General features: G+C 42.0%; 20 protein-coding genes and 8 long non-coding RNA genes across 108 annotated transcripts; 14 read left to right on the forward strand and 14 right to left on the reverse strand.

The window, feature by feature from the left end:
* Positions 1-244: 244 nt before the first annotated feature.
* On the forward strand, positions 245-401,194 carry PLXNA2 (plexin A2). 2 transcript variants are annotated; one of them, XM_083508745.1, is made up of 32 exons: positions 245-833; positions 44,219-45,495; positions 48,986-49,168; positions 160,548-160,682; positions 230,228-230,328; positions 240,413-240,536; positions 241,809-241,962; positions 243,635-243,731; positions 247,167-247,281; positions 266,192-266,392; positions 270,918-271,014; positions 278,965-279,164; positions 296,158-296,309; positions 303,771-303,888; positions 311,635-311,771; positions 316,783-316,950; positions 320,790-320,883; positions 330,215-330,454; positions 331,100-331,243; positions 334,021-334,255; positions 340,983-341,125; positions 343,941-344,209; positions 358,721-358,787; positions 361,115-361,261; positions 362,829-362,988; positions 363,184-363,287; positions 376,251-376,350; positions 379,550-379,761; positions 380,676-380,845; positions 388,350-388,562; positions 389,160-389,310; positions 391,752-401,194. In XM_083508745.1, exons 2-32 carry the CDS (start codon positions 44,308-44,310, stop codon positions 391,845-391,847), a joined length of 5,715 nt encoding a protein of 1,904 aa, XP_083364871.1. In that variant the 5' UTR covers positions 245-833; positions 44,219-44,307; the 3' UTR covers positions 391,848-401,194. The 2 variants fall into 2 exon arrangements, with proteins under 2 accessions (XP_083364871.1, XP_083364872.1); XM_083508746.1 differs by having other exon boundaries at positions 379,571-379,761.
* LOC310709470 lies at positions 115,460-119,420 on the reverse strand. The gene is made up of 3 exons (XR_014527545.1): positions 119,324-119,420; positions 116,982-117,066; positions 115,460-115,600 (listed from the first exon to the last, which is right to left on the reverse strand). It is a non-coding gene; the product is annotated as an uncharacterized lncRNA (long non-coding RNA).
* Positions 401,195-405,869: 4,675 nt separating the features above from the next.
* CD34 (CD34 molecule) lies at positions 405,870-530,862 on the forward strand. Of its 2 annotated transcripts, XM_083509050.1 has the most exons (9): positions 405,870-405,996; positions 413,905-414,064; positions 509,768-509,914; positions 511,145-511,389; positions 512,121-512,201; positions 522,431-522,566; positions 524,574-524,626; positions 527,791-527,955; positions 528,704-530,862. In XM_083509050.1, the coding sequence occupies exons 2-9, from the start codon at positions 414,040-414,042 to the stop codon at positions 528,893-528,895; spliced, it is 1,044 nt and encodes a 347-aa protein (XP_083365176.1). In that variant the 5' UTR covers positions 405,870-405,996; positions 413,905-414,039; the 3' UTR covers positions 528,896-530,862. The 2 variants fall into 2 exon arrangements, with proteins under 2 accessions (XP_083365176.1, XP_083365175.1); XM_083509049.1 differs by lacking the exons at positions 405,870-405,996; positions 413,905-414,064 and adding an exon at positions 492,220-492,406.
* LOC310709442 (uncharacterized protein) lies at positions 458,156-574,799 on the reverse strand (the record flags this gene model as incomplete). Of its 4 annotated transcripts, XM_083509133.1 has the most annotated exons (5): positions 458,156-460,098; positions 468,511-468,647; positions 497,269-497,335; positions 501,855-501,980; positions 574,700-574,756. In XM_083509133.1, the coding sequence occupies 4 exons, from the start codon at positions 501,916-501,918 to the stop codon at positions 460,067-460,069; spliced, it is 300 nt and encodes a 99-aa protein (XP_083365259.1). In that variant the 3' UTR covers positions 458,156-460,066. The 4 variants fall into 4 exon arrangements, 2 of the variants coding, with proteins under 2 accessions (XP_083365259.1, XP_083365258.1); XM_083509132.1 differs by lacking the exon at positions 501,855-501,980 and having other exon boundaries at positions 574,700-574,799; XR_014527507.1 differs by lacking the exons at positions 458,156-460,098; positions 468,511-468,647; positions 497,269-497,335; positions 501,855-501,980 and adding an exon at positions 567,862-572,685 and having other exon boundaries at positions 574,700-574,768.
* Positions 554,533-557,461, forward strand: LOC310709460. Its single transcript, XR_014527535.1, has 2 exons — positions 554,533-555,149; positions 556,204-557,461. It is a non-coding gene; the product is annotated as an uncharacterized lncRNA (long non-coding RNA).
* LOC310709447 lies at positions 572,698-603,600 on the forward strand. Of its 4 annotated transcripts, none has more exons than XR_014527512.1 (5): positions 572,698-574,167; positions 576,273-576,495; positions 583,044-585,239; positions 586,119-599,493; positions 600,701-603,600. It is a non-coding gene; the product is annotated as an uncharacterized lncRNA (long non-coding RNA). The 4 variants fall into 4 exon arrangements; XR_014527513.1 differs by having other exon boundaries at positions 583,044-583,183; positions 587,160-599,493; XR_014527514.1 differs by lacking the exon at positions 572,698-574,167 and adding an exon at positions 574,174-575,459 and having other exon boundaries at positions 583,044-583,183; positions 587,160-599,493.
* On the reverse strand, positions 594,019-642,590 carry LOC310709416 (zona pellucida sperm-binding protein 3 receptor-like). 5 transcript variants are annotated; one of them, XM_083509063.1, is made up of 13 exons: positions 642,479-642,590; positions 639,158-639,258; positions 634,521-634,715; positions 631,951-632,133; positions 631,367-631,558; positions 629,258-629,449; positions 622,006-622,032; positions 619,672-619,738; positions 612,536-616,248; positions 609,394-609,489; positions 603,867-604,032; positions 601,781-601,865; positions 594,019-598,120 (listed from the first exon to the last, which is right to left on the reverse strand). In XM_083509063.1, exons 2-8 carry the CDS (start codon positions 639,171-639,173, stop codon positions 619,674-619,676), a joined length of 870 nt encoding a protein of 289 aa, XP_083365189.1. In that variant the 5' UTR covers positions 639,174-639,258; positions 642,479-642,590; the 3' UTR covers positions 594,019-598,120; positions 601,781-601,865; positions 603,867-604,032; positions 609,394-609,489; positions 612,536-616,248; positions 619,672-619,673. The 5 variants fall into 5 exon arrangements, with proteins under 5 accessions (XP_083365189.1, XP_083365187.1, XP_083365190.1 ...); XM_083509061.1 differs by lacking the exons at positions 639,158-639,258; positions 642,479-642,590 and adding an exon at positions 637,484-638,715; XM_083509064.1 differs by lacking the exons at positions 639,158-639,258; positions 642,479-642,590 and adding an exon at positions 637,330-637,477.
* On the forward strand, positions 605,856-609,185 carry LOC310709446. Its single transcript, XR_014527511.1, has 2 exons — positions 605,856-608,041; positions 608,586-609,185. It is a non-coding gene; the product is annotated as an uncharacterized lncRNA (long non-coding RNA).
* Positions 639,622-681,340, reverse strand: LOC310709406 (C4b-binding protein alpha chain-like). Of its 4 annotated transcripts, none has more exons than XM_083509044.1 (8): positions 681,256-681,340; positions 652,759-652,941; positions 650,857-651,039; positions 649,293-649,484; positions 647,612-647,803; positions 645,580-645,606; positions 644,739-644,805; positions 639,622-643,925 (listed from the first exon to the last, which is right to left on the reverse strand). In XM_083509044.1, exons 2-8 carry the CDS (start codon positions 652,919-652,921, stop codon positions 643,712-643,714), a joined length of 1,038 nt encoding a protein of 345 aa, XP_083365170.1. In that variant the 5' UTR covers positions 652,922-652,941; positions 681,256-681,340; the 3' UTR covers positions 639,622-643,711. The 4 variants fall into 4 exon arrangements, with proteins under 4 accessions (XP_083365170.1, XP_083365169.1, XP_083365167.1 ...); XM_083509043.1 differs by lacking the exon at positions 681,256-681,340 and adding an exon at positions 680,810-681,038; XM_083509041.1 differs by lacking the exon at positions 681,256-681,340 and adding an exon at positions 655,407-656,003.
* LOC310709419 (zona pellucida sperm-binding protein 3 receptor-like) lies at positions 658,769-681,363 on the reverse strand. 4 transcript variants are annotated; one of them, XM_083509074.1, is made up of 8 exons: positions 681,069-681,090; positions 677,070-677,243; positions 674,372-674,551; positions 671,616-671,807; positions 669,939-670,130; positions 665,400-665,426; positions 664,411-664,480; positions 658,769-659,386 (listed from the first exon to the last, which is right to left on the reverse strand). In XM_083509074.1, exons 3-7 carry the CDS (start codon positions 674,547-674,549, stop codon positions 664,413-664,415), a joined length of 657 nt encoding a protein of 218 aa, XP_083365200.1. In that variant the 5' UTR covers positions 674,550-674,551; positions 677,070-677,243; positions 681,069-681,090; the 3' UTR covers positions 658,769-659,386; positions 664,411-664,412. The 4 variants fall into 4 exon arrangements, with proteins under 4 accessions (XP_083365200.1, XP_083365199.1, XP_083365198.1 ...); XM_083509073.1 differs by lacking the exons at positions 671,616-671,807; positions 681,069-681,090 and adding an exon at positions 681,252-681,363; XM_083509072.1 differs by lacking the exons at positions 658,769-659,386; positions 681,069-681,090 and adding an exon at positions 681,252-681,363 and having other exon boundaries at positions 664,355-664,480; positions 677,196-677,243.
* A 2,689-nt stretch (positions 681,364-684,052) lies between these two features.
* LOC310709386 (membrane cofactor protein-like) lies at positions 684,053-725,492 on the reverse strand. Of its 10 annotated transcripts, XM_083508988.1 has the most exons (13): positions 725,112-725,382; positions 719,780-719,959; positions 716,131-716,322; positions 714,599-714,701; positions 713,813-713,898; positions 710,685-710,876; positions 708,784-708,969; positions 706,264-706,455; positions 700,237-700,428; positions 698,435-698,461; positions 697,613-697,676; positions 685,403-685,921; positions 684,053-684,203 (listed from the first exon to the last, which is right to left on the reverse strand). In XM_083508988.1, exons 1-12 carry the CDS (start codon positions 725,242-725,244, stop codon positions 685,903-685,905), a joined length of 1,566 nt encoding a protein of 521 aa, XP_083365114.1. In that variant the 5' UTR covers positions 725,245-725,382; the 3' UTR covers positions 684,053-684,203; positions 685,403-685,902. The 10 variants fall into 10 exon arrangements, with proteins under 10 accessions (XP_083365114.1, XP_083365116.1, XP_083365120.1 ...); XM_083508990.1 differs by lacking the exon at positions 698,435-698,461 and having other exon boundaries at positions 725,112-725,381; XM_083508994.1 differs by lacking the exons at positions 684,053-684,203; positions 685,403-685,921; positions 725,112-725,382 and adding exons at positions 695,621-696,953; positions 724,891-725,093.
* Positions 687,379-697,683, forward strand: LOC310709449. Its single transcript, XR_014527518.1, has 2 exons — positions 687,379-687,564; positions 697,604-697,683. It is a non-coding gene; the product is annotated as an uncharacterized lncRNA (long non-coding RNA).
* A 1,902-nt stretch (positions 725,493-727,394) lies between the features above and the next one.
* LOC310709336 (complement receptor type 1-like) lies at positions 727,395-769,561 on the reverse strand. The gene is made up of 38 exons (XM_083508744.1): positions 769,489-769,561; positions 763,651-763,833; positions 763,370-763,469; positions 761,563-761,651; positions 759,363-759,554; positions 758,904-759,086; positions 757,470-757,649; positions 756,275-756,454; positions 754,788-754,982; positions 754,544-754,643; positions 753,549-753,634; positions 750,270-750,455; positions 748,331-748,513; positions 747,136-747,318; positions 745,232-745,411; positions 743,720-743,902; positions 742,705-742,884; positions 741,612-741,794; positions 741,018-741,200; positions 740,724-740,906; positions 740,366-740,551; positions 739,696-739,902; positions 739,343-739,525; positions 738,809-738,991; positions 738,528-738,710; positions 738,160-738,345; positions 737,541-737,747; positions 737,188-737,370; positions 736,654-736,836; positions 736,360-736,542; positions 736,006-736,191; positions 735,347-735,553; positions 733,424-733,606; positions 732,489-732,665; positions 731,757-731,786; positions 729,783-729,864; positions 728,847-728,941; positions 727,395-727,689 (listed from the first exon to the last, which is right to left on the reverse strand). The coding sequence occupies exons 1-37, from the start codon at positions 769,556-769,558 to the stop codon at positions 728,884-728,886; spliced, it is 6,009 nt and encodes a 2,002-aa protein (XP_083364870.1). The 5' UTR covers positions 769,559-769,561; the 3' UTR covers positions 727,395-727,689; positions 728,847-728,883.
* On the forward strand, positions 748,447-751,071 carry LOC310709467. The gene is made up of 3 exons (XR_014527542.1): positions 748,447-748,552; positions 749,973-750,043; positions 750,864-751,071. It is a non-coding gene; the product is annotated as an uncharacterized lncRNA (long non-coding RNA).
* Positions 769,562-771,463: 1,902 nt separating the features above from the next.
* On the reverse strand, positions 771,464-827,333 carry LOC310709369 (membrane cofactor protein-like). Of its 13 annotated transcripts, XM_083508907.1 has the most exons (19): positions 826,845-827,272; positions 819,122-819,310; positions 817,704-817,892; positions 816,435-816,534; positions 815,186-815,271; positions 814,725-814,766; positions 814,485-814,529; positions 796,853-797,041; positions 791,008-791,104; positions 789,216-789,301; positions 787,133-787,330; positions 783,864-784,046; positions 783,714-783,764; positions 781,141-781,206; positions 780,270-780,305; positions 779,961-780,005; positions 776,634-776,663; positions 775,438-775,513; positions 771,464-772,334 (listed from the first exon to the last, which is right to left on the reverse strand). In XM_083508907.1, the coding sequence occupies exons 1-19, from the start codon at positions 826,909-826,911 to the stop codon at positions 772,247-772,249; spliced, it is 1,863 nt and encodes a 620-aa protein (XP_083365033.1). In that variant the 5' UTR covers positions 826,912-827,272; the 3' UTR covers positions 771,464-772,246. The 13 variants fall into 13 exon arrangements, with proteins under 13 accessions (XP_083365033.1, XP_083365038.1, XP_083365040.1 ...); XM_083508912.1 differs by lacking the exon at positions 780,270-780,305 and having other exon boundaries at positions 826,845-827,333; XM_083508914.1 differs by lacking the exon at positions 775,438-775,513 and having other exon boundaries at positions 826,845-827,277.
* An 8,616-nt stretch (positions 827,334-835,949) lies between these two features.
* LOC310709414 (complement component receptor 1-like protein) lies at positions 835,950-853,061 on the reverse strand. Of its 6 annotated transcripts, none has more exons than XM_083509059.1 (12): positions 852,689-853,055; positions 851,663-851,883; positions 850,696-850,792; positions 848,947-849,032; positions 848,281-848,478; positions 846,263-846,445; positions 842,376-842,426; positions 840,160-840,198; positions 839,850-839,891; positions 839,146-839,175; positions 838,178-838,253; positions 835,950-836,932 (listed from the first exon to the last, which is right to left on the reverse strand). In XM_083509059.1, exons 3-12 carry the CDS (start codon positions 850,734-850,736, stop codon positions 836,824-836,826), a joined length of 855 nt encoding a protein of 284 aa, XP_083365185.1. In that variant the 5' UTR covers positions 850,737-850,792; positions 851,663-851,883; positions 852,689-853,055; the 3' UTR covers positions 835,950-836,823. The 6 variants fall into 6 exon arrangements, with proteins under 6 accessions (XP_083365185.1, XP_083365183.1, XP_083365184.1 ...); XM_083509057.1 differs by having other exon boundaries at positions 842,376-842,429; positions 852,689-853,051; XM_083509058.1 differs by having other exon boundaries at positions 842,376-842,429; positions 850,696-850,788; positions 851,659-851,883; positions 852,689-852,821.
* A 5,368-nt stretch (positions 853,062-858,429) lies between these two features.
* On the reverse strand, positions 858,430-872,972 carry LOC310709439 (uncharacterized protein). 2 transcript variants are annotated; one of them, XM_083509127.1, is made up of 7 exons: positions 872,534-872,968; positions 868,891-868,956; positions 867,675-867,731; positions 866,537-866,575; positions 862,018-862,044; positions 861,070-861,145; positions 858,430-859,045 (listed from the first exon to the last, which is right to left on the reverse strand). In XM_083509127.1, the coding sequence occupies exons 1-7, from the start codon at positions 872,619-872,621 to the stop codon at positions 858,970-858,972; spliced, it is 429 nt and encodes a 142-aa protein (XP_083365253.1). In that variant the 5' UTR covers positions 872,622-872,968; the 3' UTR covers positions 858,430-858,969. The 2 variants fall into 2 exon arrangements, with proteins under 2 accessions (XP_083365253.1, XP_083365254.1); XM_083509128.1 differs by lacking the exon at positions 861,070-861,145 and having other exon boundaries at positions 872,534-872,972.
* Positions 872,973-874,636: 1,664 nt separating this feature from the next.
* LOC310709399 (membrane cofactor protein-like) lies at positions 874,637-892,413 on the reverse strand. 8 transcript variants are annotated; one of them, XM_083509026.1, is made up of 12 exons: positions 891,997-892,413; positions 890,481-890,669; positions 888,650-888,746; positions 887,086-887,171; positions 885,043-885,240; positions 882,180-882,362; positions 881,384-881,449; positions 880,315-880,482; positions 879,851-879,889; positions 878,354-878,383; positions 877,114-877,189; positions 874,637-875,644 (listed from the first exon to the last, which is right to left on the reverse strand). In XM_083509026.1, the coding sequence occupies exons 1-12, from the start codon at positions 892,091-892,093 to the stop codon at positions 875,536-875,538; spliced, it is 1,338 nt and encodes a 445-aa protein (XP_083365152.1). In that variant the 5' UTR covers positions 892,094-892,413; the 3' UTR covers positions 874,637-875,535. The 8 variants fall into 8 exon arrangements, 6 of the variants coding, with proteins under 6 accessions (XP_083365152.1, XP_083365151.1, XP_083365150.1 ...); XM_083509025.1 differs by lacking the exon at positions 891,997-892,413 and adding an exon at positions 891,433-891,823 and having other exon boundaries at positions 879,851-879,883; XM_083509024.1 differs by lacking the exon at positions 891,997-892,413 and adding an exon at positions 891,433-891,823.
* LOC310709462 lies at positions 882,372-889,893 on the forward strand. Its single transcript, XR_014527537.1, has 2 exons — positions 882,372-882,608; positions 888,222-889,893. It is a non-coding gene; the product is annotated as an uncharacterized lncRNA (long non-coding RNA).
* Positions 892,414-893,715: 1,302 nt separating the features above from the next.
* On the reverse strand, positions 893,716-932,085 carry PFKFB2 (6-phosphofructo-2-kinase/fructose-2,6-biphosphatase 2). Of its 17 annotated transcripts, none has more exons than XR_014527480.1 (17): positions 931,535-932,085; positions 930,629-930,773; positions 927,126-927,251; positions 926,321-926,417; positions 925,604-925,670; positions 923,358-923,432; positions 922,560-922,616; positions 920,616-920,740; positions 919,259-919,466; positions 917,585-917,731; positions 916,994-917,098; positions 915,525-915,654; positions 914,745-914,807; positions 913,749-913,819; positions 910,093-910,284; positions 898,788-899,056; positions 893,716-898,692 (listed from the first exon to the last, which is right to left on the reverse strand). XR_014527480.1 is itself a non-coding variant. In XM_083508972.1 (17 exons), exons 2-17 carry the CDS (start codon positions 930,726-930,728, stop codon positions 899,041-899,043), a joined length of 1,602 nt encoding a protein of 533 aa, XP_083365098.1. In that variant the 5' UTR covers positions 930,729-930,773; positions 931,329-931,549; the 3' UTR covers positions 893,716-899,040. The 17 variants fall into 17 exon arrangements, 14 of the variants coding, with proteins under 14 accessions (XP_083365098.1, XP_083365102.1, XP_083365101.1 ...); XM_083508972.1 differs by adding an exon at positions 908,386-908,408 and having other exon boundaries at positions 893,716-899,056; positions 931,329-931,549; XM_083508969.1 differs by lacking the exons at positions 893,716-898,692; positions 898,788-899,056 and adding exons at positions 900,811-906,364; positions 908,386-908,408 and having other exon boundaries at positions 931,535-931,674.
* Positions 929,883-931,199, forward strand: LOC310709473. Its single transcript, XR_014527548.1, has 3 exons — positions 929,883-929,948; positions 930,395-930,431; positions 931,117-931,199. It is a non-coding gene; the product is annotated as an uncharacterized lncRNA (long non-coding RNA).
* A 259-nt stretch (positions 932,086-932,344) lies between the features above and the next one.
* YOD1 (YOD1 deubiquitinase) lies at positions 932,345-935,614 on the forward strand (the record flags this gene model as incomplete). Its single annotated transcript, XM_083509075.1, has 2 exons — positions 932,345-932,552; positions 934,520-935,614. The coding sequence occupies 2 exons, from the start codon at positions 932,345-932,347 to the stop codon at positions 935,224-935,226; spliced, it is 915 nt and encodes a 304-aa protein (XP_083365201.1). The 3' UTR covers positions 935,227-935,614.
* Positions 935,615-950,959: 15,345 nt separating this feature from the next.
* On the forward strand, positions 950,960-968,050 carry LOC310709373 (specifically androgen-regulated gene protein). Of its 4 annotated transcripts, none has more exons than XM_083508932.1 (4): positions 950,960-951,025; positions 962,563-962,719; positions 964,919-965,093; positions 965,777-968,050. In XM_083508932.1, exons 2-4 carry the CDS (start codon positions 962,606-962,608, stop codon positions 967,189-967,191), a joined length of 1,704 nt encoding a protein of 567 aa, XP_083365058.1. In that variant the 5' UTR covers positions 950,960-951,025; positions 962,563-962,605; the 3' UTR covers positions 967,192-968,050. The 4 variants fall into 4 exon arrangements, with proteins under 4 accessions (XP_083365058.1, XP_083365056.1, XP_083365057.1 ...); XM_083508930.1 differs by having other exon boundaries at positions 951,009-951,131; XM_083508931.1 differs by lacking the exon at positions 950,960-951,025 and adding an exon at positions 951,194-951,336.
* A 19,909-nt stretch (positions 968,051-987,959) lies between these two features.
* Positions 987,960-1,003,619, forward strand: LOC310709402 (polymeric immunoglobulin receptor-like). 2 transcript variants are annotated; one of them, XM_083509035.1, is made up of 9 exons: positions 987,960-988,105; positions 990,319-990,442; positions 992,829-993,170; positions 994,912-995,241; positions 997,022-997,174; positions 998,358-998,469; positions 1,000,472-1,000,590; positions 1,001,961-1,002,095; positions 1,002,920-1,003,619. In XM_083509035.1, the coding sequence occupies exons 2-9, from the start codon at positions 990,403-990,405 to the stop codon at positions 1,002,994-1,002,996; spliced, it is 1,308 nt and encodes a 435-aa protein (XP_083365161.1). In that variant the 5' UTR covers positions 987,960-988,105; positions 990,319-990,402; the 3' UTR covers positions 1,002,997-1,003,619. The 2 variants fall into 2 exon arrangements, with proteins under 2 accessions (XP_083365161.1, XP_083365162.1); XM_083509036.1 differs by lacking the exon at positions 987,960-988,105 and adding an exon at positions 988,488-988,613.
* Positions 1,003,620-1,009,654: 6,035 nt separating this feature from the next.
* On the forward strand, positions 1,009,655-1,035,977 carry PIGR (polymeric immunoglobulin receptor). Of its 2 annotated transcripts, none has more exons than XM_083508892.1 (11): positions 1,009,655-1,009,858; positions 1,025,291-1,025,394; positions 1,026,666-1,027,004; positions 1,027,455-1,027,784; positions 1,028,683-1,029,006; positions 1,030,909-1,031,223; positions 1,031,986-1,032,121; positions 1,032,746-1,032,864; positions 1,033,696-1,033,824; positions 1,033,980-1,034,035; positions 1,034,755-1,035,977. In XM_083508892.1, exons 2-11 carry the CDS (start codon positions 1,025,337-1,025,339, stop codon positions 1,034,842-1,034,844), a joined length of 1,896 nt encoding a protein of 631 aa, XP_083365018.1. In that variant the 5' UTR covers positions 1,009,655-1,009,858; positions 1,025,291-1,025,336; the 3' UTR covers positions 1,034,845-1,035,977. The 2 variants fall into 2 exon arrangements, with proteins under 2 accessions (XP_083365018.1, XP_083365019.1); XM_083508893.1 differs by lacking the exon at positions 1,009,655-1,009,858 and adding an exon at positions 1,022,274-1,022,363.
* A 16,320-nt stretch (positions 1,035,978-1,052,297) lies between these two features.
* On the reverse strand, positions 1,052,298-1,056,000 carry LOC310709799 (interleukin-20-like; the record flags this gene model as incomplete). The annotated part of the gene is made up of 5 exons (XM_083509839.1): positions 1,052,298-1,052,378; positions 1,053,427-1,053,501; positions 1,053,792-1,053,944; positions 1,054,288-1,054,350; positions 1,055,845-1,056,000. 5 exons carry the CDS (start codon positions 1,055,998-1,056,000, stop codon positions 1,052,298-1,052,300), a joined length of 528 nt encoding a protein of 175 aa, XP_083365965.1.
* Positions 1,056,001-1,102,763: 46,763 nt separating this feature from the next.
* IL20 (interleukin 20) lies at positions 1,102,764-1,111,329 on the forward strand. Of its 3 annotated transcripts, XM_083509109.1 has the most exons (6): positions 1,102,764-1,102,872; positions 1,104,172-1,104,369; positions 1,104,502-1,104,567; positions 1,105,764-1,105,916; positions 1,108,772-1,108,846; positions 1,109,989-1,111,329. In XM_083509109.1, exons 2-6 carry the CDS (start codon positions 1,104,214-1,104,216, stop codon positions 1,110,064-1,110,066), a joined length of 528 nt encoding a protein of 175 aa, XP_083365235.1. In that variant the 5' UTR covers positions 1,102,764-1,102,872; positions 1,104,172-1,104,213; the 3' UTR covers positions 1,110,067-1,111,329. The 3 variants fall into 3 exon arrangements, 2 of the variants coding, with proteins under 2 accessions (XP_083365235.1, XP_083365236.1); XR_014527504.1 differs by lacking the exon at positions 1,104,172-1,104,369; XM_083509110.1 differs by lacking the exons at positions 1,102,764-1,102,872; positions 1,108,772-1,108,846 and having other exon boundaries at positions 1,103,618-1,104,369.
* On the reverse strand, positions 1,106,448-1,123,765 carry LOC310709433 (interleukin-20-like). 6 transcript variants are annotated; one of them, XM_083509107.1, is made up of 6 exons: positions 1,123,239-1,123,765; positions 1,120,865-1,121,047; positions 1,119,002-1,119,064; positions 1,116,070-1,116,222; positions 1,114,810-1,114,884; positions 1,106,448-1,106,898 (listed from the first exon to the last, which is right to left on the reverse strand). In XM_083509107.1, the coding sequence occupies exons 2-6, from the start codon at positions 1,121,003-1,121,005 to the stop codon at positions 1,106,827-1,106,829; spliced, it is 504 nt and encodes a 167-aa protein (XP_083365233.1). In that variant the 5' UTR covers positions 1,121,006-1,121,047; positions 1,123,239-1,123,765; the 3' UTR covers positions 1,106,448-1,106,826. The 6 variants fall into 6 exon arrangements, with proteins under 6 accessions (XP_083365233.1, XP_083365231.1, XP_083365229.1 ...); XM_083509105.1 differs by lacking the exon at positions 1,106,448-1,106,898 and adding an exon at positions 1,108,840-1,109,718 and having other exon boundaries at positions 1,114,810-1,114,881; XM_083509103.1 differs by lacking the exon at positions 1,106,448-1,106,898 and adding an exon at positions 1,108,840-1,109,718.
* Between the last annotated feature and the right edge of the window lie 17,588 nt (positions 1,123,766-1,141,353).

Raw genomic sequence — 1,141,353 nt, forward strand, 5'->3', positions numbered from 1 at the left:
TTTGCTTTGCTCTGACGTTACCGAGGAGAGAGGAAGAGGGAGAGAGAAGCGGGCGTGGGGGGAGTTCCAAAGACTGCAGCAAATTGGGGCAGGCCTGGGATCTGTGGGCGCTGGCCGGGGAAGGGTTAATCCCCGGTGCCTGTATGTTAATGAGCTCCATGGTAATGCAAGGAGGCCGGCTTTCGCGGGCAGGCTGCTGGTGATGGAGAGAGGAGGGAGGGAGGGAGAAGGAGCGCCGTGCCAGTCTAGCTCCTGTGGTACTGGCAGAAAGCGAGCGAGAGCGAAGCGCGCGGAGTGAGCGAGCGTGAGGGAGAGAGAGAGAGGGTGGGCGGGAGCGAGAGGGAAACGCCGAGCCACATCCATGAAGGAAATGACAGCGTGAGGCAGGCGAGGCAGGGCAGCCCTAGCCAGCCAGCCAGCCGCCGCCAAGGGGAAGCCTGCCGGGGCTCGCCGATGCCAGCCCGGAGTCCGAACGGATCCCTGAGGTGGCCAAGCCCCGCCAGCCAGACGAGCGGGAAGCAGCCTCGGGCACCGCATCTCGGGCACAACAAGCGGGCGAGGCGCGCGCGCCGGGCTGCTGCCGCGGAATGACTGACTGACTGACTGACGCGCGGACTGAGTGCCGGAGGGGCGGCAGGCAGGCAGGCAGCGGCTCCGTCAGGCAGGAGGAGCAGCCGCCGCGCGACTTTCGGAATACAGATCCATGCCAGGCTGGCCGGGGGTTTCATGAAGCCGGGCTGTGTGTGGATTACCTCGCCGTAATTCCGAGGAGGGAGAGGGCGACGGGGAGCGCCCGGGGAGCGGCGAGGCGAAAGAGTCCTTCTGGAGCCTGGGTAAGTCCGCGAAGGCTGCCCACCGCGGAGCCCGCGCCTTGCCCGCCAGCACCTGGTTCCCGCCCCGCTCGGCTCGCTTTGGAGCGCGGCAGGGCAGTCTGCTTTCCTTATCGATTCTCGACGGGTTTATGTTAAATATGATGGTGGTGGCTCACCAGCCACTTTCCCGCCGTCGCGGCGGGGGGGGGGGGAGGTGTCGCCTCTCTTGACAGCGCGATCCCAGTCGCCGTGCCCGCTCCCCGTGGACTTCCGCGGGACTCGCTCCCAGGCTGGAAGGGGGTGTTGCTGCATGGAGAGGATTGCAAGCCGTCCAGGCGCTTCTCCCTCGGCGGGAACGGTGGCTTTCTAGCCGTGGGGACGCAAGACAGGTGCGTCTCTGGAGCCCACTCCCCTCGAGCCGTCGATGGCGGCAGGAGGTCGCTCCTCTGATCGCTAGGATCGCTGCTTCCAAACGGGCTCGATCTCTTCGGGATTGTGTTGCTCCTTCCGGAAGCCCGCTCCGCGTTTGGCGGAGGCAAGTGCGCTGGAAGAAGCAAACAGGTTCACCCTCCCGAAGAAAAGTTCCCACCGAGAGAGACTTGGAAGTGGTTTCGATTTCCCTTTGGAAACGTCTCTCTCAGTGTCCCAGCAGCTTCTGGGGGGCGGGGTATGACTTTGTATCCATGGTTCAAACCCTGCAGAGATGGTGATTCCCCCCCCAAAAAAACCCCCAAAGTTGCTTGCTTAATAGAATATCCCACCGCTGAAGCTTTTCTGTCTGTTGCACTGGTTTGCATTCCTCCTTATAATGCGGGTACCAGCCTCTCTGGGACCCTCTTTTGCAAAGTGGCTCGCTGCAAAACTTCGTGTTTCTAGAGACTGTGGGTTGTTAAGTGCTGCCACAATAACTCCCAGTTAGATGACGAAGTCCACGGAACCACACTGAACAGAGGAGGAGTTTGCATGGTAAGGAAAGAGATAGGATCTGCTTTGGTTTGGGGATTCTGCAGGTGAGGAGGGAATAATAAGGGATACATCCAATTAGTAGACCATTGAAACCAATGGACTAAAGGTATACCCAATCATTTCAACACGTCTACTCTGAGTATGGTCAGCATTGGAACTTACCCTGTGAAGGCCCCCCCCCGTTGTGTTTACAAGCATTCTCCCAGGATTTGTATAACTTGTCAGTAAAATGGGTCACTTTAGCAGCTCTGACTGATTGTGGGTTATGAGCTCTCATTGACTGGGCTGCCTCATTGATGACATCGTTCCACCAAGTTAAGTCAATGACCTACTTTTTTCTATGGTCAGGAGACTGATATAACTATTCAGCAAAGACCAAATGCCATTCAAAGCCTGCAACGTCAATACCTTCAACACTTCATTTCCTTGGTATCCCCCTTGGCCAGCTCCTCCATCCCTCCATGAACCTGCAGACTTTTTATAACACAGTGTTTTGGTATCATTCTGTTAAAACTGAATGAAAACAACCAGTGTAGACTTTGGAAGTAATATACAGTTGAAAGTTTCGTGCAGTGTGGGTCTTGAAATGGAACAAAAAGTGATTCTTTGCTCTGATGGACCCACTGCAAGAAGATGAAGGTAACCCCTATTTATTCGCCATTCCCTGAATCACTATTTTCAGTGTATTTATTTGTTGACTGACCCCATCCCAGCACAACTTAAAAGAGGTTTGTGCTGTGGAAAGAGGTAATGGATTCTGTTTCAGAATCTGAACAAATTCCAAAAATGTAATAGACACTTCCTTTCTCTCTTGACACACACACCCCTCATCCCTGATCTAACCCTGCCTGATACTTCTCTTTAACCCTGGAATCTTCTGAACTGCTCAGCTGAAGAATATGAATTTCCTAGAATACAAAATTTAAACAAAGAAACAAATCCAGCAGTTCCAATCACTCTGATGGTAGAGAATAAATGTTTCCCTGCCTTTGGCTCTCTCTGTTTGGCAAAATTACATTTAACACAGGACAAGTTGGCTTGCAGTGCAGCAAAATGGAAATGGCATTTGGAATGGGTTTTGTGGTGGAGACACAGGGACCACAGGGTTTTTCAAAGGTGTCTCCTGTAATCTGAAACCCCCTGTGCTGAAAGGAGCAATGAAGAACTTTCTGCTTGGTTGCAAGGTTTCTTGAAGGCTTCGAAAGTTTTTTTTTGCTACTTTCAGGCTATAGGCATCCCTCATGTTCCATTGCAGTGTTTTGGGACTTGCACTGAGAAAGTTGCAAACAACTCTAGGGAAGTCATTTGGATACCAACGTGCAAAACTCCAGAAAGCCATGGTGCAAGTAATTTGCATGTTTAGCCAAACTCCCTGTAGTATTCTGGTGCACCAGTATAAGTTATTCATGTGAGTGATTCCCCGCCCCCTGGCAACCCAGAACTTCATAAGTGCAGGTACACATGACTGTCTGTTTCTGCCCACTTTCACAACTGTTCCCAAAGAGAACTATCTCCTCAGCAGTGTCCAAAAGACTGTCATCCTCCACTGGCAACAATGAAGTATTACTCTGTTGTTTCCACTCACACTTTAACTCTTGCCCTGGATCAGTGTGTGCTAAAAGTTCACACCCTCTACTCTTTTTGCAAACACCATTTTAGCAGTCTACCTGGCCATCTAATTCTAAGCAACTGCACTGGTAGGGATGTGTCCTCCTGCTTTCTCTCTTCTGATATTTCCTTCAGTCCCAGGAACATTTTACTCCTTTGCCTGTCAGGCATCCATAAAAGAATAATGGTAGCAGCAGCAGCAGCAGCAGCAGCAGCAGCAGCAGCAATAATAATAATAATAATAATAATAATAATAATAATAATAATAATAGCTTCCTGCCTATCTCCCAACCTGAGCCAGTGGGTGCTCTTGAGACAGGCCCTTTCCCCCATTTCCAAACACTCTTGATTATTCAGCTAATCTTTATTTCATGGGCACGTTACAAGAAACACACAAACAGAGGGAGAGAGAGTGGAAGGCGGTGACATGTTTAAAATACACAAGAAAGGCGCTGGCAGGAATATAATCGTCCTTATTCTGCTGATATGAAATATTTATGGCTCTAAGTTGCGGCGAGGTTCTCTCCCCCTTCCCCCTTCCTCTTTGCAAACCTTTCAGCACCACCCCTCCCCTTTCTGCCTCGGTAAAAATCATATTTAAACAATTCAGCACGGGGCCCTTCATTCTTACGCTTTACCCCCTCACCCAGCTGTCTCTTCGTGTAGCTGCGCACAGCTGTCTACACGCGTAGCCGGGGGGTACAATGTACTTCTGTCCATCACTACAAATGGGAAAACCAGGAATTGCTAGCCAAGCTACTAACCAAATCATAAAGAGACCCACGCATTGTGTTACAGTCTGTTAACTAGAAATAATTCACAACCATCCATTTAGCCAGGCCTGGGAAGGAGGGGGAAGTCTACAAAAGAAGCCCCCCACACCCTCATTTCCCTCTCCTTCCTTCATCCAAGGTGCCTGTATTTGATAGCCAAAGCCTGCTTACCCCCTTGGGCATTCTGTTATTAATTCATTAGATCTGATCTTACTTTATTTTATTTTATTTTGCTCCCTCCTGGCATTCTCCCTCCCCACCCCACCCCCACCCCTTCTCACAATTCAAACAGTGGTGAATGGACAAAACTCCCTCAAGGGAAACATTTTTTCACTTAGTTACAAAGATTTCATGGCTAATTAGAGTAAATGTGGTTTTAAGAGTGTTAATCTCTTAACCAGCTTGGCTGGCAGGCCAGGGCGCTTACAAAAGGAAGAGAAGGATGAATAGAGGAAGAGGGGGCTGCTTCTCAGGGTTCTACCATTATTGATGACGGTGTCCATCCTATCCAATAAGAGCCCTGTAGATGGTCAAGTTAGGCCCACCGCTCCTCTCAGTGAGGGATCCCTTCATAGAACAGGGCTCTGTCTTGATGTGGTTTGTATTCCCAGCCCTCCCCTACATGACCCCAAATTAGTGCCTGCGAAACTTAAAGCCTCAGAGGCTGAGGCAAAGGGGGAAAAGTTCTTTGTCCTTAGAAAAGAGATTTCTGGAAAGCTTCGATGATAATAACATCAGAACAGAAAGAGGATCAAGGCAGTGTATTCTACTTGGCAGGTACAGGCTGCTGCCTAACGTGTTTTATGGGCAAGTTCATCCAATACAGCTAAAAAAATAAACTCTGTAAGATGTTTCCCCAAGCTCCACCAGCCCCATGGTTAGGGATGCTGGGAACTGGAGTCTGGCAATGTGTGGAAGGGACCACAGGTTGCACACCCCTGTGCTATATATAGCCTATGAAGTGTGATGAGAGGGGGGTGCTGACGTATGATCCAAAGACTTCTTCTCTGCCAAACATTTTGCAGGGAAGTTTTCTGAAACAGTTGAACCCTCCCCAGTCTCTTCAGTGGAGGCCCTTCACCCTCTTGTCTCCAAAATATGGATCTGAGGACACATAGACAAATAAGGAGAGTTGTTTGTGTGCAGAATCATTCTGTCTCTGCCCAGCGTATCAGTTTTGCTTCAAGGTCAAATGTATGTTAATGATGGAGAGGTGAGGCAAGTGCTTCCAATTTTTCTTCTTGTTGACATCGTTTTCAGATCCAGAAGTGTTAAGGAGGGTGGGGGGGGGGGAGGAAAGAAGGAAGAACAAGAAAAAAGAAATCTCCCTGTCAAACCACTTTGGCATGAGCAGGAGATAGTTGTGGAGTGGGATTTGTTTGTTTATTTATTTAAAATAAGGTTTCTTCTCTGAAGCAGATGGCTCCTGCCAGACCTGCAATCCATCTTCTCCTTGATACCATTTTGACATAAGACCCAACGCTGCACTAAATAAACTCCAGGGCGCTGCAAGCTGAGGACTCCTGAGCTTGGCAAAAAAAAAAAACCAGAGCCACTGATTAAGAATGCTCTGGATTTTCTGTTGAGCTTCTTGTTTATTTAAATGTGCCTGCCTTTTCCTTTTCTCTATGCTCAAGACATCCCAAAGTTTTCTCCAGTGACTTTCATCTTTTCGATTTTCACATGAATGGGTTGTGAAACCTGCAGTGCCACTTTTCCCCACTAGAGGGGGGCTCCTGCAGATAAAGGTTGATATACTGGAAAGGAGCTTTTGTGCAGAGCAGTGGGTGGGTGGTAGTGGTGCCGGGAGCGGGACACTCTGCTATGATCATGCCACTGTTCAGAATCTGCTAAAAACCACCCAGTCTTTTCCTTCTGTATATCATATGGTGAAGCAAGGCATGCCTGTGCAGTTGTGTGCTTAAAATGTGATATACATCTGGCCTGCGAAGTCCTAGCTGTGAATGGCAGTAGCAGTATGGGGGGGGGGAGGGAGCAAGAGCAGTTGAGTACTTGAAAAGCATTCCTGGTCTTGAACCAGGTTGATGTTTTCTCCCCTCATTTTATCAGGGAGAGAGACCTGCTTTCAGAATCTTCTCAGCATGGTTCCATCTTTCTATCGCCCCTGCTGTGGCTGGAATGTAGCTCTGAGAACAGCCACAGATGTTAGTAAAACAGCATTAGGAGGACTCTCAGAAATATAAAAATGCAGCAACTCAGAAAACTGATGTCAATTGTGAGGTCTCTCTCTTTCGTTCCCTTTCTCTCTCTAATCCAATATACCTTGCACCATGTCTGCTCCGCTGCTTGCTGTTTTGCCTGAATTAGGTCCCATGCTTGTGCTTCATTGGCTGGGAGAATATAGTGCGGCCTGACTCTGTTGGCAAACGGGGATACTGCTGGCATCTCTGTGGGATGGTGCATGCCAGCAGAGGGGTTCTGGGAAAGCGTTGGCCTCCCTTCCAATCTGATTGAGCCCAGCTCGTGTTTCTGAGTTTAATCTACACTTCTCTTTGGGCTGAAATTGAACTGGGGGGTGGAGGTGGCAGAAGGGGGGTGGCAGGTGGAAGCTGGAAATATGAAAAGAGAGATAAATGTATCGTGTTATGAAAGTTTAATCCTGCTTTGCTGTGGCTAAAATTACATTCAGGGCTGGAGATAAAAGGCATCGGAGTAACATTATAAAAAGGCCAGATCATCTTAAAAGGCAGAGCGATAGCGAGCCCAAGTCAGACAAGCCATCAATCCAATGCTCACACACAGAGGCAGTTCTCCAAGGGAGCGGAGAAGCAAATGAGGTGTGCTGCCGGTTCCCTCCTGCCTAATACTGCTGACTTGCTGCAGTGGGAAAAGAAAAGGCACTTGGCTCAGAACGTCCATATCTGAGAAATGGCCTGGTGTGCTGTTTGTCGGCCACTTTCTTCGTGGGCTGGAATGGGCTGGCTGGGGGAACCTTGAACAGCGGGATCTCAGGGACCCCAACAGTGCAATCTGGAGACGATTAGCCGCACTTGGAGGATCACAGAAGGTTGAGAGTTCTGTGAAGTTTTGGCATACGCACGATGCTGCTCAATAAGGCACACTGGAATGAATGTGAACTATGGTGGAAGTGAAACAGTGGAATACTGTCAGCAGCTTGTGTGTTTCAATAGATGGGTTGCACAGGGGACCTGAGTTCAAATGCTGCTCTCGTTAGATCCTGCGTATATTTCATATTATTAAATAGCAACCCCTTTGCTATTTGTTAGACATTTGGAAAAAGCAAAGGCCAAACCAGTTCTTTATCTTTCTTGAAGCACATGCATTCATCAGCCCTCTCTCCAACTGCCACCAATGATTTCATGCTGTTCGGGTGCTTCTTGTGTTCAGTACCTCTGAAGTCCTCAGTGACTCCTTTACATGTGAACTTTCAGGGTTAAGGCCAGGAAAGAAAGCCAATTCAACCCAGTATTCTTCATAATGTTGCACAAATGGTTAATGACCGATGAGAATGAGAACTCTGGGAGAAGAAGAGCCAAATGGCAGTTGGTATAGGCCTTGCTGCATTACTTCTTTTTGCGTGCAAAACAAAATGTAAAAATAAACACTTGAGATATAACGTATAACTGGTTCTCACCTCCATATTAGTTGGAGTTTCTGTTTATCGGTGGGGATGGATCAAGACTAGTCAAAACAATTTACTGCCTGAGGCAATGAAAAGACAGTGCTTCCCCTTCTCCCCAGTTCCACAAGCTGAATGAATCCCATTGGACTGGAAGTTGAAGGGACTAGAGAAGACAGAAAGAAGCTTTGGGAATTGTCACTGTCAGCATCGCCCTAGAGCCAGTGCGCCAACTGGACTCTTGTACCTCAACCCCGACTGGGCTGGGCGAGCTGGGTAGCACCGCCAGAGACCTCCTTCCCGCAGGAAACGGTCACAGTGCTGTGGACTCACAACTTGGAGCTGAGAGCACCGGATTCACTGTCTCAATACTTCAGTCGTTGCGCAGCAGAGTTTTGCAGAGTCTTGCAGAGTATAAACCACTCGGAGAGCAGCTCTGTAAAATATCTTCCTTTTATTCTATAACTGCAACTATGGTACAAAGCTATATACAGAGCTAAGTATTCTGAGCATAAAGCAATGCTATACTGAGAGTCTGCAGCTGCTCTTAGCAGCAATCTAATCTCTAGGATCTCAAACACTCTCACTCTCTCCGATATACTGACTGACTGACTCTCTCTCACACACACAGATATGTTGCTGGGCAGAATAAGTTAATAGGCAGGACACGCCTCCTCTTCTCTGTGGAGAGTCAGCAGAGATCATCAGGAGATGGTCAGGAGATTCTTGGGTATGGGAGGGGTGAAATCTCCTCAGTCACCATTCAGCTCCCATAGTGGCCTCTCCCTCCACACACCCCAACTGCCACCACAGGAGCATCTTGCCCTGAGGAGAGGGGAGAAGAAGCAGTAACAGCTTTTTCTAAACAAACAAGTTGTCTTATCCATTCTATTGTAACTTTATATATACAGTGGAACCTCGGTTTTCTAACATAATCCATTCCAGAAGTCTGTTCGACTTCCAAAATGTTTGAAAACCAGGGATCAAAGGGCTGTCAGAAAGTTCAATGGGGAAAATTGAGAAACACGCCTCGGAAGCCGTTCAACTTCCGAGGCATGTTTGAAAACGGAAGCATTCACTTCTGGGTTTTTGGCAGCCGAGATGTTTGAAAACCGAGGTTTGACTGTGTGTGTGTGTGTGTGTGTGTGTGTACTTTGCTTGTAATCATCTTACAATTGGACAGCAATTGTATGCCGCAATCCCCACCACATCCTTTGCCTGATTTTGGCCATCCATTTTTTCCTAATGGTAGCTCTGGGGTGGAAATCTGAAAAGAGGACAGATTGTGATTGTTCTGTCTGCTGATAGACTTCTTTTATTCTGACCTCACAGTGACTACCTGCCCCAAAGACTGAACTATAGGCCCTCACTCTATCACTGCGTCTAGGTATAGTTTCTCTTTCTAGTGTCTTCTGACCAGTATCTCTTAGTTCTTTCATGACACCTAACACCCTTTTTGCCCAATCCATATCACCAGTATATAGAATTATCCACCCTCCCCTTCTCTGGCAGAAAACTCCACATACATTTGTTGTGTCCAGTTTTATACTGTAGTTTTCCTCAGCCCACCCTGAGGTAGCATTTTCTGTGCATCTGCTCTTCTTGTCCTTATGCTGAGTTTCCAACAATTCATTTCTGCCAGTTTTCCTAGCATTTGCACCACTGATTTGAACCCATAGACCAGTGTTTCTCAAACTTGGGTCCCTAGCTTTTGTTGGAATACAACTCCCATCAACCCTGACAACTGATCCTACTAGCTAGGGATGATGAGAGTTGTAGTCCAACAACAGCTGGGGACCCAAATTTGAGCAACACAGCTATAGACAGAAAGTGTGAGGGAGAGCGTCATTGTAGTAACAAGTGTGGTTTTCCCCTCACAGGCAGGCAGGCAGGCCTTCTTCTCCTTTGAAGTAAACTTCAAGAAAGTGAAAGGTGACATCTGGATAAATATTACGGTGACCTCTCACCTCCCATTCCTCCTCCAGCTTCGCCTTTCTTATCACTCCCTAATGAATCCATCAACGTGGCAGCAGGAGGGAGAACAGCTCCTCCAGGCCAAAGCAAATTTTATTCCCCCAGCACCAATTTCCTCAGGGGTGGGTAAAGGGAAGAAGTGTTCCAAATTTTGAGGAATACTTCAGTTATTTTGAAGCCAACATCCAAACAGGAAAGGAAAGTCTCCTTCCTAGTTGCCTGGAGTGACCGGGAGGCTGGGCGAGTGTGAGATAAACATTTATTTTATTTTATTTTTGCAACATCAAAGCACTACTGGAGTGAGGCAGTCTGTACTCCCCAAGCTTGTTGAAGGCAGCTGAGGTCTGAGGTTATCAAATACTCAAAGTTGGCTCTTGGGAAAATGACTGTAATTTTGTGATAGTGTTGTTTTCTCACCCCGTCTCTCTGGTCTTTGCAATAAATATTTGAAAGCTAGAGTAGATGGGGCTTTTAAAATATCAGCAATGTTCACATTGGGGCGCCTTGGTCCTGAGCTTCTGGGGGATTCCTGTGTCATTCACAGGTATGCAGGAGGGCTTTGTTCTTTGCAAGTTTTGATATGAATTCACCTGATCTGCACGTCCTGGACTAATGTGCAGACTGGAATGCAATTTACCCTACAGATTTTATATTTCTCCAAATTTTGAGATGCAGCTCTTGACTTAAAAAAAAAAAACCAAACAAACTGTACATTAAAATGCATATTTTTGGGGAAATACATTTAGAAATGTGTACTTAAAGAGAAAATACATTTAGAAATGTGTATTTTGTGAGAAAATTGTTTTTGTATAGATTTAAATTGTTATTGTTATTGTTTTTGTATAGATTTAAAAAACACCTCTGATTAATGCAGAAATGGAATGAATTTATGAATGAACACATGTGAAAATGACTGTTCCAGCCACCATATTCATGGGGATTAAATTGCATCTAGTGATAGTGTAAGGCATAGTTCTTCCAACAGTGTAAGGCAATGCTCTTCAACTTTGTACCCTCTGATGTGTGGGCTAAACTGATTGGGGATGATGGGAGTTGAAGTCCAGCAACATTCGGGGACCTAAAGTTAAAGAATGATTATGTAAAGGGCTTTGTGGTATGGAATCAAGGCTGACGATAACTGGACTAAGATGAGACTATAAGAAAAAGAAACAAAAGGATTCAGGCAAGACTATTGAATGTGTTAATACCAGCAGCAAGAGTTAAAATGGTCCACTCATGAAGGGCAGCAGGTGGGTGATTGGATAGGAAAGTTAGATTAGGATGGAGGACAAGTACTATGCAGGAGCAAGGCTGAAATGTGGGAGCTGATGGTGGGTCACCAGGGATAGCAGATCAAGGAACCATCCAAAACAGAGAGAAAAACATGACAATGATAGTGGAAATATAGGGAGCTTTTGTAGCAAGATCAGGGATTCACAAGGTCCTAGCTGAGACCTCCTTTACTGCTTGCACCTGAGCTGCTTCCATGAAATATGCTTGGATCCTACACCCATGTTCTGGAACATGATACTCCACACTTACCCAGGCCCATTCCTCCTGTGATTGCAACTGTTCTATCCCTCATAAACCCTGACTTGGATATAAACAGGTTCTGTTATGATCACAGTAAACCCCTCAACAATCATGTAAAGTAGATATTATGATACCCCCTACAAATTGGTTGGTGCTGAGTCTACAAGAGTGATTGGTTTGCCTAAAACCACTGAGTACATTCATAGCTGAGATGAGAGTTAAACCAATGGCTTCCCTACTCACACGCTTAGCTGCAACATTGCACCAGTTCTTATCAGCTGCTGGGAAGCCAGTTTTTATGTTTCTCCCTTAAAGCACCAAGCAGCATAAGGCAGCCAAACTCCCACTGCTCTTTACCAGTTTTCAGGAAGCTGAGAAAAACAGGAAACTTCTAGGGAGCAGTGCTTAGTCACAAACTGTTCTACATATGGAGGCTTTCAAGGAAGCTGACCACTATTATGTACAGGCCTTAGTAAGACGCTGCTGACTCACCTTGGAAAAAATTATTCGGGTTATTTCCAGAGGTGATCTCTTTAGGAACAAATGCCTCTGGGAGAGGTTTGCATGCTTGCTTGAGACTGTATATTTCATTACTGGTCAGTTACCTTATTTGTAATCATGGAATCCTATAAAATCCAGTAGAGGTTTGCCTTGCCTCTTCAGTAAGTAACACCTGAACTGATCTTCCTCTTCTACCTTTCTCCCTAAGTCCCCTTTCCTTATCTGCCTTGTCTTTCTAAGCCTGATGGCAGCTCCCCCTCTTTTTAAATTAGCATTAGCTGCTTTGGGGGATATTGTTTGAAAAGTGAAATATAAACATTGAAAATAAACTGGAAAATGGGGGTACCTCTAAAGTTGGAAATCCTTCTTTCTCACCCAAAGTTGTTCAGTGCTATGTAAATGGATAGTCTGTGTGGCACCCGGGTGGGGGGAGGGGAAGACACATTAAGAGAGTGAAGGAAAAGATCCATACCTGTCAATTCTACCACTTTCCAAATGAACCCAGAGCTTCGCCCATGGGAAGTGGAAACACATTCAGTAGATCTCATTGATCTGATCTGTTACGGTTAGATGAACTTGACCTGAAAGTGACATCGGGTCAATGAGATTTACCAAACAAAGTCTTCTGCTTCCCATAGGTCAGCCCTGCGGTTAACCAAAAGGCAGTCAGGTTAGCACCTCAACATTTATTCCTACCACTCTACTTTGATCTTTGCCCTAAAAGTGGAAGGCTCAGAAAGACATGGTCGCACAGGGTCTAGGCATGCAGCAATAGATTTACTGTTTTGTTCCAAACCTCACCGTGCTAAGCATGGGATGTATCTACATCCAGAATAATTAGCCTCAGAAGCCCTGTGTGAGTGTCTCTGGGAATTTATGGCATCTGGTCCCCATAGCAGACTTCTTTAAAATGCTGTTGAATCCCAGAGCAGTAGCTACTATTCTCAGAGGAGAGTAAATTGAAGGGAAGTTTATTTAGCCAGCATCAGGAGCAAAAATACTGCCACCTCCATACAGTTCATGAATGGAATGGACTGTAGCAGTTTAGAGGACCTAAGATTGCTATATATGTCCTTGGGTGCTGGCCTTTTGCATGTTCCCCAAGGACAGATGTATGGAAAGAAAGTCTGTCATTCAACCTCGGGTGTGATTATCACTAAGGTTGCAATCTTATGCACACTTAACAGTGAGTAAACCTCAATAAACACAGTGAGGATGTACTTCTGAGTAAACAGCATTGAATTATGATGAACAGCTCACACTCTTCAATCCATTCCTGCTCCTGTTCAGCTGTAATGTTTTCTTTTAACAGGGTGAACATCCCCATCTTTTCTTTAATGCATTTTAGTGCTGTTCAGATAACCTACCGCACTTAGACATAGAGTGCCGGAGAAATGCAGGGCATGTTTTAATGGCTCTAGTGCAGGTGTACCAGGTTGCTAATGAGACCTTAATGTCGGTGGCATCATCATTGCCATGGAGAGGCAAGGGGACAGCAGCCAAAGCACGCTCCCTTTAACTGACATAAATGATCCATTAAATATTGCTGTGTTGTAGGCCTGCACAACTTGTGACCCACCAAGCCAAATGCCCTGTTTTTTTAAGTCTCAACTGAAAAGCAAAACCAGGAGATTTATCAAACCATAGTGGGCTGTAATGTGTAGACAGGGAGTTGAACTTGACTTAGTGCATCACACAGTGCTAATTACTGCAAAAGGGAAAATAAAATAAAATTCCTTCCAGTAGCACCTTAAAGACCAACTAAGTTAGTTCTTGGTATGAGCTTTCGTGTGCATGCACACTCATACCAAGAACTAACTTAGTTGGTCTTTAAGGTGCTACTGGAAGGAATTTTTTTATTTTGACTATGGCAGACCAACACGGCTACCTATCTGTAACTGCAAAAGGGAAGAATGCCATGTTACCCTAGGATAACCCTCTTGTTACCCTCTTGAACCTTGAGTCCCCAGGTGTTGTTTAACTACAACTCCCATAATCCCTGGCCATTAGCTAAGCTGGTTGAAGATGATAGGATTTGTAGTGCAACAACAAGTTTGTATTCCAAGGACCCAAGAACACTGCTCCAGGAAGTCAGTGCCATAATTATATTTGTTTTGAGCCTTGCCCCTGATACAGCCTGGATCATATTTATGGCCTTCGTGCAACACACAGGGTGAAGTGTCCAAATGGACAACATTGTGCTGTCCTAAACACATTCACCAGCACATTCCTCATCACACAAAAGTCCAGCTGCATCCCTGAGGATATCCTTCAAGGCAAACTTTTGGAAAGTGCTAAATGTGGTTTATGGTAATCACCACTAGAGGACTCACAATTATTCCATAAATCCCCCCACCCCAGTACTCACAACTTTCATCCTCATTACCAAATGTTTCAGTGGAAAGAGCCTGAGCTAGGGAATCCTGTACATACTTTGGCTGCACCTTTGATATCATTGCAATGGTAGACCTAATATTGCGGAAGGCCTTTTTTTCCAGCCATTACCCTCGATCTAGAATCAACCTGGGAGCCCCTGGAAACATGAAGCTTGCAAAGCTCAGTGTGCTGCTACAATCTGCCTGGGCTGATAGATGCCAAGACTGGTCCATGTCAGCTTTAAAGCTGTGTAGCAATGGCAGAGAGCCTGCGAACCCAGTTAAAGAGCAAGCCTAGGAGTTCTTATTTGCTTGGTTGCTCTCTGTGTAATAATGTTCTGATAGAAGGGATTGTGCAATGCAGCCTTTCAAAGCATAGAAATCACACGGCATGGGCAATTCTAGTGCATCAGTTCCACCAAATAAATTCTCTGACTTGGAGGTGGTCACACATTGTGGCAGCCCAGGCTGCAAAGCACCAGAACAAATTTTTGGGAAGATGCAAAGACAGCTGCTGTTTAAGGACTCCAAAGCCTGTTTCAGTATTTGTTCAAAAATGGATAAATAAGTAGAATATGCCATAGGGATAGTGGACCAGTGTGAAGCTTCTTTCTTTTCTTTTTAAGTTTAGAAACCCCGATTGATTTTTATTTTATTTTTTGGCCTAAATTTTACCACTCTTCATCTAGTTTTCAAGAGGCAATAGTTGGTAATTTTGTCTTCCCAACCCCCAGCCCACCTCTGAAGAGGAATCTAGGCTTTAGTTGGTTTTAAAAAGATTATAGTACTCTGGTTTTCAGATTTAAGGGGCCCTTATAATTTAACTCTAATTGACATTTAGTAGCCACATCTTCAAAAAGCTCTGCCAGGTACTTTGGAAATTTTGTCTCCATTAGGAAAAATTGGCCTGTGCAGCCCACAGAACCTAGAAACTACCACATCTGTGTGCAGCAGAGAATAGACATAAAGGACTCCTAGGGATTGATTTGGGGGTGTATTATGCTGCTGTGTTGTTGAAGTTTAAGCAGGTCTTTTACTGGTTCTTGCCCAGGGGTGGGAGGCTGCCTGCCTGTGTGAGCCACAACTGAGATTTCTGAAGGAAGAGCAGAATAAAAGTGCCATAAATTACAGCACCATAAGAGATGTGGACATCAGTCCTTACGCATTTGTTACACATTTTTGTTCCTTGCATTTTCTCAGCACTGAAAACATAGTATTTTGTTACTAAGGAACAACAATTCTTCTATTGCACAGAATCAGGTTGTGCAAGTGAGGTTGAGCTGGGCTGCAGAACATATATACTGTATACCGGTTAGTGCTGAAGACAGCTTCTGCATAGTGACTATGACATCAGTAGTGATAAGCAGAAAACTTTCCTCTCCCCACCAGTTTTCAGAACTTTAATTGTTCAAGTCTTCCATAGCTTTGCAGTCATCCAGCACGACCACTTTTTTTTTAGAACTTGAGCCCAAACAACAGCAGATATTTTAATTTAAGCAAGGGTTAAGGTCTTGAATTGGTTTTGAAAGCCAGGGAACATGTAAGGTCATGATTAAAAATAAACAAACAAACGTGCATCCTACTTTTAGATGGACACATCTTAGGTGGGATGTGCAATGCTTTGCTGTCAAAAACATGACCAGGCCCACACTTGTTTAGTTTCAGCAATGCTACACCATAAAGTGTTCCCAGGCTACTCATAGCTCCCACATAGCATCTAATAATAAAGGAAGTTATCTCTGGGCACATGCAGAGTGTACTTTCATCCTCATTGAGTAACCATAGCTCAGAAATTAGAGGTTTCTCAAATCAGAATGCATAGCTTCTAGGCAGGTTTTTGTGCCAGAAGTTTTCTCGGTAACAATTAACTACTGCATACTAGAATGTTTTTGCATCAGCATTAATTTAGCCAGTAAATGACTGTATGTTAGAAAACAAACATCCTCTAACACATCTGACACTAGTTCCTTCCTCTGTTTGTTTAAATTTGTTTTTAATGATGAAAAATTGAAATAAGAAAACTCACAAAATACTGACTCATAGATGCGGTCATCCCCAAACGATTCCTTCTCAGTTCTGTGATAAGCACCAACTGTAGATAACAACATGCTAAATTGTCTCATTATCAAACTACCTTTCTTCTTGTGAATCAGTTTTTCCTATCTAAACTTTATTATGATGGTTATTATTTTTGTCTGTGCAACGCTGGGGATTTTATAACTCTTCAAAATACTAAAAATACTAAACGCCTGGATAGGCTTGCATTAAAAATAGAATTCTCCAGATAAATATGCTAAACACTGACACAGGACCATCACTACTGTCGTTTGAGCTGCGGTAGTGGAGGCAGCACACACACACGCGCGCACACACACACACACACACACACACACACTTATTCTTCATGTACTGGCAAAGTTCAGCAAAATTACATAATGTGGACTGTTGGCTCTAAAAGCAAGTGAGTTTTGACTAAGCAACAGGATGGGAGAAGTGTTCTAGGCATTTTGGAATGAGGCAGGTTTTCCTGTGTCCCTGTGAAGAACAGCCCCATGAACAAATATGCAGGTTCAGAAAGATTTATCAGCATCCCAGGCTATCCTGGATTCAGTTTCTAGGGCTAGATGTAGGAAGGAAATGACTCAGTGGCTCTACAGGCCAAAGCAGCTTAGAAACTGACAAAAGACTGAAATGGAGCTAACATTCCCACACTTGCTTTCTTTGAGACAAATGTAGGAAATAGTGGTCCCACTTAGCAGATCCCAGACCATCCAATGTCAGAGTCTGAACTGTGAGACAAGAACAATGTTTTATTTTAGCCTGTAGGACTAAATGGCAGCTCTGTCGTCTTCAGGCACAGGGAATAAAGTTGTATGCCGTCCCTTTAATTACAACCCAACCTCTGGATTCTTTCCCCACTCTACCCCTATTTCCCTTTGACTAGGTAGGAGAAACCTTGTTGCAGGCCTGTATTTTGAGCCCTTTCAGAGAGCTGCTCCACCTGTGTGGAGCCTGAATTCAGTAGACATCACTCACCAGAAAACACATGTTCTCTGAGAATGTAAGGATGCACATCAAAAGGCACTGGCCTAGCTCAGATGTCATATTAAATTACAGTTTATTTAGAATGGAGCCCAAATTTAAGAAACACTGGCATAGTCCCCATCCATTTCTTGGTCACACTATAATGTGACAAAGAGATCATGAAACCAAGGAAAGGCATTCAATATTTATTATCACCCCTTTTTTTTGAGAGCCAGTGTGGTGTAGTGGTTAAGAGCGGTAGTCACGTAATCTGGGGAACCAGGTTCGCATCTCTGCTCCTCCACATGCAGCTGCTGGGTGACCTTGGGCCAGTCACACTTCTCTGAAGTCTCTCAGCCCCACTCACCTCACAGAGTGTTTGTTGTGGGGGAGGAAGGGAAAGGAGATTGTTAGCCGCTTTGAGACTCCTGAAGGGGAGTGAAAGGCGGGATATCAAATCCAAACTCTTCTTCTTCTTTTTCTTCTTCTTCTTTTTTCCATAATGGCTCTCTGGACAACTTGTGTGGGGTTGCATCCAGGCATTGCCAGATCTGGTCTTGCTTAGTTTCACAGGCTTGTTGCATCATGCACCTTTGGACCATATCCTGCTCCAGCAAAGGCCCTTACAGTGTTAACCATAAGTTAGGGCTTTCGTTTTCATTGCTTTGCATAAAATGTATTTCAAGTTATTTACTGGTATTCCACCTACAAAAATGCTGGTTGTAATTTGAAAATCAGGAAGGTTTAGTATTTAATTGAGCAAGAGTGTCAAATTTTGTCACAGTAGGTCTCCCTAAGTCCCTCATGTGTAATTGCATTTCCTTTTTCTGTACTGGAACCAGAAACAGTCTATTGCTGCCAGGTAGAAATGAAGTGCTTGGCTTGTGTCAAGGGACAAACACCAGAGAAGAAGGATTGCAAAAATAAAAGGTCACAGACCCTTGCATTACACCGAGAGGGAGGAAAAGCTGGTCCCAGATCGGTATCCTGCCATTTGAATGCTGGAACAGCACTTGTTCATTTTTGCATTGTGTGCACATTGCTGGGGATACATTTTACTTGGTTCGCCACAGTGTCAGATACCATGGGGTGTGTGTCTGTTGTTTACTCACTATTGCAATTAAAAACTTCCTTAAGATCTCATTCTATGAGCCACTGCACAGCAAAAGTGAACATACAAGGAGCTGCTGGCGTAACACCATGGGACAAGGTTTCCACATTTCAAAAAGTGAAAAATCAGTGATTTCTGCCTGGACAGCTGAATCCTGTCTATGTCCAGGAAATTCCTGACCTATGGCAACCCTACCATAGGAGGAATTCAACATCACCCTCTTCTGGTGATTCCATCAGCCTGCCAGGTGGAATGAGCACCCTCATCTCCTTTCATGTACTCTTCTGGAGGTTCTCGTGACTCTCCAGAGTGGATTTGAGGGAAGCATGGGGTTTGTGGGAGAAGAGCAGAGGAAGCCTCATTGCATTAGCAGGAGCCCATGCACTGGCTTCTGCTAGCACACCAGGTTAGTTGAACCCTGAGCCATGTCCTGTGTGCTTTGCACCAGTGTCACAAGCCAAGCCAAGTTCTTGCTGTGGCACACCAAGGGAAATAAGTGGCTGAATTTAAGTAGGAATGGTGTTCTAGGAACAGTAGCATGCTCTTTAGACCTAAAGCTGAGCCTACACTGAGCTTGAACTGAAAGCTAGGTCTACACCAGTATTTTATAGCTTAGTCTTTCTCCACTTCCTAGCTCTGCATTTTGACCTTGGTCAATATATATATATATTGAGTTTAGTCTAGGTATCTGGCTGAAGATGTAACTAGGCTTCCAACTTGGACAGCTTTAAACAGATGAGACAAATTCATGGAGGATAAAGCTATCATAGGCTACTAGTCATGATACCTGTACAATGTCAGTATGCCTCTAAATGCCAGTTGCTGGGAAAGATGTGCAAGAAAGGTTGTTGTGCTCATGTCCTGCTTGTGGGCTTCTCATAGATACCTACTTGGCCACTGTGGGAACAGACTGTTTGACAAAATGGGCTTTTGGCCTGTTCCCACAGGGTTCTCATCATCTTATGATACCCACCATCACAGCAAGTTGTATCTATACTGCTATGAGGTTAGAGAGTAAAGAATAGTGTTAGGCAAGCATGGCAATGGCCATCTTTATATAGAACCTTCTACACCAAAGTCTTGCAAGATAAGTGAGATCTGGCAAGAGGGAAGAAAATGAGACTTCATTCCAGGCTGCCAATCCTCTCAGAGCTGAATGATGCTTAAGGGCCTCATTATATCATCACACTGACTGGTCCTCCCTGTCTACATCCAGCCCATTTCTCATGGCAATCACTATTGTGTGGAACTCTCATCAGCTGCATCCTCCACCCTGTTAGCATGGCTGGGGAAGAGAAAATGGTTTTGGGTTTTTTAATGACAGGAACATCCTTAGCAAAGAAGCAAGAGTCAGTGTTAAAAATAAAAGAAAACAAGACAGCTTGTTTCATCCAAACAGAGAGGTTATTAAAGAAGCTTGAATTAATCAGTGATCTGCCACTGCTCTGAAATGGAAAAGCAGGGCTGAGAACTGAGTGGGAAGAAAGTCACTTTCCCAGGTACACATTTACATTAAATTATTATTGAAGAGGTCATACTGTGCTCTGTTGTGGATGCAGATATGCTCATCAGCCCTCTGCTTCTTGGGAAACAGATGCATAGAAAACACTTCAGTTGGGGGTGTTGCCATTACCAATGATCTGAGTACAAGACACGCATATTGCCAAGCATGGAAGCATTCCCACCTGCCTCCACTTCAGCTCCCAGTAGAATGGCTGCAGATTCAAAACTCAACGTGTTCAGAATAGCATGATTACGTCTGCCTGATGGATCATGTGACTCTACACAGTGCCTAGTAACAGATCCTTGACATTTATCCTTGATCAGAGTATCCATCCCAATGCCAGACCTCGGAAATCAGGGCAAAGGACTATGCCTCATGCAGTGTATGGGCTCTATACCAGGGATGGTGGCTCCAGAAGTTGTTGTCCCTTGCAAGGTCAGATGCTGGGGCTGCTGGGAGTCCAGCAAGATCTGGAGGTCCACATGTTCCCTTCCCTGTTGCTTAGTTACCATGTCAATTAATTATCATACCATTACTGACCAACAGGAAACTAGAATGTAATTGGGTAACTTGTTCATAGTTTACTCACAGATGAGCAGGTACAAATACTTAAAAGGTATATAGGTTTCAGTTCCTGTGCTTGCAAGCATGTTTTCCATAGTATTTATATATATAAAGTAATACAGTTTTTACAAGCTTATTTTGATGTGTGTACTGCCTGGACCAGTGTTGTCACATTTATTTCCCTTCTAAGCTAAGCTACTAATTCTTCTAATTCTTATTATTATACAGATCTATATATTCAACACTCTGAACAGTTTGTACAAATTGCCTCCTTTTAAGTGAAAGATAACCCCACCCAAAGTCTCATCATACATTTCTTTGCATGTATGTAAATCTGTATAGAACTGCCATGAATTGAGCAGTTATAAAATGCAGAAGACATCATAGCTCAGTGGCAGAGTACAAGTTTTGCATGTGGGATGCCCAGGTTCAATCCCAGCATCTCCAGCTAAAAGGCCTTAAATAGCAGAGCTGTGAGTCTCAGCCTAAGAGTAGCATTTGTTGTTGTGGTTGTTTAGTCGTGTCCGACTCTTTGTGACCCCATGGACCAGAGCACGCCAGGCACTTCTGTCTTCCACTTCCTCCCACAGTTTGGTCAAACTCATGCTGGTAGCTTCGAGAACACTGTCCACCCATCTCGTCCTCTGTCGTCCCCTTCTCCTTGTGCCCTCAATCTCTCCCAACATCAGGGTCTTTTTCAGGGAGTCTTCTCTTCTCATGAGGTGGCCAAAGTATTGGAGTCTCAGCTTCAGGATCTGTCCTTCCAGTGAGCACTCAGGGCTGATTTCCTTCAGAATAGATAGGTTTGAGTAGCGTATACTGGGCTAAATGGACAGTCAGCTTCATGGGAAATATAGGAAGTTGCCTCAAACAGTGCCATACTATTTTGTCTATCTAACCTGGTAGTTTAGTTAGTATAGTGCAGCAATTCTTTTGTGTTTCAGGCAGAGTTCTTTCTTTCCACCACGTCCTATTAAGGCATTGTCTCTTGATAGACCAAGTATCGAAACTGGGATCTTCTGTATACAAAGCATTTACTCTACATTCCCCCTCCCTATACTCAAACAGACCACAGAGAGCAGAGTGACGTGACTTAGTTTAGCCACAAAGTCAGATCATGCATGTACCCAGAAGTTTACAACGCCATATGCTAGCTTCATCTGTTTATGGGAGATGTTTCCATTTTCTGTCTCTGATCTAAGACACCAATACGAACACATGAAGATGAGATAAAACCTACATAAATGGAAATTAGCATTTCCTATTTTTAAAAAATCATGTTAGTACAAAATTACTAAATGGTTACCATTGGCCCAAATAAAACTCAGGTCTAGCCATACTAATTGGTTTCTACACTGCTGCATACAAAGCCCTTCCAAATGGTTTTCAACATTACATTTTATTCACATATCACTAGAATAAACAAGAGGTCTGTTTAGTTGCTCTAGTTCATTGTAAGCATACTTATGAGCCTCTGCTGTTTGCATGCATGTGATACTCTAGTATGGGGGAGGGTTTCTATTTTCTTCTTACCTTCCTTGTTGATATGTTGGGGTACTGTCTTTGTTTCTCTGAGAATAGTAAGAACCAGAATGTTGACAGCAAGGGTTTACATTCCTGTTGTTTTTGTTTGGCGCTTACTGCTCACAAGCTCTGAAGATAATCCCACACCTGGAATAGAATTATTTATCCAGTAACTAGAGAGAATATTTCAGGGCTTGTGTATGTGCGGGCTTTTGCTGCTGCTTGTTCCTAATAATATCAATGCCGGCAGCAGAGTGAAATCTATAGCTGCACAGTCGGGGATTCGGAATTTCAGAACCTAATTTAAACAAATATACAATTTCCGGGTTTACTTATGTAACAGCACTGTGGCTTCTGTGAAGCCACCATGGGGAGCATTGAGGATTATGAACGCCACTCTCTTTTAAAGGGCTGGCACGGCCAAGGGCTTGTGTTGTTTTAATGGGGTGCCTGGGGAGTCATTTAATTTGGTGCTGGGTGGGTTTATCTGCTGCAAGGAGTTTTTTCCAGCATACAGAGGGGGAAAAAAAAAGATCCTCTTGCACTTGCTTCTGTGCTGTGCTTTGTGGTACGCAGGCAGCTAGTGTGCTGAACTTTGACACTGAAGTCTTAAATTCAATTCATTTGAAGTCAATTTTTGATACAGAGTTTCTCCATAACCTTGGACAAGGTTATTCTACCTCATGCGCCTGTTCCTTTCCTATGCACTTTTTCTACCTACCCCATCAGATCAGCCAAAGGGCTTCATGTCTGAAGCACTGAGGGTTTTCACAAAGGTGTTGCATTCATTGTGGATGCAGTACTGTTGTCATATGGGCTCTGCAATGTCTGTTACATAGTAAGTGACATTTGGATTGTGCTACATTCAGGAACAGTATGAACTGTCCCATTAGCACAAAGCAGCAGCCCATTATCCAGATTCTACCCCTTCGTTGGCCTAGAGAAACCTTGCAACTGGTTTGTGTTTCAGCCCTATCAAGGAGTTGTATAAACCTAATGCACATGCTGTGTTACCAACACCAGTGAAGAGTCTGACATCAGTCATTCTGATCCACCAGCAAATATGACACACAACTCCAATAAGGGGTGGGGAAGAAACCCACAACCTTAACAGGATTTAAATTTCAAAAATTCAGTTTGTGGTGAAGCATGAAAATTCACTATATAAAAACTGTTTTGCCTAAGCCTATGCTTCAGTTGCAACCATTTTAACTCTCCTGCATTGCTTTGGTTTTAGTAAGGATGAGAAGTGGGGCCGAGTTACACTGAATTAGGTCAATGTTCCATCTAGCTCAGTAATGTTTATTATGACTGGCAGTGGCCCCCCATGGATAAAGCAGAGGGTTGTGTTTCTCCCAGCCCAGGTCTGTTATGCAGGATTCTGCTCTTTAAAATAAAATGGAAGTTAAACCTGAGACATTTTCTTATTTGTTTATTTAAATGTTTTCAGGCATAGCCCCCAAAGGTGGCTTACAGATAATCATAAAATATAGAATCCAACAAAATGCTATTTGACGTTAACACAAAACCCAACAGGTTTGAAAACAGGATCTTGAAATTTCAATTCATGGGCCAAAACTATCCAATACAAATTTCATACAGTTCATTCCAAAGGTGGAATGGAACACTGAAAAGATTTCAAGGTACTGTACCCTTTTAAACACAAATGTTGTTTTAATGGCCATTAGCAGGCCAGTACTGTAGGTTACAGCCATTAGATGCATTCATCTGTTACACAAGCACTGAGTACTGTTCTTCCCCAGTCTAGAGTTGGGAGTTGTCTCTAACTAATCAGAACAAGGGATTGCCATTTCACTCAGAAATAACTGTAGCAGAAACATGGGAGGTAGCATACAGGGAATAAAGGGGTGCTCCAGGGTGTTAGTTTCAGCCAGAGCTCAGATCTAGAAACCTTGGACACAGAACCACTTTTAGTATGGGTTAAATTCCTCTTCCTAACCCCATCCAGCCAATACACATATGGGAGAGACACATATAAGAGAACAAGTCTTATTTTGATTGCAGTTATCACAAATGTGTGCTTGCCAAATTCAGGATATAGGTATTTTCTTGGATTTTATAGCTTACGTGGAAGTGTAGCAAATTCACTCTTGCTCTCTCTCTCTGGGTTTGGTTCCACATGATCTTTACACATGAAGGTTGTTGGCTTAGTGTTTCTGGAAACCGATTGGCTGCCCAGCTTCACAGTATTTGCAAATAAGTGATTGAGATAAAGAGAACATACCTGATATTCCCAGCATGAATGTTCCACTCTTCGGATATTTGTCCCAGCACAAGCTTGACTCCAAAATTACGTATGTGATGCTCTTTCCAGGTGAGTCTGAATAGAGCTTATCTATTTATCCATCGAGGGCTGATAATTTTGAGATGAAAGCCATGCATGGGAATCAAGGCTGAAATTTCAGTCTGGTTTCTCAGATGAAGCTCAAAGGATCTCAACGGGCATGAAGCAGCATATATAATTACTATTGGGCTAGAGTTCATGGAGCTGGTTGTGCCTTTCTTCAAATTATTGTTTACGTAAATTCCCCACTGTGCTAAATATTGTATATATCCAGATCACTAGACTGAGATTATAACCTTAAGTCCCAAGTCACACTAATGTGTTTGGATGGGAACCTGTGGCTCAGAAAGATACAAGTAGTCATTCTGAGTCATGGCACTCTTTCCAGCGATGAGTTCTGTGATTTAATGAAATCTGTAGTAGTGAGTCCTCTCCATTATTTTCACGATAGGGCTCCTTGGTGCCAGATGGCACATCATCCCAGCCCTGGAGGAAAATAATGCCTATGTGTGTGGGTGCCTCTCTGTCCTAGACAATGCTTTTGGCAATTCCTTTTGGATAGCAGGAAGGGATGTAGCTGCAAACAGAAGATGCTCTGTAAACAGAAGGTCCCAAGTTCAATCCCCAGCATCTCCAGGCCAAGATAGGAGAAGACCCCTGACTGAAACCCTGGAAAGCTTCTGCCAATCAGTGCAGACAGTACTGGGTGAGATGAACTAATGGTTTGACTTCTACCCAGTTGGTTTTTGGTCCATCTGGCTCAATACTGGGTTTCAGGCAGATCCCACATGGGATGAGGTGGTGAAGATCTCTGGTGTAGCCCAAGGCACACATACCACTTCTTGTCTGCATCTCAAAGCATTTTCATTCTTTTCCATATCAAGGAAGCTGAATCAGAGAGAAGGGAAGTAACTCACTCACAGAGTTATTTAGTTAGTCAGTGGCAAAACTGGAGATAGATTCCACCCCCTGCCCTCCACTTTGGCTAAAAATCACTATTCTTCCAAACCACTGTCTGCAGCTAAATGCTGTCATAACTTGCAATTTGCCCACAGTTATGCTTCCTCTTTTTCCCCAGACAATCTGACGTGTGTGAGGCAGAGATATGGGGCTGCGGGTGGGGGAGGAAAGAGAGAAGGCTCATCCGGTACACTTGTTGGATAAACAATATCTGAAACTGGGACAATAAGCGAGAATTAAGTCCATAATTCATGTGATTATGTTTGTTATCAGTGAAATGCCTTTTCACAGCTGGGTTTTATTCTTTCCCTCCAGCTCTCCTCCTCTTGAACCCCCCCTCCTCCCTCCAAATTTGGCAGGAAGCAATTATCGGAATACTGTACTTGGCCCTCCTAGCTATTTCTCAGATTTGTGAATACAATATTGCAGAAATATTATCCCTGTGCGTACATAAAGGGCAGGAGGAAGATGGGTGGGCCAACAGGTCCTGGACACTGACATGTTTTAGATGTGCAACATTTCCATTCCCACTACTGGTACTGTGTATACAACATACATTTAAAACATAGCACCTGGCACCCCCAAAGAATCATGGAGACTGTAGTTAAGGGTGGTGGGAATTATAACCCTGTAGACTACAGCTCCCAGTATAGTGTGCACACAGCCACTGGATATGGTCATACCAGTAGTTTTATTGTCCACCCGCAACACAGCTAGTTCTAATCCCCTGGAACTTTGGCAAGAAGGTAGGATTGTCCATTGCTGGCTCCAAAACTTGAAGAGGAGCTTTGAACAAGATTCCCTTAGTGGGGAGGGGGTCTCAGTGACACTGTGTCCTCCTTGCCACTTTCACCACGGCCCCTTTTGCCCTCTCCTTGTGAGTCCAATCTGCAGCATTGCCCAGAAGGAGAAACCAAGACAAGTGAAGACTAACAGTCCTTCTTGCTCTTGATACTATTTGGACACTTAGAAAGGACAGTTGAGCAGGCAGCAATTTCAAGGAGGAGGAGCTGGGTAAGAGGGCACAGGGGTCAACAGTACATCCGTCCTGTCCCCCCCGTAGGATATGGACCTAAGCAGGTACCGGGTGATGACAACCGCTGGTGCCAACTGTGTATTTCCGTCACCCTTCTCTTTCCCCTATTAGTTTTACTTATATTTATTGCTCACATTCAATGCTAACTAAGGGAAAACATTTAAGCATGCATACATGTCAATGAACAGTCATATGAAAATCAGCAAAGAGGGCCCAATCCAATCTAACAGAAGCACTTTGTTATATCATTAGTTTCAATTGGAGTAATAAACAAGTCTTTGCTGAATGGTAATTGAAATCAGTGGGACCCCCTACATGGTTATGTGGGGCTGGATTATGCCCACTGTTTCTATCTCTTTGTCTGTGGCTGAAGCATTGGCACAGCCTGGATGAACTGCACGCTTTCTCTCAAGCCTTATAAAAAGAGGCAGACAAGTAACAAGCAAGGCAGTGGGTATATTTCATTTGCCTTATGGCTTGGGAAGAAAGCTCCTACCTATCTTGGCTGCTGCTGCAGCCATGCCTGGATCCTATTATCATGGCTGCCTTAACAGATGGGAGCAAATGACCATGCCATACTGTGACAGACAAGATGTATGTTCTCCTGTGTATCCTAAGCTACACCTCCCTCTCCCCACCTCAATCGACTAGCAATAGCTTTATGTGCTCATTTCTCCCTCATTCACTTGACTTACTCTGCATTTAGCTGTGTTAGGAATCACTTCTCAATTCTGTTCTGCTGGCTTTGCAGTGCAACTCACCTGGGACTAATTCATCTGCTCTGATTTCATTGGTTCTAGCCTACCAGCTGCCTTTGTAAAACCAAGTAGGGTTAAGTTGTGTGACATCCCCAAGGTCCAAAGTTTAGAGAGGTTGGGTTCAGATTGTTGTGTTTTTGTGGGTGGAATTTAATTGTATACCAGCAATTAAAGTTGATTTGGCACCTATGTGAAACAAACCAGCTTCACAATACACCCCGCCAAAAAGATGACTTTTTGAAGTAAGACGAGTAATGGGAAAATGCCCTGGAAAGTGCAGGATAACAATTGCTTGATGCAATGTTATATAACTTCCCTGCAAACAAATCAGAATGAATGCTCTATAAACAGGTTGTCTGCAAGTGACTAGAGTCTTTACTCTGCTTCCTATGCTGGCACCCCAGGGGGTTACTGGTAAAATATATTTGATGGTGATCTAGTTAATCCAGCTTTACCACTGGAACTAAATGTGCTTCATATCATAAAATAGAGATTCTGCCACCACCTATAGCAGAGATTAAAACAATTAATGTGGGGAGCAGTTACTTTGGTTTAGAGATCTAGCTAGTAACTTTTCCAGCTTTCAGCCTCTAACTGGCCAACTCTCCCAAAATGTTATCAGTGGTAGTAACTTGGTCAAAAAGACTGCAGAATTAAATGTGGGTGAGATAATAAATACCATTGGATCATAGCACACAAGTAAACCTGCCCAAGAAGTTAGGTTGATTATACAGCATAAACACAGAAATTGCAGTCAAGGAAATAAATGTATGTTTGGCAGAACAATCAAAACCCGAGCTGGGAAGCAGTGAGCCACCCAGTCTACAGGCCCCATTGCTATGCCAGCTCTCAGCTGGCAGAATAGTCTGGTGCCAGTTTTCATGTCCCCTCTGCCTTCTGCTGTGAGATTGTTATAGGTGCATTGCATATTGGAACCTGTAATTTAATACATGAAAATAATTGGGGAGGAATAGGGGGGAAAGGGTGAGGTTGGAGTTTTTCGAGCAGGGCAGAGTTTGTTTAGTTTCGTGTTTGAGTGAGTTGCTGGAACAAAGAAACTTCAAGCATTTGTCTCTGGCATTTGGATTTCTTATAATGCAGCCCTCTAGCAAAGTTGAGCCGTTCTAGAGGCAGTGTCTTGTGCCCCAATGCAGAGCACAGGTCAAGGCAAATTCACACTTGTTCTAGCAAGACAATGCACATTTTGCTAATTTGCTTGTGTCTGGAAATACCAACCAAAGGTGCTACATGGTATCTGAAATCTTTACATTGGAGGCAATCTAACCAGTGTGGGCATAGAGTTACACGCAATATTATGCACTGTATTCCTAACTTTGCATGATAGCCTGTTGGTCAACATCCAGCATCTAACGTTCCTTGGCTGTGCCTGTACCTTTAATCCCATTATGTTATTTTATTTCTTGGCCTGCATTGCCTCTTCTATTATCCCTTTCCCCTTACATGCTGTTGCCTTTGGATCTTGCCCAATCCTAAATATATGTACCTACCTTACACTGAGTCTACAAATTGATACCAGTAGCTCTCCATGGTTTCACCAGCACTTGTTGCCTGACCCTTTCACTCAGGCTGGTCCAATGTGCAGCCCAAGGGATGACTCAGTGCCTTTTGGCAACATCTGACACGCACACACACCTCACACTGCCTTCCCAAAGTCAGGTAAACAAGGCGCTGGGTTTTGGGGAGGGAGGGCTCTAGGACCCTGCCAGAGCCTTGTGCCTGCTGGCTATGGGAAAGCAGTGTGAGGGTTAGGGGGTGTCATATTTTGACCTTGCACACCACCCCCATGCAAGGCAATGTGTGGCCCACAGGTTCCATGTTCAAGTACTCTTTCAGCCCAACTGGTATGAAAAGTTGGATCGCCAGACTTTAACTGAAGATGTCAGGGATTGAACCTAGACCTGCTACATGGAAAGCATATGCTCTACCATTGAGCTATAGCCCCTTCTGCCTATCTCCCTCGCCACCCATCAGCTAAGCCCTTTCTATCCATTTGAGCCACTAACAAGCCAGAGTGCATGGGAACAGATAGTGTGGTTTGATAAATAGGGGGATGGGTTGAGGCTGGTTCAATAGGATTGCTCATAGATATATATATATTTTAGCCGAAATCATTGAAGCTTGTAAGATCTGCCCTTTTGGTGACCCTTGTTACAATATATGGAATTCTAGGGAATTTGTGACAGGCTGGTGACATATAACTGTGGTCAGTAGGGTGAAACAGTGCCTCCCCCTGTTCTTTGCAAGCCCATAATGAATCTTGCTTTGACATTGCAAAGTTGTTGAGGCAGAAGTATCATCTGCACTCAGAGAAATCAACCCCACCACCTCTACCTTGATACAGATATGTGATCTATCTATATTGAGACCCTTGATGTTGCTTCTTTTCTACCTCCTGGTGGTTTGCTTTCCTTCAGTTTACTTTTTACATTGATATTACCACATGTTTCGTTCCCTGCTGACGTTTTCCAAAATCTTGGCTTTTAACTAAGGCAAGACTGCAGGGAAAACGTAAGAGCTCTTCTATGCATTCATTAACTTAAGTAACAAAACAAAACAAAACAGCAATTCTATATACCCAGGGAGCAAGCCCCATTGGGTGGCAGTTACTTCTGGCCAGACATGGATAGGACTACACTTCCAAGTTTAGATTAGAACAAAAATGCAAGGAAACTTATTTCTTCATATATGAGAATGTAAAATAGCTTGGAGTTCTTGAGACATTTATGTCATTTTCAGGAAGCCTGAACACCAGCAATCCCTTTAGGGGCAATATTTGGCTGCAGGTCCTGTTTGTAGATTTGAGGTGCCATTATCAATTAATGCAAATATGAAAATACCCTTTTTAAAGCAGGTTTTATTTTCAACATGGATAAGATGGTGGGGACTTTGAATGTGATAGCGATTGGGGGACTTTTAGAATAAGAATGGCTACATGTAGGCTTTGGGAAATGACCCTATGTCTTAAATTCTCCTTTTGGATTTGCTTCTGAACAAACTCGCTTAGGGTTGCCCTGCACATGTGCTTTCTCTCTCTGAGGAATCCTTACACATTTGTTTTCCAAGCATAGGTGATATGTGAAGGACAATCTAAAAAGTACCCAATTATCACATATACTGGGATTAGTCTTAGAATGCCAGTTCTCAATTAGGTCATTGTCATACTGTGTCTGTGTTGATCACAGTTTATAACATGGGAGGCAAATCTGTGGCCAGCCTTCCAGATGTTTTGACTCCCAGCTGCCATCAGCCCCAGTCATCATGGCCAAGAACATCTGGAGAGCTACAGGTTCCTCCCATCTGAGTCACAACACGTTCCATACTGCTGCCTTACAAGCTTCAAATTCACCTTCATGATTCCTTAGTTTGCTGTTGTGTTTTGAAAATTTTAACTCAAAGTGAAGTGATGGCTGCTATGACAAAGTCACCATAACGTCATTATTGGGTCCCTGTGATTGATTGTTTTAATATCATGACGGGTCATGTATGTGTGATGAATGGAAAGCCCATCACTCCTAACTCAACCCAAATTCTCAAGGGTATAATGAGCTCTAACTAAAAAGGGGGGTGGGGGCAATTAAGCCTGCTTGTAAATGGTTTAGAACATGTAGAACAATTAAGTGTCATACAATCATAAGGTTTGGAAATATGCTCAAAGGTCATCTGTAGGAAAAAGGCTGCAAAGGCTTTCCTGATAGATGGCCTTACATAAAAATATTTAATGAAGGAGAGTCCACCAGCTTCCTAGCATTCTGTTCCACTGCTAAACAGTTCATACCATACCACCTGGACCTTATTTGGAGCACCAGTTTGGAGAAGGCTGCTATAAGAGGTTCAGGGGTTGGAGTCACCTATCATAAGGGGACTAGGAAGAAACCCAGCAGTAGGAGCTTCCAAAGGAATAAAAGGGATTTACCAATAAATTACACCCTGGAAAGCGAAATGTATCCTATTTTCCCAAAGAAAGCAAACTCTAGTTTAATGAAGCGTGCACAGCTAAAGCACATCTAAATGTTTCTCTTGTTCCCGTTGTTATTTTTGCAAGAGATTTTCTAATTGTCTGCATACAAGACTGATGGTAGTCCATAGCATCTGTCTACTACTAACAGCAAAAATGAGAGAAAAGACTAATCATGCCTCCTGCCATCACATGGAGATTAAATGACACTTCTATAACTCCCCCCCCCTTTCAAACACCCGCTCCCGCTTTTCCTTCAATGAGAATCACAGGCATTTGAATAATAATACTATGGTCTCCATTAAGATGACAGTGGCGAAAAAATCAGCTCAAACCCTGTGATTATGCCTTCAATCTAATAATTATTTAAATACCAGATAACGCCTTTCAGACTAATTGAGGCCTTTCAGCTGCCTGCATTCGATTGCACTGCTGCATTTACTCCCTCTCAACTTCCTTTACCAAATGGGTCCAAATTGCTTTTAAAATTGCATTTATAGGATACATAAATTACGCTGCTCTCTTCTTCCCCCATAAGCCACCCCACAGAGTGGACAGGCAGTATAAATGATTTGAGTTAACTTGCTTGTATTATCCTTGTTTACACAATAAGACAAACGGAGAGTGAGAGCATGATAGGGTGCCGTAGTGTAGGAAATTTGCAGTGGGCTAAGACATGTGGAAGCTGAATTCAAGCTTAGGAGGAAGACACAGTAACCTAATCCTGCACATGGCTGTTCAGTAGTACCTCCCATTGAGTTCAGTGGGGCTTATTTCAGGATAAGTAGGTGTAGGGGTGCAGATCAAGAGCTAAAACTCTTCTGGATCTAAAGCTTTTATGCAGCTACTGCCTTTGTACAGTATCAGAATATGGAAATAGCTATTTGCTTTTATGATGGAGTATCTATTTATTCTTTTTTGGCCACCTTGCATATTTATAGTTAAAGAAAGATGAGGTTGAATTTTGCTAATATATCAGTAAGTGAAAATTAAAGAGATTAGGTTTGTTTCCCGAAAGAAGAATTTGTGAAATCCTCTATGATCAAATGGGCACAAGATGTGGGTCATAATATTGATTTGAATCTGTGGGAACAATTGTGGAAAATAAATTTAAAATTCATTGCTGGTTTTTAAGGAGAACTCCTTAAAAATGATCCACAGGCGGTACTTGACACCAAGCAAACTAGCCAAAAAGTCTAGATCCAAAAGTGACTTATGTTGGAAGTGCAAACAAACAACCAGCACATTTTACCATTCATGGTGGTCTTGTAGAATAATAAAATAATTTTGGGAGGTGGTGTATAATGAACTTAAAACATTTAAAAGAACATTTCCCCCAAACCCAGAAGCTTTCCTTCTGGGAATAATGACAACAGAAGACTCGTTGCAGCTTTCCCTAATCTGGTTCCTCCCAGATGCTTGGACTACAAATCTCACCATTCCTGAACATTGATCAATGATAGGAGTTAAGAGTCCAACAGCATCTAGAGGGCCACAGCCTCTCTATCCCTGGTATACAGTCATATTTTTTTGCTACACCCTAGAAGAGCAGAGTAAGAGCAAATGTCCTACCATGTATTTTTCCTATAGTGTCTACGTGTCTGTCTGTCTCTCTCTCTCTCTCTCTCTCTCTCTCTCTCTCTCACACACACACACACACACACACACACACACACACTTACTCCTTGGTATCTGCTTTCATGCTGTGCTGTCATTTTGCCATTTTATCAGAGAACAAAGCTACTTAGATACTTTGGTTCTCTGTTCCAGTCAGTGGTGTTTATTACAGGTTATCATGCTCCTTTTGTACACTTGAAAAGCAGTTAGCAGCCTCAAGTGTCTTCCTTAGAGCAGGAGCACCTGAGCCACTTGATTTTGCCCTTTGGAAATGATCTTACTCCTGTAAGAAGGAGGGAGAGTTTTATTTTGTAAAACTTCACTTGGGAAATTAATGAGAGGAAATATGTGAGTGAGGTTGAGCTGAAAGGTGAGCTGGTAACCTTGCGTTCCAGTCCCATTCTGTTTCCACTCTTTAATTCATGTTCGCCTCACGGTAACTCTCCAGCTCCACTGCCGCAATCTTCCTCCTCATAATAGGAACTGTTATTTGCCTTTCATTAACACTGAGACAGATACAATGGCTGCAAATGAAAAGGCCTCCAAGAAGAGAAGGAGTCATCACTTAGCTGAACTGGCTGCCTGTTATAATTGCCCTTTCCCTCACCTCCCCCCTCCTCCATCGTGTCACTGTACCCCAGGAGAGTCTTAGTTACTTTTGAAAAACACTTGTATCTTCAGCTTCCTTGTTTGGAAGAAATGTTAGCAAACTTAAAGTGAAACTGTTCTATGGTGCTTGCCTATCCACCCTGATCAGCTCTTGATTTTGATGTGGCTTGCTTGCAGCATCTCCGCCAAGCTAAGCAGTTGGCTCCTTATCTCTCTCGCCCGGACCTAGCCACTGTGATCCACGCGACGGTCACCTCCAGCCTGGATTATTGTAACTCGCTCTACGTGGGGCTGCCCCTGAGACTGACCCAGAAACTCCAGCGGGTGCAGAATGCCGTGGCAAGACTCCTTATGGGGTCTTCGCTGTATGATCACATTCATCCAGTACTATACCAGCTGCACTGGCTCCCGGTGGAGTACAGGATCAGGTTTAAGGTGCTGGTTTTAACCTTTAAAGCCCTATACGGCCTAGGACCCTCGTACCTACGGGACCGCCTCTCCTGGTATGCCCCACAGAGGAACTTACAGTCTGCAAATAAAAACATCCTGAAGATCCCAGGCCACAGAGAGGTTAGGCTGGCCTCAACTAGAGCCAGGGCTTTCTCAGCCGCGGCTCCAATCTGGTGGAACGCTCTGTCACAAGAGACTAGGGCCCTGCGGGACCTGACATCTTTCCGCAGGGCCTGCAAGACAGAGCTGTTCCACCAGGCCTTTGGTCAGGGCGCAGCCTGACCCCCTCCTCTGGCAATCTGCACAGAATTTTGCTTAATGGTTGCCACCAATTTGATTTTAATTAACTTTTATAATGAAATGTTTTTAGAACATTGGATTATTTTGACTGTTGTTAGCCGCCCTGAGCCCAGCTTCGGCTGGGGAGGGTGGGATATAAATAAAATTTTATTATTATTATTATTATTATTATTATTATTATTATTATTATTATCTTAAATTATTTTACACTTTTTCTTTGACCCAATAGGGAACCCTTTTCTAAGATCCTAAGTGTTAGCAACTACACACGCAGACAGGCACACATACCCTTGGGTAGTTGGCTAACATTGAATTAACCCTTCAGTTGCACACTGAATGACATTTGCTGCTGCACTTCCAAGAACGTACGGGAAGCTTGCTGAATCAAACCAGTGGCCCACCTAGCCCAGCATCCTGATCTCACCATGGCCATCCAGAGCCCTATGGGAAGCCCATAAGTAGGACTTGAATACAACACCATTCTCCCCTCCTGTGATTTCCAGCAGCTGGTATTTAGAACCATGCTACCTTTGACACTGGAAGTAGGACATGGCCAGCCAGCCAGCCATACCTTACCAGCCCTATTGCAAGGATATTAACAATCCAGTAGAACTGGCTCAGCAAATTAGTACCTTAGCCAAACCACAGTGAACTACCTTCTATAATTTAGGACCTACAATCCAGATAGTGGAGCATCACCATAAGGTTTCTCAGTAGAAGAAACAGAGCCCAGACTTTCTTTTTACTAAGAAAAGTGTGTTTTGTTAGAAGAAAAGCAAAAGAAGCATCAATTTATGAGTTGGAGCAAATGGAGAAGAGGGCGGGTTGTAAAGGGGGGGAAGAAGATAAGCTGAAGTAGCAGAGAGAGAAACAGGGCTTGTTTCTTATCCTTAGTCCTCTGAGGAAAATGGAGGAAAAGGAGTTTTCAATGGTAGATTAAATTCAAAGAGTGGGAACATCAGATGTTCCCAAGCCACAGTGGGGTTTCTATTGGACAGAAGTTTGGGGTAATAGGGCACAAAGGCAGGCACCCAACTGTGAGTTTCAAGAGTCAGTGAGACAGAGTGTCTGCCAGCAAGACTGCTCTCAAAGGCACACAAAATGCAGAGGCTCAAAGGCAGTTGTACTTTAAAGAAAACAAAAGACCAGGGTGTCAACTGAAAAGGGGCCAGAGATTCCAAGACAGTGATTCCAAGACTACTTTTTCAAAAGGAGGCTGTAGATGGGTGAACTCGTACTAGGCAGAAAAATCCAGCCGTGCATGGGACTCAGTGTTGTCAGAGAGTGGCAGAGTATTTCCCTAATCCCAAGCCTGATGCTTACTGCTGATCATGCACATGCATGATTTAGTGTTATGCCTGAATATGGTGATTGTTGCTTGCCAAGGCCACTCAATGAAATCATGCTTGAGCTGAAATTAGAGCATGGGATGTCTAGTACATAACTTGTGTTCTTAACCACAGGTTGCTCCAACTGTTTGCAAATTTATTCAGCAATTCCTCTTGTGTAAAATAAAATTCTACCCTCCTACACTGTTCACTTGCATTAAGCCTCAAAGGATTTCTTTGTCTACTGGGGTCTTAGTGTCAGACGGAGGTTCAACTTAGTGGTTACAGTAAGGTTTCGGCAATGGAAGAAAATCTGTAGGCTCTTTCATTGTCAGAGATATCTATAAAGGTGTTGAATGAACCTCTGCAGATTAATCTCAACATCACTAAACATTAACTTCATGAGCCCTTTACATCTGGCATCGTTTTATGACATACAGTATTTAATAACAGAAGCAGAATTAATTCTAGTGCAGGAGAGAATCTCTTTGCTGGACTACACAGCTTATATAAGTTTGTGAAAGCTGACAAGAACATCTGCTTAAAAAAAAAACTCAACAAAATGCAAAGGAATGATAATATGTATATTATTGTGAAACCTGGAGCTCAGATGCAGGTTCCTTAAGCTAGTGTTTTCAGATAGCATACTAGAAGAATGTGATGTCTTTAGAAATTCTGCAAATTGTGGTATTTATATTTTCAGCAGCAGTTGAGTTGATCATACTCACTTGTGGATTTCAGCCTTGTAAGTTCAGAAAGTGGTATATTGATTTAAAAGTGAGTGAACTGAAAGGGAAAAGGCTTGATTAAATTACATAGCCAAGCAATCCAGAAGAAGTTTCTGAAATCTACTAAATCTCTACGGAAACAGTATATGATAATATTACTCAGCTATCCATCTAGAACTTCAAAGTATTTAAAGCATTTCAAAAGGCAATTTTAGGCACACTTACCACAAAGGTGGGTCACTTATTATTTGCATATTGCAGAAAGAAAACGAGACTGAGTGAATGGTGGTTGCCTGGTTTAATTTGTGGGTGTTTTTTTTTTGAATCAACGATTTCTTCATTCCCAGCACTACAACATTACACTAGTTCTCTACTCTTCAAGTCTTGTTAGAAAGGACAGGAGAGACCAAGTTGAACAAGTGGGGGGGGGAGTATTAATATTCCATTTCCATGCAAACATCTAACACTTTAGTACAGAGTTTGCCCGGGTCTGGTGTCAGCTGCCAAGGCCCATGATGATGTCTGCCCTAGACTTCCTGAACTGGGCAGATGGGTTTGGGAAGCCACCATTTTAAATCTTTAAGGTCTTGTTGTCAGAGTGGGCAGCCCAGTTCCTCCATAGACACTGCCCAGGCTTGCACTCCAGGGAAGTCATTTTGGTGCTGCTAACACAGCAGTTTGACTTCACCCCTGGAGGCATACTCCATTGTCTCTCAAGACAGATGGCTGCCAACAATCCCAAAGTGCATGACATAGTATCACTGCAAGGCGTTGTGGGAAATTTAAAATAGTGGCCTCCCAGCCATCTGTCACTGCCGCCAGGTAAGCCTGCAGTAGGGGTGACACAAAAGCTTTCCCAAGAACCTCCTTGTCCCTGGTTTTGCCCATGCGTCCAGAAACCCTATGGCTAGTTCTCACTGAGATGGCAAGATATTCTTGCCTAGCTTTCTTCCTGAAATGTTATTTTTGTTTGTGCTTTAAGTCATATAGGCCTACACCTACAACCTGAAATTATACAACCCAAACATAGGTTTATTTACCTCAGTGTGGACTAGGCCTCTGTGACAGCCGTTTGAAGAGTTGGACAAATCCGTGATACCATCCTTCCAACTTTATTTGTTCTCAGACTAATAGGAAACACACATCTTCACTACCAATTCCTTAAATGACCTAATTTACTCGCTGCTTCCCCAAAGTTGACTGTCTCTCCCTTACACTGCTTCTTAACCTACTTTGCATCAGAACTGCTAAGTCATGAAAATCAGGTTATTACAGAAGGCAATTTTTATCATGAAGCACTAAAACCTGTATTGTGGCTTCCTGTATTGTACCTTCAGTTCATCTCTGCTGTGTTTTTAGCCTGAGGGGCAGCTTAAAGCTACAGGTTTGAATGAGGCTTATTTGGTTCTGCAAGGAGCAATCAGATTCCGGTTGGGTTGACTCACTCCATCTTTCTAAGGAGGCTAAATAAAGTAACTAGTGCACTTCTAAAGAGGCCCATCTGTATCAGGCATTCTGTTGTGCTTAATATCTAAGCTGAAGGGTCAAAAGGCTCAAATCCCACATTATTAAAAACCATAACTTACAGCTAGAAAATATACAGTGTATTTCTTAGAAAGAAGGATAAAGCCTTTATGGCTTTTAATCTAGAAAACAAGGTAACTGAATGTAAAAGAGGGTTATCAGTGTAGAGACAATGAATATACACTCCCCCCTTCTTCTATATAACGTTAGAATTTAGGAACTCTTTGCCTGAATATGCGAGGACTTAAAACATAGGTGGGGTCTTCTCAGAGTCTTTTCACGTTTTAATGTCATATCAGTATGCCTAATTAATTTATGGGATTCACAGCTACAGTGATATGATGGTCACTAACTTAAATCCTTTTTTTGAAAAAACAAAGAAATTAGATGTCTAACTCATGGCAGATTAGCTTTCTCATAATACTAGAACCCAAGATCATTCAGGGAAGCTGATAACAAGTAATTCACACAGCACACAGATAAACTACAGCATTTGCTTCCACAAGATGTACTGGAAGTAATGAAGGGATAAGTCTATCAATAGCTATTAGTCATAATAGTTATTTTCTCCAGTATCAGAGGCTTCTTAATATCAGTTGCTCGAGACAGAGCTATTGTCCTTATGCCCTGCTTATAGGCTTCCCAGAGGCATCTGGTTGGCCGTTGTAGGAAACTGGATGCTGGGTTAGATAGGCCTTTGGCCTGATCCATCAAGGCTCATCTTATGTTCCTTTGTAAGGACTATTGAGGATGACAGCTAAATGGAACATCCATATACAGCCCCAGTATACCTCTAAGCACCAGATAATGGACACAAATGATAGGGATGGTCATTTTCATGTCTTGATTTTGTGGTTCCAAAGATATCTGCTGTCCCCTGTTGGCTATAGAAAGCTGGATGAGCAGAGCTCTCTGGTGAGATTTAACTGTGATTCCTGCATTTCAGGGGGTTAGACTAGATGACTACAGTTCTATAAGTCTATGATTCTAAGAATAATGTTTCATTTTAGTGAATAGTTAGAGATTTTCTGCAAGAGGAGAAAGGCCTGTTGTATTTTTGAATCGGCACCAACCTTCCTCTCCCTTTGTACCACCACATGTCTATTGACTGCCTCTCCCACCCTCAGAAAAGAAGAACCAGGGCTGCCTGAGTTACAGCAGCAAAAATTGTGCTCCTCCTTTGAAGTTTAAATGTTATTTTTGGCTCCTGAAACAGAAAAGCATATTTTATGGAATCCAACAGTTTGACATGCAGCAAAATATGACCGAATGGGATGCTCCTGTCCAGGGTTCCAGTCCAACCAGGCATGCCCTCTATATTCCCCCTGTCTACTGCATACCCTCCAACATTTCTCCAATGAAATTAGGGGTGTCCCATTCCAGAATGATAATTTTATTATTTATACCCCACACCTCTTACTGGGTTGTCCAAGCCACTCTGGGCAGCTTCTAACATATATGAAAACATAGTAAAACATTAAACTTTTTTAAAAAAAAAAACCCTTCCCTATACAGGGTTGCCTTCAGACAGCTTGGGGGTTGGATAACTCCATACCCTCCAACATTTCTCCAATGAAAATAGGGACATCCTAAGGAAAAGCGGGACATTCCGGGATCAAATCAGAAACTAGGATGGCTTCTCTAAATCAGGCACATCCCTGGAAAATAGGGCTACTTGGAGGGTCTGCTACTGGTTTTCAATTTCTCTAGAGCAATCAGTAAGCATGTCAGGGCCACTGAGCACACTCAGTCGTAATTAGGCTGTTCTGGAGTTATTGTACCTTAGGATTCCCCCCTCCCATTTTATGTACTTCTGCAATCCTGGAGGTACCTCCAAACATGGTGATACCTTCCTGTTGTGTGTGGATTTAGATTCAATAAAAACAGAGATATTTATATACTGTAACTGATGGCACTAAGAGAACTTTTAGTATGTATATGTATATGTATATGTATATATTCTTAGCAAGTATTTCCTCACCTGTAAAATACACTGCACATAGGATTTAGAATCTGAGGAGAGATAATTCTGGGTAATTTACTAAAAAAAGGGGGGGACAATGGGGGAGAAAAAAAGAACTGCTTTGTTTGAATGAAATATTACATGTATTGAGGACTCCTGGGTTTATGGTGGCAATAATTATAGAACAAAAGCTTCTCATTTCTTATGCTCTCTGTCCATACAATTCAGTGTAGCCAGAACTTACTTTATTCCATTAAAAAAGGAGCCCTCAAATTGTATTGAAACTGGCACTTGGATAACAAGCTTTTTGGAGCAGTTTGGTTAAAGCGTTTTCACAGGATTAAGTTAAAAGAAGTTCTGGTTCTCACTTAGCAGAAATCATCCTGTAAATAGCATTGTGTAGCTGTATTCCACAGTGTTTCAGGTAAGTAGGGAGTTCTTAGGTGAAAAGGGGATTATGAAGCATAAAGCATTTTGTCTCTCTCTTTTTTCATCCTCATGGTGTAGCTTGAGGAAGGGGGTGGTTATTTCAGAGAAGGAAAACACACAGAGACAGCTGGCTTGTAATAACTTCATATCCCGGAAGGGTGGATAAAAGGCTCTCTGATGTAAGCCTGCATCACATAACCAGTGCTTTTCTAAGGCAAGCCTCCTATTTCCTAAGGAAATCCCAACCTTATGACTCCTAATTCTACTTGACAGTTGCCAGTGTTTGAATGAAAGGGAAGGAGAGGCAGGTGGGCAGCAGAAAGGATCTCTTAAAGATCCAGCCCTTTGCCAAACAGCTTGCTTATTTCTGTCCACACAGTGTTAGTTCTATTAACTCATACAACCATCTAGGCACATCATTGCTGATTGAAAAGTGTATTACTATTACTACCATTATTATTATTTTCTTACCCACATATCACCATATGTTTCTGGGACAGGTTGCAACAATATAAAAATCTGATATTACTTATTTATTAATTAAATTTATGCCCTGCTTTTCCTCCCAAAGGATCATTTTAAAAATCAATCACAAAGGCACTCTGGTAAAGAGGCCCATCTTCAGCATATGATGAAAGCTCTACAGTGAAGGTAGCAGACATAGTGTATCTCCACCAGCAGCCTGTTTCAAACAAGCCAATGATTTGCAGCACCTGGATTTAAGCATTACTTGGCAAACACTGGCAAAAAGCTTGTTACCAGGCTGAAACCATCCTAAAACTGATTTGATGGGAGTAGATGTGTGGGCATGCAGCAGAGGCAGAAGGACTTGCAGAGGCAGCATTTTCAAAGCAAGCGCCACTAGCAGAGCTCACAAAGTGCACAAAGCATACAAGAACAATGGAATAAATTACTTCAACATCTTTTCTTCCAAAGCACTGTGATTGGGCAGCTCTGATGAAATCAGTCCCTCTGATTAGGAGCTAGACCTGTAGTCACAAAAGACCTCCTACACTCCCTATTCTGATGTTTTCTTTGTATGACAAGCTTGCAGAGAAATGCCCCCAGATTAATATGGAGCTCCTCCCTTCAGTTTGGGCATTTTGAAGAGATTGTTCTTCAGCTCAGACAAGTGCTGAATCTGTCCCCAAAAAATCCCCTGGTTTGGGCTCACCCACACTTCCATTTGCTCTGCCGCTTTCTTGCAGGAAACCCCACTCTTTACCACTGAATCGGAACAAATGATGATTGGCTTTCCATAGATTGCCATTTGTTCCAATTCATCAGTAAAGAGCATGTTTTCCAGGAAAAAGCTGCAGGGCAAATGTAAAACCATTCAGACCCATGCCTAGAAAGTGCAGGAAAGCCAGAAAACTACTCAGACCCATGCTTTCTAGGCACTGGACAAAGAGAAGTGTGGACGAACCCTATGGGGATTTGTCCAAATCCAAAACACATCCCTATTAATGTAGAATCTTGATTCAGAGCAGGAGATGGCCAAAAGAAAGAGAGAAGGGAGGGCTCACCAAACATCATCTCCAGCCCTAGGTTGAATTTCCCTGTGGATCCACAATAGAAAAAAAGGTGCCTCATCCTTGGTGTATATGCATCTTTAAATGCACGTGCTCCAAAAGTCTGATTAGCCCCCCTTTCCAATAGGCATCAATATGTGTGCTAAAAGATGAAAATATTACTTCCATCCCTCACATATCTGCTGCACAAACACTGGCATAATACTGATGCTTCCAATCACAACATATAGCATGGCTCCTCCTTTAGGTTACCTGAAATAGATGCTTTGAGCACTGTGTACACCAAAATCCAAGGGCTTCAGTGTGGTAAGTGGATGTCCAAAACTACTTGAATGAGAGCCACAGCAATTGCAGACTTTGTGTAAACAGCACTTTGCCTTGTCTGAGTCCATTGAGTGCTTTTGTTGGAAAAGAGAATTGCAGCTGCTGAACTCGACCCCCTTGCAATGAATGTTCTTTCAGACAGGTACTATGCACAGCTGATGGGCAGCGTACAGATCAAAAAAGGGACAGAAGCCGGTATTGAAAAGAGCATACAGCTGCTGCCTGCCAGAACCAATCAAAGGCTGCCCTGCTGTGATAACAAAGAGCAGGGGTTGAGCTGCTCCTAGTCAGGGTGAGTGTCAGCTAGCTGAAAAGAGAGGAGGTGGCAGAATTGGGAGATTCCACAAGGCTTCAGCGCAGTGTTCAATGCTACGGAGGTTGTCACTGACAGAAACCCTAGGATACTGTTTACAAGAGGAGCAAATAGCTTTCAAACAAAGCACTTCACTCATATCTGACTAGCGGCAGGAAAACCTTTCTTTTTACAGAGGCTCCTTCAGTATCTCTCAGAAGCTCATCCCCAACATTTGATTTAAGCTCCCTGACTTGCCTGGTTCAGTGTTATTCAGTCTTATGTTTCTGAAGCATTAAAGACAGAAAAAGCAAATAAGAACAGGGGAGTATATTAAGGAGCTTAAAACACACACACCCCAGTGGTGTCAGCTCAACTATTGGACTGGATTTGATTGATTATATTTCTATGCCGCTTTTCATTCAAATGAATCCCAAAGTGGCTTACAAACAATAAATAACAATAATGTGATAGAACATAATAGAACATCACAAATACAGCATATATCATATGGAATAATTGGATGAAGCCATGAAAGGGGTGCCCCAGTGATGCATAGTGACAAAATACTTTATGCTTGTTCTAGATGGACAATTCACCTGGCCTAGGGAGTGATGCGATGGTCAGGGAATGTCAGATAGCAACCGGACACAGTCTGCAACTACTTTCAGTTTAAGCACAGCTATTATCAAAGGTGGGGCAGTAAAGTGGGAGAGAGGCAAGAAAAGAATGAGCATGGTAAGAGGGGAAAGGCTTTGGTTTTGTTGAGAGGCAACTTCAGTGCTTCTTTCCACGTGGCCCATTTATGGGAAAGGAGCAGAATGTGAAAGGTCCCATATTCAGGTCCAAGCATCTCCAATTGAAAGAGCCCAGGCAGGATGGCAAGGAAAGATGCCCACCTGATAACCTGAAAAGCTAATCCCAGGAAGAGTAGATGGTACCAAGCTGTGTCAACCAATGCTGTGTCTTGAAAGAAGCAGCTTCATTACATAATGTCTGTATGATTGTGTCTGTGTGGGAGAAGGCCAAAGAAAATATGTAGCGGCAGCCATGGGGAGAGTAAAGGTTACATGGTTATCTTCTAGGTAACTTTACTTCAGCTGAACCTAGTATCTAAAGAAATATGGTGCTCAGATGCATGGCTTGTTCAATCCATGCTCTTACTAACTAGACATTTTCAATAGATGTGCAAACTTTGCACTTTTTCTTCTGCAGAAAATGATATGCCAAATAATAATTTTGCACCAGTCTTCTTGATCAAGACAGTTCTCTCCTCACTTCTTGCTTTGCACAATGAACAGACATGAAAATGCTCTGGTATCGCTTTCTAATAGCCCAAGGCCCTGTCTGCACTTTCCCCTGCTGCCCCTCCATGCAAGAGGAGAGACATGGCAACACATTGTACCTTACAAAGCAGATATTCCCCACGAACATCACTTTCCATCTCAAAGCAGACCCCCAGTGGTATCTATGAAGTGAACCATCAGGCATTCACTAAGGTTATAAATGAAAGCTCACACTGCAGTAAGTTGAATTCATGTCTCCTGGGACTCTTTGTCTTCAGCCAGGGGTCAAAATTCCCAGCATGGTTGCATACTGGTGAGTGGCTGAGGCCACTTGATGCAGATTATGCAAGCAGGCATGGAGCCAGCCCTCTGTGGGCTTGCCAATTACAGAAGGTGCAGACACAGCCTAAGGCACCACAATGCCTGTGCATGTGAGGAATGTAGAAACAAACAGGAGGTGCTGCAGACATGTAAGCCATCTCTTCCTGATATTTCTTTCTCTTTAATTACATTGTAACCCTCATGGATTTCACAGAGAGGAAACCCTTCTTATTCACCTGTCAATTCAACACCTTGTCATAAGCCCCCCTCCCAGCCAAGGTTCTTAGATCTGATGCCTGGGTAGGTGAACTGTCTGCAAAATACTTGTCTTTGGGCTGAGATTGATTATTCCCTCCTGCAGCTGAATGAACTCATGACTCAGAGCATATTATGAGCAGTTAAACTGCGTAACAATTAATGCACAGAGGCGGAACAGAGTGCTAAAGCCTGCAGTGTTTACCCAAATGGGAACGCTGTTCATGGGTTTAGAGATGTCCTCTTTTGATCTCAAGGAGTTTTAGTGAGTGGGTAGAGGAGTGTTTAAATTCTTTCTACATGATATTTTAGGTCTAATCTCCCCTCTTCTGTTTTTTTTCTCTTTTTTCTATAGAATCATGTGAGAAACACTGCTGTGGCAAGAGAGACACACGGGGAGTTTTGAGGTTCACACTCCCTTTCCTCCTCACTCTCCACCACAGAATGGAACAGAGAAAGATCTGGCCTCGGATATGGGACTCCGAAGACTCATCGGTGGCCTTGGTGTTTCTTTGCCTGGTTTTATTTTCATGGAACGCCACTAGCACTCCCGTCTATAATACCTTCCACTCTGAGAACCGTGATTGGACTTTCAACCATCTGACTGTCCATCAGGCCACTGGAGCAGTCTATGTGGGAGCCATCAATCGGGTTTACAAGCTGTCTGGAAACTTGACCATCTTGGTTGCTCACAAGACAGGACCAGAGGAGGACAACAAGTCCTGCTACCCACCACTCATAGTGCAGCCCTGCACTGAGATCCTAACACTGACTAACAATGTGAACAAGCTGCTGATAATTGATTACACAGAAAATAGGCTGTTGGCCTGTGGGAGCCTCTACCAAGGAGTCTGCAAGCTGCTGCGATTGGATGATCTCTTCATCCTGGTGGAACCATCGCACAAGAAGGAGCACTATCTTTCCAGTGTTAACAAAACTGGCACTATGTATGGAGTTATAGTTCGCTCTGAGGGTGAGGATGGGAAGCTTTTCATTGGTACAGCAGTAGATGGCAAGCAGGATTACTTCCCCACTCTCTCCAGCCGGAAGCTGCCACGTGACCCAGAGTCATCAGCTATGTTGGATTATGAACTTCACAGTGACTTTGTTTCATCACTCATAAAAATCCCTTCAGACACACTGGCCTTGGTTTCACACTTTGACATCTTTTATATCTATGGATTTTCCAGTGGCAACTTTGTATATTTTCTGACTGTCCAGCCAGAGACTCCTGAGGGTGTCTCCATCAACTCAGCTAGCGATCTCTTCTACACATCTCGAATTGTGCGTCTCTGCAAGGATGACCCCAAGTTCCACTCCTATGTTTCTCTGCCATTTGGTTGTGTCAAAGGTGATGTGGAATATCGCCTCCTACAGGCAGCCTACCTTTCCAAGCCCGGGGAGGTGCTGGCCAGGTCCCTCAATATCACTGCCCAGGATGATGTCCTTTTTGCCATTTTCTCCAAGGGACAAAAGCAGTATCACCAGCCCCCTGATGACTCAGCTCTTTGCATCTTTCCCATCCGTGCTATCAATGCCCAAATTAAGGAGCGCTTACAGTCTTGCTACCAAGGGGAAGGCAACCTGGAACTCAACTGGCTGCTTGGGAAAGATGTTCAGTGTACCAAGGCGGTAAGAATGTTCACAGTATTTCACCTAGATTTCCTGCAGAAGAATAGAAAATATTGTAGTGAGCAATATTGAGTAGCAACAGAAATTCTAGGGTGTAAAAACTGGTTTCTGATATCCTTCATAGGAACTTGGAGAACATCTCTTGAAGAATTGTTGCCTTCTAATTAATAATATAATGATTATTTTGGTTCAAGTAGGTTCAAATCATTGGCTTCCTCTATGACCTTGAGCAAGTTCTGTTTTCTCATACTCGTATGGAAAATAAGAACACCAATAATGATGTATCAGCCTCAGCAGGACATTGGGAGGGATAACTAGTTATGGAAAATCTTTTTAAAAAACATTTGCCATTTATCAGCATTCCTGCATAAAGCAGAGCTATAATCGAGTTATTTCTGCCATTGCTCCCCAAGTATCAAACTGAGAAATAGAATCCATTCATTAATCACAATGGAAAGGCAAATTCTTTTATGGCCAAGAGTTGTTCTTCTGTTATAGTAATGGAGGGCAAAACTAAGATGTAGCTGATTTGGTAGATTCCATTTCTTCTTGAAATCTGGTCTGAAGCCAAACCTGAAAGTGCAGCAAAGAAGCACCCTTCCTCCCTGAGCAGGAAGGTTTCATGCAAACAAGCCTGAAAGATTAATGGCCAATTTCAGTTGCACATTTTGGTCTTCTTGGATATTGATTAATGTAGCTGGCCCACTTGGATAAGTGCAGAAGATCCAAGACAGAGAAAAATCAATTTATTCTGTAGCTTATTGTGGCAAATAAAAGAAACTGGGGTGTTAAGAGACATCCCATTTAATGTGTACATTCATGCAGCTAGTTGTGCCAGGGTAATTAAAACATTGTTAAGACAAGGTTCCTTAATTTCACTGGAGCTAGATAGTCATCCTGTTTGGTCACACTCATCATAGACAGAAGATGCTATGTAGCATTCACTTGTTATTCAGGATCTTCATTTTAAAAAATGCTCAAAGTTTTTATAGAGGGGGGGGTCTCTTAACATTTATTGCAGAGGTGAGGAACCTCAAACCTGGAGGGCCAGTTGCAGCCCTCCAAGCTGCTCTGTCTGGCCCTTAGGACCCTCCCCAGGCCATTGCTCTCACCACCACTGCTTTGAACCAGCCCTTTAGCATTTTTGCCTGGCTGGAAAGTGTCCTTGAATTCTCATAATGCTTCTTGCTTGCCTGGATATGGAATAGTAAGAGGTTTGTGACACTGTGTAGATACAAGGGTACTATACAGAGGTAAGATTTACACCGGTTGTTCTATCCACATTTGCCTATTTCCTGGCATGTGCCTCCCCCAACCAAAAAAAGATTGCCCAGAAGGCAATGTGGCCCTTGGAATGGGCTATGCTCCTGATTTATATGGGGGGAGGGAAACGATAGACAAAAGTGCCAGCTTATGAGGCCGATGGGGAGGGGCGCAATGTTGCACAAGCGACATCCTGACATTGCACACGTGATGTCAGGACATTGGGAGGAGCCAGAGGAGGAGCCAGATGCAGCAGCTGCACTGTTCACTGACTGGTGGCTCCTCCTGGCACCACCACTGGTGGGAGGTTGTTTCGACCCTCCTTCCCCTCCATGGCAGGAGGAAGAGAAGGCGCTTCTGTGGTTTTTAGGCATGGGGAGCCCCGGCCCCGATCCCAAAAATGTAAGGGTTCCCAAAAGTGCTTGGCCTCCTGGAGCTGATTGCAGTTCACCGGGTGCTTTGTGGTGCTCTCTTAAAAGCAAACTGTTACGGTAATTCTTGTCATTAAAGCTGGATTGTGTGGAGATGACTGCATGAGAGAAGGAACCAAACACATAGAGAAAATCAGTTTCTTTTCTCCCTTCAGACTTTCTCTGGCTGTTTTTGATCCTATTCTACTAACAGCTGAATCTTTTTCTTTCTTTTGACAAGTGGGGAAAATGATATAGCCAATTTCAGCCATCACCCCTCTGCCATGTCATTTGCAGAGGAAGAGCAGAATGAAGAGCTCTGTGTCTGAATGAGGAAAGTCCAGTGTACTAAGGATGGTACTAAATTCAATTCAAGGCTGATAAAATGGCTTAGGAGTTAGCTCTCTGCTTGGCTGGCTTCCTGGGTCTGCTGAACTGTGGAAGCAAAAATGCTAACAGGTGATGGAATAGGGGAATAAGAGTGGGGTGCATTTCAGGAAGCAATGCATCCTAAGGACTTTGAATAGCATTTTGCTTAGGTCTATGTATACTAGCAGCTAGTGAAAAGACAACAAAGCTTTGAGGGTCAGTTTAGAGCTAGGGTGGAGAACCTGTGGGGAACTTCCAGGTATTGTTGGATTATATCTCCCATCAGCTCCTGTCAACATAGCCAATGTTCAGGGAACATGGGAGTTGTAGTCTTTCAACATCTCGAGAACCACAGGTTCTCACCCCTGTGGTTATGATGTTTCAAGGTGTGTGCAAGGCCTCCTCTTCTCAATGAAGGTAGGGAAATTATGAAACACAGAGGAATGTGAGTGATCAAACCTTTCCTTGGGGAAAAGCTATAGCTCAGAGGTAGAGCATCTGCATTGGTTTAGGGCTGGGGATATTCCCTCTATGAAATTCTGGAGAGCTATGCCAGCCACTGTAGACAATGCTGAGCTAAACAGGCCAGTGGTCTGACTCAGTATAAGGAATCTTTGTTCCTTAGGTCCAAAGTCTGCAAAATGTAATTGAGACACCAATGGAAATGATATATGCAGTTGTGTGCATATGCACATGTACACAAGTGTACTTCTGCAAAGGGTTTTGTAAAACATGTTCTGAGGATGCCACCATGAACCGAATCTTCCAGGCAAGTCTTATAAGAGATCTAAAAAGGATCTGGTCTCAGATTTTGGAATGCTGCCTTGGGCCCAGCTGAACAAAGATTTGTTATACGCTAGATGTTGTTCACAGTTCAAGAAGGACACTGACAAACTGGAACGTGTCCAGAGGAGGGCAACCAAAATGGTCAAAGGCCTGGAAACGATGCCTTATGAGGAACGGCTAAGGGAGCTGGGCATGTTTAGCCTGGAGAAGAGGAGGTTAAGGGGTGATATGATAGCCATGTTCAAATATATAAAAGGATGTCATATAGAGGAGGGAGAAAGGTTGTTTTCTGCTGCTCCAGAGAAGCGGACACGGAGCAATGGATCCAAACTACAAGAAAGAAGATTCCACCTAAACATTAGGAAGAACTTCCTGACAGTAAGAGCTGTTCGACAGTGGAATTTGCTGCCAAGGAGTGTGGTGGAGTCTCCTCCTTTGGAGGTCTTTAAGCAGAGGCTTGACAACCATATGTCAGGAGTGCTCTGATGGTGTTTCCTGCTTGGCAGGGGGTTGGACTCGATGGCCCTTGTGGTCTATTCCAACTCTATGATTCTATGATTCTTGTCAGGTGTTGCTTAGGGAGGCTTAGCCTTATGAAGGTTGCTTTGTCTCCACTTTCTTGCCTGTCATCCACACTCACCAAAATGCCTTCTCCCTTTCAGCCAGTCCCAATAGATGACAACTTCTGTGGGTTGGACATTAACCAGCCACTGGGAGGTTCCATACCAGTAGAAGGGGTGACTCTTTACACATCCAGCCGCGATCGGATGACTTCTGTCACTTCATATGTCTACAATGGCTACAGTGTGGTGTTTGTGGGCACCAAGAGCGGCAAGCTGAAGAAAGTAAGTTTGTTCTTTTGGCTCTGGGGAGCTCAGACCATGTCTCTTCTTTTCTCTGTCTTTTGCTGGAGAGTATAGCTGGCTTCCAATAGTTGTAGAGGCCAGTTTACTGATAAGTATAAATGTAATTTGAAAATAAAAAGGGTACACTTGAAACCATCAGACAGGTAAGTGTAATTTGTATTTGCTGTCAGTTATGCTCTAAAGTCAAAGCCCAACCATTAAAAGCACTACAGAGATACAAAAGCCACTAGAAATGTAAAGACTCTCACACATGCACAGATTCTTGTGGGGGTCTCATTGCTTTACAAAGGGAAAAAAAGTAGATTTTATCATTCTCCTGGGGGGGATGCAATTCAATATACCTGAGACTGCATGGTCTGCTTAATAACCACTTTCTCCCACAGTTCCATGTAGCTGTAAGAGGCACATCTGGATGTTTAGCTGTTCAGTTCATAAGGATTGCCTTAGACCAGTGTTTCCCAACCACTGTTCCGCGGCACACTAGTGTGCCGCGAGATGTTGCCTGGTGTGCCGCGGGAAAAATTAAAAAATTCGAAAGATTTTTTTTTTAAAAAGTCAAATTTTCGATTGGGGCGCCGTCACTAGATGACCCCTGGGGTTCCCTCCCTCCCTCCCGCTCTGCGCCTCCCTCCTCCTCCTCCTCCTCTGGGGAGGCCCTTCCTGGCTCTCGGCCAAGGCTTGGCGGCTGCCACTCACTCACTCGCTCGCCCACCCGTCCCTCCATCCCTGCACCCGGCCTCTCCCCCTCCGTCCCCGGCGCGGGGGCTGCCGGGATCCGTAGTCCCCTCGCCCTTGGGCTCCGCGCCCGCGCGGGGTGCGCGAACTACGTTTCCCAGCGTGGCCTGGCGGGCCGGGCGTTTTGTTTGAAGCGCTCTTCTCCCGGTCATGGAATGAGCGCAGCGGCGGCGGCCGGGCGGGCAGGGGTTCTTCCGCGCAGACCCCGCGCAGCCTGCCTGCGCCCCCGTGGAGATCGGGCGGCAGGATGGAGCCCGGGGATCCCCGCGGAGGCGGAGCGGCGGAGGCGGAGGCTGCCCCCCAGGTAGGGCTGTGTCGGGGGGGGGTTATTTTTGCAATGCTGCATCCGTGCCGGAGGGGACGCATCGGAACGCGGGGAGACCCCTTGGCGGGCGTGCAAGGCAATGCATGCGTGCAGGCGTTGCATGGAGTGCAGTGCAATGCAATGGCAACGCGGCGCCCTGCATGCATGCATGCAACTTCCACCGGCGCTCCGGACTTGGCAGGTGAGGGGGGTCCCCAGTGGGCGGCAGAGAGAGCCGGGAGGGCGAAGGGGAGCCGGGGGGAGCAGCGCTGCTCCCCGAGCCGAGCCCGGGGGGAAACTTCGGCGTCGTTGCGCCGGGTGTTGGAAGCGGAGGCTGGCGGGGGCCCCTCACCTGCAAAACATGGTCGCCTCTCATATATTTTGTGCATTGCATTCATCGCCCGCTTTCTCCTCCAAGGAGCTCCCGGGGGCGCGCGTGGTTCTCCCCGTGTTATCCTCGCAACAACAGCCCTGCGAGGTGGGTCAGGCGAGTAGCCCAAGGGAGCACCCAGGGATTGTCCTGGCCAGGTGGGGTGATTTGAACCCTGCTCTCTGCCCGGTCTTCGTCCTCATTTAGCCCCCACATGTGCATGACTGTGCATGACTGAGGTTTTCCCCCCTCGTCTTGGCTATGGTGTGAGTCTGTGCTGTTAATTAATGGGGTTCTGCCTTCGGAGAAGATGAGCCAGCCCTCAAGGAGGTGATTATGTAATCTGCTAGCAATTCATGTCCCTCCCGGCGTGACGCTGCGCGCTGACGTCACGGGGCTGTAATGGTGGTGTGCCTCGAGATTTTTTTCATGAAACAAGTGTGCCTTTGCTCAAAAAAGGTTGGGAAACACTGCCTTAGACAATACGCAAGGCATCCAAAATTGTTTGCACTTGTTTCTTGAAGAAATGTGTTCTTTCACATAGAAATGTGGTTCTTTACTGGTTGCTTAGGAAGCAAGAAACTGTCCAAAAACTGTCTTCATTTGGAGCGAGTGAAAGGGCATCCTTTCCAGAGTGTCTGTTTAGTGATGGTAGGGCAGAGCAGTGAACATGGATTTTAACAGTACTAGATGGTGCCCATCATTTACGTTCTCTTGCTGGCTTTTTCCCCCACTGTTAACGTAGACTTCTGGAATATAAATGTTCGTGGGATTGGATTCTGCTCTTCTTAAGTCACCCCGAAGGTTATTGTGATCAAAGACCTTAGTGGGACAGGATTCATGTGTCATGTTTGCTCAGTTCATTGTGGCTGTGCTTCAAGGTGGGCTGTGCAGTGTGGCTGGCTGGCTGGCTCCCTCAATGAGTGTGGTTGGATGTCCTGGAAGAAAAGGGGGATATTTGCTACAGTAGGAAGCTCCAGTAGTAAATGGAGGAGGGAAATAGTGCAAACCTGTGCATTGACATCAGTTAGCTGGCTTTTAAGTCTGAAAGAATTTGGCACAGCGTGCAAAACACCTGGTGTTTTAAGGTATTCAATATTAAAATCACACTTGGGTAGTTTAACAGTTATGCCACTACCAAGAATTAATGTGTTGCACTGTATTTGAGGCTCATCCATTTATTCATGGCCACAGATTTGCACTGAGAACTGATCTTTAATCTCTTTTGGAATACTATCTGTATGTTTACCAAAGCCTGGTGAGCAGGCACTCTTGATAGCACTCCTACTGTTTGCTAGTAAAAGTCCTGCTTGGACTGGACAATATCTCTTCTCTCTGTTGAGAAGGGAGCGGGTTAACTGGCAGTGGTAGCCTCTTGGGCAGCCCATAGCCTGAGGTAAGCTTTGCTTTTCTGAATGTAGTCTTGCCTCTCACCTTCCACCCTTCTTACTGACCTCTGTGTGATAGATTGACTTCATTAGATAACATTCCTTCCTGTTTGCATCACAGAGGAAAGGCTACTTGCCCGAGGCAAAGAAATATTCCAGATTCCTTTTGCCCTTAAAGAAAAGCCTTGTTTTGTGGAACTTAGGAGTCAGTGATTAAGTTGGACTTTCCATTCCATATATCCATGTCAAAGCTCATTGCTAAATTAGCGTCAGCAGTCTCCAAATACATTGATCCATTCCTTTCCATTGAATAATAACAAAGCTGGTGATTTTGACCTGTCCGGGGGAGGTACCAGTTTTCATTTAGAACGGACAGAAAGCAGCCTGGTACCTGTGCATAAAAATGCAATGTAGTACAATATACCAGTGGGGCAACTTTTTTATTATATTATATGAATAAAATAGCCCACCATTCTGCGGAAGAGCTCAGAGTGGCACACATGATTCTCTCCCTTCCCCATTTTATTCTCACAGCAACCAGTAGGTTAGGCTGAGGTATGGCCACTGCTTCAAGCTCACCCAGCATGGCTTTATGGCTGGGTGGGTATTTAAACTGTGGTCACCTAGGTTCTCATCCAAGGGTGGAATTTAACAAAGCATTCCAGACAAGTGGTACATGGAAGCAATCTCATACTGACAAATGATAAACTGGCCATTCAGGGCAGTGCAATCCCATGCATATTTACTCCAAACCTGGGAGGCCACTGGATAACCTTAGGCTGGTCACCATCTCTCAGCCTAACGTACTTCATAGGATTGTTTATTGAGAGGATAAAATTGGGACAGAAGAACCATTTGCACCACCTTGAGCAACTTGGAGGAAAGGCAAGATAAAACTATATTAATAAATAATAAGTTCTACCATGATCAATGGGTCTTGTTCCCATATAATTATGTATTCATGTTTACTCATAAGTAAGTGTTAATTAGGCCGCAATCCTATGCACATTTATCTGCGAATAAGCCTTGTTGAAGGTGGTAAGACACTTCTCAGTATTCATGTGTAGTACCTGGCTGCTTGAAATCCAGGGCAGGAAATGGTTTATCACTCTATAATTGCTTCCTTTGCTTCCAGTACTGCACTTAGTACAGACTCCAGTAGACTACTAGCAGCATTGTACTCTGTGAGCTATTGGCCTAACCCACTATATAAATGACCCCCCCCCCATTCATCTGTAGCTTTGAACCCCGCATTCCAGGATAACATATTGCAAAGATACCCTAGATGAGTAGACAGTGGGTGGTGAGTGCGTTGTACTGCATTAGTGGCTGGGGAAGGCCTAGCTTTAAAGGCACTTAAAGCAAGCAGCTTGTGCTTGCATGTTAGCTGTTTAATATACCAAGTAGAATTGTGTCCCATTAATTATGTAGGATTACTAAAGGAATGCTCTTTCCGGGTTGGTTTAATCCCCGATGGCATTTATGTAGTGGAGGCCTTTTAAACATCTACGATTCTGATGCAGAGTAGATCTATATATGGTGTTTGGCTTTACTGCAGTCACAGAGTAGAAAAAAGAGAGGGAATGGGTTTTTGTGTTTATGCCTCCTGTGTTCCAGAGGTCTGCAAACATTTGCTGGGAATTTAGATTAAATCTCTGGTTAATTTATCCCAAACATATACTGAAACTAATCCTTCATGGCGTTTAAAAGATGATATTATTTGTAGTGCTGTTTAATACTATTATTATGTAACAGAATTCTCCATCATGCATGCCTGATCTGAAGTTGCTTCATTTTACTATTCCACTAAAATTGCCAGCCATCCAGCAAGAGGGATTGGGTTGACAAAGAGTCATCACAGAGGATTAGTTGATGCGTCCTAGAACCTGACTATTCTTACTCCGTAATGGTTTTAGCTTTACGGGTGCATCGTGCTTTACATACCTTCCAGTTTTTGATACTGTGCAGTAGATAAGACAGCGGAACTATCAACATTCTGTAGGGTGGGAAGTGGTGCACTAAGGGCATCCTTAGTCACATTCATACATAGTGGGCAATCTATCCCAGAGTGAGAGGACTCACCTCAGAGAAGTTGGGTCAGCTGCATTGGTTCATTGCAAACTTGCCAGCCTTGCTGGTACACTTACAGATAGGCCTGCCTTACTCTTTTATCCAACCAATCCATCACATGGATTCTCCAACCAATCCATCACATGGAAGCGAATTGAACATCCGAGTGTTAAGTGGGACAACAGCAGCTCCGTTGTTGGGCTGAAAGCTCTGTGTGCTTTTAGTAATGGCAGCTGGTGAGGCAATGGTAGTAAGACAACACAGTCACTAAGTACCACCGAGGGGGAGGATTCATAGTTCAGGAGCAGAGTATGTGTTATTCTTTAAGCGATCAGGTAGACCTTTCTGCCTGAGACCTTGGAGAACTGTTGCTGGCCAGAGTGGGCAGTACTGGGCGAGCCAGACAAACACTCTGACCTTGTAAAAGACAATATTCCTCTATTCTGTGAAGTGGACCCTGGTCACCTTGGCTGCTGTTTAGTGGTGGCTAATCTCCACTCCAGAACACCAGATACAACTACCATTTAGGCCAGGGGTCAGCCAACTTTTTCAGCAGGGGGCTGGTCTACCATCCCTCAGACCTTGTGGGGGACCGGACTATATTTTGAAAAAAGAGGAAGAATGAATTCATATGCCCCACAAATAATCCAGAGATGCATTTTAAATAAAAGCACACATTCTACTCGTATAAAAACATGCTGATTCCTGGACTATCCGAGGGACAGATTGAGAAGGTGATTGGGCCAGATCCAGCCCCTGGGCCTTAGTTTGCCTACCCATGATTTAGGCATTTCCTTCCTCTCTCTTTATGCAAGGTAGAATTTCAAATTTAATATATCAGTCACCATGATAGGAGCTTGAAAAAAGGTGAATTACTAGCCTGTAGTGTTTCTACTTTGGATTATTACTTTGTTCATGGGGGGGGGGGACACCCTCTGTATATCAATCTGATTTTACAGGGCAGTTGACAATCATGTAAAAAAAGTAAATTGAAAGGGGGGGAGGCATCTCTTATCACCTTTCTAAATGAAATCACATACTCTCCCCTAGTTTGTTGCGGGTAATCAGTCTGACAACTGTGGGCAGATGGAGGTGCCCCAGGTAAGTCAGAAAACTAGATCTCAGGGCTATTGTGCTAGTTGATTTTATCTTTGTTATAGAAAAAGTGGAAAGGTTATCATCTTGGACTAGGACTAGTCAGCCAGCCTACCTTATGGGGTTGTTATGAGGGGAAGAACCATGAAGACCACCTTGAGCTCCTTGGAGGAAAGGAAGGAGATAAATGTAATTAATTAAATAATTCATCAGATGAAGAGGGAGCTAGTTGGGAAGAATTGCAAAGGGCATCCCAGAAAAATCAGACAGTGTTGGTAAAGTTTGTTTTGGCTGAGCATATCTTTTTACAACTTTGTGTTTTATTGATATTAATGACCTTCATGTGTCTCTGATCTTAGGGCTGTGACCGCTTTATTCATTGCCCTTCATAAGACATTGGTTACTCTGCAGGTGGGGGGGTGGAGTTTCCTCCAGGGTTGCTAGCAGCAATTTTGGAAAATCTAGAAGGCTTTCAAGAAATTGTGTTTACACAGGGGGGAAAAGACAGGCTGTTAACAATGGATGGGACACTAACCTGCTATTGAAAGCAATAACACTTTGCCATAGCATTCAGGGGATGGAATGCTCCCTACCTCAGTTTCCTGCTAGTAACACAATTGTCTGCCTGCCTTAAAGCATTGTGGAGGAGAAGTGCATTGTAAAATCTAAACACAATTTACAGGGTCACCACTTTGATTACCAGTCTGAGCCAATGGGGGTGAAAAGCCAGGAATCCTGATTGTATAGCAAGCCACCTCATAGCTATTACTCGAAGTCTCCAGATGAATGATTTTCCCTCCCTTTCTTTTTGCCCTGTGGGGATTTCCCTGCTAGAAAAAAGTCAGGATGCTGAATGTATCATTTTTCTAAATTTATCTGCATGTCCTCTGAGGATTCATTATTGGAAACATTACATTCCTTTGGTGGTGTGCTATTTCCTATTAGCTAATTAGCCCATTCCTGTGAAACTCTTTGGACTAGTCTGTCTCTTTTTCTCTGAGGATTTCAGTGTTGCAAGGACCCCAGTACCGCAGAAGAGCTGGAGAGATTCCTTATTTCTGGCTACATCACAAACCTGCTGGGTCTCTATATTGCTTTTGCAAATACTGAGTGAATACTCTTAACCTCAAGTACAGAATATTACAGCTTAACAGTCAGGAATATAGGATTAGACTGTTAGACCAGGAGACCAGGGTTCAAATCCTCACTCAGCCAAGAAGTTCACTGGGTAATCATGAGCCAATCACTGTCTTTCAGCCTAACCTACCTCAAAGGGTTGTTGTGAGAATAAAATAAGGAGTGGGGAGAGCCATGCATACCACCTTGAGTTCATTTAGGTAAAAGTGGGACCTAAGTGAAATTGTGTGTGTGTGTGTGTGTGTGTGTGTGTGTGTGTGTGTACACACACACACACAGAGAGAGAGAGAGAGAGAGAGAGAGAGAGAGAGACTGACAACAGCACAGGCTGTGCATATCATAACCAAATACTGTATGCATTTGAGTGTAATCCATAAACGTGCTGGTTATGGCAATCTTAAAATGTCCCACGAGCAGATAATACTGTTACATAGCCTATAATCGATATAGTCTCTAGCTCCCCAGCTATGCTTAAGGTTGGGGACTGGAGAGGAGTGCTGCATCCATGCCAGGACTCCACAAATAAATTCATTTGCTGTGATCACTATGGGGAATCCCATAACCCCCTTGCCTCAGCTCAGAGCAACTGCCCAAGGTGATCATGATACGGATGAGCCCTCATCCCCTTACACATCAGCTTGGAGTAAAGAGAAGTGCAGGGCCTTGCCCCTGCAGTCATGCTGGGCTTTCGCAGCACCTGGAGCATTTCCAAAACTCAGTGTGCCATCACAGACAGGATGCTGGCCCTTCATTCAAGAAGAAGAGGCAGGATTGATGGCAAATCACACATCTGGGCTCTGTGACAAAGCCAACCAAAATTTGTAAAGCCCTGGTGAGTGCAATGGACCACTTTTCTGGAAGGCATCCTATGGTAGCCAAAGAAAAAAGAAAAAAAAAAGGCACAGAAATTCATTTTCCCTCTGTGAATCATTCTGGGTGGTTGCAAACCTTTATTTCCAGCAGCTACTTTGCTGTGTAAAATCAAACTGAACATATTTATTAACTTCCTGGCATTGGAGCACCTCTTGCTTTTCCATAAAGCTAAGGAGAGCTCTGTTTAAGATTGAAAAGCTAGCAGTGGGTTATGGTCAACCCAGACTCCTTTTGCAAATTGAAATTCTGTCATGGTGATTCAAGCCTGACCGTTCTGGACACTTGGAAATACTTCATTTCTGCTGCAAATTGCAAAGCTCTGTACACATACACTTAGAGACCTGCCATTGGGTGCTGTCCCCTCTTTGTCTACAAAGCCCCTTCTCCCTGCCCCCCCCCATTCCCCACGCTACTTTATTCCAGCCAGTCACAGCTATAACTGACTTTTGGAAAGGAGGGGGGTTTGTCTGCTTTAAAAAGAGCGAGAGCTTAATGCTGCTTCCCCTATAATGAGATTGGCTTGCTTCCCAGACTCCTGCTAGTGAGCTTGCTGTTTGTTTTGTTGTTTTATGAGCCCCAGAGGGCCCGGCGAGCTGGGCTTTTGGAAGCTGGGCAAGGCCAGTGTCGGCAGTTTATTTACAGTTTACAACCAGCCTATGGGGGAGCTTTATTTTTGTGACAAGTCTAGAGAATGCTGGACCCTCCAGGGACCAGGCCAAATTTTATCCATGTCAAATGCCAGGAGGATATTTGGCTATCCTGAAGCAAGGAATGAGGTGGACAAAAGCTAAGTATCTGGCAAGGGGATAGAGGTTTTGTTGTGATGTTTGGAACAGGACAATATGACACTATTGGTGTATTACTTTTTCAGGATCTCTTACTATGGGCTGTAGTAGTTCTCTGGCATGTCTCCACATGCACACTTAAATAAGACAGTTTCAGCTGAATTTTACACATGGCATAAATGCAAAAGTGGCCAACTCTTAGGTTCAAAAGTGATGGGAAGCACTTATTTAAGTCCCAGGGGCTTTTTACTAAGATTTAGAACCCTTAAACCACTTATGCACTCTAGAAAATGGTACCCATGGTGAATTTAAAACAAAACAAATCCTTTGCAGCCTGATAGATTTGCATTAGTTTCTAAGCAGGTGAAACAATAATGGACTTCTGAGTAAATTCTGCCACTAGAAAACTTTGGATATTTTGGACAAGTCAAAGCAGGCTTGGAGTTTTTTGCTCAGTGATTCAAAATCTGAGATTACTCTCTAGAGGAGAGAAGAAATCATGAGAAAGTTGTTTCAGTAGATAAGGGCAAAATAAATTAGGCTCCAGCAGAAATTTTGTGATGTTGATTTAAAAGAAAGAAAGAAAGAAACACACGGGACATTTTATCTCTAAAAAAATAATAAAAAAAATCTGTTTGTGTACCAGCCAGCTTGAAGCTTTCCTCTCTTTTTACTTCTTTCAACTTTGTACTAAGCTATTCCCTCTTGGTTTCCACCCTGCAAGTCCAACATTTCTCCGATGAAAATAGGGACATCCCATTCCATAATGATAATTTTACTATTTGTACCCCACACATCTTACTGGGTTGCACCAGCTACTCTGAGCAGCTTCCAACATATATAAAAACACAATAATTGCCTTCAGACAACCTTCAGACAGCTCAGGGGTCAGATAACTTCATACCCTGCAACATTTATCCAGTGCAAATAGGGACACCTTACCATATACTCTAACATTGCTCCAAAGAAAATGGGGACATCCTAAGGAAAAGTGGGACATTCCAGGATCAAATCAGAAACATTCTATGTCCTTTTAAAGGTGTTTGTGGAAGGGGAGGTGTTATTGGTTTGGTTTGGTTTTAGTTTTTATTATGTATCTTGTCTTATCATTTTGTATTTTTATGTTGTGAGATGCCCTGTGATCTTCAGGTGAAGGGTAGTACACAAATTTAATAAATAGTAATAGTAATAGTAATAGTAATAATAATAATAATAATAATAATAATAATAATAATAATAATAATACATTGAAGGCACTTCTCATTGTAGCATAAAATAAAAGCTGTCAGTTTAACCACCGCTTTTTGCAGCTTTTGCAGGGGGTCTAGATTGATTTTCCAAGAGCAGTAGCTGGATGCACAAAGGAAGCAGAGAAGTGCGGGGAAACAGCTTGGGGGGGTAGGTGGGGGGGTTATATGCACAAATTTACAGAAGGTATTCCATGGATAACAGAGACAGCCTGCAGAGGTTTTCCATAGATATTGGATGAATCTTGGACGGAACAGTGTGTTGGGGGGGAGGAGCTTTGGGAAAATAAAGGGACAAGTTATTGTCCTGTTGTTAGACACGTAACAAGCCACTGTGGAGATCTTGCATGGTTCCTATTAATTCCATGTGAACAGTCTGTAGTGATCTTACAAACAGTCTCATAGCTGCACAGCTGCCATCTGATGAAGTTTTGTGAAGGAGAAAATATTTGATGCCAAAATCTGAATTCCAATGAGCTGGTTGCTTTAATGGCATGATGCCAAGATATATTCTTTTAAAAATAAGAAAATGTGTTGCTGCTTATGCATTTAGAGGTATAATGTCCCTCTGTCTGGAGAATAATGCTTTGCTTTACTAAAAGCACCGAATGCCTGAGTTGATTCTATCCCATCAGTAAAGGTCAGCTTTAAAAATTGCACTTTTGCTAGCATGAGTCATGGGAACAAATATTTAAGGGACTGGGCACAATCTGAGCCTAACTAATTTAATCCTGCTGTATCTGGGTTTCAAATGACATTTAGTTAGCTCTAATGCTTTCTAACCATATCCTCTTGTTTGATATATCCTTGCCTAAAGTGCAATGTGATGGCCTTCATTAGAATAAAGAATCCTATTGTTGGAGTAGTATAGCATGTAGATATTCTTCTGGGAAATGCTTTCTTCTGGCTGCAGCTGAAGGTAATGAAGGGAAACCTGTACTTAAACTGATGCGCTCCTTGGTGCTCATCTGAGACGCGCAGCAAATGCATCTGGGTTACTAGGTCTTTTCCTTCCATCCCAACCTGTTAGAAAGAATTTATTGAATGAAAAGCGTATTACTGGTTTACAGGTGGTAGGTGAACTAATGCTCGTTTCAGCTTTGCAGATTATGTTTCAGTTAACCTTCCATTAAGATGTAGTTTTTACATCCATCCCAGCCCAAACAGCCACCACACCGATCCACACATGTTTTGCATTCCTGACATTGGGGTCGTGTCCCCTGTCGTGTCACAGCAGGGCAGATGGAATGACTAGGGTAGATTGCCTGGTTCATGGGTGAAAAATCAATCTTGTCTTTCATGCCAAGAAGTGGTGTGTCATATTATAGCTAATAAATCAGTGAAGTGCCCTTCATCCAGCTTGTCAGTGGAGGACAGTGTTTGTGTGATTGAGAATAAATGAAGGCCAGAGTGCTGTCAGGCATGGAGAAGTGTGTGTATAATTTTGCCATCATGCCGTTTATACCTGCTACTATAAGAAAAACGAGTTTGCTGGGATAACTTAGAGCCACACACTGCAACAGCATGTGGTCAGGGGCCACAGAAACACCCTAGAAAAAAAACAACCCAAAGACTGTAGCTTTGCCAGTAGGTTTTTTTCCCCTTCTTGTTAGCAAAGAATTCATACCATGGCACAATTCTAGTTGTTTTTGTATCAGTAGGAATGGACAGGTATTGTGTATTAGATAAGTCTAAATGTTCTGTCAGTTATTCCATATGAACAGTCTTGTCCTCTTGATTCAAAAGGTCTTATGCTTTCAGTTTTTCAAATCCTTTGTTTAAAAAAACAACAGGTCAGAGATGAACAAATTTATTAAGATGTAAGCTTTTGTGGACTACAGTCCATCAGATGCAAATCCATGAAAGCAGTTGTCCATTTTACAGGTGGTAGGTGAACTAATGTTGTTTCAGTTACCTTGCATCTACAACACGGTAAAACTGTATTCTTTATGGGTAAGAACCAGAACTTTGCATTCTGCTCAAAGACAGACCAGATGCCACTGGAACTTTTTAAAGAACTGTGAGCTTTTATCCCAGCTGGAGTAATGAAGTTCATTGGGTGATCCTGGGTCAATCACTGCCTATCTGCCTAACCTACCTCTCAACATTGTGAAAATAAAATGTTTTGCCACCTTGAGCTTCTTGGAAGAAAGGTAGAATTAAAATGAATAATGAAACAAATAATTATGTGCATGCACACTGATGACTGTAAATATTAGTTATAGTTATAATTATACTAAGACATTAACTGTTCACAGCATTTGATGCTGATTATATCAATGATCATTTCAACAGTATATTGCCACTTTTCACAGTCCTTCAAATTGCACATAGCAAATCTTGCATGCCAACCCTAGTTCTTCCCTAGTCACAGGGAACAGACACAGACAGAACAACATAATTTTGCTATATGTTGCAAATGCTAAATCATGCAAAGCTGACTAATTTGCATGCTTCTTTTTTAAAAAACAAAACAAAAACAAAACAAATCTGGATTTATTTTCCATTCACAGTATTTAGAATACAGTGAAATCCTAGACAGCCATAGTTCACTAAAATCGATTCAGTCAGGCTCTTTTCCAGACACTAGTAAATATTTTGTTTAACTGAGAAGTTACCTCATTCTTGGACATTGTGCCATGAAATATGCATTGTGGGCAATGAAATAATCAATTATATGTTGTATGAAATATGGCCAGTTTGCCAAGAGAATTAGCAGAACTATGGTTTTTGTGTGTGTTGGTAAAATCATGCATTTCTCCTGTGACAAACTAGCAATTTGGTCAGCCACAGTATTGTTTATTTCCTATTGTAAATCTTTGTTTTCTTTCTCCTCCCCTTTTATTTTGCTTTATGTTGCATAGCTGTTGCCCTTTCACCCATTTGTGATAATAATCCTAGCAAGTCCTACACGTGATTTATTTTTTATTTCATTTTTATTTCCGTTTCTCCATGGAGTTTCCTGGCTTAGTGGCAAATTTAAATCTGTTCATACTCTGACACTCTGCTACCACTGTACCACACTAGCTCTCTCTCATATAATGGGCTAAGGATAGAGGTTTTCCCATTTCTCTGTAAATTCACGTATTATTTGGATTCTTGGAATATTTCAACCACAAGGGGCTCAAGCCAAAGACTCATGCAGCTGGGAGCCAAAGACTCATGAAACCTGGCTCAGCAGTTCTCAAACAAATATCTGGAGAGTGAGAAAGACCAAACAAGTTTAGGACCCCTCCAAATGACCTGCTTTTTGAGCATTCATCCTGATTTACTAATACAGAGTTAGAGTGTTTCCAGGCTTTACTGGGCAAGTGTTCATTCTCTTAAATAGCAGTGAGCATTCATCCTGAATTTATGCTCATTTGCTTGTTGGACACTTATACATCTTACTGGTAGTCATTCATCCATCCCACACTTCTCAATGCATTTTCCCATCATTTTCCAAACCACAGAAATTCTTCTTTTTGCAAGTGGATTTGTTGTTCTAGGAAGATTTTGCACTTTAATCTACAGTACTTTCATTGCACAAACCTTACATTCCACTATGCACTTGAATCATTCCTGCAAAATCATGACAGTTTAAGGGAGGCATCCTCAGCTGTTTCAAGTGCTACTGGTCGCTCCATTCTAGCTCCTCACCAGCATGTGTCCCAGCAGGTAGTACCTGGAACACCCTCCCTGGGGGGGAGGAAAGCAAACTTCGTTCTCCCCATGTCCCAGGTTGATTGTTTTCCTCTACTAGCCTCAGATTAGTATTGGACAGATTTGAGCAGATAGGATTGCTATGAGGAATCCATGAATGCTCTTTCTCCACATTCTTTGCAACACTAAGTGGCTGAACAAAGTTGTGCTGCAACTCCGGAAATGGAGGAAATAATACTATTTCCAGTGTGGTGTAGTGGTTAAGAGCGGTAGTCTCGTAATCTGGGAGACTAATCTGGGATTCGCGTCTCCGCGCATTCACATGCAGCTGCTTGGTGACCTTGGGCTAGTCACACTTCTCTGAAGTCTCTCAGCCCCACTCACCTCACAGAGTGTTTGTTGTGGGGGAGGAAGGGAAAGGAGAATGTTAGCCGCTTTGAGACTCCTGAAGGGGAGTGAAAGGCGGGTTTATCAAATCCAAACTCTTCTTCTTCTTCTTCTTCTTCTTCTTCTTCTTCTTCTTCTACTACTACTACTACTACTAAGAGTGCAATCCTAACCATAACTACCCAGACGTAAGTGCTATGGAATTCAATGAGGCTTAGTCCCAGGTAAGTGGTGTTAGGATTGCACGTTTAAGACAATGGGGAGTTGAACAAAAGGGATTAGGTGTGTGAGTCATTGCTAAGAAAGAGAGGCTCTGTTCCTTGCTGGATAGGAAAGCTTTTTATGCTCTTGTTTTTGATTACCTTTCCTTGTTGTTTGCTTGAGGTAATTCTTCCATACGTGCAGCCTTTAAAATGTGATTCTGTTGAGACATTTGTATTATTACAACTCCAAGACTCTGTGCAGTTAGCTTTATGTACCTATTGAATATTTCAATGCACTGTGCATAATGCTATCTATATTCATAAGCCAAGCAGGCAATGGACAATGGCTTTATACTCCACACAGTTAAATAATAGTAGTGAGGGATCACATTTGCCTGGCTCTCCTGACTGGCTAGCTTTAAATGTCATGACTTTCACTTGAATGTGTTGATTTTTTATGCAGCTTACTTGGGTGTGATTTATTCTGTTGTTGATGATTCTATTGGCCTGAGGGGAGATGAGAAAGTCTGGATGCTGGTCAGGAACCCAGGTAGCTGCTGTGGGGACCTCCAGTCCTAGAGCAGAGATGTCCAGATCAAAGGTTTCATGGCCACTGGAATATAGAAATGTGCTAGAGGGTTCTACTTCCCACAGTAATCTTCAGGTTCTGTAACTAGGCAGGGGTGAACTGTGACAGGCCTGCATCCTTGTCCCCACTGATCACATGCTCTGTCACAGACAAAATGCCCTGTGAGACATAACAGAGAGCTGACAGAGTGCTAGGCTTCAAACCGGAGGGCTTTCCCATTAGAAAGCTGCATTCCTCAATAATGTAGCAGGACCTGAGAGTAATAGGCAAGAAATACGGAGTACTCATCTTAACAAGTTGTCTGCTTCTAGGGAACTGTCCGAGGTACTGAAAGACCTCTCCCCCCCCCCCATCCTTATTTCCTGGTTCTGATTCTCAGTCTTGATGAGATACAGAGTGAATAGACGTCAAGTCCCCGTCCTTGTTATCTGTTCCAGATTGCTTTCTCCAAACATCATTTTCGGCTCACCCTCAGCAAGACTGAGCAGAATATTCCCCATAGTTGGGAATGGTTAAAGAAATTGGCCCTTTTGCTACACCAAAATATTTGTGCCCACCATCTAACACTACAGAAATACAACCTAGGCCCTATAGTCACATTGATTGCAGCAGCTGAGATTTAAGCATGTGCTTAACTCTCCTATTGAAATCAATTGGAATGGAAAGTGCTTAACTTTGGCTGACATATGCTTTAAATCATTTTAAATATAGAATTACTGTTGAGGATTGTGAACTCTCCTATGGTACGGGCAAATCCAATAGCAGTTACCATGAAAAATGTGCAATAAACTGCCACATGAATGCCAATACATTTTACAGAATTTACTTGGAAAATATACATTGCCCATGGCTTGGGCTATTCTACCTACGTTGTCTGTGCTAACTGTATTTTATACTGTTCTGTTAGTTTGGGGTGGTGGTGGTGTTGAACTAGACAATCAGAAATCACCAGCATGTGTTCCAAAATCACAAAATGGATTTAACAAGTGAACTGTGATTCTTTTTCAACTGATTTTCTGGTTTCTGGTATTCTTGAGGCTAGACACGATATAGGCCACATTTTCAAGTATTTCCTGATCATAATGTAAGCTGAAAATGAGTTTGTTTGTTTTTAACTCCTTGACTCACAAAATTATGGGCTTAATTCACATCCCATTGAATTTAATAGCAATGGTGTCATAGTTTTTAATGGAGCTTGATTGTGCCCATTAAAACTTGGAACAGAAACATTTAAAAATAGAATAAATATTACAAGACTTATTCAAAAATGTTTGAGTTGGCAAAGGAATTCAAGCATAAAGATGAATCACTGTATTTTAATTGTAACAGACAATAGTGATAACTAAAATAGAATGAGAAAGATGTGCAAAAAATGGATTAATTTAGCAAAATGTGGATAACAGAAACCTCCCAGTACTTTTAACACCTTTGCAGATAACCAAAAGCAGCACTATCCTATAACCCTAATGATAGATTTATATCCTGCACCCATATAAAATATGGCCTTGCTGCAAAAGTAGTAGCAGTGCTGCACATTTGGCATTTTTAAAAACCAATAGGATTACTGTACACTCTGCACTGGAGCACACAAGCTCAGAACCCTAGTAGGGTAATGTATGGGAAATGCATCTGGAAGACAAAATTGTATTAACACGGAGCCCTTCCTGCCTCTGTTCCTCCCCCCTCCCTCACTCTTGTTAAGTTTTCTGATAGTGTGAGAACAGTCTTTAATGCCCTGAGAATGTTGGGAGGAGGTGAAGCCCCACACACAGCTGCCTTAATCAGTTGTGGAGGATAATGCTGGGTACCTTCTTTGATGTTGGACATTGTTTTGAGAAAGTGAGGCATTGGGAGGGGTTGGCTAATGGATGATCTGCACGTAGCCAGTCTTGGAAAGCCACACAGGCTATCTATAAAATTGGACAGTTTAGGCAGAGTTTCTTTGAAGCTCGTGCATGGACTGATCGGTTGCAGGGCCGTTCAAACTGAGGCTACCTGGGGGAGTCGCTTCGCTGCTTCTTGAGGGCTTCCAAGTGGCAGATTGAAGTGCTTGCTTGGTATGTATACATTGCATGCTGTTTTAGAATAAAATCTTTAATCTTCTCACTCACTTGTGTATTTGCTTCTGAATCTCATTTTAAAAGAACCACCTTGCCTTTGGCAAGACAGGGAACCAGTAGGGAAGACTGGTTCACACAGCTTCACAGGACCGTTGCTTGGTGATATTTGCCAGGACTCTTCTTAAAGTTTCTATAGCCTATGGGCACTTTAAAAAGCAATACATTTATTGAAAATCTAGGGAAATGTTCTTGTAGATATTTCAGTAATGTGATCTTTACCTAAACTGACTCTGGAATTTCCCATGTGCAAACTAACTGAGGACCAGTAGCTGTTGGCATAGGGGTTCTGCTATGATTTTGTCAGTGGATAAGTAACCACCTTTTTACTGGTTGTGTAAGTTTTGATATCAGGGATGTTTGAATAGCATGGATTAAACTAGACAGCTTCTACTAGTTCTTCACTATTTCTGCTACTTTCTTCTTTTGCATGGTCATAACTGGACAACATAGCTATAAATTTACTTAAAAGCTCATTCTGAAGTAGAACATATTTTCTCAAGTTCCTTTTTGCTGCCCCTCTAAACTTGTGCCATGTTACACCTGTTCATGTATCCCACACAATTCTCCTGAATCAAGCACATTGTGTGATGGAACAAAGCTGGTGTTTCCACATCTTTTAGCTAGCAGCTCATTTTGCCAACGTGCAGGCATCCCATCACAATGAAAATTGATTAGCACTAATGTAATTAAAGGAATGGTTGCCAAGGTGTTCTTCATAATGTTTAAATTATCCTCCTTCCCGCCCCCCTGGTGCCTCTCCACATATTCACTCTGCTTTTGCTGAAGACAAATTTCCTTTTCTTCCATATGTTCTTATTGGAACAGAGTTTTATTTTTGCCTGTGAAAGTTCACAATACGCACCAGACAGACAGCATTTGGAGCAAAGCCTACAGAAGTGCAAAGCATGTTGAACATTTCCCTAGACCTTAGGAAATTGATTGCCAGATTGAATGAGTTCCATCGCTTCTTTTAAAAAAATTGTTACACATGCCTGCATGCAAAATGCACCTCTGATGGATGTGTTAGTGTAGAATTAGCTGTGTGTGTGTCTTTTAAAAACCTAAGAAGTGGAGACTGAGAAAGGATCAGTATGCAATTTTTTAAAAAGAGAGAGAATTTATCCTTTAGTCTAACACCATGTCTTCAATTATAGGCAATACTGAACATTTCATAGGCAAACATAAAACATTTGTTCTACAGGCACACAGGTAAATAATACTATTATCTCAAGCTCAGCTATCCTTAAAGGTTCTCATTAGAGAATGCCTATTGAATCACTCATGGGGTCTTGCTTCCTTTAAATGATATAATTGTACTAATTGGGTGGTGGGTGGCGGGTAGTAGCACAGCTACAGTATTTCTTTATTCCGAATATTATTCCTGAGGTTTAGAGGGAGGTTTGCAACATCAGCATATTGCAAATATCAACATAACATTTCTCAACATAATACAAATGTAAAACATCATTTCTCCCCCTGCCTGCTTCTCCCAAGCCACATCAGCACTGTGCTTTTGATGTGGGACAGGTGTACATTCACTAAGCATCTAGATTGCTTATGACTTTATCCCATTATGATCCACTGCCTGTCCTGGCTCATCCACAGTGCATGTGACAGCAAATGCAAGACCACCACAGACTGTGCAACCTGTGCAATACTTTGGAACTGTAGAAAAAGGTGTCTGCTGTATCAAAGTACCTGCTTCCTTCCCATATTTCCTGGTTAGTATGAAGTCAATAAGAAAGAAGGCAAACCTGTGGTCCTAAAGAAATTGTTGTGACTACAACACCCATTATTCCTCACCCAACAACCTCTGAAAGGTCTAAGGAAGCTCACTCCAATTCTGGAGGGCACGTAACAAGGCAGCATATAGTTTTACTTGCGCTTCTTGTGTGAAGTTAGGGCGTAGCTGTTATGCTGTTATACTCAAGACAGATGTACAAAGAAATCATGGAGGAACAGAGAGAGAAGAAAGCAGTCTCTTCTCTATATCAGTTTCTACTTTAATTGTTTAAGGTTTGACTGGTAAGCACGAGTTTCTGCTCTGTCTGTTTCTACCAACCAGCAAATCCATCAGGGATACAAGGATGAAAGCCTGGTGTCCAATTCAAGATCCATATTTTCTTTTTTTGTCAAGGGTAATGAAAAACTCTCAGGCAAACCATGTAAGACTGCTGAATTCCCATTGGCCCTCACCCTTTGCATCATTCTTAGTAGTAACCATGCTCACTTACATCATATTTGGAGGTGAACTGTGTGTGTCTGTGTAGGTAAACTAAAAATTGTACAAACCTGTTGTTTCAAAGTCCTTGCCCAGGGTAGCCAATGTGTGCCCTTTAGATGCTGGCCACACTCATAGGGGCTGCTAGGACTTGCATCCAATAGTACTTGGAAGATCTACCATGTTGGCTTCCTCTGACCTTATCTGTCAGTTCAGAGAGGCAGGCTTGTGCAGGTCCAAAGTGGAAGATTTGGTTTTTAAAAATTATTCTTGACCTTGCCATCCTATTCTCATTGTTGGAGGAGTGGAGCATGATGAATTTGCAAAGATCCTGATAATATGCTGCATTCCCCCCCCCAACAAACCTGATTATCAACTTAATGGTTTATGTGTGCTTTTGTGTGTGTGTGTGTGTGTGTGTGTGTGTGTGTGTACAGAGAGAGAGAGAGAGAGAGAGAGAGAGAGAGAGAGACTAAGATAGTGACAGAGGTGTAAAAGCTGAGCACATTCCCTGCAAACATAAGACAGAAGTAGCTGTGGGCAGGTCTCGGTTTCAAAGCTATTCTGGAACACAGCATGCCTCCCTAAATTGCTGTTTTGGTTGCTGATCAAGTGTGCTGTGGATTATTGTTATCGTTCCTGAATGCTGCCAGCTAGTGCTGCTCCAGCAGCATGTAGGAAAATATAAAAGGCCATAGTCAAAATTATTACATGTACTGAGCATGCAAATTCATCATATAAGCCTCTGCCGGGTATTTATGGCCATATTAAATGGGCACAAGCTGGATGCAGCCAAACTTTATTTTATGGCAAGTCTATTGCATCCCTCATGATACATAGTCCTTTCCCCCCTTTTTGATTACTGCCCTTTGCATTTCTGGAAATAGATGCCTAGAAAGGCAGATGCCATCTTTCTCAGGCCTGAGCTAGGTAATAAACCAAGAATGATAAAACATGGTTTGTGATACAAGCTATTCTAGAGGCAGGAAGGTGCAGGCATATAGACATTGTGCTATAGACATTACTGCTTCTATGTTACAGAATCAATGGAACAGCATAAATATAGGATCTGCTGTCAAAAAAAGGATGCAGGAGATCCTCATCCTGCATTAATTACTGTCTTAATCCGGTACATCCTGGCTGGCCCAAACCCTGGAATGCCTATGCTGAAGCTTTTAAAACATAGCCATTGCTCTATGATTTTAGTACCAGTAGAGCTGCCTGCCAGCCATTAGGGTTGGTCAAATGCCAGGTTGGTACTTTGGCTTTTCTGCATAGCACCTTCCAGAGTACATTGTGGCCTTCCTTGAGATTATTATGCGTTGCAATCTGCCCATAATTTTTCCTTGTTCCCACATTGGTACAGCATTTTCTCCCTTCTAAGGAAATGTTCCACACCCTTGAATTGTTAGATTGCTTCAGAATTATACTCCATAGTTCTATTATACACTAAAATTGGAAGCTCAAAAGACAGCTAGGTGGAATCTACACATATACAAAAACCGTTCTGAAAATGCTTTTTTAAAAGCGTTTTAAAAATACATTGAATTTTCCATAAGGCTCATCATCGCCATCTAGTGTCACATTATATATTGCACTTAAAACACACTTAAAACATTTTACTTACAGCTATATAGTGTGGTGTCTTCCTCCTCCTTCTTCCTCCTCTTCTTCTTAATTTCTAAGTGGTTTAAGTATTTTTAAAATTATGTGTAATTAAAATGCACAATAAAATGTATATGATCTGCTATTTTATTTTTGGAGACTAAAAATGTGTTTTGTTAATGTTGTGAATAATAAATTAATTGATGATGATGATGATGTAAACTTACTCCTTTCTGTTCCTGGGGTCCAAACTATGCATGGTTTAGACTATAAATAGGAGCCACCAGATCTGGGATGCGGTGGGGGAGCACAGGTGAAGTTTGTTTTTTTAACCCCTTGGGAACTTTTTCTTAATTGGGAGCACAGTGCTCTCTCCAGAGCTTCTATTTGTGTGGTGTGGAAAGCTATTGCCATGGCTGGCAAAATAAAGATGCTGATCATCCATTCTGCCTGCCTTTTTCCACTCTAGATAATAGCATGCTTTGTTCAGAGCCTGTCTTTAACTGTAACACCTCTCACAAATGGGGGCCTGACCCCATTTAAGGCCTCTAGATAGTGGTGTTCTATAAATAAATAATATCAGATGCAAAGCGTTCATGATAATAAATGAAAGAGGCACTTTCTTACAAAATCCAGCAGGCCTAAAGTTAGACTTAAAAGATCACTTAGCATTCAGCTGGTTAATCTTGTAGTCAATGAGCAAAGGGTGATTGAAGCCCACTAGTTTCATTCCATAAACATAGATGGTTTAAAGGGAAAAAACAGTCTGAATGAATAATTTGCTAAATGAGGAAGTAAGATTCTTCCAACATGCAGATCAGCAAACAAAATGCTGAGAAGCAGCAGCCCAGAATAACAACACGACATGACAGCAAGTTCAGAATAATTAGCGTATGAGTCAAATGTATCCTATGCAATTATCACAATGCCTACTTTTTATCCCTGTTGCCATTCTAGTTCATTATAGTTATCATTAATTTAAGAAAAGAAGAAGAAAAAAAGGTGGCATACATGGTCCTCTTTGTCCCCATTTTATCCTCACAACAACTCCATGAGGTAGGTTAGGCTGAGAGGCAGTGACTAGCCCAAGGTCATCCAGTGAGCTTTGTGGCTGATTGGGGATTTGAACCCTGGTCTGCCAGGTCTTAGTACAACACTCTAACCACTACACCACACTGGCTCAGTTATTTGTTCAGTTACGGGTGTTTGCATCAAAATGGCACATGGATGAAAGTGGCATGCATTTAAAATATATGTAGACATCCTATTGCTTGAGAGAGACGCTACATTAATTTTTGTATATTGGACTTCATTAACCTGCTGCCTACAGGCTTTAATTTATGCCACCCTCAGCATTCTATAAGGCATGTGCATGGTAACAACATAACATTTTGACTGGTTATAGTTAATAATTGTTCATCTTAGCATGGACTTGGTTCACCCAAACCTATCAGCTTATTGAAAACAGTTGTGTATGTTAACTTATGAGCTGATTTGCACCTTCGGCATCTAAGATCAACTAGTATACCAAAAATCTAAAACAAATTGTTCTTTCAAAGAATTTTCTAGTCTTCCTTCAGCTGCTTGGCAGTTGACGTGTCGTGTTTGGCAGTAAACATGTTCATTGGGAGCTCTTTTTGGTGAGGCTGATTAGGACATAACCCTTTTTTCTGTCTGCTATTTCCCTTGCTCCAAGTCTCCTTTTCACCAAAAGCTTTCCATCTGAAAATTGTGCATTTGAAAATCCTCAGGGGAAAAGCTAGGGAATGAGCAATGCGGAGCCAGGTAATGTCATGTGAGAATAGGACGGGAGTAGCCCACATGGTGCTCTTCAGATATTATTGGACTCCAGTTCCCATTAGCTCCAGCCATCAAAGCCAATAGTCAGGGATGATGGGAGCTGTAGTCCAGCACTATCTAGAAGGCTTCATGTTGGCTATACTGGGAAACAATGAAGCACATCCACCACACCCATTTCTCCACTCCAAACTGCCCATTACAAATGACTTTTTCATATTGTAAAACATCTCTTAGGTTACCAGAACACATGTTTGAGCCTCAGCCAGCAGCTTCCAGCTGCCTTACAGGATGCTTACATTGGGTCTCTATCCTGCATCCTATTTAAAAAAATAAAAAGTGCTAAATTTGCTACTTTCTGTAGAAGGAGCTAGCCTGTGTGCATAACCTGTGTACATAAATGAGTAATCTTTGGGGGGCCATTCAGGCCTTTGTTCACTGACATTTTAGTTTATTGGCACATTATGGGAGGCAAGTTTTGGTAAAGCAAATAGATTATAGAACAAATGTCACAACCTTTTCTCCAATTCAGCAAGTGAGTAACAGGCCACTTCATATGGATACTTCCCATCCTGTCAGGTTCAGGACCTGAAAGCAAAACATTACACAGCATAACCAGGATCTCAGACTGCATTCACTGCATTATCCTGTCAAGGCTGCAGAATGACACCACACCACTCCATTGCACCAGGGAATGAATTTAAGTGGGGACTGCACAAACACAAATGTGTTCTATTTGGCTCTCCCATACACACCTGTCCACAACTGAATGCATCATTTAACAGGGTAGTGAGAACTATTTCATACATAGTGCCAGCTTGTTTCTTCAACTAGTGGAGGTTCTGAACCCACAGCCTGTGTGTTAGTTGTGTGATGCTTTTACTCCAACAAGATTCTGCATGTTTTACATGCCATCACAAACTACATCAATGTGGGTCACAGTGGCATGGAAATACCAACTTAGGTTCCTTTATTTTGTGTTGCACAATGTACTCAGCACAGAAAGAGAGAACTGCCACAGGTTGAATGAAACAAGTGACCGCTGTGGATCGGTAATGTGAATTGGACCTGACTTTCAGGTTCCTGCTATCTTAACAAGTGATAGAGAAAATTAACATGTCACACATGACAAAACACCATTATAGAAGTCTGGGAACGGTCAGTCCTTCATTTTAACCAATCCATGAAATGAACAGACAAGTAAAAGTACTTTTTCATACATTGCATACTTAAAAGGAGTGGAATTCATTCCTACAAGAGGTGGTGATGGCCACCAGCTTGTATGACTTTGAAAGAGTACTAGACATTTCGTGCAGGATAAGGCTCTTAATGGCTACCAGCCACAATGGCTGTGTTCTGCCTCCAGTGCTGGAGGCATAGCTGTCAACTGTCCCTTATTTGGCGAGAAACTCCCTTATCCCAGCGCCGTTTCCCGCTGCTGTGCCAGATTGATGATGTCCCTTAATTTTCCCAGGTTTCATGCTCACCTGGCTTGGGAGGGAAGCAGTGGCTTGGGGTCCTCCGCCTCGTCTCTGTCTCTCCCTTTTCCCCCTCAGGGGCACATCGTGAGGAGACGGGTGGCGGTGGGTGGGCAGGCAGTCCCCCTCTTGTGAGACTTCCGCTGCGCTGCCAGGGGAAAGCAGAGGCAGTGGCAGCCTGAGGGAGGAGGAAGAGGAGGGGATGGGGAGGGACACAGAAGGGCAGCGCTTCAGCGGGTGCTGCAGCGCCGCAACCGCCTCATGCCAGGCTCACAGGCGGTGTGGGCGAGAGTCTCTCTCCCTCCCTCCCTCTCTCTCGGGCAGAGAAGAGCCGATGAAACTCCTCGTGCCAGGACGACAGCAGCCCCGACGTGCTGCTTAGCATACCCTCCAACCAGTGCAGCATCTTAATGTAGTGATTTCCCCCTCTGCATCCCTTTCATAACTCTAGTTTTATAAATCATTTGTCCATCCATAGTTCAAATTTTTACTATAAGTTTTCTGTCAATCCTACCAATGTATGTAACTCTTTACAATAGCTTTTCAAATAAATTATAAACTTTCCCCATTCTTTATTAAAGAGGTCCTCTTCTTGGTTTCTAATTCTGCCTGTAAGCTTTGCCATCTCGACGTCGTTCATCAGTTTTGTCTGCTACTCTTCTTTGGTGGGAGTTGTAGACCCTTAAGATCATGTAGTCCAACCCCCTGCAAAACACAGTCAGTGGCAGCCAAAGCCGCATGGCTGCATGAGTGCCGGATTTCTGTATAAGCTAAGCAAAATCCCTTATTTTGGCTGCTGATCCCTTATTTTCGAGGCTGCTGGTCCCTTATTTTCAAATCTGTAAGTTGACAGTTATGGCTGGAGGCAATATGCCTTTAAATACAATTTTCTGGGAATCACAGGTTGAGAGGGCACTGTTGTATTCAGGTTCTGCTTTCAGGCTTCCCATGGACATCTTGCTGGCCACTCTGAGAATTTGCCCTTAGAATATAAGAAGAGCCTTGATGTTTTAGGCCAATGAATTGCTTTTACTGGGAATGTGTGTGCTTTATTTAGCTGGCACAAAAATGGTTTTCTATAAGGGCAGCAGGATGCACTGGTCTGTGCGGGATTGTTGTTGTTTTTTTCTGAGAAGTGATAGTTTTGAGACCTAACTGGCTCTAAAGAAGGATGTCTATCTTGATCCACCACCCTAGTAGAGGGTCCCATTCCTTTCCAGCTTGTTGACAGCTTTGCAGCACTCACCATCATGGCTATGGGGACAGGGAAGCATTATATCAGTGCAGAGCTCCTGATCAGCAGGCGTTTCTTTTGTTTAACAGACTGCTGGCTGGAATTCAGAGCCCCTGGGGAGAGCAATTCCCCATCATTGTCAACACTACTGTCCTAATTATGCTCATAAGAAATAAAGTGAGCACAAGGAGATTTACACTCTTTAAACTCTGTTCCTGTTATGTCTGAACAGGAGGGGACAGATGGAGTCTATTTCGACATGAAAAGACCAAAAGGCAGAAGGGAGGAGGGAAAATTCCTTTCCACCCCTACAGCTGATACCAAAGTGTGTTGGGTCTGCCCAGCTCATAGAAGACGGAAGGCTTTCTGCACCTTTTTAATTCTTGGAAAGCTGACGTCCTAATCTTCCAATTGAACATCTCTGGGGAAGATCATGCCATTACCAGATGTAACTTCAGAGGAAGCAGCTGCTTGTCTATCCAAGAGAAATTTTGACATGACTTGTTCACATGTAGCATTATAGCTTGGGATATTCCTGGTGAATTTTGAATGCTCACAGAAGATGCACATAGTTACCCTGGCATTACAGACTCCTATCCTGTAATCACTTTGCCATAAACAGTTTTCTCCTCTTCTGTGACACTGTTTGACAGGTAAAGAGTGGGAAGCATCTGCAATACAATTATAAGGGGCTTGGAATCATGTATGATTTCTAAAGATGTCACATTTGCAGAAACCAGAGGGTACTACAATCTATTTGCATCCTGAAGTAGGAAAGAAAGTAATGTATAGGTTTGGAATACCTATCCTGTTCACATTGTTTTCTGGCCTTCTGACATGAATTTATCAAAATACAATCAGTCAGATAGCTAAACTGGTGCAGTTAAATAATTTAAATCAGGGCCAGCTGGGACTCACTCAAGAAATTTTTTGTCTGCATGCAGGTGCCCTTTATAGTGAACCACTTGAGACTGTAGAGCAGAGAGGAAAAGGACAGTATCATCTTCTCCAAACTCTAGAGTTGTTCCAGCCTTAAACAATCCATTGATTCTCCCTGATCTGGAATGACATATATATACTTTAAGGGCAAGCCTGGGTCTTTGCCTTGGCCAAAACAACTAGTCTTGATAGGCAATCTTCCTACCTTTGCCTTCAATCTCCCTCCTTGCCACCTTACCCCTTACCCCTTAGTTTTTTTGCCTCAGCCAGTGAATTGCTCTATTTGGGACTATTTTTGGCTTTAAATTATGTCTGGTGATCTTTGGGCTTCCTTGGCCCCTTGCTCTGCAGAATTTGCTTCGGCTGCTGTGGCATTAAGCGTATGATATGCAATTCAGATCTTCCTTCCTCCAAAAATCTATTTAAAAATCTTGGTTTTTAAATAAACTAGCCTGGCTTTTTATTTTATTTTACTTTAACAATAGTAAAGCAAAGTATGAACAAAACACAGCGGGGAATACCTCTGTTTTCATTAGAACGCAAAAAAAGGAATTCAGCAAGTGAGAAATAGTCTTCCGGATGGGTAGCTGCTTGAGTTCTCTTTTCTTTTTCAATCTCTTTATTTTAAATCATAACTGATAAAAGGCTCCCATTAATCCAAAGGGTAGGTTAAAAATAGAGAGCAGCTTTGATTTGGTCAGCTGATAAGGGCATAGAGGGGACCTGAAGGCGGGAGAGACCCGGATAAAATTGCATCTGTTAAGATCCCCGGACTGGATTAGGGCTTGCTTAGCTTTCCAAGGGGGTCCGGATTTGCAATGCGTGATGGGAATATAATTACCGTGAAAGCGGATAAAGCTTTTCTTTTACTTTTGCAAGATTTTTGTCACTGTCCCAGCAATAAAGGAATTAGCAGTTCTTTCTGCCACCAGATCTTTCTTTCATCTCTCTACTAACCCCACCTCTTCCCCCACCTTCAAATCAAGCCTGGCCATTCTTTGTAGCAAGAAGTTTAGCTCAGCTTTAAGAAGCCATTCAGAATGGAAGAATTAAGCTGATGGATGCTGCTACTTGGGAATGAAGTGTGATAATGGATCAGAAGTTCTGTTCTTATCCCCTTTCCACATCCTTGGAGCACTGGGGTTACCTTTCACATATGAGAGTTATCACAGATTTGGAGACTGCTGATACCAACAAGGATCTAAAGATCTAGCCACATTTGTTCCAAATTTCCCAAAATTCACCTAGTTGGCTAGGAGCCAATTTTCAATTTGTCAGACGTATGTCCTTAGGAACATAGCTGTGTTTTGTGTGCCCATTTTTAAATGTACACTTTAGCATGCTGTCATCTTGTGTCGACCAACAGTGAAGCTAAGATGTCTTGGCAGATGCTTCACATGAACTAGGAATATAATATAGAAAGTGCCTGGAAATTCTTTCCAACCTGTGGTTGTTTCATCCATGCCAAGCATACTGGAGTTCCCCAACAGGCAAAACAATTGGATCAGAAGCTTGAAATCTGCTTGGCTATGCTTTTCGGGTGTAGGGTTAGTTAAGAAGTGGTCTTCCTCCTAGCCTCCAGATGATTCAAGTTTTCCTTGCAGTATTAGAAATCATTGCCTCCAACAGCAGAGTGTATAAGCTTGTTATTTTTTGCAGCACTTTATCTTTCCTTGACATGCTGTTTTCTTGAACACACTCATCATCATTGTGTGGGGAAAGTAGGGGTGTGAAACAGAGGTCCATGGAACACTTTAGCAGTGATTTCTTTTATCATGGTTAGATATATTGGTGATAATATGATGGCAGAAATCAAAGTTTGTCTGTGTAGTTCGATTTCACAGTGTTATATGCAGTTGTGTATCTGTGGTAGGGGAAGCAGATTAGTGCCCCAAGAGTAAAAAGAAAAAGAAAAAAAGGAGGGGGTCATCACGGACTTCTAAGTAACCATGTTCAAGACAATAGTGCTGGCAGAGTTATAGATGAAGGATGAGCTCCAGGAGCTCCTATGGAAAGGTCAACAGCAAGCTTTAGCTAAAAGTGATGTGTTGCTTGCATCTTTCTGTGTTCCAATGTCAGGGGGGGAAAGATGATGCTTTCCATTTACTCAGCTAGGAAAAGACCTGCCAAGTTTTCTTATTAAAGAGAGAGTAAGAAACAGCAAGCAGAGTATAGCCTTCAATCACTATTTCAACTTGCAGACAGGTAGGCCGTTGACAATCTATATGCTGACCTGGCATTCTGAGCTCTCCTCCTTGGAATACCAAGAGCTCAGGAGACTTGATATGAATTTTCATCCTAGCATCAGACAGCAGCTATAGCTAAGCCTGAGGCTGGGATCCATGGCCCTTATGCTGAATATTCCACAGATCAGAAACCCGTTCACAGACCCTCCAAGTGTCCCAATTTTCCAGGGACGCCCCTAATTTAGAGATGCTGTTCCAGTTTCTGATTTGATCCCAGAATGTCCCACTTTTCTTTAGGATGTCCTCATTTTCATTGGAGAAATGTTGGAGGGTCTGGAGTTATCCAACCCCTGAGCCGTCTGAAGGCAATCCTGTATAGGGAAGTTTTTTTAAAAAAAAATGTTATATGTATATGTTTTATATGTGTTGGAAGCTGCTCAGAGTGGCTGGGGTAACGCAGTAAGGTGTGTGGGGTATAAATAGTAAGATTATCATTATGAAATGGGACATCCCTGTTTTCACTGGAGAAATGTTGGAGGGTATGTGTTCAGGCATCCTCCCTCCCTCTATTAACAATGGCATAACAAAAGAGCAAAGCCACTCTAGTTGGCTCCAACCCCACGGTTGTGTCTCCACCCTCAGTGCCCACGTTGCAGGAATGTCTGCAGTGGGGAAGCCTGCCAAATGCATATAGCTGCCTCCTATCCCATGATCTGGGCTCTGATCACACAGGAGGCAGTGTGGGCTTCTAGATCATGTGCATCCGATATCCTTCCCCATTGTAGGCATTTCCCCCTACCATATGGTTGCTAGGGGATGGGCAGAAGGGATGCAATGATCAAAACGAGGTGACATAACCGTTTTGTAGCATTCCACTTCACTGTGGAGCCACACAGCAAAGGCACAATTCATTGGATGCTTATAAATCATTTTGCCCTTAAGATGTTGTTCGCTCACTCCGAGGATGTATAGAGAAATCATGCAGGAGGTTTGTGGCAGAGAGAAAAGGGCACAGTTCCTTTAAGTCCCTGGTTGTGCATCTTCCCCTCTGGTTGAACTGCCCAGTGAGATGAGGTAGGGCATTGTATTTTTTAAACTGTGTTGCAGAAAGAGCAGGAAGAAGCTGCAACACAGCTAATAGGTTGATTTAGAGAGATGCAAGCAGTGGCTATTTATGAATCCCAGCAAGCAGGTGTAACTATAAAAACCCTTTGTCTCACATAGCAGCTGGGATCGTTAAGAAGCTGTGATCAGGGCTGCTGCAAAACAGGTTTCATGGTATCTGTGTGTTATTTCTCTAGGAACATTAAAGAGCAGCTGACACACGCTAGAAAATGTTGATAAATAGTATTCTTTTCTTAAACTTTTCTGCCTCCACAGCACAAATGCATTTTAAGTTGGTTCGCATTCCTTTCCCTATTTATCTGAGATATTTGTGTAAATGGTGTAGAGCGATGGAAGCCCCAATCACAAGTTGGCCAAATCAGGAGGAGGAGAAAGGATTACAGGGAAAGGTCTAGTTACAGGGCAAGAGACTGTGAGAAATTCCATAAGAGGGAGAGGGAGGAAGAAGAGGGTAGTGTTTCATGAAGAAGAGGCTGTAAAGCTTGCTGAAGAAAGGAGAGTGAAGCCCATACTGTTGATGCAGGGCCAAGTTGCTGGCTAATTTGGCCTTAAGGGGTTTGAATCTTCCTAGACCTTCCGATTATCCCAAGCAAATACTTTCTGGTTGCTTCTAGAGGGGTGGGAACATTTTTCAGCCCAAATTTCCTCTTGAGTAACCTTCTGGGGGCTACTTACTAGTGGTTGGTGTGTGACAAAAGTGGCTGTGACCAGACACACACCTTTCTCCATCCTGGAAAGGAACAGGCATCATTCCAACCAGGTGAAGCAGAGTCAGTAAGGCCTGTGGCCTGGTGGGTGTATGTTTATGGCCCAGGGCTAATTACAGAGGCCTGGATATTATAGCCCATTTTGCCCTCCCAGCTGGGTTCAGAGACCAGAACATCCTTGAGGCCATTTACAGGAGAGGCAAAGGAAGGGTCATCGGACCTGCAGCCAGAGGCGTAGCAAGGTCAGGTGGTACCCAGTGTGGAATTTTTTTGTCCCGTCCCCCCCGACATCAACGGTTTGGGGTAGGCTTGGGAGTCATGGGTGGGTGGCATGCCAAATGTCACCACCCTCAGCGATGACACCCGGGGTGGTCCGCACCTGCCACACACCCCTTCCTACACCTCTGCCTGCAGCTCTTGCAGCAGTTGTGTTACCTTGGCAAACAAGGACTTGTTAACAAGGTTTTGCTGAAGATGTTTTCTCCAAAGACACAGTGTCTAGGAACATTTTAGCTTGTAGGGTCACTATTGTGGATTATTAACGAAAAATAAAATGTACTGCCATTTTGGCTGCACCTGGAAAATTCACGCTACGGGGAAGATAGGAGGAGTGCATTCTCTAATACAAGGCACATTTTTATTACCATATTCATTTCTAGACACCTCAGAATCAGTGAGATGTTCCTAAGTTGGAGAGGATTCAAGCAAGCAGTAAAAATGTTGAAAGGGCTGGAATTAGCTACTGAAGATGAAATATGGCTTGCTTAGCCAAGTGATGAGTAAGCAGGACTTGACAAGCATCTGCTGTGAACGTGTTTGAAATGTGCTACATCCAGACTTTCTGAGCTCACTGCAAGAAGTGCATGGAAAAGTTTGTGTCTTGTTACTTAGTTGATCCTACTAGATGGTCATCAAGATGCTTCAGACTTTAAAATATGGAAAGGCGTTTACCAACAAGCACACACATATTCTCTGTCTGTCTGTCTGTCTCTCTCTGTCTCTGTGTCTCTCTCTCTCTCTCTCTCTCTCTCTCTCTCTCTCTCTCTCTCTGCTACTCACAGACAAGAAAGGGATAATTTAATAAGATGTGAAGAAATGTAATAAACCAAGGTGGTTACTGTTACACTGCAATCAGTGTATGGAGTAGTCCATCACAGAATAATGTAACATCATATGGGAATTTATAAGATCAAGTTTGTGCTAGTCCTATTCCTAAATGAATAGGTGCAATGAGAAGGGGATTGGTGCACAGTCTGAGCTAGGGGACCCCCTCGCCATGCAATGCAATCCATTCCTCATGGGACCTCAGAAGTAAGCCCAGTTGACTTCCATGAGATTTATTCCTAGGTAAGTGTGTAAAGGATTGCAGCCAGTTAAAATCTTTAATGTCTATGTAGCTTTCGGCAAGCCACTATTTGCTCGGCCTCAACACTCCCTGCCTCTCAATAATATTGACTTACCTTTTCAATTTGTTGTAAGGATTCCTGAGATAAATGTACACAGTGCTAACAACAAAAAAGCAATATTATTATATACTAATTTTCTGTGAAACTTGGGGCAGCTCTTTTATTGGTTTCTTGAAGCCTGAGTAGGTGTGGCACCTGAGTAGAAGTATGAAGATCACAGGTTTTTCCCTCATTGCTTGTTGTCAACCAAATGGCTACAGAAAAATCTCATTAGATGCAAAGCCTATGGAGCTGCCCCCCCCCAACCTCCACAAAATACTGCAGATTTTCTTGTGTTTATAACACCACACCACAGCAGGAGCAGTGATTTCTATAACAGGACTTCTCGGTGGTGACACCCCACTTACATTACAATTAAGATGCATCATGCACTGATATTATTTTCATTCCTCCATCTTGTGAAGATGCTCCGCTTTTTCTAGGCCGTTATAAGGCCTGGAAGGTGTGGTGTGTTGAGGCCTGGGAGTACTTCTACTTTGCTTCTGCTGTCATGTGAACAAATATGTTTAGTTCTTAAGTATTATGTTGATAATGTGTGTGTGCACCGGGGTCTGGGACCCTCAGATGAGGGGTGGATTATAAATAACTGAAATGAAGAAGTAAACAAAAGATAGCACAGACCAGGGAATCGTTTTTCAGCCCAAAGGCCGCTTTCCTTCATACAAAAACTCCAGGGGCTGCATGCCAGTGGTGGGTGGAATGAGAAGCAAAAGTGGGTGTGGAAATGGATGTGACTCTTACCTGTGTACTATAAACTGCATTCCAGCTAAAGCCAGAGATTTCTCACACCCACATCCACCTGCCATGTACCACTTCAAGGCAACCAGGGGGATTATCAGAGGTTAAGGAACATCCCAGCTAGGCAGATGCATTCAAGGAAGGTGCAAGACACAGCTAGCGAGGGGTATGGCCTGAGGAGAGGGAGTCTGGCCAGAGGAGAGTCCCAAGGAGCCTGGAGGGCCTGAGGTTCCCCACCTCTGTTATAGACACAGGCTAAGTAGAAAAGGGGACTGTTTCTTTTTAGTGAATAGAGCAATGTGTGACCAAGCAGATGCAAATTCTCATTTCTTGCTGCCCTCTGGCATATGATGCTGAGAATTTTTTTATGAGTTGGGTTAGAGAGCTACCCCAGCTGTTGCTTCTTCCTTAACTGGATTCAGTGACTGCTGACCCCCCCCCCAAAAAAAAGAAATCGCTGCTCAGATGAACTGAGCTTCGCAGGGAATTTTAGTTGGGGCCAGGCCAGCTGAGCTGTTAGTCTATTAAACAGTGATAGATAAACAGCATGCTGGGTTTCTGCTCATTCCCTTGTGCTTGGGGTCAAAGCCGACTGGGGCTTTGATGGCGCCAGACACAGAGAGAGAAGGAGGAGAGCACCCGTGTGGCCCATGCAAAGCACAGAATTCTAATGTTCACCCTGCCTGTGGAGAAACTTAATAAATCTGACAGTTGTAGCTGTCATAAACATCAGCCACAGAAGCAAGTTGTGGAAGGCAGAGGAAGATAGCTCGGCTTTCACTATGCACTAGTTGCTTTATGCCTATTTGAATGATCCTTCTGGGATGTTGATGCTACTGGGATGCTACTTAGCGGCTAGAGGGTGGGCAGTTTTAAAGCTTCCTCAATTTCACTATCTTAAGAACTAAAATAACTCTAAAATACTAAAACAATGCTTAAGTAGCAACTATTTTAGTGGGCCTATGAGTGGTCACTGTACTTACTTTGCATACATTTAACCTTTACTTGAAGTATTTACTTATTTTAACAGTACACACACAGACCTGCCAATCCTCAGTATTCTCCCACCTTAACCCCAGCTCTAGCCTGATCCTGTCCCCGCTTTAGCATTTTTAAAATATCAACTTGAAAGAACCATTGTAAAGTGTAAAGGATCTTCTGCCTGCCCACCTCAGTGTAATCCAAGCCCTGGTGGAGAGTCCTTGCATCTCTCTTGCCAGGTGGGATCTGTACTGTTCCCACAGACACTTGGAGCTGGGATTAAATTCTTCCCCTCTGACTCTACTACGTTTGTCCCAGGTGACCTCGAAATTTCAGAGATGACCTTTCCATGATAGGGGCATTGGGGTGGTGCGGGGTCAAGCTGAAGAGCTATTTGAAAACACCAGCAGTATGGAACAAAGGGCAATAATGCTGAGGGTGGGCTGAGTTTGCAAGCAAAGCTACATGCGTGCTGTGGAACCAGTGGGCAATTCTCCAGCAGACAGTGTACACAAACACACACACACGTACATTTAATGTCCTGAAATGTAAAACATACAGCTGAGTTCTTGCTTCAAATCAACACTACCCAAAGTTTCCACTTTCTTTCTACTGTGTTGTTGCTTCCATATAATTCCTAGCTTTCTTTGGCATATGCAAAGACAGAGATCTAAACCCTCAAGAAAAACACTTTTTTTTTGCAAAATAAGTTTTTTCCCCCTGTTTGCTATATTCCTGAATTTCCCCTAACAATCCACACACATACACAGTAGCAAGGTTTTATATTATCACTTATTTCAAGATAGCAACTGCATAGGCTGCACAATCAATACCTTTATCAAAGGTCAAGCAGGTTGTGGCATGAAAAAAAGAGCCCTGAAACAATCTGAATATGCACTGGACTTGTCATTTCAGAGATAGGTGACCATGTAAGTGTTAATATCATCCCAAAGCAGCAAGCAGGCAAGGAAGAGAGAATAGCATGCACTCTCTGCTGGAAGCACATTTGCAGATGTTACCATTTATAGCACAATCCTAACCATGTCTCCCCAGAAGTAAGAACTATTGAATTCAATTGAGCTCACTCCCAGGCAAGTAGGGCTAGGAGTGCAACCTTATCCAGTATGCAAGGGTCTTTTTTGCGGCATGGTGTTTGTGAGAAAGAGAAATGCATGTTGTGTACATGGGCTCCTTCACAGTTACAAGAAGCTGGCAGGAATGATTATGAAGACATAATGTGTACCTCTCTACATGGTATAGAAAAATGTGCTCTGCTGTTGCCGAATCTAACCTGAAACAGAGACTCTCACCCTGTTGACATCATCTCCCTGCCCTAGCCCTAACGAGAGAACAGTTTCACAGATGCCAGAAAGCTCATTGTTTATCTAGATATGTCACCAGAACCTCGGGTCAGAGAGGGGCCACAAATCTATCACTTTCCCTCCATGGGTCTGGATGAGTTCCTCTGCTGACAGCTCATGGGCAGAGCTATTCCCCCATCCTTCTTTCATCTCAACTCTCTCTCTACAGTCTTAATGGCTTTAACACATGGGAGAGCTACTGCTAACAATGCTACTGCCTTCCACCCTGCAGAGAGAAACACCCGTCATGTGTTCCCTGAGTGATATGAGAGCATTGCTCTTGCTTCTTGCAGTATGTTTGCAATAGCTACCGTTAAAACATTGCTGCTGTTGACCAGTAGAACTTTGAGAAATCTGCTCTTAGCTTATTAACAGAGGGCACAATTCACCCAGAGCTCTCCAGCAAAAGTCCCATTTATACAAAAGGGAGCTACTTAACAGAATCACTGATGGTCATCTAGTTCAACCCCCTGCAATGCAGGAAACTCAACTAAAGTATCCATGACAGTTGGCCGTCCAATAGTGGCAGACTTTGGGCTTTCAGATTGCTGCAACACCCCGTGCAACACCAGACTTCAGCATGCGCGCGCACACACACACGCCTCTCACCTTCCGTTCTAAGTCACTGATGTGGCCCTTCCTATGGCACCCTCTTGGCTCACCACCCAGTGTGGGCAAAACTATCACACTCTCCTAAATCCAACCTCTGCTTAAAAACCTCCAAGAAAGGAGAGTCTACCACCTGGAATAGCATTCAGTATAAGAATAGATTGCATTGCAGCAGGGAATTTCATGGTGGCAGCAGCTTCTGGAATTTGCCTCTTGTATTTATTCATACCCCAGCACACAGATGTCATGCTGCTTACATATGCTTTAAATTAATAATAATAATATGAAGGTTACCATAGTGCCTGAATATGTCACAATCTGTATTTATCCTTATAACACCCTTCTAAGGTTGGGCATATGTGTCCTTATCCATATTGGACAGATGGGGACACATTCAAAGTAATTCTTCATAGCAGGATTTATTTCAGTTAATGTCATGTAGCTGTGATTTACAGCATATTTATCTTTTTCATGTGCTCCTGATCTCATGCACATTTTCTTTTATTCTTTCTTTAGTATGTTTATATCCCACCTTTTTCCATTGTAGGGCTCAAGGTGGTGTACAAGTGGTCTCCAATCCATACACCAACCTAACACAGACCTGTTTAACTTCAGCAAGGTGACTGCATCATTTCCTCTTAGGGTCAGACCATGCCCTGATTTTGTTTTATTATCTGCACTGTTGAATAGTTCTGGAGTTAACTCAGCATCACTTGGTGTAAAGTAAGGGTGGGCAGAATGTAGATTAGACTCTACCGTTAGATAATTTTGCGTGTTGCTACACACGCAGAGAGACCTATTACTGCCTTTAGTAGTAAAAAAACAAAAACAAGAAGTCTCCACACCTGCAGGAAAAGTTTGCTCATTTTATTGCCCTTCCACCTTTGAGAATTGCATAGTTCCCTATTCCCACAGGTAGGAGTAGATGTAGGGGAGCGCAACTGGTTCAGATGCATTGCGTGCAGAGCCTCAGAGGCGCTGCTGGGATGCTGCAATTATTATTTACAGTGGAGCACGAGAGGCAGAGTGGCACTGGATTTGGGCACTGCCCTGGGCACTGCTGAAATTTGAGACCCCAAGATCTGCCACTGCCACAGGCTGATTGTGAGTATGGCATAGGAAAACTGTAAATGAGCAAGAGAATCAAAAGTCTGTGCAAATCCAGTCCAAAAGAAGCTTACCTATGTAGATTATCACCATTCGTAGTGCAGCAGACTACAAAATGCAGCAGGCTGCTATAATATCAGGGATGGGGAGTAGTGTTACAGTCCCTGGTTAATCTCTTATGCACAAAATCATGAGAAGTTATTTCTATGACCTAGATCCAAATTTGGGTCTGGACATACTTTGTAGTGCTGTAAAATGCATAGTGCAGCTTGTAATCACTCTTCACTCAATTCACTATGCTGTATTCTAGCTGCGCACAGTGCAGAAATCACAGGCATTAAATAAATATGCATAATAGGGGTAGGGTGCTAGTTTAGCTGTGCCTCTGTAGGTTACTTGAAGATGCACAATATCTGTGGGGAAAGGCATAGCTCTCCCAGTGCTGGCCATATCCTGCTTCCCAAGCTCAGTTCCTTCTTAAAAGCATGGAGATCAGATTTGATTTGAGCATTTGTTCAATGTGTTGACATACTTTGACACAGCAAGCAGTAGGCTCCTCTTTGCAAACACCCATCCCTCAGTCATCTCAGGTGCAATCAGCTCATCTCAATTCTGGGAACCTTGCCCAGGGAGAGAGCAGCAGGACCCCAAGCACTCTGGGCCTCTGCAGATTTGAGTTGGCACCAAGCTGTCTGTGTATGTCTTTAGTACTGTGAAAACAAGTGTCTCTGTGCCATCCTGCTGCCACAAGAAGGCTTCTTTCTGACAGGTGCTATCCTGATTGAGGCGATGCTCCTGGAATGCACACTGTCGTGGGGAGCATTCAATTTCCTCCCTGACAGGTAGGCTCTTCCTTTAATAGAATCTTGCAGTATTCATTATACTGGCAAAGCAGGGTTTAGTATCGCACAAAGCTTCGCCTCCCCCTCTTCACCCCATGTACACAAAAGCCCTGTGTGAATAAGAATGCAGTAAATGTCTCCCTCTCCCAGATTTATTCCTTCATTAGTAATTTAAATAAATTCCACTGTATAGGAGAGACTTCTATAAAACTGCTGCATTTTCTTTCTCCCCACAGAATAAATACTGGGGCTGCATCCCTGATAGCACACATCTCCTTGGGATTTTCTCCTGGCACAAAGTAACAAGGAGAAAAGGAGATGTGTTTTTGGAAACTAGGCAGGCTCTTCGGATTCAGTACAGAACAAGATCTGCATGTCTTCCTGGCTGCTGAAAAGGGAGAATTTTTGCACGTACACTATAGTGGTTCAGTAGTAGAAAAAGCCGCACCTGTTAAAATGCTCTCATCTATGCGTGCCTTACATAATTTGACAGTCCTGTTCTTTTGCCAGCCTATACATACTGTTTCAAAGGATGCATTTCCTTTGCTGGGCACATTGCAGTTATCCCAGAACGGGTGGCAAATGGGAGCTGATGGCTAGGAGATACTTGGGAATCTCTGAGCCTGGCAGTGACTAGCCAAGAAAGATATCTTTGAGTGACAGCTTAGGGGAAACCTCAACTCCATATACAGTTCTGGAAAAGGCAAATGTCGGAGATCATTAGGAAAGGGACTGAAGAGAAAACAGTGTCATAATGACACAACTGGAAAGCTGTGCAGAGTTTAAACATACCATGGTGCTGGAAAGCATACCAAATAGAGAAACAGAAAAGACCAAAGGAATGGAGTACATTTCATATGCAGGAAGACACTTTTTAGTTTAGAAAACATATATCTAAGGGGAGATGATAGAGGTTGCTTTTTGGGGATAAAAAGAACTGATGAGTGATGTAGAGAAAGTGGGACTTCTTCTCCCTCTCTGGGCACCTAGTGAAACTGACTCAGTAGATTCTGGACATCAAAACAAGCAGCTCTTAATGAACTGCATGATTACTAAATGATGTAGTGTGCTGATTCAGGATACAGAGATAGCCACTGAAATGCATGACTTTAAAAGGGGAGTAAACAAATTAATGAGGGATGGACCTTTCAACATGCTTTCTAGGCACAGGCTGGCATTTTAAAGCTCCGTCTCCAAGCATTTTTGGTTTTGCCCTGCCAATTTCCCCAGGAAAACCTGCTCTTTAACACTGATGGGGAACAAACAGCAATCCAGGCTTTCCACAGATTGCCATTTGCTCTGGTTCAGCAGTAAAGAGTGGGGTTTTGTGGGGAAAGCACTAGGACAAAAAGAAGAGTGCCTAGCTTTAAAAAATATACCTCTTCCTCTACCACTTCCTCTACCAGCCGGGTTGGGCAAGCTTCCAATCTCCACGGAAGCTTCTCTGCCCACCTACTTAGGGAGATCTCAACAAAAACAAGATTTTCCATCATCCATATCTTCCATCATCACAATATCATTTCTTTTATTTAAAACATTTTGGTATATTGTAGGCTTTAGGCCACCCCACATGAGCTTCTGGGTTGCAGTAAAGCCATCAGCAGCTAAAAGGCATGAGCAGTCAACGAACCAAACAGAACAGGAGTCAACAGGGAAACTAAAATTAGTCAAAGCTGCCTTAGGCACTCTCTGGCTGGGGGAATCTGCTGATTTATTTATTTATTTATTTATTTATTTATTCCAACTTGCATCATCTCTATTTATAATTTATAGGTAATTGATTCCCCCCTTCTCCTTTCTCCTTTCTCTATGTGACAATTATTATTAGCACTCAATGGAGCAGCTTGCATTGCACCCTAGGTGAAGAGATAGCAACCACCACCCAGCACCTATCCCTCAACATATGCTGCTATCTCTGTTTTCTCACTATGTGTACAAGTTACTGGTGGTGAATGGAATTTATACTTAACACCAGAGGCTAAGAGCTCTGCAGGTATACAAGAGCTTTGACTTGTTGAAAGTGATTGCAGAGCTGATATGCATGACTCGGTATGGAAAACAGATATTTATTTTCTAAATATGTATTTAGATGTGATTGTAGAGAACAAGAAAATAGTCCTTTCTGAAATTTAAGAGTGAAACTGACAATCCAGTGTAGCACACTCATGCCCCTTATTATCTACTGCTGTCCATTTGTGCTATTGCTCCTCAATCCTGCTATATTATTGCATGCCACAAACTTATTCAGTATGTCGTCTTTCTCCCAAGAAGGTCATCATGTCAAATATTGCTGCCTCTCACACTTAAAATATTACACCCCTTACGATTTTTGGTGTAAGCTCTGTTTTAGCTGAAGAACCCTTCTACTCAAAGACTTTTGTTTCCATTTAAATTACATTTCTTCTGTGTTGTAATGTGTACTTTCCAAACTGAGGTTCTGTAGTGATACTTGGACTGTCCACATGCTGCAGAGACTATGATGTGTACAAGCAGTGTATGTGAGAGAGAGCCCTGCTTTTTGCAGAACTCTTTATCATGCAAACAGAGTCTACACCAGGAATGAGTAGCTGGATCCAGCCAGTCGGCCAGATCCTTATCTCACCCACTCCCAACCTGTGAGCCAAGTTTAACAAGTGGTTGGACCACCCACATATCAGTCGCCTGATGCCACATGACCCTATTTTTTCATAGTGCACTGCACAGCCCTTTGCAAGCCCTGGTGATGAGTTGCTCATTAATGCTTGCAAAGCTCTATGCACAATCCCGTGCAAGTCCCAACAACCAGTTGATTGCTTGTTAGATCTCTGTTTCCTACTAAGCATAATGGCTAGCTTCTACCTCCACTGTTGGAGTTTGGCTTTGAATACTAGTTGCTGAGAATCTCAGGTGAGGAAACTGTTGTTGTGCTCATTTTCTGCTTGCCGGCTTTGCAGAGGCATCTGATTGGCCACTGTGAGAATGGGATGCTGGCACTTTGAGAATAGAATGCTGTACTAAATGGGTCATTGGTCTGATTCAGCAGGCTCTTATTATGTTCCTTTGTAATTTGGTGTTATCCATACAAGGGGTCCACAGCAGTAAAAAACCTCAATGGGTCCAAGCCATCCACCATTTAACATTTTATAGAATACCATGTCTTTGTCATAGTATCACTCTAGAGCTCTGGAGAACATTTTAAATGCTGGGTGGCTCCCAGCCAATTATCATGCAATGTAGAATTAAATTGTAGGAAAAAGGGGAGGGCAGGTAGGTCAAAGAAGAGCAGGCAACAACCCTTGGGCCTTGGCAGCTGTCTAAAGATACTGGGTGCTAATGCCAAGCCTGAAGAAAGCTATCATATCTCTCTTATGATTCATAAAGCTGCATTGGTCTTAGTGCCACAGATATTTTCAAGAGTCAAGTGGGGAAAGGATTATAAAATGTTCAATGAATATCAGATAAGGAGTTATGATAATCCTGCTTGATTATAAAAAAAACCCCTCTAGAAACTGGGCACAATGAGCTCCAATTAGATTCAGTGAGTTTTCAACTGAATGATTTTTTTTTCTTTTCGGCTTCATAGATCAGAGTTTTTAGTCCAGCTTGAGGGCTCTATATCCTGAAGCTTAGAACTAGAGTAAACAACTTCACAGGAGCTGGTAAGAGCCTTCTTCACAAGACCTGCCCCCTAGATCCATTGTGGAAACTTTTTCTTAGAACCACATAGGTTAAAAGTTTAAAAGCTTAAGGTTTCATTCATAATTCACGTATCAATAAGGCTTTGATTCCTCCCAGGGAAAAAGGAGCCTTTATCTGAAGTGCATGCTGATAAGGTTACTACCAAGCTGCAGTTCAGGACCTGTTTAGGGTTTCTTTGTAGGGTTGTCTTTTAAGAAGCAAAGGCAAATTGTGCGCAGCTCCTGGGGGCTGGTGAAAGGCTAGAGAAACTACTCTGTTTTGGGTCACTGGTTTGACCCCTGCCCAGGTCAGTAGTTGTCAAAAGTCATTACTGTCAGCTTGATGTTCACTGGGCTGTGAAGAATGAGCCCCTGGGTCTCAGTTGAGTCCCTAGTATGGGCAGATGTCCATGTGATGGTTTCCATTTTAGCTGACCAGGCAGCTACTCAACTGTTGCCCTCTAGAACTTCAGTCCAAGACCTGCATTCAGGGGATGGGGCCTGTAACAGATTCACATTCTCTTTTGTGATAACATTGTCGGGATGTCACAACACTGGGAAGTATTAATTAATGCTATTAGATATACTTGTGGCATCTACCTGCATGCTTACTCTTTTCTAATTACTTGTGTAGCATGATGAGGAGGCATGACTGGATAAAAGCAAAAAAGTTGGCACAAATACCATAATAACAATATGAATATGCAGTACTAGTAATAAGGACCATGGGTGAAAAGCAATCAAATTCTCCCTCTCTCCCCAGGTCAATACTATTTTATGGACTTCTACAACTCTGTTTCCTACCTAACTTATGAGCAACTGGAAATAACACAAAACAAAAACAAAAGACAGCACATACACACGTTTACCAATGGCCTGTAGGCCTCTGGATGATGGAAGGGGCTAGTGCTAGGCCAGTTGGCAGCTGGAGCAGAGTGTACTTTCTGGCAGGGAGGGGGAAAGCAAACCCCCAGGAGCTGTGCCTTCTGTGGATGACAGATGGGGCCAAGATGCTGCTCTTCTGGGAAGCAGAGGGTGAAACCTACCAGAGGTCTTTGTTCACCTGGTTGGTGGTACTGTTAACCTCTCTCTCCTCCCCCAATGCAGTTTTGGTACCCAAAAGTAATGGGAGGACTACCAGGTAGAATAACTGATAATGCCCGGAAGAGTGTCCTAGAGCTCCAGATTTGTTCAAATACAGCTGGAGTACTGCAGTAATGAAGCTGAGTTACTCATTCTGGGTGTGGAAACTTTACCCCGTGTCCTGGGATTACTTGTGCGGATCACTGTGGTAAGATTTTCATTGTCTCGCAACACCTGTAGTTGGCAAAGCAGCTAGAGTCATGCGCCCTTACTGTGGCGGCTGTTTGGGTACCCAATGATAATGATGGCTCTAGGAGCACCCTCAGACTTTGCACCCCTTGTTTCAAATGCAATGCAACCCCATTCAGAATAGGCAAGCTTCCCAATTCTTAGGTGCAATAACTGCCTACCCATAGAACTCCTGTCTTGTCAGGATTCATCTTCAACTGGTTAGTCCTCATCCAGCCGACGACTACATCCATGCATTACTTCGAGACCTGCATATGCTTCACCTGATTCAGTTGGTTCAGGGAAATAAAAATGAGCTTAACATTGTTGCCACTTGATTGGGACTAACAGGAGAGTGCATTGAAATATTTCTTTCCCCCATCTTTGAAACCTTTCGCTGTGTCTTTCTATGAAGCAAATTGTCTGCCTCTCAATTTCCCACCCACCTGGAACTGCTCCTGAGCACATGATTCCAGTGCATGGGTTGCTGTGTCTTATGAATGAATGTTTTCTGGCAGTTTCTAGTCTGTGGCCCCAGCTGGAATGGTGAAGATTACAGCTGAACTGGCTTGGACTAGCAGATGCTGCTGTTAGTTGATCCCCTTGGCTTTACTTCATGACAGTGAACCTTCATGCCCATTCCTTCCATTTTTAAAGGGTCAGGCTGATACTGAAAGGATTAATCTAATCCTCCCTTTACCCACACCTTCTCATGCAGCTGGTCCATGCTGTTCAGCTGTTAGTGTTTTTATTGGCGCGCACACACACACACACACACACACACACACACACTTTTAACCAAATGTTCTGAAGCTTGCAGTACCATGAAACCTCTCATTTGCCATAATAATTCTGTGATAATTCTTGCTAAATGTAGCCTTCAGAGAGACAGGTATAAGCATTTTCAGACACTGTGTGATAGGGATTTCTAGGGAAACCTGACTATCACTGTGTGTTTTGGAAGAACTGAACCATAAGCAGGCAATGAAAAGAACAATGAAATTTGTTGAATGACACATAAGACTAAAATCCCAACTGCTTCCCGAAGATTCCACAGCACACCTGGTAGGTTCTATTGCCATCACACTTCCCCTCCCCTCCAGATTTGTAAGCCTCATTATAGATTTCTCTGATGACTAAATGAAACATAATCCTTTTCATAGAAGTTCTGTGTTCAACACTGGCCAACAAGGACTGTCAAAACAGCCACTTGGACATGTTTTTTAAAAAAGATTTGTCATGACGTAATTTGAAAACTGTGTTGTGTGCTAAAAAAGAAAGATACTTGAAGTTCCAACATATACTTGACAGAGTAAACCTACCTGCTAAAATGTCTATTATTATTATTATCAAGTCCCTGTAAGAGATGGATCAAACTATTTCTGGACCCTTTGTGGGTCTATCCATAAGTCCGCTCCACTCATTTGCAATTAATCTACTTTTTTATTTTTATTTTAATGCAAATCTGCTTCTAAACATATTTTAAAAGCATTTTAAAATGTATCTCAAAATGTATTTTGATAGGTTATCTGAGTGGATCACTGAATCAGATAACTATGTTCTGATCTGCACATTAATTCAGGAGGTGCAGATTAGATGAGTTTATATTAAAATTCACAGAGATCAAATTCCTCAAGAATCCTCATTGCCTGCGATTTTGGAGTCTGCATATGTGTGTGTATACAGTTCTCTTTCTCAGAGAAGATCTGTGCTTTTTGAGATGTTGCTTATGAGAGATCTAATTCAACTCTGCCTTGAGGATTCTCTGACATACCGAAAGGGAAATCATGACCTTTCCCCGCCCCCTGGACTTTCCTGCACAAAGCACATAATGGGAAACATTTTGCCACCTTTTCCCAAGCCCGGTAGTTTTATTAGTAGAGCAGTTAATGCCATCCCTTCAATGAATACTTTAAACTTTGCATTGCAACAAGAATATGCTGTGTACTTAAGACTCTGTTCCAATTAATGTTGTGGATATGTCAATTATCTATTCTTGTGCAAAGAAAGAGGCCTCTGAAATTCACAAGTGATACTGGGACACTCCTTTTATGGCACCATTCGTTAGCTACAATGATGTTGTCTTTCCAACCCACTTTTCAAGGGCCTTAAGAGAAATTCTGACTTGTAGGGCATTGCATAAGTCACATTTGAGCAACTCCACATATCCCCAGCAACATACTGTGCTATCCTATGAATGTTTAATCAGAACTAAGTCTGAAGATGCTAAAAACATAGGAAGCTGCCTTCTACCAGGTCAGACTATTTGTTCATCAAACCCAATATTGTCTACTCTAACTGGCAGTGTCTCTCTAGTCTCAGGCAAAGGTCTTTCACATCACCTGCTAACAAAGTTCAAACTCTCTTTTTTTGCAAAATGGAATGTGTTTATCACAGTAGAAGCCTGTTATGTCTGTGGTAGGGCCCCTTTCCTCCCTGCAGGCATAGAAAACCACAACTTTAAGACTTTCGGACAGCAACACATTTCTAAAGTAGACATATGGTTTGTGCCACATTTCTGCAATAAAACAACATGATCAGAACACAGTAGCTGGAATTGGCAACTCCCATGCCTATAATTTAGTCTATATATGTGGGCACTGTGTTCTCCCATTTCCACTTTTCTCTGTCTCTCTGACTTGTACAAAGAGCAAAAGAGGACAGCGAGTCTTTTGAGGGGTATTTGGAAGTAAGGTCCAGATGGCAATGGGTTTAAGGTTGCTCAAGAAGCACTGATTCCATAAGAAGAACATGGACCTAGAAACAGATAAACAGCAGGTGTGCGTTTTGTAGGCTTTTGCTTCTCCAAATCTCATATTAAATGCTCTAGGCATCTCTGGAACATCACACAGCCAGAAAATTGTGCTGCTTGTTTCACTAATTCTTCTGTGGTCAGGTCTCCTAATTCTAATAATCTATACAGAACTTGGCAGGGCACAGTTTAATTTCATTTGCATGAGAAATAGCACATTGCAAAATTGGCTTCACACAAAAGGCTCATGCTGGGATTCTGATCTTTGCTATAGTTGTACCCAAGACTGCTATGCTGTCTTCTGGATGCGGATATAAAGGTTTGGGGATCCAATTTGAGGGTAGGAGGAAAAGGAATCAATAACGTTCTATTAATAGTCAGGAAACAAATACTGGCAAAGTCAAACAACCATCTTACATCAAGACCTTATCAGATGCCAGTTTTTTCTCAACCACAACAGGCACTTTCTTTGCATGAAACAAAGACTTTATTCATGAAGACTGGCGTGCTAACTCATTTTACATAATTTGTCTACTGTATTACAGTTGGAATTACTGCATGAGAAACCAGAAAATATGGTTATGTAAATTGCCTTCAGTTAAACCAAAACAAAAGTCTTGTTGATCGATGCAGTGCTAACCTCCAAGTTATACTACTTTAATACAGTCTACATAGCTCTGCCTTTGATGACTATCTGGAAACTGCAGTTAGTTCATAATGTGGTGACTGGGGCTGCAATCTTAACATCACTTACCTGGGTGTAAGCCGCATCAAATTCAATAGGACTTACTTCTGAGTGGACATGGTTAGAATTACCGTATTTTTCGCCCTATAGGATGCACTTTTCCCCCTCCGAAAATGAAGGGGAAATGTGTATGCGTCCTATGGAGCGAATGCAGGCTTTCGCTGAAGCCTGGAGAGCGAGAGGGGTCGGTGCGCACCGACCCCTCTCGCTTTTCGAGGCTTCAGGAAGCTCTCTGCAAGCCTTGGGAGCCCACGGGAGTTCCCATCGGGCTTCCTAGGCTTTCGGATAGCAGCCTGCATCTCGAAGCCATCCCGCTGTCCCCCGACCTGGTTTGGAGGCTGGCGGCGGGGAGAAGCGTGCTTCTCCCCGCCGCCAGCCCCACAAGCTCGGGGGACAGCGGGGAGGCGGAATGCCACCATTCCGCTGTCCCCCAACCTGGTTTGGGTTTCAGGCAGATATCCGCAAGGCGTGGGAGCCCGGTGGGATGTTGCGCCGGTCTCCCAAGGCTTGCGGAGAGCTGCCTGTTCTGGGGGCTGGGGTTGGGGGAAGCTCAGGCTTCCCCCGCCCCAGCCCTGCGCCTGGGGGGGAAATTTTTTTTTTCTTTATTCCGCCCCCCAAAAAAACCTAGGTGTATCCTATGTGCCGGTGCGCCCTATGAGGCGAAAAATACGGTATGTTGTAGATTACTAACTTTGACAGGACATTATGGTCATATTACACTAGTGCTATGCCAATTGCTGTCTCTCAGTCCCTTTTCAGGTCCAATTTAAAGTGACAGGGTTTTTTACCTTTTAGGCTTACAATTTAGGACTAGAATATTTGTAGGATCACCTTTCTTTGTATATGCCTGCTGTTATGTCTGAAGCAAGGGGAAAAGAGGGTCTTTTCAGTTATGGTGCCCCAATTACGGAATGCTGTCTCCAGAGGACCACCGGGCACCTACCTACCTTGCTGTCCTTTCAGCAATTAGTCTTAATTTAGTCTTAATTTTAAGCCTTCTGCCACATGTCTGGCATCTGGTCACCCTAGTGGGTGGGAATTCCCTAAATAGTATATTCCGGTAAAAACAGCTACCATAGATTTTATTGTTACCAGTGATAACCCATCCTCCCTAATCCGAGATTATTTCAAATATCAGATGGAGGCAAATTCACAGTGTGTGTTTTAGTCCCAAGCGGAGGTAGAGGAGAAATTCATTTGGCCTGCATTTTAAAGCGAACCAAACTTTAAGCAGGTGATGAGCACAAATATTTTTCCCTAGTGTGGTGTTTTGTTTTGTTCTGTTTCTTGTTTCTCTTGTTGGAAAATAGGAAGTTTCCTTATACAAAATCAGGTCATTGGTCCATCCACTTCAGTATTGTCTACCTTAAGTGGCAGAAGCTTTCCCAAGGTTCCAGTCTCTACCAGTCCTACCTGGAGATGCCATGGATTGGATGTTCTGCATGCAAAGCAGATGCTGTGCTGTTGAGTTTTAATGGTTTAGTGTTCTTATTTGTGGTATTCTTGCTTGTTGGTTTTAGAAGTTTGTAAGTCACCTTGCATTCTTTCTTTCTTTTAAATTGAAAGACGACCTACAGATGCATAATGAAATTGATTTTAGTCTTGCATTGTGTCTCCTAAGAGACTACTTCTTCAGTGAATGCTGTGTGTTGTGGGTGACGGAGGTTTTATCATCCATCTTGAACTTCTTTCAGATTAGAATAAACACTGAAACACATCAGCTGCTCTCTGCTGTTTTCGAAACTAATCTGCCCACCTCATTGCCACATCTCTCAGGATACTAATAATTGCTCCAAGACACTTCAACTTTCATTAAAGTTCCTTTCCTGAATTTGACCAAGAAGCAAGACAGAGCTATAAGTGGAATTTTGGAGGGTAGGGAGAGGGATATGGAAAATAGAATAGAGTGGGGGGGAGGGAGAGAAAGAGAGAACCTCCATGTTATTAGGAGAAGGAAAATCATTTGACAATCAGCCTCTGGCAATCTGGTGGTGCTGTCTGAGAGAACAATTTACCTGTCAGCACCCATCAGAATGGGGGAAGCTAGGAAAAGAATGGCAGCTGTATGGAAGAAGGTGGGGAGGGGAGAGGTTTGTGAGAAGGTAGAAGAGGAAAAGGTGAATCACTGATGAGTGCTGCACTGTATTCCCAAGAGGCTTTGGTATGTCTGGGAGGGGGACCTCCTGTGGGTGCTTACCAGTCTTTCCATGATTCACTAGCATTTTTCCTCTAGAGGCAGGTGATGTAAGTTTCAAATATGAAGATTCAAATTATTCTGCACAGCAGTGGGAGTTCCCATTTCCATAGTGTTTGCTGCAGCCCAGTCCCACCCCACCCCCCAAAGCTCATCTTGCATGAAGAAATAGAATATGAACCCTGTGGGGAAACTTCTGACATGCTTAGCTCAAACCTTGTTCAATATTTCCCAACCTAGTGCCCTCCAGATGTTGTGAGCTACAACTCCCACCGTCCCTGACCATTGGGTATGATAGCTGTGGCTGATGGGAGTAGTAGTACAAAACTTCTGGAAGGCACCACCAGGTTAAGAAAGGCCGGGTCGGGTCAAGGTCACACACAAAGGATCTGTGATATTACGCATGGGCTGAACCTGGGTGCTTGTGCCCAAATTACTGGACTCCGACCTCCTTCTCTGCAGACTGTTTCTTCCCAGGTCTCTTGCTTCTTTGCTTTATCAGTTTTCCCTCTTTCTCAGACTGCAATCCATCCCTATCTTCCCTTTGCAGACTGCTGACGTGTAGCAAGTCTATCTAATAATCCATCTCCATGTTCCCTCCAGCACTTATGTGACTGGCTGACTGGAAACTGCCAGCATTTGGGGGGTTAATGCACCCAAAATAGCATACTGACTCTCTTTAGGGTGGAAAATTAAAACTGCCACAAATAAAGCCAAAGAAAGAAAGAAAGAAAGAAAGAAAGAAAGAAAGAAAGAAAGAAAGAAACCTTCGTAAGTCAGTGGTGTGTCTCCTCTGAGTTATGGAGGCTTCCTCTTTTATGAAAGGCATGCCCTCCACACAGGTAAGAAATTATAGCAACCCATAGATGCCAGCATTTATTCCACTTCTTTCCCACCCACCTCTCAGTGCAGACAACAGGTGTCTTATGATAATTGATGCCAGGCTTTTTTGGCACATCTAACTAAGGAGCAGACTGTACAAGGAATGCAAGTGATGTGACTTATTACTCCTTGGGCCCCAGAGAGGAGTTCATGACTCCAACCCAATCAAATAACAAAGAAGAGAGGCAGTAAAAATCCATGAACAAGTCTAGGCTTGATTAACCACTTGGACTAAAAATATCTCAGTGCCGCCTCCCACCCAATGTTCAAAGCAGAACCAAATCCGGTGTCCCTGTAGCATTAGAAAGGGCAAGTGGTGGGTAATGTGTTAGGAGAATGACTTGCATCATTATGTTATGATTGTTCCCAAGTACGTACTTTCTTATTTTCCGTATACTCTGATATGATATATCTAACATTGGAGCTGCAATTTAAACATATGGAGCTGGCTTCCCTAAGAAATTGAACATAGGAACATACAACAAGCCTTGCTGGATCAGGCCAAAGGCCCATCTAGGGAAATCTGGAAGCAGGACATGAGCACAACAGCACTCTTGTCAACCAGCAATTCCTAGCAACTGGCATTCAGAGGCATACTACCATCAGTGGGTATAGAAAATAGCCATTATGGCTAATAGCCATTGATATCCTTACTTTCCATGAGCCCTCTTCGCCCTGGTGGTACCTTTCCTGATCTCCTGTATACATTCCAGCTGAGCTTCTAATATGGTGGGTTTAAACAACTCCCAAGCATTTATTTTATTTTTTTTCGAGAGAGAATTGACCCATCATTTTACCATTGCCCTCATTTTGGGGAAATTTGCTCTTCTGAAATCAAATGTGACTGTGTTCGATTTTCTTGACGATTGTCCATTTACATATATATAGTACTGGATAGCACCATGGTCACTGTTCCCAACCACTTTGACAATAGTTACATTTCAAACCCTGTCCTTACTAATAAACTCTATGAACTGCTATTAAACCCACAGAGAGCACAAGGTGTTTCATAACATGTATGCAGACAGGATGACAGGGTGAATAAAGGAGAGGGTTCCTGTACCTTTAATAATTGTGGAATCCAGATTCCTCATGTGCCACGTGGTTGCCACTTCAGCAGAAATGTGGCTGCATGGTAAAGTCCGACTGGGTGATTATGATTGTTGGTGCAATGCAAATAGCAGCAAATGTATCCCACTGGAATTAATTACCACCATCTAAATAAACCACTGTAAATCACACTGCTGCATTCAAGCCATTTTTGGAACCCATCCATGGATGCCTGTGAGTTAGCAGAGACCAACATTTGACAGAAATGTGACTGCATCCGAACTCTTGATATGAAATCACAGATTTGGTAACTAAGCAGCTGCCATTTCAAGAGAATGCTGAGGCTCCGTTCCATCTCAGCTGAGAGATTTGTGTCTGTTGTCACTGGAGCCTTCTTGTCTGGTGCTGCTTGTAAACTTTCCAAATGAATTACCCTGTGTAAGTCACACGCTCCTCCTCCTCTGGACAGCCTGCACTCTGATCTGTCCTTGCCCAACCTTTGGGCACTGCAGTCCTTTTTTGCTATTTCTAAGGGGCATGTGAGTTGAGGCAAGGTGATGTCTGAGTAAATTGACCTTGACAGAAATCTATAACTACTGGTGCCCCAGAGGTACAAATGTCTGAAGATGGAAACAAACCGGTTGCATTCTGGAATCTATTTCCATCCTTGCATTTGCACAGTTTTAAAAATATATTTTTTAAATGTTATCAGAATCATCTTTCTACATAATGATTCCGCTACATAGATTCAAGAGTTCTAACAATGTGTCCAGCTGTATTTACTGCTGATTTGGTTCCCTGGTTCCCATTATCAATTGTGTGGGTGGACAGGGAACACCATGAAGTGTAGTCCTTGGCATGTTGACTCTTAAGTGACTGAATGCATCTGAATGCATCCATCTTCAAGTCAGACACTACAGACTTAAATTGCCTTCATGGTTGTTTCCTCTTTCTAGAGAATCATGGGGACTGTTCTGCGGCACTCGGAAGGGGCTAGAAACTTCTTAGCACAAAATTCTCAACACCTCACCATTGGGTATTTGGGGAAAGCTATGGAAGCAGAATTGATATAAAGCCAACATACCGTAAGTTTGTAGCATAGATAGGCTTAGAGGACAATTTGTGACAGCGACAACACAATGCTTTTGAAGAAAGATATGGTATAACTTGCTCCATTCCACCTAAAATTTTGCCATATTCTCTGAACTACTAATATGTTATGACAGATAGTTCAGCATAGACCAGGAAGAATTGGGTTGAAGTTCCACCTTTCTTTAGGCAAGTTACTGCCTCTCCCCCTCAGACTAGCATTGTTAAAATGAGAATAGTAGCTGGTTGTCTGCATGAGGATCTGTTAAAGTGTGGATCACTAAGAATATTGGCCCAAGTCTTCCAGATTCCGTTTTGAACTCCTTACTCCATCTTGAAGTACCTAAGCAAGTGGCTTCTCCAATAGCTTTTCCTCACAATATTTCCCATTTCCATTTAGCTATCTTTCACAACTCCAAGTTCTCTTTCCAACAGCAGTTGTATAGCACATGTTTGATGAGATCAAACATTCAAAAGCATTTGCTTTTATGGACACAAGCCCTTTTCATCAGCTAGATGAACTGAGATTTTTTTTCCCCATCTATATAAAGGAGAAAAATGTACAGTATGGTGGGAGATTAATGGCAATGAATAAAAAAAAAAAAACAGCCAGTGATAATTACAGTAATAATTACATTTATATCCTAGTCCCACCTTTCAAAGTGAAACATATGGTTCTCCCCTCCATTTCTTCCTCACAACAACCCTGTGAGGTATGTTAGGATGAGAGACAGTGACTGGCCCAAGGTCACCCAGTGAGCATCATGGTTGAGTGGGGACTTGAACCCTGGTCTCCCAGGTCCTCGTTCAAGATAAGCACTACACTGCAGTGGCTTAATTAGAGTACAGGATGTTAAATGAGCACACCTTTAAGAATAGCAGATTGGTGTTAATTTACTTAGCACTGAGGAAATGATTGTAATAACATTTGTAAGCGGGGCAGGAACCCAATCAGAAGAAACAGCCATCAATAGTCCAAAGGTCTATGAAAGCTTGTTTCATAGTTCCTAGTCTTAAAGCTGCAATAAGACTCTTTGCTGTTTTTGCTGCAAGAGACTAACATGGTTACCCCTCTGGAAATTCATAAAGGAAAAGTAATAGTAGAAGGAATAAATATTAATTGATCTCACACATGAAGCATTTTTGTCCAAAATTTGATGGCATGGTCTATTATGGTTCAAGATAATCCTCAATCAAGTGAATAGGAACAAAAGAAGACACTTTGTAGTGAATCAGACCATTGGTCCATTTACCTCCATATTGTCTGCATTAACTGGAAGTGGTCCTCTAGTGTTTCAGTCAGGAAATGTTCCCAAACCTACCAGAAGATGCTGGAATATTCTGCATGCAAAGCAGATCCCTCCCCCAAAGTGGATCAGCAGTCCCTTGCTGAAATTTATTTGACTTGGTTGCATCTGTGGCAATAAGTTCCAGGGTTCAGTGCCCAAGTTGACAACCACAGAACTCTGCTTCATGTCTTGCCATTCTCATGTGACTGGGGGATATGTAGATGTTGTGGTTTTGCCTTCCCAGCTGTTCTCCAGCTGTGCTGCAGCCTGAGGCAGATGGATATTCAACCAGAGGGTTCTTTTTTTTCAGACAAGTTCTCTCTTTTCTTCTGGCTTTTGTTAAGGCTCAGCAGTGAGGAGAATTACAATCCACAAACATTCCATCTAATTTTAAACTGTGTAAATTATTTTTTAAAAATAAGCAATGAGTTATTTTAGGAACGGGTAGCATGTTAATTTAACCAGGATGGGTGGCTTTGCCTTCCCCGACTTAACGGCTTTTGTATTGTGCTTGATTATTTTCCTTTTAAATTGATGGTCCTACCCTGGCTGCCCCATCACCCACATCTGCACAACTATTCTTTCCTATTTTGAACACAGACATAGACTGCCAGCACAGCTGTGCTTCTGGTGACTTATTTTCTCTCTTTGTAAACAGAATCACATAACTATCTCCCTTACATGTACAATATATGTGCTGTAATTGTTGCTCCTTTTAGTTGACTAGGAAGCTGCTGCAGTTTAGCCAATGCAATAATTACTGGGGTTCTCTTATTGCTCATAATACTGAAAATTGACCATATGTGTAGTGGGAGGATGTGTCATGAAGGTGCAGCTGTAGCCCAAGGCATCCTTAACTCATCAGTCTATAAATAAACTCAGAAAGCTACAGCAGTTGCACAGAGTTTACAGATCCTTCTTCTGTTTTAGTGTATGGGTCATTGCTTATTTACATAGTACTATAGTGATCTACCCCAAATTGTACTCTTGCTGCATTTTGTGGAAAATATTCTGAATGTTGCTTGCTCTGAATTAAAAGCTAAGCAAATTTCCTCAGACAAAAATGCTGGTGAGGTCATAAATGTCTGTTTATAATTTCCCACTCTCTGTCTACATTTTGTTTTCATTCTCTTCAGTCTGTTTTATTTTTTATTTTTCCATTTGTTGAAGTGGTAAGGGGGAAGAAAGAGATGTAAAGTAGTAGGTAATCAGAGCTGCTTCAGAAGTTCCAGTTTGTTCTTCCCAAGATTGGTCCTGCAAGTAAATGATCCCTGTACAATAACTTATGTCTTATGAAGGGGTAAGACACATGTGTATATGAGGATCAGATGTAGGGCACACTGACAATTATGGAATGGCTTAGCATATCCAGGTATGGCTTGTGCATGGCTGTGGGTATAAAGCTTTGTCCCACTATTATTATCGTCACTTGCTACAGTGCTCTTGTTAGCAAGATCCTTTTAGAAAAGATCCATATAATTATGGAAAGTTTGCTGGCATGTCACATGTACCTCCCGGCTTATGTTCAATATGATGTATTCTAGGAATAATATAATAGCTCTTGGATTTTTAACTTGATTGGGTTTCAGCTGCTGCAGTGTGAATGGCCATCTTCGTGGCAGTTTCCAGCTGCTCAATCAATCCCGAGCTGTCCATCTCCTGCACCGTGGCATTATTCTATCCTTTATTATTACAGAGCAGTGGTTCAGCAATGGTTCCTGCATGTGGATGGCTAGATCGATAGATAGATAGATCTCACCCTGATATTTTATGAGAGGGTGATACAGTGGTACCTCTGGATGCGAATGCAACCTGTGTCTGCGTGTGCCGCGATTCGCCGCTTCCGCACATGCGTGTGATGTCATTTTGACCATCTACGCATGCACGAGCAGCAAAACCCGGAAGTAACACACTTCATTACTTCCAGGTCGCCACAGTGCGCAACCCAAAATTACTCATCCCGAAGCTTTGAGCTCATTGCTTGCACCTGATACTGTCACCAAAATGCTGTTGAGGTTGCTCATAGGACCGGTCCATAATCCTTAGGAGTGGGATGAGGTATTATTGAGCTGCTCTTGGCTGGAAAATGTCATTTGGGTAGTTTTGATGCCAGTTTGTGTTAAGTGACAAACATGGCCATTCAAACCCTATTCTCTATTGCTTTAATCTAGGTGGAAAAATAATTTAGTGCTTTGGAGAGCAGCAAGCCTACATTTTGATTTCTTCATTGTAATACATCTAGCCTCCAAGGATTCTGTTGAGGACTGTCCAAAATAAATAGATTAAGATGAGGAGGGTAGACAAGGGACTCCGTGCTATACAATGTAATTCAGTGCTGATTGCACTGAGCAGGAGAAGACCCTCCCTTGGTGACATGGTGCAGCTCATTCACTGATTATTCATATTCTATGTGAATTGTGCAGTTTGCATAGTGATTTATTCATTTTCTTCGAAGTATCAAAGATGGGATGCCAATTATTATTTATTTTCATTTACAATCTGCCTAAAAATATACCAATCCTAATGGGCCAATCATCTGGTCTAGTAGTGAGAAGCCAAGGTTCATGTGTGGAATTTAATTAGCTCCCAGGTGTTCAAAATGAAAAGGAATCCATACGTTTCTGGTAAGAAATGCGAACGAGAGTCCATGCTTGGCACATTATATTAAATTATATATGTGTACACTTCAGCATGGCAAAGAGAGTAAAACAGACAGTTTAACTTTTCTAAACTGGGTATCCTAAATGTTTTGGAGAAACATGAAGGGAATGCAATTTTTTAAAAAATAGGTGTTTTATGAAACTTAACAGGTAATTTATCATTTCTTTTGGGAGATGCTCAGTTCAGTGTCACAGTTATCAGGGCCTGATTGTATACAGAATTAGGTGCTGAATCAGTGGACTTACATATGCCTAATTCCACATTAGAGTGCAGAATTGCTTTATGTAATACATTATTTATGTGTGGGTGTTTGGAGTAATGACTCTGTGCGGAGACATCTAGGACTACTTCCTAATGAGGTTTGGACTGGGCAGCTGACCTACTTCCTTAGCTGGGGGATCCAGAAGATGGTGTGCTCCTGGAGGCTGGTGAAATATGACCCTCAAGACTGAACTATTTCAGTGTGCTCTATGAGTACTTCCTTTGAGGTTGTTCTGGAAGCTACAGGCAGTAGAAAATGCAGAGACAATTGGATGGTTGTATGCCTCCTTCCAGCAACTCCTGCAGCCAAGCTGATGCCATATTGCTTTCCTTTCCTTTGGACCATATCACTGAGGCCGAGTGGGGTCTTGTTCTCTGGGCAGCCCAGGACCTCCACATACACTGACTAGGCTTGCACCCTAGAGAGGTCACTTCAGTGCTGCTACTGCAGTGGTTTGACTTCACCCCCAGAGGTGCACTCAGTTGTCTCTCGAGATTGGTGGGTGCCAACAACAACAACAGCAGGCTACTAGGTACATGTTCCCCAGTTCTGAAAGTGTTTTACTGGCTATCTATATGCTAGCAGGCCAAGTTCAAGGTACTTCTGCTAACATGCCAAGCTCTATATGGCTCAGGACCTGTGTCTGATGAAACACATTCTCCTATAAGTACCTGTGCCCAGACATTTAATCTATCATTCTCTTGATGCTGCTGCATTTGCCCTGAATTCAATATGCAGCAACCCAAAACAAACCATTCTTGTTACAAGCTATGAAACTCCCTTCCCTTCCCTTCTCTTCCCTTCTCTTCCCTTCCCGATAAGACCTGTCGCAACCCCTATGACAGTGTTTCCCAACCTTTTTTGGGCAAAGGCACACTTGTTTCATGAAAAAAATCTCGAGGCACACCACCATTACAGCCCCGTGACGTCAGCGCGCAGCGTCACGCCGGGAGGGACATGAATTGCTAGCAAATTACATAATCACCTCCTTGAGGGCTGGCTCATCTTCTCCGAAGGCAGAACCCCATTAATTAACAGCACAGACTCACACCATAGCCAAGACGAGGGGGGGAAACCTCAGTCATGCACAGTCATGCACATGTGGGGGCTAAATGAGGACGAAGACCAGGCAGAGAGCAGGGTTCAAATCACCCCACCTGGCCAGGACAATCCCTGGGTGCTCCCTTGGGCCACTCGCCTGACCCACCTCGCAGGGCTGTTGTTGCGAGGATAACACGGGGAGAACCACGCGCACCCCCGGGAGCTCCTTGGAGGAGAAAGCGGGCGATGAATGCAATGCACGAAATATATGAGAGGTGACCAGGTTTTGCAGGTGAGGGGCCCCCGCCAGTCTCCGCTTCCAACACCCGGCGCAACGACGCCGAAGTTTCCCCCCGGGCTCGGCTCGGGGAGCAGCGCTGCTCCCCCCCGGCTCCCCTTCGCCCTCCCGGTTCTCTCTGCCGCCCACTGGGGACCCCCCTCACCTGCCAAGTCCAGAGCGCCGGTGGAAGTTGCATGCATGCATGCAGGGCGCCGCGTTGCCATTGCATTGCACTGCACTCCATGCAACGCCTGCACGCATGCATTGCCTTGCACGCCCGCCAAGGGGTCTCCCCGCGGTCCGATGCGTCCCCTCCGGCGCGGATGCAGCATTGCAAAAATAGAAACCCCCCGACGCAGCCCTACCTGGGGGGCAGCCTCCGCCTCCGCCGCTCCGCCTCCGCGGGGATCCCCGGGCTCCATCCTGCCGCCCAATCTCCGCGGGGGCGCAGGCAGGCTGCGTGGGGTCTGCGCGGAAGAGCCCCTGCCCGCCCGGCCGCCGCCGCTGCGCTCATTCCATGGCCAGGAGAAGAGCGCTTCAAACAAAACGCCCGGCCCGCCAGGCCACACTGGGAAACGTAGTTCGCGCACCCCGCGCGGGCGCGGAGCCCAAGGGCGAGGGGACTACGGATCCCGGCAGCCCCCGCGCCGGGGATGGAGGGGGAGAGGCCGGGTGCAGGGATGGAGGGACGGGTGGGCGAGCGAGTGAGTGAGTGGCAGCCGCCAAGCCTTGGCCGAGAGCCAGGAAGGGCCTCCCTGGAGGAGGAGGAGGGAGGCGCAGAGCGGGAGGGAGGGAGGGAATCCCAGGGGTCATCTAGTGACGGCGCCCCAATCGAAAATTTGACTTAAAAAAAAAATCTTTTGAATTTTTTAATTTTTCCCGCGGCACATCAGGCAACATCTCGCGGCACACTAGTGTGCCGCGGAACAGTGGTTGGGAAACACTGCCCTATGAGGCTTTGCCACCATTTAAAATTATATATTTTTGCTCAGGCTTTTGGTTGATTTCCCCCCCTCCTCTGCCATTTGTCTTTCATATTTTTATTTTCAGTAGGTGCGGCGGTTTCTTTGAAGTGCTGTGGATTGTTTCAGCCCTGTAGTGTGGTTTTAAGTTGTTCAGATTGGTTTTTTTTATGCATAATTTTTATTAATTTGCGTAGTACAAAATACAAAATACAGAAAAAGATTCAGTTCTCATTTTCACAGACTTTTAGTATGACTTCCTTCAACCTTTCCACAAATCATCCGTTATAATCTTTATGAAGGTTCGCATTTCCTGTTTTATATTGCCATTATTCATCACAGTTCTTCCAATTCTCTTTAGACAATAACCTTTTCTTTTTACAGAGCTCCTTTAAAGCCCACTAGTGTTATCTGTCCGTCACTTAGATTTTCCAGATATTTCGTAAAGCTTTCCCAATCCTTAATGAACCTCTAGTCTTTTGAGTATCTAATTTTCCCTGTCATCTTATCCATCTCCGCATAATCTAACAGTTTTGCTCTCCATTCCTCAATAGTCGGTAAGCCCTCTGATTTCCAGTTTTGAGCTAGTAAAACTCTTGCTGCTGTTGTTGCATACTGGAACAACTTATGATCTTTCTTCTTTATCTCCTTTCCTACCAATCCCAACAAAAAAGCCTCGGGTTTTTTAATAAAGGTATATCTTAAGATTTTCTTCATTTCATTATATACACTCTCCCAAAACCCTTTAACTTTTTGACATTCCCACCACATATGGTAGAAGGACCCCTCCCTTTCCTTGCACTTCCAGCATTTATTGCAGATTCCATACATTTTGGCCAATTTTGCAGGAGTCATATACCATCGATAGAACATTTTCATTAAGTTCTCCTTTAATGTCACACAAGCTGTAAACTTAAGATGTTTTTTCCAAAGTTTCTCCCATTCTTCGAAATATATATTGTGACCAATATCTTTAGCCCAATATATCATCACCGACTTTACTTCCTCGTCTATTAAATTCCATTCCAATAGCTGATTGTACATTTTCAATAGGATTTTATAGTTATTGTTCAGTATCTCTGTCTGGAATCTAGAATCTTTATCAGCATATCCTTTGTCTTTAATGTCTTTTCTAAACATTCCATTTATCTGGAAGTAGTGCATCCAATCATAGACTTTCTCTATGTTGTTCAGATTGTTGTTGTAAACTGCTTTGGTGGGAACATGACCTCAAAAGTAGTCTATAAACCTCATAAGCATGACTAGCTCTACCACTTGAATGCTGCCCGGGGCATGATGAAGCACTGTATGGGAACTCAGGAAGTTACATTATGCTGAGTCAGATTATCTGGCTCAGTGTTGTATACATCTGCTTTCCATATGTTTTGGACCACAGCACCCATTAGCCCCAGCCAGTCCTGATGTGAGTTGTAGTCCAACACATCTGGAGAGTACCAGGTAGGCAAAGGCTGGTATACACAGTCTAGCAACAACTCTACAGGAGTTCAGAAAGGGTTCTCCCTGTCCCCAACTTGGAGATGCCAGGGATTGAACTTGAGACTTTATGCATGCTATAGCTCTTTCCCTGAAGATTATTGGTGATAAATAGCAGTAGTAGCAGTGGTGTTTCTGTTCTCTTACAAGCAATACATTCCCAATATTTGGGGGGTGGTTTGGATGTGGATAATGGGTTTTATTTTAATTAATTGATTGATTTTTTTGTTAGCGTAATGCCATGTCAAAAATCCATCTGTGCCAGTACTTGGTCCAAAGGGTGGGATGGAGCTCTTGTGGAGTGACCAATATAGACACACATCTAAGAAACAGGGGTATGTGTGAGAAGTGTACATATTGGAGAATCTTCTTGCATATTAAAGAAGGTGGCTGCAGTAGAAGATGCTAGGGGACCTGAGATTTTGCTATCCAAACCAATGTTTAAAAAGAAGAAGCCTGGAAGCATGTTTAAAATGCTATTGGGAGATTCTTAGGTTCACATCCTAATTAACAGAAGCAAATACAGAAATGGTGCTAAGCAAAGGCTACATGTATTAGCATTTAATTATATAACAAAACCCAAGTCTATTATAGTCACTCCTGGGAACAAAGATAGCAGGCAATGTAAGGTGGACTGGAGTTACATTTTTTAAATAAAAAAATCTGTAATGAATTAATTTAAATATATACTATATTGCCTGTCTCCAATGGGGACATCTGAAACTGTAGATGGACTACAGAGCTGAGTTATGGTCAGGTTAGTTAGTTGCCTGCTCCTTCCCTGACCTCTGTTCTACACCAAATGATAAATTTGTCGCTATTTGCACATAGGGCCAGTAGCTGTGCTTCTCTAAGGATAGAATGAGTAGTTTTAAGAAACAGATTCAGTGGCACTTTTTCATCTTGTCAAGAGGAGCACATTGAGCTCTTTGGTGTGAATTGCATTCATTGTGATTAACCCTGCAGGTCCTTATGTTAACACACTGATAGTTTTCATAGGGTTTAGATGGCTAGGAAATGACCTACAAGCTACAGTCCTAAACACACTAGGAATCAAGCCCTATTGAACATAGCAAGCATGAAGAGGATTGCGCAGTTAGAGCTTGATTGATTGAGCAATCTATTTAATTAATTAATCTTCCTTATCACCTGCCCTTCACTGAATGGTCCTAGGATAGGTTACAAAAATATCATAATTAAAACAAGTAGAAATGATACTAAAATCAAAAATTGAAATCACAAACCTAACCAATGTGTCATAATGATGGCAAGAATCTCTTTCCTCCTGCCTCTTCCAGGTAGGAAGGGATTTTAAAAAAGTTGTGGATATGGTTATGTGGGTGTAACAGGAGAAACAACTATTTTTGCTTAGAATGCTGATACCTGGATATGTGACTATGTAATTCCAATGATCTGGCAGGAATGTATTTTCATGCTCCTCTGAATAGATACATTCTTTAAAATGTGCATTATCAATTACTGATTGCTTTTTTGCCTCAAGCGAAACAGCATAAAGACAATCCTTCTCAGGGCATGACCTCTTTACACTAGAGAATGATTGTGGTGGCATTTCTGAAAGTATGAAATGTTAACTTTTGAGCATTCATAAATTATGCATTCTGGTGTAAAATTACGCAAGCGTGCTTGTGTGAATAAAGGGGGACTCATAAGTGTCCCTTTGTGAAAGGAACCTTTGTTACCATAGCTTCCATTGTGAGTTGTGAGCTCTTTGAAACCAAACAAATATGGTGCTCTAAACCTGAATGGGTATAACCCAAGTCAACTTTGATCCTGAACCATTGGGGAAGCATTCATACATTGTTTCCAAAACTGTACATATCTGGTTCAGGGAGATGTGGTTATTGATCATTTCATTACATTACTGATCATATTGCATTGCACTTCTGTCCAACGAAGGTCTATATTGATCCATCAAACTGAATCGAAAAGCATATGCCCAGGAGAGCTCTGTAACATCACAGCATGGAACGTCCATACTTTTGGATCTCCTTTCCCCATCTTCTACATGTGCTACCTGTCTTGTGTGATATCTCTGCATTCTGAGACGGGTTTTGGCTCTCTTAACACAGGCAGATAGACTTATCTAGGTGAGAATGCTCTGGGGCTTTATGATGTAGGATGTAGTTAAGGACCAGTTAGGTAGTACTTTGGCTTGAGGTTGTACAGTCTGACCACTTGAAACCTTCAAGCTCCATGCAGGTCTAAATGTGGAATTATCTTTGTGTTTTATTTACCCCCCAAAATTAGTAAACATAAAAAAATAATGGATTGGGGAAGAGATCCTTATTTGAGCAGAATATTCCAAGTCTTGCTGACACATAGAGTCCATGGCATATGATTTTGCCAGCACAAGAGACTTAATATGAGGCATGATACTAAGCTAAGATGACGGAGGGTCTGATCAAGCCTTGAATCTCCTATAATGTTCCTATGTCAATAAACCCTTGCAGAAACAAATGGTGCACTGAGCTAAATGCTCTTCTTCTCTTCTCTGGGCAATCAATATCCCTGAAGAACAGAATGCAATCCCTCGCTGTTTGAGAGATAATTGAAAAAGTCCAGGAATGTAAATAATTAACACTATTTGTAGGATATGGTGAGCTCTTTCCCTAGTGCCTTGTCGGAGTAAGTTTGTACCATCTGATTGATCACAATTTTGATTGATGTCTTAGTAATTCTCAAAACCTCCCATTCAGGTGACAGTACATTGGCCATAGAGTGGTTGTCTGGACCCAACTGATGGCTTGCTTACAGAAAATCAACTCTGCTTTTGGGGCACTATATGTGTGAGGGACAGAGAGAGGGAGAAGTATTAAAATGGAAAGTGTTGTAAAGATACAGATCTTCTAAAGGATATGTTGCTGCTTTTCCTGTTTTCTTGTACGACAACACAACTGTGGTGCACAAAATCGCTGAATTATAGGACTGGAATGTCCTCAAAGTCATGCACTTGACAGAGTGAGGGGAGTTGGGGATGTATAAGCAAGGGCATACCATAGATCATTTCAACAGCATGTCAGGATACAGCCCCAGGAGTATACACAAGCCCAAGCCCCAGACTGTTTACCTGTGTAGAATCTGTGCAGCCTTCACAAACACATAAGCAGAAACATCCAGGGTGTGAAAGGTGACACAAAAATGCAAGTGGTTCTAAAACTGTGGCTCGAATGACAGGTTTGTTCTTTACAGCATTTCTCACTGAAATAACATCCTTTCCCCTTAGCACATAGTACATAGTTCTAGGGGCCAACTGACCACAGTCTTGAAGGTTATCCTCCTCTGGCATGTTGCTTTTGTGAAGAACAGGTGATCAAAAAAAGCAACCTAACATATTTACTGTGCTTAGGGGTAATTAAGTTCAATCGGACTTCAGATATTAGAGTTAAACTGTTAAAATAGACATATAATCCGTAATAGGGAAAGGCCACTGGTTTTAGGGTAGCCATGTGTCTTGCTTTACAGAGGACAGCCCTCTATTTGAAGACATCCTCTTGATATCCAGTTTAAAGATAACTACAAGAAAGGAGTGCAGACTCTTGAAGTTGACTGTCAGCAGTTAGCAACTGGACAGCAGATTGAGCAGACAATCGAGTTACTTCTAAGTGGCTACAAGCCTCTGTATACCAGTTGCTGAGAATCATATGGGGAGAGTGCTTTCTGGTTGTGAGCTTCCTATAGGTGGCTGGTTGGCCACTGTGATAACACAGGATGCTGGTCTACATGGGGCTTTCTTCTGATCCAACAGACTCTTCCTCTGTTCTTATGAAGTGTCATTCCCAGAGGCATTTAGAAGGGCAGGGGACTGATGCTCACCAGCCAGGGTGGCACTGTGGTCTAAACCACTGAGCCTCTTGGACTTGCTGTTAGGAAGGTCGGCGGTTCAAATCCCTGCGACGGGGTGAGCTCTAGTTGCTCTGCCCCAGCTTCTGCCAACCTAGCAGTTCAAAAGCACGCCAGTGCAAGTAGATAAATAGGTACTGCTGCAGCAGGAAGTTAATCGGCATTTCTGTGCACTCTGGCACTTGTCACAGTGTACCGTTGTACCAGAAGCGGTTTAGTTATGCTGGCCGGAAAGCTGTCTGTGGACAAACGCCAGCTCCCTTAGCCTGAAAAGTGAGATGAGTGCCGCACCCCATAGTCACCTTTGTTTGAACTTAACCGTCCTTTACTTACCGTCCTTTACTTACTATTAAGTGTCATTCCCAGAGGCATTTAGGAGGGTGGGGGACTGATGCTCACCAGCCAGTGGTGTCATGTGGTGTGTTGCTGCCACTGATAAGATCTGCCTGAACTCTCTCTCTCATATACACACATCACCAAAATGAATTGTAGCATTATTCCCAAGGGCATTTGGGAGAGGTGAAAGGTGGCTACTATTTCATAATTTCTGGAAGACTACCACTGTAATGGTGGTGGGGGAAAAAGAAGCTTAAGTTTTGCTTAAACCCCACCCCCACCCAACTCCATCAAAATTTAAGCAGGCTTCCAAGCTGGCTGCTGCCAAAACAAAGGCTAAATTTTGCTTTGAAATGAAGATGGGAGTTTCCAGAATTTGGGGAGCTCAGATTCTCAGAATAAACAAGTGATTAAGATAAATGCAAAAGTTGGCACTTGCACATTTCCCCTTGCCTTCTATGCTCATTGATCCTTCAGATTTGGCCCCAGTAGGGAACAGGCACCTTAACCCCTGCATCAAAAGCTTTGTCATCCTGAGAAAGAAGAAGAAGATGATGCAGCTATTGATAAAGAAAATGCCTAACCCACTGCAGTGCAATGAAAAGATTAAGTGTGGGGACTTGGCTGAGATCAATTGTAATGGCTTTGACCCTGCCATGTGTAAAGCATCTAGGGCAAATGCAGAGTGACAGGTTAGGGGTCACTGATTTGGAGCATCAAGGAATCAGAAGAGATAATAAGCAGACCCTCTCCCTTCCAGGTGAGTGCCTTGCAGGATCAGCCACAAAGCCAAATTTACCAAGGCAGAAAGACCCATGGCTGAGCTTAATGGGGCATGCCAGCTACTTGCGTCATCTGTTTTCAAATAAGGGCTCTGTGCTTCAGAATTGGGGCGGGGGGGATAGGAAGGAGATTTTTTTATTATTTAAATCACTGGAACTAGTTTATCTAGAACTTTCAGTCATTCTCAGATACAGTGATTTGGCCTTACTGGGTTGAATTCTTATATGTTAGATGGGAGATGAATGAAACTGCAATCACTATGAAGTTGCATTCCTTTGAAATGTTTCGGGGCAAAAGGACAAGGCCTTATCTGTGCTGGAATAAGTGATCACGTAGCTACACTAATGCAAACTGATGAGGTGCAGGCCAAGGGTACATAAGAACTCCATGTATGACCTCGAACATTTAGACCTATTATTCAGCATAGGATTGCCTACATGTTTTCAGAGACTTAAATTGCCTTAGCAACCATCAGAAGACTGCACAGTATTTATCTTTCCGAGAGGCAGACTGCAATCAGATCCTTAAGGAATTAGAATTACCTGTGCAAGCTCATCAGGCATTTGAGGAGGGGATAGGCTGGCAGAATTGCAACAGAGGGCAGTCCACCCCTAGTATTTTGGTGCAGGTGAATGCTTTTTAATCTATCTCTGCTTGCATGGTGGCACTTTTTTGATATTTTATGCTAACTTCCCACCCATCCCCCACCAAGGGTACATAGGGTATGTTTATGGCATCAAGTGCTTTTCCAACTCCATAGGATGACACTTTGAAGTCCCTTCCCAGCATCTGCTCTGTGCAGCTTGTTTGCTTAAACAGCTGCCACTTATTGCCCTTGGGGTAGCAGCACATTATGGGCTAACTGATTTCGGTCCTATAAAGAATAGGAAGTGCTATGTCAATATAAGTCAGTCTTGTATTATTAACAATAAACGGTGTAGTATGTACTGTGGTATATAGACTCATAAAAATAAAGTAGCTACACTCCATAAGGAAGAGGAATAACCGACTAGATATAACTATAAGGTGTCTACTTACATACTCATCTCACTAAGAAATATATTGATGGTTTTCTGCTGTCTGGTTAAAAATCATCTTCTGTGAGTAAGACTCTACTGGTGATATCATCATGTGAAAGACTCCCTGCGGGGGATATTTTGACAGAAAGTGTGATAAAGTATAATACTATGGATATCTCCCCCATTTGCTATTTATGAGGGATTCTGTTACCTAGAGGGATTAATCCTCTATCGTTTTACAGTACAATATAGATTTTCCCCACTGTTTCTCTGCATATATAATAAGCTAACATTCTTAAGCATTGCACACTATGTGACATGTTTTGTGGCAGGGGATTTTATATATATATATATATATTGCAAACTAGCAGGGTATTTCCCTTCTCTGTCCTGTCCCAAATCATCACCAACCTGGAAACACAAATTTCAGCGTTTTTAAAAAAGGAGAATTGTTTCTATGTGGGTTCTTTTGGTTTTTTAAATCAGCATGGAAGCACAACTGTCGAGATAAAGAAAATGTGCAGCGGTTCCCTTTTCCTGTGTCAGAAATATGAATCTTGTCCTTCATACACTGCTTTTTTACACTAGAGTTTCTGTCATATGTTGGGCATTTATTTGATTACCATGCTTTATTCTCTGTTGGCTGCACAATGGACCTTCCTCTCCCTGAGCACCATCTAAATCTGTTCTGGGTTTCTCCTTGCTCCAGGGTTTCCTCTGGAGCAGATCTGGGGAGGGTGCAGGTGGCTCATGGAGAGAGTAGAGGCCATAGAGGTGGGCAGTATCCAATGAAGTGCTTCCATCATTGCTATTTATGGTATTCGCATGCCACCAATTTACAAAATGTTCTCTCGGTAGTTCACCAGAGGAAGGGAAGCATGAATAAGAAAAGAAAAAGTAGCAGGATAAAAAGAACGTGTAGCAAAGGAATAACAGCAAAGTGGATACAGTGGTACCTCGGGTTACATATGCTTCAGGCTGCAGACTCCGCTAACCCAGAAATAGTACCTCGGGTTAAGAACTTTGCTTCAGGATGAGAATAGAAACCACGCAGCGGTGGCAGTGGGAAGCCCCATTAGCTAAAGTGGTACCTCAGGTTAAAAACAGTTTCAGGTTAAGAACAGACCTCCAGAACAAATTAAGTTCTTAACCCGAGGTACCACTGTACTAAAAAGCACTAAAAAGCAAGGAGGCTGAGGTAAGAAAATGGGAGACCAAAGAGAAGAAGACTGCAGTAGTCAGAGTGAGAAATCACCAGGGCATGAACCATATATTTGCAAAGAAGATAGAGAAGAAGGATTGTACTATATATTTGTACTGTTGTAAACAGAGGTGGAACATTATCTTCTTTCTTCCCAGCTCCTTTCAGATGTTTGCCTTTTAGAAGGTGGTTTTCACAAAATCTGCAAAATAGAATTGGGATATGAAATATTTGGAGTACAAAATGAGTGGCTTTCCTTTTCCCATTTTACTGTATACAAGACAGGTAGCACCTTGTCCTTGTTAACACCTTTGCTGGTCACTAATGTTCTTTTAGTATGAACTCAGAAAATATGGTTTGAATTAACACTAGTCTCTTTTTTTCAAACCTACAATGAATAAATCTGGGCAAGCTGTAGCAGTACAACAGCCTTCCTTATGAGAATGTTGGCAAATTCTATTTTCACCTGGGCCAGAAACACTCCTGAAACAGCTTTTCTTGGAGCTGCTTATGGCTTCTAACCCAACAGAGGCCAGGCCACACAGAAGGACGCTGTAACCAGTACAAGTCATATGTACAGGTGGACAATTATTTTTCCCCATTCCATTTTGTAATTCCTCCACTGGTTGGCTCTGCCCCACATTTCACTTGGCCTGTGTTTCCATTTTACATGGAAAAATCCTGTAATTTCAGAGGTGACACATACATAGCTTCCACTTGCACAGATTTCCATTTATTGTGTTTGTTTGTGAATCATGTGATTGTGTGCATTATAACACCCAGCTACATATATATATATATGATGTATATGATCATATACACAATCTCATCCTTTTCGTGCAATCTTGACTTGCTAGTGTGAATCCTAACATGAATATAGATCCCCCCACCTCATTCTCTTAAAGGCACAGAGACGGTTTGTCCAGTTTGACAGTACTGTACTGCTTCTAAGTTCTGCATCTAGAAACCTTCTCTACTAAGAGGAGAAAGAGGCACTGTCCATTTCTTTCTTTCTAACCCAGTACCATTGAGGCAGAAAGCCTACTAACAGTAGGTAAAAGCCACTATAACTGTAGCTGTGGCTTAATGGTATATAGTGATGTTTGTTTCTGAGCAAAAACTCTACACAGAGCAATCCAGAACTCTGCAGCTGTTCACTTTCCATCCTCAGATTTGTCTAAGGCTCTCCTAAGAAAGGAAGGTGCTGTGGTCAGAGATTCCATCTTTATCTCTGCTCTCAACTCTTTCAAAGTTCCCAAGGGCCACCATGCCCCCCCCCCAAGAGGCTGTTCTTACCCACCACAAGGATCACATTATACGAGGCACAGGCATTTATTTGAGCATTCCTGCTCCTGGTGCCAGGACTAGCTAAAACCAGATTGTCTAGCATCTAGTATTTTTGAGATATTTTTACACTTAAAAGGTGTGCACAGATGTCTCAGTTCCTCTATCAGAAAAAAAGATATTTTACTCAAGAAGATTTCAACTTCCAAATTAACGTAAGACCGTTATTAGATCAATCAAAATGGCACAACATAGAGTGCATGCTTTTGAGTTCTCAAGTAGATTCAATTCTCACTCACCAGGGATTCCTCTTAAGGCCTAATTCAGCCGACTATGATGGGGGTCCTCAAAGTCTACTTTCTGCAAGTTGACAGACCTGTCGCTCTAATGTGTGAAAATAATTAAGCATTAGGAAAGAAAATTCAATCACAAGGGGAGACAATTTCATTTCTAGCCTCATCTTTCTGGATTGGTTTCCTGGCGCTCTACTGGAAGCCTCAAACACATTTTCTTTATACCTTATGCCATTTATCACTTTAGATTTTCGGCAAATACCGGCAATCACAAATCAGCACATTTTTAATTTGCTGGCATGTTTCAGGCACATAAACATACTACATAATGAAGCAGCCTAGGCTAACACCTAAGATTTAACCAGGAATTCTTAAGATTCAAAGAACTAAGGACTGGGGTGTAGTTCAGTGATGGAGGACATGTATAAGGTTATCTGAAAGAATATATTCTCCTACATGTGCCTACCTGAGCCTTGATATCTCTTCCCTGCTCTGGATTCCCCTGACAAATGAAGTGAGGCTTCTTTAGTAGTGGCACTCCAGCTATGGAATCAGCTATGGAAAAGACTGTGTGGTCTTTTCAGCACTAGGTGAACACCTTTCTATTCGCCAGTAGTGGGATATGTGGGATGGAGCCAGAAAGCCACTCTCCCAACATACATATCACTGCTGCTTACCTGGACAGGACTGGGGTGGGATGATAGCAAAGTCACACCACCATACAGCTGAGCTGGCACAAGCATCTGGTTAACCACAGTGTTTTTGATGAAGGAACTACATGTCCCAGCTTCACTGCTGCCCCAACAATCCAGGTAAGCAGCAGTCACACTGGTATGACTACAATACCCACTGCAGCTATTCATGCAAGGCTTTTAAACAACAAGCTTCACATTCTGGACCTCTCAATTTTAAATTGTTATAAATTGTGCCTTAATGTTTAAGTAATTTTTAAATAGTTTTATCGGTTTATACTGTATTTTAATGTTGCATTTATTATTTATTGCTTTGTAAGCTGCCATGTGAACCTCTGTTATAGGGTGAATATATAAATGTAGATGATGAAGATAATGTCATTCCTAGTTTAAATTTGATATTGAGAGGTTCGGAGGGTGGCAACATGAGAACAGGCTTTTTCTGCAGTGGCTCCCCATCTATGGAATGCTCTCCCCAAGGTAGTTTGCCTGGCGCCTTCATTATACACCTTTAGGCACCAGGCAAACATGTTCCTTTTTAAACCAGGCCTTTGGCTGATCTTATTGACATCCAATGCCCTTTTAGAATGTGGCTCTTTTTGGGGGTTTTTATTAGGTTATTGTTTTTGTTTGATTTTATATGTTGTGGTCTTGTTTGTGAACTGCCCTGAGATCCCTGGGTATATGGCAGTGTATAAATTGAATAATAATAATAAATTACATCGAGAGCTGGAGAGTCGCAGTTAGCCAGATTTGACTCTGTTGGGCCAAGTGGGCCGAATACTCTGAGATATAAGATACAGTAACTTCCTTTACATTTCTGGAGCTGCAGTCCAGTTTTGAACTACAGCTTCCATCACCCTGATCATTGGCCATGCTGGCTGGGGCTGATGAGATTTTGGAGTTCCAAACATCTAGACTGTGTCAGGCCAGAGAAGGAGGTTCACATTGTGCCAAAGCCAGATAGCTTTGGGCATGTCATTATCTTTTCAGCCTCAGTTCCTCATCTGTAAAAATGGAACAGTGATCTATAGCAGTGATTTCACAACAAAGGGGGCTATTTTGGTTGAAAAAACTAATAAACGAGGGTCAAGTAGTGTGTGGTTCAATTCAGCATGGTTAACATAACTGCAGGTGTACCACTCCAGGTGAACTGCTGCCCATGTGGGCTAGACCAACTACATGGGTGAAGTAGATGGTTTTTAAAGAGGATCACACAAATTCATGGGGGATAAAGCTATGAATGGCTATGTTCTATTTCTACTGATGGAGGCAGTATACTTCTGTATTCCAGTTGCTGGAAACCACAAGAGAGTGCTGTTGTACTCAGGTCCTGCTTGCAGATTTCCCATGGAATCTGGCTGGCCACTGTGAGAACAGGATGCTGGACTAGACTGGCCTGATCCAGCAGCCTTCTGCTTATGTTCTTAAGTCTTTCATATTCAGCTAGGATACATGGCCTGGTTTGCCACACATAAATAGCTAATCATATGGAGAGGTAGGCCTGCAGATAGAGTCCTTGGCACCAACTATGTATCTGGGGTAATGTTTGAATTGAACCTAATCAAAATGAATGTAGAGACCCTTGTGTAGAGTGTGTCACAGCACATGTCTCCATTTGAACTACTGTAGCATGAAGCACACAAAAGCCCTCACTTGTCCCCAGTTCCTTCAGTTAGTGTCCCTTTGTTCTCTTCATACTTCCCTTGCATAGTACATTTCCAGCAGGACCACTGACATTGGGTGGACTCTGGGCTGGAAGGCTACTAGAATTAGCTTTCACATTGTGTTTGTTCTGGAAAGATAAGAGGGGAAAGAGTGAGCTGGGAGGGAGGGAGGGAGGGAGGGAGGGAGGGAGGGGAGCAGTGCGGAAGTTATGCATGAATCCATACTGTGAAATTAATACCAAGAGATATGCTCTAGGCTAGCAATATTTCTACGGGATTTATTTTGGAAATGGAATATTTTTACCTCAGGCGATAGACCTGTCTCCCTCACCCCACTGGCTTCCAATCCCGGTGCTGAGGAAGCCAATGGATACATTTTCTGTCGGCTCTGTGGAACAACTCTAGCTTGCAATGTGATACTGAGGAGGAATTTTAATTTCATGCTGTGTACGGCAGGCGCATGCACCAGTAGCAGTTGTATAATTTCAGATATGAATAGATGTACAGTATTCATAAGATGAACGAATGTGTTGCCTGCCATGCAGCTTTCATTTCTTCCGGCCTCTTTGCCATGTGCACATCACCCTTGTTGTCCACTCGTCATTGCTCTTGCTAAAATCGAAAGTATGTCTTTGCCAGATGGACACGTACAGCAGCGAGAGGAGTGTGTCTCTTGGTTACACTACGAGCAAGTTCACGGCCCTTTTGTTGCTTTAATTTCTCTGAGAAGATCCAAACATGATGCTGTTTAGCTTGGAAGGTGATATTTTTAACCTCCTGCCTCTCTTGCTTAGCTTTACAAGCTTTAAACGAGAGCAGCGGTAAGACAGCAGAACCCATTAGTGCTGCTAGGATTACAGGGAGGTTGTTAAATAATTAGCTACTTTATTTTCTTAAGTGAATCACCCACTGGTGGAAATGGTTGGGCTGATGGCCCTGGAGATGTAGGATACTTATTTCCCTGCTTGACAAATCCGATGGTAAAAGCAGTTCTGTTGGTGTTGTATAGTCTATGTGCAAAAGTTTAGGACAAGGGAGTTTCATTCTCTGCATCACTATAAAAGTGTTGCACACAAGAAGAGCCCTGGGTTGATGGCTGTTCTGGCTGAAATCTCAGCTGTAAAACAAATATGCCAAAGCCAAGAAAAGCTTTAAATGTCTTCTAACACCATCTCTGAGATGAACAACTTTGCCTGTTCTCATACTAAACTGTTTGTAAACACAGCCATGCATTTCACCATGTCCATCAAAATCAACAGACTTTGTTGCTTCACAGATGAATAAATCTTCAGCTGTATGGAAGTAGATCTTGCTAATTTGTCTATGTGGTTGGGAAAAGATGAATACCCAAAATCATATGTTGCAGTTGCCAGAGAAGTGAATACAGAGGCAGAAAGCCTAAGGTTTGAGGGATTTATCAATAGAACTAGCAGAATTGGCTGGGATAGGTGGGTTTGTAAATGAGACTAGAAGCATTTGCAACAATACAAATGATCCTTGCTCCTTTTCTCATCTTATCTACTTGACAGCCACTGGCAATGCACTAAGTTGAAACCCAGCAGTGATAGAGCTAGCTATTTGCATTTCCTGCCAACCTGCTTGAAGGATGGCGGAACCCGGCAGAGTCACCAGATGGACCTTGCTTTCTAGAAATTAACAATCCTGATGGATTTGTCAGGTCACCACATCCTCTCTTGACTCTTAATTCCCATCCTGTAATTCATTTTCAAACCACCAGGTGGAGAATGACTATTGTCATTGTCTAAAAGCACTGTTGGTCTTGGTTTGAGGGTTAAGTATCCACCCAAGAAAGAGATGCACAGCTGAAAGAGTAAGGCGGTTCATAGATAGGGTGTTCTGCAATCATCAGTTGCAGGATGTGATTGATTTATTTAGGACAAGCATCACTCATGCTTGATTTACAGTGGTGCCCCGCAAGACGAATGCCTCGCAAGATGAAAAACTCGCTAGACGAAAGGGTTTTGCGGTTTTTGAGCTGCTTCGCAAGACGAATTTCCCTATGGGCTTGCTTCACAAGACGAAAACGTCTTGCGTTTTTTGCAAGTTTGTTTCCTTTTTCTTAACACCGTTAATACAGTTGCAACTTGACTTCGAGGAGCAACTCATAGAACGCGGTGTGGTAGCCTTTTTTGAGGTTTTTGGTGATTTTTGAAGCTTTTCCAAAACTTTTCCGACACCGTGCTTCGCAAGACAAAAAATTCGCTAGACGAAAAAACTCGCGGAACGAATTAATTTCGTCTTGCGAGGCACCACTGTAGAGGCTTTCTAATCAGAAATCGGAATGTTGGAGGAATTCAAGTTCTACACATTCTTCTGCAAACTGCACCCACTAGATGAATATGTGGATCAGAACTGAGTTGTCCTTTCCATTTCTCTAAGTTTTGAGATACAGTTTGCAACTCAAGAAACATTCTGAAATGCTTTGAAATGTATATTTTAGGATGAAAATGTCAGAAATGCATACATGGGATTGAGTGGGGAAATACACATCCAAATATTAATTTAAATACAAAATTCAAAATTGCAGATAGGTGCAGAAATGGGAGGGAACAAACATATGAATGAACACATGCGAAACTGGCATGGATTGAAAATGGATGGATCCAGCCATCCCTAGTCAGAACCAAAAATGCTATTTTTAGTGTAAGAAATGCACATTTCCAAGCTAAGCATGAATTTGGCAATGCCTTATCTCCTAATGCTATGTTAATCTTTGTCTTTTCTTGAATTAGTCATCCTGCAATGTTCCGACAGGAGATACAGCAGATTAAGATGACCACTCTATCCTTTGAAGGGTCTATCAAAGGACAGCTTGTGGTAACCATGCTTTCTCCCAGTAGAAAATGGGGGATTAGCCTTGCCCCTTCACCCTTCTTACTTCTATGTCATATTCAGACCAGTTATACAACTGGCACAAAGCTGAACTCTCCCCCCACCCAGTCCTTAGAATGTGCATGCCCTTCCTCTACGCACAAGCCCCGCCTCATAATGATGCCAGTTTTTCTGCTTTTAAATAAGGCAATGTGTCTTCCTCCAACTTAGCCTGCAGCACAAGCATTGTAGTTAACATTCTCAAAGCTTTCCTTGACAACCGTGTGGGTCCTAAGCTTTCCTTATTCTACAAAAATGAAAGTTTAAATCCTCACAAATGTTATCACAAGGCAAAAATGGCTTCATGTGCAGCTGATGAGCTGTGCATTCTTGTAAACCTACATGCTTAATTTCTGGGTGATGAATGCATTTTAGCCTAACTGTTATCCGTGCACGCACACAAGCTATTTAGACTTAATGGCTATGGATTGATACAGCTGGGGAACTCATTAAAGAGTTCAGCAGCAAAGCAGACTCATAATTAATAAAATACAGACTTTCATTTGAAATCATTGCCCAGAGTAGCTTGCTAATAGCGGCAGAGCCGTCTGCTTGGTTCAGTCAAGCGCTCAGTTTGTCACCATTCCTTTGGAAACCCACACGGCCTTGAGTTGGTATTCTCCCCCTAGATGTTAATCTGAGGTGCACATCAAGTTCAACAAAATTCCCATCAGCGCCGCTTCATTGATTGAGGTGTTTTCTCTGGGGCTTTGTAGTGGTTGTGGTAATTTAAAAGAAAAGTAGCAACCCCTTGCTCCTCAGACACCTGGGATGAACTCAAAAGAACCTAAGCAGCCAGCAGTTTTGCCTTTCTGGAAGAAAAAAAGAAATTGGGCATAGACTGCAAGTTTACACTTAACCTTCTAGTTGTTCGTATTTGTGGGCCAAGAAAACCAGGTTCAACTTCCCCTCTGCCTGAAGCTTCTTCATACATTTATGATGTAGAGTTTCGTATTGTGTGGCTCTGAAATGCATGAGACCACCTGCTTCCCCACAGTGAGTGAACTCAAAAGGTTCTGGCAGGTGTACTCTCTGCCGGCACTGCTACTAATACTACAAGTAGCCATGAAAGCAGTGTCCTTGGCAATAGAGATGCCCAGTGTGATGCCCTCCAGAGGTTGCTCGGCTATAGCCCAGATCACCTCTCACCATTGGTCATGCTGGCTGGGAAGTTGTAGTCCAACAACATCTGAAAGATACTACACTGGCTACCTCTCCGTATATCAAATCTAGTGTGTCTTGCTTTAGTTTTCAGCACTAGTGCTTTATGGCAGGAGCTTCAGGTAAGCACTATTGAGTTTGAGGATTCAAATAATATACAGTAGTGCCCCGCAAGACGAATGCCTCACAAAACGGAAAACTCACTAGACGAAAGTTTTCCATTTTGGAGGTGCTTCGCAAAACAAATTTCCTATGGGCTTGCTTCGCAAGACGACAATGTCTTGCAAGTTCCTGCTGGGTTTTTTCCCTTCCCCCCCTTTTTTTCTAAGCCGCCAAGCCGCTTATCAGCTGATCCGATCAGCAGATAAGCCGCTAAAAGCCGCTAATAGCGCTAATCCTTTAATCCGTCAATGGGCTTGCTTTGCAAGACGAAAAAAACGCTAGACAAAGAGAATCACAGAACGGATTCTTTTCATCTTGCGAGGCACCACTGTATATACTGCTTTCAGACAATAGTTGGTTAAAGCAGTGCCGTTAGGTAACAGTAGACTGATTCTCTTTTAATGGTCCTGTGAATTACCTTGCTTGCTTCAAAATATCATAGCTTCATGCTTGTTCTGCTGAGTCCCTGGACTTCTTCCCCAAAGTCCTGCCCTGATGGCACTATTGGTTAGTTTCTACATTGTCATCTAAACTAAAGTACACACTGAATGAGCTAGGCTGAAAAATAAACTAAGTGCTTGATTATTCCAACTGTACCTGTTGACGATTTTGAATCTTTCAATAATTTTTGTCACAATAAGTGGTTCCTAGCAAAACACTGCAGTGGCTCATATTGTTTCTGCTGTTCCACAAACACAATAAAAATGGATTTTCTTTTCTAATTTGAAGTATAATGCACAGCTGCTTTTTAGTAGAATCAACATGATAAACACTCATAATGGCTTGTGCACACTATGGCATAGCAAAAGATTTGCTACCCCATGCTTTGTCTGCATTCAAAACCACAAGACACTGAACCCCACAATGTAATTTGTCTACAAGTCCTTTGTAGGCCTCAGTTATTCCCCTTAGAGACTTCTGCAGTACACCAGAGGAGCTGGAATCCTGCAGTTTTGCTCACCAACCGCATTCTCAGAAGCTGAATGCAAACCACAACATGCCTAATGAAATGTGACATTGCAGCAAAGCATTGTTGTTATGAATCTGTGTGGGCTTTTAAAAACAAAACATGGAGAAGCTAAAGGATGAGTCTTATGAGAAACAGCAATAACCAATCTGGATGTCCTGACAACAAGTATTAACAGGGCCTTCAAATTGGAAAAGAGGTTGTCTGGGGTGGCACAGATTCCTTCAGTTAATATTCCAGGCCAACCCTGATCAAAATTGCAAATATGCTGAAGAGGGATGGCTTATGCGATGGATTTTTATTTTTTATTTTTATAAAACTTCAGTAACTTGTATGGGGGGAATCAGATTAACATGTTGGTGGGCACCTAAACATAGTACCACTCTTACTTCCATGCATTCACCAAACACACGGATGTCTAATGTTGTGTATAACCATTGACCATGCTGGATGGGGTCAACAGGAGTGGGGAGTCCAAATCTGGATCATCACATGTTCCCCACCACTGATTTAGAGGTTGGGGAAGGCATTGGTGAGTGATGAATTAGTGGGGACAAAGTATTACTGGAAGTGCTAGTCAAGTGAGGTTAGGGTAGTGTGGGAATTTGCTAATTGCAAAGGTCTATGTCAGGGTGATCCAACATGCAGCCCAAGGGCCAATGCCTTTTTTGGCAGCCCTCAGCAACATTTGACACACACACACCCCAGCTCTCACACTGCCTTCCCAAAGCTTGAGGGCTCTGACAGGGTACTAGAGACCTCCTGCCTCCTTCCCAAAGCTTAATTAGCACTTTCCTGGCTTTGGGGAGGCGGTGGGAGGGCTCTTGGACTCTGCCAGAGTCTTGTACCTCCTTTCCAAAGCCCAGCCTTGCTCCCCCCCCCCATCCCCATACAACAATTTTTGGCCTTGCTTCCCACATCCACGCATGACAAGTCAGTCTAGACAAAGGCACTTAAAGATTGAAGGAGATGCACATTGCAGAGTAGTTTAAGGGAGTGCTATTCCATGTATAAAGAAGCAACATGGCAGGAAATACAGAGATATAAGTGGGAAAAGAAAGCAATGGATTCAGTAGCAAATGAGCTTGTGTGCAGTGCAGAGTAAAAGAAGGGAGCATAATATAGGGCTAAAATTAATTTCCTAGTATCCAGCCACAGTCCTAGTGTGGGCAACAATTATGTTCTGCTTTCTTCAACATCTCTCCCCTTTGGGAAGTTTCTATAAATGCATGTCATTTGTGAATAAAACATCTCCCATCTATTTTAGCTTCTGAGCTCCTTATGGATGGCAGCAAAAAACTGGAGAAGGTGCAGTTCCATGATCCTCCAGTTCAAATTTCCTTGGAGCTACCATATCTCACTATTGATCATTTTTTAAATCAATCCATATAATAGTGATTTGCTTCGTTAATTTGATTTATTGCTATTAGATAGCACACAGAGAAAAAAGGTTAATAGCTAGTTAGCAAATAACTGATAAATGGCAGTGAACAGCTATGTCTTAAAATGAGCTTGCCACACATGCACAACCCTCTTTAGGTTGTGCATATAGCAAAGCCTGGTCTCCTGCCTGCAATTCTTCTTTAGTGAAGAAGTCACACCTCTTCTCAAATCAACAGTTTACTAATAAACTCCAGCAGAGAAAGAAATCCAGTAGCCATTTTCACCAATGCTAGCAATCTTCTCCAGCTCCTCACCTGGCAAACTTTAGAGGACTTGTGATTGGCAGGAAACACCAGGCAGTCAAAACCAACATGGGTACCAAACCCTTAAAAATGGGCTGTGACCATATAGCTTTGTCCCTCACTGACCATCAGAAAACCTGCAACTGACTGTAGCTCACTGGTGGGGCATCTGCCTTGCAAGCTGAAGGTCCCAGGTTCAAGCCCTGGCAGGTTCAAGACACTGAGCTAGATGGACCGATCGTCTGACTCAGTGTAAGGCAGCTTCATATATTCCTATCTAACCTGTTTTGCTCATTAGGAGACCAGAAGCCTGTTGGCAATAGTGAATGTTAGGATAGTTAGACTTGAACTAAAAAGGTTCTTGTAATTTATTTTTTTGACACAGCGTTTTGCTTTGTTCCAGTTGTCCTCTTCTTCCTTTATTATTATTAATAAAAATAAACTTCACATAATTTGGCTGTTGGAGTCTTGGGTGTGTTATTGTAATCTCCCATGTGCCAAGTTGCCGGGCACATACTACTTGAGTTGAGGCTGAGCAGGCTGCAGGTGGGATAGGCAGCTGGATGCCAGTTCCGCGTTCCTGTTAAGTGCAGTGATGCATTTATGGGAGGGGAAAAGGGAGACAATTCTCCAAGGTGGTAAATTTGAGGAGAGGCAGCATTTGCCACACCAGCAGAGGGCCTGGACTCTTAATTTTTTTAAAAAAGTTCGCATATGCTCTAGGAGAAATGCCATAAGCCTATATGTGAGCCCCTCTCCCTCACAATTTCTGTGAAATGTGCTAATGTAGCTTGGCTGCTCTAAATCACCCTAATGAATGAAGTCAGAGCTGTTGGCTAAGGGTGCAGGAGCCCTTTCTAGGGACCCCACACGTGTCTCCACTAGACAAAGCCAGCAGCGGAGGTGGCAAAAGTTCCTTCCTTGGGGGCCCCAGGACTTATTTCTCCCCACTACTCCCTGGCAAGTCAGACAGGATCTTTTCCTCTTCCCCTTTCTGGCAACAGGGGTGATGGTAGAAGAAGCAGGTAAAAATGGAGCAGGATGGGATGGACTGTCTTGACTTGAGCAACATTGGGCAACAACAGGTTCTGTTGTTTATGGGGCAATTCTCTTCTTCCTCCTCCCTGCCTCTACCCACTGAAAGGGGATTCTGGTTTATGATTCAGAATCTGTAGGACTCCGTGTCCCACTTATACTCCTGCCCCACTGCTCCTGAAACTTCCCTATCACTTACTGCCCAATCCTATGCAAGTTTACTCAGCAGTAAGTCCCACTGTATCCAATTAGATATATTCTCAGGTAATGCGTACAGGATTGCAGTCTCAATGTTTGGGAGAGGAGGGGAGCTTCACCAGTTAAGTTTCAGTAACCCTAACACACCTTGCTTCCTTGGGTAAGGGAGGGCAAAGTGGTGTCCCAAAGAGCGCTGGGGTGGTGCTGGAGGTGCCTTTCTAGGAATGTGTGCCCCTGAGCTGCAGTAGCACTGTCTTCCTCATGTCTGAATGTGAGTTAATAGTGTTAAATAGTTTCTCCTTGGAGCAAGTGGGTGGGGGTACAGGCACTATAAATACATCTCTGGATAAGTGCAAGAAGTGTAGGGTCTGCTGGTTCCCTGGAAGTGACTCTCTCCTATAGTGGGAGGTTGCTCAGGGAGGGGCATGTGGTGGCAACTTAAGAGATCACTTTGAGAGACCTTGACTGGCTGTTGTGAACAGAAGGGAGGCAGAGAGTAAAACCAGGATCTTTGCCACCACCCTTTCCCTTCTGTTACACTGCATAATATATAATTTAAGCAAGTCTAGTTGTGTTGCATATAGCATTTCTATGATACAAATGTTTCTGGCTTAAACTGACTTGTCTCCCAAATGTGGCTGATATGGTTCCTCACTCACATTCTAGAGATAATTAGTTCAATAAAAATCATAGCCTTATCTATTCTCCTCACATGGTATCAACCCTATGAAAAAAAAATGTAATTGACAGCTTTAAGTTAATGTAAATTAACTTAACGTAAATTAATGTAAATTAATGCATTAACTTAATGTAAATTGAGTTATTAGTATAAATCAGTTTCAAAGAGGCTTGTGGGTGTATTTTGCCATTTAAGAGGAATCATAGCTGGGGACAAGGCATAACTCGCTCAGTTGTAAAGCACGTTCTTTGCTTTCAGAATGCCCCAGGTTATATCTTTGGCATTTAAACTCAAAAGGCAGTGCTGGAGTTTTGTAAAAGTTTGCAAAGGATAGTCGGGTGTTTCTATTTTCTTCTTTTAATTGAAAAGGGAAAATTACAAACTAAACACCCCTCCTCCTTCTTCTCCCCCTTTTCCCCTACCTAAAAGGATAGCTCACATCTAAATAATAATAGTAAAATGCCCATAAGCACTGTGGAAAGAGGTCAAAAGTTGCTGAGGTCAATACAAAGGAAGATATTAACACAACCATATATTACGCAATGTGGCAAGTACAATTCATCTTGCAGGGTTTTTGTTCATGTGCTGGATAGAGAGGCATTTCTAATGCAAATACAAGAACTTGTGCTCCTTTCCCACTCCCCTCTTTTAAAATGCTTCCTTCAGATCCTAGCACAGAACTTCACTTGCTTCCCGATACAATGTCTATAATTAAGGGGGCTTATTGCCCTTGCTAACCTTTTAAAGAGAGAGAAACCCAGTAGACTCATCACCTTCCACCGCCGGGTATATCTCAACAGATCAAGTGAATGCTTGTCCCTGGAATCCAGAGACAGTTCTCAGCAACTGCTAGCTATTTAATGTTTAAATAGTCGCATGTCAAGATAGTTGTGTGGCAGCCGCTAACCTTATGGCTTTTGAAGTGTGATTTGAAAAGCAGCCACAATCTGTTGTTTTGTCGTCCCCAGGACTTGACTTTAGATACAGCTCCACTTGGCTCATAAATCAAGCACAAGTCAACTCCCGGTTGTGCGTTTGAGACATCTCCACCATCCTCTAGATGTTGTAAAAAAGGCTGTTGAAAAATTATTGAACTGATTTGATTGTGCTTGCTGCTTTATCACCTGCCAAGTGGCAGCACAATACGCGGGAGAGAGAGAGGTCATAGCCAGTTACCCAAGCTTTATCCACTCTACCTCAGCCTCCAGCCATCTGGCTAGTGGTCTGGCTTTCTCTGACTAATCTGCAGCCCCAGACCTTTATGATTCAGAGGCAACAAAGGGAATCTCCCACAACCGACGACTACCACCACCACCCCCGGCAAACTAGTAGAAAAGTTGTGGTCGTGGATGGAAGCTGCCTTCTACAAGCTTTACAACTGTGTGTCATTTTCTGCCAGACATGTGAGATAAGGAGTGGGGAGGCAACTTTGCAAGGATGGCTCTGAGGCTGAGAGACCACAAACCAGCCGAGGGGCAGACTCATGTTACATTGGCATTCCATGGTGGTTTTGGGGGGCAGGAATGATTTCCCAGCAGCTGAATAAAAGGTGGAATAATGGCAAAGGAACAAAAAAACAACAACCCTCAAAAACCTCACCCTTCTGAAACAACCCACCCTTGCAGCAACCACAGTGTGTAAACTTGATATCCCAGCTGGAGTTCATTAGCAATTCAATTCCTCCATAGTGTGTTTAGCTTAGCATGGCACTTGTGGCTAGAGAAGAAAGAGGTGAAATTTATCAAGTTTTCGTTTGGGCTGTGGAGAGAATGACTCGCTTGTAAGCTTCCTCTACTGTCTGCTCCTGAAATACCCCAGTCTGCTGGGAAGCAGCTTGCTCTGGACCATTTTGCATTTGTTCTCCCCTTGCATTTTCCCTTTTTCCTTTGGCAAGTGCAGGCAAAGGCAAAGTCTGTCCTCTGTACATTCGTCAAATTACACTAAACTACGAAGGTTTACAATTCCAAGGAAATGTAAATGGTTGTGCATCAAAGGTGTCATGTATCCTCAAACAGAGGGGGATCTCTTGGTGGCTACCTATACAGTTACAAAATCCCACTACTTGGAAACACTTTCTTTGACTGAGTATCTTTCAGAAGTTATTTAAGAACCAGCTGCTTGGTCTGGTTTTTAGAAATTAGGAATAAGCCACTTTGGGGGATTAATGTATTTAAACCCTGTTTTATTGTATATTTAGGAGAGTTTATATGTGTTTTTTTGTTCTAGGGATAGGATCCTATCTTGTCATGTCATAAATTTCACTGAATACATTTCCAGCCTGACAAAATCTGCAGTGATATTTAATGAAAATCATGCAATTTGTTTGGATAGAGCTTTTAATGCCTTCTGTCGCTGTTTGGTATGAACCCAGCTGATTGAGGGCTCATCCACATTTCCACTTGTCCCATGCCTAAAATGCACAGGTCCAAGCAGTTTTCCACTTGCCCCTCTCCTTTCCCAGGGAAAACCTACTCTTTAGCTCTAAATCATAGCAAACATCAATCCATAGAAAACCCAAATTGCTGTTTGCTTCAATTGAGCAATAAAGAGCAGTTTTCTGGGTTGGAAAGCAGTGGGACATGAGGAAGCATGGATAAGCCCACACTTCCACATGTCCTATGCCTAGAAAGCATGGGTTTTCCACTTGTCCTGAGCTTTCTATGTGAATGTGCAATAAAGGCAGGGCTTTTTTTCAGCCAGAACTCAGTTCCGGCACCTCTTAGGTGGGCGCCATTGCCATTCTAAGTGAATGAGGGAGGTGTTCCATGGTGAGTTCTAGCACCTCTTTTTCTAGAAAAAGGTTTAGTGTGTGCACAACCCATGTTAGCATTGTTCATGTTTCAGGGAGCCTCCAGACTGGCAAACGGATCATTCAGCTAGCTAGTTTGCAACAGTATTCTTCTTCTTAGTTTGTAATTCCAGATTAAAATGGGGGAAGAACATGGGCTGGCATTTTGATGCTGCTAACATGTAGATGCTGTGAAATACTTGCATGCATGAGGAGCCCTGATCTCACCATTTATACGCATCTGGCAACATTTACAGAAAAAAGCTACGCCCCGCCCTTCCCTCCTGCCTCCATGGCTCTTTCTGCTCTCCCATCTAGGAACATAAGCAGATGGGGCTTGGATATATTGTGTCACTCATGAAACGTTCAGACTGCTCTGGCATTATAGACCAGGGGAGTTATGTACTTAGGACTGGTTGCCCTTAACCAGCCATGTTTTCAGATATATGACAGTTTATACCTTCATTCCGCCCCCTGCCCCACCATCATTCTAGCATATATGATGAGCCGTTTTTTAATGAGGTTTGATCCACTCTGTTGTATTTTTATACTGAGTTTTGATATGCTGCTTTTTTGTTTCATGAGTTTTATATTGACTTTTGATTCTGTATGCTGTCCTTGCAGAGGGTTTTGTGTATCTTCCCCCTTCTCTTTGTTGTCTTCTCCACTGTCTGTTTTCAATTGCAGACTCCTCTCTAAAGCATAATGTACACTGATAGAATATTAGTAATGGTAAACATTAGCCAGTTGCATTAAATATGGACCTTGCTCTGACACTATCAGCTGATGCTGACAACAGCAGGTAGGATAAACTAAACAGATGAACCCAGGCTCAGGCTACCCTTTTGTGTCCTGCAGGCATGCACAGTTTAGTTTTTGCCTGAAGACTGCAGATCAGGGAAACTGACACACTCCAATGTTATCCAAGCTTCAACATCTTACACCTGGGACAGCTTGCCTTACAAGCTGATCTGTCCAAACTCCTCTGGGACGGCATGTTTGAGTTTATTTCTGATGCATTGATGGCATGGGAGGAGTTGTTACATATTTGTTGTTGCAGGCTAATGCCCTATTATTGAAGTTCTGTCATCAAGCCAGAAAGCTCCAGTTGCAATCAATGCCTTGTTCCTGATGCCTCCCTTGTGTGGGAAAACTGAACTTTGAGGCAGGGGATTGGTTTACCTTGTTCAGTGCAATGATGGGTGTCAGCTGGTACATCACATAGGACTTCACTGTAAGAGGAACTTTTGTGTAAAAAAAAGGAGTGCATTCTTTTCCTATAACAGATTGTTACAGGGTTTAGTACAATGAATGTTTCTGGCTGCAGTTTCTGCAGACTTCAATATGGTGAGGAGGAAGAAAATGTTTGTCAATGAGAATTTTAGGCCCATAAGCTCACACATGTACCTATCAAAGCAAGAAGATTTATTTTCCTCTACTTGTATGATTAACCTAACAGCCTGCTTTTCAGAAGGGGTCATCCATCAGAATTAAGAGACAGTACTTTGAAAATGAATCTGGTTAGGGTCTTTTGTATTTGAAAGAATACACCACTGGGGTTAACTTGCACAAACTTAGAGCGACACAATTTGGCTGTTAATGAAAGGGATGGGGTTCCTACATCAGAAGAACCTTTATCTTTTGTAGGAAATCCAATATAGCCATGACTTGAAGATGGCCTACTGCACTATGGGGAATTGTGCTAAAGAGCTATGAAAAGTTTGTCTTGTGGGAAGACTTGGGAGCTAATTGAATGCCATAGGGTTAAGAAAATGCATTTTCCCCCAGGCACCCAAGGGATGAGCCATGAGGAGAGAACATTTATTTCCATGTGCATTTTGCATGACTCACTTATTAACACCTTCTTTGTGTTCATGTAATATTCCTTCTGGAAGATGGATACTCCAGTCCAAGAAACTCCAGTCCATTTTCTCCCAGGCTCATTTCAAATCTTCAGTTTCAGACATCTGAAATGGGTCTCAAAAGAATAAAAATTGGTTGATCTTTTCCAGGATCTGAGCCCTTTGACAAGCCTGATGATTGCATCATTGGACACACAAAGGCACCCAGTGGCCACCTCATCTACTACACCCCTTCCAACCTGCATATTAGGTTCAATGCCCTTCTACTGCCCTCACCAGTTTAATTGGTAGAGATGGTGGCCCACAGGAAGGTGCCTTCAGTCTTTTGGGTTATTATCTACATTGACAGATGGTGGCTTTCCAGGGTTTCAGGCAGGAGTTTCTCCCAGTCACACTTGGAGATGCTGATGATTGAACCTCAGACCTTTTTCCATGCAAAACAGATGCTCTGTCACTAAGCTATGGCCCTTTCCTGAACCAAGATCATGAAGCCTTGGATCAGGCTGTGAGCACAATTCTCTAGCTCCCATCCCATGTTCAACAAATAGTCACAAATAGTGTGAAATAGAAGAGGTAGAAGGGAAAGCCTGATCTACAGGGCCGAGGGGCCAGGGGGTCTACACTTGGACTGTTCAAAAAGCCTTATCCTTAGACTTTTTTTAAAAAAATGATTGTTTGGACATTCAGCAGATGTCCTCTTCATTATAATATAGCTAAGGATCATATTTGTCTTTCTTTCTTTCTTTCTTTCTTTCTTTCTTTCTTTCTTTCTTCACTAAGGACCCATCTATCAAGGAGATCCTCAAACTTTTATTTGTGGCATCTTCTAATCTACACAATGCAAAAAGAGTTGCTTAAGAATGTTGTGAATGGATGACCCTGCTCAGAACAGGGTTTGGCAAAATGACATAAAGTCCATTCCAGTTCAATAATTCTATGATTGTGTGAATTATGGGTTCCCAAGAATCAATTATGGCAGATGGAGCTGATTATAGTATTTTGTTTTCTTCTGTCCCTGCAGAAGTTTGAATTAATGCATGTTTAAATAGAGTGCTCCCAGATGCAATTTTTCTCTACCAATTCCCCAAGTATATTGAGTGTTAAGCTGATGAAACAAATGGTTAGAAGCAGGGCCAGCTCTACCATTAGCTGGAGTGAGACGACTGCCTTAGGCAATAGATGCTGGGGTGAGGGTAATAGTGGCAATTCATCTTCATCCCCCCCCCCAGCCATTCCCCTTTGTTGGTGTGGCAGAACTGTGCCACATGACTGGCCATGTCCCCATAACTAGTTTGTGGCCTTTTGCATGTTAAGAGGTTACAATCCCATTGCCAGTGTTAAAATAAGATACAACTGCCAGTTGAAAGGGCTTTTATACATGAAATAGGGAAGGAGTGTCTCCCTGCCCTTAGGTATTCAAGAATTGTATCCAATTCAAGTCCTACTCAGAATAAACTCACTGAAATTAATGAACATAACTAACATCAAATCTTAAAAGGTAAAGGTCCCCTGCCCATCAAATCTTAAAAGGTAAAGGACCCCTGACCATTAGGTCCAGTCGTGGCCGACTCTGGGGTTGCGGCGCTCATCTCGCTTTATTGGCCGAGGGAGCCAGCGTATAGCTTCTGGGTCATGTGGCTAGCATGACTAGGCTGCTTCTGGCTAACCAGAGCAGCACACGGAAATGCCATTTACCTTCTCGCCATAGCGGTACCTATTTATCTACTTGCACTTTGTGCTTTCGAACTGCTAGGTTGGCAGGAGCAGGGACTGAGCAACGGGAGCTCACCCTGTCGCGGGGATTCAAACCGCTGACCTTCTGATCGGCAAGTCCTAGGCTCTGTGGTTTAACCCACAGCGCTATCCGTGTCCCTTACATCAAATCTTAGCTGGATACAATTCCAAATGTTCTGGGTCTGGCCCTCTTTAGAAGACTCATAATTTTTTTCTGAAGTAGCCAATGTGTATGTGATTTTGACCTTTAAAATGTGTCCCATCTACATCTTCATTTGCACCCTTTTCAACTTGGAAGAACACACGAGAATTTTTGAATGCCAGTATGATGTTGTGATTGCATTTTCTCTTTTCTCAGCTGACACTCCCCCCGCCCCAACCAAGCCTGCCTGTTTTAAAAACCAGGGTTCCAAAATTCACAGCTGGGCTTCCAATTAAAGTGGCTAAATTCTCCAAAGTGTGGAGCATCTGTCACTCTTACCATCTGAAATCAGTCAGAGCTGCCTCAGCTTTGAAGCTCTGGGAAGCCAGCCACTTTTATTCACAGGCCTAAATGTAGATTCTGGAGCCCAGCTTTAGGCAGACATGTTTGCAGGGTGGGGAGGGAATTGGCCTGAGAAAACTGATGTTGTTCTCTCCTGATGTGTGTGTGTGTGTGTTGGTTTGCAAAGTTAGAAGTGCAGATGGGGGGAAAGTTGCCCAAACTGGCAACTGCTACTACCGGTACTTGGTCTGCCAGTTTTCTTGCTACCCCAACAGGGATGCGGTAGCAGCCTTTTTGTCTGGATGAGACGAGCCATGCAGTATTTTGAGAGATGTCAGGCCTATTACACTCAGGAAATCATTTGGTGTTGTCTAGGAAAACAAATCTACAAGGATAGTAGGGAGGGGAGGGGAAGAGAATTGGTGGTGGGCTGTTTCTTTGTGAAAACCACTGAACCACACACTTGTATTTTCCTAGCCAAATAGACCTGAAAGACTATTAAAACAGTGTTTTTCTGCCTGACGTTGGCAATGAGGGAGCTAATTATGCTGGATTAGAGTTTTCTGTTTAATTACATGAAAAATGTAGTGCAGTTAATAGTCTAGAGGCTGTAAGGAGGCTAAAGGAACATCCTTGTGTTTATCCACTGGTGGGTCAGGTAAGATTATGAAATGTGAAGAATAGAACTTTTGCCTGTTTAAGAGTCATGTAAAGGAGAGGGGGGTTTTATAGCCCTCTTCTGAAGGCACATGAGGCTGGCAGCTTGCTGAAGCTAAGCAGGTCTGGGTCTGGTCAGTGCCTGGATGAGGGGCCACCCTGAGAAACAAGCATACACCATCTTGAGTTCCATGGTGGAAGAAACGCAGGGTATAAATGTAAGAAAGCAAATAAACAAACCTGATACTTATTTAAGGGTGAGGGAAACTGCACCCTCAGCCATTGCTCTTAAAAGTACAGGAGCATTGCCTTCCTTTGCATCTGGTCATTTCAAAAAGATGCGAGGGGGAAGCTTTCTGCAGGATCAGAACCACAACTACTAAGGACAGGCAAAAAGAATGAAGGACACGTCTGGCTTGATATATGCTATTATTATTATCATTTCATTATTATTTATTAAATTTCCATACCACCCTTCATCCAAAGATCACAGGGTGGTTCGCAAAATATGCTTAGGGAAGTTCAAGAGAGAGAGGAAAAAGTTAGAAGAAACAACAGCTGAAGAGAGGGGTTCAGAGATGCCAGGTACAATGAATTTGATTTCTGGGCCAGGTGATTTTTCAGTTGAGTCTTCGGCAATCTTTCCCAACCAGGTGCCCTCTAAATGTTTTGGACTACATCCCACATCATCCCCAGGCAGTACAGCCAGAGTAGGTTTGTCTATGGCATATTTTAATATCCATACAATTTGAGATGGTCAGAATGGCATCTACCAAAGCAGGGACCTGCCTCCGTTTTCTCACAGAGAAGATTCTGATGAGTTTTTACTGTTTCCTGCATGGAACTGTGAGGTACTCCCAAAAGCTTGCTGTAATTCCTAGTGCTGATGACTGCACCATCTAAAGCTTGGCACTCCGGGTCACTGCCCTGGAGGTCATGAGCAGAAAAGCCATCAGGTTTAATCATATTATCCTGCCTGAGCAGGCTTTGAACCTGACCTCCTGACACTGGACATGTGAAACCTGGACCACAGGAGCCCAACCTAATTGCTTTTCTCCTTCTAGCCTCCTGTGTTAGTACTGCTTGCCTATTGTTATCCTGACCCAGTTCTGTCCTTTGGCTGCATTACTTACACTGGCTTCCTTCAAGGAAGAATATAAGGGATGCAAGCTGTATAAGCTCAGCCCAGCAGCTCACTGCATATTCAGAAAATCCTGCGCAGGATTCTCACTAGCACTGTACTGCATCATTAGAACCAACTGCTCATTTTGTTTTCATGGATGAGAGAAGACTTGGCCCTGTTTCCACTTAAGGACAGTCTCAGTGTGATGGTGAAGACAAGTAGAAGATGAGAGCTGTCCAGCCTCGCCCCCAAGTGTGTTGTGCTCTTCTCTGCACAGAACTCTGTGCCCAGTTTCTTGTTAATTTGCTACAGTCGCATGATTCTCAACAAGGGAGACAGATTACCTTAAGAGGCACAAACAATTGTTTGGGAATTCAAAGATTCTAGCAGTTCTTACGTTTGCTTCAGGATTCTAAGTGTTGAATCAGCACCTCATCTCCTTCCTAACAATACACATGAAGCATCTGTGCTCTAAACAACTAAGCCTCTTGGGCTTGCCAATCAGAAGGTCCACAGTTCGAATCTACATGACAGTGGTGAGCTTCAATTGCTCTGTCCCAGCTTCCTGGCTTTCTGTTCTTTTCCACTGAACTGCTTTATGTCATTCTCCAGGAGCAGGCATCTACTAGGCTAAAAATCCAGCCCAGCTGTTTATTGCCATTTTGCATTTTGGAACTTAATCTGGAACCCATAAGGCTTCCATCTGGGAATACAAATCTCCTCTCCCTATGATCTAGGAATCTAGGACTCCATCCAGAGATGGGAGCGGTGGGCAGAGACGGCAGGCAGCTGGATTAGTTTCCTTAATTCACATATGTTGCCAAATCCTCTGCAGTGCTGAATTGCAACACTTATGGGAATCTGTTTCTGCTTCCTTGGGGTCCCAGATCCTTCTGGAGGAACAAATTTTCTGATAAGTTCTACCCTTCAAGGAATATGCTTGAGAGATATATACTTGTGTGACAGAAAGATGAAAGTGTCTGTACTTCTACAGTGGTACCTCGGGTTAAGAACTTAATTTATTCTGGAGGTCCATTCTTAACCTGAAACTGTTCTTAACCTGAGGTACCACTTTAGCTAATGGGGCCTCCTGCTGCCGCTGCGCCGCCGCCGCACAATTTCTGTTCTCAACCTGAAGCAAAGTTCTTAAACCAAGGTACTATTTCTGGGTTAGTGGAGTATGTAACCTGAAGCATCCGTAACCTGAAGCGTCTGTAACCCGAGGTACCACTGTATATTAATATTGTGAACCAGAATGGATGCAATACAGTTGAGCTTTCCAGACCCTCCTGTACTTTGTTCCTGAATATGTGTAGGAGCAACTCTCACTTGTTCTCTTCCTTCCTTTTGCATCAAATCTAAGCTTTCCTGTTGCCAATTCTGAATCAATATCTCAATGGCTGCACTGCCTAAGTATACTAGTGGGACTTGTAACATGCAACCTTCTTTCCCTGTGTAAGTTTTCTACTAATTGCCAATTGTTATATGCAAACTTCAAAAGATAGTTCCTTACCCACATGGGTTTGCAACATCATCTACTTCAAAGAGTTCATTTCTTTGATAAGGGAGGAATTTTCTGTGACTTGGGTTTCAGCTCCTAGCCTGACTGACCAATTTCCAAAGAGGCATACTGCTGACAGCCTCCACCCAGCTGAGACACAGGCAGAAAACATTATTGGTTGGAAGAATGATCTAAATAAATAATTATGTTTGGCTTTTTACACATAAGCTATATGTATGCAATTAACAAAATGCTATTTTATGTGATTATAAACCAAAAAATGGCCAAATGTCTGAATTTGTTCTTTTTTTCAAGGCTCTTGCCAGCTACAACATCTCAGTCACAGCACGTTTGAATCCCTTTATGTGTTGCTATAAAATATAGGGTAGGGGAGACACATGATCTTCCAGAAAACCATGTGCATGAAGACAGAAACCTGTGTATGGTCTTAGGCAAGGCAAACCTCTCCCTGTGGATCCCACAGGGTACAAAGTAACTGGAAGTTTCCAGAGTTAGGCTTCAGTGTGAAAGCTGCTTGGCATAATATCATTTGCAAGATGATGGCATACATTCCAACTGGTACCTGTCCCAATAAATCACTCTCCCTGTTTGGCCCCTACTTTGCTTTGGGGAGATGCCTAATTAAAATGTTCTTTACGTTTCTAACTGCCTGTCCAGAGGATACATGTTGCAGCTTGTTTATAACAAGATTAAACATTCCAGAAAATGTTCTTAAGTGCTTAAGGAAAGCAATGAGCATTTTACCAACACAAAATCAGGTTCAGTTTGCCAAAGCATCCTGAGCTAACAAACAGATATCAAACAGGCAAGGCTTGGAGAGACCTTTGCCTTCACCTCCAGAGAGCCATTGTCCATTCAAGCAGACTTCAACTAATAGCTGGCTCCTGTATAAGCCAGCTTCATATGTGAATGTTAAAAGTCACCCTGGCATGAAGCAACAAGCATATGGGACTGCCTAGAGCAGTGTTGAGACCTGTGGCAGATTTCATTATTTATCCAAAATGACTGCAGGTTCAAACAATTGAGTCCCACCAGCTCCTCTTGCCAGCCTCTGGGGCACAAATGCTTTCATCCATTGAACCTGTTATAAAGATTGGTCCCCAGCTACTACTTATACATCCCAGGTTTGTTCATGATGCTCAGTTTCACAGCACATCACTAATCCATGCAGTTACAAACTTGCTGGATTGTTATCTCTTTGCTCCTCTTCCAGTTCTGCTGCTGTGAATTATGGCATGGCTTGGCTTAGTGTGTCATCTGAACCTGAGCTTGTGGTAAACCAAGAAGATACTCTTTTTTACACATCATAGGTTGTCTGAAATGAGACAAACCACAAACCACAAGCCCAGGTACAGCGTACATAGCTCACAGCAATGAAGCAGCAGTAGGACCAGAGAAGGAGCAAAACAGCCATGATCTCCTTGCTGCCAACCTGCATGTTCATGTGTTTTTTCTAAGCCATGGTTTGGCTTAGTGTTAGAAGTGAATAAAGTCACTGACTCACAGTTCTGCTGCTACGACCTATCCCCAGTTGAGACCTGAGGTATGCCATGACACCTAAGCCAATGTATTTACAGGCCATAAAAAAAATATTGGTATCCAGAATGGCGTTTCTGAGCATTTACAATATGTTACAATATGATAAATAACAAAGAGTGTTGAGGTACCTTAAAGACTAACATGTTTATGATAGCATAAGCTTTTGTGGACTGGAGATTTCTTCAGCAGTTGCATCTCAGGATGAAAGCTTTCGCTATAATACATTTATCAATGATTAAGATGCTAGAAGACTCTGTTGGGTTTGTTGCAGCAGACCAGCATGGCTACCACCCTGGAAATTGAAAGGGGCAGGTCCAGTCTTTGCAATTTGTAGGCAAAACGCGCACACACACACACGCGCGCGCACACACACACTTATTTTAAAAGATAGAACATATTCCTAACATGGAACAGCCAGTATTCTTCTGCACTGTAAATGGCAGCTTTCCATCAACAGCCAGTGTATTATTATTAGATTATTTTTATTAATACCCTGTCCATCTGGCTGGGTTTCCCCAGCCACTCTGAGCAACTTAGAGCATATCTAAAAACAAAATAGAAACATCAAGCATTAAAAACCTCCCAATACAGTCCCTTAGGGCTGCCTTCAGATGTCTTCTAAAAGTTGTGTAATTCTTTATCTCCTTGACATCCACAGGGAGGGCACCACTACTGGAGGGGAAAGAGTAGGTGTGAAAACTTCTGTCCTGCTACCACACCAAGAGATTTCCCAGGAAGTTATGGGTATTCAAGATTAGATAATTATCAATTAGGAAAAACTTCTGAGCAACTATTAATTATAATAATATTAGTAAGATTTCCAGCTATTACGTTTAATTTAGATCCTTAACCACAAGGAGTCTGGCTGCATCAGCAGTTTCCACTTGGATGCCTCTGCAACACTTTTACAAAAAAAACCCTCCAAACAAACAAGAAAACAAATTTAGCATTTCAAAGGAACTGTATAATGGCTTGCAGTCCAGCCAGAACCATTTAAAAATGCATTGTGTTCATAGGTTCACAGCAAATCATTCAATGGTATTTCATAGATCTCTGACGATATTATGGAATGTATTCATTCCAATGCTGTGCTAAGAACAGAAAGAGAAATCTTTATCCCATGAAAGTCAACAGTAAAGATACTATTGAGATCAGCCATTGTGCATGCTTGTGCATGTTAGTCTTGTATGCGTGTGCATCAAGATTATCTTGCTGCAATTTACCAGTTATGATACAGGGGAAAACACAGCTCTCCAGAGCAATCTCTGAAATTCTGAGCTAGCTTCATCTGGCTTGGAAGGATCCCCCAATTTGCGTTTTTATCCTTGATGATAACTTGTCTTACAATTTCCTATGGAGATGAATTGCCCCGAGCAAATGATTCACACTTGAGCTATTGTCAAACAGTGCTGTGAACGGCTATTTATTCCATGTTTCCTGGTCATTCAACCAAACTCAGCTAGTTTAGGCTGTGTGCTGTCCTGTCAGCTGTGAAACCTGTTACTGTGAAACAGTTATCTTCTGGGAGAAAAATCGGCACTGAAGGTCAAGGGATTAGTCATGTCGATGGGCATGGAGAGGCATGAATGGACAATACTAACAGGGCTTTCTGTAGAACTTCCTAGCAAAAAAAGGGAAAGTCAAACACCAATCTAGATGTGATAAAAGAGCTTTCTTGTGGTTCTGCTGTTATCAATAACAATACATTTCACCGAATCACTCCCATGCTTCTTTATAAAGCATGCCTGAAGCAAAAGACAGGTGGTGTCGCCCATCCTTTATATAGGACTTGTTCAAATTGGCAATCTTATTTCAACATTAGTGATAGGACAGTGTCCTCCCCATAGCAGAAGTCTAGCTTAAGGGGTCATGTGGCCCACACAGCTCTATCCTCCAACACATTTCTGCTGTTACACACTCCCCTCTCCCTCAGCATTTGCTGTCTGAGGCAGCTGCCTCCCTCTATGCATTGCTAATGGTACTGGCAACATAAGGATTGGTGTCACAGGTTCTAAAAGTTCCTGCTTTAAAGGTAAAAATTTCCCTGCCATTGGTCCTTCCACAGAAGCTAACATCAGTTGTAGAGAGTTATGCAGAACTGCAAGCAATGTTCTATTACATTTTGGGTTTTTGCACAGCACTACTCAGAATTTGTCATCGGATATGTTATTCTGTGCATGCACTATGAGCCTTGAATGTCTGGGCTGCTTTTAGTTGTTACTGTACAATGAAAGGAAGAAGAGTGTTGCGCTTGCTATTGTGCAAGGCAGCATAAGGCTGCAATCCTGTACACACTTACGTTCAAAATAATTGGCCCGCAGTTAAGGTAAAGGGACTGAATTATGAGTTTGGCTCCACCTACTGTACTTTGTCTTAAAAGAAGGGAGGTCATGCCATTTCGATCAGTTGAATCTCTAGTGTCCAGATTCATGGGGAAAATAAAATACCAGATCATGATAAAAGTAAAACCAACCTTGTCTGCCCAGCTCCCCAAATTTGATTCTAATGAGGCTATCCCCAGAAGAATAGTACTTAATTAATTAGTAGCTCATTTGCATGGAGGTGGCACATTATTAAAGTTCCTCTCCTGTGAGCAGGGATATGACATGGTGCAGGATGACAGCTTTTCAAATAAAAAATCTTTCAAACGAAATGATCTTCCTGAACTGCTGGTTTTGTTCTCAACAAGTATTCTCAGGCAGAAATAAATTAAAGATGCTATGGCAGCTGATTACTCTTGGTGCAGAGCACGTCCTTACCTTTCCCGTGTGTGTGTGTGTGTGTGTGTGTGTGTGTGTGTGTGTGTGACTCCTGCTGCAAGTTGTATATGGAGGCACCTTTTTTAGGACTAGCTAGTCGAGCCCACCCAAATTGGTGGCCAGGAATACTACTCTCTGCTTACTCCTAACACCTTTTGAACATTTCATGGGCTCCAAAAATGGCAGGTAACCCTCCCAGTGGCTCTTGTCCCCCAAACCCATGGGACCTTAGGTGGCCCTGGCTGCTGGAGCCTGCTTAAGGGCTACACCTAATATAGGGAAGGGTCCTCACCCCACAAGACCATATTGGGGCACTCAATGAACAAAATCATTGGAGGGTTTTTATCTCACCCAATTCAGCTCTGGGAGAAGGGGTGTGATTCCACAGCTGGAGTAGGCTTGGAGCAGGTGAGGCTCACATGCCTCATCAAGCCCAGATGCTGCAATCAGCATGCAAAGTACACACAGGAAGCAGAGCTGAAGTTCTGGGTCTGCTCAACTGCCCTTGTTGATGCACCTTAGCTTAGATTCTCCTGGACCTCCATGGGACTGTATTCTGACTGCTGGACTTCAGACTTGGGTTACTTGAATTGACCCTAGACTCATTTCCTTTGGATTTTGGACTTTGTTTGTGTGGATTGACCCCTGGACTTTAAACTTTGGACTTGGCATACTGCCTTGCTGCCAGGTAGGCCAGAGCTTCAGAACAGTGATGTTTCCCGCCCCCCTCCATTTTGACTCAGGCACACCTCACTCACAGGCCCTCCTTCTGGAAACACAGATCCAACTTACGACCCCAGTGTCACCCCAATCTCCAGGTCAGTGTAAGATCCCAGGGTTTCCTGGTGCTTACCCAGGGGCTGTGTTTCCTTTTGGAAATGAGTCACAGCAGAAACTGTGGTGTCTTTATGATATATGGTTTATTTACACATATATACAACCTCAATCTACTACGAAGTGATTCCCAACATCGGGACCCAAAGAAGGTATTGTTTCTCCCATAGCTATGGATTCAAACAGAAACCAGCTGTGACTGCCTTTCCCATCTGCAGCTTTTCTTCAGCTTCTGGCTAGCATTGCATTCTTCCCCCTACTTCTCTAACCCTTGGCTTTATCTGTAGAGTGAAAGGGAACCCACTTCTTTGCCATCTCACATAGTTCCTTTGATCTTCTGTTGCTCTTGATGGTGCATTCCCCTGGCTATCACCTCACACAGGAGGCTAGTCTGGTTTAATTAGCTTTTAACAGATGCTGATTCCAGAGGATTTACAAGTGTCTAGTACACAGCCTAATACACAGGGTCTAGCTGTCACCGCACACAGGAGACTAACCTAACTTGGTTAGCATTTGACACTCAACACCTTAATTAAATTCTAGCACCTACTGGACCCAGGGCTTTAAGGTTTCTAGCACCCACAAACTCATAAAATAATAATAATTACAGCATACATAAAAACGCAGTATATATAAAAGCAGTTCATTTAAGTTAACAATAAAAGTATCATGAATTGAGGGTGAGGGTGAGCCCTTGCAGGGATAACACAAGGCAAATATAAGATCCAGAGGGTGGGCCAGCATGTCAGATCTAAGCCTTGTTTGCCTGGATGGAGGAAAGGGAGGGGTGTCTGAATGTGTGTAGAAACAAGTGTACTGTACGAAAGGTAGGCTTGTTCCATTTGTGCCTCTGGCTTCACCCACCACTGGCACGCGACCCTGGAAAGCTGCCTAGAGGAAAATGCAGCGCTCAGGCTGAAAACGGTTCCTTACCCCCTTTCTTATGGATTGCATTGGGCTAGACGTTTACTGGTGGCGAGGAATCCTCTTTGTTTCTGAAGTTCTTATTTCTGCCACAAGGCAGAAACCATGGGAATGGCACCAGTCAGTAAAGCATTCGTAAAATATTTAACGAGACAAATTCTTCCCTTTTTCGTTGCTTCAATTATGTAGAGCTTGAAGCGAATAGCTTGAATATTACATTTTGCTCTAGAAATATTGACTGAAAGGCAAAGTTAGTTCCACAGCTGGTTGTATATTTGCAGCTGTGAGAGGATACATTCATTGCTTCCTTTTGTGTTCAAAATCTCTCTGATGTGGACTTTACCTCTAACTTCCTTACTGAGTCTGCACTGCTCTTGCAGCCATGCACAGCAGCCTAATGACCTCCCATGCATAAATTTTCCATTTCCACTACAGTGCATGAGACAGATCTAGATTAATTTCTTGCTCTAGGATCAACTGTTTTGCATTGATATATTTATTTATTACAGTTGTGCTCTCTCCTCCACAGAGCTCAGAGTGGTATAAGTTATCCTATTTTATCCCTGTAATGATAGCATGATGCAGGTTAGGCAGAGGCACTAAGCTTCATGGCAGAGTTGAAATTTAGCACTTTAATCACTGTGCCATATTATTACTATTATAATACTGACAGTGATAATAATTTATATGCCACTTAATTGCCAAGATGGTGCCTAAGCAGTTTACAAGTGTAAAGACAATGACATAAAACACCTGTAATTAAAATACACAGAAAAACAATCTCATCAAACCATTCAACATCTACAATTAGAATGTACAATGCCACAATCCCATTAAAACAGCACAGCAGTTAAAACAGCAATGGAAACAGGAAGTTTAAGTTGAGATCAGGAGAAGGGTTGGGCTCATCCACACCTCCACTTATCCCAGGGGTTGTCAACCTGGTCCCTACCGCCCACTAGTGGGCATTTCAGGATTCTAGGTGGGCGGTAGGGGGTTCTATGGCACAAGCTGAATCCTCCTTCCATCGAGCAATGGTGGGCGGTAAGGAAATTTTACCATCAAGGAAGATGCATTAGTGGGTGGTAGGTATAAAAAGGTTGACTACCCGTGACTTATCCCATGCTATCTAGGCATGGGTCTGAATGGTTTTTTGTTTACCCCACCAACAATCAGAACAAATTTCAATCCACAGAAAACCCAATTGACATTTGTTCTGATTGAGAAGCAAACAGTGAGTTTCCCCAGAAGAAAGCAGCGGGACAAGAAGATGTTTAGGCAAGCCCTTGGCCACACAGGTGTGTCTTCAAGCACCAGTGGAACGCCAGTAACAATGGGGCCTCACCTGTTTCAGCAGGGAGAGCATTCCACAACACTGCTGCCACCAGTGAAAAACCCAGCACTGTGGTACCACAAGCTGGTAATCATTAGGCACATTAGTCTTTTTCTTTTTCTTTTTTTAAAAAGAGAGCCTTTTTCATTATGAAAGGACACTATCTGGGATGCAGAGGTTGGTAGGAATTCTGTTTTGCTTGCCTCTTTGAGTCCCTTTAGACAGCACTTTTGTAGGGACACTGATGTGCATCATATGCACATCTGATCCCTCACACAGCTGTGACTACATTCCATACTGGGGCCCTGTGTACTGCAATCACAGGGCAGTTAACAATATAAAAACAGAAAAATACATCTCATAGTAACAAACAAAAACAAAAAAAAATAGTTTCAAAGGCCATAGATTGTTTAATCCACCGCTTTTCAGCTAGGATACTTTCAAAGGGATTCACAATTTAAAAAAGTCTATGTAACACATACACAAGAGACCATAAAAGACTATTTTAAAAGTGCCAACTTTGTTTTGTTCCTATACTTGTGGGTTATTTCATTGACATGCCAAATTAAGAATATTGGAAGCTGTCCCACTGTGTTGGATATGTATTCATCTAATTTTGTAACTAGATTATTAACTCTGAAAAACTGCCAGCAATCTCAGCATCTTTACAGTAAGGAGAGAGAGAGAAAGGGAAAAACTAATCTAAAACCTCCTTACTCAGTGAGGAGTCTAGAGCTGGTGATCAGAAGACCCTATGGTAATCCACTTGCATATGCAGTTCTGTTGATTTTGCAGCAGTCCTGGATTAAGAAATCTGCCCACTGAGCTTCAGCAATTCATAAGCAGCTCCACCACAGCAAACATGCAAACCCCATCCCTTTGGGGCAGCAAACTGTTTGTTATGCAAAGTATTGTGTGCCCTGACAATTTCCTGTAACAAACGGTACATAATAATTTTCTCTAATGAACCGCAGAGTAACAGCCTAGCAGCATATGAAGCAAAATATACACTTGTGTGTACAGGCACTTGCATGCATGTGTTTGTTGGGTGGAATGAAAAGACATTTTTTGGACTGACTCAGTTTCAGTTTCCAGCTTCTGTTTAATGAAAATGTTTTCATACCCAAAGTAAGGAGCACTGCATATGCTGGATCCGTCTCCAAGTTTTAGTCCCTTCCCAGAGCTGCAACTGTTCAGGCTCTCTGGTGCCAAAAGGGAACCATGGGCTCTTGCTAGAATAAAAGCTGTATGTGGCATCTGCCTGTCTGTGTGCCCATGTCTGGACTCAGGAGGGGTCACTTTGTCTCAATCTTTGCCCACACCAAAGTGCCCTTGAAGGGATTTGGCCAGAGCAATGGGAAGAGGCTTAAAGCAATCCATGCCCTTTCAGTTTGTATGGAACACGGTGCGCTGATCTATTTTCCTAAGACAGAACAAAAGGAATGTTGTGTCCCGGTTTTACAAAAGGAGAGAAATGAGAGAATTATTGGACTGCCACATGTACCGTTTGTGTGCCACAAATTCTCAGCACACAAAGATTGGGATACTTAGAATTTCAAGTATTCAGTCATGGTGTTTCTTACACACACACACACACACACACACACATGTTCTATGCCAGCAGGCTTCTTGTGTCTGAAAATGCACACATGTAATAATGGTTCTGCCAGTAACATACAAGTTTCCACAACCTGGTTCCCTCCAGATGTTTGAACTACAATTTTGATTGGCCCCAGTGAAAATGGCCAATAGTCAAGGATGGTGGGATTTATAGTCCCAAATACCCAAAATACTTTTTTTAAGAACAGCCCCAAATCACAAAAGTGTTATTAGGAAGACTCCGAAAGGTATAGTTTTACCAGCCCTATTTAGAATTTTTCTAACAGTCCAACATCTCTGCCAGTGCTTTTTATCTAGTTAGAAGCAAATTGGTTATATCGGATTTTGTATACCATGCCGATACTCTGAACTCTCAAGGAGACTGACCTGCAATACAGGCGACAGTGAAATCCGGATTATCACTTTAATTTGTAATTTGCCAAACAAAACTCACACTAATTTCACCGGCATTTATATGGGAAGTAAGAACATAACGCAGTAAATTGAACCTCAGAGCCAATTTAAATTTCACACATTCACAGCCTCTGTGAAGAGACTGTTCTACACCCCAGTATAAATATTATTATTTATACAGGTTTCTGTCCTAAGGAACTTGCAGTCTAAAATCCGATACAGGGCCTCAGCACATGGGTTTGCAGCCATTGTACCAAGAACGTCTGCAGTGCCTCTGAATGTTTTTTTCAGGACAAGATAGCAAATGATCGTCATAATACTTTATTTAAAACTGTGTGTTTGTGTGTGCACTGATTTTTTTCTGGCAGAACACTCCAGAATAGGGTACTGGCATCTTTGTTCAGGATGCCACTGCTGCCTGCTAGCCAGAGGTGGGTACCTATTTTGCCCAATGCTAGGGCACACACACACACACACACAGTCTGTGTATCTTGGAGATGGAAGGCAGGAGTGGCAGGGTTATCCCTGCACACTCAGGCCGTCAGTGGTGGGCGACTTCTTCATCTCATGCTGGGTCTAGATGGAGGGTGGGGACAGTGGGCGGGAGAGATGGCAGGGTTATCCCCACATGCTTAGGCCTGGTGGGTGCCTCCTTTGCCCTATGATTGGGCTTCTCTCTGTGTGTGATTGAGAGAGTTGTGCTTTGTGTGAGAGCAGAAGAGATATATTTGTGGTGTGTAGAATCATAGAATCATAGAGTTGGAAGAGACCACAAGGGCCATCGAGTCCAACCCCCTGCCAAGCAGGAAACACCATCAGAGCACTCCTGACATATGATTGTCAAGCCTCTGCTTAAAGACCTCCAAAGGAGGAGACTCCACCACACTCCTTGGCAGCAAATTCCACTGTCGAACAGCTCTTACTGTCAGGAAGTTCTTCCTAATGTTTAGGTGGAATCTTCTTTCTTGTAGTTTGGATCCATTGCTCCGTGTCCGCTTCTCTGGAGCAGCAGAAAACAACCTTTCTCCCTCCTCTATGTGACATCCTTTTATATATTTGAACATGGCTATCATATCACCCCTTAACCTCCTCTTCTTCAGGCTAAACATGCCCAGCTCCCTTAGCCGTTCCTCATAAGGCATCGTTTCCAGGCCTTTGACCATTTTGGTTGCCCTCCTCTGGACACGTTCCAGTTTGTCAGTGTCCTTCTTGAATTGTGGTGCCCAGAACTGGACACAGTACTCCAGGTGAGGTCTGACCAGAGCAGAATACAGTGGCACTATTACTTCCCTTGATCTAGATGCTATACTCCTATTGATGCAGCCCAGAATTGCATTGGCCGCGTCACACTGTTGGCTCATGTCAAGTTTGTGGTCAACCAAGACTCCTAGATCCTTTTCACATGTACTGCTCTCAAGCCAGGTGTCACCCATCTTGTATTTGTGCCTCTCATTTTTTTTTGCCCAAGTGCAATACTTTACATTTCTCCCTGCTAAAATTCATCTTGTTTGTTTTGGCCCAGTTCTCTAATCTGTCAAGGTCATTTTGAAGTGTGATCCTGTCCTCTGGGGTGTTAGCCACCCCTCCCAGTTTGGTGTCATCTGCAAATTTGATCAGGATGCCCCTGAGTCCATCATCCAAGTCGTTGAGAAAGATGTTGAATAAGACAGAACCCTGTGTGTGATGGAAGTGGGGAGAGAGCTCTAGATATTGTCTATGTGCATGTAAGAGAACAAGAGGCATGTATGTGAGGTCTGTGGTGGGGAGGTGAAGTTGGACAAAGGAGATATCTGTGTGCGATGGGGGGGGGGGGGGAGTTGCATGTGCATCTGTAGTCTATGAGTACATGTATGCACTGAGTTTGTGTGTGTGCAAGTGAGAGTGTGGCTAGCCAACTTGTGTATTTACCCTGGCACCAGGGTATGCTCCCTTTTATTAGGCAGCAACAGCATCATTGTACATGCAGAACAAATCAATACTGTGTGATTGCCACAACCAGGACCAGCAGGATACAGCAGTGACTTCCTATGGTACACATGGGAGATGAGGCAGGGGCAAACATCAATGACTCTCCTCTTTCTAATTTTGTGCAATGCCACACATCCTATAGTAGCCATTTCGTAACTGGTTCTTGATAAATCAAACTAGTAAAATCTATTAAAAATAAAACATTTGGCTTAGTGCATGTTTTATTTTTATTATCAACTCTTAAAAGCTCACCACAAGTTCAATAGAAAAGTGGGGAGGGACACGGGAGGAAGGGAGAGGTGGGAGAGGCATTTTACAATTTATCAAGACAAAAATACTAGCACCTTGTTTATTTATTTTTAACAATAACAACAAGCACTGTACATACAGCATAAGAAACCTGTCCCCAACCATTTCCAGTACAGTATAGCATTAGCAGGCAAGGCAGCTGCATGGAGAGATAGTTTAAAGTTTTCTGCCCTCCCTTACAATTATCTTGGCATTTAGGGTCAGACTATGAGCCTTCCTCTAGGGAGCTTCAGGCTGCTGAGTCGAGACTTTGAACATTTAGTTAACATTTCCATCAATAGGGCTTGGGAAGCCTGGGTGTGAGTGCGTGTGTGCCAGAGAGAGAAAAAGAAATACACAGCCAAACATTTTGACACGAGTGTTGAACTTACAAAAGACTTGAATCTATAAATAATTTGGGTCATAAAGCCTTATGAAAATAAACCCTGTGGCTCTTTTTCTTTTTCTTCTCAGCACTGAATGTGGTGCTGCACTCCCAATTCTGCCTCATTAGTTCACTCTCCAGCTTCTCAGATCTAAGTCCCAGCTCTCCTCCTTTCACATTCTCTATGGCTTGAAGCTCCTCTAGTGATTCACAGAACATGCATGTGTTTTTTTCACACAGACATGAACACAGGAGCCACCTCTTCGCCCCTCCAGTAAAATATTTGAGGGGGACAGGCCCACCAAATTTGATGGGCATGGCTATTCAAATGGTGTGCATGAACCATGTCATGTGATCAGTAATGCAGGGTGGGGCTTACATGCCCTCCCCCACGGGAAGGGTGGTCAGATGATGAAGCTAAAGCAGTGGCATCAGTGTGAGATGGGCAGCAGAAGCAGCTGGGGGCCTGCCTCGGCCTGTCCCGGCTGTTCCTCTGCAACTTGCCTGGTGCCACCACACTGCTTCGCCATTCACTTCCCTTCCTGCTGGGACACCTATGTGCTGCTCTGTTGTCGTATTGCAGGAGGCATGGCTGCCAATTGGCAGCCGTGCAAACTGCAGTTTGATGATCATTATAGACTATATACTACACTAAAGAGTTAAGGCAAGCTTCCTCACTATGTAGGCCAGAGCCTGCCAAGACATTTTGGCACCTGACATGAACCACAGCATGGTGGCAGTGTCCCCCTGCCCCTGCCAAGGAGGAAGGGTGAGTGAAGATCTACATCTGGAACAAGGAGGGGAGGAGACCAGGAACACCTTCTATTCACCAAAAGGTTGCTGTAGAGGAGGCAGAGGGAGGACTTGCTAATCCAACCTCCAAGGAGTGTGCCGCAGCTGTTACTGCCACCATGGCCACTGCCATAGCAATGGGGGATGCATTTCTTGGAGGCTGGATCTGCTGTCCCTGTGCATCCTGCCACCTGAGGCAGTTGCTTCACCTTGCCTCATGGGTAGGCCAGCCTTGTTGTAGACCCAGGACAAGAGGCTGTTTATTGATGAACAGAGTAACACAGACAACTACATAGGAAAATGAAAAGTAAATGAAAGTGACCACAAGAATAAGTTAGAGGGGTGGGGTCTTAGCCCCAACCCATAATAACAGAGGCAATATTTAACTCTATAATTACCACTTACTACAGCTGGGAAGGGGGGTGGGAAGTGGTGGAATCATTGGATATGTATATTTGCAAAGAGCATGTGCCTTAAACAATAAACAGGAAAAAATGGGAGTAAGAAGGAAGGCATATGTCAAAGAGTGGTTAGGCCTGAAAATCAAAGCAGACAGGCTTGCCTGGCCTCATGCTGTGTTGCTGCTTTGTTTATCTTATGCCCAGGAGTGTGAGAAAAAGCCTGGGATGTCAAGCTGGATTTGCAGTCCCAGCTCAATTGTCTGTCCTTAGTTGCAGCCCCAAAACACATGTTAATGTTCCTGATTGTTGTGGCTTCAAAAAGTTATTTCAGTGCTAGGGTCACCACACCAGTGCCTTATATATTATACATGGAGGTCTGTCAGGTTTCATACATCTGTTTGTTTCTTGTCTTCTGCTAATATTACAACCATATCTGCTTGTGTTTTAATAAAACAGAGCTTTTGCTGCTCAAAACATTTTATTTCCCACCAGTTAGGTGAAGCTTAATTCTAAAACAGGAAGGAGAAGCAAGACAACTACACGCCCTGACTTGGAAACAATTTCCCAAGGCTAGATTTGTGGTGCAGTTACTTGGTAGTCAATGGAAGGCACTCTGAGTATGAATAGGGGCTTGCTTTTTCACAGCTCCTAGATGAGAGGGAGCTGGAACTGGAAACTGGGTCTGGTGAAGTGTGTCAAAGTTTCTCCTCAATTGTGTTCTTATGGAAGACAGTAGGTAGGAGGGAAAGGGTGAGAGGGTGATGTAAGCGTGGCAGTTGCATTTCCTTTGGAACCCGAGACCCTCCAAATATTGTTTGACTTCAACTCACATCAGCCTCTGCTAGGGTGCCCAGTGCTCAGGGATGATAGAAGCTGTTAGTCCAGCAACATTTTAAGGCTTACAGGCTAGTCATTGTGATGCCTTTTATTGTACCAATGAGTACAGCTGCCAGTATGTCTCTCTCTCTACACCCCACCCCCCAGCAGGCCTCTTGTACCTGTAATACATGTGTCGCAGAAATCCAGCAAGTAAAGCTTTGTTTCATCCACATGGTAGGAAATGTTTTGCCATCAACTAAGCTTCTTAGATTTCACTGCCCATTTGCAGCCTAAAATGGATGGTGGTGTTTATTACTACCATGTCTACGTAGCAGCCCATCACAATTTAGTCGATACAAGCCTTTATTATGAGGCTGGTTTATTTTCTATCCCATTTGGAACACTGGGAAATAGGTAACCTGACTAGTGTGTTTAATTTCTAATGAGGTGAAATGGCTTCTTGGCTTTGTGTTTATGGCTTTCCTTTTGCTTTGGAAGGAGCTGTGCCTCGTGTCATACTCTCTCACGTACAGCAGATTCTCACAGAGCCTTTAGGAAATGGACCCATTTACTGATGCCCTCACAACAACAAATGGAGATGATGTCCACTGCGAATTACTCTATTCCACAATAATTTAGGGCTAAATAGAGGAAGTGTGACAGAGATGCTGAGATGAGGGGGCCTGCAGGTAACACGGTTAATTGGATACGCTGATTTGAATTGAATATGCGTGTAAAGAGTCATCATTAATTTCCTCATGGACATATCTATGATTTAAGGGGAAGATTTTTAATAGGATTAGTATTTCACTTTAATTTCAAAGGGGAAGCTTCCCACCCAGAAGACAGGGCACTAAATCACACCAGTATTGCTCCTTAATGTATCAGAACACAGGATGAGGTGTGGAAGCTGAACAGCAGCCTTTTGAGAGGCTGGGTGTTTCTGCTGTATTTTGTGATAGTGAAGCTATTTATATAGAAGCCTTAGCAGATGCCAAAGTTAGCAGCAAAGAGAAATGTTAAATTAAGTGACTGCCACCACGTAGATGCCAAAGAGCCCAGGATCCAGCGATCCTTGCAGCTTCACAATAGTGGAGTAAATTTATGAAATATGCCTTTTGACTCTCTTTTCTCATTTTGTTATGGCATTCTGTATTCATAAGATTTCCCTCTCCCCCCCCCCCCCGCCCCAGTTATGGGATCTAGGGATCCCTTCACTTTCTTCAGCTATATCAGAAATCATTACAGCTAAAAACATGCAGATGTTTCAGCACCATAACATTTCTGGAGGCACGTACCCAAAGGATCTGGCTAATGAGGTTGAGGATTTTATTGTATATCGTACTGGACTGCAACTTCTGGAAGAGGGTGTGTTTATAGCTTGGCTCATTTGTTTGCACCATCTACACACTGATGCCTGAATTGTGTAGCCTGCAAAGAACTCTGGTGGGTGGGTGAGGCAGGAGATGAGATAACACCCTCGAAAAAGTCTGAATTAAGTAGGGGTGTCACCTGCCCAGATAAACAGCAGCTTGACAGAAGCAGCTTCCCAGGTGGGACAGAGCTGCTAAGCTAGCTTCACAGAAGCTGCATTACCCTTCCTTCTTGGAAGGAAGAGGTGGCTTAAGAATCCTGGTATATTAGGGAGCAACAAGCCATGACCCCAGGTTCACATTTCATGAAAAGCCAAACTGAGCTGCAAATTCCTGCTTGGTTTCTCCTGCTTACATCAAATGAGCAGCAAAGTTAGAGCAATGGGGTCATGTCCACGAGCATGTTGCTGGTGCACAATAAACCATGATAAGCCAGCAGCATAGGCCAGGGTGGAACCAATGTTGCTGGCCTTTCAGCCCTTGCTCATTTTGAAATATAGTCCCCATTTTTCATGATCAGTTTTCAGGCCTACCCTTCTGGTTGGGCTAAGACAGTTAGTGGGGCAGGGGTCTCCTGGAGGGAGGGGCACAGAAGGTACTGGATGCAGTTCTTCAAAATGCCAGATTGGATATACTCTTTCTGTATGTCTGAAGATATGGGAAATGTAGCCAAGGGTTCTCTGGGAATTCAGAGGAATAAACCTTGCTGCCTTCATGATATGAAGCTCAGTGTGCAGGCACTTATACAGCTATTTTTCCGGCACCTAACAGTTTGTCATGAAATTCTGTCTCTCCGAAGAATTCATAATGAAAAAAGACAGGTAATTTAATCATGGAAAGTTCCCACAAAGAGTTTTTAACGCCCTTTAATGAGAGCCTGCGGAGAGGAACTGGAAGGAGATGCCGACCCATCATAGCTTAGTTACAATGACAGTTGTGATGGTGAGTAAAATACAGAGAAGAATCAGTACAATAGGCGAGTGGGGGCCTCTGTGTTGTGTCAGAGACTTGAATGGATCAGACACTATCACCAGGGGTGCTATGCTGCAACATATACATGGCACAATATGGTATTTTACTAATCTCTTAAGATAATTCAGAGCTTATGTCTGCAGTCTACATTGTAGGAGCATTAGCGAGACAAATCTCCACCTTGCCTTTAAAGAACTGAAATTTCCAAATTGGAATGCATTCTGCTCGGTCACATGCAAATGTTTTGCTGGCCTTGAATGCTCTGAGCTGGTGCTAATATTTGGATTTGCAGATTATGCTGTTAGGCTCCTTTCAACCAGTATTTGCAAACACACATCAGCATTGATTGAGAAAACAAGCTTCTTCCATCCCAGGAGACTCCTCAGCATCACAGCTGAGTCCTAGTGTAGGCTTCTTCTCCATCCTCTGTTTCATGAACTGTTCTGTGAGTTTCTACCTGCAGATATGCCTTTTTCCATGGAATTTCTGAGATTCAACTGGTCACTTATTAATTAGCTCTAGTTCTTTCAGAATCTGCATGGCCCCAATAAATGATTAATGGAGACCTTTGGGGGAAAGGTTTTAAAACTATTGCTATGAAAGTGAATTATTGTAGACAAAAAGAGAAGGTACCTGTCTCAAGATGCCACTGTGCAACAGTTGTCCATCTGAAGCTGAAGTGGTCATGCTGTGGCCCTCCAGATGTTTTTGGACTCCATCAGCCCCTGAATGTCTAGTGGGCATCAGCCCCTGAATGTCTAGTGGGCAGGGATGATTGGAGTTGGAGTCCAGCAACATCTAACACATCTAAGGCCTCCTTCAAAATGTAAGAATGGCTTATGGCTCTAGAATCCCTAAATAATGCATAGCTTCCACACTGGCATTTTAAAAACTGCACATTCTAGTTTGGATCAATGGAAACCATGCAAATGCTTGCAATTGCTTTAGGAAGCATGCTTTGTTAACAAACATGTGAGGGGGACAGCAGGAATGAGCATGCTGGTTCTGCCACCTCTATTGCTGTTACAAGGTGTCACTCTAAAGCCATGGATGTACCAGCTACATTTGAGAACCTTAATAATGCAGGGTTCTAAAATGCACAGGGAGCCTTCAAAGCTCTCTTCAGATTGTCACCTTCTGTGAGTTAGATGGTGACCAATACAATGACAAAGGAGGGTCTCTTCCTCATGTGTAACAGCTAAGTTTTTTTTTCTCTGATAGTCATAAGAAAATGCACAGGTGCTTATTTTTCCCTCTACCATTTATTATGTACCTAGCATTAAAGACGAGTGCCTGAATCCAACAGCAAGACTAGCTGACACAGCCAGAATCATACAGATAATTTGTGGCTTAGGAGGGCATTGAACTGCCTCCCTAGCACCATAGTCCACTCAGGGCATTTCTTCTGACCTGAATGAGATGAGGATATCCTGTTTTATGAAGGATTTGCTGATTATCTGCTCATGGAAAGAAAAGGCAATGCGTCCTTGCCAGAAACTCCAACTCAGTCATGTCTCAGTGATCAAGAAATGCCACCACGCCAGGCCTAGAAACACATTGCCTACTGGCCTGCGAGGATTAATTAAATTACAATCAGACATTTTAATGGAAGGACTTTGGAGGCTGTTGTCTTGGCAACTGTTTTAAACAGCTGGTTTAATGATGGGTGGAGAAGGAGGTTGCTGGGAGAGCTGGGCTCGGGGACAGAGCAGCAATCTGCTTTCTTAAAAGTGGCAGAGATGTTGAGCGGAGATGGGGCTTTTGGAATTAGTTTTGTCTTGTCTTACCCATCATGCAACACGGCACACTTATTTTCCTTTTGGAACTAAACCAACATTATAAATTATTATGATTGTCATTTTGGGGGGAAAGGAAAGTGTTCTGTAAATGTTCTGATTCTCTCCTCGGCCCTTCTCGACTTCTCTCCTACCTTTCCCAGAAGCTCAGCCATCGCTAACATTTTCTTTTCATCCTTCAGCCATAGCTTGACAATTAGAAATTGAGTCACTGAACAGCAAGATGGGACAATGAGCGACAGCCAGGCAGGAGGCTGCAGCAGATGGCTCCTTTGTGACAAGCTCTTCCCCCTCGCAACAGCTCAGTCTCTGTCCCCATCCTCCTAGCATGGAATCTCATGCAAGTGCTTTGAAGCGCCCCTTCCCACACAGCGGTTTTCTGGCCAGCAAGTAACAGAATCTCTGTCAGTGAGTGCCACTGGCCCATCAGGCAGCTTCATGGAGCCCTTGGTTCACATGGCTGGTCTAATCTCCCAGCCTGATGGTTGCCAATGTTTGCAGCTTGGTGTTATGTAGACACCATGTTGTAATCAAATGGCTACTCAAATATGCAAATCCTGGTAGGGAAAAGACAATGTAATTTGTTTGTTTATCCCTCCCCCCTCACTCCCCAAAGGCCATAAATGATTAACATTGGAAAAGAGACCCGGGTGTACTCAAAACAGTTCTGTTCCTGCTGTGTGCATAGGGGTCTGTTATAATCCAAGCAGAGTTTTCTTGCAGCAGGAGGGATTTGTATAATGAAGCCTAAAATATCACCCACACCAACAGGCCAGGAGGCCTTCGTACAGAACAAGCCAAATACCCTTCTGCTTGATTTGTTTATCAGCCAAGGACTATATTTTCATTTATTGGAGTCGGCAGACTTCAGGAGGTGACCTGTACTGGATAAAAATTTCAAACTTGTTTTTAGGTATTTCATTCTAGTGCCCAAAGTAGACAAATCCAAATGGCACTCTCACAATAGTTTTAAAAAAGACATAATAAATGAAATAGCTCACAATTTGCTGCTTGTAACAACACCTCAAAATCTTCTGCACAAGCTGGGCAGCCTCACAGGGCTGATCTAAATCACATTTTCATTACTGATTTTAGGCAAATGCCTAGGTGTTGATGGTTGATAAACCCATGTCAGGGTTGTACTGTTTCATGCAGTGGTGCCCCGCAAGACGAATGCCTCGCAAGACAAAAAACTCGCTAGACGAAAGGTTTTTTCATTCGCGATTTGCCTCGCAAGACGAATTCCCCTATGGGCTTGCTTCGCAAGACGAAAACGTCTTGCGACTTTGTTAAACCGTTTAAACCGTGCTTCGCAAGAAGAAAAATTCGCTAGACAGCAAAAATTGCGGAACGAATTAATTTCGTCTTGCGGGGCACCACTGTACTTTATGTGGGACTCACATGCTTGAATACTCCTTCATTTAACAACAACCCCCCCAAAAAAAACCCCTTTAAGTGTTAGAGGGGAGACCTATGCTAGAATATTTCTCCCTGATGTTCTATTTTTGTGTGGATGAACATTCAATAATGTGATTCTGCTTAGTCCTACCTACTGGATAGCTCAGTTAGTTAGAGCATAGCGCTGATCCCGCCACGGTTGCAGGTTTGATCCCTGTAAGGGACAGCTGCATATTCCTGCATTGCAAGGGGGCTGGATTAGATGATCTTCAACTTCCTTTCCAACTCTATTATTCTATGTCTGCCAACTAAAATAAAATATTGGGGGTGAGGGTGGCTTGTAAGCCCTGGCCCAAATAATTGCTCACGAGACACAGTGCACACACATGCCCATCAACTTGGGGAGGGGGGGGGCAAAGGAACTTAGGCCCCTAGGAGTTGGCTGCTATGCTGCCGATCCCTATAGCCCAAGGTGGTGATAGCCCAGAGAATCATTAAAACAATGGGGTGTAGGCTTCCGCTAACTGAATTTGAAAAGTCATTGTTCAAGTTTCTAACTATTACCAGCCTAAGCTGCAGTTATATATGTAATTTGCTAACTCAGACTGTGGGCTGCTATGCCACTCAGTGTATGCCATGTATAACTGATGGAAGGCTTTTGCTCTTATGTAATAAAAATATTTTTTTATTTACTTTTATGTTTTGATACTAGAATTTGGGGCTTTGGGGACACTTTATTGCTTTGGAAGATGTTGCCTGTCACCTTGGAAGGCGATAGGCACAGGCATGCATGGGGGGCAGTTAGGGTCCAATTTCCAATGCTTATAAGTGAGAAATTAATAGTTGGGGTTTTTCAAAAAAGGGGGGGGGGATAGGTAAAGGTGCAGTAAAGTGTTGTTTTCAAATCTGGAGCCAATGTACAAAGGAATAATGAAAAATGACCTGGGAATTGGTGTTTAGAGCCCCTACCTACATTGTCTACGTTTCCATCCTCTCACGGTGAAGGTACATTAAGGGTAGAGAGCCCTAGGCCTGGGCTCCAAACGCGGCCCTCCAGGCCCCTCTATCCTCACTGACAGCTATAGCTTCCAATTCATGCCAGAATCTTGCCCAACACAATCCAATAATGGTAACTGAAAAAAGCAATACTTTAACTGTGGCTGACAAAGAGTTATTCCCCTCATAAGTGACTACCGTGACTTCAAATTGCATTCACTTATGTGGGGGGAAATGCAAGAAGGTTGTGGCTGTTTTGGTTTCCCAGTGCAAGTGAATGGGAGAAACACAATTTGAATTCAGGTCTGAATCGATCTGGATCAAATTGGTGTCCATTCTGAACTACTGAATCAGGTCCTGCATCAGATGAGAGGCGGTATTTGCAGAGGGAATAAAATACAAATAAAGTACTGATGGTAACAGTTGCCATTCTCTCTCGCACAAAGTTGTATAAATAATACAAACATTCTGGCATTGTTAAGCCAATTAACACACATAGTGTGATAAAATTAAATTTTGCTGATTCAGTCCGCAAGTGAGAACCTCTTGATGAATTGTAATTCAGCAGTTTCACATTGTAGTTTTGCTTTGAAATTCCTTTGTTCCAGTGTGGAACTATTTGTTCCAGAGCGTTCTGAAAGGTTGAAATGTTCTCCCACTGTTTTTATTAATATTGCTTTTCCTGATATTAGATTTGTTTCTGTTTGTTATTTAGTGTAGCAACTGGTCTATTTCTCCTATGTTGAACACAGGAGGGCATTGTTGACAGGTATATAGAGTTATATGGAGATATAGATATACATATTTCACATTGGAAGATGAGCTGATGTTGTGTATGACATTATTCAGACCTGTAATAGTGTTGTCAGTGTAGACAAAGGGACAGAGTTGGCATCTGGGTATGCTGCAGGGTCTGGTTCCTGTATTCGTACCTCTGTTATGTGGCCTGTTGCTCACAAATTAAATGAAGAACTGTGTTTGAATGTCTATATTCTGTTTCAAAGGAATGCATGATCAAACAATGCATTCAGGTCAAGCCTGTGTTCTGTTGACATTTAGAAGTGACACACTTGCTTTTTCACTTGGTGAAATTGTATGAAGAATCAAGACATAGTGGGGTGGGAATGAGCAAAATCATTCAGCTTCCATATATTCATTTATTATGTACACATAAAGCTGGGACGGGAAATCTGTGGCCCTCCAGATGCTCCTAAACTACAGCTCCCATCATCCCTGACCATTGGCCATGCTGGCTGGGACTAGCTGAATTCCAATACCTGCAGAGTCAAAGGTTTCCCATCCCTGACAAAGGGCTTGCATGCATTCAAGTTGTATCTGCATAGACACAACTGGAACCTGAATAGTGGGGGGCCCAGTCATGAAGAAAGCCTATAAGCATCCAAGTATTCATTTAAGGTCAATGGAGCAGGGACTCTCCTCTGTTTTCCTTTCCATTCTCTGTGCAATTTAACCATTGAATACCTAAAATGCATTCCAAATGTTGTTTGCGAATTCTTCACAGCACTCTTATAATATGATTCCATTTGGATGTGCTGGGTATCAGACCAGCCACGTATTTACTTCCCATCGTATAGCCACTTGGTTAGGATCTGCCTGTATTTCTCCCTCACATTTAATGACAGTGATTTAACCTGCAGTATGTCTTTATTCCAGATCCGAGCAGATGGGCCTCCTCATGGTGGCATTCAGTATGAAATGGTGCCAGTTTTCAAGGACGGGAGTCATATCCTTCGTGACATGGCCTTCTCCACAGATCATAATTACCTCTATGTCATGTCAGAAAGACAGGTAAGCCTTGCTCTTTAAAACCACAGTAGGCTTTAAGCTTAGCTCCTCTGCAATGGGAAAGCCTTGCATATTCCAAAGGACTCTTAACATTTGCTTCAGGTATGGATAGTGCCAAAGGTAGCTTTATTTTTATCTGAGTCTGGCCAGAGACAACTGTCAGTGCACCAGGGGAGGAGGAGTTTTCCTTCTCATCAGCACACTATTGTCTCTAAGAAATGGAAATTGGACAGTGCCACTATGAATGAAATATGGTTCGGGGATTTGGACTTCATTCTGCTATCAAATCCCATCCCTAGCAGAAGCCACTTCCATTCATTCCTCTCCTTGTGTTTGGCAGTAGGCTACTTTTACATAGAATTGCCCTTTGTTGTTTTAGTCTTCTAGATTTCAAGGTTGTGTTTGTGTGTGCAAGAGGCTATGAAATCACAATATTGTGATTGGAGATAAAATGTGCGGCAGGTGGATAGTGTTCAAGTATGTGCAGGATGCAGTTTTGTTACATGTGTCTTCTGTCCAGCCATATCCTGACCTTCCCCTCTTTAGTGTTAGAAAATATAGCAGTGGCAAGGATTCTGGATGGCACTTCTGAATGTTGTTAGTGTAACATACAAACCATGTTTAGATTGAAAGTGTTTTGAGACTTTGGTACTTTTATTTAGAAATGTAGGAATTCAAATACCGTCCCATGAACAACTGATCAGCTTTACAATAAGTTTGAATGATTCTGTGATCCACAGAACTCATTGGCCTTGTCCTTTAAAATGTCTAGATATAACCAATAAATTCAATCTTTTGCTTTAAATTTCACCCACACAATGCAGTTATACACCTGGTTTTAAAGGGACACGGGTGGCACTGTGGTCTAACCCACTGAGCCTCTTGGGCTTGCCGATCGTAAGGTCAGCTGTTCAAAACCGAACGACAGTGTGAGCTCCCGTTGTTTTGTCCCAGCTCCTGCCAACCTAGCAGCTTGAAAGCATACCTGCATGAGTAGATAAATAGGTACTGCTATAGGGGAAAGGTAAACAATGTTTCTGTGCGCTTTGGCATATGTCAAGGTGTTCTGTGCACCATTTATTCATGCTGGCCACATGACCCGGAAAAAGCTGTCTGCAGACAAATACCGGCTCCCTTGGCCTGAAAGCGGAGATAAGCACTGCGCCCCATAGTTGAATTTGACTGGACTTAACCATCCAGGGGTCCTTTACCTTTAACTTACCTATATCTGGTATTAGAGCAATCCATACCCCAATTCCCCACTGATATGGCTTTGTGGGGCAGTGCGGCCACCACTGCATCCACAGCCCTGATGTTCATCATGGCTGCATCCAACAGCGATCCAGCCAATGTGCCTGCCACCCAGCAGCATGGTAGGCAAGTAGATGGAGGAGGTTGGCACAAGGAGAGCTGGGTTGAAGGACACCTCTGCTCCTTCCAAACCCACCTTCAGCCCAATGTAAGGAGGGTTTGGATTGCTCATTTAGTGCTACATCTGTGCTATCTTGGGATGGGCTGATGGGGGAAAGAAATTGTCTCTGAGTAGTTGCAAACAGATTCTGTGATGGAGCTCAGATCTTATCCAGTCACTACTCACTAGGTTGTTCTTTAATTTTTCAATTCAGTCTGATAGGTTCAGTCTAAGACTTTACCCAAACTGGAAATAGTCACCATTTGATTGAAGACCGTGGCAACATGTGCATGAATTCTACTGGAACTAGACTGTATCAATAGATGCAATCTAGATAGAAGGTTTCTTCTTAGTTTGATACCACTGTTGTCTTCACGGGTTTTCTCTTTCTTATGATTAGGCACAATTTATCTGTGTTGTCCTCCATGAAGTGTCGCTTATAATTTTCTCTACTTCATGGTGATCCCTCTGCAGTGAATTCACAATGTACATATCTCAGTTGCCCCAGGCTGTTTTGTCAGTAGCTCTCATTTATCACATTTACCCTACAGCCATTGGGAATAGATGTGGGTGGTGATCCACACAACACTTCAGCTGGTGAGCATACACTTAAAACAGCACAATTCCACTTGGATGGTATTTAATGTGAGCATGCAATTGTAGGAAATTGATGGTTTGCTCCGAACTTTCTTGATGTTCAAAACTCATTTCACTTGAGAGAAAAGAGGAGAGTGACAAACTCCCTCCCTCTAAACCAAATTTTAAACAGTGAGCTGGTAGCTGAGTCACTGCTTCCCAGGTTGTGTCAGCTGTTCGATTCCCTGATATTTACTGTCTTCATGGTCCTTGCTCTGAACCTGTTTATGAGTGTGATAAACTGTGCTTCTGAAAAAAGGAACCAGATTGTACCCAGCAACACCAAAATGATTATGATGGAAATTTATTGCCTTTGCAGTCCACTAGAGTCTGTTGCTTAAGGGAGCCAACACCATGTAAATAATCCAGAACCTCGACTGTAACAGATCAACTGCATTCCACTCCTGTCGGGGATGAGAAAATGCAAGAGGTCCCAGCCATGAAGCCCTGCTCTTGGGTTCACTGATTCAGTTAAGCATTTTAGTGGCTATCATTCATGGCTCTGTAATGGTGAATAATTTGTCTAGTGCTGTGTGTATGGCAGTAGATGAGGGTATCATCTCAAGGAGTCTGGTTTGTGCTACATTTTTATTTGTAGAATTTAATTCTTTGGAAATGGATTTTCAGAAGGCAGTACAAGGGACTTGATTTTCCAGTTTTTTGATTTTCTATATTAGCTCATATTGAACAAAAAAAGACTCATAGGGTTGTATTCAATGTAGTTCTACTCAAAGTAGACCTCTTGGGCCATATTCAAGTAACCAATAGTCCATAGCTAGCAGTAGGTTGGCATTTATGCATCATAAAAAGGCAGAGAAGAACAGGCATGGACTGGCAGGGCTCCAAAAAGTGTGGGGTGGAGGCAGGGGGCCAGGAGTGTAACCCAGGAGTGTGAGCTAATGATTAATGGGACTCAGTGCTGCCTGCATGGCAGGAGCCAAGTCAGGGAGAGGAGGAAGAGTCAGGGCAGTTTGAGATGGAAGAAGGTGTGCAGGATGTCACAGAGGAAGAAGAAACTATTCAGACAAGGGAAAGGCCAGTCAACTCTTTACTTTCTCCCACCCCACTGTCTCCTAGGACCAGGAGGGGCTTGAAAAGGGAAGAGCAGCAACAACTTCCATGCAGGCAAAGTCTCAGGTTGCAGTCATGCAACCCCTCAGAAGAGGGTATATAAGCTGGAGGAGGGGAGGGGGCCCACTGTTGCTGCAACCTGTGGACAGCTGCCTAGAGGTTAGAAAATGTCTGTGTGTATATATATATTCGGAGCACCTGTGGGAGCTGCTTCTCTTGTCATTAAAGAGTTAACTATCAACTTCTTTAGCAGGGGCAGCAGTCTGTGACAGGAACACAGAACTGCATTAGATTTGCATGGGTTAATGTGTACAGATGTAAATTTGGAAATTATTATTATAATTTAAATAGAAACACGTTGCATCTCTGCATTGTGGGGAAGACTGTGGCCAGGTGATCTGCACTGCCCAGGTGCTGACTCTTGATGTGCAACATGCCCTCTCACCTTATGGTTCTTCATCTATAAACAAGACATGGACTGAACAACCCTTCAAATGAGACGACTGTCCTCTGACAGGCCTGCAAACAGAAGACTGTCCTCTGAAAAGTCGGACACATGGCCATCAGAGATGATAATCCTGCTGTGTGATTATTAAGTGAAAAGAGTTAGCCACCCCTGCCTTGGAGCTATAAACACAGAGTACAGTGTACCCCAGACAGCTTCGTGAATCATCATCTTCTTAGAACCCGTATTACAGATGGTTGTGCTCTAAGCCGTTTACCAACATCTTTCTTGCTTCTCCCCCCTTCTTGTTTGTTTAACATCCAGCTGTAGGAAGAGTTCAATGAATCACAAAAGCTAGCTCAGCACTTCATGACCTTTAGTTGCTCCTAATAAATGTATTATGATACTGCATCTTAGATTTTTTCCCCTCCTTTTTCTAATGGATCAACATGACTTCTTCTATTCTATTTTTTGTCAAAGCAGCAAATGGAGGTGGGCCCAGCTGTGAGGTGCAAGAGTTGTGCTTCCTCAACTATAATGTCCCATTGTAAATTTAAATTGGCTGATCATTTTTGCAAGGATGCCTTATCTCTAGCTTGGCAGGAAGAATTCAAAGAAACTGAACCACACACGAAGTTTCCCAATAGAGATGGAGCAGGGATGTCTTCAACTCATCTGTTATGGGGTGAGAGGGCCTAAATATTCATCAGAGCTGCTAATTCTCTTAATTGTGAATTGGGGAGAGTTACTAAATAATGAAAAATACCTAAAGTGCAATTCCATTAAGAACTGTGTTTTACTCAATGGTGAAGTGTTTTACATGTCTCCTTTGTTGTTAACCTGTTCGTGATTGTTTCTGTACCACTGTTCCCAGTTAAGAGAAGAGACTCTTCTCACAGAGATCTTAAGGAAGTGAAACATTTTTTGTGCAGAGTGCTTTTTAATGACTAGCAGGAAACAAACATAGGTTATTTCATTGGGGACAAAAATAGAGGAAAGTTTTTAAAAAAAGACCACCAAATTCAATCTGCAAAAGCAGCTGGAATCAAATATGAAATTTTGAAGAGACTTTGAAACTTCACTTGAGTCTGCAAAAAGAGAAGCAATGAAAGCTGAATAAAGTTCTTCTGCCTTCACAAGTTTTATCAGAGAGATATCCTGGTACTTCACTGGCTTTGAAGTTCTGTTGATGCAGTGATGTATGGGAGAAAAGTGTGGTCCATGTCTTTTTTTCCTATGATTTCTATTCTGCCATTTGCAATCAAAGACCCTCCTTCTGTTTTTGGCCTATTCGCCATATTAAGTTATTTATTAGCAGATTACATCCCTTGACTTTCTTTGGTGGTATGCATGTGTGTATCCACTAAACTAGTAGAGCAGACTAGGAATCAGTTATTTTCTTAGGAGTAACTTTTCCTAAGAAACAAGAAGCTTTTCTCTTAGGTATTAAAGGTCCAGAGATCCTGAAGGACCAGGTTAAACTATTTATGTATGCGACCACGGCTGCACAGATTCTGTTAGCCCAGAAATGGAAAGATGCTACAACTCTGACCAAGGAAGAGTGGCAGATAAAATTGATGAACTATGCTGAGATTGCAAAACTTACAGGAAGAGTTAGAAACCAGGAAGAGGTGGACTTTAATAACGAATGGGGAAAGTTTACAATCTGTTTGAAAAACTATTGTAAACAATTACATATATTGGTAGGATTGACAGAAAACTTGTAGCAAAAATTTGAACTATGGAATGATAAAGGATTTATGAGAATAAAGTTATGAAAGAGATGCAGAGGGGAAAATAATTATATTAAGATCCACAATGGGGGGGGGGGAGTGAAGTCAAAGGGGATTTATCTTTATGTTTTCATTTCGCTTGTATATGTAAAATAGAAAATTCAAAAAAAGGAATCAGCTGGTGAAATTGATGGTTTGACCTTTATTCTCTGGGAAACTGCTCTTAAGCAGTTATCATAGGTTGCTGATGTCACCATATATCTTTTTATCTCTATTATTCTCCTTTTGTACAGCATTTGGAACTGAATCTGTAATGTTTTCAGCTTTGGTCTATTGAACGTAATATCTGTCTGTCAATAATTTGTCACATCTGTTTGACAGATATCCTATTTCTAGGCTAATTGTCCTGAATAAGAGAAATTGCTCTTGTTGCTTTTAACTCTCAAGCTTAACACAACTGCTCTGTACTCTTGTGATCTGATCTTATGCAGTGGCGTAGCGTGGGGGGTGCCAGGGGGGCCGGCCGCACCGGGCGCAACATGGGCGGGGGGCGCGCTCGCACTAGCAGCTCTCTGCCCCTACTAAAATCCACGAGTTAGGGAACCCGCGCTCGCTCGGCTTGGCGAGGAGGTCGCGGAAGGGGGAGAGCGAAGCCTTCTGCCGCGGGCAAAAAAAGGAGAGGAAGCTGGGCGGGCGGGCTGGCTGGCTGGCGGGGGTCTGGCTGCGCCTGCTGCTGCCGGGCTTTGACAGCTTGGCGAAGCGGAGGGAGAGGAGCTTTATGGTAATTGCGGCTCTCTCTCCACTGGCCGCCTGGGTAGTGAGCCGAGCCGAGCAGGGAGTCTGGCGAGGGGGCGGGAAGAGACTTTTCCACCTCGCCTGGTCAAAAAGGAGAGCGGAGTCTCCTCAGGGCGCTCTCAGGCAGGGCAGGGCAAGGCAAGCAGAGAGAGGAGGAGAGAGAGGGGAAGGGGGGGGAAGCAGCCAGGAAACGCTGCGGTGTGGAAGAGGAAGGAGAGAAAGCGAAAAGCCTTGGAGAAAGGGAAAAAAGGAAAGAAAAGAGGCAGCTCCAGGAGAGCGCGGGGGAAAGAGAAGCCTCGCTGCTGCTGCTTGGGAGAGTAAATTACTGTACTTGCCTTGCCCCGGGTTAGGGGGCGCAAATTAATTGCCTTGCCCCGGGTTAGGGGGCGCAAATTACTTGCCTTGCCCCGGGTGCTGATAACCCACGCTACACCGCTGATCTTATGGGCCACTTTGCATGCTATGAGACAGAAATGCTCTTTTCCTCATTGAGCATTGCAATATGTGGAGGAGAGAGGAGTGTCTGAAAATACCTGGGAGATTCAGTTGGCCCAAGTTCCTGAGCTCTCAGTGTATTTTCAAACAAATGCATCTTTCCTTGCAGAGCTTTCTCACTTGGTGCCATTGTCTTTGCTTGACGTGAGCAGTGAGCAAACCTCTCCAACTGTTAAGAGATAATACTAAATCAATCATATGAAGAGAAACAATTTTAGCTTGAAATGTGTCAGGATAAGCCATGTGCTCTATCTGTCAACCAAGCACAGTTCCCAAAATTTTGTCAAGTGCTGGAATTACAATGATTGGCGCCTAGGATAAGACAATGTAGTTGCAGCAAGGTGCAGCGAGGCAAATAGGACAGGGTTGATTCCAGAGGCTGGGGTCACAGGCTAAACTTCCACTGAACCCTTTTATTTTCTCCCACATGAGTGCATCTCATTGCATTCTACAGGGACAAGGAGTACAGCATGACTCTCATCACATTATGGTAATTGTGTGAGGGGCAACGCCTGAAGAGTGCTATGGAACAGTATTTTCTGCACATGTGGTCACTATACATATCCCTAGGAATCCTGCACAGGTTTGGAGGGCTACATGAAAAAAATGGAGTCCCATTTTATATCTGTGCTATTTTGAAAGTTGTTTCACAGCATCCATACTTAAAATAATGCGCTATAAATTGTCTCTGACAGAGAAGCAAAGCTGTTTGTGCTTCTGCATATGTGGAATAGCAGCAGGTGATTCTGCAACTCAGGATGAAGATTGCTGACACAGGGTGATATGCTGTGTCAGTGAAGCTAGAAATTGCAGCGACTGTTGCAGGCAAAACTGAGGCCCACTGGCACATCTGCACTGAGAGAATTTGTGAGGAGCCATTTTTAGCTTGCTTCCCAGCATGAGCTGCCTTGCGTTTCTCAAAAACATCCAAATTCAATTAGCATGTTTTTATGTGTGTGCTTTCTAAAGAAAATACAGCGCTGAATCCTGGGTCCTTGCTGCTATTTCTGCTAGTGATTTATTTTTATTTTTATTTTTTGCTTGCTTCTGCAGAAATTAATGAACCCTGAGGATACACAATCGGGCGTGTTGCACCTGGAGTTGCGCTCAGTGATTACACAACAGTTTGAGGGGTTAAAGAGAAAACAACAGCAGAACACTTGTAAATGTCCAGGGATTGCCACCAGCCCACATAGTGGAGGCAGATTGATCCTGCTGGGGTCCCCAACCTCCATACTGGGAAGCAAATCCCACTGATATTAAGTGGACTTCTTTCTGAGTATACTAGTGCTGTACCCAAATCTGCCTCTGGTTTTTTGGAGGTTTTTGTCCACTGTGAAAGAGGCTTAAACTTTTCTGCCTCATTCTTAGGACTCTTGAGGATTTCTCTGACGACTGTGGGAAACCATGTATTAATACTAGTTCTGCTGTGGTTTAATGCCTCACCACCACCACCACCACCTTTAGAGTTTTTGTGATGGATCACTGATCTGTCATTTGAACAACTACTTTCTATGCACACAGTTCCTCTTCTGTATACCTTACCCTTAACCCTTCTTTCCACATAAAGCCTCTTAGCATCACTTCTTCCTTTGAGCATGGCTTGTTCGCACTGCACAATAGCTCTTTTCCATTGCTTGAGTAGCTCAAAGAGGCTGTGCTGTAAACTTGGGACCTTGCTGTTCCCAAATCCTGCCTAATGCTTTATTTAGGAAACATAGGTTGTTCTCATTCCTTGGCTTCACCTGTGGAAATAATTCTTGAAAGAGAGAGAGAGAGAATAAGTGAACAATAGAGCACCTGAAATGATTTCTCATGGCTTATGTGACATTTTTACACTGGCTTGATGTAGTTCAGAGACCCTTATGCAGAATATTATGAACAGAGCTGCACTCACGCCTGTCACTCGGCGGGAGGTGGGAGAAGATTAATGCCATGCCCTAAAGATTCTCCTCACGTTGCAGGGAGAAGGGCAAGACAGTCAAAGCAGAGGGAAGGCTGGGCCCCTGCCTGTATAAATGATAGGCCTTCTTACACCAAGCCTAGGGGAGGCAGGTGAACTCTGTATGGAAGAGGTGGGAACATTGACTCTTGAAGGTTATTTGAATTAAAAGGGTGGAGGGGTGTTCTTCTTTTAACTGCAGCCAGAGAAGAGCCACAGAAAGGTTACATACATAGTTCAGTTCAAGGAAACCTTATTGCCATGAAAAAACTTTACATAAATTGCCAAGGTTTGTGAAAGCGATAGACCCCCTCAGGCCAATCCCAGGAAGTTTTCATTGGACCAGGTAATTAGCATTTGCTATGGGGGAGTCATTCCAAGAAGTTGTGAAAGGGAAGACATGAGGGAATAGATGGGTTTTCTGCTCATTACCCAATACCAAAGTTTGGTGTGCAATTTATTCCAGTACAGCTGGAGGGTGTCTCTTTACCCTCCTGAGTGAAGCTAGGCATGCTAATCAACATCTACATAGGATTGCCACTTCGTCCACGGGGGGAGCTGCCTCCTCACCAAGCCTGCTGTTGTGTCTGTATTTGCACATGTGAATTCATTTAAATTTAGGCAAATTTAAAATCGGCAATTGCCGAACACCACTGCTCAACTAAGATCACCCAAACACTGCAAGATGACAGAGCCAAAACAATGAGGCTATTTTAAGGTTGACCTGATCAGAGTTAAGAAAATGGGTTGGGGGGTTACTCAAGCTAGCATGGAGAAAATATATTGCCCTTGCAATGCATAATAGTACTAAGGAGAATTGTAAGCATTGTATCCGTTTCTATCCGTTTAAAGTTTCATAATTGCAGGCAATTATGAGATGTGTCATTAATTGTTTTAATTGCTATAAGGGCTGAAGATTAAGAGTGCAAGGTGATATTTCCCACTATCAACAGAGCAGTGCTTTTTCAGAAAATTCCATTAATTTCAGTTAGAGATATAAATTTCTGGAAATTTTGAAGCCATTGTGAATTCCCCAGACACCCTTTTCTTAAAGGACATTTTGAGAAAATTTTAATATATGCAGTACATTATTTCTTATTAAACCTGAACTTATTTCACTCCATTTACAACATAAAGGGGACTCATTTGCAACTTAATAAGAATACAAAATTTTGCTATATGGTTGGAACAGGGAACAGGATCTGGCTGTGGACAATTAGAGAAATTATCTGGAAGTTTGCTTAGAAATAATACCCTCTTCGTATAGTGGCTCTTACTTCCCAACAAACACAAATACGATGGCAGCCTTGAAAGTATAAATGGCTGCAGTCCTAGGGGCCTTTTTCAGCCTGAGGACCAGAACTTCTTATGAGCTACACACTGGTGGCAAAAAGTGGGTGAAGTAGTGGATGCAATTCATACCTATGTATAGTGGGCTACATTCCAGTAGTTACATGCACCAGAGGTTTCTACATGCCTACAACCATCTCTCCAGGCAAGCAAGATGCATTATCACAGTGCAAGGAGACATTCCAGCTGGTTGAGGAGGACATGGAACAGGACCAAGAAGAGATTTGGGCTGGGGGAAGACAGAAGAGGCTTAGAGGGCTACATGTGGACCCTAGCCTGAGGTTCCCCACTCCTCTTATGTGCACTTACCTGGGGGTCCCATTGAACCCAAAGCAGACATGCATTGGATTGTACCTTTGTACCAAGATGCCTGTGTCATAGCCACTGGAAGTGAGAGGTGTGAAGATTAACCCCAAGGGAGTGGCCAGGTCAATAAGACATCAGATTCAGGATACTTGCTTCTAGAATCTCCAAAATCACCGGAAGAGGGCAAGCAGCAATTTACAAAAAATGAAGGCCCTGTATGCTCACCTCATGAAGATGGTAGCCTATTGAATCTTGATTTGAGTGTGGCATAAATCTACAGTATAGATAGGAGCTATAATTTTCTGTAGCTTCTTCATTTTGTTTTGGGGCAGAACAAACCTCAGTGGGGCTGAGGGGTTGCAGACCCACTGCTGCATCTCAAGCCTGGCTGGCTTACGCCAGGCAGAGTGGAAGACAGGGAGGTGGTAGTTTTGTATTCAATTTAGATTGGAGGGGTGTGTGGAGGATCAGGGTCCTTGGAGGATTTCTGAGGATTTGGATCTTGTGGATCCAAAACTACTGGCATATTGCCCTGCATCAGACCTTTCAGAGCTTTCTGCCCACCTGGGCATAGACCATGGCATAGCAGATCACCATCACAAACTCCTCTCTGCAGAGGCTAATGGAGACATACCTACAGACCATGTATAACTAAATATATTGCTGGCCCAGTTAGCTTTTAGTGCTGGGATACTTGTAGAAATAAATTTGTATTTTTATTTTGTATTACTGTTGTACAGTGGATGTTTTTCATCATTAAAGCTGTGTTGTACGTACTTTGCTCAGGAAGTCAGCCAATAAATATTTTGAATAATAAAAGCATGTGACGTACGACTGTATTATAAAACCCTGTATTAAAACAGATTCCAGTGAGTCCTCCCACCATGTCCCCCCCCATTCCAATATTTTTCATCAGAAAAGATGGAATCAAGACACACTTGTGTGTGTAGTAAAGACGGTAAATGGGTTTTAAAAGCAATCCAAATCCCCAGAAATCCTCCAAAAACAATCTAAACTTTTCTTGCTAGTTTTTCTATTTTGGGAACGCTTGCGAATATGTTTGTGTAGCATTCATCATTTTGTCTATCAGTAAATTTCAATTGTTATCAAGGGATCTGTTTCAGTGATGTGTGCAGGAATGTGGGAATTGACATTTACTAATAAAAATAAAATCCTGCCAACTCTATACAGAAAAGCTCCATAGGAATGCGAGTTCCAAGAGCCTGTAATTAGAACTTGCACCTGGTGCCCTGTCACAAAGTCTCACAGCAACTTACATTGATGTTGGCTTCATAGTCTTGTTGCTGTTTTGAAAAGTAAGAAAGAAAAGTTCTGGGAAAGACAAAGGAGTTTTTGGACTCTGTTACATTAATGCTGGGAGGGTTGGTTTCTTCTTGAATGATGTGAACACCTACAATTCTGGCTATGTTTGTCAGCAAGACCATTCCAATAATTGGCAGGGCTGCAAAGAGATTAAAAGTGTGTTCCCAAAATTTGGAAATATTTAAAGATACAGGGAAAACACTATACATTTGCATAGGAGTGCTTCAGTCTCAATCTGAAAATATAGCAAAGAAATGTTTTTTTCTTTACTAGGACTGTCACTCCAATAATAAATCTTGGTTCATTTCAAATGAGTTTTAGTCAATTAACTGGTGGATTATCTGATTGAATATGTTTATGAATAAAAAGAATTCTAAAGATAAAAGTGTGATAAAATAACCTTTCCAGCTCACTATATCATCTGCAGAGTCCAAAATATTATTTTACCCTTACATTGTTTGCAGTCTTGCTGCTAGTATTCAGAGATTCACTCCTTCTGCTTATGGAAGTTCCATTTAGCTGTTGTTACTAATAGTCATATACTTCCTCCGGTTTAATCCAGCAGATCCAAGTAGGCTGAACTAATGTCAAGTGGGTGGCTTGGTGGCTCTGTCCCATCAGACCTGCCACTACTGTAAATGTTGGTTGATTATTGTATCTTATTTACTGCATGATCCAAAAGCATCCTGATACTAAACTGCAAACCAACAACTGAATTTCAGTGCCTCTCTGGGCCCAGATTTTCTCCCACAACACACACACAATCCTTTTTCTTTCCCTTCAAGGCAAATAATGCTGTTCCTTGGAGCTTATTTCTTGCAACACTTTTATTAAACACAACACAAAATGCTTAATCAATTAATCGGTTCAGTTAATTGACTAATGTTGCTGCTCCACTCTTCAGGGATTTCTGAAAATACAGTATGTGTTGTGCATTTTCAAGATTTAGTGCTAGTCTGAGGATGAATGTACAGTACTCAGGGCAAGTTGTCGTCAGTATCTCCCAGAACACTAGTTGTTAAATTTTATTTTCTTGAGCACTACTGCTCCAGTTTGCTTATTCTTGGCAGACCACATTTCTTCCTTTATGGCCTCCATGTGAGAAGCCACTTGAAAACCTGAATTAAAATCCAACTTCCCCTGCCCTCCAGTGGAAGTCTGCCGGACACCTGGGCTAAAGGGAGAGGAGAATCATTGCTATCTTGCTAGTGGATGCTATTAGATTTGTGCAAGATCCATTGAGCTACAATTGCCTTGTGTGCGCATCTTGTAGATGTGCCCATGAGTGCTCACATGACCAGAAGTGGAGCCTATTGCTTTCTGCTGTCTGTGTGGAGTTAGAGCCCTACTGTGTGACTTGGCCTTGACTCTGTATGATGTACCATACCACCTACCTCCAATTTCTAAACTGCTCTAACTCATCTTTTTCTGAAATTTGGACAGTTTGTACCTCTTACCCAAGGAAATGCTCCAGACCATATTTCCTAGGACAAATGTTCTTAATTTTATTATTGGCCCACTGCTACACTACTGTTCTACACCACACTATCAGAATTTCTTGTAAAGAAAGCTGTTGTCATATGTGTATCTATTTTTTGTCACCTCTCAAAGCACCCTTTGCTGGTTGTGAAGTAATTGCCTAGCAAATGTTTTAGTGTCGGGAGCCACAGAGGCACAGGAGCCTCTGGAAGTAAATTGTAATGAAACTCTGTGCCCTATAACCCTAAAATGTGTAAGTCCCATGAAAACAGCTTTGTGTTTGAGCTGGATTTTCTGACTGGTGAGTCCGCCATGGGGGTGGGGTGGGGGGTTGGACAAGGAGTAAATGCTAGATGCCCAGATGATTTACAAGCATTTAGGATTGGGTTGAGGGCTAAGAAAGGTAAAGAAGGGCCATCAATTGATCAGGAAGGCCATAAAGGTTCCTAGCGTCCTGAAAAGAAGTGAGATGAACTGGCAGAAATGCATAAGGATGGAAAGAGCTGGGAAATAAAACGAGGAGGGTAAAACGCAAACCATTTTAAATTTGAAGTTAAACTGCTTTTCTAGATGGTTTTCTGTACATGATCCTGAATATAGCTGCTGCACTGAAACCGGGGAGCTCTGTTGTTGTTAAGTTAATCAAATATATTTTGCTCAATGTTTACACCCATTCCGGTGAGATATCTCTTCTGATAATGATTATGCTGGATGGGTGGAATACATAAGGTTGAGATTGATTGCAGTTGGAACAGGCTTTAAAAAAAGTAACGGTTTGGCTTATGTATTGAGAGCTGAAGCTATAGGCTCTCTCATCTTAATGGAATTCAAGGCATACTTTAAAAAAATGAAATACCTATATATACCTTTTCCAATCTTGCCAAGTTCTGTGTTAAGGCAAGGTGTTAAGGCACTTACTGGTCATGTACACACAGTTCAGAATTTAAATAAATCTGCACTTTGTGTAGACGTGCAAAAGAAAAAAAAAAGAATTGTAATTGGGTCAGAAACCTGCATTTACAAATGTTTCCCCTTGAGTGGAAATTAAAATGAACATTTTCAGATTCTGAGCATACCCGCCTGGAGCATTTAAATAGAGTTTTGAATAGAATTAATGGATCCCTTAAAAGTAGCAGTCCATCTCACCCCTGCCTAACCCTGCCCATCCACCGCCACCCCAGTAAGCAGCAGCAGCACCAGTGTTGGGAGGCTAGTGCCATGGCACCACTCCACTCTGCTACTGTTCACACAAATGTAGAAGAGGCCAAAGCAGATATCCAGGAAGATATCACAAAGTCTTCTGACTTATACCAGCTGGACTATAACTCCCATAATTCCTGGCCACTGGCTATTCTGGCTGCAGTTGATGAGAGCTGGTGTTCAGCAACATCTGGAGGGTCACAGATTCCCCATAACACTAGTTTATAAGAAATTAAACTACAGGAAATTAAGCTTAAGGAAAGTCTATGATAGGAGTGGCTTGAGAACTGCATTAGCCCGATAAAAAGCTTTGGGGCAGTAGTGGACCTGGTTTCCTAGTGTGATGAGGATGCCATGCAGTCACTCCTGCTCTTTAGAAGGGACCCAGTCCTCTAAGAAGGTCTTTCCAGCTTCATGGAAGACACTGGGTTCATTTAAAAAAGAAAAAAAGCTGTACCCAGTGTGCATAGTAGGCCCAAGTGCGAACAAGATGGATCCCCCTAGGAAGCACAGAGGACAGATCTTACTGTGTGAGCGGATCCACTCAAGAGCAGTCCTAACTCCTGTCAAGTCCTACTTTCATGTCACCTCATGATCAAGTGTATCGAAGAGGACTAAAAAAATCGAATAGGCTTAGCAAGATATAATTTCCGCTGTCACTTTCAAGATACAGATCAGTGACTACAAGGATGCTGCTGCTGCCTTATAGGGATGAAAACTGGGCTGGTATGGCTTCTTGTTGAGGAAGTCCTTGGTTAGAGAGGGATTGGCAAAGAAGGATGCTCCTGTTGGCTCATTACTGCCCTTTCCCCTCTCATTATGGCATTCGACTTTTAGATTAAACTTCCAGGTTCTCTTTTTCCTGTAATCACTCAGACGTAATAGAGAAATCTGGCTAAAATTAGTCTGAGCTCATTTAAGAGAAGCTACCTGACAAGCAAGACGTTTTAATTACTTTTAATTGATCTAAAAAAAGAGCATAAGCAGGTGGGATAACATACTGCTTCATTTTTCTCTGCTAGCAGATAATTTGTCCGATTTTAAGAGCGCTAGCACTTGTCCTTGCCTATGTCAATCTTAGGACATTTCTGAATTGTCACTCAATTTGCACACGCGTGCACACAATCACAATATCCCATGGACATTATTGTCTATTCAACAGGGGCCATTCAGCAAAGTATTACTGTAAGCTCTGTGTCTGTCTTTCAAACCACATGGCTATGTGTTTGTCTGTGTTTAATATTATCACATAATTTGCAAACTACACGTGATTGAGGGGATGAGAGGTTAAAGCTGGTTTTCTCCTTTTGAATGAGGAAAATCCAACATGAATTTATTCTAGCAGAAATTACTGTTAATGTCTTTGCTCTGAGTGCACTGGCTTTTCAGAAAGTGCAATTCTTTATGCAGCATTTCAGTCTCTCTTTTTAATGTTGTTTAGAATTACTCACTTTTAATTCCCTGCTTAATCCTTTCCCACCTGCCTATCTGAGCCTTGAGGTTCCCAGCATGAACTTGCCTTGATGTTCATTTCCTTTCCCATTTTTATCACATTCCTGTTGTTTAATTGTCCGATCAGCAGTCACCATGCTGAAATGTTTCTAGCTTTCTCATAAGGGAAGCATAGTTTCTACCAATGCCAATGCAGAAGTAATGGCAAAATGGCTTTGGCTTTTCTCAATGGAGAATACTTAAAATCCACGTTTTTTCCCTACAACCACCTGAGTCACATCCACACCATACATTTAAAGCACATAGCTTTCCCCAAAGAATCATGGGAGCAGTAGTTTGATATGAGTGCTGGGAATTGTAGCTCTCTGGTGGGTAAACTGCAGTTCCCTTGATTCTTTGGCAAAAACCATGTGCTTTAAATGTGCTTTAAATCTATAGTATGGATGCATGTCTGGGATTTGGTATACTGTGACTGCTTTGATTTACTTAATTCTCCCCTTTTCTCTGGCAAAATGAGAACAAGGCACTTTAATGCAACCTCATACATTTAACTTACAGCTGCTGCTGCTGTTGTCATTCTTCTAAGAACCAAGTCAAACCCTAACAGCAGCAGTTCCACATGTTTAAACACAAAACTACTCTGAAAAGACAGTTGGGTGCCCACTTTTATTTGTTTATAATTTGAAGTATTTTTACCCTGCTGCTTGGCTGCAAAGGGCTCTCAGAGCAGCTTACAAGATAAATAAGAAGACAGTTTCATGCCCTCAGGTAGACAAAATACACAAAACAAAAGGAAAAGCCATTTGAAAGGGAGGTGCAAACTCAGGACCACAGATCCCCTTACAAAGTTTACTTAACAACTAGCTGGAAAGGAAATGTTCAAGGAGAGGAGCTAAAGATGTCTGGTCTCTCAGCAGATCCAATGGAGAAGCGCTGCTTCCCCTCTTCCCCTCTGCTATAGGCTGGTGAAATGGCGAAAGTCAGGTGACAGTTGTTGTGGGAAGCAGATGGTGCTGACCAGCAACTGAGAAGATGGCAACACTGCTTCCCTTCCCTCCCTGTGCTGTAACCTGACAGAACTGGCTGCTGCCTGGTAACAGCTGATGGAGGAAAAAGCTTGATGGATCTGGCAAAGTGGGTGGGTGAATAATTTGTAACTCTTTACACTTCTGTGGCTTACATCCCCTCTCCCTAGATGCATTTCTTCCAGCCAGGACCATGTCTATTGTCTGTTCTGGTTCAGGGAAAACAAAATTAGGATGAGAGGTTGTGGAGTGCTAATAGCAGCAAGTAGGATGAGGGTTCTATATTAGCATACAGGACTTACATTTTTAAAGAAGGGTCTTTTTTTCCTTAACAGCTTTCTTCTTCTATTTGAATTTAATTTATTTACCTATTTAATGTGTTTATAGGGACGCGGGTGGCGCTGTGGGTAAAACCTCAGTGCCTAGGACTTGCCGATCGTATGGTCGGTGGTTCGAATCCCCGCGGCGGGGTGAGCTCCCGTCATTCGGTCCCAGCTCCTGCCCACCTAGCAGTTCGAAAGCACCCTTAAGTGCAAGTAGATAAATAGGTGCCGCTTTATAGTGGGAAGGTAAACGCCGTTTCCGTGTTCTGCGCTGGTGCAGGCTCGCCAGAGCAGCTTTGTCACGCTGGCCACGTGACCCGGAAGTGTCTCTGGACAGCGCTGGCCCCCGGCCTCTTAAGCGAGATGGGCGCGCAACCCCAGAGTCGGACACGACTGGCCCGTACGGGCAGGGGTACCTTTACCTTTTACCTAATGTGTTTATATTCCATCTTTCCTGCAAGAGAAGTGTAGGGCTCAACTCCTTTTCCTGTGATCCTCACAACAATTCTGTGAGGTAGGTTAGGCTGAGAGCCGGTGACAAGTTCAAAGTCACCCAGTAAGCTTCATGGCTGAGTGGTGATGTGAACCCTAATCTCCCAGGCCCTAGTCCAACGCTCGGACCATGACACCACTTAAATGGTGCTGTGCTTGTGATGTATGGGAGGGGGGCAGGAAACAACAGTAGTATTGCTCTGTTTATTCTTATTTTTGAAATTGAACATTTTAAAACTTTAGTTACACATTCCATGGTAACCTGAATAAATAGCAGCCTTGTTAAGTTTAAGGGTGTGGCTTGACCAAAATGACCTGGTGGGCTAAATGTGGAGGCCTAGAGGACATAGTTCCCCACTGGGATATATGAAAACACACAGTGACTAGCAGCTGCTAGTTTAGAAAGTGATAAACAGAGCCATTTTTACTGTCACTCTCCCTCCCTTTTCATAAGAATAAGAATAACAAGGTAGGAAACTATATTCTCAAGTCAGGTAATTACTTAAAGGACAAAGCTGAAATGTCCCATTGCCCAATTCAAAAAGTGCTCAACTATGAAATTTAAAAGCAAACCTCAGACTCCTTGTTCTCTCTATCAGGACTTCCTTTCCTATTCCTTTTCAGTACTGTACTGTTAGAGGCTTTTCAGTAAATGAGTTTGGCGGCTAGTCAGCCGGTGAGGAAGGGGAATTGTTCACGCTGGGCGCTAACAGAAAAGAAACATAACTCACAATATGGAGAAGGGAGCTTTGAAATTGCACAAATTATTCCATTTTATATTTTAATTAGTTTGAATTAGCAATGGGAATAGATGCATAAAATGATCCAGTGAAGGGTGAAATGGGAAAAGGGATACGGTATAGTGTATCACTTTATTATTATGAAGTTTGCAGGGAGTGAATGTAAGAGGTACACAGACCCTCTCCTGGTTGCTGAGACTCATTAAGCTGATCCATAAAGACTCAGCAGGGGTGCATGGAAAGTTGTCATATGCAGAACCACCTGCACGTTGATGGAAACCAAAGGATCACCTCTGGCCTGGACGTTCTTTCCTTCACTACTGAGAGGAGGGCATTTCCTTTACATAATGCTAATACATGTTGCTATTACTGGCTTTCCCCCAAAATGCCATTCTAGATGCTGTGAAAGTCCCAAATGCCATGTAAAACACTAGCATTCGGTGTAGAAATAGTGAGATGAGATCAAGCAGATGGAGAAAAAAACATTTATTTTTTTTAAAGCAGTCACTTTGCTCTCTGTATATCTGTTAATGATTTCAATTCCAAAGGACAAAGGACATGTAAAGATTTAGTGGCTACTAGAAAAGACACTTCAAATTGCATCCTTGAGAAGATTTTGAAATACTTTCAGATTCCATGTTTTAGGTAAAAACGTCTTCTTGAAGTAGATTGAGGTCGGTCATCACATCTTATCTGAGATTAATTTTACATCATTACTGTAATTGTCATATGTATGCATATATTTTTGAAAGACAGTGTGGTCTTACTATCTCTATCTTTCAAAGGGAGAGAAGAGTACGGTAGTACCTTGGGTTACAGACTCTTCAGGTTACATACGCTTCAAGTTACAGACTCTGCTAACCTTGAAGTAGTACCTCGGGTTAAGAACTTTACTTCAGGATGAGAACAGAAATCGTGCGGCGGTGGCACGGCGGCAGCGAGAGGCCCCCTTAGCTAAAGTGGTACCTCAGGATAAGAACAGTTTCAGGTGAAGAACGGACCTCCGGAACGAATTAAGTTCTTAACCCAAGGTACCACTGTAAATGACTGTTTGTGCATAATGATGAGCCAGACTTTTTGGTTTATTGTAACTGATGCATGCTGGCTGATCACTCTCACTTTGCTCCTCATATGGCTCAAGCATAATAAACAAACCAGGAAACCTTGGCTTCCCATTACAACCAAACCAGGGATCATGGTTTGATGATGCCTAAAAATCTTCAAATGCAACCATCAAATGCAATCTAACCCCCTGGACAATCACAATCGGGCTTAATAGAGCGGTGTATCCACTGACACATTCACAGCCCCACTGCTGCCAGGCCAGTATGGCAATGAGTCCTAGATTGAATCCTGTGCCACCATGTGATGGCAACAAGGTTGGCTCAGCATCCCACTCTGCCCCTTACCCACCCCAGCCTGTTTCAGTAGTTTCTTTTGACTCCTTTCATCAGGGATACTGCTGACAATTGCACTCACCGCTTGGGCAAATGCATTGGGGGCACTGCTTGCCAGTGGAGCTTTGCTGCTGGTGGAGGCCAGGGGGTTGGATTGCTCTGCCTGCTGTAGTCTATTTTTTGGAAGCCACAAACCACAATCCCTGTTCATAACAGAAAGTCAAGTTGTTTATCCCACAGAAGAGCAAACTGGGACCTACAGTGTATTGGGCAGCATGCAGCAGCACTCTTCTCATCCCTAAACCACAATCAGTCAAAACCTTTGGCTTATCGTTACATTTGAATGCAGCTACTGAGTGACTTGACCAAAACTATTTGGGGAGTTGGTGGCAGAGAAAAGATTTATGCCTGCAGCTCAGTCTTATTTCTTTTACACCAAGCCAGCTATTGTTTTGGGAAGTCTTCTGAATTGAGGCTACAAAACTTCTGCAGCTAAAACCTGGGTTAGCAGTCAAGATCTATGTTCCCTCCAAAGCGGGGGGGGGGGGAGAGAGAGAGAGAGAGCTTGCTTATATAAAGAGTCACTCTGGACCGTACCCCACAGAGCTCCCGACATTCTTCAGGAGGCACTTGATAACTTTGGCATCTCCTGGCGACGTTGCTGAGGAAAAGCAGCTCCATTAATAATCTTCTATTTATTTTAGCAATCCAGGAATGTGCCAGACAGACTAAACATTCTGGCTTCCCCTCTACCTCAAAGCTCATAGGAGTAAGGAAGTGAGGAGGGCAGGATGCCAGCATCAACAGTGCCCACTGCTAAGCCTGCAACTTTAAATCTGCCAAGTTGCTAGTGTCCCTGCTGAGAGTGGAATGTAGTGTTCATCAGAAGGTGTCTGATAGGACAAGAATAGTAGCACCGTGAGAATTTTGCCAGGCCTTAGGCACACAATTTTAGATTTCAGATTCAGTTGGGAAGGGAGGAAGGAGGGAGAGAGGATGAAGTAGTAGTACACAATTTCCCACTAATAGGCTTTGAAAGTCATTTTCTCCTTTTATAGTAAGAATAGCAGCCAACTATTTCACAAATATATAATGATACCATCAGCCATCACCAGTCTGGTGCCCTGCATATGTTGTTGGACTACAACTCCCATCAGTCCCAGCCAGCACTCCATTCTGGGTAGGGCTGGTGGGAGTTGTAGTCCAACAACATTTAGAGGCCCCCACGTTGACAAAGTGAAGTGATACCTCTCTGTGAACACATAACTAATCTACGGCGTGCTTTAGAATTTTGACCTATAAGTTATGTGTTGGGAGGACTGTCAGAGGATGTGCCCAGATGTTGAGAGAGTAGTAGTCATTGTCTAAAACAAACAATGTCATTCTAGCATACTGCATTTTCTACAGACAACAGGAGCTCTGCTCAGAGAGTTGGGCATAATGTTTCTGTGTTTAGCATGACAAATGATGGATTATGATACCTTTGCAGCATGCTACGATTGCTTTCTGATTGGAACCATGGCTGGCTGTTGTTGTTTTTAAATGCATGCACAATTGTATATATGAAGAAGTCCAACACAGAAGTAATTTTGAGAACCATTTGCTGTCATTGTGTAAATCCCAGACTGAATGTTGTAGATGGAAAGGGTTTCTGGAAATCCTCTTTCAGTCCCCAGGGGCAAACCTCTGAGAAAATTCTCACTGAGCAGATGATTTAAGCCTTTTTGGATAAAATTCAAATTCCTAATCTTCCTTCTCCCAATTTAAGAGATTTATTAGCTCAGACAAACACAGCATCAGTTGGAGTGTTCTATGCTAATACTGTTGCTTTGAAAGGAAAATGCTCTTCTGGTGGTGAGTGAGGCAGTAGTGAATATGTAATCATTGCAAGACAGTTTAGAAATTGTATAAATTCCCTCTATCTGTGATACATTTAGGATTAGCAACCTGTCTATGGATATCTGTAGCATTGCCTGGAGATTTCAATGACAATTTAATACATTTAATAATAATGCAATCCCATACATGTCTACTCAGTAAGTCTCATTGAGTTCCATAGGGCTTTACCAACAGGTAATACACGGTAATTTCTTTCAAAACCATTGCCTTTGTCCACATTGCAGTAAACTAAGCCAAGTATTTATTTTATTTCTATAATTTATATACTGCTTAATTACAATTGTCTCTAAGCTGTGTACATAAAGCTCAACAAATAAAGATAAAATTAGCTAAAAACTAACTATAAAATCTGATCACAGCTGGGCGTTCTATGAAATTGGGCCCACAATACTGAATGCAAGACTCCTAGTGGATACAAGCCAGCATTTTGCACCAGCTGAAGCCTCCAGATGAGGACTCAGAGAAGCCACACATAGAGTACATTGGAAGAATGTTGGGATGTAGGCTGATGGAACATAGTTGTTAATGTCTAAGAGTACAGTCCTATCTACTGAAAAGTAAGTTCTGTTGAGTTCAGTGGAGTTTACTTCCAGGAAAATGGGGTTTGCATGCAGCCGGAGTCCCTTTTTATGAGCTATATACCTGTGTTGGCCTGGTAGGACATGGGAGAGTGTGAATAAAGTAGGGAATAGTAAGAAACTGAGGTTAAATTATTAAGCAGAATTCCTAACAAGAGGATTGGAAATGGTTTTTTTTAATCCCATTTTTTCAGGTATAATGCGGTTAGACTTTCAAATGAAATATTGTCTGGTGAAACCTTCATTGCTCTCTTCTTCCACCCATCCCTCTCCCTACCTCAACCTTCTGCTGCGCTGTCTGAATTGCTCAGAAAGCACTACCTCTCTACATCACTTCAATGTCATGTCTTTATCAAAGCTCCTCCTCAAGATATAGAGATAGTCTTGCACAGCTCATGTTTTGCAAAGATGTATGCAATGATCTATATTCTTGGCAACACATTCATTCTCAGGATAAATCTGGCAGTGCTGTCCTCACTTAGCAGTAACCCCCACACAGCATGAACCATTTCGTACCAGCAAATTTGATTCTGCTGTGCTCATGAAAGGTTATGCAATTGGGCAAGGCTACCATCTAAAATCCAATCTTCCTGCCGTGATTGCTCGTCTCTCCTTGTTGGACAAAATTGGGCTATTTTTGTACATCCAGAAGACAGCAGGAAAGAGATTATGCATCAGATTATGGTTATCTTCCAACTCTGAGGATTGCCAGCCCAAAAGGGAATTTGTCAGGGCACTCAACTGCGGAGGAGTCACTACCAGCATTTCAGAGTAAGCTGGGAGCTGGAGCATAAAGGCTGCTTTACATGGTCTTCAGCAGAAAGAAAATATTATTTCTTATGTATGTTACTGACACCAAGGCAGTGGTGTGTGTCACAAAAGAGGGGATGGAAGATTGGCAGGCATAAGAGGAAGTCAAAATACATTATTTCATGTTAAGTCACACAGACTTTGAAATTGGGCTGGTTTATGTACATTCTGTGAGGTGATAATAAGGCCCTACTGATAATGTCTGCCATCAAAGGTATGGGTGAATATATTTTGGACAGAGTTTGCCAATCCAATCTTTTTAGCTGTTTATATTTTTCTTGCTCTGTGGTCTTCTGTTTCTTTATTCAGTATAAATGTTTCCTTTTAATGAAAATCAAGCCAAGTACAAGCGTGTGGTTTCTCAGCTCTTTCAGTATAAATACATATGATCTGATACAGTTCTGGAAACTATGCTGATGCTATAATTTAAAAGGAATAAAGGGGATTATTTTTAGGATTTGGAAAAGGTCGGGCTGTAATTTCAGAACCTACCGAAATACAAAGCGATGAATGAAAAATGTGTGATGATGATAGTGCTGATAACACTATCATTGATACACTATTGAGAGGACACTTTTCTCATACTGGATAAACTTACTTGGACAGGCTGGGCACTTCTCAAAATGCCTTCATTATTGGAATGGGATTGGTGTTCATTACGTGGGGGAGTTGGGTGGGAAGGACTTTTGTATTAAACTCTTGAAAGCCACTGCCAGTCAGTGCAAGCAGTACTGAGGTAGATGGACCAGAGGCCTAACTCAGTGTAAGGCAGTTTCTTACATTCCTAGGTGTGGGACTTTTTTGGAAACCTGCCCTATGAGATATTCTCATCCCTGAAGTCTGCAAGGCAAGCTGAAACAGGTTTGTTCATTCTGGCATTTGCAGGAGGTTAATGTTTAGACCGGGCATCAAAATGTAGTTGTCTTGTTTTATAGGCACTTATTTTATTGATTGGTTTTATCTGTTCTAACTATTCATGCTATTGATAATGTATTTAAATTGTTCCTTGTACCCTTCCCTGAGATCACTTGCAGTGAATGGTGGCTTAGAGCTATTTTAAATAAATAAATTTACTGTGGTTGTTTTAGGAAGCAACCACAGAATCACTGTTGCTGCCTTTGGATTATACTAGCATTTAGTCATGGGGCAGAGTTGAAGTTGGGAGTGGGTGAGTTTCAAATGGATTTCTGTGGTCCATTCCTAGGTCTATTTCAGATAGGATACACAAAACTAGGCACATACTACATGCATGCCCACTTGGAAATAAAGGAGTCCAAGTTCCCTTCAAAATGCTTTGTTTTGCCCTGCTAGCCCCTAGAGGTTTGTGGAGGGAGGCAAGGAAGGCTCTTGGCAGCTGTATGACAGGGGAGGGTGCCAGGAGTAGGTCAGCAATAACTCACATGGTTTCAGTGAAGTTAACTCTTTATTCAAAGAAACAATGCAGTCCAGAACCAGGCCTAGTCAGCACAGTAACGCTTCCCAGTAGAACATGCCCCTATGAGGCAGTTGTGATGACTGAAGCTGTCTTCCTACAGCTCCCTAAGGATTCTCCTCCCCCAGTTCTTTCGCAAGCACTCTGAGGCTCTGTTGTCTTGCCTGTCTTTGCTTCTCCCTCTTCATACCTTTTTGGGTTCTGGGAGACCAGCAGGGAGTGGAGCTGGTCACAACAGGAGCAGGAGACAGCTTGGCTTCCTTACCAGCCTAACTCATCTCTGCCTCTTGGCCCCCAGCTTCCCTAACCTCCTCTTCTGCCTCTGGTTCTGAACTGCTCTCTGCCACAGCCTTTTTTTTGCTCACATAATCCCATTGCTTTTTCAGCTTCCAACACCTCCTCCTCCCACTCTGCTCCCTGTTCTCCCTCTGATCACTAATTGTCCCACCTCCAATCCCCTGACTCGGAGCCTTCTTTCCTTGGGGGTTGCCTTGAGGGTTCCCCAACAGGTACCTCCCACTGCTCCTTTGTATCCGGCCAGTTCATGACACTCTAGGTCTCAGGTTTGAAGCTACAAGCATCCAGATATGCTTGGAACTATGGGAAATATATTCTATTGGACAGCTGTCCTTATGCACAATGAATATTAGAAAATGTGCCGACTCCTTATATGCCTTTAATCCTGTATGTATCAGATCAATTAACTTCCACCTAATCCCATTCTCTTTTCAGTCTTGTGTGTACTGTCCTATTAACAGTGACTAGAATAATTAGTACCCTTTTCCTGGTGTGGGGGTCTGGAGTTATGGGCTACGGAGTAGGTTGGCTGTTGCCATTGAATCAGTATACTATTACGCCCATACTTGGCCTTGACTTTGGTCCTGTCCAAAGGGTTGTTTGCAGGCTGCTGTTTTCTATGTTTGGGGTGTAAGCAGAATTGAATACCTTTCCTAGGGGAGTCCTGAAGCTGTTGCCCACTGGCATCAATTGCTGTCTCCCCCAGTCTCCCCATGCACTGCAGTCTCAATAAGTATGAGAAGTCCCACACCTAGGAAGGATTATTTTAAAAAATAAACACAGTCATGGTTGCTAACCACGCAATAAAAGTAGTCTCTAGGTTGGGCCTGAGATGCTTTTCATGCGTGAGTCATGCAATTCCTTACATGGAACTGACTTCCAAGTGGGGAATTGATCTTGTGTGAAATGACTATTAAGCGCAGGCTGCGTGTACGAACAATACATCTCAACTATGCTCAGACTGTGTATAACACAAGGAGAATGGCAAATGTCATTTAGCCTCCCCAAAGTTGATTTGTGATTTTACACTCTTCTGTAATGGCCTGGCTTTGAGATGGAGTGGCTTCCTGTAACTCTGAGGGTCAGCTGAAATCAAGCTGTAATTCTATAGAAGGCCGGGCTTTATTTCATTGTGCAGTCTGTGTGTAATCACATTGATGGCAGTGGCATAATGCGTTTGAATTATTGGTGTCTCCAGAAAAAAAAGGCAGCATCTCCTTTTGCTCTCTATTGTTACTGTCTCAGGATATAAGGAGTGAGAACTGTAGGCTCCAGGCAAGAATGTATAAATCTAGATAGAAAACCATTCCTGGATAATGAAACCCTGGGAGAGAGGGATTCAGCTTCCCACCCTTAAGTCTTATATAACAGAGGTTGAGGTGAATCCATCGCAGTTACTTGCAGTCTGTTCTCACTTTTCTCATGGTTTTGCCTCTACACATGATTGTATTAGCTGGAGTAGATGAGATGGTGCCATTGTTCTTGAATATAAGCCTCAGGACAGTAATTTTTTCATGTATGCTTCTGTGAAAATTACAGTTTGTTTGTCTGCAAAAAAAATAAAAAAATAAATCCACAACATACCAAGCAGGATGCGAAAATGGCTAACAAAATAAGTCAATTAAGCTCTGCAGTGCTTGCCTTTTTTTGTTGGTCAGCTTTTTTCAGTGTATAAATTGAAGGAATGGGCCCCTAAAGCAAATCATCGAAGCACCGTCTCCCAGATCTATGTGTTTAATTTTACATTTTCTCTGTTGGCTGGGACTGTCCATGGAGTGGAATTGGCTCCCGTCCAGAGTTGTGTTTGCTTAGACCCTCACTTTGCTGCTAAGTACTGACGTGGCAGCTCCTATTGTGTGAAACAGGATTATCTTGATTCTTTCTTGTTCAGAGTCCATTATGTGTGCTGAAGTTTATGTGTGCATCTGTTGCATTGTTTGACTTATTAGAATAAATCCCAATAAACAGTTGTGAGCACAAAGGCTCATTTTCAGATCCAGACCACACACAGGCACCAGTGCCTTTCTCTGGAGATTTCAGCTTTGATAGAGTTGGGAAACCCCAGGCCATTATTTCTAGCCACTATTTGGAGTGGCTTTGGAGTTCCTGTGATTGTGAGTTGTATCCTTACTTACTGATGCAACACCAGGCTCTAAATGATGGTCATCATATCATCCTGTCTGATTGCTGTGAAAAGAGGCAATAAGAGGCAATAAATAACCTTACTACATTCTGAGTATATGGAGTTACTCTGTGTCTTTAGTTGTTTCGTTAGTTCTAAGGACTGCAATACAAGAGTTAAAACTAGTACTAGAGGCTTAAATAATAATAAAAAACAGGTATCTGTAATCCTAGAAGGAAATCTGTCAAAAATCAGACAGGCAGGGGGACTTGAATAATGATTGCTGTGTTTTCTGCTTATGCCAGTGAAGTACCCCCAGTGGCTGAAGGAGCTGTGGTGTCTGATAAGCCAAATCAGCTTTTCCTCCTTCAACTACCAGCTGAGGAGGTGTAGGAATCTGACAGCTCTAGCCCATGCTAAGCAATCAAAGAACAATTTCTCACTGGTGCACACATCATGTTCCTGTTTTGTGAACTAGCTCCCCACATTCTGCCATGCTTTGTCTTATCCACTGGCTATTTAAACTTGACCTTTGTCTGACTATGAATATTGATCTCTAGATCAGGCACACTTTCAGAATGACATCCTGCCCAGTTCATTCAGCACCCACCATGATTGCATTCTCTGCCATTTCAAAATAGATTTAGACAGTTGATTTAGACAACCAACTTAATAACCTGTTCTCGTTATTATTACCTTGTCACATATCATGGATACCATTTTTAGAATGCCATTTCTTTAAAAAAAACCCCACTGTGTGATGAACTGGGCTAAGTATCATATGCTAACGGCATATAACAATAGTTATTTATAAAAATATTAATATATAACCTTTAAACCCTGGTGTTTACAATCATAAACATACATTCTAATACAAGAAAAATTGAAAGCGGTAATTTTTTGAAGCACATTTGTTTGTTTGATTTCCTGCCTGTCATTCACAGTAAGGTTCCAGGGTGGCTTATAGCAGTACAATAATACAATGAAAAGCAAATAAAAAAAGTTAAACAGTATGGCTACATTTATTAAAACAAGCATTTAAGGAATAACCAGGACTTTTTCAATTCAGTATGTGGAATAGATAGGTAGATATTATGCTTCACTTGGAACAGAATAGTACCCACACGGACCAAATTCATTTGTAGGAGAGCTATTGGAGGAGCCCGTATGGAAGTGACTGAGAAATTATTCTCCATAGTAGCATCTATGTGGTGGGACATAAGGTGATGTAAGTCAGTAAGCCAATCATATAACGTTTCCACGATTGCAGCAACTGAGTCTTGCAGAAGACATGTCCACTCCATTGGCCTGGGAACCTTGGGGTTAATATCACCCCTTTACTACCATCTTGCAGAAATGGTTTTCAGCATTATCTATGTGGTTCCTTAAAATACATAGGGAGGTGGGGTTAGCAAGTAACAGAATGGTTGTCTGAATCTACCCTGGCATAAACATAATAACATGTATCATTTTAATAACAAGAATAGATCCTAGAAATCATACTCTTAATACTTTTTGCTCCTGTGCATTTCTTCCAAAACTCAGGTGCTTGCCGCTTGTGGAGAAGTGGGCAGCAGGCATCTCCAGTGAATGAAAACGCCACCCTTTCAGTCTTCCCAAATGTCCCTGGCATTGGGGAGCAATTAAAATGTTCAGTCGGTGCAGCTGGCCCGTGCACCTTTCAGTGCTGTGGAGCAAGGAGCAAAAAAATTCCCATTAGGCTTGTACTGCTGAGAGGCACACCAACCACTGCATGGACTGGTGAAAGAGTAATCTTTTTACCCACTTCCCATTGCCCTCTTGTAGGATGGCTAATCTTCTGCCACTGCTGCTCCCCACACCCCTTTGCCCAGAAAGGCAGGCAGTGCTCATACGTATATAAGGGTGGCCAATGGTACTGTGCCCTCAAACCTGGAGCCAACGCTGCTGTAAGGATATTGTGCCAGAGACCATGTACTTAAGCCAGATGGATCTTATCCAAATGGGTGTTTCCAGTTTATTAAATATTGCAGCCATTTCTAAATATATCCCCTTCACTTTTTCAGTTCAGTAAATTCTATACATTTCTAGAACACTTTTACAGTATTACTATACAAAGCTGCCATGTTTAAAAAATAAAGGTGATTGTGGCTAATTAAAAGTAAATAAAGGAGATAAAACTGATGACACCTGACTGTAATGTACGGGCAAAAGATTATGACTTATAAACTCCGTGTGTAACCAATCAAAAATGCATGTGGTGGACAAGATGCAGATGCAGTATAGAAAGAGCTTTCCATTTTGCTTATAGGATGTGGAGTTTGCATTGTTTTGCATTCTCTTCATCTCCTGCCTGGCCCAATGAGAGTTCGTTGTCCTTTGCGTATAATGAAGGCTTTGAACATTTAATACATTTTTTAAAACGCTAGCTAATCTTTCTTAATGTTCCACAGTTGCATGTTCTGTAATTGAATGTGTTTTATTTAGAAAATAACATTTAGTGCCACTTTGGATTCCAATTATTTTTCAATTGGACTTTGAGGGTCTGATTGCTTTGTCGTTTCGATATGCACAAAAGAGGGAAACATCAGAGAAGGCAAACAACAAATTATTTCCGGAGCTGATTACTGGGGGAGCTGATAAAATGGGATGACACAGAGCCAAACAGACTTCATGGGACAAACACATTGAAGCAAGTAGAATTTGAAGTCAGGTACGAGCTTTGGTTCAGCTTCCAAAAACCGTCAGGAAGAAATTGCAGCCCTGGAAGAAGAAAAGGCAAGGTTGACATAGGTGTGACCTACTGACAAAATGAAAGCTAGTTTTCCTTTCAGTGTTTTAGAATACTATTGCAGGTACCTTATGTTATACTTAGCTGGTGTAACAGAAACCTGCCATGCTGAGTCCAAGTGGACCTGAAATGTCAGACTACAGCTCAAAATTTGTGAGCTTCAAAGCAAATAATCAGGAAACAAGATGAAAGAGTTTTATAATTTCTCCAACTGATAGTTGCTTGCAGGAGTGCCTACAGGGGGAAATATTAGACTAAGAGTGATATTGGACTAATTCATTCTCTGAATAGACCCACTGAAATAGGTGGATTTATCATAGCCAATAGGTCTACTCAGAGTATCCTAGTCAGATACTAGCCTTAGAAAATAAATAAGGGATTAGTAAGGAGGGGTCAGTGTTTTATGAAATTGCTAAAGAAAGAGGGATTGAATCTGAACTGTCAGTTTTAACTTGTTTCGTGTTTATTAAAGGTGCCTGATACTTGCATCAGAGCTTCTCTTCTTTCAGCTTCTTAAAAGCGAAACTGTGTTTAACAATTAACAACAAAAAACTTTTCAAGTACCATAAATTACTGGCGGAATATGAATAGGGCTTGAGGAAAATCAGTTGCCCCTTACCCTCTTCCTGGACCTTCAGGGAATGCAGCTTAAGCCTGGGCCCTTTAGTGGACATAGCCCTTCAGAGTATGGTAATTGTTCTAGACATCAGCCAGATATTCTGAAAGGCTTCTCTCTGTCACTGTTAGATTCCTGATATAATTTCTTTTTCTTCAACTGCAATAAATCATGTAGGGAGCCTTGCTTGAAATAAAGGTCTGGCGGGAATAGAATGAGTAGTTTAATTTTATTTCATGTTGGGAAGACCTCAGGGAGCTTCTGAGTGGTTTGAAACTTTCTGCAGAAATAGGTGTAAAGTTTTTCCTTGACTTACAGTTTAGTGCATTGTGGGTAAAAGGAAGACTTCATTTCAGAGCTGTAAGGAAGTTTTTTTATATATACACAGTGGTACCTCAGTTTCAGAACAGTCCGGTTTAAGAACAATTCGGTTTACAAACTCCGCAAAACCGGAAGTAGTGTCCCGGTTTGAGAACTTTACCTCGGTCTGAGAACGGAATACGAATGGTGGAAGGGCACTGGCGGTGGGAGGCCTCATTAGGGAAAGCGTGCCTCGGTTTAAGAATGGTTTCGGTTTAAGAATGGACTTCCAGAATGGATTAAGTTCGTAAACCGAAGTACCACTGTAGAGGGGTTTTTAAAAGTAAACTTTTTGTAGAAACATACAGAAATGCAGAAACATTCAGAAATACAAACAGAAGATGAACTGCTTTTTAAAAAATAAACCACAATTAGTAGGGGGAAAATCCAGTTGTTTCAGTTCAATTTTTAGTACTGATATTTCACTATACATCTTTGGGCTAAAACAGAGCCAACCAGCTTTCCATTGTCCGCTCAGCAAAACACAAGCATGGCTTGTTCTAAAACTCAACGCTATTTGTTTCTGGCTTTAGTTTCAGTCACTTTCTAGAACGAAATCATATTAATTGTATAATGAAACTAATTAATTGTGTGTACTGCACTGCATGGGGGGTCTGCAGTGCACAGCTGGTTTCATGAAGCCTGAATAACCTTGGAGGTGCTGCAGGGGTGAAAACTGTATTGTGTGCTACCCTTTGCCAGAATAACAAACTGGCAAATCAACATTTCTATTATTAATGTGAGTATTTTCTGCCAATCTGAAAAGTTAAAAACACAATGTTTTCATGGGACAATATCGTCAAAGAAGAGCCCATACAGTTGACCAAAGTATCCCAGAGTGAGCTACCTCCTACACCTCTGTATAATCCTGCTAAGTGTTAAAGTAAATGAACCACCCCAGGTTCACCTCAAAATAATCAAACCTAGCTGTGAATGCTTATATGTTGGGCAGAGAGGAAAGGTTGTCACATGGCACTTCCAAGTCCTCTATCAGTGAGCACGTGTTGATAGGCATAAGTGCTGTGTTAATAGCTGTTGCTTCTGCCACATTCATTCCAACCATACTCAGTGAAGCTTCTTTAATTCTCTCTGGAAAGAGCAGCAAACCAAGTGATTGCTTTTGGTAAATCATTCCTGAAGGTGGTTACCAATGAATTGTTCTTAATAGGTATATTATTTGGATCCATCCATAAGGCAATTAAATCGGCACAGCTTTTTTCTTCCAGTGAAGTCACCTGTCAATCCCTGTGTCTTTTGCTCGTAGACACTGCTCAGTGTGGAGATGTCCTTAGCTATCGAGCTACAAACAAGCTAGTTCTTGGGTTCTCCAACATTTGAGAGAAACCAAGTATATAGATCTTGCAGAACCTGTGGCAATTCCCCAGTTATTTTAATTTTATTTCATTCATGGCACTAATATACCACTCTTCTTTATAATTACACAGGGAAGTACTTCTCAAAGGCCTAAATCATAGAGAGGCTGGGGATTAGATTACAAATTATTCTCAAACTGATGCAAGAAGGATAACACAATTTGCTGCCAAACCCTGATTACCAACCCTTTTAAAAGAAAGGGCCTTTGAACCACTAGGGTACTGCAGCAGCATCTAGGACAGAAAAGTAGATGCAGTCCCCCCGTGTTTGCTTCAGAAACTTGTATAGGTGTTGAAAAAGGCACCTAGGTTTGTTCACAAACACTTCTCTTTGGTGTAACACAGTCCCTGTATTTCTCAGCTGAGATTTCACTTTTTCCGAGATCTGTTTGGGGCATTTTCAGCAACATTCATCTCTCGTGGAATGTAATCAAACATCCAGCAGTCTTCCTTCCCAAGCAGCTTCTGTGCAGTAACCAGCTACTGCAATGCTACAGTTTTCTGCATGGATATCTGACAAAGGTTCATTTTTCACAATGGCGGTCAGGTTCCTAAATTGCTTTTGACAGCTAGACAAGCTGATATATAGAACTGGGCGGAACAACAGACAAAAAAAAGTGTGAGTGCTCAAACAGGAAGGGTGATAGAAGGTAGTTAGAAAATGACACCAAACAGTTCTCTACAATAGAAGTATGTCAGGGGTGCAATCAACCCAAAGGATGGATGGCCAAGTTCCAAATTCTCTAGCAGTATAAACTCATATAGCATCACCATTCAAAGTGTCACTGGGAAATGGCATGGAAATTGTATTCAGTGCTATAATTATCACGTGTATGCATGCCTTGGGCATTTCTGTAGGATACATATGTATTGGGTGGGCCGTTTTTCCATTTGAGGGCTACAGAATGCTTTTGTAGACACACACCAGTGGTAGGCAAAGCCAGAGAGCCACTAAGAGGTGAAACCAGAAACAAAAGTTTTCTGGATTAAATAATCTTGACTAAAGACCAAGGTACTGCATTTTTTACAATTACCATCAGATTAGAATTCCCAATCCTATGCAGGTCTATTCAGAAGTAAACCTCCAGGGTTTGATGCAGTTATTCCTGATAAGAGGGAGTGGGGGGCGGTGAGATTACAGCAGATACTGATTTGGAAAGCAAGTGAAAGTAATTAATTTATGATATCCATGTGCTACGGATTTTAGGGATTGCTTTCTTCCTCTCCCTATCTCCATCCTGTGCTTCTCAGTTTTGTGTGCGCATGTGTGAGACACAGACAGAGAGACCAAAGAGACCAAGCCTTCAGCCAGACTACATTTTCTTTTAGATACGGTACATTTTCTTAACTTTTCCTACTTGTACACGTTACCACCTTTTGGATTATGAAATGTAGTTTTGTGCTTTCAATGCTACATATGTCTTATGGGCCAGAAGGGATGGTAATTACCAGAAGGAGTTAATGAACACTGTGACCTTTTTTGATAGCCCAGTAAAATTTTCAGTCATATTGACCATTGGTAATGGGTAGCTTTCAGCAAAACAAAATGAGAACAAAAATCCCACACCCTAATTATGTATTTTTAAAAAGTAATATACAATTTGGGGTTATACGTTTTATACCTTTTTGCCCAAATTAGGCTCAAGTGGGCTCAAATTGATTGGAGAAAACCCATAATATAGTGAATTAATTTTTGGAAGCATCACTGAAAAGATGGTGAACCGAAGGCAAATAACGCGAAGGGGAACTTATTTTTCAGGTTTCATTTACAGGTGAAATTGTTCATAGGTATGGTCTCTGTAACAAGGCAGGTAAATAACCGACTTGATACCAATTTCTGGACATGCGAAGAGAATGTGAGAAAAGCTGCCAGGTTCCCTTAGTGCACAACAAACCCCCGCTCCCTTTTGTCTTGGATACATATGCTTCTCATTTTTCATATCCTGCTTTCCTGCTGCCTGCATTTTTCTCGTGAGAAAAGAAACAGATAAGTATGGAGGTTCATTTGCCAATTCCTGATTTACTCCATTTCTTCTTAACCATTTTTTCCTCCCCTCCCATTAGCAGTGTTATTTATTTATGCCCTGTACGAGCTACTGAGGACACTTGCTGCTTTGCTCCTACTTTCAAGTGCCAGCTTGGCCTTGATTAGTTGCCCAGTAAGAGATGAAAAGCAGGATTCGTGGTCTCCCTTTGCTGTACCTGAAGGGAAATTCCTTCCTTCAATCCAGCAGGTGGCTGCCAATCGATCAGTGAGAGAAGAGCTTGACTTGGCAGGGTGGGTCTACTCCATAGGATTTCCTTTCTTCCCTTGGCTGGTAATTAGAGGTTTCGGAGTGAGAAAGGGGAGGTCACACATGGGGCAGGCCTATTAACCTCATCCCTGGCTGATTGTCCTATGGAGAAACCTCTCTGCAGCACTGAGTTTTCATCCAGCTTTGAAGGGGAGGTTAAGGGAGGGAAGTTGGCGCTTCACTGCTTCCTGTGCCCCTGCTGTCTACAGAAGAGAAGAAAACCAGCAAAAGAGAACTGGAATGAGCTTAGGCTGGATACTGGCTGAGTTAGGCAGTTATTACAGAAGGAGTTTTTCTTTACATTTTACCTATTGCCTCTTTTCAAACTCTTGAGGCTTAGCTACATACCTGACTTATTTATAGGGCTATAGGACATTTTCTGACACTCCCAGTTTTGCTGCATCTTTTAGTGGCTATTTTTACCTTGCTAGTTTTATTTGTCATTATTTCATTTGGCAGATAATTTATCGTATTTATAAAAATGTATATAATATATAGTTATAAAAGCATCAAACAGCACTTCATGCAAGCTGGCTCTGGATCCCAGCTAGAATTTAGCTATTCATTAAAATAATATATACATTATTGTGATTAACAAAGCATAATATTTTATTTATGTGGCAAAACTTTTTGGCTTCCCCTTTCATCAGCTGCTGTGATAAAAAGGAAATTATACTGTTTCCTGCTCTGATTTCCACCATCATTTGATTTTTATCAGAGAAGCCAAAAAGGTTTTGCAACATAAATTTAAAAACCCTGTTTTTGTTAATCACGGTAACATATAATATATATAGAGAGAGAGAGAGAGAGAGAGAGATTAATACTCCAATAAAGAGCCATTAAGATTGTTTAATCAAATTCAAATAATCATAATTCATATTAGCAATGTGTATTTTGTTGCAATATCACTTGCCACAAAGCTCCAAATATCTCCCACATTTTAATGTTCTGTTGATCTTTGGTATGCCTGACCAGTGTAAACAAGCCCCATAGTGTCCTGAGAAATGCAGCTTTTTGCCTGGTATAACTCTATATTTTTATTCATTTAGAAAGATTTCTAGACAGCTTAATCTTAAAGGTCATACATGGTACACACAATAAAAATATTGGTAAAGCACAGCTAAAACCCACAAAACTTTTTTAAAAACCCAAATGTCCAAAGATAATAAAACACAAAAATAAGTCAGTAAAACTTTGAAAGCAGACGTAGATAACTAAACTGTATGTCTGGATAGGCTTTCTAAAAAGTGTTCAGGAGACAACTAAAACCATATAGTGAAGGCTCATGCCCAATGTCAACAGTTGCATACAATGTTGTGAAAGTGGAAGGGAGCTAACAAAACTGCTATTTCCTTTCCCTCCTCATTCCCTGCATTCTTCCCCAAAATCACTATCAAAAGGGTAGCAGAACTTGCTTGAACATTATGGGCTCTGCTATGAGAGGGAGAAATTGACTGGAATTGGACAGAGGAATCTTGCACTACACACACAAGATTCCCTGTTTTAGACCATTTCCTCCTTCCACTGCAACGCTAAAAGTTACAGAGTTACCATGAGATTTGGTAGGTTTCCCCTGACTCTTTGATAAAATTTCAGGAAGCTAGGGGAGATGTGAGGTGCCATCACAGAGCCATTTTAAAGTACCGGTAGTTATCTCATACATTGAACTGAAAAGAACGGTTTCTTTAAGAGTAAGGTGGGTTCATCAGGAATTTCACCGGGCAATCTTTACTCCATCTGGCACATTACGATGCTTGCTAATATTCATAAGAGTTAAGTAAGAGGCTGTATGTTTTTTATAACAGTTTTTAATAAACGCCTCATTGCATTCCCCTAAAGGACCTCCTGCCCACCTGCCTAGCAGGCAGACGGGGAAGGTTGGTGCTGAGAGAGTCAAGTTCCCATCACTCTATCAGCAGCGGGAGGCCAACAGCCAGCATTGCTGAATACAGGGCCACCCTATGTGCTCTTTTCTTCCCATGGTCAGATTTAGTAGTTTTAACTATTTTATTGAACGGTTATTAAGTAATGATGATTTTACTATTAACACATGGGATTTTTCTTATTCTTTATGAACCTATTTATTTCTGCCACTTAGAGAACATATTTTCTTCACATCAAACTAACTAGAATATTTTGAAATAAAACTGTTTGGTAATATAGTACATTCAGTTTTATAGTATTGATATTTCCTAATGGTTAAATATTAAACATGATTAGATATTGTGTAATAGTTTTTAAAACATGCAAAATTATTTCACACACACACATATAATGACTATTGCAAACAAAATTACAGAGAATGAATATATCTTTATCATACCCTGGTTTAATTTGGATTCGGAAACAGAGCTGTTTATCAAGGCTGAAGCATTAAGTAGATAATCCATTTTTGAAAGGATTCACCAAAAAATAAAAGCTCTCTAGCCTATCAAAGGCTTTTTCAGCCTCTAGAAATAAGAATGCAATTTAACTTATGCTTTTTAACATATTTCATTATGTTACATGTTTTGCAGCATTTACAATGTACTAAACATTTTGCTTGTGCATATTGCCAACAGCTAATTATTATGCTTATTCTTGGCCAGTTCTGTCCCATGGAAAAGAAATCCCTAGTTAGCAGTTATAGCATAATAATAATATTATTTTATAAAAAATAAAGTATTGTTTCTATTCATAGAGCCTATTCAATAGAGCCTTTTCAGGATCAATGTTTATTCCTGAACTTTAAACATTAATTATTTGATATCCTACATTCCTTATGGCAGAATTAGTTCATATAGTTTTCCTTGGTACACACAAAATATTGCAGTTTCTCTTGATTGGGGTTCAAGGTTGAAAGTTGAACAAGTAACACAAGACAGAGATACATGGATTTTTTTTTCTGTTTGAGAAGCTTTCAGGAATTGGATTTCTCAAAAGATTTTATAGTTTTAGTTTTTCTCTAGTTGTTTTATCAAATATAAGAGAAAGCAAAACCTATTTATCTAGAATCCTTTAAACTTGCAAAAAGTATTGTTGTATTAGTATCTCTTCTAAGTATAAAAACATTTGCTCAGAATAAAACCCTAATAAACTATTAATAAGAGAAAATAATGAGTGATCTAAACAATAACACTGTGTGCTGTGTGAGACCAATACACTAACCTTATTTGACTGGCTCACGGCTGAACTCCTTGACCAAACCTCCTGTGGCTCAGACAGCTGTTTCTATTTTTAAGTAGGCTAATGGGAGCTTCTTGTATGTTCTTTCCCCTAGTTCCCTGGGGCACTTCTAAACCACAAACACTAGTACTTGCTCTGCTGTGTGTAGCAGAATAAAGGAGAAGCCAAGAACTTAAATGTACTTGACTAGCTAGCTTGTGCGAATGAGAACTGTCTAGCCTCAAGAGGAGAATGGGATTTTTGAAGAGTCAAGTCTTGATGGGATGCTGCTAATGTCGTTGTTGCCATAACAACATGATATTTTCCCGCTCCTGGCCAAATGTCCCTCAGTTAGGTTAACAGCCTGGAATGGTGAATTGATGTCTCTTGTTGAGAGATGGTCTCCTGAAACCTTGGTGACCCTCCTTTCCCCCAAAGAAATGTGCAAATCAATTTCAAATAGATGGGGGCAAAGTGAGAACAGAGTATTGGCTGAACTGAGAAGCACCTTGGGATGCAGAATATCTCTTTCTGGATCTGTGGAGTACAGTGGTAGGTCTGCTGCCTTGTAGAAGCTGTTTGCTTCTACTTATGCTGCATTTGTAAACCAAGCAAACTCTACGAAGACAAAAATGGTTTCATCCAAAAGAAACCAAAGCTAGGTAACACTGTTGCCCCAGACACCTCTCACTGCTTGGGAATGTGGGGAACATACCATATTAAAGTGTGTTCTTACTGTTAAGGCTGAGTTAATCATGTCATAATAATGAAGGGGAGGGGAGGACAGATACAGCTTAACTTCTTTGACCCACCCACCCCCTTGATTTGGCAAACTAGTTGCTTTTTCCAGGGCTCCTGTCATTCAACCATTGGTTTAAGAGTTACTGTAGTTTTAAGAAAAAGAATGTGGAAGGTCTATTATATGATCCACCCTTCTGTCTGCATGCTCCAAGCTCTGAGCATAAATCTCTGGCGGAAAATTATTTAACCTGAGCTTACTCATTTCTTTTGTAAGAAGTTTCATTACTTAAGATTTATAAAGGTACTGAATTGGAAAGGTCATCTGTCCCCTCAGCTGCAGGAATGATAGTTCATGTGACTCTTCTGCCTTCCTGAACATTTGGCTAGAGTGGGAAAATCAGAGACAGTGGGAAGTTAATATATATTTTCCATGAACATGCATCCCACTTCCCCAGTTTGACTCATGGTGCCTCTGTTCCCTCAGTGGCATTCTATAGAGATGCCTGCTTTTGCACTTTTCTGAAGGAAGTACTGTGTCAGGAATGCTGGAGCGTGTAACTAGGAGTCTCAAAGCCTGCAGTGTGTCTCCATGCTTGCCCCTGGTTTGGTGAGCTACATAGGAGGACACTGTGTACACAAGCAGGTCTAAGAACTCTCTCTAACCATGGTAGGAAATAGAGACATGCAGCATCAGCGCCTCTGGTTGGCAGATAATATGGACTAGCCAGGTCTGATATAAATGCTAGGAGTGAGATCCAACATAGAACGAGCAGCGATCCACTCACACAACTGGACAAAACTGAAAGCAGCTGAATGGGTGGAGAAGAGAAACAAGAAGTCCCATTGAAGAATAATTTAATAATAATAATTTTATTATTAATACCCTGCACATCTGGCTGGGTTTTCCCAGCCACTCTGGGTGGCTTACAACACATCTAATAACATAATAAAAACATCAATCCTTTAAAACCTCCCTAAACAGGGCTGCCTTCGGATGTCTTGTAAAAGTCAGAGAGTTATTTATTTCCTTGACATCTGAAGGGAGGGCATTCCACAGGAAGGGTGCCACTATGGAGAACCAGGTTCTCTGCCTGGTTCCCTGTAATGTCACTTCTTGCAGTGAGGAAACTAGCAGAAGACCCTCGGAGGAGGGCCTCAGTGTCCAGGTTCAACGATGGGGGAAGAGACGCTCCTTCAGGTATACAGGGCTGGGGCTGGAAGTGAATTTCCACTGTGCAAGCAGGGATAACCAATAAAGCTAACACAATAAACTGCATATCTGAATGCAGCCTCTATCTTCAACTCTCTTAAAGAAACAAATATTGTATTTGTCCAGCCTTATAATGCTATCAGAAATAGGATAGGAGAAACCAAGCAGCTGCAAGAATATGCTCTAAAATATACACTGCTAATACATGTTTGTCATATACTGCAGCATTTCTCAACATCTCTGTGTGTTGCCTCTTTCTCACTTTTCATGAGATTAAAAAACTCCACATCTCTTTTAATGGCTCCAAACAGCAGCAGAGAAGAATTTGCTTCTACATGGAATATGGCCTTGTTATTTATCGATGAAGAGTAATTGAAATAATTTTATAGAGTCTGCTAATGCAGTATCCAGGGATCTAATCTATCTGTTGGATATTTATGGGTAATATTCCGGTGCTTCTTTCATTCATTACTGCTTTCATTAAGGCTCTAATCCCATTTAGAGGCTTGTTTGTCATTTTAAACTCCCCGGTTTAATCATGGCCTGTCCTAATCCTTTTTTAACAGCACAACTGAACTTAGGGGTTTCTGGCAGCCGCAGGCAGGGGGGAGGGATTCCCTGCTTCCTAACATATGGTACTTTAGAAACAGCGGGTCTCTTGTGAATGGATCGGCCTTTGTAATTAAAGGCAATGGGCCAGAGGAGCTCAGCTCCCTTTAACTGAGCTTCTGGAAAGTTCAGTGATATGGAACACAGTCGTGATGTTCTATCATGGTGAAAGACCGCTCAGCGTAGTCTTGTAATGGCTGCATGGTGAAGGTGGCCCTCTAAAAGCCTGTTGACAAGGTCAGACCATTTTCTGGTAAGGTCTGGAGTGATGGCAGCTTTGCCTTCCTGTAAGCGTGGAAGACACATTAAGATGGTCCATCACCAAAGAATTAAGGAAGCTGATGGTATCCTGAATGTTTTGAGGGAGTTGAGTAGAGCTGGGGATTCTTTCAAGATTCTGGTCTCACTGTGGAATGGTGGGATGAGAAGGGTCATTGATGGAATCCCTCCCAGGTGCCTTCTCTGACATTGTAGAGTACAAAATGCCCTCTGGATTTCCAGGAAGCTTTGGATGATGAAGTAAATTGGATAATGGTTGGAGAGCAAATGGCATGGAACTCACCATGAAGATGACTTAACATGGGCTAGAGCACATATTCCTGTGCCTATCGTGTGGCAGTGAAGAGGTATTATTACTTTTCCATTTTTAAATGAGGGGTGTATGTGACCACTACTCAAACACCTCCACTGGATCTGGAGGTCTGCAACAATTAATGTCCAGTTGCAAATGCCATTTCCTTAGGAAAGGAAACGTGTTTCCTCCAAGCACACTTTGAGGAAACACATTACAGTCTTGGTTCAGGCCTGATTTTGGTACAGAATCAGCCTTGGTCACCTTGATGAATGACTTTTATTGGGAAAGCCAGAAAGGAAGTGAAACTCTGTACACTAATGCGCAAAGCATGGGAAATAAACAAGATGAGCTTGAGCTCTTGGTACAGCAAACTAAATATGACATAATAGGCATCACTGAAACCTGGTGGGATAAGTCCCACGATTGGAATGTAATAATGGGGGGATACAATCTATTTCAGAGAAACAGACCAGACAAGAAAGGAGGAGGAGTGGCGTTATATGTCAGGGATGTGTATACCTGTGAAGAGATCCAAGATTTAGAACCTCAAAGCCAAAGTGAGAGCATTTGGGTCAAAATTAAGGGAGAGAAGAATAACAGAGACCTCATTGTGGGAGTTTACTATAGATCCCCAAGCCAAACGGAGGACATAGATGCTGCCTTCCTGGAACAGATGGCCAAGCATGCAAAAGGAAGGGAGATAGTAGTAATGGGGGACTTCAATTACCCGGATATTTGTTGGACGTCAAACTCAGCCAAGAGCATAAGGTCAAACAGATTCCTCACTGGCCTTGCAGACAACTTCATTGTCCAGAAAGTGGGAGAAGCAACAAGAGGAACAGCCATTTTAGATCTGGTCCTAACCAATGTTGATGACCTGGTTAGTGGGGTAGATGTGGAAGGATCATTAGGCGCGAGTGATCATGCTCTTCTGAAGTTTACTATACAGCGGAAAGTAGCAGCCAAGCATACTAGGACTCAATTTCTTGACTTTAAGAAAGCCGACTTCATAAAACTTAGGGAAGTGCTGGGTGAGATCCCATGGACAGCAATACTAAAAGGAAAGGGAGTTCATGATGGCTGGGAGTTTGTTAAGAGGGAGATAGTAAAAGCACAACGTCAGGCAATACCAATGAGACGAAAACATGGAAGGTGCCTAAAGAAACCAGGGTGGCTATCTAAAGAACTTTTAACTGAATTAAGATTAAAAAAGGATGTGTACAAAAAATGGAAAAGGGGGGAAACCACCAAAGAGGAATTCAAACAAATAGCCAGCACGTGTAGACACAAAGTCAGAAAAGCTAAAGCACAGAATGAACTCAGGCTTGCTAGAGAGGTTAAAAGCAACAAAAAAGGCTTTTATGGGTATGTTCGTAGCAAAAGGAAGAACAAAGAAACAGTGGGGTCACTCAGAGGAGAAGATGGTGAAATGCAAACAGGGGACACAGAAAGGGCTGAACTCCTCAATGCCTTCTTTGCCTCAGTCTTCTCCGATAAAGAAAACAATGCCCGACCTGAAGAATTTGGAGCAAATGATTCAGCAAAGGAAACACAGCCCAGAATAACTAAGGAGATAGTACAAGAATATTTGGCTAGATTAGATGTATTCAAGTCTCCAGGGCCAGATGAACTGCATCCAAGAGTATTAAAAGAACTGGCAGATGTGATCTCAGAACCACTGGCAGTCATCTTTGAGAATTCCTGGAGAACAGGCGAAGTCCCGGCAGACTGGAGGAGGGCAAATGTTGTCCCTATTTTCAAAAAGGGGAAAAGAGAGGACCCAAATAATTACCGCCCAGTCAGTCTGACATCAATAGCAGGGAAGATTCTGGAACAGATCATTAAGCAAACAGTCTGTGAGCACCTAGAAAGGAATGCTGTGATCACCAATAGTCAGCATGGATTTCTGAAAAATAAGTCATGTCAGACTAACCTGATCTCGTTTTTTGACAGAATTACAAGCCTGGTAGATGAAGGGAACGCAGTGGATGTAGCCTACCTTGATTTCAGCAAGGCATTTGACAAGGTGCCCCATGATATTCTTGTAAAGAAGCTGGTAAAATGCGGTCTTGACTATGCTACCACTCAGTGGATTTGTAACTGGCTGACTGACCGAACCCAAAGGGTGCTCATCAATGGTTCCTCTTCATCCTGGAGAAGAGTGACTAGTGGGGTGCCACAGGGTTCTGTCTTGGGCCCGGTCTTATTCAACATCTTTATCAACGACTTGGATGATGGACTCAACGGCATCCTGATCAAATTTGCAGATGACACCAAACTGGGAGGGGTGGCTAACACCCCAGAGGACAGGATCACACTTCAAAACGACCTTGACAGATTAGAGAACTGGGCAAAAGCAAACAAGATGAATTTTAACAGGGAGAAATGTAAAGTATTGCACTTGGGCAAAAAAAATGAGAGGCACAAATACAAGATGGGTGACACCTGGCTTGAGAGCAGTACATGTGAAAAGGATCTAGGAGTCTTGGTTGACCACAAACTTGACATGAGCCAACAGTGTGACGCGGCAGCTAAAAAAGCCAATGCAATTCTGGGCTGCATCAATAGGAGTATAGCATCTAGATCAAGGGAAGTAATAGTGCCACTGTATTCTGCTCTGGTCAGACCACACCTGGAGTACTGTGTCCAGTTCTGGGCACCACAATTCAAGAAGGACACTGACAAACTGGAACGTGTCCAGAGGAGGGCAACCAAAATGGTCAAAGGCCTGGAAACGATGCCTTATGAGGAACGGCTAAGGGAGCTGGGCATGTTTAGCCTGGAGAAGAGGAGGTTAAGGGGTGATATGATAGCCATGTTCAAATATATAAAAGGATGTCACATAGAGGAGGGAGAAAGGTTGTTTTCTGCTGCTCCAGAGAAGCGGACACGGAGCAATGGATCCAAACTACAAGAAAGAAGATTCCACCTAAACATTAGGAAGAACTTCCTGACAGTAAGAGCTGTTCGGCAGTGGAATTTGCTGCCAAGGAGTGTGGTGGAGTCTCCTACTTTGGAGGTCTTTAAGCAGAGGCTTGACAACCATATGTCAGGAGTGCTCTGATGGTGTTTCCTGCTTGGCAGGGGGTTGGACTCGATGGTCCTTGTGGTCTCTTCCAACTCTATGATTCTATGATTCTATGATTCTATGATTCTCTGTTGGTTTCCTGGATCTGTTGGCTGATTTTCATAACATTAACCATGATATCCTTCTCATGTGGCTCTCTGGGTTAGTAGCTGGGCGTTTGCTAGTTCCCCATACTCGCGTACATCCTCTGTGCAAGTGTATGCTAGAACAGTCACACTTATTTGATGACTATTAACAAGTCATTGGGGACTTCAGCTGATCTCTTGCCACAGTAATTTTGAATCTGTTTTGTCCTCTGAAACAATCCATGTGTTTTCAAGCAGAGCACTTTCTAAATCTGTTAATGTTGATGAGAAGAATTATTGTAGGTAGCTTGGGCCGTAGTGGAACTATGGTGGCCAAAAATACTCTCTCCTTCCAGCATTCTTGCTTGAGACACAAAGTACCAAACAGATTCTTCCTACACTTCTGTTGTATTTTTTGTTTCTTTTTGAACTGCAGTTAGTCTTCACTGACTTACTGCACATCTCTTTTACAAAATCACTCCCTTTATTTATTATGTGAACATAAATACATATACAATGCTAGGTACGAAGTACAAATAGTGCTTTTTAAAAAAAAATGTTTAGGGGTACTCTCATTTTGACTCAAGAAAATCACCATTTTATAGTTCAAATTGGGAAAAATAAATACAGTAAATGGACAAAAGTACAAATATTCACAAAATGTTTAGGGGTATGCGTATCCCTGCATCCCCCCCCCCCAGAAAAAAGCACTGCGAATACTGAATGATTAGATAGACTTCCTTTTATTGTTGGTGTTTCCAGAAGGTATGCTTCATAGAGAACATTAGACTTATTGAAAATGCTCCAAACCCAACCCCCCGTTTTGAATATTTTCACCCTTGTTTATAAAATGCCTAAAGATCCCTGTAGGTGGGTAGTATGCAAATGTAGAGCCTATTTGCTTGGAGATGCAGATGACCTAAAAGCAGAAGTTGTATGCAAATCTCAGAACCAGAAGACATGTGCATTATAAATGGGCAAGACAAAAGAAACTAGGCCACGATGCATAGATGTGCTATCACAATGATTTCCATGGGTTCCAAATGAAAGTAAACTGAAGCCCAATCCAAAAATATCTGGGGTGATTTTTCCATCATTAAGCTCTGAAGCCCAGATAAATTATAAATTATGAACACATTGATATTGGGTTGTGTCCAGCGCTGCCATTCTGCTCGTGCAACAGACTTCTACCCGCACAATAGAATATCGCCCTCCCCTGCAGTCCCTGTGCACCCCCAGGAGCAGATGGGAGCAGGGGCAGAATGAATAAAAGGTAGTTCCTTTGTGCAAGTGGAGCTCTGCATACACAGTGCCTCAAGGACTTCTCCTGGGCAAGGGCCATCCAACAATGCTCCTATCTTGATTGCTCCCCTACAAATATTGGGGAGTGAGACTATGCCTACTGACCTTATAGCTCAGTTGGCAGAGCATGAGGGTTGTGGGTTCGAACCACATGTTGGCCAAAAGATTCCTGCATTGCAAGGGGTTGGACTTGATGACCCTTGTGGTCTCTTCCAAAGCTACAGTTCTATTAGTCTATGACCTGGTAATTACATCTAGTGCAGCTCTCTCGCTGAATGCTCCTCTGTGGGCATTAATGCTTGAAGAAGGCTATACATCCAGTGTGGGTAGACCCAGATCATGTTGGCAGTTTCCTTCCCAGTAACCTTCATGTGGCTTCCTGTGTGCAGACATGGTGATGAAGAAGATGTTGCAAAACGTATTGAGAGCAGTTGTTACTAGACAAGTGCAATAAAACCCATGTAAAGCAGAACTGCACACAAAATTTAATTGGCATATATATTTTGGGAATACAGACGCTAACCTAACTGCTTTGCAGAGGGTGAATGTTAATGTGCTAGAATCCTCTGTGTGTGTGTTCTAAATGTGTTACTGAAAATAATATCATCCATATGAATAACTGCACAGTTTAGCATGTTAAGTGCATGTTCAAATGCGCTCTCAGCCACAGGTGTATGATCTTGGTGCCCTTCTGCTTAAAGTGAGGTGCTGAATTCTGGCTTGAAACAGCAGCTATTAGTGGCACGAGGCCAAAAATGCTAGAAGATGGAATTAAGAAAAGTACAGACTTCCCTGCCTAGAGCTATACGAAGCACAGAGGAGAAGCATTAAAGGAGTTAGTACAAAGCAGCCAGAGATTCTCCCTAGTTACATCAGGAGACAACGGCATTACAGAATCGCTTGTCTTGGGGTGACCTTTGCAGTCTGACCAAAGAAACCAATTCTTCAAACTAAAGTAAACACCTGATCTTTGATTCCTTCCCACTCCTGGAGGCAAGAGTGAGATTCTTTAATATTTCAGAACAGCCTTTCCCAACATTCCTTTTTTGTTTTTTTCAGACTCTTCTGCAGCCACCGCTCACTACCTCTAGCTGTGGTCTGCAAAGGAATGTTTGGTGAGGTCATGACAAAGCAGCATCAATCCTTTTGTCCCACAGGGATTGGTTGGGGGGGAATAATAATTCATTACCTATAGCACCAAGGCAGGATTACATTCCCCAGGTGGTGAGGAGTCTGGGCCTAATTAGAGTTCCAGGGAATCAAACCATTGTGCTGTTAAAGATTCTCTGGCAACATTCTGATTAAAACAGTAATTTTAATAAGCATAGCTTGATTGTTAAGTGCTCACTGAACACCTAATTACGTCGGTTATAACTCCAAAATTATTTAAAATCCTATTTTTGCCACTTATACCTAGAGTGGGAGGGACACCTGCCCAATAATTATTCCCCCTAATTAAGTTTCTTCTTTAAATGACTGTAAGGCATTGTTTTGCAGGTTACATGGTAGGAGGAATAACAGCCATGGGTAATGCTGTTATCCAATGTGAAATCTAATTCCAGTTGCATTGGATAGTTTTCTACCTGGGCTGAGAATTTTCTTCACACATTTACCCCTTTCCCATAATAATTATTTCCCTTTGAGGTCTGATGCATAAGATTGGCGGGTACCTGATGATATATGGATGCAGTGCATGACTCTGAATCTATTACCAGGTTTTAAGAGAACAACTTATTTGCAAAGGTTAAAGCACTGCATGCTTTGAAAAAGACAGTTCAGGTGGGACATTAGAATAGGTCAGATTGGATATTCTGCCCTCTGTCTCCCCTTTTTGTCTTTGATTGTGTTTGAAACTCAAAGCATCAATGTTTCTCCCTTCTCAACAAAATGTCAATGATACCTTAATAAGTTGAAAAAAGAAATTAAAATGAACATTTGGGTATTTCAGAACAAACTGAAATGTTTTCAACTTTTAAGAGGGGCCATTTTGTTTCAATATAAATACTTGGCATTTTCTCTTTTGGCTTTCGACCCAGAAAAGTTTAAGAAACAAACTGACATTTTACTCATAACGGAATTGTGGTTATCAGGACCTCCATCCTCATTGTCCCTCGTTCTCTCTTGCATTGAACTTCTATCTCTCTTGCCTACCTTTATTAGCCTTTTGACATCTACTATGGTTCACATTTGACTTCCAAATCAAAATCAGAAACTCACTTCAAACCTTGGTTTCTGATTCTGGCTTGAAGGGCAGATACACACCAGACCAATTCAGATGTCAAGGCAAACCATGGTTAGCAGTAACAAGCAGTGCTTTTTTAAGGGAAAAGGGTGCCAGTACTCACCATGAAGTTATTACAGTAAGTGCCACACTTTTAACATTTGAAAAAAGTTGTCAGTAAGGCATACCCTTGAGTAGCCCCAGAAAAAAGCCACACACAAGAGGAGGAAAGTGTGCAAGCCACTGACTTATTACTGCATATGATTGAGCCATGGCTTGTTTGAGCATGAGTCTTTCCTTCTTCAGCAAAGTTTCCTCTATGTTATGTTGGGCAGGTTTATAATTTTAGAGACTTGCACTTTTTTATTTTATTTTTTATTATTTGTATTCCTCTCCTGTATAACATTGCCCATTGTGATGCAAGCACTTTGCAATCTGTAATCAGCGATCTCCTTTTACTCAAATTATATATCTCCACAAGATTCTCAGAGGAGCGTGGGCTGAGTCAGACAGGGTGTTTTCCTAAACAAAGAAAGGTCACTACTATGATTTGGGGGGGTGGGATACACAGGGGGGGCATTGGAAGATGAAAATAAGCTTTGCGGTTCCTGCGGTTCCAATAGTAGGTGATTTGCAAAGAAAGGATTTATTTTGAAATAGTTTACTAAAGTCTTGCTTTAGTCTCTTGTCCCTAGCTATTACAGCCTTTTTGGAAGAGGAGGAACTCTGTCTCCCTTTTTCAGGAAAGTGAAAAGGTTTCTTACTGCATGCATAGATTTGACAGCCTAGTGTTCATGTTGAAGAGATTGTGCAGAATTGGCCACTGTGGATGATGTGCCATTACTCTGTCCTGACCCGATTCAAAATCAACAGAGGCTTTATGACCTTGAACCGCGCAGTCCTAAATCACTGCATCTGGGGCTCAAGCTCTCTCATTTCTTCACCCTAGCACAGCTGTTAGTTCTGCACTGGCTTTATCTGTGACATGTACATGCGCAGGATAGCTTAAATAGCAACGCCTGTGGCAGAGCCAGGATACTATAAAGATTTCAGCAGCTTATTCAGGTTGTCTGAGTGATGTGTCTGGAAGGAGCCATGTGTTTATATAAGGCCAGAGTTTGTTCAGTTTATGGAGCTTTTCTGAAAATGAGGCCATGGGTGGCACAATGGGAATTGCTGAGGAAATGTTGACTCTTATTTGATATTTATATGAAATTTTACCCAGCTAGAGTATATATGAGCCATGCACCAAGTTTTCAGCCAGGGTGGAAATAATAATGATAAACTGCAGCCAAATATTTGACCTGTAAGTTCCAAATGAGCGATGTGAAATTCTCCCCCTGCCTCACAGACTCCTGTCCACTTCTCCATGCCCTCATCGCTTCCCAAATTTCCTTTTTCTTTTCATTCCACTTACCATCACAGAATTATTCTGAGTGACTTTTTCTTTCCGCTTCTCTTTCCAACTGAACCATCACGCGCACATATGCGTGTGTATGTTCTTGAAGTATCATGCCTTGTTGTTAGTAAAAGACTAAGAATCCTGTATTGAGCAAGAGACTACTACTATTATTTTTTTAAGCATTCCTCTTCTACTTATAAGGCACTCCAAGCAGCATACATGTCCCTGCCCACATACAGTACATGCTTCCTGTGAGGATCCTCCATATGCTGATGCTGCTGGCCCTGCCATCTCATGTTGCCCCCGTGCCCCCACTCCATCCACCCATTGGGGGAGTCTGAAGAGCAGAGCACCCCAAGCTTCCAAACAGTCCTGCTATCTCTAACCATCCCTAGAATCCAGCACTGATTTCAGGTTTTGCAGTGCTCACTCCGGTAGTTCTAACCTACTGCAGGACCATCATTTTCCTTCCTCAGTTTAGCCCAAAGTTGTTGGTAAGGAGGGGAATAAATGCTCACTTGAAGCACAAAGTTATTTGTCAGCGATCCTCTCTGCTTCTTTTACCCTCTTTTGCAGGTTTGGCATCCTTGTCTAATATCACAAATATATTCTATGAACAATGAAGGTGGGAGGATAGTTTCTTATTTTCTGGTGGACTCTTGACATGTCTTATGCTGACCACTGCCTCCAAACTTACAGAATCTGCTCGTGTAACTTCTGTAGATGACATCTTACAGTCCACATAGATTCTGTACCTGGAGATCTGCAACATATGCAGTGTTAGCTAGTCACACCTGGAAATTTCATTAAGATGCTGGAATATTTTTTGTTTTGCTATACATTTCAGATAGACGGGAATTCATTTTTAGCAGATGCATACACGGAATTTGGTAGTTCCTACTCAATAAAGCTATGGTCACATCAGACCACCTCTTGCTCGAATACCTGGTTATGACTGTGCCGCTGGTCCATTGTCATAAAATTCTAAACTAATCATATGCAGCCTTATACACAAAAATACATATACTGTTTGCACAGTACATACAGTGGTACCTCTGGTTACGAACTTAATTTGTTCCAGAGGTCCATTTGTAACCGGAAACCGTTCTTAACTTGAGGCGTGCTTTTGCTAATGGCGCCTCCTGCTTCTCCTGCGCCGCCGGAGTGCGACTTCTGCTCGCATCCCAGGGCAAAGTTCGCAACTGAGAGCATCTACTTCCAGGTTAGCGAAGCTCATAACCCGAAGCATTCATAAGGAGGACAGTATGTAACACGAGGTTCCACTGTATAGGAAAGGCGAGCCTCATGTTGTACTTACTATATACAGTAACTGCAGCCTAATTGTTTAAGTATTAATACTAAAAAGTATTTGTATAGATTTATATGCATTGTTGTGTGTGCCAGTTTATGCACTAGTTACTTAGGAAACCTGAAGTGCATATGTGCATATAATATTATATTTATAAGAATGTGTATAATGCAGAAGCATTGTTCACATTTTTAGAGGAACTAGCAAAAAATAACCTCACTTATTAATAAAAGGAGTGAGATGGGAATTTGAAAAAAAATTATCTGTGCAGATAACCTCAACATTAAAATTTTCAGAGAATTCCACCCACTAATTCCATCCCTAAAGAGAAAATTCCATCCACTAATTCTTTCCCTAAAGCACAGGATACTTTTGGTGACATGAATAAATGAAGAGGCTCTCTCCAGTTTCCCTCAGCTCAGATTCAAATGCAGCAAAACAGAAATGAATTCAAGTGATCCTCAGGGTTCAACACTCTGCCTTGTCAAACACATGCTGGATAATGAAACAGACTTTTGCAGTATCCTCTGAAAGCTTCATTGTAATTGTAAATTATGGACAGAAGTGATTGGGAAAAGGTGGGGACAATCATCTGGGAGCTGCATTGGTAAAAGTGTTGTGGATAAAGCCAATCTCCATACATGAAAAAGGCAGGTATCAGACTGGACCTAGGCCTGTTGGGAAAGAGAAATGGATAATGGCTGATTCCACACCTCTGAAAATACAAAAAGAAAAGCTGTTACCCAGATGTGTTTCCACAAACACAGATGTGAACTCAAACAGGCTCCTTTGTAGGGGAAAACCAGAATACTTGGTAGGGGGGAAAGTAGGTAATCTATACATTATTAACAAAGTGCAGATTAATTACAGGTGGTGTGCTATATATATAAAAAAAAGGAATAGAAATAGAAATATTGGAGGATGCAAAAGTCCCATACTATTTTGTGACATTTTGGTTGGCCTAATAAAGCCATTTCCCTAATATGGATTTGAATGGTTCTTGTTTGCATAGAAAACTCACATTTTCCCCTCATTTCATCTGAGAAAAGAAAAGATAGCCTTCCCCAAGTTCACTGTTATTTCAGCATGTTTCACTGGAGCTCCTCAAGGAACTTGATGATTCACGGGAGTTGTGGCAAGCCACAGGCAGTCTTTGGTTTCCCCTCAGCATTCATTTGCTCCAACCAGAATGCTTACTTGGTGTTCTGAATCTTTCCTTAAGCATTCTGTTCTGTTTCATATTTTCCCTTCGGGGAACAGCCTGGGCAGAGTTGCCCTAAGATGAAAGAACTAAGATACGGGAGTTGAATTAATTTATGGCATTCACTGCCACAAGATGTGATGATGGCCACAAGTTTTAAATCCTATTTATTAAAATGGGATCAGACAAATTTATGAACGGTAAGTCTTTTATTAGCTGTGATAGCTAGATGAGACGCACATATTTATAGGCAATATTTCTCTGAATACTGAATGCTGTAGGGTGAGAACAGTTAGGGCCTTGCCCTCATTTGGTTTTTCCAGAAACATGCTGTCCACTCTTGGAAAAAAAGATGCTGGACTTGGATGCATCCTTGGTCTAATCCAGCAGATCTCTTTTCATGTTCTTAAGGTGCTCTTTGAACAAAGTAGAACTAGTTTTATCAGAGAAATTGAATGCGTGTGCTAAGGAGGCAATTTCCCCCTGAATTTGGTTTTAGTAATCCATTTTTAGTTATGTCTGAAGGAGTACCTCCCTTCACACTGACCTGCCTGGGTGTTTAGATCAGCAGGAAAGGCCCTGTTGGCAGTGTTGCCAATCTCTGTGGTTCAAGTTGTGGCAAAGTGTGAGAGGGATTTATCTGTGGTGGTTCCAAGGCTAGGGAATGCCCTCCCCTCTGAGGTGTATCCTGTGACATCATTGCATGCTTTTTGACAATTGGTCATCAAGATGTACCTCTTTAGACCTGGGTATTTAGCCGAGTGGATGTGTTCCTTGCTTCTGCATTGCTGTTCTTTGCTTTTGCTTTGTAGTCTTATGTTATGGTTTTAATGTAAGTTGTGCCTTTTTTTAATTGTGGTAACTTTGTTTCCCTCCCTGAGACCACTAGGTAAAGAGCTGCTGTAGGTACAAATAATAAACTAATGTAGGAATTTTTTTGCTTCAGATTTAGTATTTACCCTTTGATGACGCTGCAGCTTATAAGGGTCATCTGTGGATTTGATTTTAGAAAATTGCCCAGGCCACTGGGACCAGTTGACTTAAAATATGAGATCCAGTTTTGACTCAGCCTCTTGTCCTGCTGTGTAACCTTAGGTCATTTTTTTCATGCTTGGGGATAGTGTTTTGATCTCCAGTTGTAAAGATTAAAAACAATACATTGAATTATTTTCAGATTATGTTTGTGTTGTCCTAAAGCCAAATGCTCTTCTTTTTGTTGCACCATCAAACTTCACACTATCTATCCACATGCAAATTTTGAAATGAGTCAATATAGCAATGAACCAGCTAGATATAAAGAAAGTCAACAGATGCTCTGAAATGTACCTGCAGGTGTTAGTACATGGTGGGGAATCTATTTGAAAGGCAGATTGTGTTTGAGGCCATAAAACGTCATACTTTGTGAAAGAATGGGTCCAGATGCCTTTGATTCTTTGACCCAGTGGAGTTAGCTATGCATCTGCCTCTTTGCCTTCTGGAAACTCAAATCAACATCCTTCATGATGTGGAATGCTTTAAAAGTTTGTGTATTATTTTCCAGGGGTGATCAGAGATGTGGTTTGATGTTTCACATAGTTTCATAGGACCACTACCATCTGCACTCTATCCCCAATATACAGACACTTTAAGCCACACAACTGGTTTCATGTTGCAACATAGTCAGATACTGTGTATTGCATAAAAATTACAGCACAGTATATAATTCCAAATAGTCTATATACCAATTTATTTATTTTGCAAATATAGTAAACCTTCGCCAAAGGTGAGGTTAATGAACCTATGTACAATAAGATAAAATTAGGTGAAATACAAAAGTTACAAACTCTACAAACAAATAAAACCACTGCTCTAATTATACAATTATCATTCCATAAAAAGACAGGGTCACGCTTCAGGGAAAGCCTTCTTAAACAAAAATGCCCAGTAGCCACCTAAATATCAGGATTCTAGGCAGCTGTCTAATTTCAGCTGGCAGATGATTGCAGAAGACTGGAGCTAAAACACTAAAAGCCCTGTTTCTAGTACAAACTAGAAACACCGTCTGGTATTATGTTTACTGTGCAGCTTTCGTGATCCATATATTGGGAAGGAATCAGAAATACTCCAACAATTTTATCAGGGAGCTGAAGTTTGTTCGCTTTCCGCAAACCTCTCCTAACAACCCCATTCATGGATTTCAGCTATGGTAATTAGATATGGTCTAAAAATGAAGATAACTCATTCCCAAGGAAATCTGGAAGGTATAACACCACACCACGAATATCCTGTTTCTATTGCACTCCTTGATGGCCCAGGGGAAAAAATGGAATACCTTTTTAATTCTAATGAGCCACAGTGGAATTGTCAAAACAAGAATCATGTGTTATATTTTAAAATTAATCCACCTTTGGTTTGAACCAAGTGAGGTTAGCATAAATATGCATATCTAGCAACTGCCATAATGTCAATGTAGGCAATCATACAATTACTGTCAGCTATGTGGAAACGTTGACCTTTAAGGACCAGTCAAAAGAGTGTTGGATGCAAAACTAAAATAACTGCCATTTGGGGCCCAGCAGCCTTAATTCCATGAAGACCCATCAAAGCAAGACAGATGAACCCCTGTAGCTTGATGCCATCTTTTTTGTGGGTCAAATACTGATCCAGAAACACACACACAACATAGCCTACGTTGCATACGTTCTTCTCTTACAATGGCCTACGTAAATGAACAGATTTTTTTTCCAAAGTGAGAGTGTTATCCAGAGGCACCTAATATGTTTCAGCCAGAAATATAAAATGGTGGCCCAAACCAATGATCCAGCATTAAGTTATCTGCACTCTAAATTACAGCAGTAGTCACTTGCAATTTGACAGTCATCACTGCTAGTCTAGATGGACGGCAGGATCAGTAAAGTGGGATCAAACATTTTGTTGTTCAGCTCAGCACTGACAAAGACATATTCAAATCTGTTGAGACCCCTAGTGAGTTTGATACCCATCAGGCTACAGACAGAGGCTCACCCTGGCATAGCACTGGACCTAGTACAAATGGACCAGCCTCTCTTCTTCAGCTATTTCTCGGATTAGAGTTGAGGAGCAGCGGAGTGACTCGCACCCACTCCCTCTGGAAGGAATGCAGAACTTGTCCTCCGCAGGTCTTGAGGGTGGTTTGGGCACTTCCAAACTCAGGGGATGAGTCTCCTTCCCTCCTTTCCAGCTGGAAATTGGAAGTGGAGGAGTAAGGCTATGTTCCTGCAGTTGTACTAAGCCTCAAAGGGCAAGTTCCCTGAGGATACCAAGGCCACTCTAAATGTGTAGACCCCTGGCTATAAAAATCTACAAAACTCTTGTTTGAGATGCTTCCTTTTGCAATTCTTGGTTGATGATACTGTCATTGCAGGGAACAACTTTCTAAAAGTGTTCCTAGAAATGAGGAACTAAAGTTGAGTGAGGGATAATGGCTTGAAGTCAGGCCTCCCAGTTTCTTTCTATTGAACCACACTACCTCCTATATTTAATTATAGGTATAAATCTGAAATGTCGTGAAATGTCTTTTTAGCTCAATGCTTAGAAACAGGCTGCACTCTCTTTGTCTGGTTTAGCTGAACTTTTATAAGGCTGAAAAGGAGACATGGTGCTCTTACGTTTATTTTCTCTAAGCTCATGCTTTATAACTGCTACAAACTGATAAGTTGTATATACAGATACAGATATATCCCAATTTTATGACTCCTAACAGAGCACATAGTTGTGTGTGTGTGTTTAATGAATGAAAGAAAATATCACTGAAAAGTTCATCAACTTTCAGCTCCTGCTCACTGAGTGATAGATAGCTTTAATTACATTGAATTACTCAGCATCTCCCCAGAACTCCCCAAAGTCATTAAAAATAGATTTTCTGTTTGAACTCCTCTCACCACGACGGGTCTCCAAGGCAGTGTGCCGCTGACGGGATGCCCCTTGGGTTGGCTCCTAGTCAGAGAGGTCAGCAGCTTGTTTTGGTAGCAATCACAAAGGCGGGAATGGAGGCATAAGGAGGGGAGGAAGGTATTCAGGATTGCACCAATCATCCCTGCTCACCCAAGGAGCAATTTTTTTATTATTTAATTAATTATTTCTGCGACCATATTGCTTGGCGTATTTGTTTTATGGCTCTGATGGCTAGTCAAGGAAAGAAGTAGATCTAAACATAAGGGGTTGTGGAATGTCCCCATAGGTTTTGTAAAACAGAGCCAATCAGGCAATCAAGGAAAACAGTAATGAGTCTTTATCATTTAATTACTGGGTAGGAAGTTCTGTAATTAGGGAAGTGAAAAGTGAGCCCCAGAGCAGCTATGTCAAACAAACAAACAAAAAGGTTGGTGTGCCTTGAGGTTTCTGTAAAAAAAAGTGGAAGTAGTACCAGGTAAATGCTGGTATCCTGGTACTTGTGAGAAATAATATTAAGAATTGATTTTGAAATGACTTAAAATGAAAACGGTGTAAATTATTATACTGGTATACATTATTTGACCATCATTCCTTTCATATATACTTATTCATCAGCTTTAAAAAAGAATTATGAAATACAGTATGTAGAATATATTATACTAATAATTTAATTTGTAGTCATGCTGAGATGACATGTTTCATTGAGGTTGTTGCAAATACAAGTTAGTGTTCACCCAGCTGACTTCTAGCTATTCTGTCATTGGTTCAGACCATGGCTGGGCTGCCATGAGCTCAGCACAGCAAGTCATATTACTGCTGACCCTGTGTGCTGAAATTGGCATGGATTGGCTTTTTAGCAGTTGATCATAACCTCTCAGAAGCTGCAGATGAGGACCAAAAGCTAAGCCATGCTCGAGTTACATGACACTGTTAGCCCACAAGAGACAGTATGGTGGATTGTGTCTCACATATGACCTGGGAAAACAAGAATTCTCCTTTTATCCATAAAGCTCACCAGTTGACACTAGCTCAGAAAATACCACACAGCCTACTGCAGGGCTGCCCTGATTCCCCAAGTCTGGAGGAGTTGTGAGGCTGACTCCTGTGTACATTGTGTTCGAAGCAGTCTGGGGCATAGGGACAGATCCTACTATGTTTGTGTGATGCATGTGATTTTATGTAATTAAAAAGGATACCAGAAGGGCAGGGGGATATGGAATGGGAAGGTGGAAGTGCAGCTGGTGTAGCAATTTAGAACATTTCAAACTGTACACAGATGGGAATGCTGGGTCTTTCCTCATCCTCTCGTCTTTCTTTCTCTGGGACCCACTGTAGACAGCTGCAAGTCAATCCGCTTCCCTGCTACTTTGCAAAGACAGCTCTGCACATATATCCCATTACAGGTAAAGGGACCTGCTTTTCCCCTTGAATTTACCACTCGTGGTATAAATGTGGAGGTGGGTGGAGGAGATATGTGGAAATATTCTCACTCCTCGCCACACACACACTCATGATTCTGTCCTCTCTGCCCCAGGTTTTTGCTGTATGATCTTCACCCCGCAAATCCTGTCAATCTGTTGTCCATTTCTGTTAGAGAGCTTTGGAACCTTAGGCAGGAGCTGGTAGATATGGGCACACTAATGAGAGGAGTCCATCAAAGCATAGCAGAGAGATCTTGAGACTTCTTGCTCTACTTGTCAGGAACCTTTCCCTGTGCCAAAAGTATTTCTGATTGCCAGGGCCTCAGACAGTTAAGTACTAGGAAAATATGTTGTTAATGGGGGTAACACTAGATAGGGTTGTTGGAGGGTTTTCTTTATGAGCTCAAGGCTAACTTACTATTAACATTTCTCATCTAAGCTAGTTTATATATTTGTATTGTGTTTTATTAATAGCTTTAATGTTTGATGTGATACTTCTCCCCGTTTCCTTCTCTTCTGTTGCTTTGCGGCATTCTTTATCTCTTACCTTTTTTTCCTCTTGGAAAAGTTGTGCAGGGTTCGTAGGAGAGAACGGGGATAAGAAGGGGTGGGATGTCAGGTTGTTCGTGAATGTTCAGTTGATCATAAGAATCAGTCTGTGCACATTCACAACTTTCACACCTTGTTTGTACACATGTACTGGAAACCTACTTAATCCAAGAAAGGTGTGGGTATGGCAGGCCCCTCTGCATCTGCAACACATTACTACCATATTGTAGTAATACTTTTTGAAAAGAAGATTGATCTAGTACTAAGTGCTGATTCTCACATGTGTGTACTGGTCGCATTTATTCTTGCAGACTTCTTTCAGTGAGGTCAAAGTGGCATTTTAGCCTCACGAAAGCTATTCAAGATAAGCTAGGCTGAGAGAGAATGAGCTTCACATATGAGAGAGGCTTTCTCACATCTCCAGTCCAACAGTCAAACCACTAGATTTGATACCTTGCAGCTGAATGTGTGAACTGCCATTATGTAAAAAATATTGACAGTAAAGTGGATTCTGCAGTAGGATCCTTGTGAAGTGTTGCTATATAGGCAGAGCCTGCTCTTAAAAGTGTAAATACTTGTAATGTGTTACCTCTTGTACATATTATATAAAATACTTGTAATTTCATTCGAACGCAAGTCAAAAAGTGCAAGTAGATAAATAGGTACCTTTCCTGCGGGAAGGTAAACAGCATTTCCGTGTTTCTCTGGTTTCGCCAGAAGCAGTTTAGTCTTGCTGGCCAGATGACCTGGAAAAACTGTCTGCAGAGAAACATTGGCTCCCTTGGCCTGTAAAGTGAGATGAGCTCCGCAACCCCCACTTAACTGTCAGGGGCCCTTTACCTTTACCTTTTTTAAATATATTCATTAAAACTCACGAACAAAACTTCTACGATTATAAGTATTTCTTTTTTCAAAAAAGTTTATTTTGATGTTGCTCGCTCCCAGATGACCTGCTTACTGGTCATTCATGTTGATTTCTTTGCATATTTTTTGGGGGGGATGTTAGACGCCACTGGCTATTTATTGAGCATTCATTCTGATATGTTTGTTTGTTTGTTGCGTCAAGTAATTTTAAGCCCACACTTTCCAGTTCATTTTCCCTTCCTTTTCCTTACTACAAAATAATTTAATTTGGGGAAGAAGTGGGCTTTTTGCAGAAGAGCACCTAATTAATTTTAAATGGTGCAATCTGAATTTACTGGTATTTAATTGAATCCTAACCAAAGAGAGCAGTGCCTTGGAAGCACCTCTTGTAGCAATGAATTAAATTCAAGATGTTTATTTGAGATTTTAAAAAAGGTTGCAACACTGCCCAACCCCTAGTACTTGCATCTCCTGTTGCAGGTGGAAGGATGTTGCAGATAATTTTCATGGTGGCTCTTTCAAGTTACTTTGGGTTTCTGCTATTAACCTGTTTTCCACATTTTCCATTTTGCACTGGTTTGAGATTCTTCTTAGACTTCCTGATTTCATTGCCTTAAGTCAACAATGATACATATCATTCAGCCTACAGTCTTATATTTCAGTCACACTTTTCTTTTTTGTTTGTTTCTGCCTCATGTGGCATCCCACATGCAAAAGCACTTTGATCTCAGAACGATAATTACAAATACAGCAAACAGTATAAAAAACAATTAAGACACAAACAAGTGTGCTTTCATTTTCTGCCTTTGTAAAGAGCAAGAACACACACTCTTTTTCTGCCTTTAGTGCTGTTAAAAGTTTCAGAGCCCAGAGTGGTGAGATAGAACTACATGATAATATGCAAATTCAGTGGCAGTTCTGTCCTCAATCAACTAAATTGTGTGTAAGAGGCAGAATGGAAATAGGAGGACATATTTAAATTGTGGATTACAAGAGCAAACACAGACAAACAAAATCAAGAATGGAACATTTCTTGGTTGTTAAAATGAATCCACTTCAGCTATTCTTTGATGGAGATCTTCAACAGTAACTTACCTTCTCCCTGACAAAGATGTGGCTATCAGGAAATGGCGGAGCTAAACATATGTCTGGCAGAAAACAAAAGAGAAGCACCTGCCATGCTTGTTTGTGGCATAGGTGTGGAGTCTAAAAGAACCATATTTCTTAATATCACAGAGTGTTCAGGAGGCAGAATGTGTACATACTGAGAACAGTACCACATTAGGTTTTAATCTAGATTTTTTTTCTTACTCTCAATCTATTCAAAACACTTTAGTTATAACATAAAGAGACATGTGCTTGCACTGTATGCACCACTAGGGCTGCCATGTGGGTGGCACTGTGGTCTAAACAACTGAGCCTTTTGGGCTTGCCGATTGGAAGGTTGACGGTTCGAATCTGTGCAACGGGGTGAGTTCCCATTGCTCTGTCCCAGCTTTTGTCAACCTAGCAGTTTGAATGCATAACAGTGCAAGTAGATAAATAAGTACCGCTGTGGCGGGAGGGTAAACAGCATTTACATGCGCTCTGGCTCTCATCATGGTGTTCCGTGCACCAGAAGCGGTTTAGTTATGCTGACCACATGACCCAGAAAGCTGCAGACAAACGCTGACTCCCTCGGCCTGAAAGCGAGATGAGCGCTGCATCCCATAGTTGCCTTTGACTGGACTCAACTGTCCAGTGGTCCTGTACCTTTCTACCTTTTTTAAAAAAAAACACAAAAAGCCGAAAGTTGCTGAGCTATTTTTAGACAAACCCTTTTGGAAATTCCGCCTTTGAAATCCCAGTAATGTCTGGAAAACTCCAGACATATGGCAGCCTTATACACCACCATTAACCTTTGGTGGTCTTTCTTAAAAGGCAGGACAGGCAACCTTTCTCAGGCTACACATTCAAAAGTATCACACTTGCACACAGCTGGATTCAGCATAGCTCTGTTAATGTGCACAGGACATGGCACTGAGTGGGTGACATGTCCTATAAAGGCAAAGGAATCAATATGGATTGCTGAGAGTATTATCATTATCATCATCAGTGCTTTTTTTAAGATGCTGGTACTTACCTTGAAGTTGTTACAGTAAGTGCCACACTTAACATTTTGGAGCCAGGGGAGGGGGATTGCTGGTACTATGTACCTCTGAGTGCCCCCAGAAAACACTGGTTGTTGTTGTTGTTGTTGTTTCTATACCACTCTTCATCCAAGGACCACAGGGCTGTTTACAATATAAAAACATGAAAATACATACCATTCTAACAAACAAAATCAATACCGCACCCCCCAGTTTAAAAGGCCATAGATTGTTTCATTAACCAAGGGCCTGAGAGAACAGCAATGTTTTTGTCTGGTGCCTAAAGCTATGTAACGAGGGGACCAGGTGAACCTTCCTAGAGAGAGCTTTCCACAGGTGGAGAACCACTGCAGAAAAGGCCCGTTCTCATGTTGCTACCCTCCAGAGCTATCTTAGAGGGGGCACACAAAGAAGAGCCTCAGATAATGGTTGCAGCCACTTATGCATGTATGCCTTGGGGCACATTAAAGGTTCTGTGGAGTGTGTGTGTGTGTGTGTGTGTGTGTGTGTGCACATTAACAAGGCACATAGTCACTACATGTGCATTCTACTTGCTGAAGCCATGTATGAACCATCCTGAGGAGCTATACTCAGGTAATATGAAGCCTAACATCTTGGAGTGGAAATGCATATAGTACAAAATTCTAGAAACAGATCTGGACACAGGAAATGACGTACATATTAATTCCACTGTTAAGATCTTTAGCTCTAATGTGTGACACTAATGACATGCCTGTCTTTTAAACACAATGTGTGAGAGGATCCTCAAATTCTACATCATTGAACAAACACATATGTCCATGAGGCCTGTGAACCACAAAGACACTGCAAGAAGGGAACTGGGCAGTGCTTTGTTAGCTGATTAATTCAGTTCCAGTGCTATGCTCCTTCCCAGGATAGCTTGTCCAACCCCATCCTAGTTATAACCTCTCTGTCAACTGGCTTTGTCCACAAACACTGCATGCCTAACATTCTCCCAGCAAGGTTTGCAAGATCTAATTTATTGTGCTTTGAGATCCTTGATGAAAGGCGTGACAGGACTGCAAAGTGTTCCGTCATGTCAAAAAGCCTGGGTTATAAAGCCCCCAGTGGCCTTTGGCAGGCGTTTCATGTGACGGGCTCAGAGACTTGCTTTCCTGCTCTCTGAAGAAAGAAAAACCCACCTCTTGCATAGTGTCCCATGACAATCGCCTTAATTAAAACACTGTAGGATGTCGGTGAGCATGATGTTGCCGAGTGAGAAGAATTCCGACGCTGAGATTCAGCAGCCGTCGGGGTGACAACTTCAGAGAGAAGGGAGGGTGATTTGAATCATGGAGCTGCTCTTCTTTCTGCTTTCAGAACAATTTCTGAGAATGGGGGCTGCAGATTTTTTGTAAGGCTCACTCTGTGTTCCACAAACAGTCCTCTTGTGTGTCCAGTTTCTGTTTTCTTTGCAGCCTGTCTGCTCATTTTCAGAGATGATGTTTGCAAAAACAGGTGTCCAATCCGAGTGTTCTTGCTGAGGAGGCACAGGGAGGGAGGCAGATTCCAGATTGGAGATGGGATTAAGTTCTTTATTTCTGGTTGTTTTTCATTCCTTTGGAAACCTCAGAGAACTTAATCCCACCTCTTTCACCACCCCACCTGATTTCGTAAGTCCTTGTGCCAATGCAACATTCCTTTCAAGCATGACAATCAAATTTCCCAAAGAAAAGGAGCTGGGAAGAGAGAAATTCTAAGAAATTGTAAAGTAGGTAATAAACACATTCAGGAGTGGAAATGAAGCACACCACATAGAACAGCATAGTTTAAATGGGATTGGAAATGTACACAAACATCTGTGTGAGTGTGTTTGGGCAAAATGTGCAAGTTAATAATGATAGCAGTCACATCAGTTTTTGGTGTGTGTACCTGGTTAGAAGGGCTGTCCATTGCATGAATACAAATGTTATATGAACACACCATTTGAGAGTGGGACCTTTTACTACCTGTAAGAAAGACTTCACTGCAGGTTCACAAATAATTTCCCAAGAGTCCAGCTTCTGTAGTGATTCATTGCCTGAATTGTATTTAATGTGTGGGTTTAGATGGAAACCCACTGGTACCCTGAATTCTTTAGTTCTGCAAAATCAGTGGTTTCATTCAGTTCTTCCAATAAATTATAACAGAGCAGTGCATTTTAAAACTGACACAGAGGCAGAAACTAGTGCAATGGGTGGTAGCTGAGTATGTCATACTCAGAGGGGATCCATGGAAATAAATGGTATTTAGTTAATTATGACTAACTTCACTGGTTTTAATGGATGTACTCCAAGCATGATGTAGCTGCGATTCTAACTCTACTTACCTGGGTGTAAGCCTCATTGGAATTCAATGGGGCTTACATCTGAGTAGGCATGGTTAGGATTGCTGCTTTAGTTGGATACTATCCAATGTCTTAGAAAAAAATAAGAAGCATACAAGCTCAGCCACTTAAACATTCAAATATCAGTTTAGATATTTGATATCTGCAAGCGTTTGGTGCAGCCCTATAACAAGAGTGGGGAAAATAGGAGCACAGTAAAAAATCAATTCATAGGTAGCACTTGTCATTCGAGCACCTCAGAAGATTCCAATCATACGAAGACATAAAATTCAAAATAAAAGTAATTATATGGGAAAACTAAGGTAGAAGATCCTACAAAGTGGGTCATTCCAACAGTGATCTGTGGGCAAGTCTGGCAAAAAAAGATAAGAATATATATGGGCTTGAGATAAGAGCAAAGCTATTCTAAAAGAAACCGTTCTGTTGCCTACTGTACAAGAAATCACCAGTCAGTTAGCAGAACTATTTATAGTCTTTGATGCCAGTAGTGGATATTGGCAAATTCAGCTGGATGACACAAAAGTTCCAGATTATACATTCAATTTATTTTTTGGCAGTTACAGGTTTTTTGGAGGGGGGATGGGGCAGGGTTGTACTTCTGTGAATCTTTGAGTTACACACACACAAACACACACACACTGTTTCCCTTTCCTCTTGTATGTGGGTGATGGTATTTTTAGTGCCATGTGGGAATTTGCCCTCCAATTTCTAGAAAGTTTTATTCCCCTGTGAAAGAGGCATGCATTTTTTATGCTTCATTCTCAAGGCACTTTGCAATTTCTTTAGGATTTCTGCAATTGTGTGGTTTTAAGCCTACCTTAATATTGCAAAGTGGTCAAGGACAGTGTGTGTGTTTTATTCCAGTAAATGTTTTTACTCTGCAACCTCTCCAGCAACCCACACTTCCTTATGTGGGAAGAGCTACTCAATTATGTCTGCCTCTGAGCATTAACAGAAACATAGGCACTAGGGAAGGCTGCAGAGTATAGACCAGGGGTCAGCAACCTTTTCCAGCCATGGGTTGGTCCACCGTCCCTCAGACCATGTGGTGGGCCAGACTATATTTGGGGGGGGGGGCGGAAATGAACGAATTCTTATGCCCCACAAATAACCCAGAGATGCATTTTAAATAAAAGGATACATTCTACTCATGTAAAAACATGTTGATTCCCAGACCGTCTGTGGGCTAGATTTAGAAGGTGATTGGGTCGCATCCGACCCCTGGGCCTCATGTTGCCTACCCCTGGTACAGACTATTGACAGGATGTTTTGTTGAATGAAGGGACACTCATAAACATGCATCCGTCACCTCATAATTAAGGTAAGCACTACAGAAACCCTACGTCCCACTCATGAGAATTTCACCAAATTTGATAATTTTTTAATGTGATTTCTGTTCTTACCGAGAAATTTTCAGCACAGGGCCGGCTGTTTCTGCTACATAAGGATTGACACACAGATAATGAGTTTGCTATTAGTAGCTGATGGTGCTATTTTTAGAGATTGGGTATGGTAGCCATCTCATGTAATACTGTATCTGCTTTGTAAAAAGATGCCACAGGAGACTGAGGTGTGAAACAAATAAACTCTACTTAACACTTCTGCATTTCTTATGTAAGAAAAGCTCTGCTGGATCAACTCAAAGGCCCATCTAGGCCAAGATTCTGTTTTCAGAAGATACCCTTGCTTATTGAAATGTATTTTGAGTAATTGTATACATGATGGAACCACTTTTTTAGAATAAGAGAATGGCCCCAAGACTTAATATAATGAATACTGAATATCATGCATAACAACCATCAGCAAACTGGGGTACATAAAAGAAGGACACATATAGCTGTTGATTAGTCAGACATAGGTTCTCATATAGGAGAACTGGAACAGACAGGTATCAGATGTCAAACCTGCAAGAAAAACCAGAAACTACTTTGCCTCCAAAAATTCCAAAAGGACCCAGTTACCATCTGTCAGAATGGTGTGTAGAAACCTGCAAAAGTGACTGAGCAACATATGACCCCAAGATAATATTTGGTTCAGACTGATGGTTCAGCTGTCTACAAGAGCAACAGAAGAGATCTGCAGAGCATTACAAGTCTTGAGCCGGTGATGGATGAAACAACTGAGAATGCAGGCATACGTATATCAAATATAGACAAGCGAGAGTCTCAAGACAGAACAAATGGAATTCTTGTAACTGAAAAGTGCCAGAGAGACTTCAGAGAAACTTTTTGACAGTGAGATGCCTGTGAGTACACAAAGTGGCAGAAAGATAAGAAAAAATTACAGATCATAACTACTTCCTTTAAAACGAGGAGGGGAGTTACTCTGTTACTCTATGTTACTCTATATTACTATGGTATGTATTATTGTGTTTGTCCGTATTTTTCGCACCATAGGGCGCACCGGACCATAGGGCGCACCCAGTTTTTAGGGGGGGAAATCAAGGAAAAAAATATTTGTCCCCCCCAGCCCCAAAGAGCAGCGTACAGGCTGCACACAACCTCTCCCTGCCAGAGGGGTTGTGCGCAGCTATGGAAGAAGGCAAGGCAGCGAGCGGGATCTATCCTGCTCGCTGTTTTGGCTTCCCCTTTAGCCCCGTGCTGCCTCTCCTTGCCGGAGGGGTTGCGCGCGGCTATGGCACAAGCCTGCATTCACTCTATAGGACGCACACACATTTCCCCTCAATTTTTGGAGAGGAAAAACTGCGTCCAATAGAGCGAAAAATGCGGTATATTGTAAACTGCCCTGTGATCCTCTTCCCATGTGCTGCATGTTTAGATACTTAAAACAAAGACAAATAATTACATTTTCATTAAAATTAAGTGTAAAGCTTACAGAATTAGTAAATTACTTTCACAATATGCAGATTAGGCTTTCCAAATATGGAGAACTTTAATGCGGCAATCCTACCATGGTAAACTTCTTTTCCTTGCCTCCTGCAAGATACTGCCTACGTATCTGCACTACTCAGCTCTACCTACTTTATCAGTGCATATATTTTTGCCCGACTGCCAAATATCGAACAAGAGCATTGTTTCACCTAGCAAGTGACTTAATGTCACCTTTCATTTAACTTGAGAATAGGGTCAGACTATGGAATAAGTTCCAAGAAGCTTATGATAGCTACACCTGCTTGCTTGTTCCAAGGGGACTTGAGCTGCATCTGACTTCATACCCTTTTCGTTTTACTCACTTACACACATCCATTTTTTTCCTCTGGAGAAATCTGTTAAGTAGGGCCCAGGAAACAAGAAAAATAGGGGCCTTATTGATTTCAAATGTAGAGAGGAACTGAGTTCCCACTGTATCAACAGTATTTGGCGTGAAAGTGGCCTTTGTTCCAAGGCACACTGATTCCTTTCAGCTTCTGACTCTCCAGCTGCTGGGAGCTGGGCAGTGTTTTGACGAACGGAGCAAATGCAACGCAGACAGTTGTTTTAATTCTTAGCCAGTTGCCGACATCACTCACAAGGGCCAGAAAAATTAAGAGAGGGAAAAGAGTCTGGATTCTTTCCTTTAGTTAACTCGGCACAAGAACTATATTTGGATAGCAAGGCAGAATGAGAGCCCATTGGTGAGTGTAACAGATACAGCAGGCTTTGCTTATGCATGGAAGAGGAGAACTGGAGCAGGAATTTTTTTAAAAAAAATACTGGAGCACAAAGCTTTTTGAGAGTGGGAGGGGCATAAAAGTTTAATTTTCTCTTCACTTCGAATCAAAACCCCAGAAGCTCATTTTCTTTTACATTCTTCCTAGCTCCTTGCCTGTTTCTTTCTCTTTATTATTAGCATTGTGTATATGGTGCCAGAAATACACAAAAAGTACCTGTAACTTACTCATCTTCCTTTGCAGAACATCATTTTCCCTATATCAAGTTCAAGTAGTTCAACAAACATACCATTCAAGGAGAAACGTGTCTTCCACATATATACATAATATACATAATATATATAATATTTGAGCCCTCAGTCGAATTAACTAGCCTATGAACTGCAAATCAGTTGATAGATGAACAGAAAAAGATCCGGTTAAGTCAGGACATGAAGGAAAAAGGCATTTTGATCTTTGGTTAAAGGGTGGTATATAAATTCAAATCATCATCATCTTCTATGTGCTTCCCCAGTAATAAGTCCAGAAGCATGTTGCTGGATGTAGGATATATGTATGATGACTAGTAGCCATTGATAACTTATCTTCCATGAGTTTGTTCATGTTTTAAAACCATCCAGGTTGGCAGCCATTGCCATATACTGGGCAAGCAAATTCTATAGTTTTAACTATGTGAAGAGGTATCTACTTCTGTCTGTCTTGACTCTTCCACCATTCAGCATCATTGGATGGCCAGGGTTCCAGTATTATGAGAGAGGAAGAGAACGTTTAAAGATCCCTTTAACTTCTATCATGCCACTCTCCCCCCCCCCCCCCCAATTCACCTACAGACATTGCAATCTTCCCTTGTAAGGGAGTTGCTGAATCCCTTGATCCTTTAATCTTCCTCTTCCAGCATCTTTCCCAACACTACATTATCAATGAGTACATGGCTTTTTTAATCCACATCTTGCTATGACCCTTCCCTGGAGGAGGACTTGCCTGAAAACAAGGCAACGCAGAGTGCATTTTCTCAGAACCATGTGGAATACACAGCCATCTCCTGGTCACACCCACGTCTGCTGTAATTCATGTGGTTCGACATTTGTGGGAACAGCTTTTTGATCCGGAGCTGTGCCAGGAGAAGTGTTGCTTGAGGCATTAGCAGACAGGTTTCCCTTGCTCAAGCCAGGAATCGATCCTTGATGTGTTCAGCTTGGACTGCTGGGCCATCTGTCAGCACAGGCTGTACCCTGCTCTCTGGCCCTGCTAGGCTTCTCCGCAGTTACACAAAGTACCAGCAGGCAGCGAGGAGGTTGTTGGTTGATGTACAGCTATCCATGTGCCGATGCAGTTGAAAGGAGTAATCATGATGATTGTTATTTTGTTCAGAGAAATGTTTACAGGCCCCATAAAGACACAAATGCAGCAGCCCTCATCTATAAAATGGGTATTTGATTTATTCCAGCTTGTGGCACTGACTGGCCAGACTTGGTTGCCAGCTTTCCATCCTGTCCTGCCACCTCTTCCTTTGTTACACTTCTTCCATGGGAATGGCTGTATAGGAACAGAGACAGATTTAAGGGGGTGCAATGAGTTTGGTTGCACTGGGCACAGAGCCTCAGGGGTGCTGCAGGGAACACCACAACTATTATTCGGAATTGTGCTTGAGAGGCGGAGGGGCACCAAATTTTGGTGTCACACAGGGCGCCACTGAAATTTGAGACCCCACAGTCTGCCACGGATATGAATGTCTAGGAGTTAATGAGATCCTTTGAGGGGAAAATCTGATGTGGGCTAAGGAAACCAGGAATTCTCCTTAGACACGAATTCGTTACTTGGTCTTTGGCAAATCACTTTGTACATTGTACATGGAAAAGATATTGAATAAATTGATACACTATTAATAATCAATATTTTGAATCCTATTGCTTTCCTCTGCTTGTCAAGATTGAGTGTTTCCATTTTATTCTTTTTTTTTATAAAATTTTTATTGGTTTTACAAAATTTTTAAAACAAGCAAACACATAAAAAGACATACAAACACGTATAATTTCATAACATTTTTTCATAAACCTCTTTCCCGGGACTCCCCCATACCCCCCTTTCTGCATCCCAATGTCCATAATTTTTTAGCAACTTCTAAATATTTTTTCCAACCTCTTTCATCTTAATCTTTCCTTTAGTCTAATCTTATATCGCTGTAACCCTTTCTTTCTGAAAACCTCGACATTCTAACATTCATCAAGTTTATAGTAGTCCTTAAGGTAGATTTTAAATTTCTTCCATTCTTCTTCCGCCGTCTCTTTTCCCTGATCACGGATTCTGCCAGTCATCTCAGCCAATGTCATATAGTCCATCACTTTCATCTGCCATTCTTCCAGAGTGGGTAGATCTTGTGTCTTCCAATACTTTGCGATAAGTATCCTTGCTGCTGTTGTAGCGTACATAAAGAAAGTTCTGTCCTTCTTTGGCACCAATTGGCCGACAATGCCCAAGAGAAAGGCCTCTGGTTTTTTAAGAAACGTACATTTAAGTACCTTTTTCATTTCATTGTATATCATTTCCCAGAAAGCCTTGATCTTCGGGCACGTCCACCAAAGGTGATAAAAAGTACCTTCAGCTTCTTTACATTTCCAACACTTATTATCAGGCAAATGGTAGATTTTTGCTAGCTTGACTGGGGTCATGTACCACCTGTAAATCATTTTCATAATGTTTTCCTTTAAGGCATTACATGCCGTGAATTTAATACTGGTGTTCCACAACCACTCCCAGTCAACAAACATAATGTTATGACCAATGTCCTGTGCCCACTTAATCAGTTTCCATTTTATTCTTTTGACTTTTCCCTGCCTTGCTTCAGTCAGATAAATTGTTCAGATAGAAAGCTCTGCTTAAGGACTCTGAGGAAACTCTAAGCCCCTATTGAATGACATCAGTGGGTAAAATAAGCTTGGAAATGGTGAAACAGAGGTGGCCTTGCCATTTGGCAGACTGAAGTGGCTGCCTCAAGCAACTGATTTTGGGTGTCATGAAAGGGTAGCAAATTGTTAGTTATTTAACTTATTATTGTTGTATTTTTACTATCTCCTGTGAAAAAAATAATAATAATAATTTGGCCAGTCTTGGATACTATGCATTTTGACTTTTAAGGGATGGCATTTACTGTTCCATCTCATGCAGAAAAATGTTGTGAGCCAGCTCTGAAGTGTCTATTCTAAACTGTTGCAATCTGCAATATTTTGAGAAGAAATCAAAATCAGTTGACTAGCGGTGCTCTGAGGACTTCATTCAGCCAGGGCCTGTGTATCAGTTCAGAAGTCCTTTGCTATCAGTAGCCATATTGGCCCAAGGATACTAGTATCTTAAACAGAGGTGTAGCTAAGGGTCCCTTGCACCCTTGGCTCAGGGTGCCACTCCCCCCTTCCCCCCCCCCAGGAGCAGACACACTTGCTTTCTTAAGGGCTACAGCTAATCATCACCCACAGAGATGCATCCATCACATATTGGGCCCACATTAGAATGAAAGCAGTGGTGGGAAGCGGCAATCTATTTAGTTACATTTGTAAGAACGTTACGTGTTTTAATTTTAAAATTTATGTGCTCACTCACTGCAGAAAGTTCAGCAGTGCATAGCTTGTTTTCTTGATTTATTGTGCAAACAAGACGAGTGAATGTTTGCTTTATTCCCTTTCTTTCTAGGTGTCTCAGGTTCCCGTTGAATCATGTGAACAGTACACAACCTGTGGAGAATGTCTGAGTTCAGGAGACCCTCACTGTGGTTGGTGTGCTCTGCACCATACGTAAGTTCAGCATTAACTGGTGATTATTATCTTAAGATCAACTCAAATACCTCTTAATTCCTTCCATATGTGATGCCATTATTACTTAATTAATGCAGTTCTAAAAGCCACCAGTCACTATACCAGTTAGGGGTTGTTGTTTTCTTTCTTTCTTAATTCATATGATAAAAATCTTTCAGCTTTTAGAGAATACTGCATTTTGTAAGAGAGAAATTAATGCAAAAGAGTAAGGCAACATGGAATGTTCCTTCAGGACACTAAATCTTGTATACACACATATTTTAGGCATCTGAGTGATCCCTAAATCTTGCACTGTTTTCAGAAACACTATGAGCAGAATCATTTGCATTTTCACAGGCAGTCACATCAGCACAATAATCCCATTTTCATTTACATCGGTATTGTGATGTGTCTGTAAAATCTGGCCAAATAAATGAGATAGAAAATAAATGATATGAAACTTATGATGCTTTCAAATAATAATAGTAATCATTTTCAGCTTCCAAGTTACATAGACATGTGTTTTTTACCATTAATGTGATGCATTCATTAGACATTTTCTTATATCAAACTCCAGAAACAGCCACAATATCCTCTAAAACCTGCTTATTTTAGCCCAAGATTGTCAGTTCAATCTTATTGCAATGTCTCTCCTGTACTTTGTTTTCTCCTTGCTTCTATTTCTTTTCTACAAAACAAGCTACTGCACACCTGCCAACAGCCTTTCCTGGCATCAATCACTTCCCTTACATTGTAACCTAACAGAATCACTGTTTAAATACCACTTAGAAATTTCAGAAAGGCTGTACACTTCAGTCTCTGGCTTAAACCCTGCAAAGTAATGAAATTGTCCAGGCTTCCTAGCCTAGCTATTCTCCACTGAGCTTGTCGGTGTCTGCTGGGACAAAGGATAAAGGTTTTCTAGGCAACATCCTGGGGAAAGCTTAGGAAGCTGTGCCTCTGAATTATTGAGGTGTTTGGCATCTTTCTCTCTCCCACAATGGCAATGCTGCCTCAAGCGGAAGGGGTGCCCAAAGTCTGAAGGAGGGAGAGGCCTGGAGTTCACTTACAGAAAGGAGTCCAAAAAACCCCTTGGGCCTGTTGCCAGCACTCCCATTAAATGTTTAGCAGTTGGGGTGGAGGCAAAGGGTACCCACACAATAGCAGCTGGCAAAATGCCCATGCAGCAGGTGTTGAGAGAGTGACAGGGAGAGAGCAGAGGAAGGCTCTGATGAAATATCCTGATTGGATCAGAGACCTGCATATAGCAGGCTAATTTCTATGCCACTTTGTCAGAAGGCATTTAACTTCCAAGGCTCGTTGCAACATTAAAAAACGACAACAAACAGTTTTGTCTTTAACCTGCTCCTCATGCCATTTTGAAGTCAAAGTAAAGCAAATGCAGATGGGTTTTCCATAAAGTGCAGGTTCTGTTTGGGCATAAAAATAAGCACTGGGTTTTCCAAAATACTAAGCATCCAGTTTCATGCAGCATCACAGTTCTACCGGAACTGGGGAAGCTGTGGACAGAAAGGGTGGTTCTCCCTCCCTCCCTCTCTCCCTCCCTCTCTACAACTTTTAAAGGTGTAAAAGTTGATTAAGAGCCTAGATTTGGCAAGTGAAAGCACTATATATAAGTACATAGGTGCTCAGAAGGCTTTCTGAAGGAAGAAACCTACATTGTTTTAAACTGAAGCATCTTGGGATCACATTCTGCTACATTCCTTTCCCCCTCCCATTAATATTTTTTTAATTATTTTCAATTAATTCACATTACATGTTAATTGCCATACACCTTCAACGTTGTACATAACATGAATATATTATTTCTGCAAATTCCCCACATCTAACCCTGCAACATTCCTAATGGACTGATTCTCAAGTTTGAGGCTAAACTCACTAGGGTTGTTGTTAGGGCAGTGGCAGGGGCTGCTGTTAGGGCTTAAGCCATTTTAGAGCAATGTTTTGTGCATTCTGATCAGCTCTGGGTGCATATTGATTGAGAGCCAGTGTGGTGTAGTGGTTAAGAGCGGTAGTCTCGTAATCTGGGGAACCGGGTTCGCGTCTCCGCTCCTCCACATGCAGCTGCTGGGTGACCTTGGGCTAGTCACACTTCTCTGAAGTCTCTCAGCTCCACTCACCACACAGAGTGTTTGCTGTGGGGGAGGAAGGGAAAGGAGAATGTTAGCCGCTTTGAGACTCCTTCGGGTAGTGATAAAGCGGGATATCAAATCCAAACTCTCTTATTTTCTGTCCTCCCTCCTTTCTTCTCTACTGGTGCAATCTACTGGGAACTACCTCTTTGTGTAAGCCCTTTCTTCTCCAGAGTTTTGTGTAGTGGGTGGGTACCTTAAAACAATGTTAGCCAGGGTGGTGACTTCCATATGTTGTTGGACTGCAATTCCCATTATCCCTTACCATTGACCATTCTGGCTTGGGCTAGTGAGAAGCTGAAGTCCAACAGTATCTGAAAGGCACCATGTTGGCTACCTCTCTTAAAACATGTCATAGGTCCATCCTACCACTACATAGGCCAGGGTAAGCTTAGTGACTAGCTTTGCTACATTTGCAGAGGTTCAGCCTATAATCCTAAACACATTTGCCAGGAAGTAAACTTTATGAAGGCAGCGAGACTTACTTCTGAGTAGGCATGCATAGGATTGTGCTGTCAGCTGTTCTTTTTTTCTTGACCTGCAGAGGCTCAGTATGAAAAGGTTTGAGACTGTGTGGTTCAGACTCTTATGTTCCAAGACCAGGACGAAAGATTAATAGATTAGTTAGCCTGACCTCCTGCATTATACCTTGCACAGACCACAGATGTTGAACCAGTAACTCCTGCAAAATCCTTCTAATCACTGCAAAACATGTTTTGCTGGGAGTTGAACCTTAGACCCTTTGCTCCTCCAGATGGATTCTTGTTCTTTGACCAGAAAGTGTGGCAGGTTCACTGCTTTGTGTTGTTCAGACAAACAAGGAATACCTAGCTAATTGCAGTCTCTTTTGATTAAGCTGTTCAAGCCATGGCATAAGGTCTTTTCTAGCATAATATTGCCTATATTTCTTTCCCCACCCCCCAATGTGTCCACAATAGAGAGGTCAGGAGTCATTTGGGAGATGAGGGAGGCCAGCAACGGAAAATAGACCAGTGCCTGTTCTGAAAGAGATCTCAGAGAGCTGTCTGACAGTGCCTTCTTGAGGATTAATGGGCAGACAGTCAGCAATGTATGGAAAGTAGGTTCCAACATTTGGCCAAAGAAGAGAAGGGGATATGCAAGACTGATTCATACACCTATTTTTCATGCATCTGGTGTAACATTCAAAGGGAAACAAGCACACCTTCACTGCAATGCCCCTCTATCTGGAACCTGCACATTTGCCACAAGGAAATGTCCCCTGCCCCTCACTTGAAGCATGAAAAGCAAGTGTGAGAGTCAGTGGCATATCTGCTTTTCCCACTTTGGCATGACATCTGCAGCTGCTGTCAAGTTCACACCTACACAGATACAAAACCACTTGTGATTCATGAAGACAGAACAGAAACTGCAAGCAAGAATACTCATCTCCAGAGAAAGTACAGTATGGTGGTACCTCGAGTTACAAACTTAATTCATTCCAGAGGTCCATTCTTAACCCGAAACCGTTCTTAACCTGAGGCACGCTTTTGTTAATGGGGCCTCCCACTGCTGCCACACCACTGGTGTGTGATTTCCGTTCCCATCCTGGGGCAAAGTTCTTAACCTGAGGTGCTACTTCCGGGTTAGTGGAGTTTGTAACCCGAAGTGTTTGTAACCTGAAGCGTTTGTAACCCGAGGTACCACTGCACTTAATTTGAGTCAGGCAGAGCCCCACTACTGAGCAAGAAAACCTGTTTTTAAAGCTAGCATTCATCCCTAAGTTGTGTGAAGTAATCTTCTGAAAGAATCTCCCTCTGAGTAAACACAGAGTGGCCACAGCTTCTCCCATTAAAGGGCAGAGTTTTTAGACAGACTCAGGTCTTACTTGTTTTGAAAGCAACCACTGGATAACATCCTGCTTGCTCCTACTTTCTCAATAGACTTTACATCAATCAGCTTTGTCAGAGGTGATCCTTAGTTGTCACTATTGGAACAGCGTTTCTCAGCCAGCTGTGTTGTACTTGAAGCAAACAGGAGTCTCAAGGAAGGATCAGGATCCTTTAGTCACTGATACTTCTAAGGTTGCTTCCAGATGACCTGTTTATTGAGCATTCATCCTGATTTATTTGCACAAAGTTAGTCTGGAGGTTATAGAATGTTAGTTGTTTCCTGGGCATTCATTTTGATTTGGTTGCAATAAGTTTTTATGATGCAATAAGTTTTTGCAGGCATCTATCACCAGAAACAGAACACAGCTGGGACAAGAATTGATGAAGCACCATTGCAATAATTGTGATGACTTACTAACACCACAGAGCCAGTCAGCGGCAAAGGAACATTTCAGCCTCTGGGACCCTTATTCCCAGTTCTGACATGCAGCTATTCTTAATATAACCCCAAAATCCCTTCTTAGGTAACAATTGAAATGCAAGGCAAGATGTGACACTTTGTAGGTTTACAGATCAGAATAAAAATCTACTGGTCCCAAGGCAGCCAAATGCAGCATGGAGTTGCAAGTATATACAGAACATGCTACAGTGGCTCTGTTCAGTCTAATCATATTTTATCAGCCTCTCCTTAGAATTTTCCTGCCTCAAAAATGTCTTCTTTGAGCACTGATTATTTTTTAAGCCCTAGTCTGAACCTTATGAATAACTGTGTTAATCTTACTGTTCCCAGAGCTGCTCTCCTATTTACTTGGAGGCTTTTAGCACATGAGTGTTTGTATTTTAGTTGTCAGCTCTTGCTTCTAATTGTTATGTTCCCTCTGTCAGATGGGTCAGTTGCCTCAATGATCTGCACAGAAGAGGTTGGAGGTCAAGGCAGTGTTGTTCACATTGCATTTTTTAGGCAGCTAATAAAGGCAGATAAGAATATGGACATTTGGGATGGTGATATCACTTTATGGCCAACTTTTAAATGCTTGAGGCTCCTTGCCATGATCCCTTGGATGACGAAGTCAGGCAGATTTATAGGTCACTCAGTATTCCCAATCTGTGAATTACGGGCCACCTCCTCTTCAGCTGGGGCTCTCAAAGTTCACATCTGATTCAGCAGTGCATGCATGAGTGCACTTTGCTTCTTCCAAGCTTTGGACACATGCACAGTGTTCATTTCCATTTTTGTACAAATGCAAAATAGCTCATTTTTAGGATTTGGAGAAGAACTCGTTATTCCACACACTTATAGACAAGTTGGTGGTGGGTGATGATAGTAGGAAGCTGGTGAAAAGAGAGCATGTTGGAATATGGAACAACCTTCACACTGTCCCCAGGGGCCTGCTTGCTGCTGTTAGAAACGAGGGGTGCTAAAGCCAGGAAGTTGAGTGAGGAAAGGGGCCTAAAAACAGCTTAACTAAAACAAGAGGGCAGAGTATGGAGTCGGTTCTGAAGCAGGAACCAGAAGATAGTGTGGCACAGGAGTTCTGCTACAAAGAAGATGGTTCATAGAATCATAGAATTGGAAGGTCCCTTGAAGATAATCTAATGCACAGCTACTCCTACAGCATCTCTGATAAGTGACAATTCAGCTGATGAATGAGAGTCCACCTTAAAGAAGATCGGTTCCCAAATATTTTATGGAACCTGTGTGCAAATCCTATTCAAGATTGCTACTTTTCTTCCTTTTATGGACATTGCAGTGATGCTGAAAACTGCACAGCTTTTTAATGCATGAAACCTCTGTCAGGAAAACTACTTTGGGTGCTTTCAGTTAGAGATGAATGATGATCTTGATTTTATCTTCCCCTAACATTTCACCATGGCAAGATCCACCAGCATCAAATCAAGGATGAAAGCTGGTGGCAACAAAGATGTTTCGAGCCCTGTGAGAAACACTCATCTCAACCTTTCTGCCTTGGATTTTGCTTTGAGCAGTATTCAGCAGCGTCTCTTTGTGCCATACTTCAGAAAGACTTGGCTTCTCCATAAAATCTCATTTTTTAAAAAAAAAATTGATGTTAAAATGGAAGGAAAGACTGTTGTCTTGTGTGCAAAGTATCCAGCAGCTGGTGTGCCTACTAAATGACAGTGTCTCCGTGTTAAACTGAAAAGAACGGAAGATCTTATTCCTCCTCTTCCTCCTTCTTCATTAGCCACCCTGTTGTTCTGGTGGCAGGTAGAGCCCACAAGGAGACTGCTAAAGAGTCTCCTTGGTCCAGTAGGATCTATAACCTGCAGGGCTCCTCCATATGCTGCTGTTTGCTACTATGTTATTGTCTCCAGACCTATTTATCTCTGTTAGGTCTGTTGCCATAAATAGTATGATAAAAAAGAGCCATTCCAGCAAGTCAATGAGATAAAGGCTCCAGTCAAGAGCTCACTTTAGAGCAATCTTGCCGATTCACTTAAAACACAATAATTCTTTTCTTTGGCAGCATTCATATTTTGGTCCATTATATTTCAAGTAAAGGAGAAGGGTGCAGGGAGAAAATAGCGGTATCAATTGCCAGGTATCACTGTGGCTGTTTGCAAAGGGGAAATGGTTAGTACTCCCCCACCCCACTGCAGGGGGGAGGGCTATTGAGAAGTAAATGGTTTTTCAGTGAAGATTCCTGGTTTTGTGAGCTGTTCTTGTCACCTCATCTGGAGGAAGTTTGTCACAGAAAGCTTAAGACTCTTTGTTAAGCAGTCAGCATGTCTGCTTATGTAGACATTTTACGCTAGCTTGAATCCAGCCATCACAAAAGGAGAACATTGAAACTGGTTCTTTTGCAATGTGCATTGAAACTGGTTTTTTTGCTATGTGCTTGCTTTTCATTACATCTGGTCTCAATAGAAAGAGAAAAACTAAATCCTCTTGCTCTACTTACAACGATAGCCAACATGGAGGCCTCCAGGGGTTGGACTACAACTTCCATCATCCCCAGCCAGCATGACCAATAGTTATGAATGATGTGAGTGTAAGTTCAGTAACATATGGAGGGCACCACATTGGCTACTCCTGGGTTACAGTAGCAAAATGCTTCTAACAGTAGTTTGAAGAAGGAGTCTATAGAAGGGCATAAAGTTCTGGTGTGGAGTTCCAGAGTCATTCAGCATTTATTCATAATTATGCCATATGTCCAGAGTGGCTAATGATGTGCTTTCCAGATGTTTGGGACTATAGTTGCCATTGGTCACATCTGGATGGCACTATACTGGCTACCCCTGCCATACTGACTTTATACTAAAACATTGTACCTGGTGAAATTCATATGTAGTACTAGTTCCCATGTGTTTGTCTAACACACAATGCAAAATATTTAATCAAAATGGCTAGAAGATAGACACACATCTACCTTCTTAAAGAACTGTTGTATGAAAACTGTCTCCCTAGCAGAAGGGGCAAACTGGCAACTCTCAGGCAGAATGTGTGTGTATGTGTGTGTTTAAAAAAATAAATATCATATTGTTTCAAGGGGTGTGTGTCTGAAGATCATCTTGTTCGTCTTCCTTGAAAACTAGTAGCAGTGCAGTCTGTAGCTCTGAAAATGTAGAAGTGTCTTGCAACAGCTGAGAACAGGCACCATAAAGGTTCACTATGCCACATTCACCTGTGGGGATTGAAACGTACCAGATAATTCAAATAAGCCAAGCAAAAGAAAAGAAAAGTGCATGGCTACCTTACACCCCAATTTCCTAGGATAATTCTTTTTTCTTCCTCTATTCCTTCAAAAGAAACTGGGCAATGAGCATGAAAACAGACCCCATTCCCCTCCAGATAAATTTGTTTTACTTTCCTCTTCCAGACAAGGCCATGAACCATGAATGCCACCTTTTGTTCTGGGCCTCCTGCCCCATCCTCATCATGTGCCTTGTTCTTTACCCTGCTGCACTGAATAGCACGGCAGGCAGAACTACAGCATCCGTGGTGCTTCTTTAGTAGCACTCCTTCTTCTTCTCACTTTCTCAAAGCTGTTTCTTAGTGTGCTCAATGACCTCTTAGCCTCTCGTGATGAAGAAAATGGAAAGATGGAGGGACGATTAGCCTTTTCTCTCCATTTTTCTTCATTTTGATAGGAGCTCAAGAGTTTCAGCCCGCTCTGGGGGCCTTCTCAGATGAAATGGCTTTGGTGATGAGCCAGGTGTCCAACACATGCCAGCTGCAGTGCTCATAACTCAGCTTGTGACACGTAATGGCTTCTGTTCAAAGAGGAGCGTTGGGGGGAGGAGAGAGCCTGGGAGACTCAGGCATGATAACAGGCCTTAACTCTAGTGTCTCCAGTGAGAGGAAGAGGAATTCAAGCTTCAAGCCCCTTCACCTCTCTGGGAAGGAGATTAATTAGCCACAGGTTTTGTTTTTAACTAAAGCATAGGTGTCACGCTGCTCTTGCCTTCCTCTGGCATTCGGTTCTTTAAGTCTGAGTGGCTGCATTTTCTAATGTTTAGAAAAAAAGAGAAAAGGGCCACAAGCAGACACAGAGTGTTGGCTATTCACTCTCCATAACCGAGGCTCCGTTTCCAACTGCTTAGCATAGAAAATCCATATCTCCTTCAGTTTTAGACTTTAACCAAGAGAATCTTTTTGTTTGATTGGTTCTTGTTTTGTTTAAAGATTGTATCCTCAGCGGTTTCCATTGCTGGCATCCGTCTGTCTCAGGAGACAGTGGAGGAGTGCGCCTTTGGGGGTGAGGTCAAGCAGAGGACAGTTGCAGCTCTTGGTGTGGCTGTAGAAATTGATGAGAGACATGTTTTGTTGCAGCTGAGGCAGATGAAGGTGTTCAGTTGTGCTGCTGCAGATGCAACATGGTGTTTCTTCTCTGCTCCACCCAGCGGTCGTTTATCCTCCGGTCACTGCTACGGATATGTGACTGGACTATCATCTGTTAACTGACTTTTTGAAGAATTTTAAAATGGGAACTTTAAAAAAAAAATCTGCTTTCAGCTGAAGGTGCTAAGGCCTATCTGGTGCTGATGGGAGTTGTAGTTCAACAACATCTGGAGGGCACAGTGTTGGCTAGTACTGCCCTTTGCTCACCATCACCTGAGCCTCTTTCAGACATTTATCATGACATTGATATTCATGGGCAAGATAGTGTTTTTTAATTGTGTATGAAAAATTAGCAAAAAAATTAGCAAGTGTTCTTTAGCCCACTCTCAGCCCCAGGCAACAAAGCCCAAATAAATTAGAATATGGGGTTTTTCTAAAACAGGGCTGGGCAGTTTCTATATTCAGGTGGCTCTTTTTTCCATGGAATGGTCCAGCGACACACACAGGCCAGTCTACTAATGATCAGACTCTATAGTAAAATCAGCACCCTGTAACAGTAAAAAGCTTCATGATTATGAAACACAAGCATTCAGGCATGCCTAAGACATTATATATAAAAGGCAAATGCAGCTATAACACGAACTGTTGAATATCTCTTATCTCTCATTTTGAAAACAATTTTGGTTATAAGCACAAGCTTGATTAAAATCTGTTAGGGTCAATGGGAGTCAAATAAAATTGCTTTATTGACCAGATAGCCCACAAGCCCCTTTACTGGCCAATCCTGCTCTTTATTCAACAGATTATTCTGGTTTCAGCTGATTTTCACTCCCTGATATTCCAGACTTGGATTCCCCATAGCTGAGGCATCTGTGCCTTGACTGATAATGCCTTTTCTAGCTATTGGAAAGACGGACGCAGGATGCGACCGATGGGTTTAAATCACGAGTGAATTGGAGAAAGTGAACGTTACGTGGGCTTTCAGAACAGTGATGAAGTCCGTTAATTAATACGGAGGTGGTGCATTAAACTAAAAAACAAAAAACTATTTTCCTCCCACAGTAGAAAGGCATTTCAATAGGACTAGGCCTCCTACACACAGACATTCAAATTATGTAAATTTCTATCAGAAATGTAGGTGTATGGCCAGTGCATGCAAAATGTTTTTCAATATCTTATTGCTGTGTGGATGGGAATGGCTGGAACTGGCCTAATACAAGGCTATATGGCCAAATTTTGAGAATCTTGCTTATCTGCTTCCCCTGTACTTTTCATATCAGGTGTTCCCGGAGGGACAAGTGTGAGAGGGCAGATGAACCATATCGATTTGCAGCCAGCATCAAGCAATGCATGAGCATCATTGTGCAACCTAGCAGCATCCCGGTTTCTGAGCACAGCCTTCCGGTAGGTAGCCATGGTGGGTGGTTGCTTGCTTGTTTAAAGAGCATTTCCTTTGTTTATTCTCTGAAGTACTGCTAGAGTATTATTGATTAATTAACTATTAAATTTCCATACTGCTCTTCACCTGAATTTCACAGGGTGGTTTAGAATATGAAACCTCAAAAATATATACATACAACAACAACTCTCCAAATACAGTATCATTATATGCAGCATGATGTGTCATCAAAGAAAATGGCACAAGAATGATTTTGCTTAATACTTCCTACGAGAGCAGCCTTCGCCAACCTAGTCCACCCCCACAAAATGTTTTAGATTAGAACTCCCATCAACCCCAGGCCCCCACACGTTGGCAAAGGCTGCATAGTAGCCAAAAAGAAGAAGTCCTTTTGCAATCCCCACCCTCAAAGCAGTGGGGTGGGCACAGTGCAAAGCTCTAATATCTTTTCAACTTAGAATTGTGAGAAGATGGACGCTGTAAGGTTACTTACTCTGTATGGCAAAAAAGAAAAAGAAACCCTACATCAGCTATGACATTGATTTTAAAATCATGCTTAGTATTGCCAGTTACAGAGTTATAAAGGCTACTCCATAACCCTCTCAGAGGGTGGAAGCTGCAGTTCGAATCATTCTCTGTTCACGTTCAGCTGCTGGTGCTATAGCTCTGAAGCAGCCGCATGCAACTCAGTGATAATTGTCTTTTTACAGGCCACTGTGAGTTTGGCTTCTGGAGTGTTCCCACTGGTGGATAAAGAACCAATCCTTGCTGAGTTCTGTGTGTAGCATTGGCATCTGTTCTATAACCTTGCTGTGTGTCTCCAGTGGTTGGCCAACAAAAATGTGCTTGTTGTACACTGGGACCTGAGCGGTTAATGGGAATAGGCCCTAAGCAGATATAATTGGCTGATCAATCACTCATTTTGAATGGCAAATATAACCTCATTATATTTTCAAATGGCAAGTGCACAAAAGTTCCCCTGGTTGAAACCTGAGGTGCTTGCGATTTTATTAAAAGATTTGAACTGGTAGGCTGTGAGAAAATAGTCAATTCCACCTCTACCTGCTGGTATTATGATTCTTCAGGTCTGTGGAGCAACTAGATGCTAACTAGTGATTTTGGAAACAGTTGAAGAGCAGCCTGCATCTTTGCTTCTCATCTCTTTGAGAAAGAAATAGAATAAATGCCCCACTTTCCCTTTCCCTTCTCTCTTATGCAATGACAGGTGGTGATCTCTTTCCCTTTCTGCTTTTTGGTTTTGTTTTGTTTTGTTGTAGCTCAGCTTGCTGGTGAGAGACGCACCTGACCTGTCGACTGGTATCACTTGCGTATTTGGAAACCTCACTGAAGTTGAAGGCCAAGTTTTGGGCAACCAAATTGTATGCATTTCACCAGCATCAAAAGATGTTCCTGCCATACCTGTGGACCAAGGTGAGCTGGCTAATGATTTGAGGTACAATATAGGCAGGCAACCCATCGTACACACTGCAGGAATTTGTGGCACAAAAGGACAGGAGCTGGATGGCTGGCGGGCTTGACTAGATTTAGATTTAGGCCTGCACTCCTGCCTTCCCCTGCAGTGATGTGCGGATAAAGTTATTTTTCCCAAGAGCAGGCAAGAAAGGGATATCATCCACAAACCTGGCTTCCCAGTAGTGTAATTCTACCCAAATTTATGTACCACACAAATTTAAAAGTCAGTCTCCAAGCCATCTGCTTTCTGGGCTCTGCATCATTAGGGGTCTCAGTCTTTTGTAATCTGAGGCGGGCCAGAAAGGAGGTAGTGTGGGTGTTACTCACACTCTGAAGTATGACTCAGTCACCATGAGTGGGTGGAGAAGTCTTCTAATTTTTGGGCTGTTGCTTTGCTAATGCCATGGCTGTCAAACTCTCTCTGACATACACAGTTACCAAACAGCTCATTGTTTCAAACTTGTTTTCTCATTGGCTGATTTCCAAATATCCATACTTTCTTCTTATCTGTTTTATATGCAGAAAACACTTAATGAATATGCACATAAATCCAGGCAGCCCTGAAAGTTCTGAACAGGGCTCAGCACAAACTCCTGTTGCAGTTCAACTAGCATATTCATTTTTCTGATGATTTCATCTCCTCCCCCTTTAATGCTGACTTTGGAGCCATCAGAGGAATACATTTCCATAAAGTATTGGAAGCATTATGCACACCTTTGTTCATATCCTTCTACTAAGTACCTGGAACATAGGTGAAATAATCAGGAAAGCATGACCTGTCAATCTTAGGCACGGTATTTGTGTTATCCCAATGTTGTGGGAGTTTCAGCATCAATGGCACTTCTTACACCATTGGGATAACATGAGAAGCCCCTGGACCATGCAGCAGTGCAACCTGTCTTGTCAGCATTATCCTGGGGAAACTGAGTTATCATGTAGAAAAGGTGCAGCCTAGTATTCTTATGGCCCTCTGCTTGTCACATAGCCCTAGTGGATAGGAAGGCTGCCTTATACCAAGTCAGATCATTGGTCCATCTAGTTCAGTATTGTCCCCACTGACTATCGGTGGCACTCCAGGGTTTCAGACAAAAAAAAAACACATCCCCAGTCCTTTCTGGAAATGCCAGGGGTTAAACCTAGACCCACTGCATGCAACACATATGCTCTACCACTGAGCCACAGCCCTTCCCCATGTAAGTATCAGGCCTTGAGAGATGGTGACAGGACACAAGAGAAGAAGTGGTTTCTTAGGTATGCACAGTTCGGTCGTTTTAAAGTTTTATAGAAGAGTGCCATTTACCAGTATCTGGAAGGCATTAGGGATCCAGTGCTAAAGCACCAGTGGGATGTGACCCAGTATCCTTTTAGAGCAGGAGGCAGGTCACTGCACACTGTCACAGCTGAAGATAAAAGCCTTCTGTTTGGCTTTGAAGCTCTGAATTATGTTTGCCACATCCAAGTTAGAAAGAAAAAGTTGCAAGGATCTCACTGGAGTTGTGGGGAAGCAAACTTGCTTGCAACTCAAGTCCAGGAAGATGGAGGAAAGATGCCCCAAAGATACTGAATGATATATGAGGAATCTGAAATATTATATCATTATGTTTCAATTATCTACTCTTTCTTTCTCCAGATTGGTTTGGGATAGAGCTGCTTCTGAAATCGAGAGAGACAGGAAAGATGTTTGTCAGCACAGAGTTCAAGTTCTACAACTGCAGTGCCCACCAGCTGTAAGACACCCTTTCTTGTTCTTCCTTGTCTATCAGAACCTGAAGGCTTTAGCAGTAATTCTAGATCTGTACTATAAAGGTTTCTCAGCACTGGAAAAGTCTCTGTCTGTGGAGACCTATATCTGTATCTATTCAGAAACAAGCCCCATTGGGTTCTGTGGGGCTTACACCTAGGTAGGTGAGTATAAGATTGCAGCCTGTCAAACATTAGACTTGAAGACCAAGATAAGATGGATAAAGGTGCCCTGGCAACAATATCCACCACCATCTACACTAGGCAGAACAATTATTTGTCGAGTGTGTCAGGAAAACTATTTATTTATTTTTAGTTGCACCCATATATTATAAGCACAACTTGATTATCTTGTCACTAATGGAAGTATAGAAATGATTAGATACTAATGACAGGCCAATATAACATTCTCATAGCATGAAGGTGTAAATCATTATAAGCTGCCTCAAGCATTTTTGTGAGGGAGGGGGTTCTATAAACAGACAAAATAAATAAAACCAATAAATCAAATTTTGTGGTATTGTGCTTGTGCAACTATTGATATGTCTCACGTTAAGCCCTTATATACTAGCTGTTGGTTTTGAAGATCCTGAACCCAAGTCTTGCTTTCCTTAATTACTGAAACCCACAAGCTTGATGTTAATCCATCTCTCCCCAAAAGAGGTGAGCGGTTCATCAGAATGACTGCTCACCAGTGATATTCGAGCAAACTAGGCTTGTCATCCTGGCGTCCAAAGTGATTCCATAAACTTAGCATAACTAAGAGTTGAGAAAGTGGTCAAGCTGGCAGGGAAGAAGGAATTCTATGAAACAATAGCTGTCCTAAACTGGGAGAGTGGTGGGAGTCATTAGGGGGGAAATCCAAACTGAAATTCCAAACTGGTCCAGTGGAAGGCAAAGAGGCCAACAGCAGGTAGAGAAAGAGCCAATGGCAAGCAGAGTTTTGCCCCCTTCTCCTAGGGCATCACTGAGACTAAGGAAAAGGAAGCTGACAGCCAGTGGTTGTAAGTGAGAAGGCAGGCAAGTAAGGGATGGCTGACAACACACTGAGGTTAGTGAGGCAGAGCCCCATTTGCCCTAATGGAGCTGCTGGCACTGGAAACAGGCATGTTCATGTTTGACAATGGGAATAGCCAACCCTTCATCTTAGTACTGATATGCTAAGTGAAGAAAGCTGCATTTCGATCCTGGAAATGGGAGCTGAAAAGCAGGCGCCACACAGATCCCTGCCAATCTGAGAAAGGGGGAGAGAAATGGGTCAAATAAATGAGTAATTAAATATGCTCATACTGCTTAATATTCCTGCCCCACTCAGATTTGCATTTGTATGATTAGAATAAGCTTCCTTAGCTATTAAGGTCATTACAGAGGAATCAAAAGGCAATTACAATTGAGAATATAAGATGGAAGAAGATGGTTAATGTGTGTTTTAGCACAGTAAGGGGTGGGGTGGAGGGAGCTGCCCACACTCTCTAGTTTGGCATTGAAGTATCTTCTGTTTGTGAGGTGGTGAAATTTCTCATAACTCATATTAGCTTTTTAGATTAGATTAGTTTTCTCAGTGGTAACAGAGAGACTAATAGATCATGCTAACATTAAAAATATCTGCCTGTCCATACTGGCCTAAAAGAAACAACCTCTGATTGTCTGTTCCATTGTCATTGCTTGCTATGGGAAAACAGAAGCAAAGGATTAAGTGCCATGAAATGGGGAAATTAGCATGAGGAATTGAACTCTTACACCACACAGATGCTGTTGGCCTCTGAAAATATAAACTTCTCCCTTTTCTCCCACGTTGTTTATTATTAGAAATAGAAGAAATGGCTCTTCTGTGTGCTAGAAGCAGAAATGCTCATGATTCAAATGCTGTTTAGAAGTTTGTCCCTTTGGGAGCAGCTGCTCTCAAAATATCCCAAGGCAAAAATTGGATAAAAACACCATCTCAGTGACAGCCAAAGAAAAATTGCATGCATTGCAGAGGCTAACCAAAGCCCTGGGCAGATTCTGAAGCAATCATAGCTGTCTTTGCTTGAGCTCTAGCTGACCCACTAGATGGCATTAAACTATTGCTCGTACTGTCACATACCAGTTATAGACAGAAACTTTCCAGGTAAGTGGCTTGCCAGCACAATGCCCATCTGGAGCTACATGAAATCTGTAACTCTCAAGACAGAAGGCAAATTTATACCAATCTGCCACCAGCAGAGACCTGGGACAGAATTATTTTTTTCCTCTGTGTGAATACTTAATTGTATTCCAAACCATTTGGCCACATTGTAAACTTTCAGCTCTGATACTACAACCGCAGAGAAAACCCCTCAGTACACAAACAGTGAAATTGACCACTCTTAATTTTGCATTGACCAGTTGAGTTATGCAAACCTAAGCTCTTCAAAGTTAAGGGAAGGGAAGATAGTTGTCGTGGGCCAAAAATAATTTGGCTCAAATTATTTTGGCATGGTTTTTCTTTTTCTACATGCAACGGTAGCTATCACATGAAGGCTAGCCTTGAAATTGCAATTTACCATACAAAACCAGTAGTCATGGATCAGAGGTTGAACACACTAGGATGCCTTAGGCAAGTCGCTAGTCCCTCTGACTCAGTCCTGCACTGCAGTATGGAGATAATAACACTAACCTACCTTACTGGGTTGTTGTAATGTTTATTGAGATTATGTATGTGAAGCACTTAGAACACTTAGAAAGTGCAATATAAACGCTAAGAACAGTGGTTCCGTGCTTTACGAACTTAATCTGTTCCAGAAGTGCGTTGTTAAACCGAAACAGTTCTTAAACTGAGGGTCGCTTTCCCTAATGAGGCCTCCCACTGCCAGTGCCCTTCCACTGTTCATATTCCATTCTTAGACCGAGGTAAAGTTCGCAACCTGGGACACTACTTCCGGTTTTACAGAGTTCGTAAACCTAATTCTTCGTAAACAGGGCTGTTCTTAAACTGAGCTACCACTGGATTACTATTGCGTCCTATCATTGGCATAGGCCTGTCAGCATAGGCCTGCAGTGCAGAAACATTAATTTTTCTTAATTCTTAAGTTTTATTTAGATAATTTCACATTATTCTGCAATCCCACTGCCCATCTGTTGATTTTAAATTTTGACACTTGCTAGAAGCAAGGAAGAAAGACATTTGGCAGTCAAGGCTGACATTAAAAATGAAAAAGGCACAAAACTGGCAATATCATGGACACAAGAATGTAATAAATATTCACCTAGTAAATCATATTTAAGGGTTAATTATGTTAACCAAATGTGTAAATGTTTAATGAGCTTTCTATCATCCATAAATTTTGTTGATATGTCAATAGTATCATTAACTGGCTCTTCGGTAATAATTATACATTTGTCAATAATAAACACATTTGCCCAGACTGAAACCTAGAGGTCCTTTATTCCTTTCTTGGCAGGTGCCTGTCTTGTGTGAACAGTGCTTTTCGTTGCCACTGGTGTAAATATCGAAACCTCTGCACTCATGATCCCACAACGTGTTCGTTTCAAGAGGGGAGGATCAATGTCTCTGAGGTATGAATACTGGGTTTAAAGAGCAGCACCTTTGAGTGCTGTTCTTAGATGTTATCTTCATGATGGTGCCTGACTCTTTCCCCCCTCCTTCCATCCCCACCCCTGAAAAAAAGTCTCAAGATTTCCCAAGGTGAAAAGTAAAGGTGAGTAGTTTGGTTGATGAGCTCATTTCAGCACCAGGGGTAGGCGGGCTAAAAGTAAATGGAAGGTGCGGGACTACTCAGGTGCATAGCATGACTCAAGTCAAAAGATGGATGTATATTTATAAGCAGAAGGCTTGTGAAAAATTCTCTCTATTGGAAGCATGGTAAATAGCACCTATTTGATTGATGCAAAAGATAATGATCCCTATCATCTTCTATTCTAGCAAAAATTGGGTTCTGTAACTTTAGGCGGCAATGTACCATCTGCTTATTCAAGCATAAATCTCAGAGAAATAAATGGGGTTTATCCATTCATAGCTGGCAGGATTCCACCACTTTACATGAATTGTCACAACCATGCAGTGCATATATGTTTACAATGTGTACTTCTGACATGATAGCTCAGTCACAGAACTGGCAATAACAGGCTTTACATAGCAATTGGTGCAGAGTAGTTTAGAGAGAAGGTAAAACTGTTGTATGCTTCATCTTCTGTGAGCAATTGAAAGAAATTTTAGCTACATTGTTTCTTATCAATGTTTTTACTTGAATTGTGATTGATGTTAACCCAAATGTACTAACCTATCTGTAAATATAAACATACTTGTGAATACAGTCGTACCTTGGAAGTCAAACGAAATCCGTTCTGGAAGTCCGTTCGACTTCCAAAACATTCGGAAACCAAAGCGCGGCTTCTGATTTGCTTCAGAAAGCTCCTGCAGCCAATTGGAAGCCACAGAAGCCCCATCAGATGTTAGGGTTCCAAAGAACGTTCACAAACTGGAACACTCACTTCTGGGTTTGCGGCGTTCGGGAGCCAAAATGTCCGAGTACCAAGGCATTCAGGACCCATGGTACGACTGTAGTGGTGTGGATTCATGTTATGGATATTTGCTGTTTGTCTCTAGGCTGAAACATGAACACCCTGAAGCACAGGTTTGAAGGTCTGCTCCCACATTTATAGGGAAGGGCCATAGCTGAGTGGGCTTTGCATGCAGAAGGTCCCTGGTTCCATCTCTGGCATTTCCAGGTAGGACTGGGTCCTTGAAGAGCCCCTGTAGTCAATATCAATGGCCTGACCCCATATAAGGCAGCATCTTTTGCCCCTAAGAAGGGGCTGAGTAAAGGGCAAGAGAAAGAGTGCAGCCAGGTGGCTATCCTTGCTGCATGGAATAGCATACCCAGGCACACCAGCTCATCCAAGCATGTCCTCCTCTAAAAGGAAGCTCCCCTCTCATCTGTTTGCTAGCAGTATGGTGGGAACACACTCTATCTATCATTTGTCTATCTGTCCCAGCTTTTTGCCTAACAGGCTTCTGAGGCTGCTGAGAAAGAGTGAGAAAGAGTGAAAATTAAAGCATGATAAATATAAGATTCTTTTTAAAGGCAGTGATGACTTATGATTGCTAACAGTTTTAAGAGCTGCCAGGTCTGTGTGCAGCTGCCCCACGTGGCAGGCTACTGAACTTCACATTGCAGCATCTGCCTAAGGTAGTTTAGTATACTCTGCCCCAAGACTGATCCCTCCAAAGCTGAATAGTGGAACCTCCTGGACAGGAAACACCTGAGGCACCTTCTTATTCCCATTAGTTTTTCCCAAGCAACAAGATCTTCCTGAGCATTTGATTGTTCCTTTATTATTTAGTTGCTCCTTTATTATTTAGTTGCTCTTCAGTCCTTCTGGCTTACTCTTCAGTTCTACTTCCTAGTTTATCCCTTAATCCCGACATACTGAGAGGGTCTAAGCATTAGTGTTGGGTTTTGCTAGAGATCTGAGGCCCTATCAGCTGCAAAGGATGTCAGGTCCTAATGCTGGACCTGAGATTCATAGGTTGTTCTATTTATTAGGGAAAGTGTCTCATTGAGATTTGGCAGCTGCATGACCTTTTGAGTTGTTGGTCATTCTCTGGCCGAGTGAGTATTTGAGGGAGGAATGAGGGACAGGATACTATCCATGAGATCAAGGGAACACTTTCATTTTCCTTCTGACATTAAGAACATTAAGCCATCAGCATTTTTAAAACATTGGAGGTGGAGAGCATCTACATTTTGGTTGAAAACCTCACATATATTTGACATTGCAAACAGGAATAAGTGGTTGTCATTCAGCCTCATAAAGATGGCGCCTGACCAGCAAGTAAATGATATTGAAGAGGGGGGAAATGCTCAGCAATAAAAGGGACCATCAAGTTTCCTTTCTTCTTATCAAGTAATGATGCTCCATACTGCATCAACAAAAAAAGCATCAAGCTGAAACAACATGTGTGCCTTCCAGGTTAGAGAAGATGCCAGGAAATAGGTAATATAAAACTAGACATAATATATGTATATACATGAGGAGGGCTTGGCAACGGATAGGCATACATGATTGGAAGCCGCCACTGCCTCACTTCTGCCTTTAACCAAAAGTGACAGCAGGTGGCTTATACTGTTTGAACTTTTAAGTGTTTCATCAGAAGTGAGAGAAGACACTCGAGGGGTTCTCAACTCTGGAGACAAAGCAAAAGCTTTAAATAGCTTGATACAAAAGGAAGAAGCATCTTTCCAAACTGGCAAGAGGGAGCTGTTATCTTTTATTCTTCCTGTGCTCTAGTGAGGATGGATTTTCCTTCCTATCTGGTGAGGTTGCCTGCATTCCCTTTGCTCAACTTTGGAATTTGGTTTCTGCACTTTGAAGGCAGTGATGTCAAAGTTCCCCTCTTTTGTAGGTTGCTCTTACTACCCCCAGTGGGAGGGAGTGAGGGAGAGAAACAGGATTTGTCTAGACCAGGAAAAGGAAGCGAATGAGTGGCACAGCTGGAAATCCAAATCCAGAGGGAATTCTGACTCTGTGTCTTTTCTAATTGCTACTGCAAAACCTCTTCATGGTTTTGAGCAAGACATTCCAAAGGGCCATTTTCACATTGTGCTAAAGTATCCTAAAAGTCTGTCAGTGTGGAAAGTCCTGAGGGCTGCAGAAGCATGCTAATTTTTGTTACCTATTAAAAATATATTTCTAGGACCTAGTTTGGGGGAACCAAGGTGCTTGGAAATTCTGCCTGTCACTTCCTGCCTGTCCTTTATAGCTGGCAGAACTTCTGTTAAGCACTCTTTAGTTAGCTTATGTTGAGCAAACTATGCTGTTATGCTGTTCCTCGTTGCTCACCATAGCCATGTTGACACAAATGAAACATTGTTCCTCTTTGCTTATGCGCTTACAGTGACCCAACTAGCTCAGCAGTCTAATTTGCTTAGTCTCTCTGAAGAAAATAAAATGCTGTTTGTCAGAACAAAAGTGCAATCCAGTTATTCTGTTGCAAAAGCCACTTTGTAGATAGTAATATGGAGGAGGAGGAGGGGGGGTCCTCTGTAAGGTTTCTATTTTCAGCACCATCCTGTTAGCAAAGCTGTTCTTACATCTGCCTTAATATATTAGCAGAATATTCACACACAAATAGACGTTGTTAACAGAAGATGCATTGCCCTTTGGAAGCAAAGCAAAAATGATAATATTTCAATCAAACTAGTTTCTGTCAAAGAAAGAAGTATATGCACAGTCTCCCACATCCATACTTGCCAACTGCAGCTCAGTATCAGGATGTAAGTGCAGCATCCTGCTTCCACAACCATTTTAATGCATTAGTTAACACATCTGTTTTGAAAGGTTAAAATCATACCCTTTGTCAGATGTTAACCAATGGTAAGAACCATGACATGTTGATAGCAATTGCTTGTTTGTGCCAGTGTAAAGGCAACCTGAAGCCTTTAAAGTAAGGTTATACTTTGCAAAATGACTGAAAAAGTGGCACTTTCATGTTTCACCACTTTGTTCCCTGTTAATGCTCGGAGGCAGAACTATAGTTTACAATCACTCAAGTAAATTTGCACTGCTTGGCTTCTTTTACTGTTTGCACTTTGGCAGAATTAATCTTTAGCACAGTTAAACAACAGTGCACTTATGCCTGTGCAAACCAACCCGCCATGGCATCAAGGAAGCGAAATACATAATTTGTCTGAGGGATTCACTGACAACAGTATAATTCACCTTGTGTGAATCAGTTGTCACAATATTTGTTGACAGAAACATTTCTATCCTACCTTTCCATCAAGCATCCGCAAGGCAGCTTACAATATAAAGTTGAAGAATTTAAGAACAAATGGCAATATAAAATAGCCACAAGAGAAAATTTAACACCCCCTATTTTCTTCTCAGTGTTGCTGCACCCTCACTTTACTCAAATTTCTGCCATTGTTTGAAGCAGCCAGTTTTTTCCCCTTTTCAGTGTTCTTCTCTATTTGCTGTACTCAAATCTCCCTCTTCCATTCCAGCTACTTCATGTAAGAGATAAAGGATGCAGAGCCGTCAAAAATCCCATAGTATTTTACTCAAACCTCTGACTTTGTTTAAATCCACCATTTCCCTGTCAGCTCCCTCTTTTACTGACTTTTAAACTTCTGCCATTGTTTTAAACCACTTCCCTCTCTCATTGTCCATCCCTTCTTGCTCCCAAGCCATGGCCACTTCTGTTGTGCAAGCTGCCTTGTCTTTTGCCTTCTCTCCAACCCTGATTTCATGCAAATCCAGGATTGTGTTGAGGCACTCCAAAACCTCCAATGGCGGCTTGTGTAATGACATTAACATTTTTTATTATATAGAGACATTAGGAAAATATTAATGCATAATTGAACTAACTAAACAGCTCCCTACAAAAGCCTTGGTGAAAATATATATTTTAGGCAGCACCCAAAAATAAGAAATGTCAGCAGCAGCTATATCTTGGGGAAGAAATTTCCCAGCCAATGTACCACCACAGAAAAGGTTCTATCTTATGTGGTGGGACTGTAAGGTAAGGTAAAGGACCCCTGGACAGTTAAGGCCAGTCAAAGGCAACAATGGGGTGCAGTTTTCGTCTCAATTTTCAGACCGAGGGAGCTGGCATTTGTCCACAGACAGCTTTCCAAGTCATGTGGCCAGCATGACTAAACGGTTACTGGTGCATGGAGGACCGTGATGAGTGCCAGAGCACACAGAAATGTTGTTTACCTTCCCGTCGCAGTGGTACCTATTTATCTACTTGCACTGGTGTGCTTTCAAACTGCTAGGTTGGCAGAAGCTGGGACAAAGCAACAGAAGCTTACCCTGTCACATGAATTCAAACTGTGAACCTTCCGATTGACAAACCCAAGAGGCTCAGTGGTTTAGGTTACAGCGCCACCTGTGTCCCTGATGGAACTATAAGACATCAGGGTGATATAAGGAAAAGCATTCCTTCAAATAATGGATCCAAGTCTTTTATGACCCAACATAGGATAGCAATGATATCATGCATGTCTTAATGTTTCATCCAATTTCTGGGCAGCAACCCAATTATATTTTTTGCCTATGAATGTCTTCTGTTCAGGCGATTCTCCCACAGCTCAAAAGAAACACCAGAGAAATAAAAATAAAAATGTAGGGAAGGTGGACTACTGTGAATATACAAACACTGGCTTGGAAAGTGGAAATAGAAGCAGTGTATTCTCACCATGAATTCAAAGTTAACATGAAGCTCAGCAAGTGAAGACGCAGTTTGAGATTGGAGTGTGGCCTAGAGACTTGCCATCTCTGTTGATAAATTGAACAGCAGTGAACCCAGCTTGAATCTAAGATCCCCACATTGTTTTCAGTGATAGCACTTAGGGGGGGGAATCATTTTATTGTAACAGAGTCATTGGAATCAAGGAAACCCTTGATGCTAACAGATCTACATTTAAGCAGAGAGCAGACATGCCATTTAATGGAGACTGGAAGAAATGAACTTGGGCCACTGTCATAGCAATCCATAGGTGGTCAAACAAGACTTCTAGGATGTAGTTTCCATTTGCTTTTCTTCAGGGATTGAAAAAAATGCACTACAACATTAAATACTTGTATACTAGTGTAAACTAGTGTATACTTGCTCTTATTAATATTTTGAGAAATGGAGTTAACTAAGATTAAAAGAAAAGGAACATTGAACATATCTGCACCCATAAAAGCAAGGGATTTGTCTGATGAAAAGGGCTTATAAGAAAGGACCTTCACCTTGGATGTCACTTTCAAATGAGCCCTATAACATAAACAATTTATGTAAGAAAAAGAAAGTTGTCATAAAGCTGTGCTTGGGTGAGACTTATGGTAATAAAATAGTTTAAATGGGGGAAATCTTCAGATGACAGAGAATATATTTATATATTTCCCGTAGTCTCATCCCAGTGGGAAGATAGGAGAAAATAAATTCAATTGTTCTCCCAAATTTGAACATCACCATTCTGCTTTGGTGTTCAGTTTGTACAGATAATGTTGCTTCCACAGGGGTGGCACTGAATCAGGCAGGTGGAACATTCACAGGCTCTGGAAGGTTAAACTGGAGGTGTGTTCTGTTTCCTTTTAGTGGAAATGTTTAGGTAATATTATCACCTGGCTAATACCCATTACTGATCGTGTTTTCAGCCTGTTTTGAAGTTTCTTGTAATTATAGTCATTGTCAGCAGCAGCAACAAAAACTGAAGCATCTGCCTGATCTTTAAATGCCTAGATTTATTTACTAGAGGTTGGAGTCCAAAGTCTTGTAAAGAGTTAACTGACTTATTCATGAGTTTTTGCTGATAGATTTTGCATATGAACAAAACATTAACATGGGCACATGTTTATGTTAAACAACACAGAAAAACAACACAAAAATCGCAAATGCATCCACAAGGGCTTTTCATGTGCATGTTTCCCTCTATTTATTAGGCAATACATGGAACCATGTACATGAAAAGACCTGTGCATGCATTTGCGATTTTTGTGTTGTTTTTCTGTTCAGCATTCCTTTTTCCTTCCTGGGTAGAACTGAACCACCAAAACATGTTTTACATTTCTTCAAGATTGAAAAGCAGATTATAGCTCTGTGGCTGAAATGGAAAGACTTCAAAATCCACCTAGGTGCATTATGGGTTTCGATGGTTTGTAGCTTCATACTCTGCTGAAACAAGAAATCCCCTACTTCTGAACTGATGTCATGTCTAAGTTCTTTCTTGTGAATGTGGGTTCATCGCCCACCAAGTCCATGAAATCCCTTTTGCTCCCATAGAAAGGGAGCAAGTGTACACATTGTAGGGTGGGATGGCAGAGAGACAGAAGAGAGAGTTTGTTGAGGTGGCAAGGATAGAATACACTTTGTGCAGGAGGCAGAGATCCTGTCCCTACCTTGGCTGCAGAACCTTTGCAATGTGGGGCTGGGATTGAGGTTGAATTCATATCACACAGTACTGATCCTGCAAAGGAGCCCATGGGGCAAAGCAGCATGACAAGTAAGTTGTCAAAGGCAGATCTAGGGGAGCATGACCAGTTTGTTCACACTGGGCATAGAGCTTCTGGAATACCGCAGCTTGCACTGCAACTATTCTATCCGATGGAAAGTTACAGATGGGGGCACCAGATTCTGGTGTTGCACAGGGCGCCACTGCAATTTGAGATGCCAAGGGCCGCCACTGCCTGGTGCACTTGCAGCTGTTCGACTGGTAGGATCCTATAGGAGGCACTCAGTTCCCTTCCCCTAGGGGAAGGTGTCTGTGAGGGTCTTGGCTCCAGTTCTGTGTTATGACAACCCTGATGTTATGACATCTGGTTCACTAGTACCTGCCTGCCATTCCCAGGTTCAGTGCTTTCCTCATCACCAGCATTAGACTCAGAGCCATGGATCCAGTCTGGTTCCTTAGCTGGTAGAATGGCAGCCTTTCCTTAGTGTCATCTTCACTGCTAGGCTTTGAGGCCATAACTTCTCTATAACTATTGTCCAGATATTGTGAGATTTTTCTGGAGCTAATCAGACATAGTGTTAGAACAAAACATGTAATTCCAAAAAGAGTCTTCTCTAGAACAAGGGAAGTGTGTATGTACAATTAAACTAGGTAGGACTTGTAGTTTTACATCAGCCATTTTGTGGCAGTGCAAATGATACTTTCTAAAATTTCCTATTGTACTCAGAAATGCAAATAGGTTGGAGATCTAGGATGTACAGCACAAAACCTAAACGTCCTGAATATCTGTCTCATTTAACAGAGCTAATTAACATTTCACTTCACAACACATGCAATTTGTAATCTAATTCATGAATGTGCCCTTAGCATGAAATATACGGCATGTGTTGTTGAATTGCAATTCTTGAAGAGACCATATTTCTGGAAATGCAAAAATCTCTTCTTTTAACACATTTCCTATCATGTAAATTGGGTTTATACTACCTTTTTCATGTTAGGGCAAAATTAAATAATGTAATACATGAAACCAAAACATTGATTTAGTTCTCATCTGCACATCCCTCTTGGGAAATGTCTTATGTAGTTTCACACAGTGCAATTGAAGTGCAATTTTCTTTTGTGGTCTACCAAAACATTGTTTGGGTTTTGTGGCGGGGGATTCATGTCCTTGGAGAGAAAGCGACATCAATTCAGAATGCAATCCTGGAGGTATGCTGAAAACAAAATCCTTATGCTCCATGTCTGTCAGTCTTTAAGGTTCAAATGTAGCTTTAAGCGCTTATTGTTTTTCCTTGGTAGAAATGCTGACCTCGTCGTTTTTTAGGAAGCTCCATTCAAAAGACTTCAGAAATACCTAGCAGCTCAAATTTAGCAAACCACCTAATCTAGAAGGCAACGGCAGAGAAAGCCACTCGGGCCCCTGGGGGAGCATGCCCAGGGGCAGCACTAGCTGTCCATAAGGGCAGGGTGTACCACGGGGTCTCTGGAGTCTGCCTGCCTCCTCCCACTCAGCCGCCCTACAGCTGGTGGGGGGAGGCAGTAGGCAAACCATTTGGGAAGCGCAGAGCCTACACGCTGCAGGCCCTGTGGTGAGTGCCGCCCAATATTTTGTCACTCAGTGGTGACACCCAGGGCGGCCCGCACCCCCCTTCCTCCGCTCCTGCTACAAGGTCCTGCTACAAGGTTTATTTATATATCATTTCGAGCTGAGTTTGCTGATACATAGGGCAGTGTTTTTGCAACATAGCTCAGTTCCTAATTAATCATTCAAAGAAAGATTGGATGGAGACATATAAAATAAAGCAGCTTGTCAAAGAGCTAAGCTGTGGTGCCAAATGCTTTGCAATTTCAGCTATTGGACTACTTACCATAATTGCCACTAATGCCATTTAGGAAACCTCAGAGAAAAGTGTAAAACATACCAGAGCAGATTCAGAAGACTAGATATCAAGATAGGAGGGGAAGGAGATCAGACGTAAAACCAGATATCACTTGCTCAATGTGGAGTGGGAGGTCAGTGTTTATTGCCAGCTTCCTAGATCAATTGGGGGGGGGAGCTGTTCATTAAGGTCCAAGAGTAGCAAAAATACGTCAACGGTTTCTTTAAAGAAAACAGTTATTTCTGGAATATTATGTAGATGGCATCCAGAGAAGTACGGGAAAACCTGTCCATAGATCTGACGCCATGGAGATTATATGTACCATTACAAAATATGCATTCCAAATTGTAGCTTTGTAGTCTGATTGACTGCTCATCTATTTTTTTCCCTGCCAAGATCTTAGATATATTTTGTAGAAATTATTTTGCTGAACTTTTCCTCTGCGTATGAAATTTATTCATTTCCCCAGATGGAAACCTGCTTCAGGTGGGGATTAAAATAAGAACTTTGTGTTCCCTGAACTTTCATTATCTGATTTTCATTATCCTAGGCTGGCTGTTAACTTAAGCCAGTAGCAGTCAACAAATTACATTGTTAGCTATCATCAAGAGGTGACAAAAAGAATGTCATACTCTTTGTTTCCATAATGAATTTTTCCTCTCTTTTTTCCCTATAAAGAAGGATAAAGAAGCCAGTATCAACTTTTCCCAGTTCTCCTGAGCTTGTCAGGGAAATGATTTATTGTTGATTAGATTTGTGCTGCATATTGCCTAGAGTTCTGTTGTGTGTGTGGTATTTTTTATTTTTTGAGGGAGAGGGATTTCAACCTCAAGGGGGGGAAATAGATTTTAAAATTTACTGGCAGTGGAACATTCCCTCTCTCTCCTCCCCCTGCCCACCCCTTCACAACACTTCCAATCTATCCTGGAGGGCTGGGGGGAAACCCCAAGCAGATATTTCTTGCAGGAGGAGGCGGAGTACACTGGGAGCAGATTAGGAGGGAAAGTTCATTTGCTTGTGTAACAGCTTTGTTGGATATCAGCCAGAATGGCCCGGGTTTGCTTGCACTGGAAAGAAGATGCTGCTTTATACCAAGTCAGACTTGAGCCATCGAACCTACTACTATGTGTTTGACTGAGCTCCTGTGATCTCCTAAGGATCACTACAGTGGTACCTTGGTTCCCAAATGGCTTAGTTGTCAAAAAATTGACTCCTGAACGCCACAAACCCAAAAGTAAGTGTTCTGGTTTATGAACGTTTTTCAGAAGCCGAACTTCCGACACGGCTTCTGCGGCTTCTGCTTGAGTGCAGGAAGTTCCTGCAGCCATTCGGAAGTTGCACCTTGGTTTTCGAACAGTTTCAGGAGTCAAATGGACTCCTGGAATGGATTAAGTTTGAGAACCAAGGTACCACTGTATACAGTTTCACTTGTACACACATACACCTTCATTATATTGGGATCCTTCCCTTTGACAAATTGGGCTTTTCTATACACTTTCCATGATTTTGTCCTTTCTCCTGCAGCTCTGTAGTGTAACAGTTTTCATTTTGTTTTGTGTTTGTTTGTTTTTTTGTTTGTTTAAAAAACCTGCTGTGAATCTGATTGATTTTTTTAAAATGTAGGCTGTCCAGTTTCAGTAACTTGGCAATGGAGAGATTTGCAACAAGATAAGAGAAGTTACCAACACTGTGTTTGGGAAAGGAGCACAAGAGGGTGACTCACATTTTAGGGCAAAATATTGACAAGAATCAAAGGCATAAATGAGATAAAGCTGAGGTTGCAGGTGCAAAGGGACATATTTACTCAAAAGAAATTGGCTGACATGAACTGCATTTTAAATTATTTGTTATGTTTAATCATCATGGTAAAACTGAGCTTGTCTGTTTGCAAAGCAAAGGCCAGAAAACAACATGCAATAAGCAGTTGGATTTCTTAAAGGAATATGAGATTACAGCAGCTAAATTCTTTGGCTTCTATTGGGTTTTGGCTTTTTAATGCCAAGTTTCCAAAGGATCACATTATTCTTTGGATTCAACCAGTTAAATTAGCAATTATGTTAGCAAAATCAATGAAGCCATCCACAATGTACAGGGAGAGCAGAGTTTTAGATCACATGCCAATTCTGTTAGTGTTTATCAATGTGCATAATTAGCTAATGCTTCCAAAGATGCTTGAGAGAAGACAGCCTGTAAATAAGAAGCTTGTTCCTGTCCCTTGGGTTCCAAATCTTCTTTGCTTAGAAAGTCATTCTCAAACATTAGTGACTGTGATAAAATATGTTTTCAAATACCCCATGATGATCTTCTTGATACGTTCTTTAGAAAACTTGCAACATATTGGCTCAGCTGGCATGTGCTGCTAATTCAAATCATGGTTTAATGTCAATGTCCGAGGGTGTGAGATCCAGAGAGGAGATTGTGGCTGTGGAACTGCAGTGAGCTAAGCCATGGTTTGTCTTAGCATTTCATTCAAAGTCAGGCTCATGGTTTGCCGGAGTCTGGACAACATGCTAAGCCAAACTGTGTCAAAGGATTGCACCCTTCAGAACAAGGGAGTTGCAGTGGAAAGAGGGAATTGATGAAGATTGCTTCAGTCCCTCCTCCACTGGTGGTAGGCTGCTCTGAGTCAATAAGACTTTTGTCAGCAGAGGGGCACCAATTTCAAAGAATCATAGAATTGTAGAGTTCTATGTAGAGTCATCTATGTAGAGTCATTTGAATGGAGCTTGCTAAAAAAACCCTACAGTGCAGGAAGCTTTTGCCCAACATGGGGCTCAAACGCACACCCCTGAGATTAAGAGTCTGATGTTCTACCGACTGAGCTATCCCAGGACTTGATACAACTCTACTTGTTTTCTAACTGGATAATATGCTAGTATCCTTTTGGAACAGATGCCCAACTTTCATACAAAGTCCAGTGATGTATGTTATTCGTTTGCATCCCCCTTCAGACAGCACATCACATCAACTTTTAAAGTATTATTGTCTGTTGCCAATGAAAAGGATAATGATTCATGTGGCCAAGCAGTTTATTTTAACTGGAAAGTCAAAAAGGGGAATAATGCAGAAGGTCTCTCATGGCATGCAGAATTCTTTCTTTCTTTCTTTCTTTCTTTCTTTCTTTCTTACTTTCTTACTTTCTTACTTTCTTACTTTCTTACTTTCTTACTTTCTTACTTTCTTACTTTCTTACTTTCTTTTTTGTATTAACACCCTGGCACATCAGTTCTGTTTACCTAAGCCCTTGCATAACATACATGTGTGAATTCGGCAACCTTAAAACAAATCGCCATAAAGTAAAAAAAAGAAGAAGAAGAAGAAGAACCCAATATGCAGCAAGCCACCGCAGAGCACTATAGAAACACTCAACAGTGCTCTCCGTAATACACGGTATGTCTCTCCTAAGCAAACCCAGTGCTATGCACAAGCCCCTACAGGTTCTGTGACTTCATTCACTCATCTGACAAATTCAGTAAAAATGGCCAGTAGCAATGCAGTACTCACAAGTGCCCTGTGCAGTTGGTGATGTTGCATCCTGTAGCATATCCTTCCACATCTTGGATGCCTTTATTAATGCAATCACTGAAGCTGTCAAACAGGAGAAAGGTCCTACAGTTACTCTCTTCTCCCTGGAGTGGAGCATACATGCTGTCTGAATCTTTACTTTCACTACAGTTCCGATGTGACATTTTTCGCCCAATGAAACCTTTGCTACGAGAAAAACTCCATTATAGCCTCCTTGTATGTAACAATAATAGAAATCCTTTTTGCCAGCAGCATTTCTAACCCTACAGTCAACAGATTTGGTTTCAGGGTGAAAAGGAAAGGGAACTGTCACGCACTTTGCCATAGGAAAAAGCTGTTTTCCCAGCATGCTTCAGATCTATTAAAAGACTAATCCTGGAGAATAGTGGGCCATATAACAGAGTTCTTTTTCAAGACGTAAACTCTGAGGCTATACAATGAATTGCCTACAGGGTTTTTATATTACAATCGTTGTTATATTTCAACAAAACAGCAGATCATCTTAAATGTCATGTTTTGAATCTTGAAAAGATCATAATTATACACCTGTAATTTTGGTGCCTATCTCATCTCATGATGTTTTGAGGACCGCAGTCTTAAAAACAAAATGAATGAAATAAAATCAATGCTGGCAGTAGACTAGCACCACCAACAAAAGTGCATGATAGCCGATTAGTACTGAAGTCTGTTTCTATCTTTCCTTTGTCTTCATCTGCAGTCTTTCGGATAGCATTTTTTATTTTTATTTTGAAATGTGTCAATTTCAAGAATCCCTCACGGTTCCACTTTTCTGGTATATAGGTCCTGCTTTTGTAGTACAATTATAATTTGAACTCTTTTCAACAAAGCAGAAAAGACAACGGTGTCACCGGAAACTAGAGAATACAACAACATTGACAGCCACACCACCGTGTCTTTGGTCACCATGTCACAATACAACATTGTCATTGATACTTAAAATGCTTCCACTGACTACAGTGAAGACGACTGTGGAGCAGTCACCAACCAAGGGAGACAAAATTGCAATCTGGGCCCGGGAGGTGGAGAATTCGGACGTGGTCATCGTCCAGGCATGTAATACAAGGAGAGCCTGGGCCTATCTTCAAAAGTGGTGGTTGGTTATGAGGCTCATACAGACATTACCACCAAGAGTGACTCCCTCTATTGTATGTGCAGCTAGGATGGAACTTTACAGTTGACAGGATAACTGGGGAAGTAAGATTGATAGTTAGGATGTGAATTTAGTCACAAGTAATGGACAGCGGGGTCAGGTGTTGCTGCTCATCTGAACTCAAGTCAGTTAGGATAGGGTAGGATAGTCAGCATGGTGCAAATGCACCACAGGAGCTAATCTGGTGCTCCTGCTGGTGTGTTTGCACCATGACTTCATAACCCTCTCCATATGCCTCCCAGTAAACGGCAGTAACATAGCCAACCAGGGGTCAGAAGAGCAGTGCTTCCCCACCATGCCATCCACTAATGTAAGTCACATAACTTCTGTCTGCTTTCGACATTATTAAAGTGTTGCAACCAAAATAAATTTTTAAAAAGCAAATGGTTGTATATTTGTTACTGTCATCAGTATCACATGTGAGGTTTGATCACATATATTGAAAATTCCTTTGCATGTGTTCCCTACCATGGTTACTGATTTGTATAAAATGGGTACCAAGAAGCTCCATGAAACTATTTTCCTTAAGATATAAAATAAGGGCTATATTTATGGAGTGTCTCTTAGTCTACTGCATGAGTTAATGTTTACTTACTTACTAGATGCTGCTTTGGTTCTGTTCACTGTGCAAACAACATTATAGTGACACCTAGTGACAGATTAGAGGCACTGAATATTTGTGAAATGAGGAGAAAGCCTCCAAGAGAGGGTGCACCCTAACACTGATAAAAATCCACAAATAACTTGATTGTGTCAACTGATGCTTAGTTTACATATGTCTAAAATTATTTTAATCCTTTGACTTCCTTAAGAATATCTCTATTTGTAATAGTGAGCAGTGAGCATGATTTCAGCAGTACCCAAGGAAAGGTAAATGGTAGATCCAGGTCTGTTGTACTTCTCCACCTGTGTAAGATGAGCTGCTTCAGAAGCATGGCTGAGGGGACTCAGCATAGATGCTTTGAGTCATAAACATTTCCTTTCAGTTCATAAAGTCACTGCCTTGAAAGTAAGGTCATTTCCCCCCTGGCGACAACGTGGTTTCCCCCCAACTGGATTTGAAAATTATTTCTTACTACTAATCTGCCCAAAATCCCTCTTGAAAAAACAAAATAAAATATATACCAGAGGTCCAATAAAAAGTTTATGAAGCAGCAGGACAAAGCTTCTGACTTTCCCAAAGAGGAAAGCATCTGTTTCCCGTTTATCCACACCTGAGCTAGTCAAAAAGTTTGAGTCTTTAGTAAATGAGGTCACGAGAACACAGACACATGCTTTATACTGAATCAGCCACTGCTCCATATAGTTCAATATTATCTGCACTGACCTGCCCTCAGCTTTCTGGGATTTCAGACAGCAGATGTTTCCAGCCCTACCTGGAGATGCTGGGAATTGAGCCTGGGACCTTATTTATGCAAAAGATATATGAAGAAGCATCTCCACCCCCATCGTTCAGCCCGGACACTGAGGTCCAGCTCCAAGGGCCTTCTAGCGGTTCCCTCACTGTGAGAAGTGACGCTTCAGGGAACCAGGCAGAGGACCTTATCAGTGGTGGCACCCGCTCTGTGGAACGCCCTCCCATCAGATGTCAAGGCTTTTAGATGTCTGACTTTTAGAAGACATCTGAAGGCAGCCCTGTTTAGGGAAGTTTTTAATGTTTGATATTTTATCGCTTTAAAGTATGGAGCTAGTGCAGACACACAATGGCACTAGTGAAAATTCATTAGTGGAATGGCCAAAAGAGGACAGAGTCAAGGTGAGACATGGACAGCACAGGAAGAAGAAACACACTTATGCTGTTTCCAGTGTATTGTGACCCCCTTTTTTTTACAAGCCATGCAAAATGTGAGTGGAGAGATTTCTCTCCTCCGTGGTTGAGCTCAAACTCCTTAATGTTTAATTTATATATAAAAAAAACCAAGTTTCTTAATGGAAAAAGATTGTGACACCAGGAAACAGAGTATTACATAAATGGTTATGTTGGAAGCCCAAATTTTCCATTTCATAATTAGCAAATATAAGTGTTGTCATTTGCTGTTAACAAATCATGCTTCAGGGCACAGTATGTAACTGGATGAGTGATTTATTTTGAAAGTTGTGAGTGCTATGAATTATATATTTTAGCTTTCTTGTTTGTGAAGCCAGACAAATGAAACAAATTATTACAAATCAAAAAGGAAGTTCTCAAAGCAGATTAATATACTAAGCCAACATATTTGTCAAAAGTTTATATTTGTCAGTTTGAAAAGCCCTACTTGTTTAAGCCCTAAATAGAAAAAATCCTTATTTGAAAAAGACCCTTTGAAACTATTTTCCTGATTTCTTTTCAAGGGTCAGTCATTTTTAGAGCAGCTCCAATTTGGTTGTGAAAGGAAATGGGGAGTTTTGACTTGTCTGTTGCTCATAAATTTTATTCACTAAATCATCTTCCAGGAGCTGTATTCCTTCCTAGCTATCTGATTGATAAGTTGTCTGTCTAAATCAGAGATGTTTTCTGTGTTGACAGGCTGGTTTGTTTATTCCTGTGCTTAATAAGAAGTTGTTCTAGGGCATCAAGAGAGATTGCCCCAGAAGAGTTTGGGCTTAAATTCACAAGACCATTAAAAAAAGGATAGATGTGGGTGGTTGCTATAGACAAATTTGTTCTTCACAAGGAAAAAAGTGATATTTCTTTGTATGAGTTGTATGAGGGGACAGAGCTTGTTACCTTGTTATAGGTTTCTCAAAAGCATCTAGCTGACCTCTGTTTAAAACAGGGTGCTTGTCAGGGAACTGCCATCGGAGCCAAGAGTGGAGGTAAGGCTCCCCAATGATGCGGGAGAAGGGACCAGCAGAGGGAGAGAGAACACTTCCTTAGGGGAAGGAAATCAGCGTGACACCTGGGAGAAAGGGGAGCAGGGAAGGACTTCGGAGAGAGGGCTCCAGGACTCTTCCACAGAGACCAGCAGGGAGAGTCCAGGACCTCCGCTGGCCACGCCCACTCTGCGCAGGAGACTTCCGCGCAGGGAGTCCAGGCGGAGACTTGGTGTCAAGGAGTTTTTATGTTGGAGGAAGTTCAGGAAACGCCCACTGACGGATTCTGCCAGTGACTGAGACAGCCACGGAGAAAGGGCTGTCCAGCCAGGGAAAGGTTTAGCCAGGGAACGTTGCCTAGAGCAGTGTTTCCCAACCTTGGGCCTCCAGCTGTTTTTGAACTACAATTCCCATCATCCCTGACCACTGGTCTTGCTAGCTAGGGATGATGGGAGTTGTAGTCCAAAAACAGCTGGAGGCCCAAGGTTGGGAAACACTGGCCTAGAGCATCAGCTACATCTACCCACAAGCAACCCCAATTCCCTTTACAGTGCTGTACTAAATGCCCTCATGAATCTCCTAAGACCTTCACCAACCCTCATCCATGCCCTCCTCGAGTGCTCTTAACTTACCATAGTTGGAATTTGTCTTTGAACACCTCTTGCTTTTCTGGAAGAAAGATGCATACATGGTTGTCTGTTAGCGTGTATAAGCTTTGTTTTTTTCATAGCTAGACTGTGGCTGACTATACAAAGTAGGAGACACACCCATTGCTGTGTCTGCTTTTTGCCCCTGGCCTTGTCCACTACTAGGATGAGAGCGCCAGAAGGTTACCTATGAGGGATTGTGGCCTTTCGGCTGATCAAAGATTCCCTGCTGCTGTCATATAGGTAAAAATGTAAGAGCCCTTCTGGATCAGGTCAAAGATTTGTCTCAGCTAGAGGGACCCTGTTCCCAGCAAGATTTAGTTATTTCCTTTTTGTGCATTTCAAAATAAATACCCTTCATTCTAAGTACCTGAGAAACTGTGGCTATTAACTTTATTTAGATATTTTTTACCGAACAAAAGAACCCTGGGTTTCCTTTACATTTCAGTTGCTAGAAAGCAAAGGCTGGCAAAAATATTACAAAGGAAAAGTATGAAAATAATCCAAAGTTTTTAGCTGAAATGGATGTTTTCATTTTAAAAAATGCCTTCTCTCTCTCTTGGGTTTTTTGTTTTTTTAATGTAATTCTTTCACCTGCTCCAGTTACAATCACAGCTGAGCCAAAATGCCTCTCCCGGTGCCTTTGTATGCTACACTATTGGGAGCAGGATTTTGGCCATGGCCTGGCTGGGAGAGTGGCATGAAAGAGGGTGAAGTGAATTTATCACTGGCTGCAGTGGTGATACCAAGAGTCCCGATAGCTGCCATTTTACCCCTGCAGGCCCTGAAAAGACTAGATGACTAGCAAAATGACTAGATGAAGATATTTTGGGATCAGAATAAAGTCCATGCTTCTTGCTATCACTTTCTCTGTGGTCTACTGGACAGGCCTTTGCCTGTACTGTTAAGACCACAAAAGACACGGCAGTGAAATTTTTTTTTTTTGTGAACTGTCTTCCCTCCCACCACCTCCCCTCAGAATCCGTGAATTTAAAGTCAAAGTTTTAAGCTTAACCCTTGTTGCAATCATTTTTCAGCTCAAAGGCTGCATTTCTTTCTGGGAAACCTTCCAGGATTCAATGTCCAGGGTGAGTGGGGCTGGAGGTGAAAATAGGCAGAACAACAAAAGTGAATTCTACCATTGTATAGTGGGCTGGTTTCTTCAAACTCACACATCTCCCTGTATCACCCATCTAGGCCAGCAAGACATTCAAGCTATGTTCCAACCAGGCGAAAAAAGAAGGGTGTAAAGCAAGGCTGGTGAGGGGGTGGCCTAGAGAAAGCCACATTTGTCCCCCCCCCCCACCTGAGGTTCCTCATCCTTTATTTATGTTTTGTATCTACAACAGATTTCTGGGAAATAGCCGAACCATAATTGTATCTGCATTTACATTATTGATATGCAATTCCCCAGAGTCCACGTGTGTCTTCAGGAAACAACTGTATTCAGAGTACCATGTGCCTGCAGTTGCCTAATACATTGCTGTTTTCAAATATGTTTTCCAGGATTGCCCACAGCTGTTCCGTACAGAAGAGATTTTGATCCCTGTTGGTGAAGTGAAGCCCATCACCCTGAAGGCTAGAAATTTACCTCAGCCTCAGTCCGGCCAGCGTGGCTATGAGTGTGTCCTCAACATCCAAGGGGTAGTCTATCGGGTGCCTGCTCTGCGCTTCAACAGTTCAAGTGTCCAGTGCCAGAATAGTTCTGTAAGTTGATTGGGAGATGAGGAATAATAAAAAAGGAATAGCTGGAATAGAAAAGGTTGTGCATAAAAGGAGTTGGGGATTTATTTATTTGCAATATTTCTAGCCTCCCTTTCAAAAAAAAACAGTACAAAGTGGCTTTACAGAATGTTTTTTAATATGGGAAGTAGAATATAAAATCAAAAGAGTAGAAGGTAGTAGTTTAAAACAACATAAAAGCAGCAGCAAAAATGTCCAACTAATTCCCAATTGCCTGGGAGAACTAAAAAGTCTCCCTCTGCTAGGGGAGCACTGAAAACTAGGTTTCTACAGGCTTCCTACCCTAGCGTTTAGCTCCTGAGTTATATGGTATTACAGGATTTGGCTTCTAGCACACAGTGACCCTTCAGTGATCTTATTAGTCTGAGTTGCTTTAATTGAATAAATGAGTGATACTTACCATCCCATCACTTGGCTGTTTAACTCATGATCCCTGTAGCTTGCTGAGCGGCTTCCGCACACTAGGCATAGGGGCCAACTCCCTGGGGCTCTGGGTGCCCGAGCACCCACAAAATTTCCCATGAAGGGGCTGGGCACCCACAAATTTTGGTGCCAGGGACATGCACACTGCATGGCATCCATGGCCCCAGGCACTCACGGTAGTGGGGCCAAGCTGGCATTCCTGTCACCAGGTTATTCTGAATTTATATGTTGATAAATCTGACACTGATACATTGTAAAACATATATGTATATACAGAGGCTGTGTCCTCAGTTTCAACATTATTTCAACAATCAATAAACTACAGTGGTGCCTCGCAAGACGAAAATAATCCGTTACGCGATTCTCTTCGTCTAGCGGTTTTTTCGTCTTGCAAAGCAACCCTATTAGCGGATTAGCGCTATTAGCGGTTTAGCGGCTATTAAAGGCTTAGCAGATTAGTGGCTAAAAGGCTATTAGCGGCTTAGCGGCTTAGAAAAAGGGGGGGCGAAAAAAATCGCAAGACTCGCAAGACGTTTTTGTCTTGCGAAGCAAGCCCATAGGGAAATTCGTCTTGCGAAGCGCATTGAAAAACGGAAAACCCTTTCGTCTAGCGGGTTTTTCATCTTGCGAGGCATTCATCTTGCGGGGCACCACTGTATATGAAGAAACTTCATAGATTACCTCAGAATAGTGCTGTTAATGTTTAATGCATTACTGTATTTTAATATTTTGTTGGAAGCCGCCCAGAGTGACTGGGGAAGCCCAGCCAGATGGGCAGGGTATAAATAATAAATTATTATTAAATTATTATATTCATTCACTAGGGAAACTTGCCCCCAAGACTTTTGCATCCTTCCCACTGCCCTCTTGAAAGGGTCTGGGGTACAGATATAGTTCAGGTTTTGTAGCTAGGTCTGCTGTAATAGTAAAAACCTGTTATTTGGAAGGAATTTTCTTTTCTTTCTTTTTTTGCCTGACAATTAGACAAATATTTAGAAACTAAGAGATCTCCCGGGAGTGCTTATACAAAGCACCATGCATGGAGCATTTACCGCTTGCATCCATTCATCATGACTGCCCATTCCTTAATGCCACAGCAGGCTGTTACACAGCACAATGCTAGCCTTTCTGTCCAATCCCTTTGAATAGAGCACACTCGGAATCTCTTTTGGAAATGAGAAATTTCGTTTATGGTGCTTGATAACTGCAGGAATATCTTGCTCACGTATGTTTACTCATGTTCAAGGTACTGAAGAGGCTGCCACCCTAGAAGGCAAAGCTACAAATGAGGCAAAGCTACAAATGAGGAAAATGTAGATGGTAGAATAAAAGGCATTGGGAAGCATTATTCTGGGAGATGAAACAAAAGAACCAGGGGTTAAGCTAATCCTGAATTCCAGACGGGAATGTGCTACAGGCAAGTGAGGTGTTTAATTAGAATCCTGGCCCCAGAGAAGATCTTTTATCTGTCAGCTTCCCGTCTGTGACTGTGGGGGGTCAGGAAAGGGGGAGCTGGGGCGGGGATGTGACAAAGGTGTTAAGGCAAAGCTAATTCACACAGGAGAGATAAAGAGAATTGCAGGCCTCTTATCAGGGAGCTGTCAAATTCCAAGCTGCAGTAGCTTGATAGAATGTGTAATACTGGAAAGCTGCCTGTTGCTGGGAGAAGAGAAAGAAGGAACTGGGATGAGGAGAGGGAAGGAAGATAAAACAGCCTCCCTTAAATAAGCATAGTCAAGGAGGTGGCTGCAATGCTTCTTGCTGCGAAACGGGAGTTCTTTGTCCCACAGGAGTGTCCAAGCTGACAAGAATAATGTTGGAATCAATCACACCAGTCAGGGCAATTAGCCTTTATTGCATTCCCAAGCCCCGTAAAAACTGCCGTCACTGTGGCACAGAAAAACAACTTTGCAGGCTTCAAAAGCAAACAAACAGACAAACAAACGTGGGACTAATCCAGCTGGTTCCTTTATATTGTTGTAAGTGCTCAAATCCCACTCACATATACGATTTCTACAAATGCTATGTATTTCCTATACTGTATTACTTTCAGGTAAGGAAATTGAATGCTTATAGAACATTACATGGGATGAGCAGGCTCACATCTTTTTCACTGCAGCCAGTAGTTGGTACCTGTGCTGTGAAATTGTACAGAACTACTACTCCCTCAAGTTAAAAGGGAGTGGGCTTTGTGGCACCTACAGTAGCAAGCTGGATGGCTGTGTCTCACTTGCCTGCTTAGAATGCCGCTTTAATTGCAGAGGCAGTCAGATCTGTGTGCTAAGACTGGACTCTTGTAGTGCTCTCTGGGAGTCACAAAGAACAGGAGAGGGGAAGAAAAGTCTACTTACAGGCTTACTGTTCATACTTTTTGACTTCTGCCATGGATGGTACTGCTGCTTTTTCCTGGCCAGGGGCTCCTTTTCCCTGTGGCATTTTTAGCCCTAACTGTGCAGTTCAAAAGTACCGTGTCTGTAAAATCAAAGAGACACTTGCTTCATTGTGAACATATTACAAAATGCACAGCTTTTTCTAGATAATGAGCCTAACCTTCTCATTGAAAAACGTAATTTGAGGCATAGACTTTTTTTGAAAGGGGAAGGGAAGGACAGGCTAGCTGAATTATAGATTTTGTTCTTCCACACAGGCAACCTGTAGAGGCATTGGACAGCCCCGATCCTAGTCCTCTATCGGTTAGGGATGAGAATTCCAGCTCTTGAAAGCCATTACTTTTCTTGAAAAATGGGGCCCGCAACATTATAGGGTTGCCATATGTCTGGAGTTTCCCAGACATAACACAAATACTGCAGTCAAAAGCATTGTCTGGGCAGAAATTGGTGAAATGTCCGGGAAAATCTTGATGTCTGCCAACCGATGTCAGCAGTGTCATTTCCCTTTAAAAATAGCTCAAAAATTAAAAAAAATAAAGCTCAGCAACGTTTGTGTTCAGATTTTCACTTTTTGAAATACGGCAACCCTACACAACAAATTTTGCAGCATGGAATGCTCTTGGCCGGAGCTCCAGCCAGCTAGCCATCCCGTCTTTTATGATGCTCCATTGCAATCCTCCCCTCATCAGGTTTCCTTCCTACCTCCTCCAACAGGCACTCAGCATTTTATGGATTCTGAGCATGGTTGGTTTTCATTGGGTTGTTTTGTTTTGGTTTTGTGACACCTTAAGGTTTTCCCCCAAAGTTTTTCATTCTTTTCTTCTGCCAATCTCAGGATTTTCCTGAGCCTGCTGATAACCTTCCTCTACTTCATGGATAGTGTCACTTAAATACATAAGGATCAGCACTCAGAAAATGAGTTTGCTATTAGTATTGTTGTAAACTGTGGTGATGGGTTGAAATTCAGCCCAAATTTGCTTTTTGGTGCAGAAAGATGGAAAGATTGGTTTTCAGAGTTTAGAATAGAGAGTTTTTAAGGGTGAAAGCAGTGATGTTTTGAAGCAGAGCTGGTGATAAAAAGCATTTGCGTGATTATCTAACAGTATATACAGTGGTGGTAGTTGAAGAAGAGAGAAGACTGCAGTTCATATCAACCCAGCAAGCTTTGAGCCACTGACCTTTGGATAAAAACTTTTCCTAAAACTATGGTCATATGTATTTTCCTTTGTACTGCCTAAAGCATCGCTATGCCAATGCCAATTAGAATATATTTTCCAAGTATGTTCCATAAAATATTCTGGCATGTTTGCAGATAGTAGAGCCTAATGTGGCCTCGTATAGGAGTGTAGGATTCTCTTTTTTATTTCATTAATTCTTGGTGATGGGGCTTTATTGGCAAACCAAGGGCTGAGTGGTGAGAACAGTCTGCATGAATTGGATAATTAATCTATTACCTCTCTCCGGGCCCATCAGCTGATTTAATTATGCCTCTATGGCATGCAGAAGTGTCTCCCCATGCAGATAATGGAAATATATGTTGCAATTCAACTCCTGCCACCCATTCCTAAATCATGTATTGTCAAAAATCTCTAAACAATATTTGTCCATTCTAATGGCTCTTCCTTTTATTTTCACACAAAGCCTTCATATATGTATTTCATTTCTTTGTTCCTTAGTATCTCTATGATGGAATGGACATAAGTAACTTAGCAGTAGATTTTGCTGTGGTTTGGAATGGAAACTTCATTATTGACAACCCAGAGGATTTGAAAGGTAAATAATATATTCTTAGTTTATTTTGATATATTTTCATTTTCATTTTCATTAATATGTATTGTGGGAATTTTTGAAATTTTATTTTCATCCAATTCAGATCATTTGATGCTTTTAAAAAAATCCTGTTTCACTAAGAGCAATATGGTTATATTTACCATTTCTAAACCTCTGGAAGACCAGACTCTTGACAAAGGGGGTGGGTGTGCAAGATTTTTAATATATATCATAGGCGCCGACTCCATGGGGCTTGAGGGGGCCCGAGCCCCCTCAAAAATTCGTTTGGGGGGGCTCAGCCCCCCCAATAATCTCGGGCGGCGGTGGGCGCGTCCAGCTCGCGCACCAGCTCGATAACGGGCACCGGCGCGGCGGGGGGCGCCGGGCCGGGGGAGGGGGGCGGCTGGCCTGTCTCCTTGGCAACCCCATTGAGCAGCGCCGGCTCCCCCGGGAGGGCCATCCCCCCGCGCCGCCGATCGCCAACACCGCCGACGCTGTGGCTGCCCGAGCCCGAGCCTGAGCCTGAGCCCGACCCGAAGCCCGAGCCTGAGCCCGAGCCCAAGCCCGTCAGTCAGTCAGTCAGGAAGGAAGGAAGGAAGGAAGGAAGGAGAAATGGGGAGGGAGACGAGGGAGGAAAATTGCGCGCAGGGTGAAGAAAGGAGAAGGGTGAACAAGACGAGCTTCCAACCCAAAAAAGGGCTGGAAGACTGGGAGGATGAAGGATTGGGAAAGAAAGCGACGCCTTCCCCGCCCGCGATGTCACCCGCTTGTCATTGGCAGCGCAGCGGGCGCCCAGAGGGGCTGGGCACCGGCGCAGGGCCACTCCGCAGCCGCGGAGGACAGCTGTGCGGCTAGCAAGGTGCGCTGCGTAGAGCGCGGCCCTTGTGTGGCCCGGTGGCCAGGCAAGCTCGGGCGGGGACCCCCATGCGAATCTAAGACGGGAGAAGAGGGCAGAGCAAAGGGGGTCCCTTCCCCAACCTCCGACTCTGAGACTTCCCTGCGCCCCAGAAAAGCGAAAGGATTTTCTCTTTTTTTAAATAAATATTTTATTAAAAATACAAAGTTAGAAACATACACTGAAGAAAAAAGTAAAAGAACAAGAAAAAGAAAAAAAGAAAAAGAAGAAAAGAAAACCAACCATTCAACACATTTTTTATATAACTAACTGGACTTCCTCGCATCTCCCTTACCCTGCATTCTTTATAATAAAGATATCAGCAAATTATTACATTGTTTCGTACCTTATTTTGTACTTTTCAAATACTATACCTCTAAATTTAACATACTTTTCATCAGTTACTTATATCTTAAATTAAACATAGTATTACCTTAGATTTTGACCTTTTCTTACTTAAAATATAATTTCCTGTTTCCCAAATCTAATTGCTGAAGCTATAGTTTCCGAATCGTTTAAATTTTTAACATTCATACAACTTATATTGTTTTTGTAAATAGTCCTTAATTTTTTTCCAGTCCTCTTCCGTTGTTTCTTCTCCCAAATCTCGGATTCTGCCAGTCATTTCAGCCAGTTCCATGTAGTCCATCAATTGCGTCTGCCACTCTTCCAGTGTGGGCAAATCTTGTGTCTTCCAATATTTTGCGATAAGTATTCTTGCTGCTGTAGTTGCATACATAAAGGAAGTTCTATCCTTCTTTAACACTTTCTGGCCAACAATGCCCAAGAGGAAGGCCTCTGGTTTCTTGGGAAAGGTATACTTAAATACCTTTTTTAACTCATTATAGATCATTTCCCAGAAGGCCTTCACTTTTGGACAAGTCCACCAGAGGTGAAAGAATGTCCCTTCAGCCTCCTTACATTTCCAACATTTATTATCAGACAGGTGATATATTTTTGCAAGCTTGACTGGGGTCATGTACCACCTATAAATCATTTTCATAATATTTTCCTTCAAGGCATTACATGCCGTGAATTTCATTCCGGTGGTCCATAACCTTTCCCAGTCCTCAAACATGATGTTATACCCAATATCCTGAGCCCATTTTATCATGGCTGATTTGACTGTCTCATCCTGAGTGATTTTCTCTTCAACCTGCCCTCCATCCTCTTGCGGAAAACTCTTTGCCTGCCCTGCCCGTATCTCGTTTTTGCTTTTTAATTCCACACACGCACCCTTCGGACTTCGTGGCAATCGGGCGTGCGGGTGCGTTTCCTAAGAGAGTGAGGACCCCCGCCTCCTCCCCACCTGCTCCCTCGCCAGCCAGCCAGCCGCGCGCCCTAGCCAGAGACCCCCGGCCGTCCCCGTCGCGCAATCGGCTGGATCTCCCTTCAGCAGGCCGTGCTCACAACTCGGCCCAGGGACCCCCAGCAGCGGATCTCCGGCTCAGCTGAAGAATCCGGCAACAAGCCCCCTCCTCCCCAATCGCTCCGCCGAAATACGCTCCAAACCCCCCCAGATAGGCCGCCGGCCGCCAAGTCTCGTGGCGCCCTGAGCGAGGGTCTCTCCCCAACACCGCCACCTCGAACTGCGTTCTCCCGGCTACCCGAGCGAACCAGCGGCAGGACCCCGGTATGGGCCCCCCCAATATTTTTTATAAGTCGGCGCCCCTGATATATATACACACACACACACACACACACACACAGCATTATAATTCTCTTATCCTTAGACCTCTCCAAGGATGACTGTAAATTTCCTGCGGGAAATTTTTATGTCATTGCTTGAAACAATCCAAATGGGATGAGTGTGTGCCACATTTCAGTGGTGAGAGGGAAAATAGATTAAGAACTACACAGACTTTATGTAACTATATATTTCAGATAATTTATAGGAAACAGTTTTCTGCTGTTCAAATCTGTATACGATATTACATTCTAAACTACAAATATTTTTTAAAAAACCAAAAATACATAAAGCCGCCAATGCCCATACTGCAAATGTTATCCATACTGTTAGATTTCCAAAAAACAAAAAGGCTTTTGTTATTGCCCCAGTGACAATAGGCAAGTCATCCTTTGAATTCCCCATGTTCCACATGGTCGCTATTTTCAGGTGGGAGTCAATCACATACCTGCTGTTGGAGGTTGCCCAATTAAAGATGATTTGATGCTCTTGCAGAACAAATTGACCTCCCTGCACACCAGAAAAAATGGAAAGTGCACTGGAAAGTATGGAATAACCCTTACTTGTTGCAATGTCATCTAGCCTCCCTGCAAACTGTGCAAATCAGGATGAATGCTCAATAAGCAGGTTGTCTGAGAGTAACCAAGGAAAATCTATTCCATGTCCTAAGTGCAAGGCTGCTTTCAGGGAACAAGGAGGAACTTGATTATGAAGGATATCAGGATTATCATTTAAGCCCAAACTGGCATAAACATAACTGAGATGGAAACGTGCAGCTGCCTTAAGATTCCTTTTACATTATTTCTTGTTAAAGGCTTGGGGGGGCGTGAATCTGGCATTAACAGTCTGAAAAAAATGAATCTCTCAGTCTGCCATAGAACATAAGTTGAGCTCTAAGCTCAATCCTCGAGACATCTGGATGTAAGCGGGTTATAAGGCTTTACAATCAGTGTTGGAGAGGTCTGAGGGTAATAGGCTTACAAGGTTGTATGCTTGTTTTTTGCAATACCATGTTGCCATCTATTGCCCTGTATGCACGATTTATGACCTACCTGTTGGGTTAAATGAGATTTGCCAGCCTCTATGACTCACTTGAGGTGTGACATCCTTAACCTCCTATGGCTCTGATTCTAACTCTCACAGAATCCCTTCTGCTTAATGTTGACGTTATAAAGGTGTCAGGCTGGAGACAAATAGTTGCTGTTTTCTGAAGCGCTGAGGGTTGTTAGAAGAAGGTATCACTGCTCATGATGTCCATGTTTTGCAGGAATCTATTCATAGGAGATTTGGTTTATAATGCCTTCAGAATTTATCAACTGGAAGGCATTGGGAACTACAACTCCTATGTACTCTGGAGGGAAAGAGTGTCCTAGTCCAGGGTTTCCCAAACTTGGGTCTCCAGCTGTTTTTGGACTACAATTCCCATTATCCCTGACCACAAGTCCTGCTAGCTAGGGATAATGGGAGTTGTAGTCCAAAAACAGTTGGAGAACCAACTGGCAGAAAATCTATTACAAGCCAAGCCCAGACTTTGCAGATTATTTGGGCTCAGTTGATAGTCAAACCAGGTTTTCTGACATGGGGAAGTTTACTGCTTCAGTTATGAAGCCCTGGTTCAGATGGCATGCTAAATCAAACCAAACATTGCTTAGCACAGTGCAGCAGCAAAAAGATCCAGGGAAGATCAAAGGAGCAACGTGCTAACTCCAAGGTATGAATCAAACAAGTGATTCACAGCACTTTCTAGTGACAGATGAACTCACAAGAAAAGTACTCCCCCCCCTTTCTTTACATTGACATAAGTTTCTATTAGGACATGGTTTTTTGATTATGGTACAGTTGTACCTTGGTTTTCGAACAGTTTCGTTCACAAACAACTTGGAACGCAAACATCGCAAACCCGGAAATAGCAGTTCCGGTTTGTGAATTTTGCCTTGGAAGCCGAATGTCCAGTGCGACTTCCAATTGGCTGCAGGATGCTCCTGTGCCATGGTTTCTGAATGTTTCGGAAGTCGAACGAACTTCTGGAATGCATTCTGTTCAAAAACCAAGGTATCACACACACACACACACACACACACACAAAACCCCCCACAATATTTCAGGCATGAGATCCCCGTTGTGGAAAGAAGAAGACTTGATATAGTTGACCCATCACATCTTCAGATCCTGAACCAATCCATATTTGAAAGACTTTAAGACTTCTAAACATGGGTTAGCAATTGGATTGACCCATTCAGTACATAATTATATGTGACTCAAGATGATTGAAAGGAGTCAGCTAAATTGGTCTAGGATGGCAGCCTTAGTTGGTTGACTCTGCACATTAAAGAAGGAAGGATGCTTAATGGTAACTGCTGCTACAGGTGACGTGTCTAGAAAAATACACATGATGCCAGGGTCAGTTATTATATGACCCAAACAAGCCCTGTGAAAACAGCAGGCTTGGTCCATGAAATGAATACCCATTAAAGAATCTGGTTTTTACAGCAGCAAGGACATCCATTAAATGGGTTCCCATTTGTTCCCCTCTGAGCTATATTTTGCTTTCAAATGCTTTTGAAGTTTACTGTGGAACCTGATATATTGTGAGTCTTGCCAGGCTCCCTGGGAATGGAGACATTGTTTTCAATGAAGTCTTTCTTGGTTGAAATCAGTGGAGGAAACTAAACAAAGAGGTTTTGAAGGCTGTCGTCCAAATCAAGCATGGAAGAAATAGTATCTAAGAACATCTGCAGAAAGGTTCAACAGGAAGGAGAAGGGTTTATATGTCCCCATTGTCCAAACTCTTGTATGCAAGTACAAATCTTGCTTGACCTTGCCCAAAGTACTTCAGTTATGCTTTCGGTTTCATGCTGGCTAGTACTATTTACTAATATCTGGAGATATTAGTATCTGGAGCCACTAAATCAAAAAAGGAGGAGTTTACTCAGCAATCTTTTCAAAAGTGATCTTGATCCACAGTTTGTATGTCCTTAGTCTAGCAAACCTTAACAATCTGAGATATAAGATATTGCTCTGAACGTTCGGGGGAGGGGGGGCCAAATACTCTTCAGATGCGTCAGAATATTGTATATGGAGCATGGATGTCCAAATTAAAATGTTTTGTAAAAGGTTGGGAGATAGAGAGTAAAATCAGTAATATGAATGCCCATCTTTAAACAGAGGTTTAGTATCGTAACTAAAACCTACTAATCCTGAAAATCAGAGTCATGAGTAAAGTTTGACTGATCCCTCAATTCAGATTGCAAGTATCAAAGCTGCATTCATGTTAGTGGTTTGCCTCTAACTATATCTGGACACACTATCACTATTAGGTTTACACTTTACCAGTAGTTGGTTTGGTATTAAATTACTGCTTGAATATCCAAGTATCAGGGGAACCAACAGTAAAGGATCAGCGTAAACTATTCTTAAGCATAGAACAATATGCTTGTCTACCCAGGCAAAAATAGTTGCACTGGTGATCATTTTCAAAGTCAGGATGCTTCATTCTCCCTTGCTCAAACAAGAGAATATGAGGCCAAAGCAGCAAATAGAAACAACTGTGACTACACACACACACACACACACACAGAGAGAGAGAGAGAGAGAGAGAGAGAGAGAGAGAGAGAGAGAAGTTGTAGTTTGGACAGTGTGAAAGTGATTAAGATATTTGGAGAAGTAGGTGATAATGGACCTGCTCCTTGTACAAAGCAAATTTACCTAATAGCTTCAATTTTATTATCAAAACATTCTCTCATTTCTGCCATATGACTTCTGTGCTATGAATTCTTTCCTTTTAAGGATTATGTATGCAGACATTTAAAAAAATCCCAAGTATTCTGGCATATTAACTACTAATATATTCATAGTCCAAAAAAGTTTATAAATTTATGCTATAATGAATTGTTCGTCTTTAAGGTGCCATGTCTCTTAGCTGTTTTTGCTGCAACAGGCTAAAATATCTACCCCTCTGAAAATTGTTTTATGTTTAAAGTAGAGGTGGGTAGCCTGTGGCGCTGAGAAGATGGCAAGCAGAAAGAAAATGGGAGGGGGCACAAAGATAAAGCGAAGGGTATGCCCTGTCCTCTTCTGGTCTCACTTCCATCCACCACTCGTCCTGGCCCTTTCCACCACTGGCAGATACCCCCTGAAAAAATGTGGTACTTGACACACATACAAAAAGGTTCACCCCTCCTGCCCTTGTTTAAAGAGTAGGAATTGTGGTGGAGGGTTTTTTTGTTATTATGAGAACCCAGAGATATGTTGAGATATGGACAGGGACTAAAGCAGCTGGTTGTAAGCTCTTACTTTCACTTTGACCAGGGTTCAGTGCCTACCCAGCCAAATAAGCTCCTGGCAGAGATGGCTTCAGTTTCGTAGCTCGGTTGCATTTTGTCAGCCCCAAGTACTTTAGTACCCAGAAAAGACATTTACATTTTGTAGTACAGGGATGGCAAAACTCTACCAGTAAGCCTCAAAATGTTGATGAACACTCCTTACATGCAGGCTGTCCTGTTCCGAAAGTCTCCATTGGTCTGAACTACACATTCAAGCCATGCAACTCCTCTTCAGGTATTCAGTCTGCATGCATGAGAGCAAAAAGTGTGTTGAGGGCTGGGCAGCCCCACCTCAGGGTCTGAACATGATTAGAAGCCTCCTCACAACTGGGAATCCTGAAAATGTAGGTTTCCGGATCACAGAAAGGCTTCTAAGCACATTCAGCTAAACACACAAGCCCTTTTTCAATCTTTTGTCTAAAGTTAGCAGTGAAGGGGATTTGGGATGATACATAACTCTCTGCCCTCTCATGCTCAGACCAGATACCTGAAGATAGCTGAAGAATTCAATCAGGACAAGTCTTTATTCATTCATTTATTCCATCATTGGCATTCATGCTAGTTTAACAAAATCTCATAAAAACTTCCATATAATAAAAACATAAAACAGCATATAAAATCAGAGAGCATGCCATTATGCATAAATGGCAACAATAAAAGGACCAGTTTAATCATTAACAGTTGACAGAGTAACCCAACACACATCCACACAAAAAAGCAGTGTGAGTAAACAGGACAGGCTTTGCTTGATGCCTTTACGATTCCTGCAAAAGGGCCAGACAGGTTTCCTTTGGAAAGGGGTTGCAAAGTCAGGGCACAACCACAGAAAAGGCCCTGTTTTCAGTAGTCACCCATCTAGCATTGGCAGATGAGGGTATCCAGTAAAAGGCCTAAGATGGCCAATTCACCTGGTGGGCAGATTTGTATCTGGGTCAGGACAAGCATCAGTTCACACCTTCCAGCAATGTGAGCAGGTGTATCTCCTTTGATCTGTCAGGTGTGGGCTGTCTCCCACTCTCTGCTCATGCTCCCAATCTCTGTCTCCACAGTTCACCTGTACAAATGTGCAGCCCAGCGGGAAAGTTGTGGGTTGTGCCTGAAAGCAGATCAGAAATTTGAGTGTGGCTGGTGCACTGGAGAAGGGAGGTGTACTCTGCGTCAGCACTGCCCCTCTCCTATTGGTGGATGGGGAAGGTGGCTCGACTGGTCAAGCAGGAATGTCAAATGCTCCAACCCACGAATCACTGAGGTAAAGATATTTAAATCAGTTGGATTTTCTTCCTATTCCATTCACTTCTTTGCTTGTTTACTTGATTTATCTTTCTATTTTTAAGCCAACCCCCCCTTTTTTGTATATTACAACTACCTTAATATGCATGTTTCAATAATGTATAATGATCAGGAAGAGGCTTTTTCAGTGGTGACACCCTGGCTCTGAAATGCCCTTTCCAGAGACACTTACCTGATGCCTCGTTTGATATCCTTTCAGCACAGGGCAAAGACTTTTTAATTCTGTCAGGTCTTTCCATCTATTTTATTGCAGTTTAAACCTGTTTTATCTCTACCATGGAATTTTAGGCTGATGTTACATTTTCGTGGATTTTTAAAAATCCATTTCCTGTATTTGATGATTAGCCATGCGGAGATACTTTTAAAGTAAGGGAAGTAAACACCCAAAATAAGTAAATGAATAAGCTCTACAGAAAAGAGACCCATTTGTCTTCTTTTTCTCCGCCTGCCTGATCAGTGTGTCTCCTCCTCCCACTGTGGGGACTCCACAGAGGGCATATTGATCCCACCCCTCCTCCATCCCCCCCCCCAAAACTTGGCAGAACCACCACTTAATTCCACTGTTTCACTTCCATACACTTAGGAATTACCTGTTCCTGGTTCCACCTGGTTTGTCCCGATATAACATGTTCTCCTTGTTACATAAAAGTGGAAAATAAAGTGGTATGTGATTTCCTATTAAATTAATTGTGCAGCATCTGTGCTTCACGGCCAACATGCACTTTTACTGGCCTTGATCACCTACTCTCGGTTGTCAGGCTCAGACATCAGTATGAGGGTGTCCTCCCTGCCCTTTGGCAGGCACACTAATTAAAACAAGGAAGTAATTAGTCCGTAATTGATTTCTCTGGATTGCAGGCCAATGCAGGGGGCAATAGTCTTATGAAAACTTTGTTCTCTCTGATGCTGTCATTGGTAGAAACTGACAATGTTTAGCAGTAGCTTTCAGTAGTGAAACTACAGACTGAGATAATCACTGGTCCTCTGCTTGTTGATTCCAGACACTGAGCTTCGTTTATTCATTACCTTGATATTTATACCAATGCTACTTCAAAATTTCAGAATTGTGTAACTTACCAGAGAAAGCCTTAGAGCAGTGCCAGAACTTGTAGCAATAAAAGCACCACCCAGTTAAAGACCATAGTAAAAATAATAATAATAAATTAATTAAAATGCCCTGTCAAATAAGTATTCTTAATGTTCTAGTTAATTCAAATTTGGTGTATAACAGAGGCAGAACAATCTCTACTTAACTTCTGACCAGAGATTATATAGAATTAGTTCAGCCTTGTAAACAGGGCCATAAAAATTACTAGCCTGCAAACAACTTTACTAGCCTGTGGGGGGCTGATGAAGCAGGCACCGAGAGCTCTGACCCTCCTCTAGCAGATCACTGCATGTTCAGCCTCCTCTTCAAGCCTGCTCACTTGCCTGCATGGAATTACATGGGCTAGCCTGTATTCAGTACCTTGTTTGTGGTTACTAGGCAGATGCTTATGTAGAAGGCTGAGTTTGTTACAGGAAAAGATTTTGGCAGGGACTGTCTTACTGTTGATCTTTGTAAGTCACTCTGGGAGCCTTTTTAGCTAAAGAGCTCTGTAAAAATGCTATAAATAGAGAGCCAGATTCAGTATCTGCCTCATTGCAGAACTGCAGGAGTAGCAACTTGGTTCTTTAGTGTTAATGTTATAACATCCGGAAGTTTGCCATAGAGAATTTTGCCATAGAGAATTTACTTCACCAGGGATTAAGCTCGGCCAAATTTCAGGGAGAAAATATAATGAAGACTGGCTTGTTGGTGGCAGTTTTAGAATTTTGCATTGCACTCTAAGGGTGACGTTAGTCCCCCTCCCCTTTCCAAAACATGCTTTAGATTTCTCTCAGATCATAAAACATACTTGGGCAGTTTAGATTTTATTAAATATTCATGCATTTTGGAGGAGGTTTGCTTTTCATTAGTTTGGTGAAATCCATTGTGTCTTTTACAGGGTCCTCATTTTAATCAACAGGAAATTATTTAAGGGCAAGTTACGCATATTGTATAGTGCTTTATGGTGGTTCATCTTGCCACAAATGGCAAATGCATCAGGAAGGAAGTAGCTTGAAGAAGCAGAGACAGAAGGCCAAAACAGATGTGATGTGGGAAATCCTTGTTTATAAAATGCTATGTGTGTTTTAATTTATATTGATTAACTATGATTCTTACTATTAATACCATTTAAAACTTATATAGTATTAATAAAATTAAATATATTAACTGATGTGGAGTGGATCCACCATGAGGAAGGGGGTTAACTAGTAACCTCTAGGTTAGATTTACTGAAGGCAGTTCAGAAACTTCAGCTGGTTCAGCAGCCAGGTTGCTTATGGGGACAAGATGGTGAGAATATAACACCAATCCTGTCCTGACTTCGCCGGCTGCCAGTTAGTTTCCAGGCCCAATTCAGTTTGCTGGCTTTGAACTACAAAGCCTTAAATGGCTCAGGATTGCAATTCCTCAAGGATTGCCTGTCCCCATGTGAACTGACCCAGACCCTGCAATCTGAGGTCCTTCTTTGTGTGCCTCCTCCATGAGAAGTCCAGAGGGCAACACAAGAGTAGGCCTTATCTGCAGTGGCCCCATGTGGAATGTTCTCCCCAGAGAGGCATTGCCTGGGGATTACATATCTAGGCGCCAGGCAAACGTATTCCTCTTTTCCTAGGCCTTTGTCTAATTAAACAATCTATGGCCTCTTGATTGCCTGGATGGGGGATATGTGTATAAAAATCTCTGATTTAACACAACTGGGTTTAGTCTGCTGCACAAACATATGAGTCACATCCATGGCTCCACACACGTTTTGTCCTTTGCCCCATCTGCCTTGTGACCCCCCAGAGAGTTGTCCACAAGAGAAAGCCATCCTTGGGGTAAAAAGGTTCCCCATTCCTGACATAGATAATGATGTCTCCTTGTTTCAAGCATAGAATCATAGACTTGTAGAGTTGGAAGAGACCACAAGGCTCATCTAGTCCAAACCCACGACCCTGAAATTAAGAGTCTCATGCTCTACCGACTGAGCTATCCCAGCATCTGTGCACTGCTTTGTAATTATCAACATGGTTATTATGGTAGCCCTTACTTGTGGCGACACAGTGGCCGCATAGTGTGCAGGAACAGATTAGTAGGCAAGCTCTTTCGTGCCAATCTCTTAAAAGCCAATGAAGCGAAAGAGAGAGACTTCAGAGCTGAGGAACTGAGAGTTTATGCAAACCAATAAGACTAATTAAGACAGGGGCTTGCAGCACCGTTGTGTTATAAGAAAGATACTGCTCCCTTTCCCATATGGGGTATCTAAGAGCCCATATAGAGCCCTTAAGTAGGCTCTCTGTCGGTAGGAGAAAATAACGGAGGCCAACCAGAGAATACTGAGAAGCAAAGCAGCTAGTAAGCATGATCTTTATTAAACTGTTGCAACAGGGTCCCCCACTCCCCCCACGCAGGGTGGAAGGAGAGGAACCCAGAACAATGGTGTGCAAGGTCTTACATAGACTTTTTGAAATTCCCTTCCCTTTAGCTGAAGACCACCCCCCAAAACATCATACATACATGGGGGGAGGCAGTCTACAGCAGAAAACCTGTCTGTCAGGATACCTGATAATGGTCAACCATTGCTCAACCTGGGCAGTCTGGCCATTCTTTTGTGATGGTAAATACTTTAGTTCCCAAATCTCTTACATAAATTGATAGTTTGCTCAGCTTAACAGATACTTGCCAGACTGTATTTGCAAAGGGAAGTGTAATGCCCCTACAGTCCAAAGACAACTGGAAAGCTTTCCCCATTTCCTTCCTCCTTGCAGAGGAATATTTGAGGTCAGTTTGGGAGAATCAAAATGGCTTCAGGATTGCTCTCCTGTACTGTTTCAGACACTATACTTATGCACATGTGTTTGCCTTGTACATTTATGAACATTTCATATATATATATATGAAACCTTAGGATTCCTATAACAATTGCAAAGAACAATTGGCTGTGGAGTTCTCAGTAAGTACTGCAAGATGTTTCCTTTTCGCTCATTCTGAAGAGCAGTGGCTGAACAAATGGCTGGAATGGCTACTTGAACAGAATATTCTTTTCACCACTTTTTCCCACATTCCTCATTAAGCTCCCCTGAATCACTCCTCACCCTCTTTATGGGTTGTTAGTTAAAAACAACAACTCCTAGTGCTTCAGTTTATTACTTTTTGACAAGAAATGGTACCTATTTATTCTAAGTAAATGAGTCTCAATTAACTTCACTCAATCATCCCCAAATCCCGACTTGAGAGCTCTTGTGAAAGCACATACTGTTTATATGTCACACAGAGACACCAGTCAACACTCAAAAGCCCTATCAGCTCATTTGTTGAATGAGATCCTGCAACATCTGCAGCAGCCTTGTTTTGGACTACAGCTGCCATCACTCCTAGCCAACATGGCCAAGGGTCAGGGATGATGGGAGTTGTAGTCCAAAACATCTGAAGGGCCCCAGGGTAGGGAGGTTGATCTATAGTACATATTTTGCTATTGCTTGAGGTGGAGACCAAAGAGGGAATGGTTGCAAAAACTCAAATGTATACAGTGGTACCTCAGGTTAAGTATTTAATTCATTCCGGAGGTCCATTCTTAACCTGAAACTGTTCTTAACCTGAAGCACCACTTTAGCTAATGGGGCCTCCTGCTTCTGACGCGCCGCCGGAGCACGATTTCTGTTCTCAACCTGAAGCAAAGTTCTTAACCCGAGGTACAATTTCTGGGTTAGCGGAGTTTGTAACCTGAAGCGTATGTAACCCGATGTACCACTGTACATGGAACTGAGACACACATGCCAAGGATACTAAAATGGCAGGAAGAATAATCTAGGATAATTGAAATAACTGATTTTAAATGAAAATGATACTTTGTGGAGAAAATGAGTATTAGATAGACCAAAATGGGTGTTGGATATAGATCAAATGCATTTCCAGAGAAATACCACACTAAGTCCTGGTATCAATTTTGTTGCTGTTAAGCTTCCTCGAGAGCTCTAGGGGGGAGGGGAGTGACAAGTAGCAACTGATGACTTAGGACTTCCTGGCTCCTAGTGTTTACTTCAGATGTTTGTTAGTTTCATAAGCAAAGTGGTTCAGTCTTTGTTTCTCTATGTTCTTGTTTGTTTGTTTGTTTGTTTGTTTGTTTGTTTGGCAAATGTATAGCCTTTTCAACAGTTGTTCTCAAAGAAGGTTATAATTAAAGAAAAATAAAGTATCAATACAATTATAGCAATAATAAATAGAGTATTAACAGAGGCACAGAGTAGGATAGAAATGTTATATATAAATTGCAATTATGCAAAAACCCAGGCAATTATGTTAATTTACTTTTATGGCTGACTAATACAAGAAGCGTAACCAGTGGGTTTTTTAAATCCATGGCAAAACAAATGGGCAAACATTCACACCATTATGAAGCTCATTCCACTATTAAAATGAATATTGTGTTTGTAAGTGATTATTGAAAAATAGTACTGCAGATCTTCCCCTCTACATAATCAGGGACTACATAATAAAGCTCCCTGCCCCCCCCCCATTGTTGCTCTGAAAGTACAACATGCAAGCATGTGTGAAAATATATTTAGCTAACTTTGGTATTCCATATTCACTAGGTTTTTGGTGCTTTGTTAGCCACAGCCTTTCATTTTCAATAGTATTTAAGCAAAGCACAGACATTATGCTGGCTCTTTGCTCAAGACTGAACTTTTCATCTCCTTTCTACAGCCATTAGAACCAAGCAATGTTCCTCTCTTTCAGCTTGATTCTGTGTGACACTAAGACCCGCCCTTTCTGCCAACCTGATGGGCTTAGTGCATTTTATTTTCATCCCAAGGGGTTTAGTTTCCATTTTTTATTTTTAATCAAAACCTTGAGCCCTTCTATAAATAAACAAACTTGCCTTCTCAGCATTTTAAAGTTGTTCTTCTCACAAAGATCTCTGTGCTGTGTGCAAAGACCTGGGGGTTGCAAGTCACCAGGAGCAAGAAAAGGGATCTGAGAACAATTTTTCCTTCCAAATGAAACATTCAGACAGATATAACATTTTCAGAAATCAGAGATTTCACTTCACTTCCTTTCCTCAAGCGAACCAGAAGGCAAAAGCAATTCCTAGACTCAACAAAGAAACATCTCACAGCAAATGCTGGCCAAGTTGTTTCTCCAATATCATCCTTGAGTTAAATTTCAAAACCTACAATATCTTTATTGGGACTTTAATTAATTCTCTGGAATTCTTAATCAGACAGGATGTTAATCCAAACAGAGAAAGTGAGGATAGAAAAACCTGGTTTGATGTTGACTATTCTCAGTTTAGTCATGGTCATAAGACAGAATGTGCAGGCTAATAGTGCAGGCTGTGTGTGTCTACTGAGAAACATGCTCCATCAACACTTACCTGAGAGTAAGGCCCATAGGGTTGCATCCAGCAAAGCCATTCCACAAGTCAAAAACCTTCTGTACTTACACCAGAACTTCCTCTTCTTCTTCTTCTGCATATCCCTCACACCACAAACCTTCCCCGAGACCAGATCTGTTGGGTGGGTGTGCTTGTGTACATGCTTGTGGGGTTTACAATGAGTAGAGGTGGGATGCAAAGTTCTGTTGCACATGTGGAAATTGTTCAGTTCTCACAATGACTTGGTTTCAGCCTACTGATAGCAATATAACTTGCTACCAAGCAGACATGTATAGGATTGTTTTGTGAATTGTACTGGACTCTACTATGTGTTACAATGATTTCAGATTGCCTATAGGACTGTTGTGGAAGAGAAAAGCATAATGGTTTAGCCTCTGTTTGGGGGGAGCATAAGACCCCTTGTTAACAGGAATTCAAATTAGAGTTAGGGAAATCTTAGGCCACTCCTCTTCATCAACTCTCAATGTTCATGGTAGATAGTAATTTGTATCAGTGATTTCCATGAGTGAAAAACAGTGAGGCTACTTAAGTTTAATCAGCCAGTTTATGCAGTCTAACTATGTGCAGGCATAGATACTTGATGAGTTCATACCATTGAACTAAGAACATACTCCTGAGCACCAGTACGCATGTAGCATTTTGTTTCTTAACCATAGGATTGCAAAATCTCTCCCCACCCTCTGCATTCTGGAGCACTAATTTGAACTCCTAGTCTAACGTCAGTTAAGCGTTACTCCAGCAGTATCATTAGATATGGTTAGCGCTACTCAGGATTCCCATTTAACCCAGGTTCTGAAACCATGCTTTGAAAGTTTTGCCCAACCTGGGGCTTGAACCCACAACTCTGAGATGAAGAGTTCCATGCTCTACTGACTGAGCTATCCAGGAGTGCTGTACCAGCCCTCAAAAATGTATAGGACTGCAAGTGAACTTTCTGGAAAATAGAGGAAGAGGGTGAAATTGCATCAGAGGAAGATTACTATTATTTCCATGAAGTGTTTCTCAAATGTGGGTCTCCAGCGAATGTTGGACTACAACTCCCATCATCCCTGACCAGTGATGCTGCTAGCCAAGGATGATGGGAGTTTTAGTCCAACAACATACTTGGAGGTCCAAGTTTGAGAAACACTGGAAACAGATCAAGGAGATGTAAGCTTTTTAAAACAGTAATGAGCCAATGGGGAGTGGAGATTAGGGGGATCTTTACTTGTTGACATAAAAGAAAAATCAATAATAGTGTACATGTTAACATGAAATCTTTTCCATCCACACAGTGCATCGTTGGGATCTATCCCATGCCCCCCCTGACAGCATAAATCTTCCCCTGCTGCCCGCAGCATCAGTGATTAAATAAATAAAAAATCAGCTTCCTTATGAACAAGCAGTGCTCTGATCTCCTATTCATTTATTTGCAGGCCTCATTAATATAACATCACTGCAACAAACAGCTAACGGGGGTTGTGCGGGGAGGAGTGTCAGGCTGAATAATGGAGTTGCTCTGCTGAGATAACAATTAGGTTTGGAATGTACTATCAGCTAAGACAGAGACAAGGAGTGATCATGCCAGGCTGATGAACTAGCTCCGTGGATGTGCTGAGCCCCTGCTGGGCTCATCTACTGGGATGGAGCCAGCTACAAATATAACCATGGAACAAAAAGCGTATTTTATTCGTATAGCTTTGAAAGGCCACAACTTTGCAACTCTCCCCTCCCCTCTTTTGTCAGATACGGTGCTATTATGTTCAAGATGGCTTTTATTACAGGACTTGATGGGCTCATTTTTCCCCACCTGTGATTAATTGATTTTATTTATCCCCTCTTTCCTCTCTCGCGTGCTGTTCCGAGACCTTGGAATATATTATAATATGCTCAAAACAAAATTCTAAAAATATCACACACACACACACGGCACCTGTTCTCATCCTTTTGCAAAGTATGGACTTGTGAATGTCAGTGGGATGGTGTCTGTGTTAATGTGGTACATGCAACAGCACAGCAATGGCAGCTGTGTGTCAGTTATGTTTGTTTTGCTGAAGAGGTGCTGCTTGGTTTATGTTGTCCTGGTACCCACATGTTGGAATATTACCCCCTTTTGTCTTTGCAGTCTAATTGTGCTGCAGAAATTAAGTTTCTGCTTAGTTGCTGTTTCTTGTACTGTATCAGTGCAACATCATGACCTGCAAGGCTGTACTGGCCCATTTACCCAGTTCTATCCAGTTGTTTGTTTTGCACAGCAGACCACAGGATTGAGCTAAATTAATGATGATGGGAGGTAACTAAGAAGAAAAGGTAAAGGTAAAGGGACCCCTGACCATTAGGTCCAGTAGTGACCGACTCTGGGGTTGCGGTGCTCATCTCGTTTTATTGGCCGAGGGAGCCAGCGTACAGCTTCTGGGTTATGTGGCCAGCATGACTAAGCCGCTTCTGGCGAACCAGAGCAGCGCACAGAAACGCCGTTTACCTTCCCGCTGAAGCGGTACCTATTTATCTACTTGCACTTTGACGTGCTTTTGAACTGTTAGGTGGGCAGGAGCAGGGACTGAGCAACGGGAGCTCACCCCGTCGTGGGGATTCGAACCGCCGACCTTCTGATCGGCAAGTCCTAGGCTCTGTGGTTTAACCCACAGCGCCACCCACATCCCCGTGCCACCCGCGTCCCAACTAAGAGGTACAGGAGCATAACTGAGTCATGGGCAAAGGCTGCATATAGAAGGTTTCAGGTTCAATCCCTAGAATATCCAGCTAGAGCTGGGGGTGTCTCCTGTCTGAAACCCTGAAGAGCTGCTGCCCATTAGAGTGGAGAATGGTCTGACTTATAACACATGTGTGCTTATGTAGTCTTGCTTTTCAGTTCCTCTTCTGCACCTGTCCTATAGGGAAAATGTTTTTAAAATAACTCCTGTTTTAGTTTCTGGGCAGGCAAATAAGGTTTTTCCTATTATCAGCGAAGCCTTGTGATGGGTAATTAATATTTTGGAGCTTGGATGACAGGCTTTGAGGAGAACCATTGGAGGACGTTTCCTAATATATGTTCGTCCCCATAGATACTTCTCCTGACTGACACCTTCATAATGATAATATAATACTTTGCCTTGCGTGGCTTCTTTTATCCAGTGATTGTAAAGGGCTTTAAATATCAGAAGCAGCTGGAGCATTGTGACATGCTGGCAGAGTTGGGATTAGAACTCACAAGTAGCAAATTCCAGGAGTTGGAGGTTTGTCCTAGAAACACCCTCCTCCCTTTCCTCTTTGTTGCAATGATGAATGCAGTAAGGATTACTAAGCATCTTGTGTATTAACACACCAGCTAACTAGGGACTATGCATTAATAGAAAAAGGCTCTGCATATATATCCCTATCTGGATAGGGAATTGTATATGCAGCAGGGTGCTATTCATGTGATTTCCCAGCTCAATCTAGTATTCATAGCTACGGCACACAATTTTTTTTTCTTTTTCTTTTTTAAGCTAGGATCCCAGTGATCTGCTACCTGGGGACTGGATTCAATTCCGTTCTCTCCCCCTTACCCACCAATCATCAGTACAGCTGCAGCTTTTTAAAAGGGCTCTGTGTGCACATCTCTGACTGCTGTGCACATGCTTTGCTGGATCAGAGCTGAAAAGTGAAATATAGATGATAATTACAATGATCTGGCTGTAATTTGGTTGCTGATGCTAATAACACCCCTCCCCTCACCCAGAGCAAGCATTTCTATGACATATTTAATTAACATCTTCTGACACCACTGATCTTGTGCCTTTAGCAGCCTGACACACAGAATTTTAGTTTTTTCCATCATTTATCTCTGTTCTAGGAAAAGCGCCGCCCGCTAAATTTCTGTGTGATAGGCTGCTGCTGTACCAACTTCTGATGTGTGGGAAGGATTCCAGGAGCCAGAGGGAGCCAGTCAAGGCTACCTCAAAGCCAGTTCCAGCTAGACGTTCCCTTCTCCACCCTCTCAGGCCTGTCCTGTTGGAAGGATTCCAGGAGGGAGAGGGAAAGAGGCAAAGGTTGTAAAGGGAAGGCTATACACTTCCTCTTCTGTTATGACTGCCAATCTGTGTAGGCCAGCTGTGAAAGGGGGGGGCTGAGGTAGGCCTTCCACCATACTCCCCTTATGTTTGTTCTGAACCCCAAGGGAGCAAAGCAAATACTTTTGTGGGGAGGCTAAGAGAATATCCCATTGTCATGCAACTCTCACAGGAATCCAAGATAGGTTGGTTTTCTCTGTGAAATCCCACTGATGCACACATGAATCCAAATGGACTAGCCACATGAAGGGGCAGAAAGGTGCTTTAAGAAAATAAAAATGTAGCCTATGAAAGGTATGCCTACACAAATTTAGGTTTCTCCTCAAAAGCAGTGCAGCATTTTGGAGGGAAAGTGGCAAAGAAATGTTGGGAACATTTAATTCTTAAGGGCTGTTGACTCAAGTTGGGTTCTGATGGACTGGCTGGACAGAGCCACCTGTCAGATGGAAATGTGCTGTTCTCGCCTTTTAGAAGTTGGTAGGTGCAACTGTTAGGGTGTTAACTACTGCAGGAGTTGCTCAATTTCCCAGAAAACCAGCTTGTATATTGGGACTTAGAAGGAGCTACAATGGTCTTTTTGCCTCTAGGGAATGGAAGCTGAGCAAACTGTCAGTTTTTGAAGAGAGAAGCTGTGAGTAGGCCATAACCATGTCACAAAGATCACCTCAGAGCCTGCTGCTCTCCCACCCCATTTTACCAGTTGTCCTGTGGGAAGGATTTCAGAGAGAAAGAACAGGCAAAGACCACCTCAGAGCCTGGTTCAATTGGACCTTCCCCTTCCCAAACCACAGAGCCATTCTACAACCACCTGCCCCGTGAGAAGGATCCTGATGATTTTTATATGTTGATCTTACTTATTGTGGCTTTTAGAGCTGTAGTTTGGTGTTCCTTAGAAGAAATTTATTTATTTATATCATTTATTTATATTTTACCTGAAAGGTAAAATATAAATAAATGAAATTAATTAATTAATATTATAGGTAGAGGATTATAGTAAAAGGATAGCAACTGTGTGGCCGGTTTTATGTCAATATGGTAATGCCAAAAGAAACCTGAAGTTGGCCCCAACTCATATAATTTACCTTGAATCTACATACAAATAGGATCTAAAAGCTACTCTTTTTCTTTATAAAAAATGCTTCTAGTTTGGATACCAGAGACATGGCAGCTGGCTGGACTTTGGCCTGGTCTTGTTATGTCTAGAGAGGTCTATATAACTGGACCCTTTAAGTATTTGCTGCCTTCTGTGATTATTACTGAATTTCCCCAGCTGTAATTAATTGAATGCATCTGTTCTAACCCCGCGGCTGCATTGTGACACAGTTCCTTCAAAACTGTTCAATTAGCGGCCACTAAAATCTAGGTCGAATGGGAAGTCTGGTTCGGGTATTTTCCAGGTCAAAACATTTGGAAAACAGAAAAGCCACACTGCGTTGTTTGACATTGTAGTAAGGTTTTGTTGACTCAAGTCAGATAAGAAACGTTCCCAGTATCTAAATAAATAAGTAAGTGTGTGTGTGTGTGTGTGTGTGTGTGTGTGTGTGTGTAAAAGCTTTGGATTTTTATGGGAGGGGCAAAGCACCTCAGTTTGTGATGCAAATGCTGCAGCAAATGCATTTTTAAAATAACATACAGATGTAAGGGAAATAACTGTCAAGAATTGTGAACCATAGTGTACGGGTGACTTGTAAACATTAGCAGCAGCAGGCCTTCAACGGTGCTTAGTATAATATAATGCAATTTGATTTTTGTATCGTGTCCTTTGTAGACACATGATGCTTTGCAAAGGAAAATGATACAAGACACACTGCAGAGTGCTAGTTACAGAAAGCAGGAGTGTAACAGACGCTACACGGTGAAGAGATTAAAGCTTTTAGTCCCAGGGCTGAATGCAGAGGGGAGGATGGGAACTAAAGCAGAGGCAAGAGAAAGAAAGGAGTGTTTTTTAGAACACAATGCAGCCCTATACATAATGGTACCTGCACAGTCAACTATATCTTGGGATGTGTTTTGCATTAAAATAATATGATTTTAGACTTGCAGAATAAAGGAGCAGAAGTGAAGTGAGGAAAATTAAGAAACGTAAGTGAGAGTGGAAAGAATTGGATTTGGCTGTGATTTGATTGAGGGCAAGAACTGAGGAAGGCTTGCATTCAAAGAAGTCATTGGGAGTGTCTAGATCCCATCAGAACACTCAGTTACTCCCAGCACCAATCAGGTGGACAGCAAGAGGAAGAAAGCACAGGTGTGATAGGAACAGCTGATGAGTGTTGTCATAGGAGCACCACTCCACTGTTCCTAGAGCTAAGCAGTGGGAAGAGTTCCTGTATACCTCACAGAAGTTGGCCAAAGGCTGCATGTAGCCCATGGCACTCATATGTGAGCTAGAAGACCAACTTGTAGTGGGAATGGAGAGTCAGTACACAGTGGTACTCAGGTTATAATTTGAGCACAGTGCACTGAAGTTTAGGCAATGGTGTACTGGAGATGGTTGGTGGTTGTAGATCAGTGGTAGGCAGAAGGGAGATCAGGATCTACCGGTAAATCTCTGGGTGCTTTGCAGTAGATCAGGGTTCGCAATTGCTTTATCAACAGGAACAACAAATTGACTTTCCCCACCTAAATTAGGTGTCTGCAGGCATACTTTTGTGTGAAAGGCTGGGACCTCTGTTCAGTTCTTGAACTGAAAGCAATTTCTTCAGCTCAGAATGTGCTTAGAGACAACCTGATGTTTCATTCTGACTATGTATCCTTTACATCTGACTCTGCTGGGTAGATCTTACGGTCCTAGTGAATCTGACATGGCTGTGGTCCGCCCACCCCTGTTGTAGAGGGTACCTTTTCCTAGACTAGGAGCTGAAGTGCTTGTGGCAGAGGTGTACTATAAATAGACAGGTCATGAAGTAAACTCCCCCTTTTAGTATTTCCAAAAGACATTTAAGGAGGTGTGAATGCTTTGCTCCCTAATAAAATGTGGTATTTAACATTCAGTGCCTGTCCAAAGCGGAGCTTAATGAAGTTCTCCAAAGTAACTGTCAAGCCTTTTAAGGTTAGTAGCTTTTATAAAAGTCTATAAAAAGCCAGTCCTAAACCTCCCAGCAGACATTTCTGCCACTAACAACCAGCTGTAGCCTCCCACCAGCTTTCTTGTGTTCCACCATAGTAGGTACGGAGGTTGCCTCCCACGCCTGTAGGTTGTTAGGGCATGATTCAGAAGCTGAGATGTAGATGCTGGGCTAGGAGTGATTAAGGTAAACGACACAGCCTTCTTATCCGGACAGAATTAGTGGGTTTGCAGTGTTTAGAGCGCATGTGAAAATTGCAAGAGGAAATGCAACAACAAAGGCTAAAAGGAATGATTGGATTGCTAGTGACACTTTCTAAGGATATGTTGTGAATATCTCACATTGCTATGAATTTAACTTTCACATCTGGCCTCCCACAGCTGTGCAAGAAACAGGTGGCAATTGGCACAGCTGTTGAATTATTATATTTAAACATATACTGGAGTTACGGTCCATTGGTGTGGGGTCATATTATATATTACATAGCCATATAAAGTACAACAGAGTAAAATAACACCTTAATTCTTAAGTTTCTACCTTCACAGTTGCTGCATGAGATCATATGGAAAGCTCTTGCTTTCTCATTTCCTCCCATCCTTTCCCTCTCTTTGTTATCTCTCCTGCTGTTAAAATTTATTGTAACCTCCTTAGGGCAGAGATCCCACCCATTTTTATTTTTATTTTGCCTATGTTGCTCTATACAGCACCATGCAGATAGATGGCATTAGAGAGACAGAGAGAAGTAATAATCTTATATTCACTGGGTCTTCTCTTACTCATATTACATGTGTGTTTACTGCTTCTTGATTATACAGTATTGCTGCAGTGAACAAATACATGATGGTCTGGAAGGAATAAAGATTCTCTCTCACACACACTCACCCCCCCCTCCACACACACACCCCTTAACCAGACAGGAACACAAGTGCTGCAGATGTATCCTAAGATGATACCAAATACTGTGCTGGAGGGGGTTAGCTATAGTCTGTTTTATGGTCCCTTTGTAAAACAAATAAACACCACACATTCATCCCAGTGAAACACACTCAACTTTTGGGGTGATTTTTCACACCCCTTTGCAAAAGGAAGCACAACTATTTGCAGAAAGTGCCTCAAAATCTGGCCTATTCCTAGTTCATAAAATGACAGCCACAAAATTTGCCAAGCAGTAGAGGCAGTGGAAAATTATAGAAATGTCTGGGAATCTGTTCAGTTCTTCAGTTGTTGTTTTTTTTAATACTACATGCTGAAAATGTGAGAATCTCAGTTTTCCCTTCTTAATAAAATAACTTTATCACCTCTACAAATGTGGGAGAAAATTCAAATGTGGAACTATATCACAAGAGTTAGAAGCACTATACTGTAAAAACATAATATACTAGCAACTAGATGTCAATAAAGGGCTGTAAGATGTTAGTCCTTTGCTTTGTGAGTTAGCATCATATATATTTGGAGTTTGGGAATGACACCTCAATCTTTGTTAGTCTTATTATCTCTTATTAGGTGAATATGTTATTATCAGGGAATTGTAGTATAACTTGCATAGAATTTATTTTCCATTGATGAACTGACTGGAGATCCACTAACTTTTACAGAAATAAATTGGTCTAAATAATCAGTTTTAGGATCCTACTTTTGACCAATGCAATTCAGGGTTCTCCAAGATACACACAAAGTAGAGAGATTCAAACTGGTCTGTTGGCGGGAGGGGAATCAAATTCTACAATCAGGAAATACCTTTATAGGACCAACAAAAATGTCACATTAACCTTTCAGGGTTCTATGCCCCCAAACCACTAGTTAATGCCACCTAATTTGACTTTTATGGACTTTTTATCTAGTACACAAGCTAAAATTGTAAGGTGAACATTTCCCCCTTTATTTACCTTCACAAGGAATCTGTGTGTTTTGCTTAAAACTGGAGACAAATTTGGATAACTGCTAGATTTTACATTTTCAAAATGGGGAATCAACCATTATTTGCTTCTTTGACCCAACAGCCCTTAGTAATGCCTGCCTGGATCCTAGCAGCATATAATCCAATTAACAGAGCAAGCCTAGCTATAGAAAGCCAACGTTAAACTGCTAGGTCATGTGAGGAAGCTGCCAAGGGGTTTCGAAGAGGTGTAAGTCTCTCCTTGCCCTGTCCCACCCCCCACCTTTCCCCTTTTGGGGGAGCAACCCTGGCTTAGCCAACTGAACCCCTGCTGAGCTGGGATGAGGGGCTTACACTAGTTGAGACCCAGTTGGGAGAGCCCAAGATCCACCAAATCCAAACTCTCTCAATCCCAAGGTTTAGATTGTGCAGTCAGTCTGCAGCGTCCTCTTATAAGCTGCCTTAAGGCTAAATGTAGGCTAGGCTTCATGCTTCAACACCAAGCCAGCTCTCCTCCCTGTTCCCTCTATTTTGCTTAATGTTAGCCCGATGAAGAGCTCTGGAGAACTTGAGTGTTTGCTCACCATTTTGTGGCATTTACATTGGTCCTAATAAAAGTATAACTCAGCTGTGTATTTAGACTTTTCACAGTCACAGGCCATTAAGTTGTTTCTGCTACTGTAATGTTCACTGAGTATATTCAGATGGGCAGATTTCCTCATTACTCATACCTGGAAACACTGCAGATGTCTTGAACAACTTACACTTCACTGAATATTCTGTTCCAGTTAATGCTTCATTTCCAGGTATCTTTGCTTAGTAACTCATTAAATAGGCACTAATCTCCCTGCAGTGATCCTGCTTTACATTTGGACAAAAGCAGCTCTGTCCAAATCTTAAAAGGCAATTTCATGCACCTTTTTAACAGTGATTTTGCACATATCTATACCAAACAGGGGGTGCATTCTTCTGGGTGGGGGTGACAGGAGGGAGAATTGCTTTTACCTGCATAATGATACCTGGTCCATAACCTTCCCCCCCCCTAAGCTTTCTAGTATACCACACCAAAGTTATTGTGGTGGGGAGATAATTTTTGAATATTTAGCATCATTGGAAAAAAACAACAGATTTCATAATCCTAAGAAGATGGTGGTTTGTGTACCACAAACTAACAACAGTATATTGACAAGGATAATTAATGACAAATTGATTTCCCCAGCCCCTGCTCTCTGGTTTCATACATTACTTTAGCCACCTTATGCTCCTAAATTGTATGCTCATTTTCTAGATGGGTCACTGGGGTCTAGAAGTACTGTAGTGTGCTCAAAGTTGTTGAAACAGTATTCACAATAGATGGTGGGGGGTTGTTTTTGTTTTGTTTTTTAAAGCTAGGCTTTCTACACAAACACATGCAGCTCCAATCCCTTTTTGTGTGGCCATACAGCTTTTGGCTTTCTGTGAGATATACTGGTAGTTTGTTTTTATTGTTGACCCTGTGCTCTGCTTCCCTCACCAGATCCTAACAGTGTCAGGCCCACCAGAGGGAGGAACACGAGTTACAATTCGTGGTGTTAACCTTGGCCTTGATTTCTCCGAGATCGCCCACAACGTACAAGTGGCTGGTGTGGAATGTACACCATTGGAGGAGCAGTACATTATTGCCGAACAGTGAGTTGACGTGGCACCACCTGAACCTTTATGCGAGCTAAAAATCGCTTACAGCATTTAGCATAAATGCTGTTACCCCTTGCAACAAAGGGGGAAAGTACAACTGAGTATACTTATGCTAGGAGGAACAACATGGCAGGTGATTATATTTAAAAGTTGGAATCCTAATTGGTTATCTGAAGAGGATAAACCTGTACGCCTGGGTGAGGCATTAGCGGGAAAAGTGTATAAGCTGTGACATTTGCTGCTTTAGGATTGTAATAAATGTAATAGTAATGTAATGTGCAGGACCCAATGTAACCCTCTTACATGTGTGAAAAGCATTTTACTTCTCCTATATTGGGATCAAATAGACCCCGATTAAATCACAAGTTGTGGGTTGATGGGGTTTTTTAAAGATGTATTTGGCAATTACTCCAGTGTAATGTAAACTATGAAACTGTATTAAGGATTATTGTTTATAACACAGGAGAAAGTACCAACCTGCGCTCTTCATAGAAATAGTATCTGGTGTCTTTAATGACTTTGCCATTTGAATTCATATAGAGTCTAAATCACCCCAGTAGCACTTGTGTACTTTTCCCTTGTGACCATGGGGGGCCGAGGGGGTGGTGAATGTGAACATCTCATTATGTTAAGTGCATCACCAATAAGGCATGGCTATTGTGAAGTTAAGTGACAGTTTTCACCTGGTTGAAATTATTAGACTCTCTCCACCACCACCTCATTCCAAGTCCATCTTCTGTGAACAAAGGGACAAGCATGGCTTCTCCAACTATATAGGACAACAGAACTCCTATCAGGAATGTGCTTCCTTTAATAAGCTTTCATATTTTATACAAAGTCTCAGTGTGAATACCTTTCAACTAAAGATGTGCTCCAAGTATAGGTTATCTTAACAAAAGTTAACTTCTGTTTCTGCATATAAAACTCTGCATGTCAACAGCATGCAGGTGAAGGAATCATGGCTGTATTTTAATATTTGGTTGGGAGTCTAATTATGGTTAGAAAGGGGTCCTGTTTCAAAACCTTCATGCACATGCATTTTGAGGTTGTATGGTCCTACAGGCTTTTTCTCAGGGTGCAAATAGATTCCTCCTAGACAGTCTGATGCAAAACCATACTGCTTTTCTTAAGGCCAACATGACCTAAACAGCATATTGTGTGTGGCGGTGAAGAGGGCAACAACTCCAGTTAATAGTTTATGCTTAATTAACCCTGCCTCGGCGCTGAGATGATTTCTGGGGTCACCTTCCCGCATAACACCTCACACAGTTCTATATTCCTGTCATTTCCTCCTTTCGCGTTCCACAGCACTGCACAAAGGAAAGCCCCATACCTGTCAGGCCAGATTCTCGGCGAGTATAAATCAGCAGCGCTCCAAAGATCTAGGGCTGTCTTGCACCAACTAAGAACCGAGAGGCTGGAATTTCTTTCTTTCTATCTTGCGGATTAAACAACCCTTTAAAACTTTTATTAAGCATTTTGGTTCCTTCCAAGCCTGGGCTCCTGCTTTGCTAAGCAACTTTCCTGATGAGCACCTTGCCGTTTGCACTCAGCCTCCTCCCAGTTCCAATTGGAATGCGTCCTGCCGTGCTGCCGGATGCAGGCAGCCATTTGTTAAGCGTGTGAGGCAGTGACAGCAGTTTAATCCGAATAGGCCTCTGCTGGAGTCAATTCATTTATTTCACTAAGAAAAATGTCAGCTGAAAATTAGAAAATAGGCATGTAACAAAGGATGGGCAAACAACCCTTTCCCAGTGACACATGTCCTCGTGTTAGCTGCTTATTTGTTTGTTTTTGTGGAGTTTCCTATGGGGGGGGAGTCAGTATACGGAAAGGAGGAGCATGTCAGTAAGTGCTCATCCATGCAGCATAAGGTAAGAAAGAAAACATTAAGCATTGTTTTCACCCACTGACTAGAAGCTTTAAGAATATCCAGAGGGACAGTCTGTGGCAGGAAAGAACAACAAGGAAGAATACTGTGGCACCTTTTAAATGGACACATTTATTATGGCATAACCTTCATTGACACAGCCTGCTTCATCAGATATGTGACGTAATACCCTAAATTACAGAAATATGCACACATGGTTGGGCATTTGTATGTAAACACTGAGGTCAGAAGGAAACAAAATGCAGAAAAATTCAGATAATGCTAATTGTTTACAGTAGCCATTCACACAAAAACAGTTGTTGATAACAGGCATTGGCAATCCAATTGACACATGTAGTGTGATTTTAAAAACAACAGCCTACCTTTGTCCCGATTCAGTCCGCAGACGCTAGTATTGAACATCTTGATGTTTTGTAATTTGGCAGTTTCATATGACAAGTCTCCGTTTGATGTTCCATTGTTCAGGATTGTAACTTCAAGGTCAGTTACAGAAAGTCCTCTTTGTGTGAATAGCCATTGTTAATAACATAATTGTCATCATCTGTACTTTCTGCATTTAATTTCTTTCTAATCTCACGGTTTACAATCCCACTCCTGTCCCTAAACGTTTATATTTTCCTGTAACTCAGGATAACATTCCATGTCTCAAGTGGAATGTAGCCTATGAAAGTTTATTTGTTATTTGTTAGTCTTTGCCACTGGCTTTTTGTTGTTTTTTCCTGCAACAGACTAACATGGTTACCCCTATGGAAATTAATAATAGTACAGAACTACTAAGCAAGATAAAGCTCTTTCTTGGTAAAGGCATAGAGCAAAGCACAGGGTAATATTCTCAGCTTGACTTCTCCTTTGAGTAATCAAGTTCAATGAGGTTTAGGAAGATTCTTCAGACAATCTTTCTTCCTATAGATTATTGCTATCAGTGTTCATACTTTGGAATAAACTCCTGTTAAGATTTAACACCTGGCCTATATACAAAGCAGGATGAGGTAGTAGAGTAGACCACTACTTTTGACAGCAGGTAGGAGATGCCTTTTTATTGTTTCTCTGCATAAAGGTAAAGGGACCCCTGATCATTAGGTCCAGTCGTGGCCTACTCTGGGGTTGCGGCGCTCATCTTGCTTTATTGGCCGAGGGAGCCGGTGTACAGCTTCCGGGTCATGTGGCCAGCATGACTAAGCCGCTTCTGGCGAACCAGAGCAGCGCACGGAAACGCTGTTTACCTTTCCACTGGAGCGGTACCTATTTATCTACTTGCACTTTGACGTGCTTTCGAACTGCTAGGTTGGCAGGAGCAGGGACCAAGCAATGGGAGCTCACCCTGTTGCGGGGATTCGAACCACCAACCTTCTGATCAGCAAGTCCTAGGCTCTGTGGTTTAACCCACAGCACCACGCACGTCCCTTATCCTTATCCTTATTCTCCGCATATCCTGCTGCAAATAAAAAAGTAGCATTTCTGGGAGGGAAGTTTATCTCTCACTCTGCTCTGCAAGATTTCTGTTTACTGGGAGCTGCTGCCTTTTGAAAAATACATGGAAGCATTTAAATGTAATTTCCCACTGACAAAGCTGCAGCTTAAGAGAATAAACTTTATGCTGCAACAATTCTGTATTAAAGTAGATGCTAATGATTGTAGGATATATGAAGGGGGTGGGCAGAGGAGACCTTCTTAGTCTTGTTCTCTGATGGCATGCTCCCTGAAGATTAAAGTGATGTGGGTGGAAGCAATGGATTTGACAGTGCTAGCAAATGTTGTACAGTGCAGGACAAAAAAAAAAATCATTCCTGCTTTGGTGAAGGCAGTGCATTCAAATGGTTGCACCAGGAGATTCTGCTCCTAGCTCTAACTCACCTTGGGCAAATCACTAAATTACTAAGTGCCTTAGTTGCCTCCTCTCGAAAATCAGCATAGCTATATTTATCTATTGTTCTTGCCTGTGGTGGCGTGGGTGGCCTAGTGCTTGAAAAGTACCTTTAGATCCTGGGATAAAAGATTCTATAGAAGAGCAAAGTAACATTATTATTACAGTAATAGCTTGAGGCCGTGTACTAATGCCATCATAAGCTGTAGTAGGAATGGGTTTGCACAGCCATTACACGTTATAAACTGTAATATTCTGTTTTATTTTTAGGAGAAGGGATGGGGGATTATTGAAATTATCCTCTTTTGATGGTGGCATGAAACCCTGATTTTATAATCGCAATTCTAATTAGAGCTCTCAAGCTTTCAAAGATTGTTAACATCATTAAAACATTTATCCTGGGCAGATAACAGCAAGTGTTGGCTGCCTTTTCAATAGGAGTCCAGATAAAAGGGCGCTCTTAAGGGTTCTGTGGGCAGAATGAATCCTGAGACTGTAATGATTTGCCATGTTCTAGGCATGCTATCTATCAGCCGGCAATTAGGTTAATATTGGTTAAAGGGCCACTTAACCTAGTAATCGGCTCCCTTTGGCTCTTCTGAGAGCGTCAGTTTTTTTAACATGATACCTGTAGCTTTGGCCTGGATTAGGATTTTTATTTCGGATTAGGTTGACCATAGCAATTAATATCCCATCTTTAATTTCTTACTTGCCTGTGGGTGTCATAACTGTGCATTATTATTCAAAAGTATAAATTCTGCCTTTGAAATGGAAGAATGAAAAGGTAGCTTTAACTAAAGGCTGCTAAAAGGAATGGAATCTCACTCCATGGAAAACACAAGTTGTGTTTTTTCAGAGACACCAAAGGTAGCAAAATTTAGAGCAATGCTTTCTTATGTGGTTTTGAGACCAGTGGAATGTTCGAAGTACCTTTACTTCAGAGTAAATTTGGATAGGGTTTTGAAAAACTGAGAAACTACACGGTTTGTATATTTTCATCAAGAGCATTATATAATGCACTTTCCCAGAAGTACCTGTCTTGTCCATGGGTACTTAGAAATCATAGAATTGTAGAGTTGGAAGGGACCTCGAGGATCATCTAGTCCAACCCCCTGCAATGCACAAATATGCAGCTGTCCTATACGAGGATCAAACCTGCATCCTTGGATGGATGTGATGTTTGCATAGGGGTTATGTTTGAAAAATCAAACGTGTAGACCCAAACCACATGATTGTTAACCTACATTAAATACAGAAAACAACCCTGCAAAATTTGCAATCTAAATATGGGCAGCTGTAAATTTGGAGGAGGGACAGACATACCAGGGGCGGGTGCAATCCTGCTAACCCATCACAGAGTTTTTGTCAATTCATCTAAATCAGCTCAGTTACCAGATACATGCTCAACTAGATTTCAGAAGCTCTGTAGGGTGTGGCATGGTGAATTTAGGATAGGTTGCAAGGTAAGTGGAGGTTAAACAATCACAGAAGTGTCCTTAATATATCTAATTCACACAAAAATGATGCTGATAATACAGTTTTAAAACACGTCATTAATTATTGAAGTCAAATTAAATCAGCATTCAAATATACTTGAGAAGAAGGGGAATTTGTGGGAGATTCTTTACCTCCAGTAGGTTTTTATTCTGTTTATATACTGTGACCAAAATGAATCCCACTGAGTTTAGTGCGTAAGCTTGGAGAAGGAAGAAGCTCTATTTTGATCAGAGTGAAAGAGAGAGGCACGCACATAATCCATGATTAAGATAATGATAGAGAAGACCATACAAAGGATTTAGGAATACAGGACAACTGCTATGATTCTCCAAGGGCAACAACTCTTTGAGGAGCTTGTGTTGCTGTGATGTGCAGTGATAGCAGATCTCACATTTGGTAGCATTTACGTGCTTAATGTTAAGCCTCTTTTAAAGATTCTGTCTAAAGTGTTTCTTTGTGGTTTATTTAAGTTTCTTTGTGGAAGGAGATTTGACTAAGGCTGCAGAAAGTGGTAGGATGGTATAGGGTGCTGTTGTTATTCTGCTTTCACAGAATGAGCTGCCATCAGTACAGCAAGCAGGGGTGTTGCAAGAAATCAAGTGGGTCTTTCTCTCTCTCTCTCTCTCTCTCTCCCACACACACACAAACCAATATATATATATATATATATATATATATATATATATATATATATATGGCACAGTTGCACCATGAAGTACGGACAGTTTGCTAAAGAGATCTGGGCTGTATCTGGTAGTATAATCACCCCCACTTTAGCTGTAGATCCACCCACTCAGTTGTATGGCACAACATGTGATACATTCTTCACTGTGAGTTACCACCCTTTTTCATTACTTTGAATCCCAACTCACCCTCATTTCCAATACAAGCTCAGATTTTGTCAGCAGCCTTATTTTAAGGAGCGTCTCATCCTGTTTCAGCCTGATAATGGACAGCCAAAATAATGGCAATGAAAATATAAAGGAGACAGAAAAAGACGTACATGTACTTGTTGTCTGTTATGCTCCCCTTCAATCAGGGCTGGATTTAGGTTTGATGAGGCCCTAAGCCAGGCATAGGCAAACTCGGCTGTTTTGGGATTACAACTCCCATCATCCCTTACCACTGGTTCTGTTAGCTAGGGATGATGGGAGTTTTAGTCCCAAAACATCTGGAGGACCGAGTTTGCCTATGCCTGCCCTAAGCTCCTGAAGGTAATGGGGCCCTTTATATGTCCTGCTGTCCTTTGTCAACAACAAATTGTTGCTGTTTTTTGTGTTGAATATATGCTATATGGTAATTTATGGACCTAATAGGTATCTAAAGCCATTTGCACATAACAAAATATGTATTTTATCAAAGTAATTGTTGAACTGAAATACAATTAAGAAGAAATATATCAATAGTGAATTTTTTTGGGAGGGGGGAGCCGAGAGAGTGGGACCTTAAGCTATAGCTTGTTTAGCTTATACCTAAATCCGGCACTGCCTTCAATACATTCACTCCATTCAGTCAGTCATTGTGGCTGGTCCCACACCACATCCCTGCATATATTCTAGCCCCCACCCCACCCCAATCTCTGTTTTTTTAGAAGGGGGCATAAGAATGGTTCTTGATCACATGTACAGTTGTGCACAGGGTCCATTTGTGCATAATGCCTGTTGTATGAAAAGTGAGCCAGCAGTCACAATTATCTCCTTCGTGCATTGATTGAACATGTGGAGAGAGAGAGAAGAGTAGCTGTTTTATCTGTGGATATTATATCATTGTGCTGATGTTATGTTCCACTTGCCTCATGCTCTCATCACTATCTGAGCATTCTCTTGTGGTCAACTTGTAGAGTTTATCAGACTCCATTGGTGTATGTGTGCCTGTTGTTCATTAAACTGTGACCTGCAATGAGAGCCATTCCGTTAATGAACTCATCTTTTAATTCAAGGACTTCACACTTTCTCTTCTATAGGCTAATATATTTGCCATTTGTGCTTTGCTTAGCACTCAAGTTTACAGCTTGCAATAATTGTAACTAATTTTGACTTTCTCCCCTTTGAATTACTGCATGGCAAAAGGAAAAAAGAAAGACTCTATCATTAGCTCATTCAGAAGATGAGAGAATCAAGGTTGAAAATGATGGGGCTGGGAACACAGCTAGGTACAACTTCCTTTCTTTTTGTAGGACTCACTATGGATTTTACATTTTCAGAATTGTGTGTGAGATGGGACAGGCTGAGCCTGACATCAGTTCCGGCCCTGCACTTCTCTGCATCGGAGAGTGCAAGTCAGAATTTGTGGCCAAGTCTGCACAGCATTATACATTTGTGGTAAGTACCAGTGCAGTCAAATTCTTACCAAATGCAAAAAAGAGTCATTTCCACCTCTTACAAATTAATGTTTACTGGGGATACAGAATTTTTCCAAAGGTATAGAAATGGTTTATTATCCATGCTTTGATTATGATCCAGCAAATGTTTAGTTGATAAACTGTAATCATGTTTAGCATACCAGCTATCACATACCCTCCAAAATTTCTCCAATGAAAACAGGGATGTCCCATTTCATAATTATAATTTTACTATTTATAGCCCACACATTTTACTGGGTTGCCCCAGCCACTCTGGGCAGCTTCCAACATATATAAAAGCATTAAACATTTTTTTAAAACTTCCCTATACAGGATTGCCTTCAGGTGGCTCAGGGGGCAGATAACTCCATACCCTCCAACATTTTTCCAATGAAAATAGGGACGCCCTAAGGAAAAGTGGGACATTCCAGGATCAAATCAGAAACCAGGATGGCTTCTCTAAATCAGGGATGTCCCTGGAAAATAGGGACACTTGGAGGGTCTGCTATCAGGATATGATTGAACATTTGCTTTTGCATTACTGTCATCTTGGATATGTCTTACTCAGCTTCTTCTCAGCTTGGTCTCGGTTTAGTAAAGTAGTATTTGAATGCTTAAGTAAAGATAAAGGGACCCCTGACCATTAGGTCCAGTCGTGACTGACTCTGGGGTTATTGGCCGAGGGAGCCGGCGTTTGTCCACAGATAGCTTCCGGGTCATGTGGCCAGCATGACAATGCTGCTTCTGGTGAACCAGAGCAGTGCACAGAAACACCATTTACCTTCCCGCCTGAGCGGTGCCTATTTATCTACTTGCAGTTTGACATGCTTTCAAACTGCTAGGTTGGCAGGAGCAGGGACCAAGCAACGGGAGCTCATCCCGTTGTGGGGATTCGAACCGCCGACCTTCTGATCGGCAAGTCCCAAGTTTAACCCACAGCACCACCTGTGTCCCCTACATCTGAATGCTTCTGCCACAATAAATTAAATGTGGCTCCATTGCAGTGCCATTGACTGTCCCCAAATTGCAGCTTCATGTGATATCTTGATCTATGTGATAAGTTCTTAAGAAATGTAAAGTCTGTTGTGTGAGAGGGCTGTGGAGAAGTGTTTTCTAGTGACCAGCACATGGAGGGGGGGACATCATATTTGAGCTCGCCATTAAGATTTAATGTGTAACAACTCCTTTTGTATTTTGATAGAATAGTTTTATATGTTAATTTTATTGATTTTCTACTTTTTCCCCTTTATCACCCAGGCACATAATGATATCTGGGCTTTGTTTCTTTAGACAGCCGTGTACTCTCCACCTTCTTGAATGATAAAAAGAGCAGTCATGAGTTTATACATTCCTACTTACTACCTACCGAAGGCCTTCAAATTCCCTATGTATTTGTCCATTGTATTATAGGAGAAGCAATCCCCCCCCCCACTGGTCATGCAAGGCTTTGCATTTCTAGAGCAGTGTTTCACAAACTGGGGTCTCCAGCTGTTTTTGGACTACAGTTCCCATCATCCCAGACCACTGATCCTGCTCTCTAGGGATGATGGGAGTTGTAGTCCAACAATAGTTGGAAAGCCAAGTTTGGGAAACACTGTTCTAGAGGTTGTGTAACTCACCGGGAAATGAAGAAGAATTAAACGGAGACTTATGCAGGGGTGAGAGAAGCAGTGGATAAAAATAGTAGAAAGAAATATAATTTCCGGCATATAAAAAAGAATCATGGAACAACTTTCTCCCTAATGACTACACTATTCTATACAATAAAAAGACGTTAAAATTGGGATTTAGTACTTAAACATTACAGTCCACATGGTATAAAGGAAATTCGGTTCTGATCCAGACTAATAGTGTGTCCATGAAGCCCTCTGTTAAGCCTGACTTAAGCCTGCTTAAAGTTGTTTACAAATAAAAAGGAAAATTAATAATCAAACCATTAAAACACAAATTAACAAACCAAGGGTAATGTGGGGCCCTAACATCAACCAGTCTTAATAACTTTGGTTGTATCTAGTGATTAATTTGTGGGCCAAATGTTTTGTCAAACTTAAATCTCTCATTGCCCCTAGACTGCTTATTATCAGTTCATGTGTTATGCTTATATTGTTACATACATAACAGTGTGTGTATTATGCTTACACTATTGCCTTGTAAAATCATGTTATATCCTCACCCAAAAGTAAGGCTGACTCTTACCGCTTACAGGTATCTTCTGTGCCAAAGTGTGTCTTTGCAATGTGAGTTTGCAATACTTTTGATATCTCCCTCCCTCTCTGTCATCCTGCCGAAGATGCATAATTCTATCTCTCCCCACGCCCTACTTTCACAATGGAAAGAATAATGAGAGCACTTATTACTCTGGAATTTAATTAATAGAATTAATCTATGGAGTTGCCTCTTTCTATTATGTTACACATGCATTCAGAACACTATGGAATAGTTTTGTGTAGCTGCTAAAAACAAGGTTTTCTTGTACTGCTTACGCTGAAAAGTAAAGATTTCTGTCTCTTCTATCTCTCTCCTCAATCCTCCCCCACTTTCTTTTGCATCTTTGCTTGATTTACAATGGTATTTCTCCATTTAGGTAGCAAATGGATGCTAATTCAATAGAGGTTCCATTTATCTGCTTAATCCAGAGTTCCTCATTGCAGCCTTCCATTCCTGAAGCGATCATTGCACTCTTCTGTTATTTAATTATCAACCATTTTGTTCATATGATTGCAAGTCACACCTGGGGCTTTTCTGCATTCCCCCTTTTGCCTAAACAAGGCATTTTATCCAGCCTCATTGATTTTGTGTTGACTGCATGCTAGTGCTTACCAATTGTCCACAATTTGTATAGTAATTGATAGATGAGTCAGTTAGCACCTGCCTTCCCATCACTGTTATGAGCAACATACTAGAATGGAAACTTAATTTAGTGGTGGCACAATATTACTTTAATGGTGGGACATGAACAGCTTGCAGAAGACAAGGAGTCAAGAGATCAAAGTTAGCAGAAAACATTTAATTATTTTTATTTACTTATTATATTTTATTTTATTATGCCTTCTAATTTTATTACTAAAACACCAAGGCAGTGGTGGAATTGCTTTGGTGACATCTTGGTGCATTTGGTTCTGCATCAAGAAAGCTATATGTAATGTGATGGGGGAGAGCCCTTCATTGAGGAAGAACACAGTCTTCCTTAAGCCTAAAGAAATCCTGCTACAGCCTAAAGAAATATGCACCCATGGGTGCTAGAGATGAACCAAGCCATAACTTTAAAGGCTGCCTCAGATGCTCAGGGCAAAATTGTTTAAAGAGCTTAAGGCCTGCTTTTGAAGATACTTTCAGGCATATTTTTGAACTGAGAGGCCTTGCTTGTTGATAAACATAGAAGTTTTACTCAGAGTAGACCTGTTTAATGGACCTAACTTAGTAATGTAACTTAATTTTAATGGGTCTCTTCTTAGTAAGCCTTAGCTGAAAACCATCCATAGAAGGTGAGCAACCTTTTTGAGCCCTGGGCTGGTCCACTGTCTCTCAGACTATGTGGTAGGCTGGACTATATTTTTTTGGGAGGAAAGAATGAACAAATTCCGAAGCCCCACAAATAACCCAGAGATGCATTTTAAATAAAAGCACACATTCTACTCATGTAAAAACACCAGGCAGGCCCCACAAATAACCCAGAGATACATTTTAAATAAAAGGACACATTCTACTCATGAAAAAACATGCTGATTCCCGGACCGTCCGCGGGCCGGATAGAGAAGGTGATTGGGCTGCATCCAGCACCCGGGCCTCAGGTTGCCTACCACTGATCCATAGTGATAATTATTTCATTTTCTCCAGAGTAACCATATAGGGCTTGCATGAAGCTGCTTTTTTAAATATATAGAGTAAGTGCTTCCAAACATCCCAAAATGAATCCAGAGCAGTGCCCAAAATGGCTGCTGTGCTCTCACGGGAAAAAACAGGATGTCCCGGTTTTTCTAGGACAGTTGCAGGGTATAGACTAGTTAACTGATTTTTTAAGCCCATGTAACCTAGGCTACATGCACTCACACACTCCTCTGAATCCTCCAGGTAATCAAAAAGCATTATCAGAATTTGTGGACTCATCCCAGTCAAGCAAAAACACTTCAGGTGTGAAGCAGGGCCAGTGAGGAGTGTGGTCTGGGGAGAGTTCTGAGGGCCAGATAGAAAGGCCCAGAGGCCTGCCCCCCTCCCACTCTAGGAGAAGCAGGCAATATATGTGAGCAAGAGGAGTGTAGGGTGGCTGTGCTTCTTGAAAGGAATGAGAAGGAAAAAAAGGAAAGGGAAAGGATGTTGTATCATAGCAAATAGTCATAGCTGTCAACTTTTCCCTTTTCTTGCGAGGAATCCTATTCAGAATAAGGAAATTTCCCTTTAAAAAGGGGGAACTTTGACAGCTATGCAAATAGTACCTGCAGTGGAAGCAGGTTTCACCTCCATCAATTTATTAGAAAGGGAGCTGAGACCATTCACAGTTTCTTATGTAAGGTCTCTAAATAGTCTAATAGAAGTAATGATATTCTGTAACATAGTCTGCCGAGTTTGATCTGGCAAGCCGACCATAGGACTTCCTCGCCCAGCTTAGAACTGCCTTTTGTATTCAAACCCTTCAGCATCAGAAGAAGTCACGTCGCTAGTGCCAGAGGTACAGAGCATTCGTTGTATTGGTCCATGTCAAACTGCTTGTTGTTGAACAACAATTATTTTACTGTACAGAAGGCCAACAGTCTAGGGCCACGTAAAGTAATAGCCAGTGCATGAGTGAAGGAGTTGTGAAGATGAAGCTCCATGTAACACCTTACAGCAACTTGTTCAACATATGTTGTAAGTTATCATCCTTTGCATTGCAAGGCCTTTTTATGAATGGAAGAAGCCTTCTCCTGTTGCCTGGATATATTTTTTTTGCTTCTCTGTTGGCACAGGCTTCATAAAGGCAAGTCAGTGGTACTTAAATATTGTAATGAGATGGAGAGATGGCAGAAGGTGGGGCTCAGCTTCAACACTCTCTTCCTATACTTGACACTAAACAGATTTTGCTTGTATGTTTTACGGCCAAACTAGATATGATGGCAGCTGCCCCGTTTGCTTGTTCACATGTCTTTCCCATTCATGTATAAAGCAGAGAATGTCTAATTTGAATATTAAAGGCAATGTGTAGGTAAGGGGAGCAGAATTACGACCACTGTCTTCTCCTTGCCCTGCCTTGATTCCATGTAGTTAGTCCAGCATTTGTGTTCTTTTGTCTAAGTCTTCCTCTTCTCTGGTATTAAATCTGGCAGGAGAAAAGGGAGCTTGATCAAAGGGCCAGAGGAGAGAAGGTTTAGCTCTCCACACCAGTGCTCCTTTTTGATGTGACAGTTAGACACCCTTCCCACCTTACACATGTATGTGTGAGCAGGTTGGACGTGAAGTAGCAAATGTAAAATGGCCACATTTTATTTGGCCATAAGACATCAGTTGTATTGGGTTGACAGTCTTCTGAGTCTGATTCAAGAGGTGAGTAATCAACTGAAGCAAAATAGGAGTCAATCACCCCATGCAAGATAAATTCTGTCGTCCTCCCCCTTTCATCCTTGGACAAACCATTACGTAAACAGCAGCAGGGTTGTGACTCTAGGTGGGATGTTCACAATTCATAGAGGATAGCAGTTATTTAAGAGAGTCAGTAAGGGTGTCTGACTGAAACACCCTGAAATTCCTTGTTTATGTAGACAGAGCTTGTTATCCCAGCATAATAATCGGTAAGTGTATCAGAAAATACTAGGGGAATCACAGTGAAAAAGTTGGCTGCTAGCCAAAACATGGGGGATTGTTGGCCCAAGGAAAGGCGACTTTGTTTAGCACCAGGGGATACTGGGAGAGTCATAACTAATTTGAATACTTCATTATGTGGGATTAATCTAATTTGCACATTAGCTTCAAGAATGGAGAACTGCAGCATGTTAGGTCTCTTACATTTAATTTACAGTATTTATATTCTGGGGAGATACCCTCAAAAACCTTGCTCTGTCTTTGAAATCATAACAAGCGAAAATAATTTGAGCTTCTTATTACTGTTCCTCATAATTTTGAGCCTTTTCCTTATTTTGGCTTGATATATCATGAGGGCCAGAATCTTCAAAACTGAAACAAAATAGCCTAACAAACTAAGACACCTTGCAGACCATGTGAGACCTAAAGCCTGCCAGTTTCTGCAATAGCCATCCTGTCCATTGTTATCAAAAATTGCATAGAATTGTGCATTTTACATTTCTTAGGAGTTCAGGGCCGTAACCACCCTGCGTTAAGTGCTATTTAATATTAACAATGCTGTGCTTTTCATTGATAGATTTCAGAGCATTTTGCTCTAGAAGTCAGCGTCATTATCTACATTGTATAGAGGAGAGAAATCATGACACAGAAGAGCCATTCAGTAGGCTAGGCAGGAACTGGGATAAGCACTTATTTATACTGAGTTCAATCACCTACCTAGACTACAATGCTGTCATTAGAGCATCATTATGTAGCATAAAACTCAGGCCCAGATGTAAGTCTCATATCTGGATAAAACCTATCCCTCTGATTGTTCCTTATATAGCCTCTTTGAATGCCTTCCAATCCCCCAGAGCTGGGGAAAGCATATCTGAAACATTCAGTGTAGGTCACTTTTCAGAGCCAGGGCACTGGATTAGTTTGACCACTGAGTTGATTTTACATGGCAGTTTGGATGCTGCCTTCTGGGAAATACCATGATCTGAGAGTCTGTCATACTATATGTAGTATGAAGTGTGTCATATTCACTGTACTGTCTGTTATTGAACAAAGATAGTACTGTTCAGGGAATTCAGAAGGGATGTTGCCCAACAGCGGATATGAGTAATTGTGGGGAACAGACTAGCTAAACAATTTGGTTATATCCATGGACTAAAAACAAAGCTGTACCTGATTTATTCAGATTTATTTAGTAAGAATAAGCAGCAGTCACTAATTATGAACACGTTGATTGACCTTAATTCTTTTAGTTCTGCATGGGGAGAAATGCAGTCTCTAAAATAGTTTCATTTCAAATCCTAACAGTTCATAAAACTTCTATGTTTATGTATATTTTTGTGATCTGTGACATTGATGGTTTTATTTTATTGTTACTATGTCTTCCATTGCTTTTGTCCAAGGAGTCCAGAGCAGTGTTTTTTCCTCACGAAAATCCTGTGACGTGGCTAGGCTTCACAATAGTGCCTAGGCCCAAGCTAAGCAACTTTTATTGTTTTGTGATGTTTTGAGCCTCAGGGTTTATCCACACTTCCTTTTGTCCCACTGCTTTCCCCCAGGGAAAACCCTTCTTTCGCACTGTCAGAGCAAACAGCAATTTCAGTTTTCTCTGGATTGATGTTTGCTCCAATTTAGCACTAAAGAGTGGGGAAAGGATCAGAGCAAAGGGAAAACCACTCAGATCTGTGCTTTTGAGGCACAGGAAGAATGGATAGCAGTTTCCCACATCCAAGCACCAAATTGGGGGAGTTATTTACATTAAAGAAAATTGAGGGGAGGGATAGCAAGAAAGAAATACAACTGGATACACTCTTCCAGCTAGCTATATTTAGTCATGTATTTCATGTCTTCAACCAAAGGACCTACCTTCACATAGAAATGCAACTTAATGCTGTAGTCTTATATGCAACGGCATCACACCATAGCAGATTATCTTGTTCTTTTCTTTCTTTCCAAGAACCCTGCAGTGAGCACCTTGAGTCCTAGCCGTGGACCAGAGTCAGGAGGGACTATGGTGACCATCGCTGGCCATTTTCTGGGGGCTGGCAGCAGTGTATCGGTGTTGCTGGGTAACCAGACCTGCGAGTTTTATGGGTAAGGGGGCTGGCCCATGGATATCAATGTGTGTTATTGTAATTGTGCTTCCATGGGCAGCGTTTCAGCTATTCCAGCTATTATATGCCCAATATCTTCTTAATCACCTTAAGCTACCCTGTCACTGACAATAATGAGCATTGCATAGCAATGAGCCAGTTTAATGTTTATTCATTTTATCCATTGCTTTATTTTCATTTAGTAAAATCCTGTCCCTTCTGCAGATCCCAAGCATGTTCTGCTGTTGTAAAAATCTCTTTAAAGTATCTTCACACCCCTTGTCTCATGAATAAGTGCAATCCTGAAAGAACTATAGGCATCTCTTTCCACTCTGGTATCCTGATTGTAGATGTAGCAGAAGATTGGCAGTTGCCAGAATGGTGGGGAAAGTTCTAAGTGACAGAGACTAAGGATAAAGTGTTACGCTTTTCTTATTGAAACTTGAGCTGTCACCAACAAATACCTGTTTTTATTTCTGGGATGAATTCCATATTTCACCACTTTTACTCTTTTTGGGAAAATGCATACTATATTGTTTGTCATTTTAAAAATATACAGTACATTGATAGATACACCCTGATTTATGCACCATTCATATGAGCTACAGTGATCATTAATAAGCATCTGTTGACATATGCCTTTCTGCATTATAGTACTAGTGTAGCTTTTTATCAACTGTTCCAAATATTTCATAATACGAAAAACATTATTTCCAGGTTTTATGAAGAGCTATGGAATTTGAGCTAGTCACAAAGGCTCTTATACTCAGTGGCACTCCATCCCCACCTCAAATGTCCTAGTATGGGGGACATGTTCATATGTTCACAGGAAAAGTGTTATCGGGGCCTAGTCTGAAGTCATATGGTGCTGCAGCTCAGTGGAACAGCATGTGTGTGGCACACAAATGGCCCCAGATTCAATCCCTGGTATCTCCAAGCAGGGCTGGGAAAACCCTAGACAGGGACTGCCAGTCAGTACTTGTGCACAGTGCCTTGAGTTCCATGATGGAAGAAATGTAGGATATAAATGTATCTGCAGTAAAAGAGAGAAAATAGTTGCTCAGAGGAGTAGGAAATGTATGTGCATTGTTCAAGAAGGGATGTGGAAAGCCAGGTTCCACCTTTTGGTCTATTTTCCTCACTTGGATCTGTTGCTTGTTCATAGGATAGAGGGAACTTGGTGAGATGAGGAAGTACAATGTCACTTGCCTGTTCTGCTTTCTCCTTTCACCTGCTATAAAACCAGCTTTTCCCAAGCTGTGTTATGGAGGCATAATATATGGGAATTGCTGCTTTCTGCAGCCTCTGAAGAGATAAAACAGCTGAGCACCCATTTTATGCCTGGACTGGGAAGCAGTAGATTAGGGACAGCATGTTAATGAGTGAGTAGGATTCAAAGGATTTAGTATTTCCTCATCTCATTCAATAAAGGGTTCATTTATACCTTTGGAACAGATAAAAAGGAAAACAGAATATGCTTAGTTAAACTTTACCACCTATTTCATTTCATATCTGTAGATGAGATTTCTTCTTCACAGCCTTTGGTTCTCCGATGTCTTTTTAAGTCTTGACTTGTGTAGAAGCTCTCTTGGAAACTAGTGTTGGGACGTAGCCAATGCTTTTTTCCTAGAAAAATAGGTGCCAGTACTCACCATGAAGTTCTTGCAGTAAGTGCCACACTTTTTAACAACAACAAAAAGAGGTGCCGGTACCTCGTGCCCTTGAGTACCCCCTGGGGGCTCCACTTTTGTAACAAGAAGTAGAAGGGATACGTTCTTTTGATTTTCTGGCCATCCAGGGCTCTGGAATGTTGAATGTCCCATTCGAACAGCTTAAGTTTTCAAGGGCATAGCTACCAGTAAGCCTTTACAACTCTGCTACCAAGGCTAGAGGGAATAGTTTTCCTGGTAATCAAAATTATTATTTTATAATGGTCTGTAGGTAGAATTTTTGTAGAATATTTTATTTCAGTGTGCAGTTCAAGTCTGGCTTCCAAGGCCAGACTTGGTCCAGCATAATAATCCATATAAATAAATGGTTATATTTAGGCATTGCTCCTAATTCACTGATCTAATTACTCCATATAACCTGTAAACTAACACTGCTGAGAATCCAGCAGTATGCTGTTTACTCCAGCCTTTCCATACAAGGTCATAACATGGCCTGTTTCTTCCCACCCCCTTCTCTCTTTTTTATTGCACGGTTTGTAGGTGATGAACTTGGCATGTACTCATGATGTGCAGGGAGACTGATTAGATGAAGCAGTTTCTAATGAGATTCACTATAATTACAGCTTCCCTCTATTCTCCTGCCTCTGATCGGAGGAGTGGGGAGATTCACCATGACGACATGGTAATAGCGCAGAAAGCTAATTAACTGATCACAGGGAGCTTGCAGTAATTCTTTGCCAGCAGTGATGTGTCGCTTTGGATCTCACACAAGGGCTAAGCAGGCTTCTCTGAAGTCTGGTCTCTAGCATGCTAAAATGCCTGTACTCACATGAGGCCACTGGTGGCAGGGAATAGCTAGGACATGACAGAGAATAGCTAGGAATCATTCAGCTCTAAGCAGAGTTGACTTATTCTGAAGCCCAAGATAAATAATTGTAGCTGTTTCTACAACTCTACTTAGTCTTCCTTTTTTAGTTTGCATCTTCCATTCCTTCTCTCTCTTTTGTTACCCTTTCTTCCTCCTTCCTCTTCTATTGTCTTCTCTCTCTCTCTCTCTCTCTCTCTCTCTCTCACACACACACACACACACACACAGAGAGAGAGAGAATGTACTGACTTTTGCCAAAAACACATCACCAGAGGCGCTTAACTGCACATTAGAGATCTTTACTCAATAGCAGTAGGATTCAATAATTCAGGAGCCAGGCTAGAAACTTAGAACTGAGCAGAAACAACAAAGATGCCCCAACAAGTCCTCCCACCCCTCCTGTCAAGTTTTTATAGTGCAGCAAGGTTACTCATAAGACACCTTTGCCTTGCGAGAATGCGTTCTGTCTGGGCGAGTGAATCTGTTCCCATCAGCTGAAGTAGTGCACAGTGCTTGGCAAGAGGAATGCACTCATTCTTCTGACTCCTATTCAGTCCCTGCCACCTCTGGCCCAGCCATCCCTAATGGGTTGTTCCTAATGAGGCTCTACACTCAGCAGAAGAGGTGGAAATGGGAGAACCTGCATCCTCTATATCCGGTCCCCACAATTCCCCCACTTCTGTCGCCTCCTCCTCAGTCTGAGACTGCCAGGTCATGGCCTGTCCCAACAGGGATGTGGGGCTCATGATACACACATATAAATTTGAGTTGCATGATCCTTAAAACAGAATGCTTACTGGCTGTTGGAAGAGGAGGCATGAAAAATCTTTGGACATTTTTGCATTGGAAGGGAGAGTTTGGCTTACTTTACTTAAAAATGAGGTGGTAATATTTCTTCCTCTTGTTTTTTTTTAAGTCTGAAAAGTCTTACATAGCTGCTCCTGTCTCATTTCCTGGGTTGGGGCTGACCAGAATGCCCATGGCAGGATAAGGAAGTCCTGTCACAACATACACTTGCTGCTGTCACCACCTCACTTTTAAGTAAAGTAAGCCAAGCTCCACCCCTGTGAAGTATTCATGAGATTTCTCCTATCCACCCCAGTTTTTGAGGGCAGTTTCTTTTCAACCTCCCTCTTTCCAAATCCCCCCCCCCCCAAAGTTGGGCTGAAATTATTGACCCAGCTCCAACATGACCTATGTTTTTATCACTGCAGACTAACTTGAAGCTCATACCTTGTACTGAATCTTCCTGCTGCTTTTGTGTGCCAACATCACACTTGACCCAAGCAGTATTACTATTAATATATTATGGTTAATCATGTTTATTACAGCTTTTCTTAAGAAGGCCAAGAACCTTCAGAATTCTAATTGTATGATTGCACATTTACACGTCAGGATTGTATTTCTGGGGCATATACTCACTGTGGCATGCAAAACTTCTGATTTAACTATCTCTTTTCCTGACATTTGCTAGCTCAGAATCACTCCTCTCTCCTAGCTGCTTTCCCACCCTTAGGGGAAATGTACAGGTTCTCCATATCTTTTGCTGGGGTTGATTTTGAGCAAACTAACAGCAGAAAGTGGTCACTTCTAGACAACTATTTAATGAGTTTTTGCCTGATTTGTTCATGGAAAGATTAGGCAACATAGGCTATTTAATTCATCTTGATTTGTTTGCAGGCAGATTAAATGATGTGGCATCAAGCAAGTGCTATCCCACACTTGTCTGTTCATTGTCCCCATCACTTTCCTTATCATTAAAAGTTCAGTCTTTTTGAGGAAGCAGGTTTGTTTTGCAACAGCTCGAAATCAGCTTTAATTGCGCAGCCTGGAATTTGTCAGGATGTGATTGACTCCCACCTAAATATAGTGACAGTCTGGAAGCGTCCTTAATTAACCCTTCCCTGCCCATTTCTTTTCCCAAACCTATACCCATCCAAGGCTGTTTCCGTTGAGAAACAAACTGTCAGGAGTACAGAGGCATGCAAACCTTCCATCCCAGCTTCTTTCACACACATACACATTAGTCAGCCTTTTGCCTAACCTCCATGAAAAAAGGTTTTCACCCAAGGGTGTTTTTAATTCAGGAAGGACCCACATGTAACCTGATACTGAATAGATAGGACTCTACCACATGCTTGGAACACTTGAAACACCACAGCAAATTTAAAACTCTGAGCAAGTTCCAGTCTTAATATTACAATGAGTTGTGTCAGTTGAATGCAAAAAGTTGTAATGCCTTCAGTTGGTTAGGCCTTGTACTGTGGCATTATTTGTCTTGTGCCTTCAGGTAGCTACCATATCTGTTAGGTGGGCACTACATCTCTCCACAAAGGTTGTCACCCATTTGTATTTGGTAGAGTGAGCCCAATGAATTCATTTTATCTGTGGGTCATCCTGAGTGCTTGTTGTTACCTGCCCCTTGATTGCCTTCCTATTTGTTAAAGGTTCCACTTCTCTCTTCTCTTTTACAGGAGGTCCATAAATGAAATTGTGTGTGTGTCGGCACCTTCCACTCATGGCCTTGGCTCTGTCCATGTCTCAGTCAGTGTGGACCGGGCCCAGTTAGAGAGCACGTTGCAGTTTGAGTACATTGATGACCCCAGAGTTCAACGTATTGATCCTGAGTGGAGCATTGCCAGGTAACTGGACTCTTTTAACAGCAGAAGCACCAGGAGAGCAAATGGTTAGAATCAGGACATGGCTAATCCCCCAGCTTCCCAACAGTGGTGAAAGTTATCAAAGCTGTTTGTAGTTTTGGAAGGATTGCTTCAAAGCAGAGCCGCAGATCTTTGCACCACGGCACCGGATATACTTAAGACGACCCTGGTTCAAAGCCACAGTTTTTGCAAGGATTACAATGTTTTGGGAGTCATTGGGGCTTCAAGTGAGTCAAAATGTATTGAATTTTTTCCTTTTGGATCATGCTTCAGTTCTATGAGAATTCAACCATTCTGTGAGGAAGGTGCTCAGTGAGAGAGTTGTCCAACCTCATGTAGCAGTTAAAAAACAGAGATGATTGTGTGGTAAAATGAGTCAGACTATGTTTCATGTGACAATACCATTTTGATACCTTGCTTTAGGTGTGTAATTGGGACTTGAAATAGGTTGAAATTGCAGATTCACTCTGGTATCCTGGGGTATCATAGTTCAAAGTAGCATACTTGGCTACACAGCTGATAGCATGCATACTATGGGTGATGAGCAGTGATCTTCTCAGTCTTGGTGCTAGCGTTTTCATCAGATTGTGCCTCTGGCCAGGCTATTGCCTGTTCCAAGCCCAAAAAGAACAAATAAAACAAATATTAGGTGTGAAAGAGTGGGAAAGAATTGGCATTATATTGGCTTGTTCTCTAGAACAGATATAAAAGGCACACATAATACTCGTCTCCACAAATATCTTTAATAAAAGGGATAGATATTAGTAATCTTAATATTATTATTTTTTTGCAAAACCCATTAAGCATCTTTAGTATCTGCTGAAAGTGTTTCATCGTTTGAAAACAATTGAAACAGTTGCTCATAATTGCTATACTGAAATAATGATGGGGGGGTGGTTGTTTTGTTTTTAATTCATTCCAAGTTCCTCTCTAAATGCCTCTTTCTATAAACCAAGAAGGGAAAAATCTGATTGAATTAGTTTCTTGTTGAAGATACCTCTTTGCAGATGCAAATTCTATAATATATTTGATAGACATGACAATGCAAAAGTCCATTCAACTTGTGTGGTTTTTTTAAGTACAGCAAAAGTTTTAAGGAAAGCCTGAACTATGTGTCACTTTCTGCAGATTCTCCCACTTCCTATCCCTCTCAGCCCTTGGAAACTTATTGGTGATGACTCTAGAATCAACACTAACTTTAAAAACACTGATTTAAAAACACACAGAGCAAAGAAAACATGGTCTATGACTCAGTTCAGCAAAGCCAAATTCTTTATGTGAAGAAAAAGGACTATTATCTATAATTCCTTTCCATTGCTTTGCTCGCTATTGTCAACACCCAGCTTCTCAGGCTCCTTGGGGATTTATTCCACCTGTGTAAATACTGCAGATTTATGGATGAAGTCTGATCTTCCAAGAAGCTTGGGACATCCATTCTTGTGGATTTTCTGGACTCAAATGACCTGAGCATATTGATGAATTAGGCCCCTCAGAGCAGTGCACTATGATTGCTGGGCCTCTGAACAGTAGTTCTGTATAAATTAGCTTCCTATGTTCCTACGTAGTTGCAGACGCTCAGAAGTCTCTCTGGTGGGGGGTGGGGGTGGGGGATCCCACTTCATTCCTGTTCAGCATAATGCAAAAGTACAAACTATCTGGAATAGTACGTTTCCCATCCACAGACCTGCATTCATCATTGCTAGGCAGATAGAACATCCCTGTTCCCTGAGTTGGAAAATAAGAGTTATTAACTCAATTGTAATTACTGAGGCAATTACAACCATGGCAATCTGTGACAAGATTCTGGGAGAGCAAATGGAGCCCCGTGATCGCTCCCATCTGCTGGAGAAGTGCACAATTGCTCATTAAGGCCTCCTTCTTAAGAGCACCAGAGAGTTGTTTTTTTAAAAAAAAAGCTGATCAAAACATACTGGTTGCCTAAAGATGCACAGCTACACATTCCAGGAGCACACTAAAGTGCAGGAGCTGGTAGACCACTATCTAAAATGCTGGGTCAGTTTCTTCACTGCTATAACTTTTTTTAGCTTTTGTAGAGCTGCACGCAAAGGATGAAATGTTTATACATTAGTTTCACACTGAAAACAAAACTGGACGTCTGGGGAGATGGAACTGTTCCCTACATAAATGAGCAGAAGTGAAATCTTAAGAGGAGCTTCTGCCTTGACTCTAGACATCATTGGGAACATTGTGTACGTCATACTGGGGGGGGTGGAGAATCGGTATGAGAACTTTTTAAAACTTCCACTTCTAGCACCTTAGGGAAACTAGTTCTGTGCACTCAGGAACTGTGCTTGAAGATATGTGGTCTTACTTACACATATACACAGCCTGAACATCGGATGGAGGGGCTTAGAGCATTTCACCCCATAATATATTGTTTCTCTATTAGTTACAGCTTTCAATCCAGCACAGAGCAAGACATGTCTCTATCATCAGCTCTTGCGGCATCTCCCCTCCAGCTTCCAACTCACTCAACACAGCAACTTTCCAGTCCAGCCCCGTTCCCCGCCCCCCTTTTTGGTTGTTTCTCACCTCAATGCAGTTATTGCAACCCAGCTCATCGCTTTGAAAAGCTCATCAGGGCATGGTACTAAAGTGACCAGCTGGTCTTCATCTTCAAAGAAACTTGCCTGACCAGTCCCCCAACCTCCTCTAACCTTATAAAAATACTATAATGAGCCCCCCTAGGTCATGTCAAACTTTGGCTTTTTGGATGTAGGGAAGACAAAATAAAGACTTGGCTAGTAGTGGCCAACCTTCTCATCAGCCTAAGGCCAGGAAGGGAGGGAGAAGAATTTGAGTGACTGGAGCTGAGCAGATCTCTGGTATACTATAAATTCATTGCAGGAGAAACTGAAGATAACATTTATTGCACAGAAGTGATTCAGTAGTCTGCCAAGTCATAGACTCAGACTGGGCTAAGTGTGATTGGAAGGCACTCATAAGTTGCATAGGAATTTTGAGGGGCTGGTTTTCTCAAATACAGCAGGGCTGTTGTCTTTTTTCATATGTTAAGGTCACTTTCGGGTGCTTAGCCTATTCCAAAGAAGCTCTGCATAAGGTCAGTGTTTATAGCAGGCTGTATTGGCTGTGGGTCTTTTTTTAACTTATAATGTGGAACAACCATAATTCCCCACTCCTCCCTGACATCTCTGCTACTGTGGAGGTTAAAAAGAAATTTACTGGTTGATTTTCAAATGAGCTGAGCTGTGCTAAGCTGTGCTGAGTGTTTCAGCTGAGGAAATGGTCTCAAGTTCCTTGATGAGCAGCTTTGCTGTCACTTGCTTTGGCCATCATAGTCCTCTTTTCACTTATTTGACAGCCATTTCTTCCATGTAAATTCTTGCCCTGTGTGTAATAATTTTGCTGGGAATTACAGAGGAAGGAAGGCTAGCAACTTGTTCTCTGCAAGAGCTATATAATATGACACTTCTCTTTCTTTGGAGCATGCATCACTGTATAAACCATTAAGCACTCTAACAAATTCATTGTTGTTATTTATTTAATCCTGGATCTTTATATTTTTCCTCCTGCCAACCCTAAGAAATGTTACGGGGAGGTGACTGCCCACTAGGGGGACAGATGATACTAGAAAATCCAATTAACTTGCAAGACAGCTCTAGCCAGAGTCAGGGTGATGGTATATTAATCCGGTTTGTCACCTAGTTCCTGTACAGCCTGGAGAAAACATATTGCTGAGTTCAACAAGCATTTGTATTTGCCAGAAACATGGGCAATGGGCTCTGCCCCAGTCCCCCTTGCCAAACCTTATTAACCCAATGTCATCTGCTTCCCCACAGCGGCCACACACCTCTGACTGTCACAGGGTCCAACCTGGATGTCATACAAGAGCCCAGGATCCGAGTGAAGTACAATGGCAAAGAGTCTGTCAATGTAAGTAGTTGCTCTTGCCAATGGTTTCATCTTGCATGGTTCTTTGTGGACACGGCCATGTCATCATAAATTGTATTTCTACAGAGGTTTTTTTTACTAGCTTGCTTGCTTGCAAAAAGTTTCAAATTTGCACTTACAGTCCAAGACATAGACACATGAATCACAAGCGGTCATGTGCATAGAAGTCCTTTGAACAGGAAAACTAGCAAACTGATCCTGTAGAGTTCAGTGGCAATTATTCCCAAGCAACTGTGCACAGGATTTCAGCCTCAGTTATCTACATTCAATGGGAGAATTTCAAGCATATTTCACTCTTATGAACATCACTTCTCTACATGAGAAGAAAAGTATTGTGAAGTGAAATCTAGATGATGCACCATCTTAAACTCCCTTTGGAACATACCTTATTTTAATGTAAGTCATTTGACTATAAGGTAAAATGTAATATAAATACTTAGTAATAATCAGGGAAGCCATTACTAACTTGTCCATTGATTTCAGCAGGTCTGATCTGAACATGACTCGATTGGATACAACCCATAGCTTCTGCAGATCTTTTTCCAAACACACATAAGCAAATCTTTTTCAAACATACAATCAACAAAACAATCATTTCCCATGAGCTCCAAAAGTACAAGGGAAACCTTCCAATTACTGTCTCATTTTACATTTACCCTGAAACTAACACTACTTTAAATCTTTAAGGTAAAGGTAAAGGTACCCCTGCCCGTGCGGGCCAGTCTTGACAGACTCTAGGGTTGTGCGCTCATCTCACTCTAGAGGCCGGGAGCCAGCGCTGTCCGCAGACACTTCCGGGTCACGTGGCCAGTGTGACAAGCTGCATCTGGTGAGCCAGCGCAGCACACGGAATGCCGTTTACCTTCCCGCTAGTAAGCGGTCCCTATTTATCTACTTGCACCCAGGGGTGCTTTCGAACTGCTAGGTTGGCAGGCGCTGGGACTGAGCGACGGGAGCGCACCCCGCCACGGGGATTCGAACCGCCGACCTTTCAATCGGCAAGTCCTAGGCGCTGAGGCTTTTACCCACAGCACCACCCAAGCCATTTAAATAAAAGCATCTCTGTATCAAAAGGTTTCAACTGCCGTTGTTTATCATTCAGATTATTTATTTGTTAAAACTGGATTTTAAAAATAACACTTCAACACTCAGGTGCAAGTAACACTTCTCAGGTGTAAGTAACAAGATTCCAAAGAGTCCAGACAGTTGATGCATTCACACAGCTTTCTGTTGCAATAAAAGGGATCAATAGGATAGGCTATTAACTGTGATAACCTTTGACATTTTATTAGGAGATGGATAATCAAATGAAGTCTGTTTCATTTGGTGGGTTTTTTTACCCATTAGCAACTAGTACTGACTTAACTTGTCCATCGGCCCTTGCAGATTCATGCATCTAAACCCTACAAATTTACAAGTTCCATTTGTGAACAATGGTTCAGTCTCACAGCAGTCTGTCATAGTGGCTATAATGTTTGATTTCACTACGAGAGAGGGAAATTCAGACTGATACTCAGCTGTTAAATTCCCTGAATAGTTTTGAGTAAGTCACAATTGCTCAGCTTGCCCTACCTCACAGAGTAGTTGTGAGATAACTTAAGAGCTCAGTGGGATAGAAATGGAATAAAAAACAACTTTGTACAGTGGAAAGAAATACTGTAATTCACTACCATGAGATTTGTATTTGCATGTGGCTACTTTTTCACTGGGGATGCGGGTGGCGCTGTGGGTAAAACCTCAGTGCCTAGGACCTGCCGATCGTATGGTCGGCGGTTCAAATCCCCGTGGCAGGGTGAGCTCTCGTCTTTCAGTCCCAGCTCCTGCCCACCTAGCAGTTTGAAAGCACCCCTAAGTGCAAGTAGAGAAATAGGTACCGCTTTATAGCGGGAAGGTAAACGGCGTTTCCGTGTGCTGCGCTGGTGCTGGCTCGCCAGAGCAGCTTCGTCACGCTGGCCACGTGACCCGGAAGTGTCTCCGGACAGCACTGGCCCCCGGCCTCTTGAGTGAGATGGGCGCACAACCCTAGAGTCGGACACGACTGGCCCGTACGGGCAGGGGTACCTTTACCTTTACCTTACTTTTTCACTAGTTTCATAGAGGCACTAGAAATTTTGCATAGACAGCTACCTGGAAGGCACATGCCTGTGCACAGTGACTTTTTCCAGGATAAGATCCACTCACTTGGCCATGCAGTGCCTAAGCTAAATGCTGGATTCTTCTTCATCTGGAATTGTGAGGTCTGTGTGGGCAGTGCAGTGCATCCAGAAAAGAATTGTGTTTGTGCAGAATAGCTCACTCTACATAGTACCTTTTTATAATATCTGAAGAGTGTACCCTACATCACCATTGTGGAGTTAAACTGCATGAGTGGCCCCCTTGTGCAGTCACATCTTAGTGGACATCAGGTGAACCTACTTTTTTAGGGCAGGGAGTCATTATCACAGAGGGCTCATTCCTACTTTGCCCCACAAAGCCCTGTCATTTGGAGAAACTGCATTAAGCAGAGGACAATAGAGACATATGGGCTGGTGTCATTGGTGAGGCCCCACTATATATCATCCAAGACACACACAAAACCCTCAGCAGAAGGGAGAGGTGCGCTAAGTAAACATGCAGAGAGGGTTTGAAAGAGACACAATGGAAGTGGTGTCTCCGCTGAGTCCACCCCTCCTGAGCACCTGCTTTATGAAAAGAGGCTACCCTGGGGGCCATTGTGGAACTATCAGAGCCTCATAAAAACAAGAGATGAAGAGCCTTTTTAAGCACACACATTTGCCCTGCCCCAGGTCAGTGTGAAAGATAGCCCATGGGCCTTGCAAATGTAGTTCATGTTTGCATTTCCCCATAGTTTCTCCTTCCTCTTAGGATGCCCTCCGTGAGTTCTGTAACTAAGGGTCCACACCTAGAGGTCCGCTTTCAGTCATACCTATAAAATGATAATAATTGTACCACTGCAAGTTCTTGTGAGCTCCTTCCCTTTCATAGCATCCAAAGAAGTTGCCGCCCTAGCTCAGTCCCCCCCCCCTTAACAAGGTACTCTTGAGGTGCTTTTGTTCAAAGTAGGTTTAATTTTTAAACATGGTTTGTGTTGCTGTTCCATTGCCAAAAAATGTGCACCTATGAGCCAAGACAAAATACAGTAAAAGTTTCTGCAGCTGCTGGTCCAGATGTTTCTCTGCATCTTATGAGAAAATTAAGAAATTACATATGCAGCTGTGCATGGTACTTACACAACACAATTGAAGGAAGAAGACCCTCTGAGAAGGAAGGAGTGCAAGAAATTGGTTTATGCACAATGCTGCTGCGAGTGCAGCATTCCAACCCAAATGGCCTTCATGCTTCCCAGATGGTACTCTTGGTTAGTCTTCGTTGCCACATTGAGATTCTGTGCTTGTGCAGAATACCCAGATATACATGTTTGTAGTGGAGGAGAGGTGCAATTTGCCTCCTGTACCTTACTGACTATGGAACTTTAGGAACTTGAAACCTTAAGTAAATATGACATTCTTTCCTTTCCGTCTATCTCTTTTTATTAGCTCTATATGGCCTTTCAAACCATTTGTCCCTCACTTTATAAACCACCATGAATAGTTAAAGCCAATAAATAGGGTTGTAATCCATTTTATCTTTGGGTATAGAATGTAAATTGTGATCTCCCTTGACTCTGTAATTCAGATATTGCAACAGCTGCCAGGGTAATCAGAATTCACAGAAGAAAGGGGCAGAGCTCACTCAGTAGCAGACATGCTTGGCATACACACAGCTCCGTTTCAATCCCTGACATCTCCAGGAGGGGTTGGGAAAAACTCAAGCCAGAAGAGCCAATAACAGTGTGAACTTATGGTAGCCAACATGGTGCCCTTTGGATGTTGGATTACAGTGCCCACCAGCCCTGACTGTTGGCCGTTCTGGCTGGGGCTGATGGAAGTTGGAGGCCCAACAAGATCTGAAGAGCCACAGGCTACCCCCTGCCTCCCCCCACCCTGGCATAGACAATTCTGAAGCAGATGGATCAATGGCCGGACTTAATATAAGGAACGTTCCTTTGTATTTATGTTCAGGTGACATGTTTCCATATCAGGGACCTTTTAAATATATATTCTTCCTTTCCTAATGAGCTTTTCCCTGCCCTGCTTCTGTTCTGTGCCAGTGTCTATAGACCATGTCACTAATGCATTTTTGCCATATTTATTTATTTATAAAATTTGTATACCCCCCTTCATCTGAAGATCACAACATAAAAATGCAAAATGACAACAAAAGATCACAAGAGATGTGGGTCATTATGTTTTCATCTAGATTCATCTTTCTCTTTGTGTTTTTTTATTTCTCTGAGTACTAGAGTAGGACTATTAGCATTGCCTTGAGTACTGATAAACCTAAACCATTGCTCCCTGCAACCCTACCTGGACTGTGATAGTCTGGCCTCAGCCATGTTAATTATTTTTAATCTGGCTTTAAGATTTTGTTCCCTTTGAATCCTTGTGATTTATGACTGTTCAGATTTTTTATTGAGGACTGGTACAAGTTGGTGTGAAACTTGGAACAGTGAACACACTTTGGTTTAGATGCACAGCCATTCAATTTTCACAATTAAATACTTGTTTGGGTCCCTCAGATGTTCCCATCTCAGGACTAATATTTGATTCCAGTTGTAGAGTTGCAAAGACTGTGTACAACTGTTCCAGCATTGGCCAGCACCAGAAATTCATTAATGATATGTCAAATGCACACACCTTATACCTCAATGAATTGTGATGCTGCAGGATGTTTTATGTTTTTGAATATTGTTGTTTTGCAAGGAGTTTAGAACACCATAAAGAAAGCAAATTTACTGATGCCTTTAAGTGACTTTCAGGAGCTGTTCTTCAATAAAACAGCTGAATTTTACTACATGGCAACATGACTTTGTGTATGTGCATGCTACCGGCAGTACTCAGAGTTCACAGCCGATAAAAAGATCCTCATACAGGATTGGATATTGACTATTGAGGTCATGAGGAAGTCTAAGCAAGATGTCACATTGATGAAGGGCATGTAGATATGTATTGCTGGGATACTGTGCTGATGAGCTGTGTGCTTTTATGATGCCTGCCATTTTTCAGGAAGGAAAACCACATAAATCTGTGAAAATGTAGCTTTTGATTACTTACCTTTTAAAACGCACTGCTGAGGCAGTTCTCCACAAATGTCAAGACTTGAAATGGTAAAACTGATGACTGCAGTTGTGCTTACAGTTATTTGCTCTCAAATCCATTAATATAAATGAAATTTAAGTGCACTTAAGTGAGCGCAGTGTTGCTGCTGAGATTCGTACGATTCTAAATGGTAGCTATAGAGCAATACTCTGAAATGGTCTGATGTTTGCTGGCAGAGCTTTCTTCTTCCTTCTCATTTGTTCTCATTAGGGATGTTATCAAGGGTCAGAAAAAGTGCTCAGTAGGGATACTTCTGAAGCTGAACAGGAAAGTGGAATGGGCATGTTCCTTGGTCCAACTACCTTTCCTTCTCCCCCTGCCTTTCCCCATTGTTGTATAATTTCAGCAAAATGATACTGTGGTGTCTTTATGAAATATGGTTTGTTTACACACATATACAACCCAAGCCTACAATGGAGGAGCTTAAAGCACTGACACCCCAAGGGTTTTTTGTTTCACCTACGGCCACAGCCTTGGATTCCAGCAGAAATCAGACATGGTTCTGTCTCCAAACTGCCTAATCTTCAACCTTTGTGGTAGTTTCTACCACACACACACACACACACACCTTCAACTCTGGCCTTTGTCTTTCTAACTACCAGTGAGTTGAGGGAGGCCCATCCATTTTCTGTCTGGCACAGAGCCACTTCCTTTGTTACCTTAATGACCTATACCTAGAGGGCCATTACCTCACCAGGAAGCTAGCCTGGCTATTCAAGGAATTGAATCTGTTCTGGATTCAGGAATTGGAACGGGGCTCAGCCATACAACCTACCCCTGCCCTGCAACTCTTAACACTATTTTTAGATACAATTAAAGGTTCAGGTGCTAGGGGGTGACTTGGAATGCTCTTTTCAGCATTCCAGCTGCATACAATACATGCAGGTGGGTTCCAAGTATTACTGCCACATGCTTTCTCACTGCTCTGGAGCTCTTCAGGCCGATTGACATGACGGCTTCAGTGGAAGCCAGCATAGAAAAAGTTTGCATCCCAGACAAAAATGTGGCTGTTATGGATTCCTCGTGGCAAAGCTCTCATTTGTAGACCTGGCTCTGCCGTTACTATTGGATTCTCACTCGCTGGATCATCACCTTGTTGTGGTGAGTGGATTTGCACGTTCCTATGACCCTTGTGAGTGAAGCTGTCGGGAATCTCGTACTCCCAGCAGGGTCACCCAAGGTGGTAAGGTCAAAGGGAAGGAGCTAGACAGAGAATGACCCAAGAAGTCCTCAATGGCAGAACAGGAGGATGATAACAAACGGTATGTTACAACAGCTGTGAAGGTGGATGAAGGCTGCAACAGATAGGAATCTACTGGCTCGTCGTGACTACTCATGCCATCGGAACAGAGCCCTACTGCGAAGACTGTGCATTGGTCAGCATGCACTGATCTACACACATAAAGCAAATTCACACACAGGCGTCTTCCAAAAACCCATCCCAAACCCCAAAAGTCCCATGGCGATCGGCAAATGGTAACAGGGGCAGGATCGACAAATCTGGAAGCCCCTAGTCAAGAACTGGCACATGGGCTGTGGATAGATTCAGTTGTTCTGACTCAAGGAATGAGGCAGTTGAGCAGCTCGGCAGCTGTATCCATGACTGAGCAGCCCTTTTTAGGATCCACTCTGCTCACCCCAAAAAGGGGTGAGCAGTCTGCCTCCCTTTTTCCCTGTCTGGATTAAAACCATGTTTATGTAAGACAATCTTACTCGGCTACGAGTGATTAAGAGAGAGAGAGAGAGAGAGAGAGAGAGAGAGAGAGAGAAAGAAAGAAAGAAAGAAAGAAAGAAAGAAAGAAAGAAAGAAAGAAGACTACTGGATTAGATGTGTCTACAGGTCTGAGGCACGTGTGCTTTAAAGCTTGTTGTTGTTTTTTTAAAAAAGATGTAAGCCTACCTTGAATCATGCTTAGAAAGGTATAAGCACCTTTTAGTAGCTTATAGACTCCAGGAGTAGTAGCCATGCTCTGCTTCCTAATGAACTCTTCTTCCAGGGGAAGAAGGGAACTGGACTGCCAACTTTTTACCAGTGGGACATAACCTTTGTTTTACCTCAAATCCCTTGTGACCCACTGATTGTTCTTTACAGCTGGCCTGGGGAAATTGCTTAGATTTGTCACCAGAACCAGACATTAATTACAAGTTTAGCTGAAAGGCATATGTGGCAGACAATAGCACAGCATGGAAGTAGTGTGTGTATATGGAGCAGGGGGTAGAGATCTGGTTCAGAACTTACGTTCTGCTACTATTTTCAGTTTCAAATGCTGTCTGCTGGCCTAGTGATTGGCTGAGGACAAAGGGAGAATATAACATGCAGATCTGAGCTCATGATACATTTGCTGCATTCCATGTTAGAGAACCTAAGGAGAAATATCATTTGCCTTGCATCCACCAGTAGCAGGTCTTTCGGTGTTGTGGCCCCTTTAATGTGCAATTCATTACTATTGTGAAAAGGCTGCTCCAACAATTGAGGGTACAACCCAAACCTCCTTTTCACCAGGTTAGAAGGGGGTATTGGGCAAATGTGCCCATCAGTCCACCTCTGGTGGCCTCCACCCACACTCCGTTGACACAAACGTGGTCCAGCTAGCAAGATTTAGTGAAAAGACCAGAAATGAGGCAGTCAGAGGCTGGGCTGACCTGCCCCAGGGTCCACTGGATCGCAAGCTGGCCCAATAGCAGTGGGCCTGATAAGGGCTGGATTGCTGCACCAGCTTCAGGCTGCCTACCTTCCTTCTGCCCAGTTGGTACATGTGGCAGGGCTCCTGCTTTAAGAATGCCTGGCAAAAGCCAGGTTTTGGCTTCCACCTTTCCTCGTTTTGATTCTACTCTTTTCTTTTACATGCATACTCAGTACTTTTTTATTTACCCAAGACTATACTGAATGAAATTCTTAACGATTTCCCACTGCTCATCTTCTAGTGTTATTTGTTATTTAAACTCTATTACTTTTGCTGCACATTTTATACTTATCTTTAGTTTTCTATTCACCGCTATGATATTATAATGTGAGCAGGTGATGAATAAATAATATTCCAAACAGGTTTGATTCAACGACTTAAGAGTTCTTCACATTTCTTTCTGGTATTCTTCTGTAACCATCTGTTAAAATGAACCTGAACCTGAATAGATGCCCAGTTTTTGATTAACAAATTGTTAGTTTGGTGCAGCTTTTAGTGTATGTTCAGTACACTTATCAAAGTTCCTTGGTATTGCCCCAGGCTTATCTGAATTTTTCTTTATGTAAGAATTAGGGAGGGGGGCAATGAGTTTTGGAATCTGGAGTTTTCCCATAAATACCAATAATTTAAAGAATTTTGGTTTATTTTTGTTTATCTTTTATTTGTTTCTCTTTCTTGAGGATTAATCAGCATGTGAAATAGAAAAGAGTCCCACACTTTTACAAACCTTCACTGCAGTCAGTGAATTACACAAATTTTAATTTTGAAACTGTTGGGGCAGGGGTTTATAACTTTGTGCAATGAGAACTAAATTGATTTAGTGCTATATCATTAAATCTTTCTGCATAGTAAAATAGGGAAGAGAGAGATGTGAACCAGATATGTTCACATTTTCTACTCAATGCCTGTGGTTTCACATGCTTGTAAAAGTGAAATCTATAGTCAGATTAGTGTGATGTTAAAACATGGAAGAGAGCTTGTGAGCTGTTTCTTGTAGTCTGCAAATACAGTGAGAAAACATCTTCATGTGTCCCTGTATTTATTTCTGTACTTCGGTAGCATATCCCATTATTTCCAGCACACTACAGCTATGCCAAATCTCCCAGCGTTATATATCTCTATTAGTTATCTGTGACTTGCAAGGACATTTTTTTAAATCTCCTGGCAAGCAAATGCAGAAGAGAAAATGCTCCTCTTTCATGTACAGAGTCAGACACACACACCAAATTGAGTCTTGTCTGTAGACTCAAGTTGCACAAGTTGGTGCAAGTAGCACATGGATTGGAACAAGTTCTGATATTTTGTTTGTGTCCAACTCCAGTTTGTGTCCAACTCCAGTGACATCAATAGAGATACATGAAATATTTGGGCACTTCTCAAAGACAGAAAGGTTTTATTCAAAGCATAAAATCCTTGGTTATCTGCTTCCAGGTATGCAAAGTTGTGAATTCAACCACCCTAACTTGCCTGGCTCCCTCCCTCACTCTGGAGTACCGACCCGGTTTGGATGCTGTTGAGCGACCTGATGAGTTTGGATTCATCTTTAACAATGTTCAGTCCTTGCTGATTTACAATGACACCAAGTTTATCTACTACCCAAACCCTACCTTTGAACTTCTGAGTGCCACTGGGGTGCTGGATCAGAAGCCAGGCTCACCCATAATCTTGAAGGTAAGATGATGAACACAGCCCTGATAAGAGCACAAACCCAAACTCATTGGAACACCACATTTCAAATCTTGCCCCCATTTGACAAATCTCCCTATGTATTTATTGCATTAGGACCACTTAACACTTTACATTTTTAGGTGCACACATTGGATTTTTTAATTGTGCGTCTAAAATTGTAATGTCCAACAGAGGTCTCCACTAACGGAAGAGGAAAGCAGACAGTATTTGATGATTCCCCCTGCACCACCCAGCAACACTTTGATGTTGGCCTCCACTAGATCAAAGACTTCGGCAAGCAGAAGAACTATTTAGTTTGCACAAGGATGCTGTTGGATGCCACCCTGAATTTTGGGAGGTGGAGGAAGGTTCAAGCTTAAATGCAGCAGACACACACTTTCATCATGTACCTTTCCATACTAGGAGTTAGCTCTCATTAAACTGTGCAGTTGATTATCGAAACATATACCATTATCACTAATAGCTATTGGAAAATAATTATACACGGAATTTGTTACAGCATATCCTTAAAAGGACACAGCACACAGTATGTCGTAATTGTTGATTTTGTGCTGAAAAGCTGATCAAGAAGAAGCCAAGGCATTTACTAGGATCTTCATAGAACCTTCTCTCACTTATTTCCCACAGGGTAAAAATCTGTGTCCCCCTGCCACTGGTGGAGCAAAGCTGAATTACACTGTTCTGATTGGAGAGACTCCTTGTGCAGTCACCGTCTCTGAGACCCAGCTGCTGTGTGAACCACCAAATCTCACTGGGCAACACAAAGTTATGGTGAGGTCCAAGAAGAATACTTTTGTCTACCCATCTTCTGATTTTGATTTTCCCCTCTTAGTGATGATTTGGAAGTAGTATCCCTTTCTTCTTCATCTACTGTTCTGGCTTTTGACATGGAGCTGAGGTAGGGTGCAATCCTTTGATGTGAATGTCCCAGATTTTTCAGAGATACAGGAAATCCAGATGCATGTCTTTGAATACTCCTATGAATTTTATTGAAGGATGACATGGATATTTTTCTAAATAAATGAATGAATTTGATAACACACTGCAATAAAACATTTTAACTTATACATGTAAATATATAATACCTTGTAGAAGTTATTGCTGCAGGGAATAGACTGTGGAGGAAACGGATATCAATGACTATTCACCATGATGGCTGTGTTCTATTGCACTGCCGGGGACAGTGTGACTCTGCATACTGGGAATGACCAGTGGGAAGAGTACTGTTGCACTCTGGTCCTGCCATTATAGCCATCTGGTTGGCCATTGTGGGAATAGGATGCTGGATTAGATGGATCTGTTGATTGATCCAGTAGGGTTCTTCCTATGTAGACAGGAGGTTCTGTATTTGTAGAACCTTTTTTTTTTTTAGCCACACACACATTACACAAGCACACACTGGATCAGTGTGAATTTTGCATGGTAATATATAGCAGCAATGGATAAATCAGATTTAGCTCTGACCTTCTACCTGATAAGTCTGAAACCCCATAGCTGTTGAAAAATAAAAAGTGCCACCACACTTTTGAGCCTAGCTAGCTTTATTGCAGCAAGAGGTTTTGCAGACAGCAAAACATGTAAGTGGGTGTGTTGGGCTCCCAACACAGTGGGAAGCAAACCCCTCATCTCAGCTCATGCTAGCATAAGCTATAGCTGAAGACAGGATTAGCTTGTCTGTCAGGTTTATTGATGAAAACCATTTATTCAGCTTTATGCTCTAAGGGCACGACTGTGCCAGATACATCCCATAACAAATAAGGCACAATGATGGCAGACAAATAACCATTTTAAAAATGGTACAAGGACAATAGTGTGGACACAGACTGATTGTTGTTTGTAATTTTGCTCCATTCAGATGAAGAAGAGAGGCATAATTCTATGAGAATTTTTACACACTTGTTTTATAACTGATTTCTTGAAACAAGGTGATAGGATTAGAAGTAGATGTTTTTCTTCCTGCTAGTCTCAACTTTAATAGATATGGTAGCAAAGTGCTAGTGTGTTACCTCATTTTTAAGCTAATCTTTTCACCTAAAATGAATGAGCCAGGGAGCACAAGGGAAATTACAGTTGTATGATAATGCCCCATTCAAAATACTGCCACTGGTGTATAATATAATACAGTTAATGATCAAACAGGCAACCTCTGAAGAGTTTTGGCAGTGCTTGCATGATGCTTTGGTTCCAGATCATTTTCTCAGGTTTACCCACTGAAAAGGATTGAACTGAAATGCAGGGGAAAGGTGTGTTTATTGAATAAGGCAGTATCTCTTGGGACTCTTATTTATTGTATTTGGAGGACAAACCAGTGAAGCTGGTATCCTTACATTTCAATTCCCCAAAAGAAGTTGGTCCTTTAATCAAACCTGCCTAACGATCTTCCAAGTTTATTTTGCTGGGATCTAGTAAAACCTTATCTGCTTTGTGTCTTATACTCTCGGGTGCCAAGTCATAACAGCTCCCTGTTGAAATAGCACTGTAACATAGCCCTTTCCCATTAGAATCTGCACTTATCAGAGGCCATAGCATGTTCTGCAAAACTTAGTCCATCCTTAACTGTCTATCTGTTTATTTGCCGCAATCCCATGGTTTACCCCAGGCCCCCCGCCATTCCATCTCTTTTGTTTTTCCTTTCTTCTTTCCTACTTCCTCTTTAAACTTCTTGGTCAATGAAATTGTCATTCTGTCTCTAATGTCCATGGTTTACAAAAGGAAGCTGAAAGCTTGTGAAATGAAAGTCAAATGGAGCCATCAGATAATCAGAACAAAGCCCAGAGATAGTGCCGGGATGACGCATTTATCGCAACTTGAAGCCTTTTCTGTGTTTCAAGTAGGCTGTGCCCTTTCTCTCTGTAGATAGACAAGACCATGCAAGCAGTGTCTGTGATTTGGCAGACCAAACTTTAGACTGTGTGCCCTCTGAAGGCATAGTTGGCTCTTTGGGAATTATTCCCAGAGCAGGTCTGACATGGGCAGGGGACCACTGTCAGGTACTAGTCCTTGATGACACACATTTCTGAAGAAAAATCCTGCAAGGATGACTACTGGAACAAAAATAGAAGTTTCTTTCCGTAGATCAGCTCCTATGCAGATAAGCAGAGAGATACATTTAGAGCCTGTAATAGAAATTCTCAGGGTCTTTCTGGAGGTGGCCCACCCTGTTTTGATGCTCAAGGTGAAATGGGAGGTGCCGTCTTGCCACTGCTGCTGCTGCTGCCTGAACCACCAGCAGAGAAGTTGTGCTGGCATCACCACTGATTTCAAGTAAGATGTTGCATGATCCGCAAGTTCCTATGTGATTTTGGCGAGCTCTCTCCTGAAATCGGCACCAATGCAGGCACTGCTTCTCTGCCAGGAGTGGAGGTGGTGGGACAGGCAAGGTCAGCCCTGAGGTCTTCCTCAGAAGCAGGTTGTTTACGCTGTTTGATGCTTTGCACAACAGTTGGCATGATCTCCTTCCTAAGTAGGTATCTTCTCCCTAGACCACTCTACTTGAGAGCACTGCGATAAAGTTTGATGACTATGTCCAATGTCTTTTGCTTGACTAGGTGCATGTAGGTGGCATCATCTTCTCCCCTGGCTCAGTGAATGTGATCTCGGACAGCCTCCTGACCTTGCCAGCTATTGTCAGCATTGCAGCAGGAGGCAGCCTTCTTCTCATCATCGTAATTATTGTCCTCATTGCCTACAAGCGCAAATCTCGTGAAAACGACCTAACCCTCAAGAGGCTACAGATGCAGATGGACAACCTAGAGTCTCGGGTGGCCCTCGAATGCAAAGAAGGTCAGTAGTACTACCCCAGGTATTCTCCTCCACTAATCTGGTAATGTCTAATGACACATGAGAAAAGGTCTACTTAAGCAAGGGCTTGTGCATGTGTCTTTCACAAAAAGTATATTCACAGCACTGCCTAGCACAATTTGACAGAGGCATCAGAGGGATCCAGAGAAGTTCCTTATCAGTGAAAATGAGTTTCCCTTGTTGCACTGACAGTGGCATAATTTGTGAATGAAAGGAAGTGCATCATGGAGATCAGTTTCAGAAGACTGTGGGAAGCTGTATATTCTTGATCTCCAGTAGATCCCTTCTCCTCAGGTTATTGCTAATATGTGATGTCCATTAACAAATGACTAAGGCATCTGTTTCATGGTCTCAGACTGATGGTGTCAACTTGCCTGGCCAGCAGCAGCTTGAGCCTGTCTTGGCTGGACAGAAAACCAGGTAGAACATAGGAACCAAGAGCTGAGACATGTTACCGCAAGCCGATAATCACCAGCCTATGGCAAAACTACCATAACTGGGTTCGATTTGCTAATCTTAATTGTCCTTACTGAGCAATGAAGGGGAAAACAATTTCCCAGGTAACCTGGTTCAGAATGATTTCTGGCTTTGTACAGTGGTGCCCCGCAAGACGAATGCCTCGCAAGACGGAAAACTCGCTAGACGAAAGAGTTTTCTGTTTTGGAGGTGCTTCGCAAAACGAATCTCCTATGGGCTTGCTTCGCAAGACGAAAATGTCTTGCGAGTTCCTGCGGGTTTTTTTCCTCCTCCCCCCCCTTTTTCTAAGCTGATAAGCCGCTAATAGCGCTAATCCGCTAATCTGTCAATGGGCTTGCTTCGCAAGACGAAAAATCCGCTAGACGAAGAGAATCCCAGAACGGATTCTTTTCGTCTTGCGAGGCACCACTGTACAGAGTCTTAAAACTTGCTTTATTAACACATGTCATGGAGCCAAATAACTGAAATCCAAAAATGGCTCAGTTGATGCACCAGCTGTGGCTGTGGATGGGCATTCTTTGCCACAGAGGACACCTGGGAGTCCATGGACAAATATGGTTCGAAGAGAACCCCTAAACTGTGTATCTGTTCTTTCAGAGGGAGTGCAGTCCCATCTAGAACAGCCAGACTCCCCAGTCCTCAGACCTGGGAACAACTTACCCACAATGCTCCTTCTTAGCATGTTCCATCTTCAGTCTACTTTTCCTTATCCATTCCACCAGTACATCCAGGTGCTAGTTTAGCTTATGCATGGTTTCTCCTGACTCATATTTAATAGAAAAGTAGAGTTGAGTTTCTTAGTGCCCCATATATCCTCCCAATGACTTCATATAGATGTTAAATAGCATTGGGGGAAAGCAGTGCACAATATGTAGTCCATCAATGCTAGTCTCTGGTAGTGGCCATGCAGATAGGAGCAGAACCACTGTAAATGGTGCCTCTGGCTCCCTACCCCCAGAGATGGTCCATGAAGATACCATGGGTTGATGGTATCAAAAGCTACTGAGATCCAATAGTAGCAGTAGGGTTGCACTCCCCTACCTGTCCCTTGAAGCAGGTCATCTGTTACAACCACCAGGATGATTCTGTGCCAAACCCAGGCCTGAACCCAGACTAGAATGGGTCCAGATAATTTGCTTCCTCCATAAGTGCCTGCAGCTGAACTGCCAGTCAGCACCCCACAAATTTGTATGAACAAGCCAGGATGGGCAAGGGTCAAAAGGGCAAGCAGTGGGATGGACAACCAGAAGCATCTTATCCATATCCTCAGGTCTCAATCACTGGAACTGATCCCACAGAATCGGATGAAACCATGCACAGTATGGCTTACTGGACACAATATTAGCAGCTTTTTGTCAATGACATATGTAGCTGATAATGGGAAATAAGTTAAGGTCTGACACTTGCAGCAACTCTCCATTCCTACCTGTGTGTGCACGGTAGGTAGGAGTGGAGAGTCGCTGCAAGTGTCAGACCTTAACTTGTTTCCCATTATCAGCTACATATGTCATTGACAAAAAGCCATGGACATTAATTTTATTATATTAATTTTATATTATCTTTTGTCCTCTTGGTAAGAGTTATTGCCATAGCATACTTCCTGCCTTGGTGTTACTGACTCCCAAGGCTAACTTAACCTTTCTCTTGTGTAAACTGTATAAATCTTTGGGGAAAGGGTATCATTTTGCCAATACACATGACATTCAAGCTTCAATTGAAGGGACACAAATGCAGCAAAGCACCAGTGTCTGAAATGGCCAGGGCAGAGAAAAGACCTGTCCCCATAATTCCACAGTGCTAAAAATTCCACTAGCCCACAACATAACTTTGTTTAAATTGAGCTTTCCTGGAACAAGGACTGCTCAACTGATGAACACAGAAAGAGAGACAAGACCACAAGGAAACACAAAGCAATGTACTCATAATCTTATCAATCCACTATGTGCTAGGATTAGACAGAATCAGACAAAAGAATCATTAACTTTTTCCTACCCTTGCACTATATACAGACTTTACTCCAAAGTAAGTGTCTGAGGATCAGAATCATGGCTGTAACAACATTGTTATAGAAGATGATAGACTGCCATAATCACACATTAGGTCTGCATTCTCCGCACACTTAGCTTGGATCAAAGTCCACTGAACATTGTGGGGCTTATTTCCAAGAACATTCATCAGATCAGAATGGAAGAACCCTGCAGACACTAGGATGAGCCATTTCACACAAAACTTTGTCATTTTCATATATACACACATATTCCTTAGCACATCTGTTTTGCCTAACATAACTTTTCCCTGTTGACTGAATACATCTCCAGTACTGAACAGTACCAAGTCTTGTTTCCGTGGTAACTGCCTCCTGCTTACCCTGTTGCCTTTGATCTGGTGTGAATTTAACAGGGCCTAAGCTCACGTACAGCTGTCAAATAAACATTTGGTCAATCTCTCTTAAACACACCCACTCATAAAATGCCCTCTTTTGCAGACGGAGAGGCTCAGAGCTCTCCCGTGAAGTCTGTATGCGAGGGAAGACAGTAACGAGTGTATTGGATGCAGAGACATCCATTGCCTGACTAATGTGTGGAGAACAGGATTAGCCCTTGATCCTATTTAAGCAACATGTACAGAGTTTGTTGGTGCCAGGTCATTAGGCCTTGCTGTCTGCTGACCCTTTCCTGTAGGCATTTTATGTGGATGTTAGGAAAGCCAGAAACCTTGCAATGATCCAAGTGTTACATGGAGTGAGTTAGAACCAGGCAGAAAAATAATTTACAGCCCTCGGTGACTGACAGAGTTAGTGAGTGAATTCACACATTTTTACACTTCAGAACACTGAATAGGAGCACAGGCCACCCAGTGGAGGGGGAAAGGCCAAAGTCTGGAAGTAGATGTGGAGTTTCTTGCCTGTATTTTGCACAATTAAAAAAAAATATCATTTCCTATCTAGTATTCCTGCTTCACCCCAAAGCAAACATTGAAAGGGATTTTTTTAAAGAAGACGAAGAAGAAGAAGACAACTTCCTCACTCTTGACTGCTTTTTAAATACTGTTTAAATATTTTTCATTGGGAAATAGAGATGAACACATTCCATGTTGTAACGTTCTGAATGGCAAGAGAGATGGGTCCTCCTCTCAAACCAATACAGCCAGGATAGCTCAGTTAGAGTGTGGTGCTGATAACGCCAAAGTTGCAGGTTCAATCCCTGTATGGGACAGCTGCATATCCCTGCATTGCATGAGATTAGACTAGATGATCCCAGGGTCCCTTCCAACTCTAAAATTTTATGATTCTTTGATTCTATTACATCGCTTCCATAGTGGTGCCGTCTCGGGATTTGTAGTCCTTTTAAGGGACACTGAGATTACATTTGGAAAGTTGGGGAGGTTGCTTTGCGGACAGGGCAGGGGGCCTACTATGATCTGGTTATTGGTCTGAGCCAGAAAAGGATTTGAATGCATTTGGGGGTACTAAAAGCCCATTTATCCTTTGAAGTGAGCTTTTGAGAGCCCAGGAGTTCATTTCTGAGCCATGGTTGTGAACAGTTCAAAGGCAAGCTAGTGAGTGCCATCACTTCCCTGTTCTTCTGCCACCCTGTCTTGGGCAAAGCAGGTGAGACATTGGTGGAAGGTGCTTGGGGGGGGGGGAACCAAACTTTTTTCAAACATTCACTGTAGAGACTTTAAAAAAAAAGTTTGAGCCATTACAAGTGTTCATTATGACTCTTTCAGGTGAGCAGCAGATTCATGTATGCATGAAGAGACTTATTGTGGTTACTCAGCAGGGTACATATAACTCTGGGAATGTAGCACTCAGAGGTGACTGTTTGAGATGTGCAATTTGTTGGTTTGGGATGTTTTCTTTTTCAATTGAAACACATTTCAAAGCTAAAAGGACAAAGAAGCAGAACACTCTTGTTAGACTGAAGTCTAATTAAGAATCAAGACATTTATTTTCAGACAGTGCTGTTGCAGATCAAAAACTCTTCTCAGCAGTAGTCATGGGTGAGCAATAGAATGATTTTTACAGTTACCATATAAATGTCAGTCCTATAAAATGAAGCACCAGTAAATTTTCTCGGATAAGTCGATAGGGTTGAAATCCTATACCCACTTACCTGGGAATAAGTCCCATTGAACTCAATGGGGAATGCTTCTGAGGGAAATGGTTTAGGATTGCACAGGACCTAAAGGTCTTCTAAAACATTTCTGAAATCTTGAAGATTTAAAAACTTTTTATTGCAATCACCCCACATCTTCATATTTTGCCATGTCATCTAGCTTCTCATTCAGGTTTCCACAAGCAAGACAACCCCAGTGTGGTCTCCCAAGCAGGGTTATAGAAACTAATTTGAATGTAAGCTTATCTCATCAAGCAAGAGCAAGCTGTTTTGAGCCATTCTGCACTGACCAAAGTGTAGTGGAAGACAATAGCCAACTGTGGGTGGGCAAGTTCTGGGTATCTAGACCTCTTGGGGTTTTAGTTAGGTCCCATCCTGAATGTGGAACTTTTATGGGGCAGGGTGGTGGTGGTGGAGTTAGTCTTCACTTTTGGTGATATAATGAACAGAATGCAGGCAGTATTTTATCCAATTGATCACTGGGAAACAGTGTTACTCCTGCCTTCCAGTGTTGTGGCAAGTGAGCACAAACAATGACATGCATCAGGCCCTTATCTATTTTTCCCCCAAATATATTTTATTTCACTAATACTTTAATATAGCTAAAAATATTAATACGTTAGACTACCTGGCGTGGTTATTCTGCAACAATTGCTTGTTCCCTTAAACCCCCTCCTAACAAAATTCCACCTACAGGGTATAGTGTAGTGTTTTCCTATTGTATATTCTTGTCTCACTGCAAATTGGAACTGAGTGCTCAAGAAATTATTCACCAAAGGTTAATATGCAATTTTCACAAGGTAGGATTCTCTCCCCCGCCCCCAGCAAAAGAACCCTGCAGTTCTGAAAGTTATGCTATCCCTTTGTCACATGACAGGGAAACACTAGTAGGGTGATCAATTTTCCATTGCTAAAAAAAAAAAGAACAAGAGTGCTAATTTATATATTTAGATGCAGATTTAGGGGGGAAATTACTATAATTTATATAGAAATAAGATATATCTCCCCATAGTAAAAACTGTGACCCAGGGACTCCCTGGTGAGGAACTTCAAGATCCCTGCTCATTCTCCTTATATATCTTAATCTTTTACACCTTCAAATACAGAACTATCCCTTATAGAGGAGGACACATGACACCCAACGCACCAGCAAAGTTCTCATTTGTGAAGAAATGTAAATAACATTAACTTGTTCAGCAGGGAAGTCTACTGTCTTTTAACCATAGCAGATTTTAATGAGGACAAAGAAACACCCCCTAATCAGCACTGGTATTTTTTACAAATAAGTATGCAATTATGTTTGCATCTTAGGGCCAGTTTACATTCACCAGAACAAGCCTCTCCAGTGTGTGTGTGTCTTAGGAGAGCATCCGCGTTTGCACAGTGCCGCTATGCCAACACTTAATGTGTTGGAGGCATGACAGGTGATGCTGCCATATGCGCAGAATGTTTCTGCAGTCCTTCCTCCTTGAAAAGGGGAGGAAGGACTGGATATATTGTACATGCACACTGCCATGAAACATGTTGCACAGCATTTAGAGTTTCCGTGCTCTTTCCCTATGCACATCAAAAGCCCATTGCATGAAGCCTGTTGCAGTCCTTTACACCTGCAGTTCTCTACCCCCACTTGAAAGCATTGTTTTCTTCCTGGGCACTGGCTAATGCCATTTAAGCTGCAGAGCATGGGGAAGGAATCCATGTGCTAGCCACAGCAAAAAACCCAAAAAACATTTAGGCTGAGGTGTGGATAGAGTGAGTGAGTGACTGTGAAAGAGAAGCTGCACAGTACAGTGATTTAAAAATAGGATCTTTATTTTTATCTAGTGCCTTTCAAGGCATTTTCAGTGCTTACATACAAGGTGTGAACAGCATACAAATTAGCAAGTCTGTTTTGTTCTCAGCATCTGTTCTTTGCATTGTGCTTCTCTTTCTCTCTCTCATGCTGGGGAAGTGGCTCCCAGCTTGAGGGCATGTCTGAGTGACACAGAGAGGTCTAGAGTAAACGAGCTTCCCTGAGCTGGCTCATTTGCAGTCCTTGATTGCTTGTACTGCAGCCTGCATTTCCAGTGCTCACTTCTGATTGTCTTGTCTTTCTCCCTCCCTTTCTCGAATAGCTTTTGCAGAGCTGCAGACAGACATCAACGAGTTAACCAGCGACCTGGACCGCTCAGGGATCCCGTACCTTGACTATCGCACATATGCCATGCGGGTCCTCTTCCCTGGCATAGAGGACCACCCTGTCCTGCGTGAACTAGAGGTAATGAAATAGCAGCACATTCTCCCTGTCTCTCTGTTTCATCAGGTAGCAAGCGTTGTTGCTTCCCAGATCCCCACTAGGAAGCTAGATTGAAACCTACACAGCTGTGAAAGCACCTTTCTGCCTCCCACGCTGAATCTTATTAGAAGTGCTGGGCTAAGCACATTGAACACTCAAGTTCGCTGTAACAAAAGGCTTGTGTTTTGTGTAGTTTACACGCAGTTTGCTTCCTCTTGATTTCTTCTGTGTGGCTTCAGTCCTACTATTCCCCACACCCCCAGTTGCTGAAGCCCCATGACCAGCAGCTGTTTAAAGGTTTCTTAAATTCTCTGTTTATTGAAAGAAAACCAGAGAGTGGGGGTGTCCGGGGAAAATTACACTCTGCTTGTGCCCCAAGGAAAACAACTCTCCTGTTTTGCAAAGAACAAAACCCAACAACTTCTCAAATTTTCTACATCTCTTCCTCCGCTTGGCAGAGCTCTTGGACCTTGGTCACATCCCTTCGGCTTTGTCCGCTGAAAAATTGTGTTGCCAGCCATCCCAATTTTGAGTTACTTTTTATATAGATAAAGCAAGTGCAGGAGCAGATGGAACCCATTATTCAGTATGAAAATGCTGCTGCTGGCATTTGACCATGGAAAAATAAAAGAAGGAGCATTGCCATCAGTTGCATTTCTGTGCATTAGTCGCATATGCTGCCTTTGTGAGAGTAATAACATGGAAATGCCCATGCCTCAATAGTCCTGTTTGCATTTCATTTTTCCTGCTGCTGGATCCTGTACAAACATTTCTGTGTCCCCTTTGCCTTGTCAGTCAAGATTCTGCTGTAGAATGTAAGGAGCTCTGCAGCCTGCCTCTTCCTACTCCCAGTTTGCAAAAAGGTTACACATGATGGCAGAGAAAATTCATTGACTGCATATAGGGTAGATTAACAGCTTTGCTGTCCTACTATACTTCTGCAGTACCCTGCCGATAGCTGTTTAACTTATTGATCAATATACGAAGTCCTTCTCTGGGGCTCTAATTAAAACAAGCCTGGTAGCTACTGTTCGTAGCTCAAGTGGTAGTATTTTGAAGACCTGGGCTTGGAGGATCAGACCTAAGTTAAGTGAAAGAAATATACACTAGGTTTTATTTTTCAAGTGTGCTTTTACAATAAAAAGAAAATTGACCAAGCCCAATGGCAAAAATGTGCTGTAGTACAAGTCTCATGGGTCACCTGACAGGCTTGCACAACACTTATTTTACTACTAAGCCTAAACAGCTTGTATGCAAATCTCTTTGTCCCTAGTAAGAGAGCAGTTATAGACTAGTATGAAAAGGTCATGAACAAAGCTAAATTTGATTGATTGCAAATTAAGCCTAACTAAAGCTTAACCCATTCATGCACTTTTAAATTATTTATTGCTCTAAAACATTGGTCTACATATGGGAGGGTTATATGACGTGAATGGCAGGACCTCTTTCAACCTATATGATTTGATTTTTTTCAAGATGTTTAATTTATATTATAAATTGAAATAACTTGCAGTCAGATAAAGACGAGTTTTACCCCCCAACTTTCCTGTCTCAAGACTTTGGGGCAATTAGCCGAGCCACTGGTATTGCACCTGTGGAAATGGGTGTTTAAGTAATCAGTCGTGCCTTGCTTTCTCTATTTATATCACCAAATAGCAAGCAAATATTGATGCTAGCTACTTCTTTTATTTACCATTTCCCAAAAAAGCTATAGTAGTGATGAATGTGCTGCCAATTACACAGCTGCTTAGTTACATAACGTGAGCAACTTGAACACATAAGTCACTGAAAACTTTGGAGAAGAATTATGCTCAGTGCTTTATCATTTTGACTCATAATGAATTACTTACAAACAGGACTAGTGGGAAAGCCTGAATGTTTTTTGTTGTTTTACTGCCATTTCACAATAAAGCAGTTGCCTAAATTAGTAATTAATTTGCCAGTGGGAGTGTCACTTTTGTGCAACCGATGCACAATTCACGTGCCACTTAGTGGGCTTTTAACCTCAGTGCACAGACAATATAATGTACTTCTTAGCAATAAGGTCCCATACGCGGAACAACTTTGTGGTCAGCCTTAGGTGGGAGACATCACACTTTATCTGCTAGCTCACCCCATATATAGAGAGACAAGAGACCACTTTCTGAAACCTTTGCTCACACAAGCAAGCAGGTACACCCCGGCAGAAATAGTTCAGTTTCTTCTGAGTGACAATCATATATTTGTAACACAGAGAGTAGCCCTGTATGCATTGGCTACCCCCCCCCCAAAGAAAAAGCAGGAAAAAGGAGTTAGGTAAAATCAGTGTAAATTGTTGTGCTGATTCAGAAGTTTAATTTAAAATCAAGCTGGATTTGAGTTTGTTGGTGTCTCTGGTAACCTTTCATGGATGGTGGCTCATATTATTCATAATAAAAAAATTCCTTCCAGTAGCAGTTTCAGTGTATCTGAAGAAGTGTGCATGCACACGAAAGCTCATACCAAGAACTAACTTAGTTGGTCTTTAAGGTGCTACTGGAAGGAATTTTTTTATTTTGACTATGGCAGACCAACACGGCTACCTATCTGTAACTGGAACCATATTATTCATGTATGGTCTGCATTGGTACTGTTGCTGCAGGTTTGTCATGGCCTTTGGCTAAAACAATAAACTTCTATGATTGATTGATTGATTGATTGATTGATTGATGTACTTTGTAGGGCTACACTCTGAGCTTTTGGAAAGTTGAAGCCAGGCTGGAAATAGGAGGCATTGCTCTTTAAACTGATCCCTGAAGACACACTTCCCATTTTACAGGTGCAAGGGAATGGACAGCAGAATGTTGAAAAGGCCTTGAAGCTATTTGCCCACCTGATCAATAACAAGGTCTTTCTGCTGACATTTATCCGTACCCTGGAGATGCAGCGAAGTTTCTCCATGCGTGACCGTGGCAATGTGGCTTCCCTCATCATGACAGGACTTCAGGGAAAGCTAGAATATGCCACTGATGTCCTGAAGCAGTTGCTCTCTGATCTGATTGAGAAGAACCTGGAGAACAAGAATCATCCCAAGCTTCTCCTGCGCAGGTAAAAGTGAAGCGAGAAGGTGGTTTGATAGATGTTGTTACCTTTTTTGGAAAGGCTGTGGTTCAAGAATGCAATAGCCCAGGTGTGCTAATGTGAAGGGCATGGGGGCTGGAAAAGTGAATGCTCCCTAATGTTCCTGAAATCACCAAGTTCACCCACCAGATGTAACCTTTGAACAGTCTTCTTCTTTGGCGATCACTCATAGCCAAGTAAGATTTGTCTTCCATAAACACGGTTTTAACAATGAGTCTGTAAGTGACTATGGAGGCCAATTCTGGATCCACACGTCCTTCCACGGTGGGGACATTGGTTTCCAGGTGGGAGTTGATCACGGTGTGGATTTGCCAAGCGTGCCTTTCTCTTAGCACGTTTCTCCCTTGTGTCCTAAGTTCAAGTGTCTTCAAAGCCATGACACCTTTGGTAAAGGCTATTCTCCAATTGGTGCGCTTGCAGGCAAGTGTTTCCCAATTGTTGGTGTTTATACAATACCATACAGGGACGCGGGTGGTGCTGTGGGTTAAACCACAGAGCCTAGAACTTGCCGATCAGAAGGTCGGTGGTTCAAAACCCCATGACAGGGTGAGCTACCGTTGCTCAGTCCCTGCTCCTGCCAACCTAGCAGTTTGAAAGCACATCAAAGTGCAAGTAGATAAATAGGTACCGCTCCAGCGGGAAGGTAAACGGCGTTTCCGTGCGTTGCTCTGTTTCGCCAGAAGTGGCTTAGTCATGCTGGCCACATGACCCAGAAGCTGTACGCCGGCTCCCTCGGCCAATAAAGCGAGATGAGCGCCACAACCTCAGAGTCGGTCATTGTATTATACAACACCATGTGCTTAAAGACCTCTTGCAAAAACCTTTGCTGTACCATTCTGGTTTTGCCCTGGAAAATCTGGTGTCTCCATTAGAATGTTTGATATCCCAGCTTCCTGCCATTGTTCCTCTTTCCCAATGACTGCTGAGAAAACTAACATGTTATGTGGATGACTCTATTTGCTTTTGTATCACCCAAGCACAAGCAAGGAGGGCAGAACCTCTGCCATAAGTGTAAGATTTTAAAGTGGGCAAGTCTGGAGCAAAGTGGCAGTAGCTACAAGAGTAACAAAGTATAACACAACTGGCTAAGAGGAAGCCATGGAGGAGGAGCATCATTCAGTCATAGTTATGGTAGCAAAACTGAAATGTTAGCCTCCTGGCTACAGTTGATGCTATGGGCCAGTTTCCTGCTTAGGGGCACCAGGAAGGCAAGTAACAGAGGGCAAAAAACATGTCAATTGTATCTGACTATTCTATCTTCTATTAAAGTTATCTGCTGATTTATCTTCTGTAGCACCTCAGTTCCTATGTAATGGCAAGTTTAGTGATGCTGCACTAGCACAAAACTTGTGCTAGACCAGTGAGTCTTAGAAATTTGCTGTACGTTCAGAGAGACTTCTGTAAAGAGTCTTTGTTCTGAAAAATCTGAGGACAGAGTTTCAGGCAGTAAAGAGCAGGGAATTCTCATTGTAGTAAGACACACCAAGATCCATGTGACTTTCTCATTTTTTTATTAATTACTTTTTCATGTTGCCTTTAATGTCTCAGAAACTGAGCCAGGGATCCTTGCCTAAGCTTTTAACCTGACCTGCACCAGGAGTGCCTGGAGGTCTCAGTGTTGTCAAGGAGCAACTCCACATGGGGTGACCCTAGGTGACAGTAATAAGTAAGAATATGCAGCAGAGGTTTTGACAACTTGACAGTTTAAATGCATTACTCAGCTTCAGCAGCCTGACCCTGACCTACAGGGACATTAGCCATGTTACTCTACATTTTCCAGATGTCAGGTTTTTATTCCCAGGCACACCATTTTTAGCCTACCTGGTATGTTGGTAGAGATTCTCTCACCCCCTCTTCGAAGCTAGCTATTGTGAATAGACAGGAAATCAGATCCACCAATTAAGTCGTGTCCATATAGAGTAATTGCCAGGTCTGAGAGGCATCGTTTTCAATATGTCTTCAAGCCACTGGGCAACTGTTCCAAACCGTGCATATCTGTTTTAATCCAAATGACAGAAAAAGGAAATAGTAAGGTCACTGTAGGTGGAGCATAGCACACCAAATAATGTTGCACAAATTCTGCATAATTCTACCTACCTTTTGTAGCAATATCTTCTATTTTATTCCTGCATGGACACACTTTGACTGACACAGAGAGCATCAGAGCCTGGAGACCAATGCTAGCTTCTCATTTTAACATCACTCTTGGTAGTGATGGCTTTTTCTAAAGTCTGAACATTCCATTCCTCTGCTTATAACCAGTCCTATTTTACTTGCTAGGAAGGCAGTATCTTGGGTACAAACCCTACAAAGTTCATTGGATAGCTGCATACAGTTAGGCCTCATCTATGCTAATGAAAGGAAGGGAAGAAAGGTGCAGAAAGTATGTCAAAGAAAAGCACTGGAGGCAATCATTCTCTTATATCCAGCTTAAGACCTTGCGCAGCCACCCGTGAAATCATACGATAGAGTTAACCTCATGTTACTGGAGACAGGAAAGGGAAATGAATTGGCTGCTCATGGCCCCTGGTAGAGAATAGCATTTTTCTTCATGCCACCAGCCCTGTATAGCACAACTGGGACTTTGTGGTGAACTGGCTGCTGAGTCTTAAAGGGGTTCACTTTGATAGATGGATGAGGATAGAATTCCAGAGTCTACCAGATGGGATCTGTGCTTTCCAAAATTCTGACCTCTTTCCACAGAGGAGGGGTTAAAAATACCACAGAACCATCATTCTCACCACTGTCATGAGGTTACACAGGTCCTTAGGTATCAGACACACTCCCTGCCTTTCCAACCTCCACCTCAATTGCAACCTCCACCTTTCTCCAACCTATTTCATCTTCTATTTGGTCGAGCAAGAGAGTAGCTGTCAAAAGGAGGGAAACAAGATGAAGGGCAAGTATACAGGAAAACATGTTCCCTCAGGAGTTAGGTATGGACAGGAGATTAATCTGAGGGGAGATTCAGGTCAAGGATTCAATACACCTAATTTATCTGAATCTTTGAAGTGACATAGTCCTTATGACAAAGCCACTCGGTGTTATGTTTCTTTGGCCTGTTTCTCACAGAACAGTAGTACATTGGCTAATTTTCGCAGTCAGCAGTAATCTTACAGCCTTCTGTCTGAATGATATTCCACATAACAGCCCCCCAAAATAAGATTTGTTCGTGTTCAAATACATTATTAGGTACAGGTTATGCCAGGGAAAGTTAACTCATAGGTTGAAAAAGAGGAAAAGGCATTTACCAAGGCATTTCCCCATGATTTTGTGCAGATGCATGCCCATTTTCTGAATGGCAGCTATTCCACGAGGGCAAGACTTAATGAATGTCATGTTGCATTGCATTTTTACATCAGATATGTATCCTAGCCTCTTTGTGTTTATTTACTCAGTGTTATGACAGAAACAAAAAGAGCACTATGAAGAGTGAGAGCTCAGTTCCTGCCTTTTCTAAAACTTGGCACGGTTCTTTCTTTGCAGAAGGTATTTTGGACTAAAGGTTGCAGTTAAAAGTTTAACAAACTAGAGTTTGGGTAACACAAGAGAGTATTTGCAGCAGAATATATCTAATTCTCTTCTCCCATTCCTATGCAGAGTGAGAAGGCCCTGTGGTTCATATATGTTTGCATTTTAAATGCCATCCAGTGTTCAGCAAAGTGGTAGTTTTGGAACAATGCCAGGGGCAGAATTTCCTTTCTCTTGTGTCTCTGAATTGTCTAACTATATTGCATGTTACCTAACTTCTTGTTTAACTCCTTACTCTGGCCCTGCTCAGACGTTACAGAAATTGAAAAGGCATAAATAACCAGACAGACAGGGGTAATTTTAGCTCATAGACTGCAATGCTGGACTGCCTTGGTGCTTGGAATAGGTATGTTACAAAACTACTCCAACACAATCCTGTTCTTGTTCCTATCTAGGAATAAGAAAGAGGTGTGATCTTCAGAGTCATGAATAGGACTGCCAACAAAAGATATTCTAGCTTTGGTGTAGTGTAACTACTGTAGTAGTAATAGTAGTATGAATTCAGCAACCTGAGAATCTTTGCTTGCATGGAGGGAAACCCTGTTTCTGATAGTGGAGTGGAACATGGTCATAGGAGGAGTAACTCAGCTCAGAAATTGAAGTGCTCTGTCATTCCCCAGCCCCCAATAATTTTTGCAGCTGCAGAAAAGGACAGAAGACTGAATTCTTCTGGCAGAGCTGTTAGTAATGACTTTTCACTGTTCTCTAAAAATATAAGGCTGATGATCTCAGCATTTCCTTGCGTCCTGCCACCGCCACCAGCAGGTTTTCTTCGTAATCCAGTGCACCACATCAGAGCCAGCCTGGCAGCTTCATAGCTTCATTCCCAGAGAGACAGAGCACGAGGCAAGATCAACAAGCCCACAGAGGCTGTGTGTGGCAAGCTGTCCTACTGCTCTTGTCTTCTCTTGCCTGCCTAAAGTGTACATGACATGTTTTATTTGACTTTTTCCATGCCAAACCCAGAGTCTTCAGTGCATCCAGTTATGAGCTGTGAAGGCGTCTTGGAGCTGAAAAGGCAAAAGAATTAAGTCTGAAGCAGATGTTTCTCTGCCTGAAGAAGGCTTAGAAAGAAATCCCTGACAGCCTTTCTTGTGGCAGAGTCAGATGCTGGGAAAGTCAACCCTCAGATAACACTAATGCTACTCAAAGTAAAATAAGAATTACTAAACTGGGACAGAGCAGTAGTCCACAGCCCAGCACAGGATCCTGTTGAGCAGTATAGAGCTAGCACAGGAAGCTTTTTGCAGCCTGAGAGACACTTTCTTTTCTGGGCAATCTTATAGGGGCCACATGTCAGTGATGGGCAGGCCTTGAGGCAAAAGTGGGTGGAGCAATGAATGTAAATATTACTTTTGTACAGTGAACTAGTTTCTACACATACTCACACACCCCTTTCTAGCCTTCATCCATGTAAACAAGGCGTGTTCAGCCCCTTAGCCTGAGGTTTCCCATATTACTGGTCGCTCTGTGTCTTAGAGTTTGAATGGGCAGAAATCAAGTACTGTATTGCATGGCTGGTGCAGTTTTATTTTTTGAAGTTACAGAAACATGTCAGGAGTAGTTATCAGAAATCTTCATTACAGACAGCCATAATGTTCTAGGCTTACTTGATAGGTATGGCTCAATTTCTGTAAGCAGCTGGGTCCTTTTCAGGTATCCCTATGAAGTGACCCTTCAAAAGCACAGGTGGAGCTACACACTATGATGACACAAATGGTTGTTTTTACTCCCCACTTCAAATACTTTAAAGTATGACCATATTCATACCATGTATTTAAAGCACTGTGATTACACTTTAAGCGGTCATAGCTTCCCCTAAAATAATCCTAGCAACCGTAGTTTGTTAAGGGTGCTGAGAGTTGTTAAGAGACTCCTATTCCTCTCACAGAACTCTCAGTTCCCAGAGTGGTTTAATAATCAATCCCTCTTCATAGGAAACTCTGGGAATTGTAGCTCTGTGTGATGCACTTTCCCCAGCATTAATCATACAGTGTAGTTTGCCCTAGGATGCATGAGAAAGCTCCAATTCATGCAAGACATTGCCTTATGCAAATTAGGACTCTGTACAGGCTTAAACTTCTTGTGAGCTCTCATCAAAATCAGCTGCAGAATAGGTATCAATTTTGATGAAGTTAGATTGAGGAACAGGAGGTCAATCCTGCATGATTTCCAACCAACCCCTCAAGTTTCACACAGAAATTTGTGAAACCCCATTCTCTTTTTGCAATAGTGCTGTTGGTAGAGAATGAGACTCTTAACCTCATGGACTCGAGTCCCACACTGGGCAAAATATTTCTGCATTGTAGACTCCTACAAGTCTATGATTCTATGAACACAAGTTCAGATTTCTAAAATGTATCTTTAATGGAGATTTGTTACCACACCCCGGACTCTGAAACACCTGACCAGGCAGAAATCCAAATGAAAAAATAGCATTGTTTGCTAAAGGTGAAGGCTGCCATTCTAACCCCTAAAGAGAGTTAAGATTAGGAGTAGCGCTCTGCTAGCTGGCAGGTGGGGAGGTGTCTCCACTGCGAGTGTAAAGCCTGAAATGGGGCACTGCAGGGATGAAGCATGGCTAGCAATGCGTAGATCTGTTTCTTGGAGAGTAGCCTAATCAGAGCCCCTCTGCCACACTACCCTGGGCATGGCATAGCAAAAAAGGAATAAAAAAAGCCTAGCCACCTTCTGACCTGGACAGTGTGAGCAGTTAGGCTCCAGATGCAGTACACTGCTCCATTCCACTGTGTTGCTCCTGCTGGAGATTTGGTTTGCTCTGCTCATATGAAGGTTTTGTGTGTCTTGTACTAGGAATGTTCATGAGGTCCCAAGGAGAATAATTGATCTCTTTGTTGGACTTCAAGCAGATTATTTATTTATACCCTGCCCATGTAGCTGGGTTTCCCCAGCCACTCTGGGCGGCTCCCAATTGAATATTAAAAACACAATACAACATTAAACATTAAAAACTTCCCTAAACAGAGCTGCCTTCAGATGTCTTTTAAAAGTACGATAGTTGCTTATTTCCTTGACATCTGCTGGGAGGGCGTTCCACAGGGCAGGTGCCACTACCGAGAAGCCCCTTTGCCTTGTTCCCTGTAACCTCACAATGAGGGAACCGCCAGAAGGCCCTCAGCGCTGGATCTCAGTGTCCAGGCTGAATGATGGGGTGGAGATGCTCCTTCAGGTATACAGGACCGAGGCCATTTAGGGCTTTAAAGACAGCACCAACACTTTGAATTGTGCTCAGAAACGTACTGGGAGCCAATTCAGGTCTCTCAGGACTGGTGTTATATGGTCCCAGCGGCCACTCCCAGTCACCAGTCTAGCTGCCACATTCTGAATTAACTGCAGTTTCCGAGTCACCTTCAAAGGTAGCCCCACAAAGAGCGCATTGCAGTAGTCCAAGCAGGAGATAACTAGAGCATGCACCATTCTGGCGAGAGAGTCTGCGGGCAGGTAGGGTCTCAGCCTGCGTACCAGATGGAGCTGGTAGACAGCTGTCCTGGACACAGAATTGACCTGCGCCTCTATGGACAGCTGTGAGTCCAAAATGACTCCCAGGCTGCGCACCTGGTCCTTCAGGGGCACAGTTACCCCATTCAGGACCCACCTGCCCCCCAAAAACAGTACTCCTGTCTTGTCAGGATGCAACCTCAATCTGTTAGCTGCCATCCATCCTCCAACTGCCTCCAGGCACTCACACAGGACCTTCACCGCCTTCACTAGTTCTGATTTAAAAGAGAGGCAGAGCTGGGTATCATCTACATACTGATGAACACCCAGCCCAAACCCCCTGAGGATCTCTCCCAGCGGCTTCATATAGCTATTAAAAAGCATGGGGGAGAGGACAGAACCCTGAGGCAACCCACAAGTGAGAGCCCAGGGGTCTGAACACTCATCCCCCAACACCACTTTCTGGACACGGCCCGTTCAAAAGTGAACATTCCACCTTCTACTGCTTCACATGCAATCTACAGTTGCAGGCTTTCAAATTTAAGAAAACGGTGTGAATATTAGAGTTCAGGGTTAGATCTAGCATATAAAGAACCTCAGATATTCTCGTGCCACCTTTTTCGTTTGCAAAGAATTCTGGTCTTCAGTAGGGAAAAAAATCAATGGAGTGTAGTTATGAAAGTTAGAGTAGTTTTCTAAACATAAAGTCCATGCGGAGGGCAGGTGAGACCTGAAAATTGCAACCCCAAGTGATCCCCGAAGGTCTCACTATGCAGAATGCTTTCCAGCTGTGCATTTAAGACAGTCACCTTCTCCTGCACTTCAGCGCACAGTGTGTTGCATTTCACCTCTTCTGTCCCAGAAATGCAATGCCGGGAGTGCTATACCACTCTTCCCCTTGCTCCTGCTCTGTTGTTGACTTTGATAGATGACACGCTGCTGAGGTTGAGAGGAGGAACCATGAGGTCTGATGAAACCGCAGCAGCAGCTTCAGAAGGGTTAATGAGAAGTAGCAGTTATTCATAAGGCAAGGGAAAGATGCAAGGAGGGAACCAGAGGGAACAGCAAAACAACTTAAAAGCCTACTCCACTGTGTGAAGATCAAACATTTCAGACAGAAAGCTACAAATAAAGGCCTGTTCCAGCCCTGTGGATCGGCAGACTCCTTGAGTTTTATTTAGTATGCAAAATATTGTGAGATGGAACATTTTGTTCTAAGTTAATAATGAATGAGCAGCCACAAAGTGGGAGATTATTTTATTTTATTTTATTTTTGAGATCTGGGATGGAAGCACTTTCTAGCTGGCGTTTGTTTCCCCCCTTTCCCACCCCCCTTCCCCCTCTGTCTCTCATTACACTTTCCTTTTCAGGAATCTGGGGAAAGTTGATACTAAATGAAATTGCTATGCTTGTACTCAGAACAAGATTCAGACAGGCAGTTCAGAGTCCCAGACAAACCCAAGAAAAATTAATAAAATACACATTGATTTTTCAGGGAATCTCCTAAACCTCTTTGATTGGCTTAGTTTTATTCCCCTTGCCTCTAGACAGCCAAAGGGCTTTGGTTTCTGGCGTCAGGCTTCCTTCCCCCCGCCCCAACTTTTTTTTAAGCTGGCTCATCTCTGGAGTGTGATTTGCTGTCGTTATGTGGTCAATATGAAAAGGATTTTCTTTGAGTCTGGGGATGGTCCCATGCTGCTTTAATCTTTGAGAGCTTATTTAATATTTTTAGAGGCAGATCTATAGCAGTATTTTCCAAGTCTGTGGAGCAAAAAGCATACCTGCTGTGTGGGTCAATGCAGTGCTTCCAGATCAGAAGGTCCTCTTTAGCAGATGAGAGAATAGCAGAGGTCCCTCCAGAACATGGCAAGCAAGCATTAAGGGAGTGCTTGTGGGACCTCCAGCACAGACCAGATTTTAGAGATTGCTGAACACAGTAAGATGTGGGTGGCAAAATAATATGCAGAAGATTAGAAACTTACTGTGGGAGCTCAGTGTAATGGGTGAAGAATGTGTATATATATTTTGCTGGAACTCAGGAAATTAGCACAGATTTGGGTGTTCCTTTTTCAGTGATGACATTCAAAATCATTACAGTGGCAACAAAACTATAGTAATGATTTTATTTTTATTTTTTAAACAGCCAGTATCCAAAGATCCTTCTCTATCTAGCCCAGTCAAACTTATGGCCTTTCCCCCCTTTGAACAGCTGACTCGCATGCAGTTTTACAAATTGCTTTATGAGATGCCTTTCAGCTGGAAAAGCAAATTACTATGCATCATGGTCAGGGAGTGGGGCTGTGAGAAAAGCCCCCTTGGGTTCACGCAGTTAGTTTCATAGTTATTTAGATCATACCTGATATTTATTGTTTGTTATAGTGACTTTCAGTCTAAGGCTACAGTCCTCTGAACACTTACTTGTAAGCAAACCCCATTGAACACAGTGGGATTTACTTTTAGTGCTGATTCAACACATACGCAGAATCAGGCTGCACACCTGGTCCGATAAAGGTTTCTATAAAGGCGGGCTCTGGATCCAGACATTGTTATGCTTAGAGCAGACTTGTTGAAATCATCTACTGAAGTCACAATTATCTCAAGTCCGTTTGATTGCAGCGGCTCTGTTCTGAGCTAGTCTGAATTCAGTCCAAGGGTGAAACGTGGTTAAGATAAACAATAGGATGAGAAACATCATACCTAACAAGAAGGATGAAGAAAGAATATTAGGAGCAACAGCAATCATAAAGAAGTAACAGAGGAAATATGTTAAGTGCCAAAACAAGTTTAAACTGAATTCTGTACAGAAAAACAAAAACAGTGTAAAGTCACAAGATGAGATGTGGTATGATCAAATTGGAGAAAGCTTAACACCTCCCCTCCCCCTGGGCCTCTGTTCAAACTCAAAATTGTTGAATAAACAGTTGGGATAAAGATGCAGATTATTTGCTTGTTTGGGACCTAATGGTTCGAACTGTTGCGTGTCTAGTCACAGAGCCCCCATTCTGGTGTGCCCAATCAGTAAAGAGGGTTAATAAGTGGACATGACAAGTGTCTGGGATTTGAAATCTTTATTGATTTCAGATGTAGGAAGCCTTGGCATAGGCATTAAGCGTATATCCCTCTCAGCCCCACCCTGCTGGGAGGACTGAGGCATGAGGGATTCGGGGGTGGATCCATCGCAAAACACAGGTTTACGTGGATGGTTCCCAAATGCTAAGGGGAGCTCTATGGCCCGCTAGCCCACACAACTGACTTTTTGGACAGAGACTTCCCTCCAGACTCCTCTAATGGGGTACGCTGTTAGCGCCGCCGCAGGGAGAAAAAGAGAGGGATGAGTCACCACTTCACCCCCACCCACCCCCGCTTGGATGAAATACTATAGGATTCCTTCCAAGACCTAAACCTAAACTGCCAAAGTTGTGCCTAGTGCTGTGGGGAAGGCAAAACCTGCCATGCAGGGAATATTCCTCCCTGGCCCCAAATATGGCAACCGTCAACAGACCACAGCAAAGCGCATCTAGCTGAAAGGGATGAGTTAGCAGAAAGCAGCTACTAATGAAAGGAGGGGGGCAGGGTGGGTGACGCTCCTGGGCAACTGGACTGCCGTGTGCAGGGTTGGCCAGGCTAAATAGATGGCGGGTGGATCTGAGGGAAGCCTGCCTCCCTCAGGTCCGCTCACCAGGCCACATACCCTGGACACCACAGATTGCCTCATTTGACTCCAGCTTTTGGCAGGAACCTGAGAGTCTCTGTGGTGGCCAGGGAGGCTGCAAGACAAAGCGGTGCAAGGTGAGAGAACTGCACCAGGTCGCAGCTGCCACTCACCGCGGATAGGACGGTAAGCAGCCATTATCAGGATTGTTACAACTTTCTCTCTGTATGGCTTTTTAGAGCATTTGCCTAATGATCTGGATACATTTTTTTTCAATGGACTGGTATATTTGTTTACTGTTGGCTGCTTGTTTATTCAAGGTGTTTCATAGAAGTTAACTACTATTTTTCTCGTTATCAGAAGCATTTTTTTTAAAAAAAGAAGTCATTAGCAAGGTACTTTCCTCTCATCAAATAACAACTATTTGTGATGTGGAAATCTTTTGTCTTCACAGTTCCCTACACATTTTATACATGTATCTGTCTATGGAGTAAAAAACCAAACATACAAAAATAGATAGAGCTGCAAAGCTATAGTTAATATTTGTTCTGAGGGTCTGTGAATTGTTGGCAAAGAGAAACAATAACATATTCCATATCAACACTATTCCTGGAATGGGTGGAATGAGGAGCAGACAGGATACATAAAAACATATTGACCTACAATTTCATATAGTATATCACAATATGGTCTTTACATGGAATCTGACACAGAATGTGGACTCTGATTCCTGGTTATCATTTTTTTCAAAAGCATGTTTGTAATCATAATTGCTTTAGACGAATTTCTGTTCCTAGTTCTATGCTGTCTTCTGCCACTCTATCCGCAGCATACTTCCTTTCCTAAAATAGTTGGTATTCTATGAAAACCCAATTCTCTCTCTCTCTCTCTCTCTCTCTCTCTCTCTCTCTCTCTCTCTCTCTCTCTGTGTGTGTGTGTGTGTGTGTGTGTTTGGATTGAGAGACAGATAGAATTTGAGCACTGCTTATAGGAATAAGTTTCCATACCCCAGAATTTGTTGGCTTGTATAAGTACAGCAGAACCAGATATTATTTAAACTTTGATCCGTACAACATGGGAGATTCCCTAACATTAGTAAACTAGGAAGATTAACCACACCGTCAAGAAAAATATTTGAAGTGACCTTTGTCACATATTTTCCAAGCCCTCCTACCTGAAATCTTATAAACAGAGATGTCAGCAGGAATGCAGCATTCAACACTGCTCAGCAATAGCCCCTCCTTTTTCTATATAAAGAAAAAATCTTTAGAATATCACCTTCACTCATCAAGTAGCAAAGAGTCATGCCTGAAACTATTTGAAAAATGTCTGTACCAGTTGTAAGGTAGGAAAAAGTGTTTACTGGATCTCTGGTGACTAGTTACTCTGCCAAAAACGGATTCTTACTAAAGCACTGTATACTTCATTGTCATTTGAGAAAGATGCACCCTAGCATATAATTTTAGGACAACGTGCAGCTGAATGATGCATAGCAGTGCTGTTTGTTGCTGGTGGGAAAGTCAGATGGTTAAACATTGCCACTGATCAGTGTCCTATGGAAGAAAGTCTATAGATGTTCCACTTATAAAGGATATCATCCTGCCTTGGAAAAGATTCATTTGCAGCATGTTTTCGGCTGGCACAGCTGGTAATAAATTAAGTAGCTCATCTACAGCTGCTCTATGAACACCCTGGCTCAGCACGTAGTGAGAACAGGAACTCTACTCCTTTCATTGATGCATCTTTCAAAATCTTCCCCATTTCCCAGGAACAGAGGCTGTATCACTTTTAAAGAGGAATCGGCAATCCTGCCGTGCCAGCATTAAAAACTATCATTAAGAACCATTGTATTTAAATTAGAGATAATCTTGGATACAATGTGAGGAGCTAGTGCTGGGTGTGGCCCTTGAGAAAAGCTGCAATTTCCCCTGCCATTGTCACTCTGCTGTCCTTGATTGCCACCAGCCACAAATTCCAGTGATTTACTGAGCTACAGGGTATAATTTGCACCAAGTGTGAGGAGTTACAGCTCCACCAGGCATCCCCTTCAGAGGGGCTGTCGTGATGGGCTGTCAGCTGGGCTTTGTTACTTTCAGTTCATGAGCAATCTGCATTTACTTCTTGCTGAAAATGTGGGAGGGGCAGAGGAAGGGACAAAAGCTTCAGATTGACTTTCCAATTCCAATTGATCAAAAATCAAGAGTGGGACCTTCCAGCATTCATAAACGATGGCATTAAAGTCAATTTTTCTTGTTCCTTCAACCCCCCCTCCCCCACTTTCTGCTGGAATGCATTGCAATCACATTTTCAGACACCCTGAAGGCGGGAAACTGACATTTCCTAACAATTACTATTATTATAGGTATTCCATTGGCTCCCACCCTTCCACCAAGGAGCTCCCTGTGGCATTTCAGTTCAGCCTTCCCCAGCCTATTGACCACAAGATGCTTTGGGTTGTACAACAGCTGTCAGTTGTGCTGGCTTGGGCCAATAGTTGTCGTAGTGTGGAATATCTAGGACGCAACAGGTTGGGGAAGGCTGTTTTAGCCCCACAGCAAGTCTTGTCAGGTAAGCTAGGTTGGGAGAGTATGTCTTACCCAAAGGCCACCCAATGACAGAACTTTGAATTCCACAGGGATTAGGACACACATTCTCTGTATCGTGAGCCCCAAGAACATCATCTGCTGCTTGGACAAATGAATGCATACTTGCTGTTTCTAAGATTAGCCTTGAAAAATGCACCATTTCTGATGCAGTCAGGAGAGGTGTGGTGGCCTTAAAAAGCTCAGCGTACCATTTTCCTACTTCCAAACTTAAAAGGGCTATTTAACTCTTTGGGTGCTGTTGCTCACATAGCAGGTACAGTATTAGGAAAACAGAGTGTCCCTCGCCCAACAATTGTTAGTTGTGACCAAGGCAGTGGCCCTTCTCACAATAAATTGGGGTTCCAACTTGCTTTGTAGTAAGATAAGGCTGCATGTTCCACTGAAAGGAACACTGAAACATTGTAGTTCACAGCTCGGTAGATATTAGCACATAGCATATGCAGCAATGAGTATTGCAATAGATCCCTACTGTAGTTCACGTTTAGTTTTGCCCTCAGAGTACATTGTGGAGTTTATGTTTATCTTTGTTTGAACTATTTTTCTTGCAGCAGATGGCTTTCTGTTACTTAGCGTATTGTCTGCTGCTGTGCCTTTTGTCCATTATTTCATCAAAAAGCAGAAAAAATCTAAAAATAAAAAAATACAGACAGATACACAATTATATTGTGTGATGAAATGCCACATTTTTCTATTGCATTGGTGCCCTGGCACTAATCCCCTGGTTCTGCGAAGAAAAATATTGTAAAGGGAGGAGTCTTTGCAATCTTATATTTTTGATTGATTGATTGATTGATTGATTGATTGAATGAATTTATATACTTTCCTACACCCGGAGGTCTCAGGGCTGTTCACATAAAAAGCTACTGTGCTTAATTTAGGAGGGAGGGAGAAGTTAAACTAGTCCTTACTTTTGGGTTGGGGTATTGTTTAGGTGGTTTGGTTGTTGCAGCTGTTATTGATATTAATATTTTGTATCTTAATTTTTTTATCTTTGAATGATTTCTGTGGGATTTGTTGGAATTTTTCAGTTATGGTTGTGTGCTTTTTGGTGTATTTTATTTATGACTACTTTTGTTATGTTTGCAATTGTGTAAATCTTTTCATGTTTCAAGCAGCCTTCAGCATGGTTCTAGCCATCTAAAGGCAACATACAAATTAAATTATGATGATCTATTCATTTTTTTTTATTTTGATGTGGGCTTAATAAAACTCCTTCAAATCTCTTCCCAGGACTGAGTCAGTGGCTGAGAAGATGTTGACTAATTGGTTTGCTTTCCTTCTCCACAAATTCCTAAAGGTAAAGAGTCAGCTGCTTCTACCCTGGATCCATTTCCTTTGTTATGTTCTTTGCAAGTTCTTGTTTTCTGTGGTCACCTCCAGAGCATCAGTATTTTGCAGTAAGGATGCAAGCTTAAGCCAGAAATGTAGGTTTCCATAATTAAAGTGGATTAAAGTGCTTTGTAACCCTAGCACACACAAAAACCAGACTTTATGAAGTTAGGAAAGTAATGGGGAAATGCACTAGAAGTGTGGGATGGACAAATAATTAATAGGAAGGTGTAAAATCACCACATAAGCAAATCAGGATGAATTCTCATTGTTGTATCACAAATCAGGTCAAAAGCTCAATAAAGACCAGACATTGTCTAATCTGCATGTAAGCTTTGTATTAACTCTTCAAGTGGCTGGAGGAAGTTAAACCCAGAGACAGGGAGTAATAGGAGGAAAGTGTAGAGACCGCCCAGTCCTGTGTACAAATGCAGCTTTGGTTCTCTAATCTGTGAATGGGTTTTTGCCCTCACTACACTCTGCTATGCATTCTGGGAACTGTTACTTTTTGAAAAGGCCATAATTCTGCAAAATAATTCTCAGCACTTTCCCTAGACTCACATGGGGGAAGTCAGGATGATTTAGGATTGTAGTATAGGTGTGTTCTATACTGGTTCCCTTAGCACATGACTTTCTAGATTACATTACAAATCTGAAATGTCACACATGTGTACTCAGCAGAGGGAAATCAAGGCACAGATACAACAGATTAAAAGAGAAAAGAGTAGGAAACGAAATACTCTACTGGTCTCAAGCCAATGCAGTTCAGTTCCCCATTCTCCTATACTGTATCTAATGCATTATCAAGAGCTGGGTATTCATATTTTATTTTAGACATTGAATACAGTTTATGGCTACTTCAGATGGCTACAGATCTTGGCGCCTGTTTGATCTTGTGGTGTTTTATAATGCAGTCCAATAGACAGTTATTCCCCATTTTATACATTTGATTATTGTGATCAGGGCTTTTTTCCCAGCCGAAGCTCACTGGAGCTCAGTTCTGGCACCTCTCAGATGGGCGCCATTGCCATTCTAAGAGAACAAGGGAGAAGTTCTTGGTGAGCTCCAGCACCTCTTTTACTAGAAAAATAGCACTGATCGTAATTATTGTTTACACAGCACCATCTATATACTTGATGACTTCTAGAGTCCTATAGGTAAAATTAACGAGGTACCTGCTCTTCAGGAGCTTGCAATCAAAAATAAAGTGGGGTGGGGGGAGGCAATAATACAAAGGGTTGAATATGGGCAAATGCAGTTGCACATCTAGTGGATGGATTTGAAGAGTGGTGTCATGGAATTGTAGAATTATAGAGTTGGAAGGGACCAGGAGGGTCATCTAGTCCAACCCCCTGTGATGCAGGAATATTTTGCCCAACGTGGGGCTTGAACCAACGACCTTGAGGTTAAGAGTCTCATGCTTTACTGACTGAGCTTTCCTGAGCTTCTGCATCATGTGGGTTGAGACAGAATAATAATTTTGGTAGCAGAGTTTTGGAGCAATGTGAGAAAACTTAGATATAAAAGGAGGAAGCCAAAGATGAGAATGTTGCAGTAGTCAAGGCTGGAGTTTACCACAGAATGAATCAGAGTTTTAGCCAAGGGATCAGAGAGGAGTGGGTGAATTTTTGTAATAACATAAAAAGAAAAGTGTCTTTGTAGTTGATCGAATGTAACAAGGGAGATATTATGTGACTTCTTTTACTTGAATTTCTGGTTTATTTAGATACTTTAGTTGTGAATGTTTCATATTTAATGCTTTATTTTATTGCTTTACTATTAATGCTGACCAAATTGAAAGCACACATGTTTTGAACACTATTTAGTGAGGTACATCCCCAGTAAATTGAGCAGTATTATGAACTTACCTCTAGGGCAGGGAATTGGATCTAGCCGGAGTCTTGGCTGCAAATGCGGCCAACCCTCCATGGGTCATTTTGGCAGGTGGGCAGGATCACCCCATTGTCAGTCACTTGACATCATATAACACCTATAATGAAACTGACCAGTATACATGTTAGGTGTAAAAGCCAATGTTTGTGTTACTAAATGGTGCATAAAACAAGGACACATCCTTTCTGGTTACATATTTTTGCAACGCATCCTGTAATCTTTAGAAACCAAAACCATGCAAACTCAAATCAGCCAACATTGCTTGTGAAGCTCAATGAATTTAAAAAATCAGGAGGGTTGTGTAGCTGCTTTTAAATTATACTTGTTTGCCATGGTTTCTCTGCCTTTGACAAGTTCTATCTTTATCAGTGTGCAAGTTCTCTTGTGTTCTGTATCAAACAGGAATGTGCTGGAGAGCCACTCTTCATGTTGTACTGTGCCATCAAGCAACAGATGGAGAAAGGCCCAATTGATGCCATTACGGGGGAGGCACGTTATTCCCTGAGTGAGGACAAGCTGATCCGGCAGCAGATTGAGTACAAAACTCTAGTAAGTGGGTGCCTTCTCTGAACAATTTTTGGTTGCACCAGACATCAGCCATTATGGGGAACATAATCCCCAGGGCTGGACATAGATTGAATGGGGAAGTTAGGTGGCAATTTTTTCCTGTCCCAGATGCTTTATATAATAGTAGAATGTTTTCATGGTGATTCTTATTGTGGAAACTCTGGGTCCATATCCAAGCAGAGAAGCTTCCTGAGAAAAGATGTGAAGCCCAGGCACCTTAGTGAATAGTAATACAAACCTAATACTTTTACTTTTAAGCCAGCCCATTGTTTTTAATGGTAGGGAAAATGCTTAAAGATTCCACATAGGGTGGAAATAGGCAGTTAGCCATCTCAGCTAGTTCCAACCCTCATTTTCAGAATTGTGGCTGATGTTCCATGATACAGGTGAGTTTTTTAAAAGAGGCCTCGTGGAATATGTGTACTCTGTATCCACGGGGCCTCTTTTAAAGGACTCATCCTGTAGTATAGTATAGTATAATATAGTATAGTATATGTACAGTTGAATTACAAATGGGGAAGGAATATTGGAGGGGGGAATCACATCCCAGTGTGGACTCACCTGTACAAAACTCTTGGACCAATGTATACATTGTCCCTGGGAAGGACATTGGACAAATGTATGGGGGGGGGAACATAGTGAATACCATGGGTTCAAAGTGACAATCACATTTTTCCTCAGACAATATCCCTAGGCAGGGCATCATATCCCAACACCAATATTGCCAGGAGGCATTTGCCACCTTGTTTGCTGCCTGTGTGGAGCCAGTCACACTTCCTAGCAGTTCCAGTTGGCTAGGTCCTGTTGGAGAAAAGAGGGAAAAGGTTGTAAAGCCCCTAGACCAGGCATGTTCAAAGTCCGTTTCGGGGGCCTAATATGGCCCACCAGTCGATTTAATCCGGGCCCCATGTCCTGGGGTAAAATCCTTTAAAAAGCTCAGCAACTTCAGTCGGCCTTCATGCATATTCACTTCATCAAAACTGGCCCTCTTTGAAAAACGTTTGGGCACCCCTGCTCTAGACCACCTCATTAGTTCCTGTTTTTAACTACATTGGTGTAGATTTGTGTTAAAAAAAAAACCCCAAAAACCTGCACATTAAACTGCAAAAACAGGACAGAGTTAATCTGTTAGTGTCTAAAAATAAAATACGCTTAAACCGGACAAAGAGCAAGCCATCCATCCATAATCTGAAGGGATGAACCAGGCTTTCCAAAGCATTATGTACATCACCCGTGGGCATCATCCATGCACAAATTTTATCCACCTTCCCAAGGGACAGAGAGAGCTACAGTAATTGTATGTACGCAATTGTCTAATTATGTAGACTACGTCTCTGCATACTTACAGATCTGGGTCTCCACATGCTTTCTATGAAATGGAAAATCATTGGGTTTTTTTTATCAGTTTAGCTTCCCTGTCTAAATAGGACTTAATTGTGAACAGGCATTTTTATACCTCCAACTTAGGTTGAGAATTCCTGTAATATGCAGATTTCTTCTTAGCTTTTCTGAGTTCATCTTAATATTCCCATTCTTTTCTCTTCTCTAGATCTTGAACTGTGTGAATCCAGACAATGAGAACAGTCCTGAGATTCCTGTGAAAGTGTTGAACTGTGACACCATCACTCAGGTCAAAGAGAAGATTCTGGATGCAGTGTATAAAAATGTCCCATACTCACAAAGGCCACGAGCTGTTGACATGGACTTGGGTAGGAACATACTTGGTTTGGGAAAGAGCTACTTATGGAAATGGGGTGGGAAGAGCAGTTACACGGGAATCAATAGAAGAATAATTTAACCATTCTTCCTTTCTTGGAGGTTCAGCATTTCAGAGAACCATCCTACCAATGAGATGACTGTGCCTCTGTCCTTGATTGTCTAACTTTGTCTTCCTTCTTCTGCAGAGTGGCGGCAAGGCCGAATAGCACGTGTGGTCCTTCAGGATGAAGATATCACCACCAAGATTGAGGGTGACTGGAAGCGGCTAAACACCTTGATTCATTATCAGGTAAGCAAGTAAAGCCTAGAATTCAGCCCACAGAAATCAGCTGAGCGGAAGACAAAGCAAAAAAAAAAAAAAAACTACCACAGAAATTTAATTCCTCTGTATCTCCTCTAACAAGACAGGCAGAGAGAGTCACATTCTTATGATAAATCAGAACGGCTCAATGTGTTCACGTATTAAAAGGGAAAACAGCCCTGACACACATCTCACAGGAACAAGCAGAGCTGAAAATTGACTAAATTAAAAATGCCAGCCGTGTTCACAAGACAGACAGCATATGCAGAGGAGCTGAGCTCCCAGCACTAAGGATACCGAGGCCAGTGTAGTAGCTGCCCTGTCAGAAGCGGAGGGCTGGAATGTGACAGAGGAGTGTGGGGGTGAAATCTGCCACGGGCTGCAGATCATGCAGCTGGGTAGAGCGATAGTCAGAACAAATGTCCTGAGATATCAGGCTGCATGGGCAATTGGTTTTCCACCAATTCACACATACAAAGCTCTGCTACAGCTCAATTTAGGGAGACTGGCCCATTTCATATGTCACTGTCTCCATACTGTGACGATCTGGGCTCAGTTCCCTGCTCTGCCACAGAGCCAATCTGTGACTTTTGAGGAAATAATTGAGGAAATAATTTGTCATGCCATGCAAATTCAGTGTTGATGAAACTTGCAAAGGCTGCATAAGCCAGAAACTGGTTAATTATGTTGCATTGCAGATCACCAAGTATGAATACTCAACCAAGCCCATCCGCTTATCTGAGTCTGGAGTGATACACAAGAAATGTGTGTATTGGAATGGAACTGTATTAGCCCTAGGTGGTGGAACAGCATTCCCAAGGGCAGATGTGCTGTCCTAGTAATCCTATCTGCTTTGTCATTTGTTTCAATTGACACTTCCATTCCTTTACAATGAAACCTCCTACTTAGTAACTTTTCTAATTATTCATCAAAAAGGGTGGGAGATTGACTCTTGCTCAGACAGATGCTTGGCATTTAAAGTAAGAAGGTCATGTGATTTTTATCAGGTCTACAATTTTCAGATCATTTCAAAGGATATTGTTAATCCCTCGTGGCCATGAATTCTATGAATTGTTTGATTTTTCTGTGTGCAGTACAGTCGTACCGTGTTTTGCGGCCGGGATCTGTTCTGGAGCCCCAGCCACTAGCCAAAAAGGACGCAGGGCAAAGCGCCATGTCTGCATGCACGTGCGGAGCGGTTTGCGCTTCTGCACATGCGCAATTTAATGCTTCTGCGCATGTGCGAGCTGCAAACCCAGAAGTAACCCATTCCGGTACTTCCGGGTTTGCCATGGATGTTCACCGGAATGGACGCTAGACTAGGCGGATGTTCACGGAGGTATTACTGCATATCCTAAAACAGAACAGATTTCCTCAGCAGTTGCTCCTTCAGAAGTCCTTTTCAGTTTGTCTTAAATTTAGTCCATTACACAGCCATGTAGTGGCTTTCCTTTGCAGTAAGACTGGTGGTGGGTACAGTAATCTGCTCCTGTCCATGTCACAAATGCCATCATCTCCATTGGCTTCTCAGGAGGGAGGGGTACTCAGGACAATTCAGCTCTTATCCTGTGGTTATGTCCACATGCCCATAAGCATAGAAATATAAGAGAGAAAAAGTAAAACTGTGTTGTTCTTCCCAATGAAAACATAATACTTCTTGAAACTGAATATCAGAAATGCTGTTTGACTGCATGTATATCCTCAACATAAAGCCCCTCCACATGTTAGATGTATGAAGGGTCTCCTGTAATTACCAGGGAGTGAAGCTGTATCACTTGCTTGTTCTGCCTAGCTCCACCCATCCATCCATGATTTCATAGATTCATAGAATTGTACAGTTGGAAGGGACCACAAGGGAATCCTTTTGCCCAGTGTGGGGCTTAAGCCCATGACCTTGAGATTAAGAGTATCGTACTCTACCGACTGAGCTGTTGTCTACACTGATTTGACTGGGCATCTGCAGGAGGAAAACCTATACATGCAGACCTCCTTTCGTATAGATTTCCTCAGAAGTAGAGCCCTAACCGCACAAGGTTCACATTGAAGCCTATGCACACTGTTGTCTATGCACATAAACATTCCCTGTTGCAGATGTCCATGCTCAGTACGTTGACTTTGGAGACAGAGAGAGAAAGCTATGTGATTTGGGGGGTAGGGTCAGCTCCATAATAATCACACAAACACCCCTTAAATTGCAAAACATTTCCATTTTAGTCACAAAGGTACACCCCTGAACTGCCACGTTGCTTTTCCTTTTACTAGTTCTCAATATTATTAGATTGTATCCCTCATAATGCTCTGTACTGCACTAGCCTCTTAGAAACAAGACAAGTGGACACACAGCAGGCACGTGGATTTTTTTCCAGAAATTAGGTTCCCAACACCCTTCTTTTACTGTAAATATTATCATTCATTTGTGTATATCAGTTAAGTTATGTGCTTGCAAATGCTACACTAGTTAATTGAAAAGGCATGACAAGTGTACAGTGGTACCTCGGGTTACATACACTTCAGGTTACATACGCTTCAGGTTACAGACTCTGCTAACCCAGAAATATTACCTCGGGTTAAGAACTTTGCTTTAGGATGAGAACAGAAATCGTGCTCCGGCAGCGCAGCAGCAGCAGGAGGCCCTGCTAAAGTGGTGCTTCAGGTTAAGAACAGTTTCAGGTTAAGAACAGACCTCCGGAACGAATTAAGTACTTAAACCGAGGTACCACTGTATACCACTTTACTATATTTAGCAAACTTAAAAAATAGTTTTTCTAAATCTGTATGTCCAGGAAGCTAAATGCATGTTGAATCCTTTGCATGATATGGGTCTGCGTGGATTTCAATATGAGCCAAGTGAATAAATTACTGTCTCTTTGTGATGGTCAAAAAGCACCCAGGTGAATCCTGTGCAATCTTAAGCATGTTTATTCAGAGGTAACCCCAACTTTGTTAAATTAAACATTCCTTTGTAAGTGTAGTTTGCATTGCAACCTAAGTTGCCTATTTTAGGAATGGTAACATATTCTTGCCTGCTGTTTGAGCAGGAGTGTTTGTGTCTACTACAGGGATTTTGGGGACCACATATACTGTTGGTGTCACATGCATAAACCATTTATTTATCTTCAGTCAGCAAATAAACGAGCCAGTCTCCTAGATGCAGCTTCTGGCAACCTCTGCAACCCTTGCAATTCACTGCTTGATAACCCCATTTCCCCAAAGGATTCAGCCTTGTAATGTGTGCAAATGACATTGTCCAGACAAGGATTGCATGGCAGAGGAATTCAATGAATTTTCAATTGCAGGTGCTGATTAGGGTGAAATAGAGAGTGCACTAGACTGAGAGCAGATTTAACCCTTGCTGAGATAGGGTTACCTCACCACCAGTGAGCCAGTGGTTAGGAATATTTGACAGGTGAGGGAAGGATTGGAAGAAGGGGCTGACTGATCATGTTGCAGCTGCTTTACATTTTCCTGTGGGAAAGGAAAGGAGCTTGCTAACAGGTGGCTGTCCTCTGGCTTTATGCAGTTTCCGATTAGGTTTTTTTAAAAATATCCAGATGTTTATGGAGTGAAAATTCTCTGAAGGGTCCTGATAAAGTTCTGCTTCTGAGGCCAAACCAATATCTGGATAAAAGATATACAACCCCATGTACTGTCCTTATTAGTTACTGTATTTTTATAGACCACCAATGGCATAAGTTCTTGGGCAGCTTATAAGAAATTAAGAGTCACACTGATTAATAAAAATGAAAGAGCAAAACAAATAAATAGCATCATAAAAACTTTAACCCACAGAGAAAGAAATAAGACCAATTATATATCAGTCTCTGAGCCCAAATTTTAAAATCACGAATTATTTTAAAGACTTGGGCAATTAAAGAAATTACATCTGTTGCTAAAAAGACCATAAAGAAATTGTCAAGCAAGCCACTCTAAGGAGGCTATTCTACAGTCAGGTTGCCACCACCAAGAATGTCCTGTCCATAGTAGCCGCTCATCTTGCATCATTTGAGCAGGACCTTTGAAGAGGATCTTAAATTCTCAGTAGATATACACAGATGGAAAAGCTAATCTTTTAAGTGACTTGGCCCCGATCTTTTTAGATATAAAGGACAACACTCTGAACTGGTCCAGAAACAAACCAAGAGTCACTACACCTGATAAGGCACTGACATAATATGATAAAAGATATCTTGTGACCATATTATACATATTGTGGCTCTGTTTTAAACTGAACACACACATCTGTGCACACAGTTCCCCCTACTGTGCTAATTATTAGCTCCTCCAGACTTCCAAGAGGAAAAATGGACTTAAAATGAAAAACCTGCTTCCCTCCCTGCCCCCAACTGAGATTCAAGAGTAGTAGAGAGTTGGAGCAGCTGTACTATCAGTGGTCTATCATAGAGATTCATACCATATATGTAAATCGGAAGATCTCAGGATTCCAGAATGGAAAAGCAACTAAAGAAGAGAGGTTGCTCCATAGAAGGAGAAAGCACTAGGTGAAAGGGGGGAGGATGCAGAGTTGGGAAGGATGGAGGGGGAAGTAGTAAGGAATTCTGGACAACGATGAAAAGTGAAGCTTCAGTAGTTAGACAAACCAGAGTTTTGCTTGGGAAGAAAATATTATCTGATTGAGGGGAATGCAGTAGGCCTATGCACCCATTACAATCCTTCTGTTTCCCTCCAACCCTACAGTACTTGGATGTAAGATTGCTGATTAACCTATTTCAGCCTGTCTGTTTCTCTTGAACTTTCAGCTCAGAATAAATATTGCTTCTTGAAGCCTTTCAAAGGATTCCCCTTGCGCACTGTAACCCCTTCTCTATATGCTGTACAAAGAAGAAAACACTTTTAAAACATTTCACTTTAGAAATCTAGCCTCCTTCAATTGCTTTCATTGTTATTGTTATAGGCTTGAAGGAGGCCCTCTTGACAACCTATCTGCTCACAAAACCAAGCTTTAAAGCCAGCAGCACTTAACTGGCCCAGGACTGCCACGGTTCTCAGTAAAATAAAGAGCAGATGGGGGGGGGACTCTCTCTGTAGATCTTGAGAAGTGGGCAGGTCCATATGACATAGCATCAGTCATACTATGTCCAGTCCTCATAAAGTAGCTGTCATAAAAACTTTCCAGTTGGTGCCCATATAGCAATCACAGAGCTACAGTCATGTATCACTCACCATAGAGGTGCTTGCAGGGGGACAACCACAGGGATAAAACAATGGCAATTATTGTCACAAAAATGTTATTTCCTTGCAAAAACATGTAGGGAGGCTGGCAAGAGAGAAGACGTTTGGATCCCCTAAAACAATTGCAGAGTGCATGTTTTTCTGCAACAAACTAGTAACTTAGAAAGGCCTTTAAACAGGGTGGTGCCCCTTGTTCCAGTTATAATACAGATTGTTAACCCAGGCCAGTATCCTTGACTGCAGTGCAGTATGTGAGGAATTAATATACCTCATAGGCTACTGTGGGATTGCCAAGAAAGTCACCCTGGACAGTAATGCATGTGTAATGCCCTGTGCTTCTGTTTTGTCACGTTCCATTTTGGCTGGAGAAGGAAGAATCCATTGTAAATTTTGGCTGGAGCAGAAGGGCACGGCAACTCCTGTGACAGTGCAGGTGCATCATCATGAGCCAACAGCATGATGGCAATTGTGGCAAATTGCACAGAAAATCCTCTTGCCTTTTTGTGTTACTGTGGAAGTGTGGTCAAAGAGTTCTTGCCAATGGTACAGGGTCTCTATACACACACACACACACACACACACACACACACACACACACACAGGGGTGTATTCCCACATGTAATTTGTGAAAATAAAAACATGAGAAGCAATTGTATCCATGACATTATGTAAGTCAGATGTAGGTGTGCTGGGCTACTTCCAGGATTCTTCATACAGACAAACCCTTCCTTGTTTGAAGCTTTTTCATGAATTAAGTTCATACTGTTGGAAGGAGTTATGTCAGCAGCATTTTTCAAGGTGCAGCGTGCTTTACAGCTCTTTCCTGTTTTATCCTCATGGCTGCTCTGCAGAGCAGGTAAAGCTGAGAGATCATGACTTGCCCACAGCCACCCATGGAGCTTCATAGCTAAGCAGGGCTTGAGCTGCTTTCTGCCCTGTCTAAACCAACATTTTGCCTACAGATCAAAATGCAGTCTTCTGGTCGTAGGTTTGCAGACTGGTATAATATAGTACAAATGCAGGCTAAGATTTCTGCAAAGCCACCTCAGCTGTTATTAAAGGGAATGGAGAAGTGGGGATTTTCACAAGCAGCTAAATAAGTAAAAAGCACAAATTCCCTTCACTTTGAAAATCCCGGCCCAGCCTCCATTTAAAATGATTGGGAATCAACTAGTAGCCAAATCCCTTTGGTAATGTGGAAAGTCTCAGCATTAATAAATAGCTGGGGCTATCACCCGCTCTGCCAGGATCATGTAAGGGTTTAAATGCCCTGTTCTTTTGTTCTTTTGCTGTGCTAAATCAACCTCTGTTGTGGGGGCATGTGTGCTGTCGTATGCATGTATTCAGTAGCAGTTGCCTAAGGCATGCATTTCAGGGATGCTAGCATTTTGCTGTGCTCCTGGTTTGTCCTTTACATTAATCAGCCCATTGCCCCAACTGACAGTAATAGCTGTTTCTATTTCATGAGTATGAAAAAGCAATAATTTGCTGCCAAATGTGCACAATCCTTTTTTAGCGTATACCAGATCATTTAGCAACCCAACTAGAGATTGCTTAAGCCGCATAGAGCAGCTGGCCTTTCTGCGACAGAAGTCTTATCAAAGTGACACTTTACAAATGCTAGTCACAATTCTGAGTTCATTCCTAACAAATTTTCTTTTCACTTTCAGTAATAATGTTCCTTTTAGTTATCAAAATTACAGAAGCTTCAGGACCGGACAATGCAATGAATGCAGGTGTGTTCTAAACAGGGCAGTCATCAGGTGTCCACAGTTTATTATTCAGTCCTGAACTGAGGACAATTCATTTTCCTGCAATAACTGAGTGCCCAATACCATTTAAAAGTGACACACATTTGTAGCAAATTGATGCTATTCTTTTGAAGGACCAGGTGCACAGTCTGAGGGTGCTGCCGGACCAAGTATTGCTTCTGGAATCTCAGGTGACAGCTGTGACCAGAAGTGCCTTTTATCATTTTAAGTTGATTTGCCAGCTGTGGCCACTAGGAAAAGATCGCCATGATGCATAGCTTGGTAACCTCCACATTAGAGTGCAGTAGCACACTCTATGTGGGTCAGCCTTTGAAAACTATTCAGAAACTTCAGCCTACCTTGCTGGTGACTGGGAGACAGTGAAAGCACATGACATGTCTACTGGAAGTCTGTGGTGGCTCCCAATCAGAATACAATTAGAATAGTTACTTTTAACCTTAAAAGCCCACAACCTTGATAACACACGTGAACATAAGAGCAACTTTGCTGGATCAGGCATCCAAAAATATACAACATTAAGGTCTTAAGATGAGGGTTTTGCTCTGAGCTCTTTCCTTATCAGAAGAGACATAGAGCGGACCCTTCTCAGTTGTAGCACCTGTATTATAGAATTTCCTCCCCAGGGGAACTTGGACACTCTAGATCTGTTCTTACCTTCAGGCACCTGGCCAAAACTTCTTTTCAGCATGCATTTTGGAGGTGCTTTTAAAAGCCTGATTTACCTTGTTGTTTTATGGGGGGGGAGGTTACATGCATTGATTTTAATAGTTAAATTGGTATTTCCTTCTGTTAGGTGAAATGAGCATAGGTGAAATGACAATATAGAGCTGTAAAGTTGGAAGGGACCGCATGGGTCATCTAGTCCAACCCCCTGCAATGCAGGAATCTTTTGTCCAATGTGGGGCTTGAACCCACAACCTTAAGATTAAGAGTCTTGTGCTCTACCAAATGAGCTATATATAATCTGAAAACAAGAATTCATACATATATTTTGTAGTCTTCCCTTTTCTTCCTGCTATAGCAATATATTAGGTTACTGTGAGGCTTGGGGTCACCACCCAGCATCTCTGAGCCTAACCTTGAAAAACGTAACGGTGGATTTACAGTAAACCCTGTGGCCTCAAATATGAGAGCGAGAGTTTAAAATCTTGTCCATAACCTCCTGTTTGCAGACACTTAAGATGAATGTCTGTCCTAGTTGCTCCCTGTTCCTCTTGGAAGTAGGCATGGCTACCCTGCTTAATACTGTGCTCCCTAGATATGGTCTGCCTCATACAGAACAAGCCCAGGAAGAATGGCTGCAGCATCCGCATTAACAGGACAATCAGGCTGTCTAAGCTCTTCATATGGCCTAGGCTGGTTCCCACAGTAGGTGATAAGCCAGGCTCCTAGCTACAGTCCTTCTGTAGAAGCAAAGTTCAGCTCACAGATCATTCCTTTCACATATGCAAATGCTAGGTGCAGGTCATGATAGTGATGCTGAAATACAATATCAGATTGAATTTTGAGAGCTCTAATTTAAGGAGTTACTTCAAAGCTGCCCTATCCAATTTTCCAATTTGAATTATATTGTCAAATGTGTCTGGGTCTTCCTAAAAAAAACAAAACGCTTAACAACTTTTTTATGGGCGGATGGGAGTTTAACCAGAGGGCAACATAGGTTATCTTTGCTTTTGTGGATTTTTAATGCAGCCACAGAACCTCCAAAGGTGTTGAAGAAGATAACTGTCCACACAATTGCACCCCTAGATATTTGCATGTGTTGTATAAGTGACTCACACAGCTATACGGGACTCCTCTAGTGCATCAGCTCTCCAAATAGAGATGCAGCCAAAACACAAATCAAATACAGTCCAGGCACTGTAGAACTGTACAGTTCAGGTCAGTGGAAAGCTACAAAATCTCCATTTACTGTTTCTAAGGGCCAGCATATTGCAGCATGTCGTTAACTTCAGATTAGCAGTCCCTTGAAATGTACACCATTTATTACCAATTGCAATAAATAAAACTGAAAATGTAAGTGCTCTGAAAACAGATTGAAAGATTCAAGAAGATTGAAAGGGGGAAATATAGCTTTCACAAATGCGTCCTATTACAAGAAAAATGGCTTGCCCTCAATTTAACATTGAACAATGTATAATTGCATATGTAAGGTTAATTCCAAGGCGGCAAACCAAGTCAATGGAAAGCTGAAAGCACTAAGGAAAGAGAGATTAGAGACTATTTCCAATTAAATATTAAGGATAGGGAAGAATAAGCAAAACAGAAAACAAAACCCAGTTGCCTTATCCAGTAGCTCACTCTCATAATTTCATGCACGTGAATGGAAAATGTATTCCCCAGTTGTTTTTATTGTTTCTTAACCTAGTAGGTTTTTTAAAAGGACTAGGAAAAAACTTCTCCACTGAATAACTAGTGCCTTTTGCATGCATTGTTTGGACAGTTCTGAAACTAAATGAGCTAATGAGCTTGGAAGAATCATAGAATTGTAGAGTTGGAGGGGGCTACAAAGATAATCTAGTCCAACCCCCTACAGTGCAGAAATCTTTCACCCAACATGGGTCTCAAACCCACATTCCTGAGATTAAGAGTCACGCTCTACCAACCAAGTTGTCCTAGAGCCTTCGCTACATAAGGTATATGTATAGAACTGGCAGGTAGGGCCCATGCATGAGTCAATTCACATGGCAATATGAATCAGATATCATCTGTTAAAGAGGTACTATTAGGAATGGTTTGGGATACATCGTTTTACCCATTCCTGTCATAGCATTCTGATGCCATGGCTCAGGTGGAAAGTGCAACACTCTGTTGTAAAATATGTACACCAGCTGCCACTGAAGTCATCGCACTGAATTAAGTATACAGGTTCTACAAAGATACGGATGAAAACTGAAAGACATCCATCAGTTTCTCCTTCTTCACCAGATTTTATGTTTGGATGGATATGTGTGAAGTGGGCTGGAGCATGTGCATCAGATATTACTTTAGCTGACAAGAACAAGCATTCCACCGAAGCCTTGGATGGACTCAGAGCTGCAAAACAATTAGGTGTTTGGTTACCCAGGAATTTAGTACTTTGACACTGGTGGCTAAGAATTTGAAGTATTTGTCAAACCCTGTTTGAAGTGAGAGTACGTGTGCGCATGTGTGTTGTATCTGGATTTTTTCTTTTTCTTTTGGTTAACTACAGCTCTGAAGAAACTCTGCAAACTCAGAAGCCTGGGAGTGATTTCTTTTGTGTGTGAACTGCCTTTTGTATTTCAGCTGCTGGAATTAAACCGAAGTGGCAGCTAATAACATCATAAGAAAATAATATGATTGTTGATTGTTCCTTCTAGAGACTTATAAATTGGGTGAAAGGATGTGGAGGAGGAGAAATAACAGAGGCACAAAGTGTTGTGCTTGCCAAATATAAATACATTCTTGCTGCATATCATGCTAGGCCCTATTATTAATAGAAGGAAAAAATAACATTTATAATAACTTCTGTAATGAAGGGCTTCATGGGCCTCCATACATTAGTAATCGTTTGCCTTTTGCTGGGAACTCTAATGCTTATCACTGATGTAGCGCTTTGACTACACAATCCTATGTGTGTCTGCTCAAAAGTAAGCCCTGTTGAGTTCAGTGGAGCTTTCTCTCAGGTAGTATGTATAGGATTACTCACAATCTTATGAATTCTCACAACATCCCTGTGAATGAAGCAAGGTGTTGGGTTTAGACCGAAGGTTGTTAAATTCAGATCAAAATATTTAGTTGTTGTTGAGACACATAAGCTAAAATAATGTAAGGCACCCTTACATGCTGTATTCTAGATACAGAAATAATAATTAAAAGAGGGCTGTGACATCCTTGAGTCTGCTTTATTTCTTTATTATAAGTATTTTTCTACCACCTCAGGGCCGTTTACAAAGGAATAATGCAATAAAAATGTAAATAGATTTTAAAAAAACCATGCACAAAATTATAAAAGATTCATAAAACAGAATGATTATAATTGCATCTAAAAATAAATATAATAGGACTGAGACTCTTGTAGGTAAGAGCAAGGCTGGTGTCAAGACCAATATGCAGCATTTCAAAATGTGAGTCTGCCTAGTCTTACTGTTTAAACAAAGATATATCATTGACATCATGTCTGCACTTCAGCACTCTATTGGCTGAATTGTAGAGTTGGAAGGGAACCCAAGGGTCATCTAGTTTGACCTCCAACAATTCAGGAATCTCAACTAAAGCATCCATGACAGATGGCCATCCAACCTCTGCTTTAAAACTTCCAATGAAGGAGAGTCCACCACCTCCCGAGGAAGTCGGTTCACTGTCAAACAGCTCTCATTGTCAGAAAGTTCTTTCTGATGTTTAGTCAGAATCACTTTCTTGTAAGTTTAAGCTATTGGTTCAGGTCCTGAGGAGGAGAAAACAAGGTTGCTCCATCTTCCATTTGATAGCCCTTTAGATATTTGAAGATGACTATCATAGCTCCACTCAGTTTCCTCTTTACCAGGCTACACATGCCCAACTCCCTCAGCTGTTCCTCATAAGCATGGGTAAGCAAACTAAGGCCCAATCACCTTCTAAATCCAGCCCGCGGACGGTCCGGGAATCGGCATGCTTTTACATTAGAATGTGTCCTTTTATTTAAAATGCATCTCTGGGTTATTTGTGGGGCCTGCCTGGTGTTTTTACATGAGTAGAACGTGTCCTTTTATTTAAAATGCATCTCTGGGTTATTTGTGGGGCATAGGAATTCGTTCATTCTTTTTTTTCAAAATATAGTTCAGCCCCCTACAATGTCTGAGGGACAGTGGACCAGCACCCTGCTGATAAAGTTTGCTGACCGCTGATAAGCCTTGGTTTCCAAAGCATCTTGGTTGCCATCCCCTACACACATTCCAGCTTGTCAATATCCATCTTAAATTGTGGTGCCCCAAACTGGACACACCACTCCAGGTGGGGTCTGACCAAGGCAGGATAGAGTGGTACTATTACTTCCTTTGATCTGCAGACCATACTTCTATTGATGCAACCTAGAATAGCATTAGCTTTTTTTGCTGCTTGATCACACTGTTGACTCATATTAAGCTTGTGGTCTACTAAGACCCCCTAGATCCTTTTCACATGTGCTGGCAAGCCCGGTTGAGCACCTTCAAAATGAACAGCTTTTTAATGATTTAACACCAGCAGTGGGATGATTTGAAAGGGTATAGGCCTATCCAAACTCATATAAGACAGGCACAAGTCAAGAGAGCATTCCCAGTTTGAATAGCTTACCATTTAAATTCCCACAACTGTTCCACACTAGGAGGCTGTTAATACAAATCTCAGAGATGTTAAGGTCTGTTAATGAAGATAAGTTAAAAACTGTATGACTCTCAGATTTATAGGGAGGGTAAAATTAAATGCTACCACTAAAACCTGCTATAACAAAATCTCGTTAGTGTTAATGTTCATTTATGGTTTGACTTCCCCAAATTTAATTCACCCCTCCTTTTTGGTGCATTTGTGGGACTGACAATTTAAAATCTTGAAAGATGGTTTTATGACTTGTTCTGCTGTAAATCAAACTTTTAAAGTTCATAAAAATGGTTAAAATAAAAAATGGTTTAATATGAATGTTTTATGGTCCATAACATTATTATAGCTGTTTTATTCCCAGTGCGTTATTGCTTTAATTGGGTTGCTACAATTCTTGGGAATCTCAATTTTTATTGGAGTAAATGTAATCCTAAATCAAATGACCAAGAATGCCCTCAATATGTTTCCCCAGCTCCATTCTCAGTCATTTTCTTCAGGGATAGAACAAACCAACAAGGGAAATAGATCCTTTGTTTTCTCATTGGTCCTCTGGCACCATGTGCCGTTCCATATGTTTCTGCCAAACTTTCACTGTTCTTAGCTAGCTGGACTCTGTGAACATCTTTTAGGGCAGAATTTCTTTACAATATTCCATTGCTTGCTTATCTTTTGTGCTCCTTTCTCCCAACAGGTGTCTGATCGCTCTGTAGTGGCCCTCGTTCCCAAGCAGACCTCATCCTACAATATTCCCGCCTCTGCCAGCATATCACGGACCTCAATTAGCAGATATGGTAAGAAGCAAAGTGATGTGATGTAAACTTTCCTTGAATTTCCAGATTAGTGGTCTAATCAGCTAATTGTGCCAGCAAGCTTATTAGAGTTCTTACCTCTGGCTCTGAGGCATGGAACATGCTATCTTTTTATTTTTTGTATACAAAAAATCACTGGGTGCAGTCCAAAGCTGTACAGTAACTTTGATGCACACACAGATCACATCACATACCAGGACTGCCCCTTTCTGTCTTTGAGGGCTTGTCCACACCCCTGTTTGCCTTGCCACTGTCTCCCAGGAAAACCAGAGTTTACTGCTGAATCAGACCAAATGTCAATCAGATTTTCTATGGATTGCTGTTTGTTCTGATTCAGTTGTAAATAGCGTGTTTTGCAGGGGAAAGCTGCAGGGCAAATGCAAAACTGCTGGGACCTGTGCTTTCTAGGCACGGGACAAAGGAAGTGTGGGAGAGCCCTGAGTTATGAGTTGCTGTTCCTATGAAATGGGACTATCTGTGTGTATACCAGAACTAGAAGCATTCTCTTAAAGCAGTTACTCCTACAGAGCTGCTGTTTCTTCAATGCTCTATTTGAAAATTGTTGCAATGGGTGCTAATTTCAAATATCCAGGGTTCTCAGATGTCCCCACTGAAATTATCACAAAATTAACCAATTTGGTAAGAAATTAGGCCGGCCGGCAAAGGACCTATTCAGATGTTATCCTCTTGATGTGTGCATCAAAACTTGTGCAATTCAGCATTCCCGACCCTGCTGTCCTCTGGATATTCTGAGCATCAACCCTGGCCATTTGCCATGGCCATGGGTTGGGCTGCTGGGAGATGTGGTCAAAAACATCTAGAGGGCACCAGGGTGGTACTGTACACCTAAAATGTAATTTGTGGCTAGACCGTGGCTGTTTGGGAAATGGCTGTGTCTATTATTCTCACGTTTTGGTTTGGGGAAGAAATCAGTGGGTAATTTTGACTCAGCCCTAAAGTGGAAACTTGTGTATCCTCAAAGAGCCGTATTGATTATAGTTTGCTCTCAAGTGTGCACTCAGTCATTAACCCAGATATGCTGCTGTTTTGTTTGCAAGATACCAAAGAACTACATATTGCAGTAAAATGAGCTGCATGCCTATCCATTTTTAGAAAAGTTGAATAAATCATAATTGGTTATTGGTTATCTTTTTCTTGCGAGATAATTAATTATAATTTGGGCTTTATTATATTGCTTTGTTATTTGCTATCATTTATTCTCCTAATTTCCTTATGGCAATTATAAAAGGAATGTTGGGAGGTGATCAAGTCCTGATTGTGGAGGGCACAACTGTTTTATCAAAGAATGAAACTGGGATTGAAATTAAATAACAAATTTGAGAATTTGGACATATTTATTTTTGCCATCTGTTTCTGGCAAAAGTTTGTGTTGAATGAAATAATTGCTGTACGTTTTTCTGTAACAAAAATGCTGAGATGTTTTGCTGAAGTTACAAGTGAAATGGATTTTCAGCTCTTTCATTCTGCTGGCTAGTTTGTGAGGAAAAGGTCTAAGTACCACCGACCTCTTTTCATAAAAATTTCAAAATATTTATTTCAAAACACCAAATGAAAACTATGAAGGGAATACTTTGTAGAGACAGCACCATTACAACTATCTGCAACAACTTATCTCTGCTTGCAATTAACTGGGTTTGCATCCACACTATACCTGTAAGGCACATTCTATCCCTCAAAGAATTCTGGGCCCAGTAGTTTACCCTCCACAGAGTTACAATTCCCAGCAACCCTTAATAGTGCCCAGAGTTCTTTGAGGGGGGAATGCTTTGAATATGCTTTAAAGTTATGGTGTGTAAAGGTAAAAGGTAGGTAAAGGACCCCTGGATGGTTAAGTCCAGTCAAAGGCAACTATGGGGTTGCAGCGCTCATCTCGCTTTCAGGCCGAGGGAGCTGGCATTTGTCCACAGACAGCTTTCCGGGTCATGTGGCCAGCATGACTAAATTGCTTCTGGCGCAACGGAACACTGTGACGGAAACCAGAGCACACGGAAATGCCGTTTACCTTCCTGCCACAGCGGTACCTATTTATCTACTTGCACTGTTGTGCTTTCGAACTGCTAGGTTGGCAGGAGCTGGGACAGATCAACAGGAAGATCAACAGGAGCTCACTCTGTTGTGGAGATTCGAACTGCCGACCTTCCAATCGGCAATCCCAAGAGGCTCAGTGGTTTAGACCACAGTATAAAGCCCTTTTGAGAGTTCTTCTGGGCAAGGACCCCTGATTTGGAGGATAGAACTCAAGCTGTATTCAAGCAATATCAATATTGAACTATTCAGAGTCAGAAGTTGCCATTAGAGCATTTGCACACTAAGTCTCCACAGTTGTTGCTAATATTGATATTGATATCTCTGATTGCGCAGATGGCATGCAAATGAAGCCCTATTTACTCTCTCTGCATTTGCATTATGTATTGGTGCAAAGCTAGATCTAAAAATAGAATGATTCAGTGCTCTCACCCCTTAATTACATCCACAGGAATATTCATATTTATCTGAGCATTAATCAAGAGTGAAGCTTCAGAAAATTTTGTAATGATTCACTTACTCGCCTCCTAATTTATGGGGATCCCTTTAATCCTGCTGTCACCCAGAAGGGAAGAACAGCAAATTAAGAAACTAGCCTGAGCTGGTCATAGCAAAACAAGGATTTGCTTAAAAACAAGGCATAAGAAATATCAAACAGACAGACAGTGGCTAGTCTAGCTTTCATCTACTGCCAAAACAAAACAAAACCCTGTTCCAATCCCCTGGTGAATAATAGTAGACTCCTCACATGGCATGGGCAGATACTGCACAATTTGTCATCTTACATTAAGCTGCTACTGTGTGTAGTAGCTATAGTAGCCAAGATTACTTAGGTTTAGAAGGTTTTGTTTTCAATTCTAACTGGATGGCGACTGTGTTTCACCTAATCAGTTCTTTTATCCAAGGTCGTGTGGTTGCACATAATGGTGCCCATATCCATCATAAAGTACAAAAAATATCTGGCGTATTTTGCAATAGAATGGCAGACTGTTTGTGAAAGACTGTGGCTTGATAGTGTGTTCACATTTTCACTGCTTTTTAAATAAGCCACTAAATTTGCCTTCACTGTTAGAAAATTGTGGACGAAGTAAGACAGAGATATAACCAAGCCTGTTTTCCTTTTGTGCATCACCAGCTTCTTTTTCCTCCTGCCCAGATTCCACATTTCGGTACACAGGCAGCCCAGACAGTCTCCGTTCCAGGGCTCCCATGATTACCCCAGACCTAGAGAGTGGAGTGAAAGTCTGGCACTTAGTCAAGAACCATGACCACGGTGACCAGAAGGAAGGTGATCGGGGCAGTAAGATGGTGTCAGAGATCTACCTGACAAGGCTGCTTGCTACAAAGGTAATATCAATATCTGTTGCAAAGCTCCCAAAGCACCGTCCATGCAAAACTGTGGTATATTAACCAGTAATGTTAACAAAGAAACATCAAAATCTGTTTGGGAAGCAGCATATTAGCTGGCCACCTGTAGAGCTTTGTGAAAATGAGACCATTGTTCTCATTATGCTTTTGGGTTGCTGATGAACAGGTGAAAAAGCAACCCTCTTGCACCTTAAAGCTTCTTGCACCTTAAATGTCACCCCAGGGTCCCATATTTTATTAATACTTGACTGGCTGGTCCAGCACCAGAGTTTTGATCCTGTATCTCTTTTTCATCAGTGCATGAAGCAATGGTAAGACACAAGTGAGTTAATATTATTATTCTTCCGGGGCAGTCGCACGTGATCTCACTTCCAATACTTTTTGCAAAAGTTTTGGAATGATCACACTGCTTCATTTCCAATCAGTGTCTATCCTGTAACTTCATGCTGAAAACCTGTAACTTTTTATATTGCATATATTCTGGTTTGCTTTTATCCTGCTTTTGTTGCAGACAGCAATGGGGAAGCACCTAAAATGCCAAACCACATATATTGGACTATTATTGTATCACTAACATGCTGTAGAATACACCTGCAATTAAACACCAGTTTGGATAATATATATAAATTTTTGTGCTTTCTTTTAACATTTTTATTTGCCGCATTCTGGGATTGTTTGTAACAATGAAGACTGAGTGGCACATGAGTGGCACATATATTTAAAATAACTATCAGTTAATAATAACAGGGGCAGCTTTACAGTCTGTAAATGAGTCTGTGAAGTTACTGAGGCTGGTTCAGCTCAGCCCTGCCTATCCTAATACTGTCCTGCAACTGCCTCTGCTGATGATTTGTGGCCAAATACCCTCACACTCTCGTCTCTGCTCCCATCAGGGTACGCTGCAAAAGTTTGTGGATGACTTGTTCGAGACCTTGTTCAGCACTGTGCACCGAGGCAGCGCTCTCCCGCTGGCCATCAAATATATGTTTGATTTCTTGGATGAGCAAGCGGATAAGCATGGCATCCACGACACTGACGTGAGGCACACATGGAAGAGCAACTGGTGAGAGGGGTCAAAGTTTATGAGTGTGCACAAAAATTGCTGAGATACGGGAATGTGTAAGTCCTTGTGGTCAGAGCAGGGTTTGTCTCATTCAGTTGGAGGCCTCCTGAGCCTATCACAGAACTGTCTAGATCATGTCCAGCTTGCTTTCTGAAGGCAAACACAGTTTTGGATTCTCCATATTGCTCTAAAAGTAGAAGGAGCCATTTTTTTACTTGTGAACTAGCATGTTCTGTTGCATTTCGTGGGGCCTTAGGCATACATTTTTCACAAGGAGAAATCCTTCTTCCAGCAGATCTATTTAGTTGGATACCGACCATTGATATAGCAGAGTCTTCCACAAAGCAGTCCCCTTCCTCCTTAATTTAAAATCATAATCTCTTACTTTTTAAAATGGGAAACATCAGTAGGGCTGCCATACGTCTGGGTTTTCCTGGACACGTCCAGGAATTCAGCTGGAAAATGGCGTCCAGGCAGATTTTCAGCAAATCAGAAAAATGTCTGGGAAACCCCAGATATATGGCAATATGGGTTAATTTTTTTTTTTAATCCTTTAAAAATTCAGGTGTGAAGCAGGGCCAGTGAGGGGTGTGGTCTGGGGACAGTTCTGAGGCCCAGAGGCCCCAGGCCTGAGGTCTGCCCCCTCCCCCACTCTAGGAGAAGCAGGTAATATATGTGAGCAAGAGGAGTGTAGCTGTGCTTCTTGAAAGGAATGAGAAGGGAAAAAAGAAAAGGGAAAGGACTTTGTATCACAGGAAATAGCCACCAGGGAAGCTGCAAACCACCTCTGGTATGAGTTGGAGATAATAAAAAGAAAAAACCAAGGCAGAATATGCTCTCCTTGATATAGCTGGGCATTTCTGGGCAAACCTGATCTGTATTGAATTGCCTTGTTCAAATTCATAGTGCAGTGGATCAGGGGCAGCCAAGGGAAGGCAAATTCAGAGACTCAGATTAAAGTCTGTTCATTGTCTAAAAGCCTTTCAAGCTTGAAACAAACAAAAGAAATAGTTCTCCTGAAAATTCTTATTTGGTTACTCCTGAAAAAGAAAGTGGATTTCATTGTGCTCAGATCCATTTCTAACTAAGTACTTATTCTTACTGGAAGTATTTAAGTAGAGTTGCTGATTCTTTTCCTGTTCAGCTCTTTTTTTCTAATATTTTATTCAGCTTTATAGTTGTAGCACCATCTGCTTCCCTCAGACAACAATACAAATTACGTCCTTGGTGTCTTGTGCAGAATTTACTGTGTTTGAAACTATTTCTCTAGCACAGAATGATCAGATTTGCTTAAAGAGCAGTCACATAAAAACCTGCCATCCTCCCTATCAGATCAGCACCAAAGCTACCAAAAAGAAATACAATTTCAATTTGTGGTCTGCTGGCCTGTCAATACTCGCATAGCCACAACCCATATTCTGGTTGATGGCCACACTGGCAGAAACCTAAGCTGATAGTAGCCTAGTTCATCTGAAGCTGTAGTGACCATTTGCTCAACAACCAATATGGAGAAGTAGCTGAATCAGGAATGATTTTCAGTGTTTGAAGTAATGAAAATAGACTTCTGAGGCTTTCAGGACTAAAGGTACAATAAAGGACACACTTATTTCTACTCCATCCAGCAGAGGGCCCTGCTTCACCAGATTCACTATTTTGTTCTTGACAATGATAAAACCCTAACACTTCAAAGAAAGCACAAGATTTGTATTAGGAAAGTGTGGAATAATTTGACCTCAACGTCGCTCAGTATATAGCCATTTATTTTCAGGACAGAGGCTTGGGATTGATTCCTACCTGTCTCTCTTTAATTATTCCAGCCTTATTAATTATTCCATTACTTGATAGTGTTATCACATCTAGAGCTGATTGAGTGATGCTCTCTCAGTCAGCAGAGCCAGAAACACAATCCATGTTTGCTGAATTTGCAGAGAGGCGCCTAAAGGGCAAAGGCAGCATTCTCCACTTTATCACTGAGAAGAGGTGACAGGTTTTGGAAAAGGCTGGACAGGAGCTGAGGAGGGGAAGCCGACATGAAGTCACCCTAAAAGTGCAGTTGTAGCGAAGACCAGGGAAGGACCGGAGCTCAGTGGAAGAGCATCTGCTTTGCATGCAGGAGGTCTCAGGTTCAAACTCCAGGTAGGGTTAGGGGAGATCTGTATCTGAGATCGCAGAGAGCCACTGCCAGTCAGTGTAGAGTAGACTATAGACAGAACTCAACTATATGGACCAAGGGTCTGAATCCATATAAGGCAGCTTCTTAGGTTCCTAAGACTCTGCCAAATGTTCATGAATTTCATAAGTCTCATTTTAAACCCTTATCACACCCCTGTACTTGTGGTAGGGTGGGGCAGGCTGTAACTATTTTGTAAATAAATTTTTATTGGTTTCCATAGATGCATTGCAAGATCTAAGCAGACAAACTAAACATTAGCATAACAATTACCTGGTTGCTGGTGAGATCCCAAGGGGGAAGCCTGTTATTATTAACATGCATGTTTGAGAGCTTCCCCACTCTGCAGTTTGTCTGTCCAAACCCCCAAAACCTTAAAAATGAACTTTTAGGAGATGAAAGAAAAGTCTCAAAGGGGCTATTGGAAGTAGAACAAAAACAACCTGAAAGGATAGTTGTTACTTACCTTAGTTGTAACAACTACTTAATTCAGTGGTTTCCAAACCCTTTTATTGCACACGAACCACTTGAAAATTGCTGAGGGTCTTGGAGGGTCACTTAATAATTTTTTTCTGCCTTTTGTAGCAATTGTAATGTGCAATCATATTTTTACAGACACACTACAGATCACCTGAATGTGGTCCATGGACCAGTTAGGGAACTCCCGACTTAGTTTGAGCATCTAACAGATGTGACTGGTCAAGTACCCACTTCCCAAGTGTGTTTGATGAGTTTCACCCAAAATCTTGCTTACGAGATAGGGTGTCTGAGAGGAGGTCATGCTTCAATCAAGTACAACTGATTCAAGCAGCAGTTTATTCCACACTTTCAGAACAATTGCTGCTTTTACATCTTTCTCTTGGCTTTTATTTTAGGATTAAGAATTCCCTGTGTTAGAAATTTACCATTGGAAGGAGAATAAAAGCTCATACATATACCAAGCATGAACCCCCAGACAATGTGTGTGTTGTGTGTGTGTTCTTCAATCCCTTGTGGTTTGAAAAGCCTCTAATCATCCTGTCTGCCAAAGCCAGATTCCCTGCTAAGGCAGTAGGGAGCTAAAAACAATTTAACAGAAGCTTTAGAGGAATGAGTTATTAGGATAAAATGTTGGAATCTGGAATAAAATGACACATCTTAATGCTACCAAGTGGCGCTGATGAGTAGAGATTTCCACCCCCTGTGGCTGCCAGACCCCATGAGCCTTTAGTACAGAGAGATCCTCAACCGTAGCTGATCTCTGCATACAGCAGCTGGGGGAGTGGAATCTTGAAAGGAGAGACAGACACTCCTGTGTCCAAATTCCAACCGGCATCCAAATCTTCCTCTTTCAACTGTGATCATGCAAACACAAAAAGCTGCCTTACACTAAGTCAGATCATTGGTCCATTTAGCTCAGCAAAAGTGTCCACGCCCTTCCTGCCATCTGAGATATTTTAACTGGAAATACCAAGGATCGAACCTAGGGATAGATTAATCTCTTTCCAGCTCATGTCATTTTTGCATCTTTTTTAACCATACAGTAGTCCCATTCCATCTCTGCATTAATCTGTGAATACATGTCTTAATTGTGTCAAAATGCATCTTGAAATACATATTTCAATATCTATTTAATTGTGCAATTTCTCTCAAAACACATTGTTTTGATTTATCTCAAAATTTTTTTTTGATTTAAAAAAAACCCTATTTTGGTACGCTCAAACTGCTAAGAACTGTAGCACAACATTTGGAGAAGTGCACAGTGTATTGCATAGCTAGGTTCCAATCCACACATTAGTCCAAGAGGTCATTTGGTCAGGGCAATTCGGTACAGCAATTTGTGAAGACGGAATTCTTCAAATCATCTTAGTTGGGCCTTGGATTTTCTACATGCAAAGTTCGTATCCTGCGATTGACCTGTTGCCCTTTCCCGAGCACTCAGATCCTTCCACAGCTGGACTCAGGAAAAGGAAAGCAAGAACTTAATATTTATTTCATGGTTTTAATTTGTATGCCTGCATACAAATTGCATATAAGATTGCATATACTTGCAGGAAGCATTTCTGGAGTGGGCAAGTTCCCCTTTTTGACCTGCTTTTTGGCAGCTGCTGAATGATAAATTGAGGGTTTCTTTCCAATCCTCGCTGCCACCACACTGCCAGCAGCAACTTGCTTATGTGAGACAGAACTTGCCTCTTTCCAAATCTATCTAGTCCTTCTTAGTATCACCCGCCCCCCCAGTACATCTGCTACATTTGGAGCTGGCTAGTAATTACTGAAATCAAATAAATGTGCAGATTGAATTTAATGCAGAGGGTATCATAAGCGATCTAGAAAGAAAAGCATGTTGTCCCAGGCCTTCCAAGAAAAAAAACTTAAGATGCCTTGCACCTTTTCTATGGGATTCTCTTATGCCTCTTTTGGATTCGTTCATTCCCACAGCACATATACAGCCTGGCAAATAGTGCTATCAGCCAGGGGGAAGCAGTGCTGTTTTTACAAATGGGGAATCAAACTCACTGAGATTTAGGACAATGCCCGGCATTAGCAGCAGATTTTGGCAGTTGACCCAAGCTGCCCAGACTATTTAGTGCTAGAGCACCATCTTTTTTCTTTCCTGGGTGTTGTCGCTCCACTGAAGGAGGGGTTACTCTTATCCCCTGATTGTCCCGAAGAAAGAAAGATTTAAGCATTATAGTGTTTTGAAGATTGAGGTGTTTTACTGGTGCTGTGAAGGTCAGTCAGGAGAAGTGTTGAGTGAAGTAACTGAAAGTTACTGAAAGAACAAGGTTGGCAATTTGTGGGAATTACACTCTTTTGCAGACTGGGAAATGCTTATTGGACAGAATCCAAGTTGGAACAGCAGAGAAACAATCTAGCTTAGCATTGGGTGCACACAGTAGTTCATCTTTATTAAAGCAGGATTCCCTGTCACACACTCAAAAGCTAGCAGGAAGTGGCAGCTTTGTTTTGATCCTGCCACAGAGGAAAGTGAATCATATATTGCAGATGCCTAGGATTTAGAAGGAAAGCCTCTAACTCGCCGTCCAAGAGGACAGGGCAACAGGCAGTCATCCTCTGCTTTTTTGTTGCAAGCATCTGGCAAAGCAGTAAGAAAATGGCTAAAAGTGCCTATGACTTTGTAGTGTGAAACTGACGCTGCAAGTCTTGAGCTGCATGAACAATTGGGAGAAGGGGTTCTAGAGATTTGTCAGAAACATGTCTCAGTGTTGCACCTCATCATGAACACAGTCAAAAGAAACCTGCCTGTTGTCATGTTCCACTGCTGACAGTTTAAGGAAAGATGTAAGGAATTAGCCCCTGTGTATTAGTAAAATGCAGTGTGCAGGAGTTTAGCAGCCAGTCAAGTTTCCTCAAGAACTGCAGTGCTCTTTGTGACTTATTCCTGGTTCAGCTCATGTATTTATTTCTTATGTCTTTAACACAACTGATCTATTCACTATAGAACAGAAGCCCAGAGGCGAAATCTCCCTGGACAGGTATTCAGGAGGGAATCAAGCCCACAGTGGGCAGTAATTTCCCCTGGAGATTCATGATCCCTCTAGTACATTTTATGATTGTGTTTGTCAAGCTGAACTGTTTTTTAAAAACTGGAAAACAACACATTTTCAAGCCCAACTATGACCCAAAATTGGGCATATGCTCTTAAGTCTGCATTGATATTATCAGAAGCATTGCAGAATCTAGCCTGTCCCTAAATCTCTCATAGATACTCAGGATCACTACACTTCCCCCCCCCAACCTTACCTTACCTGCTGACAGGTTTAGACTTATTCAATTTATACTTCATTTCCCACTTTAAAAAATCTTGAAGTGATTTACAACCCAAGTAAAAAAATAAAAAAATTAAAATTGCATAAACATTATTAAAAACAGATTTCACAGCACAATAGCATATAATTGCAGCCTAAATCTCCAGGAAAACATAAGCATCTCTGCCTGACATCTGAAATGATTACAAGTTTGGCACCAGGGGAATTCCCTGGGGAAAGCATTTCTTCTGGTCTGCCAGAGGGAAGGAAGCAACTCAGTTTTCCCTCTTGGCATAGAAACATAGGAAATAGCCCAATCTATTCTGACTTGAAGTGGCTCTCCAAGATCTGAGGCCATCCCTTGCTTAAGATTGAATCTGAGAGACTGAATACTGAGCTAAATTAAAAACCCATTCCCTAGAAATACTCAGTGGTTAAGCAGTAGTGGGCAGCATGGTGAAACGAAGATGCTTACCTGACCTCTCAGCAGGTGAGTCACTGCTGCTTACCAAGAGGGGCAAGGCTGCGGAGAGGGTAGCATAGTGCAAACACACTGGCAGGAGCACAGGGTTGGCTCAGCCAGTCATTTGCACTTCACCACCACCTCACCTCTCCTGGTAAGCAGCAGCGACTCATCTGCCAAGAGATTGGGTGAGCACCTCTGCCCTACCACACCACCTGCAGCTGTATTCAAGGCAAGAATTATAAGTCACCAAGTTTACTTTCTAAACCAAGGAATTATCAAGTATGGCAATATCACTAATTTTCTCCAGCAGTGGATGAAAATAGCTGTTGACATGCCTAGGACCAGCCATTATTCACAAACTTCTGTAAAGAACATTTATGCAATCAAAATGTATAATTCTCTTTCTGAGGATGGTTACCTGGAGTTTGAAACAGATACTCATTTTTTTTTTTAAATAGGAACACAGAGTTTTTGTTTTTTCTCAGAGGATAATGTTGGCCTTTATGAGCAAAAGAGACAAGCAAGTAAATGAACACAACACCGGCTCTCTTCAGATTAATTAAAAATTAAAGAGAAGGGCTGACACTCTCTAAAAAAAACTTATTGTGAGTTGGCTCTGGGTACACAGGACGAGCCTATTGGCACAATATATGCAACAGGAACCTATTAACATATTAAATGCAAACACATACCCATTTGGAGAGTAGCCATAGAACAGGATTTGCACAGAACTGGCTAGAAGACATAATCACTCTAGTGAGTGTTCAGCACAAAAACAACAACAAAAACAGTGCAACAAGAAAATCGCTCAAATTTGATTTTGTGTACTTTTCCTAACATCTTACAGGAAAATGATTTTGAATTTGGCTGCAGTTTAGTTCCCATTGTAATCTGGTTCTGATTCTTTTTATGTACTGCTTGGAGCCTTTCTTACTAAACATATACTCTTAATTTTATGTGGGCATTGCATGCTATTTTGTGAGGGAGAAAGAAAAGAAAGAAAGAAAGAAAGAAAGAAAGAAAGAAAGAAAGAAAGAAAGAAAGAAAGAAAGATTGGTGAGAGAAGATATGTTATTCTCTTCCTTGAACTTGTAATGTGTGCTTATGTTTCTACAGCCTTCCCCTCCGTTTCTGGGTGAATGTAATTAAAAATCCACAGTTCGTCTTCGACATCCATAAGGGAAGTATCACAGATGCCTGCCTCTCAGTCGTGGCTCAGACCTTTATGGATTCTTGTTCCACCTCAGAGCACCGTCTGGGCAAGGACTCCCCCTCCAACAAGCTGCTCTATGCTAAGGACATACCCAGCTATAAAAGCTGGGTAGAGAGGTAAGTGGGGATCAATGAATGCCTACTATGTTGTGAGCTGCTTCCTCCAAATTTCTCCCAAGTATGCAGTTACTGTGGTACTTTCACTGAGAACTGCTGCATTGGGTTAGCACAGACAGAAAAGTGTTGTCTTCTTGTGTCATCAAATATCTATTTGCACATACTGGAAGTGTTGTAGTATTAACCACAGTGTCCTCTCCCGTTCACATTCTTGTTTTGCTTCCTAATGTACTTTCCTCTTTTTCTTTCAATTCATTCTAGTGCTGTTTTAGTTTTTGATTGAGCTTTCACTCTTTGATCATCAGTTGCTCTTCTCTCTTCTCAAGCTCCAAAAGTATTTCTACAAGTGGAGTTGCTTGTTTCGTTTTCCATTACTAAGTAATACAGGGTTGCTGTTTTTTCAGAAATAAGCAGTTGCTAGTTTTTATGTAATGCTGTTAACATGGCATGTGGCAACTTATCCATTATTTGAAAAAATGCAACTTACTTTAAGCTTCTTTATAAACCCTACAAGACCTATCTGTCTAGCAATATACACATTCCTTTCTGTTTCCAAAGTACACCATTCTCATGTATTCCTTTCCATTTCTTTTGCAGGTATTATGCAGACATTGCAAAACTCCCAGCCATCAGTGACCAAGATATGAATGCCTACCTCGCAGAACAGTCACGCCTGCACTCTATTGATTTCAACATGCTGAGTGCACTCAATGAAATCTATTCCTATGTCAGCAAATACAGTGAGGAGGTGAGGAAACATTTCTTCCTTGGAGGGCCCCAAGGAACTATTTGTCTCTTGAGGCACCTGAGTGTTGTTGCCATAACTTGATGGATAAGACACACAAGGCCTATTCAGTTACTATTCAGTGGGGGGGCATAGTGGAATCATGTAGGGGGCACAAAGACATAAATGCTGTCCCTTCAACACCCCCACTACAACCCCACCAGCATCATTCCTGGTCTTTCCATGCTGAGCAGAAAGGCTTGAGGAAGGATATAAATACATTTGACTAAAGCTCTAAGGAGCCTGCTCACACTTCTATCCTGCAGCACATAGGACTAAGCAGTTGAACCACCTTTGGATTTCACACACACACCAACGCCGAAAAGAAAATATTTTGGATTGCAGCCCTAACAAATTACAATATTAAATATTTCATAAACAGGGCACCACAGCTAAGAAGGCCCTCTCCCTAGTTGCTTTCAACTCAGCTGGTGAAGTCTATGTGCACAGTCAGGCTTGTACCTTGTCCCAAGCCATGAAGGGTTTAAAGGTTAGCACAAGCATATTGAATGATGCTCAGAAATAAGTCAGTGATCAGGAAGATAGGGTTGCGCTACGTCCTGAATTTCCCGGACATACTTGGAATACTGCAGTTGGAAGCAGTGTTCAGGCGGAAATCGTAAAATGTCCAGGAAAATCTGGCAATCTATGTCGGCAGTGTCGTTTTTGCCGACTTTCCTTAACAGTAGCTCCAAAATTACTTTTTGAAATATGGGAACTCTAGTGAAGATACTTAAGAAAAGAAATTGGTCCCAGTCAAAAGCCCTTCAGCTGTATTTGAACAGCAGACACACACACCCCGTTATCCCATATCAAAAGATGTGTTTGAAACACCCGAGTTTTAAAAACAGCTTGCCATTGTGGCATTTTGTCTGTGAAAGGTACATGTCCAGTTCTTGAGATTCTGGTCCCATATATCATAAACATATTCTTAGTGTAACTTGGAACCAAAAGAACCCAAACCATGCATGCGCCTAGTTTTTATGTATCGCATCCTAATGGTTTAAAAACTAAACCGTTAAAAGCCTGGGGAAATAAAATGAATGGTGTCAAAAAGAGAGAAAGGTAAAGGACTCTTCCTGAATTCCATAAGCAGGATGCCACAACCAAGAAGTCCCTAATCACAGGCACCAATATAACATGGGCTAGTTTTTAATCTTGAAATCTAAAAGCAGTCATCTCTAAATTTCTATAAATGAGCTTGTAAATCCCTGTAGTATTGTAGATTTAAAACATGTGTTATAAAATAGCTTTATTGTGAAATGTGATGTAAAAACCCCCAAAACACCCTCTGAAGTGTTATTTGAGACCTGTGATAATTTCTAGTTATCTTTGTCAGGTTGCCTCATTTGTGATTCTATCCACTATCTACCATTATCGAAATTTATTTCAAAAAGAATTGAATTAGTGACTACTCTTCATCATTATGTAATTACATCACAGTCGTCAGAGAAAGCAGAGTTGTGGTTTAAATGTTTATTTTAAAAAAGCTGCTTGAAAAGCCGAACTGCTCTCCAAATGCTTTCAAAAAAGCATTCTGACCTACGGTGCTGTCCCACCATCCCTTTCCCCCCAGAAATGAATAGTATGGCACAACTCAAACACAATCTATTTTGCAAAGTGTTGCTGGCAGCATGGGCTCTTCTGATGGATGCATCACTTGAAACCAAGTTCCCACCATCTGTTCAACCCTTTAATTTGCAGTGCAAGAAAAGCCTATTTTGCAATTACAACCATTAAAAGCAAGGCTTTTGTCATTTAATTGCATGTATAAGCGCGTGGTACTGTGCAGCAGCCATTTGCCGATTAGGGATGAGAACCTCATTACTTTCTTGTTAAATGATACAGGAAATGTAGCATCCAGAATATGATTGTGTTTTTTGCTGGTAATGTGCACCACTGTGATAACACAAAAATGCGTATGGGCTGGTGAAGGCAGTGGCACTCTGCTTTGCAGTCATTTTACCCTTAACCTTTTTCTTGGGCGGAAATACAGCTAAAGGCTAGGATTAGGTTGGTCATCTACCCTCATGCATCTTCCAAGCTCTCTAAAAAAAGTAACAGGTGTATATATATCGTAACTACTAACAAAGCTAGACTGAAATGTCAGAACATCACTCCTGTGTATGTATCTGGTTGGCCACTGTGAAATCAAGGTGCTGGACTTCTGGTCCAGCAGAACTCCACTTTTGGTTTTATGTGTAATCCACAGAATAGAATCAGCGCAGTTTTCTTAGCAGAATATATATAGATACCAAAATCACCTAGATTTTCTAAAACCATTTCTTTGTTTCTATCTTTCCTTTTTTCCATCCCTCTCTCCATTTAATCTGACTCACTATTTTGGCTGTTTTTTATTATTAGTTCTGCTCTTTCTAACGTGTTGGCATTTATCTTGGTTCTAGATCATCGGGGCTCTGGAGCAGGATGAGCAGGCGCGCCGGCAGCGCTTGGCATACAAAGTAGAACAGCTTATTGGTGCCATGTCTATGGAGAGCTGAAGAAAGGAGCTGGAACTCCTGGAACAAAGAGATGGAAGTAGTTGCCTCAAAAACTTCTGGGAACTGAGTAAAACCAGCAAGGAGGCTGCTGGGAACACACCTAAAGTACTGTGACAACCTCCACCGAGGAAGAGATGTTAGCCCAGATACGTAGCTCACAATTCGATCATCAGATTTCAGCCAAAAGGACAGGAGAAAACCAGTAACAATGGCGCATCTAAAAAAGAAACCAGTTGGCTTTGCCAAGAAGTTGAGTTCCTCAAGTTGTACACCTAGAAAGGTTCTGGGAAGCCTAGATTCCTCCATGACTGCTGCTTTGCATGAAAGTTGTTTGATGTATATTAGGAGATAACAAAAATGCTATTTAAAGTTTTGTTTTGTTTTTTAAAGAAAAAGGAAAGAGAGAAGAAAAAAAATGAAATGTAACAAAAACCACAGTGGCCACATCAAATATCCCATTGAAAAAATTCCGCTGCATACACTGCCCCTCCCATCTCATGAGATCCCCGTTGTCTGTGGCTCAGATGGATGGTTCGCAAGTGGATTTTCACGCCTTTGGGAATGTTTGAAAAACTCCATTTATGCCTCTGCCTGGGAACTTACAGAAAGCCCCGCAAGCACAAATTTGCACCAAACCTTTCAAATAGTGCAGCTGGGGAAAGAAAGTCCAGCAGTCTGTATCTGCAAGAGGCACTTAGCAGAAATGTACCTGAGTGGAAAAGCCATCCAGTCCTTCAGCCCATCTGTCTTGAAATTCATCTTCAGCTGTGCATTTATAGAGTACAGATATTTTTTTAATACTCCTTATTTACCGTTGGAGGGGCATATGATTTTATGAAAGTCCTTCATTCCTCTTCTGCGTTGATACAAACCTTCTCCCTGTTGAAGAGATTCCTCCCTGTCTCTGTGTATTTGACAACTGTGTTCCTAAGGAATGTCCTGTCCGTTTTGAAGCTAAGGAAATTGTGAGTGGTTTAAACTGAAACTGGTGCATTGTGGGCTTCTGCAGGTGCAATTTGTGTAAAAACTAATTGGCTTTCTTAGTTGCTTGGGGTGTGGGTTGGTTAGCTTTTGGGTCGTTGTTTTCCTAGTCACTATGTGATTTCTTGCAGTAAAGGAAAGAATGTTTACAGCAAGTAATACTTGAACAACGTAGACCTAGTGAGGCAACATATTTATTGCTTTCCCACATTGGATTCGCTGGTGCTTATGCAATCAGGACAAATGGCATTTGCATTTTTTTTCCTCACACCATATGCAAGGTCATGCAAAGGTCGAGCATAAGACTTCTATATCTAGTGGGAAGGGAGACAAAAGGAAATGGCACACTCTACATGCCTGTTAATGGCTGTTGTCTTTGTCTTTGTCCATGTGTCCTGTCTTGGGTTAGGTTTCTTAGCTGACCCTAACAGCCCATTTCTTAGTGATCAGTTGAAGGCTGGTGTCTGTGAGTTGTTGTTGTTGTTCCTTTTTTAAAAAAGAAAAAGACCAAAGCTTTCTTGTCCCTTTCGAGAGTGCCAAGTAGCAGGTGGGATGCTGTAAATATTTCTCTCTGTAATAAATATTGATATTTGTGCAGGCTGCAGCTAAGAAGGGTGACTGGGGCAAGACAATTAGGCCTAATGGAAGGCAAGATTATCGACCACACAGTTTCAGATCCCGTGACTGGAATCTGAGTCGGATTTGAGGGAAGTAGAATGGTTCCCTCAAGCGAGGTCTAGGAAGAAGCTGGTTGTGACACCAGCATGTATGACCATTCTGACTGTGCCACCACCTCCCAAACTGTATAGCATTTTCAGCATAAGACAATTAAATGTCTAGGGTTTAAAACAGCTGCTCTTGATGGATTCAGTGGATACTATCGCCTGCTCGTTATAGGTTGCCAGAGCACCAGTACTGTACTGGAAAACCTAAAGGTGTCTGGGGAGGAGTTGTCATGAAGTAACCATTTAGTAACTTTGTATAGCTGTTTGATGAAGGGAATTCTCAGAATCAGGAAAAACAAGGGAGGAATTCAACATTGTGCTAAGCTGAAAATTTGCTCTCTTCCCCCTGCACACTGTTCTGGGACACACACACACACACACACACACACACACACACACACTGAATCAGTTTTGGGGAGGACAGTGGCAAGCATGGGGAGGAGAGGGTTAAAGCCATGTTGCACAAGTGGAAGTCATTGTGCAGTGCTTCCACTGACAGGAGGAGTCATTAGGTGAATCCCCACCCCCACCCCAAAGGCTTTTACTCCTAACTCACTTTTATAGCACCTATATTTCTCAGCTATCTCCTGGGCCTATCCTTGCCACATCAGTCCAAAGCAGGATTTAGACTTCAGAAGCACTGGAAGGTACTATTATATGCATGAAGTGGGCTCCATGCAATTAGGAAGTGGGGTGGTACGGGTGGCCCTACCCATGACATTGTGCACCTCCCTCCCCCCACGTTGAGCATGAACATCTGAATAGGGGGAGCCTATGTTTCTAGAGCTCTATGCACATAGGCTTCCACAAGATATGGAATTCTGCATGAATGGGTTTCCAAATTGCGTGGAAGTGCACAGGCGTAGAGCTGTCCGTTTGTAGGCTTCCTCTCTTCAGTTGTCCATACTCACTGGGTCAGGGAGGCTTGCAGTATCAGGGGAGGGACCACCTCAGCCCTCTTTCCTGTTTATTGAGTGGAGTCCTTTCATGAGTAGGCTCATACATTATTAAGATCCTGTTCAGCATATGAGGAAGGAGCATCTTCTCTGGTAGAGCAGACACTTCTTGCCACTAAATGGCTTGGGCAGCCATGCCACTACCCCTATTTCCTATAGTGAGAGATGGAGCTGCTTCCACAGAAGGCTGAGGGTGAGTGGGTTGCACGTTAAATCCCTTACTCAGTGAGAATTCCCAATTTTTACTTTCTAATCATTATCCTGAATGCTGCCAGCAAAAGGATAAAGGAAAGGAGCAACTTGCTGCTTTAATTATAATTCATTAAAAGCTGTGCCAAGCCCACTTTCCCCCTGATAATTCACTTTCATAAGTTTCCCTGGGCCCTATTAATAGCCTGAAAGAAATACTAATGACTGACCTTGTGCAATAAGCCAAAGCCTTTGACATTCACAGCAGCCAAAGCTTTGCAGCCAGAAAGCTCTGATTTACATTGACTTGGCAGGAACAGGGACCAGGAGCCAAATGAATGGAGGCATCTCAGAATAAGGGCAGCTTGGTTTCCAGAGCGTTACCTCTGTACTGTCTGGCAGTGTGAGTTTGATTGCAAGAGCAGATTTGTCTCCTCTGTTCCTGAACTTAATTGTTAATGTTTAACAGCCAATTTTTGTTAAAAGAATTTCCACTTCAACCAATTACAGGTACTTCACAATTAGATCATGTTAGGTCTCCTTCAGTGCACTTTCATTTTTATTGGTTTTCACTTTTTACAGATGTTCTGTATGGGTGTACCTTCATCTTTCCAAACTGGGGCTGCAGTTTCTTGAGTATTTAATCAAAAGTAGAGGAAGAGGTAACTCACCCAGAGGTACTATCTAGAAGGGGTGGGTAACACTAGAGTTGCTGGTTTAGGTTGTGTAGCCATCTAGTGTCAAAATGCACATCAATTGGCTTGATCCTTTTGTTGTTAGCAGGTGTCAGGCATGCTGATTCAGGCACTGTCTGCAAGTGGCCCCTAACTATAAGCATTGCTTCCTACAGTTACACTTTTCCATTGTATACTGATGACCTCCACACACAGTTTTTAAGGCTGGAAGGGATCTCCTGTGTGGTATCATTTCTTCTAGTATTTTCTGCCCTCTGGCTGGATGAAATTTATCTAAAGCTAAACTGGGAATACATGTCATTCTCAAATTTCTGCTCCACAATTAAATAAATATGGGAACCAAACGGCTACCAAACAGTCCAGTTGTGGCTGCTTCATAGCCTGATTCATGGATGGCTTTAGTATGGTGGGGTAAGATTCAAATACTGTTTTTCTTTGGACAGCAGCAGGGTTTGAGCATTTAAAAGCCGTTGCATTTGCCTTAGGTGACATTCCCTATCTGTGTCAGTGACTCCTTCCCCTGATGTTTGAGTCCCAGCCTGCTCTGTTTCAGGTGTTTTCACATCAAAGCCAGAGACGTCATTTCTGGAATTTCTGTGCCTAGCACGGCCGTTTGAATAATTCCATTTAATCTTCCATTGATGAGTGCTATCCAGAGCCATCAAAGAGCCCACTGCAAGGGGTAGTGATGTGCTAATCAAATGCTTCTTTCCTTTGAAGGCCTTCGTTTTTAAAAAATAAAATAAAATTCCATCTAGTTAGCACACTTGCCTGCCCCTGCTGTAGTGGGGGGTTTTTTTCCCTCCTCCCAGCACTAAAATTCTGCATCCGCATCACTTGCCAAAGCAATGGACCCTTCTGTCAGTAATAGGTTCCATGATCATTTAGAGTGTGGTAGAAGGGGTAAACAGCTAAAGTGCTACAGCTGTTCTGAGCAGAGCCTCTGGCTAAATTAACAATTTGTGTTGCAAAAATGTTTATAATTTAATTTATTTAAAACAGGTTTAGGTCACCTTAAAAGATAGAAACCCTCTCAAAGTGGTAAAAACAAGGTAGAATCAAATACAGTACAGTCACAGTCTGAAAATACATAATAAAGGCCAGCAGTAGTTAAAAAACAACAACAATACCCGTCTGACCCAAAATTACACATATTGAACCAGCTACTGAACCATGAAACAGCCAAAGGAAATATCTCATGTAAAAGCCAGGTCTTTAATGTGCTCCAAAAAGCCTGTAACAATTAAGTCTTCCCAGTGGCGATGTATGCCAGCAGTGCGGGGCCACTGCAGAAGATGCTCTCTCCTAAGAAGGGTGGTTGGTGATCATAACATGTAGGCAGGCTGTTATGAATGAAGGTGGTCCTTTGGTTGACTCAGCCCCAAACTTTCTTAATGCTTTAAAAATTAAAAACAGCACTTTAAATTGGGATCAGAAATGCACAGGCAGCCAGTTCAGCTGTTGCCATGTGTCACCTGAATTGACCACCTGGCTTCCACCAGAACCTGAATACCGTAGTTACATTTTGCAGTAGCTGAAGTTTCTGAACTCTCTGCAAATGCAATCCTACAAACAACACAGATGCAACTAGTACACATATCTAGATGGGCTGCTGTGCCAACAGCTACCCTAAGCTGGCAAAGAGCATACCAACCCACCTCAGCCACCTAAGCTTCCCTATTTAGTGCCTATTTAGTGTGGACTTTGCTCTTAAAAGGGAGTGCAGCCCCATCTAAGCTCCTTCCAAAATAGTCTATTTCCCTATTTGTCGTACCTCCATGTTTTCTAGACTCAGTATCATTGTCATGGGCTGACATCATAAAGTAGGACTTTTTATCAAAGTGTCCTCCCATTCCTTGCGGTTAACAATATTTTGGGTCAAAAGAATGCCTGCCAGGGCAGCTCATTTCTGCCCTCTGCCAAAGTGGTCGAAGGGCTCCCAGACCCCTTTAGCAGCAGATACTTTGCTAGAATGGTCCCACTTACTCATTTGAGTTTACTTCAGTTTAAGTGAAATCATTTGTCGTCATAGTCTAGATGAACTGCCCCAAAATTTCATCAGCCTAACAAAGGGGCCAAAGTTTTGATATATCATTTGTGCATCTCAGTGCAGTGTCTCTTCTCTTAAACTTTACCTCCCACCCAAACACAAGAGCTGCTGGTACTGTGCTTCAGTTCTTCTCCAAGTAGTCCTGTTTGTTCACCTAAGCTGCGTAGTGTGTGGATGAGTGGAACTCATCTGCAACCATTCCAGTTAGAGGTAGACAACGTCATAGGATGCCTCCAGTGTGCAAATGTTGCAATAATGGAAAGGCATAGTGGCATGTGTTTTGTTGCTCTTGCTTGCCATGCTCTACATCTGGCTGAAGGACTGAGAACATCCCCGGAAGGCTCCAGTTTGAGAGAACTCTTATTTCAACTTGCGTAAGAATGAGAGCAGCTCCCATTAGCATTGCCAGGTGCTGTGACTTCCCCTTCAGCCCTCCTTTTAGGCTCCAGTATTATCTACAGTCACCTGTCAATGGGAGTCAGTTCAACAGGCAAAATGAAACAAAAATAGCCTGACCTGATTAAGCTTTGGGGGAGGAGAGAGAGGCTGAGTGGAGACTCAACCCTGGTGAAAAAGGACACAGCAGCAGGAGCAGTTGGAGAAGAATAAATACCCAACATGAAAGAGCCATTTAAACTCCAGCCGAGCTAGAGTTTATCAGATTTCAGCATTCCATTTGTACAGTACTATAAACCACAAGCCAGTAACAATACAGAGAGATGCTAACTGTATATGTTTACTTGCTAGTGAGCAGTCTGATCTTCTAAATAATAAATGTGTTTCCAGAGATAACTTCTCTCTCTTCCCCCAGTTAGTTCTGGTTCCCATTAACTGTTACCCATCTGTCCAATATCCCATCCAGTGAGCACAGCAGTGGGAGCTAAGTGAAAAATATTCAAGAGATATGCATCGTTTTTCAAGATGCTAACTGAATTTTCCAAAACTATCAACAATAAACAGATCTCCCTCCTTTTGTATCTGTGTGTGATGACTACCAATCAACCTCATACCTTGCCAGTGTAATGCAGATAAGGCACCTTACCTTTGTAGACAGGGATATGTATCAAGGGATGGTAATTTGAGTTCAATGCATTAGCCTACTCTTCTGAAAGAAATCATAGCCCATAGACAAATGTGCTAAGGAAAGGCCACAATCTAAATGCAGGTCATTCAGTTTTAGAAGATTTTTTTTAAAAAATGTTTTAAAATTGAAACACCTTTTGAATGTATTTCCTTTTGAAAGACTTCATCGGAATTTAAAAAATGGTTCTGTGGAATTCCAGTAAAATATGTCTCTGAAGGATTTTGTAGTGTTTTGAAATATTCTTGAGATCTTCTGTGACTTTCCTCCCCCCCTTTCCAAATGTACATCTTCACTTAGTATATATAACTAGCAGTATCTCACAATACTAGGAAATGAGAAGAAGCATGAGTCAGCCGTTCTTTCTCTTTTTGGACTTCTTATGTCACTTGCAAATGGGGACCTTTTCCCTCAGTTCTCTCAGAGTGAGAAGAATGAGCTGGGAATCAGGTATCTCACCAGAAGAGATTGCAAATTTTCTCTTGATACATTACATCAGAAGTGCAAAAAAGAAAGTGCACTCATTCTTCCTCCTAAAGCATGGGTAGGCAAACTAAGGCCCAGGGGCTGGATCCGGCCCAATTGCCTTCTAAATCCGGCCCACAGATGGTCTGGGAATCAACGTGTTTTTACATGAGTAGAATGTGTGTTTTTATTTAAAATGCATCTCTGGGTTATTTATGGGGCATAGAAATACATTCATTCCCCCCCCCCACCAAAAAATATAGTCTGGCCCCCCACAAGGTCTGATGGACAGTGGACAGGCCCCCTGCTGAAAAAAGTTTTCTGACCCCTGTCCTAAAGCCATCCTGGGAACCAAAAGCAGTGTTTCCAGACAAATTGAGGATACAAATGAACTCCAGAACCCTGTGTAATCATTTATGCATCTGTAAGCCAGGGATGGTGAACAAGTCACCCACTAGCAATTGTTGAACTTCAGCCACAGCCAGCATGGCTGATGGTCAGAGATGACGGGAGAGGTAGTTCAACAACCTCTGGAGGGCCACAGCTTCCACAGCCCTGCTGTAAACAATTTTCAGATCTGGTGACCATCTTGAAGGGATTTCATAAGGAATCAATGTAGAGAGCTCCCCCCATAACATTTCAAGGCTCTGTGGTACATCTGTATCCTTACCTCAGATGCAGGCAGGGAGAGAATCTGCCTAGATGCTGTGTTCAGTATTAGCAACAAACACAGCATCAGGAAAATTTGAAGAACATAACGCAATTCATCTCATCTAGTCATTTGAGACTGCCATTGTTTTTCAACATGTGGAATCAATCAGGTTACGTAACTGAAACACAGTTTGTTTTCAATGTGGTTAATGCTTAGGTGTCTGTGTTTGTCTATTGTTTTTGACCAGAATTTCTCTTTTATGTTGTCTGTGTTTTGCCTTCTTGTCTGTGTATTTCCCCCCTTCGCAGATGAAACCTGATGAGGGTCTGAGTCTGAAAAATACATTTATACCAATAAACAAGCAGAAGTGTGGACACTTTAAACCTTCCATATCTTTTGTTTTGTCTTGTTACAAGGCATGTGGTGCTTCAGAGAAGTCAGCAAATTTTTTAAACCAACTTTTCATATGGTTGTTTTTTTTAAACCACGTTGTTGGCCAAAAATGGACGCTTTTTTAATAGGATACTACAAAATTGGGGAGAGGGAGATACCAAAATACACTTGACAACTTGTTCATAAGTAAAAAGGGAACTTTGGTACCTGTCAGTTTTAATTCTCCAAAATTTAGTACCATTTCTGAAAAGTAAAAATAGTTGGCATTTCAAAATTTGCTGTCAACATTCTGCTTAGATAATGTCCCAGTGATCTTGGAACAAGATATTGGAAGGTTTACAGGGACCGTACTTTGCACAAACAGTTTCTGAAATGGTGCTTTTGTTTTGAAATGTTCAAAACACTTTCTAGATTTATTGTGAGCATGATATAGGTCTTGTCCATAAGCTTTCATTGTGCCTGACAGCAGGATGGGGGTTATTTACAACCAAGTATGTTCAGACAGCACTGGCGGCCGAATCCACCGAGCGGCTCCTACCAAGCCTTGTTAAAATGGATGGGGGCCCTGACGATGCCATGCTCGGTGGATTCCTTTCCAGTGTTGTGCTACAAGGAATCTATATTCTCATTTGATGTTTCGTTCTGTAACTGCACTAATATCAAAAATAATAATAGAGAGGACCCAAATCTTGTGGAATTAATCTGGTGGGATTTCTAATAATGATCCAGTTGAGTACTGTAAGGAAGATTTGAGGTGGCATGAGAAAGGGCTTCTATTTAATTTGTCCCATTCCTGGAACTGAATTGCTGCAGCAGTCTGGTAAGGCTGTTGGACTGCATAGCCTACATGTACCCACTCTACACTACCCTAAACATTTTCTCATCCTTTTCCTCCTCCTTTATACTTGACACACTGGAGTTCTGTATTATATTTTTTTTTAAGATGGTTGTCTGGTTTTTGTTGTTTTTACAAGTGTTGTGGGGGGGGGGGGATGTAAGAAAGCTGAAGTATTTAAAAAAATGTTCCAAGGGGAAAAAAGGTTTTTGTTATTCTAATATATTATTGTGTACCTATTGTAAATATGAAACACTCCTATTTTGCAATCCAAGGACTCACTTTGTACTGTTGTTATATATAAATAAAGTTTACTGGATAAAAATATCTGTATCTTGTTCCTGAGCGAGCTTGGCTTGGGATAGGTAGGATTTACTACTGCTTGCACTTGCTAAACCAGTGAGGGATATTTACTTGCTGTGTTGCACCAGTAATAAATCAGTAACGGGAGATGCGAAACAAAATATTTAATCTCCAATTTATTTTTGCAACATGCCAAGCACTTAAAACTCAAGAGGCTGAAGAAGAAGAAGGTTAAACACTGCCATCTAGCTACATGTACTGATTTTTTTTCCTTAACAAAGAAACATTTTCCCCAGCAATAACTGTTTTCTAAAAAAAAAAGTCATACTATTGAGAAATACTTGTGACTGTCAAATAATTAAGAGTGAGGAAATACTTGTTTAGGTTGTGGAATGATAATGGGGGAGGTTTTGTTTTCTGTGCTGACTCTCCATTTAGCGTATGGAAATATTCATTTGTACCTGGCCTGCGGTATGATCCTGAGGACATTTCCACGATATCTCTCCTCCTATAGCCAAAGAATATGCACCTTCACATTTAGCCTTTTATAGCAAGAGACTTGTGTTTTAATTCACAGCCTGATCAGATTCCCAATTCTCTAAGGCATATATACGCATCCTTCTCTAAATGAGGAGCTGCATTCACAAATGGGTGTTGCATAGAAGGTTTATAGGCCTATGTAGGTGCAGAGCAGGTCAGAAAATCAGCAATAACCTGAACAGCTGGATAACATCACCAGTTATCTGGTGCAACATGTAAGTATCTGCAAGTGTGCTCATATGATGCTGGGTGGTGTTGCTAGTGTGTTTGGTGATTTTCTTGGAAGCTATCCCCGTCCCACTTATTGGTTCATCCAGAGAAATCTGATCCTGCATGTAACTTGACATCATTTATAATTGTCAAAGGCATAATCTTCAAGGCAAGACATTGAATGAGCTGCTTGATTAAGCTGAGTACTTAAGATCAGGTTTCCAAGAGAATTTAGTATTCATTTGACTATTTGTTGACTATTCCGTCAATCCTGTTGCTTGTTCTATACATTCTATGGGACTTCCAATTAGCATGCAAAATCATCTTCATGTTGAAACAGTGAGTGATGCCACCTCAGTAACATATCACTTCTCTCCATGTGATACCAGTGCCTCTCATGGAGAGTACCCACAACCAAGCTCTCCAAGTCTATACAATTAAGTCAGGATCATACAGAGAGTGGTGTTACATGATGCATGTTATGGAAAAGACACCAAGCAGATGCTGTTTCAAGTAACCTCTGAACAATAGTCATAACATGTACACAGATCCTTTAATTATAAATTCTGGCGTGTAAGATCGCCACCAAGACAGTTGTGAGCTGCCATTCTTCACTGAGCTGTTTCCCCCTGCTCACATTGTGTATTAGATTACATATATTTACTTTCTCTAAATTATTAAGCAGGAAGCAGTAATCAGAAGGAACTATTGATGGATTCTGGGGAGAGTTTTTTGTTTTCGTTTCTGGAAAATTGATAACATATCCATATGTCTTGCCTGTTTTCTGTTGTACTCTGCTGCAATAGCCCTTTATTTGGACACCAGAGAAATCAAGCCTGTGTCCACCAACAGCATAAAGTAATCTTAGATGAAGCTAGCAAACACAGTCAAATTACAACAAAAAGAAGAGTACAACACCCAGCAATGATGGGTCTTACCACAAAGTATGCCACAATTTTTAATGCTGTAAAAAACTTGTCACATGGATGCTTTAGTAGAAGTTGGACTACATGACCCTAGGGGTCCCTTCTAACTGTACAATTCTATAATTCTATTATTTTCCTCTCCCCACTTAACAAATACTGTGGCCCATTAGATATGCTTTCATTGTTTTATCTCAGGGTTCTAGCATAAAGGCCCACCACCATGTGGCTAATCTCAAAGTCCCTTAGGACTTTCAGAAGCACTTAGGGATAGTAAAGTGTAAAATCACACATGTATGGGCACATAAAGCTTTGTGTTGATTCACAGGAAATAACTGATTTCTCATTCATTTTGTCATTGATCTACCAAGCAAGAAATGCTGGCTACAGCCCTGCTCTTGAATCACAGAGGACCTGGTACTCACAATGACGTTGTTACTGTAAGTGTCACACTTTTTAACAACCAAAAAAAGAGGGGCTGGTACTCTGTACCCTTGAGTACCCCATGGGGAAAAAAGCTGTGTGCATGTGCGCATGTGTACACACGCACACACACACACACACACACACACACACAATTTTCTCATGAAAATTGAAAGGGTGGAGGGAGGAACTGTCAACCATAAGAGTTCAGGGGTGCCTTGAAAATAAGGTGGCCAAGTGCAAAAAAGGAGAGGGTTCCTGCACCTGTAATAGTTGTTTGGAAGAGGTAATTGCAGCAGGTGTTGCTTATTAATGATGCAAGCTACACCTGTTGAAAGTCCCTTCAACTCAGCTATTCTAGGTATAGGAGGGCCTCTCTTGTATCTGGCCACATTTTTGAAAATACAATTGGAACTGAGCTGGTGCAGCAACATTATTCTGCTCCCCTGTGAAAGAGGTGCCTGGTCCAAATCCTGTAGTGACAATTTAGTTAGATTTCCCCAGGGGGGAGTTTTATAACTTTTAAAGACAGTGAACAAATACTTAGATCAGGAAACTTCCTGTGGTTGCTGAAACCCCTTTCAAAAAAACCCGGCTTCCATATTTAACTGTACAATCTAAGGCATGCCAGTTCAGAAGAAAGTCCTACTTACTCAACGGGAATTGCTGCCAGGTGAATGTGCATGGGGTTGCAATGCCTAACCTAAAGCCTCAGATTAAAGGTGAGCAAGCATTCATCTCAGTCTAGTCCTTGTGAACTATTTTTGTGGTGGTGGTATATATTTCCATGATGTCGCAAAACAAGTTCATTCCTGAGCTGCAGGTTTCAAATCTGTGTCACTGCAAACAAGTGGAAGGGAGGGCTCAGCCCATCCATTTTCATATTATTAAATGGACAGAAGGAGCTAGGGAGTTCCGCTTCAGAAAAGCAATCTTAACCAGGAACTGAGAACCTATGCACAATGTATGGTATTCCTGTTTTCCTAAAGATCCTGGGAGGTAAGCTGTTCTCTCAGCTGCAAGGATAAAGCGTAATCTTTCAAAAATGCATTACCAACTTTGTACCATAAGAGAGAGCTCCAGGGGAATCTTTCGTTTGCTGACTAGTCTGGCTTGATTTAGCAAAGCTGCATGTGAACCTTGTTTACATATGAAGGCATGAGTTCTGAGCATGTTCTCCCCCCAGAAACTATTGTATCTTGAGGTAGAAAGAATGCACTGCCTTTCCCAGCTTGTCCTTTGAGCAGGCACTGGGAGCTGCTTCTGAGTGGCAGGAATCAATGAGCGACTTTCCCAGCAGCTGTCTGTCAACTTTAATGACCAATCTGGTTGCAATTACAGCAATGAACTTTCTCTAACAGCCCCAAATTACTCTGGGTGATGAGAAGAGACAGAGAAATGGAGACCCTTTGGGGAGGGCAGAAAGGAAATATGCTAATCCAGGACAAAGGTGGAAGGGGGGGGGGTTGTTCACTCATCTCAAAATGAAGCTCAGATTTTTTAATATGTTTTGAGAGAGACTGCCAATAAAAGCTCCTCATCAAGTTCCAGTGTGGCGAGCAGCAGAGAGTTAATGGATCAGAACATTGCTTTATTGGGGGATACTGTCCAATTTTCAGAATGTAGAAATGACTTCATTTAGAAAATAAACTTACAGCCTCACAGCAGTCCAGCATAATGATGGGTAAATTCTCCCAGACTGATTTGGATTGGAGGCAGTGATTTACAATTGAAAGTGCACCAAAAAGTTCTCTTTCTTTATTTTGCTACGATTTGTAATTGTTAAACCCTTCAACACCCACTCACCCCGGCCTACTGCAGTGGCAACTGCCCCCCTCTGCCAGTGTAACAAGGAGAAGGGCTGGTGGGTGCCCAGAACCTCCAGCATTGTTGCAATGTGCTTGGGGGGACAGTAGTGAAGTGATGAATTCTAAAGCACTCTTTAGCCACAGCCCTTTTAACACTCAACAAAAATAAATGTTTTTTTGACTAATGGATTCACCATGTCTTATAAACACCAAGCTAGCCTTTTCCTCACTCCTCTTTCTTAGCAGTCAGCCTGAAGAAGCACTCCGGTGGATTTTGGAATTTTTCAAAATGAAAATTGTAGCTTAACCCCTAGCTAAGTATGCTATGCAGTTTCCCTCTTCTGTAGCTTAGCTTATTTGGTGTGATTCTCTCTGAGAAAAGCTTGTTGATTTGACATGCAGGTGACTGGCAAATAGCACCCCGGAGATGCTATCATTGTTGCTGCTATGGAATAAGTGGCAGTGTGTTAGCCCTTGCACATCCCTGCTCCAACACCCCACCACTGGAGAATGAGAGGAGATCTACCTGCTATAACAGAAGGGTGGGAGACCTGATATTCCTTTCCTTCCATAACTGCCAGACTGGGTAGGTCAGCCTGTACCAAATTGCCACCACGCCCATTGTGCTTCCTCTAACCCTGGATGGGAGTGCTTCCCAAAGATCCGAGACAATATCCGCCCTCCCTTCCCCACAGGTGGGCGGGGTTTGCGGCACCGAGCGGGGCTCACCTGGGTGGGTGCCACCCACCTGCTTGGGCCAGCCTTTGACCCGTCCTCAGCCAGAGAGGACAATGGACGGCCAGCCGGGGGTGGGCCCAAGGCCAAAAGAAAAGAGGCTTTCTCAGTTGCCCAAGCCTCTTTTGCTGTTCTTCCTTCCAGGATCAGGATCATCAGGAGCGTGTCAAGGCAGCCGGACTGAGGTAAGTAACCAGCCTCTTCACGTTTTGCCGGGGGGGGGGGGGCTTGGCCCCTCCACCAGGCTAGGCTGCATTTTTGCGGCCTTCTTTCTTTCACTAGGCCGTAGTGGCCTTTTCAGCTTTTGCTGGCTAGGCCGCAGGAGCGGCCTGCTAGGCCCCCAGCTAGGCCGCAGGGGCGGCCTGCTTGTTTTTGCAGCCGGGGGGGCATGGCTCCCCTGTCTCTGCCAGCCGCCGGTCTGGGGCGCTGCCAGCCCGAGCGGGTGGCACAACCCCTGACTAGGCCGCAAGGGCGGCCTGCTGGGCCCCTGGCTAGGTCGCAGGGGCAGCCTGCTTGTTTTTGCAGCGGCAGATACAAGGGGAATACAAGGGGAAATACAAGGGGAATCAAGATGGCATCCAGCGTAATGTGTCCCTCCCCAGAGATCAAAGTAGCTTGCTTTTCTCTGTCAAGCGCCACTCATACATATGTACCATGAAACAATTGCCTAAGTATATGAGAGACTGGAATAAGTATATTAAGAATTTAAAAACAAAACAGGAGGACAAAGGTTAAAACAGAATGGTACATGAAAAAGAAACAATGTGTTTCATTTTAAGTTCATACTGAATATTCTGTTACAGCTTCTTACAAACAAGCTTCTGGTCTCCTTACAAGGAGCCGTGTTTAAAGTCATTTAAGGGACAAAGGACTGTATGGAAACAGTCAATTTTTAAGAGTGTGTTGACCCAGATGGATCTTGACTGACAGCTGGCATTGTCCTGCCAATCACAAGGCAGTCAGTAGCCAGGAGAATGCTCAGCGTAGAAAAGTGGCAATAGGCTGGAGATGGGCTACAAACAGAGGCAGATTTAGGGGAGCATGATTGGTTTGGTTGTACTGGGTGACAAGCCTCAGGGGTACCACAGAGAATGTCACAACTATGATTTAGAATGGAGCACAAGAAGTTGGGGAGAGGTGAATTTTGGAATCACACAAGGTGTTGCTGAAATTTGAGACCCCAAGGTCTGCCACTTCTCTGGAGGCACAAAATAGCAGGCTTTCCTGAGCACTTGGTGGTTTCTCCTCCATTGATAGAGAATTAATGACTGGGGAGACTGAGCAACCTTAAATGGGTTGGGGAGAGCAGAACTGCACCACACCTGCTAGAGTCATTGAAGCAAGCTGCACAACTGAGCAATTCATAAGGTGGAGAGGGAGGGATGGGCTTAAAATCCAAAGTGGAGAAAATTTAGGAACCACAATATTGAACACAAGCATTATTAGTCACAAAGGTTCATTCAAATGATGTGAAGAAGGAACCTAGGTGAATTACCACCTTGTACTGTATGAAGAAGGAACATGATTCACATTAAGCATGTCTGGAAGGTTTGTCAATCTCTAATTTGCAACCACACCATGTTTTCAGGAACCAGAAGCCTTTGCATTTAAACACCAGCATTTTTGGCAAGTTCTGGGTTCTGTTATTGCCAAGGGGAACAATCGTACAGAGAATGCTCATGTGATACTTAATGTATCTTTTAGTCTTCCATTCATTACTTCTGAATGTTGTTAATGGTGAACTGTGGAAAGCTGAATATATATTTTTATCAAGGTAGTCTTTTCATTCTTCTTATGAACATATACCGTTCTTAGTACCTCTTTAGTGCGGCCGTTCCAATGACATTTCAGATGCGGAACAAAAAGTCATCTGGTGATGACAAATTAATTTTCTGAGAACTTTGTCAGATTTTACATTCACACAGGATGCTTTTGGCCTGCCTCAGCAAACACCACAGCAGGTGTGTACAATATATTGTTTCACAAGGGGTATACTCTGTGCTGCTCACTGTACCGCAGCCAAAACAAATCAGGATATGAAGTGTCTTTCTCAACGAGCCAAATAAGTGATGAGAAGGGAACAGAACAGAAGCTCCTGCAATTCAGTGCTCTGGAGAAACTAAGATATGGCTGTGAGTTTCAGGGGCATCTCAGTAGTACAGGCAATCAGATACCAGAAGATGAAGAATTCCTTCTCCAAATCCTTCCTCAGGGAGGCCATTGTCTCTTTTGGCCTTGTGGGTTACAAAAGAAATTTTAATGGGAATAAGGAGGATTCCGTGGTGGCAGGGTCATTTGTATTCCATGCCACCTTGGCCGGATATAACTATACTTAATTAAAATTACATTTTGTCTAGTGTGCACTTCACAGGGCTTTATCTGCACTGACAAGGTCAAATGATGCTTAGGAAAGTTAATATAAAATGCAGATAGTGTGCTCTTCTCAAAGCCCTCACCCTATCAACCTCTCCTGTCGAACATGGCGAGCCCAGGACCTGCATCCAGAAGAGCTTCTGAAGGAACTTCAAAATGCAACCTGTGGAAACTAGCCCTTTCCTCATATTTAAGGAGCATGTTTAATCCTGCCTGAACAGGATCACGATGCTTGCTTTAATGTTGCACAGTTATCATGTAGTTATAAAGACAAGCTCACACAAGAACTCTGAGGAATCCAGCATTTAGAAAAGATGGTTTTAATTGTCAGCTTTGCTTTTCCTTTCCCATTTTCTTCCTTCACTTTCTTTCTTATGAACCACCTAGATGAAAATCTAGGTGAGGATGGCATTTCAGAATTTGATTTTGTAAACCTTTCATGAGAAACAGCCATCCAATGGACAACTCCTTTGATTGCTGCCCTAACCCCTCTGCAAGCTCCCTCATCCCCAGGGCTGTCTGTCTCCCTCCTGGATTTTGTTTAGGTAAAGAAAGCACAGACTAACTGCCACCAATTAATATGTAGCAGACCCACCACACAGTACGCCAGTTAAACAAATTTCTACAATTTACCACAGGCTATCTTGGGGGGGGGTGTTCTTGTGCAAGGGAAACTTTGATTCAGGGAGTCTCCAGCAGGAGCTGAACAAACAAGAAAAGTTTTATTTACCAAAGGGGTTCATGAAACAAAGTTGGGTCAGAAGATGCGTTTTTTCAGGTAGAACTTATTATTTTAAATATAAAGTTGTCACATGCTTAAACACAATAGTATATGCTCAGCTTTTCATAAACTTCCCTTGCTAAAAATGAGTTGTTACACTTCAATAAGATGTTCAGGTTTCTCAAATAGGTGGTAAAATGCTCAGCTCAGTTTCTGTTACTTCACTTTCATTGCTTTACTTAGTTCAACTCAAATCAGAACCAATTCTTCCTCGGACAAACCCTATCCTAATGATTATCTCCAATCTCAAATCAAGCCCTATCTCTCAAACTAAACCCTATTTCACTGCAGCTCTTTCCCTTCTCTATTCCCCTCTCCAAACTCCCTCAGAAATTGCTCGTTTTATTCTCCCTCCCAAAGTGCTGCTCCACACACACACCCTTCTAGCTAGCTGTATTGGTGGCTTATCAGAGAGAGGCTCCAGCACTCTGGTGGGATTCTGAGGGACTGCATCAACAGACTCTGGTCTGGCTCTGCTGTTCATCACAACTGGAAAATCCACAATGCTGCTATGCTTGCCACATCACACTTCCCAAAGGCCTATTCTGGCAATCAGAAACCAAAATTTCTCCCCACCTCCTCTCTTCTCCTTGCAAATCAGAAAGAGAATATGACAACTGTAATGATCTCGCAGAAGAGGGAAAGAAAGCCCATACAGGGCAAATGGCAGCATTCTCTGGAGAGGAAGGTTCTGGAAATCTTCTCCACCACTTCTCACAAGCTCTGTCAACCATTATCAATCTTAGGCTACAGTGAAAGTGGTTGTAAGGTTTGTAATCTACATCTAACTATTTTTCTCTCCTATGTCTTTGAGCTCTTTCAAAAATATAGGTTCTTGCATGCCTGGTAAAATATGAGTGTTTATAAGCATTAAAATGTCTGGCTGGCCATTTGGGTACAGTGTTGACATGACAGCTCCACTAAAAATCAATTGTTTGTTTTGGTGCAATGATCAGTGTTGTGCATGGTGAGTACTGAGACCAAGACTCAGGATATCCTGGAACTGCCATCAGAAAGCCAGGAGCAGGGATGCTCAAATTAATTATTCTCCCTTTTACTTTGTGTTATCATAGAATTGTAGGATGTAGTGAAGAAAGCTCATGCCACAAAAACATGTTCTTCTTTAAGATGACGCACAACTCTGCTGTTTTCTCTACATTCAGTTTCACATGGCTACTCTTCTGGAATTTTCCCATAGGTATCTCCATTCTTCATTGCCAGTCTCGGCTTTTGTTTAGCCTTTTCTCTGTCCTTTTAAGCTGCATCGTATCAGGAACATTTCTCAGTTTCTTCCTGCCTGCCTTTCAAGATAAGCTAATAGATGTGGCATTTTTAATCATCAAACATAATCACTACATTAATTTTGACCTGCAGTTGTTGAAATCCCAACATCTTTCCATCTCTACAACGCTTTGCTGGAGGGTGTCACGTAATTGGTTTTAATCACAGATGGTTGTTTTAAATTGACAATAATAAACCCCCAAAACCCAGTGCCTTTTATTCCAATAAGTATTCCTTTGAGTTAACATGTATAGATGGATCATTTGAAATTTAAATTTACCAGTGGCATTTCTAGTGGCAGGCAGATCAATGTAGTCCATAGTACTCTGTACCACATAGATCTTCAGAGCTTTCTTTCTTCTGCTTGGAGAAAGACTCACAAGTTGAATATTTTATTCTCCTAATAATGAGTTTAGCTTTTGGGCCAGCATATAAGCCCCTCCTGAGGCCTAATGAGTGAACTCCCCAACCCAACCCAAAATGGCTTATTTATGGAATCTGATTATTTGCATTCCCTTGTGGGAAATTCCAGACTCATTCAGCAGCTAGGATGCACCGAGGACATCATTAGCAAGAGAGTAAGGTGATGGGAATGTGCTTTTGCTTATCCCACAGTGGTTCTAAAAGGAAAAAAACCAGCTCTATTGTCTTCATCTGAGTGCAGTATTCCACTAATTATGCACATCTTGCCAGTGGTGTACTAGGACCCAATGGTGAATTTAAGTATCAAAAAGGTCAGCAAAAAATTGCTGCTCCCCATTTCCAAATTGGGCCTTTATGACTTCCCATTTCCCACTGGAGGGTGGGCCATTTGGAGCATTAAGCATTTCTGGCATGCTGACTTTCCCATGTGTTGACCTTTAATTCTGCCCTTGTAGGATGCTCCTACTGATAGAGGCTCCACTTCTCATCACCCTGATGAAATTCTAATTGCCTGTAACTAATTTAAAAGAATTTGCAGTTGTATAATCTTTAGCAATCTCTGTAATCACACACATAATTTTAGGGAAATTCAGATCACATATCTCATAGGCAGCAACTCTCATATAATGCATAGAGAAAGATGGCTTTGAATATGGGAGACTTAAATTTAAGTCAGGACCACATCTCAGAAGCAGAGCAGATACTTTGCCTGCAGAACTCCCTGGTTCAATCTCTAGTTAAGATCAGGTGGCCGAAAAGTTTTTTGCCTGAGATCTGCCTCAGTCGGAATAGACAATATTGGTCAACATGAACAAATAGTGTGACTTTGTGTGTGGCATGCTAATAAGTAAGGTGCTAATGCAAGTAAGGTGATCAGGCATTCTCTCCCTGAAAAGTCAAATCAGAGTCCAGTTACCAGCACCAACCCAGAATACTTCAGCTTATATTGGACCTACTCTTGCTAGATAAGGACTACCACAATGAATCTCACTAAATGTCCTGTTCTGGTCCCATAGAGGAGCACATGGAGAGAGGCAAGTGTTGCAGCACCAATAGAGAGCTGCTAATAATAATTTAATAATAATTTATTTGTACCCCACCCCTCTGACTGGGTTGCCCCAGCCACTCTGGGCAGCTTCCAGCATTTATAAAAACATAATAAAACATTAAACCTTAAAAAGCTTCCCTATACAGGGCTGCCTTCAAATGTTTCCTAAATGTTATATGAAGTAATAATTTATTATTTGAGCCACTTGCTCCAACAAGAGATAAAAGTGAACTGAGGCCTTTTGAGCCTCTGCCTCCAGTCAACCTCTTATGCTGCACCCTCTTTGTTGGACAGTCCTTAAAGGGTCAGCCCTCTGGCTTGAAGGTGGTGACTTTTCCCATGCTTCAGGGCCTCCCACTATGCCATTGGACTGGCATAGTAGTATGGTAGGCCAGAGTAAAGTGCCCTTGAGAGTCCCTGGTGTGGTTCTGTGGGTTGTCACATCTGATTCAGTGGGCTCCTACTAGCCAGCCTCAGGTTCAGATGACCCCTGACCACCATCTGAAGAGGCAGTGTGGCCCAGCTCATCAGATAGTGGCACTCTGATTCTGTGTCCTGATCATTGCCAAACTCCATGATCATAGCACTCATTAAACTCAGCTCCTACACTTTGAGTAGATTCTCAGTCAGGTCTATTCTTCATCAGTTTAAGGTTATGATCTTAAGTCAAATCAATTTCACTGAAATCAGCAAATAATAAATAGCAGAGGCTTGACAACCATATGTCAGGAGTGCTCTGATGGTGTTTCCTGCTTGGCAGGGGGTTGGACTCGATGGCCCTTGTGGTCTCTACCAACTCTATGATTCTATGATTCTAATATGGCTGTGGTGAAAGGGTTAAAGACTACACAATCTTCAGTACCCAGAAGCAACTCTGAGGACATGTATACCACGAGCTTCTTTGAGAATTGCACATTTGTGTGCCGCAAACTTTCAGTGGGGTATCAGAAATATGAATGATACTCATATAATTGGAACAAGAACTTTCATTCACCTCTAAAAGTTAACTCCTCTTCAGTGACCATTGATATGTATTTCAGGTGCCAAACTGAAATTTCAGCACGTTCTTCTCATTGATAAAGTTTTCATTTGGACCTCAGAAGGACCTACTATAATCTTTTTGTCTCAGGGTCCTGCTCATGTATCAGGCATGGTGTGGATGTTCCCACTTTCCTGGGCACGTCAAGGGGCCTTGCATTGACAGAACTTTAGTGGCAGAAGATTATGGTGTTTGGTTGCTTAATGTGAAATCTGTCACCCAGGAAACACTGTGCTCTAAGACAATATCAATAGAAATACTTCCCCAGAATTTGAAGGGATTATTTTGCAATAAAAGAGGAAAAGCCTACTTACTCTGCATGAATTCCCTTTCAGTCTTGCAAGTCTCTTTCCAGGAGATAGAGAAGGGGAGGTATTGTGCATATGCTGGTCTGCCTAGCAGGAAGACCAGAATGATTATTTTCTGAATAATGTGTTTGCATGGTCGGGGCTATTTTAATGGAGGAGTGTTCCTCTCCATTGCTGGGAGTAGTAAAGTTCCAGCTGTGTTCTAAGTGAAGGTTGCTTCTCTCTTTATTTTATTGGTTAGAAATATGAAGGGGGGTTATTCTTTACAGCACTCCCCTTTGTCAGTCAGGGTGATGTCCTGATGCATTAACCAGACATTGAAAACGAATGCTACAGACATGGAATTAAAATTGCAGAGGAGGTGTTACAAATTTGTAATATCTTGTGTGCAATGCATTCAGTGATCTCTGGTAACTCTGAACTGAAAATGTGTGAGTGAAAATTGGTGGCTTTGTTTGAAATGAGTGGTTAATAGAATGTTGCTTAATGTATTGCTCTTTTGTATCTGAAAAAATATTCAAATAAAATGGCTTCACCCCAAAAAATGCAGAGTTGTAACTCTGGGCAGAATTCAGTGTGGTATATTTATGTGAAACACTGTGTTTAAGAGAGCTGCCTACAAGTGGATTCACATCTCATGGTGCATGCACACATTTCTTTTGTTCCACTGTCACATCTGATCAAACAGATTGAGAATTTTTTTTGAAGCAATACAAGACCTGCCAAACTTGTTATCAGAGGCATAAGGGAGATGACTGTACTTACCACGAGCAGCAATCCCTCTTTCAAATTGCCTCCAGCTCTCTGAAAAAACCCACTATTATTTGACTTTCCTTTCAGGACTGGTTCAATACATTTTGCTGACTAAGGTTAAAGACAGGAGGGCACTTTATCCCCAACCAGACTGGCAGCTAAATCGTACTTCAACACTGATGACACTGCATTACACTGAACCTGAGCCCTTGCTGCCTCAACATGGCCTTCACCCTGCACCATTCAGGTAAGTGGCAGTGATGCTTGTGTCAGGAGGGTAACTCTGTGGCACCACCACATGCACTGATTATTTCTGCAGCAAACTTGTTTAAGTGACTCAGGTCAAGTTGAGTGGCATGCATAGCTCTGTCCTCAAATACAGAGGAATGGTTGGGGATGATCAGAAGGAACAGCCAGGGATTTGTCATCTGCTGCCTGAGGCAGCTGTCTCATTCTGATCCTGTCTCTTTGGGAACAGCAATGGAATTGCTGCCTAATATGTCCCTAGAGTTGTGAGAAGGCATTGATTTCTATTTCAACTCATGTTCAGTACATGCAGTGCTGTTTCTGTTCCACTGCAATTTGACTTCTGACAAAAATTTCATTCATCAGCTTGTGCTATGCAATCAATTACATTGTAATTATGTTATTCCACACCGTTCATTTCAGTGCAAAGGAAACACAATGCAAATGGGTGGGGTCATCAATTATGTGTCAGTTGTACGAATTGTATTCACTGGATTGATTTCCATTTCTGGCATAGGACAAATAAGCAAACTTCAGCAAATTCTGCCAGAAATCTCTGACATCCCTAAATATTATCTAACAGTTCTGTCAGTAAAATATCTTGATATGTTTATTTGTTTCTCCAAATGTGTGCCAAATCATTCAGATCTCTCTCCTTTTCCCCCTTGCGCATATTCCTGTACTTTATTCTTTACACTTACGGGTTGAAATGCACAGTTGTCAGTGGAGGGGGAGTTGCAATACCTTCTCCATAGCCATTCTCCCCGGATCCACAAACCAAAACCCCCTCACAGCTCTATTCAGCCCATGCACACTACTAAGTCCTCCATCATCACTCATACACAGGCTACAATGAGCAATTTCTTCCCTTTTCCTTTTCTTTCCATCATTCCTTCTCTTGAAATGACATTTCAGATAAGATATATGAGGTTATATTTGATCTGCAACAGACAGCATTAAGGAGAGGTTGAGCGCAACATCCTTTGTTAGCGCCTGGCTCCCTAGTCTAGTTCCTTGCTTCTGCAGCAACTCTTGCAGCCTTTTACTACTGAAGCAGCTTAACCTCTTGCCTGTTTCATCCTTAGGTCTGTCCAACCCCTGGCTGACTATATCCCTGGAACAATCCTCCTCTATCCAACAGAACCACATTTCTATAGGTCTCCCCATTTGCATTGTGGGTGCTCCTTCTGAGCTGAGCCAAGCATCATTTTTTAGTGTGGCTAGGTAGAACTGATGACAAAATGCACCACTCCACATGTGGCTCTTTCATGTACTTCTATGGATCTGGGGCTTTATTTTCTTCCGTCAACAAATGCTAGGTCAGTCTAGGGCCAGAATGCTTATTTGAAGTCATGCACCGAGCGTTTTGGAGCTGAGAATTGCACATTGGGTTCTCACTTTGGGAAGCAGAGCTGAAGGTCGTTCATTAAGTAACAAAGCTAGATCCTTAATGAATGGAAGAGTAGGATGAATAAGCCAGAGTAACTACCATGATTTGTTGTCGTTTTTGACTCCTGAACCATGAAAGGTTAGGGAGAGCCACTTTCTTCCAAACTACTCTTCTCAAGAGCACTGCAGCCTACTATAATTCAATTGTGGCAAGAGATAGCTCTCCTACAGTGAAGCAGCAAACACATACCTGGGAGTAAGTCCCATTGAAGGGAGTGGGACTTCATTCCAAGTAAATATGTAATGGGTTGCTGTAAGTGTGCCCTCTTTGTACAAGCATATATAAAAATTGGGAACATTCACAAAGGTGATGCGGTTTTTTAAAAAAATACACTGTTCCTTATCCCTTTTCATACAGTAATGAAAATTATTATTATCTAATAAAACAGAAGTCCATCAACATTTGCTGTGCCCTTATACTTATTTCCAGTGGTGGAATCTAGTCTCAGTTGTTCACCAAGTCAATTTGAAGCAAAATATCTGTAACTAAGAAAGGATGGGACACCTACCCAAGCTTAAACAATTACATTAGAATTAAATTCATGGCTCCATTTGATAATTAAAACCGACATCTCCTTTAGTTTGTCATTGTATTGATGAATTGAGCTATTGTTTTTACATTTGATTACTGAAGTTTTATGGCCACCATTTCACCCTTACTGCTCTTGAAAATTGTCTTTCCTAACTACATGGGCAAGCCCAGAGGGTTAATGTTGGGGGAGATCATAATTGTTATTTTTGTAAGCTTCTTATACAACATTTGCTATTTTGGTCAACCATATGTATTAAATGAGTCTGTTCAGAATCATGTAATTATATACACATGGTAAGCAGGGCCTTTTGTTTTGTTTGTTTTGAATTTCAGTGTTTCCTGAATTACAGCATATCATTTGTGTTTTAATGGGAATAAAGTCAAATATACGTAAGTCCCACTATCTGGATGTGAAACATGGATTTTTAAAAAATCAATGGCAGGTTTTTGTTGGTATTTTCATGGTTGCGTCAGCTGATTTTAACTCATAGATTAATTGGGTAAAGTTTTAATTGCTCTTATCTGCTCTCATTGAAGTCAATGAGGCCCATGCTTGCTTGCTTGCTTAGAGCTCTTTTATCCTCTCAGTTTGATAACATTCCTAAAGCAGCAGTATCATTCATACCATATAGAATTCATGCACAAAATAAAACAATAAATAGCAGAAGACAGCACAAGAGATATAGAGCAGCAATATAATTTAAAAGCCACCAAAAGTCACCACCCCTTTTAACTGGGCATTGAAAGATTAATAAGGCTGGCACAAGGCAAGGAGATAGGTGGCCATGACTGAGAAAGCTCCATCCATCTAGAAAATTGTTGTGGATTGTGCTCTGTACTAATCACCTTCCATAGCACAAGATCTTAATTATTCTGTTAATTATAGTAAAAATACTCTGTATTCCAGATTCTCAAGTCTATGGAGGAAAACATTGCCATGAGCTTTTCCTTTACATTTTTAAGGTATCTTACATAAGGAATGAGTCCTTCCCTTCACTATCCTCAAAAGGGTCCCTTGCAACTCTACAGTTCTATGATCAATGAACCCTGTTCTGCCATTGCAGGCAGTTGCCTCCGAATACTTGTTGCTGAGAATAAGAAGTGGGGGTGATGCTGTTTCACTCATGTCCTGCTTGTGGGCTTCCCAAGGCAGCTTGTTGGCCCCTATGAAAATAGGGTGCTGGACTAGAAGCCTTTTCAAGCTTTTTGTGAAACAAGTGTCTGACTGGGTGCTGCACCATAAAATAGGAGACTTAAAACACTTTTGAAAATACTCATTTTGGTCCAGTTTTGTAGTAGAGGGGTTACATGTAGATATGGGAACATATTTTTTTCGGAGCAGTCTGCCAGAGTGCCAGAGTAATTGACAAACTCTTCCTGCTCTGGCAAGTGAATGAGGTGATAATGAGGCTTTTATGGTTGTTTTGAATCTGTGAGCTCTGCTGCTGTGTCCCAGTTTCTGCCAATCTAGCAGTTCAAAAGCATGCCAGTGCAAGTACAGTGGTGCCCCGCAAGACGAATGCCTCGCAAAACGAAAAACTCGCTAGACGAAAGGGTTTTTCGGTTTTTGCGTTGCTTCGCTAGATGAATTTCCCTATGGGCTTGCTTCGCAAGACGAAAAAAGCGAGTTTGTTCGCTTTTTTCTTAAAGCCGCTTGAAGAGGCGCAGTTGCAACGGACCGTGCTTCGCAAGACGAAAAACATCGCAAGACGAAAAGACTCGCGGAACGAATTAATTTCGTCTTGCGAGGCACCACTGTAGATAAATAGGTACTGCTGAGGCGGGAAGGTAAACAGTGTTTCTGTGCGCTCTGGCTTCCATCACGCTGTTCTGTTGTGCCAGAAGCAGTTTAGTCATGCTGGCCACATGACCCAGAAAGCTGTCTGTGGACAAACACCGGCTCCCTCGGCCTGAAAGCGAGAGGATCGCCACACCCCATAGCATTTCAGTCATGCTGATCCTAATAAATTGAGTATTGAGCTATATACTGCTGCTCGGGGGGGGGGGTTGCACACACAGCTATCTGCATTTTTGGATTCTTCTTGGAGTATGGCTATGGACATCCCTTTAGGGGTGTGGCTGTAGGGACTATCAATATGAGCCCTTGCACTTCAAAATTTTTCAAAATTGCCCCATGTATTAGAATTACAAAGGTCTCTATTAGGCATTCACATTTTTAAAAAAATAATCCACACACCTCAAAGGCTATTTAAGCTGCCTGTGAGAAACCACCTTCCCTTTTTTTCAGGTGAGGCTGTTGCTTAATGCTCTCCAAATTGCAATTCCAGTCCAGCTCCTGGTTTCTGAAAGAAAGAGGAAAGCATTTTCTCCCTTTTTAGATCTCAATTAGATTTGGCTTTGAAGGGAACATATAAAATGCTTAGGTTCACTTTTTTCTTTTTAAAGCCATGTTCAGCTTCTCCAAAGGGATGTTTGGGGAGGGGGGCACTGAGTGGGGAGTGCTCCTGAATGAGGTTTTTAAACATCCCTTTGACAGAGTCATTTGATTTTTACAGCAAGAACCCACAGTCGGCCTGAGCTCACCACAGAGGCATTGCCTCAGGCAGTACAGGAGTTTATAGCCTAGGTCAGGGATCCCAATGCATATTTTACAAGTACTCTCAAATGGCACTTTAGCCTTTGGCAGGCAGGTGTAAGTCGGAAGAGGCTGCTGCACACAGAAGAGAAGGAGCATCATCCCTGTTATCTGCAAGGGCAAATGAGCAGCAGATAGAAACCCAGGAAGGAAATGTGAGAGGACTTTAGGCTGGGGATGTGGAAACACAGCACTCCTCAAGGCTAAAGAAAGTGCACAAAATATTGCTGTCAAAGAATTTGTTCAGCACTCTTCCCTTTCATATGAATAATCTCTTTCATATGAATATTAGCTAAAATATTGTACTACCTAAAATAGTATCGTTTGTATCCAGTTGGTGTTGATATCAGCTTTGGTTAGTTTGACTTAGTTCCCCAAATGCTTTCCTAAGGATAAGGAGCCAAAACCTGTTCCATTCCTGCTCCTTGTCTTAATACCAGCAAGGATCTTTCCACACCACACATTTTCCATAGTTGCACTATGCTCACTCAATTTTATGAGGTCTTCATGATACTGTCATCAGTGCCCTCCTGTTCTTCCATCTTTTGTCAAACCACAGAAAATCCAACTTTTTAATTAAAAGTGTAAATACCTGATGATGTACTTTTGACTTGTACAGTGATGTAAAAGGTGGATGAGCCTATCACCCGCATCCATGTTTTCATGCACATTCTGGTTACTTTGTTAGTTAAAAATACAGGTTTTTTTATTCAATCTTGTGATTTATTGGGGGGGGGCAATTTTATATTTATAAAGTATGAAAAATTATTCACAGAATAATGTAAGATGAAAATATATTGGTGCCATTTTATTCAAATTTATAACATTATTGAAGTAATCACATCAATCATGCTGTGCTTCTTAATGATTTAAAATTTTAATGGGGGGGGGGAGAAAAATTATTAAAATGGGGTGCTCGGGTAAATTCTCTTTCCCCGTCTATAGAGCCATGCCATGCCCTGTATAAGAAACACAGAAGGATGTATACCACCCAAAATGCAGTATTTTTCAATTTGTACAGCTACAATTCGGCATGTAAGTTACAGTGGGAGAGAAGGAATTGGATAGCATTAGGAGCCACCAGGATGGAAGTGCCCTATAATTCTGAAGTAGGGAAGAAGAAGAATTACTGGGCAGGGTGGTGATGGATCCCAAGTACAAACAACGCTGCGCTAGCTGCGCTAGCTGCAAGTTGCTGGATAGATCTAGGATCCAGTGGATCCTTGGCTGGCCCAGCTCTGCCCTGCCCTCATATAGGGGCCTTAGTCTTCCAGTCTGAAAACTGCTGGCAATAGTTTGGCAACAGCCCATTTTGTTGGCAGGCAATGCGAGGCATTCTGTGATAGCTGAGCCTTGCTCCTCACTAGCAGGTATGGGGAAAACGTCCAAAACACAGCAGCTCCAGCTTGGGGGTGTATGTGTCAGTATTGCTCTGCCCATCGTGGAAAGTCATACAACTTTCTGTGACTCAGTTTTCTACCTGTAAAACTGAATAACAGCATAAAGGAATGATATTACAGCAGTGAGTACATCTACTACTAGATTTATAGCTACCCATACAGAAAGCTGTACTAAAATGATTTCATGTCCTAAAGACTTATTAACCACCCACTTAATAAGTAAGGAGGAGCACCCTGATGGAACTGTCTCCATCCACTCCCTGTTGGCTATGCTACAATGTTATTCTGTTTAGAAATGGAGGAATCCAGGCAGAACCTGCCAGGTAACAGTTGAGATCTCCCCAACCTGGTGATGGTAGGTGACCATTGTTGCCCAAGACCCAGAAACCATGAAGTTATGTCAGTAAAAGCAGTTGGCATATCTTCACTCAAAGCAGAAGAAAACTCATGGCCGAACAAGGGCTGCTTCTAGGGGATAAGCCCCAGGTAAATCTTGTCCTGCTTTGGTCTGGCTCATGCCAAGAGGCTGAGAAACCAAGTTTAAATCACAGGAAATCCTCACAAAGCCGCCTTCAGTAAGCTGTGTGCGCTCCCAGAGTTTCATGTTCCGACACACCTCCTCTCCCTGTTTGTAAAACAATCTTTTTAATTTTCTGGTTGGCTTGGCAAATCACAGCTGCTCGTTCCCCAGAGCTGCCGAGTGCATTTGCTCAGGTTCCTATTTACATACAGTTGGGCTTTTAATTTCCTTCTCACCACACATTTTATAAAGAAACCTTCTGAAATGCTGCAGATGGCTGAGAGGGGGGAACCATCTACAGGTCTCAGATCTGAAAGCCCAGCGTGAAAAAGGCGAATTTCACTTAACAACAGAGCCCCTGGTTTGTTGTGGATGCCCCATGGCGAGGGTTGGCTTTCCACTCATTATTTCTTTAACTCAATAGCTTTTACAGTTACCCAGTCTGAGCCAAGGTACTTGAGTAATAATTGATACATGCCACTGAGAGAGGCTTATTAAACACTAGCTTTTGAAGGGTGAAAGTGGCTGTCCTCACAGGTGGTAACAAGCAGAGAGAAACCCGGGACTGGAGGGAAAATTAGCTCTCCTTCAGCATCTGTTATCACAATTACAATACGAAAAGGGCTGCCACAAGAAGACTCCTCCTGCAAACGCCCCCATTCTAGAAAATGATAGGGATTTTCTCAGCTTGCTGCATAATGCAGCTGAGTTAATTACTGCCATTTTGCAGAGCACTGCCCAATCCCACTACCAAACAAATCCTGAATAGAAACAGAGGGTAGCGAACAGGAATTGCTAATTCACTAGCAATGGGGTTGATTGGCAATAGGGATTCTCCTTTGCAGGTTGGAGGGGGGGAACTAATTGGCGCACTGTAGTGATTAATACACTACAATTTGTACACACGGTGATTATGGAGATAATTTATGCATTCCACCAATGATTATTTCTGCACTATTAAAATCACTAGCTCTATTAAAAGCAGCTTGAATATATATATATATATATATATATATATATATATATATATATATTGCGTTCATCTCCTTAATACGGATATTTGAATTTCACACACCACATTAGAAGTGCTGTATAGATAATCATTGCCTGAAACAGATTACACATTTTTTTTTAAAAAAGTATCTTGGCTATTCTGTTTTATGAAAGCACTCTTGAACCTTTTTAACACTGTTAATTAACAGCAATAGAGCTCAAACTCTCAAGAACTTTGAGCCCCGCTAGGCTTCAGACAAGTCAAAGAAGAGGCAAAAATCTGGTCAGCCAAGCTCTTAAAATATTCACCTGTTGCCTCTCTACTCATATACAGGCATAAAATATTTCTCAGCGTGTTTATAAGATCATTATTTGCTTTGCCTCCATGTACCCCTGCTTTATATTTAAGAGCAAAGTAGGTTAGAGATCCATAGTGGCATCTGTTTGTGTGTAATTTCATTTCGGCTTAAGAGCTTCGACAAGTCCCACTGGAAGCGGTTGGAATTTAGCACACAAGGATAAGATTGAGCTACACAAGTATGTGATCTCAAAATGTGTTTGGACAGAAGATCTGTTTTTAAAAGGATATCTTAAGAGTAGTTTACAAGGCAGAATTAGCCTATTGAAAAGATAGGGTGGATGCCTGGAAAAGCACAGGTTGCCTATCACATGCCTGATTCAGACCTGATCCACAAATACTCAGTCAGAAGTAAATTCAATTGATTTCAGTGAGATTTACTGCCAAGTAAGTGTGTGTAGGATTCAGACGTTAACAACGACAACAATAATAAATAAGTTTATTATTTATATGCTCCCCATCTAACTAGGTTGCCCCAGACACTCTGGGCGGCTTTAGAAGTGTGGTTGTTGTGCAAACTGATTCTATGTATTTTCGGTTGGAAGTAAGTCCTCCTACCTAAGTTTGAAATCCTGTGCACACTTACTTGTGATGGGAATAAGCCCTATAGACACAGTGGGGCTCACCTTTGAGTAAACATGCCGTTGACTGAGCTGTTAATAAAGGTGTGAGCCTAAGCTGTTCAATGGTATTTACTCACTGGTAAGTCATAGGTTTGGGAGAGAACTAAATAAACAGTTTGGATCTAAACTTACCTGTTTAAAAATATATTATTGACTCAGCATGCACAGTTTAGTTATACTCAGATGCACCGTATTCTTTTGTCAGTTTCCTCATTTAAACAGGACCTGCGTTAAGCGTTGTGATAATTGGTTCATTAAAAACAGACACCCATTAATGAGAAAGGGATAATAGCTTTAATGCACAGGGGAAGTGATAGTGTAAGGCACATGTCCTTATTCTGAAACCCTAACAGCTTATTCCTTTTACTAATAAGATTGGTTTATTGTGACTGCATGTTTACAAATCCCATGCATAAGTTATTGACAGGCTCTGAAATGCCGTTAGGAAGGCACACTGCTCTCGAAACATTGGAGCCTGGCCTTATATTTGCCCAGATACTCTGGGCACAACCAAATGTCATTCTGCTGTGGTATCAATATTTGAGCAGATCTGCTTGTAAATGGCCAGTTCTAGGCATAAATGTTTCACAATTGTGACAGATAAACTCAGCCCTGCACCCAGTGAAAGCTTCTCTGGATGTTAGCCATGACTTTACAAGAAGCCTCTGCTGAGACAGCAGGAGGAGGAATAAATGTTCATTTTGGCAAAGTTAACAACTACTTCTGTGGTGCTGGGGCAACCCACAAGACCTCCTCTCCCTTGGAGATTATAGCCATCCTTCCTCATACTGCAAGCTAAGCAAGCTTGATCCAAGTTCAGAATTTGGACAAAAGATTGATAACGACTCAGGTTTGTTTGTTTGTTTGAGAAAAACTGTGTGACTTGTTTTTTAACATCACCTGAGATGAATGTAGGATTGATTTAGGTAAAAAATAGAAACTGGAAAACCACACAGGTGCAGAACAAAAAATAGATGAACAAATAAGGAATGAAATGTGATAAACTTGATACGTGTTTTGAGTATCAGTCTTCATCATTCCTTATTTGTTCAGCTACTGTATTTTATGCTTGGGAACCTGAGTCAGGCCATTAGTGCATGTAGCTCAGTATTATCTACACTGGCTAGCAGCAGCTTATCAGAATTTCTGATGTCGTCTCTCCCAGCCCTACATGGAGATGCCATGTTTTTACATTTTTTGTTGCAAATGGACTTGCAATGGAAAATTTCTGTGGTGCCTCACTTCCCTTGATGTCCTAAGCACATGCTTATTTTTCTTAATCCAAGCCTGGGTAGGTACCCTAAAGGTTGATTATCTGATGTTGATCCATGGCCCTGAATTAGGGCAGGGTGGGGAACCTGTGGCCCTCCAGATCTTGTTGGACTCCAACTCTCACCAGCCACAACCAGCATGGCCAATGGTCAGAGGATGGGAGCTGTATTCCAGCAAGTGTACCAGCTCAAAGGGACTGAGCCCTTTAGGCCCTCCCTATATTTTTGGGGTTGGGGCTGCCCTCACTCCATGTTCCAGAGGTGAAGCATGGAGCCAACTGTGGTGCGGCTCCAGTCACTGGTTCCTTCTCCTCTTCCTACTATGGAGGGGAAGGAGGGTTGAAGCAGTCTCCTGCTGGAGGGGGCACCAGGAGGAAGTGAAGAAGGAGCCACCAGCCAATGAAGGCACACAGCCGCCACATTTGTCTCCACCCTGGCTACTCCCAACGTCCTGACATCACGCGTGTGACATTGGGATGTCACAACATGACGCGCATGGCATCCCCCCCGACAAATCGCCCTCATAAGCTGGCACCTCTGATCTGGAAAACCATGTTCCTCTCTCCTGGCCTAAATTGTTGTAGGGTGATACTGTTTGTTTCTGTATTTATTACATTGTGTAAGGGGCTTTGCAATTTGTTGACAGGATGAACCAAATATAAGAACCTTGCACTCATAATAGGGCAATATTGCAGCATGAAGTATGCAAGAAAGAAGGTGTATGTCTTAAGCAGAGGTAGGAAGGCAAAAAGCATTAAGGTGAAAAACATTCCAATGATGTTAGGAAGAACTTGCAAAAATATTTCACACAGAATGGGAAAGTATCTAATGGATGGATATCACTTTTAAAAGAGTGAACAATGGGAAAGGCTTACAATAATATTTCACAAATTGGAAAGAAAAGGTCTCTTAAAAGTGGTAACATTTGAGATGAGTGGCACAGTCATTTATGAAGCACTTAGAGCTTAAATTTCCCCCAGACAAAAGTTCTGTCATTCTTGCAAAGTGCCTCATGATGACATATAATGTGGGCAAAGTGGCATGCACACATACCCAAAGGAGAGCAGGAACAGCATCATAAAAAGGCTTTCTATTGACACAAGATAATAAGGGATGATAACTCTAACTCTGCTTGCAAATCTATTGTCCTCTAAGAGGCTTGCTCCTTTCCCATCATTAAAAAAGAAATCTGCAAAAAAGGTGCAACATTTGTGATTTATGCTATTATTCTGAAAGTTTGATATAATATCGTCTTAGCTAGATTAATGATATATTCCTGTGAAAAGCATAGTTAGGTTTAAGACTCTTGTTAACCTCATCTGGTGTAGTTGGATCCTGTTCACTGTAAATAAAGAAATTGCAACACTGGAGTTTACTAATGGTGTGGGTGTGTGGGTGTGGGTGTACACACACACACACACGAAATCAACCAAAGCCCTCTTGAAGTGTTCTTCATCCATGTTAAATAAATGCACAGGGAGCCCCCAAGAGCAAACATGCTAACTCCACTCCAGCACCCTGCACAAGTTGGAGGGTGGCCTTCTGAAATGGAGAGCTTCCTATAATTGTATAGACTCCCCATGCATTTTAGAACCTTGGTTTTTCCACAAGTACAGAAGGAGCCACCAGCACAAGAAGTTTGCCCTCCCATTCGTGGAGGGCAACTGGAATGGTGACAGTAAGTGGAGACACTAAACTTGTCCCCACATCCCCTCTCAGATGTTTACTTCTATCAGAAAATGAACATGTGGAAAGGGCTTGGGAACCATAGTGGATAGCACATCTGTGGCTTCTATTTATGTGTGACCTGGGAATGGTCACCAGGTCACACCTTCCCGTTTCCCATCTGTAAAATGTGAACAATATTTCATTGATCTTTATAGGCTGCTTTTCTTATATATGACCCAGTTCTCTATTCATGTTGATCACTCACTCATAAAATGAACAATCAATGCTGTATCTTCATTATGTGCTAAACAATTTTCAAGCACAGGAATATATAATATGTGTTGCAATAATTTAAGTTTGAAGGTTTAAACAGCATAGATAGATGACTTTTGGTCCCTATTAGACAAAATATTCCCCTCAAAACTATTAATTAGATTGGTCATTAGATAATCTAATTGCTAGATAATATTCCTTCTTATCAAAAGGCAAGCTATGATACACTATGCCTTATAACGACAGTGACTTTAGAATAGCTTTGTCAAGTGTGGACAAAAAGAATGCTGGTATTTGGGTGTGGTATGCGGACCAGGCCAGAGGGAGCGTAGGGTTAGAGCCAATGGCCCAGCCTGAAGCAGGTTCAGTTGCAGCTCAAATGTTTCAGGTATAAGGGAGATATGTGGAGTCAGGGGCAGAGAGCAGCAGTCAAGAGATTAGCATAAGCATTTGAGGGAAGAAACTATCTGAGTAGTAATGATTGCACAGAGTTTTTCACCTGGGAGAAATACCAGAATTAAAAGGGCATAGCCCCCACAAAAGGTTTGTGTAATATGTGCTTACAGGAAGTCCCTGGTTACCCCTGCCACCAAGCAGCACATCTGTACATGATAGAAGTCCAACACAGTTCTGCTTAACACAATCCAGATTCCAATTGTGCCATATGTACGAAGCAAATAGTTGAAAGTCTGTAACTCAGACTAGTTTATTTGGATCATTTGGCAGAAGGAGTTTTGTCTGTTGGCTGGATGTTAATTGTATGTTTTCAGTGTGTACTTCTGTGAAGACATAATCTTACTTGTAAAAAGGTAGGAGAGTGTTCAGCCAGCACAGGTTTGATGATGTTGGGGTTTGTTGCTTTTACAGAGCATTGGAAGTATTTTATTTTCTCTTTGCTGGCTTTCATATTCAACAATAGAGTCAAGTGTTTTTAATCAATATTAAAGGAAGATTTTAGCTATTCTCTCCAGAAACTATTTGGAACCAACATTAGGTAACTGTGTTGCCAGACCCAACTTCTGTTACAGCATGGAAATAGTCTCAGTTGGGGAAAGAACAAAAACAAGTCTTCATACTTGCAACAAAGATTCATTACTTTGTAATACAAAAGGGGAAGAACCATCAAAAACCTGGGTGGCTATCAAAGTGCTTAACTTTATGGTACCCGATCAAGATAAAATAATTGTTCTACCTAACACCATTACACTGACATTTTTCTACACTCATGCCACTTAATGAAAATAAAGGGTCACTTCTCCCTTTATAATGAACTACATCTTCAATATTTCAGAAAGATTTTTATGTCTCATCTCCACTACTGGGTTGTAAAATTCATGCCACTCCTCTGAGAGTCACTGGGCAATGGGCAGAAAGACAGAAATGGCAGGCAATATTTGGGCTGCAGTATGCAGTGGCGTAGCGTGGGGGGTGCAGGGGGGGCCGGCCGCACCGGGCGCAACATCTGGGGGTTAGGGTTGGGGGGCGCAAATCCACGGGTTAGGGGGCGCAAATCCACGGGTTAGGGGGCACAAATTACTTGCCTTGCCCCGGGTGCTGACAACCCACGCTACACCACTGGCAGTATGTGTTCTGTTGGGACACAGGTGGCGCTGTGGGTTAAACCACAGAGCCTAGGACTTGCCGATCAGAAGGTCAGCGGTTCGAATCCCTGCGATGGGGTGAGCTCCCGTTGCTCGGTCCCTGCTCCTGCCAACCTAGCAGTTCGAAAGCACATCAAATTGCAAGTAGATAAATAGGTACCGCTCCGGCGGGAAGGTAAACGGCGTTTCCGTCCGCTGCTCTGTACGCCGGCTCCCTCGGCCACTAAAGCAAGATGAGTGCCGCAACCCCAGAGTTGGTCGCGACTGGACCTAATGATCAGGGGTCCCTTTACCTTTACCTTTATGTGTTCTGTTGCAGATTGGCTGCTGTGATGTTGTAATTCTACTTGGGTGTTGTGCTAGTCCTGGTGTCAGCAACCTTTTTCAGACGTGGGCTGGTCCACCATCCCTCAGACCATGTGGTGGACCGGACTATATTTTTGGGGGGAAATGAACGAATTCCTATGCCCCACAAATAACCCAGAGATGCGCTTTAAATAAAAGGACACATTCTACTCATGTAAAAACACCAGGCAGGCCCAAAAATAACCCAGAGATGCATTTTAAATAAAAGGACACATTCTAATGTAAAAGCATGCTGATTCCCAGACCATCCGCAGGCTGGATTTAGAAGGTGATTGGGCCTTAGTTTGCCTACCCATGCTTATGACGAACAGCTGAGGGAGTTGGGCATGTGTAGCCTGGTAAAGAGGAAACTGAGTGGAGCTATGATAGTCATCTTCAAATATCTAAAGGGCTATCAAATGAAGGTGGAGCAACCTTGTTTTCTCCCCCTCAGGAGGGTATGACCTGAACCAATAGCTTAAAGTTACAAGAAAGTGATTCTGACTAAACATCAGAAAGAACTTTCTGACAACGAGAGCTGTTCAACAGTGAACAAACTTCCTTAGGAGGTGGTGGACTCTCCTTCATTGGAAGTTTTAAAGCAGAGGTTGGATGGCCATCTGTCATGGATGCTTTAGTTGAGATTCCTGATTGCAAGTAGATAAACAGGTACCACTCCAGCGGGAAGGTAAACGGCATTTCCGTGCGCTGCTCTGTACGCCGGCTCCCTCGGCCACTAAAGCGAGATGAGTGCCGCAACCCCAGAGTTGGTCACGACTGGACCTAATGATCAGGGGTCCCTTTACCTTTACCCACGGGCCTTAGGTTGCCTACCCCTGTGCTAGTCCATGCTTTGCAATCCTGCCTGAAACTCTGGAAAGCTCCTGCCAATCAGCGCAGATAATACTGAGCTTGACAGACCAATGATATGATTCAAGTTTCAATAACTCATTCTTGGGCAGATGCCAGGTACCTGGATCCTTCACAGAACCCACTGTTGACACCTGCCCAATGACTCCCTTTTCCAGTACTCCAGTGAGTGATGGGGTTGTTTGCAGCCACCATTTAATCTCTGTACAATGCCCCCAGAGTACCCCAAGAGTACCTCTTTGGGGCCACTGTTTAAATTTCCCAAATGTTATAGAGCTGGTTATTAAAATCTGAGCTAAAGATCGGGATATCAGCTGAAGTTGTTGTTGTTGTTTAGTCGTTTAGTCATTTAGTCGTGTCCGACTCTTCGTGACCCCATGGACCAGAGCACGCCAGGCACTCCTGTCTTCCACCGCCTCCCACAGTTTGGTCAAACTCATGTTGGTAGCTTTGAGAGCACTGTCCAACCATCTCGTCCTCTGTCGTCCCCTTCTCCTTGAGCCCTCCATCTTTCCCAACACCACGGGCCTTAAGTAAGGTACTCTGTCTCAGCCTCAGCCCCCTAGTCTGCAATATGGGGGATAATAATACTGACTTAGCTTATGTGTTTGTAGTTAAGCACATTACAGGTTTGTTGTTAAGTACAAGGTGTCCACACCTTAAAGTCAGAGGAAGCTTGACTGGTGGTCCTCATGCAGAACGAGAACTGGTGGAAGGACCTTTTTGGTGGTAACTCCACATCTGTTGAACACTCTGCCCAATGAAGTGTACCTAGCCACACCGTTGTTTTCATCTAGAAAGTAAGTAAAATGTATTGCTTCTGGTAGGGACTGTGATGGCAGGGACCGTGACTATAACAATTTATTAGTACTGGTAGTTTGATTTTGATGCTTGTATTATGAGCTGCATTGAGATAATTGTTTTTAAGTTCTTGTGTTGTAAACTGCCCCATGGCCTTTGGGTGAAGCCCAGTTCATTTCTTAGTAAATAAATTGCAACTTGATCATGTATGCAAAGCATTTTGATTGAGCATTTCAAAACAAAATGAAAGTAAGCAAACACCAAGCAGGAGGAGGAGGATGGGTGCTCTGGTACATTTGAAAGAAATGCAAATGGTAGCTTCAAATGGTCCCAACACTCCCAACATGGGAGGCATGAGCAGAAGTAGGTTCCACCAGAGGGCACAATGCCAAGCACCTCCTCAAACCTGGAGCCAGTCCTGAATATAAGGCAGCATACTATGTTCCTATGCTACATCAACTGTCAGTACCCCACTGGAAGCATTTGGTAATTGTCTAGGGCTTTTTTTCAGCTAGAACTCACCGGGATTCAGTTACGACACCTCTCAGATGGGTGCCATTACCATTCTAATGGAATGAAGGAGGTGTTCATGATGAGTTCCGAACCTCTTTTTCCACTGCTAAAAAATGTTAAGACATCAGTAGCCTGTAAATAATAATGTTTTCTCTAATAACTGTATTGATGAGTGGATGCTATTGGGACGCTCTTGTTTTTTACTGCACGGCATAGAGAACATGGGAAAGAGTGTTTTGAAACCCTGAAACTCTATATCTTCCCAGGTTGTGAACATCTGCACTAGAGTATCCTCGGGCTAAAAGTGGCATTAACATTTGTGTTTCACCCAAAGAATGGGACTATTTAAATTCATGGGTTTGGGGGGGGGGGCTGGCGGCTTGTTTTTGACTCAGACACCTCAAGCTAATACACCCAGTCTGAACTGTGAGTCTTAAACAGATGACAGAAAATGAATTATTTCTTTGGACCCTGGGGGACCGTCTGTAATAGAACAAGGTTTGCACAATTTATTCCTGGATAAAGAAATACCTCCTTTTATCTTCCTTTCTATTTTTCCGGTTCGCTGCCAAAATTGCCTCTATAATATATAATTTTTTTAATTTAAAAATTCATTTTCATTTTTCAAGACATAGGGAGCTCACCACCAGATAAGGAGCTCCATCTGTCTTGAAGAAAAAGGATACAGGATTTTTGTGTCACTAATCCGGTAACGTCTTAAATGATTGTGCCACTTAGAAATGCTTTCTTCATATTTATGAAATGATTATTTGACAGAGAGAGACATTTAATATTGTTAAAATAATTACTGTGCCAGTTTAATACATCAGTTTGAATTGTTATCAGGCAAACTATGAAATGTGGGATAATTTCATAAATAATTATAAAGCCTTTTACGAAATGGCACCTTAATGCAAAGCATTGTTGCTAATCCTTTTTTTTATTCACAAACACAGAAATAACAATTAGATTTATGAAATGAAGAAGGGCTGTATGTGGCACAAGAGAGAGTAGGCAAGAGTACAAGGCTGGAGTCCATCTTCTACTACATGTAAATCTCACCACTGGGAGAAAGGAAGCATCAGACCTTAAACTAATGTCCATCACCTTGTTTTTCAATACATAGATTTTTATATCACAGTTTGCCTGCAGCTTTACTGAGATCCAGCTGAGATTCTGTTTCTCTAGAAGTTAAAAAAAAACAAAACAAAAAGCCATTCTCAAGTTTTTTATGGATGGCTGCTCTGACTTCAACAGATATGTGACATTATCCAGTGCACTCTCATTCATAGTGACCTTTTACTAGCTATTTTTAGGGGAAACTACACAACACTTTATAGTAGCTAGAAGGGAGTGGTTAGAAGGCTGCCTTGATATGAAACCATGTACAAATATTTTATAATGAAATGTTGACCACTCAGAGTAGTTTGTCCATATATTTTCACACCATGTATTGTAAAACAATAAAACATCATATAATTGATATTAACAGACTCACAACATAACAAAATAAGTGAAGATGGCTCAGCACATGCAAATTTACTACCAATAAGAACTATCCCAAAATAAAAGGATTTTCAAAGCATGCTTTAAATGCATAGCCTGCATCCTAAGCACACTTAACTGAAGTTCAAGGAAGTAGAGTTTGCTATCCATTTCTCTACCCTATAACTATCTGCAACCTCGGGGGGGGGGGGTCAGAGGGAATGTATGGGGTGGGCTGCTGTGGGAAGGAAGGAACAAGAAACAGGAGTGCCAACTTGGCCCCACAACCATGGGTTTCCAGAATTGTGGGTGCCATTCAGCATGCATGGCCCTGGCACAAAAAATTATAGATGCCCGGACACTTCATGGGGAATTTTGTGGGTGCTTGAGCACCCAGGGCCCCAGGGAGTTGGTGCCTATGACAGGGAATATTCCTTCTGTAAATGCCCTTATCTTGGGATCCTAGACATAGAGAACAATGAAGCCTTCAGAACCAAGCAGCACCCTAACTTGAAACTGTAATCAAATTGATATTGTCTTTGGACAATGGTTCAAGCTTTCCACCCCCACCCCCACCCCCGGGATGGTATAGGAGGTGGGAGCTGAGTGATTTCAGCATACTGGGCGGCCCTTCGGACCAATGGCTTCATGTAGATTTCAAAAAGCATGGGTGACAAAATGGAACCCTGCAGTACCCCATAGGCAAAAGGTCATGGGGGCAGAGTACCATTCTCTCAGTATAAACTTCATGGGTCAATGCTTCAGGAAGTGTCAGAGCCACCAGAGCTGATTTCATTTGCTGCCCGGAAGTAAGAGCAGAGAAGCTCTCTTGACCTCCTTTCTCCATTTTTACTTTTGTTTTTCAAAAACTATTTCCCTCCCATTGGAAACATTAGGAGGGAAATGAATGGGATTTATTTATGCCACCACCTGGGATGATGTAATTTTTTTCTGGGTTTGAGGGCATGTTGGAGGACCAGGAAGGTATTAGATCCTTCATATCAAGCCTTCCTCTAGTTCTCTGCCTACATGCACCCAAACCTCCTCTGACATAGCCTGCATCCTAAGCGCACTTAACTGAAGTTCAAGGAAGTAGAACTTCCTTAACTGAAGTTGAAGGAAGCACCTTTCTGGTGCTACATCACTGCTACAGTGTCAGTAGGGCCAGGGGCATGAAAGTTTCCACAGTGGAGGAGAGGGGGAAGTTGACATTAAATCTTCCTCTCCTACATCAGATCTCTCTCTGTCTGTCTGGTCTGTCTGTCTGTCTAGCTAGCTAGCTAGCTAGCTACTTTACTAATATTTGGACATAGCCTGTGATTATTATACTTGCGTTTTGATGCCCTTATACTCAAATTAAAATAAAAATCCTTATGTGTCCCATATCCATTTTGTCTACTGCCAGAGCCTGAAACTGCTAGTAAGGTCTGATTCAGTACTTATTTGGGAGAAAATGTACCACCAAATGGTTAGATTTCTTGTCTAGTGTAAACCTCCTCGTTGATTATATACAAGCTTCTACTAGTCTGAAAATAACTCAGCAGGTTCTACTGATTTTAACTTTGAATTTGGTGTCTGTCTTCAAAATAACATTTAGTGGCTGCTTTCACAGTCAGTTCTTCTGTTCTATAAGTTTTAAAGTTGATACTTGCTTAATATGACACCAAGTAGTTAGTATAGGTGAGACAACCCTGGGAACTGGGGTGCCAACTTGAATAAAATATTGGGGGGCAGCAGGTAAGCAGCACCCTGTATAATTGATCACATGTTGTAGTGCATGCACACAATTTGAATGACAATGCCCATCAACTTTGGGGAGGCCTGGACCCCTGAAATATTTTATTGTGGGGGGCCAAAGACCCATTGACCCGTAGGAGTTGGCTTCTATGCTGGGAATATGGCTGAAGGGTTTTTTTATATAAAAAAAATCCCTCATAAATGGAAATCATTAGTGCCCCACGAACAGTCCTCACTTCAAGATTGCCTGGCACTTCCCATAAGTCTCATATCTGGCCCAGAAGTTCTAATGCTTTCTTTCTGCCAACACTACTGCTGCTGCTACTAACCACCCCACTGTGGACAAAGGCTGTGAGTGAGCAAGTAACCCTATGAATCAGCCAGGTTCCTTCCTGTCCTTGCTTTTGCGAAATGGAATCGTAGCCATAAGGTGACTAGTTTAAATTCTGTACACACTGGGAAATCAATGCAGAAGGTAATCCAATGAGCCTTTCCTTGTCTGGCAATCAACCCAGAAGTTCAAAACTGGCCAGGCCAGCCACAAACCAGTAATCCTAGTGCCTTCCAGGTGGTGTTGCCCTACTACCATCAGCCTCAGCCAGCATAGTAATCAGAAGTGTATTGCAGGGTGCTGTAGAATTTGCATTAGTAGGACTATTTTCTTTCACACTAAAAACCAAAGGAGAGAATGATGAGGGCTAGAAACATTTGGTTTTTTAAGACCGCTGAGATTCTCAGGTTGCCAAACTTCTGCAACAGACTTTATTTTCCTCCCCCAATAATGGTCACAGGTTCTCTAAATGAAACCCAGGAGGAATTGCATATTTTGAAAGAAGTTTAGATGCTGTGCTTAACATTATTCATGGGTTTTTCATGGAGGAAGCAAATGTTAATTTTTGTGTTAAAGAAATGTGTAAGGTTTTTTTTTAGTTTTATTATTTTAGTAATGGTTTTCTCCTGATTTGCAAGAGAGCATCTGGAACTGTCAGCTGAGCAGTACATCACATCTTGGTGACGCTGTCACTGAGAGACATGGTGGAACAAAAACAAAAGAGGTGACAAATTGTGCCCCCCCTTCTCATAATTAGCCAAAATATCTCAGTATGAAGCAAAGCATGGCTCTTAATTAAGAGGCAGGCGGGAAGTTATTTTTCAAAAAATTGCTGTTCTCTCCCCCAACCCTCAAATAATTATATTTGCAAGGGAGAATTATATTTCAGTTAGATGCACAGACTGAACGCCCAGTCCCCAGTGTAGCAATTAATATTTCACACCTGCTAAGCAGAGCGGTGGCAGAAGGAGAGAGGGGAATAGCATTGAAAAGGGAAGGTTGAAATGTGAGGGTCCAAGGTTTTTTAAGTGTGAAGTAGCAAAAAACTAAATGCCTTTTGTCACACAGCGAACTGTGAGGTGATACCATTGTTACTGAAGCCTGGACAGTGGGAAGAGGCTTTGTAAAAATGAATGTCTGTGAAATAACGATTTGGAAGGAAATAGCCTCTGAGCTGGAGCATCTATAAGGATCAGATGGAACATCAGCTCTGAAATGAAAGGAAAAGCTTTCTGAAGATAGGTTTTATGATCAGCAAAAAGTACTGTGTGCGGTATCCTGAAGCCCTCATAGTCACTTGCTTCATTTTACCACATTGTTTGAGTGCTTTGGGATTTAAATACCACTTTCTTCCCAGACAACCCCCTCCATGCACATGCTTCATCACCCCATGATATAGGATGTGCTGTAAGCCTCATTAAATGGCAATTTGCACAAGCAATAGGGAAGCTTGTATTCCAAGCAGAGTGATAGAGGGGGAAGGCCCCACATGGCCCATGTTAACAGTCCCACAGACAGCCGTCAAACTCAATGTCTGCACCTCAGACATGTTACCTCGCAAGTATCTTGTGTACTTCTGGTTTATGTTTCTTGTTTCTCCCATAACCGTAGCCTTGGACTCAAACAGAAACCATACATTGCTCTCAAACATTGCTCTGTCTCTGTCTGTCTGTCTGTCTGTCTGTCTGCCTCTGTCTGTCTCGTTTGCTGCTTTACCTCTAGGTCACATCACTGCCACTTTCAACTCTAAACTCAAGCTTTGTCCTAACTATCTCTGAGTTGTGGGAGGGATCTCACAATGAACCCATTTCCTTTGCTTCCCAACAGCCAGGCTATCACCTCAACAGAGGAAACTAGCCTGGCTTATCTTTTAACACTTGCTGGATCCAGGGGCTTGAAGGATCTCACCTGCAGCCTACTTCCCAACACACCACCCCAACTCATAACAATATAGACTTTTTGCAGCTTCCACTTCTAATCTGACATATGCCATTTTCTTTTGGATTCCTCTGTAGAGAAGTCTTCAAGGTTTCTCTAGACTTCGGTCCAACAAAAATGTATTGAATCTCAGTTAACAGGGGAAGAGTGAAAGCATTTATACTGTAATCTGTGTATAATCCCCAGAGCATGCAGAATCAAGATACCTAGACAAATAGATAGTGTGTGTGTATACTGTGTGTGTGTGTGTGTGTGTGTGTGTGTGTGTGTGCTCAACAGAAATATATTGTGGACATAATCTAAGGAACTTCTAAATTTCACTTTGAAATATTGTAAATAAGCTAGAGACTGCCTCTAGTTACTTACTACTGTATGTAGTGAATTTATTTTACATCGATGTCAACCCACTTTTAGCAGTAAAGTTTACATAATTAGATTGTTTCGTTTTACCTTCTGGTAGCATTTGCTAATGTGAAAATCACCAGAATTATATTTAACCACTTTCCAATATATTTCCATCTTACTGATGCAGAAACTGAATTACACCTTAGTTAATGTTTATCACTGTGCTAAGCTCAAATGCATCAGAGATGTTGCACATTTCGTGGACTGGTTAAGTCAATAAGATTAAGCTAGTTTAGACACAGAAGTGGCAATGTGTTTATTTGCTATGTTTATTTTTCTGTCAAGTGCCTACATTGCATCACTCTGAAAACTTGATGCTATCATTTTCACAGATACCACATGTCCTTAGCACTATTCAAGCATTATTGCTTCCTTGTAGAGCAAGGGTGGGAGGCAAGAGTGCCAACTTGGCCCCTTGAACATGCATGGCCTTGGCATCAAAATTTGTGGGCATTTGTGGCATCATGGGGAATTTTGTGGGTGCAGGCCCCAGGGAGTTGGCACCTATGGTGGGAAGCCTCTGATCCATGGACCACATCTGGCACAGCACAGGCCCAAATTTGGTTGGTTAGACCACTTTATTCCAACATGTATTTATTTCAACAATTTGTATTCCACTTAATCACTGTCATCTCTAAATATGTGAAGTCGGTTGTAGGACAGGGAGAGATATGGCTAGATCAGCTGTGCAACCAAGTTCCCCACGGGGACAGGATTACAAAGCCGATCCTTGCAGAAAGATTGGCCAGTTCAATACTTGGTGCTTCAATCATAGTTTTGGCAAAGCCTCTTGTGCTGTGGTTCTCAAGTGCCCAACAACCAGCTGGCTATCAGATACTTAGGAATCACTTCACAAAAGACTTTGGCAGAATCAGGAAAGCAACTAGAGAGGTAGCTGGACTGCAGAATGACAAGGGAATTGAAAATGTGCTAAATAAGGATGAGGAAATGACAGAAAAACTGAATGACTTCTTTGCACCTGCTTTCACTGTGGAAGATGTAAAACAGAAGACAGAGATACCTGTGCCTGAACAGATTTTTTTCCTCAGAAGGGAGTCTGAAGCCTCTGAAGTAATAAGACAAATAGCAGTGACGAGAGATGATTATTTAACTTTATTAACAATTTCAAAAACAACAAATCACCAGATCCAAATGGCACTGACCCAAAGTTTTTTGGGGGAGGCACAAAAGAGATCCAGGATTACAAAGTGCAAAGTCCATCACGTACACTGCCCCTTCTCCTAAAATGTGCAGCTTTAAAAAGTGGGATGGGGATGGGGAATACCCCCCCCCCAAGGAACCCTTTCTTTTCTAGCAACTGACCTAAAAGTGAATCAAAAGCAACTAAACAAACTCAATGTGCATTGTTTTTCCTGATCAGTTGGTCTCCCCAGCACAGAGGGAAAAGCCAGGATTCCTGATTGCAATAGTTCTACTGGAGAGCCAGTGTGGTGTAGTGGTTAAGAGCGGTAGTCACGTAATCTGGGAAACCGGGTTCGTGTCTCCGCTCCTCCACATGCAGCTGCTGGGTGACCTTGGGCCAGTCACACTTCTGTGAAGTCTCTCAGCCCCACTCACCTCACAGAGTGTTTGATGTGGGGGAGGAAGGGAAAGGAGAATGTTAGCCGCTTTGAGACTCCTGAAGGGGAGTGAAAGGCGGGATATCAAATCCAAACTCTTCTTCTTCTTCTTCTTCTAATAACTCATAAAGCCTCTGAGTTCAAAAAACACAGTGGGATAGATGTGTCCTGTGTGTAGCCTTATGACTTATAAAAATACAATTCCTTCACAACTCCCGTGGTTACCAAGGCAACCATTCTCTCCCCCACTCCCCAAGATAATGTTGGGATACTGAATATTTCACATCTCTAAATAATAAAAACCCTATGAGAGAGAATCTCCTCACTCTTTTCACTGGTCTCTCCAGCAACAAAGTCTGCCAGAAGGAAGGGTTACTAGTTGCCTAGCACAAGGAAATTCTCTTCCAACAAAAACATCTGGATGGCATGCATCACAAAAGAGCTAGAATGTCCATGGAGACCCATCTCATGTTGGGGAATCTCCCCATTCCTGGAGGCTCTCCACCATTTTTATTGCACTGAAATCTGCTCATTTCTTTTTCCTTGCTGAAGCTAAAAATGTTCAGAGATGTGTGTATTAAACCACCCTCAGGATATATTTTCTTCATTCATCATAGCAGCATAGAACTGTGAAAAATCTCGTTTCTTATGCATTTTTAATGTTCCCCGTTTTACAGAGTTCCATTATAGAGTTCCTACACCAAATTTCAGTCTGTCTTGTGCCACAGAGCAAGACAGGGGAGGAACAAGATATCTTACTGAATTAGTGTTTAGTTCTCTGATCATTATATCTGTAAAATGGGTTGTTAAAGTATGGGAAAGTTGGTCTCAAGCTGTGGTAGGGTGTGTGTGGAGAATAAGCAGATCCTGATTTCTATGTTTGTCTGTGTAAACATAACCTCATTCAACCTAAGATACTTCCCAAACAGCACATTTGTGGCTTCAAACATTTCTGAAGTCTTCTGATAGTCTTCTGATTAGCAGATTTTTTTTTTTTAACAGAAATGTTCAATTTCTTGGGTAAGGGTTCTTCACAGGAAGTGAGCCTTCCCTAGCTGCTAACTGGATGTGAGGTGTGTTTTTTTTCTTTATTGTTGATGATGCTAAAAAACATTTCCCCAAAAATCCAAACCTTTGCCTGGGCAATAAAAATCTGCCACAATACCTTCCAAGAGAAGGAGTAGGAATATTCAACTAACATTGCATGCTGAGCACCACTGATGCTGCTAATAGCTTGATTAGCATCCCCATAACACACTTCAGCCATCATTTTGGAATACAGCCATAGTATTTAAAGAATTATAAAATATGAAAGATAAAATGTAAAAAGTGTTTATTTTTGCTATTATTGCAGTGCATGTTTCTGGAGGACTCAGATCAGCATCAGTGGTTGTGAATGTGGAAAGTGCAGTTGGTAATTATTTTGGATGAATTAATCCAAACTTGTGGTCTAGTGCATCCCCTCTTGCATTGGGAAATGAATAGTTTCCTTATTCTCAGGCATTGCTGATCCCAGGGGCATTTCTGCATTTTTGAGACACACTTTAGGTCAGAGATGGGGAATCTGTGATGCTCCAGATGTTGCTGTGCTATGGTTCCTATCACCCTGTTTGTTAACCATTCTGCCTGGAGCTTTTGGGAGACACATGTGAGCTGGTTTTCTGTGGGTTCATCTCATAATGTTACCATAATGTTTAAAGGCCTATGCAATCAACCAAGTCATTATTGCCTGATTGTTGCCCCCATGCCACCCACAAGCTGGACAGTTATTCTGTGGGAGGAATTGGAGCAACTAGTTGCACCCTTGTGGTAGTGAGGCTTTAAAAGTTACCCAAACTATCCTTTGATTAAAAAATAATAATCAGGAAGTGGCTGGGCTCTTGACAAAGCAGGAGTCCATCATCTCTACATGTGATTATAAGGAAAGCATCATGCAAGAAAACAGTGCCTCCCTATAAAATTGTGACAAAATGAGCTTTTGTGCTGCGCTTCATGTGAGAAGGTAATACTTTTTCCTGCATGAAGATTATTTTAGTATAGGGGAAATGTCACATATGAAAAGGCTCTGAAAAACAAACAAGCTTTCTGATTGTCATCTGGTTCTAAATAAGACCTAAAAGAATCAAGCAACTCTATCAATGCAGATTTAGGTTTTAATTATCCTTGAAAGCAGGTGAGACTAAGAAGACTCATGTGGCATAAATATGCTCCAGGCTCATGATCAAATAACAGAAGGGATTATAGCAGATGCACACACTTCTGCAGAACTGCACGTTTCTAATGTTCATTACCAGTGAGGGATAAAACCCTAAAGATTTGCAACAGGAAGAGTATTTGGCTAATATCTGGGGCATTCGGCTCTCTCTAGGTATTTGTGTAGTTCTCATTGCTGCAGTGCTGCAACATCTGAACATCACATTATGCTTAACTTACTTTACTCACATAACCTCAATGTTGTGGTGGTGCCTAGTTTGCTTTTTACAAATGGAGGAAGAGGGAGAATGAGTGCAATCAAGAGAAATAGGGACTTTTGGTAAATATAATTGCTCTCACACCAAAGCATACATCGTTTCTCTCTGCTTGGGAAACTTCTTACACTATGACCAGTTCATTCAAGGCTATTATCAGTTTTGTCGTTGAGCTTCTAATGCAGGGGTGCCTAACTTGTTGCCCTCCAGATGTTGCTGGTCTACAACTTCCATTGTCCATTGACCATGTTAGCTGGGGCTGATGGAACCAACAACATCTGAATGGCCAGATGTTCTCTTCCCCTGCTCCAGAGGCTGTTGTAGTGCTCGATAGGTAGGCAAGTTCTAATTTCGCATAGTGAATTTGATAACTGAAGATGGGAAGATCTGATAACTGCTCTGGGAAGCAGAAAGAGGGAGTCATCAAACAGCAATCATCTTGTCTCTGACCTGACAGAATTATGTCAGACTTTGCAGTCAACTGATCTCCTCAGAATCCTTATCAACTGCTTCCTTATTTTCCTCTCACACACATTCAGCGTCAGAGGTTGGCATGCTGTTTACTTTCCTAAACATATATTAACCACTTTTGAGGGTCACACTATGGAACTGAACCAGGTTTTCCCAGTTCAAGCAGAGCCTAAAAAAGGAAACCCTGCCCCCAAAATTATCATAAAATTCTTTTCCAATGATTTTCACCTCACTAGATGTTGAATGAAACTTATTGTTGGTACACATTGTTGGATGAAGGAAACCATAGGCTAAGAGTTAAAGGTTGGAAGGAGTTGGGACCAAGTCCATTGCATCCTTTAAAAGTATTTTATCCTTTAAAAGTATTAAAATAATAATTCAATACAAAATTCAGAGAAGGCAAAATTGGGATTTATACAAACATACATACATACATACATACATACATACATACATACATACTGCCGTAAACCCGTAGAACTCAGGGTGGTTCACAACATAAATTTTACAATATAAAAAATACAAAATTAATAGCAAAAACAACCACCACTACCCAATTATCCCCCCATCCACAACATATTTAAAATAAGCCATTGGTGACTTGTTTTCCTTCAACTGAGCTGGAGATTCCTGCAGCCCTGCCACTTGAGGACCAGTTGTGACAACCCCCCAGCAAAGGCACACAGTTATCTTCCATTCTGCACGGTCCAATGAAGTATTCAGGGCTATTATTCCCTTACTCCATGGGAGAAAATCCTTTCCACTTGATCTCCAGAGGTATAATATTCAGCATGTCTGCAGCATTCACTTCGCCATAGTGCGGAAGACACTGGGTGGCTTGTTGGCTTGTTCAGTCTGCTGAACAGGTGTTGCTGGCTGTTGATGGACATATTCAAGGCTCCTGTTCTCCTTTATATTTAAACCAGACTTAGATTGAAGAGTCCACAAATGGAGGGCACTTTCAAACAGAGAACTGTCTTTTGACAGCCCTTCAAAATAGAGGACTGTCATCTGTAAGATAGGACAGGTGGCCACCCTAGTTCTATATCATGAAGGGTGCCTGCATGGATAGAAAATGCTCCCTGATTCAGAAGTGAACCCGCAACACAGGAGGGGCTAAGAGAAGCCACATGACCACAGAGACAGGATGAAACATGCAGCACTTCAACACCTTTGTTATCAGTTTGCCCAAGTAATGTGTGAAGAGGGTGAATATTAACAGGTTTGGGCTTAACTACATCCCACATAGGTCTGAAAGCGCAAAGGGAGAGTTGCAGTCCATAGTGGTTTCATGAGCTATGCTATTCTGCCTTGGTGCTTTCCCCAGATGACACATCTCTGACATACCAATGTCATTTGGCATCACAGCAAGGTTAGGTTGGATCAGCAAGCTGTTCCCATCACTCTTGACTTTGCCCAGAAAGATCTCATTGGCATCCCTTGTACCTGGTTCTTGACAATCTCTGTAACAGTCAGGGCTCATCAGCCGTCATTGTAATGCTAGGCTGTGCTTGCAGCAAGGTGGCTGGAGAGAGCACAACAGAATAAATAGGACCCTTTGCTCCCTGATAGGTGCCTGGAAGGCGAAGCCTTCTGGGGCTGCTTCCTACCACAGCATCGGAATTGGCACTATATAGCTTTTTGATGAGAGCCCTGATTGAATGCCCCCTCTCGTTCATATGTTTTTCCCAGATCAGGTTCAGCTGCAGAAGGACAATGAAGGGGGAATTGAAGGTTCTCTAAACAAACAAAGCCACATTTCTCCCCTGATGCAAAAGGTGATCTCAGCATTGTGTTTTGAAATGGCTTTGCTCCCAGTGAATGCCAGCTTGATGTTTTCTGACAGCTATGACAGGCCTCAAACGAGACAATTAATATTTCACAGCTGCCAGGTTTAGACGGTGACAAGAGAAAAAGGAAAGGGGGAGGGCATTGAGTAGGAGAGCTTGCTTAAAACATGCAAACAAAAACAAAGGCAAAAGTAGTGAGTACTGAACTCATAAACAGGCAACTTGATTAATTGTTTTAAATGAATTTTTGCTAACTTTAAAGGGGGGGTACATTTGTCCTCGTGTAACATGTTGCAGCTCTCACCTCTGTACTGAGAACTAGTGTGGTGAAGAGTGTGGGTAATAAATTGAAAAATGCCCAATTCCAGCATGTTGTCGTGGTTAGAGTGTTGCACTAGGACCTGGGAGGTCGAGATGCAAATCCCCACTCAGACATGAAACTCAGTGGGTGGCCTTGGGCCACTCACTGCTTTAATGATAGTCACAAAATGTCTCATGTCCAATGGACAGAACTAAAGGTGGGGATCAACATGCATACAGCTTAGTCTGAGCTCATTTAAAAAAAAGCGTGCCATCTGATAACTCGTAAATCAGAGTAAGAATTGACTGAGGTATAAAATACATATTTTGAGGTAGAGAAACTCAAGTCAACATCAGGGCCCATGACATTGAAAAGAGAAAATAATTTATGTTTGTTTACAGTAAGGAAAGACTGCAGACATGACATCATGGCACCCTCCATCAAGGATGGACAGGGATGATGAATGTCAGAAGAGACAAGAGTTTCACAAAATTGAATTGGTAGATGGAAGGGGAAAGAAGAGTGTGTGGGCTGGGGAAGTGAGGAAGGGAAGAAAAACAAGGTATAGGAGACAATCAGACAAACTCATTTTTAGTAATGCTAGTAGAATCATCAGTTTTAAAAACAAACCACATGCCATGAATTACCATTTCATCTCTGGGCTAGTTTTGTTACACATGAAAGTATAGGTTCTGGTCTTTTCATATTACAAATCTCTGATAACCGCTAAATAGGGAATCCCATCAAGATAGATTGAAGGAAATATCTCTGTTCATGCCTTGATTCTGTTCCTCACTACACTGGCATGTCCTCCCCCATCCCTACTTTTTGGTTGGGAGTGAGGAGTTAAGCCAAAGGCCTTGAGGGAAGAATAGGTTTGGGAAGGTATCATTTTTGGCTAGCTGTAATCTCTGAAGTCACCCCTAATTTCTATATTGTGGAACTCCTGCAATAATTTCCTCTCCATTCTTCTGCGCAGATTTCAATATTTTTCCTCCCATTCCCCTGTGGTATTGAAACTCTTTTCCCATGGTGTCGTTTGGCATTATTCATATTTGGAATTTTCAGGAGAATAGTGAATTCCTAAAAACCTGCTGAACAACGAAAGCTTCAGGTTCACACATTGTTCCAATAAAGCATAAGATCTTAGCAGCCTTGTAAATCTCCAGGGTTTCCATTGTATTGAAATGCCAACAGACTTTGTGGGCAGATTAATCCTGATCACAGTTAACACTGGCACATACCACTCATCTACATAACTGATCAGAGATTATTATTATTTTAAAACTAAACACTGATTGTATGAATATATATACATATATATGACAGCGGGCAGTGAATTTTTAATGCTTTAGCTCTGATTTCCTAAATGTTAACCCTGCAATTTCAGTAGGTTTCGCACCCAAGAAAAGATCTTGCTGCCTTCTGTAATTTGCAAGCAATAACCTGAAAGGGCAAAAAGGTCAGAGACAACAGATTCACAAGAAGGGCATTTTTAAAGGTCAAACAGAGTCCTTGCCTTGAACATGCCGCTCTTGAATCCCAGCAATAGCAAAGGCTCCACTTTTGCCTTTCCCAAGACTGGAGTGGAACCTCCTTCTTCAGGCAAAGGCTACCATTCCCCAATAGCAGAAATTATGGGTGCCTTGTAACCAACCGTCTTCCCCCCTTTCCAGAAACACATCCAAGTTTCTTCAGCCTTTCCTGATCTTCATAGTTTTCAAAGTAATTCAACAAGGCGCCACAAAAACATTATTTAAAAAGCCTGTTCTTTCCTAAGGAATTTAGAAGAATGTAAATAATGCTTCAGCCCCGAAATGAGGAACTGGATCCAGATGGTGCACCATCACGCGAGGGATTTAATGGGCTTCACTCCTAGGTAAATGTGCAAAAGACAGCAGACATTAATGGTAAAATTAGAGGGCCATATGACTAAGGCTGAAATCCTAATCTCATTTACCTGGGAGTAAACACCTTTGAGTTCAATAGGACTTATTCCTCAGTAGGCATGGTAAGCACTGCACTATTAGTTGAATATCAACCTTTGTTCTGTTACTTTGTTATGGCTTTTGCTTAAACAACTAAATCATTCATAGTGTGTGGCCTTACAGGGGCTGACTATGGTTGCTCAGTGGTGAGATCAGAAGATGTATTTGAGACTGTTTAGTTTAAAAGTGAACTTTATCACACTGCACAAAAATGAACTGCTGCCAGTTCTGTTTTTACCATAGAGATCCCACTGACCAAATTTTAAAAGTTAGAGCATATATATCTGCCAGTATTTGAAAATCCAAGATAATTTTTGGCTCCTGCTGAAGCTGATTTTTCCCAATCTCTGTCACGCATATCAGTCTTCTTAGCCAGAGAGAGAGAGAGAGAGAAAGGGATACGTAAGTCTCCTAATAGTGTTTTAATTTTTGAGTTGGACTAAACTGGTTTTTGGGGGTCCTCTCCAAGCTTGTGATTTTACAGCTATATGATTGCATTCTACAGAAGAATAATTCTAAGGAGGTAACGAGGTAACCTGGATGGACAGGCTTGGCCTGGTAGATACACCTGAACTGAAATAATGGACCTTTGCCTTACAGAAGGCTTGGTGAAATACAGGTGGTTAGTTGTCACAGAAACTAAAAGTTGGAAAACCTCCTGGAAGAGGACATACCTTCTAAATCTTCTGGCTGTAGGTAATGTCATCAAGGTGTGTCCATATGAAAGAGAACAATAGTTTGGTAGTCTTGGGAGTGGAGCTGGAAAGAGACAGATTTGCTTTATGTGCAAAACCGACAGCTATGGCTGTGCTATGCCCCTGTAGAAACCTAATGGAGAAGCAGGATCTGTTGGAATGTTAATGCTGTGAGCCTTCTGTCTTGATATATGTGTGCAGAAACCTTATAACACAGAAATGTCACCAAACTCTAGTGATTTCTGTTCCAAGGAAACCAAACCCCAAGGTACATGCAGGAACCTCTGAAACCCCTCATTGCTCAGAGGTCACAGGACATGTAATGATAGCCATGGTCAAATGAATTATTTTCCACCTTGAAAGGGTTGAGTCCATTGTTCTGTTTACCAGCCTTTCTTTTATTTGGCATTCTTGTTATATGATCAGCCTATTAGAAAAGGACAGAAGATAAAAGGCTGTATTCAACTAATCTTTACCCAGAATAAACCCATTGGCATCAATGGCCATTACTAACTTAGGTCCATTGGTTTTAATGGGTTTAATATGCATAAAAATTATTGAATATAACAGTGCTTTTTTCTGTCGGGAAGTAGAGGTATACATACCCCTAAACATTTTGTGAATCTAAGTTTGGCCTCATTGAGGGGCAGTATTTCAATATGAGCAGGAAAATGAGAGTACCCCTAAACATGTTTAAGGGGGGGAGCACTGAATACAACCCAGTTTTGCAGCACACCTAACTGAAAGGGCCCTTGGGAGAAGGAGCATGCAGTCAATGCACTAGGGCAGAGGTTTTCAACCTTTTTGAGTCCACGGCTCCCTTGACCAACTATGGCACCCCCATGGGACTCAGGAGCCCAGTTATGTCACCCCCTGCCTGCAGAGCCGGCAGCCTCTTACCCTTTTCGAAAACCGCCCCCTTGTGGAGTGTTCCCTCAGCTTCCTCTCCTCTCTGCTCTCCTTGGGAGTCCTCCAGGCAGCTGCTGCTGCCATCCCTGGTCTCTGAGCTGCCCTCCCCCCTGCCCCAAAGTGATGTGCCCTCCCCCCTACCCCACAGGGCCCTGGGACTTGTCTGTCCATTCCCAACAGCCAGGACTGGTGGACTAGTTGGCTTGGCTGCCTTACCCCCTTGCTTGCTTACTCTGAGGCCCCCTCAGCTCCTGGCAACCAGCACCCCCTGACCAGGGGCATCGTTCGCCTGTGGAGCTTGTAGCCAGGGCCTCTGCAACAAACAGCTGTGTGCAAGCCTTTGAGAGGCAGAGATGCAAGAGGACATCAGAGGATGGAGGGAAGGAAAGAGGGACAGAGGCCAGTGTTGCCCGCGTGACCCCTGACCATCCTTCAAGGAACCCCAGGGTGCCGTGGCACGCTGGTTGAAAACCACTGCACTAGGTAGCAAAAACTGGTCCTGCAGCCAAGGGAGATGGAGGAAGCGGCTTTGATTCATAGTGCTTTGCATTCAAACTTCTTCCTCAGGCAAGAGAGAGAAAATGCTCTATTTGAATGCCATAATCCTATGGATATTCACTTGGGAATAAAATCCATTGAAAATTGTGAACATTATTTCTGAGTAAACATGCATAGTAGGATTGCACTGTAAAAGTGATCTAGTTTTAACCATTAAATATTTTTTTTGTTTGCATCTATGCAAGAAAGAAGAGGAATATTTTGATGGGTTGGATTAATGGCTTTTAATGGACTGAGTTGAACCGGGGATTTTTTATTCTAATATGTGCTATTTGGCTGAATAACAGCAATGATAATTTTCTTTACACCTTATTCATCTATTCATTTCAAAAGCTATTGACAATGTTGTTGCAAGCTGTTCAAAATGTTTCTTGTGGCTTCCAGTTTTAAAATGAACTATTTGACAAGAGTGGAGTTGTCCAAGTTTGTATCCTAGCATGCCATGTTCAATTTAAAACAGCAAACCTATTATACCTTCTACAGTTCGGAACAGAACATTTAATTGCCCTCTTGATTTTGTTGTTATCTGATTTGGGAAGTTTGATTTTATTTCCCAAGCTTGCAAGACTGTGCAGTCTTAATTTAATCTGCTTTCACTTTTTACTAAGGAGAGAGCTCAGCATTCCCCCCTGCCCCCAGATTCAACTGCAAAGTAGTTGATCCATTGTCTGCTTCAGCCAGTGGGGAAGAGAGAAGTAAGGAGATGAATGGAAGCAGCCGGGGCAGTGTGTGCACAAGCAGCTGCTGCAGAGAGTTCTGCCACAGTCTTCTTATTCCTTGCTTGCTATTAACATTTCTTATTGAATTTACTGGAAGCCAGAATCACACACCAGATATAGGGGTGGCTTCCTTCCTTCCTTCCTTCCTTCTGTTCTTTCTTTCTCTAAATAGGGAAGCATATAACTTTAGTACCCTTTGTTTCTGCTGGTATTAAAATTTGCTTTTGAAGGTGAGAGAGCCCTTTTCTCCTTCTGCTTCCAAGAGTTTGTGATGTGCAAAACAGAAAATCCCCTGACATCTAGGACAGTCCTAGTTGTGAATATGCTGCACACCCTGCTCCATCTTAAGTTCTCATCCCCAGTAGTGATAGTACTCTGATCTTTGTGCAACACATAAACAGTCTAATAGCAGCAAAGCATATTAATCATTTTTTTCTGATTCAGTGCACGAATCATAGAGTAAGAAGGGTCCCTAAGGGTCACAGGAGCCAACCGAGGTCCCTTGGGAGCACCCAATAAAATATTTTAGGGGGCTGCCATTTGACATTTCCCCATGCGCTTTGCATTCCTTGGAGCAGGGGTGGATTAACCATTAAGCAAAACAAGCATGTGCTTAGGGCAGAGGCTTTTGACCTTTTTGAGTCCACAGCTCCCTTGACCAACTACATTCTTTCTGCAGCACCCCTGTGGGGCTCAGGGGCCCAGTTATGCCACCCCTTGCCTACAAAGCTGGCAGCCTCTCGCCCTTTTTCGAATACCCTTCCTTGTGGAGTGTTCCCTCAGCTTCCTCTCCCCTCCCCTTCCCTTGGGAATCCTCTGGGCAGCAGCCACCACCGCCCCGGCCTTTGAGCTGTGCTACCTGCCCCAAAAAGAGGTGCCTGCTCACACTGCCCCACAGGGGCCTGGGAAGACAATGCCCAAAACTATACACACAACGGAAGTTAGAGAGAAGCAAAAACTATACACACAACGGAAGTTCCCAGCAGACTGTGCTGATATGTAAACAGACATGTGACATGCAATAGTTCCATGTCTGCAACTACAGGTGGAATGGAATTTTCCAACAGTGCCTGCCTGCCTGCCTGCCTTCCTGGCCTCCCACTTGTCTGTCCATTCCCACCACCAGGGGTGTGCGGTTGGTGTGCCTGGGATTTGTGGTGCATAGTGATTGGCTGCCATTGTGGTGAGCATCACTGTGGACATGGTGGACACTTCATCTCCTGTTTGCTTCCATTCCTTTGCTGTGCCACTTCCCATGAGTTATCTATAGCCAGCCTCACAGTTTGTACACACCTGATATGGGCGCCTGCAGCCAGTTCAACTGGCATCTCCCCTTCCTGAGCCTCCTGACTGAGCTCTAGATCTGGTGTACTTTATGCTGGCTTTACTTACGCCAGCATAATTTACTCCAGCTTCCTATGCTTACGTTTGCCCTGTAAGCTTCGGTAAATTGTGCACCTATAGCCACTGTTTTCCTGCTTTGCACAGAGGCAACTGGCTTCAAAAGTATTTTAGCAGAAGTAATTTTAATTGATCAGCATGCTACCCTAACAGGGCATGTGTAGTTGTTGTTGAAGAGAAGCAATGTACCTGAAAGAAGCTGGTGGGGGGAGAGGAGGAGGAAGCCAATTCAATTGAATGGATGGTGCTTTCTATTTAGAGTGGCATCGGGGCAAGCCATCCGTAAGTCCCCTTGGAAGAATAAACATGCTTTGTGGGTTTCCCCCTCCCCATTCTCTCTGTAGCAACAGCGTGTAGCAGAGGCAAGTCTCACTGGAGGTTGATGGCTTACAACAGGTCAAGGTTAGTGGAAATGGGCTCCGGGTCTCTGTGCAGCAGAGCGTACCACATCCATGCTTGTACTCATTGTAACACCAGGTCGTACATGAAAATGAACAGGCTAATATGGTCAGGTGGGTGTTTGGGGGCAAATGGAGCAAGCAAGGGGAGAAGCTGCCAGAGTTGTCATCCGTCCCCCCCAGCTTATTTGTTTATTTTCTTATTATTTTCATCTTTTGCAGTTTCCTGGAAAATCAAAGTATTATTTTTTTTCTTGTGAACAACCAGGATGTCTTGACCTTTTCCCCTCCTTTTACAATAAAAACAGAAAGCAAGGAAGCATTTAAGCCAGTGACTTAAATAAAGCGGCACCTGATTCATAGTTGGTTTCTTTGTTTTGTTTTATGAATTGCAGCCGTCGAAGCTGCAAAGAGCAGTGGAAACCCAGCACAACCCTTTCCCTGGTGCTATTTTTCTGCTGAAATCTCCCCAGCTGCTTTTTGCTGGGGTATGTATCTACCTATAGATATCTCTACCTATGTAATGCAAAAAGCAGTTTTGATTTTGACTGGGGAAACAGCACATTTCACCCCATGCTGTTCTTCTCCTTTGGTTTCTAGAGAATAGCTGCATTTTAAAATCAAAAAGAACAAGGGGGGAAGACTTTCCCAGGGATAAGCTACATGCTACTGAGCTTGTCGTGTCATATGGCCCTCAAGGACGGAAGGGATATATGTTGCAAAGAGAAGAGTTCCTGTTTAGCCAGCATGCTGACTACTTAAAAAAAACACACTGATAATAAAGGGCACAATAAGACTGCAGTACTTTTAATTTGCAATGGGTGCTTCCACAGAGCAGTGTTTTGTGGATGTAGTGCTGCTCATGCATGGAAGTTTTCTACAGTGTCCACACAATATTGGCCTCATTGAAATGCTGTCTGATATTATTTTTCCATTTAACCCACATTTACTGTTTCTGCAAAAGAAAATTAAAAAACAACATGGAAATAGTGCATCTGCATTAAAGAGGGAGGAAAAGTGGATTGTTGTTGGGTTTTTGGTTTTTTGATTACCTGTCCTTCATCCTAATGTCCTAGGGTAGATTAAAGCATTAAAACAATATTAAAACAATATTAAAATCAATTTAAAACAATTTGCAATCATACAAATAAGGTGAATCCTAAAAACATACACCTCAGATGTCAAAAGCCAGGGTAAAGGAGTACATCTTCAGCATTCTCCTGAAGCTTTATAATGAAGGTGCCAGATGCCCCTCTGTGGGGAAGGAGTCCCACAGCTTAGGGGTCACCACAGAGAATGCCCTCTCCTGGGCTGCCATCTCTCGATCCTTTGAGAGCAGAGGAACTACCAAGATGGCCCCCTTTCAGCACTCAAGAGGGTCAGTAGGGAAGGAGTCTGTCTTGTGGGTATTTGGGGCCTGAGTGGTTATAGGTTTTAAACACTAACATTAGCACCTTGAATTGGGCCCAGAAACAATCTGGCAACCAGTGTAGCTATTTTTATTTCATTTAGAAAAGTACTTACATATCACCATTTTGCAAAGCATCAGGGTGGAGATAAATAAATGGATAAATGTGAATGGTCTCAACCAGTCTATATTGTCATATCCAGGATACTAAGATGGTGAGTACACTATTTCAAAAATAAGAGAATTTAGAAATCTTTGATGCTGACTCCACTAGAGCTGCAGTGTTCTTACAGGAAGGTCATTTGTTTAAGGAGCTGCAGGGATCTAGAATAAGGGTCAGTCCTATCAAATAAGAAGCATCTGGCTTCTCTTCTGTTGCATCATGAGAGGTGGCTTTTCCAGCAGAGTGAAAGATTCCCTGGAGTTAGATTATGTAGCAAAACAATTAACCTTTTCTCTGTTGGAAACTATTCCTTGCCGATACCTATTAATTGTCATAACCTGTACAGAAGGCAGAACAGCAATGTCAATAAAATATACCCTGTATTACTGCGAGTGTTTGGTACAAGTATGACTTTAATGTTTAGCTGCTGAAAAGATGCCAACCATGAGCAAAGAAAGGACAAACTTGTTTCACCCAGCAAGCATCCATCAGATCTGACATCCATCCTGTATCTCTAGACAAATTAGGAATCATTAATTCTTCATTATGCTGGGGAGTCTTATCCTACCTCGAGTATTCGTAATGTGTCTATTATTCTCACCCACTGCAAATACAGTTAACCTCAAGGCCATGGGACATCAAGATAGATGGCAGTCAATGAAAGGGACAAGTTAATGGTTCTTCATATGTCTCATTATAGTACACAAGCCCTGAACATTTTGTTTTATTGCAAAATTATTCCGGCATCTGTGAATTCCATATCCTGTTACAATAAAATATTTGACCTCCTGTGGTGGCCTCACTTAACCTGGAAGATAGTAGCCTGGAGACTGATTCAAAAGATTCCAAGGAAGATGATTTTATGTATAAAATGACTACGCAAATGACTATATAAGATACAGCTGACACGGTCCTTTTGCACCGGGGTTTCATGATAATTTTTACACCAAAAAATGTGAAATTCATTCCACCACTTTTCACCTTTTAACAGTTAGCTGCCATTGATTTTTGCACTTTGCTTACTGACGACAATTCAGTGTAGTCCATTTTGTCTCTAGCTAAGCAGTTTTCATTTATCCTGAGGTGTAAACAAGGGAAAGGTGTTTCGTGTATTTTGTGTATCTCATCGTGCAACCAGTTTTTTTTGTAAGTATTTACACTTGTTAGTTAGAAAAATACTTTTTCTAGTTCAGTGAAGCAAAGTGTGTGAAGTTGGAAGGCAAGCATGTTGGGAAGACTGGTGATAAAATCAGGATTGCATACCACAGAAAAAAATGGCAGAGAAAAAAATGACAAATGCTTGGTTTATGTGCTTTGAACACTGTACCAAGGCAGGGGTTGCCAATCTTTTTAGAGCAGTGGGCACATTTTGAATACTGAGAAAATGTCATTGGTACCAGTTACAAAATGGCTGCAATGGGAACATGGCATAATACAACATGGCTGGTGTGCCGACATGGCGCAACACAGAATGAAGGAGAGTATTGTCATTGCTGCTGCCGCCACCACCTAAACAACCTTGTGCTTGGGAAGCAAGGGAAGAAAAGAGAGCAGCAAATAACTGAGTACCAGTATCGATGGAACTGTCTGGAAATTTTGTCTGACTGGGCTAATAACAAAGGAAAGAAACGTTAAGAGGGACAGGTTGAAAGAGAGCATGCCTTGGTCAAAGGGAGACAGAGGAATATGAGAGAGTTCACAACCAGAATAAGGAAAAATGGAACAATAACCAACAAATTATACCCAGGGAACTATTGTTATTGGCTGGCTTATAAACTGAATTAATTAATAAATGGTGTTTTTTTTAATGCATTAAAACTTTAAAATCTTTTCTCTCTCTCTGTGAAGTTTTGTTTAAACCCTCTTGCAACACCCCCTTCCTATCTTTTGCCCTTCTAATGAGATATTTAACTACTTCGTTTATTTTTTTGTGCACTTTGATTTGTGGAGTTGCTAGGAGCGTTTTGTTCTATTATTCACCACAGGCTTCTGTGAGTATGTGTGTGCGCATACACATGCAGGCCTCCCCACACACCTGTGCTTAATATGTGTCATCAGAAGGTGCTTGGCAGTCCGCAGCCTTGCCAACTGCCACTAATATATAAACACATCAGTAAAATATATTGGGTCATCTGATGGTTTGGAAGATCTTTTATTTCTCACTTCTGTAATCGAAGTAGAAGGGACAGATTGATTTTTCCCCCCCTTCTGCTTCTAGAGAAGAAAGATAGTTCAAATGAGTTGACTGTACTTCAGGTGACAGACATTACTAGGGATAAACAACACCAGTGAGTCAAGAATGTTATAATCAATGGGTGAGCAGCTGTTATTCTGTTCAAGTGGTTTTCTTGTGTTGTCTATAGACTGCTCTCCATCCCTTGTGTTTGGAAGTCCAATTTCCTTTACGTGATACATATTCTGTGTGGATGTCTAAGTGGTAGAAGGGGGGCAGTATACAAGCTGCTAATTTGTTGGAAGAACAAATGATGTGGCGCCTATATAAGGCTTTGTGCATAGTGTATTGCACAGCTGCTGTTTGTTGTGGTATTTGGGTGCATAGCATTAACATGTAATGTGTTGCTATGGGGCTATGCATTGACTGTAAAGGGACCCCTGTCCATTAGGTCCAGTTGTGGCCGACTCTGGGGTTGCAACGCTCATCTTGCATTATTGGCCGAGGGAGCCGGCATACAGCTTCCAGGTCATGTGGCCAGCACATGGAAGAGCAGCACACGGAGACGCCGTTTACCTTCCCGCCGGAGCGGTACCTATTTATCTACTTGCACTTTGACGTGCTTTCGAACTGCTAGGTGGGCAGGAGTAGGGACCGAGCAACAGGAGCTCACCCTGCCGTGGGGATTCGAACCGCCGACCTTCTGATCGGCAAGTCCTAGGCTCTGTGGTTTAACCCACAGCGCCACCCACGTCCCAATGCATTGCATTGCATTGACTGTACTGTACTATAAATGGTATACATTTTGGGGTTTGGACTCAAGAGAGCTAGCTGTGCCAGAAGGATTTCTTAAAGCTGATTAAACCTGCTGGCCAAGTCTGGTCATACCTTCCTGAGGCTGCTGGCGTATGGCTTGAAATAGTGAGGAACAATTTGAATCTTCCTTAACTTTAAGGAAAAACAACAGACTGCAGTTGTCAAGTTTGAGCCAGAGATTGAGAAAAACCTGGAGACAGAGATTAGTTTGGTCCCTAAACTAACAGCATTTGGGCTGGCTGGGACAGTGAGTTTACTTTGGCTGTTTGTTGGAGTGCTCTAGGTTTTGCATCCACCTATGCCTAGCTGTAGATTTGTAAATAAATTCAAATATTCCAGTGACTTCCATCCAAAGGAAATTAAACCCATGTACACATTGAACCCCTGCAACTGCTCACTGCTCAGAAAAGTAAAGTAAGTGTAGCAATACTGTTTAAGGTAATATTTTGGGAATGTCATAATTTTTAGTACTTGTGTTGTGCCAAGGAGAGGTCCTGGTTCTAGTGTCCCAGAAAAGATGTCAGGTAACATTGCCAATCCTGTTCCCTACAAATGTCATGCCGTGCACCCTTTTATATACTGTGCAAAGGCTTAAACCACGCAGGTGCACCTAGGCAGCTTTGGCCCCTTGTGCAATACAAGTTGCAGCAATAGACAGCTGTAGCTGCACTCATAAATGGTGTCAACTAACAACACTTCATTTGCCCATGTCAGAGATTAGATTCAGGCTATAAAGTAGTCAGTTATGAAAGTAGTGTCATACCAAACTCTGCAAGAAATATACAAGCTTCCATGTTTCACAAATCAGGCATGATTAAAGCATTCTCCAGACTTGCTAACCCATGAGGAAAGATCATGGGGATGAATGCATCAGCGTCATGCTCCCCTCACCCTCCACAAACTTTTGAAGTGGAGACCACCTATGGTGTTTCCCGGTGTATTTTAAAACCTTCTAAAACGTGTGGGGATCCTCCATGAATATAGGGGCTCCCCACTTCAGAATTTCAGCCTTCAATTCATGTAGGCTGATGTACGGCTACAGCCAGCATGCTCATTCATTCCCACAGCCCCCATTGTGCGTTAGCACCTAATCCAAATACCTGATGAGGCCTTCTGTCTATGAGTCTACAAAAACAAACTTGTAGATGAGTTGTTATGTAGAAGCTTGATTCATCACATGTGGCCTGAATCGAGATAATGGATTTAATTGTCTTAGCAATATAGTTACAGTGGTGCCCCGCAAGACGAATGCCTCGCAAGACGAAAAACTCGCTAGACGAAAGGGTTTTGCGGTTTTTGAGCTGCTTCGCAAGACAAATTTCCCTATGGGCTTGCTTCGCAAGACGAAAACGTCTTGTAAGTTTGTTTCCTTTTTCTTAACACCGTTAATACAGTTGCGACTTGACTTCGAGGAGCAACTCATAGAACGTGGTGTGGTAGCCTTTTTTGAGGTTTTTGGTGATTTTTGAAGCTTTTCCAAAACTTTTCCGACACCGTGCTTCGCAAGACGAAAAATTCGCTAGACGAAAAAACTCACGGAACGAATTAATTCCGTCTTGCGAGGCACCACTGTATTTGTCTTATCAGTGCCAGTACCAGGAAGCTTATGTTATTATCAACACTGCTTTGTAAATCATCACTACAGTATTTATTTTCATACATTTAGCATTTTATCCCTAACTTCTGGCCCCACTATTAAAATTTTATATCTTTTACATCAATGCCCATTTATATATCTGCCAATTTGTCATAACCTTCCATGCATCCAATGAAGTGGACTCTAGTCCTTTAATGCTTATGCCATAATAAACCAATTAGTGTTTAAGATTGCATAAGAATTAAAGTGTTTTGCTTTAATTTTGCATTTGTTGCAACAAAACTATCAACAACTACCCCTCTGAAACTTGTATGTCGCTATTCCAGCTGGAATCGGTCCAGTGAAATAGATATATAATACCTTGTCATTCCTATTCTCTTGACAGCAAAAACCATGTATACTGAGAAGGATTTGCAGAATGGAAGATATTCCCGTAATTGTAATGGCTGTGTATCTTTTTACGACAGACAGTTGTTGACATGTTGGTTAGGAAGTCACAATATGTACATTTTATATGTTTTATTTGAATAATATTTGTAAGAGTTCATAGGCTTTTGACCAACATTGGCCAACAGAATCTATGCACAGAAGGAAAAGATGCCACCTATTTTGTATGCCTCTGGGCTGAGCCTGGCACTGACATGCAATACGGTGGGCCTCCTATTGAGCTGCCGGTGCCAGTAACTCTACATTTCTCTCCTTTCAAGTACTGTCAGCCTCTACTAAGTTTTGCTTGCAAGGTTCATAAAGACTGTCATTCATTGTGGTGTAGCTACATAAACACCGATTTGTTGTGCTCTAAATGTTAGTGACTTCACAGCGAAGCTGTTCTAAACAGTAAATCTCTTGTAGAAGAGCCACACTCTCTTTCCTGCTGAATGATATTGCCACTGCTTTAGACTGTGCTTACTTTAAATAAACTACAGCTGGAGGGGATCTTCCCCTTTTGAATGATGGATTCTGAGGGGTGTTTTTCTCCCCCTAATCCTAGTTAATGTTACTTTTCTGACTATGTCAGACTATCCAATTAGGCCTAACGATCAGTTACAAGCACCAGCACACTCAAGTGTTCAGTTTTTCAGCCTCTTTCTTTCTTAATGCACCCACCATATTAAATTAAACTCTCTTCCAGTCTGCAGCTTTTACAAGCTAAATGAAGAGACTGTACTCTTTCTTTGCGGCTCTTCATCAGATGCAAGAGAATCGTGTGCCCCTTGACTTTCACAAGGTTATTCAAGAGAATGTTTTTTATTCAGTGACTGGGCCTGAGAGACCTGCAAGCAAAGGACAGTGTATAGGTGAGGTATTGAGCAAGTGATATAAATTCTTAGGGGTGCTTTTGGCCCCATAATAAAATGGTGGCAAATGTAATCATGCAATATTGACATGGTTATTGCTCAGGTTGTGATTATATCACAGTTTGTATTGTGTTGCAGTTAATGTCCATGTGACCTTTTTATCAGAATTTAACAAGGGCACTCCAACATGCAAGTTTTTTGTGTTTTTTAAGAGAGCTGGGATGCAAATTTACTGCTCCTCTATTCACATTACTAGAAACGCTAGTGTTCCACTCTTCCCGACAATCCATGTTCAGGAAAGCATTCAGGAAAGTAAGAGGAAGGGAAGGACTTCACAGCTCTAGCTTTGCAAATGTGAAAGGGGAGGAAAATGAATTGTCTTTTTGGAAGAGTCCCTTTTGTGCACTTGCATCTTGATTTGGAAAGGGTGATGTGGGGGCAGCAACAGATTTCGATACAATCCTATATCCAGAATGGAATTGGAATTGGAAGGAAGCTGCTTTACAGCAATTGTCCTTTATTCTGGGGTAGGAAACCGAAAGATTTGCCTCTGAACTGTGGTCCTGCCCCACAGCTTGAGATGCCACAAGTATGATCCATAGGGTAGGCACCACATGCACATTACTACTACTACTACTACTACTACTACTACTACTACTACTACTACTCCTACTCTTATGGCTTGTACCCCATTGCCATGATATATATTTGGGAAGGGTTAGCACTCACTACTCCGGCTGAAGTATTCTGCACAAGCTGCAACCTCAGGACCAGCCAGAAGAGAAACCTCATACTGGGCACATTACAGTAGTCTATGATTACCAGCATCTGAACCTGTGAATGTATCACAGCAGGCCTGGGGTTCCAACATCCCATTCACTGACTATTTGAGGGTGCAACAGAGACAGCAATTTAGGTCTTTTTTGCTGCCTTTGTCACTATATCTTAGGCATGGTGGCATGCTTTAAACACTGTTCCATTGGTTTCACACTTGATCTTGCACCACTTCTAGTCCAGCCATCCTCCAGCCTACATCATTGTTTGTAGCTCTGAGGAAAACCAAGGAGCACAACAAGCTCCATAGTGTTGAAGTGGGCACCCCCAAGCTGAACCTCATCTCATTGCTCTACAATAAGGTAAGTGCATCAACAAGAACGACAGGAGTTTTATATCAAGACCACAACGCCCCTGGTTTGCCACCACAGTGCTAAATCAAATGTGCAGAACGCTTCTGTACAACTGAAAATGAGAATTTGCTGTCAAAAACACTTCCAGCTAGACATAAATTTTTGGATAGTGTCCCAGAATGCTCTGGGTGGTCTTTTAAGACTACAGAGCACAGACCACAGTGGGCTATACATTTTGGCAGGGCTATCAGCTTTTTTCATGTCTCCTGCCAGTGATAGGATGGAAAACATAACCAAAGATTTGTGAGACTTTTCTTGAAAACATGCCATGAAGTAAATAAAGGAGATGAAGAAGGAAACATTTTGTACTAATGCTGTACAGATGCCAATCTACTTCTTAGTGAGCACCAATACCCCAAGGTAAAATTGGATCGTAAAGCATTCCTCCCCTTGACTATGTAATCTGTGTGGAGTAACACTGTGCGTGTGTGTTTTGTTATATCATATGGAGTTATTTGGTTACATATTTATGTTGTTCTTGCTGTTAATGTAATGTAAGCTGTTTGTCCCAAACCAGCTGAAGTTAATTGACTTTAAGTTCCAATGAGGAGGAGCTCTAAGTACTTACATAACAAAGGGCCAGCTCTGGATAGCTCAGTTGATTAGAGTGTGGTGCTGGTAACACCAAGGTTGCAGGTTTGAGCCCCATATGGGATAGCTGCATATAGGGAGTTGGAATAGATGATCCTTAGGATCCTTTCTAGCGCTACAGTTCTATGATTCTATGAGACTTGTCCTGAAATATGCCATGGAGCAGCTGGAATAAACTGAACATGTTGGACAACATGATCCCCTCAGAAGAACTGTGGTTTCTGATGGGTTACCTGGGACAAAATGTGACCCATTTGGAGATCGTAGTTGGCTAAGGAAGGGCTTTCCAAAACAATTGGTTGGCATGCTAAGCAGCCAGTTCTGGGCACCACAATTTAATAAGGATATTGACAAGCTGGAGCGTGTGCAGAGGAGGGGAACCAAGATGATCAAGGGTTTGGAGACCAAGCCTTATGAGGAACTGTTAAAGGAACTAGGTATGTTTAGCCTGGAAAAACCTGGAAAAGAGGAAATACATGATAGCCACCTTCAAATATCTAAAGGGCTGTCACATGGAAGATGGAGCAAGCTTGTTTTCTCCTGCTCTGGAGTGTAGGAGCCGAACCAATGAATTCAAGTTACAAGAAAGATTCCGACTAAACATCAAGAAGAACTTTCTGACACTAAGAGCTATTCAACAGTGGAACAGACACTCTTGGGAGGTTGTGGACTTTCCTTCATTGGAGGTTTTTAAGCAGAGGTTGGATGGTCTTCTGTCTTGGATGCTTTAATTAAGATTTCCTGCATTGCAAGGGGTTGAACTAGATGGCCCTCAGGGTCCCTTACAACTCTACATTTCTATGATTCTTTGCACAGCCACCTATGGAGGAAAACAGAAGAGTCAAGGGGTTAAGAGGCATGCTCAGAGTGCAAACAAGACTGGGCACCTGGAAAACACCTTGACATCTCCTGTTAAAACAGGGATGGGGAACCTGTGGCCCTCCAGATATTGTTGGATTCTTAATGGCCAGTGGTCAGGTATGATGAAATCTGTAATTCAACAACCTCTGGAGGCCACAGATTCCCTACCCTAAGTTAGAAGGATCAAACAGCATAGGAATTGATGCGAAAAGACCTCTGCCCAAGACCTCAGAGACCTCCTGCCACCTTTCAGAGTCAACTATATAACAAAACAACAACTATATTGGGCTAGTTAGACAAACAGTCTAACCTGGTATAAGGCAACTACCTATGATCTGGGAATTCATTCTTGCCCTCCTTGTACCTGTCACACAGCAATGCCAGTCGTGGCAGACAAATTAAGAAAAGAGAGCACCATTTCACTTTCTTAGCACAGAGCAGGCTCTAAATCCTCCAGATCTCTATTACCAAGGAGATTGCTATGACTAACATATGCTTTCACAAATAGCTTTGATAATCATCACATCACTAACAATGGAATGCGCCTAGGCTATCTTAGCTGAGATTCTAGCACCCCCTACAGTTTGTCCCTTAATTAGCAGTTTATCACTTTTGTTCTCTTGTGTTATGGTAATTTTAAAATGCAATATTAAAAACAGTTTGAAGCAAATTGTTGTTTTTTAAAATGTTGCAGAGATTTTCCTTAGATACTGTACACCATGATGTGCTTCTTTGGATAGACATGGTATTTTTTCAGTTAAAGTTGTGAGGTTTTTCCATAGACATGGCTCTGAAGCCTTAATGTGCTTCGGATTTCCTTTAAGGCATTTGCCCTTTTTAACAGATCCTTGTCCCTTGTCCTTAAATCTTGACGATCTCTCTCCCCAGACAATGTATGATGCTGATGTTGTCCTCTCTTCGGTCACATGCAGGCCTGCAGCACCAATCTACACCCTGGAAAAGAGAACAAACCAGTACAGCACTATAGTAACAGAGGACTGTGAGACTTATTTCTTCTGACTTTTCTAATTCTGACTTTAGGTTTACGAGAGTTCTAACACCTCTTTAAAAGCTCTCAAGTTGGCAGTCATTGAAGGCCGCTCAGTGGTGTGGGTGGCTTTCCTACTTTTCAATGTATTAGTACTCTCTTCTTAATCACCCCTCGTTCCCCTTGTCTGCTACTGTCTGCCATACTGTTCTGTGGCTATTCTGTGGTTTAATAATAAGCTGTTCACTGATTTAACAATGCTAAGCTGTGTTCAATAGATCCTAGTTAACCCACTGATCAGTGGCCTACCCTCTGAGACAGTCAGTTGATGGATGACAAGAATTCTTCAATTAGTGTGTTCTTAATAAGCCAACTAGCCCTGCTGCAAAGGCCAATCAAGTTAGGAATTATACAAAGTAGACTTCAGGAACTGTCTTACCAGCAGCATCAGGCTAAAAAAAAGCCTGAAGCCCAATGATGAAGCACATTCTAGTGGCCATTAACATTTAAGTTACAGAATTCACTATGTTCTGCTTATTGGCTAGACTATCAGAATCTTAAATTTGCCTGCAACTGGGAAACAGGCTATTCTTCTCTAATGTTTGCTCATGTAGAAGGGCATGTAGCTGAAATTTTGTTTTCTAGTCTCTCCCTCACAAAAAAGCACCTGAAGGTAGGAAGAAAAGCTTGGGTATTTAAAGTTAATAATTAATTTCATTTGTTTAATTAAGTGAATGCATTTGTTTAAAATTAATATTTGTTTTATTATTCTGTGCATGGATACAGAACACTTGCAGGCACACCAGGGATTGGCCCATAGCATTGTATGTTTCCAACAGTGGGAGGAAAAATGCAGATTATTCCTTTGCCACTCCTGATTACTTCCCTGCCTTGGAGCTTCCCATGGGCCACATGGCAGAGTAGTGGTGGTGGTGGTGAGAGCAAAGCCTGGTGAATGCCTTAGTACTCTCTTCTTCACTGCTCATGGCAGCTGCAGTGGCACCAGCAGAATTATGACAATGATGCCACCTGCCACCATTGCAGGGTCAGATTGGACCTGGGTCAAAGATGATGGGACAAGAAGATGACATGCTGGATGGACTAGCTCTTCCTGTTTGTTGCCCCATTTTCTATTGGTCCAGATTGTCTCTGCTGCCAAAGTGCTCTCCAACCATCAGACACTGTTGGCTATTTGCAGTATGGTAGCGCTGCAGAGCTTGCTGGGGAGACCATGCATTAAAAAGGGACTCAAAAATAACTTAAACAAGGTTTTAATAAGAAAAACAAAAACTCCATTTACACTAATACATCAACAAACCAGACCCAACCACCAACCCGTCCCCCAGGGTAATGGGAGAGCTAGGTGCTGCTCCTTATATACTACACCCAATTGCTGACACAGCTTAATCAATACAACTCAGCAGCACCTGCTATGTTTCACAGCTGTAAAGCTAGGTCTCGTTATTTTGCTCTGGCCCTTGCTCTGGCCCCTTAAAGACATACACATCGAGTGGAACAATGATGAACCTTTACATTTAAAGAAACCATTCAACAGACACATGTTAGCCAGAACTAACACAGTGCAGAACTGGCGCAGCAGCCACAATTTCAGGTCCCAGGAAGAAGTCTTGTATGTGTTGAGTGTGCGCGTGCATGCGTACGTGTACATACATACATATGAACAAAAGGGTACAGTGGTACCTCTGGTTACAAACTTAATTCATTCCGGAGGTCTGTTCTTAACCCGAAACCGTTCTTAACCTGAGGCGTGCTTTCGCTAATGGGGCCTCCTGCTGCCACCACACCGCCTGCGCGCAATTTCTGTTCTCATATTGGGGCAAAGTTTTCAACCCGAGGTACTATTTCCGGGTTAGCGGAGTTTGTAACCCAAAGTGTTTGTAACTCGAAGCATTTGTAACCCGAGGTACCACTATATGCTGTTCATGCTCCCATGTCCCTGACTGTTGGTCATGCTGGCTGGACCTGATGGGAGTAGAAGACCACAACATCTGGAGGACACCAGGTTACAGATTGTTAGCCTAGTGTATTCTTCTACCTTGAGTCCCCAGATGTTGATGGTCTACCATTTCCATCATCTTTGTCCATTGGATAAACTAGGTGGGAATAATGAGAGCTGTAGACCAATAACATAAGGGGATCTAAGATTGTAGAAGCCCTGCTGTGTTTTGAGTTGTGGCCATGCTAATATTGGGCTTTCCTGTGGCATCTACAACTAACTTCCATAGGAAAGGAGCACAGACAATGGGCACTCTACTCAAGCCTTCTTGTTGTCTAATTGGCTCTGTCTGCTTACCCAAATGTCAGCTTTTGCCATGACGTCATTCATTGGCTAAAAGCAATGAAGGGCAGGAGTAGCATAACGTCCAAACTTATGGAAACTCAGAACTGTGACGCACATCTTCCATGATGCAATCCCAGGAGAATCACATGACCCACACCTTGATGTCACCATGAAAAGAAGCGTGTGTTTTTTTCAAAGTGAGAGTGCAGTGTGAGAGTGTGGCATCCAAAATGGCTGACGCAATCTCATGGGAAAAGAACAGGGCACAGGTATGGAGTAGGCTATTTTTCTTCAGAGAACAAATGAGGAGCATTGTGGCTGCACATTTTGCCTCAAATCTCTATTTCCACCTGTGTTGGAAACTTACATTGATTAAAAAGAAAGATGGGAATTTGGGGGCTTATGACTCAGCCAGGAGTAATGCACACTCACCACAGACTGAAGATCTGAAAGGGGCTGTATTGTGATCTAAATGGCTGAGTGACAATTACTTCAAAACAAACTATTTTTTGAGCCCAGGATGGAGTCAAGGAAGCTCAGCACCACCATCAAAACACAACAGTCTGAATCAATTCAAGCTTTAAAATGAGCTTATTTTCCATGGTGAATTTTTGCTCGGTTCCTCTCAGCAGTTTTCACCATTATGGCTGCAGTCCCAATGAAAGTAGTCCAGACTGCATAGTGTTGCTGTCACAGCAACTGCTCTCAAAGAGCTTTGCACAGAATTCAGCACATTGCTGCTGCTCCAAAAGACAAGTGCTAAATAACAGTAGCAACAGGCATGAGGGCACATGATGCAGCTGTCTTGCTGATGGTAAGCAGGCTTCTGCCTGGTCAGTACTTGGATGGGTAGCTATCTGGGAACCCCATGTATGCTGCCTTGACTTCCAGGATGAAAGGAAGGAAGGCAAGATATAAATCTACTAAATAAATAATAGGGGTAATATTGCCGACCAGATATACCAGGATATTGCCGACCAGATATACCAGGATAGCAGCCTGCAGCCCGAGGCCCAGGGAGCGAGGCGCTGCGCACCCCAGGGTTTGGGCAGCTATCCGCAAGCCTTCGGAGCCCGGCGGGAGTTCCCGCCGGGCTTCCAAGACTTGTGGATAGCAGGGAGCAGCCCAAATCCCGGGGAGCACAGCGTTGCACACCCCGGGTTTGGACAGCTATCCGCAACCCTTCGGAGCCCGGCAGGAGTTCCTGCCGGGTTCAGAAGGCTTGCATTTAGCAGCAAGCTCCAGGAGCGAAGGTGAGGTCAGGCGCAACCTCGCCCCCGCACCCGGACTCGTTCTGAGCTTCCCCCGCCCCAGCCCCATGGCTAAAATGGAGGCCAAGACAGTGAGCGGGATGGATCCTGCTGGCTGTCTTGGCTTCTTTGCTCTTTGGGGCTGGAGTGGAAATATTTTTTTTCTTCATTCCCCCCCCCCAAAAAAAAACTGGGTGCGCTCTATGGTCTGGTGCCCCCTATAGAGCGAAAAATACGGTAAATCAGGGAAAGGACAAAGTACCTGTTTTACTCTCAGTATAACCAGGAGCTAAATATATAATTTTCCTCTCCTCTCTTCCTCTCACTTCATTATGTAAAATAGGATTTCCCCATTATCTATTAAGGAAAGCCTATGTGATAATCTCATTAATCACAAAAGACTTCAAGGAAGGAGCATGAGACTAGATAAGACCAGCACAAAATTAACCTCATCCATGAACTGGTTGTCACTGCTGTGTTTGTGTTGTGGTGATGCCAATAGTGTGTCTTCTAGTCGCATCTATAATTTTCATAGGGAAGTAAAATTTAATAAATGATTCACTTTTATATTATTGCGAAAACTGAAGCAATAGCAACACCTACCACAAGGGGGAAACATTGTGCCATGTAATCCATATTCTAAAACTATAGATATAAATTGAGACACTTGTAGAATTATAATGCAAAGTAACTTGATTCTTGCCTCCTGCACTAATGTGTGGATCAGAACATAATTGTCCTTTGGATTTCACACTTTTCCCAGTGTTATGATATAGTTCTTGGCAAGAAACAAAACAAAAACAAAACAACACCAAAATGCATTAAAATGCATATTTTATGGTAAAATACACTTAGAAGTACATTCACTGAGATAAAGTACATATTTAAAATAATATTTGTGATAAAATGCATAATTAAATAGATGTTTAGGAATTCTCATGCCATTTTTTTTTAATCAGATACATGCAGAAATAAGACCTAAAGGGCTTTTGAAGGAATACAAGTGAAATTCACTGGAAAATATGTGGACTAGAAATATATAGATTCATCCATCCCTAAGTATCAAAGGCTGAAATAACTTGTGTTCTGAAAATGAAGCCTGGGTGAATAGTAAAATGTTCCCTTCTTCAATTTAGTGTGTTCAAGTTCACTATTCTCTTGGTAGCACTAAGAAGATCATTCTGTCTGCATAAGCATTTCTGTTTGCCCAACAAAACAAGCTACCACCTCCCCTCTCCCCACCGTATTTTCAGGGTTCAGCTGGCACTCCCAAGAGGACTTGGGAAGGGAAAGGAGAAGCCCACCACACTCGTAGGAATAATTGCACTGGCTTCTGCTAATGCAACAATTTAGCTGAATGTAGCCCATGGAAATTCATTGGTCAAAATACATTTCTATAGGCCTTTGTTTTGTTGGTATATAAATGATAGCCACCAGTTTCAGTAACGTCACACATTTATATTTATGGATACTAAGTAACAGACCTAATGTCCAATGTGATTGGTTGGAAGAAAGTAGGTAGGAGATTTTGGCACTGGGGCAGACAACCATATGTAGAGAGCTTATAAAAGGGGAAATAGGTAAGGCAGTGGGTTTGTATTTACAGCAGCACATCTTTAGGGGATATGTATTGATCCCCAGTTCCTGCGCCATTCATTAAAAAAGTCAATAGATAAAAATATATTATGGGAGGGAATAAAGCATTTCAGCAAGGAGTAAAATAATGACAAAGTGGTATGAAGAAGGGGAAAGAGAATCTAACTACCTATCAAACCACCTGGACCACTTAATGCAGTTCATTGTGACAGCTGTAACTGTGTGTTTACACAGATAGGTCTGTTCAGCCAAGGGACAAAAATGCCTGGTGGAAATAATGATCATTTATTTTTGAATGTAATGGATCCTTTTGCCTGATGGGAATTGAACAATCATGAAAATAAGGCACAAGCCATGTTGATACTGTTAACATTCACCCCTCCCAAACCATCACCCAAGGCATGTCCTAATTTATGGCCATGTTTTTACTATTTTATGGTTTTACCAAGGCTTCACATGCTCTGGTTCACTTTTTGTTATCCTAGTCCTCGACCCGTCATAGCTCCACCACACCCAAGACTGGGGCATCATTTCCTTTTATTCTAATCCAGAGCTGCCCTTCCCTGTGCTGCAGCTTGTGGCATTTAGATCTTTCTCTAATAGTTGCATATTATCAATAACATTTGCATCAAAATCTGCTGCTTGTAACTGCAAGATACTTGTCAATATGCTGCGGTTTAAATCTTGATGAACATTGCCAATTTTTAAAATAATCTTTAAAATATATGGAGTGGCAAACAAGCCATTTATTGAAAATTAAGGTTAAATTAAGCACCCAACATCTATCTCTGGTAATAACTGCCCATTTTTGCCAGTCAAACTGTTGATGGATGAAATATCGCCGTAATAAATCTAGTGCACGCCTTCATGTGACATCCATAAATGGGTGGAATAAATCGCAATCAGCAATCTGCACATCAAGTATGGAGAGGCTAAACTGTATGCTAAATTATGAAGCTTATGCTTTAATGATTTTTATTGGTGTTTTGTTGTGATGCTGTTTATTATAGTTAAGTACTTTGGACAGTGAGGCATTGGAGAGCAGTCAGTGAAACCAGCCAAGTTAATGGGACTCCCTGACACCTTCCAAATGTACTGATAAATTATTAGGGAACCTGACCAGTTAATCTCTGTCTTCCTATTTCTTGTTCTTTTTTGTCACTGTACCTTCAGAAAAAAGAGCACACCTCTTTGTTCCTTTAGCACTGACCTTTGTGGATAGACTTTGACTAAATCTGACCTCTCTGCTCTTCCTGACTTGTCCTTGTCCTTTTTTATTTGCCAGTGTCCCAGGAAGCAGTATATTTGACATATAAACAAGGGGGCTCCCCAACAAACTGTTGCATTGTATCCCTGGGTGTGAGCCTGGGGTTGGGAAAAAACAAAAATTAGCATCAAAGGCTAATCCTTGATCTAACTTGAGTCCATGTGCAAAGCTTGCTTGCTTGTTTAGAACATTTAAAAATGCAGACCAGTCACCATGCAAGTCAATGGAGCACAAGGCTTCTGCATGCAAATGAGTGCTTGATTTGCCTGGCAGGAGGCAATATTAATAGGTTGCCCTTTACTGCAGCCTGAAAGATATAGGGAACTTTTGCCTGCGAATCAGCTAGCCAGAGTTTCGCCTCTGAACTGCAATGTTAGCAATGGATTACTTGGCAGGACCTCTGTATGCTATTCTCTCTCATCACAGCTCTCCAATACTGCAACATGAGTGCAACAGTATACTGCAGCGCTGGTGGATGCAACTCTCTCAATCTATCCTGCAACGGGGGAGTTAAAAGCAACAGATAACTCTACAAGGTTGTTGTACCTTCTCAGCTTCAGCCCATGCTCCAGCCTACAACAGAAGCCTTAATACTTCTGGACAGTATTGTAGCCCGAACTGCAATATTCAGTGTGAACTACAGTGCATAGCTCCATGGGTTTGTCTTCATGCATTCCCTCCCCCACCCCCACCATCAATTTAAAAGCAAATACTGCTTCTGACTCTACTTGTTGCATGAATCAGCTGGAAGGGTGTGTGGGATGGGGTGAAGTACAAAGCAGCACAGTCAGGTGGTTTTCAACAGAGGCATCTAAAATAACTGGATGCTCTGAAGCTTTTTCTGTATCTTCTTTCCTTCCACCCACTAAAAACAGGTGGCTGGCATCCCTTACCCTGTAAATGTCAGGACTGGTTAGATGGTTTGAAATGCTCACAGGGAAGTCAAGCAATTAATTCCCCCCCTTCACACATTCTCAGGGGTCTGTCTTGTCAGACAATTCAGCTGTATCCTTAAAGAATTTCACTCCCCTTGCTGTATTTACCCCCAGGGAATAGCTAGTCTCTCAAGCGAGATTAGGATCACTGTAGGCTTCTTCCTCTTGTATAAAGCCTAAGCAAGCAGGGCTGGGGGAAGGAATCAACCTATAGATCTGAAGGCCCAGGAAGGGGACGGACAGATGGGGGAGAGTGTTTCCAGGCCTTCACATCTTTACACTGAGTTTCCTGAAATTTAGAATGTCTCTGAGGGAGACTGCAAGTACTTAAATGAACACTACCTGCTACATACCGGATGAACAAGTTTCCTAACATTTCTGGTATGGCATCTGAAGGTAACTTCACACATACACATTCATCACTGACTGAAACATCATGATGACTTGCATGTGCGAAAATGCCAAATGGCACAAATAGATCTTTCATTTTACCTGTCATGACCTCAAACAGTATTTTTCAATTGAGGTACTTCACACATTCAGCTGTCAGTCTCTGAGTGATGAGATTTGCTTCAGCAAACGTCCTATGTCAAGTGAAATAGGGTATACTTGTTTTCATACATTTGTATATCCAGGGATTTATTAAATTTTTATTTTCAGCTTTCAGTCCAGTGGAAATTAAATGTGAACGATGTAAACAGATTACAATACACGTCTTGATTTTGCTAGCAGGGAATAAATAATTGTGGAAATCTTCAAAACTTTTCATTTCCCTTACAGCAAGAAAACATATTTGTAGATTTGGTTTTTGTTTGCTTTTATTTTTTATTTTTATAAATTTTAGAATTACAAATCTTAAGGCCTAAAGCAAGAAATCCTCTGCCAGTCTGATCTATTATGACCCCCTACCCACTAAGTTATGCTGCTGAAATAAAGGAAGTGGAAAGAAGGGTTCAATCAGTAGTGGTTTGGTTTTGGTACTCAAAACAAATTCCTGGGCTCAGAATTCTTTAATTCTATGTGCATACCTTTGGCACCTGATTCTCCTTGATGGATCTTGGTGTTCTTGGTTGTTGTTGCTTTTTTTAAAAAAAGATCCTGCATGCCTGAAATCTGCTCACCCCATAACAATGATGACTTCAAAGTTGCAGCTGGGTTAGAGTTCCTGTGGAAAGAGGGGACAGCCATTGTTCCTTCAATTACAGTTTCCTACTCGTGAGACAGTCATATAATGCTTGTTTGTGGTTATGCACTAAATATCGATTCAGTGAATCAACACAGGGCAGGAATGGTGACACACAAATACAGCCTGCAATTTCCCATATTATTTAAGTAAATGCCCCTGAAATGTTTCCTTATATTTTCTCCCTTTCACAATACTGTTTTTAAAACTAAGGAGTAGCGGAGGGGTAAGACTCCAGACAATAAAATACACTCCCTTTGTACATTTGCACACAAAGGCAATTGCTTCAAGATGCCTTTATATATGGCCAAAACTGGCCTTTAGTTCTCAGAAGCAACAGGAAGTGAACCTCTGAACAATAGCTAATCACCAAAGGTTCCCTGCCTCCCAAACAGATGCTTATCTCCTTCTCCCAGGCTACCAACTGGGGCTTCCGGAGTCAGCAGAACTCTGAGACAGATTAGTTTCTTACACACACACCAGCCACATCATGTGAGAAGTGTTCAACGGGTCTATCTTTAGAACTATTTTCCTCAAAATTTTAAAATGATTTTAAAATGCAAACCTAGATACACATGCAAAGGAAAAAGTTTTGTTGATCTCAGGGGAACCTACTTCTGCGTAAACATGTTTAGAATTGTGTTGCATAGCCTTGAAGTCCATCTGATTAAATGGAACATTTAAGTTCTGGTTAAATTTAAGGTGCTTCAGATTAAGCCAATGCAGCAGCCTTCTTTCGAAACCCTTGGTAATGGGGAATATTTAGGGTTCTTCTCCCCCCCCCCCCAGTTCAGTTTTTAACATATCAACAGGAAAGTAACACTTTGCACCTTAATGGAACTGTAGCAGCTGAGGTCTTAATTTGTGAATTGTTGGGACAACAATTACCCCCATTCTGACGATGTTTCCATATCAACCTCCCTGGAGATAAGATTGTTAGCACATCTCTGATGAATGAACACAAACCATAATTCATTCAGTAGTGAGTCCTGTGCCTCCTGTAATACCTACAATTAATATTATTAATTTATTTATACAATAGCTTCCATATACACCATTTATTTGGTTTTGTTTGTTCATTTCTATACCGTAAACCTGTGTGTGGGGGGGTGTCAAGAATATCAAATAATACCAAAATAACAAGCCACAGAGAACACGACAAATACAAGGTGCTTTACAAAGAACAAGAAGCATAGTATGAAGGTAAAGGGACCCCTGACCATTAGGTCCAGTCGTGACCGATTCTGAGGTTGCGGCGCTCATCTTGCTTTAATGGCTGAGGGAGCCGGCGTACAGCTTCCGGGTCATGTGGCCAGTATGACTAAGCCGCTTCTGGCAAACCAGAGCAGCACACGGAAACGCCGTTTACCTTCCCACTGGAGCGGTTCCTATTTATCTACTTGCACTTTGACATGCTTTCAAACTGCTAGGTTGGCAGGAGCAGGGACCGAACAACGGGAGCTTACCCCGTTGCGGGGATTCGAACTGCTGACCTTCTGATTGGCAAGTCCTAGGCTCTGTGGTTTAACCCACAGCACCACCTGCATAGTATAGGAACTGCTTAACTATTTGGAAGGTGTCTACGTCTACTGTGCTAATTGAAAAGCAGACATGGTTTCTCTGACTCCTGATAATTGGGTTATCTCAGGCAAATTGAGCACAACATTCCAGTTTTCTAGCTAGTACGGGAGCTGCTTAACTGTTTGGGGGATGTCCATGTCCTCTGCTTTGGGAACCTGTTTTCAGGGCCTTCTAGTAGTCAGTTTGCCCTGAACAAGATTTCAGCTTCCTAGTGGGTGTGCAAGTACCGTAAACATTTGCAGAGCTGAGTAGAGCGCATGCTTCATGTGCAGAAGGTCCCAAGTTCAACCCCCAGCATCTCCAGGTAGGGCTGATGTAGATCCCAGCCTGGAGAGCGGCTGCCAGTCAGTGCAAAGGGATAGTGTGGGGTTGCCATTGTCCTTGGAACATTTTCTGGAGGGGGAAAACGACCAGGCACCCCCATAACAGACTCCCATCAGATCCTGGCTTTGGCATGCAAGGGAGCTGTCAAGGCAGCTTTTTCGCATCCAGCCGCAGCTCCGCTTCTGCTCGACTCTGCTTTAGCTCCACTTCTGATCCAAGGTTCAGAATGGAGAGATGGTGGCAGAGAGCTGCCGCCCTCTCCTTGGCTAGGCTGCACCGTGCGCAACTCCACAACAGTGGAGAGAGGCTGCCGACCGTGGCAGCTCCATCCCTGTGTCAAGCCTGACCTGTGTGTGGAGTGATGCTGCAGAGTGCTTCCTCGCACCCAGCCCTGTAGCCCTAGCAGAGAGAGGAGAGTGGGTGCTGCGTTTCCTTATGGTCTACCACTGAGTCAGCGTAACCAATACTGAGATAGATACACATATATCAACAGTCTGATATGTACCTATATCCCTGCCTTTGGGTATTATATATGCTGTGTTTTTATGTCTATAGCTTTTGGAGTTACATTTATACCAACTTTCTGTGTTCTAGGCAGTGTGGAAGTACTGTACTGTAACCATTTGAGAGAGGGAGTAACCTTCTTGCTCCTTAGTTCCAGGTGTCATAGCTAATAGTTATGTTTGCATGTATACATACTGAACTTTCTTATGGAGTGAATCAGAACGAAGTGTCACGTTTGTATGGTAAGCAAGGACTGCTGTTGCTGCCTAAGATTTTTATGGAGAATGTTGCAAGGGATTTAGCTTGAGTTCAGATACAGCTTCCTTTGTTCCAGCGCAAGTGGGAAGTCACCACCACCAATCCTTTCCTTCTACAACCCTTTTTCTTCCCACACTGCTGGGAGCATTTTGTGTGTTTGAAAGAACATTACTGCAAAGTTGAGCAATTCACACCTCCTTTCTCAGTTTCTTTCAGGCAGTCCTTGCTGGCTGGTCATCCCTCTCCTTCAAGTCTTGCTGTAGTCAGTTTTAGTCTTAAAACAAATCTTTAGAAAACTATATTCATTGAAATGTAAGGAGCAGTGTACCAAGCTTTTACCTACCTTCACTTATTCATTTTTGTACAATAAGCTGCTTTTACCTAATTCACATAAGAATTACATGAGAAATATTTTGAAAAATGGTCTTTCTAATCTCTTTTTCACTGTTCTTTACAATATCCATTTGAAAGCTGCTAACTCTTGAGGCCTTGGGAGTATAATAAGGAATGTCTCCAAAGAAATGACCCTTTCTTCGTGTGGGGAAAAGATTGGGCCAAAACTATTATGCACCATCTGTCTTGCAGTATTTAGCAAAGGAACTTATAGAAAACATGTTTTCTGGCAGATAAATTCCCAACCATATGTCCATTGCATCATTTAGTGTGAAACTAAATAGACTTTTAAATATTTGGACAAAATCCTAGTCTATTTGAATTAGTATTCAACACAAAAGCATGGGAAATCAGTTAAACCGCCTGCAAGCTCTTAGCACCCTATTACCTACCAACCATTGCTTAGTGTTTATAGAATCAGATTACTTTCTACAAAGATTTGAGGATCTCCAAGGCCAGATTAAGGTGAATGGGAGCCTGGTGCAGTTTCCAAAACAGGACCACCCCCCTTTCCAAAAAAGGGAACACATGAAATAAGTTACCACAATAAACGTTTTGTGGTATCTTGAAGACTAACATGTTTATAATGACATAATCTTTCATGTACTACAGAAAAGAAATGAAAAACAAGGAGCAGATTATGAAGCAAGTGGAAAATCACTATGCTGCATCTTTTTCCTTTCTCCTCTGCTTCTTGGCAAAGCAGCGAAATCTGCCTCTCAACACAACCAATACATAGGCAGGCAAGAACAAGAAAGATGGAAAGGAGCCCACCAAGTCACTTCTTCCCTCCCCCTTCCAAGGGGGCTAGGCTAGAAGTTCACTTTAAAAAGGGAAAAGAAAGCTCAGACTCTGGGCCCCCTTAGAGGTATAGGTCCGGGCAACTGTAACATGAATATTCAGCTTTGATTATTTCAGTCCATGTTTGTACTGAAAACGGCAAAATAGATTTGGCCTACACTGGAGCGTCTAACATAAAACATACTAGGTTTTTTTTATTAAAAAATTATGAGTGGTGCTGAAATTGCCTGGCAGTAGATTATGGAAAAACGGAACAAGCTGTTTTTACACAAACAAATGCACAATTAAGGATGCAATCCTATGCCCAGGGCCGTCTTAAGCATATCCAGCACCGAGGTGCAAAGCTCCCTCTGGCGCACCCCCCAACCCCCATTTCCCGGAGTTTTTTAGGGAGGACAGCACTGCCAGCGGGGCTGGAGGAGGCGGGCAGCAGCTGGAGGGCGGCTCCTCCAGTGGGAGAAGAGACGGAGGCTGGACGCGGCACCTCCCAGCTCAGCTGGCCACTTTGTGCCGTGGTGGCCACAGCAGACGGAGGCTTCGGATGCGGCGCGGCGCTTCTTCAGTGCGGCATGGCGGAGGCGGGTGAGGGCAGCAAGCTGATGCTGGGAGGCGCCACGTCCAGCCTCTGCCTCTTCCCTGGCGCCCTCCAGAACTTGGTGCCCTGGTGCCCCATGCCACTAGCCTCTATGGGTAAGACGTCCCTGCCTATGCCTGAAGCCCCAATGAATTCAGCTTATCTTCTGAGTAAACATGTATAGGATTGTACTGTAAGTTATGAGATGGTTACTTTGGAAAGTACATGGAGCTGAAGAACAAAGTTGGAATAGTGAAACAGTTTCCCACTGCCATTTTCAGCTCTATGTGCTTTTAAAGACTCCACTCAGATTCCCACATCCCTAGGAAAAGTCCAGTATGTGTCCATGTGCTTGTTCTCTTTCTGTCTTTTGAGTGCAGGCAGATCTCATAGGAGGAGGATAGAAGTGACCAGAACCGGTGGCATGCATGGCACTCACTCAAAACTGCAAATGTCATCCCTTTCATTATTGTTGTTGTTGTTGTTATTTGTCTATCTGCTGCCTCCAGTAAAACAGGTTGTTGAACCTTGCAAGAAGTATTTACCAGAGGCAAACAGGAATGAATATACCACCAAGAGGAGCAACCACTCCTTCACCAGCCTTCAGTTGTGGGTAATATCAGACCATAATAGTTAAGAATTGAATCCTCTGCTTCAGAGGGAATATCTCTGTCTGCTGGAAGCAAGAGAGCTCAGGTCACCATACTGGGAACAATGGGATCACTATACAAATACCCAATTACTTTAATGCCATTGATTTCAACAGATGCTAATTACAAAGGAAGAGCCATGTTGTGTATTGCAGTTTCTGCAATACGCAACTGCCCACTGCATGGTTGTATATCTTAATATAGCTACTGGGGGTGAGTTTGCCCCCCACTTCCAATTAGGGGTAGAATGAGCATGTGAGAAGGAAGCATGCTGTGCCCACATCCTGGATGAGACTATAGGGGTAGAGTCTTGACCTTTACAGAGCAGCCCTATGCCACCGCCCCCACTTTCAGGTACTCATCCATCCTTTGGTTGATAGTGGGGGATATGGTTGATTGCTTTTCATGGGGGCTGGATATAGAAATTCTCTTGGTGGGACCTTGTTGGGATCTCGGTGGCAATTATTAGGCAATTATTAATTTTTTGCCTACTTCTTATGCCTTTCGGGTGATGCTGTTTTGGGTCATAGGTCCCCATCCCCCCCGGTCATGTTAGGGCATTCAGTGGAGGCACCAGCTGGATGAGTGGTGAACACATTGAGGCCCCTGGAGGGTTAAACAAAACCAAGGCATCCTATCTCTTAGTAAGGGGACATACTTTGGCTAGGGTGGCTGTCTTCTTGTTGAGTGGAAGAAACTTTCACTATAGCATGTTAAGCAGATGTCTACTAATAAATAACACTTATTACTTATTAATAAGTAAATTAAAGTTATCGAGAAAGTTACATTTGAATTACAGTATCTCCACTCACACTAGTGAAGAATAAACTTCCAAGTGTCTGTATCCTAAAGGCCTATAGGTTGCTTTCTTATCCTATTTTTGGTAGAATGCACTATTTTAATACCTTTTTTAAAAAAGGAAAGGCGAGTCAAGGTCAGTAGCTATAGTCCGGATGGGCCTGCTATTTTATTCCATTCAAGCCCACACTTCAATGAAATGAGAGAGAATGCCAGGAAATTGGGCAGCATGAACAGGAGTGACTGAGAGGGGCAGCCAGGAAGAGAAAAGATGTGGGTGACGTGGTCATTATTCTCGGTGCTCCAGACAGGAACTGACATCTGGTTTGTGGAATTCACCTTTGCATTTAAATGGCTTTTGCCTTAGCTTTGATTGACGCTTCTGTTACAACTGTGCCTCACTTTCCAGGGAGTAGATGTTGCTTTAGCTGTTCGTTGCAGCACAGCGACAAAGATGACAGCAAATTAGGCTGCTTGTTGTAAATGAAACCAGTGAGAGCTGGGTGTTTGCTGGAAAAGAATGCTAGTTATATAAAAACAGGGGTGGCCAGTTTCTGAATACTCCAAAACAAGTTGGTTAGAGTGTGCTGCTGCTAATGCCAAGGTTGCAGGTTTGATCCCCGTATGGGACAGCTTTGCAGGGGGCTGGACTAGCTGATCCTCAGGGTCCCTTCCAACACTACAATTCTATGATTCTATGAATTCTTATTTGGTAATTATCCAGAGTCCAGATTACACCAATTCTTAAAGAATTACACTAGGTGATGATTTGCTTCTGGGCCCAATTCAAGGTGCTGATGCTTAACTTTCAAGTTTGTAAGCAAATTACCTAAAGAATTTGATCCTTGTACAATACAGTCTTCAACTGAGGCAAGTGCTACCATTGCTAAAGTGTCTTAAACAAGCACAAAGGAGCCTTTTCTGTGGTGGTACTGTGAGTTTGGCAGGGGCATGAGAAGGTGCCTCTCCCCACATCCCACCCAGACACTTAGATCTGTGAATTAAAGGTTTGTTGATGGCACCACATAATCCCATAGTAAAGCTTGTTGTGATTCAAGCACATGCTTTTAGCATGCATTATGAACATCTTTATTATGTTTTTATATTCATTTTCTGTACACCACTTGGCTATTCTCTGATATTCTCTGTAGAGCAGTTCATAAATTCTGAAACAGAATAAATAAGAATATATTTTTGGCAGCAGGTTAAGAGTTTCTTGTTTACCCACACATTTTAGAGTGATTACTTTTGTCTTCAGTTCGCTTTTTTGGCTTACAGCTGCTGTCTGTGAATTTTACATTGTTTTGCAGTGGTTATGTTTTCTATTTATTGTTGTTGTTTTTATTGCATACCACCCTGGAATCCCTTTGGGTAAAAAGTGGTTTAGCATGGTTTGAAAATAAAAAAATTAAGAAGAAAGAAAGAAAGAAAGAAAGAAAGAAAGAAAGAAAGAAAGAAAGAAAGAAAGAAAGATTACTGTACAAACTGGCAACCCCCTGATTGGTCTACAATAAAGTTGCCGCCATCTGGAAAGATTTCACTGCTATGGAACACATGTGCTCAGGAAACCAATACTCTCAGATATCTGGATGTAGATATATTACATAGTTGTTAGATAAAGAATCCAGAAAAGAGACATAACATTAAAGTTGTGTGGAATAGCTCCAGTCCTTACAATGTGAGTGAATCAGTGGACAAACATTTGAGAAAGACCACAAAAAAACAAAAGGCCCAGACAAAATATCTGATGATCCTACAGCAATCTCTCAAACAGGCAGTTTAGGAAAGGAAAGAGAAAGTGTATGACATGATTTGATAAGGGTTGGTTTCAAACAGGCTCAAACAACATACATCCGGTGGGCAGATTGTGGTCCTTGGGGGAATTTCAACTTTGGTCTACCATCTCTTTAAAACTGGAAGCTGCTGAGAGCACAGATGCAAATTGCATCTCTCTCTGCATCTCTCTCAGCGTTTCAGACACATATGGAAACAGGTGCAGCAGTAGAACAAACTTTTACCCTGACTGCAGCTGTGCAAAACAAACACAATTTGGTTATAGAGGGCCAATTGGTTTACTCCTGTTTTCTCTCCTTTGTGAAAGAGAGTTCCTTCTTGCTGCGGGGTGGCCTTGGGGAGTAAAGAAGGCAATAAGACTTTGGGATGAGACAGGCTTGACATTTCTTTTTCCTTTTCTTTTTCTTTTTTTAAAGGAAGATCAGTATTACTTTGATCACTGGAATGGGATGCAGGGCAAATGTTCTGGTTTTCTTTCTTTCTTTATCTTAAAGAAGGTATTTTCTGCATCTAGGGTAAAGAAGCTAAGTGAAAGTAAAATAAGGTTCTAATGCTGTTTATTTAACAAGACTGATCAAGCAGTTACCCTTTGGCTGAGATTGCTTCCACACAACTCGTTTTCTCCAGAACTGACATAATTTGTTCACTGCCAGTGCTTCCAGACAGCAATTTATTGTGGAATCAGCACATGTAAGTTTTGTTGTTGTTGTTGTTTGCAATGGCCACACATCATTGTCTTCAAAATACCAGCCTGTATTCTGTCCCCACCTGTAATCCATATTTACATAGGTGGCTACGAGCCACCTATATAGAAGCAGCCACTGACCAATATCCTCTAGGAGCTGGTAGGAAAGTTGCTAGAAAATTAGACTTCCGGGTTGGCGCCATCGCCGAATGGCGGACTCCCTCCGAGCTCCGGAGGGAGTCTGCTCGGCAGGGGCTGGGTCCTACTGCGCCGGCGACGCGGGGACCCTTAAAAACCACGGGCACGGAGCCCGTGGACATGGGTGACTCGGCTGGCACCATTAGCGCCCTCCTGACTCGTGAAGGAGCCTTTTTAAAGGCTACGGATCGGGTGCCGGGGAGTGGCGTGGTGCTGTGAGTCCTCTGCTTTCCCTGCCGAGCGAAGTTGCATGCCATTCGACGGAGAGCGCTGACTTCTTCTATTGAAAATTCGGACTTTCAACAACAACCCGTGAGTAATCTGGAAACCGGGTTTAAAAGGAGGGGGAATTTTTTTTTCGGATTTGGCACGAGCGGGGGAGATCTAAAAAAGGAAGTCAGCCCCCCCCCATTGTAAACATTCTAAAACAAGGACTGGGTAACCAAGGACGAGAGAGAATTGTATTTTGAATAAAAATTATTAATTCCACGATGAGAAATTATAAGAACTGTGCTGGAGGAGAAGAGTGGAGGGTGAGAAGGAAAACGTAAACCCCCCCCCCCTGAGAACCGGGGCGATATGTGAGAGAGCCTGGTGAAGAGAGACAGAGACTTTGACAGCTGTCAAAGTAGCTGTCAAAGCTCGGAGAATATAAAGAGGACTTCGCCATGAGGACTTTGCTGGTTAATTTTGTTACAATTTGTTACAATTTGGATATAAACTGTTGAAAATAAGGAATAACAATTTGACTTTTGGATTAGAGGAAACAAAGTTACTATAATCCCCCTAGAGGGGTTTCGGGACACTACAAGAACGGTCGTAAGTGGAAAAATACTCTTGGTATTGTACAGGACTTGTTATCTCCTGGGAAAGCTGCAAAACTGAAACAGTATTTCGTCTACAGAGGTGTTTACATTAAAGGAGACAATAGAATTTTTCTATTGAAGAAAGGAAGGGACTGGACGTAAGTTTTTGTTCCTGAACAACAATAACCTCTGTAGAGGTACCAAATTTCTGAATTAGAACGTTTTAGCAGCGGAACAGGACAAGAAACCTGAGAAAGTAAGAAAAAAAGAACAAAGGACTGATTACGACATGGAAAGAACAATGGGGAGAGCGTTAAAGACCAAGGAAATTAAAGGCCCTTTGGGGCCTCTTTTAGACTGGATGTTTGAAGTTAAATATTAGTAAAATAAATAAATTTAAAAAAAAAAAACCTGTAAGGTGGATCTGGGGAAAAATCTGGCTTGGATTTGAGATCTCCAGGCTGACAATAGATAGATTGATGGATATGGGGAATTCAAACCGGGGAAGGGGGGGGGAGACCTGGAATCCAAAGGCTGTGCAACTATCTTTTGAATCTTTTTATATCTTTTATCTTTTATATTTCTATGTAACTTCTTGTATATCATTTTATTTTGACTGGATGTGTTTATTAAAAAAGGGAATTCGTGGAAGGAAACTGGGGCGGACCTTGGGGAAAAAACATTTTTTTTCTTTCTGTTAAGGATGAGGGATGATGGAATGATTGTACAATTTAAATTGAATAATGGGTTAAACAAATTAAGTTTTAAATTGGGATTGAGAGCTTGTAGAACCAAATTAAGGAAAGGGGAGTACAATTGGGAGGGGGATGGGGGAGTCCCAGAAAGTTGGCAACGAAAGTAAGGTTTTAAGGGTATTGTATCTTTTTTTTTTCTTTTTTCTCTTTGTATTTCTATTTTTTGTGTTTTGGAAACTTTAATAAATATGATTTTTTTAAAAAAGGAAAGTTGCTAGAAAATTAGAAAGTGCACAGAGAGCTCCTTGACTGCATGTGAGTGTGATTTCTATCACCTTCAGTTTTCTCTGCTTATTGATGATGAACCCTTCCATATTCTCAACAAGCAGAGGTCTCATGTGGTGAGTGTAACATGTAGCCAGGCTCTCTAAGATGTTAACTTCTGGCCGTTCATAAGATGGTTTCCTTTCTGGGTGATCCATGTTTGTTACATGTGTACAAACTTAAACACATGGAACATGAATACTAGCTGCTGATATTCTAAGTGAATATTCAGTGCATTTAAACTAAAACGCTCAGAAGAGACATTCAGACATTATTCCCCATTGCATGGATTGCCCCAAAGACGAAGAGCTTTCTGACAGTGACTGCAGTAAGTGAATAATGTATAACAGAGGTATGTGTGGTATGAATCCCGGCTGTACAATAAGAAAATTTTCCTCAAATGTTCCTTCATAGCCTCAGAAAGGAGTGACTGAGCAACTACAAGTTTTCTAACCTTGTGAAACATGGGAAGCTCCCTTATTCTGAGTTGAGACAATTGGTCCACCTTTCTCAGTGCTGTCAACATCAGGTGGGGGGAGCCAGTGGACTTCCAGGTGTTGCTGAACTACAACTCCCATCAGCATGGGAGCATGGCCCATGGGAGTTATAATTCAAGCACATCCGGAGTTCCAAAGGTTCCCCACACCTGGTCTTCTCTGGTGAGCCCTGGCTATCCAATGTTTCAGACAGGTGTCTTTCCTAGCCCTACCTGGAGATGCCAGGATTAAACCTGGGAACTTCTGCATGCAGAGCAGATGCTCTACCACTGAATGCAGCAGGGAAGGGACCAGTCATAAATAAAGTTATCAAGAACTCTTTGTGGGGAAGATATGTGGGAACCTGAGAGGCCATCATAAGAAGCTGAGAGCTGGAAGAAATTGTGTATGAGTGTTGTGAGTGCAGGGAGCTGGCAAGTGATTTGTGGTTGAGGAGGGAAAATGTCAGAATTTGGATCCTTTCAGTTATAAAAATCTTCTGTTCCCATACAGTTCCTTTCCTCCACCCACCCCACCATACAAAGAATCTAAAGCCGATTCCAACATAATGTTTTGCTCTCACATATTTTGTTTTGAAGTGATCCCAGGAGCTCTTACACATGGAGAGTATTGCCTGGGAATTATAGCTTTCGCTTGATGTACTGTGAAAGGTTTCTTAGGCTCCTGCCCAGTGCTGTAAAAAAACAACAACCGAGAATATAAAACAGTATGTGGGAAAAGACCTCTAGCATATTTGGATGAAAACGAAAAACTTATAAAACTGTGTTGCAAAAACTTAAATTTAAAGTGTAGGTCTATAGGAATGAAAACAATAATCACCTGACAAACAATTTTCACTTAAAAGTAAGTAACTTTTCCAATGAATTATTCTATTTGACAAAGAGAGATAATCAAATCCATACGAAGGTGACATATGGATCTTTTTATCCTTTCAAGCAGAGGTAGCCAATGTGATGCTGAATTCCAACACCAGATATTGTTGAACTTTAGCTCCCATCAGCCCTAGCCATAGTAGCTGATGAGCAAGAATGATGGGAATCGTAGTCCAACAAAAATCTAGAGGGCATATTGTTCCCTATCTAAGGCAAAAAATCTAGAGGGCATATTGTTGCCTATCTAATGCAATTTTAAAGAAAACGAAACTTTAACCTTCAGGTAGGTAGCCATGTTGGTCTGACGCAGTCAAAATAAATTAATTAATTAAAAAATTGTCCAGTAGCACCTTAGAGACCAACTAAGTTTGTTATGGGTATAAGCTTTTGTGTGAATGCACACTTCAGATACCTTCAGATACCTTCTTCAGATACTTTAACCTTGTTCTCATATAATCTTTTGTTTAATGATTGGTCCATCAAAAAATGGGCAAAAACTAAAATTAAAAAAACACACACCATTGATCATTTATAGGGTAAAATTAAAACAAAATGAATGTTCTCAGATCCAGAGTTCCTAACATTTAGTGGTGCCTTTATTTAGCTGCTTTGTAGCATTACAGGAAAGAAATGCTTTTGAAATGGGGTGGAGAGAATTTGGACAGGAAGCTAGTGGGCTCCTGGTCTAGCTTTCTATCTTTCCTGCTGTCATACCCACGGGGATAATATGCTGGTGCCACTTTTCTCTGTGTGCTGCGCATATGCATGAGCAAGCAACATGGACTCACCTCAGGGCATGTGTTGCTTAGCATTATTTACTCCTGTGATGCATTGATACCATGAGAAAAATCTTCTAAACCTAAACTAGGAGACTTGTTTTTGCTGTATTATTGCAATGCTTCATTTTAATTTAAACTGCTTTTAAAGCCCAAGCTGAAAAGTGCTTAAATACAACAACTCTTAAATAAAACCTACAGAAATGCTACTGTTTTCGGTTCTACACAAAAAACCCAGTTTCCTAACTGTGAAGCACATGAATAGCTTTGAAGTTTTAGTGAATAACTGGAAAGATTCTGCTTATTTGAAATGTTTTCCTTCAGTAAAAGAACAATTTACAACCAAACTATGAAAGACAAAAATTTATCAGTTGCATGTTTGGCAACTGATAAAAGCATCACGTGCCACATTGCTCTTGTTTAATGGCTTGTACTCTGTCCTTTTGCATATACACTTTCTGTGGCCTCTTCACCTGTGTCTGGTCTGGGAAGATGCAGACACACAGCAAAAAATGCTAAAGAATTCAGTCCATATTATTATTGGCTATACACTAAAGATGTTATTTAATTCTTGAATTTGTAACATTTATGTCTGAGAAATTATTATCCTTCGGGATGGTTCCCAGTGGATTTTCTGCTCACCTCATTGACCAAGTATATGTTATATCTTTTGACAATATCAGGAGAGATGTGATTCCTCAGGTTTATGTCCTTCACCCTTCCCAGTGTAAAGAACAAGGTAGGAAATGGACTGCTTTTAACGAAAGGGCTGGTGCAATGATGTTTTTATTGTAAGCTATTTGTATGTTTTAATCATATTTTATATACATATAATTTCAATTCTATTAATGTTTAATTGGTTTTTAATTATAGTTTTTTCTATGTTTTAGCGATTCTTGTTTTTATATGTAAACTGCCTTGAGTCCCATCAGAAGAAAAGGCAGAGAATGAATGAATGCCACTAGTCAGAGCTACACCATGAGAAACAAGCCAAATGATTCCTTCGGAAAGACAACAGGAGTCCTTTTCAAGCAACTGTTAATGATAGCCTTTGTAAAGTTCTGATAACATTTATTTTATGCTGTCTCCTGTTGGTTTTATCTGTTCTATTACTACCGCATTGTGGGTGATATAATTTTGTTGATATAATTGTTTTAACTTTCATTAAACACTGCTCTGGAAACTGCCAGGTTTAAAAAGCTGCCTATAAATTGAAATAAACAAACAAAGACAATGGATGTGAGTGGGAGGCAGAGTTGTGAACAAAGTAGGCAGTTTTATTTATTTAATTTTTCACCCCATCTTTTCTACAAAGAGCTCATAAGGCATATATATATTCTTCCATTTTGTCTTCACAACCATGATGAGGTGGATTAGGCTGAGACAGTGGCTGGGTCAACATCATCCAGTAAACTTCATGGCTGAGTAAGGATTTGAACTCGGGGGGCCACCAGGTGGCGCGTTGGAAGATGGCCGACAATAACATCTCTCTGACCCACATGAGGTAATTAAGGGGCTGCTATGGGAAGTATGCAGTCTTCCTACCCCCCCCCCAGGAGGTGGGGGGCGCTGCCTTGCCAGCGGTGTTCACAATGCACCCCCTGATCCGAGAGATGGGGGTGCCGAACACTTGGCAACGAGCCCTCGGTGAAGTCAGATCTTCCTGACACCGATTCCAATTAGCGCGTGCTGGTTAGCTTCAGCTCGGAATTATAATTGGAAACATACGATTGGAACGAAGCTGAAGCACATATATCAAGTAATGTTCGAGAGATAAGACTGCTGAGTAATGGATCTCTGTGACCGGGAGTGACGGATGGATAAGTAAATCTTCTGATGAATCACCTCTAGGAGACTGTATGTTTGGAATGAAGGGGTGGGGGTGGGGGGGGACTTTTTCTCCCTCTTTGCACGATGTGATATTAATAACCCTTCACCCCAGATAGAAATGAGATCGTTGCGTTTTTATTAATCACAAGCAGAAATTCAAGAACTGTGTGGGATGGATTACAACAGGAGAGAGGATTGGTGAACGGTGAGAACAAGGAAAATTTTTATGACGCAGTTAAAAAATGGCGTCTCGCCAAGACAGGCTTGCCGGAGAAAGAAGGACAGGGGGAGGAGAATCAGGATTGTTTGAAAGAGAAGGAATGTTGGAACGCAAGTTTGTCCTAACAGAGCCTCCTGACTCATTTGATTTATTTGGCAAGCCTGAGAAAAATAAAGGACAGACCGAAGATTAATTCTTTTTATGGAAGCGTTGAACAGAGGCTGTCCCTGGGCGATATGATCTTTGAAGAGTACAAAATCCACACAAGGATGCCTGCCAATCTGCTTGTGAAAATTATCAGAGATCGCAAAGAAAGGAATATACAATAACAACAAGAAGAGAAAGAAAGTAATAAAGGACTATCTGGATTGAACTGGATAGAACTGTCTAATTAAAGCAGTAATATAAGTGATGTTTGGACTCGTTCGGAGTTTTGGACTCATGCGGCGCTTGATGTATGGGTACCCCCAACAAAATTTAAAATTTGGCTGTATAATTTGGAACTAATGTGATTTGGATAATGTGATGTGATTGGCCCGTTAATAATTTTTTTTTTTTTAAAGAGTAAGGATTTGAACTCTGCCCTAAGTCCTACTCATTGCATCATGGTAGCTCTAAATGATACCTTACAGCAGTGTTCTCTTCTGTGTTGTAATTAGCTAGTAGTGACAGCATTTTTACCTGCCACTTGAAAACATTTTTCTGTTAATATTTTCCTTAAAAAAGAGAAAGGATATATTGAGCATTCATCCTTTGCTCAATTTCATGTCTCTCTTATATATATTTTTAAAAAGACTTTCCCATTGTGGAGAGCATGTCCTCAGGCAAAGTTCACCAGTTCCTTTTCTATAATATGGGGACAGAACTGTCATAATTGGAAAAGCCCATTGAAACAGCCCAGAATTCAATGAACTGCACTCAATATGGATGAAAAACAGCTGATGTGATGGTTTGGAGAAATGCTACAAATCTGTGGAGAAACTCAGGGGAATGTTCTCAAACATTCCTGATCTTTTTTACTGGCAGATTTGGCTATTTCATCTTTATCCCATTTCAGGGCTAGACTCATTATGAACATGAAAACTTTGTGACGGCAGCAACAGCCTGGGGATCAATACCAGTGGCAGCTTATTTCTTCCAGAGACGGCCTGCATTTATGAGGAACAAACATTCCTCTCCAATCAATGAAGTCTGAAAACCTTTCTCAGTAAACAGTGGGTAGCAATTAAATGTGAAAGGTCAATTATCATCCTTCCCTAAAACTTGCCTGTGCAAACGCCTTTCCTAAAATCTGCTTGTTTTTCTGAAAACAGATTGATTTTTCCCTCAGCAAAAACATGTAATAATTTCTCAAGGAGAATTTACAATAAGCCTGAGTTGCAACTCTACAAACACGACAGCAATTACAAGATAATTCCCTGGCTTTTCCACACTACCTGTGGGTTAATAACAGCAGCCAATAACAGCTGGATCTTTTAAAATAAACTAGTATGGGTAAGAATCTTAGCAAGAGCTGAGGTTTCCAAGCAGATATAGACCTAAGATCCCATAGAAACGAAATATCTACCTGGGCCCGTTGCCTAACTGATGTGTCCATGGGAATAAATGGCCTTTCATTGAAGGGGAGAGGTAGGTAATCTAACTGATTTAAGCAGGATTAGTCAAAGTGGTGCCAACCAGCCAACATGGTGTCAGCATCAGCCAGCATTGACTAAGGGTCAGGGGTGATAGTGCCAAATGGGTGATAGGGGCCAAATGAAGCCCTTCATGCCTCTCTATCTGGCCCTTGAGACTTTCCTTAGGCTATGCTCCCTCCACAGACCACACCTCTTCCTGCTCTCTGCCCTCCTTGAATGGAATGTGTTCATGAACGGTGAGAATACCTTGTGCTTGTCTTGACAGAAGATTGCAAGAGATGTGTGTGCACTGTGTAGAAAACCAGTTCCATACACTTGCCATGCCCACTTATTGTACCTGTCCCCGTTGTTGTTTTTAACAATCTGACATTTTCCTAGGTAGTCTAGAAGCTTTCATAGTTATAAACAAACCTTATCTTTCTTATTTTGCTATGTTTCAAAACTGTATTAGACTATAATAAAATTTATGTTTGAAAATACCTAAAAACCACCAATCACAGGGTGAAGTTTTTATTGTCCTAAGCGCTCTGCAGAGCCAAACAGGAAGGGCATATGGATTAACACCAAAATGGCTTTCAGTGATTCACGGATATGGTCCTCTTGGCTGACCCCTATAACTATAGTGTTTTGCTACTAGACGATTCTTAAATTAATGGGCCATAGCTGGCTTTGTGTTTTATTTGGGAAACCTGATGTGAGTGGGTGACAATTAATTCTGTGGAGGGCAAACCTACAATTGGCATGTACCAGAGATCATTAACATGTTAGTTGTGTAAGTTAAGAGGCTGTGGGAATGAGGGATCTTATGCTCTTACTCATGCCCCGCTCCCTGCTTTTAAGTACAAAAACAGGAAGACTATTAAATTCTTAGGGCAGAAACAGTGCCTTGAATTTATGATGTGGGTGGTATATACCATGGGGTGTTTTTATAATATTAGCTATGTAATGTCAACATGTTCCATGCAAATATCAATGAATGAATATGTGGGGCAGCTCCAGGAGCAGTTTGGTGTGAGTACCAAAGCAGAGGGTGTGTTAGCTGCAGGAAACTGCACTTCACATTTACCAAATCAATGGGATTAATGATGTGGCTGTCAAGGAGATACGTTATGTGATGATGATATCATATTTTTATTTTGCTGGTATGTATGAACTTAAAAGTCAACATGACTTCATGTTTTTGCACAATCTGGGTTTTGTTTGTGTGAAAACTTCCTTGCAGAAGAACGGTGGTCCCATCTCAGACTTCTGAAGACCACCTTACGTATCATTTGTTTGAAGTGCTGAATGAAAAGTAAGATGCTAATGGGCCCCAGCCCTTCTAGTCTGAACACTCTGTTCCTTAATCCTGAATGTGTGGGGATAGACTGGTATTACTCAACAGTCAGAGAAAGGCACTCTGTGCATGCTCAGATTGTTTTTCCCCCTTTAGTATTACTTTGTGTGTTCCAGGACACAGCCCTTATACTGAAACTAAAACCTGATTCTGAACCTTTGCATTAATCAACTCTTGCTTGTATAATACACTGGGATATTTATTAAAACAGGTGGGGAGGGGGAAGTAGCATAAAAATGTCATACAGGTTCTGCTTCCTGAAGTTTACCCTGCATGACATTCCTCTCAGAAATCGACTTGCATGTTATAGAATCATAGCATTCTTACTAAGAGAAAAAAATGCGTTCTAATTGTCTCATCATATGGGCAAAAATTTGGGGGGGGGGGAGTTGCCACAATTTGTCACATGGATAATTAATGTATATTATATTCAATTATTTAAAAATGATCCATTTGCTATTATTGAAAATAAGCTAACATTGTTGAGCCATAAAGAAACCAGAAAACAAGGTTGTGAGTAAAGGCTGCTTTCCAAATATCAGCCAATGCAGGGATCTGGTTTCTTGCATTGGCAGAGATTTGGAGTAGATGACGTTTTAAGGCCCTTTCCATGATTCTAAACAAACAAGCAAAAGCGAAACTGTTAAGGTGGCTTTAAAATTGCTTAGTAAGAAATTGTCCAAAAAAATGCAAAAAAAATGGAAATATACTGCTTGCCTGCAGTATATTGAGCCATCTGGGTCAGAGACCAGGAGTGCAAATTATGTGGCAGCTGTCTAACTTTCACTGTCCCCGCAGACTAGTACCAGGACTAATGATTTTAGGAAATGCATTGAGGATGAAGGTTTAACTATCACCACAGATAGTCAGTGAATTAGTGTGGTGTTAACCTAAATGGAAGGTGTGAGTCATAGGACAAGGAGCTGATTAACATGGCTTGCATATATTTCAGTCCAGTGATTTTGTGATTGTAATCCTATGTCACCTACTTGAAAAATACATTCAATGATAATGAAAATTTAACTGGTTAGGTAAAACCCTGTTCAGTTGTTCTCCATGCATACAAAATATGGGTGAAGAAGAGAGTAATAGGACCATGGTACGGGTTCTGCCTGTGACATTATGCAAGGAACTAGTCCCAACCCCTGGACATTTGCACCCAAGTGCAGATAGTCCTATGGGATCCTTTATGCATAGCTTCTACGCAGTGCTATTTTTATCGAAAAAAAGGTGCCAGAACTCACCATGAACTGATTGTTTTCTTATAATGTGGCAACCTAAAAGCAACACGACAGGCTAATAATTTGATTACAACACTTTAAATAGCTACTAAATTGTACCTTCATTCAGAGTCAAGTGGCATACAATATATACAAGGTAACACCAACTAATGTGACTTCAGAGAATTTCCCAAAGTAGGGAATTTTTTCAATGGTGTATCAAACAGAGAATGATTCAAGCTTGAGGCAACATGCCTTCCAAAATAAGTATAAAGTCCCAACTACAGCATGGATGCGCCTGGTTATATTCACAACTTATTCATATATTTAGCAGTGAACACGCTGAAAGAAGTTGGTGCTCCACAGGTTGGGAATTTATACTTATTTTGGTGTTACCTTGTATATATTGTATGCCACTTGACTCTGAATGAAGATTCAATTTAGTAGCTATAATAAAGTGTTGCAATCAAATTATTAGCCTGTCGTGTTGCTTTTAGATTGCCAGATTTTTCTGTTTGCAACACGGGGGATCTTTGCTGTTCTCTTATAATGGCAGTGGAACCCACCTGAGAGGTGCCAGAATTGAGTTCCAGCAAGTTCCATCTGAAAAAAGCCCTGCTTCTATGCATGGAATACAACTGAACAACTTAAATATATGCTAGATCAGGGGTTGGTGATGTTTTTTGAGGCCAGGCCGATCCACTCCCCCGTAGACCTCTCGTGGGCCGGAGCATACATGCCCGTGCGCACCCGTGCATGCACACATGCTATTTCTGGCCCTCTTCCGACTCGGAAGTCAGTCCCCACAGTGAGGAAAGAAATGGCACCACGGGGGGGAGCACAAACTCCCCACACCGATCCACAGAACGGCCATGGGCCGGTTCCAGGAATCTCATGGGCCAGAACCGGCCCATGGGCCTTAGGTTGCCAACCTCTGTGCTAGAGCTCTCCCTCCTGCAACTCTTTTTTAGTGAATGACTAAAATAGGGGTAAGGAAAGTGGATGAAGTAATGCAGTGGAGTGCTTATGTTTAGGGATGAGATGGGGGCTTATTTATTTAGGCACAAGCCCCCAGTGGAAGATCAGCTCAATGTCCCAGTAATCAAACATCCTGAACATTTCAAGAATATTTTGCTTCTTATCCACATTAATTTCCTTCATTATACAGAGACCTAGAGACATCATTGTCATATCTGATGAGCTTGAGGTTTAATTGTAGCAATTTTGCCTCTTCTCTTACCTTAATAAAATAATGAAGCATGATTCTTCTTTCAAAAACTGGGATAAGACCTGGCATTTTTTAAACACACTTGACAAGGATTTGAAATGTGTGCACCTTAAACCCATCTTGAAGATACTAGCTTCACTTTTTATTTTTTAATTATCTTTCACTCTGTCCTCCTTAATTTGGGATATTTATACCTGTCACTGAGCTGTGCCAGCTAAAAGAAAAAAGGAGTATAAATCATTCTCTCTCTCTCTCTCTATATATATATATAAACTGAAACAAAATATTATAACAACAGATGTTTCCCCTGCAGTGATAGTTTCCGGTCCTAAGCTAAAAATAAAAGCTATTATGCCAGTAAATGAATATAAATTAAAAAATAATCTACTAAGGAATTTCCTTGCTTATCATGTTTCCATAAAATAAGTGAGTTTATCTTCACGGTTATAACCGTATATCCATGATAATGATGTTTTCTCAGTTGCAGGAAAGTGTATTCTAATTTTCATTAGGGAGTCTCTATGAAAATTAATTTCTAGGTTGAAAAATATAGGATGGCCTACTAAGTATGGGGAATTCTGCTCATACTTTTCAGGTTCATGTAATTATTATTACTATGGGTTTTTTTAACAGTGCCCCATGTAATTTTGAATCACACAAATTAAACTTGTGTATCCCACCTCACCCCCAAGTTCAAATATAAACTTTGGGAAGGGTATTCACATTAATCTACAGCAGTAGAAGATAGTAGATAATCACAGTAGGTACCACTGCAGTGGGGAGGTAAATAGCGTTTCCGTACACTGTGGTTTCTGTCGCGGTGTCCCGTTGCACCAGAAGTGGTTTAGTCATGTTGGCCACATGACTTGGAAAGCTATCTGTAGACAAATGCCGGCTCCCTCAGCCTGAAAGCAGAGTTGAGCGCCACACCCCATAGTTGAATTTGACTGGACTTAACCATCCAGGGGTCTTTTACCCTTAACAGCAGTAGAAAGATGGTCTTCCCAAAAAATATTTGTTTTTGCATTTGGCCAGAAATGCTAAAATCAGAATTTCTGTGAGCAGGCGTGGGCGTGGCTGGTGCACATCCCGGGGTGTGGCGCGCCACCCACGGGGGCATGGCACCCAGCGTGGTGGGGGGTGCACAGCGCATGTGCGAGGGGGCAGTCATGATGGTACCGCCCTCCTTGATGGTGCTGGGGGTGGTGCGCTCCCCACGCGTGCCCCCATTCCTCCACCAGTGGGCAGCAGTGATGTACCTTTAGCAAAGATCAGAACTACCTCATACCTGTCAACTGCCCCAGAAAAAATGGGACATGTCATTTTTTCTTCTCACAAAAGGACTGTGGTCAAAGTGGCTGCCATGATTTTGCACGATTTTGGGCTGCACTTTTTTCAGGCATGGCACCCAAAAGCACACACTTTTGGGTGTTGCCCAAGATTGCTGCCCTGAAAAAAGCCCCCTGGGGGGGCAGCGATCTTGTGCAGCACCCCAAAACACTCATTTTTGGGTGCTGTGCCAGGAAAAAATTGCTGTGATTTGTGCAGGAGGGTTGATCTGGAAGAGAGTGTCCTGGATATGGGGGTGCATTGTATTGGAAGAGCCAAACTAGAAGTTACACAGGTCAGAAACTTTGGCCTTCCAGATGTCACTGGACTGCAACTCTCATCATCTCTGATAATTGACTGTGCCAGCTGGGGCTGATGGGAATTGGGAGTCCAATAATATTAGAAGTTCCCCACCTGTCTTACACTTAACATGCGGTTGCTACCAAAAATGGCTGCCTGTCTAGATTCCCCCTCCCTTTCCCTGTCTAACAGAACTCATCTGTGCCTAGATGGTTACAATGCTGTAGTTTGCTCTGATACTGCTCTCCACCATTGACTGCTACTTATACTTATTGGGTAGGGGGAGTGCCACACTCAATGTCAATGTAATATATGAAGCCTGCTAACATAAAAGGATGGCATGGGAGAATAAAGTGTGGATCAGAAGATGGACCACAGAGGTGGGAGGAAAGACATATGCAATATAAGCTCTTCTGGTTCTACTTCTGACTTCTGTGCATTCAGCAGAACCTCTGCATAGCGCCTATGTGCACGTAAGCTTTATGCATCTAGACTCTCTGCATATTCAAGGACCCTGTTTTTTCCAGGGTTCTGGTCGTGTGTACAAGCCCATATACATGCAAGATGAATGCATGTAGTTTCACATCAGAGGTTCTGCTGCATTGATAGAGGTCAGAGCATAGGGCCGGAGCTTAGTGGTCCAGCATATACTCTAGTTACAGGTAGGTAGCCTTGTTGGTCTGCCGTAGTTGAAACAAAATAAAAAAATTCCTTCCAGTAGCACCTTAAAGGTAAAGGGACCCCTGACCATTAGGTCCAGTCGTGACTGACTCTGGGGTTGCGGCGCTCATCTCGCTTTATTGGCCAAGGGAGCCAGTGTACAGCTTCCGGGTCATGTGGCCAGCATGACTAAGCCGCTTCTGGTGAACCATAGCAGCGCACGGAAATGCCGTTTAGCTTCCCGCCAGAGCGGTAACTATTTATCTACTTGCACTTTGACGTGCTTTCGAACTGCTAGCTGATCGGCAAGCCCTAGGCTCTGTGGTTTAACCCACAGCACCACCCACGTCCCTTCCAGTAGCACCTTAGAGACCAACTAAGTTTGTTATTGGTATGAGCTTTCGTGTGCATGCACACTTCTTCAGCATATACTCTGCTTGCAGAAAGTTCCTGGTTGAACTCCTAGCATCTCAGGTGAAAACAAAGATTTAGCAGGAGAAATCAAAGACCTCTCTGTGAGGCAGACTTTGGGCAGCTAATGCTAGTTATAGGAGGCAATACTGGGCTAATTGTGCCAATGTATAAGGCAGCTTCATATGTGAATCCACTTCCTCTCTAGTTTAGGTGGAATTGTGGCTTTGTTGTGTGGAAGAATCCTATGGAAAAACGTTAACACTTGTATGTGTGAAGTAATTAAAAGAAGGGCAAGCAAAATGTTTTTAGTGTAATTTATCTCATTTAATTTAGAGAAATCCAGTGACAATGAAGCTTCTTGTTACTTGCAGTGACACCCAAATAAAATAAGGACTAATTTCATTGGTTTTTAAAATCATGCTTGCTTACGTTTCAGAATGTTTCCAGCTACAGGCAATGTCCCCTCCTGGGTTAACTTGATGCTAATTCACATTAAGTTATTCATTTTTTCCCTTCACTCTACTATTGCTTATTTTGTAGTACTAGGAGCCAGAACTGAATTCTTGTAAGGTTTTTCCCAAGTCCCCTCCAATGATTTGTGATCTGTTTGCAGTTTTTAAAATTCTGACATGCACCATGTTGCTGTTATAACACATGAAATGTGCATTTACATTCTCTACTTATGTAGTGTTCATGTTAGATTACCTTCAAAAAGCTTTCTGTGACATTTTTGCACAGTTTTAAATTCTGGGAATATCCTGTCCACAGTGATAGAAAGCAGTTTCCAGGAAAGAGTTAAACTGATGTAATATTGTAGGGCGGAAGTTTAACAAATGTGAGAACTATATAAAGCTATGAGATCAGAGGTTTGGAAACATCTTTTAGAAGGGAATCCTATCGAACTCAGTACTGACCTCACTTTTACTCATAGGCACTGCTTAACAGTTCACCGTTGGAAATAATGTTACAGTGGAGTTTTAAAGTACTGAAGGAGAGGCATTTCTTCTGGACAGTGTTCTGTGCTTTGAGCCTGCTGGGTGAGTATTTGGTATGGGGGGGGTGGACCCTTACAACTGCTGTGTTACTTGCAGACAGAAAATGAAGAATGAATCTTGTTCTGCCTGAGCCATAGTTATTGAATACTGATGGAAGTTTATCTCTTGTAATATCTGCTAGATGGCTAGATGCTAATAACATTAGAAGCAAACTGGTAAACAGAATACATAGCATGTAAAGGAATAGTGCACACAACTAAAATACTCTAATTAGTGGCATATAGAATTTTTGCAGGTTTTCTAGTTGTATAGTTGCCCATGTGCAGAAGTGGCATACAGAAGGATATAAGATGCACACATTTTATTCATGGTTTTGCAATTCTCCATACCACATATCTCCAGTGATTATTAGCAAGGCTTCAGTATCCCAGAGACTAACATACATTATTTTTATTAAACATAAAATCCTAGACTGTGTAGCTGAGAGCGTCTGTTTGTAGCCTGCTAGCCTATAGTAGTTGGCACAACTGACTCCTTTTGGTAATTACTGTTACTATTTTTGAATGCTTATGCATTTTGTTTGTACAACTTAAAAAAGTAATGATTAGGGAATGTTATGTTGCTATTTTCTAAGCTGAAGGTACTGCACAGTGTATGTATAGCACAACTGTGTATTTTGCACACTTTTGCAGCCAGACTATTTTAATTTCTCTTTATCCACTAGACCATAAGACCCTCCTTAGACAACTCACTGGGCTGTATTCCTGTCTTTTTAATGTTTATTGCACTTTTTAGTACTCCCCAAAGGATCGTGCTTATCCTGCTCTGAAGCTGGCACGGCCTGTTTATTTACTTTGCGGAGTTTTGTTTTTCCTTCTTACATCTACTGGCCAAGTCATAGTTCATATTTGCTGCCCATGTACATCAAGTGAGCAGGAGAGATGTGTGTCTGCAGCTGGTCACAGCATGTGTCAGGGACATCACTTTGGTGGCTATGCAATTAATTGCCCTCATGTTTTAAACCATTCAGGTTTAAAAATCAAAGATTTCAAAAGGAAAAAGCAAAGTACGGCCTAATTTGTGTGGCTGCAATTAACTTTGTAAACAAATAAATATAATATGGTCTGCTTTTTCAGTGTCATGTGTGAAAATTGTCTTGTGGCTGGCTTTCTAACATCCAGATAAAGGTTTTTTTTTAAAAAAATACACGTGGAATTGCTACTGCTGCAGTATCTGCAAGTTCAGTGTTGAACTTTATTAAACCCTTTTGAAATTTTATCTAATTTTATCTAGTAATTGAAAAAGCAATATGATACTCTATTCCCTTTAAAAGTAGGCTTCACTCCACACAATTACTTGATCCAGCTAGGGAGAAAATCATGTAAGCACATTTACCAATGAAGTCCAATGTTGAATAAAGATAGGAATCGGCATGCATCTGTCTATTGTGACTCTCATTCATACTACATAGGAAGATGCATTCACGATGTGAATGAGAAGATGCATCCAGGTCCATTAGTTATGTACAAGTAGAGCTGGGTTTCCATCGCAATTAGAGATGCTTTCCAACACATGAATTAGCATTTTGAAGATGCACATAGGGTTCTGTTTTTGGCTCCTGTCTACACTTGGCAAATATTTTCAAGGTAATTTTACGCCTGTGTGTCTTGGCTTCGTCTTCTGCAATAATACTTTATCTTCTTGGGCATATTGCCTAGAAATGTATGCATGAAAAGCATTATGTCATAGTTAAAGCAGTGGTGGAATGCAGGCATACGAAGCTTGCTTAGCTGCCTAGATATATCCTCATCAGTGAGCTTGCATTTTCTATTAGGGAAACATGGTTTTAGTTTTTGTTTTGGTAAGTAAAGCTAGTAGTCACCATATCTTGGGCTGTGAACGTGCTGGATTTCCCTCTCTAAAACATGAAAAACAATTGGGTTTAATTTGTGTTCTATCATGGCCATCACCTTAGAACGTACAGTACACTATTACTAACTTTCAGAAATATGCTAATCAAACTGAATATGGTTCAGAAGACTATCAGCTAAAACCATGCATTTCTCTGAAGATGTAATTGTTTTTATTTTGTATTTTTATTTTTATGTATTATGTATTTTTATGCTGTGAACCGCCCTGAGATCTTCAGACTTAGGGTGGTATACAGATTGATTGATTGATTGATTGATTGAGTGAGTGAGTGAGTGAATAAAGTTAGTTAAACACATTAAGAACAAGATTAATTTACAGATACATTCCTACGGTGACAGTATTGTGAGGTGGCACTAGGTAGTTGAGGAAATGTCCGCCGCCCCCCCCTTGGTCCACTGGCTGTGTACACAACATACATTTAAAGCACCCCACCCCCACAAGAAACCTGGTAGTTGCAGTTTGTTAAGGGTGCTGGGAATTGTAGTACTGTGGGAGGAGGTAAACAACACTTTGTTTGCATGTTGGATAGTATGTCATTTTCTTGGTACAAAGGTCAACCACTTTTATGTCTACTTCCTGTTCCTAATTTTCAGCATCAGTTGTGTTTTCCCAGGCTACCTTGAGGTATGTGTGGGTAAAAATATTAAGTGCAAAAATGAATTATACACATCCAAACGCACTGTAGACTTGAACTGGTAAACCTAAGCCAGTCACATTTTTCCAGCACATGTTCTCTGCATGCCCACAGCTCTTAGGTCATACATAACTCCCTTTCACACATTACATGTTTACCACAGCAAACAGAAATGTAACCATAGCCTACACGATTGCGAAGCAGCTTTTAGGGTTTTTGTTCTGCATAGATAGTAGTACACTTGATGACATTCAGAGGCATCAAGTGATACATTGATCTGATCCTGCAAGGTTCTGCAAGACATCTATTGTGAGATGCTAGTTTCTCAACTCCCACTGATTTATATGAAAATAAGGTCAGTTTTCCCAATTACCAAAAAGATGGCTTATGTTCTGAGAGCATCTTATTGTAACTTTATTTGTTTATTTATTTAACTTGATTTTCACTGTGATTTCATAGTTCACACACACTGTTAACAAAGTTACACTGTTTTATGTGCACATGTATGAATGCAACAAACATATTTTTATAAACGTGCCTATTATATGCTACTAGGGAGCTAGGATTACCTATAGCCCCCCTCCATGTGTGTATGCTAAGAAACAAATACCGGTATATGTTTACCACTACATAATGTCTGAAGCAAGAGAAAACTCCTACATGGAAACAACTTCAATATTGCAAAAAGCATGTAACAACAGCAACAATTTATTATTTATACCCCGCTCATCTGCCTGGGTTTTCCCAGCCACTCCGGGCGGCTTCCAACAAAATATTAAAAATACAATAAAACATCCCTAAACAGGACTGCCTTCAGATGTCTTCTAAAAGTCAGATAGTTGTTTATTTCCTTGACATCTGATCGGATGGCATTCCACAGGGCGGGCGCCACTACCCAGCAGACTACTACCATGTCATATGTGGCAATCTCAACCATGTCTAAATATGATTTGCAAGTGTGATTTTTATATACAGGAGTAGTAACACAGTGCCCTCCTTATATTATTGAACTCCAACTCCCATCGTCCCTGACTATTAGCCATCCTGCAGGGTATCTAACAACATCTGGAGGGTGCCATGTTGTCTGTCCATGCTATGTAGGAAGCTTTACCCCTTGAAGTGGATCTGACATTCCAGATTTCAGTCCTGATGACCACCATGTTTGTGGTCAATCTGTTTTAAATAAGAATGTTGCAATCACAGCTGATTGTTATGTTATTTAGAAAACTATATCAATATACAAGCCAGCTTCTGCTTTTCATGTCAAGATAATGTTTCTGATGTTGCTTTTGGCCTCATAAAAGATGCTTAAATATTAAATTAACGGTTCAAGAAAAGTTACCTTTGGCATGAGTAATGGAATATTCAAGTAGCCTGAACCTGACATTCCCTACAAATTAATAATTATACAGTTTGGATGCTAAATTTCATTTTGACATTTACAGATTAATTTTATTTGAAATGTGTACCTATGAGATGGTGTGTTCATTCAGTTAGACTTAAGTGCAGTCTAGAAGAGAAAATTCATAATGTGATTAATCATTACAGATTTAAATTCAAATAGTTAATAAACAACTAAAAGACAAATTACCTGAGCTGAAGTGAAATATTCAAGCAATTACATTCAAATTATTTCAGTCAGGCTTCAAAGTTTACAAAGATTATAGAACCCAGATATTCATATAATTAAATCCATTGTCTGAAGAATTAGCTATTGAAATAGCAGGCTAGCAGCCAAGCAAAAATCTCTTTTATCAGTTTTGTCTGAGTGTTGATTAGGTGAGCATGCTTGCAATGATGTAATGGCTTAAGCTGTCATCCTCTCTCCTTCCCACATTCTCTTCGCCCTTTTTTGGCATTGTTCGTGACTGCAAAAGCCCACACCCAAATCCTGTCTGGGCCATATGGAATAGGAAAAAGGGTTCAGGAGGGGGAAAGCGTAGAATTTTATCGGATATTTCCAGAGGGAAAGGGACTCCACCCTTTGAATTCCTGCCACATGGCAGGAGAGGAGCAAAGCTAGAGATTCATGAGTAATGTAGCTCAGAGTCCCCAAAGGTGGTGCTCATTATAACTGCTGGAAGAATAAAATATAAATACTGATGGAATTCGTAATCCTGGCCTCTCGGTTTCAGTTATTTCCCATTTCATCCAAGAAAAAAAATTCTGGATCTGAGCATTATCACTGCTAGCATGCTATGGGATCAATATGATATTCTTTTCCACTCTGAGTACTAATAAAGGTGCTTACCACTATCTCCCATTTTCATTTTTAATCTGATTCAATCTATCATTATAATATCCTGTTATAATTGGGCAATCAAACAAGTGGACATACCATTTAAGAGGGCTGCGGCTGCTTTTCATGTTGCTTTTTAAAGTTGCAAGTTCACCATCTGGAAGATCTGAGAAGACACATAAAATCATTATGTGAGACTTAACTGAGCAAAGTGTTACTGAGCGAAGACTTATGTTCGGCATGTCTCGGAAATTGATTCAAAAGTCTATGGAATCTCTCTCAGAGACATACATGTTTTTAATATTACTCATATTTCCCCATGTATCATCAGATACAAGTGTAATTCCCAAAAGTATATCCATGCACTAGAGACTGTGAGACAGTAAGCCATATTTATTCCCCCCTTTGTGCATGTATGTAATTGATTTAAAGCAGTATATCATACAGCTTCTTTGCCTATTTTTGGTGCCATTACAAAACAGTGTACATTTTGAACTTTATGGCATAAAACCCAAAAGCTCATATGAATGCCTTATATCTTCACTGTGGATTTAGCATGGCAGTATGCCTTTATTGGTGAATACATTTACACAGATCACATGCTGTTTCATGGGCTCTGGGCAGCAGGGGTGGCCCTACCATTAGCCAGAGCATGGCGGTTGCCTCGAACAGCAGATTTTGGATGTCATGAAAAGGCAGCAAGTTGTTAGTTATTTAAATTATTATTATTGTATCTTTATTACCAGGGAGGAAGAAGATGTGCTTGTGGTACTTTTTACCTCAGATGCTAAATCAACTTGAATGGCCTTGGGTACTGTGTATCTTAATTTGGTGGGAAGGGTGCCATTTATTGCTCTGCAACAGGCACCCAGTCTTGGGAGCTGGCCCTGCTGGGCAGCTTACACCAATTTCATCACCCATCTTATTTCCAACTACCCCAAAATAACTCATATTATAGATACTAGGTATGGAAGTTTTGAGCGGACCAAAGAGGTCATAATTAAACAACAACAAATAATGTCATTTCTCTCCATTAGCACTTGTCCCTCCCTTTCCCTTCAAATTCTGCTCTTTGACAAATGTATGTTATTCAAATTCTCTTAACCTTACTTAGACTCCTTCCTGCCATCTACAGCAGAAACAAAAGTCAGGTGTGAGAGAAGGCAGACAACTTTCACTGATAGAGAGAGAGAGAGAGAGAGAGAGAGAGTAGAGTGTGTGTGTTGCCTGCTGTGTGCATGAGGAACCCAGTTCCAGCTGCTGGAGCAACAGCAGGTGGAGACATCTGTGGTGATAGTTCCCCATGCTACTTCTTTTCCTCTTCTTCCTGACAGGGCAGTTTCCTAAATGGCTGCCATGTAAGGAGGGCTGTTGCCTATATATGTGCCCAAGCTATAATTTTTCTATAACCACAAACAGTGGTGATGGGAACACCTAAGATGTGGTAGCCAATTAATAAAGCAACATTTGCTTAACAATTGTTAACAGGTTTCTGTGCCTGAATCAGAATAACACATGTGGAAAGCCAACAGGGGTGGGTGGGTGGGTGGGTGTGTGATAGGGAGAGAGAGATTCAGCAACCAGCCTGTACATCTTATACTGGTGCGCTGAGTGGGGGAGCAATATCCAAAATACACTGGCCCTGTCTGAACAGTGTGGTAGCAATATGAAGAGGATGAATGACGTTATGAAAAGCTCATTAAGCAGTATTATTTCTTATTTTAAAAACCAACATTGCTAGGCAGAGTGCATAGTTTAAAGAACAGGATGGTTAACAACAGTAGTAATGAAATTTATCATTTCTATAGTGGGGTTATTTTTTTGGTGTTCAACGTTATAATTATCTCAACAATCCTAACAGCCCAGTAAGGTAGCCTTTGCCAACTTGGTGCCCTCTGGATATTTGGGGCTACAACTCCCATCATCCTCAGCCAGCATGGCCAACAGCTGATGGGAATTGTAGTCCAAAAACATCTGGAGGGCACCAGGTTTGTGAAGGCTGTTGTAATGTATATCAGTATTATTCAGAAGTCACGTGGTGTACTTGCCGTGAACATTGTGATGGAAGAGTATATTTATGGGTGCATTATAGTCTTTTGGTAAAGTTTGCTCTTTTTATTTAAATTACAACATCAATTAAAGCTGTAACCCTACACCTACTTACCTGGGAATAAGACCTGCAGCACTCAGTGGATCTTACCTCTGAGCAGGCATGTCTAGAATTACCTGTTACATTACACTCTCAGGGAGTATGAAAAATAGTGTGCTCACGATTGATTATACAGAGGAAGCTAAATATACAAACTCCCTTTGTTAGCCTCACAGCTTACACAGTTTCACCCAATAAAGGTTAAGGTCTTTCCATTTGTTTCTGTGGAGACAGATATTTGAGTAGTGTAGGTAATGATGTAGAACTTCCGTTTGACTGTGTGAGGACAAATCATTTTAAAGATGTGTTTATGTTGCTTGGGGACTATTTGATTTGATTTGGGACAAATAGTTCTCAGTTAATTGTCTTTGGAAAGCCAAAGGGGACCAATACATGGAGCAAATGATATTTTGCTAAAGTTTGCAGAATGCAAATAATATTAAACTTGGCAAAATGTCATTCCTCTCCAACAACTAGTTGATATAAACAAAGGGTTTTTTAAAAAAATGCAAACTGTAACATGTACCTGCTTCAAACACCAGTGGTTTTATGTTTATTGTGTCCACTTGGCTTCAGCAATGCAGTGCAAACTCTCGGTGCTAATAAATTCATACAGAGTTTCCAAAACTAATGAAAACAAGCTGTGCATAAAATTGTGACAATTGAGGCAAGTTCCATGCCCATTTGCGCTGTTAAGGATCCTTTGGGCTCTAACGATACAGAACAATTTGAAGTTTCTTAGTGTGAAGTATCTACATGAAGTGTAAAAGTAGGAAATTTTGGGGGTGGTTGTGGCAGAGAAGGAATAAATAAATAAGAAATAATTAGGACCTTGTTTTACAATATTTGAGGTGGAGAAAATATTTGCCAAAATGTTAAGGTGCTTTCTAAAACATCTGGAAAAATTCAGAAGTTTTTGTTTGGGTGGTTGTGGCACTTGGGGAGGCCAAGTGTTAGGAACTATGCCATTGTAATGAAGTAAGACTTTCTGCTAATGTCCATGTAAACAATGGCACACACTCATGAAGACTTATGAAAGCGCTATATGACGCTGATTACTCTATTTATCCTTTGCCACAAAAATATTGTCTCCTGTTCTTGATTTGATCTAACTTGCTCTTGGGGAAACAAAATGTAGCAACTATTTTTTTAATTTTTTTTTATTTTATTTTTTGTAATCAGGCTGCAGAATGCATTGTAAGTCCTTTTTCATGTACAAATCAGGTCTAAAGAATTATATTGGTGGAGCGATTTGGATTGCCAGCTTTGCAAGTTGATTCAAACATCCCTTTTCTACTGTCCTCAAAGTGTGGTGCATAATTAAGGAGTTACTAGTAGAATACAGAGGTTTTCAAATCTTTCCTGTGCAGCATGTTGAACGTTGTCTTGAAATCTGAATATGTACATCTAATGATAGCCAACATGTTTTGCAAATAAAGATAATCCAGTCCCTCCTTACAATGAAACATGGGTGAGAAGTGCTGCTTGGTTGGCTGTTTAGTTCACCCTATACCCTTATATTTAGATAGATCTGCCTGCTCTGTTTATAAGGAGACAAAATATTACTATTAGAGTTTATTTAAAATGCTACCAATTTAAATCTTATCTCTTTTCCTGTAATTCAATTTCCTTCCAGGCACCTTCATCTCATGGAACTAAGTAATCTTTTTTTATTCTTCATTGAGGTTTTAATGCTCATTACTAAAGGGATAGCTTTTAATGGATAAACAATTCTTTTTTTCATGAACTTGGGCAATCAGGATAAGCAACTTAAGGATTTCTAAAAGGTGGCTGCATATAGGTTTTACAAACTGTACAGATATAACTATATACCTGTAGCTAAAATTTCAGAGCTTTTAGCGGTGAATACCCCCTTCCAGGTTTTTTAAAATTTCTATTATGTTAACCAAAATAGTGGATAAGGCAAGTGCATGAAAGAGATAATGATCAGGTTGGAAAGCAGATTGTGAACCTTGAGTATTTGGATGGATTTAATTTATTTATTTATAACCTGCCTGGTGGAACAAGTATGTCTTAACTGCCCATCTAAATGAATGGAAAGAAGAAGCCTGGTGGATCTACCCAGAAAGGATGTTGCATGATAAAGATGCCACCATGTAAAAGGTCCTGTCTCTCACGCCTAACCTCGAAGCAATAGAAGAGAGAGAATGGCTTCTGATGTTGATCTCAGTTCTTGAGCAGACTGGGAACGAATGGTTTCATCTCAATGAGTTTAGCCGCATTAAGGGACATTTACTGATTTATGCTGCAACCCTGAGTCCATTTATCTGTGGGTACATCCCACTGAACTCAATGGGACACTTTTCTGAATAGACAGGTCTACGTTGAGTGCTGTCAACCCTACTATTAACTTAAAATTAGTTGGTAGAGCACTCTCAGGGTCGTGGGTTCGATTCAATTTAAATTAAATTAATTTATTCAGTTGATTCTGTGTAAATTTCCAAGTTGTTGTTGTTGTTTTTTACATCAGCTTTGGCTTCTGTTAAGTAATAAACGAGGAACTCCCTTTACTCACATGGAATTATGGCTGCTGTGTGCACAGCTGTTCCAGTATTGTTCTTAATGTTGTATGCTGTCATCCTCCTTTGGGATTCAGAGTGGAAGAAAGACTATCCTCCTTGTTTGTTGCTGTTAAAGTGTTCTACAATAGCAATGCAAAGGAAACGCCAAAACAGGGTGGTTTACTTGTGGTTTTCTGGATGGTGTTGAACTCCAAAACTTATCAGCCTCGGCTGGCATGATCAGTGGTCAGGGAGAATGGGAGTTTATCTATTTATGCCATCATTCTTATATCCTGCTCTTCCTTCCTTAGGAAACACAGGGCAAATTACAATAAAGGCAATTATGTAAATATTTTTGAAACAGTAATAAAAAAAGAAGCCTTTAACATAAAAATCAGAGAATCATTAGAAACAGCAGCAGAGTCTACAGAATTGGCATTTACATCCAAAATGCCTGGATGAAGTTTTTAAATGCACCTAAACATGTTTACTGTGCGGGTCAGCTATATCTTACAGGGGAGGAAGTTCCGTAAATGGGACAGTGCCACTGAGAGGGATCTGTCCTATGGCCCCAACCAGCAGTCAACTCCTGCTGATTATTATTATTATTATTATTATTTAGTAAATTTCTGTGATGCCCTTCATTTGAAGATCATAGAGCAGTTTACAATATAAAAACACAAAAATACATGCCATAATAACAAACATAAACATAATAACAAACACCCCACAGTTTAAAAGGACATAGATTGTTTAATTAGCCGAGGGCCTGGAAGAAGGGGAATGTTTTTGCCTGGCACCTAAAGACATGCAATGAAGGCACCAGGCAAGGCTTCCTGGGGAGAGCATTCCACAAGTGGGGAGCCAGCAAAGAAAAGTTGCATTCGCATATTGCCACCCTCCAGGGCTCTCATAGAGGAAACAACTAGCAGGGTTGATGGTATTGGAAGCACTCCTTCAAGTTCTAGGTTTCTAATTTGTTCAGAGCTTTATACACAACTACAAGGGCCTTGAATTGGACCTGGTAGTTCACTGGCAACCAGTCCAAAGTTTTAAGGATCTGTGTGATAAGAAGATCCCCCATTGCTGCCCAGTGTGACAGTGGTGTGTGGTGCTACCTGCAGTTTCTGGGGTGCCTTCAAGTGGGGGTGTCAGAAAATTCCAACAGAAACTGGTGTGTCAATTGCCATCGTTCTCTTATCTATCCCATGTATGGAAAGGAAAGCATCCCAGCTAATAAGATAAATATCCACTGTTGGTTTCAGGCCACAAATGGTACATAACACTATGTAATTGATTATCCCCCCCCACACACACATTTGTATTGTGTTTCCTTTGCATTCTTTATCTTCAATCCATGGTGAATGACAGATAGCTAATTGATCCCTACATGTTTCCACCATTTCGAGAAGGAAGCATGCAAGCATCCATAGAAGGCTCATCCTCCTCTCTTAGCAAAGTCAGGAATAGAATGCACAGATCCTTCTTTAGTCACTACATCACAGGCCTCCCTTGTGATTAAAGACCTGCTTCACACAAAATACTGTAAACTGTACTTGTGCCATTGGCAAGAGCTATTTTAAATAGTTCCTTTCCCTCAATATGCTTTTTTGTTTGAGGCTTTCTTATACTCTGTTATTTAAGACAGGATACAGTTCTCTTGCTACTATTTAAAGTGTAAAACTAAACATAGTCAGAGGTGGGTGCCAGGTCTCAGCATGGCATTAGTATAACATGCTTGGCATATTTTTCTCGTCTTGAGGACACTGCAGAACATGGCCTTCTTCTCTTCGACATCTCCTACAGAAGGCCCATTACTGCTCTCAGAGGCTGATGGACCCAATGAGTTTCCTGACGACTCTGGGGGATTTTCCATCTATGATGGGCACTCCTGTTGAAGCCCTGGCCGAATTCTAAAACATCCAAATGGTTTGGGCCATTGACACGAGTGCCCTTTTCTGCTTCCTGGAGCCCACTTGGCTCTCTGGTATATTCCAGAACTTAAAGCAAGAAAACAAGTTAAGAGGCGGTTTGAACGTGAGTGGAGGAAAACTCTGTTCGAATGCAATCAAATACTGGTGAGGGCTCATCATCGAGCCCACCTTGTGGCATACTTTGCTGCCTCCACTGCATCCTCGTTGTGCCATCTGGCAGAACTTTTTCAGGTTGTGTGGGGCCTCTTACAGTCTGACCCGAAGGAGGTGACAAAACTGATGGTAGCTTGCTGTAAGTTGTTTGCAAAGCATTTTGAGGATAAAATCGCTTGCATCCACCAGGATCTTGACTCTTACAGCAGATGAATCTGAAGGAGAGTCCAGAGCACTTTCTAGTCTTGCTGTTTCTGATGAGTTTCAGTTGGTAAGGCTTGCTTGAGGATGTGGACAAGGTGCTTCAATCAGTCAAGGTGACCACTTGCTCTGGACCCTTGCCCCTCGTGGCTGATCAAAACTAGCAGGGAGGGGACAGCTGGCTGGGCCAGGGAAGTGATCAGTGCCTCCTTCAAGAGAAGTGGTCCCTGCCTGCTTGAAGGAGGCAGCTGTCAAACCACTCCTAAGAAACCCTCCCTGGATTTGGAAAATCTAGCTAACTACTGGCCAGTTGCCAGTCTCCCCTTCTTGGACAAGATTATTGAGCGGGTGGACATGGATCAAATTCAGGTGCTCTCGGAGGAAACAGATTTTCTAGATCAATTTCAAATGTGGTGTAGGTCTAGTTTTGGTGCAGAAAATGGTCACCCTGCATGATGATCACTGTTGGGAGAGAGATGGGAAAATGTGTCCCTGTTAATGTGTGGGATGTGGGAAACTGTGTATCTGTTAATTATCCTCAGCCTCTCAGCAGCTTTCGATACCATTGACCATGGTATCCTTCTGAAGTGGCTGTCCGAATTGAGTGTGAGTGGCCCCAATCTGTGGTGAGTCTAGTCCTATTTGGATGGACGTTTCCAGACAGTGATGCTTGGGGAGTGCTCTTCAGCCCTGTGGAGCCTTCAATTTGGGGTTCCTTGGGGTTCAGTTTTATCCCCTGTGCTGTTTTACATCTACATGAAATCGTTGAGTGGGGTTATCTGAAAATTTGGAATGTTTTAGTCGGCAATATGCTGATTACACCCAGCTATATTCAGTGCTATTTTTCTAGGGAAAGAGGTGCCAGAACTTAACATGAATACTTTCCTTATTCTGTTATATGGCAATGGTGCCCACCTGAGAGGTGCTGGAACTGAATTCCATCTGAAAAAAGCCCTGGCTCTACTTTTCCTTTACATCTGCAGGTGTGGCAGTAGATGTGCTGAACTGTTGTCTTGTCTTGGTAATGGACTGGATGAGAGCCAGCAAACTGAAGCTCAATTCAGATAAGACTGAGGGACTGTCAGTGGGTGGTTCCGTAGAGCAGATGGATGGGATGTTGCCTGCTCTGGATGGGGTTACACTTGTAGTTTGGGGGTACTTCTGAATCCGTTGCTGTCACTTGAGGCTCAGGTGGCCTTGGTAGCATGGAGTGCCTTCCATCAGCTTCAGGTGGTGGCACAGCTATGCCCCCATCTGGGCTGGGAAAGCCTAACTTCTGTCATCTATGCTGTGGTAATCTCTAGATTAGATTACTGCAATGCATTATACATAGGGCTGCCTCTGAAGATGATTAGGAAATTTTAGCTGGTGCAGAATTTGACAGCTAGGTTGCTCACTGAGGTAGGATGGTTTGATTCTGACCCAACTGCACTGGTTGCCAATTAGTTTCTGGTCCCAATTCAAAGTACTGGTTTTGACCTATAACTGCTCAGGACTGCAGTACCTTAAGGACCGCATCTCCCCATCGGAACCGACCTGGACCCTATGATCATCATCTGAGGCACTTCTTCTTCCACAATAGATCTGGAGGGTGGCAACACAAGAATGGGCCTTTTCTGTAGTGGCTCCCCATGTGGAATGTTCTCTTCAGGGAGGCTCGCCTGGCACCTTCATTATATTTCTTTAAGTGTCAGTTGAAAATGTTTCTCTATAATCAGGCCTTTGGCTAATTAACACTCTATTGTCTTTTTAATGTGTTTGTGGGAGTGGGGTTATTGCCTTGTTTTTGTTTTATTTTGTATTTTGTGTTCTCATTTTGTATTTGTATGTTGTGAACTGCCCTGGAAACCTGAAAGGTAGTATACAAATTTAATAAAGAATAATAATAATTACTGCAGCTGCCACTTCTGCTACTCTCCTGGTTTGGCATCAGTTTTCATCAAAAGTAGATCATTTCCGCATCCCTCACACAATGTGTAAATAAGTCCTGATGGCAATAAAGGACACTGGCCCTGTAATTGCGCTTGCCGATGGATACTTCTGCTGATTTATGGCTATACCTATGCTAGTTTTGACCAAACTCAGGCTGAAACAAATTGCCCATTCTCAGAGTCTTATGGTCTCATGATAGACAAGTCATTGATGCCCAAAGAAAATACAGCAGCTGTCCTTGGAGAAAATCCTCCTATTAGCTACGCATATCATTTTTGCTGGAGGAAAGCCCTGAGGGAAAGGATAGCTGTTACTTTGTGCAAGTCTATTTGTCCTTGAACATGTAGCACATAATAATATTGTTTTACAGGGCGCAGTTAGATGAGATGGCAAGAGATTTGTGATTGGATCTCCCACTGTTTTTTAAAAGAAAAAATGCAACTGCAGGTGGGCCTGATTCATATTAGGAGTTACATAGCTGGGAGAAGAGACTTTAAGCCTTTCTCCTTCAGCCAAGGTGAAACATCTGGATTGGATTATTGCAATGTACTCTACATGAGACTCCATTTGAAGAGTCTTCAGAAATTGCAATTGTCCAGAATGAAGCAGCGAGAATAAAGGTGGGTGCTTGCTTATGGGAGGCCTCCAGGTGGTGCTTCCAAGCACAATCCAAAGTGTTGATGATTATCTTTAAAGCCCTAAATGGCTTAGGTTCAGGATACTTATGCAAGCACACGATTAAAGGTGGCCAACCTTTAATACAGCTGATGTAAACAAGGGCAGAGATTCTGGCAGTGCACACGCTGCTTTGGCTTTCCCTGTTGCCCTCTGATTTGCTGTCGGATTTGTTCAATCTTTACACAGTTCTGAGGTCAATGGTGACTGCCCCATGGCCCTAGCCACATCTTGGTCAATCTCTTTGGCATGCTGTTCTTCTTCCACTCGACAATTGCTCCTTTGCCCTCCTCTGCCAGGTGCTGCCACAGTTCTTTGCTTCTTGGGTGGTGGGGTTCTTATAGGGCTGTTTTTAGTCCCAAAAGCCCTGTGTGTAGTTGTCTAGCCTTGAAGACAGGTTTCAGAAGGACTGTCTGGGGTTTAACAGTCATGTTTGGTCAACTGTGTCAGTATTTGCACACATCTGCTTCCTCAGATCCCAACATCCCTTTTTGTCTTGTTTCTATTTGCCTAGCATCTCAAAGGTCACACTGAACCCCTTAGCCTTGTTTTCAGCCTCTGATAAATAACATCAAGAATACACATACATACACACATACATCCTTAACAACTGCAGAAGACGTGCTCATGGACCTTCTGCTGTCAAATCTAGTTTGGCCCAAAGAATCTACTCTGAAATGGTGTAGGATGCTCAGCAAAGGGTATCATTCCATTTGTTCAATAGCTGAAGTATGGGAGCACTAAACAGCATAGAGGTGCCAACTTTGTTCTGCTATAAATAAGTCTCAGGTAGATTATTTTTGGTGTCTCAAAAGGGCAGCAAAGCAGTAATTATTTAATTTATCATAATTGTATTTTTAGTGTCCAATGAGAGGAGCTTGTGGAATTTTCTGCCTTAGATGCCAAAATAACTTGATAGCCTTTGGGTACTATGCACCTTGATGTGAGGTGGGGGTATGTGCCCACTAAGGCACTGAGAGTTTTGGACCAACTCAGGTATGGTGAGCCTGCAACCATATGAAATACACACATCCTGGGTAGTGTTATCTAATACATCAATCATGCTGTTTCAGGCGCTTGGCTCTGAATATTTGTTCTAGATTAATTTTAAGATAATCCAGAATTCTTGGCAGAGAGAGTGTATCCTCTTGCACAACAGACTGTTCTTTTAATAAGGCTGGTGGGTATAAATAAACAACTTACTGAAACACTGGGAAATAATTGATTTATTGTTCTTGTTCTAACCTTTTGACCTGAAGAGAGAACAGGGTGGTATGGGGGGACAGAATTAAAATTTCCCTCAAAACTACTGCCCATATTCAAACTAAAATGCATTTAACTGATTTCTCTTCTCTACTGCTATATTAAATGAAATAATAAATATCCAAGGCCTTTGCTTATAGCCTTTTAAACTGTGTTTGGGTGGTGGGGTTATTCTTTTTGCTTGTTATTATGGTATGTCTTTTTATATCTTTGGATGAAGGGCAGTATAGAAATTTAATGAATAGAACAAAAATAATAATAAAATAATTACTGAGGAATTTATAAAAGCAATGTATAGTACAGGAAGTCTTGAAATATATCAGAATCACCATTCACTAGTTGGAACGTGTAATTGTCATATTTTAAAAGGAACAAAAATGCAGCTTTTGCAAAATACAAGGAGGAGAAGGAAGGAGATTTTAAACTTATTTTCTTGCTGCCTGTGTTAAAAGATCTGGGGGTCCCTGCCTCTGAGACAAACCGGTCCTCATGTTGAAAGAAAAGGTAGTTCAAAAAGGCTTACTTAAGGAAGAAAACAGCATTTGTCTCCATCAAACATGCCAAGTTTGAATGGCCTCTGCTAGTAGTGTTTGTAATTAGTTTCACTATTAATAAATTGTCTAAAAGAAAAACAAGGCAGCCCTTTTTTATCTAAGGTGTTGACAGATTATGGCAAAGTCCTGGCCTTGTCATCTCTCGCCTGCCTTGACTACTTCTTGTCTCTCATCTTCCCTTGATCCACTTGGCTGGTGGAATTATTCAGCTCTTTCATCACTTGGACAGTATGACATCGACACTTCTCCTTCCATCTCTACATTGGGTTGCTGTCTCCTTACAGATACTGCACAAGTTGCTTGTCCTTAACTTCATAACCCCCCATAGCTTTGCCTCTCTTATCTATTCAATCTTATATTCCATCACATCCCTTCCTGCAACCTTTGCCCACCCAGCTTCATCATTTTCAACTATCCAGGGTTCTCTAACACCCTGAAGTGATTATGCCCTTTCTCTCTTCCAGGTCCTTATAAAAGGAACTGCCTTCCAGAATGCCACCAAATGACTACCTGTCTATCTGCCTTCAAGCTCTACTTTTAAACCTACTTTTTACAGGGAGCCTTTGAAACAGTCAATAACCTATTGTAACTAAGCTACAGTATGAGTAATTTAAACAATAGTATGTTTTTACCTGTGCCTCCATTCTCCCCACCCCCACCCCCGTTGTTTGCCTGTGTTTATTTTAGATTGTAATTCCCTAGGGTTGGAACCTATCAATCCCGTTCTTGGTAAAGTTTGATGTGCATGGACATAAGGGTGACTCATTTTGTAGAGCACGAGATTCTTAATATCAGGGTCGTGGGTTTGTGCCCCATGTTGGGCAAAATATTGCTGCATTGCAGAGAGTTGGACTCGATGGCCCTTGTGGTCCCTTCCAACTCTACAATTCTATGATTCTATATATAAAATAAATTAGAATAACAATAGTCTGTTTCAGTTTCATGTGGTGCCAAACTATAAAAGGAGCACAGGAAACTTTGATTTTTGTTGGGGACAATGCTAATTCTCTCCATTTTGGTGACAAGAAACCTCTTTCTGTGGTGTCTGGACTGTGATGGCTCTTCCACACCTGCAGTGCATTAAATAATGAACATGCAGCTAGGAACAAGGCGGTCTTCTTTGCAGCACTTCTATTCTGAGCCCCACCAGAGACTCAATGACCTACAGTGCTGTTGAGCTATAAATCCTTTTCCTTACTTTTCCATATGATTAAGCTGCTGGTAATGAAGCCATATCAACTACTGCACCAGCTTCAGAGAGTTCTGCAGTAATACCCAGCAATACAACACAGCCATTGACAAGCAGCAACACAACAGAATTGCCATCTGGGAACTTCTCCATCTCAACTACTAAATCAACAGGTAAAAAGGCACTGGTATTGGCTTGATACTTAGGATGATTCTTTACTAGACATTTAGCATGGAATCTCCCTGCATCATTTATTCCCTTTCTAATGGGATGTCCACACAATTGCACCATCAAATTATTGTCCTCCTGTGTTTTCCCAGTACTTCTCTCATATTTTCTCAGACCAGAGAAAATCTGATGTATTGGAGGGTGGGGGTGGGACGGGACAGGACAGTAAAGTGGCCAAGTAGGGCAGCGTGGGTGGGGCTCTCTCAGTTTCCCAACACTGCAGGTCATGGCTGCTTACCAAGAAGAGGAAGGGAAAGGTGTGGTGCAGCATATGGTGGCAAGAGTATGGCTGATTCTCAGCACTGTTCTTCCATCTAAGAGGCATACTTTCCACATTTGCCTTGATGAATCAGCCACTCAGCACACTTTCAGTGCATCTTTTAGTGAGTGTTAAATTTTATGTACTTGTGTTTTTTTGTTTTTTATAAATATATTAATTAGTGCGAAAGCACTTTCCTGGCTATATATTTTTTAAAAAATAAAAAATAGTGCACTTCTGCTTAAATAAATGAGCCAACTTTATACTGTTATAATACTACTAAAAATGGCTTTTCTAGCCACCTTTATTTTGGCCAATCTGTATGTCTGATCCAGAACAAGCAGTAAACAATTTGGGCTGTGACATTTCATTGGCAGTAATTGGGCATCACTCTTGAAGTGCTTTAGCACTAATTAAGTTAACTGGGGTGTTGTTGCTTTTAAAGATGTGCCTGGGGAAACCCAGCCAGATGGGTGGGATATAAATAAAATTATTATTATTATTATTATTATTATTATTATTATTATTAATCAGCCAGGCACTTGGGTGAATTGGTCCCTCCCCACCTACTGTACCCAAGTTGACAACAGGACCAAACTAGATAAAATAAAGGGAGAGCCATGGCATTATATCCCATGTTTTGCTTTGGGGATTGTTTTTGCTTTTAGTTTCAAGCAGCAGGGTGGGGTTGGATTGGCAAAGTGCTCCCAGGGGTTAGGATGGTGAGTGTTTTGACGCTTTCCCCTTGCGCTATTTCCCATATTTATGTCATCCGGAAGTAAATCTGCTGTGCTTCTGGAGACATGACACAATCCTGATGCCATTTATCAAGACAGGTTCCAGTAAATGCAGAGACATGGTTTGGTTTTAGAACTTTTCAGGCATTCCAAGTGTGTCTGTGTGTTCTTCCTTGTAGATCAAATATTTTCAACTGAGGCAACAAATGGTACAAATGTCACCACCCCTGAAACACTCACCACAAAACCCACTTCAAATACAACAGTGCAAGCATCTACAACACAGGGCAGTTCCAGAAATGAGACAACTCAAAACACAACTTCAACACCACTTCTGACATCTACTTCTACAGAGCTGCCAAAGCATACTTTTTCAAATACCGGTACACCTACTGCAACTGAAGCTGGTGACCATAGTGCGATGGTAAGAAGTATGAAGGATTTAGATTGCTGCTTTGGGTGCAATGAAATAGTATGACAATCAGATTTCTATATTCAAAGCTAATCCCACTAACTAACCAATTCATTGTTTCAGTCCTATTGGAAAGCGTCTGCAAATTGCAACTCTATATTCTGTTTCTCTATCGACTCCAAGTAAAATCACTGGAATGGGGGTGGTTCCACTGGGATGACAGTTTTAAAAAATGGGTTGATTGGATGGTTTGTCCATCTGGAACACCTCTAGTGGAATGCAAACATTTCCTATTACTAAACCCAAGGATGGGCAGCTTCCAGCTACTTAGCTCATGTTAGCCCACCAGAAGGTACATATTTGGCCCGAAAGGCCTTTTCCCCCAAACCATTCCCACCTGCCAGTGAGTAGGGCAGCGGCATTCAATCCTGTGGGGTGCTGCTTCATCAGTGCATTTCCTGTGGGGAACACCCTGGCAAAGCAGACCCCTGGAGAGAGCAGGACTGAACTGTCCATTCATCAGCTGGTGAGCAAAGAGTCCAGTCCCACTGGGTGCTCCCACCATACTGCAGATCAACTTCTCCCACCAAGCTATCAAAGTTGCCCCACAAGATGGGGGGGGGGGAGAGAGAGAGAGAGATAAGGCTCCGGGCCAAAAAGATTCTCTACCCCTGCGCTGAGCATGATTATGTACCCACTCCTCCTGCCACAATGACAGTGCTTCTTCTGTTTCTTTTTGTCAGGTTAACATCACTTGCCTCAATATCAAGAACGTTAAGACCACTGAAGTGATATGCTTGGAAATCAATGAGGAATACTCTTGTGTAAGTAACAACCAGACCATAAAGAATTGACAGGGTGGAAAAAGGCTTTTGGGAAGAGCCTGGTGTCTGTCCCAACTTGGAAAAAGGAAAAAGTGGTGCCCATCCTCCATTGTTTTATGTTTTGAATTAATATTTGTGCAGTTTAGTTTTTCATGGGTGATCTGAGTTCCTTCTCTTACCATTACTACTACTACTACCATTCTTATTATTTGTTAGTCACTTTATGAAAAAGCAACTTAACTTTACATCTGTGACATAACAGAATACAATATAAACAACTTAACTGTGACTTAACAGGATACAATATAAACAGATAAAATCCAGTTAAAAGTTTTTTTGTGTGTGTGTGTTTTAAGACAATCCAATGTCATCTTCTTGCCTTTAATTCACCTGGCTTAATCCATCTTCTATCTCCCAGGACACTGTATTTAGCCTCTTTTTTTAAGTACTTACTTTTTATTAAATTTTACTTTATCGTTGGTGCGGCTCTTAAACATGAGGGTTTGACAGTGGGAGAAATGTGTTCCCCTGTTACTTAGCAGCAATAATAATAATAATAATAATAATAATAATAATAATAATAATACTTTTATTATTTGGACCCCACCCATCTGGCTGGTTTGCCCCAGCTACTCTGGGTGGCTTCCAACACATATAAAAATATAATTAAACTAGAAGTTGTTGCCAGTGTTTTCTTTTGGTTGGAAAGAGAATACTTTCTGCCCCCAAAAAATATCTCAGTTGGGACTGTTGTATGGTGCAAGGTGGAGGCTGGGATGTGCAGAGAAGGGGATGGTTTACAACACAATCCTATACATGTTTACTTTGAAATACGTGCCACTATGCAAAGAATGCAAAGAATTTCAGTCTTGTGAAATCCTATGCATATTTACTCAGTACTAAGTACCACCATGTTAAATGAGATGTCCTCCAACTAAGCCTGCTTAAGATGGAAGTTTCATTCACATGTCCAGAGAAGGAGAAATAAAGCAAAGAATGTTTTGGAGAAGGATTAAGGAGTGCAGAAAAGCAATTGCAGAAAAACAGACAGGTGAACATTATTCTTAATTAAAATTTATACCCCACATTCTATACTCAAGTGAGCTAACAAATAATAATTTGGGGAGGATCATTTAAATAATAATAATAATCTCAACATCTTCTTCTGAAATAAATAGCGCTACATCTAATTCTTATCCATGTGTATTCAGAACTAAATTCCACTGAGTTAAGTGGGATTTATTCCCCATTCCAAATCAGTGTGTTAGGAATGCAGCCTTAATCAAGTCTTAAAAGGAACAATTTCATTTATATTTGTTAAGGTGCTGTTGAGTCTTACTAGATAAATTCTCCCAGAGTATGGTGAACACAATAAAAAGGGGTCTGCTATATTCCCAAGCATTCTGACTCTTCAAGATTAAGGGAAATCTAAGCAAGGGCTTCCCAGCATATTTTAGTGGGCAAGGAGGCTCAGATGGCTTCTAAGATCAGGGAAGACAGAGCTAATGCAGAGGTTCCTCGGTGTCCACTTGAAGCCTGACACCACTTTCGCTCTCTGAGTGTGCTTGCAGTAATGAATGAAGAGGTGGAACAGCACCCTCCCCTTGCCTTTCAGTCCTTCTCTGCTGCTGCTGCTGCTGCTATGCAGAGTTCTTCTCTGCATAGTTATACTGAGTGGATCCAGAATAAAGGGGCAAGAAAACGAGGAGTGACTGGCTAGGACAAGGTGGGTGTCCTCAAAGAGGGTGGATCAGTGAGGGCACCTTATCCCAGGGCCCCTGGGTGTTGCAGTCAAAGTAAAATAATTGCTTTGGAGTTTAAAAACATCTGTAGGGCCACAGCTTATCCACCCTTCTTTAGAGGAAGGAGCTGCTGTGGAATAAACTCCTGCTGCTTCGTAGCAATGGAAAGTGGCATTGGGATGGGATTCTTAATCTTACTGTGTTATTGGCTTCTGTCCTGTAAAGCACAAACACACAAACTTGAATTTATGCCTGTTTACATATACTGGAAGCATATCAAGGAGAACTATGCTGAACATCTGTTGAAATAAACTCCTCAGGGACTTTACAGTTTAGTACTGGAGCCACCTAGTGGATGAAATATCAGCAGGAAAACGAATAGCATGCATATGTGTAGATGTAATACAGTACATTTTGTTTCATGATCACAAAATTCAGGCTAGCTATACCCTAATTCTATTTATCTGTTTGCTGTACTGCTTTGGTGTTCAGTGGTGTGTAAATTTTCAGGGCTGATTATCATCATGTAAAACTTTATCCTAAATATCTGTGTTACCTTTTCAGCCAGTCAGGCAGCATTGCAGCCCTGTAATACTGCCATAATTTATATATTGAAATTAATGGCACTGCCATTAGATCTGGCTGCTAAGCTTTGATTCTTTGTATTGAAGTTGCACTTTGAGTGAAGATTCCAATTCTGCCCCAAATGATTTATCTCATCTTTTTATATAGTTGTGCACATTCCCTTAGCCTTTAAATCACTAGCGATACTGATACCGGTTTTGGCTTCTAAGTGCTTTTAATAACATAATTAATAGGTCTGAATGTGCTCATGCTAATGTTTCAGAACACAGAGTTCATATAATGGTCAAATTGATGGTTAATTGATAATTAATAATGAAATACATGTCAACGAGGAGTTTTATAATTTGCACAATTAACAAGGTGAAGATGGGGATCAACAAATTATAGAATTGTAGAGTTGGAATGAATCCCAAGGGTCATCTAGTCCAACCCCCTGCAGTGCAGGAATCTAACTAGATTATACATGACAGATGGCCATAGAACCTCTGCTTAGAAACCTCCAAGGAGGGAGAATATCTCTTGTGGGAGTTTGTTCCACTGTCAAACAGCTCTTACTGTCAGAAAGTTCTTCCTGATGTTTAGTTGGAATTTCCTTTCTTGTAACTTTAACATTAACATCCACCTAAATTTATTGGATTATCCAGCTGGAAATGGAAAAGTTTAAGAGTAAACTCTGTATTCTAAAGTCAGAGATGGGCATATGAAACTATACTATTCATGCAACAACAACAATAGCTCTCTGGCCGGAGGGATGCCCTGTTAGGGGTGCTCCTAACACGTACTCAACACAGACACGAATACAAACTTCTGAAACTACTGTGAAGAGTAGAGTAGACCCTATTAACTATACTGTGGCCTGCAGATGTCCACTTCAGAGTGGTGCATAGAAGGACTCTCACTGTGGTGGCACCGGAGATTAGGCAGGCACCAACTGCTAGTTGCTTTTGTCAGCAACTGGAAACATACCTCCTCATCCCTAGGTTATCACCGATAGTCAATACAGGCTCTTGCCATCTCTGGTTATTGTGGCCTAACAATGATTTTAATCAATAACAATAAATATTATGCAGAATCAATGTCATTAGGAAAAGTTCCAGATTTAATGTATTCATAAAAATTGACATTGCCCTCAGCCATCCTTTGAAATTCACACTTTTCTGAATTTTGTAATGAAATTTTCCAACCAAGTTATGTGTGCAAAAATGCATTTACTAGGGTAAAATGCATGCATTAGTAGAAATAGCATAAGCAAATACATTATATTACGGGAAACTGTTTCACAAAACTGTGCATATTAGGCAAATCTGCATACAAAAATGTGTATGTTGGGGGGAAATAGTCCTAAAATGCTAACGGATTCATGAGGACTTCTAAAAATATTTTTCACAAAGTGATGTTGTAATGTGGAGAACTAAACTTAAGTATGGAAAAATGGGAACTCAGATAAACCAAAAGTGACAGATTTGCCCATTGCTAGTCTGAGCTGCTATTTCTGAGAAAACTGATAACTGCATCTGAGTTGTGCGTAGATAGAATAGGCTGAGGTACTCCTCTGTTTTCCTGTTGCCCTTTCCCAGTAAACTGCTTTATATCTCTGTTCTGTACAGAGGAAACTCTGACATTCTTTCAAGAGTTCTTTCCACAGCAAAGGAAAAACACTACAGAGGAGTGTTTTTCCTCAAACCTATCAAACTAATGTTTATGGGAACAGTTTGACTAGGTTTTATTTTAACTTCCATTTTCCCAGGCATAAAGTATTCTGTGACAAATAATGCCCCCCCAAAAGCCATTTGTAGTGATAGTGAAGTTTGCTGCATATATATTTTAACTGGTCTGATACTTGGGCTTGGAACCTGCCTATCTAAAAAGATCCTTTCAAGTGGGAGACAGCTGGGCTGGAGTCTTTCTTCCTGATGTGCTGGAGTGTTTGTTTAAAGAAGATGTTTGTTTGCTTGTTTGTTTGCTGTTTTGTTCCTTTGTAACATGGGGAAGCATTAAAAAATGACACACACATACACCAATCCCCTGTAACTTAAAGTAGAAAAATGCTACTCTGTCACTTAATTCAGCTGCATATAGACCAGGCTTGAACTAGTGGCCATCGCTATGCCTTGTGATATTGAGCTGCACAAGTTAATTACATAATTTGCAGTTTCACCAAAATTTAGATAGGACACAACTACATTTGTTTTCTTTAATGAAATTTGCAAATACAAAAAAACAAAACATCAAATTAAAAACGACAGTGGCAGCGATGATTCTAATAATTTGTATTTTTACTCCTCTTGCTCTTGTCACAACTACATTTTAAAGAGAAGTTGGAAAGAGAGTGTAAAGCAGAAAGCTGGAGGCATGAAGACAGATCATGGAGGTGAGGGAAGATGGAGATATGTAGTGGAGAGAGAGAGAGAGAGAGAGAGAGAGAGAGAGAGAGAGAAATGGGTCTCAAGTAGTAGTAGGTTGGGGTTAAATGTGGGTGATGACTACTAAATTATATGTTGGCTGAACCTTTTCCAGTCAGCACCATTGGGGTGACCCTGAGTTCTAGTCCTATAAACGAATATCAGCAGGAGTCTGATTCCAGAGAAAGATCAGGACCACCATGTTGTTGGAGGGGGGAGTATTTTGCTGTACTGGGCCCAAACTAGACTTTGACCTTTCAATTTTAAGCAAAGTCTATAGCAGGCATCCCCAAACTCGCCCTCCAGATGTTTTGGGACTGCAATTCCCATCATCCCTTACCACTGGTCCTGTTAGCTAGGGATGATGGGAGTTGTAGTCCCAAAACATCTGGAGGGGTGAGTTTGGGGGTGCCAAACATACCATTCTCTCCAACTGCTTTCTGAGAAACAAGCCTGCTCCCAGTTTGGAGGATTTTTTTAGCCAATGAGTTAAGCCATAGCTATGATTGATTGGCATGTGCTATAGAACAATTCAGAGCTGAGTGCCTCAGGGCAGATGGAATGAATCAGGAAACATCTTCTCCAGACAATGGAGAAGGAACTTCTTAGTTCATTTTGAAGTCATTTTGAGTTCTTCCTTGAGGTGAGTGTGTCCGTGACTCTAGTTTTTCTTGAAATGCATACAGAAGAATGGCTGCCTGGGTCATTCTGAAGGAGCTTTCTGGTTCATTTTGAAGCTGCTGTTCATATTCCCTGGTAGAGGAGTGATTGCTACCCTGAGGGGGCAGGATTCACCTAAGAAGCCCTGTCAGAGAAAGCCCCATGGAAGGACTTGCACTCAAGAAATGAAGTTCCCCCCCCTCCACCCTGTCTTCCCCCTTCTAAAGGGAAATGCAGTTGAGGGTGGGGGCTATAACAGCAACAAGTGGATTTGCAGGCAGACATTCAACAAGCTAAGCTTATATTCTAAAATGGAGATATAGTTGTGGAAATGATTTTATATGTCGATCAGATTGGATCAGTTGGTCAGATATCTTATTACTTGTATGTGGCCTCCAATTTATTTGGAAGACCTGCCACCCCCACCTGCAAAAGAGAATACAAATTTACATAAATATGCATAAGAAACAAATCATACAAAACAATGTGTGATCTCTTGTGAGATGGAAAGCCTAATCCACAGCATACCGAGCCCAGAAAATCCTGTGCACCCCTGGGGATTATGACGTCCTATAGAGGACCAGGCACTTTAAACCTTTATAGGACTGGAAAATTCAAGATCAAATTTGTAATGATCACAGCCTGATCAAGTGTGATTTATCAGGCCAGGGAGGTTGTTTATTTCAGCTGTATCATTTCTATTGTTTGAGGGAGGAATCAGTTGACTATCTGGCTGCCAGTTGGGAATGTGTCGAGGTTCTCTTGGGTAAAGTTTGTGTGATACAGATTACTCCAAGTCAGATGGTCTTGACACAAAAAAACTACATTACTTGTGCAAGCAAAGCAATATTATGCATGTGAGTGATAGTGTTTGAACCATGCATCAACAGAAAATACCACTTAGCTGCTACCAATTCTATTCAGCTCAGTGTAAACCGTTGATAGAACAGAATAAAAAGGCCAGTGGCAAGAATGTGCAAGTCGAGTTAATTTGATAGGCCAAGTTCTAATAAAAGTTTCCCATGAATCCAACCTTATCTCAAGAAAATGCTGTAATCTTTTGTTGTGGATTCCAGTTCTCTCTATAATGGGCAAATATTAACAATCTCATGTTTTGGTTGGAGATTGAAATCTGGATCTTGAACATAACCGGAAAAATGGGCAAAGAGCATTTGCCAGATGACATAATCCCTTCAAAAACAGATGTTTTCCCTGATGTACACTTGGGAGCATTAAGTTTGTTGTTCTCTTAGGAATCATTTGCCCCAAACCATGCTGTGAAGGCATGATGGGAATAAAGTTACATATATAAAAAATGACAGGAGAATAATGAAAACCACAAAGGTTATTATATCATAATGGGTAAAAGACTGAGCCAGCTGAGCCAGGAAGTCTTGAATTAAAATTTTGCCTCTATCACTAGTTCATTCAGTGGCCTCCGGCAAGCCAATCTTACTCAACTTCAGCTCCCCACCTGCAATATGGGCGTAACAACAACAACAAAGGGTTGTATCCAACCAAGTCTTACTTGGAGTAGACCTATTGAAATTAATCAACCTAAGCTAGCAATGCTCATTAAAATTGTTACAGATCTGGGGCTACAGAGTTTGAGGGTGCAAGGGCACCCATAACTGCTAGAGTTAGTGAATGTTAGAAAGTAATAAAGGAGTAGGATTTAACTGATTTTTTTGAGTACAGTCATACCCCATGTTACGGCCACTTCAGGTTACGTGTTTTCGGTTTGCGGACCGCGGGAAACCCGGAAGTACTGGAACGGGTTACTTCTGGGTTTTGCCCTTCGCACATGTGCAGAAGCGCCAGATCATGCTGGCGCCTGCGCAGACATGGTGCTTCAGGATGCGAACGCTGCGGGTTGCGGACGTCCCTTCATCACGGATTACATCCACAACCCAAGATTCCACTGTATTGAAGGGAAGATGCCAATCCATTGAAAAAATAACAGGCGAAACTCCATTTCCATGCCAAGGCATCACCTGGGATAGATGGCAAAAGATGTTGATGGCCCATTATAGAGAAATCCTTGGGTCTCTGCCAATGGAGGTTGCCAAGTTTACACTGAGCGATGACATAGGTTGCAGGAAAAGTGTGACGCTTCAAAGGCTTGGAATAGCAGAGAGAAGGGGAGGAGTTACTTGGCATGGGACCTCTGGGAAGGAGAAGCAGGAAGTGGTGAGAACTCCATGTGGGAGGCTGAGGTGTGACACTCAGAAAGCCTCTGAATGCAATGCTGAGCTCCTGTGAAAAACCAGCCACTCCTGAGATGCGAATGCTGTAAACTCTGCACTCTCTGCACAAGTTGTGATTATGTGTTAATAAACCATATTTCTTAAAGACCCAACAGTCTCATCCACATCTTAATTCCCAGTGGGAACACAACCCTGGAGTCCCTGGAATCTTTCTACAGTGGTACCTCTGGTTAATAACTTAATTTGTTCCGGAGGTCCGTTCTTAACATGAAACTGTTCTTAACCTGAGGTACCACGTTAGCTAATGGGGCCTCCCGGTACCACCGTGCCACCGCGCAATTTATGTTCTCATTCTGAAGTAAAGTTCTTAACCCGAGGTACTACTTCCAGGTTAGCAGAGTCTGTTAACCTGAAGCGTTTATAACCCTAAGCATTTGTAACCTGAGGTACCACTGTACCTCTCAAGAAAGATTGAGGGTGGCGCGTAACCTTTGTAACAATATGAGTAACTCTGCTCTGAATAGGACTACCATTTGATACAACCATAAAGATCACTTAGAAAACATACGCAAAGAATTTTCAACATTCTCTCATTATTATTACTACTGTTATTTATTAGACTTGTTAGCTGCTTGGTACCAAATGACTTGTTTTCAAGTGACTTACAGCAGTTAGAGAAACACAAACATATTACAGGCAGTGACTATTTTACGTGCATCTGATTGACAAGCAATCACGCACATGCTCGTCTCTGCCAACCCAAAGTGGCCTGAAAACAGGGCGGAACGGGGCATGCTTATGTGCACTCCGCCAATGCTCATGAGGGTCAGAAAAGGGACCCCCCCACACAGACACAAAAAATGGTTACTGCCTGTATACCATTATATATATATATATATATATATATATATATATATATATACGGGAGCCTAGAACTTGTCGATCAGAAGGTTGGTGGTTCGAATCCCCGCGACAGGCTGAGCTCTTATTGCTCGGTCCCTGCTCCTGTCAACCTAGCAGTTCGAAAGCACATCAAAGTGCAAGTAGATAGATAGGTACCGCTCCAGCGGAAAGATAAACAGCGTTTCCGTGCGCTGCTGGCCACATGACCCGGAAGCTGTATGCCAGCTCCCTCGGCCAATAAAGCAAGATGAGCTCCGCAACCCCAGAGTTGGCCACAACTGGACCTAATGGTCAGCGGTCCCTTTCCCTTTCCCTTTAATGTACTCTAGCCATATATAAATTAAATAAAAGCTTCTGGTGGAACATTTACTGACTCATTTCTAACTTTCTGCCTACACATGGAGCTATCATCTGAGAATTGCAGAGTTTCATAAATGGATCCATGGTTGGGACCCTAGATTTCTGACCACTGATAGCTTGTTGCTGCTTACCTTGGCTGAATATACATAAAACATAGAAAACATAACACTTGACTGAAATACTTAAATCTCACTCTCAGGTTTCTGATCCACCAAACCTGCCTATTCTAGAACTTCGTGTGACTTCAGAATATTTATTTTTAGCTCTATTTCACCAGAGTCTGACCCTGACCCTGACCCACAAGACATGTATTTACTGAATTCCAGAAGCTCCATCCTGTTTGACGCACAGATTGACCAAAAGGAGGGAAAAGCTGCAAGACCCTAACTTTCTCCTCAGTCTCCTCCCTCTCAAGCGCCACAATTGTTTGGAAGAGGGATCACCTTATTTCAATCTCTGTGTGGGAAGATTTTATCCATTGTGAAACCCGCAGTGAAAGAGCCATCTGAAATACGGCATTTCCAAAACAGGAAGGCCAAGTGTTTCTTTGTTATTTCCCTCTTCTCCTCCCTAGTGACAATGAAAAAGGAGGTAGCGCTTATGATTTCAAAACAATAAGAGCTGCCTTGGCTTCTTTCCCTTTAAATCCTTACAGAAAATAATCCTAAGTAGGATCCACTTGGTCACTATGTAATATTAAAATGTTTTTTATTATAATGGCATATATTGATTATAAAAGTCATCAACTTTAAAATTGCTTTTATGGAAAATTATTATTATTTATTTGCCATCAATGCGTACAGATGTGAAATTGTTGACAAACATTTTGGTTCATGTTCCCTCTTTGTGTTAGTTTATCTTTTATTGTTTAACAACTGTGCTCCTGATTCTGTTCATCCAGTGTAGCTGTCACAGGGCAAAGTACAACTTTCACTGGCACAGCTAAAGCGAAGCTTAGTCCAGAGCTTAGTTTTCCTAAGCCCTGTAGCTCTGTCCTCACTTGCCATTAATAATGTCATGATGAAACATCCACACCCCAGTACCAATGCACCATCATATAACATTCCAATGGCCACTTTGGGCAAATTATACCAATTAACTAGAAGAGGGAATCTGTATCTATGTGGATTATAGCAAGGAACTTGACCTTTGTGGGACTGGTTCACCCACCCCATGGAGTCCTTTGCTCATGAGGTCCACAAGCAACTGCCACTGACATTGTATTCTGTTTCTTTGGAAAGCTTTTGAGTTCTACAGAAGCCAGTGGCAGCCTACTTGACTAATTGATACTGGTATAGTATAAACTAATGCTGAAGAGAACATTTGTTTAACATATGTTTGTTTGACTTTTCTTTTCTGGCTTTTTGCAGCACCAGTTCAAAAAACAAAAAGGAATGGACCTAACAAATGTGGTTTGTGAAGAAAACCCATCTCAATGCGATATCAAACTGTCAGAATCAGAAGTGAAGCGCAACTGCATACTGCTGGTTGAGGCAGCAAATAAAGGTCAGTTGAGTAAATTGGTGTAAAACTTATGTATAGAGCAAGATATGGTTTTACTGAGATTGTGTATATATGTCAGGGAGTGAGCGGTTTGTTGTAGTTAGATAATTTATGTTTCAATGATCTTTTGTCTGTTTTCATTACTTCACACTTGGGAGGGTGATGGGGTATGGAAAGCAAAATTGTATCTCAGCTTTCATCAATAATCACTGTTCATTCTCAATGCATCATCTGTTCCTTAAAACGTAAGATCCTCCAAATCAAGGTACGGAATTCCACAGTCACAAGAATATCCCATCCAATTTCTCATGCTTGAAAAACATAAAACAAACACTATAGTACTAATTTACAGCTGTGTGTGATGGGCATCTGGCTGTGAATTTTATGTTGTTTCTTCCCTTCCAGTTGTTATTTATTGAAACTTTGTTATAAATTGTACCCACACCCAAAAAGATGGTGGGCATTTTTACTCCTGAGATTTAAAGCAGTTCTTGCTGCAGTTGCTATAATACAGGAATGGGGAACCTTTTTCAGCCCGAGGGCCACATTTCATCTTGGGCAACCTTGAAGGGAGCACATGACAGTGGTGGGTGAGGCCAGAACCAAAAGAGGGCAGAGGTGTAGGCTGTACTGTAGGCTACATTCTATACTGTAGGCTACATTCCACTCACAAGGTCTGGCCCAAGACATTTCCCTGTCTGAGACAAATGACAAGATGGAGGTACAAAAGCCAACCAAAGTGGCAGTTGAAATTTACTTCAAAACTGGCAACAGGATACATATCCTCCAAGTGTCCTGATTTTTCTGGGATGAGCCCAGAATTCCTAAAGCCATCACAGCTTCTGACTTAATCCTGGGGCACCCCAAGTTCCCCCAGCCACTGGACAGGGGCCACAGAAGCACCTCCTGGGGCAGCTGCTGCATTGGGAAGGAAGCATGAGGGCTCCTTCCCAAAGTCTACTTAGCACTTACTAGACTTTGGCAAGAAGGTGGGTGGACTCTTGGACCCTGGCAGAGCCCTCATGCCTTCTTCCCGAAGCCATAAAAGCCTCCCCTCTTGCTGCTTTCTTCAGGTGAAGGAGAATAGGTTTTCCCAGTCATTGCACCGCTCCCATGCCTCTGATTCCAGACTGTCCAACTATAGTAAAGTTTTCTCTGGCATGTTCAGTGTTTGTTTGCTTGTTTCTAGTTACCCCCAACTTCATTGCTAGATGATAACCAATTCATAACCTGCAAAATGTAAGCCAACTAACAACACCAAGAAGAAGAAAAACTATGTTTTCCCCTGCTTTCGTTCAGCCTTTGAATGTGACCTATCACTTTCCTGGCTGCATTTGTGGCATTGTTCTCCTTGATCCGTAACCCAGAGCTTTCCAAAGGTGCTGCTGGAAGGAATTTTAAAAAAATTCTTTATTTTGTTTCAACTACGGCAGACCAACACGGCTACCTACCTGTAACAGCTCCATACCTGTTAGTGTCTTCCACCTGAGGCGGCTGTGTCCCTCTGCCCCAAGGCAGGGCCAGTTGTACCAGCCATGCAAAAGCCAGAGGATTCTATACAAACACACCTCTCTCTCCAATCTTCACCCAGATAAACAAAAGACATTAGCACAATTCAAGGATATATTGCGGCCAGGCAAAGGCACACGTGGATAATGCAAAGCCAATGAGGGGTGTGGCCTGGGGGAAGTCCTCAGAGCCAGGCAGATAAGGCTGGAGGTTCAGCCTATGGACCAGACCCAGTTTTTATAATATATTTTATAATATCAAATATTAGTATTGCCCAGAATGCTCATCCACAATACAAACATGTTTCCTCGGCATGAGCAATCAGTTGCTCTTATAAAAAGCACAGGCGATGTTTTAGTGATATAAGCATGTGTGCGAAAATGCTTGTTGTCCTCATAGTCTCTTCCAGTTTTACAACAATGAATACCAAAGAAAGGTAACAGATGGACACAAATTTTATTGTGTGATTGATCTAACTTTTGTTTGTTTTGAAATCAACAGGTCCAAGTGCATTAGAAACGGTTCTTCACCAGAAGGCAGCATTTTTGAAACAGGTAATAAATGAGGGGTAGGTAATAAATTAAGAATGTGGGGGAGCTGAGTTAGGTACAATAAGAAACCGCAACATCTAAAATATGTTAAAATCTGGACAAAATATGTGAATGCTAGTAACTCTCTGTCGTAGAAATCATATGAATGTCCAATTGTCTCATTAAGATGTTAGGAGAGCCCCTTTCCCTCCACAGAGCTACAATTTCCAGACTTCCATGGAAAGATGGATTGACTGTTAAACCACTCTGGTAATTTGTGACTCAGTGAGGGAAATAGGGGTCTCCGAGCCACTTTCAACATGCTTAACAAACTACAGTTCCCAGGATTCTTGGAGGGAAGCAATGACTGTTTAAAGTGGTTATGATACTGCTTTAAATCCTTTTAACTTTGAACTAGGCCCATGTGGGTCACTGCTGCCACTTTTTAAGCACTGCCTCCATCAAGTCTAGCCACAGCATGTTGCCACTGGCTCAGCATTCAAAGTATCTTAACCAACATACCAACATCCATCTATCTATCCATCTCTCCAGTGCTTTTTTCGGGGGGGGGGGCGCAGGGGGCATGCATACTCCTAAACATTTTGTGAGTCTTTGTACTTTTGTCCATTTACTGTATTTACTTTTCCTGATTTGAACTATAAAAGGGTGATTTTCTTGAGTCAAAATGAGAGTACCTCTAAACATTGTTTTAGAGAAAAGCACTCTACCTATCTATCTATTTCTCACTCTTTTACACACACACACACACACACACACACACACACTATGTCTGCATATGATTTGCTTATATAAATTCTGTGGAAGGACATGTGGATCCAGAATTGGGCTCCACAGTCAGTTATGGACTCACAAACTGTGTTTATAGAAGACAATCTTACTCAGCTACGAGTAATTGCCAAAGAAGAAGAGCTACATTGTTCTGTCTAAACAGAGCATATAACAACATATTGAGAGAGATACGCCACAAGTGGTTTCTTCTTCTTTATTATTATTTATATTCAACCTTTTCCCCAAAACCAGGCCTTAAGGCAGTGCACAAAAATTAAAACAAACATGAAAAGCTAAAAGCATAAAGGATAACAGTTGAAAAGTAATTAAACTATAATAGAATTAACACGACATGAAAACAGATCTATAAAATCCAGTAAACAAAATTGTTTTCCTTAAAAACAGTCAGTTCCCAAAAGCCCACTGGAATAAAACAGTCTTCACTTTGCTGGCAGAAATATAAGAAGGAGGGAGCCTATTTAGCTTCTCTGGGAAGGGAGTTCCAAAGTTTGGGATCAGCCACTGAGAAGGCTTTATAAAGTCATCACCTTTGTGCAGTCATCACTTCTGAGCCCAGTCAAGTTTTTATGCTGCAGGGGTTTGGCCAATTATATTGCTAGACCTACAGTACTATTATAGTTTTAATAAAGGTCTCCAGTAGTAATTCATTGCACATTTTGGCACTTTACATCTTCAAAGTGTAATAATACATTAATTAATTAATCCTCACTATTCTCTAGTGAGGCAGGTCTCTGCTTGTAAAGCTGGACTCCAGGCACCTATAAAAATAGCACTGAAAAGCTAAATGTGCACATTGCTGCCACAGCTGTCATGCAGTAAATCTCAGGGAAAAACCACTAGGTGAAAAATTAATTTTGGAGATAGCTGAAAATTAGATGTGATGCAGGAAGCAGTAAAATGTGAGACATAAGGGTCTTATGCACTTCAGGGTCCCACCCAGAGTGGCTGTGGAAGCCAAGCCGGATGGGTGGGGTATAAATATTATTATTATTAATAATAATAATAATAATAACAACAACAACAACAACTTGATTGTGGGTACAATTCATAGCACTGAAAAGGGGAATTGAATCATTTCCCATATGCTAATATACAGGATGCTAAACTGAGCATCAGGGCAGTGTGATATGGGATTTCCATGCTGGTTGATAGGGGAGAAATTCTATTTGGTCTGCATTTAAAGGCAAACTTAGCCAATTTGCACTTTTCCAAAACAAAATGTGAACCAAAACACATCCATCCTTCAAAATTCACACTTCTCTGAGTTTTGCAGTGCAGTTCTTGATCACGTAATGTGCACAAAAATACACATACTAGCTGTGCTTTTCTTCTGGAGAAAAGGTGCCGGTAAATGTGTGGCACTTACTGTACGTTGTTACAGTAAGTGCCACACATTTAACCAGTGCTTTTCTTCTAAGGAAAAAAAATGTGCTGGTAATGTGTAACCTTGAGTACTCCCAGAAAAAAGCACTGCATACTAATGTAAAACATATATTAGTGAAAACAACATACAAAAATGTATAGTGTTAGGGGAAATGTAATGCAAACATCTGTATATCAGGTAAAATTGCATTAAAAATGTGTATTTTAGCAGCAATCTCCACAAGCTAGGACTTGTTTTCAAAGCTCAACTGACACTTTAAGTACTTTGAAAAATCTGTGCATGTGTATTCACAGGGCAGCCCAGGTATTAGGCAGGGTGAGGCCGCCGCCGCTGCTGCTGCTGCTGCTGCAGCAGGTGGTAGAAGCCCCTTTAAGGGCATCCCTATGAGTGCCCCACCTGCCCCACTGCCTCCACCATTGGCAGAGAAGTAGCGCTGATTTCTGGTGAGGGCTCACTGAAATAATCTCACCCAAAATTGGCACCAGTACCAGCACCACCGATGTGCTGGTGGTGGAGGCAGCAGGGTGGACAGGGCAGGGAGGCACTTCCTGTTTCTCCTCAAGTAGTGAACTGGAACCCGCCGCCCCTGTGTAGTCAGTTGAACAAATTTCCTTCAAGAAGAAAATAAACCCAAGGGTGGATAATATTATATTAAAAGTTGTAGCAATTTAAGATGCCCCATAGAACTGTTCCACTGGTTTTCACTAGGGACTGTATCAATACTTCCAATTTTTTAGGGAAGAATTTTCAAAAACGGTACCTAGGCTATGGTTTAATCTTATATGTGAAAGTAAGTTCTATTGTAAGTACCTTGCAGCGAGACTGAGATAGTAAATGTGTCTGCAAATTTTATGTTTCACCTTTCCCCTCCCAACCCTACTTGAAATTGAAAAAAAGAAACCGAACTGAGGATTTTGGGTGTAAATGGGAGAGCCTCTGAATGTAATATGCTTCCTGTTTATGTTATTTTTGGCTCTGTTCTGTATTTTTTCAGCTAGGGATAAAGCCCCACAAACAGGAGGACATTTCGAGTCACAAGGACTATTCCCGGAAGACACTTATTGCCTTGGTCACCTCTGGTTTGCTGCTGGCATTTCTGGGATTGGCTGCATACTTCCTTATGAAACGACAGAGCTGGAGCCCCATGGGAGAGAGGCTGGTTAGTGCTTATAGCTGGCAAAACAAGTAGAGAGATCTCTAAGTTCAGCAGGAGTGAGAAAGGAAGAATGTTGGAAGCTTTGTAGAGACTGCTTGCTGGCTAAGAATTTCAAATAGTTAGCTGTCTATTTCAGGAGTTTAAAGAGAGGCGAGTGATGGTGAAAAAGATCTAGTGAGCATACTTTTCTATAAGTTAGCTATTTTCTATGAATGAACACATCTTGTTAGACCGGGGGGGGGGGGAGTGTGGTTGTTCCAAAAAAGTTGTCCCCTACCATTCAACCAAAAAAGTTTAATGACAATAAAGAAATGAGAAAAAATATTGTTCTTTGATACATGGGTTGCCTTCCTGTTTATGGTTCCCTCTTTATAGCTTGCATTGTGCTGCCAATATCCAACTTCTAATCCTACCAGTTATATTCCATTGTAATTACAGCTGTGTTTACAGTTTAATATTTTGAGATGTTCATATATTGGTACACAAATTCAGCAAACCAAGAGCTGAAATTTGTATTATACTTGTTTGCATGTATAAACAAGCCTGAAGACCCCCCCCCCTTTTTTTTTAAGGCAAAGGAGCTGTAGAAGGAGGCAATGCAAGAGGGAACAATATTTTTCCCAATAGCAGAAATGCCTGAGTTAAAGATCAAATGTTTCTTTTCGGTGTGAAATCTAAACCAATTTGTTGTCCACTTGATTCAATTATCTAACTCTGCATTTTGTTATTATTTACTGCCTCCTCCTTTTAGGGTGAAGATCCATATTACACAGAAAATGGTAGCCATGGCAACACTGTGGTTTCTGTGGCCTCTCATGAACAGTCTGACCTGCAGGATAAACCAAACTTCAATGGAGGGGCTCGGGAAAATGGAACTGGTCAACCAACCTCAAAAAATGGACATTCAACCAAGCCCCATGTTGTGGCTGACACTGAACTGTGAAAAGGATATGGCCAAAAGTCTTATTAACATGGCTTGAAAGACCAGAGTGGAAATATAGAGGAGCTAGAGTGCAAGGGTGCCATAAATGGAATCATAATCCTTTTATTTTTACAAAGAATTCAAAAATCCCATTCCAAAGCATACATTTTTAATGAGCTGCCACAGGACTTAGTGGTGTGTGCAAGCTTTCGTTTGTACACACTTTCGTTTGTACAAGCTTTCATTTGTACATGAAGTTAGCAAGCTGCTTCAATGGGATTTGGCTTGTTCATAGTATCTTTTTTTGCTCTCTCTCAGACCAAAATGAGATGTGACTGTCCCTTACAACCATCTATCTAGGGAAAGGATAGGGGTGCTTCTCTAGAAATTTAGAGTAGATTTATCATTGTTAGGAATTTAATTTTCAGCTCCAGTGCTGATTAGGGGGAGGAAAGATCTCTTCACAGTGAGAATAAATAAAAATAATGAACAATAAGGCATTTAACCACCTAGGTCAACAATTCTGAGTACTGATTCACATGATGACCCTTTTCTTATGACCCTTTTCAACACAAGAGAACCGGTGAATGCTCAAACACATGGCTGTATTTTGCCTCAACCTAGCTCAACCCACGTTTAATTTTTTTCCAGATACAAAAAATTGCCATTTGGATGCATGTAAGGTGTATTTATTGGTCCAAGTCACTATACTAAATCACTGAAAAGGCAACCTGAGAGTTAAACAAATTGTGTGCATCAAACCTCAGGAAACCCACCAACATTCTTACTTCTTTGGTAGGTACCATTTGTCATTTCCACATCCAGATCCAGCTCAGACATCTCACTCCAGCCTTTCTACTATGTGATGCAACGCCCTTAACACACACTGACAGGAACTCAGCAGCCGACCCCGCAAGCCTTCTGAAGTACCATTTGGCAATCACCAAACAACATTAAACACTTTATTAGACTTGCTTTCAGCAAAAAACTAGATGGTTAAACATTCTAAAATATTGAAGGGCACTTCCATATTCAGCTAGGAACTGGCATAGGCAACTGGCCCGAAACTGCAAATGTTGCTCACGTCAGCGAAATATTTCAGCTAGGAGATTCTGTCTCCATTATTCTTAGAATAACATGTAAACAAAAGCAATGACAAAAAGCAAATGATGCTGGCTAGGAATCAGGGGTGGCTAATCAGTGTCTCCCAAGATACTGTTGGGCTCCAGCCCCCATCAGTTCCAGTCGGCATGGCTGATAGCCAGGGATAGTGGATTTTCATAGAATCATAGAATTGTAAGGGATACCAAGGATTAACCCCCTGCAATGCAGGAATCTCAACACATGGTCACCCATCTAATTTAAAACCATACAAGACCCTGCATGGCTTTGCAAATGTGTTAGCAGTTTTATTGCTGCACCATTGTAGTCCAACAACACTTGAGGGCCACAGGTTCCCCTGCTATAAAGCACAGAACAAGTCTTAAAAACATTGTCCTCAATCCTAATGAAGCTAGTCCTGTTGAAATTAATGGGACAAATCAGTTACAGCTAAATTGATTGTACTGTCAGTTCTCTTAAGCCTGCAGTTTTACGTGGAAATAAGCTGTGTTGAACTTAATGGGGCTTAATTCTAAGAAAACTTGTATATGACTTGTGTTGTAAATGAAGCAAACTGACTGTTTGGATCCTTTGAACCCTGTTTCCAAACAAACAAATGAGAATATGTTTGCAAATGTAAATCTTTGCCTTAATCACATCTGGTGTCTCTCTTTCTATATATTTGTTTTGCTCTATATATTTGCCTCTCTCCACCCAAAAAAAAAGAATACTCGGAAGCTGTTTCCTTATGTTGTGCTTTATTATTCCTATCCCCCATGTTAAATGCCATTCTGGGTTTTGTTGACTCTGTATTATTATTTTTGTATGTTGTACAATACAGTACAAAATATGAATAGGCTTTGAAATGAATTACCTTTTCTTCCCCCAACCCAGTCAGTATGATCATTATTATTTTACATTTAAACTTACAGATTATCAATAGGGATACTACAGGAAATTCTAATATGAATGATGCTTGGATCTTGGACCATATAGTTAAGGGATAATGTGTCCACCATCCAGTGACTTAGGCCCCATCTTCAGAACACATTTTAAGCAGTATTGTAGCACTTTAAACAGTCACGGCTTCCCACAAAAAATGCTAAGAACTGCAGTTTATTAAGGGCACTAACAGTTGTTAGAAGACCCCTATTCCGAACACTGAGCTACGATTCTCAGAGTGGCTTAACATCCAGTCCCTCATTCGGGAGAACACTACAGTAAGCTAAAGGAGCAACAACCAGGTAGGCTACTGCCACTGCCACCCCCCATTATCTGTCACCTGAGGTCGTTTCCTTGCTCTGCCTAATGGTAGAGCCAGCCCAGGTCATAATTATTTTACATTTATTATATTAAGGCAGGTGTACTGTAAAACAAAGAACTTTATTTAAACAAGCTTTCTTTGACTCCTAACTCTCTCTGACACACCTGCTCTCTATACCGAATCACTTCCTGGTAGCTGTTCCCTTAACCTGTGCCTTATTAAGTTTCTCCAGCTGACATCCGTCCTTAACCCTCTTACTTAGTTCCACATACATTGATTATATAGAAGGATCTGGCAACTTCTGTTTCAGTGTATCTGAAGAAGTGTGCATGCACACGAAAGCTCATACCAAGAACTAACTTAGTTGGTCTTTAAGGTGCTACTGGAAGGAATTTTTTTATTTTGACTATGGCAGACCAACACAGCTACCTATCTGTAACTGGATACATTGATACAGTGGGTGGGTGTATATTAAGACTGCCATCACCTGGGGCATGTGGATAATGACCTAATCTATGGGAGGGTTTTCAGATGTGTATCAATTAGCCACACCCACTTTTGTGGTCAGCTGGATCTATAACCAATCTGAATTGAAAGCAGCATGTTGAAGAGGAGCAGGAACAATTCCAGATTGAGAAAAGGTACATTTTTGTGTTGCATATGGGTTTATTGTGTATGTGGCCTGAGGTGGCTTTGTGACTGCAGACCAGCACACTCTCAAATCTCTCAACTGACAAAAGGATTAACAGTGATATCATTTGAAATACTTAGCATTTAGCAGCTTTGCTTATGTTTTATACTGAATCATGAGACAGAAGGTGTCAGGAGGAAATTGAATTTGTGTAATACTTTTAAGTACTCAAAACAAATGCATTGTCAGTAAAGTAGGGGTGGGGAACTTCAGGCCTGAGGCCTAACTGCAGCCTTCCAGGCCTTTCTATAGGGCCTTCAGAACTCTCCCCAGACCAGAAGAGAACACTGGCCCTTGAGCTGAAAAAGGTTTCCCCTCCTGTGCTGTAAAGGAAGGATTTTCATTCTCACTTTACAGATTAAAACAAATAAGAATGCTGAGGCCAGGCCTTCCCAATTCATAGCTCAGTCACTTATGCAGAGATTTCGCACAGATACAATGAAAGCTTTCTGTTAGTAGGGATAGATTGAGTGCCAGAGCCATATGGTAGTCACTTGATTGTAGCCTTAACTTCTGGCATTGTGAATAAAAATCAGTATAGCACTGTCTGGGCTGAGGCAATCATGGGAATGGATCCTGAGTTGTGTCAGGCTCCCTTTCTCACATTACATTAGTGGTGCAGGAGCTATTGCAGTACAGCTTCTTTCTATGGCACTCAGGTAAAATGAGACAGTCTAAGCCAAATGGAAGGTATTTTTTTGCTGCCACTCCTCCCACTATCTCTGCTAAAGCCAGGAAGCACCCAGCTTCAGCAGAGGTTCCAGGTGAAGAAGAAAGGAGGGCACCCTTCTCCCAAGTTTTCTGCACATAAACCTACACACACACACACACAAAATTCTTTAAATGCCGAGAAGCATTTCTCTAAAGAACCTTTGACCTTCCAGATGTTACTGAATTCCAATTCCCATCATCCTTGGCCATCAGCCATGCTTGCTGGGCCTTGTGAGGGTTGGAATTCAGCAACATCTGGAGCTTGGAAGGTTCCACACACTGGGTTTAAAGGATCCTGAGGAGAGCAGTGCAGTGACTGACAGGGAACTCCCAGCCCAGCCAAGAACCTGTGCCTGCCTGCTCTCAACTCATGGGGGCATCATGAGGGAAGTCCCTTCCTTTTCCCTCTGCAGTTTTAAGTGGAGGTGAGGAGATTCTTCTGCTGGTGTAGCTCCCCTCTTCCTCCACCAGTTTTCGCTGCTGGAAGCATCTGCCTGCTAGCTACCCACATTACTAATGCGAGTAGTTTTATATAAGATGATATTCTTCTTGGAGGCCTTTAGGAGTTGCAATTGAACAAACTATCACATGTCATAAATTAAGACTGCGCCTACACAGTAAGAATCAGGAAATAAATTCATTTCCTAGAACTTAATTTTGCTGTTCATTTTAGTGAACCTTTTGACATACCTATGCTCTGCCTCAGGCAAATTTCTCAGCTCAGAAAAAAATAAATATAGCCTGATCTGTGGTGACATAAGAAAACAAATGCTGTTCCCAAACAGTCTGAACCCAAAGGAAATACAGTGCATTTTTCCAGCAGAGGTGCAGAACATGAGAGAATTCCAGTCCGGAAAGGCAGTGCTCAGAGCTACAGGAAGTTTCCCCGAAGTGTGTAAACACAGTCAGGCTTGGCTTGAACAAAACTGAAGGTGCTATTACTCCTTCCTTATCAATCTACATGCATTTCTTCCTTGCAGAAATTCCTCCTTAATCTTTTGCTTTGAAAGTTCTGAAGGTGATAAGAGTTTCTCCCTCCCTAATTTCTTAGCAGTTTCTCTGCTATAAGAAAATAATGGAAGTAATCTAATACTTCATCTTATTTGGATCTATAGGTGGCTTCTTACTATTAGAAGTGCAAGAGCCTAGTACCTCATGGAAAGAATAATACACCACCTATTGCGGGGAGAATTGTTTCATTGAACTACACTATCCTGTGCTGTGCAATTATTTAAGTGGCAGAGGTCAAAAACGCAGGGTAATAGGTTCTATGATTGCCAGATGCAAAAGAGGACAGGGGATTCCTCCTCTGTGCATGTTGAAATTCCTCTTCTGTACTACTACTGGTGATGCAGAAATCCTTGTCGTCTCCGGCTACTCTGTGAGGTTCATCCCATCTCCAGTTTGAGGATTATAAGCAGTATGAGCTGGGAGAAAGATTTCTTTAGAGTCCCTGATGAGTCACTTGCCAACCACAGCTAAATAGGCTTCATAACTTACATTTTATGTCTGATGCATTGTGAGAAATGTTGCAAGGCTAATAATGGCTTTCTTGAAGGACTGTTACAACGCATAGTGAAAATGTGTGCAGTCATGTTCACTTAGGCTGATGGTTCCAAAATCAATGGGATTTTGCTCATTTTCTGGACCAGCTAGTCAGCTCCAAATTGAGTTACTATCTCCTCTGTTATCAAGTTGCTGTGAGCTACAGGTTGGTCATGAACCCACCTTGCAAAAAACGGATAAAACACCCATTATTTCAAAGATAACTTTTTCTTTAAAGAATGCCTTTATTTTTATGGGGAAATGTGATACATGGCAGTTCAGTGAGCATTTTCATTCAATTACAATTGGAATTGTCTGAAGAATTTAAGTTAGCCCATTAGATTTCTACACGAGTCAGTGAACACATTGACCTGCTCTAGAACTTCAAAGAGAAACGGGGAATGGTCAAATTCACAACTCCTCTGGACTGGGCCAAGGTTCGGAATAAATGACCAACACCTGCATAGGGCTTTAGACTTTAAACCAATTACAAGTGTCTAACTCAAATTCTACTCTTAACACCAATGGTTTTTTTTATTACTTCTTTGGAAACTCTTAATAATCCTTCCTCTTGGTGGGATTGAAGGCTATTAGGATTTTCCCAGCTGGGTGTAACTGAATAACTGTGTCTGTGAGATCTTGTTAATAACACAGTTTAAGGGACCATTTCCAGTGTAAAACATTAAGAAGCTGTGGTTTCTGGCAGGCCACAAACACTCCACCCTGCTGGTGTGAACAGACACACTGGGAGTCTTATAAGAAAGCATAAACACGTTGCTAGTGTTTCCATAAGATCAACTCATTATGCTGCAAATGTCATTCTATCTTTATCTTACTCCCCCCCCCCCAAAGCAAAAGTGCATTCCAATCCTTTTAATATTTACTCAGAAGCCACACTAGAATTCAGTGGGACTTAGCCCTAGTAAGTGTGGCTACGAATGCAGCTCAAATTCCTTAAAGGACTTTATAAATGTATGGGCTACTGATAGCAAAAAGATAAGTTTTTAATTTCATCATGTCCTTCTCTCCTACACGTACTTATTTGCTGTGAAAATTTTATTCTCTTCACTAGTATTCTGGCCGATCACAAATGCTGGTAAGTGGCAGCTTTCTGCCAAGCTGGCCTAGCGGTAGTATCCACAGAGTCAGAGCCCTCCTTGCCAAGTACAAACCCAAAGATCTCAATAGAGAGTCACCTCCACCTGATCCTACCCCCCCCCCCAGCAACATAGATCAGGGGTTAGGACTTCACTGTAAGCATGCTTAGGATTCCAGCCTTATTTTCAGTTTCCCTCAATATTAGATTTATACAGGGCTGCAAGTTCTTTTCCCCCCTTTGGTGAGGCTCCTTTGCCTTTGAATAGCTGCCTGTTTGCTAGTTTAACTGCGACTTTACTGCATATCCGGAGGTTGTGAGGACACAGCAGCCCTAAAAGTTAACAAAACATAGTCTATACTCAAGGGTCAATATTATTTGTTATTGTGTGGTGCACAATTGGCCCCGGGGGGGGGGGGGGAGGCTAATTACAATATTAGGGCCAGAAATGATGAATACCAAAGTCCTTTTCCTGCTTTACATTTAGTTTGAGGAAAAGAGGTACTAAAGCTGCAATCCTAATCCCACTAAACAATATTGAATTCAATAGGACCTCTGAGTAGACATGGTGAAGGCTGTGTGCAAACTACAGTGGTACCTCGGGTTACATACGCTTCAGGTTACAGACTCTGCTAAGCCAGAGATAGTACCTCCGGTTAAGAACTTTGCTTCAGGATGAGAACAGAAATCGCACAGTGGCAGTGCAGCGGCAGCAGCAGGAGGCCCCATTAGCTAAAGTGCTTCAGGTTAAGAACAGTTTCAGGTTAAGAACGGACCTCTGGAACGAATTAAGTACTTAACCTGAGGTACCACTGTATACTTTTAAAGTAAACCTTTGAAGCACACCCTCAAAGAATTCTGGGCACTGTAGCTTACTCCTCTCAGAGTTACAGTTCCCAGCAACACTTAACAAACTACAGTGCTCAGAATACTTTGAGGGAAAGAATGTGTTTTGAATGTTCTTTAAAGGTACGGTATAGATTGTACAGTAAGTTGCTGTCTGCCTCCCTTCATTCTTTACATATTGAAATAAAGAAAGCTAGACAGGGCGGGGGGGCTTTTTTTTAAGCATGTGTGTTTTCCTTTGCACAGCTTGGCTCTGCTATAAAGAGAGCTGTACAGTGGTGCCTCGCAAGACGAAATTAATTCGTTCCGCGAGTTTTTTCGTCTAGTGAATTTTTCATCTTGCGAAGCACGAAATCCCATAGGAATGCACTGAAATTCAATTAATGCGTTCCTATGGTCAAAAAAAGTCCAAACAAACCCAAATTTGGTACAACAAGAGTTTATTAAGTGCTCTTTAAAGTCACACATACTGTAAAGAGCATTTCAAAAATTGAAGGAACAATAAATTAAGTTTCTAAACATGACAGAAAAACATTTAAAAATCAACAAAGTGTACAGTACATTTTCTAAGACTCTGGGGGACAACTCGAACAAGGTTCCTCTTCCACTCTTTGCTTCTTGCTGAAGAACCCCCTCCTCAACTGTTCCCCCAGCCACCCACCATACAGAAATTCAAATCCAGAATTTTTTTTAAAGAACAGCAGAGTGGCCCAGTGGTCACAGAAAATCATAAAAATGCAGGAAAAAAAGCACACAAGCTTCCAGATTCTTGCAAACCCCTCCCCAACACCAAGTCCTTGAATTCCAAACACCCCAACCCAAAATCCAAAAAACCCCCAAAATAGTTTTAAAAGTTTAAAAGAAGTTTTGGAAAAGCTTCAAAAATCACCAAAGTCTTCAAAAACCTCAAAAAAGGCTACCACACCGCGTTCTATGAGTTGCTCCTCGAAGTCAAGTCGCAACTGTATTAACGGTGTTAAGAAAAAGGAAACAAACTTGCAAGATGTTTTCGTTTTTCGTCTTGCGAAGCAAGCCCATAGGGAAATTCGTCTTGCGAAGCAGCTCAAAAAACGGAAAACCCTTTTGTCCAGCGAGTTTTCCGTCTTGCGAGGCATTCGTCTTGCGGGGCACCACTGTATCTTTAGAACCACATCTGTGATATGATAAAGTGCATGGTTGAATTCAAGATGTTTCCCTGACATATACAGACAAGAAAAATTATTATTAGACTTGGATCAGTTGAACTAAAGTATTTGTGCAAGTTGCAAGTCAAGGAATCCACATATAAATGTTGGGGGGCAGATTCAACTAGAAAGCTGTGCTGGCTCCTGCTAGTACAATGGGGCCCCGCTAGCACATTGAGGTTTCCCCTCCTTCTCCCATTTGCCCTTGCCCCCCCCCATTGGCTTGGGAGTTCAGGAGAACCCCAGAAACAGCACACAGGAAGAAGAGAGGAGAGATCAATCCACCTGGCAAGCAGAAATGCTTGTGCTGATAGTATGACATTGAATTCCATCCTAAGACAATGGCAAACTCATAAACTTCATTCAGTTACTGACTGAATAATGGGGGCAGCTTCAAACTTCCACTCACCACCTTACAAATTGTAAATTTCTGTATCTGTGATGTGTTGACAACTTCATGTTAGCTTAGCAATGAGGTTTTTATTGGGGGCCAAAATTATATCAATAGCTCACTGTGATTTTTCCAGGCATAGTAGCCAACTCCTTGAGGCCAAGGTCTCTTCAACCTCCCCCCATAAATTATTTGAGGGGGTAGCCCCCCCCCAAAGTTGATAGGCATTGCCATTCAAATGGTATGTGCACGCCATGTCTTGTGATTGATTATGTGGGGTGGGGCTTACCTGCCCCCACCCCATATTTTATTCAAATGAGTACCACTTCACAAAAGCAGCCAACTGCAGAGAGAGTCACCTAGGCAGTTGGGATTCCTGGGAAAGATACGACAGAGTCCTAGGTTTTGACCTCTGGATCTGAGTTGGCGAACATGGTAGACTAGTCTTCTTACTGCTTTACATTGAACCAACAAGTTCATAAGATTGTGGTGGTCTGTTCCTTCCTTTTCTTGCTGAAGTGATGCATTGCAGCCTGAACACAGAACTTAAAGGCAGTTGCCTTGGGCCTACCCTGAACTTTCCTTTTCACCCAAGTACTTCAGAAGAACTAACTCCTACAGGGCAGTGAATTATCTAATCCTCACAGCTCACTCTGTTCACAGACCAAAGGCACTGTGTCTACCTCACAGAAGCTGTGTATATCAAAGGGTACGTTGTGCTGACAGTAATGCTGTGGGTGAATCCTGTGATCTCTCTGCAGCCATAAGGCTGTAACAGTAGAACAACAAAGAACCATCTTGGGGTGAACACTGTGGCTTTCAGTATTGGTGTCTTGCAAAATGTGTTTCTCTGTCTTGGGATTTTGAGTAGACATGTAGTTGTACTGTCAGTATTGCAGCTTTTTATTTCACAGCTGACTCATGTATTTTGCACACTTGGGGGGAAGGTTTCTTCTGTGTTTTTAACTGCAGTTTGCAGATATTATCCGGGGATAATGTGTAGTTCCAGGACTATGAAAACATCAGCTTCTGATTTCTACTGATCAGGTTGCTTTAAAAAGCACTGGAGCAGCCCAGGATATTGTTTCCTCATAATTTGGCAACCCTAATTTAGAATCTCTCTGTTTTTCTATTTTTTAAAAAAACCAAAGCAATGTTTCTGTTTCTCTTCTCTCCAATATACTTTTGTAAATCTAAGGCCCCTTAGACACCTTGTAAGAAGTATCCCATTTAATCTAGCACAGGAGTTTTAATTAAATTGCATTCCTTATTCTTCTAGCAGAAACTGCTTTGCCCATAGCCTGAAAAATTGGAAGAGCATGCTTCATTTTGATCTTGGAGTAGAAGTCAGGATCAAGAGCAGCATGTCAGGAAAATAATATTTCTTTTGCTTTAAAATTTAGGTCGTTTTTGAAAATTAAATTAAGACTAGAAAAATAAGCGAGAAAAACAGGAAGTACTGCCCTAAAGACAGAAAGCAGCTTGTTGTTAGACAGGTTTGAGAAACATTACCATAAAATGTGTTACATGCAGCATTACCAACTTCTAAACAGGCCCTTGTTGCTGTCACTTCATGAGCAATTTGATCTGCAGCCATTGACAGGTAGTGTTCATCTCTATGACATGGGATGCTTCACTTGCTTATTTCTGCAGATCAAATTACTTGCGAGAGGCACAGGAATAGGCTAAGCAGCCATTACCTTTTCTTGGCCAGTTCACAACCACCCTAGCCATCTGGAACAGTTCTTGTGATCTTATTTAGTGCTTTGACCTTACTCAGCTCATGACATCCTCTCATTCTTACACTTTCTCTGAAAATAAGCTACTATTATAATGCCATCTTCTCAGCCTTGGAAGAAACATCCACCTAGAAGAGTAATAATCTAACATAGCTTTAGTGTCCAAAATGTATCTAGAGTACCTGGTGCAAAATTTATTTTGTTATTAGATGTAGCCCATGTTTTCCCCAAGGAGCAAAAAGGTGGCATACATCATTCTTTACTCATCTTCATCTTACCCCATAACAGCCATGTGTGGTGGGTTAGACTGTGAGATGGTGACTGGACCAAAGTCACAGTGAGTTTAATGGCTGAAGGGAAATTTGAATGCAGAGTTGCAGTCTGACCACAATGCCATAGAATTGCCATATTGCTGAATAGTCATCCCAGATCTAATTTTGGAATAGTCATATTTGCTTAAAGATTAAGGTATCAATTGATCTTTATTACATTCTCTCCATGGGTTTTCTTTTCCCATACTGTACTGGCACATAAAAGCCCCCTCCTCATAATAACTTGTTCGCTGGAGACAAGGAAAATGGATATGTTTTACTAACAAATAGATATTTAATAGAATATCAGACTTAGTCACTCATAGTCAGCATCATTCTTTCTAGAGGTATGCTTGGCGGTAATTGTCTGGTAAAGGAAAACCAGTAGGATTTGAAGCTGCTATGTGGTACAATGCCGCCATCTGCTGCACACATTGATATTTAAACATTTGAAAGATGAGGGGATATGCTAAATTACTTACATGAATGTTCATTTGCTTTTATGTTAAATCAGTTTTTAAAAGAATTATGATGGAAGATACAACTGTAAAAACTAAGGATAGCAAAGGAACAGATTTTTTAAAGTGCATATCAAATTTTCAAAAACAACAAGAAAGCAAAGAACAATTGTGTGGAGCATAATATTTCATAGAATCATAGAATCATAGAGTTGGAAGAGACCACAAGGGCCATCGAGTCCAACCCCCTGCCAAGCAGGAAACACCACCAGAGCACTCCTGACATATGGTTGTCAAGCCTCTGCTTAAAGACCTCCAAAAAAGGAGACTCCACCACACTCCTTGGCAGCAAATTCCACTGTCGAACAGTGAGAATAAAATAAACAAAAGGTTAAGTAAACTTTTGCAGACATTACAATAAAACAGATTTTTCAAATGAACATTTTGTAAGAGTTACCGTACATATCAATATATGTATTGCCTTGCCACATAGAGAGATGTGTTGTTGGGGGCCTATGCAACACATCATTTTTTTACTATGAGTTATATGAACAGAGATCAAACAACATCAAAAAGGCTTGCTTCTTAACTCCTCTTAGAACCCTCCTATGGTGGGTTAAATGCTCAGACAAGGCAGTGTCCCACACCCTCTCAAATAGACCTGTTTTGCCACTTGAAGGGAAACAGAAAGTGCTGTCCTTCTGCACTGCACCACCCTTACGTAGGTTGGGCAGTGGCGGTGGCAGGTTCTGGTGAGATCTCATTGGAAATCAGTGCCAGTGCCGTTTCTCCACCAGTGGTGGAGGTGCTGTGGCAGGCAGAGTGCCTGTGGGGGCACCACCATGAGGGTTTCCATTGCCCAAGATGGCTGCTTCACCCCACCTTATGTGTGGGTCAGCCTTGTTCTCAAACTATCTGTCTCTAGAAGGACCCAGTGCAGACTTCCAGGGTTTGGCAATTTAGAGCCTGACTGCAGGCAGCAACAGAGCTAGCAGCTCCTTGGGAGCAAGAGTGGAAACAATGCATTACATAGTTTAGCCTTATAAACTATACCTTATTTTATTTTACAGATGTTATCCTCACACAAAGGAGATCCAATATTTCACTTAGACAGTGATTGACTAAGGAGTGAATAAAAAGAAATGTATCAATCTGAAATAATCTTTTAGACTGTTTCAAAGCTTTTGCCAGATCAATTTATATTGTCTTGATGTTTGTCTTCCTATATTTGGTTTATTTGTATAGGCTATGAAATCACACTAGGTAGGTTTTTTGATTTAAAAAAATCCTTTCTGGATTTACCTCTCAGTACTCTTACATAGTGAATTTTAAATCCCATAGATGCCACAAACCATAATTTTGAGCACCATTTATCCAAAGTTAAACATTTGGCGGCAGTTTTCTTTTGTTTACTCTTCACTCAGTTGTTTGGCCTCAGGAATTTCAGAAGGAGCAAAACCATAACTCAAATTCTACGCAGACTGCACTAACACGAAGAAATTTGTTGATGCATCAGCTTCCATTAGTGTACCCTCTCCAGCTGTCTCTATGATAGCTAACACATTATGCTCAGGGTGTCAAACTCTGACAGCTTGGAGGATCAGCTAAGTTACATACACATATTATATCACCAGTTTATGATATCGTAGGGCTGTTAGGATCTCATGACCATTTAGGCAGTAAGCAGGGGAGGCCCTACTCCAAGTACCCCTTCCTCCTGAAGTGAAGTAGGTTGTGACAGAGGAGCACACCCACTCTGTTATGTCCTCACCCAGGCCATGCACTCAGTGCAAAAATATTATTTTAATGTTGCATGTATTACGTGGTTGTATAGGCTCATATGCTTTAAGCACTTATTTTAGTTTTTCTCCTTTTGTTGTTGTTTTAGCCCCTCTTCCCACCCCCAAATATCATTGTGTTTTGTTTCAATTGTTTTGCACTGTTTTACATTGCAAACCTACATATGTCTATTCAGAAGTAAGCCCCACCAAGTCCTAGGTAAGTAAGTGTAGCCTTCAATTTAATTTTGTGAGCTACTAAGAAACAGGGCATAAATGTATTACATAATTAATCTAAGTAAATAACTGAGAACTCTCTTAGGCCCTAGGTCAAAATAAATCCAAACTCAACATGACTTAGATCCCAATTGAAGGTGTATACCATGACAGTATTGGTGGTGAAAAAGGTTTACTTCCCAATCAACCTTGCATCTGTTCAATGCCATTCAAATGAGCTGTTAAAAGCGTTGTATGGCCACCCAGTTGGTGAACCCATGGAACCCTCAGTTGTAGCCCATTGTGACGTGGTCAAACTTGGATGCTGAATCAGTGTCAGGAACTAAACTGAAAGTCTTCATGGGCTGTGCTAGTCGTGACTGGCTGTATAAGCTACAGTTGATTTCGCCTGACAAAGTGCTTGGAAAAATTTGCCTCATGATGTGCTTCCTCAGCCTTTTCCCTTTTTGACTGCTACTAGCATACATACAACAGGACACTGACAACCTTGTTCATCATCATCATTAATAAAATTTATATATGGTAGTGAATTGTTACTTAAATTTGTGGAATGCTCTCTCTAGGGAGGCTCTCCTGGCACTATCATTATATATCTTTAAAGGTAAAGGTAAAGGTACCCCTGCCCGAAGGCCAGTCGTGACCGACTCTGGGGTTGCGTGCTCATCTCGCTTAAGAGGCCGGGAGCCGGCGCTGTCCGAAGACACTTCCGGGTCACGTGGCCAGCATGACGAAGCAGCGTCTGGCGAGCCAGCACCAGCGCTGCACACGGAAACGCCGTTACCTTCCCGCTATAAAGCGGTCCCTATTTATATACTTGCACTTAGGGGTGCTTTCGAACTGCTAGGTTGGCAGGAGCCGGGACCGAAAGACGGGAGCTCACCCTGCCGCGAGGATTCGAACCGCCGACCTTACGATCGGCAAGTCCTAGGCACTGAGGTTTTACCCACAGCGCCACTCGCGTCCCTCTATATATCTTTAGGCACCAGGCAAAAACTTTACTCCATAGCCAGCCCAGACATTTAACTATATGTGACTTTGTAGCAGTGGGTAAGGGACATGGGTGGCGCTGTGGGTTAAACCACAGAGTCTAGGACTTGCCGATCAGAAGGTCAGCGGTTCGAATCCCCGCAACGGGGTGAGCTCCCGTTGCTCGGTCCCTGCCCCTGCCAACCTAGCATTTCGAAAGCACGTCAGGTGCAAATAGGTACCACTCTGGTGGGAAGGTAAACAGCGTTTCTGTGTGCTGCTCTGGTTTGCCAGAAGCGGTTTAGTCATGCTGGCCACATGACCCGGAAGCTGTACACCCGCTCCCTCGGCCAATAAAGTGAGATGAGTGCCGCAACCCCAGAGTCGTCAGCAACTGGACCTAATGGTCAGGGGTCCCTTTACCTTTAGCTGTGGGTAGGATGTTAGTAATGTATTTCTTTTCCCCCTTGGTTTTAATGTGTCGGAGAGTCTGGTTGGTTGGTTATAAGTTGCTTTGTGTTGCCTACCCCATTGAAGGAGTGGGTAGCAAGATTCTTAATTATGAAACCGTCTTTGAGTCCTACTGACCTTGGCAATTAGCAGTTAACTACATGGTATTAGCAGTTAACTCACCTGGAATAGTTAGAATGGAGGCTGATTCTGGGCTGCATCAATAGGAGTATAGCAATTTTGGGCTGCATCAATAGGAGTATAGCATCTAGATCAAGGGAAGTAATAGTGCCACTGTATTCTGCTTTGGTCAGACCTCACCTGGAGTACTGTGTCCAGTTCTGGACACCACAGTTCAAGAAGGACACTGACAAACTGGAACGTGTCCAGAGGAGGGCAACCAAAATGATCAAAGGCCTGGAAACGATACCTTATGAGGAACGGCTAAGGGAGCTGGGCATGTTTAGCCTGGAGAAGAGGAGGTTAAGGGGTGATATGATAGCCATGTTCAAATATATAAAAGGATGTCATATAGAGGAGGGAGAAAGGTTGTTTTCTGCTGCTCCAGAGAAGCGGACACGGAGCAATGGATCCAAACTACAAGAAAGAAGATTCCACCTAAAGATTAGGAAGAACTTCCTGACAGTAAGAGCTGTTCGACAGTGGAATTTGCTGCCAAGGAGTGTGGTGGAGTCTGCTTCTTAGGAGGTCTTTAAGCAGAGGCTTGACAACCATATGTCAGGAGTGCTCTGATGGTGTTTCCTGCTTGGCAGGGGGTTGGACTCGATGGCCCTTGTGGTCTATTCCAACTCTATGATTCTATGATCAGAACACCCATAATTCTTCTAGAAGAGGTAACCTTACTGAGTATTTATCACTGTCTGTTTGGGGTTTCACCCCATAAATATATGGGATATACTTTAGGGAAGCTTTTAATGTTTGATAGACTATTGTATTTTAATATTTTGTTGGAAGAATGGCTGGGGAAACCCAGCCAGATGGGCAGGGTATGTATAAATAAATAAATAAATAAATAAATAAATAAATAAATAAATAAATAGGGTTTGGTGAGAGCACACTAGTTTCAGAAGGCTTTTCTTAAACTCCCCCGTGTTGTGATTTATTTGTTGTATTTAACAAAAATTATATAAAGCTTAATTGTAACAAAACCTATAAGTGGTTTATAAGCAGTGATTTTGCTGCTTTGCTTCCTGACTCATTCATGGTGTTTTATTATGCTATGTACTATTGTTTTAATATACTGTTTAATATGCTGCTCTGGGAGCATACATATATTGTAGTAGTAGTAGTAGTAATAGTGCATTTTCCCTAGTATGTGCATACACATTTTCTTGCTTAGAGTCACATTCCAAGGTATTTAGAAGCCTACACAGAGTGGGAGAAAATACCCGAAACTGGGAATTTGTAGCACGCTTGCTGAAAAGTGTTATAGTCAAGCTTCACACAAAAGACATCATAAACTGTCTGGGACCAGTTTACTTGCTGGATTGCCTTATTCTTTTTTTAAAAAAATAATTTTTACTGAATTTTCAAATTATAACAACAATTTCCCCACAAATCTTAATTGAACAATTTATATATCCATATTTCTCCCCTCCCCCGGCTTTGGCTTCCCCCGTATTTCCGTATTGATTTATTAAACAAATTCTATACCCTGCTGGTTTTACCTCTTGTATAGTTGTGAAAGTTTAGTCAAAACCTGCCAATGAGTCCAAATCTTTATACTGCCTTTTTATATAGTTTATAAATGGTTCCCACTCCTTTTTGAAATCGATGTTGTCTCTCTCATGTATCCTCTCTGTCAGCTTAGCCAGTTTCACGTAGTCCATAAGCTTGGCTTGCCATTCTTCCTTTATTGGCATTTTCTCTGTTTTCCATACTTGTGCTAATAAAATTCTTGCAGCTGTTGTCTCATACATAAACAATCTCCAATTTCCCTCTCTTATATCATGATCTAAAATTCTGAGCAGGAAAGATTCTGGTTTTTTTAATAAAGGGTTTTTTTCAACATTTTTTTCAATTCATTATATATCATTTCCCAATATTCTTTAACATTCTTGCATTTCCACCATACATGAAAAAGTACCATCTTTCTCTTTGCATCTCCAACATATCTTAAGACCCTGTTTTATACATTTTTGCAATTTTTCTGGTGTGATATACCATCTATATATCATTTTCAATTAATTTTCTCTTAATAATATACAATCTGTAAACTTTAAATTTGTTTTCCATAATCTTTCCCATTCCTCCAACTGTATATTATGCCCAACATCCTGAGCCCATTTTATTTGTGCCGATTTTACCATCTCATCTAAAGTCTCTCCATATAACAAAATGTTATATGCTTTCTTCAGTAATTTGTTGTTTTCCACCACAATTTCCTTTTGGAATTTTGAGATAGTATAACTGAACCCCCTTTTGTTATCTTCTTTAAACAGCCTAAGGACTGCGTTCCTTCATAGGAGCTGCATGCCAGTGTTAAGTGGGCCAACAAATGTCCCTTTTCTATTTGTATTGTAAGCCACAGCCCAACCACGCAAATCCCAGCGGTTTTCACATGTGCATCTCTCCAGCCTGGCAAGCAAGAGGCATTGTTACAGTTCAAAGACACATTGCAACCAGGCAAAAGAACTGGAGGGCTATGTGGCGCAGGGCCAAGGAGGGGTGTTTCCTGTGGGAAGGGATGTGGCCTTGAGGGAGGGGCGTCCTGGGCTGGTCCCCATGGTTGGCTAGACCTGGAGGTCACTTTTGGCCCTCAGGCCTAAGAGATATGGAAGGGAGAAAGTTTGCGGAAAGAGAATGTCAAAGGGAAAGTATTTCCCTAGATCATAGAATGTAGAGTTGGAAAGGGACCATGAGGGTCATATAGTCCAACCCCATGAAATGCAGGATTCTTTCCCCCAACATGGTTATGATTATTAATTTCATCACAGTGTACATTTTTATTAAAGTAATAGCAAAATATTGGATAATGGAAAGTGTTCTAGCACTGTAACGATAATCTAAAAACACCACCTTTGCAAAGGTGCAAAGGTACTTGGTTTTCCCGGGTTTGGGAGGGTAGCCAAAGAGCCCTTTGAGCTTGTTCACACAGATCTGTCAGGACCCATGAGGTGTGAGAGTCTGGGTGGGGCCAGGTATGTGCTGTCGCTGACAGATGACCTCAGCCAGGTTGGCTGGTGTTTTTCTCTCAAATCACAGGGGGAGGTGGCGCAACTGATCCAGGATTGGGTTGCGGAGGTGGAACGAAGGTTCTCCACCAGGGTGCAAGGGTTCAAGAGCGACCAAGGGTCACAGTTTACTGGGTCTGCTCTGGAGGAGTTTTTCAAGGAAAAGGGAATACGTCACCAGGTGACGGGTGCAAAGTCTCCTCAAGGGGAGGAGAGGGAGGCAGAGGCTGATCCCGGTGATGGGGACCAGGTCCAGGATCAGGGTTCAGAACCCGGTGATGGGGACCAGGTCCAGGGTCAGGGGTCAGGGCAGGTTTGGGCATCTCCAAGGGTTGTGAAAGGAATGTCCAGGTGTGAGGCTTCATCTCCGGTAAGCGTAATGGAGAAAGCTCACGGACGGGTTGTCAAGTCAGAGGGGGAAAAGTCTGATGGAGAAGACACAACTGCTGGCCCAAGTGGGTCAGAGGGGTTTCAGGTCACGGGTGCGTGGGAAAGTGTCGCACAGTGTGATTCTGGGAATGTTGAAGGGGTTCAACAGGTGCCTGGGAAAGATGCCGGGAAGGGGCACAAGGCAAAGGGAAAGGTGTTGAACTCAAAAAAGGTCTTGTCAGAATGGTTCGGCAAGAGGGGGTGTTGGGTTTGGAACTTAACAGGTTAAATTGTTCCCATGATGCCTCAGCATTCTGACGTCAGCTTTCGAAGCTGGGAGGAGTTTGGGAGGAGTTAGCCAGTCCCACTCTGTGCTTTGTGGGGAAAGGATGCAGTTTTGTCATGGCTGCAAATAGTCCTGGTTTTCCTGAGAAATGTCGGAATAAACGGCTGTAAATAGACAAACCTGGACTCTCTGTGTGTTTGTCTGGAAGCCAAGCTACGTGACAGTTTTACACCGCTGTGTTATCTCTGCTACGGCGTGACTGAGAGCTCGGAGCAGAGCGTGCCGCAGGAGAAGTGTGCCGGGCAGTAAAGAGCTAATTGAGGATCGCAAATCAATTAGCGGGGGTCGCGCCAGATCAATCAAATTCACAGAAAGCAGCCTTAAATATTGAGAACTAGCATCTTATGTCTAAACAAAATTAAAAAAATCCTTCCAGTAGCACCTTAGAGACCAACTAAGTTAGTTATTGGTATGACCTTTCGTGTGCATGCACACTTCTTCAGATACCTTATTTCCAGTCTTTCAACCCTCCGTTATTGAGATGAGCAGAGAAGGTGGGAATTGGACTTGCATCAGACACATGGGTTTAGAGGAGCTTTGGAAAGCAGCAGCCACGTTGAGGAGAGACAATAGAGCACATGCTTTGCATGCAGAACGTGTCAGTTTCAGTCTCTGGCATCTCCAGTTAAAAAGGATCGGGAGTAGGTATTTGTAAAATTTCTTGCCTGGGACCCTGGAGAGAATAAGACCAGATAATGCAGGACAAATGCTCTGGCATAAGTTTCCTAGGTTCTTTAAAGGGAAAAACTATCCTTCATTTGTGGAGATCAGGCTGCTCATAAGAGAGAACTGGGAAGAAATGTAGGAGATGCTAGCTTTATTCTGACTTCCTGATCAATGCTCTCCATGCTATAGTTAGTTCTGTTTTTAAGGCAGCATATGGATAAAGTTAATAAATAAATACTTTATTTGTTTACAAGGATCATAAAATTGAGAGTATTACTTCACTTCTCCCTCTTCCCCACCCATTTCCTTTCCTTGCATTTCTCTTTTAAAATTCCAACATTTCCTTTTTCTTTGTATCTTCTTTCCTTTCCTAGTCTCTTTTTGGCCAAGAGACAGTTTTTTATTTGGCAACATGCTATCATGTGGAAGGATGATAAGGTGTCTAATTAATAGATTAATTAGTCGTACAATGTTCTTAATGGCCTATTACAGGAAATATCATTCAGACATTTTCCCCTTGTGTGATATAATTTATGGCTGGGTCATAACATGGTTTATCAGCTCTTCTGCATGCTAAAGGGATGTTGCCAATTTAGGGTGGTGGTTGTTTCTGTTAATCATATGAATAATTATTTTAGCAAGCAAATAACCTTTAGAATTTTTTTTGCAATGGTAGGAACATAGCTTGGTGTGCTGGCTGGGGCAGATGGGAGTTGTACTTTCTCATTATTGCATGAGACCAAAATGGGAGACCTATAATACAGAGGTATTTGCATGGTGGGAGATGAACCCGAGAATTTAGTGTACGTGAAGTTTTTGCAGCGGGGTGATGTTATATAGCAGGCATGTCTGACAGGTTGATCGTGGTATCAAGTTAGTGATTGCCTTAGTGTTCCTTTTGTCAAATCTCCCCTAAAAAAAAAGCTCAACAACCCCTGGCAATGACAATGGGTAGATCACAGCCAGTCTTTTTATACTGTGAGTAGATTGCAGTCTCTTGGGAGTTGGACGTGCCTGACCTACAGGGTCATGGAGAACTACTGAAGTATATGAACTACACAATAAATTGCTTAATGTTGATATAACAGTGATATTATCACTGTTGGATATTGTTAATTGCCATGTTTTATCTGCTTAGATGTACTAGTAATTGTCGAACTGCCTATATGTTATAATGTAACAATATTGTAATTGTTATGTATGGTGTCTATGGATATTGCGCTCTTATTGTATTTACAGCTGCAATCCTAAAACTTGGGGCGGGAGGGGGATACAGAGGCTATTAATTCAGCTTTTCCAATTACCTGTTGGGTGGAAATGAAGGCAGTAGAGTTCTGCAGATTTTTTTGCCTCTCTCCATCCAATTCCTTTCCATTATTCCCATTTCCTCCAACGGGAGCTAAATACTGTAAATGGCAAAAAAACCAGTGCCATCTTTTCTTTCAAAAGTTTCAAGACAGCTCACAATTGAATAATATATCAAAACATTTAAATTATTTTTTAAAATTAATGAATAAAATGAGCTACTACTGGAGAATCTTAATTATTTCAATCATGTTAATTGTATTTTTGTCAACTTTATTATGGCTAATAGTTTTCTTACTAAAACTCAAAAGTGGTATGGTGGGACTTTATATCTAGATACATAACTGATTAAAATTTATGGTTGTCTTGAATGTTAGTTCTACTCAGAGAAGACACAATAAAAGTAATTAATATGACTAAGATAGATCTTTTAATTTTAACAGGTCTACTTTGAGTAGAACCAACATTAGAGGCAACCCTTAGTAATTATTTTATTCATTGGGTTGACAACCAGATTTTAATTATTAGGTTTTGTTGTATTTCATACCACATTTATTTCTCATATCCTGTCTATCTCCCCCTCCTTCATATTGTAATGACCTATGGTTATAAGCAACACATATGAACTAAACTGAATAAAACAAAACAAAAACCTGAATAATAAAAAAACTACATACAATCAGACGTGTATAAATCATAAAAATTGAACCAGTAAAAAAGAAAAAAATCACAGATATCTTAAAAAGACCAACTCAAATAGCATTAAAAGCCGGAGAACAAAATGGATTTTGTCTGGCACCCAGATATGACATAGGTGCTAAATGCACCTGCTTTTATGGCATAAATGCCATAATTTGGGCACCATTAAAGTACCATAATCTCTGGGCAGGTTTATACATACTGTACTTAGAAAAAAACACAGAAAAAATAGAAAAAAGAAAACACAGAAAAAAACACTTGTGAAAAAAGAGGCTGGGGGGATCATTCTGCTACCTTTTGTTGTTTTTTAGTTGTGAAAGTTTATTTTATAATGAAGTTGAAAATACTAGGAACAAGGAACACCATGCAGACTACTTAAAATATCAGCAAAATGAATCCACCTGACAGCATCAGGCATACACACACACACACACACACACACACACACACACACACACACACGTGTGTGTGTGTGTGTGTGTGTGTGTGTGTGTGTGTGTGTGTATCCTGCATAATAAACATAACATGCTGATGCTTGCATTTGAGGATTTCTGCTCAAGCACAAAATGTTCCTTATGTAGAATTCTGAGAACAGCATAATATGAAGGGAGGAGCTATTCACAGGGATTGAGAAAATTATATGTATGTATGTATGTATGTATGTATGTATGTATGTATGTATTTAATAGATTTGTATGCTTACTGAGGTTGATGGGAGTTGTAGATCAGAAACATCTGGACACCCAAAGGTTCCCTACACCTGCTTTAATATGGTATCCTGTTACTAACACTCTGCTCTTATAGTTAAAGGTCCCCAACTTCAAAATGCTGAAGGTAGAGTCTACCTCGATCATCACTGCTTTTCTTTCAACTTTTTTTGTTCATTCTTCATAGAATAAATAAAACCCCTCCACAGAGGAAAGATGGAGCTCCTATTTTGAGTGTGGTTAAGCTTAAAAATGGTGGGACGCGGGTGGCACTGTGGATAAAACCTCAGCGCCTAGGACTTGCCGATCGTATGGTCGGCGGTTCGAATCCCCGCGGCGGGGTGAGCTCCCAGCTCCTGCCCACCTAGCAGTTCGAAAGCACTCTTAAGTGCAAGTAGATAAATAGGGACCGCTTTATAGCGGGAAGGTAAACGGCTTTTCCGTGTGCTGCGCTGGTGCAGGCTCGCCAGAGCAGCTTTGTCACGCTGGCCACGTGACCCGGACAGCGCTGGCCACCGGCCTCTTAAGCGAGATGGGTGCGCAACCCCAGAGTCGGACACGACTGGCCTGTACAGGCAGGGGTACCTTTACCTTTACTTAAGCTTAAAAATGAAATCCTATTCATTTTTCTGGGAGTAGGCCCCACTGAATACAAACAGATTTACTGTGAAGTAAACCTGTCTCAAGGCTGCACCAATTTGAACCACCAGGCGGGACTGAATGCTATTTCATTTAAAAAATAATAATTCCTCATAAGACACAATGCTGGAGAGAAGTTTTATCCACCTGCTCTATATCTTGCTAGTTTTCTTTCTGCAGGAATATATCTTTTTTAGTTTTATGGCTGGTGCAGAGTATCCCGTTTCCCACATTCAGTTATGACCCTCACCTTCAGTGAGAACTAGGCATTACTGTGCAGCTGCAATCCTGACCCCACTTACCTGACAGCAAGCCCCACTGAATTAAATAGGTTTACCACTGACATGGTTAGAATTGCAAAGAATTGTGCAGTGCAAAAGTTGCAGAGTCATGATTCTGAAATGCATAATCTTTGGAACTGGGTGAGGAAAATCAGCTATTTCATGGGATTATTTTTTTCCATCTGCTCTTTAAATCTTTCTAACTCCAACTGCTTTCATCTCCCCCACCCCCTTCATTTTTACCTTTCTATTGTGTATATTAAATTGTGTTCTTGTGGGCAGACTAATATTTTAATATCTGAGAAGCACTTGGAAAATTCTGCGTTGTATGTAACAATAATAATATAATGCAATGCGATTATAACTTGATACAATTCTATGATTCCTGTGCGACTATTACAATATCTGAGTTTGTATAGTTTCTAAACCCACTTAGAACTGATCGCTTTCTCCGTTCAGCCAATAAGTACCGGTATACGGAGGTGTACCGTGCTGAGCCAATAGCAGAGCTGGGTTGCTTTTGCAGCACTTTTTCATTCCTGAAACAAGCACACTCAGAATCGTGGGAGGCAGGAAGTTCTTGTGCTTAGCGGGGTCGGAGTGTACTTGCCGAAGAGCGGTACATCTTCGCCTCCACGCATGGACATGCTTAAAAAAGACAAGACAGAAATGAATACAGCAAGTAGGCGGCATAGAAAAAGGAGACCTTGATCGTCATCTGACGCAGTTTGCATTGCGGAACAGTGGAGGGAGCCAGCGAAGAAGCCAAGAGAGGCGCGTAAACAAAACATATGCCTGCGCCTCGTTTGGATGGAGTCGCCGGGTAAGGTTTGTGCAAAATCTCATTACCGGAGGCTTGCGATGAACTGACACGCAAGGAAGTAGATGTGATAATTACAAGGGGGACCTGTAACTTAAAACTGCATGTAGGCGGAGGAAAAGGAGAGGTCTACTGGAATGACGCTCCAGGAATCTGCAGTATGTTGGAAGAGGCGACGTAGTTGACCTTGCGAAATATGCCCTGAACAGTTCAAGATGAAAAACAAATGAACGCCACGCAAGGAGGTAAGGTCGTCGATCCAGTGCGTTGTTAGGAGCCTTTTAAGAACGTTTGAAGAACAGCTGCTGGTAGTTTTGACTCGCCCCGTGATGATTTTGAAGATATTCGCCTTAATTTTGCTTGCAGCCTTCCTGGTTGACGAGGAAAACCTTCCACGTGATGTGACTTGAAGGGTTTCAAGCTGCTGTTCCAGCACAAGGACATTCTGTGCGAAGGCCTTTTTATGTTTAGCCGCTTCCAGGTCTCGCTTTTGGAATATATTTGTGGCCTTTTTTGATGCGTGCAAAGTGGGGGGGCGGGGGGGTCTGTTTCGTTCTTTTGTTTTTCCGATACTAGCGTGAGCGGCAAGTGACCCACTTAAGACGGGCGGCCGCGTGGTGGAGCCGCTCTGAAAAGCAGGGAACCGCTCCTGCTGCCGTCCTGTTGCGGGAGAAAGGGAAGAGCGCTCTGCAACTCGGAGGGAAACGTTCTGTTCCGTCCGCTGCCGGCGTTGCCGAGGCAATGACGGCGCCGACGATGATGCAAATTGTGTAACCGGTTCAAGAGGCGCACAAGCGCCGCCCACCTCGCCAGGAACCTCCATGCTGGGCTCTCAGGCGCACTTTCGACGCTTGCCGAGCTGGGTTGCCGGATAAAAGTCGCGCTTCTGTATTGCTGTGGGGAGGGAGAGAAGGGCGGGCAGTCTTGCTGCGGCGGCTGCAGTTCCAAAGTTCTGTTTCTACAGCAATGGTCCCTTACCTTAATACCCCGAGTTTCTGGGAGTGCTTTAAAAAGCATTTTGACAGCCATGCAGCAGAGGCTCTTAAGTGTTGCATGGCCTGGGCATGTTTGGTAGGAGTAATAAATTCAGTGGGGCATACTCCTAAGTCAGCGTCTAGGCAAAACATTTCCTGCCCTAAAGATTTTAAGATCAAATTTCCGGGGGACTGCAAAGTGTAGACAAAGAAACCTGCAATTGTTCTGTGGTTTATCGTGTGCTTGTTGATAACATGAGGCACAAGCAAGCTTTCCAGTAAAACAGAATTCTTTGGGGGGGGGGGGTGTAAGGAGTCTGTGGTGTGTTTGTTTTTTCCATTCTTCTTACTTGTTAGAGATTTAGAGGGTGCTTTCCGTGGACATGAGCTTTTAACCAAGGCCACATTGCTTTGAGCTTTCTAGAGCTGCTTGTAGGCCAGCTGAAACTGGCATTGGCAAAAGTAAGCTGCTTTCAAAAAGTTGCTTCCCCCCCCCTCGCTACAGAAATTGTTAGTTTGAGGGAAATTATTTAAGAAGATGAAAACTTGCATTTATCTGAAGATTCACTCCTCCCCCCCCCAGCGTCAGAAGAGCTGACATGTTGGCATTACCAGGGAATAAATACTTTTATAAAGCATCTTGGCAAAGTATTAGGGGTGTTTTTTGTTCAATGCCTAGCAGACCACTCAGAATCCACCCCCAACGTGTTCTTTAACTTGCACAAGGTTAGGAAAATGCAGAGTAGCAGCATGGTATCACGTATATAGAAAATATAAATATTTGGTCCTGGTGGCTGCAGTTGATTATAGCACAGAATCTAATAAGGGAAGTTAGTTTGGTTACCGTGACTTTCAGTTTATTTTGATGACTTTAGGATGACTTTACTTATATCTCCATAAATGCTGCTGACAAGTGCCAGAGTCAGTCTTGCGGAATGGAGACAAATTCTAGAAGAAAGGTGATGTTAGTCAGCAGTATTAAGAGCAGACGACCTTTAGTGCTACTAAGGAAACCATGTTGTTGGTTGTGATATGAGCTCTAATTGTATGAAGGCTTCATTTAATGACGATTATACTTGTTGTCTATAAAAACAAGGTGCCTTAATCAACAGACTTCAGGTGCCTCTGAAAGCTTTATTTTCTTAATATTTTTTTTTTCTGTGGGGGAACTGAATAGATGGTTCCGTCACTAAGCCATATTTTGAGTTACTATTTGTATAAACAGGATCTATCTTGTATTCTAAATCTAGTTTCTGTCATTTTGACAGTGGTTTATTCCTATTTGCCGTTATGTCACATAGTTGAGCTTCCTGATTATAGGAAAGGGTACATTATATACAATTTCATTGCTATAATTTTTAGTAATTAAACCTCATCAAACTAATAAAATAGTAGAAGTCTTATAAAATATTTAATATTGCAGATATTTAGGATACAATCTACCCATATTTTATCACTGATAAAACTCACTGATTTTGGGAGAGGCAACATTAAGCCAGTTGTTGTTGTTGTTGTTGTTGTTTAGTCGTTTAGTCATGTCCGACTCTTCGTGACCCCATGGACCAGAACACGCCAGGCACTCCTGTCTTCCACTGCCTCCCGCAGCCTGGTCGGACTCATGTTTGTAGCTTTGAGAACACTGTCCAACCATCTCGTCCTCTGTCGTCCCCTTCTCCTTGTGCCCTCCATCTTTCCCAGCATCAGGGTCTTTTCCAGGGAATCTTCTCTTCTCATGAGGTGGCCAAAGTATTGGAGCCTCAGCTTCAGGATCTGTCCTTCCAATGAGCACTCAGGGCTGATTTCCTTAAGAATGGATACGTTTGATCTTCTTGCAGTCCATGGGACTCTCAAGAGTCTCCTCCAGCACCATAATTCAAAAGCATCAATTCTTCGGCGATCAGCCTTCTTGATGGTCCAGCTCTCACTTCCATACATCACTACTGGGAAAACCATGGCTTTAACTATACGGACCTTTGTTGGTAAGGTGATGTCCCTGCTTTTTAAGATGCTGTCTAGGTTTGCCATCGCCTTTCTCCCAAGGAACAGGCGTCTTTTAATTTCGTTACTGCTGTCACCATCTGCAGTGATCATGGAGCCCAAGAAAGTAAAATCTCTCACTGCCTCCATTTCTTCCCCTTCTGTTTGCCAGGAGGCGATGGGACCAGTGGCCATGATCTTCGTTTTTTTGATGTTGAGCTTCAGACCATATTTTGCGCTCTCCTCTTTCACCCTCATTAAAAGGTTCTTTAATTCCTCCTCACTTTCTGCCATCAAGGTTGTGTCATCTGCATATCTGAGGTTGTTGATATTTCTTCCAGTGATCTTAATTCCGGCTTGGGATTCATCTAGCCCAGCCTTTCGCATGATGAATTCTGCATATAAGTTAAATAAGCAGGGAGACAATATACAGCCTTGCCGTACTCCTTTCCTAATTTTGAACCAATCAGTTGTTCCATATCCAGTTCTAACTGTAGCTTCTTGTCCCCCATAGAGATTTCTCAGGAGACAGATGGGGTGATCAGGCACTCCCATTTCTTTAAGAACTTAAGCCAGTTAGCAAGTTCCAAATTAAAAAAACATTAAGCCACATAATAAGAGTATAAAACATTGCAAACAAACAAAAAAAAACCTAAAGGTAATAGTGACTTAGTTAAGGGACATGTTTTCATTCTCTGAATGTTTCTGACTTGCTATTTTTGAGAGTGATTGTTTCCTATTCACACTACTTTTAATAAGAGAGTAGGCTAGTTGTCTGCAAGGAACCCTAATTTTAAAAACAGGAGCTCTTTAATCATTTATGAAGCTAGTAAACCTCTATATATCACTGTGTGTGCTAGATTTTCAGAATGATTTCCTAACAGTACTGTTGGTAGCATTGAAGAGCTATATTTCTGAAGTACTGTAGGTGGTTCTAAAAATCCTGTCAGTATTGTGCCAATGTACAGACCGGATGCTGCTACTGTCTAATAACAACAGCGAGCATTCCTCAGGACCAGGAAAAATATACAAGGTAGCTACACCACCCTCATTTCACAGAAATTGCTTAAAAGGTACCTGCAAATTTTGCCTTGTAATTTTCTTTCTAAGAGTGCTAGAGGCGTACTTTTTTAAAATGAAAGCTCAGAGTCTGAGGCACTTTCCTAGGGCACCACTGGAAGCCCTCGTGGGCACACTGGGTTGGTGACTGCTGCCTTATAAGAACCAGAAACAAATGATAGTCAGTGCAGTTAGCGTTCACTTTTCTTTATACTGTATAGTCGTACCTTGGTTGTCAAACTTAATCCATTCCGGGAGTCCATTTGACTCCAGAAATGTTTAGAAAACCAAGGCGCAGCTTCCAATTGGCTGCAGGAACTTCCTGCACTCAAAAAGAAGCCGCGGAAGCTGTCGGACATTCGGCTTCTGTAAAACGTTGGCAAATCGGAACCTACAATTCCGGGTTTACAGTGTTCGGGAGCCAAATCGCCCCAAGTACCAAGGCATTCAAGAACCAAGGTATGACTGTACTTTATTTATGAAAGAGTTGTTTTCAGTATGGTCAGCTTTTCAGTGTTTAACGAAAGTAGAGGCTGGCAATAAGGCTGACCACGACTTTAATATTTTGGGTCCTACACCTTTAAACTGTTGCCTTGCATGGCACCTACCCAAATCTCCAACTTTGTGCACAGCGGTTCCAGAAGCCTTGATATAATTTTGCTTGGTTTTATCTAGTTTTTAGGAAATTGTATTGAATATTATTGTTGTATAGTACTGTATGTTTATTGCTTTTGTGGAAACGAGCTAGATATTTGTTATTATAAATAAATAAGATTATGTGGATAGCTTGGCTACCTCAGGTTTGGATTATTACATTTCCTCAAATCAGAAACAGTAAATTTTGCCGTAGGCCCCCATCACCATAACTTTTTGGTATAAAAATATATGCATTCAGGTTGGCAGTAGGATACACTGACATTTAATAAAGAGAGAAGTGGTCTTGCGTGAAACCAGCTGCTCAAGACAAAGCAAACACTTGCTTAGTTGATTTCTATCTCCTGTCCCACGGCTACCAGCACTTCAGCCTTGGCCGTTTTGTTCCAGGACAAATAACAAAGCCAGAGGAATCAAAAACAAATCATGTGAAAAGCACTTGGGGGGGATGTTACCATGGCAATAAGAAAGTCAAGTATTATTTTTCCCATGAGATATTGTAAGGTTGTAGTTTCAGTTCCGAAATGAGTTTCATTTCTTTCTCCCCTTGCCCAATAGTGTTTAACTGTATTATTATCATTATTTATTTTATTTACTAAATTTGTATACCACCTTTCATTCTAGGATCCAAGGGCAGTTCACAACAAAAAAATAAAAAATGAGAACACAGATTGCATAATAAAACAAAAATCAATAACCCTCCTCCCACAAACACATTTAAAATGCCATATAATATTATCCATTCAAAGGCCTGGTTAACAGAGAAATGTTTTCGCTTGATGCCTAAAGGTATGTAATGAAGGTGCCAGGTGAGCCTCCCTGGGGAGAACATTCCACAAACCACCGCAAAATGCCCATTCTTCTGTTGGTACCCTCCAGACCTCTCGTGGAGGAGGCACACGACAAAGAGCCTCAGATGATGATTGCAGGGTCTGGGTCATTTCATATGGGGAGAGGCAGTCCTTGAAGTACCGTAGATTCTGGTGTATTAGGCGACTGGGCGTATAAGACGCGCCCCCCCAATTGGCAGCTGCCAATTTGGGGAGGTCGTCTTATATGCTTCAGCAGTGGGTGGTGGGCTTCGCTCCACGCCAGGAGGAAGCCACCCAGTGAAGCCGGCTTAGCATTGCTGGGCAGCTTCGCCGGGCAGCTTCCTCCCGGCACGGAGCAGAGCCCGCCACCCATTCCAGCCATACCTGGCATATGACGACCCCCGACTTTTTAACCCCCTTTCCGGGGTTAAAAAGTCGTCTTATACGCCGGAATCTATGGTATTGTGGTCCTGAGCCATTTGAGGCTTTATAGCTCAAAACCAACAGTTTGAATTGTGCCTGAAAACTAATTGACAGTCCATGCAGTATCCCTAATCTGTCCTGATTGCCAAGTGCCAGGAACACACACTCTAGATCGCTCCCGCCTCCCAAATGGACAGAGAGCCTGGGGAGAGAGATGGAATCTTTCTAGACTACAATAATTCCCCCTTTCTGACCCTCAGGTCTGCCCTGCTGCTGCACCGAATACCCAGCCAGGTGAGCACAGTTGGGTGAGACCAACATCACCCTGTTTGCCCACCCAGATCTCTCTGATACAGACCAGATCGGCGAAGACAGTCAGATCCTGGATGAGGGAGGCCTTACTCAGAACCAACCTGGCATTCAGCAACAGCAGAGGCAGACCTGAGAGCAGGTTGATAGGACATTTGCAATTCCCCAGGTTGGAGGAAGGGCAGGTGCATGGCACGGTCACTCACTGCCTGTACCATGTGCCCTTACCTGGCCTGCCCCAACCCCATCCCTACCCGATGCTTTACCTTGCCCAGAACCACTGCAACTGGGGTGTTTAAGCCTATTAATTCTGTTGCTTCCAAAACTGAGCTCTGGGAGATATTACTTGGTCTTGATGCTCATGTCGAAGGATGTGTAGCGTGTGCACCTGCATTGCCAGTCTTTATGTGGTCAGTGGGGAGAAAGAAACATGTCATGTATCTGTAGCCTTACTATGACTTCAGCAGAACATTCCTTTTGCCTCATCACATGCAGTGCTACTCAGAAGGAAACTTAGTGCCTTGTGTCTGAAGGATTATTTATTAGGTCTCTGTGCTTGTGCTTCAGTTGAAACTGCCTGTCTTTCAGGAGTAAATTTGTAAATTCAGAGTATGCTGTAGTGCCAGGCTTATGGTAGGAAGAGTTTCCATGCTCATTAGGATACTCATTAGGCTCATTTCTTTCCAATACTTTTCACCATGTGGAGAGTTGTAAAGTCCCTGGAGAGGTTAACTGTGTGCCTTATTCTCGTGCTATACTCAAAAGGTACCACACATAAGCAGAACTATTGATAGAGCTGCTTTCTGCATGCATGATTGTGTGTGTATTACCAAAAATATGTGCAGTTAACTTTTCAAGGCATGCATCTGTTTATGTGGTGAGCAGCATCCTAGCAAAATGCACCTGCAGCCCTACAAAAAGTTGAGTGTTTATGTGTAGTACATTTATTCCCCTCCCCAAGTGCTTAATATACATCTTACATTGAAAAGGCACACCGAATCCAAACAGTGCTGATTTTCTACATCATAGAGGGGTATATCGCAGAAATGTACCATGCAGTGGCGTAGCGTGGGTTGTCAGCACCCGGGGCAAGGCAAGTAATTTGCACCCCCTAACCCCCAGATGTTGCGCCCGGTGCGGCCGGCCCCTCTGCACCCCCCACGCTACGCCACTGGTACCATGTGACATCTTAGGCTATAATCCTATGTACACATGCCTGAGAGTGATCCCTATAGAACTGGATGTAGCTTACTTTTAATATGCATGGATAGAAATGCTCTGTTAATGAGTTAAACATATTTATTTGTCCTGGCCGCAGCAATATTGTATTGATGCTGAGTTTTTGAATGAAATATACTTAGTAAGACCAAAACTAATGATAAAAAGTGAAAAGCTAATTAAAACTGACATGTCTGGCCTTGAAGGGTGTTCTATTGCTTTTGCTACCTGCGTGGTGGAAAAAGAAGCAGTTGCAGGTTATTTTTTTAACACTGATAATGCAGTCATATAACATCATTTGGAATGGCAAGCAGGCAGTCTATTATCAGTTTTTTTACTCAGCAGTATTTTTACTGCTGATAGTCACTGCTGTTCCTAGTGACTAAATCAAATACTCTTCTTAAAGCTCTACTTTCAAGCCTATTCTGTGAGCTTCCAGAACTGTTTCTTGTATAATTTTAACCAATTTTCTTGACACACCTCTTTCTGGTTGCCAAGTAACCAGTCATATTGCTAGGAATCCATATTGCTATGGTATCCTCATTTCTGTTTCTCCCCCCCCCCCCACCTCTATTTAATTTTCTGCTTTAATTAATCAATTTTATAAAGCAGAAACATCTAGGTTTGTCCTTGTGAACACAAGACACTGATATAATATATGTAAGAACGACAGCTGATGATTAAGGATATGATTTTAGGTGACGTGTGTGTTGTAATCAGCTAAACAGGCCCCTTGCTATGAGAATTCAGGTTGCTACGGTTACCTATAGAAACTAGGACTTTGGGTTAACTCAGGACATTGATGCACAAAGCTCAGTATCTCACGTCCCTCTACACCAGCACAGATAACGTGTCATTGCCTCTGTATCTGACTCCAGTACATCATTTATAGGTTAGCTTTCTGAAAATTACTATATAGAATTAATCATATAACAGTTTGCAACAGAACAGAACTGGGATCAGCTTTAAACAAAAACAAAAAGGGTCTGGACTGACCAAGTGAAGTACTTGTATTCTTAAAGCTAAGCCTCTGCTGCTTTAGTGTTCGGCTGTGTACACCTTACCATTTACTCCAGTGCAATTCCACTGCTAGTTTTTGAAGCCACATGACATTGGCCACAATCCATCTGTACGCCGTAGTTTCCTGAGAAGTAGTGCTGATTGATTATGTTTTCTCCCAAACCAGCTTCCAGCTGATTTGAAAACGTAAGCCCTAGTTAAGGTGTGTACATTTTTGTGTGCCTCCTCCACGAGAGGTCTGGAAGGTGGCAACACAAGAATGAAACTTTTCTGCAGTTGCTCCCTATTTGTGGAATGCTCTCTCCAGGCAAAACCTTTCCTCTCTAACCAAGCCTTTGGCCTTTAACTATTTGTGGCCTTTTGGAAGAGCACAGGTTACCGTGCATGTGCAAAGGGCAACTTCATTGAAAAGGGGTTCTGGGGCAGAGGGTTATAGCTGTAGGGAAACAAATCAGGTTATCAGTAATGGTGTGTACAGCAATGTAAACAGTGGGGGGAAACAACCTCACTGTGTTTTAAGCCGCTAATATGTACATGCCCTCAGACTTTGAGATCTGTATCCCAGTATAACAAGCTCTCCCTGGAGGGAGTTCAGGTATCTTATGGGTGGTCTTGATAATGTGATTCACCACAAAACAAGATCACAATAGAATTTTAAACACGTATAAATAAAAACTAATTGAGGCAGTGAGAAATCAAGCAAGGATTAGATTATTTACGTGCTACACATTTCTTAATAACTGCACATTGGATTTCAACATCTTTCCGATTAATTAGTTAATCTAAAATCAGTATGTCAAAAATGAGTTTAGCTTTGCAGTAACAAAAGTAAAATGGAACACATTTTAAAGTAACCATTAATGTAACATTAACAGTTGCATTTTTATCATTGGTTAATTATGTTTATTTGTTTCAGCCACGGGCCATAACAAAATTACAAACAAATTCAGACATAAAATCAGAGGCAGAAGTACAGCAGCAGATAATAAACCAAAAGGGGAAAAATATTAATAGCACCACAGGAATAACTTAAGGTTACCAGACGTCCCCATTTTCCGGGGACACTCCCCGGATTTACAAATCAGTCCCCATACAAAATCCATTGAAGTTGTAAAGTGTCCCCGGATTCATTGAAAAAAATCTGGTAACCTTAGAATAACTGTCCTTGGGGAAATCCAGGTTATATGAAATTACATATATGAAATTACATAATCATCTGGATCAGTGGTTGCCAACCTTTTTGAACCGGTGGACAAATTCTGAATTTTGAAAGAGTGCAGTGGGCACCAATCCCAAACTAGCTGCCATGGAGGTGTAGTACAGCGCAAAATGGCTGCTATGGGGACAAAGCATTACATATAGCATGGCTACCACCGGGGGAATGTTTGAAGAGGAAAAGGTATACTACAGGGGAAGCATAGCCTTGGAAAGAATTACCATTCCATCATAAATATCTAGTGCTGTTAACTGAGGTTTGTATAATAGAGTGTTTGTTTACAACCATTGCTCTTTTTGGAAGCTAGTCTTTATTGGCTGATGGTTGCTTGACCTATAAGGCACTGACCCAAAAGTGGGCCATGGGCTATTTTGAGGTGGGCCTCAATGCCACAGCCTGACCAGTATCTCCTTATTTGCTTGTCCCACCCTCTAACATGCCATAGCCTTTTGGCTGAACCAATGCCAGCACCAGCAACTCATTGTATGAGCAACAAAGGTGGCTAGGAGACAGAGAAATGCCGTTGGGATGAGGAAAGGAGGGTATCCCTCCTTTGAGGAGAAAATATGCTAGAGGAAGTGTTGAAGGAAACTGGTAGATGATGATGATGATGATGATTGTAATACATAAACAGGGAAAAGAGAAGGGTATAAGAGAGGAAAGTTGTTATGAGGAGAAATAAGCGAATGTCCCTCAGGGAGGAGAGATAAAGGGAGCTGGCAGTTTGGGCGGGGATGTGGTATGAGAATAAAGTATAAATTGAGTATGAAGGGGAGATGGAAGAAGAAATTAACAGAGGGAGCTAATGATTTGCAAGACATGGGGGATGGGAAGGGAAAAGTGTAAAAGAAAAGGCCTTCTCTATGTAGAGCCTCTGGATCTGCAAATTCTTCCTAAAATAGAAAGGCTGTCACAGTACCCCTACCCAGAGCTCAGTAATTTCCAACTGATCATGTCAAACTCTGCCTCAGTCTGTCATGATTTTGTGACAGGACCTGCTCCTACACCACCATTTTGTGATTGGTGGGCCTCATTAATTTCTGACTGTCTTAGTTGGGCGTTAGGGGTACAAAATTTGAGAATCCCTGTTACAAGGTTCAAAATTCAAATAACTGCCAGATGGGTGCAATCAACCACACATTTAATCAAGAACTCACACACCATGGTGTGAAATAAAACTTTTTCATAATATTTTTTTATTTATACCCTCCCATCTGACTGGGTTGCCCCAGCCACTCTGAGCAGCTAAGTTATCCTTCCCATTTAACTGTTCATAGTCTGATCCAGCATTTCTCAGCCTTGGGTCTCCAGATGTTGTTGGACTACAACTCCCATCATCCTTGACCCTGGTCCTGCTAGCTAAGGATGATGGGAATTGTAGTTCAGCAACATCTGGGGACTCAACTTCAGAAAGGCGGGTCCAATTGCTAAGTGAATCCCAACAGATTTTATTTTTCCACCCTACAAATTATTTCACCACCGGAGGGTGATAAGAGGAATAACAAATAAAGATGGGTTTGGCTCCAGGGTGCAGCAATCTCTTCTGTCTCAGGCACAGCAGCTTTATATTGGGGTATACCCTGTGAATGTGAGCTAAATCTATGATGTAAAAGATTTTCCAAGTTGTTTTTGCTGCCATGTGGATGACTTCATACAAGACTTAACAACTGTATATGTATTTGTCTTGGAAGGCAGCACTTTATGTTTGGTAATTATTTTCAAATTTTTCAATAACATTTGTAAAAACAAAATGTGGGGGAGAAAATTATACGTTGTAATCTTTTAAATCCCAGTAGAAATGCTAATTACTCCTCTGCTTTTCCAACATAAGCATTAAAGCCCCTTTCCAATAAAGTTACTGAATTTAAATAACTATTCTTCATTAGTTAAGTTGCTGAATAGTTAAGTCCTTCCAGATAACAATAACATCACTTGGGATAATATAGACGCTTAACATTATATAATTAAATTATTTCATTTAACATTTTATAATTAAATTATTTTTTGATGTGTAACTTCATGATCAGAATTTATTAACCATAATTAATTGTTCACAATCTGTTTTCAGGTCATCAATACACACACACACACGCACAATCTGGGCCCTCCATACCCACTTGCAGAAAATAATAATCCAGTGAGTTAGGATCTTATCCATTAATAATTGTATAATCTCAGTTTCCTAAAGACAAAGAGCCAAACACAGTATCATATTTCATTAATAAATAAAGACAATCAAACCCTCCCTCCCAACACATATTGTTGGTGTTCCATTTCTCCAGAACAAAAGCATAACTTTTGCTTATCCACAGAGTTTGGGGGAGTAGAGGGCCAAGTGTAATTCTGAGTTGTTTGGAAAACTATATTTATTTTCTGCTTACAAATGTTTGACTACCGAACAGAAGATCATCATCTGAGTCCTTCATTTCCTAGTATGCGGCATTTTGTGCCCTTATTGTGCTGTTTGAGAGGACTGAATTTGAAAGTTTTTCATCTGATCTGCTTAAATCCAGAATCTCATAGCCCAGAAAGGTGACTTTGGAAAGAGACAATATGTTATTCCATTGTATAGCTCTGTCAGAAACTTGTGTTCCTTCAGTTAAAATACAAAATCAAGTGAGCTCTAGGGACAAACACTTTTATCTTCCTACCCTGTCCATTCATGAGCTTTCTGTGGGCTCATGAAACAGGAAACCTTGAAAAAGTAGAAGTGTGGCTGTAATTGGGATTATTCTATTTTTAGCCCGTGAAGCAAGCTGTCTGCTGTCCTGTCCATGTCCCAGCAGAGGTGTTACATAACTCTGACTTAATTCTCTGTATCTGCTGCTACATCAACTTCCCCTTTCCTTTGAACTTTGCTTTTAAAACAAAACAAAACACCAGGCCTTTAATTCTTTAAACTCTTTACTTAACAGGGATATTAAGCAATACGTTTACAGCAGCTCCTTAAGGGCATTGGGAAGTTCTGAACAGAAATTAACCAAATGATTTAAGAAACAAAACAAAACTCACACAACCTTGATTATCTAGCAATAACTTCAAATATGTTGGACACTCTAGTACTTTCAAACTAAGAGATTTCTGTAATTTGCTAATTCTAGAGTTGTCACCTGTGTTTATTTAGGGTGAAAGCCTAATCATGATCATGATTGTTCTTTGATATTCTTTTTAAGTGTCATTGTGTTTCCTGCTTAGTTAATCTGTGAATCTGGATGCTTGTGCTCAAGTTATGGCCTTTGTAGCCTGGCAATTTTCCAGATTCCAAGAATGGATAGTGCATCTGGTTGGTGAGATAAACCCAGGATGTGCTCTTTAACCTACCTGGATTAACCAGGAGAAAGGGAAAGCAAGGTGTGTAAGGAACAGATGCTGAGCAGCATAGGAGAAATTCAGAAAAGATGTGTAGTGTCATCAGGGCATCATAATGTCTAGGTCAAGCCCGTTTTAGGCTGAGTATATACTGTATACTGTGGGGGTTGGGGGTTTGTTTGGTTTTTTTACTTAAATACATTGTGGCAGATTAGTTCATTATACTAGGCTTGTTGTATACAGTGGTGCCTTGCAAGACGAAATTAATTCGTTCCACGAATTTTTTCGTCTTTCGAAGCACGGTTTCCCATAGGAATGCATTGAAAATCAATTAATGCGTTCCTATGGTCAAAAAAAGTCCAAACAAAGCCAAATTTGGTACAACAAGAGTTTATTACGTGCTCTTTAAAGTCACACATACTGTAAAGAGCATTTCAAAATTCAAACCCAGAATTTTTTTAAAAAAAACAGCAGAGTGGCCCAATGGTCACAGAAAATCATAAAAATGCAGAAAAAACACACACAAGCTTCCAGATTCTTGCAAACCCCTTCCCAACACCAAGTCCTTGAATTCCAAACACCCCAACCCAAAATCCAAAACCCCCCCAAAAAGTTTTAAAAGCTTAACTTACCAAATGGCTGCAAAAGAAGTTTTGGAAAAGCTTCAAAAATCACCAAAGTCTTTAAAAACCTCAAAAAAGGTTACTATGTACACTGCGTGCTATGAGTTGCTCCTCGAAGTCAAGTTGCAACTGTATTAACGGTGTTAAGAAAAAGGAAACAAACTTGCAAGACGTTTTCGTCTTGCGAAGCAAGCCCATAGGGTTATTCGTCTTGCGAAGCAGCTCAAAAACGGAAAATCCTTTCGTCTAGCGAGTTTTCCGTCTTGCAAGGCATTTGTCTTGCGGGGCACCACTGTATGTACAAAGCTGATTTGAGATGAGTGGAGAGCTAAGAACATAAGATGAACCTGCTGAATCAGGCCAATGGCCCATCTGGTCCAACATCCTGTTCTCACAGTGGCCAACCAGATGCCTGTGGAAGTCTGCAAGCTGGACATGAGTGCAACAGCGCTCTGCCTGCCTGCAATTCCCAGGAACTGGTGTTTAGAGGCACAAATCCCTTTGACAGTGGAGGTAGAACATAGCCATTGTGGCTAACAGCTATTGATAGCTTTATCCTCCTCGAAAATGTCTAATCCTCTCCAAAAGCCATCCAAACTAGTGGCCATCACATTGTGGGAGAAAATTCCATAGTTTTAACTATGTGCTACATGAATAAGTACTTTCTTTTCTTCTTTCTGAATCTTCCAACAATAGGTAGTCACAGGCCCTACTTTTTGAAAGAATTGATAATCTAGAAAAAGAATCTTCCTTTTATATATGTATGGCTCCTAGGCGTCCTTGTGAAGCACGTTGCTTTACTTTTTTTCTTTTAAAAAAACAACAACCCAATTCTTGTTTTATTATAACTATATGTAACAGTGTATTCAGCATAAATATATATAGTACATGTTAAAAGAGTTCTCAATCAAGTAAATTCGATAACAAGATACTCCAGGATAATCTATATATAAATGTTAAGCATGGAAAGACATCCTGTTTTGTTTACTTATCTAAATTCTCCATGAAGTAAAGTAAAATAGCCACTAAAGTGCAAAAAAGGTAAAGAAAGAAATAAGAGGTTAAGGTCTCCCCTTGCCTTGCCCCCAGGTGCTTAGATTGCTCCTAAGACGATGTATGATTTGACCGCATCTCGTACTTCTTTAATTTACTTATTTGTTATTGAACACCAGTTATTTATGAATGAATTATATTGTTGCCTTCTTTTAATAAAGCTCTAGTTAGTTAGTTAGTTAGTTAGTTAGTTAGTATTTATTATAACGTTAGTTTGACCATGTAAGCCAAGTACCAGACTCTTAGTTAGCCAATCCCCAATAAAGGGTGGATTAATCTTATAACTGATAGTTACCAGGGTTGCTGTTGGCAAATAAGTGATCATTGATTTGCCACCAGGGGACATGGCGGCTTTTACATAACCCAAAAGCATGGTCCATAGGCAGTTCATAAACAGTCATTATTTTTAGTTTACTTACTATCTGGACCTTGATTTTAGGGCATGCCCAAAATATGAGACATATTGACAGTGCTCATGCGCATTACTCAAACAGCTATTTGTAAATATTTGGATCAATCTTTGTGATATGAGGTACCATCTAAAAATCAGCTAGTAAATTTTTTATTTAAGATCCATACAAACCATAAAGGTACTCCATTGTTTTTCATTCTAGGGCGAAAAGTGCTTAATATTCTCATTTCATCTTTGTCCTTGCAGTAGTTTAGCCCCATCTAGGGATGGGCCAATCTGTCAGTTTGGGTTTCTCTCAGTTGCTCATTGCTCCAATTTTTCTGTTCTTCACATTTCCACATTAGATTGCATTTTTTTCAATGTACAAAAAATCCTCATGAATTCATAGGCATTTTCATATTTACAATATTGGATGTAATTTTCCATAATATAAACATTTTTGCAAGGCAGTTTACCATAATATAACACATTTTGTTACATTATTTCCACTATTATTGTTATGCACATTTTGCATTATGCATTTCTGTGCACATTACTTGGTCGGAGAACTATACTACAAAATTCAGAGTAGTTGAATTTTGAAGGATGGCTAGGATCTGGTTTGCATATTCTCTTTGGAAAGTGTGGATTGGGTAATTCACCTTTAAATTGAGTCAAATTTCTCCCCTAACCCCACCATGTCAGATCACCTTGTGTTGTTAAATCCCACGGTAAGATTCACTGAACATTCATTCCCCTTTGAGGCTATATGTCTTGCCATGCAACTGCAAGGAATGCGTGCATGTTGAGAATTGGGGGGGGTTGCTTACTTGAAGCAATGGTTTTAAGAGGAAATAAACAGAATTCTAAGGTACTAGAAAATGAATTTCAAAACATAATTTATTCTGCAGGTTTCAGAAATATGGTAAAAACAATGGTAAAAACTGTACAAATAATTCGCGTCTCTCCGTCCCCCCAATTTGCATTGCTTCCCCCCACCTCTTTATGTGGACAATATAAGGAATTGCATGCTGCCTATACAAGGATTAAGTGAAGTAGGGCCAAAGAACCCTACTGCATATTGTACCTTCTTTTCTGAATTATTACTTCTTGGACATGTAGCTTATGCTAAGGCCATGATCCTGTGTGCTGTACACACTGGGACTTCTATCTGAATAAACATGAATTGGACATGAAGAGGTTATATGCATCCCTGGATTTATCACATTACTATACATAACACTATTACCCTGTGTCTCCCAAGCTTCCCTGGGAACATGCCTCATAGCATGTGCTTGTGTCTTGATCTTGTATTTTTGTTTTTCTTGTGCTTTTCTCTTGTATTTATTCCATGACTAATGAAGCACAGAATGTCAAGCGTAGAAAAAGGCTATTTATGGGCTACCAGTGCAATCCCTGCAACTTCCAGTTATGTTGTCAAGTGTACCTTCATGTTACAAGGCATCCCTGTGGTCTCTATTCTTAGCAGCTAATCATGGAAATAATTCTCTTCAGCATTACTGGCTTCTTGGCTTCAGAGGTTCGCCAGCTCTCCTGCTTACAGAGGCGATCAGCTTCCTGTCATTTGCCCCACCTGCAGAGAGTAACGGTACTAGATATCGTATCACTGCCCACCCCAGTATCTTTAAAGAGGCTCCCGTTTCTGATGCTGTCACACCCATCATACTAATATTAAAGGTGATTACAGATGGTGTATGTTTTATGGTTAAAATGAAATGTAGAGCAGTAATATCCTATGATGCCACAGAACACGATTGAAACCCTCAATTAATTCCTTGCGTGTGATTGCATAATTGTCTCTTTAAAATGGAGGCATAGGGTGCTGCATTGTCTCATCAATGCTAGGACTTTGTGTTCCCTATATTAATGCCTGCTGTTTAGTTCCACTCCTCAGTTTTATCGCTGTTTGTTCCTCTGTGTGCAGTTACTTGTACTTGCTAAAATAAGTGTGCAAGCATTTTTACAGCAATCCAATATGCATGCTTTGTAAAACTCACCGTCAACATACTGAAAATGAATTCAATACTACCAGATAACTTGAGGGAATAATAGGGAATAATTGAATAATAGGGACCAGGCCTTAGAAAAATGCTTAATGTGAAAGGTAGATCAAAGTACTTTGGAGTTTGTATCTCATTAAGTCAGCATTTGACTGACTGTTTTAAAGTGTCACTTTTAGTGGTGTGGACTGAAGACAACATTCAGTCTGAAATCCCTTTAGTGCTCTGTTTTAGAGGAGAGCGCCTCCACTTCAGCCTGAAGCAGAACCTGGTCTTGGAAGTACCAGAGCTTTGCAGCTCCCTATTTAGTATCACGAGGAAATGGCTGGTGGGTGGGAGAGATGACTCCTCACCAAGGACCTTTAGGAAAATGGGGGAGCCTTAACCCCCCGTTAGATTTATTTGAGCCTGTAGAAAGCTAGCAGGGCAGGGTCAAGTGGACCTCCCAAATTCCAAAAAAAATGTTGCTTCTGTAGAAAACGCTCTGTTCAATGTGTCTCACGTCCCAGCAGACTTGGGAATGGAATGGTGTGCAAAAGAGCCTCTGAAGATGATTTCAGTGCCAGGGTAAGCTCATACCCTGGGCCAGGTTCAAGGTGCTGTTATTCGTATGCAAAGCCCTTAATAACTTAGGACCAGTTTACCTACAAGATTGCCTGACCCCGCATGTGCCCACTTGATTGCTTCGATCAGTGGAATTGGCACTACTACAGCTGCCACATAATACCCATTCCAGCAGCTGGATCTTGGTGACATAAGTTCCTTCTTCACCTGATTTGCTGCTTGGTGAGCTAGCTGCATATGAACCAGTTCTGCTTTGTAGTCAATGAGGAAGAAGCCTGTTCCATACCTGATTTCAAAGTGGATCATGCAGCAAAGAGCATCTGTTTTAGCATGTGGTTTCCTTGTTGTGGTTTGGTCGTTCTGCTAGTAATGCTAGTTTCACTATTTGTACAGGGTCAAAACGTAATGCATTTATTCTGTCTTTCCTCATAACTAATGCTTCTTTCTATCGTGTGCCCTCTATCCCTTCCAACGCTACTAATTCTTGTGGCTGCACACAAAATAAGACTCATAATTTTAGTCCCTGTTTAGTAGTGTTGAAGATACAGTTTTTAACAATTTGAGGGATATAACTTTCGTGCTCCCCCCCCCGCCCCCAATATTCAGTAAGAGATTTTATGGCTTTAACAAGGACCTGACCAATCCCCCATTGCCATCTTGAAAGCTGGAGCTTGTTTTCCTCATTTAACTCCAGCAGTAAAGTACTTTTTAAATGCTTGCAGTATTGGCATTAGACTACTGCTGTTCCTCTTGGCTTTGCCCCCATGCTGGGAAGAAAAGTAGGCCTTTTTCTTTTAAGGGTTGTACAGAAGAGATTGCCTTTTAAAACACCACCCTACTATTTTTGCTCTGTAGAACAAAAGCAGCCATACCCCACAACTGTCTGCACTGTCTCTTTTTTGAGGCTTCTCGACGGAAACAGTGATAAACTATTTCTGGCTCTTTGAGCAGTAATTTAATACCAAACTACTGCTGGTCAAATGTGAACTTTAGTCACAGGGACACATCCAGTTGTAGGTTTAGCAGTAAACTGATGTATACTTCCAGCATGAACCTGCCCTCACTTGGATGCTCAAAATAATCTGGGTGAGTGATAGACATTGCATGTCTGCTTAAACATCTTTTTTTGTAAATATCGTTCACCAATGCTGTTGCTGGCATTCTCCCATGTTACAGCTCAAGGGAACACTGTAGTGCCTTTTACCCTGTAATTTGTACATTACAGGTTGCATTCTAGTTATAAATAAAGAAATATGTGGGCATGGTTCAATTTTGGGAACAGTTTGTACTCGTAACACATGTGAAGGCAGGCAGTCGTATTGTGAAGCATCCTCTGATGTGCTTCCTCAAATGGTGTGTCCAGGAAGTTCTTGCTGCTCCAATCCCTGTGGAAAGCTGCTAACTGTGAAATGAGCTTCAAATGGGTCCACACCAGTTTTCAGGTTACGGGATTCAAACCCTGTAGGCATCTTGTGTACAGTTCTGGCTTTTCCAAGCAAAGAAAGCTAAGCACAGTCTCTTCATAGCAGGAACAATGTTGCCTTTCAAATTCTTACTGCTGTTGTACTGTCTTAAAACGGTAAAGGACCCCTGACAGTTAAGTCAGTTGCGAACGACTCTGGGGTTGCGGCACTCATCTTGCTTTTCTGGCCGAGAGAGCTGACATTTGTCCGCGGACAGTTTTTCTGGGTCATGTGGCCAGCATGACTAAGCCGCTTCTGGCAAAACCAGAGCAGCGCACGGAAACGCCGTTTACCTTCCCACTGCAGCAGTACCTATTTATGTACTTGCACTGGTGTGCTTTCGAACTGCTAGGTTGGAAGGAGCTGGGACTGAACAACGGGAGCTCACCCAGTCGCAGGGATTCAAACTGCCGACCTTCTGATCGGCAAGCCCAAGAGGCTCAGTGGTTTAGACCACAGCGCCGCCCGCGTCCCTCTTACTGCCTTACTAGTACTTAAAAATAGTCATTTTTATTTTTATTTTGGTAACGTTTCCTAGCCAAATACCTTCCAAATACCTAAACAGAAACCCCCTCTCCCTTGCCCAAACCCATTTAGTCACCATTTAGCATCCTATTTAACTCATCTGAATATGAATCAAATAATTCTGCATATCAAAACAACAAGACAAAAGCTTCGAAGGGAAACAGTTGAAAGAAATGCTGCTGAATCAAAGACATCCAGGAAGTTCACTCAGAACTCTTGGGAGTCTTGGAAGTGCCTTGTACTTTATCGTTGTCCAGCACTACTCCTTTGCCTTGCCTCCGCATACATTTTGAGCTCTGCATCTCTGTGTGGACTGTTTTAGCATTTGGAAGTTTTGCGATTGTTCTTGCATGCATCTGTGCACAACAGATGTCACTTTCAGGCAGTGAATAACTCTAAAATAACTCTGTAAAGAAGAGGGAGGGGGAGAATCACTGGATTCTTCAGCTCTGCTAGAACATCGAAATTGTGCAGTCAGCCTTCCAGTACAAATTTAAGGCTGGCATGTTTCTGTTTTGAGGTGCTCACCAGAGCCTTTCTTTTATCTAGTCTTTCAGAATTACCCCAACAAAGCAAAATATTCCGTCTTTCATATTCTGATTTTCAAGAATCGCTCCCCAAATGGTCCTTTTGTCATGCCTTGGTGCTCCTAATGGTTTCCTCTCACAGCTGAGACAGGCCATTTGAACTCCAGTAAACTTATCTGTGGGGCCGAAAGGGTTAACACACAGCTTGCTGCCAGGGGAACACACACCCCTGGAACATTTTGGAGGGAAAACCATTTGCTCCTCTCACCATGCTGAAGTGATTAGCTGTTGTAAGAAAAACCCTCTCCTGAGGCTAACACTGCTGGTGACCTAGGCCTTCAGAGTTTCATGCATCCACAGAAACAGGTTGTTGTTTTACCCCCCCCCCCCCAAATTAACAAATTTCCAAAATGTATTTGAGTGGAGTGTGGAAGGCTTGAAGTTTTCAGACATTTGCAGAAATGAAACGGTTAAAAGCATGTGCTCGGGTGTATGCCTAAAAGCAACTGTCTTTTCCAAACTGCAGTGCCTTTGCTGCCCTTTGAGTTAAATCAAAAATTATATTGCATATGTCACTGGGATGTGCACTAGCTTTTCTCGAGGATTGAAAAACATCTGCTTTGTGTTGCTTTATAAACGGGAATGAGCTGGTGGGGGTTAATGACACGAAACTTTGCTCTGTTTTTAAGCAGTGCCTCTTCAGGAGATGCTTGCCAACCCTAAAAAGAGTTAAGCTAGCAAGTGTAACTGTGGGAGAGCCACATGAAGCTGACGATGCGAACATGAGAAAGGGGAAGCTTGGAAATGAAGCAAAGAAACCAAGATGAGGAGGGAGCGCAGAGATATGGGTGCTGAGCCTGGGAGTGACTTTCTCTTGGTTTGTCCGGCCCTGGTACTGCTGGCATCGGCTCTCTGGGGAAAGCTGCAGTTCTGCTGTTAAAACACAAGGAGCAGCCTGGAGAATTTTGAGCTGCGTCACACAGCTCAGAGGGGGAGAGAGAGAGAGAGGGAAAGCAAGCTCTGTCGATAGGTCTACTAGCAACAGCCCTGCTGCAGCAAGAGAGAGAGAGAGCTCATGAAAGAGAAGTGATAACAACATTGGGAAGCATGCTTCCTTTACCCATACAGCATATTTTTTAAAAAAAGAACCGCTATTTTGAAGCTTGTTTGGTACCAGCAGATTTTGTCCACTGATGATACTGGAAAGATGCAACGCAGTTAATCCCGCAAGGGGGGGCATACATAGGAAGGGTTAATGGGAGGAAAATTCTGGAATGTTCTATCCTGCGGCGGCGCAAACAGAGGGTTGAGGACTGCACAGGTGTAGATGAACAGAATTCGTGGTTCCTCTTTTTCCTTACGTACGTATCGGATTGGGATGTGGGGTGGGGGAGTTGAACCGACTGTCTCATTTATGTTCGTGTGTATGTGTATGTGGGTATTTGTTGGGGTTTCTTTCTGTCCCCAAACTCTCCACCCCCAGAACTCTTACACCCCATGTTATTTTTCTGTGGCTAGATACTGTTGGCTGTGTCCTGCGTCACACCAATGGAATGAAGGCACAGGTTGTAAAATGTCACTGCGTAGCTGTAATGCAGATTTGGGGAAGGAAGAGAGAACAGTAGTTTTTCAGAGGTTAACATCAAGGAGTTGGCAGAGGGGTTAAAAAGACAGTCTCTGGATTTTTAAATCTGAGGGACTGTATCTGCATAGTTCAGAAAGTGGCGAATGATGACGCAGTGATCTTTGCCTAGCATGTTACTGGGTTTAAAAAGCATCAGGGGGAACAGGTACACTGTGAATCTCCAGGCCAGCTGAAAGGGACTGAGTTAAGAAGGGAAGATAGCGTTTAGGAATTAAATGTCATCATTTTGGCGTTGGAAAGTTGTTTACCTTGCTCTCTCCCTGTCTCCATGTTGGCAGTCTTCCAGCTCACATGTGATAGTCTTCCCTGTACTGCTGCATCATTAACTGAGTGCCTGAGCCTACACATGATTGGCTGGGGAGGGCTCTTATTCTAAACACACATTTCCATTGGAGGGAGAGGCAGTGGCAGGTGAAAAGCTGCCTCAGATTGGCTGGGGCCAGGATATCAAATCTAAATGTTCCATTCCTCTTGCTTTAAAAGGGGGTCTGAACAATTTGTGACTTAAAATGTTGGCTGTTTGCTTCTCTCCACCCCTCCTTTTCCTTAAATCAGGCATTTTGGAATGTGTCTGTGTTCTCAAGGCTGGTCATTTAAAGAGAAAAGCAAAAAAGCAGGAACTTGAGTATTGTGGATTAGTTTAGTTTATTACTGGTTCAAGTGACGCAGAAGGAAAAACAAATATTCTGTGACTCGAGTTGCATCAGTAGCAGGCGTGTTTCCGGCTGCTGTGAGACAAGCCACGATGACGTGACATTATTATAGGCTTCAGAAGAGACAACAAAAAAGAGACTTTGGTGGGTGGCTATCTCTGTCTGTGAGTGGAAAAATTCTAACTAGGCAGAGCTATTTACATGTATTGTAAACTATTTGGGGCAGTGAGAGTGCCTGCCACTGGTATATATGTAAAAACCTGGACTGAACCAAAACTGAAATGTGTCCTAGGTTACGTCAGTGTAACCTCAAAGTCAGTGCTGTGATGGGATTGAATGGCGACAGAACATAGTGGTAAGAGATATGAGGCTTGCTTTCTGTCATTTTGTTTTGTTTTAAAAGGAGGGGATGGAGAGTTCTAAGATGGCTGGAGAACGATAGGTGGACGGTCAAGAAGAATAAACCACCAGATCGAACCGGGGAGCAGAGTGGGGGGGATGAGGATCTGGCATATAGGTAGACGTAGTGCTTGCTTTAACCATTTCATGAATCAGATTTTCCATTCTGGACTATCCCATAGCCAATCCCAGTCAACCATTTATTCTGTTCTGGAGGATGGGGTCTATCTTCTCTTCTCTTTGGAACCTGCCATGAAATCCAGAGTAACTAGCATTATCACATAACATGAGAGGGTGAGTTTCTTGTGGCGTTTTCTCATAAAATGCTCCAATGAATTGAAGGGTTTACGATGGTAAAAGGATTTGTGTTGGTGACTCACCGGCATAGAGAGAGTCAAGTACAGACAGTCGTTCGGCAGCAGTTTACTGGCTTTGGAACCAGATCAGATGCATTTTGATTCTCCATCTTAATTTCTTTTAAAGTACTCTGTCTTCTCAAGTGTTGTTACAAGATGTATTCTAACCAGTAGGCTTTAAAAGCCCCAAGAAAGGTGAATATGCATAGTCTTCTATTCACATTGCTAGCTCAAAGGAGCAAGAGGCGGAGGGGAAGGAGAGCCATTTCTGGAGGCAGACATGATGCCTGGAAGGAGGAAGGCAAGGAGACACAGCAAATACACCCCTCCTATATTATCCCCTCATGCACACCTTCGTTTTTCCTTTCTGATTTGCCAAGTGTTATGCCTAATTTGAAATTCTTTCATTGTAGGTGCACCACTTCTCTCTCTCTCTTTCCCTCCCCCTCGCCCCCGGTGTGAGCCCTTGCTCTGCAGAGCTGTCTCCTCCAGAGGCAGTCTTGCATCCTGCAGTGCTAGTTCCGCAGAGGAGGGCAACAGGAGGCACAACTGCGATGGCTGCTTCTGGGAAGGGACCGACTCGGTGCTGAGATCATGCTTGTTCCTGGCAGGACTTGGAGACTATAATGCAGCTGGGTAGGTTGGGAGAGTGCTGGGTTAAATTCATTTTGACCGACGCCATCTAAACAAACACCTCTTGTGTCTTCTAGACATGACCACTAGGGGTTACATATCCATAATGGCGTTCCTTAGTATTTTGGGGAGTGAACTGGATTCATAAATGAGGAATACGGATGGAACAAACTCCTCTCTTTTCTTTATTCCCTAAAACACTTTTCTGAGCATGGAGATAGATTTGCTATTTTTCTTACCACGCTCAGATATGTTGGTGTTTGTTTGTTTTTTTGTGAATCTGGATTAGGGGGCTTGTTTTTTTAAGCCACTTTCTTTGGTGATCGGTGGCTGCTCCTGCAAGGGAATCTATGGAACCTGAAAGCTACAAGGAGTGAGAGAGGCGTAATATTTCTGTAGGTTGATGAGGAAAGCACGACTGCCCATATTCATACAGGGACACTGGAGGCAGGTGAGCCTTGGCTGAAAGTAGTTTGGAAGCTTATGTGGTTTACTTCGAAGTCTGAAAATTTGCTGTTCTCGGCTGAGCTTTGTGACCTTGGGCTAATTTGTTTCTTTCTGCTTGCTTCCGTTTTCTTTTCTGCAAAGTGGGCATGGCAAGAACTGATTCTGATCAATGTTTCAAACTGTATTTCTTTAACAAGGAATACCCCCGTCTTTACCGAGACCATAATTCTCCCTCATAGGCCTGGGATTGTTCCATTGGAATAAGACTCCACAGTTTTTGTGAAGTACACTGAGACATGATAGAGCATATCAGGGCAGTGTAACAACTCCTATGCATTTTTTAATTGGTGCTATCTAAGCAAACAGCTGGACATGATTCTGAATGGTGTTATTTTTGGTAGTGGTCCATTGTGATGCATCTGTATTTTGCTGTTCTTTGAGAAGGCAGAAGATGCAAACAAAAGTGGGCGTGAGGAAGAAACACATTTTAAAACCTCTGTATTAAAACTACACGTCATTACTCAAAACTGTTTGTGGTGTCTGCATGTGTTGCTTTCACCGCAGCTAACAGCAGAAGAATATAGATGGCGGCAACTGCACTCCTGGCCATTTTGTTGCTGGCAGAGTAGATTCAGTGCTTGCAGCACTGCTGCTGTTAATTTCCACGTCATATCAAAACAGTATTGGGTTTTGTGTCGGGAGCTTTGCTGATGCTATGAGGAGAATAAAGTCTTCTTGAAAATTTCGTTTATCGCTTTTCTCTCTCTTGGTTTCTTAAGAGAGCACATAAAAAAAACCCTACCCTTCTGCTTATAGAACTTGCTTTCCCCCGACCCTTTGAGCCCCTCCCTTGCAAAAATGAAAAACAACACAGTTCCACTTTGCAATTTTTTAATCCAGCGCTTGGGAGTGTTTTGCAGTGGTTTGGGTGTGGCCTTTGTCGACTATTTCCACCTCCCTCCCCAACCTTGTCAAGGGTAAGAAAAAAAAGGTTGGGTTTCTGTTGTGGTTGTGATGATAATGGAAAAGAATGAACTTGAAACTGTTTATTAAGAGGGCCACATAAAAAGTACAAGTGTCTCTGTATTAAAGATGGCAATGGAGAATTGTGTTTCTGAATAGGTTAGGTTTGTTGCCATTTTTTTTAAAAAAAAAATAAAAGTAGCTTGATTTTTTAAAGAAATTTCTCTTAGCACGACTGCTTCCCCTCACCGAATTGTTTGCCTGAGCAGGGGCAATGCCACGCAGCTGCTTGGGTGGCCATTTTGCTGCATCACCATCTACCACTAGCGTATTCCAGATCCCCAGATTATGTTTTACTTGTGGTTCTGAGACATACGCCCAGAACCAACATCTTTATTTTGTTACCAGCCATTCCTTCTGCAACAGTCTGAACTCAAATATGAATTCAAAAGCAATGTGAAACCCTAAATTATGGTCAGAATCAGATACGTGTTTTACCCCCCAAAAAGCCTATAATTGCTTGAAACTAAGTTAATTGGGAGTATTCTAATGATTCACTCCATTGTGTTGCATAGCTGCATCCTGCAGTCTCTTGAACTTTCTTTTGCAGCATTGTATGTTTACTTGCCAGAGAGATGGGATACTAAATTTAGAAGGGGCATGAATTCCACTTCAGGTGTAATCATATGTAATGATCTGTCCCAAATTATTTACTTGAGTCACATTGGAACACCCTGCTTGGTATGACTTGTACAACAATGAAGCCCAGGTGGTGGGATGAGACCCACTAGGGGATAATGGGAACTCTCTGGGTAGTTCATTAGCCTGCTTGTAGTTTGAACTGACAATAATATAGCGCAGGGAATAGCAATAATGTAGCACACGGAATAGTAAATAAGGAAGGATTTCTGGGCTTACATTTGGATGGAAACGATCACATTAAAAAAAACCACCAAGCTAATACTTAGAAAACCATATAGAAAACATTGTTGTGGAATAAATGGATGTTTTGATGTCAGGTCCCCAAAATATTGAGCAATTACCTCCAGGTAGAAAAACTTCACTCTTTCACAAATGTATGCAGGTGTGGAAGTATTTGCATTGATACCTGTTTTCTTGTCAAGACGGCAGTGCATCTTAAGTTGTGCTTTTCTCTGTGGCTGCCATTATCATAGCATTATTGGTAGTTTCTGCCATAGTAGCAGCAGTATATATGTATACAGATAACACAGAGAGGGGGGGGGGGAGAAAATGCACTAGCCCTCACTTTTGTTTTGGTACTTTCCTTGCCCTTCCAAAGAAGCAGACAGACTCTCTGGTCTGGCAGACTTTATCTTCCCATGTACTTGCTGCTACTATTTTTCACAGTTTTTGCAAATCTAAGGACCTGATATATTGCTTCTGCTGCCTTTTTATGGCTGTTGGTGGTAAGATGTCCTCTGTAGTCTGTGGTCTGCATGTTAAAATCGGACCCTGTAGAGAACTAGCAGTTGAACATGTCTAATCTAAATGCGTCACAAAATCTCCTGAGTGTCATTGTTTTGGGGAATCTTGTCAGGCTACCCATGGCCACTTATTTGGCTCCAGATAATTTCAGATCTACTGCTAAATTGAATAGCAAGCAGGAAGTGTAAAGGTTGATTGGTGTGGCCTTTGACTAATATAACTGGAATAATATTGCATGTTCTCTTAATGCCTTCCTTGTTTGTTTAGGGAGTTAGATTAAACGCTTCTAGTATTTATTCACAAGTGGAATGAAAGTCTGTTCATGTCTCAAGAACAGGTAAAAATAATACATGTGCTTCATAGGTGGCCCTGTGATTTAGACTGTTGCCTTAACTCAGTTAGGGTGTATCCATATGTGGCTGTGGCTCTGGTCCAGACTGTAGCAGAGGATTGCGTGGTCAGGGCTTAGTTCATGAAGCCATTCATTTCTCCCTTGTGTTGAAGTGTGTTTGAACTTGGGGCAGATATGCCCTTATCCCGTCTTGCAGATGATGCATTTGACAGAGTCAGAGGCCCTGTTGGTGTTGCAGATCATGGATTGAGGCTGAAATAATTCATTGATCATGGTGTCAGTGTGAGACAAAACAACGAAGGGGATTTTTGGTGACCCAAATGTTTAGCTTTCAATTGATTAATAAGTAAATAAATCAGACTTCTTTTATAATTTTGAAAAATAAAAATAACAGCAGGGCTCCAAAGAACCAATTCTGTGTGCGTGAGAGATAACTGCAGCCTTCTGGTTCATGTAAAGAAGACCTTGTTTTCCACATGGAGGACAGTTCTTGAAACGGAGTAATGGGGTTGCTAGAAGAAGAAGAAGACCTCACAAGGCATGTCCAAGTTCTTGTGTGTACCTAAAGTAGCTCTTTAGATCCTGGTTAACCAGTTTCGACCTTTTTCTCACAGTTGGCTTCCTTCATATGTTGCATGTACATATTTTTAAACAGTGTTGTGGGTGATGTGTAAGGAAGTACATCTGTGCTACAGAGTAGAAGGGGAGTGGAAACCACATGGTATCATTGCCCTCTTTACACTGGTAATGGTATCTCCCCAAATGGACTGTACCACTCTAGGCCGTTCTACCTCCTTTTGTGCTTGTGCCCTGTGGTATGGGGTAAAGAAGAGTAACTTTCTTTAACTCCCACTGCTTTGATACAGTGAGGATTTCAGTGCGGCAGTCAGAGGCAGATCTGATTGCTGTGGCGTGTAGCGTTGGATCACCAGAGCTTCTCCCACTTCACCCTCATTCACCCTGCAGCCAAAGTTTCAAAAATGTGTTCCATGGATGTTTCAAAATCTGTGATGAATTTCTAAAAGGGATAGTTTTCTTTGCACTGGACCGGGAGGGTGGGGAGTTGCATGCTGTGTGCACCACAGGGCTAGCAAGGTCATTGGGCATCCGATGAGGGCCACATCCCAGCAAGGCCCACTGTTGGCTCACAGTGCCTCCCTATTCTTCCTCTTCCTACTTGCTGTTTCTGTGCATTTCCCAAGCATGCAAGGCCTGGTAAGAGCAAAGTGAGGAAGCAGCTGCCTCCACCCAGTGCAGATCAGGCACAGTGCCTCGCCACTGCCAAAAAATGCTGAAACCAACACTGTGCACCAGCAGTAGCCATAATTAATGCTAACCAGGGTGTTCATCTTCACCAGGATTTGAAACTAGGATTTAAAGTGGATTTGCAAGCTTTGGTTGTGAGAGAAGCTGGCTAGCATGAGGTAAAGAGCCAGCTTTGTGTTAACTTTCATAGGTGATTTAATGAGATCTTTGAAGAGGGAAACTGCATCTGTTCTAGAACATGGTTCAGTTGGAACATTGTCCTAGTCCGTGTTTTTTAAATTCCTGTTAGGGTTTTCGTCACATGCGTCACTATTTCTGTTGTGCTGCCGTTTGTCTTCTGCCAAAGACTACACTATTTGTTTTGCTGTTTGCTGTGGCGAAGTTACGTAACCTGCCTAATGTACGTAATTAACAGTGTAATCTACGTAAATCACGTCGTTACATTCTTCCATCCCATTTGTTTCAATGCAAAGGAAACGCAATACAAATGGGATTGGGGGGCGGAACATTTTGGTGGCCAGAAAGCAGCAGCAAATACTGATCTTATTTGCTGTATTGATTTCCATTCTAGACAGGATAAATAAATGGGCAATTTTTGCTACAGTCATACCTTGGGATAAATGTGATTCAACTTAAATATTTCCAGGTTGCGCTCCGCGGCGACCCGGAAGTAACGGAGCACGTTACTTCCGGGTTTTGCCACACGCACATGCACAGACAGTCAAAATGACGTCATGCGCAGAAGCGGTGAAACGTGGCAGGTGCACGTGCAGACGCAGGTTGCGTTCGCTTCAGGATGTGAACGGGGCTCCGGAACAGATCCCGTTCGCATCCTGAGGTACCACTGTATTTCCATTTTCATCAGAATTTTCCTAGCTGGTATCATAAGAAGACAAGTGGAGATCCAAATGCAAAATGTGGTGGGGCACTGGCAACACCTCGCAGTTCCTGGGGGGGCGGGAGAGTCTTGTGACATTGTTCAAAGCCCACAAAGGACAGCGAGGGAGAAAAAGGATGCCATCCTTCTTTCTCACCTTTTGAAATCTTCCCTACCTATTATTATTATTTTATTTTGCAGCATGCGTTCCTGCCACCCTAATTCTCACCTTCAGAACATTATAAGATATTAGAGCATCAAGCAGGCCAATTTCCCACCTCCCTAGTTCCTCCTCACCCACCTACTCAATATAACTAACATTTGTGATGTTCTGCAGCTGCTGGAAGCCAACTCATTATGCTCAGCCTTCTTCTGGCCTGGGGAGGGGATGTTTGTAATTTTTCAAACATTTTCAAATGCATTTCTGCACATCTGGGAAGTCCACTTTTCACCACCAAACTGAAAGACATAGCGCCATCAAGTTCAGTATTATCAGAATGAGATAAAGCATAACTTCTTTCTCCCTAAGGAATGTTTTGGTTTTTTAACATTGTCAATCATGTTGTCTGTCACCACACATTTTAATTTGGGGGGTTTAGCTTTTCCATTTTGGCTTGCTCCAATTGGCTTGTCTATTGGGGTATAAATCCCTTTGTACTGGACCTTTTCCAAATGCTACCATAGTTCATGGTGGCTTTTGCAAGGCAGGATAGGCCTTGCAAAGGACATCCTTTCTTTTGCTTCTGAAAATGAGGCACTAGGCTGCAGTAGAGCCCTTTTACCAGCACCACTCTCTGCAATGCAGCAGGTATTCATGACTGCCACCCCTATGGTCTCACTATGCAGTGGGAGTAAATAAAACACTTACGGATGTGCTACATTTTCTCCCCCCACCCCCGCCCATCATTAGAAGTAGCTGAGCAACATGGCTTAACTTTTGTAAAAAGCCCAACCCTTTCTTATCGGAAGCTGTTTGACAACATTGTTCTCATTGACTTCAGCTGACGGTAACTTCTATTGCTTCATGGAAATATGGCCCTTTGATGAGAGAGGGGGAGTTTTAAAATCACGAGTCAGACGTTCAAGAATGTGATAAACACTACAGTTTTAAATAAGGAAACATAAATGTGGGGAGTTGGTTTTTTACTTGTGTGCTGTTTCTTCTGTTGATGCCAACTTCCTTTTGCTTTATTTTCCCAGAATTCTTACCTCATGAACAATCCTATATCAGATGCGCAACAGACCACAAAGTTTGGAGAGAATGATGCCTAATAGCAGGAATTCTGTCTCGTCTGGTAGATGATGCTTGCCATTCCTTCGTCCCATCAAAACCTGATGTGGTAAGGCACAGGAGTGCACATAAGCTTCTGGTTTTCTGCTATTTTAAGATCTTGCTTTTTCAGAGTATGATGCAAATTCTTATGGACCCAAATAGAATCGTTGAAGAAAAGAATTCAACATAGAAAGTATGAACAAATGAGATGGCATTATCGGCTGTAACTCTTTTAATTTGTTTACAGTTATTAGCTCCCTTCTTTATTGATACCCATATTATTCCTTGCAACTACCATCTCTGGGCACATACTTGATAGTCATTACCCAGTGAAAACATACTTGATTTTTTCCCTTAAAAAAGTGGGGTATAATTTTTAAAATAAAAATATAAAATGGGGACATAGGACACTCTGTTATACTAAGACAGACCATTGGTCCATTTAGCTCAGTACTATCTGCACTTCCTGACTGCAGCTGTCCAGGGAGCCCACCACTGGGGTGTCGTGTGAGCAGAAGGAAAGGAATCTCAGGACCACTTCTTGGATTGAACTAGGCCACAGATAATGCGGAAAGGAAAATACTTGACTCCTGGTTGTATAGCAGGTCCCTTCGAGTTTCCTTCCTTCCCAAATTTATTATCCACTTGGAATAATTCCTATAAAAGCTCCAGTTCCCATCCAGTGGCCTTTACATAGCTGGGAACGTAACTTTTGGAACTGATGGATTCACTTCAGGTTGGAAAAGTTCAACTGCGGTAAAGGGTAAGGAGGCAGGCCTACTTTATGTCTGGGAATAGGACCAGAACCCTGCAGGAGTCTTCATCCAGCTCCACACCCCCCCCCCACTGTGCCAGCCTCCTGAGCCTGCCCGTAATTGGTCAGTTTCACAGGCAGGCTAAATTCAAATTTCTACCCCACACTCTCAGCCAGCGGGGAGAGGTCATGTCATCTCCCGCCAGCTGCTGGAAGCAGAGAAAGGAGCCTGGCGGTGGCAGCGAGCCACGCCACAGCTGCCGCCCATGATCCAGGTGAGCAGAATTTCTGGTAGGAGTCTTTCCCATCCCTATCTGGAAATGCCAATAGTTGGACCTAGGACCTTTTGAATGGAAAGCATGTGCTCTGCCACTGATCTAGGCCCTTCCCCACATAAAATTAGCTTTCCTGTGAAGTCATTCTTCATTGACCTCTCTATCTTGGTCACGTTGCCGGAGTTTCTTAGGCTCAGTATATAAATGATTAATCTTTAGATCAAATTGAACAATTATCCTTACTCTTGCAGATGAAGAAGAGCAGTTTGATTTTCAAATTGTTGTGTTGGCTAAGGCTCCAGAAAAGTAAAGAGACTGCGGAGAAAGCACGTTTTGAGTTACTTGCCTTTGGGCCAAGCGACACATTACGTGTGGTGTCCTTCAGATGATGTTGGACATCAACTCCCAACATCCCTTACCCTTGGCCATGCTGACTGGGACTCATGGGAGTTGGAATCAAGCAATAACTGCAGGGTACCATGTTGGCTTTTCCTGTGTTACATTATTCATATGGTTTGCTCTTGAGTGCAACATTTTCCTAGCACTCAAGAGCAATATCTAATGTATCCCCTGAGCTGGATCAGTACCAGGGAGGGTGTTAACCCTTTGCCCCCCCCTGCAGTCCCAATAGAAACTGGGCCTAGTATTTGCATGGGGGGAGCTCCATTCACTCCACTGGGAGCCTTTACTCCCATGTAAATAGCTACAGGGGAAGCAACATGGCTCAGAACTGTAGCAGGAGAAATAGTTAAAGCCACCTACACATTGTGATCCCAGTCAAGCTCTCTCCCCTTTCCCTAAGCACTGGCTATTTGTAAAAGACAAATTGTGAACACAAAGCTTGTTTTTTGGTCTATACCCGTAGACCTCATTTTTAACAATTTTGTAACATACACACATTTAATTAATAATAATAATAAATATTTTGGATAGTGCTGAATGCTGATGACTGAAACAACCGGCAAACAGCCAATCACTCTCTCTTACACACACTGGGGAGGCTGATAGGCTGAAACAAACCCCTTTACCTCGTTGATCATTCACATAGTTGTTTAAGGTTGTTATTACTATTCCGTTTGGGGGTTTTGTAGCCTGTGATGGTAGGTGGGAAAACGCATTCCTCGTGAATAAAGCCTCCTGAGTAAAACAAAAATCCATAGCCAAAGCACATGAAAACTAATTTCTGTCTTTCAGGAAATCCCTGGGATTTCCCCTTGCCTTGTCCACCACAGAAGTACAGCATCCCCCACCCAGGGGCGTAGGAAGTGGGGGGTTGGGGGCACCCCAGGTTCTGTCATGGGGGGGTGACAAATTATCAACAAACAATTACTGCCCTAGTAGGGCAGTTCATAAAAAACTTCTTTAAAAAATGCCTGCTCCAAAGGTCTTATCTTACTACACCAGGGATTATATAGCTGTATATGAAATGTCATGCATCGGTTAATATCTTGACCCTCCTCCACAAAAATAGCTGTTTACTTGGCCGTTTTCCTATGTCGTGAAGGCTGAAATTTCAATTCAGTGGAGCACTTACTGTTCCCAACCTTAACCCTGCGGAAAGCCCTCTAATTAGACTTCAATTTGATTTTGACATGTTTTGGGGAGGTTATTTAATTATTGTTTGATTTTTATACCAATGTTATGTATCTGACGTTAGCTACCCTGAGCCCGACTTCGGCCAGGGATGGCGGGATATAAATAAAAGTTGATTGTTGTTGTTATTATTATTATTATTCCTTTGTAAGAAAATAGGAAATAACGTAAAACCATTTTTGCAGGCAAAAAAAAAAAAATGAATGGGGGAGGGTGACAAGAAATTTTCCGCACCGGGTACCACCTGACCTTCCTACGCCTCTGCCCCCACCCCCACTGCAACAAAACTTTGCACTTTCTTTAAAGGATTTCCCCTTTAAAAATTGCACACAAATGACATTGACTCATTTATGTGTATACATGAAAACAGTACAGGACAGAAATAGGTTGACCCATGCATCCCTATGTGCAGTATACAGGATGGTGAAGACTCTGGTCCTACTTTTGTTTTGAATTGTTTGGGGATGCTAGTAGTTTAGGTTCTGTTTCTGATGGCAAAATAATCAGATAACACTTAGAACTAGCAGGAGGTAATTTTATTGGTTACCGTGGAAAGTTGGAATGTTCTTTGTTACACTGCTGCAACCTCTTTTCCTCTCCCTTTTCTCCACCTCCAGTTTAATTATGCTGTTTTTATGAATAATTCACTGGGCTTACTACCTTGTTTCTGTTTTAGAATGTTGCTGCTTCTAGCACAGAGTTGGCTTGTGTTTTAGGTAAGACTGGCTTGCGCCGTATCAGTCTGGTGGTACATGTTTTAAAAGGTTCATGGGAAATTTTTAAGAGGGGATGCCACTTAAAAAATACTAACATATGTGATAAAGCTAACTATCAGTCAGAATTGGCCCTGAAAGAAATGTGCAGCCTAGCATAGTTAACTAGTTGATGTAGAGAAAATGGTTGCTGGGTACAGTAGAACTGTATGTAGCTATGACTATAATGGTGTGCTGAGGCCTCAGAGACAGAAAAGAGAAGGGAACAGAAGCGATTGGCAAGTAGTTTGAAACCAGTGGATTGGTCAGGCTTTGGTGTGGTTGCCTGTTTGTTTGCAGTGCCTGTTGAATTTCAGGGTACATCTTCACCCCGCAGGGTCATCCTTTCTGCATTGGATCAGCAGAGTATTTACAAAAATCCCAGCTACCAAAGTGCAGTTTATGAACTTAAGCTATAGAAGCACAAGTCCCTTAATTATGGATGTCTGCAAAAATCTCTTAAAACTCCCAACTGCAGATGTCTTCAGGTTGACCTGCCGGGACAGTTCTTCCACCTTACCTACCCACCAGCAGACTGGAAGTTGCTCCCTGTCTCATTTGTTTCCTGGTTCTCTCCATTTAGAGTGATAGCCAAAAATGTGAGATTCTGTTTTTATTTTACTATTTTTTCCCCTTTGCTGTTTCTAACCATTGGCCTAACTTTTCAAGGAGGTACTGGTTGTTTCTGGAGAGCCTCTACAATTTTCAACCCTTCTCATCTTAAGAAGGTATTGAATTACAGACGGACTTGAATTACAGAGAGTGACAAGTCAGCCTCCAGGGGAGGAAACAAAAACATTGCTCCAAGGTTTGTGGAGCTGAGATACTGAAAATGGGGGCAGTGATTAATGGCTGATAATTTTAAACCAGGGTCCTTATATAACAGCTGTCAAGTTCTCAAGAACTGGGTCTTACAGACAAGTAACCTTACCTAACATATTTGCCGGTCTCCTGTGGCATATTCAACAACAGGATACAATTGAAGCATTCCTCCGTTAGGCATCGGGAAAAGAGAACATTGGCATAGATACCACTGATTTAAAGAACGGAAGTGCTTCATGGTTAAATACTTTATTAGGACATGAAACTCTGAAGTTCAGTTCCTTGCTTTGCTACAGAACCCTTTTGTAGTTCTGGAAATAGTAAGCCTCTGTAAAATTGGGATAGTAGTGCTTCTGTGCAGTATTTTATAGTAGTGACTTGTGTGAACGAAAAATGCTGGTCAAGCAGTCCTTACATTTCTACATATACTTAGGGAGTATTAAACTAATTCCAGAACTGAATGGATTTCAGATAGCTTTGTAAAACCAACTGGTGGAAAGGGAAAGTCTTATCACCTTCTGCTTTAGTTGACTTAATATTACATTTAATACCTTTTTTTCCATACCTGGAAAAGTACCACGTGCCCTGTAAAATAAATTTTAACATTTGCTATCCCTATCTTGACATAAAGCAAACTTGGGCAACTAATTTTCCACTTGGAAAGAACAAGCAATCGTTTAAGCCAAGTATAACCAAGGCATGTGGTATGAAACCTCAATTTACTTAGAACATGTATGCTTTGGATACATCACATAAGATTAATTATTTGCATAGCCTTTTTACTGCTGATTATCTGAATCTGGCCAATATATAAATATGCATTTTATGTAAGGGGGGAGGCAAGTAATACTTTATTATTTAAAAGAGTGAGATTCCTGGAACCAAGAGTTTGTGGAATAGAGCTCCTTATAGCATCAATGGCCCAACTTTAGTTTTAACTTCAGCAAAGTTTTTGTGGTAGAGTTTTATGAAGTATTTAGTTGGATAAACTTTATGTAGTGTAAGTGCGCACACATACATAAGTAGCCACTACTGGCGTATTTACCACTAGTTCTCCACGCTGTAAGGGACATTTTATCAACATTTTACAGAAGGATACGGAAGGCTCAGAGAGACAGTGCAACTTACCTCACTGTATATAGGAAATCCCTTGCATGCAGGCTAGTGCTCAGGCTACTATAGTTCACAATGGCATGAGTTTGTCAGTTGAGAATGTTTTGTTCTCAAATAGGCTTTGATTTAATTTCTCTAGCTTGCCAAGTTGTTCTAAACATCGTGGGGGTGGGGCACAGTTGAACATTTAGAATGTGCTCTTCTTTTTTAGTGTCCTGTTGTTACCACCTATCCCACCTGGTATACAAGGTCAGCTGAGTCTACGCTTAGTTCATTCTTAAACAAAATGAGTTGACTTATCTTTATGTCTTTTAGCATATTTAACTGGGAAGAAATCTTACTATATTAGGTATAGGCCTGTCTAGGATTGTGCTGCATGTAACAGTTCTTACGCTTATTTTCCTCTGATGTAAGATACATTTAATATAATTGATAGATGACTAAACCTCTTTGAAGGGTTGTGTGTGTGTTAATGCTACTATACAATGTACACTTATTTGGGATGTAATTCCCATAGAACCTAGTGAGACTTCTGCATATGATTGTGCTGCTAAAAAACATTGTTGCAGCTTAAAAAATGTCAAGCTTACATTTCAAACTAAAATGGGGGCAACGGGAAGTCTTTTATGTCTCAGTTGCTCTTTCTTTTGGCACGTTGCATCTCTTTTCAGCCTACATTTCAGCTTGGCGTTATTTAGCTTGTGCACTGAACTGATCCAGTGAACCTGGAGATCAGGAGAGGACTTGGGTCTTTGAAATTTCAGTGGCGCCTTGTGCAAGGCCAAAATTCAGTGCATGCCCCCCCCCCTCACCTCCTGTTCTGCTCAATTCACTGCATCATAGTTGTGACAACCTGCAGTGCCCCCTAGGCTCGGTGCTCAGTGCAACAGAACCAAAATCCGCCTCTGTGGAGATGTTATTGAGTCAGCCTGCTGTATTTAGTTGCAGAGATGTAATAGATAGTGGGAGTTTGTTTAGTGCAAGAAGGTTAAGCATATGAACAGAATGGGTTTCTTGGGCTTTGATTCTGAAAAGGGCTAAAACAGGCTCATCTATGAGAAGTTCAGGAGTATTTCTAATCTTACCATCTCCTAGAGTTATACCTGTCTGATATCAGACGTTATGCCTTCGATTAGAAGGTTGAAATGTAAGTGGGAAATTGTACAGTAAAAGACGGGAAAGCAGGAGAGGCGTTTCAATGCCAACTCCAACGGCAACTCTGAGGGAAAGTTTCTTTACTTTGTGAGCTTCTTTGGCAGCATTCACATAGGTATTTTTTTTCTGTTGTGTGAAAGCTCAAATATAATGTGGAAATTAACAATTACGGAAACGTCAGGAAAACAGAATAGAACTACCATGTGAATACAGCCTTTGTCTGCATCAGTAGCTGATTTGAACAATAACAGTGCAGCATTCATTCAAGCCCATAAGTGTTGCAAAAACAGAGATGTATGAAGTTTATAAAGAGCTCTCTGATTAGGAGCTGAGTATCATAAGAGACATTGATTTTGGGTAAAAATTACTTACCAGCAAACTGTTGAATAAATAGTTGTGACCTCCTTTTAAATAGTGCAAGCAGCTTGTCTCTGAGCAGAAGTGGAAGCAGACTTGTACATTGTGTTACAGGTCAAGACTTCCATTCTCATTCACTGTGAATCTCGTTCCATTGGTTCTAATTTGCTTCCATTTACTTTGAGAGCTTTATGTTCTGGATGTTGCTGTTAATTATTTTACATTGCTTCATCTTATAAAAATACACTTAAAATTAAAATAGTACCGTATTAGCCCAAATATAAGCTGCACCTTTAAAACTGGAGGAGGGAAAAGAAAAAATACCCGAATATAAGCGGCTCCCTTCCTCGCTGCTCCTGGCTGCATACTGGGGGGGGGGGCTGCGTTTCCGGCAGCCTTTCCCCTTCCTCGCTCTCTCCCTTCCTGGCCTTGGGGGAGAGGACGGGGGACTACATGTGGGGCAGGCACCGCTTTGCCACGCTCCTGTTGCTGTTTGCCCCACGTTCCTGAATGCATACTGTAAGGTCGCGAATATAAGCCGCACTTTTAACTTTTCATGGTCGGAATTTGGGGGGAAAGTGAGGCTTATATTCAGGCCAATACGGTATTTTTGGAAGACTAGCGAGAAGGCTGCAAAAATCTACTGTATGAATAAATTATACAAGTACAGTACAAATGCATCTTATGTTCAGTTCCAAGCGTTCTGTGTATACACGAAAATTGCATATACTGAAGCTCTTGGAGCCACCCCACAGCTAGTGGGTGTTTTGGAGAAAGAGAAATTCCTTCATACTCTCAGAGCCTGCACATCAAGCAGGCCTTGCCCGCTCAAGCAAGGCAGAGAGCTTAAAAGCTCTTTTCATTCCAGGTAACCATAGCAGACCTAGCACGAAAAGAGCTTTTTTAGGCTATCTGCTTTGCTTGAGGCCTGCTCAGTATGCTGGTTCTGGGATGCTCGCACGAAATTTTGCAGCAGATTGCACGGCCTTGCATGATAGATGTGTACAGACAAAAGAGGAAGAAAAACTAGAGAAACTGCTAAAAGACAGAGGGCTCTTTTAATCTTTGAAAGATGGAAGCTCTGGCCAGTTAAACTTTCCATAATAATATTTGCATTTTAAATATCTAAACAGAAAGCAAATTATCACTTAGTAGTTGGTAAGTTCAATGTGAAAATTGTATTATAATTACAGCTGCAACATTTAATTGCTTGATTAATGGGTTACTCAATTTTTAAAATTTATTATAAATGAAATGGCTAGAAATATATGGAATGTCCATATTAAAATTACTGACTTTAGATTGCTCTGTCGAATGCACTTGGTTAATTACCATATCTAAAATATATTTGTAGTCCTCATTCATATCCATAAGAATATAATCACAATCCACTCATTCACTAGCCTGTTGTTCATAACCTGTGTTCAAATCTTAGCTTTTAAAAAAATAAGTATAATTAGTATTGGGGGTGGAGAATCAGATCCCATAAACTATATTAGAAAGCCAGATCATAGTAATCTGGGTGGAAATGTTTATAGATACTGTTGTCTATATGGGGTTACAGGTCAAATCAATATGATTTCTCTGCCCAGAGTAAAATGAGAAACTGTCACCTCTTACTTTCATATCTGACTATTATAGGAATTAATGGGATGGGAACAGAGAGTAAACCCTATAGAATGTACGTTAGCCAGAATGGTTACATAGCTGGATGCATATTACCTGCCCAGCAGGCCATAGGAAGCTTCTGATGGAGCCAAGACTTGAATCAGGAGTTGCTAAATCTTGGCCTATTTATATATGGCCTGTGACATTTCCCGTAATAATCCTGGATTCTCATCATACATAGTGCAACCAAAATGCCATCTCTGCCAATTCTCTTTGAGCAATAAAGGCTGGTGGGGGAATCTGGCACTGGGCCATCATGTCCCTAAAATATATCACTGAGGTACTAAGAATGACACACACATCATCAAAAATATTATTTGTCTTGCCATTGATACTACATAGGAATAATTCAAACATCACTGTCCCATAAAGAGACTATAACTTTTTAATCAGCCCAAGTAATCTATCAAGGTGGCGAATAGGACTTACATGGATGACAATGTTTTTTGCATTTGTTCATGGCCTGTGGATCAAGGGAAGACGGGGGTGAAGCTTGTTGATACATTTATTTATTTATTTATTTATTTATTTAAATATATAGTCTGCTCACATTATAATATTATCAGATCAGTGTACGGAAAAACAGAATGTAAGGTATGCATTGAAACTAATATTTAAAATGTTCAACGCTATAGGATGTATCACTGAACAATAATTTAAAATTTCATTCTGAAAGGGAGTAGGTAAATCTAAGTGTCTTAAGGCTTGTTTCTATATGGCTGCCCCAGCAGGATTTCCACTTGCACAAAGAGACTTCTTCACTCCCACATACACTTGTGGAGCGTGCTGGGAGAGTGGGCAAGTCCTGTTGCACAAGCAGAAATGCTTGTGTTAATGGGGTGGTTACTTAGCACTACATTGGCTGCAAGCCTTAAGCATGCATCTGAAAGACTGGATTGCTGGAGCATTCCTTATCTCTTAATTGTATATATTCCACGTTAAAGGGACTACAGCACTGAAAACTGTACTGCAGGTGGACATGTTAATTGCAGGAACTCTTGGGACTACCGGGTCGTCTTTTGCAGGGAATGTTGTGGCTGGGCCGGAGCAGAAGAGAGGTGGTATTTTAAGAAGCCTGGTTCCAAGTTGTTTAGGGTTTTGTAAACGAGGAACAACACCTCGAACCCAGCCCAGTAGTATATAGGCAGCTAATGCCGTTGCTTCAACTAATCTATTGTAGAAGCTTTGAAGAAACCCAGCAGATGTTTTGCTGAGGATGTTTGGGGAATTGTTGAGTTTTCCCTTGCACTAATAGGAGCCAGTTTTCCAAAGAGTCACCACAGGGAAACAATCCTTTAGACTGCCTGGGCAGTCTAATAATGTTGTGGTAAAGTAGCCAGAATTGGCTGGTGTTTCTTGCATAGAACTAATCTGGTTTCTGAAGTTAGGCTGGCATGTGTGTTTATTAGTACATCTATTTCAAACAATATACGTAGCTGTGCCGCAGAATGGGTATCTTGAATCGTAGACAAATGGATGGATGGGTTGAATAGCAGGAGAGTATGAATGAGTGGGAGAATCCTAGAGCTTTTCAGTGAGAAATTTCAGGCATGCCTGAAAGCTAGGAGGAGGAGCTGGAAGAGCTGATACCTCAGTCCCATACTGTATTTCTATAGCACATTGTTGGAGAGACTGCTTATTTCAGCTCCTATTGTACATTCTTGCTAATGATTAGAAGACAGGGATGTAGCCTGACAGCTGTGCCACAGGAAAGATGAAAGAGCAAAGGAGAGAGTGCGGGTAGGAAGTGTGGTAGAAGTTGCGACATAAAGCTCAGGTAAACAGAGCATGGATTAGACAATGACCAGTCAGAAGAATAGAAAATTGGGCAGAGCTTAATGGAATCAGAACAGAGAATTAGGATGTGTTCACATTACTGCCTTAGAGCACAGAAGTGTTATTTTTCACTGTGTTTCACAGCTCTTCCCCCACCCCCACCCCCACCCCTGGCTCAACCGTTCATATCAGCTTAAGGGCTCACATGGTTGTGAAGCTGGTTTGAGAAACAAAGCATCAAACATTAGCATCCTACAACAAAGTATAGGATATATATGCTATGGATGATGTGGTGTGAACATGCGTTAAAAACCCAACACTAGAAATGCAGTGAGTGTTCAGTAAATGGGTGTGTGAATACAGCCTCAATTTCAAAAGATGGCAAGTGATACCAGCAAGAAAACATTGGATTGTAGCCTCACTTTCTAGTGCAGCTGCCCCTGTAAAGGGTTTCACCAACCAGCCATTCCATCTCCCAGGATTCTGTAAGCTAACGCAACTGGTGCCACACCCATTTCATACTTTCCAACTCTCACTCTACACTCCATGGCTAGTGAGCATATTCAGTCCTTATTGACGGGGGCGGTGGGAGCTTGCCCGATTACATTTTTCAACAGGGTTGGTTGGTTGGGGGGGGGGGATTCTGCAAAGCACAGGGTATTCCCAAGTATGAGAATACCTTCATCTTGTTTTTAGTGGCTATGGTCCTATCGGCATTTGCCACTTGAATTGTTAGGCAGAATGATGTCACATCCAGGAACACCCATTTCACATATTATCATGGTCTGTGTCCTTGCACTGTGTCCTTAACGCAGTGTGTACATGACTGTCTCCAACACAACTGAGATTATGGTTTTCTAGACCTCAAAATTAATACATTGCCAACATGTTACTTTGCTCAAATGGCTGCATGTGGAATAGCATCATGGAACCATTTGTTTGTTCTCACAGCACAGAGTAGAATCTTACTCTGATGCCTCATTGGCTTGTGTGGAATGATTATCTTGCCTTTCCGGCATGCTTGACTACCTCTTGTTTGATTTAGGAAGAATAGCTAGTGAAACAATAGAATATCTCTTCTCAGCACTGGCTGATCAGAATTTGGCAGGCTTTCCTGAAGGAAACAAAATGGATTCGTGTTGATTCAGGTTCCTTTCAATAATACATCTAGCAATCTGAAAATGTATAATCATCTAACTTCTTAATAGCCAATGGTTCCTTTTTGTTGGAACTGAGTGAACTTTTAAAAAGAATCTCCATATGCAGCCATATAACATTTTACTCTTTATAGAAGGGTGATCCAATGCTCTGCTGGCCTGCAAGGTGTTTTTTGGCAGCCCCTGGCAAGGCGGGGAACAGGAAGCGACTCCTGGGGCAGGAGCGGCTCTAAGAAGGAGGTATGAGGGCTCTGACAGGGTCTTTGAGTCCTTGTGTCTCCTTCCCAAAACCTAGCTGGTGCTTTCCCAGCTGTGGAAGGGAGGTGGGAGGGCTCTAAGATCCTGTCAGAGCACTCATGTCACCTCCTCAAAGCTGGGCAAGTGCTTACTGGGCTTTGAAAAGGCTGTCATTCAGCTTGGTGCCCAGTGCAAGCAAACTGGTCACACTGCCTTAAATCCAGTGCTGCCCCCGCCCCTCAGTGCCAGGAAGGAGGAAATGAAGGGCTAGGCGAGGGCTGTCCCTGAAGCGGCAGAGACCTGGAAATGGTGCTGCTGCTGGTGGTGGTGAGTTGGGGGAACTCCTCATTGTGTCTGGAGCTCATGGGTCAAGGGCCTGGCTGGGGAAGAAGGGATCAGTGGGGTGGGGAGGAGAAGTGGAAGTTTGGGGCAATCGGGGTGGGTAGATCTCAGCTGTGTGGAGTGTGAACAATGAATTGTAAGGCTTCCACAATCCTTCTATAGGTACAGTAATACCTCCACAAAGGTATTACTAGCATCCATTCTGGCAAATGTCCACAGCAAACCCAGAAGTACCAGAATGGGTTACTTCCGGGTTTGCTGCTCACACATGCGCAGAAGCGCTAAATTGCGCTATGCACAGAAGTGCAAACCACTCTGCGCTCGTACGCAGACGTGGCGCTTTGCCCTGCGTCCTTTTTGGCTAGCGGCCGGGGCTCTGGAACGGATCCCAGCCACAAAACGAGGTACGACTGTATATTTTCTTTGCCCTTTATTGTCAATTTGTGCTGCCTGCCTCTAGTTGGAATCACTGTTGGAGAGTGTAAGAGAGAAAACAGATGGGGGTAAATAATATTAGGGCAAAGAGGAAAAAATTATGCGTGCTTCTCTGTTGTTGTTTAGTTCACTGCAATGAGAGCAATAGTAGTGCAGCCTCTGCAGCAAGAAAATGATAAAAGATCACTCTTCTTCATTCATTTCTGTGCCCTTGAATAAGGTGATTTTTGTGGCTCCCCACCCCCTACCCTTTCATTTAGACTGAGATTAGGAAGACCAACTATGCATATGTCCCAGGGTATGGTCTGAAGGCACGTGAGGCCACCACTTTGCTGAAACAGAGCAGATCTGGGCACATCTGGTACCTGGATGGGAAAGCTCCTGGGAACTGTATGCGTGCCACTTTGGGATCCATGATGTAAAAACGTGGGATTTAAAATTTAAGAAAATGCAAGTGAGTGATACCTTCATTCTAGTTCTGCTAGTTTCCATTTATGTTGTATTTAAAAGATCTCTAAGGAAACAAGTTTTCCCATTGAATTCAATGGAACTGAAAACATAGATTTGGATATGTACAATAGTTTGATGGTGGTACACAAGAAGTATCTCTCTAGCAAATATCACCCATCAATAAAATCAAAAGGGTCCTACTGTGAGATTCCCGAGCTTCAGAGACACACAGTTTTGTCCTTAAGCTGCATTGCTCCCTGTTGTCATATTAGCAAATCCTCTGTAATCTGCTCCTGGACCACCATTTCAGGAATGCTAGGTTAACTCTGAAACATCTAACACATTTTAGCCAATCATTATGAAACATTTTGTTGAGAAAGAAAAAGGGTTTCAGTTTTTGAGTCACCAGTAAACTATGTACCTGTTGAGTACCTGTTGAGTATGAAATGTTATTTAGCTCTAGGCAAAGGTAAAATAGCCCAGTGCTAATTATCTTGCTGTGAACAGGAAAGAATGTGAGCTGACCTACAGGTAGAAGCCTGTGAATAACATCCTATGGCATGTTTAGTACATTATAGCTGGAAGAACAGCAGTGAAGGGGTTGAATAAGCCTATTCTCTTGGACGTAGCAAACAATAACTTCATTTATGGACAGGAGGAGACTTAAGATCCATCTTGGTCAACTGACTGATGCAATTATTAGACAAAAACTATATAGATCACTTATTGTTAGCTATTGGGTACTTCTTTTCCTCAGTGGAATGATGCCTGAGGGTAAGTTTATTTCAGTCTTGTTCTTTTTTTTAATCCTAGAATCCCTATGGTCCACCAGCACATTTTAAATCTATGATGCATCTTCAGTTGTCCTTAACAGTCAATGCCTAACTAATGTGTATTAAGAGATCTTTAATGGGCATTCTTGCTTAAGAATGTGTCCTGCTGAATCAGCTTAAGAAGCACCTGCTCCAGGAAACAGGCTGGTATCACAGCTCCCAGCAGCTGCTAAGTGATCCACTGGAGAAGAAACAGCAGTGTCTCTAGATTGTATTCATTTGTGCCTATTTCCTAGTTGGTCTACAAATATTTACATTTTGGTTACCGATTTTATATTATAAACAGTGTGTAGTTATTTTTGAACATTTTTAATATAGACAACTTGCATGAGGGTTAGGTTCCAGGGACTGTGCAAAATTGCTTATAGCCAGAACAACCCCACAACTGAACGTGTGCAACCATCAATGTTTTCCTTCTAGAAAAAAAAGATGCTAGTATGGTGGACCCTTGAGTACCCCAGAAAAAAAGCACTGGTGACCATTCCTACCTTTCCGGAGCTGGCACACTGAGCGGATCTTGCCCCCCCATGAAGGCAGAGAGCTTTTAAGCCCAGAGGCCTGGTGAGACTTTTCCAGAGCCTGGGAAGCAAGGCAGAGAGCTTAAAGTTTTCTGCAGTGGGAGCTTTCAAGCTCTCTGCCTTGCATGGGAGTGTTTTAATTTGTGCGATTTCATGCTGCCAAGCTGCCAAACATGTAAAGCTATAATTGCACAAGTTAAATGTGCGCAGGTTGCAAGTCAACTGTACTTTCTGTCAGGTGTTTGTACACAACTTAGGGTGCAATTTGTAGAAACAGAGTATAAAATTAAAAGCAAAATATCCATTTGTGGGGGAGGGACATATGGCATGCTTATCTCCCTACACTACAGCAGCCAGACTCAGGAGAGGTGAAGGGAAGAGCACAGGAAGTAACTGCATCATTCACCCCTCCCATGTGGTTTTCCTGTGACTGGTCTTCCCAGAACTGTATGGAAAGCAGCCAAAGGAAAGCTGTAACCATTCTAGATAACTTAAGAACCAACCAGCCACTTGATGGGTTTGGGTGCTCTTACCAGTACTATGTTAATTATAAACAACCTCTTCATTTATTATTCTGTGTTTTCCACACTTGCCAGAGAGTAGTTTCCTCTAGGAGTGCTGCACTGGAAGTCCTCAGGAGGAAAATGTGAATGCTTATGATAAGCTTTCGCTTCATTTCTTTTTCCAATGCCTTATTACGGCATTTCAGCCACAAGCACAAGAATAGAGCACAGAGTCCTTGTGTTTCATAATCTCTCCAGCTGGTCCTATTTCAATTAAAGAGGAAAAACGAGGTACTACATAGCTGTTACAAAACATCTTACGTGGCAGCATGATAATTTGCATATGTGGTAGGAGTCCAGGAAGGCACCATCGCCTGGTTCATGTTGACATTTTACTTGTCCTTAAAAGGACTTGGTGGAGGGCGGGGGAGAGAGTGAAAGAGCTGGCAGCTTGCTATGAGTATTAAAAAGAACGAACGAACGCTATTTGCTAATAACTGTAGTTTGCAAGGTGAAATTAAAACATTGCTTCATGGAAATTGTTTGATTGTTTGGTTCTTTAAAAATGCCATCTGTCTGAAGATTGGTGGTTTTAAATATAGCCTCCAAGCACCTTTTATACAACCTCTAGTGCTGATAAGGAGCTTGATAGAAGCTTTTATCTATGCCAAAGGGAGATGTTTCATGCTAACAAGTTTAAAGCCATGTAATCTCTACTGTCCTTAACACCCTAGTAGGAAAAGGGCACTTGTCTTGAGATTTGTATAATATCCAATAATTTGCCTTCCTCCTCCTGTTTTTACTTTGAAAACCTGCCATATAGAGTATTTCATCTTTTGTCATGCTATTAAAAGAGAAGTTGGCTCTTTTTAGTTTGTCTGAGTTTACTAATCACCAGAGCATCCAGATTATTGTTCACTAGGCTTGGCTTCTTTATATTTTAAAGTAACCCCTATACCAGGCTTCCTCAACCTCGACCCTCCAGATGTTTTTGGCCTATAACTCCCATGATCCCTGGCTAGCAGGACCAGTGGTCAGGGATGATGGGAATTGTAGTCTCAAAACAGCTGGATGGCTGAGGTTGAGGAAGCCTGCTCTATACTGTCTCTCATGAATGTTCAGTCTGAGATATCCCATATTATCTCTAGGTAGTTAAAATACTGTTTTTAAGTTCCATATATGACTGCTGCAGGAAAAAATGTTGTTGCACTAGTGTTTCCTGCAGTAGCAACAGGTAATATAGATGTCATACACTTGTGTACACACATCCTTAAATTTTCATGTACATGATCTGGGAAATCTGATAGGATAGGGTTCTCAAATGCATACATATAGCTGTTTAAAGATTTGTCTCTGTGGCAGAGAATTCTTTGTTTGGGTTATGTTGATCTGAAAAGTGCAATTTATAATTTATACTGACAGTGTTACCAAAAACTCATAATAGGCATTATTCTTCCTTACTCCATAGGTTGGCTATACCTTGCTGTTACAGCTCGAGTGGAAAGCTGTCACGTATCTTTGCTGAATAAATCTAAGGACGAGAAATGTTTCAGATTCCATTAGTTTTGCTCCTCAAGTTTCAAGTAGCTGAAATACCAATGCTTGTACTGATACAAGGATGGCTACCTTCATTGTTAGTAAGTATAAAACTGCAGATCACACACAATGCCATCCACAAACAATTGAAACAGGGTGGCTCAGCCCTACTCCTGGAATTGCCCATTTTAGGGCCATTTGCAGGACTCTACTGGCAGAGATAATGCTAATGAGCCTTCTGCTTACATGTGGCAGTGGAAGGAGGAGGGGGTCGGCAGTGGTAGAGTGACACTTGTGGCAGCTGACAGTAAGGTGGTTCAAGTGATAGAAGCAAGCGTAGAAATGCCTCTGCTCAATCCAGCCTTCCCCCCAGCGTGGAGTAAGTGAGGGTTAGACTGCAGCCTAACTTGTGGCCTCCTAATATTGCTACACTGCAACTCCCATCATCCCTAGCCTGAAAAGCCAATGGTCATGTATGATGGGAGTTGTAGTCCAACATCAGTTGGACAAATCAGTTCCCCCAATTCCAAATTAACAATAGTATGTTTGAAGCCATGCGAGGATAAGCAGCTTGTAGACTGCAGCCTAAATAAATTTAACTAAAATGACAGGGTAGATAACAGAAATAGCGTATTTTTCGCTCCATAAGACGCACCTGACCATAAGATGCACCTAGTTTTTAGAGGGGGAATGCAATAAAAAAATTATTTAAAGGGAGCGATGAGCAGAGCCTGTATGCATCCCAGACTCTGCTCAGCTCTCCCTTTCACGAGCCACGAGGAGCGTGTGTGTGGCGCTTGCAGGCTTTTCCCCAAGGAGGGAGAAGGGCAGCCTGTCACTGACAGGCTGCCTTTCTCTCTCTCCAGGGAAAAGCCCCCAAGAGCCACACACATGCTCTATGTGGCTCTTTAAAGGGGGCGCGGCTCTTGGGGGCTTTTCTGGGTGCAAAGCTCTGTCCCTTCCCCCACCTCCCACAAAAGCAGGGCACGGGGATGAAGGCTCCCCCATGCCCTGCGGAGGCTTCATGCCGCTAAGCCAGAAGCTAGAACAGCTGTGCAGCGCTCCCTCTAGCTGTTCTGGCTTTGGGATAGCTGCGCAGCCTGCCTTCGCTCCATAAGACACACACATATTTCCCCTTACTTTTTAGGAGGGAAAAAGTGCGTCTTATAGAGCAAAAAATATGGTACTCCATTAGAATGTGGAGAGTGGAAGGTGCTTCATCAGATGAAAAAGTAGGAGGAGCTGGTTACAAAACATTTAAATTCTTCACAACTTTTTAAGTTTTACTGTGTGTATTACTGTCACTAGGTGCCCTTCAAAGATTGACGTATGAGCCTGTGGTCAATTTATAAGAGACCATCAAGAAACTGATACAATCAAGAACAACAATGGGATCAACAGGAAGTTAACACTGGTAACAATGCTGAAACCTCTTTTTCAAATCGCCACATTACAGCTGGTTCAAAAGGGTCCCTTCATAATTCTGCATTGATTGAATGAAGTTAGCAACTTAAGTGATTTATCTGATACTCACCTAAAGTACTCCATGTGAATAAGCTGTAACCTGACATTCAAAGGGGAAATCTAAATATGTCTGTGTGCACAAAAGATACGGAAGAATGGCTATGCCTGACTTGTATGCAAAAAGCACAAAAGATGAGCTACATGCAGTGGCTGTGGCACCAGTCCAGGCAGCTCAGCTAGCCAAAATTTTATTGCGCCATGCCACTGCAGCTTCTAACAAGCCAGGCAGAACCACCCCTGGCTACCCCACTGAATCCTTCTCTCAGCCACAGGAAAGCATACCAAGTTGATTGCATGAGAAATAAATCACATGTCAGCTCTCCATTTGATAGTCGGCACTTTCACTTTGTTGCTGGTCCTATCTATAAGTAAAATGCATTTAGCCAAGCAAACTACTCCATGCCAAGGCTAGGTGAACTTAGACAGACTAGCAAAGGGAAGGCAATATCGCCACCATTTTCTAATGGTGTACTTTCCTGAGAAATACTGTTTGATGTGTTTACCCTCAAACCAGCTTCAGTCCAAAAGGAGAAGTCATGCCACGTTTGCTTTGTAGTTAAGGTGAGGTGTGTATATTGGAGACAACCAATGGGGCAGTTGCAGGAGTGGCAAAGCAAATAGGTAACACAACTTGAAATGCAGTGAGGAAATGACCTTGCTGTGTTTTAAGCTGCTAATGTGTAAGTAGCCCAAGTATCCTGCAGCCAAGCATAGTGAATGTTTGATGATGAAGCCTGCCTCATCTCAAATCCAGAACTAGCTACATCTAATTTTAATGCATCCATCATGGTAAAACCAGCTGTCTGTACTACAGAAGCTGGATCCAATGGGGTGATGCAGATGCTGGACAAAATAAGCCCATACCTGTAGAGTAGGAAGGTCAGGCCACTTCCCTCTGTGCTGATTGCACCTCAGCAAAAACTCCTATATAAAGCTGCTGACATGGCACCTGCAAGAAAAAAGTGTCAGTATAAAAATTAATGACTTGCTCTTTAAATGCAGATGCTTTGCAGCCCAATAAGGAAGTATTATAGTTAAGTATTGAACCGGTCTGTTTTACAAAAGAAAAGAGGTTGCTAGGGACCCACTTTGGTTTTAGATTTAAAAGGTAAAGGGACCCCTGACCATTAGGTCCAGTCGTGACCGACTCTGGGGTTGTGGCGGTCATCTTGCTTTATGGCCGAGGGAGCCGACGTTTGTCCGCAGACAGCTTCCGGGTCATGTGGCCAGCATGACTAAGCCGCTTCTGGCGAACCAGAACAGTGCACAGAAACGCCCACCTAGCAGTTCGGAAAGCACGTCAAAGTGCAAGTCGATAAATAGGTATTGCTCTGGCAGGAAGGTAAACCGTTTTAGATTTGGATTGCAGCTAAATAGCTACTCTGCCTGGGTAACAGGACTTCCACACAGGATGTCTTAGTCCCCTTATCTGGAAGAGATTTTATTGCAGCAAGACTGATTTTTGCTAGCTTTCAATCAAAACAAAATGCACAAAGGAAAAGCAACTGTAAATATAACTCTGTTATTCAATAATTATTATCATTTTTTACTAACTTCTAATGCAGGAACAGAACAAGCCAATTGTGGATGGTGAATGAACATTTCTGGCATTTGCAGCAGAGATATAAAAAGAATAAAATAAATAGTGCATGAGAAATGAAATTCAAGAAGAAAAGTAATATTTCAATAGACTGAGAAGGAATACACAGAGATGAGAGGTGTCTAAGATCATGGAGACACATAAACATAAATAAAGGAAACTTAATTTTGTAAAGAAGAGAGAGAGACTATGCAAGCAAAGGAGAAAGACGGTCCAAATGAGAGGAAAGAAGAAGTAACCTGAAGAACTCAAGATAGCCATTAATGGCTGGACCAAAGAAATTGGGAAACCAAATAAAATCCCAGTAATCATAAAAAAACTAAATACATTTTTAGGGATTCAGCATAGTTGTAAATATTGTTAAGGAAGTATTGTTTCATTTTTACTATTATTATGCAGTGCAGTCAGTATACATAGCATTTTAAAGAGTAACAACAAGAAAGGATCCTGGCTCAGGGACTTACAACGTAAAATTAAACAGTAGGAGCAACAGGAAAAATAGTGACGTCAAGAAAGAACAGAAACGATAAAAGTGAATGAGTGAAGAGATTACTAAAGCAAGGCATGACCTACACGATCAACTCCACAAGATCCAGGAATAAGAATGGGGGGGTAGTGTAAGATGCTGTGGATTTACATGCAGGGCAGTTACTGTAAAATGAGGACAGAAAGCAAACTAAAAAATGATCATAAGTTAGATTTTACATAAGAATGAACAACCTCAGGCAGCTTTGAAAGGAATTTAAGAGAAATAGAAAGATGGGATCCAAACATTATTTTTTAAAACAGAAGAAATGATAGCTGCTTAAGGACCAATCCAAAAGATTAAAACGATGGTTTAAGAGGAATAAACAGGAGGTGATATATTTATTTTATGTATTTATAGGCTGCCTTTTAGAATTGCCTCTTGAGGCATCCCAAAATGTTAAAAACAATCTATGATGTTGAAAGAAACCAAGGCAGGAGAGGGTGACGAGGATGGGTTGTGAATTCAGGAGAACTGAAAACACAAAGTAGGTTGAAAATAAGTAGAAGAAACAAAAGAAGAAATAAAGTGGTGACAAAACACAACAGTAATGAACAATGAATCCTTGAAGTTTCATCAACAAGCTATATACTAGTGTGTGGTTGGGTGCTGGTGGCTCACTCCAGGAGAGAGCAAGAGGGCCAAAGGACTGCTGCCAGACACGCTGGTGCAAAACAAAAATATTGGGGGTCCACCAACCTTTATGGCAGGTGCCAGGAAGGTTCAGGATCTAAACATCTGTATTAATTGGAGCATACAATGAAGATTACAAAAACTGCGGGAGAACAGCAGTTTAGCAAGAAATAAAGACAATGGGTGGATACCTGTTCCCTCATTGGTTTCTCTGAGTGCCCTGGTTTCTATCTGTCCTTCACAAGCTGTTCTTTCCCAGGGTCAAAGGATAAAGGGAGAGCCCCAAGGGACAGCATGTTCTCAGGCCCTCGATGCTCTCTGCAAGTCTTGTACCTGGTTCTCTCAAGTCTCCTGACCCTGTAAAATGAGAACAGAATATGATAGGGCCGTTAATGGGGGAGGAAAGCCTCAACCCTTTCTGCTTGAAGCTGCATCATTTCTTGCCTCTTGGGCTTCAGTGGCTAGCACTATGTTATAAGAGGAGGAGGCGGGCCAGTCACACCCAACAAAACTGGCTTCCTGAAGTAGCATGGCAAGGTGTAAGAATTTCCGCCCTGACCGGCAGAGTAATTTGCCACTTTTGGAGTAATTAAGAACATTTGTATCAAGAAGATACAGAGAATGGTGAAGAGAAGAATAAGCAAAATAATCAATATGAGAATTAAAAGGTCTAAGAATAAGAGAGGGGAAGGAATTAGCTATGAGCCAAAGAACAAGAGTAATGCAGAGAATAGAATATGGAAAGATATGAGTACCACAAACTTTGAAATTCATAAAGAAATGAGAAGCGGGGGGAGGGGGGAGAGAATATGAAACTGGTAAGGAAAAAAAGGAACTACAAGCACCACCATGCTCTGTAACATGAAATGAGTGGGAAAAGGGCAAGCAAATTAACTAAAGAGTGGTAGAAGTAACTAAAATGAAGAGTTACCTGTCTCAGTAAGGGCAAACAATGACAGAAACTAGGATTAAAACTGAAAAATAATTGTTTCATTTACTGCTGAACGGCAGTTAAAGCCAAAATATGCCAGCGAGTGTCATTGGACAGAAATAGTATTAGGAAACGAGACTGAGCAGGGACTAAGATTAGGTAAAATATCACCAGCAAAAAAAAGTAAGAACACCCCTCATAAAAAAACTGCAAAAAATAAGTATCAGTAGATATGACAAAGGGTATAACCAGTGAAAGGATCACAAGACATTTGGTACAGTAGGGGAAGAGGGTGGAGGAAATCAAGTGTTCCAAAAACGGGGGAATTACTTGGGACTTTCCTTGCCTCTCCTCAAAAGGGGTAGTAATGAGGACTTAATTGTGATGTAGCTTACTTGCTCCATTGACTTCAGTGGGTTGTACGTGATTAGCTAAAATGGCCAGACTGTTAAGTTAATAAGATAAGGTTTAATGCAAGTAAGAAACATAGCCATCCATTAACATTAAACTATGTAAAATAACAGATCTTCTTTGCTTACTATATAAATAAGTCAAGAAGAAAATGAAAACTTTTTCTTGCTTTCAAAAGCTAGCATATTTACCTTATAAAATATTCTGGATTCTTCAGGTTTTATGCATAATAGAATGTTGGCATACATTTATGTTCATATTTTCAGCATTTGTTTTATTACAATGAAAGTAGTGCACATGCTAAACCAAAAAATAGGCATTTCCTTCTAGGAAACTTGAAGAGCAACTTTCTTTATAGTGCTTGGATTCTGAAGATGGTACCAGCACAAGGGTGTGTCTTCCTCTGGAAGCTGGTTTCACATGGTGGCTTAGATTTTCCCATCTTTGTATCTAGCACCATTTGAAATCAGTGTTCTAGGAGCAAGAATTACAGCACTGGATCCAGAGAAGAACAGGAAACAAGAGCACAGTAGTCACCAGATTTAATTTGGTAACATTCACATGTCTTTCTCTGTGTCTCAGTAAGAGATCATGTTTAAAGATGTAGCTTACATTATGCCTAGAGTACAAGAAAATGCATTGTAGTACAGAATTGATGCCATTCTACTGCTTGCATGCAGCAGTGAAAGCTGCAAATGGAGAGCCCACGGCACTTAGTGAGACATGCAAAGAAATTGGGCTTGGGGGAAGCAGTCTATGGTGGAACTTCCTATGAAGGGGGTTGGGATCCAGAGACACCTGGTCAACCCTTTTCCACCCCATCAAAAGCAGTACTTCTGGCTAGCTGTCAGATTGCTGCATTACAGTTATACACCATACAATATGGCTAACTTTTTGCCATTTCTCTGTTGAATCTACATTGGTCCGTGCTATTCAGGACCACTGCCACTTCTCTAATCTAGAAAGGATTCTGTTAATTTACATTATTTTATTTGCATTAATTTCACCATCTTTCATTTTCCTGCCATAGTTATTTGAATTCCATCAGCTTTCACACTAAAAACACTGTTGCATGCAACTTCAATGGTTATTCCATAAAAATATAAAAGTGAGGAAATTTTGAATATAACATCCTTCTTTTTGCTTCAAATTAGTGCATGCTTAAGTACCAATAGTAATGTGGGAATTTTATATTTTACTTTTGGCTATTTGAATGTTGATGGTGATAAGTCATATAATTAGGAACAGAACATTTATTGAGCAGTAATACTATAAACATATTTTTTAGGCCAGCTTCTTCCAAACTCTTTCAAAGTAAATACCTAGTATTGCATTGACTAATACGACCATTGTTCAAAGTTTCATAGGCTATGATCTGAACAACTTGCAAGTACTCTTAACAGCCAATATGGAACTGGAAAAAACATCTCTTACACAGGCTGACCGATTTCTCTTGGTGTTCAGAGTCTTAGTTTTTGTCTAGCACCATTTGAAATCGGTTATGATGTAGGGGGAAAAGCAACTGCAATGCATATGCAGAGTGTGGTTTAAAGATGCTCTCAGCTGAAAAAGCTCTATGAAGAGATGCCTTTGAAACAATGATATGACTATTGGTTTTGTGTGTCTTGTGTGGGCAGATATTGCAGTAACTATCTGTAAGTTCCATTGCAATAGATATCTGTGAGCTTCACTGTCTAAATCCTCTAGCTGGAGTAGTTGGAGATGATAGCACTGTTATTCTGGCTGTAAACTTCAAAGTGTTCTGCTAATCCAGCCCTATTAGTAGAACTGTAAAAAATGTTAATACGCAAACATTGGGGCTAGATTATTCCTTGAGGCTTATTATTATTTCCACCTTGTTTTGACTACCTCGTTTCATGCACCCCCTCCCTTCAATATCATTTCCATTATTATATGCATAATAAATATATATTTAATGCTGGACAAGCCAGTTTCACTCACAGATTGGATAGACTTTGAAGAAAATGGCTTGAGGCAGGTAATACCATATTGGCCCGCAAATATGCCACACGCTTCCTAGCTGGTTGGCCTGACATGCTCCCCCCCCCCCAAGCAGCTGGGGAGCGTGTGCCACCAACCAACTGGGAGGTGGGCACGCCGCTCCACCCACTGCCAAACATCTAGGGAGTGTGCGCTGTCAGCTACCTGGGAGGCGGGCGAGCCACTCCCCCCACCCCTACCGCCAAGCAACTAGGCAGCGTATGGTAAAAAGTTGTGAATATAAGCCGCACTTTTAACTGCTCAGGGTCTGAAATTGGAAAAACGTGTGGCTTATATTCAGGCCAATACGGTACATGATGGTGGACTAGACATGTCACTGACCATTCTTGCAAGAGAATTAAAAAAAAAAAACCATGACAAACAAATACTTTTTTGGGGGGGGGAGACAACATGGGAATACAAAAGTTTTGAATGAATGTTGTCCAAATTCTTAGCAGTAAAAAATAGTATGGAAAGGTCCTGTGTAAAACCAAAATAGCACCAGCATTTTGAATCATGCACTACTGCTGACGGGCAGCAGACACAAAGTTAAGGCTGCTCACTCAGCCAAATCATTTTTTATATTTCATTTGGTAATATTTATAAGGAACAGAATTGAAAATAAAACAACTATAATGCCCTAAAGAGGCCTATCAAACCTCCACTTTGTGGAATGTCAGTTAACCTTTTTATTTACCCAGGCTTTTCCTGTTTAACTTTACTGCTGTATTTTTAACTCTTCTTTTTGTTACACTTTCGTTGAGTTGTTGGTTTTTACTGAAAATTGCCCTATGTTATAATAGAAAACATTTACAAACAAAGTATTTGTTTGCTTACTTTAATCTGCTGCAGACAGAGGCTTAATGTCACCTCAATGTTCCCATTGCTCAAAGTTCCCACAGCACTCCCCCACCCACCCACCCACCCAGCTACGTCATAGAAAAAAATAAGCTTGTGTTGTCCTGTCCAGAGCTGGACTTGTGGTTGGTTTGTCTCTAAACAAATCATGAGCAATAAGCTCCCGTATTTTTCGCCCTATAGGACACACTTTTCCCCCTCCAAAAATGAAGGGGAAATCTGGGTGCATCCTATGGAGCGAATGCAGGCTTTCGCTGAAGCTTGGAGAGGCTTCAGGAAGACATCCGCAGCCTAGGCAGCCCTGCGGGATCCGCAGCCCTGCGGATAGCAGCCTGCCGCCTGGCGCAAGGGGCGCCCTGAAGCAGAGTGCCCCTCATGCTGGACAGACATCCGCAGCATGGGGAGTCCTGCAGGAGTTCCCCGCAGGGCTCCCCACGCTGCGGATAGCAGCCTGCCGCCCAGCGCGCGGGGCGCCCTGAAGCAGAGCACCCCGCGCGCCGGGCAGACATCGGCCAGCCCCACAAGCTCGGGGGACAGCAGGGAGGCGCAGCACCGCCATCCCACTGTTCCTTGACCTGGTTCGGCTTCCCCGACCTGGTTTTGGGGGGGAAATAAAGGAAAAAAAATTTTCCTTTATTTCCCCCCCCCCAAAAAAAACTAGGTGCGTCCTATGGGACGGAGCATCCTATGGGACGAAAAATACGGTAAGAACAAACCCTGGTAACTGTTTAGAGCTAAACAAACGCAATGCAGACCCCGGCTCATCTGCTGTAACGACAGGAGCATGGGGACTTTTGAGTAGCATGTACCAGCACTCTACAGCTTTACATTAAACCATACTCTTTTTAACTATGGTTTAAAATGTAATGTGCAGACTGAGCCAGAGAGACCTTTGTACAAGAAAGACATTTGGTCTGATGTAATATGGTAATTTTTGAGGTGTTTTAAAATAGAAAAAAACTTAAGAGGTTTCTTCCTCTCTCTTTTCACAACAATGAAGCAGTATATACATGTTGTTAAGCAAATAAAAAAATTAATTTGTAAATTCTGCTATGTGCAGAAAATGCAAAATGAAATCAGCAGAAATGTTTAAACCTGTGATATAAACTAACACTATATGGCACTGCTGTTTTACTTTTGTAAAAATGTGTGCTTTGTATGTAGTTTACAAATCATTCAGTTTTGCAACACCATCCATTCCCCAAACTCCATTTTATTTTTCTTTGTATTTTTTTCTGGAATGTAAAATCACATTGAGAATGATGGTGCCTATTAAAGTAAATGAATTCTATTGCAAAATAATACAAAACTGAATTTGTTGTCTCATTCCAATCTGTGTGCACATTTCCAAAGTTTCTAAGGAGATGCAAACATAAATACACTTCCTTTTTTCTTTTTTGCAATAGCTGCTGGGGGGAGGGATACAATTTTAATCTGAAAAACAGATTAGTGCTATCAGAACTGAATCCAAGGCCCACTTCCCCAAAAATGCTATTTGTGTTTTCAGAAGCTTACACCTGTGGTTCTGCAGCCTTCTTTGGTATCGTCCTCAGTTCATTATTAAATAGGATGAGAAACCTGATAACAGCACCTCTCCAGTCAGAACTGTTAACCTGAAATGTAGTCTTTGGGGAAATGAATTCTAGAATTTTGTTGGAATATGCAGTATTTTCACTAAAATTTGTTTATAACTAGCCATGACAACAGGCAAACAGCTTTTTTCTAGTTATGCAGCATGATGTACTTTAAAAACTGGTTCTCAGTCTCAGCATGTATCTCTGAGTTGCAATGGCAGGTGTTCTACTCGGTGGAAATTGGGAACCAGACAAAAAAAGGGGAAGTGTTGGTCTTACCAGTAAGGAGTTCCTTTTCTACAGTGGTAAGGGTTGTCTGGATTTCTCTTCCCACTTCAGAAAACAGGACTTGCGCAAATCAGATATCTGCCATGCCCTGACTGGGAGAGAGCACCCTCCCTCAGTGCTGGGACATAGTTACGGGTCTACAGAGTATAGGTCCCTTGCTGTGTAGCTTACTTAGAAAAGTGTCCAACAGAAAAAACATGGAAAGTAGAGAACAAAATAACATCCTCCAGAACAGAAGAAATGGACAAACCTACCCAAGTCCATTTTCAATCCATTCTCACCTGGCAGGTAAGCCACCCTCCTATCACTGACTATGCCCTGTCTGGGGGGGAAAGAGCAGCATTTCCTTGACTCCTGATAGTCCAGGGTCCAAGCTGTTCTTCCTACTCTACCTAACAAAAGTCAGGCAAATTTGAAGGTGTGGTTAGTGGATTATTTCCATGATTTCAGAATAGTGTTGAACTGCTCTTGTCTATTTCTAATCTAAGATCTCAACACTCTTGGGGTGTCTAAGAAAATCTAAGAAACTCATGAACACAAGAATTTGCATTTCATAGAAGAAAAATAAGATGCTTAGAACTCCCCCCCTTTAAAAAAAAGGCTAAACACATACAGTCTTGGGGAAAAGAAAGCACCCCCTCTTTGGATTCTGTGGTTTTACATAATGGCATAATAACAATCAGCTCCTTAGCAGGTTCTTAAACTTAGGTAAATACAATCTCAGATGAACAACCTGACATATTACACCATGTCATGATTTATTTAACAGAAATAAAGCTGTTCCCATGACTGTACACTACCCTTGCAACAGAGAAAACCCCCAGTAAATTTCCCCCCTAAAAAAGGAGCTTACTCCCTTCATCTAAACAACAAAAGCATGTATATTAGTAACTTCATTTTATTTTTAAATTTAATTGGATGCTGGGGGCATGGGGAGTTGGTTTAACAGGTGTTACACTGGGATCCCAGCTATCATTTGAAGAGCAAGATGTGGTCTTGAAGCCAAATAAGATCTGAATGATGAACTGCTGTTCCTTGCTACTGAATGGCTCTTTTGGTTGCAGTTACAGATAGGTAGCCGTGTTGGTCTGCCATAGTCAAAATAAAAAAATTCCTTCCTGTAGCACCTTAAAGACCAACTAAGTTAGTTCTTGGTATAAGCTTATACCAAGAACTAACTTAGTTGGTCTTTAAGGTGCTACAGGAAGGAATTTTTTTCTTTTGGTTGGTTTCTGCATGGCTCCACCTGACTTGATTTTAGGCCTGAAATCCAAGCCCTCTTTCCCCAATTCAAGGCTGCTATTACTACTACTACCACCACCACCACCAGATGTACTACCCACCATTCATCAGAAGGTCTGAGCACAGGTTACAACAAATTAAAAACAGCTGAAACAGATTATAATCACAAGAACAGGAAGGGCCTGAAAACACACAATGTCAAAGGCCAGAAATCTAGTGAGGAAGCCAGACCCACGAGGGGTGTGGAATTCCACAACTTGGAGGCTGCCACAAAGAATGCCCTCTCCCAGGCCACCACCCCTGAACTTTTGAGAGTGATCTGTGTTCTCTCAAATCTCATATTCAAAGCACTCTGGCTAGATTTTGAGGGGCCTAGATCAGTACAGTACAGTGGTACCTTGCAAGACAAATGCCTCGCAAGATGAAAAATGCGCAAGACGAAAGAGTTTTCTGTTTTTTGAGTCGTTCCGCAAGACAAATTTCCCTATGGGCTTGCTTCGCAAGGCGAAACGTCTTGCGAGTTCTTGCGAGTTTGTTTCCTTTTTCTTAAAGCCGCTAAGCTGTTAATAGCCGCTAATAGCCGTGCTTCGCAAGACAAAAAAACCGCAAGATGAAGAGACTCGCGGAACGGATTAATTTCGTCTTGCGAGGCACCACTGTACAGCCAAGGGCTGTTGACACAATTCAACTTCACTTAAATTTGCACAGCAATTCTGCCTCACACTATTTAACGCAAAATGGTAAATGGAAGCAACAGCTGCAAGGAGGTGGGATGAAAACATACCAAAATGCATGAGATATTGCATATTACTCCACTTGGCATACTACATACTTGTGTTTACCCTGCAAACAGATGTGCAGAGGAAACTTTGGATTTTCTTCTTGCGTTTTTTGTTTTTGTTTTTTTTAGGTGTTTTAATAGAATTCTTGCTGTTAGAAGGTAAGAGTTGGAATACTGAAAGCTGCTGAAAAGCAGAAACAGAGAAACCCAGGACTATTTTCTTGCAGTGATTTAGCAGAGGCATTTTCCACCCTCTCTTCGAAACAAGCAAAGACAGTTCATACGGAAAGGTCTTAATGTGAGAAAAATCTGCAAATGCTTCCTTCAGTAGATTTTGCGGCTGAGTCTTGAGTGTGTTTCACAACAACCCTGCCATGTAGGTGGCAAGTACTGTTATTCCTAACTAGCAAAAGGGGGTCAGAGAGACCAGTTCTACTCAAAGGGAGACCCACTCAAATTAATTTAGAAGGTGACCCACAATAATCTTATTGTTTAAAATTCCTACTGCAGGAATATATGTGTTATGTACTGAGTATATTTCAATATGCTTTCAGCTGCTTCGTATTTTAGTTGAAAGGCACCTTGAGTCCCGCCAGGGAAAAAGGCGAGAAATAAATAACTAAATAAATAAATCTACTACTACTACTAACGGCAGCCATGTACTGCAATCTAGCATTATTGTCCTTACAATGTAGGGAGATCCGTGATGCAATCCAGTGTTTCACAACCAGCATGGGGCGGGGAGAGGATGACAGAAAATGGCTTGCAACAGACCTGTAACCGGCAGAATGCAGGAACCCTTCAGTCCAGCCACTCGAAGCTCTCATCCCAAGGAAAGGCGAGAAGAGAAGAACCTGACGACGCCCCACCGCTCCTCCTGGCGGCAGCTGAGGGACGCAGAGACGGGAAACGTCAGCACGTTCCGACACAGAGATAATAAAACAGAGTGGACTTCACTGCCTTGATAAGGCATTTCCGGGTTCACGCGGAGCCGTGATTTTTAAACTTCAGAATCCAAGATTCTACTGTGACAGTGGCAGGGCAATAAAATAGAGTAGACCCAACAGATGCAAGAGGAGGGGAACAGGCCAGAGATTTAATTTTCTTCCATTTGCATTGCAGATGGACTTTACTGCACTGAATAGACAAGCAATAGTGTTATTTAAAAAAATAAACAGATTTTTCACATCAGCATTGGTTTACTAATGAGCTCAGATATGAACATAAGGTAGACATCAAAATAATCACAGTTCAACTCTCCCGACCCGACCCGACCCTTCTTACTGCACCTCCACAAACAAAGCAATTTTGTGTTTTCTGCTTCTTTTACTATTGTCCTTTCCTCCAAATTTCTTCCTCCAATAACTTTTGAAAGAGGGATCAAGGCTTGGATTAGCAGAGACCCCCCCCCACCCCACCCAGAATAAAAATAATACCTAAAACCTGAAAGCGAGAAACATGCACACATAGTTTTTCCTCTGTGTTTTCAGCAATTCACCAATGGGGTAGGGGATGGAGGCCACAGTGGTTCTACTTACTAGAGTTGTCGATCTGCTAAAACCATGTTTAAAGATGCAAGATGCATTTTCATGATGAGAATCTAATACACACTGACTGGGCTTTCAAAATGCTTTTGATAAAGTTCCTTATCGAAGACGAGAGTACACCAAAAAACAGAAGTAAAATTAAAAAGGTACTCATGCATAGAGATCTGTCTGTTCACTGGAAAGGCTCCAAAGCCCAACTGGACCTACAAAGGAAGGCCACCTGTTGCCCATATCCCCCAAACATCACTGACAGATGTAAATCGTTAGAATTAGCCAACATATTCAAATTCAAATGGTAGCAATAGACCCTGCTTCACTATTATACATGCCATATGCATGTTGCTGTTTCACTTTGGAAGCCTTTTTAGCTGAAGAGTAGGTAAAAATGCTTACTACTAATACTAATAATTAAAATTTGCAGTCGAATATTGATATAGCTGGAAAGTAGAAATGGATTAAAGTGGGATAGATCAATTTGTAGAACATGAGACTCTTAATCTCAGGGTCTGGGTTTGAGCCTCACAATGGGCAAAAAGATTCCTGCATCGCAGGGGGTTGGACTAGATGACCCTCGAGGACCCAACTTTCCAATTCTAAGATTCTATGATTCAACTGAGCTTGATCTCTATGGGTTGGAGATTAAAATGATGTTTTATGGATAGTAGCTTTCACTGCATGTAGCTGACCACTAGATAGCAGCAAAGAATTATCCAGAAGCCTTTATTTTGGCATCTGGGGAGTCTTTTTGAATGCAATGTTTCTTTGGTTTATTTTTCCGACTCTACTGGATGTTCAGTAGACAGGGTTTTAATCCTTCACTGCCTTCTGATTCCAATAATTACCCTTCCTATCCTGATCAAATAATTATTCTTTCCCACATATCCACAAATTTATTTTCCTTATAGCTTCAAATCCTTGTCTACCAACATGTTTGTACATGTGCTATTACTCTCCAAAATTTAAATTGACTACACATGGTAATCTCTGGGTATAATGGGTCCCTGCCACGTGTAGGGTTATGTAAAGAAAGTTTTGATTTTAGCCTTGTGACAGTGTTTCAGTGGACAGTTTTTTATATGACTGCACCTTATAGAATCATAGAATTGTAGAATAAGTTGCAGCTTATTAGGAGGGATGGGAGTGGGCCTTTTGCTCCTCTGCAAATCAGCTATAAATTAAACGAAAAATCTAATAACTAGCAAAGACTACAGACCAAAGGACAGTACTGTAATATGAAAATGTGATTATATATATATATATAAAATTTATTAAATTTATTAGTCACTTGTCACCCAAAAGTCTCCAAGTGACTTAAAGTAAAGAGCTCAATTAGGGTGCGGTGAAAGAAAGCAAAAATGAAAACATTTAAAAGTAACAGGAGCAAATCAACATATGCCCTTGAAGTTTTTAGCAATTTATACTTTCTCAACGAGAAGCATATTATATGTCAGACAGTTATTCCTAATGGTTTAAATAACAGTATTTACGCAATAAGATTAGTTTTACAGAGTCTGCTTCTACTTAGGATTTTTAAAAATACAGGTATTCATGTTATTTAAAAACCATATGGCACAAATGTGGCATTGTTCCTTTAAGGGAGCAGGTGAAGGCTGCCCCAGTTAATATACAGATGAGATCTGGGGGGAGTGTATCATATCTTTGGGCCAGTGGGGTTATAATAGCATTCCAGACATTTTGTGTGTAAATGTTTTGAAATTTTAATGTCATATAATATGCCTCAGCATAATTCAGCAGAGAATTATGTAGTAGGGAGTAATTTCCTTTAAAGGAAAATGGGTTAAGTTGGAAGAATTAATGCAGGCAACTATCCTGGAAAGAGTAGTGCACTTTGTTCTAGGTGGAATCCGATGAAGTTTTCTTCTAAAGGAATTAGAATTAACTTTCATCTGTAGGAGATTGAAAATGACATCGTTGAAGCTGAGGATTTACTGGTGATCTGTGGTATGTATTGTTGGTTTTTTGTATATGGCTGAAAACTTACGTTAGTATATTAGGATTTCATTTGTGGTGCAGACTACTCTTGCAAGATTCTCACACAGTATCATTTTAGTCAAGGACTAGTAACTGCCTAAAAAGGTACAGGGACACACACTATCTACACACCATTTATAAATCAGAGATTTAACATATCACATTGATACATATGCATGATATTTCCTACAATCTAAAATCTTTGATTCACAAAAGTACAAAATTATCTTCAACTATTTATACAATTCAGATTTAAAGCAGTGGTCAGTATAAACCAAGTGCATCTTAAACATGAAGTCTTACCCCAGAATGGCTTTTGTGAACTTCTAAAATCCAGAGATTTTGAAAAAAGCAGCCGAGTGTTGTTCTGGAAAACCATCATGGATAGTAATGACATTCTGCTGTTTACAACAGAAGGATTACTACTGTATTTTGATATATTTGATTGTAAGAGGTTTTTAATTAATTCAAGGTAACCTTTTCATGACAACGGAGACTGACAGCGAAGAAGTCTCAAAGTGGATACAGCCCTGGTTTGGTTTCTTCTGCTCTATAGAATTTAATGGTGTGTTCAACATCTTTATGCTATACATTTCTCTAACAGCAGAAGACAGTGACAGTGCAGTTGAGCATATACATGCTGTAATGACATGATTGCATGGGGTAAGTTGCAATGACTAGACATTAAGGAGAAGAAAGAATAAAAGTCAGAACAGATGTGGCATTTTCAGAGATAACCTGGATTTCTTTTAACATTTAGTTCCATCCTTAGAGGCTGTTGGGGAATGCAGCAGTTTGTTCATATAGAATTCCACAAGGTGCTGCCACAGCAGCATTTGTCATTACACAAGTCACTTTTCCAAAGAGGTATGAAGATTCAGGAGAGCTTAAGCATCTTTGGTATTCTAGTATACTTGGTGTATCATCTTAGCAGTTGTTTTAGAATAGCTAGAGTAAATGAAAAAAGAAAATAAGATTTTAAGCTTCGTATAGCTCCTACAATTAACTGCAAGTCCTATACTTTAGCTTGAGGAAAGTAACAACAAAACAGTACACTTTTAAGGACGAGTAAAATAATTTTGCCACATTAGTACTATTTTTGTCAAAAGTTCTACTTTTGCATTTTTTCCAGAGCAACTGAGTTAGTAACTTAGAGCATGATTCAACCTACAAGCCCTGCTAGAACAAGGATAGTTCAGTTGGTTAGAGCATCGTGCTGATAACGCCATGGTTGTAGGAGCAAGGGGCTGAACTAGATTATCCTCAGGGTCCTTTACAACCCTACAGTTCTATGATAATGACACTGGGCAAGCTCCTGACTCTTAGGTATCCTATTTCTCAGGGATGTTATGTTACTGTTAATTTATATGCCGCCTTTCAGCCAAAAGACATACCCCGGGGAACTGTTGCAAGGCTAACACTCTCTCAGATTCCTGGAGTAACCTCAAAACTTCTAACTCTGAGAACTCGAGTAAAGACACAGAATACAGTTATACCTCTGTTTATGTATCCCTCCGGATACGTAAACTTCAGGTTGTGAACACGGCAAACCCGGAAGTGTATACTTCCAGGTTTCGCTGCACGAGCATGCACACAAGCACTGAATCGCGCTGCATGCATGTACAGAAGGGCACCTCTGGTTACGAACTTTTCGGGATATGGCCAGGCCTCCGGAATGGATCCTGTCTGTAACCAGAGGTATCACTGTATAACTTTGTACTGTGAAAGATTCTATAGAAACAGCAGAATAGATATTCCAGTATCTAATTGTGGGATGTAATCCATTGGTACAGTTAAGTGCAACATTCCTTATTTCCCTAGAGTAGGCACAGGCAGGGGGACATCCAGTCAGTGTAACTTCCTGTTCCACTGATCTGGAGCATCCTCCCCCTGCATGTGACCTGGACATGGCGCTGGCTGAGTCACGCAGCCATTTCCTCAGTCCTTTCTTGCTCTCTTGCTTGCTGATCTTTTGCTGCCATGCTGCTCTCCGGCAGCTATTTTGTTATCTTAATGTAATTTTGCACTTGAATTCAATCTCCATATGAGACAAACTCAGACTTTCTTGTGTGACTATTAAGTAAAGCCTGCCTTTCAGGGATCAAATCATGAACTGAAATGTGAGTAAACTTTTTGTTACTTTACTCAGAAAGACTCTTGAGTCTTTATTCTTGTAAAAGGGATTAAAGGGGACACCAGGAAATAATCTTAACTAAGGGATTCAAACAAATCTGCAAACTAGCTTCCAGCTATATTGAGGGGAAATTGCTCTGCTACATCACTCACTAGTGTGAGTGAAGAAGGATAATACTTATTCAATATATCCTTTCCTACTATCCTTAACATTCCCACACTAACTACCATATTTTTCACTCTATAAGACACACCAGACCATAAGACGCACCTAGTTTTGGGAGGAGGAAAACAAGGAAAAAATATTCTGAATCCCAGAAGCCAGAACAGCAAGAGGGATTGCTGCGCAGTGAAAGCAGCGATCCCTCTTGCTGTTCTGGCTTCTGGGATAGCTGAGCAGCCTGCATTCGCTCCATAAGACGCACACACATTTCCCCTTACTTTTTAGGAGGGAAAAAGTGAGTCTTATAGAGCAAAAAATGCGGTACCTCATAGGGCTGTTGAGGGGATAAAATGGAGAGAGGGGAAACCATGTACTGCACCATGAACTACTTGAATGAAAGGTGGAATATAAATGAAATAAATAAATGAATAAAGCTAACCAACAACATAAACTGTGATAGTTCTACCTGCAGGTGCATGTAATTAAACCATGGTTATAGTGTCCAGTTTTTAAGAAAAAAAGCTTGGGATGAAACAATTTAGAGCAGACATGGGGAGAGGTGCTTAACTCTTACCAGTTCTGCTGCTTTCCTACCTCAAATCCCTGCCTCTACCCCATAGAGAGTTCAGATTCCAGTTTTTATTTAGGGCAGAGAAGTAGTAGGAAGGGTTCAGCATCTCCTTTTTTTCTTTATATTGCCCCATTCCAAAATATTTTAAAACAGTTGTTAGATTTAATTACATGCTTCACATGCAAATGCTTAGTTCAGCCCAGAGTCTTCCATTTAAGTATTAGTATTATAGGAATTTAATTTTAAATGTATTTATTTAATTTTATTTATATATGATAATGATTTTCACATTCATAACTATACATACATTTTAAGGTCAAATAAACACTCTGAAATAGAGGCTTGCAGAACTCTCAAAATAATGCTTACTATATTATAAATGTAACCCAAATAGGTGGGCTGGAGGGAGGCTATAGGCTTGTTTGATAACATTTTTATCATGCAATTAGATCTACTGCATGTGTTTATGCTGAATAACTAGAATAAAGCCTTGTTTTAACAAACAATGGGTTAAATGTTAAAGTTTAAAAACACTTGTTTCAGCATTATATATTTTTTGTTGTTTCTTGAATCTGTAGCTTTCCCTGGCATTTAATATTGTGGGGGCTAAAATATCAAGGGCCCACAAGCTTAATACAGTGGTACCTTGGGTTACAAACACCTCGAGTTACAAACACTTCATGTTACAGATTCCACTAACCCGGAAGCAGTACCTCAGGTTAAGAACTTTGCCCCAGGATGAGAACAGAAATCATGTGCTGGCAGCGTGGCGGCAGCAGGAGGCCCCATTAGCTAAAGTAGTAATTCAGGTTAAGAATGGTTTCAGGTTAAGAACGGACCTCCGGAATGAATTAAGTTCGTAACCACTGTACAGTGGTACCTCAGATTACATATGCTTCAGGTTACATATGCTTCAGGTTACAGACTCCACTAACCCAGAAATAGTGCTTCAGGTTAAGAACTTTGCTTCAGGATAAGAACAGAAACCGTGCTCCGGCGGCGCGGCGGCAGCAGGAGGCCCCATTAGCTAAAGTGGTGCTTCAGGTTAAGAACAGTTTCAGGTTAAGAACGGACCTCCGGAACAAATTTAGTACTTAACCCGGGGTACCACTGTATAGGAAAATTAAAAAGACCCTGGGAAAGTAAGCGTGTATGCTCCTCAGATTTCATCAGTTAAATCACCTAAAGGATTATTCAGTCATCAACTAACTGAAGTGATTGAATCACCAAGCTCTTATGTGCACAGGAGTGGAGTGCCTTACTTTTTTTCATTAGCAGTGCCTTATGCTACTTTGGAGGACCTGCACCCCATTTAGGTGTGGGCTTTCTGGGAGCTATAAGGCTTTATCCCCAAAAGAAAGCGCTTAAAAGCCACTGAATGCAGACACACTTTCTCAGATAAGAGATCTGGTCCCCCAGGCCCCCTTTTCTGTCTACATAATGTATGTGGTGGTCCTTAGAGGTGCAAAGAAGAAAGGAGAGTAAGAGGTTGGTAAAGTCTTACCTTTATCCAGAACACAAGGCCGCGTAAACCGATTGGGCTGGCAGCCATAAGAAAATAAGCAAACATGCTTTAAAAAAACAAAAACAAAAAAACAGGAAAAAGTCACCTTAAGAACCCATTCACTGGTTTTCTTTGAGATAGTAAAGAACAGAATGCACATGGTGATTTCACCACATTTATTTTCAAATATGCAGAACCATTTGAAATAGCTGCTTTGCCATGATTTCCAGAGATACTACTTCATAGACAATATTGTGTGAATTCCCCATAATTTTGTAACCATATGGTAAAAACAATAAAACTTCCTTGTATCGTTTCTTCTGGGTGGAAAAAATACAGCAAAGGAATTAAAAACAAGAATGAATATTCTGTACAACAATAAAGCTCCTGAACAAACATAATATTGTAGTTTGCTTCAAGAAATGATTGGAAAACCATCCATGAGGCAATACAACTGAGACTATTATTCAAATTTTGGAAAGAGGCAATGTTGATTCTAATAATTGAATCAGGGAAACATTGCCCACACCCTGAGTTTTACAAACGAGTTCTGCTTCTTAAAGAAGAATTTATTATAATACAGTTTCATGTGTTAACTCAGATTAGGCAGAATTTATTCAAAGTAGGAAAATATCAGCCAATAGTGACATAATGTCATCAATCCAGCAAATACAATCTAGACAATAGTGTACATCTATTTCATTTTGTAGAAAAGGCAATCAACCCCAGGGTGGTCCTTAATAACAGTTTTACTAAATTTCTGTTCTGAAGGCCAGTTCAAAGGGATGCTCATGAAATATCCATCAGGCCAAGTGAGTGTTTCACATATGCCTTCCAAATTGCCTTTTCTTGTCACAGTGGATTAGAAAAGAGTCCCCTATTCATTGCCTCACTTCTATATTGGAGTCTGGAACTTGAGACCCCAGGGCCAAGCGTGACCCTTGAGGCCTTATCTGCCAGGCCACAGCCCCACATTCTAGTGCCATTGCCTGCTTGAAATGATACCTCTGTCTTTGCTGGATGGTGAGATATACTTGTAAGAAATCACTGTTTTTTTGCATGACTGGATTGTGGAACATTTGAACAGGTGTCTGAAAGCAGTTTTGGGGGGGGGAGCACAGCAGATAAACTGAAGATTAAGACAGGATTGAGATTCTGTGAGTGTCTATTGTTTTGAAAAGGGGTATTCAACTGGATCTGGAGATATTTAAACTCATTCTGAAAGTCCAAATTTGTAACTTGGGGGTCCTCCTAGACTTAGTGTTATTTATGGAAGCATAGGGAACAGAAGTGCCTAAGAGTATGTTTCATCAATTTTGACTGATGTGCCAGCAACATTTGAACCCAACCCATTGGACCTATTTGCTTCTGAGCCCAAATAAAGTGTGTGTTTTGACTTTTACAACACTAAATGTTTTGTGGTCGACTCACTTATCGGACTGCCTATGCCAGGCATGGGAAACCTCCAGCATGTGGACCAATCTTGGTCTATCAGGTCTGATTTGGTTTGTGAGGCCATTCCCCCCAAACCACACCCACTTGTTAATCAACTGTTTGTTGCAGAGGTAGGATTCAGTCCTACTGGGCACTATTTTGCAAGTCATTTCCCTGTGAGGAAAATACTAGTAATGCATACTCATCCCCTCCCCACCAGCCTGCAGGTCAACTTTGACAGGTAATTGGAAGCAGCCACCTGTCAAAGTTAGCCCACGGAGTGGGAGGAAATGAAGATCTTTCCCACTGAGCCACAAGCTTTCTCCACCTTGAACATCTATTGACAGTTACAGAAGCCCTATTTGAATGCTCACCAGCGGAGTCAGGTAGGTTGGTGGGCAGAACACAGAGAATTTATGACAGTGGGCCCAAGGATACAAAACTCTCTACCATGGGAGATGCAGGCTTTGAAAACATTTCTGATGCAGACCATTTGGTTATGATTTTATTGCGTTATTCTAATGGCCATGGTTTGGATTTTATGCTGAATTGACAGATTAAATTAAACCAGTTTTATGGCAGAACTTTACTGGAATGATGGAACCTCCATCACACCTTCACCTCAAGTTCATTTCTACTACACCCCATATTGCTGCCTTAGCAACCATTTGCTCTTTTCCTCATCAGGGAAAAAAATGCCAGTGCCTGTTTGCATTTGTTCCTCTAGACAAAGTAAACAGTAGTTGAAATGTGAAAGTTAAAAATGCTTAACATCTGTTGAATAGTGCTCAGCTTTCCTATTGTAAAAGTGTGTAGACTCTGCAAAACTCTGGTCCTTGCTTAAGAAATTTGAAAATGCATTTTCAGGTATTTCTTATTCAGTTTCAATAAATTACATACCAGCTATAAGCAGTATGAAGACAAAACCTAGAAGAGAGGGGAAATGATTCTGATAAGTGAGCTTATCACAAAACTTTAATACTAATTAAAAGAAATGCTCATTCGCACTGGCAGTCACATCAGAAATAAATTTTAGCTGAAGCACTGCCAATGACTATTAATTTCACACTACAGCTGGTGGACGTATTTCAGGGCCAGAGTAGATGTGATGCTAAATGTGTCACGTTATTGGGTATTGTTCTTAAAAAGGAGGCATGGGGGTATTTTTTTGTCCACTTGTGTGGGGTGTAACCCTTTCCCCCTCTGGTACTGTCCTGATGAAAATTACTAGCTCAGTTATTAGCCCCAAGAGGAAAGCACCAAGTGGCACCAATTACATGGTTTGAAAGGTATCTATTCCACCTTTTAAAGCATTGTAAAAATATTTCTGTAAGTCAAAACAATGTACAATCACTATAAGAACATTTCAATAGTATTAACAGCAAAGGATAAAAGCAGAACCAGGAGATTACAACTATCTTAGTTACCAGTGAAGGCCAGGAGAATTAAATGTGTTTAATTCGCACTTGAAGTCTATCAGGGATGCCACTCATATTTCAGGAGGGAATTTCAGAGATGGGGTGTTGCTACAGAGAAACTCTAAGTGGTGGGGCAAGAGGACTCCAAAGATGCAACCTATATTCAGGTTTGTATTGGAGGAGGCTGTCTTTCAGATATTTTAGTCTCAAAACACTTTAGAGCTATAAAGGTAAAACCAGCACCATAAGTTGAGTACGGAAACAAATCTGAAATCATTGCAACCGATGTAAAACCAGCATACTATGGTCTAAAACAGTGTTTCCCAACCGGTGTTCCGCGGCACACTACTGTGCCGTGAGACATTGGCTGGTGTGCCGTGGGAGGGAGGCGGGCGAGGCGGGCGGTGAGAGGCGGCGGCGGCGGGGATCCGCGTCGAGCCGGGGGCGGCTCCACGGTGGTGGTGCCGAGCGGCGGGGCAGCGCGTGCAAAAGGGAGGAGCGCGAGACAGTGGAGGAGGAGGAGGCCGGCATGTCCGGGCAGCAGCAGCAACAACAGCAGCAGCAACTCCCGGCGACGGCTCCTCAAGCCCCGCCGCCGCCCCCTCCTCCGCCCGCTATCGCCGCCACCACCACAACAGCCGCCGCCGCCTCAGTTGCCGCCGTCCCTCAGTCCCTCGCTCTGCTGCCTCCTCCCACCCCCAAAGCTTGGAGGTTCCCCGGCAAGGGGGAGGGAAAAAACTTTCACTTTCGTGCGTCCCTCCCGGCGTGACGCTGCGCGCTGACGTCACGGGGCGGGGCTTTAATGGTGGTGTGCCGCAAGATTTTTTTCAGTAAACAGGTGTGCCGTTGCCCAAAAAAGTTTGGGAAACACTGGTCTAAAAGCACATACCTGCCAACTATGTTTTGCAGCAGCTGCAGTTTCCGAAAACTTTTCAAGGGCAGCCCTACACCTGTAACTGACCATGGCCAGAGCTATCTTTTCCAGGAAGGTAAGTAACTAGTACACCAGGCAAAACTATGTCACAACCCTGGAGCTGGATTCCTTGTCTTCAGTGGATGAGGGCAAGAACTCTGAAGCAGAAGGGGAAATCCTAGAAGCACTTCCATCAGATACGTCTGTTGTGCCAGTGCCGCTCCAATTTGAGGATACAGTGTTGCCATCTTCAGACTCTAAGGACTCCATCACAGAGGCCCCAGTTGAGAGTGGTGCTTTAATTGAAAAGGCACCTTCCAGTGAGACAGGGCTAGCAATGGGGCTGCTGCTGCTGCTGCTATATATGTCTTAGTCTCTGTTTGATGGTTGCTGAAATAACACTTTCTCCTCCTTGAGCAAGGTGGGTGGTGAGATCACATCTTACTCAAGTAAAGGAACAACTGGGAACTGACTTTAAGTACCTGCCTCAAAACTGACATCACATACAATGTAAAGTGTGAGATGGGTGGACATATTTTCTTATTGCCGGGGGGGGGGGAGGGTAATGCTGCTGCAGACCAAATTTGGAACCCTGGTGGACCAAGTTTGGCCAGCAAGCTAAAGGCTCTCCACCTTGGTCCAATTCATTACTCCAAAGATCTACATGGTCACCTCAGTCCTTAATATCCAAAAAGAACCCAGGATCCAGTGAACAGGTGGTAAGTCTCAAGCCTCCAAGAAGCTTCTCTACATCTTAAGGTTGGAATACATGACTAGATATCATTTCAAATCCAGCCATCCTTCTTATCAAACTCTGACATCCAAGTAGAATCATAGAATCACAGAGTTGGAAGAGACCACAAGGACCATCAAGTCCAACCCCCTGCCAAGCAGGAAACACCATCAGAGCACTCCTGACATATGGTTGTCAAGCCTCTGCTTAAAGACCTCCAAAGGAGGAGACTCCACCACACGCCTTGGCAGCAAATTCCACTGTCGAACAGCTCTTACTGTCAGGAAGTTCTTCCTAATGTTTAGGTGGAATCTTCTTTCTTGTAGTTTGGATCCATTGCTCCGTGTCTGCTTCTCTGGAGCAGCAGAAAACAACCTTTCTCCCTCCTCTATGTGACATCCTTTTATATATTTGAACATGGCTATCATATCACCCCTTAACCTCCTCTTCTCCAGGCTAAACATGCCCAGCTCCCTTAGCCGTTCCTCATAAGGCATCGTTTCCAGGCCTTTGACCATTTTGGTTGCCCTCCTCTGGACACGTTCCAGTTTGTCAGTGTCCTTCTTGAATTGTGGTGCCCAGAACTGGACACAGTACTCCAGGTGACGTCTGACCAGAGCAGAATACAGTGGCACTATTACTTCCCTTGATCTAGATGCTATACTCCTATTGATGCAGCCCAGAATTGCATTGGCTTTTTTAGCTGCCGCGTCACACTGTTGGCTCATGTCAAGTTTGTGGTCAACCAAGACTCCTAGATCCTTTCACATGTACTGCTCTCAAGCCAGGTGTCACCCATCTTGTATTTGTGCCTCTCATTTTTTTTGCCCAAGTGCAATACTTTACATTTCTCCCTGTTAAAATTCATCTTGTTTGTTTTTGCCCAGTTCTCTAATCTGTCAAGGTCGTTTTGAAGTGTGATCCTGTCCTCTGGGGTGTTAGCCACCCCTCCCAGTTTGGTGTCATCTGCAAATTTGATCAGGATGCCCTTACGTCCATCATCCATGTCGTTGATAAAGATGTTGAATAAGACTGGGCCCAAGACAGAACCCTGTGGCACCCCACTAGTCACTCTTCTCCAGGATGAAGAGGAACCATTGATGAGCACCCTTTGGGTTCGGTCAGTCAGCCAGTTACAAATCCACTGAGTGGTAGCATAGTCAAGACCGCATTTTACCAGCTTCTTTACAAGAATATCATGGGGCACCTTGTCAAATGCCTTGCTGAAATCAAGGTAGGCTACATCCACTGCATTCCCTTCATCTACCAAGCTTGTAATTCTGTCAAAAAACGAGATCAGGTTAGTCTGACATGACTTATTTTTCAGAAATCCATGCTGACTATTGGTGATCACAGCATTCCTTTCTAAGTGCTCACAGACTGTTTGCATAATGATCTGCTCCAGAATCTTCCCTGGTATGGATGTCAGACTGACTGGGCGGTAATTATTTGGGTCCTCTCTTTTCCCCTTTTTGAAAATAGGGACAACATTTGCCCTCCTCCAGTCTGCCGGGACTTCGCCTGTTCTCCAGGAATTCTCAAAGATGACTGCCAGTGGTTCTGAGATCACATCTGCCAGTTCTTTTAATACTCTTGGATGCAGTTCATCTGGCCCTGGAGACTTGAATACATCTAAACTAGCCAAGTATTCTTGTACTATCTCCTTAGTTATTCTGGGCTGTGTTTCCTTTGCTGAATCATTTGCTCCAAATTCTTCAGGTCGGGCATTGTTTTCTTTATCGGAGAAGACTGAGGCAAAGAAGGCATTGAGGAGTTCAGCCCTTTCTGTGTCCCCTGTTTGCATTTCACCATCTTCTCCTCTGAGTGACCCCACTGTTTCTTTGTTCTTCCTTTTGCTACGAACATACCCATAAAAGCATTTTTTGTTGCTTTTACCCTCTCTAGCAAGCCTGAGTTCATTCTGTGCTTTAGCTTTTCTGACTTTGTGTCTACACGTGCTGGCTATTTGTTTGAATTCCTCTTTGGTGGTTTCCCCCCTTTTCCATTTTTTGTACACATCCTTTTTTAATCTTAACTCAGTTAAAAGTTCTTTAGATAGCCACCCTGGTTTCTTTAGGCACCTTCCATGTTTCCGTCTCATTGGTATTGCCTGACGTTGTGCTTTTATTATCTCCCTCTTAACAAACTCCCAGCCACCATGAACTCCCTTTCCTTTTAGTATTACTGTCCATGGGATCTCACCCAGCACTTCCCTAAGTTTTATGAAGTCGGCTTTCTTAAAGTCAAGAAATTGAGTCCTAGTATGCTTGGCTGCTCCTTTCCACTGTATAGTAAACTTCAGAAGAGCATGATCACTCGCGCCCAATGATCCTTCCACTTCTACCCCACTAACCAGGTCATCAACATTGGTTAGGACCAGATCTAAAATGGCTGTTCCTCTTGTTGCTTCTCCCATTTTCTGGACAATGAAGTTGTCTGCAAGGCCAGTGAGGAATCTGTTTGACCTTATGCTCTTGGCTGAGTTTGACATCCAACAAATATCCGGGTAATTGAAGTCCCCCATTACTACTATCTCCCTTCCTTTTGCATGCTTGGCTATCTGTTCCAGGAAGGCATCATCTATGTCCTCCGTTTGGCTTGGGGATCTATAAACTCCCACAATGAGGTCTCTATTATTCTTCTCTCCCTTAATTTTGACCCAAATGCTCTCACTTTGGCTTTGAGGTTCTAAATCTTGGATCTCTTCACAGGTATACACATCCCTGACATATAACGCCACTCCTCCTCCTTTCTTGTCTGGTCTGTTTCTCTGAAATAGATTGTATCCCCCCATTATTACATTCCAATCGTGGGACTTATCCCACCAGGTTTCAGTGATGCCTATTATGTCATATTTAGTTTGCTGTACCAAGAGCTCAAGCTCATCTTGTTTATTTCCCATGCTTTGCGCATTAGTGTACAGATATTGAAGTCCATTAATCATTCCCCCGTGTCTCTTATTTAAGGATTTTTTCCTCCCACCACTAGGTCTGCGTGCTGTTTGCTCCATTTGGTCTATGACATTTGGATGATCATCTTCATCAGTTGATAGACTCCTACCTTCAGGAGCACTGTCTCCCTCCCCCACATTAGTCAGTTTAAAGCCCTCCTGATGAAGTTTCTGAGATTTTTGGCAAAAACATTTCTCCCAACCGTTGTGAGGTGCAGCCCATCGCTTGCCAGAAGTCCATCTTCAAGAAACTGCAGACCGTGATCTAAGAATCCAAACCGTTCCTGTTTACACCATTTGTGAAGCCAGCTGTTCACTTCCACTATTTTTCCCTCTCTCCCTGGGCCACGTCGTTCAACTGGGAGGACAGATGAGATGACAATTTGTGCATTTAGTTGCTTCAATTTCCTGCCGAGAGCCTCGTAGTCTCTTTTGATCTTCTGGAGGCTATTGCTTGCAGTGTCATTGGTTCCCACATGAACCAAGAGGAAGGGGTATTTGTCAGTGGGTTTTATGATTCCTTGCAGTCGTTCAGTTACATCTTGGATCTTAGCCCCAGGGAGACAGCACACTTCCCGAGACATCTTGTCAGGCCCACAGATCACTGCTTCTGTTCCCCTCAGTAGGGAATCCCCTATCACCACTACACGCCTCCTCTTAGGTTTGGTCGGGGTTCTTCCATGAGCTGACCATTCCAAGGTCGCCTGCACATTCCCTGAGGACTGACTTTGCTGCACGTCTTCATATACCTGATCGACTGTAATGAGGGAGAGATCCTCAAATGGAGTCTGCTCTTCGTCTTCCATGCTAGGGGAGAGGACCTCAAAGCGATTGTGTGTTTCTAAACAATCAGAGCAAACCCTGGGCCTCCTACTTCTTTGAGTCACGTTTCTCCATATATCTGGCTCCTGTGTTGGTGAACTAGCCTCCTTCTCAGGGGAGTCCCCTGTCTCCTCCTTGGTGGAGACGGTGTGCTCTGTTGCTTCCAAGAAGAGCTCCAGCTCTCTAATTCTTTGGAGCGTAGCTACACGTTCCTCCAGTTGCTGGACTTTGTCTTTTAAGAGGGCAATCAACATGCAATTGCTGCAGGTAAAGCTGCCTGCAACCTTTGGCAAGATGGCAAACATTGCGCAGGAACCGCAGGCGACTGCAGCTGTTCCCTCCCCCTCCATCTTGAGAATGTGTCGTTGGGGGTGGCTACAGCGGTCCTCCATCATAAAAAGCGTGAAGACAGGACAAATAACTCCCCCCACAAAAAAACCCTAGGTCTCCCCCAACAAACGTTTGAGACTAGCTCCCCTAAATCTAAAAGATGGATCAAACTGTGCGCGCCGCTAGGTGCGCGCCACTGCCCTGCTAGCTCTGATAAGCTCCTCCCACAGCTAATCACCTGCCTCAGCAGAAACCCTGCCCCCTCTGACCTTTGCACAGGGAGAACAGCTAATCAGCCACAAAGAAACACACACACACACACACACACAAGAAAACCCTTTTTGCTCCTTCTTCAACTGCTGCCCTGCTAGCTCTCAAGTACAATAGCAATTTTATCCACAAAATGAAACACAAACTAGGTTTATGACAGTGTATGCTCATGAATGTAGTAGTTCCTTCCCCATCTGGCCATTCGTTTCTGTTTATAATAGTCTAGTTTCTTTTTCAATGTGGCTTATAAAATGAAAGGTAGGAGAATACTATTTGCTTCTAATTGGTTTTAAATATTACACTTCTTAAAGAGTTGGTAGAATGGAAATTTACTTTACTTCAGATAAGGAATGGGGAACCTATGGACCTTCAAAGTTTGTTAGGATTTGTTACAAGTTGTAGTAGTCCAGTAACACATGGAAGCCCTATTCCTGCTTTAGATTATCCACTGGTGTCAGGAACAGGTTCCCTAGCCACCTATCCTCTTTCCTAGCTCACTCACAGGGACTCTTAATTATTACAGAGGGTGCTCCCAGTGGGTGCCAGGTTAATTATTACAGAGGGTGCTCCTACTGCCAGGTGAACTGCCTATATGCATCAAACTCAAGCTAGTAATAGAAAGAAAATCTCCTGTATGAGGAAAAGCAAGAGTGACACCTGAAAAGTGACAGCAGTGTCAGATAAGTATTGCTATGTATCTACAACTTCATACGTACTCAGGTAACAAGATGGAAGTTTAGGTGACCATTGCTTCCCACCAATGTAGCGAATCTCAGATGGCCCTGCTAATGTATAGCCAGCAGAACATCGAATAGTAACTGTATCTCCAGGCTCATAGCTGGTTTTCTTCCCCCGGATTATTCTTGCATTACGGATAGACAGGTAATAAATGTCTGGTGAAGTTCTAACTGAAAACACAAACTATTATAAACAAAACAAAGCAACACTAAAGCACACATTATTTTCCAAATATTTCATATTTTAGCTTAACAAAGTGTTGTTGTGATTGGAAGGGCTGTAAGCTCAGTGGTAGCACACTTACTTTGTATGCAAAAGATCCCATGTTTAATCTATGCTATCTAGGGCTGGGAATGCCCCCTGCCCAAAATACTGGAGAGCTGCTGCATGTCAGTATGGGTAATACTGACTTAAATGGCCCTATAGTCTGACTTCGTAAAAAAGGCACAATTTAATTTGCAACATGAAAAGTGTTTGTCACCAAAACATTAAGAAAACATTGCAATGTACAGGTGAAACTAAAAAAATTAGAATATCATGGAAAAGTTCGTTTATTTCAGCAATTCAACTTAAAAGGTGAAACTAATATATGAGATAGACTCATGACATGCAAAGAGAGATATGCATGCTTCTACTTCTCAGTGGTCCAATATTGCTCTATTTGCAATCCTTGTTTTGCTGATTTCATTTAATATTCTAATTTTCTGAGATTGTTAATTTGGGGTTTTCATCAGCTGTACACCATAATGATCACAATCATAGCAAATAAAGGCTTTACATATTTCTCTTTGCATGTCATGAGTCTATCTCATATATTAGTTTCACCTTTTAAGCTGAATTACTGAAATAAATGAACTTTTCCATGATATTCTAATTTTTCGAGTTTCACCTGTTAAGCTGAGTTACAGATAGGTAGCCGTGTTGGTCTGCCATAGTCAAAATAAAAAAATTCCTTCCAGTAGCACTTAGTTGGTCTTTAAGGTGCTACTGGAAGGAATTTTTTTATTTTGACTGTTAAGCTGAATTACTGAAATAAATGAACTTTTCCACGATATTCTAATTTTTCGAGTTTCACCTGTATGGTGTTGTAAATTCTTAATTCTTGGTTTGTATACAAAAATCCTTAATATATATATATATATTATTTGGCACTTTCCACAATGTCTCAAAGCAGATTCAAGATTCACATTTAAAAACAAATACAGCAAGAAAATACAAAAAGCCAGATTTGATCTAAAAAGTGATAAAAAATATTGTAAAAATGATAAAACGTACTACAGCCAACTAAAAATTACAACTACAATCAGGCCAAATATGGTATTGATCCCTGCAGCATGATTCCATTTAACTAACAGCCTGGATAAACATTAGTGCCACAATTCCACAAAGGAGGAGTGACCACTTAAAATGCCCATTCTTGTGTTGCCACCTCCCACACCTCCCCCAGAGGTGGGTACACTGAGGAGGTCTCTGATTATAACTACAGAGTCCATGAAAGTTCATATGAGGTGATGAAAGCCCATAAGGTATTGAGGTTCTGAGCAATGTAATGTTTTATGGCTCAAAATTAGCCATCATCCTTCCTCTACCATCAAGTTGTCAGTAACAAAGTTCATTGAGTTCTATTTCTTTTTATATACTGATCCGATTTGATGTCTCTCCCATTCTTTCAGTTTCTGGAATTGTAGTACATACAATAATGAGCGAAATAACAATCCCAACTGACTGTTTTTGAGCAATGTTGTGCTGCGTATACTCCCAGATTAGTTTATTCAAAAGGAAAGGATGCAACTCTCTGCTTTAATCCCATGCAATACATTTCCTTGACAGTAGGCAGACACCATACCACTTTAAACAATTGTTCTGATTAGTTCTACGTTTCCCCTAGACCATCCTTTGAACGTAAGGCAAAGCAATGCCTTTTGAATCCAGCTAGCAATTACCAGTAATCAGTGTAGCTCCTCTTGCATTATATGTGAGCACAAACATAGGGAGGTATTAAAGTAGTAGCCCTATGATGAGGTATTAATTTTGTGGTAAATAAACACAGAAATCACTGAATACCCCAAAGCTATATTTATACCTACAGAAACATGCTTGCAGAGGAGGATACCAGGAATTGTAGCCTTGGCATGCTACATTCATCTCCATGGTTTCATCAGGAAAAGAATACTGCTTATTACAGGTTACAACAACACTTGTTCCAATCTTATACTGATGTTGCAATGGACGCACAGTCCCACTTGGAATTAATGGGGCACCGCATAAACCTGAATCAACTGCAACAAAAAAGTCCCCACAAAAATTGTAAAAATAAACATTGTGTTCCATGAGGGAAGATGAAATATAAATGTAAACAAACAAACTTGTTCTAGCTAATTAAAGATGAGAACTTACAAGAGGGAAACTGAAAGAAGAACTGGCCCTTTATAAACAACACACATTCCTCAAAGTGCATTCTGCCAGGATGTCAAATATTCTTTTAACCATTCAACAGTCACACATACTTTGTTAATGCTATTCAACAGGATAAAAGTAGGAGAGAATTTGGGAGATGTCCCTTCTGATGTTGAATTTATAAAGTGAAAAGCACATGTCCACATTTAGTAAACTATCTTTTATCACTGACTGAGGAAGCATAATTGCTATTTGAATGCTTTGATATTCTTACTTTCTTTACATGAAGGCAGCGCAGGATACCAGCTACTGTTCGCTCCGCATTTAATCAAATAATTTCCCATCAGAAAATATCCAGTTTTGCATTCAAATATAATAGTGTTGCCATATGTATACGAATGTCGAAATCCGCTTAATATTAATCCATGTTCAACTACTGGATCTTTACATTTCACCACTATAAGCAGACAGGAATATTAAAAAACAAAAACTAAGAAATAGAACATTGCATATAGTATATTTACATTTTCTCAAATGTCAGTATATTCTGCTGAAGCCTTATTAAAAAGTTAGTTTTCTAAAAAAAAAACAAAAACCTGATACTCACTGTCTGGCTATATGTTACTCTGTGCCCTATATCTTCTATGTCACACGTTCTCTACAAAAGCTGTTACTAACTGCCCTAGATGTTTAAAATAAATAAAACTAAAATGTGGTGTCACATGTATTAGAATTGCTGATCTGTATCTAATGTTTAAATTGGTATTCCAAACAATTACAGTACATATATATATAGGAACATGTGCACGAAAGCTTATACCCAGAACAAACTTAGTTGGTCTCTAAGGTGCTAATGGACAATTAAAAAAAAATTTTTTTTTGACTGCGTCAGAGACCAACACAGCTACCTACCTGAATATATATAGGAAATAATCCATTAAGGAGATCACAGGTGGGATCTTCTAGAAACCTCTCCAAGGTTAACAATTTATTAGCTCCAAGTGCTAATAAACATATGGTGACAGATCCAGTACAGAAATGCTAAACAGATACTATGGAAGGCCAATCCGTCCACTGACCATTAGACCACAAAGCATGATGAATGGATGAATGGATCTCTCAAATGTTTAGATTTTGCAGAGAAATGGCTTTATTCACAGCTTTAGTCATGATTTTTAGAAAATGAACTTCTCTCCCAATGCAAATAGAAGCCATATAAGGAAACAAAGCGTGAACCCCACTCCCCATGCCATGATCGTGCATCCAATCTATCTCCAGCCCCCTTTGTGTGTATAACCTGATAAGTGAGTCAGTGAAGGGTTGTGATTTGAGCAAACTCATAAATTCATTACCAATTTAGCCAAAGCTAGGAAGTAATACTGGCTAGCTTCCTCATGAGACCAGCCTGCAATGGCTTGCTGGGAGTGCATCTTGAAGAAACAAAAGGCTGATAGTGGTCTGGTTTGTGCAGCCATGCAGGCTGGCTGGACCAGGTTGTTACAGAGACACATAGGGATGGCACTGAATCCAATGCTGTGCGGCTGGGAAGGACAAGCCCCTCTTGAGATTTAAATGTTGTGAACTCTCTCTCCATCAAACCCCAGGTGGTAAATACAGTGGTGCCTCACAAGACAAAAATAATCCGTTCCGCGAGTCTCTTCGTCTAGCGGTTTTTTCGTCTTGCGAAGCAACCCTATTAGCGGCTTAGCGGATTAGTGGCTATTAAAGGCTTAGCGGCTTAGCGGTTTAGAAAAAGGGGGGAGCGGAAAAAAAACGGAACACTCGCAAGACGTTTTCGTCTTGCGAAGCAAGCCCATAGGGAAATTCGTCTTGCGAAGCAGCTCAAAAACGGAAACCCCTTTCGTCTAGCGGGTTTTCCGTCTTGCGAGGCATTCGTTTTGTGGGGCACCACTGTATGTGTAAAATAAAGTCTCTGCTGTGCCTCATTCTGAAGGAACACAAACTGTGGTCAAGTGCCCCAAACCCTAGAATCTTGCACACATTCAGCAGAGGTTAGGGTGACATGTAAAACTGTCACTGTGGGTACCCTGACTCCCCAAAGTTTCTGTGTGCCCTGACCCCTCTAGATTCCTGAGTGGTGGGGTTTAGTCAGTGTTTTGATTAACATGGTGAGCTAAGTGGCATTGGATTTAACAGTGCAAAAGGGAAGCTAAATTTATTTTCCAGTCCAGGGCATCACCTTGGTGGAGGGGGTAATGCTGGAAGTGGAAAGGGTTTGAAATTGGAACCTAGAAACAAAACCACATTCTCTCTGAAAAGTAGCAGAGAAGGAACAGCCTGTAGAGCTAATAATCTGCTAATGCACGTTAACCAAAATCAGGACCACTAAGATAGCCAGTTTATACAAAACCTAGAACTGGGGCACGGGCATGGGCATAGCAGGGGGCACAGGGGGGCAACTGCCCCCCATAATAAATAAAAATCAATGAAAATAATTAGCAAACTGATGTTCTCTCCCTCCCCCCCCCAACAAAAATCCTGGCTACATCCATGAACTGGGAGCGTGGTATATAGCCTCACTGCCTGTAAACATTGGGGCTTCCCCATTCACTTCTGTATAGCACAAAAGTGAAATGGAATGTTTACTGAGATAGAGCACAAACATAAAAGGAGAACAAAAGTACCTCTGTCAATCACTCCACACATAAAATATCATTAAACAACTTAGGGATTCTGAACATGAACAATGAAGCTTAATATCAATTCAAAGCCAAATAAAGGGAGGGACAAGAGGACAAGTATACAGCTATCTAGAATAAAGTTCCCTTTTAATATATTATGAATCATAATATATCATGAATGAAGAGTAAAAGAAAATGCAACCTTTGCACTTAGGGGGCTTTCCCTTCCACACTCCTTTAGTATCACCATCCATGCCACAGGAAATAGAGTGTGCTCCAATAAGAGAGAAATTATCACGGCAAGTGTATGTTATCACTGTTCCAAGAGCATAAAAAGGGGCTCTAGTCCCATTGTGAGATCCATTAGAAATGTTTGGAGGAGTTCTACAGAACAAACCTAGAAACATATCAGAAAAAGTTCATATTCATAATGCTATAATGGTATTATATTTTGGTTATTCAATTCTTGATACTTTAAAATATTAAAATTTATTTAAGCATATTGTTGGTTGACATCCATCTATCTTGAGAGACAATGGAGTGTGCCTCCAAGGGCAAAGTCAAACTAGTGTGTTAACAACACTGAAGTGACCTCCCCAGGGCAGTGTGTATACAGCTCCTGCGCTGCCCAGATGACAAGTAAATTTCTATTTTATTTTGTATAATGGAGGCAAAATTGTAATATTAGACCAAAATTGGGGGAAACCAATAATTATTTCTCTTTAAATAGTTATTTGCAGAGTCATACATGTGGGAATTTACCCACAGAAATAGAATCTTCTGGAAAGCTCTAAAATGATGAGAGAGGGAGCTCACTCCCTGGTTTTAGGGCTGAGCAAAACTAGTTCAGGGAACAGTAGTTCAGTCCCCAAATGGAAACAACTATCCCTGTTTCAGGGAGGAAGTTTTTACCTTTTAATGCCTTCATCCCATTTTAAAAGCACTCTTGCCTCTCTGTAAAGGCACTCTTTCTTGGAGAGGCTTTCTACTGGCCATTACAGTATTCTCCTCCAAAAAAGATGCAAGATGATGCAAGTTGTAGCACTGTATAACATTGTCACAGTGCCTTCTAGGAGGAGAATGACTGCCTGGAGGAATGCTCTCCAATTCCTGTGCAGCTACAGAGAACATTAGTTATTTCCCTTCAAAAATCTTCCCCAGCTTCAGTGCCATTTTTAAATCTCATTTTTATATAGAAAGAAATGGTGCATTGAAGCATTTGGAGGGTAGGGTAGTTGGGATACAGCAGACAGAACTCTGTTCTGGTTGCTCCCTCACAACAGGCAGCATTTTTAAATGGTTAACAAAAAGATGCTGCCACAACAGGCAACATTTCATAAGTGTTAAAGTCAAAAGGAATAAAAAGAGAAGGAAGCCTCTACTACTGCCATGGTAAGTACCTCTCATCCAAAACACTTTGTTCCCAACCCCAACCCGCCCCCCCAAACCCCCCACAAATAACTGAAATCTGGACCTGGCTACTTATGAACTGGATGGTCATTTTGTCTCAGCGCGTTACTTCCAGGTGTCGTCACTCGCGCATGCGCATGCGCAGACACTCAAAATGATGTCATGTGCATGCACGGAAGCGGCAAAACGCGGCTCGCGCACTTGCAGACGCGTCTTACGTTGAGTTCAGGATGTGAATGGGGCTCCGAAACGGATCCCATTTGCATCCCGAGGTACCACTGTACCCTGATTTTATTACCTTTGCAGTCTCCCATGTGGAGACTAGAGCTAATTCATCAGGAAGCAGGTAGAAAAGTGCGCCAGGCATACAAGCTCCTATGCCATAGGGTTGTCATACGTCTGGGAAATCCTGGACATGTTCTCTTTTGGGGGGCCAGCATGCCCATCTGAGGGGATTTTTATATTTTAAAGGAAATGTCCATTTTTGAGGGGGGGTATTTATTTATTTATTTATTTATTTGTTTGTTGTTTTGGCTCAGGCAGCTCAAGCACATTTGGCTTTGCACGCCACAGCTGCTGCAGCGTAAACTGGGGAAAGAGGCTCGCGGGTGCAGGTACTTTGCATGGTATCAGGGAAAGGGAACTGCAATCTGGAAAAGGAAACTTGAGAGGAAGGAGTAGGAAGTATTTGAGCCATAAGATCCCTGCCTTTGTAACCTATCCTAATAATATCCACAGGCATGGAAGGCAGATTGAGTATATGGATAAATAATAATAATCAGGGATCTTACTGTGAGTGTCTGCTATAAATTGCCAAGCCAGACTGAAGACTTGGAATGATGCCTTCCTAGAGCAGATTACAAAATATTCAAAAAGGAGATACACAGTAGTCATGGGAGACTTCAACTGTCTTGATATCTGTTGAAACTCAAATTCTGCCAAGAATTAAGGTTCAGCAAATTTATCAATTTCCTCACTGACAAGAGGCATGTGAATTGGGTGATTTGCCAGACATTGTCTCTGATAACTTATTGCATTCATAGTTTGTGGCAATATGCCAGTGACAAACTGGTATGAAAATATGGAATAATTGAGCATGAACACAAAATCAGCCAAGATTAAGTATCTATTTCAAAGCGCATATTCTAAGTTCTTTGGGGATTGTTGTAGTTGCTAAAACACAGAGAAACCTGTTTAAGTAAATAATATGATGAAATACCTACCCTCTAGTCCACAATACTTTATATTTCCACAACAGTCTAACTACACGTTTTGTAAATTGCACAGCTGGCAGCTATTGGTGGGTACCAAACACCGCATTAAAAAAACCACACACCACCAATGCAGTCTTTTTACATGCCAAAACACTCTCCCCGCCCCCAGGCAACCAAACTATTCCTCAATAATCTTCCCCATGCGCGCTTACTCCGGAGTAAACGCAGCTGGCTGGGCAGATTGCCAGCCTGGCAGAGCCAGTCGCCTGAGGATGTGGAGCCCAATTTGTTCTGCTTTCAGTGGAGGGGGGCGGGGCCTGGCAGCTGAGCAAGGAAGGACACCTCGGCGCCACCTGGCGGTAGGCGGGGGGAGACATCCGCGTTTACCTCAGGCGCCTGGAAAGACCCGCCCCATCGCGCGCCGCGCTTCGTGAAGCCTGTGGCAGCACGAGGGGAGACGGCGGGAAGGCGAGCGGAAGGGGCAAAGGGAGGCTCAGCGGCTCCTAGAGGCTCTGTCGTCGCCTTCCTCCCTTGTACTCACGCACGCTATCCTGAGGCAGGGACCACTGAGGGAGCAGTAGTATCGATATCCCCGTTAACCAGAGAGCCCGCAGAAGCCCCCACGACGGCCGTTGCATAGCGCTGGCCTGCGAAGCCAGCGACGAGCCAACTGCGCATGCGAGGGTTGGGGGAGAACGTTGGGAAGGAGCTGCGCGGCGGTGGCGAGGCGCGGCGCGCTCTACGTTTCTACGGGTCGCATCCACCCCGCGCGTTATCACCTGAAATAGACTAACAGGTGGCTCCCATACGACCTATTTAATAGATCCTTTGGAGCTGGCACTTCTTTGTTACGTCTCCTGCCTCTCCAGGCCCGCGACAGCTGCAGTAGCTAGTGCGGACAAAGTAGCTGATCATTCACGGTGGTTCATGTCCCTGTATAGAGGAGCACCTTCCTTGTAGAAATCTGCTACCTTGTACCTTCTAGCTGACACATTAAAACTTTAATCTATTCTAATTTTAGTTCTATCCATCCTTGAAGAGTGAAGTTTTACTGATTTTCAGTAAAACAGATTGCTTTCTAAGTATTTTTAACCAATTATTAAATGCTATGTCTATAAAGGGAAAAGCATACTAGAAATATTGTGAGAGGCTTATGAATAATTTAGAACAATCCTTCAGTGTAGCTTTATTTATTTAAAGCATTTTTATACTATTTTATTTTGTAATCCAGAGTTGTTACATATTCTAACATGAACATACTACACCACAACCATCCCTCCACAACTATTAGGATTGTCCCACCACTCCACTGCCTGTGGGCTGTTGGCCGTATGGTATTTCTAGTGTATGAATTTCTACAAGTAAATAAACACAAATTGCTTCTGTCACCTCCCCCTCTGAAGCCTTTCCTCAACTGAATGCAAACAATTACTTTTATTCATCTAACATGTAAAATGGAGGTGCCAAATAAAAGCAAAAGGCAGAGAGCATGTGCTACCAGCATATGGGATGTTTTAAGATCCCATAGGAACTGTAATGGAAGCAACATAAAAGACAATTGTATTTTTCCAGGAAGGAAGAGAAGGTAGGAGGGGATGGGTAGAGATTAATGGGCTTGACAGTGGTTTCTTTACTTCATTGCAGCTGTTCTTTAAGGAACAGCAGAAGTAACAAAAAGACATTCTGAAGGGAACATACACAGTTGTACTATTCTGCTATAAAGGAGCAAGTATCTATAGAGAGAGATGTGTGGTTCTTTACAGAATCCATGACAATATTTGATGCAATGGCCATTAATTGGTTGTAGTCTGTTGCAATCTACTTTCAATCTAGTATGCTTCTGTTTCCTAGTTTAGATGTAACAGGAAACAGGGGCTTTAACAAAACATGGTCTTAGCACACAAAAAAGCATACAGTAAAAGAAAATTGAAGTGAGTAGGGAGTATGCAAGTATAATCCTTGTTCTAAAACTGCCAAATTGTACTTTATTTAGCTGGGATAGTTACATTTAAATTTGCCCAAGCCTAAGTCAGAACTATCTTTAAAAAACTACTGTATTTAAAAAACAATAAAAACATTTTTAATTACTTTACTGTAATTTATCATGATTAAGTTAAGAGTTAAAACGTATACTGAAATACAAACTAATCATTACTCATAAACCTCACACTCATCTACTTGCCAACACACATTACTCACACTCATCCGTTTTTACCTTTTGTTGTCTTCATCAGTATCAAATTTTGCAAGTTCTCAGGGGTAGAGAACCAGCCATTTGTTGCTACTGCTGCTTATATTATTCAGGAAAGTCCACACCTGAAGCAGATTAGTCAGCTGCAGTTTCTACTGCTCAGTCGTGTGTGTCCCCCCCCCAGGTCTTGTTCTCTACCTAGCAGCTATATTACATATCCACACAGTGCAGAGTTCAACTATAAAACTCACTCCTATGAAAGCCAATGATGGCCAATGCAGCAAGGCAAATACTTTGTTCTTATGTATAAAATGGGTTGAAACTGAACACAATTTCATTTCACTATAGATTACAGTCTATCTAGTTTACTCACTATATTTTACATATTGAAGAATTCTGATAAACCTATTGATATTTGCACCCATTGAATGTAAGCAAAAAAGCCTCAAAGTGGCACAATGTCTAATAAGCATTTTAAAATGTTGAGATTTGTATTCATGTATATGCTTTATTTCTTGCAAAATAAAATATACAACACAAATTCAACCTTAAAGTATTTGATTCACATAAGTACAAAATACTCTTCAGAATTTACAGTTTATCCCTTGTAGCTTTAAGGAAGTGGTCAATGTAAGCCTAAAAAGAAAATAAACCAAAACAAAATATTATACAACAACACTGGTAAGTTTCTAAAATGAAAAGTGACTTTAAAAGAAGCAGCTGTGTGTAGCACAGCTAAATCATAATGAGCTGTGCTGATGTGCTTATGTTTACAACAGCAGAACTACTAAAATGTATGGGCATATGGGAATAAAACTCTTTGTAAAATCAGGAAATTCTTCCAAATGTTTAGTCAAAATTTCCTTGCACCTTGAACTTGTTGATAATGCATCATCTATGTAACAGGGTTTTACCATGTCACCTGTTACCATGTCTCTTCTCTAGCCTAAGCACACCCAACAGTTATTTGGGACGGACAGTTAAAGCAATGGGGTCTGAGCTCGCCAGAGGGCAAAGAGGTGAAACTAGCTATGAAACATAAGTGAGCATCTATAAACTTCAAGTGACACATTGGCATCAAGTGAAGCTCTGGCATGTGGAACTTGATTTCTGAGGACCTCACATGGGAATGCAGTATATGCTGATGGCTGGTGCTATGCTGGAAATGCTTTGTTGACCAAGATGTGCAGCAATTATTGTGTTGCATTTTGTGAAAATTGTGTGAGCTGTGTGGCTAAGAGCCAAACACCAAAACTCTCAACTGAAAGCAATGGTCTGGAAGGAAACACAAATGCTTTGGTTGAATTGAGATATGAAAGCAGACATCTTTTTGGTCTGTTGAAATAAAGCCTGACTTGATAATGAGAAATGGGAGGATGCTGGAAAAAACAGGAATCTAGAACTTTGGGGGGTTTATGAAGGAAGAGAAAACCCAAAGTGTCATGCATCTGCTAGAGGTATCTTTCTTGGCAATAGGAAAATTCTTTGAAGGGTACAAGCCTTTGTACCCTGAACTCTGTTTCTATTGCCCCATTGCAGAAGAGTTTTTAAATCCTCCTCTAAAGCCAAGTACGAAAATGGAGAATTACAGAGCCTTACATGGCTCTGGAGTCAATAGTCCATCATATGATTAAAGGTGTAGATTTCTTGCTTTGCCAGGCAATGCTGGTTGTGTGAGCCATCCCCTGTCATCTAGGAGATGCTTGAAGAAGAGAGAGGATTTCTCCCAGAGATAATGTTGATGCTGAGATACACAGGCATGCACTGCAGAGTAAGAATGTGGCATTAGGTTAAAACTTTCAAACCATTACATCCACCTTACATACCTTCTCATTTGTCTGAGCCAAAAGGGATTGTACATCAAGGGGAGCAATAGTTAAACCACATGCATGGAAACTAGCTGACAAGCTCTCTCTCATATGTTGCTCCAATGTGTAAATAGTTGCTGCAGGGACAGCCATATTGGCTGAGAGGGACAGTAGCCCAGGCAGCAGAAGAAGAATAATGAACAGAGGTTTTTATTATGTATAAATCCAGCAGAACCCAAGTCATTGGTCTGTTTCCCTGATACTTTTTTCCCTTGCTTGCATTCTGAAAATATGGCAGTCAAGTTAGTCTAAGTAGGTGCACTGCCTCACGGTCAAAGGAGCTGCCTCCCTGGCATGGTCTGGAACTGAAACTACTGTTAATATGAAAGTAGTAAGACCAGACTCAAGGGATGTAGCAGTTGTCAATGGCCTGGGTCCCAAAGTGGATAGTAAGACTCAAGGGGACTGTTACAGTGCTTGCAACTGTATTATATTGGAGAGCCCTGTGAAGGTGAACTCGATTCAACAGAAATGAAAACTGCAGAGTTTAATTGCATAGCCAGTTTTTGTGGGTGTGGGGATTGGGCGACTCCAGCAGAGTGAGTTTGCTCTTACAAAGTAAGCCAAAGGCAGTGGATGTATTTTGGTATGCTGGTCTCGTAAAATTTACACAATGGGTCAAGTGTCCAACACCTGCCCCTTTTCAAAGCAGAGAAGCAAACAATTATGACTATCTGAATGACAAAGTTTGCTGCCTTGGCTTACGTACTTTGAGAACCAGCACTGAGGTGTGCTAAGAAAGCATGGAGAGAACACTGAGTTAAAATGAAATGCAACATTTGAAAGGAAAAGAACTGCATAGAGATAAAATAAAACAGGGGAAAAAACTTTTCAAAGATGGGACCAATGCAGTGGTCAATAATGAACCAAGTAGGAAGACAGGGGTATACCACTTGAGGATATATATTAAGGGCTAGAAGCAGACCTGCCACCAAAATGTTTTAAGTGCCTTCTGCAAGAACACCCCTGCACATCAGTGTCCTCTAGATGCTTTCTACTGCAACTCACATCAGTCTAGCCGACTTGACCAATGCTCAGGGATTATGGGACTTGCTGTCCAAAGCATCTAGAGGGCACTAAGTTAGGGAAACCTGCTCTAGAAAGTTGCAGATGCTGCTCTGTGCAGGCACAGAACCCATATGAAGGACTGTACAGAGACCATAGAATAATCCTGAGTACAGATGCTGGGGACAAGCAATAGGGGAAAGCTATCATCCTTATAGTTGTCAGTTGCTCCTAGAGAAAAGGGCCAGACTTCAAGGATCTCAGTTTCACATAGGAATGCACTTCTTATGTTCTTATCTGAGACTAAACAAAGAATGCAAATTATTCAGTTTTATGAAATGTTTGTATAATTCACCAATTTAAGAAACAGATGAGTGTAATAATAATAGTAATAGTAACAGTAATAATAGTGGTTAGAGGTCTGTCAAGACTTAGTAGGTTTTCCAGTATCTAGTAATATTTTTTTGCTTACCAATGAAGATCACATGGCACCCTTGAGCAGGCACCCTACTTCACAAAATGCCTCACTGGATTCCTTGGAGCACCTTCAGAAAATTGTAGTCAAAGAACAGTCGGAGGACACTGTTTGCCATCCCAGTTTTAGATTTTCAGGTGTTGAGAAGCTTAACATAAGCTTTCATTTATTGTCTAAGCCAATACAATATAACCTTGTGAGAAAACAAAAGGGAGAGGGACGGTGTCCACATACAGCTGTGTGTCATTAAATTTCAGTGGTAATTCCAGTTTTGCAATTGTTTTTAAAGCAAAGGCAGCTTGCAGAGTGAGGGATCTAGAGCAGAGAAGAGCTTAACTCTTCCAAAGCCTGCTGCTTCTCTGCTCCATATTTCTGCTCCCATCCCACATGTGTTCAACTCTGAAGACTGATTTAGAGCAGAACAGTGGTGGGCAAAGAAACCATCTTTGTTCTAAATTTCCCCCTTCTGAGGTGGCTTTTTTCTTCCAAAAAGTAACTGTTGGGATTGCAGTATGTGCATCTGCATCTAAGTTTAAATTGGCCCACAGACCTCTACTCAAGCTGATGCCTACTCTTTAATTTATACATTACTACACTTACAGAATTTCCATATTCATTACTTAAACATTGAAAAGTGGAATCTGAAAGAGATACTTAACTGTAACTGTGTAAATTACAGGTGTAGGTTTGAGGAACATTGTAATTAGTGAATTGTCATGCTTCCATATGTGCTTATTTACTGAATGACAATAAAAAGATATAACATTAGAAAAAAATGAACAAAAAACGATTCTGGTGTTAAAGAAACCAAGTCAGACATTTCACTGATACAATTATAGTTTTATTTTTTAGAATGATTATGGCTATAGAGTCAAAATCTTGCCATTTCAAAATGGGCTACTGCATGATATGCGCCATAAAAATACACATAGTAACACTTACCTGTAGTGTCAAGGGTCTTACGCTCAGTCCACAAGAGAAAAAGGAGACTCACACAGAGGGTTCCTGTGGGATACAGCACTATGAAATTCTACTTGTACATTTGGTGCAGTGGCCTTTGCTGAGCATCTCAGCAGAGGACTGCCTCTGTCTTTTAGCATGTATAGGGGTATTCAGGGTCAAAAGAACAAGAAGAAAAAGAAAGAGAAAATAAGCAGAATCTACCCAGTTGCCTTCACTGATTGGTCCCTCCTCATGCAGAGATGATGTTGGGTTAGCTTCATCTGTTGTTTACTTGGCTGTATTAATGGGAAGCTTACTAAAACTTACTAGCTTCTCCTGCTGCCTTCCATTTTCTTTCTGGTGTTCTAGCTCAAAGTTTGCCACTGACTCTTCCAAGGTCTCGGGCAACAAAATACCTTCTTTGGTTGCTGCTCTCTCTTGCTCTCTCTTTACCATTAGGCTGCTGGGGGGTGGAGGTGTCAGGGTAAATCTGATTAAAAATCTTTGGAAAATTAAAAATAAAATAAAATCACATGGTACTGAAATTCTATCACTGCATGTGCCAGCTGAGCTGTCATTCCAGAGAAGGCTCTTTCCTCATTATGCACATTTCAGCTGATTCAGAAATGAAAAGTGCCTGTACATAATATATTAGGTATAGACAGACACATATATAGACAGGATAATCCTTCAGGTACCTTGTCCCATGAAGAACAAGCCTAGAAACAGGCTTGGAGGCACAGGCACTGCAGTTGTTGAAACACTGGTATAATACATAATCCCAGTTAGCAATCCAGCAGCCACATTTTAAATTATCTGAGGTTCTGAATTGCCACCATTTTGCATATCGGGAAGCTACTTTATACAACAGTTTCCCTAAAGGTATGCTCTCAGCAAGCTAAATATATGGTTTCACATTTGACAGTGTATGCTGATACTGTATATCAGTAAGATGCTATGTGTTATATGTGGCCCTTAAGTGTTACTATTTTAAAAAAATACATTTTCTTGATTTTCAAATATAGTGAAACAAACCATAATAGAAATAGAAATAGAAATAATAGAAATATATATATCCCCATGTACAACAAATAGTAGCATTTTACTATTTGAAGACCCATATACCCATATTTCAGATCAGCAACCCAGTCAGGTCATTCATAGGAAAAACAAAATTTGCACTGCAGTTCAGATGATACAGCATGGAGTGTTTCCTCTACATGGAGATAATTTCTGTGTAGTTAATGTATAAGGTAGACCTTAGAAATGTAAAAGAAACAGGAAAAGGGGAGTTTGATATTCAGCAAAAAATTACCTTTCTTGTGAACAACATTTCCTATGAACCATTTTACTTGCCACGAGTACTACAGGCATTATGCATGCTAAAAAAGAAAAAGAACACAAGAAAAAAAGCTCATGAAAGTCCAAGAAAACTGATGTACAATTAAAAACAGCCATTTTGAAAATTTTATCCAGTGTTACCTGAGGCATAAAGAACAGTACTTAGTTATTGAATACCGTTAACAACAATGTGACATTTGGTGATCACTAGACTATTAGTGGCAAAGATTGGTGAGAGGCAGGATTTTATGTGAATCATCCTACCAATGTTAACTCTAAGAAAAATTAATGGGTCATTAATTCATCACTTAGCAGATTTGCTTGCAGAATACTTACAAATCCAGTCTTCATTGAGCAATTGTTCTGAATTGTTTTTGGAGAAGGTGCCGGGACTGAGTTCTGGTGAGTTCTGGCTGGGAAAAAGCCCTCCACACAACTTTATTTGTTCCTGGGGTGTGTGTGTGCAAAATACTAATTTTCTCTCTAAGCAGTTTAAAACTGTAACTCAAAAAGAAACAAAACAAAACCTACAAGTTACTTGCAGGTTTGTGTTTAGATAATGATGAACAAAGATTTGAGCACTGGTGAAAAACCTCTGAAATGTGGAGGACTGTGAACACATCTGGTGATAGTTAAGCATAGGCTTATATCTCTCTTATAAAATAAACTTTAAAATGTGTATTTCTGGCTGGAGAGTGCCACACTTTCTATTTTGCTATTGTGAAAAAATCTATGAACTGGTATAAAACCTTGGCATGAAAACATTTATAATGAATCTTTTTATTTTCCCCATTCATATTCAATAAATTACATACCAGCTATAACCAATCTGAGGAAAATACCTAGAAAAGAGGAGAGGAAAGACTAATTATTGACAGGTTACTTATTTAGACTTAGCCACATCAGAAACGAATTATAAAAGGAAGTACTGGAGCTCAATATAGATCTCATATCACAAAAGGTGGATTTGAGCACAAGAGCACTCACCCCTCCTGTGGTTTCCAGCATCTGATATTCATTTTTTTAAAATAAATTTCATTAGTTTATAAAGAGAAATACAAAACCTGATCTCAAATATCTTTTTTGTCCAAAATTAAGATAAAAACATGACAAAAAAGTAAAAAGATAGAGAAATAAGAAAAAATAAATAGAAAAGAGTTTTCAATAGGAAATAGAAAAGATAAAGTTCAGAGATTAAAGAACTTCCCATTCTTCATCTGTCCGCTATATATAAACAATAATCACTTCATCTATTCCAATATAACACCAAACAAAATCGCTTTCTATCAACAAACCTTACCTTCAACCCCCCCCATCCATTATTTATTTTTATTTTTCATGCAAAAAGTCTATGAGAGCTTTCCAGTATTTAGTAAATGTCAACAATGACTTTTATCTGATTAAACATGTCAATTTTGCCATCTCAGCTGGGTCCATTAATTTAGGGTTGCCATTTTTCAGAAAGTGACCCAAAAGTTGGTTCTGACGGCCAAATCCCGGCAATCTGGGAAATTCTGGATATATGGCACCCCAGTTAAATTTTAAAAACCATTCTTCCATTGTTGATAATGATTAATCTTTCCATCTTTGTGAATATAATAGTCTCGCCACCGTAATCATATATTGAAACAAAGTTCCATAGTCCTTTTCTAATTGTGTATCCATGTCCAAGCAGGAAGAGTTTCAGCCAGCAACTGATGTTCAGAAGTATTGCTGCCGCCAACTGTCGAGGGCGGAGCATAGCCACTGTGGCAACTAGCCATCGGTAGACCTCTCCTCCATGAATTTGTCTAATCCACTTTTAAAGCTATTCAAGTTGGTGGCCATCACTGCCTAGGGGAGTGAATTTCATAGTTTAACTGAACACTGTGTAAAGAAGTATTTTCTATTATCTGTCCTGAATCCTCAAGCATTCAGCCTATGAGTTCTAGGGTTATGAGAGAAATGAGAAAAAACTTCTATCCAATTTCTCCATGTCAATTTTTATAAAATTCTACCATGTTGTCTCTTACTTGCCTTCACTCTAAATTAAAAAGTCCCAAAATGTTGCAACCTTACTTCATAAGGGAGTCGCTCCTTCCTCTTGATCATTTTGGTTGCCTTCTTCTGAACCTTTTCCAATTCTACAATATTTTTTGAAGTAAGGTGACTGGAACTGTACACAGTATGCCAAATGTGGTTGCACCAAATATTTCTATGTTGCCATTATGATCCTGGTAGTTTTATTTTCAATTCCTTTCCTAATGCTTCCTAGAATGGAATTAGCCTTTTTCATGGCTGCCACATACTGGGTCCACATCTTCACTGAGCTATCTACTATGACCCCAAGGTCTTGCTCCTAGTCTGTGACCTCCAGTCCAGACCCCATGAGCATATAGGTGAGATTTTTTTTGTCCCAGCAGGCATGACTTTATACTTGTTTACATTGAATTGCATTTGCCATTTTACCACCCAGCTCAATTTGAAGAGGTCCTGTTGAAGCTCTTCGCAATCTCTCTTTGTTTTAACAACCCTGAAAAAATTAGTATCACCAGCAAACCTGGTCACCTCACTGCTCCGTCGTAATGCTAGACCGTTTATGAAGAAGTTTAAAAGCACTGGTTCCAATACTGGTCCTTGGGAGACTCCGCGTTCTACCTCTCTCACATTATGGTTCCCTCTCTAGAAACCTAATGGATAACCAGTATTGGTTAGAGTGCTGATGTTGTGAGCCTTATTTCCTTATGCTCAGTTAGTATATATGCATAATTAAAAGTCTTCAGTGACTTTCATTCTAATGAAACCAAACCTGGCGTAAGCACTGGCACCCCCAACATCTCTTGGCATTTTCACAAATATTATACTTACTCAGTTTACAAACTGGAATATTAGGTGACCATTTACTCCCACCAATGTAAGTAATTGTAGATGGCCCGAACAAAGTATACCCAGCATTACATTGAATAGAAATTTCATCTCCAGGGGTATAGTATTGTTTCACCCCTTGGGTTATTCTTCCATTATGGATATAGAATATAGAAGTGTCTGGTGATGTTTTTGCTGAAAACACAAATAACTATTATAAATGATAAAGCAATGCTTTGTTTCTTTGTACAGTGGTACCTTGGTTCTCAAACTTAATCCATTCTGGAAGTCTGTTCCAAAACCAAAAAAAAATCATACTTGTGCAACTTGTGCAAGATGCATAATGTTCTACACCAAAAGGTTAAAAAACCCTCTCTGATGTATATAGATTTGGAATATACTAGGGGTTTAAGCATAAGAGTGTATACAAATATCTTCAAATTTAATAGGAGAGCTGACCTTAGCCTGTCTTGTTCATGACGTAAAATGATTCAAACAGGATCCACTCTAGCTGGCACCCTCCTCTACGCTCTCTCCCTTCTCACAGATGTATTCAGACTGTTTTCCCCAAATGGTAGCTTTTAGCAGGGGAAGGAAGAAGCTTAATTGTTTCCAAGATGACACCAGCCATAATGGCATGTAGGCTTTTGGAGCAGCTACTCCAGAAAACATGCTCATAATACATGGATTTTGCAGATTTTCTCACTACTGCATGAGGCAAAAGTTGCAAGGGTAGCTTTCGATGGTCCCAACATTTTCACCCCTCTAAATTAAAGGTAAAGGACCCCTGACAGTTAAGTCCAGTCATGAACGACTCTGGGGTTGCAGCGCTCATTTCGCTTTACTGGCTGAGAGAGGAGACGTTTGTCCACAGACAGTTTTTCACAATCGTGTGGCCAGCATAACTAAACCGCTTCTGGCAAAACCAGAGCAGTACACAGAAACATCATTTACCTTCCCACCAGAGTGGTACCTATTTATCTACTTGCACTTTGATGTGCTTTCGAACTGCTAGGTTGGCAGGAGCTGGGACCGAGCAACGGGAGCTCAGATTCAATCTGCCGACCTTCCGATCGGCAAGCCCTAGGCTCAGTGCATCCCAAATTTGCTGTCTGAGGCAAGGGACTGAATCTGTTTCATCATCAGAGTGGCCCTCTTGCCTCTTCCTCCTGGGAGGAAGGCCATGTTTGAAAATCTGACTGTGACGTGTCTTATTAGAAACTTGGGATAGCCAACTTTAAAGCAATATGATTGCACTTTCTCTTAACTTCACCCAAAAACCTCAACAAGGTAGTGATCTAGTAATATACACAGCACTTTGCTTTCCAACATGAGCTAAAAAGCCATTGTTCTAGTCCCATCCCAGTCCTGCATTATGAGGAATGAGAGGATTCAGAGACTATAGGTATTTGCCCCAATAGGATTATACAAGGGGAAGGGATGTAGCTCACTGCTCAAATCCCAAACAAAACGTTTACTTGATAGCAGACTAGGTACTGCATCACTTAAAATAATTATGCTCGTTTTATCTACTTTTTTTTTTTTAGAACAGCCTCACAGAGCTGTAGATGGGGGTGAAGACTGACTACCTGTGATTTACAATAATGGGCAACATCTATCTTGGGTATGGAGCAACTGAGGAAGGAACATATTTGTGTGCTTCTCAAACTGGTTCTATACATACCCAAACATAGTGGTATAAAAGGATCCCACTGATTGTAGCCTTGGCATCGCACACTCATCTTTGTGGTTTCATCAGTGAAAGAGTAGTTTTGATTGCAGTACACATCAATGACATCTCCAACATTGTATTCAGATAGCAATGGATATACATGTCCTTTGGACACTACTGGGGCACCACAAATATGTGGAGTAACTGTAACAAGAACAATAAAGCTGGAGAAGATAAAAATTATTGTCTGTATAATATTAGCCTTGCTTTTATAAGTTTGCGGTAAGAGTCAAGTTGTAATCATAATATCATGTATCTGGATTTTTGAGCGTGGTAAGAAGACAAGGCACAAAACACAGTTTACTACTGATTCTTTCATGGCCAAACCAAGTAACCTTGTTCCACAGTACACAAGAGAAAACAGATTTTATTTTTCTGAAAATTCTCTTAAGTTTTTGGAGCAGTCACACATAGAGCAGACATATAAAATAACCACTTGATCAGTTGTGGTGATGAGTAAGAAAAGCTCACAGGCAATCAGGTGAAGAAGCGTGATCTTTTCAGACACAAATGAATAACCTACATCTGTGTGACGACTGAGGCTACATATACTCTCTTTTAAGGTAGACATTTTAATAGATTCATTTGCAAGGCTGATTTCAGAATGTGCACATACTAGGCATGCACATGGGAAGGTTCCAGAACTTTGAAAGAAGGAAACATTCTCATGTCATCCTCCTTGGCTGTCTAATTCATATTGGCTGGAATTCAAACTGGTGCTAAGGAGTTTACTCTGTCAGTACATTTCTGCTTGCCTGATGAAATTTATCTCCCCTCTCCCCACCCCTGTTGCCCCCTGTCCAGGACTCCAACCACTACACACAAAGCCCCAACATTGCCCTGCTTGAACCCCGTCCAGGTAATCAGCAGTGACACCAGCATCAGGAGGACAGCTCCACTCAGTCGCATGAACTGCTACTGTCTGTAACCTCACTGACTGAACTTGCAGCTTTGTTCAGTGACCTTATCTGGAGTTCAAAGGAGATAACGTAAAAACAATGCAAATATGAAGATTAAAGGTAAATACTGGCTAACAACAGAGAAGATGTAAGGAAAATAGGTAGAAGGATAAGAGCTGCTGGCTGAAAGTAGAAGTAATGTGGGAGTGAAGATAGCTGACTGCTTCACTACAAGGCAGGAGTGAAAAACTGGTGCTAGGAGCATCCCACTTCCCTGAAACCTTTTCGCTCCTGCCTTGTCCTGGACAAGGGTTATCACCCAACCCAGTGCCTGAATGACACCAGAAATAAATGGGTTGAATAAATATTTTTGATTTTGGGCTGCCTCTCCTTCTGCATTAGTGCACCATTTTTACAATAGTGTTCTCTGAACTCGGCCAAGATCCCTACATGAGACATAATAGAGAAGAATGTCAATATATACACTTCAGCTTAAAACTCTACATGATACATTATTTACTCTTTTATAACACAGCATTTCTCCAAGTTTAAACAGCTTCTAATTGTTGAATCATAAAATATAAATGTAAATCCTGTGATTTTTTTCAAAGTCTTACTTTTTTTGCAGGATGGCACTTTAGGGACCCAAGTACCGTTCTTCTCACAGAGAATGTAATGATTTCCAATCATGAAGTATCCAGTTTTACATTCAAGTGTAACACTGTTGCCATAAGTATAGGAATCTCTTAATCCACTTAATTCTATTCCATTTTGAACTCGTGGATTTTCACATGTAATCACTGAAAGTAAGATTAAAAAGCAAAACTCCTTAAAAAAATAGAATCTGTGCATTTCTATTTCCTTAAAGATGGGTATTGTCTGATGAAGCTTATTTTTAAAAATACTCTCCTGTTTTCCTGTTTGAAGAATACTTTTGTAGTGTCTGTGCAGTGAAAATTAGTGGTTGTGAAAATTAGTCCATCTCCTGCCAGGGATCCAGATTATTTCCCCCTGTAATTAGCACTTGCACAGCTGAAAAAATACATATCCCCAGCAATCAAACAGTTATTGGGAAAACGAGAAATGTCAACTAATTCTGCTTATGTGATTGCCATTGACACCTAACTAGCTAGCATCTCTTTGAATCAGGAGTAATGAGAGAGATACATTGGTGGGCAGCAGGTGAACAGCAATTCCAATGCCCTATTAAGAATGTGCATTCTGTTTCCCTCCACCTCTGGTCTACTTGTGTATTTGACAATAAACAAATCATCAATGAAAGAAAAACTGCTATAAAAATGACCTGTGCATTTGGGGGGGTTTCCCTCTCCACAGTGCTTTACCATTATTAGCAACAATATCACAAAAAATGGAAGGTGTTTCAATAAGCAAGAAAGTATCATTGCAATGGTATTGTATCACTATCCCAGTCCTGTTGTGAGATCCACCAAGAATGTCTGGAGGGACTGCACAGGAAATTCATTTTAAAAAATGAACAAGTTAGCAAATAAGTGAAACTATTACCAGACAACATAGAAAAATCCAAAATATATCATGCAACTATTGTAGCTTTAAACACATTAACATTTCTTTTTAAACCATACAAATAATTACAATAAAAAACAACACAGCCCCAGACTTTTTATTAAAAGCAGTCAGTTCCCAAAAAGTATTCACCTGCCAAGACAACAAGGAGGAAGCCAGTCTAGTTTCCCTACAGAAGCAGTTCCGAAGCCTGGAAGCAGCCACCAAGAAGCCCCTCGCCTGCATCCCTACCAAGCATGCCTGTGAGGGTGGCAGGACTGAGAAAGGGCCTCCCCATAAAATTTCAAAACCAGGCATATTTGTATGAGGAAAGATGGTCTTTCAGATAGCTTGGACTTAAGCTGTATAGGGCTTTATATGTCATAATCAGCACTATTAATTCTTCCTGGAAACAGAGCATTAGCCATGCAGCTGTTGTGACAGGGAGTTGAATGCTCTCTATAACCAACCCTGATCAACAATCTGGCTGCAGCTCTTTGAGCCAGTTGGAAGTTTCTGAGCACTTTTCAAAGACAGCCCCACGTGGAACATGTTTTGGTAATCCAAATGGGATATAACTAAGGTATGTGTCACTGTAGACAAAACAGGCATCTCAAGGAATGGGAGCAACTTACTAGATTCCACAAATAAATTGTGGAATTTTGTGTTCCACACCAAATGGGAACAACCATAATAAAACAGACTCAAAATTGGCAGGGTTGGGTAATGACCAGAAATTGTGATTCTTTAATAGGTTACATGTGGAGTCACGGATCTGTGAATATTTGGGAACACAGACTACAGAGCTTCAAGAATGAGGCAGTAAACTTCACTCCATATTCTCATTTATTTTCCTAGAATGAATTTCCTGGTTCAGATGTTAATAGGGAACTCTGGCTTATACCAGCCAGGATTGTCACATAGAAGCCTGAAAAATTAGAGTAAGCTTTTAGAAATAACCAGTTTTTTAAAAATAATAATTAAGCAGCACATACGTTTACATGGCTCTTCCAACTCTGTCCAGGAACCATCACGACAGTAAATGACGGTGCTTTTACCAGGCAATCTTACAGCACCATCTTTGCATTGGTATATTACAGCAAAGCCAGTAAGTTCTTCATACACCTCAGAAAATGTAAACTTTGGTAAGTCAGCCATGTTGCAGGCCTCTACACACACTTTAAAAAGACAATAGTTAAAAATGTTACAGAAAATCTTGGAACTGAAAATGTTATTCACCACTTTGCTATATTTAATATTTTGTCATGTCAACCAACAGAACAAATATTGGGGGGGGGTATAACTAACAGAAATGAACATGTAACACTTCATAATACCCATATGAAAGTGTTTCAAGATGAGTGCATGAACTACTGTGTATTAGCAGACACCTTCAGTTTAAACCTCAGTCTCCTTGGACCTCCTCCTGTGTGAACTCCAGCAAAACTAGCACTGATGCTCCCTTATACAATACACATTTTCTTCATTTCAAATGAAGAGTTCCTGCTGGAATGTCCTCCAAAGGAGAAGGGCAAAGCAGTCCTAATAGCGGGGAGGAGGAGACATGTGCTGGTGCTACCAGGTATGTATATCTGCAATGTGGTAAAACAAACAGCAAAGATTTGGCCATGGACAAGTGAGGCACAGCAAACAAGAGAGAGAAAAAGAGAAGGTCAAATATTTAAAGTAAATAAATGAATAGATCATAAATGAAACCTAAAATAAAACCAAAGTCCAAACACAATAAAACTTCCACAAAGTTTTGAACCGAAATGTATCCCACCAACCTATTACAAATATAAAACATTTCTGTTTCAACCCATATATGTATGCTGGGAAGTCATGACTAATTACTATTTCCAGCCTCAGTGAAACAATGCTAAACAGATGAGCATGCACTTCTCACATATGTTGCTATACACATTTGATGTAGAAACATCACCATTTACAATGCAGGTCCAAGGCTATAATATCAAAGCAGGGTTCTGTGACCAAACAACACAATCCATGTTTACTTTAAAAATAAGCCTCACTCTGTTTCACTGAAACTTAGTCTAATGTTGCTATGCATAGAATTGTAGTCCAAGGGAATGTATGGAATTTTAGACTGAAAACTAGAAGCCAGTTACAGCTACATTACATATATCATCCAATCTGAAATTGGAATACTGGACTACTATTGCAAGTATTGGTATTGAGAGGCAATTCATATCATTTCCACAGAACTTATTTTTTGAATGCACTGATAATCAAACAGACTCCAATCAGATTTAAATAAATAATGAAGACATGGAATATTATTTAGTAATATTATTATATGTGGATTGTAGCAATGCTTCACTGACGAACTGGCATTTCAACATCAAAATAAATAAACAGGATACTGTAGCTGTGAATGGATACAAAATGAGCAAGGTTAACAAGTACCTTAACCTTAACAAGGCTAGTAATGGGTATAACACTTCCACTATCTGAAGCGTATGGCTTACAATAACACCTGCTGGATATCACCAGCAAAGAGTATTACTTCACTGTTTTTGAGCTCCCAAAGCTATTTAGATGGCCACTGAGAAACCAGAATTGGAAGGGGACTTTTTGTTGTTGTTGTTCAGATGATTTTATATACAACAATATATTTATTTTAAAAAATCAAAGTGATGTTGCTTAACTCAGCAAAGCTTTTCTTACACAAGTTTTGCAATCATGTAAAAAATGGTCAGCTCCATGTTAAAAGCTACAGGGGTGCCTTGCATATGCGTGACCATTGATGTTCATCACATTTCAACACTGCTTGAGCCTGCAAAGTTTTCAGCCAGTCATACTCTTTCTCTTCCAACCAATATGCATACCTGTAACTTCCTGCTGAAACCCCCTGCCACATAGAATCAGATTGTAGAGCTGGAAGGACCATGAGGGTCATCTAGTCCAACCCCCTGCACTGCAGGAACCCAACTAGATCATACATGGCAGACAGTTGTTCAACCTCTGCTTAAAAGCCTCCAGTGAAAGAGGGACTCCCACTGTTGAACAGAAACTTATTCCTGATGTTTAGTGGGAATCTCCTTTCTTGTAACTGGAACCCACTGGGTCGGGTTCTACCCTCTGGATTAGAAGAAAACAAGCTTCCTCCATCTTCCATGTGACAGCCCTTTAGACAGCTGGGAGATGGCCAGCAAATTGGCGCGCATCAAAAATACTTCTTCGGATTGATCTCAGACTCTCCTAATGCACTATTATTGTGTCAATCGCCCTAAAAGACCCTTCTGGGAGGCACCAAGGTCTTCCCCATGCGTGCTTCCTCGGGAGTAAGAAAGGCCGCCTGGCAGAGAAAGGCCCCTTGGGAGGATGGACGGCCCCGTTGGCCTGGGACGCGGCGGGCGGCGCGCAACCGCCTCGCGGCTGAGGAGCACGGACACCTCGACGCCACCTGGCGGGCTGCGGGGGGACATCCGCGTTTACCTCAGGCGCCTGGAAAGACCCGCCCACTCGCGCGCCGCGTTTTGCGAAGCCTCTCGAGGAGAGAGGGCAGGAAGGCGAGCGGGCGGGAGGGGAAGGGGAAGGTGGCGGGGAGAAAGGGAGGCTCAGCGGTCGCTAGAGGCCGCTAGAGGCTCCGTCGTCACTCGCCTGCCTTCCTCGTACTCACCCACCAGTCCCTGATGCAGCAGCAACAGCATCGACATCCCCAAGAGCCGGCGGGTCAGCAGAAGCCCCCAGGACGGCCGCAGCATAACGCCCAGCTGAGAAAGCGGCGGCGAAAGCCGAGTACCTCAGCTGCGCATGCGAGGTGGGGGGCGGGGAAGGACGTTGGGAGGGAGCCGCGTGGCCGTCGGAAGGCGCGCGCTGAACGCTGCTCCGCTCGTGCTACCGGCATTTCTGCTTGGCCTTAGAGAGGAAGCAGGCTTCCAATTCTTGGGTTTTGCCGTGGCTCTGGAAAAAAATAGAAGCAAAGATTCTCACATTGAAGCATCGTTGCGTGTGGGAAACGTGGTTGTCTTGGGGGTGTTTTTTTACAGAGTTTTGAAACATTTTAAATAATTCCTTACCAGTGCAAACAATGCATAATTTTATCACGCTGTTTCTGGGGCAGGAGGCAAACCTCTTTGGCTGATAGGCGGCAGGTTATGACAGGACATCCGAAGTAATCCAGGGTTGTTATTCCAATGTTGCTTCTCCCTAGTGTTGTCTTCTTATCCCGGAATAGTAAAATATATTCCTTGGTCACATTTGCCAGGCTCCATTCATTTTGTATTGAAATTCTATCTCAATTTTGAGATATAATTGAATATCTGTTTTATGAATGGCTTAGTTAGGCAGACTGACTATAACTAGAAAAGCAGGCTATACATATTGTGGGAGAGAGGCTGAGGAAGAATAACATTTCCACCCAGTGTAGGTTTATTTATTATGTATTTACTAATTTGTTTTTGCAACCATAGTCACACATGTACAACAGGGATTGTTAAAAGTGGCGCCATTTCCCATACCTATTCCGCTGTGAACTCTTGGATGTATGCTATGAAATTTATTTGGTTCATTACAGTTGTTTTCTGTGTAACAGTAGAAGCAACAAGAAATAGGAAGAACATGAAGCAGATGAATGTAGTTCAATAGATGATTCAACCATACAGGAGCAAGTTATTATAAAGATAGCTATGTGCTTCCTCACAGCATACCCCTAAATCTATTACAATCCTGTGAGCAACATTTGCATAATTATGGCTGCCTGCACACATATTTGATGCAGTTGCCGATAATTAGTTGCAGACTTCTCTGCTGAGCGCCTGAGGGCCCCAGTCCTGCCACTCACCACCTGGCCTAGGGTGGGCACTGATGGGCTCTATAAAGGACTGCTGCCGCTGCTGCTGCTGCTGGGCAGAGAGGGCTCCATTTTGTTTTGTTTAAATTGCTGTTATTTTTTACCTATGTCATTTTAAACTGTGATACTAATGCTGTATTCTTAGTTTTAGATTTTGATATATGTGGAAATTGTTTTCCATTTGGTTGTGTATTTTTTTGATGTGGTTTATTTATTGTTTATGGCTTTTGTAATTATGTAAATCTTGTCATGTTGTAAGCCGCCTTGAGCATTATTTTTAACTGTGGAAAGGAGGCATACAAATAAAAAATGATGATGATGATAATTAGTTGTAAAATACATGGCCAAGAGGGGGGTCATGTCTGGGCAGCCCTGGACCTCCATTCACATTGCCCTGGCTTGTGCCCAAAGACATTCACAGACTCTCTTGGCAAGGAATTATGTTGGTTCTCTCACCCTCGTCCCTTGCACCCTTGGCAAATAGATGATGGCTGCCCAGAGCAGCAGAGGAGTGGCCCCAGAAGTGGGTGGGTGGGGAGGCTCCTAGCCACTCCAACTCAGAATGAAGAGGCACAGTTTCTGCACTCTGCTGGGCCTGCGCCCTTCATGGGAGCCAACATAACTAACCCTTAGGTATGCCCTTGCTGGCACCCCAGAGAGGTTACTTTGGTGCTGCTAACGCAGCAAAAACAATGAGGGAGACATACAGCCACAGCAGGCATGGTAATTCCAATGGTTTGACCTCACCCCTGAAGGCACACTCTTCCATTTTGTCCCTAGACAGACAGATGCCAACCACATGGCCATATTTATCATCATACAGTTGCACCAAGGCCCAAGCCTGCAATGGGACCCAAACTCTGAGCTTTCACTTAAAAAGAATAAGTCTCTAGCCCTAACAGGAGGAAAGCTATAAGGCAAAATGTGCAGCAACCCTTCTAAGCCATTTCTTTGAGGTAAACCAGTCTGCACCTGCCTTCCTGCAATGAGTAAAATCACAATGAGTGCTAAGTCAAGTCTGAAATGTGATTGTTGAGTGAGTTATTGGACACAAGGCCGGGGTCATAACGAGCTGCTGTTTTCTCCCCTTTAGTGCTCTTTTCAGCTTCTGCCAGATTTTCTAATAATCCTTAGAATCTCCAAAATACCTATTAGATTCTCCCTTTGCCCTTCCTTTCTTCCTAACAACCAAGATGTATCTTTCCTCTTGTTTCAAATATGGGGCCACTGCAGTGGTTAAGAAGGAGCTGAGGGAAAACAGGGCATACTGCTTGATAAGGTGAGCTGAAGGGAAATCTCAACTGCAATCAGATCTAGCAAGCATGACCAATCCTCAGGGATTATGGGATTTGCAGTCCCAAAGTATTTGGGGGGCATGAAGTTAGGGAAACCTATCCTAGAAGGTTCCAAATGCTAGCCTATGCAGACACAGAACCCATATGAAGGACTGCACAGAGATCACAAAGAATTCGAGTACAGATACTGTGGACAAAAATGGGAATGGATAAGATCACCATACTATGTTTCTGAGCCAGCTGCTCCTAGAGATAAAATGCTGGACTTCAGGGATCTCAAGAATGCAGTTTTTATGTCCTTATCAGAGACTGTAAGTGAAGAATGCAAATTATTCAACTTTATGATATATTTGCATGAAGGAATTCCTAAATTTAAGAAAGAGGTGAATATAAAAAAATGTAGACAATATGTAAACCAAGGGCACTATGTCAGCAACCTCAGCTTTAGATTTTCATAAAAAAAGAGTTAAAGGGTGCTTAACTTTCCCCAAAGCCTGCTGCTTCTCAGCTTCATATCTGTTCCTATTTCACACGTGTTCACTTTTTAGGCCTGTTTTAAAGAATTAGTGCGCAAGGGAATCCACTTCTTTCCTTCCTTCTCCTAAAATACCCCTTCTGAAGTAGTCTTTTTCTTTTAAATAATGTTGGTGAGGATTTAACTATGTGCAACTGCATCTAAGTTTCCATAGAATCTGAACCAGGCACTTACCTTTACCTGAGTAAATTAGGTTTAAAAGATACTGTAATTTGTGAACTGTCATACTTCCTTGCATGTGTGTTTTTACTAAATGACAAGAATAAGGCACTATTAGCAAAAGATGAAAAAAGTAGGTTTTAAAGAAACAAAAGGTGGACACATTTTAAAGGAAGAAAAGTAGATCAAACTGAACAGTGTTTCACTGATACTGTTCTTTTATTTTTAAGGTGATTATTGTCCTAGATTCAAAATCTTGCAATTTCAGAAGGGACTATTGCATAGTATGTGCCTTTGTTGCTTTCTTCATAAAACTACATGTTGTAGCATATACCTGTCAGGAATATTATGCTCAATCAGCGGGAGAAAGGGGCAGTTCACACAAAGGTTTACTGTGGGATGCAGCACTATGAGATCCTACCTGTACAGTTGGTACAGTGGTTTTTGCTGAGTTCCTCAACAGAGTTCTGACTGTCCTGTAACATGTAAGTAAAGGGCCAAAGAAGGGGAAGGAAAGATGGGTCAAAAGAAGGAGAAGGAAAAGAAAGAGAATAATAAGATGATTCTACCCAGTTGCCTCCACTGATTGGCTCTTCATGTTGTGAAGATTATGTCAAATCTGCCTCATACACTGTCCCTTGGCTCTGTTACTGAAAACTACCCACTAGAGAAGACTGGTTTGGTTTTCCTCCAGACGTCTGCTTTCTATCTGGTATTCTTGCTCTGTTTCTGCCTCTCCTTTATTTCCTGCTACTGCCCAAGTGACAACATTAGTGACTTCTGTGACTTCATTCATAAGGAGGAGACAGGGGACTCCCCTGAGAAGGAGGATAGTTCACCAATACAGGAGCCAGATATATGGAGAAACGTGACTCAAAGAAGTAGGAGGCCCAGGGTTCACTCTGATTGTTTAGAAATACACAATCGCTTTGAGGTCCTCTCCCCTAGCATGGAGGACGAAGAGCAGACTCCATTTGAGGATCTCTCCCTCATTACAGTCGATCAGGTATATGAAGACGAGCAGCAAAGTCAGTCCTCAGGGAATGTGCAGGCGACCTTGGAACGGACAGCTCATGGAAAAACCCCGACCAAACCCAAGAGGAGGCGTGTAGTGGTGATAGGGGATTCCCTACTGAGGGGAACAGAAGCAGTGATCTGTGGGCCTGACAAGATGTCTCGGGAAGTGTGCTGTCTCCCCGGGGCTAAGATCCAAGATGTAACTGAACGACTGCAAGGAATCATAAAACCCACTGAAAAATACCCCTTCCTCTTGGTTCATGTGGGAACCAATGACACTGCAAGCAATAGCCTCCAGAAGATCAAAAGAGACTATGAGGCTCTCGGCAGGAAATTGAAGCAACTAAATGCACAAATTGTCATCTCGTCTGTCCTCCCAGTTGAACGACGTGGCCCAGGGAGAGAGGGGAAAATAGTGGAAGTGAACAGCTGGCTTCGCAAATGGTGTAAACAGGAACGGTTTGGATTCTTAGATCACGGACTGCAGTTTCTTGAAGATGGACTTCTGGCAAGTGATGGGCTGCACCTCACAATGGTTGGGAGAAATGTTTTTGCCAAAAATCTCAGAAATCTCATCAGGAGGGCTTTAAACTGACTAATGTGGGGGAGGGAGACAGTGCTCCTGAAGGTAGGAGTCTATCAATTAATGAAGATGATCATCCAAATGTCATAGACCAAATGGAGCAAGCAGCACACGGACCTAGTGGTGGGAGGAAAAAATCCTTAAATAAGAGACACGGGGGAATAATTAATGGACTTCAATGTCTGTACACTAATGCGCAAAGCATGGGAAATAAACAAGATGAGCTTGAGCTCTTGGTACAGCAAACTAAATATGACATAATAGGCATCACTGAAACCTGGTGGGATAAGTCCCACGATTGGAATGTAATAATGGGGGGATACAATCTATTTCAGAGAAACAGACCAGACAAGAAAGGAGGAGGAGTGGCGTTATATGTGTATACCTGTGAAGAGATCCAAGATTTAGAACCTCAAAGCCAAAGTGAGAGCATTTGGGTCAAAATTAAGGGAGAGAAGAATAACAGAGACCTCATTGTGGGAGTTTACTATAGATCCCCAAGCCAAACGGAGGACATAGATGATGCCTTCCTGGAACAGATGGCCAAGCATGCAAAAGGAAGGGAGATAGTAGTAATGGGGGACTTCAATTATCCGGATATTTGTTGGACGTCAAACTCAGCCAAGAGCATAAGGTCAAACAGATTCCTCACTGGCCTTGCAGACAACTTCATTGTCCAGAAAGTGGGAGAAGCAACAAGAGGAACAGCCATTTTAGATCTGGTCCTAACCAATGTTGATGACCAGGTTAGTGGGGTAGAAGTGGAAGGATCATTAGGCGCGAGTGATCATGCTCTTCTGAAGTTTACTATACAGCGGAAAGGAGCAGCCAAGCATACTAGGACTCAATTTCTTGACTTTAAGAAAGCCGACTTCATAAAACTTAGGGAAGTGCTGGGTGAGATCCCATGGACAGCAATACTAAAAGGAAAGGGAGTTCATGATGGCTGGGAGTTTGTTAAGAGGGAGATAGTAAAAGCACAACGTCAGGCAATACCAATGAGACGGAAACATGGAAGATGCCTAAAGAAGCCAGGGTGGCTATCTAAAGAACTTTTAAATGAATTAAGATTAAAAAAGGATGTGTACAAAAAATGGAAAAGGGGGGAAACCACCAAAGAGGAATTCAAACAAATAGCCAGCACGTGTAGACACAAAGTCAGAAAAGCTAAAGCACAGAATGAACTCAGGCTTGCTAGAGAGGTTACAAGGAACAAAAAAGGCTTTTATGGGTATGTTCGTAGCAAAAGGAAGAACAAAGAAACAGTGGGGTCACTCAGAGGAGAAGATGGTGAAATGCAAACAGGGGACACAGAAAGGGCTGAACTCCTCAATGCCTTCTTTGCCTCAGTCTTCTCCGATAAAGAAAACAATGCCCGACCTGAAGAATTTGGAGCAAATGATTCAGCAAAGGAAACACAGCCCAGAATAACTAAGGAGATGGTACAAGAATATTTGGCTAGTTTAGATGTATTCAAGTCTCCAGGGCCAGATGAACTGCATCCAAGAGTATTAAAAGAACTGGCAGATGTGATCTCAGAACCACTGGCAGTCATCTTTGAGAATTCCTGGAGAACAGGCGAAGTCCCGGCAGACTGGAGGAGGGCAAATGTTGTCCCTATTTTCAAAAAGGGGAAAAGAGAGGACCCAAATAATTACCGCCCAGTCAGTCTGACATCAATAGCAGGGAAGATTCTGGAACAGATCATTAAGCAAACAGTCTGTGAGCACCTAGAAAGGAATGCTGTGATCACCAATAGTCAGCATGGATTTCTGAAAAATAAGTCATGTCAGACTAACCTGATCTCGTTTTTTGACAGAATTACAAGCCTGGTAGATGAAGGGAACGCAGTGGATGTAGCCTACCTTGATTTCAGCAAGGCATTTGACAAGGTGCCCCATGATATTCTTGTAAAGAAGCTGATAAAATGTGGTCTTGACTATGCTACCACTCAGTGGATTTGTAACTGGCTGACTGACCGAACCCAAAGGGTGCTCATCAATGGTTCCTCTTCATCCTGGAGAAGAGTGACTAGTGGGGTGCCACAGGGTTCTGTCTTGGGCCCAGTCTTATTCAACATCTTTATCAACGACTTGGATGATGGACTCAAGGGCATCCTGATCAAATTTGCAGATGACACCAAACTGGGAGGGGTGGCTAACACCCCAGAGGACAGGATCACACTTCAAAACGACCTTGACAGATTAGAGAACTGGGCAAAAACAAACAAGATGAATTTTAACAGGGAGAAATGTAAAGTATTGCACTTGGGCAAAAAAAATGAGAGGCACAAATACAAGATGGGTGACACCTGGCTTGAGAGCAGTACATGTGAAAAGGATCTAGGAGTCTTGGTTGACCACAAACTTGACATGAGCCAACAGTGTGACGCGGCAGCTAAAAAAGCCAATGCAATTCTGGGCTGCATCAATAGGAGTATAGCATCTAGATCAAGGGAAGTAATCGTGCCACTGTATTCTGCTCTGGTCAGACCACACCTGGAGTACTGTGTCCAGTTCTGGGCACCACAATTCAAGAAGGACACTGACAAACTGGAACGTGTCCAGAGGAGGGCAACCAAAATGGTCAAAGGCCTGGAAACGATGCCTTATGAGGAACGGCTAAGGGAGCTGGGCATGTTTAGCCTGGAGAAGAGGAGGTTAAGGGGTGATATGATAGCCATGTTCAAATATATCAAAGGATGTCACATAGAGGAGGGAGAAAGGTTGTTTTCTGCTGCTCCAGAGAAGCGGACACGGAGCAATGGATCCAAACTACAAGAAAGAAGATTCCACCTAAACATTAGGAAGAACTTCCTGACAGTAAGAGCTGTTCGACAGTGGAATTTGCTGCCAAGGGGTGTGGTGGAGTCCCCTACTTTGGAGGTCTTTAAGCAGAGGCTTGACAACCATATGTCAGGAGTGCTCTGATGGTGTTTCCTGCTTGGCAGGGGGTTGGACTCGATGGCCCTTGTGGTCTCTTCCAACTCTATGATTCTATGATTCTATGATTCTATGATTCTATGATTCTATGCCACATTGTTCTCTTTTGGTAGCCTGTCGGAGAACAGAAGTGGCAGAATAAATTTGATTAAGTCTTGGGATTATTATTTTTTAAATCACCTGGCATCAAAATTATATCAATGAACACGTCAGCTAAGCCTTCATTCTGGAGAAAATCCTTTCTCCAGTATCCATGAGACCTCAGATAGTGATGAAACTCAGAAAAAGGCCTCCACTTCAGAAATTTGTGTATGGACAGGACCATGTACAGACAGGATCATCCTTTTGTACCTGGTCCCAAGATGTGAACAAGCTTAAAACAATTTGGAATTGTGGGTAGAAATGGGCTTGGAGGCATTGCAGTTTCTGAAGCACTGTAGGGTGAGAAACTGCTAGCTATTCTAGCTGGGCCTGATAGGACTTGAAGTCTATAAACATTTGGAGGACCAAAGTTTCCACACTCCAAAGGTGTTATGTACTGAAGTTCTCACCCTGGGCCAGCAAATAGTTATGCAAATGAAGGATCAAAAGTGACATTCAGTGATTGGATAGTTTGTATGCAAATGAAGGATCGAAAGTGACGTTCAGTGATTGGATAGTTTTAGAAAATGGCAACAGTTACATTGTTCTGGAGCTCTGTATAAGCAGGCTGACTGAGCTCCTCAGTTCAGTTCTGTTCCAGCTTACAAAAAAAGAGCTGTTTTGGAAGAATTGCTGTGTTGTTTGATATGTTTGCCCACAACTTAACAAAAGGAACAACCAGTGACAATGCTGAAACAAGGGGCAACCCCGGCCTGCAACCAGGAGCCATGTGTCCCATTTCGCCACTTGAGGTGCAATAAGAAGTGCTGCCTGACCTCCTGCCGGTGGAAAAACAGCACCAGCATTGGCACCAATTGGCTTCACCATGCCTCATGTGTGGGCTGGGCAACCCCATTCAGAACAGAGTGAACACCAATGCCTAGGTAGATGAAGCATTCAGATACTGTAACTTGACCTTGTCTGGATATTCAGCAAAAAAGGGGAAATTAATACATTTTTTGTTAACAATATTTGGTAGCTCTGGTTTAATAAAAAAAGTATATTGCATTTCCTTTAAAATTTCAAAACAGCCACCATAGCAAGGTTGTGAGTATATCAATTTATTATCTACAAGGAGAGTATATTTATTTAGATAAAATGTTGTGGACATTAGAAATGCAAAACAGAAAGGAAAATAGGAGTTTGGTGATAAGAAAACTTTTACCTTGATTGTGAACATTTCTTACAAGCCCATTTAAGTGTCAGGATCAATACAGGTAATATGCTTGCTAAAAAAGAAGAAGAAACACACACCACCATTGTAGTAAAACCCCCCACAAAAGGTCAATAAAACTGACGCATAATTAAAAACAGCATAGAAAATGCTCTGCAAATATTACTAATAAACATTTCACACTTGAATGTACTTAACAATAAAATACGTTAAACTGTCATTTGGTGGTCACAAGTCATTCTAAGACCAAACCACTTATTATTAGGGTGTAAAGACAGGTGATTTGTTGTCTTTGTTGTTTTGTTATGGGAACCTATCTGAAATAACTATGATGCCAAAATTATAAAATTAGTTTCACAGACAGGATTATTATTAAAATGATTCTACCTCTTGGAATGTTAAGGTAAAACTTGCTAGCAAATTTATTTGGATTGCTTCCATAGGGGGGAAATACGAACTGTACTTGGAAGTAAACTCCACTGAGTTTAAAGATGTATCTCAACCCACAGAGGAGATTAGACAAATGATGAGCAAAGATTTGAGCATTGATGCCAAGCTTTGGAAATATGAAAAATTGTGCACACTATTGGTGCTTTGTAAATGTTTGGAATAAAGTGTGTGTGTGTTTATATGTAAACACACACAAACAGTCCTTGAATAATCCAGAGTCAGTGCAACAAAAAGAAACTCCTATTTAGGAAAAAAAATAGGGAAAACATCTAGAATCATCAACTGACTGTAAGCACTTTTAAGGCCCAATTTCTTAAATCTCTACAATGAAACTTCAAAATACTTATCTCTGGCTGCATAGTGCCCAGCTTTCTATGACCCCATAATATTATTGCCATTTTTCACATAGCAATGTTTTATACCATTTCATATTTTTTGCATATTAAATTGTATAAAATATCGGTATGTAAAAAACTATAATGCATCGCCATGTTTCCCCCATTCATTTTCAAGAAATTACATACCAGCTATAAGTAGTCTCAGGAAAACACCTAGAAAAGAGGGGGAAATGTTTCTAATAAGCAAACGTCTCAAAATAAAACCTTGTAAGACTAATTATAGAAAGGCTACTCATTCGGACTGGCAACCACATCTGAAATGGCGTATAAACTGAAGTACTGCAGCTCAAGGTGGATTTTGTATCAGAGCCTGGTGGATATGTTTACTTATATCATTTTCACACACACACCATATACCGTATTTTTCGCCCTATAGGACGCAATTTCCCCCCTCCAAAAATGAAGGGGAAATGTGTGTGCGTCCTATGGGGCGAATGCAGGCTTTCGCTGAAGCCTGGAGAGTGAGAGGGGTTGGTGTGCACCGACCCCTCTCGCTCTCCAGGCTTCAGGAAGCTATCTGCAAGCCTGGGGAGCCCAGCGGGAGTTCCCGCGGGCTCCCTAGGCTTGCGGATAGCAGCGCGCCCCGGGCTTCGGGCAGATATCCGCAAGCCTGGGGAGCCTGGCGGGAACTCCCGGGGTGTGCTCCGTCTCAGGATAGCAGCCTGTTCTGAGGGCTGGGGTCGGGGGAAGCTCGGGGGGGAATATTTTTTTCTCTTTATTCCCCCCCCCCAAAAAAAAAACTAGGTGCGCCCTATGGGCCGGTGCACCATATAGGGCAAAAAATGTGGTATACTCGATGGGCACTTCAAAAATTAATACTATATTAAGAAACCATACGGGTTTAAAAGAATAGATGTTGACTTTACATGACTCAATCTCAAATCATAATTGTTTTTTGCTGTGGTAAGAACTTCCTTTTAAAATACTAAAGTTGCAAATATCATTTTAAAATGAAATACCGTATTTTTCGCTCTATAACACGCACCTGACCATAACACGCACATCGTTTTTAGAGGAGGAAAAAACATTCTGAATGAAACAGTGGATGTATCATTTTTGTGCTTCATGCTGTGGCCACAGACATGTGATCTGATGGTGAATTTGGGGTGACCCAATGCAAAAATCCTGAGAATTCCTGTGGATCCATGATTTGTAACCACGTTTTTGCACCATTGCAGCCCAAGGCAACAGTGGGTGCGTGATTTTTCTGGTGCAGGCTGTAGCCATGAACATGCTATGTGATCTGATGGTGAATTTGGGGTGACCCAATGCAAAGATCCTGAGAATCCCTGTGGATCCATGCTTTGTAACCACATTTTTGCACCATTGCAGCCCCAGGCAACAGTGGGTGCGTGATTTTTTTGGTGCAGGCTGTAGCCATGGACATGCTATGTGATCTGATGGTGAATTTGGGGTGACCCAATGCAAAGATCCTGAGAATCCCTGTGGATCCATGCTTTGTAACCACATTTTTGCACCATTGCAGCCCCAGGCAACAGTGGGTGCATGATTTTTTTGGTGCAGGCTGTAGCCATGGACATGCTATGTGATCTGATGGTGAATTTTGGGTGACCCAATGCAAAGATCCTGAGGATCCATATGGATCTATGCTTTGTAACCACATTTTAAGTGGGGAGCGAAGGAAAAACAAAGAAGGGACATGAGAGGGGTGTGCAGAGAAGCAGCTGGCTAAGAATGCAGGAGAGGGATTTAACGGGAGGGAGGAAAGAAAGGCAAAAATTTCTCCCCGCCCAAGCCAGCCATCTCTCTCTCTCTCTCCCCCCTCCCCCTCTCTCTCCCTCCCGCCCCCCTCTCCCTCTCCCCCAGCAGCACCGGAGCACAGAGAGGAACTCTGCTTTCCCCTCTGATTGCCTGGAGGGGAGGGGCTTTCCCTGCTCTTTGTTCCGTTCCAGCAAACACAGCAACGAAACAGAGGAGGGTGGGCAGTAAGACCCTGAGGCAGAATGCAGGAAAGCAGCCACTTCCTCTTTTCAGGTTTCCCTTCTCCGTGAAGCGCGATTTGATTTTTGCCTGATTTTTTGGCTCCAGGGACCGCACATTCACTCAATAACACGCACAGACATTTCCCCTTCCTTTTTAGGAGAAAAAAATCTGTGTGTTATAGAGGGGAAAATACGGTACTTGAGGATTATGCAAACCATTTAGATTCTCATAAACCGGAAACTTAATTTGATTTGTTGCCTGTCAGCTATATCAGACAACTACTTCAGAAGCTTTTGAGAATGTGTGTTGGGGTGGGAGAGGAAGTGCAGAAACTGTTGTTTGCTTTGCTGTCTGCCAATCACATGGAGCAGTTGGCAGGCAGCTACTTGAGGGACTTCTTGAATATGTGTGCACGGTAGCAAGTTTTTGCCTTCTTAGTAGTGGCACCCATCCTGTGGAATGCCCTCCCTTCAGATGTCAAGGAGATGAGTAACTATATAACCTTTAGAAGACATCTGAAGGCAGGCCTGTATAAGGAAGCCTTTTAACGTCTAATGTTTTATTATGTTTTAATATATGTTGGAAGGCGCCCACAGTAGCAGGGGCAACCCAGTCAGATGGGCGGGATACAAATATCGAAATTGAAATGTGGGAGTGGGGTAAGAAGCAGCTGCTTGACATGGGCCTCAGGTGGATTTCTTGCTCTGAAACTGAAGAAAGCAAGGAAGCAGGTTTTGATTGTTGAATGAGGTTGGTTAATTTGTATTTGTATGTTGACTCATCGTTTTCAAATTTTAATTGTGGGTAGGGGCCTCAAAAGCTGGGAGACCCTGGTTAAGAGACAAATGCCCAGTTCCATTTTCTTAAAAGAGCCTTCATGAAGGTGTGCTGCGAAGTATAAAGCATTTCTTCAAATATCTGTAAATAGTTGCACCTCAACCGTTTCCACTCTGAATGTGTTTTAGTCTGTAAATACCATTTCTGATAATTTTATTGAGTCTTGGGGTTTGTGAGTGGACAATTCAGCCACTAACAAGACCCAATTCCACATACAACTGGATATTAAATTTTCACTTAAACTAAATATCCATGCATACAAATATACATGTGTCAATACCCTAAAAGCATCAGTTTTAACTGAGTGCAAAATGTGTCACCATGGCTGCTGCATCATTAATGAGTAACCATCTGAACACAGAATTTAGCCCAATGCAGTAGACATTCCTGATCTGGCTATCTATGCTGGATGGTAACGGTTGGGACTGTTAGGATATTTCCGTTCCACCTTAAAAGGGGACAGGCTGTTGTGAGTCACAGCCTGCGTATTTCCTGTTCACAGGAAGTTTCTGTTTTGTATATAGCTGTTGTTTCTCTCTCTGTGCCTTGACACGCAGGCAGGCAGTCATGTTTTTCTTTGTTCTGACCGACGCTGAATAAAGTTGTAAATAATGCTCTCCTGAGTGCATCTTTCGTTGTGCGAACTCTGCGAAAGGGCGTGCACCAGTCCTTGGAATGTGGACAGATGTTTCTGAGGCTTGTGTCGCTAACTGACTGATACTGCGTTTCTATGGGAGGTTGATGGATCGTCCGGAGTCGACGTGGGAGCATGGTGCCCTTTGTCTCCCTGGCAGTATCCCAACAACAGGGACAACACTAGTTTCTATGTCATGTTTCAAATGACCACGTCAAAATTCTACATTCTGACTAAAGAGATAACACCTTGTGATCCAGCACCAGGAAATTGGGATGCAAAGAGCAGTGCCTGTTCAGAAGTGCCTAGTGCTGACAATTTACAATATAGCCTTAAGAGAAGGTTGTTTGCCCCTGAATATCACCTTTGGGGTGGGTAAATTCAGCTTGCAAGATCTTCAGAGAGACTGACTAGGTACTAAACAAATATTACCTGAAAGATGTTATAAAAGTAAGAGGCAGAATAAAAATTCTCAAAGACTTCTGGAAGCTTGACTTCCCATGGACTAGTGGTGCCCAGGATTCATTCCATATCCACATTTTGCTCTAGAGGGTTGCAGTCCAGAGTTCTACAACCAAAAGTACTTCTACAACATGGTTCTTCAAGAGGTTGTGAACACCAAGGGCCACTTTATGGATGTCAATGTCTGTGTTGTTGGGAGAAAACATGGTATAGATATCTTCTGGATGTCCCGCCTTTGCTGACAAGCCAGAGGCTGGTCGTGTCTTCCCTGGCCTAGTGGTGCTTGTCAGTGATTTTTCCATGTACCCCCTCAACTTCACCATTCAGGCATTCACCTTCAAACCATAGCTGATGTCTTCCTACAGGTCTACATGGATAGGCATGGACTGTACCTTCAGCTACTACCACAGTTCAGCTTGGCTGCCTGTGAAAAGGCTTTGGCCATTTAAAGTTAAGGTGGAGGTCCCTCTATACCTTGCTAGATATGGATATCATTGTTGTCTCCTGTATCCTGCTCAAAAGCTGCAAGATGGGGGCCGGTATCCTTCTTGAGAAGCACCCTGGTATGTCTAAGCTTGGAGATGAGATGGATGCTGTACCCATGGGCAGAGACCAGAATGTTAACACAGTTCCAGTTAACCGATGACAAGTATTTATGCATGTGTAAATAAAACCATATATGTTTTTGCAGGTACCACCATCTTAGAGGTATGCATTTGCACCCCCAAATCTCTCACTGGTCAGAGATTTAGCATTTATAACAGTATTTTCAGAAATATAATGCTTACTCAGAACACAAGTTGGAATATTAGGCAACCATTGCTTCCCACCGATGTAATTAATCTTAGGTGATCCGATCAAAATATAGCCAACATCACATTGAATAGTAACTTCATCTCCAATGTTGTAGTATTCTTTCTCCCCATAGATTATTCTCCCATTACGGATATGGAGTTCAGTAGTGTCTGGTGATGTTCTAGCTGAAAACACAAAAAAACTATTAAAAATAATATAAAGCAGTACTAAACTGCACACAAAATAGGAAAAAAAAATCATACTTGTGCAACTTGATTTTGCAAAATGCAGAATGTTCTATACAAAAAAAGTTAAGAAAACTTCCTGATATTATGTATAATATTGTGCTATTTTACATCTGCCAGAAGTGTCTGGGAGCTGCCATTAGGAGATCTGGAGTGAAGTGTCAACAATAAGCAGATGACACCCAGCTCTGTCTCTCTGTTCTAAGTGAACATTCATTCATCATCCAGGTGGCATTGTTACTTATTTCTCCTGGGATGGGGCTAAAAGGAAGATTTTTAGGTCATGTTTGCAAAGCTTGGTGTGATGCATCCTATTAGATATTGATAGCTAGTTTGTAGATCCCTGGAAAAGGTTAAGAGAGGGTGCAATCCAGTTTACAGCCACAGTATTGTACCTTCTCTTTTACTTCTTCCACTGGTCAACTCTGCAACCCTGGCCTATTTGTCATGGTTCTAATCCCATCCCATTGTTGCATTGTGCAAAATGAAAGGATTCCAAAGTTGCAGCTTTTGCTCTATCACTCCAATGGATTCTTTCACTAATGATTTGTTTTTATATTAAAAACATTGTACAAGAACTGAGTGGTTTGGAATACTTCAATTTCAGGCCTTCTGCATGCTGATGCTATTGCAGTTATCTCCACCACATTAATTGGAATATGGAAGTTACTGAGCAACTACGTTTTGTATGAAACAGCACCTATTATTACTGCAAAGACTAAAATTCTAGGTATTGGCAAGAAGAAAGCTCATATATGGAAGTTGGGCAATCCCATGGCCAGCCACATTCATGTAAGCCACATTCAGTACTAACTTTCATGCAAAGGAACCCAGAACTGAATCTCTAATCAGGGACAGGATATGATGAGGTGCACACAGCAGCTAGCATACCACTAAAATAAAAATATCAACTGTAATTGGGATTAAAATATATCATTTTTAGTCCAATAGACCAATGCAGCCAATGTTCTGGAAAGCAAGTGAAAGCATTCATGTAAATACACATGACAGAAGTCTGTTAAATTGTACTTAAGATACCTTTGTGGGGGGGGGGGTGGGGGGGATTAGACAAGGACCAGGTTCAAATCCACAGTAAGCCATGAAGCTACCTAGGTGACCTTGGGCCATTTACTGTCTCTTGGCCCGAACAGCATTCCACTGTTGATGTACAGATAAAATTGGGAGACATAGACCTATGTACACCATCCTGATCTCTATGGAAGAAAGGTGGAATATAAATGTAATAATGAACAAAAAAGTAAACAAAAAACTGCTAGAAGAATGAAGCAGCTTCAGAAGATGTCAAGACCACATATAATGGTGTGGGTGTGTCTGCCCATCTGTGATTTACCTGTAGATAATGGGAAATATCTGTCTTGAGTATGGCTTTAAAAGGAACATTTATATATGGATTTATATACATACAGAAACATGGTTGTATAGAAGGATCCCACTGATTGTAGCCTTTGCATTTTACAATCATCTTTGTGGTTTCATCAAAAAAAGAATGGTTTGGATGGCAGTAAACTGTGATGGTATCTCCAATTTTGTATTCAGATTGCAATGGATACACACTCCCTTTGGGCATTACTGGAGCACCACAATTTTCCGGATAAACTATAACAAGAAAAATAAAACTGGAAGATATAAATGCAAGACTAATAGTATACAATCTGTCACAAGATTCAAGATGCCGCCATTGTGTCAGGTACCTGGATTTTTGAGCAGGCCGTTCTAGCCATTGGCGCTAGGGGTACATGGCACCCGGGCGCCAGGCTCTCAGGGGTGCCAGACCAAGAGTCTGGGGCCAAGTGTTGGGAAGAGCCGCCAACAGCCGCACTCCAACACTTGCCCCTGAACTTGCACTGAGCAGCCCGCAGCAGAAGAGCCTGCGGCGCTCCGACAGGTTCTGCTCCGCTCAGTTGTCAACTCTTCCCCCAGCTGCATGGCTGCTGTTTCAGTGCCGCGCCCGGAGCGCCATGTAACGTGGGCATGGCGCGGTGCATCCTGTTGCATGCGCCAAGCTGCGGGTTCCTTTGCTGGCTTTTCCACTGTTGGCGCACACTCCCAGCACCACCCAAAGTGGGGTGCCAGTGCAGAACAATGGGGAATGCAAGCGGCATCTCCAGACGGGATCTGCCACGCGCCGACGGCAACAACAAATCCTGACGAATAGGAGCATGTGGATCCTGTCCGGAGATGTTTCCTCTGCTGCCGCTTGCATTCCCCGTCATTCTGCACTGGCACCCCATATTGGGAGGCACTGGGAACATGCGCCGACAGCGGAAAAGCCAGCAAAGGAACTCGCAGCTTGGCGCATGCAACAGGATGTGCCACACAGCGGCCACGTTTCATGGCGCTCCAGGTGCTGCATGCGCAGCCAAAACAGTTAGCCGCCATGCAGCAGGGGTGTGTGGAGGCAGCGGGCAGACAGCCCAGTGACTGTGCCACCCAACATTTTGTCATCGTCCCCAGCATGGAACCGCCACCCACCTTTGTACACCCCTGTGCGTGGGGCACTGGCACCCCCGTTGGTTGGCAATTTGAGTCCCTGCATCTCACAACTGTTCTAAAGGTAAACAACTATTTCCTTAACAACTTTGGGGTCCCCCCTTAAAAAAGGTTGACAACTCGGGGCAACCTAGGAGCGCCAGGCGGATCTTTGCACCCCGGCACTGTATATGCTTAAGATGGCCCTGTTTTTGAGCTCTGTAAGAAGGCACAAAACAGTTTAACACCAATTACGTCATGGCAAGTCATGCAAACCCTATTCTTTTGAACACAACAGGAGAAAAGTTAAATTATTCTTAAACTTTTGTTCTTGAAATGTTTTCTGTGCAGTCACACATTGGGCATGCTTGTAAAACAAATGCTATTAGGCAAACGGGATAAGAGTTACCCTTTCAGAAACAAATGACTAACATCTATGTGATGAGTGAAGCTACAAAATCTCTGGGTAAGCTAGATTTCAATGGACTTCTTTAAAATATTGCACTTGGGAAGGTGTAGGTCCTAGGCCAGGAGTAGGGAATCATCCACCCTCCCTTTCTCTAACGAATGTGTATACACTGCTGTGGTGGGTATAAAGCCAAGGTTGGATTCACCAGCACTGGCTGAATGTGAGGTACTTCCAAGTTATCAGCAGTCAAGCTGAAGGTAACATGCTATATGGCGATAACATAGCATGGTGAGCTAGCATGGTAAAGTGCTAGTGGAACTCTATAAACTTGGGTCTTTACAAGATTTATTTCTAAAACCACAAGAACTGAATTATAGTAGATTAGTTCATGATGCAGCAGGATCTCTTAGATTTTATGTAGCTAGTGTGTTTATTTTTGTCTTGTGTCGTGAGACATTGAACAGTTTATATAATTTGAACTGAACTGTCTGAGCAAAGAGTTTTCTGAACTGGGAACTCTGGAAAAGGCTGACTACTGGAAAGCAGAAAGAACCTGACATTCTGCTTGATGCCTCTGCTAGAGCTGTGCAGACTCTGTCGATCACACTGCTTGAAGTTTGGTATAGTATCAACAAACGGATGGTGGGCCCACTATATCAGGTTATTGGCCAACTGATTCTATAAGTCTAGCAACGGTTCATGTGATGGGGCGGATGCTGAACACCAGCATCATTCTTGCTTACCTGGCTAGCACTGGGGCAGCAGCAAACTCAGAGCTGCACAGGTGCACCAGGGAGGCTGTCGCTGCTACTCTAGCAGTCCTATGATTACGCGCGCACAGCCCCAACCTTGCCTTTGTTGCTTGTAACTTAACTGAGCTGAACTTGCAGCTCCATACAGCAGCCTCTTTGGATTCCACCTTTTGATTACCTTCTGTCTTGGATTCCTTCATTTTCTCCTCCTAGCACTGGTGAACTCCAGACACTACTTCCTACTATGATTTTACTTTCTGTCCTCCCCACTGGAGTAAACACATGCAAAACTAACAAATGTGTTTTCAAATTTGGGCTGCCCCTTCTTCTGCATTAGTGAACCATTATTATACTAAGCAATTAAAGCTCAATTGGTTCTCTGAACTTTGTGAGATATAACACAAAAATACACCTTGGTGGCCAACATTTTTTACTCCTTTTTAAACATGTCAGTTCCCTATGTTTAAATGGCTTTTTATTGTGGAAAGAGAAAAATATATTCTAATCCAGTGCTTTTTTCAAAGCCTTACTCTTTTTGCAGGATGGCACTTCAGGGACCCAAGAACCGTTCTCCTCACAGCGAATAAAATAACTGCCGATTAAGAAGTATCCAATTTTACATTCAAATGTAATACTGCTGCCATAGGTATAGGAATCTCTAAATCCACTTAATTTTATTCCATCCGGAACTACTGGATTGGCACACATAACTGAAAGTGAAAAGTAAAATTAAAAAGCAGAACTCCTTAAAAACTAGAATATTTACATTTCTGCTCTCTTGAGAATGGGATATTTTCTGATGAAACTTATTAAAAATTATTCTCTCCTAAATCATTAATCTAGATCAGGAGTGGCCAACCCCTTTTTGGTCCAAGGGCTATGTTTACCATTGGCTAACCCAATAGCTGGAGTAATATATATTATCATTAAAAAAGAAATGTTTAGACTCACTTTATGTATTGGGTTGCTATAATTTGTTCACCATTTATAATTGTGCAACTTTAGTATAATCACCTAAAGGAACAGCCACTAAGGGTCAAATGCATGTTATGACAAGCACACTTTTCTTTTAAGTGGTCTTAGAACCAGCCACTTTCTGCAGGAAAAGCAGTCTCACTAAACTTCAGTTCAGATTAGGATTGCAATGTGGATGAGAGAGTGGAGGTTTAACCCCACACCATTTCCCCAGGCCCACCAGCAGCTTGTCTTTGCCCCCTGAATACATTGTTTACTGCATGAAGCACATTTCTGAAGAGGAACAGCTTTTCAGACGAGTGCTTTCCTGTTTGAGGAATACTTTTGTAATGGTTGTGCAAGATTATTGGTTGACAAAATAAATCCATCTCCTGTAAGGGTTCAACATTATCTTTCCGCAAATTAGCTTTTGCACTATTGCGAAATCAGATTCCTAGCAATCAAACAGTTAATAGGAAAACATGAAGAGTCAAATAATTCTGCTTATGTGATTGTCATTGACAACTAGCTAGCTAGCATCTTTATGAATCAGGAGTGCTGAGAAATATGATGGCAGGGGCAGCAATTCCAGTGGCCTGCTATAAGTGCATATTCTGTTTTCCTCCAGCATTATTCTATTTGGTCTTTTAATGTTTGGCTTATTTTCAAATATACATCTGTCTCCAGTGATTTCTCCTTCAAAAGGAAGACAAACTTGGCAAAACAGTGGAGCACTCAGGGAAGTAGGAAACATACACAACACATGTATTTATAAAATCCTATCACTGATCTGGACATAGCAGCACACAGCTTCCTAGCAAGTCAGTAGGCTTTTTTAATAGCATCACTACAGATAAAATTGTTATGAAAATAAAATCAACCTCCACATGTGGGTAGAGGGAATTCTCCTCTCCTCTGTGCTTTACCGTTATTAGCAACAATATCACAAGAAATTGAAGGTGCTGCAACGACCAATAAAGTCTCATTGCAATGGTATTTTATCACTATTTCTTAAGGATAAGTCCCAGTCCCATTGTGAGAGCCATTAAGACTACTTGGAGGAACTGCACAAGAAATTCCTAGAAAAATATTGAACAATTTAGCAAATAGGCAAAACTTGGATAGAACTGCTAGGAGTCTGGTAAATATACTGCACTAGTGCGCAGAGAGAAAGAGTTTGTAGTGCATGTTGAGAGCAGAAGAAAACCTTAAGGTTTATTACTTATGACAAACAAAGCCATCTTGAGTACAAATATTTCCCACAAAAAAGGGGTCCTGCAGGCCCCAGGCATGAGTTGGTCACCATTTCTGTCACCTGCTGTCTTTGTTATTGTTGTTTAGTCATTTAGTTGTGTCCGACTTTTTGTGACCCCATGAACCAGAGCATGCCAGGCACTCCTGTCTTCCACTGCCTCCCGCAGTTTGATCAAACTCATGTTGGTAGCTTCGAGAACACTGTCCAACCATCTCGTCCTCTGTCGTCCCCTTCTCCTTGTGCCCTCAATCTTTCCCAACATCAGGGTCTTTTCCAGGGAGTCTTCTCTTCTCATGAGGTGGCCAAAGTATTGGAGCCTCAGTTTCAGGATTTGTCCTTCCAGTGAGCACTCAGGGCTGATTTCCTTAAGAATGGATAGGTTTGATCTTCTTGCAGTCGATGGGACTCTCAAGAGCACCATAATTCAAAAGTATCAATTCTTCGGCGATCAGCCTTCTTTATGGTCCAGCTCTCACTTCACTACTGGGAAAACCATAACTTTAACTATACGGACCTTTGTCAGAAAGGTGATGTCTCTGCTTTTCAAGATGCTATCTAGGTTTGTAATTTCTTTTCTCCCAAGAAGCAAGCGTCTTTTAATAGCGTGACTGCCGTCACCATCTGCAGTGATCATGGAACCCAAGAAAGTAAAATCTCTCACTGCCTCCATTTCTTCCCCTTCTGTTTGCCAGGAAGTGATGGGACCAGTGGCCATGATCTTAGTTTTTTTGATGTTGAGCTTCAGACCTTATTTTGCGCTCTCCTCTTTCACCCTCGTTAAAAGGTTCTTTAATTCCTACTCACTTTCTGCCATCAAGGTTGTGTTATCGGCATATCTGAGGTTGTTGATATTTTTTCCGGCAATCTACTTCTTATTTCATTAGAGTTTATTTTTAAGTAAGTGTGGGTACGATCACAACCACAAATTAAGAGACGCTTGGTATTTCTTATGTTTAAAGCATTAGAGTAACTTTTTAGAAATCACTAAAATAAACGAACACATTTAGAGCAACACATACCATGACAGGGGTCTGACAACGGTGTCCAGGAACCTCTAATACATGTAGTTGTGTTAGTTTTATCACGCACTCTTACAGCACCTTCTTTGCATCTATATACTGCGAAGCGGTTATATATAAAGATACCGACCTCAGAAAAGGGAAATATTGGTAAATTGTCAACATCACAGGCCTCTGGGTTCACATAAAAAGACAAAGATTAATATGACACATAAGCCTTTGGAAGTAAAAATCCTGTTTACAGTTTCACTATATTTGTTCTAAAAAACTAAATATGGGATAATTATAACAAACAATAATGAAAGAGAAACACTGACAATGCAGTGAAAGTGTTTTAAGTTGAGTTCATTAAACAGTGTGTATCAGCAGACACCTTTCACACTGAGGACTCAATATCCTTAATCTTCTCTTCTGCAAGCTCCAGTGAAACTAGCTCTGATGTTCTTACACAGTTCTTGTTAATTTCAAATAAAATGTTCCTACTGGAATGCGTTTTGAAGGAAATGAGCAGAGCAGAGTGGTAGATCTATCACAGTTTCCTAAGCCAGGCCCATGCAAGGAAGGGGGACAACTGGGCACACTTGCCCCAGGCCTCGGGAGCTAAGTCAAGTTGCATGGAATCAATTTCAATCCGTTACCCCTGAGGATGTGGACAGGCTGCTTGGACGAGTGAAACCAACCACCTGTCTCCTTGATCCTTGCCCATCCTGGCTTATAAAAGCTAGCTGGGAAGGGCTGGGCGATGGGCTCTGCGGGGTGGTGAATGCTTCCCTCTGTGAGGGAACATTCCCAGATCCGCTGAAAGAGGCGGTCATTAAACCGCTTCTTAAAAAACCATCTTTAGACCCGGCCAGTATGGCCAACTATCGCCCAGTCTCAAATCTTCCATTCTTGGGCAAGGTGATTGAGCGTGTGGTTGCTGAACAACTCCAGGCACGCCTGGAGGATGCGGACCATTTGGATCCCTTCCAATCAGGGTTCAGGCCTCATCATGGGACTGAAACTGCCTTGGTCGCACTGGTTGATGATCTCCGGCGAGCTAGGGACAAAGGTGAGAGTTGTTTCCTAGTTCTGCTGGATCTCTCAGCGGCCTTTGATACAATCGACCATAACATCCTTCTGGACCGTCTAGAGGGGTTGGGAGCTGGGGGCACTGTTATACAGTGGTTTCGCTCCTTTCTCCTGGGCCGTGTTCAGAAAGTGGTGGTGGGGGATGAGTGTTCAGACCCTTGGGCCCTCACTTGTGGGGTGCCTCAGGGTTCTGTCCTCTCCCCCATGCTTTTTAACATCTATATGAAGCCGCTGGGAGAGATCATCAGGGGGTTTGGACTGGGTGTCCATCAATATGCAGATGATACCCAGCTCTACCTTTCTTTCAAATCAGAACCAGTGAAGGCGGTGAAGGTCCTGTGTGAGTGCCTGGAGGCGGCTGGAGGATGGATGGCGGCTAATGGATTGAAGTTGAATCCTGACAAGACAGAAGTACTGTTTTTGGGGGACAGGGGGCGGGCTGGTGTGGAGGACTCCCTGGTCCTGAATGGGGTAACTGTGCCCCTGAAGGACCAGGTGCGTAGCCTGGGAGTCATTTTGGACTCACAGCTGTCCATGGAGGCACAGGTCAATTCTGTATCCAGGGCAGCTGTCTACCAACTCCACCTGGTACGCAGGCTGAGACCCTACCTGCCCGCTGACTGTGGCCGGAGTGGTGCATGCTCTAGTTATCTCCCGCTTGGACTACTGCAATGCGCTCTACGTGGGGCTACCTTTGAAGGTGACTCGGAAACTACAACTAATCCAGAATGCGGCAGCTAGACTGGTGACTGGGGGCGGCCGCCGAGACCACATAACACCGGTCTTGAAAGACCTACATTGGCTCCCAGTACGTTTCCGAGCACAATTCAAAGTGTTGGTGTTGACCTTTAAAGCCCTAAACGGCTTCGGCCCAGTATACCTGAAGGAGCGTCTCCACCCCCATCGTTCTGCCCGGACACTGAGGTCCAGCGCCGAGGGCCTTCTGGCGGTTCCCTCATTGCGAGAAGCGAAGCTACAGGGAACCAGGCAGAGGGCCTTTTCGGTGGTGGCGCCCGCCCTGTGGAATGCCCTCCCATTGGATGTCAAGGTGATGGACAACTACCTGACTTTCAGAAAACATCTTAAGGCGGCCCTATTCAGGGAAGCTTTTAATGTATGATATTTTAGTGTTTTTTGGTTTCTGTGGAAGCCGCCCAGAGTGGCTGGGGAAACCCAGCCAGATGGGCGGGGTACAAATAATAAATTATTATTATTATTATTATTATTATTATTATTATTATTAGCAGGCTGGAAGGCCCTGCCAGGGGCCTGCCACACTTACACTGTCATGTCACAAACATCCCAGGCCTCCCAGCCTATGACAAGCTCTGCAAGGTTCGTGGTGGTGGTCCTAAGCTTTGTTGGTTTGTGCCATCCTTAGCAACTAGTTTTTCTGAGGTGGGGTGGTTTTCTCCAGTGAGAATTAATTACCAGCTCTCAGTCTAGCACAGTTTCAGATCTCTTTGGCAGCTTGTCAGTGGAATGGAGGAACCCAGGATCCTCATCCTTCCCAATGAGTCGTCAATCCACCTTTGACACAGATTTTTTTTTTTTTACATCTGCCGCAGGTGTAGGACAAAACCATCTTAATCTGATCCCTTTAAAAAAATCCTCCAGCTAACGCTTTTCAACTGGAGTTTTTCCACAGAAAATAAAGAACATGTCTCTTTGCTATCTATAACACTTCTCAAGCTAAAACCTCTGTAGCAGTTGACAAGCAGTAAAATACATACATACAGATTTTGGGCCCTCCTAATAGTAAAATGCAATAACAGGTAGGCATGAAGCACATACATACACTATCATAAAATAACAGATAGGTAGCCGTGTTGGTCTGCCATAGTCAAAACAAAAAATTTCCTTCCAGTAGCACCTTAAAGACCAACTAAGTTAGTTCTTGGTATGAGCTTTCGTGTGCAAGCACACTTCTTCAGATACTTATCTGAAGAAGTGTGCTTGCACACGAAAGCTCATACCAAGAACTAACTTAGTTGGTCTTTAAGGTGCTACTGGAAGGATTTTTTTTGTTTTATCATAAAATAATGAACCCATAAATTAGCCAGGAATGAATCCAACATTCTGCCAGGACATGGGCTCGTGCCTTGCATTTACCCAGATTAGTGAATGAGGTGTGATACTCTGACGGGGGTCTGAGAGACCTCCTGTCTCCCCCCCCCAAAGGTGGTGGTACTACGTACCATTGTGTACCACCAGAAAACAACACTCTTTTTTACAGAGATTACCAGGAAAGGCTCACACACCATTAATCTGAGATTATCTGATTCACTTACACAAATAACAAAGGCTGCAGCCAGATGCACTTTGGTATCTGTGCCATGTCAAGAATAGAAAGTCTTATTTTAGATGTGATGTAATGGAAACATGAATCTCATTTTTTTGTTGGGGTAGTTTTATTTCTCATGTTGCCAAATATCCCGTGTAGAATTTATAGGCTTTGCAATTTATGGGCTGCAATCCACAATCACCCTCACTTTAACTAACTGACCTATGCGTTGCAGCTAGCTCGGTTGTGTGTGTGTGTGTGTGTGTGTATGTATCTATATCTATATATATATATATATATCTAATCTATATCGATAACTATATCTATATATATATATATATAATGAGTTAGTGAAGCACCACAGAATAAAGTAGAACAACCCCACCGCTAATGCACTATTATTGTGTCAATCCCCCTAAAAGACCCTTCTGGGAGGCACCAAGGTCTTCCCCATGCGTGCTTCCTCGGGAGTAAGAAAGGCCGCCTGGCAGAGAAAGGCCCCTTGGGAGGATGGACGGCCCCGTTGGCTCTGCCGACTGAGGCCGCAGCCTGGGACGCGGCGGGCGGCGCGCAACCGCCTCGCGGCTGAGGAGGACGGACACCTCGACGCCACCTGGCGGGCTGCGGGGGACATCCGCGTTTACCTCAGGCGCCTGGAAAGACCCGCCCACTCGCGCGCCGCGTTTTGCGAAGCCTCTCGAGGAGAGAGGGCAGGAAGGCGAGCGGGCGGGAGGGGAAGGGGAAGGTGGCGGGGAGAAAGGGAGGCTCAGCGATCGCTAGAGGCCGCTAGAGGCTCCGCCGCCGCCGCCTGCCTTCCTCGTACTCACCCACCAGTCCCTGAGGCAGCAGCAACAGCATCGACATCCCCAAGAGCCGGCGGGTCAGCAGAAGCCCCCAGGACGGCCGTTGCATAACGCTGAGCGGCGACGGCGAAGAGAAGGCAGGCTCACGACTGCGCGGGCGAGTGACGTAAAAGCGTTCGGTGAAGGGCCGCGTTGCGGGGAGCAACGCGCGATGGTCGCTGTTCAGCTCGCCTTCCCTGTTCCCTATAGCATTTCCCACCTAGAGTGCCGGATGGATCCTTTGCAGACTGTACTTTTTCGCTATGTTTCATTCCTCCCCACCTCAGTGGAAGACGACAGCTTGCTTGCGAAAGACAGCGGGGGAAATCCAGGATTGTATTGCATCTGTGATATGTTGGTGGACTGTCCCATTACTTTGAAAAAAGTGTAGAAATCATGCTCTCTCACATCGAAGTATTATTGAGTGGGGAAAATATGGTTCCTGCTGCTTTTTAAGGTTTCAAAAATCAATTTCTTTTTTTAAAAAATCCTAGACAGTGCAATGCAGTGTTTTACTACGCCATGTGACAGCCCCACGTAGCCCCACATTGTTGCAGTCCAGGCAAGAGATAACTAGAGCATGCACCACTCTGGCGAGACAGTCCATGGGCAGATAGGGTCTCAGCCTGTGTACCAAATTAGTTCTTTTTTTTAATCCAGAATTGTTATGTATTGCAACAGAAATCTATTACACCATAGCCATATACAACCAGGATTGTCAAAGCGCTGCATTTCCCCCATATCCTGCAGAAATAATTTCTCAGATAATTCAACACAAACTGCTTTCCTCTCTCCCAGCCAAGCCTTTCCTCATTTGAATGTAAGCACAGTTGGAATAAAAAAAGAGACAGTGTGCTGTTAGCCTATGGGATGTTTATGTAGTGGAAGCAACATAGAGAGAAGGGGTAGACAGAGCTGGGTGGACTTGACTCAAGCTTGTTCTCTAGAAAACAGTAGAAGCAACAGAAAGTACAGAGTTTGCAGGAAATACAGTTGTACTAGGAGGTGCTGTAAACAGGACTATGTATCAACAGAAACAGATGTGGGCTTCTTTAAAGAAAGTCCCTAAATCCATAACAATTATTACTGCCTACATAAATATTTGATGCAATGATGTATAATTAGTGGCTGGCTGACTGTTGCTATCCACTTTTAATTGCTACCTCTCCCAGATGTAACAGGAAATTGTGGCTTTAACAAAGCATGATTTGACAAAGTCAGTATGCAACAAAGCGAAGATGAAGTAGGGAAGTGAGCAGGTATTATGCACATTCTAAATTTAACAAACCATGATTTATTTAGCTGGGATAGTTACATCTGAATTTGCCTGAATTTCCCTATATCTGAACCTTTGTTTTCTTCAGCACGCTCAGATTTTGGAGACTTCCAGGACCTGTCCTTTTTTACTTGTTATTCGGTAAAGTATCATAAACATTGATGGAAACATTGATGGTGTTACTTAAATAATAATTTTAAAGTTTTAATTTGAGGATTAAGTTTACTAGCCAACCAGATGGCAACACATGACTTTTAAACACGTAGCATGGAAGTGTATCTAAGCAACTGCATACAGGTCTTGATATCCGAACACTATGTTTTCTCATAAAATTGTTTGTTAGGTAAGCATTTACATGAGTTGACGATTTCCATTGATTGCTATGAGGAAATTGTTAGTGTGTTCCCAACCATGGAAATATGACCCCAAAATGATGAAAAAACCTGGGAAAACCCTCTGAAACATCGAAAAAGGCAAACAAGGAAGGCAAAAATGCTATTACAGTGGTACCTCGGTTTAAGAACAGCCCTATTTACGAACAATTCGATTTAGGAACTCTGCAAAACCAGAAGTAGTGTCCTGGTTTGCGAACTTTACCTCGGTCTAAGAATGGAATCCGAATGGTAGAAGGGCACTGGCGGCGGGAGGCCTCATTAGGGAAAGCGCACCTCGGTTTAAGAACGGTTTCGGTTTAAGAACGGACTTCCAGAACAGATTAAGTTCGTAAACCGAGGTAGCACTGTATCTAATCTCTCCATACACAACCACCCCAATGGTTTCTTGAGAAACAGCTGCCATAGCCCGGCCACATGCAAAACCCCAAAAGCTTATTTAAGACTGCTTATTTGTTTAAAATAGCACACACAGGTTCGGCTGTTTATATACTGTATCTGAATATGTCTGAATATGTGAGGTTTGGGTACTAATTCTTTTCATATAACGTCATGAACTGGCAGGACAACGGGGAGGAGGAAGAGGATCATGGCAAGGGATATAGTTGTGACTGGTACACACCAGGGCAAGCTGGGGGTGGAGGAGAGGTTGGGGGCATAGAAAGTACTCACGGGGTGACAGAGGTCAACGATGTGATGGGAGTCCAGCACAGGAACCAGAGGAGCAGGACCCATTACCCAGAGCCAGAGCAGCCCCCATCTCCATGAACGTGATGGGCTCTGAGGCGTAAGGAAGAGGAGCAGGTACACTCCAGGAGGCTGAGACAGACAAGGGCACACAGCTCAGCTCATTAGCTGGCCAGGTGGGGTGCATTAGCTCTGGGAGGAGGTGTGTGATTCCTCAGCAGGAGTAGCTCTTAGGACAGGTGAGGGTCACATGCCCCAATCAAGCCCAAATGCAGAATTCAATGGTGAGATTGGGGGGCAGGACTAGAAATAGTTGGCTGTGCCTATCATTGGCTCCAACTCCACCTACTGTTGATTTCCCTGCCTACTGTTCCATGAGTACCAGTCGCCACTAGGTACAGAATCTATTTTTAAAAATGAGATTTATGATCTTATATTCATGTATATGCTTTATTTCTTGTAAATTAATATATAATACAAATTCAACTTTAAAGTCTTTGATTCATGTAAGTGTATAATTATCTTCAGAAATTTACAATTTATCCCTTGTAGCTTTTAGGAAGTGCTCGTTTAATCAAGTGCCTGAAAAGAAAAGAAAACCAATCTCAAATACGAAATATCATTATACAGCGTTTGTAACTTTCTAAAATGAAAGCCATGAAAGTCTTTCTAACAGAAGCCATCAAAGTCTTTGAAAGAAGCAGCTGAACATCAACAAAACCCATTATGATTTACCTGTCATTTAAAACAGACAGACAACTAAAACATCTGTCTGGGCATACACAGTAAGCCAGTAACTTGTGTGCATTCAGCTTTACGTGCATGGCAAAAAAATATTTACAAAATTTAAAGGGGGCAGGTTCTGGAGGAGCACTAAGATGTCTCAGATAGTCTAGAGCAGGGGGTTTTTATAGCCAGAACTCAACAGAATTCAGTTCTGGAACCTCTCACGTGGGTGCCATTGCCATTCTAAGAGAACGAGGGAGGTGTTCGTGGTGAATTCCAGCGCCATTTTTTCTAGCAAAATAGTACTGGTCTAGAGAGATCCTAGAGATGAAATAAAATACAAAATTTGAAAGGGAAAGTACTGTATAGAGAGAAGAGAAAATAAAACAGAATAAAGTTTGGTTTTTTATAAAGAGGAATGGGGGAAGGGTGATAAAGTTTCAAAGATGCAACCACTGCAGTGGCCAAGAAGGAACTGAGGGGGATGGGAGCATGCTGCTTGAGAATACATCATGTGGAATGGAAGCAGACCTACCAAAATGTTTTTAAGAGCCCAACTTTCCCCCAAACTGGTCTCCTCCTGACTCTTTGATGCCAACTCTGATCAGCCCTAGCCAGCACAACCAAGGGTCATGAAATAGGGACTTGCAGTCCAAAGCATCTGAAAGGTACCTGCTCTAGAAGGTTCTTAGTACTGCTCTGGGCACAGAACCCACACAATGGACTGTATAGAGACTACAAAGAACTCTAAGTACAGATGCTGAGGACAAGCAATAAGGGATGCCTACCATTCTAAAACTGGTTGTGAGCTGGCTGCTTCTAATAACAAAATGCCACACTTAATGGATCTCAGTTTGAACCACAAATGAAGTTCTTCTGTCCCTATCTAGGACTGTAAGCAAAGAACATATTTTTTTCAATTTTATGAAATATTTTTGTGAAGTAGTTCCTCATTTTAAGTATCAGGTGAATTAAAGTATCAAAAAATATTTGAGGTTGGAAGTTTGCCAGGAATTGGTATATTTTCCAGTATCTAGAAACATTTTCTTGCTTACCAATGAAGATCATTTGGCAGATTTGGGCAAGCATCTATTTTTCAGCTATCTCCCAGGGCTGTTGCGAGGCCAAGATGGCGAAGTGAATTCTTTGGAGCAACTTTAACTTCAAAATATGAATACAGTAAGCACATATGATGTCATTCATAGTAATTTATAGGAGAACTGAAACATAATTTACAGTGAAATCTTATTGTTTTAGATCAGGAGAATCAAACATAGTGCCCTCCTGATGTTGTTGGACTAGAGCTTCCATAAGTCCCAGGCAGCACAGGCAGTAGTCATAAACAGAGCTGGCCTGCCCATGAGGCAGGGTGAAGTGGCTGTGTCAGGTGGAAGAAGCACAAGAGGTGGTGTCCCAACACTGGCAGAACAGTCGGGAGCACTCCAGCATGCTGCATTGCAGCTTCTCTCCCCAGTCCCCAAGCATCAAGCCCTTGCAGACTTGCTCCCATTTTTGCTGAGTTTGGTGAGAGTGGAGGGCATTCTGGTGTGTCGCTTCACTTTTCTTCCTCACCCCTGGAAAAGAAAAGCGACAAAACCTTGTGGAATGAGTTCAGCATGAGCGGGGGTGGGGTGAGAGCATTACAGTGTGCAGCAGAAGTGGGGAGGGGGTGGCAAGGGGCACAGAAAAGCACATTCTGTTTTTGTCCCAGGTGGTGAAATGGGATAGGCCACCCCTGGTCATAAATGACAGTAGTTGTAGTCCAACAATCTGAAGGGCACCATGTTAGCAACCCATTTCAGCTTTTCAGAGAAGACTGATTAAGCCTTCTGCTTCTCTGCAACGTATCTCTGGCCCCAGCACATACTTTGGGGGCCATTTTAAATCAGAGCAGTGGTGAGCAAAGGAGCACTCTTCTTGCTTCTCAATAATCCCCTTCTGAAGTAGCCGTTGGGACTGTGCTAATAAGCACCTGCATATAGGCTTTAGTCTGGCCCATATTCTTCTACTTGAAGCAAATATCTACTCTAACTTATAGTTGTGTTTATAGAATTTTCACATTCATTACTAAAATGTTGAAAAGTGGAATCTGAAATAGGCACTTTCCTGTAACTGTGTATATTATAGGCACAGGTTTGCGGGACATTGCAGTTTACTGTGTGAACTGTCATACCACACAAGCATCACCCTATTTATGCACATTTCACTCATGCCCAACCACGTATACATGCAATGCCAGGAAATAATTAAATAAAAAGATTTAAACCACAAAAAGGGCAGAAACGGCCAGAAAAGAGTGGGAAAACTGCAAAAATGGTGCAAGAAAGAGTGGGGAGATGGCTAGCAATCCCAGGTGCCTTTGCACCAACCTTTGAGGCCTGTAGAGAGCTGGAGTTTGAGAAAGGAGGATAGGAAGGAGCGATTGTGGTGGAGTCTAGAGGGTGTTTACAGGCTTTTTATATGGTGTTCCCCACTATACGTCATTTCATATATACATGTGGCACTCAGGAATGTAACCAGCGAGGTACCTGCATTTCTTTGCACGTTTATTTACTGAATGTGAGTGCGGAAATGCAGCATTAGCTAAAGATTAGCAAAAAGAATTTTGGCTTTAACACAATTTAAATTTAAATTCAGACACATGTTAAAAGATGGGAAGTAGATCAGATCACAAATACAATTATTATTTGATTTTTAAGATAAATATGGCCCTAAATTCGGTATCTTGCAGTTTTTGAATGTGCTGTTGCATCGTATGTCCCTTTATTGCTTTTTCTCATTAAAAATATATATGTAGGAGAACATATCTTCCAGAGACCATATGCTGAGTTCATAGAGATGAGGGAGCCATACACAGTTATTATGGGATGCAGCACTATGGAAGCCTACTAATACTGATGTGGTGGCCTTTGCTGACCACCCTAAATAGAATACTGCCTCTCTCATTTAACACATAAGTAAAGGGTGATAGGGGTATTAAAGGTAAAAGAAAGGGAAGGAAAAGAAAGGGCAGAAATAAGCTGAGTCTACCTAGTACACTGATTTGCTTCTGAAGCTGCGGGGATGGCCCAATTTTCCTTGTATTGCTATCCTCTTGGGTGTTTCACTTGAAAGGTCATTGCTGAGTAGGTTAGGACTGGCCACTGCTACTTTACTCTTTGGCAGCAAACTAAGTTCTTTGGTAGCTGTTGTGCTCTGCTGCATCTCTCTGCTCTCTGTTGCGTGGACAGGCGGAGTCCCCAGATCCTGCACGGTCCCCCCGTCATGTGAATAACGACTCAAGACAACGTGCTATGGGATTAAATTGGCCACAACTTTATTAAATTTCAAATGTGGGTAGACCTTGGCTCAGGCATTGGGCGTTCTCCCTCCCCGGTCCCCAGCCGGCGACCTAGGGAGCATCAGGGTTATCCAGTTTGTGTGGGGGGGATGGGCCGGCTCTGGAGAACATATGTTCAAGCAGAGATGGCCGCCCCCGTAACGCCGCCGCCGCTGGAGGGAGCAATGACGACCTTTCGGTGTACGGCCAAAGCCTCCCTTCAGAAAACCCCTTTAACGGGGAACCCTGGTATCGCCGCCGCAAAAGGAAGATGGACAAAAGGATTCCGCCCAAGGCCTGATACCGCCAAAGTTGTGACGTTTTGCTACGGGAAAGGCGAAACCTGCCAATGCAGGGAAATTCCTTTCCGGCCCTTTAACAGCGACCTTAACGTAGCAGCGCCCGCATACCTGTGAAGAAAAGTTAACCTGCAAAACCTGTGAAGAAAAGTTAACCTGCAAAATAAGACCTTAACTGAGGGTGGGTAGGGTGGGAGAAGCTCTGGAGCCAAGTGAGGATTTCTAGGTAAGATCCTCCCTCTATTGTGTGGGCAGGTAATCCCTCCCCTACCTGGCCTGGTCTCCTTGGCAACTCTTCCCCCAGGTGGGATTGGACAACTGACTGAGGTAGGTGGAGACCTCCAGGTATCCCACCTGAGGGAAGGCAAAGCCAAGCCTATGCTGTTGGAGCCGCTCCAGATCTAGGGGCTGCACGCGTCCACGCAAAGGGCGCCCCCCGTTTTAAGCGGGGAGCGGTCATTGCGTGGACAGGCGGAGTCCCCAGATCCTGCACGGTCCCCCCGTCATGTGAATAACGACTCAAGACAACGTGCTATGGGATTAAATTGGCCACAACTTTATTAAATTTCAAATGTGGGTAGACCTTGGCTCAGGCATTGGGCGTTCTCCCTCCCCGGTCCCCAGCCGGGGACCTAGGGAGCATCAGGGTTATCCAGTTTGTGTGGGGGGGATGGGCCGGCTCTGGAGAACATATGTTCAAGCAGAGATGGCCGCCCCCGTAACGCCGCCGCCGCTGGAGGGAGCAATGACGACCTTTCGGTGTACGGCCAAAGCCTCCCTTCAGAAAACCCCTTTAACGGGGAACCCTGGTATCGCCGCCGCAAAAGGAAGATGGACAAAAGGATTCCGCCCAAGGCCTGATACCGCCACCCGAGACCGCAATTGCGGTCTCGCCGCCAAGACTACCAACATCTGAAAGACGCCTTTGCCATCCTCCACCAATCAATCAGGCCATGCCTGATGTCGCTCAGCCAACGCTCGTTACCAAGGTCCGATAGGTGCATGCCATCGGGCTGAAATAGCTCCTGCATGTAAACTTTAATGTTGGGGTGTTTCACGACCCGACCTCCCATGCGAGTGGTTGCAGAGCGCACTGCCCTATTGATTTTTTCCACAGTGTAATTAAGTCTAGTGGGTTTGATGTTGTCACGCCAATGCAAGCGTGGTAGAGGTTCGTACCAGAAAATCGTGATATTGGTGTGAGTGGGGTGTACGCTTTCCAGGTCTGCGATCGCTGTTTTGATCAAAATTATGCTTTTACGCACGACCAAGTCATTTTCGCAGTGGTGGAGCACAACCGCGCTTGGCGGGTGGCGGAACGCAAGTTCGTGACGCAACCGAGGGAGCAGGGCATCCCACCACGGAACGCAAGTTCGTGACGCAACCAAGGGAGCAGGGGATCCCAATGCCTTCCCCATTGATCAAAATTATGCTTTTACGCACGACCAAGTCATTTTTGCAGAGGTGGAGCACAACCGCGCTTGGCGGGTGGCGGAACGCAAGTTCGTGACGCAACCGAGGGAGCAGGGCATCCCACTGTGGAACGCAAGTTCGTGACGCGACCGAGGGAGCAGGGCATCCCACTGTGGAACGCAAGTTCGTGACGCGACCGAGGGAGCAGGGCATCCCACCACGGAACGCAAGTTCATGACGCAACCAAGGGAGCAGGGGATCCCAACGCCTTCCCCGTTGTCCGAACCAGGCAATGGAGATCTTTGGCTGCAGACCCAGATGTTCTCCGCCTGGACCAGTGGTGGCATGGATGGCCGCCCAATGCACTATGCTGTGGCCGAAGATCCACACGTTTGGGGGTTGAGCCTGAAAGAAAGGATTATATGGTATCTGTCAGTGTCTGCTGGTTGTATCTAATGTAGCCTTTGAAGGCAGCTGAATGCCACCGCCCCATTGCTTTTTGTGTTCTGCCGGGAGGCCGCTTGCAGCTGCCGTGGTTGCTGCACCGATACGAAAGGAATGCGCAGAAAATTGTGCCGGGTCGCCTACACAAGCATGGATGGCCTTACGCAATATTGAGACAAATTGGCAACGGGTCATGGGGCGGCCTGATGCATGAGTGGGAGGGCCTGGTCCTGGAGGACGTACCTTCCGGAATTTGCGTGTCCGCGACCGGGCATGGTCCAGTGCGTGGGGAGGGGGCTCAGATTTTGACTTGTAGCATGCGCCTGTCAGGGTTGATATCAGCCACAGACAAGCCCCTGCGGTGAGATGACAATGTGCCCCCAACGCACTCTCCGATACGGAGCGCACCAAGGAAGGCCAGGGAGAAGGCCGCCTTGAATAGCCTAACCTCATAGTTGGACCAGCAGATACTGGGGACCGCATCCGATATCAGCCGGAGGATCTCAATGGTTACTGTCCTCCTCTTATCTGGAATGGGCGGGTGGGAGTGACGCCACCCTACAAAGCTTCCTTACGTGGAAATTGTTACAGGGGTCTGGGAGCCAAAAACAGTTCCTGAAGTATGAGAAAGCAGCCTTGTGCAGGCTGATTGTCTTAAAGGGGCCATGCCTCTACGCTTTAGGTGAACTATTAGAACATCATACTCCTTAGCTGCACGTCTGCATCGTAAACCAAACTTATCTCTGAAGCCCTCGAATTGGGACCATGCTCTGGTGTAGGATTGCAATGTTGATGGTGCAAGGGGGCTCAGTATCCCTGCTGTCACTTCTCTCGACCGAGTTCCCAGAGGTCCTCCGGAAAGGCCTCTGGGAGTTGATCGGCCTCGGGTGCTAGGTCACCAAAACGCTCCATCTGAAAGCGAGACAGGGCATCTGCAATGTCGTTATTGAGGCCCGGGATGAACCGCGTGGAAAAGGTGATGTTACCTTTCAGACATTCCAGCACGAAGAGACGGAGCACGCGAATTACCCTGTTGGATTTTGCAGATTGCTTCGCAATGATTCTTACCACCGCCTGGTTGTCCGACCAGAAGCACACCCTGGTGTCCTTGAGAAGGTCCCCCAAACCCGGAGAGCCACTAGGATTGGGAAGAACTCAAGAAAAGTTAAATCGTGTGTAATGCCCTCCGCGTGCCAAGATGTCGGCCAAGGCTGCGCACGCCAGTGACCCCTGAGGTAGACACCAAAGCCAGAGCGACCAGAGGCGTCAGAGTGCACCTGTAGCTGCTCCTTAAGCAGCAGCCAATCTCGCCAAAAGGATACCCCATTGTAACTTTTCAGGAAGGTCAGCCATATTTTGAGGTCCTCCCTATTTTGAGGTATGAGTGACCCTGATGTGGTGGTGGGGGGGCAACACCGCCAGCCGTGAGACGGGCTGGCGTGTGCAAAAGGCGCGACTGGATGAGATAACCCTGCCTTCAAAATAGAGGTGTCCTAAGAGTGTCTGGACCTGACGCAACGTGGTCGTTTTCTGGGCCATCGTGGTTCCCTCAACGTGGCGAGTTCGGCCAGGGGCAGGCGAGAGGTTTGGCTGACAGAATCCAGTTCAATACCCAGATATGATTTGAAACCTAGCAGCCAGAAGTCCCTGGGGTGGACTGGTAACAAACGGAAGGCCGATTCGATGTCACATTTTGCCATGAGCGCGCCCGAGCCGCACTCCCTAACCAGCCTGATTGCCTGATCAAGAGATGCATATTTGACTGAGCATTGTTCTTGAGGATTGGCATCATTTACTGACCCACCCTTTGGGTAAGAAAGGTTGTGTATTAATCGAAACTCGCCTGGGGCCTTCTTAGGCACGATACCTGGTGGAGACACTATGAGGGTGGGAAATGGAGGTTCTGAGAAGGGACCTGCCACTCGCCCCAGCAAACGTTCTTTGGTGATCTTCTACTCAGCAATGTGTGGCATATCTCGGACAGACTTTTGGTTGGGGGGATTGGTGCATGAAGGGGTGACTACCACTGGGATGTGGAAACCTTCCCTAGAGCCCTCCTCAATGTATTTTGCTGCCTCTTTATTGGGTACTGGAGTAAAAAGGCAGCATTGCTGATATAGATACAGGTGAGAGGGCTAGGGAAAGGAGAACACTATTTGCGGGCATTGTTTTTGCTTTGCTGTGTGCCAGAGGATCCTGTAGAGGCTCCGGCCTCTCTTTTGTCTTGAGATGTGCCTGCGCCTGATCCGCGGGAGCCTTGAAAAAACTTCTACCCCCCCCCAAAAAAAACATTTTGTGGTGGGGTGAGATCCACTACAGCGCTCGCATTCATGAGCAAATCGGCATTTTTCTCTGAAGCAGGAACCGTTGTTATACTCCCAGCAAGATCTCTTGGGGGCCTTGGATTGGTATTTGGACTGTTTCACATTGTCAGACCCTTTCTTGAAGAATGGGGCAACCAACTCAGACCACACGTCATCATCTTCGATATCCCATCTAGCTGTGTCGTCCCCTGCCGCCCGCTCCCTGAATGCCTGGTCATAGGCAAGTGCCGCCTCCCTCCCCATACATGGCTTCAGCCTTTAGGATGATAAGTTGGTAGTTGGTCAGGTGCCAACCCCTGTCAGGGTAACTAGCGACTATAATACCCATGTAAGTGGTGTATGCAGTGAGCCAATTACGAAAGGTACGCTCAACACTCACTTTTTTATCTTTTTTCCTCTGCTTGGCGGATTTAGATTTTAGGCATGTCGAAGAGGCAAGGGATAGCAGATCAAACAAATCCACAAACTCCCCATTAAGGATGCGTTCCCGCAACTTCTCGCGCAGGCGAAGGCCTGGGGGCTGGTCAGTTCTTTGAAGTTGGATTTCCTAATGCTACCTCTGGAGTCAATGCCCTCCTCGCCACACAGCGCAGTAGCACCATGTTCACACCTGTGCCTCCGGTTGCGGCACCGCCAGACCCAGTGCGGCAGCCCTGGGGCGTGGGGGCCTATAACCCAATAGCCTTTGATGCTCCCCCCCCCGTGTATTATCAGTGGAGCTGGACCTACCTGAGGAACTAGGTGATCCAGAAGAGTCCCTCTTGGACTTGTGGCCCCTCCTCCTGGATTTGCGGTGTTTCCTCCCGTGATGACGCAATCTGTGCGACTCAGGGATGATGAGCGTGATCCGCCTTCCAGGACACGGCAGTCAGCGGAGCTGCTACTGCGCCCTCGCCTGCGGCTGTGAGGTGACCCAGAGCGTCCTGTGCGCGAATCCCGCTGCTCCAGGCGGCGCCTCAGCCGGGCAATGGTCCTATCCTTGCTGTCTCCACACACCGGGTGCGAGGGACTGCTACTAAGGCAGGAGTGGGTAGAGGGGGAGCTCTCTGTACATCTCGGCTTGGCAGCCGATCCCTTGCCGGCGCGACTCGCCATGGCTAGTGGGCTTATGGACCCAAAAGACCCTCTAGGTGCTGCTGCCCTCTTGGGCGCGGTCTTCTTGGGCTGCTCCTCCCTGGTCGCACGCGCCTTACGCTGTCCAGTGGCCTGTCTCTGGGCAGGCTTGGTGGACGCGCCCCTTACAGTGCCCCTTCTAATGTGGGGCGGAGAAGCAACCTGACGCTTTGGTGGCATGGTGTGGGGCTAATAGAGTAGGGTATGCTAGGGAATCCGTAGAACAAGGGGGGGGCAACGATTGGTAGAAAAATGCCCGCTATCACTTTGCAAACACACACTAGTGATAAAGGTAAGGGTTCAAATAATGGGAGGGGAGGAGATAAGGTAAGGACTGAGTCGCAGCAGGGATCGCTACTAAAGGCTGCAAAATAAAACAAGTAATAGTTTAGAAAATCACTGCACAGATTTCAGTTGAGGTCCATGGGCAGTCTCCCCTCGTCGATAATGAGCGCGATGCCTGCTGTCCACTGCACCTGCTGGCAAGCTATGATAGTGAGATGTAAAACCAATACGTACCTGATGAGGCCATAGGTGCGTCTGAGGACCACCGAAGCATGACCGCCCCTGCAGCCAGATCCAGGATGGCCGCCGCCATGTAGCCACCGGCGCAATGGCTGCTGCCATGCAATCGCTATTGAAATGGCTGCAGACTTGGGGCCACCACTAAGCAGGCCCCGCCACGGTTTATGGGGGTGTGGGGCAAGCAGAGGCACACACTGTCCCCCGGGGCCATCTGGGGGGGGGGAGGTGGGTATGCCCACTGGCTGCAGAGGTCGCCCCCTGCCGCCCAGGGGAGGTTCCAGGGTTGCCAGAGGCCTGGTGTAGGCCATACGAGGCGGCAGGGCCTCCCTGCGGCCTTAAAGGCTGACCAAAGGTGGGGGAAGGCCATGCGGTGTGGCCCGCGGCCCCCCCACGGAATGGGGGTGGCAGGAAGGCCCCCGCCGCCCAGGGGAGGCTCCAAAGCCGCTGTAGGCCCAGCTAGGCCGCACTATTCAGCAGAGCCTTTCCGAGGCCCGGTTAGGCCTCCTAGAGCCGGGGAGGGCACGGGCCGCATCCCGCGCCCCCACCCCGGCGATTGTGCGTGTGGCGGGAAGGCCCCCGCCGCCCAGGAGAAGCTCCAGGGCCGTCGGAGGCCCGGCTAGTCCGCAAAATGCGGCAAGGCCTCGCCGAGGCCCAGCCAGGCCTCCCCGCGGCCCAGGCAGCCCTCCGGAGCCGGGGGAGGCCGCGTGGCGGGGCCCGCGGCCCCCCCCAGCGATCGCGGGGGCGGCGGGAAGGCCCCCGCCGCCCAGGAAAGGCCCCAGGGCCGCCGGAGGCCCGGCTAGGCCGCAAAATGCGGCAAGGCCTCGCCGAGGCCCAGCCAGGCCTCCCTGCGGCCCAGGCAGCCCTCCGGAGCCGGGGGAGGCCGCGTGGCGGGGCCCGCGGCCCCCCCCCAGCGATCGCGGGGGCGGCGGGAAGGCCCCCGCCGCCCAGGAGAGGTTCCAGGGCCACCGGAGGCCCGACTAGGCCGCAAAATGCGGCAAGGCCTCGCCGAGGCCCAGCCAGGCCTCCCTGCGGCCCAGGCAGCCCTCCAGAGCCGGGGGAGGCCGCGTGGCGGGGCCCGCGGCCCCCCCCCGGCGATCACGGGGGCGGCAGGAAGGCCCCCGCCGCCCGGGGGAGGCTCCAGGGCTGGGGGACGCGGAGGAGCCCCCCCGAGGCCTAGTAAGGCCTCACGAACCCCGCGGGCCTCCCTGCGGCCTAAAAAAGGCCGTCTGGGGGCCACCAAGGCCCTGGGAGGTGACCAGGGACCCCCCTCCACCACCCGCCGCACCCCAGGGCCGCCAGGCCTGGCGGGGGAAGGGAAGGGGCCGCGCGTGGCGTTGCCTCCCCCCCCGCGGCCCACACGCCCCCGCAGGTGACGGGGGGCAGCTAGAGGGGCCCCCGTGCCACCACCCAACACCCTGGTGCATCAGGGCCCACCTAAGGAAAAGGATCCCCTTTTGAAGGGGTATCCTGAAGTCCATTACCCCCCCCCCGTTATCCCTTGGGATCCCTCTAGTGGGGGGGGGGGCAAAGGCCCCAGGCTTACCTTTTGGAGCGAGGAAGTCCAGCAGAAGCTCTGGAGCCAAGTGAGGATTTCTAGGTAAGATCCTCCCTCTATTGTGTGGGCAGGTAATCCCTCCCCTACCTGGCCTGGTCTCCTTGGCAACTCTTCCCCCAGGTGGGATTGGACAACTGACTGAGGTAGGTGGAGACCTCCAGGTATCCCACCTGAGGGAAGGCAAAGCCAAGCCTATGCTGTTGGAGCCGCTCCAGATCTAGGGGCTGCACGCGTCCACGCAAAGGGCGCCCCCCGTTTTAAGCGGGGAGCGGTCATTCTTGCCCTGTCAGAGAATGGAAGTATGGTCAACCCACTCTTTCAGCTAACCAATCTAGGCCTCTCCACCTCTCTAGGCTCAATGGAGAGCTCCACCTATATACTTGTTCCATGTCTCAGGGGGGTCATCTGTATGGAAGTATATCACTACTGGTGAGGCGACCAAAACTGCAGCAAGGTACCAAACAAGGTGCAAAACCTATATCATTCTATATAAATTGGTGGGAATGGATTGGAACCAAAACCAACCCAATCCACCACACCATAATATATAAACCACAATATCATTGCAGACAGAATACTATTTTTAATTTTAAAAGATGCTGCATTTATCTTTGAAAAGTAATTACAGAAAATAGGCTTCCTTCTCCCTCATGGAAGTGTTTGTGGATGTACAAGGCCTTCTTTTCACTGTAACCCCCTGCCCATTTATCTAAGAGCAGGTCCCATTGGACTCAATGCGATTTACTTCTGAGTAGACATGTGCAGGATTGCACAGTTAATCACAATAGCCAGTAGATTGGTTTTTTTCACTATTAGATCTCAAGACCCAGTGATGGGGCTCTGCTGGAGATGTTAGCATATGGACAGGCAGACATAATGATGTTTCAGGTATCTGGAGACAACAAGCTTTAACAGAAGCCATGAAAGGCTTTAAAAGAAGTACTAGCAATTGAACCTGGAGGCAATGCAGTTTGTGAAACACTAACATAATATGACCACAACACTTAATCCCAGTTTGCAATTTTGCAGCCCCAGATTGAACTAATTGCTGTTTCTGAATTGGCTTAATCTTAGTCCAATATATAATGCAGTACACAAGTATAAATCTGGAGCATGACCACATGTGTTGGAAAACATGAAATTGTAATCAAAAGGCAAGTATGGCATCCAGCAAGATGTCTCTTTATGTCGAACCTGTATAGAAGGTGGAACCAGTTCAATATTTATTATTAGATCTTGAAAGCTGCGTCCTTTAAGGAATTGATTGTGTGTATTGTGTCATAAGAAAAGGTTGTGGGCTTCTAGGAAGGCCACAACATGAGACAATACAGTATGGGATGGTGGGCTTCCCTCAAAGGCACTGGACTGCTGCCCAGTCATCTTAGATACACAAGGGTAGTAGCATAGGAGAGATGAGCTATCTTCCCTTTTTGGGGTTTTCCTGTTGTTATTCTGTCTCTCACAGCTACAATAAACCTACCATTAAAATTATGGACTGGTCATTTCTTCGTCAGAGGGCAAATGGGAAAATTTAGCAGGGGATCAAATACTTTCCCCCCTCACTGTAACTCCGAACAGCTTGGTTAAGATGTATAGAACAGAATCAGATATGTGCTGGAAATGTAAAGAAATGGAGGGAACATTTTTTCATATGTGGTGGATATGTAAAAAGGTAAAATAATATTGGGAGATGATCTACAGTGAGTTGAAAAAATGTTTAGAATAACTTTCCCAAAAAGATCGGAGTCCTTCCTGTTGGGAATAGTTCAGACAGAAATTCCTAGGTACCAGAAAAAATTATTAATGTATGCAACAATGGCGGCTTAAGTTTTGTTAGCCCCAAAATAGAAAGCGACGGAGGTCCCAGGCAAGGAGGATTGGCAACTTAAGATGTTAGAATACGCAGAACTAGCAGGTTTAACACATAGAATAAGAGAGCAAGAAGAACATGTATTCAAAGAAGAGTGCAAAATATTTATTGAGTATATGGAAGTAATTGTATACAGCTGAAAACACTGGCAACATTAAGATAAATTCAAACGTGTAATGAATATTTGAGTGATGTAAGAGTGGAGAACTGGTTAAAATGGTTAAAGTAAAATGTGCAGGAATGATAGACAAGCAAAATGAACCATGGAAGGAGGAGGGAAGTCATTGGAGATAAAATAGTATGAAAATTTTTGTTTTGAGATGTAAAATTGAAAATTCAATAAAACAGAAAACAGAAACAGAAAACAGAAAATAAAAGAGTTTAGTAATAAGAGATGTTTTACCTTTTTAAGTAAAATTTCTGATAAACCATTTTGGTTCCAACAATCAATACAGGTAATAGGCACCCTAAAAGGGGGAAAAAACACACACACAAGAAAAATACACCATACTATCCTATTTAAAAAGGCTCATGAGAGGCCAAGAAAACTCATGCATAATTCAAAACCAGTTTTGAAAATGTCCTTCAAATGTTACTCAAAACATAATAACACCTATTGAATGTTAACAATAAAATGCGATGATTTGTCATTAGGTGACCATAAGTTACTTCAAGACAAAAAAAACACCAATTAGTATGGAGTAAAGGTTGGTGATTCACTGCCTACACTGCTATTTAGTACCAGAAATCATTTTAAATTATTACCAGTAAATACCGCGTGTGTGTTGTGTGTGACAATGTACTTGTAGATTTTGGACCCAAGGATGAGATTCATCAATTGATGAGCAAATATTTGAGCACCAGTGCTAAACTGATAAAATGTGGAAAATTTACAAAGCATCAATGGTGTGCACAATGTTCAGAGTCAATTCAACAAAAAGTAAATCCTGCCTAGCAAAGAAAAACGGGACAAACTTTTAGGGGCATGAGCTGATTTTTAATCCATGCCTAATTTTCCCTTTTGAAAACCAGGGGACTTAATTTAATAAGGAGAATTAAGCATGGACTTAACTCTCTCCAAAAAGTGAAACTTCAAAATGCTTATCTCTGACCGAGTATTTTTTGCTATTGGTAAAAAGCATCTGAAATTGTACAAAGCACTGGTATTTAAATATGTTTAATACATCTTCCTGTTTCTCCCATTCATTTTCAATAAATTACATACCAGCTATAATTACTCTCAGGAAAATACCTAGAAAAGAAGGGGAAATGGTTCTAATAAGCAAACTTCTCAGAAAAGAACATTGTAATACTATTCCTCGAAAGTCTACTCATTCAGACTGGCAGTCTCATAAGAAAGTACTGCAGCTCAAGGTGGATTTCACATCACAACTGGTTGATATGCTTCGCTTACTGCACATACTCTCATATATGACTTGGCCATTTTAAACTTTCTCCTATACTAATCTAGAAATCATACAGGTTTAAAAGAATAATCATTGACTTTATTTGACTCATTAATTCCAAATCTCTTTTTTCTTTTTTCCCTTTTTGCTAGGATTAGAATTTTCCTTTTACAATACTAAAGCTGCAAGTCTCATTTTAAAAATAAGTACCGTACTTACAAATCCTCACATTTCATGAAAACAGAGCTATACTCACATCCTCGAGCTGCTTAGAGGAAAGGTAGGAAATAAATGTAATAATAAAACAATGGTTTTAAACTCATGATGCACCAAAATACCTTAGTCTGTTTTAAGAAGCTGTGTGAAATTGGTTCTAGAAATGTGAAGGGGATAGCAACAGATACATATAAAATACTTGATTTTTCAGTTTAAACATGGTAGATAAATCACTCTAGGAATCAGATCTCAATGTGTCACAGAGGGTGCATGGGCACATACCTCTTTTTAAAACTATTCCCACTAAAATTAAAGAATCAACACTGAAACTTATTCATAGATGGCACTGGACTCCAATATGCCTACATTACATTGACAACTCCATTCCACCTGTATATTGGAGAGGTAATCAAATATTGGAGACCTTCATTCATCTTTGGTGTGTGTGCTCAAAGGTACAAGTTTTTGGTGATTTGTGTTCATGACCATATCTGAACTGCTACACTAGAAGGTTGAAATGAAAGTGGGTCTTAGATCCATAGAATTAAAGACTTGGAAGGGGCCACAAGGGTCATCTAGTCCAACCCTCTGCAATGCAGGAATCTTTTTGCCCAATGTGGGGCTCAAACCCGCAATCCTGAGATTAAGAGTCTTACAGTATGTTCTACCAAATGAGCTATCTCACAGGCATAGCTTTGCTTTCTCTTTTTCAAAGGCGAAACAAATATCTGTTATCTAAGTCACTTGTTTGTAATCTTCTGACTACTGTGCATGTGTAGAAGGACACAGAAGGCTGTTCATTTCGTAAATGGTGTGACAGAGTGTGGCATCTGGTGCTAATGGACAAGATCATACAAAAGTGTTAGCTAGATAGAAGGGAAACTACAAGCGACATGCTTGAAACAGATTGGTTTCAGTTTATTTCTTTTACTAGCTCCCAAACAGAAGTGCTCAAACCTACGGTATCTCACAGCTCCTTCTGGAGAGGTTCATTGGCCATCTTCTTCAATACATGTTTATATGATGAAAATATACTTGTATGTAACTGGCCATAAGGATTAAAACCAATGACTAATTTTGTTTGTTTTGTTTTGTTTGCTTTTCAATAAAAACAGTATTACAAAAAAGTAAAAAAGCTAGATGAGCAGGGACGTGGTGGGGTAGGTTCACCTATGAGGGAATGGTGAAAGAAATGGATTCTCCAGTCTCTCAGAATAAATAACCTTCTTCCTAGAGCATTATATCAAGTAGTAGAGGAGACTCTGAAGTGACTACAAAGAGGGCGAAGCTAATCCTTTAAATTTTGATGCACTACTGTGAGATAAACTGTCTAGATTTTGTACCTTTATGAAAGCATATATTTAAAAGAAGGCAGTCTCATATCAATGGAAAAATAAATACTTACTCAGATAACAATGTGGAATATTAGGCAACCATTTTTTCCCACCAATGTATTTAATCTTAGATGATCCTTTCAAAACAAAGCCAGCATAGCACTCAATAATAACTTCATCTCCAGGGTAATAGTATTCTTTTTTCCCTTGTTTTATTATTCCATTAGGGATATGGAGTTTAGCAGTGTCTGGGGATAATCTAACTGAAAACAAATAATGATCATAAACAATAAAGTAACACAAAAGTCCATATAGAAATAATATTTTCCAAAATCTTTCATACTTATACAACTTGATTTGCAAGATGCAGAATGTTCTGTACAAAATGTTAAGAAAACCCATTGATGTTATGTATAGATCTAGAAGGACCTTTTAAGCCTAAGAGTGTAAACAAAAATCATCATTCAGAAAAAAATAGTAGGAGGGCTCACCTCCCTACCCCTTTTCATTGCTTAGATAAAAAGCTGCCAAGCAGGCTCCACTCGAATTGGCCCTCTCCTCCACAATTTCTCCCTTCTCTAAGAGCAGGTCTGTCTGTTTCGCCAAAACTAATATCTGTGAAAAGGGGCAGGAAGGGGCATAATTGTTTCCAGGATGGCACCAGAGGTAATTCCATGCAGACTTCTTAGGGGAGGTACTGCAGAAAAAAATGCACACAATAGACACCTTGCATAAATCTTACAAATTTTCTTTCACGACTGCATGAGGCAAAAGTTACAAGGGTGGCTTTTTTACTCCTTTGTTATGCATCAATATGCTATCTATTGCTATTTTTCTAGAAAAAGAGGTGCCAGAACACACCATGAACACCTCCTTCATTGTCTTTGAAAGGCAATGGTGCCCACCTGAGAGAGGTCCTGGAACTGAGTTCTGGTGAGTTCCGGCTGGGGAAAAAAGCCCTGATGCTATCTGAGCCAGGGTGTTGAGATTTTTGATTCATCACCAAAGTAGCTTTGTTGCTGTTTCCTCCTGTGGTGTGGCTGGACTCTTAGGCCATGGTTGCAAAGCTGTGTGTGTGTGTGTGTGATGCATCAAAATATTGATTACAGTGGTACCTCTACTTATGTTCACCTCGGGTTACGTATCCTTCAGGATACACATGCGACGAACCTGGAAGTATTTTTCCGGGTTTCGCCACGCGTGCATGCACAGAAGCAGTCCCTCTGGTTGCAGAAACCTCGGGATCTGACTGGAATTCCAGAACGGATCCCATCCGCAACCAGAGGTACCACTGTACTAGTTTGTGGATCCTTAGGAGAGGCAAATGGTGTGTGTGTGTGTGTGTGTGTGTGTGTGTGTGTGTGAGAGAGAGAGAGAGAGAGGGGGGGGGGAGGGAGGGAGACCCAGCATCACCCTCTTTTTACTTGTCCCAACAATTCACAAGCTAGCTATTGAGTAAGACACACAGCATTCAGCTTTGCAACCATCCCAATCCTGTATTACAAGGAATGAGAGAATTCAACAGTTGCAGTTTACAGTTGACGCTACACTGGGCATTTTGTTACTTGAAATAACTATTATTTTTACTTTGTCCCATTGTTTCTAGTCTTTGCTTTGCAAATAAAGTAAAACAATGTACATTTAAATCCATCAATTAGTGCATTAATGCATTGCCTCTTCCACAAACATTTAGCACAATACTGTCAAATAAAGCAGCACTGTGTTAATATTAGTACAGTAGCACTATCATTTATTATTTATTTATCAAATTTATATCCCTCCTTTTCTCCTGAAAGGAACCCAGGTAGTAGCTTCCCTGCAAAGAAACCCAGAAGTAAATGAGATGAAATGCACTCTATATTAGAGAAAAGGCCTGTGGATTAAAATATATTATTCACTATTTCATTTTATTAAGGAGATAATGTTTTAATATTAGAACATTAGCAGGGGAAAGCAAACTATGAAATCATTCACTATAATGGGTTGTAGTCAATGCAGCACTAAGGTGAATGTTCCATCAGTGCAAGGATTTATCCTTGTGCAATTGACAGTTCTCCTGTTCCTCCAAGATCTGTTCTGTGGGTTTCACTATCTCTTTGGAGATATAGGAATGGTGCAAGCCATACATGGGAGGAGATGGGTGAAATCTCCTTCCAGTAGTATAAAAACTAGTTGACTACCACCCATTATATTTTCACTGCCCAAAGAATGCTAAATTGGGTGGTATATAAATATTATGAAAAAATGCATGCATGCATAAACATGTATATATACATAGAATATAACTGTATACCTGGAAGGAGTAGTTTTTCTCCCTTTTTGATAACACTAGAACTTATAACACTTAGAAGCTGTTCCAGTGAAGCTGAATGCTGGAGTATTCAGAACCTTATTCATATAAACTATGGAACTCGTCCGCCCCGCCCCCCCCCCGCCCCCAAGAGGCAGTGATGACCACCAACTTGGATGGCTTTAAAAGAGATTTAGACAAATTAATGGAAGATAAAATTATCAGCAGCTATTAGCCATGATGGATATGATCTGTCTCCACGGTCAGAGACTGTATACTTCTGAATACTTGTTGTTGGAAAGCTCACAAGAGGAGGGTGCTCTTGTGCTTGGCTGTCCTGGCTTGCATGCTTCCCATAGGCATCTGGTTGGTCACTGTAAGAATATGATGTTGGGGGGGTCTTTCACCTGCTCTAGCAGGATGTTCTTATATTTAGGTTTTTTAAAATTCAGCACAACTGATTGATACAGTTATGGTTTTGTAAAACCAGTGAAAATAAACCCTTTCTTCCTTTAGTATGCTATACACACACAAAGCAGAAGCCTGCCAATTTGTTCTCTGACAGCTGGATGTGGGACATCTTTTTCTCAAGCAATATAAACAGGAAAAGGATTTTATTCTTCATCAAATAAAATATACTCCTTCTAGTTGTTCTGAAACTACTTAATAAGGGGAAGGGATTTAAACCCAGGAAAAAAGAAAGAATGGTGGGATGTAAGAAATGAATAGCTTCAGGAGGTGTTCAGATAAGGTTTGGGTCCAGGTTGCCTATCTCTGATTTAGACAATTGGGAAACAGTATCTGTCTTGAGCATGGTATTAGAAGCAGAGTACCATCTAACCTACAGTTGCTGTGAAAAGGAAAACTCTGTGATGAGGATTAGAAAAAAGGATGAAAAATGAAACTGCCAGTTGCATGCCTTTATATAAATCTATGGTGCAACAACACTTTGAATATTGTGTACAGCTCTGCTTACTGCAATGCAAAAAGCAGTACTGTAGAGGTGGAAATGATGCAGAAAAGGAAAAGGAAATTTATGAATGGACTGGAGCAACTCTTTGTGGAAAGGGTATAATATTTAGGGCATTTTAATTAGGAAAAAAAGATAAGGGGGGTCATTATCGGCTTTAGATCCATTTCAGTCCGGTTTCCGTCCTGGTTTTGGGACCGAGACGGCTCTGGTTGCACTAACAGATGATCTCCGTAAACAACTGGATCGAGGCGGGTGAGGACTGCTGATCCTTTTAGATTTGTCACCAGCCTTTGACATGGTCGATCATGATCTTCTGGACCACTGCCTCGCAGACGTGGGGATACAGGGCATAGCCCGTAACTGGCTGTGCTCTTTTATCTCTGGTCGGGGACAGAGGGTGGCACTAGGGAGGGAAATGTCGTCGCGCCATTCCTTGGTGTGTGGAGTGCCGCAGGGCGCAATTCTCTCCCCGATGCTTTTTAACATCTTTATGCGCCCCCTTGCCCAAATTATCCGGAGCTTTGGGCTGGGCTGTCACCAATATGCTGATGACACTCAGCTCTATCTGCTGATGGATGGCCACACCGACTCGGCCCCGAACACACTGACCAGATGCTTGGAAGCTGTGGCTGGATGGTTTCGTGGGAGCCGATTGAAACTACATGCTTTGAAGACAGAGGTCCCATGGCTGGGTTGGGATGGCATGGGAATGAGGGACCAACTCCCTTCTCTTGCGGGAGTTAGTGCCATTGCCATTAAGAGTTTGGGTGTAATCCTTGACGCCTCCCTTTCCATGGAGGCGCAAGTTACAGCAACAGCCGACATTTTTCCACCTTTGCCGCATCAAGCAGTTGGTCCCTTACCTTTCCCGCCCCGACCTGGCCACAGTGATCCATGCAACGGTCATCTCCAGGCTTGCCTACTGTAATTCGCTCTACCCCGGGATGCCCTTGAAGCTGACCCTGGAACTTCAGAGGGTGCAGAATGCTGGAGCGAGGCTCCTCACGGGGTCTCTGCCATGGGAGCATATTCACCCAGTGCTTTTCAAACTGCACTGGCTCCCGGTAGAGTACAGGGTCAGATTTAAGGAGCTGCTTTTGACCTTTAAAGCCCTTCACAGCCTAGGACCCTCGTACCTACGGGACTGCCTCTCCCGGTATGCCCCACAGAGAGCCTCAAGGTCCATAAATAGCAACACCCTAGTGGTCCCAGGCCCTAAGGAAGTTAGATTGGCTTCAACCAGAGCCAGGGCCTTTTCAACTCTGGCTCCGGCCTGGTGGAACGCTCTGCCTCATGAGACCAGGGCCCTGTAGGATCTGATTTCTTTCCGCAGGGCCTGTAAGACAGAGTTGTTCCACCTGGCCTTTGGCTTGGAGCCAGTTTGATTCCCTCCCTCTCTTTCTTTTTTCCTTTCCTTCTCCTCCTCGATGAGGCTACATTTTAATATTTTAATGTTTCAATATTTTAATAACATTTTAATATTTTAATAAAAAAAATCCTTCCAGTAGCACCTTAAAGACTAACTAAGTTAGTTCTTGGTATGAGCTTTCATGTGCATGCACACTTCTTCAGATACACAGTGTATGCACACGAAAGCTCATACCAAGAACTAACTTAGTTGGTCTTTAAGGTGCTACTGGAAGGAATTTTTTTATTTTGACTATGGCAGACCAACACGGCTACCTATCTGTAACCAATATTTTAATGTTGTATTTTAATTTTGTTTTTAAGTTGTAATCATTCAACTTGTTTTTATTATTGCTTGTAAGCCGCTCTGAGCCTGGCCTTGGCTGGGGAGGGCGGGTTATAAATAAAAATTATTATTATTATTAAGGTATATAAAGTGATGCATGGTGTGAAGAAACATTGATATTTTTCTCCCCTTCTCATAGTATACTAGAGTCCAAGGTCATCAAATCAATCTGAATAGGAGATTCAGGGCTGACAAAACAAAGCTCTTCATGCAACACAGTTAAACTATGTACAGTGGTGCCCCGCAAGACGAATGCCTCGCAAGACGAAAAACCCGCTAGACGAAAGGGTTTTCCGTTTTTCGATGCGCTTCGCAAGACGAATTTCCCTATGGGCTTGCTTCGCAAAACGAAAAAGTCTTGCAAGTCTTGCGATTTTTTTTCGCTCCCCCCCTTTTTCTAAGCCGCTAAGAGCCTTTTAGCCGCTAAGCCTTTAATAGCCGCTAAACCGCTAATAGCGCTAATCCGCTAATAGGGTTGCCTCGCAAGACGAAAAACCCGCTAGACAAAGAGACTTGCGGAACGGATTAATTTCGTCTTGCAAGGCACCACTGTAATTCATTACTACAAAATGTAGCTATGGAAGCCAACTTGGAAAGTTTTGAAAAGGGATTGGATAATCTGATGGAGAATAAGGCTATCAAGGTCTATATGATATAGTCATAATTGTTATATATCAGCGGCAACATGCCTCTCAATACCAATTGCTGGGGGTCATGAATAGGAGAGTGCAATTGCACCATGTGCTGGGTGAGGGCTTCCCATAGGCCACTGTGTGAACAGAATGCTGGACTAGATGGGCCTTTGCTGGGCTTATCTAAATTTATTCCCCGGGGACAGACCCAAGCAAAGCCCATTGGTTGGTTGCCCCCGTCCCTGGGAATCCCCGGGTTCGGGCCTGCCAGCCAAAGGCCAATCTGCAGGCAGGCCCGCAGTCCTCCCCAGCCGGCTGCTGGATCGCTGACCAGGCTGCAATGCCGCCTGACCGTCTAAGGTAAGTAGACTTGTCTACCTAGTAGGGTTTTTAAGTTTTTGTCTTCTTTATCAACAGATGTCAATACCACAGAGCTGGATTTGTACATACAGAAACAAAGTTGTACAGGGGGATCCCACTGATTGTAGCCTTTGCACTGTGCTTTCATCTCCATGGTTTCATCAGGAAAAGAATACTTTTTATCACACCGCACAGAAATGATACTTCCAAGGTTATAATAAGGTTGTGGTGGATACACACTTCCTTTTAGAATTACTGGAGCACCACAAATATCTTGAGAAACTATAACAAGAAAAATAAAACCACAAAATATATAAAATAATGTCTACATAATTTTAGCCTTGCTTTTGTAAGTTTGTGGTAAGATTCAAGGTTTTACCATAATATCACCTACCTGAATTTTGAGTAATCTATGAAAGTAAATCACAAAATGCAGTTTACTACTACCGTATTTTTTGCTCTATAGGATGCACCTTTTCCCCTCCAAAAATGAAGGGGAAATGTGTGTGCGTCCTATGGAGCGAATGCAGGCTTTCGCTGAAGCCTGGAGAGTGAGAGGGGTCGGTGCGCACCGACCCCTCTCGCTCTCCAGGCTTCAGGCTGCTATCCGCAAACCTTCAGAGCGCGGCGGGAGTTCCCACCAGGCTCCAAAGGCTTGCGGATAGCAGCTTGCAGCCTGAAGCCCGGGGAGCGTAGCACCAACTCCTGCTGCACTCCCTGGGCTTCAGGCAGCCATCCGCAAACCTTCAGAGCACGCCCCCAGCACCGCAAGCTCCAGGAGCGGCGGCGAGGTTGCACGCAATCTTGCCGCCGCTCCCGGACATGTTCGGGGGGCTGGGGTCGGGGGAAGCTCGGGCTTCCCCACCCCAGCCCAACGGCTAAAAATGAAGCCAAGACAGTGAGCAGGATCCATCCCACTCGCTATCTTGGCTTCTGCCAAAGCCGCGCGCAGCCTCTCCCAGCTAGAGAGGTTGCACGTGGCTAAAGAGGAAGCCATTCCCCGCCTCCTAAAAACTAGGTGCGGCCTATGGTCCAGTGCACTGAACGGAGTGAAAAATACGGTAATTGCTTCATGGCCAAGTCATGCAAATCCCATTCCTGTGACATTACCAAAAGTAACTTCTGTTCTCTGAGCATTTTCTGAGCAGTCACACATTGGGCAGGCTTGTAAAAGAGCCACTTGACTGGTTGTGGTAAGCACAGCTCACAGGCAACCAGGCTAAGAAACTTTATCAGGCAGCTTCTTTCTTTTTGGGCATAAATGACTAACAAAAATCAAAGGAGAGGGTGCCCAAATATATGTAAGAAGAGACAAAGTAACAGATGGGGAACTACCTTCATAGATTACAGCCATAGATCCCCTTTAGTACCTCAGTTTTTTTCTATCTTACTTTCATAAAAACACCATGCAAAATGTTAACATTTGTTTAATAATATTGTTATAGGTTGGTAGGTGCTATAATTTAATTAAGGCTTGAATGTTAAAACTGTGTATCAGACCCCCAAGTGTTAGAATGTAATCAAGAATGTAATCTTAGAACAAGTCTAAGATGTATGTTAGAACCCTCTGAAATTAGCATTTATGAAAAGCTAATTATGTCAGGCAAACTTCCTAGATTGTATATTAGACATTTCTAAAGCCTGGGAGATCAACACGTGTCAAGAGCTAATTAAGTCATGTAATTTATTTTTGAGGTGTTAGCCTGGGGCACCCCTGTATCGTAGACTCAGGTTGTATATTTGTGTAAATAAACCAAATATCATAAAGACACCCTAGGCTCCACTGTGCTTCATTTTCCAAAAGGAAACACAGACCCTAGATAAGTGTCTGATATTCCCTGGACTCTGGCACTGCTGTGGTGTTTAACAATGCTATAATATGTACATATATAAAGTCACAATAATATGACATCTCCTTTGTTTCTTCTGTAAGCTCTAAACCATTTAGATTCAACCAAATGGTTGAATACTACAAAGGACTGTAATAAAAAATGAATTCTGAAAAACTTCCTAAAATAATGGAATCTGAACATTCAAATTCAAAACTGCAATCCAAGAGGGAAGAATTTAGAATCCTGAGCAAGGAGTAAGTATACCAGTATGTTGCTGCTGGTCAAAATTTGGCTGAGGTCTTACAAAACAGAGGACCATCTATGACTGATTCTCCATTCTGATTTTGATGAAATATGAAATGAGATTTAATCCTGGAAATCTTGTCAGTTTATAATCTGTATTGTTTGCAGAATTTTTTTGTTTTATAAATAGTGGCCACAGCTTTGAGAATCTATTTGTATATTGTAATTTTGTATGCTTTGTACACATATCTACACATGTTCTCATATGTTCATGTTCTAATAATTATTATTTCTGATATCTTTCATTTGAGTTTGCATGACTTTGGCTTTTGTTACAAATAACTAACATACATCTGTGGGACTAGTGAGGCTAAATAAGCTCTCTTTAAGCTATCTGTTTCAACATACAGTACTTCTTTGCATGCCTGCATTTGGGAATGTGCACGCCCTAGGCATAAATGTCATTTTAAATGGCTTCTTCTTGTTGAATGCAGAAACATAAATGCTAATATTTTTCTATTTAAAGAATTCTTACCCTTTTTGCAGGTTGGCAGTTTAGGGATCCAAGTATTGTTCGCCTCACATCGACTGAAATAACTTCCGATCATGAAGTATCCAATTTTACATTCAAATGTAATATTGCCGCCAAAGGTATAGGAATCTTTAAACTCACTTATCTTCTTTATTCCATCTTGAACTACTGGATCTGTACATATAATCACTGAAAGCAGAAAGTAATATTAAAAATCAAAATCCCCTAAAAACAGAATCCTTATATTTCTACGTTATTACATGTTATTTTTTCTGCTGAACTTTACTAAAAAAATAATATATTCCGTCATCAATCTAGATCTTTGAAAATGAGACTATAAATGCTTTTCTGTGAGACTGCATAGAACACATGATGAAAAAAGGCTCCTGCTATCTTAAGGCCTCTTCCAACTGGTGTTTTCTGTTTGAGTAATGGCTGCTGCAAATCAAAGGTCTCCAAAATTAGTCCCATCTGCTGAACTAATCCTTAGAAGGATCCAAATATATTTCCTCCAATTAGCACTTACACATACAGTATTCCTAGCAATCAAACAGTTCATGGGGAAATTATCTCTCCAACAAGCACTGCCATGTAGCTGTGGATATACCGCAGCATGTGTGTGAATCAAGAGAGATGAAAGACATTATTACACAATCCACGCAACATTTTTAAACTTTCTTTAAGAAGGAAAATAAAGCCCTCTCTGAAGAACAGCAAAATCCTCTGTGCCATACCAGTAGAAGTACCTACTGGTGGAAATTATTCACTTTGTTAATGGGCAAGAGTTATCTTTCCTGCTTTTAGACTAACAGGGACTAAACCATAACCCAATATTAAACAGATAATTAAAAATGAAGCATTGTTATGTTTTTAATATGAAGTAGTGCTTTACTGTACTTCTCACTACTCTATAACCCGACTAAAAGATTCTATCTCAGAAAGTGAGGAGAAAAAACAGACTTTTATGAAAAGTGTTATAACATCCTACCTCCATCCGGAGAAGAAAAATCCGTGTTAATTTGACCAGTTTACTTTTCTCCAGTGGGAATGTATCCAGCCACTGAATGTACAATGATAATTGGGTAGGCTTTAACAAATGGGGATGATGTCACCCATTCTGTATGAAAAAACACCTGACTTTGTTTTACTGCAAGGGGTATGTGGAGTAGACACACTCCTGTACACTAAAATCCTGGGTAAAATCCTTGTTTTCTGTGATTCAGCAATCACTTTTCTAACAATTAATGAACCAGGAAGTTAATGCTTTAGCCTTTTCCTAAATGTCAATAATTGCTATGATGTCATTCATTGGTTAAAACTGTATACTGTATTTTTCGCCCTATAGGATGCACTTTTCCCCTCCAAAAATGAAGGGGAAATGTGTGTGCATCCTATGTGGCAAATGCAGGCTTTCGCTGAAGCCTGGAGAGTGTGAGAGGTCGGTGCGCACCGACCCCTCTCGCTCTCCAGGCTTCAGGAAGCTATCTGCAAGTCACGCAGCTCTCCCACGGCTTCCAGAGAGCTGCCTGCACCCCGAAGCCTGGGGACGCGCTGAGCTCAGCGCCCCCAGGCTTCGGGCTTCGCACCGGTCTCCCACGGCTTGTGGAGTGCTGCCTGTTCCGGGGGCTGGGGAAGCTTCCCCCGCCCCAGCCCCGCGCCTGGGGGGGAAAATAAATTTCCCCCCTTTGTTTCCCCCCCAAAAAAAACTAGGTGCACCCTATGGGCCGAAAAATACGGTAAGTCGTGCCAGAAGGCTTTTTACACAAAAAAAAGTAGACAAAATGAAGTCTGGACATTTTAACTTTTATCTCAAATTTTTAAAAAATGTAAGGTGGGAAAGGTCAACAGGTTTTATTTTTTATAATCATCATGAAGGAAAAACTGGTATATATTAAAAAAATAACCTTGGCATCTCGGGGGTTTACTGCTCCACAGTGGTCTATTAGTTTTATCAACATCACAGTATATAATAGGTTCTCCAACGAGTGAGAAAGTCTCCTTGCAGCTGTATTTGATCGCTGCTCCATAAGGAAAAATAGATGCAGTTCCGTTGTGGGATCCACCAGGAATGTCTGGAGGGTCTTTACATACAGCTCCTAAAAGAAAACTGAATAATTCAGCAAAATGATAGAACTGTCAACAGTATACTGTTGAAAAATCCAAAACATACCGTGTAACAACTACTATTTTAAATATATTTATTTAGAAGTGATATATTTTAAATGCCTATTGGATTTCTCAGTTTAATTTATTTTTTATTTTACCAAAAATGAACAAAATCATAAGAAGAGAGGCTCACATTTTGGCAGCAGGGAATTACCATTGGTTGTGATTCTCTGAGTCATTCTCTGGGGAGCTGCACATACAGGAACACATCTGCAGTTCTGTGCAGACAGGAAGACTTTTTGGAAGTACAGTGGTACCCCACAAGACGAATGCCTCGCAAGACGGAAAACCCGCTAGACGAAAGGGTTTTCAGTTTTTGAGCTGCTTCGCAAGATGATTTTCCCTATGGGCTTGCTTTGCAAGACGAAAACGTCTTGCGAGTGTTCCGATTTTTCCCCCTCCCCTTTTCTAATCCGCTAATAGGCTTTTAGCCGCTAATCCGCTAAGCCTTTAATAGCCGCTAAACCGCTAATAGCGCTAATCCACTAATAGGGTTGCTTCACAAGACGAAAAAACCGCTAGACGAAGAGACTCGCGGAACGGATTAATTTCGTCTTGCGAGGCACCACTGTACTGAAATACACTCAATATCCTGGCTTATTTTCCTGTTAGATTAATAGAAAGTAAATCAGAAGTTCCTGCTTCTTATGTTAACAGAGAACTCTGCCTTAATAAAGCCAGGATCTTCATACTGAAATTGATGCACAACCAAGGGAGGAGGAGAAGAGGGAGAGGGGAAGATGCTTGGGTCCAGCGCTCATTCCCAGCTTCATGGAATAATGGTCAGAAGTGCCCCATTAATTTTCTGCAGCTGATGTTCCTTATTGCACAACCCAATGCATAGCCACTTGAAAAGTAAGCTCAAGATAAATGTGCACATTTAAGTGTATTTAAACCTAACCTTTGTTATTACACCAGATTTTAAGTTACACTGATATCTGCCTTTTATCATCATGGAACTCAAGGTAGCACAAATAGGGTAAGTACATATACTATACAAGCACTGAGCAGATTCCAGACCAGTTGAGTTTTCTATATTCAAATACCTGCACGTGCAAACATTCTGTTTTATACTTTTTCATGAATGAAGAATGCTATTACTGTTGAGGAGTATCTATTTAGATCTCTATATGTAACCCTACTAACAACGTACAGTAACCTTTACATCCAATCTGAATCTTATTCCTTATGGAAACATAGGGAAGATATGACGATAACTCATGACACCAGAACCCTGATGGACTGGTGCCTGATGTAAGCCATGATGCGTTCTGGAACATAGCCTCCTTTGTGTTGCCTACCCACCAGGCCCCAATCTAATTCTCATCTCAACCGAATGCTACATGACATGTTTTACATACTCTCAACAAAATTTTAAGATAACAACGCTAAGTGTGTCCTTTTTCCTTACACTAGCAACAATAATGGAGCAGGGCCCTTTGTCTTATCAATCAATCGATCCTATACAGGGGGGGTGCCTGTATAGGCCCATAAATGTGGACTAAAGAAAAAAGTAATTTGTGGGGTGCTGGAATGTAACCCTTGTGTAGGTGGGGAGTCGTCTGTACAGCCAGCAGCACTTACCTTCTTCAAATGCCTTCCGGATGCCTTTGGGTGTATCTGTATATATATTCTCACAAAGTTCTCCCTGCTTTTGACCTCTTATCTGATTTAACCTATTCTTAGAAGCTTTTAGCAAATTCTTTTGTGAAATTTTCTAGACTGGGATCTGCCATAGCCACTTTGAGAGTTTTTTGTTTTACAATCAAGCTGTGTAAATTTTATGAAATAAAAAAATTCTTACCATAGTTTCTGTCAGTTAAGCGCTTGTAATGACAAAAGCCATTTACAATTGACGAGACATTATTTCTTTACTCCTGGCTGAATTAACATTACCTAAACCTAATCTGGGAGGTTTGTGTTGTTTAAAATAGCTTAAGAAAGTGCAAACCAGAAAATTATCAACAAGAAGCAGGACGGGATTCAATTACCTCTGGGTGTTCAACGTTCCATGTAATTTAGATATAAGTTGATTAGTCTAAACTTAGAAATCTCATTTAGACATCTACAATAGCATTTTAAATAACAAAACTGTAAACCCTATAACTAACATTTTTTCCCCTATATTTGTATTGTATGCATAAGGTACTACATTTTGAAAATGCTTGAGGAATTCATTCTTTGCAGATTCCAGTACCTAACTTGCTGGATTCACAACTTGCAGACTAATGCAAGGAATCAGAATAAAGTTGTCCTTCAGATTTTGCAATCCAAAATTTCAGATGTGAATTTTGATTTTAAAAAAAAACATGAAAACACAACTTTACGATAAAGTATGTTTAGAAATGTATGATTCGTCCCTGTATTTCTCTTCTTTTGATTGAATTATCTGTTTAATATGAGCTTTTAATGGAGAATCTATGTTGTAATTTTATTTATTAAAATTAACAAAAATATACAAAAACAGAAAAAGTAATGCTTCTTTTTGTGAGAATATACATGCTTCAATATGTATTTCCATGTGGCTATTTTTAATTAGCAGGTTACTATAGAAATGAGACAGAACAGACTTATGAATAGCTGTGAAACAAACACAGAATAGGAACTAACTAATTTGCTTATTTTAATGACCATGCTTTACTAAATTTTAAGGCAAATTCATAGCCCAATTGTCCCACTGAGTTCAATATAGGGCTTTCTCCTAAAAAAGTGTTCGCAGGAATGCAGCCTTCAGGTGCAATCCTCTATATCCCTACCTGGGTACAAACCTCCACTGAACACAGTGAAACAGATTTCCAAGAAAACAACTGTGCTGTTAATCACAAAAAATATCACTCCAAATTTGTAAATAATTTACGCTACTTACGCACACAAAGTGGAGGTGGATTACTCCAGTGAACATCACTTCCCTTTGCCTGACATCTGTTCCAACGTCTCCCAATCATTGTGTATCTGAATGTACAGGATAAAAAATCCAACCAAGTGATGCTCAATCCATATAAATCAGAAGTACAGTTGGTAGGCAGTTCATAGAGCGGTGCTGTTCAGGTCTACTCCAATCTAGACAAGGTCTTACTGCCCTTAAAGCTGGGAGGTACTGCTCAATCTAGCCCTGATTCTTCATGTCTTCTATGCTTATGGTAATTTTTTAATGCTGTTTTAAAAGTCTATTTATATTGAACTTCTTTTTACTAATGTTTTCTTCTAAAATGTTTAAGATAAAAAATTGTTAACTTCGCTGTGTTAAATGTGCATTCTGTAGTCAACTTCTTTCATAATGTATTATTTTGAATTTTTTTAGGATTATATTTGTTTCCTGTTAATTATGCTGCTTTGAATGTATCCTAGATGTTTTTCAGTAATGTTTTATTCTGCGTATGTGTATGAAACTCCATTTTCTCCCCTTTTAAAAAATTGTTTTTATTTTTATCTGCAAGCCACCTTGTCCCTTCCCAGGGTAAAAGGCATGGTATACATATATAATAATGAAATTTATGATTATGATAATAATATATTTAGATTCTCCTCCTAAACTTAACTGACTGCATCTTCAGTTACAAAGTACTGCCAATTTTACTAGTTTCTGAAAAAACAATTAAGAGCAAAAGTATATTGGAAATGTTATTGGTGGCCTTTAATGGTGTTTCCTTACCCTTGAATACACATATATAAGATGCTTGCTCCAAAGGTGTATTCTGAATTAAATGAGAAAATACTTCCATCTTTTACTGGTGTTGGTGTCTCACATGCTTTTCCTGAAAAGAAACATTCTGGAATTAAACATACAAAACCAGAAAAAGAAACAAACAATATTTTTGACAGGCCTGGCATTAATAAAAGGAGAACAGTTTTGACAAATTGCATTAAAAACATGAAGGAAAGCAAACTATATATAAGATAATGCATAAAACAACGTAGTAACATACAAGATCTCTTATGTCTGCAGTTCACAATCCTAGCAAATATCCTTTTTAAAACCAAGCATTATTCTGAATATATTTGCCAGGATCATTAACTACACATAAAAGATACTGTAATGTCAATGATCACCATGCGAGAGATCTTCAAAGTGCCATACTTTGTTATTTTACATTTTCCTTCACATATTTTAACAAAACTGTTCAAACAGCCCCTCACTGCTCTTTGAACCATCAACTGAACTTCAACTGTTGACGTACGCCATCTTAAAATCTTATGAAAGCACAGATCAGTAAATGCAATGAGTAAACAAACCAATCTATTGCACATATTGAATAAGAATTTTGTGTTTCTGGATGCCTTTCCAGTGGAAGTGGGCATCACTCATATTTATTTAATCTTCCATAGAAGATTAGTACAAATAAAAAAGTGCTAGTACTGCACTATCACCTGGGTGGAGGAGGTGCTGCATGTTGTAAAGAGGATGCTCTGTGTGAAATATCCTGCCATAGGGTTACAGCATAGTTGTAACAGATGCCACAAAATTACTTAGTGTTAGGTATTTTTAAAACTTTGCATAAAATCTGGGATGTTTGCTTCTTTCATCTCTACAAGACTGCAACTTGCTATTTTTGACAAATTCAAAATCAAGATATTTATTCTTCTCTTGCCTGGCAGCCTCATCATGCAAAACTCAGCATAGATTAAGGTGGTTATGTAGTTAGTTTTTTGTCAGAACTAGCACTTGCCTTGTTACTGTAAAAGCAGTTACTTGTATAGCCAGTGTGCTGTAGGGGTTGGAGTGTTGAGCTAGGATTAGGCAGGTCAAAGTTCAAATCTCCTTTCAGACATGAAGCTCACTGGGTGACTTAAGGACAGTCACTGTCTCTCAGCCTAACCTAAATCTACAGGATTTGTAGGATAAAATAGAAGATGAAGAAAACCATGTCTGAAGAAAAATACATATATGATATTCTGAGCTCTTTGAAGGAAGGGTTAAATGTAAATGTATCAAGTAAAACAGCTGCAGCATTTACATTCCCTAGCTCAAACATGTTTCAAACTGAGTCTTATGGCTACTTTTTATTTCCCTGTTCACCAAACCACCAATATGTCTTTGTGGCCAAAACCAAAAAACCTTTCATCTTAATAATGTCCAAGGACCTGCATGTTCTGGGGACTTTATCTTTTTTAAAACAACGTCTGGTTTTTGTTCATAAATACCTGCAAATCATTACAATAAATCAAAAGCAAAGGATGATTTACCTCTACAGAACCTTGCAAGCGGTGACCACTTCATATTTTTACCACAGGTAATAGTATTCAAGATACGAGGAACTTGTTCAAATCCTGCCTTACATACATAGTGTACTACCATCCCAACAGGAAACAATACTGAAGTTCCAAACTCAACTTTTAGTTTAGCTCTAGTTTGCTTTGGTGGAAAGGGGCAGAACTCTGCAAACATAAAGCAATATAACAACTTATGACACCATGTTAGAAACTAAAATAATACAAATGTCAGAATGTTAGAAGATTCACCACTGTTAACAGACTGCCTACATCCTGCCTCCTTTCCTGTTTTATCACATGTATATACAGTGGCACCTCGGGATGCGAACGGGATCCGTTCCGGAGCCCCATTCACATCCTGAACAGAATGTAAGACGCGACTGGGCGTGCGTGGGTTGCCACTTCTGCGCATGCGCGTGACGTCATTTTGACTGTCTGCACATGCGCGAGTGGCAAAACCCGGAAGTAACGTGCTCTGTTACTTTCGGGGTGCCGCGGAGTGCAACCTGAAAATACTTATCCTGAAGCGTATTTATCCCGAGGTATGACTGTACACACACAAAAACCAAGCACACAGCAATCTACGGAGTTCAATGAACTGAAAGATTAAGACCACAATCTATGCATGTTTACCAGCCACAATAGTGGGGTCAGCATGGTGAAAACACCACTACAAGCACCAGATTGGTTGCCGGTGCATTTGTAGTGCGCCAGCCTCCTCCCACTCCTGATTTAGTGCAGCAATGCTGGTGATGGAAGGTCAGGTAACTGCTGTCACTCTGCCAACTGGTACTGATATTTACTCAGAAATAAACAGCCAGGTAAGTGCATACAGGAATACAGCTTAAATGTGCAATTTTCTGCTTGAAACTGGGCAAATCTAGATGACAGAACTGGCATAAGGAAAGTATATTCCATTTATCTTAATCGGGGGGGGGGGAATAGGCTGCAGCTGTTGATCCGACTGCTGTGGAAAAAAATTGAATGACCATCAGTCAAGTGACAGGCAATAGGATAGCTCCAATACCTTCATCACTTAGCTCCCTTGCCATGCCATCCCCTCAAGCCCAAAGCCTTCATCTTGTTTCTTTGTTTTTGATTTTTACTGTCTGAATATATTGCCTTTCTGTCAAGGAATCCAATGCTCTGGCCATTTGTAGAATTTGCCAAGAACAATAAACCCATGATCCAGACCACATCCAGCCACCCCTGCTTCATCTGCAGTGCCTACTGCTGGAGACTTCCCGCCACACCTTTAAGAGGTCCAGAAGAAACTTATTCAACACTTGAACTGTGCTAACAAAGCCTACAAATGCAGAATAAAATGGCATTAGCAGAACATATCCTGCTGTTTGATGAAGTATGAAACTCCACATAACATGTCTGATCCAATTTTTGCTATGCTAGATCATCAATAACAGAGGCTTTCCCAGATGTCTGGGGAAGGAAATGGTGAACTCAACACCTCCAGTCAACAGCTCGTTGTGATTGTTGATAGCCAAGCTGTAAATCTTGGCAGTCAAATTCGCTCTGGGAGAAGAGAATGAACAAGTGATTAACCTCAGGTGCTCTGAAAAAGCAGCTTTCCATGCCGGGAGCAAGAAGCTTAAATTACAGCTGAGATGTTATCAGTCTGCCATTTGAAATTTACATCTGGATTGTGAGCTAACTGCTGGCTGAAGAAGATGATTACCAAAAGACAGAAAGCCAAACGAAAAGCATGTTTTAATTATTTGCAACTAAGAAAATTTTAAATAGCCAAATGGTATCCCAATTGCTAGAAATCTTTATTTTATTTTACTTTTTTATTTTAAACTCTCTGTTTGATCAATGGTACTTACTTCAAACTGAAAAGTATTTTTTCTATGTCACTGTGGGAAAAGAATGCGGCCCAATAAGGAATCCTGTGAAGACCTTAAGGTGAAGATGGGAGACTGAAGCTCTTAAGGTAGAGACTATGGAGATCTTAAGGTAGAGACTGATCTGCTAATACAACTAAGACCATTCCATATGGCACATGCATTGTTGGACACACCATTGACTGTTGGCATATTACAGCAATTAGTGGATGAGCAATTAAAATAGATCAGAGTTGAGATCCATGAAATGATGAATGGAAATGGACCACAGGAGGATGAAATGGAAAATGGAATTAAAGACACAGAAGCTTTGGAGAACAATAGGAATAAAATGTTGCCAGAACAGGAGAGTGAAATGAAAGTTGGAGGCAGTAGATGATGAAATGGAGAAGTCCTTCACAAAAGTGTCTAGAGGGATAAAACAGCCAAATGGCAGAATTATGATGTTGGAGGAGTGGAATGAAGTCATGGATGGAGAGACTAAGAGACATCCTGAGCTGGCAGAGATGGAGTTGAAGAGAAAGGATTCTCCATATGATTTGGAATGAATTTACAGGGGAAAGCTACCAACTCATGGAGAAAGAATAGTAGAAATTGAAGTTGCTTTTTTTTAAAAAAGGATGGAAAATCATAGCTTGGTGAAGGACCCTGTGAGAGAGAGAGAGAGAGAGAGAGGGGGGGGGGGAAGGTCTCCCAGGCTGAGACTGGGGGAAGAAAGGTAAACTCCCAGTTCTCACCTTTTTCTGTGTGAGAAAAGGGTTAAGATCTAACTTTGAGAGCTGACTTTGTATTTTCTTTTCTCTTCTTTATCTAGATTAATTTGCTTTTCATTGTATTATGAAAAAGTCTTAATAAAATTTTATTAGACAAAAACAGGGGCCTTTCTTTATTCTGGAACAGATCCAAGCGCCTACAAGGTCCACCCAGATTTCATGAAGTTCGAACTAGTCTTCCTTGTATCCCAGGTAAACCATAACTTGCTATTTTTCCTGGTTGCATGAATCAGTCACCAACAGTACCTGTGCAGGGTCATGAGACTTACTGGATTTTAGTAAACATTCTAAAACATCTTCCATGTGACAGCCCTTTAGATATTTGAAGATGTCTGTCATATCACCTTTCAGTCTCTTTTCCATACTAAGCATAACTAACTCCCTCAACCATTCCTCATAAGGCTGTGTTTCCAGACCCGTGGTCATCTTGGTCACCTTCAACTGCACATGTTCCAGCTTGTAAATACCCTTCTTCAACTGTGGTGCCCATGACTGAACAAAGTTCTACAGGTGCGGTCTGACCAAGGCAGAATAGAGTGATACTATGACTTCCCTGATCTTGACACTATACTTCTGCAGCCAAGATCAGCATTAGCTTTTTTGCTGATGCATCGCACTGTTGACTCATTAAGCCTATGGTCTATTAATACCCCTAAATCTTTTCCACATGTACTGCTGGCAAGCCAAGTATCCCTCATCTTATATCTGAGCATCTGCTTATTCCTGGCTAAGTGTAGAACCTTACATATGTCTCTACTGAAACTCATTTTGTTAGTTTTGGCCCAGATCTCTAATCTGTTAAAGTATTATGGAATTGTGATTCTATCTTCTGTGGTATTAGCTACCCCTCCCAGTTTGATGTCATCTCTATTTTAGTAGAGCTCACTTCTAGGTAACTATGGTTATAATCACAACCACAAAATAGATGCTCAACTTTTCTTGAGTTTATAACATTACAGCAACTTTATATGAACAACAATAACAACACACCACCACAGGGGTCTTCCAATGGTGTCCAGTTTCCATCAATGCAGTAAGTCATATTTGGTTTTGAAGGTAATCTTGTAAAACTGTTTTTGCATTCATATACAGCAATACCAGGTAGTTCATGGATGATCTCAGAAAAGGAAAATACTGGTAACTCCTCAATTTTACACCATTTTCGGTCCCCTTTAAAAAACACAATAGTTAAAGATATTAAGTCTTTTGAACTAAAAACATTGTTCACTATTTCACCATATTTGTTCTGATAGTTAATGTAATAAAATATAAGTAATAAAAGTATCTTTTAAAAAAGCAAATTATTATAACTAAGATATGAAAGAACAATTGAAAATACTCACGTACTCTTTGAAATTTAAAACTTAGCCTTCCTGAATCTTCTCTTGTGCAAACTCATGATACTTGCACTGATGCTATCTTATAAATTCTTATACATTTCCAAGTTCAAAATTCTGGCCAGAATGCCCCTCAAGGGCAGGGGTAGGGAACCGTATTCAGCTCTAGGGTTACATTCCCTTTTGAAAAACCTTTCAAGAACACATTCTAGTAGCAGGCAGGGCCAGAGGCAAAACTGGGTGGAGTGACAAATACCAATAAAATCAGGTTTCTCCGCTATTGACCTTGTGCTATGAAATGTTCTTCCTCCTGCCATACGAGAAGTAGCAACCATCAGATGCTTCAAACATCTTTTAAAGATGTCTTTTGCCCAGGCTTTCCCTTACACGAAAGACCAGAGGTTTTTGCCAAGTTAACTAAGGAGAAGATCTCTATATCTGTATTGTGGTAAATCGATAAAGAATATGACTTGACACCAAACTGTATATGTGGAGGGGCAGCAAAGGAAAGAGAAAAGGGAGGATCAAATAAATCACACAGGAAAACACAAACATAAATAACAGAAGGGAGTGTTCAACCCATATACTGTATGCACGCTAGAAAATTAGGTCTAATTACTAGATCCCACCTCATCAAAACAGATTTTTGTGCATTTTTCACACATTTATTTGGTTTTTTAAAAACTGTATTTTCTCCCAAAGCAGCCCAGGGTAGTAAGCATCTAATGCTACAATAGTATGATTTAAAATTAAATTAAAACATTTCTAAAACATTTTAAACCATCTATACCAGTGTGGTGTAGTGGTTAAGAGCGGTAGTCACGTAATCTGGGTAACCGGGTTCGCGTCTCCACCCTTCCACATGCAGCTGCTGGGTGACCTTGGGCCAGTCACACTTCTTTGAAGTCTCTCAGCCCCACTCACCTCACAGAGTGTTTGTTGTGGGGGAGGAAGGGAAAGGAGATTGTTAGCCGCTTTGAGACTCCTGAAGGGGAGTGAAAGGCGGGATATCAAATCCAAACTCCTCTTCTTCTTCTTTATACACATTTAAAGGGAATCGCATACCATCAGTTAAAATTTCAGTTGCCATGGCCAGCATTGGTGTTATATGCTCAAACTGTATTTCCCTGCCGAGCAAGCTGGAAGCTGATTCTGCACCAAATGAAGTTTCTGAATGGTCTTCAGAGTTAAACCCCATATACTGTATAATGCAATGCAATAATCTAACCGAGAGGTTACCAGAGCAGGCTATTCCTGTCGAGATAGGGATACAGCTGGGCCACCAGACAAAGCTGATGGAAGGCACTCCACGCCACCAACACCACCTGAGCCTCAAGCAACTGACAAGTATAGCAAAAATTGGTCTTTGTGAAAAGACTCATCTTCTCTTCACATACTATACTGGTCTAAAAAAGGACATCACACAAGGGAAAAGGGCCAGGAAAGGAAGAGGAAAATAAAAATAAAAACTCAGGGAGAGATGTTCCTATAATCTTTTTAAAATTAGTTTTTATTAAAGATTTTATTGTGAAAGAAAGAAAAGTACATACAGTGGTACCTCGGGTTAAGTACTTAATTCGTTCCGGAGGTCCGTTCTTAACCTGAAACTGTTCTTAACCTAAAGCAGTGTTTCCCAACCTTTTTTGGGCAAAGGCACACTTGTTTCATGAAAAAAATCTCGAGGCACACCACCATGCCAGATGGGGAAAGGTCACTTTTTACTTATGTAAAAAAAAATAAAAAAATAGTAACAGCATAGAAGGTAATGGTTATCTCTTTGATGTCTGATGGGAGGGCATTCCACAGGGCGGGCGCCACTACCGAGAAGGCCCTCTGCCTGGTTCCCTGTAACCTCACTTTTCACAGTGAGGGAATTGCCAGAAGGCCCTTGGCACTGGATCTCAGTGTCTGGGCTGAACGATGGTGGCGGAGACGCTACTTCAGGTATACTGGACCGAAACCGCTTAAGGCTTTAAAGGTCAGCACCAACACTTTGAATTGTGCTCGGAAAGGTACTGGGAGCCAATGTAGGTCTTTCAAGACTGTCCTTACGTGGTCTCGGCGGCAGGTAGCAGCACTCACAGATTACGGACTGCACCGTGTAACAGGTGTCTGGCCCAGCAGCCTAAGGCGGACAAGCCACTGAAACAGGCATTCAGAATCCATTCATTTCATAAAACCTGCAGGGCTCAATCTCTGTGTTTGTGTATGTGTGTGTTTCTGTTTTGCCCAAGGGTCTGGGGGTGGGAGAGAGCTCTTTAGCATGATGCTTTTAAAACAATTAAATTATCAACAAACAAACCTGATGATACGAATAGCAACGTCAGGTGCTACCGGGGGGGGGGAGAAGGGGGCCTACTCGGAAGTAAATACTGCGTCCAGGCGCAATTAGCGCTGATTTAAGGTGCACCAAGACTGCCTAAAAACCTCACCAAAGATATGCAACAAAGCGCTTCGTTGCAGAGGGGAGAGTTTGTGCACCGTGGAGGCTGGAGGGCTTCTATTCTACATGCGGGGGTTGGGGGGGCGAGGAAAATGTGCTCCGTGGGGGGGCGGGGAAGGCAAGAAAAGGAGCTGAGCTCTAACTATAGGCTCCCACGCTTGAGCAGTCCCGACTCGGTGGGGCGGACCACCCTCTCTCCTGGAGGAGGAGGAGGAAGAGGAGGAGGAGATTCCCATCCACGGCGTGGCCTCCCGCGCTCCTGAACGGGAAATCTCTGCAGCCCAAGACTCTCCGCGAGGCAGCTCCTCCCTTCCTGCCTTGAGCCGCCGCCAGCCGCGCCCCCCTCCCCAGTTATCTGCTGCCTGCCAAGCCCCGCCCCTCTTCATTGTCCTCCCCTTCTGTTTATTCCCCTTCCTCCATCCCTCGCTTTTTTTCCTCTCTTTCCTTTTTTTAAAAAATATTTTCTCTTCCCCTTCTTTTTTTCCACCCTTTCTTTTTTCTCTTCCCCCCCCCCTGCCCTCCTGGGTTAAAGGATTTGAGCAATGGGTCTGGAGGTGGAGCTCGTCGGAGGATTAGCCCGACTCGCCCGTCTCCCTCCCACGGCATACTAGGCAACGTCCGGCGGCACACTAGTGTGCCGCGGAACACCGGTTGGGAAACACTGACCTAAAGCACCACTTTAGCTAATGGGGCCTCCTGCTGCCGCCGGAGCACAATTTCTGTTCTTATCCTGAAGCAAAGTTCTTAACCCGAGGTAATATTTCTGGGTTAGCAGAGTCTGTAACCTGAAGCATATGTAACCCGAGGTACCACTGTATAGTGTCTCCACTTTCAATTCATAGAATCTTTTTCATAATTCATTTACCTTTGGTATGAGACACTGTTGTGGCATGCATTATGAGGTGGGAGGAGAGGGGAAGAGAGGAGACACAGGGGAGATAGATAGGGGTATAATGATCTTTCGTTCTATTGCATAGTGTTTGTGTAGGTTTTTGTATCAGTGTCACGTGGGTAGGTCTGTATTACCGACCAGCGAAAACAGTTCTGGGGCAGGTGGTGCCCGATGGAGCTGGGCTTCCAGGTAAAGCAGCCGTGCTTCCTATCTTGCTGGAATAGCGGCCTCCAGATGACAGTGAGGAGAGAGGAGGCCTGGTGGAGCTGGCTGGTCACACTAGAGCGCATGGAGCGAGTTCTGCCTCTCAGCTGGAATGGCTGCCCCAGAGGACATAGATCTGAATCAAATCAAATCTTTACATAGCTGTCAACTTACAGATTTGAAAATAAGGGACCAGCAGCCTTAAAAATAAGGGACCAGCAGCCAAAATAAGGGATCTGCAGCCTCACCTGTTGCAGGCACTCCAGTCATCCTGTCCTCCTGCAGTCTGGTCAAACTCATGCTTGTAGCTTCGAGAACACTGTCCAACCAACTTTGTAACCAGAGGTTCAACTGAATAGAATCTGAATCACATGCACCACAAGGCCTATGCAGCCTCAACTTAAGATGGCTCCCCAGCCTGGCTTTGCACTGCAAAGTTTGCAGCAGCATGTGCAACAAAATGGCATCCAGCATTCAAAAAAACCCTCAGCTTGCATTAACTAGCCACACACAAGGCATGCAAGCTCCACCCCCCAGTCGTTCTTAGACCTCTTATTGGGTGAGCAACACAGCCAAGCAACACAGTTGGAGCCTCCCTCCTCCCTGGCCGGCAGGGAGGGAGGGAGAGGAGCTGCTTCCTTTGAAATTTAAGGGACATCATTTAAGGGACATTCATCAATAAGGGACAGCAGCGGGACATGGCACTGGAATAAGGGACTGTCCCTTCAAATAAGGGACACTTGACAGCTATGAATCTTTATGGTTGCAATCAAACGACCAGCACCAACGAAACAAAATAGAAAGCACATAAAACACATTAGTCAAATGTGTAAGGTAAAGGTAAAGGGACCCCTGACCATTAGGTCCAGTTGTGACCGACTCTGGGGTTACGGCACTCATCTTGCTTTATTGACCGGGTCATGTGGCCAGCATGACTAAGCCACTTCTGGCGAACCAGAGCAGCGCATGGAAACGCTGTTTACCTTCCCACCGGAGCGGTACCTATTTATCTACTTGAACTTCGACGTGCTTTCGAACTGCCAGGTTGGCAGGAGAGTCAAATGCGTACAATAGGGTAAAATGGAATAAAATGAAACAAGGCAGATGCAGGCTCGTTCCAACTTTAAATCGGTAAGTTATTTAAAGTTATTTTATATGTGCCTGAACAGCGCCTATGCCTTTGTGCCGCCGCGAGCGAGGTGCCTGCGGCGGCCTCGTATCTCACCTGCCGCCCGCTGCGAATCCTGGGCGGGAGAGGAGCGCAACTGCCGCGCGGCTGAGGAGCCAGGACTCGACGCCTCCTCGCCGGCGGCCTCTAACCCACATCATGCCCCGCTTTGCGAAGCCTCTCGAAGCACGGGCGGGCGTGAGGGGAGGCAACGCGAAGGGAGAGAGGCCGCTAGAGGCTCCGCCGCCGCCGCCGCCGCCTGCCTGCCTCGTACTCACCCACCAGTTCCTGAGGCGGCAGCAACAACAGCATCGACATCGCCAAGAGCCGGCAAGTCCGTAGAAGCCCCCACAATAGCCGCAGCATAACGCTGAGCTGAGGCGGCGGCGCGGAGAGCCCCTCATTGCGCATGCGGGGAGGAGTCGGCGGGAAAGAACGTTGGGCAGGAGCCGCGTGGCAGTGGCGAGGCGCGCGCCGAACGCTGCCCTCATCTCGCGCTACCGGCCTTTCCACTTGTTGCCTTAGAGAGGAAGTAGGTTTCCGGGTCGCTTGTTACGTATTTTATAAGTGGCCGTCGAATGCCGGGTATCAGGACTGCGCATGCGGGCAGGCGGGAGGGAGGCGAGGTCCAGCGTGCGCAAAACAGTTGAGCTTGTGCTGGGAGTTGGGCGCGGCAGGAGGCGCCGCCCCCGCCCGAGAGCGCGCTACGATTGGGTGGGATAGGAGAGAGGGGCGGCTTGGCTAAGGGCTGCGCTCCCTTTGCTCCGCCCACCTACTTTCCAGGCTACAGTGAAGGCGAGAAAATCCGGACACAAAGGTGGTTGAGCTTTTTTTTATTTTTGGCCAAGTTGTTGAGGGTTTTTTTTTAGTTTTGCCAGCTTTTTTGCGATTTTGTGTGTGTGGAAATCTCCCAGATCTACACTACCAATATGGGCTGTATTACCCCGGATTTTCATGGACATTTCAGCGATTTCTGCCCGTAGGCCATTTACAAGGACAGAATACTGGCTATTTCCGGGGGGTTCTGGACATATGGCAACCCTAAGTATTAGGTTGAGTAAGGAAAGGCAGCACGGAAAATAAGGTGACAGTTGAAAGGAAGCCTTGGCCTTCCTGATGGTGTGGGGTGAGACCTCCCATCAGCCCCGACCACCATGTAATCAGGAATCATGGGAGTTGTAGTTCAATAATATGGTCTGGTGGAGAGAGTGGGGCACAACTTTTATGTTCTTGGAGCAGCAAAGGGAGCTGGATGTGTTTTGCTGTGGTGGGAAACCTCAGCCTTTTTTTTATAACTTTTTATAAGAATTTTTATTGTGCTAGCCAAAGGCCGTATCACGCTATTTCAATCAATGAGTATTGCAGTACATCTTTTGTTACAAGTTTATTTACAAAATACATCTAAGGAATCTTGTGGCATTTTTATGACTAACACATATTTTGTGGCATAAGCTTTGGTGGGCCACACATACCCTAGTACAAAGAGAAGAGAGTGGTGGGGAGAGAACCAGTTAGGCCAAAAGCTGATAGAAACAATAAAGTTAATGCACCACATAGAGCACAAAAGAATATTGCATCCAAATAGGCAAGAGCTAGTGTGATTGGTATGACCTACCCCCAACTGATGGCAAATTGGCAGAGGGCAGCACAGTGGTACCTCTGGATGCAAACAGGATCTGTTCCGGAGCTGTGGAGCACAACCCAAAAACGCTCGACCTGAAGCAACTTTAACCCGAGGTATGAGTGTAAGTGGTTGAAAACTAAAGAATCTTTTTGTAGAGAGCTATGAATTTCTAGGATCTGATGACCATGTTTCTATTATTCAGCATGGTAGCTTTATTTAGAGTCTCCATTTCAAAAATTTTGCTGGTGTATGATAATTTTTCAGGTTTGCTACAGAATGCATTGGGAAACTGAAATGCTACTCCACTAGTTTCTGAGTCTAACACTGTTTACCCAGAAGCAAAACCCACTCAATTCAATGCATATCCATATCAAGTAAGTTAACATAAGACTGCAATATTTGTTTCATTCATGAAACTTGTTTTCAATGCCAGGGTTAAAGCTGTGGATGATATGAAGGTATACATATAGGACGCTGTGCTTCTAGGCATGTGCAGTGCTATTTTTCCCGCAGATTGCAGCCACTTGCATATAACTTAGATTAGGATACTGGGTTGCCAAGTGATAGGTTGTGCCTTTAAGGCAGCAACAAACCCTCACAGAAATTTATATATCGGTACAAAGTAGTTTTATATGTCTAGAGTTTAGTAAGATAAAGATGTTGGTCAAGACTATCACTTCATAAAGGGAAGACTGCATCATTCCAAGTCAAACATCTTTCCTACTACTGTCCCCATCTGTAGAGTGAATTCATTAAGTAAACCAGTGATATCTCTGAAACATTTCCAAGCCAAACTTCTCTTGCAGGCGTCGGCTCCATTTATGATACATACAGCTGTTTAATGAAAACAGCCACAACCGTCAAAGAATTTCAGTACCTGTTGCAATAAGTCAATTATGTCAAATGCAAGTTGGCTGTGAATTAAGAACAAAATACATAATTTTTAAATTTAATTTTATTTATAACAGTTATTTATTTCTGATCTTTCAGAATATTAATCCTACAAGGTAGCTTGTATTATATTATATATTTTGAAAATACAAAAAAGTTAGCATATCAAAACCACAGTGATTATTTCTATCTGAAAGGGGCAGTGCAAAAACTGAAACATGAATGTGTTCCTCTTCTGCATGTGGCAAAATATTTGTTTTCACTTTCCAAGCAGTGATTGTGTCAAGTGGTCCAAAGAAGCAGGTATATTTGTTGGCATCTGTTCATCCAGTTACTTTCACCTGTAATTTAGGTGGGAATAACAGTAGCAGTATTCAGTAAATGCTCCTTTTATTTACAATGAATTTGCACTATTTCATCCAGGCACATGTTCACCTTCATGATTCTAACTGCTAATGTATTCATGAAGCTAAATCTGGTTGGTTCAGAATTGCTTCTCAACGAGAGACCTCCTAAATGCTGGAGTAAGTGCCACATGAACAGTAGCAAGGAATGATGATGGGGAATCCAAACAAAGAGTCCCAGCTCTGAAGGGACATGGGGCCACTATTTAGCAGGTATGAGTATCAGGGGCGTCTTGCCCATAGAGGCAAGTGGTGCAGGGTGCCAAGTTCTGGAGGGCGCCAGATCTGGAGCCTCCGCCTGCCGTGGCCACAGCGGCATGGGCACCAGAGAAGAGGCGGAGGGTGGGTGCGGCGCCTCCCAGCATCAGCTCACAGCCCTTGCCCGCCTCGCTGAAGCAGCGCCACGCCTGGAGCCTCTGTCTCTTGCCCGCTGGAGGAGCCACCCTCCAGCTGCTGTCCACAAAGCTGCCAGCAGCGCTGTATAAAGGTTGACAACTCTGGGAAACCGGGGGGGTGGGGGCGGGCCAGAGGGATTTTTGCACCACGGCGCCAGATATACTTAAGATGGCCCTGCTGAGTATTGTCAATGCCTCAACAGGTGACCATCTTGGAACCATGTCTATGCCCCCTTAGGATTCCATGACAGATGAAAGGAAGGATATGAATGCAAGAAAAAATTATATATATATACACACACACACACACACACACACACACATTTTATCTTGCTGCAAACAGTTATCTTTAGAACGGGGGCAATATCAAAAGATTCAGATATTGGTACATACTGTAATCTATAGCTAGTTCTCTATTACTGCATGCATATATAAGAAATAAATGTGTATTATCGGGGGCTGGGGGAGAGAAGGAAGTCAGCTATTGTGAGGAACCTGTGGCCTTTCAGAGGATGTTGAACTCCATCAGCCCCAATTGTCTTAGTCTATGGTCAGGGATGATGGAAGTGTAATACAGCAATATCTAGAGGATCATAGTTTCCCCACCCCTTTTTTTTAGCATTAGACTCAGGGTCTCCTTTTTAACATTCAACTGGGACATTTTGAATGTGGATAAAATTATCTAAATCAAAGTGTTACCTATTACTGCAATAACGAAGCCTTTTTCAGAGTTGGATCATGCTACTTGAAGGTCTGGACTTTCATATATTCTGTTGCTTGCAGGAGTATATTTACTTAAGAAATAGGAAGAAAACAGTATTAAAGAATCAAGTAGAAGAGTTCGGGATTCAAACTAAAATGTTTTTTTAAAAAAATGCCTGGGATCCAGAGTTCCTGTGAGTGGAACTCTGTTCACAGGACAATCCAGCTGGAGATAGGGCAGGAGGGAGGGAGGTGCTTTTTGCCGCACAGATTATCCTTTCCTCAGATTCTTCTAACCCCCATTATCTTTCCCAACATGGAGATGTGGCTGTTTGCCAAGATAACAACTAATTCTTCAAACTACTGAAAGATCAGTGTAAATTTATAGAAGTGTGAAATCTTGGCATGCCCTGTTAATGGGCGTTCTATTTAAAAACATATCTTACAGAAAAAGAAAATAATTTTAAAGATATAGCCAATGTTCCTTTATTTACAGTGCAAAAGAAATGAACAATCTGATGAAGCAGGTGGGTTGATGCAAGTTATTGCCCAAAACACATGGAGGGCACCAGGTACACTGCAGGCATCCCCAACCTGTGGTCCTCCAGATGTTTTGGCCTACAACTCCCATGATCCCTAGCTAACAGGACCAGTGGTCAGGGATGATGGGAATTGTAGTTCAAAAAATCTGGAGGGCTGAAGGTTGGGGATGCCTAAGGTAGAGGATGGCTGATACCACCCCATGGCCATTCTCCCAAAACAGAAGGCAAATGATGCATTTGCATTTGTGTAAAAAGCTATGGCTTTTGTCCTCGTAGAGCTGAAAGACACCGCTTGTACTTTTGTGCAGGGGCTGGGACACGGATCAGTCTGCAAATGTGTGTAGTACCGAGTAATACAAATAAGTCATAAAAATAAAGTAATGTGCCTTACGCTTTGTTCCGCTTCAAAACAATTACAATTACACAGAAAACACCAGCAATGACCAAAAGCAGCAAGGCGCCAACCAGAGAGCCTGTTGAAACCAAAGAATGAATAATGTTTGTATCCCGTAATTCCTAATAGTAACATTATAAAACCATAATATTTTGGAAAACAAACAAAAAGTTTTTTAATAAAAATACTACAATAATTCATCAGAAATCATTTACAATACAGAATCCAAAAGAAACATTCTAAATATTAACCCATTAATCGGCATGGTTTTCATTTTTATATCCATGACAAAACATCTTTCTAATTTCATAGTCAATAATTCTGCAGCCTTTATTTGAAGACAGCTATGAGCTAATTCCAAGGACGCGGGTGGCGCTGTGGGTTAAACCACAGAGCCTAGGACTTGCCGATCAGAAGGTTGGCGGTTCGAATTCCCCACGATGGGGTGAGCTCCCATTGCTCAGTCCCTGCTCCTGCCAACCTAGCAGTTCGAAAGCACATCAAAGTGCAAGTAGATAAATAGGTACTGCTCCAGCGGGAAGGTAAACGGCGTTTCCGTGCACTGCTCTGGTTTGCCAGAAGCGGCTTAGTCATGCTGGCCACATGACCCAGAAGCAAGATGAAGCACTGCAACCCCAGAGTCGGTCACGACTGGACCTAATGGTCAGGGGTCCGTTTAGGATAAGGTTGAAAGGGAGATAAAGCAATCCAATGCAACATTTCTGCTCTTGAGTCATGGCATGTTTTGACTCTGTTCCTGACAAAATAGCTGTATAATAAAAGTGGCCATCTGAGCTTCCTCCAGGTTGTTGTTTTTAATGGAAACCTAGAACAGCTCTTATAACTGTACTCAAATGTGTAAGACATGGTGGCGGTGATCTTTGCATATCTTCTGTATTTCTTATCTGAGAGCCAGCATAGTAGGGAATGGGGTGTTAAGAGGGTTGGATTTGAAAAGGGAACTTCAGGTTTGAGTAACGTTAGTCAAATTACTCTGTCATGTTAAAGTACCTCACTGAGTTATTGTGAGGATAAAATACTTCTCAGTACCTCACTGAGTTATTGTGAGGATAAAATACTTCTCTGAGCCTGTTGCTAGAGTAGAATAAAATACATTAAAAATACTTAATACATTTGTATTTGAAGTAATATATAACAATGAGAGGGAATAGGGACACAACATTCCTGTGATAGTGGAAGTGGAGTTGTCCCCTTCCAAATACATTGCTTCAGATGCCAGTCCATCATCATTGCTGCTGTTGTTAAAATTGTATACCGCCCTTCATCTGTAGATCACAGGGTGGTTCGCAACATAAAATTACAATATTAAAAACACAAATTGCCTAATGAAAATAAGAACAAAAACAAACCAATAATCCCCTGTCCCATATCTCTCAAATGTAAGTAATAGTGCACCCCATATTAGTGTACTCTCCTAAATGTTTCTTTTCTGCCTGCTATCTTGGTGTTTTGCCAAGCATGCTGCTACCACCTCTTTTCGTTTCTCAGTAATTCTGCATTGCCTCCATTGCTGTCACAATGCAGCACCTGAGCTTGTTATTAGTATAGATGATTCTGGAAAATATGTGCTAAACTATGAGACAGAAAATTAGCAAAGTCTGGACCATTAAGGAAAATAGGGTATTGCCCCACCAACCTCAGTCTACCCTTAGCTGGCCCCTGTCTGCCTGCGTTCTTACAGGAGGTGGCAGCAGCTATCAGCTTCCTCCTCCTCCATGTTCATAGAATTCGGTAGTGAGGAAGATGGGGACAAACCGGTTCAGTCGGTTCAGCCTCTCATTGGCTCTGGCTCCACCTACTGTTGGCCTCTCTGCCTTTCACCCTACCAGTCCCAATGAGCATCAGCCACTACTGGCACTAATAGGCTTAAGCCATTCTATATATGTTTTGTGGAGTTGTAGCATCCTACATTTATAAAGAATCAGATGGAATTCTCTGGAAGTTACTTACCAATGCCTGTGGCTACGGAGATATAAAAACCTAAAGTGCAAAATGAAACATAAGGAATGAGCTGATCAAGAAACATTGAGTGAAAGGTTTCTAAGCACATAGTTTTATAATTAAGAAACTGATTTATCTATCAAATAAAACTTAAAGTAAAAATGTTGGAGGATGTAACAATGGCATTAGTAATTGTCAAGCAATGCATGGGGTTTTTTATTACTGAGGAAATATATTCACCTTAGGAAACTTAAATAAATGTCCATATGCCAGTCAATTGATCAATGGTCTCTTAATATGCCATTTCACTATTATTATGTCACTAATGATCAAGCGTGATCAGACTTCGGCAAGTTTAACAAGTCTACCAAATCAGTAAGAAATACTATAGGAAATATACTATCCTTCTGCCCCCCCCACCTCCCTGGCAGCTTGGTATCATTTTGCCTCTAGCCTTTTTAGCTGTGGACTGTGCAGTAGCTCAGTAAAGGAGAATAGACGGGATTCAGGCCTACCGGCCCTCCCATTCTCTCCAGACATGAAGTATATTCTTGATGTATGTGCCACTTGTGGTGCACAGAGGAAATCAAGACAGGGCTTTATTGTGGAATAAAGCCATTAGCTTTTGCTGATATTTTCTAAATTCACTTGCTGGATGGCAATACAAATCTTTCCACCAATACAAACTTCAACGAAATGCAAATTCGTCATCTACATAAACCCTTCCTTTCTGTTACTCACCTTGGTTACAAACTGGCACAGGAGGATCCCATGTGAAATCAGGCTGACACTGAACACGAGAACTGCCTTTCAAGATATAACCATCCTCGCATTCCAGAGTCACATTAGCTCCAATCTGAATCACAATGTCTGAGTTCTCCTTGCCACCAGAAATCTGTGGGAGGATGCAGCCTACTGCTGAAAATCAAAGATAATGAAAATGGCATATCAGGAAAGAGGTGAGGATGGGAATTATCTAAAATTTACAAATACTTTTTGATAATTTACTTTTGCTCCTGTGACTGATAAACTTAATACAGTGGTACCTCGGTTTAAGAACAGTCTGGTTTAAGAATGATTTGGTTTACGAACTCTGCAAAACCGGAGGTAGTGTCCCAGTTTGCAAACTTTACCTCGGTCTAAGAACAGAATCTGAATGGTGGAAGGGCACCAGCGGCAGGAGGCCTCATTAGGGAAAGTACGCTTCAGTTTAAGAATGGTTTCTGTTTAAGAATGGACTTCCGGAACAGATTAAGTTCGTAAACCGAGGTACCACTGTAGTATATTGTGAGTTTAGAAAAACTGTAGAAACCCCTTTTTTCTCTTCCTCTAGAGTGCATGGCTTGGCTCACTTGTCCAAGTCATCTATAGCCATTTTCTTTTAAAGCATATTGGAGTACAAAACACTGATCGTGCGTCTTACAGTATTGGGGCCTGCAAATTTCAAACCCTCCTTATTTTGGCAGTAGGAACTTAATCTGGAAATAATTTGGGATTTGGAGAAGTAGCTACCTGGTACGCTCATCAGGCTTGTTCTTGTAATTAGAGTTGCAATAGCAGCTTTTCTGAGAGAACCTCAGAAAAGAAAGACAGTTTGATAAACTGGATAAATACTGCTGGCCAGCAGTGGCAGCTAGGGTCCTTTATGGCTGTGGAGGAATTATATACACACTTACCTTCACAGTGTGGGACAGGAAGACTCCACACACCAGATGCTGTGCAATTCAGTGTTGCCTCCCCTATTAGTACATAACCAGGTTGACAGCTGAAATTTACAGATTTTCCATTGGTATATTGTATTGATTCTGGTGCACTGTAATTTCCATGCTGGACATTTGGAGGCGGGGGGCACTGTATCACTGAAAAGAGAAATAGAAAGTCGTGTTCGTCTGCACTAGTTAGTGAGTGAGGGAGAAAATATCTCCAACACTATTATACATAACCTTCTGGACAGAATCCAGAAGGGATTTACATTTAATCAAGAATTCCAAAAGTTAAGTTGTGGGTGAACATATCAGATGACACAGCGATTCTTCAAACAGCTCTTGTTTATTCAGAGGCCAGAACAGAACTGAACTGAAGGGTTCAGCCAGCCTGCTTATATAGAGCTCCACTACAGCACAACCATAACAGCTTTCTGTAACTATCCAATCACTGAACGTCACTTTCAATCCCTTATTTGCATATGTGGACCTGAGTGAAAACTATCTACAGCCCCCTGCTGGCCCAGGGTGATAACTTCAGTATATAACACCAAATTCTTGCCATGGTTCTCATTTTGGAAAATGAATGGAACATTTCAGAGCATGTTATTTGCCCAAACTCATGCCTGCTGCCTTAAAAATGGAGCTCAAGTTCCAGGTGATGCCCATGGTGGTCTTGGAGGGGGGTCACTACAATAGGGTTCCATATGACGACAGTCTGTGGCCAAGCACAGGTAGAAGGCATCACACATTACTTATTAATCTGCTTTTTGTACAGGGATCCAAGAGACCAATTACTGAAACTCTTGCTGGAATTCCTGGAAGCAGGTTTACTATGGCAAAAATGGTTCACTTTTGTGTGATGCTAACAGATTTGTGACACATAAAGTGATACCTTATGCTCTGGGTTCAAGAAAGATTTAGAGAGCGAGAGCTAGACAATATTGCAATAAGTTGCACTGGGGATTCAGAGGTCTAACAGAAGTTAAGCTAGGCATGAACTCTTACTATCTTCCTTGAAATCCTTGATGCCCTGCATTTTGTAATTGTTGTACAGTATGCTGTATGTTGTGGTTTGCTGTTTGGCAAATTGCAGTGAAATTCTTATGGCCTTTGGTTAATACAATAAACTCTTTGGTTGGTAATATACATAATAAAATAACTTTCAGAATATAGTATCTAAGTAAGAAGTCCAGTCTTTAAATTGTGCAGTAGTTCTGTTTGAGCCCTTTAAAAGTTTTCCTTTTCTTGTGTATTCAATAGCTGTACTAGTAATTATTTTTATACTTTTAATAAATAATTAAGTGGAGAAGCCTAACATAATAGGCCTGAAAAATCAGAAGGATAGCTGTTGCTTTAATTTAATTAAATTATGCTTAAATTAAACATGCTTTAATTTAGTACCGGCACCCACTGCAGTACAGTCAATAATATGTTCTGAGTATTAACGTTAGTAATTTAGGGTTTCAGTCACAGGCACCCCTGCCATTGCATAAATTGTTCCAGGACCCATAAACATTTTCAGAAGGGCATTAAATCATACAGCAGCCTCCCAAGATGTAACCTTTGCTAATCTGGCTGAACTCTTGTGAAGGCATTGTCCAACACACTGGTCTTGGCAGGACTTCCACAGATAAAGCAAGCACTTTCACCACTTGCCAATCTGGCTTTGTCTTTCCTAACGGACAGCTCACACCGTCAATTATCCTATGGAAAACAAAACTCTGTGTGATACAGTTCCAAAATATGTCCTTCCAGTTTCATTAATGTAAGAATGTGTCTGAATCAAAAAATTTCCAATGAAGACAGGAACAATAATGGGTAAAGAGCGAAACAAAATTTAGATGCTTGCACTCTTTGAACCATTCTGAAAGATCCTGAAATCCAGAAACCTACTTTTGCAGTGAGGAGCAGGGGCAGACCATTTGCCAGATGGGGTGCAATAAATTGTTGCCTCTCCATGTAGAGAGTAGCCAGGCTCACACGTGTAATTCACAGACATTCCACTGGTAAACACTGACAATTCTTGGTGGCTGTGATCCCCATTTTGGATTTTTGTGGGTTGCTGGCACTGAATCTCTGACAGAGGAATAGAAGTGGAATCTAGCAGAAAATAAAGAAGAAAGATTCTTCAACTCAAGGAATCATAATAGTTTCCTATATGCAGATAGTATCTCAAATGACCTAATTCAGTACACTTGTTTTCTCATTTCCATTACAAATAGAAGTGGGGGCAAGTAATTGTGACAGTATTGGGGGAGGGGTTTGAGCATGGCTAGAGAGAAACTGCGGCACCCTCTCCCCACCAATGTTTGCTTAATATCTTTAATGTATAGCTTTCGCCACATGCTGAAAATGGACTTCTTTACCCTTTGACATTTAAAAATATTGTATTTTGTGGGTCTCAGAATACTTTTTTTACTGTTCTGCTTTGTATCAAATGGTTTTACATGCTTTATCATTTTAAGTGCTTTATCTCTTTTTATAATTATTTTATTATATTTTGATAGTAGCACCATTATTCATCTAGAAAAGCTAAATATATTGCCACCTACGTTGTCTGCTTTTACAATGAGGAACAGATTGATCCCACGTTCCAGAAGACAGACAGTGTATTGTCGCAGCTCCAGTAAGAAAGTAGTCAGGGTCACAACGATACGTCACAGAGGAGCCATAAGGAAAATCTTCCAGACTTTCAGAGTCACATTCCCCATTGGCAATCGCTTGAGGTGCAGGGCACCCTGTGGAGAAATGTTTCAATGCAGAACTATCATCAGAGCTTTTACTTAGATCTGTAAGACCTAAGCCAGGACAACTGCGCTTTAGGCAGACGTGCATTAACTACAAGGGCTACAAAATTGTACATCTATGGACCAGGGACAGTGGTTGTACAACTGAATGAAAATAACCTTTGCATTTTGGAAGTTTAGTCCAGTTCACAGAGTTGGAGCTTTCTAAAATACAGGTAACCAGATACTCTCCTTCAAGGGAATAACCGGCATCACAAATGTATATTACAGAACTCCCATAGGTGAGGTCTTCTCCTATATTCTTTCCATGCGCAATGCTTGGTGGCGGTGGACAACGCATTACTGCAAAAAGAAAAGAAAACCAGAAGTAGATACAATGATGCTAACTGAGAATTCCCAAGTATCACTTGCTCTGTGTTTTTAGCCAACAAGGATAGGCAGGGAAATACCAACCTTCACACTGGGGTAAAGGTTGACTCCAAGCTCCAGAGGCTGTACACTGACTGGAAGCCTTGCCACGTAACAAGTAGCCACGGTCACAGGTGTAATTGACGTATCTTCCTGTAGCAAAATGAGCTTCTCCATGGCCATTGTGATCACCATTTGGAATAGGCAGAGGAGGGGGACACTGCAATTCTAAATCAAAACTATATGAGCATCAAGCTTATCTCATAGCAAGTAGAAACCCTCCCAATTCTTGATCCGAGTATTACAACTCCTTCACTATAGTAGATTCTAGTTTTTGTAGCTAGCATAAGCTACATTTCCTCCATTAATCATGGTTTGAGATTACAGGAGTACCAGCCCTCTTCTCCTACTATTATGGACTATTGTTCCAACCCATGCCTGCCATGTAGATCCAGGTACAGAACGAGTATTTCTGGTCCAGAGGTTCTTTATAAGGGCACCATTGTGTGCTACGCTCTGGGTAGCATGTTATGTCCCTGCTGAAAAAAAGCCACTAGTGCCTATGAGCAAGACACACACCTTCACAGTGCGGGGCAGGAGCACTCCATGTGCCAGAGGTTGTGCAATAAATAGTTCCCTCTCCAGTAAGCGAGTAGCCTGGCTCACAGGTGTATTTCACAAACATTCCATTGGTGAACACTGATGATCCCTCATTGCTGTGAATCCCATTTTGGATACTTGGGGGTGGCCGGCATTGAATTTCTGAAAGGAAAAGAGTGTACTTACAATGTCAAGACCATTCAAAGTTATTCTCCCATCATCTTTGTGTACTTCATGTTTTCTAAATGTATACAGTTTGGATCTCTTCTCCATCGGCTTGTAAAGAATACTCTGCCACCCTATGTCTCGTGTATTGCAATCCAGAAACCTACTTTTGCAGTGAGGAGCAGGGGCAGACCATTTGCCAGATGGGGTGCAATAAATTGTTGCCTCTCCATGTAGAGAGTAGCCAGGCTCACACGTGTAATTCACAGACATTCCACTGGTAAACACTGACAATTCCTGGTGGCTGTGATCCCCATTTTGGATTTTTGTGGGTTGCTGGCACTGAATCTCTGACAGAGGAATAGAAGTGGAATCTAGCAGAAAATAAATAAGAAAGATTCTTCAACTCAAGGCATCATAATAGTTTCCTATATGCAGATAGTATCTCAAATGACCTAATTCAGTACACTTGTTTTCTCATGGTTTGAGCATGGCTAGAGAGAAACTGCGGCACCCTCTCCCCACCAATGTTTGCTTAATATCTTTAATGTATAGCTTTCGCCACATGCTGAAAATGAACTTCTTTACCCTTTGACATTTAAAAATATTGTATTTTGTGGGTCCCAGAACACTTTTTTTTACTGAGTTAGAGCTGTTCTGCTTTGTATCAAATGGTTTTACATGCTTTATCATTTTAAGTGCTTTATCTCTTTTTATAATTATTTTATTATATTTTAATGGTAGCACCGTTACTCATCTGGAAAAGCTAAATATATTGCCACCTACGTTGTCTGCTTTTACAATGAGGAACAGATTGATCCCATGTTCCAGAAGACAGACAGTGTATTGTCGCAGCTCCAGTAAGAAAGTAGTCAGGGTCACAACGATACGTCACAGAGGAGCCATAAGGAAGATCTTCCAGACTTTCAGAGTCACGTTCCCCATTGGCAATCGCTTGAGGTGCAGGGCACCCTGTGGAGAAATGTTTCAATGCAGAACTATCACCAGAGCTTTTACTTAGATCTGTAAGACCTAAGCCAGGACAACTACACTTTGGGCAGATGTGCATTAACTACAAGGGCTACAAAATTGTACAGAGTCATGTGCACATCTATGGACCAGTGACAGTGGTTGTACAACTGAATGAAAATAACCTTTGCATTTTGGAAGTTTAGTCCAGTTCACAGAGTTGGAGCCTTCTAAAATACAGGTAACCAGATACTCTCCTTCAAGGGAATAACCGGCATCACAAATGTATATTACAGAACTCCCATAGGTGAGGTCTTCTCCTATATTCTTTCCATGCGCAATGCTTGGTGGCGGTGGACAACGCATTACTGCAAAAAGAAAAGAAAACAAGAAGTCGATACAATTATGCTAACTGAGAATTCCCAAGTATCACTTGCTCTGTGTTTTTAGGCAAGGAAATACCAACCTTCACACTGGGGTAAAGGTTGACTCCAAGCTCCAGAGGCTGTACACTGACTGGAAGCCTTGCCACGTAACAAGTAGCCACGGTCACAGGTGTAATTGACGTATCTTCCTGTAGCAAAATGAGCTTCTCCATGGCTATTGTGATCACCATTTGGAATAGGCAGAGGAGGGGGACACTGCAATTCTAAATCAAAACTATATGAGCATCAAGCTTATCTCATAGCAAGTAGAAACCCTCCCAATTCTTGATCTGAGTATTACAACTCCTTCACTATAGTAGATTCTAGTTTTTGTAGCTAGCATAAGCTACATTTCCTCCATTAATCATGGTTTGAGATCACAGGAGTACCAGCCCTCTTCTCCTACTATTATGGACTATTGTTCCAACCCATGCCTGCCATGTAGATCCAGGTACAGAACGAGTATTTCTGGTCCAGAGGTTCTTTATAAGGGCACTATTGTGTGCCACGCTCTGGGTAGCATGTTATGTCCCTGCTGAAAAAAAGCCACTAGTGCCTATGAGCAAGACACACACCTTCACAGTGCGGGGCAGGAGCACTCCATGTGCCAGAGGTTGTGCAATAAATAGTTCCCTCTCCAGTAAGCGAGTAGCCTGGCTCACAGGTGTATTTCACAAACATTCCATTGGTGAACACTGATGATCCCTCATTGCTGTGAATCCCATTTTGGATACTTGGGGGTGGCCGGCATTGAATTTCTGAAAGGAAAAGAGTGTACTTACAATGTCAAGACCATTCAAAGTTATTCTCCCATCATCTTTGTGTACTTCATGTTTTCTAAATGTATACAGTTTGGATCTCTTCTCCACCGGCTTGTAAAGAATACTCTGCCACCCTATGTCTCGTGTATTGCAATCCAGAAACCTACTTTTGCAGTGAGGAGCAGGGGCAGACCATTTGCCAGATGGGGTGCAATATATTGTTGCCTCTCCATGTAGAGAGTAGCCAGGCTCACACGTGTAATTCACAGACATTCCACTGGTAAACACTGACAATTCCTGGTGGCTGTGATCCCCATTTTGGATTTTTGTGGGTTGCTGGCACTGAATCTCTGACAGAGGAATAGAAGTGGAATCTAGCAGAAAATAAATAAGAAAGATTCTTCAACTCAAGGCATCATAATAGTTTCCTATATGCAGATAGTATCTCAAATGACCTAATTCAGTACACTTGTTTTCTCGTTTCCATTACAAATAGATGTGGGGGCAAGTAATTGTGACAGTATTGGGGGAGGGGTTTGAGCATGGCTAGAGAGAAACTGCGGCACCCTCTCCCCACCAATGTTTGCTTAATATCTTTAATGTATAGCTTTCGCCACATGCTGAAAATGAACTTCTTTACCCTTTGACATTTAAAAATATTGTATTTTGTGGGTCCCAGAACCCTTTTTTTACTGAGTTAGAGCTGTTCTGCTTTGTATCAAATGGTTTTACATGCTTTAGCATTTTAAGTGCTTTATCTCTTTTTATAATTATTTTATTATATTTTAATGGTAGCACCGTTACTCATCTGGAAAAGCTAAATATATTGCCACCTACGTTGTCTGCTTTTACAATGAGGAACAGATTGATCCCACGTTCCAGAAGACAGACAGTGTATTGTCGCAGCTCCAGTAAGAAAGTAGTCAGGGTCACAACGATACGTCACAGAGGAGCCATAAGGAAAATCTTCCAGACTTTCAGAGTCACGTTCCCCATTGGCAATCGCTTGAGGTGCAGGGCACCCTGTGGAGAAATGTTTCAATGCAGAACTATCATCAGAGCTTTTACTTAGATCTGTAAGACTTAAGCCAGGACAACTGCGCTTTAGGCAGACTACAAGGGCTACAAAATTGTACAGAGTCATGTGCACATCTATGGACCAGGGACAGTGGTTGTACAACTGAATGAAAATAACCTTTGCATTTTGGAAGTTTAGTCCAGTTCACCGAGTTGGAGCCTTCTAAAATACAGGTAACCAGATACTCTCCTTCGAGGGAATAACCGGCATCACAAATGTATATTACAGAACTCCCATAGGTGAGGTCTTCTCCTATATTCTTTCCATGCGCAATGCTTGGTGGCAGTGGACAACGCATTACTGCAAAAAGAAAAGAAAACCAGAAGTAGATATAATGATGCTAACTGAGAATTCCCAGGTATCACTTGCTCTGTGTTTTTAGCCAACGAGGATGGGCAGGGAAATACCAACCTTCACACTGGGGTAAAGGTTGACTCCAAGCTCCAGAGGCTGTACACTGACTGGAAGCCTTGCCACGTAACAAGTAGCCACGGTCACAGGTGTAATTGACGTATCTTCCTGTAGCAAAATGAGCTTCTCCATGGCCATTGTGATCACCATTTGGAATAGGCAGAGGAGGGGGACACTGCAATTCTAAAGCAAAACTATATGAGCATCAAGCTTATCTCAAAGCAAGTAGAAACCCTCCCACTTCTTGATCTGAGTATTACAACTCCAGGTACAGAACGAGTATTTCTGAGGTTCTTTATAAGGGCACCATTGTGTGCTACGCTCCGGGTAGCATGTCATGTCACCACTTTCCAATCTGGCTTTGACTTTCCTAACCGACAGCTCACACTCTCTATTATCCTATGCAAAACAAAACTCTGTGTGATAAAGTTCCAAAATAGGTGCTTCCAGTTTGAGGCAGCATTACTATAAGAATGTGTCCGAATCAATGGTTTTCAATGTAGAAAGGAGGAATCATTAGTGAACACCAGTTCTAAATTTTGTAGCCTTCACTCCTAGAGCCATCCCAATAAAACTTTTGACCAAGAATCTTACTTTTGCAGTGAGGAGCAGAGGAAGACCATGTACCAGATGCTGTACAGTGAACAGTTGCCTCTCCAGTAAGGAAGTAGCCAGGTTTGCACCTGTAATTCACAGACATTCCACTGGTAAACACTGACAATTCATGGTGGCTGTGATTCCCATTTTCAATCTTTGCAGGTGGCTGGCACCGAGTTTCTGACAAGAGAGCAAAAGTGGTAGATAGAAAAAAGTAAAAATAAATAAATAAAACATTTACCACAAGGAATCATAATTGCTTCCTATGTGCAGATAGGAATGAGCTAAGCTGGTATGCTAGATTCTTCCAAGCCACATGATACAGAATCTCTTCCTGTCAGCCATTAAAGGTCCACAGAGATCCAGGTTCAGAGAAAGTATTCCTGGTTCAGAGGTGCTGACATTGTATTAAAAGGGCACCACTGTGTGAACTCATGTGAACTATTGCCTTTAAGGCAGCATGTACTGTGTCCTGTGAAAAATGCCACCAGTACCAATATGGGGATTAAAACACAGAAAGTTGGTTCCAAAGTTGTGGGTCAGGTAAAGCCTGGGCAAAGACAAGACATCTGAAGCGACTAGTGGTTCTTCCCAGATCTTAGGAACCCCTCCATCCACAGTCTCTGTCCAACCAGGGTTGAGTGCATCTCCCTTCCTTTACTAGTGATATTGCCTATCATTATTGGTTGGATTTCTATTTCAAAATTCAGTTCAATCAATTAAAAACAGAACTTGCTGAGTTTTCCCCTTTTGTGTTTAGGGGAAGGGCCTTAGCTGAACTGTAGAACATTTGTTTCATTAAGAAGATCCCTGGCTTCTCCAGGTATGGCTGGAAATGCCCTTCTCCCCCCCCCCCAAACACAATTGTGTGACTCCATATAAGGCAGCTTCCCATATTCCTAATTTGGGAGGGAAGTAAGTGGGATTTTCTTTTGTGGGAATGTGTCAAGTTAGATAAGTTTGTTAGATAAGTTTGTATGTTTTGTGGCTCATATCTGGAAACTCCCAAAGAGGACTTCAACAGATTTAACTAACTTTCTTGCTTATCACAGAAAAATGAAATCCAGTCAAAGCTGTGCTTAGTACCTACCCCTTACACAGATGGGTGTGGGAGAATCCCATGTGCTGTCAAACTGGCACTGAATTGTGTGGTTGCCTTTCAGGATATATCCAGGGTCACATTCGAATGTAATTGTCTCTGTGGGCTTAACTTGTCCTTTAGATCTTGTTATTCTTCCATTCTGAATTTTTGGACTTACACAGCCAGTGACTGCAAAGGAAAATATAAAGTAGCTAGTAGACTACACAGTGTATGTCAGCTGCAATAAGGAGTATATTGTAGAACCATTTTCTTAATACATTTAATGTAAAGCTCAAAATTTATATTATTATATAAGGCTCTTTATGGATCAATAGCAAGATAGTGCAACATACATTTTGGAGTTAGAAAGTCTCAGCTTGGACTGCCTAGGAATAGCTGTTAGAATATTTCCGTTCCACCTTAAAAGGGAGCAGGCTTTGTGAGTCAGAGTCTGCATATTTCCTGTTTCACAGGATGTTTCTGTTATGTCTTTTGTTTTCGCTCTCTCTGTGTCTGGAGACACTGAAGCAGGCAGTCATGTTTTTTTTTGTTCTGATCAACGCTGAATAAAACTTGTAAATAATGCTCTCCTGAGTGCGACTTTTGCTGTGCATTATCTGCTGATAGAGTGTGCATGAGCTCTGGAATGGGGCAAGCTATTTCTGGAAGCTCGTGTCACTAATTGCTGATACTGTATCTACGGGAGATCGATGGATCGTCCGGCAGCCGGCTTGCGGGCCATGATGGACTTTGTCTCCCTGGCAGTATCCCAACAAGGAAATGAGACCCAAAAAAGAAAAGAATGGTCACTCCATTGGTCAGGCCTTGATCCATTAACAGAGCTGTATATATGTGGCTCACACATAATATTTGAGGTGCCCTTCCCTTAAGGACTTAACTGGAACTATAATTTTCAATGCAGAAATAAGGTACTTGTATGAACATTCACTTGCATTTTAAATCTGTTTTGACTGGTTAGCCTATACAAAGCCCAAATGAAAATCCAGTGTAGCAGAATACTTGCATTCACAGCGTGGGACAGGGAGACTCCACACACCGGATGCTGTGCAATATATAGTTGCCCTTCCTATTAGCACATAACCAGGGTCACAGCTGTATTTTACAATTTTTCCACTGGTATATTGTTCTGATCCCAGAGCCCTGTACTTTCCATGCTGGACTTTGGGAGGCGAGGGGCAATGTATCTCTGGAAAACAACAACAACAACAAGGGAAGAATATCTTGTTCCTCAGCAAGACAGACAGGCGATACATCCAACAATAACATACATAAGAAGTCGGCTTCCTACTTTAGATCATAGTATAGTGTGATTAAATTTGGTTTAAAATGCCTTCACTTCAGTTTTCAAACATTACTGTATTAAACAACTTTAGTTGTGTGCTTGTTATTTCCCTTTGTGTTTTTGATCTTTGTTGTGCATACAACAGTAGTTGTTGCATGCATCCATAGCTGTCCACTTAAACTTCAGCCATCCCTATGGAAATCAGAAGTGCAGAATTTGAAATGTTTTAGGTACTGCCCTTCTGACAGCCACAGGGATGGTAAGAGAGCAGCAAGAATAGTGGGTTTGCAAAAGGACAACAGCAATGCCTACTCACAAAAGCACCCACCCCAACAAACAGTGACTTAATGGACCAATACCAACAAAGCAACAATAAAACATGTCGGGGGGGGGAGAGTAATAAGTACAGTTTTGATACGAAATATGAAGGATATTTTCTGATGGGAAAAAGCATGCAACACACCATAAGAGGGTTAATGACGTGGCTACACTTCAGTCATTCAACAAGAATACACAGAGCTCACAAAACTCTAACACATTATTTGTAAATCACCAACATTATTAGCTACAGTGGACAGAAAATAAGGCTGCCCCCCCCATTTCTGCATACATATCTCTGAATTATTCTCAGTCCTGTCGGAACAACTGAAACTGCTGCTGAACATCAAGGCAACGTCCAGCTTCTCTGTACAGAGGAAGTCTATGCTTAGGGGTTCACATTCCATACTTAACAAACAATGCTGCTTACCTTTATATACTAAAATACCATGGACCTGCACCTCAGCATAAATGCAAATTCTGATCTCTCTGGTAAAGCAAGGTCCTTCCCTTCACCACCCAAATCTTGAGTAGCTTACACAGTGGAAAGTGAGGCTTCTACGAAGTAGACTTCATTTCCCCAGCATGCTAGGAGAACTTTGAGCACTCTGAGACTTCTCAAGAGATGTAGGAACAAGGAAAATACATCTAAATGTGTCCCATTTCATTGAATTTTGTATTCAATTAGCCGATTGATGGAGCTGCTACCCCAAGAGACAAATGTTTATTATAGAAAGCAAAACACTGCTTGTAGACATATAAAGTCATTAATTAGATATACTTTCTTATTTCCTTACCCCGCAAACTATTTTTTTAAACATATAGTGTGTCATGTATGAAATATCTTTCCTACCAATGTTTTCAGACTCATCATATGATTTGCATATGCTGCTTGAAATAAAAAGGCTGACTCACCTTTGCAGTTAGGCGCTGAGGAGTTCCAAGACCCAGATGCTGTACAAAAAATTCTGGCATCTCCTATAATGCTGTATCCAGGATCGCAACTGTATTCTACAAACCCCCCATTAGTAAAACCTTTTGCTTCCTGACTGCTGTATTTCCCATGAGCGACCACTTGAGGTGGGGGGCACTGCACTGTTAAAAGAGAGGGTAAAGTATATCAAGGAGTTAAAAAATGAAAACCGTCACAACATCTGGAATTGTGTCTCAGATTACATCTTCCAAATGCAGACTATCTTATACTAGTGGCTGGAGGTGATGCTGCTCTGTATATCACAGAGGACATAAAGTTGAACACAGTGCCAGATTTAGGGCGGTGCAGATGGTTCTGTTTTTGTACTACAGTGGTACCCCGCAAGACGAACGCCTCGCAAGACGGAAAACCCGCTAGACGAAAGGGTTTTCCGTTTTGGAGGCGCTTCACAAAACGAATTTCCCTATGGGCTTGCTTCGCAAGACGACAGCCCATAGGGAAATCTCCGGGACAGCGGGGAAGCGCAGCACGTCTTCCCCACTGTCCTCGGACCTCCGAAGCCTGGCGGCGGGGCGGGGACATCTCCTCCCGCCGCTGGGCTTCGGAAGGCTCCTCCGAAGCCGGGCGGCGGGAACACCTCCCGCCGCCGCCCGGCTTCGGAACGGTGCTCCAAAGCCCGGCGGCGGGCAGGGAACACCTCCCGCCGCCGCCCGGCTTCGGAACGGTGCTCCAAAGCCCGGCGGCGGGCAGGGAACACCTCCCTCCGCCGCCCGGCTTCGGAACGGTGCTCCAAAGCCCGGCGGCGGGCAGGGAACACCTCCCCCCGCCGCCCGGCTTCGGAACGGTGCTCCAAAGCCGGGCGGCGGGCAGGGAACACCTTCTGAAGGCGGGCGGGGGGCAAAAGTCTTTGTCCCCCCTGCCTGCCTTCCCAGGGGCTTTTAAATCGCCCCGGACAGCGGAGAAGTCCTCCGCTGTCCCGGGGCGATTTTAAAATGCCGCCCGCCAGCATTTTAAGATCGCCCGGACAGCGGAGAAGTCCTCCGCTGTCCCGGGGTTTTTTAAAATGCTGGGGGTGGGAAGAAAAGCCCTTGTCCGTCCCCCCAGCCTTCAGAAGATGTCCAGGGACAGACTGTCCCTGGACCTGGTCTGAAGGCGGTTTCCCTAGGAACGCATTAATTGATTTTCAATGCATTCCTATGGGAAACCATGCATCGCAAGATGAAAAACTCGCAAGACGAAGAGACTTGCGGAACGAATTAATTTCGTCTTGCGAGGCACCACTGTAATGTGAAGTTTCAGTGAGCCTGACATACTAGAAATCCCAAAAGGGGTGGACTTCTCTGAACTGGTGTGGGTGGTGAGCAGCAGGCCGCAAGAGTAATTTAGTCCTGGAGATAATACAAGCTAGACTTTCCTAAAAGGGCAAACTCTGATCCAATCCCTGTGAGTGGTGATACTGTCTATGTAAGCAAGCAATTGCCAAGCAAGTCCAACAAAATTAAAGTCTACTGTACTTCAGATGAGGAACTCAACCAAAGAAATGAGGGGATTAAGAAAAGGAAATTCAATGGAAAAGTTGCAATATTTCCAGAATTACTACAGTAATAGAAACTCACTAGAATCTAAACAGCAGATCAGGAAAAGTACCACCAAGGAAAGAGGATGCCAGCATGGTTAAACAGCAGAGTCAAGGAAACTATTAGAGGCAAGAAGGCTTCCTTCAGAAAGTAGAAATCTTGTTCAAATGAAAACGAAAAGGAGCACCAATTTTAGCAGAAGTGCAGGTCACAGTAAGGAACAAAGACCAGTGTTAACACCAGTACAGATGATAAAAAGCAATTATATCCTCTGTTGCTGAGATTGTACAAAATGTCATCGTAAATACTTTCACAACGTGGCAGAGGACTGCTCCACTCTCCAGAAGCTGTGCAGGAAATAGATGCCTTTCCAACAAGTGAGTAACCAGGATCACAGGAGTAAGTTACAGACTTCTGAGAAGTAAACACTTCCCCAGGAAAACCATTGTGATTTCCATTGGGTATATCCAGAGGCAAGGGGCACTGTGATACTAAAAGAAAAATGAAATAGGAGAGAACATTCACAATAGCATATTAATGGCACATTTAACTGAAAATGTATTTAAAATTTTAAAAATATTTTTATGTATTATTAAATTTATATACCACCCTTCATCTGAGGATCACAGGGCAGTTTACAATATAGAAACTCAAAAATACATAACAAAGGGGGGGGGCCACGAACAGTTTTAAAGAACATAGATTGTTGAATTAGCCAAAGGCCTAGGAGAACAGCAATGTATTTGCCAGGCACCTAAAGATCTGTAACAAAGGTGCCATGTGAGCCTCCCTGGGGAGGGCATTCCACCTGTCATCCAAGGAACATAAGGCATCTTACAGACAAACAGATTTGTATCCAATGCTAGTCCTATTCTGAGTAGACCCTTTGAAATTAATGGACACTACTAACTTGTGTGTATTACAGTACTATCCATTTACTTGGATTAGGACTACCACTGGGCACAACCTACAATCAATTGCCTTAACCATGGTTAGTGAAAATAAGCCAGCTTCAGTCTATGGAGCTGCCCTGTTTGAAGTTACCATAGTTCAGGTTAACCACAGTTTAGAATTTGGATGGAATGCTAAACTGCAGTTACTCTAAAACTGGCACCTCCAATTACATTTGCATAGCTTGTGCTAGAGATTTGGGGGTGCATAAGCCTGAGGGGAGACTAGTCCCTGTTAAACCATGATTTTGTGCTAAGTCCAATTATAGTCAGTGACTGGCCCAAGGACAACTAGTGAAGTTGATAGGATTGAAGATTTGAACCCATGTCTTTTGTGCATGTCCCGCTGTCTATGCCATACGCATGAGATCTGGCAATCTGCCTGCAAGTATAGCAATATCACTACTTGTGTGAACATTTACTGCAGATATTCCTGCTTCCTTCTATAACTAAAGAATTACAAATGCTTCCTGAATATTGAAGTTACAAGCATGTATGTATCCAGCTCATATTCATGCTTGCCTATATATGGATGCTTCTTATTTATACTTGCCCAGTTCACAGTGAGGTAGAGGAGGGTCCCATGTACCATCTACTTGGCAATGAATCTCTCTTGTTCCAGATATTTTGTAGCCAGCATTGCAGTCCAAAGTCATCCTTTGGTTATATGTGTAGGTGTCTGAATAACCAGTTACTATCCTTCCATTCCTTACTTGAGGGGGCGGACAGCGAGTCACTGAAACGACAAAGTTTCAACAAGCATACAGTACTGAAGGTAAAAAGGAATACACCTGTTCTCTGCATATCTGTGCGTTTAGCTGGCAGTATTATAGACATGTGGATTATGGGGTGATGGAATAGGAACCTCAGGCTCAGGGCCCAAATGTTGCCCACCCTGCTCCTCTATTTGACCCTCAAGTCTCTCCCCACGCTCAGGGCTGGATTAAACTTTAAGCAAAATAAGCACATACTTAGGGCATCAAGGGAAGGGGGGCGCCACAAAAAATCCATTGCCGGATTTAACATGGACCATATGGCGCAGCTGAACCAGGTTCCACAAAAAAGTTTCCCACAATAAGTGAAAAATGAATACACACGGACACACACAAATAATGATAATAAATTAGTAACAATGAATTAGTAACAATAGAGAGTGATGACTGCTCCCCACATTAAATGGGGGGTGCCCTTTGCGTGGTCGTGTGCAGCCCCCTGGACCCTATGCGGCACCATTAGCACAGGCTTGGATTCGCCTTCCCCAGGTGGGATACCTGGAGGTCTCTGCCTACCTCAGCCACTTGCCCAATCCTGCCTGGGGAGGCGTTGCCAAGGTGATCAGGCCAGGTAGGGGGAGGGACCACCCTGCCCACACAAACATTATTCTTTGGAAAACCACAAAATTAGAATCTGGTAACTGGTAAACTGCCACTCGGTTCACTGAGGCTCATGTAATTTGAAGGTTCCTTCAAATTTGGAGATTTTTAAAGGCCTTGGTGAGAATTGTTATCTCCACAGCTTTTCCTTAGGGGGGGGGGTTGGGGATGGCAAAATAATAACCACGTAGATTTGGGAGACAATTGATGTGTCAACTTACGATGAAATTATATGTGCATCACTATGAACTCATCAGTTTATTAATTTCTCAGCTGAGCTTCAGCAGTTTCACTCATATGTGCATCGTAAGTTCAGTGCAACCAAAAATGTAAAAACAAGATTCAGTCATGCTGAACTTTATAAAACAATTGTAGAAGACAATGTTGAGTCTGCCTTTCCAAATGCAGACATTTGCTTTCGTATATTTTAATATTAATGTCACAAATCATCACAGACTGCTCAGCTGAGTGTTTATTTTCTCAGTTGAAATATATTAAAAATCCTAACAGAACAGCTATGCAACAAGGCGGGCAGGATACCTTATCTCTACAAAGTATAGAAGCATATGTGTTATGGAAGATTAGTTTTGAGGATCTGATAAAAGACTTTTCAAATAGAAAAAGCAAGAGAAAAGTAGGAGAAATAGTGGGTGGAAGGTGAGTGGTGTCAATGGAGACAGTGATGGAGTTAGGATTCCTGCCTTCTCTTTCCAGACATTAAGCAGGAGTCTTCTCCACTTCCCTATTCATCCTACTAAAGAACTGCATGTTTCACCTAAGAGGAATGCAGATCTGATTAACAACTGGATTTTGTATTTTCAGAAATGGGGTTGTTATGTTGGAATCAACCATTGTATGTCTTTTCATCCCAGCAGTCCTAATTATAGTTGCAGGTAGGCATTGCAGCTTGTACAATACTTGGGGACATTTTGGTTTGCCCCAATATGAATCCACCACCCTTGCCTTTGCATTTTTTAAGGAATACATATAGCTAATGATTCTTCTTGTTGGGAAGTAATAGAGTAATGACTGCTGTGATTTTGCCAAATGTTCATGCTTATTCCTGCACACAACTTCCTGCAATTAACAAAATGGCATGGAGAATATTTAAAAACACACCTCCACAATATGCACGGCCACTCCAAACACCATTTACTCCATCCTTGGTAGTACAGTAAATAGTGGCATTTCCGACAAGGGGGTGGCTTTTTTCACAGGTGTATGATACAGCTGTCCCATAGAAGTAGTCATCTAAGCCACTGTGCTTGCCATGGGGAACATCTGGTGGTGGTGAACATGAAATAGCTAGAGAAAGGTAGAAGACAAACATATAGCATAAATGATGTATTCTGTTTTCTATTTCTGATGGCTACTACTGGAGCCAACAGATGAAGTTAACAGCGTATGTAATATTAATGACTGCTAAACTATGATTATCCCTTGAATACAGCCAATAGTTAAAAGGAAGAAAATAATACAAGACATCCAGAGTTCCATAATCTGCCATGGAGATTACATGAAACGCAAGAACTACAATGGCTACTTATAAATACCAAAATAGAGAGATGAACTATTCTGTAAGACACATAAATTAGATAATAACAATAACAGGACAGAGACTGACCACTTTCTTTAGGCTGAAAGATTTATCAGCTTAGGAGAAATACAACCGAGGAGCATACAATAAAGAAAGTATTTTTGTTGTTGCTGCAGATACACATCAGAAGAGAGAGGATTAATGCTCCTCAGCTGGAAAATTGGAAGGAACGTCAGTCAACATTGAGATTGTTAACTACAATTCTGTGCTAAGGGCAAAGAAAGCATCCATATTACAAACATTGTTTTAATAGTGTAAGACTAGGGACGTGGGTAGTGCTGTGGTCTAAACCACCGAGCCTCTTGGGCTTGCCGATTGGAAGGTTGGCAGTTTCAATCCCCACAATGAGGTGAGCTCCTGTTGCTCTGTCCCAGCTTCTGCCAACCTAGCAGTTCGAAAGCATGCCAAAAAGTGCAAGTAGATAAATAGGTACCGCTCCGGCAGGAAGGTAAATGACGTTTCCCTGTGCTCTGGCACTTGTCAGTGTCCTGTTGTGTCAGAAGCGGTTTAGTCATGCTGGCCACATGACCTGGAAAGCTGTCTGCGGACAAATGCTGGCTCCCTCGGCTTGAAAAACGAAATGACTGCCACACCCCACAGTCGTCTTTGACTGGACTTAACTGCCCAGGGGTCATTTACCTTTACCTTACCTAGTGTAAGGTGTAAGATATTCCAAAGTGGTATTCCATTATTCTCATGATTTCATTGATAACCTGATACTATAGTCTGATACTCTTGCCACAGGATTCCTGTGCTTTATAACTTTGCCATGTGATTGTGATACTGATAATGTATGTAGGTTACACCAGTTTCTGATAGTCTGGCATCCATCTTGGAACCACTCTAAGGGCGCAAGCCTTGAGCCTTTTCAGTTCCCAACTTTTTCTCAAGAAATACTTTTGCCTTTTGGCCACTAGGTGGCAACCATATATCTTACATTCACCCAACTCCTTCATTTATACTTTCAACATGATAAATATCCCTTGCCAGATGTAATTTTGCCAGGTGACTGACAGCGATTAGGTTAGATATAGGAAAATGCAAATATGCTATCTTAACGAGATTATTCTGAATTCAGGCCTCTTGAACCATATGATTGATTGTGGACAACTGGTCTTTCAGTGCCAACTAGCACAAAAGTCAAAAGCACACTATTATATGAGTGTGAATAGTTATGTCCGTAAAAATTAAAATTTAATTTATCTGGAATTTGGTGAAATAGTAAAAGCACAAAGATATGTAGGCTGCTCAAAATCCTATAAAAATAGGGGCAAACAAAATTATTTTCACATTATTTGATTGAAATAATATATAATATATTATTATATTATTTGATTACAAGAATCTCTTTAATTTTCCAACAACCGTATGGTTTTTGAAGGGTTGCTGCAATGGTTCTCAAGAGTTGGGCTGACTGGCATTGACTCAAATATCCTAGGGCTATTTGCAATATTGCAAATATCGGATGCTGCCCAAGGCACAAAAGACTGGAAGAGCTGTAGAAGTGAACCACACCTACTAGTTATTCACTAATTGTCAATATTTTTGTGTCAATGATGCTATTTTTACATAGCTAATAGTTAACCCTTGTGGTGGACGGGCTTTGAATCAGCCTCCTGGGGACCCAGAAGCCATTCAGAGCTGGGTGGTGTGTCATCCTATCAGGAGGGAGGGAGTGGAGATTTAAATGTAGGCCTGGCCCACTGATGAGGACAAACAGATTTGTATCTAATGCTGCACCCGCCTCACTTCTGCCACCCACCCTGCTGTCTCTGGGGAAGCAGCACTGGCAGTGGCACTGGTCTGGGGCAAGATCTTGCCAAAATCTCACGAGATCCTAAGATCCAATGAGACTTTGGCAAGATCTCACAAGATCTCACCAGATGTTGGTGCCACTGCTTCGCGGGCATCACCATGGCGCTGGCAGCAGGGTGCAGCAGGTGAATGAATCTGTGATATTGCAAATAGCCATATTAGGTACTGCAAGCAAGGACAGTGGCATGCAGCTGACAAATGGATCTGTCATAAGATCTGGTCCCTGTGTCAGTGTCTTTGTTATGTGGCCTGTCATTTAGGTTTGGGGGCTGTCTGTAAGCAGGTATGAGCCCAAGGCTGTGATGTATGTAAGCCTATGAGAGGGAAGTGTTATTGTTCAGGATGGGTTGTAGGTAATTGATTATACATTTCAGTGTCTTTAGCTGGATGTTGCATGTGACAAGTGATGTTCTCTTCTAGGTCTATCCTATAGTAGATTTTCCCTCGGTGCCAGCCTTGCCTTGTCAATCTGTTTACCTTGTCAGTCTGTTTTCTCCCCCATTTCATTGGGTAGGTTTTATACTCTGATACATGTCTGATGCCACTGTTTAAGTTGTGGAGTGATATGGGTAGAAGCTGGATGCATGTAAGTATGTGCAGTGGTCAGTAGCTTTCCATTATGTCCATTATGTAATTGCACAGCAGTGTCCAGCAAGTGAACGTGCATTGACTGATTTAGGCTCAGGTGGAGTAAAAGTTATTAAGTCCTGGTGGAACTTCTCAGTTGCCTTCTGGAAAAATGATATACAGTGGTACCTCTGGTTAAGAACTTAATTCGTTCTGGAGGTCCGTTCTTAACCTGAAACTGTTCTTAACCTGAGGTACCACTTTAGCTAATGGGGCCTCCTGCCGCTGCCGCACGATTTCTGTTCTCATCCTGAAGCAAAGTTCTTAACCCGAGATACTATTTCTGGGTTAGTGGAGTCTGTAACCTGAAGCGTTTGTAACCTGAGGTACCACTGTATGTTAACATGTGTTCTACTTACGCTGACAAATAGCAGTTTCACCAGTCCATACTGCTTTTAGGCCAGATATCACACACTGTCTGGAAGATAGACCAACTAGCCTGAACCTGAATTGAGATAGAAGCAATTATGGATTGTCAACTTCTTTATCCCAGGATGCACAGATTTAAATGCATATTACGAAATGTATGCACTGTGTTATTAGGGTCACGGCCCACACACTTCTACTGCGCTTGCTGATAGTGTAGTGGCTCCTCAATAAAATCGCTTTAAAAAGCTTGTAGCAGAGTTTCTTCCTGGCTGTGGACGACAAGAGACTACGAGACTTGTGCAAAATACTCAGTCAAGAGTTACCTTTGTTTCTTGGCTGGTTCACAAGCATTTTAGTTCAAACTATATACAAACTATTTACATACATCTTTCCACCATGGTATAAACTCACAGCCTGTGGGTACTCTTTCCTCGTGCAGGATGTTGCAACCTGCAACTTCCTCTTTTTATTTTCATCCCCAGCTGTAACCAATCAGCCTAGAATGTCACTCCTATTAAAGAAAACTTCTTTAAAGCTACAAGAACCTTTTTTTTCTTTGAAGAATGACTTCCTAACATGTGTACCCATTCACAACCAATACCAAAGCTGTATACTGAGCGATTATCACAGCAAAATATATTCTATTCAGACCAGAATTCTCTCTTCTGCAAACCCTGCAATTTGCACAAGCATGCTGATATCTCCCTCTATCTGTGGTTCTGTCTCCAATCCTACTGGCACTCCCCTCAGATGATTAGTATTAGGCTGCAAGACAAGTTAGTGCCTGGGACTGGCTAAATCTGTTGTCGCAGGGGTCCTGTTTCTTCAAAAGCTGCATTTACAATAAGAAATTGATTTATGAACCTTTTCCTGCATAGGAGGTTAGGTGAGCGGGGAAAGCTAACACCAATGACTTGTTCTTAAATCGTTAAAGGAAGAGGAGCCCTACCAGAAAAAGTAACCTTATTGATTTCCTAGTGCTTACCCTTCCTCGCAGGTGTAATTTATAGTAGAACCAAATAAAAGATCTTTTGTTACAATCAGCCTCCCATTATCTGGTTCTCCTGGATATCCACATGATTTTCCTGTCAGAAAAAAAGCAAACCATACAGAATTTCTGTAATTTGTTTTAAAACAAATTTAATTAAAGCACAAAGGAAGAATGGTGCAACTTAATCAAACCACTTATATTAATATAACAATCAATACAAGGATGGTAAGAGACTCACTTTTGCAGAACTCCTGAACTCCTGACCATTCCTGATTTCTAATGCACATAAGAGAGGCCTTCAATCCGGGATGCTTAGCATAGCCTGGACGGCACATGTATTTCACAACTGAGCCAACGGGAAAGGAATTATTTTCTTTATACTCATTGAGAAGTTCAGCAAATTGTAAACTGGGTGGGGGTGCACAGCTACCTCCTGATGAGATGGAGGGAGGAAGTGGGGAGAAAGAGAGGGGAAGATGAGGCCAGTAGTTATTGTGAAGGTCTACAAAGTGTAATATTGTGGTTCTAACTTTAAACTAATCTCCAGTTCCTCCAACTATAATATAGCAGTGGTCCTCACCACTCTTTTCTCACCTGTACTGTATTTACTTATTCATTTTAATTTTATTTAAAAATATGCATATATTGCTATTCAGAAAAAAATCAATGCAGTTTACAATTATACATACATAAAACCATATAAAAAGTTAAACATTATTTATTTTATGCGTTTATATATATGTGAAACATAAAATAGGATAATTGCATCAAGCAGGAAATAATATGCACAAGACAAAAATGAGAGAAGCAATTTCATCAGTGGGAACAAGATGTGATGTCCAGTTCCTTACTCAAGCAGATTAAAGAACATTCAAGCTGTTTTATTTCTTCTGTTTCTTGGAAGGTGGTAGTGCCTTCCCTATTATAAGAAGTTGCCAGTTTGACTTTGGGCAGCAGCCAGCAAAGTAATTGCATTCTGCTTGTGCAACAAAACTTCCCACCCCTCTCTTTTCCCTGTGCCTTCTACAAATCTGCTATGGAAGGGATGAGGGAACCCTAGAACAGGATTAGGGCATGCATAGGGGGAGGGGGAGAAGGGGCAGTTCTACCGCACAACCAAAAGTCCTTGCACTAATAGAACGACAGTACCTTGCAGTATTAAACCACAGAGCCTAGGGCTTGCCAATCAGAAGGTCGGCGGTTCGAATCCCTGTGACGGGATGAGCTCCCGTTGCTCGGTCCCTGCTCCTGCCAACCTAGCAGTTCGAAAGCATGTCAAAGTGCAAGTAGATAAATAGGTACCGCTCCGGCGGGAAGGTAAAAAGTGTTTCCGTGCGCTGCTCTGGTTCACCACAAGCAGCTTAGTCATGCTGGCCACATGACCCGGAAGCTGTGCGCCGGCTCCCTCGGCCAGTAAAGCGAGATGAGCGCCGCAACCCCAGAGTCGGTCATGACTGGACCTAATGGTCAGGGGTCCCTTTACCTTTACCTTGCAGTATCACTCTTTGTCTCTTCTAAGGAACACTTCAGAAGTTCCATTAACTTGCACAGAACTCAATTCTGTGTGACAGTTCTCGAAGTGTGTGCTTTCATTATAGGAAGCAGCACTACTTTATTTGCCTGGATCCAAATTTTCAAGGCTGAATGGAAGAAATGGTGTAAACATTGCTTTGTAGCTTGCCCTGCTAGAGCCAATATGGACAATCTTATGGTCAAAAGATGTACCTTCACAGCGAGGGGCAGGGGAAGACCATGTCCCAGATGCTGTGCAGTAAATAGTCCCCTCTCCAATTAGACCATAGCCAGGCTCACATGTGTATTTCACAGACATTCCATTAGTAAACACTGCTGCTTCCTGGTTGTACATCCCATTTTGAACATGTGGGGGTGGCTGGCACTGAATCACTGAAAGGGGAAAAAGGTGGTTACAATGGAAAAACACATTACAAACATCCTTGACTGTAAATTCCACATTTGTAAGAACTCAATCATTTAGTGTGGCAGCACCTACACTTGGGAACTCCCTGCCTATTGATATTAAGCAGGTGATATCTGGTGCCTTCACTTTATTCTTTTTGGCATCTGCTAAAATCATTCTTGTTTTTGGCAAGCCTACCCTGATGCTTAGAAAGTTGAAATAATTTTAATCTGTTTTACTATTTTAACTTTTGTTTGCTTTAAAGTTGTAAAATTTCCTTGATTTATTTTTGTAAACTACTTTGAAATTATTGTTTTTTACAATCAGTGTATAAATTTTATGAAGCAAACAAATAATAAATACTGTTAATAAGTGTGTGTCAATCTGAACTTTTTCTTTGGTTTATTACCGTAGATCATGGCATGAGTAAAGGTTGGCCTAACTTAACATGAAATGACCCCCCCCATTAAATTTTTATTGGTTCTGGTATCATTATTATATTTATGCTTTTTACAAAGCATATGCTAATTCAAATGAAACCTGATACATATATCCTGCACTTCTTTTTGGTCATGCAATTGCAATGGTCTGTCATTATTTGTTATGATTCCGATTTCAGGTTTCAAGTCCAATCAATAAACCCCCAAAGGCTTATTTCCTCACTCACACTCTATTGCAGGCGTAGCCAACTTGGTGCACTTCAGTTGTTGTGGACTATAACTCCCATAATCTTTTACTATTGGCCATGCTGACTGGGGCTGATGAAAACTGTAGTCCAGCAACACATGAAGGGCACCAATTTGGCTATCTTTCTTCAGTGAAATGATTTAAGTACTTACACACCCCTGTGTGGTATTGATTTGCAGAGAGTCTTTAATGAGCACAAGCTCAGATGAGACTTTCATTCTTTTTGGTTCATATCTGAAACTGTCAAAGGAGATCCAAACAAAAGGAAAGCATTTCTGACTATTAGAAGCAAATGAAACATATACCAATACGTACCCCTAACACAAATGGGCACAGGAGAATCCCATGTGCTGTCAAATTGGCACTGAATTGTATGGTTGCCTTTCAGGATATAGCCAGGGTCACATTCAAATGTAATTGTCTCTTTGGGTTTAACTTGCCCTCTAGATCTTGTTATTCTTCCATTCTGGATTTCTGGATTTTCACAACCAGTGACTGCGAAGGAAAAAGGATAAAGCCATTATTAAATTCTATAATATGTGAGACCTGAGAGAAGGGTGTATTGCAGAAATTATAAAACCTTGATGTAAAATTCAACATTTTAACTTTCTAGGATCATAGACAACCTCTTAACACTTTCCTGATAATTGGGAAGTGTATTGGTTTGTACACGTCCACAGAATGGAAGGTGGCAAGATCCCCAAGAACGTGCTCTATGGGGAGCTAGCCTCAAGCACCAGGCCTGTTGACAGACCAGCTCTGTGTTACAAAGATGTCTGCAACCGTGACACGAAGGCTGGCAATATCAGCCTCACTGTATAGGAATTCCTTGCATCCAACCACAGTGTCTGGAGACAGGCAGTCAGGTCATGTATCCATAGTAGTTACCTGAGGAAAAATGACCACTGGGAGGAGTGCAGAGAGCAGAACTGCCATGGTGCACCTGAGCAGCACAACTGGACACCTTTATCCCACTGCTGCCAGTTATTTAATGTGGGCCTGGATAACTCAGTTGGTTAGAGCATGGTACCAATAACACCAAGGTTGCAGCTTCAGTCTCCATATGGGACAGCTGCATATTCCTGCATTGCAGGGGGTTGAACTAGATGACCCTCAGGGTCCCTTCCAACTCTACAATTCTATGATCTGCCCCAGCTGCAGCAAAACATGTCTCTCCCATATTGGTCTCTACAGCCACAGCAGGTGCTGTAACTCTCCAAATGTTTGACTTTACTCGCAAAGACACACTGTTCCATTGTCTCCCAAGACAGATGGGTGCCAACAGAACAATCTATTCAACATGAAGGCTGCAATCTTATCACACTTACATAGTAGTAAATTTAACAGAACTCAATGGCCCTTACTTCTGAGTAAGCATGTGTAAGATTCCACTGCAAGGTATTAACTATGTTTCCTACATATTAATGATTGAAAAATGAATTTATGGAACACTACATTAAAGCACTAGATGGTTTTCTCAAACAATTATTAGTGGAAACAGTCAAACATTTTACAGCAAGTGATTTGTGGGTTGCTTCTTTGATTACTAGGAACATAGACTTTAGGAGGAACAGAAACAAGAAAGAGTCATGGGAAATTTCTGCTTATTATAGTTCAAAAAGGCATTGCCTTCTATTGTGGCTCAGGTTAAAAGCCCTCGTATTAGAAACACAGTCAGAAGCAGCCTGAAAGGGAAGTCTGTTTGCGGGTGAGGAGTCTCATACGAAAGAGCTTCAAAGTGATACTTGCCCTGTTCACAGTGAGGTAGTGGAGGGTCCCATGTGCCATCCACTTGGCAATGGATCTCTCTCGAGCCAGCTATTTTGTGGCCAGCATTGCAGTCTAATGTCACCCTTCGGTTATATGTGTAGGTGGCGGAATAACCAGTTACTATTCTTCCATTTTCAATTTGAGGAGCTGGACAGTGAGCCACTGAAAAGAAGATGTGTTTAATAAACATACAGCTACAAAGGACAAAGTAAAAGAATAGACCCTCACTCAGTGCATCTGTGCCTTTATCTGCTGCATCATGGACAGGGGGGTTGGTTTTGAAAATTTAGAAGTATTGATACCTAATAGTTATTCTGTTAGAGCTATCAGAAGAAAATGCTTGCCACATTACCAAATCACCATGTTTAGGAATTAACACAAATTGGACCTTTCCATATAAACAATAGAAGAACAAAGAGTAACACTGGAAAACCACACCTCCACAATATGCACGGCCACTCCAAATTCCATTTAATCCATCCTTAGTAGTACAGTAAATAGTGGCATTTCCCACAAGGGGGTGGCCTTTGTCACAGGTGTATGTTACAGCTGTCCCATAGGAGAAGTCATTCATGGACCTGCCACTGTGCTTGCCATGGGGAACATCTGGTGGTGGAAAGCATGGAATACCTAGAAACATAAGCAGAAGATACATGCCAAAGACAAATATTTTAGTGGGTTTTTTTAAATATTTATTGTGTCTTAGTTCATTTTGCATCTAAACATCTCCCTACCTAAGGAAACACTAGTGCTTTCATTTAATTTGAGGAAATGCAGTGGTGTTCAGTTATTATCTTTGTAAATTAGAAATCTGAAAGTTTTTTAATGCCCTACAGGAATTGTATTTTTGAACACTTATTTTTGTATTTGTGAATTGTTATACTGAATTTCTTTTGTCCGACGGTTTTGTAAGTGTAAGAATAATAATAAAAACAGAGTGGCACATAGGGAATTATTTTCTGGATACTAGACGCTAAGCAGGCATAGAAGGCTTGTGTGACGCTGCAGAAATAGTACATCATACCTGCCAGTTACATCTGGCAATCATTAATTTCATCTTTTTTGTTTGAAAATTATATTAATTTCATGTAAGTAAGGAAGCCTACTTTTTCCTGACACATCCATGCAAAGTTCTTTCATTCACAGTATTTTAACCTTTTCCCTATAATGAAAATTTAAAAAGTACATCTACAGAAATTTAACTGTATTATATTTGCATAACTGTACTCATGTCTAATTCACTTCAGGGAACCTCTTCTATAGAAGTTAGTGGTAAAAAATCAGGACGCATTTTTTTTAGTTATTTATTTTATAACAAAGAAACATTTATCTGGACAGCATCCATGTGACAAGAGATGGGCAAAATTGCATTGTGCCATTCAGGCTAACAGGCAAGTAACAATTGTTACAGGCACAGGAGCAAGCTCAGGGCTGAGGACCCTTTGCCCACCCCCATAAAATATCTGAGGGGGCTGCTCGTCCCCCGAAGTTGATGAGAATTGCCATTCAAATGGTGCGTGTGTGCTGCACCATGTGAACAGTTATGCAGGGTGGGGCTTACTTGCCCCTTCGATTTTATTCAAGTTGGCAGCCCTGGTTACAGGTAAGGCCCTCCCTCACATCAGTAGGTTCGCAAAATAGCTTGAAGATACAGGAGTCTGCTTCACTTTTTCTTATACTGAATGTGACCAATATTGAACCATTGTCTATTCCTATGTTTATTTGCTTATTTCAGCAGAGTCTCAGAGGCTATCCCAAAGAGTGAGTTATACTACGCTTCGTGAAACAAAGCTTCAATGCCATAATTTGTTTTAGGTAAAGGTAAAGGAACCCCTGACAGTTAGGTCCAGTCGCGGACGACTCTGGGGTTGCAGCGCTCATCTCGCTTTATTGGCCGAGGGAGCCGGCGTACAGCTTCCGGGTCATGTGGCCAGCATGACTAAGCTGCTTTTGGCGAACCAGAGCAGTGCACAGAAATACTGTTTATCTTCCTGCCGGAGCGATACCTATTTATCTACTTGCACTTTGATGTGTTTTTGAACTTCTAGGTGGGCAGGAGCTGGGACTGAGCAATGGGAGCGCACCCCGTCACAGAGATTTGAACCACCAACTTTCCAATCGGCAAGCCCTAGGTTCAGTGGTTTAGACCACAGCGCCACCAACGTTGTATTTTCAGTTGCTGTACCTCCTGCCTTGGAACCTTAAGGTGCAGTATAGGTAAGAAATTAAAGTATAGTCATACCTCAGGTTACAGCAGCTTCAGGTTGCATTTTTTTGGGTTACGGACCGCCGAATCCTGGAAGTACCGGAACGGGTTACTTCCGGGTTTGGGCAGTCGCGCATGCACAGAAGCGCTAAATCGCGCTTTGTGCATGCGAAGAAGCGCCGAATCACAACCTGTGCATGCACAGACACAGGTTGCGAATGTGCATTCCGCATGGATCATGTTTGCAACCCGAGCGTCCACTGTAACAACAAGAACAACATTTTGACACTGATTTACCTCTAATACTGCTAGACGAGAGCATGCAAATGTATTAACCCTTTACCATCCATACTAAATTGATTTTGAGGTGTTCCTGGTGCCATATAAGAATACTATTTACAAATATAGCAGTAAAAAATATGTTTTACTTACGCTGACAAAGAGGAATATCATTAGTCCACCCTACTTTTCGGCCAAATGCGACACACTTTCTGCTGGAAGTACTACCAATTAACCTGTGCCTGTATCAAGAAAGAAGTAGCTGTGGGTTGCCTTGTTCTGCCTCGTGAGATGCATAGAACTGATGTGCTTATAATGTGAACGTTCTTCTTACTGACTTTCCACAAACAAATGAAATGCTTTTTGAAAGACAGGGAAGCACATTTCTTGTCAGCCAGGATTGTGCAGCTATCTCAACATATCTTACAATATTCATTTAATTAATATGTTCACCCCTCTTTCAATTGTTCTTGGTGTCGAGTGTCCCAGTTAACTAATATCCGTTGAGCAAGCAATCCAGTACACTTCCTGGGGTAATATGGATTTATAACGCAACATACCTAATTTATTTTATTTGTATGTTAAGAAATATGACACATTGTCCTCTGAAAGGAATGACTGAAAATGGTTACATGCCAACACTGATAAAAGCTAGTGGGGCTGGGCCAGGGGGGTGATCAATGCCTCATAACAAGAGGCAGTGGTTCCTGCCTGGAGGAGGCAGTGGCAAAACCACTCCTTAAGAAACCCTCCCTGGACTCAGAAATCTTTGACTACCGGCCAGCTGCCTTGCTCCCCTTCATGAGCAAGGTTCTTGTCAAGGTTCTGGTGGTTGTGGACCAGACCCAGGTGCCTTTGGAGGAAACTGATTTTCTAGATCCATTTCAGTTGGGGTTTCGGCCTAGTTTTGGCACAGAAACTCTTTTGGTTGCCCTGCATGATGACCTCTGTTGGGAGAGAGACAGGGGAAATGTTTCCTTGTTAATTCTCCTCAACCTCTCAGCAGCTTTTGATACCATTGACCATAGCATCCTTCTGGAGTAGCCGTCTGAGTTGGGGATAGGTGGCACTGCTTTGTGGTGGTCCTGGACATTGCATTCATCATCTGAGGCCCTCCTTTGTGTACCTCCTTCACATGAAGTCCAGAGGATGGCTATACGAGAATGGGCCTTTTCTGTAGTCGCTCCCCGTTTGTGGAATGCTCTCCCCAGGGAGATTCGCCTGGCACCTTCATTATATATTGTCAGGTGAAAACGTTCCTCTTCAACAAGGCCTTTGGCTGATAAGGAGGGCTATTGTTTTGGCTTAATTATTTTATCTTGTATTTTATTCTGACATCTTTTGATGAAGAGCGGTATGAAAAATTAATAAGTAATTTTTTGCACATGGAAGCATGTGCAAAGACTTCTGCTTGTACAATGCGACCTTCTCTCCCTTCCTGTGTGTCTCCTGAAATTGCCCCCAGAACAGTGGGGGGAGAGCATGGGGGGGATTGATCTGCCTGGCAGACTGAAATGCTTCACAGCAGGAACGTTCCTGTGTGCTCAGATTCTTAAAAACAAAAATATCACCACACCCAGTACATAAGAGCTCTGCTGGACCAAACCAAAGAGCCATCATTCACCTATTACAGTGGCCAACCATATGCCCAAGGAGGACATGAATGCAAAGTACTTCATTCCTTTCTGAACAAACAGGCCTAGGGTTAAGTGTAGAAAATCGTTAGTCTCTAGGGTTACAAGCTCTCTCCTTTTCTATGTTTTCGGTGCCTTTAAAAACTGCATAGTGAACCAACAGAAATAAGTCAAATGAGATTTTCCTGATGGGAGAGAAAAGTGAGAGGAAAAGCTTTACCAGATTCTTTCTGCTTATGCAACTAGGGGAGATAGAGCAGCCCTAGTGGGAAGTCAGGCCAGAGGGAGCAGAGGAATTCTCCCTTCTTGGCTTTTCTGATGCTTACCCTTCATTGCAGGTGTAATTTACAGTGGAACCGAATAAAATATCTTGGGGCACAATCAACTTCCCATTATCTGGTTCCCCTGGATTTCCACAAGATTGTCCTAGCAGGAAGAAAGAGACAAAGTGTGCCTTAAAGTACAATGCTGACCTAAAGTTTCCATCTGCTTTTCGTTTTAAATTAATAAATTCTCAATACATCTCTTGTATTCAAACCATTGAAATGATTCAGATTGGTACACAACATATTCTCATAAGTATTTCAAAGAATATTATGACACTCACGTTTACAGAGCTCCAGAACTTTGGACCACTCCTGGCTTTGAAGGCACTTAATAGAGTACCTCAGTCCGGTATAGCCTGGACGGCACATATATTTCACAATCGAGCCAACAGGAAATAAATTCTTTTGCTTATACTCGTCAGTTAGCTCAGCAAAGTTTAACCTAGGTGGAGGGCCACAACCACCTAATGATAAAAAAGAGGGGGAAATCAAGGAAATGAAGCTCTGCCCAGTGCAATTTTGTGTTTTGAACCACCATATCATTTCCTCCACCTGTAACATGGAAATGACCATTCCTTATCATCAAAAGTAACCACTGGGGCAGTAGCTGTACAGAACTGGTGGGAGTCTGATTCCTTGTGGGATACGCCACAAGTTAAATGTATTAGAATGTTAATGCATTAGGCTTTCTGTATTAATCTTCTAGCTGTTCTGGAATAATTAATTGCCATGGGCCTTTTTCAGGCGGCAATTGCCCCAGGCCTCACACGTGGTGGGACCATGTCAGCATTGGTATTGCTGTGGTGCTGACAACTTTTAGAAACAACAGACAGCAAGGGAACTGCCATCTCCACTCACTGCCTCTCTCACCATTTGGGCTGTGCTCCCCCCTCCCCCCACCAGAGGCCACTGGTGAGGAGCTGTGAGGGAGAGCAATAGGATAACCTCTGGCATTGATGTTATCAACAGGATACCTGTGGGCCTACCTAACATGATGGGAAAGACAACAACCCAGCAAATTACAGCTAGGCAAAGACAAAGGCCTTACACCCTGAAAAGTCAACAATTTTGCACTGCATTCCAGTCTCTTCTGGGCAGGTTGGGCCACCATGCTATTTTTCAGGCCTGTTTTACCTGTAGGCAGCTCATTTCCAGGAAACTCAGAGGAGAGGAGATAGGGAATTACTCTAATTAGATGCTGCCAGCAAAGATCAAAGAGAGACCAATTAGGACTCTTCCTCCTCCTCCTCTCTGGGGATAGTTCTAGCTGGAAAAAGCCTGTAAAGAAAAGTTATAAACTGATTGCTGCTAGCATGCAGGCATGTGGACTTAGAGAGATTAGGAGACAATAAATTAGCAGCAATGTCTACACCATCACCAAGGAAGAAAGGTACGTAATGTGGCTGGGGGAAAAGGACAATAGAGGATTCAGGCCTGTGGCTGGGAGAGGAAGTAGAGCAGTCAGGGCCTGGGACATATTAGCATAAATATGTATATGTGTGTGCACACTATAATTTTATTTAAAGATGATCTGAGGAAATTAATTGGATGTTCTACTTAAGATGGGACATGGGAGCAACAATTGAAGTGAATTCTGTGTGTGTATGAATTTTAGAAACGAAATCTTCATACACTGCTTCTGATGTCATTCATTCTCTCTCTCTCTCTCTCTCTCTCTCTCTCTCTCTCTCTCTCACACACACACACACACACACACACACAGAGAGAGGGGGGGTAAGGATGATGTTAATACATTTTTAAAATATGCATGGTTGGCTAAGGGAATGGGGACAAATGCTACATCAAGAAAGGCCCCTCAAATGAACTTTCTGCCTCCAGGCTTTTCATAATCACATCAGAAATGGTTACCTTTGTTTCATGCTTCAAAAGTTTTGGATCCATATGGAGGTTTCAAAGAGCATGTGGCAACAGTTCAGTGGGAGACCAAAATGTCCCATGGACCTAGCATGGGGACTTTCCAAACGATCAAACTGATCCACAAAATAGGTTTCTAGAAGTTGCAATTGGCAATTAGGGATTGTCAAAAACCACACGTTTCTGGAAATTTCAACTCTCCTGTGGATGTGCTGCCAGGCAAATGTACCGGTAGTTTTTGACAATCACTGCATTGGAACTCAGTAATTTCATTTCACCAAATGGTGAAGAGAGTTCTTACTAATCTGTATAGTACCAAAAATTGTACTAATTATTATTTATATTAATGGACTTATCACTTGCTTGCATCTTTGGCCTTAGTGGCCAATGGCTGTCATACCACACACACTTACCTGGGATTAAGTTTCATTGAATACTGTGGAGCTTGCTTTTGAGTAAAGTAAACTTGCATATGAATCTAAAGCATTGCGGAAAGTTGGAATGACAGCAAAGAGGCAAAATGTTGATCAAAAAGACTGCTAATAGAAAGATAAATAATTATTTCCCCTAATTGTAGATTTTTGTAAAAAAAAACAACCAGCTACAACAAACTATTCAACAGACTGTTATACAAATTTTAAGGTGCATACTCAGAGCAGGTACACGCTCCACAGAAAACCAATCCTTCGCCCTTCAAAAATTAGGGAACATTTCCCCCCAAAATAGACATTTTATTTGAGTTCACTGAGCAATCCCAAAGCCATCTTTACTCTCTTAATGACCCCAAGTATCATTATTTTTTGCTGCAGAAGGAAGCATGTTGGAAACACCTTTCCCAATAGATTGCCTGAGTTATTTTCACTTGCAAGTCCTTCAAATCCTATAGAGGTTTTCAACCTTTTTGGGTCCACGGCTCCCTTGACCAACTACATTACCCCTTGCCTGCAGAGCTGGCAGCCCCTTACTGCTTTTTGAACACTCTCCCCCTTGTGGAGCGTTCCCTCAGCCTCCTCTCCTCCCCCCAAGAGTCCTCCGGGCAGCCACCGCTGCCACCACTGAGCTGCCCACCCTGCCCCAAAGAGAGGTGCCTCCTCACACTGCCCCACAGGGGCCTGGGAAGCACCCCCTGCCCAGCCCCAGAGGCACCATTCAGAGGAGGAAGGGAAGGTAAGAGGGACAGAGGCCAGTGTTTTCCACAGCACCCCTGAACATCATTCAAGGCACCCCAGGGTGCCACGGCACACTGGTTGAAAACCACTGCTGTAAATAGATAAACATATTTGTATGATTTGCTCTACAAAACGAGTCTGGCAAGTATCTGTTAAAAACAGAGCAGACCTGTCAAAAGAGCATATACCTACAAATAGGTGAAAATTCCTATTGGGGCCAGGAGAGACAATTAGGTATTGTCAGGTACCTTGACCAACAGGAGACAAGTCATACTCTCAAATTTCTATTGTAGACCTTTTTCTGTAAAGCATGTATGATGATTTTTGGGTGGTCTTTGGCTAAGGGGTTGGGCAATTTCTGTAGTGTCTGTTGTTGTTGTTGACGATAGACTTAAAGGATACTGGGTCTCTTGATTGGGAGTTGAGCTGCAAAACACCCCATTTTTGTGGTATAATAACAAGAATTCTCTCCCAGGAAAGATCAGACAGTTCCCTTCCCTGGTCATGTTCAGGAAGAATTTAAATACATTTTATTGTTCAGGCCTTTGGAAGCTGACAAAAACATTTAGGCATTGTAGATTTTAAAACTGTCTTTAGAAATATTTTTGTTATTGTTGGATATGTTGTTTGTTAGTTGTCCTTGCATCTTTGGGAGGGAGGGAGATAAACAAACGTAATAGATAAATATTGAGACTTTACATCAGAAAGCATATATATTGCAATTTTACATCAGATAGCACAATAAAGAAATGCACTTATGCACTGCTAATAATAGTGTCTAGGACACAGTGAAATATTTATACATCGATGAATGAGGAACATCCTAAATAAGATTGCCACATATTAGGTGCATTGTTTTATTAGACAGCTCTCCCGCTCCGCCCACTTTCTAATACAAAAGTTAGTAATCAAATGGGACTTTTTAAAATTGTTTATTTACAAGAAGCCACTAAGGAAGTTTAATATTTTGCAGTTTCTTCCTTCAGAAACTTCCTCTTGCTATTTTATGTAATGGATTTATAGGAATATTCAACTGACTCTCTTCATTCATTCATTGAAGAAGCACAATTGTAAAAAGAAGAATAAAAGAAGCATAATTGTACCAACCTGGCCACACCCTAAAATACCAGCGTTACTATAGGCTACATGCTGTGGTGGCTGTGTGTTTGGCATGAATGCAAAATGTAAGCATGTACAGTACGTCTCTTCAATGTAACCAGAAACCTTGACTGTTCCAGGTTTCTTGATTGTGCAGAAGATCCCTATGGACAGACACACAGTACCATGCACATACAACCAGAAGGGTCTGGTCACTGACAGCATTAGATTTGGGGTGTGTCAGTAGCAGGCATCGTCCCACTCTCCTCATGTACTTGGTGAACATGTGAGGGGGATCATCCAAACATTAGACTCTCTCACTATTTTTAAAAGCCATAGAATGTCAGCTCTTGCTCTTAATCTTGACTAATCTAACTAGACTAAACTTGACTAATCTAACTCCCTTTTATATAAACAAAACCCTTTCCTTCAACCATGAGCCAACTGGTTTTAGCATCCTATTCATATTATTGCAGCTGTTTACATGAAAGTAAACTTTAAATATGTAGTGATTTCATTTCTAAAAATTGCTTTCACTTGCTGTGTTTCCCTCATTTTTCCTTCTAACACTGTGGGCTTGGGTCTGCCTATAAAGATTTATACCTTGTTCTAACCTGAGGTCTTAAGGCACTTAAAATACACTTTTAAAAGGATATAAAGCGGGGGAGGGGGGGGTTAGCCAGAACTCAGTTTCGGCACCTCTCAAGTAGGTGACATTGCCATTAGCAAAAATCAAGTGTGTGTTCTGGCACCTCATTTTCTAGAAAAATAGCACTGATATATAGTAATCCATGTCCCCACAGTTCTCATAGTTTAAACATACTGTACCATTGCCATTCTCAGACCCCTGGAAAAGTTAGATAAGACACACTCCTGCCTGATATCTGCATAGCCACTACCAGTCAGTGTAAACAATACTGAGCAAGAGGGTCCGTTGGTCTGACTATATGGTATAAAGCATCTTCCTATGCTCCTACAAGCAGAATTATACCAATCTGGGGTTGAGTTTCCTAGGTTTTACTTTGCAGTCACAATGGACTAGAAAGGCTGGAATAAGCATAAAGTGAATCAGAAGTTTTCATTTGAATGAGGCCAAGAGGAGATGCTGGTCATGCTAATTAGTAGACCCAATAAATCTGAGTCTACCCCCCAAACAGACTAAACTTTTGCACTAGGCATAAGCATCACATTGCACAACAGTCTCAAGATGTGCTTTTCCAAGTCCACAAACACAGTATGTTCACACTGCTCTCTCAGCGACATCTATGCTGGCTTAGTCATGAACACAGAATGGAAGATGGCAGGAAACCTGAAGGACGTGCTCTACAGGGAGCTGACTTCAGGTACCAGGCCTGTTGACAGACCAGCTCTGTGTTACAAATATGACATGAAGGCAGGCAACATCAGCCCCTCGTGGGAATCCCTTGCAGACGACCACAGTGCTGGAGACACACAATGAGGTTGTGCATCCATAGCAGTGACCAATGGAAGAATGACCGCTGGGAGGAGTGTGGAGAGAAGAAATACCATGGTGTAGCTGCAGCAGCACAACAACTGGATACCTTCATCTGCCCCAGCTGCAACACAACATGTCTCTCCTGTATCAGCCTCTACAGCTACAACAGGCACTGTAGCCTTCCAATGGTTTGACTTCACTCCCAAAGGCACACTCCTCCATTGTCTTCTGAGACAGATGGATGCCAGCCAACCAACCAACCAACCAACAATATAAAGCAAGGATTAGAAGCCATCCCTCCCCTCCCCATTAGCTACCCTCTTGAAATCCCTTTTAACTGCTGATGACCCTTCCTTAAGCTCCTTTCTCCCAACAGAAGCGGAACAAAAATGTATTGCCAACCCAGGCAGCACCAACTTTTGCCACATTCCATGGGAAAGGGAGCCTCTCCCCGCAAAAAAGGATGGGAAAGGAGAAGTACAGAAGCTAGACATAAAGAGTCCCAATTCCCAACTTCTCACCTTGATCTTCCAAAGTAATGGCCAGAAGTTCCATCAAGCCCCATAATAAGGGAAGCATGCATGCAAGCATCACAGCGCTCACTCAGGTCACAGCAATGAATGAGAAGTTGCTGAACCTAATAGGGATATATAAATAAATGCAGAAGAGGAAGCAGAAGCAGCAGGCAAATAAATGGGGCTTTCACAGAAAAAACCCAAAGGAAGCTTGACAGAGAACTACATGAAAGGCTTCCTCAGCACTTTCTCAGCACTTAAAAGCATTGTGTAAGCTCCAGGCAGACATTAGCCCAGAGTCTGGTTTCAGTTTTAACATAGAAAATAGAAAGGGTTAAGTTGATGAGATTCTCTTTTGAGAAATTATGCACTGGTTCTGGCCATCCTACCTCCAAACCTATTTTACAGTTACTATAGTGCCACTGCTGAAAACTGTCCTCAGCTCAGCCTCCATTTCTTCCACGAAGATACAAAAAACTGTATTACATTAAGGCTGAGCTGCTGCCTTTGGACAGCAAAAAGGCTGGCGTAGTCACTGGCTTTTAGAATTAGCACCCCTATTGTCCTGGGAAATACTGAAATTGGAAGATTAGGATGAGTTATGCTAGGATGAAGTTTTACTATTTGGCACCTTAAAATGCACCTCTTACCAACAGCTATGTGGTTCCAGGGGCTGGGATTTTTGCCTATTTTCCAAGCTGATTAGTAAGCACTGCATTTTACTGCTTACCATTCAGTTGTTTGTTTTGTACTGCAAATTCTACTCATGGGATTTGCTTGGCAAGTGAGGCACTGAGCTTACTCACAACAGAAAGACACCAGCAGACAGAAACTGTTCTTAACTAATGGTACATGCCATTTACAATTAAATAATTAAAGGAAAATTAATAGTGGATTCAGACATGAGTTTTCCTTTCCTTTATCCCATTCCTGTGTCCACATTCCAGTTTGGAAAGCTTTAGTCAGTTGTGGCTTCCCAGCATATGTTCACACACTTGGATATGTGAGCAAGCAGTTCCCTTCTGCAACCTTTTACAGCATTTCCTGCACTGAAGTGTATGAAATACATAACACAGAAAGGGATTTGCAGTACCAATGCATATGCAACTGCAGAGTGCACATATAATTGCATCTCCTGCCCACTGCAGAAGACAGGACCCAGTATGGTACACAACACTTTAGTGATTGCAGGGGATAACAGAACTATTATTCCTGCTTTTATTGTAGTAGCAGAGCAAACTAGAAGCTCACAGGCACATGGCCTTACTATGCATGAAGGACTGGGTGGCCACAGGCAAGCTCAAAGTTAAACATTCATGTTTGTGAGGCTGATGGGAGCTGTGGTCCAAAATTATCTGGAAAGCTTTAGCTACTTTGAGTTCTAAGGGTTTTTACATAAAAAAGCCGCCAACTTAAAATAAATTTCTACAGTCAGCTGCCAATTACATTTCAATTAATGCACATATTAACAAAGCCGCTATACAAATGCCTTTTTCCACAGCAGGGAATATGGAGAAATTAGTTACAAACAATGCAAGTCTCACTATTACAAGGAAAGGCCATGTTTAGTATTGCTCATTGTAGCTACCATAACCAAATGACATTTTTAAAAGGTATGTACTTTTATCTCAGCCAGTTAACACATGTCCATCACATTCAACACTCAGAATTAAAGGAGCAACACTGAACAGCACGTGGCCCACTTTGAGATGCTAAGAACACATACTTATAGCCAAGGCACCATCTCATGATACTTTGTGCAAAGTTAAAATGTGTGCACAGAATGCTTGTCTGGGTGCTGTAAAGGAAGTTACCAGGAAGTTTTTGCCGCAAACATCTATTTTCACTGCATTGTGCATCTCTGCATGGTGAGAAACAGATTCGAAACAGCTATGTGCTATTAGCCGTATCAACACAAGCTGCACTGCATCACCAGTTTCCTCTTATCTCTTGGGAGTAGAAAGCTACCAATGATAGAGCCTTTTATTCAATATTTTAGTTTATTTGCAAACATTCTAAGAGAAACAATTTTTCTCTCTGTATACATACACACATCAATTTAAACAAAAGAAGTGCACAATTCAACATAAAATTTTAAAATTGCATATAACAAACAAGTTACCTTCATGACTGTAACAAGCTGTAGTTCAAACCATCAGAAGCACTGCACTTTTCACTCACATTGATCTTAACAGGAGAATCATTTTACTTGTTTCTACTGAAATTAAGCTGTTGTAAATGTGACCCTTGATTTTTTGGTTAAGTACACAGAGTTTTTGTTTGCCTATGAAAATATATATAAAAGAAAACGAGTATTTTCAATTAGGCACGTGTTACTTTTGTTCACACTTTTTAAGATCATGTAAGGAAATCAAGACAACTTTTACAATTCTTCATGAGAAAGGCTTGTGGAAGTCAAATGTTTGGTAAATATTAACAGTTTCATTTGTCCCTCCCCTTCAAGCGATGAACAAGATTCTAGGTTCTGTATTTGATTGAGGCACTTTAAAACACATTCTGCAAAGGAAGTTGCAACCCAGTTCTATGGAAAAACAATAAGTGCAAATGATCAGAGTTTTCTTGGGGCCCAATACTGCTTCATGCTTCAAGTAGCTGAATAACCTGGATGCCCAGTTTTTAATGAAAATTGCTTTGGCTTTTTCCATGCAGATCTTTGTTCAATTCTCATTTCCAGTTCTCAAAATAAGAACTGCTGGGAATTAATTATCAGCTGGAAGCTTACTGGAGCACAGCTCTACTCCAATCAGGAGGCTTTGGGTTCCAATCCCATTTCTGTGTGAGTGGCAACTGCACGGTAAGACTCAGGAGAGCAAGAAGAAGGGTCAGCTTTTCTGTAAAAAAAAGTTACAAATATTTTTGATTGATTTTGATATGTTTGAATTACTACATCATTCTGTTTAGTCTTCCTGTCAGGAAGGAAAAAGCAACACACAAATACATCAGCTTTCCACTGCATGCTATTGACATTTTGAAAGCAATGTAAGTAACTTTTACATTGAAGAAGCGGCCATACTGTTACTTCTTAGGAAAGAAAATTAGTTCTGCAAGCTACAGAAGCAGAAGTAATACACGGACTGTTAACAACTGCAGGATATTAGAAGTAAAACAGATAAAGAGAATTAGAATTATATAAACACAACAGATATAAGAGAGAGAGAGAGAGCCTAAGTACAGTATAGAAAAATGGTCACCTAACAGATTCCTTGTAGAATCTGCCCTTGAATCAACATTCCACAGGCACCATTCCACAATGGGAAACTTGGCCAAGATCAGCAATGGAGCTTCTGTAAGCAAGGTGTACTGCCTTTTGTTTACCAACAAGAATGAATTTACTTTTGTCTACTTCTCTGCATAAAGCGATTACAAGTTGATGGGAATAACTGTGTGGATGTCATGTCACCCACAAAATAAAATTTCTCACTGAAATGCTTCCACTCGGAGTGGTTGGTGATGAGGAACAGCACTATACACCTGGCCGCCAGGAGGCCAGGTACATGCACCACCCTTCTCACATACCACTCTATTTTCACTAGTAAAGAGTATTGGTGGTTTTGTCACACACCTGTAACACTCAAGTATTTAAATGTGACTATTGTTATAATTCATGGCTGGAGTAGCTATTGCTAAATGATGTTTAAGAATTGTCTGTGCCCAGGCAGGGTGCACTATTTGCTACACACTGTGGAAGAAGAGTCCTTTGCTGTCATATAACACCATGATTAACTATTTTAAAATACAGGTTACCGTCTACATGAAAACATTCTTGACTTCAGGACAAAACATGCTAGCAGCTGAAAATATTTGACTGGTTGATCAGTTGAGATAGAAAAGAAAGAGGGTGAGTTGGGGAAAAGGGAACCCATGAGCCAGAATAGTGTCCCTGACACACGTAGGTCATTCCAATGTTCTTCCCATTTCTGTGCTTTAATCAATGCCTGCTCACAGTTTGACATTTAACGATCATGAGAAAGAAACGTAAAACGCTTTCCCACAAACTCACCAGATCGCTCTAAAAAGAGAATCTTCAAACACAAAACATGTTATTCAAAGAATAATCTCTTGGTTGTTTGACTAAGACTGAGAAGCTTATTCAGCACATACAGTAGGATGACTACATTTAGCACTGGAAAGGCTTGACAATATTGTACTTTACAATACATATAAAATGAGGCAGAGATGCTCAGTATTCAATAGAAAACTATAAACATGAACAGCTTCAAGCAGGTAAGATGCCATTAATGGGTTTAAACATTCTCAAAGTAAATATAATATGATTTTTGAGTTGCTCAAAAATCAAACTAAGACCCATTGCAACACAACGCCATGGGTCCCCCCCCCCCAATTCCTTAACAAGTATTTGTGCAGAACTACACACCTAGGCCTTCTACTGGTATGCACATTAAGGTGCACTTAGTTGGCAGTCCCAACAATAGATTATATTTCCCATAATCATGAGTATGAGGTTATATCAGTGTTGGGGAAACCCACACTGGAAGATGTATTTTGAGGAGGTAGGTTGGTTGGTACAATCATTCCTCCATGCCTGCATTGTTTGCTTTATTGCTTTAACTATTCCAAGGTTAGGTGTCTGCAGAATGGGGCAGGAGTCACTGTCTGAAGGTCAAGCGCCTGCCAGAAGTATTATAGCTACAGCAGGAGCCCAAGGTTAATTATGCTGGCGTTGTCTATTTGCTTATCGTATCCCTCACGCCTTCTAAATAACAACTTCCAAAGCAGGTTTGAGGGCTTTGGACATTATGCCAATAAGTACACAGCTACAAAGAATTTAGAGTACATAAATCTCCCAGATGCAAACATAAGTTTTGAGGTTTGACATAGGCCCAGACCAGCTGGGTCCTGCATGTTGGCCAGAAAGGGTCTCTCCCTGGGGCTCCCGACAAATGAATGGGGAAATATCTGGTCTTGCTTATGTTATATTACTCTGCTAAAAGTCTTTTTCACCGATTAGTATTTTGTATTTAGCCTGTCACTTAATAAAATCACCGAACTTCTCTCCACTGGTATTGTTACTGCCTCTGAATCCAAAAGATCTCTTGCCTTTGACAAAAAAATCAGTATTCTCTAGTATCAAAACTGAATCTCAGAATATCTTAAAGACTTAAAAGACATGTGAACAATCTGTTACAGAAATTATTGCAATGAATATTCAAAACTAATAAAAAATTATTGTATTAATCTACAGAAATACCTTAATTAGTGTTCACAAATTTAAGCGAACCTGTCTGCATACATACATGCATCATATTAAAATAGTAAAATCATGTATACAATGCTACAACAAAAATGGACAGTCCTGGACACAAAAATAGAAAGGTCACGCAAGATAAATGTTCAGAATAAATTATTGCTGCAAATTGTTGGCTTAGATTACAGGACCGGCCTTCTTCCAGAAAAAATCTACTGGCTTCAGGTGGGATTGTTCAACAAATCCATTTTCTTACTGTGTCTGAAAGTAAAAATCACAAACAGCAAGTACCCTTGACGGTTCCAACATCTGTAGATTAGAGCAGAGTGTTTGATGACTTAGTTTAATAGTAGATTGCAGGATTTTTAGTGCCAGAATATTCATTGTCAAGTCTGCATTAGGATGGACAGCTTCAGTAAATTGAGACAGAGCATTTCTGTCACTTCAGAACACCAATGGTGGAAATGGGATAAAATACTGACTAGCTGTTCTAGAAAATTTTTTGTGTTTTAGTTGTTACTGTTTATTCTGTGCTGCCATATTAGTGCAACTGTTCACCAAATAAATAAATAATAAAAATACTAAAGCCCTTTCTGAACACCAAGCACATTTATACGGAAAGTGTAAGTGAATAGAAGGCAAAGTGAAGCCAAGAAGCGTATATTAGCTCACACCGCCACAAACGAAGCTACAAAGAATTAGATATGGCTTCTCCTGAGCTGACTCACCCCTTTATAAAGCAAGATCTGTATTTCCAACCTGCAGCAATAAGACAAATCCCCAATAAAACAGCCACCACAGATCCTTGAAAGGGAAGAAGAAGAAATCCAGTGATATACTGTAGTAATGATTAACAAGGCAAAGTAATAGTTTTTTTCTGTTGAAGAAAAAACTGCCCCAGTTCTAAATAAAGGCTGAAATGCAATCACATCAGTAACTTCAAAATAGGTTTGAGACAACAACCCCCAAACAGGACCCAAATCCTACTGCAGACTTAACAAAAGATAGACAAACTATTAAAATCAATGAGAAAAACCTGTCAGTTTGTTTTGCACATGAAGAACTAACATAAAAAGCTGTGCTTTCAGTGTGTGACCACTTCCATTTGTTTCCACTATTTGTACTTTGAATCCAATATCAGACTTCATAGTGAAGCCAGGAATCCTAGAAATATGTGGCTTATTAAACTATGTAAGATTTAAACAGCTTTAATTAGTCCATGAAATAGTATGAACAAGTCACCAGACAAGTTGCTACCTTGTAATGTTCAATGGACATTGAAGCCACTCATGTGGATGAGTTCAAGTGTTACAGGACACAGCAAGTCTCTAGACACATACATACCTTGAGCAGCAAGTCCACTGTACATCTGCACTCACCCTTTTTCGGGCAGATATGCAGTCTTCCTCAGAGATTGGTTTTAGAAACAAGTTCTTCCTGTTCCTAGCAGATGTTAGCTGTGCAAAGTGAATGGCCCTAATGGCAATCAGAGAGCAACTCCTCAACCCAAGCAATGCGTCCAGCTCAAAACACCTTTTCTCTTGAAAAATTTTTAAAGACCAACCATGCCCAGAAGCTGGAACATTAAAAACCACAACATGGAGGAAATCTGTGCTGGATTTGGAGCCAGCTATGTTCATTACAGAAGCAAAGGTAGTGGAGGAAATAAATAAACAAAATAAATAAAAATACACTAGAACCTGGAAGAAAGTATATTTGTCTGCACCCTAAGAATTCTCGCAAAAGAATCTAAATTTTTATTCAAGTAGGAGTCTTCAACATTTAAACCACAAACTGGAGAAAAAAAGGAAGGAACACACATTTCCACCAGGCAATAAAGTACAATGGTTGCTGAACTCCAGGCTTTGGAGAATGAACAATGGCAAATCAATGAGGGATTGCACCTCATTCTTTAATTACTTACCAATAATAACTCCTGGGGAGTGGTTAGGTGCTAAAATGGAAGAAAAAGAAAGTTAGATGTTATGTGAGGGTGACAGATTCTAGCCCTCTCTCACCGCATTTGCATCTGTCGCACACTCTGAATAAAATATAGTACATTAAAGTATTATTAAAGGTTCAACTAATAACTGAAGATAATCTGCTCCAGTAGGCAATGGAAGACTGAATGTTCTAATTATTAATTAGAAGCATTTATCTAGCTGATAAATAATTATAATTAATAAGAAATCCAATTGATCCAGCTGAAAACCAAGAAATGGGGTTCTCACTTAAAAGTCCTGGGTGGCAGACCAGTGCAGGGGAGGAGACTACCAGTTTAGGTCACAAGACAGTTATGTAGTTATATACATAAATTTATACACAACATATATATACTATTATATACTATTTTGGTGGTAATAAAACCTTTAAGTGGTTTACCAAAAAAACAACAACATTAAAATTATCAATAAAAGGCAGTTAAAAATAGGTAACATGCCAAATTAATCTTGCCTAAACAAAAGTGTTTTAAGCAGATCCCAAAAGGTGTATAGTGACAGATGTCAATATGCAGGGAGTTCCAAAGTATAGGTGGTGTCATGTTAAAATATTTCTTACAGGTGGGGAATTAATATTATGTGGCACCTGTAACAGTGCCAGTTCCGCAGATTGAAGAGGTTGAGTAGGCATATAAGGGTTAGGTTAGGGCAGCAAATAGGATTTCTGAGCAGAGATGAGAGCCTCACTTCTGTCAGCAACCATGCTGCAGCACTCTGAACTACCTGTAGTTCCCATATCAAGGACAAGGAAAGACCCATATAGAGTGCATTGCAATAATCCAATTTCAACTCGCCACTGCCTGAATTACTGTGGTCAAGCTCACCAGGGCCACAAATATTCAAAAGCTGCCATACTGAGTACAGCTGATAAAAAGCACTTCTAGCCACTGAAGCTACCTGGCCCTCCAGTGACAAAGCTGGATCCAGAAGCATCTGCAGATTGCATACCTGCTCCTACAGGGGGAATGCTACCCCATCAAGGGCAGGCAACTGATCAGTTTCTCAGACAAAGGAACAATACAGTACTGAATCTTGCCAGGATTGAACATATGTTTATTATCCCTCACCCATCCCACTACTGCATAAAGGTACTGATTCAGATGTTATAGAGAAACAGAGGTGAGCGTCATGATTATAGTGCTGGCACCTTGCCTGCTCCAACCCCTAATGACCACTCCCAGCAGCTTCATATAGATACTGAATAGCATTATGGACGAAATAGGTTCCTGTGGCACCCTATAGCACACGTGGCAGGAAGCCCAAAAACATACTTCCAATGCTTCTCTCTGGACTCTGTGACTGCAACCATTAAGCAGTGTTTGGTTAGCTTTGGAGCAAGAATTGCACCACTTGTGCTCTAGTCTTCATCAACCTTGTTCCATAGCCCAAAGTTCCCCAGACTACCAAGGAGCCACCCTGGTTCCACGACGAGGAAATTTGGGGGTGAGCATGTTCACCACCCATTTCATCTCACCATTCTATTGGGAGACCATGGCTTCGGTGGAACTGTCAGCTTTCGGTGGAACTGTCAGCTACAAAATGCCCCAGAGCATTCAGGAAAAAGAAAAAGCTCCAGGTTCCATCACTCTCTGATAGTAGGTCATATGAAAACGGTGTGACCATGACAATGGGGTAATATGAACCCGCTCCCCAAATATTCAGGCCACCCTCATAAAGGTAAAGGGACCCCTATTAGGTCCAGTCGTGACCGATTCTGGGGTTGCAGCACTCATCTCGCTCTATTGGCCGAGGGAGCTGGCATACAGCTTCCGGGTCATGTGGCCAGCATGACTAAGCTGCTTCTGGCGAACCAGAGCAGCACACGGAAACACCGTTTACCTTTCCGCCGGAGCGGTACCTAATTAGATACTCAAAAGAGAATTGGAAGAACTGTGATGAATAATGGCAATATAAAACAGGAAATGCGAACCTTCATAAAGATTATAACGGATGATTTGTGGAAAGGTTGAAGGAAGTCATACCAAAAGTCTGTGGAAATGAGAATTGAATCTTTTTCTGTATTTTGTATTTTGTACTACGCAAATTAATAAAAATTATGCTTGAAAAAAAAAATAGAAAGCCTTAAGGCTGGGCATATATTGGATGGCATAAATCCCCAGTCAGAGGGCCTTAGTGTATGTATTTAAGTCCCTGGGCTTGTCCAAAACCACATTTGAGACTGTCTCTGCTTTAACAAGCACAGGGCTTGTTGAAACACCATTGTTATTGTTTGTCAACATTTGTCTAAAAGACAACATTCTCTTATTTCAGGTTTTTTTTTAATATGCTACAGCCTTCTCAGAAATCCTCTTCTTGGTAATGAGAAGAAGCCCACTAGCACAGCCCATGAATCACTTGTACCAGGACAGCACACAAAACCTAGGAAACACATTGCTTGGGCTTTTGGAGTGCAGCCATCATCATGCCTAGCTACAGTGAGTTACAGAACTGAAGAGGACAATTAATGGATTTAATCAAAGTCAAACTTAATTCCAGAACTGCACTGGGAATTCATGGGACAACAAGCCAACCATGGTGATATATTCAGTTGAGGATTATATGCAAGTTGAACTTTATGGTATGCAAGCCTCAAGAGAAATACTCAGTTTCAGAAAACAAATTATTTTTACCAGCTTAATCCTTTCCACATTATACTAAGGAGAGAAATCTAAAGGGCAAGGGCCACAGTTAAATGGTAGTACACCTGTCCTGCATGCAGAAGGTTCTAGGTTCGATGCCCAGCATCTCTAGGTAGAGCTCAGAATGTCCTGTGTCTGAAAACCTGGAGAACTACCAGGCAGTGTTGACATTACTGAGCTAGATGGACCAACTGTCTGTGTAGAAGGCAACTTCCTATGTTCTTATGGGTACTTGTTTGCCAGACAGTGTCTCCAGATACTAAGAAGCAAATATGAGCTTTCCCCTCACCTTCAGAACTACAAGGAAGAGACACCAAGGCCACAGAGATTATACAGAGATGTGTCACTGGAGTCTAACACGCAGAATCCTTCCTTCCTCATTCTGCCACCGCCTAACAAGCTGATTAGTAAGGACTGAGTAAGAAACATTCCTGGAATAATTCACAAGACTAGAAACCCTCCCCTACGTCACCTTGCCTTCTCAAGTGGAATGTTCCCATTCTCAGCTCAGAATTTCTTGTGTTAGAAAAGCTGCCACACCCTGCAATAGCTAATCTAAAAAAATAAGCTGATTAATTTGCTGTCACTACCACTACCACCTTTCAGTTTTACCTGTGTCATCTTTGGGCGGCTTTGTCTCTGGACTGTGTGTAGATCCTATGCAAAAGAGGGAGTTTATAAAACACTGGCTTTGGAATTCATGAAAAGCAGTATAGAAAATTTTAAAGAAAAGCAAAGGAAACTGGAAAGCTTTGCCAGAATTTCCTACACAATAAAATAAATGCCTTGATGCACAGAAAAAACATTCCATAAATTACACAATTCACATAAAGCCAGGCATTCCTAAGGGACCTTCTAGCATGCAAACCAGCAAAAGGCCCCACAAAGAACTAAATGGAAGAAAAAACTCAAAGCATTTACCCCCAAAAAATCCTGGGTGATTGTCTGCTGTTGAAGCTGTCCAAAGGAAAATTCAGCATTTTTAAGAAGTAATGAACTTGGGAGTTGGATTACATTTGACTAAGCAGTAAGAGGGCATCTGAGCTCCTAAGAAGCATTAAAAGCCTAAGGAACAATTGTTCTCTTTATAAAATTTACATTTAATGATAAAATAGAACAAATGTTTCCACTTCTTCCACAAGACATATTCTCACAATGTCCTGTACATTAGCTTTCCCAATGACATTTTTTCATTTCAGTTTTGCCTAGCACTATCACTGAACTTCTACCACCCTGTTTGCCTTAATCACTCTTAAAAGCAAACTCAGATTATTGAGTGTGGACTGTAACTGCAGTCAGAACATCCATTGAGAAACAACAGAGAGATATTGGCATGCTTGGAGAAAGAAAACCTAAAGAGGAAACCCTTCAAAATAGACTAATGAGAACTGAGGGAGCCAAGTAGCTGTTGAATAGAGTGACTGCTGGAAAAGATAAACATAACATGGGACAGGCCAAGGGAAATGGAATGCACTGATTAAGGGAAATAGCTTGCTAAATTCTGAACATGCAGTCTTTTCAGAAGGAAGGCCACAAAGCACAACATTCTGTTGCAGGTTCTTCTTATGGTGTGCAATTCCAGTGTTTCAAAACGACTACTGCACTACCATGTACCCAAATCTCCTCATGATATTCTTCTGATAAAATTAATCCTCTCTCTGCTGACTTATCAGCAGTAAATATTTTCAAGAGTCCATTTCCTCCACTCTGGTTCTATCCATAAGCTCAATTCTTGCTCACTCCCCACTTTTTAAAATGTACCCACCAATAACAGTGAAAAGCAAGTGTTTACCAATTCCAGGGTCCAGGGTGTTACCGCCTCCTCCTGCTCCTCCTCCTCCCCCCGTTCCTGGACCAGCTGTGTAAAGAGACTGATATCAACATTCAAGTACTGACAGCTCTCCATTTATGCCCTTTCAAAATCAGGAGTCAGAAAAACCCATATGGGGTGCCATATGGTCTCAGGACACCATTTTAACATATTTTAAAACTGCTGATGCTACTTCATAATATATTTTTTTTAAGCTGGCTTGTTTTTAACATCAGATTTTAAGTAAGCAAAGGAAGCAACTGTTGCTGTTGCAACCACTACTAGCAGTGTGTGGGTGGGGGTGAAAGAATGAAGGAGAGAAACATTTGAGCAATCCAGTGGAGTAAGAGGAGTGGAGCAAGCAAGCATCCCAGGCAGCAGCCACTGACATGAAGAAGGAGGAATGGAATGAAAGGGAGAAATTTCCAGATTGCTACCACCACCAATGAAGCCAGCACAGTTCACAAGGATTCATTTACATCAGATGTGGGAAACTGGATCCAATCAGTGGGCCAGATCCTTATCCCCCTCAAAGGCCAAGTGTGAAAGGTAGTCAAACTTGCTAATCATTGGGGCTTTAAAGCAACGCACGCTGCTCTCTGCAAGGACCGCTGATCAACTGATTCTCAGGGCTTGCAAAAAGCCACAAGCGATGCTATGCAGGTGCCCAACAGCAGAAGCTTGTCCTGAAGCATGTTAACCTCCAAAGCTGCAAACCCTTTTTTGGCCCAGCTGCATCTTTACTTGCCCCACCCTTCACATCATATATGATGTGAAGTGTAGGGCAGGAGAGTGTGGCTTGGCCAACAGTGTCTTGTAACCCAATGGAGAGGCCTAGCAGGCCTAATTAGGCCCCTGGGCTGGAGGTTTTACACTGCTAGTTTACAGCAAGAATGTGGAAAATGTGGTCCTTCAACTTCTATCAGCAGTAGCATGATAAAAGATATGACTTATGAGCCCAACATCATCTGGAGACTAACAACTCAATATTGTAGAGGACCTGCCATATACCCATTCTCAATTTTATTATTTTAAAATCAAATTTCTGCCTGCAAGCTTTTAACTTTAATGTCTACTAGGCAGCCTACATATTACTGAGAACCTACAGCATCAAAATGTTCAGTTTTGTCTGTTTTTAAGGCCCAGCATAGCCTCCTAACTAAAGGACACTGTGTATAAGGACTGAGAAAAGTATTTACTCCAAAAAAGCCTTTGAAAAGTTGTTGCTACTCAGAGCACACCAAACCACATAGGTGGAGCAATGATTTAAATTGTATAGGCATTTCTATCTCCCTCTGCATCTTTGCACTTTGAGCTCAAGACACTATGACCAAACAAACGAACAGACCTATAAATTTCTCTTGAGGAGCAGTACATAATTTCTATAATAAATATAATTCCATGAGAGTATAAAGAAATTGTTTACCAGTTTCAAGTTTTCACTTTCACTCTCAGGTGCTGACTGCTAATGCATTTATGCCTTCTTTCAAAATTAATAGTCAGAAAATTCTGTATGGGGTGCCATTAATGAGATTCACACAAACAGGTTTTTCTCATGATATTGTCTGTGGAATAAGCTTTAGAAAGTTAACATGCATATTTTTAAAACTGCTGATCTTATTTGTATTTTGAATTTTTCATAGACCAATTTGTTTTTAACATCAGATTTTATCTGTACCTTCTCTATAACACTTTATTTGTACTTGTACATCATTGGGCTGGTGTCCAAGTGCACATGAGCAGTCAAGTTTAAACAGGATGGGGAAAGCCTCAAGCGAGCGGAGCACATGACCATTACTACCCTCATCACTAGCAGTGGGCGGAAAGAAATGTCTGAACAGGCTGGTGGAGTGAGCAAAGCAAGCAAGCTGCCCAGGAAGTTGCCGCTGCTAGGTCCACATTGCTGCCACTCTGGAGAGAAGGAAACCTGTATTTCAAAACTACAAGCTGGGCTAAGGTGGGGAGGGTGAAGGAGAGAAAATGCTTCTGGCTTTTGACCTTCTGCCCATTGGTGGCAGGCAGCCCAAGCTAGCACAGTGAGTGAGTTGGTCACCCAAGCATGTGGAGTGGGTAGTGAAAGGGGAAAGCCACTTCTCAATACCACAGGCTTACTGGAGAAACAAGCTCCAAAGAGGTTCACCAGACACCTGTGCCTCACTCTACCTGTTCTTGACAAGTGGCTGTGACCTGAGAAGTCAGGAAAGCAACAAAGCCCCACCCATACTGCCTCACCAGATGGCACTGCAGAATGTAAGGAGCTGGGAGCATGCGGGAGATAGGTAGTGTCTGAAAGGCAGGCACACGGGGCTGGCGAGCTACACAAATAAGGGCACAGCCCCAGTTAATGTATATTTTTGGTAAACCACTTACAAAGATTTTAATAATTAAATATTGTTCAATTAAAACATAAAATATAAATGCTTTGGAAATTTTTGAACTCCTGATTTGATCATGCGGGATGGCTTACTTCACTTTGCAGCTGAAGCAGTTGACCCAAGATAAAAAACAAACAAACTGAAAATTGAGAGATTGAAGTCCCATTTTTTCTAATTCACCTGTGTTAGAAGTTGTATTTCCATGACCTGGAACAACAGTGGTGAAAATACCTGCAAGAAAAGAGAGGAGGCAAAGAAATATGGATGTTCTGCATTAAAGTGCAACACAATACCCCACTTTTCCACCCAAGGAGCCCTTGTGATACTTACCCTTGAGACATTTTGGAGGAGGGGGATGCCATACGTTGTCAGCCCCACATTTACTACTGTCGCTGCCCACCAGAGTGTATCCACGTTCACAAACATACATTATAATATTATTATATTCATATGTAGGGCGAAATGTAGTTGTCAATCCTCCATTCTCAATAGAGGGTCTACGGCAGCTGACAACTGAAAAGAGAGAGATGAGCAGCATTTTAAAAGATACTTGTTAATTAACCTATGGGTTATTAAACCATGCACAATGATTTAACTATGGTTCATTTACTGCCAGCAAACCACAGTCTGAAGTTGTTTGTGTTTAAACTCCAGTTTGTTTTAACTGTGGATTGGCATTACATGTGGGTGCAGGACCCTTTTCTTAACTGTGGTTTGTTTGGCCGTCCCATCTCAGACACTCACCAAACTGCAAAGACACAATGGAAGAGAAACTGTAAAAGAAAGCAAACTGGAAAAGTAAGCAGCAGGGACTTTATACAGTGGTGCCTCGCAAGACGAAATTAATTCGTTCCGCAAGTTTTTTCTTCTTGCGAGTTTTTCGTCTTGCGATGCACGGTTTCCCATAGGAATGCATTGAAAATCAATTAATGCGTTCCTATGGAAACCGCCTTCAGACCAGGTCCGGGGACAGTCTGTTCCCCGACCTCTTCTGAAGGCTGGGGGGGGGGGGGACAAGGGCTTTTCTTCCCACCCCCAGCATTTTATAAAACCCCGGGACAGCGGAGGACTTCTCCGCTGTCCGGGGCGATCTTAAAATGCTGGCGGGCGGCATTTTAAAATCGCCCGGGACAGCGGAGGACTTCTCCGCTGTCCGGGGCGATGTAAAAGCCCCTGGGAAGGCAGACAGGTTGCTTCAAAGACAGAAACTATTAAAGTGATAAAATCAGATTAGACAAAGTCTCCCCCCCCCCCCCGCCTGCCTTCAAAAGCCGTCCGGGACAGCGGAGAAAGGCGCTGCCTTTCTCCGCTCTCCCGGGAAGGCAGGCAGGGGGGAGCAAAGACTTTCGCCCCCCGCCCGCCTTCAGAAGAGGTCCAGGACCTCTTCTGAAGGCGGGCGGGGGGCGAAAGTCTTTGCTCCCCCCCCGCCTGCCTTCAAAAGCCGTCCGCGATAGCGGGAAGCGCTTCCCTGCTATCCCGGACTGCTTTTAAAATGCTGGCGGTGGGGAGCAAAGCCTTTCGGCCCCCGTCGGCCTTCCTGGACCTCTTCTGAAGGCCGGAGGGGGGGAAAGGCTTTGCTCCCCACCACCAGCATTTAAAAGAGGTCCCCGGAGATTTCCCTATGGGCTTTCATCTTGCGAAGCAAGCCCATAGGGAAATTCGTCTTGCGAAGCGCCTCCAAAACAGAAAACCCTTTCGTCTTGCGGGTTTTCTGTCTTGCGGGGTACCACTGTACTTGCAAACCACCAAGAACCACCCAAATTTGGCAAAATGTTTTTTTAAAAAACCAGAATCTGCATATTCCAAATTGAAAGCGGACACAAAAGAGGATTCCACTTATTGTGGATTTAAACAACTACAGTGGAACCTTGACTTACATACCTTTCGTCTCAAAGACGTTCCAAGTTGCATCCGCGGCAAACCCGGAAGTACACACCGGATTTGCCGCGATTCGCGCATGCACGGAAGCAGCTTCTGCCACCTGCATGTGCACAGAAGTGGCTGCTGCCGTCTGCGCATGCGCAGAAGCGTGCTACCGCCAAATGCGCATGCACACAATACGCTTCTTCTAGCGTACTGTTTCGACCAGTGGACAGACCTCCGGAATGGATTATGCCCGTAAGTAGAGGTTCCACTGTAACTGGTTGAATAAAAATATATAATCTTCATTATATTACATTATTCATTTGACAGGTTGCTTCAAAGACAGAAACTATTAAAGTGATAAAATCAGATTAGACTCAAAAGACTAAACTCTAAAAACAGTAACACTGTCCCTGCAATTATCCTATTACAATTCCATAAAATAGTCTGGGTCACGGCTTTCTAGAAATTGTTAAGAACTATTTAAAGCCCTCTGTAACTTTGGACCAGGTTACACAGTGCCTCAGATTTGGATGTTAAAGGGTGTGTTTATTTGTTTAGTACATTTATAACCTGCCTTCCTTCCATCTGGGCACTGAACTGACCCAGATCTGACCCAAATCAGCTTAGTTTCAGCAATGTGACTACATCATTTATTGGCTCACAGACCATCTGCTGAAGTGATTTCACCAAGGTATACTTGACAATTTCTACCTACTGAGTATTGTTCTTAAAAAAGCAACTCACATATGCAAGTCATTTTCTATGAAGCTGAAATGCAGCATATAGTGTTATGCCTCTATACTAACAGGTAACATTAGGTTATTACGTATTTTAGTGATTACTGATTTCTTCTCAAAGCATTTTTGTTTAGTATAGATAACACACAAAAAGCCCATGGAATGTGGACAGCCAAAAAAAAAGGAAGAAAACCCAGCAAAGAATAGCAATTACTACTTAATACTCTTCCCTCCATGTACTGCAGGAAATTTATATTATTTTGATTATTCATTGTACTCTGAGCACAACAACCCATTCCTGCTAAAGGTAGTAATGCTTAAGTCCAAATGAAACTAATAGAATAAATTAGGTAAAGGTAAAGGGACCCCTGGCCATTAGGTCCAGTCGTGACCAACTCTGGGGTTGCGGCGCTCATCTCGCTTTATTGGCCGAGGGAACCGGCGTACAGCTTCCGGGTCATGTGGCCAGCATGACTAAGCCACTTCTGGCGAACCAGAGCAGCGAACGGAAACGCCGTTTACCTTCCCACCAGAGCGGTACCTATTTATCTACTTGCACTCTGACGTGCTTTTGAACTGCTAGGTGGGCAGGAGCAGGGACCGAGCAACGGGAGATCACCCCGTCGTGGGGATTCGAATTGCCGACCTTCTGATCAGCAAGTCCTAGACTCTGTGGTTTAACCCACAGCGCCACCCGCGTCCCTCGATGGAATAAATTACTCACAACTAAATCTAAGTTTCTTTGTTTTCAATGTGACTTAATAGTGGCTATCCTTGACTGGATCAGGCCATAAGCTTCCCTCAAAATAACTCAGGTTAAAACAAGCTACTCACTGAGGGGGCAATGCTATTGCACATCTCATACTGCATCTCAATCCCACTGAAAACCTCAGAGGCTGAATAGCAGCAGCAGCTTACAAATATAGTTCATTCTAGCAAGAACTTTATTTACATTAACGTATCACAAGGAAGCTACTAAGCATAAATTTCCATCACCTTTACATTCAGGTGCAGCTGGACGCCACTCTCCATTTATACCATCTGCAGCAGTTGAACACGTAATGGTTGGGCTTCCAATAAGGGAGAAAGTAGGCTTACAGGTATACGTTATTGCTGTGCCATGGTCAAACTCATGGAAACCTCTGCCAGTGTGTTCGCCATTGGCAATGTCAGGAGGGGGGAAACAGGGGATTCCTGGGAAGCAGAAGCAACATTAACAGTTCAGTTAGACTACAACTGCAAGAGCATCCCTATTAGGGGGGATATTTGGACTAAATTTATTTTCACTGAAAAGATGTATCATTTTATAAAGTAATCATTTGATACTTATTATAGGCATATGCATCCATTTTGGATGACAGCCAAACATTGAAACAGTAGGCTGTTGTGAAGCTATTTCCACCACCTCCAATGAAACTGGGTCTTCTGTGAAGCAGGTTGCCCCTAAATATACACAGGGGAAGCTACCAAAGCCCCCATGCCAACTTCAGAGCAGGGATAGCTATAGAAAAAAGAGTTATCAAGAAAGCTGTTGAAAGGGGGGGGAGGGATAAATAGTACACACACAAGAAGAAGAAAGCCAACCCACAACCAAGAACTCTGTTGCCCCTAGGTTCCTTGATGGAGAAAACTTCCTCCCAGTTTTTATTTTTACAGTGGGCTTTATTTTCTTCACGGAAATTTATGGAGGCAGTAAAACCAGGGAATAAAAGCTGTCCTCTGAAAACAGTTGAGCAGGAACCCCCGCTCCCCAGGATGGTCCTTGTGGCCCCTTGTGTAGGGATTCCACTATCCTCAGCTTCCTCACTATTACCAGGGGTACAGCCTTTATTTCTCCCCGTGTATGTCAATGAAGACAAGGCTGTCTTCACAGCTGAACACAGAGAAATAACAAAGCCTGAACCCCTGAAAACCACTGGAAGGAGGAGAGAACATTCCTGCCCGGCAAAGCCACTTGAAAGCTATGCAAAGTTGCCAAGAAGGAACTGTTTCAGCTGAAAAGTTAAATGATGTTTCAGGAGGCTTCCAGTAATCAAGGTTCATAATCCGGCCAATTCCTCCTCAATCCACACACATGTGGAATACTAACACCAGAAGAAGATAGGTCCCCCAAAATGATATGGGGCAACCAGTGAATGACGCAAATTCAGACTCCTCACAGGCCATTGTTAAGTTTTAAACACCCAAGCAAAAAGGTGAGCCCAAGAAAAATAGGTTTTAAAAAATGGAATATGTTAAAGTCTAATAATTTTTTACTTCTTTAATCTGCTTAAAGCAGCCCTGTTCAGGGAAGTTTTTAATATTTAACGCTGTATTGTTTTTAATACTTGATTGGGAGCCATCCAGAGTGGCTGGGGAAACTCAGCCAGATGGGCGGGGTATAAATTATTATTATTATTATTATTATTGTTGTTGTTGTTGTTGTTGTTGTTATTATTATTATTATTATTATATTTTATCCCATTTTTCCTACAGGGATGGTTCTCTACCACCCTATACAAGATCACCACAGAAGAGGATCTTCTGGAGGTCCTCAAACTAACCCCTTTCACCAATGTGTGGATGTTCTATATACACTGCTTTATTCCCTCAGATCCTCTCTGAATAATGATACTGAAGCAAAGTTGCTTCCATTACTTCCACTAAAACTTAAATACTAGATTGAGAGGGACAAATCCTTTCTGTTTCTAGGAACACTGAAAAGTTGCTTAATGAACAGGCTGTGTAGGGTTCTTGATGAAATATACCCATTTGCAAGGAACGGCAGAGGTTCCCTGCTCTAATATCTTATGCATCTAAATCCTCTCTCCTCTAATACCAATTTCATGAATTCCCAGTAGCATGTGATTTTGTCAACTAACACATGTTATTTCATTGCACAAATTTCCTGCTCTGGGGAAAGCTAGAAATACAGCCAGCTGGTTGGAAACAACAATTATGGTGAGTATCTGGAACAAGATCAGAAAGTATCCTGAGTTTACATATTGGTTGAGGACACTTGCACACTTGCAATAAACAGAGCCACACTATAACACATTGAGATTAACCTTAATAAGCTAGAATTAACAAATCATCTTACGTTGGCAAAGTGGAAGATCTCTATTCCAAACAACTTTGCTGTCTATAAGGGAACATCGAAGAGTCTTTTGGCCTATTATTCTGTACCTAAAGGGAAAGAGAAACCTTATATTTTAGTGCAAAGGCTGTAGGTGTGCAGATAGAGGATATATCTTAGCCAGTACATATACCTTATTTAGACTATACTCTCCCCTACAGTGTCACAATTCTGCTAGTTGACACAAAAAGAAAATAATGGAACCAACCACCACCAGTACAAAAGCAGAAAGAAACAACACAGCAGTACGAATATTAACAGCAGTAGTATAGCATATTAACAGCAGTAGTATTAAAATCTGTTCAAGTAGTAAGTCCAAGTAAAAAGTCTCTGTTGCTGCTGAAATGTTACAAAAATATGGCCAGGAGAAGTTTCCTGAAGAGAGGATTCCATAGATGGGGTACTGCAACTGAAAAGTCTTGTCTCTGGTTGCTGTCAGTCTAAGTTGAAACAACCTAGCAATTCACTTCACTCTACAATACAGAATTATTTCTTGTTTCAAAAGGAGTGCCCAGGTAAAGTCATACCAACATAAAAACCTTGATAGCTTGGATGATAGGCTGTAGTGCTTTCATAAGAGAGCCTGGGCTTTCTAATTTCATTATAGTGCACTTCCTCAGGTCAATATGGACTACTTGAAATGCAATTCAGGTATCTAATGAGGTTTTGCACTGCGCTATGATGGGGAGTGGAATGTCACCTTAAAAACAAAGGGGAGCAGTAAAGGCAGGAATTCATTATCTTTTAAACATGTAGTATTTCATTAAAACTATGCGAGTCCCCACCTTTGATTACCATTAAAAAAAATCACATTACCAACACAACTATCTGTAAAACCCTTCATTATTTTACCATATTGCAAGGGGCAGGACTGTGACTGCAAAGGTGTGGGTTAAAACAAGCCCTGCAACATATTCTTATATCTATTTTGCTATTTTCCTGGAGAAAGGGAGAAGTTAAGAGTAATACATGACAACCCTGAAGTGTAGTCTAATAAATTATTATTATTAATTATTATTATTATTATTATTATTATTATTATTATTATTATTATTGTCTAATGGTAATGGTGCTATTCTGGCATATTGTTTTTCTGGGAAGTGAGCTGTGAAGTGGCTTGTAGCAGCAGTGCAATCACTTAAGGGCTGCAAGGAGCAAATGGAAACAGGGAAAGAATTGAGGATTTCAGTAGTGATTGGAAAGACATTCAGATGCCGTCCAACCATAGAAAGACAGCGGTTCTGCAAAATGAGAATTATGGGCAGCCCTGTTTAACCGGGGTTACGTTCCAAAGCACTGTGCATGCTGGTTAAATCATGTTTAATTAAAACCCATTGGAAAGAACCTGCAAACACCCTGCTCCACCCCATGATGTTTCAGTGACATCTTTATGATGTTTTTGCAGGTCACTTCCAGGTTCGGTGCAATGTGCATATACACAGTTGCTCCCATATTGAATGTGCATAAACAGAGGGCTGCCTGGAAACAAAATGAAAAATCTGAATACAAATTGCCACTGCTTGGGTAGTAAAATCAACCAGAAACAGTAGATCTGTTCCCTTTATTAATTTATTTGGAGCATTTACTCCCCTCCATACCCTCTCTGTGGACCCCCATGATTATAATTATAAGATAGAGCAGATTTTTAAGAGTACAGTAATGTTTAATATGGTAGCAGTTAATATGTGTCTGTCACCAACCACTCCCAGGAGTTTTACACAAAGCAAGGTGTTACAAACGTTGACTTAAAACTCACCCCTCATTACAGCCTAGAGTTATTTCATCACCTAATCGCAAGTCTGTTGCCTTTACTATTCTGCCATTCTCAAGAGATATAGCAGGGCATAGCCTTCCTAAAAGAAAAATCAGAACAAGCATTAGCACATGAAACCTTGATTCATTCATTCATTTTTTAAAAAAGGGTATCCTATAGACAGATTAGGGACAGATGGGGCTCCTCAACCTTGGAAGGTAGCCCATCTAGGAGAAGGAAAGCTAGGAGAAGGAAAGCTCCGCTGCATTGCAGGATATCTTCAGGAGAAGAAAAGGCTAAGGAGTAAATCCTATATAGAGCAGACTCCCAAAGACGGTTGGATGGCGCCTTGTAAGCCTCTTGAGGCCAAGCTGGTGCCAAACAAATTGCTCCGCTTTCCTTTCGACCACATTAATGAGGCCAAAAGTGGGCCAATAGAAATAATAATAGTCAAAAAAATAAATAGAGGAAAAAGTCTGCCCTACATATAGAGAGTTGTTAGAGGAGAAAGAAGGAAAATTGAAACTTAAATTTTTTGATGAAATAAGAAAACATGTTCAAGATTGGTTGCAATATCAAAAATTAAATGAGATAGTTAAAGAAGATAACAAGAAAGATTTTTGTTATACAGTATCTAGATTCCAGAATGAAATTGTAGATGAAAATTTTAAACTATTAAAAAAAGATATATAGTACGGTATTTTATTAGAATGGGAGACCAAAGATTAGGAGGTGAAATCCACAATGATTAAGTGGGCAGAAGATACAATTAGAGGACTGGGAGAAATTATGGAGAGTAAATTTGAAATTTACTGACTGTATATTATTAAATTGATGCTTTTGAATTATGGTGCTGGAGGAGACTCTTGAGAGTCCCATGGACTGCAAGAAGATCAAACGCATCCATTCTTAAGGAAATCAGCCCTGAGTGCTCACTGGAAGGACAGATCGTGAAGCTGAGGCTCCAATACTTTGGTCACCTCATGAGAAGAGAAGACTCCCTGGAAAAGACCCTGATGTTGGGAAAGATTGAGGGCACAAGGAGAAGTGGATGACAGAGGACAAGATGGTTGGACAGTGCTCTCGAAGCTACCAGCATGAGTTTGACCAAACTGTGGGAGGCAGAGAAAGACGTGCTCTGGTCCATGGGGTCACGAAGAGTCGGACACGACTAAACAACTAAACAACAACAACATATTATTATTAAAAGAGAATTATATGAAAATGATTTACCGTTGGTATATTACTCCAATGAAAATGGCAAAAATGTATAGATCAAGCTCCTATAAGTGTTGGAAGTGTAAAGAGAAGTAAGGCACATTTTATCATTTATGGTGGAACTGTAAAATAGTTAAAAATTATTGGGAAATGATATATAATGAAATGAAAAAAATGTTTAAACTAACTTTTGTTAAAATCCCAGAAGCCTTTTTGCTAGGAATTTTAGGTCAAGATTTGCCAAAGGGGAAACATAGACTTTTTATGTATGCTACAACTGCGGCAAGGATGTTATTGGCACAAAGATGGAAAAGCGATAAAATACCAACAAAAAAAGGATGGCAAGAAAGACTTACAGAATATGCTGAAATTGGAAAACTGACAGACTAAGAAATAAGGACAAAAAATCCTTTAAAGAAGATTGGGAACCATTTTCGGTTTATCTACAGAAACAATGCAAAGAATTGGACTCATTAGCAGGTTTTGAGTAAACATTTACAAATAACAAAATTTATATAAATTATAAGATTAAATATAAAAAATGAATGGAAAGGAAATAAGCAGGATTTGATATTGAAAATAAACTAGAAAAAGGAGGTTGAGGGAAGTCGGGGGGGAGGGGAGGGATAATTTGGGATTGGTGAATTATGATATCTGTTATAATGTAATTTGGGGGGGATGGAAAAATTCTAAACATTTTTTTTACATAAAAAGAGGTGGTCTGGGCTCCCCAGCACATCCTTACACACCACCCAAGCTTGCATCCCTAGGAGGTAATTTGGGTGCTGCTCACATCTCTTGAGACAGCTGGATGCCAACAACACTACAGGAACCATGGTCATTTCCAGATGACCTGTTAGAGCATTCATGCTTTTTGTGTGTGTAGAGAGGTTATACAACATTGTGTCAAAAAACTGTTATACCACAATCTTCAGTACATTTTCCTGTCACACTTTACTGCAAGAAGCCTATTTTTTAAAAGCAGCAGGTTTGCTGCACAAAGGCACCAAATACACTGCGCTGTCTGAATTTGTGGGTATTAGATTGGATCCCACCTGCAAAATAGAGACAGTCTGGAAACACTCTTGAAAATACTATCTTCTCTAACAGGTATCCAGTTTTATTGGTTTTTCATAATAAGGTCATCTGTTGGCTGCATCCGGCCTTTAGGGTTGTTTCTTTTCTCCGTCACGAGTCGAAAGCAGCTGAAAGATCATTTCTTCCCTTATTGTACGCTTATCCTTTTGTCACCTCTGGCAAATAGATGTTCTAAGTTTTGTTAGTGCTGACACTGTCTAGTATCAAAAAAGAAGACACCTGAGATAATTAAAAATTCTCTTTTGTTGACTACAAAGTTGTAATACTGCTTCCATACCCTTGTGTTTATCTCAAACAAAACTAAGGCATTTTGTTCAAATAAATTTAACAGTTATACTTTAATTAATTAATTAAATTGATCTACCAGCCTTCATATGAATATGACAGGGCAGTTAAGTACAGTGGTGCCTCGCAAGACAAAATTAATCCGTTCCGCGAGTCTCTTCGTCTTGCGGTTCTTTCGTTTTGCGAAGCACGGCTATTAGCGGCTTACCGGCTTTAAGAAAAAGGAAACAAACTCGCAAGAACTCGCAAGACGTTTCGTCTTGCGAAGCAAGCCCATAGGGAAATTCGTCTTGCGGATCGACTCAAAAAACGGAAAACTCTTTTGTCTTGCGCGTTTTTCGTCTTGCGAGGCATTCATCTTGCGAGGTACCACTGTACAGTACTTTTAAGTACAGTAGTTTTGTGTGCCTACTAGGCTATTGTGCACTTATATTCTTAAAATAATGAAGTCATATCCAATAAGAAAACATTGTGCATATTTTCCGGTCAGTCCACCTCATGCCTAGAATGTCAGCCCCCCCCCCCCAAATTCCTTCAACTTTTCAGAAATTTTACATTTCCAGCCATGGTGGGGGAAAAATCAGGCTGGGGCAGCATCTAGTCATTATTTTAAGTTGAGGACCTCCAAAATGCTAAATACACAAGATCCTTCCCACCCGCTTAAGGAAAACAGCTGTCATTGCTGACACCTCTCATCATCATGATATCGTAAGAATCATAGAATTGTAGAGTTGGAAGGGACTCCAAGGGTCATCTAGTCGAACCTCCTGCAATGCAGGAATCTCAGCTAAAGCATCCAGCTAAAGAAGCTAGTTCAACCTTCAGGTCTAGTTTAAACATCTCAGGAAAGAGGTTGCTGTAGCAGCTGCCTAATACAATTTCTATTCACTATTTATTTACAGCTAATTGTTGTCCACGGAAGCTTACTATATATTTAATATAAAAACACAATAAAGCAGAGAAGACTCACTAGGACACGGCCAAGAGGTATATCGGTTTTACCGTCATTCTTAGATGTTTTGACAACCACTCTGCTGCTGAATCTCCTGGCCTGGAAATGGGTGCTAAATCAGCCAGATATAAGTCCCTTATAGGCCAGGCATTCCCACAGGTCTGGCGTTGCTGCCGATGTCTCTCACAGCTTTGGGCTGTGAAACTGAGGTGAACCAACTATTAACTACTGGTTAATTTTTTGCTTTTATGAGGAGAACTCTGGTACTTGGAGAAATTAAATAGGAAAAAAAGGTTTTATTTTACAGAACAAAACTGGTAAAACAAAGGATGTGTAAGGAGATAGAAATCTTTCAAGAAACAGACTATTTATATTAAATTAAATTTAGTGGATGTTATAGGCTTCCAAAGAAGGTGGCACACACACAGCTTCTTTTCAGTTATTTCACTCCAGTTCCTAAAACTTAATTGTATAGATGTTACAGCTTAGGTCTTAATACTTGGGTTCTTCAACATGGTTTCCCAACCTTTTATAAATCACATTCCTGAGGCTTCTTACTGAATGGAGACCCAAGTAGAGTGTTCCCTAAAAACTCTTTCTCCTGTCCCCTATTCAATTTCCCAGTTTTTCTCTTGTCTGTATACTCCTAAAAAAGGCACTTATCACTATCTTTCAAACTAAGCTCAGAGACTTCCTTCCCTGGCTACAGATATGATCCTCAGAACAGATCCCTCTCACACAGCTCAGGAGTTATGCTCCTATCCAGCAAAACACAAAGAACATCAACTCTCAACTGCCTTTCCTTTTCCCTCCCAAAGTGCTGACTTCCCCTCCCTCAGGCAAGCTGCACCTGCAGCCAGCGCCCTACAAGCTACACCACCCTGGTGGAATTTCGCAGCACTGCATCACCACTCTGGTCTTTCTGAGCTTTACGTCACAGTCGTATACTATAAATACATGACACAGCCTCCTCAAAAATCCAATTAAGGTGTGTTAGGTGGGCAAGATAGGGACTTAAGATCAGATAGAGAAGGAAATGAGCAACAGATATGAGGTACTGGAGAGTAAGAGGTTGTTCAGAACATAACAAGGAGCAATAAATTCCTACTGGTTAATTGTATGTTAATTGAGCAACCTTATAAATTTGAACAGAATTAGTCACATGAACAAAGCTTTGGAAAATAAGATGTTATAGCTAGTAAAAGTTATTTAATATGGCTTAACAATCAGAACAGTATATCAAACATGTTGACATCTCAAGGCCATTTTTAAGCCTTTTTTGGGTCAATCTCATCTTTTATATATTTGGATTGCTTGAAGCAGAACCCTCATCTATGTGTAATCATTGTTAAATTTAAAAGGGAATACTTCAGAGATATGCAAGAAAAATGCATTTGAATGCAGAATGTGGCAATGAATAGAGAACAGGAGCCTACCATTACATCTAATTCTAGAACTAGGAAGGACACATCATGCTTAATGTAACACAGGTTCAGTTTAAACACAAGGAAATACTTTTCTGTGTATGGAACTTTGGAATCAAATTAAATAATGGCCAACAGTGCAAAGGACAAGAAAGAAACCGCATTAGAAAGAACAAATAGGACCAGCCACAACAAAATGCTGTGATATTCCGTCACCTTCCAAGAGAAGGTTTGTAGACAGCCAGTCAGGCCCTTTCTCCACCAAACAAATTCATCCTCTCCATTCAGTTCCCACCCCCGGCTGTTAGCCAACCACCTGATAACCACCTTATCAGCTACTTTAAAATGAGGCTGCATTTTAAATTGCATTTTAAATTGGGTTGTTTTTTTTTTCCTCCCCCCCCCCCTCTTTTTACCCTATTATGTTTTTACAGTGATTTTATTGGCATTAGCTGCCCTGAGCTCGGCTCTGGCTGGGGAGGGCGGGGTATAAATAAAATTTATTATTATTCTTTTTATAGTTCATGTTCCATCTTCATCAGGCTATTTTTGCCTCTTTAGTTTCTTAAAAGTTGTTATTTAGTACTTCTGCAAACTTTGGGGTTCTTCCCAGGATGCTATTTCTCTGTTCTTGTTTCTCAGAAGCACCGCTGTGACTACAGTCCCAAGGGCATCCACAACCTGTCCACCACTGGGAGGAGTAATACTTAGAATATTCTAGTTTCCCAATTTAAGGCCTCAACATACTACAATAGAAAACCCTTCTGTATTATTTCCTAACTTTTTGAAGTGTCTGGATCTCCTCTAATCCACTGCTCTGATCTAAGGTGGTTGTTCGATAGTTTTACATATTCTGCAAAGTGAAACTCACCTTGACAAAACTTTGGATTTTCTGTTGACCATCTTGAAGTGGCAAGACACGTAAGAGAAAGAGTCACTCCAGGAATAGGCTCATAACCTGGAATGCAACGGTACTGCAAAGTAGTCCCAACAGGATAACTGTCTTTTGTATCGCCCGTCCGTATACTTGCGTTAGGTACATTTAGATGGGTGCAATCACCTGGAAATAAAAATTGATAGGAAGCTTAGAAGCTATGGGAGCGAAGTCAAGGTTCATTGTAGCATTGAACACTAGATGATTCATAAAGAAATGTCTACGAGATTTTCCTCTAATGGGATCTAATGAGAGCCATGTCCTAATAGATTCCTGGATTTCATTTACAGAGCATTGTTGGAACAAGACTGGCAACAGAAAGACTTACAGAGCAATCATAACCATAGCTACCTGGAAGTAAGCCCTACTGACTTCATTGGGGCTTGCTTGAAGGTGAGGATAGGACTGCAGCCTTACTGTACTGGGCCAAAATCCTGAAAGATGAAGGGGACTATCCACTGAAGCATGTTTAATATCCCATTGCACACACTGCTTGTGAGTCTAGTGTCAGGTTGCCAAAGAATTACATGCTTTTCAAAAAGGCAGTAGCTAGCTGAAATGCTTTAAGAAAGAAAGAAACGTATTTCATCATACATTAAGAACTATTTTCTTCACAACAAATTTACTAGAGCTGTAAGCAATTAACTATTGCAACATTGGGGGTTTTTTAAGGATCTTGAGTAGATGAAAACATTAATTAATTTTGCAAATTCTTACATCTATGTTTTCTTCCTCCAATCCTGTGATGCAATCATGACAAATCCCCAACAAAATCCTAGTTCATTTGAAACCTTGCCTGTGACCTTTTGGTTGACCCTAAAATACATATATTATTGCCAAAGTATGGCCTTCAGCTTTTCAAGAATTAATACACAATCCTCTTATTGGAAGTGAGGCGATGTACAAAAAAACATATTTACCTTCAGCGCTTCATACTTGGCTATTCCTGCTTAGGAAGTTTTGGAAGCAACAAGATAATGACACCCTTAAATTTTAGTGACATATAACGCACCAAATAAATTTACATGTTTTGTAGTAACTGCAAATGTCATTTGGAATGTTAGGCAGCTGTCTCACTACTACTTCAAGTCCATGCAATAAAAATTGTATTCAAAGAGACAGCAAAAGGAAACAAACACATAGTATTCAAATGCCAGGCCTGTCCAGCACATGTCCAATGTGCTTATAGAGCATGCTGCAGTGTTCAAACCAAGGTATGTTGTGAATACCATGGATGCTCATTTATGACACAAGCTCTTGCATCAGGTAGGCAGGCTGTCACTTTTTTATTAAGAGCCCTCCCCTGCATGCAGTGATCTTATGTGGCTCTGTGTCTAGCACTGCCTGGCTGCCTATCTTAGTACTGACATCATTAGTCAAGGAGGCTCCCTGTTATTTGCTTTTGACTCTTGAAAACAGTACAAGATAAAGGAAGAAGAAAGCAAAAAGGACCCACACCAAGGTCAGGGAAGCTCTGGGCTTGTCCAGAATTGCAACACATTATTCATATGCCCCAGCAGCATGTCAAGAGTACCGCATCCAGTATAGTTAAAGGTCTTATGAAGTAAGGCCTAGAAAAACGGAAGATTTAAGGGGAGACGTGGTGGCTGTTTCCAAATATCTGAAGTGCTGTCACAGCAGAAGGCGGAGCAGATCTTTGTTGCTCCAGAAGGCAGAATATGAACAAACACGTGGGAATAGTAAAAGAGCAAAGTTCAGGTAAACATAGACAGGCTCCTAGTTCCCTCCTGCCCTGGACGCGGGAATTGCCTTCGCCATCCCCAAGAAAGCCTTGCTTCGCCCTCGGACATGATTCGGCTCTGGAGGGAGACGGCATCCCGAAGGCCCCCCCCCCGCCTCACCTTGAACTCTGGACAGCGAGGAAAACAGCAGCAGCAGCAGCGCTAACGGAAACCGCCCCCTGCCTGGGAAGCCGGGAAGAGGCGCCATCGCACGAGAGAGAGAGCCCGGAGTCAGAGAAAGAGAAAGCGCCGCCGCAGCTCCCTCCGCAGCTGAAAAGCAAAGCGACGGAGCGGGCCCAGGAAACGACGACTCGACGGGAAGGGAGAGGCGGCGGCGCGCTTTTCCGGCCAAGGGGCGTGAGCAGTGGCCTCGCCTCAGAGGCTCCGCCGAGAGGAAGGCGGGGGGGGGGGAGCCACAGGAGGAACCGCCTCCGCCGTTATTGGTTCCCGGCATTAGCTAACGCCCCAAGGCTGCTGCGCGCGTGCTGGTTGGAGGTTGCGGGCAAGAGCGCGCTCGGGATTGGCGGGTGAAAAATGTGGGCGAAACCATAACTGAGGGGGAAAGGCGCCCTGTTGTTTAGGCCTGGATAAAAGCCGTGTGCTCTCTGACCCCTGAGAAGAGATAACGGGCTCCGTGCATGGCAGCCCAAGCTGGGGCGTGTCCAGCTGCTCCTGGTGTTGGGACTGGGGGACTGGGGGACCTGTAATTCTCAGAGTGGTTTAACAATCAATCCCACTTCCCAAGAAACCCTGGAAATTAGCACTAGGAGGGGAATAAGAGCCCCCTAACTCTCAACGCCCTTCCCAACTACATATCCCATGACTGTTTAAAGTGTTATTGGTTGGCATCCATCTGCCTCAGGTGACAATGGAGGAGTGTGCCCTTAGGGGTGAAGTCAAAGTGCTGGAAGGCTGCACTGCCTGCCTATGCTGGAGTAGAGTATGATGCAGTAGAGACATGTTTTCTTGCATCTGGGGCAGATGAAGGCATCCTACTTTAAATGTATAGTGCAGATAGGACCTAAGTGAACCCCACAGTATTGCACTCTGGTATCATTTCCAAGCAGTCGCCCTACAGGGCCTGGTACGGCCCGGCTACTGCTATGGTTTCAATGAAGCAAGAACTGTATTTTTTGCACCATAACACTCACTTTTTTCCTCCTAGAAAGTAAGGGGAAATGTCTGTGCGTGTTATGGAGGGAATGCCTACGGGTGGCATGCCTACGAATTTTCCTCCTCTAAAAACTACGTGCGTGTTATGGTCGGGTGCGTGTTATAGAGCGAAAAATACGGTATGTAAAGTTTTTGTAATTCTCCTGTTCTCTTCATTAGTTTGGCTTGGAAGAGGATTGGGCAATTCTGACTGCCACTATCCATCCACAAGCACCAGTGGCGTAGCATGGGGGGTGCCAGGGGGGCCGGGCGCAACATCTGGGGGGGGGCGCTCGCTGCCTCTGGAGTCGCCGAAGAGCCTCCGGCGCAGGCTGTAGCAGAGCCCCATGTCTCATGGAACCGACAAGGTGTGCGCGCGCCCGGGCTGAAGGCGTCCGGCAGGCAGCGGCTCTCAGCCCCGCGCGTCAGGGCCGCGGAGGACGCGCCAGACAGCCCCTCCTCACAGCCCCGCCTCCGCTGCTGCAGCTGCTGGGCCATGTTGCATTTTACTTGCCTCTCTGCCCCCCTCCTCCTCCGGGCAAGCGGCGTGGTTTGGGCGGCAGCGCCAGCGGCAACTCGCCTCAGATCGGCAGGTTAGGGGTTAGGGGGGGCGCAAATTACCTGCCCTGCCCCGGGTTAGGAGGTGCAAATTACTTGCCTTGCCCCGGGTGCTGACAACTCACGCTACGCCGCTGACAAGCACTACCCCTGCAAACATATGCACACAATCTGGCATCCATCTGTCTCAACAGGCAATGGTGTGTGCCTCCAGGAGTGAAGCCGTCTGCTGCATTAGCAGCACCAAAGTTACCCCCAGGGTGCAAGCTTGGGCAGTGTGTATGGAGGTCCTGTGCTGCCTAGACGATAAGACCCCCATCTTGGTCACGCTGATAATGGTCTAAAGGAAAGCAGAGCAGTGTTTTGTATCAACTTGGCTGCAGGAGTTGTCAGAAGGCGCCCTCCAACTGTCTTAGGGATTGTACTACATATTTCTGTAGTGTTTACTCCTTAACAGTTGAAGAGTAAACAGTTGGTCCCTTACCTTTCCCGCCCCAACCTGGCCACAGTGATCCATGTGACAGTCACCTCCAGGCTTGACTACTGTAATTTGCTCTGCGCGGGGCTGCCCTTGAAGCTGTCCCAGAAATTCCAGCGGGTGCAGAATGCTGTAGCGAGGCTCCTCACGGGGTCTCTGCCATGGGAGCATATTCACCCAGTGCTTTTCCAGCTGCACTGGCTGCCGGTGGAGTACAGGGTCAGATTGAAGGTGCTGGTTTTGACCTTTAAAGCCCTTCACGGCCTAGGACCCTCGTACCTACGGGACCGCCTCTCCCGGTATGCCACATGGAGAGCCTCAAGGTCCATAAATAGCAACACCCTAGTGGTCCCGGGCCCTAAGGAAGTTAGATTAGCTTCAACCAGAGCCAGGGCCTTTTCAACTCTGGCTCCGGCCTGGTGGAACGCTCTGCCTCATGAGACCAGGGCCCTGCAGGATTTGATTTCTTTACGCAGGGCCTGTAAGACAGAGTAGTTCTGTCTGGCCTTTGGCTTGGAGCCAATTTGATTCCCTCCCCCTCTTTCTTTTTTCTTTTCCTTTCTCCTCCTGCGATGAGGCTACATTTTACTATTTTAATGTTTCAATATTTTAATGTTGTATTTTAATCTTGTTTTTAAGTTACATTCATTCAACTTGTTTTTATTATTGCTTGTTAGCCGCCCTGAGCCCAGAATTTTGCTATGGCAGTGGGAGAAAAGCAGGAAGTACAAATGCAACATTGTTCTTCTCATGTGTTTATCTTTCTTATGCATTTATGTTAGCTAACAGATAAGGAGTAATCTGATTAGCTGGATTTGCCTACTTAGGATAGAAAGCAGTATAAGTGATGAGGTCAAATTCAATTCCTTGACATAGGGACTGGCATGACGACCACATTCTTGGCAATCCTGCCAAAATAATTGTTGTTACTCCCTTTCTGAAGAACTGTTGCATCATCCAAAGCAAAGCAAGGTATGAAAGCAGGGTATTTTTTTTATTTGTCTTACAGCCTCACCCACTCTCTGCTTTGCATATATTCATGTCTTTCACAATATGAGGAAATGGGGGATAAGTTTTATAAAGCAACATGAGGAAATAATAAAGAGTATAAATATCTCTAGAAAAAAATTACCAGTCTACCTTTATGTCATGGGTGCTGCTTAAACTGTTCTACCCATTCATTTTTCTAAGGCTGATACCTTCAGCTGCTTACCAAACCTTTGGCACTCACTCTCTCTATATATACAATGCGCAGTTCTTGTTCACTCTGTGGCATGATACAGTAAATATAAGTATTGTCATTGGGTTGTATTTAATACTAGTCCTACTCCAAAAATGATGAACATGGTTAACTTAGTTAAATGGGTCTGAGTAAAACTTAGTTATCTTTTAACCCTGAGATCAAAAGCACTTAATGAAATAAAACTTATTATCAGTTTACATTGAGCAGCAAGTAATACCTCTTTGTTGTGTAGCCTAATGGACCAATGTTAAGACTTCCTCTGGGATACCAGGCTTCAAACCTCCATTCGGCATGAAGCTCATTCAGTTCCTTTGGGTAAGGCAATGTAACATTACACCAGGTCCAAATCTCATTTAGCAGTGGGGCTGCTGCTGCTTTGCCTATAATAAGCCTTGTAGATGGAAAACAAGGTTTTAAAATAGTGTCTATGCCAAGTTGCCAGGTCACGTGACTGAGCTGAACAAGGTAAACAGCCTAAGTCCCCACTCTCTGGTCCTGCCTCAGAATACCCCTTTTGGGGGGACTTACACTGGCTTCAGCGCAGCCAGCTGAACAAGTTACACCAGTGAATCATCTGCTGAACCAACATAGGAGCCTCAATGCTGGTTGAGCCAGGTATCTGTAGCATCCTAAGGTGCTTTTCCCGGCAGACCTTGCCATAGCACTGCCCACTTAAGTCACTCTTTCGCAGCCTAACCTACAGATAATGTGAGATAACCATATATTAGCATCTTGGAAGAAGGATCTTGATTTAATATGCTGTAAACCGCTTTGAGATTTTTCTTAAAAATATAAAGCAGTATAGAAATTAAATAAATAAACTAAAATAAAAAGGGTGGGATAAAGTAATGAGCAATAAATGAATTATCATCCTGAAGGTCTGTTGGGACATCCAGATTTTGTATAATCAAAAGAATTCTTCAGATATTCTGCTTTTTCCTGGAGCGTAACATTTTAGTTCCCTCAAAGAGGAACCATTTCATTGTGTTGTTGTGGTAATTGCTACAAAAGTATTTTAAATAAGATGAAAGCAGCTTTTCATCTTTCTAAATCCTTCACCTTTTTTAGAATGCTGAAATTTCATGGTGAAAGGAATTGTTCTGTGCATTATGAAATTAAGTCTAGCATCTTATGGGATTAATGAGTAATTTGTTGACACCATTATAAACTCAGAGAGTTTCCCCACGCTCCCAAATCTAATCCTGTATATAATGTTTTTAAAGGAAAAATGGAATAAAAATGTAAAAAGCTAAAAAAATATGGATGGATATGCTCCCCCCACTCAGTCAACTATATATTTTCTCCCCCAACACACACACACACACACACACCCCTGCATAAACACAGGAAGGCTGAAATTAGGGTGAAGGGAGGCTGCTTTATTGTTACTGAATAGTGCAGCGGGCAGACCAGATATACAAAAAATATATTTGAGAATAATACTTAGGGAGATTTTTGCCTAAGGAAAATCACTACTGTCAGCTGCCCATAGGCACAAATGAGTAATTTAACCCTTCCATGGTTAATCTATTTCCACATAAACTAGCCCATAATGATTTTTAAAGTAAATATAGTTTATGACTTAAGTGCTGACTTCAGAGAGACTACCTCGTGGCACTGTAGAGGATGTGATTTCCTTTTATAAAACAAACAATCTGATTCTTTTTATTGGACAGACTATTTAAAAAAATGATGTTATCTTTCTGAAATGTTCAGTACGGATGGGCACAGTACTGATGTCATGAAAATGCTCAGTTCCCACACCCTTTCCGCTTTCTGACTTCTTCCTGCGGTTGCTGAACAGAGTATAGCTAATAATATATTAGCAATTGAAGGACACAAATGGATGTGTTCACACCTGCCTTTTCAAACAGCTTACTCCTGCATTAAGTTCAGCAGTAAAGTACTTCACTTCTATAATATTTGTTTGGCTTTCAGTGGAAATCAATAACTTCCTTTTTACTGTAATGCTGTCCCTATGCCAACAATAACAGTGACTTTACTTCCTGGTTAGAAGTCTTATTACTTGCTACAAAAATGCAAAGCAATGGAGAGAAGACACTCAAGTGAGGATAAAACACCCCGTTAAAACTTGCTTGCGTGAATGGGCAATAAATAACTAAATAAACATGTTGTGGAGCTGTGCATTTGACCCCACCCCTGATGATGTGCGGTTCCTCCTGGCCCCACTCCAACCTGAAGCAGGGAAGTCCTTATGCCTTTTCTATTCTGAAGAATCAGCCCAGGCCATACCCTCTCCAAAGCTAATGCTTCCTCCCCAGCTCTGCTCTGCGCAATCTGATAGTGCTTTTGCCTGGCTGGAACGTGTTCTTGAACTGTGATAATGCCTCTTGTTTGCCTGGATGGAGAGCAGAGAGATGTCCTCTAACTTTTGCGTGGCCGGAAAGTACCCTATTGTAAAATGTTAGAGGTGCCTCGCAAGATGAAATTAATTCGTTCCGCAAGTTTTTTCGTCTAGCGAATTTTTCGTCTTGCGAAGCACGGTGTCAGGAAAGTTTTGGGAAAGCTTCAAAAATCACCAAAGTCTTCAAAAACCTCAAAAAAGGCTTCCACACCGCGTTCTATGAGTTGCTCCTCGAAGTCAAGTCGCAACTGTATTAACGGTGTTAAGAAAAAGGAAACAAACTTGCAAGACGTTTTCGTCTTGTGAAGCAAGCCCATAGGGAAATTCGTCTTGCGAAGCAGCTCAAAAAACGCAAAACCCTTTCGTCTAACGAGTTTTTCGTCTTGCGAGGCATTCGTCTTGCGGGGCACCACTGTACATCAGCTGCTCCATCTCCTTTCCCTCTTGTCCCACCCACCATTGGCATGTAGCAATTAGTCAGGGCTGAGGCCAATGGTTATTATATTTACCTTTTTGCGTTGTTGCCTCCTGAATTGGGAAAAGGAATATCTTGGGAATAATTGGGAAAAGGAATATCTTTTCATACCTCCATATCTTGGAGGTATGAAAAAAAGAGGGTTCAGGTTATTCCACCAAGCGGGCTACAGTGGTACCTCTGGTTATGTACTTAATTCATTCCAGAGGTCCGTTCTTAACCTGAAACTGTTCTTAACCTGAAGCACCACTTTAGCTAATGGGGCCTCCCACTGCCGCTGCTGCGCGATTTCTGTTCTCATCCTGAAGCAAAGTTCTTAACCCGAGGTACTATTTCTGGGTTAGTGGAGTCTGTAACCTAAAGCATATGTAACCTGAAGCGTATGTAACCCGAGGTACCACTGTATTCCACTATGACAAAGCCTTCCATAAGAGGGCCTCCAGCAATCCCCATGCCATGTGGAATCTGCGTAACAGTGTTTTCTGGTTCAAGCTGGTGGACCCCATATCAGGGAGAGGTCAGAGGGCCTTTAAACAAACAAGCCCTGCTTCCAAGCGGGACCCCTTACGCCATGTTTGCTGAAAGTCTAATCAAGAGGTCTGCCAAAGACCTCAATGTAAGGTCATGCACACGTGTGAACTTTGCTTCGCTCTCCACTCTCAACCCACTTGCACCTGTACTCATGCCCCCCACAGCTTCTTTTGAGGACCCTGGGGCTATGGACCAAGGAAGGATACTGGCACCCTGCCCCTTCCACTGGTGTGGGAGAGAGGGAGTAATCACCCACCCAAGCCTCAGGTCCTATGCTCCCTTGACCTCTCTCCAGTACACCCTGCTGCCTTGCACTTGCTTCTGTATTTGTTCCCAGACTGCCAAATGGTGGGTTACCTTTGAGAGGGCTTTACCAAGGGTCTTCACATACCAGCCATAGGTGAGTGCAGGTATTGGAAGTGTCAAGCCAGAAAGTGGTTCAAGAGCTACCCAAAATTGCCACAGCAAAAATAAACAAGGAGCCAGTGGCCAACTGGATTGTGGGCCCCTTCTCTCAACCAGACCTTCAGGTGTCTTCCTAGCTACGGTGCCCAAGAAGGTACCAGGGGAATTCAGGTTAATACACAACCAAGGTTAATACACCACGAGGTTCTGGCAAAAGAAGTGGACTATAGGATAACTGGACCACAAAAGAAGCCCACTGAACAAGAATCATTCAGAACAAGTGATATGTTAAGCCTAGATCCCTTTAAAAGCTTCTTAGGCCAACAGGGATACCTGGATGCATGTTCCAGGTGTACATCACTCCCAGGCCCTGGCTATGCCTATTTGGCCAGAACCAGGTCAGATGCCTAGCAACTTTATTGTAAACAAAACTGTGACCAGCAGGTTTGCCAATTCTTGCGTTAAGACAATGGCTGAGCTTTTATATACTCTGATGCACAGAGGAAATCTGTAACCTCTGTGCCTCCACCCTCTTCTTCTCCAACCAACCTAAGCGAGGACGACTAATTTTGCACCACAGCTGGGGTATGTGGAAGAAGACTGGTGGAGGTACAGCAGCTTCAGCATTACCCAAAGTCCAGTGTATTAAAAAAGTTTCTCATCTTGGGCAAACGCTTAGCAACTCTGGCCATTTAATATACCCATAAAATTGATCCAACATTTAAGTTAAATATAAGTCAAATATAGATAAGCTAAATATAGATTCAAAGTGCAAAACGATTCACATGCACTCAAAAGTAAGTACAGTGGGCTTTACTTCCAGGTAAAATGGGTATAAGATTGCAGCCTAATGGGTTTTCATTACAACACCATTAAATAGGATGCAGTTTATACTGAATCATTTTCATTGCTTAATCCTGGCACCACAGGGGCAGCAACCACCACCTTGTATATATAATTTGATTTGTTGAGAACTAGTGTCAACCTATATCAAAGACTATCCCAATAAAAATTCTCACTGGAAGAAAATTGCTTATAAACTCTATTAATGAGATATAATGTTCAATTGTTTCCTTTCTTAAGGCAGCAGAAAACAGAGCCAAACATTATAAGCACTTTTCCAGGAACACAATTTTAAAATACATTTAAGTAATCAGGGGTATGATCAGAGGAGATATAGATATTTAGGTGGTCTTGGTTTGCTTCTCTTCCCAAAAAATCGACTGTAAGCATTACATTGGATACCTACTGTTAGTTCTTAAATTACTGCAATAATGTAATGAGTGAGCTTTTGAATTACTCAGAACTCTTCTTCAAGGTGGATATTCAGTAATGTCAACCAGCCAAAGATCGAGAAGAGAAAAGAAAAAATATGTTTCATGACATATGCCCATGACACACATTTTCCCTTTTCTTGTCTTTAATGAACATTTAAGCCTGAAGACAGAGTTCTAGTGAACCCAAATGCTTATTTCCTAATTTGTGATGTTTTAGCTGTTCCTTATGGTAGATGGGCAAAAAAATAGAAATAAATCTTAGATGCCAAAAAATAGGATGGGTTCTTTATTTATACAGTACATCCAATTAGATTCTGTCCAAGACAATAAAAGACTTGACTCTCTATGCAAATCTAAGTCAAAGTTATGTAACATTTAATACTGTAAGTAGGCCTTATCAAACATGCCTTCAAAGTTCAGGGAAATGTTTTTCTAGCTAGGGAATATCTACATTTGCATGCAAAACCAGCTGATACAGGGGTAATCTGTTGCTTTTCTCATTTCTCCTCAACTCAACAGCTCCCTACTGTAGTGCAGTCTAAGAAGAGAAAACATAATATGATCCACAAATTGTATGAAGAAAAAGGAAAAATGAAGATTAATCTTAAGTTTTTACTTCCAGTGTTATGCTTGCTGGTTTATTAGTGGTGTACAGATGCAAGATGCAGGATGCAAGATGCAGGATGCAAGATATAGAATCAATCTAGAGTGAAAACATTATGAGGACAAGTATGAATGATTTCGGATTGAAAAAAACATATTTTTTTTGCTACAAACAGGAGATTGTGTATGCAACCTTGTTCTTTTAAAGTATTCTGTAAATAAATATATAACCTGCAACTATAGAAATTTTTTATATCACCAAAGAAACAGGTTTAATGTAAACAGGCTCGTGCGAAAAATGTGTTATTTATGTGGCAACAAGTTTTCTTTTCTTTTCGCTGAAACAGGCTGCACCAACGGAAACATTAAGTTCCTCATATTTAAAAAGCAGTACAATTAGAGAACATAAAAGATAGCATGTGCCCTCTATAGGAGGAAACCGGGATTTATTCATTCAACAATGGTCATATCTAACACACTTAGGTAACTTTGTGCTTCTAGTGGTTGGCAAAAAAAAATGCTAGCTAGAACACATTTCCCTCCATTTAGCCTGGATTACCCCTTCCAGGAAAAAAAGGATTACTTTTTTTAGTACAGTAACCCATTTGTGCTATCTCACGACCAGTTTTACAATATTAGGTAAGGTAAAAGGTAAAGGACCCCTGGATGGTTAAGTTCAGTCAAAGGTGACTATGGGGTTGTGGCGCTCATCTCACTTTCAGGCCAAGGGAGCTGCCTTTGTCCACAGACAGCTTTCTGGGTCATGTGACCAGCATGACTAAACTGCTTCTGGCACAACGGAACACCATGACGGAAACCAGAGTACATGGAAACGCCATTTACCTTCCTGTCACAGTGGTACCTATTTATCTACTTGCACTGGCATGCTTTCAAACTGCTAGGTTGGCAGGAGCTGGGACAGAACAATGGGAGCTCATTCCGTTGCGGGGATTTGAACTGCCGACCTTCCAATCGGCAAGCCTTATCTGGAAGCACCCTAAATCAGTTGTGAAGTCTGTATATCAAGTTATAAATATCTGGGAACAACTTTTTACATAACTATTAAGAGGCACTGGTTTCAATTTTGTCCCAATCTTTTAAAAATATACTTTTATTGTGCTTTCTTATATATTTTTTAGTTTCTTTTAAATGAAATAAACTCAGCTGAATGAAATCAAATATTTGTTCTTTTAAGATATGTGGACTATTAATGAACTTGACTTGATTTATTCTATGAATGTCTTCTCCAGGAGGCTTGAAATGTTATCAAACGAAAACTCGCCATGCAAGAAAATGTGTGTAAAAAATTTATGCTCTTCAAGCTTCTTTGCTCAGCCACCCATCCCTCATATGTTAAGCAATCATATCTCTTTGTGAAAATCTGCATGAGAATCAGCCAGCTTGCCCAGTATAAAGGCAGCATAGATATACTGTACTGTAATCCCCATAACTATTTTGGGAAGGGTAGAGGTGCAGGAGCATGAATGATTCCAGAGTCAGGAGAACAAAGAGAATCCCTTCTCCCTCGCAAAGTCACAACTGCTACTTAATTTAATTTTCAACATTAAAATGACCTTAAAAATAATACCTTTTGATGCTAAAGTCAGCTGTGCTGTTTCCTATTTCTGCAGACCATATTTCATAAGACTGCATGGTTTAAAGTTCCTTGATTCAAGTGGCTGAACAAGCAAAAGAAAGAGGCAGGCATATAAAGAAGAAGAATGACTAAGAGCACAACACTATACATGCTTACTCAGAAGAAAGTTTCACAATCGGCAGTGGTCCTTACTCCCTAAATAAGGTGTTTAGATTGCAGCCTAACCTTTTATTTGCCAGGTTTCAAATACGTACCTCTCTGCTGTGTTGTGTAAACACTATTTTTTGCAGAGGATGAGTTATTCTCATCTCTAGGTCAGGGAATGTATTCCAATGTATCCCGTACAGTATGTTGGATTTAAGAATACTATTACAATGAGTGGCTACAAGCTGTTCTCCACCCCTGCTTTCTACATGCTTGTAAGAAGAAGAAGAAACCCTAAAGCATCTACAAATGCATAAGAACAGATAAAAAAAAAAGTATGATTGCAACTCCCAGGCATTTGGCATGTGTGATTTCAGCTTTACGTGGTTGAAGGACGGCCAGTTGAAATAAAACAAATCAAATGCATGAAAGGCAGAGATTAAAAGCTCCTTTTAAGTTTTCCTGGTGTGGAAAGAGCTTTTAAGCTCTCAGACTTGCTTACTGGGCTCCGGGAGAGTCTTGTGAGTTCTTGTGAAAACTCAGATGGCCCCACAAGATTTCACAAAGCATCCCAGAGCCTGGTAAGCAAGGCAAAGAGCTTGGACCACTTGCTGCATCAGGTCTAGAAACAGTAAGGATGCTCAGAAGAAGGGGGGAGTCAAGTTTTGTTTTGTTGTACACACCATCCCTCCCCAGATGTGACCCTGACACAAGACATGACTGAACAAAGGTGCTACAGAGAAGAAACTGGCAATGGGTTGGACATGAATAGTGTGCTAAACAAGAATTTACGACCAGCTTACCTTCTTCTATTTTCAAAAACTTTCTTTAGGAAAAAAATACCAACAGCAAGAAGAAATGCCACAACCAGAAGTGCTGAGAGATGGGGGAGAAAAGAAGGTGATGGAAACTATAAATGAAGTATTACCACAATGCAAGTGCTATATAGCACTAATTTAATTAGCAGCACTAATCTCAGGCAGCAAATTGGGGAGGAGGAGCATGCAAGCCTGGTCTCACTGCAGCTTGTCCTTGTAATGCTAAACCATGGTTTAATAGTACATACAAAATTAAAGGTAAAGGTAAAGGGACCCCTGACCATTAGGTCCAGTCGCAGATGACTCTGGGGTTGCGGTGCTCATCTCGCTTTACTGGCTGAGGAAGCCGGCGTACAGCTTCCGGGTCATGAACCAGAGCAGTGCACGGAAATGCCATTTACCTTCCCGCCAGAGCAGTACCTATTTATCTACTTGCACTTTGATGTGCTTTCAAACTGCTAGGTTGGCAGGAGCAGGGACCAAGCAACGGGAGCTCACCCCGTCGTGGGGATTCGAACTGCCAACCTTTTGATCAGCAAGCCTTAGGTTCTGTGGTTTAACCCACAGCGCCACCCACATCCCATACAAACTTATCCTCTGTTAAAAAGGTGGGGACAAACCTAGAATGCCCAGTCCCTAATCTAAATAGAAAACAATAATATTGAAAAGGAAAATAACCAGAATATTATCATTACTAAGTGGCAAAGTTTACACTTTGCTTTCAATTCAAGCCCCTACAGAGATGAAAGCATTTGTGTGTATGCATTCACTATATAGATCCACAGATTTTCACTACAAATGTAAATTGTTCACTGTGATATTATGAAAAGTCTGAGATTCTATATCGGGATAGTCAAGGTGATGCCCTCCAGATCTTATTGGACTCTGGCTTCCATCAACCCCAGCCACCATTGCCAATGGTAAGGGATGACTGAAGCTGCAGCTCATCAGCATTTTGAGGGAACCATGGCCTTGCAGGGGTGCCAACTTGAATAATATATTGTGGGGGCCCAGGTAAGCCCTGCCCTGCATAACTGATCACATGATGCAGTGCGCACACACACCATTTGAATGGGAGTTTACATCAACTTTGCAGGGGCCTGAACCCATCAAATATTTTATTGTGGGGGCCAAAACTCCCATGGCCCCTAGCAGTTGGGTTCTATGCTGCCTTGGTCTTACTCTACATTCTTGAGTGACTACATTCAGATGCCATTTCACTATGGCGCAATAGCCACATAATTTGGGAGAGGGAGGGAGTAGCCACATAATTTATTGGCGGTGGCTACCATACGACTCCTTGTTATGGATTTTCCTCTTATGAAACAGTGTGTTCATACTGCGCTATTCAGTAATGTTTCACTTTCTCACACTAGTGGGAAAAGAAAATCAGAGGAACACATAATAACTTACAGTACTATTTGTAAAGTATTTCAATCATAGTTAAAGAAATGCCTGATTAGAGTCAAACAAATGCATAATAAGATAACTTACAAATATAAAGTAGAGTTCGAAGTTGTGGTCCTTAAAATAAAATAAAATAAAAAAGAAATGTTTTTCAAAGGCTATGGGTAATGCAGGGACATGTTACTTAAGGAGATATCATTCGTTATAGGACCAAATCTGCTATAAGCTGATCCTGACTTACTGATTCAAAGCAGTAGACATGGGCAGTGTCACTTTAGAGAGAATACACACACATATAATATAGATCTTATATACAAGATCTTATATACATATACACACATACACGCTCTCTCTCTCTCTCTTGGTTGCCGCCTCTGCTCACTCAAACCCTTTGCCAACCCCACTTCCCCCACACCTGACCAACCCCCTTGCTTATACCCTCATAGTGTGCCCGTCCCTCACTCTAAGCCCCACCCCCTTTTAAAAGAGGCGCTTCAGAGAACCATTTGGCAAACCAGTATCTGACATGCCTCCCTTCTCCAGTAAACCTCACTGCAGGCGGGTTTAATTGGGGAGGGCACTCCAGAGAGAGGTTTGTCTAACCTTCTCCTCCTCCTTTTGGCGTAAGCAACACCATGATGACAGTGTTCCATTTTTATGTATATAGTAATATATACACACACAAGCACACACACACACACACACAGAGAGAGAGAGAGAGAGAGAGAGAGAGAGAGAGAGAGATTGTTACTGGGGAGAACAAGGATTGCAGGAGTTTGTCAAAGGATCTGGTGTCTGCACATGGAGAAGCCCAATTTAATCCGCATTCCAGACTAAGGAGCATCTATTACCATTGATCTCTCTTTAAAACCACTCTCTGTAGTGCCTCAATAGATTGTCCTTCCAAAAGCATGTTAATATATTTAATGATGTGCCAGTTGCGTTCTCTGGTGTAGTACACACACACACACACACACACACACACACAAATGCAAACACAGAAAACAAGTGTATCAAAGTGCTTGGTAACACAGCCTTACTACAAAGTACGATAAGCTGGAAATGAAATTAGTATGCAGCTACAGCCTCTGAACAATACGATCACAGGTATAAAGCTTGTATTTGAAACCACTTTCACTGATATGTCAATGTAAAGGAAACAATGTAAAAGAACCCCCAAAATCAATGCACATTATTGCTTCTGTCATTGGAACACAGTGCAAGGGCAGCCAACCAATCACATTGGAACCAAATAACATGTAGACAAAACCTCAGATTTTGAAAACTTATGAGGCATTGAGCATGGATATTCTCTAACACTACATCCAAACACCAGGTGCAGTTCCCCAATCATTATACATAGCACTACACATTGAATACACCAGTGAACTACACATCAAAACCTTAATCTATGTTCAGTAGTCTAGTTAATTCATCTCAAGAACTTCACTCTAGTAGATTCAAAGATGTGTGGAAGAATTTTAGCAAAGAGGGTAGCAAATGGGAAACATGAATAAATACTCCTAATAATATACAAGTCACAAAAGCAACTAAAATACTAGGATTTCAAATTATTTCCCTAGCACCTTGACTCCAAAGCCTTCATTTTGCTCCAGAAGGTATACTAAGCAGAGAGTTAGTCACCAAGACAAAGTTGTGGTGTACACTTGGCCTTCATTAGGCTGGAAGAGTAGCTCCACACTTTATTCAGCAGACCTGGGATCTTGAGAATATGCACATGCACTACTTTCCACTTGGTTCCTAATATAGTCAAATCACCCAAAGCCCTATTATTTTGCAATGCTGAACCCTGAGGAGAAAAAGCACCATGCATGAAGCCATATGCCACCCACTGGCAAATGCATTAGCACCCAAATGAAATCTCTCTTGCACCCTACATACCTTTACATTCATCACCAACGGTGGGAAAAGGTAATCTCGCTAGCTGTGTAAATACTCTTCCACTCCTTTTAAAAAAATTAAAAAAGGAAAAGAAAAGCCCTCGTTGCATAATCAAGCTCTTAAGAGGAATCCAAAAGTAAAACTCAGCCTTCTACTTTATTTAATTTATATTCCACCATTCACCCAAGGGTCCCAGGGCTGCACGCAATAGACATTAAATAGACAGGTTAATAAAAACCGAAAACAGAATAAATCAAACAATATCACATGATTATTAACAACTAGCAGCCTCATGCCCAGCATCGCACAGAAATTCTAAGAAACGTAGACACCGCTGTTGCAGCAAGATCAAATGCAGAAGAAGCTTCCCATCCTTCTCACACTGCAGCACAAAGGCATGAGATTTTTTTCACCCTTCTCCCCTCACTCTGGATGCTTTGAGTACTTGGGTTGTGTAAAATGTAGTAGTTTCTAATGTGGCTATAGCTGTAAAGTGTTTTTGTTGGGGGTGGACGCCAATGCTGCAAGGGACCCTAGGTACACCTCTGTATAAAGGCTTAGCCTATGCTTGAACCCTCATTACAGCTTCTTTTTTGTTTCTGAGCAACAAGCCACATATTGAGCTGGTTTGCAGGGCGCACTATGCTAAATCTGATAGATAGGTAGACAGACAGACAGATCAGATGCCAACACTACGGACACGGTAAAAATCAAAGTTCTCCAAGGAGTTAACAGGTATTCAAATAATTACATTGCAGGACAAGACAGAAAGAAAAGAACATTCTGAAATCCTAATAAAAGCTCTGAATTAACCACTAGTACCACAAGCGATTACAATGCTAGCTATTGAAATGAAAAAAAAGTTTTCCAACCTGTATTCTTTGTAGCACTGCCTCCTGATGGTGGCACAGCTTGCCCTGTATAAGAGGCACATGCAGATGGATTTAAAGCTTTTGCTTTAAATGGTAATAATCAAAACTCTCAAATGAATTAACAGCTTTTAGAACAAACTGCAGAAAAAGCAAAAATAACAACATAATCCCAATAAAACCTAATTAAAAAAATCTGTGTTGACCACACAAGCTATTGCAATTAAATAATTTGTTTCTAACCTGTTGTGTTTGTACCATCTTCTGTGGGTTTCTCAATTAGCCCTGTATAAGAGGCACATACAGGCATATTTAGTTCTCGCTCTTATAAAACATTACATTTTAAAGCTTTTGCTACTCCTTAATCTAGTTTAACGGGGGGCTGTCAGTTTCTATGGCCTATGACATGAGTGATGCAATTAAAACTCTCTGTGGTTATCAAGCATATACAGACGCATGCCATATACATAAACAACAGCTCTGTACCAGAGAAGATGAGCATGCCAGCTAGAAGGGTTTCCCTCTGCAATACTTCCTGGCATCCTCATATTCTTACTGCAGATATGAAAGTCTATTGGCATTTTTTTCTATGAAGAATAATGGCTTTTCCTTGGCTCCCCTTGGAGACTTTAGTTGCTGTTAGGTGGCACAATATAAGGTGGTCAGTTCTAATTAATCTGGTATCTGTCACAAGAGAATCTTACGTTGACATTCTGGAGGCTTCTGGCTCCATTCAACATGATCATTCTTCCACTGACACTGAGTAGTAGGTGATCCATTTAATGTGTACCTAAATAAAAGGAAAAGTACAAGGCGCACCTTTATACATAATTCTTCAGCGGTTCCTTTAATAACTCTTAATTTTGAAGCATGCACTTTACCGATATCAAGCAAAATTAGAAGTTAGCTGTGCATCCTAACAGAGAGGTTTTTATTGTCTCTGCATTGCAGTTTAAATGTTTTTTCCCTATTATTCCCCATAAATGAAGGTTCTATCATCTTTGTTTATAAACGTTATTGTGAGCTACAGTTCCCAGAGTTCCCTAAGGAAGAGGAATTGATTATTAAACCACTCTGAGAATTGTAGCTCTTTGAAAGGGGTCTCCTAATAATGCTCAGAATCCTTAACAAACCATGGTTTCCTGGACTTACACTGCTTTAGATGGACAGTGCAAATGGGCCCATGCATGGTTCATCATAGAATTCCTTATCACAGAGCAAGTGCTTCTGATATCCTGCTTCCCTCTGCTACCCTCTGTATCATCAGGCAATGCTCTGCCACTCCTGGACAGTTACGAGACCTATTAAAGTTGGCTGAAGGTCTCCCAAAACCTGATGCTGTCATACAGTAAATCTTATACAATTTAGCATTAATCATCTGATAATAAATTTGCAAAATAAACCCAACACAAGAATAAGGAAGGCCAAGAACCCTTAACTCTGTTAGATTAACAAACAGTTTCTCTTTGGTCTATCTCAAACTCTAGGTGCTTAAATTCTTCAGAATAGCAACTTTTAAAAAAGTGGGTAGAGAAGAGCATTACTTTCCACTTGAAGAATGTAGCATATTCAACACTTGTGGAATGTATTTTATTGCATTCTTCCTGCGAGGTCCTTTGTGAAATAGTTGACAAGGAAGTTCAGAGCTGGTTTATTTTGCAATGCACCACATTTGGTTTGCTTATTCCAGTTTACTGAGGAAAAACTTCGTCCTATCAGAATAAATAGGAACGTATCATACTTACTACCATAACATTTATGGGAGAGAGCTATGCTTAGCTTCTCTGAAGTTTATTTTAAGAAAGTACTATTGGCATGATTGCCTCAACTCTTAGGTTACTGGTTGTTGGTTTTTTTTTAAAAAAGGTAAACTATAGATTTGTTCTCCAGAATTCACCCATTAAATTTTATGTATTAATTAAGACTTGCTAACAGAGCCAAGTCAACACGCACCCATCTTCACATGTGAAATTTACTTTTGCCAAATACAGGAGATTAGTTAGAATAACAGCATCACCATGTTCTGGTTTTCCTGGATCACCACATGATTTTCCTACAGAAAGGTGAGAATTAGCATATTAGGATTATATGGATATGGCATTCATTGACAATTTGATTTATCAAATATTCTGCCCCAGGTTCAAAGGGTAACTAAGAAAGCTTATGATCTGCCTATGTTTTCAAGAAGCAGCCCCTTACAGTGTTAGAAAAGTTGCCCTTTAAGTGAGAAGAAATTAACAAGAAAGCTGGTGCAGGGTTTGGAGGTGGGTGACAAAAAATACACGAGGCTTTTAGATATAAAAAGTCCATTGAAATTAATGGCTTTAAGCATGCTCAATTGCTTGACAGATCATGGAATTGCTATTGTTAAAAGGCTGTTGTTGTTCCAACCAAATCAAAAGCAAATTAAATGTATTTCAAGTCTGTGGTTATATCCATACATCACATTAAGACAGTAAACAATGCTTTAGCGGTGCATGAATATCCTGAAGCAAACAGGCTCACACACTCCACCACCACAACAGCTGGCCTGCAGTTTGCAGTGTCTTGTACCAACTATAGGTTATCCTACCTTGCTGAAAGTAACCATAGTCAAGGTTACATTATGGGTCCTTGTTACATAGTATACTGTGGTTAATTGAAAATTACATGTGAAAAAAATCTAGGATCTAGTATACCACAAGCTTAACACGAGTCAGCAGTGTGATGCAGCAGCAAAAAAAGCTAATGGTATTCTTGGCTACATCAACAGAAGTAACAGTCTGACCACACCTGGAGTACTGTGTCTGGGTTCGGGGCACCAACATTTAAGGAAGACATTGACAAGCTGCAATGTTTGCAGAGGAGGGTAGCCAGGATTATCAAGGGTCAGGAAACCACGCCTTATGAGGAATAGTTCAGGGAGTTGGGTATGTTTAGCCTGGAAAAGAGAGACTGAGAGGAGATATGATAGCTGTATTCAAATATCTAAAGGGCTGTCATGCCACACAGAGGATGAAGCAAGCTTATTTTCTCCTGCTCTGAGGGCTAGGAGCTTTCTGCAGCCAATCAGAAGCTTCACTTTGGAAGTTGAACGTTTCAGAAGTTGAACGGACTTCCGGAATGTATTCTATTCAAATTCTGAGGTACGGCAGTACAGTATCATACTCTTCTAAACATATTACAGATGAAAACAAGATTTCAACTGTGTGATCTTGAAGTTAACTGCAACAAGATACTGACCTTTACAAAAAGCTGGGATTTCTGTCCAAGTGTAATTCTCACGACAAGTAATAACAGGAGTTATTTCAGGGATAGTGTCGTAACCTTGGCGGCAGATATAGGCCACAGTGGTGTTGGCAATATAGTAATCCTTCCTTTGCCCTTTCTTTACTTGAGCAAATGCGGACCTTGGTGGGCTCATGCAACTGCCTGGCAACAAAAGCAGACAAAAGAATGGGGAAATATGCTGGGAAGGATTTGACAGAGAAAGAGACTTTTCCTTTTGATTTTTGAACCTTTTGATTGCAATACTGCATTACGTGACAAATGCAGGGAACTGGCACTGTCGGCATTTTGCTGCCAGATAAATACCTTCCTGATTGCTGAGCCATTTGTGGGCTGCTGGTATCACTCTGCCATTTCAACGAGGAGCTGAGAGTCACTCCAAGGAGTTTTAGCTGAATTTTAGGAAAATGTGGTTTTACCTGCCAGTTTTTTTAAAAAAATATATTTTTATTGATTTATTTTTTACATAAAATATAATAATATTCAGCTGCAGTTATTTAAGGCAGTTAGGTCTCAATCTGACAGCCGAACCCCACTCTCTGATTAGGAGGAAGTCAGAGAACAAACTTCAGATGTTCTGAAGAAACCTCCATCCATCATTATCGGGGAAAGCAAACCTCCCGGAAGGCGGATTGCAGAGATCAGCTTGGACACTGCTTAACTGCTTTTTAAAGAGTCCAGGACTGCATATCACATTCCGTTTACCGGTAATTGTTTCATAATGTTAGGCATATCTGCTCCAGCAAAACCTCATGCAGAATATTTTGGAGGGCATACACAGTAAGGGGTTGTATCCAACTAACTTAAGTCCAGGAAATAACCCTAACTTCCTCCCTCCCTGAAAGTGAGGGAGGGTGACAAGAGGAGTCACTTTGGGCCCAATATTGGAGGGGCTCAGTGCTGTGCCACACACCTGTGACATCACAAGCGTGGGGCACGCCTGTGACATCACTTGCACGGGATGTAATGAGCACCTGTGACATTGCAGAGGTGCACAACTGGGAAACGCCCAAGCGCCTAGCCCAGCTCACCAAGCTTGGTGGTGGACCAAGCAAATCTCCTGCCAGCCAGGCTGCGGCATGGCTGAGGCTGGCACGGCCAAAGTGGGAGCCACTACTGCGTCTGCCACAGCAGCAGCCGTCGGTGGCAGAGGCAGGGAAAACGGCGGCAGCAATGCAATTGTAAGACACCCTGAGAACCTGTAGAACAATGGGATATAAAACATTTGCTTAAAATCCATCAATACATGAATTAAACAAGATGTCACCCTTGATTCTAAAACGAATAGTCATTTAAAAAGCCAAAAACAACCCCCTCTTTCCCCCCCATAACAATATGTCAAGGATAGGTACATTTAAAAAATAAACACTTACCCACACAAAACTGTTCTATGTGTGACCACTTTGAATCTGGAAGACATGTTACAACATCTACTTTTCCATAGACATTAAAAAAGTTGCCCAGACACTTGTAAATTACCGTTGAGCCTGGAGGGAAAGATGCGCCCTCAATATTCTTATGAGGGACTCCATTGCGAATGACTGGTGGAGGGCCACAATCACCTATGATATGCAGAAAATATTGCTTTTAAATCAATGCATTGCTGGTATTGTATTCAAAAAATATTACTATGGATTTACCTTGAGAACTGGCAGAAACACACATCATTACCTTGTTCAGTTTCATTCAGCTTTCATGCAGAATGCTGTATTTTGTTTTAGATGTATATTGCAAGGATGATCAAACACTTATAAAACACCTCAAATGCACAAACCTTTTAACAACCAGTATCTCACCCATCCATCTTCCCAAACCTGAGACTGAAAGGGGAAATGAACTAGCATAGAGTCATTGATCCCAAGACTCTCAGCCAATCTAATTCTCTATTTTAGCCTGCAATAGCTGTAAGAATAAAAAAACCAAACAGATCAGGCAAAGCTGACCTTACTATTAGGCAAAGTAAGGTAGCTGCTTCCTGTGGTTTTTATTAGTTCCCACCCTCAATACCTACATTTATTTAGCTTTTTCCAGTCTCCTGAACTGGCAATGAAACTTGCTTGTTTCTGAGTTGGGCAGGATTAGCCGGTTTTCTCATCTGGTCACCTCCCAATATGTCATAGGCAGTAGTGCTGGGAAAGTCCTCTGTTTGAGTGAGCAGGCAGAATGGCAGCCAGCCCAGGACATGCACTTTAGCAAGCATTACATTTGTGCGCATGTTATTCTGCTGCCATACCGACCTACCATAGTTTCCAGATCTGCCAGGGAAACCTTGCTGGCAGTTCCCATGCCTAATAAGCACTGTGGTGCAGGGGCCCATGGTGGGGCGTTCTCTGCTTTACCCTCTCTTCTGAGGTGTGTCTCACCACCACATTGCTTTCATTTTGATGGCAATACAGCTCTTCGCCTATGTCCTTGTGGAGGGGGAAAGTGTGCAAGGGATTTGTGTATTTTGGTTGGTGGTGCTGCTTTTCAGTCTTTGTTTAGGATTTTGTACTGGGTTGTTTTATGATTTTTTGGATTTATGGTGAAGTCTGATTTTGAAGTTTTTGATTTTGAAGAGGCCTTTAGGTGAAGGGTGGATTATAAATACTTTTGATAAATAAATAAAATTGCTGCTGCGTTGTATACAGGTGACCATTCTGTGCGCACTTTCAGCCCTGGGGATGGAATGGGCTTACAGCCTTAAAAGTGTTGGAGGAAAGAACTGCCTATGTATGCCTCTGCCCCTCTAAAGCTACCAACTTCCCTGGGCGCTGTGATGGAACCTGTTGAATATCAGCTGCTAGTCCAGTGAGCTTTTGGGCATGGAATAATGTAGGAAGCTAGCCAGATCTTTGCCTCAGACAGCAAAATGCCATGTCAGCTTGTGGTGAGACAAGAATGACAAACCACCAGCGTGCCCAGGAACCAGCTGTTGGCACAATGCCACACTTAACCCACATTTAAGATGCTTGCAAATTGAACTTTAAAAAAGCTGGGAGGGGGAGGAGAAGAAAAGAAAACAAGAGTTAGCAAAATCGTGTTTCCTGTGCTCACAATATTTACAGAAAAGCCACTGAGCTTTTTAATAAGTAATTTTGTTATTGCAGCTGGGAGAAACGTGGAGACAAGAGCATTACACTAACATATATGATTGCAGCATTACCAGCCAAGCATCACAGGGCTCACCACAAACCTTATTTATCCAACAGTGCTGCTCTGCCTACACAACAGGCTTCCATGTGCACATCAAAATTAACTCTATTTTCCTGTCACCTCCAGCCCCCTGCATGCCCTCAAAATCAGGTCTGTAGGGATAGGAGACCCTCCAGAGCATACTAGGGCATGCCAAAGGCCAGGGATCAGCATTTGGCAAAAGCTGTAAGAATCTAAAAATCGTCTTGCTGGATCAGCTCAGTGAGACATCTAGTGCAGCATCCTATTATCACAGTGGAAATAGCCACTCCTAACCACCAACTGTTTACAAGTGCTGTCAGCTTTGCAGACGCACAAGAGGCCATTGCCAAGGTTACTCATATTGGCCAAACATTTGTATCCAACTAGAACACTGTCTCAGTGCCACTTCTTCCCTACTCTACATGCTCTCTCTCACACAGTATCCAAGCATTAGGCATCTTGGCCAAATTTCAATACACCAAATTAGGCATATCAGAACTTTGTTCTCACAGCTTTTGAAGGAGTATTCTTTAAGGATATAAATCACATGATGATTTCACTAGCGGGCTGTGCTTGAGTATGCATAATTACATATACAGTGGTGCCTCGCAAGACGAAATTAATTCGTTCCGTGAGTTTTTTAAAATCAACAAAGTGTACAGTACATTTTCTAAGACTCTGGGGGACAACTCAAAGAAGGTTCCTCTTCCACTCTTTGCTTCTTGCTGAAGATCCCCCTCCTCAACTGTTCCCCCAGCCACCCACCACACAGAAATTCAAATCCAGAATTTTTTTTAAAAAACAGCAGAGTGGCCCAATGGTCACAGAAAATCATAAAAATGCAGAAAAAACCACACAAGCTTCCAGATTCTTGCAAACCCCTCCTCAACTGTTCCCCCAGCCACCCACCACACAGAAATTCAAATCCAGAATTTTTTTTTAAATACCGCAGCGTGGCCCAATGGTCACAGAAAATCATAAAAATGCAGAAAAAAACACACAAGCTTCCAGATTCTTGCAAACCCCTCCCCAACACCAAGTCCTTGAATTCCAAACACCCCAACCCAAAATCCAAAACCCCCCCAAAAAGTTTTAAAAGTTTAAAAGAAGTTTTGGAAAAGCTTCAAAAATCACCAAAGTCTTCAAAAACCTCAAAAAAGGCTACCACACCGCGTTCTATGAGTTGCTCCTCGAAGTCAAGTCGCAACTGTATTAACGGTGTTAAGAAAAAGGAAACAAGCTTGCAAGACGTTTTCGTTTTTCGTCTTGCGAAGCAAGCCCATAGGGAAATTCGTCTTGCGAAGCAGCTCAAAAAACGGAAAACCCTTTCGTCTAGCGAGTTTTCTGTCTTGCGAGGCATTCGTCTTGCGGGGCACCACTGTACTCTTTCCCCTCAACAGTTGTAAAAGTTCTTCTTCAGCTTGCAATGCTGAATCATTGGAAGGATGTGACTAAACATACAGCAGTAACAGAAATATCTCTAAGTCAACGGGCAGTATCCAATGAAGTCACTCATATTGCGGAACCAGAAGTCCTTCTGCTACCTAACTTCCCCTTTCTCTCTCCCTGCACACCTCCTAAAGTACCGTATTTTTTGCACCATAACACTCACTTTTTTCCTCCTAAAAAGTAAGGGGAAATGTCTGTGCGTGTTATGGAGGGAATGCCTGCGGGTGGAATGCCTACGGATTTTCCTCCTCTAAAAATTATGTGCGTGTTATGGTCGGGTGCGTGTTATAGAGCGAAAAATACGGTAGTTTAGGGTTCTTCCTTTATGGAGCATATTTAGGGAGCATACAGGGAGAGGAAAAGGAGAGGATGTTCCACTACACCGTGCAAACAGAAATGCTTGGGCTAATGGAACTATTTTGTTGGATACTTCCCATAATTTAAACTCACCACCAGCACACAGCACCGGTACTTGAAAAGTCCCTGCAAGTTCTTTGTGGCAGCTGTTGTAGATGCAACTGTTTTTTAAATTTAATTTTATTTATTTCTAATTTTAACAAAGTAATAATAATAAACAAATAAAAATAAAAATGTGATAGTCTGACCCCTTTCCTTTTTAACAGTACAAATTCTACAAATACCTTCCATATCTCATCAGAACCATTTCTCCTGTATATTCCCCACCTTACTTTAATAGCACGTGTTAATTTATCATTAATAGCTATATCCCACACCTCTTTATACCATTCTTCCATTTTATATTCACACAGCACTGGTACTTGAAAAGTCCCTGCAAGTTCTTTGTGGCAGCTGTTGTAGAGGCAACTGCTTTTTCAGCAATTAACTTATCACTGCTTTCTGATAAAAAGCTGATTTCTGGCTGAGCAGTCTCATGCCCATGCTTAGCAAAGCTCAATCCAGATAAGATGGAGTTTGTGGGTGGTTCCCTAGACTGGATGGATGGGGGGAAGCCTCCTCTTGATGGCATTACATTCCCTCCAAACAAGCAGGTAGTAGTTTGGGAGTACTTCTGGATCCATCACTGTTGTGGCCCTGGTGGTGCAGAGTGCCCTCCCCTCCATCAGCTTCAGATGGCGGCCCAGGCCCAACTATACTCTTATTTAGGAAGGGACAGCCTATCTTCTGTTGTCTACGTTAGATCACTGCACATAGGACTGCAATGGAAGGTGATTCAGAAATCATAGTTGGTGCAGAATTCAGTGGTCAGATTGCTCAATAGGGCAAGATGGCTTGAGCACATAACACCAATCCTGGCCTGACTACACTGGTTACCAGTTAAGTTTCCAAGCCCAATTCAAAGTGCTATATAAAGTCTTATGCAGTTCAGGACCCCAATACCTCAAAGACCACCTCTCCCTGTAAAGCACTCTGGACCTGGCTTTCGTCACCTGGAAGATCTGGAGGGTGGCAATGTGAGAATGGACCTTTTCAGTGGTAACTCCCTGTTTGTGGAATGTTCTGGCACCAACATTATATAAAATCATTTTAAAGCAGGCTTTTCCCTTTTAATTATCTTTGGCCTTGAATGGGTGGAATGTTTTAATCCTGCCTTTTAAAAAATAGGATTTTCCTTTAGGGTCTTTATTTTTTCTTTTCTTTTATGCTGGTTTCAATGTATGTGTTTGTATGTACATATACTGAAAGTTGCTTTGAATTACCTTGGTAAAAAAAAGATGAATAATTTTAAATAATAATAATAATTCACTGTCTTTTTTAACAGAATGGTACAGAGCACACTTAAAAACTGTGCTAAGCTAACTGCCCCAGAACCATGTACTCCCTCAAACTGGATTATATTAAAATAACCTCTGAACATCACCTCACATAGGCCCTGTTCCAAAAGAGCTGCATTGACTGCCAGTTCATTTCTGGGTTCAATTTACAGTGGTACCTCAGGTTAAGTATTTAATTTGTTCCGGAGGTCCATTCTTAACCTGAAACTATTCTTAACCTGAAGCACCACTTTAGCTAATGGGGCCTCCTGCTGCTGCCGTGCCGCCGGAGCCCAATTTCTGTTCTCATCCTGAAGCAAAGTTTTTAACCTGAAGCACTATTTCTGGGTTAGCAGAGTGTTTAACCTGAAGCGTATGTAACCTGAAGCGTATGTAACCTGAGTTACCACTGTATAGTACTCACTTTAGTGTTTTAAGCCCTAAATAACTTAGACCCCACATAGCCTGAAAGACCTTCCCTGCAGAACCTCACAGGTGTTAAGATCAGCAGAGGGGAAGCTCTTGGGAGTTTCACAGCCCTCGGAATTCGGGGGGGGGGGGTCGGCCCAGAAGATTGTATTCTCTGTGGAATCCCCTAAACTGTGGAATTCCCTCCTCACAGATATGTGTCTGGCTTCTTCACTATTCAGCTTTCGGCAAAAGCTGAAGATGAACCTCTCCACCTTTGAGATGTGTGTTTTTGGGGCCCACTCTATTCCTTTGATTGTTAACTGTTTTAACTGTTTTAAATTTTGAATTTTAAATTGTAACCTAACCAGGGACCTGTTGGTAGAGGGTGTGTAACTAATGATGATGAGAACAACAACAACAACAACAACAACAACAACAACAACAACAACAACTTGAAATTGTAGAAATTGCTTTAGGAATGTGCTTTCTTTTTTGGTCACTAACACTAGTAATCAAGAGGAAAGGAGAGCCAAATTGCCATCATGATTTCCAGCACTTATTTCAGCCCTGATACCTATGGTTGTGGTTGGGGGGGGGGAGGCGGGAGGTAGTTTATTCCCATCAAATTAGATGTGCTTCAAGAGTTAAACAACAAACTACTGACAGGGTTGTTGTTTTTCATTTCCACCATACTTTTCTGCCAAACAGGCTCTCTAAGCAGTTTACGCAACAAACAGCAGATTATTTCGATTAAGCTGATTATTTGGGTATTGTGTTATTAGAACCAATTACTTGGTGAAAATGTAATACATCATCTTTAAATATCACATTCTAAGAAGGCCCAGTCAATGGGACTTCACCTATTCCTGAGTTGCACCATATACAAAACAACTTAAGAAAAAGCCTGTTGCACCAGGCCAATGATCCACCTAGTCCAGAATCCTGTTCTCACAATGGCCAAGCTCCCCTCCTGCAATTTCCACCAGCTGACCTTCAGAAGCATACTACCAAGAAGTACCACTCCAGTTAGGGTGACTTTAAGTTCTATAAGTATGGAAGTTCTATGAAACAATTTGGTATTTTCTTTCTTTCTTTCTTTTGTGCTCTTTGGGTGAGGCAAATTACCGTATTTTTTGCACCATAACACTCATTTTTTTCCTCCTAGAAAGTAAGGGGAAATGTCTGTGCGTGTTATGGAGGGAATGCCTACGGGTGGCATGCCTACGGATTTTCCTCCTCTAAAAACTACGTGCGTGTTATGGTTGGGTGCGTGTTATAGAGCGAAAAATACGGTATATCAAATAAGAACAAAGGAACGAAATATCAGGGGAGTTAAAATGTAGAAACAGGCTTGACATCCACTTGGCTGGGAAGTTGTTTTGGTCTCTTTTTCCCTACCCCACCCCTCCATTCATACTATTAGTGACTGGATTAACTATAAAGTATTCCATTCTAGATTAAAAATGTGCTTGTTCATTCAAACATCATTCAGAATAATACTTGTTTCTGCTTGGCATTCCTACTTATGCTGCTGAGTAAGATTTACTCAAATCCAGTTACCAATTATATAGTTAAAACAACAGGCATATATGATGAAATACTACCTCCCCCCCCCACATACCCAGATTGCAGGAGGATGGACTGGATGACCCTCAGGACTCCTCCCAACTCTACCATTCTATGATTCTATATGATGAAATACTATACTACGTGTGTGTGTTTATTTTTTTAAAAAATATACACTGCTTGATTGTAAAAACACCCAAAGTGGTTTACAAAGGACAGTAAAAGCAAGAAAAAAATTACAACCCTACTTTAAAAATGTACAAAAGTTAAAATACTAAAACAGATTAACATTACCTCAACTTTCTGAGCAGCTGGGTAGGTCTGTCTAAATAGGAATGTTTTTAAACAGGTGCAGAAAAGTGTGTGTGTGTGTGTGCGCAGATATGTGCCTTTCTCAAACTCGAATCCCCAGATGTTGCACTACAACTCCCATCCTCCCTAGCTACTAGGATCAGTGGTCAGGGATGATGGGAGTTGTAGCTCTACAACACCTGAAGGCTGAAGCGTGGGGCTGGTGTTTATGTATATATATATATTTATATATGGGGTGTGGGTGTGGGTGTGTGTACCAAGTTTCCCTGCCCCTTTGAGCCACTGGGAGCTAGGAGCGCCCATCACACACACACACACGTAGAGGAAATCCTTCCCTACAGTATAAAGAACCAATATTTGAAGTTGGGCAGGATGGTGGACACTCCTAGCTGGCTCCCAGTGGCTCCAAGGGGCGGGGGGGGATCCCCTCTGTCGAGTCGCGACTCCCGCTTTCCCTCTAGCTACTCACTCAGGACGCCGGAAAGTAATGAAGAAAGCACGAGGAGCCCCGGGCCAAGGCTGGGCGGCGAGAGCATCGCAGCGCGCAGCGTCCGCGCCCTCCAAGAAGAGCCTCTTCCAGGGAGCGATTAAGGCTTCCAAGAACGCCGCCGCGAGAGTCCGCGGGGCGGGGCCTCGAGGGGAGGAATCCGTCGAGGCGGAGAGAGCGGGAGGTTCAGGGGGTTGCGGCGGCGCGCGAGGGGGAACCCGCCTCCTCCTCTTCGCGCTGGGAAGTGCAAAAGCTGCAAGGAAATTATTCTGTCCTCTCTCCTCTCACAAAGTTTTTGTTTTCCCCGCTATGACGTGAAGCCTGGGAAGTTCAGCGCTTCGTTGTCAGACTTGCCAAGGATGTTGCTACCACAGGATGAAAATAGTTACTCGTTTGGGGAATTGGAAAGTTTAAAGACCCTTAAGGCTCAGCCCAGAATTATAGCCTCGCTCGGTTTTCTAGTTACGCCCCAAAGCGGAATGTTAAGGTGTGGTGGTGATGATGTTGTTTTTTTGGCAAGGCGTGTGTGGGAATGCCGTCATGTGTCTTTTTTTCAAAGATAAAACTACATAGACTCGTAGAACTCGCTTCAGAATTGGAAAGGACACTAGGGTCAATCTAGTCCACCCCCCTGCAGTCCAGGAGTCTCATATTCACTCGTGCCTGAACAATATTGTATTTCAGATTAGATTAGTGTCAGGCCCTGGGGAATGTACAGAAGGCTTACTACACATAGGGAACCTCGGGCCCGGGGCCAAATGTGGCCCTCCAGGCCTGGCTGGCTGCTGGCCCTCAGAATTGTCGCTGGGCCATTGGCCCGATAGAGCAGGCTCTTCTTGTGTTCTCAACATTGCAATTACGTTAAACCGTGGAGTTCCTCTTTTTCACAAATAAAAGAAATTTCTCCGGTTACATCCTGTTCTTCTGCCACATCCTGGGTGCTGTGAGCAGTTAGAGTTGGTTGCCATGCTGGCAAATGTTGTTGCTACCTGCAAAATAAACATTAATGCAGCAAGTCTGTGAGGTAGGGTAAGCTGAGACTTAAGTCACCCATGGAGGTTTGTGGCTGTGTGCTATTTTGAGTGATGATTTGAGCCTAGGTCTTCCAAAATAACCACTGCCCCACACCAACTAAAATCTGGCAGCCATGAATGGAGCCAGGACAGAATGGAATATGACTTTCGGATCTCAGCACTAAGGTACCAAACATAGTATGATTCTGTTAGCACAGTAAAATACTCCCTGACTGTCAGATTTAGCAGCAGTGCTGGGCCATTTCCAGTTTTCACAGAAAAGTCAAAACTATGGTAGCAACGTAATGCCAGTGCTTAGTTTTAATAAACAAATTGGGGATTTATGCATCTTAAGGGCATTTCCAAGCAGACTCTTTTTTTAAACGTCAAGTGTATACTGAGTCATCTGGTCTAGCAGTCAGAAGCAAAACCACATTAATCAGATACTTGTGTGCCCTTGCCAAATGGCTTGCAGAAGCCTTTCTGCGTGTAAGTACACAAATGGGAGGCTAGGGATTCACAGCATCAGCAGAAATCACATAGAACGCCCCCCCAAACCCCCTCAAAGTACATTAACACATGAATGTTTATTTATAGTCAAATTCCAAAAAACAAATATTTGATTCCGTGCAATGAAGGGCAAACAAACTCAAAAACACAAGCCCACCAATAATACATTTTTCATTATTTAAAATTTTAAACAAGATTAGGAAAAAAAATGAAATAACCAATACTGTACTCTTTATCAATTCCATGAACATTGCTTTCAGATCTTTATTGCTTTGACATAGCTTTCAATCACAAGGGGAGACTAACCTATCCAATCCAACATTGGCAGTGAAGAAGTACCTGCTCCTTTGTTTGTGTTTCCTCTTCCCTCCCCATCCTTTTTTCGCTCTTTGTGTTGTGTGGTGGAGGTGGGGGGGGCAGAGGTACTCTTTTAATATTTGTACAGTGCTTTGAAAATGTTAGGTGCTTTTGAAGTGTAATATTACTGTCAACTTTCTAAGGTATAAAAAAGAAGTTCTTATAAAAATAGTGATTATTTTTCATTTTAAAAACACAGTGTTAGAAAAAATTAGGTTATAACACAAAAAAGAAAAGAACATATTACCATTTGTGTTCCAACATTTTATAAATATTTTTCTGTCTATCTGCAGAGGAGAGCAATCACAGAGGGTCTGATGATGACACATTCTGTCATATGTCAAAAGGCATATTACTATTCCTCTTTTTAGTGTATACCTAGGGAAAATTTCCTTATAAATTCTAAAGGGGGGAAAAGGATACTAGCATATTTTGCTGGAACTGTATGAATATTATCATTATTTACAAAAAAGATAAAGCTCTATTCCTTTATCTCAGTTTTAATCTTGGTTCAAATTTTTCTACCATTGCAACAGACAGTGCTATTTTTCTAGAAAAAGAGGTGCCGGAACTCACCATGAAGACCTCCCTCATTCTCTTAGAATGGCAATAGTGCTCACCTGAGAGGAGCCAGAACTGAGTTCCCATGAGTTCCCCCTGAAAAAGCCCAGCAACAGGCCATATTTGATAAACTAAACCTCTTAAGCAAATTGCATTTTTTTTAGCAATAGCTATTTGAGCCTCAATTAAGAAAAACTCAACCAACTCTTTATCTATTCATTTTTCATATAATCCATCCCAGAAACCTAACAATGCTAGGGAAGGTATTGGCATAAGGTCCTATCTAGAGAGTGAATTGATTTCCTGAAGTACCATATCCCATAAATCTGCCAGTAGATGGCACACAAACCAAAGGGGACAAATATAGGTATGAGCATTTAATTTGTTTACAACACCATCACTGTGGTGAAAAGTGGAGGTTCATATAAGAGAGAGTTGGACTGGAGTATAGCATCATCTCTATATTGTTTTTAGTGCAGGTTTTGGATTCATGCTGAGACCATCTTCTTGGATGCATTAATCAACTCTCTGCTTGCTTGTTGCTTAATGAAAGCTTTTATAATAAAAGAGCTAACTTGTCATGCACTTGTTCTTCTAAAAGTTCACATCCTTATTTTTATTGTAAAAATAATAAAGCCTATATAGCGATTTATCACAAGATACTTTGGGATTGATTTTTACCATAAAATGTGGGTGGTAGAAAAGAGAAGTAACTGGAGATTGGGGGGGGGGGCGGGACTAAATGTTTGACCTTTGATTAAATTTCCAAAATTCTGGTTTTTTAATAGGGGCTACAAACTCAGTTTAGGTTCCATCCCCCAAGTTTTTAATGAGAAAAAATAATACCTGTGGTTACAGGTATTCCATCTAGACCATTGTTTTTCAGTACCAACCAGGGTTTTTCCTCATCTTTATTACCCAAAGGCCAAATTTGCCTCCCACTGGTTTGCCTCATAAGTATGCAGCGGCGTAGCGTGGGTTGTCAGCACCCGGGGCAAGGCAAGTAATTTGCGCCCCCTAACCCGGGGCAAGGCAAGTAATTTGCAACCCCTAACCTGCCGCCGCTGCCAGCTTCTTCTTGCTGCTGCCTGGTCTGGTCTGGTGTGGTTCTCTCCCGCGCTCAGCGCTGCGCTGGGCGGCTGCTGCACTGTCCCTCCCCCAGATAGTCCCTCGCTCTCTCTCCGCACCGCATACCCGGCACCCACCCCCTCCACAGTGGGCGGCGACCCAGCGGCTCGGATTGGATTCGCACAGCCAGCACTGCAGTGAGAGAGAGTGAGTGAGCCAGGTAGGGGCAGAGAGCTGCAAGTGCGAGCGTCCCCCCCCAGATGTTGCGCCCGGTGCGGCCGGCCCCCCCTGCACCCCCCACGCTACGCCACTGTAAGTATGTATATGGTCCTTCCTCCCTCTCCCTTTAAGAAATAGCATTTTCTTATTCAAGCCCCGCTCTCAATATAAATCCTATCATTTTGTCAGGTCTGTAGTATTTTTTATTCTTTTTATAAAAGCCACTTTTTTGTACTATTTGCACTATATATGAACCACCAAGGGACCAGATAACATTACAACCGTATTGTCAGCAAATAAAATTATTAAATGTTCCTTTCCCTTTATTATGGTCCTTTATTATTAAAGTTGGCTCTTAATGCCACCACCAGTGGCTTCAAAGTTAGAACAAATAACAGAGGGAAGGGGGAGCAATCTTGTTCCATTCCTCTGTATATTATAATGGATCAAGAGGCAAGCCCATTCATTCTTACTGCTGCCTTTGACAATTGGTAAATCAGTTTGATGGCGTGAATTATTTCATGCCCCAGAAATAAATTAGAAATTACCTGAAGAAGGAGCTTTCTGTACCACCAAAGGCCAGGCTGACACTGAGCATAGTTTTTGTTCTTCACAATGGTGAATTAACATTTAGAAAGCTCCTAACTGGATTAACTGTGTATCTGCAGTCTTTCTGTAAAGATCTGTTGGATCCATTTCTGTAAACGATTGGGTCGGAAACTATTTCATCTATGGGTGGATCTAGACACAGGTTAAAAATGCTATAAATCAGTCAGAAATTAAATGGTTACAACAAAAGATAAAAAGGCCTATGTAAAAATCCATATAAATTCCTTTTTGCTCTTTGGTGCCATCTGGTGTTTAATGTTTATAACGCATTCAAAAAGTATTGTGACGAATGTAGCCGAGTCCTATGTGTTGACAATAATGCTATCAGTTTTTTGATGTAAACAAAAGACGCAATGCCACATGCCCTTAAAAGATACCGTGAGAAATTCAGTGTTGCTCTACAATGCTCATTGTATCTGGGCAAGCATTTTAGCTTGCCAGACAGAAAAATCCCCCTCTCCCTGCTGCATTGTTCTGGAGTCTCTCGTGACACCCCCAAGCCCATTTTGATGGACACAGGGGAAGAGAGGGCAGAAAACACCACTGCCCAAACCAAAGTCCTTGCACGGGGCGTCTGCTGATGGGATTCATTTGTTGAACTGGGGTTGTTGTCCTTTTTGTTGTCCTTTTGCTATGTTTATTCAATAGGTAAAGTGGACCTGGTGGCGGCCTCTACATCTGTTTTTCAAATGTCTGCTCTGTTCATGTGTACAGCAGGGTGGAGTAGAGGGTGGCTGCAGTTCAATGTCAACATCAAAAACAACATTAATCCTCTTCCTTCTCTGCTCTTCCTCTTTGCATTCCATTGCTTTAGATACTTTTCTCCCTGAGCAGCTCACTTTCACTATTGGAGTCAGGCTGGGAGAAAAATACATAAGACTCTTGCCAGGAATTAAGGCGGCAGAGGTGAAGATATATGAATAAACAACCCCTGACAGTTCTGTTTTAGCTCAGATATCAGGCTTGAAAACTCACTGCAAAACTTCAGCCTTCCCAATAAAGTTATTCCCTTCCCAGTGGAATTTGAACCTGACGTAAGTTTGAAATATCTTTCTGATTTACCATTGTACGGAAACTCCCTCCATCTGAGGCATTACTCTTGCAAAAACTGTGGTCAGTCTGCTGGAAATCTCATGCCTTGTGTTTTATAATACGCATAATGTGCATGTTTACAGATCAAGAATGAGATGTTATGGCCCATCCAGACTAGTGCTTTAACACATTGTCTTCTATGTATCTTTGCTCTTGACTTGTGGGAAAGTGCATTAGTGGTGTGTTTATCCTGCATTAGATTCTTCTGCAATGTTATCCCAGTGCTATCCCGCTGTTGCTGTCCAGAAGGGCTACAGCACAACAAAAGCAGGATGAAAATAAACCAGTACATTTGTGGTATAAATATTTACGGGATTTCAGCAGGGAGCTATGGGAGATGCACTGATTGGGAATGAAGCAGTGTGACCACCTCAAAGCTTTTGCAGGATAAAACAGTATTGTTATCTGATAAATGTGAGCACATACACTGTATTAGTCTATCAAATGGCACTGTTTGCAACTGCAGCGAATAAAACCTGAGCACGAATTTTGAGCCAAGCATCAATGGGTTTGTAAAGGAAACTCGTTAATTTGAGAAAGTTAAAATTTAGAACTACTTTCAAAAAAGTTTATAATTGATTTTAATTTTGATTCTGGTTTTATTTTATTTATGGCGAGTATAGTTATGTATCCTTTATTATTGTGTATTTTATTGTATTTGCTACAATCAATAAATATTTATTGTATTGAAAGCAGAATAAGCACAAAGCATCAGGAATGTGTAATGAAAAGGACGTCTGGAGGGGCCATTAGCTCAGCTAGTCACATGCATGCAATCTATATTCTAGACTCAAATATGCCTGGAGTCATCTGATAGTAGCAAAGTCGGCTTATCTCACATTAAAACTGTCTTGCCAAGTACAGAACTTCTTCATGATTGGGTAGCTCAGCAGAAGAGAAGCATGCCAAACAGATGGCAAATGAAAGCAAATGCAACTAGAACAAAAATGTGTTTAAAAGGGGCATGCATGATCAAAGCAGCCATTGATTTAATAGGTTGTTGCAGCTTTTATCTTTTGCATGCTTGTGCACATGTATTTGTTACTACTGAATATTCATAGTAACAGTGCCATAGTGTCATGGTGGATGAGGTGGCAGACAGCTTATTCTGTACCTGAATATATATATGAATATGAAATTATTATTTACTGGTATGATTCACTTTATATGCTATATTTTTTCTTTACCTATACTATAGCAATTAATAAAAAAATAAAAAATTGTCCAGTAGCACCTTAGAGACCAACTAAGTTTGTTCTTGGTATAAGCTTTCGTATGCATGCACACTTCTTCAGATACCAATTTCGTGCATACAGAGCCCAGAAGACAGATAGAAAACAATGATATTGATCTATTACAAGATCATCAACCTCATATCCTTGGTTGGGCTGAGTTAGGTGAACTCAGGGTGTGTTCACATTGCTGCCTTAGAACACAGTCTGTCCCCCGCTTCCCAGTGTGTTTCCCAGCTCTTTCCCCTCTAGCTGTTCAGATCACACAGCTTCATCGGTGTCAGATTCATTTCTCTGTGTGTATGCACAAGAGAACATTGACAAGGCCCCATGTAGAGCACATTACAGTAATCCAAACAAGATGTAACTAAGGTGTGTCAAATCAACACCTCAAGGAACAGGCACGGCTGGCACACTAGCTTTAACTGTGCAAATACACTTCTGGCCACTGAGGAACATGAGCACCCATCAAGGCTGGGTGCAAGAGAACACCCAAATTGTGGTCCTGTGTATTCAGTGAGAGTGTTACATTCCATCCAGCACCGGCTGAATCCCTATTCCCTGTTCTGCCTCGCAACTGACCAAGAGCACATCTGTCTTGTCTGGATTAAGTTTCCATTTCTTCACCCTCATGCAGTCTGTTACATGTTACAGACACCAGTTTAGAACTGAGGCAACTTCTTTCGATTTAGGTAGAAAGGATTTAAAGCTGGGTGTCAGCAGCATACTTGTAACAATGAACCCTGAAACTCTAGACCAGCTCTCCTAGTGGCTTCCTGTAAACAATAAATCGCATGGGAGACAGAACAGAATCCTGAGGAACCCTGCAGGCCAAACATGAGTTCTCCACCACCACTTTCTGGGTTTGTCCCTCCAGGAAGGAACAGAGTCAGTGAAAAACAGTGTCTCCTTGTCCCATCTCAGTGAGGCAGCCCAGAAGGATACCACGGTTGATGGTATCAAAAGCTGCCAAGAGGTCCAGCAGAACCAATAGAGCCACACTACCCCTGTCCAGTTCCTGACATAAGGAATTCATCAAAGCTACCAAAGCCATCTTTGTCCCATAACTAGGTCTGTAACCAGATTGAAATGGATCTAAATACTCCATCCGCTCCAGAAATTCCTGGAGCTGAGATGCCATTATACCCTGGGATATTAGAAACTGGCCAATAATTAATCAATACGGTGGGATTCAAGGAGGGCCTTTTCAATAGAGGTCTTTTAACTGTCTCCTTAGGCTTGCAGGATCCTTGCCTTGTTGTAAGGTGGCACTGACCACTCTCTTCACACATCCAGGCAGTTCCCCACTGGCTTTTTTGATGAGGCAGGAAGAGCAAGGATCTTGTACACCTGTGGTAGCTCTCACGTTTCCAAGAATCCTGCCCACATTCTCGGGCTGTACAAATTGAAAAGTATTCATTAACACTGGACAAGCAGAGGCCAAAGTTACATCCACCTGACACATATCAACTACAGTGTCCAAGTCAGAATGGATCTGAGTGATTTTGTCAGTGAAGTGCTGGGCAGGCTGTTGAGTACTCTAAATTTTCCCATGGGTCAGAGTGTAAAAGATATCTGACCACTCAAAACAGCTCCACTGGATGGCTCCTTGCTGATGCAATGCAGGCAGAGAGAAAAAGAGATTGTTGCTGTGCTCACTGTTACAGAATAGTTCTTCAAATAGGCTCTAGCCTGTGTTTGGTTGGACTCATTCTGTGTTTTCTGCCAACATCACTAGTTGCTGTCTCATGTGTTTCATCATCACGTGCTTCTAGAGAACCAGGGGGCGGGTTTTGCTCCACTCAGTAAGATACTTATGAGCGATCGTGTCCACCACCTTGGTTATTTCTCTGTTCCAGAAGTCCACCAGTGCTTCAACAGAATCACCTTCCAAGGCAACAGGAAACTCCCCAAGAGCCATCAGCCACCTGGGGTGGGCCATCTTAGTAGGTCCCCCACCTCTGCAGAAGTTTCAGTAATTCTAAACTCTATCAAGAAGTGGTCTGACCATTAAAATGGAACTATAGAAAGTTTATCCACTTGAAGATCACTGTCATCCAATCCAGCACAGAAAACCTAGCCCAGAATGTGCCCAGCTACATGAGTAGGACCAGAAACAGGGAACAGACTCAGGCTTCTGACAGGGGAGCTTCAAAGTCCCCAAAAACAAGCACCAACCCCAAGACCACCATGGTTAGCTGAGGAAGAGAAACTGTAAAAAACTATTTTACAGTTACTGTAATGCCACATTTGGCTTCCAAATATATTTCAATAAAAGCATCCCATGAGGCTTTGAATAAGATAGAATAGTGCACAGAATGCTTGGCCAGGTGCTGTAAAGGAGAACTTTGAAACTGCTATGTGGTGATAGCTGTATCAACCCAAGCTACACTGCACAATCAGTTTGGGAGTAGAAAAGCTAGTGATAATACTTAGTGTCTTTTATTCAACATTTCAATTTATTTGCACACATTCTAAAATAAACAACTTTTCTTTCCTATAAATATTTAATCAATTTGAATAAATAAAGATGCACAATTTAGATTCTAAAAGCACTGTAAAAAAATTACCTTCATGAATGTAACAAGTTTAATTCAGTACATTTAAAGCACTGCAGTTTTCACTCTAATTGATTTTAATGGGAGAGTTATTTTATTTAACTTTTTGCTACGGAAATTAAGGTGTCTCAAAAGTGTTCCTTGCTTTTTCGGCTAAGCATATAGAACTTTTGTTTGCCTATGATGATTTTTTTTAAAGAATATTTTCTATTAGGCACATATTACTGTTGTTTACACTTTTGAAAATCCTGTAAGGAAATAAAGGCAGCTTTCAAAATTCTGCATGAGAAAGGCTTGAGGAAGTCAAAAGGTTGGTAATTTTTAATAGCTACACTTGCCCCCTCCATTTCATGAGATGAACAAGATTCTAGAAAGCATATGGCAACATTTCACATTTCCTACACAGAACCCATTACATGTTTACAAGGTTTGAAGAAATAGTAAAACACCTTGCCAGTGTAGATACACAGTCAGTTCTGCTTGGCTCTGTATTTGATTAAGGCACTTAAAGAGACATTCTTCAAGGGAAGCTGGAACCCAGTTCTACGCAAAGGTAAGAGCAAATGATGAGAGTTTTGTTGGGGCCCAGTACTGCTTCATGCTTCAAATAGCTGAATAACCTGGATGGCCAGTTCTTAATGAAAATTGCTTTGACTTTTCAGATAGTCCTTCCCTCAATTCTCATTTCCAGTTATAAAAATTAGAACTGTTAGGAATTAATGATCAACTGGAAGGGTCTGGATTACAGGTTTACTGAAGAAACCTTGTTCAATTGAGAACCTTTGGCTTCCAATCCAGATTTTGATACCAACTTGTCAAATTGAGCAGGACTAGAAGGAGCTTCGGGTACTCTGTAAAAATAAAATAAAATATTTAAAATTAATGCCTATGTTCCAAACATTACACCATTTTGTTTTGTTTTCTTGTCAGGAAGGAAAAAAGCAACACACAAATACATCTGCATTCCACTTCATGTTATTCAAATTTTAAAAGTATTGTAAGTAACTTTCACACTGAAGCAGTAGCCATGCTGTTGCTTCTTGGGCAGGAAAATCAATTTCAGAAGTTGCAGAAGCAGAAGTACTGCACAGATTGTTAGCAACTGCAGGATATTAGAAGTAAAGCAGATAAAGTGAATTAGGATTACATAAGCACAATAGATATAAGCGTAGGAGACACATAGCCTAAGTATAGAAAAAATAGTGATTCCTAATAGATTCCTCTTAGAGAGCTTGCCCTTCTCTCCACTGGGGTTGTTATTGCCTCTGAATCAAACAAAACTCTTGCCTTTGACAAAACAATCAGCATGCTTTGGTATCAAATCTGAATCCCACAAAAGACTTAAAAGACATGTAACCTACCTGGGACAGAAATTATTGCACTGGATATTCATAATGAGTAAATAATTACTGAATTAATCCATGGAAACAGCTTAATTAGTGCTCACAAACTATGGGAAAATATATGCATGGTATCAAAACTGTAAAATCATGCATACAAAGCTACAACAAAAATGGACAGCTCTGGATAAAAAAATAGAAAGAAAAGCCATGCAAGAGAAATGTGCAGAATAAGTTATTGTTGCAAATTGTTGGTTTAGATTACAGCACTGGCCTAGATTATTCTAGGGGAAAAAACAAAACAAAACATCACTGCCTTTAGAAAGAACTGTTCAACAAATCCATTTTCTTACTGTGTCTGAAAGCAAAAACCACAGACTGCGATACACATTTGTAAAAGAGAGAATAATGCTTTATAACTTTATTTAATAGTAGATTAAAGTGAAGTCAGCATTGGGATAGAAAGCTGATGTAAACTGAGAAGGACCATTTCTGTCACATCAGAACACCAATGCTGGAAATGGGTTAAAATACTGACTAGCCGTTCTAGAATAATTACTGTGCTTTAGTTAGCTTTTATCTGTGCTAGCAGATTAGTGCAACTGTTCAACAAAAAATGTGCAAGCCCTTTCTGAACACTAAGCACATGTATGTGGAAAGTGTGAGCAAAGTAGAAGTCAAGAAGCGTATGGAAGCTCACTCAGCAACCAAGAAGGCTACAGAGAATCAGGGACAGCTTCTCTTGGGCTGACTCACTCAGTTTTCTTGTAAGATCTGTATTTCCAAAGTCCAGCAACTAGAGCAAGCACAACTACAAGAGCCACGAGACATCCTTGAAGGGAAAAAAGAGAAAGATATACCATAGTACCAATTAATAAAACAAAGTAATTATGTTTCTGTTGAGGAAAAGCAATAGTATCAATATAAGTCACAAGACAAGTTGTTACCTTGCAATACTCAATGGACATCAAAGCCACTCAGGTGTTACCGGGCAAAGTCTCCAGACAAATACCTTGAGCAGCGACTCCACTGTACATCTGAAGTTACCCCCTTTTGGGGCAGATGTGCAGTTGTCCTCAGAGACTGAGTTCTTCCTGCTCCTAACAGATGTCAACTCTGCAGACTGAGCGGCCCTAATGACAATCAAAGAGCAACTCTCCAACCCAAGCAGTATGTGAAACTGAAGCAGAGTCACCAGGTTGCCCCCAAGACTGAGGGGGCCCAGCATGCGTGTGATGTCACACGTATCGCGTGCCATGCACGTGCAGCGGAGGAGACCAAGCACTCTGAAGGAGCTGGCCATTAGCCCTGTGATGTGTCTCACATACACAGCCACCTCAACACTAGGCCCCCTGGAGTTGGCATGCCTGAGCTCAAAACACCCTTACTCCTGAGGAATTTTTAAAAGCCCCAGTCACACCCAGGTGCAAGAACATTAAAAGCCACAGCATGGGGGAAGTCTGTGCTGAATTTGGAGACAGCTATGTCCATTACAGGAGCAAGATAGGGGAGGAAGCAGAGCTGGCCTCACCAAATAAACAAACAGACAAAGTATATCCGTCTGTACCCTAAGACTATTTGATAAAGAATAATTTTTTCCCTCCAAGTAGGAGTCTTTAACATTTAAACCACAAATTTGAGAAAAAAGTTAGTGAAATGCACAAGGCATTAAAATACAATAGCAGCAATTGTACACTGAAGTAACTAGCTCTGTAATTACTTACCAATAACAATTGCTGTGATGTTTTTAGATTCTAGAATAGAAGAAAATTAAAAGTGTGAGCTAAAATTTGAAGCAATTTAATTCTGACAGATTGTGGCTCTCTCTCTCTGTTGTATGTATTAATATTTTATTGAAGGAATTCCAGTTATAAAGAAATAAAGTAATACAGACAAAAAAAGAAAGGAAAGGTGAGATAAGGAAAAAATATGAATAAATATGTGTCGAAAGAATCAATATACAAAGTTGCAATGTAATATACTCCCATGCATACTTATATAAATAAGATATGTTATAATCCTAATAAATATGTGGATATTAATGCTACATTCTGTATAAACTCAGTTCAAATGTTGTCATTTTTTCCCAAACAAAGTCTATGTCTATAAGCAGTCCATTCATAAGTCACGAGTGTTGTCATATTGTCAATCCATTGATTGAAAGGAATCTTATCTTTATTCTTCCAGTTCATCAGTCTCTTGGCCACCATTCGGGCAAATAGAATCCATTTTCATTGTCCAGTTGTTAATTTCCATATAGGTATATAATTCAAAAGAATATTCTTTGCTGAAAGCTTTAGCTTTTTCTGCATAGTCATAGTTATACAGTCCAGCACTTCCTCCCAAAACATAGTGCGTATACAACACTGTACAAACTTATGTTTCAAGTAGGAATTGTCTTTGCCGTATCTCCAGCATAGAGCTTTACCTGTGTCATCTCCAGGAGGCGTCTCTGGATTGTGCGTCGGTCCTATACAAAAGAGGGGGTTGTTATTCTTATATTTATTTATATCCCATCTTTTTTCCAGGGAATCAAGACAGCTTACAGGTAAAATGGAAACAGCTTTAAAAAAATCATGTAAAAACAATTAAACACCAATATTGTGTGTGTGACCTATTAAAAATACAGATAATTACAATAAAAAGTCTCACCAGTTCATAAAATTAGTATAGGAAATTAAAACAAAGAAAACTGCAAAGCTTATAAATTTGCTGTCACTACAACTTTTCAGCTGTACCTGTATTGTCTCCAGGAGGCACTGTCTCTGGATCTGCTCCTATAAAAAAAGAGGGGGTTGTTATTTTTATATTTATTTATATCATGCCTTTTCCCAGACAGGGAGTAAAGGCAGCTTACAGATAAAATGGAAATGGCTAAAAAAGTCATGTAAAAACAATTAAACACTGGGGGGGGGGGGGTGAGAGAGAGAGAGAGAGAGAGAGAGAGAGAGAGAGGGAGAGAGACTTATTCAAATACAGATAATTACAATAAAAAACATCACAGCACCAGCCCAACCAGTTCAAGTTCAGCTTTGGAATTTATGAAAAGCAATTTAGAAAATTTTAAAATAAAGCAAAGTAAACTGGAAAGCTTTGCCTGGATTTTCTATACTATAAAAAACATTCCATAAGTTATACAATTTGCAGAAAGCCAGACAGAGCTAAAGGACTCTCTAGCATCTAAAAAGCCCCACAAAGAACTAAAGTGGAAAGGGAAAAACCCTCAGAGCAGTTACTCCTCAAAATTTCTGAGTGATTTTTCCATAGACACTAGTGGATTTGAGAGTTGACCAAACTGACCAAGCAGTCAGAAGGTATCTGAGATACCCAAGAAGCATTATATAATAGGATAATACTTAAGATACTGTGGTGAGAAAGGATGATGTAGTTCTCTTACTCTTTTCTTCCTTTTTATAGCTCCTTTTATGTTATTTCTTGTAGATTAGTTTCTCTCAATAAAACTTTGTACCAAAACAAAAAAATAAGGAGCATATGTACTATTGATAAAATTTACATCTATTGACACAACAGAACAAATGCTTCCACTTCTCCCTTCCATTTTACCACCAGACAGGTTCTCACTATTTCTGTACATTAGCCTTCCCACTGACATTTTTTCATTTCAGTTTCCCCTGCTATCCTTTTTTATTAAGAGTTTTCCACATAAAATACAATAAAAGCTGAACTAATCTAAAGAAGATAAATAGGAGAGAAGCAAGAATAACCAAAATAAGAAGATAATGAATAATAAAGAAAAGTAGCAGAAGAAATACCAGGTTCTCTATCACAATTATACCTTAACCTTTATTCCACACACAGAAGTGAACCCTCGCCCAGCTCTCACGTGGGTGGGGCTTTCTTCCTCTTCCCGCAGCCTCCCACCCTGGGAGATCCTCTCCTCTGTCCCTTAAGCAGGGCCCTTCATCTTCCATCCATCACCTTCCTGTGTGTATCTTCATCAATCCAAGATAGGAAACTTCAAAAAGGATATAGCTAGATAGATAAACTTAGCAGAGAGAAAACAAGAATTAAAGATAATAGAGAAGCGAGCTAAGAAGAAAAATAAAGAAAAAGATGGTCTTCCAATTCCTTTCATTTGATTCCGATTCCTTTCTCACACAGACAGAATTCAGTTTTGTTTTCGCAGCAAACACAACATGTGCAAGATGGAGATTTACAGGCAGTATAAACTGAAGGTCCAGAGTTTATCTTATCAGTTGTATTCTTTCGAAGTCAAGTAATTCCTTCAAGCTAGCTAGCTTGCATTTGTTTGTTTGTTTGTTTGTTTGTTTGTTTGTTTGTTTGTTTTCTAGCCTGTTAACCAGTGCTTTTTGGGTCCCCAGCAACCTGCCAGCTCTCTGGGTACTAATTAGCTGGCAGATTATGCTATCTTTGAACTTTAACCACCTAGTTTGCCTTAACCTAAATGCAAACTTGGATGGTTGAGTGCCTATTGAACTGCAGCCAGAATATCAACTGTGAAACAATGAGGAGATTTGCATGCTTGGGAAAAGAAAACCTAAAGAGGCAACCCCTTCAAAACATAGACTAATGAAGAAAGAGCAGACCAAACAACGGTTGAACAGAGTGACAGCTGGAAAAGAAAAACAGAACATGGGACGGGACAAGGGAAATGGAATGCACTGACTGGGGTAAATAGCTTGCCAAATTCTGAATAGGCACAGTTCAGAAGGAAGGCCACACACCACAACATTCTGTTGCAGGTTCTTCTTATGGCATGTAATTCCAGTATCTCAAAACTACTGCACTACGGTGTACCCAAGTCTCCTCATGATATTCTTCTAATAAAATTAATCCTCTCTCTGCTAATATCTCTGTAAATATTGACAAGAGTCCATTTCCTCTACTCTGGTTCTATCCATAAACTCAATTCTTGCTCGCTCCCCACTTCTTAAAATGCGTCCACCAATAACAGTGAAAAGCAACTGTTTACCATTTCCAGGGCCTGGGTTGTCATCTCCTCCTCCTCCTCCTCCTGGCGTTTCTGCTGTGGCATAAAGAGACTGATATCAACTTTCAAGTGCTGACTGCTCTGCATTAATGCCTTCTTTCAAAATTAGCCCATATAGGGTGCCATATGGTCTCAGGACACCAAGTCCTCTTTGGAATCAGCTTTAGGAAATTAAAATAATTATAAATAAATAAATAAATAAATAAGATGTTACTTATATTTTCATTTCTTAATAAGCCAACTTTCTTTTTCAGTGTCTGATATTATCTGCATTTTTCTCTAATACTATATTGTACTTGTCCATCACGAGGCTGGCAACTGAGAGCAAATGGCTAGTCAAGGATGACCTTCTTCTTCTTTGGTGATCACTCATAGCCGAGTAAGATTGTCTTCCATAAACACAGTCTTAACAATGAGTTTGTAAGTGACTGTGGAGGCCAATTCTGGATCCACACATCTTTCCACAGTGGGACATAGGTTTCTGGATGGGAGTTGATCATGGTGAAGGCTTGCTAAACGTGCCTTCCTCTTAGCACATTTCTCTCTTTCGTCCTGAGTTCAAGTGTCTTCAAAGTCCTTTTCCAACAGCCATAGCTAAAGGCTGTTCTCCAATTTCAGCGCTCGCAGGCCAGTGTTTCCCAGTTGTCAGTGTTTATACTACATTTTTTTAGATTTGTCTTGAGAGAGTCTTTACACCTTGTTTGTTGACCACGGGCATTACGCATTCAATTTTTAAGTTCTGAATAGAATAGTTGCTTTGGAAGACGATAGTCAGGCATCCACACAACATGACCAGTCCAACAAAGTTGATGCTGAAGAATCATTGCTTCGACACTGGTGATCTTTGCTTCTTCCAGTACACTGACATTTGTTTGCCTGTCTTCCCAAGTGATGTGTAAAATTTTCCGGAAACACAGTGGATGGAATCTTTTGAGGAGTTGGAGATGGCGTTTATAAGTGGTCCATGTTTCACAAGCATGCAGTAAAGTTGGAAGTACAATAATTTTTTAAACAAGAATTTTGGTTTCCCTCAGAATGTCCCAGTCCTCAAACACTGTGCACTTGAATCAGGAGAAAGCTGCACTCGCAGAGATCAGGCGATGCTAGATTTCAGCATCACTGTTGGCCCTTGTGGAAAGATAACTGCCCAGGTAGGAGAAGTGATCGACACTTTCCAACGTTACACCATTGAGTTGGATTTGTGGTGCTGCAGAGGGGCTGTTTTGTGCTTGTTGGTGCAGCACTTTGGTTTTTTGGATGTTGAGCAATAGGCCAAGCTTTTCATAAGCTCCTGTGAAGACATTTAGGATGGTTTGGAGGTCATCCTCTGAGTGTGCACACACTACATTGTCATCAGCATGCTGAAGCCGTATGACGGAAGTTACGGTAACCTAACTCTTTGCTTTCAGCCTACTCAGATTAAAAAGCTTTCCATCTATTTGATATAAGATTTCTACTTTGCTGGGGAGTTTCCCTTCAAGGATGACCATTACTGCTGCCGCCACTAGCAGGGAGGGTGCAGGAGATGGGACAGAATGAAAGAGAGAAATGTCTGAGTAGGCTGGTGGAGTAAGCAAAGCCAGCAAGTGGCCCAAAGAAGAAATCACTGCCATGCCCACATTGCTGCCACCAACAAAAGAAGGAAGACTGCACTTCAAAACTGCAGGCTTTCTTTTGTGAGTCAAGATGGCAGGGGTGGGGATGAAGGAGAAAACTCCTTCTGCCCCTTGGTCTTCCTGCCCCCTGGTGGCAGGCGGCCCCAGCAGGAACAATGAGTAAGTCACTGGCCAGGCAGGTGGAGCAGGTGGTGAAAGGGCAAAATCACTAACCAATATCAGGGATTGTTACTGGAGGAGGAGGAGTGAGGTCCACCAGACACAGTGATCCCCTCTCCTCACTCCTCCCCCTTCTTGGTAAGTGGCTGTGACCCAAGAAGTCAGGAAAACAACAGAGCCCCATCCATGCTGCCACCTAGAGGTTTAATTATGAAATCTTATATATCCCATTAGTGTATATGGGGTAAAATACAGTGGTATTTTCGCAAGACGAAATTAATTCGTTCCGCGAATCTTTTCGTCTTGCGATGTTTTTCGTCTTGCGATGTTTTTCGTCTTGCAAAGCACGGTCCGTCGCAACTGCGCCTCTTCAAGCGGCTTTAAGAAAAAAGCGAACAAACTTGCAAGACGTTTTCATCTTGCAAAGCAAGCCCATAGGGAAATTCGTCTTGCGAAGCAACGCAAAAACCGAAAAACCCTTTCGTCTAGCGAGTTTTTCGTTTTGCGAGGCATTCGTCTTGCAGGGCACCACTGTAATCCTGACTTCGATTTGAGATATTAAAGTCATTTATTTTCCAGGGTGGATAAAAATCAATGATTTTTCTTTTTAAAATGGTTTTTTAAAAAAATTAATTGGATTTTAAAAAATAAAATATTTTGGAGGATAAATCTTTCTAAAGATAGTTTTCTATTTAAGTAACATTATAGTCCAAAGGCTATTCATCAGGAAATAAGGATTTGCTTTTAATTATGTAGCATGAGGCTTTATATGCAATGTTTAAATTTTTTGGTAAATGAATTCCATTAATCCATTCACAATGTCATGCTCTTCCAGAGGTTTCTGTAAGATTATTTGGGGCAGTTTTTCTAATGAGAATATATTATCACAGATGCTTGTTTCTGCAGTTCTCAAAAGTATGAATTTGTGTCTGCAGAGATAACATGCCTTTTCTTCATAGGAAAAATATTATAAAATGAACATATAGAGTTGAGTAAAAACCTTGTTCTTTTGCACATTTATATACACGCAATCAACCTGTTACCTCTTAAATGCTAAGTTCCAAGAGGTTCAATGAGTACATTGTTTGGAATGGAATAGATCTGCACAAGTAGCTAAGTGTGAAACAGTACAAATGAAAGTGCAACCTTGTGAGCAGAATACTCCACAAGTCCTGAGGTGTAATAATTGTGCAAGTCAGTTGCATGTCTGTGCAACTCAGACTTCAGGCAAGTGCTGAAGGCACTTTAGGGCTGGCAACCTCTTCTCAATCTCACTGGGTTCCAACAACTGCACTAACACTTAACTGTACAGAATAGGCACCTGAATGTAGAAGCAAATCCAAAGGGGTGGTGGTGGTGGAAATAGTAACTGGATCTGTAAGTCCTTGGCAAGACCTTGAAGTGCTTGCCAGTCAACTAATAAAGAGTTCACTGGTTCCCAGCCCTTCTTCCCAGGACTCGCCTGACATTGTCCAAACAATAAAGTCTCTAACCATATCAGTTAACAAACATTGGTACATACGCCATAATGTTATTGTTTTAGTTAAAATGTTTAAATTGCTATTAAGGAAATGTTATTTTTTATTTTTCTCCTTCCAATGAAGTACAGCAGAAAAGTTGTCCAAATAGAAACAGCTAACTTATTAAACCTCACAATAATTTTATAATTATCTGTCTATGTCTTTCTAATAGTATAACCAAATCAGTAATTTTTGATATAATGGTAAAAACTACTCTGAAAATTTATTATTCCAAAAATGAAACCTTCATCTGGTTGTAAATATTAAGATTATACCAGCAAGAATGAGTCTTTCTGTAAAAAAGAAGAAGAAGAAGATTTAAATCAAGTCTTACTGACTGGTGATTTAAATCAAATCCACCCTGCTTTTTATTAACTCATTTGTGCTAGAAGTTGTTTTTTGGGGACCTCCATCTGGATGGATGGTGGCAACATTGGTGGCAGAAAACAGAGGGGGCAAAGAAATAAGTATGTTCGGCAGTAAAGTGCAACACAATAGCTCTGACATTTATTTATTGAATTTATACTCTATGCTTCCTCCCAAGGAACCCAATTAGGTGTAGTAAGATACTTACCCTTAAAGCATTTTGGAAAAAGAGGAATCCATGCATGGTCAGGCCCGCATGTACAAGTGCTACTCCCCACCATAACGTATCCTGGATTACATTCAAAATCTGCACGATCTCCATATGTGTAAATACGCTGAGGCATTGTTGTCACTCTTCCATTTTCTATTTCAGGATCACGGCAACGGACCACTGAAAAGAGAAGAGCAATATTTAGAAATCTACCTGTTAATTAAACCATGGCTGATTAAACTCTGCACAAGGACTTAACTATGGTTTATCTACTGCAAATAAACTACAGTCTGATGTTATTAGCATATAAGCTTCAGTTTGTTGCAATTGTAGATTGGCATTAGAGGTACGGCCAGCACCTTTTTATTTAACTGTGGCTTGTTTGTCCATCCCACCTCAGACACTCATCAAGTTGCAAAGGCAAGAAAGAAGAGCAGTGGGAAAACTAAGCAAACTTCAGAAAAACAAGCAAAGGTTTGCTTATTTGTCTGTGGGAGAATTTCAACTTTACTTGTGGTTTGTTAGGAGAAGCTGCCACTGGTTTGGAGACGCGGCCTTACTGCAGTAGCTCCTCTAACAAACTGGGTCTCTACCAGATGCTGTGCTTGTATAGGTCTCTTGGTTGCATTTTCTTTAAGGTGTTATTCCCACATGTGGGCATGAACCATTAAGAGGTGGTTTGGAAGTAAATTCTTACCACACCGTTTTGGGGGTTTGGGGGAATAAGCTGCTTAGGAGAAATTGGAGGTGGGCACACAAAAACTGATTCAATTCCTGCTGGCTTAAATTAATTAACTGAACCATTTAAGCATACAATCTCAATTAAATTGAATTATTTATTCTACAAGTCTGTAAACCACTTCAGAGATAGGAACTATCAAAGTTATGTACAAGGAGATAAAATCAGATAAGATACAAAAGACTAACCTCTAGAAACAATAACATCATTCCAGCAAGTATAAAATTAAAATAGGCTGAGTCGGACTTCAGGGGAAGCTTTCTGGAAATTGCTAAGAACTATTTAAAACCCTATACAATTTTTGGATCAGGTTTCCCATTGCCTCAGATTTTGATGTTAAATGGTGTGGATCTACTTAGTACATTCAGAACCTGCCTTCCTAGATCTGCTTAGTTACAGAAAGATGACTGCATCATCTGCCCTCAGACAGTCTGCTGAAGTTATTTCACTAAAGTATTTGTGACCCACTGAATATTTTTCTTAAACAACCACCACATCTATGCAGGCTATTCCTAATGAGGCTGATATATGGCATATAGTATTATGCCAGTATACTATTGGTAAAGTTAGGTCATTATACACTGATTACTTCATCTGAATGCAAGATTTGTTTAGTATAGATACTGCACAGAGAGCCCTTGGCATGTAGAAAGCCAAACCAAGTCCAAATGAAATTAATCAAATAAATTGCTCACAACTAAATCTAATTTCCTTTGTTCTCAATGAGACACAATAGTGGTTATTTTGATTGGATTAGAGGCCAGGGATGTCGAACCAGTAGATCCCCAGCTGATCCTGGTAGATCACAGGATCCTTATGTACAAAATGTTGTGGGGGGGGGGAGCTACAAAAAACTATGTGCAATCCTCCCCAAAAAAGCTCAGCAACTCTGGGCACTTCCCTCCTAAAAAATGCTCAACAATTCTGGGCAATCCACCCACCCCATGCAAACTCCTCCCTCCCTCCTCCTCCCTCCAACTGCCAGTTTTTTTATACTGGGAGTAGATCACAGTCTCTTGGGAGTTGGATATGCCTGGATAAACTTTCAAACTGACTCAGATTACAACAAGCAACTCACTGAGGGGGCAATACTATTGCATCTCCTACACTGAATAATTTGCAGTCCCACTGAATATCTCACAGGTTGAACAGCAGCAATACAGTGCTTAGCAGACTGCAAAGTTAGCTCCTTCTAACAAGAATTCCATTCACCAGCCATTACACACAAATTACATTAACATAGTACATCAAAAATACTAAACATAATCTCCATTACCTTTACATTTAGGCGGAGATGGGCTCCACTCTCCACGAGTACCATCTGCAGAAGTTGAACATGTACTAATTGGGCTTCCAATAAGGGAGAAACCTTCTCTACAAGTGTATGTCACTGATGAGCCATAATGAAACTCTTCAAAAGGTCGACCACTGTGTGAGCCAAAGGGAATGTTTTCAGGGGGGTAACATCGGATTGCTGGGAATCAAAAGAAACATTAACAGTTCAGCAGGACTACAATTGCAAAAGCATCTCTGTTAGGAGTGTATTTGGACTAAAGTTATTTTCACCTAAATGATGTTCCACTTTATGAAGTAATCTTTTGATAATTCAAGGCCTGATCATCCATTTTAACTGTCACCCAAACACTGAACCAAAGTGGACTGCTGTGAAGGTATTGCAACCTCCTCAAAAGCAAACTGGATCTTCTGTGAAGCAAGCTGGACTTGAAACTTCACAGAGGGAGCTGCCAAAGCCCCAGTGCCACCTTCAGAGCAAGGAATGCTCAGCGGGGGCGGGGGGGGGGTGAGTATATTCAGCATGATCAGAAAGCATCCTGAACTCTGAATATTGGTTGAGGACACTTACACTCCTGCAATAAATAGAGTCACACAAGAGCACATTGAGTTTATATTAAATTAAATTCAAATTAACAATTCATCTTACGATGGCAAAATGGAGGTCCTGTATGCCACTCCAATTTGTCGCCTACAAGCACACATCGAAGAGTCTTTTCGCCTATCAATCTGTACCTAAAGGGAAAGAGAAATCTTTTATTTTAGTGAATTGGGTGTTAAAAAGTATGTGAATACAGCATATTTTTAAATACAGTATACTTGGTTTATTTAGATTACTTATATCCCATCCTACAGAGTCACCACTCTGCTAGCTGACAGAAACGGAAAAAAATAAAACCAACCACCACCAGTTCAAAAGCAGTTAGAAACAACACAGCAGCAAGAATATAATAAAAGTAGGATTGAAGCCAGTTCAAACAACACTGAATGAGACCTGGTAAAGCGGTCTTCACTTGCTGCTAAAACAATGTGAAAATGAGACCAGGGGAAACTTCCTGGGGAGAGGATTCTATAGGTGGGGCAGTGCAACTGAAAAAGGCAGCCCTTTCTCTGGGTGCTGTCAGTCTAGGTTGAGACAAGCTACCTATTTAATTTAATTCCAGATACAGTGGTACCTCAGGTTACAAACTTAATTCATTCCGGAGGTCCGTTCTGAACCTGAAACCGTTCTTAACCTGAGGCACACTTTTGCTAATGGGGCCTCCCGCTGCCGCACAATTTTTGTTCTCATCCTGAGGCAAAGTTTATAACCCGAGGTACTACTTCTGGGTTAGTGGAGTTTGTAACCCAAAGCGTTTGTAACCCGAGGTACCACTGTACAGGAATTATCTCTTTGTTAAAGAGTGCCCAGAAAAAGTCACACCAACATAAAAACGCCAGTAGTTTGGACATAGTGCCTTTGTAAGCAGCAACCTAGGCTTTCAAATTTCATCATAGTGGACTTCCTTAATTCAGGATGAAGTACTTGAAATACAATTCAGGTATCTAATCCAGGATTGACATTCAGCTATGATGGGGGAGTAGTGTGTCACCTCAAAAACAAAGGGGAGCAGTAAAGGCAGGAATTCATGATCTTCCCAACAGACCTTATTTCATTAAAAATGTCATCCCACCCCACTTGAGTTTATAATGATTTAGAAAATTGCTTTGCCAAAGTGATTGTAGATAAAATCCATGATTATCACACCATATCATAGGGGGCCGAGCTGTAGTTGAGAAAGTGTGGATCACATGAACTCTGCAAAATATTATGATGTTTATTTTGCTGGAGTGAAGGGGAAGTTAGGGGGGCATCTGAAAACCCTCAAGTGTGGTCTAATATCATTATTCTGTCATATTTAATTTATTTTATTTTTAGAGAAATGCACAGAGAACCGTGGACTTGCTTGAAGCAGCAGCACACTTAATTAAGGGCTGCAAGGAGTAAAAGTAGCCAGGGAAAGCACTGAGGATTCCATCAGTGAGTGGAAACACATCCAGATACGAGGTCTAGTCATAGAAAGACAGCAGTTTCACCCACTGAGAAATAACCAAATGAAAGACCTGAATACAAGTTTCTCAAAAGCCAGAGCTTGCCACTGTTCAGTTACTAAACCAACTAGTAATGGTAGACCTGTTCTCTGGTGCTGCTTAATTGTTTATTAATTTATTTGGAGTATTTACTCCCCACCTCACCCTTTCCCTGGACAATCATGATTATAATTATAACACAGACTAAACAAGAAATAATGTCAAACATATAGCCCAATATTTTAACAATTAATATGTGTCTGTCATGAGCCCCTCCCAGGAGTTCTAAACAAAGCCAAGTAGGTACAAAAGGTGACCTACAACTCACCCCTCATTACAGCCTAGAGTTATTTCATCACCTAGCCGCATATCGCTTGATTTTACTATTCTGCCATTCTCTAAATTTATAGTAGGACATCGACTTCCTAACAGGAAAATCAAAACAAGCATTAGCACATTTCTTTAAAAATAAAATAAAAAGGGTACACTACAAACACCAAGGCCACTTCCAGGTGACCTGTTTGTTTGGGGAGAGGTTATACGGCATTGTGTCAAAAAAAATAATCTTAGTATCTCCTGTGCAATTCCCCGTCACATTCTTTACTGCAAAATGTCCAGATTTTTTATTTATTTTTAAAATCAGATTTGGTGCACACTTCAACTGTGCTATCTGAATTTGTTGGTATTTAATTGACTTCCTCCTGCAATATAGAGACAGTCTGAAAGTGTCCTTGGAAATACTATATTCACTAAAGGATAATTCAATATCCAGTTTTACTGGTGGTTCACAATAATGTCATCTTTAGGGATGGATGCAGAAGTTAGTGTTCTTTCTTTTCTCCTTCATGAGTTGAAAGCAGTTGAGAGACCATTTCTTGCTTTATGTACACTTATCTCTTTGTTACCTCTGGCATTTAGATGTCCAAAGTTTTTGGATTGCTACTGCTGACACTATCCAGTATCAAAAAGACGACAGCTGAGATAATGAAAAACTCTATTTTGTTTACTACAATGTTGTAATATTTCCTCCAAACATGCTATTACTCTCTTCTTGTTTCTTAAAAGCACCGTGTGTCTACATACCCAAGGGAATTCACCACTTGAGTTCATCATTAGGAGGAGTGATGTTCAGAAGAATATTACATCTCCCCAATTTAAGTCTCCAATGTTCTATAAAAGAAAAGCCTCCTTTGTTATTATTAGTCTCTGGGTCTCTTCCAGTCCTCAAACAAGATATCTGATCTAAGATGGAAGTTCAACAGTTTTAGATATTCAGCTAATTAAGTGAAACTTACCTTGACAAAACCTAGGATTTTCTATTGACCATTTTGAAGTGTCAAGACATGTAAGAGAAAGAGTGTCTCCAGGAATAGGCTCATAACCTGCAATGCAACGGTAGGGCAAAACAGTCCCAGCAGGATAATTGTCTTTCGGATCCCCGCTCCTTAGGGTAGCATTGGCTACATGTGGATGGGTGCAATCACTTGGAAATAAAAATTCAGAGGAAGTTCTGAAGCTATAGGAGAGAAGGCAAGGTTCATTGGAGTGTAGTAGATAATTCATAAATCTCTATGACATTTCCTCTACTGGGATCTATAGGACCATGTTCAAATAGACTCTGGGAGTTCATTTGCAGAGCACAGCTGGATCAAGATGGGCAGCAGTAAGACTTATAGAGTAATCATAACTATGTCTCTTCAGATGTAAGCTCTCTTGAATTTTAAGGGGCTTGTTCACATATAAGTGAGGCTCAGATGGGAGCCTTATCTACCACCTGCTACTCACATGGATTGAGTGGTTGCCTTTTCATCTAAACAAACTTGTGAGAACCACATGGGTGGCACACCTGCTGCCACCATCTAATGACTAACAGGAGACAGAGGGAGAAAGATACAAACAACACCAGCAACTGAAGGATCGTCTCCTTCCCCATGACGGAGCCATTACTTTGAGAAAGAATCTGTGTGGGAGAAACTATGGTTAAAGGTCTTATGAAGCGCAATAGAAAGAGGATGCTTAGCCTTGGAAGATGCAAGATTGAAGAGACGTTAAGGCTGTTTCCAAATATCTGAAGTTCTGTCACAGCAGAAGGCGGAGCAGAATAAGAACGAACACGTGGGAAGGGGAAGAGAGCAAAATTCAGGTAAACATAGACAGGCTCCTAGTTCCCTCCTGCCCTGGACGCGGGAACTGCCTTCGCCATCCCCGAGAAAGCCTTGCTTCGCCCTCGGACATGATCCGTCACTGGAGGGAGGCGGGGCGCCTCCCATTTGAGAGAAGAACCGACGGGCATCCCGAAGCCCCCCCCCCCCCCGTCTCACCTTGAACTCTGGACAGCGAGGAAAACAGCGGCAGCAGCACTAACGGAAACCGCCCCCCGCCAGGAAGAGGCGCCATCGCGCGAAAGAGCGAGCCCGGAGTCAGAGAAAGAGAAAGCGCCGCCGCAGCTCCCTCCGCAGCTGAAAAGCAAAGCGACGGAGCGGGCCCAGGAAACGACTCGACGGGAAGAGAGAGGCGGCGGCGCGCTTTTCCGGCCAAGGGGCGTGAGCAGCGGCGTTGCCTCCGAGGCTCCGCCGAGAGGAAGGCGGTGGTGGTGGGGGGGAGCCACACGTGGAACCCCCTCCGCCGTTATCGGTTCCCGGTATTAGCTAACGCCCCAAGGCTGCCGCGCGCGTCTGGTTGGAGGTTGCGGGCAAGAGCGCGCTCGGGATTGGCGGGTGAAAAATGTGGGCGAAACCGTAACTGAGGTGGAAAGGCGCCCTGTTGTTTAGGATAAAAGCCGTATGGTGGGTCTGCTCTCTGGACCCTTGAGGGGAACAGATAACGGGCTCCGCGCATGGCAGCCCAAGCTGGGGCGTGTCCAGCTGCTCCTGGTGTTGGGACTGGGGGACCTCGAGGGACCCGAATTCATTCCCACAGAAAAAGACCCTTTATTCTGCTCTCAGAACGGTTTAACAACCCATCCCACTTCCTAAGATAATAAATAACCCCTACTATTTTCATCACCATGACCCTACACACTGTAAAAGAGAAACTCCCCACCGGTGTAGAAATCATATATCAAACAGATGGAAAGATCAAAGCAAAGTAGGCTCAAAGCATGTAGTGTGTGCACACTCAGAAGATGACCTCCAAACCATCCTAAATATCTTAACAGAAGCTTATGTAAAGCCTGGCCTATTGCTCAACATCCAAAAAACCAAAGTGCTGTGCCAACAAGCAAGCACAAAACGCCCCCGCCACAAATCCAACTTAATGATGTTGGCAAATATCAGTAATTTTTCCTACCAAGGCAGTTATCTTTCAACAACGGCCAACAGTGATACCAAAACCCAGCATTGCCTGAGGTCTGTGAGTGCAGCTTTCTCTCGATTAAGGACTCAGACATTCACAGCAAGCAAAATGCTTGCTTACAAAACTATTGTACTACTAACTTTACTGCATGCTTGTGAAAGATGGACCACTTATAAATGACATCTCCACCTCCTTGAAAGATTCTATCCACGGTGTTTCCAGAAAATTTTACATATCACCTGGGAAGACAGGCGAACAAATGTCAGTATACAGGAAGAAGCAAAGATCACCAGTGTCAAAGTAATGATTCTTCAACATCAGCTTCGTTGGACTGGTCATGTCATTCAGAGATGCTTGATTATCGTTTTCCAAAGCAACTACTGTTCCCAAATTAAGAATGGTAAGATAACGTCAGTGGACAACAAAAGTAGTTTAAAGCAGTGTTTCCCAACCTTCTTTGGGCAAAGGCACACTTGTTTCATGAAAAAAATCTCGAGGCACACCACCATTACAGCCCTGTGACGTCAGCGCGCAGCGTCACGCCGGGAGGGACATGAATTGCTAGCAAATTACATAATCACCTCCTTGAGGGCTGGCTCATCTTCTCCGAAGGCAGAACCCCATTAATTAACAGCACAGACTCACACCATAGCCAAGACGAGGGGGGAAAAGTCATGCACAGTCATGCACATGTGGGGGCTAAATGAGGACGAAGACCGGGCAGAGAGCAGGGTTCAAATCACCCCACCTGGCCAGGACAATCCCTGGGTGCTCCCTTGGGCCACTCGCCTGACCCACCTCGCAGGGCTGTTGTTGCGAGGATAACATGGGGAGAACCACGCGCGCCCCCGGGAGCTCCTTGGAGGAGAAAGCGGGCGATGAATGCAATGCACGAAATATATGAGAGGCGACCAGGTTTTGCAGGTGAGGGGCCCCCGCCAGCCTCCGCTTCCAACACCCGGCGCAACGACGCCGAAGTTTCCCCCCGGGCTCGGCTCGGGGAGCAGCGCTGCTCCCCCCCGGCTCCCCTTCGCCCTCCCGGCTCTCTCTACCGCCCACTGGGGACCCCCCTCACCTGCCAAGTCCGGAGCGCCGGTGGAAGTTGCATGCATGCATGCAGGGCGCCGCGTTGCCATTGCATTGCACTGCACTCCATGCAACGCCTGCACACATGCATTGCCTTGCACGCCCGCAAAGGGGTCTCCCCGCGGTCCGATGCGTCCCCTCCGGCGCGGATGCAGCATTGCAAAAATAACCCCCCCCGACGCAGCCCTACCAGGGGGGCAGCCTCCGCCTCCGCCGCTCCGCCTCCGCGGGGATCCCCGGGCTCCATCCTGCCGCCCGATCTCCGCGGGGGCGCAAGCAGGCTGCGCGGGGTCTGCGCGGAAGAGCCCCTGCCCGCCCGGCCGCCGCCGCTGCGCTCATTCCATGGCCGGGAGAAGAGCGCTTCAAACAAAACGCCCAGCCCGCCAGGCCACGCTGGGAAACGTAGTTTGCGCACCCCGCGCGGGCGCGGAGCCCAAGGGCGAGGGGACTACGGATCCCGGCAGCCCCCGCGCCGGGGACGGAGGGGGAGAGGCCGGGTGCAGGGATGGAGGGACGGGTGGGCGAGCGAGTGAGTGAGTGGCAGCTGCCAAACCTTGGCCGAGAGCCAGGAAGGGCCTCCCCGGAGGAGGAGGAGGAGGAGGGAGGCGCAGAGCGGGAGGGAGGGAGGGAACCCCAGGGGTCATCTAGTGACGGCGCCCCAATCGAAAATATGACTTTTTTTAAAAAAAAATCTTTCGAATTTTTTAATTTTTCCCGCGGCACACCAGGCAACATCTCGCGGCACACTAGTGTGCCGCGGAACAGTGGTTGGGAAACACTGGTTTAAAGACACTCTCAATGCAAATTAGCACTGGGAGGGAAATAAGAGCCCCCGAAGTCTCAACACCCTTACCAACTACATATCCCATGACTGTTTGACGTATTATTTGTTGGCATCCATCTGCCTTAGTGGTGAAGTCAAACTGTTGGAAGGTTGCAGCGCCTGCCTAGACTGTAGAGTATGATGCAGTAGAGACATGTTTTGTTGTAGCTGGGGCAGATGAAGGTGATAGGATACTGCTTTAAGTGTACAGTACAGATAGCAATTAAGTGAACAACACAACATTGGGCATCTGGTATCAATACCAAATAGGCCAAGAAGGTATGCCAAGGTTTTGCAATTCTCCTGTACTCTTCATTAGTTTAGCTTAGAAGAGGATTGGACAGTGCTGACTGCCACCATCCATCCACCAGAACTATCTCTGCAAACACATACACACAAGTTCTGCTGTTGTCTGCACCCATCTGTCTCGAGAGACAATGGCATGTGTCTCCAGGGGTGTAGTCAAACAGCGGTGTTAGCAGCCCCGGTGACCTCCCTGGGGTGCAAGCTTCTACGGCCTAGACAGCAAGACCCCTTTCTCAGCCTCACTGATGTGGCCCAAAGGAAGGCAGGGCACCAATTGGGCTGCAGCAGCTGCTGAAAGGAGCCATCCAACTATCTTAGGGACTACACTCCAGATTTGTGTAGTTACAAATGGCCTTTTCTTCCTAAAGACATTCTACTATGCAGGGGAGGTTTAGGATCAGAGACTTCCTTCTCCGAGATAGGCTACCTTCCCTTCTACAGCAGGTGCAAACTGCCTTATTGATCAATGGACCCACTATTGGTCTTGTCCAGTCAATCTGCCAGAGCCTGTCTTTGCATGCAAGACAAATCCCTAACACACTGAGGGTTTGAGACTCATCAGCCACCCTCACCTGGTATAGCCATCCAGCTAAATCCATTTCCTGGATTGTGGATGTTGTCACATGCTGATACCTTCTAGGAGCCACAGGTGAGAGCTAAATGCAGAGTGGGGACCAAAGGTGGACAAATACCCCAGAAGGTTCACAACATGTCCCCCACCACAGGTATCAACACTCCCATAACACCCCATACACCCCACAAAAGTTCAAGCATGTACAAATTACCCCAATCCTCTACCACCCTGCCTTGGCCCCTAGAGTAATTACAGTACAGCCTCTCCCTCCCAATATTAATCTTGAAGAGGGTCACGCTCCACGCTCCACTTCCTGGTGTAAGTAATCCACACCAAGGCGATCAAAGCTGTCTCTCTCCTATGACCAGACCTGCAACCTGATTGAAATAGATCTGGGTAACTCTTCCAAAAACACTTGGAGACAAAATGCCACCACACCTGCGATATTAGAAACTGGCCAATAATTATCCAATACAAGGACGGCCTTTTCAATAGAGGTCTTTTAACTGTCTCCCTTAGGCATGTTAGAACTTTGTTGTAAGGCGGCACTGACCATTCCCACCCAGCAAGTTCACCCATTGGACTTTTTGATGAGCCAGAAAGAGCAAGGATCTAGTACACATGTGGTGGCTCTCACATTTCCAAGGATTCTGTCCACATCTTTGGGCTGTACAAATTGAAATGTATCCAGTTTCAGCAAGTCTGAACTCCACCAAGTAGTGATCTGACCATGACAATGCAGCTATAGGAAATTCCTCCACTCTAAGATCACCATCATTCAATCCTTCACAGAAAACCAAATCCAGAGTGCGCCCAGATGCATGAGTAGAGCCAGAAATTATTTGGGACAGACTCATGTATCTGACAGGGGAGCCTCAGCATGAATGTTAAAAGTCCACCAGTACAAGCTGGGAGGAGACCAGCACAAACCCCAAGACCTCTTTGGGGCTACAGCAACAGAATCCCTATTTTGTCCCAGCCACCCATCTTCAGATACACAAATTCAAACCCAACAAACTGGGAGAAAGGGCACCTGATCAGGGGAGATGCAATCATGGTAGACCACTGCAGCTCTGCCTCCCCACTGCACTGATCTTGTCTCCTGCTGTACAGATAATTCCGGTGGCCAAAGCTGAGAGGTTACTCACCCGCCAGTTCATCCAACCAGGTCTCTGTAATACAACCCAGGTCAGTATGCTCATCCCAGATCAAGTCTGGGATGGCTGTTGTTTTGCCATTCGTGGACCTGGCATTGATCAGCAGCAATACTTGAGCTATTGGGCCCTCTTGAGATACTGAGAACACACACTTCTGTTCAAGGCACCATCTCGTGAGGCTTTGCATAAGATAACACAGAATGCCTGGCTAGGTGCTCTAATGGAGAAGTTAAGTACCCGCCCACAAACATCTATCTTCACTGCATCATGCTTCTATGCATCATGCATAGCCAGAAAGCGATTGGAAACAGCTATGTGGCATTAGCTGTATCAACCCAAACTGCAGTGTATAATCAGCTGCTTTGATCATTTGGGAGTAGAAAAACTAGTGATAATACTTAGTGGCTTTTATTCAACATTTCAATTTATTTGCACACATTCTAAGATAAACAACATTTCTTCTCTATACATATTTAATCAATTTAAATAAATATGAACAATTTAGATTCTAAAAACAGTGTATAACAAACAGAATGCCTTCATGAATATAGCAAGCTTTAATTCAAACCATATGAAGCACTGCAGTTTTCACTCTAATTGATTTTAATGGGAGAGTTATTTTACTTAACTTGTTCCCACTGAAATTAAGGTGTTGTAAAAGTGTTCTTGATTTTTTGGTTAAGGATGTAGAGCTTTTGTTTGCCTATGACTCTCATAATCATATATATATATATATATATATATATATATATATATATATTTGTTTTCGTAGATTTTCGTATATATATATATATATATATAAAACATATAATTAGGCATTTTTGAAAATTCTGTAAGTAAATCAAGGCAGCTTTTAGAATTCTGCATTAGAAAGGCTTGAGGAAGTCAAAAGGTTTGTAAATTTTAACAGCTACACTTGCTCCCTCCGTTTCATGAGATGGACAAGATTCTAGGAAACAAATTGTAATATTTCACATTTCCTACACAGAACCCACTACATCTTTCCATGGTTTGAAGGAAGAATAATGCACCTTGCCAGGGTAAATATACAATCAGTTCTGCTTGGCTCTGTATTTGATTGCATCACTTAAGAGACATTCTTCAAGGGAAGTTGGAACCCAGTTCTATGCAAAAAAAAAAAAAGAGCAAATGGAGAGAGTTTTGTTGGGGCCCAGTACTGCTTCATGCTTCAAGTAGCTGGATAGCCTGGATGGCCAGTTTTTAATGAAAATTGCTTTGGCTTTCCACATAGTTCTTCCTTCAATTCTCATTTCCAGTTGTAGAGTAACAGTTCCAAATGAGAACTGTTAGGAAATAACCATCAGCTGGAAGGGTGCTGGAGCACAGCTTTACTGCAGAAGGCTACTCCACGTTGGAACCTTTGGGTTCCAATTCTGACACGTCAAATTCAGCAGAGGCAGCAGGAGCTTCAGGTTCTCTGTAAAAATAAAATAAAATATTTAAAATTAACACCTATATTTTGACCGTTACATCATTTTGTTTACTTTTCCTGTCAGGAAGGAGAAAAGCAACACACAAATACATCTGCATTCCACTTCATGTTATTCATTTTTTAAAAGTAATGCAAGTAACTGTCACACTGAAGCTGTAGCAATGCTGTTTCTTCTTGAGCAGGAAAATCAATTCCAGAAGCTACAGAAAAAGATGTAATGCACTGATTGTTAGCAACTGCAGGATATTAGAAGTGAAGCAGATTATATAAACACAACAGATATAAGAGTGGGAGACTAGGGCTGGCTGATAAGTTTTCAGCATCTCACTATATCACCAGGAAACATCACAGTTTGGTGATACACTGCGATGCTGAAACAAGCTGCACTGCCACAGCCGGCGAGACGTATGGTGAAACTGAGGCAATTCTCACTGCAGGAGCTGAGGCCCTTTCGCCCTAGCGCCTTACAGGCTGGGGTCAATGCAGCTGGCCTCTGCTCCCTGCTTAGTTGGGGGCAGAAGGGCTCCCACCCCCCAACTGAGCGACCACCGATCCCTCAGCAGCATCGGGCTTTGCTCAGTTGCAGGATGGAAGAAGCCTCTCTTCCACCTCCCCTCAGCCGAGGGGAGGCAACCATGCGTCCCACAGGCAAGCAGTTAAAGGATCCCCCACCACATTGCTGGCTTGCAAGAGCCAATGCTGGGCTGGGGGATCCTTTAACTGCTCAGCTGAGGGGAGCGTCAACTGCACTCCACTGTCAAGCAGTTTCACGGAGTCCCCACCCCCACTGGATAATGTGAGCCAATGGTGGGATCAGATGCTCCATCAAACTGCTCAACTGAGGTAAGGGCAGGCAGACACTCCTCAGCCGAGCAGTTTAAAGATGCAGAGGGAGGAACTATGCAGCTTGTTTCTCCCTTTGTACCATATGAGGGCAGAGGGGGATGGTGGTTTCACTCAGCGAGCGCTGCTAACAGAGGGACTCAAGAGCGGTGGCAGTCTCACAAGCGATATACTGCTGAGTGAAGGTGACATTATGGTTCACTCCTGATATCAATATATCACCCAGGCCTATGGGAGACACACAGCCTAACTATAGAAAAATTGTGACTCCTAACAGATTCCTCTTAGAGAGCCTGCCCTTCTCTCCACTGGGGTTGTTATTGCCTCTGAATCAAACAAAACTCTTGCCTCTGACAAAACAATAAGTATGATTTGGGTATCCAATCTGAATCCCACAAAAGTGTTAAAAGACATGTAACCAAAGTGTGACAGAAATCATTGCACTGAATACTGATAACGAGTAATTAATTACTGAATTAATTCATGGAAACAGCTTAATTAGTGTTCACAAACTATGGGAAAATATATGCGTCATATCAAAACAGTAAAATCATGCATACAAAGCTACAACAAAAATGGACAGCTCTGGATAAAAAAATAGAAAGAAAAGCCATGCAAGAGAAATGTGCAGAATAAGTTATTGTTGCAAATTGTTGGTTTAGATTACACCACAGCACTGGCCTAGATTCTTCTAGGGGAAAAACCAAAACAAAACATCACTGCCTTTAGACAGAACTGTTCAACAAATCAATTTTCTTACTATGTCTGAAAGCAAAAATCACAGACCGTAAGTACACATTTGTAAAAGAGACAATAATGTTTTATAACTTTATTTAATAGTAGATTTCAAGATTTTCAGAGAAAGAATAGTCATTGTGAAGTCAGCATTGGCATAGACAGCTGATGTAAACTGAGAAGGACCATTTCTGTCACATCAGAACACCAATGCTGGAAATGGGATAAAATACTGACTAGCCGTTCTAGAATAACTGTGCTTTAGTTAGCTTTTATTCTGTTCTAGCAGATTAGTGCAAGCCCTTTCTGAACACTAAGCACATGTATGCGGAAAGTGTGAGCAAAGTAGAAGTCAAGAAGCGTATGGAAGCTCACTCAGCAACCAAGAAGGCTACAGAGAATCAGGGACAGCTTCTCTTGGGCTGACTCACCCAGTTTTCACAGAAGATCGGTATTTCCAAAATACAGCAATTAGAGCAAGCACAACTAAAACAGCCAGGATACATCCTTGAAGGGAAAAAAGAGAATGATATACCGTAGTACTAATTAATAAGACAAAGTAATTATTTTTCTGTTGAGGAAAAGCAATAGTATCAATAGAAGTCACAAGACAGGTTGTTACCTTGCAATGCTCTATTGACATTAAAGTCACTCAGGTGGATAAGTTCATGTGCTACTGGGTACTGTAAGTCTCTAGACACATACGTACCTCAAACAGCAAATCCACTGTACATCTGTAATCACCCCCTTTTGGGGCAGATGTGCCATTGTCCTCAGAGAGTGATTGCGGCAAAGAGTTCTTCCTGCCCCTAACAGATGTCAACTCTGCAGACTGAGTGGCCCTAATGACAGTCAAAGAGCAACTCTCCAATCCAAGCAGTGTGTGAAGCTGAAGCAGAGTCACCAGGTTGCCCCCAAGACTGAGGGGGCCCAGCATGCGTGTGATGTCACACGTATCATGTGTCATGCATGTGCAGCGGAGGAGACCAAACACTCTGAAGGAGCTGGCCATTAGCCCTGTGATGTGTCTCACATACACAGCCACCTCAACACTAGGCCCCCTAGAGTTGGCATGCCTGAGCTCAAGACACCCTTACTCCTGAGGATTTTTTTAAAGCCCCAGTCACACCCAGGTGCAAGAACATTAAAAGTCACAGCATGGGGGAAGTCTGTGCTGAATTTAGAGACAGCTATGTACATTACAGGAGCAAAGATAGGGGAGGAAGCAGAGCTGGCCTCACCAAATAAATAAATAAACAGCAGATCTTGCAGAAAAGTTTGCACCCTAAGCATATTTGAAAACGAATGAACATCACAAGGCATGAAAAGTACAATAGCAGCGATTGTACACTGAAGTAACTTGCTCTGTAATTACTTACCAACAATAATTGCGGTGTTGTCAGATTCTAGAAAAGAAGTAAATAAAAAGTGAGCTAAAATTTGAAGTGATGTACCGTAATTGTTACAGATCGTAGCGTGCTCTCTCTCTTTCTATGCATGTATGCATTTGTGTGTGTCACACACTGAATAAAATATAGTACAACTAATAACTGGAGTTAATCTACTCCAGTACACATCAGAAGACTGAATTTCACTGGAACCAAGAAATGGGTTTCCCACTTTTAAAAATTTCACATATAGTGGTACCTCGTTTTGAGTCTGCCTTGTCGAGCGTCCGTTTCGTCAAACGTCCGCGGCAAACCCGGAAGTACTGGAATGGGTTACTTCCGGGTTTGCCACTCGCGCATTCACAGAAGTACTAAATTGTGCATGCACAGAAGTGCAAACGCTCCCTGTGTGTGTGCAAAGTGGCGCTTTGTCGTGCGTACTTTTTGTCTAGCATCCGGGACTCCGGAACAGATCCCAGTCATAAAATAAGGTACAACTGTACATTCCAAATTTGTTCCTCTAAATCACTTACTTTAGTGATTCAAATCATCCCAAAGCAGTTTATGGAAATGTTAGAAACATATCAAGTAATGTAAGTATTAAAATATACATTTATAAAATCAACAGCAAACAATAAACTATGGCAGAGATATACACAGAATCTGAAATAGAGTAATATCTAGTCAGGAAAGTCTACACATACAAATGTATCTTTAAGTGTCTTACAGCCATAAAACAATTGTAAAATATATTCAAAATCAGTAGATAAAGTTAATATAGCAACACAGCTGAATCACCTCCCAAGCAAAGGCCAAGTGAATAGGCAAGCTTTAAGCAAGTGCCTAAATGACAAGAAAGCTGGAGCCTGCCTGATGTTCACTTGAAGCAGAATCGAAAGGGCAGGCGCTGCCACACTAAAGTCCCTGGACTTACTGGACGTAAGATGAACCTCAGGAGGACATGGCACTACTGAGAGTGCATCTCCTGAGGGTCAAAATGTCCAGGCAGTTGTATACAAGGTAAGGGTTTTCCTGGTTCCACATTGTTCAGGGCTGTACATGCCAATAACAAGACTCAAGACAATATGCTGGCTCAGTAGCATATTGGCAGTCAGTGCAGCTTTTAGCACAGATGTTAGGTACTGTCCATGGGCACCTCCTTCAGCAGCTTTATAGCAGCATTCTTTACTAGCTACAGCTTATAAACCCAATATTAAAGAGACATTGTGCATACCTTTGTAAACCAAGAAAACTTTATTAAAAATATTTTAAAAGGAAACACCATAAGGAGCATGTTGCCTGATGTACCATACTAAATTACCCAAGAACTGTATCCAACACACCAGCTGAAGTCAAGAGAAGGGCACTCCTAGCCACTGAACCCATTTTGGCCCCCTGGTTACACAAATAGCACCCCTATAGCACCACAAGCTCCATACCTGCTTCTTTAGAGGGAGTCCAACCCCATTCAGAACAAGCAACTGAACTGTTTCCCAGTCTCAGGATCTGTTCACCTGCAGACTTGCCATCTTACCAGGTTTCATGTTCAGTTTATTAGCCATCATCGAGTTCACCACTGTGCCAGGCACTGGGGATAAAATCATGCCCCATAAAACTCCACAGGTGCCAGGGGGCTGAAGGGTACTTCCCCAGTGCTACTCTTTGGAACAGGCCTGGGAGATAGGATTGGAGCCACTGTAAAACTGTGCCCCATACCCATCCTATGGAACCAATCCAGGAGGATATCAAGTTTGATGGTATCAAACTCAATCCTTTTTTTTTTTTTTTAGTTTTCAGTTACATCATTTCAATTACATCATTTTCTATTTTTATGCAGTAGTCCTGTTACCACCACTCCAAGACAGTTCTTTTTACTTCTTGCTTAACTGCATATACATAAATTCCTTTACCTCATTATCCACACTTTCCTATCTTTTATGTTGTCAACTGTTGGTCACAAAGTATCCTCTACCTGAAGAGTTCTGTTGGTTGGTGGCTTGAGTTTGCAGTACATGTAGAAAGTAGGCACAATTATGTGTGGTTACCTGTGCTCAGGAGGACTTGGAGTGAAATTTATCTCCAGTTATTTGCAGTCCTGTTTCCTAGTCCACAGGTCACCACAGTACCAGGGAGCTCCATAGCATTTTTTGGAACACTCTGAAGAGATTGTGTCTACAGCCCCTTGCCTCTTGCCATCCAAGGAGTTGCTAACACAGGTATAACATTTGCACAACAGGCTACTTCACGAAGTGCTCTTGCTGTTGTGTTCCGCACTAGTTGCCACTTCCAGAGCAATCCCAAGGGCAAGCCCACACAAAGCATATGACAGCACTCCAGATGTGAGGTTGCCAATGTACGATCCACAGAGGTGAGATCCTGTCCATGTAAGAGCATAGTTGGGGCACTAGCCAAAACTAGTGAAAGGTGCTGCTAGCAACCAAAGGGTTTTTCTTCTAATGATAATGATAATGCCAAAAGGAGTACTCATTGTCTGGAGGCAGTGATGGGTTGGATGAGGGCAAACTACCTGAAGTTGAATCCAGGAATGACTGAGATGTGATTCCAGGTCCAGGATTTTCTTAATGGGGTTGCATTACCAGCTTATGCAGAGATGGATTCACCAGGCCCTGAACATACTCTATTGTACCCCTCAGCTAGCTCAAATAAACCATAATGAGCAAGGGTTGAGAAATCAGGTTGTGAGTTGGACAGCTACCAGTAACTGGTCCATGTCCTCAGGCCACAAAAATAAAACTGGTCCCATAAAACTGGGTTAAGACTGGGCACTGATCACCTCATTTGGTACTTCAGTAATAGTAACATTCAAGGCAGCAAAAATACAGATGGCTTAATAATAATAATAATAATAATAATAATAATAATAATAATAATAATTTATTTGTACCCCGCCCATCTGGCTGGGTTTCCCCAGCCACTCTGGGCGGCTTCCAACAAAGATGAAAAATACACTAAAATGTCACATATTAAAAACTTTCCTGAACAGGGCTGCCTTCAGATGTCTTCTGAATGCCAGGTAGTTGTTTATCGCTTTGACATCTGATGGGACGGCGTTCCACAGGGCGGGCGCCACTACCGAGAAGGCCCTCTGCCTGGTTCCCTGTAACTTGGCCTCTTGCAGTGAGGGAACTGCCAGAAGGCCCTCGGAGCTGGACCTCAGTGTCCGGGCAGAACGATGGGGGAGGAGACACTCCTTCAGATATACTGGACCGAGGCCGTTTAGGGCTTTAAAGGTCAGCACCAACACTTTGAATTGTGCTCGGGAACGTACTGGGAGCCAATGTAGGTCTTTCAAGACCGGTGTTGTATGGTCTCGGCGGCCGCTCCCAGTCACCAGTCTAGCTGTCGCGTTCTGGATTAGTTGTAGTTTCCGGGTCACCTTCAAAGGTAGCCCCATGTAGAGCGCATTGCAGTAGTCCAAGCGGGAGATAACCAGAGCATGCACCACTCTGGCGAGACAGTGCGCAGGCAGATAGGGTCTCAGCCTACGTACCAGATGGAGCTGGTAAACAGCTGCCCTGGATACAGATTTGACCTGCACCTCCATGGACAGCTGTGAGTCCAAAATGACTCCCAGGCTGCGCACCTGGTCCTTCAGGGGCACAGTTACCCCATTCAGGACCAGGGAATCCTCCACACCTGCCTGCCTCCTGTCCCCCAAAAACAGTACTTCTGTCTTGTCAGGATTCAACCTCAATCTGTTAGCCGCCATCCATCCTCCAACCGCCTCCAGACACTCACAAAAAATGCTTTGCAAATTTGTGTCAGCTGTTCTCCAACTGCAATATATGACAGTTATTCCTACAATACTCCAAAAAGCTCTGAACAATTATTTAAGGATGCCATGGAAACAGCAAAATAAGCCTTTGTAGCTTTCACTGCCATACACTTCAACATGTGTCTGGTTAACTTCATATGGAGCCTTACATCTCTTGCACTCCAGCTTGCTTCAGTGCTGCAAGTACTGCAGAAAACCAGGGAGCAAAGTGGGCTCAACAGTGACAGAGAAGGTATACAGGGGCAATCATGTCAAAAGCCCGCTGCATCTTCCTATTCCAATGTGAGATTAAGGTCTTAGGAGGACTGTTGGCTGCCTACTACGAAATGCCCCAGAGGAATCCATCAAATTCCATTAAGTCTCGGGGGGGGGGGCGGATCAGATTAATGAGTCCTCCCCAATGCAGAGGAAGGGTAGTCACAAGACAGATAAATACATAAGAATGAATATTTATATATGGAAGGTCCCAGGTTCACTGCCCAGCATCTCCAGGTAGCGCCCAGGATGTCCCCTGTCTGAAAACCTGGAGACTTGCTACCAGTCTGAGTTGACAATAATGAGCAAGCTACCAACTGTCTGGGTGGAAGGCAACTTCCCATTCTCAGCTCAAAACCATTTCCTGTTTTTAAAAAGCTGCCATATTCATTAGAAGTGCAATACCAAATCTAAAAACAAACTTATAAATTTGCTGTCACTACCACTTTTCAACTGTACCTATATCGTCTGGAGGAAGCGTTGTCTGTGAATCTGGTCCTATAAAAAAAGAGGGGGTTGTTATTTTTATATTTATTTATGTCATGCGTTTCCCCCCAGACAGGGAGTCTAGGCAACTTACAGATAAAATAGTAGCAGCTAAACAAAGTCATGTAAAAACAATTAACACTAATATAACTGTCTCTGAGAGAGAGAGAGAGAGAGAGAGAGAGAGAGAGAGCTATTGAAATAGAGATAATAATAAAAAAATCACAGCACCAGCCCCACCAGTTCATAAAACATTGCACTGGAATTTATGAAAAGCAGTTTAGAAAATTTTAAAAGAAAGCAAAGAAAACTGGAAACTTGCCTGATTTTCTTATACAGTAAAAGACATGTCTTAGTACAAAGAGTAGCATTTCATAAGTTACACAATTCACAGAAAGCCAGGCAGAGCTAAAGGACTCTCTAGCATCTAAAACAGCAAAAAGCCCCACAAATAGGAAAGTAGTAAGAATAAGCAAATGAAGAAAATTAAGAAGAAGAAGAAGAAAAAGAAAAGAGAATAAAGACCAGACCCTCTATCACAATTATATTTTAAGGATCATTTCATATCAAGTGATCCAACTTTTTTACCTCATGTCATCTAATTTGCTACATATTTTGTATACTTATTGAATGATCAAAACTAAGTTTAATTCTTTTTTAAAATCTCATCTTATTTTTGAGTTATGAGGGTTTGAAATTTCAATAAATAGACAATTTTGGCCTTGCTGAATAGCTGAACAGCGTGACAGTTCGAAAACAAAAACAGAATGTGGGATCGGGCAAAGGAAATGGAATGCACTGACTGGGGGAAATAGCTTGCCAAATTCTGAATAGGCACAGTTCAGAAGGAAGGCCACACACCACAACATTCTGTTAAAGGTTGCTCTTATGGTGTATAATTCCAGTGTCTCAAAACTACTACAGCACTACCATGTACCCAAGTCTCATGATATTCTTCTAATAAAATCAATCCTCTCTCTGCTGACGTATCTCTGTAAATATTGACAAGAGTCCATTTCCTCCACTCTGGTTCTATCCATAAACTCAATTCTTGCTCACTCCCCACTTCTTAAAATGCGTCCACCAATAACAGTGAAAAGCAACTGTTTACCTGGTCCGGGGTCTACGGCGCCCTCTCCTCCATCTTCAGTGGTTGGTTTTGGACCACCTGTGTAAAGAGATTTTGAAGTGCTGACTACAACCAGAAAAGTCCATATAAGGTGCCACATGGTCTCAGGACACTGTCTTTGGACTCAGCTTTAGGAAGTTAAAATAGTTTTTAAAATTAAAAATAAATTGCTGTTATTATTTATATTTTGAATTTTTTTATAGTCCAACTTTATTTCAACATCTGATTTTATCTGTATTTTCTCTCTAATACTATATTGGACTTGACCATCATCCAGCTGGTGACTAAGTGCACGTGGGCAGTCAAGGATGACCATTACTGCTGCCGCCACTAGCAGTGTGGATGCAGGAGACGGGACAGAATGAAGGAGAGAAAACTCTGAGTAGGCTGGTGGAGTGAGCAAAGCCAGCAAGTGGCCCAAAGAAGAAATCCACCCCCATTGTTCTGCCCGTACACTGAGGTCCAGCGCCGAGGGCCTTCTGGCGGTTCCCTCATTGCGAGAAGCAAAGCTACAGGGAGCCAGGCAGAGGGCCTTCTCGGTAGTGGCGCCTACCCTGTGGAACGCCCTCCCATCAGATGTCAAAGTGATCAACAATTACCTGACATTCAGAAGACATCTTAAGGCAGCCCTGTTCAGGGAAGTTTTTAATGTGTGATTTTAGTGTATTTTTGGTTTCTGTGGAAGCCGCCCAGAGTGGCTGGGGTATAAATAATAAATTATTATTATTATTATTATTATTATTATTATTATTATGAATAACTGCCATGCCCACATTGCTGCCACCACCAAAAGAAGACTGCACTTCAAAACTGCAGGCTTTCTTTTGTGGGTCAATATGGCAGGGGGTGGGGATGAAGGAGAAAAACAATATGGCAGGCAGCCCCAGCAGGAACAATGAGTGAGTCACTGGCCCAGGCAGGTGGAGCAGGTGGTGAAAGGGTGAAATCACTAACCAGTATCATGGGTTGTTACTGGAGGAGGAGGAGTGAGGTCCACCAGACACAGTGATCCCCTCTCCTCACTCCTCCCCCTTCTTGGTAAGTGGCTGTGACCCAAGAAGTCAGGAAAACAACAGAGCCCCATCCATGCTGCCACCAAGAGGTTTCATTATGAAATCTTATATATCCTATTAGCATACATGGAGTAAGATAATCCTGACTTAAATCTGAGATATTAAAGTCACATTTTTTAACTCACCTGGGGTAAGAGTTGTGTTTCCGGGTTTGATGGTGGGGACAGTTGGTGGGGCAGTTGGTGTGGTAGCTGGCAGAAAAGAGAGCAAAGAAATAAGGATTCTGCAACACAATAGCTCTGACATTTATTTATGAATTTATACCTTGTGCTTCCTCCCAAGGAACCCATTCAAGTGTAGTAAGATACTTACCCTTAACACATTCTGGAGCAGGAGGTTGCCAGGCATTGTCAGCCCCACATTTACTACTGCTACTCCCCACCAGAGTGTATGCAGGATCACATACAAACTTTACACAACTGTTATACTGTATGTGTTCACGGGCTGGACCACAGTCACTCTTCTATTTTTTATTTCAGTTCTAAACAAAGCCAAGGGACGCGGGTGGCGCTTTGGTCTAAACCACTGAGCCTCTTGGGCTTGCTGATCAGAAGTTTGGCGGTTCGAATCCCCGCAACGGGGTGAGCTCCTGTTGCTCGGTCCTAGCTCCTGCCAACCTAACAGTTTGAAAGCATGCCAAAAGGTGCAAGTAGATAAATAGGTACCGCTCCAGCAGGAAGGTAAATGGTGTTTCCATGCGCTGCTCTGGTTTCAGTGTTCAGTGCTAGCCACATGACCCAGAAAAACTGTCTGCGGACAAACACCAGCTCCCTCAGCCTGTAAAGTGAGATGAGCGCCGCAACCCCAGAGTCATCTGCAACTGGACTTAACTGTCAGGGGTCCTTTACCTTTATAAACAAAGCGAAGTAGGTCCAAAAGAAGGGGTACAACTCACCCCTTCTTACAGCCTAGAGTTATTTCATCACCTAGCTGCAAGTCCTTTGATTTTACGATTCTGCCATTCTCTAAACGTATTGTAGGACATCGCCTTCCTAACAGGAAAGTCAGAACAAGCATTAGCACATGCAGCCTTCATACTTTAAAATGAAAAGAATCGGACACCAAGGCCATTTCCGGCCCTTTTTGAGCATTCATCCTGATTTGTTTGGGGAGAGGCTATACGACACTGTATCAAAGATAATTTCCTATCATGTTCTTTACTGCAAAATGTCCAAGTTGTTTTGTTTTAATCATATTTGGTGTACAATATATAAAATTTACATACATATGTAAAAGGATTTACTTTGGAGAGATTTAGCCAAGGCAGTACAAAACATAAGGGGGAAAACCATAAGGACACAGCTGCCTACCATTACATGTAATTCTATTTTTAAAAAATAATATTTATTAATTTTTCCATTTTAACAATCCAATAAAAACCACATTAAAACATTCCAAATTATAATACAATAAAAAAACCAAATATTCAATGCCAAATTATATCTTTTGGGTGGCTTCCCATGCTCTGAAGTTCAGGGGGTGATGATCTAATCTCATACTGCATTTCTTAATTAGTCCAAATAAAACATTTCCAATGTTGATCCTTTTTTTTTTAACAGCCTCCAAATTAGTTTAGCAAGTGGATTAGTCTATTGTAGTTCTATGCGAATTCTTTATTTTCCTGTTATAATCAAAAGTCCTCAACTACTCACTTTCGGTTTCTTCACACAACAGCAAATCTCAGCGCATCACATCCAAGACAAAGGGAGGTCTAGCCTTCCACCATTAACACCGGTCAGATATCCGAAATTCCCTTCCATGATCTCGTTCCAGCTGCTAACAAGCTGATGCCTCAGCAAAACACCATAACTCCCATCAATAATTCTTTTTATCATTCCATTGAGGATTGTTGCCAGAATCAAAGTCAAAATTTCACAGACAATTTTGTGGTTAAACCATGACGATGACAATAACAAGATATTCTTTCAATCCCGCTTGCATTTCAAACATCAGTCTTTCAGGAGAGATTTGCTGAATAAAACAGCAAATGTAAAGATAATGGAGGCTCACCTCCCTCAGTCTCTGAATTAGTTTAGCAAGTGGGTTAGTCCATTGTGATTCTGTGCGAAATATTTTTAATTTTCTTCTCTTTATTTTCCTGTTGTAATCCAAAATCCTCAACAAAGCAACTTTCAATTTCTGCACACAAAGGCAAATCTCAGTGCGTCACATCCAAGACAAAGGGAGATCTGGCCTTCTACCATTAGCATGGAAAAGATGGGGGGGAAAAAAAAGACATTTTGCTTGAGAATCGTATGTTTCATAGGACATCTATGATGGTTACATTACTCTTCTTTGAGCTGTGTTAGAAACCCAGAAGTGATGAAGAACAAAACTGCATCTCTATCCTTGATTATTATTATTTTTTAATCACACTTTGCAAAAAACAAAAACAAAACAGCAGCTATTCTTTAAGGTATAATTGGTGGAGAAGTACCTACTGAACAGGAAAAAAAACTATTTACGTATGCTACCACAGCTGCCCAAATGATCGTTGCCCAAAAATGGAAGGAAGGAACATATGGATGGAACTATCACACAATATTATTATTTGTGATGTAACCAGTTCAAAACTGTCTGAATAACTATAAATTTTGAATAAATGTGAGCTCTGTGCAAAGGATACAAGGAGGGAACAGGTCCAATTAATGGTGGCTATCTTAAATAAATGGGACTTGAGATAGCAGAGTACTGTAAGTAAGAGAGCATTCCCAGAAAGATGACATTGCAGAACAGCTTTCTTTGGAAGAATACTATTTTTAAGGACAGTTGTACCCGTTTGCTTAAATGCACCCGAGTAAGGCTGGAAGGTGATCCAACATCCCATGTTATCAAGAGGCAGACCCAAAGTACAAAAATCATAGGAACAGGCAATTTTGGGGCAAAAACCTTGGAAAACGAAGGAGCACTGGCCAGTTCTATCCATTCCTCTGTGTGAGCAGACTGGCCATCTAGTCATAGCAACTACTTTTTATAACTATATCCCCGCAGAGCCTGTTTTGAATGTGTTGTATTCTTGGGGGATCTTGAGTAGATGAAACTAATGTATAATTTTGCAGATTCATATGAAGTCCATGTTTTCTTCCTCCAATCCTGGGTTGCATTCATGACAAATCCCCAACAAATATCCTAGCTCATTTGAAACCTTGCTGGTGACCTTTTGGTTGGCCCTAACAAATGTATATTTTGCCATATTACGGCCTTCAGCTTTTCAAGAATTAAAGTATAATCCTCATATCTGAAGATAGGTGGTATATACAACAACCACATTTACCCTCAGTGCTGCACACTTTACTCTTTTAGGAAGTTTTGAAGGCAACAAGAAAAGGACACCCCTAACTTTTAGTGAATTTTGATGCCCTAAATTTACATGTTTTGAAGTAACTGGCCTCTCAGTCCATACACAGAAAGTGGCTTTCTTGCGCTTAAGCTCTCCAAAACAACACAAGAGGCCGGCAGCTCATCTGATAGATAATGCTAGCAGCCGCCAAATTTGACCCGCCAGCTGTTTTGGGACTACAATTCCCATCATCCCTGACCCCTGGTCCAGTTAGCTAGGATTGATGGGAGTTGTAGTCCCAAAAAGAGTTGGAGGCCCAAGTTTGGCCATCACTGCCCTACACTGAGTGGTGGGAGGAGTTGGACTTCTCCCCGTCCCTGAGAAAGCCTTGCTTAGCCCTCAGACAACATTTAAGGTGCCAGATTTTCCGTCTTTTAGGCAAGGCAAGGCATGACCGAAAGGAATTCCAACCTCACACCCCGCCTCACCTCGAACTCTGGACAACGAGAGAAACAGCAGCAGGAGCAGCAGCGGCGACAAAGAAGGCCCGCCAAAGGAGCAGGTGAGAGGGGCCATCGCAGCAGCACAAAAAGGAGAACCCTTCGGGGCAAGTCAGAAAAAAACAGAAAGCACCACAACGGAAAGGCAACGCGACGTGGCGGGCCCGGGAAGCAACTCGAGGGGAAGGGAGCGGCGGCGCTTTTTTCAGACAAGGGGCGTGAGCACTAGTGGTTTGAGCTCAGGAGCTCCAGGAGGAGGGTGAAGAGAGGGAGCCGTCTCCGCCGTTATCGGTTCCCGGCCTTAACGTCCCAGAGCCGCGCGCATGCCGGTTGGAGGTGGCGGCAAGGGCGCGCGCTCAGGATTGGCGGGTGGGAAACGTGGGGAGAAGAGCCACGTGCTGCCGGGTCTGCTCTCTGCACCGCCCGAGGGGAGAGATCGCGGGATCTGCGCATGGTAAGACCCCTTTCGGCCACTTTGATGTGGAAAGTAGAGCAATACGTTTGGCTCCACCGCCGAAAGGAGCCATCCAACCATCTTTGGGACTCTATTCTGAATTTGTGTAGGGTTACAAAAGGCCTTTTCTTCTCCCAAAGAGATCTTACATGGCAGCGGGAGAGTTAGAATCAGAGAATTAATCCTCCTAGATGGGTTACCTACCCAGGTTCCTTCTACAACACGTGGAGAAACTGCTTTATTGATCACTGGACCACTATTAGTCTTGTCCACTCAATCTGCCAGAGCCTGTCTTCGGATGCAGGGCAAGTCCCTAACCACTTGGTTTCGCCAGCTAGCTGAAGCCATTTCCTGGTGTGTAGATGTCATATGCTGATAGCTTCTAGGAACCACAGATGAAAGCTGAGTGCAGAGTGGGAACCAAAGGTAGACAAATATCCCAGAAGGTGCACAACATGTCCCCCACCACAGGTACACGTGGTAGCTCTCACATTTCCAAGGATCCTGTGTTCGTCTCTAGGCTGTACAAATTGAAATGTATCCAGTTTCAGCGAGTCTGAACTCCGTAGTGATCCAACCATGACAATGGAGCTATAGAATGTTCCTGCACTCTAAGACCACCATCATCCAATTCTGCACAGAATACCAAGTCCAGAGTGCGCCCAGATGCATGAGTAGGGTCAGAAATTACTTGGGACAGTCGGGCTTCTGAAAGAGGTATCTACGCATGAATGAAAGTTCCCTAGCACAACCTTGGAGGACTCCAGCACCAACCCCAAGACCTCCTTGGCTAGCTGAGGGAGACTGTGAGCCCCAGGGTACAACAGCAGAATCCCTGTTTTGTTCCAGCCACCCATCTTCAGATGCATACAATTAAACCCAACAAACTGGGAGAAAGGGCACCTGGTCAGGGGAGATGCAATCATGATAGACCGTTGCAGCTCTGCTTCCCCACCGCACTGATTTTGCCTCCTGCTGTACAAATAATTCTAGTGGCCAAAGCTGAGAGGTTACTTACCTGCCAGTTCATGCAACCAGGTCTCTGTAACACAAGGCAGGCCAGTATGCTCATCCCAGATCAACTCCTCGATGGCTGTTTTGCCATTCACCGACCTAGCATTGATCCGCAGCAACACTTGAGATACTAGGGCCCACCTGAGATACTGAGAACACTCAGTTCTGTTCAAGGCACTATCTCGTGAGGCTTTGCATAAGAAAAAAGAGTGCACAAAATGCTTGGCTAGGTGCTGTAAAGGGGAAGTTAAATACCCGCCCACAAACATCTACAGTGGTACCTCGGGTTAAGAACTTAATTCGTTCTGGAGGTCCATTTTTAACCTGAAACTGTTCTTAACCTGAGTTACCATTTTAGCTAATGGGGCCTCCTGCTGCCACCGCCGCACAATTTCTGTTCTCATCCTGAAGCAAAGTTCTTAACCTGAGGTACGAATTATGGGTTAGCGGAGTCTGTAACATGAAGTGTCTGTAACCTGAGGTACCACTGTATCTTCACTGCATTGTGTATCTATGCATAGCCAGAAAGTGCTTTGAAACAGCTATGTAGCATTAGCTATATCAACCCAAGCTGTACTGCATAATCACATTGGGAGTAGAAAAGCTAGTGATAATACTTAATGTCTTTTATTCAACATTTCAATTTATTTGCACACATTCTAAGATAAACAACTTTTCTTCTCTATACATATTTAATCAATTTAAATAAATAAAGATGCACAATTAGATTTTAAAAAACAGTGTATAACAAACAAAATACCTTCATGAATATAGCAAGCTTTAATTCAGCTATCTGAAGCACTGCACTTTCACTCTAATTGATTTTAATGGGAGAGTTATATTACTTAACTTGTTCCCACTGAAATTAAGGTGTTGTAAAAGTGTTCCTGGATTTTTCGGTTAAGGATGCAGAGCTTTTGTTTGCCTATGACCATATATATATGTGTGTGTGTGTGCGTGTATATAGGCGCGCGCGCACACACACACACACACACACACACACAGGCACATATCATATTAGGCACATATTACTGTTGTTTACACTTTTGAAAATCCTGTAAGGAAATCAAGGCAGTTTTTAGAATTATGCATGAGGAAGTCAAAAGTTTGGTAAATTTTAACAACTACACTTGCCCCCTCCGTTTCATGAGATGAACAAGATTCTAGGAAACAAATGGTAATATTTCACATTTCCTACACAGAACCCATGACATCTTTACAATGTTTGAAGAAATAATAATGCACCTTGCCAGTGTAGATACACAGTCAGTTCTGCTTGGCTCTGTATTTGATTAAGGCACTTAAAGAGATGTTCTTCAAGGGAAGCTGGAACCCAGTTCTATGCAAAAGTAAGAGCAAATGATGAGAGTTGTGTTGGGGCCCAGTACTGCTTCATGCTTCAAGTAGCTGGATGGCCAGTTCTTAATGAAAAAGGCTTTGACTTTTCACATAGTCCTTCCCTTAATTCTCATTTCCTGTTATAAAAATTAGAACTGTTAGGATCAACTGGAAGGGTGCTGGATTACTGGTTTACTGAAGAAACCTTGTTCAATTGAGAACCTTTGGCTTCCAATCCAGATTTTGATACCGACTTGTCAAATTGAGCAGGACTAGAAGGAGCTTCGGGTACTCTGTAAAAATAAAATAAAATATTTAAAATTAATACCTATGTTCCAAACATTATATCGTTTTGTTTTGTTTTCCTGTCAGGAAGGAAAAAAGCAACACACAAATACATCTGCGTTCCACTTCATGTTATTCAAATTTTAAAAGTATTGTAAGTAACTTTCACACTGAAACAGTAGCCATGCTGTTGCTTCTTGGACAAGAAAATAAATTTCAGAAGTTTCAGAAGTAATGCACTGATTGTTGGCAACTGCAGGATATTAGAAGTAAAGCAGATGATGTGAATTAGGATTATATAAACAAAACAGATATAAGAGTGGGAGACTAACACACTAACTATAGAAAATAGTAACTACTAACAGATTCCTCTTAGATGAGCCTGCCCTTTTCTCTACTGGGGTTGTTATTGCCTCTGCATAAAACAGAACTCTTGCCTTTGACAAAACAATCAGCATGCTTTGGTATCAAATCTGAATCCCACAGAAGACTTAAAAGACATGTAACCTACCTGGGACAGAAATTATTGCACTGGATATTCATAATGAGTAAATAATTTCTGTATTAATCTATGGAAACAGCTTAATTAGCACTCACAAAGCGATGGGAAGATATATGCATCATATCTAAACAGTAAAATCATGCATACAATGCTACAACAAAAATGGAAAGCCCTGGATACAAATAAAGAAAGAAAAGCCATGCGAGAGAAATGTGCAGAATAAGTTATTGCTGCAAATTGTTGGTTTAGAATGATTATAGCATTGGCCTAGATTCTTCTAGGGGGAAAATCAAAACAAAACATTACTGCCTTTAGACAGAACTATTCAACAAATCCATTTTCTTACTATCAGTAGCGGAGAAAGGTGGGTACAGCCCATCCCTGGTGTCATCCCTGAGGGGGGTGACATCGTCCCCATGGGACGCGCACTGCTGCCAGCGTACCCCCCTGGGACGCTTCCTGCTGCAGGCGCACCTCCACGGGCGGCTAGCCCCACCCCTGCGGGCCACTCCGGGTCCTGGAGCGGCTAGCTCCGCCTCTGCTTACTATTTCTGAAAGTAATAACCACAAACTGCAAGTACCCTTGGTGGCCCCAGTATAATACGGAATGTTTTATAACTTTATTTAATAGCAGATTTCAAGATTTTCAGGGCCAGAATAGTCATTGTGAAGTCAGCATTAGGATGGACAGCTGATGTAAATGGAGACAGACCATTTCTGTCACATCAGAACACCAAATGGGATAAAATACTGACTACCCATTCTAGAAAAATTACTGTGCTTTTATTCTGTGGTAGCAGATTAGTGCAACTGTTCAACAAAAAATGTGCAATCCCTTTCTGAACACTAAGCACATGTATGCGGAAAGTGTGAGCAAAGTAGAAGGCAAAGTGAAGTCAAGAAGCATATGGTAGCTCACTCAGCAACCAAGAAGGCAACGGAGAACCAGGGACAGCTGCTCTTGGGCTGGCTCACCTAGTTTTCATGGACGATCTGTATTTCCAAAATGCAACAATTAGACAAGGCACAACTAAAATAGCCAGGACCAATCCTTGAAGGGAAAAAAGAAATAAATCCAGTGATATGCCGTAGTACCAATTAATAAGACAAAGTAATTATTTTTGTGTTGAGGAAAAGCAATAGTATTAATAGAAGTCACAAGACAAGTTGTTGAGAGCCAGTGTGGTGTAGTGGTTAAGAGCGATAGACACGTAATCTAGGGAACCGGGTTCGCGTCTCCGCTACTCCACATGCAGCTGCTGGGTGACCTTGGGCTAGTCACACTTCTTGAAGTCTCTCAGCCTCACTCACCTCACAGAGTGTTTGTCGTGGGGGAGGAAGGGAAAGGAGAATGTTAGCCGCTTTGAGACTCCTTAAAGGGAGTGAAAGGCGGGATATCAAATCCAAACTCTTCTTCTTCTTCTTACCTTGTAATGCTCGATGAACATTAAAGCCACTCGAGTGGATGAGTTACTTGGCACATATATACCTTGAGCAGCGAGTCCACTGTACATCTGCAGTTACCCCCTTTTGGGGCAGATGTGCAGTTGTCCTCAGAGATTGATTGCAGCAAAGAGTTCTTCCTGCCCCTAACAGATGTCAACTCTGCAGACTGAGTGGCCCTAATGACAATCAAAGAGCAACTCTCCAACCCAAGCAGTGTGTGAAGCTGAAGCAGAGTCACCAGGTTGCCCCCAAGATTGAGGGGGCCCAGCATGCGTGTGATGTCACACGTATCGCGTGTCATGCACGTGCAGCGGAGGAGACCAAGCACTCTGAAGGAGCTGGCCATTAGCCCTGCGATGCGTCTCACATACACAGCCACCTCAACACTAGGCCCCCTGGAGTTGGCATGCCTGAGCTCAAGACACCCTTACTCCTGAGGATTTTTGAAAAGCCCCAGTCCCACCCAGGTGCAAGAACATTTAAAGTCACAGCATGGGGGAAGTCTGTGCTGAATTTAGAGACAGCTATGTACATTACAGGAGCAAAGATAGGGGAGGAAGCAGAGCTGGCCTCACCAAATAAATAAATAAACAGCAGATCTTGGAGAAAAGTTTGCACCCTAAGCATATTGAAAAAGAATGAACATCTTCTCCAAGTAGGAGTCTTCAACATTTAAACCAAAACTGGAGTAAAAGGTAAAGGAAACACACATTACTACAAGGCATGAAAGTACAATAGCAGCAAAGTAACTTGCTCTGTAATTGCTTACCGATAATAATTGTTGCGGTGTTGTCAGATTCTAGAAAAGAAGTAAATAAAAAGTGTGAGCTAAAATTTGAAGCAATGTAATTGTGGCAGATCGTAGTGTGCTCTCTCTCTTTCTATGCCTGTATGCATTTGTGTGTGTCACACACTGAATAAAATATAGTACAACTAATAACTGGAAATAATCTACTCCAGTACACAATGGAAGACTGAATTTAGAGGTATTTCGCTGGAACCAAGAAATGGGTTTCCCACGTTTAAATAATTCACACACATTCTAATTACTTATTTAAGCCTCTTCCCTTCCAAACATCCCAAAGCATTTTACAGAATAAAATTCAATACTAAAATGTTAAACATGTTAAACATTTTAGTAGGTATTAAAATATAAACAAACTAAAATAAAATCAGCAGCAAACAATAAACAATGTCAGAGATATATATAGAATTGAAGTAGAATAATATTTAGTCAAAAAAGTCTGAGCATACAAATGTAATTTTAAGTGTCTTACACCCATAAAACAAATACAAAATGTATCACAAATCTGTAGACAAAGTTAATATAGCAACACAGCTGAATCACCTTCCAAGGAAAGGCTGAGTGAATAGGCAAGCTTTAAGCAGCTGCCTAAATGACAAGACGGCTGCCTGATGTTCACTTGAAGCGTAATCCAAAGGGCAGGTGCTGCCACACTAAAGCCCCTGGTCTTATTAGACATAAGATGAACCTCAGCAGAACATGGCACTACTGAGAGTGTATCTCCTGAGGGTCAAAGTGTCCTGGCAGCAGTATACAAGGTAAGGTTTTCCCTGGTTCCAAGTTGTTCAGGGCTGTACATGCCAATAACAAGACAGGAAAATAAGCCTTTGTAGCTTTCACTGCCATACACTCCAACATGTGAATGGTTAACTTCATATGGAGCCTTACATCTCCTGCACTCTAGTTGTCATCCAGCCTGCTTCACTGCTGCAAGTACCGCAGAAAGCCAGGCAGCAAAGTGGGCTCAACAGTGCCAGAGAAAGCATACAGGGGCAATTATGCTGAAAGCCCGCTGTATCTCCCTATTCCAATGTGAGATTAAGGTCTCAGGAGGACTGTTGGCTGCCTACTACAAAATACCCCCAGAAGAACCCATCAAATTCCATTAAGTCTCAGGGGGGCGGATCAGATTAATGAGTCCTCCCCAATGCAGAGGAAGGGTACTCACAAGACAGATAAATACATAAGAATGAATATTTATATATGGAAGGTCCCAGGTTCACTGCCCAGCATCTCCAGGTAGCGCCCAGGATGTCCCCTGTCTGAAAACCTGGAGACTTGCTACCAGTCTGAGTTGACAATAATGAGCAAGCTACCAACTGTCTGGGTGGAAGGCAACTTCCCATTCTCAGCTCAAAAGCATTTCCTGTTTTTAAAAAGCTACCACACTCATTAGAAGTGTTATACCGAATCTAAAAACAAGCTTATAAATTTGCTGTCACTACCACCTTTCCGCTGTACCTATATCGTCTGGAGGAAGCGTTGTCTGTGGACCTGGTCCTATAAAAAAGAGGGGAGTTGTCAGTGGTTTGTTTGTAGGGCCTATACAAAAGAGGGGGGATTGTTATTTTTATATTTATTTATATCATGCTTTTTTCCCAGACAGGGAGTCAAGGCAGCTTATAGATAAAATGGTAACAGCTTTAAAAAGTCATGTAAAAACAATTAAATTCTCTCTCTCTCTCTCTCTCTCTCTCTCTCTCTCTGTGTGTGTGTGTGTGTGTGTGTGAGAGAGAGAGAGAGAGAGAGAGAGAGAGAGAGAGAGAGACCTATTAAAAATACAGATCATTACAATAACAAACACCACAGCACCTGCCCCCCCAGTTCTTGACAAGGGTCCATTTCCTCCACTCTGGTTCTATCCATAAGCTTACTCCTTGGTCACTCTCCACATCAACTCATAACAGTGAAAAGCAATTGTTTACCGTTTTCTGGGTTTAGGTCATCGTCTCCTCCTCCATCATAATCTCCTCCTCCTCCTTCATCTCCTCCTCCTCCTCCATCTCCTCCTCCTCCTTCATCTCCTCCTCCTCCTCCATCTCCTCCTCCTCCTCCTCCTCCACCACCACCACCACCTCCAGTGGTTGGACGAGCTGTGTAAAGAGATTTATATCAACTTTCAAGTGCTGATTGCTCTGCATTTATGTGTTCTTTCAAAATTAGGAGTCAGAAAGGTCCGTATAGGGTGCCATATGGTCTCAGGACACCAGGTCCTCTATGGTCTCAGTCTCTGGAATCAGCTTTAGAAAGTTAAAATAGTTTTTTAAAATAATAATAATAATAATCTGATGTTACTTATATTTTGAATTTTTTATAGGCCAACTTTTCTTCAACATCTCATTTTATCTGCATTTTTCCTCTAGTACTTGTCCATCATTGGGCAGGTAACAGAGTGCACGTGGGCAGTCAAAGATTACCATTACTGATGCTACCACTGATGCGGAAGACAGGACAGAACAAAAGAGAGAAATGTCTGAGTAGGCTGGTGAAGTGAGCAAAGCAAGCAAGTGGCCCAGGAAGAAGTCACTGCCATGCCCACACTGCTGCCACCAACAAAAGAAGGAAGACTGCACTTCAAAACTTGGGCTTTCTTTTGCGAGTCAAGATGGCAGGGGGTGGGGATGAAGGAGAAAACTCCTTCTGCCCCTTGGTCTTCCTGCCCCCTGGTGGCAGGCGGCCCCAGCAGAAACAACGAGTGAGTCACTGGCCAGGCAGGTGGAGCAGGTGGTGAAAGGGCAAAATCACTAACCAATTCCATGAGCTGTTACTGGAGGAGGAGGAGTGAGGTCCACCAGACACAGTGATCCCCTCTCCTCACTCCTCCCCCTTCTTGGTAAGTGGCTGTGACCCAAGAAGTCAGGAAAACAACAGAGCCCCATCCATGCTGCCACCAAGAGGTTTAATTATGAAATCTTATATATCCTATTAGCATACATGGAGTAAGATAATCCTGACTTTAATATCTCATATTTAAGTCACATTTTTCTAACTCACGTCTGCTAGAAGTTGTTTTTTTGGTACTTCCACTTGGACGGATGGTGGCAACAGTGGTGGTGGTTCCTAGCAGAAAAGAGAGGGGGCAAAGAAATAAGGATGATCTGCTTTAAAGTGCAACACAATAGCTCTGACATTTATTTATTGGATTAGATTTTATTACAGTCAAAGACCAGCTCCCGTAACATAACACAATAAAAACAGCGTTCATAAAGATAAAATATACAATCGGAGCAGATTGCAGCAATAACTCATGAGTTAAAATTGAGATATATACATACACCCATACAACTGAGATTTGGGCTACCATAAAAAAAATGACCCAAAGGGCAACTTCAGCATTTCCCTAGTGAGCTATTTTATTCTAGAGGATGATCTGTGCCTACAAATCTGGGCACAGAATCTGGCTACCAGCCAGGTTGTCTTGTGATCTTTGCCTAAGAGGAGAGAATTAAGTTTAGACTTGTCTGAAAGATCGGCGAGCCTGCTCTACAGATCTCAACATAAAAAGGACTTCTAAAAAAATATATGTTCAGGGCTTCCTATTTCCCCTAATGGGCAGGCGCAAAGTCTCTGTGCGTACAGGATTCTTCTATAGAAGCCTTCCAGAACTGGTGAGGGCAAGACCGAGCTTCTAGCAAGAGTAAAAGCCCTTCTTGCGTTTCTGGATGTGAGGAAATAGAGATATGTTGCTGGAGTGGCTAGGTATCTCCCGTTTTCTATGGACATTTATTTATTGAATTTATACCCTGTGATTCTTCCCAAGGAACCCATTTAAGTGTAGGAAGATACTTACGCCTAACACATGTTGGAATAGGAGGTTGCCAGGCATTGTTAGCCCCACATACACTACTGTCATTCCCCACCAGAGTGTATCCATGATTACATGCAGATATTATACGATCTCCATAGGTGTACGCAGGCTTATACACAGTTGTTATTCTTCCATTTTTTATGTCAGGTCTACGGCATACGACCACTGAAAAGAACAGCATTTAGAAATATACTTGTTATTTAAACTATGGCTTGCTAAAGCTTGCACAAGGACTTAACTATTGCCAATAAACTACAGTCTGATGTTAGCATATAAAATTTAAATTGTGGATTTGCATTACAGGTGCACCCAGCACCCTTTTCTTAACCGTGGCTTGTTTAGCCATCCCACCTCAGGCAGTCGCCAAACTGCAAAGATAGGAAGGAAGAGCACCCGGAAAACAAAACAAAGGTTTGCTTATTTGTCTGTGAAAAAATTCGAATTTTACTTGTGGTTTGTTGTATCATGGGCTAGTGTTCTATGCGAACCAGTCAAATGGACTTCCAAAACGGATTAAATTAGGCGCTTTTGTTTTTGCTATTTATTTTGTGTTTTTGTTGTGGCTTTTTCGGTTAATTTGTTTTTGTGATTGTGTGGAACCCAGTTTAGCTACTAATTGATTGTGTGACTGTGGAAATGGATAACACCCCCCCCCATCCAAACAATGACTATCATCAGTGCAGGTAATAATTTTTTTAAAAAACATTTTTTTTATCATCTACAATACAGTGGTACCTCAGGTTAAGTACTTAATTCGTTCCGGAGGTCCGTACTTACCGTATTTTTTGCACCATAACACTCACCTTTTTCCTCCTAGAAAGTAAGGGGAAATGTCTGTGCGTGTTATGGAGCGAATGCCTGCGGGTGGGGGGGGGGATCTGCTGCAGTCGTGAGCAGAGGATCCATGGTTCCCCTTCCTTCCCTCCTCCGTGGTTACAAAGCATGGATCATCAGGATTTTTGCATTGGGCTACTCCAAACTCACTGTCAGATCACATGTCTGTGGCCACAGCATGAACCACAAAAATCATATATCCACTATTTCGTTTAGAATATTTTTTTTCTTGTTTTCCTCCTCTAAAAACTACGTGCGTGTTATGGTCTGGTGCGTCTTATAGAGCGAAAAATACGGTAACTTGAAACTGTTCTTAACCTGAAGCACCACTTTAGCTAATGGGGCCTCCCGCTTCCGCCGGAGCACAATTTCTGTTCTCATCCTGAAGCAAAGGTCTTAACCTGAAGCACTATTTCTGGGTTAGCGGAGTCTGTAACCTGAAGCGTATATAACCTGAAGCGCATGTAACCCAAGGTACCACTGTACTGCCTGATTTATTTTATAGTACAGTACGTTGATTATTGCTTTCATTTTATGGATCAATGGATTCGTTAGATAGTAAAATTCATGTTAAATTGCTGTTTTAGGGGTTGTTTTTAAAAGTCTGGAACGGATTAATCCATTTTGCATTACTTTCTATGGGAAAGTGTGCCTTGGTTTTGGAACAGACTTCCAGAACGGATTAAGTTTGAGAACCAAGGTACCACTGTATGTTTATTTTGCATTTATTCTCTATGTAAAAGCTATGTATCAATGAATGGTTCAATTCCTGCATTCTTGATACCTTATGTGAACCTCTGAACTACAAATTTCCTATATATTTCTCTCTCAAAAATTGTTTGCATAGTTTATCAGCACAAATGTTTAGGATGTTTAGAATATAGGCTGCTCTTACCTTGAGTCTTCCAAAACATGGGAAGCGACAGGAATGGTATGTTAAGGACATTTTAATGGTCTGGTTGTCATGGAAGATGGACGATAAGTGGATGAAATATGATTCCTGAGGCTCCAGAGTATGGGGGTACTCAAGATAATGAATGAAAGAAGATAATATAGAGGAGCAAGACCTGTGACCTCTCTTTACGTATGAGTGTTATTGGCTAATAATGTATTGTGTTTGGAAAATCTTGTAAAAGCTTTGGTAGAATGTGCCTTTGAAGCAGTTCTCCTAACTGGTGGTTCTGGTTTAGAGAGGCTTCCCTACTGCAATGGTTCCTCTAATAAACTGGGTCCCTACCAGATGCTGGGCTTGTATAGCTCTCTTGGTTGCATTTTGCTTTAAGGTGTTATTTCTTCACCTAGGCATGAACCATTAAGGGGTGGTTTGGAAGTAAATTCTTAGCACACCTGTTTGGGATTTATTTTATTTTATTTTATGGATAGGTGGACACACTTCTGGTGACCTCAAATAACTAATTAAGCCGATTAAAATATATAATTTCAATCCAACTAAATTTCTACAGGTCTATAAACTACTTCAGAGACAGGCATTATCAAAATTCCTGCGCAGATAGCTCTTAGAATGTAGAAAGCCAAACAAATCTAAAACTATAAAGGATAACAATTACTACTTAATACTCCTCCATTTGTTGCAGGAAACATTATATTTATATTGTTTTTATTCTTCCTAGCACCCTGAGCAAAACAACCTAAAGGCAATGATTAAGTCCAAATGAAATTAATCAAATGCATAGCTCACAACCAAATCTAGGTTCCTTTGTTCTCAGTGGGACATAATAGTGATTATTTTAATTGGACCAGACCATAAGCTCCTCTGAAAATGACTCAGGTTAAAACAAGCAACTCATTGAGGGGGAAGTGCAGTGTGGGCATCTCCCACACTGAATCACTTGCAATCCCACTGAAAACCTCACAGGCTGAACAGCAGCAGCACAGTGCTTAGCAGACTGCAAAGTTAGCAAATTCCAAGAAGGATTTACTTTTTCCTGCCACTGTTCACAAAGGACATTAACATAGTACAGGAAAGGTACCAAACATTAGTTTCCATCACCTTTACATTCAGGTGCAGCTGGACGCCACTCTCCGTTTATACCATCAGCAGCCACTAAACATGTAATAGTACGGCTTCCAATAAGTGAGTAATAAGCATTACAAGTGTACGTCACTGTTGTGCCATAGTCATAATGTCCATCGATTGACTCACTGTGTTGACCATTGTCAATCTTAGGAGGGGGGAAACAGGGGATTCCTGGGGATCAAAAGCAACATTAACTGTTCAGTAGGACGACAACTGTAAAAGCATATCTGTTAGCATTGCATTTGGACTAAAGTTATTTTCATGGAAAAGATGTTCCACTTTATGAAGTAATCTTCTCATAATTCAAGGCCTGAGCATCCATTTTAGCTGTCACCCAAACACTGAACTAAAGTGGACTTTAGGTATTAGGTGTGTAGGTATTGCAACCTCCTCAAAAGCAAACTAGATCTTCTGTGAAGCAAGCTAGCCTTGAAGCTTCACAGAGGGAGCTGTCAAAGCCCCAGTGCCACCTTCAGAGCAAGGAATGCTCGGGGGCGGGGGCTGTGGCCTCAGCTTCCTTACTATTAGCCTTTATTTCCCCTCATGCATGCCTATGGAGACAGGGCTGCCGTCACAGCTGTGCACAGAAAAATAATAAAGGCTGAGCCCAAAATGCAGGGTATCAAATGGGATTTAATGACAATATACATAGTCCATATACAATTTCATATCGCTCTCGAACAAATTCATACATGACATAAAACCAAAATAGATAAACCACAGGTATGTGAATGCATGAAAGGAAGTGACTAAAACTGTATATACCATAGACAGAATGGTCAGACAAGGAAAGGTTACAAAAACAAGGACCCTATTATACCAAGGGAAAGCAATGAGAGTATGTGAATGCCCTAAGTCACTTTATCAACCATATTTGCTTGTAGGTCAAATAAATTTGCTGAATTCCATAGTTTTTTTAATTAATGAAAAGTATTTTTAAATGATGTAATAAAGGATGAACCCCTGAAAACCACTGGGAGCGGGGAGAGAACCTCTGCATGCAGAAAACCACTTGAAAGGTATGTAAAGAGGCCCAGAAGAGACTGCTTTAGATGAAAAGGCAAATGATGTTCCAGGAGGTTTCCAGTAATTCAGGGGGATCTGACCCAATTGCTCCCCAATCCACCCACAGGTGAAACTCTAATTCCAAGAGTATGTAAGTCCCCACAAGTTATATAGGGCAAGCAATGGATGATTCAAATTCAGGCTCTTCAGAGGCCATGGTTAAGTGTTAAGCACTCAGGCCAAAAGGTGAGCCCAAAAAAATAGGTAAAAAATGTTGAAGCATTATGGAATCTGCTGTAGCCAAATTAATTTTTAATTTTTTAATTCATTTCATTTCATATTATATTTTTGTCTCACCTTTCCTCCAATGAGTTCAAGGTGGTATACATGATTCTCTCCCCTGCTCCCATATGAAAAACCACAGAGATGATGACCTTCTGGTGCTCCCCAAACTAATCCCTTTCACCAGTGGCTCAGTGAGCACAATGTGGGATTAGTGCAATGCACATGTTCTATTTGCACTGCTTTACTCCCTTAGATTCTCTTGTCTGAATAAGAACAATGAAGCAAAGATGCTTCCACTAAAACTTAAATGCTAAATTAAACGGAAGAAATCGTTTCTGTTCCAAGAAACGTTGAAAAGTGGCTTAATGGACAGGCTCTGTAGGGTTCCTGATTAACAATATATCCATTTGTAGGGAATGGCAATGGTTTGAATGACTTCAGCAATTCTTTATGCACACAATTTCTCCTTGATCTAATACCAATTCCATCAGTTCCCATTTATGTGTGATTTTGCAAACAAATGGGTTATTTCAGAACACCAATTTCCTGCTCTGGGGAAAGCTGTAGGTGAAGTCAGCTAGTTGGCAACAACCATGACGGTGTGTATATGGTACATGATCAGAAAATATCTTGAACTCTGTATATTGGTTACACTTTTGCAATAAACAAAGTAACACAGTAACACATTGAGCTCACACTTAATAAATTCAAACTAGCTCATCTTACGTTGGCAAAGTGGAAGGTCTCTATTCCAATTAACGTTGTTGTTTATAAGCCTACATCGAAGAGTATTTATGCCTACCATTCTGTACCTAAAGAGAAAGACAAATCTTGTATTTTAATGCACGGGACATAAAGTGTGCAGATAGAGCATATTTCTTATCTAGTACACTTGCTTTATTTAGACTATATCCCATTCTACAGAGTCACCACTGTGCTAGTTGACATAAACAGAAAAAAATAAAACCAACCACCACCAGTTCAAAAGCAGTTACAAACAACACAGCAGCAAGAATATAATAACAGTAGGATTGAAGCCAGTTCAAACAACACTGAATGAGACCTGGTAAAGCGGTCTTCACTTGCTGCTAAAACAATGTGAAAATGAGACCAGGGGAAACTTCCTGAGGAGAGGATTCTAAAGGTGGGGCAACTGAAAAAGCCCTTTCTCTGGGTGCTCTCAGTCGAGGTTGAGACAAGCTAGCAATTTAATTTAATTCCAGATACAGGAATTATCTCTTTGTTAAAGAGTGCCCAGAAAAAGTGATACCAACATAAAAATGCCAGTAGCTTGGACATAGTGCCTTTGTAAGCAGCAACCTAGGCTTTCAAATTTCATCATAGTGGACTTCCTCAATTCAAGGTGAAGTACTTGAAACACAATTCAAGTATCCAATCCAGGATTGACATTCAGCTATGATGGGGGAGTAGTGTGTCACCTCAAAAACAAAAGGGAGCAGTAAAGGCAGGAATTCCCAACAGACCTTATGCCATTAAAAATGCTATCCCACCCCACTTGAGTTTATTGCCATTAAGAAAATTACTATCCCAAAGCGATTATAAACAAAATCCACTATTATTACACCATATCGCAGGGTGTCTGGCTGAGAGAGTGTGGATTACACAAAATATTATTGTGTCTACTTTGCTGGAGAAGGGATTGTAAAACACAATTGTAGATAAAATCCATGATTATCACACCATATCATAGGGGGCAGAGCTGTGGTTGAGAAAGTGTGGATCACATGAACTCTGCAAAATATTATGATGTCTATTTTGCTGGAGAGAACGGGAAGTTAGAGGGGCATATGAAAACCCTCTAATATAATTATTCTAGCATATTTATTTTATTTTATTTTTAGAGAAATGAACAGAGAACTGTGAACTTGCTTGAAGCAGCAGTGCACTTAATTAAGGGCTGCAAGGATTAAAAGGAGCCAGGGAAAGAACCGGGGATTTCATCAGTGAGTGGAAACACATCCAGATGCCAGCATTGAAAGACAGTTCTACACATTGAGAAATAACCAAATGAAAGACCTGAATACACATTTCTCAGAAGCCAGAGGTTGCCGTTGCTCAGTTACCAAATCAACCAGAAATGGTAGACCTGTTCTTAGGTGCTGCTTATTTGTGTTTATTAATTTATTTGGAGTATAATAACAACACAACTATATAAGAATTAATGTCAAAAATCTAGCCTAATATTTTAACAATTAATATATGTCTGTGACGAGCCCCTCCCAGGAGTTCTAAACAAAGCAAAGTAGGTACAAGGCAACCTACAACTCACCCCTCATTACAGCCTAGAGTTATTTCATCACCTAGCCGCAAGTCTCTTGATTTTACTATTCTGCCATTCTCTAAATTTATAGTAGGACATCGCCTTCCTAACAGGAAAATCAAAACAAGCATTAGCACATGCAGCCTTGATTTCTTTAAAAATAAAATAAAAAGGGTACACTACAGACACCAAGGCCACTTCCAGATGATCTGTTTGAGCAGTCATCCTGATTTGTTTGGGGAGAGGTTATACGACATTGTATCAAAAAAATTATCTCAGTATCTCCAGTGCAATTCCCTGTCACATTCTTTACTGCAAAATGTCCATTTTTTAAAAAAATCAGATTTGGTGCACAAGAGAACCAAATACATGTCAACTGTGCTACCTGAATTTGTTGGTATTTAATTGAATCCCTCCTACAATATAGAGACAGTCTGAAAGTGTCCTTGGAAATACTATATTCATTAAAGGATAATTCAATATCCAGTTTTACTGGTGGTTCACAATAATGTGTAGAATAATAATGCAGACGTTAAGTGTTCTTTCTTTTTTCCTTCATGAGTTGAAAGCAGTTGAGAGACCATTTCTTGCTTTATGTACACTTATTTCTTTGTTGCCTCTGGCATATAGATGTTCAAAGTTTTTGGACTGTTGCTGCTGACACTATCCAGTATCAAAAAGTTGACATCTGAGATCATTAAAAACTCTATTTTGTTTACTATAAAGTTGTAATAGTACTCCCACACCCCTGTATTTATGACAATAGGTAAAACAAAGGTATATTTGTTCAAATAATTTTAAGACAGTTATACTTTTAAGTACAGTAGTTTTGTAAGCATACTATTCATCTGCCATGGTGGAGAAAAATCAGGCTGGGGCAGCTTCTAGTCATTATTTAAGGTGAGACCTCCAATACATCCTCCTCACCTACTTTTGGAGAAGAGGTGACAGTGTTGGTACCTCTCACGTTCACAATATTATAGTGTATAGTGTGACTTAAGTCCAATACCCTAAAATGCAGGAATCTCAACTATATCATACATGACAGATGGCCATCCAACCTCTGCTTAAAAACCTCCCAGGAAGGACAGCCCATCAGCTATGTTCTGTGAGGAGAATCAGAACTTACAGGGTTAAACAGTTCTGTGTATTGTCTAGCTAGCCTATTAAGGTGTGGCTTGGCTGATGAACCGGGAGGATGGCTGCTCGATCTCCCAGCTATGCTGTTCATTAAAGCCTCTTAAGATTAGAAAGAAGCTTGCGTATGTACTGTGATTTATTGCACCTACACAAGGCACACACCACTGCTGCGATACTCTGCTTGGAGGCAGGAAGAAGTCTGAAGGCTCAGAGGCACAGGGAAGTGTGCTGGACGCCACTCTTGCCCAAGAGCTTATGGGAGCTGCCACTTCATTCCTGTGGGGGGGGGGGGTGCAGCAAGACCAGCTGGAGCTCCTGCCTAAGGTTTAAGGCAGCGAAGCTTCACTGGGCTGTTTTTGCCCCCTTAGTTCCCTTTTTAAATATCTGGTACTTCTGCAAACTTTGGGGTTCATTCAAGCATGCTATTGCTCTTTCTTGTTTCTTAGAAGCACCTTGTATCTACAGACCCAAGGGCATTCACCACTTGAGTTCATCATTAGGAGGAGTGATGCTCAGAATATTCCATTTCCCTGATTTAAGTCTCCAATGTTCTACAAAAGAAAAGCCTCCTTTATTATTTCCTAACTTTCTGCAATGTTTGGACCTCCTCCAGTTCATAAGCAAGTTACTGACATAACTGGTCTGATCTAAGGTGGCTGTTCAACAGTTTTAGATATTCAGAAAATTAAGTGAAACTTACCTTGACAAAACCTAGGATTTTCTATTGACCATTTTGAAGTGTCAAGACATGTAATAGAAGGAGTCGCTCCAGGAATAGGCTCATAACCTGGGATACAACGGTACTGCAAAACAGTCCCAGTAGGATAGCTGTCTCTTGGACTCCCAGTCCTTAGGCTAGCATTGGTTACATGCAGATGGGCGCAATCACCTGGAAATAAAAATTCAGAGGAAGTTCTGAAGCTATGGGAGAGAAAACAAGGTTCACTGTAGTGCAGAACTCTGGATAATTCATAAATCTTTATGACATTTTCCTCTACTGGGATCTATAGGACCATGTTCCAATTGATTCTGGGAGTTCATGTGCAGAGGACAGCTGGAAGAAGACTAGTACCATTAAGACTTATAGAGTAATCATAACTATGTCTCACCAGATGTAAGCTCTCTCGAATTTTAAAGGGCTTGCTTGTAGGTGAGGTTCAGATGGAAGCCTTATTTACCACCTGCTACTCACATGGAAAATACCGCAAGTGGTTGCCTTTTCATCTAAACAGACTTGTGAGAACCATATGGGTGGCACACCTGCTACCACCATCTAATGACTAACAGGAGACAGAGGGAGCTCTGTGCAAAGGATGCAAAGAGGGAACAGGTCCAATTAATGGTGGCTATTTTAAATAAACAGGACTTAAAATAGCAGATTAAGGAGCATTCCCAGAAAGATGACACTGCCGAACTTTCCTTGGAATAATACCATATTTTAGGACAGTTATGTCTATTTACTTAAAGTAAGGCTGGAAGATGAACCAATATGGCATGTTACCAAGAGGCAATATTCTTAAAGTATAAAAATCATAGGGCCATTTGGGGGCAAAAAGCTCAGAAGGCCAAGGAGCAATGTGAATCTTCCATCATTGGCCAGCTCTATCCATTCCTTTGTGTGAGCAGACTGGCCATCTAGTTAGAGCAACTACCTTTTATAATTATATCCCTGCAGAGCCTGTGTGAATGTGTTGTATTCTTGAGGGATCTTGAGTAGATGAAACTAATAAATAATTTTGCAGATTCATACGAAGTCCATGTTGTCTTCCTCCAATCTGGGTTGCATTCATGGCACATCCCCAACAAATATCCTAGCTCATTTGAAACCTTGCCGGTAACCTTTTGGTTGGTCCCAACAACTATTTATTATTGCCATTCCATGACCTTCAGTTTCCCAAAAATTAAAGTATAATCCTCTTATCTGAAGATAGGTTATATGCAACAACCACATTGACCCTCAGCGTTTGACAGTTTGCTGTTTTATGAAGTTTTGAAGGCAACAAGAAAAGGACACCCTTAACTTTTAGCGAAATTTACAGGTTTTGAAGTAACTGGCCTCTCAGTCCATACACAGAAAGTGGCTTTCTTGCCCTTAGCTTTCCAAAACAACACAAGAGGCCGGCAGCTCATCTGGCAGATATGCCAACAGTCTGAACAAGGCGGGGTACTACCGAAATGCATTGAACCCCCTCACCCTACCTCACACCCCACCCCACCTCGAACTCTGGAAAACGAGAGAAACAGCAGCAGTAACAGCATCAGCGGCGACGCCAACAACAAAGGCCCGCTGGAGTAACTTGTAAGAGGCGCCATCGCACAACAAGGAGAACCCAGAGTCAGAAAAACAGAAAGCACCACAACGGAAAAGCAAGGCGACGTGGCGGGCCCGGGAAGCAACTCGAGGGGAAGGGAGCGGCGGCGCTTTTTTCAGCCAAGGGGCGTGAGCACTAGCGTGGTTTCAGGTAAGGTACTCTAGGAGGAGGGCGAAGAGAGGGAGCCGTCTCCGCCGTTATCGGTTCCCGGCCTTACCGCCCCAGAGCCGCGCGCATGCCGGTTGGAGGCGGCGGCAAAGGCGCGCGTTCGGGATTCGCTGGTGGGAAACGTAGGTAGAAGAGCCGCGTAGCGCGCTCGGTATCGCGCGGGGGAAGAGATCGCGAGCCCCCGCTGGGACGCGGTCACCCGCGGGTGGTGTGGGGAGGAGCAGCGCTGACCGACGGTTCTCCACTTAAAATTCTAGCCCTTATCAGAGCAAGTTGCTCACAGGAGCTCTCCTAGCAGTTGCAACAACCAACTTGCCTTGCGCTCTGGCGTCCTGGATGTGCTCAGGGAATGCGATGGATCGCTGAATTCGTCCAACGGTAGGCGAACATGGAATGGCAGCCTTAGTTGCAGGAGTGCCAACATGGCCCGGCAACCTGGGTGCCGGGGGCCGTGGGTGCCATGCAGCGTGAATGGCCCTGGCGCCAAAATTCGTGGATCCCCGGCCCCTTCATGGGGAATTTTGTGGATGCTCAGGCACCCAGGACCTATGCTTAGTTCCATACAAAAATACTAGGGTTTGGCAGTGCCGGATATACGTATAAGCTAAGCAAGCTATAGCTTAGGGCCCCACTCTCTTGGGGGCCCCCCAAAAAAAATTAAAGGAAAAAACCCTGGATGTACATTTCCAAAATATGAGATAAAAACAATAAAATAAAACCTACATACAGCAACAGTGTTTTGTGTTGTGTAGGCTCCTATTTGTTATGCGCAAATAAAAAATGGCTTTAGATACCTATTAGGTCCATAAATTACCATATAGCATATATTCAACACACACACAAAAGTGACAATTTGTTCTTGACAAAATGCAGCTGGACATATAAAGGGCCCCATTACCTTCAGTAGCTGAGGGCCTCATCAAGCCTAAATCTGGCCCTGGGGCTTGGACATCTTTTTTTCCCATCACAGGACCCCTTTTCTGTCTTATATTCTGCAGTGTAGTTACATACTACTTAGACACGTCATATTGCCTTTCCGGTAGCGTCGTTCCTTTCACCCACCTACGCTATACTATAATGCCTCTTTCTGGCTCACCCACAGGGCTTAACAATCCAGAATTGCTCTTCCCTCTAGTTCTACTTGCAGCCAATCCGGCTTTTCTCCTACCTTCACTGTCATTTTTCCTCCTGTTAAATTTTTCTTCTTTTGATTCCTTCATCCTATGTTCCCTTTTACTTATTAGTTCCCTGCTACTTTCCCTTCAGCATCCTGCTTTTCATGGAGCTGCTGTCAGCATTTAAGCAGTGCTTCACAACTCCTGCCACTACCTGTGTTTCCATTTGAGCAAGTTTGGAGAAGCGTGGCATGGAAGGCAAACAAAGCAGCAGCTGTTGAATCCTTCTAACAGATCAGTTTGATGAACAATTGCAGGAAAGTAAGAGGGAGAAACAAGGTTACATTAGTGGAATGCTTTTATTATACTTCACAAATCAAAAAACATTGTGCAAATACCTTGGAACATGACATTCCAGCATTGTACTATTTAACCTGGACAGCAACATGAAAGAAATTCTAGGCATTTCCCCCTCAAATATAGAATTTGAAGGCAAATGTGTTGTTTGCCAGTTCTTCACTTAAACCTACCAGTTTAGCCTATTTCACACACTCATGCATGTCCTTTTTTTCAGGGTCTGAACTAATTCTGACCTGCTTAACTGAAGATGTATTTAAAAAACAAAACATATCTATGTTCTACTAATAGGAACATGCAAGGACAAGGCATGCTTCTATTTACTTACTAAAGTGCATAACAGTGCAATAATTACTCTTTGATAAAGCATATAGATCTATCAGATTTCATTTTTAAAATTATTGCTATGTGCAGAGCTTTGGGTAATAAAAAGAGAAGATAAGTCACATTTAGCTACTAATCTAATATGGGCAAAACTGGTATGTATAACCAACTCCTCACTTACTTTGGGCCATTACTTTCTATTCTTTATCATTCCCATATACTACAGCTCCAACACCTGTGCTTTCATGTCTGTTTGGAACTAGTATATTGTATAATATTTGGTGTGCAATCTATGGAATGCTGTGTGGCAAACTCCTAACACTCAAACTGTTACATTCATTCCAGTGTGTATTTGTGTGACCGAATGCCTTATATTCTGTTGTAGCCAATGGTGATCTGTCTGAAGATGAAACTGAACGTTTCAGTTACAAACCTGAATTTGGATTGCATTGCCTACTCAGTGGCATTAAAACAGTCCAAGCTGAAGGCAATAAGCCCCATTGAATTGAATTCTCACATATAAAGCTACAGTATATTGTTACATCTGCTATAGGCTGCTGTGAAACAAAACCCCTGCTCTGTGTCAGGGCACACTGCTCTGATATTGGCTCCCAGTACGTTTCTAAGCACAATTCAAAGCGGTGGTGCTGATCTTTAAAGTCCTAAACGGCCTCGGCCCAGTATACCTGAAGGAGCATCTCCACCCCCATCGTTCAGCCCAGACACTGAGGTCCAGCGCCGAGGGCCTTCTGGCGGTTCCCTCACTGCAAAAAGTGAGGTTACAGGGAACCAGGCAGAGGGCCTTCTTGGTAGTGGCGCCTGTTCTGTGGAATGCCCTCCCATCAGATGTCAAGGAAATAAACAACTACCTGACATTTAGAAGACATCTGAAGGCAGTTCTGTTTAGGGGAGTTTTTAATGTTTGATGTTTTATCGGTTTTTTAATATTCTGTTGGGAGATGCCCAGAGTGGCCGGGGAAACCCAGCCAGATAGACGGGGTATAAATATTAAATTTATTATTATTATAAATAGTAGTAGTATTATAGTAGTAGTAGGCCCACTTTAAAGCTGGCCAGAGGGGCTAGATAACCAGAGACTCTACTAGATGATAACTGGGCTCCTCCCTGAAAGGAAGGATCTATTCCTGCACTGGAAGAGTTAAGCTTTCCATGTGCTCAGTCAACTGGTCTCTTCTGACAGAAAAGAACCTTCTCTATCTGGAAAAGTGAATCAATCAAGAAGCCTGGGGTAGTGCCAAGTTCTCTGACTGAGCCATGCTCATTATCCAACCTATCTTAGAAGCTACTGTTTAAGATAAAATGGGATGTTTTCGTGAGCATGTGTACTAGACTACAGCCTAGTTGTACAGTTAAGGGCACAAAGACAACAACAGCTTTGGTAAGTCATGCAATAGGGTGACAGTATCATACCCTCCAATATTTCTCCAATTAAAACAGGGACACCCTATTCCATGATAATAATAATTTTATTGTTTATACCCCCCACACCTGACCGGGTTGCCCCAGCCATGCTGGGTGGCTTCCAACATATATAAAAACATAATAAAACATTAACAAACCTCCCTATACAGGGCTGCCTTCAGATGTCTTCTAAAGCTTGCAGAGTTACTTATCTGCTTGTCTCGGGGGTCACATAACTCCATACCCTCCAACATTTCTCCAATAAAAATAGGGATGTTCTAAGGGAAAGCGGGACATTCCGGGATCAAATCAGAAACCGGGACGGCCTCTGTAAATCTGGAACTGTCCCTGGAAAATATGGAGACTTGGAGGGTCTGCAGTATGTATCTACTGAATGATTATCAGATGTCATAATGATTTGTTTTATTATTGAGGCACTGAGCATGGGTACCATTGTAATGAACCAAAATCAGCATAGGATTGCACTTGAATGATTACCTACTAATGTCTGTGCTTTTAAAACACATACCGTATTTGCATTCTGAATCTAAGGCAACAGCACATTACTCACAACACTAGTTTTAGATATACAAAAGGAAATTTCAGACATCCCTGACCAGAAAGCATCTTGGTCAAGACAGGCTGTTTGTGGCAGAAACAACCCCCAGCATTAAGAAGATTATTATATTACAGCAGTGATTTTAGTCAATGAAGATCAAACTGCTCATTAATAAGCAGTCACATTCATATGTCCTGGCATTGATGCAAGCAGAGAGTCATTATCAAAAACATCCTCTCATAAAACTGTGCAAAAGATACAGCAGTATATTTTGCATAGAGACAATAGGTAGTATATTAATTCTATGGCAACATATTTATCCTAATTGTAAGCAGGACTGTGTACTTTGGTAGCATCACATTGGAATGTGGTTATGGTATGCTTAAATATATTCTATGGAAATTGCTTAATTTTGTGAGACTGTCCCCTATATATTTTCTTTATAAACATCAAGAGTAACAGTAACTCTGCAATCCTATGCATACCTACCTGGGAATAACTCCTATTGAATAGGGTACTTCTGAGTAAACAAGGATAAGAATAGGAAAGCAATTCTTATTTTTATCTGTAAGCCACCTTGAGACCCGCCAGGAAAAAAGGCAGAGCATAAATAAATTAATAATATTAATAATAGGAATGATTACACTAAACCCTTTTTAGTGGGCTCAATCAGCAGAAATAAAAAATATGCTATTAATCCATTATGTAACACAGAGCTTTCCAAACTTTTCATGTTGGTGACACACTTTTTAGACATGCATCATTTTGGGACACAGTAATTTGCTGGCAAACCGGAGATTAAACTAACCCCTTTCCAGCCCCGAGAGAAGCGCGACACACTGGCACACTAATGTGTCGCGACACACAGTTTGGAAAGCTCAAACTCACTCCATATAGATTTCTCTCCATTCTGTTCAGGATTCAGAAAAAAAGACACACAATAATGCCTGAATGAACTTCTGAACCTACAATGCCCTGCCCTGCAAATTACGCTATGCCAAACTATGCCTGGGTATGAAGGTGTGGGCTCTGAGAGAGATGGTGGCCACTGACTTTGCTCCTCCCTGGCCATTCTGTAGCTATGCCATGACTTAAGAAAAGCCTGCTGCATCAGGCCACTAGCCCATCTACTCCAGTGTCCTGTTCTCACAGTGGCCAAGCAGATGGCTGAAGGTAGGCAGAACACAAGCAGAACAGCAATCTGCTCACTCGCCATTTCCAGCAGCTGACATTTAGAGGCATACTGCATCTGACAGTGCAGATGGAAAATGCCATTGTGCCTAGTAGTCGTTGATCCCCTCCCCATGAATTTGCCCAATCCTCTTCTAAAGCCATCCAAGTTGGTAGGCATCCCTGCCTCCTGTGGAAGTAAGTTCCAGTTCAACAGTGAGTTGCATTAAATATTTTCTTGGATCTGACCCTCAAAATCTGCTACAGAAGGTTGGGGGACTCCTTGGAATAGCGTTGGGATTGCAGGAGAGAAGGAGAAACGGCAAAAAATATCACCTTCCTCCCCATTCTCTTGATGGAAACCTCCATTAGATCGAAGAGCATTTCATCAACATTGATGGACGCCATTGGATATAACTAATATTTCCCATAGGTAAACCTGAAACACTGTGAAATTAGTGTACCCACAGCATATTTTCAAATGGTTATACATTAAAATAAATTATAAGTATTTAATAAGAATCGCCTGACTTTCTCAAGCAAATGACCCATCTTTAGTAGTATGTCTACCAACAGTGAAAGACGGGTGTTTCAGGATGGTTAGCAAGAAGGTGTCATTCTAGAGTCTGTTAATTTCTATTAATCCAAGCCATGAAAATGGATCTTGCATAGTCAAATGAATCTTGCCTTTGCTCTTGGAAACCTTAATGCTAGCAATTTCATTAAGCTGTGTCTATTTTTGGAATGGGCACTGAAAAGCTAAGATATCATATCTCCCCAAGATTGAATGTCTATGAAAAAAAGCTCCAGAAACATTTCAGAGTTCCCACAGAACCAAATGAGAAAAACAACTAGATTTTGCTAGGGCTTTGTGGCAGTACTGTCAGTGTTTCAATGTCACATATTTAAGAAAATTCATCATGTCTTCATGCTTCATATGTAGGCAGAAGACTCCTCTCAGGATCTCTTCTACAAGGAAGAATCTTCCTAAGTATTAAAAATGCAATTTAGATTGGGCAGACAAAACACAGGTTGTGGTTGTGATGATAGCAGACAAGAAACATAACACATAAGAACAGCTTCCCGGATCAGGCCAAAGGCCCACCTTGTCCAACATCCTGTGCTCATAGTGACCATCATGAACTACATTTCCCAGAGCTACCTTGTCAGGAACTGGGTGATTTAAATAGATTTGAAAGTGATTTAAATTTGAATGGCAAATATGCCTTAAAGATACATGATTTCTCGAAGATCTAAAAGTGCATCACCAGAGCTTGAGAGGTTCAAAATGAGTTTGCTCTAGAGCAGGTATGGTGAGTATCTGACTCTCCAGACATTCCTGAACTACAACTCCCCTTAGCCCCTAGTAAGCATGGCCAATGATCAGGATGATGGGAGTTCAGCAACATCTGGAAAGCCAAAGGTTCCCTGCACCCGCTCTAGTATTTAGATTAGACATAACTCGGCCCTCCAGATGTTTTGGGACTACAATTCCCATCACCCTTGACCACTGGTCCTGTTAGCTAGGAATGATGGGAGCTGTAGTCCCAAAACATCTGGAGGGCCAAGTTTGCCTATGCCTGATTTAGATGTTGAGTAGCATGATATTTTTCACAAAGCAAATTTTCAGCACTACCATTTTTAGAGATATTAAGAGAACTTGTAATTGGTCCAGAAAACTAGCTAGTCCACCATGCTTTAGTTTCCTGAGACAACAGCTACATTTAACACTCAGGATGTTGATCAAGTGCAAGGGGTTGCAGTCCCAGGTGGCTTATTTTCTGAGGCCTCCGTGACGATTTCCCATCACACAAGCGGAATGCTTCTACAGTGCTATGCCAGCTGTTCTCTGGAAAGGAGAAACCAAATGCAAAAGTCAAAACTATGAACATTTAGATCCTAAAGGAATTCCACATTGCCATTCTCAATATTGCTGATCACTTTTTAATTAACTGTAAGATCATTCAGTTAAATGCATGATGTTGGACCACATAAGATCACTGGAATTAAAGTAATGTTTCACAAACAGTACAAAATTGTGCTCTACTTCTAGAATGATTAAGTCTTCATGGCACCTCCACCTTCAAATCCTCATTCAATATACTCATCTAGCTGCCAAGTTCATAGCACCACCCCTTCTCTCAGCATCTGTAGGCATGTTTGTTATGCTACTCTAGCCTAACTCAGCCATCTTTAACTTGTAACACATGCCTTTATTTCCTCCCAAAAATGGCTAATTGGTATTGTACATTAAAAAAACTTTAACTTGTCATTTTCCAAACTATGATGTTTTAAAAAACAACAGATCTATTATTTAAAAAGGCACACAAATCCATTTGCAATCATCAATCTGGCTTGAAACACACTGATCTGCAGAAATATTGCAAATGAATTCTACAGTTTTCTTCTCTTTGACTATTACATAATCAGGGAAGTCCACTGTCTGTCCTTGTCACAGCTATATCCTGTGTTATTATCTTTCCATATAATAATTTTAATCAGGGTTCATATGGAATTCAAATAAGTATAACAAGTCTGACTGCAATGAATTCCACACATGCTCAAAAAAAATTTTGCATTGCTCATCACATTTGTTAATTTTGCATTTTGAAGTGCATTCAAACCAATTAAAGCCGCAGTCCACAACACATTTATGAGAGATCCCCACTCAACTCAGATGGATTTACTTTTGAGTAAAACTTGCTCAAAGACAACTTTTGTGGATGTGTCCAATAACTTCATCTGCAAATTCGTTCTTTATAACATGTATTTCATGTATTCATAGTTGGTCATATATGATTATTAAATGCAAATACTTGCAAATACTCACAAAGTTGAGCTTAAGCGACCTGTCACTGGCACATTTTTTTAAAATGGACATTGATGAAACGAACACAGGAATAAAAACAAACAATGCTTGATTCAAGAGTTCCTTAAACCTTATTTTGTATTTCGGGCCTTGACACCAAAAAGAACTTTTATTTCTAGGGCAGCCTTCTCCAATCCTGTGCTGGGACTAGTGGGAATTGTGGCGCAAAACATCTGGAAGACACTAAGCTAGGGGAAGGCTGCTTTAGGGTATGGTTCACATAAGAATATATATATATATATATTTGCCTTTCATACACCTCTTTTAAATGCTCAAAGACCTGTCCAGGGTTAAGAGATGCTAGGTTTCAGTCTGAATACTGAAAGTGGCTGTGGCTAGTCATAGCTCTCTGATGATTGTGCAATGTCTGCAAACATATCTGTCACATTTATACAGGTATGTATAAGATGTAGAGTGGGACCCAAAGGTCAACCTTCCATAAAGCATGGTGATTTCAAGTTCTCCCTTACAATGCTCTCCCAAGAAGCTCTTCTAAAGTCTGGAGCCCCACCACTGGCTGGTCCTTCCCCATAGAAGTGCTTTCCACCTGCACATGGATGTGAATGTTTGGATTCCAGCCGCGATGTGCAAAGCAACCACTTACCCTTTACATCTGCCTGAGCTCTACACAATTGAGAAAGTGCATTTTTGCCTCCAGCTTTACAAATTGTTACTGATTTTGAAAAGAGTGCCAGCACAAAGTAATGAGAAAGAAAAGCATTGCAGCATGGTGGTTTGCAGTGGGTGAAATTTTATTTACCTGGTCCACAAGAAAGTTCACAATTGCTAATACAATTATTTAAGATGTCTCATTACAATATTGATATTCAGGCTTCCAGTCTAAAACTGCCAACCTTTACGGAAAAAAACCTGCTGGTTTTATGACTTCTACTTATTTCTGCACAGAAAGTTAACAACTGGCAGTTTGATGCTTTTTAGAAGTATACATTCACAAGGCATAATTGCACATATACACACCTGCAAATTAAATGAAATAAACCAAGAAGATATGCATACAGAGCAGACATGATAGAGATATAAGATCCAATAAATTTGTCATAGGTAATTGGGCGGTAAATTTTTGCCTAAATGAAACTATTATGTAGAGAAATGAAACACTGTGCAGTATTTTAACTTACAATTATATAGGATGAAAAATATCATTATCTACCTGAGTGCTTTCATTCACATGACATCAACATGAACATAAATATGGCTATAGTTACAAATGCACCACCACATAAAGCCATGGTGCATCTCTCAATTTGAGTTGTTTCCTGGGCAATGCAACTTAATAGTGGTTCTAGGCCTTGGTCTTAATTTAAGCCACAATTAACAGCATAAGTATTTGGATTCCCATGGAGTGTAATAATGGTCTCATTTGTATGTCCCTGCTTAGTCGATAATCTAGAATGATGGGGCAATACAGTAATAATGGAGCCTCCTGCATCTGAGCCAGCATAAGCAATGCATCCTTGATTATCCAGTTGCTCCTGCCTATTGACATGTGTCAAAACCATAAACTGCACAGCAAAACAGTTCTATATGCATTAGCCTTCAATTATACAATTAAAAAAACTTCTACTGAATGTATAACAAAGTTGTTGCAGCAAAAAGTCATCTTGTATATGATAACATCCTTGTTCTGGCACTTGGAAATTTTTGAGGTTTATAAAAGAAACAGATGGGCAAAATGAATTACACGTGTGTGTGGGTGTGCGTGTGCACACGTGCTGAGAGAGACCTCCACAGTGCTCTGATGCCATCTTTATAAAGTTACCTTTGACCATATGCAAAACATTCATATTTACACATACAGGAGATCATTATTTAAGCTTGTGCATTATTGCAGCTTTGGTAAAAGTCAAATTGCTTACAGTGTACATATAAATAAACACATAATATTTATTATGATTTCACTATTATTTCAAGTTCACCGTTAGAGAGCCAAGGAAAACAAGGCACATTGCCCTCTAACTTGAAACACATTCATTTGTTCTAAGAAACACAGGACGGTGATTCATCTCTGAAAATGCTGACCACAAATTATCAAATGAAGAATAAATCAATCAAACTTACTCCTAATGTCCAAACATGCTAGGAAATGAATTTGCTGAAATGAACGAATTGAAGTCTAATGTGTTTTGACTTGGGTGTGCAGATTGATGGAGAACCCAGCTTAACCAGCCTAGTCATAAAATTGTCTCTACTATCTTCTGCAGCCCTGATTTTCTAGAGGTTAAGCTCGCATCCCACTAACCATGTGCTTTAGCCATGAGCCGCATTCAAAAGACTGGGGAAGAGCAAAGTGGCTGTGAGTGCTCCTCCGGTTGCCTGCACATTTATGCGTCCTTACCACAACAAAGTATCACATAGGATTTTTAAAAGAATTAATCTTGGGTCATATGTTGCAGACTAAAACTGCTGAAGTCTAGCATATGAACTTCTAGATTAAGGGAGCAATTCTAACCCCTGATCCATAGAACTATAGGCGATTAGGATGTCAGAGGTGTCCCTCCATCAGGCTCTGGTGGGGAGGCTCTGCCACCACATAAGACCTCACTGTGCCCGCCAAAGGTGCTGGCTTGTGCTGGTGGTGCTCCTTTTAAAAAAAAAGTTGGTCTCTCCCCTTTCCTGACTGGTAGGAGCTGATGTGGCTTTGAATGCAGTAGTGGCTCTGACACTCTGAATGCCCCCAGGCCTGGATGACCCAGGGTTGGGGTTGCTCTGTAAGGGTAATACAGAATAAAGTCCTAGATAAGAAGCTAAACTACATGATCACTTTTTGAGGTCATCTCTCAAAGTTGGGAGTTAGTTGAAACAGTAGTCTGGGTATCTTTTGTGTGTCTGTGCACAAACTACTTCTATGCCTGCTAAGCTTGCATTAGTGTTGAGATAACTGCTCAGGAAAAACCAGAAAAATCACAATGCACGCTTATATTGGTTTTGCTACAGCTTTGTCTTACATGACGATAGAATGCCATTCACAAACCCCCTACCAGTCCATTTTGAACATGGTGTTTCAGTACTAGCAACTAGTTACCTTTCCATTTGTAACGTCTACATGAAAACTGGCTTTGTATGATGAGCTACCAGTAAAAAGAATAATTTACGGCCACTCAGCTACAGACAACAGCAATTGAATGTATAGCACTAGGGCTAAAAAATTGTGCAAGTGTGGGTATCTTGGCTCAGATTCCCAAAGAGTATGTGCTCCCCACTCTCTTTTACTTCCTTTATGTGTTCATTAGCCTAAGATGAGCAGGCTAATGCATTTTTGCCTCTGAAAGCAAAACCTAGATATGTTATACAGGGCTTAATTAATTTGGAATTAAGCATGCTGTGATGATAGCATTACATCCAGCTACCCAATTCAAAGTGCTAGTATGGACTTAAAGGTAAAGGGACTCCGCACCATTAGGTCCAGTCGTGGCCGACTCTGGGGTTGCGGCGCTCATCTCGCTTTATTGGCCGAGGGAGCCGGCGTACAGCTTCCGGGTCATGTGGCCAGCATGACTAAGCTGCTTCTGGTGAACCAGAGCAGTGCAAAGAAATGCTGTTTACCTTCCCGCCAGAGCGGTATCTATTTATCTACTTGCACTTTGACGTGCTTTCGAACTGCTAGGTTGGCAGGAGCAGGGACTGAGCAACGGGAGCTCAGCCGGTCGAGGGGATTCGAACCGCCAACCTTCTGATCGGCAAGTCCTAGGCTCTGTGGTTTAACCCACAGCGCCACCCGCATCCCAGTTTGGACTTATAAAGCCTTAAATGACTCAGGACAGCAATACCTCAAGGACCACATTTCCCCGTATGGACTGACCTGAACCCTGCACTCATTACCTGAGCTCTTCCTTCATGTACCCCCTCCACAAGTGGCCCAGAGGGTGGCAACATGAGAACGAGCCTTTTCTGCAGTGGCTCCCCATTTGTGGAATGCTCTCCCCAGGGAGGCTTGCCTGGTGCCATCATTATTTAACTTTTGGTGAGAAGCAAAACTGTTTCTCTATAACTAGGCTATTGGCCTTTTACCATCTGTGGCCTTTTACAAATGTTTTTAATGTATTCCCATCACTCTTTGTATTAATATATCTATGTGGTGTTTATTGTCTGTTTGTTTATAAGTTGCTTTGGGTTGCCTTGGGCAAGATAAAGCAACTAACAAATTTAATAAAAACAACTAATAATAAGTATGGTAATGGGTTCCATACTAAGCATGTCCATATGCGTGACTGGGTAAACTGTAAGGTGGCAGTTCGTGGAGATTTCCCTGCAAAAACCATCAAGATACAGTCTAGTACCTTTACTGGGGAATTCCTTAAAGGGTGGTGGTTTTAAAGTTAACAGTATACATCAAAATGTAAGATATCAAACTCCTCACCTATGCCTGCGGTTGCCATATGTCCGGAATTTCCCTGACACAGCCATGATTTGGCTGTTTGAAACTGTGTTTGGACAGAAAATGCAGAAATGGCTTGGAAAATCTGTATGCATATTGGAAGTTTAGTTTTTAAAGAAAATGTTAACTTTTTTTGTTATGAGATTTCAACAATTTTGTGCCACTTTTTGAAATATGGCAATTGTACCTTTGCCTCTTAGGGCTGTCCCAAGGCTCTAAAGGGCTTTGTGTAGATCTACCATAACAGGAATTGTATGTTTTAGATGTCTACTATGTAATTATAGGCTTGTGTATTTGGAGAATATAATTTATTCTGAGGGTTTACTCTGAAAGTGACCATCATTCAAGTATGCAGTCCACTAATTCTTTTGTTCTAGGAGAGTTTCATCACTCTCTTAGTGGTTTTGTCTTTTTCCAAGTGCTTAAAACTGTAAAAAGCAGGTACAGTGGATGAAAGCACGTCTACGCATCTTGAATGTGTATCAGGAAGCAGAAACCAGGATACATCCACTGTCATTATTCTAACCACAGAAAGTCTGTGGGGTTGGTTGTTGCTTTTAAGTAGATTTGTTGCACCAGGGCAACTTTAATCCACTTTAATTGTGCAAACCTAACTTTAGTATGAGCTTGAAGCCCTCCTGCAAAATACTGACAGTCTGGAGGCAAACAAAACCTGTGGGTTTCCCCCCCACTCCAACTGCCATCAGTCTCAGAGCCAGCAGGACCAGGGGTTATAGAAGCTGAAATCCAGTAACATCTGATGAACTACAGCTTGCCCATCCTTACTTTATGTGGCTGGTCTGGGCAGAAGTCTCATGCTCTCATTTTTCCTCATCACTGCCCCACCCTCTTATTCCTTTACTAATCAAGCCGTTTAAAAATAATGGAACAAATTTCCAATTTAAAATATTCAGTCATTCATCAAAACCTGGCTGCATTTCACAATCCTTGAACCAAGGAGACCCACCCTGTTGCCTTCTCTTTCCCTCCAGCAAAGTGAATCAAGTTTATCAGGGGGTGGATTATTGAAAGTTCACAAATGTAGCATTTACCAAGATTATTATTACTATTATCATTTTACAAAACATACACCAACAAGATTGCAATTATGGGAAAATGCAAGCACTAGGGTATGGGAACCTATGAAAAGGTTTCCAGGACAGCCAGGGACAAAACTGAAACATTTTCAGCAAACAATAAAGCACATTGTGCAGGCAAATAATCTTTCTTTGGGAGTGTTCCCATTAAGGCAAAGTACGGGAACAGTGCCAAGTATCGAAAGTGCATTCCAGACCCTGAATCACATATCCCTGCATCTATTTCCTAATATGCAGCAAATAGTTAACAAAAAAAAATCTCTATTATTAAATCACTCCCATAAAGCAGCTAGGGACCACAAATGGATTGTGGTTTCTAGGAAAAAATGCATTCCATGAATGGCAAGGAAAAGCGACTCCCACATGTGTTGCAAGGCAGCTGTCACAATCACCATCACATGCAGGGCAGAAATCTAACTCCACAAAGCAAAAATACCACAAACAGAAATACACAACCTCCCTCTCTCTCTTCCACACACACACAATTGTACAGGACGATCACAACTATTGGGGAATGTTACAAAAATAACCACAGATTTACAAATATTAATACAGGTGAGGTCCACACACAAAATGGAAAAAGCTAAGATATCAAAGAGAGACTTGCCACAGTTACATTTAGTAATGCTGCAAAGGGGAATGCAGACCAGCATAGTTGCAGAGCAATAGAAGGGGAAGGAAATTTAAGAGACTGGCCATTCTGTGCAGGTTTGCAGCAAATGCCTCCTTCATGGGACAATCTCACTTGGTGGTAGCGAGACCAGGGGCTCACAGATGATTGCGTCTGATTTCTCCCTGTAGAGAGGGAAATAACATGCCATTGACATATCCTCTCACATTATAATGTGAGAAAGAGACAGCATAGTATTTTCCAACTCTTTGTATTCTGCTTCTCAGGGACAACTGACAATGTCTAGGTGTGCTAGACACATCTAGCTGGCACTGTTAAGGCATGACATTTCAGGAGGAATGCACACAAGCACTGCAAGAGCAGAATCAGATCTGATCTGACTACCTTCCTTACCAAGAAAAGACAGAGGATTCTTTACAAAGTGTGTGTGAGAGAGAGCAAATATGCAATAACCAATTCACAATTGCTAGATGATTTGTTAAGCATGTCCAATAGCAATTGGCTGCAGCAATGTGATGTCACAGAATGTTCACAAACTGTTAACAGATGAATTCTTTCATGCAACATTCTATGACAGAAAGTCTGTCTCCTCATATGGCTTATGACTCACATTTACAACACAGTCCTATGCTTGTCTGCTCACAAATAAGTCTCATTGAGTGTGACAGAGCTCATACATGGGTATAAGTCAGATACAGGGGTATAGGAGACTCTGTGACTTCCTACCTATCTCTGAACTTCTCCTGTGTTCTTAATTTCCTTTCTTATTTCTTCCACTTATATTTATTCACTCTTCTGTTATCTCTCATTCTCTCATTAATTCATTATCATAACCTACACCTCCTCATTATATTTACTCCTGCGTGAAGGGCTATAACTCGGTGGTGCAGCATCTTGATGAAGGTCTCTGGTCCAATCCCTTGCATCTTCAGGTAGGGCTTGGAAAGTCTCCCATCTGAACCTGGACAGCTGCTGCCAGTCAGTGTGGAAAACTGGTCTATCAGCTTGATGGACCAATGGTCTGATGTTCCTGTATTCATTCCTGTACTCACTCCTGGTAGAATTGTATTAGTTCATATGACCAGAGAGTGTGAATCATATTACTTAACAGATACTCTCTAAATAGTGCACAGGTTCTAAGAATCTACAGCTACCAAGTCACACTTGGCAATTTCTGCAACGTGGTAGCTTGCTTCCACTATTCTGAACTTCTTCCCACTATTCCTGGTACTGGAATGTGACCAGCAGCTCTCAGCCTTACCCTCTCAACAGTAATCTCCGACTTTTTGTGAGATGCAGAAGTGTCATTTTACAGGGTTATTGGGAAACAAATATATAATTTACAAAATTCCTGTAAACTGAGCCTCGAGAGGAGATTGCGTATCAAGGGATTAGAAGATGCCTTTGTCAAAATGCTTTGTCATTAATTTGCTTTTATCCTGTCTCCATGGCAATGCAAGGCATGCCTAGAATACACTGCTGTGAATTTAGCCCAGAATTCATCCCATTGAAGAAACTTACAAATAACTGTAGACTCAATAGGTAACTGCAAACCATCGTGGCTTCCCCACGAGTGCAACGGCATGGAGTCTTGTAGGGACCACAGTTCAATGGCAGAGCTCATGCTTTGTATTCGTAATATTTTATTCTGTGTTCAGTGTCTGGCATCTCTAGTTGAAATAGGATAATAAGTAGAAGGACTTGGATGGATCACAGCCTGAGATCAGTGCACACCATAGCAGACAATACTAAGCTAGCTAAACCTGTGGTCTGACTCAGTACATGGCAAACTTTAATATTCATATTTTAAACTCATTTGCAAACACCTGCAGTCATGCTTTTCATTTTTGGCTTAAAACTTAGCACATCTTCGGAGTATGAAAAAGATAAGGCTTGTACAGCTTCAGCAAGCTTACTTAAAGATAGGTTTTATACTTGATTCTTTGTTGTGCTTCATCCATCTTGCTCATTTTGAAAGAAAAGTCACTTTTCTATAAATGGATATTGATCGATGAGCTGTAAAATATTCCACCCAACTTAAAGGGGCTGTAATTTGTAGGAGAATTATTTGGTACTTTCTCTCCATGTACATTCCTTTGAAACAGACTTCTAACCATCTCTTGGTAAATGTTTATTTATCAAAAACATACAATTACACATGCAAACTGTTCACAACGATACTCACAGGCAAGCACTTCCCACTTGAAGCTGCAAAGAAAGAAAAAAACAGTATAGGAAAGCTCAAGCTGCAGTTCAATGAAGATATAAAAAGCAAGAAAGCAGAACAGCACATAGAAAGCAGTCTTCACTAGCAAGAAGACCAATGTTAACTTGCATCCAAAATTATTGCAAAATGCAAGCCAGTGACTGTTAAATGGCTACCGGCCTAGCATAATTACATATAGCTCTTTCTCTCCACAAGCAAAGCAAGTGAGCAGAAGCTACGAGAACAAATTGTCATCTGCATTTTTTTTTATCACCATGCCCAAGAAACACATTTCAGTTTTAGCATGAACTACTTATTAGTTGGAGGAGAGGCCTACTATCAATTACTGTTTTTTATACTGAAGTCGTTGCCGAAAGGCTCTGCAAAGAACAAGATTTCAGCACCAGTTTTTCCTGTTCTTCCATCAATCTGCTTCTCATATATTACAGTGACAAACCTGGGTATTTTTTATTTTTTTTTAAGATCCTGGACTACCATATCAAATAAAGAGATTGCAAAGAGTCTGAAATCCTGTTTCATCTACAGCCTCACTCCAGGAACTTGCTCTGGCAGAGACTACTGTCTGACATACGCCCTGGAAACTGGGTCTTTGTTTTATTAAGCAACAGAGCACTATGTTGTAGCCTGAGAAATAAGCAGCTGATGAAAAAGCAAAATGCAAATCAGCAAGCAAAACTGCAGTGATATTGGAAATGCTGCTGAAAACTCTATCCAATCTGAGGGATATACATGGGTCAAAGAAAACTGCAGCAAATTACTGCATATATAGTACAGTGGTACCTTGGTTGTCGAACTTAATTCATTCTGGGAGTCCGTTCGACTGCCAGAACTGTTCGAAAACCAAGGTGCGGCTTCCGATTGGCTGCAGGAGCTTCCTGCACTCAATCAGAAGCCGTGTCAGATGTTTGGCTTCCAAAAAACGTTCGCAAATTGGAACACTTACTTCCAGCTTTGTGGTGTTTGGGAGCCGATTTGTTTGAGAGTAAAGCCGTTTGACAACCAAGGTACCACTGTATAGCAAATATGACTGTCCACTGTAAGAAATTATGTATATGTTGGGTATACTGTGTAGAGCCCATGAACTCAGCTACAAACTACTATGGATCTGACAAATCTGTCTTAAAATGCTCACTTTAGATAACAGCCTTATTCAAGGGGCTTTTGCTTAGCACTAGAAACATATTTTCCTCATAAAAAGGAAAGTTTTGCAGCAACAGAAATCATTATTACTTTTAAGTGTCCACCTATAATTTTCAAACCAGAATACTTCAAAGTACATAGCTATTTGGAGTGGCCTGACATGAACCCTTTGGCAAAAATCTAAAAGGCCACACAGAGTTCTTTGCATCAAGGCCTCCTGAGCTACTCCACTTTTGTGAAAGTCACACCCTGAAGGTTAACAAAGGCTGCAGCTGGAAGGGAAATTATTTAACCCCCCCCCCCGGCAATGCACGAACAGAAGCATCTTAATCATGCACAGTAGGTTCTTTGAATCCTGACTTTTGATGGTAGGTTCTGTCCAATAATCTCACGTAAAGCGTCACCAGCTTTCAATTGGCTTGAAAAGGACAATTTCTGAAGTAAGGAGTGACAGGTGAAATAATACTGCACAATTTTTGCTGTGCTTGAAATTGGAATAGAAGATTAGGATAGAGATATTACCACCTGAACACTGTCTTGCAGCTTTTGTTGATCAGCCCCGTCTCGAGCCTCCCGGAACAGAAGAGACCCTGCCGGATTGAGAGGCTGGCTCCCAACACTGTAATTGCGAGGACGTTTTAATGTGTCCGGACTGGCTAGTGGTGTAAAGCTGTTCCTTCTCATCCTTATAGGGGTTTGGCTCTTGGGAATGTTGTTCTGATTGAAAATGGAGGATATTATAAGGGGTGAGAAATCGAATCACAGAATTTTAAACCACAGTTAAAACACCACTGAATATTGTTGATGCCAGGCGCATATATATATATATATATATATATATATATATATGCCACTGATATTCATATCTCTGCTTCATATGGTGTGCTCTCCTGCGGTGAAGCACTGAATGTGCCGAAGTACGGGCACATTTCTCTCTTCCTCCAAGTGCTTCTCATAAGTGCAGGGAGACTGCTGCCATGTTATTGTGAACTGTTGTTTTATATTATATACATCTAGTTTTTTGTACCCTGCCTTGTTATTGCCTATGAAAACAGTATAAATATTGTAAGAAAACATTAGCAAAATAAACCTAAATAAGGTTCATTTCTACCCAGCTGTTTTTTCTTAGAGAAGAAAAGGGAAATATAAATGAATGAGTAGAGTTTTACCAGGTAGGGAATCCTTCAGTACCGCTCGGGCAGGTTAAATATTAAATGCTGCGTGCTCAAGGTCTCCGCATGCAGGATATAATTCTTGCTCACCAATCAGATGACTTCAGCTATTTTTCTTACGCAAGCTGTTTGGAAGTGTGACACTAGGGCAGCCTGATTTTCAGGGTCTACTTTTGGCTACAGCATTTCGAGTGAATATTTTGTTGCTGCAGCTAAAGCAGCACTCAATTGAAATAGAGCTCATTCAGAGCTCCCTGCAATTCCTGGTTGCAGGGCTGAGCCAACACAAGCCTTCTTGGGCTAGTCTAAGAGCTCTCAGGAAGTCACAGAAATAAGTCTTCACGAACCCTTCCTTTGCTTTAAGCCCGTGGTCTCTTTTATAGCACAGCAATGTCACGGAAGAACTGGCAAGAAGCAAAAGTTCAGCACTGCCCCTTGCACTTGAACTATAACACCTGTTCCCTTTGGGTGAATCTGTCAACATAGTGACAATGCCAGGCTGTTCAGTTTCATTCATTTATTTTCTATCTTTCATGAAGTTTCCTTGATTAGTCCTGAAATCAAGGGAGAACTCCTGTGAATACAGTAATACTTGTTCCGAATGTTCATATTGTTCATGGCCAAGGCCCATGAAGCCACCAAAGGAAGTCTGGGTCTGTTCAGTGCTTGGATGGGTAACCACCCAGGAACCACATCAATACTGCCTTCTGTTCCATGGATTTAGTGCCTACTAGCGACACAGTATTGCACACCACTTTCCTGGCTTTTGACCCTGGCTTAGAATGGGACAAAAAAAGAAGAAGAAAAAAGCCTGAAATCAAAACGAAGATGATTTAAACAAAGTCCTAAAAAATCTTGGTTCATGCTTACTTTCACCCTACTGTGGCTACACGCTGAAATGTATTTTTCTGCCCTTCAGCGTTTTCATAATTGTTTTGCTTTCTGTGAGTCCCAGAAAAAACAGCAAATCTAATCATTTGAAATCTAGATGGAGTAAGAGAGGTGAGGATGGAGGGTAGGGGGTAGAAGGCCTTGCTGCAGAGCAGAGGGCATCTTGTTTCAGAGAAACAGAAGAAAAAATACCTTTGTAATTCAAAAGAACATTCCGGTCATTTATTTTATTCATAGTATAAACTGAGGGAAGCTAAGTTAAAACATCCCAAAAGTGCAGTGGTTCACGGTATATTGAAACCACCTAGTATTTTTTGGTCTTAATGATGCCCTGGGACTTATTTTCCTTGTAAAATAAAAACTTCAAACCAGCAAATTCATAGGATATATATGTCATGCTGTAATGTAGTACCAGTTGCATGCAGATTTTGCATATTCAAAGCACTTAATGCTTTTGAACTGAATGAACCATTGCTATAAGATTGCTAAGCAGTATCTATTGCATACTAGCTATTACAGAGCTGAAGGCAAAAGGCCTAACTGAATGCTTAAAAATAAATAAATCTTGAATTGTGAGTAAACCATTTTTAGCAACCTGAATTAGATCTGTTAGTACAACGGCACTAAGCTCGCAGCAATCTCATTCTTACAGTAAATTAAGCAAACAAACAAAAAAGGCAAGGTTGGGTTTCAAGCTGTAATAATGTAACCTTATTTCCCCAAATAACTATATTAAATATACTGGCTGCTATTTTGGCACTTCAAGAAGAAGAAGAGTTTGGATTTGATTTCCCACTTTATCACTACCTGAAGGAGTCTCAAAGTGGCTAACATTCTCTTTTCCCTTCCTCCCCCACAACAAACACTCTGTGAGGTGAGTGGGGCTGAGAGAAAGAAGTGTGACTAGCCCAAGGTCACCCAGCAGCTGCATGTGGAGGAGCGGAGATGCGAACCTGGTTCACCAGATTACGAGTCTACCGCTCTTAACCACTACAAGATTTCCCTCCACTTATAACAAACTGATATGCAAAGGTCATATTTCAGCCTTTTAATACAGTACAAGAACATACAATGTGTGTACAAGAATTTGGACTCATCCTGTACTTTGGTAACCTCTTAAAGAGGCAATAGATCACCTGTTACATGATGACTGGTGCATGGGTGAGGCGAGATTTTACTTCTTTTTCTGCTTCCTCAGATTTCCAATCAGGTTAGACAGACAGGGGAGGTAAAGGTTTTCAAGTGATTATGTCCACAGGGAGTACATTGTGACCTGGTAAATACTTGCCTGGATTCATCTTACAGTTCACATATCTAGATATGCAGTTCACGTATCTTGCATGCCAAGAGCAACAATACAAAGCCTAGATGTGCCGACTCAGAAGGAAACACCAGCGAGTTCAGTGGAACTTACTCCCAGGCAAGTGAGTACAGGGTTGCAGCCTGAACTACTAAGTCTAAGGACGCATCTTTATATTTTACAACTCAACAAAATGGACCATATCTGGAATGCAGCAGTGCTTTTTACCCCCCCAAACCATTAACGATATACTTTAAAGTTCTAAAACATTCAAACTGAAGATCAGACATTTATTTCTGAGGTTTTTTTAAGAAATACTATCATGATAGCCCTTTATGCATTTTTAAAATAATAGCCTAATAAATACATTATTCATCCCTAAACAGTATTTTGAAAGCATTTAAAAAATCAGAATAGGCACACATATATGAGAATTTTCCCACTGTAAATTTGATCCCTCAGTTCTAATCTGATAATATATTCCATGAATTATTTTGAAAAAAACTACAAGAAGGGGACAGTATTTTCTCAGAACCGAGGGTGGGGGGAGCTGAGTGTGCCAGAAAAAGATTACCCTCCTCATGAGTAAAGCACAATGGGCCCCATCTGAAGTGGACTAGGAGCTTCCCATTGATTTCCAAGTGTTTTGTACCCATAGCCCAATGAAACTGAAATACTTGGGCCTAAATTGTAAAAAGTTAATGAGATTTGACAGCTCAAATCTAGGTACATCAAGTTAACAGTCGTGGGTCAAACTTTCAGTTCAGAAACAAACAAAACAGAATACACAGGAAAGGGCTGATATATATTTTACATACTGTTGTGGGTGGCTTGTCCCGGTGTGTGTCCACAGCTTCCACATTCAGGGAAATCATTTCCAATTTACAGCCTTCATAGATGTGAAAATGGAATACACTTAAAATCATGCATTACTACATTATTAGACAAGGGGAAGGGGGGGGGACAATAAACACACAGAGAGAAAACCCTGAAGTGTTAATTTTAGCTCCAAAACTGAAATGCAAAGATGCTTCTGAGGAAGAGACGGGGGCTCCACTGTATGCACCCAAGTTTCCTCAACATTCGGTCTGGATTGTTTCTTATTTGGGCAAAGAATTCAACAACACAGGACAGGTTATAGGTGCAATCCAATTGGTGCTTCCTGTTCTTTTGCTAGAAGAAGGGGCGTTTTTGGACCATTCTTGCTTCTTTCTCTCTGCAGCTCCTTCCATGCTCCCTTCCACCTGCTCCAGATGGTCCTCCAACACTCTGGAGCTGATTTTGTGGGAGCTGTAGGGGGGAACTTCCTCTTCTGTTAGTACAGTCATACCTTGGTTGTTGAATGGAATCCATTCCGGAAGTCCGTTCAGCTTCCGAAAATGTTCAACAACAAAGGCGTGGCTTCTGATTGGCCGCAGGAGCTTCCTGCACTCAATCGGAAGCCATATTGGATGTTTGGGTTCCAAAAGAATGTTTGCAAACTGGAACACTCACTTCCGGGTTTACAACGTTCGGGAGCCAAAACGTTCGACTCACAAGGCGTTTGGGATCCAAGATACGACTGTATTTGTGTCTGCTATGGCAAAGGCACTTCTGCAGATAAAAGGGCACCAACTGAACACAACCCTATCAGTCGCTCAGGTTACAGGAGGTGGGGGGAAAGATGATTCAGGGTGGTGAAATTACTTTCTGCTAGCTCTGTGAAACAGGTGCAATCTGAACCTTGTCTCAAGTTAGCATTCTAAGCACTAGTAAGCACTAGAATCACTGCTTCCTCTCTCCTTGCCCACATTAATAAACCAACAAATACTTACCATAAGCAACTGGTGTGAGTTTAAGGATGGTATGAAGAGGGCACCTCAGGTAGGGCAGCTCATCTATAAGAATACAAGTGGAATCATAGAGTTGGAATCATCTAGTCAAACCCCCTTCAGTGCAGGAATCTCAACTAAAATAAGAATTAAAAACTACCAAGCATGGTCCAAAATGTACTTTATGCAACTCTCCTTGTTGCCTCAACTCAGAAGGAACTTTGTGGTAAACGTGTGACAATGTGGTAAGACTCTTGACAGTAATGCTCGGAGGATGTAGTAAATGCTAGATGTGCAAAAGCCAATTAGCAAGAGATAATTTCAATCAGTCTGTGCAATTATATCCCGTATAAATCACTCGCAAAGTGGTTTACAAGAAATAAGATCCTACACTTGTCTACTCAGTAATAAGTCCCATTTGGATAACTCCTAGGTGAAGTGTGTGTATGGAACTGTAGCCAAAGCATTTTTTTTTATAAAAACGGACAGTCATCATGAGAATGAAAATTAAGAACAATGAAATAGGATAATAAGCACAGAGGAGTTGTTAATGCTGGAACTGCAGTGAGGGGAATGAGCTTCGGATGTCATGATAAATCTGGTTCCCATGCACTGAAGTCCTGAAGAAAATATTGCGTTTGTGTGATTTTCATCAGTATGTTTTTAATAGTGATGTGGTTCCTAATAATGCATTTAGGTCATGTGCAGTTTGGCCCCACGCTGTTCCAGATAACAACGTGCTTTGTAATAGTAAAGATGTACAAAAACAGCTCTGCTCCTTACCTGCACTCTTATCAAGGAAATAGGCCAGTAAGCATCTCATAACTGCTTGATGAGAAATAACTAGAACATTGCCCTGACGCTCTAGCTCCATAATCACAGGTTCCAAGCGTTGGACCAAATCTTGGTAAGACTAGGAAACAAAAACAAATATTTACCAGAAACAAAAGGCACTCACCTGATTTTACAACCTCACAAGTTTCAAAGTGATCAGAATTTATTTATTTTTTAAACCAGCCATGGAATTCAATGTAGTACTAAGGAGGTTGTTCCATTAGCGCAAGCAGAACTGCTGGCATTAATGGAACAATCTCCCCTCTGCTCCCCTATATACTGTTCCTGGGGTTCTTCTTACCCCCCCCCAGTGCAGATCTGGGGGAAGTGCAGGGGCACCATGGGGGGGGGGCAGAGAGAGGGAGGAAGCCCTGTTACACTAGCTGAAGTCCTTGTTCCGGTTTTTGCTACTGGAACTGGGTGTTTGAATCTGCCCCCTAGCTGAGTTTGTTACAATTAGTTAATCAATCAATCAATCAATCAATCAATCACCATCATCTATTAGACTTATTTCTGATTCTTCCTTTAGAAAAAACAAATGCCTTAAGTGGACCCTTGTGACAATTCTAAGTTATGACAGAATCACCCACAGTTAGAAGTAATTACTGTTTTAAAGATCAGCAGGTTTTCTTCCAAGTTATGAGAATAATCATAATGCCTGAAATCTATCCGACCATACTTAAGTAGAACTTAAGAGTAGGCTGGAATTTTTATTTTTTTAAACTTAAATTTGATGATATGGAAAGAGACTACCTAGGGAAGTCACAATGAATTCAGATATTCACATTACAAAATTGAGATCTAATAATAGGCCGATTCAGACAATATGGTAAACTATTATGGAAACAAGCTGCAGTGACCATCAGGCTCCCAGGCTCCCCTCTCTCCCTTCATCAGCACAGCTGCAAGGAGGGTTGGGGCAACTGACTAAAATGTTTTAAACGGTTCTAATTTTTGTTGTGTTTTATATGCTGTAAACTGCCCAGAGTGGCTGGGGAAACCCAGCCAGATGGGCGGGATATAAACTACTACTACTACTACTAGTAGTAGTAGTATCCCTACTGTAACCACGGTTTGAATTTGGCTTGGTTCAAAGAATGTACAGTAAAGATTACCCACATTTTGCTAGTGTGGACAAAACAACAAGAAGCAGTTAATCAAAAACAAAAGCAAGCTTCTGATCTCCTCTTTACTACTGTTCTGGAAGAGAGGTGAGGAGGAGCTCACTTTGACTTGTTCCCATTATGAGATACAATGGTTTGTCTTAGCTTGTGGATCAGCTCAGTAAGAGTCCCTGTTGTAGTTTCCAGTTTTACTGTATTTTGCAGTTGTATTAGCAGTTGATCACCGCCTATCCCTTCAAAACTATAAAGTCAAAAGCAGTAATATTTTATTAATTGATGATAAAAGCTCCATACTTCCCCTCCAGGGTAGCGATAAAGGTATTTATCTTGATCCCGAAGTGCAAATTCTTCTGGATACTTCCTCTGAATTCCTTCATAGGTCATTTCTTCACATACTCCCTAGCAAAATAGGAATTAATTCCAGAAGATAAAAAGAAAATTTATCTGCATTCAAAAATTCCCCCTTTTAACATATGTGACACCAGTTTGCATTCACTTACAAAAGAGTGAAAATAATTTCAGTGGATTATAGAAGGTTTTATCTCAAAACATGGAGGTTCCATAATTTTGATGACATTTATGATTGTAATCTCATGCCCACTAATTTAGGAGTAAATGCTACTGAATATGCCAGAACGTCCTTTGATTTAAATATTTGTTTGTCTGTTACGTTTTAACTGCACCCTTCCTCCTTGATAGGAGCTCAGGACATCATGCACTCAGACTAATTATATTTTTTGAAAAATCTGGCTTACTTGCAATTTCTTGAAGTAAGTAAGTAAAGTTTTATTTAGATTATCCTTACATCAAAACAAATCACTTGCAACACCCACCACTGTCTCCACCCCCCCCCCCAGTGTGTGGCTTTTCTGTAATTTTACTCACAGCATCAATCTCGTTCAATATCTTCCACTGCTCATATGGGACTCCCAGGGCCTCTGCTGTCTGGATAGTTCTTTTCAATTGGCTAGTCCAGACCTTCAGATCCACAATCTCCTGTTCCTTGATGAACTTTTTCAATGCTTGTGCAAACTAGGATACAATACAATACAATACAATACAATACAGTACAGTACAGTACAGTACAGTACAGTACAGTACAATACAATACAATACAATACAATACAATTGAGATGCCTATACAATTTTTGGCTTGTTGTCCTGGGGAAAGATTCCTCTTCTTTTATTAAGAAGATCAGAACACCAATCTAGGTCTGATGCTGCTCATAATGCTAGGGCAGGCAGCTACAAGGGCATGCAGAATCAAGACAGATGATGGGAGTCCTTGGAAAAGCACACTTTCCCAAAAGTATGTAAAAACAGAGTTTGGTACAGAATTTGCCATATTTTGTTATATAGGATTGGAGCCAACCTTAATTTCATGCAGCCCACAAGAATGGGGTTTCACAAAAACAAAGAGAGATTTGCAGTGCAGCAAACTCCACCAAGTTTGTTGTGGTTTTTGTCCACCATTGGCTGTGGCAACTAATTGACTTTTCCTATGGGCTAATGACCTTTCATAGGAAAATATTTCCTCACTCCCGTTCTAGAAATAATGTATCTGTGAAGACAAGTAAAAGTATACTTTTAACTTAAGTTTAGGAACCTATCCAATATGAATGATCACACACAACTCTATAAAATTAATTGAAGAATGAGGCCTTCGACTTACAAAAAAATGATTAAATTGATACACATGCAATACAGTTGTAACTTGGATCCTGAATGCCCTGGAACTTGGAGGTTTTGGCTCCCAAATGCCGCAAGTCCAGAAATGATTGTTCTGGTTTGCAAATGTTCTTTTGGAACCTGAAAGGCTGACAGGGCTTCCATGGCTTCTGATTGGCTGCAGGAGCTTCCTGCAGCCAATCAGAAGCCGTGATTTGTAAGTCGAATGGACTTCCGGAACGAATTCCATTCGACTTCCAAGGTACGACTGTAGTTGTGTAACTTTCAGATATGTACGTTATATGTGTTTTATCTCTTTTTAGCTACTGTTGATTTTAACCATCTTCTGCATGTTTTTAAATAATGAAGAAAACTGCTTTGAGGTTTCAAATGAATGAATGAAACATCTGCAGGTGTTTTCTCAGAAAACCATTTAATAAATGGAACAATTTTACCAGCAGGAAACCTAGCAGGGTGATAAATTTAGGATTATGATTCTTTTCTTTGCAATTATTGGCTGCATTGGCACATCATGGTGCACCGTAAATCATGGCTTAACATGCACGAGCAAACTGCACCTTGTCCCCACTCACAGTAGGAGGAAACAAATCAAAATCCCTGGGCTAAGAGTTATGCCCAAAATGAAGGATTGATATTTGTCTCACTCCCAAACTACAACCCTTGGTTTGAATGAACTGAATGAAGGGCTCCTTATTTGATTCCTCCTTGTGCAAGGAAGGAGCATTCACGTTGAACCATTAAGTGTGGCTTACTGTGACTTGTGACTGTGCTTAGCACAAATGAAGGTGAATGTTGGCAGAAAATCTGACCCTCAACTTAGCTCTTAAAATGCCAATACAGAGAGCAACAAAACTTATGCATAGACCATACCTGCTTCCCTCGCGCTGACAGGCCTGAATCCCCACCAATCTTGCTAACCAGGTTGCACTCACTCTCACCATGTCTACAGAGATAGATGGTGCGTGGCTGAACATGGATATTCATAAGGTAATAGACAATTTTACTTTGGATGTAATCTTGGACTCTGTTGACAAGGAAGCGCTGCCCTACGTTGATCACTTTAATGAAAGAACGGTCTCTGGAATTCAGAAAACACCAGAAACATTATCAATATAGTAATTCAATATGTATTTTCTCCCGTATGTACATGTTTCACAACCTATAAGTGAATGTATACATATTAAGAGCTGCAGGTAAAGTTGGATCACTGAACTCATTTACAACAGCATATCCACAGGGATCACAAACTGCTGTGTAAATACAGGATACAGTGTGGTGTGAATTCCCCTCAGCTGGATTTGGAACTGACTTAAAATTTATAAGTTTCATCAGAGATCTGCCAGGGCCTTAAAAAATAATCCTTCGGAGGCTTTTGTATAACATAGCCCAGTTTAAACCAAGAAAAAGGGTTGGTGATGGAAAATACATAAATATGCATGGGGCAGTTGAAAACTCACTGCTCAGCTCAGAAATGATTTTCCGCATATGTGCAGAGAAATACCTACAGGAAATGATGTTGATTATGAGCTGGATAAATTCGTTTTCCAAACCAGGTAATTATGACACTGCCTCTTACAGTAGCGACAGTGCAACTCTGCGAGCCAAACCAGACATGTTTGTGCTAAGGTGATGAATACTTAGTCTCTTAAGAGTGTCAGAAGCATATTTCAATGAAGCTACAAGGGGGAAAAACACCCTTCTTTCTTTTCTTTCCAAAGTGTTTCCAGTTCTCAGTGATGGAGAACTTCAAACATGCAAGGATAGTGCTTAAAATTCTAAAAAGCAGAGAGGAATCCTAGAACATTCCCGGGAAGCAAGAATGGATATTGGTATAAGAGACTGCTGTTTCTGCTACTATGGGGTGTGTTCTCGCATGTACTAAACAAGTGTGGGGAAAGAGGAAGTCAGCTCATTTGAACTTCCTCTCCCTGTTTTGGTTTAGAACAGGCATAGGCAAACTCTGGCCCCCCAGATATTTTGGAACTACAACTCCCATCATCCCTAGCTAACAGGACCAGTGCTCAGGGATGATGGGAATTGTAGTCTCAAAAAACATCTGGAGAGCTGGAGTTTGCCTATGCCTGGTTTAGAACAACTGAATTTCTGATGTCTCATACAATATCCTTGTGGAAATGCTGAGGTGTCACCACATGTAGTTCGCTTCATTTCCACCCCAAACACATACAACAACTTGAAAATCTCCCGACTCCTTTGTCCTGCCTCTTACTTGTCATAATTAACTGGATCAAGAGGCTGATAGGTGACTTTATAGCATTCTATTCGCTTTAGGAAATCATCCATCACATTCTCTCGGTTTCTCTCTGGGTAGTCAGGGCTGGAAACCTTCACTTCCTGATCAACAAAGAAAGTTGTTTCAAAAGTTAAGCAAACTTTATACATAAAAAGAAAAGAAAAAACACTAGTGAAACAAGTGTCTGACTGGCTGCTCCTGAAGCAGCATGGCTCCGACACACATGATCCCTAAGCTTCCAAACAAAAAGATACTGTTTAAATGTCTGCCTCATCCTGGCACAGAAACAAAGGACAATACTAAATGAATAGTGCATTATTTGCTTTGGGAATAGGCTGCCCTTTCTATTACCTTTCCATGCATGCTGTTTGCAAGCTTGTGCCAAAAATATGTTCCAAGGTCAATAATTTGATGACTTAATTTTAGCTTCCAAAGTCTTACATAACTTACGTAAATACATCCATTAGCCTTAAGTTACCATACCTAAACAAACACTATTTTCTTCAAGCTCTGCATATAAGGAAGTAGCCATTGCCAAAAGCTAATACTTACACACCCTACCCACCCCATTGGAGTAAAATTATGGAGGGGGGAAGTATATGATACATATAAGCTTGATAAAATTACTTTTGAAATAGAAATAAGCAAACCCAATGATCACTAAGATGTTTTGGATTTATTTACTCACAAAGCCCGGAAATTCTTTAAAAAGTGTCTTATATGGGGTCAAGCCACCATTCTGCTGATCTCTAAGGCCAGGCCAAAAATCCCTCCTCTACATTTGCAAGGCCATTTCTCCCAGCTGGGTTTTCTTCAGATATTGCAGCCTGGCTGGTGAAAAAATAACCTCAAGTGGGGAAATAACCTCAAGTGTTGAACCCCCTTTTCCAGGTGAGGGAAAGGGGTTTCAACAGTCTACAACTGCAGATAGCTTTTGTCATTAAAATCACATGCCATTTGAAAATTGGACTGATGAATCTGTAAAGACACACATTATCTTGTGTAACCTGACATCTAAGCATGGCACTAAAATGCAGGTGTGCTGCTAGCAGGAAATGTAACTGCAGTGCTGATAGCCATTACATGGTTACTCTGGCAAAGACCAGGGTCAGCCCATTGCAACAAGTGTACTACATAACGTGTGAAGGGCAAAATGTGACCATAAACATATGCAGACACATACCAGGGAACTCTAGCCACAGTATAGAGTGGCCCTTTTGAGAACTTGAAACAAGAGTCTTGGAACAGACAGTGTTGGCAACAGAACTGTCTAATACTGCAATATAAAAAACAAAACCACTGAATGGCCTTGGACAGCTCTCATCAGGGCTGGCCCAAGACATTTTGGCACCTGAGGTGAACCACAAAATGGCATCCCCCTTCAGGGAAGAACAAGGGAGAAAATGAAAAGATCTACATCAAGATCTACTGCCCCTATGGATTCTGCCACCTGAGATGGTAGCCTCGCTTTACCTCATGGATGAGCCAGCCCCAGCTCTCATTGAGAACTAAGAGGAGCTCTTCAATATGTGCCATTATTTGATATTTTTCAAGTGGTGTTCAAACTGGACTGAATCCAGATTCAACCCTCAAGACCAGATTTCCAGGGAGCTGCAGGGAGAAGGAAGAACCCATGAAAATTGCTGCCTACACCCTTTTCCCTGGCAGAAGCATTCCCCTGAACAGAGTTCCTCTCACAGGAAGTCTACATCCAATCTGTAGTATGCCTTTTCTGTGATGAATATCCACACAACACCGCCAAACCAGCAGCAAGAACAAATGCTGCATGAAATGTGAAGCTGGTCTAAAACATCACAAAATGGTGGTCTCTTTCTAGCAACGCCGAACTAATGCCAGCTAAGTATTCTGTAACAAAGAAAATCTAAGCAGGCCAACCTCTGGAATATGTCAAATACTCACCAATATATTGGCAGCAATGACCTCTGGATCATCACAGACTGACTCCACAAAAAACACCTGCAAATGGGTTGGGGGTTGGAGGAGGAAAGATGCTTATTAAATTGCAGGTCCTCTACAGCAGTGTTCCCCAACCTTGGGCCTCCAGCTGTTTTTGGACTACAACTCCCATCATCCTTGACCACTGGTCTTGCTAGCGAGGGATGATGGGAGTTGTAGTCCAAAAACAGTGGAGGCCCAAGGTTGGGGAACACTGCTCTACAGGCTGCAGCCCCCTCAGCCTAATTTCAAAAGGCCTTGGTATGCAATCAGTTCCCACCGCCCACTGGAATTCTCTGCCACCAGCAGGCAGATCACTGGGTAGAGAGGAAGGTTGGGGAGAGAAAAGGGAGGGTCAGAAAGAGAGGCAGAAAGGACGGTAGCAGAAGAGGAGAGGCAGAGGGAGGAAGTGAAATAAACAATGAAAGAGAGGAGGAGAGAGAAATGGGGTGGTCCAGCCACTTTTGCTCTGGCTTTACCCGATATGGGCCCACGACCTGAATGGGTTTTTACTTTCATTTAGATTTTGTATCTACAGCTGTCATCAGGCCCCTAAAATTTCTATTTCAGTAATAATAATTTAATAATCAGTAAGTCCTAATTTAGAAATTTAGATAATTCCTTCCCAATTAAAAAGAATCCAAAATGAGAGGTAACCTGCTTTGAGAACTTATATACACCCCCCACCCGCACCCACCCCTGCTCTAGCACAAGCTCATTTTTTAATTTGAACTGGGAACAAGCTTGTAATGAAGTCATCACCTTAAAAGAATTTTCTTTAGCAAAGGTCAAAATCATGTCCCGCCTCTCCCGAGTTGTGTTAGTTGCATCAAAGACCTTAAAGAGATAGACAAATGTGCCCATCAAACTTAGGTGTCCACGGAACATTAGAAGAATAGGCAGGTAACATACAAATACACACATGCCTAGACAGCTTTAAATCTCAGCTAAACATTTAATAATGGATTGAATTCAAGTCCGCCTCATAACAAAATCTCAAAGAACTCTACTGGACTCCACACCTTATTATTTTAAAATAGATAAGCTGGCAGAATCTCACTGCACATATGAAGCAGAACTTCCAGGTCTTAATTACAACTCAAACCACATACCACATTTTTATCTGCTGCCTCTCTGAGAGCCTAGGGTGACACAACAAATATAAACAGAGATAAAAACTGAAACTTAGGATAGATTGACATGGGGTAGGGACCCTGCTACCCAAGTAAATGAGATTGGCGGGGACAAGTTTTTTCCGGCTGTGGCTCAAATCTTTGGAACTTCTCACCTCTTGACATCTACAAGTCCAACACACACCAATCTTTTCAGAAAGCAGTATTTGGAGACAGTCTTAATTATGAATTCAAACATTTGTTTACTGCCCTTCATTAAATTTGATGCTACAATTATTCACAACAATAAAGCAATGAACACGCTGAAACTGGCTGCTAATAAAATATCAGAAACAGTGCTTAAAAGACCTGGGGGAGTAAAAACATTTTGCCTGGTACCTAAAAGATTATGTTGGGGTTGGACAAGTCCCTATGGAGAGGGAAGTTCCATAACTAGGGCAGTCTAGCCAAAAAAAGTCCTCTCTGTAGTTGATACCAACTTTACTTCAATTAATCAGTTTCTGATGGGAGAGGTACTCAGAGAAGGGCATTAGCAGATGATCTTGGAGTCCAAGCAAGAACATCAGGAAGAACTTTCTGACAGTAAGAGCTGTTCCACAGTGGAATGACCTCCCATGAGAGGTGGCGGATTTTCTTTCCTTGGAGGTTTTTAAGCAGAGGTTGGATGGCAATCTCTCATGTATGATCTAGTTGAGATTCCTGCATTGCAGGGGGTTAGACTAAATGACCCTTGGGATCCCTTCCAACTCTACAATTCTATGATTCTATGTGTATAAGAGCTTTCTCTTTCTTCTTCTTTTGCCGCAACGCTTTCCCCATGAAAACAGTTTTACTGCTGAAAACAGTTCCACAGAAAAACTGAATTGCTGTTTGTTCCAATTCACTGCTAAACAGCGGCTTTTCCTGGAGAGAAAGCCATGAGAAATTACCGTATTTTTCGCCCTATAGGACGCAGTTTTCCCCCTCCAAAAATGAAGGGGAAATCTGGGTGCGTCCTATGGGGCGAATGCAGGCTTTCGCTGAAGCTTGGAGAGCGAGAGGGGTCGGTGCGCACCGACCCCTCTCGCTCTCCAGGCTTCAGGAACACATCCGCAGCCTAGGCAGCCCTACGGGAGGTCCGGCAGGGATGTCTAGGCTGCGGATAGCAGCCTGCTGCCCAGCGCGAGGGGCGCCCTGAAGCAGAGCGCCCCCCGCGCCAGGCAGACATCCACAGCGTGGGGAGCCTTGCAGGAGTTCCCCGCAAGGCTCCCCACGCTGCGGATAGCAGCCTGCTGCCCGGCGGGCGGGGTGCCCTGAAGCAGAGCGCCCCCCGCGCCAGGCAGACATCCGCAGCATGGGGAGCCTTGCAGGAGTTCCCCGCAGGGCTCCCCACGCTGCGGATAGCAGCCTGCCGTCCCGCAGGGGGGGGCGCCCTGATGCAGAGCGCCCCTCGTGCGGGGCAGACATCGGCCAGCCCCACAAGCTTGGGGGACAGCAGGGAGGCGCAGCGCCGCCATCCCACTGTTCCTCGACCTGGTTCTGTTTCCCCGACCTGCTTTTGGGGGGGAAATAAAGGGAAATTTTTTTCCCCTTTATTTCCCCCCCAAAAAACTACGTGCGTCCTATGGGACGGAGCATCCTATGGGACGAAAAATACGGTACATCCTGTTATTAGATACAAGTAATGTATTCTGGGCATGTGCCATAAACTCTAATTCATTTAGGGCCCACCTTGAGATCTTGGACACACCATTAGCCCAGACATACATTGTGAGGCCAATTCTTAATTTCCCCTGTATGTATTTACGTGATGGGAGTGGTGCTCTTGTGTCTCGGTCCCGCCTGTAGTGGGTCCCAAACCACCAGCTGAAGGCCAATAATCTTGTGTGCACTTACAGCTATCTGGCCAGACTCCTCCATGAGATAAACTTTCACATCTTCAAGGGCCACCAAGGCACATTGTCTGCAAGATAATCATCATCATTGAGTAGGATGGTTTAAACCAAAGACAACATCAAACCAAACCAAACTACAGTGGTACCTCTAGTTACGAACTTAATTCGTTCTGGAGGTCCGTTCTTAACCTGAAACTGTTCTTAACTACAGGCGTGCTTTCACTAATGGGACCTCTTGCTGCTGCTGCGCTGCTGGAACACGATTTCCTTTCTCATTCTGGGGCAAAGTTCTCAACTTGAAGTAACTCTTCCAGGTTAGTGGCGTTTGTAACCTGAGGTGTTTGTAACTCGAGGTACTACTGTACTGGATGTAGTGAGTCAGTGGAATATGTTATACAGCAATAGCCTAGTGCAACCCACTGAATCAGATATGGGGGTGGCAAAGTGGGATGGGCTGCCCCTGGTACAGCAGGATAGTTTCTTCACATGCCCCTCTCTACCCTACTATTCTGCCCTTCCTTTTATTTATTTATTTCCCATAGAGATAACTTACTAAAAGTTGAATGATATCTTGGCTTTTCTATCTTCAAAGGTTTAAAAATAACATCTCCCTGTGTTTTGAGGTTAATTTTAGTGAATTCCAAAACTAGCAACTTAAATATTATCTGTTATTATTTAACAGTTACCCATATTTTGAGAGATGCTGGCATTAACTTACTTTCGAATCCTCATGGCTTCTTCATTATCATGCCTGAAGAAATCATATGACTTGTACGATTGTACTGCTTCACGGCGGTAGACTCCTAAGTTAAATACTTCACAAAACGGAAATTCAGTTGTCAACATTCCATAATAAATAGTTTTACAGTACTAATAGCAGATGGGAATCTGGTATCTAAATGCCAGTCATCGAAATACCACTATTCATTCAGATTTTCACTTCACTCCCCTCCCCATGGGCCTCACTTAAAAAATGAGATTAAGAAATTTAAAACATGGCATCAATGCATCTGTGATCTAAGTACAAATATTGCTGTTCTACATAAATACCTCTGTTAATATTTTTAACCTATAAATGAAGTAAGGAAAGTCTGGTTATTTCCATTTTCCAAATGGGGAAAACTGAGTCACAAGCACTATGCTTATAAAGGCCCACCAACTTGTTGGGATTCTCAACCACCTAAAGACTCTGGGGATCGCAATAAGAAACTTTTTTCAAAAAAACAGAGCTGAAATTAGACTTCTAAAGCACCACTGAAACATATTTCTTTGCCTTGTACTGACACTGCCAAAAAGTAGAATACTGTGATACCATTGTTATTTAGCACTTGTTCAGAACAACCTTTCAATTATAGGAAGAAATAAAATGATAACCACATCTAGGCATAATCAGTCAACCAGGACTGGATTAATGCAAGCTTCTAACTACCAACTTGCCCAGCCACTTGCAGATGATCAGAAACTATTTATTATTTTAACTGCGTAATAACTATTATATCTCATGCATAGAAATATAGAAAAACCTTTTGTAGGCACTCCAATCCAGTTGAGGTAGCGAGTTAATTTCTTGGACACATAGGTCTTGCCTCTTGCAGGGAGGCCAATCATTACAATCAGAGTAGGGGAATTGGTCATATAAGAGGCCCATGCTGCAAAGAAAGCAAAGACAGAATAGGTGACTTCTACAAGACTGAAAAAGAAAAATGCTGGCAATAAGCCAAAGTAATGATGGCTTCCCACAACTCCTTCTGCCCATACATCTGCCATAGACAAGGACACCGTGTTCTGCTCTCATAATCAATCAGCGGACTATGGCATGGTTGTATCAGGTGTTTGCTAATGAAGAAGGCTAACCAAGCAAAAAATAGCCACTGACTATGTGCCTCAAACTGAGCGTGTCACTCAGTTAAAAATATTTTCCAATTAAGCTGTGGGCTTTTCAAGGTTAACAGAAAAAGGTCACGCTCCCTCTTGAGAACACCAATGGAGCCAGCTTCCTTTTTGAACATGATGAATACAGATCTGAAAAAAATTAAACTCGTCTTATATTTGCTTTTCGTCTAAGATGCCGAATTTTCTAACATTCATGCTGCCCTCAAATGAATAGGAGCTGCGTATGATGCTTATCAAGAAATATATTATTTTTCTTCAGTGAAAGAATAGTCTGCAGTTCATGGCAGATACCTGTACATGATTTGTATTCGGTACAGCAATGATCAAAAGCCTAACAAAACAGATGTCTGTGGAACCTGCAGACAAACCTTCCCAACATGATACTCTCTAGATGTCATTATTTTTAAATGCAAACTAAATAGAATTTCTCCCCATTTATAGCCCCAGCTCATGGAAGGACTAGTTTGGGGGTGGCTGCTGTAGCTACTACTCCAAGAAATCCTGGCTCCATTTCAGTCAACACCAACATTTTCAATTATTATAGTGGATCCAGGATTAAATTGCATAACTGAACATTTTACCAATGTGTGGCCATATCCATCTCTGACAGATATTATATGAGAGAAACCTGAAGCTACTTCATTACTCTCTTGAAATAAGATGGAACCCCTAAGCCTACCAATTTTACTAATGAGATGAATTCTCCTCTCAAATGTAATCTGGCAATAACCTAAACAAAATTTCTTTTTTATCCCAAGGTTAAAGGAAGTAGATTGTAACATAAAAATGGGTACAACCCATTCTGCAAGCCGGGCTGAAATAGATGGAAGTTGCTGATGAAGAAATCTCTATTTTTATGCAACTTGCTTTGTTTTCAGTGGGGCATCAGCAAAAGAAGTTCATTGGGTCTAGTGTCAAAAATAAGGAGACATGTAAAGATGAGCTAGGTCTGTCTGAGAGAAAGAACAATTTTAATAGCTTATCTCTACAAGAGTTAAATCACATTTTAGCTTCGGTGTGACAGTCCTGAAAGTACAAAACCACAGACGACAACAATTTTCCAGATCAAAATTTTGTGTTGAAGGAATTGGGCAACTTACCGTATGCTGAAAAAGCAGCCAGGCTTCCTCAAGCTGCTTTTTCAGCTCCAGATGTTTTTGGCCTACAACTCCCATGATCCCTAGCTAGCAGGACCACTGGTCAGGGATGATGGGAATTGTAGTCTCAAAACATCAGGAGGACTGAGTTTGAGGAAGCCTGCTCTACACTGATTGTCTGCTCAAACTGTCAGTCTACCATGACTAAACCCTACTAAGGGTCTGTCTGGCCTTAATTTTCAAAGAATAGCATTGTGAGTTGGGTGTCTGTGTGTCAGTCTGGATTACATCCTTGGATTCCTTCCAGACCTGTGAGTCTATATCCAGTGAGGGTTACAATCTAGGAGAGGCTGCTGAACAGGTCAGACAAAATTTTTATGTAAGATAATTGCTTTAGCTGGCCGCTTAAGTACTCTCATTGGCATGTCAAAGAGAATGAATGAGACTGCAATAGCTACAACTAACTGATGGTGCTGTCCAGGGATGGAGGGCTGGCATTCTCTCCACTCCCCTCATCTGACTGGATGCCACTGTCATCTTAGGATGAAGAACAATAGTATGGTATGAGTGCTGTGTGTGTGTGTTTAGCTGGTGCTGAAAGCTAGACATATCTGTTCTGTCCTGGATCTGAAGCTGAATTTTGGGCTTCCCTGGAAGCCTAATGGAGAAGTAAGATATGGTGTGGTGTTAATGCTATATGAGCCCCTCCATCCTATACTCATATTGTATATACCGGTAAGTGTAAATAAAACCATGTATCCTAAAGGCACCACAGTCTGCTGATCTTCATTCCAAGGAAATGAAGCCTTGAGTAAAGTGCAGGCACCCCCACAGTCTCTTGCTACTCAGAGACTGGGCTGGTGCACTACAGTAGTATAGGATTCAACCAATAAAGTAAGTCAGTGCCATTACAAAAATTTGAGGGATAGGGTTCAAGACAGAGAGTCCAAAAATTAAAATTAAAAAAATTGTCATGTCAGCAAAAACAAATTGTATGCAGGCCACTGTACTAGAACTATTACAGGCAGTGCTTTTTTTCCTTTAAATATGTTTAGGTGCACTCTCAATTTTGACTCAAGAAAATCACCATTTTATAGTTCAAATAGGGAAAAATAAAAAGAGTAAATGAACAAAAGTACAAAGATTCACAAAATGTTTAGGGTATACGTCCCCCCAGAAAAGAGCACTGATTACAGGAATATTGCAGGGACTACAGTCATACAGCCAGAGAGAAATATTTTGGAATAGGGTGCAGACCAGCAATTTCCTGGTGGTAGAGAGAGACTGGCAGTTGCATGTATATTTTCTGTAATCACAAGACTGCAAAAAGCCCTACCAGCGTAGAAGGAACTTAATGTAAGTTACCCTACTGACCTACTGGACTTCACATTCATTTACTTATCCACCCTCTTCCCAGAGGATCTAAAACAAATAATGAGTTCTGAGAATATAGGTTAAAGGATCCTGGTACTGAGGTTGTTGATTCTTCATTAGCAAAGTATCTCATGACTCTGTGACAGTTGTAGGAAGTCTCCTAGAAACTTGGGTCCTACAGCATACAACTAACCCTTTGGCAGACATTCTAAAAGTATACAGCTATTCAAAGTGGGGGAAGTGGTAGTAGTTTAGTCACTTTAACAGAAATGACACAAGTAGCTGTGGGCCAGGCTGACAGTAATTTATATAAGATTAATCCCATTATCAATTCCTTCAAAGTATTTCTATTCCGATTTTATTTTTATTCTGCCTTTCACAGAACTTCACATATCAAAGTAACATGGTTCTCCCGCTTCTCTTTCCAGAGTTTTTCTCCTCCTCAGAACAACCCCTGTGAAACAGGTGAGGCTAAAAGAAAGCTAGTCGCTATATATAATTTAGCTTGGTCTCATAACATCAAGGGGTGTGCCCCAGGGAATAATTCATCCCTATGTTTAGCACTGTGATAAATTTGAAAGTTGGAGCACACCCACACACCACTTTTCTTTCAGAATTTATATATGTGCTGCCCAGCAAAGCAAAGCATCACAGATACTCACAGCACTTTTTCTCCGAGAATCGCTGATTTGAAGGTTTGTTTTCTTGGTTGCAACCGTTGCTGTTTACCTGCTCCAGTACTGGAGCTGCATCCCCTGACATTGCTGCAAGGCACACACTTCCTCACTTTTGATCGCCAGCCTTCTTCTGGAAAACCAAAGGACGAGTATTATGAAATGCTCAGCTCTCTGGCAGTAAAAGAATAACACGCACAAACAGCAATCTGTCCCTGATGTTCCTTCCAAGAGGGACTAAAGTGGGCAGGGAAAAGCAGAAGCTACATTGAAGTTGCTAATCAAGGTCAAGAGATACTCATCGTACTATTTTCAAGGATGGCACAAACCCCATAAAGAAGGAAAGTAGGAAAAGGTGTCATTCTCCCCGAAGAGACCTTTACAACCAGGAAATGGGTATTTTCACCCTATATAATCCTTAGCATCCTTCATTTGACAATTACATCATCATCTTTCTCTTTCTCTCTTTTTTGCAGAATTCCAGTTGCTAAAGACCTTTCTAGACTAGAGAACATTACAGTGATCAGCCCAAAGCCATCAGCAACACACACCGGCGATCTCAGACATGTAGCCGCGAATAACTGTTGACGAGGATTTATACCTGGAGTTAGAGCCCTCCTGTCAGTTCAGCAGCTGGAGCCTCAGAATCAAGCTCAAAGAGCCTTTCCTCCCGCCGGGCCCAACACACCTGCAGAATTTAGCACGCCGTCGCCGGGGACAGCAAGTCCAGCGTCCTGAGCACAGAACGGGAGCCGGTCCGGCAGCTCCAAAGCAGAAATGCAGATTGAGAAAGAGCCCGCCCCCCACCTGCCTGCCCCCAAAGGCCAGTGAAGCCAGGGCGCTGCAGTGCATCCGAAACCTCAGCAGCAGGTATCCAGGTGCATCCTATTTTACCTTCCAGACGCCGAGAGGGAAAAGGAGGCCGGCTCTGCGAAGATGCGGAAATGAAAACGGCCAACCGGCAGCGCCGGCTACGAGGTGCGAATTCAGTAAGTGACGCAAAGAAACGCAGAAAGAGGGAAACGGAAAAAAACAGTGGCAAAAGGAGGGTTATGGTACACTTGCGTATGATCACAAGGGTATTTCTCAAGGGTGGTGGTGTATTTAACGATGTGCATGAAATTACATAAGCCCTGTACATCCATCATATTTCTTGGGTGTTGCATCACACTCAATGTGTGCACACGTTCGCGGACTGAGTTTGAAAAGCAACCCGTCCACGACACGTAACCGCGGGCAGGAAACTTATCCAGAGGGCTGGTGGCATTTATAATGGGCCAAATGTAATGCAGCAAACGGTTCGGGACCCACGCCTCAAACGCATGTGCAAAGAAGCTCCGCGTAGCAGCGGCTCCTGTTACAAAACAATGTGGGGGAAAGGGAGCGCAGAAAGCCGCCGCCGCCGCGACGAGGCATCTTAAGCCTCCGGGCTCAGAGCCTCCTCTACCGCGCATGCGCGTGGAAGGAATGGCGTGGGAGTCGCCTCAGCCGGATGTTTTCAAGCGATCTTTGGCTGGGAGCTCGCCCCCGAATCTGATTGGTTGCTCCGGTGCCGTGCACGTTGGTTCGATGGGGGAAAGGGACCAATAGGAAGTCTGAGGAAGGAGACGCGAGGGCTGCCGGTAGCCGCCGCCATTTTGCTGTTGGGGGGCTCTGAAACCCGGCAGCCGCCGCCGGGACAACTCTGGAACATCAGGCGGCGAGATGTTGCGGCTGCGCTGTAAAGCCCGGAGCGGCTCCTATCCGCTGCCCGGACTCACGGCGCACTCCCGCCTGCGCGAGCTCCAGGCCGCGATCGCTACCCTCACCGGGGTCCCCGTCAAGGCCCAGCGCCTGCTGCTCGGTTTCCCCCCGCTCGGCCTCGACCTCAGCGACGAGGAGCGGCGCCTCGGGGAGCTCGGCATCCACTCTGGTAGGCCTCTTCAGATGAGATTTTTTTGGGGGGTGTGGGGAGGGGTGTCTTAGCTTCCTCCTGAGAAGCCGGGGGTGTCTCTCGAAACTCCTCCTGGCCCTGTACGATGTGTGGTAGTGTTGCCTGCTGTTGTGTAGCTGGACGAAGGGTTCAGTTCACGAGAAGCCTTGGGATATGCGTCCTCGCAAAGTGGCATTCAGAGGCATCTCACACCGGAACTGGGAACACAGGGTAGGTAGGCATTGTAACCAACAGTTACTGGTATTATTCTGCTCCGCGAATTTGTCTGTTCCCCTTTTTAAAGGCTTCCAAGTTGGTTGCCATCACCACACTTTTCAAAGGTAAGATCCAAGGTGGTGAGTGGATCCAATTATGTCCAACACTGATTAAAAGCAGCCTGTAATATTAACGTAGGTTGGGATTTTCGTCCAGTTTTTTGGCTAGTTAGAATGGATGTATCTATCCTTCCTCCCCAACCTGGCGCCCTCTTGTTTCAAGCAGTTCCCTCCAGCCCCAGCCACATGACCAATGGTAAGAGATGATGGAGACATAGTCCAGTAACATCTGGAGGGCACCTGTCATTTCCTTTTCTGCCAGCTGGTAAGGAAGGGACAAGCCTGATTTCGGTTGGTGCAGCTGAATGAGTGTTTTCACAAATGGTTTTAGAATGCAATCCTGTGTTCCTTGGAAGTGTGTCCCATAGGCTATAGGATAGAATGGATCTACCCCTTTAGTGTTGGGAAAGAGACCTGATGTCAGAGTCTCCTTTTCTGTTTCTTCCTCCTCAGGTGTCTTGGCCCAAACAGTGTTGGAGCTCCAACATGGTGGGGCAAAAAGGGGGTGTTCTAGGAAGCTGCAAGGATCCAAAGCTATCTACGCCCCCCACAAGTCCACATACAGGGAGGAGGAAGTTTAGACAGACTCCAAAAATTGCCAAAATACATTGCTTCCCTTTCTTTACTTTTGCTTCTGATTATTACAACCGGAAACTGATAGAGATGCAGGAGTGCCCTTGCTTCCGCTCTGCTGGGTTTACGTCCTATATATCTTAGAATAAAGCAGTTCTATTGTCTTCCACGTTCTCCTCTTACCCACCCCCTTTAGTATTGGCAGTCTAAGAGGAATAGTTCTGTCCAGCAATAATATTAGGCTGTCTTCTTAAAAAAATGTAGTTATCAAAAGATGAGTGGTGCAACATTTCTTTGGAGGGAAACTACACATTGCAAAATATTTCTGAAGCACAGCATGTATTCAATCACATAACAGGAAATATTGAAACAATGACACACATGTTTTGACATCCTATAATTGTCTAAAATTGGCTGGGTGTTGGTTGTTACTACCCAATAATTAAATTTCAGATTTTTGCTATTAGTATTGAATATTCTCAGCCTACCCTGATGCACAAGAGGATTAGTGTAGCTTCTCATCTATTTAAAATGGGGAATATGCTCTCTCTCGCGCTTTCTCTCTCTCTTTGTGTGTATAAATCTTATTCAGCAATAGGTTGTAATTCCAAAAACACACTTAATGTGTCATAAAACTCAGTGAGCTGTAGTTCTGTATGCACAATAATTCTGTTGACATCTGAAGAAAACATTCAGAAATTGTTGACTGTTAAATTTTAAAGCTATTTCTAGAAACCCTACAATGAAATTTTGAGTTTTCTGATTTCTGCATTTAGCCACCAGGAAATCATGCTGGCAGTAAAATCTAAATCTTACCTACATATTCATGACCAGTTTTTAAAATGCTTTACCTGAGTGTCAGAGTACTTAATAATATATTTTCTCAGTAACCATTTCAGCCTACAGAATATTATTACCCTATTAGATAATGTCGGGGAGGGGGCATCTGAAAGATTATTCATGGTCGACTGAGACTCAGTAGGGAGGGACTTGTAGTTCATGCTCTTAATTGTTGCAGTAAACTATACCTTTATTTCTTTCTTCTGTTTTTCTTGACAGGTGATACACTAATAGTTGAAGAAGATGCAGCCAAGCCCAAGACTGAGTCACCCATAGTTACAAAACGGACTGTTCCTAATTCAGTCAGGGAAGCACTCCCTGTGCTTGCTCGGAAGGTTGTTCCAGCAGATAACTCATGTCTCTTTACCAGTATATACTATGTGGTAGAAGGTGGGGTTTATGACCCAGGATGTGCCCCAGAGATGAGAAATCTTATAGCTCAGATAGTAGCAAGTGATCCAGAATCCTATAGTGAGGCAGTACTAGGGAAAACTAACCAGGAATACTGTGAATGGATCAGAAGAGAAGATACATGGGGAGGTGCAATTGAGGTTTCCATTTTGTCTAAATTCTATCAATGTGAAATTTGTGTAGTGGACACTCAGACGGTTAGAATTGATCGTTTTGGGGAAGATGCTGGCTATGCCAAACGGGTTCTTTTAATTTATGATGGTATTCACTATGATCCACTTGAGCGTAAAATTCCCAACTCAGATATTCCACCCCAGACAATTTTTTCAGCATCTGATGACATTGTCCTTGCACAGGCTTTGGAGTTAGCAGATGAAGCCAGAAGAAAAAGACAGTTTACTGATGTAAACCGGTTTACATTGAGATGTATGGTGTGTCAGAAAGGATTAACAGGGCAAGTGGAAGCCAGAGAACATGCCAAGGAGACTGGGCACACCAACTTTGGAGAAGTGTGAATTTTCTGTGGGGTTGGTTATATCTACTACCTCACGGAACAAGAACAAGCCTCCAGGTTTTTAAATAAGCTGTATGTAATCAAATGAATCCATTATAAGCTTGAAAGACCTAAATTTAATTATGGCTGATGTGCACAGGTTTGCTGTGGTTAGTTTGAGAGGTTTACAAGCGTGTATGTGTGTCATTTTCCAACTGGCTTGGAGTGTTCTTTTCATGTCTAAGAGAACTAGAGACAACTATTGATACCAACTGCTCTTGAAAGAATCTGAACAGCTGATGCAGGAATTTCTCTGTGACACAACTGGTTATGCACTCACTACTGTAGCTAGCTAGGCTTGCATATAAGATTTTAGAATCACTGATGGAATAAAAATGTCAGCTTGGTTACAGAGTTTTTGATTATACAGTCTACTGAAGAGTTTAAGTTGGTTTCCATTCAAATTTGGTAAGATTACTTGTGTCTCTCAGCTTTGTTCATGCAAAATGTGTGTACAGTGGTGCCCCGCAAGACGAATGCCTCGCAAGACGGAAAACTCGCTAGACGAAAGAGTTTTCCGTTTTGGAGGTGCTTCGCAAAAAGAATCTCCTATGGGCTTGCTTCGCAAGACGAAAATGTCTTGCGAGTTCCTGCGGGTTTTTTTCCCTCCCCCCCTTTTTCTAAGACGCTAAGCCACTAATCAGCTGATCCGATAAATTGATAAGCCGCTAATAGCGCTAATCCGCTAATCCGTCAATGGGCTTGCTTCGCAAGACGAAAAAACCGCTAGACGAAGAGAATCACAGAACGGATTCTTTTCGTCTTGCGAGGCACCACTGTATTTGTTTAACTAAAGGCAGATAAGCTACACAGTTGCCTCTTCAATACAGGAATCCCAAAGTTGGTTTATTTCAAATCACTGAACAAGCATACCATGTTTGCTTAAGTGAAGCTGTCATGATAAAGGGCTTCAGCTTGGAGGTTTAGTCTTCAGCTGTCTTAGATAGTGAAAAGCTACCAATAAGACCACATTTCCTTAGTACTTAATATATTGGTGCCCATTAATTACATTTTAAACTGTTGTTGCCTGCTTGGAGGCTTACGTGCATTACATGCATGGCACGTTCTTCAAAATTACTGAAATTCCAACATTCCAAGCAATACAAATAAAAGTTTTTTAAAACAACAGATAAATCATATACTCAAGGTGCATTGGGAGGGATATTTCATGCCCCCTCCCAAATTGCCACATGTTTATTTGCTTAATGTGGAACTTTTGGGGCCAAATTCCAAGTAAGTCTGCCTCTTTTCTGGTTTCTAAATATGGCAGTGCTGGATTTCGCTAACTGCTGATTGTCTCCTCTTGAAACGTGTCCAAGAAAGATGAACCTCAAACATGTACCTGCTTTATGATGTGAACTGAGGGGTTAGCATGTTTATATAATCTGTCAATTGGGATTGGTGCTTCTCACCAATAGTGGTAGTTCTTGATCTATATCCAGTACCACAATTTGGTGACTTGATAGTTATACATTTGTGGTTGCCATTATTAATATGACAGCAAGTGCTCCTATACTGTGATCCAACTCTTATTATATTGCATGGTTAAGTGCCACAGTCTTCTTGCTGCTGAGGCCTTTAAGTGGGTAACGTATCACTGGTTAGTATAAGCTATTTTGTACATGGGCTCTTGGCGTTGGGTCTTGAAACTGCTTCAGTATTTGGGTTGTACCTGGTATCTACATAACTTTGATCACTTGAATGCTTCTGTCTTCTTTAATTATGAATAATTAATAGTTTGGTTTACATGTACATTTTTTATTTTAGTAGAAACCAGATCATTAATAGATTGCAGAACACCCACATTTACCCCTGGGCTAATTTAATTTCAGTTTAAGTTAGAACATTTTTTTTAAGGCAAGGATCTTTTTAAAGGCATTTTTTTTAGATCCAGTAGGTACACTTGTTAGGACTAAGAATCTTATTTTCCTATAATTAAAGGCCTGCATATTTATAAAAGTCCCCCAACTCATCCATATTTAAGTGGGAAAATAAATGGTTGGAATGTGGATAGAATCAGTAGACAAGAGTGTAGCATGAACCTTGGAGTTGCAAGGAGCCAGTGCTAGCAGCCTACTATGGGTTTACATTATGCTGGGATCAGCCATAAATGCCAATTTCAGCACATCATAAAGTTGTCCAACATAAACAGGTTGAGGCTTATTCCATGACAGAGTCAGTGGCATCAATCCCGCCCAGAGTCTAATATTTGATTGGTATTGGAATGAGATTGCAGCTGACATGCACTACTGACGTGTTGCACTACGATGTTGACATGGCTGTTTGTGCTTTCAGCTGTCTGTGCTGTTGGTTTGGGGTGCTACACCTTAACATTATGCTTTTACCTTTTGAAGGGTTCTTTACATGCACTGCATATGTTTTTTAGCCATTTTGCTATACTTCTACATTATTTCCGTTTGGAAACATTGAAACTTTTGTTTTCATCCAGTTATAGGTGCTCAGAATAGTTGATGAAAACAGATTTGTTCTGGCCAGGTGATGTTAGTTTTAAGTTCCATTTATAGCAAAGGGAAAAGTTAGAATGAAATACTTCCATTGTTTTCAACAAAGCTTGCACTACAATAATGTGCATGGCTACTCAGAATGAAGTCTGTGTCTAGTGGGGCTTTACTCCCAGAAAAATGCATAGGATTGCACCCTAGCTCATAACTAACTAGCTGGGTCAGGCTAGTGCAGATACTACATAGAATTGTCCTGTGATATTTTGACAGAAGCCTTAATTGGACAAGCCAAGTACAGTAGGGCTATGCTTCAGGAAGACACTTCCAATTTTTCCTTGGCTGAAGGAGGCAAAGGTGTAAATACAGTCGTACCTCGGAACTTGAACATAATCCATTCTGGAAGTCAGTTTGACTTCCGAAACATTTGTCTTCCAAAGTGCGGCTTCTGATAGGAAGCTCCTGCAGCCAATCGGAAGCCGTGGAAGCCCTGTCGGACATTTGGCTTCCAAAAGAACGTTTGAAAACTGGAACACTCACTTCTGGTTTTCGATTGTTCGGAAGCCGGAATGTTCGACTCCCAAGGCGTTCGGGAGCCGAGGTACAACTGTAATTCCAATTAATGTGTTTTCGGCTTTGCTTGATTGTGTCTTAAGTAGTGCATATGAAGAGTGAAGCCAATGAAACAGATGGATTTTGAATAAGTGATATTGGTACTGATGTTGACTTTCAAGTCAGACTGACTAAGAGTGCAGCACACACATACCTAGGAGTGAGTCTAATTGAACTCGTGGGTTTTACTTCTGAGTAGATATGCCTAGCATTGCACTGTGAAACTAATTTAATTTTTTAAAATAGTTCTGTTTTAAGTCTCTTCCAGTAACTTTTTACAAGCCTGTGCATATAGGTCTAAAATGTGTGGAAGAATAGAGGAAATAAATATGTGACACATTTTACACAAAATACTTGAGCTGGCCTAACACCAGGCCTAAAGCCATGTACTTTGAAGAAGTTTGCATTAAAATCAGTAGGACCTCCAATTGAACGTACCGTATTTTTTGCTCTATAAGACGCACCAGACCATAAGACGCACCTAGTTTTTGGAGGAGGAAAACAATATTCTGAATCTCAGAAAACAATATTCTGAATCTCAGAAGCCAGAACAGCAAGAGGGATCGCTGCGCAGCGATCCCTCTTGCTGTTCTGGCTTCTGGGATAGCTGTGCAGCCTTTATTCGCTCCATAAGACGCACACACATTTCCCCTTACTTTTTAGGAGGGGAAAAGTGAGTCTTATAGAGCAAAAAATACGGTATTTGAAATAAGATACAAAAGCTGTGATCTGAAAGTACTGATTTGAATGAAATTCACTTGAATCCCTGTGGTCCTTTAGGTCAGAGTAAATTTATATTCCCGTATTTGTTCACTTAAGGCTCTTCCACGCTTCTGATTGCCCCAGGAAAACCTGCTGTTTACTGCTGAATTGAACCAAACATCAGTCAGGTTTTCTGTGGATTAACGTTTGCTTCAACTTAGCACTAAAGAGCGGATTTTCTGGGGAAAAGGGGGGTCGGACAAAGGCAGAACCTCTTGAAGTGAGCCTTGACTATCTCAAACTGTTGGTAGACTATTATTTTGTCCTCAGTTTGCCTGTTTGAGAAATTAGTAATGTTCACAACAGTGGTGTGAAGGTGACCTATTGTTTGCATGGACAAAGATTCCCTAGGTCATTAGTTTTGTATATCTTTTCCTAGTAAATGTTAATTTTGGAAGTATATCTCAAGCTACAGTTTTATGGTTTTGCTGTGGTTTTTCAGGAGGCAACGCTTGATAATGGTTAATATTGAACTAGTAGACTTTAACTCCCCTGCAGCCTATCTTTAAAAAAGTGAAAACAAGTGCAAAAGTGTTATTTTGTCTTCCTGGATTTTACCATCAGTATTATGTATGCACATTACGTTTTAATTCTTTTTGATAAAATATTTTCAAATGTAGATCAGGTTGATTTTGCTGAAACCAGGAGCAGTGTACCTTCAAAGGACCATGAAAGATTGATGCATTTGAGGAGCAAAATGTTTGAAATTATACAAACTGCCTCAAAACAGACTTTTTAAACTGAAAGCCTGTTAAATCTCGCTGGCTGTTTTAATCAACCTCGGCACAAAGATGATGGTTATCTCCCGTTCCTCTTTAACATCTGGTTATCAGAGTCATGCTGCCTCTGAACATGGAGGTGCCATTTGACTTTTGCCAAATAGCCATTGATAGACCAAGCCATTTAAGCTAGCAGCCCTTACCGTATGCTTTAGTAGTAAATTCGAGTGGTTGTCTGTTAAGGTTTTTTGTACTGAATCAATCACAAATGGGTGACCCTGAGTAATATTATTATGAAATGAGTGGGGGGGAAATACCCTCCCAGCTTCCCCCATGCTTTGTAATCTCATAAATCGCTCATGTTTCCCTTTGCCTCTTCTAGACTAGTCTTAAACACTTAAGATTTTCCTTGTAGGGATGATACCCCCATTCCTCCAAGCACCAATCAAATAGGACATAAACCTTCCTGCAGGAAATGCTGCTCTTCTGTCAGGATGTCCCATTGCCTTCAGAACTACTTTGCACAGAAAACTCAAGTATGCTGGTAAATCCGAGGCCTAGGTCACAGCCTAGAACACATTTTTAAAAATAAAAACTGTATTTATCAAATAGTCAGTGTTCCCTGTTCCTTTGTGATGTTTTTTGATTATTATTTTTTTTAAAAAAATACACCTGCATTGTCTTTAGAAGCTACTGTCTGCGTTCCTCTTATAGATACAGAAATATCAATTAATTCATAGGACTTCCATGTCCTGTGGGAGGAGTTGATATGAAATGTTATTCTGAAAATTATTGGTTGAAAGCATCATTGCTGAACACATTCAATCTCTGGTGGAAAAGAATACATGATAGGAATTTCTAAAAATGACTATGTTGACATAGGACAATAGAAAGACAAGTCTCTTCCAGTAGCTTTCTTATTTAATGTTACAATATACTATATCCTTTTATAATAGGGAAAAATGTTTTTCCTGCTGTCGTCTTCAGTCTGGAATGCTGAATAGATGCATCTATTCCTAGTCTCTGTTCAGTGCCAGCTTCTATGTACTGCTACATACAACTGCCATATTAATGTTCTGAGTGCTATCATTAACCTTGAACACTTCAGTAAATGTTGAGAACTGGGTGTGGTATAAATATTGAATGTCTAAATGTTAATGAAACGCAAACCTGTTATGTTACTTGACTGGATTATATGTTGAAGCTCTGTTCTGAGACTTACAGATCTGGCAGCTATCACCAGCACTAACTTCCATAAGGATGAAGGAACTTCACTTACTCTTAAGCATGTGGCCTTTCGCACACTCTTACATGAGATGACTGTCTCAACTAACAGCACTTTAAAAGCTTGTCAATCAAAGTTTACAAGTTTAGTGTTTTTGCCTAGGAGTTAAGTGGTGCAGAAAGTGCATTATTAATTATTTTTCTGATATACAACATTTTAAAACTCCTGGTAACTATTTCCCAATGGCACTGCATCTTGCTGTTTCATACCATTAAATTATGTTCTGTTGAACATGTGCCCTTGAGTTTAAAGTCGTTATAGCAGCAATAAACTGTAATATTTATGCATGCATATTCAACATTGTGATCACTTGTACTTCTTTCTGCTTTTTATCTTGAATAAACATTGGTATTTGAACATGTGCATAGAGTACAAGGACTGCTGCAAACTCTACTGAAAATATGACTCTTGCCTCTTCTACCAAAAATACTATTATTTAAATTTGTATACCACTCTTCATCTGTAGATCTCCGGGCAGTTCACAGCATAAAAAGACAAAATAAAAACACAGAATACATAATAAAAACCAAACCAAACCAATAAATGTCAGTTTATTTCTTGTAGTGAAATTGATGAACTACAAATGTGTTTAGATTGCCAAAGTACTTAAGTCAGTTAAATGAATGTATAAAGCTGCATTTTATTGGGTTTGACTGTTGAACCATCTAGCCTAATACTGTCTTATTCATACTTTCAGCAGCTCTCCAGGGTATTGCGCGTACGTCGCGCCTATCACCTGCTACCTCATCCCTTCCTCCTTCAGTTAAATTAATTGAACTTGGCTCTCCTATGTTCAAGACGTGTGCTCCATTTGAGCTTTGGCCATCAATGCATTTGATGTCATATGGCTTACTTGTACGGTAGGCATTGATGAGCAACTATGAAGCACTCCTAGAATATTATAAAACATGAGCAACTTATGGGAGGTAATGGTGCTTTATAAAAGGGATGCTTTCCCTTCATTTGAAAAAACAACAGAATTGTTGAGTTTCTTTAATCTCATGCTCTGGAAATGACCGTGATTTGGGTCAGAAAACAAAATACATCAATATCTTTTAAACAGTACATCTCACTTGCATGGCATATTGCATGTCTAGAGAGCTTGTAAAAATCGATTGGAACTGATCTCTAGTGTAAAATTAGCAATAATCTGTATTGTTGCTGCAAGGAGCACAAACTCATTCTGGGTCATAGAGTACAGTGTGAAGAAGGTGTGCCTGTGCAATCTTTGGCTTGGCATTCTTTCCCTCGCCCCCACATTTATTCCCTTAAGAGTGGCTGGTGGGAGAATGAATAATGTTTTATTCTAATGCTCCTTTAGCTGGTCTTGTTGCAATTGTACATCAGAAATACATTATCATTTTTTTTCTTCCCTGGAAGAATTACAAAATTGTAAATCTACAATATGGCAATGAATGTCCCTTAACTTTTTGAAAAACTATATTTTTAAGGTCAATCGAAACATTAATTTGGTGTGTAAAACTTGTAATCACTTGTAGTTATCAAGCCTTCTATCCAGGTTATTTACTGATGCTTGGTCTTTACAAATTTAATCATTACTAGAGGCTTGGTTAACTGAAAATGTTTACATTTTAAGCAAGATTAATTGGGATTTTACTATTCTGCTCAGTTAAAGCTATTCACAAGCTTTTGAATGCTAAGTCTTGTTTCTAGAGACCAAAAGAAATGCTTAGTGGTGCTTAATATGCAGGAGATTTCCAACAGCAGAGGGCGTCTCAATATTCATACTGTACAGTATTTCTGACACCAAAAGAAAGGCAATAAAAGTCTCAAGTTTTCTTTGGAGTGCATTGTTCTAAAGCTTGTATACTGCCATGTGGCTCTCTACTAGAGCCATCAGGGTAGCTCTCAGCACTCCAAACAGAAATGACAGCTGATTGAAAACAGTAAAAAAGAGCAAAGCAACTCATTGCATGAAGTGATTAAATGCACATCGGTTGAATGCAGAACAAACAGCTCGTGGTCGTTTCCTTAAGACTAGAGGGGCTTTGGGCATAAGCCATTCTACAGCTTATGCTCACTTGTATATTAATTCAGCTGCAAGAAGGTGCTCACTTGTGCAAAGGGTCTTCTGCTACTACGTCTTTGCTTTAGCTCAGGAGTTGGCAAAGTTTACCTCGCCTGGGCCGGTTCACTCCAGTGGAGATCCCTTCGTGGGCCAGATTGTGCGCGAGCACACACATCCGCGATTTCTGGCATCTGTGCAGATGCAATTTTCAGCATTGCGCATGCGCAGACGCAATTTCTGGCTCGGCGGAAGTGAGTCCCTGCACTGTGCTGGTTTAGTGCAGCACATGGGGACTCGCCGAGCAGGCGGCTTGGTTCGTGGGCAGCTCGTGGACCGGTTAAACGATCCCCCATAGGCCGCTTGTGGCCCATGGGCTTTAGGTTGCCTACCCCTGCTTTAGCTGCTGGCTGGATAAAATCTGTGAGAAGCTAACAGTGAATGTCTGACTGCTGCCATTCTAGTGGGATTCAGCGCTCTGCTCATTATTAACAGCCTTTTAATTTAAAATATTTTTCCACAAAAGCAGTGTAACTTGTTTTCAAAGCTCTAGCTGCTCCCTGTGGGTTAATGTTTGATGCTCGTACTTCAAATGGTGTTAGTCCTATTTTCAGACTATAGCACATTTTAGCAGCCTGGGGTTGTATACCTTTGAATCATGAATAATGGAACTTTCCTTCCCTCCTCCACTTTTCATGTTACTAAAAATGATACATTATGATAAGGAGTACCAATATATGTACAAAATCAGTTGTGGATTTTTGTTCAGTAACTACAATCTGCGCTTCGCTTCTTTAAATGAAGTTTGCTGCTGGAATTAAAGTTAAAACATGGATGAAATCCAGAGTAAAGGCCACAACAAAATTTACCTGCATACTGGTTTGACCAGCAGCTGAGGCGATAAATCTTAACCATTATGTATCATTGCAGAGCTGAGTCCTAAAACTGTATTCTTTTTCTTGTATGTCTGTTTATTTTCTCTGTTTCAAATCTCTAGATGCATATGGTATTTAATAATATACAGTTGTACCTCGAGTTACAAACACTTCAGGTTACAAACACTTCAGGTTACAAACTCCACTAACCTGGAGGAGTTACCTTGAGTTGAGAACTTTGCCCCAGGATGTGAACGGAAATCGTGTGCCGGTGGCAAATCAGCAGCAAGAGGCCCCATTAGTGAAAGCACGCCTCTGGTTAAGAACAGTTTCAGGTTAAGTACGGATCTATGGAACAAATTAAGTTTGTAACTAGAGGTACCACTGTACTGTACATGCTAATTATATTAAGATGACTCATCCATTATGAAAGGACCCTGTGAAAAGCAGACACTGGGCTACTGGTCTCTTTCCAGTGGACTATGGGAATTCTGGCTGTGGGGTTCTTGCAAACAGTGCTGAGCAGGGAGACCTTAGTCAGATCCAGCAAGGTACCGGTACTTCATATGTTGTTAAACAAGGCTTCATACCTGGAGAATCACTTAACTCAGATAAAACTCTTAGGAGATCCTGCATATGCAGTCTTGTTTCATAAACCATCATTTGAACACAGAAATTCTAGTTAAAAGCCCTGTTCCAATAAATAAACAACTATGACTTCTGGAAGACATCTGAAGGCAGGCCTGTTTAGGGAAGGTTTTATTGTTTGATGTTTTGTGTTTTTAATATTCTGTTGGGAGCCGCCCAGAGTGGCTGGGGAAAGTGAGCCAGATGGGCGAGGTATAAATAAATTAGTAGTAGTAGTATATTAAGTAAAATATGTTAAGGCACTTTTGTGATTGTGGCACTAGATTTACAGAATTTTACTGAGATGACCTGCCAAATCTCTTCTCTCTTGTTCAGAAACCCTTGGGCAAAACGGCATTTGTGGCATGTGATGTTTTCTGTTGCAGTTTTTTTTATATTTTATGGCTTTTGTTAGTTTTCTTGGCATTTATTTTGAAAAGAAAGGCAGAATGATAATTTTAGAGGTAAAGTGGAATTGTGAGTTGCATTGCTGAGAATATAAGGACCAAGTATTTTGAATCAACCACCGTATTTTTCGCTGCATAAGACGCACCAGACCATAAGATGCACCTAGTTTTTGGAGGAGGAAAACAAGAAAAAAAATATGCTGAATCCCAGAAGCCAGAACATCAAGAGGGATCGTTGTGCATCAAAAGCAACAATCCCTCTTGCTGTTCTGGCTTCTGGGATAGCTGCACAGCCTGCATTCGCTCCATAAGACGCACACACATTTCCCCTTACTTTTTAGGAGGGAAAAGTGAGTCTTATAGAGCAAAAAATATGGCAATACAAAATTAGAACACACTTTAGAAAGTGTCCTGTGCCATTGGAGCTGTGCTGCAGCATTTCAGATCAAACATACTGCTGCTTTTCTATTGTCTTGAGGAGTTCACCATAGTCTGTTTTATAGAAGGAAAGGAACCAAGTGGCACACAGATATATCTCCAGACACATGGAAATACTTATTGTTAGTGTTAAGCTTAATTTCATAATCCTTTCCTTAGACACATTATGTTTTTTAAAATTTTTAACCAATCTGTACGACCTACCACTATGAGCTCCATATTTCCAAAGGACGAGCAAGACAGCTGTAGGCAGAACTTATACAAAAAACAGCAGGCCAGTCCGGTGGCCCATGCACTGGCCATTAATCACAACACAGTGACTCATGAATGACAGCCTTTGGAGCATCCTGAAAGTTATCTATCTAGTCCTTTGACCTCATCAAACTGTTGATGCCAAAATTGGTACCTCTCAAATTCTGAGCTTCTTCAGGACAAATATTGCCTGTTAAGTGGTGGCTTAAAGTAGTTCATTTTGCAGTGCAGTATACCCCGCTGGTCACAGCACTCTAGGGACCATCTCATCAGGAAGTCCGTTCCATACTATTGCAATGTGGGTCCTAATTCAAATGTTATCTTGCTGGACTAACGGGAAGCAAATTGCTGTTTGATTTTTATTCACTTTCACAACCTACTTCAGGGAGTGTTGTACTGGTTGAGCTGGAATAAATGTTGAGTTTTTCCTCTCCCCTTCCATCAAGTACTTTTTAGTTAATAATTAAGAAAATGGAATGCTAAGCATATGCAGAGGTGACATTTGTGTGCCAACTTAGAATAATACTTCAGTGATGTGGAAAGAAAGAATAGACAGTGTTGGGCAGAGGAGGGGCCCCCTGTTTGTCCTAACTTCCACATGGTAACATTTATTAAAATTTGTGTTCATCTTTAAAATTAATAATACAGCTCCTCCTCTCTCCAGCATTTGCATTTGGACTAGTTTCCATTACTTTTTCAAAAATTTGAAAACCTAACATCCAGCATGGTGTCCTTTAAAAAGGTAAGGGACCCCTGACAGTTAAGTCAAGTCGCAGACGACTCTGGGGTTGCGGCGCTCATCTCACTTTACAGGCCGAGGGAGCCGGCGTTTGTCTGCATACAGTTTTTCCGGGTCATGTGGCCAGCATGACTAAACCGCTTCTGACACAACAGGACACTGACGAGTGCCAGAGCGCACGGAAACACCATTTATGGTACCTTCCCACCGGAGCGGTATCTATTTACTTGCACTTTTTGGCGTGCTTTCGAACTGCTAGGTTGGCAGGAGCTGGGACCGACCAACGGGAGCTCACCCAGTCGCAGGGATTCGAACGACTGTCCTGATTGGCAAGCCCAAGACGCTCAGTGGTTTAGACCACAGCGCCACCTGCATCCCTATGGTGTCCTTTAGCTGTTCCTAATTCTGAATGAAGCTGGTGTGATGTGAACAGCTAGGTGGCAAAGTGCCATGGAACTCACTAAAAAGCCCATTGTGCTGTAAAGCACTAATGTGAACGCACCCAGAATTCAACAAAGAAGAGACCATAAAGTTCAGCACTTAATAGACAGCACATTAAATTCTATGCTGAGAACAAATCTTAGAAGTTGAAGCCCCACTTAAGGAGTGAAGCTGCATAGCTGTGTAACCATGAAGATGCTCGTGAGCAGGGGCGGAGTCTGGTATTTCGAATTTCAGCATTGTGCTGTGCAAGGCCAAAATTCAGCGCCCGCTGCCCCTGTTGTAGTTGCAACACCCCTGCAGTGTTGCATGCAACGCCCATGTCCAGTGCAGTAGAACCGACTGAGCTTCCCTAAATCTGTCTCTGTCATGAGAGGGTCTGAGAAACTGCTGTTATGAGAGTTATTTGCTATGTAGTTTCTTGCTTTTAGGCTTCATTTAACAAATTTGGAAAATACATTCTATACCCATAGTTGAAAATTGGTATATTCAAGGGCTGCTATATGTTCTGGATTAAAATGGCGTCCTGGATTAAAATTCTTGTAGCTTTTACTAAAAAGCTCAACAATTTCGGTGGGTTTTCTAAAAAAAAAAATACGGCATCCCTAGTGTAGACTATATTTTATACCTGTCTGTTAAATAATGAGTTATATATAATTCAATGAGACTTGGCTGCCTTTTTCCTAGAATTTTTCAAAATTAGACCTTAATCTTCTATTGGGATCTTACCAACATTTCTTTGTTCAAATATCCATTCCCCTTTGCTCTGTTTTGTTTTAAAGTCTCTTGCCCTTTTCTGAACAATGTGGAATTGAGAAGAGTAAATGTGGAATTGATAAGTAGCTTATCTTTTCTTCACTCTACTAATCAAATCTTTGTTAATCTGTAAAATTAAATAAATCATAGTTGCTGGGCAATTTGTTCTCATTATTGGGCTACAGTAGGCTCCCAGTATTTGTATAGTGGTCATTTGCTACATTTTAGCTGTGTTTTATCTACAATTTTTACTATGTACACCACTGAGAGAGTTCTGTGTTTAAGCAGTCCATAAATCTTTATAAACAGCCAATGGAAGGATGACAATAATTTTTGGATTATAAATCTCTCATGCTCAGGTTGAATTCTTGTATATGCCTGGTGCTGGGGAAATGTTTGTAAAGCACAGCCCAAGCTTGATTCATGAGCAATTTGTGAAAGAAGCAGCCTCTTCAGCTTTTCCTGTTGCCGATTTTTAAAGCACGCCATGTTAAATCACCTAGGACAATAAATCTGATGAACTAATATATTTTAAGCCACATCCTAGAAGGAACTAATTAATAGGTAGGAACATATTAGAGTCAAAGCTATGAGTTTCTCTTTTGAAGGTGTCACTAGCAAACTATGCAGAAGAGCGACATGCCAAATGAAGGTGGTGCCTCCCAGTGAAATGTATGAGGCAAAAGAAAGGCACTCGTGCATCTGAAAATATAGGCAGCTTGTTGCCATCTCTGAAGTAGCCCAGCAGCCTTGAGAGCATGACAAAGAAAGGTTGTGTTCCATTCATTAATTGGTTGGTGGGATGGGAGGTTGCAAAGTTGATATTGCCACCATTCTTACTCTTTGATGTGTTCTGAAGTAGGTGGGGTGGGGGAGGGACAGCAAACGACAGAAAGAGAAACAGAAATAACCTGTAAACACACTCTCTCTCTCTCTCTCTCTCTCTCTCTCTCTCTCTATATATATATGAACTAATCATAGGACTGCTAAACTGGACTTCATTGAGACTTCATTTGGTTTGTATTTTGGGTTGGAAATACAGTACTTGGTTTCCTAATATTTGCAATACCAGGACTGTTTATGCAGAGGTAAATCCCACATAGTTCAGTGGGTTACTGGGTTTGCTCTCAGCAAAGTGCATATAGGAATGCAAGTCTGGTCACTTTACTCCAATTCTGAAGGCCCACTGGTGCCACTATTTTCTTAAGCCACAAGAATTCTGCCACTGTCGCTGCAATTGGGTTTCCTGTTTCTGCTCCACATATTCATATATATAAACGGCTATGTCATCACTAGAGACTGGTTCACCAGCCAAGTGCATAGCAGCAGGCACTTTTGCTCACTATGCATGCAGGTGGACATAAAGGTAAAGGGACCCCTGACCATTAGGTCCAGTCGCGGACAACTCTGGGGTTGCGGCGCTTATCTTGCTTTATTGGCCGAGGGAGCCGGCATACAGCTTCCGGGTCATGTGGCCAGCATGACTAAGCCACTTCTGGCAAACCAGAGCAGCGCACGGAAACACTGTTTACCTTCCCGCTGGAGTGGTACCTATTTATCTACTTGCACTTTGTGCTTTTGAACTGCTAGGTTGGCAGGAGCAGGGACCAAGCAACGGGAGTTCACCCATCGTGGGGATTTGAACCTGCCAACCTTCTGATCAGCAAGCCCTAGGCTCTGTGGTTTAACCCACAGCGCCACCCGCGTCCCTAAGTGTACATAGGGTGTACATAGGATAAGTGTACATAGAGTGTACTTATTCCCATGCTAGGAGCCTATGAACACTTTCTTCCTTGGGAGTAAGACTCCAGTGATGGCTATGTATTTTAGAATGCATACTGGAACTACTGGTATGTCCTTGAATTTTCTGTACTATACAAGGGGTATTCTGGAGATGGATTGATGTAGAAAGTGTTTCCCGAGAGTAGGAAGTTTAAATTCCACTATTCTAGAGCAAGCCTATAATTTCCCAATTACTATTATTATTTCCCATTTATACGATGCCAGCCTTTCATGGGTTAGGTGTAGGAACAGCCAGGTGTCGCTGCATATAATAGCAACCCATTTATCTGAACAAGTTCTAGCATCAGCCAAGAAACTTCTGATGGATCAGAAATGAAAATAAGACTTCATATCCTTGCATATTTACATGGTGATAAGCCTGAGTCTGTTTTGGGCAATGACTATCCACTCTAAGGCCTGCAGATGCACTTCTGTATCCTTCATTTTTCCCTGCCTCATTCTAGCAGCTGGTACCTGTGGATCACAGATTCAGTTCCCACATCTGCAGTCTGTTCACAGAGGGAGGTCCATTTCTCTTTTCATTAGTTTTCATGGTTGTAAAGGGGTAGCGATGATGCTAACATATAGGTGTAAAGGTCGTGCTCTATGGAAAGCTGGCTTCAGGCACTTGGCCCATTGGCACATTAACTCTGCATTACAAAAATGTCTGTGAGACATGAAGGCTGACAACAACTCCACTGTGTTGGAATTCCTTACAGACAACCATAGTGCTTGGAGACTGATAGGTTGTGAGTGTGTAGCACACACCAGAGGAGAAATGAGTACAGAGAGAAGAAATGCCATGGTGCATCTGCAGCAGCACAACCGGATGCCTTCATCTGCCCCAGCTGCAACAAAACATGTCTCGCCTGCATTGGTCTCTACAGCCGCAGCAGGTGCTGTAACTCTCCCAACGGTTTGACTTCACCCCCAAAGGCACACTCCTCCATTGTCTCCCGAGACAGACGGATGCCAACAATGAGATAGGGGAAGCTTGGCTACACTGAGAACGTTAGAAGAAATAAAATGAATAACACACACTGCTGGATCTAAGCCAGATAGCTGATGGAAGATGACCCACGTCTACAACTCCATTCTCCAGAGTTATTGACTGTCCTCTGCCTGCATTTTTGAGCAATTGGTAGGGGAAGAAAAGCAGTAGGAATACAGCCTTAACAAAGACGGGAAAGCCAAGGGGCTTCAAAGAATGAAGCAATGCATCCCACGCCATGCGTGGGCTTCTGATTTTTTTTTTTTTGCCACCCCCTTTTTCAGAGGAAGAGAAAACTCATATCCTACAGTTCCCCCTGAATGGGAAATATAACCTGTGACATTTTAGCTGCAAAACGATTCATCTTCAGAAAATGCAGATTAAAAATAAACATTTACCTGTTTTGCTTCATTCCTGGCTGCCAAAGTTTAGAACTGGGGAAAAAAGTGGTTGGCCGAGAGCTCTGTAATCCCGCCTTCCCCTCCTTTTGGTAACAGCTGGAATGAGGAGTTTGAAGGAGGATGCATGATTGGTTGAGAGTCAGAAGTAGGGTGGAGTGAGGAAGACAGAGGAGGAATTTACCTGTCTAGGTAAGTCAGTAGGAGGTCAAGAAGAGAACAGAGAAGGTGGTATAGCCTGTTTGGTCGTGTCATTTCATAGCAGAGTAGCTGGAATTGTTTTTATTTCCTAGTAAAGGTGAGTTAAACTCTAACTAAACTATGTTTGCTTAGGCGGAAAAGGAGTGTTCCTGGATTTAGATACAAATAGCCGACCAGATAGCTGGCTTGTCCAGTCTTGCTTATACGCTTCCCCTGTTTCGTGCTATCTTTCTTGCCGTTGTTCCTACTGAAATTTTTGGGCTCGTAAAGGATTATGGAAAGTCTCGAGTTTCCTAGTGAAGGTAATCCATGCATGTTGCAAACCTTTCCTGATAGATTTTAGGGGGAATTCTGTTGGTAGCTTAGTTGCTTTTAAAATGACTTTTAATCTGTAAATCTGTGAATGACAAATGTTTGTCTCTTTCATGGCTTCTGTTCAGGCTTATTAACAATGAAAATATATAGTAAGAAAAGCAGCTTCCTTTCAAAAAATCTGGAAGATGCAACCAAGCATAAATGCTCTCTCTCTATAATATATAATATATTATATATATATTATATTTTATACATTATACTCTCTCTCTCTATATATATATATATAATTATCACACTTATGGGAAAATAAGCTTACTTTAAGTTTTGCAATCATTTAAATTATTTTAATAAATCTTCAGAGACTTGGATGGAAATTGTTTTTAACATGAGATGGGGGTGGAAATGTGCTCCTTATCAGTTAAATGTAGGTAAACATGCAGAACTATGCCTGCTTGTAATTTGAAACTGGAAAACTAGGATTGTGCAGCTCTGGTACTGTAAGGGTAATGATTAAAGAGTCTTTTGTGTAGGTAGAAGTGGATGGGTCTCCAGGGTCAAGGTGCTTGTGCATGTATGTTTGACACGTTCTGTCTCTTATTCTGATGTGGTTTGGCCAATGGGATGCAGAATAGCATTAGTCCATGCAGATGCATTCAAAGTAGCATATTTTTTTTTAGTGAACTGGCAACTCTCTTTAATTCTGTTGGTTTTTAATACATAAGAATACATGTCACCAAAGCTTACCGTATTTTTTGCTCTATAAGACTCACTTTTTCCCTCCTAAAAAGTAAGGGGAAATGTGTGTGCGTCTTATGGGGCGAATGCAGGCTGCACAACTATCCCAGAAGCCAGAACAGGAAGAGGGGTCGCTGCTTTCGCTGTGCAGCAATCCCTCTTGCTGTTCTGGCTTCTGAGATTCAGAATATTTTTTTTTCTTGTTTTCCTCTTCCAAAAACTAGGTGTGTCTTATGGTCTGGTGCGTCTTATAGAGTGAAAAATACGGTATTTAAAAACAAAATCTAAATTCTTCAATGGAGTCACTGAGTTTCATTTGCAGGGTATTCTTGGGCAATGTATCAGTCAGTCAGCTAAGCTCTGTGTGCTAGATTAAAAACTGGAGCAAGCCTATATCCCCCAAGAAAATACTATAAAAGAAATTAAAGTAACCTCTACTTGAGGGGACCATGAAATGATCTAACAGGGAAAAGAGATAGTAATTGACTCTTGGTATTTGTCCCGATGCATGCTAAATTCCAATAATGTGCACTGCTTCATCTGACTGATTGATTGATTGTTGTATCCACTTATATGCCAAAATCTAAGCAGCTTACTACTATACTTAAAATACACAATAACATTAATTAAAATATACATTAAACGAAATGTAACAGTGCACATACAATAAATAGGTTGGTTGTAGAAAGGTTGTAGAAAGGAGGAGGGATTTGGATGAGACTTTCATTTTACACTATTAAAATCCACTTGCAGCTAATCATCAAATGAAGGACCTGAGCTGGCGTTTAACGTCACTTGTGACAATAAACCATATTTATAATGCCCCTTGGTGGAAGGACTTTACCTTCCAGATTGTAGGACCTAGTACTTAATCTTCTTATAGTTTAAAAAGCAACTAGTTATAGAGGAGACCATCTGATCTTGTAGACCCAAGTATTTTGCCTCTGTCTAAAAAGTAATCAGCAGTACTACATGTACCGAGGGCTGTTTGTTTCTAATGCCTATGATATAAAATAGCAGTGGGGAATGTCTGCTCCGTGACATAATTTGGCCCACGAGAGTCCCAGTTTGGCCAGTGAGGACCTTCCCCACAAACGATGTCATAGGTGATGTCAGTGCGGGACAGATACAGCTGCAGCTACAAAGGCACAATTGAGAACTTGAAGGGATAGATGCTGACAGGGAGTCCCGCTAGGATCGGATCCAGCAGGTAGTTCCTCATTGGGAACTCCAATGGGGCTTGTCTTCTCAGTTTGCAAGAAGCAATTTGGATTCAAATCCATATTCCTACCCCCTTTAAATTGAGGTGGTAGTGGGTACAGCTGCCTCACTCATTGCTTCCCTTCTGAGAGCTGGCTGTTGCCCATTCCCTCTGCTCCCTCCACAGTGTTGGTACCCGTTTCACTACATGATGGTAAACATATGTTTTGTGGGCCCAGAGCCTACAGGGACTCCACTGTAGCTGAAGGTCAAGAATCGAAAATGCCTGCCTCCTTCAGTTGGCTCATATATGATATGCGTTGTTGATATTGTTTCACACCACCCTAATCTCCGAGTGGGGCATGATTACAGGGATTCTAGGTGCTTACCCAGGGGTTATGTTTCCTTTTGGGAATGAGGCATAGCGGAGACTGTGGTGCCTTTATGATATATGGTTTATTTGCACATGTATACAACCTGAGCCTATCATAGCATCAACACCCAAAAGGATCTTGTTTCTCCCATATCCACAGCCTTGGATTCAAACAGACATCAAACATTGCTCTCTCTCTCTCTCTCTCTCTCTCTCTCTCTCTCTCTCTCTCTCCTCCCAGCTTGCTGCTTGAAATCTGGCCCACATCACTGCAACTCAACTCTAAACTCAATTGCCCCTTTCCTTTGTTTTTCCCTTAATGGCCCATCACCCAGGCTATCACCTCATCTAGCTGACCTGGCTTATGTTTTAACACTTGCTGGATCAAGGGGTTACAAGGGGTTACAAGGATCTCACCTACAGCCTATTTCCTCTCCCTCAAACTCATAACAATATCAGGTATTGGGCACACCCTGGTTTCATTTCCTTAAGAATAAGTGGCAATGCAGCAAGAAAACATTTTACTGCTGTGTCCTATGTTCATAATCGCTATCAGTGAACTGTGGCTCCAGGTTGTGAGTTAATATTTAATATCTCAGATTTTAGAGCTTTAACTACACCTTTGTTAGCTTCTAAAGCCTTTTGAATATCCAGGCTCTGGATTACTCAACTGTCCTTCCAGGTTCAGCTGCTTAATTGTGATGCTAGGGATCAAAATTTTAAGTAGTAATATACAGTCTTGGGCAAGTTAGGTTGTAATTTTCTTGGCTGCTTATTCAGTGCACCAAACCCTTTAATATCATATTGGACACATGTTTGTTCCTCTTAGTAACAGAAGTCAGAAGACTGCTTTTTACACATCTTCTTTTGTGATCATTGTTGATCCAATGTGATGAGAGTCTCTCTCCCCCCCCCCTACATTTTCTTACTATGAGGCATCCTCCTAATGAAATAACTCTGCAGGACTGGCCCACTCAGGAGGCAAGGTGAGGCAATTGTCTTAGGTGACAGGATCCACAGGGGCAGCAGATTCAGATGTAGATGTTTATTTCCCCCCTTGTTCCTGATGTAGACTTTCACTCACCCATTCTTCCCTGGGGGAAGGGGTGGTGGTGCCATTTTGTAGTTCACCTCAGGTGCTAAAATGTATTGGGCCAGCCCTGTAACTCTCTTGTCATGGTTGCCTCCTTATACACTTGAAAGTAAATGGTATAATTGATGGCTATGAAAAACTATTTCACAAAACAACAGTGTTCATCCTGTTAAAGCAAAGGTAAGATGTATGTGTATCTGTGTCTGAGCAACTTTCCTTTTGTCCATACTGAACATTCTGCACTGATGATGGTGGTGTTGCTAAATACCTGTTAGTCACTCTCTTATCCAACTTCGTCACAAATACTGTGTACTGGAACACAAGCAGAGTACCATATTTTTCCATCTATAAGATTCCCCGATGTATAAGACACCCCCTATTTTGGGGGACTCAGATTTAAGAAAATGGGGGGGGCAGATGTATCCGTGTATAAGATGCCCCCTAATTTTTGACATTATTTTTAAGGGGGGAAAATCTAGTCTTATACACAGAAAAATACGGTAACTCGAGTGGAGAAATTGCTGTCTTTGATAGGAGGCCGTGGGATTTTGTCTTGATTTAATCTCTGTGTACAATGCCGTGATGTGAATGAAACCTGTTGCTGGATTTTGTACAACACAAGATAGCTTATTTTCCCCAAGCAGAGTTCATAAAGGTCCTTCCTAACCTAAGGAAGATGAGATGGGAAGTGAGGCAGGGACTGCCCCCTTTCTAGATCGTTGCTTATGTATGTGGCATCAAGGGCATGGCCAAGGCTGAGGAATAATGGAAGGCATTCAGTCTCCCATGTGAAAACTGTAAATATTATGATTGGCACACGTGCACCGCAATCTTTGAGAGTTTCCTGTTTATTATATAAGATGATTCGCTGACGTGATAGCACCCTTGATCACGCTGATTTTTGCAGTTTGAATGAACACACCCTGTGATGTTCTAGCGCCTTTTTACGAATGGAACTGACATGCCTGCATTTTGAAAAGAAGCTTTTCAGTGCTGCTGAGCTTTAAATACTAGTTATCCTTGTTAAGAGGGAGTAGTCTTCCCATCTCTTGCTGGATGACTTTACAGAATGTGACAGGCAGAGGGGTGGAGCTGGAAACATGTCTTTCTGGTTAGAAAGCTTGTGACCACATCCTCACAAGGCAGAATGGCTTCATGTACTGAATGAAGCATGGGGAGGGAGTGGTGGGAAAAGATGGGTGACACTCTTGGCTTCTGCCACTGATTTTGTAGCATAGTCTTAGGCAAGTCCAGTAGCTGCTTCAACAGAAGCTGTAGGGTGCCTCTCACATAGCTTGGCTGTTGGATCATGGCTTGGATCTGTAGCTTGAAGATTCAAATCTGACCTTGCGGATCAGCCTGGAGGTTCACACACAAAGAGACTCAGTGTCTATGGACTAGGGCTTATGTCTATTTATTTTGGAAGGACAGAAGGCAGAGGGGATTGGGTGCGAGTCAAGCATCAGGGTGAAACATGAATGGCTTCAGTGTGTAGAGTTGCCTTAGTATGTAACTCTAAACTTTTTGAGGGGGAAGCTGGGGAACATGAGGGCTGTGGCCAGGGCTGTTTGACATAAAACAATATGGGGCAGAGGGCTTCAAGGTTAACCAGAGGTGTGCTTTTCCCTTTCTGTAGGATTTGCATTAGGACCAAACTAGGATTAAAAGGCTTTAAATGTGTTTGGTGAAGGTTTGTAAATCATAGCTTTGAAGCAATTCTGATTAGGTATAATCACAGTTGGCTCTGTCGCAGCAAACTGTGAAGGAGGAGACAATATATGAGAAGAGGGGGCATACCAGCACGTGGTGAATTTGAGTCTCAAGACTGTGGGAAATATAAGACAGTATGTGACATAGAGGATGATACCATGAGGCTGTATTGAGGTTGATGTGAATATAGCCATTGTATTTCTATGGTTGTATTATTTCTGTCCAATCAGGTCTTTGTTAGTATAAGTTAAGCTAAATGACTAGGACTGGAAAGGCATTCACTTAGCTATGAAGCACACTTGGTGGGTGATCTTATCACAGGCTAACGTCACAGGGTTATTGTGAGGATAAAGTATAGCCAAACCACATACTCAAGCTCCCTGGAGGAAAAGCAGTATATAAGGAAGTGTTTATACACACCATAAAAGAAAAAGTCTATTTAAAAAATGAGGACGTGCACTCGGAAGTGTGGGACAACAATAACTCAAAGTGAAGTTTTATGAACTGCGCAAACAAATTGGAATGAAGGCTCAATAAACAGCGGATGTTGTATCACCTTGAGGCAAACTTTGCACAAATTTCACATGAACCGATGAATGTTCTGATTTGTAAATGCCACCTGTCCATCATACCCCTACCCCCTCAGTTGCCCTTTAATATGATTTTGAAGCTTTAATACGATTTTGAAGCTTAGCTGGGGTGTAGTCAATATTGCCTTTTGTAACCAGTGTAGAATTTCCGGACATGCCCTAAATTCCACACACTGCAGTCAGCTTAATCCCCCACTAGTCCCCTATGTATCAACCTCTGTTTTAAAACAGCTGCAGTTTTCATCTGGGCCTCACATTGGTAGTTCCACCACCCTCAGAAATTTGTGCGTGGTGGCCTGGGAGAGGGCACTTTTGGTGGCCACCACAAAGTTTTGGAATTCTCTTCCCACAGAAGTGTATCTGACACATTCCTTGTGTAGTCTCCATTGTACCTTGGCCTCTGGTACGTGACCTGAGAATATATATGAGATATATATTATTAGGATCCACCCTATTATTGTGACTATAATTTGTTTTTAATTGTTTTTAATATTGTATTTTTAAATTGCTGTAATCCTCCCTGGAACCTTATGGTGACAGGTGGGTAAGGAATCAGACATATGTTGTTGCTGTTAATTTTATATCAGTGGCACCAGAGCAGCTGGCCTCTTTCAGTGACCTCTCGTATATGTGTGTAGGGATGAGGGATGGGGAAGAAAGTCATTTCAGTGTATGCTTAAATGTGCATCTAGTTGGTTAGAGTGTGGTGCTGATTACATCAAGGTTTCAGCTTTGATCCTGGTATGGGACAAGCTGCATGTTCCTGCATTGCAGGGGGTTGGACTAGATGACCCTCAGGGTCCCTTCCAACTCTACAATTCCATAATTGTACCTAATTTATATTTCACCAAAACAAAATGTGAACCAAAAGTCAACTTTCTTTCAAAAGATTCAGAATTTTGCATATATTATGGGGAAATGTACATGAAAACGCTCACGATAGTGAAAATAACATACAAAAATACATTCCGTTAGGTAAAATTGCTTACAAAAGTGTGCACATTGGGCAAAATGTGGAATAAAATGATAATGAACACTTCTAAGATTTTTTTTTAAAAAAAATCACGGTCAGGTGTGAAAATGTGATGGACTGAACTTAACACTGGAAAAATGCAAATCTTAAACTGGCAGATTTCTCCATCCCTAGTAGGGGTGAAAGACACCTGCTTAGATGTCCTCCAACTCATCCCACACCACTCATTGTGCACTATAGCTTTAAAGCGGGAATGTGGGAAGGGGCTGTCGGGACGGGCCTTTTCTAAGAGACCCCTGTCCTACCAGATGTGTGTGGCCTGTCCCTTTAAGGCATTCTCCTTCACATAAGGAATGTGAGGTATGTGCCAGGTAGGGAAATGCACACCCTGGCCTCTGCCCTAAGTAAATAGGCAGGTTGCCCATAGAGCCTGTGACAACCTTGCATTATTTAAAGTTAATCTGTGACTTTGCAGCGTTGCTGGTTCATAGGCAGAGTCAGCATTAGGAGTAATAATAAAGGGATATGATATTGTGAAATGTCATCCTTTGCTCTCCTTGTCATTCCGAAGGAATGTGCTCCTGTGCAAAGAAAGCTGGTGCTTTAATGTAGTGCATTTCCTGCATGCAGGTCTTCTGTTGTCCTGAGGCTGAACTTCTATAGGCTTGGAGAAACATAGAGCCTTTCTTTCATTACAAGGGTTACATCCGGTCATAGGGATAGATTCAACGACATAGCTGCGCTAGTGGGAGCAATGAGCTCCACTGATGCAACAGGGATTTCTTCCTCTCCTCCCTCCACTCGCACCCTCAACCCAGTCAGCAAGGGGTGTGTGTGGCATTGGGAGAACATCTAGAACAGCATGTGGTGGTGGATGAAGATAGGAGGAGTGTATTCTGTCTGGCAAGCAAAATGTCTACAGTTTGGTGAAGCATTGGTCTCGGCTAATGCCTTCTCTCTTGACTGAGAGAGGTACCGTAACTCGAAACGGTCTCTTCTACCATTTAAGGCACACAAGCTAGAAGCTGTGTACAGGAGGAAGTGGTCTTAAACTCCAAGATGAGAACTCATTTCAGAGGTAGCTTCTGTGGGGACTTCAGCAGGGTCTTCAACAATCCAGAGTAAGATTCCATCTCTCTAGCCAGATATATGTGGGCATGGGCCATTTCTGCAGTGCTTGTTGGGGTTTGAGAACGTGCAGCAAGCCTTAACCAGCAGAGAACAGGAGGGGGATGTGCTGGAAGGGGCAGGACTTGCTAGTCTCTCCGCCCCCTCCTCTTATTACATAAAGAAAGAGAACCCCTTAAAAAGGCTTGGGATTGATCCAATTCTGCACTGAAACAGCAACAGGAATGTATAAAAATGTGCTAAAAAGCAGAAAGAGAAACTGATTTTGTCAACATGGCATTTCCAAATGATGTTGGGATTTGTGACAGCAATGGATGTGCAAGAAGTGCTATAAGAAAAACCATACGAAAGAGCAAATTGCTTTTAATAGCTATTCTTGCTGTATGACTCTTGTTTTGTTCCAGCTAGTCTTGTTTTTATACTTTATTTACCTGCTAGTTTTTTAACATTGTGAGTCACTTTTTGTGAAATATGTGACATGACTTAAAAATACTTACTATGTAGTTTGGAAAAATGTTTGTTCACTGTGTATTTGGACACCTCCTTAAGATATTGTAACCACATTTTGTGTAATGATTCCTGAGATCAAAGAGCAGGTTTTCGTCTGTGTTCAAGTACATTTAGATAGCATTTTGAATCAAGATGGTGGACTGAACTGAATTTTTAACCACTGATTTCAAAACCTTTCTGATATGCTAGTTTTATATTGCTGATCACTTTAGGGGTTAATGTGGACATGGGCCAACTTCTGCATGTGCATGCTTGTTTGTTGTCATCCACACGAGTGCTTTCAAAACCTCTTACTATTTTCTGTCTGCACTAGTAGGTGGTGTTTGTTTGATTGAATGAATGTATTCACAATATTGTGCTGGTGTTCCCTGCTCTCAGTTAGTACTTCCTAACTCATCATAGGTTCTGGAAACCTGAGGTCCATTGTGGGCATGTATGCAGGTATTTGTATGCAGGAGGTTAAGGGGTGATATGATAGCCATGTTCAAATATATAAAAGGATGTCACATAGAGGAGGGAGAAAGGTTGTTTTCTGCTGCTCCAGAGAAGCGGACATGGAGCAATGGATCCAAACTACAAGAAAGAAGATTCCACCTAAACATTAGGAAGAACTTCCTGACAGTAAGAGCTGTTTGACAGTGGAATTTGCTGCCAAGGAGTGTGGTGGAGTCTCCTTCTTTGGAGGTCTTTAAGCAGAGGCTTGACAACCATATGTCAGGAGTGCTCTGATGGTGTTTCCTGCTTGGCAGGGGGTTGGACTCGATGGCCCTTGTGGTCTATTCCAACTCTATGATTCTATGATTCTATTTACTTACCCATGCACACACTTCATAAATTTCTGAAATACAAGTTTTCCAGTGTGCCAAATTTGTACAAAAGGCACTATTTTTAAAATGTATGTGTTGCTCCAAGTCAGGAAACCTGAAGTCTGTTGTGGATATTTGCACAGATATTTGTTACCTGTACATGTGCACGTTTTAATTTTTTATATACAGGTTTTCTGATGTACCAGATGTGCACAAAACAGTGAATGCCACCGCCGCCACCGCCCCTTCAGTAATGTGTGTGGCTCCAAGTCAAGCAAGGATTTGGAGACAGTGGCATGAAAGACGGTCACTTCCTTGCCTTTATTTCCTTTCCCACCTCTTGTACCTGAAAGGACAAGTTTTATTTTTATTTTTAATACAGCTGTTTCAAGCAAAAGCACTTCTGGCCAAAATAATTGGGTTTTTTAAAAAAAATACTGTTAAAATGTGAATGTGCCTTCAGCAGCTTTTCTTTGGGCAGATGGAAACAAAATGGAAGTAGGAAGTGTGGCAGGCAGCACCCAGTGAAATGTCACCAGTCATGTAAAACAACCTGCCCACACAATGCACTTCATTGGATCCACAGTCTGGTCACATACTATTTTAACTTGTATTTTCTTTCTTTACTGGATTATCCATTGATTAGGAAAATTCAAATTTAGTGGGAAAAGGTGTGGGCTGCCATTTGGATAAGGAGGCATCATATAGACAATGCAAAAATAATAATAATTAGAGACAAAATGAGCTGCAAATACACATTAAACACTGGTGTGAACCAATCCTTAGAATTCCCAAGCAATGCTGGGCACAAGGTTGCTAGTAATAAATCATAATTCTGCCCAGAGTATTTATTTTTATTTATTCCTGAAAGGTAGGGTGTGTGAGTGAGAGCTATGCATAGACAGAAGTGGGTTTAAAATGGCTGCAACTTTTATCAGTTGTGCGCAAAACATTTTGCCTTGATTTTTTCAAAAAACTATTATGTTAAAAGTACAGTGTATAGGAATTTTAACTCGCTGCAGTTGTAAGGTGTTTAATTTTGTTTGTTTGCTTTATTTGCTGATTCTTTTTGTATTTTTGTATTAGTATTGTTTATTTTGATTGGCTGCACTTCAGCAACAGGTCCCAGAACAGGTTACAACAATTTAAAAGTTGATGTTAAAAATGTTAACATAGATCACTGCCACAGCGATAGGATAGGTCTTAAAAACACACCTCAGATGTCAAAAGCCAAGGCAAAGATTATTACTGTATATGAATAAAGAACAGCCCAGCGACGACAAGCAGACCAGTAGTGATTGTTTGTGGGGTGTGGAAAAGCAGAGCAGGGTAACAACTGCAATATCACATATCTTTTTCCTCAGTAGGAGGAAGCCTCATTTATTTCAAGGGAGTTACTTCTAAGTAACATATACTGAACCAAGCCCATTTTGTTTTATTCTATAAAGGCAGCACACTGAATGAATGAAATAATGTGGGCATGAGGAAAGTGCTTTAACAAACACACCCCAGTATCCTCTTCTTCTTAGCTTCTGCTGCTCTAGGAGGGGCCCCTCTTGAGTCCCAGGCGTGGGCATCAATATTTTTTCCTCCAGTTGCTTAGCAACAGTGATGAAGTGTCCTTAGCAACAGTGCTGCCTGCTGAGTCACATTTTCTGCTCTAATTTTCTTCATAAATGTCTGATTGACATTCTTATGCTACTAAAAAAGGATGAAAGCTGGGCTGGGGTGGGGGTGGGGGGGTTGGCAACCCACAAACTCCTACCCCTTCTACCTGTTTGTTGGTGGCCCTGAGGACACTGCTTCCAATAATTGATTGATTATTATAGCAATGTATCATGGTGAAGGGAAAGTACCACTAAGTCAAGTGTATTGACTTTATTGGATCCCAAGGCTTGCGAATTTGGGCATTGCTTTATATCTTGTTGTAAGCTGCCATGTGTGTAAAAGCAGCAAGGTATAAATGAGTTGAAATCCTTGAAAAATGATATTCATATGCAGCAACCGGCAGGATTTCTGCAGCAGTAATCTGTTTTTGAGTATGTTCTGAAGTTGTGATATATGTTTATGGCTTCTTCTTATGTTTCCTCTCCAGAGTTCCTCCGTCATACTTACTGCTCCCTTGCCTGACTAGTGATATGCCTAAAAAGGATTTGTGGATAAGGACAGCTGACCCAGAACCCAGAGCAATTGTTCACAGTGCAGGCAGTTGTGACAGTATGATCAGCAACGACTCCAGCTTGTCTGGAAAGGTATATTAATTTAATTCAATTTATTTTTCTGTTCCACATAATTTCAGAACGTTCAGACAGGTCTATAGCCCTAAATAAAATATCCAACTGCTAAAACATTTAAGAAATATAAAAGATAAAGCACCATCTTAACCTTGGGCTAAAGTTTTCAACTAATTTTTTTAAAAAAATCAGAATTACTTGCAAGCTAAGGCTTTGTATTGTAGGGATGGGGAACCTGTAGTTGTACTACAACTACCATAATCTCTGATACGCTGAATTAGGCTGATGGGATACACAGGGATAAGCATATTGTTTGGGGCAACTAATTTTTGAGGCAAGTGTTTGACTTGATTGTCACTTAGGTCACTTCCTTGTGTGCTGTTTCTAGGCAGGGGTCTGTGCTTTCATGCTCAGTGACCGAGTCCTTTTCTATTTCCCCCAGCACTTTCTCTGTGAAAACCTGTTCTTTACCGCTGAATTGAAGCAAACGGAAATCCACAGAAAACCCAAATTGCCACTTGTTTCAATGCAGCATAAATAGCAGGTTTTCCTTGAGAAAGCAACGAGAGGGGGCGGAAATTAAAGCGCTCAGACACAGAGCTTGCAAGCATGAACATGTACCTAGAAAGCACTGTGTGGATGAGCCCTTGGTGTTAAATTATTTGAGTGATGGTCATGAATGTATGAACTTGCCCTTAGGATGTGAGGCTTCTCCAAGCACCTATGTGGAGGAGTTTCCCTCAGTCAACCTGCTGAGAATATTAAAATTTGAATGACAACTGAATGGCGGTACTTCCACTAGAAATGTTTTGGAGCTGCTGTAGTTGCAGTTTCCCAATGCCTAGTCCATTGAAGAAGAATAATAATGCCATATTGAAGAGATGGTGATGGAGAGTGCACTGTGGTGAGCCTTAGCCAAGTTTGTGTAAATACAAACTTCTGTGATATGTTTCACTAAAGTTTAACACAGCTTCACTCCAAGTTTAGCACTGTCATTCTGTAACCTGTGGGGTGGAGTGGATTTCTGTCCAGTGAGTGATGAGACCAGGTAAACTATTTCCTGTCTGACTTGAAGCTTACTAGATATTTGCTAACTGTAATTTGTAGAGATTTACTAACCACAAATTACCATAGCTGTCAACATTTCCTTTTTTTTAAGGGAAATTCCCTTATTCCGAATAGGATTCCTTGCAAGAAAAGGGAAAAGTTGACAGCTATGTAAATTACAGTTATGAATTGAACTTCCATTCCTTCTGTTGAACACTAGAAGTGAACTTGTGCATTTAATTAATAACGATGAGCAGGGTAGTTCAATTATTGTGGGGCCTCTACCTTGTTGTCGTAATAAACCTGTACCTTGCAAAAACTCCCACATGGCCTCATCCTAGAAAAAGCAAGGGAATCCAACTCTTCCTATGTCAGATTTTTATCTTATTACCATTTGGGTATATCAGCTGGGACATTGACATTAAATAAATAGGTGCCACTGCGGTGGAAAGGTAAATGGCGTTTCCGTACGCTGCTCTGGTTCGCCAGAAGCGGCTTAGTCATGCTGGCCACATGACCTGGAAGCTGTACGCTGGCTCCCTCGGCCAGTAAAGTGAGATGAGCGCCGCAACCCCAGAGTCGTCCGCGACTGGACCTAATGGTCAGGGGTCCCTTTACCTTTACCTTAAACAGGGCTGCCTTCAGATGTCTCCTAAAAGTCTGGTAGTTGTTTTTTCCTTTGACGTCTGGTGGGTGGGTGTTCCACAGGGTGGGTGCCACTACCGAGAAGACCCTCTGCCTGGTTCCCTGTAACCTCACTTATCGCACTGAGGGAACTGCCAGATGGCCCTCAGTGCTGGATCTCAGTGTCCGGGCTGAACTATGGGAGTGGGGACGCTCCTTCAGGTATACTGAGGCCATTTAGGGTTTTAAAGGTCAGCACCAACACTTTGAATTGTGCCTAGAAACATACTGGGAACCAATGTGGGTCTTTCTTATGTGGTCTCAGCGGGAGAACAAAAAAGGGAGAACAATAATGGTGGTGTTGACCTTGGTTATAAAGATTAGGTAGTGCTCCTTTGTAGGCTTACTGACAGACCAAATTCTTGCAAATTCACTGCAGTAATTAAGTCTTTATGGAAGGTAATAAATTTGAGATGAGGATAATTCTTTTTGAGCTTTTATGTCTCCTTGTTCATGTTGCTCAGGGTTTTGTTTTTTGTCTTGAAGAGTGACAGTGGCTATGACTATCTATCAGTGGCGGAGAAAGAATGTCTTATGTTCCTTGAAGAAACACTAGATTCTCTGGATACTGAAGGAGACAGCGGAGTTTCTACTGATGAGGCAGAGACAGCTGAGTCTTCTAAGCAACCACGGACGTGGCCTATGAGAGATGTTCCTAAAGGTAAGCTGAGTTCTCTTGTGATTCTTTAACAGGAATGTTTCAGCTGAAGCATCATTCCTGGCTCAGTCTAGGTGGTGGTGAGGAAACAAAGCACAGAACTAGTTTCAGAACTGTAGAGTTCCATGTGGAAAAAGTGTTTCACATGCATGTTCTATTAAGAGCACAAAATTTAGGGGTAGATCTAGTAGCTTGGATGCTAAAAAGCACACATTCATTTTAGCTCCTTTGAACAACTAAAAGTAGCCATAATGACCTTGAGTTATCGCTTTAGGTTGGTAACTTAAAGTATTATGGTTCAAGGCAATGCACTTATGCTGTGGAAAAACCAAAGACATTTCCTAACCTCTAAATCCAGTTCCAGTTTGGTTACAAGCACACATCCCCACCATAGAAACAGACAGACAGACAGACAGACAGACAGACAGACAGACAGACATATTCTCTGTTACTCCCTGAGCTTTTAATCTAATAAATACCATGTGTGGGATTTGTTAAAATATCACTTTGATACAGTTAGTATTTTGTTTTTAATTCATCCTTTTGTGGTAAGGCAAATAATTTAAGGACTTGGGTTTGCTCTTCTCCTCTTTCTCTTTGTTGAGGTTTTGTGATAGTAAGATTGTAAGAACAATACTTACTTCTCCTTCTTTTGTTCCTTTTTATCCCCACTCCCAATATTGTAGAGCTGGATCATGAAAATCTAGGAAAGCGCAACAAAATTGAACCAAAGAGCAAAAAATGTCTTTCTGGCTCTGTTCCTGTTGTCACCCCAAATCCAGGTCACCATATCTTTCCAAGGAACATCAGCGTAAAAAGTGCTCCCAAGGATTCCCTTGCTGAAGCAACAGGGTCTAATGTTGCTGATTCTCTGAAATGCCAGACTTCATGGGGGTCTCCTAAGCACGAGCCAGCGGACATACCAAATGACAAGCCTAAAATGAGCTCCCAGTTAAAGCCATCTAACTTGGAATCTATAGTCATCCCACCCCCTGAACCTTTCCAGGACCAGCGGAGGAGTCATCCTAGAAGTGGGCAAGAGCCAAGTGGGACACCTCACTATGAAAATAAGAGGAATGTTGATGTAGTGGAGGGATATGGGGCTGCAGCTACCCAGACGGAACTTTCACTAGATAAGATGGGGGTAGTAATTGGGAAAGAAGCCATTCCGAAACCTCTCTCTCCTAAAAGTAGCAAGAAGATTTCTGAACAAATTACTGCTGCTCAAGAAAATTATCAAAAACCTACACTAGAAGAACCTGCCCTAGATCCCAACTTCAAGCAAGGTCCTCCCACTGCCCCCAAACCCAGGAAACTGCCTCCCAATATTATCCTTAAAACCAGCAAAGGTAATGCTGTGTCACTCAATGTGGATCCCAGTCACAAGATAAAGGTTCTGGCTCCATCAAACGGCAGGCCCAGAGCTGCAACTGGTGATTTTTCCATGGAAAAAGTTCATTCAATCCAAAATGAACAGGGGAGAGCCAGGAGAGAAGCTCTTAAGAAACTGGGTCTCCCACTAGATCAAGAAAAAGATCCCGATGATCATGTGATCAAAACCACACCTTACTCAATTCCAAGAGAAACTCCCAGGACAAGCAGCAGGGAGAATGTAAATATGGATAATGTCACCTCTGATAAGAAGTCTGATGAACAGCACAACCAGGTTGGTGGGAAAGAAATCTACCCAGTGGATATCAACCTTGCAGCTGTCAAGCAAGTCAATGTAAAATCCAAAACACTGGAGCGTTCAGGTGTCGGTTTGAGCAATTGCATCTCTTCTGGGAGCGAGGACCAGAATATTAAGAACAGTGGTTCACTTGGCAAAATGTCGTTTTTTGACAAGATCACTCCAAACTTTCTTCGCAGTAGCCGGCCACGCCCAGCTTCCCTTGGCACGGGGAAAGACTTTGTTGATCTGAAGGAAAACAAGATGCATAATGCTGAGTTGGAAAAAAGCGACAAACGACGATCTTATCCACTTCAGCCCCCCTCTAAGCTGCCCAGGCCACCATGTGTCAGTGTAAAGATCACCCCTAAGGGGGCCACAGAGGAGCATAGAAAGGAGGCTTTGAAAAAACTTGGTCTATTGAAGGAGTAAGCCAAATCATTTGATTAGTACAAAAACTGTGTGTTCAGTTGTGGATAATGAGTATACTTGCTTGCTCCCTCCGCTTCTTCAGCTAAAATGGGAGGAATTGCAGCATAGGATGAAGGTCTTGTCTAGTCTGTAGACATTCTTGATGGATTAACCAGCACTGGCTTCAGCTGTCTGCACGAGAACTAACACTTCTGTAGAGGAGGATTAATTCTGCCATTTACATCTGCCACCACCTTTATAGGATCTTAGGGTGTTGTATATAGTGTATAAAAGTATGATTATGCATGTATGTATGTATGTATGTATGAATGTATGACTATGTAATAAGTATGTGGTTAACTGGAAGGGGGAACTCTCAAAGATCTAAGTTGTAATTACTATGCCAAACTATGAACTCATAGGTCTTGTAACGTGACGACAGCCATATGGCTAGAAATCGTTGGTTAAGATTGAGTTGCAATAATGTTTTTTGGTTCCTTTTTAAAACTCTGGGCCTGATAATCTGCTGCACACAGTGTAGCTGGTGGAATCAGGAGGCCTGTTTATATCCACTGAGATGACGCATGCGCTAGATATTTAATAAACTGGCAAGAATGCATCGGATATGAATCTTAAGTGTCAAGTTCATGAATGATAAGAAGTACTTGCCAATTCACCTCCAACATGTCTTCAAAATGACTGGCTAGAATTTGATTAAAAGCAAACGAATACTAGAACTAGAATTGATCTGGTTGATGGTAGTTTGTTGTATCTGCTTATGTGAACAAATTACTATTGTATGCTCATTGAAAATCATGCAGTATTCTAGAAGGAAAATTGCATTAAAAACTGAAAAATAAACTATTTTATATGGAGGAAACTTTGGATTTTATTTGGTTAGTAAAACATGTTAAAATAGTAAAGTGGAGTAGGGAGAACTGGTCTGTGGGAAACACAAAATTTAACCATAACCTTGAAAGTAAGCATAGTTGCATAAAATCACTGCTATCTCTGGAAAGGTTTGTGGCTCAAACATTACAGGTTCTTTAATAATAATGAGCTGAATTTAAACCTACTGTATTTAGCACCACAGTATTAGAGCAAGTGACCCTTTCCCACCAACTCGTTTGTTGGGGAACCCCAGCATACAGTGGTACCTCAGTTTAAGAACAGCCCTGTTTATGAACTATTCAGTTTATGAACTCCCCAAAACTGGAAGTTGTGTCCTGGTTTGCAACTTTACCTCAGTCTAAGAATGGAATCTGAATGGTGGAAGGGCACTGGCGGTGGGAGGCCTCATTAGGGAAAGCACGCCTCAGTTTAAGAATGGTTTCGGTTTAAGAACGGACTTCCAGAACGGATTAAGTTCGTAAACTGAGGTACCACAGTATTTGGCAGCTCAGCAGGTCTCCAATCTATAGGGGAAGGATGGATTTTTGGCTTTGAACCAGCTCAACTGTAGTATTTATGTGGTGGTGGGGAACACATCAAAAGAGCTTGGGAGCCGATCATCCACTATGATTTAAAAAGTGTTCTTTTGTAAAATCCAAGTGCTCTTGTGCAACAGTTCTGTTTTCTTTCCCTCTCTCATGCTTTCCCATCTCAGGAGTTGAATACCATAAGAAATTAGAGAGAAAATGAAAATGTACAGTATCTTAGTTCAACACTAAACATTGTAACACAATTCTTTTTTAATTATTAGAAACTCTCATCCAGATATTACTGAGTGCACACAAAACACCTAACCCATTCATTTTGTTGGTACTGTATGCTGTTGTTCTAGATCAGGGGTTGTCAACCTGGTCCTTACCACCCACTAGTGGGTGTTTCAGGATTCTAGGTAGGTGGTAGGGGGTTCTACGGCACAAGCTGAATCCTCCTTCCATCGATCAATGTTAGGCGGTAAGGAAATTTTGCCATCAAGAAAGATGCATTAGTGGGCAGTAGGTATAAAAAGGTTTACTATCCCTGTTCTAGATGAAGTTGCATGAAGAAGCTAACAGCATACTTGTATTCTAAAAGTTATTCTGTGGCTAACTGATTTAAAGTCTGATCTGTAGCTTGGCTTTATTTTACTGCCACCTGCTACCAGCTCTGCCCCAGGATTTTGAACTGTAGAACCAGAGACTCCATGAACAGATTTCTACTCTCCTATATTTGTTAAATTGGTGATGCTACAAGACTATAGGCATTAGCAGTCTCCTCAAAGCCAATTCGCATCACTTTGCAGCAGGGAGCCAAATTTATGTCCAGCTCAATATACCTCTGAACTGCAAGTTGGCAGGACCTCACTCAACCAACTGTGAATAATACAAAGACATGTGAAGAAAGTAAAATGACTAGTCTGAACATATGACAAAGTCAACTTGTTAAAATCACTTCAAAAATATGGGTGAAATGTTTTTATAACTGACTCATGGGGGATGGGGTTAGAGGCAATTCCTGACAGGAACTTGCCAGGGGCATTCTCCTATCTACCCTAAATATGCTTCAAATCTACAAATGTCAACTCAAAATTGCTTGTGTTCCCAGGATAGTAATTTAACTTATGTCAATTTTAATGGTTGGGTGAACTTTTGTATTGGACTTTGATGCCTTCCTGTTGTTGTTTTTAAAGTGCAAATTTTCTCATGCCAATTTGTTTCTGACATTAAAGGAAGTAAAAATCCATTTTAGAGTGGAACTTTGGGTGTGGCTCCTGTTAAATAACTGCCACCAAAATCCTTAACTAAACATGTAGAAAGAAGTCTTGTTGATTTTGAAAATGCAACTAATTCCTGCTTACATAACATTTTTTTTTTTTTTTGGCTTGGAGTGTAAGCTGGAACTTTTGTTTCACTTGGCCTTCTATAAATTTTGCAGTTGACTATTACACTTAACCAGAACTGATATTTGCTATTATATTGGCAAAACCATTCAAACATTCCCAACCTGCCCCCCGCCCGACTTTATGACAGGCTGGAAGGGTTTTTGAATTGAATAGATGTATCCCTCTGCTCAGCTGAGCTGGCCTCTTGCCATCTGCTATAGATGGAGTGGTCCAGAAAGCCGTCCAGCATCCACCTCCCCCTTAGGTCGATTGAATGTGCAAGTGGGTGGGAGGCTCACAAGCAGAAAGCCCCGAAATGGGGTTCTGAGGGCAGGGAGAGGCAGAACCAAGACACCTTTGGATCTCTTACAATCCTGAGTAGTCTCACTGCCATCACCCAGTGGCATTGGGCCTGCTCCAGACCTGATCTCTGCACCCGCCTGCAGCTGGCACAGGGATCAGATCCAATTGCCCTCTCCCCTTCCCCAGCTCATGCAATGGCCAATTTCAGCAGCTGGATTAAAGATGTGGCGATGGCTCCCCACAGCCATGCCAGCAGTGGGTGACATTTTTGATTGTGCCCTGACTTTGGAAGTTTTTTCATCACATTTGTGTGCTAATAAAATAACTATGTTTATAATGGCCTAATTCAAAATCATGTATGCAAGTTGCCACATATCCTTTGTACAAACACTGGTAGTAGCTTGCTGGTGTTTACAATGCTAATTTAAACCAATTATTGTTATGGTTCCAGTAAAGTATATTCTAGCTCTTACATATGCATGTAGTTCTGTCATTAAACTGCCTTAAGTAACTTTAAAAGTACTACGACACTAGAGCTAATTAGAAATTGCAGATCATCTTTAATAATCGTATTGGAAATGTCATAGTTGAAAATAAATAGCAGATGAACTTGCAAAGGTAAATGAATGTTAATTGAAATCAGACGATTAATCAGTGGCATACAGACACGTATGCAATTGGACCATAGGAAGCTGCCCTGTTTGCAGTCAGCCCTTAGGGCCTTTTGGCTCAGTATGGCCTACAGGAATTCCCCAGGTTTTTGGGTGGGGATCTTTCATAGCCCTAACAGGAAATGTGCACTGGTCCCTGCCAAAGTGGAAGTATGTCTAAAATGAATCAGTTATGCCTGCTCCACACACATACCATATTTTTTGCTCTATAAGACTCACTTTTTCCCTAAGGAGGGAAATGTGTGTGCGTCTTATGGAGCGAATGCAGGCTGCGCGGCTATCCCAGAAGCCAGAACAGCAAGAGGGATTGCTGCTTTCACTGCGCAGCGATCCCTCTTGCTGTTCTGGCTTCTGAGATTCAGAATATTTTTTTCCTTGTTTTCCTCCTCCAATAACTAGGTGCGTCTTGTGGTCTGGTGCGTCTTATAGAGTGAAAAATACGGTATTTCCCTGCTATAGTAGCCTCTTAAACTGTGAGCGGTGCTGCCCCTAGTTTAAGAGATTGCAGGGGAGATGAGACAAGTAATATGTGGGTAGATGGTTGATTCTATTCACAGACATGCAAATCTCTAAAATGAATCTGGTGATGAAGTTTGGGAAAGTTATTTGTGTGTAGTTTCTTTCTCTTCCACATGAATGCCATACTTTCGTATTTAGTGGTGGAAAAGGCAGATGGAGAATGATGGATCAGCTTTGCAAGCAGCGACAGCTCCCTAATCCTGGAGTTTGTATCCTGACAGGCCCATGCATGTGACCTTCTACTACAAGGGATCTATTTAATGTGGCAGGCTTTGTTCTTGGCATAGCTGTGATGTTATGCAACACATGCCTAGTACAAGGCCACTGGAAAGTATGTACCATGCTCAGGGTTCAGGCTGTGCCGAAAAGTTCTGAACCCAATATTTAACAGTCCGTAGAGGCTTGAGTCTCATTCATTTTAAATACTGTATGCAAGTCAAATCAAAATTTCAACAAGCCTGGAACTGGTGAGATTTTAAAAGCAGGTTCTTTAGGTTTTATGCAGTTTTGCATTTTAGTATGTTGATTGACCTTATTTGCTTTGATTACTGTAATGCTTTAAATGTTTGTTTATGATAAACCCATTCCGACATTGCCATTTCACACAATGCAGTCAGTACTGGTTCAAAGTTCAAGTTCACAAATTGCAGCAATGTAGGATGTGCAATATGTTTTTCAATTTTTTTGTCTTTAACCTTTATGGTTTTATATTGTTGCAAACCACTGTGGCACATTTTTATGATACAGCGGTATATAAATATTTTTTGTAAATAAATAACTTATTCCAACCACCCTGGGTTGGATTAAGCTTTTAGAGGCCCTGTGCGCTGCAAAGATTATGGTGCCACTCATATATTATTAAAAATAAAACAATACTAAACTCTAAAATAAAACAGTAGGGAAGTCAAACACAATTCTGGCTGTTCCTATGATGTGCTTTTTTTGGGGGGGGGGGGGGATATAAGCATGTTCTTAGTCTGCCTATTGGATGAGCCAGCGCTGCAGCCATCCTTAGAGTGTATTTTAATCATCACCCTCCTACTGCCACCCACAGATCTTCAGTCTATGAGGAGATGGGAGATTGTTAGGACTGTGGGGAATAAACATTTTTTAACTTAAGCAGCAAGTAACAATGACAAAATGAAAAGGAACTGCAGAGGGAGAAAAACCTGTTTATATGTGCACTTTTGTTCCCATGTAGTATGCACACTTGCCCAGTTTGCAAATCTTCTTCAGGTCTATAATTCTCTTGGAAGAATATTACAAAATATTTTGACTTCTGAGAAAATGGGGAAATGCAGTTCTTCACCCATTTAGTTTATTTGTTGATACTGATGTGAGGGGTTCAGTTCAGCCTGATAATTGTGAACAAGTAGTCAGTAAGATTACAAAAGAATATTTATGTCTAGTGTATTAATATCTGGATTTGTTGTTACTTTGTTTCATGAATGGACAATTTGCCTGCAGGGATTTGATCTCGGACAGGTGCTCTGCAGGTGGTAGGTGTGAGAAATGGCCAGTATTTGCAGTTTGAACTTCAACAGAAAAACTGACAAAAGCAAGTTTCCAACTGGAATTAGCTGGAAAATACTACAGTTCCTGTGTGGAGTTCTTACCAAACCATACTTATTCCCCACCCCCCGCCCCAAGATGTAGTGAAAACACACAAACCTATCCACCTTATCAAAAGCAATTCTGTAGCATTTTCTGACCATGTGTATATACAGTTAAGAATAAAATAAAATAAAATATTGTATTTTATAGACTCTGCTGAAGTTGCTTTTGGGAATTATGCGATATTCAACCGCATATTTTGAAAACAAGGGATCACACAGAGCTTTGCCTTGTTATTTCTAGTTTCAAATAGATTTAGGTTCACCTTGGGGCCATCCTTATTATTATGCAGAGTGAGGCAATCTCCTCAGGTTACTGGGGAGGGGGCAGCAGCCTCCCAGGCCTTTCCTCCTGAGCTCTTTGGATTCCCCCTTTCTGTTGGGAATCACAGCTGTGTGTGTCACACAGCCTGTCATGCACACCTTAAACTAGCAGGGGCAACTTGTGTAGTGGAGGGTGCTATTCCATTGCCAGTGTTAAAGTAAGATTCAGCCACCGAACCAGTGAGGAGAGCTGTACATGGAGTGGGGAATGGCAAGGGATTTTGTCATTTGCTTCAGGCAGCAAAATATCTTGGATCAGCCCTGGTGTACCAGATTTTCTGTGAATTGTAGTGTGTGTGTGTGTGTGTTATCCTTAAAGCTTACCATAAACTTGTCTGCTTAATATATTTTGCTTTGTTTTCACAAACAGATTTATGCCAGCACATTTATCTGACATCCTCAGGATAGCATTCCTGGGGTTTTCCTTTTGTTTGTTCTGTATTTCTCTCCAACGTATCAAATCTGTTTGGAAGATATTTACTATCTATGTTCTGCCTTTCCAGCGGATGCTCAAGGAAGCTAACAATGAAATATAAATACTTCGTTTATTTTAAGGATGCATTCTCCAGTTCATATCACAGCTCAGCAGAACACAATGGATGCCTTGTGCTTCACAGAGCGCTGCAGCTGCATAGAGCTCATATAATTGGACACCCTTAATTCACTTGCCAGACAGAGCAGAGGTGATCATTATTTTGGGAAAATGGCTGGAGAACAAAATCAGGAAGCCACCAATAATAGGAGAAAGGAATGAGTATTTTTTGAGCCCAATGCATGTTAGAATTCTTCTTCAGGGATGCTCCTAAACAATCAATTTCAACTGGTATATGCACAATTTGAATTTGTAAAATGCTTTGCAATCTCTGTTTTGTTCCCCCTTTGATTATGCACATTTAGGTTCTGGATGTAAGCTACATCTGGGGGTGCATTTTTCAAAGTTCTTTTTCTCCCCCCCCCAAAAAAATAGCTTCTGTACTTAGATTTTAAAGGGGTTTGTTTGAATAAAATTTGAGAACATCACCATACATCAAAGGGTTAGGCCTGGTAAGAACATATTTATATTGGGAATAAGGTGTGTAGGCAGGTTGGCTCTGGGGGAAGTTACTCCCATTTGCTGGAGTAATATTTTTGAAATGAGCTGGCTTGATTTACAATTTGAAGTCTCCTCCCTTGTAAAGAGGAATTCATCCACCAACACACTTTATGGGGCAGGGCTGGGCTAGGCTGAGCTCAGCCTAAACCTGGTGCACATGCCTTATTTTACCTCACAACACTGGCCTGCACAACCTTGTCATGTGGGTGGACAGAATTCCTGAACATTCATGTACCTAGTGATTCTTCAGTCTGAACCCTTGAAATTGTTCACATGGGTGCTGTCAGGTTGTTAGGCTGGACTGCAGATACCGAAAACAAACACACCTTTGCCCACACACAAACTTGTTTAGACACCTCTTTGTGTTTTGGAACTCACAGTGTTGTGACAAAAGCCAGCATCATAGTTGGTTCTAGGCAGCTATAATTAATAGTGAGGGTTTATTATCTCAGTAAGTTTGCATATTGTTACTCCCACTTCTTCCCGCTTTTCAAATTACAAAAGTATGTAAAGGAATGTGGCATTTATTTAAATTCCACCTTTCTTTTGTGGAACTCAGACTGTGTTTTAGTCTCACAACAGCTTTATGAGGGCCAGGCTAAGAGAATGTGACTTAATGGATGCACAGGTATTTGAATGTGCATTTTCCTATTGCTTGGAAAGTTCATTTTAAAATGAAACTGTGTGTGTGTGTGTGCATGCGCGCGCACACGCACGCACACACACTTTTATTTTAAAATGAACTTTCCATAGTTCAAAACATGCTCAAGGGGATTCTGCTGCCTGAGGCAGTCGCCTCACCTGGCCTGGGTGGGCCAGCTCTGACAACACCATGCAAATAAGCTGCTAATGTGTACATAGTCTTAGACTTGTACAAAGTAGCACTGCCACTTCTTTGTCTGTCAAGCTTCTATGTCTTTCACAGTGCATGGCAAAATATGTTTTTTTCCTTCACTTCACCTCCATACTTAAACAGCTGTCAAAGGCACAGGAACTATTGCCAGGGGGGAAATAGCAACCCTAAGGTATATGTGGGGGAGAGATCAGAGAAGACATGTCATGACTAGCCTCTCCTTTTATTTCAAGATTGGAGGTGATGGCTAGATTTTCTGCTGGTTTACATAGCTATTTATACATCACACACATCTATATGTCCATTTCCTGGAATAATAAAATTCAGTCTTCAAGGAACCCCATAAAGAAAAAGTGTAACGACGTATGCATGAATGCACGGAACTAGAAACATATAAACACCTTGGTTTAAAGTCCAAATATTTATTATTTGTAATCAGCCTGAAAAGAAGTGTTGATGGCAGAGTTAGCTAATACATACTCCTTTTTTTGGAAGATTGACTATGTTTAGTATACAGAACAAATATGACAGGAACTGTGAACTAGAAATGTCAATTATTTTTGGGCAACCCCAAGGCCCCTGTCTCCCTTTTTATGGTTCTTTGTCTTCAGACCTCTACTTGTCCTGCACATTTCCCTGAAGAAACCTGCTCTTTACCACTTATTTGGAGCAATCATCAATCAGGGTTTCAGAGGAGTGATGTTTGCTCCAATTCAGTGGACTTTCCTGGGGGAAATGCTGGACAACAGAAAACTGCTCAGACTTGTGCCTGGAAAGCATGGGACAGTTGAAAAAAAACAAACTGGTCCATTCAAATATCAATAAAAGACTTTTCTGCCTCATCCATCAACAACATCGAGGGAACCTCATGCCAGTGAGACTTGGCCTTCAAGGCACCCTCCCACAGGTAATTCCAGTTAACAGAGGTGTCAAACAAGGATGTATACTGGCACCCTTCCTATTTAATTGCTATATAAATAATCTCATCCTTGATATGGCATCCCCACCCCTTCTCGCCCCCACCCTTGGGAAGAATAAAGTGCCAATTCTCTTCTATGCTGATGATTTAGTTTTGTTATCTCAGAATAAAAAAGGATTTAGAAGAATGCTGGTCAAATTTGGACAGCTGTGTTAAAAAGAGCATCTAAAAATTAACTACGATAAAACCAAGGTCACTCAGACCTGTGCTTCCTAAGCAAGGGACAAGTAGTGAATGAGCCCTTGGACAGTCTTTCAGACAGAGAATGCCTTCCAATAGAGGGCTGTCATCTGATAGCCCTTCAAATGCAGGACTCACCTGTGAAGTTGGACAGTGGAGCAGACTATATGGTGAAACATAGTGAAACCGTTGAATCATACTTGCATGAAGCTTTTAAGGGGAAGCAAAATCAGGAATGTATCCTACCCATTTTTTTAAAAATAGACTTTACTAATTTTAAAATATGTAAAAGAATAAAAAGAGTGAATGGAGAAAATTCTCACCCCCCATATAAAAAATCACCTTAACCATCACATATAGGATTTTCCATACTGTTTGAATTACATAAACTAGTTTCAAAACTTCATGTGTAAGGATTGTTAAAAATTGTTCCCTTTCTTTCCCTTCTCAGGATCAGAAATAGTTTCCACTAATTGTTCTTTCGTGGGACCTGTCAATGCTCTCGGAAACCATGTGAGCTTCGTTGAATGTTAAGCATCACTGCTTCAGTTTGTCCTTTCATTTTCTCTGAATAAGTGTTTTCCTTTGCTTTGGAATATTCTTGAGTATTGCAAGTTTTAAAAGCTGTCCTAAGGTGACATGTACATTTACAACTTGATTCTCTTACTACCTAGAAAGGAAGTATTTGTTAGAAGGGTGGAGTGCTTCTTTATAAGAGAAAGGACTACAGAGATTGCACAGTCGTTCCAGGTGCTTTTGCTTGTATTAACTAGGTCTTCTGCACTTGCATAAGAATAAATATGGAGCAAAGTGGAGCGTGATATTCTTAGGCACCGGTGCCCCTCATACCAGGGTTGCTTTCAGATGACATCTATATATTGAGTACTCATCCTGATTTGTTGGTGCAAATTTTGCAGGGTGGTTAGACAATATTGGTTATTTATTGAACATTCATTCTGATTTGTTTGTATGGAGGTTCCTGGAGAGAGCATTTTCTTATCACTTTCCTTATTGCAAAAAAACTTTGCTTTTGAGGGGCAGGGTAGCACCAAATCCACTTTAAGAAAGCCAGTGTGGTGTAGAGGTTAAGAGTGGTAGTCTCATAATCTGGGGAACCGGGTTTGCTTCCCCACTCCTCCGCATGCAGCTGCTAAGTGACCTTGGGTTAGTCACACTTCTTTGAAGTCTCTTAGGCCCACTCACCTCACAGAGTGTTTGTTGTGGGGGAGGAAAAGGAGAATGTTAGCTGCTTTGAGATTCCTTAGGGTAGTGATAAAGTGGGATATCAAATCCAAACTCTCTCCTCCTCCTCCTCCTCCTCCTCCTCCTCCTCCTAGTTGCAGAACCTGAATTTGCTGCGATGCGACTGGATCCCACCTGACAATAGCAATGGTCTGAAAATGCCCTAAGAACTGGCTCAGTAAGACTGTTCCATAGTCTGTATGGGTCAAATACAATTTGAAGTTTCAACTATATCTCCAGATCAAGCAGATCAACAACCCAGGCCTGGTGGTACCATTCAGCATGGTCAGCAATCAAAAATCCTCTGCCATGCCTTTGCTGCTACTGCTGACCTTCATCCTTCATCCGTGGTACCATTTCTGGTTCCTCTGTCCATAGTGTTACACCATGCTCCTCACTCTCCTTGCTCTTTGCAGGGTGGTTCCTCCCATTTGCCCACTTTTAGAGTGTGGAGGAGCAGAGAAATAAGACAGAGATCTGGTGTCACCTGTCACGCTTTGCACGGTAAGAGGTGTGTGTTTGCAAACTTGAAGACAGCCCTGTATTTGCTCTTATCTTTCATGTCACTGCATTTCAGTAATCCTGGATCTGCCATCGGCAATGGAATGTTGTGTGTGTATTTAGCAGGGTGATAAATCTTACCAAAGTCACCCATATATAGAAATCACAAGTCTGAACCAGTTTATTCCTGATGGTGCAGCAGTTACTCCCCACAGGGCACAGAGATCAAACTGACTGTTCACAGTCATACTTTATTCCCAAAAACATCAACCTGAGATTTCAGAATTACTTTTCTTGTTTCTATGCACAACATATAAAACAGGTACTGAAGATGTTCTGATTATACTTTATTTACAATGCACTCACTTGTTACATTGATATCAGCATCTTGGTTTCCTTTGGATCAGTTTCTACACACTGAGGAAGGTAAAAGGAGAACTGCCTGGTTGCTAAGAAGTGAGTAGATCATAGGATCATAGGGTTTCTGCTAAGAACAGTAGACCAAGATCACCTGGCCCATTTAGCTCAATATTTGTTGACTTTGACTGACAGTGGCTCTCCAGCATTTTGAATAGTGCTGCCTTTTCCTCAGTGTTGCCTACAGATGCCAGGGACTGAGCCCTAACTAGTACAGTGTACAGATAGGTAGCCGTGTTGGTCTGCCATAGTCAAAATAAAAAAATTCCTTCCAGTAGCACCTTAAAGACCAACTAAGTTAGTTCTTGGTATGAGCTTTCGTGTGCATGCACACTAAGTCAAAAATAATGCCACAGATCCCTGATCTCTAGTCATATTTTGAATTTAGCAATGTTCACATAAATTTGCCTAGGGTCAAATTTGATGGCTGTCAAATGCCACATTAAATGATTTTAATTTGGAGAGACTATAGAGATTTATTTGACTCCTTGCTGCTGCTGGAAAATACTGTTCTTGTATCTGTTAAATGTTTCTGTTTATTTCAACCAACCATGTATGTTATCTTGAAAGGGAGCTTTAAAATGTTTTCAATCAATAAAGATATAGGAAGTTCCTGATTTTGGCTATTGTTTCTTTCAATAACTAATCTGCGGATTTTGATCACCATTTTGTTTGTCAAGGTGCCTTTACCTGAGTTCCAAACAATGCATGTCAAAAAAAGCAAAGGCGGACACAGACGTAAGCAACCAGTTGGATTGCAACAGCCCAATCCTTAAAGGGCATTGATGACATAAGCTCCATTATCTTCCACCTAAGGATTCTGAGTTACACAAGAGAAGTGTTTGAATAAAATTAAAAAACAAAACCCTGCCTAGAGCCTACCTCTGTGAACAGGGCTAAACAGAGTTAGGGAACAATGACATTGATGACTGCATATCATGCATATCGTGTCTGACTTTGCATTCCCTTTCCTCCAGCGGACTCTGTTTTGGGGCTTTGATTGGTCTGTTGAGTTGGCAAGTTAAAACTAGTGTGAGGAATGAGTAGCTGCAGGAAAGGTACTCACCCAGCCACAAACTCTTCAAGCTGCAAATGAAATGAGCAAACACTGTAGTCAGTGTAAGGGGAAGTAATATAAATGAGAGGTCAAAGACCTGGTGAATGTGTGCTAATCTTACATATGAATTCATATCAGCTGTAAATCAGAACTATCCAGATGCACTCTCATTCCTTTGCCTTCATTCTCATCTCAGTTCCACATTCCCTCCCATGTCTTTAGTTTCTGAATTTTAGCCAAATGATTGTTTCTTCCTCAGTTGTGCTTCAGGACTCCCTGTTAAATCTTCTGATGATCCAGATAACTACCTGCCAGCTCATTCTACCACCAGTGGCAATCAAGGTCAGAATTTTAGCAGCAGCTTTGTTGATAGAAAACACAAGGCAGAGAACAACACAGCTCTGCCTCCAGTTACCACATCTGCCTTGCAATGTACTGTTTACAGGTGTGATGGGAAACACCTTAGCTACAGCCTTCAAGTTTAAAAAAAACAAACTATCAGGCTTTGCATGTAATCTGATAACCTGCTGGGCACCATCCAAAGTGAAGCATTTGGGTCCCACTAATTATTATTTGAGAGTGCTAAGCGCATGTGCATCCTCAGCAATTCTGTTCCTAATGATGGTTGGATCATGACCCTTGTCTTTGTCTTCTGGACCATGAATGGAGTGCTGCACCCCATTCTGGGTGCCACCAGGTTTTAAGGAGGGGATTTACAAACTACAGTGTGTGTTGAAAGGGGAGCAACCAGCATTATAAGATGTCTGGAAGAAATCTTAATGGGGAAGGGTTTGTTCTGTTTAGCCTGGAGAAGGGAAGGTCAAGAGGAGACATGATAGCTATTTTCAAATATCTGAAGGGGTCTCATGCAAAAGATGGAGCAGGCTTGTTTTCTTTCCCCCCAGGTAGCAGGACAAGAACTAATGGGTGGAAATGGCAAAGAAGAAGTTGTCATTAGGAGAAATTGTGGGACAAGCTGCCTTGGGAAGTGGTGGACTCTTCCTTGCTGGGCATTATGTCAGCAAAGGATTGATGGCCATTCAATGATGTTGTAATTTATAAGATTCCTGCATCAAACAGGGGGTTGGAGTAGATTACCTCCAATGTCCCTTCTAACTCCTAAATTCTGTGAAGAAGAACATTGTGATGTAGCCTTGAATTATCTAAAAGAGCTAGAATGCAGTTTCATCACCTGTGACTCGGTTGGTTACTCTGACCAGGAGCCTACAATGCCTTACATATTTTGGGGCACTGTATCCCTATCCACAGGGACTGTTTACTAGGTTTCCAGGCTCTGTTGTTTTTTTAAAAAATCCCATCAACGTAGTTATGTAACTAACTGTTAGGTAATGGTGATTTCCAAGGAAACAACTTTGTGTCTAATGAATACATTTTGCATCATCGTTTACAGGATGCTTCTGGCAAAGTTGGCACTTCGTACAATGGTGCAGAAAAATTCAAGTAGCAACAGCCGTTATGGAAAACACCATGGCACTGTGGCTACTTCACTGCAATTCTGAGACAACATGCCAGAAAGAATTTCCACATGTTGTTGCTTAGCTGAGCAGCAGTTAACAGAAGTTTCATAAAGCTATATCACTCTCTGCAGTGTTACTGTTCATCTCCATATACACCAACCAGGCTTGCACCCTTGGGAGCTCACCTGGTACTGCTAACACAGCGGCTTGACTTTACCCCCAGAGGCACACTCCATTGTCTTTCAAGACAGACAGATGCCAACAACTAAGTGTTACTGCAGAGAAGTCAATACATTTTAGGACTTCAAACAGCATGACAGTGAAGAATTGTTAGGGAAAGAGATGACAAGAGGTATAGCAATGGAAATTACAGAATTGAAGAAGAAGAAGAAGAAGAAGAGGAGGAGGAGGAGTAGTAGTTTGGATTTGATATCCTGCTTTATCACTACCCTAAGGAGTCTCAAAGCGGCTAACATTCTCCTTTCCCTTCCTCCCCCACAACAAACACTCTGTTAAGTGAGTGAGGCTGAGGCACTTCAGAGAAGTGTGACTAGCCCAAGGTCACCCAGCAGCTGCATGTGGAGGAGCGGAGATGCGAACCAGGTTCCCCAGATTACGAGTCCACCGCTCTTACCCACTAAACCACACTGGTACACTAACGTTGAAGGGGAGCTTGTAGACTAACTTTTACAAAACTGACACCCTCCAGATGCTGCTGGACTACAGTTCCCACCAGGGGAGTTGTAGTCCAACAACATCTGGGCGGCGTCAGGTTGGTGAAGGCTGCTGTTGTTGATCATCTCCTGCTCAGTGCAAAAAATTCAGGATCACAGCATCCCCAGCAGAAAACGGTCTCATTTCTTCCTGAAAAAGTTATCATGAGGAAGAACCCAGCCATGTCACTAGGTAATTAGTTCTATCAGTAAGCATTTTTCTTAATGTTCAATTAGAGTCCTTTTGGCGTTTGCCTCCAAGGATGGGTCATAGGAAAGGGTTAAATGAGTGTGATGTGATTTGCCAGTGGGAATGCAAGGGGTGGAGTAAAAGTTAGAGTGGGAGGTTTTGAAAGTTAGTTGAGGTTTGGGAATTGGAGAAGCAAGAGGGAGGAATAGGCAGTGGGTTGGTCAAGTTGTATTGTGAGTGAGTGAGAGGAATTGTTAGGTGGAGTCAGATAGATAGTTGGGGATAATCAGTTTGAACTTGTTAGGAACTAAGATTAAGAAACTGTCAAGAAAAACTAACTGAAACCATAAGGTTGTTCCTGTGTGTAAAAATAAACTTGATAATTTGTTTATGTTAACAACTGTCTGGACTCCATGTGTCCCCATGAGAAACGGGGTGGTGGCAGCGAAGAAAGCAATCACAGTGGTGGCACAGGGTCAATAGACCGTCAAACGTCCGGGGGCCCTGTGTGATCGCCACAGTCCTGTATCTTAAGCCCATTAGATCCTGTTCTCTGTGGTAGCAGAAAACAAGTCTTTGTCGTCTTCTACAGGTATGTGGTATCACCTTTCCCTGTCAAGGTTCTCTTTCCTAGGCAAACTGTACCCATAGGAATCCCTCATAGGATTCTTTTCCTGTGATGCCAATAATCTTTGTTGCTCTTCTCAGAATCTATTGCAATTTGTCTTAAGACACAGTACTTCAGATGAGGTCTGACTAGCACAGAATGAAATGGAACTATTACTGAGAAACTATGCTTCTATTAATGCAGTCTAAAGTGGCATTCACCTTTTCTGTAGCTGTAGGACACAGCTGACTCGTGTTTAGTTTATGAAGATAAAAAGCATCACAAGACTTTAAGCGGAGGCATTTTAAACTGGCTTCTGTCAGGTCATTATACCTGATGCCTATTAAAGTGCCTATTTAGGCCAGTCTCACAATTCCTTGATTTTAGCTTGCCTTCATCTGTGCTGCCTTCCAGGTAGATACCACAGTCAGAAAGTCCCTTTATGTTCCTTCTGATGCCATTTGATTGCAAAATGTCTTCTGACAGTTACTGCATCAAGGAAAAACTGGCCCTGCCCAAGTGATCTTTGTCACTTCATTGCATATGCATTTTTCTTTGGGTACATCGCAGTCCAGATTCAGGAGACAGAGATTTGGGAGATATTAGAGTTAATATGTTTGGCTGGGAGAAAGTAAGCAGCACAGTCAGAGGTCCATCTAGTGGAGATATTTTAGAAACAGGTAAAGTAAAATCCTTGAGTCAGGATTTTGCTAAAGTAACTCTGTGGAATTCTGAAGAGCAACAGTGTAAATGGACAGGAGAAGACAGGTGCAGAATTCTAGAAAAAACTTTCACTGACATCCATTGCTGCTGGGGAGATATTTTGTTAAACTGTTTGGAAGAGTAATTAAATGTTTCAGTTCTGCCTCCAAACTGTTGCTTTTCTGTGAGTGGGATTAGATCATATACTAGATACAAATTTATCTTACGGAATTACAGTGGATTTGGTGCTCTTGTGCAATAAACCTGCTTCCACAAAACAGAAATAAAAATTGGGCTATTTCTGGTAAGGAAAGTGACAGGGAAACATGGAGTAACAATTGCTTGACACAATGTTGTTGTTGTTGTTTAGTCGTTTAGTTGTGTCCGACTCTTCGTGACCCCATGGACCACAGCACGCCAGGCACTCCTGTCTTCTACTGCCTCCTGCAATGTTACATAACCTCATAGAATTACAGAGTTGGAAGGGACCTCAAGGGCCATCTAGTCCAACCATCTGCAATAACCTCCAAAGGGTGTGCCTTCCACTGTTGAACAGCAAACCAACTGTTATTGCAAATGAATAAGAATGAATGCTCTATAAATAGGTTGCCTGGATGTGCTTTTAGTTAACGCTCACTGATGGTTTTTTAATTTCTGAAATAATCTCACCAGTGATATTTGCACTGGTGGGCCAAATCTGGACCATGGGCTGGAGTCCCCCTCCCTGCTCAGCTTAGCCAAGACCTTGTGAGTATGTGGGCTCCCGGAAAAGACCTAATCATCTTGCTCCTCTTTGCTCCTTTTTACTGCTGTGCTGAGCTAAGCAAAGTTTTGGCATAGCATGTTGTCTGAACCAGGACACATGGTTAAACTAATCAAGAGCTGAAATCACATCACGGTGTAAATTCATGTCACTCATATTAATGATGATGATAATACATTTACTTTAAACAACAGCAAAAGCTATTTAATCACTTGGGAATGCTACAAAATCTTGAAACTCTGCTCTGTGTCAATAGGAAAAACTAGGGAAAGAAGTGTACACGCAAACAAACCAGACTTTTTAAATAAAAAAATCAGATGAAAGTTACACACAAAACCTCCTTCATGCTTTTCTCATAAAAGCCCACAACAAAACCATTGATTGGAGCACAGGCCATCATAATACCCTTAAGGAAGACCATAGAAAGGCCAGTCAATCAATATATCAATGTAAAATAATGTTTGGTGTCAATGCCTTTGTCTTATGCTCAGTGAGGAAGAAAAAAGAATATTACCTGCAAGTGTGATAATAAATTTTTGCTTATATCATTTCATTATATGCTTATATCATTTCATCATTATTATTCTACTTTGAATGCTGTAGGTTCAGTTTCAAGACGGTGATTGATGGAGACTGAGAACTTACTTAGGCTTGTAACCCAGATCCGTTCTGTCAGAGCTTTATACCCTTCTAAATAGTTTGCTTCTAAGGATATTAAATTTGTTCAGTTAGGCAAGCTGGCAAGATACACTGAAGAATAGCTTTATAGCTTTATGGGATGTCAGGGAACTGCCATCGGAAGGACAGGAGGTGGAAGGGCTCACAGAGGTTGGGAGAGACTCAGCAGCTGAAGAGGGAACCAGCAGGGGGAGAGGAGGAGCTCCGAGGGAAAGTGAGCAGGAGGGATGGCTCAGAGACACTTCCAGCGAAAACAGTGGGGAGGTTTCAGGACCTCCTATAGGGACACCCACTCCTCGCCGGAAACTGTCACGCCGAGAGTCCAGAAGACGCGTTTCCGTTAAGGAGCTTTTATGTTGGAAGAGATTCCGTAAGCAACCACTGTCGGAATCTGCCAGCGACTGACGGAGCCATGCTTAAGGGGCTCCGTTACAGACAGAGGTTTGCGGACTTAACCAAACTCTGAGGGACTAGGATTTTACGCACAAGCAGCTCATCATCCCATCACATGTAATATGTAAAACAGACAATAAATACCAAAATATGATTTAAAAGATGCAGATCACAGGGAAACAAATCCCATAATGTAGTGGTAACATATGAATTGGACCTAAGGCTATGTGTATTTGGAATAATGTTTACCTTGCAGTGTTAAATTTACACACACTCCCCGTAAAAACAAAACAAAAAAGCTATGGGTGCATAATGGGCTCTGTTATTCATGGCAGTGTTTTCCCAGAGCCTCTTGATGGCAGCATTGTTCTGCACTTGCTGTGTAATAAGAGAAGCAAAATAGTAGACAATTACCACAAATTATGAGGTGCTGAAGTGTCTTGCTGCAAGGTGTTGTCTGATACCAATCTGATTAAAGCACATTGTGTGTGGGGAAAACACCAGGATTGGGTTGAGAAGGCTGGGTAGTAGTAATAGTACCTAGTACTACTACTACTAGTAGTACCTACTAGTAGTTCAGCATGCCCTTCTTCTGGAAGCTGGTACATTACAGGTACAATATCCATAAAGGCACACTTGAAAAAAATGGGTCTACATATCACATTACAGTAGTTTTATAGTTACCAATATTGCCAAGATGGAAGCAGCAAAATAAGATAAAGAATAAGATAAAGACCTTGTTCGCACCGCCTTCTGACGCAGGAAGTTCTTGCATGGTGATGGAAGGGGAGGTACAAAGACTGAGAGTGAGATCGCTATTATTTTTCTTGGCAGCCTTATATCAACCAATCATTAACATTACCAGAGAAACAATTAGGCTTGGTCCTATCAAATCGCACGATATGGTTATTATTTATCTACCAACCTTTGAGCTAGCAAACACACTTTCCAAAGTAGGACAAAATGAAGAAAAACAAAACAAAACCACAAGAGGAGTCTAAAGGGATTAAGTGATTCAGCCCCATTGATAAAGCATCAAGGCAAATAGCTAAGCATATAGGCCAGTTGTATAAATTTAGCAACTAGAACAACTGATTACCAGTAAATCATTTAAAACTAACAAACCACAGTTGCTTTTTATAGATACTTATTATCAATTTGATATGTGGATGTTAAGAAATGAAAAGAAATATGTAGATGTTAACATATGAAGCCCAATAAACAACAATGACCAAAATGAAAGAAAGAACGAAGGAACGAAAGAACGAACGAAAGAAAGATGCTTTTGAAGGTAGAAAACGGATGTACCGTGGTACCTTGGGTTACAGACGCTTCAGGTTACAGACTCCACTAACCCAGAAATAGTACCTTGGGCTAAGAACTTTGCTTCAGGATGAGAACAGAAATAGTGCAGCGGTGGCACGGTGGCAGAGGGAGGCCCCATTAGCTAAAGCGGTACCTCAGGTTAAGAACAGTTTCAGGTTAAGAACGGAGCTCCAGAACTAATTAAGTTCTTAACCTGAGGTACCACTGTATGGGCTATCTAGTGTCACATGCATGACTATTTGACTGCAGGACAGAACCTATGAGCATGTGTTCGGTGCAGTTAGCTCCTGACACAAATACATTCTCCTGAGGCCTAGGGGTACTGAAGGAACTTGTGCATGTAATCTCAGAGCCTCTGTCTACAATCTTTGAGAATTTTTGGAGAACAGATAAGGTCCCTGTGGACTGGAGGCGGGCAAATAACCCTCAGGGTCCCTTCCAGCTGTACAATTCTATGAAAGTGAGCAGGGCGAGAAGCAAAAGTGGGTTAGCAAGAGACATGACTTTTACTTTTTTACAGCAGCCGCACAAAACCCTGATAGTTCCATACCACCCCCCCCCCACTATCTCCCCATCCTCTGTCCATGCAAGCAAGAGGCATGGTCACAGTCCAAGGACACACACATTCCTGCCAGGTAAAAGTGTTTGAGATTATTATGGAGTAGGTTTGATAAGATGTGTGGCAAGGGGAAAGGGGTCCTGAGGGCCAGAAAGAGAAGTCTGGAGAGATGCATTAGGAACATTGTTTTATCAGGGCTCCTGTAGGTGCAGAAGGTTCTAATTGTGTTTGAGAGAACATGAGTAAAAGCCCTCTGCAGATCTTCTCCACTCAGCATGGGAAGGTTGGGTACTGAGCGGATCATGCCAAAGCATACAGGGGACATTGAAGGTGAGGCCTGTATGCATGTCTTGTCTCTCCCATTCAAACATCCTATGTTCAGGTGAATGTCTAAGCACTCTCTTGACTCCTGTAGGGTTTGAGCAAAGAGAGGCCTTTTCTTATCACCCACAAAGTAATTACATGAACTTCAAATTATTATGCCACCTATTTCGAACTGCCTCCTTTTTGCGGATTAGGGGTTCACTTCAAGTTCAAGGTAATGAACCGTTTCTAATTTACTGAATGAAACTCTCCCTGGACTGGCTTATGTGAATCAGCCACAGTTCTGTTCTCTAGTGCCCAGAAAGCAGGGGAATTTTTTTGTTTCGTACTCTGACCATAGATCCTTCCTCTTCTTTTAAATCAAGAACTTCATTATATTACTGACTGCGGTGACCTGAGATACATTAGACTAGACTTGAGGCTTCCTCTTTTTAACACACAGCTTGTTTCATTTATACTCTACTTATTGAAGATAGCAGAGTGTGAAACAGAATTTTTTAAAAGGTAGGACTGAAATCAACTTGGAGCTTCATGTGTAGTATTTAAATATTTATTCAAAAAACCCAAAATTTTCAGGTAGGTGATGCTATTATCAAACCTGCAGTTTGGAAAATCAACATACTTTTAATAGTCATCATAAGGTAAGGAAAAGTCATTTTGTCAATGATAAATTAACAGTGTAAAAAGACATTCTTTCAAACCTGTCAAGGTAGCCATTGCTTATACTGGATCCAATGTGTTTTGTTCTCTAATGCTAAATGCTGACTTTGCGATTACAGCTTTTATAACTTGCTAGGTTTGACCAGTTCTCCCAATATAGCATACTGTACAATGAGAAGTTTTAATTGCCAGGATATTTTTGTCTCCACTGAAAGTTACAGGCTGGTTGAATAAATTCTTGCAAATGGTAAAAATGGGAAAAGTGACATTTAATGAATGAATGGAGGGTACTATATAAGGATCTTTTTGAGAATAAGTAGGACTTTGAATTGCTACTATTTGATATATGCTAGAAACCTGCTGAGAATGCATATTACTTTAAAATAATGATAATAGCTTTTTCCAAAACTGCATTCCTAAGCATGCTTACCATGTTGTCAGCCTGTTGAATGGTAAGACTGATTTCTGAGTAAATGGGCACATCTGCCTGTGAATATTTCTCCTCCAACTTTTGTGGGCAACGAAAGGTCCCATGAAAGTATGGGTGGATATATGGCCTCAGTTTTTTTTACCCAGCAAGACAGAGCTTTGGGCACAAGCAGGGTTCTGTGCTCCTATTGCATTAAGGTGCTCAGATCTGTGCGGTCAGAAGTTTGCCTTGGCTGGATGTCTGCAGTCAAGAATTGGGACTGAACATGAAGTCCTCAGTGTTGGATTAGGAACCATGCACACAATTGCGCACAACTGTTCCTCTCCCATTTCAAGGGAGTGGGGAGCCTTACTTGGGGAAAAGGAAGAGGGTAGCAAATGGCAGGAACTGAAGCTCCATCACAAACTCCAGAGTTTCTGAAAGGAAATAACACATTTGTGTTGGAAAAGCAGTTCCTGCAGATAGGAGTGCCCTGCCCTGCTCCCATCACCTGTGCACACTAACCTGGGAGTAAGCTGAACTGAAAAGTGGGATTGTGATTTATGCATCTAAAATATGCAACAATCAGGCCTGAGTAAATTTGTTGAAGGTTTGGAGTTATACTAATTTGCAGCCCACCCCCCAAAAAACCCCACCCATGATTCTTTATAGTACAATGATGCATCACTCTAGTTAAAGGAAGAACAAATTGGTGCCTGTGGTATAGCCAGTTTATTCTTCCTTCTGTATCTTCACAACAGTTATGTGAGGGAGATTGAGCTGAGAGTTGGTGACTAGCCAAGACAAGAACTAAGCAAATGTTCAAGAGTATTTTCTTTTTAATCTATCAAGGTTGATAAAATGGTTTTTTTTATTTGTGTTTTGCTGAGTGTTATAAGACCCCATAGGCTCAGAATATTTATTGTAGTCCATAAAAGCTAATGCCATGATGAAACTGATAGTCTTTAAATTACCACAAAACTTATTTTGTGGTACCATATGTTATGCATCCATGTATACATTCATGGGGCAAAATGTGAACAAACAAGTTTAGTTTGGGCCCCAGAAAGGAAGCTGCACAAGGAGCTGTGCGACTCCATTTGGTTTTGAAGTCATACTTAACCATTGAATTTTGGGGTAACACAGTGCTGATCTGGTTAAATTCTCTGACCCTAGCTTGGGAGACACAATGCACTGTTAGAACTAACTGCTTATTTCCTTTTTGGTCCTATTTTATCCCCTACTTCCTTTGCAGAAGCAAGTAAGCTGACAACCTCATCTATCTTCTTCATCATGGGCATGGATGTGTGTGCTTGTGAAATGTACAAATTCTACTGTCTTCAAGTGAAGACACTTGAAGCAGCAACTTCTTAAAATGAAACACACAAACAAACTAAAAAGGGGATTTTAACATGCATGAGGAAGTTCTCCAACTGTCCAGAGCTTGCAGCCACACACATGAACATTATCTTTATTCAGAGTCACTGCTGCTGACAAATTTACCCAGAAATTCCAGAAAGAAGCAAAATAGGGAAAGGGAAAGGGAGTTGTCAGCAGGCTTTGGGGGAGAAAACACTTTAGGGGGGCTGCTTTATTCTGCAGAAAACATTTCATTTTTTTCACCTGTAACAGCAATTATGAATGCTAGATATATTTCACAGATGATCGGCCTTCTTGGACTATATAATTGTGTGTGTGTATATATATATATATATTTCTCTTTTACACTTCAATATCTTTAATAAATGTAATGATTTTTTAAAAAACCCTTCATATTTCTGCCAGGTTTTGTAGGGGTATTCAGAGCCTGTCCTACTCCTTGCATCCAGTTTAGATGTTTGATTTTGAATAAATCTGAAATCAAGCACAATGATGAATACCTTTATTTTTTTCCTCGTTCTCATACATGGTGAGTAGACAAAAGTTGTGTCATCTTCAATAAGTTTGATAAGTTTGTGTCAGGGTTGTGAAAGAATTGGGGTTCATAACAACTATCCTCCTTCTGGTCTATCTTTGGCACTTCTGTGTTTTCTGCTTGCTCCTTCAAGAACAAATCTTTAGTCCAATATAACTAGTAAATTGTCATTTCTCCCCTCTTTCACTCTCTTTGCAGCCAGTTTCATATATGCTTAAGATATACTTTGGCTTTAAATTTATAAAATCAAAAAATGCAAACACAACAACAAAAATAACAACTAGAGTTACTCTATTGGTAACTTGGAAACTTTCTGTACACTTAATAATATTAAAGTTCATATTTAAGTCTCTTTTCCATAGTCTGAGGAAAGGATTAAATAAATTTGCTGTAGGTGCCCCTGATTTACATAGGAGGTTTCCCCAGCCACTCTGGGGGGCTTACAACATATCTAAAAACATAATAAAAACATTAAAAACTTCCCTAAATAGGGACATCTTCAGATGTCTTCTAAAAGTCAGAAAGCTGTTTATTTCCTTGACATCTGAAGGGAGGGCATTCCACAGGGAGGGTGCCACTACCGAGAAGACCCACTGCTTGGTTCCCTGTAACTTTGCTTCTTGTAGTGAGGGTACTAGCAGAAGATGTTCAGAGGAGGACCTCAGTGTCCTGGCTGAGAAATAGGAGTGGAGATGCTCCTTCAGGTATACTATGAAATATTTGAGCTTTACTTTGACTTTCACAGATAAATCTGTTAGACTTTTTCTAGGAAACTAATTTTACATTAGAGAAGATCCAGACAAAGCAGGATCTTTCAAAATATATTGGAATGGGATTAGGATTTGAGCTAGAAAGCCTCAAGGTCATCTCTGGTTCATTGACTCTACAGTAATACAGTTCAGTTCTGGTCTGTAGAAGGACTGCTTCAGTGCTCAAGGCTGCCAAACAGGTCTAGCTTTGTTCAGTAGTTGGTTAAGTATAAGCAATTTGTCAACATAGGAATATATATTGTCCAGTAGCACCTTAGAGACCAACTAAGTTTGTTCTTGGTATAAACTTTCATGTGCATGCACACTTCTTCAGATAGGAACTCATAGTTTGAGTCCCTTCTGAAAAAAATAATATTTTGTCCCATAGCCACTTGAAGATAACAGGACACAGGTAGTGTCCACTACAGTCAAATCAAGGCTAGCCAAGGTAGAGAAAGTCAAATCACAGCTGGCAAATCAGATTAAGGTTATTCTATACAGAGAGCAGAGAAAAACAGGACCTTGGATAGCTCCAAATGAACTGATGCTACAAAACCCTGCTGAAGCTTTATGTAGAATGGAAAAGTTTGTAGGGTGGTTGGCTCTACTTTCCTGGAGGAACTGGCTAAGTTTTTGATGGACTTTGACCTGATTTTACAGTATTTGACTCCTACATGCTGGGGAAACCTCCAAGGGTGAGTCCAAGCATGGTTGCAGGGCTGTATCCTCTGACTGGGAGGTTCCCAACAGTTATCCACTTGAATCTCATCCTTATTGGTGTCCTCTGTTGTGCACTGCAAGGGTCAGGGGCCATTTGGTAAACAGGGCTTAGCTTTCTCCCCCTTCTCTGGGGATGATGTCGTCCAACTGTGTCTGTGGCCTGAACCTGAAGTTGGGGTCGTACTAAGACTGTCTGAGGAAAAGGTTGGAGTTGGAGGATGTCTTGGGAGCTGTGCAGTACCTGGGTTTCCTCAAAACCAAATACGGAACTAGTATCTATTAGTGTGTGAAAGCTGTGAATTTCCATCCATGCGCTACCTGTATATACGTGTAAATAAACCATGTGTCACAAAACATAGTAAGTCTCCAGTAACCCAACTGCAACTTGGATACATGCTATACCCTTGGAGTTATCACTGTTCAGAGGATTGTGTAAGAGTATGTTCCTTACTGGGAACCGTCAATGCTTCAAATGATTAACCAATTAGCAAAATATAAACATTACCAAAGCTTTGTTGGGATACTAATTCCTTGTTCAGATAGTGAATGAAGTGTGAATTAAATTACACTTTAATAAGCAATCATACCATTCATTGCAGTCCTGAGCTCTTCCCCATTGTGTCCCACCCATTCTAAAAAATATACCTGGTAGCAGTGGCAAATTTGACCCTCAGGACTGTAGCAGCATACTGCTTGCAATGATACATGCGAGATACAATTCCCATCGATCCTTAATAGGGTCAGCAGGATCAATGGGAACTGCTTCTCACATGGAGCGACATCTCTTCCCAATCCATTCAAATCACTCCCAGCCTGGTTCAAAGGGGGCTTGAATCGCTCCATGACCCTATATAAATTGTCTTATTGCTTGAATAATGTGTTGATAGCTTTTGTACCCTTATTTAAAACAGTTTCAGGAACATTATATGCTCCAAGGCTGCTGATAAGCCATACTGGAAGATCAGTGACAATCAAGTGCTACTATGAAACCACATCAGCCAATAGGCATGGCAGAAAATACTGGTGCAAGGAGTCAACCAACCGTCACTCTTGCCAGACTATCATTTCAACTAACGATTTCATTCACAAAGACTATGAAGGAAGAGTGTCAATCCATGATAGCCCTCAAAGTGGGATTTTGCAAGTGACAATGACACAGCTGGTGAAGACAGACTCCAGTAATTACAGATGTGGCATTGGCAACAAAAATGCTTATGGTTTTTATGCTGGAGTGAATCTAACCATTTGGGAAGGTAAGCAAGCTGTTGGAATCCAAACAACTTTTTTTCAAAAACTGAAGGGCTATTTTAACAATTTGTTTTGTTTCTGGGGTCTGCTTTTTCAGTTGCCTTGATGGGATAATTTTGCCTGCTTTTTCTTTTTTTGGCTGTGTAGGGTGTGTGTTTTGTCTCTGTTGGTCTGTGTTTTAGTCTGTGTGTATTGGTGCTGTGCATGGGGTTTTTGGGGGGTAGGGGGAGGAGAAGGATCTGAGTATTGCTTCTTTGTTTTTCTTTTAAATGGGTATTTTGTGTATCCACAACAGGTTTTTCCAAAACTCTTTGGAAGGCAGTTGCTTTGCCACCTATTCTCTAAACAAACCAAATCCAAAAGTGCTATTAGGGATATCCTGGTTTAGAAAAAGCAAAACAAATACAGTGGTGCCCCGCAAGACGAAATTAATTCGTTCCGCAATTTTTGTCGTCTAGCGAATTTTTCGTCTTGCGAAGCACGAAATCCCATAGGAATGCATTGAAAATCAATTAATGCGTTCCTATGGTCAAAAAAAGTCCAAACAAAGCCAAATTTGGTACAACAACAGTTTATTAACTGCTCTTTAAAGTCACACATACTGTAAAGAGCAGTTCAAAAATTGAAGGGAAAATAAATTAACTTTATAAACAAAACATGTCTTTGTTTTTAGACAAAGAAAACAAAGTCGCAAGACGTTTTCGTCTTGCGAAGCAAGCCCATAGGGAAATTCGTCTTGCGAGGCAAATCGAAAACGGAAAAACCTTTCGTCTAGCGAGTTTTTTGTCTTGCGAGGCATTCGTCTTGCGAGGTACCACTGTATATATTTGGGTAAAATTCTATGCTAAGAAGTTAGTTCAAAAGACTTCTTGGCAGAAATGTGGGATTCAGATCAATCACTTTCCAGTTCTGCTTTTGCCTCATTTTTCTCTATTAACCTTCAATAATCATGGCTCTTTATGCTCTCTCATATCTGTACTCTAATGTGGAGCCATTATCTATAGATACAGTTTTCCATTTACAGTTGTTCAAAGGGCTAATAACCCACCTGAAAAATGTAGAGGCAAACAAGGCTTTCAATAAATTGCTAGGTGGATGAGGACAAGCCCAGCTTTTGCATGTATTTGGGTTGCTTAAATGTTTTAAATGAGAAAGTCTGTTTATGTTTTGTGCCTGCTTGATTGTTGTTTTATAATTAATAATTTAATTCCTGTCCTGTCCTTTCTTACAAAGAAGTCCAGAGTGGCAAACAACAAACTAGCAAAACAATATAATTACATTAAAAAAATTAAACATTTTAAAACAGGCACATATCCTCACAGCTAATGATCTTAAGGAACAGCGTCTTTCAGTCACCAAATGCCAAGGTGAACTGCAACATTTTTAAATTCTTCCTCAATGTTAATAATGAGAGATACAGATATGCTTGACCAGGGAGGGCATTCAGCAAATGGGACTCAGCCTCTGAGGAGACCCTATCATGGGTCAGTGTGAACTGTACATCACCCAACAGAAACACCACCAACTGGGCCTCTCCTGCTGATTGTACCAATGATGTGCCAATATCATTGATATTGGTAGAGGTGCCCTTGATTTCTTCTTTCTCTAGTAAAACACCTTTTTATATTTTCATATACATGCACTATTGGCTGTAGTAGGTAGTAATGATTCTTTGAAAAATTGTTTAAGACTGGCCGGGGGGGGGGGAGATAGTAATAAATGCTTTGATTTATTTTCTCCAAACAGGTCCAAATATGCCAAAATCACCTGAAATACTTTGGGGTAAAGTGAGAGGGTCAGTGATGATCCAATGCCCAGTGGAAACTGTCAAGTCAAGCATGAGGAGATCCTTTTGTAAGATGAGGAGATCTGGCTGTTCTCTCATAGCAGATACTAGCATGGATAAGGGAAAACAGCAAGAAGGAAGAATTGTTTTTACTGCTGGAAATAGCTCAGAAACTTTCAAAGTCTTCATAAACAAACTGAGAAAAGAAGATTCAGGAATGTATAAATGTGGAACAGGAACGTCTGATGACAATACAAGCTCAAGCATCATACAACTGGAGGTCACAGAAGGTAAGCAGAGAAGTAAAATGACAAAATCACAAATGTCATAATGGCCCTATGAGCTGCTGGTGGGTATGCATATACTCCCTCTGCAAATATGGGAGATAATCCTCTTCAGAGCTTCAATGATCCTTGGGCATGGGATTGGTTTTGGGGGATGCAGAATGCCTTGCTCCTCTCCTTGCTAGCCCCAACCCAAAGCAGTAGGAAGTTCATTTTTCAAATTGGCTTTCCTTCCACCTCCACTTCTAAGCCAGGCTGGCTGAGGGCTTGTTTCTGCTGTCACTTTTCTGGTCCAATTAGTGACACTAAAAGTCTTCTATAAAACCAAGCTGCCCACGAAAGAGTGTGCTGGCAGAACTAGACACACAGTTTTGCAAAAATGTTTCCTCAAGTATTATTATTTCTAAAAGCATTTCTTTAAAAACAATTACAAAATTACAGTGCTTCTGGAAACCACCTGCCTAAAGGGGTTGTAAAATGCAAAAGAACATTCCTTGCCAAAACATTTAGCTTTTCCTTATCTTAGCAGCTCATCTGATAAACTCGTCAAGTCTAGACACTTCCACTGTATAGGGAATCACATATTAATCACAGCTTATTAAGTGAAGTCTAGCTTCAATTGATGTATTCTACATGACCTTATATGGAGACATCTCTTTCTGCTGGTACCCAATACATTTTTGGAAATTGCTAAATTCTTTTTCACAACCTTCTCTCATGGTAAGACGTCCCACAGCATCTGTGCAACCGAAAAGCTAGGGGGTGGGGCAGGCAAGCAAGGAGGCACTGAGCAGGTTGCAGCACTAAAAGTGGTCCAAGACCTAGTGTTTAAGACTGCTCTAATCCTATAGGCTTGAAACCACTTCCATGTGTCTGACTGTTGGTAATGTTCCTGCCCTGAGCAGTGTGGATATACCAAGAGGAAGATGAGGAGTCACAGACCTTGCCTGAGCATATACTCTTTTCATGTAAACCCACCACAGGGGGCTCTCAGTTGAAAGAGGCTGCTACTCTACTGAATAAAATCCCTTGCCTTTCTGTGTGTGGCTAAATTTGTTAGAACAGGCAGGGCCCTTTCTAAGAGAAGTTGTTCTAAATCCCTCCGGTGAGCTGCTGCCATGATACCTGTGCTCTGCTTTCTCAATCAGGGTTCTATGGGAACATGAGGCATGTATGATAGCACGTGGTTCCTGGCAGGTGTGCAGAGGTGCACTTGAATATAATATGGGGGGAGGGGAGGGCAAGTAAGCCCCACCCCATATAATACATCACAAGATGCAGTGCTTGCACACCACTTTATCACCTTTTATCCTGGGCTGCTCTACTTTGAATGGTGAATATTTTATTGGGGAGGAGGGGCGAAGGGAACTTGGCCCCTAGGAGTTATTATTATTTATTGAATTTATATACCGCCCTATATCCGGAGGTCTCAGAGCGGTTCACAGAATAAAATCAAAATATGAAACCACAAAATACATAATTGAAATAAAAACAATAGCCCAATAACACCCCTCCCCCAAACCCCCACATTTTAAAAGGGCATAGGATGTCAATCAAATCAGCCAAGTTAAAAAGGAACATTTTTGCCTGGCGCCTAAAGGTGTATAATGAAAGTGCCAGGCGAAGAGTTGGCTCTTAGGTAGGGTGCATGTGTGTTGGGCGGGGGACAGTGGGGAGGTGGTGCATTTTAAAAATGAATGTACAAATGATTCCCTGTGCATGGGCGACTAGATTTTAGGAAGGAAGGCTATAACTTTCTCCATGACCTCCCTTTTTAATGTGGAAGGCTGGGCTGTCCCACCCATGTGGCAGACTGAGGAAACTGTCTTGGGTGGTGGAACTCTAAGTGGCGGCACCCCCACGTCCACCCTGCCACCTCATGAGATCTTTCTGGAACCCGCTGCCACCGCCACTTCACAGGCGCTGCCACGCAACCCAGGTAAGAGAGGATTTGGTGGTTGCAGGCGCCTTTGGTGGCAGGGCAGCGGCGGGATGGGGTGGCAAAATGGGAAAGGAGATTATAGATAGATAGGCAGATCGATACACAATGTGTGATCAGGTGAGATTCCCCACATTCCCTGTAGTCTGAAGTGGTATAGCTCAAACATATATTACTATCTTAATAAGGCAGTATTACTTCACCCTAGGGGTACTTTTTGTAGCATTGCCCTTTATGCCTGCACAGTGAATCACATGCAGACATCCAATCTGGAGTCCCACTATAGCATAAAGCTCAATTCTAAGTGGATTCCAGGTGGTGAGATAGGTTGCTATGTGCAGGTCTGGCCCAATACATTTTGCCACATGGGACAAAAGACAAGACGGTTCCTTCACCTTTTGATGCACAGAAGGCAACTTGGCCTGCAGTTGGATGTTATTTCAATTCTGTCAACTGCAGAACATCACTCAGTGCTTCTGAGAGGATTAGGTTGATCATGGGGGTGCAGGATAGGACACACACAACCAGAAGGGTACAGCCAATAGGGTTCAGGAGAAACAGCTAGTGGGTTGCTGCTGCCCCCTAGCACCTGCTGCCTGAGGCAGCTGTCTCACTCTGCCTAATAAAGCTGGCCCTGATGAAGTGAAACCACTGGCAACTGTTGCATCGTGATAAAGGTGGTGGATATCCCTCTTTCTGGCCAATGCTAGGTGGAATAGGACAGTGCTGCCGCCCCATACAACTGTACAGTTGCTGAGTTGATAGCATCTCTGGAACTGATGCTGCTGGCATCAGAAGGGCCAACTAGCCATGTACCAACTGTGAAGCATCTTCCATGGTACTGGTTGCAGAGCCTCCACTTACTCGACTGCCTCCTGGAGTCAAAAGGTAAAGGTGAGAAGGACCCGGTTCCTACATTGCCATGCTGCAGCCTCTTTCAGCTTCATCCAGCAAAGCCTTGGCCACCGTTCTTCTGACAACTCCTTCTGAATTCCAGTTAATAGCACTGAAATACAGTTCCCATAATCCCCACTCAACATGATCAATGACGGGGCCAGTGGATGGGAGTTGTGGTTCAGCAACATCTGTGGGGCTACAAGTTGGCCACCCCTGGTGTAGGAACATTCAAGAGCATCTTGATTTTCAATGATCCTCAATTACAGAATCTTTTTCCTCCTAACAGAATTGGTTTTCTTCAATATCGTAAATGATACGGCAACCACATATGAGCCACAAACAATCTGGACATACCCCCAAAGTTATGTGACAGCTACAAATGAAGTTTACAAGCAAAGGTAAAGTTAGAAGATGTCTTGTCTAGTTTAAGCACATTCTCATGCTCAGTGGCATCCAGCCATTTCCCTAAAATTTAAGTTTTAAAAAATGTCATCCAACCAGTCTGAAAAATAGGCGCCAGCACTTCCAGAGGGTAGTTTAGCAGCTGATGCCAAGGAAAGAATGAGAAACTGATCCAAACTAACGTGCTGAATCTTCCAGTTAAAATGCTAGCATGTGTAAATGGGGGAGAGCTGCTAGTGTTCTGCACACTTAATATATGAACTGCAGTTTCCCAGAATAGCCAGTCGAATGCTTAGAAAGGAAACGTTGAAAAAGAATTATGTGTTGCAAGAAATAAGGATGAGCCAGTAGATGGCACCCCTTTCACTGGTGTTAAGACTTATTACACTGCTGCAAATGTTACTTCAAACAAAAAACAAACAAAATGCAAGTCTATAGAAAAATTAGAGACAATTGATGAACTGATGGGTGGGGAGGGTGCGATTTTGTAGACAGGGCAGAAATCAGAGCAATCATCGAAAGGGTGGGGAGGGAGTGGTAAATGTTTGTGTGTCCTGTGCGTCTCTCTCTCTCTCTCTCTCTCTCTCTCTCTCTCTCTCTCTCTCTCTCTCTCTCTGCGTGTGTGTGTGATTGGTGGTTGTACCCACTTTTTGCCCCACCCTCTGCTAGATTGAAGTCTCTGAAGGGTTAGCTAAGGGTGACTGTGGCTCTATTGTAAAGGGCAAAACATGCCAATTCCCACCACAACACAAGGGTAATTTTGAACTCTTTTGCCCCAAGTCCTAAAGGTAACAAGGATCTTTAGAACACCAGACTATCTCTTATCTCCAGTGCTCTTTTCCTGGGGGGACGCAGGGGTATGCATACCCCTAAACATTTTGTGAATCTAAATTTGGTCTCATTGAGGGGCAGTATTTCAATATGAGTAGGAAAATGAGATAACCCCTAAATATTTTTTTTAAGTAAAAAAGCACTCCTTCTCTCCAGAAATAACCTGGTGAGCTATGTTTGGGACTCTTGTTATCATGAGATGCCCTCAGAATGCTTTTAACCAAGTATTTTAACTAGCTAGTGTAAGGCATCTGTAGTGTAAGGGCCCTGTCTGTGGACCCCACCACCTTTCTCTCACCAAGGTGAACTCCTGAACTCCTTTTGATCCCAGTGGGTGATGCTCCTTTGAGGCATTGCTTGCCAGCTTCTACCACCTTCTGATCTGCCTTTACTTCCTCTCTCCTCTACTTATTCAATCTCCCCTATCTTCTTGTCTCCCTTTTATCCTGGGCTGCTCAACTTCTCCTCCTCTGCCTCTTGTCCTTACTATTTCCTGCTTTTTCTTCACAATTTCCCTTACCTTGGGACCTGCTATTGATATGCTACCATTTACCAATTTATCATCTGGCTTGGGGGGTTTCCATCTTCACCACAGTGTTGCCCCACCCTGTCCTTTACAGTCTGCCTGACTTACCTTCCAGGCGAGCAGCAGAACCATTGGAGTGATGAAGAAACTGGCACTCCCAGCACCAAGGCTTCACCCCAATCAACTCTGCACTTTTTATAAATGATATTGATCTCTTTTTCATTTTGATGCTTACAATAAAATAATTTTGCTTGGACCATAAGGAGAAAAAGTAAAATAAATATCCACCCTACCCTGTACAAAAGATGAATGCCATTGCTATTTAGGCCCTCTACTTCACTTCTCTCTCACAATTGCTTCCTGAGCCATTCCTGTTTCCCTGTTAACATCCTCTTGGTCTGTTACTTGAGATTTTGGCTCCTGTCTTCCATCTGACTCATGATGGCAACTTCGTGGTCTAATGTTTGGGCTGCTAACTTGTATGAGCTGCTCCTGATCCCTGCATTGGCACCAAAAGAGACAGATGTGTAACAGACATTCACCAGCCACTGGGGAAGTAAAAGTTTACACATGATGACAAGCAAAAAAACCAAAACCAAACCAAAACAAAAAGGTCTTTTTTGTACTATGTCTATTTTTAGATTTTCTGAAACTGAACTAAATCTACTTCCAATTGTGATACCAATTTTGCTTGGATTTCTTGTTCTGGCTGCAGCTGTTATCATTGCATTTCTTAAGATAAGGAAGCGAAAGAAGGATGGTAAGCAAAGCCGTCTATTCTCTTGGTGCTTTTGTGCATTTGGTTCTTGTTGGGGCAGCAAAATATGGCACAAGACAGCCCTTGCTGGCGTCATGTTCAGTTTTCATTCACAATGGATGCAGGTTGGCTAGATCTTGCTGGTCCAAAGTGCGTCTGATTTAAGCTGGAGCATTTGTCCATGTATCCATTATATCAATGCACTTGAATCACCAACAGTACTGTAAGAGCCTATTCTTTCCTTAGAAGTAAGCCCTACTGAGCTCAATGAGGCTTAATCCCAGGTAAGCAGGTATAAGATTGCAACCTAAGTGCTAAAAACATAATTCCTACAAGGTATATAAGGAAACAGCAGAAGGGCAAGAACATGTTTCTTGAAGGCCTGGCAGCATAAGACTTTAACCTTAGAAAAATGAGGTGAAAGAGCTACAGTAGCAACATGGGCCTTATAAGTGACAGTGTTTTAAAGCTGGGTTGCCACTACCAAAAAGGTCACACTTCTTCTCTCAGCCAGGACAAGCACCTGGAGGAAGCTCTCAGCAAAATGTCCTCAGTTCCTGAGGACATTGGCACGGCAGAATTCATTCTCTAAGGTATCCTGGTCCCAAGCCATGTGGAGCTTTAACAACAGTACCTTGACTTTAGCTCAGAAACAAATGGGCAGGCAGTTCTCTCAATACTGGCACAATATGTGCAGCTGTATATTGGACCTGCTGAATTTTCCAAACCTTGCAGTAGTCTAATCTAGAAGTTACCACCATGGCATCTATGATAGGTGCAATCTCTACCTTTTCCAGAAGAGGGTGCAGCTGGCAAATCAATAGAAACTGGGGGGAAAAGGAATTATCTAGTTATCAAGGAGCAGTACTGGCTTCAAGAATGTTCCTCTGCCCCAAATCTTGTGTACCTGGTTCTTACAGGGAATGTGATCCTATTCGGAAAAGGCAGAGCACCCACCACTCCTGGTTTCTTAGGTCTCCTATCTTCAGTAAGTAGTGTGACTTATCTGGTGAGGGCCTAAGTTGTCCATGATTTTTGCCTCAATAGAGAGGTAGAGAGCCAATCTCAGTTTGTTTCAATGTTAAATGTCAGAAGCAGTAGTGGTATGTGATGGACCCAGAGTACCATCAGTGGTGGTGGTGTGAGATTTGCCAGGACAGGATGGGTGTTCAAAGCACAAACTATTTGCACATGAATATTATTTTGCTCACTGGCTTCTCTGGGACAACTCTCACTGCCAAATCTAGCAAACCTGCACAACATATCGAAACACCAATTTATTTTGAGACTAGTGGTATGTCTTCTTAGCCACAGAAGTTACCCCAGTAGTCAATGGATGAAAATGTAATTATCTGTTGGGTTTTTACCAAAAGCTCCAAATGACATTCCTGCAAGAAACCCCGAAGGAGCAATAGCACTGGCTGGCCGACATTGTTCAGGAGAAGGACCCATGGAAGAGCAAATAGGCTCAGCGGACGAACAAGAATCTGCCCTAGACTCTGAAAAAGGTATGTATTCTTTCTGCTTCTGTGACTTAAATTTCCTTTGTTAGATGAATATCAATAATATTAACCTCCTTCCCAAAATGTTGGCCACAATCCATTACACAATCGTGTGCAATGGGCTTCTCTCTCTCTCTCTCTCTCTCATTGTTTCTGCATGCAAATAAATATTTGAGGGGCAGTGATGGAACACCCCCTTCAACACATCTCTTTTATTGTGTTTTATTTATTGAGTCTGAGGGTGAAGGTTTGAAGCAGAGAGTCTTCCCTCCTCTATGCATGGAATTCCCCATGGGATTTAGAACCTTGCAAAACCACAGTTTCATAGTTCTGGTGTATGGCTCCCATCTGTTTAAACCTTTTAGCCCTCATTTTCAATATCTTTTGTAATAAGGAGGTTCTGATATAATTACTGGATGAGTAGTTTTTTAAAAAAGAAGAAGCCATGAACAGCAAGCTTTATTATGTTGAACCGACTGATATAGTACAGTTCTTTGGTGCCTTACATTAATTTAAAGCTACTGCTTTGCAAGAGGTTGTTATGATAGGATACCATTAATGCTCAAATGGTATTAAAGTTTCTCGTGGCTGTAGAATGTTGAAATCTGGAGTCAGGGTATATTGATCACATGAAAACTACTGAAAAAAATAGCAAAAATGAGGCTGAGGTGGTTTTTTTAAAAAAAAAAATCTTTGCAGAGTTGGTGGTTGTCAAGCCATCCTGTTTTGGACCATGTTCAAGTACTTTAGAGACAAGGACATAAAAGTAGTTCCAAATAATTTAGTTTCTATGATATAACCTAATTTCTCTCTCTCTCTCTCTGTTTTAGTTGAGGTCCCAGTTGAAAATGAATATTCCTTGCTCAGCCATGGGGCAAATCCCGAAGACTTGAGAGAAACTGATTGACTGCCTGTTCAATTGAGGTTGCATATAGTTAACAGAGAATTTTCAAAGCTTGCATTATGTAATCTATTCTATGTCTAAGCAGCAGTCATTCTGCATTATATTGTCCCCTTCTGATATTGACATAAAATTATATCAGAAATACAATGTGAGGTACACCTCTTATTAGTTTTAAAGTAGTCACCATGACCTAGACACCTATAAGGCTTCTAATTCTGTGTTCACCCAATGAGTCTTTGCATTATGTGTGTGCCTTTGGAAATTAGGGGAATTTTCAAAAGCAGTTTGTGCTATGACATGAGATGATGCTCAGTACTGGGGGTTAGTATTAAAATATATATGGTTATGTGCTAGATCTTGGGTGCATCTCAGATCACTCTCTGGATCCTTGCTCTTGTGATCATCTTAGCCATGATTCATATACAGTGGTACCTCGGGTTACATACACTTCAGGTTACATACGCTTCAGGTTACAGACTCCGCTAACCCAGAAATAATACCTTGGGTTAAGAACTTTGCTTCAGGATGAGAACAGAAATCGTGCTCTGGCAGCGCAGCGGCAGCAGGAGGCCCCACGAGCTAAAGTGGTGCTTCAGGTTAAGAACAGTTTCAGGTTAAGAACGGACCTCTGGAATGAATTAAGTACAGTGGTACCTTGGGTTAATTCATTCCGGAGGTCTGTTCTTAACTTGAAGCACTACTTTAGCTAATGGGGCCTCCTGCTGCCGCCACGCTGCCGGAGCACGATTTCTGTTCTCATCCTGAAGCAAAGTTCTTAACCCGAGGTACTATTTCTGGGTTAGCGGAGTCTGTAACCAGAAGCGTATGTAACCTGAAGCGTATGTAACCCGAGGTACCACTGTACTTAACCCGAGGTACCACTGTATGAGTTTTGTATTGAGAGAGGTAATGTCAGGAGCCGGAGTCAAACATAGGTCAGCAATAAAAGACATGGTGCCAGTGTTTCTTTGTTCAAAGAAACCAAAACAGCGCAGGCCTAGTGACCCCAGCAACTCTTCCCAGTAGGTCTTGCTCCAATGAGGCAGTTGTGAGGATTGAAGGTCCCCGCCTTCCCACTGCTCTCAAAGACACCTCCTTTCCAGGGTGTTTCCCAAGCAGTCACAAATGGCACCTGCACACAACCAATCTCTGCTCTTTTCATTTCTCTGTGTGTTCTAGGAGACCAGGGCAGAGGAAAGCTGGTTCCAGCATGAAAGGGAGACTCCCTGGATTCTTCAGCAGCCTGTCTCAGCTCTGCCTCTTTGGCCAACCTCCTCTCCAGCTTCTGCTTCAGCCTTGGAGTCTGAACTGCTCTCTGCCACAGCTTCTTCCTGCTCATTAAACCCAGTTACCTCTTCTGCTTCTGATACTTCCTCCTCCTCCGATTCTGCTCTTTCTTCTGCCTCCAGCCACCCACTGTCATCCCACCCCCACTCCCCTAGCTCTGAGCCTTCTTCCTTTGGCTTCCCCCCAGCTGGTGCCCCCCCCTTTGCATCCAGTCAGTCCATCACAAGTGACCACAAAATTATTTGGTTAACTGAGTTTCATGTGGTGGCTTTGTTGCTCAAATGCAAATAGTGAGAACTGATGTAGAAGAGCTGTGGTTCAGTGACAGAGTGCATGCTGGCATTTCCCTGACATGGCATTTCCCTGGCATTTCCAGATATGATTGGGAGAGACTCCCTGTCTAAAACCGCTTTGAGGTTTTGTTTTTATAATAATATAAAATATGATTTTATAGATAAGTATATAATTTTTATGAAATAAATAAATAAAACTCCCGGGAGCCAGTGCTTTCCAGTGGACAATAGTGAGTTAAATGATTTTACTCCAGTGATCTTACTCCAGCAGGGGTCAGCAAACTTTTTCAGTAGGGGGCTGGTCCACCGTCCCTCAGACCTTGTGGGGGGCCAGACTATATTTTTTTGGTGGGGGGATGAATGAATTCCTATGCCCTACAAATAACCCAGAGATGCATGTTAAATAAAAGGACACATTCTACTCATGTAAAAACATGCTGATTCCTGGACTGTCCGCAGGCTGGATTTAGAAGGCAATTGGGCTGGATCCGGCCCCCGGGCCTTAGTTTCCCTACCCATGCTCCAGAGGATAAGGCAGCTTCCTATGTTCTTATATGGATAAAAGCAATGGAGCTGGATTAGCTCCAGGATGGCAACTAAATACTAGCAGGCAGCATATGAAAGGAATGTGGTGAAATCACCTTTTGACAACTTCAGTATATCTAAAAGTAACATATGACTAGGGCCTTAAGTGGAATGGACCGGTGTGTTTTTCTAGGATGCCACAATTTCCTAAAGTTTGCTGATTTTAGAACATTTGACCATCTAAAGCGCATAGTTCAGAATTAAACAGACCACAAATAGGCCAGTATCCCCTCCCTTCCAGCAAACGCTCTCTGAAATTGCTAAAAATTGTTCAATAGGTTGTAACAATTTCACATGTGCTTATTCCTACTCTATAATAAATAAGCCAGTGACCCAGAATAATATCGTGGCAAACTGTTTTTACACTGTTCCTGTTGTTATAATGTGGATTTGGTTTTGTTTTAAAAAACTTGTGCTGGATTTTGATGTTACTGGGTTTTGTTTTTTTTGATGCTATGTGCTTTTCTTTTTTCTTTTAAATAAATTTTTTAATTTTTGTTTTTAAAAAATCTTCCAGTGTTTATAATACAACAATTGTTGTTTGCCAGCTTATGTGTGAAGGGGTAAGTAATAATGTAAATAAATAACCAATATTGGATTGGAGTCACTCCTTCTGTTGGATGAAGGGAACATTTAGATCAAACCCATGTTTTATTAATTTCATTGTAATCAGAGTGTGCTGGGGAGAAAAAGAATATTCATAGCACATATGTTTTTCAGAAATTTGTTTGTCCCCCCCCTTTCTGTACAAATAATAAATTCTGAGTTATTTACAAAACTTTGGCTATGATTGTCAATAAATGCAGTCAGCAATTGAGCTTCATTCATGATCATTAGGCAGTTAGCACCATGTATAAATCATTGTAATGGTTCGAACTCATTACATAGATAATAGCCGGTGCCTTTGAGTGCATTTCCTTGTTTCTGTGAGGTTGAAGTTTTGTACAGCAATAACCATGATGGAACCGCAGATGAGAAGCAATAGTTAGATAAGCTGTATGCAAACAAGGGAGAATAAAGTAACTTTGGACCTGATACTGTATCCAGTGGTACCTCGGGTTACAGGCGCTTCAGGTTACAGGTGCTTCAGGTTACAGACTCTGCTAACCCAGAAATAGTACCCCGGGTTAAGAACTTTGCTTCAGGATGAGAACGGAAATCGCGCGGTGGCAGCGGGAGGCCCCATTAGCTAAAGTGGTTCTTCGGGTTAAGAACAGTTTCAGGTTAAGAACAGACCTCCAGAATTAAGTTTTTAACCCGAGGTACCACAGTATTTTTCATTCAACGCTGGATGGATGATGCAAATATTTTGCATCCTTAATATTGACAAGATCTAATTAATAGGAAGTGACTCTTAACAATCAAAAAGGAACCTACATATTCCCTGTGTTGGCACCTCTCCCATCTTCAGAAAAGAGAAGATTGTGTTTATTGTAAGATGAAACATTGTTTTATTTATTCCGGGGATGAGTACAAACTGAAAATCCTTGTCCATCAGGTTTTGTGCTTTTGTATGGAAAATCAAACAATTAGAGAGGCTGAAGTTCAGGCTTCAAGTTTCCAGAGCCACCTTAGTCAGATGGCTGTAAATCTGGCAGTAGGGATATTTCAGGCTTCTAGGATCTGCTTCGCTTTTGCTAGAACTCCAACAACCATCAAGCAGAGCCTGGTGCAAATGACATAATCTTCAAAGTTAAGGATTCTGAGCCCAGAAATTTCTTTTGAGCTCACAATTCTTCCAAACTAGCACTCCCCCTACTCACAGTTCTGGTCCCCCCATCCCTGCTTCCTTCAACTGGGATCAAAAAGTTCTTTCTTATCTACTTAATAATACTAAGATCTACTGCTAAATTCTACCTTCTGCCCAGTCCTGCTGTAAATGGCTATTTTTTTAAATATTTTGAATCCACCCATTGTAATGCATAACCCTGAAGAATAGATCCACCACTTCTAGTGTAGGGGAACAAAGTTGAATTATTTCACATTTAAATATGAATTTACCTAAGTCACACTTCAAGATGTGACTTGAAATACAACCACCCTTCACACTGTCCCAAATTTTGCAGTGCAGTTCTCCGGCCATGGAATATGTACAAAAAATACACATACTATTGTAAACTGTGCATTTAAATGCATATATTAGAGAAAATAACCTATAAAATGCATTATAGTGCGGGAAATTTACCTTTTCAAATTTACATACTTTAGGCAAAATTGCATAAACGTGTGTATATTAAGAGAAATATGTACTAAAATGCTGATTAATTTTCATGACATTTTCATGTATTTTCAAGAATCATAGAATCGTAGAGTTGGAAGGTACCCCGAGGGTCATCTAGTCCAGCCCCCTGCAATGCAGGAATCTCAAGTGAAGCATCCATGGCAGATTGCCATCCAGCATCTACTTAAGGAGGATCCATCAACTTCAGAGCCTTCCCATGAATTTTCTTTCAAAAATAACAACCACAAACCAATGTGGAATATGGAGAACTAACCTTCAGACTGGGATGTGGGTAGCGCTGTGGACTAAATCACAGAGCCTAGGGCTTGCCAATCAGAAGGTTGGTGGTTCGAATCCCCGCCACGGGGTGAGCTCCCGTTGCTCAGTCCCTGCTCCTGCTAACCTAGCAGTTTGAAAGCACGTCAAACTAGATAAATAGGGACCGCTCCAGCGGGAAGGTAAATGGCGTTTCCATGCGCTGCTCTGGTTCACCAGAAGCGGCTTAGTCATGCTGGCCACATGACCTGGAAGCTGTATGTCGGGTCCCCAGAGTCGTCCGCTACTGGACATAACGGTCAGGGGTCCCTAATCTTCAGACTGGAAAAAGAAGAAACTGAAATGGACATATTTACACATCTCTAACCATTTCGTTCTTCAACCTGGATAATATTTAGGGTCATCTGGAATTGCCTTTAGTTTTGTTGCTGTTGCTCCTTACTGTTCCTTTTGGAAACCCTGAAATTTCAGCAATTTGTGTTGTGCTCCCCCCCCCCTTGCTCACTCTCTGTGTCACCACAGATAGCTTTCCCTGTTCTTAATTTTGCATTCCTGTGCACCATTGCATACACATATGTTAAGGGAGGGGTCCTTTTACCAGTGTGTATCGCCATAGTTGAAACACTTCAGACGAACCCTCTGGATGTTTCCTTACTTGCCTTCTTGAGAAAAGAGAAAGGAGAAGTTCCGTAATGCAGTCATGGAAGGGTACACTCTGAACTGCGTGTTATTTATCTAAACTGGGTCAGAGCATTACCAAATGAGGAAACACGGGAAATATCATTTTATAATGATCCTTACCAGAACTTGGAAAAGTTATACTTCGCCTGGCCACCTCCACCTGCCCATCTCAACGCAAAGGAATTGATGTTTGTAGGAGAAAGGGGAAACATTGCTTGTGTTTAACTTTTTTAAAATCAAGGAAAGAGCATTTGGACTCTCAAATAATTTGCTAAACCAAACAATCAAACTGTTAAAAATGTGCAGAATGTCATGAGAAGTCCTTATTTATGGTGCCACTGTCCAATATTTGCGCATGACAGTTGTATAATAGAATCACAGCACTGAAGAGTTGGAAGAGACCACAAGGGCCACAACCCTGAGATGCTTTACTGACTGAGCTATATAATCACATTCCACATAGCATTTGGTGTTGTAATTGGCCCCCAGGCTGTGCCCCTGGTCCTTTAGGAACAAATTTACCCCATTCAGGACCAGGGAGTCCCCCACATTTGCCTGTCCCCTGTCTCCTAGAGGAGGATGAGGAGGAGTTTGGATTTGATATCCCGCTTTATCACTACCCGAAGCTAACAATCTCCTTTCCCTTCCTCCCCCACAACAAACACTCTGTGAGGTGAGTGGGGATGAGAGACTTCAGAGAAGTGTGACGAGCCCAAGGTCACCCAGCAGCTGCATGTGGAGGAGCGGAGACGCGAACCCGGTTCCCCAGATTACGAGTCTACCGCTCTTAACCACTACACCACACTGGCCCAGGGAAAAAGTACTTCTGTCTTGTCAGAATTCAACCTCCAACCTCTTCCAGATACAGGACATTCACCGCCCTCACTGGTTCTGGTTTAAACAAGAGGTAGAGCTGAGTATCATCTGTATACTGATGAAGGGTATTTACTAGTGCACTTGCGTGCCTCAATAAATGTAATCATTAGTACACTCTTTGAACATTAAAATTGCGCAGCCTCCAAAACACATACGCTTCCAAAACATAGAGTGTGTCATAAACAATGATTGAACACTGGTTCTCAATTAGCTACATATGGCTGACCCCCCGTTTTTCAAAGGCCAAGTCACAGACTCCCTATTTTTGAAATTTTTGATATCTCTGTGGTAGTTTTTGTTACATGAATGGTGTCATAGATCCCCTGGGTAGGTTTTCTGGACCCCAGGGGGTCCACAGACCATCAATTGGGAATCACTGGCATGGTACATTTGTGGGATGATATTCCTTTAAGAAGTTTCAACAGGTGGATGGAAGTACAGGCCTGGAGTTAAGAGGAGGTCTTATGACACTTTCACTTTTGTCAAATCCAGTGTTGTGCCAGCTGTACTTAGGAAGCCCAGGGACAAACAACCATAAAGAGTGAAGTGACTCAAGGGTCAGATTTTTGACATAGTAGGAGGATAGAACAGAAGAGAAAAGGCGCTTTTTGCACCAGTGGTCTGCTCTGCACAACTAATCCAGAATGTGAGTAATGCTTCTTTACTATTCTCTAGAAGTGTGAAATTATATTGCTGCATTTGTAACAACAACAACGAATTTTAAAAATGAAAATGTTGATTTCCAGGCTCTGAGACATTAGCCTTCATATTTAGAGGGTCAATCTGTAGAGGTACCAAGGAAATTTAGGACTGCTCCAGAGATGCTTACTACAGTTACTTTGAACATTTTGTTCAGGAGTCATTCCAAATCATGCAATTTATCAATTTATGTGGAGGCTATTTTAATCACTAGGCAGCAGACACATTTTATATAAACACTTTGATGAGTCTGAACCATGTTTACCTGTGGTAAGTCCCCTTGATAGCCTGCTTATAAATTCAGGCTAGCTGTATATTTTTAAATGGGTACTAAAGAATGGAGGCCTTGTTTGGTAGATAGAGATATTTATGGAAACCATATGGATCCATTTTTTGTTAATTATTTTGGCATTGTGTGTGTGAAGGGGCCGAAAACACCTCTCAGAAGCTGCCACTGAGTGACACTTGAAGGGGGCTCTGCTGTTGCCCCAAAGTCTCCCGCTTAGAACACCAGTTGGTGATTGTAGCAGGAAGGGAGCAGGCATTGCATGAGGCTGCATTATGCAGGCATTATTCCTAAAGAGTAGCTGGTAGAGCTACCAGGATGAGGCACAAGGCACAAAAGCACCTGCACATCAAACCAATCAGGTTTGTGCTGCTCGTAGGAGCTGCCCACTTACACAAAGTCCCTATGTACCATCTCACCCAACACAAGGCTGATGCGATGGGCTGTCTTGGGGTGAAAGCCCTGCGGAGCACTACAGTGCCTTTGGAATCCATCAGAAATTCATTCCCTTGCTCAGTAGGTACTTCCAAATTCACCTCAAATTCTGCCATAGATGGAGTTCAACGACAGTTTAAGGATGTGCGAAATTCGCCTGAGGACTTGCACTAGTCATCAACATTATTTTTGCTACCCTGGAAATTTCTGAGATACTTTGCCATTTCAGGAATCTTCAAATTCACCTCAAAATGTTGCTCAAATTGAAATTCAGTAACAACTCTGGGTGAGATAAGCAACCAAAGGAGCATCTGGTTCTCCTCTTTGTAGTGAAGCAAGATCATGTGCATCTATCTAATCTGAATGATAATGGCCACAAGCAGAATATCAGTGTGTTGCAGAAAGGTGCTTGGCTGAAGGTGCACCATTCAGTAAGTCAAGTCAAAACATAGATCAGGGCCACAGTCATAGAATCATAGAATCCACCCCCTGCACTGCAAGAATATTTTGCCCCACTTGGGGCTTGACCCATGACCCTGGGATTAAGTGTCTCATGCTTTACTGACAGCCAATGTAACTTGGAGGGGGGGGGAATCAACTGGACCCAAAACAAGTGAATCATTTAATCCCTTAGCATAAGGTAAACCTACCCACCAAGTCATCATAAAGGAGTTTTTGTTAGACACAATTTCCCCAACATGCTGTAGTAATGTATGGCAGAACTGATGTCCTGACAGAAGAAGGGGGAAACTTTCCTATCACTGGATTGCAATTGAGGTCCACAAATTTCATTCAGAGAGCTGCCCTGACAAGTTGAGTTTTAGTGCTTTGGGGACAATATCTGGAAGGTATAGTGTATTACTAACTTTGCCTAACCTATAAATAGACTAGGTCTGCTGCAGTTCTTTTTGCCCCCAAACCATATATTTATATATTTAAAAAGTGGGATGTCAAATTAATCTGCCTCCAGATTTACTTTTACAGAAGTTTGGAATGAGGTGTTGGCAGGTCCTTGGGGAAGGCAGGGTGTTACATCTCAGAACAAGGAGAGAAGATATGTTTTCCTGTGGAAGCATTCCTAGTTTTCTCCTCTCTTCTAAAGTTTGAACTACTTCCTTTTACATCTTAGGGTGTGACAGAAGGCAATCAGTGTTTTAATGTTTGTGCACTAGGTTTTTAAAAATGTAATTTGAGTGGTTAATGTGCATAATAACCAGCCATTGTGCACATTCACCTGCGTACATTCACCACCCAGCTTAAATCGTACCTAACACATATATAAAATTAGATACAAATAAATGAGACTATTATAAAGGAGCGTTCATAAGGTCTGTCCCCCTTTATAAACCATATTTTATTTTTCATTAATGTTTCTTTTTAAGGCCTAAGAAAGGTCTCAAGATAGAAGTGAAGTTAAGGTGCAGGTGTGCAGTTCTCTGAATCATCTTTATTCCTTTTCTTGTGAAATTAACTTCACTTCTACCTTAAAAGCTTTCAAGCACACTTCCAATTCTTCTACATTAGTTCTTCAATCAGATGACTTGCCCATAAGTAGGTCATTGCAGCTGTATTATTAACTCAAGAACAAAGCCCATTGTATGATGGTCACTGTATTATTTTTCTTCATAACTCTTAAGCAATTCTGTGCTCACTTTTGACTCCTATCATGATTCAGAAACAAAAACCATGACTGTATGCAAGTGATGAGCGGAGGGCACCTTATGATTATTCTAAAAAGTGGTAATGAGTCTGGTTTGCGACTTGAGATTTTTAGTTCATTTTTGCAAAGCTTTATGGCACTTGCATCCAATAAATGCAATATACTTCCTGAATGGAGATAGTTCAGTTGGTGGAGCATGAGACACTTAATCTCAAGATCATGGGATTCATTTCTGCTAGTGTGCCTACACCATGCCAATCTCTCCACCTCCTCAACCCTCCCCATCTGCCTCCTGGTAAGTAGTAGTTATGCAAGCAAATGGAGGTCTGGTGAGCGGCAGCATTTACGTTAGCCCTTTTCAGACCTTCAATCTGTGTTTATTGGGCACACACGAGGAGGGGCAGAATATGAGCAGCAGGCATTTTTATTTGGAAGCTATTGAGTCTACATACATGCAATTGTAGGTTTGGATCTGCATGGAATGAGGGCCCTATGAGTTGTATGTGTATAAATTCTATGCAGACATAACTGTGGAAAGTGTCAGTGGTGTAGCGTGGGTTGTCAGCACCCGGGGCAAGGCAAGTAATTTGCGCCCCCTAACCCGTGGATTTGCGCCCCCTAACCCGTGGATTTGTGCCCCCTAACCCGTGGATTTGCACCCCCTAACCCTAACCCCCAAGTGTTGTGCCCGGTGCGGCCGGCCCCCCTGCACCCCCCACGCTACGCCACTGGAAAGTGTAGAGTTCAGCAGTGAGGACAGCATACAGAAATCCCATTTCTCCCCTCCTAGAGCTACAATCCCTGAAAAGAGGAATTAACTGTCAAACCACTCTGTCAAGTATAGCTCTGGGAGGGGAAAAGGGGACTTCTAACAGCACCCAGCACACTTAAGAAGCTACAGCTCCCAGAATTCTTTTGTGGAAGCCGTGACTGTTTTAAAGTGGTATATTGTGGTACATTGCCTAACATTAGTTTTCCAATCTCAAGCCTGGCTGTGGGCCACTTCATTCCCCACAATGCTCAAATTCTGAAGAAAAAGAAGGGAGGGTTAGGGAAATGGCAAGTTTTTCATCCCAGCTCCACACTCCAATTTTAACTTTCTAACAACAGTAACTGAGTGCACCTAGCTAACCAGCATTTGAACAGTTAGTCTCTTACCAGCACATGTGCATATAAAAAAGGCTCACAATGGTATGGGCCAACTTGATTTCTTTTTAAACACTTCATATGCATCAGAATTTTGCAGAATAACCATTTCATAATATGATTAAAGCTACTGTTATCAAATGAAGATTTAACAGATATAGCTCAATGTGCTAGTTATATATATACAGTGAAGCACGTTCAGGTGTACATGTAATTGGCATTTGGTTATATGTTAACAATATCTTTCACATTACTTCAATTTGACACTATTAATCTTATATGTATATACAGAGGTAGATAATAGTGCAAATAAGAAGTAGAAAACTGGGTGACTTTGCAGAAATACTAAAACTGGAAATGTGTGCTTGTGGATAACATGTGAACAACATGTGAACAGGAAGTTATGCATTCCCCACGCATGCAGAGGAGATGCGTGAGTTTCCCTTTCACAAGGGAGAAGTGTGGAGAGTTTAAGCATATTCAGTAATGCTTGCTGCTTGCATAATTCACAAAGCTTCCCATAAACTTAGAATTTCAATTTTGATTCCAGGTCAGCTTATACAGTGTACCTAAACAACTTTGAAAAGGATAGTTAGCTGTATTGCTTCACTCCTATGAAATTCAGGTTTTCTCTGTATTTTCCCTTGATCAAACACATTATCAGAATAACTCATCTGGGGTAGAATGGATATCCTTAACAGCCAGGACAATTTTGACAGAGATCAAATGAACTGTAGTTTCATAAGGGATGGTACATGGATTTTAAATCTTAGGAACGTATTGGGTTTGTGCTTGATGAACTCTTGAGATATTTAGTTTGATTATAAGATTGGCAATGGAACCATAATTAATTGATTAATTAATCTTCAATTTTGTGGAATAACTTATTTACCGTATTTACTCAATTCTAATGCTTACCTTTTTTGGCCAAACTACGTGGCGAAAATTAAGGTGCACATTAGATTCAATGGCACATTTCACCAGCAAATACTTTTTTTGGTTTCAAGGTTCTGAAAATTGAGGTGTGCATTAGATTCGATGGTGCATTAGATTCGAGTAAATACTGTAGTTGTTTCATTTTTTTTAAAGATAAGGTGTTTAAAAAATCTGAATCTGTTTTTAGAAGGCTTTATGATCAGCCCAGATTCTCAGGGTCACGACTGTAAATGAGAAGTACTTTGTAACTTTCTACTTTATTAGTCTGTGATACTTTCAGTAATGAATTAGCAATGGCCTTTGGTCCACCTTTGTTCTAAAGCGTATCTTACAGGGGTTTAATTTTGCAACAGCCAAGCCTTTTGAAATTATCCATTTTCACAGTCAGTTTCAATAACAGAAATCAGGGCCATCTTCCAAGCAATTCCCCATTGTGAGGTCATATTGTTCAGAGTGAAGGTGGTTGCCCGGTCAAAACAATTATTTTCTCCTATGCTTTTGTTAATTGTGATTCACTGCTTCTTTTTTTATAGTCAAGACTTTTTGTATTTTTTTGGTGACTTTGTATTTTTTAAAATTTCTATACTGCTTTATATTTTTAATAAAAATCTCAAAACGGTTTACAGCATATTAAATCAATAAATCAATAAAATAATAGCCGGATGATGTTTGTATTTCATTTCCCCCTAAACCGCCTGGTGAATATTAACTAATTGTGTGCCAGGAAATAAGAGATTATAGAAACTGCTTAGCTCCGGCTGTGAATGGTTAGGGTATAGTGGAGGCAGTGATTAAGAACTGCCATGGAAAGGCTGATGGAAGCCCTTCCATGTGGTGGCCGTAATGGGTGAATCACCATATAATACAGGTCTGGGTTTAGTGCTGGATTTTGATCTTTGCAGCTGGGTTTCAATAATCAACAAACTGTTATAGTTCTGGTATCAGGTTGATGATGATTGTTATGATTATTATTATTTTGCAACCCACAGTGGAAAAGATAGGAAATAGCCATAAGGTGGTTGTGGTAAAGAATGTTACCTTATCTCTTTCCTGACTTCTAGTACAAACATATACAGTGGTACCTTGGGTTACATAAGCTTCAGGTTACACACGCTTCAGGTTACACAAATAGTGCTTCAGGTTAAGAACTTTGCTTCAGGATAAGAACAGAAATCAGGCTCCGGCGTCGTGGTGGCAGCAGGAGGCCCCATTAGCTAAAGTAGTGCTCCAGGTTAAGAACTGTTTCAGGTTAAGAACGGACCTCCGGAACAAATTAAGTACTTAACCTGAGGTACCACTGTATATTGTTACAAAAGTTGAGTGTTTCCCCCTTTCCCCGCCGAGCAGTGGCAAGAGCCTATGGGGTTCCTGGGACTCACCCAGGTTCTGTGGTCCTTTGGAGAATTGAGACACCATGGAGACTGTCATAGCTTTAAGAAATATGATTTATTCACCTATTTACACCTTCAGTCTGCATGGAGAGAGTCCAGATCTTACAGCATGGTCCTTTCAAGAGGGGCTTGTCCAAGGCATCTCTCCCAGCCAGCTCTGCAGTCAGCCTGCTAAAGATGGATCCTTCTTCCTCCTTCCTCCTCCCAACAACCCTTGCTCAAAACTTCTCTTTTCCTGTCACCTCAGACACACAGTTACCATGGCAACCTTCCATACCCCGTCTGCTTGCACCTCAGGGAATGGGGGAAGAATAGTTCTCTTCAATGCCAATCACCCTCTATTGTTCCTTAATGGCCCTAGCTTAGCCAGGTTGCTTTGCACAGGCTAGCCCAGGAATTCCTCTGCAGCTTATATTTCTCCCTTCACATTCCAAATAATCAAAATCCTAGCATTTAATAATTTCTAGGGTTTAAGGGGTCCCTCCATCTATAACAATATACATACATACATATCTGAAGGAACATCTCCACCCCTATCGGTCAGCCCTGAGGTCCTCTTTTGAGGGTCTTCTGCTGGTTCCCTCACTGCAAGAAATGAAGTTACAGGGAACCAGGCAGAGGGCCTTCTTGGTAGTGGCGGCCTCCCTGTGGAACATCCTCCTTTCAGATATCAAGGAAATAAATAACTATCTGACTTTTAAAAGACATCTGAAGGCAGCCCTGTATCAAGAAGTTTTTAATGTTTTATGTTTTAGTCTGTTTCAATGTGAGCTGCCCAGAGTGGCTGGGGAAACCCAGCCAGATGGGCAGGGTATATATGTATGTATAAATAATATATATAGAGAGAGACATACATACACATGACACATCAGAAGTGTGAAGACGACTGCAACCTTTGTCACCACAGCAAACATGGAGATTGCATTCCCTAAATGTGGCTTTAGCACAGCTACATACCAGGAGAAGGACAGTTTACATAGAGTCTTAGAATCAAACATAAGTCTGAGAATCTAATCCAGGAACCTCACTAGGTCTTTAAACAATTTAGGACACAGGACCATAAGTGATTTTCTCAAAACATTGCATATGTGAATGTAAATTACGAGAGGCAAATTTTGGCTGACTTTCAAGGTGCAAATTATAAAAGTTACACCCCCACCTACACACCAATGTTCCTGAGACTGTGGCTTGGGTGTGTTCCTGGATTCTTGGGAATTTCAGGTAGAAGCAGCAGTCAGGAATGCTTTCTACCAGCCATGGAGAAGAGGAGGTTAAGGGGTGATATGATAGCCATGTTCAAATATATAAAAGGATGTCACATAGAGGAGGGAGAAAGGTTGTTTTCTGCTGCTCCAGAGAAGCGGACACGGAGCAATGGATCCAAACTACAAGAAAGAAGATTCCACCTAAACATTAGGAAGAACTTCCTGACAGTAAGAGCTTTTTGACAGTGGAATTTGCTGCCAAGGAGTGTGGTGGAGTCTCCTACTTTGGAGGTCTTTAAGCAGAGGCTTGACAACCATATGTCAGGAGTGCTCTGATGGTGTTTCCTGCTTGGCAGGGGGTTGGACTCGATGGCCCTTGTGGTCTCTTCCAACTCTATGATTCTTTGATTCTATGGCCCTATCTAGAGCAATCAGACCTTACCACAGTTATCCAAGCATTAGTGAATCTCAGACTCAGCTATACAGCTGCAAATAAAACATTTTGAATGTGTTGTAAAGGGCAATATACAGTTGTGACACTAGATAACTCCAGGTTATCTTAGGGACTGGTTGCCCCTGTATCAACTGATCCTTGCCTTAAGATGTACTTCACAGTCCCTGTTGAGATCATAGAAATGTAGACTTGGAAAGGGCCCTGGTCTGATATGCAGCTGTCCTGTATGGGGATCAAACCTGCAACTTTTGTGATATCAGCATCATGTTCTAACCAACTGAGCTATCCACCTGCAAAGACAATCATATTAGCTGTTTAAATGATGAGAAAGGGATGTTTTTTAAAAAAATATTTGAACTAATCTTTTAAACTTTGATGATATTTTGCTGAACTTACATTGCATCCGTTTTATCCCCTTTGCACAAGCTGCCTGAAGAGGGCTTTTCTCTACAAGGCAGCACAGAAACCCTTTCAATAAAACACACATTCTACCAGGAAGTGGCAGTCAGCTCTTTCGATTACAGAGTCCCTGGCAAAGGGAACGGGGGGGGGGGGGGGGGAGCAACTTCAATCTTGCCCAAGGCAAACAAAGCATAAAAGGACATATTCTGACTGATCATAAGCACTCTTATGGGCATTAAACAAGAATGTTCTAGAATGTTTGTCCCAGGAGTGATGCTATTTCTTTGACCCACACGCTAGATTTCCACAGCAAACGAGGAGGGCAAGACTAGACTCTATTCTTCATATATAGTTGGGACTGATAAGATCAAGGGTCAGCAAGGTTTACCTCGCCTGGGCCGGTTCACTCCCGCGGAGATTGCTTCGTGGGCCTGATTGCGTCTTCGATTTCCGGCATCTGTGCAGACCGATTTAGCGCAGTGCATGGGGACTCACCAAGCAGGCGGCTTGGTTCAGGGGTGGCTCATGGGCCATTTAAATGACCCCTCTTGTGGCCCATGGGCTGCAGGTTGCCAACCCCTGGATAAGATGATGCTATCTTCTATAATAAAGCACGCATCGTGGTGTGGGATTACTCTAAGACAGAGCTTTCCAAACTGTGTGTCATGGCATGTTAGTGTGTCAGCTGCAGTGCGTAGGTGTGTTGTGCAAATGCTCCCTGCACTCCTCCCGGAGCTGGAAAGGGGTTAGTTTAAGCTCCGGTTTGCTAGTCAAACTGAATTTCTGTGTCGCGAAATGGTGCATATCTAAAAAGTGTGTCACCAACATTAAAGGTCTGGAAAGCTCTGTTCTAAGATCTCCAGCAAATCATAGTTCACAGCACCCTCACAGAAATAGATAGATAGATTAGATAGTATATAATACAAAAATTTATATAAAATTAATAATTGTTGATACGTTTACTATGACTTAGACTCCCCCTTTGAAGGAAATGAGTCACTAATGAAGTGACAGTAATAAGTGTTTTAAAAATACTCTAAACCACTATGCAGTCAATCTGTGAGAGAAGAGAAATGCAAATATAGCTGTCTGTCTGTTCAGGATAAAGATTGTACCACAACTTCCCGCTTCCTGATATGCACCAGTGATTTAAATCTGCTAGTCAAATTTTGTTTGTACTGGCAGCCTCATTTTTTCCTGCTGCCAGAAATGATGATGGATCTTGTGTTACTTTGATTTATATTTTTCTTTTGATGTTTGAAGTCCTGTCACAATAAACCATTCTTTGCAATCCCAAGTCCTAGAAATTTAAGGCAGAATTACAAAATGACCATATTCTGCTATTTTTATTCCTACATGCAGTGCTTTTCTTTCTGGGGGTACGCATACCCCTAAACATTTTGTGAATCTACGTTTGGCCTCATTGAGGCTCAGTATTTCAATATGAGTAGGGAAATGAGAGTACCCCTAAACATATTTTTTAAAGAAAAAAAGCACTGCCTACATGTGTGTGATAATGACTCAACACACTTATGTTGATTTTTAGTGTATATTTCTTATTCCCTTGCAGAAACAAATGTTTGTTGAGATAGGTACCTTTAATAAAATGTTTGGTATGAGATACACCAAAATTTAAATCAATGGAAGTTTACTTTTACTGATAAGTCTTAAAATTTAGGATATCAATGAAAAGTTTCTGAGAATTCTCGCATTTACTGGTAAACCTCATGGCCAAGCAAATTACTTTTATTAAATTTCGTTGCCTTTTCAGTTTACCATGGTATGCTGGACAGCATTCTGCATAAGCATTGTGACACAAACATTTCTGTACGTTAAAGAAAACAACTTCATTTCCCTTCAGTAAATAACCCAATTTTATTCACATTTCAGTGATTTAGACTGATGTCCCTCTGCACTGATTGTCTGGGCTAGTGTGACAGTGCAGATAATTCTGAACAGTACAGCTACTCAGAGAACCAAGTCACCAATGACTGCAGTTCAATTTTTGTGAGGAAAAGGAACATTGTTGGTTTGATCAGGACTAAAACCTGACATAACCTCTAGGTTGGGACCAGCATCAGGGGTTGGCAATGTCTGGTACCTGCCAATGCCTACATTAGGGCCCTCACTGCTGATTCCCAGAGCTCCCTGGTCTTGCTCTTCCTTTTCCTCTTTTGTTGCCTGTCCTCTCCAACCATGCAGACAGCAAGAAGATTAAGAAGGAGCAACAGCCTCCACTTGCCTCTGCTTCTGGTGCTGAATGGGAGGATGAGCAAAAGGGCAGTGGCGACAGTGACAAGGAGGCAGGCCCACTCAGATATAAGGTGCCATTGAAGCATCTTGCACAAGCCCACACATGCCCCAATCTGGAGCCAACACTGATGATGGAAACCGGAAACCAAGGGAATGGTGGGTGTGGGAGGATGAGGCTTGAGGACAAGGGCAGAGGGGAGAGGACCTTGAGGCAAGATGGACTAATGAGAATGGTGTATCTGAAGAAATCCCTCTGTAGCAATGAGGGCCAAGAAGTAATTGGATATAGCATCATAGAATCATAAAATTGTAGAGTTGGAAGTGCCCCCTATTCCAATTCCCTGCAATGTGGGAATCTCAATCCAATGAGGGACAATGAGGGAATTCCCAATCCAATTAGAAACCATACCAGATCCTGCTTACCTTTGCATATTATGCAGGAGCTGGAGAATGATATGTTCAAGTAAGAGGGCTTTTGTGAGAAAACCTATTTAATCAACTGAGAAAATATTTCAAGCTTCCAAAGAACAAGAGGACCTTGGTTTAAAATATTCTGAAGCCAAGACCATCTTGTTGATTTTATACCAGCCTCTAGCTGGGAAGTGTTACAGAAGACGGAGGCTCAGAATCTGAAAGGGCATTTTTTTCATTGTCCAGGAGTTAATAAATAGCCTAAGACAAGTAGCCATTGAGCAACACCACAGCAAGAGGAAGAAAGAACAACAAGGCATCTTTTATGCAAAGGAGGAAATAAAATATTTTCACTGCTGGGAATTACCCCTTATAACAAAGTCCATCACCTGATGCCCAGAGAATAAATTCTTCAGGCTATTTGCACACTGCTTACTTGGCATTCGCTATAGTCTCTGCCTGCATGAATGCTGCAAAACACCCCTTCCTGGCTGGTAAGGTGACTTGGCTGCCATGACTACCTGTGCGCCCCTGCACAATTGCACTCACACAAACACAGCCTATGCCTCTTCCCATGCAATTGTTTTCAAGCCTTGAGGAAATAGACCAGAGCGAAGCTTCAGGCTTCCTCAGGCTATGCCTCAAATTCAGTGTGAAACACTTGCAGTGCAATCCTGTACATGTCTGCTCAGAGGGAAAGGAGGGACAGGCAGAAATTAGTGGGTTTTCTTGGTTTATTAAAAGCCTTATAGTGGGAGGAAGAGGAAAAAGCAAAGATTTTGGATGTACATTCCATGATGGGAGACTTTGCAGGAGGGTTAGTACCTTACAAGAACTAACTTACTTGCAAACTGAACATGAAGTTGAACTGGAATTGGGGTCAAGACTTGGAATGAAGTGATGTGTTCAGGTACAGGTTCCAAGAAAAACAGCTGATACCCATACCCTTAGCCTTCTGAGCCTTTGGTGTTGCCACTGATTTTGCTCCTAAATGCATACATTGCGCAGCAGTAGAAGGGCTGCATGAACCCACCCACCTACCCAAGGCCATTATATATAATGCCAGGTAAGTCTTATTTCTGAAGGTGCCAAGGACTCGCATAGGACCCAGTAGCTATGGAGGAATTATAGAGGTGGAAGGGATCTTGCAGAACAGCTAGTCCAAACCACTGCTTGATGCAGAACATTCAGAGCTACATGAAGACTGCAGTCATACTCTCCCAATGGCATACTTTCCTAATGGCAGTGTTACATTTGCTAGGATGGCGGGGGGAGTGCAGGTTGGGGGAACTCTTGAGTTGATGGCAGCTTCATGCCTGTGGAAAGCTGCTGCCATCTACCCAGAACTTTCCCGACTTCGTGGCCACCTCACCTCATCCTTATTTCAGAGAGCAGCAACACCACCACTGCTGAAAGGGTGTCATTCAGCCCCTAAAATGCTGGTGAGGATTCCATGATGATCCCATGAATTGCTGTCCATTCTGTGCTTGATAAGCTCTAGCGAGGAAGAGCCAGCCAGCTCTGTAGGTAATAGATTCCATTGTCAAACACCTCTTACCATCAATAAGATTCTCCTCATGTTCAACCAAAATCTACCTCCCCCTAACTGAAGATCATTAGCTCTCATCTTGCCCCTGGGGCAAAGGAGAAAATTCAAGGCAAACACTGCCCTCTAACCTTTGTGTTTCTGACTAAAGGAGAAGAGGTGTAAAGGTCAGATCAGCTGTAAACTTAGAATGTAAACTCTCAGGATTTTAAGGAGTGGTTTTTGGCAGCTCTTGAGTTGCCCAACATGTAGCCTTCTTTCTTTTTAAGTCAGCACATAACAGGGCAGCAAGGCGAGTGCCAGAAACACTATTTAGGGAAGCGAGAGGTAGGTGGCAAAGACCAGTCTTTGGGAGAGTACTGTGTTTGTAAATGTATGTATCACCCTATTAAAATTGGATGTGGTGGAAGAAATCATCACCCTTTTGCTCTGATCCCTGAAAGGTAGAAGGTAGAGACAGCAAATGCCTACTGGAGGGATTGTTCCCAAATTGGGGTCTAATTTGGAATTGATTCAGATTTCTAGCAATCAAAAGTTGGAACCTTTTGAAAAAGGGAACTGGGTCCCATGTTTTGGTTCAGTCCGTTGCCAAACTTTATCATATCTACTTGATTAACCAGTTTCTATTTAGACTGCCTTGGCTGTGTGTCCCTATGTTGTTCAGCCCTTTTTATTTCTGATTAAATATTTGCAGAAAATTTAAGACAATGTGATGGGCAAGAAGATAGAGACAGGACAGAATGCTGTTCTGCAAGCTGCCTTGCTTGTAAGCTCTACTAAATGTAGGCATTAGAAATTTTGAACAAACACTGTGTGTTAGAAAAACTCTGCAGGAATATTGTGAGTGAATGAGAGCTAAGAGAGCAGTACTGGTTAAACGCTGCTGCCACACACACACACATTCACACACAACAATTTCCACCATCACAATCCTCTGCTCGAGTGGAACAGGATAGAATGGCAGGGGATGTAAGGAAGCAAACACTGAAGGTGACTCAAGATGGAACATGCAACTTAATTCTGTTCAGAAATCTCTATCAACAGATGACAGAGCTGCTAAGTTTGGAGGCTCCAAAAACTTCAACATCATGAGATTTTGAATGTTGTCTTCTCAATTTCCAGTCTTTACACCATCTGCATCAGGAGTGATGTTGGACGGGATGATGGCCAATAATCTGAAGCTGAATTTGGGGAAGGGTCGTAGCACAGTAATAGAACATTTTCCTTGTTTGCAGAAGGTCCCAGGTTCAATCTTCAGCATCTCCAGGTGGGGCTGGGAGGACTATTTACTGTATCTCTGGAGAGCTGCTGCCAGGCAATGTAGACAATACATGAACTCAATGTAAGGCAGCTTCTTATGTTCCTAATCCTGACAAAATGGAGATGATGTAGGTCAGTAGTTCCTGAGCAACTTGGATCTCAAGTGCTTGAAGGAGCGCCAGGGCAGCACTGCACCTATGGAACTTCCTCCTGGGTGAAATCAGGCTGTCTCCTCACTTTGAAAATGCACCTAGTTATTCAGCTATGATTTGAGTTTGGGAGGTATTGCCTGTTGCTGTTTTATTGCTGGGGGGGGGGGCTGGTGAATGCTTTTAATGTGTTCTTTGACATTGTGCTATCTGCCTTGTGCTCCCTTTTGGAAAGGAAGGTGTGGCGTGAAAATAACAACGAAATAAATAATTAACAACACACTTTTTAAAGCATTGATAAATCCTCTTCATAACGCCAGTTAGGAACAAGCATTATTATATTTTTTTAAAGCCCAATGAAATAAAATCATCGGCTTTGGCTTAGCTCTGCAAGACCCTGGCATTCAACAGCATCAGGCTGGAAGCATCCCTTTCTAGCTCAGTTATACATACTAGAACCTAGTAACCCACTTTGCACAACACACCAGGACAAACTTTCCTGCTTGGCAGGGGGTTGGACTCGATGGCCCTTGTGGTCTCTTCCAACTCTATGATTCTATGATTCTATGAAACAGTGGAGTGGAACTTGCACACACTTTGCTCTTTTTTTGCTGCTGCACTATGCTAAACCAAGTTTTGGCTTTACAGTGTTTTCTTGAACTGGGCCAAGGCTACAGCTCAAGACAGGGGATGAAAGAGCTTAATTTCAAGTCCCAGTTTGGATGACATACTAAGCCAGAACATGGCTTAGCTCAGTGTGACATGGCAGAGAAGGGGATGGGAGGTGGGGGAAAGCAAAGTGAGCTCCTCTTTGGGAGCCTGCACATTCACACAGTCTCCCTAAGCCCAGGTTTGGCTTAGCATGTTGTGTGAATGAGCTCAGTCTCTTGTTTTTCTTATTATGAACAGCTGCTAGAAGTCTGATGGCACTATAACTATATAATGCTTCCTGACTTTTATATATGTTTACTTGAAATGCAGTTTCGAATCATGAGAGTTTGAATAGAGCAAACAAAGAGCAAAGACTTGAAGGGACAAAAGGGTATAGAGATAAGGCTTGGAGAGGTGACCCAGCAAACAGTGGGCAGACCACCCATAAAACTGCCGCTCCATAGCATGATGTGAGCATTGCTTCTGTTCTGATGACATATGTAAGCAAGAACATTGTCCCCTAGAAAAGTTTTGATGTTGACGAAGATGATAATGGGGCCTCTAAATATACTGAGATATAGCAATCCCTCCTTGCCTAGGGGTTCTCTCCACACATCCTACTGGAATCAATAGCAAAACAGCCATAGATTTTAATAGAAATAGATTAGGTCCTATTAAAACAGTGGCGAGAGTGTTTTCTGATCTTTGGTGTATGTTGCCAGACACATCTGTACATTGTGACTGCCCTCCAGTGCATCATTTTAGAATTTCATCACACAGTCAAATCTATGTAGTTCATAAATCCTTTGAACTTCTAAAAGTTATTTACAACTTTCAACCTCTCTAACTTTTAATAAATGAACTGCTTAGTCAATTAGTATAAATATTACTGTATGCAATGAATTTTGAGGATGTTTCTTCGAGCTCACAGTTTCTCTTAGCTAAATAACACAATGTTATGGGGAAATTATCTCAAATTCATTACCCGGATCAAGCAATATTCACAATGCCAGGCTGAACATTGCTAATGATTCTTATTTTTTATGTTTTAACTTAAGATTCTATGCAGGATTATTTAGTTGATGTACTATTGAAGCCTGTTTAACACACACACACACACACACACACACACACACACTCCCTATCTTAGATGTTGCCTATTTACAGATGTAATCGTTTCTTTTTGAATTTCAGTTTGTATGAGAAACCTGGGATCTCAGGTTTAGGACCCTTGAGTAAAATGGCCGTCCTGGCCTTCATCTTTTTGTTGGCCTTTGTCCAAGCTGAATCTGCAAGCCGTGAGTATTTAACCAACCACCAGGATATTAAGAACACAATTTATACATCTTCATAGGGCAGTAGCCCAAAACATTTGTACCCCTTGATATAGTTGAACCAACAGGCACTTATGAAGAAACAAATACAGTACTTAAGGAATGATCTTGCAAATCCCAGTACATATAAGTCCCATGAATCTTAATGGAGTGATTTAAATTCATAGAACGTAAATATGCCTAACTTTGATTGGGATATGTACCTGTATATTTTAGTGTTTGGTCCAGATGGTACTAAAATTAATTCTGCTTATTTTTTTAAAAAATCTGATAACTTGGGTGATGCCCTGGCTTTTCTAATCATATGTTGATGTTTCTAAAGTGTAAACTGCGAAGAAGTGGCCTTCCTCAGTAATATGTTGCTCAGCCTAAAAAGCAGAGACAGGCTTTATAGATGGTTATTATATAGATGAAAGTGAGGTGCTGTAAAGGCATTTGATACTGTCCAGCTGTCCTTTCTGTTTGCAACACAACAAACCTGTAATGTTGCAAGAACTTTTAGAATGCAAGGTGTTTAATCAAATCCAAAATAAGAAATTTGTATAAATGGGATTATACCCCTAGCATTCAATTTAACCACTTTCCCTAAAGGGCTGCTTTCCCTCATAGAAATCTGCAGAGATCCTGAGATCATAGACCCTTCTGTGCATGCCACCTCTCAGAAAGGTCTGGAGGATAGTGAGGAGAGTCTTCTCTGTAGTGGCTCCCTGTTTATGGAAGGCTCTCTCTACGAAGGCCTGCATGGCACCAATTTCAGCACCAGACAAAGACATTTCAGACCTTCCAAGGGTCCCTATTTTCCAGGGACAGTCCTGGATTTACAGAAGCCATCCCAGTTTCTGATTTGATCCCAGAATGCCCTGCTTTTCCTTAGGATGTCCCTATTTTCATCGGAAAAATGTTGGCGGGTATGACATGCTTGCTTTCCCAAGCATTTGGGACACACCAATATAGCATTAAAACAGTTTTTAGTATGCTTACGTCATTTATTATTACTTACAAAAACGCAGGATCCTCAACCTGTTTGGGGAGAAGCTACAGATATGCAACATATAAGGTGTCAGGGGCAGGGCAGAATGGGATTTAAGTTTCATTGGTCAGCAGATCACACAATCTGCATATGGCAGGGGCTCAATCTTATTTAAGGCTTGTAGTTGACACTCTCCATAATTTCAGTTTTTATTTTAGTGATGCCGTGGCAGCTAGTGATGGGCACTGTTTGTTTCCCTTTTCAGTGTTAACTTCAAGTCCCATATTTGGACCGCGGCAGGTGACTGGGTTGCTTGGAGGCTCAGTGACTGTGAAATGCTTTTACCCTCCCACTAGTGTGAATAGACACAGCAGGAAGTACTGGTGCAAGGAATCAACACGGCAATGTTCAACCATCATTTCTAGCAATGGCTATGTCTCCAGAGAGTTCAAAGGCAGAGCCTTAATAACAGACTTTCCAGAGAATGGCATATTCACTATATTAATATCAGAGCTTAGAAGAGGAGACATGGGGATGTACAAATGTGGTGTTTCACTAAATGACAATGGACTGTCTTTCAGAGTGAAGCTGGATGTTTCCGAAGGTAAATATATAATGCTACTTTATTTTCTGTCAGAAGCAGGCTACAAATATCCAACCATCTATGGCTTATTGGAAGATGAGATTTTTAGTTTCCACTTTTTCCTGATTCATCCTTTGCGTAACTAAATAATCTTATTGTTTTATTGTTTTATTCTGGGACAAACAAATTCTGAATACATATGAGCTGTGGATGGAAATGCAAGTGAGTGGGAAGGGGGGGGGACATAGTGGTAATTGTGTCACTTCTTGACATGAACAGTTGTAGATGGGGAGGGAGAAAGTCTTTGAAGTATCCAACTGTTTAATTACTTTTTTGGGGGGGAGCTAATGGAAGAAATCTAGGAAGTCATAAGATGTAGAACCATGGCGCAATACAGAGTGCAGTGAAGAACAACATGAGATTGTAGAATGGAAGATGGAGAATTGGTAAAGCTATGTCTCCTTACTATAGATTCAACAGTTCCGGATGAAGCTCAACTCATTTATGTTGAGCAGCATGGATCAGTGACTATGAACTGTGACTTGGGTGCGCAATATGCAAGTGCTCGGAAGTACCTGTGCAAGATGTCAAAGAATGATTGCTACACTGTTATTGACTCGTATGGAAAAATTGACCCAGCCTACGAAGGAAGAGTTTTGCTGACCTTTCTCGGGACTCCTGGATCATTCAGTATCTTTATGACCCAGTTAAAGAAGAAAGATTCAGGGTCATATCTCTGTGGAGCTGGGATCTATGGGGCAGGGGGAGAATCCAAGGAACTGGATATACATGTCTATGAAGGTGGGTAATGGGCTGGGAGTTTTTGCAGTCCTAAATGCAAACAATGTGCCCTCTTAATCCTTGCCTATCATGTCTGATAAAATCTAGTAGGAGGGAATTGACTGGATGGCTCTAGGGAGTGGACAATGGCTCACTGTGGGAGGACGTTATGCCCACTGTCTTGAAGGAGGCCCCTCTTGAAGAGGTCCTCTCTGGATCCAGAGGTTTTAGAAAACTACGATCCAGTCTCTAATATTCCTTTACTGGGCAAGGTGATTGAGAAGGTAGTTGCCAGCTAGCTACGGGTATGTCTGGAAGAAGCAGATTATTTAGATACATTCCAGTCCAGTTTCAAACTCAGTTTCAGCACTGAAACAGTGGGAAATGTGATCCTGTTGGTTTCCTTGACATCTCCGTGGCTTCTGATACCACTGTCTATGGAGTTCATCTGGAGCAACTCAAGGAAGTAAGAATTGTATTACAGTGGTTCTACTCCTATCTGCAGTAGTAGTACAGTACTAGGAGAATGTTTCTTGGCTGCATGGCTTTTGGGCTGTGGGATCCCACAAGGGTCCATTCTGTCTACTATATTACAACATCTCTATGAAACCATTCGGAGCTATCATGTGGGGATTTGGAGCATGGTGTTATTAGTATGCTAAATGTTGTTAAACGTGGCTTCTGTAGTTGACCAGTTTTGTAATTTTTTATTTTGAAATCTTTAAGATAATATTTCAGTTTCCCGTTAATGGTATTACTTTGAATGTACACTTGACTTTATTCCATAATGTTTTATTCTATATTGTTTTATCTAATATTTTAATGTAAACTGCTTGAAGATTTCCTCCCCTTAAAGGGGTATGGAAATGAAATTAACAACAACAGCTGCGATATAATTTCATGCCTTCTCTTTCTCCAGGGACTTTGGTGCCCAAAGGACAACTTGTAGCAAGAGGAGTCCAAGGTGGATCAGTGTCTGTTGAATGCCATTATGATCCAAAAGAGAATTATACACGCAAACAGTGGTGCAAGTTAGAAAAAAACAGGTGCCTTCCATTAATAAATGACTTTGGGTATGTGATGGATTCCTATGAGGGAAGAATAGTGATGCATGATAACCCAAGTAATGGAACATTCACCATCCTGTTGAACCAACTGAATGAGAAGGATGCAGGGTTCTACTGGTGTGTAGTAGATGGAAAAGAGGAAAGAAGGTCAGCAACAGAGCTGAAGATTGTAGAAGGTAAAAGACCATGTTTCTTCTAATGTGCTTCTCAGCAGAACTATATGCCTCTTTTGTTCAGTGTTGCAGAGCCTAAGCTGATACAGCACAGCAGGATCAAATAGAATCAGTCCTAAATATTATACTTGTTTTTCAAAGGGGCTTTGTTGCAGATAATGAGAATAATCCAGACAGGAGCAAGCTGGATATGACATGAAATGCATTATCGCATAAAACATCCAGTCTTGTTTTTGGTTGTAAAAAAGGGGCAATATTCACTTGGGGAGAGAGCAGGATTGGTTCAATGATAGGTAGGGTTTGGGAAGAAGAATGTAACTTCTTCCCTGAGACCCCAGTGAAAACACCCCTCCCCCATTTGCATTAGTGATAATGGGAACTTTCTTGCAGTGGAAATCCTACATAGAGTGTGGGAGGTGGGTAGATGGATAAATTGCAGTGGGTGGGATGGGTTAGACTGCCCTTCCCAACCCACTGGGGTCTTGATCCTTGTCGGATTATTCTCACAATGGTTGTTTACACTAAGAAAAAGTGCATATTAAATGTCTAATTTAATTCCCATTAATTTTAGTAAGAGAGACCAACTTAATTCTAACATTGAGATGAATGGGGCTGAAAGAGATTTACTCCTGCTAGATAATAGTCAGTTGTTTAGAATCACTGCAAATAGTTTCAGACAAACTTGTTTCCGGATCTGGCTGTCTACACATCCTTATTAGGGTACATTCATAATAGCAATTCTTTGCGGATTCTGCTAAAGAAAATAAAGCAAGGATATGCTATCCAATTTTGAAATTTAATCACTAACTCTACTTCCTGGTTTTATTGTTGCTGTTTACCTCCTTGAAGAGATAGGACTGCTCTGATAACTGCTTGTCCAGAACTGCCATTGTTGTACTCCTCTTCCACATCTTTCTTTTACAGGAAATGTGTACCCAGTGCAGCCATTCCACTAGATAGCTTGTTAATTCCATCTGCTAATTTCTTAAGAAGCTAAAATAGGCTGTCTACACACAGGGGCAGAGGAAGGGGGGTGCGGTGGGGGTGGGCCGCCCTGGGTGTCACTACTAAGGGGGGGTGTTAAAAAATGCTGGGCAGCACTCACCGCAGGGCCTGCAGCGTGCCCTAGCCACGTGTCTCTCTTGGGAGCTCTGCGCTGCCCCAAATGGTCTGCCCGCCACCTCCCCCTCAGCTGTAGGGTGGCTGAGTGGGAGGAGGCAGACAGACTCCTTGGAGGCCCCACGGAGCGTCCTGTCCCAGCTCGCCCCACCCCGCGGGCGGCTGGCCCCATCCCACAGTCGGCTAGCCCCGCCCCTGGGTGCAGGGCATGTGCACCACCCCAGGTGCTCGATCGGCTTGCTCCACCAATATCTATACATCATATATTTGAAGCCTATTAAAAACACATTTCCCCCTGTGCAGAATCCTCGGGACAGTAGTTTACCCTTTATAGAGCTACAATTCCTATTCCCATGATCCTATTTGGGGAGTGTGCATGCTTTGAAGGAACCTTAAAGGTATGGCATATACATTGCCCTTGAGCCTAATAATCAGCCAGCAGGCCCTGCCACTTCATAGGCCTATAAACCTAGGGTTGGAGGTTTCATTTCAATTCCTACTATGCCCTTTATCTTTCCGTTGAAAGGGAAAAACCCAAAGTACATTCTACTTGGGTTTTCTGCAGCAAATACTATCTATAATTGCCTAGTTCATGCATTCTATTTGTCACATGACATATTCATCTACTTAGGAAGGTCTGGTCTGGTCCAGTTAGGGGCGTTTGATGTGATATATTGTATACCAGCTATTTCATTTAATAATGCTAAAATTAGGCTCTCTGTCTTTGATTTAAAGTGATTTACTGATTGCCTATTTACTTCTAATGCTTTCCCGCTTTTGAAACAGGGAAACCCAATTTAGTAATAGATAATGAGATCAACGCTGTTGTCGGTGCCCCACTGAAACTATCATGCTCTTACTCATGTGAATATGCTGATTATGAGAAGTATTGGTGCAAGTGGAAGAATACTGGATGTGAACCTCTCGTCTTATCCACCCAAAATGAAAACGGCTTGGTGGTTAACTGTGATGCAACCAACAGAATTTTGTCGCTGAATTTTGACCAGGTGTCACGAACAGATCAAGGGTGGTATTGGTGTGGAGTCAGACGTGGAGGTCACTATGCAGAAACAACTGCAATGCATCTGGAAGTGCAAGAAGGTGAGCTTCAGTTCTGATCAGAGGGACAACACAGTAGGTTTCATATCCTGTACTGTCCACATTTTACCAGGCCTATTATGGGTTGCTTCCAAATCTTGACACATTATAATTAGCGAGCACTTCAAGAGCATCTAAAGATGTCCACTCTCAAGTTATGGAGCAGATTCATGCTTGTGGGTCTTTGCCTTTCATGGATGACATGATTTAGCTATGCTCCTAGTTTGCTAGAGTGCCATAATTCATTTTTAAACCACTCAGTTAAACAATTCAGAAGATACTTTTTCTATAATTTGATTCTCCAAGTAACACAGATTGGCAACAATTAAACACAGGAGCATTTAAAGGCACTTCCACACAACAGATTATTGTGGATTACTGAGGCATGCATGCTCTTTTAGCCTCTGCACAGAGCCATTTGCCCTTCCTGTGCCAATAATTAATGTTAGTTTACAACAGCTTCCCATTTTGTCTAAAGCAGGAATCTATCACCCAGGATGTTAAACCATGACTTGATTTAATATCCTGGTTTAATATCCGTTTCTATGATAGCAAACCTTTTGTTTGGACAAAATGAGAAACTATAGTTAATTAAAGCCTTCTTGGTTTTATTGTGAATAATAGGGCAGGAATGAAGGGGGTCTGTGTGCAAGCAATAAGCCAAGATACAACCATTATCATAAGGTACTGACTATTTTATTTCTTTTCTGCTTTTTGTTTTCTTATATGTTGCTTGATACCAATTTCCCAAACATGCTTAAATAGTGTTTCAAAACCCTAAAGAAGATTCCAGTGCCGACAAAGAACCCAGTGATATAATTCCTGAAGTCAACCCTAGAAGCAGGGGCCTTCCCTTAAATGAAGCTAAGGAGGCAACTGGAGTTGAAAGCCCAGTAGACAGGTGAGCGACTGTAAAAGCCTTAAGGATGATGTGTAAGTGCATTGTATAAGAAGAAGCAAGTCACATTTTGTTACTGAATTTATCATTTTGAGCAATCAGATAAACTGACAGTTGGCACTTGCTGAGGGCCAGGCCTGCTCCCCTTTGTGTAAAAATAGAGTCCAATTTGAAATACAAAAAGAACACACAGGGGAAGAATGCATAGCCAGTTTTCACCCCCTTCCTGTGATCTACCTCCCTGCAGCTTTTCTCCCCAGACATTTTTCTCCTTGTCGGAGAAAAGGGCTTGAGCTGAGGAATGAGAAGCAGAAGGATAGGCGAAGGGTCCTCTATTTCTCACCTGCATGTCCCTTTGCTTTCAAAATTAGACCTCCCTCCCTTTCTGTGTGATTGGGGCTCTTCCATGTTGAAAAACTCATGGAGCTACCATAAGCATGTAAAGTTTGCTCCTAATACTAATAGATTCTGGGAATGTACCTGAAGTCCTTAAAATATCGTAAGAATATAAGTAACGCTTGATCATGTCAACAGAATATTTAGGCAACTTTATCTGTTTCCTAAAATTTGTATACACTGGTTATGCTTTCTAAAGTTACTACAATGCCAATTCAACTTCTCTTTCAGCCATGAAGATACCAAAAATTCCTCAGTTCTGGTCTCCACTTTAGTCCCTCTTGGAGTTGTGTTTCTGCTTCTTGTCGCAATTGGTATTGTTGTGAAGCGCAAGGTTTTCAAGCATTCAGGTGAATCTATACAAGTTCTAGGCTGTGTGGAATATAATTGTAAATTTATGTACTTTTTGTTATAATTTGAGTTATAATTTTAATTTTGTTATAATTTGAGCACTTGAATTATCACTTCCCAAACAATATATTGTGAACTTTAGCGAGGTGAACTTCAGAAACGTTTTCCTTGGGTTCATGTTGCCTTGGGATCTCTCTTTGTCTCTCAACTCCTGTTAGAAACAACTCACATGCCATGAATGCCCAGATGCACTTGAAGGCTCATATACTCTATGAAGCTATACTGGCGTCCTTTTGTCTTCTGGATCACGGTTAAGAATAAGAGTGTAATGGTCCTGGTATGAAGTATTCACATGGGTGGCACAGCAGCACAATCACTAATTCTGCCTGTTAGCCTGATGAGAGACCCACAAATATTTTCTCTGGCTGAAATCCTATGCTTGCTTTCTTTGTAGCTGCAATGAATGAAGAGGACCTTGTTTCAGAATTTGAGATGGGTGGATATGTCTCAATATTTTGGCTTCTCTCCACGTCTCACCCCCCCCCCCATCTTAAGTTCAGTTATCCACATTTCTACATCAATTTGCTTTAAAAAAAAAAAGTCCTCATGGAAATCCATCAGCATTTTTGTGCAAATTTCTCCTACTATGTATGTTTTTTATATGCAATTTTACATAAAGTACACATTTTTTGCAAACCATTTTTTCTGATATAATGCATTATTTTCACCAGTATATGTATTTATATGCACAATTTACCACAGTATTATGGATTTTTGTTCACGTTATGTGGCTGAAGAACTGCATTGCATTTCCCCTCTCCTTTCTACAGATTTGGTCTCAGTTGGAAGCTACAGGACAAACATCAGCATGACAGATTTTGAGAATGTGAGACAGTATGGAGCAAAGGACAATGTATGCATGGAAGATGCTAATGAGACCCAATTAGGGACCGTGGATGGTAAGGCACTTGTATAACATTTACTCTAGCTACAACTAGGTGTTAATGGGGAGAGACAATGCAATATAGTGATTCATTTAAGAAAGTTGTGTATTCTTGGAAGAGCTTTCTAGTATTTTCATGTTCAGCCCATTAACATCTCTCATTCTTTACAGAGAATATAACCAGTGGCAGTCCTAAGGAGACTGGTAAACCAAAGAAGACAAAGAGGGTAAGAGCGAGCTAGATTAACAGGACTGTAATAGTCCCTTGGTAATCCCAGTTACGAAGCAGGGGGAAAAACACACCTCATTTTAAAAGCTTCTAGTGTTCTTTGCATGTTATTGTATTAAGCAAGGACTTTGGGGGCAGTTCCCCCCTAAACTGTCACATTCCTTCTCTTCCTTTCAGAAGGATGCACAAACAGCCAGTTAGTTTAATTTGTTATTTCTCTTCCTTTTTTAAAAAAGTCTACTTTCTTTTCTTTTGTTGTCTGTTGATGGCAGTTTCAGATTAACTGTTGTTTAAATTTACGTTTCAGTTTGCTAGCCCCTTTGTGAACCATCATGGATGAAAAATGGTATAGACTGTTGCAGGCAGTAAACTAGTTAGATCAAACTAGCTGCCTTCATGTGTGCAGCACATGAAAGGGTGCCCCAGGGAATGCTGGGAATGCTGCTGGTTTCACCCCTGGATGGCCACACATTGGTATGGATGCCTGCACTAAAGGAGCGAAGCGTGTGAGAATCTGTGTGCATGCGGGCTTCCACATTACTGATCATGCAGGGGTGCAAATCATATGAAAACCTACGCATGAGCAGCTGCTTCCTTGACGCAGACATCTAAGATATCTCTGAGTGCCTCACAAACTGGAGTTCTCTTTCAGGAAGCGGCCATTTTGTCACATGGACCAAGTTAAAATAGTACTGGGGTTTCTGTTTGTTCTTTTAGGGCTCCACGGAGGAAATTGAGATGGCTTATACCACAGTCCTGCTGAATGAAGGCAACAAGACCCCTGCAAGGAGAGACCAGGAACAATAGAGCTTTGCAGGTGGCTGAAGAGTTTGATTGCAAACGCTTTGGAAGACTGGTGGAAGCCAATTATGCAATAATGACTAAAAACAGCCTATGATTAGAATAAGGGAATAGCGAGCTATGCTGAGATACTAAGATTTCCACAAATTGTCTCAGTTTTGCCACATACTATACAATATTTCTTGATCAACATATACTCCTTTAAGGGTCAATAGTTTCATTTCAAAGTTATATAAATCAAATTAATAAAGTTTTGTGATTTAGGAGAAATGTACTGATGGTAAGAGCAGTTAAACAATGGAAGCAATTGCCTAGAGGGGTGGTGGGACTCTTTCCTCACTGGAAGTCCTCAAGCACAAGCTGGACAGTCAACTGTTGGAGGTGCTGTAGCTCTGGATTTTCTGGATGAAGCCTGGTGATGAATTTGATCCTCTACAAATCTGTGCCTGATTGATCTCCTTTCTCTCATCACATCCACACGAAACATTTAAAGCACTATTATACCACTTTAAAAGTCATGGAAACTGTATTTTGTTATGGGTGCTGACCTTACAGAGCTGCATTTCCCAGCACCCTCAACAAACTGCATTTCCCATGAGTCTTCATGACTGTTCAAATAGTACAATGGTGCTTTAAATGTATGGTGTGGAAGCCCCCCACCCTCTCTCCACTCCACCACATTTTCATTTCATTCAATTTTATTGAGAAAATGTAAAACAAAACAAAATTAAGCAATAATCAGAAAAGAAATGAAACTAGGATACATAATCATGCAATCGTGAATAGAAGCAAAGGGATGAGGAGGATGGGGCAGGAACTATGATTCTGTACCTGATCATATTTGTGAAATGCTGAAACATTTTAAACTAATAGGTATTGATTTGGAAACTTTATACAAATGTTGTGTCCATCTGTATATGAAAACAACAGCTGGATTTTACCATTGATGGACTCTGGATAATGAGAAAAATAATCGCTTAAAAATTAATTCAGTAAACGCAAAACATAAAAAGATTATTTTTTTGTTTATGAGCCTGACTCTGTAGTCTATAATCATCTGGAATCAGTGACTTTATAGTTATTTGTATGCAATGTTTTTGAGCAGTGTGTTCTGACATAAAAAATATCCTGAATGTGAATTTGGAAGTTGAGTTTGTTGCTGATTTTGAGAGAGAACTCATGATTTTGAGAGAGAACCACGTTATCAAGATCTGGATATATGTATCCATTACTGGATGAGGTGTTCACATTTTACAACAAGGAGACATCCCTGAATAGCAAATGCAACATAGTTCTGTTACACACTTTATAGAGCAAACTGGAGTCAAGTGTTGAGCATCTGGTAACCACTCTTTTGTTCATCATTTTTCATCTGTGACCATTTCAATAGGAACCAAATCACTGTCGGGGGCGGGGGAAAAATAAAATTTGCTTTGGTAAGAATAAAAGGGGTTGGGGGTGCGGACAAGCACCTTTGTTTCATGGGCATGCCAGTAACATGATAGTTACAGATACAGAATGGCTCCTTTACTGTGCCTCATATATTACATAGTTACAGAGTTTAAACCTTTGGTCACACAGCAAGGCTATAGTACTATATCTATTTTGTGAAATTGGTTTTGTTCTCCTTCCTTCTACTTGGTTTATTTACACAAATGAGTCAAGTTGCACAACTAGATCTACAAGCTACATGTAAACATAATGAATAGAGCATCTGACTAGAAGGGTTCATCATCCCATCTGGGCAAAGGATGCCAATCCCAGCTGAAGTATTCCTATGTGGTTGGCGCTAATGCATCTATTGACCAGAATTTTTATTGCTGCAAGGTAGCTATAGGAGACCAGCACACTCTTTCTCAAATATCACACCAACGGTTTGTTTTTAGAAAAGCCATCAAATAAATCAAAGTACGTAATCATTTAAATACTAACTTTTGGACAATCTGAATTGCCAAGTCTGCTAATTATATCACATCATATTGTCTGATATAATCAGTAGATACGATGCTACAGTTCCTCCAATTGTATTCATTTGTACAGAATTTCAGTTTCTATGCATTAGAACTAAAAAGAAGTGGGGGGGGGGTTTCTCAAGTTATTTTTGCTGACATTTGGTGAATGCATATTCTGTGAGTTCGATTCCCCCCTTTCCTCATTTTATCAATTTTAGATCAAAGCAGATGCTTGCAGAAGCACTTTGGTGGTTGGCTGCTGTGAGAAAAGGACACTAGACTAGATTGGTTATTGGCTGTTCTTATGAAATTTTGGAAAACCATGACAGAGTCTATGCCAAAGTCTCTCATAAAACTTTTTCAATATAAGCCCCTTTTCTACCTCAAATACATCAATGGACCATTCTCAAACCTGCCCCTCTCTTACACTGCCAAGTTTCCAATCATCCTGTTGAATAATTTTCTACCTATAAGCCATGAACCTACTGCTCCAGTTTCTCATTATAATGATGGGATGTGATTTAGCTGACTCACAGACAACATAAGGTCACAGTCTACCGAACTAAAGACCAAAGTTGCTATAAAAGATTGAGACAGCATCTCTAATATTTGCACTTGTCAGTTGTAAAGGGGTAATGGCAGTTTAAGCCAGGAGGGGGCGCAAGAGGCACACAGACTAAGAATGATTAGAGGTGTTCTCATCCCTCTCTCTCTTCCTGGCACTGGGGGTGCTTTTCTGACGGGGGGGGGGGCGCTTTTGGTGGGAAGCTGCAGGTGGAAGCGAAAGTGGTCTGCAAGGGGGTGGGGATATTGTGACCTTTTTGTAGGGTTAGAGGCTGAGGAGGAAAGTACACCTTGTGAACTTGCTGAGGGAAACCGAGGCAAGGAGAGGGGAGGTGGTGTGGTCATGAGGGAAACTGAGACAGGCAGAGGAAGTATATTGTGGTCCTGGCAAGGGAGGGAAACTGAGGCAGGGAACCCCTGTTAGGTAATCTGTACAAGTAGCAGCCACCCATCTGGCACCACAGTTGCTGTAGCTTTTTGCAGGCAGTGCTGTGGAAGAATAAGGTGGCAATAAGGTTGGGGCTGTCTGGATACACTGGCAGGAGCACCAGATTGACTCCGACAGTACAGTACAATTGTGTCTTGCACTGGGGTTGCATTCTGGGGATGGCATGTATACACAAAAACATATATGCACAAACTACTCCCTTGGAACCACTGCTTGGTCTTTGGAGGCACTGTTGTTCCTGGGAGCTGTTCTGCCTCTGCTTCAGAGGCCAAGGTCCCTTTCTGCAGGGTGGGATCCCTGCCTGTCTCCTGGCAGATCCCAAGGTCCTGGCTACTGCAGAGTTGTTGTTATGGGCTGTTCCTAAATTTCTGGGATCCCCAGATCCTCCTTGGCAAGCTATTCTGAGGAAAAAGAGTGATCTGGCAAGGGAAGAATACCCTGCTATACTGCATATCACCAGTCAGATGTTTAGGACTAGAAGACAAAAGCTAGATTTATCCATCTTCCCAAGCCTCCCCTCCCTGCTTCATAGGTGGTGGTGGGGAGTAGTAAACTGATCATCTAACTCAGGCTAGATGCATGCAATAACAGATGGAGGCCAGCAAGTCCTATATAAATGTTAGTCTTCTTATTACAATATTTGGATGTTTCAAGACATAGAATTCCTTCCAAACTATTAGTTTCAAAATAAAAATTGAGTCAATTTATACATCATTTATGAAGTGCACACTTGCTGTGTCTGCTCATCTGAAGACATATCCCAATCCTAGAAGTGCTTCAGTCTTAATCCAGATTGTTGACCCAGATGGATATCTGCTTGTGTTTTATGTATGTGTTTACAGTATCAATACACCACCTTTAAACAGTGCTTCTCAAGAGAAGTTGCATGCCAGTATGTTCCCTCCTAATCTCCTTAGGCAAATATCTGCCACAGACAGAGACTACTTAAAGGATTGATTTTAGATCTCAGATTAGCACAGGCTGTAAATTCCACCACTCACCACTGAGAGCTGTCGAATGTTCCCAGCTGCCAAGTCTTCTTATAGTATAGCAGTAACAAGCCAGCAGCATCCTACACAGAACCCCCCCCCCATTGTATCTGGATCAAAAACATGTGAAAGTCCAGGAACATTCTTTGTCAGAGTGTCACTATTTATAGACTATTATTGGGTTTTCAAACAAATCTGGGTGAATAGGACTATTACTACAAATTGCCCTCAGGCAATAATTGGCCAAAGTCTTGGACCTGATAAGAAGTGTTAATTCCGCAATTTGCGGCAGAGGTAAAAATGGACAAAGAGAGACACCGAGAGAAGTGCTTTTGGGTTCTGTAAACTAATATTCTGGCAGGGTCACTGTCTCTTTCTGGAGAGCTGTGGTGAGATAGAGATGGGCTTTGGCTACTTGGTGGGATTGTTTTTAAAAGTCTATACAGTGGTACCTCGGGTTATGGATGCTTCCGGTTACATACGCTTCAGGTTACAGATTCCGCTAAGCCAGAAATATTACCTCGGGTTAAGAACTTTGCTTCAGGATGAGAACAGAAATTGTGTGGCGGCAGCGGGAGGCCCCATTAGCTAAAGTGGTGCTTCAGGTTAAGAACAGTTTCAGGTTAAGAACGGACCTCCGGAACGAATTAAGTATGTAACCAGAGGTACCACTGTATTTCATTTCATGGTGACTATTGGAGTGTTAAGCTGTTCATCCAGCTCTAATTTACCAGCCCCGAGTGACCTCCTCAAACATGGGTAAGCACTATGCCTGGGAACGTCTCACTGCTCAGAGAAGCGTAGCAACTGTAGCAATATGTTCCAAGTCAAAAGCAAAACTTCCTCAACTCAGCAAGCCAAATTTTGTGCACTGTACAGCTCACACAAAGGATTATTGAAATTAGATTTGTTCTGAATAATTAAAACAATATGCTAGAGAAAGGCAGTAAAGCGGAGGTGCATTCTGATCTTTCAGCAGGCAGGTTGTACATTGACCATAGCCTCTTAAAACAGTCTGCAAAGACAATTTGTGTAGAGCTGGCTTGAAATGGAACCTGAACAGAGTGGTGTGAGAGCCAGTGTTGTGTAGTGGTTAAGAGTGGTGGACTCATAATCTGGTGAATGGGGTTCGCTTCCCCGCTCCTCCACAAGCAGCTGCTGGGTGACCTTGGGCCAGTCACACTTCTTTGAAGTCTCTCAGCCACACTCACCTCACAGAGTGTTTGTTGTGGGGGAGGAAGGGAAAAGGAGATTGTTAGCTGCTTTGAGACTCCTTAGGGTAGTGATAAAGCGGGATATCAAATCCAAACTACTCTCCTCCTCCTCCTCCTCCTCCTCCTCCTCCTCCTCCTCCTCCTCCTCCTCCTCCTTCTTCTCAATAAAAGGTGATTCAGGGTGCCAGAAAGATCAGCAATTCTAAATTACACTTTAGACAATGAAATCACTTCCTGAGATCCACCCAGGCTTAAGAAAAGTAGCGTGGGTGTACATTCCATTGGGTTTATAAATAGAACAGGAGTATTTTAAGGTACTTCCACATTTCCTTGTATTTTCCTTTCACTCAGAAGTTATCTCTTGAGTATAATTGCCTCATCTTCATGTATGTTAATTGTCAGAGGCCTGATGTTTTCCAGATAGTTCCTGGTTCTTCTCCTTGTGTGGCCTGTTTCCCAATAGGTGTGTACAGCTCTCTGCTCACCTCCGGTGTTGCATCACTTTCTGTTAAGGCAGGTGGCAAACCAGGAGACTGCTATACATAGCTGGTGACCTGAATTTGACTTGGTGGTTACAAAGTGTGCCATTGCAATACAGAGAATACCACAGCCAGCTTTGGCCATAGTGGTGTTTCAACAGTTGCATCTGAGAAGATGAAGCTCAGAGCCTAAAAACCTATTTCGCATCAGTTGTTTGAAGAAGAAGAAGAGTTTGGATTTTATATCCCGCTTTATCACTACCCGAAGGAGTCTCAAAGTGGCTAACATTCTCCTTTCCCTTCCTCCCCCACAACAAACACTCTGTGAGGTGAGTGGGGCTGAGAGACTTCAAAGAAGTGTGACTGGCCCAAGGTCACCCAGCAGCTGCATGTGGAGGAGCAGAGACGTGAACCCGGTTCCCCAGATTATGAGTCTATCACTCTTAACCACTACAACACACTGGCTCTTACCTTGGATTGTTGTCGTTTAGTCGTTTGGTCGTGTCTGACTCTTTGTGACCCCAAGGACCAGAGGATGCCAGGCACTCCTGTCTTCCACTGCCTCCCGCAGTTTGGTCAAACTCATATTTGTATCTTTGAGAACACTGTCCAACCATCTCGTCTCTGTCGTCCCCTTCTCCTTGTGCCCTCAAACTTTCCTAACATCAGGGTCTTTTCCAGGGAGTCTTCTCTTCTCATGAGGTGGCCAAAGTATTGGAGTCTCAGCTTCAGGATCTGTGCTTCCAGTGAGCACTCAGGGCTGATTTCCTTAAGAATGGACAGGTGTGATCTTCTTGCAGTCCATGGGACTCTCAAGAGTCTCCTCCAGCACCATAATTCAAAAGCATCAATTCTTTGGCGATCAGCCTTCTTTATGGTCCAGCTCTCACTTCCATACATCACTACTGGGAAAACCATAGCTTTAACTATACGGACCTTTGTTGGCAAGGTGATGTCTCTGCTTTTTAAGATGCTGTCTAGGTTTGTCATCGCTTTTCCCCCAAGAAGCAGGTGTCTTTTAATTTCATAACTGCTGTCACCATCAGCAGTGATCATGGAGCCCAAGAAAGTAAAATCTCTCACTGCCTCCATTTCTTCCCCTTCTATTTGCCAGGAGGTGATGGGACCAGTGGCCATGATCTTAGCTTTTTTGATGTTGAGCTTCAGACCATATTTTGCGCTCTCCTCTTTCACCCTCATTAAGAGGTTCTTTAATTCCTGTTCACTTTCTGCCATCAGAGTTGTCTCATCTGCATATCTGAGGTTGTTGATGTTTCTTCCGGCCATCTTAATTCCAGCTTGGGATTCATCCAGTCCAGCCTTTTGCATGATGAATTCTGCACATAAGTTAAATAAGCAGGGAGAAAATATACAGCCTTGTTGTACTCCTTTCCCAATACTGAAGCAATCAGTTGCTCCATATCCAGTTCTAACTGTAGCTTCTTGTCCCACATAGAGATTTCTCAGGAGACAGATGAGGTGATCAGGCACTCCCATTTCTTTAAGAATTTGCCATAGTTTTCTGTGGTTGACACAGTCAAAGGCTTTTGCGTAGTCAATGAAGCAGATGTTTTTCTGGAACTCTCTAGCTTTCTCCATAATCCAGTGCATGTTTGCAATTTGGTCTCTGGTTCCTCTGCCCCTTCGAAATCCAGCTTGCACTTCTGAGAGTTCTCGGTCCACATACTGCTTAAGCCTGCCTTGTAGAATTTTAAGCATAACCTTTGTAGCATGTGAAATGAGCTCAATTGTGCAGTAATTGGAGCATTCTTTGGCACTGCCCTTCTTTGGGATTGGGATGTACACTGATCTTCTCCAATCCTCTGGCCACTGCTGAGTTTTCCAAACTTACAATAGGACATGTGAATAAAATTGCATAGGGTTATGTTTGCAAAAGGTGTGCTAAACTACACTGTGTGACTGTGTTGGGCTACTTGGACAATTCCTTCCCAAGGATGCATCAAAATCTGAGTTGAGGGACAGTGAATGAAGTAAATGGCTCAATGCAACCAACTTCACCCTCTTGTTCCTTATGTGCTCCAAAGGTTTGGGGCACCCTTGGAGCACATTGGGAGGACATGGGGGTTGTAACAGGAGGAGAGAAGGGGAAGCCCTGTTGCATCTTCTGGCACAATGTTGGGTCGTGCCCATTCAGTGCAGCCCTAATTTTCACTGATTTAAGTAGTTTTGCATCAGAAGTGAACTCTGAGGAGGTTACAGTAGTAGATAGGTAGCCGTGTTGGTCTGCCATAGTCAAAATAAAAAATTCCTTCCAGTAGCACCTTAAAGACCAACTAAGTTAGTTCTTGGTATGAGCTTTCGTGTGCATGCACACTTGAGGTATCTGAAGAAGTGTGCATGCACACGAAAGCTCATACCAAGAACTAACTTAGTTGGTCTTTAAGGTGCTACTGGAAGGAATTTTTTATTCTGAGGAGGTTAGAATGACCAGAATTTGACATCAAATAGGTGAATGGGGAAAGAGAAGCAAAAGGACAAATACAAAATAAAGTTGTCTCCCCCACAAAAAAAGCCACAGTATACTGATATTTACCTATTATAAATGCCACGTGGTTTTAACCTTGAGCAATAGCTTTGAGACACCAAACCCTCATCATATGACACCCAGAAAAGTTCCTGTTTATGCCGCAACAGAAGGAAAAGCTTCCAACCCCCTTCAATTCTTCTGGGGTAAAGATCACTCATGCATGTTTTTCTAAAAGTATAAGAAGAGATTGCTAGGCACAAAATGTGGCAGCCTCAGGGCAAGAGCCAATTATGACAGAATACAACTTGCTTGGGACCTTCCCATAGGAACAAAAGTTTATGGTTGTGCAATCAATTTAACTCTTCTAGTACAAGGGATTTCCAGACTTACATGAAACTAAGAACACAAGAATGTTGGAAGTGCTCTGCTGGCCTGGAAACGATGTCTTATGAGGAACGGCTAAGGGAGCTGGGCATGTTTAGCCTGGAGAAGAGGAGGTTAAGGGGTGATATGATAGCCATGTTCAAATATATAAAAGGATGTCACATAGAGGAGGGAGAAAGGTTGTTTTCTGCTGCTCCAGAGAAGGGGACACGGAGCAATGGATCCAAACTACAAGAAAGAAGATTCCACCTAAACATTAGGAAGAACTTCCTGACAGTAAGAGCTGTTCGACAGTGGAATTTGCTGCCAAGGAGTGTGGTAGAGTCTCCTACTTTGGAGGTCTTTAAGCAGAGGCTTGACAACCATATGTCAGGAGTGCTCTGATGGTGTTTCCTGCTTGGCAGGGGGTTGGACTCGATGGCCCTTGTGGTCTCTTCCAACTCTATGATTCTATGATTCTATGGTTCACACCAAAGGCCTGCCTAGTCTGGTATCCTATTAGCCACTGTGGCCAGCCAGATTCCCTTTCCTACAGTGGTTCCCCAGCACCTGGCATTTGGAAATTTACTGCCCCTGATTTTAGAGGAAGTATAAAGTCATCGTGAACAGTTTCCCTTGATATGGGTATAGGTGTATAAGTCTACAAACAAAAGGGGGTATAGATGTTATCAACAAAACAATGAGCTACCCCCACATTGCCTTATTTTTAATACATTTACCATTGCACAATATTCATTAACTTATGTCGACCAAACTGGCCTATTTAAAATGTCGATTTTGCCCTTAGGGCCTGATTTCCATAGTGATCTGAAAATAATTGAAATGTTTTTCACTAGTTCCAATCAATTATCAACTTGTGTTTCAAAAGTCCTGGCCTGCTAAGCAATGGTGGCTGATCCATTAGGATATAGGTGGGCTGCTCTACCAACCTCAGCCTTCCCTCAGCCAGTCCTCACCTGACCACCTTCTTCTTTACAACCAGTCCAGCGGGTAGGACTGCCTGACAGCTTCCTCCTCTTTAGTCTCAGTGTTGCCCTTGTAAAACTCAGTAGGGAGAATGATGGGAACAAAACTAGAAATAGTTGGCCCTGCCTTTCATTGGCTCTAGCTTCAGTTACTGTTTGGCCTTCCTGCCTTCTCCCCCTCTGTTCCAACGGGTCTCAGTCACCACTGCTGCTAAGTTCCCATTGAGGTGGGATAGTGACTATGGCCATCTACTCCTGTTGAATAATCTTGATGACAATGCAATTTTAGAACTTATTTGCTTTTCAGACGTTTGACCCTCGAAGAAGAAGAAGAAGAGGAGGAGGAGGAGGAGTTTGGATTTGATATCCCGCTTTATCACTACCCTAAGGAGTCTCAAAGTGGCTAACAATCTCCTTTCCCCTCCTCCCCCACAACAAACACTCTGTGAGGTGAGTGAGGCTGAGAGACTTCAAAGAAGTGTGACTAGCCCAAGGTCACCCAGCAGCTGCATATGGAGGAGCGGAGACGCGAACCCGGTTCACCAGATTACGAGTCTACCACTCTTAACCACTACACCACACTGGCTCTCAGAGGTCCTAGCTGAAAGAAGGAGAAAGTGAAATGCAAGGGAAAGAAGAAGGGGGAAAGAAACCAAAGCAAGTATGAGACTGAAGAAACAGCTTGTTTGTGTCCAAGCTTTTTCTACTGTGTCCCCCTTACAATAACATCAAGGCAAGGCAAAAAGATGCCTCTTGGTTTCACATGAAAGCAAAAGGGGAAAATAGGCGACTCTCAAGTTACACAGGGGTTTCATTCTGGGGATAGTGCCTAAAGCCAAAAGTGCATATATTCAAAACACACTGGTGGAGGGATTGCCAAAGACCCCCCCCCCGTTCCTGCCCCAGTTTCCTCCCCTTTTGAATAGCCAAGCATGTAAAGTTGAATACACACAAGTTAAATGCACATAAGTTGCAATTTACCTGTGAGGTGTAAGAGGTGGAGCTCATCCAAACTTCAATACTACATCCCTTTTCACATCAATCAATCAATCAATCAATCAATCAATCAATCAATCTGCAATGCGCTCCAGCTATACAGGACAGGAGGGCGTAACTTCCTGCCTGATGGCACTAGTTTCATCATAGACCCTGGCATCTCTTGGAGAGGAGATACTTGGGATTTTTGTCAACTTTGGAAGGGTCCCCCCTACAAGTTGGCCCCTATTTAGTGGCAGTGCACCCTCCTTCAAGTGGGTCCAGTGGAAGCAGCACCCAGTCTCACAGTAAGGCATTACTGCAACAAGCAAAATAATAATAATAATAATGTAATTATTTATTATTTATTATTATTATTATTTAAAAAATGCTGGTCTAGCTGGCAAATCCCCACACAGTGCCTCTGGGATTTCAACATAATTTTTGACTTACTAGCCACAGTCATTTCCAGCTATGCATGGCCCAGCCCAATAACTTTTGCTGCCTGAGGCAAAGGATAAGATTGTGCCTCTTCCCAATCTGTGTACAAAAGCTGACTGGAATGGCAGCTGAATCTTACTTTAACACTGTAAATGAGACAGCATCTGATGGACCACCTGGGGGCAGGAGGCTGGCTTAGGGCAGGTAACACACACAGCTTGGTCTTCCTACAGCTTTTGCTCTCAGACCTGCAGCATTTGCCACCTAAGGTGACTGCCTCACTTTGCCTGATGGTAGGGCCTGGGTTGTTGCAATCAACATTTTGGCTCGGTGGCAGGGTTCAAGGTGAGTCCTTCTGAAGGCTCTGGTCCCCGACAACTGTCTGATGGTGCTGATCTGTGATGGCCGGCCTGGCCATACCTACAATTTTTTGTGGTGCAGTGGTTGAATATATTTCTGGACCCAGATTACTCTTTTTCCAGCCCTACCTGGGAATGCCAGAAACTGAACAAGGGATTTCTGCATGCAAAACAAGTGATTTAAGCATCCATACTTGCCCAAAATCTATACTGCAACTGAACAAGATCCCTTGTCAATATGTAGCATCCTTAGTGTGTGGCTGGGGCCCCATTGTCTCAGCAGAACCCAAAGCTAATGGGGCCTCTGAACAGTGCTGGCCATAGCAGTATTCTAGGGCTTTGAAAGAAATTTAGAAGGCAGCTTCCAGTCCTCCACTGCGGGGACATCTTAATTTCCACAGTGCCCTGGAACAATGCCATGACTGAGACACTGTGGGAAATTTAAACAGCAGCTCACTGTTCAACATGGATTAGAATACTAAACCTGCCCACTGCTGTCAAGTAAGCCAATGTGGAGATGGGGGCACTTTGTGTATGTTGCAGAAGCATGGAAGCACCTCAGAATCAAATGGGGTCAACCTAACTAGTAACTGCATGGCTTTATTTATTTATTTATTTGATTTCTTATCCAACCTTCACAATAAAAAATACAACTATAAAAACAGAGAAGACCAATACAATGATAAAACATGGAAAACTATTTTGGAATGAACACAGACTCTGTAGGCATTTCCAACACGGGTTTACAGGAAATGATTTTCTATTATGCATAATAGCCCCCACTTTACAAAGTGATATTGGCAAGTCACATCATATACCTTGATTTCCTTTCATGCTGTTATGCTTGCATTCAACCCCCTCTGGCTCCTGCAGGTGTCAAGCCTGATAGTGATGTCAAGAGGAAGACCGGGAAAGCTGTCTCCTTGGAAAATACACGCAGCATGCTTAGTGCACCTGAGTCAGCAATTCATTTTTTTCCTGATATTATTTATAATGCTACCAGCTGATCAGATTATCAGAGGCTAGTGACTGCTGGAATTATAAATCCTCCTAGCAGAGACATGTCTTTAGCTAGAGAGTGATGCAAACCCAAGAAATGCTGGTTTTGCCTCCTGGCGTGTTTTATGTAATATATAGCAAGCCGAGTTCCTGGCAGGAAAGAGAGGTTGCTGGTTTATTTTTTCTTCCTTCAGACTTCTTCATACTGTTAGTGGATTTGTCCAAGTTTGCATCATCACAGTTATGCCATATTGTCATCATCAGGGTTTCCTGACAGTTGTGTTGACAAAGGGACAAAAACAGGGGTTCCTGTTTAATATATTGTATTCTATGCATCTTCAGCAAGGCTGTTTTACAGCAATTTAAAGTGGACTGCTGGCTTGCTCCTGACAAAGGCATACCTTGTTTTTATTGCACTTTGATTTATTGTGCTTCACATATATTGCTCCTTACCAGGATGTGGGTGAAGCTGCAGAAAGTCTGGCTGCTTCTAGGAGAAGGAAGCCCACTGCCACTGCCCCTCTTCTGTCCATAGGAATGAAGCTGGCTAGGGCTTGAGCCATTCCTGCCCCTGCAGCCAAGGGGGCCTGGCTTAATAGTGTAATCATAACTTTCATATGCACTGGGGAACAATAACAATTGTGTGACTCACTTTATTGTGGTATTTGCTTTATTGCAGTGGTCTGAAACCAAACCTGCAATATCTCCAACAAATGCCTGTACCAAAATCTATTCTTATCCGTAGATGTTATTGTTGTGGCCATTGGGCCCTTGTGCATGGGACACAATGTTGACAAGCAAAACTCTGATTGCAGAGATTGAAAGAATTATCCCTCAGTGTAGTGTTGGGAGCCTGATGCCACCTACTGGCTTTATCTTTCTCACACAATAACATACCACTTCAGTCAAATCAGCTTTGCATTACCGTAACTGTCCTCATATGGAAAGTGAGGCTGTTAACGTCAGTCATTATGAATTGTTAAGAGTAGCTGATAGGATCAGGCCATTCAGGATAATCCTTGCAAAATTGCTGTCTATTCACCTGGCTCTAGTCTGCTGCAGTGTGGCATTAGTGTTGAATTGCCTAAAGGCCAGATGTAAAGGGAAGATGAGGGATTTTTTCAGCTTGGAACTCAGTTTTGGCACCTCTCAGGTGGGCACCATTGTCATTATAAGAGAGCAAGGGAGGCATGGACAATATGGAGAGACATAAAATATGGATTATGAAATAATATGCAGTCGAAAACGTTGACAATAGGACCCATGGAGGGGATGGTGGGAAGTCTGGAGATTCAGAGAAATCTCTAAATAAGGACATGTATTTTGTATGGTTATAAGTTTGCACTTGTAAAATCAAATAAAAGTTATTTCAAAAAAGGAAAGAGAACAAGGAAAGAGAATTCATGGTGAAATCTGGAACCTATTTTTCTAGAAAAATAGTGCTGGGGAAGATCATAGATTGAATTGTAGTGGTATTATTCCAAGTGGTATTATTTTACCAGGACGAAGCTGCTTGTAGTATTCTTTGCACCTGCAAAGGTTTTGGGGTGGACATCTTGCTTTGTTTCCAATTGATAGATGCCCAATAGTTTCCTACTGAAATTCTGCAATTTTGCATACCACAGTGGACAGGGAGAAAAACAATATCATTTTTGGACGAACTGCAGAGAAACAAAAACCACTCAGTGGATTTGTAACTGGCTGACTGACCGAACCCAAAGGGTGCTCATCAATGGTTCCTCTTCATCCTGGAGAAGAGTGACTAGTGGGATGTCACAGGGTTCTGTCTTGGGCCCGGTCTTATTCAACATCTTTATCAACGACTTGGATGATGGACTCAGGGGCATCCTGATCAAATTTGCAGATGACACCAAACTGGGAGGGGTGGCTAACACCCCAGAGGACAGGATCACACTTCAAAACGACCTTGACAGATTAGAGAACTGGGCCAAAACAAACAAGATGAACAGGGAGGAATTTAAAGTATTGCACTTGGGCAAAAAAAAATGAGAGGCACAAATACAAGATGGGGGACACCTGGCTTGAGAGCAGTACATGTGAAAAGGATCTAGGAGTCTTGGTTGAACACAAACTTGACATGAGCCAACAGTGTGACGCGGCAGCTAAAAAAGCCAATGCAATTCTGGGCTGCATCAATAGGAGTATAGCATCTAGCTCAAGGGAAGTAATAGTGCCACTGTATTCTGCTCTGGTCAGACCTCACCTGGAGTACTGTGTCCAGTTCTGGGCACCACAGTTCAAGAAGGACACTGACAAACTGGAACGTGTCCAGAGGAGGGCAACCAAAATGGTCAAAGGTCTGGAAACGATGCCTTATGAGGAACGGCTAAGGGAGCTGGGCATGTTTAGCCTGGAGAAGAGGAGGTTAAGGAGTGATATGATAGCCATGTTCAAATATATAAAAGGATGTCATATAGAGGAGGGAGAAAGGTTGTTTTCTGTTGCTCCAGAGAAGTGGACACGGAGCAATGGATCCAAACTACAAGAAAGAAGATTCCACCTAAAGATTAGGAAGAACTTCCTGACAGTAAGAGCTGTTCGACAGTGGAATTTGCTGCCAAGGAGTGTGGTGGAGTCTCCTACTTTGGAGGTCTTTAAGCAGAGGCTTGACAACCATATGTCAGGAGTGCTCTGATGGTGTTTCCTGCTTGGCAGGGGGTTGGACTCGATGGCCCTTGTGGTCTATTCCAACTCTATGATTCTATGATTCTATGAAAAACAGTGCTGCAAGTGACAAATAGAGGGCAGAATGGAAAACGATGCCTTCTCACTACCCTACTTGAGTGCTCTTTTAAGAGAATTACATCCTAAAATCATATATTGTCAGGCTTGGAGGATTCTATTCTCTGCTGGCAGAATCAAGGATCAAGGCAGAAGCAAGAAAGTTCGTATTTATGGTTTTATTCAGTTCTTGTGGTGTGAGACAAAGAATCCAGTCCTTAACTCAATAGGGATATTGCTCACTCAGAGCTCCTCTCCTTCTTTCCCCAGCAACAGCCTGTGGCCCTATGGGTGTGGTGTAGTGGTTAAGAGCGGTAGTCTCATAATCTGGGGAACCGGGTTCGCGTCTCCGCTCCTCCACATGCAGCTGCTGGGTGACCTTGGGCCAGTCACACTTCTCTGAAGTCTCTCAGCCCCACTCACCTCACAGAGTGTTTGTTGTGGGGGAGGAAGGGAAAGGAGAATTTTAGCCGCTTTGAGACTCCTTAAAGGGAGTGAAAGGTGGGATATCAAATACAAACTCTTCTTCTCTTCTTCTTCTTGAAATCTAAGTGAGCGATGTGTGTGTGGGGATAGTGGCGCTTCTATACTTTCCAAGGATGTCTCTGCTGGCAATTCTCCCTCTCCTTCTCCTAACACCTCATAACTTGGCAACTCGGAGTTCTGCTGCAATTCAATCCTGTCTTCCTCTTCTCTTGAAACTGCTGGAGAAGGGGGCCCCAATCCCCCCACTCCCCCTCCTCCTCCGAGGGAAGCAAAGGAAGAGGCGGCGGCGTTTTCCAGCTTTCCCCCTAACATGTATGTTAATCTGGAGGGGTGTGTGTGTGTGTATAATGTATTGCTATTATTATCTTATAAAGGGCAGTTATTTGATTTCTAAATGACTTTTCTCTTTGTGGACTGAGATAAACTGGTAATTGTGAAGTTTGAAAAATTTCTAGTGGCTACCATTAAAATAGGGACGCGGGTGGCACTGTGGGTTAAACCACAGAGCCTAGGACTTGCCGATCAGAAGGTCGGTGGTTCGAATCCCCACGACGGGCTGAGCTCCCGTTGCTCGGTCCCTGCTCCTGCCAACCTAGCAGTTCAAAAGCACATGAAAGTGCAAGTAGATAAATAGGTACCGCTGAGGCAGGAAGGTAAACGGCGTTTCCGTGCGCTGCTCTGGTTCGCCAGAAGCGGCTTAGTCATGCTGGCCACATGACCCGGAAGCTGTACGCCGGCTCCCTCGGCCAATAAAGCGAGATGAGCGCCACAACCCCAGAGTCGGTCGCGACTGGACCTAATGGTCAGGGGTCCCTTTACCTTTTACCATTAAAAGAAGGGCAAGTATTTGTAAATGTGTAATTTATGTAATTTGTAATTTGGCAAAAGCTGCTTATGTTCAGTTCTGTTTGCAAATGTTTGATATAAAATGCAGTGGCTGGCGGCTGATCCAGCTTCATTGTAGGGTGGGCATTTTTCAAGTTTCTCAGGCTTGTTGTGATGATAAAATGGGGAGACAGTAAACCATGGACAATGCTCAGAGCTCCTCGGAGGAAAAGTGTGGTGTAATTTTAATAAATGAATAAACAGGTGTCTATTCAGAGACTAAAAAAGCAATACATCTAGATCATTATAAAAATAATATCACATCTTTATTTAGGCAAGATAAAAACATTTACACTGTATATAAAAATAAATTCAGAGTTCCAAACAATGTCAGACATTTAAGATAAAAATAGGTTGGTATCAGACTTTGTTAATAATTAATAAATACATTATAACTCTTGCATGTTTTAAAAATGAAATAATTAAATATGCTTTTGTATAAATACATTTTAAATAACAAAGTAAGAAAAATAACCACATGAACAATTACCGGTAGTTATAATAACAGTGAAATGCACGAGGACAAATTTTGTTACAGGGTCAAGTAATTGGTTAATGGTAACTCTTTGGGTAAGGCAGATGGAGGCTTATTAGCGCCTCCTCATTCTGAAATATTAATGCTTTATGAATTTTCAAAATTACAAGGATGGCAGTTCTAACCCTTCTGGATCTTTGATACCAGAGTTGGTTAGGATATGGTGAAGGCTATTAATGAAGGCAAATGAAGTCTAGTGGAGGATCTTTTCTCCCTTATCCTCTTTCCAGTGGCACAGATCAGGGGCTAGGATTGCATGGTAAGTAGTCCAAATCTTCATTTGCCTTAAATTTGTTTGATTGATTTTGGTCCAGCAGCCTTGAAGCTACATCTTACCAAGGATTTGGACAACTTTTGTTACAAAATGTTTCTTTTTTTAAAAAAAGATGCCAAAATAAATAAATAAATATTATTGTTATATTAATATATATAGAGACCATCTTTCATTTGAGAAGTACCAAATAAATATACATAAATATCAATATTTTTACGTTATTGAAATGAAAAACAACTGTTGCATTTCTTGATGTTCTAAAGCTTGTGTTACGGTGTGGTTATCTCTTGAATCCTTCCATCCAGGCAAAAAGAAGGTCCATCTCTCCAAGAGCTTTGTTTGCTGCTACATTATTATCAAGCTGCAGAAGAGAAAAGCAATTTCATACGTTCATTACTGAAGAATATATAAGCAAACAGGAGGGTAATGGCTGTAAATGGATTATTTGTTGGCTTCCAACTTGATTTCCCTTTAACGTTGTTTATAGAGTCTTATATTTCCAAATTTTTAATTCGTAATCTATATTAAAATGTAATAGAGATACCCTTGATAAGAACATATGATCATCTATTAGATAGGTTGCACAACTGAACAAAGACATTGACAACCGTTAAATATTTAAGTACAGTGTTAACAACACATTTTACATATTTTGGTAAAAATCATTGATAATGCGGTATATTCAGTATATTCACTGGATCACTCTCAATACTGTTCTCACACTATTATTAACTACATGCATTTAAATATTGAATGTTGGCTATTTCTCTCATCATGAGACATTATTAAGTTGTGGTCTTCATGTCATGAAATTGGTCCCAGATTTGTTGTTGTTGCAGGTCATGGTAATATGTGGAAGCAGGAAATGTGAGACGAGATCGGTGGATGTAGGGCAAATGGCCGAACATGCTATTCATCTTATTATTCAGTTCACATTCATAGACCTTACAGTTATAGTTCAGTGTGGTGTTAATTCTGTCCGAAGCACCAAGGAGTAGTATAATGGGGTGATTGCCTTCCTAATTATGGAATATTAAACAGGAATTATCCCCTCCCCCTTCCTCTTGCCTATCTTCTGCCCTCCTCCTACATATCTTTGTGGTTCAGATCACAGTAAGTGGTCTGAAAAGTCGTCTCAATATGCTATGGGGAAAACCGGCATTGTACCTTGTGATTGTGGTACGACAACCCCATTCCATGGCGGCCTCACTTGCATGCTTCTCCGATATGTAGATAAATGAGAGATGCAGAATCGACTTTTGGTCTAGCTCAAAGTAGACCAAATAGACAATATATCTGAGACCCTGCCAAAGTCCAAAAGCTTCCTGACAGATCTGGCTATGTGTATTTATTAATGCAACAACTCAGTCTTAAATAGCAGAGAGGGGAAAACAAGCAAGACAAGTTACCATTTTGTATTCTTCCAGTATAAGTTTAAATCTTCTATGGGTCTCTTCTCCACAGGAACATTTGTTTTGATCATGCTGATTTCCCAAAAAAGCACAAGAGGAAAAATGATTAGGATAATTACATGTATAATAACAAGGCTGAAAACTATTTATCTTACTTTCATCTTTGAACTTTGCACTGACATTTGGATTTAGAAAGAACCCTGGGTGCAGCTGCCCACCTCTCTTAACTACCAGTACAGCTATATTGCTTACTTTGTAAAAATGCATCTCTATTCCTGTGACCATTTAGGATTTCTGGAATCGGGGTGCACTGAAAAGCCCACTTTTCAATGACAAGAGTCAGGGTCATGAATCATACTTACACACTTTCTCAGAATTGTCTTGATGCTGAGGAAGGCATTGGCCAGAGTGCTGGTTTTCCTTCTAAGCAAGTTGCTTGTTGGTTCATAGTGTCTGAAAACACTTTCAACATAAAACCTCAGCAGGTGGCGGAGTAAACAACAGCTTTCAGATGTCTAAAACAAGGGGACAAAATATGTGGTTTGCATGGTCAAATTCAGATTTCCTTCAGTTGTGGGCTCAAATAGCTAATAAGGCTGTCAAGGGTCTAGTTCACATATATATGTGTAAATATTTGATTCCTGGGCACTGAATCCTCTAAAATGTGTGCGCTTTCAAGACATGACATGACAAAATTCAGGAGGGGAAATACAGATCTAGAACAACCTGGAGTGATTTTAGATTTCTGAATGTAATTTGTCTTAATAGGACTAACTATTCATGAACTAAATATGCATTCTTGACCTTCAGAAATTAGCCACTCAGAGCACTCTTGTGTGCTAAAAAAGCAATATTTACCGGAACATCTTGTAAGACACCTTCCTTCAGCAGTATCACATCAGTCCTGTTATCTTGTGTTTGCTGCAATTACAAAAAGAAGAGAAATCATGTGAGTAGAAGACAAAACCGGAAGGTGGGGGGAGGTAGTGTGAAAGACAGGTATTACAGATGCCACAAATGGGTAGCTGTCATGATCACCTAAAGCAGGCTTCCTCAACCTCGGCCCTCCAGATGTTTTTGGCCTACAACTCCCATGATCCCTAGCTAGCAGGACCAGTGGTCAGGGATGCTGGGAATTGTAGTTTCAAAACATCTGGAGGGCCGAGGTTGAGGAAGCCTGACCTAAAGGAACATGAACTCTTTTACCTAAAGGAACTACTCCTTTACACAGTGTCTTCATATCCAAATTCTGACTAAAATCTCTTCCTCTGTGCTTTAGAATAAAGTTTATTGAATACCACCAGATCCATCTAGGTTATTCAAGGTTGTTCCAGAATTTGTAGTCAAGAGGGAGGTCTATGACCCAACTTTGTGTGGTCTCAACTTTACCTAATACCTTCTTCTCTTCTGACCACCACTAATGTTACTTGACGATCTAGGTATATGGTATGTGTCTGAGGAGATTATTGAACTTGGTGAGCTACATCTATTTAGAGTACTTTTAAAAACCATTTTATTGAGAAGCAGAGACAGAAAATTATCAACATATAGATGCAAGTTGACTTTTGACTTTCCAGTGAAGATACTAGCTTTTAAACTGGCTCTTTCAGTTCTCTTATTATTGCAAATAGTGCAAGAAAGGAGATCAGGATGGTGATGTTCCTTAGCAACCTCCACTCAGTTTGTTGCCTCATCAGGCTGGTAGAAAGTGCTATGTAGTTGAAGAAAAAATGGATGTGAGACAGCTGCCTGGGACACATCTTCAGTTTCCTGAAATGCAATGGTGTCATGTTAACTGGAGGTGCTGGGGAATTAACCCAGGGAATTAACCAGGGACCAGGGACGCGGGTGGCGCTGTGGGTTAAACCACAGAGCCTAGGACTTGCTGATCAGAAGGTTGGCGGTTTGAATCCCTGTGACAGGGTGAGCTCCCATTGCTCGGTCCCTGCTCCTGCCAACCTAGCAGTTAGAAAGCACGTCAAAGTGCAAGTAGATAAATAGGTACCGCTCTGGCGGGAAGGTAAACGGCGTTTCCGTGCGCTGCTCTGGTTCGCCAGAAGCGGCTTAGTCATGCTGGCCACATGACCCAGAAGCTGTACTTCTGCTCCCTCGGCCAATAAAGCGAGATGAGCGCCACAACCCCAGAGTCGGTCACGATTGGACCTAATGGTCAGGGGTCCCTTTACTTTTTATCTAAATAATATATGTATATATTTCCATTGGAATTTTCATTTAAATGATTTGGTTAAGTATTATACTAGGAATTCTGAGTAATCAATGTCAAAACATGATGTGTTTCAGACATCAATGCTATTTTCATCTTGGTTTCATTGATCAGGACAATGAATCTGCTATACACACCAAATTTCAGATCAATGACCAAAAGTCAAATGTAGGTTGCCCTGTGATACTTACCACCGTTTCTCTGATGGCACCAAAATAGTCCTTTAGTTCCCGCAGAGATACGCCACTCAATTCACATTGACCAAAGTTGAATTGTTGAGCTTCTGTGGTCACAGTTTTGCCAAAGAGAAACGAAAGAACAAGGCAAGAGAAAAAACGTATATCCATCTTTGTTTGATAATCCACTCCTGTAAAAAGACACAGATGGTTTAGTGGTCTGCTGATGAAGAAGTGTAGTCAAACTGCTAAACATTTCTCAAAATCAGGTTTTAAAGAGGAAAATATTATTTGCATCACTGATGCCCACAATGCGGTAAACTGAAACTACTAGGGTTGTACAGATTATTTTATTTTATTTTATTCATTGAACCTGCCCTACATGTCACCTTGGATCAAAAGAAGAAGATCATTATGCCTCACTTTCTGCTACTTAAGATGTCTTCTCCATTGATTACAGTGGATGAAAAAACAAATACCTATATCATTTTAATTTTGGGGAAGAATTGGATGACATTTGCAGGCATAATTAATGCCCATCTAAGGGGTGGAGCCTGATAAATTTCAAAGAGATAAGTGCAGGGCAGTTGTGGTTTTAGGCATTGTGGTCTAAACCACTGAGCCTCCTGGGCTTGCCAATCAGAAGGTTGGTGGTTTGAATCCCCATGATGGGGTGAGCTCCCGTTGCTCTGTCCCAGCTCCTGCCAACCTAGGAGTTCGAAAGCACACCAGTGCAAATAGATAAATAGGTACCGCTGCGGCAGGAAGGTAAATGGCATTTCCATGCGCTCTGGTTTCCGTCACAGTGTTCCATTGTGCCAGAAGCGGTTTAGTCATGCTAGCCACATGACCCCAAGAGCTGTGTGGACAAATGCTGGTTCCCTTGGCCTGAAAGCGAGATGACTGCCGCAACCCCATTGTCACTTTTCACTGGACTTAACCTTTACATTTTATCTTTTACTAGGCACCTTTACATGTTGAGAGTTATTGGTTTTTTTTAAGTGTATCCTTCCTAGTGGGTTTTTGTTGTGGTGGGAGGAATTTGCATCAACATGGCATAAAATGTAAATTGGTTCACATGTAAGCTCAGTTAATGAAGTGCTTTATCCCATTGATTTCAATGGGACCTAGTTGTGTCTGACCTTTTCTGAACCAAGTATATTATGTGTATGTAATCTCCCATATTAATTCCATATAAAGCCTTCAGTATCAGTATATTAGAAAAAGTTGGTTTAGACATCAGAGTTACTACTACAATCACATATTTTGAATAAAATGATTCTTTTAAAAAAACAACAAAACATCCTAGAGCACAACTCAGAGAGGCTGATGTATTTCAATTCATACGACTTAATATTACACTCCTAAAACATTAACTTGCAAGGTTGTTGCGTTGACATGAATAGAATTATCTTCTAGTTAAATCTAAATCTAAACCTATATTTAATTTTTGATAATAGTAAAAAAAAAACTGAAAATTAACTTAGAACTTGGTACAGATTACTAAAACTCATGTTAATAGAAAAAGAAAAAGAGTAAGATTTGTTCATCCTGTAAACAGTGAAATATATTGCTTATAATCTGTAAAATATCTGCCTTCAGATTTCAAGCTAATATAAGCTACATCTGACACATAAGTAGACAGTGCTTACCTTAGTTACCTAGATGCTGTGATTTGCAGTGATGGATAATTGTCACTACCTGGTTCTGGCCCTTTATATATATGAAGGACTTTACAGGAAATTTCCTTTGACATACCTGTGGGTGGGGACTAGTCTTTACTCTCAATTTCTCTCTGGTGCTTCATTTGCATATTTTTTAAAAAGTTCCCAAAAGAAAAATGAAGAGTCATGAGTAAGTAGCAAGTGAGGTCATGAAGATGTCTTAAAATAGCTCTCTATGCCCTGGAGTTCTCAGAGTATACCTGTCAAATTTACAAACAAACAAAATAGAACTTTCCCAATATATTTCTCTGACATTTCACAGTAATTAATATCAAACACTGATATTTAGCTGGGTTAAAAAAGATCTCAACCAATATAGCTTTACTTGTAAAACTTTTATATCCTCAGACATTTCTTCTCTGGAAAAAAGTGTGCTTTACAATGAATGAATTATCCAAGGTGTGTACTGCAGTGAAAAATTCATGTTGGTACACATATTGGAAAAGGAAGATCTCGAGGAGCTTCCTGATATGTATGCCCAGGCAAAGAAAAGAAAAAGAGTGTCATGGATGATATCATTCAAAATGATAGTGTGTGTGGCTTTTCTGACATCACTGGCAGCCTAATTGATGAACTGCTGCAGCTGCTAAAGAATAACTTTTGGTTCGTACAGTGCAACAGCATCTTAAGTTCAATTAACTTGTTCATTCTCAACCTTGTCTGTTTGAAAGCCGTCCGGCTGAAGTTGTGCAAATTAAACGCATGCAAGACGGGGAGCTTAAAAGCTGTTTTGTATCCGGTTTTCCTGGAGTGGAAAGAACTCTTAAGCTCTCTGCTTTGCTTACCGGACAAGTCCCGCTCAGTGTGCAGGCACTGAGATGCTCTTGTAAGATCTCGTGGACACCTGGACAGCCCTACGAGCTGTCACAGCATTATCCCAGAGCTTGTGCACTGAGCAGAACTTGCAGGCGGGCGGGGGGGGTAGGGTCCACCTGGCATGCAAGCTCCAGAAGGCAAGGAGGCTAGCACAGGGGGCAGTTCTGAGGAGGAGGATTCTGAGAATAAGCCATCACCCTGATTTGCCTGCATGGTGTTTACATGTCTTCACATTAATCATTTGTTCATCAAACACATTTCGATGCATTTCCCCACTACTCTTCAAACAGAAAAGGTTCATTGTGCTGGAGTGGAAGAGAGCCTTAATCCACTTCAGATGTACGATCCTAAAGTTCTTCCTCCTCCTCCTCCTCTTCTTCTTCTTCTTCTTCTTCTTCTTCTTCTTCTTCTTCTTCTTCTTCTTCTTCTTCTCCTCCTCCTCCTCCTCCTCCTCCTCCTCCTCCTCCTTCTCCTTCTCCTTCTCCTTCTCCTTCTCCTTCTCCATTGTATACCACCCTTTACCTGCAGATCTCAGGGCGGTTGACAGTTTGGCTATATTCCTGAATCTCTCCCACAAAAATACTGGCAGGCTGGAGGCACCGAATGTTGTCTCATATGCATGACATTCTTTTAGCTGTGCGCCTAAAACCTGTGAAAGTGCAAGCACATCTTGGAACAAAAACAGCATTTTGAAAAGCTTCTCAAGCAATTGCAATTTCCCCAAATGCAATTACTTTTTATATTTCACAATAACCAGAGATGTACATGTTCCTGAGTATGGGTGTTGGAGAATTTTGATGAAAACAGAAGCATAAATTGCCAGTGTTCACTTATTTGTCCCCTATTTGGAGGAGAAATCAATCCAGCGAATATGACAGGTATTCACTATTGTTTATAATTGTGTGCTTATTTGAATGAAGCAGTTGTACTCTGTGTGTTCATTTGAAGAAGAAAACTTAAGTGTAGCTTTTAAAACTGTTTATGCATGTTTAAGATAGTCACCTGTTGAACAGTCATTTGTTTGAACTATGCTGGGGTTGATACCAATGAGATCAATACATTTGATTTGTGTGCCTGTTGGGCTTCTGTCCCTCATTCCCACTTTAGAGCAAGCTAGGTTTCAAGAAATGCCCTGAGCCTTCATAATTTCCTGTGTTTCAGATGCCAGGCAATTTCCAACTTGTTGCATCTATTAGACACAATTAGACTACAGCTTCCCTCCCTGAGAGTATGTTGTGACATTCTGACATCATTTAACTCAGCTGCAGGATGTGCTTTTGTCTCCAGGATACTTGGATCCATCATTTCCTCATTATGTCATGCCCATTTACAGAAGAGACATGGGGCTGTATCCAGAATACCTTAGAGTAAGCCCTATTGAATTAAACAGGACCTATTTCTGAGTAGAAATGGTTAGGAGTGTGCTGTAAATTGGTTGACTTTGGGTTCTACTGAAATTGATGGGGCAAGGGAATGATGATATTTTTCCTTTTAATTTATTCATTGTATTTTTTTAAATTATTCATTTTTCTTTTTCATTCATTACATACATCTCAAAATTCTTAACATTTACCTATATTCCTCCCTCCCTCCCCTCCAGGGCTTCCCCCAACTTCCGCTTCTGGTTTGTTTCTCTTTTCACCCACTTTGCTATTTCCTAACAGAAAAAGTTATTAATAACATAACATCAAGCCTAAAAACATAAAAATAAAAGTAAATACACCATAATATTTTACTATTTTCTAAATATTTTCTAATACTAATAATGTGAATGTTTATTTAAATTCTGCCATCAGGATTTATTCATTATATTATAGTGTTTTTGTTATGTTGACCCTCTCCCCACTTCATATGTCATTTCCTTGATTTTTTTAACCCCCCTTTTTATTTCACTTATTTGTTTGTTTGCTTGTTGTTACATGAGAAACAAGGATGTTTGCTCTATAATGGTTTTTGCCACATATTGTCACAACATAATATTCATAATAATAATAAAAATCAAAGAGGCAAGTTAACCATAACTTGTCCCATTGATTTAAGTGGAACCTCAATTCAACTAACTTCATCTGGGTTTTTTGAGGGTGTTACTGAAAGCCGTATTCTCTCACCGTGCCTCTGAACAATACATGGAAAGATGCTAGTTGCTAGAGCAGGGGTTGGCAAACTACGCCCCCCCCCCGGGCTGGATCAATATAATCAAACAGAAGTATATAGTTATACAGGATCTCAGGAAATAGAAAGAAATAGATGACCTTGGTTAACCCTATGCAGGTATCTTACAAAGTGGACCTTGTCAGCAATTTTGGCTTTGATTCACTTCAGCACCTCCAACATTACACTTTGCACTCATTATGTCATATTTGAAATCTGAGTTGAGGATTGATTTTATGTGGAAAAGATGGTACAGGTGTGTTAAAAATCTAAGCAAAACTCTTAGCTCCTGGGCACCTGTTGGAAGCCTGAGTACCTTGCAACTTTTGAGTAGTAGGAGTTGGAAAATGTTCTGCTTCCTCTGTTAGCTCATTGTGAGTTGATGAGAGAGATAAAGAGATACATTTCTTTGACCCATTAAAAGTTAGGAAAGAATTGTGATGAAACAGTTTCAGTGAAGCAGATGAAGACATGTTTTTCCATTTCAGTGGTCAGGGTGAGTGGGATGTGTAGGTGGTAGGAGGCAGGTGAACATTTAGTGGAGATATTTCAGCAAGTAAGGATGACAGTTCAATAATAGCAGTAATACTAAGAACCCTATTTCCCCCTAATCCTGCATATCTCACTTGCGTCTGATTTTTTGTTTTCAATCCTGTTTTGCATAGTCATTCATAGCTTGCTTTATCTAAAGACATAGTAAAGACATGGAGGAAGGGAGGGACTTTGAGATAAACAAAGAAAACACAGATACATGTCACCTTTGAACATAGGCGCCGACTCCATGGGGCTTGAGGGGGCCCGAGCCCCCTCAAAAATTCGTTTGGGGGGGCTCAGCCCCCCCAACAATCTCGGGCGGCGATGGGCGCGTCCGCGGCTTTTATAGGGCGCCCGGCGCGCACCAGCTCGATAACGGGCACCGGCGCGGCAGGGGGCGCCGGGCCGGGGGAGGGGGGCGGCCGGCCTGTCTCCTTGGCAACCCCATTGAGCAGCGCCGGCTCCCCCGGGAGGGCCATCCCCCCGCGCCGCCGATCGCCAACACCGCCGACGCTGTGGCTGCCCGAGCCCGAGCCTGAGCCTGAGCCCGACCCGGAGCCCGAGCCCGAGCCGGAGCCCGAGCCCGAGCCCGAGCCCGACCCGGAGCCCGAGCCTGAGCCTGAGCCTGAGCGCGAGCCCAAGCCCGTCAGTCAGTCAGGAAGGAAGGAAGGAGAAATGGGGAGGGAGGCGAGGGAGGAAAATTGCGCGCAGGGTGAAGAAAGGAGAAGGGCGAACGAGACGAGCTTCCAACCCAAAAAAGGGCTGGAAGACTGGGAGGATGCAGGATCGGGAAAGAAAACGACGCCTTCCCCGCCCGCGACGTCGCCCGCTTGTCATTGGCAGCGCAGCGGGCGCCCAGAGGGGCTGGGCACCGGCGCAGGGCCGCTCCGCAGCCGCGGAGGACAGTTGTGCGGCTAGCAAGGTGTGCCGCGTAGAGCGCGGCCCTTGTGTGGCCCGGTGGCCAGGCAAGCTCGGGCGGGGACCCCCATGCGAATCTAAGACGGGAGAAGAGGGCAGAGCAAAGGGGGTCCCTTCCCCAACCTCCGGCTCTGAGACTTCCCTGCGCCCCAGAAAAGCGAAAGGATTTTCTCTTTTTTTTTTATAAATATTTTATTAAGTTTTCAAATACAAAGTTAGAAACATACACTGAAGAAAAAAGTAAAAGAACAAGAAAAAGAAAAAAAGAAAAAGAAGAAAAGAAAACCAACCATTCAACACATTTTTTATATAACTAACTGGACTTCCTCGCATCTCCCTTACCCTGCATTCTTTATAATAAAGATATCAGCAAATTATTACCTTGTTTCGTACCTTATTTTGTACTTTTCAAATACTATACCTCTAAATTTAACATACTTTTCATCAGTTACTTATATCTTAAATTAAACATAGTATTACCTTAGATTTTGACCTTTTCTTACTTAAAATATAATTTCCTGTTTCCCAAATCTAATTGCTGAAGCTATAGTTTCCGAATCGTGTAAATTTTTAACATTCATACAACTTATATTGTTTTTGTAAATAGTCCTTAAATTTTTTCCAGTCCTCTTCCGTTGTTTCTTCTCCCAAATCTTGGATTCTGCCAGTCATTTCAGCCAGTTCCATGTAGTCCATCAATTGCGTCTGCCACTCTTCCAGTGTGGGCAAATCTTGTGTCTTCCAATATTTTGCGATAAGTATTCTTGCTGCTGTAGCTGCATACATAAAGAAAGTTCTATCCTTCTTTAACACTTTCTGGCCAACAATGCCCAAGAGGAAGGCCTCTGGTTTCTTGGGAAAGGTATACTTAAATACCTTTTTTAACTCATTATAGATCATTTCCCAGAAGGCCTTCACTTTTGGACAAGTCCACCAGAGGTGAAAGAATGTCCCTTCAGCCTCCTTACATTTCCAACAAGGTGATATATTTTTGCAAGCTTGACTGGGGTCATGTACCACCTATAAATCATTTTCACAATATTTTCCTTCAAGGCATTACATGCCATGAATTTCATTCCGGTGGTCCATAACCTTTCCCAGTCCTCAAACATGATGTTATACCCAATATCCTGAGCCCATTTTATCATGGCTGATTTGACTGTCTCATCCTGAGTGATTTTCTCTTCAACCTGCCCTCCATCCTCTTGCAGAAAACTCTTTGCCTGCCCTGCCCGTATCTCGTTTTTGCTTTTTAATTCCACACACGCACCCTTCGGACTTCGTGGCAATCGGGCGCGCGGGTGCGTTTCCTAAGAGAGTGAGGACCCCCGCCTCCTCCCCACCTGCTCCCTCGCCAGCCAGCCAGCCGCACACCCTAGCCGGAGAGCCCCGGCCGTCCCCGTTGCGCAATCGGCTGGATCTCCCTTCAGCAGGCCGTGCTCACAACTCGGCCCAGGGACCCCCAGCAGCGGATCTCCGGCTCAGCTGAAGAATCCGGCAACAAGCCCCCTCCTCCCCAATCGCTCCGGCTCTGCCGAAATACGCTCCAAAACCCCCCAGATAGGCCGCCGGCTGCCAAGTCTAGTGGCGCCCTGAGCGAGGGTCTCTCCCCAACACCGCCACCTCGAACTGCGTTCTCCCGGCTACCCGAGCGAACCAGTGGCAGGACCCCGGTATGGGCCCCCCCAATATTTTTTATAAGTCGACGCCCCTGCCTTTGAATTTAACTAAACAGGTAAAAACATTGTAAGAAACATTGATTGAAATTTTCCAGAAATTTTCTGATACCTTTTATAATAATTTTCTTTTTGGGGGCTCCCCCGGAAATTTTGGAGAATGTCAGCAGTCAGCCGCAAATTGAGTAGTAAGTTGAACTCCCTCTCCACCCAATAGCCTTGGCTCTTTCTGTTTCAGTTCTGTTCTCTTAGCCCATTGCTTATTTCATCCTCTGGTAATCTAATTATCATTTAGTATTTACTGGGACAACATGTCTCAAAAGTTTCCAGCGAATTCTGAGTGGTATCCAGCTAAAGAGTTCTGCTAGCACAAATCACTTTCTCCTGCATAACAGAACCTCCACTTCCTCTCCTCTCCCTGCACTTACGGTGCACCCACTAAATCTGCTCTGAAGCGTTGGAAGAAACCCCAGAATATATTTGAGGGGCACTCATTGGGAAAAGAGAATGAGAGGAAGTTTCACTGCACAGTCAAAAGTGTTTGTACTTGTAGAACTAGTTAGATACTGCGGTCTTTTTTTAGGATTCCCAAATTGAGACTACAGTTGTACTTTGGTTTTTCAACAGCTTAGTTCTCAAATGTTTTGGCTCCTGAATGCCGCAAACCCGGAAGTGAGTGTTCTGGTTTGTGAACTATTTTTGGAAGCCCAACGTCCGATGGGGCTTCCATGGTGTCTGATTGGCTGCAGGAGCTTCCTGCAGCCAATCAGAAGCCACGCTTTGGTTTCCAAACATTTTGGAAGTCGAATGGACTTCCAGAACAGATTTCATTCAACTTCCAAGGGACGACTGTATTTGGCAACATGCCCTCTTCCTGCCAAAAAATTCACCACCTGCAAATAGAATGGAGAGTTTTGGATCCCATATTTGCTTGGTTCAAAAAGACCTGGTCATAGTTGTAGGCTAGCCCTGCTCCATCCTATGTAGTTGTTTACCTTTGCTGTCCAAATATAATGAAACAGCAATACCAGTGAAAGGGCACTAGGGCAGGAGTTGTTGCTTGGGCATCTTGACCCTAAACTATTTAGACCATGGATGGGGAATCTTTTTAAACTCAGGGCCACATTACCACACAAGCCAGTTTCCGGGGTCTGCATGCCAGTGCTGAGCAGGGCCAGAGGCAATGAATGTAACTCCTACCTTTGGTACAGAAGGCTGCATCCCAGCCATGCAATAGCCAGAACTGTCTACACATTCCCCAATGTCTCCCTCCTCCACATCAAGGACAAGTTCTTGCCAGACAAAAGACTCAAGGAGGGGATGGAACAGGACTGGTGAGATGGGTTGTCTGTAGGGCTAAACAAAGAGGCCTGGAGACTCAAAATTTGGCCCCCAGTGTGAGGTTCCCTGCCCCTGGTTTAGGCTTTTATACATTAAAACTGGTACCTAGAATTGTGCTTGGAAAATAAAAGGAAGCTAATGAAGAAGCTAAACCTCTAAGTAGATTGAGCTAAATCCTGAAGTGAATCAGGCTGCTCTGGGGAGATTAGGCCTCAGCTGAGCTGGGTGGTGACAGCTCCAGATTGCCTTACGTTATGTAACATCTAGTTGAGATTCCTGCATTGCAGGTGGTTGGGCTAGATGACCCTCAGTGTCCCTTCCAACCCTACAATTCTATGATTTTATAACATTGATCAGCTCCCCATTGCACCTTGGATGCTATAGTTCTTGCAAATCCACTCAAGGTGTCCAGTATATTTTATTGGACCAGTTTCTGTTTGTGTAGCCTGGTGATATGGAAAGAACCCTTGCAATGATGTGACCAGCTTCTTGCCCTCTTGTTCTTCAGGCTGGTGAAAACCTGTTGGGGAGAGTTGATCGGATGGTGTATTAGGCTCCTGCTGCCCTTATTTAGCATACCCTTCAATTGTCCCGATTTTCCTGGGACATCCCGGAATTACAGAAGCCACCTCGGCCTCTGATATGATCCTAGAATGACCTGTTCCCCCCTTTAGCACTGCCACCACCACACTCAGGAAGAAGAATGAGCTGGCACTTGCAGCCAGTGCTGGCATTTGCATTGGTGCTGCACTCATTCATAAGTCAGCCGGCTCCCGCAAGAGTGTGGCACCAAAAGATGTGCGTCCCGATTTTTGTCAGAGTAATGCTGGAGGATATGAAATAGGAGATAGTGTGTCCACTCCTGTAGAAGCCCACCCTGAACACTGTCATTTATGACAGCCCAATCACAAATTCCATCTGTATTAGGCTCCTGCTGCCCTTATTTAGCATACCCTTCAATTGTCCCGATTTTCCTGGGACATCCCGGAATTACAGAAGCCACCTCGGCCTCTGATATGATCCTAGAATGACCTGTTCCCTCCTTTAGCGCTGCCACCACCACACTCAGGAAGAAGAATGAGCTGGCACTTGCAGCCAGTGCTGGCATTTGCATTGGTGCTGCACTCATTCATAAGTCAGCCGGCTCCCGCAAGAGTGTGGCACCAAAAGATGTGCGTCCCGATTTTTGTCAGAGTAATGCTGGAGGATATGAAATAGGAGATAGTGTGTCCACTCCTGTAGAAGCCCACCCTGAACACTGTCATTTATGACAGCCCAATCACAAATTCCCCCTTCTTGGGCAAGGTGGTGGAGAAGGTTGCAGTACAGCACCTGCCCTCCCTGTAGAGCTTCAAGTACTTGATGCAGGCCTTTCTATTTCAGCAGGCATTTGAAGTAAATTTTCCTTTCTGGTTTTACCAGCATTTTTTGTTTCTTTTAAGCACTGTGTTATTTGATGGGGAGGCTGTTTGATTGATTGCTGTTTAAACTGGGAAATGGTTTCTCCATTTGTTTGCTTGCTGTAGGTTCGGCTGCCTCTCAAGATATCATCGTCAAACTTGGCTGGCTACCATTTTGAATCAAGATGGTGGACCAAAACATTACTTCTTCCATTTTTTGGCAAAGGTTCAGCCACCTTTTGAGATAGTGTCACAAAACTCAGCACAAGGGTCCCTGTGATGTGACTTTGCCCATTTTGGGCCATAGGCTTGGCTGCCTCTTGAGATATTGTTTCTAAATTTGGCATGATGGTTCCTGAGGTGGGAGTCTTTGTGGACATTTGGATGCTGGGCACCATTTTGAATCAAGATAGTGGACCAAAATGTGACTTTACCTGTTTTTTGACATGATAGATCCAAACACACAAACTACACTATCCATTTAAAAATCACATTAAAAATTCCTGGGCAGTGCCAGGCACTCTTGGATAACTGAAAATAGATAAAATAACGTGCTGTATGAATGAATGCAGAAATTGGAACAATTTGTAGCATCTGTCAAAGGAGACATGGGTCTTGATTCAGAAGTTAATTTGCATAGAAGCCTGCTGTCAGGCACATGCCACAACTGCTGAATCAGCATGACAGGCTATTGCAATGTCTAAATCCTGGTTTCCTTCCTTCCTTTATTAATTATTTCAGTCTGTATGGCGTTTTCCCACAGAAATGTGTCCACAACAGGATAACATGACAACAAAAAACACAAATTAATACATCATTACAATAACAGTCTAAATGCTAATTAATTTCAAAACGTAGTATGATAATGCAAATAAATAATTCTCCTTTTTGGATAATATTGATAATTATATCCTAGGTACCTATTTATCTACTTGCACTTGACATGCTTCTGGCACAATGGGACACTGTGATGGAAATCAGAGTGCACGGAAATGCCATTTACCTTCCTGCCACAGTGGTACCTATTTATCTACTTGCACTGCTGTGCTTTTGAACTGCTAGGTTGGCAGGAGCAGGGACAGAGCAAAGGGAGCTCACCCCATCACACGGATTCGAACTGCCAACCTTCTGATCAACAAGCCCAAGAGGCTCAGTGGTTTAGACCACAGTGCCACCTGCATCCCTATATCCTAGTATCCATTTTGTGGGAAGGAGGAAGCAAGGTCAGATTTTGAGAAACTCAGTTTGCACCTTTGCTTGACACCTGCACTGTATTTCCAATGATACTTAGTCCACCAAATAAAAGAGATGGTGTGTAATTTCCTCTCTGAAGTAAGAGTCTTTCTACCCTTCCTTTCACATTTCACTTGCATTATTTTTTCCCTTTGCACATTACATCATATCTCATCCTGTGTTATCCAGAGATAGATACAGAAGATTCCTTATTCAAGGAAGGATGCTTATTCCTGGGATTTTTTTTTTAAATACCTCTTTGCTGTGGAATTATCTCCAGCTTCATTTACATCATCACTTTGACGTAGAGGGAAGCATAAAGGAAAAGGAAAAAGGAAAGAACAATGCAAGACATGTTGAAATATGTCATTCTAATCCCCAATAAATTAATTTTCCCCTGCCCTGATGCAAGGCTGGAATATCACAAGCCAGTATGACAGCCAGTATGGTACAGTACCACTGAAAGGTGTTGGGCTAAGGCCATGGAGACCCCAATCAGCAAAGAAGCCCAATGGAGGACTTCTGGCCAATCACTAGTTCTCAGCCTCACCTAGTTCACTGGGTGGTTGTCAGGTTGTCAGGCGGGGTGGAGAACTATGTATGCCACACTGAGCTTCTCAGAGGCACCTGGTGGGCCACAGTGCAAACAGGATGCTGGTCTAGAAAAGTCTTTTGTCTGATCCAGTAGGGCTCACATTATATTCTTATGTCACCATGTTATATAAGAACAGGATTTCAATATTGCCTTTAACAATTGGCTGCCAGTTTACTTACAGTGTCAACAGTTGCTCATAATAGTTGCATTTCAGGATGTCAGAATGTCATACTGATGTGCAACTGATCTAGAAATGAAATCGCTTTTTTTTTATAAAAAAAAGGCAGTAAAAAATGACCAGCTTCAGGTATATTTCTGTGCATTGACTTTCAGTACTAGGCCCAGATTAATTTCAATAGAGGACCACACTGCAAGTGGAATAAGATGCACTTTTAAGGTTCTTTTATGCGATAAATCTGAGACCCCTTAAATTTAGTTTTTCAGGCACTGAAATGTGTTTTATTGCAAAAACAAAAACAAAACACCCACCCAAGAATGCTAATGTGGCATTAGGAAGTGATGCTTCGAAGAACATGTGTGATGAGACGGACTTTCCCTTTTCTTTCTTTTTCTGAAAATGACCTTCCTGACTCCTGACCTTCCTGTCCCTTTAGGACTCTTTCCATGAACACACCTTTTCCCATTGCACCACCAACTGACTACCTGCTCACTTCCAGCAACTTTGTACAGGAGCAGACATGTCCACTTGGCATTCACTCTTACTGCTAGCCAGGCATGGGGGCCATATAGCATTTTGTAGAGGAGTACAAAGTGATGAGTCAAGTAAGAACAATTTCAGAGTACAGAATCCTACACACACACACACACACACACACACACAGAGAGAGAGAGAGAGAGAGAGAGAGAGAGAGAGAGAGAGAGAGAGAGAGAGAGAGAAGCCCTTTCACCCCCCAGCACCTAGTTAAATACAACCAGGGTCCTAAAGGAGTCACAATGAACTTCATTTGAAACCAGTACAAAAAAACAAAATGTCCCAACATAGTTGGTACCACCATTGTTTTGAAAGGGTTCCCTTATCAAATTAAAGCTGATAGGAATTTATCCCAGAAGGTACAATAATTTTGGATTATAAATCCAAGCATGAGTAACTTGAATGCACAGTATTAAAGGAATAGCACAAAACAGCTATGTCTATATATGGGAGACATGCACAGGCCTCTTATAGGAGGAAATGTCCAGACACATTGCTGGATACCTAGCACTTAGTGTTTTAATTCAATGTATGATTTTTATTTGTTTCAGTCTATTCTATTGTGCTTTTAACTTTTTGTATGTGTGTGGGGGGGCACAGAAGCAATTGCCCTGGGTGCAAAGTTTATTTTCTTTTCATAAATTTATTTATTTGGTTTTTCAAATTAACATTTTATACTCACAAATCCAACATACAACATAAAATCAAGACTCCAAAGAATCTTCTGGACTTCTTCCCCTTTGTGGGTCCTGTTGTTAGTCATTTCCTCCTGCATCTTTTATAATAATCCAAATCTTTTACATCTCCATTATATCCGAAATTCACCATTAAACTACCAGTGTTACTCCAATCCTACTAACAACTTTAACTGTTTACAAATCCTGTTTACAAAACTGTTTATTAAAATCCTGGTCTTCCTGGTTTCTGATTCTTCCGGTTATTTTTGCCATATTTGCATAATTCATCAACTTAATCTGCCATTCTTCTCTGGTTGGGACTTTATCTACTTTCCATCTCTGGTCCAAGAACATCTATGCAGCTGGGTGCAAAGTTTCAAAGCCGAGGAGTGCAGCAGCAGCAGCAGCAGCAGCAGCAGCAAGGCAGAGATTGTGGCTATGCTGGGCTGCTGGGGCTAGGCAGAGAGATCAGGGGGGCACAAGCACAAGGGTGCAGTGGCTGAGGAGCCCTCTCCGGCACCCAGGGCGGCGCAGCCCACACGGAGTGCGCATGTGCGGCATCCCGTGCGTGCGTACTCCATATGGAATGCCGCACATGCGCAGTCCGTACGGAATGCTGTACATGCACACTCTGCACGGGCTGCCACTCGCACATGGCAGCTGTTTGGGCTGCTGCTTGCACAGCGACCATACGGGCTGCCGCACAAGTGGCATCCTGTACGGAGTGCACATGTGCAGCGACCATACGGTATGTCATGCGAGAGGCAGCCTGTACGGTCTGAGCGTGCCCTCGGCTGCTGTACAGCTGGGGGGAGGCAGGGGCCATCTTGTCACCCCTCCCAGAGTGGCACCCGGAGCGGACCGCCCCCTCTACCCCCCCTTCCTATGCCCCTGCAAGGGTGCTCTCTGTTCTCTGCCAGGCAAGGGCCCCAGCAGAGAGGAAGGGCTCCCCACGCTCTTGCGGTCCCCCACTCTTATCCTCCAAGCAATGGAGCTGGCTCCTTCCTCAGGGTGGTCAAATGAAATGACTAGCAGCAGCAGCAGTGACATAGAAACTTCCTGCCACCCCATTTCCCACCCATCCCACCCCCAGGCAAAAGGGAGAAATGTGCCTCCTCAACCCCTTACTCAGCCACAGCCAGGCTGGGCGAGGGCTCATACCATCTACTCGATGCACATTCTGAAGGCAAAGCATAAATGTGATGATGGCTGAGGTGAAAATTGCGGGGAGGGGGTTCTCAGCTCTTCTTCCGCAAGGTGAGTTTCTTCCACGCATCGGTTTCTTTCTTTCTTTCTTTCTTTCTTTCTTTCTTTCTTTCTTTCTTTCTTTCTTTCTTTCTTTCACGTTAAAAGGGTTGGCTGGGCACAAGCTGAGGGGTGCTTGGGAAAGACTGAGGTGACTGGCTCATGCATTCACATGACACAGAGAAGTGCCACTGCCTATTATTTCGTATCCCTTAGGAACAATGCACTTGTTTCATTCACTTCCACTGAACACGCTGAGACAAACCTGTGAAGCTATCTTATTTTCATTTATTCTCGTGTCTCATGTCCCAGCCTGCACAGCGCCAGGTTATGGGGTGCAATACTTGCCTTGCCCCGGGTGCTGGCATTCCCCGCTACGCCACTGAACCTACAGGCAGGACGTAAGAGCAACAGCACTCTTGCTTATGTCCCCCAGCAAACAGTCTTAAGGAGAATATTGCCTCTGATCCGGTAGTACAAGGAGCCATTGGCTGTCTTATTTTCCACGACTTTCATCTAATTCCCTCTTAAAGGCACACCTCATTGCATCTTAGGGGTGCGAGCGTCCCAAGGGGGAGGTGCTCACCCGCGGCAATGTCACTCCCCCAGGCTGGTATCCAGGGCGCTCCCCACCCCATTCCTCTGCCACTGGCTGGGGCAACTATCCAGGCAAGAGCCATATGAATGGATGGTGCTTTAAGGCATGGATGAGATTTCCTCTTCCCAGAGTAGCAGCTGACAGCAGTTTTGCATGAAAATAGAGGAGTGCCAAGCATGCCTATTTTGATCTCTGCAATGTTGGAAGGAGTGTGTAGTAAGGTCACGCTTCCCTTGTCCTTGTGCAACAACAACCATCCCTAGAATGTAATGAATAAAGGGATCAGCCTTCACCGTCAGAGGCCAGGAAGTATTGTACCCTGACACCTCTAATTTTAGACACAGAACATTGTTGGGGAAGTAGTTTTTAGAATGTTGTAAAGTTCTGAGCCTCCAGGGCTGGGGGTAATAAATTGCCTCCACCCCACAGTGCTGTGTCAAGCCATTAACTTTCACATTATATTGCATCACCGAACCACAAGCACCTTGACTCAAAGAGTGCTAGCTGCCTCAGTGCAGAATTACCCATGAAGTTGCAAATCTTACTTCATGTTCCTTTACCTTTTCTGCATGGAAGCAAAGGACTGAGGAGTCAGCACACTCAGCAAGTACAATTACTCAGCATATTCACAATTACTCAGCATATTCACAATTACTCAGCAGTGTGGTTCCGTAGGAACTTTAAGTGCACTTTTCCTTTCATATGTCAAGACAGAATACTATAGATGTGTAAAGTGACTCTCGTAAAAATGATGTAAAATAAACAATGCACACTACATAAAAATAAAAATAAAAGCAGGGCCAATTGCAAAACTATCTATTAACATTTAATAATGAAATTATCTGTTAAACATTTAACCCCTAGAAATCCTTCTGTTTTGAGTTGTTTGGCTCAAGGTTAATTAATTTTGTCATGTTAGTGATTTGATAATTTGTTAGAGATGCATTTTCCTTCAAGGAAATGAATATGGAAAGATAAAAATACGTTATCCTGAACAGAGCTGGAAATAGCTATTCTGATCTTACAGCTAAACTAGATGTGATGTGGGAGATCAGATCTGTCCACATATTTCTGGATCTCCTGGCATCTTGCCCAGTATCACAACCCTGGTCAAAACAGCCCTTTCTCCTGTGTGGCGCCAGCCCACCCATGAGGCAAGATGAGGCAATCACCTCAAGTGGCAGAATCTATGGGGGCAGCAGATCCAGCCTCCAAGCAATACACTGCTTGCTGCCACTGCTGTAGTAGCAGTGGCAGCTGTGGCACACTCCTTGGAGGCTGGATCGGCCACCTCCTCGGCAGCCCCACCCCAATGCTGCCTCTACAACAACCTCTTGGTGAACTGGAGGCACTGCTTGTTCCCAAAGTAGATCTTTATATCCCCATTTCCCCCCGATGTAGATGTCTGTTCCCTTCTTGTTCCTGATGTACATCTTCACCCACCCATTCTTCCATGGTGGTGGGGAGGCACCATTTTGTGGTTTGCCTCAGGTGCCAAATTCTATTGAGCCAGATCTGCTCCTGCGGCTTCCTTTCAGCTAAGGAAAGATGTTGGGAGAACATAGTCATGGATCTTCCATGTCACATCCATTGAGGGACCTATTTCAACATTAGTAAATGCAGGAATAGTTAGCTGTGTGACTCAAGAGGGGATTCAGGCAACCTCCTCATGTATCCAAATGATGTTAACTATTTTCTGCTGTGCCTGGTGGCCATGGTCCCATTGCAGGGCTTTCCCTACTCTTGGGCAGAGTGAGCCAGCTGCCTCAGGCTGCAGATGCTGGGCAAGGGACAGTGGTAGTGGCCCTTGTGACAGTTCCTCTCGAGCTCCCTGGTCATTGTCTGGTGAGACAAAACCCACTCACCTAAAAATATACTTTGCCCCGTCTGTGTATCCATTTTTTTCTGGTGTCACCACTGGGGAGGGGGAAATTTCATTTGAAACCATACCAGACCCTGCTTAGCAAATATGCTAGCAGTTTTTTATTGCCTTCATTCCATTATTTAATTGCATATCAGCCCTGATTGAGGGGAATGCCTTTACAAACAGTTGCATCTTCAAAGCTGAGACCTTTTGTAACACGTTGACATTTCATCAAATACCATAGAATGCAAATACTCAAATATCACCATCAGTCATGATTCTGCCCTTCACGATTTAATTATTGCAAAACATTTTCAGTTACGTGCAGGATCTCATTTTCCCTCTTCTACAGTGAAACGTATGTGTTAATTTCAGATTACTAATTTTCCCTGGTCCTGTTTTTCCATTGCTATTCACTGCCAGAATTTCCCTTGTTTTCCACAATTGTGCAATTAATATCCTAACTGCTGGTAATAGAATAGTATATATCTCCTTTCCATATTTGGATCCAGGTAGGGTCACAACCTTTGCCATACTAGTATCTTCCAGACGTTTTGGACTACAACTCTCATCAGCCTAGAAAACTTGAGCCATACTAGTTTGGGGTGATGTGAGTTGTAGTCCAAAATATCTGGGGGGGCGCCAGGTTGGTGAAGGCTGATGTAACCTAACACCAGTGGCGTAGCGTGGGGGGTGCAGGGGGTGCCGGCCGCACCGGGCGCAACATCTGGGGGGGCGCACTCGCAGCTCTCTGCCCCTACCTGGCTCACTCACTCTCTCTCACTGCAGTGCTGGCTGTGCGAATCCGAGCCGAGCCGCTGGGTCGCCGCCCACTGTGGAGGGGGTGGGTGCCAGGCGTGCGGTGCGGAGAGAGAGCAAGGGACTATCTGGGGGAGGGATAGTGCAGCGGCCGCCCAGCGCAGCGCTGAGCGTGGGAGAGAACCACACCAGACCAGACCAGGCAGCAGCAAGAAGAAGCTGGCAGTGGCGGCAGGTTAGGGGTTAGGGGGCGCAAATTACTTGCCTTGCCCCGGGTTAGGGGGCGCAAATTACTTGCCTTGCCCCGGGTGCTGACAACCCACGCTACGCCGCTGCCTAACACCACTATTCAGTGTCTTTTCTTTTGGTAAAAAGATGGTGCTGGTACCCATATATTGATCAAAGTGTTGTGGCACAAAATGGCTGCTATGGGCAGCAATAGAGGAGTGGCTGGTACTCCATACCAGTGAGTACTGTCTCAGAAAAGCCCTGCCACTATTATTAAACAAATTGATAGCGTTTATTTGAGAAATCATTTTTGAATCCAAAATATCTAAATACTAAAACTTTGACACCACACATGTCAACCTTATCTTGTCCTACTAGTATTCTGATGGCACTTTTTTCAGAGGTGGCAACAAATTTTCCAAGCTTGTCTTGGAGAACTACAGGGCTTTATAAATAAGGTTCTCAAGTCAATGACTTCGCCTCTGGCCAGAAATCCAAGCCAGAGAGAATTTCCTGCTCCCCTCTCACCTAGAGGTGGAGCTAGCTGCTCCAGCACCTGGAGTGGCTTACATGCTGCGCACCTGGGGACAGATCAATCGTTCCAGGGGGCGGCACCCGTGGCTAGCGGCAAGCGTCCCAGGGGAGCACCACAGTGAGTGGTGAGCATCCCAGGGGGCCACTGCCCACGGCGAGCAGCAAGCGTCTTAGGGGAGCGCCACAGTAAGCATTCCAGGGTGGCGACACAGTGATGTCAACCCCCCTTAGGGATGACACCTGGGCCAGACTGCACCCACCACACCTCCCTTCCTCCGCCACTGCTCCCACCTCCTGCACCAGCCCTATCTGTCACAAAAATCACCTGGGATGAAGGGTAGTATATAAAGTCTGTCTATCTATCTATCTATCTATCTATCTATCTATCTATCTATCTATCATCTATATCATCTATATCATCTATCAGCTCCAGTTGCGATGTTTGACAGCTTTTATTTGATCAGAACCACAGTGGCTACTGGGGAACCCACAAAAGTAAAGTCCACTGGACTATAAATTACACAGTCATATTGTATATAGAGGCATTCTCTCTTCTTAGCGGTACACATGCACAGAAATTGCCATACAGTGGTACCTTGGGTTAAGTACTTAATTCATTCCAGAGGTCCGTTCTTAACCTAAAACTGTTCTTAACCTGAAGCACCACTTTAGCTAATGGGGCCTCCCACTGCTGATGCGCCGCCGCTGTGCGATTTCTGTTCTTATCCTGAAGCAAAGTTCTTAACCCGAGGTAATATTTCTTGGTTAGCGGAGTCTGTAACCTGAAGCGTATGTAACCTGAGGTAACAAAGCTTGCATTGTTAGAGCTGGATGCATATCTCAGAAGAAAAAGAATTTTTTTGTTATTTTTGCACTTTCCTGGATGGGGAAGGATGTGTGTGTATGAGGGGAGGGGAGACAGGTGGGTGGACATGAGAAAGATGTGTGGCTTTCTTTCAGCCAGAAGTAGTGGAGGAAAAGAGATAGAAAATAAGTTCATTGTTCCAATCCATCTTTCACCCCCTTGCTAAAATGAAATCTGAGCCCCACTTACATGGAAGTAAGTCCTGCTGAATCTGACTTATTATATTTGTCCAGGAGAGCCACTGGAAAATCACAGGGAGGTGGCAGGTCATTGCTGTGGGCCAGCTTTTGCTCCCCTTGCTAAAGCTGAAACACAAATCCCATTTACATGGAAGTAAAGTGCAAGTAGATAAATAGGTACCGCTCTGGCGGGAAGGTAAACAGCATTTCCGTGTGCTGCTCTGGTTTGCCAGAAGCGGCTTAGTCATGCTGGCCACACAACCCGGAAGCTGTACGCCTGCTCCCCCGGCCAATAAAGCGAGATGAGCACCGCAACCCCAGAGTTGTCCACGACTGAACCTAATGATCAGGGGTCCCTTTACCTTTACCTAAGCACCTCTGAATTCAATTTCAGGATCAGTTCTATCTGCCACACATCACATACCTCCCTCTGCCCCAATTGACCACATAGAAATGATGTGGTTTTACCATCACAAAACAGGATTTTTGGAGGCAAGGGGGTGGTAATTTATATGCAGTCATTTATATCTTATTCATTAAAAAAAAATCCAGATGAAAAGCAGATTCCCTGGTCCTCATAAGGTTGCAAATTTGGAGAGTGATTGTTTTACATGTTTTTAGATTTTTAAATATTATTTAAATATTTTAATGTGGTTATTTCTAATCCTGCCACCCAAACGAGCAATCGATGTAATGAGCCTGTATAAATCTAGCCTGTTTATAATCCCCATATGTTTAACAAGCCCTGATTCTGATGAGCCAAATAGTAATACACTTATAATTGGAACCAATTACAGGCAACATAATTGCTGTTAATGAGGATTGGGCATCACTCTGTGGCCAAGTGCATACTTTGCATGCAACAGGCTCCAGTTTCAATCCCTTCCACCTCCAGGCAGGCATGGGAAAATCCCTCATTTGAAACCCTGGAAAATCGCTTCCAGTCGGTGTAGACAATACTGAACTAGATGGGCCACTGGTCTGATTTGGTCTAAGGTAGCTTGCTTGCTTCTGTCTCTGCCTTCGAGTACCAAACCCCAGAAACCTAGAGATGGGCAAATCTATCAATTTTGGTTACTCATTTTCCCACTCTTAAGTTCAGTTTTCCACTTTTTGTATTACTTTGTGTGTCAACTACAAATATTATGGCTCCGATCCAATAAAAAATGGTAGGTGGCCAAGCTGGTCAATTGAGGGGGGGGGCAATAAAGATATTGCCTTACTCAGGCAAAGTAGCTTACTTACAATGCCATCGTGCATATATAAGCTGATTGATACAAGGCACACTTGCTTTGAGAATGTATGGGGTGTGCCTCATAGAAGCTGTCATGCATCATGGAGAAGTGGGAGGTTTACCAAATGTCACCTTTCACTTTACAGATGTCACCTTTCACTTTCTTGAAATTTACTTCACAGGTGAAAAAGGGCTGTAAGGCTTGCCTGCCTGTGAGGGGAAACCCACACTTGTTAATACTGTACAACAAGGCTTCCTTCCACTTTCTCTCTATGGGTTCAAATCAGTGGTGCAATTGCCAGGCATAAATGGCATTGAAGAGGTGTTGGAAACCCAGCATAAAGGCAGGGAAACTACAGTATAGAACTGGATACAGGAAAGGGGGGGGTTACTGCCAGAGAAGGGGAGGAGGGATAATTCTATAGGGTTATATGGATTGGGCAAAAAAAGGTGTTAGGTGTCGTGGAAAAGATACTGGTCAGAAGACACTAGAAACAGAAAAACTATACTGTACCTAGATGCAGTGATACTTGTCTATAGTTAGGTCTTTGGGACAGGTGGTCACTGTGAGGTCAGAAAGAACAGTCAGTCCCACAATCTTTTCTCTTTTCAGGTTTCCAGCCCAGAGCTACCATTCGGAAAAGGTAGACGGCCAAAATCAGGCAAAGAATGCCATGGTCTCAGATGTGGCGCTGGTTGCTGCCCCATCAGCAGTGCTGACATCAGATTTTATTTATTTATCTACCACTTTTGGGGGGTGTATGGGGTGTCAGGGGAGGATTGCACCTCTGGTGGGGCACACTTTTGATCCACTTTTGATACCCACCCTGCACTCACCTGTGGCTCCTAGAAGCTGTCAGCATGCGGCAGCGGCCTCATGGAAGCGGTTTCGGCTGGCCGGCTAAACCAGGTGTGGGTTGGTCTCAAACCCTCGATGTTTCAGGGACTTCCCCTCCGTGAGAAGATAGGCTTCAGTGGATTGAGTGGATGAGACCAATAGTGGGTTCAAAGGTCAAGACCGTTTCTGCATGAGCTGTATAGGGAAGTGAGGGGCAGATGAGACTCATCCACCTGGGAAGGGAGCCCATCTAGGAGAAGGAAAACTCTGATCCTAAACCTCCACTGCCTTGTGGGATATCTTCAGGAAAATAAAGGGCCTTTAAGGAGTAACCCCTATACAAATTAGGAGTGGAGTCCCTAAGATGGTTGGATGGCGCCTTGTACACCTCCTTCCAGGAACTCCAGCAGCCAACCTGGTGCCAAACATATTGCTCTGCTTTCATTTGGACCACATCAGTGAAGCTGAGAGGAGGGTCTTGTCATCTGGGCAGCCCAGGACCTCCATACACACTGTGCAGGCTTATGGCCTGGAGAGGTCACTTTGGTGCTACTACTGCAGCAATTTGACTTCACCCCTGGAGGCACACTCCATTGTGTCTTGAGGCAGAGGGATGCCAACAACAACAAACAATGCTTTGAGAGTAATGCTTGTAGCAGTGGCAATGGCCACTAGATGGTAGCATGCCCCAATAGGTGTTCCACCCTGCCTGTCTTGCAATTACGAATTGCAATTGGCAATTTATGACTATGGCCCTTTATTATAATTTTTAAATGAATATATTTATTCTCAAGACTGCTTTTTAGTACAGCTGGTCCAAACATATTCAGACAAAAAAGCTATAATTTTAAAAATTGTTATTTGTATGTGATTTTCTGTATTATCTGTTGAGTGTTTAATGTGCTTAACATAAAAAAACATTATTACTTACATAAAATAAAATTGGTTGTAGTTAATGTTTTGTTCTGACATGATCAGCACCAGAATATTTTTCTTCTGAAAGTGCTTTGCAGTTCATAACTACTACTAGAACAAGTTTTTACATTCCTTTTTAAAGTGCACTCTCTTCTCTGAAACTCCAGCATGTCAGGCTTTCTGTAAATTTTCTGTAAACAGAATTGAAGACCAATGATTCAAGTTGGTTGCATCTAAGAGTGCCCCTGAAGAAGAGTTTACATTCAAATGTGCTGGTCTCAATAAGTAGCCAAAAAAACTGAGATCCAGTCCTGTGTGACTGGTTCCTGAACCTAGGATCTAGATTAGTTCCTTGTTTTAGATGGAATTGTACTCCCTCTGAACAAATAGGTTCATAGTCCAGGAGTACTCCTGGATCCATCTTTGTCCTTGTAGGTCCAACTGATATTAGCTGCTGGGGAGAATTTTACCAGCTTCAGCAAGTATGTCAGCCTCAACTGTTCCAGGACAGGGTTAACTTAGCCACAGTTGCTAGTCACTTGAGCCCTTGAAATTGATTACTGCAATGCTCTGTGTGGGACATCCTTTAAAGCTGGTCTGTAAACTGCAGCTGGTGCAGAATGTAAGTTTTTGAGCAAAGCAACCTATTGCCACCATGTAACATCCCTGTTAAAGGACATGCATTGGCTACTGATATACCACTGAGCCAGGTTTAAAATTTTGTTATTAGTAGTTCTATTTTTTCTAGAAAAAAAGGTGCTGGAACTCACCCTTGTTCTCTTATAATGGCAATGGAGCCCACGTGAGAGGTGCCAGAATTGAGTTCCGGCCATTTCTGGCTGGAAAAAAAGGCCTGGTTATTAGTATATACAGTGCTTTTTTCTACAAAAATGTTTAGGGGTACTCTCATTTTCCTACTCATATTGAAATACTGCCCCTCAATGAGGCCAAACTGAGATTCACATAAGACCCTAAACTTGGGACAAGGTTACTAAAGAGAGCACTTTCTTCCTTAAAAACATGCCCTGTCGCTGACATCACTTGAAGAGTGCCTCCTAGTTGTGCTACATTCTCATGAAATCCCTCTTGGAGCAGGGCCTTTAATATGGCAGAACTTGCCACGTGGAATAATAATAATAATAATAATAATAACAACAACAACAACAATTATTATTATTATTATTATTATTATTATTATTATTATTATTATTATTATTATTTATTATTATTATTATTATTATTATTTATACCCCGCCCATCTAGCTGAGTTTTCCCAGCCACTCTGGGCGGCTCCCAATCAAGTGTTAAAAACAGTACAGCATTAAATATTTAAATATTAAATATTAAAAACTTCCCCGAACAGGGCTGCCTGCAGATGTCTTTTAAAGATAGGATAGCTGCTTATTTCCTTCACATCTGAAGGGAAGGTGTTCCACAGGGCGGGCGCCACTACCGAGAAGGCCCTCTGCTTGGTTCCCTGTAACCTCACTTCTAACCGCCACAAGGCCCTCGGTGCTGGATCTCAGTGTCCGAGCTGAACAATGGGGGTGAAGACGCTCCTTCAGGTATACAGGACCAAGGCCGTTTAGGGCTTTAAAGGTCAGCACCAACACTTTGAATTGTGCTCGGAAATGTACTGGGAGCCAATGCAGATCTCTCAGGACTGGTGTTATGTGGTCCCAGTGGCCACTCCCAGTCACCAGCCTAGCTGCCGCATTCTGGATTAATTGCAGTTTCCGGGTCACCTTCAAAGGTAGCCCCACGTAGAGCTCATTGCAGTAGTCCAAGCAGGAGATAACTAGAGCATGCACCACTCTGGCGAGACAGTCCGTGGGCAGGTAGGGTCTTAGCCTGCGTCCCAGGTGGAGCTGGTAGATAGCTGCCCTGGACACAGAATTAACCTGCGCCTCCATGGACAGCTGTGAATCCAAAATGACTCCCAGGCTGCGCACCTGGTCCTTCAGGGGCACAGTTACCCCATTCAGGACCAGGGAATCCCCCACACCCACCCGCCTCCTGTCCCCCCAAAACAGTGCTTCTGTCTTGTCAGGATTCAACCTCAATCTGTTAGCCGCCATCCATCCTCCAACCACCTCCAGACACTCACACAGGACCTTCACCGTCTTCCCCATTTGGAAATAAGGCACACACCAATGATTTTAAGGCTTTGGTGTATGCAAAATGCCTTTTGTTACCCAAGTACATTCAGAGCAGTGATAATGGTCATATATGCTGCTGGTCACTACGAAGCTGTAGAGTTGTTTCTGGTGCTGTTTTTGATTGGTTTCTTATGTATTGTATTTATTTATTTTTTTACTCTTTAGTACACCACTGAAAGTTTTTTTAATCAAAGCAGTTTACAAGTTAAATAAATAATATGCTTTCCTACATCTGGAGGAATCCTCCCTTCTTCTCCTGAGTTTTCTGTCTTGCGGGTCCCCCTCGTAAATTGCAACCTCGTAAACATTGTTTTGCCAAATGATGACAACATACTATATGCTTGTTGTACATATTAATCTCTCCTCAGAACCTGTCTTTTCCCTGAAGCCTTTGACTCAGCCACTTAGTTCCTATAACATCATAGCAGCAGTGGCTAACCCCCAGCAGTGACACCCTCACCCCGTAATTTTTTCTAGCCCTCCCAAGACTCCTCCCCTCACAATTTTTGGAAGTGGCAGCAAAAAGGAGAAACAAATTAAAGTAGACACAGCACTGGGGTGTGTGTGGAGTGGACAGCATCCTAATGAGCAAACAGGTTTTCCCTGGTTATCAAACTGTTTCCTCCTTTCACAGAACTTCAAGAGTTGGGATTTCAAAGGAATCACAACATTTGCTACAGGACATCCTAAAGGTATCTCAGTTGGGAGCCATGAAAGTTTTACAATGAACTTTATTCATTTTTTTTTAATATGATATTTATTGAAAATTTTTGAAATTACAAAGAAAAAACAAAGCAGAAAAAGAAAATAGAAAAAACAAAGAAAAAAGAAACCACCCCAAACAATACAAAATCAAAAAACAAAAATACACCGCAAACAAACAAAAATACATCCCTCATTCTCAAATCTTCAACTCTCGTTACCTTCTTTCTTTGACCTCCTCCCCCTCCCTTTTTTTGTATCCTGATTAATAATTATGCAGCAAATCCTTTCCATATTTCATAGTATTCTGTCATTACGTTACCTTAATCTATTTTCATCTTATCTTATAGAGAACCTTAAAAACTTAAAACTTAAATCTTATTTTTACTGACTTCTCACAACCATAATATTCTTACCTAATTCTTTAAACTTTTTTACTAGAGCCAAATAATTTCGTTCCAACATTTTTCTAACATTCATCAATTTTATAAAACAATCCTGATAGTAACAAAAGAAATAAGAACAATCCAATCTTCATCCAGCATCCCTTCCTCCTGGTCCCGGGTCTTGTCAGTCCTTTTTATCCCATCGATCTAGCGCATTAACCTGACAACCTTATATCCGAGGCCCTTAAATCTCTTCCATGTCCCTTCCGCAGCTCTTCTTCATATTCTCCTTTCACTCGTGGGAACTCCAGCTTGGTGATGTTTTTGACCCTTTTCAACAGATCAGCCCCTTTTCCATAGTCCAGACTCAACTCCATGTGGTATTTAAGAGGATGTTTCAGAATCCCTCCGAAATTGAGAGCCCCCACAGCTCCAAACATCTCACGGCCCATTGCCAGACTCGGAAAGTCCAAACATCCTTGCATAGGGGGGTCTATCCAACCCCCCATTTCCAGACCAGTCCAAACTTTATCTTTCCAAATCTGGCTTTTTCCAAGTTCATTTGTCAAATCCAAAAGCTCTTGTTCCTGCAAGGCCGCAGCTCCCTCCATCTCTGGCACCCAAGATTCAGCAACAACCTCTTCTCTCATCTGCTCTGTCAGGACACACTCCTGATCTAATTCCTGGGTGGGCTCCACATAGTTTCCCACTGCCTGTTCAAAAATTCTGGCCGCATTAGTCATCAAGTCCATCTTCTCACTTAACTGTTCCAGTAGGGCACTTGTTTTACAGAGAGCACACAACAGAGCCTCTGAATACATTGTCCTACAAGGTCACAAGTCCATTCCCACGATTGTAATCTGAGACAGCTGCAAGCTCCCTGGAATTAATTACAGTTTCACAGTCTCCCTCGGGGGGGGGGGGACTTCTCTTTGTTCTTGCAACAAAGTATCTTTTTTGAGATATTTTGTCAATATTTGTTCCTTTAAAGTGCGAAAGGAAACAATGGAATCACTATGTTTCTCTTCCTTTAACTATCTGTCAAAAACATTTGTCTCTGGTCAATGAGCTTCAAAACGTCAGTCCTGACACCCCGCTCCAGGATCAGGACGGTGGAAAGTTACTTTAATTTAAACTCACTTCTACAGGTTTAAACAGTCCAAAAAAAGATCCCCCTTCTTCTCCTGCTGCCGAAGGGGGGTTCAACAATTTTAAATGATGAAAGCCAATCCTTTGAAAGCGATTTTCTGAGCTCTAGTTTATGTTGTCTTTGCTTTACTCTGTCTACAAAGAAACGGAAGGCTGACTTCCTGTTTAGACCTTCCCGTTTCAGTACCAAATTAAAATAAATTTTTAAGTCCAATTCCTTTCTTCTCGCAAGTCCTTGTTTAAAGTCCGATTGTTCAAAGTTTAAGTACTCACGGGTGCTTATTTTAGAAGCCAAATTGTCCCAGGAAAAAGGCAGCGCTCTCCGGCAACAGTTATGCGGCTTCGCTCCACGGAAATAGCAGTTGACTCACAGCACCGCGCCACTTCCCCCTCTTCACTTCGGAGCCCGTTAGTGGGTTCCTTTGTGGATTGGGGGGGCGCTAAGGGTGCCCGCCAAGTCCCATGGTCACAGGCTTCATCCGCCTGTGATTTTTAGCTGGGTCCCCGCTTCACCGTAGCGGAAAAGACCCGTTTCACGCAGAGCTAGTCCCTCCAGTTCAGAGGGAGTCCGCCATTGCCGATGGCGCCACCCTGGAAGTCCTACAATGAACTTTATTCATATTAACGAACTTTATCAAAAATATATGAAATGACCCAGACCATCATTCCACAGGGGAAATTCGATATTGCACACCAATGCATGTATAAAGCCCTAGCAGTATTTTAATAAATAGAGGCCCCAGGAGGCTGTAATTTTGAGCAGGAGTAAAATGGATAACTCTTCCCCACTGATCATTCCCCCCTACAAGATTTTTCCCCAAAGCAGCTTTCTCTCTCAGGTGCTTCCAGATATAATTTCAAAGTTGACAAGACGCAGGTAGTCTGTATCTCTTTAAGGCATACTCACAGTGATGAAATCTTGAGCATTGAGCAATTCTCCATTTGGAAACATTTGACACTTCCTTGTTCAATATGTTCTCTACCATGGCCTTGACTTACACAATCTTGGAGCAATAGACTGTTATTGATAAGATCTTTTCCCACCTATTCTTCCTGCAGGGAGGAAACTCTGAAAACCACTTTTCAAGGAAACTGGCAAACACCTTATTATTCAAGAAGCCTGAAGCGAAAATCTGGAGTTGCCCACCTGTCGTGTAAGGAGGAATAAGTGAATGTTGTTGAAGGAAAACAAAACTCTTAATTCCTTTCTTAATAAATGGCGAAGTCAACAAGCATATTGGAAATGATTACTTCTTATTGAAGTGCAATTTCCTTTATGCATTTTTTGTCCCTTTCTCTGAAACTTGTTTAACTATTTGTTAACAGCACGCACAATGCTGGCACTCTCTTTCAGGACAGGTTTTTACATACCGTACATTTACATTGTAAGCTGTTTGCTCTTTGCTACGTGTGCAAAGCTGTTTGGTCTGCTGTGCACCTGATTTCTAACCATGCTGGGGAATGTTTTGGACAAGCTGGTCCTTTTGAAATGGGAGGGGCTCCACTTCAACCAGAATGGAGCCAGACTGTTGGCACTTTCAAGAAGGTGACACAGCAGCTTTTGAAATAATTACTGGGGAAAGCAAGCGGGAACTGAGGAGCTGACTGTTTAATTATCTGTTCTAGGACCTCTCCTGATATCATTGTCAAGCTGACTGGTTGGTAGTTACTTGGGTTTTCTCCCCCCCTCCCTTTTTGAAGATGGAGAGAACATTTGCCCACCTCCAGCCTGCAGGGACCTCACTTGTTCTCTAAGAGTTCTCGAAGATTATTGGCAGAAGTTATGAGGCTACATCCTCAGCTTTTTTCGTACCCTTGGGTGCAGCTCATCAGGCTCTGGAGATTTGAATTCATTTAACGTAGCTAGGTCTTACCATCTCTTTCCCTATCTTGGATTGCAGCTCCCTCCATTTATTCTGTTATCTCCAGGCTGGGCTTTTGTTTTGGGTGAAGAGAGAGGCAAAATAGGTGTTAAGCAGTTCTGCCTTCTCTCTGTCACCCAATAGCATTTCTCCATCTTCTCCATGCAGAGGACCTACTGCTTGCTTGTTCTTCTTCCTCTCGCTTTGAACATAGCCAAAAAAACCTTTTTTAAAACCTCTCTGGCAAGCCTGAGCTCATTCTGATCTTTGGCCTGCCTCACCTTCTCCCTGCAACTGATTCTTCCTATGTGATTTTGATGTCTCCCAATCTTCTTTCTTGTTGGAGTTGTCTGCCTTTGTACCTTCAATATTTCGCCTTTAGGAAACCCCCCTCCATTTTGGACTCCCTTCTCTTTCAGTATTTTTGAGGTGCCATGAGTTCCTTCTTCCTGTGCTAAACAGTGACAGATTCTGTGTTTGTGCATACTATTCCAGTCGGTAACAAGCTAGAAAGCAACCAAACAAAAACCTTCCTAGTTTGGAGTCACCATTAGCCGTGTTTGCTTTTGCATTCACGTTGAAGCTCTCCGGCACAGTTCCATCCTGAATAAGAAAAACGTGAAGATTTTTTAATCCCATGAACATTAAAACTGGACAGTTACCAGAAACATCAAAGACAAGCGCTCTTGCAACATGCTCTCTGCAGCCTGTGATACTCCCTCTCCCAATATTCTCACCATAAGAGTCCAACTGGCTCTGGGGAAAAACCTGAAATCACAGTTAAATTTGAAACCAGTGCAAATTAGGCTTTCTTTCTTTCTTTCTTTCTTTCTTTCTTTCTTTCTTTCTTTCTTTCTTTCTTTCTTTCTTTCTTTCTTTCACCAAAGCTCTGATATAGCAAGTACAACAATATATTCTATTAGAAAACCAGCCAGTTTTTTTATGGTTTTTGCTATTAAAAAACCACTCATTGAATGATCCAGTATCCACCGAACCATTATGTGAACCAAAGAATATGCTGCTAATTATGTAAACTTTACATGAATGGAAGTCAAGAAACTAATTTCTTGACTACTGAATATGTCATACTGAATATGTCATAATGTGTTAGGAATATTTTCAGGGGTCCTGCTAACTCTGAAAAAAATGAAAGGAAAACACCTAGTTCAGTTTCTATTGTGGATCATGCATGTGTGTTGTCCATCAGGTGAAAGAAGGATCATAAGGAGCTTGTGGTTTGTTGTTAAAGATACTTCTTACTATATAGTCAATGTTGTATCAATGATAATTTAACAGTCATAGCCAGCCCAAAATAGCTGGGAACTGTCGTTTTCCCGACCACAGAGCTACAATTCCAGCAATATTAACAAACTACAGTTGCCAGGTTTTCAAGCGGGGTGATTTTTAAACGCATGGTGTGAATGCAGTCATAGATAAACCAAATAGTAGCCAAGGAGCGAATGGTTTGCTTCCACTCTTTCCCCTAGATCTAGTTACAGGTAGGCAGCCGTGTTGGTCTGCCATAGTTGAAATGAAACAAAAAAATTCCTTCCAGTAGCACCTTAGAGACCAACTAAGTTTGTTATTGGTATGAGCTTTTGTGTGCATGCACACTTCTTCAGATACTTCTCCTTTCCCCTAGAGTATTTATCACTCACTTGGTATAGTGCATCGGGAAGTTTATGTTGCTAGCCTGTTCCACACTAGCATTTTCTGTGTTTGCCGACTGCTTTTTTTAAAATCTGATTTGTGCTGCCTTTACCAACTTCTAATATATTTGCATTACCAGTTTTGACAGGCAAAGCATTCCCAAGACTTAAAGGGAGAAATGGGCAGTGACATACTTGCCTCCCCCCCCCCCCGCTATTTCCAAGTTGCCATTGTATGTTTTGCAACCAATCCTTTCCACATATAATATGCAAATCTATGACCCCAGTCTTTATCAATTACTCTAGGAGTACTGCAGATTCTACTTTTCATTCTAAAAATATAGATTGCTGCAAAATGATAATTTCCTGAAAGAAACTGACACCCAGACACCTTCGTTGCTAGTTGTGTGTGTGTTTATTCTTATAATTTGCTTTCTTCTTCAGATATAAGTCTGTATCTATGTTAATACTGAAACTGAATAAATATATATATATTAAAAAATATATTGTGAGATCTCCATGATCAGGACCACCAGGACACAGCTGACTTCCCGTGGTAAGCCTGAGGTTGTCCAGGGGGGTGGGGAAAAGTAACAATGACTGTATTTGATTTTTGTGTTATGCCACACACACACACACACACACACACCTGTGGCAGTCATTTTGTGATTGGTGCCCACAGCGCTTTCTCAATATTCAAAATGTGCCCACTGGTCCAGTGGTAATTGAAAATTCTCTGGTGGGCTGTGGACTTTCCTCCCGTCTGCTGAAAAGAAAGGTGATTGGCTCTCCTGCCTTTGTTTTTCCAAGGGCTTACCAGAAAAACACTCCCTTTCATTCACTGCAGAGAGGTTCTCTAATGCTCCAGTCTTCTCAGCTCAATCATACCTGCTTCCAAGAAAACACAGACAGGAAATTAGTTACAATTGTGGGGTGATGTGAAGAAATGTCTGTGAACAGGAGCTCTCTTCCAGCAGGTATGTTGCAACTCTGTGCTAGACATGCCTATAGAGTTTTATTCAGATGATTAGCAAAGGCTCATTAGAATCACCCCAGAAGACACCTGCCTGAGGCATTGGTTTGTGCAGATGAACGATTCCCAATCACAGATGATTTGTTTGTGGTGGGTGGATCAATTATCACACTTTCTGCTACATTCCTGGGATGTGTGGGGTGTTAGGGGAGGGGTAGGACTTCTGATGGGGGACACATTGTGTTTCTTCTGGGGTAGTTTCTCCACCTTTGGAGCTCTCGCCTGCGGCTCCTAGAAGCTGCCAACAAGCAAGAGCAGCCACACCCCAGGAATGGCTTTAGCTGGCCGGCTAAACCAGGTGGGGGTAGCCAAGGGGTCTTGGTGAATTGGGGACTTCCACTGCATGTGGTGGCTCCCTACTTGTGGAATGTTCTCCCCAGGGAGGCTCACCTGGCACCTTCATTACATACCTTTAGGTTTCAGGTGAAAATGTATCTCTATAACCAGGCCTTGGGCTGATTAATTTTTATTTATTTATTGCTTTTCTTTATTGAATTTACTTAATATCATAACATGATTATACATGGTCTTTTGAAAAAAAGATTACAAAACAATGTCAATTCAAAATACAATACAATTCACCATACATATATACACGTAAGAGATCCCACCCCCACAATGCCTTTACCTTTTCTATTTTCCTGTTGTACAAAACTTAACATTATACTAATTATACTATCTTGAAGTTTCCTAGTAATTTTTAGAACCTTTTCATTCATATATACAGAAATCATTGAAATGCTGTCAAAGAAGCCACCCCACTGTTATATTTCTTTAAGTAGTTCTTGAACATGTCCCATTTTTAAAATAAATTTTTGGTTAACATTACCTCTCATGGGCTGATTAACATTTGGTGAACTTTTAAATGTGTTTGTGGGAGGAGACTTATTGGTTCATTTTTGTTTTATTATGTATTTTGTGTTCTCAGTTTGTATTTTTATGTTGTGAACCACGCTGTGATCTTTGATTAAGAGTGGTATACAGATTTCATAAATAATAATAATGATAATACTCAGATGAGGACAAGTCCTCTATCTCTTCTTGTCAGTCGGCTGCAAGTCTGTACACATATGAATTTAGTCAGCAAACAAGGTGTTTTGCCAGGTTTCACCTGTCTGAGAGTAAGTCCCATTGACTTACTACTAGGGATAGATAAATCTGACAATTGTGCTTTCTCTCATGTTCACATTCCCCAGTCAAATTCCATTCTTCACATTTACAGTTTGTCATGGGTGGGGCATGGAATCCTCAAGAAAATTCATCAAAACTCTAGAGTGCAATTCTCCTACTAAACACATTTTTGTGTTGGTTATAAATAATACACACATTTTTGTAAGTGCTTTTTCTCTACTAGAAAGATGTTTAGTGCTATTTTCACTAATATGTATTTATATGCACATTTCCCCCCAGTATATGCATTTGGTCAGAGAATTTCATCACAAAATTCAGAGAACTGTGAATTTTTAATGATAGCTGCATTCTGGTTTGCATATTGGTTTGAAAAGTGTGAATTAGGTGGTTTCTCATTTAAATGCAAACAAAATCTGATTGCTTCTTCATTCTGGCTCACTATTTATCCCATTGGTTGCTCTGAAATGTGTATTTTTTCTGTTGGGCTACTACATACAGTGTGTCTTTCTTAATAGCCTATCAAAAATGTGCTTCTGCAAATTTGGCTATTAAAATTTTAGCAATTTTTTGACACACCTTGGGCTCCACTTTTCACTAGCTGCCTTACTCAGGGCCCCACCAGCCCAAATAGACACCTGTCACTACTGCATATCCTGGGACATGAGAGAGCCATTACTCAAAACAGCTGTACCTTTGTGAAATTCAGGAATAACTAGGTCTATTCCATTTGGGAGATGCTTATCATCTGCCATAGGTCACTGCAGCGTATGGTTGATTCTCAATTTAAGGATAACAAGGATGCCAGCCATGGTGACATTTCTGTTAAAGGTGAAGAGATTTCTCTCTTCCATCCAGCTAGCTACACCTTGAATACACCAGGAGCTTCCACTGTCATGCGTGAACTGGGACTGTGCTGAATGTTCAACCATTTCTAAGTTCAGTGTAAGTGCAGTGCCATCAGGGGCCAAAATATTTGCGAAAACCCTTCATGATTTGAATTCTCCCTTTCAGCAGCACAGTATATTGTTTGTGGGTGCTACATGCTTGGGTTTGGTCAAGGTTAGAATTTATGTGTGTTTATGTATGTTTAAGATAGATCTATACATGTTTTTAACCTGTGTACCAGATACTTCTAGTCATTTAATTAGCAGGTGTGAAAGCTAATTATTCTGGACAGACTTCTTAAATTGTATATTGGGTACCTCTTAATCCTAGTTGCAAGGTAATGGAGTCAGACTAATTTCCTTTGAGGTAATGGCCTGGGAATAATGAGCCATTAGCACATCAAAAGGATGGGGCCTCTTCCTGAGTTAGAAAAGGCAGAGACAATGAAAGCTGAGGGAACAGTGTGCTGCAAGCTGGCAGGAGGACGTTAGGGGTTAGATTGACAAGACTGATTTGCTGCTGGGCTGCAAGGCTGCAGTCATGAGAAGGACAGGAAGTGATGCTGCAGAACCAATCCATCTAGACCAGTGTTTCCCAAACTTGGGTCTCCAACTGTTTTTGGACTACAATTCCCACCACCCCTGACCACTGGTACTGCTAGCTAGGCATGATGGGAGTTGTGGACCAAAGACAGCTGGAGACCCAAGCTTGGGAAAAACTGATCTAGACTCAGGTGGTATATATGTGTAAATAAACCATATATTAAAAAGACACCACAGTCTCTGCTGTGCCTCATGGTCCAAAAGGAAACACAGGCTCTGATAAGCATGCCTGGTACCACTGGAATCTCACACAACTTAGAGACTGGCATAGTGTATAATACTATTAAAAAACCCAATAAAGTAGTCTTTGCATTCTGTCCCTTGACTGCTCAGATATGGTTTCTAGGAAGGCTTCAGTACTGGCATTTCTGGTTAAAGACAACTGTTTGTATTCAAAGAACTATTCAAAATTAATTTTTGTAACTGAGGAAAGTTTGAAAAGCAATTTCTAGCATAGCATGAGGGTCAGCTCAACATTCCCACTGGGTAAAACCCCCTCAGAATCAAAGAATCATGGAATTGTAGAGTTTGGAAGGGATCCTGAGGGTCATCTAGTCCAACCTTCTGCGATGTATGAATCTCAACTAAAGCATCCATCACAAGTGGCCATGGGACCTCTGCTTTAAAACCTTCAAGGAAGGAGAGTCTGCAACCTCCCGAGGGAGACCATTCCACTATCAAACAGTCTTACTGTCAGAAAGTTAGTTGGAATCTCCTTTCTTGTAACTTGAATCCGTTGGTTCAAATCCTACCCTCCAGAGCAGGAGAAAACAAGCTTGTTCCATCTTTTGTGTGGCAGCCCTTTAGATATTTGAAGATGACTATCATGTCTCTTTTCCAGGCTAAGCAAACTCAACTCCCTCAATCATTCCTCATAAGGTTTGGTTTCCAGACCCTTGACCATCATGGTAGACCCCTCTGAACATGTTCTAGCTTTACATATCCCTCTTACATTGTGACACCCAGAACTGGATACAATAATCCAGGTGTGGTCTGACCAAGGCGGAATAGACTATTACTTCCCTTGAATTGGACACTATCCTTCTGTTCATGCACCCTAAAACAGCATTAGTCCTTTTTTCTTTTTTTTCTTTTTGCTGCTGTGTCACACTGTTGAATCAGGTTAAATTTGTAGTCTACTAAGACCCCTAGATCCTTTTCACATGTGCTACTGACAAGCCAGGTGTTCCCCATCCTATATTTGTTGTTGTTGTTTAGTCGTGTCCGACTCTTCGTGACCCCATGGACCAGAGCATGCCAGGCACTCCTGTCTTCCACTATCTCCCGCAGTTTGGTCAGGCTTATGTTTGTAGCCTATATTTGTACAGCTGGTTATTCCTGCCTAAGTGTAGCACCTTATGTTGGTCCCTATTGAAATTCATTTTGTTTATTTGGGCTCAGCTCTCCAATCTGCTAAGGTCATTTTGAATCCCAATTCTGTCTTCTGTGGCTTTTGCTCCCCCTCCAAGTTTGGTGTCATCTGCTAATTTGATGAGCACCCCTTCAATTCCTTTGTCCAAGTCATTTATAAAGATGTTGAACAACAATGAGCCCAGGATGGGCATCTTATTTTTCACTTTCCCCCTTGTATATACCAAAGTAGCTCTTTGGATGTTGATGTGAGCAAAAAACAACGAGTCCTGCAGCACATTCAATGCTGACACACTTACTATGTCATAAATTATGGCACAAGCTTTTGTGGACTGGAATCCCTTTCTTCTGATGCATGAAGCATTATCTAAGGAAGTGGGCTCTAGTTCATGAAAGCAGTAAGCCACAACAAATGTGATAGGAAGCACTTCTAACCGTGTCTTCTCATAAATAGGTTATATGGGATTAGGACTGCAGCTTTAGTCTTGAAGGTGCTATGAGATCCTTGGACAATTTCCTATGACAGTTGTCCCCTCTGGAAGTTTTTACCATGAAAGGCTTATAAGCACTCAAGATAACACCCACCCACACCCCAAAAAACCCCTTGTTCCTGAAGGCCTGGGTTGTATAGCTAGAGTGAATGGTGTGATACCTGATACCATCAATATGTTCAAACCTTATGGTTATGTGTATGTGAGAATGTGCAAGGCAGAGTTTCACAGGAATTCTGCAAGGCAGCAATAAATAAAGTACATGATCCTAAGCCACGTACATTTCCCAGTACTGCTTAAACCCTGCAGCTATAAACTCCTACACTTACTCTCATGGCAGTACAAATAAATAGCACAAAGCAATACTGATTTCATCTGCTACGCATTACATGGGGTGCAGTTGTCCCTAGCTCTCAGAGCCAGCACAATTAAAGTATGTTGCAAAGCCTCAATCAATCACATTTTGAGCAATTTGAAGTTTCACTCTGCTACTGTTCATTCTGGATGTGCCATTATGTAAACTGTCAGAACAAAAACTTAATGGGATTATGATTTCACCATGACGGCTGCTTCCCCCACCCCCCTTTGAAGCCTGAAATCTGCTTCACCAATAAATTTGTCTCGATTTCTGCTAAGGGTTGCCAACTTTTCTGACTTGGCTGTGTTGCCTTCAGTTGCTGCTTGCCAAAGACATTTAGCACGTTGAAGCTGTTTCTGGCACTGAGATCACAGTTGGCAGAGTGGCATCTGAAGTGTCTGCATCCCCAGTTGCTGTGAGAAGCAGGGCCAGAAATAAAAGGAAAGAGAAATGGTATTCCCATTTCTACCTCCCCATGGAGTCGGCTGTCAGTTCCTACACCATAAAGCCAGAAATATCGCTAGGACTTGTTTTTCCAGGTTTGGAACTCTGAGCCCTGGGAGCTTGTAATACACAACTCCAATACAAAATGAGCATTGCAATGGCCTTTCCCTTTCCTACCCACCCCACCCACAAACCCTGACCCACCAACAATCCTCCAACCTCCTCCTTGCCACCCATCACTTGTATGCTGTTATTGTGATGGCAAGCAGGAATAATTAATTCCATCATATACCTTTAGGCGCCAGGCAAGCACGTTCCTTTTTAACCAGGCCTTTGGTTGATCTTATTGACATCCAACACCCTTTTAGAATGTGGCTTTTGGGGGGTGGTGGAGGTTATTGGGTTTCTGCTTTTGGTTTGATTTTATATGTTGTAGTCTTGTTGTGAACTGCCCTGAGACCTCTGGGTATAGGGCGGTGTATAAGTTGAATAAATAATAATAAAAATAAATAATTATAGCCACTGGAAAATGTAATTTTCCTGAGAGTTAGCGTAAATATCTTCCTTCCTCCTTGCAATCACCAGATTTCAGTATTCAGCACTAGATTTATACGACACACTATTAAAGTTATGGGTTATCAATGTCTATATGTAAAGATGCAGCTGCATATTTGGTGATGAGAGAATAAGAGCTGTCAAGGTTTTGCTTGAGAGGGATCCTGTACCTTTGACAACAATATGTGTGTTGAGTACAAGCAGAAATTCAACAGATGAAGCTTTTCCTGGCATGCACATGCTATAGTGCAGGGGTTGCTAACCTTTGGCCCTCTTGATACTGATGGACTCCAATTCCCATCAGCCTCGGGGTGGGATGATGCAAGTTGTCCACAATATGTGGCAGGTACAGGTTCTCCACAACTGCTATAGTAGGAAAAGTGTCATATGCTGAACTTCTGCTTGATATGCTGCTGTTAAAAGCACAGAACCCAGCCAGAAACAAAATATGGCAACCCCAAATAATAAAATAAAATAAAATAAAATTGTAGATAACATTTCCAGAGTCACTCTTGAGAGAAGCCAAATGTCTCAGACCTTATAACAGTGTGTTTCAGAAGGTTGATAGACACAAGGGATTAAGGAATCAAAGTTTTCCTCACCACTTCTCTCCATGTCAGGATTTTTTTTTTTGCATTGTCAGCCTGTTTTCAAATGAACTCATCCAGTAAAATTTCTACCTAACATAGCAATTATTTTCATTTGTCAAAGGTGGGAATGTAAAATTCATGTCATAAAATTCAGCATTTCCTCAGTGGCAGCTCCATAATGCTTTCACCATCGCCTTCTTTGTAGGATGACGATTCGTCCTTCTGTGAAAGCAAAGCTCTTAATTGCTAGGCAAGGTTGTCTCTCTACAGTCTAGTCAAACCTGAGGTTTTGGTATTTGCAAAAGTATTTAAATTTACCCAATTAATTCATTGGGTCATTAGTTAAAAGAAAGGTGATTAAGCAATTAAAACTGTATCAGCAGTTTGAGCTGCACATCCAAGAAAACACATATCCCAGAGTGTGCAGCCATTCCTACGAATGGTTTATTTAGGAATGGTTTTCTCAAGAGCCTTGGTTCCCTTTCATGTCCAGGGTCAAGGAAAGAAACAAGCTACAGAAAGGGATAGAGAACATTTTCCACCTCAAGGGCCACATTCATTCATAGAGACACTGCCATAGGCCGCACACAGTTGTGGGCAGGGCCAGAGACAAAAGTGTGTAGAAAAACAGCTGTGGCTCTTATCTTCTTACTGTATGCTGCATTCCAGCCATGCAAAAGTCAAGGATTTTTTTATTTTTATTTTTACTTATGCCCACAGTGCACACCCGCATCTCTTCACCCTTCATTCAGGCAAGGAAGAGACATTATCTCAGTCAAGGGCACATTCCATTCAGTCAAAAACACTCATGGAGGACACGGAGCATAACTAGGGAGGGCTGTGGCCTGGAGAGATGGGTTGTAGCCTGAGAAGGGGCATGACCTAGCAAGAGTCCTGAGGATTGGTGACAGAGGCCTGGGGGGCTGCAGTCAGCCACAAAATCCAAGGTACCCACTCTTGCTACTACTATCTACTAAAGCCTGTCGGTAGATTTTTCAAAACCAATCCATTGGATAAAGATTTGGTGACTCCACAATGATAAGCCTGGAACAATACTTTTTAAAAACATATATTAAAAAGTGGGACCTGTGACAGGCTGTGCCATCTATCCATCCACCCAGCCAGTCATATAAAATGTCAGATGCTTAAGGAAATCAACTCACGCTCCTCTTTCCTTCCTGCATTTCTTATATCCTTCCTCCCCGACCAACATTCTACATTCCATGGCTTATAGGGCTTTTTTGGTTTGTTTGTGTGGGGGGGTGGTGACCTCTTTTGGTGGCTTTAAAATAATATTTCTTCTTCTGCAAACCCTGGGATTTTCCCGAGCAGGCTAATAACTTGCTCTTGTTTCTCAGTAGCACCATATTGGTTCTGTTTCTATCAGGATTGGGGCCCTGAGTTCGCTGTTATATTGATTCATTTTCAAAGTACTCAATACCACTAAACAGGGAGTGAAGGGCTTATCGATGACTTATGATTTACAATCTGCTGCTGTTGCATTTGTACACCATTGGCACTGATTGATATAATATTAGTCAAAAGATTTTCCAAGACTAGGTTAACCTTTTTTCTGGCTGCATGACAGGCAGAAATTTAGCTGGTGAAGCTTTCCCAATAGCTTGGGACCCCCTTCTATTAAATTTCTGCCTCCCATGCATTTCTTAAAGACATAACATTAGGAACAGTGCCAAAAGTCGGTGACATCTCAAGCCAATAACTTCTCATTCTATCTGTGTGTCTCGTTGCAAGAAGGCTGAGTACAGCCAAATACTTAATTTCTTTTCTCGGTAGTTCATTTCTTTATTACAGCCTGCAGCATATAGCTGGGAGGCAACTGCAGGGTTCGACCAAAAAGCTCGTTACAAGATAAAGGTAACGCAAATCAAATCAGAGTGTTACTAATTTCGGATGTTGTAAAACTTTATCATATAAATATATCACTACTGAGGACTTTATGATCACAGGGCAGAGATACAATGATAACATGAAAGCATGGGTATAAACATAGCAGGGATGGGAGATAGTTGTCTGAGCTGCCTTACAATAGGGGTGGTGACAACATGTAGCAGACATAGAAACTAAATAAGTGTTGCCTGTTGCCATTCTTAAGTCCCTATGTGCATCAAGCCCTCTGTGTTTCTTTTTGGGGTGAAAGAAAAGAAAGCTAAGAAAGGAAACTCAGTTAGCATAGGACTTTCCGGCAGACATACAGGGTCCCACTCAGCAAACTGAGCAGGATAGCTCCCAAATGCAGAAGGTTTGGTTTACTACACTGAAAAAACACTTACTTCTATCTCAAGAGCCTCTTCCCACGGCCATTTAAACCAGAGATTAAAGTATCTAATGACACCAAGAATACTGAGAATCTGGCAAAATTCTCCCCCCCCCTTCCTTCCTTCTTCCCCTAGCCCATACCCTCCAACATTTCTCCGATGAAAATAGGGACATCCCATTCCATAATGATAATTTTACTATTTATACCCCAAACATCTTATTGGGTTCTCCCAGCTACTCTGGGCAGCTTCCAACATATATAAAAACATAGAATCATAGAATCATAGAGTTGGAAGAGACCACAAGGGCCATCGAGTCCAACCCCCTGCCAAGCAGGAAACACCATCAGAGCACTCCTGACATATGGTTGTCAAGCGTCTGCTTAAAGACCTCCAAAGTAGGAGACTCCACCACACTCCTTGGCAGCAAATTCCACTGTCGAACAGCTCTTACTGTCAGGAAGTTCTTCCTAATGTTTAGGTGGAATCTTCTTTCTTGTAGTTTGGATCCATTGCTCCGTGTCCGCTTCTCTGGAGCAGCAGAAAACAACCTTTCTCCCTCCTCTATGTGACATCCTTTTATATATTTGAACATGGCTATCATATCACCCCTTAACCTTCTCTTCTCCAGGCTAAACATGCCCAGCTCCCTTAGCCGTTCCTCATAAGGCATCGTTTCCAGGCCTTTGACCATTTTGGTTGCCCTCCTCTGGACACGTTCCAGTTTGTCAGTGTCCTTCTTGAATTGTGGTGCCCAGAACTGGACACAGTACTCCAGGTGAGGTCTGACCAGAGCAGAATACAGTGGCACTATTACTTCCCTTGATCTAGATGTTATGCTCCTATTGATGCAGCCCAGAATTGCATTGGCTTTTTTAGCTGCCGCATCACACTGTTGGCTCATGTCAAGTTTGTTGTCAACCAAGACTCCTAGATCCTTTTCACATGTACTGCTCTCAAGCCAGGTGTCACCCATCTTGTATTTGTGCCTCTCATTTTTTTTGCCCAAGTGCAATACTTTACATTTCTCCCTGTTAAAATTCATCTTGTTTGCTTTTGCCCAGTTCTCTAATCTGTCAAGGTCGTTTTGAAGTGTGATCCTGTCCTCTGGGGTGTTAGCCACCCCTCCCAGTTTGGTGTCATCTGCAAATTTGATCAGGATGCCCTTGAGTCCATCATCCAAGTCGTTGATAAAGATGTTGAATAAGACCGGGCCCAAGACAGAACCCTGTGGCACACCACTAGTCACTCTTCTCCAGGATGAAGAGGAACCATTGATGAGCACCCTTTGGGTTCGGTCAGCCAGCCAGTTACAAATCCACTGAGTGGTAGCATAGTCAAGACCGCATTTTACCAGCTTCTTTACAAGAATATCATGGGGCACCTTGTCAAAGGCCTTGCTGAAATCAAGGTAGGCTACATCCACTGCGTTCCCTTCATCTACCAGGCTTGTAATTCTGTCAAAAAACGAGATCAGGTTAGTCTGACATGACTTATTTTTCAGAAATCCATGCTGACTGTTGGTGATCACAGCATTCCTTTCTAGGTGCTCACAGACTGTTTGCTTAATGATGTGCTCCAGAATCTTCCCTGGTATTGATGTCAGACTGACTGGGCGGTAATTATTTGGGTCCTCTCTTTTCCCCTTTTTGAAAATAGGGACAACATTTGCCCTCCTCCAGTCTGCCGGGACTTCGCCTGTTCTCCAGGAATTCTCAAAGATGACTGCCAGTGGTTCTGAAATCACATCTGCCAGTTCTTTTAATACTCTTGGATGCAGTTCATCTGGCCCTGGAGACTTGAATACATCTAAACTAGCCAAGTATTCTTGTACTATCTCCTTAGTTATTCTGGGCTGTGTTTCCTCTGCTGAATCATTTGCTCCAAATTCTTCAGGTCGGGCATTGTTTTCTTTATCGGAGAAGACTGATGCAAAGAAGGCATTGAGGAGTTCAGCCCTTTCTGTGTCCCCTGTTTGCATTTCACCATCTTCTCCTCTGAGTGACCCCACTGTTTCTTTGTTCTTCCTTTTGCTACGAACATACCCATAAAAGCCTTTTTTGTTGCTTTTAACCTCTCTAGCAAGCCTGAGTTCATTCTGTGCTTTAGCTTTTCTGACTTTGTGTCTACACGTGCTGGCTATTTGTTTGAATTCCTCTTTGGTGGTTTCCCCCCTTTTCCATTTTTTGTACACATCCTTTTTTAATCTTAACTCAGTTAAAAGTTCTTTAGATAGCCACCCTGGCTTCTTTAAGCACCTTCCATGTTTCCGTCTCATTGGTATTGCCTGACGTTGTGCTTTTACTATCTCCCTCTTAACAAACTCCCAGCCATCATGAACTCCCTTTCCTTTTAGTATTACTGTCCATGGGATCTCACCCAGCACTTCCCTAAGTTTTATGAAGTCGGCTTTCTTAAAGTCAAGAAATTGAGTCCTAGTATGCTTGGCTGCTCCTTTCCGCTGTATAGTAAACTTCAGAAGAGCATGATCACTCGCGCCTAATGATCCTTCCACTTCTACCCCACTAACCAGGTCATCAACATTGGTTAGGACCAGATCTAAAATGGCTGTTCCTCTTGTTGCTTCTCCCACTTTCTGGACAATGAAGTTGTCTGCAAGGCCAGTGAGGAATCTGTTTGACCTTATGCTCTTGGCTGAGTTTGACATCCAACAAATATCCGGGTAATTGAAGTCCCCCATTACTACTATCTCCCTTCCTTTTGCATGCTTGGCCATCTGTTCCAGGAAGGCATCATCTATGTCCTCCGTTTGGCTTGGGTATCTATAGTAAACTCCCACAATGAGGTCTCTGTTATTCTTCTCTCCCTTAATTTTGACCCAAATGCTCTCACTTTGGCTTTGAGGTTCTAAATCTTGGATTTCTTCACAGGTATACACATCCCTGACATATAACGCCACTCCTCCTCCTTTCTTGTCTGGTCTGTTTCTCTGAAATAGATTGTATCCCCCCATTATTACATTCCAATCATGGGACTTATCCCACCAGGTTTCAGTGATGCCTATTATGTCATATTTAGTTTGCTGTACCAAGAGCTCAAGCTCATCTTGTTTATTTCCCATGCTTTGCGCATTAGTGTACAGACATTGAAGTCCATTAATCATTCCCCCGTGTCTCTTATTTAAGGATTTTTTCCTCCCACCACTAGGTCTGCGTGCTGCTTGCTCCATTTGGTCTATGACATTTGGATGATCATCTTCATCAATTGATAGACTCCTACCTTCAGGAGCACTGTCTCCCTCCCCCACATTAGTCAGTTTAAAGCCCTTCTGATGAGGTTTCTGAGATTTTTGGCAAAAACATTTCTCCCAACCGTTGTGAGGTGCAGCCCATCGCTTGCCAGAAGTCCATCTTCAAGAAACTGCAGTCCGTGATCTAAGAATCCAAACCGTTCCTGTTTACACCATTTGCGAAGCCACTATTTTTCCCTCTCTCCCTGGGCCACGTCGTTTAACTGGGAGGACAGATGAGATGACAATTTGTGCATTTAGTTGCTTCAATTTCCTGCCGAGAGCCTCGTAGTCTCTTTTGATCTTCTGGAGGCTATTGCTTGCAGTGTCATTGGTTCCCACATGAACCAAGAGGAAGGGGTATTTGTCAGTGGGTTTTATGATTCCTTGCAGTCGTTCAGTTACATCTTGGATCTTTGCCCCGGGGAGACAGCACACTTCCCGAGACATCTTGTCAGGCCCACAGATGACTGCTTCTGTTCCCCTCAGTAGGGAGTCCCCTATCACCACTACACGCCTCCTCTTAGGTTTGGTTCTTCCGTGAGCTGTCCGTTCCAAGATCGCCTGCACATTCCCTGAAGACTGACTTTGCTGCTCGTCTTCATATACCTGATCGACTGTAATGAGGGAGAGATCCTCAAATGGAGTCTGCTCTTCATCTTCCATGCTAGGGGAGAGGACCTCAAAGGATTGTGTATTTCTAAACAATCAGAGCGAACCCTGGGCCTCCTACTTCTTTGAGTCACGTTTCTCCATATATCTGGCTCCTGTGCTGGTGAACTAGCCTCCTTCTCAGGGGAGTCCCCTGTCTCCTCCTTGGTGGAGACGGTGTGCTCTGTTGCTTCCAAGAAGAGCTCCAGCTCTCTAATTCTTTGGAGCGTAGCTACACGTTCCTCCAGTTGCTGTACTTTGTCTTTTAAGAGGGCAATCAACATGCAATTGCTGCAGGTAAAGCTGCCTGCAACCTTTGGCAAGATGGCAAACATTGCGCAGGAACCGCAGGCGACTGCAGCTGTTCCCTCCCCCTCCATCTTGAGAACTTTAGCTCCCCTAAAACTAAAAGATGGATGAAACTGCGCGCGCTCCCCTGCCTCAACAGAGGAAAACAGCACAGGGAAAACAGCTAATCAGCCACAAAGAAACACACAAGAAAACCCTTTTTGCTCCTTCTTCAACTGCTGCCCTTCTAGGTCTGATAAGCTCCTCCCACAGCTAATCCCCTGCCTCAACAGAAACCCTGCCCCCTCTGACCTTTGCACAGGGAAAACAGCTAATCAGCCACAAAGAAACACACAAGAAAACCCTTTTTGCTCCTTCTTCAACTGCTGCCCTTCTAGGTCTGATAAGCTCCTCCCACATAATAAAACATTAAACATTAAAAAAGCTTCCCTATACAGGATTGCCTTCAGACAGCTCGGGGTTCAGGTTACTCCATACCCTCCAACATTTCTCCAATGAAAATAGGGACATCCTAAGGAAAAGTGGGATATTTTGGGATCAAATCAGAAACTGAGACGGCTTCTCCAAATCAGGGATGTTCTTGGAAAATGGGGACACTTGGAAGGTCTGTTAGGCCAATGGGCTAGCTCAGATGGGCTAGCACAGTAAATCAGATAAGATCATGCAACACCAGCCTCATCCAAAATATACATACACAGGCCCCAGTACAGGTGCTAGAAGTTTGGGAGCTAGAAGTGTTAGTGCAATAGCTTCAGTGGCACAGTTTAACTTAAATCTAAGTACTTTGCCTTAACTGGTTTGTGGATTGTCGTGTAAAAAATCTTCACATTCTTGATTAGGCCCATTAGGGACAGTTATTAATGAATTGAACCTTTTAAAAGGGACATAGCAAACACACATAGATGTTCAGTCTTGTTCAGACAACATATTTGTTTTGACTGAAAGAGAAGAGAAGAAATAAGGGAATCTGGAATGGTGGGCCCTTCCTCCATAATATTCAAAGGGAATGTGCATATGCACAAGTCCTGTTTGGAAGCTATGATGACTATACAGCATGAAATACCCCATGCACACTCAGGGCAGATATACACTATACATTCAAAGCATATCTAATGCACACTTGAAGCACACAACTTCCCTCAAAGAAACTTAGGGACAACAGCCCCCCGAGCTATAATTCCCATCACCCTTAGGAAACTATAGTTTCCCAGATTCTTTGGGGGAAGTAAATGTGCTTTTAATGTGCAGTGGATGTGCACATTACATATATGGTGTGGATCTGTGCTCAATCAACACAAGTGTGCTATCGAAACAGGACTAAATATGGGTGAAAGGCATTCAAATCCTCTGAGGAACACTCTACCTTGATTCCTAACCACCAGACTCTTTTCAGATTTTTTTTTTTTTAAACCTCAACCTCAAGGTTTTTGACATCTTTGCTAAGAGGACCATGTTGTGGTGAATATCTAAATCTATCACTTAGATCAGGGATGAGGAACCTGTGGCCCTCCAGACATTATTCCTTTCACCCCGACCATTGGCCACACTGGCTGGGGCTGATGGGAGTTGGAGCTCAACATTTGGAGGACCTCAGGTTCCCCATTCCTGAGTTAGATGTTCTGAACGCCTGGACCATTTTCACAGAACTGAAAACAGATTGTTTTCCCACAGGGCTGACTTCATATTATGTGCATTCTCTAACCTCATATCTCTTCCCCCACAAAAAAACATGAGATAAAGATGAGCGGTTACTCCATAAAATATGTAGCATTTGCAGATGGGCCCACTGAAATTGCCATTTTGGCACACATTTGTCATGGATATATAAGGCTAGTAGTCCTGTGTCGAGCTAATCTGGAAATAAAGTTGGCAGTGTAAACAAATATTCTGCTGGAAGGCATGTATCAAGAGTACTTGATGTATTTTCTACATCTGTGTGGGGGTGGCATCTTTACTATATGCCAGTCATCTCAGTGAGAAATGTGTTCTAGGAAATCTGTTTTGGCTGAGTAAGCTTGTACATAATCAGGCGAGAAATCCAAAGGGGATTACTAAGCATTTCATTATCTTCACTTATAGTATATAAGTGGAAGACAATCTCAAGGACAGGTACACAATGATTACCAATAAACAGGGAAGGCATCTCAAAACACGGTAAGATATTTCTATGATATGTTTTCATGCACTTTCACAGTACTTGTAAGTGTGAATTTATCCACTCTATAAGATAATAGATATATCAGATAGAAAGACAGTATCCAATACAGCATTTAGATAGATGATAGATAGACAGATAGATAGATGAGAGATAGCTATCTGAAATATATGCATCTTGTTGTATGTTAATTAGGTTATTCACGGTAAAGGGTCATTTTATAAAGTGATTTTAATTCTTCAAAATTTAAGAGCATTCTTCCCCCACCAAAAAAAGAAGAAAAGAAATTCATTTCTGATCTTCTATGTCCATTTCTGTCTTTTCTTTTGTATACTTTCAAAAAATATCAGATACTAAAAAGGTGAAGAGAAGTTCCATGCAATGACCACTATTATGTACATTAGGGACCCCTATTTAGGCTGTAGCTCCCTGACATGTATCTTAACTTGTATAAGTATGTTCACTTGTCTTTCACGCTGGACAAACTTGCCATAGGAAACACTGGTACACTACCAGGGTACCTGTGGCAAACACAATCACCATGAAAAGTGTGGTGTTGGGGGGGGGGTGTTGAGGGCTTCATCCAAATTTGACTGGAAAATGGACATTGATGTGCATGAAGATGCTAAACATTAATATGTTTCTTGAGAACTACCAACTGATTCATTTCAGTGGGACCCTTTTTATGTTATCTTTCCTTTTCTTTACCTCAGAAAAAAACTTGATACTGCTTTTCACGTTTCCTGTTTGTATTTCTTTCTGCTTTTGAGACCTGAAACCCTTAGTGCAAGCAGCTCAGAGGAGGTTGTGCTGTAATAATCCAGGAGGTCCTTAAACATAAAATAAACTTCATTAACTGTTTACAGAATGAGGAATCTATGTAAAAAAGGAAGCCATATAGCTTCTCTATTGCTGAATCATTCCAGACTCCTCTGATTCACTTAAGCATAACCCACTTCTTATCCTCACAACAACCCCGAGAGGTAGGCTAGACTGAGAGATGGTGACTCGTCATCCAGCAGTAAGCTATGTGGCTGAGCAGGGCTTGGGGCTGAATGGCTTTCAAGTGAGAGAGAAGGATGTACTGGAACAAAAGATGGGGAAATATACAGGCGTTGCAAACTATTTACCATACATTCCAGCTCATCATATAGAAAAGGTTGGTGTATACATACTACTGAACAGAATTATGTAGATGAGCCCCAGTGTCCAACAAGCATCTTGCAGACCTGTTAAAAGACCAGCATGTACCTGTACAAGTAGGGCTGCCTCACAGGTCTTTTATTTCCCATTAATAGCTCTCCTGGCTGAATAGTGAATGTTTTCTACCCAGTGCTGAAATGGAGGGTGGCTACATTCTATTGCTTCTGCACACAGCCTTTCTGCTGTGTTTGATCCCTAACAGCAGCCTCAAACAACTCCACTTTGGGCACTGCATGGTATCTGTGGATATGTATGAAATGCGGAAGGGATTTGGAGACATCAAGGAAATGACTGTGAGTATTGGTGGAAGGAGGCTTCATACGTGTTTGGAACTGCAGTGAATTTCGTGCGGGAAGCTTAGTCACAGAGACAAATCTTGATGGATCAATTTGATTACTGAACCTTTTGGGTTTCTTCTTCTTCAGCAGTCTCAAGATCAGCACACAAGCACCCGCCTCTTACATGGATCACATTCTCTTCAAAATACAAAGGTATCTCTCCTAAGCCATTCAGTGATTAAATTGGGGGTGGGAGGAAAAAGATGTCTCTGTGTGTGTGTGTGTGTGTGTGTGTGTGTGTGTGAGAGAGAGAGAGAGAGAGAGAGAGAGAGAGAGAGAGAGAGAGATTTGGCAGACTTTTCAGATTTTCTTGTAAATCTTTGTCCTTGAAAACTTGTTGGTATAAGCTTTCTGTCCCTTGCACATTCTGTTCTCTTATTTGGAGAAGTGCTCATATTCCAACAAAATATTAATCTTAAAAAATAGAGGTGAAAATAACTCCTGTTGAACTCGGTAGATGGATACAATTGGACTGAAAATCTTTCTTTATTCAGAATGTGTCTCCTTTGTGTGCCCTAATATCTATGTCTTTTGTTGGTGATGACGTATATGTATCTCATATGTTCACACATATGGATTCTAATATATCGTTGTCCCATTTACACAATAGTGCCAAAGTTGGCAATAGTTCTGTAATCAAAGCTAACAAAGTCATACCGTGGTACCTCAGGTTAAGTACCTAATTCGTTCTGGAGGTCCGTTCTTAACCTGAAACTGTTCTTAACCTGAAGCACCACTTTAGCTAATGGGGCCTCCTGCTGCCACCACGCCACTGGAGCACGATTTCTGTTCTCATCCTGAAGCAAAGTTCTTAACCCGAGGTACTATTTCTGGGTTAGCGGAGTCTGTAACCTGAAGCATCTGTAATCTGAAGCTTATGTAACCTGAGGTACCACTGTATATGTAATCAGGGACTCAAAGATTGCTGCTTGATTAGACTCCAAAAAGGGTTTGATTTCTAAGATTCTGTCCTGTGAATTTTCACACTGATTATTAGTTACATATTCTCTGAATATATGCATTCCAATATTTGCTTTATTTTATATTGGTATTTTATTTTATAATTGCATTTAATATTTAATTAGATTTCAGGATTAGATTTTTGACAGGTCATGACTGACATTCAGTGGAGTTTAGTATTAATAGTATTTGTTACTTGCAGTATTTGTTATATGCAGTATTTGAAAGGTGATATGAAATTTAAGGAGATAACTATTTAAGATGTTTCATATATGATAACTGATAAAATCAAAATGATTGTGAATTGTCAATAAACCTCTGATTTGAACTGTAATGCATTATTCAATGAAATGTTGCCTATTCTAATAAGTTATCCTGATTTGCTTTAGTCTGAAGACAGGTGTTGCTTTTTTCATTACTTGTTGAAATTCTACCTGGTTAATGTCTTCAATCAATGCACAGAAGGAAACAACTTTCATCAAAGGAGAGTCAGCAGGATTGCCAACAACTTCCTCAGTATTAAGAAGGAACTGACACTCTGTGTAAGTTGCAGCAATGAACAATCCTATAGCAGTAATGGGCATACTTATAGTAGCTTTAGTACATAATACCAGTAAAATCATGCATGCACTGGAAACAGCTAACCAGATTACAACTCATACAACCTTGGAATAAGTCTATGGGCTTTCTAATTGGTCATAATGGGTTTCAGTTCTCCCCCTCTGGGGTCAGCCAAGACAAGAAAAGTGCCCAGAACATTGGTGCCTGCTTTTAAATACATATCTTGTAAATTTCCTCTGGGTTTTTTGTTTTTGTTTTATGGGAACTAACAATCTGAGTAGACAGTCCTATGCATGCCTACTCAGATATAAAATCCTATTGAGTTCAATGGGGCTTACTGTAAAGGAATGTAGGATTTAGCTAGGAAGCTTTTTCTAAAAATTTGCAAAGCAGTGCAGTTTTTCAAAAGTTCATAAAGAAGTAGGTAGCAGGACTGTGCCGAATTTTAATAAGGTTTGATATGTGAAATTTACAGGAGGGGGAAACTCCACATTCCAGACTACCAGATATTTTTTACACTTGTTTGTAAAACAATTGTTTGCAAAGGGGGGGGGGCGATCCCCAATTTTTATTCATTCCTAGCCAATTCAGGATCATGTAGTCACAATGACATGTATCCCATAAGATATGGATATATCATTGAAGGGAGAAAGACAAATGAGCATCGTGAAAGGCAGGACGCGTTTTTGACTATGCTAAATCTACTTGGGGATGGGAAGGAAAAAGGGAACATGTTCTTACCACCTAGTTTAAGTTCCACATCCTTCAGATGGAATGATATGAACAGTCAGATGCACGTTTGAATTTGCATCCCATTGAAAATAATGCTGGACGAATGGATAGCATTCATTACCAGATGTGAATCCAGAGGCAAATCATGATGCTTTCATTTCAGTCGAACTGGCGTTCAGGCTCAAAACTGGATGTGTGACCCAGTCCACATTCTGCTCCAATCATGCACAACTGTGAAAATTAATCAATGGGCACAAATCCACATAGTTTCCCCTTATGAACAGTTCCATATTTTTTTCCACAAAGGGGTGCATAAATTGTCAACAAGGCAGCATGTGTTTTTGAAGTGAGGAAAATGTTCGTGAAATCTCTCTCTCTCTCTCCCTCTCTCTCTCCCCCTCTCCCTCTCTCTCCATTCCAGCTCATTGTTAAATATATAACTCTCCAAATTGGCGGATGTTTTCATTATGGCAGTACCACTGCTACAAAGCTTCCTTGAGGTTTCCAGTGCATCTCAGATGCTTTTTGTGGGCCTGAAATCAGCAATGATGCATGGTTTTAAAAAGGAAGGGAAGAAAAACTCAGCAGATCTGTAAGAACAGCAGTGATCAGAGAGCTTTCCACAAGTACATCAGACCTAGTGGGTTACTAGATAGCCAGAATTTCTCTCTCTCCGCCCAGAGCAATCACGTGGGTTATCACGTGGGTTAAGGCTTTGGTTTTCAAACTGTAGGGAGGGCCCTTGAGAGACGAAAGTAAATGACAGACCATCCTTGAGCAGTATTCACTGAATACTGAACTCAGTGGAACTTATTCCAGAGTAAGCTAATAAAAGAGATGAATGGGCAAAATTGCTGCTGAGGAATAAAATACATGCAAAGGGTTGCCATATTTCAAACAGGGGAAATCTGGATGGAAAAGTTGTTGTGCTTTTTCTGGAAAATTGAAAAAAAATAAATGAAGTTTTCGAGCTATTTTTATGGAAAATAAGCAAAAAACAAACAAAAACAAAACAAACAAACAAACAAAACCACTAGTTTGCCATACGTCCAAATTTTCCTGGACATTTTAATGATTTCCGCCCAGACACTGCTGCTGCCTACAGTATTCCGGATATGTTCAGGAAATTCTGGACGTATGTCAACCATATACATGCATTGGGGGGGGGGGGGAGGAATGGGGAGTGTTCCTACATTATAAAGCCCTCTAATATTCCTTCACCCTAATATACAGGTCTTGACATGAGGCCACAAATGGCTGCACATGAGCATCTCTGCAAGTTTGAACAAATGGACTGAGCTTGGTTCTGGGGCAGGGGGGAAAGTATGTTTAGAAGGAAACCCTGCTTTCAAAGTGTTAGAGAAATGTTGAAATAAGTGCAAGCTCCATGCAGAAAACTTGCCACCCTCATAGAATTGTCATAAGCAGTGGATGTAACAAGCAAAAACAAAATAATTACATATACAGATGTAGCACAGTTGATAAAATGGCTTTAACTCTGAAAAACTTCAGATAACGTGTCAGATGCCAGTCCCTTGTCAACTGCAGTTATGTTGCCCATAGGTACATGGATATCAACTCCATCTGCAAGAATGATTCCAGGATATATATTAAAATGGGTTTTGTGTCTTAATAACATGCATTCAGTAAACCTAAATTCAGATTTGTAATTTAAAATTGGTCTTCAGTAAAGTGCCAAAAGCTTCAATTTCTTCATTAGCCTTTGTAGTAGTGTCAAATAATATAGCTCTTTGATGTTCTCATTGCTACATTTTCTTCCTCCTTTGCCTGATGTGGCATTTGATGACCAATTAGCTTTGTACAGCACTTATATGCATGAGTGGTTACAGCAGACTAGGAAGAAACTGCTTCTGCAGACCCTCTTTTCCATATTTTATTACATGGATCTCACAACATATTTTTCACAAGTAGAGAATAGATGTGCTCCCATACCAAACACGATAATTTAGTAATTCAGCATTTGTTTTTGCATTCAGTTCAGCAGTACTGTGAATCTTGTTCCTCTTGAAGATATATGTTTGAACACAATATACATGAAGAAATATGTCTAAACATAATTTATTTAATAATTATTTTCCTTCAGGATACTGTCACAACATGCTCCTGTGGGAAGGAAGCCAATCAAAGATATGAACAAATCCTGAATCAGTTTCAGAGGGTAAATGTGTTTTCACTTTGCAATTTAGCTAATGGAATGCAGGTGCTCTCTTAAGCGGGTTGCAGGTGTCTGGTGTTGAACTGACTTTTGGCATGAGACCAGCCTGACTGGAACCCTTTCGTGTCACTCCAGAAACTGTCTTCATGGCTTGCTCAGAAAAACAAGCACAGCATTTCCCAAGCCTAGCTGGCAACCTAGGATCTTTCATAGAACCATAGAATTGTAGAGTTGGAAGGAGTCTCAAGCGTCATCTAGCTCCCTGCAAATGCAGGAATCTCAACTAAAGCACCCATCACAGATGGCCATCCAACCTCTGCTTAGAAACCTCCAAGGAAGAAGAGTCCACCACAAGAGTCCACTGTCAAACAGCAGTTACTGTCCAAAAGTTCTTCCCGACACTTAGTTGGAATCTCCTTTCTTGTAACTTGAATCCATTGGTTCAGGTCATACCCCCCAGAGCAGGAGAGAAGAAGCTTTCTCCATCTTCCATGTGAGAGCACTTTAGATATTTGAATTTGGCTATCATATCTCAGTCTCTTCTTTTCCAGGCTAAACATACCCAACTCCCTCAACCATTCCTTGGTTTCCAAACCCTTGATCATCTTGGTCGCCCTCTTCTGCACACGTTCCAGCTTGTCAATATTCTTCTTAAACTGGCACCCAGAGCTGGACACAGTATTCCAGGTGTGGCCTGGCCAAGATAGAATAGAGAAGTATTTTGACTTCCCTGGATCTGTCTGGACACTGTACTTCTGTTGATGCAGTCTAGAATAGCATTAGCTTTTTTTTGCTGGTGCATCACACTGTTGACTCATGCTAAGCTGAACCATGGCAGAACCAGATGAAGAGAGCCATAACTGGATCTTCTGTGTCTTAAAGAAAATAAAAGCAAGTCAGCAAGGAAGGAGGACACTTTGGATTGAGAATGTAAAATTTCCCCCTTGCACTGATATAAATTGTCCCCAATCCTGCAGAAGCTGCTGTTTACCCTGTTAAGGTACCCATACTTACATAATTTTCTGTTACACCTTGCTGTACAAGCAGCTACAGAAGTAATGCAGGAGACACCAGAGATATGTCATTTGTTATCCAGTATTCACACTGGTTGTTTGGAAAGTTTATCTTTTCCTGTTCCTTTTCAGATGGACTCACACTCCGCAGCAGTTAAAGCCCTTGGGGAGCTCGACATCCTACTGGATTGGATTGATGAGACAGACTAGGAAAAGGCTGGACACAAGAATGGGCCACACAGAGGAGATGAAATGAATTTAATTTTGTGAACCCCCAAAAGCTTCATCCACTAGCACTGATGTTGAATATCTGCCAAGTGCTCCAATATCTGATATTGGATATCTATATTTGACACCTGGCAATAACTTGTAGTACTATGTAACCATCTCATGTGCAATTCAACTTCCCTCGTCTCCTCCTTTCATGCATCCCTAAATCTGTTCTGGGTTTCCCCTCAACCCTTCAGAGCAAATTTGGTCTGCTCTGAGGCCTTGGGGCACTTGCAAGGGAAAGAGGGGGGAGTCCTATTGTGGAGTCATAAATCCTCGCACTGTTGGGACAGTTACTTGGTGCTACATTGGGTACAAGCGAACATTTATTCTTCTTAACATGATTTATGTGTCAGACCCAGGTATGTACAAAGGTCATTTGATCTAGTGCAGTGATTTAGTTAGTAAATCACAAATTTAAAAAATGTCCCAGAGAGTCCCTCAACTCTCCAGGGTTTATGTTTGGGACAGCACGGGGGAGAAGTAATGGATGAAAATTGGCATTTCTACAAGCAGAACATTCCACCTCTAACCCCATAAATGATTCAGCACAGTACTAAATAATTATCAGCCAATGTTCATGGCTATTGCACTTGCAGTTTGTAGTATTTCATGAAATGTTGTAGTGTTGGTGTTGACATTATTTATTAATAAATATTTATTTATTGAGCATGTTTATATCCTCCTGCCTTTCCAGCCAAAAGGATCAGGAAGGTAGCTTCACCTCAGCATAAAAGCAGCTTGCATTGTAAGGAGTTTTTGGTGGGCTTCTTGTGGGGGATATTATGGTGTCCAATCTTTTAAAGGACTTGAAACTCTTGCTGATACCCACTTACCCGGGAGTAAGCCCCATTTAAGACATTAGGGTTTACTTCTAAGTAAAAAAAAAGCATTGTGTTGTTTTGCGATAGGTTTTGATGCGGAAGACTGGGGGAGAGGCTGGTTTCATCTTTATACATTTTGTTTCTGATTCTGTAAGGCTGCGAAGCATGGGACTGCTAGGGCGAAAGCTTCATTCCCTCACTTTATTTCTTATACACATATTTAACCTCACCCGTAGGACAGAGTTGTAACATGTTGTGAGGAGTTCTGAAGTGATTGAATACATTTTGTGTGTAGTTATGTGGTGTTTAGTATGATCATATTCTTTGAAGTGTAGGGTTGGTTGTAAAACCTGTTCCTTTCAGTCACTGACAAAAGCTGTCTTTGTTTCCTGCTTGGCAGGGGGTTGGACTCGATGGCCCTTGTGGTCTCTTCCAACTCTATGATTCTATGATTCTATGTTATCCTGAGAAGTTGTCTTTCCCAGTTCTAAGAAAGCTGTGTTGTCTCAGAGCCCCCAACTGGCATAACCTGATGAAGGAAACCTTTGGAGAACTGTGTTGGAGTGCAAAGGATTCCCCTTTTTGTATACTCCATTATACAAATATCACTTGGACCCCCGTAAGATGCAACAGAGAAATTTGTGTAAAATGTATGGTATTAAGTTGCAAAACAAAAAAAAAAAAGTAAATCTCACCAAAGTATTAGTGCTAGATGCAAATTTATTGCTGTATCTCCTGCCACAACAAGAGAATTCAGGGAAGCTCAGGTCAATACTAAATGTTTTCTGAATGTGAAACATTTTGGAAATATATTGTTGGAGTAGATTACACAAAAAAATGTGTTTCTCACACACAATCATCCATTTAGCAATACAAAGAGTAATACAGCAGGTATTATTTCAAGACAAGTACAGTAATGTATAGCATTTAATTGCATTAAAATCAAATGCATTGTGTAATTATGGCTGTAATCCTAAACACATTTACTAGGGAGAAAGCCCTACTGAGCTCAGCTGCACTTCAAAGTGGACCTTGTACACCACCTTGCTTTCATGAATGGCAGTAGTGAAACAATATATAATTTATAGTTACATAAATTATATGCAGAAAATTGTGCTGTATAAGTACTGTATAATTAACAGGTGGAATTGGTCCATCAGATGTTTTGTTTTTGTCCCAACTGAAGTTGATCTTATTAAGAGACTTCCTTGTCTCAGCTTTGTAGTATATGAAAACTCACAGTCTTTAATATATTTACAGCACAACCCTATGCATGTTTACTCAAAAGCAAGTCTGCCTTACTTCAGTGGAACTTATTCTAGGCTCTTGGTGATAGGGCTACATCCCTCACATTCAAACCCTAGCATATTTTCTTCGAAGTATGCACTGCTTAGTGATAGCAGCCTTAAATTTATAAGCTTGGGATCCAGAATTCCCAGGAGCAGATCTCTGCTTATAAGACACTCCTACAGGAAGGAAGAGTTATACAGTACAGGCAATTTTCACTGCTTCCTGCTTCCTAGTGCAGCCCCTGTGCCATCTGAAAAGCTGCTCTGGAGGACTAGGGCACTCTTCAAAACAGTGTGGGAAATGGTGGTGGGCAGGAAGAGGGAACATTACCATCTCTTCTTCTGCTGGGAGCATCTGCTGGATCAAAGCCTGTTCCACGATGAACTAGTCTAATCTAAATATTAATATTTCAAGATTTACCAGTAATAGCTTATATTTGGTTCCTACAATCAGTTTACCTATTTGCTCCATTTTCTATGGACATGATTTCTTTTAGTGTGTTGCATGTGGAGATACAATGGATAGTTTGTGTTATATGCAATTAATTATGTGACATGCCCCAATTAGCATTTCCAAATTTCTTCATATAAAAGTTGGTGCGTTATTGAACTGGTAGCAGCCTTCCCAAGGTATTTCATATAGGACAAAAGTATCTTTCAATTCCCCATATCTACCATAATTGTCCCTCTTTTCCTTTCTTTGCCAGAGTTGTTCTCATTTACAAAATTAAGCTGATTTTGCACATATCCACCCATTCACTATAAATACTTCTCCAATCTTCTGTTTCTGACTTACCATAAATTGAGCTATGCCACCATCCTACAAATATTTTCCTTTCCTTTCCTTTCCTGCATATTATATCAAAGTAATTGGGGTTCGTGGCTATATTTGTTTGGGGGTTTTAGAATCCCACATCCTAACACTCAGTGAAAGATATGTATATATACAGCAAACATGTGAAAAATAGTAGTTCCAGGATAGCAAGGGACAATAATGCACAAATTAATAAAAACAAAATGATAGGGAGTTGTGGCCTGGACATGTCTAACCATGAACACATGCAGCCTTCCAAGAACATATATACACACTTCTTGAAATGAGTGAAAGGTGTTCAAGAGCAGACATGTTTTGAACAAACTGAACTCTTGCAACAGTCCTGAAATCCAAACAATTGCCTTGATTTTTTCCCCCACTGTCCTTTGCAAACCGGCAGAAATGTGCTACCTGGATAGCATTCTTCTCCAGTAGAAGGAAGGGTGTGGGGAAGAATTTCATGAAATCTCAAGGAAGAGATATTACTGCCTTTTCAGCTCTCTGAATCAAAGCCCCTTCCACATATATAAGCACTACAACGGGTGCCAGGGGTCCCTACATGAGCTGGTTGCTTTTGTGTTGGGAGTGTTCTGTTCTGGAACCTTGTCTTCATATGCATAACTTTGGTCATCAGATCATAGATATTTTGAAACCTGCTTTAGGAATAGTTAAAGTTTAACAGAAATGAATGTGCTTCCAGCATAATACTTGTTGATATCCATGAGAATGTTTTTAAATAATTGTGATAGAGATAAACATGCGGGGGGAAATATGTAGACAGCAATCACCTATTCAGGGTTGGGTTCTTGCTGCTGTTTTCGATGTAAGCTCACTGGAAGAGAAAAACTATCCATAATGTAGCTTGAAATGCTTTGTTTTTAACAATATGTTTTGCCTGACTCCTCCTCATTTAACAATGGATGGGTGCACTGGCAATCTACTCAGTACAACTCCTGCCTAGGTCTTGTGGAAAGAAATGGGAGCTGTCCAAGACAAGAGCACATTTGCTTTACAACAAGATGCGGTTTGATTTGGTTTTGCTGCTCATTTAATTGTAGAAAGTCTTGCATGATTCGAGAGGTGGTGCAATTGACTCGCAGATGAGCAAAGAGAATGTAGGAAAGTGCTACCTGACTGGAGCAGAGGTGCTGTCCCCAAAGCTAACTCCGTAGAACTGAACTTTGGAAGACCCATAGCAGTCCTGCTGCTAAAGTCAAACCCTTCCTGTTCAAGTACAGGGGACTGTGTGTGTGCATCCTTCAAGCCCAGCACCCTATGCAGTTCTTTAAGGCACAAGAGGGCTTTGCAACTTAAAGCATTGGGGGGAATTGGGTCTATTGACGTGTGCCTGCTCAACCACGTGGCAGTCTAATGGGCACCCAGGTGTTTTTCAAAGCCTCCCATCTAGTGCCCACTAGTGAAGTGCCCACTTTTATCTCCTTAATTCTCTGGAATGGACTATGCAACACAGAATACTGATTCTGATTCTAATATGCCTCCAGCCAATTTAGCAGGATATCCAGTTCTCCAAGGGCTTTCATAGCAGCAAGTGTAACATCCATCTGGAAGTTAATTAACATGAAAACTTGGTCAATAACAAAAGCATTTGGGGGTGGTACATTAGCATTTTGGGGTGGGATGTAAACATTCCCCTTTAGTCACCTGCTGCCTTTATTTTTGTTGTTAAGATTAATATCATAATCAATAACCATTTCTATGGCACTTTAAAGTTCAGGTTGCAGTCCAATCAGTTTACCTGCTCATAGTTTCTGATGATCTGATGATATTTGTTTATTGCCGCTTCCCCACAGTTGCACATATTTTCATCCTGCTGGGAAATTATAGTAAAAATACCCATTGGCATAATAAAATTCAGTAGAGGTTTGGGACATACCAGTTTTGTCAGCTGCGTTTTATCAGACTGTACTATATACAGTGACTCCATCACTACCACTAATATTGGACTTGGGTGGCTGATGGAAACAGAACCAAAGTGGGGCTATGGAAAAAACCATTCTATTCTTAAATTCAGATCTCTATATCAGCTTGTTTGTTTGTTTTTAAAAAGAAGTCCTCGTGAAAATTCATTAGATAGTGCAAATTTCTCCTGATATATATATATGTTTGTATGTAATTTTGCTTAATATACACAATTTTGCAGAACATTTCCTTCTAAAATAATGCATTTTGTACCATATTTTCACCATATTGAGCCCAGTCCTGGCCAGGGAGGGTGGGATATAAATATTTTTTTTTAATTTTTTTATTATTATTATTAATATTATTAGCATTAGCATTTTAATGGAAACTTTACCACTGTGTGTGCATTTTTATACATGTTACTTGACAAGAGAACTACAATGCAAACTTTGGAGAAGTCTAAACAAAATTAAATAATTCCTTCCAGTAGCACCTTAGAGACAAACGAAGTTTGTTATTGGTATGAGCTTTCGTGTGCATGCACACTTCTTCAGTGCAAAATTCAAAGGATGGCTGTGTTTCAGTTCATATATTGTAAATGTAAGTTAGATAGATTTACCTTTTAATGGAAAAGAAAAAACAGAAAACTGAGGTAGAGGGTAAGGAGTTTGCCCTGCTTGTGTGTAATGGCCAGCTGCAACCCTGAATGAACCGCTCTTGTGAGTATGGCAGTTACGCTAAAATATTCTGTGGCAGGCCTCAATTGTTATCTTTATTTCAGTAATGCTCTGTGGTAGTTGTTCGACTTTGGGGCCAGAACTGCCTGCTTGTGTACTTCTCTGCACATTCCTGCTAATTCTCTACATTAGGCATTATCTATTGCATAATATCTTTAAAACACCACTCAGTACTCTGACAGTATCTCCTCCAAAGAAAACTGATCCTTTCACGTGGTTCATATTCTATAACTTAAAGAAGGCAACAGTACCGTAATGAACAAATCTGAAGATTAATCAGATTAATTTACATCCCTTCCTAATAAACATTCAGGGCAATGAAAATATGATAACTTCCACAAAACTAATATGTGACTTACACACACTCTGAATTTCTTCTCTATGCTGAGGAAGGAGTTGGCTATGCCACTGATTTTCCGATTGATGTAAAGACTTCCTGTCTCACAGTGCCTGAAGACTTTGTCCAGGTAAAATCTTAAGATGCTACGAGCAAGGCAACAGCTGTCTAAAGTCTCCAGGGAGAGAGTTTGGATTTATTAAGCACCGTAAGACAAAGCTTTTTTCAGAACCTTTAGGCAAATTTGCATTGAGAAAAGGCTTCCCACACACCAGGAAGGAAAACTGATAAAAGCTTATATCCTGCTCCCACCATCCCAGCCCCCCAGCAGGCGAACTTGTATCATATCACAATGGGTTGTATTTAGCTTAGTCATCTGCAGAGTAGACCCACTAAATCCAATAGACAAAATAAAAAAATTCCTTCCAGTAGCACCTTAAAGACCAACTAAGTTAGTTCTTGGTATGAGCTTTCGTTTGCATGCACACTTCTTCAGATACACTGAAGTAGAAGTTGCCAGATCCTTCTATATAGTGAGAAGGTGGGGAGGGGTATTACTCAGAAGGGTGGTGGGAATGGGAGATTGGCAGATAGCTGAGATGAGCCTGTTGACGACTCTTAACGACTGCAATAGGTCTTACAGGAAAAGGCAAGGGGTGAGAAGGTGAAAAATGGCTTACTCATGTATAATGAGATAAGAATCCAATGTCTCTTTTCAGACCAGGTCTCTCCATGGTTTTGAGTTTGGCAATGAGTTGCAATTCAGCAGCTTCTCTTTCCAGTCTGAAATTCCTTTGTAGTAAAACAGCTACTTTGAGATCTTGTATAGAATGTCCTGGGAGATTGAAGTGTTCTCCTACTGGTTTCTCTGTTTTGTGATTCTTAATGTCAGATTTATGTCCGTTTATTCCTTGGCGTAAGGTTTGGCCTGTTTGTCCAATATAGAGAGCTGAAGGACACTGTTGGCATTTGATGGCATACACAATGTTAGACGATGAGCAATTAAATAGTCCCGAGATGGTATGTGTGATGTTGTTGGGGCCAGTAATGGTGTTGTCCGGGTGTATGTGGCAGCAAAGTTGGCATCTGGGTTTATTGCAGGCTCTGGTGCCAGTGTCCGTGTTAAGTCTGGTTGTAGTATTATTGTGGGTTAGGAGTTGTTTAAGATTGGGTGGCTGTCTGTAGGCAATGAAAGGTCTTCCTCCCAGAGCTTGAGAAAGAGAACTGTCATTGTCCAGGAGAGGTTGTAGATCTCTGATGATGCGTTGTACTGTTTTAACTTGGGAGCTGTATGTGATTACTAGAGGTGTTCTGTTATTTTCTTTTTTGGGTCTGTCTTGCAGCAAGTTCTCTCTGGGTATCAGTCTGGCTCTGTTGATCTGTTGTCTAACTTCATCTGCTGGGTATTTTAGTTCTGAAAAGGTTTGCTGTAGATCTCTTAGGTGAGAGTCTCTGCCTGTAGAATTGGAACAGATGCGGCTGTAACGTAGTGCCTGGCTATATACAATGGACTGTTTGGTATGTTTGGGATGGTAGCTAGAGGCATGTAGATATGTTTGTCGGTCAGTTGGTTTACGGTATAAGGTGGTGTCTATGCGCCCATCCTGTATTTTTATAATGTATTTCTTGCATGGATTGATTCATTGTTAGGTTGATTGTGGGGTGAAAATCATTAAATTTCTGGTGAAATGTGTCCAGGGTCTGTTGACCATGTGTCCAGATGATAAAAATATCGTCAATGTATCGCAGGTACAAGAGAGGTTTGAGTGGGTAGGAGTTTAGGAAACGTTGTTCTAAATCTGCCATGAAGATGTTGGCAATCTCCCATTCCCACCACCCTTCTGAGTAATACCCCTCCCCACCTTCTCACTATATAGAAGGATCTGGCAACTTCTGTTTCAGTGTATCTGAAGAAGTGTGCATGCACACGAAAGCTCATACCAAGAACTAACTTAGTTGGTCTTTAAGGTGCTACTGGAAGGAATTTTTTTATTTTGACTATGGCAGACCAACACGGCTACCTATCTGTAACTAAATCCAATAGACTTAACTTAGTCAAGCCCATTGTTTTCATTGAGTGGATGCAAACATTATTTTAAAGCATTTGTTGTTACATTAATGCAGTGTTTCCCATCAGCCAGTGGAGAGTCCTGTACTACTGGAACTGCCAGATTAATGCAGGTTGAACTAATTAATTAAAGAGTAAAAAAAATAAATCATGCTGCTGTGGGAAGCAGCTCAGATCTACATCTAAGGCCACTTTCCAAAACCAATGCCTCCAGCAACACATCAGTTTCCAATTGATGCATTTCTTGGTTGGGAATGCTGGCATATCAGCAAAACAAAACCCACCTACAGCATTTACAAGGTTTTTTACCCCCCTCCAAAAGCTGACCAATCCTAAAATAGCCTTAAACATGGTTTACACATCAGCAGTAGGTCTTACACCGTTAAATGGACCTGGGACTACAAGCATTCCAAATACATTTATCCGGAAGTAAAGCCAATAGGGCTTACTTCTCAATGTAGATGCATAGAACTGCCTTAGTTGTTTAGAAGACATATACAGCAACACTCTGCACAGAATAGCAACTTAACATTCAGCATGGCATTTCAACCCATCTAAAGCCATACCATTCAAGAAACGTACAGCATTTGTAGTCTCCTCAGCCCTCTCTCTAAAATCCCCTATATCCTGCTTTTCCATTTTAAATAAAATGCTCATGCAGACTTACAACAGATATCTAAAATCAACCAGCCAAGGGCAACAGAGATGGCAAGGGAGTTTCAGACAAAAGTAGAATGAACTGTTTAAAGTAGGATGAACCGTGTGATTGTTAATGTTCTTTTAAATCAAAATCTGCTTGCTTTCCACAAGTTGATTCAAATATATTAATAGTGATATCATTTTGCTACAGAAATTGCAAAGAGATATTCTAACTAGTAGCACTTACTTGAAAGTTATGCAGAGAATGTGGGTGCAAAATGCTTGCTGTTCTGATAGGATCTCTGGCTTGCTAAATAGGGAAGAGAGACGATCCAGTCTGATTATGTGCTTTTTGCCACACTGATCATTAAACAACTACAGCCCAACAGCACATAAATATAGTTTAACATAACTGTAGGCTTCAGCTTGAAAAAAGGTAACAAATCAAACAATATCTGGAGGATAAAACAACTGTACTTTCAGTTCAGCCATATTTATATTGTCACTGGGTCTAAGTACGTTTCTTGGTGCTAAGACTGCATTGGATGGTATTGCTCCAAATGTTAATGAAACAGCTTTCAGAATGGAAAGATTTATGGGAACTGATAAAATGTGATTGCTAAAGTTGAGTTTCTGAATTGATTGAAACGAAACATTTTTGATCTAGCAAACAAGCACCCAGCGAAGAATATATGAGGTAATGGTCATCTGGGTTTGCCGTAAATTTCAAACTGGTATGCTTAAAGATGAAAAACTTCAGATCAATTCTTTAAATTCAACACCCTTCTCTTTCCCCACACTGCACAATAGTGAGAGTAATTCTACTGAAACTTCTTACATTTACTTTTTAAATGTTGAGAGACTCCACTTTCTTCAAGAAATTTGAAGAAATTCTGCAGGGGGAAATGTTTCTTACATCATAACTTTAAGCACATTTACTCATATGAAGGTCCCATTAGTTTCTTCTAGGTAAATTTAGGACAGCCAGCTAATTTTTTTATTTGAGCAATCTAATTTAGTTTAAACCCATTCAACCTACATCCATAATTCAGTTTTCCAAATCAACCCATGGATCAGTTTAGCAATTAAACATTTGCAGTAATTGTGTTTGCTGGTGTTGCTTCTTGTCCTGTCTTCAGTGGCAAAATAGAACAATCACTTGTTATCTTACTGGTGATTGTCTTTTAAATATATGGATATTATTAGCCTACACACAACTTAGAAGTTCTCTCTATGCTGAATTAATTGTGGCTATACCAAAACAGCCATGCTTTGTTTTCTTTTTCACGAGGGTTGAAAAGCACCCCTTATTTTCCTCATGCTTTGGCATTTTTTGCAAACACACCCATGTTCTCTTAATGCTAGGGTTGCCATATTTCAAAAAGTAAAAACCAGGACATCCTGAAAGTTGAGCACAGCCTTTCAAAAACCCCCTCCCAGACATCAATTCCACCTTTGAAATCCTGGTAATGTCCGGGACATATGACAGCCCTATTAATGCTATACTTAATGTTCACAATTTCTTCTTTTCCTTCACAGTCCTCACTCTCATTTGCATACATTGTCATTTAATCCTATTGGTTGTGGTGGCCTGTGTGAATTTGATGATGATATCTAATGCAATGCCATTGTGGACATTTGGAAGCAAAATCAATTGGATTTAACAGTAAGGTGGGTCAATGAAAGCTGTGAAGGAAATGAGGAAGAAAGAAAATATTGCCAGGAACTGTAAGCATGTGCCAAGTGAATAAAATGATGCCAAGGAAGCAATGAAATGATTCTAGTATTTGGCAAAGTGAGGATTTATTTTGCCACAACCCATTCAGCTGTGCCATGAGTGCTACATTTGACATAAATGCTGACAAAGAGAATATTTGACACAAACCTACTGAATACACTTAGAGCTGTCAATCTTTCCTCCAGTTTCTTGCTCTTAAAAGTCATCCCCGCTCCCACAGCTATCAAGACTTTTGGACCTTTGTGAATTGTAAATGCTCAACTCAAGGAGTAATGCAGGCAAACCATTATCGTGTTGGCTTCCATATGTCCTCTGCATTGAGTTTCCAAGAGATTAGCTCTTATGATAGAAGGAGAAAAGAACAATACTTACAATGACCTTTTTAATTGTACCAAAGCCATCCCGGATTTCATGAATATTCATTGAAATGCTGCAAGGTCCAAACTGGAAAAACCTGTCCCCCAAAACAGGCGGCAGCAGGAGACAGAGAAAGAGGCTGAAAAAGACTTGCATAGTCTGGAGAATGAAGAACCTCTGGGTGGCTAAAGTGCGTTCCTGTTAAGAGGGGAAATGTTTTTGAATTATTTTGCCTCTGCATTATGCTTCATGCATTATCTGTGAAGTGCTAATAATAATAATAATAATAATAATAATAATAATAATAATATTCAATTTTTTTTAACATGACTGGTCACAAGTGGGTCAGATGTTAATCTGATCCAGACATGGAACTTCTTGTATTGTTTTATTATTTTCACCATGCGCTATCTGCAACTTCTCCCTTTATATTTTACAGTGCGATAGTAGTGCTTTCTGGACAGAACGCTGGAGCAGAAATAAGATATCCAATAGCAGAAAAAAAATTGGCTGGGTAGGTTGAAAACCAATGAATATGCAACTGCTGCTGATAACTGCTTTGAGATTTTTTTCTACAATCAAGCAGTATATACATTTTATTAAATAAGTAAGTAAGTAAGTAAGTAAGTAAGTAAGTGAGTAAGTGAGTGAGTAAGTGCAAGGTGAAGCCTGTTAGGGTTGGTTGGTTGGTTGGTTGGTTAGTTAGTTAGTTTATATTTACAAATATTTGCTGTTGTGGATGCCTTGTTGAGATTTCTGCATTGCAGGGGATTGGGCTAGATGATTCTTGGCACCCCTTCCAATTCTATGGTTCTGTGATTTTATGAATCACTGGCCTTACCACACATATATACAGGAATAGGTTGCAAACTTGACTTTAACTTTACAAGATAAAAAACTGAGTTCATAGTAGGAAGGTCCCTGGAGCCAGCAGCTCAGTGACATAGTGCCTTAGAGTGTCTGCTCTCAGTGGGGCTTATTTTCAGGTGAGTGTGTATTGAACACAGCTTCAGAACTCAGTGTTAGGAAATATTAGTGGAGGATTAGAGGTGAAAAACTGTAGCACCTTTATATTAATTGATAATTACTCACTACAATTCTGATTAGTCCACTTGATAAAACCAGAATCTTGCCACCTGCAGCTCCCTCCTCACCCTCCCTTTGAAGGAGGAACCTGCATCCAGGACCATGTCACCAACTTCTAGGGACTTGAACAGGGATTGGAGACCCTCAACCCTTCCAGATGTTGCTGGACTCCAAAACCTATCATCCCTTACTATTGATCATGCTGGCTGGGGATGATGGGAGTTGGAGTCCAACAACATATGAAGGGCCACTGACTCCTCATCCTTGTATTGCAGAAACTGCCATGCAGCCATCCATGTATCTGAAGCATCTTATGTTATATTGGATTTAAATAACTGAAAATTTTATTGACTAAATTAATAAACATATAAGTTCATTTTACTCCAAAAGAAGTAATTATTGACCTTATGGTACAGAATTAAAAGGAACAGAAAATTGGGTTGTTGTTGTTTTTACTAACATTAGATCATTTTTAAAGATTTGCGGATGAATTTGTGTAGTTAGATCTATTAATACCCAGGTATAGCATAATCCTATTTAGTGAAAACTAAAATTTTAGATATCATAGCATAAAGGTAAAGGGACCCCTGACCATTAGGTCCAGTCGTGGCCGACTCTGGGGTTGCGGCGCTCATCTTGTTTTATTGGCTGAGGAAGCCGGCGTACAGCTTCCGGGTCATGTGGCCAGCATGACTAAGCTGCTTCAGGCGAACCAGAGCAGTGCACAGAAACACCATTTACCTTCCCACTGGAGTGGTACCTATTTATCTACTTGCACTTTGACGTGCTTTCAAACTGCTAGGTTGGCAGGAGCTGGAACCGAGCAACGGGAGCTCACCCCGTTGCGGGGATTCAAACCGCCAACCTTCTGATCAGCAAGTCCTAGGCATAGAGATCACTATTTTTACAGTTTGATGTGCACATTCAGATACCATTTAACTGGTTTATAAATTGTGAAAATAGATACAGAAACCAATTCCACTGTAGTTTAATGTCATAGCATTCCTGACCCAGAAATTGGTCTCTCATGTAGTTAGTTACAATCCTAATTCTGGAAGGTCAGTCCTTTATTTTTGCCTGTCAAAAAACAATGTAACTTTACAGCAGCTACCTGGATCTTTTCATGCATACTCATCACTCAGCTGAAGCATATTGCTGCTGGTGCAAAATAACTTTCAAACAAGATCAACTAGATACAAATGCCTGAATGGTATAACTGCATATGCATATAAGCAGGGAGGCATGTTGTAATTACCGAAAAGTAAGCCAAATGCATAGATATACATCTTGGATAGTGTCTTACCTTAGGCTTTGATGTGTAGATGCTTGCCTCTTAATTTGATGATGAATCTGAAAATGTCTGATGGTTTTATAGAGGTAAAGAGCGGAAATCAGTCTTTGAGGTTTTTTCCATGTGTCCTTTTCTCAGTACTCCATTTCCACATAGTTTTCCTTTATTTGGGAGTGGGAATTTTGGAGTTTCCTTGTACTGATTCGATCCAAGATGAAAGGTTGAGCTTCACGTAGCTGTCCCTTTTGCCTTATCTATCAGCTAGCAGGCATACATTGGCAATGAATTCCAAAACCCTATATCTGCCATTGCTTTTGTCTCAGGAGCAGAGGGTTGTAACCAACACTGTCAAAACAGAATTCTACCCACCCAATATAACACCAGTCATGGCCCAACTGCATTGGCTGCCAATTAGTTTCCAAGGTCACTTTGAAGTGCTGGTTTTGATCTATAAAACCTTCTGCAGCTCAGGACCCCAATACCTCAAGAACCGCCTCTCCCCATATGAACAGACCTAGATTTAGACCCTGCAATCGTCATCTGAGGCACTTCTTTGTGTGCCCACTGCATGGGCAGCCCAGAGAGCCCATTTGTGGAACGCTCTCCCCATGGTGCCTTCATTATATATCTTTAAATGTTAGGCAAGAACATTCGTCTTAAACCAGGCCTTCAGCTGTTAACCAATCTATGGCCTTAAAACAGTGTGTGTGTGTGTGTGTGTGTGTGTGTGTGTGGTTATTGTCTTTTAAATTATGTGTGAGATCATAGAATTGTAAAGTTGGAAGGGACCGCGAGGGTCATCTAGTATAGAGTATGGGGCCAGGCAGCACTAGGGATTTGCAGTTCTTCTAGATTACTTTGCTTGGTCTAGTGCAAAACAGCATTTCATGTACATGGTATCAAACATAGTAGGCTGTGTTCTGCTGGCACTTCCCATCATGGTCTATTTAGCATTGTGGAGCTAAAGTGGAGGAGGAGAGGGTACCTCCAGGAAGAGATGTGCATGAGAAAAGGGGGTTCCTACAAGAGGCATTATTTTGGATTCTGCCACCCGTTTTGTTCCTTAGGCAGCCTACCTTCTGAAAATGCCCTTCTCTTAAAATATTGATTGATCCACCTGAGAATTTCCTTCTTTCATCACTTCAGGTGCTGCTCTGCCTGCAAGGAAGATGGAAACTGTGTGTCAAAGAAGGCTGTTTGCAAATGCTGCAGAAAATGCAACTTGAAAAAAGAGACAATGCACATATTTTTGTAAACTAAGAAATCTTTAATATTTTTTTTTTTAAATGGGCTTTTGAAGCACTATGAGTGAGAACGTCAGACTATCTGGTACTCAGCGGGACACCAAACTGCTCCCTTCCCTTCAATAGAATCAGACCACTGCATGGCAAACTAATATGTTTGCCACCTGAAGAACTAAAACACAGTGAGAATGTTTACATTTTATGAAGGAACCACAGGAAGGAGAGTTTGAGGATATAAATCGGCCTGTTGCCCTTTCTTCTATAATGTCTCTGCTGTATGGTGTTCCAATAATCTTCAATTAGAATTCTAACATTAAAGACCTTCTTGAAAAGTCTTTTGCCTCATGTTGAAGCCCAGGGTGGCCAATTAATAAATAATCTGCATAGTGCAGAAATTTACACTGCTTAGATTAGTGGGGCAGTTATAAAGCAACTGTAACAAGGAAGCTACATTTTAACAGTGCCAGGGTGTGGTTTGTTCTCAATACATTGCTGAAAAATTAGGTCTTCAGCAAAGTTTGGCATTAAAATTTGTAAAAATGCAACACAAATTTCCCTGAGTTTCCAGCTGCTGCATGTTGGGGAAACACCAAAGGAAGCAAAATACAGTACATTTCCCGCCGAATTGTTATATTTGTCCATCTCCCCAAAATTCCCCAACAGTTTTTCAAGAAGAAGAAGAAGAAGAAGAAGAAGAAAATGATGACAACAGACATTATAATCACTTATTATTATAACCTACAGGTGAACAGAAGTAGAAGGTTAAAGTCCAGCAAAAAATAAAAATCAATCAACAGGAAGTATACACACACACACACACACACACACACACACACCACCTTCTAAAAAACAAAATCAATTTTAAACATGCCTAGATAAAAAGAAGAGGGAAAAGACCCTAGACCTATTTGTTTGTAATTGGAAAGTTTCTTAGCTAGCAGGACCATTCTCATGTGCTATTTTTATCCAATTATCCACAAAACAATAGAGAATATTAAGTAATTCCCTTTAAAAAATCAACCCCAAACTGTAAAACAGTGGCATATAACCTCTGGCCCAATCAGGCTCAGTGGGAGTCCTAAATAGGCCCATAAGGTTGCTTTCCCCAAAGCATGCCCACCTGTCGTCTGCCTGACATCATATGTGATGCCAGGTGTGGGGCAAGTCAAGATGTAGCTGAGGGAGCTCCTTGGACATTGTGACCTGTTGACCCACCCACCTGACAAAGAGGTCACAGGAGTTGGGGGAGGTAAGAATCCAGCCAAATTAAACTCTTCCACGTGGAATCCCTTTCCCTGCAAAAAAAAATCAAAAAAATCCATGCTTTCATTCAAATCTTCCTGATTATATATTTTTTTTTTTATTTCAGCAGTGTTTCTCTGGTTTCATAGGTACCCCACCATCTTTAGGCTCCACAGGCTGCAGAAGAAAAGATCATGAACAAGATACCTGATTCATGCTGGCTTCTGGTCATGGATCTTTTATGCAGAATCTACATCAGTTTTTTTATTTTATCTAAATATGGTTTTTGTGGTTCCCTATATTTTTATTACTGTACTCATGATAGAGGGAAAATCTTCCTATGGCAACCACTTCCAGAATCTCTTTCTCCCATGGTTAATAATGCAGCCCTGCTTTACTGGCAAAACCCGCACACTGATCATTCAACACATATTCTTAACATTCAATCTTAGACATATTCTTCAGGCGCCATCATTGTTGTTTTTTAGAGACCTGGCCAAGTCTGACCTCATTGGTTGATATTTGAATGCTGTTGAAGATTGTAGCAACTGCTTTCTTCTTCTTCTTTTGTATTATTGATATTGTTGATGTATCATTGGTTTTTAATATTGTTTTAATTGAGTTTGTTGGCTGTCTTGGGGGCCTTTATGCTATAATAGTAGAGCAAACAACAAACACACACATTATCACAGGGAAGGCCCCTCTGAATATAGCCTGGGACAAAACTTACAGGTGTGTGAAAGAGAGAGGGGAGCGAGAAAGTTTTGCCTGTTACTACTACCAACTCCATTTTGTAACACTAGAGGGAAGCAAACTCTTTTATTTATTTGGTGCAAGAGTTTTTGCTAGAAATGACATATAAAACTGAAGTTTGTACTGCTGCTGCTGAACTGGTCTCCTAAGGACCTGTTAAGTCCTTACTGGAAATTCCAGTATCATAGGCAGGAATGTAGAAAAGATGTGCTCAGGTCTATTGCTAGCCTGCTCTTTGCAGTTTCATACCAGTTGTCCAGAGCAGCTAATGGCCATTGGTCTTACCGTAGCTGTACCTTCTTACAATAGCTGTATCTGTCTTTGTCAGTGCAGAATTAAATTTGGTGCCCCCAGAAGGGACCCACTGACTCTGTTTGGGCATTCAAAGACTGTAGCTTAGTTGTACGTTCTTTGAATGCCCAAGTAGAGTCAATGGGTTGGGTCCCTTCTGGGGGCATCAAATTCCGCTTGCTGGTTTCTCACAGGCATCCATTTGGCCACTTTGAGAACAAGAAGCTGGGCGATATGGGGCATTGGCCTGATCCAGCAGCCACTTCTTATGTTCTTTTAAAACTGTGGAGATGCACTGCCAGTCAGTGGAGCTGACAGTACTGGGCTGGATGGACCAGTGGTCTTACTTGCATAAGGCAGCTTCCTAAAGAGTAGCTCAGGGTATGGGGCTGCACACATCACTCTGTAGTGCCCAGTCTTCATGCACTGAGGCCAAAAGTCTGTAGGTCGTGAATGGCACAGCACATAGCCAATCTGCTGTTTCCACAGCTTCGCCTGCACTGCATCAACCACCTTGCCTTTCAGTCTCTCAGTTACCTGCCTCAACCTCCATCAGGCATGCAGCCAGGTATGCAACGTTGCCCCACCTTACTACTAAACGGTAAAGGTAATTTAAATAAACATTCACATTATTAGCATCAGAAAATGTTTGGAAGATAGTGAAATAAGATGGTGTATTTAATTTTATTTTTATGTTTTTAAGGTTTGATGTTATGTTTTTAATAACTTTTTCTGTTGAGAGATAGCAAAGCGGGTGAAAATAGAAACAAACCAGAAACGCAAGTTGGGGGAAGTCTTGGAGGGGAGGGAGGAATATATAGCAAATATTAAGAATTTGAGATGTATATAATGAACAAAAATGAAAAATGATTTTTTTTTTTAAAAAAAAAGGTAAAGGTAAAGGATCCCTGTCAGTTAAGCCCAGCCGCAGATGACTCAGAGGTTGTGGTGCTCATCTCGCTTTACAGGCCAAGGGAGCTAGCATTTGTCCACAGACAGTTTTTCCGGGTCATGTGGCCAGCATGACTAAGCTGCTTCTGGCGAAACCATAGAAGCGCACGGAAACGCCGTTTACCTTCCCGCCAGGTATTTATCTACTTGCACTTTTTAAGTGTGCTTTCAAACTGCTAGGTTGGCAGGAGCAGGGACCGAGCAATGGGAGCTCACCCCGTTGCGGGGATTCAAACCGCTGTCCTTCTGATCGGCAAGCCCAAGAGGCTCAGTGGTTTAAACCATAGCGCCACCCGCATCCCTTTACCAGCCACTACTATAGGGGAATTCTTTGCATGATCTCCTGGGTGCCCTTAGAATCTTCCTCATGATCAAGAACCCAATGAATCAGGAATCCTGCTCATGAGGAAGATTCTAAGCCAAATGTGTCAGTAATTCCTCATCATACCTTGTTGCTCAATGAAGGTAGAACTGGCAGGGATACGGATGTTGACTTGGGGGGAGGCAAGCTAGCACACATGCCCTCTTTCCACAGGCATTCCTTGACTATGTAAATAGTGCTACTGACTAGCATGTATTTGTGTTCACATTTCATGCAATGGCCCCGGGATTGCTGCCTTTTTTTTCCTGGCCCTGCTCCTGAGCCTCAAACAGCAGATCAACAGGAAGAAATTAAACAGGAACAGGTTTTTTTTTAGCATCGAGAAAGAGCGATATGAAGTATTTTTCCCTGCTTAATTTCTTGATTGTGATTTGTTTCAATTAGTTAGTCTAATCCTGGCACTTGTTGCTTTATCAGGTTGCTGATAAAGGGAAAGTAACAGTGCTCCACAACTCCCTTCAGTCCCAGCCATCATGGCCAACAATCAGGGAGGATTTGGGGTGCAGTCTAACATCACCTGGAGAGCCACAGATCCCCCATCCGTGGTCTTAGGAGAAACACCGCTGTGGCCTTGTGTTTAAGAGCCCTGTTGGTGAACCATACACAACTCTGTTGAGAATGCGGTTGTGTTACAAATACCTGTGTGGAGCTTAGGCAGTTGACGAGACACACCCTTGACAGTATTTTCTATGTGACAAGCTATTTCCATGCAGTGGGGATTTCTTTTAAACAAAAAGAAAAACAATGACACCACACAGTGGTTTGTTTTGGTTTTTTGTCTAGGTTTGCGGATTGCAATAGCAATGGCAATGGGAAAATTTCTTAATCAACATGACAAGCCACTGTTTTGGAATGTGTGCTGCATGCAGCAGCCTCCCCCAAAACCATCTGAAGTGGCAGTGATCAAGCAAGCAATCTACTTCACAGCCTGCTGTCTGCACACTTGCTACAATTTGCTTGGCATTCCTCTATTTGACCCGGGTGCCAGGGTCTGTTCTAACATGCAGCCGGACATACTTAGAAAAGTGGGGAAGGGGGGGGGGCTATGCCACAGGAACAAAGTTTTGGTGCCACTGGGTCTATATGGAGTGTAATAAGGAGTTTGCTTTCTCTTAAAATGAAATAGCATGGGGGTTGGAGAGAAGATAAAGGGAAATTGAACTAAGGATGAGAACTGTTTCCTTTCAATCTTTGTATCTTTTCTTTTCTCCAGCTTGGCTCCAGTACTGGAAATGGGGGAAATTGTGTTAAAGCAGTGGAGCAAGCGAAAGTAATGTGTAGGGTCAAGGGAGTGAGCTTCCCCATACGCTCCTCTTAGAATTAACTCCTACCCCCTCTTTTATAGCTGAAAAGGGTGAATTCCATGTTAGGAATCGTAAGGAAAGGTACTGAAAATAAAACTGCCAGAGCACTCTTCACGTGTTACTTGCATGTAAAGGGTACATATGTTGAATGGAGGCTCAAGGCTGCAGCATTCTGAATCTTGTGGGAAGCCTTCATATATAGCAAATATGGGGGAAGGAGGAGTGGAATAATTTTTGGGGCGAGGCTATATGCATGGCCCCAAGCCCCCCTTCAACACACCTTCTACATGTGAGTAGCACATGAAGAGGGCTTTCTTTTCTTTTTTTCTTGTTTTCCTTCCCTACTCTTCTTTTCCCCACCTCTTCTCTTTTTTTGTATTTGTCCCCATTTACCTTCTTCTCTTTCCTGTTTTACTTTGTTACTTTTTGGTTAGCAATAGATACATGAGCAGTGAGCATGAAAGGAAGAAGAAAGAAAGAAAGAAAGAAAGAAAGAAAGAAAGAAAGAAAGAAAGAAAGAAAGAAAGAAAATAAATGGGCTGGAGCAGGGGTCAGCAAACGTTTTCAGCAGGGAGTTGGTCCACTGTCCCTCAGACCTTGTGGGGGGCTGGACTATATTTTTTTGGGGGGGGGAAATGAACAAATTCCTATGCCCCACAAATAACCCAGAGATGCATTTTAAATAAAAGGACACATTCTACTCATGTAAAAACACGCTGCTTCCCGGGCCATCTGCAGGCCGGATTTAGAAGGCAATTGGCCGGATCTGGCCCCTGGGTCTTAGTTTACCTACCCATGGGCTGGAGGGTTGCTGCATGAACTGCCTGTGCAGTGAACTGGGGTTGGGGGTAGACAATGGAAAGAACCTATGTGATCATTCCTACTACTACAGAAGCCACTGCTACTATTCAACAACAGTAACTCTTTTGTTGTTTAGATGGGTTGGACAGCAGGGTAAAGAGCAGTGTCCCCCTATGTCATGCCTTTACCTGCTCGGAAGTATTTCCAGTTCTGCTTGGGACCTTGGCAGTCTACACTTCTTTTCTAGAAGACACACCATCCATAACGAAGCACCCGTTCATGAAGTAGACTGAGGTGGAACTGAAGTAGACTGAGGTGGAAACCAACTGACGTGTATAGTACCTAGTGGGGCGACTGACTGTGGAAGAGGGAATAAAGGTAATTAGCAATTCAGTTAAATACGGTTAGGAAGTAAGTTTTATCAGGAAGCTCCCTTAGCTATCATTTAATGATATAGTAACCTTATTTCAGCAAATATAAGCTAGTCTTAAAGAAGCAATATAGTATTCACCAAATCATATCTTTGTAATTTATAAAGAATATATTGTCACTTTTGTTAATAAAAAGACGTTTGGCTGATTGATTTTGTACCACATCTAGCCAATACCTACTGGGATATAAATGTGTTGGTAAACAGCACAGTACAGATATTTGGTGACAGCGGTTAGGAGGCGAATCAGCAGTGATAAATAAAAGCTGGTTCTCCAGTCCACTTATAAAGAAATAAGAACTCCTTCCACATAACCAAGCATAGTGTATATCAAAATATAAAACACTGAGATATGTGGGACTCAGTCCTTCCCCTTCCACATGCCAAAATCTGATATGCATAACAACAAATGACTTCCTACACTGATGGCAGGTGTTACTTTAAAGAAATTAAACATTTACACCTATATTTAATAGCAATCCCAAAAGATTGCCAAAGCAGGGGGAACCTTTTCTAGGAGCAAACTGTTTCATCTTTCCATTTGAGTTGATCACTACAGTTTTCTTTGAGTTAATATAATTTAGTTATAATATGCATTGCATGATTTTTCTTTTCTTTGCTGTAGATCCTCAAACGTTACGGTATCTCATACATTTTTGCACAGGTGTGTATATAACTCTAGTGGATTGAGTAATAGGATTTATTTCTCCAGCAGTTTCATTCCTTGTTGAGCTAAATTCAAGCTGAAACTGTGAGGCTGCTTAAACAGTACTTCTATTTCCATATAGTGACGACTTATTAATCCTATTAATAAGTCGTTAATCTTAAATGAGTCAAATGTGGCTGTGAAGTAATGCAGGTATACATTTGGAATGACTAGGCCACCCTAATAGGTCTTACAGCACAGCATATTCTTTGAAACATAATGTATTTTGCTTCACTTGCAATTTCTTCTGTAGCATGAAAAACTATTTAGATTTCTTTTGCTAGTTTTGTTTCCTTTATTACAGATATATCTTGCCTTAGTAAAGAATGAAATATCCAAGTAGTTATTAAATGCTAACTTTCAGAAAGTTCTGTTTCTTTTGCTTGGCATAGTCACATGTTGGTAAACTTCAAGAAATGGTATAAGATGCTTAAATTGCAAAAAATTGATGATCAAAGCAATAAAATCATAGTTTGTTCATCCGGTCCTTTTTTGTGGTAGAAAAAACTATATTTGTTTCTCAGAAAATCATGCAGCTATGACTCAAAACAAGCTGGAAGGTGGTATAGATTGAGTATGCAATCTTTGTAGTCACGTTCTAACCTCAACCACAGACTTTGAAAGTCAGGAGCGATCTTTCACTGTGAGTTCCCATTGCTATCAGAAAAGAGATGTTTAGCTTTTTGCACAAGCTTGGAAGATAGAAACAACAGATTGTTGACCTTAAAACTATATTGTAATGGCAAATTTTATTATGTTTTTATAAGTGAAGACCCAGGTGTCTTTTGACTTGATTACTTGCAAATGAGTACTGATTACTCCCCAGATGTTCTGGTTGGGTTGGAAAAAGCACTTATGAGTGGCAACTGCAAACACAAGTTTTGAGTTTTGTGGTAGGTAGGGGCATGTGTTTATAGGCCATGCTTTTGGAAGCAATGGGAGTGCTCACTGGAAGGACAGATCCTGAAGCTGAGACTCCAATACTTTGGCCACCTCATGAGAAGAGAAGACTCCCTAGGAAAGACCCTGAGGTTGGGAAAGATTGATGGCACAAGGAGAAGGGGACGACAGAGGACTAGATGGTCGGACAGTGTTCTCAAAGCTACCAGCATGAGTTTGACCAAACTGTGGGAGGCAGAGAAAGACAATGCCTGGCGTGCTCTGGTCCATGGGGTCAAGAAGATTCGGACACGACTAAACAACAACAACAGGGGCATGTGTTTATAGGCCATGCTTTTGGAAGCAATGGGACTGCTTTATAGAAAAGCAGTGACTCTCTGGGTTCTTGTCTGCTCCTCCATGGTCAACATGTATATTTGCTAAATATATAGACATGCTATAAGCCTGCAGCACTCTCTGCTTGCAAGAAATAGCTGCCCCTGTATATATGTAATGAACAGGAAAGTGTGAAGCCCCGCTCAATAAAAGCAATGCAACAAAATAAAGGATTTCTTCTCCAGACACATTCAGTTGGCGTTTGTTGTTGCTGTTTTGCCCTCTCCTCTTCAAGGTGCACCTCAAAGTTAGGAACATTGTAAGCCAAATCCAGATTCAATAGTACAGCTGAAATTTAGCCCCACTGAAGGCAGAAAGGAGCTTGTTGTTGATTAAACCAATCCAGAATTTCACTCTAGACCATATGCCATTTGTTTGCTGTCCAAGTAATAGGCAATCTGACCCTACAAATAGGCCTTAGCCGATAGCTGTATTGCTGCAATTAAAACGATGCCAAATCTAATCCGAGCACTTCGGAGAAGAATCAGTCTTATCTCGCCTTTCACATCTGACATAACAGAAAAGCAAGCCAAAAACACATTAGTTTTCTGTTATATCAGATGGCAAAAGCTTAGCAGTGGACTGTTAGCAGATGCCGTTGCATAATTGGTAGTAGGAGACACTGCATTTCCTCCTAGCTTTGCCTGAATGGTGTTAAGGGTTTGAAACAAGGCCACAGAATTCACTCAAATCATAGCCTTAACTCAAGAAAGCATGGGAAGAAGACGATTAGATTCAGTTACCCAAATGCCATGCATAAAAGCAGAATGAGGCCTACTTTGTCCACCCTGTTTTAAAGAGTTCAGTGAACTTCTGCTAGTTTAAGAAATCAGGTGGACACCCCCCCCCCTTCTTTAAAACATTTCACAAGAACATCAAGACAATGTTCTGGGAGTTTTCCAAAGGCTGCAACTGTCATTTTCGGTGCATTTTAAAATTTTGCAACAATTTTTATATAACTCACTTTTTGCAACATCTGGTTAAAAGCAGCACAGTGAGACAGTAATTGAAAGTGATAAAAAAGAAGAGAGAGGCCTTTGACTGTGTGCAAAAGTGTTGACTAAACCCATTACCAATATTGTCAATGGTGAGTGCTCCCACAGCAACTACATTTGAGAGCACTGGGTTCAAATAACCTCTGTGATATTCTGCAAATGCTTCTGTAAGTGGTAATGGGAGATGTTATGTTATAGCAGGCAGTTCTGCAGCTAATCTCTGTCGTCCATTTGTCAAAATGGATGAATATCCTTGGATTTAGTTTCACTTTTCTGATACAACATTGTATGTGAGATATGCAATAGCTGTGAATAGGCAACACCTTTCCTTTGCAGAACAGCACCTTAGTTTCAGTACAACTCAACATATTTATGCTTTCATTGCTTTTTTTTTAATGCTTTTGATATGGTGATTTGATGTTTCAGCAGTAACACTGTACAAAAACAAATAAAAGTGAGCAAATGTTATTTTTGATCCTTGGAGCAATTGGGGACAGTAAAGCAACACTTTTTCTAGGAACAACAGAAAAGGACAAAGAGGTCCCATGAAAGTGGTTGCAAGTTGGACATTTAAAATAGGAATAAAAAGACATTTCTGTTAGAGGGCCTGAGGGAAACCAGGACTCTTAAGTCTCATGCAAGCAAATGGTATAAAGTACAGAACAGGCTGACTTGAGTAGATGGCACAAGCTTGGGGTAGCTTGCTTCCACCTTCTAACAGGTCACAGGGGTCTTTCTTAAGCGGTCCAGTGTTGGTGGTTTCCCATGAGGACTGATAGGGTAGACATGACTGAAGTCAGCAGTAGATAGAGTTGGAGGTGATGAGGGTCACAGCCAATGAGTTCTAGTTTCTTCCCATTTTCCTCTCTGTAGAGTTCTACAATGACAATACTGAGACTGTGGAGAAGGAAGTTGACAGGTAATGCCACCCCCTGGACTGCTTTTAAGTAAGAAGGCATGGCAAAGGGAAGCTGGCTGAGGGCAGACTTGAGGTTGGTTGGGCAGCTCCCCATTCACCCTATGGAAGCATGGAAGTCTCCATGGAAGCAGTCACAAGGAATGTGAGAAAGGGCTGCTTAATATGACTAGCATCTTGATTAGCTGCTTCCTGCAGTATGAGGATGCCTCTTCAAGATGGCTCAATCAAGAGTTTTCAGGAACAAAACCAAAACCACAAGAAAGAATATTCAAGCCTTTGATTATTTAAGGGGACCTGGCAGACATAGTGGGCTGAATTCAAATAAATAGCTGCACTAGTGATTTCCAGTGCAATGAGTCCTTCTTAGAGCAATGGGACTACAGAGTAATACTGGCTTATTACTGCAACAGTGTACATTTCTCTACATACATCCAAGGCTATTTTCAGATACTCTGAGAAAGCCCAAGCATAGCTGTAGTTCTTCAGTGAAGACAAATCTTACTTGCAAACAGTTTTCGATTTGTAATATGAATCTTACTCACAAAAAGCTTTCAAACAGCAACTTGAGTTCTTAACAATTTGGCTCCTATGAGTGATCATGAGAACGAAAGTCTGCTAGCAAAAATTGGCAGTATGTGTTTGATAGGCTAGTGATGAATTGCAGAAAGGGCAGCTAAAATGAATTGAAGGAGCTGTATATTTTCAGGATCTATCCTGTTTTCTGTGACTGCATTTCAGCTGATTCCTTGGTGACCTGCTGGAATGCGGAGTTAACCAGGGCTATCGACTGTCTGGCTCTGAAGTGCCCTCTCCAATTGCATGGAGCCTGGACAGTCCCATGGTTTCCCCTAGAGCTGTGGGCGATGAAACAGTCACTGAGACGGCTAGAGTGCTGGTGGCAGAAAACTCATTCTGAATCAGACCAGACAGGGGTTAGAGCTCAACGTTGAGTCTAACAAGTGGTGACAGCGACGGTGAAGAGGACCTTCTTCGCCGCCTCTGTTGCTTCTGCAGAAAACAGCAGCAGGAGACTCTTTCAGGTGGTTTGCAATCTAACGGAACCACCTCCACCATCAGGGCCTGGTGAAGACTCCAATATCTCCTACAATGATTTTGCAAATTTTTTTGCAGATAAAGTTTCAGAAAGAGGTAGACTCCACCATGGTAGTAGGGTCAGAGTGGGAGAGTGCTAGAGTCCTGTCTAGTCAAGTTGCATGGGATCAATTCCAATCTGTTACCTCCGAGGATGTGGACAGGCTGCTTGGACGAGTGAAACCGACCACTGTCTCCTTGATCCTTGCCCCTTAAAGCCCTAAAGGCCTCAGCTCAGTATACCTGAAGGAGTGTCTCCACCCCCATCGTTCAACCAGGACACTGAGGTCCAGCACTGAGGGTCCTTCTGGTGGTTCCATCCCTGCGAGAAGTGAGGTTACAGGGAATGCCCACTTATCACATGTCAAGGAAATAATCAAATACTGTATCCGACTTTTAGAAGACATCTGAAGGCAACCTTGTATTGGGAAATTTTTAATGTCTAATGTTTTACAATTTTGTGTGTGTGCTGTAAGCCGCTCAGAGTGGCTGGGAAAACCCAACCAGATGAGCGGGGAATAAATAATAAAATTATTATTAGTAGTAGTATTAGTATTATTTTGTAACTGCAAATTTTAAAAACTGTTTTCAGTGTATTTTAAATTGCAGTAACCCACCCTGTGACCTTAGGGTGAATGCTGGGTAATAATAATAATAATAATAATAATAACTCCTTTTCAGTCTTGTTCTTTTGCACTCAAAAGCTCACCACAAAGAAACTGACTGAAGAAGTGTTCTTAGTGCCCCAAAAATTATTTTTACAGAATTCTGAAATACCATCAAACTTTGGTATTTTTAAAAAATCTATGCTGCTACGTTACAGCTGCAAACACCATACCATTAAGTCAACTGCAATGTTCTCATAACATCATAATGCAATACATAATAGATTGGATCCAGGCTTGGTCATGCTCAGACCTGGTGGGAATTAGGTTAGTCATAGCTAAATACAAATCCAATATCATGTGTGTAGTATTACCAGTTGAGATAGAGCTGACTAAAGTTAACAAAGCATTTGTGGCTGGTTGGAAGAACAACTAGCAAATCAAGGCAGTGCTTGAGAGTGGGGAAATGCTGGTGACCAGCTTGTTCCTCTCCACAAAATCCCTTCTATGTGCTTGTATATAACTACTATCTGGAAACTTGACCGAGAGGAAAGCAGAGTAAGAGCAAGGAAGGCAATCCATGACAAACGAAGAAGTTGGCTTATAGTAGCAGTGACTTCAATCTTCTTGCAGATACAAGGGCTTTGATGCAGACTCAGAATTTCCTCACTTTCAATTTCCCTAGAGTGCTGGCTCTAGACTGCAGAGCTGCCCTCTCCATTGAAATGAATGTGCAAACTTGCTAAATGGAAGCTTTATGGGTATATCAAGTTCTGCAATCATCTTTGAGCTCTAATCTTCATTCTCCTCTACAATATTTTACAGCTAAGACATTTCCTAGTTGCGTTTGATGATATGGGCTCTAGTCTACAGAGTCTGTGACAATAAATTTGTGAGTCTTTAAGAGCCAGGCAGCTCTTTCTTTCTTTCTTTCTTTCTTTCTTTCTTTCTTTCTTTCTTTCTTTCTTTCTTTCTTTCATCATTTTTATTGATTTTCCAGTAAAAAACATCCAATTAATATATCCAATCATAATACTCCAATTAAAATAAAAAACTAAAATTAAAAGGAGTAAATTATAGTCCAAATTATATTTATTATTTTTTCAGAGCTCCCCACAGTCTGGATCTCTGAAGCATATCTCCACATCTCAGTCCTGCCTCTCCTTGTTGTTTCCATATTTTCCACATCTCGATTTTGACGCTTTATAATTTTCCGTCCCTGAGTCCATTTTTTTTCTTTTTTTTAACCTAACAAATGTGCTGCTGTCTTAAATCCATTAAAACCACTTTTCTGGTACATCAACTTGATTTTCTGAATGATAATTTACCATTGGTTCATTGTGGATCAAATAATTTGCACAATGTTTTTGTTTGTTGTGAACTTCTAAAAATTGGCATACCAAGCAGTAGTATTTTTGTAAATTAAGAATGTTGCTGATATTGTTTGCGTGTCTGTCATTGCAAAAAGAACAACAAAACAGTTATAGGAATGAATAGACCAAGATAACCATTTCGACTTTTAGGACCTCATTACTCATTTCTATGGCTCCTTCCTACCAGTAAAAAGCAAAGTCCAAAACCACAGCATCTCTACCCACATGTCAGCCTCAAAGTACATTAATGATTCAAAACTTGCTCAACAGGCTGACCCCTCATTGTACTAAGCAGACAGAAACTACCTGTTCATAGGTCCCCCCCCCCCTTAGCTTTTGTAATCTGAATCAAGAACGAATGAATCAGTCTGTTGGCCATTCATAAAGGCAGGCAGCCACCAAAACTGAAACTTATACTTTCAGTAATTGCTTGTGAGTTGTAATTCAGCTTTCAAATTGAAGTATTGTTTTCTTCAGAATGTTATTGGTACCTGCACCTGGCATAAGCCAACCCTAAGCTAGGAAGCATAGCACATAGGGAGGGTAATGTTTTCTGACTGAGCAGGGATGTGAACCCTGATCTCCCAGCTCCTTGTCCAGCACTTTAACCACCACACCCTACCACACAACAACTTCTGAGTAGATGTACGAAGTAGAATTGCATTGTCCATGTTAGATTGCCATGAGTACCTCCACCTCCTTTCTTGGAGGGAGGAACTCAAAACCCACTGAATTGGGAGGAGAAGATTCAGGTATTAAAGCAACTAGAATGGAGTAAGATACACTTTGTGCCCGTAAAGCTCAGAATTGATTTTTTTTTTTTAAGTTACAATGCTTCAAATCCCAGGCTTTCAAACTTCTCAAGATGGTTTTGAAAGGAAGGCTTATTTGCGAGTACTTGGTGAAAGATATATTTGTTTAAGAGAATGGTTAGTGGTAGAGTGAGAGATATTATATTCAGGTTCTCCTTGTAAGCTAAAGGCACCTGGCTGGCCACAATATAAACAGGATGCTGGACTAGATGGGCTTTGGCCAGATCCTGCAGGGTTCTTCTGATGTTTTTGTTATACTACAGAGTCAGGTACCAAGCACTAGCTCTAGTTCCACCACCACCACAGGGACACATCTACCAGCAAAGCTCTCCAAAGCTTCAGACTATTATGCTTCAGGGGGTACCCTTGGGCCACACTTACCAGCTATACCAGCTGCACTGGCTCCCGGTGGAGCACAGGATTAGGTTTAAGGTGCTGGTTTTAACCCTTAAAACCCTATAAGGCCTAGGACCCACGTACCTACATGACCGCCTCTCCTGTTATGTCCCACAGAGGACCTTACGGTCTTCAAACAAAAACATCTTGGAGGTCCCTGGCCACAGGAGGGTTAGGCTGGCCTCAACCAGATCCAGGGCTTTTTTGGCTGTGGCCCCGATCTGGTGGCACACTCTGTCACAAGAGACTAGGGCCCTGCGGGACCAGACATCTTTCCGCAGGGCCTGCAAGACAGAGTTGCTCCACCAGGCCTTTGGCCAAGGCACAGTCTGACCCCCTCCTTTGGTAATCCTCATCGAACTCTAGCCCAATGGTTGCCATTAATTTGATTTTGAATCGATTTTAGAATGAATTGATTTTAGAATGCTGTGTTACTTTTATTGTTAGCCGCTCTGAGCCTGGCTTCGGCTGGGGAGGGCGGGATATAAATTATTATTATTATTATTATTATTATTATTATTATTATTATTATTATGATTACTGCAGATAGTGGGGTTCCAGAGCAGCATAGTTTCAAAAAGTCTACCTCAGGCAACACTCAAAAGCAGGTATCTTCAACCTTTGCAGACCCAGGACTCACTTTTTACCCAAACATGCATTTGGGGACGCATTTATTAATCTTTTGCCATATATTTGCATGGTAGTAGTGCTCCTGTTGCGACCTACCTTGGATTACGTCATGACCCAAACATGCGTCCCAACACACCAGTTGAAGACCTGTGGTCAAAAATCAACAGTACAGCGTGTTCAGGCAATGTACAGCAAGGTGGGTGTCTAAGAAGCCAGATACCTGGACAAAAATGGAAACTAAGAGATTATGATGAGATAAAAAATCACTTTCAGAGTTGGTTGTACTATCGACAATTACATGAAACATACAAAGAAGACAATAAGAAAGGACTCAGTTACACAATATCCAGGTTTCAAAGGGAAGTGGTAGAAGGGAAAGTCAAATTATTGAAGGGTACATATAGCATCCTGCTAGAATGGGAGACGAAAGACGAAGATGTGAAATCAGTTATGATTAAATGGTCACAAGATATAGGTCATAATATTATGCTGGAAGATTGGGAAACATTATGGAAAAGTGATTTAAAATTTACAGATCGCTCCTTGCTGAAAGAAAATTATATGAAGATGATGTATAGATGATATATAACACCAGTGCAACTAGGAAGAATGTACAAAACCAGTTCAAATATGTGTTGGAAGTGTAAAGAAAAACATGAAGCTTTTTTGTTAGGGATTGTAGGAAAAGACCTGCCAAGGAAACTGAAAAATATATTTATGTATATGGCGGCAAGAGTCTTAATAGCACAAGGATGGAAGAACGAGGAAATCCCAACTAAAGAACTATGGCAAGAAAAATTGATGGACTATGCAGAATTGGCAAAATTGACACACAAACTACATGACAAGGATTACTGTGATTTTAAAGATGAATGGGAACCCTTTACAAAGTATTTTAAGAAACAACAAAACGAACTGGACTCCTTGGCAGGCTTTGAATAAACATTCACAAACTTTTTATATTGATAACATTCAGATAGATAAATTGAGGGTCTGTACAGTTTTGTAACATGCAGAAAATAACATATGCTGACAAGAGAGAGGAGCTGAGGGAAGTCGAGGGGGAGGGGAGGGTGGGTTATATTTTGGGAGAGGGGAGGGGAAAAACAGAGGGGGAAATTTAAGGATGTTATGTTTTTTGATAAAATGTGATGTTGAAATTACTAATAAATGTGTGTTTTTTAAAAAAAGAAAAGAAGCCAGAGACCTGTGTTGTTTGCAACAAATGGAAATGCTTTGGCTTCCTAGACAATGCCCTAACCACATCCACTGGAAGCAAAGGAGTTCCAGAGATTGCTTGCACACAAGTAAACAACCTTACTCATGAGCCACACAATGACTTCAGGTCTGTTAACACATGCTATTTCATAGCTCTTCAAGGGTTCTTCAGCTGTCTGTCACTAGAGGGGATCCTCAGTACTGATTCCAGGAGACCCTGTGTGCTCCATAAGGTCTTCAACCTGTGGAGTGTCTGGTTCATCTTCTGAGGAGTTAGTGTCTGGCAATAGGTCAGGACTAGGCATGACAGAAGTCTTTCCCAGCCCTGCTTGGATATTCCAGGATTGAATCTGTGTCCTTTTGCATGCAAAGCATGTTCTCTTGGACATGCTTTTGTTGTTAACTTTGAAGCTAGCCACTCAGCAAACATGGGGTGGATCTACGCACGGGGGTGGGGGTGGGAACAGTGCTATAAATAAGTCAGAAATTAGATTGTTTTAACACACACTCACACACACACACACAAAACCCCTATGGAAAAACAAGTATAAAAATTTCCTGCTCTCTGGCACCATCTAGTGTTGCATGTTTATAGCACACTCAAATCGTCGTTTCTTTACTAATGTAGTTGAGTCCATGACCTCCCACCCCATGCGTCAGCAATGTCAACTGAAAAGAGAGACGAGCTCTCCTTCCCTTCAGTTGGTT

Source organism: Podarcis liolepis, assembly GCF_965112155.1.
Source record: "Podarcis liolepis genome assembly, chromosome: 6".
In the NCBI taxonomy this organism is placed as follows: Eukaryota; Metazoa; Chordata; class Lepidosauria; order Squamata; family Lacertidae; genus Podarcis; species Podarcis liolepis.

What these genes read in the sequence shown, in the direction of transcription:
- LOC310709433 (XM_083509103.1), bottom strand. Translation starts at nt 1,121,005, where the DNA reads ATGCAAGTCTTTTTCAGCCTCTTTCTCTGTCTCCTGCTGCCGCCTGTT. An exon ending in GTACAATTAAAAAGGTCATT is followed by an intron (nt 1,119,065 to 1,120,864) that starts GTAAGTATTGTT and finishes TTCCCTATTTAG; the next exon opens with CAAGCCAGAGATCCTATCAG. An exon ending in ATTCTCTGCATAACTTTCAA is followed by an intron (nt 1,116,223 to 1,119,001) that starts GTAAGTGCTACT and finishes CTCTCCCTGGAG; the next exon opens with ACTTTAGACAGCTGTTGCCT.
- LOC310709336 (XM_083508744.1), bottom strand. Translation starts at nt 769,558, where the DNA reads ATGCTTGCATGCATGCTTCCCTTATTATGGGGCTTGATGGAACTTCTG. An exon ending in CCCTGCCCCTCGCTGTGAAG is followed by an intron (nt 754,983 to 756,274) that starts GTACATCTTTTG and finishes CCATCTCATCAG; the next exon opens with GAGGTAGCTGTGCACCCCCA. An exon ending in TAAACTTCCAAAATGCAAAG is followed by an intron (nt 738,346 to 738,527) that starts GTTATTTTCATT and finishes ATTTCTCCACAG; the next exon opens with GGTGCCCTGCACCTCAAGCG.
- LOC310709406 (XM_083509041.1), bottom strand. Translation starts at nt 655,491, where the DNA reads ATGCTGCGGCCGTCCTGGGGGCTTCTGCTGACCCGCCGGCTCTTGGGG. An exon ending in GCTGCATCAGGGACTGGTGG is followed by an intron (nt 652,942 to 655,406) that starts GTGAGTACGAGG and finishes GTCTTTTTAAAG; the next exon opens with TGTGTGTAGAGGCCTGCAAC. An exon ending in AGTGCCATCCTGCAAAAAAA is followed by an intron (nt 649,485 to 650,856) that starts GTAAGACTTTGA and finishes TTCTTGTTACAG; the next exon opens with TTACTCCACATATTTGTGGT.
- LOC310709373 (XM_083508929.1), top strand. Translation starts at nt 962,405, where the DNA reads ATGTGTGTAAAAGCAGCAAG. An exon ending in ATGTGTGTAAAAGCAGCAAG is followed by an intron (nt 962,425 to 962,562) that starts GTATAAATGAGT and finishes TTTCCTCTCCAG; the next exon opens with AGTTCCTCCGTCATACTTAC. An exon ending in ACTCCAGCTTGTCTGGAAAG is followed by an intron (nt 962,720 to 964,918) that starts GTATATTAATTT and finishes TTTGTCTTGAAG; the next exon opens with AGTGACAGTGGCTATGACTA.
- LOC310709369 (XM_083508907.1), bottom strand. Translation starts at nt 826,911, where the DNA reads ATGCTCTCGCCGCCCAGCCTTGGCCCGGGGCTCCTCGTGCTTTCTTCA. An exon ending in ATTACTTTCCGGCGTCCTGA is followed by an intron (nt 819,311 to 826,844) that starts GTGAGTAGCTAG and finishes TGCATATCATAG; the next exon opens with GTGATTGTGGCCCTCCACCA. An exon ending in TCCTCCAAAATGTCTCAAGG is followed by an intron (nt 783,765 to 783,863) that starts GTAAGTATCACA and finishes CTTTTCTTGCAG; the next exon opens with GTATTTTCACCACTGTTGTT.
- PFKFB2 (XM_083508969.1), bottom strand. Translation starts at nt 930,728, where the DNA reads ATGTCAGGGGATGCAGCTCCAGTACTGGAGCAGGTAAACAGCAACGGT. An exon ending in ATTCTCGGAGAAAAAGTGCT is followed by an intron (nt 927,252 to 930,628) that starts GTGAGTATCTGT and finishes CTTTCTTTGCAG; the next exon opens with CATGGGCCTCTTATATGACC. An exon ending in ATCGCTACCCTGGAGGGGAA is followed by an intron (nt 915,655 to 916,993) that starts GTATGGAGCTTT and finishes TTTGTTTCCTAG; the next exon opens with TCTTACCAAGATTTGGTCCA.
- LOC310709416 (XM_083509061.1), bottom strand. Translation starts at nt 637,580, where the DNA reads ATGCAACGGCCGTCGTGGGGGCTTCTGCGGGCTCTCTGGTTAACGGGG. An exon ending in AAAGCCCCCTAAGTGCAAAG is followed by an intron (nt 632,134 to 634,520) that starts GTTGCATTTTCT and finishes GTCTGCTTATAG; the next exon opens with TGGTGAAATGTAAAGATCCA. An exon ending in CTTCATACTGCTTATAGCTG is followed by an intron (nt 619,739 to 622,005) that starts GTATGTAATTTA and finishes GTTTTTTTAAAG; the next exon opens with CATGTTTGCTTATTTTCTTA.
- LOC310709399 (XM_083509024.1), bottom strand. Translation starts at nt 891,577, where the DNA reads ATGTGCCATGAATGCAACCCAGATTGGAGGAAGACAACATGGACTTCG. An exon ending in AGCTGCACCTGAATGTAAAG is followed by an intron (nt 882,363 to 885,042) that starts GTGATGGAAACT and finishes TGTTCTTTTCAG; the next exon opens with TGGTCGTATGCCGTAGACCT. An exon ending in AGATCGTCCATGAAAACTAG is followed by an intron (nt 875,645 to 877,113) that starts GTGAGCCAGCCC and finishes TTATTTTTACAG; the next exon opens with AGTACCCGAAGCTCCTTCTA.
- LOC310709414 (XM_083509054.1), bottom strand. Translation starts at nt 852,764, where the DNA reads ATGGCGCCTCTTCCTGGCGGGGGGCGGTTTCCGTTAGTGCTGCTGCCG. An exon ending in GCCTCCTGGAGATGACACAG is followed by an intron (nt 839,176 to 839,849) that starts GTAAAGCTCTAT and finishes CTTCTATTCTAG; the next exon opens with AATCTAAAAACATCACAGCA. An exon ending in AGATCTTACAAGAAAACTGA is followed by an intron (nt 836,933 to 838,177) that starts GTGAGTCAGCCC and finishes TTATTTTTACAG; the next exon opens with AGTACCCGAAGCTCCTTCTA.
- LOC310709386 (XM_083508986.1), bottom strand. Translation starts at nt 725,244, where the DNA reads ATGCGCAATGAGGGGCTCTCCGCGCCGCCGCCTCAGCTCAGCGTTATG. An exon ending in TAAACCCCCGAGATGCCAAG is followed by an intron (nt 708,970 to 710,684) that starts GTTATTTTTTTA and finishes TTCTGCTTTCAG; the next exon opens with TGATTATATGTACAGATCCA. An exon ending in TATTCCACATTGTTATCTGA is followed by an intron (nt 698,462 to 700,236) that starts GTAAGTATTTAT and finishes CTTCTTTTCTAG; the next exon opens with GTATTTTCCTGAGAGTAATT.
- PIGR (XM_083508892.1), top strand. Translation starts at nt 1,025,337, where the DNA reads ATGGCCGTCCTGGCCTTCATCTTTTTGTTGGCCTTTGTCCAAGCTGAA. An exon ending in CCAATTAGGGACCGTGGATG is followed by an intron (nt 1,033,825 to 1,033,979) that starts GTAAGGCACTTG and finishes CATTCTTTACAG; the next exon opens with AGAATATAACCAGTGGCAGT. An exon ending in AACCAAAGAAGACAAAGAGG is followed by an intron (nt 1,034,036 to 1,034,754) that starts GTAAGAGCGAGC and finishes TTGTTCTTTTAG; the next exon opens with GGCTCCACGGAGGAAATTGA.
- LOC310709419 (XM_083509071.1), bottom strand. Translation starts at nt 681,336, where the DNA reads ATGCAACGGCCGTCCTGGGGGCTTCTGCTGACCCGCCGGCTCTTGGGG. An exon ending in TTCTATACAACCATGTTTCT is followed by an intron (nt 670,131 to 671,615) that starts GTATGTATATAA and finishes TTGTGTTTTCAG; the next exon opens with CTAGAACATCACCAGACACT. An exon ending in CCTGAGACTACTTATAGCTG is followed by an intron (nt 664,481 to 665,399) that starts GTATGTAATTTC and finishes CTTCTTTTTTAG; the next exon opens with CAAGCATATTACCTGTATTG.
- IL20 (XM_083509109.1), top strand. Translation starts at nt 1,104,214, where the DNA reads ATGGAGGGTGGCTACATTCTATTGCTTCTGCACACAGCCTTTCTGCTG. An exon ending in GAGACATCAAGGAAATGACT is followed by an intron (nt 1,104,370 to 1,104,501) that starts GTGAGTATTGGT and finishes CTTCTTCTTCAG; the next exon opens with CAGTCTCAAGATCAGCACAC. An exon ending in AGAAGGAACTGACACTCTGT is followed by an intron (nt 1,105,917 to 1,108,771) that starts GTAAGTTGCAGC and finishes ATTTTCCTTCAG; the next exon opens with GATACTGTCACAACATGCTC.
- PLXNA2 (XM_083508745.1), top strand. Translation starts at nt 44,308, where the DNA reads ATGGAACAGAGAAAGATCTGGCCTCGGATATGGGACTCCGAAGACTCA. An exon ending in ACACCTTGATTCATTATCAG is followed by an intron (nt 363,288 to 376,250) that starts GTAAGCAAGTAA and finishes TTCTCCCAACAG; the next exon opens with GTGTCTGATCGCTCTGTAGT. An exon ending in GACCTCAATTAGCAGATATG is followed by an intron (nt 376,351 to 379,549) that starts GTAAGAAGCAAA and finishes GTGCATCACCAG; the next exon opens with CTTCTTTTTCCTCCTGCCCA.
- LOC310709439 (XM_083509127.1), bottom strand. Translation starts at nt 872,621, where the DNA reads ATGGCCCCTCTCACCTGCTCCTTTGGCGGGCCTTCTTTGTCGCCGCTG. An exon ending in AAACACAACTCTTACCCCAG is followed by an intron (nt 867,732 to 868,890) that starts GTGAGTTAAAAA and finishes CTCTTTACACAG; the next exon opens with GTGGTCCAAAACCAACCACT. An exon ending in CGCCGTAGACCCCGGACCAG is followed by an intron (nt 866,576 to 867,674) that starts GTAAACAGTTGC and finishes CTTTTTTTATAG; the next exon opens with GACCAGATTCACAGACAACG.
- LOC310709402 (XM_083509035.1), top strand. Translation starts at nt 990,403, where the DNA reads ATGATGAATACCTTTATTTTTTTCCTCGTTCTCATACATG. An exon ending in GGCGCTGCCACGCAACCCAG is followed by an intron (nt 997,175 to 998,357) that starts GTAAGAGAGGAT and finishes TCCTCCTAACAG; the next exon opens with AATTGGTTTTCTTCAATATC. An exon ending in TGCCCTAGACTCTGAAAAAG is followed by an intron (nt 1,002,096 to 1,002,919) that starts GTATGTATTCTT and finishes TCTCTGTTTTAG; the next exon opens with TTGAGGTCCCAGTTGAAAAT.
- CD34 (XM_083509049.1), top strand. Translation starts at nt 492,331, where the DNA reads ATGTTACAGTGGAGTTTTAAAGTACTGAAGGAGAGGCATTTCTTCTGG. An exon ending in CTCAACTACTAAATCAACAG is followed by an intron (nt 509,915 to 511,144) that starts GTAAAAAGGCAC and finishes TCTTCCTTGTAG; the next exon opens with ATCAAATATTTTCAACTGAG. An exon ending in GCCCCATGGGAGAGAGGCTG is followed by an intron (nt 527,956 to 528,703) that starts GTTAGTGCTTAT and finishes TCCTCCTTTTAG; the next exon opens with GGTGAAGATCCATATTACAC.